The sequence below is a fragment of the Prinia subflava genome, chromosome 6, assembly GCF_021018805.1.
Source record: "Prinia subflava isolate CZ2003 ecotype Zambia chromosome 6, Cam_Psub_1.2, whole genome shotgun sequence".
Classification (NCBI taxonomy): Eukaryota; Metazoa; Chordata; class Aves; order Passeriformes; family Cisticolidae; genus Prinia; species Prinia subflava.
Window position 1 is genome coordinate 8,451,291 of NC_086252.1, and position 1,093,169 is coordinate 9,544,459.

At 45.7% G+C, this 1,093,169-nt stretch overlaps 5 protein-coding genes across 14 annotated transcripts; 4 read left to right on the forward strand and 1 right to left on the reverse strand.

The window, feature by feature from the left end:
- The first annotated feature begins 43,222 nt into the window (after positions 1–43,222).
- On the forward strand, positions 43,223–152,661 carry IKZF2 (IKAROS family zinc finger 2). 9 transcript variants are annotated; one of them, XM_063400112.1, is made up of 8 exons: positions 43,224–43,483; positions 46,187–46,235; positions 46,952–47,056; positions 103,108–103,374; positions 112,958–113,125; positions 135,570–135,707; positions 143,141–143,284; positions 148,244–152,661. In XM_063400112.1, exons 2-8 carry the CDS (start codon positions 46,202–46,204, stop codon positions 148,966–148,968), a joined length of 1,581 nt encoding a protein of 526 aa, XP_063256182.1. In that variant the 5' UTR covers positions 43,224–43,483; positions 46,187–46,201; the 3' UTR covers positions 148,969–152,661. The 9 variants fall into 9 exon arrangements, with proteins under 9 accessions (XP_063256187.1, XP_063256182.1, XP_063256179.1 ...); XM_063400109.1 differs by lacking the exon at positions 43,224–43,483 and adding an exon at positions 43,704–44,094; XM_063400110.1 differs by lacking the exon at positions 43,224–43,483 and adding an exon at positions 43,704–44,094 and having other exon boundaries at positions 103,108–103,296.
- An 86,097-nt stretch (positions 152,662–238,758) lies between these two features.
- Positions 238,759–766,908, forward strand: ERBB4 (erb-b2 receptor tyrosine kinase 4). The gene is made up of 27 exons (XM_063400120.1): positions 238,759–239,020; positions 454,693–454,844; positions 530,533–530,719; positions 605,960–606,094; positions 625,509–625,574; positions 633,329–633,447; positions 637,306–637,447; positions 638,834–638,947; positions 640,256–640,382; positions 643,045–643,118; positions 644,176–644,266; positions 645,727–645,926; positions 652,514–652,646; positions 654,887–654,980; positions 656,354–656,508; positions 662,296–662,370; positions 676,436–676,568; positions 680,161–680,283; positions 681,666–681,764; positions 699,274–699,459; positions 743,799–743,954; positions 746,572–746,647; positions 748,574–748,720; positions 749,936–750,033; positions 752,619–752,789; positions 764,338–764,629; positions 766,469–766,908. The coding sequence occupies exons 1-27, from the start codon at positions 238,927–238,929 to the stop codon at positions 766,903–766,905; spliced, it is 3,876 nt and encodes a 1,291-aa protein (XP_063256190.1). The 5' UTR covers positions 238,759–238,926; the 3' UTR covers positions 766,906–766,908.
- A 154,086-nt stretch (positions 766,909–920,994) lies between these two features.
- CPS1 (carbamoyl-phosphate synthase 1) lies at positions 920,995–1,006,977 on the reverse strand. Its single transcript, XM_063400119.1, has 38 exons — positions 1,006,849–1,006,977; positions 1,000,463–1,000,572; positions 996,480–996,624; positions 995,839–995,928; positions 995,378–995,434; positions 992,949–993,041; positions 990,001–990,090; positions 988,789–988,917; positions 988,139–988,245; positions 987,614–987,755; positions 985,427–985,504; positions 983,872–983,970; positions 983,093–983,188; positions 979,209–979,398; positions 978,028–978,185; positions 977,148–977,276; positions 974,879–975,023; positions 974,301–974,511; positions 973,019–973,217; positions 970,792–970,968; positions 966,454–966,572; positions 954,134–954,275; positions 952,066–952,131; positions 951,481–951,544; positions 948,088–948,269; positions 941,939–942,133; positions 941,310–941,377; positions 938,948–939,023; positions 937,002–937,079; positions 935,964–936,071; positions 934,694–934,783; positions 933,438–933,608; positions 931,003–931,077; positions 928,911–929,009; positions 925,628–925,687; positions 924,662–924,774; positions 923,988–924,117; positions 920,995–922,746 (listed from the first exon to the last, which is right to left on the reverse strand). The coding sequence occupies exons 1-38, from the start codon at positions 1,006,969–1,006,971 to the stop codon at positions 922,648–922,650; spliced, it is 4,503 nt and encodes a 1,500-aa protein (XP_063256189.1). The 5' UTR covers positions 1,006,972–1,006,977; the 3' UTR covers positions 920,995–922,647.
- Positions 1,006,978–1,029,660: 22,683 nt separating this feature from the next.
- LANCL1 (LanC like glutathione S-transferase 1) lies at positions 1,029,661–1,047,658 on the forward strand. Its single transcript, XM_063400121.1, has 9 exons — positions 1,029,661–1,029,796; positions 1,029,960–1,030,077; positions 1,037,082–1,037,289; positions 1,041,090–1,041,225; positions 1,041,574–1,041,720; positions 1,043,664–1,043,846; positions 1,044,248–1,044,424; positions 1,044,705–1,044,777; positions 1,045,646–1,047,658. The coding sequence occupies exons 1-9, from the start codon at positions 1,029,713–1,029,715 to the stop codon at positions 1,045,720–1,045,722; spliced, it is 1,203 nt and encodes a 400-aa protein (XP_063256191.1). The 5' UTR covers positions 1,029,661–1,029,712; the 3' UTR covers positions 1,045,723–1,047,658.
- A 15,514-nt stretch (positions 1,047,659–1,063,172) lies between these two features.
- MYL1 (myosin light chain 1) lies at positions 1,063,173–1,080,313 on the forward strand. 2 transcript variants are annotated; one of them, XM_063399795.1, is made up of 6 exons: positions 1,063,173–1,063,625; positions 1,074,192–1,074,219; positions 1,077,292–1,077,435; positions 1,079,057–1,079,230; positions 1,079,741–1,079,818; positions 1,080,261–1,080,313. In XM_063399795.1, exons 1-6 carry the CDS (start codon positions 1,063,506–1,063,508, stop codon positions 1,080,287–1,080,289), a joined length of 573 nt encoding a protein of 190 aa, XP_063255865.1. In that variant the 5' UTR covers positions 1,063,173–1,063,505; the 3' UTR covers positions 1,080,290–1,080,313. The 2 variants fall into 2 exon arrangements, with proteins under 2 accessions (XP_063255865.1, XP_063255866.1); XM_063399796.1 differs by lacking the exons at positions 1,063,173–1,063,625; positions 1,074,192–1,074,219 and adding exons at positions 1,073,049–1,073,142; positions 1,073,919–1,073,943.
- Positions 1,080,314–1,093,169: the final 12,856 nt, after the last annotated feature.

Genomic DNA, 1,093,169 nt, shown 5'->3' on the forward strand with positions numbered 1-1,093,169 from the left:
TTGTAAAGTCAGCCAAAGCCTCCACGTCTGAGTGTTTATTCTTGCACATGTATGTAAATGTAGATCTCAGCTCTGCAGTCTTAGTCCACTTTGGAGTCACTAAGCATGGCGGCGTTTCATTGCCAATATAATTTTATAGAGGATCTGGTTGTTAGGATACAGCTTTGTTCCCCACAGTTAACCATACTGTCTCAATTCATCATGCGCCCACCAGACCATAAATCTGCTAATTAAAGAGAGACACATCTCCAGCTCCAGTGTTTGGACAGCACCTTCCTCCCAGGCATGGATTCAGTGATGCTTCTCCCACTGCACTGTGTCAGCTTGATGCTTTCACTGGTCACAGCTAATTAGGGCTGAGTGAGCTGTGCTATTGCAGCTCTAAAATGCTGATGTTACAAGGAGCTGATACCCCACACAGGAGGCTGAGAGGAGCCTCCTGAAGGCACTGCGGTCTCCATAGCAGCCTCCCTGCTTCCCTGACCATAGTCACTGCTTTACACATCCCCCTGAGAGCTGTCCAGGGGAAAGACAAAGCACGAGCTCAGCTGGACCAGGCTCATCTGGTTTCAGTTCCAAGACTCACACCCAACTGCTGCAAAGTGCAGCGGATCAGATGTGAAAACTTGGGAGGACAGGGTGTCTATCTGAACCTCACAGAAGGGGCCATTTGACTTGGTTAACTTGCTGTTACCAGTGCTGAAAGCTGTGTGAGGGCTGCCAGCTTTGCCCATAAAAGTTCCCTGCTTTTCTGTAATTATATCAGTAATAATAAGAGCCCTTAATAGGGATATTTATAATCTTTGTCCGATCCATCCTCTTTACTCCTTAGCCATTGCCACATCTTCTTCTTACTTCTTACATCCTTACTTCTGCACAGAAGAATTTATATTCCAACCATTAAAATTCCTCTAACAGTGCATTGTTTGATCCTTTATTAGAGGGCAGATTCCAGATCTGTTAAAACCAAGGAAAAGATCCTATGGGTGTCAATGGTCTTTGTATTAGGATCCCAAGAAAACTTTTTCCTCCTGGCAAAGCAGGGTAAATTTCCGCAGACCAAGCATTGTTGAGGCAACCTGTTCATACCGAAAAACTGAACATTTACAATTCCTTCCCTTCCTATCTTCTTAAGTGTTGCCACATCAACTTGTCCCCCTGTGGCAGTGATAAACCCTGGCACTAAGAGCAATGCCAAAGGAGAGACAGTGATCCTCTTCCAAAAGTCAGGTCATTTCAAAACTTCTTCAGGCATCCCAGAATGTCCTCTTAGTGAGCAATGAAAAATATTCTGTTTAAAACTAAGAAGCACTTTTAAATTATCAGACATTTTGGCCTTAAGTGTGAGGTGATCTTGCAGCACACACCTTGCATTCATTGTGGTATTTCCCCAAGGATGTGTTGTGCTACCCAGTTTCTCTCCCAACCAGCAACTTCACAAATTGACAAACTCTAAGAAGGGCTCCTTCTGCAGAATGAAGAATCAATAGCTGTCTACTTGGATAGCCTCAAAAAGTGCTTAACTTTTAATTGGATGCTGGGGAAAAAAAAATGCAAAGCACAAGAGCTCAAAACAGCATGAAGCCTGCATAATTATCTTTCTCCTTGCAGTTCCTGATGAGGGCTGGAGAGTAACTAAACACATGTGGGCTACAAAATGATTTGCAGGGCTTTATCTTTTGTCAGTTTGCAAGGGGACATAAGCAGAAGGAAAGTACCAGCAAGGAACAGGAGCTGTCCGAGACTGTGACTTGTACTGGTACCTTTGCTTTAACTTCAACCATCTAGAGCAAAAACAAATTAGATTTTGCATCTGCTTTGCAAAGAGACAAATGAAGTTTAAGACAACAGTGAGCTTGGGCTTGGAGAGTGGTGTAAACACACATACAGGAGTTTTGAAGCATTTTGATGGTGACTTTATGCACTATACAGATATATTTTTCATTATAGAGCTACCTACCCTAACATAAACCATTATATAACACAGAAATGAATTAAATTTTGCATTTTTCTTCCTATTCTGGTGCAGAAACACAAAACCAAGCTTTTAATCTTAAAAATCCTTCCTTACCATTCATCATGTCAACAAAGATGATAAAACGGCCATTAAAAACATATCTGTTTTTAAATGTAATACTTTTTAATGTGTTACTCTTGTAAAGTATTTCTCCAGCATGCAAGCCCTATCCTCCTCTTCTGCCTCTTTTCCAGAAGACAAAAGATTTTAGCCTGTTCACCAGGGCCTTAAATCATGTCACTATTCACAGCCAAAGTAAAAGCACCTGCCCAGGCTGGCTCTCAGCTGGCAGGATTGAATTAGAGCCCAGCAACCGATGCCCTAATAGAAGGCAATATTATTAACTTCAATTCATTCCCATCAGCATTGATCAGAAGCAGTTACTGAGTAGCAGGAGGACACTGGGACGTCAGAACACGGCACTCAAGGCCGGTGAAATTTCCACAGAAACGAAGGATGCTTTGATCAGCCCAGACAATTGTGTGTAATTACAATGCAAAGTTCTGATCTGTGCATTTCACCCCACATGCCCTGCATGAAGGCTCTCACATCCAAAGGCTTGTGGTTTCTGTGAGTCTGCAGTCCCCAAGAAATCATCAGCTACTCCATAAACTGTAGCTGGCAAGTACCTCTTGAAGGTGACCGTCTTCAAATTGTCAAATTATATTTAAATCTTCGAATTGTATTTCCCACCAGTGAAGCAGTGCTCCAGGGTAGTGCTGCTCCAGGGTGTGCAAATTAAAATGAATCGTTCAGATATGGCAGGCTGTGACTCTGGCAGAATAGTTCAATGCCACTCTAGGATCCCAAGAGCTCTGGTGGAGCAAGACTGGAAGACTTTGGATGTGTTGTCAGCCTCTCTAAAAGCCATTAAACTTTTAGATACCCAAAAGCCTGAAATCCCCCAAGCAGAGGGATGCCTTCCTGAAAACATTTGCTGTGAGAGGGGCTGTGGTAGAACCTGGGATGGGTGAAATCTTCCACGATAAACGATCCTTTCTCATCTTTACCAGCATTTGCACTCCATCATCATTTTAAAGCCTCCAACATAAATGAATGCACCACTGAATCCTGTCTCTGGTTCTCCTCCATTTGGCTGATCCTCTTCTTCTGCCAAACATTCCCCTTCTCTCTCCATGCCTGGGGAAGCACAGGAGGGGCTAAGGGAACATAGCATAGACTGGTTTCTCTTGCTCTCGCTCAAATGCTCTCTGGATGAAACTCCTTTCATCAGCATCTTTGCCCCACACTACAGCAGGAGCTTTCAGTCGCCAAACTCCCTCTCTCCCCTCTCCAAACCGCTGCAAGCAGGAGGGGACAGCGGTGACAGGAGGGCTGGCTGCTGCCCTGTCCTCACCGCTGCAAACACCGCGCTCAGGCTCAGCCCGGCGAACAGCAGAACACGTGTGAGCTGCGGGGGCCACCTCGGGCCATCAGCTGTGCCACAGCTGTGCCCATTTCAGTGTCCCTCAGCGCTGCCCTGCTTGCCCAGCCCCGACAGCTCCTGCCAGCGCATCACGGTCCCCGTGGCGCGGACAATGCTGCCACCCAATGCAAAGCAAGGAACTGGCTGCACCAGGGAGGAGAGAGCCTCTGTCCCTGCCCTGAGTGCCCTCAGGGAACCGAGCTGAGCGCACGGCTGCAGGGGGTTTCGTCCGCTCGTTTGCACAGATTTAAGAACAGGGATCAGCCGCCTCCTGCGAGGCACGGGAGTTCCTGGGAAAGGCATCCCAGGCTGGGAAAAGGGATGCACAGGGTTAGAGGTACAGCGTTGGATGATGGGGAGCAGGGAGAGGAGAGGCCGCTCGCCCTTCTCAGCCCCTGAGGGGTCAAACAGAGAATTATTAATCTCTTGTATGCTCTTTCTCACAGTCGTGAGACTGTGGCGTTAAAAATCATGGAAGAGAAGCTTTCAAAGCGTATCTGGCAGAGCACTAAACTCTGGGTATGGGGAAAGACCACTGTCATTTTTATCCATCCTAACCCATTAGGTAACATGATTTTTTTAAAAATAATAATTAATTAAAGAAATAAAGCCTAGAAATATGCAGAATAGCTGACTATTTTGTCTCGGTGGCTGGTGCCGGGAGCAGCGGGGAGGCGCAAGGCAATGCTGACATCTACTGTCGGCAGCCCCGCACCGCCCGCGCCTCCTGCGGGGAATCCCGGCCCCGAATGCGGCCGAGCACCGAGAAACCGAGGAAATATAACCCCTACAGCCCCGGAGAACAAGCGAGCTGAGGCGCAAATATTTATAGAAGGGGGTATTGCACTGCTCTCAATTTTGTTACTGGGCTAAGGCACCTTCAAATACATATCCTCGGAGCGGGTAGACATTTGCTTTCTTTAGGACACCCACGGGACTTTGGTGCACTGATTCTCTCCCCCTTTTGGAGTTATTTTCTCTGTTAAGTTTTACACTGTTCCTTTCATCCAATTAGTACTAAAATCTTCCCTTTTTTTTTTTCATCGTGGTGCAGAGAGAAAACCTTTTATTCCCTGCAGTAAGAAAGCATAAAGTGCCAAAAAAAGCCTTGAAGGTTACAAATTAGGATTATAAAGGTGTTTGTACTTCTGCTGCAGTGCATGAACGCTGTATCTGTAACAACAACAAGTGACATCAAGGAATCTCTTTTATTGTAGCTTGCAGGAACCACCAATGGGGGGAGGAATAAACCAACTGCAATACTGAGAGGCCCTGGGAATTATTGGAAGCAGAGAAATTGTGTGGCTGTGCCTCTGTTAGGGAGGATAAGCAGCACCCACCCCTTACATGCACAGCAGAGCAGGCAAAGTGGCTCTCAGCCGTGTGTCAAAAGGCTGTAAAAGTTTATTGCAAGATGAGCTATTCCTACTTATATCGTAGTGGAGCAGTCTAATTAGGAGCAATTAATGTACTTATAAAGTGGTATTACAACCATTCCTGCTGGCATCTCCTCGACTCACTGTGCACAACAAGCAGCTATTGTTGCAAAGTAGGGACAGGCGTTGGAAAAGATCCTGCTATTTCTGACATATCTCATCAAAAGTCACTTGAAAATAAAAGAGGCTTTGGGCTTGTCTTTCCTCTCCCATCCTTATCTATATTCTGTGCTGGTATGCACGAGGCCCAGCTGGAGAGCATTGACACAAAACTCTGTAAGAACAAACATGAGCATTTGAACTAAAATACAAGGTGTATTTGGATTGGGATGGTGGCTTTGCTGTGGAGAGCCGTAGCTGGGCTGGTCAGAATTTTTCTGATGGAAGAGTTCATCAAGAGAAACCCCTCAGACAGGCTGGTAATGGCAGTGGGGCTCTCTGGTAGGCTGGAAAGCTGGAGCTAACCCCCTTCTGTTGCTCAATTTGGGCTCAAATCTCTTTCCTGCTTCCTCTTGCGTGGTTAATTTAGGGGAGTAGCATTTCCTCCCTGCTTCAAGAATGTTACCTTCCCTTGATTAAGCAAGGGGGAACCTTGGAAAAAAGCTCCCCTTTTTCAAGATAGAAAAGTGGTATCTAGCCAGACTCTTCTCTTTCCTCGTGTTTATATTCTAACACCATCTGCCTCCTGCAATGTGTTTACTGTACACACGTACCATAAAGAGTTGTTTGTTTGTTGGATGAGCGGGGTCATGGTGCTGTCAGTATCCCAGCTGTATCCTCCTGCTTGGTTCTGACTGTCTCCTTGCAGGAGCTCACAGCTTCCCTCCCTTGCAGGAGTGAAATGGCTTCTGTGTTGATGCTTGTTTTTATTAAGAAAACATTTGTAGAGCCTCTGTAGGGCGGAGAACTTTGTTTTGTGGGTACTGAGCACAAATCAGTCCCACGTAGGTGGGAGGGAGGAGGAGGAAGGACTACATGAGACAGCACGGTGGGGGACAGGAGTCTCTGGGATCCTGGTGGCCACAGGCCACCCTCTGCCACCCCTCAGCAATGGGGACCTGAGCTGACCCCCTGTCATCCTGGCAGAAGCTCTTTGGGGGGATAAAAGGTTTCTGGATGGTTCCCAGGAAGTTCCAGCCCTTTCCCTGCAGCACAAGGAGGTCCCACCTGCAACCCCTAAGCTGGGGGAGGGTGTGGCCCGTCTGGAAAAGCTGTTTGGAGGGAGATGCTGTGCTTTCTAACACATAACAAAACATCTCAGTGTCTAAAGGGAAAGAAGAAAATGCCATTCTTGTGCCCTGGCTCGGTGCACTCAGCCCTACCTGCGTGCCAGGGCACTAAAAGCAGCAGAGCACAGACCAGGGCTGGCTGCTCTGGGGCAGGGACCCCCTCAGGGTTTGGGGGTGCCCACTGCTGGCACCTTCCAGCTTAAGGAGAGTTGGAGGGACCTATATTGAAGCAACAAAATAATCCCACTCTTTTTTTTCAGTGTATGAGGTAATGAACATCTTTAGTGCCTAAAGGTGCTGTGAGAAGCTGCAGGGCATGTGGGAATGCCAGCATTTTATAGAGGGGGTGGTTTTACTGCCAGCAGACTTTAAAAAAAATCCCTGCAGTTTATATTAATAAGACTGGATGTTATTGCATGTCAGGAGTTATTGTGATTTATAAAGTCCTTCTCATGTGGTGTGCAATGAAAACCCTTGGCTTTCGGTCCCAGTCACTAACAGGAGATGATAGCAGCTTTATCTGCAATAGCCAATTTGACCTGGAACCTTCTATCACAGTTAATGATGCTTTAGTGCTGCCTTTTGCTTTCACCTGAGTTTAGGGTAGAGTCAACTTTCATAAAGTGGAAAAAATAGCAGAATTCTTTTAGGAAGAAAAAACCCCAGCTGTTAAGGGGGAGAAGTGCACTGCTGGGTCTGAATGTCCCAAACAGCCCTGCTCTGTAAGTGCAGTGCTGCAGAGCTGGTTCTTTAATAACACGCTGTGTCTGCTCTTCCCAAGCCTCTCATTCAGGACTATTACTCTTCTCTTGGGAATTTCACATGTCTCAGAGATGACAAAAACATAACAGGGGGAAAAGGGGGTGGAGATGAGTGTAAGTAGACACTTACTTGTAAGTAGGGGGTGGGTCCACAGCTGGGAAATTATTCCTGAGTGTGCTTCTTGAAAAGAAATTTAAAGAACCAAACTATATTAAAACCTATATTTAACACCAAAAGTGTATCGCTGTGAGTGCAGGGGATTCCTAAGGACCATGCTGTATTGCTCTCTGTCCCAAAATCTTGTACGTATCTATCTAAATTTTAAGAAGCAACAGGCACAGGGCTCGTTTGTAACTTCTCTGTTGAGCTGTTCTTTAAAGGATTCGGTGAGGTGTGGGAGCAGGTTGATAACTGGGCATCACCATCCTGCCAAAACCCAGCACAGAACTTCTGACCTGTGCATCATCTTTGCAACATGAGCTGTTTATTTATAGTCCTGTGGCATCCCCGGCGCTGGAGCAAGCGGGAATTCCTGGAAAGGCAAAGAGCTTGGCAAACTCCCCGGGTCAGGAAAGGTGTCAGGAGTGGCTCCAGCCTGCACAAAGCCCAGTGCTAACACTGCTCTGGCTCCATAGGGCAGCAGGGAGGGAGTTAATTAAAAAATTAATTAATCTCAAGCAACGAATGTATCCTGCTGGGCTAAATGCAGCTGGGAATCTCCCTGCAGAGCTGCATTTTTCCACTGTGCATGCTGCATGTGGATGTCGGGCTGCAGGCACAGCAGAATCCCCACCCTTGCCTCTCCCAGGGGCAGCCTGAGAGCCAGCTGCTGGGAACAATAGCACCTTTTTCCAGGGGTAAGGAAAAGAGCTTTCCACCTAGGGGGCTGAAAAAATTCTCATAAATACCCAGAAATGTGGTCATTTTTGGCAGTGAAGATGGGTGATGTCACTCGGTCTGGTTTGGACCTTTTGTCACCGAGCAGGGCTGGCCCCATCCTGCCTCACCAGGCATGGAAAAAGCTCCTATCAGGCTCTTGCTGGATTTTCACACCTATAAAACCCCATGAGCTATTTTGTTGGCAGCTTGGACATGTGGGGAGGCTGGAAAAACCTGTCTGAATGGAATTGCTACTGGATAAATCGTAATTGTACTTGGCAATCCAGTCTTTTAGGTTGTGCTTTATAACTAAACATAAGTCTAGGTCCGAGGCAGAAGTATGATGTAAAAGGAAAATAAAAATAAAATACACTTAACTTTGGGTGATGACTGCCATCCTCCTGTGATATGCAAAGGCACATCAGGAAAATGGCAAGGAATAGTCTTCTATGGAATCAGCATAGCAGGCACCAGAGCCAAGTACAAGGGATGGTACAATTGCCTTAGAAAATGGCAAATATTTTACAGAGAGCCTCCCTCTGAAAGGCAGGTGGAGAATGACCACAGATGCTTCCAGGAGACTTAATTGTCCTCGCCAGCAAGGCTCATTATCCATACATAAACATATGTGCTGCCTCTCAACAGCAAAGTGCAGTTTTTTCAAGAGAGTGTTTTAAATCTGAACCGCTTGAGTGTCAAATTGGTTCAGTCTGGCTTCGTTTTAATTACAGCAGCCATTGGATCATGCTGGTGGTGAGGGAAGATGTGCTCCTTCTGTAGGCAAAGGAAGATACCTTTGCAAAACTACTGCCCATAAAACACTGCTTTGTCTTTCAGCGTCACCAAAAGGGTGAGAATGGAGGTCAGCAATGAGCTTTAGTGCCTGTTCCAGAGGGGTTTTCCTCTGGGGCTCAGCCAGGGTTACCTTCTGAAGGGAATGCTGCCTCTTATTGATGGAAACTATGGAAAGTGAGAGCTGGACCTTGGGTCTGCTGCCCTACAGCACCTGCAGCCCCTTTTACCAGAGCAGGCACATGGCAAACACAGACAGGTTAGACCAATGTTTAATCCTCATTCTCCATTTGTATGAGGCACTGGAGAGCAGAGCCCTCGGGAAGCAGGCAATTTCCTGCAGGTATTTAACAAGGTGTGGCAGGAAAACGAGGAGAGGGCAATACTTTGGAAGCAGAATTAGCAATGAAGGGGGTTTCTCCCCTCAGGCCCCGTTTGTAACCACCCCACTGGTGATGAAGGTGAGGTCCGGGTACTTCAAAGCATGTGTAACGTTGGGAGTGGGCTCAGAAAGAGCTGCCTTTGAAGTGAGACTTGAGAACGGTGGGTTGGGCATGGGACAAGAGGGGTGAGCGTCCTGACAAGTGGAACAATTTGGGTGGAAGGAGGGAGAGGTTTTATTGGGGTTTTTTTCAAAGCTGTTGTATCAATGCTAACCCAGAGAGCTGTTCCCATCTCCTCAGCTTGGCCAGACTTCTCAAATAACAGTTAACTGTGGTACAGTCAACCTCATGATATTCTAGTTGGTGAAGTGGAATTGGAAGGTGGCAGGATGCAGGTGCTGCATGAGGAGGAGAATTATAACAGGGTGGTGGTCTCTTTCCTGGGAATGAACCATGGGCAGGAGTGAACCAAACCCATTTTAACAAGCTGGGCTTGGCTGGAGCACAATATCCTCAGATTTCAGAGCTCAGCAATCCTGCTCTGCACAGAAAATGAAACAAAATCACCGTGGCTGCTTTAGCTGTGTCCCAGCCCTTGGTGAAGGACCCTGGGGGCCTTCACTGCAGCTCAGCAGCAAGAAGGGACACTGCTGACACACAGCCTCTGCTGTTTCCCCAAAGCCTGAGCACAGCCTGTAAGTTTCATTTATTTTTACTTCCTAGGTCTGAAAAAGTTGCCCAGGACAGCACAGATGCCTGTCAGTGCGAGATGCAGCATTGCAATAACTTCTCCCATGAGCAGGGCTGCAGACTTTGCAAGCATTATTGCTGGGGAGTCTTCCTTCTTCCATTAGCCAAGTCATTACATTTAAATGTCAGTTTTTGGGGATGCTGAAAGCCTTTTAAGAGTCCCTCTGTCCTTGTACTGTAAACTTAGCAACACAACCTTTGAGCATGCAGGAATGGAAACTTGATGCCTGCAGCAATTCTCTCTAAGCTCACACCATTTGTGAATAAAGGTTAATAATGTTTGAAACTCCCTTAAAACTCAGTTGGGTTTACCATCCTTAGGCAAAGCAAAACCAACCACTACCAAAAAACCCAACCCACCCTGTAAGTATTAATTCAGGAAAACAAGTAGCAGGTTTTGTCCCATCTATTACGGGACATTCACAGCCCAGGCATTAAAACCATAAGCAACAAAGCCAAATGAGAACTGACCACACAGTAATAGGTTAAAAACAAGAAGACCTGACAGTCCATCCTCATCCCCACCTCTGTTCTTGCCAGTGTCAGTGTTTAGGGCTCTCATTCTTACTGTGTCCAGCTGAAGGTGCTCAGCTTCCACGTTTTCCTACCTCCTTACTGCCATGAGATTTTACTCACAAGACAGGAATTTTCCAGCTCCAATGGCACATTTAGAAAACAAGGTGATTTTTCCCGATAGAGGCTGAAGTCCCAAACACGAGCAGTGATAATACATTGAACCCACTGGAGATGAAACAATCACAAAAACACCCAACTTGTTTCTAGCTCACTCCTCATTAGTAAGACCTGAAAAACAGCACAAACCCCCCAAAAAAAGAATATCTGAGCTCTGCTCTTATGGAGGAGTGGTGACTGCAGCCTCATGGCACAGCTGTAGCTGAAAAGAGTTTGGGGGGGACAAACAGAAGGGATGTGGAACTGGAGGAGCACCTGAGGTTGAGGGGTGCTGCCAAGGTCCTGCCCTTGTTTGGATTCCAGAACTCCCAGTGTACAGGCTTCTGCCCTGTATTCAAAATTTATGAGCCAAATCCTGCAGAAACGAAGTCAGTGGTTTTAAAGAAAACTCAACCTAAACTGGGAGTTTTTACTGATCTGTTTGTTTTCCCTCTGGGTCTTTCATCCTGCTGAGTGTTGCTGAACCAGGGTGCTCCACGAGAGGTTCCCGTTTTCCTCTAAAAACCCTCTGAAATCACTTGGGGTGCTGACAAAATGCCCCACGTTGGAGAGGCTTTGGGATTTGGCTGCAGCCAAATTTGGTGGTTGCATTAGCAGCTGCCAGTTACCATCAGCTGCAGCCTGAGCTGTGAGGTTTAAGAGAGCAGGGCTGTGGTTTAAGAGTCTGTTGCACCCCACTTTGGCGTGTCCTGAGTAAGGGAGGGAGAAGTTTGAGTTCTTGGCTCTGTGTGGCTGTGGAGGTGTTTGAGGCATTCTGTTGTATTCATCCTCTGGGGAATTCGGGGGTTTGCTCTCCTGTGTTGGTGTTGCAAGCCTGGCTCTGAGTGTAACTCAGCAGCATGTGGGGTCTGTCTTGTACACTCTGACTTGAGCCCTTCATTCTCTAGGATGGTGTAAGTAAGGACAATAAAATTCCTTGTGTGTGATAGTTTGGCTTTTCCTCTTGCCTTGCTTGTTTCTAAACAGATAACAGCACAGTTATTTTTCCACAAATGTGCCCCCTGCGCTCAGCTTTCTGCAGCAGAGCACTTGCACAGCCCAATCTCAGAGCAGTCCCAGGAAAGCCTGGCTTGTGTTAATAAGGTCCTTAAAGACCCTAAACCTTCCCCAGCCTTGTGCTGGGGTGATTGACCCTCTGAGGAGCTCCCCTGGAGCCTCTGAAGTGACTCGAGTCTCCCACTGTGTGCTGATCAGAGGCAGCAGCTCTCTGGGATGAGGCAGGGCCTATCAGGAGGCCAACAAGTAAATTGGGCTGCTGGCCACGCTGTCAGAGCTTGTGTCAGAACTGGGGTGGGTGACAACCAGGCACTGCTATTATTATGGAAAACATCTGAGATTACATCCCCCTGGCCCTGTTCCCCCCAGAAAAGTATCCACTTGGAGCCTCTTTCTGCTTGAGCAAGGCTGCATGGGGAGGAGGGGAATTGCTGCAGGTTGTGACAGGCAGGACACAGCTATGCCAGTTGTCCTAGCAGAGCTTGTGTGTAGCTCCAGCAACAGGAGCAGCTGTAAAAATAATCTACAGTTTCTTTTTTCATCTCTTCTTGGTCACTTTTTGATTTCCTGGGGTACTTGGTTGTCCAGAGAAGCTGTGGCTGCTCCTGGATCCCTGGAAGTGTCCAAGGCAGGTTGGACAGGGCTTGGAGCAGCCTGGGATAGTGGAAAGTGTCCCTGTTCCTGGCAGGGGGTGGAGCTGGATGAGCTTTAAGGTCTCTTCCAACCCAAACCATTCTGGGATTCTCTGACATCCCCTAAAAACACCAATTCCCTAGTGTTAGTGCAGGAGGGGCAAGCTGGCTCCAACCTTTGGTCTCACCCCTCCAATCCCATCCCGTGTGCCAGCTGCTCCCCTGCTCCCCTCCCTAGGAGCACAGGCTGCAGCCTCCCCCAGCTGTGCTGCCCAAAAGGCCTCTGCCCCTGTCTTGTGTACAAATTGCTGCCATTGAGGGCTGGTTTTTTTCCCCTTTAACTGAATTACTGTAAGAATTTCAATTTAGTGAGAGAAGAGCCTCAAAAGTGTTAGCCGTGCCCAGGGAGAGAGATTGCTGCTTTTAAGGTTTTCCTGAGAAGTGCAGGTGGCAGAAGGGAAGCCCATGCACCTGAGGCCAGCAGTTAGCACAGCAGCCTCCAGCTTGGCTCCTCCCTGCCATTTTTGGGATGCTCAGGTGCTGTTTCAGGGCACACCAATAAATTTTTCCCTGCCAGCAAGCCTGCAAGGAAAGGCTGCTCTGCGTAGGTGATTATTTTATTTTCTTGCCTTTTTTTTTTTTTTTTTCCCCCTTTTTCTTTCCCACCCCAGCCAGAGCCTTGGCACAACTTCTGGCTCTCCTACATTGCCATCTGACGGCAGCACACGCCTCGTGTGGCACCTGCAGAGGGGCACCTCGGGCACGGCTTGGGGTGAGGAGTGGTGGCAGCAGCCCTGGATTCCTGTGTGATATCCCACCTGGGGCTTCTTCCCCCTGGGCCCTGATCAGGAGCAGAGGAGGGCGCAGGAAAAGGAAAACCAAAATTCAGGTTGCTGCAAGATGCACTGTGCGTGCACCAGCTTGCTTTCAGTGGCTGCAGGGGGATACCAGCATTGTTTTACCTCTTATTTTTGAGACCAGGCAGAGCTCACTCCTTACTTGTCATTGCAAATGCATAACATCAAGCTTTCCCCCTCTTCTCTTAAAGAAATTGCTTTAAAAATAATCTACTTTTTTTTTTTCCTTTTAACTGAAGGAGGCTCTTTTGTCACTCAAACATACTTGTTGGTTAGCTGCATGCATGTGTACTTCTGAATTTGCTTAGAGGGCTGTGATAATCCTTAAATCTGCTTTTAAGGCAGCTGGTCTCCCCATCCTGTCTGCTGTGGGCAGCTTGTGGCAGCCTGAAGTTGAAACGGCTGGGGGCACTCAGGGACGGGTCATTACCACATTTAAATGTTCCTCCTAAATGCTGGGAGAGGCCTCAGCAGGGGCAAAAAAAAAATATTTGCATGCTTAATTAACTGACCAAGATAATTAATACATGCCCAGCTCCAGGCCTGCAGGGAAGGTACCGGAGTCAATGGATCCAGCTGTTATTAACAGTGCAAAAGCTCTGCTGCTTCAGTGAGGTCAGGCGTGTAGTGGCCCAATGTCTCTCACAGCTGAAATACTTGGAAAAAGCCAACCCAACTCTGCTAGAGCATCAGGAACAAGTGGATTTTTTACTCCTGGCCAGAGGAGGCTGCCTGCACCGGGCAGAGCTTGTTCCTGCCTGGCCCCACGTGCCTGGGGCAGTGGATGGGGATGCTGAGCTCCTCCAGGTGCCTTCAGGAAAGTGCTGCTGGCTCAGATCTGCCAAGCCTTCCCTGTGGGTAGACTGGAGGTGAAAAACAAGCAGGTTTGTTCCACGCTGAACATGCCCACGTCTTGTCACACAAATGTGCAGCACGGATGAAAACAAAAAACAAGCCACAGATGGACACTGGCAACCTGTCGCTAAGCACAAGGCTCTGAATTCAAAATAAACATAATGCAGCAGCTCAGTGTGGTCTCAATGGGATCCATGAATTTCCCTGGTGGGTATTGTGATGTCCTGGTCCTTGTTTGCACCTGGGACTTGATTTCAATTCAGATTTCATCAGCATTTAAAACAAATTTCTGAGTGGGTCATAAAGCCCTGTACTGGTGATTGGCTCCGTAAGGGAGTGTCCAAGTGTCTTGGGAATCCCTGGAAGCTTGGCCAGAATTGGCTCCTGAAGGTGCCTTGATCTCTCCTGAGACTTGCAGATGCTGCTTAGGTCATTCAGGAGAAGTTTCTTCAATCTTAGTAGACACTTACAACAAAGACATCACAACTTCAAGGGCCTTCACAAGGATTATCCCCAACCCTGTGTCCCCCTGCTGTTCAGCAGGTTTTCCTTAATGCCTCCTGCTTGCCCTGACCCACAGGCAAGCCCAGAGAGGAGGCAGCTCTCCCCAGGAGGTCTGACAGGCTGCCCACAACAGAAACAGCCAAAGGAAACCATGCAAATGTTGTTTTCCTTACTTCTGGAGGACAGGAGCTGAGGCAGCAAAGGCATTTCTCTAGAACTGCAGCTCTTCTGGGCTGCCTCCCATGCAAAATTTTTTCTGGAGGCACTTTAGATTTAATTCCAAGGCTTTCTTCTCCTACCCAAGGAGATCAGAGCAGCTGCACTTGGCCAGACCCAAGCTCCCTCTTGCCTGGTATTTTGTCTTTGGCTGATGAGAGATCAGAGGTGGCTGAGGAGGCAAAAGCAGGCACGTTTCCCCACCTGACCTCCCCATCAGCCACAGATCATCTGCCAGTGGCTGCCAGAGCACCAAAAAACCCGTGCCTGCCTCTCCTTGGAAAGGGCTCCCAAATGGGCACAGGGAGATCAGGAGCCAGCCAGCCGTGCTGGAGGTCCTGTGAAGCTCACTGAGCTCTGAGTAATTAATTGTGTGGCCTGTGGACCTGTGTGTGTGCCAGAGCAGTGAACTGAAGTGAAACACATCCTCTTCCAGTCTCACACGCCGTGGTCAAGACAGAAATGAAGAGATGAAGACGACCGTCAAAATGAATTATTTCTCTATTAGCAAGGCTCAGGGACATCTCTCAGCTGTGTAATTAATTTTAATTGTGAGTGAGTGACTCCTGTTGGGGCTTCAACTGAGATATTGCACCTCTGTCCCACAAGGAAGACCATAACTATTCCTGTACAGGAAGGTCTGTGGAGAGTGAAGATTTTTTTCATGTTTGAAGATTTTCCAGCAGGTAAAACTTCCTGTGTGACACACACGATTTTGTAGCGATTTGCATAGTAATTCAATTTAAAACGTGTTTAAAAGGTCAAAGTGCTAAAGCACAAAGACTTATAAAATATAACCTTTATAATTACCCTTATGGAGAAAATATTTAGAGTGTCTTAGCTTTCATTTGCTGCTGAAATGCCTTCCAGTGGCACGGAAAAAAAAATCAAAAACCAAACCCAAACTATGCTATGTTTTAATTACAGCCTGGCTTTTGATCAGATGTGTATTTTGAAAAAAAAAAAAAAAAAAAAAAAAAGAGGAGGTGAGAGAAAAATGTGGCTTTGTGTATATTCTGTGTTACATTATTATTCAGTAAGCCTTAAACCACAAAAGCTCCTACGGGAAGATTCATTATCGCATTAAGTACGAGATAGGGAGTGGATGCCTTGCTGGCAGCCGCAGACAATATGTTGCTTTTTTACTTTGTTTGGGTTGATTTCCACTCCCCCCCTCCTTCCCCTCTGGGGGCTGCGTGTTCTAGAGAAACAGTTTAAGACACAGTCGGATGGGGGAAAAAGAAATTTAAAAAAAAAAAGAAAAGAAGAAAGGCAGACGGAGGCAAGTGACCGCAGCGCAAAGCTGGAGGTTTCTAACGGCTCCCTCCGGCTTCAAACACCTCCCCGGGCTGCAGAGAGCCCCGAGCCCGCGGCTCCCAGCCCGGCAAGCACCGCCCGAGAGAGATCCGAGGGCCGGGCATCCCCCCGCGGGGCCGGGCATCCCCCCGAGGGCCGGGCATCCCCCCGCGGGGCCGGCATCCCCCCGCGGGGCCGGGCATCCCCCCGAGGGCCGGGCATCCCCCCGCGGGGCCGGCATCCCCCCGCGTGGCCGGGCATCCCCCCGAGGGCCGGGCATCCCCCCGCGGGGCCGGTATCCCCCCGCGTGGCCGGGCATCCCCCCGAGGGCCGGGCATCCCCCCGCGTGGCCGGGCATCCCCCCGAGGGCCGGGCATCCCCCCGAGGGCCGGGCATCCCCCCGCGGGGCCGGGCATCCCCCCGAGGGCCGGGCATCCCCCCGAGGGCCGGGCATCCCCCCGCGGGGCCGGCATCCCCCCGCGTGGCCGGGCATCCCCCCGAGGGCCGGGCATCCCCCCGCGGGGCCGGGCATCCCCCCTCGGGTCGGGTATCCCCCCGAGCTGGGCTCTGCAGCCCCGCTCGGCCATCTCCATCCCGCCTTTCCCCGGGCTGGGCTCTGCAGCCCCGCTCGGCCATCCCGCCTTTCCCCGGGCTGGGCTCCACAGCCCCGCTCGGCCATCCCGCCTTTCCCCGGGCTGGGCTCCGCAGCCCCGCTCGGCCATCCCCATCCCGCCTTTCCCCGGGCTGGGCTCCGCAGCCCCGCTCGGCCATCCCGCCTTTCCCAGCCCCGCTCGGCCATCCCGCCCTCTCTTCCCGGCAGTGCTGCTCTCTCTGCGCTGGCGCTTTCCTCTCCTGCCCCCGGGAAGTTTCTCTTCCCATCCCCGGGGTGACGGGAACGGCGATGGTCCGGCTCTGTCAGGGACAGGACCTTCCGCAAACAAACAAAAATACCTGCAGGGCACCCAGATTGGAAGGAATGGGGAAATAAGTGTTTTCCTCTCTTAATCACGAATTTACAGTGGCTCAGCTTGAGGGTGCCCGATCTGAGCCAGCAGTTGGGAAAAAAAGAGTGGAGATTTTGGAGAAGGCTCAACACCTGTCTTCTGACAGGAGGCAGGTTTCAGGCATACCTTATGGGATGCTCACTAATGAATAGCCTGGCAAGCAGGGTTTCTTGTTAAATAACAGTGTAGGCTGTCTTCTCATACTGATGATGCACTTAAAAAAGAAGATATTAAAGCCCATTTATTCTGCTTTGAAAACTAAAATCCTTGAGACAGAGGCCCGGCTTGGATTGTTCTTTTGGTTACAAACCCCATTCTTCCTGCAAGGGAATTCTGCAGTTTCGAGACTGACTGGTTCCGTAATTTGTGTCTTTAAAAAAAAACAAAACCAAAGATACATCACTTGTGCATTATATTTTATTGATGTTACTGTAAAATACATATTTGCTTGCATTCCTAATTGGGGAAGCACAGATGGCAGTGGCTTCTGCCGGAGTGATACGCTCTTTAAAATATCTGGTAACATTACAACAAAGTGTAGTCATTAAAATAAGTGTGTGTGTGTGCTGCAGGATTTTTGTTCATGGGAGCAAAGCTCTCCCCTGTTTTAAGGATGGAGGCTTGGTTTAACCCATGCCTGGGCTGGTACCTGGGCACAGTGGAATAAATCTGGCACAGTGGGATAAATCCAGCATGGTGCACCCGAACCTGGTGCTGCCAAAACCTCTTGCTTGAGGGCAAATTTATCCTTTCTGCATGAAGGTGTTCATAGGGGGTGATGTGACCACAGGCTCTGGAGTTGGTAGAAGTCATAAATAAATTTATTTTGGTGTTGTGTGCGCAACAGAAGGACAGCTGAGGAGCAGACACTGCCTCCTGGAAAATGCATTGGTGCTTAGGGTGTCCTGAGAGCCGTGCCCTTGGGAGGATACTGCTGTTCTGGAAGGGAAAACAAAAATAAGAGAGGAACACAATAAAAAGAGGTAGCATTGGATAAATGCCGTTCATCTTCAGAAGACTATTTTAATTTTCTTACCCAACTCAAACTGTCGTGAGCAACCACAGAGCAAGTGAGCAGCATTTTCCAGAGCGCTTGCAATGTGTTGGCAGCGAGCAGTGAGCACAGGCGGAGAAGGAGGGAGAAGCTCCTTCAGCAGTTTCATTTTAAAGGCAGCTTGGTGGTGAAGCCACCGCCATCAGGTGCCCTTCTCCCCTGCTGCAGCCTTGCTCTCGGGGTTGCTGTTCCCCGAGGTAATCAGGCTTTCGAGCTTCCCTTGCCCAAAGGGTCTCACGCCGGAGCCAGAGAAGACAAGCTGAGTCTGCTAGTGCATGTTTCCAAGGTTGTTTATTCTTCATTATCTCTCAGTTCTTTCTCAGCTCTGCCAGGCCTCCCTGGCAGGGTACTTTATCTTAGTTCTTTCTCAGCTCTGCAAGACATCTCCAGCAGAGCAGGACATGCGGTGGACTGGGGTGGATCAGAAGGTCCCGGACCCTTTGTACCATTCCCTGATCCAACCTCTGTCCACAACAAACGTTTTATTTACAGAATCTTACCAATACTTACTACCTATGTTAACATGTCATTTCTACTCTAAACCAATCCTTGTAATACAACTCAGCAGAAAATGGGAGAAAAGAACAAGAACAGGGGGGACAGGACCACTCCCCAATTCCTCCATCTTGCCTCTTCAAACCCATATACTAAAAATCTTAAATTCTACTCTGTTTACACTCTGTGACAAACTGACTACTGCTTATTTTGAATTCTCTCAGCTTGTGATTGTTCATACAACGTGGGCATTCACTCCCATGGCCAGGGATCAGAGGCCGTGTCCTCCTGGGCTCTGTGTGAGGCTTGCTGAGCCCCTTGTGCAGATCCCAGACCCCTCTGTCCGGTCTCCAAACCCTCCAGGGTGGCCAGAGGGATGTCCTGGACTCCAACACCTCGCCACAGCCACCTCAGCCCCAGCAGGCTGGGCACAGCTCTGCAGCATCGCTTGTGGGCCACAGCAGTGCCCTGATGCCTTTCCGTGCCTTGGGAGGGTTAAAATGCCAGCAGCTCCTGGAGAGCCAGAGTTTCCTTATCTGCTTTCAAAGGCTGCACTCCAGCCGGGCGTTCCTGGGTGTTCCTGGCGTTCTGAGTTTTGCAGTCTGCAGAGGCTCATCCTGGATCCATGGATGGATTCCCATTGCAGCAGCCTCATCCTGCTCGGAGCCATCAGCTCATTTGCTTGTAATTAGCAGCCTTAACTACCCAGCTCGCAGAGCCCTGCAGTTACAGGGCCTCCCTGTTGTGGTTTGCGATGGAAATTAAGGTTGGCTGTAAAAATCCAAGCCTTTGGCAGACAGGGAGTGAGCAACATGAGAGCAAGGTATGGTGTGCTGGTTTGAAAGCAAAACCAGTGAGACTCCAAGTCAGAAATACAATTTAATAGAGAGAGAACAAACAACAAGAAAGGTAAAAATAAAATAAAATTAAAATAAGATAAGTGTAATAGTACAAAGGAGCACTGACAGCGTCAGAATGCAAACCTGACACCCTGTTGGTCAGGGTGTTGGAAGCAGTCCTAGATAAATCCTCCCACAGTGACAGATGTGGCTCTGTTGAGTAGAGATGATCCTCAAGAAAGGGTCCAGTCTCCCTCTGGGAATCCAGTGGGAACAGGCTCCCTTGGTGTCTGGGATTGCTGTTTTATCCCTGTGGAAAGGCTTTGGCTGCTCCCGCTGGGTGGAGCATCTCCCAATGGGATGAGGTGATGTTATCAGTGATGTGAGAGCCTTCAATGGCCCATTCACAGGGGATGTCCCTCGGAGGAGGAGGGGTGCAGGAAGAGATAAGGAGGCCCTGCCTTATCTGCTGTTATCAGGTGTCCATTAACAGAAGGCATCGCCCTCTTCCCACCCCTAGAGTTACAAGAGATAAAGAACAATATCTCCCAGCCGGCTTCAACAGATGAGAATAGAATTCACACTTTTGGTTACATTTTCAACCCAAGACATATGGAAACCATTTATCATTTACCTCCTCTGCCTGCTCTTCTCCCTTTTGCTGGAAGGGAAGATGTCACCATGGGATGGTACAGGATGGCTGTAGGGTCGTTGTGAGCTTTCTCATGGCAAGCTTGCCCTTTGTCTGGTTGTAGGAGGATTGAATAAACCTCAGGGAATGCCATGGATGTAAATGTGTCTCGTTTAACACAAAGTGTGATTCACTGATGAGTTGTTTTGGTTTTTCCTCCTGCTATTTGTGTGTTAAAATGAACAGGTGTGTGAGGATTTAGAGGAGAGGGAGAAAGGTGGGCAGGTGAAGCCCTGGAGAAAGGTTTCACTTATGGCAGCACAGCTTCCTGATGACTGGATCAAGAGCAGCTTGGGGGTGTGGAGGGTGAGAGGCTGGACATGAGCTGGACATGTGCACCCATAGCCCAGAAACCAAACGTGTCCTGGGCTCATCCCACAGCGAGGGCAGCAGGAGAGGGGGACTCTGCCCCTCTGCCGTGCTCAGGTGAGACCCCACCTGCAGAGCTGCCTCCAGCCCTGGGGGCCAGCACAGGAGGGATGTGGAGCTGCTGGAGACAGTCCAGAGGAGTCACCAGGGTGATCAGAGGGATGGAGCAGCTCTGCTGTGGGGAAAGGCTGGGAGAATTGGGAATGTTCAGCCTGGAAAAGAGAAACTTCCAGGTGATCTGATTGTAGCCTTCCAGTACCTGAAGGGAGCCTGCAAGAAAGATGGAGAGAGATTATTTACCTGGGCCTGGAGTGACAGGACAAGGGGGAATGGCCTCAAACTGACAGAGAGTAGGTTTACATTGGATATTAGGAAAAATTCTTCCCCATGAGAGTGGTGAGGCCTGGTACAACTTGCCCAGAGAATCTGCAGCTGCCCCATCCCTGGAAGTGTTCCAGGCCAAGTTAGACAGGGCTCGGAGCAACCTGGGATAGTGGAAGGTGTGGGTGGAATTGGATTGGCTTTAAGGTCCAGCCCAGGCCGTTCTATAATTCCACGTTCACATTTTGGAGGAGTTTGCAATGCCTGGGCATGGGAAAGGTGGGAGAGCTGACTCACTCCAACCTTCGAGCAAGCTCTCAGGGCGCTGCTGAGAAAGAGTCAGTCAGGGGAGAAGGTTCCCCTGGCTGTCCACTGCCCCAGGCAGGATGGGCTGTTTTTGGGGAGCGCTCCGGCAGTGGTGCCACGTGTCCCAAACAGAACAGGTCAGCAGCGCTGGCTCTGTCTAAGGTATCAGCGAGCCTCCAGCCAGAGCAGGTGCCGGGGGAGGAGGTCGGAGGGAGGGGGCTGAGGTACCAGCTGCGTTATTAAGCCTGGTCACAAATCCTTTGAAGTCAATAGAAAAATTATCCTCGACTTTGATACACTTTGGATTGCACCTTTTAAGTCGTGAGAAAGACATCGGCGTTATTAAACCAGCAGCAGAACGCTACTGTTGGTTACATAAGCTTTTATTTTTTAATGGCAATGGTAGGCTTAGCCTTGGGCACTATCTGAGGCTCATAAATAACCCATGTCAAGTGTAACACACCTACTGAACAGCCACAGAAGACAGAGGACTTGGCTGTTTATCTCCCTGCATTTTTCAGTAACGAGCCACTTGTACATTAGGAGGGGTAGATGTCCTCTAGCGTTCATTAATAAAGCATCCCTAAACAGCCAGGCTTCTCCTTGATCATGCAGGGCTAATGCGATAAATATCTTCTTTCCACGCTCTCCTGACAGCTGAAAGGCAGGAATGCAGCCGGACTCACCGTGTCAGTCGGGCAGGAATACGACAGGGCTGAGTTCTTGTTCGCATCTGTCACGTCGAGGGAAGGCAGAGCAGGGAGACGTTCTGGGAGAGCATTCCCAGCACAGTGCTGGAATCACCTCCCGTGGTTGTGGGATGGGTGAAACCTGTCCCATGGGAAAAGCGCTCAAGGTCACAGGGGATGGGGCTTGGAACAACCTGGTCTGCAGGAGGCTGCCCCTGCCCATGGCAGGGGGTGGAACAGGATGAGCTTTAAGGTCCCTTCCAAACCAATCTGCTCTAAGATTCTATGATAAATTCAGAATCGTTTCAAAACGTTTCATAGGCACCCACAGGGATGTGTATGCAAGCCCCAGCCTGTTTGGTCAGTGAGGGGTAATAGTTGAAGGTTAGATGTCACCAACTTGGGGACCACCAATTGCCCTCAGGAGTCCAAACAGGTCTAAAAAGCAGCTGAATTTGTTCACCACTGCTTTTGTACAGTGTTCTGGGTTTTTTTCTCCCAGTGGCTCATTCCAGCTGGAAGGCCTTATGTGAATAGACATCACTGAGATAAATATATATATATATATGTATGTGTGTGTGTGCAAACTTATCTTACTGAGATATATATGTAAATAGCATGTACAAATTTATCTTACTGAGACATATATATATGTAAATATACATTGCACATATATATATTTATATATTACATACTACATCATCATGTTACAATTTACATCATCATATTACAATTTACAGATATATATATACACACACATATATATGTGAATATGTACTAATAAGGTGTAGATAGCAGCCATGCAGCCTGTGGCACCAGTGTGTGCCATGGAGACGCAATGGTTTAATTCAGGCAGCAGGGAATTGCACCAGGGGCTTAAGCTGGGCCCTTGCATCACTTGCAACACTGCAGTCCTGGAAAGCCCCTGGTGCACGCAGCTTGTGTCCGGGTTTTTGTGATGGGCTGTGCTTGCACTGCGGGATTACTGGGGCTGCCGGCTCCAGAGCGGCCTCCAGCACTGAGCCAAAGCCGGTTTGCTTCTAAGCCATTTAACCCTTTCAGAGGAGAGAAAAGAAATAAAGCAGGTCAACCATGAAAGAGAATTTCATAATTGCGGCTCATACATAAATATTTGCTGCTTCTCCCAAACGCACGATTCCTCCGGTTTCTCTTGTTAGAGAGGGCTGCCCATGGGACTCCTGGTTGAAAACTATTCCTGTTTCCAAAGCCTTTTAAGGACCTTATTCAGTCGGTGTCGCTGTGGGGGAGGGACAGGGAGGGGGCAGAAGGGGCCTGGATGTGCAGAAGCAGCTCTTTGACGTGTCCCCTATTCCCCGGGTCAGGGTGCAGAGGACACCCCCTCCCTCCAAAAAGCTGTTACCTGTTTCCTTCCCCTCCCAGCCCCCTGGCCTGGCAGCAGCAAGGTCTGGAGAATTTTTTTCCCCTTCCCAAGCAGCTTTCCCCTGGCAGCAGCCCCGTGCCATCCTCAGAGCAGAACAATTCACAGAGGAGCAGGGTGAAATAGCATCCTGGTAACTGGGAGTGCATTTCCAGGCAGCCCTGCTGCAGCAAGGGCGGGCTGAAGGACAGAGCTCAGGCTGCAGCTCTCTCCTGGTGTGTGAACCGGGATGCCAAAATGGGAGGGAGCACACAGGGCTTGGGGCAGGAAGCTGCTTCAGGGGAATGTGGATTAATCCCCCTCCTTAGCCCCTCTTGAAATGATCACAGGCTGGAGGGTATTTTAAAAGAAGCTAAAAAGAAGACACTTCACTGCTTTATCCCCACGGCTTTGGATTTTCAAAGAAATTCGAGTATCCAGAAAGATTTTTTACTCAGCATGGGCCATGCATTCTCAGCAGTCCCCTTTTCTTGTGCCATCTTTTCATCTCCCTGATCCCTTTCTCCCCACTGCTGAGCCACATCTGGCCTTCCTGAAAGCAAAGTGTCAAAAAAACCCCCATCCAGCTGAAGCATTCGACCTGTTCCAGCACCCATTTCCCCCCAGAGAGGTCGGGATGTGCAAGGACAGCCGTCTGCAGCAGCAACCTTAGAGTAGAAGTGTTAATTGCTGAAGGTTTGGGGTTTGGTTTTGCTAACCACAAGTGCAAGTGGAAACAGCCTCATAGGATGCAGTTGTGCTGAGAGCTGGCAGGTGTTAAATAGCACACCCAGGGCTCCAGCATCCCCGGCTGCTCGGCTTTGTGGTGGTTTGTGACTAATAGGCGCCAGCTTCACTCCTACCTTTGAGGAGCCTTGGCAGATGCTCACTGAACCACCCCCAGGGCTGCAGTCTTGCTGAGTTAAAACCTTGCTCAAACCCTGGGAGGCACAGTCCACAAACTGATGTATGAAATGGGGCTTCTCCAACTTCTTAAAGGCAGCTTTCCACTCTCCTGCGTGTGGGCAGAACCCCCAAATCCTTATGTGAAACTGCCTCTTTCATGTTGAGCAGTTTCCATCCGAGACATTGAACTGAAATTTTATTTTGAGGTACCAAGTGTGCCTGACGTTAGTTTCTTACAGGGCAGGAGATGGTTGCACAAAGCAAACCCGAGCTGGTTATTTCCCCTTTCAGAAAACAGATCTTTCCCAAAGGCTCTTTAAACATCTCCCTTCTCCCCTCAGCCTTCTCTTTCCACGCCCTGATCTTTTCCAAGGGTAGGAACAAAAGTCTTTGTGAAATGCAGCCTTGCTGTATTTCTAGCACCCCAGTAGTGGTTGGGAGAGCCAAAGCCTGGCCCCGCTCTGGTGTTACCTCCGTGATGCTGTGGGTGCAACAGGGCTTTTTTTTAATACAAGGAGTTCAAGATTAGGAACGTTCCAAGTTTCCATTTTAACAACTTAAAAAAAAAATATAGGACAGCTGGGAAGTTCCTGGTTTTCCCAAATATCAAGATTTTAGGTCTATGAAAAGGGTTTGGACTGAGAGCTTTTTCTAGCCCTTGTGCTTCCAGCTGGAAAGCCAAGTGTGGTGTGTGCCAGGAGTCCAGACTGGAACAGTGGCCAGGACCAGTGCCCCAAGCTGAAGCTGGATTTCCAGGTGGGCTCAGGGAGAAGCAGCCCCCCCAGCCCTGGTGCTGGCAGCACTGCTCCAAACACAATCAAGGCAGCATTCAGTCTAGGGCAGCTCTGTCAGGTGCAGATCCCCCATTCCCATAGCATGCTGGAGAGGAGACGAGGCCGAGGCTCTTCCAGTGCCTGCACACAGACCACAGCACCATGCGCAAGGAGGTGGCTCTGAGCTCCTTCTGCCTGTCCTGGACACAATCCCAGCTCCTTCCCTGCATCTGTTCCCCCCCAGCGCCTCCTCCTGCCCTGTGTATCTCCTCTTCTGCACACCTGTGGCCTGGCTTCCTTGCTCTGCCCACAGGAAGGGCCCAGGGGACACCCCAGGCATGTGGCATCTCCCTTTCCCTCTCTCCCCCAGCTCCCGCCCCCCTGGGTGCCCTGGCAGCGTTTTGGCCACGTTTGACAGAGGGGTGAGCACTCTGGTGGTCAGGACAAGCAGCACCCTCAGTTTTCACGGCTGGGGGCAGGTGGGGAGAGGGGAGTCGCCTGCACATCTGGAGCCACATCTGCCAAGCAGACTTGGCTCAGATAGAGGCGACTCCTCCTTGCAGAGAAAGGTTTTTGGGGTGAGAGAGTGAGAAATGGAGGAAGTGCAAGAAGCCCACAGAGGCTGGGAGAGGGTGATGGGGTGTCAGGTGCAGGTGGAGCAGGGCAGGAGGTGCAGCCAACACCTCCTGCTGTTCCTGTGCAGCCCTCTGCAGCCAGGCTGGCTGGCCCCGGGCTCTGGGGGCACTGGCAGCTCACCCAGCCCTCTCTGCTTTCACAGCACCCCCCAGATCTGTTTTTCATGTTCCTCCAGGCTGGTGATGGGCAGACGTTCTACAAGATGTGGCACAGTTCTCCTGCAGGAACCTTCCCCAAACCCTGGCAGCACAATTCCCTCCTCCGTCTGCCTGCCCTTGGCTGTGCCCCTTTGATGCTGCAGCGCTCTTCCTCAGGGTGCTGCAGCCTGAATCCCATGGGAATTCCAGGCTCTGCATCTCTGACCCCTTCCCTGTGGCCTTGCCCAGACATTGGGGGGTGCAGTACATCCCGTGGGGAGCTTTGGTCCAGCAGCAGGTGATTCAGCATCAGTGCTGAATCCAAACTCATCTTCTAAACAAAATGAGACTCTTAAAACGACATGGGAGGGGTAGAGGGAGCCTTTCCCAGGAGCTGTTAATACAGCATTTTTTGCATTGGTGTATTTTATTATTTTTTATATAAAACTATAATCTGAGGACTGAGCTTTATCAGAATGTCCCTTATTGCACACCTGGCAAGAGGGAGGAAAAGAGATTTATTTATTTTTTTAACCTGCACAACATAAAGGAACTAAAACATCCCTGCAGATCTTAAAATCCTTGATACTTCTGCATTCCCTCAGAAGCTGAAAATGAGCAGAGTTTAATTTTAAAGCCCTCGTTCTGTGCCTTTGAAACAAACGTTCTCTTCCTTCTGAGACATGATTAAAGTACCAGCAATTTATTTTTTAAAGGAAAAGACCACAGGAATCTCTGAGCTCCACGCCCCAGCTCAGGTATAAATTTGTCCTTGTTCCTGTGCTTTACTCCCCATACAATTCCCACCCTAATAACACAGGGAACAAAGAAGGTGTTGCCTCAAAATAATAAACACCATGACAAAGAAATGGTGGCTTGAGTAAAGTTATGCCTGATGTGCCACTTTTCAGTGGTGATGGTCTGATGCTGAATTCAGGAACTGTGAATTTGGTTTTTCAGGGGTTTTTTGTATGTGTGTGTGCACACTTTGGCTTTTAAAAAGGTTATTACAACCAATGCTATTGACAAACTTGAAGGTGTAAGATTTTATTCTGTCTCTGCCACCACGGATAATGAAGTTTTATCCACTCCCTTTTATTATAGTAATCTAAAACTGTATCCCGTAATAGGGTCATAAACATTTAATGAAACAGAATGCTGTGTGAATAAAAAAAATAGAGAAAAATAGGCTTTAGGGTGGACAAATGGAGAGCAAAAGGGAACCCAAGTAGCTCAGGTGTCTCTAGTCCTCAGTGAGCAGTGCTTCTCCACCCTCATCACTGGGCTGATGTGTACCCGGGGCATCTCCTGCTTCATTCCCATCCAGGGGATTTCTCCCCAAGTTTAAACTTTGCCATGCCCAAAATGAGGTGCTGAAATGCTGCATAAATAAATATAAATAAATAAATGACCTTTACGATGTCTCTATTTTTTTTTCTTTTCCCCCCACAACTTAACCCCTGTGTCCTGAGACCCCAGCTGCCACCCCCGGTGCTTTCAAAGAGCAGCTGTGCTCTGCCACGGCAGTTGCACTCACAAGAGGAAAAACTGATAATAAACATCAAGCTCGTCTGCCTTTTACCACAGAGAGCAGAAAGTTCAAGTGTGGTGGAAAGTTTTGGGGGTTGCTGTGTAGATTACCCCTCGCCTGCTGGCTCCGTAACCTTTACTGGGGAAAGTTTGCAGGCTGGGGAAGAGGGCGGGCATCCCACGCCTCCCCAGGTTGAGAGAGGAGCTTGGGGGGTTTGAGGGTGGTGAAGAGCTTGGGAGGGATGGATGCCAACCACAGGGGCATCTGGAGAGCACTGGGAGCTGAGGCAGCGGGAAGATGTGGATGAGTTTTGCCTTGGGAGGAGATCCCCTGCAAACACAGGCAACTTCTGCTCTTGGTCCTTCAAAAAAGGACACCTAAAAATGCCCATTGTTAATTTTGGGTAGCCAGCCTCCCCAAGGTGTATGTGTGTAAATGTTAAGGTGCATCCCTTTGCTGAGAAGTCGCTGATATCACACAAAACGATAACCTGGCCCGTTATCAAAACACGACAAGGTGGCCTTTGCCATGCCAAAATTAGGCTTACAGCACCCTAAAACAAATAGGAATAGGCAGGTAAACAAAAAGCCAGCCAGAAATAGACAATTCCTTGTGTACAAGGGCCACTTGCTGGGAACTGCTCAAGCTCAGCCATGTGAACTTGAGTTAGTGTGCAAGGGTAAAATACGCAGAGAAAAAGTTATCTGGAACACCCCGGTGTGTGTGTGCAGCCTTGATTTCATTTCGTAAATACTGTGGTTAAAAAATCACTGATGGTTGGAAACTTGATCAGAGCAAGGAAATAATATTATTCCTGAATTATCTCCACGTGTTCTCCTTTCACAGAGCTGTAGCTGGGTACTTCTTGTTTCTGTCCTCTCTTCCCTCTGTTGCCATGCCTGCAGCTATGGATTAACAGCAAGGATAAAGATTGTGACTAGCTGAAAAATTGTAGCAGATTTTTTAGTGTAAAATTTGAATTTAAAAAAGACATTGCCATTTCATTAATTGCCATTCACCAGCCTAGGGTTTTTTACATTTTCTTGAGAACACTGAGGACCCAAAATCATAAAGTATGTTTCCAAAAGTAGCAAACTTTAGTTCAGGTGGACATTTTTCCAAGTTTGACTGGCAGAAATACAAATGGAGGAAAAACCCCAACAGTTCAGAGTTTTGATGGAAAAGATTCTACCAAATTGCACATTTTTCTATTTGTCAGGGTATATTGTAAAGAACATGCCTTCATTACAGTAAACTTGCAGAGCTGGTTGGTTGGTTTTCTTCTGTTTCTCCTACTCTGGACTAACGATTGTGGCAAATTTATAGTAGTTTGCACTAAATCCTAACTTTTCCTTTTTTTTTTTTGATCTTAGTGCAGTAAGTTGTGGCCCAAAAGGACTAATGTGATTTAGAGAGTGATACAATTGAAATTTTATTCTCCATCCACACAGGTTTTCCTTCAGGTCTGTTGCAGGTGGGCTTTTTGTCCCTCCTGCTTTGCTTTAGCGAAAATGGGGAACATGGCTGTGGAAAGAGAAGCTCTAAAAATAACACAAAGCACATAAATTATCAGAGCCGGCTTTCAAAATGTGCCTGTGCAAGTGTTGCACTCAGACACGTTCCCAAAAGTGAACTGGAGTGGTTGTAAGATAAATGGTGCCCCAGAGAAAAGCAATAAATAGCCCGGCCACGTGCTGGCTGTGCTCCCATTATTTATGAAAAGGTGGAACTCGAGCTGCAGCTCCAGAGAACCCTTTGATCAGCGCATTTCTTCTTCTAATAACCTTTAAAGGCAAAATTAAACCACCCAAAACACAAGAGTCCCTGCAAGACGGGAAATCGGAGAGGGATTTTAAATATTCATGAAGGGCAAAAAAATTGGGATGAGTGCAGTTTCCCTTGAAGTCTCTCCCTGATAGCTGTGATGCTCCAAAAAATTCTTAGTCCACTGGAAACCAGCTCTTTTCTGCATTTTATATTGCTCTTTCTGCTCTGTCCTTGCCTCTTGCATATGTGGATTGTAAGAACTTTCAGCCCTTCTGTTCTGTGATGGTCATGGGAGACTCTCGCAGGAAATGTAAGTGCTGTAACTATTAACGTGCGTAGGAAGGTTAATTTAAACTGGAAGAGGCACTTATGGAGCTCATTCAACCTCTGGATGGAAAAAAAAGGGCTTTAGATTCAAAGGAAAATATTGGTTTAAGTGCTCTGTTGAATTGAGACCTAAACATGAAAATTGAAATGAAAAAATCCATGTATTCCATTCCACTGAAAGGAACACTGGAAGAACAGGACAAAAAAACAAACCCAGCCACATATGCAGCAGTTTGTTATCAAAGTAAAAGACAAGCCGTTGTCTCACAAGAGAGAAAAACTGGTAAAATGAGAGAAATTCTGCTGGTGAGTCTATAAACAAGGTTGCATTAAAAACACTGTTAAAAGTGGCTCCTGGGATTTTCCCTCTGAATTCCGATCACTTATGGAAAGTGTCTGGATTGAACTGGATCTCTGGGGAGACTTTGAACTACCCCAGAAAAGTATGGGAAGTCAAGAGGGCTGAACACACAGTAACCCATGGGATATGGGATATGGGATATGGGATATGGGGTATGGGATATGGGATATGGGATATGGGGTATGGGATATGGGATATGGGATATGGGATATGGGATATGGATATGGAATATGGGATATGGGATATGGGATATGGGATATGGGATATGGGATATGGGATATGGGATATGGGGTATGGGATATGGGATATGGGGTATGGGATATGGGATATGGGATATGGGATATGGATATGGGATATGGAATATGGGGTATGGGGTATGGGATATGGGATATGGGATATGGGATATGGGATATGGGATATGGGGTATGGGATATGGGATATGGGATATGGGATATGGGATATGGGATATGGGATATGGGATATGGGATATGGGATATGGGATATGGGATATGGGATATGGGATATGGGGTATGGGATATGGGGTATGGGATATGGGATATGGGATATGGGGTATGGGATATGGGGTATGGGATATGGGATATGGGATATGGGATATGGGATATGGATATGGAATATGGGATATGGGATATGGGATATGGGATATGGGATATGGGATATGGGGTATGGGATATGGGATATGGGGTATGGGATATGGGATATGGGATATGGGATATGGGATATGGATATGGGATATGGGATATGGGATATGGGATATGGGATATGGGATATGGGATATGGGATATGGGGTATGGGATATGGGGTATGAGATATGGGATATGGGATATGGGATATGGGATATGGGATATGGGATATGGATATGGAATATGGGATATGGAATATGGGATATGGATATGGAATATGGGATATGGGGTATGGGATATGGGATATGGGATATGGGATATGGGATATGGGATATGGAATATGGGATATGGGATATGGGGTATGAGATATGGGATATGGATATGGGATATGGGATATGGGATATGGATATGGAATATGGGATATGGAATATGGGATATGGGATATGGGATATGGGATATGGGATATGGAATATGGGATATGGGGTATGAGATATGGGATATGGATATGGGATATGGGATATGGGATATGGATATGGATATGGGATATGGGGTATGGGATATGGGATATGGGATATGGGATATGGGATATGGGATATGGGATATGGGGTATGGGATATGGGGTATGGGATATGGGATATGGGATATGGGATATGGATATGGGATATGGGATATGGGATATGGGATATGGGATATGGGATATGGGATATGGGATATGGGGTATGGGATATGGGGTATGGGATATGGGATATGGGGTATGGGATATGGGATATGGGGTATGGGATATGGATATGGAATATGGGATATGGAATATGGGATATGGATATGGAATATGGGATATGGGGTATGGGATATGGGATATGGAATATGGGATATGGGATATGGGATATGGAATATGGGATATGGGATATGGGGTATGAGATATGGGATATGGATATGGGATATGGGATATGGGATATGGATATGGATATGGATATGGGATATGGGGTATGGGATATGGGATATGGATATGGGATATGGGATATGGGATATGGGATATGGGATATGGGATATGGGGTATGAGATATGGGATATGGATATGGGATATGGGATATGGGATATGGATATGGATATGGATATGGGATATGGGGTATGGGATATGGGATATGGGATATGGGATATGGGATATGGGATATGGATATGGGATATGGGATATGGGGTATGGGATATGGGATATGGGTTATGGGGTATGGGATATCGGGTATGGGATATGGGGTATGGGGTATGGGGTATGGGATATGGGATATGGGATATGGGATATGGGATATGGGGTATGGGGTATGGGGTATGAGATATGGGATATGGGATATGGGATATGGGATATGGGATATGGGGTATGGGATATGGGATATGGGATATGGGATATGGATATGGGATATGGGATATGGGATATGGGATATGGGATATGGGATATGGGATATGGGGTATGGGATATGGGGTATGGGATATGGGATATGGGGTATGGGATATGGGATATGGGATATGGGATATGGGATATGGGGTATGGGATATGGGGTATGGGATATGGGGTATGAGATATGGGATATGGGATATGGATATGGAATATGGGATATGGGGTATGGGATATGGGATATGGGATATGGGATATGGGATATGGGATATGGGATATGGGATATGGGGTATGGGATATGGGGTATGGGATATGGGATTAGTCTTTACCCAGCAGTGCTCACAGGCTGGGGACTGTTTCCAGGCAGGTGTGATCCCAGTGGAATACATGCATAGGTGACTTTGGATGCTCTCCATGGATGTCCCTGTCTGAGGGACTTCTCAGCACCCAAACCTCCAGGCGTGTTGGTGTCAGTTTGCTGAGGGCTCCCATGTGCAATTCCCAAATGGAGCAAATTGTCCCTCTTTGTGGACTTTGAATGAGCAAATACTCAGGAGGGTGACAGGGTGGGTCCTTTTTCAGGAATTGCTTTGAGAAGTGAAATTTGAAAGCTAAACAGCACAAGGTTCATCTGTGCAAACAATTCTCTCCCTTAGGAGTCCCACAGCGTAGAGACAAATCTAGTCTGGATAAGAAAAGAATTTTCCAACAGAATTCAGCAGAGAAAGTGCATCATTTGTGTGGGCATGAATCGGGGTGGGGACTTCCCTGCATTTTCACAACCCCATGATTACCTTAAGGCATAGCCTGAAAATCCCAGGCCTCTTTGCTGAACATCTTTTTTCCCCCTTCCCTGTTTAACACAAAGAGCGACCTACGGACAAATCATTCTGGCGTTATGCATTTTTGCATGTCAGAAATCACAGCTAAGATTTGAGCAGGGAAAATCAATAAAGGCTGCGTTGTTTTAGACATTGATAAGCAGCTTGGTATTGTTTCAGTGTGTTACTGCTGCAGGAGGAAGGCAAGGGAGGAGGATCCCAGCCTGACTTCCCCAGTCCCGTATCTGCTGCTGCAGTTTGGTGTTAAATGTTATCCCCTCGCTGGACAGAGCACGGGGAGCCCAGTTCCCCACAGGGAGGCTGCAGGGTGTCCCCTCTGTCCCACCGGTGGCCACCACCCCTGGGCAGTGGTGACATCGGGGGATGAACGGGCTCCTTCTTCTCCTCAGGGACCTCTGTGAAAGGTTAATGCTTCACACCCAGGACTTGGGAAGTCAGGGTGGGATCTTCCTCCCTTGAAATAGTGATGCTGGATGGGGGCAATGAGTGTCCCCAAAGCCTTTGGGTGGCTCCCCCTGTTTGTGCTCTCCCCAAGGACTCCCAGCCTCTGTGCAGCCTGTCCTGAAGCCAAGAGGAATTTGTTGAAGCTAAAGTGGATATATATAGCACTAGGGAAATACAGAGCAACACCCTGCCCCTGGCTTAGAGAGGCAGCTGTCACGTGTTGCCTTCAACTTCTTAATTAACCCCCACTATGAAACATCATCAAATAATGTGTCATCAATAATGTGACCTCAAATAAACTTGTAACTTCATTGGGTTCCTCTAAGACAAAGGATGGAGTTGTTTTGCTTGCCTGGAGAAGTTACAAGCTGAAAGGAGAACTGTAAAATCAAGTCAAAGTGTTAATTTCTGTGAGGGATTTAAAAAAATATTAAAATATTAGAGTAGCTTGGGATGATGTGAGGGTGTTCAGAGAGAGCCCAGTTTACCCCAGTTTCCTTTTCCCCTTGAGGTTGACCCCACCCCAGCCCAGGCAGGAAGAGTGTGCATGGATGAAGCTGCTCAGTGGTAAAAAAACCTCTTCCCTGTCTAATGCCAGAAGTTACCCTGCACTGTCTGGAAGCTGTGATAAGAAACAGGGCAGTGCTGCCGAGATACCATGCTTTAAATTTTGGATAATGTGCTACCAGGGTGTTTAAAATAGCTGAAGTACAAAGTGATCACGAAGGCATAAAAGCTGTGCTGGTTACATAAAATATAATAACGTACCTTTCAGCTCAGTGCCATGTTCCATGTGGGATATTAGGTACTATATGAAATCAGTAACATGTAAGAGAGCAGAGAGGAGTTTCAAAGCCCAGACAGGAGCTAAGAGTAATAGCAGAGAGTAGAACATGATGATATATATGACAGGAGGAGGAAATAAGAATTAGATTGAATCTCAGGGAAAATTGAAGTTCTCCATGAGAAGACAAATATAATCGAAATCAAAGATACTTGGTAGGAAGGAGCCACTTAAAAGGCAATCCCGTTGGAAGTGCCTAAGTGGATAGCAAATCCGATATGAACATGGGATGTGATTGAAAAATAGATGTCTAAATGCCAGTGCAATTCTGGCCTGTGCTGTGACAGGGAGGCAGGAGGGGACGCTGCCTCACACAACACACAGGTGACAGCACTTGGTAGGAAATGTTATCTTTGGGAGCCTGGATAATAACACTCCAGTGCCCGGGGTGTGAGGAGGAGAGAGGACTCTGCAGAGAAATTCGGGATGCACTAGAGGCAGACCTGTGCCAGAGCACAGCTGAGCAAGTGTGGCTGAGTGGCCACCAGCACTCGGATGGGCGCTTGCAAAGAGCTGATGCAGGGGAGTCTGAGGCTGATCAAATGGAACATCTGCTTGTATTTCAGGGGAAAAAATGGTCAGTTAAGCTGGTCCACCTTCAAATGGAAAGGGAAGGGAGCCCTGACGTTTGTCATGGAAAAGGAGTTTTTATGACTGAGTCACCAAGGAGCCAAAGGGAGCCCGAGCACAACATCAGGTGTCTCCCCACTTTGTGGCAGTGGGGTTTTGGGGCTGCCACTGACAAAGCCGAGGTCAGGCACTGTAAGGAAGAAAGGCTGAGATGAGCTGGGAGGTTGTTCCACTTCTCCTTTGTCCTGCTCTGCCCTGAAGCCAGGCCTGCTCGATGGCTCAAAACGTCTCAAGTACTGGGGGTGGCCAGTGGGTGTCAGTTTTGCTCTATGAAGCAGCTGATGTTGCTTCCCTTATCTAATGTAAGAAACCACCTTTTAAAGGAGGCAGTGGAAAAAACCATCGCCATGGAGAGATCCGAGGTCAGCCCCACAGCTTAGTATTCTGTTTTTTCATAGCTCTGTCTACTTCAAGAGCAGTCACAGACAGTAATTCTTAGACAAGTCAGTTTTCCTCTTTTGGTATCTCCGATTTTAGGGCAATGACAACTAAATGAGGGTTTTCAACAGAGCTTTTGTCTTCCAAAAGAGGAAGCCACCACCTACAGCCAGACAAATGCTTTAATTTGAAGGGTCATATGTGTAAATGTGCACAAGTCTCCTATGAGCTTTCTTGGGTAACCTCATTGGAGGGTTGTGATTTTGTTGCCAGCCAATTAAGCTAACTGAGCATAGTGCAGAAATCACTTAAAGATCAAACCAACATTAAGGACCCATGGTTAGTTTGGATAAAATTTCCATAGAAAATGTCGTCTGATTTTAAGGATCTTGTTCAACAGCTATTTTTAACAAAACTTCAGAGCTGAGTGTAAAATTATACCTCTGTTGAATTAAAAACCAGCCCAACAAACCAGCAGCAAGCCACTAGGAAAAGCATTTGCCTTTATAATGTAAGGATTAAACTGAGACCTTGGGCTTCCATAAGAACTTCTTAATCCACTCTGTGAGTGTTTGGCATGAGGAAGTCCTGTTCTGAGAATAACACTCCTCACTGGTGTATGGATCCAATAAACCAGGCAAAGCAACGAGGAGAGTAATTTTGAAAACAATGATAATATCTGAAAAAGTTTTTCTATTTGTGTCCTTGTTCATAACGCTGTAAAGTTTGAATCTTTTATTTTTTACTTCCAGATTTTAGATGGAGTCTTTTCAGCTTGGGAATCTGTTCATGTTAGTGGTGTAAGCTCAGGCCTGTGCGTTGAAGAAAAGATATCTGATAAAATAATGTCCTCTTTAGCCATCAGTCCACCACCCAGAATTTTATTTGGAGGAATCCCTTGAAGTTATTAATAAATAGAAAGAAACACACGTCTCAGAAGAAAATGACCACATATGTAGCCAGGAGCCAAAGATTGTCTCTTTAATATAGAGACCAAATGATGTGTTCATTGATTTACATCTCAAAGGAGAACTGAAAACCAGAAACAGCTCCCACTTAAAAACAAAAAAATAAACAGGAAAAAGGAGGCATTTTCAAACCACAAGAATGAAGTTATGTTTTCTTTGCTTGCACAGTTAAGTATGGGTAATGTCTGGATGTAATGTTATTCCTTTTCTCAAGTAAAATAATAATAATAAATAAAACTTTGGGAAATTAAGAGGTCTTATACCATTGGAAGAATCAGTCTCCTAAAAAGGACTGTGGAGCACTGTGTCAGCTCTGCCACTGGAACGAGACAGAGCAAAGCTTTGCAGTAAAAGTTAACACGCAGCTTTAAAAAGCTGTGGTCACACGTTGTTTCGTGCAGTGCTAAGAGGAGCACAGAAAGATGCTAATGTTTTATATTTACAATCTAAGTTGTTAATTGTGGTTAATGGAAGTTAATCTAGCTCTGCTTAAAGCTGATTATGTGGCCAGTTAATTTCAGGTGTCTCTTTTCACAATCAAGCCCCAGGACACTTTTAGGATGACGCTTGGCTTACAGGCACAAAGGAGGCACAAATCCCCTTTTTAAAATGTCCCTCTGGCATGGTTCCCTCCCAGCTGTGCCCAAGTCCCTGCCCTGGGATGTTGCTGATTCTCAGCACAGTTGACAGAGGTGAAGCAGTACCACCAGCTTTATTTTCTCAGTGAGGAACAGAAGCTTGTACAGGGATATTCACCCACAGGAAGGAACTAATTTAGCCAGCTGGTATCCGCAGCCTCCCTCTGCAGTCACTGGAGAAAGAAACACTCCTCTGGAGAGTGACTACAAGCAGGAATCTAATTCTGGTGCTTGGAGCTGCAAAGTGGACACATCAGTCTTTTCCATGGAGTCCAGAAGCAGAAGAGGAATAGAAGGCTAAGCAAGGTGCCTATGGCAGAATATCCCCAGGAGAGGGAGGGGGAAATTAATATCCTCCTCCAAGGCAAAGCATTGTGAGCTGGTCACCCCAAATCCAGACTTGGGCCTAGGCCCCAGGCTGTCCTTCATCTCTGAGATGACAGTGTCAGCCTTTGGCTCAGCTCTGCCTCTTCTGGAGGTGGAGGGCTGGGTGTTTTTGTTGTCTCAGACTATTTTATGTTCTGACTTTGTTACCCGTGAGACTCATGGCACACCGTTTCTGCACGGATCTAAAGGCTGGTTTGTATGACAGCTTCTCCCCCCCAGTGCTCAATGCAGTTGTGATCCTTCACACTGCACCGCTCCCTCTGAGCCCTTGCCTGGTGCTGGACAGCTTGAGGGGACTGACTAATCCCTGCCCTGGGACTGCTGCGCCCTGAATCAGGGCAGACTGCAGAGCCACACACCTGCAGTGGTTGTTGTAGGCTGAAAGATGTCCCTGGCATCCACAGAAACCTGCTTTGGCAACCCAGCCCTTCCTGGCTCTCTGCAAGCACTGGCTTGATACTGGAGAAGCAGAGAAGGAAGAGGAACAAGGACTAATGAGGGTGAAGTACGTTCCCGTAGATTCGTGCTGACTTTTCTGGAGCTATGCACACTGAACAGGGGTGGTGTTGTTTTTGGAAATGTGGTGAGTGAGGACTGAAATGATTAAACAGGACATCCTTCAGGTGCTTTGAAGAAAGGGCCTGCAACCACCCAAGTAGAATCAGGGAAAACAGGCGGTGTAACTTGCAGGGAGAACTGCAAGCTCCTGCAAAGAGAGGTGTGATGTGAGCTTAACACATCAGTTACAGCCCTTGTGCACAGCACCGCTCTTCCAGCAAAGGAGGAGGGGGACACCTGACTGATGGAGGTGTGGCACTTGGGGACATGGGTTGGTGACGGGCCTGGCAGTGCTGGGGCAACAGCTGGACTCAATCTTAGAGGTCTCTTGCAACCTAAACGATTCAACGATTTTGTACCAGCTCCTGCGAAGCAAGAGTGTGCACAGTCAGTGAAAAGTCCTCACTTCGTGAGGCCATGACCTCACTCAGGTCAACTGTTACTTTCCTTGTTATTCTGAATTATTCAGAGTTCAAGATGGCTGGCACTAACAGACCTGAATGACCCTGATCAGCCTCAGCTAGGGCCTTCATCTATGCTCCTTTAAGCTCGTTTAAGCTGAGCCCCGGAGTTTGGGCTTTGTTTGAGGAGGGCTGGTCTCCTGCATGGCCATAGCTGTGTCCCTGGCAAGCCATGGAGCCTGCTGTTCCTGACCTGCAGACTGACTTCTGGCTTGGCCTCTGAGCTCCCTCATCACCACAGCTTTGCCAAAATCTGGGTTCTTGGTTGGACTGGCCACCAAAATCTGGGTTCTTTGTTAGACTGGCCATCATCTCTGCCCTGGGTGCTGTGGGACAGACCCTGTGTTGCTGAGGCTCCTGCCAGGCTGGCCTGGGGCTCCCCTGTGGCTCCTGGGCCCTGGGAAGCCACTGGCCAGTGCTGTGCACTCCCAGACAGGCTGGATTCAGAGAGAAAATGTCCTTATTCCTCAGTCTTTGCCAAGCTTTAAGAGCTGTAGTGGAAACTCTTTTCCAGTACAGAAATGGATGCACTGAGTGGCTGTATCTGGTCTGTATTTCACCCAGCATGAACAGAGCAGGCTGAAGCCAGCAGGTCAGTGCTGGAAGCCCTACAAGACCTGCTCCCACCATGTTCATAGCCAAATTTGGTAGAAATCTTCTGTGTTAGAAGCCCTTTCAAACCCAAATGGCAACTTTTGACCCTCTGACAGTCAGCATTCATGGTAATCCCGTCACAGAGAAGTGGAAGAACTCCATTTCCCCCAAATTTTCAGCTGTTGCAAAGCTGTGGGTCTGGTCACTTGTCACTGAATGTTCCCGGGTGGTTTGCAATACTCAACATGATTGACACCTGTCATTTTGCCAAATTTTAGGTGGAGTAACAACTGTCCCTCTGCCTGAATGCCTCCAGCAGCTCCAGTAATTTAAATAGATGCAGCACACTGCTGTACTGGCTGCTTCATGATCCTCATAGCTCTGTGGTGTTCTCTGTGCAGCATGGGATGTATATAATTCTGTCAGTACTGTGTTTTCCAGCCATAAGCAGATCAAGAGTTAATTCTTATTTTTGTTAAAGGACTAAGTGGGAAGCTAGGTCACGCATAAATCCTCATTGTGCTAGGTGCTGTACAAGCAATGAATAAAAATGATCCCAGGCTCAAGGATTCTCTGTTAGTAGCTTGTGTCATGATTAAATTTTGTTAGGACACTTTAGAGTTTCCCCTCCTCATAAATGAGATATCCATATACATTTATATCTCTATAATAAAAGACAAAATCTGTACGCTTTTATTGTGGATGATAAAAAAGAAAATATAATACTATTTTCCAAATAACTTGGACATAGCAATTGGAATATGTGAGGGTGAGGGAAAAGATCTGTTTCTTGTATACTTCTGGGTTCTACATACCTAAAGTTGCCCACTTTCTAGAGAAAGGAAGAAGTATTTGTTGTAAAAATAGTCTCACACAGAGCACCCTGAATTCAGGTGGAGAGCACAGAGCAGGAGCTGGTGCCCTTTTAAGAATCAAACATTGTGTCTTCACGAATAAAGCTCCGAGAGTAAAGATAAGAGAAGAAAATACAGGAACCATGTGATATATTAGCAGAATGTTTTACAAAGTCCCCCACAAAGCATCCGCTGCGCTTGAAAAGCCCAACCAGCCCGAGTGAGAAACTATTCACAAATTTAGTATTCAGATTACATACTCTGCCTTTTCAACTGCTCTCTGTACAATGAATGCCTGTACAACTACAGTAACAGACACAGATCTACAGTTTCTGTGGCCTTTGAGCTAATATGAGCATTATGCCTCTCCATAAATTACATCTGCATGTCCTGAAAATACCAACTGTTTTAATAGGAATTAATCTACAGGCTTTTATCTTGGTGAAATACAAGGGGTACAGTATGTTACATCCCTTTTAAAACTAATAGAGTACGCTCTGAAGGTATTCGAGGATGTTCATGATTTTCTTTACAGGTCCATTTATTGATACATATAAGCATAAAACAGGGCTTCATTGTGGGGAAGAGGAGAAGGCGGAATAATGAATAGATTGGTGCTTATATGGTTTTTAGATTGCCCAACATGCAGTTAAGTAAAGAAAGGTCTGTGTTTGTCCTCTTCAAAGTGTATTGGGACTGGATCCAGTTTGTCTTCAAAGTGCCCCTTCTGTGGGAAGGGAAGAGAGGGCTCAGTCCAGGGGTTTGCCGAGGCACATCAGTCTTTGGTAACTTTTATAACTTGCTAAGGATACCTGAGCCTGGAGCTCCTGCCGTGCTGAGCTGCTGTTTACAGGAATACCCAACAGAAGGTTTTAGGGGTCAACTCCCAGAGCACCTTGGCCTCATAAAAGCATATAAAAACGGGGATTAGAAACTTCAAGCCAGGATTTACATTAAAAGCATGATGGAGGTTTGGAATTATAATTCTCGCACGTGTGTGTGCATATACACACACACACATTTAAATATTTAAATATTTAGCTGAAAACAGGATGAGCCAATCAAACCTATCAAAGCACATTGCTGTCAAATGTTGAGAAATTAACCTCCCCTGTGAGAGCAGGGAGCTGTGTTATCTCCAGCACACAGGAGGGGAAGCAAGGCTCAGGGAGTGCCAGGGAGGACACCACAGCTCTTGAGTAGGTGGCTGTTGGCACAGCCTACAATCCTGGGGACAGCCAGACTTTGGTGGCAGGAGACTGTCCCAGGGCAGGCAGGGCTGGGTCCTGTTCATGGCAATGGAAAGGGGCTCCCAGCAGCTCCAGGAATGGCTCTCAGAGGTGTGCCAGAGGGACCTGTGTCATGTGGCAAAGCTGAGAACTGCTCCTGGGACACTGTTTGGCAGAAGAAAAGCTCTCATTGCGTTAATTGCTGTGTTTCAGAAATGCAGAACTGAAATGCAGGGCAATAATGGCATGGTCAAAATCGTGGGGAGGACCTCTGGTCATTGTTGGATGTGAATCCGGCTCTCTTATCCCCCAAGCCGTCACTTGGCCCTCGCTATCACCACAGCAGCTCTGCTGAGTTGGGCAATGTAAATCCCTTAACACTGTGGAGCTCTTGCTACAGCGCAGAGCCAAGTTCAGCCTTGAAACCAGTGATTCAGCCCTGTGTTGCTGTAGTGAGGATGTGCTCATCGCTGCAGCCCTCGGAGTCAGCAAGCTGATTTACAAAGCCAAGTCCTGTCACTTTATTCCCTGCCCCGTACTTTTCCCTTGGTCACTCCTCCTTGTTTTCACAGCTCTATTTGGTTTCAAAGGCTTGCAGAGCAGCAGGATTAAAAAGGAAAAAATCAGAAAATATTTACTGTAGAGGATGGGTCTGGCTTTTCCCATCAGCTTCCATGGCTCAAGCAGGTTCCAGCAGCTTTGGGAGAAAAGCTGTTAGCTATTAAGTTATTACCTGTAAGGAGAGCCAGCTGGAAGCTTTCCGTTTTCAACATTTTGATGAAAAGCACCATAAAAATCTTGACAACAAGACTTGTAGCATTTCAATGACATGTTTTGCATTTGTCCCCGCTTTTAATGGTCCGTAAAAGTGATCAAAGGCTTCGAAATGCTGCCGAGACCCACATCTCAGGAATTTTTACCCCCCAAAATGAAGAGGGGAAGGGGGGTGGGGGGAAAGACAAAAAAAAAAAAAAAAGAGTGTGTGCTGTTGAGTGAACTCATTTGGACAGCTTTTGGGAAGTCACTTTCCATCTGGAGGAGAGTGTCCGCAAGAAGGCTTATTCCGGCATAAACTGTCACGGTATAATTACCCAGCTCCAGCTATGCCAGTCTATTTTCTGGTGTAGGCAAGCCAAGTCTAGCTGTTGATACGTAGGCGTGGGAAACACAAAGTCTGCTTTCTAGGCTCGGCTCTGAGTGCTCCCTGTGGCCAGTCCCCTGACCTTTCTGCCTTCTTCCTATGCAAAATGAGAAGGGTTAAGTTAAACCCATTTCACAGATGTGGCATAATGACTAATTGGCTCAAATTTGTGGTTTGGGGAGAGAGCTGTCAATTAACTTCAGTATCCTGGGCTGGTTGAATCATTTAGTGTCTTTTCCAAAGTGGGGTTTGTCTCCCTCTCGCAGGGTTGGGTGGCTCTGCTGCTGTTCTACAAAGCAGAATCTCATTTGGTGTGAAGTGGCAGTGCTAATAAAACCTGGGGTTTACCTTGTCGCTAACAACAGTATCGTGCCTGTGTGTAGCAAGAGTTAAGACTTTGCCTCAAAGCAATTTTTTCCAGTACCTAGAGCCTTTGATATACAAAGAATGTGGGTGTGCAGTGATGGTGGTGTCTGAAACTCAGTGGCAAAATGCACGTGTTACTCTCCTTTGGTACCAGTGAAAATCAAGGATAACTCTTCCATTATTCCCACCAGTTGCTCTGTTGGGTCAAAAGGCTCAAGGGTGTGTGGGCAGCTTTCTAGTGCTTACTTGCATAATTTTGCAAATTGAAATTTCATCATGTCCATGCATATCACGCACGATAGACACAAGCTCAGCGTCTCAACAAGCCTTGAACTCTGGTGCCTAACAATGGGTCATCACTGCCCAGCACTTCAAAGAGAAGAGAGCAGGACAACGGTGCTGCACCTGATCCAGGACCTGTGGAAAGCAGGGCAAACTTCTGGGAGGGAGCACTTCGAGCATCCGCCCTCACACAAGTGTGGGCGGGTCGAGCCCCTGAGGGGTCTGTGGGGCTGCCTCCTCAGCGCGGGGATGGCCCCTCGCTGCGGGAAACACTCGGCGCCGTTCCTTCAGCCTCGGCCGTAGGGCAGCGCGAGGATTTCTCTCACGACAATAATGCTGATTTTTCACCAGCACACCGACTTCCCGGGAGCGGGGTGGAATGGCACGTAGAGGTTTCGCTTGCACCCGGGCCGTCTCCACGCGGAAACTCCACTCGTATCGGCCGTGAATGTTGAATTAAGTGACAAGCCCGGCCGCCCCCCGGCCGGTTATAAATAGAAGTGCTGAATCACGACTCCGCCGGTCCCTCCGCCCGGCCGGCGGGAGCCCCTGGGCGGCGGCTGCCGGAGGGGTGCGGGGGCGCCCGGCGCGGAGCCGCCCTGAGGGGGCTCGCGGCCGTGCCCTGAGGGCGCGCGCGCCCGGCCCCGCGTGAGGGCGCGGGGCGCGCGCCGCGGCGGCGGCGGCCGCGCTTGTCCTGTAATCGATTGCCGAGCGCGCTGAGCGGCCTCGCGCCGGCTGCGGGCACCCACCCCCCGCCGCGCCGGCCCCGCGGGGGCTGGGGCTGGAGCGGGGAGCGGGAGTGCGAGTGAGGGGCTGAGCGTCCGTGGGGCTGAGTGCGAGCGAGGCTGCCCGTGTGTCCGTGCGAGGGACTTTGAGGGAAGCACTGAGCGTGGGGGAGTGAGCGGGTGCGTGTGCAGGGCTGAGTGGGAGTGAGGGAGTGAGGATGTGTAAGGGGCTGAGTGAGTGGAGGGAGAGAGTGTGAGTCTGTGGGGAGCGGGGGGGGGGGGGGGGGGGGGGAGACGAGCGAGTGTGAGGGAGTGAATGAGTGTGTGTGGGTTTGAGCGTGAGGGAGGGACGGCGTGTGCCTGAGGGAGTGTGTGTGAAGGAGGAGGTGTGTATGGGTGTGAGGGCGTGCGCGTATCTGTGAGTGTGTGTGTGTGAGGGAGGGCGGGAGTGCGCGTATCTGTGTGTGAGGGAGGGAAGGGAGCGTGTGAAGGAGGGAGCGAATGAGTGTGTGTGTCTGTGTGTGTGTGTCTGTGGGAGGGAGGGAGGGAGGGAGGGAGAGCGGCCGCCGCCGCCGCCGCCGGATCGGTTTCTCGGGGTTTGACCAGCTGTCCCAGGCTAACCCTCTGCTCTCTGAAGATGGAGGAAGTAAAAACAGGATTACCCTTAGCTACGGCTCCTCCGCCGCCTTAGTCCCCCCACAGCCAACTGCCGTGCACAAACACACCTCCACTGGGCAGAGGGAGCCGACACTAATAAACACACAAACAAAAGGGGGATGGAACTGACTCACTGCCTGCGCGGCTGAGGTAAATCTGCGCCTGGCTTCTTATTATTTCTTTCTTTTTCTTTCTCCCCTCCCTCCCTTCCTCCCCTCCTCTCCTCTCCCTCCCCGGTCCCCCTTTCCCCGGCGGGAGGAGGGAGCAGCTCCGTTCCGGGGCCGGCGGGACGCGGGGCTCGGTCCGTCCGTGCGGGTCTGTGTGTGCGGAGGGTCCCCGAGCCGAGCGCGGCTGTGCAGCATCCCCGCGGGCGCCGATGACTTGTTGCTGTTAGCCCAAAATACAACAAATAATTTTTTTAAAAAAACCCGAACCAAAACCAATCAAACAAAAAAACCCCACACGAAGACCGAAGAAGAAGCGGGGGCAGAAGCCGCGGCGGGTCTCGCCGGTCCGTTAGCCAGCCCGGCCCCGCTGCCATTTCCCTCAGCGCCCGCCGCCACCTGCGCGCCCCCGGGGGGCTGCGGCCTGCGGCGGGGAGAAGCGGGCAGAGGGAATAAAATGACAAGCGAGGCAGGACTTCCATGACTTTGACAGGTTGTGGCAGGGGCGGGGAGAGGCAAGATGAGGCGCGGAGCCCGGCGTCGCCCAGGGCCGGAGCGGCGCTCCGGGGAAGTTGGCCCGGCTTTGCTGCGCGGGGTGTGAGTGCGCCCGCCGGCCCCCCCCCCCCCATCTTCCCATCCCGCCCCGCATCCCCTCTTCCCATCCCGCCCCGCATTCCCTCCGCTCCCCCCGATCCCGTGGAATCCGTAGGGAACCGGTGGATCAAGTTTTCCTCTCTCTCTCTCTCCCTCTCTCTCTCTCTCTCTCTCTCCCCGCGCTAGTTAATCGCATTGCTGTAGCACCGGCTGACCGACCTCCCTCCCTCTCCCTCTTTTTTTTTCTTTTTTTTTTTTTTTTGTTCTTCATCTTCCTTCAAAGTATGTGCCATTCCTGAGCGAGTTTCCCCGCCGGCTCATCCCGGGGCTTCCCGGCTCCGCATGCCCCACCTGTAAGTGGCGGGGGCGAGTTTCTCTCCCCTATCCCTCTCCCCCTCCCCCCCCCCTTCTCCCCTCGCCTTTAAAAAAACTCATTTTTAAAAACTTTCTCCATCTATCTGTGTCTTCAGCTCGAGCAAAACTCTCTCCCTCCATTCCTTGTGGAGAGGAAGGCTTAGCAGCTGGGATTTGCCATCACCAGCCTAAAAATGGTGACCAAACTTTTTCTTTTCCCTCTCCTCTTCCTCCTCCTCGCCCCATTGAAGAAATAAAAAAGTAAAAATCAAGCCGTGTTTTAATTTAGGTTATGGATGTTTCTGTGTTTCTTTTTGTCTTCCTTTCTTTTCCTCCTCCCTTCCTCCCCTTTCTTTCCTTCCACTTCATTGGCTGGGATGATCTTTCCCTGTTGCTTCTGATGTTTCTTTCTTTTTCTCAGTGTGTGCCTGCCTACCTGGACTAGGGGGAAGATAAGGTAATTTTGAAGGGCTTGAGGAAGTGACTTACCTGTTCTGAAAACTTGTTTGCAGGGGTTTTTTTGAGATTTCTTTTTAAGAGTTGTGAAAATCAGTAATTGAAGAGAGTTTGGTAGCAGCTAGACAGGTTGAAATTCAAGTGTTATGTGCTGAATGCCTTGGGAATTTGATCTGCTTTATACCGAAGAAGAACACAGAGAAAAGTATTTATTTATTGGGGGAAAGGCAGGGAGCTGTGGAGGGGAAAGGAAAGAGGGTTAAGGGAGGGGGAGGGAAGTGGTTTTGGAGACAAGAAGTGAAGCTGCCTGTTTTCCAGTAAGTAATGGAGAAATTCCAGGAGCCAGGGCTAAATATACTTGGCGATCAATACAGAAATGGCTCATTGTGAATAATTTAGCTGCCTGGTGCAGTGAGAGTTTTGAAACTAAAGGCAAAAAAGAGGCCATGGAGAGAGAGAGGAAATAAAATTTTCCTCTGGTCATGTCAGATTCTTAACTTTTCCACTTAAAAGAACATAGTTATGATTATTGATCTCTCCTTTTTTTTTTCCCCCCCACAATATATATCAAGTGATAGCTAGGGGGTGTCATTCTATACAGTTACTTGGGTTTCGGGAAAGTAATAGCTTGTTCTGTGTCAGCAAAGTGCTTCCAGAAACTTTAAGATTGCTTCACACCACAAAATGTGTGATCTGGGAGTATGAGACGTGCTGTTTGGCCCTGTGCTGTGGCAAATAAATAGGGCTAGAGTGAACAGGTGTGTGTGCAGGTGTGTGTGCACACAGGTGTGAGACCAAGCTGGGACAGCTCTGTGCACGGGGAATGGACACGGGAGGGTTTGTTTTGTTTAGACCAGGAGGCAGTCTCTTGTGTAGTGCGTGTGAAAAGAACAATTGTTAGTAGCATCCATCTCCTCAAAGTCTGTTCTGGCTGCAGAGAGAGCAGATAATTGATCAAGGGTTACCATCCCAGCTTGAACAAACTAGCGGGAAGTCAGGGAAGAGCTCTCAGGTGGGGCAGAAATGTGAGTGGGGCACGGAGGGAGAGCAATGGTCAGCGCAGGGTGATCCACCTGGCCGGGAGGCAGCTGCACCTCTGCTCACCTCTTTTACGGGAAGAGCCCCGTGATTTGCAAACGAGCACATGCGGTGCACTTGTGTGTTTCTCTAGGCAGTGGTTGCAACAGCAATAAAATGGGCAACTACTTAGGGCTTTAAGTAAGTTTAATCATTTAATGGTTGATACTGACAGGCGTCTCTGAGGGTGTACTTTTCTGCCTTGCAGCACTGCACTTTGACTATGGAAGCAGAGGCTGTTGATGGATATATCACATGTAAGTAGTCATTTTGTTTGATTCTTCTGAATTACTTTGCTTCTTGTACTATCCTTTGTGTAATGCAGACACCTGAAAGTTTGGCTTCCTTGTGTACGGTGTCTGCATTGACACTGAATTAGTAGCATTTAAATATGAACTCTGTATTACTGAGAAATGCATGGGGATGGGTGCATGGGTGAGTATCTCTCTAGGCTTAAATATTTGCTGAGGGTGAATGAACTTTGCAAATGAGAGAGAGTTTGTCTCCAGAAATTCAAACTGCAGCCAAAAACTTTTAATGCCTTTCCCTATGTATTTCTCCTGTTTTCTGTGTGGGGGGTTGTGTAAGTGCTTTCTTTAACTGGGAGTTAACCCAGAGCTTTGGGGAGGAAGGTCTGGATGGTGAATTACTCTTCCAGTCTTCCTCTCCCCAGCCTGGGTTCTCCCTGTCTGCTAAAGGAAAAGTAACCCTAACTTCTGTAAAACCGAGCAGCTTGGATAAGGTTTGATGTGGCAGTGGAGTGTGTAAAACACTGGTGACAGCAGCTTCGAGGGGGCTCCTAAAATGGGCCAAATGTTTCCTTGGGGCCACTGAGAGTGGAGATTGGACAGGACCCCGCCAGCAAAGGAGGGAAGGGCAGGGAGGAAGGGAAGGAGCGGGTTGTGGCTCTTAACCTTTTGTGCGGCCGAGGAAGGGGATGGACACTCACGGGGGCCCTGTGTTGTGCTCGCAGGTGACAATGACTATTCGCCCGAAAGGGAGCACTGCGGCATGGCCATCGACCTCACCTCCAGCACTCCCAACGGGCAGCACACCTCCCCCTGTCACATGGCAGGCTGTAAGTCTCCTCTTAAGCCCGTTTCTCGCTAGCTGAGGGTTGGGTTGCTCTGGTCCTCCTGGTGCTCGGTTTGCTTACCAGGTCTTAGGCACTGCTGTTGGCATTGCTAGTAACAGAGGAGGACGGGGGAGGTTTTCTTTTGGTTCTTCGTGCTGGTGTCTCATCTAAACATGAACGGGATTACCAGTCTGAACTATCCCAAGGTGCCATTTGAGAGCTGGTCCTTACCTGCTCCAGGTAGGAAAACACTAGGCTCGACATGTGCTGGTTTTGTTTCCTCAGGTTCTGAAATCCAAATAGAAATTGTTGTTATTATTGTCATTATTACTATTGCTTACTTTGCTTCCCGAAACAGCTTGGAGTAGCTTTATTTGAAAACAAACAAATTTTATTTACAAAACTATAGCTGATTATAACAAACTGAAAGGAGTTATGGTTAGAATGTCGAGTGGAAACTGAGAGTTTTGTGAGTTTGCACAGTGAGTGTCAAGACCTGATAATATTTACAGAATTATTCTCCTGTTATATATGGGAAGTGGATAAATGTAGTTTACGTGATTTTGTAAAAGCAACAAGAATCTTCATTTTCTGTGTGAGTGCCCTGCCTTGTTTAAGTGTTGGTTACAGTGTCACATCAAGGTGTTTACCTTAACTTAACCTCTGCACTTATAGTCCCCAAAAAATACAATGTGCTTTGTTTCCAACACACTTAGAGAGTGTTCCTCTCCATGTGAATCTGATTTTCTTTCTGCTTTGTGTGCACTACAGATACATATTTATCTATTTATACCAAGGGTTAGTACAGTGCCCTACCAAAATCTGTGACAAAAGGAGAGAGCTTCTAGTGTTGCTGGCTTAAAAATGCACAGTGTATTGCCTTCAGAGTCCTTCTGAGAAAAAGATGTTCCTTTCCTTTAAGAACTCTCTCCTCTTGCAAATTACGGGTAAAGCGCAGTTTTATGAGCCTTTAAACTGAGGGTTATTATGAAGATCTCTCAATTATATACATGTTGCTGGAGAATATGATTTCTAATACCATGGACTGAACTTTATATGACAGCCACCCATAATTCAGCATCTTTAGACAATTCCAATTGTGCTGCACTGGGATTCTGATATACTTTATTATGTTGTAAAAGTTTTACTACTCACTTTCTTCATTTTCTTTGTTTCCTTTTTATTAATGGGAAGGCTTCATTGGAAGGGAAAAAAGTATCTGTGTTTTAAATCTTCTTTATAATCTCGACTGAAAACCAAAGTCAAATTAGGAATAAAAAGAATGAAGAGTGAAGTAATGCAAAAGGCTTTAACACACTCAGTATTTTCATGTTCACTGTGTTAACATTTTCAATGGTTTTTAAGCTTCATTAGTTTTTTGCAACACATATGTATCTGCAGCCTTGGTGAATATCTTTTTTTTTTTTTTTTTAGAGGTGTTTTTTGGTCTCTCACAGGTGTCTCAAATGCTTTTATCGTTGCTGCTCTGTGTTAAAGATGTGCTGCTGTTGAAAAATCGAGGGCTCTGCCTGGCTTTCCCAAGCCAAACAAAACCTCAAACTTCTTAAATTTATTGTAGTTTATTTACTTTTTGCAGGCTTAGGATTGTTTTGCAGAGAGGCAGCTTGTTCTGCCTTAAACATGGAAGGTATTGATCAGAGGTTGCCAGCTTTTGTGGCAGCTGTTACATTGGTTCACTTAAGGTTTTGGGCCAAATCTTGAATCTGGCATGTGTAGGCTAAATCGCCAGGCTGGGCTTTAGAGCTTTCCACCTGTTTTGGGGGGCGCAGGAAATCCTTTTAAAGGTTTGGTAACCCAGGGGCCTGCACCTCTCTTTAAAACCTCTTTTGGGTCTTTTTTTGGTATTTTAAAAGGAAAGGCGGAGGTGGAATAGCTGTTGGCAATATTTTGTGTGAATTTAGTAGCTCCCAGCGGATTGACCCACCATCCGTTGTTTTAAGCAGAGGCAGTGGCTGTGTTCTGTTTCGGATTGGTTTGATTTCCAGCGGCTTGCTGGAGATTAAGTGATGTTGGGTAGGACTGGGGAAAGGAGGAGGTGATACAGGGAGCAGACCCTGAATATTTCACTCCTGTGTTGGTTTGCCAGTCACTGCCAGAAGCTCTCTTTGGCTGCGTGCTCTGGATGTGCACCTGCAAGGTGGAGATCGGAGTTTTGACCTTTGTTCTTCTTGCGTTCCGTTGAATTGTTTTGAACCACAGCTCTTTAATTTAGTTGGAATTTGTGTCTGGCTCAGAAGGAGAAACACCAAAAGAAGGGAACTTCTTGGATCTGTGCTGGAATGACTGAGTGGTGCTCTCCCAGCAACAGCAGAATTATGTGCTGGATAAAGAGTTTTCTGTGTTCATTAGGCCCTGGCAATGTGTGTTAGTAGTTCTGTCTGGATTACTGATGTTTTCAGGTTCTATTCCAAAAGGGTTTGGGTCGAATATTTTGGCTATTGCACCCTTTAACCTATTATCATTTTGGAGTATCTAGATGGTATTTGTAGGTTATGGATGGGGATGACACTCAATTTTCCTCGTGAATGAGCTGATCCTGAGAGATGAATCACACTAAATCACCTGTCATAGCTAACTGATGATCTTACATATACCTGCCTTTAGCAGAACACTGCATGTGTGTTGGCAGATGCTCTGTTCCAAAATACTCCACTGTAGTTTTATGTAAGCAAAGGTTTAAAATACATGTAAATAATCAAACCAGAGAGGTTGACAGATCACCTCACTTTTCTCTACAGCGAAAGATGAATTAGTGTTATACCTGCTGAGTACAGATGATACATTTACATAGCCCCAAATGTGGAAGTCCAGATTTTCTTTTGATCTTCCACAGGAAAAACTCTTACAAAAGCTGACACCCCGAGCTGGGTGTCACAGGCTTGCTCAATTAACTTTGTGTTGGTACTGGAGAGTTCCCTGCATGGCCCTGAGCCCCCCCAAAGACCCCACCGAGTTCAAGGCAGTGTGTCTTGCTCCCGTCCGCGAGTGCTGAACTGGGCTAGGAGTGATCAGAAACCTCCGGATAGGAGCTGGCATGCTAATTAAAGGCTAATGGGGAATCCTTATAAAAGAGGCTTTAAAAAGAAATAATTCCCAGTCACCTCCCCACAATGCCACACTGAATTCTGACTACAGTTATTAGAGATAGTTTTTTTTTTCCTGTAGGTTAAAATGGACTTAGAGGAATGTCTGCTTTAGAAACTGCAGGGGCACAGTTGTTCAATTAGTTGACTCAATCATTGCTTTGTATAGGATGAAGGACATTTCTCTAAGATCACTGGCCTGGCATCATAGGGAAAATAGTAGCAGCAGCTATTAGCATCTGACTGTCGGCGACAAAGGCAATTTCCCCTTAAATTAGAGCCTTGACAGTGGGTGTCCCAGTTAACTTCCTTATCTTTGCTTTCATAGACAAAAGGAGCCCTCCAACGAAACAGAGCCAGAGCAATCATAAATATCAAACCCAACATCTGATGTTGGAAACCGATTAAAATTGTGGTGTGCTTTCAGGAGGTGCTTACAGTAGCTTGAAGTGTCAGTAAGTTATGAGAATTAATTCATTAAGAGACTAAAGCATGTCGGCTGACTCTGCTGCTGAAAATAATGAGGCGATGGCGTTTTCTGCGTGGTGGGGAATGATCGCGCTGCCTGACGAGATCACTAATTGGGACAGCAGCACTAAGTGGGGATGATTTCAGCAGTGATGTTTAAAGAGAGCTTGGGCAAGGTTTTATTGGAATTAGCCAGTACTGCATTCCAGGTGATCAGGGTGGACTATCAGTTGCACTTTTTTTTTTTGTGGCATCAAAGCCCCAAGTCTTTCCTGATCGCTTTCGTTTTTCAAGCCTGAATTGTCATACAACTCCTGTTTTGTCACAGTTGTGTTGTCCTGAGCAGAGAGTTATGTGTACCACAGCTGCATTGGCACATCTGTAGGGATAAGGAAATGTAATTTTGGAGCCTGATTGTTGGGATGAAACCACATAAAGGTAAAAGTTGCTCTGTGCCTCAGCTCCGTGGCAAACAAGCCTTGTCACTACCAGAACTTGCTCCCAGGCATGTGAGGGTGAACCTTGCTCTGGGATTTTATCCTGGCTCGATATGTGTTGAGGGTTTTTTAGTAGGATGAGGTGATGGAGACTTTCCTTTAGGGAGGGCGGTTGAAGCTGGCTGGGCTGGGCTGCAGAGGGGGACTGAATTAGTGCTTTAAGGCAGTCACTCCCTTGGTGTATGCACTGGGGCACGAAGAATTGTAGCAGCCAAACTGCTGTGCTCTGAATGGGGGATTCAGGTCTCCTTTTCTTCCAAATCTCTTGGAAAGTGCTAAAAGCTCAGACCCAATCACCTCAAGATGCTGAGGAGTCTTCTTTCCTCAGCAGCCTTTGAGCAGGGTAGGCAGCATTTATTGGTCTAGGTATCTCCTGCCTCAGTGCAGAGAGACGGACTTTGACAGTCACTTGAGATGTCCTCCAGTCCTTGGTGCCTGACTTTGCAGTCTTGACACTTTGATTTTTTAGAGCTCAGCTATGGAATTGCACGATGATGCCCAATACAGATGTAGCTGTGGTTTGGCAGGCTGAAGGACAGTGAAGATGGACTTTGCCAGGATGAGCTCAGGCATGAGGGATGAGCTCAATAAAGTGTGGCAGGGAACTGTAAGAAGTGAGCTCCTTTGACACTTAAAAGAGCATGGTCTTTGCTTCAGTCTTTTATCCTCAGACTTCCTGAGAACTGTCAGGGCAGTAGTAGTTCTCAAGTTTTAGCCAATGCATTTAGCTTTCTTGGAGTATGAGGAGAAAAAATATTAAATGGAAAGGGGATCATCAGAATTTTAACAGAAATAGAGGGGGTTTTCCACACCTAGGAAACCAAAGCTCTGCAAAGTGGTGTTACACTGTAGTGTAACACAAAGTAGTGTTTCTTGAAAAAAACCCACAACCCAAACAGAGGAAAGGGTTAACTGGAAATTAAGCATTTCCAGGGATATACCTGGAATTGTTGTGGCTTTATCCATATCAGCTCAGATTTTTCACACTGGTGTGGTTAAAATAATGAAAGAGTTCCTCTGATATGAACTCTGTATGTAAACCAAAACAGAGCAGCTGCTGCAATGGGTTGGTGTTTGAGTATCTGTAGGCCACACTGCAATCATGAAGGGCTCCCCTGTATTTTTCCTGTCTTCTGTCACAGTCCTGGCATTCCCTATGGAGCCACACACTCGGCTGCAAAAACATTCCTCCCTCTCAGTGAGTGTTATAACAAGGGTGGAGTGAAATGATCAGTTAATCTCATTAAATAGGTTTTTATTCATTCTGAAGGAAGTCTCTTGAGAGGTCATCTGCCAGGGCTTTGTTGCAGCACTCACCTTTCTGAGGAAGCTTCTGTTATTCTCTTGGACTGTCAGGTTCAGTTAACTTTCCCTGGTACACACCCTGTTACAACACCGTGCTCTTGCTAGCTTTGTAGTCAGCAAGTTTGCAGTGTTTGCTTCTGGAATTTCAGTTCCTTTTCAGACATGCCAACGAAAAGAGCAATCCTCATTTTCCATGAAATATGACACTTTGATAGCAGCTGGATGCCAAGAGCCCCGTTGGAGGGAGTTCTGTGTTTCCCATCCCTGGATCTCCGGGAATGTCCTACTCCTGTTGGGATCAATGGTATCTTCTCCCAGGAAATTGGTTCAAAGGCACCTTGAAGGAGCGGTGCTGTTCTCTCCAGGAGGAAAAGGCAGAGCCTCCTTTTCTTTTTGCTTTGGTAGTCCCAGCGAATGGAAATTCTTGAAGAACCCACCCTGAAACAGGTCTAAAATTGACCTGTTCTAAATTTCAGTAGAAACTGAAGGGAAGGCTGAGCCACTGCTCTGTGTAGTTTCAAGACCTGCTCTCAGCCCAGGTGAGGAGCCTGTGCCACAGCGTGTTGTCCCTTCCCTGGGGTAGTGGACACTTGTTTGGAGTCCGGGCAGCTGTGACTGCGGCATCCCCATGGGAGGAAGCAGTGCTGGATTATCACTGAGAAGCAATGAACATGACAGATATGGCTCTGGGCTAGGTGACCAGAGGCTCTGTTTTTCTCCAGACGCTGGTCATTGTAGGGGAATCCCTTCATGATTCTGTGCTTTTTTTTCTTCCCTCTTGCCTTTTATTTTCTGAATCACAGAAGCTGTAGATCACTTAGGATGGGGACTTGGATGGTACATGTTAGCCTTTGTCAAAAGCAGGACTTTTTTTACAATGTCTTCTTTGCTTAGGGGTTATTTTGCATTTAATTTTTGCAGCCCCACAATGAGACGCATTCAGAAATACCTTAATACCAGTGCAGCTTATTTCCTGTCCTGCACAGGAATAATTGTGGTGGTCCTGAAGTACCCTGTTGTGGTGTGATTACGTTAGAGCAACCACGGAATTTTAACTCTTCCCACACCACTGAACCTTGCTAGGTCTGTGTGTGGACGAGCCCCTGTTCACACTGCCCAGCAAAATGTGCCCTTGATCTGAAGCCAGGTCTACATTAGCAGCTCCTGCTGGCACTGCTGTGTCAGGCTGTGGCTTTGAAGGACTGTAATCCCTCACAGGCAGAGAGATGCTGGCAGAGGCTGCTGCTCTGAGCCTGGCCCTGGCTGGCAGGGTCACCTGCAAGTGCTGTTACAGGTGTTACATTGGAAAGTACCGTAAAACAGCAGACGCTGTTCCTGGAAAAGCATGGGCTTGATTGATCCCCCTCGTTTCTGTGCTGATAGGTCTTGTCAACTTCTCTGAATTAGAGTGTCTTTTTTAGGTTTTTTAACTGACTTTTGCATTCTCTCTGCCTCTTACTTTTAAAAAATCTTTCCAGTTTGGGGCTTTATTCCTGTAATGCTGTGCGGCCAAGGCATAGCACCACAGAGGTAGTGGGCTCTGCGTGCCTTATATGAGCTCCTTTAGCTCGTGGTTGCTCTGTGTTTGTCCTGTCCAGAGAGGTCACAGGGCTTGTGATCTTCCCTTTGGCAAAGCTCAGGCTGGTGGTCAGATCCCTGTGTCCTCTCAGGTATGGGCTAGAGGTCTGTCCTAGGGCCAAACCATGCCCCACCTCTGGTGTGGGTGGTGTGAATATCTGTGTCTACCAGCTGGTATTGAAAAAAAAATGACAGAGGAGTTGAAGTGACACAGGTAGGAGCCCCTCTTCTTAGCAGGCTGTGGGTTTTACACAAGGAATCTGATTCACTGCAGCCCTGTCTGCTCTCCCCACCACGGTTTCATGTTACTTGGAGAAGCTGCACAGACAGTTTTTTTCCAGCCTCTTTTCCTGCTGTGGTGTTGGTACCTACCACCTGTGAGGCTGCTCTGGGCACAGGTGTAGTCACTGCAGTAGGAGAGAAGGGGAAGATCCATGTGAGTATTCAAGTCCCTTGAGGGGACATTTTCAAGGCTTGGAGAAGGCCTTTGGAGAGCTCAGTGCTACTGTCCACTCTGAAACTTCATGCAGTGGGGACAGAAGACCCAGCCACACCTTGGTGCTGCTGTTGTCAGGAACTGGGGGTTGGATGTTTTTCTCAAATGTTTTTCAGAGGAGGTAGGACATCCTGAAGCACAGAAAATCCATTCACCTTCTTGCTCTCCCACCTGTTATCTTTTTTTCTTAAGAATCTCATGTGAGGAGGTGAGGTGGGCTGTGTTTCCTCTCCAGCTGATGCAGGATCTGGGCAGGGCTCACGGGAGAGATGCTCCGTTGGCAGTTAGACCGCACACATGACAACACTTGACATTCCTGTGGGGGATTTTCTTCTTTACCCCCTCTGTGCCTCCACTTGAACAAAGCAAGTGTTAGACTAAAGATACCTGTGCTGTGACCCTCAGCATCAGGCTGGAGTTTTCTCAGCTTCTTTTTAGTGATGTTTTCCTCCCTGCGCTTCCCCCCAGCCTCTTAAACCTCCCAATTCCATCAGGAGAAAGTGATGTTGTCCTGGTTTTTCTCAAGGGGCGCGTGTTCCCTCAGTCCCTGAAAATGGTGTTGGTGAGTGGCACAGAGTGCTGGCTGCAGAGCCCTGTGATGTGGTCAGTCCATGGTCATTTTTCTCATCATTACTCTGTGATTTGGGAATGCCTGTGAGGAGTTCAACGAGAATTCACACCTAATCTTTTCTAGACATCAACTCAGCTTTTGGGCATTTTACGATTCCCCTTGCAAGCAAAGTTGCTTTTTTAGGTGATGATGTAGCCATAAAACACAAAATGGGAGAGTTTTTGGTAACTCTGCCTGTGCATCATTTAAACTTCAGCAGTGTGAATTAAATACCTGCTGTAGTCCAAGGAGCAGCAAACAGGATGGTGTGAATTCCCTTCTTTTGAAAATGAAAGAAGTTGCTTCTTTCTGCATGAAAACAGCAAGTCTTTTTACCCAGAAGAGAGATGAGGTTTATTCATCTGAGGAAGAGTAGCTGTTCTCTTAAAGTTGTGGATGGTTTGAAAGTTTCCAGGAAAGAGTGGCAGCAGACTGAAGACCTTGTTTTGGTTAGCAGCCAGGTCTGTGATAGAGGGAGACAGCTCAGGCAAAAGAATAAAATGGCGTTTGGTTTTTAATCTTATTTCTTGAGAAATTGATATCCTACAGGGTTTGCCTTGTTGAGATAACGGCCCCTGGAGGAGAATAAACCTTATTAATTAGCAGTTTTGCATACTGCTTTTAATTCTCTGTTCCTAGGTGCAGGCTTTGTGTTGCATGTCGTGGTGAGGGGCCTCTCCTGCATCCTTGCAGAGTCTGCAGGGAGCTGGCACCAGTGCAGAACCTGCCTGAGGATAGAAATAGTTCAGAATGCACCACTGGGCCTTAATTTTACCCAGTGCCTTAATCCTCATCACCTTTCAGATTTAGGCATGTCCTAAATGTAGTTGTAAGTAATAGTTTTACAGTTTAATCTCCCAAAATTGGGTCAACCTTACCAGTTGTTTTGACCTTGTTACCAGCACAGGTAGTTCCTGGGTGAGTCTGAGACATCTCCGTGCAGCTGTGTGGAACAATCTGTGGTATCAGCTTTACTTGAAACCCCTTGTTTGAAATTTTCCCCTACCTTGAGTGCACAGGCCTCTCTCTCTGTCACTGTGGGGTATTATCCTTTGGATAATCTAGTCTTCTAGAGAGTAATATAACAGTATCTCCTTGTTATATCATGCTTTTCCAGTTTTAAAAGCTTCACAAATTATACCAGTTGAAGAGATACAAATGAATAGATAAAATTTTAGGCTGAAGAGGGGGAGAAAATGTAGGGAAATGAATCTTGGTAAGAATTCAGCTCCAGTAGATGGGAGGCAGTCAGCTTCATAATTTGTGTATGTGACTGCAATTTGTCAGGGTATAGGTAGCTCTCAAGAGTTCAGAAGAACGATGTGCTAGTTGTGTATTTAAGGGTCAAGTAGTATATGACGTTAGCAGACTGTGAGTTTATTCTTGGCCTTCTTTTAAATTTGTGTTGTACGAATTGCACAAGTTATTTTGCCAGAATCCCATGTACCTACATGTGAATCCCAGAGTGTTCTCACAGTCTAAAAGCTGTGACCCATCAACTGCCCCCAAATTACCTAATATCAAGTAGAGAAGGTTGGCAGCCAAAGAAAAAGACAGGAAAATGTGTCCAGCCCTGGTTTCTGACAAGCCTGCACATGTGCAGTGCAGTAATACAAATGGAAGGGACTCAGAGAGGGTTTCAGTCACATACAACAGAGAAGAACAGGCCTGAAAAATAGTAGGAAAGTGAAGTGGTTATGAAATGAGGAAGCCAGAAAGAGGAGAAAGAAGTATGTGAGTCGTGTCTCGGCTGAAGGAAAAACTATTAAGCGCCGCCCTTTTCAAATGTCAAACGCATGGGAAAAAGTTGTTGGAAGCCAGTCTCTGCTAAGTTTGCTGCTTGCAAAACCTACTTTTTTTGTGAGATGTTTGTGCAAAATCACCTCTCTGGTCTGCCTGAGAGGCTAGACATGACTCAGGCTATCAGCATGTAACATGGTTTCAGGTTGCTGTCTTGCTGCTCTTGGTCTAAAACACCATAAAGAACTGTTTGCTTTTTTCCTCACTTTTAAAGTGATTCATTCATTTAATGTCATTAGCGCTATTGTTACTTAAATTTACCTTCTGACCGGTAAGCATTAAATATTTATAGAGAAATCGATAGGAGTGAGATTTTTTGCTGGAGTAAATATATATCACATATGTACTCAAAACCAAAGCAAACTGCAGTGCATTCCAGGAAATAATCTATAGTGCTGTTCTGTAATGTTCTTCCTCATCTTCATGTCAAGATGTTTTATCTGTGTCCTGGCTCACCCATCCCTGTTGCAGAACACTGGCTCTTCTTTTCAACAGCCTAGAACAACAGAGCCTTAGGAAAAAAGCAGAAGAAATGCTTTCACTGTAGAAATGTGACTGATAATTGCTGTATAATTATCCAAGGTTCCTTAATGACTGGATACAGGGAGATCCTTGGGTTTGATGTTGTGTCTGGTAGACAGCACCCCAGCCAGAGACTGCTGTCCTAGAAGAGAATGGAACTGGCTGGAGGCAAACCCAGCCCTTCCCAGCATTTGGCAAGGGGAAAGTATTTTTGAGAGAAGGTGGTGATGTGGCAATGGAAGGTGATGGTTTAAAACCATTTAAAACTAATAATAAAAAAAAAAATGGACTGCACTTGAAATGGCTTTGGAGCCAGGCTTAAGTTCATTGGAGGGGAATAGACAAAGGTGTGAGAGAGCACAGGGCAGTTTATTCTGCATGCTGGGTCTCTGCAGCATTTTCTTGTGGAACTATAGATGGAATAAATCTTTGCAGACCATCAAAGAGATGACCATAAGCAATTGTTTTGGCCAGGTGTTTTGGAAGGGGGAAAGCTTCCTTATGAGTCAGTGATGAAACTTCAATTTATAATTATGACTGTAGTTTATAATACTAATTCTAATTATATATATAAACAGTTTAACCTACTGTAATATAAAATGGTAACATTTGCTGAGCTTTGGCTCCTTTCAGATGGTGAAAATGTGCTGGTGGTTGTTGGCTGGGATTCAGAGACATTTGTCAAAATTTTGCGTGCTATGTGAACAACAAAATTTTGTGTGGATTAAGTAATTATTAATTCTGTCCCATTACCCATCAGATAAAACTACAACTAGCCCATTAACCAAAATTAATTGTAAATAAAGCCGATCTGTTGTTGAGGAAACTAGTTAGAATGGTAATTGGGTAATGATGATGCATTTAATTTCAAACTGCAGATTTAAAGGCTGCTCCTTTTGGCAGTGATAGAGCAAGGTGTTCTGAAATGAAGCAGAGTGCTTGTTACTGTCATTGTCCTCTTAATTGATGCCACCAGGACTGCCTGTGGTTTGAATCTAATTAGTGTCCCTTGCAGAGCACTGGGAAATGTCCTGCTTCTGCTCACACTGGAGCCAGTGGTGAAAGTGTTTTGTGACTCTGTGGGCACAGGAGACAGCGTGGAAGTGGCGGTGTGGGACATTGCACACTGCTGCCTTTCCTTCTGCATCCCTGTCTGAGCTCTGGGAATAGCCCCCGTGCTTTGGGATTTGCCACTGGCTCGCCGTGGAGGTGGATCTGGAGGTTCAGGCCAACCAAACTGAATTGTGACTCAACGTTTTAGAAATGATGGAGTGAGTAATTTTCCGTGCAGTTTCACTACGGTGTCTTTTGCCCCGAGGATTATTTACTGTAGAGCATAACTTCCAGCGTGTTTTCGCTGCTATTTGTAATGTTGAATTTTAATAAGGAAGGACTTGTTTAAATAGGATAATGTTTTTATCCCAAATTGCCCGGTTCTAATGGTAAAATTAGCATTACGAGTAAAATGAGCAGTTGTACCTGCTAGCCTACATGCACAATTTCTTGATTAACTTTTTACTCTGTTTTCAAAATGTATTAAGTGCTATCATGAGATGAGCACGGTATGTTTGAGTTAGCCATCTACCCTTTCAATCACAACAAAGAAATGGGCATGTGGTACAGAATTCATCATTCAGGAGGGCCACCAAGTTGATCAGAGGGATGGGGCACCTCTGCTGTGGGGACAGGCTGAGAGAATTGGGATTGTTCAGCCTGGAGAAGAGAAGGCTTTGGGATGACCTTATTGAGGTAAGAAAGATGGACAGAGGCTGTCTAGAAGGGTCTGGAGTGACAGGACAAGGGGCAGTGGCTTCCCAGTGCCACAGAGCAGGGTTGGATTGAACATTAGGAGGAATTTCCTGACTGGGAGGGTGGGGAGGCCCTGGCACAGGGTGCCCAGAGCAGCTGTGGCTGCTCCATCCCTGGCAGTGTCCAAGGCCAGCTTGGATGGGGCTGGGAGCAGCCTGGGATGGTGCAAGGTGTCCCTGCCCATGGCAGGGGGTGGGATGAGATGGGTTTTGAGGTCTCTTCCAACCCAAACCATTCTGTGATGCTCCTTATCCCATTATTTGTAATCACTCTGCTGATTTATCTTTTTCCTTCTTGGTTTAGAGGGAATTACAGAACTGAAGCACCGACTTAATCTTTAATATTCCTACTTCCCAGATTTGAAGGAAATATAGAACAAATACATTTTACCTATTTTATTTTTAGCTTTTTCTCCATGAGGTTTTTTTTTTTTTTTTTCTCTTGTGCTTCCTGGTCCATGGGGAGAAAAACCCTCCAAGCATGTTTTAGTTACATCACTAATATTAGAACTGAGTAATCGGGTGGCTTTGGCAGCAGTCTCGTTTATAAATTGTTGGTGAGCAGATGGCTCACCAAGTTGGCATGCCAGCTCCAAACTTTCACAATCATGAGTCAAGTTTTAAATCTCAAGATTGCCTTACATACCATGAGGGTTTTTTTTTTTTTAAATTTAATGTGTGTTTGTTTAATAAATGTAACTCTCAATGGGTCTTCTCTTTCCTGAGCTGTGTTTTGCGTTGAGGCATGGCTTTTCAGCAGCCTCTGGCTTTGGGAATGCCTTTTTTTCTTCATTTAATGAAAGTGGAGACATTTTAGTCACTTAACTGAAAAACTTGCTACTAAGAAAAACTAATAAATGTCAGTGTAAGGCACTGTGAGACTTGTCAGTCCTGGCTAATGTCAAACAGTTCAAATGATTGAGATCATTCACAAATGAACTTATAACAACTTTCGGTTTGTATGCACCAATATTTTTTAGGAGCAATTTGCTGATATTTGTTACCCTGGGTATGCAGTTCTATGCCAATTTGATTGTTTTCTGAGTGCAGGGCTAAGTCATTAGGCAGCATCCAGTACAAATGTTACATTTTGAAATGCAAGAGTGAACATTTTCTGTAAGCAAAATGTAGCAATAAGGAAACTGGGCCGACAAGAGTGCTCAGACATTCTCCCTGTGAACACACTGAAGTTCCAAAAGGGTCAGATCTTGAGTCACTTGAGAATTTGGAGTGATATTACTGGAAGGATTTCTGCTTTTTTCTTTTTCTTTTTCCTTTTCAAGCTATTCCTTTAAGTAAAATTAATATGCTATATGTGGGTTATAATGCATTGTGGGACCTGTTATGGAATGATAATTAGACCTTATTTCTAAATGATTCCACACAAAGTGTGCTGTTGTAAATTCTAAACAACTGTGTTTCATCCATAATCATGTAATTGGTGTGTGCAGCTAATTAGTGTGTGTTCAATTTAGGCCCAGATTTTTTGGAAATGTCTCCTGTTCTGGTCCTGATTTAGCAAAGCTCTTAAACAGATGATTAACTTCCATTGGCTTTAATAGGACTTAAGCACATTCTTAATCAGGGCCATTGTGTCAAATCATGTCTCTTGGTGACAATCAGAACAACCTGCCAGAGCTGTAGTAAAAATATCTGTAGGTCCTTCTTAAATTTAAATTAATCATTTCTTTAATTCCTGAAGCGTTTTGTTTCAGAATCTGAAAATCCGTGTAGGTATCTTTCTCTCTCTCTTTTTAAGCAAATGGTTATTGTCACAATCTAATTGTATGTGTAAAGTTTAAAGATTTTAACTAGCTTGGCAGGCTGTTTATATCAAATCTGTTCAATACACCTTTGAGATGGAGAGGAGGAAAATAGGCATCTGAGAGTGCCTCACTGGAATATAAATGTCAGTGCTGATAGATATCTATGATAGAGAATTTGTGTGGGAGAAATAATTTAGTAATAAAATAGGTCAAATTAATTTTTATGCTGAAGGGGATACCTTACAATAACCATTTTGTAATTTTATGTTTGACAGTTTGCTCTGCATTATGTGGATAGGTGGAGATGAGATAATGTAATCCATTTCCAGTTGTAAACAGATTGCTTTAAGAGCTGCAGTAGTAAGATGCATGTTGGCTGACTTTAAGCTGAAAGGTAATTGCCTCTGAATATTAATGTGCATGTGGGGATTTTGTTTTTAATTCTGGGATTTCATCTTTGCCCTGTAGCAGCTCTGAAGAGGCCCTTGTTTTCCCAAACCCCACCTTGCTGCTAATTGAAGCTGATGGCAAGTGTTGAATTTCGGGTCCTTTGCTTCTATTTTATGTGGCCTGTGTTCCTTGGAGAATGCTGCTTTCTTTGCCGGTTGTTTTTTTTTTGTTAACCACCTTTCGAGTTGAGGATTTTTGGAGATGCTCTTGCTGTCCTACAACAGCTGTAAGTAGTTCCTGGGACAGAGGAGGAAGGATGGAATCGTAGGTTATGGAAAAGGGGAGAAGTTGCTGCACTAATTAAATTGGAGCCTCTTAGAGAAATGAGAGTTAAGGTGCTGATCCTGTGCTCTGGAGCTGGCAGGCTTTCTCATGAGTAACTTAAGACCTATCCAAAGCCCACTGTGGGAGATTCTCTAATTCCACACACTCATGGAGCAGACCCTGATCGCGGGGGCAAGCCGTAGGTACAGGCATAGTCTGGGGGAACATCAGCTGGCTGCATTTGTGTTTGAAATTCTTCTAGGCAGCCAGATTCCAGGCAGCAAGATGTACCTCAGCTTTCCATTTCAATTCCAGCCCTTGGCTTGCACAAGCTGTTCCATTACCCTGCTCCCAGCCAGGCTCAGCACTGGGAACAGCGGGATTGGCCTTGAGCAGGGGGTACCTGCAGCTCTGCTCTGGAGCAGCTGCAGCTGAGCAGTGCTGCAGCAGCTTGGAAATCTGCTGTGTGCAGGGTTTTAACCTGCACGTGGTTCAATGGCACTGCGTGTGTGGGCTGTCATTAGTTAGGACTGTTTAAAGGTGTTTAAAGATGCCCTTGTAGCTGAGGTGACTATTCCTAAGGCAAGCGTTCAAAGCAGAGTTCAGCATTCCTTGTTCTCTGTGGCAATGCCAGCATTTTCTTCTGAAAAAGAAAAACCAAATAACAAAAAGGGGTATTTTTAGCTTGGATCGATTTGCTGATCCAGTTTGGTGCATGGTCTCACACAGTGAGAGGGTGGTGTCTGAGCAGGGATGTGAGCTTCCTGGCTCTTTTTCAGTTTCTGCAGAGGAAAAGGCACTCTGAGCTGTGCTGATACCTCGCACAGGCCATCAGCTGTGTGGCCACCAAGCAGGCAGCTGGCTTTTCTGCTGCCTCTGTCCCAGTGCAAAGGGTGTTTGCCTCTTGCAGAGGGATGGGGCCAGCAGCTCAGAGCTGCTGGGTTCACAGCCGGCCCTCTCACAGCTCACAATTTGGACTGTAACCTCACTTAACACCTTTAGTTAAACAGCAGTGCTGGTGTGAGTGGGGACCACTGAGCAGGCTTGACTCTTCCACACTCCTGCACCTTGCACAAACTTTGGGGTGCTGAGTTTTTTGGTTCAGAGTGATTTTTAAATTCCCATAGTGCCCCATCTCCAGTGATTTGGTCTGACACCTCCTGAAGTTAAGGGGAGTCTTGGTGGTATTTCAGTCATTTTTGCAACATGATGCCGCTTGTAGCAAAGCTGTTCTATGGATGCCTTTGCTAAAAAATTACTTAGCTACAGAAACATTTGACTGTAGGCTGGGAAGCAGAAAAAGTGAGGGTGTGTGGGTTTGTGAATGTATGTTGCCCATTAAGGAGTCTCACTCAATGCTGGGTGCTTCATTACAATGAGAAAAAATAACATAAAAGGATTCTAATAACTAATTAACTTGTTCCCTAATGGATCAGGCTCTGTCTTAAGGGCAGTAGTTTAAAGGAGCCTGTTTAATGAAAGTTGACTGGAGGTATGTCCTGTGGCTATTACGAACTTTGTTTCATAATAGCATGTATTTTTCAGTAGCTCCTTGCCATGCTGTAATGTGGTTGGAGTGGGAGAAATTAGAAAACTGACCATTTCCCGGCAGATAGCGATAAGTTTCTACTCAGTCAGAAGGCTCTATGCACTGTGATAGGTTTATAATTATTATCCTAAGATTGATGTTTTTGGGGGGGAGTGTAAATTTGCGCAGCAGTAATCCATTAAGAAATCAATAATCATTCCGTCCTGAAATGCAGTTTCTCTGCAACATTATAAATACACACCAAAGGTTTGAAACTCTGCCGGTTTCCCCTTCTCCACCCCCCTTCTTCTGCTTCCCTGAACTCCAAGTTCAATGCCCTTTGCTGTGTTGGAGAAGCAGTTTTGTGGTGGGACTCTTCTGTGGGGAAGAGAGTCTGAGCAGGATCCTGAGAGCCAGTAACGCCTTTTAGTGTGAACTTTGCTTTCTCACCAAAAGCACCCTTTTCATCTGGGGGAAATTCTCCCTCTCCTCTGCCAGGGTTTCATCCCTGCTGGATGGGGATGATGAAGATTCGTGCCTCGTTCCTCTGTAGAGAACAGTGCAGAGGAAGTATTGTACAAGTGCAAAGTTGTTGCATGCGTACATTTCCTTTTCCTCACTCCTCGTTGAGGCTTGGTTCTTCATGTAGCAGTTCAGAGGTTTGGCTATCAGAGACCAGCACACCCTGCAGGACTTCCCTTTCTGCTCTGAATTCTCCCTAGCTGGGCAAACACATTTTTGAATTGCTGCTCTAAGTTACCCCCTGATGTAGAGAGCTGGAAACATACTTTATCTATGAGTGAAGGTGATTATAACTGATAAACAGTAGCTGAGCAAAGAAGAGTTGAGAGTATTTTTTATGTTTCTTTGTGGAGGAATAAATTATCTGAAGTGAGGTGCTGGGTCAGCCTGGTTTTGATCTAGCAAGGAAAACTGTGTACAGAGCAGGGAGATGCTATTGCTGTAGCAAGAGCCACAAAACACGGAGTGTGTCTAATATTACATTTCCATGTCTTTTACTTTTATTATTGCTCTACTTTCTTTTTGTTAGAGCTGGTTGAAAAATCGTTTCCAATAAAAAAAAAATCTCTTTTTTCCATCTCAGTTTGAATTACTATTATACTTAGCCAGCTCTGCTGTTGGTTGAAAAAAAGCGCATTTGTTAATGACAGAGGGTTTTTTTACAACTATCATGTTGTTTAGGCCTAATTTCCCTCTTTTTCATCTGCCCCAAAAAAGGCATGCTTGGCTTGGTGTAGGTAACTCAGAAATGCCTTTTCCTCCTCTGAGAACATTGTCATCCAACTCATGGATGGTCACCAGCCTCTTCAGCTTGGAGAGGGAGAAAAAACTTCATCACATCTTTGCTTTTGGGATTTGAGAATCTCAGGTTATGTCCAGAGGTCCAGCACGGGTAAAGTGTGAGTTATGGGTGTGATTTGGTACATGAATGCCTTGGCTTATTTGGGAATACCCAAATGGGTGGAATCATACACATGTTTTAGCTTTTGCAGACAGGGAGTGTGGGTGAGCAGGTGATGAATGAAATTGTACCCTGGGAAGCCAGACACTGATTCTCACCTCTGTAGCTGCTCTAGAATAATCCAAGGCTATCGTCACAGTAAATTCTCTCCCTGTGATCCTGCATGGAAAGAGCTTTCACAGATGGCTTCACTGGGGACTCTTGCCTTTCACTGGTTCTCACTGGAAAGTGCAGTAGTTGGATGCTAGAAGGAAAAGAGCCAGATGCCAGCAAAAGAAAGATCTTGTCAATTGTGTTCAGTAGATTTTCATTCGGCATTGACTTCTTGTCTGATGAATTTGAGATTTTTTTTCCTGAAGGCCGTGAACTTTATACTGGGTACTTCAATAAAGGATAGTTCTTCATTTACCTAAAATTGTCCCTCTTGCTCAGATGCTGCTAATATGGGTTTGGCAAGGACTGGCACTTGATGGGTTTTGACTCTTCTTAATTCAGTACTGTAACTGTATTTTGTATATTTGTAACTGGCTTCACTTCTTTGGTCGTCATACTGATTAGTGGCTTTTATACATCACTAGTGCTTAATTTTGAAAATATCTTTATCTTTTTTTCTCCTTCACGGTCAACTCGTGATACAGAAGCAGCAACTGATGGACAGCTCATTTTTCTGCAGTGTTTTGATGAAGAGTTCATGCCAATGACATGTGGCTTTTCAGTGAAATAGGAAGACTTTATCACATCTTTTTGTTTTACCCATTACCTTTTTTTTCCAGTGGTTTGCAGAACAGTGAGTGCTAAAAGCCCAGTATCAGCTCACAGGATGCCGAGTTTAACAGATAGGGCTTTATTAGCTCTCAGTTGCATTTGTCTTTACTTCACAAGTCTCTATTTAGAACTACCTGTAAGTGGTTATTTTCCAGTGCGGTTTTCAAAGACAAACCACTTTTTTTCTTATTGTTGTTGCCACTGTTTTTTTAAACTACTAAAAGCTCATCACCATGTATATAACTCTTATATGTCCACTGATAACTTGAGTGGCAAGTTACAGAAATTGGTGTAAGTGGCTTTTCAGAAAGAAAATTCTTCAAAGAGAAATATTTAACAAACCCAACAATTAAGAGATGCCATCTCAATCAATAAGTTAGAGTTAATTGGCTGTGTACAAAGCATTTTTAAACAACTTCCCTGAAGAGTCTGTGTATTGAGCTTAGAGTGCCTTTCTAGTGAGGCTATTTTCAAAGGCTGGTTTCTTCTAAAAAGTGCTCATTTTCAATATTTTCTTTTCTAATTTCCAGACTGAATGCCATCTTGCATGTGGGTCTCACTGAGTGAATTTAAGACTATTTAATAACAGCTTTTCATTTCTTCCTTTGTGTGTGTTTGCCCCCCCCAGGAGTATCCCATGTTCTAGTGGCTGCAAACTGCAGGTCTGAAAAACAGCCAGCAGCTGCTCTCAGCCTGTGGGCAGTGGCAGCACTTCAGATGTGCTGTGTTCAGGTGTCTGTGTCACCTCATTTTTCTGTTTCTGTCAACTTTAGCAAAGTCTCCCAAGTGCAGCACGTTGACCACAAGCCACGCGTTGGGACCAACGGTCTTAAACTGATAGCTCAATTTCATGCTTGTAGAGGTGTCCTAAATCCTGTCAGAATTAAAAGGAAAAAAGAACTCCAAGCCCCATTATTAGTACCCTCAAATTATGGATACATTTTCAAGAGGGTATTTAATGCCAAGCCTTCAAAACCCTCTCCAGTGATGAGCAGACATCATTCTCTCAACCTTCAGAGACTGGAGGTGCAAGAAGAGCTTGCTCTGTCTTCTAGCACGAGCCACCTGTCTTCTTTTTTTTCCTCGACCCAAATGTCACCTGTAAAAGTCAAGGTAAATGGTAAGGAAGGAAGAAATCACTAGCATAAAATCTGGAGAACTAAGTAGTTCAAAGCAAAATACTTTCTTAACGCTTTTTCTGGAAATTGTTCTTCCCTTTTGGCCCACCAAGGGTCCTCGCTGTGACCTGTGAGCTGAAGGACTGCGATTGTGGGTAGTAGCTCTCAAACAGTTTGAGCAATGCTGCACTCAGATGAGGAAATGTTCACAGGTCTTGTTCAGGCTGATTCTCCCTTGTGCGGTTGGGTAAAGGAGTGGGGAGTAAATCATTGAGTAGGTATGTCTTCCATTCAGCAGGAGCTGCACATGATGGGATTATTAGTATTTCTAAACTAAAGCCCCTGACAGATCCTTGGATGCTTAAAGCTGTTGTGATGCTTTACCAGATGGTTCAGAAACTCAGTCTGGAATATCTCATTGGCTGGTGCTGAACAATGACATTTCAAACCCACACGTTTGTTTGGATTTTAATTTTCAGGAGGATTAAAGCTTTTTGGGATATGGGCTGTCTCTTTCCATATATATGCTTGGCACCTTATGTAGTTTAGATGCTTCTGCAGTGTCTTTATAATTCATCCTATTTCAGAGTATTTGGAGCTGTTGCACATTTTTAGCCATGTGGTCCAGCAGAGTGCAGACAGGGCTAAGTGTGCAAGTTGCTGCCTTGTTTAATGCGATGAGCGCGATGACTGCGACTGCTTTGTCTTGTATCTGGTAATTGTGGGAGCAGGTGATTATGCTGAAATGTGCCACTTTGGATTCTGTACCCCTCTGTTCTTTTCACTTCTCGAATCTTGTCTTTGAAGCCCGAGTCCTGTAAATACTAATGTGTTTGCATAACTTGTATTCAGTGCAGTGTTGATGCTTATTCCTCTTAGAGGCTGAACTGTTCAGTCCTGACTCTACTAAATACATTGAATGAGACCCCGCTGCTCTTGGGGAGAAGATCAAAGGAAAACCATTGTGTTTTATTCCCTTTCAGTCCCATGACATTTTGAAAACAGGATGGAGTGTCCCTCTGGCAAAATCTAAAAAAAATTTAGGGCCTTCCAAATTAGGCAGTCCTCCCTGGCTGCCGACATGTCTGTCCTGGTTAAAACTGTGATCTTTCTGCTCCTTCCGGACTGCCTTGGAGCAGGAATGGGAGTATGACTATGAAATTCCCTTCTTAATTCCTTAGGGCAAAGATGGCTGTTTTGTTGTGTGCAGATAATATTGGGTGGAGGTTAGGCTACTGTGTGGAAAGGTGCACAGATCATTTTGGGATCAGGGGAGGGATTTGAGATAAGTGTTTGAGGAACGGAGAACTCTTTTATAGTGCTTGTTTAAACAACAGTGTTAATGTACATTCTAGAGTGCAGTGAACCAGGATGCTTTGTTGACAAGTCTGGGAGGTTTGGCCTTTTTTCCTCCCTCTCTTACCCCTGACAACTCAATTAGGGGAATAGCATCGGTGGGAAAAGAGTTCAGTTACATTGAGAAGAAAAAGGACATTTGACATAATTATTTTTGTGTTTTAGACTGGTACGTTCTATCCCACTGTTCTCCATATGATTCATTCTATTTGTGTATGATTGTTGCACAGTATTAAATAATGTGCCTTTTTTTTTTGTCTCTGTTAAACAAGTATTCCCCTAGCTTGTCTCAAAAAGCTGACACATGTTAATGCTTCACTCAGGGAGTTCTGCATCTGTCGACACTTCAGACATAATCAGTTTAGATTTCAGCAGCTGATTAGTGCTCACCTCTAACCAAACTCTGAAGCTGTTCCTCCAAATGGTAACAAATAATATCCTAATTAGTCCTCTGCATAAGGATAGCAGGGGCCTTAGCTGAGAGCTGCTGCTCTCGGAGGCCTTCCTGTTCTAGTCCACTGCCTTTACAGACTGTTGGGTCAGCATTTGTGCTCAGCTTTTCTTCCCCCGCCTTAAAATGCCTTGCAGAGCAATTAATTACGCACCTGAAGATAGGCATTAGGCACGCAACAGTATTCCACACACAGCAATGAACGTTCCATTAGAGGCAGGTAATTTTGGTGTGATTATGAAAGCAGGAATGCCGGGCAGGGCTCCAGGATTATCCCGCAGCGCCTGTGGCCGGTGCGTGTCCCTGCCAAGCTGTTTGACCCGGCCGAGCGCGGCTCACGCTGCCCGAGAATGGGGGGCCTCAAAATGGGGCCCCCAAATGGGGCCCTCAAAATGCAGCCTCAAATGCAGCATCCAACCGGAGCCCACGGAACAGCAGCTGCAGGGAGCAGAGCGACTCCTCTCCACTGCAGTGACCGGCTGCTTGTGACAGCACCAACCTTTACCAGGAAGTTTTATCTGGCTTTATGCTTTTCTGAGTCTGATTAGCGACTTAGCAAAACATGCCCATCCCTGTCCATTAAACTCTCTGTACTTCCTCTTAGCTAACACTTATTTTGCACAAGCCTGGGGATTTTTTTAAATTTTTTTTTTTTTTAAATAAATCAGTGTCTACAGAGGCGTAGTTTAATAAGTACCACTCACAGGGATGGTACAGTAGCCACTGGCATCTCTCGGAACAAAAGTCATGTGAGCAACTCTAGCTGGATTAGTGTGACCTCAATAGTACAGAGAATTGTGGAAAGAAAAGAGAGAGGATGAGGGGGAAAATGCCTTAAGATGCCTTCAGGAAGCTGTGCAGCTAAAGTTGTCTGAAGGCAGGCTGAGCCAGCTGAATACCGGAGTACATAAATATCCGTTAGTTTAAAAAGGGAGTGTTAAAATGTCAATTGGATTTTCAGGTTTGATTCGAGAACTTTTTAAAACCCTGCTTAACTTTGAAATTGAGAGGGTCTATTTTAAAACATGAATCAACGGTAACAGAAAAATCACTTAAATAACAGCAAAAGTGCTGCTTAAATATTTGCTGCTGAAATGTTAGTGTCTAGCTACTAAAATTGGGGATGTCACAAAATCAGCACCTAAAAGCAGAGCTTGTTGCTGAAAGTGCTTTATTGCTGTAGCTGTTGCTTTTTCTGTTGGTGTGGGGATATTTTCTTCAGTTTATTCAGAGTTCAGTCAAAGTGGGTAAGGCGGCTAGTAGGTGGAAAAGCAGAAAGATTTGTTCTCCTCTGGAAGCTGGTGAATAAAAACTGGTTTGAGAGGTTGAGGCTAATTCCATTTTGCATTCAGGATAAGGTTGACATGAGTAATGAATTTAAAAATCACTTAGAAAATGAAGCTGTTAATTATCCTTAATGTATTAACATGTAAAACAAATGTGTGAATAAATGAATGTTAAGCTTTTTAAATAAGTGCACAGTCTATCCCCTGAGGTAATAGAAAGTGCCTAATCTGCTATAAAGCTTCCATTTATTTGCAAAATCACTGGTCTCTGTGGCTAATAGTTTTTGTTTAGAAAACAGCTAAAAAGTCCAAATCAAAGATTAGCTACAAGTTTTAAACTGAAGTTTCCTTGTTGCTTTATTAAACTCCAGCTTTAAAAGATGATTACATCACTTGATTATGAATTGATTTGCCATGTCTTCCTCTTTAATCAAATATATTTATCTTGGAAACAAGGACTAGAGGATACCTAATCTATCTGCATTTTGGTAGAGTAGCTTGTATGCTTTGCTGAGAAAGTTGTTAACTAAGATAGAATTTGGTACAACTTTTTCAAAGTGCATGAGAAAATGACCAAATGAAAGATTATCAGGCTACAAAAAGGTGGCCAGCTCTTTCAGTCCCAATCCAGATTTATTCCAAATATTCATTAAGGAATTGCCATTAAAAATGGGGAGCTACCTGTGTCTCTTCCAATTCACATCAAAGGACAATGTCGAGGTGAAAAAAATCAGAAAATTGCACAGGAAGAGTTGCCACATTTGGGCTGGAATAACGAAAACCAGATGAAACGTGGGAGTGTGTGGTGCAGGGCCGGGGGCCGAATTTCCGCTGTGACCTGCGTGCCTGGAAATGGCAGAGGAGGAATGAGCTGGGTTTAGGTGATCTGAGCAGCACGATGGAGTTAGGAAAAAGGCACGTGCTGTGACGTGATCTTGCAGGTGAAGTGTTTCCAGCGGAGAAGGGAAATGTTGATGCTGTCTCAGCAGCCTGAGCACCGGGGTAGCTTGGCCCACGCAGAGGTCTGCGCTTCAGCCGCGAGACACCTTCCGTTCCAGGAGCTCCCTTTCCACACTAGTGTGGGAATCTCTCCTCTCTGTCAGGAAATTAAGGCCACGTCCAGCCCACCTGGTAAATGAAACCTTTTGAAATCGTATGGGATCGGGCCCATTGAGCAGTAGAGGAAGGGGTGAATACCAGGCAGGGTGGCAAGCTATTTAAACTTAGGAAATTGTCACGAGAAGCAGCAGACTGGGAGTGAAGCAGAGTTACCCTTTTGCTTGTGCCAGAATGTGGGCAGGAGTCTGACACATTTGTGAATGGGATCATATGGCACGATGGCCTGATGGCGGAGGGCTGAGAGTCACGTAGGGCAATGAGGCACCTTTTACCCCACAGGGGTCACCAGCCGTGAGCCTGTCTGAGCCTCCAGCAACGCCTTCCTCACCTCTCACATTCTCACCCCAAGGCTGGAGGCAGCCCCTCTCTGCTCTGAGCTCCGAGCCAAGCCTGCAAAGGCTGGCCACGTACACCAGTACTCCCTTTTCATGGGTCACAGCGCAGTTGTGCAGCAGCAGAAATGTCTTTTCCATGTTCTTTTCGTGACTTTGTGCAACTCCAGCATGAGTTTGCTACCCTGTTGATTGGCCTGAGCTCAGTGGGAAAACCAAGATTTTCCTTGGTCTATGGCAAGGAAGCAGTTGCCTACAGGAAACCCAGGGATACATGAATGCATGGTTATGAACTCCCTTCAGCTGGATGAGCTGTTCTGTATTTTACTGCACAGCTGGCGTAGCTTGCAGTTAGTGAGGACTAGAAGTTTGTTTCTCTTTACATTTGCTGTGCCACAAGGTAGCACAAAAATGAAAGTCTTCAGAGGTCTGCATTTCAGGTGAATGAGCAGCAGCAGCCATCAATGCTCAGACTTACATCTGAACCACTGGAGACTTAACTGTCCCTTGGCTAACTGAAATTCTCATGGCTGTGGGAATTTTGGCTGAACCCTGTGCGATTTTTCGTAAAACCTCCTGCCAGCATACTTACCTCCTGTAAGTATGCTGGCAAGTTTGCTTTGATTTTTACGGGGGATGCTTGTACAGATCAAACCCCCTCAGCTGGTGCCAAATTTTCATTTAGTGTAAGGTGCTATATGTATAGATCTAGTAAGGGCTTCTGATTTAGAGCATCTGATAATCGAGTTTGCTAACTACTGGTTTTGGGTTTTTTAAAATGTGCAATCATTTTTACTTAATGTAAAGCTCTACAGTAAAATTTGGTTTTCTTTCTTTTCCCATGTGCTTATCATAAGAAGAAAACAAATGCCATTCTTCTGTAATGTGATTGAAATAAAGAATTCACTCCAATGACCAAAATTCAGTTTGGTCATTCCTTCATTATGAATTCTGTCAGACAAACAAAGTATGCTGCCCAGGTAGAAGATAAGACAAGGATTAATTGGAGCTGACTACCAGGAATTTTCGGACAGTAGTTAGTAGAAAGAATAAGTTTTAATGTTTTTGAGATCTGTAAATGTGCCTGTTAATGCCCAAACAGTCTGGGATATATTTTCAAAGCACAGTTCACTAATCCTGTTACCAAATAATGGGATTTGTGCATGTACCTCCCATGAGCTGCTTTGAAAACTTACCTTTAAGTGTCAAAAGTTTTCAGGATGAACATTTAAAACTCAATGAATTCCTGAAGTGCTAAGAGCAGGAATTTGCCTGCGCTCTCAGCCTTGATCACATCTGAGGTACATACTGGAAGGAGCTACTACGAGAGCCTTTTTTTGTCTATATGGCCTAGAAAAGCTGGGTTTTTCTAGGAGATGTATTTCTGTAGGAATATCTATTTCTGTTCAGGAGAGGCCATTCCAACCACCCTTACCTCAGGATATCTTGTCTGGCAGACCTGAACGATACAATCTTGTTCATGGATGTGCACTGAAAATAATTTGGTGGTTTGGTGGGTTTTTGAGGGCATAAGATTCACCGCAGATTAGTACGTGCTCACCTCGAGATGGGTTCCTGGAATGTGATAATTCATTATCTCATGGATAGTGTGACAAATGGGGATCACTCCTTGCAAATTCATTTCCATGTCTACACCTCTTTTGGCTGCTGGGTTACTATCACTGCAAGGGCTACTTGGCAAGAGGAAGGAAAAGTCTGGTGAAAAAAAATATCGCTGACTTTTTACCTGCTTCCTTGAAATGGAAGACTGAACATCACGTATCTTTTTTTCTTCTTATCAAGGAGTTTGTTTCCTGGAGGCAGTCTGAAAAATGGCACCTGGGATCCGTGTGTGCAAACAGACTTGAGTGTAAGGAGGCATCCTGTAAATATTGCATTAGCAGTACTGGGAGAACCTGGCGGCTTCAGGAGTTTTCTGCAGTAAAGCTGGGGGAAAGTAGAACAGTGGATTTGAGAAAGATGTGTTTAAAATCCAGGAAGCAGAGAAGTGTCTTCCCTTTTTTCTCTTGGTGGTTCTGTGGAAGCAGCTGTGGCACATTGGAAGAGCTCATGATTGCCATTTAGATATGGGATATTTTGAGAGACCAAGGGCTTTCCTAATATTTTGCTGGATATAGGACATGCTGTGGAATAAGAATGGTAAATTTCCTGTTTTTCCTAAACCCTCTCAGTGATCTGTAGCATTTGAGGTTCTTAGCTCAGTGCAAATGAGCAAAGTTGATGGTTTTGTCTGCTTGATGGTGCTGTAACTAGCAAAATTGATGACCTTTTAGGGAAAGGAGGGATAATTTTGTTTTTCACTTTTCTGAAAGGAGTATCAGCTGACCTATTCTCACTGTCTTTTTTATTTGTTCTGAGCTCCTGGATCTGGAATTTTTGTTGTTGGCTGGCTTTTCACCAGCGACTGGTCCAACACAAACCACTAGATCCAGGAGCTTTGGGAGATTCATCCAGGTCTGCCATTTAGTAAGTCTGCTCTAAGCTCAGTTAAAAACTTCAGATTTCTTCTCCAAGTTACATTTGCCTGAGTTAACCAGGCATTGAGACAAATCTGTGTACTTCTGTTCTTCTTTATACACTGCTGCTTCGTTTCTGGACCTTTTAGCCCTGTGAAACAGTTGGCGTGTGAATGATATCTGTCCCTCCTGTACTGATAAAGAAACTCAAAAAGGTCTCCTCAAAGTTGTCCCTTCTGCTGGGAATCAACCTGCCTCCTTCAGTTGTTCTTGATAATGTACGGGGTTTGGTATTTGGCGTTTCCCTGATTGTTTTTTATTGGACTGTTTCTGGAATAGTAACAATATGCCCTTGAGAAAGCGAATTGCGATTTATACAAGTTAATCAGTATTAGCAAATGTCTTGGATCTGATTTTGGAAGCACACTAAAAGCAGTGTGGGCAGAATGGGGGTGGGTTCTGCTCCCCTCAGGTGAGACCCCACCTGCAGAGCTGCCTCCAGCCCTGGGGGCCAGCACAGGAGGGATGTGGAGCTGCTGGAGACAGTCCTAAGGAGGCACCAGGGTGATCAGAGGGATGGGGCAGCTCTGCTGTGGGGACAGGCTGGGAGAATTGGGAATATTCAGCCTGGAAAAGAGAAACTTCCAGGTGATCTGATTTTAGCTTTCCAGTATCTGAAGGGAGCCTGCAAGAAAGATGGAAAGAGATAATTTACATGGGCCTGGAGTGACAGGACAAGGGGGAATGGCCTCAAACTGAGATGAGATATTGGGAAAAAATCTTCCCTCTGTGGGTGGTGAGGCACAGGCTGTCAAGAGAAGCAGTGGCTGCTCCATCTCTGGAAGTGTTCCAGGCCAGGTTGGATGGAGCTTGGAGCAGTCTGGGATAGTGGAAGGTGTCCCTGCTGTGGCAGAGAGTGGCACATGGCCTTTTAGGTCCCTTATGACACAAGCTGTTCTTTGATTATATGAACGTTTATGTGCTTGTTTACCTTTGAGTAAGCTCTCCTCATTCCCCGGGGCCCTGAAGGCACTCGCAAGCCCCTTGGGCTGGTACCAGACTTGAGTGAGCCCCTGAGAGCCTTGCTGAATGAAGCTTTCTAGATGGATTAACCCCGTACTTCACTCCTTTCCTGCTTCCCATGTACGGTACCAGCATTTCTCAGCCACATTTCTGCCATGATCCGTGGCTATGAATGGAGGAGCCTCACTGCCCATAGTCTGGAGGAGGAAACTCAGTCTCTGTTTCCTTAAGCCCCATGTTAAATTTGGCTCGACTTTTGTCCTTCTCTCCTCTGCAGCTGTTTTAGTTTCCAGAGCAAACATCTTTACGTGGTCTTGTGACCTATGTAAGTGCAGGCTCATCTGGGTTTTTTGCTCTGTCTGGTGTGCTGAGTTGTGGTTTTGAGCCCTTGTGCACACTAACCCCCAAGCATGAGCAGTGTAGGCACATATGGCTGTAAACTGATGAAGCTATTTCAAGCTCACATCTATCAAACATCACTTGACATACGGTGGCTCTGTTCCTTCACTGATCTAGTCCTCTTTCAATTTAATTTCATTACTTTGCTTTTTAGCAACTGTAAAATAATGTTATACACCGAGGTATGGTGAGGGGAGAGTCGACCACAACCACGTTTTGGTCTTGCTGTACTTCTGTCCAACACATCAACAGACAAGAAGGGCTTTTATAAGTAAATAACGTCCTATAGATTTTTAAGCAGAGGTTTAAACTGATTCCTGGAGTCATCTTGTTATTTCATTCCAACCTGAAATATTTTCACTTTTGGCATCCTTTGGCTCCTGCCCTTATCTCTGTTTGTAGAGGCTCCTCCTTAGATCTTCTTCCAAAACTTTTCACCTTAGCTGTTGCTGTCTGGTGCAGAATCTTCTGCTTTTTAGCACTGTGAGTATACAACATCCTGCGAAATTCCTTCATGTCTCTGCACAGCCATCCCTGGGAATTCCAGAGGCTTTGCTAAGCATGACCTGCTCTGCCTCGGTCCAGCTGCTGCAGTCTTAAGCACATTGCTGTCCACATTATGCTGGCATTTCATTCCTATGGCATGCACTTTCCAAAACTTTCCCACTGCAGCTCATTTTCTGCATTAGGGCTGATAATGGTACCTCTTATCTCTTTCCTGGGTATAGAGATACTAAACTGAAGGCCTTTCTAACATAATGCACTGGAAATTAAGTCTGTGTTGTAGAAATTTGGGTGTGGGGTCATTTTTTGTGACAGCATCATTCTTGTGATAGATGAGAGTTAAGCTGCTTTCTATACAGTAGGTCATATTCCTTGTAAAAGTTTGACGTGAATAAAAAAGGGTTTGGGTTAGTTATTCATGGGGATGCAAGTTTGTGGCATTCCTTTTTTTTTTCTGATGGTATTATCTGAAAACAACGTAATAGGCTTATTTCTGGTTTGCAGAGAAGGCATTTTTAGTGCAAGCTGATAGTGAGCCAAAGTCTCTGGAACCTTAAAGTTGTGGTTAGCAGACAGCCAGTCTAGGAAATTAGGTCACCATTACCTCACTATTCTATGTTTTCTATTTTTTGGGGTTTTTTTTTTGAATTCTGTAGTATGTCCTGCAGTTGCCACTGCTGCTGTCGTACCAGCGACACTCAAGATGGGTTGGATGCCAAGCTGGCAGTAGGAACAGCCTGAAGGCAGTGTCTGAGGCTGCAGAGGGGTGAATTCAGAGTGTGAAAGGGATGCCAGGTGTGAGGAGCACTGGGGGATTCCTCACTCCTGAGCAAAGCTCTGGGCACAGGCTGGTCCTTGACACCATAGGAGTGTCGGTGTCAGGTCTGGGGCTCTGGGGCTTTACAGAGCTCGTGGCTGGAGCTGCCTCCCTGAGGACTGTGGCTGGCAGGGAGGCCAGGCATGGTCCTTGGGGAGGCAGCTGTTGGTGCTGCTCCTGCCTGAGTGGGCACTTCCCCTGCACTCTCAGCTGTTGCAGCCTCCACTGCAGCACAATCATCCCTGTGTGGGTTGGTGGGACGAGGTGGGAGCCAAAGTGACTTGAAAACCCATACCTATTTATATAAATATAAAAAAAAATTTGGTTTTTCTTCTCTTAGAGATGCTATTAGCGGAGTCTGGGAGTAGCTGAAAGCTTTATCCCCATCTGTTACACTGTGCATGGCTCTCCTAAGGTGTGACCTTATCAAAGCTGGAATCAAAACACTCAGTAAAACTCAAGGCAGGCTTGATCTAGTTGAGATTCCCTTCAGTAGACCATGGCAATGGGGAACAATGGATGCTCATTCTTTCCTTGAGATTGGTTTTATCAGCAATTAGCATGTAAAAATAGTGCTTCCTGCCTTCAGAATCCTTCCCCCTGCTTTCAAATTTGTATTTGCTCACTTAGCCTAAAAATAAGGAAGGTTTCTACTCCAGCTTTAGTAGTGATTGAGCCAGTGGAGTCACAGCAGCCACGTTAGAAGAGCAGGTATTTGTTCCTTGTCAGTGGGATTGTTTGTTAAGTTCCCGCTGCTGATCTTTTACCTGTTGAGTTTTCTTCACAGGCCAGCAGGAGAACAATTTAATGTTGGATTAATCTTCCAAACCCAGAGAAAAAAACCTTTCAGAGAAATCTGACGTATTATACAGGGCTGGATTTTTTTTGGGATTGCTTTTCAGGTGTGGTTTCCATGCTTTGGGAGGGCTTTCATGAGTCAGTGGGAATATTGTGACTAAGTCAGGATATGTTATAGAGGTAAAAAGAGAGTGGAAAGAGGAAGGAGAGGTCCAGTGGTCAGACTTTGGACTTGTCTCTAAGCCTCAGATTCCAGCAGAGTAGCAGAAGACTTGAGCAGATCAAGGCAAAACTGTCATCTCCCCCCTAACCTGAGTCTCTTAGCCTGACTTAGTGCCTAGGGAGAATGTGCAGCCCTGCAGGTTTTGGGGTTTGGGAGGGGTGGTTGTTTTGGGGGAGGCAGTTCCTGAAGCAGGTTGAAAGGTGGGAACTGTAATTTGTATACTGTTGAATTAGCTTGCAGGATTTTAATAAATACAATAAACACTATGGCATCGGCCTTTGCTCCCCCCCTTTTTTTTTTTCCCTTTATTTCCCCCTTTTTTTTCCCTCCTTTACCTGTGACAGTTTCAGTTTACAGACTCCATTCTTCTTGTGGAAATTTTATTGTGTGACCGTTTCCTTGTTTAGTAATACAGTGGCTTGGGAGGAAGCAACTTTATACTTTTGATCTAATTTTAAAGCCTCAGAATAGGTCATTCACTCCTCCAAACAATTTCTGAAGATTTTCAAATAAGGCATAACTTGATTTAGAAGGCGACGAGTAAAGTGTCAGGACCAAAACTTTGAAAGAGCTTTTATGTGTAACCTTATTGGGATTTTTAATGGGCTAAATACAGCACCGTAGGCAGAAGCTGTAAGCTGAGAAGGCCTCCATCTCAGCAGATCCTTGGGGATATGCCCTTGGGAGGGTTTCAGACTGCAAGAAAATGTGGAAAAACAAGAAGATTGCTCTGCAGGGATGGACATAATGTAGGGAGAGGTTGGGAAAGATAAATCCTTCTGGCCCCCTTCATTATGAGAGTAAAACGACACTGTTGGCTAGAAGCCAGTGAAACCTGGGAGATCTAGGATGGTGCAGACAGGACTAGCAACAAGTTTTGTCAGGGAATGGATTGGATGAGTGCAGATCTGCCTCAGCTCTGTGGTTTTTGTTCTGAATACAGAGCATTAACCCCTCTGTTCCTGCTGCTTTCCAGAAGCAGAAACGTGGCCGAGCCGCTCAGCCCCTCAGAGCAGATGGGGGAAAAAACCGCAGTGGATTTTAATTAAACTTGGAAAAACAAGCGGAGGTAGAGGAATGCTGTGACAGGAGGTGTAGGATTGCTGGAGGAGCATGTTGTTGTGATGCTGACCCGATGATACAGAGGTTAACAGCCATTCCCCACGCAATCAAAATTCAGCAGCATCGTGGAGAGGGAGGGGGCTGCCCGCCAGATTGGCTCCCTTGTAAGGAGCATTAAAACAAAGAAGCAAAACCTGTGTTTTTTTATCAAAGAAACTGAAAATCACTTTTGGCAAGAAATGCTGCACCCCGTTGTCCAGACAGGTGATTTTGATTTAAAAATGTGACATTTTGGTTTCACCCACCAAGGTATGGCTGAGACCGTGTTTTCATGAGGACAGGAAAAATGCCAGGGATCTTGAAGCTTTAACTCTTAAATTAACGAAAGTGCAGCACTTTTCTTACTGCTGTAGAAACTCATTTTTCTCTAATTATTTAGCCTAATTTATTCAGGCCTGTGATAGGCACGAAGTTTGACTTTGAAATTAGATTTCAAGGGGCAGTTTTTCAAAAGCTTCCTGGGCTGTCCTGCTCCTCTCAGAGTGCCTCTGCACTGTGGTCAGAGGTGTGGATGCAGCTCCTGGGCCAGCTCTAAACGAGCTGCTGTGCACGGGCAGGGAAGGCCAGCAGGGCACAGGTTTTGGGGGTCACCCCTCCCAGCCCAGGGCAGCCCTGGCACCCAGGAGATGCTGCTCAGAGGAACCTGCAGGCTGAACCTGCTCAGGAGCCTGTGGGCACTTGCACAATCCCATGATCTTCAGGGGATGGTATTTCGTTGTTTTGGTTTTTTTTAATGGGAGTTGCATGTAAACAAGACAGGGTAGAATTTTGACCTGTAAATAGGATCTATCTGGGAATAAGCCTTTTCCAGAGCTATGTAATGATAGTTTTCATTTCTTCACTTAGAAACGAATGAGGGCCGCAATCCTAAAAAGGCTCGCATGGAGGCTTTATTTAAGATTCACCAAGTACTGAAATTAGCCTGTAACTTCAGGGCTCTGAAGTTCACTGTGCTCTTCTTGAGAGCCTCTGACCGTGGAGTGTTTCACCTGGGAATTTTTGTGCTAACTGCTCCAAGTCTAGCCATGATATCTTTTTTGTTTCCAGAGCCTACAATTAAGTGTCAAGTCCAACTTTTTACAGCCAGGAGTTAGCAAGGAGCATTACTTTGTAATGACACGAAGTAGAGCTGTCAGGTTTATTAAAATGTCTTTTTTCTAACGTGGAGGAATTAGCAGTTGTGTTTTAGAATAGGAGGCCAGAATGATGAAAACACCCACGAAGGGTAACTCTGAACAGCCTGATGTCCTTGAAGCTTTCAGCAACCAAAACCCCTGGAAAATACTTTAAAAAAATTCAGGACACCAGGCATTTAATTTCACATCCTTTGGGGTTTTGCACTGTAAATGCCCTAAGGAATGATACCATTGATAAAGTTGAGATTTTTTCATGAAACTTATAACTCCTATCTTCTGCTGCATAGGAGGCAATTTATGGGAAAAGGGTGCTGAGATGTTAACTGTTGTAGTAGTGGGGAATCATGAATGAAATCTGAATTGCCTTGTGTCTGAAGGCTTTTGAGGGCACTGGGGAAGTGTGAAGGAGTTGCTGTTTGCAGTCAGGTCATCACACTTAGCATCCAAGCTCCAGTTCTAATTTTGTGCTCTTACTTTGCTCGCTTTCAAACATTATCAGCCTCTTCCATTCCCAGGGTGCTGGTTATAAATCACACCAAACCTTTGAATCCTTGAGTCCCTTTTCTCTCTGAGTTTTCTTCCTCTAGGATATCAAGTACATGAGTGTTATCTGCCCACCTGGAGCAGATCTGAGAGGTGCTGTGGTCTGCAGGAGTGAGAACTGGGTTGGAAGGTGGTGAACTCTACTTCTGGATCACAGGGCAGACTTAAGCTACTTCACCTTTCCGTTCCCTTTTCCTCCCCAAGGAAGTAAAGGGGTGAGGATGTTTCCCTGCCTGCCTCCAGGGTGGGTGGTTGATTAAATCCCACCTGAATACAGGACAGGAATGTCCTTTAGAGGCTGTTAATAGTGGCCTGGTACAACCACAGTGGTCTTTCCATGTGGTTGCTCCTGTGGTGTGTGTGATCTGTGCTTTCTGCATTCCTGATCATGTTTACTCGTGGCTCTGGAGAAGGAGATGTAGCAAAGGTCAGCCAGCTCTGTGCATTTTCACACAGACATCTCCAACCCCCAGGTTTTTTGCGGCGTGTCCTGGTGCTCTGAGGACGCTTTCGTGGTTCAGCATGGACAAAAGCTGTGTCCACTGAACACCAGAAAGTCACTTACGGGCATACTGGCTCTCCCTTTTGGCTTTTCTCCTGCAGTTTTACTTTATGAGCACCTTTCCTCCAGTTGGGGGAAAGGCTGGCAAACAAACACCCTCTCACCTGCCAGCAAGGACCACACCTTGGCCTTCCTGAGAATCATAGCAGTCAATAATTTATTGCAGCGAGTACAAATCTGTTTTCCAGCTCTGCTCAGGCAGCAACCAAAGAACTCAAACCAATTGGTGAAAATGCCTGTTAGAGTAACCTCTAACCTGAGAGCAGCCATCCTTAATAAAAGCCAACTGGTATTTTCTTTTTTATATATATATATATTTATTTTTATTCCTTAAATAGTACACAAAACCTGTTGATCCTTTGCAGTTTTGCTGCAGGAAGATGTGGTTGTTTTTCCATCCTGCTGATCAGGACCCAGGCTCACATTGTGTTGCCATGGTGGAATTCCATTTCTGGCAGCAGGGAAAGGATAGGATCCTCATCCCTTGCCTGCCTGTTGTCATGTCCTTGCTACTACAGGCTGTGCATTCTTGTTCTTCTGGTTGAATTGTGTGACCAGGCTGGGCTTCAAAAATCAGATGAAAACCTGGAGCTGTGAAAAACCAGGATTCAAAAGCTCAAACACAGTGTTTTCTGCAAGGGGATTTTTTAATTTTCCAGTTTTTATGTTGCTGCTCTGGTCTAGAACATAGCCAATACATCTCTCTTGAGCAGTAACTAGCTTTTATAAAAATTATCTAGTAAGAATCTGTTAGATTTAAGAAAGTGATTTTTCTCCATTACTTTTTTTTTTTTTTTAAGAGTCCTAGAAAATATCCAGGCATGTGTTTCTTTAAGTTTTTTCCTTTTGTCTTTTTTTTTTTTTTCCCAGCAAACCTGTAGGGTTTCTTTTCTGTTGAGAAGATTGTTTCTTCCAGGGCGGGTGGGGAGCTCTGTGAGTCAGCCTGCAGGACTTCAGCCCCAGCAACACTTGTGGAGTGAGGAGGAACTCCAGCTTCTCTTAATCCGCTCTTTTCCAGCAGCATGCTCTCATGCACACCCATAATCTGGGATTAAACCTGGCCTTGCTCAGTGTCCTGGCTGGGAGCTTGATGGGAAGAAAGGCTTTGGATGATGGGTGACTGAGTGCAGCCGTGTGTCCTGGCATTTTCAGGGCAGATCACAACATGCCTGTAACGAGTCCTGAGTTAATTGCTGTGGTCACACCGTTGGGGCTCAGGCCTGTCCCCAGAAGAGCTGGGTCTGTAGTGGGCCTGTTGTTTCCTAGGCAGTGGAACCAGCTCATCAGAAACCTTGGAGCTCCCTGCCCTGTCCTCAGTGCAGAGAGCATCAGCGCTTTAGGGAACAGCCGTGGTTTCTGTGCAGGCTTGGACAAGAGAATCTCCATGGGGGTGGGCAGTCACACCAGGAGAGCCTGACAATCTCCCCTCATCCCAACATGTCTAAATTCTGCCATTCTCTGGACTCCTCAAACCATCCTACCCCCTTCATTAGTGGTGGTTTTCCTTTTGCTGTTTCACAGGGAGTTAACAGCAGGTTCTGCCTTGCCTGTACGTGAATGCACCTAACCTTGTGTTAAAGGATGTGAAAGCTTTCATAGTTTGGTCTGTCTCTCCCTGTCTTTCCCCTCCTGCTGTTTCTCTGTTGTTGGTTCTCTCCTGGGAGTGGGGGAAAGAGAAGGGTCAGTTTTTACCACTCTAGAGCAGAAGAGTGGATCTTGGGCATTATAAAACAGCGTCAGTGGAAAGATTTTGACTATATGTGAAAGACAAGTGCACGTTATCTTTCCTTCTTCCCAGCCTGAGTTTGTGTTTCTTTTTCCAAGAATCAATAAAGTAATTAAGATAAGTACAGGATTTTCTTCTCTCATAAATTAATCTGTAAAAGGGAATTTTGTATAAGCAATTCCAGTAACATAAAACACTCTTGACTAAAACTTTCTCCATGCCAGACAAGGCCTATAATATTGTAAGAACATGACTTGAGCATCACATATAAAACATGGAAATGAAGGCACAGGTAAACCATGTAATTTTAGGAGTTTTGAAGGACCAAAATAAACAAGGAAGTGGTGGGCCATCTGAGCATCCCCCCCAAAGCTGGGGAGGCATAGCTGGTCCAGCTTTACTTGTTATCTGTCAAGAATGACTTGCTCTGAAGATGATTGAGGACCACTGTCTTAGTAATAAATATTTTCAGCTGAAATGGCTAATAAAAGATTTCCAGCTTCTGTGTGGAAGGGTCTGTGAAGTTCTGCACTGAACAGTGCCATCCATGTGGAGTTCATCTCAAGGAACTTGAGCCTTGCAGAGGTGAAGTATCTAGTCCAAACTAGTCATTTTATCTTGTGCTGCAGGCTCCTCCAGAAACCATCGTCTCACAGAACAAGTGGGATGAAGTTATTTGCCCTCTGGAGGTGCTTATTTCTTTGGATTGACTTCACAGGGATCCTAGACAGTGCTAGCAGGGACTTGGATAGCTAGCTGTTAGATCTGTAAAACTAGGTGGCATAAATTTTTCCTTGCAGCAGTAAATGGTGAGGTGATGGTTAAACTCCCCACGGGGAAGGACCAAGACAGATGGGAATGTGTGCTCAAAACCGTTCTGGAATTTGAGTATGGTGAGGCCACCTCTCATGTTGGTTACTTCAAATGCAGTGGTTGTTTTGATATATATGCTCATAACAGTAAGGATCTTTTAGCAGCATCCACGGTGCTGCCTGCTAAGTGGAGCTCTGGTGCTCTAGAGTGAGGAATTTGGTTAAATATACACACCACCAGATGATTATGTCTGAGATTAAACTGGGGATAAAAATGACAGACTCCTGTCTGTTTGCTCAAATAACAGAGATATAATGACTGCTTGATAGCACAAGCTTGATAGTACTTTTTATTCCTTCTGGTATCGCTGTGGTACCTGGAATCCTTACTGAGGAGCAAAGTCCTGAAAACTATTTATGGAACTTCATAAATATGAAACACTTTCACTTTCATCTGCTTATTTTGCTGATATGATGAACTAAACTAACCAAGGCCCCTGAAACATTAACACTGCTTATGCAACACTTCTTCCTCCTCTGTCTCCCATTGCCTGTCTCCATTCTGATTACTTAGTCTGTGGAGTTTTGTGTGATTTCTACAGAGTGAGGAAAGTGTTCTTAGTCTGGAAAGTACTTCCACTTAACCATGGTCAGAGTTATGTCAAGGGTCTTCGGTGTTCTTAGGTGGAAGAACACCTCCCTGAGGAGGAATTGTGCCAGCTTTCATCTCCTTGCAGCAGTGACCGGAGCAGCATCACGCCCTTGGTCAGAGCAGATCCTCATCTGCAGCTCAGCTGAGTCACAGAGGCTTCCAGGCTTCAGCAGCTGCCTCTGGACCTGTCCTTGGGCAGCACAGCTGCTTCTCAAAGGGCTGGCTTCACTCAAGGAGCTTTGTGGGTTCAGAGCCAAGTCAGCATTTGCGAGGCTGTCACAAGCAACAGTACAGCCTGACAAACAGCGTAGTGAATGAGAGGATGCGGTCCCTCTGCTGCAGGTCTGTGCCCTAGGTGAGCTGCAGAGTCCAAGGTGGGAATTACCAGGGCTGAAGCTTCTCTTGAGCACTCAGCTCTCAACACAGAAGAGCTGAAGGTAGCCGGATGTAGAGGATGTGTAAGACCTGCTGCTGCCAAGTCTGGGCTTGTGAGTGCTGGTGCTGAGTGTGAATGGTAGAGAGCTTGCTTTATTTTAGCTCATAATAGTGTCTTGGTTTCTGCTGCCCATAGCTATTGGATTTTTTTTTTTAACATGGAATTTTGTCTGAAAACATGAAAACACTGAAATATGAGGCCAGTCTGTTATCTTCAGTGTGTTTCCCACTATCTCTGTTGTATCTCCAGATATATAATATTGCAGGCTGACTAGACCTTTCCTTTCCCCATGCCCCTAGTCCATCAAATCACGTCCAGGGTGCTCCAATTCTGAAGTTTTCTGTTGCTGTTTGGTTTGTTGGTTTTGGAGTTTGTTTTCTTTTGGAATATGAACAAGTCTGTATTCTCAGTAACAAATGCCCTGACACCCAGCCAACACTAGTATAGAGCCCGAGCTACTAGTGATTTACCATTTCTTGTAAACTGATTTTTTGCTAAGTTCTCTCACTAGATCCACAGTTAAGAGAAGAACTGGGTGTTAATCCAGTGAGCAGAAAGGGTGCAGAGAAGCTGCCGCAGCCTTTGACCAGCAAGGAGCAGTCCTGATAGCATCTGTTGTGCGAGGATAAGGACTGGAAGTGACAAGGCCAGTCTTGGAACAGCGGTATCCGTGTTTCTCTACCCTTGAGGACGAGGGGGACAAGTGCCTACATGTGTTGGATTTTGTTAGCTGGATCCAGTTGCTGTGTTGAGTTAATGAAGGTCATGCTATTCTGTGGAATGTTGGGAAAGCAGGAGAAGCCGAAACCGAGCTGGCCCATCCCCAGGCAAACTGGTTTTAACCAGGAAAAAGTCAGAGAATGCTAAGAAACTTCTTGTACATCACCTCAGGCGGTTATGTATTCTGTTTCCTAGTTACATTTTTTTTTCCTGGTATCAATTCCAAAACAAACAAATGGAGAGAGAGAGAGAGAAGGGAGAAAGAGAAAAGCATTCCTTAAAATAACCCTTTAACATCTTGGGCCAAAATCTCTTCTCCTGGGGCCTGAAGATGCAGCCTGTCTGTGCTGATACTGGTAGGGAGCACCTCAGATCTGTGCTGCAGTGGCTGTAAAGTGAAACACTAATCCCTTTTCCTTCATTCAGAAGCAGTGTCATGGGACTGTGGCCCATCGTAGGCACTACAGTAAATAACAGCATAGATGAGTGGGCAGTGCAGGTACAGACCTTTCTTCTGTCCCACCTTTTCCTTAAGTTGGGTGAGACAGCACAGGGCACGAAGGGACCCTGGCACTGTTTAGGGTCTGTAGGTACAAGCTTTGATGTTCTCACAGCAGCTGGCGTGTTCAGAAGTCGTTGTTCAGCACTGGTGTTTCCTGTTGGACTTACTGGGAGAAGTGACACGGCCACAGGCCACTCCCAGGGTGCTGCGGTTTGCTGCCCTGCCTTGGGAATGCTGAAACCTCCAGGGCTCCAGGGCTGGCTGCACATTTTCACTTCGCTGGGGCATTTGCATTGCATGATTGTCATACTGCAATGCTTGAATAAACCTTCTTTTTTTGTCTGTGGGTGAGCACATCCACTTCCACTCCTACTCGGTGTTATTCTAGTCTTTCAGCTAACTTTTGCCTCCAAAAAGTTAGGGAGTGGATCATGCCCCACTTTGGAACTGACCATTCGATCTGCTCGAGAGCAGAAGTAGAAGACATTTCTCAACTTCCCTGCACTGCTGCCCTCAGTGTCATCCTGTTTCAAGCTCCTCTATACAGCTCTTAAAGTGCTATATAAGGTTCTGAAAAGTATCACGTTGCTTGGCTGGTGCTGGAGGCAGGAGGGCACACAGGCTCTCTGGCGTGCTCCAGCAGCCAGTGGAAACAAGGGTAAGCCAGCTCGTGTGCGTCTTAGCTTTGGCAGGGATGATCAGAGCCGTAGCTCAGCAAGAAATCAGCATTCCCTCTGCAAGTGAAAGGTCAGGAATGCAGAGAGCTCCCTGCCTTTTTAAGAAGGTTGAAAGTTTTGAAAGTTTGCCCTCTGTTTTTTTTTTTTCAAAAAGAGAGCAAATCGGAGGATAACAGTCCCATTTCCTGGTGTATGTTTGGCTGAGAGTGTGTCATCTAATCTGTTTAAGAAATGGTCACATGTAATATTTTGAAAAATTGGTAACCTCTGGGTCAAATCCATTCCATTCAGCCCTGCTGTTTGCTTGATGATTGACCAGTGGCCAGTGCTGTTTGGTATCCAGCTGACATCCGAGTCCTTTCCTGAGTTCTCCCGCTAACAGTTAAAAGTACAGTAGAAACAAAAGCTATCAGCGGATATTTCCTCATTAAAACCTTTGCTGCTGGGCTCAGGGCTGATGAGTTCAGGCTGCTGCGGTGTTTTTCAATCAAGGACATCCAAACCCAAGCTGAGAAAAGAGCAGAGCTTCACCAGCAGCAGCACATGTGTCTGCATTTATATATATGTGTGTGTGTGTACCTCTCCTATCCAAACGCACTGGCACAAGTGCACTGTTATCAGCCTTGCTGTGAGAGTGGGTGGGAAACTATTCAGAGCAGCTTTTTCCCTCTGGAAGCCTTTGGTGTCTAGAAATCAAAGCTCTCTGCAGATGTGCGTGAGTCTTGATGAGATCTAAATTGAGAATTCTAAAATCCAGATGGAATTTGTGATGAAAACAGATGCGTGATCAACACCCTCTGCCAGCTTAGAAGGCAGAGGCAGCACCACGGAGAGCCTGGGCTCTGTCGGCCTGACAGTGTGCTCAAAGGGTCTGGCAGATGCCAAATGGAGGCAGAGGTTTCTTCCTTCCACCTGAGTCAAGGTCTGCTTCATCCTCATGACTTTCACAATGTCAGCCTTGATATCTTCTCTTCGTGCAACTCCTCTTTGAAGCTGGTACTCGTTGTGTTGTTTGTAGAGGATAAAATGGGCTGAATATTAGATATTAGATAAGATTTTGTTCCCTGTCTCTTCAAAGAGATGCTACTTCAGGGGATGTAGTTTCTTCTTCTTTCCAAATTACTATAATTACCTATTTGGCCTTAAATTAACGTCCAAATTCTGTGTGCTTTAATCAATGTGTTCTGTTTGCAATATAAGAGAAAATTATTGTAGTGACACAAAATAATTTCCCTTCTCAGTAAGTTCTCCAGCCATACTTTTAACATTGGAAATAATGAGTCATGGAGTCAACAGCACGTGATGTGGTCTTTGTGAAAGACATCTCAACTGGCATGGGGTCATGTTGTAAGCCATCAGCCTTAGAAATTTCTTCCCACTCACTCGAACAATTTCTCTTTTGTGCAAACATATGCAAAGTCCTGCCTGCCTTTCTCTTCCTTGCAGCCTGTGCTAAACTTCAGTTGTCACTTGGATTTACGTTCCAAGCTTTTCTTCATCAAATTCATTGAACCCAACAGTAGATAATTTAAGGGCTGTATGGAGATATTTTTTCTGAAGGGCTCATAAAAGAGGCAGACTGCTACTTCTAGCTTGAGCCAAAATATATGGAGTGAAGATTGTGCAAGTTCCTTTGCAAGCAGATCTATCTGGTCCGTGACAAAGAAGGTACTGGTGTTACAAATGCTGGGAGTTCTGTAAGTGCTCTATGTCACCCTGAATTGGGATTTCTTTCTGCTTCCATTGACTTAAGAACATGAGCATTAGTCTCCAACTTTAATCAATTTATTGTCTCTGAACCCCCATAAGATAAAGAGCTACAATCTCTATTTTGTAGATGAACTGAGTTGCAAAGAGATTTAGATTCCTGTTTAAACATGTGTTTAGGCTTCTGAATTAACATCTGTGCTGGAAAACGGGATAGGAGGCTTAGTTGTGCCACTCTCCAAAATGTCATTGTCATGGTATAGTTAAGGACATACAGAGGTTTCAAATGTTTGCCTTTTTATATTTTTAATTTAAAAAATTACTTATTTAAACAATGCCCATTTCAGAAATTCCTTGATTTAAATTAGTTCAATGCTTTCTTAGCTCCTGGTGCAAAAGACTGACTTGGGACTTCTTTGCATCCTTGCAGCTTGCTGGGAATGAGCTTGTTGTGGAAACCACTAGGTGGAAATGACAAATAATAATTTTGTTGGAAAAGGCAGCTTATAAGCAGTAAACCAGAACGAAACTTGAGTCAAGTTAGATGAAAATGTTGGGTGACAAAATGCTTCAGCCACACTAAAATGGCTTCTGATGTTTGAAAGTAGCAAACATTTCCATGTTTGTTTCAAAATTTGTGTTTCAGCTCAAAAGGGCCAGCACCTGAAAGGAGGAGATGACACAACTTAAGAAAGGTTTTATTTTCTTTTTGCCCAAACAAATGTCTTGAGTCAACTTAAATTATTTTCAGACCAAACAAAACATTTCTATTTGCTTGACCCATATGATTATTTCTTTGTGCTTGGTAGTCACTGCAAAAACCCTGTTTTCCTTATGTCTCCTACCAGAACTGAAAGTTGGAGACTGGAATATTCCACCTCCGTGCGTGCGGGGTGCACTGCCCTAAATAAATCTCCAAGTTTTAAACATCCCAGGCTCTGCCTCATGCTAGATGCTTTATTCTTACCCTAGAGTGAGAAATCCCTGTTGATGGTATCTTTAAGGAAGCTGCTGATCCCAAAGCCCCAGGCCAGAAACCTGGCAACAGAGTGTTATATGAGCAAGTCACTTTTCAGAGCATCTTTAACATATATGCACCAATAAAGGCGGTTGTGAATGTTCCAGAATGTGAAAAGAAGTCAGTGAACTCACTGTACACATGCAAGCAGACGAATGAAGCATGGCATGTGATATATAAAATTATATGTCCCTCCTGGGAGTGCTCACACTGCCTTCCTGAATCCCTCAGATCAGATTTGGCACGGGGATAGCTGAATCTAACACGGTGGTGACTGTAGGCTCCACAACTAGAATTGTGCAGGTACATACACTTGATGGGAACGTGACATGGGAAAATTGAGTGTAAGGTCTGCTAGACAGCCAATAAATTTGCTTTATATCTTTATCTTTTCCTTGCTTGGCAATTATTTCAGCAGGTGCTGAACTACTTTCTGCCTGCTGTAAACGAGGGAACTCAAACGACCTACTGTAAATTCTTGATATTTCCTGTACTTATGAGAAGACATAATTATCTGAAGAACTTGTATTTTTAGTGTGGATTAAGATGATTTTTAAATAACACCTCTTTTTTTTTAAAGCCCAGGATTGGTCATAACTAGTGTTACATTGCTTAGTACTATATAACTGAGATGTGTTCATATTGTCACCGAATAGGTAACAATCTATTTTTAAAATAGTACGGTGGAGTTGCTGCTCAGGTCGTTCCACATTATTTGTTGTAATTTAGTAACCAGTTAATGACAACATATCGCTATTAGGTTATAACCCTCCTAGGTTATGGTTTTTAGAACCCTAAAGCAAGAGTTGCAGGGTTTCAGGGGTTGATTACAGAGAGGTTTATTGTTATTTCTTACACTTAAATCTGCGAGGTAGGTTAAAACAGCCGAGTAGGAGATCTGGAATAGCAATGATGTGCAGTTAAACACTGAAAAATCCCTACCTCTTCTACAGGGCTATTAAAGTATTGCTTGTTGTACATTAGCATTCCGTCTTCCTTACCTGCAGAGCTCCTACAGGCAGTAGTGTGAGCAGGCTGTACCATTTATGACTTCATGCTGTACAGCATTCTCGCTTGCCTGCACAGTTGACCCGATCCTGTATGTCATCAGGGAGGAGATGTTTAACTTGTGACACTGCTAATCCTTTCCTGAAGGCTTTTCGTTCTTCCTGCACGTTGTCCTTTCGTTGCTTTTGTGAGCTGGAACATGCTTGCTCAGCCCAGTGATGAATTCATGTAATTACCTATGGATGTACCGAGGTCCTGTTGACTTTAACGTTCAAGATCAGGGATTGCTCAAGTATTGCACTGAATCAGGACCCCCAGGCGTTTTCACATGCACACTTGGGAATTGGTGCACCTTCCTGGAGTCCTGCACCGCTGGGAATGGGGAGCAGGCTGGGGACGAGCCAACAGGATGCTCGTCTCCCCCAGGAAAACCTGCAGTCCACACAAATGGGACACAGGGAAACAAATCGTGACATCAGACAAAGTTCAGAGCGTGTGTTTGGTTAATCCAGTTTCAGAAAGTTGCTCTGTGTGCAGGTGGGAGTTACACACACGTCCCTGCCAGGAATCTGCATCCTGTGCTGCTGTGTGTGCAGTGTGTCCCCCTTTGCAGGAGCTCTGGGGATAGAGTCCTTCCTGCCTCAGCCAGGTTCTCGTGCAAGGGTAGGAGTGATTTGTAGGTGCTCCTCGTAAATGGGCTTGTCTCCCTGTTTTTATTTTGCTGATATAAATGCAGCTGATGAATGCGTTGTGATGGTGCTGTGTTTTACAGGAAACGTTTCAGTACTGTCGAGCTCAAAGAGTCTGGGCTGAGCTTGGTATGTGGAGGCATCAAGCCTTCGGAGAAGATGATTGTCCTCAGCTGAAATGACTGACATTCCTGGGAATCACATCTTAGTTACAAAAAACCTTGGGTCTTCAGTTCACGTATTGTTCCAGCCCAGTGGACACATTATATATTCCCTGTAGGGACTCATTTGTGATCCTTTCTGGTACAGTTTGCACTCACAGGAGTGCTGGCCCCTTCACGAGAGGGGAGGTGTTGCTGTGAGAGCAGTTCCAGCCTGGGCTTCAGCTGCAGATCTGTGGCATTGTTTTCTCAGGCTGATGGAGGGGTGGACCTTTGCTTTCTCCATCCCTTCAGAAGCCATCCGTGCTGCTTCCTCAGTGCTTTGACTTTCTGCCAGCCGAGGGAGGGAAGAGCCATTTATAAATATTTCTGGTAATACAGTAAGTACTCTCACATGTTTTGCTCACTCATTTTCCGTATCCAGAAATCTATCCGACCAGAATCGGTTCACTCTCTTTTATTAGCAGAAATAGATCCACAACAATTAAAATTGATTTAAAAAAAAAAAAAAAGAAAAAGAAAGAAAAAAAGAGAAGCAGCAGCAAGCACATCATATTGACTGTGTGTATATTCACACTGGCTTCCAATCCATGGATAATTACCCCTCAGAGATTGTGTGCTATGTACAGTATGATGATGGAATTATGCACTTTAAAGAGCTTTAGTGAGCCTCTTAGGATGCCAGTTTCTTTCCCCTTTTTTTCTTTTTTTTCCCCTTCTTTTCATTGCAGCGAGTAATGATTTTTAAATGCACATGACCTGTCCTGAAAACCAAAGTAAGTCATGTCAGTGATGTTTTCTTCTCTGGGTCTGGCTTTCCTTGAACTGACGCAGTAGAAATGTACCCATGAGATGAAGCTGCATGGTCAGGGGGTCTCTTGGGATTGCTGATCCTCATTAGTGAGGGTAAAGGCAGGTGGAACTTAAAAGTTACTCATTCTGTCTGCCAGCAGGTACCCAAATTGCACTTCCTGCAAGGAAAGAGGCTGTGGGTACACATCCATAGAAAAGCAGGCATTGTTATTTTGGCTGAACACTAAGGACCAGGGTCAGTGGTTTCTCTGACCTCTTTGTCAGGGCCAGTTCAACTGTTTTGATTTGCAGTTTCACACACATGAAATTAAAATATTGTCTATACATTTCAGCCTAACTTGTTTTTGGCAAAGTGATAAGCAAGTAAAAAACAGGGCCTCATCGTAGGAAGTGTCAAGCCATCTTAATTTTAGGCAGAAATACCAGCTCCTCCTAGAGGAAAAGAGCCAGTCCGTAAATAGCTCCCAACAGATCCTTCACCCAAGCAGACAAAAGGGTGTGACGTGCAGGAGTTGCTGCTAATGCCAGATTTCATCTTTCCACTGGCAGTGTGTCACCTGGGCCTGAGTTTGTCTAAGGTGTGACTCGGTGTTCAGGCAGGAGTGTTCATTGAGACTCAGGGAGCAGCTCTTGGGAGAACATCTCCAAAGGCACTGCCAGAGGAGTTGAGAGGGGAGCGCCCCTTGAAGCACAGCCGTGGGACTGAGGTGGCAGGGCTGCTGCACCCCTCGTTCTGGGACTGCGGCTGCATTGGCACACTCCTGTCTTTTGTTGACATCTTTAATAAACGGTGGGTAACAGCAAGTGGGGCTGCATCCTGTTCCACCAGCCTGGACCAGCAGACTCCCAAGCACAGCTTACTGCCCAAAAAGAGTCTTTTTAACTGGGACTAGAGCAGCTGTGAGGTCCCCACGGCTGCCCCGCTCCTGTTCAAGGGTGAAAGAAGGCGGGCCTGCGAGTGCTGGGTTGGTGTGCACAAGCCAGCCCTCTCCTGCCATCCCACCCTCCTCCTGTGTCCCAGGAGGTGCAGGTTCCCTGCTGTCCCCTCATAACTCGGGCTGCAGAAGCAGCAACTCGTTTCTCCACCCACCAGAGCCTGTGCGTGTGGAGCTGCAGGGTGTTGGACACAGGGTTCCCATGGAGTAGCTGAGTTTATGGGATATGTCTGGGAAGGGCCTGAGGAAATATCAGATGCTTCAGTGCACGCAGCTCTTGTGTCTGTGACTTGCTGATTCCTGTGGATGATGGTGAGCAGTGCCCAAAGCCACTCAGCACCTTTCTGTGTGGTCAGTGATGGCCTGAGCTCCTCAGCAGCCTGAGCTGTTCAGTCCTGCAGTCCCTGCTCTGTCTGGGCACAGCAGCCCCGGGGGGATCTGCTCAGGGCTGCTGGGTGCTCTGGTAAAAATGTGGGGGGGGGCTTTTTGTGCTTCAGGGGGCAATAGGAGAAAATGTGCCTGTTTGTGTCCCGATTGTTATTGTTTTAGTCTAACCTGGGGAGTCATTTCTTGTTAAGGATGTAAATTTTAGGTGCCTAATTACATGGTTTACTTGCCAACTCTCTCCAGTCCCTTTCTTCCATGATCCCACCACCCTCTTCTCTTCTCATTCCCTTAAATATGTGTAGATGATGAATAGCAAATCTTCTCATAGAATTCTTCAGGAATATTTAGTGTAGGGTTTTGCTTTTGTTTGCTTTTCTGGTGACTTGGAGATGGCATGGTGAGAAAAGAAACATGTGAGCTAAACCTGTTGGTTTGAACATTGTGTCAGAAAATATCCATAAATTGCAAGTTACTACACAGATGTATAGATTTAATGAGACTGTGTAATGCCATTTATTTATGCTAAAGAATCTGACACATACGGCACTGAAAAAAGTTAATACACTAAGAGTTATTTTATATTTTTCCATTGCCATCTGTCACTGCCTACATAATAATGATACAGGTGAAAGCCTAGCACTGCTTAAAAAAAAATCAGAATGAATAGTCATTTAAATGTCTTGCTGCTTTAATAGCTGGTGTGTTTTAAGTTGTGGGAAGCAGACAACAGAGATGCCCTCCCCCCGCTTTTACTATATTAAAATTTGAGTTTAAACAGATTTGGATTCTTGAAGTGACTTATGTTCGATGGAAAATAGCTATAAACTCTACTGTACTTTACATTTGGGAAAGTTAAGGGACTAAACCAGATGCTGCAATCGTTGTAACATACCATAAGTGGCTCCTGGAGTAGCCCTTTCAATGTGCATCTTGAGATGTGGGTGAATTTTTGTGCTCTTTTATGCCTTTGTGGGCTGAACTCAGTACTGCTGGGGTCTCTGAACTGTGAGCAGGTATTTCCAGATCCCTAAATCCTTGTCCTCGCTTGCCATCTCAAATAATTAAAAAAAAAAAGAAATAAACCAAGTAAGAACACACAATTTTATTTTAGCTATCTCCTGTAAAAATACATGTTTCCAAGCAGCACCATGCTGACAGAAGTCAGCCATCACAAAGACACTGTTTTTTGTGTGTCCTCCTTCATTATTGTGTACTGTGGCAGGCAAAGCTGCTTTCCCTTGTACTCTCTTTAGTCGTGCAGGAGTCCAGCCCAGCAGTGACTGCGAGGTGCACGGGGAGAAGTCCCTGCTCTCAGGAATTTGCCATGATCTGAGGCTGCACACGGGCCTGGGGGCCTGCCCACTGCCTTGCAGCAGCCACCTCCTCCCAGGGTGCAGACGAGGCTTTGGCTCAAACAAACAAACAAATGGAACAGGTTTTGTTGTTCGTCTGCTTTTTACAATATAGTGACAAAGACAGAAAATATTTCTGCGGCAGGTGCTTATCCTATAATTTTCCATGGGTTGGTGAGTTGGGAGGTGCCTTATTTAGAGGAGGAGGACGTGGCTAGGTCAGGTTGCATTAAGATGATTTGGAGTTTATATAATGAGAAATAAGTAAAACTTTTCCTGAAAGCTGTGAATGAGGATGTGTAACTTGGTAAAGAAAGCCTTTCACTGATTTAAGATAATGTCTTTAGTGGTAAAAATGCCAGAACCTGAAGCAAAGTCCAGACCCAGAGAAGTGATTCCACTGGCTTCAAGTAATTTCTTCAGGTGTATTTTTAAATATAGTGCAGATCCCGAATGGAAAGTTCCTTATAAGTGAAATAATCATTGTTGTTACAATTACTACCCTTTGCATATGCTGGAAAGCATTTTAGGAAGTCCTGCACTTTTTAAGCAGCAGAGACAACAATGAGTGAGCAATAAGGTTTTGGTCTCTTTCAGATGGATGTTATCAATCACTTTATTTTTGTTTATAAGGGATGATCCATATATAGCTGTAGTTTGTCAGCATTTTCCATTACAAACTTCTAGTTTTTACACCATATACAGCTCTCAGCAGCCTCTTAGCAAATCCTCTTAGGGGTGAGTGTTGTGTCACTCCTCAGTGAGTGATTATTTTTTTGTCTGCTCCCTCATTAGAATCTGAACCGGTCTTAAAAAAGTGTTCATGGTTTAATGTTTTGAGAGACAGCGTGTTTCACTACAGGACTGAGCCTTTATTTTTCCTCCCCTCTCTGCTTTTCCGCATGCATCAGAAATAGCTCCACCGAAGTAAAAAAGAGCTGTGGTAGGAGAGGAGACTGACAGTATTTAACGTACGTGCTGCAGACGGTACGAGACTCGCGTTGGGTCGGCAGGGGAAGGGCCGTGGGAGACCACCCACAGCACAGAACCTGCCTCAGCCACTGGCATGTGGAAATACACAATGGAAGGGGCCCTGGAGAGCACCTGCTGAGCGCCACCAGCGTCACCTGCCCCTCGGGAACAAGGGGGAAATCATCCTCACAAAGGCAGAAAGTCCCAATGGCTGCGGCGTGGAGAGGGAGAGAGCAGGGGAGCACAGGAGCTGGGCAGGTCTTGTGTAAAGGCAGAGTTTGGCAGATGACATTTGTCCAGGAGACCATGTCTTGTACAACCGCAAAAGGAGAGGAAGAAGAAAAATCCTGATGCCTCTCACCCCATTAAACATGGGGAAAAAAAAAAAAAAAAAAAGCAGAACAAATAAAAACATATCCAACAATTTCTCCTACTTTGACCTTAGGGAAAAATCCGTGAGTCCAAGACTATCACCTAAGTTAACCTGAGCATCTGTAGAGGGGACAGCAGCTAGGAGCAGAGTCCTGCTGTGTTCACTCATCTTGCACAGGGATCAAGTTCTGACCCTGCAAAAAATGGGAAAGGGAAACTCCTCCTTGCACCTATAGGGAATTGGCAGAAACCTTGTATTGTGTTAAGCACGATATTTGTTGCACTCTATGACTTTGTAAGTACAGGCACAAAGGGAGGGGGAGGCTGGGTCATCAGGAGTACTTTTCCTACCCTGGGATATGAATACACGACTCTGGCTTGTGTAAGTGCCGCTTGCGTAGATGCATTTGTGGGTGAAATTTGGCCTGAGGTCTTTCTGGAGAGGAATCTTGCGACACTGAGCAATCATATATATTCAATTAGGAGTTCATACTCTTGCCAGATGGAGGTATGCAGCATGGGTGACTTGTGGAGAGCAAACAGTCATGCCTGAAGGCTGGGCATCTGGGGCAGAGCCTGGGTTAGGTGCTGCCGTGCTTACTGACACCAAGGAGCTCCTTACTCAGTGTCCCAGCCTCTGGACTTCAGCAGGAATCTCACTGCGTGTGACCTTGTGGGAGACTCAAGGATTGCTGGCTCCAAGCCTGTGTGTCATTGGAACCATCAAAATTGCGCACTGTGATAGAAAAGAGAGCTCTTAACACTGCCCTTGCTGGGATTCTGTTGGTTAAATCAGAGCCCTTCCACCTGTAACTGTGGTCCTTTCAGCTTCATATTTGCATAAGCTTGTATGGCCATTTGAGCATAAAAGTTATTTCATGCATTTTAGTGCTGCAGTCTTCATTCCTTGTGTCTGGTCCTGGAGAGCTGGGTTGGGAGAAGCCACCTGGTGATTCAGAGCCATTGGTGCTGAAAATGCATGGTGGCACCTGGGTGCTGCTCCACGTGAGCCAGAGCTGGTTGTTGTGATGGCACAGTACGCCCAGTCAGGAGCCTGATGCAGCTGAAAAGGGTTGATTCTTCTCAGGAAGATGGGTTTTCAACCAGATTGGTGTAGCACCCAGTTCCATGATCACTGGTGCCAGTATTAAAGATGGGAGGGGTGGGGATTGAGGGAGGGATGGCAACCACAGTTTGTGTCAGCTAAAACCTGACTGAAGCTTGGCTTAGCTATGCAACAGCGTCCTAATTTAAACTAAACTTGGGTGTAACAGACCTGTTAGTCTACACTTACTGCACACACCACCTCCAGAAGATATGAAATAAGTCTTCTGTTGCATTCAGTGAGAGTTTAAATTGACTTCAGAGGTAGCAGGCTTAAACTGAGATTCTTCAATGTGCAAACTAAAAATTTCTAAGAATCCCTAAATAAGCCGATCAGTTCTCACTGAATTTCTGGCGCATTAACCACCTCCTTGTGGGCTTGAAGGATCCCGTTGGTGACATGCAGAAAAGGACTCGGCACAGAGTTTCTAAAACGTTCCCTTCTCCTCTTTATTAGTTGTGAGGTATTTGGTTTGATTTAGCTGTTGTGAATGAATAGAGCCCTGAGGAGGTCACTTATGACAAGATGGTATCAACCAGCTACGACTCACCCTGGCTCGGTGGCCAAAAGCCAAATCTTTGGAGCTTGCAACAAACAAATTTGACATCCAGCATTGGGAAGGTCCGTGGTTGGACATTTTGGTACTTGAGTCAAGAAAAGAGTTGTGTAATTTCCCTCTTTTGTAGACATTCACCCTCATTTGTTCCATCCAGATTAGGCTTCACCTCTCTCTAAGCCTCCAGAAAGCTTCAATTGACTGTGAAAGCACAACTGGCTCCTTTTGAAGCACACCTTTCTAACCCTCAGCTGAAATGTCTTCCATTTCAGTGTTGGTAGGACAGCACTGCCCACAGGGGCCATTTAAGAGGTGCCCTCCTTTCTCCTGAGCAGCAGATGTGCTGCTGGTGCCTTGAGCAGACCTCACTCTGCTCATTCCTCAGCATCACAGCTTTGGAGGGATACCTGCTCCTCAGGAGAAGGGAGACCTGCTTGTTTCTCAGGAACCAAACACTATTTGCTGAAGCTATTTGCTTTTTAATGTCAACCTGTTAGCTGAGTACTTTGTAGCCATGAGGTGACAACAGAGCTGATTCTGTGCCCTGTTCTGGCACTGCTTGGCTGGCATTCCCATCCCCTTAAAAAGGTGCCTTTTTAAAACAGGGAGACTTGCTGGTGCTCCCTTGTTTACACATATAATAGCTCACAGTTAAGCTGAAATGAACTTGAAAAGTGTGGTTAACTGCAACCCAAATTCTATCAGCAACAAGAAACTCAAAGATTAAGTTTTCTTTCACCCAAGACTATCTGGTACTATTTCAGGAGGAAAGTATGTTTGAACATGCATTAAAGTCTCACTACTCTTCTGGAGTGATGTAAACACCCTCTTTAAAGACCCTTTTTGCTACCAGAGTGCTCTTAGACTGAACAAGAGCCAGGGATCATTGTTTCCAACTTCAAGCGTTCCTTACCTTGAACTTTCAAAATCCATCAAGACAGAAGAGTTTTTCCCCCTCCTCCTTTAATTTTCATCTTACGAAACACTCATGGGTTTGCCATTCTGGTTCTTAAAATGAATTGTGTTACACTCATGCTTGTTGAGTGCTTTTGATAATGTAGAAGCAGGGAGTTTAATAATATAGGGACACACCAACTCCAACACTTGTGATGTGTAAGAATTGGGTTCAAAACCTGATAGAAACTGGGTCGTTTTCTATTTGTCTGGAGCTGCCAATTAGCAGTGTCATTAATCCACTGCCTAGGAGAAGTGCATGATTAAAATAGACAGTGTCACTGACCACTGACAGGACAAGAGGCACAAGGCTGTGCTGTAGCTGCCTGTAGTTAGGGCTCAGCCTCGATTTCCAGAAGGAAGTAACAATTTCCTAATTTCTTTGCATTTGGGTGTAAAGACAGACACATCCTCCTGGCTTTGCTGTTTTTTGCAGTGTTCTGGAGCAGAGCCTGGGGTTGCTGGTGCCCACCTGGCAGCCACTCTCTGGCCACTTTGGGCAGAGAACACGTCGTGTCTGTGAGTGTCCTTCGCCCACGGAGCCGTCCAAGGCTCCTCGGGGGCGGCAGGTTTGAGTTTTGCCTCCTCAAGGATGAATGTCTGAAGCTGGGCCAAAGCTTTGTTTCCTGCTGGGGAGAGAAAGGGCCGTGGGGAAGAGGCGTGGGAGGCCTTGAGGGGTCTGGCTTGACTTGCTGCTGCTCTGGGGGCAGCAGGAAGGGGCTGTGGTGCACGGCTGCTGCCAGGAAAGGCCAACCTCCAGCTGGAGACCACAAACCCTCGGTGACAGTGGCCAGCCTGGCTTTCCAAGGCCACAGATAAAATAAGCATTGACCTAGGACAGCAGACAGCAGAGGAGACAGAGAGGTACAGCCCTGCTGCCTTCTCCCTGCTGTGTTGGACAGGAGGAATTTTGCTTCTTAGTGGGAATTGCGCTCTTGTTGCTTGCTGAAGATGATGTCTGGTGCTTTAATTTATGCTCCACCTAGGGATCAAATCTCTCAGCAACACAGAAGGGATTTTTTTCCCCCAGACCTCACTTTTGAGGGAAAAATTTCCATAACAGAGGATGAAATACTGGGAATGTTTTTTTTAGGTGGACCTTCCAGCTTCTGGTTTGTAGCCACACTAATTTGTGGGTGAAGGAAGTATTTTTGTTCTGAAAAGTTCCCAAGAAACTGTTTAACAGGGAATTGGAGTTTAATTGGCACTTACGAGACATTAACAATAATTGTATTCAATGTGGCCAGTCAGGATAAAGTGTGATTGAGGATTAGCTGATTTGCGTACTGAACAAAAAGAAAAAAAAATTAAAAAAAAAAGGAAAAAAAGAGAAAAAACCCAAAAATAAAGAAAAATGAAAACGAAAGCAACGTTAATGCGTGGACTGGCGAATATGTGCCATTAGCTTCAGACTCCCAGATGGAAGCTTTTGTGGTACTTGTCTTATGTTTTTCCCCACAAGGTGTTTTGCCGGACTGGAAAAAGTAGAAGGAACACATGTTAAGTGGAGGGGAATGGTTTAACTTCAAGTTCATGCTTTTGCAGTGAGTTGAGTTTTATCCGTGCTGTCTCTTTTGCTGTCATTTTTTTCTTTCAAGGAATGTCCCAAAAACTTTAAAAAAAATCCAACAGAATCCATTAACTTATTTGTGCTTTTATCAAGCCCACGAAGAAGAAAGGCAAGGGAGCAGAGGGTGAAATTTGATGTGGAGCCTTGTGCATGATGCAGGATAGCCATCAACCTCCCTCGAACATTTCTTTTTCCTTTGCAGCAGAGTTCATTGTGCTCCCTCGGTGCTGTAGGTGAAAACAAAGACAGTGCCACTGCTGAATGCTCGCAGCTTCCGAGGCTGGCTGAGAGCAGGGAAAACAAACTATATGCAGTTTAAGTGCCTGTCTGTATGCAGGCTACCACACAGCCTGACATATCCACCTGTATGATGCAAGGCAGAGGAGCTGGCCTGATTAGCAAAGCCCTCGCAACGAGCTGAGGAGATCCCTGCTCCCCTCCTCGGAGACCTGCGGCTGGTCCCAGCTGGAGGAAACCTTTCCACAGCTGCCTCAGGGTTTCTGAAAATAGCAGTGCTCCCTGTGCGGGCAGGTGAGGGAAGCAGGGAGAGCAAACAGCCTGCACAGCTCGTAGAGCAGCCGGGATATTTTGAAGGATGCGGCGTGAATTCCTCGGGCTTTGTGAGCCCTGTGTATGTGGGGAGGCCGCTTGGTTGTGCTACTTATCCCGTTTGTGAAAGTGTCATTCAGCAGAGAGAAGTGCTCGGGGAAGGAGGATAAAGTAAGTGGTCTTCCCGTTTCTAGTCTCTCACAGCCTTGTCTGGTGTGTGTTGAGCAGGCAGAGCTCCACAGCTGTGAATGGGAGGTCGTGGTGCTCGGGACTAACTGCACTCAAGTGTTTGTTATTCCAAATCAGAGAAACAGGCAAAAATTTGTGTAAGAAGACATGTAAGATCCAGGACTTTCTCTTGTGAGTACATGTAAATGTGCACAGTTGGGACGTGTCTTTTAGATATTTTGTGCCAGGTCAGCGTGCAGGCTCATGGCAGCAACCTGGGATTTTAGGTGAGGGGCACAGGGCACTATTTCTGGCTCTGCTGTAGCTACTTGTGTGGCCGAGTGTATTAAACCCTGCTCCTAAAGCCAGTGAACCGTTTCTTTGGGCTTCATTCTCAGACTTGCTGAATACCCCAAAAGGCTGCTATTATTAGAAGGAACTGCCATTCCTTTGCTCTGAAAGTGGGCTGTCCATAAATCACCAGTGTGTGCTTTCTATGGGGACCTCAGCTCTCTCCCTGACAGCCCACGGAGCTGCCAGAGCTGCTGCTCTTCCTCCTTTCTGCTCAGCCCCTCCACAAGGGTCGATCCTCCTGGTCAGAAGGCTGCTGGCTGTGCCACTTGGGCTCGGTACCAGGGCAGGATGGCTTCCCATGGCTTCTCTTGCTGCCGTGGTGGGGCCAGTCCCCTCCTGCTCCCCATGCAAGCTGCCTCCTCTTGACCTGTTTCTACCCCAGTGCACTGCCTGGGGCCGCGTCCTGGCTGACCTCTCAGTCTGGGCTTTCTTTTTTTGCTCTTTTAAGAACAATAAATGCATCTCTGTGGCAACAAAAATATTAATTCCCTTCTATAAGTGATGCACTCAAATGTTTTGTAGTTACAGAGCATTTGGATGGCAGTGCCTGTGCTGATGCTGCTCTGCTGTGATCTGATGCAGCAGTGTCCTTGCTCTGGATGGGCTTTGCCATAATAGTACTTTCTTTTCACTTCTTAGATCCCATTAGTGTCTTGATGAGTAGTGAGAGATGTTTCAACAATTTTATGATTAAAAAGAAGCATCTTAGTGTCGCTTGGTCTCTGGTTCCTTTACCCTGTTCATTATGCTTTCCCTGGAAGTAACAGCAGTGATTTAGAGTCGTGACGTCAACATCAGTCTCTGAACCCTGTGTTTTCTGGGAAGGAGAAGAAACGAAGATGAAGGAGGAGCTCTTAAATAGTACGGCTTTTTCTGCTGACATTTCCAGGCCAGCTGTTTGAAACTGTGATACCTCACAGTGTTTACTTGTAATTCTGTTGGGTTTCCTGGATGGGGACCCCTTGGCAGTTGCCAAGGAGTGCGTGTGGCCGGAGTTTGGTGACACCGGGCAGGCCCAGGGCACAGACTTGTGCTCCAGGTCTGCTGCTGCCACCGGTGCTCGTGCCAATGGCCTTAGTACAGAGGTCAAAGACTGCTTAGATATGAAGGCTGAATCACCTCCTTGTTAAACCCCTCAGCAGGATCAGGGCTTAGGGAAGCAGACACGTGGGCTTGCCTTCTGGCTGACACTGTGATGGAGGCTCTGGCTCCGGGACGGGCCTTTTGGCAGGTTCCACCAACTCCTGGGGCACTGAAATGGGGGCATTTGGTGATTCAAACACCCCTGCACTGACAACCCCCTTGTGAAAAAGCCCAGTACATCTGTTTCTTTTAAAGGCCAGCTGATCCCACAAGCTCTCAGTGGTTAAAGAAGGTTCATCCTGCCACCTGAGAATCACAGAAATCAGTAGTGAGCCCGGCAGTCTCCCCAGGCAGATGTGCAAGGTCTTCAACTGCACGTATTTCTTGCAAATATAAATAATCCAGCAGTGTAGGTCTCGCTGCAGCCCTGTTTGCCTTGGCAGTGTCCCATTGACGTGAATCAGAAGGTGGGAGCAGAAAAGCACTGGAGGCTCATCCAGAGGCTGGTCTCCCCTCCATCGGGAACCTGTCCGTGCAGGCAGGGTGATTTGGAGATTACTGGCACAGCCCACAAGGCTGGCTTGCTAGGTCTTTGCGTTTGGAACAGTCCTGCTTTGTTTCCTTGTGCCTTTGGGAACCTTGCCTCTCGGGGCACTGGGCAGGAGAGGCCTGCAGGGAGCAGCTCTGCCTTTGGCCTTTGCCCCTGTAGCTTTGGCTCCCTGAGAAGAAGGCAACTCTTGTGGTCCAAGTTGAGAAGCAGGAGGTCAGGTCTTAATCCTGCTGCATCTCTGCAACTTTTGGCAGGTGTCTGGGTCACACCATACCTGAGTTCTTAAGCTTTAAAACAGGGATAGAAATTAGGAATTGAAAAAAAAACAAAACAAAGGCTTAAAGAAATAAGCAGTTGTAACTTGTGATGGTGTTACCACCGTGAGACTCTCATGATGTTTTGAGCTTCAAGGCTGTGATTTCATATTGATAACAGTAAAGAGTTTACTCTGATATTAGTAGTTGGGAGCTGGGAAAATACATAGGTTTAACTTTTTTTTTTCTTTTTTAATTTCAGCAAATTCAGTAAAGCTAGAAATGCAAAGCGATGAGGAATTTGACAGGAAGCCCCTGATTCATGAAGATATTATCAGAGCTCACGATGGAGGAAGCAGCCTGGAAGATCCCTTCATTGGGAGTAACGAGATGGTGGATAACAGAAAGATCCAGGAGCTCTCGAGCGAGGGAGGAATCCGGCTTCCGAATGGTAAACTGAAATGTGACGTCTGTGGCATGGTTTGCATTGGGCCCAATGTGCTAATGGTACATAAAAGGAGCCACACTGGTAAGCAGCTGAAAGAAAATCTGTGGCGATGTTGATGTTACCTGACAACTCTTCTCTCTTCCCTTTCCATTCTTGGGGAGCAGCAGGAGGCTGGGGAGGGAGAAAACGGGTTTTGTTGGTTTTGTTTTTCTTCCTGCTTTCTGAGTTTTGGTGATGCTGTCCTGCTGGCAGGCGTGGTGCTTCCTTTATTTCGATTTCCAGCCTTTTGTTCTTAAAAACAGCGCAGAAGTCTGGAAATTGCTTTTCTTACTGTTCTTGACTGGAGCAGGATGGTGGGAGTCATTCTCTGGCATGGGGGCAGGTGGGTTTTGTTGTCTGTGTGTGTGCAAAGCTTTTGAGCCTTTAAGAGGAGTCTCAGATGTTCTTCCATTGGAGGTGCTCACAGGTGGGCAGGACCAGCAGCTTCCTGGGGACCTCACACTTCTTTTGGAAGTGGCTGGGCCTGGGATGAGCAAACCCTGGAGGGGACACTCCTTACCCAGCGACCCTGATGCCAGGGGGGGCTTGCTGCTCGCTGTGTGACAGCTCCCTCAGGGACACCTCAGCTGAACCACCCGCCTGGCTCCCCCACACCATCTCAGCACCGTTCTGGAGGCACTTTCAGTGCTTTGTCCCTCCCAGCATTTGTATTTTTACTACCATTTGGAGTGCCAAACAGCTCATCAGGGTTTGAGAATTTAAGAGCCAAAGAGATCCTCTGCAGTATGCTGATTGGGCAGGTCTCTGTGGTTTGAAAAATGAGGCCTTGAGCTTAAACTGGGATATTTCAGGGGACTTATGGCTCATGTGGTAAAATGGTGTGCCCAGGAAGCTGGAACTCACTCCCCTGTGCTGCCCACTCCTCAGGTGGGAGTAACAGTCACCTCCAACAGAAGTACAGGTGGTGCCAGAAGATGATGCTTGCAGTGGTCTGCCTTTGATTCAAAAAAGCACTTAAGCTTGTGCTTAACTTTTATGAGATTTAAGCACCTGTAAGTCACCTGAAGGGCTTCAGGATACACTTAACTTTTGATACACACTGAAATCTTATTAAGGTTAAGCACAGGTTTTTTGTGCTGGAGCCTCAGCGGGCGTTTGTTCTTTGTATTTTTTGGATATTTTGCTTTTTTATCTTTGCTGTTGCTTAATGGGGTGAGAGACTCACGCTGGCTGAGATCTGTGAAGATACAAAAAGAACGGTGGAGTTTTAGAGTAGAGTAAGGAAGACTGTGTAATCCCTTTGTAAACCTGTTAGTTTGCAGTCCGGCAGTGTGCTCTTGATGGGCGAGAAATCAATAGAATTTCTGTACAGAGGAATAATAACTATATATTACATAGTTAATCTCCTGTATATGAGTTGTATTGATAAAAACTTGACCTAAGTGTGTAACGCAAAGCACGGCAGTGTCATTTATGAGGCACTCATGATTTTAGACAGGAATTACGAGAGGGGAGAAGCATTAGGTGGAGAATCAAAACCCTGATTAACAATTGCACGTGCTGTTACCAGAAGAGGGAAAGAGAAACAAGAATGTACCAGACCGAGTCTCCAGCTTTCAACCTCCCCAAAAGTTTTCCCTGGTGCTTGCATGTGTCTGAGCATATGTGTTGTAGGTGCATCAGAGTCCATGTATTTGAACTCCAGCAGCTAAACTAGCTGTGCTAAATTTAGATTTAGGCACTTAATTAAATGGTCTACATTGCTGAGATACCAAGTAGCCGGTGCATCTTTTAAATACGGGCAAGCTGCCTTTTTCACGTTGAGGAAGATGTGTAAATTCAAAGAGAAAGGAACAAAATCTCCTCTGCGTGCGGGCTTCTGGTGCACGGGCAGCAATTGCATAACTGGTAGCTTCTTCCTTCGGGCTACTGCTGCTTCCTCGGAGAGCTCTGACTCGTTTCCCTTCAGAGCAGAGGAGCTGGGATGTACTCTTCTATACAGATGATTTCAAGCATATAGAAATGGCATTTCTTTTAATGTGCAGCTCGGTGCTGTGTTCTCGGTAAACCGGTCGGCAAATTTTGCAGAGGATTTTTTTTCCCCCCTCCGCTTTGTTTGTTTGTTTTTTAATACGTGCTGTTGCTTTGCCATGCACAACAGAAGTTTGTCTAGATTTCCACATCCTGGATTTTAAGGCATATTTTTAACATGCTGGTATCTGCCTTGTAAAGTGCAGTATTTTAAAATGTACTGCCACTTCCCCAGCAGTGGGGCGTGATGGGCTGGCCCCAGCTCTGGAATGAGCCCTGACCTGTGGCTAGTCTGGTTTTGCAGCCCAAGGGAGAATGGTGGAGAGGAGGGAGGTTGTCCCCAGTGAGTGGAAACAGATGACATTCTTTATCAGCTAATCCAACCGGCATGTACATCCCTACCTCTCAAAGCCAATTTAAGAATGTTTTGGGAGCTGAGTCCTGCTTTGCTCTCCTCTTTAACTGCACCCAACCAGAGCATGATCTGGCCAGTTGTTTGCATTGGCAAAAACTGAAGTGCTTTTCCCTTCCCCGAAAACCTGTCAGCATTTTATGTGAATCCCCCAGAATTCTGTGGTCCACAGCAGAGGCTGTAATTTGTGTGTGTGTGCTGGGATGAGCAGAGCTCTCCCTGCACAGGGGATCGAGGCTTGGCAAGAAGCTGTGCTGTGGGCCCTGGCTGTGCTATGCCATTTCTCCAGCCATTATTCCTCTGCTCCTGAAGAGCAGTTGTGTTCCCTGCCTGCCACATTACGGCAGTTCAGTCAGACAGATACAGGGATGGGGAAAATAAACTGTGTCATGGATGAGGGCAGAGTAGGTGAGCTCGGTGTCCCATCTCTGGTCCTGGTGTGCAGCCACCCCTTCCTGTGACAGCTCAAGCCGGGGCTTGCCCATTCATCCCCTCAGATCGTGGTCCAGGCGATGCTCTGGTCTGCAGCCCCTCCATCACAAGGCCCATTTCTCTGAAAAGCTGCTAGCTGAGGTGTTCCTGTAATCTCCCTGAGCACCAGGAGAAGGCCTCTCTATTCATTTGTCGTTGCTAACAGAAAATAAATAAAATGCTTGGTGTGGGAATTAAGCATGATGCAATCCCTGCATTAGTGAGCAGCGTAACCCTCATGTGTCACGTCCTTGGGTCAGAAAAATAGCATGAACTGGATTTATTTTCCCCTTTTCCCATAGTGTGTTCTTTTGGTCCAAATTTCATACTCCACAGCACATTCCTCAAGTTGCAGGAGCTCTGTCAGTTTTTTGTTACTGTAGGAGATTACTTGGTTGTGGAATATTGCCATTGGATACTCCAGGGGTTTGTGCTTAGGGATGTGGAGGGAAGGGGGAAGAAGAGGCCAATAATCCAGGTTTTCTGAGCTCATGAGAAGGAACCTCAGTGATTTGTCACCTTTTTGTGCTTTCTGCTGTGGGTCTAAATTAAAATTTCCTTGCTCCTTGTTTCTGGGAAAGCAGGAACTGTATTCTTCTATGGCTATGCTGGTACTTCTGTGCTCTAATACTTCTGTGCAAGGGCCATGTGTTGTTCTCCCTTTTGCTGTGAATTGTGACCTTTTTTTTTTTTTTTTTTTTTTTTCTCTGCCGTAACATTCAGTCCCTTATCTAGTTCACTGCTGGATTTTGAAATGCTCTTTATTTCTAAGGGAAGGCTGGCATCACAGAATCATGGAATGATTTGGATGGGAAGGGACCTTAAAGCTCATCCCGTTCCACCCCCCTGCCATGGCCAGGGACACCTTCCACAAGCCCAGGTTGCCACAAGCCCCATCCAGTCTGGCCTGGGATGGTTCTGGGCATTGGGCTTCCACAACTTCTCATCCTCATGGTTTCATAAATGCAGAAATTAAATGCTTTCTCCGTGGGGATGCAGCAGCAGCAAGGCACAGCCTGGGCAGAGGCAGTGGGGATGTCAGCCTTGCCCCACTCTTACTTTGGGCTGCTGCTTTGTTACTTTCAGGCTTTTTTGGGGGTGTTAACTGCAGGATGGTCTCAGATATTTGCTTGCACTCCACAAGAATTTTGATACCTTAAGTCAGTGAAATGAGTTCTGTGCCCATGAGGAGATGTTCAGCCTCTGCTTTAGCACCCATAGCGTTACAACTGAACATATGCACTCCTGGAACTCTGAATGGAGTTTAACCATCTTTTTTCCATGCAGAGTTCAAGTTTTTTGGACAGAAGTGATAGATGAGGAAAAACCCAGTTGTTTTTTCCATATAAAAGACCTGTATGCCTAAGCAGCTAACCAGGAGTAAATTCAAACAAATGGTCATAATCAACACATTTTGATGAACTCCACTGGACTGCCTCTCTCTTTTTCCTGGCAGAAAGGGGTTTTCTGGTTTAATTTCTAATTTGTAACCTAGTGCAGCCTTTCTGTCTCTTGCAAGGTTAATAGATTTGGCACTGAATCAAAAACTTCAGGGATAAATTTCTGAGAGTCCAGTTTGCTACTTACATTCTGAAGTCTAACTTTCTGAAAAGTCATCTTTTCACCTACTTAGGCATAAGGAAGGGGAGCTGAGATTTTTGCTGTTGCTCTGGGCAGAAGGATGTGTTTTACTTGCAGTACTCAATAACTAAACTCTTCTGATAGTTTTGCCGAGTTCACTTAAAAGATTTTTCTGTCTTAAGAATGCAGTCATAAATTTGTGCAGAGGACAATTGGAAATCACCCATGATTTCCCAGGAATTTTTCATGGGAAATTTGCCACTACTGTTTCATAATAAATTGCCCTGTCTGGAAGCAGTTTTTTCCCAACAAAAGCCCCTGCTAAAATCCCTGATTTCATGTGATGTGCTATTGAGTGAATCAGATAGAACAGTGAGGAGGTGTGCAGACTAGTTATGGTCCCTGGAATAACAAACAGAGCAATGGAGCAAAGTCTGCTGCTCTAAGACATGTCTCATTTTCACAAAGTGAATATTAACAGAAAGCCTCTTGTGGAAGGCTGAAAATCGGTATTATTAGTGAGAGCAAATACTTTCTGATGGCAGCATGGGCACAGGAATTCTGTGTTAAGAGGCTGGAAAGGAAAGAATCGCTTTGGAGAAGTACTTAAGCTATACTTTGTATATCAAAGTATCTGCCACACAATGAAGGTTGAGTTTCCAGATACACATTTAACCAGGAGAAATGTTGAAGTCCCTTTATCTGGTTTATATGTAGCAGGACTGCTGCTGTAGGAATACCCTGACTGTTATTGAGAACCAGTGCAATAATCTGCGAGTCACTCACTTTTTGATTTCAAAAGGACAAAAGTTACCAGCCAAGGGCTAGGAAAATCTAAGTCTCCTTGGTTGCCAGGTCTGTGGGCTCCACATCCTCAGTCAAATTTCTGTTTTAACACAGAAAATATCTCAGCTTTGCAGCGAAAATATCAGTGTTTTGCACTGGTCTGAGATTCACAGAAGGTTAACTCATACTGAAACTCCTGCACAGCACTTCCGTGCCAAGGCGGGAAAGGAGTGCTGCTGTGCAGGGAAGCTTCCAATTAAGCAGAAAAAGGAGCTGCTTTGCTTTTTGAAACAACGTTTGACATCTGTGAAATCTGTCAGTGGGAAGTTCACTGGTTCATTCGCCTGGTTTCAGGTTGTATCAGGCAGGCAGCGCTGGCAGCTCGTGCAGTGAGGTCTCCATCCAGCTGTCATGTATTAAAGGTGCTGTGGAAGAAAGAATCTCTGCCTGTCCTGTCTTCAGGGATCCGCTTCACCATTAGTCTCAGGATTTGTTTACACAAGAGCAAGTTAACCTGTGTACTTCAGATACTCACCAGCAGTAATATTTCATTACAGTTATTCATTATTCTTTTTCCTGGATGAGACATAGCAGTAATGGGTGCATGTTAAACAATGAACTGTGAGGTTTCAGCAGTATCTTACTGTAATTTAGTGGGAAATATTGAAATCATACCTTTTAATTGATATTTTATTTAACTGTAAAATGATAAAATTCTATGGATGTATTTATCTATTAATTTAATTATACCCTGGCACAAGCCCCTCTTACAAAGCCTTTAGGAAAGATAATACTTGACAGCTCTGGCTTACCTTGCCTTGTCCATTCCTGAAGTAACTTAGGTAATTAAATTCCCTCTGCTGGAGGGCAAGGGGCTTTTAGGCATTCCTGGTTTTGTCTGGCTGTAGACTCTAAATCTGGAGTTGAAAAGAAACATCTTTTTTGTTTGGTTGGCTCTCCCTCCCCCTCTTGCTGCTCTGAAAGTCACTGAGTTGGAGCTTTTCTGCCCTGGTTTAGCCCAGTAATACAGAAGAGATTTGATACTTAAAGTAGACTAAAAGTATTTTGTACTTAGGTTGCAGTCACATAGTTTGCAGTGCTGGAAAGCACAAAACTCCCTTAGTCACCTTTCAGCAGAGTCCTTGTTTTATTAAATCAGTACAAGGACAGAGAGTCAGGGAGGAAATACAGAACTACAAGTGGTGGGGAAGCACACCATGCTTATAATTGTCATTATTCTCTTGGAGTCATGTGTGCTACCTTTAATAGTTCTGGGTATGTCTGTTGCCATCACCCCTCAAAACACTTTAAACACAGTCAGGGACCATCAGGTAGAGAAAAGCTGTGTTTAAAGTTTTTGTGGGTTTTTTTTGTGAGTGGATGTTTAGTTTGAAGGACGATTGATTTCAGCTTATGGATGAAACCTCTGAGTTTTCACAGAAAAGTGAGGGAGTTGAATAAGGATGTCAAGGTTGTTATTTTGTTACTGGGAAGTAATAATTCCGGAGAAGAGTTTACAAAACTACCAGGAAAAGGCAGCAGGAGAAATAATTGGAACGCAGTCTTCTCGAGGCATTGAAGTGATAAAAAAGGCTTGTTTGCCAGTATCAGAGTGGGCATCAGACAGCACAGTTCTTGGAAAACTAACAGAATCTTCTTGCTATGCAGTCCTCACTTCTCTCTGTGCACGCTTCTATTGGATAATGGCTTCTCAGATTAGCCGGGCTAAATGTAAAAGCTGCTAATCAATAGCACGAAGGTGTGACCAAAATTGCATCCCTCAAGCCTGGGGCTTAACCAGGGAGCTGGAATCAAGTGATTGGACAAAAGTGTAGCAAACACATCAAAGCAGCTATTTACCCGGAATGAAGCCGGTAGGAGAAATGAATCCAGGCTGGCTTTAAATAGGTACAAAGGTTATTTAAGGTAAAGTGTGCTATTGGAGCAGATTCTGTCTGTTGCAAGAGAGGAGCAGACAACGGGTGATTTTGTGGTGAGTGTTTTCGTGTCCTCTTTGCCATCAAACTGTGGTGCAGTGACTGTCTGAACTCCTGACTGAGAGCTTTCAGCATCTCCAGAGCAGCCACTTTTTGGAGGAGCAATACCTGCTCATAAGTGGCCTCCAAAATGTCAGAGATAAGTGGGTGATGTAGTGGGTAAAACGCAGTAACTGCATAATTTTAAATACAACAGGAGTAAAAGGAAAGACTTTAGACTTGGTAAGAAACGTGCTACCTTCTTTCATGTTGTCATCCTGAAACTGAAGCTATCATTCCAGAATACTCAGAAACGTGTCAAAGGAAAAGGGTTTTGCCTGTTTTCTCAGACAGTGAAAGCAAAACAGTAAAGAAAAAAAAAACCCCATGTATTTTTCTACTGCAGTCTCTTTACATATCTCTGTTATGGACATTTTGAAATGATATAAAAGAAGATAATGGCTAATCAGATCATTTAAGTATAGTGTGGGAGTTTGAAAGGGAAACCACAAACTCTTTATCAATTCTAATGAGCTCGTGTTCACTGTATTGGAAGAAGAGCTTTATGCCGTGATTTTTTTTTTATTATTATGACTCCATAATGTTCTTGGTGAGATTGTAGGAACCTTAGCATCTCCTTGAGTACCTCTGTGGCAGCCTCAGATGTGATTCCCATCTCCCACATGTGAGATAAAGATGCAGAGGACGGCACATACGTGGCACACACCTTGTGCTGTCCTCCTGGCAGCGATCTGAACCACTGTCACAACTGCTTGTGGACATCTCTAAGAGCTCTCTTTTGAATCTCCAGATGTGTTTTGGGCTTCACCCTAGACAGACACAGGAACTACTTTGACACAAATGTAGCATTCATTTTGTCCATGAGGGAGTGATTGTTTTGTAGCAATTGTAAAAGGCTTGGAAGAGATGTGAGAGATCGCAGAATGTGTTTGTTTTTCACAAGATCTGTGCTTCAGTCCGCTGGACTCAAACTCAGAAGGTCCCAGCAGGATTTGGCCAAGATTCCATAATAGGTGATACACTGAAAAATGTGGATGAGGCTGCTTACATTTAAAAATGATGATTAAAGCTTTGTTGAGCTGGGGCGCTCTTTGATGTAAACACTGGGTAATGCTTTAAAATGGAAGAGGGCAGATTTAAATCAGGTATATATGGGAGAAGCTCTTCCCTGTGAGAGAGGTGAGGCCCTGGCACAGGTTGCCCAGAGAAGCTGTGGCTGCCCTATCCCTGAAAGTGTTCCAGGCCAGGTTGGATGGGATTTGGAGCAATCTGGGATACTGGAAGGTGGAGCTGGCATGGCAGGGGGTGCAACGGGATGGGCTTTACTGTCCCTTCCAACCCAAACCGTCCTGGAATTCTGTGATCTAAAGTCCAGCTGCAGTAAAGTGCTTGGACAAGTGGCTAGCACAAGTGAATGCTTGTGTTCAATGGATTTGCTCAGCAGGACATAAGCAGGTGATTAGAGCAGGCTGCCTGTGCAAGGCTGCTGGAACAGTCTGACTGTCCCCAACAAATGTTGATACAGAGTGTGGTTTTGATAATGCTCCAGAAAGCCTGTGTGAGTTTATCATGGGTTTTCCTCTAAATAATGTTAAAAAAAAAAAAAAAGCTGTGTTGTTTTTTTTTTTTTAATGGACAAAATCCCCACTGTCTAAGGCAAATATGAAGGCTTAACATAAAAATAAGCTTTGGATGTGTGTGTGAGTGTGTGTGAACATGATAGGGTAAGCTGTAGGGTTTCTGTTAGCTTTTCATCAAATCAGTCTTTTTAATTTGCTTTATGTAGAGTGCAGATTTGCTTGTTTCACAGTTTATAGTGTAAGATTTTTCTTTACTTTTAGTACTGCCCAGAGCTCGCAACCCTGATCCTCACTCGCATCCATGCCTTCCGTGTCACTGTAGCAATGCAAAGCAGCCTTTAAAAAGGGCTGTCAGTTTAAGTATAATGCAAGCAAAAGGTTTGGTTTGAACCAAAGACCTTAACACCTTTGCTGTGGTCCAGTTGTTATGATCAGTTCTGAATCCTCTCATGGATTGGACCTGTACTAAAAATAAGTGCAAAACCATAGAAGTAAATACTGCAAAACCACAACTATGGATCTAAATTTTCAGCAGAGCTCATCTTTTATAAAGGATGGAAGCTCTGAGGTGAAGAACTTTCAAGAGAACCAGGAAGCACTGATCACCTCGAGGAAAGAGCCTCAAATCACTATTGGAGGCTTTGCCCATTGTGCAAAAGAGACGGCCTCTGACTTTAGAAGCGCCGTGTGACGGTGGTGGTGGGGGCTGTACCCACGTGCAGTGGCACTGGTACAGAGTGGGAAAGTGGCCTCTGTGCATCCTCCGATGTGTGTTGACAGCTCTCTCCCTTCCCCTTCCCTTCCAGGTGAACGCCCCTTCCACTGTAACCAATGTGGAGCTTCTTTTACCCAGAAGGGGAACCTGCTGAGGCACATCAAGTTGCACTCTGGGGAGAAACCGTTCAAATGTCCCTTCTGTAGCTACGCCTGCCGGCGGAGGGACGCCCTGACAGGACACCTCAGGACACACTCTGGTGAGCCCACCTCGGCTTCTCCTCACACTTCTTCCTTCCTTTATCACTACCGTCCCAGGGCAGCAGGTAGCCTAAGTAAAGCGTAGCTCTGAGTCTGTGCCGTCCTCTTCAGAGAGTGCAGCTCTCAGCTTTGGGAAAGCCTTGATGTGAATCAGAAAAGTTGTGGTTCAGCCACACCTCTCCTTTTGTGTAACTGAGCTCCTCTGCTGATGCTATCGCATTTCCCTCTCAGTGTCTCCTTGGGTGGATCCTTCCCTGGCAGATTGTTTTGACACTCTGAGCCCCAAAGTGGCTGTGAAATTCCAGAGATCACAAAGAATAACCGTGGGCTCTTGGAAGCCGGCTTTGCAGTTCATACCCATTTCTTCATCTAATAAATGCCATGTGCTGGTTGAGTTCAAACTTGTTCATCTTTCAAAGCCCTCTAAACTGCATTTTTGATTCAGTTAGATCTTGCTGTAAAGTCCTAGCTCACGGCAGCCACGGTGCTCACCCTAGAGCTGAAGGTGGTCAAGAGGATTGGGTTTCTCTTGCCTTGTCCTGTCTGTATCAAGTCTACTTGATAAAGTTTCTTGATAAATTGGTGAGAAATACCTGTCTCATAGCTGTGTGTTGGAGCCCCAGCAGTTGGGATCAGCTGGTTTTAGTCCCTCTCCCCGCACCTGCATTCTGCCCACCCACTCATCTGTGTAGGACTCCTGAGTAAAATCTTGCTGCGTTTGTATCTCCTGAGTGTTCAACTTGTGTGTTTGGGCCATTTAAAGAGACTGTGCGTTAAACTGTTGAATGAGCAGAGACAATTGGATGGGTTGCAAGTGGCAGCATTACAGACAGACTTTACTGAGGTGTTAGCAAATGTGGGACTACTGAAACACAGTGGTGGAAGTGCAACTGCAGGCAGAAATCATTCGGTGTGTGTCTTCTGCAGAGCCAACCTCACCTCAGTCGGTGTTTCTGTTTGAGGAGCACCCAGTTGGGCTTAGGATACAGAGTTGCTTTGGCATTTCCAGCAATAGGAAAGGAAAAGATAGAAAGCTTCTTCAAGTAGATTTGGGAGATGCAGGGTTCTAGTATTGATGGAAAACACTTGAGCTTCCAAGGGAGTATGAAAGTTGGGACTAGGCTGGGAGAGAATGGCTTGAGCTGCGTTTGATCTGAAAGTCAGTAGGGAAAATGTCTGTGGAACTGTGAGCTGCAGTTTGCACACATCTGACAATAACTGTAGTTTCAACTGGAAATTTAAAAAGAGAACAGAACACAATACAAATATTCACAATTAAAACAAAAAGGGAGTCGTGACAAAAAAATATCCCAATATTACCAAATGCAAACATTGCAGTTGAAGACAAGATTCTCACAATATGAATATAGATTTTGTTACCTAGATACTGCCATTGACAGAGATTGTTCTTCCTGTGTGCAGAGCACGTGGCTGATGGTTCTGTGTTTTGTGTGAGGATGAAATGTAAAGGTGTGGGATTTTCAGAAGGCACCTAAGCTGCTTAGCTCGAGTTTCCCTGGAGCTCCTTCCCTGACTGACTTAGCCGTGCTCAGCTCTGCTCAGTTTGTAATTTTAGGCTTTGTTTTCAGTGGAGAAAGTGTCGCCCCTCTAAGCACTCAGCAGCTTTCAGCAGAGGAACAGACAAGTGCTCCCACAATACTCTCCAGGGCAGTTCTTAGAATTCTTATCATGAACAGGTGAAGAGTTAAAACCTGGATTATTGCCCTAAAACCTGATATCCTCCTGCACAAAGGTGAAATGCCACTGTGGCCATGGGCATGGAAAGTGTCTGTCCCTGCCATATAAGCAAGCTGGGCTGGCTCAGGCACATCTGGATCACGGAGAAGATGGCTAGGTGTCCCCAAGAGAATTTAAACAGTTTGTCAGTGTGCTATACAAGCAGTCTGTGCTTGCATAAAATGCACATCAAAGTCTGTAAGCAGGCCTGGAAGGTAGAGCAGATCCAGCAGCTGTATCCAACCCAAATGGTTCTGTGATTCTGGCAGCGTTTACATCTTCTGCTATTTCTGACCAGAAAAGAGGATATCGGATAAAAAATAGAAAGAAGAGGTTGAAAACTGTTTTGAAACATGAGACTTCAAGCCAGTCTCAATCTGGTACTCCTAGTGTCTAAATTGAGGTGAGTCTGAATGTATTTCTGTAAGAGGAAAGCTCTTTAGATCAGATCCTCAGCTGATGGAGATTGGAATTACATCCCCTAAGTAAGGAAAGCACTTCTGTTTTGCACCAGCTGAGAATTTGGTGCACAATTTCATAAATGCAACATCTTTTTTAATGTTTGGATGTATATTCTTTTCCTCCTTAAACAAGAGAGTTCTATTAATAAAAAAATAAAATACCGAAGCAACACCCCTTAGTCTTTTCTCCTTCCCAAGAAGGTTTAAACTATTTACTATGGAAGGCAAATTGTGCCATAAAGGAATTGAAGAATTCTGTTTTATCTCTTTTTTTCCCTCTCAGTTAGTTTGATCTGTGCATTTGAGAGCACTGACTTTTTGTTAGTCAGTGACATCTTCTCACTGCTGCTTTTTAATCAGTTCTTCCTATGCTTAGTGAAGTTTTCATACGGTACAACGGGAAAGGTAAACAAAAGAAGAAATGTAGATGCAAACAAAAATTAGCAGGAGCATCTCTGAGATACCTGAAATAGCCGATACTTACTAGTAACTTAAAAATAATTACTTTTTTCCCTTTGGATTGATGTTTGTTCATGCTTTTTAATCTTATTTCCTGTTGATTTGAAAATGTTTCTAAGCATCACTATGTGCATTTTGCCTCCTCTTCTTGTGCAGAACCATACCTTACTGTGTAAGTGTTCCTAGGCTGAGTGCTTAACAAAATATTGCTTCTCATCTGTAATGCTGCTACTGTTGTTTAGCCCTAAATAATTAAGGACTTATCTCACAGTGATTTACTCCTGCAATTATTTACCTTTTACGGACATATGGAGTTCTGATGAACTTTATGTCTGTATTTTCCTCCCACATGCAGCTGCTTTGGTTTCAGGAATATAATGATGCCTTCAGGACATCAGTAGGAATATGCCTGGGGAGAGATTCATGTGCAGAATTACACTAAGAGTGGGCATATACCTCCAGGTACTTACAGGACTTTCAGGTGGTGTTTTCAGCATTAACCCCATAATTCCACAACCCAGATAAAATAAGAGAGATGCCAGAGAGGGCTTCCAGGGTGGGAATGTAAGGACAGGCTGTGGAGTGCTGGAACAGAAGGTGGTAGCCCCTTCCTGAAGGATGCACTGGAGAAATCAGCAGGGATTGGCTTCACCTTATGCTGTTTTAAAGGGAAAAACATCCAGGCAAAGCCAATCTGCTGATGGCATTCACAGAGTACCTGCTATCTCACCCTGAGACGTGCCTGTCTTCTCCATCCCCTCTGGAATTGCACAACAAGACAATGGCAAAGACAAACTACATGAGAAAAATTCTGCTGGAGGCAGTTAATGAAAAAAAAAAAACCAGAAGTTTTAAGGAAGGCAGCTGAATCTGACAGGTCAGTCTGATGGTTAAAGCCATCCAGATGTTGACCTCCACACTTTGGAAAGGTGTGATGCTGTTTTACCCCAAAAAGCCAGGCATGGCAGATGGGCAGTTAGGTGTTGGCATGGATCTCTCCTGTGTGTAAAATGGAGCTGAGTTGGCCCTCCCTCCATAACGCTGTCATAAATGTAAAAGCTCTGACAGTGCTAGAAAAAGTCAAGGCTGCAGTGATGAGCAATCTGCAAGAGCCCGTGGCAAGCACAGGCACCTCAGCTTTCAGAGCAGGGCTTGGCCAGAAAGTCAGAAAAGAGGGATGGGATCACTGGCTGAGGAGAAAACAAAACTCAGAGTAGGTTTTGACTGAGTGGGAATCATCCATCCATTGCACGAAGGAAGGATGGTCCTGTGTGTCAGTTGTTTAGTGCTTAAAAGACTGTCTCATCATGTGTCCACACAAACTGGACACATGGACATTAATTCTGGGATTTTCTGATTTTTGTTTTCACTTGGCAGCTTCAGTCCTGTTCGTTACTGTGGGAGTATGTAAGTGTTATTCATATATGAAAGCAGTTTTACTGTCTGTTTCCTCCTAAAAAAATGGGTAGTCAGATTATTATTTTTTCACAGAAGATTGTCCTCATAGTGCATTTTAAAATTTACTTTGAAGCTACTGCTTTTCTGCTTAGAAAGTGTCCCTCCAAACAATTTCTTAGCTTTTAAGAAATATTTTTCTTCCCCCTCTTCCTGCTGCATGTGTTTCTGCCCAGCTCTTCAACAGCACTAAACTAATGGTACCCCTTTATTGGCAGAAGAAAAGCAGAAACTCTTTGTTTTGAAAAGAAAGGCTTGGGCAAAAACTCCCAAAAGCACAATCTTAGCAAACCGTTTACAGTGTGCAAGATGAAAGGCACGTATAATTAAAAAGGAAAATGGAAACTCTTCCCATGTTTGTTGGTTAGCAAATTCATCTTTCTCACGTCTCTTGTCCATGAGGCCTTTCAGGCCTGCCAGGGTGGCCCTGAGCCACCCAAGGTGTCCCCACGCCCGGAGTTGGATGGCAGAGCTGAGGAGTGCTGTCTGTGTGTGCAGATCTGGAGGCAGAGGGAACCTGTTCCCAGTCCTGATGAAATGCCTGCCTCCCTGTTTGGGAGAGCCCCACTTCTGGCTCAGTTGGGCTGAAAAAATGAATGAACAAGTGCTGGAATGCACAGTGCTGTGCAAGGGTTCCCAGCTGTCAGTAGGCAGCGAGAATTACTCAAACACTGGCATGGATGGTTATTAAGAATAATGAAGTCAATGTTTTAAACTGCTCTTTTTCATCTTGAGAGAACTTTTGCCACTATTAACATCTTCACTCTTAAAAGGCCCAGTATCTGCTCTGTGACCATGTTTTTAAGGATGGGAATGTCGTAATTAGATGAATCTTGTGATCTGAAGTTCTCATTACACTCTGAACTGGACTGACTCAAACACTTTGTGAATGGGGAAAAAAATTAAAAGCAGACACATAGGATACTATCTGAAAAATCAAACGTTTATGTGAAGAGGCAAGAGAGTATTCTGCATACAAATGCCAATTCTCCAAACAGGTTAGCAAATAGCATCTTCCCTCGGTTGTGATGAGCTGGTGGGTATTTATGCTGTCAATCTGATACTCAGAGCTCTATTTAATCAGGCAGAGCTGCTCTTCTGCTCAGGTTTTCTTGTGCTGTTTCAGTTAAACTCAGTGGAATTACCCTCGTCACCAAATCATTTTGGGTTTTCCTTATCAGGCTGCGGGTTCCAAACCGCTGTGAGCGTGTGCGCAATCCTGCAGCAGTTCTGCTTCTCATTGCTGCCTCCGGCACCCAGAGGCCTTCACTCCATGCTGGAGAGAGTCCCAAATCCCTGATATCCCAATTCCATTTATTTGTGTGTGCGTTTTTAGAGGTAAGCTCAAAATGTGTACAGGGCAGGAGTTTGCTACGCCTGGGCTTTGTGCCCTGGGGATCCTTGTTTAAAATTTAATCCTCTAGAGCTCTGCTAGAGCCCCACCTGCGCCTGATCCTGGGAGTGGAGGGGACATCTTCATCTCCAGAGCACCCCTGTGATGAGTACTGCTATCAGCTATGTGGAAAGATTATCTTTTATGCTCAAGATTGTCTCAGTGTAGAAGCTTGGTCTTTTCTACGGAGCATAATTACCGCTGAGAAATGGTGAATCAAAGAAATCTTTGATTTAAAGATGCTGTAGGATCTTGATCATTCTAGCAGAAGAACATTTGGTCTTTGTTTTCAGGGGAACTTGTGAAAAGGTATGGTTGCACCCAAAGCAAGGAGTGTTCACTTTTATGTTTTGGTCTTGAAATTCCAGGAAGATTCTCTCTTATCCGCTGTAGTTTAGGAATCAGTCTTGAACTGTTCAGTGCAGGAAATCTGCTTCTGCCAGATAAAACAGAGAAAGAGGAGGAGTGGTCCTGGCAAGCAAAGGTAGATGGGCTGTGTACCAACCTCGTGAATCCCTCTCTCTCTTAGGACTAGGTATCAGCTTTTCTTTTCTTTTCCCCCACTCCTGCCCGGAGTGTGTGATGGAGATGGCAGGAGCAGAAGCCCTGCAGCTCCCTGTGTCCTTGTGGTGCCCCAGTACAGGCAGAGGAGCTGGTCTGTTCTTTCAGGGCCTGGGTGCTCCCTGCAAATTGGCTGCACAGGGAAAGACTCACCCCTTCTCCTGGAGATCACCATGGGAGCTTCTTGTTCCTAATGTCAGTTCACAGCAAGATCAGCTAAGATTTGTCCTGGTGTCTGTGAGACTGGTTTCTCCTGCTGCCTGTCCCAGTGGAGCATGGTTTGCAATGGCTCTGCCAGGCCCTCTGCAGCGCTTGGAGGTCACAAGGTTCTGTTTGGGCAGGAGCATCACAGTGTGAGATTCACGTGGAGTCATCCCTCATTAATCATGACTGCTTCATTCCTGATGAAATACCCACACAAGGATGGAAGTTTGTGTTTTTGGGATGCCACTGCTGACATCACTTTTCTGTATGTCTCCTGTCGCCCCTCTGTGTCAGCAGTTCACATCCTGGCGTCCTTGCCCGGGCTCTGTCCTTCTCTGTGCTGCCTCAGGCCACATGGAATGGGACAAAGCACCTGGTCCTGCCCTTCTGGGCTGCACTCTGGAGAGCACACAGGCCCCTCTCTGTTGCTGGGTGCTGCCAGTTCCTAGGCCAGCCTTCCTGTCCTGGCACAGCAAACAAGACAGTGCTTTCATTTTCCTCTGGGCTTTTATTCTGCCACACTGCTGTATGTGGGATTTCACTGGCATCAAAAAAGCATGAATGTGGTAAGACTTCTGCCTATAGAGCAGCAGTGCTTCTGAACACCATGCCTAACCTGTTTTTTAAACATCTAGAGAGACTGTTTCTGTTGCCTCCCTGGGGAGACAATTCCACTTCCCATCTGCTTTTTATAGCTGTGACTCTCATCCTGATATTTAACCTTAACTATTCTTTCTTTCGGTGCAGATTATTGCTCTTTCTAACACTGTCTGTTGTGACTGTGAGTAATTCCTGTGCTCAGTTTACACTGTGATAGGCTGTAGTCGTATGTCTAGCACTGATTCTGTTCTAGTCTGTCTTCATCTTGCAATCCTCTCTTCAATGACTAATTTTGAGTGGTTTTGCTACCCTTATTCCCTCATTTATGAGAGACCTAAATTACAAATTCATTCGATGCTTTGCAAGCAGGGGCCAGTACAGATGCAGACCCCTTAACCTTCTCTCTGCCTCAGCTGCCTGCCAGTAAAATGGAAGTAAAGAGCACTTCTCCACCTAGCTGAGATGGTGAGAGGGCAGCAGGGAATCACGGCAAGGCACAAACATAACACTGCCATGAAGGTCATGTGAGTACACGGTGGAGTACTCAGTGGTGCTGGTGCCCCAGCTGCACAGCGCTGTACATCATCCCCTTAGTTTTACTTAGCCTTTGTGCAGCAGTGAAATGAGATAATTACAAAGTGGAAGGAATAATAACTTGGTATTGTTACCATAACCACTGGGGTATTAGACCCCGATAGCAGCGTGATTATCTCAGGCACAATAGTAAGGTGATTATTAATAATACTGAAGGACTTACTACTTTGATAAGGCATCAACTTAGCCTGCAATTTTTGCGTCATTTCTTTAAAAACCCCTATCTATTCCATCAGCCCCAAGCCTGTGTGAAGTGGGTATGAGTTGTTGCCTCCTTGTTATCTGTTTTTCAGCAATGAGAAAATGAAACAGGAAAACCCCCATGAGACCCAATTTGCAGATGCAGGGACCTAAGCACCAAGGTAGCTTTGTGTGCATCACTTGTCTTTCTGCACCACAACTGCTGCGGACAGGCTGGCAGGTGAGACTCTAGGAGCTCAGGTACTTAAAGATCTGTAGCTCTTTGCTCCTTTCAGTTCCAGCCAGAAACAGTTCCCCTGTTTTCCTTGTCACCAGGGGTTGTTTCAGAAACACGGCGTTTGTGTGCTCAGGTTGGCACACGCACGTACAAACGCAGGATTTCAGGTGCAGGTGTTGCATGTGCAGGGATTTGGGTGTCTCGTTGTGTTAGGATAAGCTGGAGGGACACGATGCAGCACATCAGGAGCCCTCCTGCTGTGGTATCTGCAGTGGGTTTTGCAGATAGAGATTCAAGAGGTGAGAGAGAATTTTTTCATGCAGTTGAGATGCAAACATGGTTTTGACATGACCGAGCCACATCTCAACAAAGCCAAGACCTCTTCTTGCACGTACTCTGAGCAGCAAATACCACAGCAGCTGTAAGGAGGAAACAAGTGTTGGGTTTTCTTCCCCTGAGAAAATTATTTCCAAGGGCAAAAAGCTTCTGCGCATCATCTCTGGGGAAAGCAGACCTGGCATTTGGAGCTGGCCTTTGGCAGTTCTTGAAGGAGTTTGTGAAACCTTTCAGCCTGAGAATGTTTGAGCTTGGAGGCCAGCAGTGGTGTGAGGCCTTCTTTCATTGATGTCTGGGAGCTGTGTTACAGGGCAGTGTGACAGGAGAACCGCCCCTGACATTTTTGACAGCGTATGGTTTAAGGTGTAAGGGAGGTATTTTTGCCATCTGGAAAGGAAGCCAGGAGAAACTAAAGGGGGACAAAAATAACCCGTAACCCACGCCATGGCAGAGTTGAGGAAAGCTGCTGCTGATACATTCTCCTGAGCTCTCAGCAGCCTGTAATTATGAATTGGCTTACAGCTAAGATATTGATGGATATCACTCAAGAAGGAAAATGAGAATGTCTAGATTTTTTCACAGTGAACCTGTACTGAACTCTGTGTGACTCTCCTCCTATTTATAACCCTGTGTGAAGTTCAAGGAAACTTGTCCTGGAGGTTTCCCATGAGAGGGAACTGTGTTTTTACCTGACTCAAGCTCTCTGGATATTTTCCCATTTTTTATTTGATCTAAGTGTGAACTTTCTCCACCCTCTGCCCCTCCTTCCCTTCTGGAGTGGTTAGAGAGGTGGATTGCAGCCAGGATTGCACAAGAGATGCCAGTTGCACACATGTTTTGCATAACTGTGCTGTGTTGATTTCAGACAGGGTGCCCCAAGTTCCCTGCCTGCCTTGCAACAGCAAGTCAAGATCTCTATCTTCATTCCTGAAGCTGGAGAAATGCTGGAGAGGCCCTGACTGTTGAACCTTTGACAAAGAGCACCTGGATGGGGCAGTGCCCAGCAGCACAGAGCTGTCCCTGTGGAAGAGCCTCCACTTGGAAGTTGTTTGGGCTCTTTGTATCAAAGGTGCAAGAATCAGTGCCAGTGAGCCGTGCCAGCTGCTCTGTGGTAAGGGAATGTGCTCCCCAAGCACATGTCCTGTCCCTCTCTTCCAGCAAGAGGCATAAATGTTCTCATGTTCACAAATATCTCTCTGAGGCGGCCAAGGACCTCTCTTGGTGAGAATCCTGACTGGAAAATTAGGACAGGCTCATCCCAGTGCTCATTCTGGGGCCAGTTCAAAGTGGCTTTTATCTTCAGAAGCAGTGAGGTCTGCTTGATTTCAGAGAGAATTAGGGGCTCTGACAGCCTAAGCCTTAGCCTGTGTTCCGGTTCCTTTTGCCAGGAAATAGGTGCTTTCTTCCTCCTGCCTCATTTATTTGGACTGCAAGACCAAACTGGATGGGGCTTTGAGCAACCTGGTCTGCTGAAAGGTGTCCCTGCCTGTGGCAGGGGGGTTGGAATGGGGTGATTTTCCATCCCAAACCTTTCTGTGCTTCTGTGACAGCAGCACGGGGTACCCCCCAGCCAAACAGAGCTGGGGCTGCTCCTTAACAGCTGTTGCCTTGTGGGACAGAGGTAGCCAGAGCCCAGATGATTTAAGGACTTCAAGGTCTTTCTAAAAAATAAATCACGTGCAAAAAACCCACTGTGGAGAATCTGATGTTGAGATTTTTATATAGAAAAGTGACATGGGCCATAGACTCTCTCTCACTTGGATACCCTTCATGCCTGCATTTTGCTCGTTTCCTTGGAGACAGAGTCTTGTCTGAGAGCAGTTAGCCTTGGCTAAGAAAGGCCTGACATTTCTGGTTTGTGGGATAAAGCTGTGCTGATGAATTTTCCAGCGACCACAGAGGCAGGATTTGATACAGACATCGGCAGTTCTGAACGGGGTTATCGTGTGGGCATCTCTAATACCTCTCTGGGGACACCCCTGAAGTCCCTGGTGTGAGAGCAGGGTTCAAAGCTCCTCGAGGAGAGCCCAGCGATCCCCGTCCCTCAGGTATCAGAAACGTTTGAGAAATTTCTCCCTTCCCTTTGCTTCTCGCAGAGAGCTGAGTCAGCTGGACTGGCATGTCTGGAACTCTGTGGCACCGGAGCAGGCAGGCTGCCAGCAGCATTACACACCGCATCCAAAGAACACGTCACTCCTCTCTCTCTCTCTCTTTCTCTCTCTCTCTCTCTCTCTCTCTTTTTTTTTTCCCTTTGCAATCCCCACCCTCTCCCTTTTCTTTTTCCTTGTTGATCCGTGCAGGTGAGTCAGAGAAACCTGCTCATCCACAGCCTGTTCCTTCTTGCCAAATCCTGGAGCAGCACTCCCAGTTCTTGCTGGGTGTCAGGAATAGGTTATGAAAACAAAATCTGACTCAGTCAGTGTGCCGGGTATGGAGCCCAGATGTGAATGCACACTGCATGTGCCACTTAATACAGCTTCCTAGCAGAGTGATGTCGTTTATAGGAGACACTTTATTCTGTGATTTATATATGAAATTAGTTTTATTCCTACAAAACACCAGGATGGAACAGGGAAGTTATTTAAGCAATAAACTGGTGAGTGTTTGGGGAGAAAATCCATCTTAATTCCACTGAATTTTGGAGCAGCAGAAGAGTGGAAAATTTCAAGTAGGAAAACGGGTAGTTCGTGGAAGTAGTTTTGACTGATGTTTTGGTATCAGTTGTAGTTTTACTAATCTGAAGAAATTCCATGGATATTGCCACATTTCCTCAGAGTTTGCACTGTTGATGAGTTTCTGACCCTGGAAATTAAACCATCCTGAATCTGGGTTCCCATATCAGACACTTACAAATAAGCGTGCGAGGTGATAAAAAGTGGCCTTTTTATTTACCTTGCAATATTTATTTCACGAGTGGAAAGGGAGTGAGTGAGCAAACATGCAAGATAACTTTTCCCCTTTGGAAAAGTTTCCTCTTTTTTTTCCTGGAGCTCACTCCAGGAACCAGGAGCTGAAGGAAAGCAAGGAATGATGCCTAACTTGGGGTGAAGCTGCAGGTGTTGGTAGGGCTGTAGGAGTCAGGTTTGTCTCACCAACCATGGCTACATTTCCATCAGGCAACATCAAAGCCTTGATTTTTGGCATCTTGTGTTGGAATGAAGCTGTTCAGCTGCAAAGAACAGATCACTCCCCAGGAAAAGTGCTTTGTTGGACTTTTGCGTGCCATAGTAAAATGTCTGTGTTAGCTATATTGTGAAAAATGCATCCATTATGTTCATACGGTCCTCTACAAGCAGCAGGTCTGTTCCAAGGGCTAAAAACGAGCCAGCTTTGAGAGGCTGCAGTACAGTCCTGGCTGAGCAGCACGAGATTTCTGCCTTGCTCAGCGTGAGGTGCCGGAGTGCAGGCCCTGGGCCAGGATCCCAGCTCGGTGAGGAGAAGGGAAAGTCCAGGTTGTGTCAGGTGATGACACCTGATTCTCGGTGAGATACAGTCACTTCTCAGAGTTCCAGCCCAGGAGAAGAGGAAGGGAAGGTTTGCAGCCCCCTTCTGCAGGGGAGGAACCCAGAGACGCAACAAAATGTGTCACAGGTGGGAATGAACCCAGATGTCCTGAATTCCCGTCTGCTGAGTCAGCTACAAGACTTTCCACACAAATTAAAAGAAGAGATGTAACACAAGATGAAGATTTTTTTTTTCTTCCAGGTATTGAGGAACAAGAAAATTTACATCCTTTCACTCTTGATTAAGAGTGAAATCACCTGTTTCAAAGAGCTTAGTGTAGCCTTCAGTATGATTTTATTATTATTTTTTTATCAGGGAGTGTAGTTAAGTGTATTCAGAGTTTCCTAAATTCCCTGCTTTTACAGGAAACCTTTTTAAAATATTTCTGGATGCTTAGAGAGCTATTTTCTGTTGTCCAGCTTGTCTGTCTTTACTTCCAGCCTAAGCAGTTGCTTTTTCTTCCCTTCTTCTCTTTTTCTTCCTTTTGGTTTAATTTCACACTCATATTTAATTCTCTTACATTTTGTCTACCTCCCTTTCAGTCACAATTAGTTTCTGGTCTATTCAGGACTTGTAATGCAAAGTTAATCGCACCAAAAAAGAAACATCCTAAAACCCCAAATCTTTCCTTCCTTCCTCCCTCTCTATCCATTGTCTCTACTGAACAAACCTAAAAAATCCTGGGTATTAAGAAGTACTCTGAAATTGTTGGTATTTATTTTTTGTATTGAAACAAGCAATGAACAACACCCCCCAAAAAAAATCAACAAACAACCAATTAAAAAAAAAGAAAAATATTGAGACTAACAGGAATTGCAGAGTTTTATTACCTAGAAAAGATTAATCCAGCTTCAATATTGGACCTAGATACTTGATGTAGAGGTTTGTGCTGGAACAGAAGCTCTCCAGTAGCTCAGATTCCTCTCTTAAAGGACCCCATCATCCTTTAAAAGATACCTTTACTGTAAATTTTGTTGTGCTGAGAATTGTTTTCCTACAAAATGCTCATGACTTCCTCCTGCCACACTCTGTGGTTCATCTTGACTGTGGGGCAGTAAAGACCGCTGGTGTAGGTGAGGAAAGTCCCACCTTTGTGTGGAGCTGCTCTGCATGGTTGGTGATAATCACACGTGTTGTGAGGCAGAGAGCAAGGGCAGGGGATGGGAAGGCTGCACAAGTGGAAGGAGACAGCTCTCGTGCTGTTTGACCTCATTTGACACTGGTAAAGACATGGCAAAACCACACGCCTGAACAGCAGATCTCAAGGAGGGTAACACCAAGGCACGGGCCACACTGGTTCCTGGGCAGTTAGAAAAATGTGAATAACAATTTTCGTGTCCCAAAGGAGCCCATTAGTTTCACAGCCTGACCTGCTTTTGGAAGCAATATTTCCTTCGATGTTGGCCTTGATCAAAATAAGTGAAAACTCCCAACATCAGTGGTTGGGAAAAGAAGAGGAGCTGTCAGTATTACTCTTCCCGAGTTGCTGTTATCTTCGTGACAGCTTGGTCTTAATTGTCTGTTTCCAAAACTTTGTTCCTGACAGCGACAAGAAAAGGGAAAACTTACAGGAAGGGAGTGTGTTCTTCCTACCTGCTAATACAAGACATAAAAGTGAAAGGTGCCAGGTGCTGAAAGATACTTTTTCTCACACAGGAGCATGTAGGTGGAACAGGGAAAATCATTGCCACGGGAGGAGAAGAAATGAGTTAAGGGCTTCCTCAGTGATTTTATACAGGAGAAAACTTACCTAGTGTTATAGTGAAAGCTAAACATTCTCTGTCTCCTGTTGTTTGTATAGTATAGGATTCCTGGTAGCACTTGGGCACTGCCTGCTCCAAATAATTCTTAGATTCTGTTGGCTTTGGAATGCTCCGGGACTTCTACAGGATATGCAAAGGAGCTGCACTGGAATAAATGCAAACTGCACACAGCTGATGTGAGTTGGCTTCAGGGCATTGCTTCCATAGATAAATCTGGCCCAACACCTACATTTGTTTTACCCAAAGAGGAAGCAAAAACCCCAAACAAAAGCTCTTGTGAAGGGAGTGTTTGTCCAGCAGCATTCCTGACCTGCACCGAGGTACCCACACCCTGCTGGGAGCTGTTCCTCCCCACCTGCAGTGGGAGCTGGGCTTGGAGGGATGACGTGTGGATCTCCAGGCATCTCCTGACGTTCCTGCAGAGCCGTGGCACTGACAGGGAGCGGGCAGGACAGGGCAGAGAGGAACAGCAGGCCAACCTAAACGTGTTTTCACTTTACCTGCTCACTCTGGGGCTGGGGCAGGGCTAAAATGAAGAGAAGCCAACAAGCACGTTGTGGAGGGTTTGCCTTGTGAACCAATTAACACTCCACTTACCAAGTCAGCTTTATATAATGTTAAAGATCTGAAGTGGAGTGGAAAGTACAGAGCTGGTACACAGAGTTAAGGTTTAACCTGTTCCTTCAGTCCATTCCCACCCACATCCAGATGGCGTGGAGACATTGCAGGGTGGACTTTCCAAAGTCCCCTCCTTGGAGAGCCTCTACCCTTTTAAAAGTGAGGGATGGTAAACCTGGCTGCTCAAAAGTGACTTTGAAGGCAGCCAGGTGATAAAACACCAGTTATTTTGTGGATTTCCTGGTTTGTGTTAGTTCATCCCAGCACCGGCAGTCTGAACAGTCCTTTTCTAATGTCATTTAAACGTTTCAGAATCCATGTAGAGTTCCTAGCAGCTCCACCAGTGCTGGGGTTCTGCCCCTCCTGGTGCTGCTGGCGTGGGACTTGGACAGGTCAATGGCCTCACAGCATTAAGTGCAGAACATTTGCACTTGGAATTTTCAAATATACGTGGGGAGGGAAATCAGAACGCTTCATTGGCATTAATGTAAACCAAAAATTGAGTGTCAGGTTCCTTTTGCCAGATGTGAATAAAGGAAACAGTTAAACCATGAGAAATACATGAGGAGAGCTTCTATGTAGTGCAATATATGTTTCTTGAGACACAGAATTGGAGCAAGTACCCGTGAATTTCATCTCTTTCCAAACTAAATACAACACTGTTGTCCCTGTCTGTGTTTTCCTTGATTTGGTGCATAATTTATTTGCATGTTTTCACATAGACAGGTACATTTTCCTTTGTTTTTTCACATACACAGATACAGCATACGAACCTGCAAAGTGAACAGGTGCTGCAGAAAAAAACAAAACATGCTGCATCTTGTGTGCTACAAAGGAAAAAATGGGGTGTAAGATTCTTGCTTTTCTGGGTTTGAATGGGTGCTGCAAGATTGCGGCAGGAGCCCTTTGAATATTTGGACAATTTGGAAGATTTCAGTAATTCTGTGACTGTGCCAATGAAACAGGAGTTTGTTTGTTTGTTTGTTAAACTTGCGGCACAAAAAGGGCACCTATTTATTTATAACCCTTGTGGCAGATTGAAACATTGTTTTATCTGTAAGATTCCGCTGATTAGTTAATAAATAAATACAATCTAATGAATCATATCATATAACACAGCCACGAGTAGCTGCAAAATAAATTGAAACATGTATTAAAGTAATAACAGGCTGCGGGCAGAAGCTCCTGAAGGTACAGATAAAGACACAACCCCTTTGATGCTGTACTGATATTTACAGATGGACTCTAGATTCTGGCTGTGTGGTTGCTGGTGACAGGGAATGGATAGGAGAAGTTTCTCTTGACCAGAGCATTCACTTTTAGCCAGGCTGTAGCCTGGATGAAGTCCTCTGGGTTTATGTGTAATCTGGTGTTCAGCACTGCTTGTCGTGGCAGGGAGAGCTGAGCACACCGCCTGTAGCTTATTCCACGGTGCTGTAAACAAGTGGCAGGTAGGTGCAGGAGTCAGGCTGCTGCTTTGTGCCCTGGGGGTGTTTGTAGGAGAGGCAGGCGTGTCTCAAAAACACCAGCCCGGGGTTGGAGGTGCAATGTTTTCCATGGTTTCCATCTTTTCCATGGTTTCACCGGGTGCTGTGTACCACGAGTGTCCGGCTGTGTTTCACTGCCAGCTCTAACAGGACGTGGTAGCTGTTGATAGAAATCACTCATCACTGTGCAAAAAGTTGGGACAAGCTGCTTTTTGTTTGCTGAGGACCTCACAAAATGCTGTGGCTGTTGAACAGCCACGTATATATCAATTGCAGTTGATAATAATGTTGACTAAGTGGCGTTGGGCCACGAGGTCATGAAGTCAGTCAAGTGCTCTGCTGTGAGTTCCAAGACCTGTTGTACTGCTACACTGCTACATTTTGAGTTTTGAACCTTTTGAGGTGTCCAGAAACCTTTATTAAGCACAAATCTACTTGTGTGATCTTCTCTACCACCGTGGTCTGGTGACCCAACCCTCATGAACCCTAAGACTTGGCCCAAAATATGTTAATCTAAAAGGTCCTTGTGAAATGGAGACATCAGAATTCCATGAGGTACAGAGGCATATCTGCATCCCCTGAAACATACCCCAGGTGTTGCTGCCTGTTCTTGGACTGAGAAGATTAAAAATTAATGTGAAGTTTTCATAATGTGACTAGAGATTCTGTTCTTTCTGAAAATTAGATTGCTTTAGGATGTCACGGGTTGGGCCCTCAGGAGAGGATGCCCTTGACGCTGGGTGTCTCCAGCCCATGTGTTTGTGTGCTCTAGCCTTTGTTTTAGATGTTTACATGTTGCGACTTCTGCGTGCAGGTTGTCTTGGACAACCTTGTAGGACTTGGCTTTATTTCTGAACTCCAGTCTTTATGGGTATTGTGTGTGTGTGTGTAATCTCACAGGCAAAAAAAAAAAAGAAAGCAATGCATCAAAGAGCTCCCATGAATTTCAATTAACACATTTACAGTCATTAAGCACAGCAGTGAGATACAGCTTCAGAGTGGGAGGCAGTTCCCTTTGCAAAGCTACGTGCTGCTCAAAGCCAGCATGGGCTTAGGTCTCACTCTAATTTTTTGTGATTAGTTCGTTCAGGGCTCTGTTATTCATGTAAATATTTTTGTGTGCGAGGCTTTGAGCCAGGCAGCTCCAGACAAGGCGAGGTGCAGTGTTTAATTACAGTAGCGAGGCGCAGCCACCGTGATGCGTCTCCGCAGCCTCGGCCCTCCTGCTGCAGCCTCAGCTCTGCCTCGGCCCTCTCGGGGCTGCATCCTTGGCACGGGGAGCTGGAGGGGAGCAGGACAGCAGCAGCTGTTACAGCCACCTTTCTGCAGCTATTGCACCCTCTCATTTTTGTCCCATGTGGGGTGAATGTCACCAGGGGCGTTTGACATCCCCCTGCGCTCAGTTCCTCAGTGTGAAAGGACAGCACATAGCCTCACAATTTCTGATTTCTGATTTGATTTTCTTACTGTTCCTCTGTTCTGTGCCATCCTGAGCATCTCCTCACGCTCTTTAATGTTCACTCTCCTATCTAATATAATCACAGTCTGTTATTAAGTCCTTCATTTCTCAGTAGAGGTACCAGTGCTGTTTTTCTGTGTCTCCCTACTTGTGAGTGCTCCACAAAATTAGCCTCCGTGCATCTGGCAAAGTGCACGAGTTCATTTACATGCTGTGAAGAAGGGAATTATTACCTTAATCATACGTATGAATAATTGAAGCTCAGGAAATCAGAATAACTTGCCCGCAGTCACAAATTAGTAGTGTAACCAAGAGTTGAACTGTACGCTCCCTGGGCCCAACCCAGCACCTTAAATCACATTTCCTACCTCTGTTTTAAAGCTGATTGTGCTCTGGTAAGTCCCAGCCAAGGAAAGGGCTGCTGTGTAGGCACTGTGTGACTGCAGAACGTTTCCCTTCACTCAGGCAACTTCCAGTTTGATGGAAGAAAGCAATTAGTGAATTAATAGAGGTTGTGATTATGATGGGGGATTATATTATGAGATTATATCTCACTGATATGCTGAGATGCTCGAATGCATCCAGAAAAGGGCAGCAAGGCTGGTGAAGGGTCTAGAACATATGACCTGTGAGGAAGGACTGAGGGAGCTGGGGCTGTTTATCCTGGAGAAAGGAGGCTCAGGAGTGACCTTAGTGCTGTCTAGAACTCCCTGAAAGGAGGCTGTGTCAGGTGGGGATTGGTCTCTTCTCTCAGGCAACCACTGAGAGGACAAGAGGACACAGCCTTAAGCTGTGCCAGGGGAAGTTTAGGCTGGACATCAGAAAAAAATCACAGAAAGAGCAGCTGGGCATTGGAATGAGCTGCCCAGGGAGGCGGTGCAGTCCCTGTCCCTGGAGGTGTTTAAAAAGGACTGGACGTGGCCCTCAGTGCCATGGTTTAGTTGATAAGGTGGTGTTAGGTCATAGGTTGGACCTGATGATCTCAAAGGTCTTTTCCAACCCAGCTCATCCTGTGATTCTGTGAAGTGTCAGCTCAAAAGAACATTTTAACACTGCTCCAGAAAGCTTCAGTCAGAGAATACTGATGTTTGCTCCAGCCCTGGCGCTGGGGGCTGAGCAGGAGCTCAGATTGTACAGAAATAAGTCCCACTCAGTGCTCTGCTCTCAGAGGGTCTCTTGGTCTGAGCCAAAAGTAGCTGCAATAGATGGCCATGCAGTGCAGAAATCCTGGAAAAATCCACTTCCACGCTCCGGCCAGCGCAGCAGAGCAAAAGGAATGGAAATGTGGGGCTGAGGCTCTGCTCCTTGGCCAGCCCATGTCACACGGGCAGCAATGCCAGCCCTGCCTGAGCAGGACCTGTGGGTGCTCGAGCTGGCCATGAGCGAGTGGGCAGGGAGGAATTCTGCTCTGCTCTGCTGCAGAGGACAGTGTGCTGCCCCAAACAGGGCGTGTGGTGTCAGTGCTCCTAGGGGAGGCAGGATTTTAGCTCACTGAAGTGCATGGCAGCTCTGAACCCGTTCCATAAGCCTTTCTTGCTTTATATGCTTATGGCAAGGTGGTACCTGCGATGCCTTGTTGTTTCCCTTTGACTTACTTTATATTCTGCTGTGCACTCCCATCTCTTTGGAGAGCAGAATGCTGTGTGAATGCCTCGCGGGCTCTTCCTCTTTCACTGACCTTTTTTATGACTGTAAAGAAGTTTCCCTAGGCCCAAGTCTGCTTTCTGTCTTGAATATTGACCTTAGAGTTACACCATCTCATTGTCACTGCACGCAGGCTTCTCAGCTATCAAAGTTCACCCACAGGACTCAAAAGTATTCCTAACTCAGAAACACCTTGCTTTTATGTCCTCCTCCTCTTTCCCCTCCTCCCTCCACATGAGCATTTTGATTTCACAAGCAAAATCCATTTTGCTGTGAATTTTGATGAGTGGTTCACCTGTTTCCAGGGTAAAAATTGTACTTCAAATTTAAATGTCTTTTTCGCTGTGACTGTCATAATATTTTCCATTTGAGGCTGAGATTCCACCGTGGGTTTTCTGTGCCATGTTGTCATCTGTCCAAATCTGAGCTTAAAACACGTGGAAATTCTGACATTTCAGTACGAAATATAAAGTGGGTTTTTTACTTTTTTCAAGTTAGCTGTTCCATAGGTGTGGCCACTGGGTTTTGCCCAGCATTCAGGTCTTTCCCAGTCCAATGACAGATTGAAGATTTCTCAAGGTTTTTGGGCTTGTTTGCATTGGCTGTGCCATGTCATTTTTGTGAGAAGTGCTGTTGGACTCCATACCCTTAAATCAATGCCCTTTAGTCAGAGACTGCTCATGCCCAGCAGTGTGAGCTGCATGTTTTGGGGACAAATTTTGAATATCACTGTTTGCCTACACTCCAGTATTTGATAAAGGCTGGAATTTTTTTCGTCTGTCACGTGGTTTCATGTCAGGTTGTTATGTGGAACAAAGTACGCTGTTGAGATTATCACTGAAATTGAATTCTCTAAAAGGCTTTTGCAGCTTTCTGTCAGGTAATATGAAATACATAGAAATGTACACCCACTGGCAACATTCACTTCCTTTTTTTTTTTTTTTTTGGTCATTAACTTCTTTGAGAATACAAGGGGATATTTGCAGCTATTTCAGTGGCTTGACATTTGTCACAATGATACAATTTCTGAAATGTTGACTGTAATTGCTGCCTCAGCTTGCTGAACCTCTTACCAAACGGGCTGTGAGAATTGCTCACCAGCTCCTGCTATCAGAACTGATTCCATTGTGGTCTGACCTGATCAATTGCTCTTTAACACAAGTCACAGTCACTCTGTGTAATTTTATAGCGTAAATCAGATTTTACACTTTTGGGGCTATGGTGTGATTGCATCTCCAGAGCCAGGGGGGACAGAGCTGGGAAATGAACCCAAGGGGGTTGTGCTTGGTACTACTCGACTCACAAACTTCATTCTTTGCAGTTGTGTATTAAGCAACATGACCAACATTTCCCACTTGTTGTTTATTCTCTTATCCTCCCTCCAGAAAAGGGAACTTGTGTACTGGGCCTGTTTCTTTCCTTGAGGAATCATGTTCCTCAAATCCCATATTGCCTGTAGAAATCATGTCTTTATCATTAACTTTTATCCTCTCTGTTAACCTTCAAATCTGATGGAATTTGGGTAGCTGGCTGTACAAGATGTCATGGGAAAAGCTCTGCCCTGTTATATGTGAATAGGTACTGAAATGGTTGCAATGCAGGGAGCAACCATTTGGAGAGGTCTAATAAAACCTCTTTTTTGACTGTTAATTATTAATTTTTTATAATATGAGCTTGTAGCAGACTATTTCTCCCTGTGTTAAATGCTAATAATGTAATTAATTTTAGCCGCCTAAAATAGCTGCAAGCAATCACCCCTTTTCCTCGTGTGTTACAGTTCATCTGAGTTGCTTGATGGCCTCGTGTAGCCAAACTGGGTGGGCTAATTCAGCCCTGCTCCAGCTCAGTTAACATAATTCCTTCCATTGCACTGGGGGTTTTTATTAGACACCACATTAGCTCCTAATGAAGGTGTCAGACTGACAGACACTGATGCCGTCTAGGTGCACGATGAAGCATTGTAATGGTGATTACAGAAGTCTCTCCAACCCCGGGAACCTCTGGTGTGTTTTCCTGAAGGTGCCTCCAGAATGAACTGGCTGGTTTATGTTTGGGGCTCGTTCACATCAAGGGCAATTATTCCGGGAATGATAATGAGCCTCACACTGGGCCTCCACTGAGAATTCCATTACCAGCATCAGTTATGGCAACAGTGTGAGCAAGTGAGCAAACTAAAATACAACAACTCTTTGGTGTAAGACACACTTTCTTGTGGATAACACCTAGCAGGAAACAAAGGAATCCACACTTTGGATACTTACTAAAAGCCAGGGGTGTTTTTCCCGCGGTGGAAAATTTGGTTGTGCCACTAAAATGTGCACACAAACTTTTTGGGAAAACCCAAAGCTTTCTGCAAGCACGTTCTTTTCTTCAAATCTCTTTTTTCTGAGATAGAAACATTCGAAAATGTCGGACCAGCTCTGAACCATGGGCTCAGGCTTTTTGTTCTTCCACTATAGGATGTGGCAGGTGCCAAGGTCAGAGGACCCTGAGAGTTGCCCTGACTTGGGTTTTTCATGTTTGAACCCTCTGCCCAGCTCATTCTTGGCTGTGCCTGTCACCCCACGGCTTCCCTGCGTTCTCACATCCCACTGGTGACAGTGCAGCTTGGCTGCAATTAGTACAGCTCAGATTTCATTAGGTAAATGACTGTGGAAAGCTTTCAGTATTGGGACAAACCCAACAGAAACATGTAGATTACCCAACAGAGGATGTTCTCAGTTTCTTTGCCAGAAACTAAAATTCTTACCTAAGATTTTCAAAACTCTGGAAGAAGTTTGACCTTCCCCTTCCCTCAGCCAGCTCTGGAGTTTGCAGCCAATGGTGTTTTACTAGACTTGCAGCACTGACTTAATAGCTCTTTAGTTATTAGAGGATAAATGTTCATGTTCTACAAGTTTAAATTATATTAAAAGCCTTTATTAGCACCACTTGGCAAAATACCTTCTGGCTAGCTTTCTGGCCTTGGGCTAGGCCATTCTTGTGGTTTCTTAATGACATACTATGAAATGGATATAATTTATGAGAATTTGGTGCCAGGTTTTGCGTGTATTAAGAAGCGTTTGCTGTTCGTGCTCAATGCTGCTGAGCAAAATAAAAAAGATTAAAAACTCGAGTTTCGTCTTGCACTCATCTGGCTCGATTTTCATTGTACATGGCCTTTTGTTTTTTTAATGTCTACATTTTATATTATGTATTTTTTATATTATCTGGTCTCTGAATTACTGGTGTTTGGAAAATAAATCGAAAATAACCAAAGTTACTTTCAATTTATTTTCCAACCCTCCCCGAGTAATTTTGGCAAAGCATTCTCAATGAAAGAGCTCCTCTGAACCACGTAATAGGTTTCCCCACAGCTGGGAGAGGAATTAGGCCACTGGGACAGCTCATTTTTGTGAAGGCGACCGTGCCATGGGCCAAAGGCCTCAGAAGTTTCTTTCCCACGAGACTTGGTGCCGGGGTGTGATTCAGCTGGTTGGTATTTTCCCCCTCTCAGCATCTGTTTATTTGCTTTGCCACCGAGGCCGCCTCCTTTTCCTTCTGCTGATACAGCGTCAAAAACGGATGGGGCGGGTGGGAGGAGGCGTGCGCGGTGGGAAAACGGGGCTGGGACGGAGGCCTGGGGCTCGAGTGACCTTTCTGAGGTGTCTTTCCATGCCAAGAGTTGTTTGTGGCCCAGGTGTGAGCTGTGGTTTTGGCAGAGGCGGGCTGACCCGTGGATCTGACGCCATGCTCTCGTTCTTTCCGCAGTGGGGAAGCCTCACAAGTGCAACTACTGCGGCCGGAGCTACAAGCAGCGCAGTTCTCTGGAGGAGCACAAGGAACGCTGCCACAACTACCTGCAGAACGTCAGTCTGGAGGCTGCTGGGCAGGTCATGAGTCACCATGGTGGGTGCCAAAGGCCTCCGGAGCTCCCCTGGACTGGGAGCATCTCCTGCGGGTTTCTTTCCGTCTCTTCTCCTTCCCTCCTTCCTTTTGTCTTTGCATCGCTTCCGTCTTAGAGAGGGCTTGCACTCACAAAGGAGAGGAAAAGTTGGGCTGAAATCCTCACTCTCTCCAGTTTAACAGCCCTAGTTGTGCTTATTTTGTTCAAGTCAGCATTTCGCTTTTTAGTGTGTGCACATATGCAGACATGAAAATAAAGCCAAGTCTCCTGTTCGAAATTAGCCAGGAAGTTGTACATGGAATCACAGAATGGTTTGGGTTGGAAGGGTCCTTAAAGACCCTCCAGTTCCACGTCCCTGCCGTGGCAGGAACACGTTCCCACTACACCAGGCTGCTCCAAGTCCCAGTCAGTCTGGCCTTGGACATTTCCAGGGATCCAGGGGCAGCCACAGCTGCTCTGGGCACCCTGTGCCAGGGCCTCAGCACCCTCACAGGGGGTAATATCTTCCCAATATCTTCCCAATATCCCACCCATCCCTGCCCTCTGGCAGTGGGAAGCCATTCCCTGTGTCCTGTCCCTCCATCCCTTGTTCCCAGTCCCTCTCAGCTCTCCTGGAGCCCCTTCAGGCACTAGAAGGGCTCTGAGCTCTCCCTGGAGCCTTCTCCAGGTGAGCACCCCCAGCTGTCCCAGCCTGGCTCCAGAGCAGAGGGGCTCCAGCCCTTGGAGCATCTCTGAGGCTTCCAGTGCATTGGCTCCAACAGCTCCACGTCCTTCTTATGTTGGGAGTCAAAGCCCTGTATAAAATGCATGATTCTCTTCCCCTTCCTTTCTAATAGTGAGTGTTGTTTGAAAAGATAAGGATGGCAGAGGCATTCAGAAGTCATTATTTCTACCCTCTGTAATATTACCTTATCCCTCCAAAAAAGGGGAGGGATGGATGTAAAAATCTCTAGAGCAGGATGGAATTCAATTGTGTTGTAGAAAGCAATTATAACAAAAAAAAAATGTTTGTATGCATTTACATTTGCTAGTATTAATATGTTAACTAACACTGCATGTGTTAATATACATAAGGACTGAAGATTGCCAAAAAGATTGTTGAAAGCAAGAAATGTCAAACTCTGTGAATTTGTTTTCAGAAATTTCTGGAGCTATTAGTATGGATAATGAGCATAATGTCTCAGACTGCAGGGTTGAAGGCTTATCTGTAGCACTAAATGTTAAATGGTAGCTGTCCAAAAATGGTTATAATTTTATTCAAAATTAGTGTCTCACAAACTCTTCTAAAACTGAGCTTCTTCTGGCTTTTCAAAGTTGTCTTTAGATGTTTGGTACTTGAAGTTTTTAAATTTTTTTACTATTCAGAAAATATAAAAAATTGTACATTTTCCATTTTGATTAAAAATTACCATATACCTACAGATACCAAAAAAGTTAGGTTGTGGGTAGATAAAAAGACAAAAGAACACTTCCACTTTTTTTTTTTCCATTTTCCTTACCACGATTGAGTGGAGTCATGTGACTTCATCTGGAAATAATTTCTGTAAAATCATTTTTAAAAGCCTGAAAATGCAAGCTGAAATAAAATCTATTCAGCATTGCTACTATGGGCTATATCTTGGTGACAGAAATCGCCAAAATTTTTCAAATAGTACTACCCCATGACCAATTGAAGCCTATAAAGGCACGTTAGACAGTTTTAGTGCACGTTGCCAAAATATTCATCCAGCTCTGTTAAGTAATTGCTCTCTCTGTAGATACCCTGGAGACTAAAGTCAACATTTAAAATGTCATGGATGTTTTAAAGACACTGAAGCGAGTGATTATGTGCCTGAGGTGGCTTTTTTCTGGTAAAAGCCAATGAAAAGGCAGATTTCAGGGCTTTGCCCTTTGGAGGTGCCTGTTGTGGGCTTGGTCAGTTGGGTAGGAGTTGAACCACTGAATGGATTCCCAACAAAATTCCCACTCCTTGGAATGGGAATTGTTGAGCAGGGAGGGATGCCTCAGTCAGCCTTTCCTTTGGGAATAACAGGAGCTGCCCAGAGCTGGGACAGCCAGGATGTTTGAGATCCTGTTGTGGAGGAGCTTCCCAAACACCGCTCAGTGTCTGGGTTTATTAGACAGCTGTTCATTAAAATAAGAAATTAAAATAATTCAAATTTCGGAACGAATCTAAAGCTTTTTCTAAGCTGCCTAATGCCATGACAAGAAGGGTGAGTCCTTAACCTTGTCTGCCCAAAGAAGCTGCAGCGATTGACCTTGCATTGATTTCTCTACCACCTGAAGTTAAACCAGTGCAAATCCCATGTGGACAGTTCTTTTATTTACAGCCTGACTGACTTTGCTTGGGCTTAAAATAGAAGTGTTCACACAACCACTTCACTTTTCTCAACAAAATTAGCTTAAAGCAGCACTTTGAATTCAACTAGTGCCTCTTTCTCCTCCAGGCAAATGTGTCTGTGCCTCCCCTGGTGAATGTTTAAGGGGATGTTTGATCCTCTGGCTTCATTTGGTTGTTTAGTGAGGGCACAGCGAGGACAGGCAGCGACAGGGAGCTCCAGACTCAGCTGGGACCAAGGATAAATCTCAGCTCACAGCCCTGGAGCTCAGCGTGGGGGTCACGAGCAGCAGCCTGTAGGGGTCTGCAGCACAGTCCTTTTCCCTGGGACTGTAAAGACACCAGGGAGGATTACAGAAATGATTACCTGGCTTAACTTGTACTAACCCTGGAAAAATTGTATTGATTTCCTTGTCTCCCACGTCACACATGGAAATGGCATTCCTGAGGATGACTAGGAGTATGTTCTGGAGACTTCTATTTTGCATCCCACTGGGGTTGAGCTTTCCTGACTCTCCTTCCCAAATACTTGGTGTTCTGTTTTTGCATTTTGAAGCCTTGGAGTGCATTTGGGTGTGACTCCTGCTCACAGCTTCACCATTGCACACAGAGTAAGGAGATTTTCTTACCCCTACCAGCATCCTGCTCCTCCTGCTTTAACAACACCAGCGTTGGCCAATGCTAAGCATTGATCCAGATTATTTCTGCAGAGGCTAATTGTTCCAGAAAACTGGAAGCAGCCCCCTAGAGGGTTTGGATTTTTTTCAAGCCTTGTGCTCAAGCCCATCAGTTTCCAGGCACGCCACAGACATCCACTTTGGTGCTTTCAATTATCTCTGTCTTGCAGATGGCCAGATCACCTGACTGAAGCCACAAGGGGAATCAGGGAGGAAGGAGGGCTAGGTTTGGGGGGTGGGTAGGAATGTGCAAATCTCTGGGTCTCGCTCCATCCTCTAGCAGGGTGCTGGTTGCTTGTCGAGCTGCCCCTCCTTGTGTCCCTGTCCCCTGCTCAGCAAGATGCTGCAAGAGAAACCTCACGGTTTTTCCTGTTGAAAATGTTCAGCTAAGCAGTGCTGGCTCTGGAAGGAGAAATTAGTCTGCAGTTCCCTAGCTAGCAGTGTATTGGGGGTGACAAAAGGGACAGTCCCTGAATGCCAAGAACGTGACCTTTGCAGGAGAGAAACAGGGAGAAATGTTGAAGGTTTACACTCAGTTATGTCTTCTTCTCCACTGCCACGAAGCCAAAAGTCTGGATAAATTCTTCCAGGGGCATGGAGAAGGGTACCCTTTTCAGGAGAGGGAGAAAGAAGCCTAGCCCTAGGCTGTGTGAGGCTCAAAGGCCAGCTCCACATAAAACACACAATGGCCTTGTGTCTTTCCCTCTTACATAGTTGCTTAAAACATCGTTAAAATGCTGGTCCCACAGGACACTTCCCACCAGGGTCCATGGGAATATTTCCTGTCATTTCTCTGCACACACACACTCCTTTTAAATAGCAATATTGTGAGCTTCAGAAAGGAAATCGAGGTTGATGGAGTAATACTAATTTATACCAGCTGAGACTTAGCCCAGTGTCTGGTGTCTGCACACAAAATATTTATCAGCAAAACACACACTGGGTAATTCCTTTACTTCTCTTTTTTCCCCTATTCTTTCCTCACTGGTACAGCATAAACTTTTTTAATAGTTCCTGTGGTTTCTTACAAATTAAGAAGTCAAAGATATTCAGTATTATTGAAGAAAACAATGTCTTCAGGAAAAGAAAGACTGCTCTGAAGACTATCCAAGTTTATGAATTAAGGGTTTAAGCTTAGAAACAACACTTTATGTTAACTGCAATTGAGTATTGACAGTGTCAGAGGTGGTGAATTCCTCCATGGGCAATCCAGGAGCACACCATGATAACTGATGAAGAACATCCCTGAACAGAGACACCCTCAGGCGTGGGCTTTTCCTGGGCTGGAAGTTTGATTTTTGGAATAAAAAGTCTTCCTGAGCTGAGACTGTAAATGCTCAGCATAGAACGAGTTGCTGTATCTGAGCTAGTTATATCCTGTCAGCTGTTCTTTGGTTGCTCTCACTACCAAGGTAATGAAGTAGGATGTACTGCAACAAAAAAGGGATTGCATTTACTGCTGAGTAAATGTGTACATGAGCTTCTACTACAGAGCAGCTGAGTGTTGAAAACTGCTAGTTGTGTGTTCTTACTTTGTTTTTTTCTTAAAAAAAACCAACGGAGGCTGGGCTGTGTGTCCTTTATTTTGTGTGGTTTTTAAATCGAAATGAAAATTATTGTGTCTAGAATTGTCAATGTGATATTTAACGTTTTGGGTTTCTGAAATGTGACGTGTCATCTGTTTGGTCCAGTTTTGCCTGCCTTTTAAATGGTTTCAGAAACTAGACCATTTCCTTCTTTCCCTTCTCCTAGGAAATCTGCGTAACAAAACTCACTCTGCTAAGGTATTTCCATCAGAGCACAAATATTGGCACGTTTCAGGGATTCTGTTGCAAAAGAGAGGTGCCCTGGATTATAGACTTGGGTTCTGAGGTGGGAAAAACTACCTTCAGCATGAAAGATGGATAAGAATTCTCTTTTATTGTTGATGATTTCAGTTTTAAAATGAGTCCAAGCAGGATTTTTTTGCCTGACTTAGAGAAGAGCAGATGTCTTTTTTAGCACTATTCGTTTTTCATGGAAGAAAGGTTTCAAATTATGTGTAGGAAATTTTACACACATATGCCCAGCAGCAGAATTATTTAATTATTACTTAATTGTTATGATACCATACAAATGTCACTACAGACAGCTTTTAAAGTAATCAGGAGCTTTGAACTGGTTTGGGATGCCTTGAGCAGGTGTTCCTAGGAGGGATTGAGCACCTTCCCAGTGTCACACCACCAGCCTTGTGTGTGCTGTGCTCCAAGGGCTGGAAATCCTTGAAGTGGCACCCGTGGCAGTCACATCCTGGGACTCACCCCGTGTTCCAGCATCCACTGAGCCTGGCTAAGCCAAAAAGGACAGTCAGATGCCACTTCCCCAGTGAAAATCAGCAGACATCATCTTCCCTTTCTTCCCAAATCTCCTTGAGTAGTGCAGGTAGCTCCTGAGCAAGCACGGTATTTAATTAACCTTAAAACTTTACCTTCAGCTGTTGAAGGACTCCAAGGCTCCCAGTCTGCACTGGGCATTAATTAGGTCACTTGAACACTGCATCCCATTTTGTTGCAACATCAGATCCATTTCATATTTATGCTTTTTTCCCTCCCTTTCAGTGATGCCAGCAGCACTGCCTTGTAAATGAGAAACCATTGTGTTTCTCAGGGGGAGCATCCTGTACAAATAAAAAAGCAGCAGAGTAAATCATTTTACAGCATATGGTAGATTCTAAGCCTCAAAGTACTCAGCTTTCCATAGCAGCAGAGGCACAAATGGAATCAAATGAATAAATTGCCATGTTTTCTTATTGTGGATGTCTGAACTGAGAAGTTCACCTGAGCAGATACTCTGTTTTGTAATTGCCTGGTACTTGCTCTTCCTTACTAGAAAGAAGGCCCAGAGAAGGCTTTTATCACCCTGTTTTTCCTGTATTACGTGCTGTGTTTAGGAACAGGGGGTGATTATTCCACGCCAGGATCCTGGAGGTAGTGCAGCTACATGGGAGGGAAGTGGGCTGCTGGTGTTCATTTCTGGCACTGTCTGGGAGAAGGTGTCTGTGACACAAAGGCTGCCATGGTGAGAGACTGGAGGAGGGCTGGCACAGCGTGAGGGTGCCAGCCCTTCCCTGCCACCTCTGCAGTGCCAGCACCTCGCTGGGAGCCTGATCTGAGGCAGAGGGGGCAACGGGTTCCTCTCAGTTTACAAACTGGAGGAACTCTGTGCCAGGTCACCACAGTTTCTGGTTTTCTACCATCTCTTCTTCATGCCCCAACCATCCCATTAGCACATGGACTGGTGGCTGATCCCGCTCAGGTTTTTCTTCACCTGAGGATGAACGTAGGACAGTTAGGTCTGGTATTAAATTCACAGCACCAGGGCAGAGCTATACTCCTGATATATTTCACAAATGGCTGGGGCTCTCCAGGCCTGATCCACAGCCTGGTGCCAGTGATTATAAAAGGGTGATTACAGGAGGATGCTCAACAAAACCAAAGCACTTTGTAGGTGCTTCAGAATGGCTCTATCAGCAAGTGGTGTAAAACCTTGTGCAAGTGGCTCACTACCCTAGTTGGAAGCCTGTGCAATTCCTACATTTTAGCTTTAGCACCTTCTTCCCTAACCCAACAGATGACAAAGAATGAAATGAGTGAGGATGGAAGAATATACTGATTTTTTTTGGTTTTGTCTCAAATACTGTGTATGAGCATTCCGTAGTTAGCACGGGAATGCTCCCTGCTGATCCCTGATGCTGTGAAGTAAGATGCAGAAAACCTCTGTTTGCAGACTGGTAGATCTGTGCTTGAGGGGATAAAATATTAATCAAAAAGTGGGTAGTTTCTGTGTTTGATTCTGAGGGGAATTTCCATGTGATGTTAATCTTGTAATTCCAGTATAGTCTCATTACAGTGTGAAGAGAGGAAATATGCTGTAGCAAACTGATCCTTCATTTGAGAACCCTCTGTCTCAGGGCCAGCAAACACAGCTCATCAATGCCTTGTGTGATTTTTAATCATTGAGATTAGTGTAAAAAGATAATAATAAGAGTAATTACACTGTGTGGTAAGTGTGAGGGGAATACACAAAGAGTGATAACGAAAAGATTTACATTGGTGACAGGTGACCGTATTGAAGAGAGAATAACACAAAAAATGTCAACTATAGAGCGAGTTTTTAAAAGTGTCCTCTCCTCACTGGTGATCTTGAATGTCCAGAACAAAACAAGCTCTTTTATAAATGCATAAGGGTGGGTTTCTGCTAAATAAGATGTTCCCAAGGAGAGATGTTCCATGAATGTGGCTCTGCTGTCTCGATGCCCAAAGTGCTCTCACACCTTGCTTGATGTTGTGTTGCACAGTCAGCAGGGCTCAAATGATTTGTGTTGTCTGTGAAGTGTGGACCAGACCTGTCTGATACCTTTTTTTTTTTTGGTTTTATGTAGTACCTGCTCTGGAAGATTGTAAGGAACAAGAGCCTGTGATGGACAACAATATTTCTGTGGTGCCTTTTGAGAGACCTGCTGTTATAGAGAAGCTGACGAGCAACATGGGAAAGCGTAAAAGCTCCACCCCACAGAAGTTTGTGGGTAAGTTGGAAATGAGCCTTTTATTCTTTTTGGTGCATGGGTGTAGCTTACGTGCTTTTTGTAATATCCAGAAGAACAAGGGGGAGAGGTAGCACTCCCACAACTTCTGATACAGCAATGGAGGTGGTTAAATCACAGCAAGAAATCATGATAATTTTTGAATTCATTTTACCAGTCCAGGGAATTCAAATATAAGTCCACTATCATGAAAATGCTTTAGAAAACCTTTTATTTAACACATGATAATTATTAAGTTCATTTTACCAGTCCAGGGAATTCAAATATAAGTCCACTATAATGAAAATGCTTTGGAAAACCTTTTACTTAACGCTCTTTTGTTTGTGTTTTATTTTTAAACTTCTCTCTAGCCCTTTTGAGATTTAGACTTGTCATCTTCCCTCTCCTTGCTCCAGAAAACAAAAACAAAACCAAAAACAAGCTAAGACTGTCATATAATTATCTGTCTCCATATGTGTTAAAAAAACAAACAACAAGTATCTCAAGACTTCTAATTTGTATTAAATTCCTGACACTTGGCAACAACTGGTCTGATAATACTGGCATGAGGAAGTAAATCACATCCCTTGAGTTGGAAGAAGTTCTTGCTCTGAGTGCAGCACTCTGCACCCAATAAACTTATTAATGTACGAATATGAAACAGCATTGGGTGCCTTTTGTTAACTAGATTTAGAATCCTAGGTCAAAAAATTCATATTTTGCTTTGTGTCTTGATATATTAAATTATTCAGCTTGTAGCAGGTGACAGTATGGAGAATTTTACTTGGTTTGAGCTGTAACTTAAAGCCTCTTTTTTACTGCTACTGAAGCAATGCAAAACTTCTTAGGAGGGCAGCTGGAGCAGAGAATTGTTTGGGGTAAGTGTCAGACTCTGAAGTCACAGAACAGGAGTTTTCCATGCTCGCTCCCTGGAAGCGCAGTCACACAGAACTCGAGGGAGTCTCATTCTGAGGACACTCACAGAGAGGACCCGAGCACTGTAAGTAATTAGCACAGCCATTTAGAAAAAAGGTTGCCCCTCAGCTAAATGCAGGCTCAGATGGATTTGTTCAATCACCCCTGAAGGTGGCAGTAAGGAAGGTCTGGAGTAGCAGGGGGCCAGCAGAGTGGGCCAGCTCACCCGGGGGCACTGACACACTGACCCGGCTGCTCTCTGCTGACCATTCCCAAATATCCCAAGGTTATGCCAGCAATGATCCATCCCACGTGGGGAATGCTGGGACACATCAGTGTTTCCTGTGTTGTCACATTTTTAGACCAGAAAGGTGATTTTACTTGTCACTCATGCACCGTTGACCATTTGTTGTTCTTGTGTTCAGAGGTGAATTTACTGATTGGAAGTCCTTGCCTAAGAAATGCTGTACCATGTGATTATTCTCTTCAGCAGGTTGTACTACTTTGTTGTTAGATAAATCTGATTTTTTCTGTAGGTGTAACATACCACCATGTGTAGGAAAAAAGTGCCCCCTTTCATATTTACCATATCTTATTTTTCTGATTTTTAGTGGCATCGCAGTGTTTAGATTGAATAACAACAGTTTTCACTTGGCTGCCTTTTTTTTTTCCTCCCCTCCACCATGACCTCACTTTTCTTCCCTTTTTCTCCCCAATTAAATATTGTTTCAGCTCTATCAGGAAGAATGTGTAATGGTTCTGGTGCTTGCAGGAAATTTTCCTGTGCATACTGCAAGCGTGGCACCTGTCCAAAACAACTTAATGGTGTTTATGAGAAGGTCATGTAAGCATAAGCTGAAATCTTTGCATGCTACATCTATCAATGCTTTACTGCTCTTTCTGATCAGCAATCTCCAAGGGACCGTGGTTATGGACCACAGGGTCTCCTATGGCTGAATTTTCAGGAGGAAAGGAAGCAGTGTACAGCAAATAGAATTAATTCATTTGTGGTGAGAGCCTTGGTTATATATCTGCTCTTGAGGCACCGGTCTCACCAAACCAGTTGAAATAGGGGAGGCAGAAAGTACAATTTGTGATGTGCAGCAGTGTGATTTTTTCTTTTTGCTTCTTGTTCAAAGAGGCAGACACCAGTGAAATTAAAAGCAGCCATCCTCAGGCTGGTCATGTGAAGCAGATTCACGTATTTTCAGCTGGAATTTGGAGCTTGCTCCCAGAATGTCACCGAGGGTTAAGAACTGGCAGGATGCAAAAGGAGACATTGATGTGGCTTACGATAAGAGCACGGTTGTTAGAGTAAGAATTAAAAATACAGGGGCGTCTCAGAACAGATGAAGATCAGCCAGCTGCCAAATTACAGTCAGCTTCTGGTTAATGGGGGTCAGGGAGAAACCTCCCCAGGGGGAAATGCTGGAACAGCTTTCTCCAAGGTTTCTTGGAGCTTTCTCCCAGCTGACTGCAGGTATCACAGGACAGCTGTGTCTGTGTGCTTTGATCTAGCTTCAAATACCTGTTTGGGGGTTTATTTGAATGTCATATGGCCAGAGGGGAGAATGTTTTTTCTTCTACTGCACTAATGTAGGGCAAGGATAAATAGACTTAGAGCATAGTTTAAATGAAAATTCAGAATGATTGGTCTGATTAGCTGATTTTAAGTATAGAATTGGCTAAACAGGAATTTAATTTGGAAACCACATTGTACTGGTTTATTGGACTGTTTATTGGTTACTCCCGAGCTCTGTGTTTTACGCCCTCTCCTTCCCATGTTATCATTTATTTTACTTTTTTATGTCACACTCCATTTCTCAGGCTCTGACATCTTTGGAGCTGGTTCATAATTAAAGGAATAAATAATTCAGGTCACTGGCAATTTACTGCTTTCTTTGCTGTCTGAGCTGGGAGTAACTAAACATGGATGATGAAAGGAATCCAAATAGGATTTGCATCATTTATCCAAGTAGCCCATAAAGGATGGGTAATACTTCTTGATCTATAAAGCCTACAAAGGACTGACAGTATGCTTGGCAGCTGGATCAGACCCTCACCAGATCCATTTCTTTATCCAAACACGAGAGTGGCCAGGGAAGGTGACAGGCACCAGTGGGCACCAGACACTGTTGCCTCCTGGAGCTGTCCACGCTGTCTGTGGCAGCACAGCCATCACAGAGTGCCAGACCACAGCAAAACACTGAAAAGAGGATGTCTGATGGCAAGAATCACCCACAGGTCGTGTCAGATCACCAGGACCATCGCTGAGTACACATCAGGGATACACAAACATGGCATGGTGTCCAGCCATGGGAACAGTACTGCTCAACAGAGAAGGAATATTCATGTGCTTCACTTTACACTTACATTTAATTACCTTGCTAATCAGGGCTAAGTCCCCCAGCAGAGGTGAGGCATCATCTCTAAGGATAACATGTGTGTTTCTCTATGCATCACTTTGGAATCAGTCACACTTAGTGGAATGAATTATTATAGTCAAAAATAAAATGCTGAGTGATAGCTGTGTTGAAATGTACTAATGCAATTTGGAAGAGATTTGGGACTACAGTTCTCTTTCTTATAGTGGTTTATACACATTGTGTTCCAAGCAGTTTTGGCAAAAGGTGTTAGAAGAAGATTCTTGAGTAATTTAATTCTTGAATAGCCAAACCACTTGTAAGTAGTAACTTCTTGAATTTATTGACTTAGGCTACTGGCAGAAAAGTCTGGTTTTATGTACCAAGGAAGTGAAGTAACAAAGACAATGAAAACCAACCAAAACTATTTATCAGACTTCATAAAATCAGTGTCAGAAGTTAGCTTTCAACAGCTAGCTCATTGCATGCATGAACAAATAGGAACACGTGCATCTTGTATCATATACATATAACCTTTCCTGCTGAAAGAGAAGCTGTTCCATGAGCTTTGCCTGTCCTGACACTCCAAAAGCCATCAGTGGAAAGGCAGTGCTGCTGAGCTGAGCCCTGGTGTGAACAGTGGTCAGTTTGTTCCCCTCCAAGGAGAGCTGTGACGTGTGACGTCGTGCCCTGTGACTGCCATGATGTACCAGCATGTGCTTCTGGTTCTGCACATCTGTCATGCCATTGATGTAAAAAGGTTACAAGGATTCACAGGGAGGAATCAGACAGCTTCAGCATCATTATGGATAAATTTATCTTGTGTCAAGGAAAGGAGCTTTTGCCTTTTACCAAGTGAAACTAAGCTGTACTCGTGGTTTCTCTATTTGTTTTCTTGCCTAAATAGACACTGGGAAGGGAGAGGGGGGTTATGTATTTCCTTTCTTTTTTTTTTTTTTTTTCCTCAGTCCAAAAAGGATAGAAACTTTTTTTTCTGAGGGAGGAAAACTGCAGAGATCAGCCTCCAGTGCTCCTGTAAATGGCTTCATTCTTCATTCTTGGCCACATGCTCTCATTTAATGTTTGGGGTTTTTTTCCTGCTGGTTCGAGGACTTACTTATTGTGGCTCTAAAGGTGCTACTGTAACAAGGCTCCTGTACCTGTTGTTCAGGTTTCTCACTGTGCAGCCCTGTTGCAAGGTAGATGTGAGACACCTCAGGTTGTGGGGGACATGTGGAATGGTCCCTTGAATTTTGAGGAGAGTATATCTAACTCTATATTCTGCCAGAACTTCAGTGGCCTCAGTATTTCAGTCCACTGTCTACCAGTTAACATGTATTTCCTAACTTGAAGCGTGAGTCAGGCCCAGCTGAAGACTTTGAATTTCATTTGGAATTTGAATTAGAATTGAGGATTTGGAATTGCTCTGGAAGTTGCTGCAGCCACATGTTTCACCTGGAATAAATTAAAAGGAAAAAAAAAGCTCTTGGTGAGGTTACTGTTTTACTGTTTTACCCATCTCAGGACAGGAACTGCGTGGGAAGTCAGGAATAAATTAGAAGGAGGTTAACTTCAGACTCGAGAATAATTTCACCCCAAGTCAGGGGGGTTCTGTGCCACTTTTAGGGTGACACATTGCAGCGATTATGTTGACTTTGCTCACGCATTTGATTTTATCTCTTAGGTGAAAAGTTCATGAGATTTGGCTACCCAGATATCCCCTTTGACATGAACCTAAGCTACGACAAGGAGGCTGAGCTGATGCAGTCTCACATGATGGACCAAGCCATCACCAATGCAATCACCTACCTTGGAGCCGAGGCGCTTCACCCCCTGATGCAGCACACACCGAGCACAATCGCAGAGGTGGCCCCGGTCATCAGCTCAGCCTACGCTCAGGTCTATCATCCCAGCAGGATAGAGAGGCCCATCAGCAGGGAAACGGCCGACAGCCACGAGAACAACATGGATGGCCCCATCTCCCTCATCAGACCAAAGAGTCGAATCCAGGATAGAGAGGGCTCCCCCAGCAATAGCTGCCTGGATTCCACTGACTCAGACAGCAGCCACGACGACCGCCAGTCCTACCCAGGAAACGCTGCCTTAACCCCCAAGATAAAGCCAAACCCGGCTTACGTGAAGGAAGAGGCCAAGCCTTTGGATGTCACCAAAGCTCCTAAGGGCTCTTTAAAGGATATGTACAAGGTGATCAACGGAGAAGGGGAGCAGATTAGGGCTTTCAAGTGCGAGCACTGTCGCGTCCTCTTCCTGGACCATGTCATGTACACCATCCACATGGGCTGCCACGGCTACCGGGACCCGCTGGAGTGCAACATCTGCGGCTACCGCAGCCAGGACCGCTACGAGTTCTCGTCGCACATAGTCCGGGGGGAGCACACATTCCGCTAGGCCTTCTCATCCAAAGGGGACTCCTATGAAGTACCAGAACTGCACATGAAGAAATACTGCACTTACAATCCCACTTTTTCCTCAGACGTTGAGACGCCTATTTTGTTGTCGTTGCCGTTGTTGTCGTTGCCCGTTGTTTAATTATTATTATTATTATTAACCTTATTTTTTGTGGACCCAACCTCATTTGCTCTGCCCAGCTTAAGAACGGAAGGAAGGAAGGGAATGGATAAGGGAGGGGTTTGTCGCGGCCGTTGGTTTTTGGGGAGGGACCCGCCTTGCTCTCTGTGGGAATTGGAAGGCAGTCTGTGTTCCAACAGGTCTCAGTCAATTGTACACCGTGTCCTCTTTTGGGATATCTCCCAACCATGCCAGGTACTTTCAAGTCCCAACAAGATGCCCCTCATTTGCAGTTTCAGAGGAGTAGGTAGAAAACATTTCAGAGGAGAGCCTTTTTCTAATGTGAAGATACGGTGCGAGCTTTTGGTGGCTGGAGGAAAGGGAGGAAGCTTGTTCTGCAGAATGAACAATTATTTTTAAAGCGAAACTGGTAGGGAGTTAGGAGCATGAATCAAAGTCAATATTCCTCTCAAAATTACTTTCAAGGGTGAGCTGTTTTCCTGGGTTCAGTGTGTATTGCCCCTCTAGAATGTAAATAAATTTTTAAAAAAGTAAAAAAAAAAAAAAAGGAAATGTATGTCTTAACACTGTACCACATTACAGCAGTTTAGTTTCATAAGTCTGAGGGCCTTCTGTGGTAAGTTTGAGGCTTTGTGTTTTTATTTTCCTTAACTTATGAAGCACCTTTTTTTAGAATTGTCGATACTCTGTTACTCCATGCCTACGTGTTGTCCCACTGGCTTCTTAGAGACCCTTGGGAGCCTTACTTCTTTAGTTGCACCCTAAGTTTTAAGAAAGAGCATTTAGAAATAACATTTAAACTTGCTTCTAGGACAGTAAGTGGCCTAGGAGTGGGTGAGAGTCTGTAGTTTACTCAAGAGGTTCTGCTGCTCTTCTGAAATACCTTTGGGTTAAAGTTATGGATTTTTAAAATGACAAAAGTACTAGCAGCAAAGTGTTCTTTAAATATAGTTATATATAGATAAATAAATATGTAAATACTTTCTCATTCTACTATCACAGTGTTAACCTCTTGGCAACAGCCTAAACTAAGACTTGCAGCTGGGAAAGCGTCAGGAGCCAGATCCTTGGCCAGCATTAATCCTCTTGGCTCCCTTGAATTTAAAGGAGCTGCCCCAACTACTCCAGCTACATCAGGATCCAAACCTTGACTGTTTTTTCTTCTTGTTGACCTCTTACTTGCTAATTTGCTGAACCGCCAATTTCCTTTTGTTTGTACATCATGAATTCTGCTTAATTTAGGGATGTGAGTTTTAGCAGGTTTTACCTTGGCTCCAGAAGCCCAGGTCAGTACGACCAACAGGTCACAAACGACCTGCCCTGCTTCTTCAGAAAGTAATAGGTGAAGGTGGAGGTGCTGTGTATTGATTTGGACTTAAAGATTTCATTTTTATTGCTAATTTATTGATTTCCCTGTAGGGAAAGCAAATGGAGAAACGTACTCCAGAGAGAGTCCTTGACCTGCAGACTGGACAAGAGAACAAGTCCACTGAGCTATTTTGTTTCCTTTCTTTCTCTCAGTAAATAACAAAGCCAGCAACCACCCAGCAAGTTGCATCAGTGAAAGCTGGGCTTAAACCTAGGGGACAGATTGCCATTGAAACCCAACTGTTTGTACCAATCACAATTGAAATGTTGTTGTTTGGCAACAAGAGCACAGCTTGAGAATGGAAGGATCTGGATGGGTTTAACCCCCTCCGCACGCATGGTCTCCGTGCGCTCGGGGAGACCTTTTCCAAAGGATGAAGTTACTAAAGTATAAAAGAGAGAGCAAGATCAGGCCGTAATGAATTCCCATCTGCTCCCTCCAATCTGTGCACTTGATGCATATGCCAGTTTGCTGTTCGTTTTGAGGGTACTGGTTTTTTCTTCTTCTTCTTCTCCTCTTCCTAGACCTGGAGCATTTGAAAGTAGGAGCTGAGTGGTATTGATTGAAATCTTTTTATGGTGACATTCTTGGCAGCTAGAACCTGTGTTTAGAAAGAATACAGTAGATCATGGCCAGATTACCTGATGACTGCTTCCCAGCACTGCAATGCTATTAAGTAGGAGCTGGTAAAGTCTTGCAGTAGCCTATTAATTATAATACAATGTGGAGAGAAATGTCATCTTGTGTAATGTGAGCCCTATCAAGGCTGGGAATATGCAAGGCTTTGGAGAGACAGATTTAAAGATCTATTCCCAACATTGTTCTTAACGTCGCTGGGTTCCTCCCCCTCCTTCTTTCTTCACCCTAATGCAGAGGAAACCGGGGCAAATGAACCAGTGCCGTCCTCCAGACCATTCCCATTGTCTTGTGCCTGGTGCAGTCGAAAGAGTTTGTGCAGGGCAAAAGCAGGGAGGTGCCGCAGGGCATCGCTTTTGTTCCGTGTGGCTGGTTCTCTGCACTTAGGGAGGTGGGCTCAGGAGGCCCTGCTTTGTGTCAGGATGTGCCTGGAAATTCAGGAAAGAAAAAAGTGGTTGTGATTTGCTGAAGTAGGAAAGGTCCTTTAAGAACAAGGTGGGAAGAGAAGGGTTCTTGGGGGTTGCTGGGCTTGCCTGGACCTCCAGAAAAACACATGGCCCAAGCCAGAGATGGAGTTTGCCGGCAAATCCGTTCAGTCTCTGGGGGAAACGCTCCGTTCTCCCCTCTGTGGTCAGTGAAAGAACACTGGGCTGTGGTTTCTTGGAACAGTCAGCACTAGGGGGAAAGTGTTTAAAAATTTCTGCCTTTGTTTGGGAAAGCACCGGAATACGGGAACGGTGGAGAATCTCTTGTGTATCCACGGATCAGTTGGCTGCAATTACCCCTGCAGCTCGTTAGTGTGCACCTTGGTTCACTGACGGCTCACGGGTACCTCTGGAGGGTGTATCCTGCAGATGTTCAGAGGATGCCCACTGGTTTTGGGCCTGGCTTCAGTTAAGTCCAGCTTCTTGATCTAAGGGTGGCAGGTGAGGTCTGTATGCCCTGGTGTAAGGGAACTGGGGAGGCACTGGGGAGTTTTCTTAGAGAAACCACAGTTTTTGGAGAGGAGGACACTTGAGGGGTCACATTAATTTTTTATTATCAATGTCCTTTTCTAAACATTCACTGGAGGCTTTTATCCTACAGCTAGGAAAAGAAGAAAGATTAAATTCTTCTTCAAACTTTGAGCAAAATTTTGAATTAACATATACTTTAGAATTCGATTCCTACTGAAAATTATTAGAGGGCTTTATGTAATGCAGTTTGTCCCTTCACAAAAGTGAGCAAAATGGGGCAGCAGAGATTTCTTTGAGTGTTTTTTCTTGGTTGCTCTCTGCAAGAATTGGATTTCTAAGAAAAGCTCTTGAGTTTCGTCAAGTTCATTAGTCATTCATAGTGTACTAGGAGTTTCAGTGGCTAATCCTTGGCCTCCAGATCCGTTTGTTCTGAGTATTTGGTGCTGGAAATCGACCTGGCTGATTTTTATTGGACTCCTTTGAAATTCTTGGAAACGGGTTTCCAGTTAGAAACATGCATTTGCAAATTTAGAATTGGCTTCCTGTGAGCATTCCCCATTTTCATTAAAAAAAAAAAAAAAATAAAAAAAATTGTGCACTTCTCTGCCAGTAAACCCTTTTGCTTCTTTTACATCAAAAATGGCAATATTCTGTCTCAGTTTAGAGGATTGCAAGCCTATTAATTTAGAGAGAAGTGTGACTGCTTATTCTGCTCTTGGTGTGATCCATATCCTTGGAGCAGAGGGCATTATCTATATATCTGCAGTTATGACTGATGAATTTTACAGCCACCTCTCCTTGTAATCAGTTAGGGGTGCACATCAAAATATATTGCATTTTTCAGTAAAGCCTGCTCTTTACTCAGTAATTTATGGGATTAAAGTAATTTTATTCTCCTTAAAAAGTGCTTTCCTCTATGATGTGATGTGAAAGGTGTCTAGGCATTAGCCTGTAGTGGTCTGTAGTAGAGAGGATGATTTTAAATGGGTTAATTGGCCTGATTTTTAGTGACACTGGTTTCTACAGTGTGAGGACCCAGCTCACAAAGTACCCATGCAGACCTAAAGTACGTTTGCTGCAAGGTGAAGAAATTCTCAATTGTCAGACTTTCAAAATTTCTCTCTATTTACAAGGGCTCTCCTAAATTTGTACTGTAAGGCAGGAGGTCAATAATCAAACCCAACCCCTCAAAACTGCGCTTTCATGGGGCATTATTACTGCTGCCCAGGTCCTGGGCTAGCTTGTTCTGATTTGAAAGAAGCCAGACAACAGACACTCCTTCCTCCAGGAAGAAACTTGGGAGATAATTGCAGCAAAAGTGCTTGTTTCAGCCAAGGGCAGGAGCTACAGCAATGCATAAATTCCTTTCCTTAACTCTTGCTGTGCTTTATAAAGTAATGAGGGGGGAGGAGGGAGGCTGCCAGAGTCGCTTAAATGTGAGATTTTAGGAAAAGGGTGATGAAATTGGCTTTTCTGCTAGGAATTCACCTCTTAGCTTGGCTTCATAGCGTTTAAAAACAAAAATGGATAGCCTGTGGTCTGGGGCAGCTGGAGAGCTTGAGAAAGCGTATTTATATATATATATGGTATTGTGTAGTTAGATATATGCTTAACTGTATATGTGCCTTTTCCAAATGCATTTTGGGAGATCCCGATGTGGTTTGTGATATCCTACCAGACCCTTTCAGGACGCACGACAAAACCCAACCCAAAGGAGCCATCCCCTCTGCTCTGCACCCTCGACAAAACCCAACCCAAAGGAGCCATCCCCTCTGCTCTGCACCCTCGACATAACCCAACCCAAAGGAGCCATCCCCTCTGCTCTGCACCCTCGACATAACCCAACCCAAAGGAGCCATCCCCTCTGCTCTGCACCCTCCTTGGCCCAGAGAGAGGAGCCTGTTTGGTGCTTTGCTGTGAGATTTCCTGGGGCCACACGACTTTTAGGGGTGGGAAGGACTGAAAGTTACCCTGGCAAGGTGCATTGCAGCCGTGCAGCCCGAGCTGGTGTGTGGCTGGTCCCGGGGAGCACAGCATCCGCAGCGCGGTGCCAGCTGCACCGTGCCCTGCAGAGAGCCAGGGAAGCGCCTCCTGCTTCTCCCTCTTGGCCCTTTTAAGTAACTTTGCTCTGCTTTAAAGTTCCCACCTAGGACTGGGAGCAGACTTTAAAGCTTCTTGCTTCAGCCTGGAAACAGGGATGTGGGCAGTCCTTTGGAAGTGGTGTGCGAGTTTGGTGCTGTCACCCCAGGGATTGGTGTAGAGACGAGGGAAGCTCATCAGTAGGAGGGGTTCAGGGGGTTCATGGGCTGGAGCACTGAGGTGACAAGCACAGGGCCTGTTCTGGGGCTTCCCCAGCGGGTTGGTGACCTGGTTTCAGGTGTGCTTTTGTTCCTCCTGCAGAGCTGAGTGTGCCAGCACAGCACAGCCAAGTGTGCTCTGTCCTTTGGGCAGACCCTGAGCCCAGCAACAACCCAGAGCCACCCCTTGGCAAGGCTCTGCTGGGCCCAGCAGCCAAAGAGGGGCAGTGAGGGGACAATTAGGTAGAAAAGAGCTAGAATTTGCTTCACAGTGAACAGATTCCCTTTGATCCCATTGATGTGTTCTGAGATGTAAGCAAAGGAGAACATCACTGCTTCCCAGTTTGGTTTCTGATACACCCCATACAACCCCACCTGAAAGAGTGAGTTGTGTCCTTCTCCTGCCTGGCTCTGAAATGCAGAGAGAACAGTCAGGAGGAGGGCTGGGCTCAGGCCTTGCTGTGCTGCGTGCTTAACAGGCCAAGAAAACAAGAAAACCAGTCTCTGTTGAATTAACCTGCCTTCGCAGCTGATGGTGCAGATTCCTGTTCCTGTTCACTTTCAGCCTTTGGAAAGGTGGTTATCAGTGTGCTCACTTGTGTCCTCATTTTGAAGATAACTTCCCATGCTATCTCCTTCTGGAGACAGAAGTACAAACTTCTCCTTTTCATCTTGGGGCCTAATTAATCAGTGGACAGAAATGACCGTTTCAACAGAAACCTGCATAGCCGTAGTAAAACTAATATTTTTTTACAGTTGCAAAAGAAACTAAAAACAAAACAAAAAAACCCTGTGATGTTTTGACTGGCAGTACGTGAAGTATTTCAACAGATTGAATGACAGTGAGGTTAATCAGATTGTGGTGTGAGAGGGGCTGGTACCAAGTGGACCCTGTTGGGGGAGAGTATTGGTTTGGGGGACTGCACTGCAGCCCAGGAAAACATCTGAGCACCTTCAGCCTCGTGCCATGGCTGTGGCTGGATGTGGAGGTGCACAGGAGCTTTGCAGCTGAGGTCAGGGTGCAGCACAGCAGCTCTGGAGGCACATTCCCTTCTGTGTAGCAGCCTTAATCCCTGGCCCTGGGGCAGCCTGAGGCAGCCTGGGGTCTGTGTCCCCAGGCTGGAGAAAGGACAGTGCCTCCCGCAAGGCTTGGGTTGAGCACGGCTCCTCCGCAGTCAGTTGGGCCATTTAATTTTACCTCAAGTGACATCGAGTAGGAACAGCCTCTTGCAGGGGTGGGGGTCACTGGATCTCTTCTATGCACTCCCTGGGATTTCACGTATGGAAATGGATGTTTGCTCCTGAACACGCTGTAACAAGGGAAGGACTCTTTTTGGTTGTTTCTTGTAGTCATTCAGATTCTGAAACTGTGATCAATTATTTGACGAGTTGTCAAGTGTCCTCAGAGCTTGAACACGTTCACTTCCTCACCATGTAGCAGTCTCCTCTGGCTTTCTGTGCTTTCCTCTTTCCCCCTTTTCCTTCTTGGAGCTTTAAGTCTGGGCCTGCTCTAATCTCCTGTAGCTTTGGTCTAGGGGTTTGGGGGGTTGGTTTTTGGGTTTTTTTGTTCATTGGCTGTACAGTCTGTTTACATATTTTTGTACTCAAGTGTAGTTTTTTATTAAAAAGAGAAAAAAGAAAAAAAAAAGGTAGTTGATTTGAGAAAAAAAAATGAGGTACGTACTCTTTGTAACACTTTAAAGATCTAGGGTACCTTCGAGATGACTCTACACTGATGTAATTATAATACTGTATATTTGCCTTTCTTTTTAGTTGGTTTTATTTTCTTTTGTTTTGTTTTGGGTTTTTTTCCTAAAATGTATATCTTTTTATGAGAAACTGGAAACTTTTAATGCAAATGTTTAGAAAGATTTAAAACTGTAAAGTTTAAAAAGAAAAAAAAAGGGTCATATAATTTTTTTTTTCCTGTTGGAAGAAAATGCTTTAAAAAAAGTTTTGCTACTGTTGTATTCCAGGGTGGGGGTTACCAACCCCAAATTTGCTACTTATGCTTCATTCTTGGATCCTGCTTTCTAAATGCCATCATTGCAGGCGTGGGTGATCTGACTGTATTAATTCTAAAAACAAAAATCACCAACATTTGGGTTGTTTTTCTGTTCAAGTGCAATACTTACCCCGACATCTTATTAATCTGCGGTGGTTTCTGTGTTCCTTCCTCAGTCCACACCAATCAGTGACACAAAATGCTCTGCCCCAAATGCATTTAAAGATATGGTTCAAGTAGAGGGATTGCAATGAAAGATGAGAAACTAAATTAAGGCTGAAGGCCGTAATTTACCTCCTGCTTGTCGTTGGCATTGAAACACATCCACATCCAGAATTAAGGACTTACCTGTTCTTGACTCCTCCTTCCTCTTCTTTTCTAATTGCAGCTTTTTTAAGAAAAGCACTTAGTACTGATGTTTATTAAAAACAACAAAAAGTAGCAACATCTTTCGGTCTGATCCAAAACCCACTCGGTGGAGACTCCCGTTGGCTTTGAGGATGGATTTTGGATTAGGCCTAATCTCTTAGCTAGGGCAAAACTGCCATTTACTCTAGGGAGAGATTTGCCTGCGTAAGAATTACGGGACTCGCGTCCTTTATCTACCTGAGAGACCAGAAAAGCTTCTTTAGAGTTGTCCTTGTCTTATATAAGTTTAGATGGGACTTGTTTTACATATCATACATATTTATATATAGTGTATTTTTAATGCCTTCCCTCCCTCCCCCCCACCCCAGTAGACTGAAGCCGCTGTTGTGTAAATATGTATTTAGGTACGTAATAATAAAAAAAAAAGGAATAAAACCCCGTTGAGAGTTCTTGGAGAGGCAGTTACTGCGCATGCACAGTAGCCACTTTCATCTTTTAAATTTGTATTTAAGAGATTTCTTTCTAATAATGACAAAGGAGACTGTATCCCCCTCCCATTGATTGCCAAAATCTCTGCCCAGCCCTGGTGTCTGAGGCGAGGAGGAGCATTGGGTGGGCAATGGTGATTTTTAGTTCTGTGATAGATCTTCCGAGCTCAAATTGAGGAATCTTTTAAATTAAAAAAAAAATTTAAAAATGACACCAGAGCTGGGAATTGTCCCCCTTCTTTATGTGTTCATTGGAAGGTGCTCTTATAAAAGGAGTCCAGAAACAATCCCTTTGACAGTGGTGCATGTGAGCAACCCTAATGTAACCCTGTATCCCCCTGCTGGAAGAGTTTTGCCGCTATAGACTGAACTATGGGACTTGTTGTTATTTTTATTTTCCTCTTAGCATACATGCATACATATGGTTGCACATCTGTATGTGTGTGCTCTGTACCCGTGTGAGTGTTGTACAGCCATGTGAGAGTGAGGATCTGTGTGTGTGTGTGCGTGTGTATAAATAAAAGAAGCTGCAGAAACTTTGTAATACTTTGTGAAAAGGATTATATTATAAAGGTTTGTACTGTCTTGAGTGCACAGCTACTGGAATAAATGTAGGGAATCTCAGGAACAAGCATATAATTTGTCCAAGAATTATTTCTTCTCAGAAGTGTAAGTGCAGTTTTTAATTCTGTATATTATTTAATATTTTACCAATAAAAATAAACTTCTGACACGAAAGGGTTTTCCATTCGAGCTTTGTGGACACACTGGTGTATGCATACACTTTTCTTTTTCCCAGCAGGGAACACACATGGTGGTTTGGCACCTCCCAGGAATCTCATTTCTACCTGCTCCCAGGTCCTGTAATTAGCCAGACAGACTGAGTGTGTTACGAGCTGGGTTCTGAGCATGGGTAGATGAGAGGGGGGAGCTGAGCTCAGATCTGCCTTTAGTGTCCAGTGGAGCTAAAGAAACGCCTTCCATCAGCACCAGTGACACAAGTGTCCACCAGGGCCCTGCTGTGTCAAATGGTGGCTTCTGTCCCCTGCCAATCGCTCTGTCGTGTGTTTGACACCAATTAGTGGCCTGAGATTTTTCTGGAAACACTTGGACTGCACACACGTTTCCTTTCCCTTCCCTCAGCATGGGTTTTTGGCTGAGTTCCCTCTGTCATGTCCAGAGGTGATGTTCCCAGTAGGGATTTGTTGGGCGTTTCACGTTGCCCAACTCGTCCTTCCTTTCCTAGCACAGCTGTCAGCCTGGCAGCATTCTCAGTACAAATAAATTCTTCAGAATTCTACATTCTTCAGAATAAAAGGAAGACCTCATGAAGCTTCATCAATTGTTTGCTGTTTGTTTTACAAATCTCTTATAAATTTTTGGTTAAGGGTTAACCAGCCTCTCCCCATAATAAAAGTGTTCATCATTCACATGGGAATGGAATTCCTTAAGATGTCATCTGAATAAAAGTTAATCTTCCTGTCAGTCATGTTTGATGTATGTTGTCTCCAAGGAGTGCTTCTGTTCAGTGAGGAGAATTTCCCGATTCCTTACACACAGGATTGCTGGATTACTGATTTTACTTCAAAAACCTCTCAAAATTCAGCTGATGGACAGCCTGGATCTTTAGAACGTGGAGCAGAAACCCCCTTGTGCCATTGTAGCACAGAAATGAGTGGCTTGAGGGCCTCAAGGTCCTGTCCCAAAACTTACTGGAGATGGTGATGCTCTTTTCACTGACTTCAGCCAAAGGTCTGAGATGATCAGGGCAGAGCTCACAGGCAGAAATTAAAAAACTTTATAATCCTTAGGACTGCTGAGTCATTTTCAGGGGTGAGACTGTGTGTGGCCTCACATTATTAAGGAAGAGACTCTTAAAATAAATCTCCTGGCCTTGACTGAGGGCCAGCCTGGTGCTGTGCCTGTGTCTGGGCAAGAGTGACACCGTGGGGTGCCCTTGCCTTTCCCTTCAGATCCCCCTGCAAGCAAAGTTGACCTCACCCATTCAATCTTACCTAGGCCACAGGGAACCATGTCTGATCCCTCCTCTGCATGGCTGTGGCTGGGAAACTCTTACTGGATCAGAAACAGCCTTTTCCTCTTTATACAACAGATGTGTGAAAATTACTTCCGTGACAGTGTCGGCAGTGCTGCCATCACCCAGTCTTCCTTTGGTCTGTGGGAGACCAATGGTTTAAAAATACTGGATTGTTTTCTGTGTTGCCATGTCAAACGATGCACCTGCAGTGGTCTCTGAGCTGCAGCACCACACCTCACACGGGTACCTGGGTCAGCCTTTGCATTTCTGATCTGCCACTGCGGCCCTGCATTCTGCCCGTGGCCTTCTCCAGCTTTACCAAACCCAGTATCCTTTCTCCAGTTAATAAAGGTGAAACCTTGGTTCCTGGCTTTGGCTTCCATAGTGTTAATACTTCTATTTTTACGCCGTACTTTCAAGAACTTGCTGGAGTTCCTTCTGAGGGTGAGTTTGTTTTCAAGACATCAAAGCACGTTCTGCTCCATCTCTGTGCTCAGATGTCAGGTCCCAGCCCTGCCATGAACCATTTCCCACCACGACACTGCGGAATACATAACAGAGCCCCTGTTAATGGGAGACAGCAGCAGGGCCTCAAAATCCCATTATGAAACTGGCAATAATCGAGGGACTAAAAATAGATTTTGCTTGGATTGCAGTTTGAACATGCTTGGGTTGTTTTTTCCTTTCTTTTTAGTCGATCCTAATGTAGTTAGTCCTCAATAAACCCAGCTTTACCCTTGTGCCCTTCAGTGGCTTTTTTTGTCTCTTCTTGGTGCATCGTATAAACATTGCCATAACTTCCAGCATGCAATTATCAGTGTTTGTTTTGGGTTTTTTTCACAGCAGAGTACCTCAGGAGCCACAGTGACTTCTGGATTCAATGAAATACGAGTTGAAAGGATTGCTGTGTAAGTGCAGAGTCGCCTAAAACTTTAGGCCGAGAACGAAAGCTCTTTTCAAAGGAATATACTTGTGAAATAGCCTTTGTGTTTCCTCTTAATTCCTGGCACAAAGATTAGGGATGGAGTCCCAGAGTATGGTATTTTCCAGGGATTTCTGTCAGTGGAGAAACTGAGCCCCTGTAATGAGACTACAGAAGTGCTCAATATTATCTCGTTATTTTCCATTAATCCGCGCTCACCAGCCCGCCTCCACGCACTGTAATTCCATGTTACCACCCATGTTCACATTAAAATAGGAATGGATTATTCAAGACTCCCACACAGAATCGTGAACCTCTATCCCTTCTGATCTGCCACCGGCCATCCCCGAGACGGAGGAACCTCTACCCTAGGCAAGGAGTCATCCTTAAACCTGCCAACCCAGCCCCTTGCCGAGCTAAATGCCTATTTTTATTCCTGCCAAATGCTCCTGTGGTATCCAACATCCAAGCCTGGATGAAGCTACCCTGTCAGAACTGATTTTTAACAGAAAATTGCTTTCCAATGAACCCATTCTCTATGGAAAGCGTATGCTTTTCATAGATTTGGGAGGATTTGGGGATTTTTTTCCCTCAGTAAGAAGCCTGAAACTAAACCCTCGGAAGGTTTCTGTGTTGTTTTTTTTTGGTTTCAAGAGGAAATACTTCCCTGCCCTCAACTCCTGTTTTCATATCAGTTCAAATAATGTCAAGACGCTCTTTGCTGCTCATTCCCATTATTTTTGTTACTTTTCCTGTTTCAGGCTGCCTATGTGTAGTTGATAGGGTGTGGTGAGGAATGTAAATTATTATTTTCATGTAGGTGTGGTAGCTATTCAGTTGTAAATCCTGTTTTCAATCCTTCTGTCTATTTTATTTGTGATCTGTAATATTGATTTGTCTTCTGAGCAGAGAACGCCGCAATCTATCAGGAGCAGGGACATTTTATTCCTTGCTAAAATAATTCAAAGCACTCTGAAAAATCTCAAGATGGGAAAAAAAAAAAAAAAAAGAGATCTTCCTTGAAGCCATTTTCCCCCCCTGCTCTTTGAAATTATTATTTGTTTTTCATGGCTAGCTTTAGGCCTGTAGCATCCTTGTTCCTGAGGCTGTGACTAGAAACAGTTGATGTGAAAACCGAAGTTGAGGTGTCTCATCCTGCACACCCAAAGCTGGTCCAGGGTGCTGTGAAAAGCCTGGAATTGTCCTTGGATCACTCTGCATATTGTTCTCTATCAAAAAGATCTTTTGGAGGCTGGCCTGAGAACAGTCCCTGTCCCTGCAGCTTGAGAAGCTTCTGTGCAGTGTTTGGGCAGGGGTTGCATTTCTGGAGCATGGTTGGGATGTCTGCAGTGCATACCGAGTGCTGTGCTGCTGCTGTGTGGCCATGAGGAGGCATTTAAAGTGCTTTTCCTTGGGAGTTCTTTTTGAAAAATTATTTATTTGGTCAAGCGTTCTCTTTATTTGCCTTCAGCTTTCCTCCCCGTTTCTTCCGGTAAGAAAACAGAAGTTGTCACTAGACCTTAGAACACAGCAAGGTTTAGGTCAGTGCAGGTTAATATTATTTGCATGATGTTTGTTTCTAGAAGCCCTTCCGAGCTAGGTGATGTTCTAGCACTGAGCAAAAATAAGTCCTGGCTCACACTAATGTATTTAGCATGGGATTATAAAAAGAAATCAAGCTTCTTCTCATTTTCAGAAGTCCAAAACTCATTCCGTAATGCCCCTTTCCTGTATTTGTCCAAGCCTGGCTATCAGATTTGGAGACAGTATTCCTGTAACTGCCCCTCAGGCGTTTTGCTGCTTCTTGAGCCTCTTCCCTGTGCAGTTCCACGTGGCTGTGCACAGAGCTGGATCTCCCTGTGTCCCCACAGGATCTGTGGGGCAGCGAGCTCAGCTCCCAGCCGTGCCCTGCCCGCGGTATCTGAGCCCTGCGCCTGTCAGAGCACCCTGCCCACAGACACGAGCACCCGCGCTGGGTGCCAGACCCGAGGCTGGGCTGTGCTGGTCCGAGGAGTGCAGCTGCCCAGCAGATCCGGATGGCTTTGGATGACTGACATCCTGATCTTTATCACGTCTGCCTCCTCTGCGAACGTTACCGGCTCTGCTTCTCTGGGGGTTTTTGTGAGATCTTTTGATAAGATATTAAATTATCTGGGTCCAAACCAGATCTGCCTTGCTCCAAACACTGTCCTAGTCGTAGGTCCTGCTGAAACTCACTGGTGGAAAGAGGGGCTTTGATCCTTTCAACACTGATTTTTTGTTTTCTCCAAAAGCTAAAGAGAGGGGCAAAGCAGTAACAGCATGAAATGGATACCAGTTTTTACCCTGGAAATCTCTCAGCTGAAGCTGGTGTGATGCACCCTGTACGAGACACTTCAGCTGCTCTTAGGAGACAGTTTTATGTAAGAGGAAATGTAAAGGACTTTCTGTGTTTGATTGAGGCTCAGTTACAGAAGAAACCCTAAGCTCTTAAGGAAGAGGAGGTTTTGAAGGTAACATCGCCTGGCGGTTCCTTCAGCCTCACGTGAAATTGCTGATATTTTAGTGATCTCTGGCTCACCTGTCCTGCCAAACTGAGATGACCACAAGACTGCTCACACACTTTATTTTCATTGTATAAATTACTGCGTTGCCAAGACTTCCCTGAGACCCGGGCTGTCAACAGAAAAACCTTCGCTGTTATTTCAGGCCAACCTGTGCATGTCTAGGCAAGGCTGAATAAACCACAGATGACCTCTGATGTCATTTTACCTTTAGTCATTTGCCCCGTTCCCCTGCCAGGCTTGCACACAGCCAGGATCCCTAACCTGGAGATCCTTTTCAGGGCAGAACAATGGTGGGATAAGGCAGGTGGGGATTTTTACAGCACGGAAGTTCTGATGGGGTGCCCTGTAATTCCTCACCCCCAGAGGCCTTGGCTGACCCCCAGCAGAGGGGTTAGACAGGCACTGAGTGTCTGTGTGGGGAGGTGTTTGGGCAGGAGTATTCCACAACAGCTATTTTGGGCTGTTTCCCCACATCGAGGAGCCCTGTGCTTATCTCAATGGAACGAAAGTCAAGCCTGTTCTTCGAGATAAAATGCTTTCCCCTCCAACTGCCTGATGCCTTATCTCTGCTCTTGCAGCATCACCCATAACCCCTCTCCTGACCCACTTAACTTTCTGCACTCACAGAGCTGGGCTGGGGGCAGGGAGGTTTCATTAATGAATAATATTCACTTTCTTCTAGTGCAAAAACTCTTCAAGTGGCCCATGCTCACATAATTAGGAGAGAAATCTCTGTTCCTAATCAGCTGATAAATTATCTATGGGCAGACCTTTAAGAATGTGTTTCAGGTAGCTTTGGTTCACGTAAGTTATTGGGTTTTAAGCGTTTTTCAGAATCTCCTGACAAGGAAAAGAACTTTAATGATATCATTTGACACTTGTCACCTTGTTTTTCTTTGCCTGTTTAAAAAACAAACCGAGACTGTGTTATCTCCTTCCCATATCCAAAATAATTTCTATGAAATCAATATTTTTGCTAGCATAGCAGCAAGCTAATGCTTGCTTTTTGAGCTTCAAAAATTAGATGAGGACTGAACGTAGTGAATGTGTTGCCTCTTACATTCCAATTTCAGCAGCAGGTACAGCCAAGGCAAGCCTGTTTGTTAATTTATTTGGAATTAAGCTGATACTTTTACACCATTTCCTAGTGAATGATTATCTATCAAAATGTTTTTATCAGCTGGAACTGACTGATGTTCGTTCAGATAGTTTCTTGGAGAACCAGTGTGTGTGTAGTTAAGCAGAATTCAGTCTGATTTCCTGTCTGGATATTAATTTTTTTGATCGCCTCCATTCTTTACTGCTCAGAAAATGCTCTTCTCCCTGAATCCGTGTGCAAAGAATTCCATTGGTGTGAAAATTCATTTGTTGTCACTGGTGAAACAAGGAAAGGTAGAAATTCTGGCCATTGTGAGCAAGATTGTTGGATGTGGGGACTCTGGGCCTTCCAGGATGAGTTCTGGAGAGGACACCGTGGACACTGCAAACACGAGCAGCTCGTGGGGCTGACACAAGGGACCTCCCCTCCTCCCTGCACCAGTCTGAGGCACTGGTGAGTGCCTTGGAGGGGCTGAGCCCTGCCAAGGTATGAGTGACCAGATCTCGCTTGACTTCACAGCTTCAGCTCCAAGGAGAGTGAGGAAAGGCTGTGATCCTTTATCCCACCCAGGGATTGTCTCTGGATTCTGCTGTGGGGAAATGGCAAAAGCAGAGAACAAATCAGTCAGTGGAAGTCCTCACAGGGCACACAGCCTGTCCTCTTCTTGCCTTCGCCTTCCTTGCTGCCGCTGTGTGAGGTGTCATGGTCACACCTGCTGCTCCCCGAGGACAATTTCCCCACATCACCCCTGGTCTGGGGATTTTTTTCCATGAGTTCACTGGTAGGTGGAGAGGAGGAGTGGAGCCTGCCGTGCTTGGCCAGCGTGGAGCTATGATTTCACTGTGCTGGCACATTGCGTCGCAGCCATGTGTCACAGAGCTTGTGCTTGTCGCCTCCCGTGTTCTCACTATTCCCCGACACTTCAAAATTAATTCATTGCTAATCACTTACTCCACCCAGACCGTGCCTTGCAAGGCACCACCTGATGCTTCATTTGGGGAGAATGGAGGCAGGCACAAACAAAGGCTGACAATTGCACCGTGAACCGGTGCAGAATTCATTTGTCCCATGTTCAAAATTTAATTTGAGCAGGATGAACAACGAAGCTCTTTGGTCGGAGCGCTGCTTCTCCGCAGTGCAGCTTTTCTGTACAGGGGAACACAAAGACAAAAGGAGTGAGATCTTCCTTTCCAGGCTTGTATGGGGTACTGCACTCCCAGCTCCTGGTGGATGACTGGGGGGAATTGGCATTGCTCGTGGTTATATTGAAGGGTCACCATCTTCTCGGTGCCACTGCCTAATCACTTCTGCTAAAATCAGAGAATCAGGGCATGGTTTGGGTAAGGAGGGACCTTAAAGCCCCTCCAGTTCCACCCCCCACCATGAGAAGGGACAGCTTCCACCACACCAGGCTGCTCCAAGCCCCGTCCAACCTGACAGTGAGCACTTCCAGGGATGGGCAGCCACGGCTTCTCTGGGCACCCTGTGCCAGGGCCTCACCCCCTGAGTAAAGAATTCCTTTCTGCCATCTAATCTAAATCTCTTCCCTTCTAGTTTGAAACCGTTCCCCCTCGTCCTACCACTATCTGCCCGTGTATAAAAAGTCACTCTCCCTCTTTTTTACAGCTGTGCTCTGAGTCAGGCAGGAGTTTTCTGAGTCACCGAATGCTCGAGGTTGGCAGAAACCTCGAGAGATCACCTGGGACCCCTCCCATCCTCAGGCAGGACCACCTAGGGCAGGTTTTGAATACCTTTGCCGCCTCCCCGAGCAGCCCCTGCCAGTGTGTGACCACCCTCACGGCTGCAAACACTTCTTTTTTGTGGTGCACAGCTCCCGGCAGCATTGGGAAACAGGATGCCCACGTGGAGCGGGGCAGATAAGATCAGGGCAGAGCTCCCCCCCCGGCTCGGCGCCGGCCCCCAGCGAGGAAGCCTCAAACCGCGGCTGGGAACATTTCGAAACAGATTTCTGTCACCCCCAGAGGAAACACCGTGAGGGAAGAACAGGCCCTGGTAGCTGTGAACCAGTGAAGACAAGATAAAGGCACCCAGCTCTTCCTCTGTACCTGTCCCGCAGTGCAACAGCGAGGAATTCCGATCCCCTCGTTCCGGGATGCGGTGGGACAGGGACAGTTCTCTCTCACAGCTCTCCTCCCTGTTTTGTTTCCTAATGTAATGTGCTTGCACACCTATTTTTTGATATTTGTGTATGTAGAGGGTCTGCATGTGCACCTGGCAAACGAGATGTGTTAAACTGGTGATTTTTGGTGCAGGGTTTGAGGGAAGACGGCCGTGAAAGCCTACAGAGGATTCCTCTCAGACACTCACTCAGAGCCCTGGGCTCTGCTGGCCTTGGCTGGAGTTGGACCTCGAGCCAAACAGCTTTGTAGCTAGCAAACAGCCCCTTCCCCAGTTCACAGGAGGCCTCCTGCTGGCACAGGAGGGGCAGAAAACCCCAGAGTTTTGCCCAGAGAACGCAAAGCGCGGTGCAAGGGGGGTTCTTCAGGTGGCAGCCTGGGTCAGTGTGGTGAGCGAGCAGGTCATTGACTGCTGCTCTCTGCCATCCCCCTGGAAAGAAGAGTGTTAAATCCCTCTGGAGGACGGAAGGATGGGAAGCCAGAAAATCCCCCACAGGTGGAATGAGATCAGGTAAAAAGCTGCAGAATTCCACATGAAACTGATTCGCTTTGCTCCCAAACGAGCACCTGAATCGGTACAAATCAATGCAAATGGCATCAGTAAACGTATCTTGTTTTCTTCCAGTTTAACATCTGTTTTCAGAAGGTTCTCAGGAAGCATTTTGATACCCCAGTGCATGAAATCCTGCTGTCAGATAAATTCAGATTATCCTGGACAAGGGTGTTATATCACAGAATGGAAACAGGCAGCAGAGATATGAAAGCAGAGAAGCTGTTAGTGCTGGTTTCTTGGGAAGTGTCAAAAAGGGTGCTGTGGGAAGTGGTGGTGTTTGAATCCCAGCACACACTAACATTTGCTTTGCTGCTGCTTGCCCTCAACTTATGCAGCACTAGCAGAGACAGCTTGGTCTCCAGCAACACCAAATAATGCTGTTCTACTCAGTTTTGTGAGTTTTACCAATAAATAAGAAATATGACTTGTTTGTTTTCAGAGCTTAGTCATCTCTGGCACTACTTCTGTTTTGAAAACGGTGGTATCGTTACCCAAATTGTCATGACTCCTGAGTTCTTTGAAACCTAATTGCAGGCTATGTGAATCTGGCTTTTAAAAGCTGTTTTCTAACATGATGGCTCACGTTTCCACCCAATCCGCGACGTGTGCCACCCAAAAAACACGAATTTTACATGAAAACCAACCAAAAGCTGGAGTAATGAAAAGGTCAAATACATTATTAAGCATTAAAATTCTGAGAAGTCCCTGCTGTGCAGGAGATCGTAACAAGAAGAGGAAACAGCACGAGATGAGCAGCGATCTCTTGTGATAAGGATCTGGTGAGCAGAGGAAGTGGAGCATGTGTGATGATTCCTGTTACAGGACGTGGTCCTCCTCCTCCTCCTCCTCCTCCCCATCAGGTGGTGTGCTCAGGGCTTTGGCTGAAATGTTCTGGAATTCAGTCAAACTCTAGGAATAATGTTCCATTTTTGTTTGTTTCGCCCAGCGAATGGGAACCTCAGTTTTTACAGTTTTGGAAAGGCATCTGAGGCTGAGTTGTCCCATCCCAGTAAAGCATCCTCCTCTCAGGTCTGGGCTGGAAGGAGATGGTGCCACGAGTGCAGGGTTGTGTCGTGCCTTGTGTGTGACCAGGACACCAAATCCTGGGACCTGGCACGGGGCTGGCTGTCCCATTGGGACACCAAACAGGTACCAGTGACGAGTAGGACTGCAACCACCACCCCTACTGAGCTCTCGTGGAAAACTGTAAAGGTCTGGAAGCTTCTGTGGCCATTGTAAAGCTCCTTGAGCAGGTTTGTGGGATAGGGACGCGCCACCCTCAGGGATGAGCGGAAATTGGTCAAATTGCCTCAAAAGTACAGAAATAAATGATTGCTCCTGCCACCAGTGCAGTCTGCTGTGTGCCTCCACCACCGAGGCTGGGTTTTGGTGTCTCTCCATCACTGCCCTCTGCTTTGACCCGCCGGTGAGGAAGGGGAGGGCGGCAGGCGCTCACCGCGTCCCTCTGTGCCCCATCCATGTGGATGCCGAGTCCCGAAGGACGGGAGGGAGGGAGGGAGGGAGGGAGCATCCCTTGGGATCCCCCGCCCCAGCCCGGCCCTGGGCACGGCTCTGCCGCCGGGGGAGCCGCTGGGTGCGCCCCGATGAGGAGGACACCGAGCGGGGCAGGAGCAGGGGGTGCGGTGGGCTCTTGTAGCACTGCTGAAATGCAGAGCAGCAGAGGGGGCGTCTTGGTTTTATCTCTGGTGTGAAAAAAAGAGAACTGAGGTGAGGAGGAGAGCAGTGAGGTTTCCCCAAGCTCAGCGAGCAGCCGTGGGTGATAACAGCTGGGAGCGCTCAGGGAGATCGGGTGGGGTTTGCTGATCTGGCCGTGCGTGCCAGGGCACCGGGGAGGGCGTGAGGAGAGGGGATGGCACGGGAATGTGGCATGAGGAGCGAGGAGCCAGGGGAAAAACCTGCTGTGCGCCCGGAGAGGGCAGGCATCACCTCATCCATCACATTTGGGAGGTGCTGCTGCACTCACAGAGGGGCAGGCACCAGGCAGGAGCCCGTGCCAGCTCTGGGCAGTGTTTGACCCGACTGAAATCCCTCTGTAACTTGATCGACCCCAAAATAAAAGGTGAAAAAAATGACTCCCCACACGAGCTTTATCTAGCTCCACTAATCAGTCAGAAGCACAGGAATGCAGACCTGGAACGGGCTGTAGGAGACCAAGCGGTCAAAGAACACCACACAGAGACAACAAGTTTAACCACCAAGGTAAAAAAATAAAATAAAATTTTAAAAAAGCTGAAATCAGGGTTACATTTATCCAAGTCTTCACGCAGATCGTGTTCAGGGGAGATTCAGTGTGCAAAGGCCACTGCTGCAGGGCAAGAGGAGTGACTAAGCCACCCTGCAGAGGGGCTAACACAAACGGGCACTTGCAGGTGCTGTCGTGCTAATTAGTCAGCACTCATCAAGAGAGCTAGAAAAATAATTTTGCAGATTGTATCAGACTGGTTTGTGGTTGGCTTGAGCTGCTGCTTTATTCTGCAGATACAGAAACGTGCAGCATTTTAAAGAGGCCGGACTTTTAAAAAATGTTGACTTATGAGTTTTCTTTTTTTTCCATTCACCCTAGAAGAAGAAAAAAAAAATCCAAACAAAAACCCAATCAATGCTTGTTAATTTGCTTCCTTCCATGGCTTTATTTCTCCTTTTTGCTTGCTACCTAGCGTTTCCCCTCCTTTTGAGATCCCTGTGAAGCAAAAGGGGCAATGAGACAGGCAATGCAATATTTTCTAGCTACCTCTAGGCTCTGCTGTGTGGAGATGCAAAGGTAAAATCTTAAATCCAACCCTGAGACGTTCCAGTTTTGGGCCTCCAAACAATGTTCCGAGCACGCTGGGGCAGCAATTGCCTTGCTGTGTGTGTGGGTAGCCAAGGAATGATCCTTTGCTCCCTGTGCTGTGGGAACCCCTCCGCTGATGCTGCTCTACCTGCCACGGAGCTGGCTCGGAGATCCCTGGGATTTAGCCTCGGGGATTGGGAAAAAAAAATAAAAAAGGCAATAATTCGAAAAACAAAGAGCTTTCTTTTACCTGCTTTCAGCACAAGGGCTGCGTTTTGGTCAGGAGCCTGCCTCTGCTTTCAGGCAGAAGCTTCTCGGGCAGGATTTTCAAATTTTTTTTTTTTAAATTTAATTTAATTTTTTTTGTCCGCCACCCCCATGGCCGAGTGATTTGCCTAATTCGGGAGCACTAAAATTATTAAGCACCCCTGTAATCTCTCCCCGACAGAGCCGCATCCCCTCCCGAAACGCATCCTCGGGGCTCCGCTCGCCTCTCCTGCTCCACCGGGCTGCGGGAACGCCCGGCGTGTTTGTTTGTGCGCCCGCGGTTAATGCTCATTAGCGGGGAGACTAATTGCACCGCCCGGAGCCAGGCAAAGTGCGAATTTCCCTGGGTTTGGCAGCCGAACCTGCGGCACCGCGGCTGCTCCTGCCCGAGCCAGCCCGCGCCGAGCCCCGCGGTGGCTTTGGGGTGGCTTTAGGGTGGCTTTAGGGGTGACTTTAGGGGTGGGTTTAGGGTGGCTTTGGGGGTGGCTTTAGGGGTGGCTTTGGGGACAGCATCTCCCTGCTGGCCAGCTCCGGGGGCTGGGTGGGCGGCTGCTCTCCAAGGGGCGGTGATGGAGCCATCCCAGCAGTCCCACCCTGTTTTTCCAAGCTGTGGTACCCTCTGCTGTGGGCTGCTCCTCCCAGGCACGCCCTGCTCCGTTTCCCTCAGGCTTTGCTGGCTGAGTTCTGCCCGGGCTTTGTGGATTTTTTGGGGTTTTTTTCACTCAGGGGATTATCTGTGTGCGACAGCAAATGGGAAACTGAGGCATCTGGCTGGCTGCAGAGTGTGTCATGTGAAATCTGTCAGCTGTAGCTCCAAAGGAGGAGAAAATGTCACCTCAGAGGGGGATCAGGGTGCTGAGAGCTCTCTCCAAGCAGGAGAGATGGGCCAGGGTAAGAATCTGACACAGCCCAAGGGGCAGTACGGGTTTCCTCGACTCATCTGCATCCCAGGCACTTGGAGAAAGGGTTCAGTGAGGGGGAAATGTGAGAAGCACTGCTTAAGTTTGACTCTTGGGGATAAACAAGATTTAGGTGCCCAGAATCAGTGTTCCCCCAAAAAAATTGTACCTGTGATGTTGAGGTGCCTGTTGAGCTGGCCTTGTCAGCTGTCAGCTGCCCTGGGCAGGGGAAAGGCAGAACAGACCTTGCAAGGGAGAGAATATTCTAGGTGGGGATCAAGGAAGGAGCCGGGCTCCAAACTGAGCCACTCATTTCTCTCAGCATTTTATTAGCGTTGCCTTGCCTGTGCTCAGCAGGATTCAAATCTCTCTTGTGCAGAAGTGAGGGCAGGCGTGAAGGGCCAGGGCTGGGGCCTGACTTTGAAGGTGAAATACGGTGTTGGTGCTCCCTGCCGTGGCTGGAGGCTTCCCAAGGATGGGAACGAGGGGGACATGACTGCAGAAGGGCTGGAGAAGGGATGGCAGTGAAGTGTCTTAGTGGAGAGAGGGCTGTGCGTCACTTGGAACCAAGGGAGAGCTTTTCCCCAAGATCCCTTGGGAGGAGAAGGGCCAGGGGGGGTCTTCACTGGGGTTTTGGGGGCTGCAGTTTGGGCTGGGGACAGAGGTGGAACGTGGATGTGGCAGGGAAGCTGCCACGACTGTGCTGAGGAGGCTGAGCTTTGGTCCAGGCATGTGCAGAAAACCGTGCCTGGTAAATGTCAGGCTGGTAAAAAAATAAAGGAAGGAAATCAAAGAAAAGGTAATAGGTCTTGGGGGATGGGATTGGGGATTCTGCCGCCTGTGGAGCATCTGGCTTTTGGGATAAAATCCATCACACTTTTCCCTTGTGGAGGGAGGAAGATCTGGGGTCCATCAGCACAGGCTCTGCTGGATGGTGACACACAAACGAGGTCTGCAGTGTCCTCAAGGCTTTTAGCTGAGCAGGTGGCTGAAATGCAGAGTGTTCACAGCATCCATGGGGTATTTCCTCTGGGTAAGGCCACCACAGCCTCACTCAGTTTTTTCTGACAGCTTTGGGCATTCCAGCCTTCTGCAAACACTGACATCCCTTGTCTGGATGATGAGTGCTTGTGTTCCAGTCACTGTGGGAGATAACCCAGCCTCACTGAGGGGTGGTGGCTCCAGAGGAAAAGCAGCCTTTCCTCCTGGATGAGGTGACCTCAAGTGACAGCTTCACTCTGCTGAAAAGATTCTCCTCATCTTCAGAAAGAGGCTGAAATTAGGCCCCACGTTTGGTAAAAATACTTAAACCAATGAGATACTGAATGAAAACTTTTGGGTTTGCTTTTTTCTTCCTCTCTCTGGTTTTTTTGGGTTTTTTTTTGTTTGTTTTGTTTTGTTTGGTTTTTTTTGTTTTGTTTTTTTTTTAAGAAAAATTCTTCAGTACCCAAGTTCTTGATTTGAAATATCAAAGTGCTGCACTGAGGAGTGAATGCAGACCCGTGGGGAGGTGAGACACCTCCATCCTCACCATTCAGCGATGGTTTCCTGGTCCTTCTGTTGAGCTGGGCCACTGCCCCTCAGTGTGATGCTTACAATTGTTTTGTCTTGAGATGTGCAGCTCCTCCTGCCTGCTCACAGCCCAGGGAATTGTCCCTCCACTCCACAGGTCTCTGCTGTGGGGATCAGCAGAATTTTGGGAGCTCCAGGAAGTCTCACGGCTGAAGCCCTTCAGCCTCTTTTCAATAGCCTGACCTAGCAGAGTCAATTGAAGTGTATCCACGGCCTCTGGGAGCCTTTGGACTCACACAGATATAAAACAGAACCACAAGAACCAATGCACTGAATAAAATATAATAGCACCCATTCTGGAATAGAAGCTGATTTATTTTAACTTGACTTAATACATTTTCTTATTCTAACTTAAGAGCATCCAGAAAAGTTCCTCTAGTCAATTTTCAAGTGTCAACAAGCTGTTTTTCTTGGTCTCACAAACTCATCTCTGAAATGGGAATAACTTAGTCTCCCATATGGTGTTGAAAGCTACTTCATAGCAGAAATCTCCTGTATATTCATACAAAAAAAAATTTAGAGGAGCAGGTGGAAATTATCTGGCAATTAAAGTTGGTGCTATGGAGCTAGGACTTGGAATGACATAGCCAGTCTATTCAGGGACCTCATCTCCTACTGTCAGCAGTTGGGTACGTGACTGTTCCCCATGGGGGAAAAGAGCCCTTGAGAAGATGGCAAAAGATTTCAGCTGATTTCCGATAGCTGTGCTTGGGCTGAGGACGGCATTTATCTGGAAGGAAATGGTTAAAAGCAGCTCTTCAGCAGCTCTGGCTCTGACATGGCTCTGCAGAGTTATTGGGGTATTAACGAAGAGGAGCAGCGTTCTGTGAACGCAGGAAGTGGCCTCCAATAAAGTTCACAAATTTCACAGAAAAACGGACATCAAAAGGTCGAGACTCTCCTCAGCCATCTTGTCTAATTTTATCTGGAGCAGGCGATGTCTCTACTCTCTCAAAATACCCAGGCCTGAGCACCAGGGCAGGATGGTTGCCCCCATCCCCAGGGGAAGCGTTCACCACCCTCTTGCAGCAGCGGTCCCAGGTTTATCCCTCAGCATTTTTTCAGAACTCAGTATATCCCTGACCACCAGATTTTAGATCACCACATTTTCGATGACTTACATCACCAGATTTTTCTCCACTGCAAAAATTGCAAGCCTCTGGGTTTCTTTATTAATTTGTTTTTCTGGCTTTTTTCAATGTACGCAGAACTCTCCTACTTCCCCCAAAGGGTTTGCTCAAACTCTCTGAGCTTGACGGGGGGGACCTGATGAACTATTTTACCTCCAGAGTGCATGACTTGGAGGGAGGTATAGGCGTGTATAAACAGCTGTTTTGGCTGAAAATTTGATTTGAAATATTGTTTCAAATATATTTATATAAAATGAAGCCCAGCACCTCACAGAGACACTGTCACTGGAGAGGAGGATTTGCAGCCTGCTGCTTTTAGACACTGCTCCTGTTGAAATGTCCCCCTGATGCTGAGGCGAGGGGCATTGCTGGGAAATCCCTGCACAGCAATCTCTGCACAGAGGGTTGGACTCGATGATCCTGGAGGTCTCTTCCAACCCAACGATTCTGTGATCCTGTGACCCCAGGTGGGACCAACTCCCTGCCAAGCAGATGCTCAGGTGACATTCCAGAGCTGTGGACACCCTGATCCTGCTGAGGCCAGGAGTGAGCAGGGAATTCAGTGCTTGGCATGAGCAGCCTTGGGAGAGGGGAGAGCTTTGCTGCCTTGAAATGAAGCCATCAAAATTAAATTAAAAAATTAAAAGGAAACATGACTGATCTCAGCATTTTAAACATGGGATGGTGCTTTCTTGCAACCTGCCTAAGAGTTTGCTGGTGTCCCCTGATTTATTATGAGAGAAACAGCTTTGCACAGCAGGGTAAGCCTGCTTTTGACTTGTTTCCAGGTATGACAATAGCTGAGACCCATCAAAAGTAGGAAGAAAATAGCTGCCAGCCGTTCTGTCTGACTTGGATGATCCTGATTCTCCTCTTGCTCTGTCAAACCCTGCTCGCTCAGTCCTTCCTGATGGAGCTGGGGACGGAACGTCCGTCCCAGAGCAGCTTTTGTTCCATCAGCATTTAACTGTGCTCTCCTTGTGGGACACGCAGAGCCTTGGGAGGAGAACCTTCTCCTCTGCCTTCCTGTGCTTCTCCAAGAGGGAATGCTGGGTGCTGAGCACGGAATGGGAAGGGGTTGGACCTCCGAGCTTCCAGCAGCAATATTCAGACAATATTCAGGAGGGCTTTTTTTGAAGAGAAATGCAAATTTCAGGCATCTGGGCATGTTCCTAGTCCTTTTACAAAACCTGGAAGCAAATGGTCAAAAAAAAGTCAGCCAAGAGTATTTAACTCTAACCACAGGTTAGGCAAAATGTCTTTTTTTTGCCTTTTTCCCCCATCATGCTGTTTAAACCTGCTAAGAAATTAGTTTTGCTATGAGTTTTCATGCGTAATTTGGGTTGCACACAAAGGGCTTTCTCCTTCTGATGTGTAAAATAATTGGATTTTGAGCAAGGTTGCATGTTTGAAGGTAGCCAGACATGTAACATAATGGGTATGAAGTTTGAAGGAGGGTGCAGGTCATTCCTGGAAGGCAAAGGTGCCACAGTTTGCATAAGTTCAGTTCTTTGTCAGCTGCAGCTTTTGCTCTGTCCTCTGGATTTCCAGGACACCACCTTTGTCTGAAGGCTCTTATTGAAACTCTGAGCGAGCAGTCCATGGTTTTGAAGGAGAGGATGAGGGCTGCTTCCCTTACTTGAGGGATCTGCCCTTGAACTGAAGCCTGGAGTGGTGATGCCTGTCTTTCAGAAATCTGTGCAGCTGGGTCACTCATTACTTTTGTACCCAAAGGCATTTCCCTGCGTGTTTCTCCACTGAGACCCAAAAATTCCACACTGGAATGCAATAACATTGCTCAAGGAAGCTGGAGATAGCCTTGCCTGGAAAATCCTGTCTCCTAAAATCCGTGTGCTCCACTCACCTGCCCTGCACCAGGCGTGCAGGGTGTGGAACTTGGCACCCCCTTGCCTTTTTTTCCTTCCCACCTTCCCAAGGGCTCTCAGGTTTGGGACACAGGGCTCTTCTTTCCCTCCCCTCCTTTCCTGTGGAGGATTAATCCCAATTCAAACCTGAAAACATGACCATGGGTGCCTGCAAGCTGTCCCTCCCTGGGCTGGGAGCAGCTCCCTGCTCTCTGGCAGCCCAGGAGCAGCTGGGGGAGATGGAATTGTCACAGTCATTATTTTGTGGCATGTCAGTAAAACTCCTGTGGGGAGGGACAAGCAGGCTGCCCAGCTTTTCACCCAGCAGGGCCCTTGAAAACACAACATCCCCTTCTGAGGCCCCAGCATGAGGGTCTGTGCACCCTCTCAGGTGCTCTTGAAGATGCAAATTGGCAGTAGCTGAGGAGATTTTGGTTTTTTTCTGGTGTTAGAAATGTTGTGTCGACTCCGAATTAAAGCAGGTTTTGACTGGGTGGCATCTGACACACGGCTTGCCACTTGCTGAATCTGAAATGAAGGTGTTTCAACCCAAGTGAAATCCCCTTATATTCATATATTTTAGTGCTGTTATCTTCTGTAGGACACTGGATGGAAGCTGCTATTTAAAGGTATTTAAAGGCATTTTAGTGGTAAATAAGGGACAGTGCCATCCATGGGTGCTGATGGCAGCTCTCTTGCAGTTCACACTCGATGTTGTTTGCTCATTTTTAAATGCAGAGCTTCAGCACGAAGACCCTTCATATGGAAAAAGTCAAATTCCAGTGAATCTAAGGGTGGATCTGACCCAGACTTCTGGCCAGAAGCTCTGACCAGAGTGAAGTAGCTACCCTGAAGTTCCTGCTCTCCAGTTAGGAAGATGTCAGCGAGCTCAGGGCTAAGCAGGAGCCTGGCAGACACAGGGATGTTTTTATTAAACAGCTTTGGGATGCAGAAGTATTTACACTGCCCTTGTTCTTCAGCTCTTCAGAGGGCCAAGGAGGAAGCTGGCTGTTCTGCAGGAAATAATCCTCCTTCATTATGTTGCTTCCCATCTGCTGGGTTAGTTTTTAGGGTTTGTAAGTGTTCATCTCTTGAGGATTTCACAGGCAGGAAGCTTCATCAGGGCAGTATCTCAGAGCACCTCTGTGTGCCATGGGCAGGAGCTGAGGGGGTTCCTGGGGCTTCCAGCACAGAGGGTAACATTTTCCCAAGCACTTGAGAGACTCATCATTTCCACTTCAATCCTGTCATGTTTCCCATTCCCCTTTTTGGTGCCCAGTAAAATTGTCCGTGAGTTAAAGCAGGAGCACCCACCACCCCTGAAATGCAGACTGCCACATGTCCTCAGCCACCACAGGGGTGTGAGCCAGATCCTGGCAGGACCAGGTGGGCAGAAGGCTGAGAGAGGCGACCTGGGCTCCCAAATCTGGTGTGACGCTAAGCAGGACGGCTTGCGAGGGGTGAGGTGACACCAGGCTTGACAAGCAGTCACCTTGTGGTTGGTGTGTGCTTTAATGGAACTGTTTGTGACCTTCTGGAAAGTGTAATTAAAAGGGAAATCGCCCATTGGACTTGTGGTTTATCAGTCCCATCTAATGAAAGTCTCCCTAGGAGAAAGGGGCTGCAGTGAAATGGGACAAATGCAGCTGGCTGCAGAAAGGGGTGGAATGATCTCTTACACCCAGCACACTCCTCCTCGATGCCACCCCCAGTGAGTGGGGGCAGGATCAGGGCAGTGCTGCCCTCCTGATGTGATCCTTGAGCCACTCCTGGAGCTGGCAGTCGTGGTTTTGCCACCCTTCTGCTCCAGGGACAGTGACCTGTGTGTGCTGCAGTGTTCTTGGCCTCTTTATTGAAGGGCCTGGGAGTGAAGGCAGTGCTGAGTCCTTTAGCAGCAGGCCTGTGTAAGTTAGGAGATAGCCTCATAAAACCAAAAAATCCTATGCATCCCATTCTATAGCTACTCATATATTCCTGCTCAGACTGGAATACATGATAGGAGTTTAGGGAACAGGGAAGCACGTGGTGTGGAGCCATGGAAATTACATCCATCACCCTTTTCCTCAACACCCTTTGCCTATCCGGGCACAAATGCCACAGGGGTGTTGCACCAGGGCATCACTAGAACAAACTGATTTTCATTTCAGTATTGCCCACACAGGGTTTTTTCTGCCCTGCCAGCACCTGCTGTGTCACCCAACACCTGGCTCCAGATAAGTTTCGGAGACTTCTGCCCCTGTTTGGAAAGCTTGGGTTTGTTTAGGTGGCTGCAGTGTCACTTGGCACTAGTGAAAACCTCGCTAAAGCAGGAGACAAGTAACCTTTCTTGCCTGGTTCATGGATTTCAGGCTCACTGAGGAACTGAGGGGGTTTGTTAGCTCCTAAAGGCGTGGAGAGTTATTCCATTCTGTGCCCGTCTCCTTAGAGGCAAGGCAGTGGTGGCACATCCTGCATCACCAGGGCCACGTTCAGCCTTTCCCATGGCTCTCCCCAGCTCTCTATGGCCAGGCTGCTCTAGGCAGAGGCAGAGCTTGGCAGGAGGTGCCGGAGAGTGAGCGAGGGCCCTGCAAAGCTGAGCAGAGCAGGGAGCTTGCTGCTGCTGGTGCCTGCTGCAGAGCTGGGCCCTCGGCACCCCCTGCACTCACCCCTGCCCTCACACCTGTTCTCGCTCCCCGGGACTCTTCTTGCACCTCCCACCAGTGCACATGCTCTGCTCCCAGAGCCTCCCCGGGTTTCGGACCTTGGCGTGACGGGAATGAATTCCGCTTGGCTGAGGGACGGGATTACTGCAGACCTGTCACTTCACAGCGTGTTCCTGTTACTGCCCACACTCGTGTCTGCTAGTATTTTAAAGTAAACTTTAATTAGCGTTTCCCCGAGAGCGCGGATAAATCATTTTATTGTTTTTGTTTTAAGGAAAAGAGTGTTTACTCACCGAGGATGTGCTTCCAAACTCTCTGTCCGCACCAGTCCTGGTTTTTGTGGTGTCACACATCCCTGCAGAGCTCCGCTGGTGGGGTAGGATGTGCCGTGGGGGCACAGGGCAGTGCTGGAGTGTTTCTGAGTCACACTGGAGCAGTGCTGTCACACTCCTGGTGGCCGTGTGTCAACAGCAAACTGTCCCAGGGCAGTTTCTCCAGCCTGAGTAAAGCCCTGTCTGCCTTGGCTTGGTTACCTGTGGGCTCGGCTGAAATTTTCCCCCTGCAGCCCCCAGAGTTCCTAGGCTAGCTCAGACCTTAGAGGGCTTTGGAGGAATATTTCTGGGACAGGGCAAAAGATTCCAAAAGAGGCTCTGACCCCCAGATGTAGTCCAAGACATTTATTCTTGATGGTTTCCAAGAAGGAAAGAGGACGAACAAGGAAGAGCAGGGCCTCACCTAGACTCCTGCTAAGGAAGAGATAGTTGGAGGTCAATAGGGTCAGAAAGGGGAGGAAGGGTTAAATTACATGGTTACAGGCTCCAGGGGTCTCTGGGGGGTAAAAACCATTCCCCAGAGAAATACAACACTCAGCAACCTCAAAAATCCTGATTAACTCCTGCCTAACAGAACCCAGCAACACTGGGGGATCTCCTCCTACTGTAAACAGCATCTGAGATGCCCCTAGCAGGGGATGTCAGGCAGGTTTCCCAGCCCTCAGCCCAGGAAGGTGCCTGACATGGTCCAGGTCTGGCTCACGGGCAGCAAAGGGATGGGAAGGACGTTTTGTGCGTGGCTGAATTCCTGCAGGATTACTCCGCTGCCGAAAATAGGCACGCTAATAATGCATGAAGGTTTCTGCCCACCCAACCCATTTATTAGGTGGAATTTGTGAAAGTGGTGGAAAACGGGTGAGCTTTGGTGGAACAGGGGGTGAGCTGCAGACCTGTTTGTCCTCTTTGTGAGGAGGATGTTGAGGAGGGGCTGGGGAACGGGGCTGGGGTGTTACCTGTGAGTGCTGGCACAGGATCCCCAGCCCACCCCGCCTGTTTTAAAGGGTGCTCTGTGCTGTCAGGAAGGCAAACCCACTGCCTGGAATACTAGAGGCAGGAAGAATTAAACCAGCAGCTGGGAAGAAATTTAAAAAAACCCTAAATTTAAAAGCCTGGGTGGTAAGGAAAAATTTATTGGAGGGAAGAAGGTGCTGCCTTGGGCGAGCCACGAGGACTCCACTGGCTTTTGCATGGCAGGAGAACACACTTGAGCAAATGTGCTGGTCTGAAGTGCTCAGGCACAGAGAGCTGACTCCTTTTAGTTTCACCCATGCGTGGCTTCGGTTCCACCCATCTTGTTTAAACAAATACACTCGGTGGGGACGAGGCGAGGAAAATCCTGTTCTCTGCTCGCGTCTCCTTTTCCCTCTGCTCCTCCAGCAGGGACACTCAAAACACAGATGGAGATCAAGGCGTTGGGCTTTAACAGATCCAAATCAATTTGATGTGTCCTTAAAAAATCCCACAGTCATTTCCAGTGGCACCGGCAGAGCTGCTAGCAGCTGAGCCTGTGCCCAGCCACTTGTTGCTGCACGTTCTGGTTTTCTCATCGTGGAACCATTCTTCCCCTGTCACGAGAAGGCTCCGAGTGTGGCTTTTTGGTGGCAGCAGCACAGGAGCATCTTTTGGAACTACAGAGGGGGTTCTCTGCAGTGTCACCACGGGAGCAGCAAGACTGGGTCGTCATCTTCTGAACAAGAGCTGTTCCCAGCTGCCTGGTGCGACCTCTGTCAGTCACAGAAAGGCTCCATGCAGGTGCCTGGGGATCAAACCACCCAAGCCTCTGACCTGCCTGTAGCAAAAATGGGCTGCTCAGGCCCTTCCAGGAGTTCTCCAGGAGGCACAATCTACTTAGCAAAGGAGACCCCTCTGCCTCCTGGGAAGGAGCTGCCCCCCATTGATTCCTAACATGAGACGGGGGATGCAAGAGCACTGGCAGCCACTGGGGTATGGCAGTGTCCTCATCTGAGTGAAAATACACTCTTGGTGGCTTGCAAAATCCCAAGAGGCTTCCAAACAGGAAGGATTATTCTTTTTATGCCCCTTTTGCTTTATTCCTCCCCCCAGGGCCTCGCAGGAGTGATGGTGGGAGCAGAGCTCTGCCTCTGGAGCAGGACTGTGTCCAACACCAGATCATGTCAGCGGTGGCTTTGGCTGCCCAAAGCCTGATCACTGCTGTGGGTGAGGATGTCACCACCTCCTGGGTGACCTGTTCCAGCTCTGCCTACCCTCCCAGTCCATTTTTTTTTTCATAATATCCAGTGTGAACTTCATAAGACACAATATGTGGTTGTCACCCTTACCTGCCAATACCAAGAGGAGTGGCCCTGTCATTGTCACAACCCCTCTTCAAATCCAGTGGGCAGGAGCCTGTAGAATTTGGCACCAAATTCCCTTTTTTACTGGATCTGTGTTCGGGAATCACTGCTTTTACTCTTTTGCTTTGCTGCTGAAGGAGAAAGGAGTTTCCTGTGGCCATGACCTCCCCAGCTGGGGAAGAGCAGCGCCAGGCTCAAGCCCTGAGGGAAGGGTGGGAATGTCCAGTCCATGCCAATCCATGGGGCAAACAGTTTCTTTGAAGGAGAGTTCATTTGCTTTTCCCTGTGGATTATTCTACCAAAATTGAAGAGAGAGAACTCAGGAGTTATTGACATCAATTTTTAGTATGAAAGATCACAAGGGGCTGAGCGCCAGTGCACATTCCAGGTCTTTCCTATTATCCTCCCCTTCTCCTGACTCACCTGCCCTGGCTGCTGTGTGTTGCTCCATCCTGGGGGAAGCAAAGCACTCAACACGTTTGCTCACCTCTCCTGTGACCTCCCTGATGCCACACCTTTGTTGGATGACAGCAACAAAAACAGCACAGAGAATTCCCAAAAGGGTGAGGACTCCTTAATCCCTTCAGAAAACCAACCTGATCCTCCGTGGGTGGGTCCCTGCTAGTCTCAGGGTAAATTAACATCTCCTTCCTCATCCACAGCTCCCAGCTCTTCGGATCACGCTGAAGGCAGGGCCCAGTCCCACGTGCCTCTGGCCCCTCTTGCCTCCTTGGTGGGGACAAGGGTCTCCTTGTCTGCTCTCCAAACCCCAGCTGTCTTCCCTTTTCCTAACCCCACCGTGGCTGCCAATCCAAGCTGTCTGCCTGGAAGCCAGCAAGACAGACCCCTCAGGACCACTGGCCTGGCTCAGCTGACAGTTTTGCTGCTTCTCCTGTGACCCCCCTCAGTGTTTTCCACAACCCTGCTTCTCCCTGGGCTGAATTCCTTGTCTATTTATTTAGCATCTTCCCTCCACCCTGTGTTTTGCGCAGGCACATCACCATGGTACCGAGGTTCCCCGTGGTCAGTATCAGATATTAATCACTGGGATGCTGGAGGATTTGTCTCCATTTTTGCAGGAAAAGGTTGGAAGGATTCAGCTGTCCGTGTTGTGGGATAGACTGTGGGTGAGCCCAGACTCGCAGACCCCACTCCTGTCTGCTCAGACCATCCTGGGCACTTGAGGCTTAAAGAAAGACACCTTCCACAGGACACACCCCAATCCCTGTGTTAAGGAATCCTGATCTTTTCCTGCCTTCCCAGGCTGTGATTTATCAAGCAAGAACACAGCAAACCAACACAGCCTGGCTGCAGGGATGATTCATGTGCTGATGGCACTGACATTGCATTTTGGCTGCTCTTCTAGAAACACTGAGCTCTTTGTGGGTATCTGGTCATTAGGGGGTGAATTTTTGTTTGCTCCCACCTGGGTTTATTTCAGGCTCAGCTGCCACACATCCTCGTTAATCCTCTTAGGCCTGGTTTGGTTGCACCTCGTTACCTGAGAGAAAGGAATTTGATAATGCTCCACCGAGATGAGCCGCGGTGATCTGACATTCCAGAGCCAAACAGCGCTCCCTCCAAAGAACACCCGCAGCAATTTCTCTGTCAGCGGTGTTTACCCGGACCACCCCGAGGCCGGGATGTGCCTCCGCGGCTGCTGGGATGGGCTGGGGGCTCACAGAGGGGTGGGAGGGGCCGGGGCAGTGCCCAGGAGCAAAGGCTGCGAAAATACAACAGCCACAAAACCTGTCTGAGCTCAGCAGAGCGCATTGTGTGAGCTTGGGATGGCTTTATGGGGAAAAAATGGGAAGGAAAAGGGGAAAGGGAGGAGAGGAGAGGAGAGGAGAGGAGAGGAGAGGAGAGGAGAGGAGAGGAGAGGAGAGGAGAGGAGAGGAGAGGAGAGGAGAGGAGAGGAGAGGAGAGGAGAGGAGAGGAGAGGAGAGGAGAGGAGAGGAGAGGAGAGGAGAGGAGAGGAGAGGAGAGGAGAGGAGAGGAGAGGAGAGGAGAGGAGAGGAGAGGAGAGGAGAGGTTTCCAGGCTCCATGCCTGTGGAAGATGCAGGCAGCCCAGGTCCCATCGTGTCTGGTTCCTTGGGAGCAGCCAGTGCCCTGTGTTTCCAAGGAGCCCATCTCCTGAGGGTCAGGGAAGGACACACTGCAGCTCCCACATGGATCCTTTGTGCACAGGGGCAGTGCTCAGGGCTGTGCCTTCGCCTGCAGCACCTCAGGGATCTCAGAGAGAGGCTTTCACCCCTCCAAACCTGATGGCTTAATGGGAATGGCTTGATTGTGTTTTAATGGTATACAAGGATTTAGTACTTCTCCTTTTAACAATTTTCCATGAAAGGCAGGCATGGCAGTCACCACGTTCTGCTCTCAGCTTCGAGCAGCTGTTTTTGCAGCCTGCGTGACAAAGCCTGTCCCAGCCCTGTCTCCCAAGGCACGGCAAGGCCAGCAGGTGAATCCCCAGCAGGTAATTCCCTGCTCGCCCAAAGGAACCGGGAATTTCTGATGTGTTTGATGTGTGTGTGAAAGGCACAAGCACAAACAGGAGTTCACTGAGGTTTCCCCCAGCAGTCTCCTTAAACCTTCCAAAATAAGAGAAACTTGGGTGCAACAACAGGGAAAACACAACTTTTTTTTAAACCTTCTGCAAGGGCAGCCAAAATTTGTCCTTTCATAGCATACCAACTCCATCCTTAACTGTTGGAGAGCCTGTGCCCCTCTGTCCTGGTGACTTTTATCCCGTCCCTGTGGTGTTGCATCCATCTCCCAACTGCCCAGTGCTGCTGCAGAGCCTCGGGTCAGCTGGACTGGTGTGGGACAGACCAGACACGCAATGGCTTTTCCTCACCGTGACTCATGGAAACGGGTGTGCCCTCCTCTTCTGGAGCACTGCACTGGAACAACTCAAACGGAGAGGGAACACCTCGGACCTCGCCTGCCTGTGCTTGTGCTGGCCTTGCAGAGAGCTGTGAGTCTTTCCTAGTAACTTCTGAAAGAAAGATATTTAGATAAAGCATTCACCACAGACAGACCTAAAATTTTCTTGAGATCCTTGCCTGCTTCGGTTTAAATGTTGGTCTGGTATCCACAGACTCTCGTGTGTGTGTGTTCCCATCATCTCTGTGAACCCAGAGTCCTCGTCCTGCCTCAGACAGATCCTGGGCACAACTTCTGTAGGATTTCATAGTGCCACACCCACGCCCTTCTGCATCATGGAAACAGAATTTCCATGTGTTGGAAGGGGCTCTCAAGGATCAGAGGAGTCTGACTCAGTGAATAGCAAAGTCCCCATGAAGCTGAGACTTCACAGGACACTCCCAGAAATCGTCAGGTTTATGGTGTAGCTTCTTCTTTTCCTTTGGTGCAAAACTGGGGACAGAGCTCACTAAAAATCACCTTTTCCATGTGCACATCTGCCTTACACCCCAGATCTTGGGATTTATGTATCAGGCTCCTGACAACCAAGCTGTTCTGGCTGAAAACCAAAGTATTTTTGTGCAAAGCATTAGCATTTCCCATGGGAGCTGTGGTTTTCCAGTGCCTTCTGCTTCCATTCTCCTTTCAGGACCAACTTTGGTTGCAACCTGCAGCTCCCAGGGCATGCTCCCAGCTTTCCCACACAGAGTGTGGCTCTGCCAAGCTAGGAAAGTCTTTAGCTTTTGAGACCTTATGAATTTGGCTGAAAAAAACTCGGGCTGTGAAACAAAATATGGGAAATAAAACGGCCTTAAGGGGCAAAACCTGAAGCCCAGTAGCACATTTTTTTGAGTCGTGGCGTTTTGCTGAAAAATCTTTTTCTCCTGTGTGAAATTCTGATAAAACCAAAATGGTGTATCAGCACTTTCTGAAAGAAAATTCCTTTCCTCCTGTTTTCAGTCGAGTCCCCTCCGATATCAAGAAGGAAGTTTTCACACTGGTTGGGATTTTAACATAATGCATCAAAAGCAACTTTAAAAAAAATTAATTTAAAAATTTTGAAAAATATATTTGTTGCCACAGTGGTGGTTTTCTGGTATGAACTTATTCTGTAAATGACAGCACCTCTTCTGATGAAGTGATAATTGGCTGTATGCTAGTCCATCTCAGAAGAAAATGGGATTTTTTTTTATTTTTAATTTTTTTTCCCAGTTGCAAAGTTCCTCCCGGAGCCCGAAAACAATGCGCCCAGCTATGCCAACCCATGGAAATCACTGTGTTGTGTTTATCCAGCAATTAAAGGGGGATTACAGCCGCTCCGGAGCTCGGCATCCCGTCCCCTCCCCTGCGCGCACCGGGCGCCTCAAAGCCGCATTGTTCCCCGCCCGGGGACGGGAGCGAAGGGATGGGAGGGAAGGGATGGGAGGGAAGGTCCTGCCGGGGAGGGGGACCCCAAGGAGCAGCACACAGCCCAAACCGAGGGGAAAGGCCGCGGGAAGGAGGGAGAGCTGTGCTTTCTCCTCCCGGGGGTGTTTCCCGTGCCCGTCCGCGGGGCAGCGGGGAGGGAATGGTGCCGCGCTCCTCCTGCGGGAATGTGCGGGGATGCTCGCGGTCCTGGCAGCGCTGATCCAGCGGGAAGGGCTCCCTTTGGAGGGGCCAGGGCTCCTGCTCTGCTCGGGGGCCGGGCTGAGCCGGAGGAGCAGGATCCCCGTGGCTCCGAGGCTCTGCCAGCGGCATCCCCAGCAGCGGAGCCGGATTCCTGCTCCCCATGGAAACAGCCTCCCGTAGCGCCCGGCCCTGCCCAGGCAGCCCCGAGCTCCCTCCGCGCTCACCCTGCGGAGCCTCGGGCTCTCTTATCGCCCAGGATCTCTGTTTTTGGCAAATATCTACACGAGGCTGCGTTGCCAAGGAGGGTGATGGGGGCCCTCAGTGCTGGCAGGGACCGAGGGGTCCCCGCAGCGTGTCCCCTGCCACCCTCCGCGCTGGGGACAGGGCGCTGGGGACAAGGACACAGCGTACACATGGTGCCACCGGCTCTGGCAGAGCCTCTCCGAGTGTGGGGAAAGGCACGGGAGATGGATGATCCCGCCAGGAGCGTCCTGGACAGGGCAGGAGAGCCCAGATGGGGCAGAGGGAGTTTCCTGCCCAGCCCCTCCGCGGCTCCCGGAGCTCCCAGGGCAATTCCTGTGGATCCCCGGGCCTGCCCCGCCCGCAGGGACGCACAGGGCAGGGCTTGGGCAATCTCTGCGAGGTGCAGAGACCCGCAAAGGAACTGGAAAAGAAAACGGCACAGCCAAAAGAGTAAAACCCCAGCCCCCGTCCAAAGCAGTCTCTGTGAGGGCAGGGATCTGTCCCCGCTCCTGGCCACAGATGCACCAAACCCGAGTGCTCCACTCCTGTAAATCACAGAAATACCATGCACACAGGGGTGAGCTCGCTGCTTCTTTCCTTTCCCTCTGTGGCGTGGAGCCAGTCATTCCTTGTGAAGGAAAGATGAGCTCAAAAGCTGAAGGGCCTTCAGCTACCCTGCTAATGGTACGTGAAACAAACGGGGGCCTGCGGAGCACTGAGCTGGGAGCCCATGGGATATCATCCTGCTCCCTGGGCAGGCAGCACCCAGAGCATCTGTGGGAACGAGCTGATGCTCCACAGTGCAAGGAAGGGTATCTGAAGCTTTTTGCAGCATTTGTTGGCTTTTTCTGCCTGCCTGTGTGGCTCCTCTGCACCGTCAGCTGGCCAGGGCAAAAGGGGACGTGGCACAGGGGCAGGCCAAGGGCCTGGATTGGGCTTGGGATGGGTTCTGCAGTCCTTTTGCACACACGTGGAACCACGGATCGGTTTGGACCTCCAAAGGCCATCTCCACACACCATCTCCAGCCAGAGCAGGCTGCTCAGAGCCCAGCCCAGCGTCACCGTGGATGTTTCCAGGGATGAGGCATCGTCACCACCCGGGGCCACCCCCGTGTCCCTCGGTATAGCGCAGTGCTGGTGACACCGGCTGTGGAAAAGCCCGGCAAAGAGCAGACTCCATCTTTTCCTGGGCTCTGCCGGGGCTTTGTCTGCGCTGCCTGCGGCACTGCCCGGCGCACTGCGTGGCTTGCAGGGGCATCTAGTGGCTGAACGCTGCACGAGAGATCCCGGCGGTTCCGTGCCCTCTCCTGCACACGGGACTGTCCCACCCCGGGAAATGCTGCCAGTGGTGTGACAGGCATCCCTCCTGCCCTAGCCCTCCCCAAAACACCTTTTTGGGAGAAGAAGCACGGCTTTGCAGGTGGCATCCACCCTCCTCCTGCTGGGCATGTGGCACCAATGCTTGGGGACATCCCTGCACACATTGCTGAGGCTTCCTGGGCGCCAGCAGCAGTGTGGAGGGGCCTCTCCTGCTCCAGGAAGATTTGGTTGCCTGATTTATGTAACTCGCGTGTATCTTGGCTTAAAAAGCCCAAAGAAATCTTAGGGTTGGGTGGGAGGAAGAAAAACCATCCCGTGCTGTTCTGCAGAGCCAAAATTTCCCGGTGTGGTGCAGGTGACCAGGACCAAACCCGCTGCTGCCCGGGGTGAGGTGGGCACAGCCCGGCCTCAGGAAGGGCAGGGGGACAGGGAGGAGGCAGGGACACTGCAGGGACGCTGCAGGGACACCAAGCACTGCTTTCACTGTCTCTAAATGCTCAGGGGAAGGTACCTGTGTCACAAAGTGTCACAAAGTCCCTGAAAGTATTGGAGGCTGGCAAACAAGGCTCCTTTGTAAGGCCCCGTGACTCATGTCTCCTGGATTTTATAGGAAAATGCACATAAAAGCAATTACTGGGGTGTGAATTATTTAGTTTCTTAATGGCCTGACAGCTTTGACAGCTCCTAGCTTGTTATCTATCACAAACCCTCTTGATCTCCCAACTTTAACATGACTTTTAATTATGCTTTCATAAGAGTAAAAGGACAGACAATCTGCAGTCTGGTCTCTGTTCAGTCAAACTTATTTAAACGAGGGAAACTTTTCCTCCTAGTGAGTCAAAAGGGTGATTTGGATGTGCAGGGAGGTTTAAATATACGTCGAGAGATGTCTAAAAACAATTGCACAGATAGCCTAGAGCCTGTTCTTTGTATGATTGCAGGATGGAAAAAGAAAAAGGTCAGTTTAAGGGAACCTGGAGAACTTGGCAGTGGTGATGGACATCACATATAGATGTGAGCTGGAAATACAGCATTAAGCAAAGTTAGACAGGTTACACTAAAATTACAGTAAAAGACACAGTGAACAACGTTTACAAAGTAAGTTTTTGTGTTGTACCAGATCAGCCATCAAACAGCTGGGAGGCACCAGGATTAGGGAAGTTTCTACAACCTGTTTTCCTTCTCCCTGTGCTTGTGCATTGGAATACGTTCCTTAATGCAAACATCATATATTCATTTTTCCATATGACCTATTATAAGCATCTCTCATTGGAAAAGAGCTGCCTATATGACCAGAGGGGCTCTGGAGTGGCAGAGATATTAAATGGATCCCAAACATCAGTTTTTTGTTGGTCTGTCCAGTGACAGGCTGCTCTTTATCTTCTGATAAAACAGCATGTTAGGGAAATACCCCTCTTAACTGCATTTCTACGGAAAAATGTTTTTGTAGAGGGGAAAACAGGAGGAAAAGGTAAGACGAGAAAAGGAAAAAAAAAAAGAAAAAGAGTAACTTGAGAAATTCAGGGGCAATAAATCACCACACCAGATGGTATTCATCTGCGACTGCCGTGCAGAGCTATCAATTTAGAAAAATTGCATGGGAGTGTGCCATTAAAATGCAGATATGGTATCTGCCCAGTCCCACTGCCCCTCTTTGTGGTGCCTGGGCAGGCACCAGGGGACTCGGTCCTACCTGCCCACATCTCCAGGTGTCTTCAGAGCCCACCCCGCATCCCCGCTGCAGCCTTGGAGAACTTTGGAAAGTGTGCCTTGGAAAATACGTGTCTGTTTACCAACTAATTCCCTTAATTGCAGCCGGGAAGCGCGACTCAGCGTATTCCCAATAACATCCCTGAAATGCGAGAGACTGATTTGCAGTGATCCTTCTGCCACGTGGCACTGCTGCAGAGGGAAACGCTTTGTGTGGAGCTCACGTGTTGGGCTCATCCTGGGCTCTGCAGGGCTTCTGGACAGCCCCGTGTCCGAGTAGGCAGTTTGGGACCCGCCTGCACGCGGCTCTGAGGGTCAGCAAGGCGGTTTCGTGTGGCTGTCAGTGTTTGATCCAGCAGGGTGTGATCCTGCAGAGGCTGTTCGTGCTGCCAGGACCATCCTGGCCATGCTGGCTGGGGCTCCACAGGTGATTCCCCTGGCTGGGGTACTCCGGGTGGGAAATAACACGGTTTAGTGGATGTGCAGCACGGGTGTCGTCGTGAGAGAGCATTCCCAGCTGGAGGGAGCTGCTTGCACTCCCAGAGGAACAGGCCAAGTAAGGACCAAGCTGTAGAATCCTGGGAGGGGGCACTCAGCTCTGAGGAAAACAAGGCAGTTTTATCTAATTTGGGATTTTTAGCAGCTCTTTGAAAGCCAAAAAACAGGCGTAAGGGAGCGCAGGACAATGTGTGGGGAAAGGCAGCGGGTGGATTCCAAAGCTCACACGGAGAGCTTGGGAAGTCGCAGCCTGCACACACTGGGAGGTCAGTGACATCAAGCACACCCCCTTGAATCCCATTCTCACTCTTCCTTGCCTTGAGGATGAATCCTGTGAAGCTGTGGCAGGCACACAGATGTGTAAAACAGGGGACTCCTTTGGTCTGGTGACAGCGACACGGTTCTGCTGCCCCCCAAGCTTTGGGAAAGAAAGGGGAGCAAAGGCAGCCCTGGGTGAGGTGGGGCACAGGCACTCCTGCTCCTTGCAGTCAGAGCCACCGTGGTGACAGGGCTTTAAGTGGCCCGAGAAATGGGGCCTTGGGCACCAGGGCTGGCAGGGAGGAAGTGGGGAGCAGTGTGAGCACGTGGGATGTAAGCCCAGCTCGAAAACTCCTTGTATTGGCTTGGAATTGGAAAAGTATTTCTCCTCTTTTAGGTTAAAGGGAGATGCTGGCTCTGAGTCCTGCTTAGAACATATTCAGTGTGGGTACTTTTTTTTATACTTAATAAAAAAGAAAGGAAAGTGTTGTTTCATTCTCCAGTCTGAAAATTATGATTTGTAAAGAAAAGAAAATTGATCCAAAGGCCGCAGAAACAAATAGAGGGGTCAATTCTGATTTTAATTCCAACAATTAATTAAAGAACTCTTCTGGAGAGGTTTGTAAAATTAATATTGATCTCAGATACCAGGCGCTCTGCAGTCATGTCTCCGTCCTGGTTTAAATCCTCCCCTTCTGATTAATGGATGGGGTTCAGCAGCAGCAGCTGAACCTTGTGCTCCACAGAGCTCATCCTGGCAGCACAGCTGGCACATTTTAGCCACATTTTAGCCACATTTAGCCACACCAGCGCCACTTTCAGGGGGTGCTTTGGTGGCCAGGGGTCACATCCTGCTCTCCTGCCCCATCTCACCCTCCCAGCTCCTGGTAAACCTCCATCTGAACAATATTTTCATCTGTACAGCAGTGCAAAGTGAACTAAATCCTGCTCTGTTGGCAAGGCAAGAACGCATTTGGTGCTGTAAGAAGCAGAAATGGTTTTTAGCCATTTGGAAGGGCCTGGAGCACAAGGCTGATGAGGAAGGGCAGAGGCAGCTGGGAGAGTTCACCGTGGAGAAAAGGAGGCTCCAGGTGGATCCAATGCCCTGAAACTCTCTCCAATTCCCTGGAAGGAGGTTGCAGTGAGGTGGGGTCAGCCTCTTCTCCGATGTGACAAGTGACAGGGCATGAGGAGACAGCCCCAGGCTGCACCAGGGCAGGTTTGGATCAGATATTAGAAAATATTTTATTCTCCCAGAGGGCTGTTGAGCACTGAGGCAGGGGTGGAGTCACCCTCCCTGGAGGAATTTGGAGGATGTGGCACTTGGGGTTGTGGGTTGGTGCTGCTCGTGATGATCTTGAGGTCCTTTCCAAATGTAACAATTCTATGACTCTAAAGGAAAACTTTCTGCAGAAGGATTGCCAGAATGGCTTCACGTTTTTGAGTTGTTTTGGTCAGCTGGGTTGGGATTCCCTCACGGGCTGGGTTCTTTCACCACCAGGTATCTCTGTGACTGAAGAGGAGATGCTCAGTGTAGGTGCAGGGGGCAGAAAAGCTCCTCCTGCTCACGGGCTGGGCTCCATTTGGGTGTCCTGTTCCACAGGACAGGCACTGCAATGGGCACGAGTTCAGCCTTCCCTCCCTGGGGAATGTGCTTTTTCCTGCCAAGGTCTCACCCTATCCTGTGGTGGTAAAAAGGAAAGTCCTGAAATACTTACAGAAAACTGGGGGAAAATTAAATAAATAAAATTATCTCATGGGTGGATATTTTCTCTTTCGTTCTCTTTTCTTTGTTCTCTCTCTCCTTCCCACTCCTTATGAGCACTTGTTTTAAGCCAGCAGATGTCAGAGGCATGGAGACGGGGAGAAGGGCATAGTTCTGCTTTCTACCTCTGCTGTGCCATAAAGAGAAAAATTTAGGAATTCAGCTGCCCATGGCACCCCACCAGTTTCCCCTCTCCCTGCAGAAAGCATTTCTCCAGCTGTGTGAGAAATTTGCCAGGGAAATCGCCTCTGTCCAGGGAGTTTGGTGACACAAAAACTACCTCAGTGTTTGCAGTCCTACAGCCACAACAAATGGATTTCTAGTGTCACCTGGACCTAAACCAAGCAGCACCAGCTATAACAACATCACTGGGTGCATAAAGCCTGGGAAGTGAATTTCCAGCCTCAGAAAATGTCTCTACCTGGCCAGCATCAGTCATGTTCCCTGTGGGAGGGTAATCAGATTAACAGGTGAGGGGTATTTAGCATAACTCGAAGAGATCAGATGTAATTCTAGTCAAAATGTAGCATGAAAAACAAAAATCAAGGTTTTCCGACGTTGGGAATCGCTGCATGGCTGAAAAAGTATCGCTGACAATGACATACAGTTGATATTTAATGTCTTACTGTTTTATTTACTGCTGCCTTTACAGCACACCCAGCTAGTTAGCCAACTACTTATAAAACATATTTAATGTTTGGAGACACTCAGTGCGGCTATAAAATGATTTTTAAGGGCATGCAAACATCGTGTTTTAATGACTCCAGGCACACTCGAGTTCCCTCTGGAAAAAGAACAAAAAAAAAAAAAAAAAAAAAAGCCAACAAATAAACCCCCGTTTTCTGAGCAGTCTCCATTGTGTCCTCCCGAGTTTTGTAGATGAGCTACACAGCTCAAACTGGTTGAGTTCCCGGCACTTGATGGGAACCATTTAAAAGGATAAGCGTGGAGAGATCAATACCCCTTACATACTGTAAGTGATGCAGCACCGAGTGCTCAAGGGCTGTTAAAAACCCTGTCGTGAACTGCTGAAACCCTGACTGCTCAGAAATCAAACAGGAGGGAGATAAAAACACAACCCTGCTCTGTGGTTTTGGGGACTTAATCCCAGTTTGTGGCACTGGGGTTTTGCTTGCAGAGCCGGGCGCTGGTGGCAACCTTTCAGGCAGGTTTCCCTCGGTTTTCTCCCCGGTTTATAGGAGTCGGGAGGAAGGCAGCGTCAGCCAGAGGGGCTGTGAGCAGGCAGGGGTGGGAAGAGGCGCCCGTGTGTGTGTTTATCCCTTTGTGGGAATGGGGAATCCAGAGGCAGACAGGCTCAGCAGTCCCCGGGTGATGGAAAGAGAGCGCTGGAAGCGCCCGCTCGCCTTCCATGCTCCAAGGTTAATGCTCCTCTGGGGCACTTCAGACCCAGCTCCTCTGAGAGCCCACATGATGCCTCCTGCCTATCCCTCAGCCATTGCTTTGTTTCTCCTTTCAGTAAATTCTGATTATTTAGGACAGGGTAGGTGTTTTACTGTTTTTTATTTTTTTTCCCGTGGCAAGCTCGTGCTGGCTCACCCTTTGCATATTATATTCATCAAGAGGCTCTGCTGCATTCCCGAAGGATCTGGGCTTTTTCCCGGTAGTGTGAGGAGGGACTGGGAGCCTTGGGAGAACCATTAGCTCATTTCGAAAGGATTGATATGGATCTGGCCCTCCTCCAGCGCCTCCACCGTAGAAATTACAATTTGTCATTGAAAAGCACGCATTATTTTTGTTAGCAGATCAGCTACTTCAGTCTCAACTTTTCTGGCCGGGCGCCATGGAAACCCAAGCGATTTATTCTGATTTGGAGGTCGGGATTGAACAAGCACCTCTTTTAACGCTCTCTGTACACCTCCGCTGACTCTGAGCTGTCCTGTGGGAACACTCCACGTGCTGCTCCAGAGAATTTGGAACCCAGAGTGGTGCAGCAGGTGTGCTGCTGCCTCTCACCTGTGGGTACCTCTGGGCACGTGAGGTGTAGGTAACTCGTGATGCTGCCCTGTGCTATCAGCAGGATGGCCAAATAATATAGAACAGCAAACTTTCTGCGATGATTTTGCGGGTACAGACACCAAGACTGAGGCATTCTGAGGAGAAGATACATATCCCCGAGGCTGAACATAAAATATTTATATGAAGAGGCCGTGGACTAATAAATTTCGGTTATAAATGCTTACAGCTGAAGGTAGTAATAAATAACCTTCCAACAGCAATATTTCAATTTGCACTTATTGTACTTTACTACACGTTATATTTTCAGGAAACAATGATAATTACAACAGGACATGGAATTAGCTCATGTTTAATGAATGATTACCCAGTTGAGTTGTGATCGTTATAACATCAGGGCACAATTAAATCTGGGAAATGTTGTTTATTCTGGAGAGACACGGGACTGTGTCTCCATGTATACATCCAACTAATGCTTAATCTGTTCATTAAATTGGGACTGAGGTGGATAAATTTGTCAGGTGACTCCCCAGCTTCAGCTGTGCAGGCCTCACATGGTCTTTAGCAGCAGAGGGTTAAAGGCGGGATAAAATTTAGTCTTCAGTGACTTCAATGTCCATCTCCTACTGATTTGCTAGAACCCAGCTTCAGATCATCTCAGGTCATTCTACTCCTTCCTGCTGGTGCTCGCTGCACCCAGCCTGGCTGCTCCATCCTCATCACTTAGGGCAACCCTGTTGTCATCTTGTCCTGGGTTGAAAATGTAACCAAAAATGTGAATTCTATTCTCATCTGTTGAAGCCGGCTGGGAGATATTGTTCTTTATCTCTTGTAACTCTAGGGAGGGAAGAGGGCGATGCCTTCTGTTAATGGACACCTGATAACAGCAGATAAGGCAGGGCCTCCTTATCTCTTCCTGCACCCCTCCTCCTCCGAGGGACATCCCCTGTGAATGGGCCATTGAAGGCCTCTCACATCACTGATAACATCACCTCATCCCATTGGGAGATGCTCCACCCAGCGGGAGCAGCCAAAGCCTTTCCACAGGGATAAAACAGCAATCCCAAACCCCAAGGGAGCCTGTTCCCACTGGATTCCCAGAGGGAGACTGGACCCTTTCCTGAGGATCATCTCTACTCAACAGAGCCACATCTGTCACTGTGGGAGGACTTATCTAGGACTGCTTCCAACACCCCGACCAGCAGGGTGTCAGGTTTGCATTCTGACTCTGTCAGTGGTCCTTTGTACTATTGCATTTATCCTTTTTTTAAATATTTTTACCCTTTTTGTTGTTTGTTTCTTCTCTCTCTCCCTTAGATTGTATTTCTGACTTGGCGTCTCACTGGTTTTGCTATAAAACCAGTACACATCTTTAACCTGTGTGTGCCTTGTGGCTTTGCTTCCAGCTGTCCCCTTGCAATTAAATGTTTGGCATGGGTTTCAAAGAGAAATACCTTGCCTGGTGACGTGGATGGGGGTCAATCCAGCCTCGAGTGGTGCGAGTGGGATGGTTTGTACTGCCTGAAAATGAGTCCCTCAGTGCAAAGCACTGCTAATCGATTTGATTGTCTGCCTCATCTCATGGGGACAGCAGCTGTGTTGTGACAGGGACCAGTAAGCTCTGTCCAGAAGGGCAGAGCTCCTGGGTTCACTGCCTGGCACACCAATCTTGGACAGGGAGGGACACAATAGGTACAAATAACTGGATACTGCCCTGGCATGCAGCTGTTAATTCTATATCTTGTTAATATCTAACCCGAGCCCCTGACAGATGGGCTTCACCTTGTGTTAGGAGGGGCAGCTGTACAAAATTTTTTTAAGTACTGTCCTTCATCTCCTGTGGGCAACACAGAGACAGGGAGAGGCTTCTACTAAGGATAGTTTCACAGAATGACAGAATATTTTGAGTAAGGATCATAAAGATCACAAAGATCATAAAGATCATCAAGTTCAATGCCTAACTGAGTGGCCCATGCAGAACTGAACAGGCTGCCACAGCCAGCAGGAGGAAACAGAGGAGCCTCGGGCCCTGCAGGCAGAGAGCAGAAACAGCTCGTCAGTAAAACCTCACCTCTCAGTGCTAGGTGCAAGCTGAGCTCCTCCCTGTGTGGTTGGAGGAGCTGAGAGAAAACGGGACGGGCACAAGAGCAGGAGAGGGTGGATTGCAGCTGGGGAGAGGAGGCTGTCTCCCGAGGGAAAGGTGCCAGCCATTCCTAATCTTTGTGAGGGACAACTGGATGACCTTGTACTGCTTTTCCCACTCCATATATGAAGGGAGTGTTTCCCACTTGGCAGGTTGTTGGACTGTTGCACCTGCTCCTCCTGAAGGTGTGCATCTGTGGGAAAGCTGTCCGGAGCTGGGAAGGGAAAAAAAGATTGAAAAATGTTGAGACATAGCTCACTTTTCTTAGATTCTGGCCTAATGTGCTTCCTCATCTCTTCCTCTCCTTTTCTAGGGGGCTGCGAGAAGGCTGAAATTTCCCCCTCATGGTTTGCAAATCCCCTGAGATGAGTTTAGCTGGGAAACCAAACCGGTTGGGCTGGCTCTGAGGGAAAGAGACCCATCTGGAGGCTTTGATCTCCACTGCAATGCTTGGAATGTGCAAGGGACAGGAAAAAAAAAGAGAGCCGGGCAAATACTTGAAAGCCCTCAGTGACAGCTCCCTTTAGCAAGCACTTCACCCAGGAGCCCTTTGGAGAGCTTTCAGCTGCTTTGTCTCAGGAGTGGCCCTTCAGTGGGCAGGGGAAGACAGCGAAGGCAAGGCTGAAAGTGAGGATGCAGCTGCTAGGGATGCACAGCATTTGCATGCTGCCCTCCACACTCCTGGACAAGCTCTTGTGGGAGGTTGTGGCCCTGGCACCCAAAAATTGTATTTCTGACAAATTTTTCCCTTTACAAAAGCAGAAGGAGTATTTCTCTAGACACGTGGGCAGCTCTGCTGCTCTTGAAGTCAAGAGCACAGCTGAACATTTCGGTGTTTTGGCACCTTGGAGCAGATTTGAGATCCTGTGCTCCACATCTGCCATCAAGAAATGCTTCACTTGGGGCTCTTGCTCACCTGCTTTGCAGGAGCTTTGTGCAGGACAGCCAGACAGATGGAAAAATGGGAAAAAAATTGATGAAAGTATCCATGCATATTAAAGTTCCCATTAATTATTGAATTACCAATTCACATATTGAAGAATAATTATTAATATTTATGGCATCCAGATTGCTGATGATAGATTAACTGTGACGGCATAATTTAGCAAATATTTTTGAAATAAAACATTTAACAAATAACATTTCCACCATTTTTCCGTCTTAAAAAAAAAAGTGTGAAGGCCTCATGAATATATGCAATCCTTTCTGATTTTTAAAGCGTGCCTTTGAATATTTTATTATTATTATGGATTGCTTTACTGCCGATTTTATCCTCAGGTTGTTTCCCAGCGAACTTCTACACTCTAAGGCAGAAAGAAACCCGTGGCAAAATAAGCTTATGGTAACAGCACTATAAATCCACTGTGTAAGTACAGTAGTAAGTAAATGCATTATATGGCTCCATTTCATTCCACTGATTTCTCATTCTGAAGTCTCTGTAGAACAATGATTGATGTCTACAAAAACCATTTAGCACATATTAAACTGGGGAAGCAAAAGATTATTTTAAATTTTTCCGAGATACATTGATCCAAATTTATGTCAGGACCTCCTGAAGGGTTACACTGGCCCATGTTTTGCAGTATTCATTCTTCATTGCAAAAGTTCCTACGTGATATTGCAGCAAAATCTAACATATGCATATGGGTGCCAAAATGCAGAATTCCACGAATTTCTGAAACAAAACAACAAGGGGAATGTGCAGTTTCTTGAAAATGTCAGATTCGTTAAGGCTTGTTTGGGCTTCTTTAAAAAAGGGATTTGCTTGTATTTTTTATCCCTAAAAGGTTTATTTTGTTGGGAAAATGGTTTTGGGGCAGATCTTTCCACCTGATCTTACGACAAGCCTGCCATATTCTTCAGGCAGGAGCTCTTCCACCAGATGTTTGCTGTGAGTGATGTGGTGACATTCTCTCAAAAAGCACTTAACTGCAGTTCACCAGGAAAAACGATTCCTTGGCTTCCTTCACAAAAAACGAAAATAGACACGAGATCTCGTTATTTATGTTGCTGAAGTGGCCCTGCCTGAGAACAGACTGTTCCTGCACTGGGAGAGAGGCCCTCAGTGAAGCACCAGCTCCTGGGGGAGGCAGACGAGGAGAAGGAGACAAATGAGCATCCCAAAAGTGCTGCACAGAGTGGTGGAACACCAGTGGCAGCCCTGAGCTGTTTTTCCAGAGAGTCCCACTGTTTTCTGCTCACGCATCTCTCCTCCCCATCTCTCCTCTCTGCAGCCAGGATAGGCCTGGGACATGCTCCTGGTGAAAAGAGGTAGAAAATTCCCGCTTTGCTTCAGTGTTTGTACTGAGAAATGAGCTTTTTAAGGAAGCGGATCTAGAAATGTCTCAGGCTATACCTTGTAGCTCAGCTGAAGATGAGCTGAGAGGGAATGAGGATGACTAAATTTATTCAGTCAGTGGGTGGACATTCCTGTCTTGCAAAACCATGACGACTGATCCATCATCAAAAGTTGGGCTACCAGGCTGCTGTGTAGCAAATAAAAACTGAGAAATCCTCTTTTACACCTGAAAAGACGCCTCTCTGCAAGGTGTGAGGGTCCAGCTGCCCCTGGGCTTGCTTTAGTTCCTGCTTCAGGGGCATGGCTAGTGAGGCTGCTCCTTTAGGAGGTCAGCCACCCTCAAGCTCAGAAAGGAAGCTGGCTTGCAGGTTGGTTTTGTTTAAATGTGCCTATTGTAATGTATTTATTCACAGAAAAAAAAAAAAAAAGATGGAAAATGCGCAGTTTTCCCAAAGCATTGGAACACGTTGCTAATTCCTTTGTTAGTGCCCCTTTCAAGGTGCATGTGCCACTCCATGAGACTGCTCTGGACATCAATTTCTTCTGCCCAGGGTCATTTTGCAGCTGCAATCTCCCTGCTATTTTTTTTTTCCCTCTGGGGAACATGTAGAGTTTTCAAACAGTATCTCCTTGCCTAAAAGACGAGACGATGCCTCTTCAGTAGCTGCTGCTCTTTGAGTGTACACGAGGCCTTTGTCATCCAGCGAGCTCTCTTTGGGATGCCGCTTCCTCGGGTGCATCAGAGGCTATTTCTTGGCATGAGGTAATTGGAGGCAAGGCAGTTTTCCAGGCTAATCACAGCCGAGTGCCGTGCCTGCTGACAGAGCCCTGCTTGCTGGAGGCACTTGTGCTCGCTGGGGCAAATCAGGTCGCCGGGATGTGCAGCTGCCTGGTGGCTAAAGCAATCGGCTGGAGCTCCGGGGGACAGGAGTCAGCCGGGCACCCTGCCGGGGCGAGGGGGCCGCGACCTGCCCGAGTTCGGGGGTGGGAGATGCTCTGCTCATTTGCAATAGGTGCTTGTGCTCGCCCAGGTGTGAGGGGAGAACGGGGGATGCCTTCTCTGGAGTGAGAATCACCAGCAGAGTTTGTGCTCCGTTTGAAGGGAGGTGAACTTGTCCCGAGCACAGGCAGAGGGGGAAACTGAACCACGCCAGGCTGTCACACATCCCACAGACAGCACCAGCCTTCCTCAAACCACTTTGAGCATTTTAGAAACACCTCCGAATGACCAGGGCGGGGTTTTCAAGTCCTTTTACCCGTGAGTGTACATGCAATTTGAGATTTTCATTGTACGGGACACAAGTGAAGCTCAGGTGTGAAAACCTGACTGATCTATTTATCTCCCTCTGCAATTCAGGGCACGGTGATCTTCCAGAAGCAAAGCTGCTCTCATTCAGACATGCAGGGCTTGAAGCTGCTGCTCGTGTCAGGCACAGGACTAGGATGGGTCATGCAAAGAGCTTATTTTCTGAGAAGTAGTTGTTGGGCAGAGAGAGTTTCTCCAAAGTTCCCTTCCTCATCTTTGTCACCACAGCTGGAAGCCAAAATATTTCATTTTCTCCAAGCCTTAGGTTCCTGCAAAGGAGATTCAGGTGGAACTTCACTTGGTGGGACTTTTTTTTTTTAGTCTCATTTTAGGTTTTCCATGGAGCAGCTGTTGGGCTTATCCTGCTTCCCACTGAGGTTGTCGGTTCAGCAGCAGGGAGTGGCTGATGGATGGAGCTGTCATTCAAGACGTGCAGTTCCTCAAAGGCTGCTGCTCAGGGGCAGATGCGTGGAAAAAACCCAGAAATTTCTTTTGGAACTGGGGGATGGTGGACAGGTGAAAATGGTGGCAGTGACACAGCAGGCTGTCCTGCTTGCACCTGTTCTTACTCTCAAAGTTTAAATCTACCATCCTTGCAGGAGGAGCAATGCAGGACTGAGCAGTGCCTCATCCTTTACTGGTGGAGTCACACCTGGTGAGGAGAGGAACCACCAAAAAAATGGTTTTCCTGGAGAAAAAAGTGTCTTCCTGGCAGATGGCTTGGCCAGCCAGCAGGGACTGCAAACCTCTCAGGGAACCTTTTCTTTATGGCTAGCGAGAAGGTGATATTGCTTGTGACAGCGCAGAAAGATTGGCTGAAATAAAATAAAGAGGTTTCCATGGTGATCCCTTCATATTGCAGCAAATTTCCTTCTTGCAGTCACTGGGTTGTGCTTCTTCCCCCCGAGGAGGAGTCCTGGGCTCGCCCTGCATCCCTGGTTCCTACTGGTGCCAAGGGAAGGCTGGCAGGCCCTGAGTGGAGCCACTGCCTTGGACATGGACGGCTCTGTGGTGGCCTCGTTAATTATCCTAACGAGGCTGGGCTGCCGGGCCTGCAGGTGCCTCAGAAACAGTCCTGCTCTCTGGCTTGAACTGCAAATAGATAAGGAGTAGATGTAGAGATGTGGCTGTGGCTAAGGGTAACAGAGGAAGGAAGCAGGTTTCTTCCCATTTTACAGCTGGGGAAAGAAGAACAGTCAAACCGGGTGACCGCCCCAAAACCAAGCCCAGGTGCTGTTAGGGAGGGGGCTGAATGTGTAATTCGCAGACTCTGGCACAGAAAACACCTTTTCCCCTGAGGTTAATACCAGGGAAGGCACTGACCTGCAGGGGGTTGGCAGGGAGGAAAAGCTCTTTGCAAGATGGACCATGAGAGCACCACAAAGGGAAGAGGCAGATCCCTGCCAGGGGCGAAAAGTGCCAGAATGACCTTTCTTTTCAGGAGACAAGGAAACCCCTTCGGCTGCCGAAGGCAGTGACTCACGGGTTCCCCAAAGTGCGATCTCTCCCGCCGTGCTGCAGAAATGAGCAGCTGTGAGACGTGTGTCTCACTGTGGGCAGGCTCCGCGGAGGCTCTCCCGGGATGACAGCATCCTCCCATCTGCATCTGAAGAATCCTGCACGCAGTGCCGGTCGAGCTTTGCCACCCAAAACATGCTCAAGGTGTGTCACTGAATGCAAACGAATGCCTGCCTGAAGATCTCCTTAATTTGTACTGCAGAGCAAAACTCCTCTGTGTGCTTCATGCATCAGAAAGCCAAAATAACCCCGACCTATCCATGGCTCACTCGAACCTCTGTGGCTTTGGACTGTTGTACACTGTACATATTTTATATTGTACTTACAATTATATATAACATATAATTGTATATACAATTGTATATACAATTCCATATACAATTCCATATTGTATATGTATATTTGTATATTTTATACAATCCACAATGGGCTGGAGACATGAGAAGCAAAGAGGGATGTGCAGGAGGGATGCTCTGGTTGTGGCTGGACCTGCAGTGATACAGGGAGAGCAGAAGGATGAGCTGCTCCTACACCCCGAATTTGCTGGGGTCAGCACCCTCTCCTGTTCTGCTGGGAGCTCATCACAGAGGATGATAAAATGAAGCCTCTGAAGACATTCTCCTTATTTCCCCCGAAGTTATCAATTCTTCCAGAGCTTGGGAAAGCTGAGGGGGTTTTTTTTGTCTTTTGGGAGGACTCAGACAAAAGGGAGCTTTGGGGCATGAAGTAACCACTCTGAGCAAGAAAGTCATCCCATTTCCAGTGCAAATTGGGGTTTAAGCCTTAAGCTTGGTAACTGCAGTAGGGCAGCCACAAAAGCCTGTTTGGCAGACAGCTTTTAATGTGCGGGCAGTGAGGTTCTGATTGTCATGTTAACGAAAAGCTGTGATTCTTCCTGAAAAGGAAGGAGCTATTAAAAAAAAAAAAAAGAAGGAAATAAAAACCCACAGAAAGAGATCACAAGCTGACCAACTCTGCAGGGAGAGGTTGGGAAAGTCTCAATTTAATAATAAATAAAAGGACAGGTAAGAAAATAGAAGACCTACACTGAGCTGCAGTGCCTCAGGTCGCAGGTAATCTGTTTGGGGTGAGTGCCCTCATCTCCCCAGGAGCGACACGCAGGTATTGCCAGGGTAAATTTGCTTTGCAAATCTACCTTTGGGTCTTTGGATTAGCTTTATTTACTCAAGAATTCGGGAGGTGATGTGGAGGAATATTCATGGTTCTATTAGTTAAAAATCTCCTCTTCTTGTTAACATCATGTCAGCGTGTCATTCAAGGCAAGCACCTAGAGCAGCTATTTTGGGGATTAGAAAAGCTTTTTTTCCCTTTGTTTTGAAATAGTTTCTCTCAAAGTTAGGTATTTTGTTGCCTATCTTTCCCAGAGAAGCCTTGTAATGCTCCCCTACCATCCAGCTTTATTCCAGCAGGAAGGTTTATCATATATTTCTTTACTTAAAGCAAAGGGGAAACTTCTTTCAGTAGGATTTTTTTACCTCACATCTGCTGCATGTCCAAATGACCCTGGACAGCCTAACAACCTCAGCGTGTTGCACCTTGTAAACAGGATTTTCCATCAAAGACCACAGGCACATTTAGGGAAGACTCAAAGGCTCCTCAAAGCATAGGAGGAGGGAAAGAGAACCATTTATTATATCATATATATATGTATTATATATATGATATATATATTAAAGTTTTTATGGTTTTATATGATTTATATATATATATATATATATAAGATCATTTATTATATCCTTCTCAGGGTACTAATCTCTAACTGCACTAAAAGAGAGCCTGAGTATGGAAATCCCTCCTTGGTGAAATAGATATTGCCAGCAGTCTCCAAACTTCTTTTCTTGCTGTTTTCCTTCCAAGTTTGATTGAATAAAACTTACCTGGAGGCTCAGTGCCACTTACAGAAGGGCTTTAGTAATTTTTTTAATGCAAATATGGCATGCATACAGAATGGTCAGCGAAACACACTGAAATTGCATGAAATTTCATGGTGACTTCAGGTCTCAAAACTCTCTTTGGCTATGTGGCTTCTTTTTTTTTTACCAGCAGGTTTTGCTTGGGGTTTTTTTTGTTTTGTTTGTTTTGGTGGTTTGGTTTTGGTTGGGGTTTTTTTATTGGTTTTTTTTTTTGTGGGGTTTTTTTTTTTTTTTTTGTGGGGGGTTTTTGTTTGTTTTTTTGTTGTTGTTTTTTTTTGGGGGGGGGTTTTGTGGATTTTTTTGGGTTTTTTTGTTTTTTGTTTTGTTTTGTTGGTGTTTTTTTGTAGGTTTTTTTTTCGTGGGTTTTTTTTTGTTTTTGTTTTTGTTTTTGTTTTTGTTTTGTGGGTTTTTTGGGTGGTTTGTGTTTTGTTTTTTTTTTTCTTTACCAGCAGCACTTTCTAAAGGTGGACTGGAGCTGTGTTTCAGCTGCTCGGCAGGGCACACAGGCTCCACCTCGCTGCTCCCTGTGGGATCCATCCAGCAGAAAGCACCAGGAACGTGCCCAGCAATCTCACCAGGGCAGGCAGCCACCAGCTCCAGCAAGGTGGCAGCTGCAGGAGCTTGTAACTCTTTATTAGAAACAAACAGGAAAGTTTTTTACAATTCCCTTTTGTTAAAAAACGCGTGAAAGCACCTCATTAACTCCGATGGTGTGGTATTTTTGGCTGGTTGCGTTGCTGAGCATGTGTTAGGCTCCGATGAAGTGCAAGAAATTACCTTTGTAACAGCAGTGGTATCTTCTGAATGCAGTTATCACCTCCCCAGCGCTGATAAGGTGTGAAAAATGATCTTCCCATCTACAGTTGTGTCAACTGAATGCAATTAGCACCTCTACATGTGTTTAAAATCATGACCGCAGGTTATAAGTTTGCAATACATTAGCACTTAGTCCCATCTTTGTGAAGTGAGGGGGAAAGAAAAATATCTCAGCAAAACTGGTGCAGTGAATACAATTAAGTGCCATTAACATTCCATTAACTATTTTTAATGAAGTAAATCCAGCCCCAGATGAGTGAGGATAGGTGAGGGGCTTTCCTTAGCCCGGGACAGAGTTGCCTGCTCTATAGACCTGTCAGAGGAAAGTCTCTTTAACCCTGCTAGACCTTGGTTAAACAGCTCTGCTAAGCTGGAGTGGACAAGCCAGGCTTTCCCCTTTGTTCTTAGGCTAGAGGCACACCAGGATGCTGCACAGAGTGCAGGATGTGCCTCCCTAAAATGCTGCCTTCTTTGAAGGGGGAAAAAAAAGAGAGAAGAGGCAGAAAAAAACCCCACTAAATATTTTTTCCTTTGCTGCAAGTAGCAAAGTCCCAATGTATTGATCATTTATTATATCCTTCTCAGGGTACTGATCTCTAACTGCACTAAAAGAGAGCCTGAGTGTGTGTCTGTATGAAAATCTCTCCTTGGTGAAATATATATTGCCAGCAGTCTCCAAACTTCTTATTTTCTTGCTGTTTTCCTTCCAGGTTTGACTGAATAAAACCTATTGTATGGAGGCTCAGTGTGACATACACAGGGCTTCAGTGATTTCTTTTTTATGCAAGCCTGGCATGCACAGAGAATGGTCATCTTCAGCCATCAAACCCTTACACTTCTCGTGGGAATAATTGAAAAGTGCAAACAAGGATCAGTGCAGACACACCCCTCAGCGGGACTGGAAGATATGCTTTGGTATGTGAGTGAGTCCAGACCAGTCTCTGTGCTGGGATTTGTCCAGCTCTCCTTGCCCAGAGCTTTCCAAGAAGTTTTTCTGAACTCACTGACAATTCTCCACAGCAGTGACAATCCACAAGCTGGGGGAAGACGGCTGCAACAGCATCAGCTTCTCTGTCCCACCTCTATCCATTTTTAAAAAGCTACGGATTTTTCACTTTCCAGATGGATCTGGAACAGCTGTGACTTTTAATTTTTATTCTTAATTTTTATTTTCCTTTTTTTTTTTTTCCCACTAAATTTGTAATTGAAAGGGGCAGATCCTCGTCTGGGACACCTGACAGTGGATGTGCAGGGTTTCTCCCATTGCTGGCAGCAGCCCCATGCTGGTACAGACCCTGTGTCTTGTTAGGGTAGAAGGGAACCCCATGGCCAGATCGTTTCTCCCCCAGCATAACACAGGCCATAAAGCTTTGCTTAGTGATCCCTGCACAGAGCCAGATGACCTGTGGCTGAACTAGGGCATATCTGAGAAAAACACACTCAGCCTCACTGCAATCCACTGCTGAGCTTGTCCTGTTTTCTCTGATTCCCACCATGCAGGGCAATCTGCTCTGAGAACGATGAGCACCTGCAGAGAGCTCTCTGAGAGTGACATTGGCCTGGTCCCTCACCAAAATCCAGTCCAATGCAGCCAGATTAGATTTAGGCTGTCTAAATCACTGCATCAGTGCTTAGGTTGGCTCTGCTGCTGGTGTCTTTGGCCTTGTGGTTATATGAAATCAACAGCATGATGATTGTCTGTTGGGGATTCACACCTGTACTTTTCCTTTTATTAAATCGTGTCTTCTAGTGGTTTCCTCACTGCGTGGGGATAAATGCCTCCCTGCCATGCACTGTGATACCCTACTGTGCTTCAGCCCTGCTTTTCACCGCCCTGGCACTGGTGAGAGCTGCAACATCAATCCTCTCCCTTTCCCAGGGCAATTCCTGCTGGCTCCAGGCTCCAGGAGCCGCTCTGGTAGGAGCTGCCAGCAGGACACGGCATCCAAACAAGCTGAGGTTGCACCCTGCAGGCAGAGCAGAGCCAAGATCCTGCTGGCTGTGGGGGAACACCAGCGACAAGGGGGCTGTGCCTCCTCTCTGAAAAGCCACCAGAGCAGCCCAGGAAGGGACGAACCTGTCCGAAGGGAAAGCCTCAGAGCTGGGGCTGAGAAGAGACAAATCAGCACTATTAGGAGGGAGTGGATAGCCGGGGGCAGGCGTGTCCTGCGGCTGACAGCCATCCATTCTGGAAATTAAATTCCACTCCCCCTGCCCGCCCGGGCAGCGGCCCCACGCTGCCACCAGAGGATTGCTGATCCTGCACATTGCTGGGTCCCAGAGCTGTGAGACTCAGCCAGAGAAGCCCCAGCAGCCCCGGGAGGGAGCTGGGTACTGCAGGAGCGGGGTTCTGCTCATGCTAGACGAAGCTGAGGCCCTTCCTTGGCTGCTGGAGGGCTGCAGGTCAGCCCCTAAACCCCGGGATGTTGTGGGACGCAGGAGCTGATCCTAATGTCCTGCTGCTGGGAGCAGGACTGGACAGGGAGTATTTCCCTGGAGCCTGCCTGGCTTCTGTTTCCATTCAACCCAGCTTTTCCAAAAAGCTAATGGACTAATGAACTAAAGGACCACGGAGCCCAAACCTCTCGTTGAAGCAGTGGGAGGGGGCTGCAAAGCGTCCCTTCCTGAGCAGAGGTGCAGATCCCAGTCACAATATCCTGCCCCTGTGAGCTGAGGTGCAGATATCTGAGGAAGGAGAGGAGAAGGTGGCCAGTTAACTGAGGCTGGGAGAGTATTTCTGTGCCAGCAGGGTCTGACAGGACCTTCTGGCCTCAAGCAGAAAATTCCAAAATCAAGAGCGTGATCCTGGCTTGTGACTCCTGCTGGGTTTTCCAGTGGCACACTGGGGAAAAACAGCTCGTTTAGGTTAATTGCACAATGCAGATATTTATAAAATGGTATCTGTTTAAACAGAGGAATGTGCCTTTTCCTGATGAGGTCTCTGGAAAAACAGCAGTGTGTCACTTGACCCAGGCCTTTAACTGGAACCGTCTTGGCAATTTAATGAAATCAAATGGCTGGACTGTGGGGAGTTCATTAGTAAGTAATCCAAAGGCTAAAGCTCTATGAGCTAGTTCAGCTCTCAAATGCTTATTTGTGTTTGCCAGATCCAGTAAAGTGAAACCCCTTAATAGGTGCTGGCAGTATTTGTAACACACTCTCTTCTGGTCTGGAGACTGTCACACAGGCACTGGTGTGATTTCATATTTCTACATGAGTTTTTTTAAATAAAAAGCACCTCCAGGACAGCCACAGGGTCGGTGCCACCCTGTGTGTCGGGTGGCTTTGCAGAGGAGCTTCTGCCGTTGGTGCCATGAACCTCTTGCTTCTGGCAAAGCAAGCAAGGGAATCTCATTTCTTTCCAAAAAAGCTTTCAGAGGAGGCTGCTGCTGCCAGCAGCGCAGTGCTGAGCCTGAGAGGGACCCTGGTGTCCTTGTCACGCTGGGCCATGGCTGGGATTATGGCTGCTTTATTTCGTGCCGTTTGCCCAGGGGTGGGGACCGGGGGTGTAAAGTGCCTCTGGGATTCTGGCAGGTCGTTAAAAAGGATGCTGAATTGCTGCTTATTTCTTCTGAGCGGGGATTTAGGGGAGTGAGGAGGGTACCAATCTTCCTCCTGCTGTGTAAAGGACTTCTGGGTTTCCAAAAGTGAATGTACTAAAGTTTCACTCTTTAATTCACCAGGTATAATCAAGACTTACAAATCAGTGGACTGTGGCACCACTGAGAGTCTGGCAGAGAGTTCACTAAAGGATGTTTGGGATAGTCAAAGGAAAATCCTAACTGCAAGACACCTGAATTTATTTTTCATCCAAACCCTGTTCTGGCCCTTAAGGCTCACCCACCATGAAAGCCCTCAGAGAAGGTTCTCTGTCCCACACCACATTTCACACTGGAGCTGCACTTAGTTTTTAACTAAAACTGTTTAAAACATCTTGGTATGAACTTGGTACAAGTCCAACACCACCATGTGGTCAAGCTCTTGGGCTGGAGTTGAAGGGCTGTGGATTAGATCCACGCAGGAAAATTTCCCTGACCTTACATCCAAAGAAAAAATGGGGTTTTCATTAATGAACTCTATTTTGTGGGAAAATCCTTGCTGGGATTTACTGTAGCTGCTGCACAAGATCTTTTAAAAGTAAATAATGCCATTGGACAGGTTCTTCTGGCAAAGAAACTCAACACTGAAAGGTATGAATATTACAGAGGAAAAACCCATCAATCTGAGCAAGAGATATCCCAAATATTGTCAGATCTGCACTGGTATCAGTAGCGCAGATTTTGTCCTGGAGTGTGCAAAATGCCTCTGGAATCAAATAGATTTTCAAAGGCTGGCCACTGCTACACATGCCCGTGTCTGGTTATTTACAGCATGGCACTGCAGCCCCAAAAGAGCCCGTGCTAAATTAGGCATTGCCAAACAGAACTTCGTGTCTTACGTTCACACCGTGGAAAAAGACTGGAGATTTTGTCCAGAGGTGGGATGTGAAAGGTCCTGTGGCAGCTACAGGAGATTTTAAATTCATCTGAAGCCTTGTAAACAATCCTGTCTTGTCTTCTCTTCTATGGGCTTGGGCCAGCTGCTGACCTTTGCAGGTAGCTCTCCTCCTCCTCCTGCCTCAACGAAGTTTGGGGGCTGATAAAGAGACAGATTTGGCCACAGCTCTGAAAATCTCCGTTTCCAGTGTGGTGCTGGGAAGAGCAGTGCTGTGTCCCTCCCCACTGGTGCTGCACAGTCACGGGCTTCCAGCTGCAGCAGTGAGACAGGAGGGGTTTTATTCCTAAATGCTGCTTTCCATATGAAACAGCACCCTGACAATCACACCCCAGCAGTCTTTCCATGTTGGGAGTGCTGCTCTCAAGGTCCAGGCAGGACAAAGTCCACGCACAACCCAGCCCATGTCTCAAGGTGCTGCTGTGAGTCCTGCGTGTCCAGGCTGTGCCCATGGACACTTGCTCACACACTGGGATGAGAGGAGAGCAGAACGTGGGTGCTTCTCTCCCAGGCTGGTGTTTTTAGAGAGAAAAATCTGTCCAGAGCTGTCAGGAGGTGTGGGGTGCTCCCCGGGAAACAACCTGGAGCACTCCTGCTGGGGTTTGGGTGGGAGAGGTGGCGCTTTTTTCCTGCTTTTCCCAGCGAGGGAAGCGGGGATGGGCAGGAGGGACAAAAGTAGCACAGCAACGACACCTTGTGCCGCACAGCCACGGCTGCATGTGCCTGCCGGGAGAGCCGAGTGCTGCTGCTGGGAAGGCCTTTGTCCCCCTGCCCGGCTGTGGCAAACCCCTTTGTCCCCCTGGCGTTCCCACTGGGTGTGGAGCCGACAGGGAAGAGCCTTGTCCACAGGACAAGGAGTCAAAGCAGGATTTTGGCAGCAGCAGATGGGGAGGGGGAGTGAAAAGGCTACGAAGGGAAGTTCTGCGTGTTGCACTCTCTTTTTCCTTTTTTTCTTTTACTGGAATATCCCCCGAGTGCTCAGTGGAAACCTGCACCTCACCCACCTGCAGATACCTGCAGGTATCAGGTACACCAGCACCATTCCACTCTCTTTTTGCAAGAATTTTGCTAGTGCAAGTGTTCTGTCATCTCTGAGGATCGCTGTGGCTGGAGACACACTTTGAAGATCCAGACCAGCATTTCATCCCAAACAAGGGCGGTAGCACCCATCCCTCACCACTTGGCACCAAAATTCCTCCAGGCTTGCACGCTGGGGCTCAAATCCAGGGTTTCTAGTGGAGAGGTGGCAGCAAAGCCCAAGAGCAGGTTGGGTTGGTGCCTCACCACTGCCCAGGAACAGCCTCTGGGAGGTGCCAACCCAGCCCACCAAACGGACAGGATTTTTTGAGACCCTTCAGTTGTAACCCTGGTTGAATTGTGACCATGTTTATACCGAATTCATGCCAAATCAGCCAGCTTTGGAACAGTGGTGGATGAATTTCTTTTTGAAGCTTTGTCTTTGCCCACACCGATGCCTCCTTGCAGAGCTTGCCAGAGGGGGGATGATACTCCAGGATGTGTCAGAAATAAAGAAAAACCTTTCCATAAATCCCTGCAGCATCCAACTGCTGTGCTGAGGGTAACCATGAGCAGAAAGCAGCTCCTGCCTGGCCTGTGCTGCATTGTGTCTCTGGGCAGGGTTTTTGGAGATGCCTGCAGCACGTAGCAGCAGAATGGCTGCCCAAAGTCGATGAGACTGTTCAGAACAGCCTCGGGTGCTTTTGAAAGGCTTGGCCTCCTGTGTGCATCTTTAAAGACTTGTAAATTATAGTTAATTCCTGTGGTTTAGGTGTATTAGTTGATACAGCCCAGGATTACATTCCTGTCCTCCTTAGGATCCCAGCTAGACAGCCTGGAGTGAAGGGTTGACAGGGTTCAGGAGCAGCAGCTCAGCTTCAGTGTCCCATTCCCCAGCCTGAAGGGACAGGCCTGCCTGCCACAGCTGGGACAGTGCTCCTCCTGCACAAGAACTGCAATTTGTCCAACATAAGTTATTGGGGAACAAAATAAAGCCAACTGGGGTGTGCCCATCATCCTCCAGGCCACCTCCAGCTGAGAAATGGGGCTACTGGCAGGGCACCCCTGCAGGAAAAAAAAAAGAGCAGCTGTGGTTTTTTGTGGTTTTTGATGCCAGCTTCTCTCTTTCACATAGAAATGGAGGTGCCTGTTGCACCCAGGCTGAAAGGAAAGCCAGGATTGTACCCAGCCCACACAGCTGCCGTGCCATTATGTGGCTGTGAGGGTTTTCTCACTGATTTAGGGTTTTTTTGGGGGGAATAGCAGACCTTCCCATGTTGTTCATAGATCATCAGGAAGAAGCACTCCCCCCTCCACCCTCCCAAAATGAGATAAAAACCTGACAAGTTCGTGACCTGTTACTCACTTTGGAGCAACTTCTGAAATTGTCAGTGGGTATTGAACCAGCTGCAAGGTTTAATCTGCTCCATCAGTGGGTGTTCCAAACTATTCTGATCAGAAGGAGTTGCTGCCTCCAACAAACTTGCAGACCTCTCGGGTCTCTCTTGCTAATGGTGAAGCAATGTTCTTCACAAGTTTTGTTACCAGTGAGATCCTGGGGAAGCTGGGAAAGGAGCACAGCATCAGCAGCTCTCAGGGTGGAGGCTCTGGATGGAGAGATATCCCCACACTTGGAGTCCCCCATGCACAAAAAGAAGTTTCCATTCCAAAGAAATTTGGGGGTTAGCACAGGATCAAGTGGACCTTGGAGCAGGTGGAGAGACAGCTCTCCTGAGCCACCAGGAGCAACCTCTGGCTGGGCTGTGCCCCTCTGGACAGGGTGTCCTTTCAGGGGCTGTGCTGAGCAGCCTGGCACAGGGAGCTTTGTGTTTGTGAACCTCCCCAGCAAAATCTGAAATTGCCTCCACGCTATAGCGAACGCAATCAAGTATAACTAAGCCAGCTGAAGGACAGGGCTCATCCAGATTTTTCACTGAATTGTCTTTTCAAAATGATTTTGAAATACTGTTTGCTTTACACTGTGGATATAAATTCTTTTTTGAAGGGCTTGAAGCATGGTGAAAGTTTTATCCCCGAGTTTTATCCCCTGAGAAGGCTTGACTGTGTGATGGGAAACTTAACAGGAAGAAGGGAAAGAGTTGAGCTTCTCAGACTCCTCTAAGGCCAACTGCAGGAGTCACTGAAGGCTGGATGGGGCTTGGAGGAGCCTGGTCTAGTGCAAGGTGTCCCTGCCTGTGGCAGGGGGTTGGAACAAGGTGATCTTCAAGGTCCCTTCCAACCCAGATAATTCTGTGAATCTATAAAAGCCAATTTGAGTCACAACAGGCCAGGAGAGGTCTGGGTGCAGGAATAAAACATGAACCTGTTACTTCCATGATCTCTGCTGTTTGCAAAGTCGTCTTCTTTGTTAGGACCCTGTTAATACCTGACCAGTCAGAATCACAGAAAAAAAAAAAAAAAGGATTGGTTTGGGCTGGAAGGCACCTTAAATATCAATTTGTTCCACCCCCTGCCATGGGCATAGACACCTTCCACAAGATCAAATTGCTCCAAGCCTCGACCAACCTGGGCTTGGACACTTTCAGTGATGGGGCATCCATAGCTTCCCTGGGCAGCCTGTGTCTCACTGCCCTCCCAGTAAACGATTTTTTCCTCATATCTAATTTAAATCTACACTTTTTAAAATTTGAACCCATTCCCCCTTGTCCTGTCACTATAGATAATTCTGCCCCATTTTTCTTCTAAGTTCCTTTCAGGTACTGGAAGGCCACAGTTATGTCACCCCTGTAATGCCCTGTCCTGCTCGGTAGGTTCGGGTGAAGGTGGTTTGATTTACTCTGGGCAGTGTGGGGAGAAACAACAAAACCCTCAGAGCATTCAGGAGTTTGGTGCTCACGAGAAACAGGATGCTGAAATCACAGCCTTCTCAGGGGTCACCCCCTCTCTGCTGAGGGAAAATCTGTCAAACATCTACCAGGGATGGATCCAAAGAAGGCTCCTCACCCTCCCCAGCCACCTGGTGTTTCTCACTATCACCATCATCATCATCATCATCAATCTCCATTTTGATGTAAGCTTAAACCTCTGGATTCTTCCACATTCATGAGCATCTTGAAGAAGTCATTTCCTTTGTGTCAACAGAAGCGATTTTTATATTGTCCCCTCTTCCTCGGGTCTAATCTTCCCCTCTCTTCTCCTGGGCCCTGTTTTCTGGACACGTGCTCTGCTGCAGTCCATATCTTTGCCTTGAAGTCAATTCAGCACTTATCCAAGGACTGCTTTGTTTCTTAATGATGATATTTAAGCCACAGTAATCCTGCAAGGGCTTCTTCTACCTCGTGTCAAAGGCAAATTGTTCAAATTTTGATCCTCTTGTTAGAACCAGCCGCCTCTTTGACAAAAGCTGCAGTCAGCATGAGAGATTTAAGTTAAGCAGCACTCTTCCTATTACCTAACACGTTTTAGCTTTGGACTGGGCGTAGAATTAGTTCTGCAGTTATCACTAAAATAATGTAATGTTTCTGCCTAAGCAAAAAATACCTGATTAGTGCTCTAAAAACTGCCCAGGTGCTTATAATTCATGGTCATGGTTGGCAGAGTGTGGATCCAGCTCTGTAACAAACTGCAGGGAAAACCCTGCCCCACTGCCTCTGAGTGCTCTCAGATCATTCCCCTCATCTCTGCTTTCATTTGATCTAACTATAGCTTGCTGGCAAATGACAATTCATAGCTAGGTGGTGTTCAAAGTCTAATTGCTCCGCAGTTTTCTCGGTATTTCAGGATTTCTTAATTGCATTAGCCAAGGTGAGAATAATTGCTGCTTTCATATCCTTGAAAGTTCTCATACAAAAGAGGCTTATGCAAGAATCTGCTCATTCTCTCCAATAAATGATCTCTCTGTTATTACAGAAAATGTTTTGGGGGACTGCTGGGAAGCATTCCACCACACCATTGTGCACCTGAACAAAACCTGAAACTTGCAGGCACAAGACTAAATTATAGTCTGGGGCAATCAGCAGAACACACTTTGGGTTTTTTTCTCTTCTCTCTTTTCTTTTTTTTTTTTTTTCCCTGGAAGTTGCTCTTTCAGATGAAGAGCAACCTCCAAACCTAGAAATAACCCAATATTTTGCATTTGGGGATCTTCTGGGTAGAGAAAATCTGCCATTTACAGGTCACTGGTGCTCTGACATTGCTCCTGGTCACGGATGCTGATGTGGAATTCCTGGTCTGTGCCAGTCACTGCCCTCATTTTCGCTTTGTTCATGAAATCCTTGATCAGGGACCATTTCTCCCCCTGGTTTGTGCATCTTCAGGATCTTGAGCTGTATGCAAGGCTTCTAGATTCTACATTGTAGCTGTGTGTTTGTGCCTCAAGTGCAATAAAGCCACTCAGGCAGGGAATTAGACATCATGTTCTCCCTTAAGCTCCAGCAATTAGGTATAAACATATGCATGCACAATAAAATGTCATCTATCCCTTCTCAGGCTACAACTACCATTAGAAAAAGAAAAAAAGAGCCATGTATTTCCTAACATGCCAATTGGATACACGGAGTGTGAGAGGAAGGCATTCAGTGAGTCAAACACTTAATCCAACAAGCAAGTTGTACACAAATTTCTGATAACATAGACAAATTTCACACCCTGTTCTGGGGAGAATATTACATTTCATGGCACTTTACAGATGATGACAAATCCTATTAAAATCCTGAAAAAATGTATACAAGTTAAACATGGATATTTAAAATGATCCTGGTTTTTTTTGGATGCAGGAAAAGAAGCTAAATGGGCATTTTATAAACAGCAAGTGCCATAGAGGTTTTACACGGGGTCCTTGGCAAGAAGTAATCTGATTATAGCTACAGGACCAATTTCTCTTGCACCACATGAAATAATGCTCAGAAACAGTCCAAGTACTTCTTCCAGTTGAAGTGCAGACAAACTCAGAGGATAAATAGGATGGAGACTGTAATGGTGAGGCTTGAATGACTGCAAGAATATCAAACCTCTCAGGTTTGCTCCGGGGCTGTAAATCAAGGTGGTTCTGCCATCATTCTGAGGCAGCCCAGCTATAATCCAGGAGCTTTTCCCAGTTACTGTGAGTGGCTGAAGTACAATGGCAGGAGCTTTGCAGAGGTTTAAATGCTTGCTTTTTAAGATGAGGTGCCAGAGCTGGGAGTGCAGACCAGGCTGTGCTGTATCCCATGTCCATCCCATCTGGGCTGGGGCAGATACACACCCACTGGTACCCAGCAGCTGTGCCTTCTGTGCCAGTTTTGCTACAGATATTTCTGGATCCTCCATCTGGGTTCTGTCTCTCGAGGACCAGACAGGTCTTAAAGTAGCTCTCAAGGTCTGGGTAGCAATGGGAAATCACATTCCTGGGGCTTAGTGCCACGTAATGGCCCCAGAGAGAAGCTCTGACCCTGAGAGACAGAGGTTTGTAGAGGCCACAGCAAACATACAAAAGCAACAAAACGTTTGGGAACTTTGCCAGTGCTTTTTGACAACCAAGTGACGTGAAGCAAGAAATTCTCCTCTCACAGTGTGGCATGCTTTGGCAGGGAGCACAAAGATGGACCCAATCCAGCCATGCCCCGTTTCCTTGCTGTAAACCAGGTATTCCTGGTTCCTGAATTCCTGTATTAGTCTGCTCTTGTTCGCTGTAGTGCTTAGAGGAAACAGGACATATTCAAGGCATCATTCCTGGTGATGTGACAAAGACCCCAGCAGAGGAACCCATGGCTCTGTCTGCCATGGGTCCAGGAGAACCTGGTTTCTCACAGCCTTGTCCTGCTCCTTGGCACCTCAGCATGCCTCTAAGTCCAGCCAGGTGTCATTTCTTTCCTGTGACCTGACAGGAAACCAATATTCTGCAACAATTTGTCTTGAGAACTTCATGCCAACTTATTCACTGAATTTCAACAAAAACCTCAATTTTTTCATGAGAGTTAAGTACTGGGAAGTGCTAAAATGGTCATAGGTGACCTTCTCTGGTGAAGGATGACAAATGATCGGCTTGTGAGGACTGTGTTCGTTGTGAAACACTCGGAAATATTTCAGGGGGGAAGTTGCCTCCAAACACAGATTAGTTTACTAAAAATAGCATCAGGAAGGACTCTTATGTCACATGGTGTGAAATGATGTAAAAAACAAAGCCTTTTTGAGAGCCTCTATTACAAGGGATGTATGGGATGCTGCTACAGTAGTCATTTATATGTCAGCAGATCCATATATTTGTTACCTACAAAGAGTGTCCATGCTCTTGGAGGGGAAAGTATTTGTTCCCAAATTCTGACAAAATAGGTTATCCATTTCAGATGGAGAGACAGGCTCTAAAAGGGGAATTTTATTGCCAGTTGCTCCCTCTGTGAGGTTTCATGGACCATGTTGACTTTGGGACTGGGAAGAGGACACAAGTTTTCAATTTGACTGTCAGGGTTTGGAATTCTGGTTGAACTGAAGGGGAAGAGACAGGCAAGCTTACACGTGTAGCTCCAGGAGGGTGGGAAAGACAGCCTGGAAGAACTGGAAAATCACCCCTGGAAATGAAAAGGAGACTTGGAACAACTTCCAGAATTGATAGTTGCTGTTCAGGTGTGAAAATATATGGCTCCAGTGAAGATGCACTTTTTGATTAATATTTTCAACTGAAAACCAGCTCAGTGATAAGTGGCAGGAGAAAGCACTACGATGTGGTTCCCAAGTCTGTGAACACACACCTACCATGCTCCTCTACACAAGGGGTAAAAAAAGATCAAGGTTGGCATGAAGTAGCAAAAAATCCTGCACCTGCCTTTAGTCAGGGGTGCCATCATTATCAGACAGAAAATCCTAGGAATGGGTTTTTCTCTCAGGACATGTGGTGTTTGTTCTTATAAACGTGCTCAGAAATATGTTTTAAGGTGTCCATGGGAAGTGAAAGAGGCAACTGTGGGAGAAACTGTAAACCCTCGTCAGAGATCTTACTCCTGTTCTCCCGGGGAGCTGAGTGCAAACTGGGACCAGAGGGGATTTGTGGCTAATTTTGGGTCCAAACTTGTGCTCAGGACCAAAGGCTGGTAAAATCTCCTGGCATTCCTGACTCAGTAGCAATGCACCAGGTTTATGGAAAATGCCCTTCACTGTGCATTCTGCTGGCAAACAGAAGGGATGGGTTCATTTTCCTGGGAATGAGACCCTGGATTTTCTGTGGCATTTCCCTGGAAGTATTGACAAGTTTCTCAGCCCACACCAGCTATTTCTGGCTCAGCATCCTTTACCTCTGCTGCTTTCTCTGTGTCATTGGTGGGAGGTTCTCCAGCAGAAAGGTTTAATGATGGGGAGATTTATTTCTTTTGCTACTGTGCAGATGAAGAATTGGCTGCTCATGCAGTGGTATTTAGGTGTGGCTCAGTGGCAAGTGACCCATTTCTGAAGTTCTGCCACAAAGTGAGATGCTGCTGAACGTGATAGAAAGGGGAAGAACCTTTAAAGCTAAAATATAAATGTAAAACACTAGCAAATACGTGTCAGTTGGCTGAAATTACACCTGTTAATGGCTTTATAGGGCGCGATTGAGAATCAGCCCGTTGAGTCTCAGTGATTGTTCTGTCACTGGTTTCCTGGGACCAGGAAAGAAGGCAAATGTTTGTTGGAGACTGTAGCTGAATCACTATCAGCACTTTAAAAGGAGGGGGTAAAACCCTGGTGCTGATCCACCTGTGTTTTTACCTTGAATTGCACGGGGCAGTACTGATTTCTGTCTGCCTCTGACGTGAAGACATTGCCAGCTCATATTTCTTCTGTGCTTTTGTGGTCTCCAGGCAAGGAGATCTCTTTATGAACAATGTCTCTGGACAACAGTGGGATGTCCAAGGGCTCTCCATCACTCGTATCCCGTCCAAACTAGACTGACTATAAGGAAAAGTTTGAGGAGTGAATAGCCTGCAGCACACAGATCCATTCTGCTCTGCCTGGTAGCAGTAGCTGCGACACAAAACCTCATGGCTGATGTCTCCTTCACAAGGCTTGACAGGTTTGGGTGCTTCTGCTTTGGGGTGAAAGGCTGCCACAGTCACAGTTTTCCCTCAGCACCACTTTGTTCTGGTGGGGCATTTTTTGATGTCAGGAGCTGTGGCCATGGCAAACCAGGTGCTGACAAGTGCTCCTGACACAGCTTAAAAATAAACTTCTTGTGGATTGTTAACCTCTTGCAGTGTCTGTCTGCTGGCTCTCCTTTCTCTCCCAGTAAGCTGACTTGGCTTTCCAACAGAGGCTGGATTTCACCACAACAAATTGATGATTCTTCCTGTGCTTTAAAGTTGTTTTAAGGTTGATTGTATGATTATGTTTTATGGATGACTGTATGGTGTATTGTTGATTCCAACCAATCAACAGTCAAAATATCAATTGGTGTTATCTTTCCTTCAAACCCATATTAACAGTGACCCTCTGAGCCACTGCTAAAGCAGCAGAACAAAAGACATGTGGGAGAGATCTCCAGCCACCTCCCGTGACAGTGGGACACTGGGGCTCTCAAAGCTGTGATCCCCTGTGCCTCCCATCTCCTTGTCTGGAGAAACCACTCCGGTGTGTCAAAAGGGTTTTAAATAAAAACTGTGCTTTTTAAAAAGGGAGGCAATTCCTGTTTCCTTGTGCTCCATCCTGCTGGTCCTGGCTCTGCCTGACAGGTGCTTTCCTCCCTGCTAAGGGTGAGTAGCAGATCATTAGATGGTCACTGATAGTCTCAGGGGTTTTTTGGGGGGTTTTTTTTGGTTTCTTGTGTTGTTGTTGTGGGGGTTTTTTTCCCTTATTCTTCAGGAAACAGACCAGAAAATTGTAGAGATTTTTTCATTTTGCCCAGACTTTGTCTAAAAATAAGCCATAAATGCAGCATTGTATTTGGCGGTGTTATTATTTGAAGTGCAAAGGTCCTTAATTTATTCTTCAAGAGGGCAGCTTAGCCTTAGATTTTATTTCAAATAAGAGTGCATCCCCTTCCTTTCAGTAAAGTTTTCTGGTTTTCCAGACTTGCTTGGAACCCGTGTGACCTTTGCAACACTTCATTTATGAACATTATGAACATAACAAGATTAACGCGACCTTTCTGCAGGTAAGGCACCCCCTACCTTTCTGCCAAGGCCCATAGGCTGCTGTTGAGTACAGCTACCACTTCATACTTGGAATTCTTTATTGATTGTAATGCATAGGTAGGACGGAGAAAAGAAAAAAGGAAAGGGGAATTTACTTATTTTGTGGAGCACAGTTTCTCATTCAATGAGATGACAGTGGAATACAACAACCCTGGGTACAATTTTTCTCAACAGCTTGATTTGAGACATTTCTGATTTTTCTAATTCAAACCTAAAGGAAGGATGACATGAACCAAATGTTGAAGACGCCGCCTTTAGTTCACGTTGTAAATATGTTTGATCTGATTTTGTTACCTGAACTTAAAAGCAGTTTAAGGACTCAGTGAAATTGCTTCTGACAAAATTACGAAGCTTTTTCTAACAGCTAAATAAAAAAAAAATCCAATTTCTTTTTCAGGATGAAATGAATGTTACACAGTGTAGAAAAAGAGGTTTCAAAGAAATGCGTGCGTTTCCTTCTGTATATTAAAACCTCTTGGCCAGGTCTGTTAGCAGCTCTTAGCAAACACAGGGATATTTTATATTATATAAAATATATGTATAATATATCTATATATCTATAGGTATTGATAGTATTGGATACTTTTGGTATTGTGCATGTGTTTGACTCAGCTCTTCCTTAAACTGATGTTTCTGGGCATGAACAAGCTGTGGAGAAGGGAAAGTCGACTTCTTTTGGGCACCTGAGAGAAGGAGAGCTTTGCTGATGTTCACAGGGGGCTTTGGTACTGCAGGTGCTTTGTTGTTTATTTATTTATGCATTTATTTATTTGTTGTCACCTCTGCATTCCCAGAGGCCGGGAATTTCTGCAAACGCAGGTCAAACACTGACACCTAGTGCCTGGAACAAAGCAGCCAAGCACGCTCTGAGCCTCCAGCTTTGGGCCTCCTGGGCCAAATAATATTTGCTCAATAATATTATAGACTGCAGTATATTTATGGGCATGATATTAATGTTTCTAAGCTCACCCTTGGCATGTTTGGGGCCATCCAGGCTGGCACGCTGTTGTGCCCTTGCTAATTACACCTTCCTGCAGGAGACAGAAGTTGTTGAGCTGAACACCAGCTGGCAGAAGCAACCCCTTCAAGTGAACTGTCTCACCACAACTTCCAGTACTTCCCTATCTCCCCTGGAAAAAAGGTCTCCTGATCCCTTTTGGAGGCTTTTTTGTCTTTTTTTTTTGTAGCAGTCTTTGGTCCATAGATCTCTGATGAGCTATCAGAGGTTTCCCTTTCTCAATTTCCAGCTGATGGTCTCCTGCTGTCAGCAGAGCTGCCAAATAAGTTATTTAACGATTTATGCCTTTATTATTATACAAGTCCTTAGAATCATTTATTTCCTTCTGTTTGTGATGATCTGTTTTAATGATGACTTCCAGCAAATGCTTTCAAAGAATCTCAAAGACCCACAGTGCCCAAGGACAAAAACTGAAAGGAATTAGCAATTCCTGGTAATAGGACTCCTCTCTCTGGCTTAATTCTTTAAGCTGTCCTTCAACACAAAAAACCCCAACCAATGAAATAAAAATCCAACCAAAAACCCCGAATCAGAACAAAATACCCCAACCCCCTTAAACATGGTAATGTTCAAAATCCCCCTAGATTTGATCATTTTTCCCCTCTACAAAGAAAGAAGCCTGTGCAAAGTCTGCTTAAAACACTATTCTTGCCAAGTGGGTTTTTAAGACTCCTTACTTTCCCATTTCTTATGCCTCTTTTTATTATCTTCTCTAAACCAGGACTGCCTACTGATTTTTAACTGGCATTTAAAATTATTATTATTTGTAGGAGTAATTTCTGGGCCATTATGAAAATGACACAAGAAAGCTCTGGTTTGCTTTGCTACGACTGCCCCCTCATGCCCTTAACCCCAGTCCCCTTTTTTCTTTTTTTTAACGCTTAATCAGATTTTTTTCAGTCATTGTGCAGGGTGAGTAGTGCAGACATGCACAGCTAGGGCCACCAAGGGGGAGCAAAAATGCAGTGAGTGCTGCAGGGCTCGTTTCTGTAGGTCAGGCTTTGGTGACTGGGCCTGTTCAAAACATGTTACTCTTCCCCAGATCATACAGAAAGCATTTGAAATTCACATTCAGACTGATAAGGCATCAACTTAAATGTCTTTAAACAAAGAAGAAAAAACAAAAGAAACAAAAAAAAAACCAAACCAACTACCAAATAAAAATATCTGTCAGGAATTTCCATGTGCAGAAACTAAGGAGGCAAATATTAACTCGTGTTGCTTCTACAGGTCACTCTGGTGTTTTCAGGTACAAAAATGAAAGAAGCCAAGTTGGTTTTGGGTAGATGTTTTCCTAAAAAAGGTTTATCAGGGTTTATGGATGCAGCACTACAGAGATCCTTCATTTTAGTCCTGCCATACTGTGCAGAAGCAGAAATGCAAGCCCATGGCACAGGCTGGGAGCCACAGTGAGTGGGCTGTTTTAATATATCTATATTTAATATATTTATATTTAATATATCTATGTTTTATCTATACCAATAGCTGGCTCTTCTTCTTTCTCCAGAGGAGGTAGCTAAGCCTTTAAATCAGCTAAGAAACCAGCTTAACAGCGTGGAATAATTACAGGGCATTTCTTGCTCATTTTTATATAATCCATTAAGTCTCTCCTAGATTTATCTTCCTATCTCTGATGTTATGTGCCATTTGCAGTTTCTAGTCTAAATAACTATATTTATGGGATTAGCCAGCAGACAGGCTGATGAGATTTGGTATTTGGGATCTAAACTTGGTATTTTTTTCAATGTACCATGAATAAACCTTTTCCTTTTTTTGGGTTTTGTTCCCCATCTCTTGCTGTCTAAAATGAGAGAGTGAGTATGTTCTAGATACTTTTGCTTTATTCTGGCTACTAAAATATAGGAATTACACAATGAAGTTCTATGCCAACCTGTCTTTTAGGAAACCTGAAATCATATCTGAGCTATTAAAGTTTAATAGCTAGTGGGGGGAGAGAAGTAATTACTTCCCATAACATCTTTTCTATCAAGAATTTCCTTGTAACGTTGATGCAAAATTATTCCACTGGCATTATAAACTGCTATGTAATGTCTGATAATGACACCTCTTACTACCACAGAGAAACCTTTGTTATGACTTAGATTACACATTCACATCCTGCACCAAATATGAAGATGAATATAGTGAGAGGGGATAGCTAATACATCAAGGTGGCATTTGAGCTGAGAGCTATAATTTTTTAAATACGTACGTGAGAACGTGAAATAAATTACCCAGATTTTTGTCTCCCCAGAAAGGGGCAGAACTCAATTGTCTGCATAGACATTTTACCCATTTCCCATCAACAGGGACCTTGCTAGCAAAGTTCACATTTCCTTTTGGCTTCACTGTTGGCTCTTTGGTGAATTTTTTTGATGTGGCTGCTGGTGATTTTCCTCGTGCCATTTCTTTAGACAGGACAGGAAAAGCCTGAAGTTCATTTTGCCCTTCCTTTTTCAAACTGATAGTCCCTAGTTTGAAGTCTCCCTCCATCCTTCCCTTTTCCACTCTTTTTCATACCACAGTGCTCAGTGTCATTCCTCTGGAATAAAGCCGAGGCAGGCATGAGCAGGATGGCAGTGAAGAGGTTCCCAGGAAATGTTTTGCTGTGGGAAAAGATGGGCTTTATTCCAATCCAACACAATGAAGGAATGTAGGTGCAATCTACAGATCAGATGCAAATTTTGATTTGTTACCTGTTCACTCTAACATTGAAAAGCTTGGCTTGAACTTTCTGTAATTTAGTTTTGACTTTGTGCTTCCTTTTGTTTTAATCTTAAACATAGGATGTCGCAAAAATTTCATATCATAGAAAAATAGGATTTTATGGATAAAATTTCAGCTTTCTAATGAAAGAAATTATTTGGTATTTTTGGATAACACTATGTTGTGACCTTTTATGTCCCTTTGGCCCTTTGATTTATCTTTAAATGCCATATTCTTGGGATGGAGAGTTAATTTCTGACTTTTTCTGGTCAACCACGCTTGTATGGAAGCTGAATTCTTTTAAGGGAATTCAAACACATCACCTTGAAATTCTTCAGATTTTCAGGCTCAAAGCAGCTTCTCTCTCTGTCAGCTACAGCCTGAGTTGCTTTTAAAAAAAATTTTAATTATTTTAGTGGCAGCAATCATATTGTTTTCCTTGCCAAAAGGTTCAGTGACGCCCATCAGCAGGGACAGGTTCCTAACACACGTGGTGGTTCTGCTGCTGGCATTTCAAGTGACCCTTGTAATCACTGAGCGTCAACTGCCAGGGAAGTTTCAGCATTAAACTTTAACTTTGCTCATTTGGGGTCTTAATTGTGCTTTGAAACGTTTGATGGCTTGGCTGACCTTTCTGTGGGTTAACTGAAGGCTGAGATTTGTCTGCCAGGAGGGAGCTGCTGAGGAAACCTCGGAGCGCAGCTCTTGATTGGTGTCACTGGGACAGCCAGTGATCATTCTAGGGTTAGAAATGCCTCTGAACTTTTTATGGGCTTTAAACTGGAGCTATATAAAAAAGAAAACGTCAGGAATGCCAAGAATTTTACAAAGAGTTGGTGATGAGCATAAATTGAAGGGCCACTTAACATTAAATGCAGGGATTGGACGCTATAATCCCTATTTGTACTTCTAAAGCATTTCTAACCTTTCCTTTCCCCATGGGAAATCTCCCAGGGGGGCAGTGAATTTCCCTGCTAGGGGGAAAGTCCAGCATGGCCATCTCCCCCAGGCTGCTTTCCTGCTGGAAAGGAAGAACCCCAGGTAGGAGTGGGGCTGAAAATCCTGACAGTTTGCCAAATCCCCCTCTCCTGACCCGCAGCTATTTTGGAGATCTGCAGCTTTCACCAAAACCAGCAATTTAATCCTTTTTTCTTTAGGTCTGATTCAATACTACACAGAGGGACAGGTGATGCCCACAATGAGTGCAGATATTGCGTTTGCAGACTTTCTCCTGCCCCTACGAATCCTCTTGATTTCCAGGCTGGCCTTACAGCTCTGTGCTGACATTTGTTCTGCCAGTCCCTGTGGAGCCTGTGTCCTGAAGCAGCCACCTCCCATCTCTGTGTAATTAGTGTGGGAGCCACAAGACAGGAACCTTTCCTGGCCGTGTTTGTGCAGGAGGCCAAGGCAGTACCAGACTCACAAGGTGAGCAGTGGGGCAGGCAGGTGAACTCAGGCTGGGGGATGACTTGGGGCGGTGTGACTCATAAAGGGGGCTCATTTCAGGGGTCTGAAGTACCTACATGTCATACCAAAGGGACAAATCATCCTTTGGGGTGCTGCTCTTCAAACCTCCATTCTTGATGGCAAAAGGGAATTCGGTTCCCCCCAGACAATTCCTCTGCAGTAAGGATGCACAGGCTCATCCCAGGTAAGTGTCCATATTCCCACTGTGAGCACTCATCTGCAGGACCTGTGGGCTCTGGATTGTCGGAGTCTAGAACATCCCTCTGGCCACCCTGGAGGGTTTGGAGACCGGACAGGGGGTCTGGGATCTGCACAAGGGGCTCAGCCAGCCTCACACAGAGCCCAGGAGGACACTGCCTCTGATCCCTGGCCATGGGAGTGAATGCCCACGTTGTATGAAGAATCACAAGCTGGGAGAATTCAAAGTAAGTAGTAGCTAGTTTGTCACAGAGTGTAAATGTAGAAGCTAGAATTTTTAGTACATGGGTTTGAAGAGGCAAGATGGAGGAATTGGGCAGTGGTCCTGTCCTCCTTGTTCTTGCTCTCGTCCCCCATCTTTGCTGAGTTGGATTTTAGAGATTGGTTTAGAGTAGAAATGACATGTTAGCATAGGTAGTAGGCATTGGTAAAATTTTGTAAATAAAAAGTTAGTTTTGGATGGTGGTTGGGTCAAGGGTACCGTACATAAAGTGTGGGGCTCTCTGATCCGCCCAGTCCACCGCATGTCCTGCTCTGCTGGAGATGTCTTGCAGAGCTGAGAAAGAACTGAGATAAAGTACCCTGCCAGGGAGGCCTGGCAGAGCTGGGAAAGAACTGAGAGGTAATGAAGAATAAACAACCTTGGAAACATGCACTAGCAGACTCAGCTTGTCTGCTCTGGCTCCGGTGTGAAACACTTAGGGCAAAGAGAAGACGAAAAACCTCATTACCTCGGGGAACAGCAACCCCGAGGAGAATCTCAGGGAACAGCAACCCTGAGATGGATCAGACCCTGGTGGGGAGGATAGAGTGAGGAAGAAGATAAAGGCCAGTCTCTTTCCAGCCTGTGGGAGAGGGGAAAACCCTGTGGTGCTGGGAATGATACTGAGAGCCAGGGATGCTGCACGTTTTGGCAGAGATTACTAAATCAACTACTGTAAACCTGGCATCTTACCTGGGGCTCCCCAGCAGTCCCACTCCCAGCAGAGTATCCCCACGCATTTAAAGTCCTGTCCTCTTGGACCTTGTTAAATAATGATACCTTGTTAAATATCAGCCTCCTGCAATAATATTTTATCTTGTAATTATAATCCCAGAGCATGCAGAAGAAGCACCAAGATGAATACAGTCGATTACCTTACCTTCATCCTTCAGAGCATGGAGTTAACCCCAGCCACTGAGTAATTGCACCTGCAAAATGGGTTTTATTGGAAGAAACAAGAGCAAGGGGACTCTGCAGCCAGCAGAGATCAAGACTGGTTGTCTCTGCAAAACCATTTCAAAACCAAAACCTCTTGGCTTGAGACTATGTCATTAGCTTGTGTCAGTGATTAATTTGAGAAGTATATATTCAGTAATGGAGTATTCATTGTACAGAGTTTAGTCCATAATCTATTTAATTGCCACTGCCAGCACGTCACATAGGAGCATTGCAGCTAATACTGAACAAAACCCTGAGTGGTGTAGTACCACCTTTTGATTCCTTCACTTAGCATTTATTTTTCTTACCAGGGATGAGTCCTGCAGATCTTCACCTCTTAGCAAACCCGTGCTGGTAATTTTTCCTGCTTTGCCAGGCCTTGGTCCTCAGCTCACAGGTGATGCTCAGTTGAGATATGGTTTAAACACCGTCCAGTCTGAACCACTCATGAGCAGGACGGTGATGGCAGCCGAGGAGAAGAGGAACAGGGCTGGAGGCCACGAGTCTGCAAGAGGAAGGTCAATGTTGAGGGTCAAAGCTGCTCAGTGAGATGCACATCAGCACAAAACTGGAGTGGACAGACTGAAACTTTCTGGGTTACTCTTAGGCTGACAGAATGCAACTGTAGCTCACATTTTATACCTATCCAGCTGTACTTCCAGCTCAGGAGCACGAGCTCTGCAACAGAACTGGACGTGCTGTCCATTTTTACAATTTTTTACATTTTTACATCTTGTGGGTTTTTGGGGGGTGAGGGGAGGGGTAAGGAGGAGAGATAAAAACGCTTGAGGTGCCCAGGCTGTGTGAATCTAGGCATTGCTTATTTGGAGGAGAGCTGCAGGGCACAGCCTCCTGCATGGCATGCAAGTTTGATGTCCAGCACATGTAAACTGAAAATGCCCTGTTCCATACAGAGGGCATATCAGCTTCTGGGGAAGAGGGATGAGAAATGCCCTGGGGACCTCTTAGCCCCTCTTAGTGCCAGGCTGAAGGGACAGGGAGAACATTCTCCTTTATTTCCTTCCATCCCAGCTGTGTCTGTTGCCTGCACACCCTAGGCCATCCTCAAGGGTCTTGGGGCAGCACCCAGCTCAGCTTTCCCAAGTGTCTGCAGCAGCAAATCTTGTCATGTACGGAGAACACCTGCTCTGGGCAACTATCTGCTCTAGGCTTAGAGCCAACATGAGGCTACCTGTGGAAATCTTTCCATGTCAAGAGGGAAAACTGTATCCTTCCAGTTTGTGTGACAAAGTCAAAACAGGGAGAATGCAAGGTGTCAATTAGCAGTCGATGTGCTTTTCTGGGATATTTGTGTGGGTGGCACCACTCAGCTCGGCGTGGAAGCAGGCTGTAGCCAGGGCTGGGTGATCAGCTCCCCCTTTTATTCCGTGTCCCCCTGTGCCAGTGATGAGCGGCTGCAGGGCAGGAATCCCACCCACCTTCCCCAGTTCCAGCACCCAGGGGAGCCCCTGGGGGCTGCGCCGGGATCCCTGCGGCGCTCTGCCTCCGTGGGAAACAGGGCGCACCCCCAGAAATGTCCGAGCTGCGGCAGGGGGAACCCCGTGATTTTCGGCCGGAGCTGCCTGCGCGGCCCGGCAGACGCCGGATTTCGGCGGCAGCGGAGCCGTGAGAGGGCGGTGTTGGACCGCGGCAGCCGCGGCCGCTCGGGGCAGCGCCGGCAGCGCCCGGCCCCGCAGGGATCCGCAGCGTCTTCGCAGCATTCAGGCCTTGGTGTTCTGCAACACGGATTGGTTCAAAGAAATTCTCCTTTCCCCCTTTCCTCCTTTCCTTTCCTTTCCTTTCCTTTCCTTTCCTTTCCTTTCCTTTCCTTTCCTTTCCTTTCCTTTCCTTTCCTTTCCTTTCCTTTCCTTTCCTTTCCTTTCCTTTCCTTTCCTTTCCTTTCCTTTCCTTTCCTTTCCTTTCCTTTCCTTTCCTTTCCTTTCCTTTCCTTTCCTTTCCTTTCCTTTCCTTTCCTTTCCTTTCCTTTCCTTTCCTTTCCTTTCCTTTCCTTTCCTTTCCTTTCCCCTTTCCCCTTTCCCCTTTCCCCTTTCCCCTTTCCCCTTTCCCCTTTCCCCTTTCCCCTTTCCCCTTTCCCCTTTCCCCTTTCCCCTTTCCCCTTTCCCCTTTCCCCTTTCCCCTTTCCCCTTTCCCCTTTCCCCTTTCCCCTTTCCCCTTTCCCCTTTCCCCTTTCCCCTTTCCCCTTTCCCCTTTCCCCTTTCCCCTTTCCCCTTTCCCCTTTCCCCTTTCCCCTTTCCCCTTTCCCCTTTCCCCTTTCCCCTTTCCCCTTTCCCCTTTCCCCTTTCCCCTTTCCCCTTTCCCCTTTCCCCTTTCCCCTTTCCCCTTTCCCCTTTCCCCTTTCCCCTTTCCCCTTTCCCCTTTCCCCTTTCCTTTCCACAGCAGAGCACTTGCAGATTGCTACCTTTCCTCTGTGAAATTTTCGCTATCGGTGTAAGTGGCATCTGGAGGTGGGAACGTGGAGCTTCAGGTACTCCACCTTTCTTTCACCAGGTCAACAAGGGGATTGATTTTTCTTCTGCTGTGCTGGCAAAGCCACACGCTTGTTTGTGATTGCTGCTCTGTATGACAAGGAGTTGGCTGGGGTGGGGAAGGAAGAGAATTTTGAGGGAGCAGCTCTGCCTCTTGCAGTTATCAAAGGGATAACTTCAATAATCTTTCTGAGAAGGGTGAAAGGAGAGGTCTGGCCGAGGCAGACAGTGTGATCATCTCTCTGTCTCACAGAGAATCAGTGGGTCATTAATTTTTGAGCCAGCCTCTTATTTCACTGCAGTTGTCTGCGTTGTCAAGGTTTTCCTCAATATGTCAAAAACCTGAAGGGCCGAACAGCCCCAGCATTGGCGGGAACAGGAGTTATTCCTGATCTAAAGCAAACCCTGCTGAGGGCCATATTTGCTGATACGTGTGACGCTGAGCAAAGTGAATCACCAACAGAAAATGCTTTCTTTTCCCTTTGTGCTCCCTTAGGTTAAAGTTTCGAGAGGATAAGGATTACCTCCAGGACTGCATCCTGCTTTTGAGCTGATGGATGCACTGCAGGCTCTGCTCCCTTTGCACCCTCAGCTTCCCCCAGAAGAGGAGATGTGTGCAGGCCAGAAAACCAATCATTGGCAGCCCTGCATTGTGTGGGATATTTCATTTACAAAGGTGAGACCTTTGTACCATCACCTTCCCCCGATGGCTCCCCAAGCCTGGCTCTGCCAATAGAGCTCAGCACAGAGAGGTCATTAGGAAGACTAACACGAATGCCTTGTGAAGATCAGGAGGCTGTGCTGAAGAAAGACCCTTCCAGCACTGAATTTTACAGTGGCCCAGCTGGCTGGCAGGTGCAGCTTGTTTTACCTGGTTGCTTTGATCTTTAAAAAGTCTAGTAAATACCGAAGAAGAAGAAAGTGATTCACCTGTTCTGCATAGTTAAAAAACTAAACAAAACCACCCCAAACTGCACAATGGAGGGAATATCTGTGTCTCTGTGTCAATGATGCTAAACTGGAGTTTCAGTGGGAAAGGGCTCAGCCCTGGACAGGCTTTCCAAATTAATTGAAAGGAATGTGGTGATATCTGAAATGCTGCTTGCTCCATGTGCTCATGGCTTTGTTAAGCATGGAGATCAACAGAAGTGTATAGGTAACATCCCTCTCTACACTTGAGCCTGTGAAGAGAGGATGAGCTAGTTTAATGATTCTTTTTATTGAAATCCCTCTTTATTGGCTGTCCTGGGATTTACAGTGATTAATACCTTTCCATAAGACATCTCTCAATCAACAGAGACAACTATGTTCACAGGGCAACATTTTTCACCTGCTTGTCAAGGTGTACCAAAACACACAATCTCCTCCTGAATCCCACAGGAAATCATTCATTTTTTAAAACATCATCTCCTGTCAGTAATGGTGTTGGAGATGGGTTAAGACAGCCATGCTTCTGCTCCATGCCTATGGAGAGAGGAGAGCTTAGAGCTTAGAGCATCTATGCTGCCATTTAAGAGGGAGACCCTTCTCAGCACTGTTTTGCTGTTTGGGTTTTTTCCTTGCAGTTAACTGTAGATTACACTTGGAAAGGAAAACAAAAAGAAAAAGGCAGTGGGCTACTAACTAGTCGGTTTAGTGTTGACAATGGCTCTTTGCAGTGGGAGTGAAATCTGCTAAATGTTCCAGAGCAGAGCAGCCAGTCAGTTCACATCCCTTTTGCAATGCTTCCCCCAGAAGTTAAAGCCATGTGTCTCATTTCTGAGAGAGGCTTATTCATAAAAAGGGAGGAAAAATTGATTGTCTGATCCACAGAAGGAAAAAGCACACAAGGGGATAAATTACGAGAATTAAGATGGGCAGACAGATTTCTGCAGCTTGTGTATGTAAAAATCTGTGCCTGATAGACTTCAGCTGTGTCATTTTAGATGCATTTCTCCAACCCGTGTAAATATTTCTGTCCATTGGAAAAGAAGGATATTTCATTTTTCATCAAAGCTCTACAGAGGTCTTGTTATTAAAAACAGAGGGAAAAGATATATCAGGAAGGCAAAGCAGTTGCAGCCGCATAGTTGTTTTCAATAATCCAGTGAGTCACTACATAGAAGAGCCTTTCATTTCTCCCTGTGGTTCAGACTAAATTGTTTATTAAGATTGCGGTGCATTATTTAAAATTAAAAGAAAAAAAAAAAAAGAAATTGTACCTCTTTATTCTAGACTTTTGCAATAAAAATTCAGATTATTCAAATTTATCAAGTGCATTTTAAAAGGCAGTAACCACAGCAGTTTTTCCCTCATACCACAGGATATTCCCTGGCTTTTCCATCTCATTCATAGTCATACATAAGGAGGCTGTTTACAAGGTATTGCTACAGGGAGAAAAAAACATTATAGAAATGAAAACTTGATCCAGCCAATGGCTGGATTTGTAATGAAAGACCTAAGTGGAAGGTAAACAGCAGCCTAATGTAATACTTTAAAGGTAATTCTTGAAAAGTGATGTATAATAGCTGCAAAGGGGATTTGTACTTCACATCTTCACCCATGCAGAGGTGTGGAATGGAAGCTAATTGTATATGTAGCTGTAATGCACACTGAGCAGCCAGAAAAAACAAAACAAATACAAATATTTAAGATATTTCACTTTTTTAAAATCACAAGGTCATGAACTTGCATTTTGTTTTTGTTTCTTTTTCCCCAGGAAATTGGGCAGGATGCTGGCTGAAAGTGTACCAGAGCTCTACAGGGATTTCTTGTGCCTTTTCAAGGAAGGATTTGCTGTGTTCTAGAATGTGTAAATATTGTGTGGGGCTTGTTTTGTTTTGTTTTGCTTTTTTATCTCAAATGCTTGCCAAGGAAATTGAACCGTACAAACATAATTAGCCAGGGGCTGAACATTTAATCTTAAATTCTGAGTCTTCGTCAAGTCTTAATTTAAACCTTAGGAGGGAAGCTTGCAACCATTCATAGGGATGGGTGGAATTCGGGGCAGGTTTTTATGGCAGAAGAGGGAAACCACTCAGATGGGGAAAGCTCAGAAAACCCAGTGAGTGGTCAGGTGGTTGTGCCATGGCTAATGGGACAAGATCTGGATTCAGGTCACCTCTTGTGCAGCCAAAGCAGGCCGTGGTGGATGGGGCTTTGGGCAGCCTGGAAGGTGTTGGTGGGGTTGGGATCAGATGGGCTTTCAGGTCCCTTCCAACCCAAACCATTCTGGGAATTCAAGAACACGGTGTGGGAGAACTGGAGAGCTTGAGGGTTGAAAAAACGAGAGCTTTCCTTTAGTATGAGAGTTACTCCAAATCACGACGAGGTGTTTGGGGGTAGTGGGGTTTTTCCATAGCTGATCTTCCAATGGCATTGTTATTTTTGCTTGAGAAAGGGACAGTTCCTGAGCTTGAATCAGTTTTAGTCTATCAAGATAGAATAAACTGCTAGCATCTTTTATCTCAATTTACTGAGAAAAATTTCTACACTAGGCATAATAGGGGGAAAAAATGGAGGGAGAAAAATGAAACAAATCCTTTTATTCCCTTCTGCAAGCACTTCTTTGAGCTGGGAAGTTGTGGAGAAATGTGAAGCTGCTGTGATTTCTCCTACACCTTCTTCTGCCCTTTTTCAGTGATAAGAGCTATCAGATGACATCTTTGTGAGGAACATGTCAGACCCCCCTGCACATCGAATAAAGTCCAAAAAGCAGCAGCATTAATTCCTGTGACTGTTCATGCCAAATCTGTTCTCTTGTTCAATGTTGTCAGGGGAGTGGGACCTTTGCCATAACTTGATATCGCCCTCTTTTTTTTTTTTTCCTGATCACCAGATATTCAGAAAAGCAGTAACAGAGGTTAAAAATAAATATGAAAATCGATTTTAAACCTAAATAACAAGAATTATATAATACCCAGTACTTGCTGAAAGTTTCTTTTTCTAGTGCATGCTTAAAAGAAAAAAAAAGAAAAATAGTGCAGGAAGAGACCATTCATCTCGCAAATGGCTGGATTCGAAAAAAGAAGGAAAAAATAAAGGCAAAAAAGGGAAAATTTGGGTGGAGATTTGCATGGCTGCCTGCAGACGAGGTGACCCACTGGCCTGCTGCCTGCTCCTGGCCTGCCAGTGGAAGTTTTGCCCTTGCCTTGGCAGCAGCACCCTGAAATGCTGCTCTGCTTTGTGGTTCCTGGTGGGCTCGGCCCTGGGGAAGGCAAGGAGGGGGTGTCCAGCATGGAAAAGCACCCCCATGGGAGCCCCCTGCCCAGACCCCAGGGTACCACCTCAGCCCCACGGCCCCTCCGTTTATAACAAGCTGGGTTCTAAAGCCTCTTTGGTGCAGTTTGCCAAGTTCTTGAGCGCTTCTGCTCACCTCGGCAGCTTCACGACTCCTACAGCTACAGGGAAAATTTAGAATAAAAGAACTGTTTAACGTGGCAACAACGACCTGGAAGGATCTGACTGGTGCAGCTCCTACGAATCAACCCAGTCCGTGCTTCTAAGCAAATGGGCTGGTCCCCTGTGAGCGACTGAACATCCCGTCCCGGGCACGTTAACAGCAAAGCTTGAAATAATGGTGACTTTTGGAAACCAATTTTGATAACCAGACTCTATTTGTAAGGTATTTATAGCTAATAAAGCTACCGTGGTCTTGGGAGTACCCTTTTCCTGGAGCACAATGGGAAACTCTCCTTGTCAGGATTGCTATAGAAACAATGAATTATCAGGCAAACAGGACCATCCGGCAAATCGTGCCAGACGGGGGATGTGTGCTGATAACGCGGCAGCCTTAATTTGCTCTATTTTGTTGTAAATAGAGCTTGCATTGCCTATAGAAATGTAAAGAGGCAGGTGAGCTGGAGTGTCTATTATTTATAGACACAGTTTGTGCCGCACAAATGAATTTTTCATAGAAAGACTTTTTAGGGAAAAAAAAAAAAAAGGGCGTCGGAACTGCTTCGTAAATAATTATGACTGGGAGCTTCAAATGTGCTTTGAAGGACGGGTGGGTATCCTTTAGTCCCCCTTAAAATTTTTCAGATGCAACCTTGAATGTGTTGTAAAGAGTGGGGTGTTCTGGCCATATGGGGGATACTCCAGCCCCACTACTGACAGCTTTTAGCATGATAATGCTGAACCATGGCTTGTATTGCCTTTTATAATCTTGCAAAACAGAGTCACCCATCAGCAAATGCAAACATTATTAATATGTGGATGTGCTTGTGCTGTATGGCTTGAGAAGTCAGCACCAGACTGAAGTACGATCCAACAAGAAAAAAGAAGCAGAAACTCCTCGGTGTCAAGTGGGTGTTTTCTTTACTGCATTTTGTTCAATGCCACTTGGGAGGATGTTCCTCTATTTTTAAAAAAGAAAGAAGACATGAAATATGGCAGGAAATCATTGAGCTGGGAGGAGTTTGGCTTCAGAAGTGAGACACTCCACCAGGATCATGGAGAAGGTAGGGGAGAGGTGGGAAAGACGGATGAGTGAGAGAGGACCAGGCAAGAGAATGCTGTATTTGGATGCCATATATGAGTTGGGAAGAAAGCAAAAATGCCCATGTTTTTGCATGTGGGTGATGGGAAAAATACTGCATCTTCTACTGGGCTGGATGAGGAGGGTGAGGCACTGGCACAAGTTTCCCAGAGAGGTGGTGGATGCCCCAGCCCTGGAAACATTCAGGGTCGGGTTGGATGGGCTTCTGAGCAACCTGATCTAGCTGAAAGTGTCCCTGGTCGTTGAAAGGATCTTTAAATCCAACCTGGACTATTTCATGGTTCTGTGAAATGTGAGGCCCTTGGAAAAGCAGGTTGCCAAGGAGTTTGATATATACAAGAGGACAAAAAAAAAAAAGGAAATGGTATGATACCCTAATTCAGAGTGGACAACATAGACCTGTTTTAGGACTGTTACAATAACTCAGAGTGTATTTAAAACTTGTTCCTATGAATGAAATATAAGCGCCACCAAAACCCATGTACAGTCTAAAACATTTTCTTGAGATCAGCCTTTATTTCCAGAAAATACAACTACGAAGCCTGTATTGTATTGGCTGCTGCTGGAATTTGGTCCTTGTAAGATATTTTTTCCTATTATCTAATTGGGTGGCTTCTTTCAGGTTCCCAGAGTACTGTTCTTTGTGCTTCAGGGGAATTTTTGTTACTACTCAAACAATAATTCTGAAAAAACCCAAAAAACCACAACAAACCCCCACAAAAAAAAGACAAATTAGTGCATTGCACCACCCCACAATGGGCCCAGTGTTGATGTAAATTGTCCCTGGTGAATGGCTGAGCTCACATCTCTCTGCCTGCCTGGAGCTCCGCTCTGCTCAGCCTCTGGGGTTATGATATCATCTCTGAAGTCCTGCAAACACAGCTGAGCCCCACACTGCTCCCATTGTAGGTCCCACTCGTTGAAACGTGGAGCTGGGGAGCTCAGCCAAGAACCAGAGTATTTCTGCAGGAGGTGGAGGAGGTGGGGATCCCTCCATGCCATTCTCTCCCCACAGAGGTTCACCACAGGTAAAGGCCACGTGCTTCCAAAGAGCTGCTCAGCTGGCTATGCACATATAGAGCCTGTATTTATTATTCTGCTTCTCCAGAAAAAGCCTGCACCTATAAAGAAACCCCCATATTTGTCTTGGCATCAGTTTGAGGGGGGCTAGCAGGTATTTCCAAGAGACTCAGCTGTCTGCAGGTGAGAAGTCATCTTCTTGCACAATATACACGAATTTCTTCTTATATGGACGTGGGTGAGGCTGTGCTGGCAGGCAGTAGGACACCCAAGTGAATATTTCTCTCACACCACGTGTTTGTATTTGTTTCAGGGTTGCCCACTCTGTGCAGAGATGCCTCCTGCCAGCTTCGTGCACTCTGGCACGTGTTGCCTAAGCAGGGCTTCCTGTCCAGCACGGCTGACAAGGAGCATCTCTGTCACCACGGCTGACACACTTTGCCTGCTTTGTTAAACGACATGAGATGCTGCAGTGCAAGGCACAAGTTCTCCCGTGCCTTCAGCTAAACAATTTACCACTATGCTGCATGTGCCCTTCCCTGCTCCAGCGAGTGGGAGGGTGTTGCCCTGGTTTTTCTGAGATTTTTTAAAACCTTCTACTTACTTATAAGATGGAGTCAGTTCTTTAGTTACTGTACAATATTAAGGGTTGGGTTTTCACTGTCTCACACTTTGGAACATAAACAGCCTTTCTTGTTTTTGTTCACTGTCCTTTGCTTACATATTTCCAGCCTGAAAATAATGTTGGTTGACAGCTGGTCTGGCCAGTGGGGTGAAGGGGTAGTAACCCCACAAGCCAATCTGCTACCAGACCCACAAAATTATAAAAGGAAAAGAAATAAACAGGCTGGGTCCCTTTTCTGGGGAGCAGCTTTTCACTGCAGACCTCTGCCTCTGCGTTGTTGATTTTGCGTGCCGGGCAACAGGAGGGACCGCAAGCTGGTTGAACGTGTCCCAGCTTGGCCAGCTCTGTCTGTCCCCCTGGACATTGCAAGGGGCAGTGGAACAAAGCGACGTGTTGAACCTGACGCCCTGCATGGAGGGTGTACAAGCCCACACTGCCTGCCTGCTGAGGTTTATCCCATGTGGCATTTTCTGCTACATCGCAGCTCCTCCACCCCTCCCGTGCCAGCAAAGCCAGGGGTTTGGAATGCATGTTTCTGGCCACAGAGCATTTTCTGCACATCAAACGCTCATCAGCGACTGGGAACACAACCAAGGAGGTTGGGGAGGAGAGGAGGAAACCACGCTTGCTCCCTCAGAAACCACAAACCTAATTTCACACTAGGTCTAGGCCATCAGCCAGGCACTCATTTGGTTGGGGTGGCTGTGCTGCTTTGTAAACCAGGACCTTTTAATGAGCTGGGGAGGTGGAGCTGAGATTCTGCTGGCAAAGGAGAACCACCAGCGGTTAGTTATCATCAGGAGAGGGGAGCAGGGGTGAAGTGGCCCTCAGAACCATCTCTGTGCGCTTCCAAGTCCTGCTCTGCACGTGGGGTCACGTCCCTGACCGCACACCACCACGCTCAGCCTCCCTCCCAAGGCCACCAGGATGCTGCAGCACCCTTGGCTGGGCAGTGCTGACTCAGGCACAGGGTCCCGTGCCTGCTCCCTGGCACCGCTGTCCCCCAGATATTTCACAACCAGATATAAAAATCCCTGAGTTAGAACGCTTGCGGCTCTGCTCCCTGCAAGGGGAAGCAGTAAAAGGCCGATTTATGCTCTGAACCACAAAAGCCTTTTATTGCTGCTTTTTTTTTTTTCTTTTCCTTAATGTAACTGTCTTGCCCTTAAACATCTAATCCCTTTCTAACAGTCTTGTGGAAGTGGCAGGGCTCTCCACGGGTTAAAGGCAGTGTTTTCCAATAGGATCAAGTTGTCCCCCAGGTCTCCAAAGCCACCCTTGCCTTGGCACAGCCAATCCTCCTGTCAGCAAGGGAGGAGGGCAGCAGTAAGCCATGTGCTGCTATGGTCCACCACATTCTCCCAGCCCTCACCTTCTGGGGTTGTTGGAGAGTTATTCCATCACTGGAGTGTTCCCTGACAGTCTTGGGCACTGCTGTTCCTTCAGGGGAGAATAAAAACCCCAAGCTGGTCTAACAGAAACAGGGATTTAGGAGCTTGACTCCAGGCATACACATTTAAAGACACTGCCCAGTTATTTCTTCATTTTTATTAATTACGATTAGTCATTTATGGCCCCTTTTAAATTTGACTTCTCAAGAAAAATATTGCTTTAGGGAAAAAAAAAAAAAAAAAAAAAGGAAAGTAATTTCATGAACAATTAGCAAATGCTACAGCTGCACCATAAAAGAGAAATACTGGGGGGGAGGAATATTTCAAATTGACCAGGGCATGCAAGTTGGGGAACGGATGGAAAGCCAGCCAAGATCCTAAGGGAGGGGTGACGCTGGAGAGGGGCAAAAGTACACAGTGTGGCATTGCTCAGTTCATTGTCAGACCTGCTGTTAATTACTGGCTTTATTAATGATTTGGAAGCCATGAGAAGTGTTAATTGTATCAGAAAATGATGCTGCTTCAGGAAGGGCTGAAAGCAGAGGTGGGAGCAGAAGAAAGAGCAGCAAGAGAGGCAGGGAGGGCTGAGGGGTGTAAGAGGAATTTGATTTCATTCGGGCTCTGGGAGCTATTCTACAGTTTTCCCCAGTAAAAGAGCACAAATAATGTTTGTGGGCAAGGATGAGGCCCACAGAGGTCAGACAGGAGGGTTTGGTTTGAAGCAAGAGACCCTTCCTGTCACCCTCAAGGGAGGAACAGAGACCTGCCTGCGGTGTAAGGCAGGCAGAGTCCCTGCACAACAAAACTGATGGGCGTGGAGGGGCAGCTGGCTTCAGAAGACCCTAGACTGTATTGCAGAGCGTGTCTGAAAGAAAACTGTAAAAAGGTAATACATTGCTCTGCCTGCTGTGCAGCCAAACTAAAGGAAGGGGGAAAACAAAACCCAGACTAATGTAGAAATTGAATTTAAGGACCATCTCGAGAAGCCATAGGACAAAATGAAAGGTGTGAGCTGGCACAAGGTGCTAAGAAGGAAACCCTCTGCCCACCGGATGCCAGTGTTGCCCAACATTAAATCTCATGGAGAAAACTCCTCCGGCAAGAGAATATTTGGTGCCTAAAGACACCCATCCCTCCAGCTACCCAAACACCACCGCATTCAAAACCACACTTGCGACTTACTTGGTGGCACAGTTAAATCCATTTGCAACTCATCGTTCTGGAGGCAGGCAACGGTGACAAGGCCAAGGACGAAGTCCTGTGTAAAATTTTACTTTTACTTTTACTGAGCGGGCCCTCCAGAAGCCCAAGCGGAGTTTTATTGTGCGGCTCCTGGGGCTGACAGTCTCCATTAACCATCGGTTAATACTGCAGCGTCAGAGCAACCCCGGAGCCGCGGCCCTGTGCTGGCAGGAAGTGTCCTTCATCCCAGCAAGAGACCTCGGGGTGAGAAGATTCTGCATGAGGAGCCACTGGTGTAAGAGCTTAGCCTCTCAGCTCTGCATTGCAGTCAGCGTGTCGTGTGCCATCCCTCCACACCACAAATAAATCTACAATTTCTCAGCTGGGTGCCTTTGGAGGCCACATTCTAATGCGCTTATACGGGAAGGGAGACCAGACAAGGTTCAAATAAAGAGCTCATGTAATAAATAAACATGAGGTCAGCACGGGAACAGCAATAATTGCTTTGTATGACAAGATTTGCATAGCAAACATTTGTGATTAATGTACAGCCCGGCGTCAGGTAAGGAGCCTTCACTATCGTTGCTCCATCTACGCCTTCCAATCTAGAAGGTGCAGCAGCTCCAGCCAGAGCAATTAGTCACTGTTTACTGAGAGGCAGATCGAGCAAAATTTTTCTAGTTCAATATTTGAGCGAGTTTCGCCTCACAGCCTCCCATTGGATCCGTTTCTGCGCCAGGCAGGGATCACGCCGTTTTCCTGGGGTGGCGAGGAGGGATGAGCAGCACTGCTGCTAATCTGCTCAGCGAGAGAATGAGCGGGCTGCCAGCCTCTCCTGCTGGCCTCACCCAGGTGGTGTTCCCAGGGAAAACCCTGAGGAAGAGGCTGAAGACCCTGCGTGTCAGGGCTCGGCTGCCTTTTCTTCCCCCTGCCAGTGAAGTGCCCCTTTGCCACCGCCGATGTTGGCAGAAGGATGCAGCACCGAGGGCAATGACACTTCTCTCTTTACAGCCTCCTTTCTGCAAAGCCTGGCTAAGTCATTCCAGCTCAACTTGCAGCTCTTTGGGGAGAGCCATAATCTGACTTGAAATACTATCTTGATTTGGGGATTTTTTTTTATTTTTTATTTTTTTTTTAAATTTTTTTTTAAAGGCATGCAAGCCTTTGGCTTCTCTGGAAAGGAGGCAGTTTGGCTGGAGCGACTGGGGTTATTCCTCTGAGGTTAATTCCTGTGGGAAAACCATTCCATTGGAGCTGGTTGGAGGGAAGGCACTTGCTGCTGTGGTCTCCCACCTCATCTGCTTGGGGGTGCCAGGGAAAGCTGTTAGCATCACTGGGAAGCCACTCCAAGAAGTATTGCACAGACCAGCTGGAAAGGCATAAGGAGAGTTCCTTCAGGTTGATCAGATCCAGAAGGGCTTGATCAGCGTGAGCAGGCTTTAAAACCTAGGGCACACATTTTGGGGACATGAGCTGAAGAACTGAAGGTGCTCTTCTCTTGTGCACCTGCAGAGTTCAGTTATGACTGAGGCTGCCAACCAAGAGTGGTAAATGGCAGCTGCTGTCTCCCACCTGCGATGAGATGTTGAGATTTTCAGTGGCTGTCTTGCCGAGACAAGTCTTGATGAGGTGCTGGTCCCCTGGACCTGTTAGGGAGGACATCCGTGTCAGCATTTCACCCTTGTGCTGGGGTGGGTGGTAGTCACGGGGATGCTGGGCTGATGCTTGCAGGACCCTGGCCCTGCAGCTGTCCCCACCTGCAATCATCGAGGAGGTGCCACCAGGCTGGCAGGGGACATCGAGACGGGAGGCGCGTAGGTGGGAGATGCCAGTACACCTCTGTGCCCCACAGAGCTGCAGGCAGGCTGGAAAATGTGGCAAGTGCCAAGTCCACCCACCACCACACTGAGAGCGATCTCCAAGCTGCCGCCAGCCTGCCCTGTGGCCCTTAAAACCTCTCTCCCTCCTTTCCAGCCCTTCCACCCTAAATCGTCCTCGGCTGAGCGCTGGGAAGCCCTTTACCAGTCCCGCGGTGCTGAGAGTGCAGGTGGGGTGCTCGTCTTTGCGTGAGGGGCTATGAGCATTCACGGAAGCGGGTGTTTTGGGGCAGAACGCAGGGAGGAGGGTGCTATGCCATGTCCTCGTCCGGATCAGGTGCATGGAGGGGGTGGTTCCCACAGCGGAGAGCAGCCCGGGCGCACTTTACGCTGCCCACGATGCTCTTGGGCTGCGGCCGCCGCCGGGACGGGCTCAGCCCGCCCTGTGGCCGCTGCTGTGCCGGGGGGCGGTGTCGGGAGGTGTCCCCGCGCCCCCCGAGGCACGGCCGCTCCCGGTGTCCCCTCCCGGGGCGGCGGGGCTCCCTCGGGGCCCGCTCCGGCCGGCCATCCCGCGGCCGCCCCTCAGGCCCTCAGGCGGGGGCGCGCACCTGCCCCTCGGGCTGGGCGGGAAAGGGCGGGAACGGCTCGCGCACGCCGGCGGGCGCGCGCGCGCGGCTCCGCAGGTGCGGAACGTCCGTGAGGGGAGTGGGGGGGGGCGCGCGCGGGGCGGTCCCGGGCGGCGCCGGCCCCCGCCCGCCCCCTCGCTCCGTCCCGCCGCTCCTCCTCCCTCACCCCGCTCGCTCCTTCCTCCTCCTCCTCCTCCTCCTCCTCGTCTTCCTCGCCGCGCTCCCGCCGCTCCGCTCCCGCGCGTGCTGGCGGCGCAGCGCCCCGCGGCCCGGCAGCGGCGCGGCCGCCCCGTCGGCGCCGCGGCGCGCCCGCGGAGGGGCGGCGCTGGGGGCGGCGGCTCGGCGGCGGCAACTTTTGGGAGCCGGCGGCGGCAGCGCGGAGGCTGCGCGGGGGATGGCGGCGGCCAGGCAGCGGCGGCGCTGAGGCAGCGGCGGCGGCGGCGCGATGCCGGCGGCGGCCGGGGGGCTGCTGTGGTGGAGCTGCTGCGTGCTGGCGGCGGCGGCCGGGGCCCCGCGGGCCGCCGCGGCGGCGCAGGCAGGTGAGTGAGCGGCCGGGTCCGTCGGGAGCGGCGGGTTCTCGACAACTTCTCCGCGTCCCGGTGCCCGGCGCGGGGTGCGGGAGTTCGCGCGGGTCCCGCGGAGCGGCGGCGGCCAGAGGGCGACAGCCCCCCGCGGGAAGCGGAGCGGAGCCGGCGGCGGCGGATCGGCCGCGCAGCAGCGCTCCGTGTCCCCGCCGGCTGTCCCCGCCCGGCCCCGCGGCCGCCCGTGCCTCGCCGGGCGCCGTGCGTGTCCCCGCAGGTGCCGCTGCCGCCCCGACGGGGCCGCGCTGCCGAACTTCCATCGCGGCGGGCGGGCGGACGCGGCGGTGCCCCGTGCACCTGTGCGTTCGTGTGCGCGCCCGGTCCCGCCGCGTCAGCCCGGGCCGAGGTGTTCGCGGGCGGCTTGGAAGTTAACGCTGGAAAAGGCGCTTTTTCCTCCGGCAGGGTCTGCCCGGAGTGTTTAACTTTCTGAAGGAAACTCGCGGCGTTGGCTTGGATTTTTGTTTTCCTGTTGGCATCCGAGCAGCGCTTTCTGCCGCCGTAGTGCGAGCTGTGCCGGCTCGGCCGCCCGGGGTGGGCACTGGGATCGCCCCCCGCTGCATCGCCCCTTTGCTGTGAATAAAACATTAAAAGGAAATTTCTTCAGTCTTTGTAACTTCGCTTTTTTTTTTTTTTTTTCCTCCTCTCCCTTCCCTCCCCGGTGATACAAAATGTATGCTGTTTGGGCGGTATTGGTGCAACAGCTCCTCGTTCTCGCAATTTAGTTTATATTTTGGGGCTTTATGTAACAGAGAGAAGGAAGGCTACGTTTGGTGGGAAGCGAAAGGAGCGTGTCCTGGCTTTCCCTGCCTGGTTGGGCTTTGAAGGCGGTTTTTGATCCTGGGGCACAGTTTACTTTTTCGCTCTGTGATTGTTTCCTAACCCTCGAAATCGGGAGGGGTGAAATGCCGGGCTGCTGCCTTCTTTTCTATATCCCCTTCCTGCGGTTTGAATCGGTAAATCCCCGCTGAAGAAGAATGGCACTCCTTGTTTCACAGGCGCTGCTTCACTGTACCTTTTTGCCTGCCTCCCTGCTTACACGCAGCCTGACTGTTCGCCTCACTTGATACTTTTCTGTCTCGCACTTTTCCGTAGCCTGCCCCGGTTTTGGGCAGCAGCCGTCCCACTGGGATGCTTCCGTGCTCTCCAGCAATCTTTCCCACCGCTCGGACTGGGCTGTTGCCGTGGACAATCACAAAGACACTCTCCATTGCCGGATTTATACATACCCCTGTGAAAATAAAAAAGCATCGGTCCAGGGTTGCTCGCCTGCCTTGCTGCCGTCTCTGGGGAAGCCTCCTGGATCTGTGCTGCTGGAAAGCCTCTGCACTGTGCGAAACAGAAAATCCGTTTATTAAAATAGAAGGGTTGGACTGGCATTTCCTATTTGGAGGGCTTTAGGCGCCGCTAGTAACCATTGAGTCTTGCTACTTGGTGCTTGCTGGAATAGCAAGGCAGGCTGGACAGGGAGCCATGATTTGCAAGTATTTAGGACCCCCCCACCCCCGAATTTGGGCTCTCTTGATTTTGGGGGGCAATAGGATGGGGCTCTGGCTGCCGCCCTCATTTTCGGTGCACTGAGCGAGATGGGGATGCCGTCGCTCGTGCAAGCAAGCAGTTGGCCAAACTTTTGATTTCATTCCCCCGTGTGTGCTGGTTAAGATGTAAATATGTAAACACGTTGGGGTTTTCTGATTTCTTCTGTCTCCGTGCTTGGGCATATAAATGTTTGCAGTGCACAGCTCAGTCGGGGTCACGTGAGCCAAAACAGCTTGGGCTGTTACCTGGAAGCTGGCGAGTCTTTGTTCTGCTTGAAAATAGCTGATAAATTAACTCCATTTTCTGATATGTGGGGTTGGTGAGTTGTTAAATAATTACAGCCAAATTAACTTAGTCCTGTTTGAAGTAGTCAGCTGTTCTGAGAGTAATTGTACCTCAAATATTTTTGCAGGGTTTTTTTAATTTCCTCTTTTTTTTTTCTTGCCTTTTTTTTTTTTTTTTTTTTTAATTTCTCAGTGAGAAGCGTGTTCAGGCTGATGTATGGGCAGTCTTTAATTTCATGCCTTTGCTCCTCTCCGGGCCGTGTCAGATGGGACATGCCACACGCCTTTGGAGAGATGCAGCTCCTCTCCTTTGCTCAGCCCTCCTTGGCACCTCTCCCGCTTATTCCGCCACGGTGTCTATTTGATGGTTAAAATTAGGCTGAGCCCTGAGTGCCTTTGCAGAGGCACGATAAATATTGACTGGGACTTGTAGGCTGTCACTGCCGTCAGAGGGCCTGGCCCCTGCACGGGGCCTTTTTGCTCCTGGGTGTCCCTCCCGTGCCACAGAGCCCTTCGGGTGTCTCTGGGGACATCTCTGCACGCCGGCCAGGGCAGCCTGCTGCTGTCCCTGCGTGTCCCCTGGGAGCACAGCCCTGCTGCAGGGCAGGGGAGGCTGGCACCGCGCCGTGCCTGCGCCTGCCCTGCCGAGGCCGGCGCTGCGGAGTGCCCCGGTGGCTGAGCTGTGGCTTCGCTTTTAAAGAAGGAGGTGGTAATTGATGTTTATGTGTATGGAATTTGGCACTAGGAGCTGTGCTGGTAATTAACATGAAAACAGTAATAATAAGGACCTGAAATACGTGCCTTATGAGTAAGGCAAATGAGGCTTGGCAGCAGCAGCTCGTGAAGGGGGAAGCTTTTCTCCTGAGCCTGCACTGTAGTGAGGTGGGATGGGTGGCAGAGAAAGGCACGTTTGGTCCACGGCAGCAAAGGGCCCAGCACCCTGTGGGTGCTCCTGGCTGAGCCCCAAGTGCTGCATTGCACTCCTGACCGTAATGCCAAGTTGTTCTGAAACGTGCCTTCGGTTTTCTAGCAGGGCATTGGCCACACACCTTAATGGAATTAAATGATTTTACCCTGGTTTTCAGGGGATTTCAGTTTGGTCGGTTTCTTTCTGTTGTTTTGCTTTTACAATAAATTTAAGCCAAGCACAGCGCGTTGGCTCGCCCTGTATCTGGAAGCACAGCCTGCGATCCAGAGCGTGCACCATCTTCCAAAGGCTTTTCTGAGAAACACCTTTCCGTGAGTCACCGACCACGGCCGGGGGCTGCTGGGGCGGGTGCTGAGCATCTCCTGGGCAGTGGTGGTGGGGCACACACGGGGTGGCCAGCCCGCAGCCTGCCTCTGTGAGCATCTCTAGGTGGCAGCAGCCCCCAGGAGCTCCCGGCATGAGGACGAACCGCCCGGAGCTGGGGCTGTGATTTCCCAGGCTCTGCTCCTCCTCCACACCCCTTTCCCAGGCCGAGGAGCAGCTTTTCAGGTGGCTAGAGGAGAATCAGCCGTCCCTGGAGCCCTGTCCCCACCTCTTGTGCCCCTGCACGTGTGACAGGGGAGGTGGAAGAGCACGCTGGGCGAGTGACCCAAACACTGAAGTGTTTCATGTGAGCAACCAGTGGAGCTCAGGTGATTTGTTCTGAGGACTCGTTAAGGTAAACAATAAGGCAGTACCAGACAGGTGACTGGGTGCTGAAGGTGAATGAGTTCAAACTGGGAATAAAGTGCTTGGTCCTAATAGTGTAGGAACTGTTATGATAAACTAGGAAAGAAAATAGAAGATACGTGGTCATTCAGATCAGCTGGTCCTCCTGCAGTAGGTGTACTTGCTCAAAAAGATGATTCAGCCCACAGGTTTTATTTCTTTTTTCTGTGGTTTTTTTGGTTGTGTTTTTTTGTTTGTTTGTTTTTTTGGGGTTTTTTTGGTTTTTTTGCATGGCAACAACCCCTCTCCTGATTTCCTTAGGACAGTAAGGGTGAGCTAGTGTGTGGTAGTTGGTTTGAGGCAACAGGATGGCTCCATTAGGAACTCTGTGTCCTGCCTGTGCAGCTTGGGGTTCAGTGCTGTGCAACCAGGCATTTACGCTCTTAAAACAAAGGCAAGTGATGGCAGCTCCGTGGAAACAGCTAAGCCAGGTCTGCCCTTGTGGGCTCTACACGCTCTCAATGCACTGAGGCAATTTTGCTGGGAAAGGAGAGAGGGCTTGCTTGTGGGATTTGATTTTTACTGGGGCACGAGCACGATGAGGTGAGTGCAGCTGGGCTGCTTCCCGTGAATCACTTGTGTGCTGCCAAGTCCTCGGGTTGTGCAACAGGCTCTGATTTTCACTGACTTGAAGGTTTTGCTTTTGCAAACAAGTGCAGGCTGCCGGTGGATTTTATGTGTGCCCACGTAGCCAAAGCTGAATTATCCCATGGGAGTGCTGCAATCTGCCAGAAAGATTCATCATTTCAGCAACTTTAGTTAATGTTTGTTTAGCGACTTCTTGTTTTGGAGGAGCACTTTCAGGCGTGCTCGTTGGCAGCTCCCCTGTGATGAGCTGTGTGTCCACGTGATAAATGGTCTCATTTCTGCTGTCCGCTACCTCTGCTGGGCACATGGGCACATGCCAAGCCTCCTGAAGTCTTTGAACAGCTGCTGCTATATATATCTCCTTATTTTCTCTCTTTTTTTTTTCTCCCAGCCTGCCAGAGAAACTTGTCCTTCTTCCCACTTTGCATAAAGGGTGTGCAAAGTCCAGGGCAGATGAATATTTGCTCGTGCATCAGTGGTTTGTGAGGGTCTGATGCTGGCTGGTGTTTGGGCAGCAAAGTCAATTATTCAAACTGCAGGAGCACATACTGGTCACACCATAAGCTTGTGCTGAATACCAAGAATAGAAATATATATGAGGAACAGAAATTCACACTGTAAGAGTATCAAAAAATATTTTTCTTTTCTGGTGGTAACTGCTTTTTTTGTTTTCATGCCTGAATCCTATAAACTCTAGCTCCTGACAAAGGAGGAGGGTAGGAAAATCAAGTAAATAAAAGGCAAAGTAAGCCTCCAACTTTTAGCAGATACAGTTCTTTTTGAACTATAAAAAAAGGATCAGTCATTGTATAGTGTTCCTGACAAGTCCTTTTTAGTGACTTCTAAGATTATACTCGTGTTATGCTGAGCTCCTTTCTCTCCCAGTGTCTGTGCTGCTCCAAGTACAATCACCGAATGGGCATTTATAACTTGATCTTTCTTAATCTCCTAATAAGTCAGCAGTGCAACGTGGGCTCTTGTCACATGGTGACACCCTCCTGTGTCTCATCACCAGCTGCTGTTGAGCTTACAGAAATACAGAGCTTGCAGAAATCCTCCAAAATCCCACTGGGGACCAGCCCGAGCTCAGAGCAGCTCTGGCTGTGGTAGCAGGGTCTGAGCTGCCCCGTGGCCAGCAGATCTCTCCCTGCTAGGCTGTGTTCCCTGAGGAAGCTGGGCTGTGGGACAGGCTGCCGGGCTTTAAATTCATGTGGAGAGGCTACTGTGGCACTGCAAGGGCATGATGTGACCCCTTGCCTGCAGCTGCTTGACTAAACTGCCTAATAAATGTCTATTAAATAGAGTTGTGATACCTGACCTCTCTCTTTTTCTCACCCCTCCCGACTGTGATTCATGTAGGAAGTGGGTCATGCCAGAGGGAGGTTGAATAAAAAAGCTTGCATGCTGTAAGGAAAAAAAAAAACAAAACCAAAAACCCATTCTGAACAAAACTGAGTTACGGAAAAGTTGGAAAACTGTGAAACAGTGACACAGCCTTGGCTGTAGCATTGCTGCAAGAGCAGGACACTTGTGTGTCCCGGGTTGGTGATGATACACTGGACAAAGCTCTGAAACCTATGCCTGTCTTACTGACTTCAGCTGTGGCTTGGCTCCTCCTGCTCCACTGAGACTCCCCAAATGGTGCTTCCATCCCTTTGTCTCCTGTTTTCCCAGGAAAGCCTTTCCTGTGGGGCAGGCACCTCTGGGTGGCTGCTGCTTGCTGAGGTCCCTGAGCAGACATTGCAGGGGTGCTTGCACGCTTTGCATTTCAGCACATGCTTAAATAACCTTGGTGTGCAGAGCTGAATGTGCAGGGAAGAGATTTGTGGCAGAGTTTGGCTCATTTGAAGGCTGTGAGCTGCTGGGACCTTTTCCTGTGGACACTGCTCCCGTGGTGGGAGCTGCTTTGGTGCACGCACGGGAAGAAAAACCATTACACTTGATACATATCCCAATGTTCGATTTTCATTAATTGAAATTACGTTGAAATATTGAACATTTTCAACATAAAACTTTATGTACCGTGGTTAGTATGCTAATGGAATATTTTAGTAGTCTTTTAAGGTTAATGTCGCAGCCAGATGCAACGATAAGCGTTTGTTCCTAAGAATTATTTTTGCTTTAACCCCTTTCCAAGACTGTCCCTGTTCTGGTGGGTGTTCATCGGTGTGCGCTCATTGTGCCAGCCAGCTGTCGTTTTAAGGTGGTCTTTTTGTCACCCAATCCACTATGCAAAGTTGAATTGTAGATATTTTTGCTCATTATCTTTGGCAGTAGAAATGTATTTATCTAAATCTGAATTGCTGTTTGCTGAGGATATGTGACGGTATTTAGAATTCAGTATTATTTTATTATCTCTTTGAAAGGATAAAAAAAGGCTCATTTATTTCAAGAGATAGTTCTGCAAGCATGTAAAAATACCAGTGAAGTAGCTAACATTTTCCAGTTGTTGTTGACTTCAAATTTAGCAACCATTGTCCCTGTTGATATATTTGATGCTCTAAAAATGTACTTGCCATTAAGTAGGAAGCTGAAGTGATTGGTAGGCAGATAATATTCTTCAGTAGCTATTAATAATGCTCAGAGGACATATGCATTGGAGCGTATGGAAAAAGCCACGGAATTGTGTAGGACGGAGGCAAAAATAATGCACGTAGCTGTTTGATTTGAAAGCCGTCCTCATGTACCTCAGTGGCTGCTGCCTGAATTAGCACACTGTGGACGGCAGAAACCGATATGCAAACACAGTGGTGTGCAGCTCATTATGTTTGGAAAATTGAGGTTCCATCCCTGCTGTTTCACTTCTTCCACGAGCTGACTCACACCTGGTGAAGTGTGTGGGGACCCCGTTCCATGGGGGGCTTTGGTGGTGGCAGCTGGGAGGTGTCCCTCCCTGAGCCAGCTTAGCTCAGGGGAACAAGGGAATTAATAGCCCATTGAGGGAAAATGGAAATTTTCAAAACAAATATAAAGTCACTCTTCCCTCTTCCTCTGTCCGTTCCTTTAGCCACAGGAGGACTTCTGTGCCAGCATTGTGAGCTTCTCCCTGGATTTCTGAGCATGGAGTATTTCTTTGTCCCCTGGACTTTTGACATCATGCCTGCTTGGGTCCTCTCGTGCAGCATGTCTCAAACTGCTGCCAGCTCACGCAGCTGCGCAGCCCTGGTGTCACCTGGGGCTGCACTCTGTGTGGGGAAGATCACATGAGAAAAATGTGGAATTATTAGCGCCTATAAATAGTGGTGATAACTTGAACAGCGTTTATGTCACCCTTGTGCTGCATAACACACTGAAGTCCTGGGCTGGGTTTGTTTCTAGTTGCTTCTGGTGGCACTGTGGACCTTGATTGTATCACGACATAACAAGCAGCTGCTGTGGGACGTGGTGCCTGCAGCACAGGTGGGGGCTCCTTTCTGGAGCAGCCAACAACTGTAGTGATGCTTCACATTTTCCCTGGCTTGGTCCAGCTTCTCAGAAAGGAAACAAAATCAGGTCTGTGCTGAATGCTTCTGGCTGTCCGAGGGTACTGGTGTTTAGCTTGAACCTTTAATAAAATTGCTGATAAAAGATTATTTAAGAAGCTTTTACCTCCCTGTGGTAACCAAGGATTGGGGATAGGAAGAGAATGCTAATCCTCCAAAAACAGAAGGAAAAAAGCTAACAGATTCACACAGCGTTATTTGCTGCAATTTTCTTCTTCTTAATTTTAATCCCAGGATCTTGGATTGTGAGAATCCCAGTCTTCACAAAAAGAAGAAAAAAACCATCTTTGGCTGCTCTGCATGCAGAGAAAAGTCAAAACTGATGTAGCTTAAGAGATAGAGGAAAAATTCCAGTGATTGTTTTTATAAGCCATATCTTCCAAATCCTTTGTAGTATTTTTTACTGGGGCTGGTTGAATCGTGGTTTTGCAACGCCTTGCAAGTATTCCTGGTGAAATTGGCGATGGAAACGTGGTTTCAGTAAGACTAAATAGCTTTGGTCTGATTGCTGCCATGCCGTGTGGTTAAGGCATTAAAATACGTGGGCTTTGCCTCATGCTACAGTACAGCAATTACTGGGTAGGTGTCCTTTGATACTGGAAAACAATCTTGCCAGACTGTTGCTGTCAATTTGAATAATCCCACTCTTGCTGAAAGCCCATGGAAATGAGACAAAACATGGCAAATAGTGGCTTTTTCCAAATAAAGACTGCAGAGTGTGTGTGATTTCTGTAGGTCCTGTCTGTCCCAGATGGATCCTGGCCTTGTGGGCGTAAACCTTCTGCTCCAGCACTCTGTACCTTGGGCTTTTCCTGCATTAGAAGTGTCCAAATTGTTCCAGGCTGTGTGAGAATTGCTGTGACACTTGCTTCCTTTTGGTTTTTTATTTTTTTTTTTTTTGGATCTAGTTTGACTGGTTTTTCAGTGATGTGACAAAATGACATCAACTCCTGGTACATTCCTGACATCGGTGTTTGGGAGTCCCATCTTTTTGGGCTTGCTGGTGACCGGGTCCTTGTGTTGGGTAGCCCCTGTTGGGTTTAGATTTGTTTGTGTCTCCTTTTGGGGCCGGTGGCAGGTTTTCATTGTTTGTCCTGAGCTTTAATACTGGTGTTTCCTTTGGTATTTGTGTTTTATGAGGCAGGGCTGCTGCAGGCTGGTGGAGGATGAGCACTGGAGTGATGCCAGCGAGGAGGAGGGATGCACTGCCACCTGGCTCGTTGCTCCTTGATTTGGGTAGTGCTGATGTGAGCCAAAGTGCCAGGCTTTCTTGGGGTCCCTGCTGACTCTTGATCACCAAATCTCATCTTAGATGTGCTCCCTAAACCAGCAATTGATTAAATTCCCCAAGAACTACTATGAACTGCAGCACGCCTGTTTTTCTAGGAATATCTGGAATAAACCCCCTGTTTATTTGGTGGCACAGTCTGAGGCTTATTCTGGCATGTCAAATAAAGCTTTCCTCGGGAGCCATCAGAATGAGGTGCTACAACAACATCATTTCTTGGATCACACAAGCGTGGCTTGGTAATATTAAGGAGGGTATATCTGGGTGCCATGCAGCACAGGGCTTTAGCATCGTGTGGAGATGGAATAAAGAAAGCTGTCAGTGCAGATTCTGAAGTTTCTGGGAAGGGCAGAGAGGAGCAAAGGCCACCTCACATCCTCCGTGGCCTGTGTAGAGTTGTGGTGGATGAAATGCAGGCCTGAGGGAATTGGAGTTGCTTTTCCCTGGGTCTCTGAGGGAATTAGAGTCGCTTTTCCCTGGGTCTCTGAGGGAATTAGAGTCGCTTTTCCCTGGGTCTCTAAAGGGAATTGGAGTCGCTTTTCCCTGGGTCTCTAAAGGGAATTGGAGTCGCTTTTTCCCGGGTCTCTAAAGGGAATTAGAGTCGCTTTTTCCCGGGTCTCTAAAGGGAATTGGAGTCGCTTTTTCCCAGGTCTCTAAAGGGAATTGGAGTCGCTTTTTCCCGGGTCTCTAAAGGGAATTGGAGTCGCTTTTTCCCGGGTCTCTAAAGGGAATTGGAGTCGCTTTTCCCCGGGTCTCTAAAGGGAATTGGAGTCGCTTTTCCCCGGGTCTCTAAAGGGAATTGGAGTTGCTTTTCCCCGGGTCTCTAAAGGACATTGGAGTTGCATTTCCCTGGGTCTCTAAAGGACATTGGAATTGCATTTCCCTGGGTCTCTAAAGGACATTGGAATTGCTTTTCCCTGGATCTCTGCAAGTGTCTGTGGCTCAGGGACTGTGATCTCAGGTCTCCCTGCTGGCACACATCCTGAGGAGGTGGCAGTGACTACTCCAGTGACACTCTTTGTTTTTAACACTCTACGTAGTTTCTTTCCCACCAAGTTTGGGTTTCCAGCAATATGATTACTTATGGATTTGCAAGTCAGAAATAGCTTGGTAATTGCTATATTGCTTTGCCCCCAGTAGCAACAAGCATCTTAAATTTAATGCATCATCCACACAGAAAATTGATATTTGACCAAAACTCACAGGCTCTGACAGCTAATCTTAAAGAGCTTTTGCTTGACATGTAAAATACAGACTTGTGGTTGACATGCACTGGAAAATTGACGGTATTTAGGATTATTCCATAAAAGAAAAATACTCCTTATGATTGGCTAGAAATAGTTGAGGGTGATTAAATTTAGATAAAAACCTCTCCCTAGAGGTCAGCAATGCTCAGAGGCCTGGGACATCAGCTGCTTGGATCGTGTGCAGAAAACCCTGCACTACCTCATAATTCAAAGCTGGATTTTGCCTTCCCTTCAGGATTTGTGTGATGAAACTGTACTCATGAGCTGCTGACCAGCTTGCTAAGAATAGGTTTCTTTTTATTGTGCTTGTGCTTTGATTTTCCTCCCTAGAATACATCCTGAGTAGCAAGAAAGCCCCAGAAGTCTTTCACTGAAAGAATTACAATAAGGAACTTTCCGGTGCTTCTGATCAAGATACCTGGCATGTTTGTACAGATATTTGGCTTTCAGCTGCAATTTAAAGGACTAGAAGTTTCTAGAAAAGAAACTTGTGGCTCAGTTTGGTGGCCATGTACTTCATTATGCCAGGGTTACATGGTGCTCTTTTTTTTGGGGTAAATACACATTTCTGCATCTTTTTTCAATATTTGGTTTAGAGTCAGTAGGTCTGGATGACTGGGCTTCAAAACTACTCAATATCTGTTTATTAAATAGAGCATTTGTGTTCAACAGAAAACGTAAGACCCAATTTCAAAATTAGGCCCACGCAATTATGCAGTTGGGTAATTGCACGTGTGATTCCTTGCACAAATGGTCAGTTGGATGTGTAACTGCCCATTTGAATGCAAAATTAACCTTTTTTGCAAACTGAGCTTGGAATATTCGTGGCAGAAAATGTGGCTTTCTGGAGGTGTCTGTGTTGTCACACCTTGCCCTTCCATTGGTGCCTTCCTTTTGTGAGACTGGTGTGGTTTAGTCTTCACCTCAGTGCTAGAAACAAGCTTCTGGGTAAGCCCAGCCCCTTTGGGCTCCGCTTTTGATGTGCTCTGGATCCGTCACAACTGTTGAGAAGATTGTGAGGGGAACGTGTGTGTTACAACCATGCATGTATTAGATTTAAGAGCTGCTAACATGTGCACAAACAAATTGCTCTGGAATTTACTGTTTTGATGACATTTAATGTGATGCTTTCACAGTGGCAGAAGAAAATGGTTTGATTTATATATTTTTGTGTGTGTATTTTCACATACACTTCAGAGTTACTTTTTTTTCCCCCCTTTTTTATCTGGTGTGCTGTCAAAACACAGCTTTTCAGTGGAAGAGTTCAAAGCAACAGCTGAGGAATCTGTAGAAATAGAGTCATCACTTTGCAGTTAGTGCAAGCACTTGTTCCTCTGGCACGGTCCCTGGGTGCTCGCATGGGCAGGGCTTTTTGTCTCTCTGTTGCCACTCCATGTGTTCGAACATTAATTCCCCTTTTCCTGAAAATCCAGAATAATTGTGTAACTGGCTCAATGTGTGTGTAGGCTTTGGCCTCCAAAAAGAGCTGCTGGTGATGATTTGTTATCAAAATTTGGTGCTGTTTTGGAGGAGGGAGTACTTGTTTGTGCTTTTAGAGAAAGGTGTGTGCTTGTGCTTCTCTCCAGACTGGGGTGCAGGGAATACTGTTGTTCAAGTTGTTCTCACAGAGCAGGGAGCCTTGCTGCCACCCCTGGCATCATCTGACTGTGCAAATTTTAGGGCTCAGTCTGGCACCTTCTCATGCCTGAAAAATTAAATCTGGCAGAAACCTTCAGTTGTCGTTGTCTGGGACCTCGGCGTTTTGAAACTGAGCAGCTGAAACCACAGGCTGGGCAAAGCCTTCAGGCCTGACCTGGGGCAGTGGGGAGGGGAGCGCAAGGGGGCATTATAAATTAAATCTCTCATTTTAACTGCTTTGGATGGAGTTTTCCCTTGCAGCTTCAATGGCAGCAGGGCTCTGGGGCCCTGCCTGTGCCCTCTGCTGCCGTGTAGGTGGGTTGAGAATCAAAGGCAGTTTCTCAGCGGGCCCTTTGAGCCAAACCCTGCAGCTTTTCCCTGAGAATGGTTATCTGCACATCAGATCAGAGCTTCCCAGCTGCCAGCGGTCCACGTGTGGATGCAGCATGCTGCTTCTGGTCCCTCAGCTGCTGCGCTGCTCCCTCCCAACAGGGGGATTTTCCTCCAGGAGTCTCCCAGTGCATGTGGGGAGGATGCTCTCGCTGAAGGGCGAGGTGGCACCTTGGCTCCACGCTGGGCTGTCCTCCCAAAGCGACGGTATGCTGAGCCCGAGAAGGATTAAGCAGGAGCACATTAAGGTCACTTTTTATTCCTGAGCTGAGGGTTTATGTCCTCTGTGCATATTAATTTCACAGCTTGAGATACGGTAGAAAGGGGAGCAAATAACAGTGCCAAGTGTGTTGGGTAGCCTTGGTGATTGAGCTGGAAGGGAGAGCAAAAGCTAGCGAGGTGCTTTTCCTTTCCACGCTGCATTGGCATGAATGCTGTAAAATGGTGGAAAGGTCCAAGCCCCAAACTCCCAAATTGCCAGCATTATGTTTTAATTTTGTTTATGTCTGTGTGGCATTTAGTTCATTTTGGCTGGTGTTTGTGGGAGGTTGCGAGGAGAAAGAACAGAGAGTTGCAGGTTGCTGTATGCAAAACTAAAATCTTTTATGTGTTACATGCTTATAAAACAGAGGTTGCAAAACTCTTCTCGCATCTTCCCAGTAGCTTTGATGAGGGTTACACACCCACAGAGGGGGAGGGAGGTGGTGTCAGAAAAGCACAGTTCGTAGCTGACCTGCAGCCAAGAGCACAGGTGGAGGATTGCCGGTGTTTGAAAGAGGCAGCCGGGAGTGGGAGTGGTGTCAGAGCACAGGAGGCTCTTTGAGCTCTGTCCTGGCAGCTTTGATAAATTGAAAGTCCTTTGACTTTCTGTGGGATGCACAGGCAGTCTTTTCAAATTCCAGTGTGGGAGATTGCATTTTCTTTATTCTTCTGTGTGTAGGACCCATCAGCCTTTGGGGAGGCTGGGAGCTGGATGGGGGCTTTGCAGACAGGAGCTGCTGGCTCTGGGATGTTAAATGTGGGGTTGGCCTTGCTGGACTTCCCAGAGCATTTAGATATTGCTGGACAAGTTTTTGTGGCCATTGGTGAGCACCTGCTCTCTCTTCTGCTGTGGGAAACGCAGTCTTGAAGACTTGTAATCTCTCCAAAGCCATGGATTTCTAGTCCATGGAATCAGTTCAGCTTCACGAGATGGACAGCCTTCTGAGTAAAGGTATAAACCCACAAAGGATTCCGGGATAAAAAGGGATAAAAAAATGCTCTGTGGAAATTATAATACTAATTACATTACATTAGTACAGAGGTAGCTAAATAGCTCGCCTTGCTCCATAGCAACTGCTGTGCTTTGTCACAGGTAGTGCTGTGGGAAAAGGCAGATGAAAGGGTTAAAGCCTGTTACCCAGGGCGACTCCAGACCTGCTCTCTTCCCAGTCTTGCAAAGCCTTTTTACACTCGTGTTTGGGTCACTCTGCCTCCTCTGGAGTCACCACTGCAACTTCCACAGCTTCCAGTACAGACTGGTTTATCTCCCAATCTGCCCGTGTAATGAAATATTACAGGTGAATTAAAAGATGTTTTTATTAGAGCGGTTTTGGCTTGCTGCGAGCAATCTAAAAATAGACTGTGGATATTCCTGATCTTCAGAGGCATTAGCCTATCTTTAAAAAACAAGTAAGGAATGAGGGATTTTATACACAGCTCTCAGAGCTGCATGAAAAAAAGCAGACTACAAAGCACAGTGCAAGAAAATTGATTCATCATCAATTTATTGCATGGAGCTCTAGGCAAGCCCATCTCAAGACAGAACAGAGATCTATAAAATCTTTTCATCTGAAACTATGAATTAAATTGGGAGGAACTGCTGATGAGAGGCCAGCACCAACTCTTAAACCAGACGTTCTTTTGGGAACGGGTCTTCTGCTGCAGCAAGATTTTCACCTGCCAGGGATGTGGAGCTCAATTCTTATCACCCTGTTTCTCTCCTTACAGTGAATCTGGCTTATGCAGGAGCAAGCTTGCAATACTCCCCCTGTTCTCTCCACCCTTGATTTCAGTATAATTTTTCCTTTCTTCATCAGTGTGTCTTGTTAATCTTGAAGTTTCTTTTCCTGACATGTTCTTCTCTTCTCCTATTGTGTGTGCAGATTCTTTAAACCTCCTACTAACAAGAAAACTTGCCTTTTTCAGCTGGAAGCCTCTGAAAACAAGCTGATGCATCTCCACTGTTAAGATCACTATATAAATAAATAAAACTTCTTCTTATATTCCCTTCAAAGAAGCGAGTGAGGCAATGCTCAGGAACTCCTGCCTTTTTTTGCATTGGGGGAAGCTGTATTATGTCAGCGACCTGTAATAAATAGCACCGCAATGAGAAGCGACAGCCTCATTCACCTTGCATCCATGCAGAAACAACTGAGCTCTCTTCCCATGCCATGGGAAAGAAAAAAAGAAAGAAAAAAAGTGAGAAAGAAGAGAATTGAAGAAAAGGATTGACCTTGGCTCGCAGCTGCTCTGGTGCTAGCAGGAAGCACCACGAGACGCCAAAGTTTTGGGGTTGCATGGCAAACTGTGCAGCCCGGAGTGCACGGAGCACAGCCTGTGTCTTCCTCCTGCTGCCTGGAAGTGTAGTTAGCCAAGGTCTTAATTGGCAGAAGACAGTGCTTTGGAAGGCTGAAGTATTTTAACAGAGCGTGGGGAGGGAGGAAAGAAGGGCTCACACAATAATGAGGTGCAGTGCAGTCAGACCGCTTCTCTGCAATTGGTTATTTTATCTCTTGGAGTTGTCAGAATTTCTGGTGATGTTAAGCTAATTTGGAGATTTTGTTGCAAGTAAGAGTATATGCTAAATAAAAGGAGAGACATGTAAAAGGCCTTTAGGAGTACTGGTTGAAAGCAGACTGAAGGAAATGTACTTCTGTACATCTTTCTGTTTGCAACAGTTGCTGTTGAGTCTGTGGAGGGTTTTCTTTATTGCTTTCTCATTGGGGTGTTTGATTTTTGAAGTCTGTGAAACATGTACCCCAAAAAATTACTTTTATAGGGTTATTATGTGCTGAGGTTTTATATTAGCAGGTGCCTGCCCTTTCCCTGTGCGGACACTCCGTCTGTCTCTGTTCTGGGATAGCCAGAAAGTTCCTAGGGATTGGGAACTGCAAGCCCCACTGGCTTTGGGATGCTGTGGGTCTGGATCCAGTACTCCATATCCTCTCTCTGGCAGCTTTTCATGGGAGCTGCTCATCCTGCTGTAGCAGCCTGGCTTTGCTGTGGGATCCAGCAGGTTGGGATGGTAAACCCCTCCTTTGCTCTGCCTGGGAAAGGGGAATGGCAGCGGTCCCATTCTGTTTGGTTGTGGTTAGGGTTTTATTTTTGGTGGTGTTTTGTTTGGTGGTTTTTTTAGGAGCTCTTTCAGGCCAGCTTCACTTGCCCAGCATCATCATCTGCTGGGCTCATCCTGCAGTAAATGCAGCTACTGGCCCTGCCCTTGCTGAGCAGGGGTCGGTGAAATTGCACTCAGCCATCTCCCCCAGCAGTGTGCCTGGTCAAGGCTCCCTGTGGTAAGAAAACCCACGTCTTGCAGCAGGAAAAACTCATTTCCTACTTTTGGGAAAGGTTCTGGTCACTGTGAGTTTGTCAGAAGGGACACACGTGCATCCCACTGGTGGCTGCACATCTCGGTGAAGTACGTCCTGTCCATGTAGTGGTCCTGAAAAACCACACAAAGCCTCCAGCTGGGGTTTTGCATGTGCTGACCAGCCACATCCTTTCCCACTGGCAAGGAGCAGAGATGCTCCCTGGGAAGGGGCTGGCACCATCCCAAGCTTTAGCAGCGACCCAGGGTGGTCTGGTGAAAAGTGGGGGAGCAGGATAGAAGACGTGCCGGTGGCACTGCACCAGAGAGGCTTTGGGACAGAAATGCAGGGAGGAAAAGAGCTTGTTTTGTATTGAAGCCTCAGTGTGAATAGAGTGGGACACTTAACCCTTTCCTTCTGTGCTTTCCAAGATCCAGGGAGCGGGAAAATGTGCAGTAAAAGCAGTTGTCGTGCTGCTTCTATTCCTTTGTGGGACAAAGTTTTCTTGCAGCTGTTTCTTTATTATAAATTCATTTGATATTCAATGCATAAGCAGTAAAAATAATTAAGCCACTTAATATTCCTGCAGATACCCTGCATACTTCTGAAAGTATTTTGTTACATTTCAGCATTAGTTAATGGATGCTCACAATAAATTATCACTTGGATTGCCTCTCATTTCTTTCTACTGAGTATTTTTCTTCCTTAACACAGAGTGCCATGCAGTTGTAGTTAATGGTTAATGTGACACATGAAACATTGTGCAGTGTCATTTGCAGGGGGAGGAGGATAAATACACGTGCACTGCTGGCATGATGCTGCCTGCCCGGTGTCTGTGACCAGGTTTGGGGTGGGATGAGGAGGTGGTCATTGCTCCATGTCCCACCTTGGGGCCTGGGAAGAAGCTGCAACCTGCTTTACAGCCATGCAAAATCTAATTCCCTGAAGGAACTTGGTGAAAAATGAATAGGGGAGGTTCTTTGTCTGCCCATATAGTTTTTTTTTTCCTATTTAGTGTTTTTAGCAGGTCAAACAGCTTTGTTTTGTTATCTAACTATTCTTTCCAGTGTCTTGTTATAAAGCTTTTGTTAATTAGCATTTAATGACTGGGTTATGATGGAACCATGGGAATCTTATCTGAAGGCAAAACAATTGGCAAATGATTCATTATGATCAGAGCAACCCTAATGAATGTCAAATTAATTCATAATAACGTGGCACTAAAATGTTAGGCATATTGCTAATAATTACAGATGTGCTTTTCCCTTATCCACTGTTAGTATTATTGCTTTTACTACCTATACCAGAGAGGCAGCTTTCCACTACCTAAATTTTTACAGTGGTAATTCCAGTGTAAAAGAGGACTGGAATCTTCTTTAGCTGCAAAGAGCTTAATTATCTATGTGTCTCTTTCACAGTAATTAGATACAAGATGAAAGCCAGGAAGTTGATGCAAATAAATATAATTTATTTTGGAGATTCTGTAACTGTGGGTTGTTACATAAAAGGGACAGTGTAAATAATGACAATGGTCTGTTGCTGTCTTTCATGGGAGAAAGGGGAGGGGAAATATGTCAAACATTGTCACACTTGTGATTAATACAATTTCTGTGGTTAGTTATTACAGTTATTTGAGAACTTATAGAGATCTATTTTAAATAATAATTATATATTTGGTTCTTGTTTTTAACACAAAATACTTAAAGCCAGATTTCCACGTTAAACCCAGCTCTGAGTTTTCTAGCTTGTATTTATGGCTTTGAAGCTACATTTAATTGGATTTGTTTAAGTGCACTTTCAGAATAGGAATTCTTGAAAAAAAAAAGAGAAAAATAATTTAAAAAATCACTGTCCTAATGTCTGTGAGATACAGTAGTGGCAGGTGGGAGGGGTACCAGGCACATTTTGGTAAGGTGAAATAGGACAGTGTAGTCTGTCAGGCAGCTTTATTGCTTAAAAGCACCCATTGCACCAGGATTCAAAGGTGTTTATCAATGCTTGCTACCCTACCCAAAACACTTCAGTGTTCTCCTTCCCCTGGTCACAAAACAGTTGCAGTGAGGCTGCAAGCAGGTGAAAATTTGATGGGGTTGTCATGTCTGTGTTTTCCCACCACTGCTTGCCTTACCTGCCTTAGAACTTGGAGCCTGGGGAAGGTGTTTCTGGAACAGCATGGAAAATAAAATCAAAGATTTCCAAAAAGTGGAATTTCAACCTAGAATGAGCGTAAATGTACTGAGAGCCCTTGTGGGTGTCTGTACAGGGTTGAGGCTTCACTGCATCACCGCGGATCCCACCCCTTGCTCTGCTCCCAGGTCAGTGGGGATATGCAGGGTAGGTTGAACTGGTGGTGATGCTGGGCCGTGCCGTGGTCCCTTGCATCCTGCTGAAGGGATAATGTCCCAGCATGGCTTTGTCTGGATAAATAAAGTGGGTTTTGGGCAGGGGCATCGCCCTTGGGTTGAGCTGCTGTGCCGCAGCCGCACTCCTCCACCAAGAGCAGCAGGGCTGGTTTCTGCTTTTAAACCTTCCCTAAAGAAAAAGGGTGTATTTTCTTTTGTTCAGAAGGAAACAAACTGTCTGCTTTTCCTGTTGGTAGAAAACAGTGATCAATAATAATTAATTTGCACCATCTCATTTCTTTTCCCTCTGTGAGGAGCGCCTTACCGTTGTTTTTGCAGAGCCGCAGGAGGTGCAGTGGTGCCGCCTCCTGCTCCAACAGCTCTTTGGCAACACAGCCTCTGCCAAGGAGGTGGCTGTGAAATCCCTTGAGTTACAGGTGCTGCGGGGCAGCCCCTTGGAGGGGTGTTCCTATTTTATCTTCTCTTTTCCCCGCTGCACACAGCGGCGTGGAAGCGAGAGGGAAGGCTTCCACGGGCTGCACCTCCAAAGGTCATATAACACTTTATGTTTTCTCCGACATGACACGGCGTGACAGAACAAAGTATTTATCTTGTGTACTTGTCAGCTCCGTTCTGCCAGCTCCGAAATGATGAAATACTGCCGAATATGCTGCTGCTTGTTTCCTTTAGGGACTTGCGCTGATTTGTTTAAAGTGTCGTCTGCACCAAGTAAATGCTTCATTTATTACAGCTGACACCTGAAAAATATCTGAGGGAAACGTATCAAGGCATCACACAGATATTATTTTCGTTATTTGCTGTTGTGCACTTGTGTCATAACACCAATGAAGTCCCCTAATGGTGTTTTTTGAGGGTGCCACCCGTGTGTGTGTGTGTGCTTTGAACTGCCAGGATGGGGTTTCTGGAGACGTGCTCCAGATCCGTGACAAAAATGCATTTTGACTCCTGACAGGGTCAGCTTAGCTGTTAATTATCGCGGTGAGTCACTAATGAGCTCTCGCCTCAGGAACTTCGTACAGCCTCTCCTCAAACTTTTCGCCATTACTTGTTCTGATGCTTAAGCGAAAATAAAAATAGATCTCTTGCAGAAGGGGTGGGTGGGGAAGAGAATGTTTGAGATGGTTCAGTGACCCCTGTAATGGTAATATGTGATGCAAAGGCTCTCAGATATAACCCTCAGTATCATATTAGGCTTTGTGGATGATTTTTTTAAATTTTTTTGTTTTACATTAAGTATTTCTCCTTTCTCCCTGAAGAATAATGTGAAATGGAAATTCCTCTCTCAGCAAAACAATCAGTGTAAAAATAACAAACATCAAAGAGAGAGGGAAGCAGTTTGCTCACAGTGCTAATTGCTAACATTATCATGTGTCAAAGTGAAGAATTAAAATGTGACTCTAAGTTCCTAAAAGTGCACTTGCTATGAGTTCAAAGCCTGTGTGAGGTTGAAGATGCGTGGCAGCGTGGGCTAGCAGGGCTGCAGACAGTACCAGGACCTCCTGCACTTCACTGATGAGCACAAATAGGAGCTTTGGGCACACAGAGGAGCCCCTCTGGCTGCTGCTTCAGCAGCACAACTTTGCTGGGGCTTAGAAAATGCATGGCACAACGTGTCTGCAATTTCCTGTGTCCTGTTCTGTATGCAGGACATCTCCACAGCCAGTGTACAGCACACATGTGCACCAATGCAACCACCCCAGCGCTGCGTATCTGCAGGGCAAGGGATGGGGGCCTGGATTTTGGATGTTTTATGGCATTGAGCCCTAGCCCTCTGCACAGAGTGTGCTACAGAGGCTGTGCATTCACCCGAAAAATACAAATCTAGGAGAAATGCAAGTGTATTTATAGGTTTTCCTACCCCTAGGTAAATAAGCAGTGCTGGGGAAAGGTGGCCTTTTCCATACGATGGGAAGTTGTAAATGGCAAATACATTGTGTGCTTTAATGTTGTTTTGTTTTACAGCTGCTGTAACAATTTTAGTTAGCGAAATTAGATTCCTTGCTTGAGTAGCATCCTTGTTTTAATTTACTGTGGTGCGCAGGTTGGAGAGGAAGAGGGGCCCCACTCCTCAGCTGGATTTTCTCACCGTGGCTCTGGACAGGGCGACTGCAGAGGGCTTTGCAGTGATGCTCTAAGCTGGTCCCAGGGTTTACTGGCATACCCCTGTGCCAGCCACTTCTTCCCTGCCTTGGTTCCCACTCCTCTCTCTGTTTCCTTCTTATGGAAAGATTTTTTGGATGCAAGGACTGGTTTTTTCCCCCCGTGTGGCTGTGCACAGCGGCACCTGGATTTTAGTTTGAGGTGGGAGCATTAGGGAGACAGTTGCCATGATGGCTGTGCAAGGGTGAGCCTCACGAGGATGGAGCTGAGCTGCTGTGTTATCTGCTGTGTTATCTCTGTATTGTGGCGAGCAGTTTTCTGCTGGGCATGCCCAAGGTGGTCCTGACTTCAGGCGCTCCTCGTGTGTGTTTGCTTCCAGAGCTGTGAGAAGGTGGACCTTGACAGCTGAAATGGCCAAGCTTCTCTCCCAGATGGGGAGGATTTGTCTTGAGTGGGAATTCCCAAGGGAAGCAGGTGATGCAGCCCTCTGATCTGACATTAAGCAGGGCTGGTGTTTCTTTCCCCTGTTCTAGATGAGCCAGGCAGAGTTTGGGACAGCTCCTTACTCCATCACAGTTTTGTAGATCACAGTGAATTAAGAAGCTATCCTAGGTGTAGGGCTGCCTTTGTCATATGTGAGGCTGAACATCTTGCTGGAGAGCAGGATGTGAGTGCCCCTGCAGGAAGGATGAATGCTTGTTTAAAGCAATGAGAACTCGGGGTGCTGGTTCCATTAAATTGAACATGCTGGGGAAAACCATCACCAGTGAGCTACTGGGTTTTTTTGCTCAAGAAAGTTTGGCTGCATCTCTATCTTATCCCATTCAAACAGAAATTGCCTCTCACCGCAGAGAGAGCTTCAGTGAGGTGCTGAAGTGTCCTCTGTGTAAAGGCAAACTCCTTAGAAACTAATTGGTGTCAGTCATTTCTATGCTGCTATTTCACTGCTGCTAATTTAGCAAACAGATGGTGGTCCATATTATGGCATAAGAGTCAGGCTTTTCCCTGGGCCAAATGATTAAACCTCCCTGGTTTTCAATTAAGAGAGATTGCTGGTTATCTGGAGTGGTTTTGCTTTTAATTATGCACCTATTAGGGCAGGTAGGCAGCCAGCCCAGGGGAAGAAGCAGAGTGGCATGGGCAAATCCTTATTAGGAGAAACCCATAAAACCAAACCCATGATGGGAGAGGGGAGGAGGTGCACAACAGGGCAGCATCATGCCCAAGTGTATTTTCTGCTACTGTGAGCATTGATAAATAGCTTTGAAGTGCCTGTTTGGCAGGCTGTGGCACATAGGTGGCTGTAGCACAGGGGAGGAAAGGTGAGGTCTGGAAGATGCTGGCTGCAGGCTGTGTGCTTATTTTTAGCTCAGCAGAGTTCACCGGTTGAAGGAGACAAGCCAGGAGCAAAGGCAGCCCCCGAGCAACCTGCAGGAGTCCTGCTGTCTCCCCGTGCTGGTGCAGGTGAGGGCAGATGTTTGCTTCATGCCAAGGAGCAGCAACACGCGGTGCTGACCGCTTTATGAAGTCTCTGATTGTTGTCTTGTTTCCTATCCCAGCTAATAACAGTCCAGGCAGTGAAAAGATACTTCTTTCATAATTATCAACACCTCATTTTCCCTTTGAGTCTCGTGTTTAAATCATCAGGTCTCCTCTTCATCTGAATTTTTTTTCCCTCAAGCTTATCTTCCTCTGTGGATCAGGTTTTTATTGTATTTTATTTTGACGAGACCATTCATCTTCGTCCTCTGCTGTTACCCAAACCTGCTTCCTTATTGTCCTCAAGGAGCAGGGGAGGAGATGAAAGAGGCTTTGGGTTTGAATTAGCCAGTGATGAAGCTTGGTGTCCTTTGGGATGGAGACATTAATGCAGCATCATGAAATACGAGGTCTGTCTTCACTCTGGGTGACTCTGGTAATGGAAGAACACAGCTGATTGTATTTGGCTCTGCAGAGGGTATCTAATCTGGGAAAAACACCTGCCCTGAAGATGGTAGGAACATGTGAGAGGAGAGAGGGATATGAAATGGAACGAGGACCTCTAGCAACACAGGCTACTTGTGTAGGAGGATGCAGCACTCCTTGGAGCAGCCCTAGTTGACAGGAGGTTGTTGCAAACGTCACACATGAAGCTGAAGCTTTCCCCAGCTGAGCAAATCCTGTTACGTGGTGCAGTTTATGGCCTATTAAAAAGCAGCACTTTGTTGCTGAAGTGCAAGATTGGGTTTGAGCTTTGTTTGGCTTTACATTGTGAAACAGGGAGCCACTCAAACTCTCGACTCGGTCAAAAGCAGTTGCTTTGCTTACTTGAGTAGCTGATTCAGGCCCAAAATAATCTCCTTTTATTTATTAGCATGTTAAAATGCCTTTAATTGGGTTTTGTTGCAGTATGTTTAGTCTTTTGACTTGGAAGATTTTGTTCTCAGCCATAACTCAGCAGTCAATCCTTTGGTGTGGTATTACAGCTCTGCAGATTATATGTGGAGGTAATTAAGTAATAACGATTGAGGTGCAGGGTATTTCCTTGGGATTAATGACTGTCTGGGAGGAGTTGATGGCCCAAGGTGTAGCCAAGGGCCATTAACACCAGCCAACTAATAATTGTGAGAAAATGCCATGTGCCAAGGTCATTACTGCTATTAGAAGTTGAGGGCAATGAGGAGGTAGGTGTGGGGGGTGATGAAGTTACACAGGAAGTATATGGATTTTGGAAAATGTAATATGGGCTTAATGGGTATCTATCTGCATGATGTACTTGTTGATTAGGCAGTCTGCTCCTTCCCTCTATCCCTCACTGTTCTGTCCAAAGCTTAATGGCGAGGATCAGGGTGAGCAAGGATGATGCTTTTCTTGTCTGGTGCCCTTTTTCTTAATGGTGCCTTATATTTTGTCCACTTTAGAGGACACTTTATGCATATTACTGGTGTCATTTTTACCCCTCTTCCTTGAAGAGGAAGTTTTCAAAACCCAGCCTAGCAGCCACCAAAACCACTGAGAAAACCATGGCTCAGTGGGATGAGATGCTGAGTTGTCTGTATGAATAGGAGGGAGGAGAGTGATTGAAACTTTTGAAAAACCTACAGGTTGGCCGAGTGCAAATGTTCAAGGGTGCCAAAGCACTTGGGTTTTGTAGCAAAGGGACTGTGTTTGAAAGCTGAAGTGCAGCTGCAGTGGGGCAGACAGCATTTTGGGGGGTTGGTGGACAGCTAGACCTAACTGCCCCCCAAAGGCTGTAGGATATAAAGATAAATCTTCAGATAATATATTGTCTGTATATTAACTTAGAGGCTCAAGAGGTTGGATGCACACAACCTGAATTCTTGTTGTTCCTTGACTTCAACTATGAACTTAAAATTTGTGGCAGAGTTTTGCACAGATTTTTTTCTTTAGCTTACTATTCCCAGCATCAGAGGAGCAGGACTTTTGTTTGCATGAGGCTGTTGCACATCGTTGAGTTTTCTCTGTGCTCTTCCCCTCCAGGGTAAGCTCTGATAGGAGTACTTGCCCTTTTCTCAGTCCCAGTATGTCACTAATCTCCTGGATTTATGCTTTTAAGGGTTCAGAGCTGTAGGACTCGAATATCCCAAACTGGAGGCAGTTTGGAGGAGCCTTTTCCTGAGCGGTGGATCTCTCATGGCTGGAAGCATTCAACCATCTTTATCTTGGCATGGTGGTTTGCATGAGTGAGTAACTAAAAAAAAAAAAAAATAGTGGGGGTGGAGTGCTGTAGGAAAACTCATCAAAGGGATCCATCTCAGGTGCTGAAGGATGGAGCCAGATATTTTGAATTTTGGTATTTTGATATCCATGGTGTAAACAATTGGTTACTTCCCTGCCAAGCTCTGGTCTTTGCTGGAGTAGTGTGCTTGCCACTGTTTAAAAATGAGGCTCATGATGCCTCTTCCAGTTGATTTCTCTGTTATTAATCACTTTGAAACCTGCCCATTCTATGTTTTCTCATTTGCCTGGAGTGCAGGAGGAATGATTCTTTTAGAGGTAGGACTTCAAGGTCTCCTTTTCAAAGGGGGTTTATTGAAAAAACCACGGGGTCCAGGCAGTCTTGGAATAGTTGAGCATCCTCCCATCCGTGGGAGAGGCTCCCAGCAGCTCAGGTGAGCGGCAAGGCAAAAATCAGCTTTGGGAAACTTCCCGTTGCTGGCATCTTTCTACAGCCTTTGGTCATGTCCCAAAATAGGTGTGTCTAGCTAATGAAATGGGTTTGTTTTTAGGCAGGTGGCTTTTGAAGAAAATTCTTTAGTTCGGGTGTTTAAGAAAAGTTTTGAACATAGCAGGGGACAGATGCGATTGAAAAATCATGTTTTTCTTAACTTTGTAGTTTTCTTGCATATCATTGTAATCTTAATAATGATAAATAATCTGTTAAGAGCAAGTATGGCCTGAATAATAATCCTGACTAATAAACAGAATGTACTGTGTAATTTCCATCGTTTTCAGCCATCTGGCTCCAGTCTCACTAATTGACTGAAAGCATAGTGACAATGTTAGCAACATACAGTGTTCAGTTCTGCCGAAGTTCCTGAGCAGGCATTCCTTACAGAAATCTACGGGGTTTTTTTTGAATAAAAAATAAATCAATACATCAAAATTATTGCTGCCTCTATTACAGCAGCGCAGATCATGAATCCATCAGTACTGCCTTCCACTGAGCTCAAAAAAACTTTATTTATAATGATTTGATCGTGGATGGTTTCATTATGTTCTAGTGAAACTGCAACTGAAAGACTTTGAATGTATCCAGGGATCTAAATTCATGCTGGCACTTACTTTTGAAGCTGCCAGAATTCAAATGCTTTCGGTGTTGGCTGGACTTTAGGTGTCTCTTAAAACTCCAGCTGTCCCTTTGGCTTGTTTCTATTTGCAGGTTTGGTTTTTTAATTTTTTTTTTTTAATTTTTTTTTTATTAAAGCACATCATTGCTGAAATTTCCAAGATTTTCACTCAAGACTTTTAGACTCCTCAGTTTAATTGGCCAGAATGAAGCTGTGTGCCCGTCTCTTGTTTTTCAGATATAATAGTTTGCCAACCTGGAGCTGGTTATTTTTTTGTCTTACTTACTGCAGAGGTGACTTTCTTCTATTTTTTTCTAGCCAAAACCGCAGCGTAGTGACTTTGTGGCTAGCTTGGCTCAGTCTGGGTGCTTGTGGTCTGCTGTAATTACTGTGATGAGTTATTTATAACCATGCCAGCCCCCAGCCTCACCACTCAACACCTGGGAATAAGGGTGCCTGCTTCTTTGCAGGGCTTTTATGGGGCTGGGGGTTAGTGAGGGCAGAGTTGAGTGCTGAGGTGGGATCATGGAGTTTTTGGGTTTGGTTTTTTCAAAGCTCTGGTGGCAAAGCTTTGGTGGGCAGAGCGGGCTGGTCACAAGCCAGTCCTTCACATCACCCTGTCCTCCCCTTTCATCTGAGCCCTGTCAAGAGTCTGTTCTTGGGGAGGACATGGACAATTGCCTGGATTTGCATAACGAAGAAAATAGCATTTTCTGCACAGTTGGCTAAATTTGCTCATGCCATTTGGACAAGTTCTAAGCCACACTCTTGGAATTGTTTAAGTGGTTTCAGGAAGCGGGAAGATAGAAATTGTGGTTTCAGCCCTCAGTTTTGTGGAATAAGCTGTGGTTAAAGGAATTACACGGCACACTGACTAATTGCTTATTTGTTTTTCCCTATATTACTGTGTATAATCATAGCTGCTCTCAAATACTGTCCCCTGATGTGTATCATCAGATAACAGTCACCCGTTTGAGGGGTTGGATTTGTCGTAGGCTTTCAGTAAATAATGACATGAAGAGTCAGCAAGGAAGAAATGCAATTTCTGTGAGGTCTGCTAAGGATGCACAGGCAAAGACTCGGAGTTCAGAGGGGGCTCTGCAGTCTGATCCTTGTTTTTAGATGTCTGTTTGTGGATCCAGATGAATTGGTGGCTAATCCCAAACTTTGCAGCCCTCTGAATGGGAGCAAAGAGCTCCTTTGGTTTAAGCAAAGCCTTTGGGTCAAAGCTGGGTGTGGGACGTGTGCCAGAAGCTGGGATGAAAGTTCTCATTTTGGGCTGAGGCAATAAGATGCTCCCTGGCAGTATTTTTAGATGGCTTGTGAGTGAACCTGTCCTCCCTGCTGGGCAGAGAAGGTTGGACTCCATTCAATATCTATTCTGGGCTTTGTGGAGGTTTTTTTTTTTGGTTGGGGTTTTTATGTTTGTTTGTTTGTGGTTTGTGGTTTTTGTTTGGTTTCTTTTTTTTAGTACAGTCTGCTGAATTATTCCCTGTTTAAGGAGCAAACTTTATTGGTGTGTTTCTGATCAGTGTAAAACCAGAGATCAGCTGGGAATACTCTATTAAAGTAAATAATATTTATTTTTTTAAAAAAACCAAGAAGCTGTATTTGCAGCATGGGGCACTCAGTCTGTGCCTGACAGGGACATGTGAAAGCCCTTGCTCAGGTTGATTGCCTTCATGATATGCTCGATCTGAGATAACTTGTTTTCTGTACCCTCTACCATTTCATTTTGTAGCAGCAAATAAAGCTTGGATGTGGTAAATGTAATGTCTGCTGCTGCTTGGTAATACAGGCCAGTGAATAAATTAACTTCCTCTGATATTCCATATCTTCTCCTAATAAACAAAAATGCTGCAGTGGGACTGTGTGTGAGTGGCTTGGAATTACTTATTTCTGCCTTCTCTCCCTAAAGTTGTTTTTCTCATGCACTTGCATGATTTCAGTTTGCCAAGAAAATAACTTCTGACATGAGATTTAGGATTAAAGCAGAATCAGGGTACACCTCCCATGATTGTTGAGTTGGGGTCTGTGATTCTGCAGTGTTTCAGAATCAGAGGAGTTTGGGAATGAAGTCGTATGGCTAATTCAATCTATTGAAACTAAAAACGAAGGAAAAATATTTGGGAATTTTCTGTGTTGGAGGGCAAAGGGAGTACCAACAACAGATTTTTAGAGGGTTCTTGATGGTTTACTGCTTCTTACAACTTCCAGTTGTTTTCCAAACACATATTTCTAAAAAATATCGGTGTGGGAGGCCATAGGGAGGCAGAGACTGTGAAGATTTTGGTGCATGTTCATCATGGGCGCATAACCAACAACAGGATTTGGGGAGGAACCTTTTGGGATTGATGCTAAAAATATTCAGGTAACCATCTGAGTGCTTCAAGTAGGCTTTTCTTTTTTTTTCTTTTTTTTTCCCAAGGCATGGTGAGGAAGGAGATGAAGCCTCCTCATCTGTTTGCTGTCCTCACAGCACAGCCTGGCTGCTGAATAGCTGAGTGACAGGCAATCTGGCCTATCCATATGACCATATTGTTTTCCTCCCCTAATTAGCCCGGTCCTTACTGTGCTGATGAGGAAACAGATGCACTGAGCAGCAAATTACCTTCATCTTCCCTCCGCACAAAAAAGACACAGCACTTAATTGACTCATTTGATCTCGGGCGATTCAAAGCAAGCAAAGTGGAAATATTTAAAAGTGGCACTTCATTTTTGAATAGGGGGAAAGTATGTTGGGAGTGCATTTGTGTAGGATTGGAGTTTTCCAGTGTCAGATGTGAGGGTGATGGTGAGGCTTGTGGCATCGCTCTTGATGCCTTTAAAGAGAGGCACAAGCAGAAACAGTGGAAAAGTACCCTATTGCTTCCTTTGTCAACAGCAAAATATTTGCATACTCAACTGCACCGATATTTCTCTACAGATCCTTGGCTGTGAATGCTCTTTTTCCGTGCAGCATGCCACGCTGCACATATGGGCAGCTGAAATGACTCATTCCTGCATCTCCAAGCTCGTGTCTGGTGATAGTGCAGGGGTCCCCTGTTACCCCTGGCTTCTCTACTCAGTTCTTCCTGCATTTACACATATGTATATATGTTTTTCCCTATTGCTTCAGTTGTTGTTTTTTCCTTTTTTGCATGTTTTCCTTTGTTTCTAACGCAAATCACAGAATCACAGAATAATGAGGATGGAAGAGACCTCTAAGATCATCAAGTCCAACCTATGCCTTAACACCTCAACTAGACTATAGCACTAAGTGCCATGTCCAGTCTTTTTTTAAACACATCCAGAGATGGTGACTCCACCACCTCCCTGGGAAGACAATTCCAGTGCTTTATTATTCTTTCAGTGAAAAATTTTTTCTAATATCTAACCTATACCTTCCCTGACGTAGACATGCATATGGGTGCGTTTTGAAGGTGCTGCTCAAGGGATTGAGGAGAGTCCTTACTGCCTGACATGTGCCCCAGCTCTGGTGTGGGTGCAGCACCCAGCCACTCCCCTGCACCCCTTGGGGCTCACTGAGCAAAGATGCACACCGCACATTCCAAAAATCCCCAAAAATTCTGGACGAACAGGACGTGTGGGGCAGAATGCAGTCTGGCCTTAAAGATGGGGGAGAAACTCCTCTTTTACTTCCTAGCCTGTGTGCATTTATGTCTCTCCCTGAATTTCCCAACTCAGTGTGGCTGGACTCCTTTCATGGTGTCTCAATCCTTCAGGAGGAGCTTTCTCTTGCAACTCTCCACAGTGAAGGCTCTGAAAAATAAAATTGTTACCATGCAGATGAGGTGGCCATCCGCTTTGTTGGCACTGTGTATCTTAGCAGATCCTCAGGGATGTTTGAGGTGCAGATATTTCTTCTCCTTTGCCCCTGGACATAATGTGGCCTTCACCATGTACGATTACATCACATGGATTTGCCTCTCTGCTGCCCTTCAGGAGAAGCTGTCACCAAGTCTGCTTCCACTTCCATTTAACTCCCAAGTGTTCAAGCTTCAGCATGAGTACCCTGCATATATGGGTGCTACTCACAGCAGCTTGCATTCCTCAGATGAGGGATTTTTAATTTTTTTTTTTTTAATACAATTAGAATTCAGAGTATGATTTAGAAACATTAAACTTTAAATTTACTAAAACTCCATTTTTATGGTGCCAAGGTGATCACTGAAATGTGTTCAGGTACTACCAACTTCACTCAGTGGACTGCATCTCATCTGCTTCTTCCCTTTTTTCCTAAGCTTTCCACCTTCTGCATTTGGTACAGATGCCTGTTCAATAGATTGCTATTGCTGGTGGCTTTGAGATGGCTTTCAAAGACCTTTTGCTTCTTGCTTTCCAGTTCTACTTAACGTTCTCATCCAGTTTATGAAGTGCAAGTGTGAAAGAAAATTTTGGATTAAATGGGCAGGTTCCTTCAGGAGAGCTCCTGGGTGTGCACCAGCCCAAAAGTGTGGTGCAGGTTCAGTGAGCAACGTGACCATGCTGTAAAGAAAGGCAGATGTAATTACAGGGGGTGTCTGGGATGCAGTGTGGATTACAAATGCTGGATTTGCCATGGTAAGAACCCTGACATATCAGTTACCTTGGTGATTTTTTTGTTGTTGTTGTTTGTTTGTTTGTGGTTTTTTTGGGGGGTTTGTTTGGTTTGGTTTGGTTTGTTTGGTTTTTTTTAAGGGATATTTTCTGTGATGAAAATTACATGTGCTTATTCCAATTCACTTGAGCACAGACCTTCCAGGGGAAGGAAGTGGGAGCAGGTAGTAGAGTCAAATACCTGTAAGCAGGTGTGTTTTTCAAGCTTCTTTTCGCCCTCTGATTATATGATGCTGAATTTCTGACACTTGAACAAAGAAAGTAGAAACAAACTGCCACAAAAGGCAGAAACTACAAAGGCAAAGACAAGGATATCAGTAAAACAAAGATACTGGAAACATCACTTTAATTAGTGATACGGTAAGTGGCACCTAGTGTGGTATTACTCTCATTTATGTAATTATCTGTTGCTTTTAACATTGCACGTGCTATAAGAGAATGATTAAATGAAAAGTGTGCCTGCTGTTGAGTCAGACTGCTCTGTGATGAGCTGATCAGATTTTAAATAATTTGTTGGAGCAGAAGTCCTGCAGATCATAATGGTGGTTAGGTATTCTGGGTGAGAGACCATTTGAAATGCAGTTGGTGCACCATTCACCTGTGTCTTGCTGTGCATTCTTGTGAGAAAGTTGAGAGCCAGTGAAAGGACAGTCCATGAAAATCTACTTTGTTACTGCCTGTTTAAAGATAAAGTCAGGAATTGGATGGGTTTGGGGCTGTTTTGAGTGGGTATTTTGTTTGTTGGTTTAGTCGTGGGGTTCTTTGTTGCTTTTCTTTGTTTTCTTGTTCTGCTTGGGCCGTCCTTGCTGACAGATAAATACATCTTGCACTTCTAGGCACGAGTTCTTTGGAAGTCTGTGAAACCAGGGCTGAGACTTCAGACCAAATGAGCCCTTGAAATGTCTCTGATTCCTGGTGCTTTGAAATCAGTGCAAGCAGTGTCAGAGCCCCCAGGGCAATGCTGGAGGCACTCGGTGGCTGTGTCTGTATGGGCAGGCAGAGCAAGCCTCCTGCAAGGGGTCAGCAAAAGGGTTGGGAGCAGCACTCCTAGGGATTTATTAAAATATGAATATCCATCTAATATCAATATCCAACTGTGACAGACAAAAAACTCTCCAACAGGTGAAGTTAGAAAGTGTATGTTTACTGCAACAGCTGGGATAGCTCCCTAACAGGCACTACAAAGATCACAGGTAATTACAAAGCCTTTTATTTATGAATAAAGAAATGCTGAATACACAAAATACAAAGGCATATTCATACCCCTGTCACTTCCTCTTCTCAAACTTTGTATGCTAATTGACAACAAGGCCATTAAGCCTTTGTAGTTTGTTCCCTGAAATGGGTTGGGGGTCCTTTTGTGAGGAGTGGTCACCCAAAGGAGGAAGTCAAACAAGTCTTCCTCATTCTAAACTCCCTGTTTCCTGTTTTCCAGGACTATTTCAGTGGGTTTCTGGAAACAGGAAGTCTGGTGTTGTATTGATTAATTTCTGTGTTTGACAAACAATGAGTTATTAAATCCGGGGTAGCTTATCTTAAATCCCATTTTTTTTAACCATCCTCTAACTTTTAACTAATTTCAGCAAATCTTATCTATTCATTTCAGCTAAATCAGCAACATCTATTGTTAACTGTAACCTTAGCTTTTCTCAAAGCTTCAAAATTAGGGTCTCATAGGTTTGTTTTACAGTTACATTTATTGTCCTTCTGCTCCTCAGCCCAGGATGCAGTGCCCTGAGCACGCCAAGTGACTGATTTGTTGAAAAGCACCCAGAAGTGTAGGCTCTCATCAAGATAGATGTGCAAAGGAAGAAGATTAAGAAGTTGTTTAACAATATAACAAAACAGTGAGAAAAAAATAGCACTAAGAACAGGGGAGAAAAGCCCTTAGTGTGAAAAGAAGAGTAGTGATTCTAAAATGTGGCAAAAAGGATCAGCTTTTGTGTGCAGTGGTTGCCACTCGGGGCCTTTCAGGCATTACTGACAGTGTCTCATCGAGGAGCTGTTTTGGTGCTCTCCTGCCTGAGTTTTTGAGTGCTGATAGACAAGTATTTATGCATGTGCTGCACCACTGTGTCGGTCATCTCATCACAGGGTGGAAAATTAATTGTTCCACCGTGGAGAAGCTCTGAATGCCAAGTGCCTTCCTCCTTCCTCCTTCCCTCGCCTCCCCGCTTTTCTTCTTTCAATATTTAGCCAAGGCAGCTGAGCTTTAATACAGATTTCCCCACGTCTTTGCATACATCACGGAGGGGCTGTAATTCCACAAACTAGAACAGGTCTCAAGTAGTCACCTATTGAACTCAGTGGTGAAGCCAATTGAAGGAAACGTGCTGGGAAAGGCACGAAATAATTTACTTTGTTTCTGTTAGGTTGTCAAAGTGTGGCTATTGTAACAAAGCTTCCTCCTCCAAAGCTTCCCCATCCTCCCCCCCCTTTTTATTCCCATGACTACAGTTTATGTATGTTTAAAGTATAATTAACAGGAGAGACAGAAAATATGTTTTCTTTCTTGGTGCTGAAAGTGGCTAATTGTTATTTGTCAAGATCACAGGATTTCAGGAACGGGGAGATAAATACTGCAAGTTTCGGGAGGGGGCATACCAAATGCATTTCCAAAGTGATCCAAAGGCAGGGCTTAGGGAGTGGTGAGGCTCCAGTGAGAGTGTGGCAAGATGGGGGAGAGCTGGCTTAGAATTTTGTCTCATTTCTTGACCACTGGTGAGGGGTTTCCCTTCTCCAAAATGAAATCTCTCCTTTGCACTTTCCCTCATGACTTTTGCCAGACTGGGAAGTGATAAAAATGAGGTTTCCTTGTGTTTGCGAAGTGTTTTGAGATTTATGGGTGAAACTCTTCATAACCCAAGTGGTACTCATTACAAATGTGGTCTAAGCTATAAGGCCTGTGGTCTTCACTTGAGTAAATTCCTTTGATTCACTGGGAGCTGGACCCAGGAAAAAAATGCACGATGTCATGTGTGGCTCACATTTCTCAGTGTTTCATCCAATAGGAAAAAAAAAGTATCAAGCCACTGAAATGATTTTTTTATTTCACTGATTGGTGAATGCAGATCCCATCCTGGTGCTCACTGCTGTGGGGAAACCTTCAGTGAGCAAAGCACCCCAGAGCATGAGGTGTTTTCACCTGTGCTGGTGGGGCTCTAAATGTGAGCCCAGAGAATTGAGGAGGGTGAGTTGCAGGTGATTCTTCCTGCTGGCAAGGGAGATAACCGGTAGCTATTGTCAGTGCCTGTGGCAAATTGCAGTGTTTAGAGCTGGCAATTTCGCAGGACTGTGGCAAGGACAGGTTTCTATCCGCAGCCAGCGAGAGGTAAATCCTCTCATATGGTGCTCAGCTGGAGCTGGCTGCAGCCAGGGCTGCCCTGCCGACATTCCTTCCTGTCCAGCTGAACCGTTTTCACTCTCTATTCAATTCCTGTCCTCTTCTAGCAGCAAAGGAGAGGTAATTTTGGGCACTGCCTGTGCATTACAGCGCGCACAGAAGAGCTGAAGGCGCGATCCATCTCCAAGGTGCTGGGAGGTGGTGTGCACCTGCGGGCTGTCAGCAGCAGCAGCACACACACCAAGCCTGTCAAGGCAGTGGTTATTCCATTAATTTGGAAGAGCTGCCTCTCCCGGCTTCTTGGCTTGCTGATTGATTTCGGTGTTTGCAGGGGTCCCGGGCCCCTCGCAGCGGGCGCTGCCTCGTGTTTGCTTGTTTGCCTCCCAGCATTTCAGTCCCCTGCACCTTCTCTCAATGGCACTTTTCTTTGCAATGAAAGCCTCGCATAGTAAGGACCTCACAACACCAGAATGACTGTGTGCTTCCTTTTCTTCCTTCCTTTTTCCCCCTCTCCCTGTTCTGCTCTCTGCATCCACAGTTTTTGCGCTGTGCTGCTAGGCCAGGAGCTCCTTTGTTGTGTCAATAGGACTGGCTGAGCCGAGGGGCTGTAGCCCTCTTTTACCCGTGACAGCTCATGAGGAATATGCCTGTGTTTGCCTGTATCCCTTTCTTTTTTCCTCCTCTTGTCCTGTCAGAGTAATTAGTGTGGCTTTATGGCTGAAATCGGTGAAGAGAGAGAGGGAAGGCGAAATCTGTCTGCACTGGAGCGCAGCAGAGGCTTTCATTAACCTTATAATCAAGGAAAGAAATCAAAATTAAATAAGTCATGCACAGTAAGCAGTGCCACAATTTGCTGCCCCTTTCGTTTGTGCAGGACAGGAGGCTGAACCCTGTGTCTTGTTGTGCATTTCTAATCCTCAGCAATTTGGGGCTGCCAGGGAGGGGGCTGCACCTTGTGCTCCCATTTCCCCCTTTCCCAAACACTAATCTCTGTCTCCTCTCCCAAAAAATGGATTTGCAAAAGTTTCAGTTAAAAGTGATGCACACGAAGATTTATTCAAATACTGTATGGAAAGCTTGGCGTTGTGTTAAAATGCATATTTAGGGAAAAAACTACAGGTAGCAGGATGAGAATGGACTTGTGGAAGATTTTGGCTCACTCTTCTCATGTCTGAGAGCTCATTCCTGTGTGAATGCCAGCTTTCCCCTTGTTAGTACCCCTGGATTTGGAATATCCAGTTGACTTTACGCTTAGGTAACTTTCTTGTAAAATACTCAATTTTCATTAGATTTCTTATTAGACTTTTTTTTTTCCATGTGGAGTTTCATGTAATAATAATTGGACATTAGCTGAACAAATGTAAGTCAGCAGTTTTCAGCCTATAGAGTATTTTTTTCTTTTTTTTTTTTTTTTTTTTTTGACAGATGAAATGCTTTTTGATGAGAGGTGGTGGGTTGGATGCTAAAGGTGATGAGCATTCAGCTCCTGTGTTTTTGTGTCTTTGAATAAATTAGTGTCAAAGATCTGAATTTAAATTCTGATTTCCCTGTTTATTCACTTAGGCCAGTTATATCTTTTATATCTAGGGCTGGCCAACTTTTTCACATTAATAACTTTCCACTAAGAATATGTTCGGTTTAAGCCAAAGTTCTCTAGAAAAGAACTGCTCTTGTGTTTTGATTTTTTATTTTTTTCTCCTAACAGCTGAGTTTTCACACTACCTTTTTAGTTTAAAGAAACTGTTAATTCCTTCTTCCCTGCCTCCCTTTCTCATCCCATTTCTTTGTATCTTTCTTTTTACATGAAAACGAAATGGAACATTTTAAGGTCCTGAAATCCAGAGGATCCCAGAGGGTACCCAGGTGAATACAGTTACATCACGGCCCATGAGGAGGGAGGAGAGTCAGTGTAGCCTGTGGTCCAGATTATACATCTCATATGTTGGATGATTATACATTTCATAGGCTTTGGAGCTTCATACTCCATATCTTGGAGAAAACAACTGCAATTCTAACTCAGAACGACTTCATTTGAGGTGTGTATTTAATAAGATAATTTAAATGCCCTGAGAGTAGAATGCACTTTTTGTAAATAGGACATGGAGTATTTGAGTGCTCATATTTTTGCTTTAAAATCTCCTTGTTTGTTCATTATCCAGGGGCGTGTCTCTGTGCAGACTCTGTGTGGCATTGTGTGTGATTTTTCAGCACTTCCCTTACAAATGAGAACTCTTACAAAAGTACAGGAGTTACCACAGCCCTAACTCTGTGCATAGTTAGAGAAAACAAAGTAAATAAGGAGTGGAACAGCCATCCTTAGTCCGTGGGAGCTGGAATGAGAAGAGCTAACGATTGCTTTCCAAGTGATAAATGAGGGAACCATCTGAGAGGGCTTTGGCAACAAGAGAAGACAGATGAAGGCGAAATGGCTCCTCTCCGCCTGCCTTTTGTTCTTTGAGGGCCATTATGATTAAAGCTTATTTAGCAATCTAGCTCCCAACCCGGGCTCAAATGACATGGTGAGGAACTGGCACGCTGTAATAAATTAGAGTAATTAGTGACCACATAGCGCTTTTTCTTACGGAAGTGGCGTGCTCAAGTGGAAAGGGAGAACCTGATTTTGGGGTGTCTTCACTGAGAGTCCTGTCCTCTCCAATGGGTGGACTGTCCATCACTGTCCATGGGATTGGGATGCAGGGTGTGGGAGAGGAGCCTGTGTGGAGCACTCATGCTAAAAGGTGGCTGAAAGGATCAAAGCGGGATTTGGGGAGTTCATTTTGGAAACAATTTTCATTAGATCCGAGTGGTTTGATGATCTGATTTGCTGTGTTTGGACTATTTTGAATGGTTCAACTCATGACAGTCCTTCAGGGGAGAAGCATTGCTCTTTTACTGTCAGGCCAGTTCAGCACGCAGGCAAGGACCAGGCTCTGCAGAGGCACCTTAGGACACTTCCATGGTACATAAGATGGTGCTTACAGTCCATCATAAGTGCTTTAATGTGGAAAGATGAGCTTAAGTGTGTGTAAAAAGCTTTATGGGATTGGGCTGCAAGCGGGAGAGGGGACGTGCTTTTTTTCCTCCGTGCTTCTGGAAAGGTCACTGACTTGGTGGGGTCCTATCCTCACAGAAACCACGGCTGCTTCCTTTGTCAGCTTTACCTGGAGCGGCGTTTGGGGCAGCAGGAGGCCAGGTGAGATGTGGTCAGGCTGCCTGGTGCTGGCAGTGCCCACGAGGGGCTGCAGCCCTGCTGGGGGAGAGCTGCATGCTGTCTCGTCCGCTCTGTCACCGCCTGCAAATGGCCTCTCTGGGCACGCTGCTGCTGCCTGCAGTGGGAAGTGTCACTGTCCTGGCCTTCACGGGGCTCATTTCCCAGCTGCTCCACCCCTCGGGACATAAAGCCCAGTGCCCGTGGTCTGACTGTGATCCTCTGGTTTTTAAACTGCGCTGACACTTCTCCCTTGCTCCCAGAGACTGCAGAACTTTAATCCTGGCGAAGACATGAGTGTGTCTTCACATGAGTGTGAAGTTTTGAAACTGGCTAGAGTGAAGCTCATTCAGTTGCTCACACATTTGCAGAGGGGTGTGCAGGGGAGCCTGGCGTGATTGTGTGCATCTGTAGGAGCAAGGACTTGAAGTAGATTTTTTACCCAGACATTGCAATTTCCAAGCTTATTTACTGTGCTGCCATGCTGAGCCATAATACTTGGAGCTGTACAGGAGAAACCCTTGTGCTCCTCTTCTTGTGTCATTGGGGCTGGAAATAGCAAAGCAAATTTGTCATGTGGGAACAGCCAGGTTTCGTTCCCACTTTTTACCATGGGAGGAGAGCACGTGCCAAGCAGTTATACAGCTTTTTTGTGCACCTGTGCAGCAGGAAGGGAGGTTTGGGCCATGGTGGTGTTAGAAAGAAGGATGTGATGAAAAAGCAAAAGCTCTCTAAGGATAGATCTTACTGAAGATGTACCTCCTGCTTTCCAAGAAGATAAAGGCTTATATGAATAAGGTAAGCAATGAAGTTTAACTAAGAAATGGAATACCAGATTAAAAATGCAAGTGCATTTTACAGTGTCAGCCCTTCTGATAATGTGCTGGTCTCTAGAACTTAGAATTGATTAATCAGTCAACTCTTCCTTTCTTAAGCAAGCAGTTATATACTGGCAGGAGGCAGCATAGTGGGGTTTGATCCTGTACGTCAGATCATGAACTATATGTTCATACAGTGATATCTAGGCTACAATTCTATAAAACCACTAATAATAGGATCATAAGTGTTAATTAGTTGACATCAATTTATTCTGTTAAATTTTATAGCTGCTGCTTTAATTAAAGTGACTCATTTCCTTAGGTAAGCCTTAGTGCTTGCTATTCTCTTGTCACAGTTCCCAATTTAGAAGTAGCTCAGTCTCACAAGATTGGCAGTGATTTGCTGTTGTGCTCAAAGTAGGTATTTTGATGACTTCCATAGAAAAGAAAAGAGAAAAAAGTGGTGTAAAGGGACTTTTTAGAATTACTAGTTAATACTGTATAGTTTGGACTCCAGCCCAGTTACCAAAAGTGCTCAAGCTGCTGTGGGGGATCATTTTGGATACTGACCACAGCCTCGGATGGTCTTTCTCTTGCTTCCTTTGATTTTGTTCTGTACGTGCAGCAAGCTCCTTTCAAAGCTGTTCATCAGCTGCTCATCACTTGTATGACCTGAGCATGTAAGGGATGTGCCTCCCACCCCGGTTTGGATGCCTCTGTGTTCACAAAGACTCAGAGAAGTGGAGAATTAGGTTTGATCTGTTGCTGGGCACAGTAAACTAGAAAAAGGACTTGTTTTGTACCTCCTTTCAGGTTTCACAGGTCCTTCATGGTAACCTTGGTGGTTTCCAAGTCTAGTTTATAAGAAGCAATGGAGATGCAGGGAGTGTCTGTGCTGTTTACTGACTTCAGAGATAAAAGTGCCAGGCAGTTGGGATCTCTGAAGTGTTCACAAATTCATGTTGTGCATCAGGGGACTCAGCCTGCTTAGTCTGGTGTCCTCAATTAGGTGCAGGATGCACTGCTTCATCTCTGTGATTTTAGGGGGACTCATGCTTAACAAAAATACCTCATTTTGTTATCAGAATGGATTGCCCCATCAGCTGGGGTGGTGCATTGTCGTGGTTTGACACTGGCCAAACAGCAGGCACCCGTGAAGGCTGTTTGTTCTTTCTCTCCTGCTACAGTCGGGCAGAGGAGAGGAAAAAAAAAATAATGAAGGGCTCATGAGTTAAGAACCAGGAGAAGACACTCTAAGGGCAAAACAGGTTCAAATCGAAGGTAAATTTATTATTAACAGAGTCAGAGGAGGATAATGAGAAGTAAATTAAGCCTTTAAAACACATTTCCTGCCAGCTCCTCTCTCTTTCCCACCAACAGTGCAGGGAGACACGACAGGGGGATTTTGGTCAGTTCATCACTCGAGATCTTCTGTTCATTCAGGGAGAGGAGTCTTTCCTCTGCTGTGGGGTCCCTCCCATGGGCAAACAGTCATTCCAAACTGCCTTGCCATGGGTCACTTGTCCATGGGGTACAGGCTTTTAAGATAGGCTGCTCTAGTCTGGAAGCAGGACCCTCTCTCTGTGTCTCTGGAAGCAGAGCCCTCTCTCTCTGTGTCTCTGGAAGCAGGGCCCTCTCTCTCTGTCTCTGGAAGCAGAGCCCTCTCTCCCTGTCTCTCTGGAAGCAGAGCCCTCTCTCTCTGTCTCTGGAAGCAGAGCCCTCTCTCTCTGTCTCTCTGGAAGCAGGGCCCTCTCTCTCTGTCTCTGGAAGCAGAGCCCTCTCTCTCTGTCTCTGGAAGCAGAGCCCTCTCTCTCTGTCTCTCTGGAAGCAGAGCCCTCTCTCTCTGTCTCTCTGGAAGCAGAGCCCTCTCTCTCTGTCTCTCTGGAAGCAGAGCCCTCTCTCTCTGTCTCTCTGGAAGCAGAGCCCTCTCTCTCTGTCTCTCTGGAAGCAGAGCCCTCTCTCTCTGTCTCTCTGGAAGCAGAGCCCTCTCTCTCTGTCTCTCTGGAAGCAGAGCCCTCTCTCTCTGTCTCTGGAAGCAGGGCCCTCTCTCTGTGTCTCTGGAAGCAGGGCCCTCTCTCTCTGTCTCTTTGGAAGCAGGGCCCTCTCTCTCTCTGTCTCTGGAAGCAGGGCCCTCTCTCTCTCTGTCTCTCTGGAAGCAGAGCCCTCTCTCTCTGTCTCTCTGGAAGCAGGGCCCTCTCTCTCTCTGTCTCTGGAAGCAGGGCCCTCTCTCTCTCTGTCTCTCTGGAAGCAGAGCCCTCTCTCTCTGTCTCTGGAAGCAGGGCCCTCTCTCTCTGTCTCTCTGGAAGCAGAGCCCTCTCTCTCTGTGTCTCTGGAAGCAGGGTCCTCTCTCTCTGTCTCTCTGGAAGCAGAGCCCTCTCTCTCTGTGTCTCTGGAAGCAGAGCCCTCTCTCTCTGTCTCTCTGGAAGCAGGGCCCTCTCTCTCTGTCTCTCTGGAAGCAGGGCCCTCTCTCTCTGTCTCTCTGGAAGCAGGGCCCTCTCTCTCTGTGTCTCTGGAAGCAGGGCCCTCTCTCTCTCTGTCTCTCTGGAAGCAGAGCCTTCTCTGTCTCTCTGGAAGCAGAGCCCTCTCTCTCTGTCTCTGGAAGCAGGGCCCTCTCTCTCTCTGTCTCTCTGGAAGCAGGGCCCTCTCTCTCTGTCTCTCTGGAAGCAGAGCCCTCTCTCTCTCTGTCTCTCTGGAAGCAGAGCCCTCTCTCTCTCTGTCTCTCTGGAAGCAGGGCCCTCTCTCTCCGTTCAGGTCTCCCACTGGCTCACAGCTTTCTCTGGCATCCACCCACTCTGCCATGAGCACTTCTCCCACGGGCTGTGGGTGGATCTCCACATCCCCTGTGGACCTCACGGACTCGAGGGGCACAGCTGCTCCACCATGGTCCTCACCACGGCCTGCAGAGGAGGCTCAGCTCTGACACCTGGAGCACCTCCTCCCCTTCTTTTTCCACTGACCTTGGTGCCACCACGTTTTTGCCCACACGTCCTCCTTCCTCCTCTTCTCTGACTAGCAGAAAAACTGCTGCTTGCAGGTGCCACTGTCAACAAGTTCCACCAATGCAAAGGTCCCTGCAGCATCCTGTAGCGCTGTGAAGTTGATCTGCCCCTGGGGAAAAAACCTGTGTGTGCTGTTTTGATTTTCTTCTTAAGTGTGTCATGACAGAGGAGTTACCAACCTCTCCAATTGGGCCAGCAGTGTGTCCATCCTCAGAGCCATCAGAGATTGGCTCTGTGGGACATGGTGGAAGCTTCCAGCAGCTTCTCACAGAAGCCACCTCTGTGGCCCTCCCCACTACCAGGCTGTGCCAAATCAACACATGCATTTACTGACCAATTTTGGAGACAGACAATAAATTCCCTTCCTTCACAGTTTTCTTCTGGAAAGGCCTGAAGTCTTATCTGGACCTAATCCTTTGCATTAATGTTATGTAATGAGTTGACACCTCTGTTTTCTTTGAATTTCTTACCACCCTGTTTTGGAAACCAGTGCAGACTCTGAAGGTGTTCTGTGGCAAAGGCATCAGCCCTGCTGTCAGCGTTTGTGACACTGCAGTGCCCTAGAGCACAGATCAGTTCTTCTCCCTTCAACCAAGAGCATGAGTTTCCTGCCTGAAACTGGGTGTCACAAAAACAGGTCCATGTCTGAGAAGAGTTGCCAGGAGGCACCAAGAAGAGGATAGTCAGTTTGATCAACGATACAGGGGAAGCCTCAGGGGAAAGCTCTGAGGCTGAGACCACGAGAGCTTGACAACCTCCTCGAGGAGCAGGTGGGTAAGTGACAGAAGAAGGGAGTGAGGCCATGAGGGCTAAACACTGGTTAGGGGAGTGAGAGGACTTTGCACAAGGAAAGGCTTTGATGCTTGAGTCGGTCTGGACAGCAAGAGGATAAGGTGCTGCTAGAAGGAAGGAGCCATAAAGCTATGTGTTTTGAACCTATATTATTCACATTTATTAAGTCAAAATTACTGAAAATCTGTGAATAATCAGGTATGTTTATCTGGGCCAGAGATGGCATTACATGGACATAACCCTTGTGGTCCAATAGGTTGTGGATATATCATTAATTTGCAATCCTACCGTGTTTTTTTCCCACCCTGTGGTGTCTCCTTGGCTCTCCAGCCAGAGGGGGGCTGCTCCCACTTCCCTCCAGTGGCAGGGGGCATTTGGTGAGCAGTGCTCAGCACGGTTCTCTGCAGCCTTTTTGGGCTCGAGGCCTTCAGTGTGAGCAATTACCTCCTGGAGGGGGATGATATGAGACTTTTAAATTAGAGGCACCTTATTAGCCACACTTCATGTGCCAAGCGCTTGCTATAAAAAGATGCACCTTGCTGCTAAGACTGAGTGATTAATTTGCAAGCCAACAAGTTGTTAGATTGTGCTAACAATTACCATATTTGATAGATTAAAACCCGCACGAGGGTGTTGGTTACCTTGGGAGTTTATTTACAGTTCCTGGTCTGTGGCAGGCAAAGAATTCGTGGTGTGACAACGACTGTATCATGTCTCAGTGATCCCATCACATTCAAAAATCGTTTCCAAGCTGAAAATTCTGAAAAAAATTGCCCATCTGTTTGTTATGCATGGACTCAGCCCTTTCCATTTTGAAGCTTGGCTTCTTCCTACAAGAAGCCATCAGCTGGATGTATGTCTCTGTGGAGAACCTCCTGTGAAAATACAATTAAGAATCCAGGAAACTTGTATTTTGCCCTGAAGTGAAAATGTTACCTTTCAGACTAGAACTGTATATATACTGTGACCATCAGTCTATTTTTTTTTTTTTGTGCGTGTGTAGGCTATATATAACTTATAATTTGCACAAGAAGCTAAAGTTTCTCTTGCTGGAATCCCTTCAGTTTGGCACTAAATGTGTTTAATTACTTAATTAATTAAAGAATGAACATGATTGACTTTTTGGTCCAGTAGTCTCAAACTTTCACATTTTTCAAGGCACAGGTGAAAACGATTGGGGGTGATGGTGGCAAAGACAAGGAGAAAGTCACTTCCTCAGCTCTTTTTGTGATCAGAAATGATGTCCTATAAAGTGACAATGAAATTCTCATGGTATTCTTTTTTTTTTTGCAAACTGATATCCATCTAACCAAGAGCTGTTGCTCTCTCCAGGACTTGGTGTGAGCATTGAAACTGATGTTAACAGCCCTCCTCAGCAGCAGTGGCACCTGGGAAGACAAAAATAGCTGTGCCCCAAAACACCCACCCCTTCAGGAGGTTTTTGACCTGCATCCTTGCTTATGTAAAGTTTTCGTACCTTTTGTCTCTCCCTTTTCCGAGTGGTTTTATTCATTCTGACTCGTGATCAGGGCCCGTTCTAACAACTCCTGAGCTGCTGTTGTCCCCGCAGAGCAGAGAGGAGGGCTCTGCATGTCACAAACCTTCAGCACACAAAAGGTCGTCGTCCAGCCCGTGAGGTCCATGGGCGGCCGGGCTGCTTCGGCTGCTTCCCTGCTCCTCATTCCCTGCGTGCCTCCGTGCCCATGTCATTGCCGGGCGCTCTCCCCCTCTCCTCCCCTCGTGCTTCCACTGTTATTTTCCTGAATGTCAGAACATGAATGATGGTAGCCGCCTCCCGCAGGAAAGTTTTGGGGCAAAGCAGCGCTGCGAGCTCTGGCAGCCCGGGCGGCGCGCAGGGAACAAGGTCGCCCTTGTTCTGCTCTCCCTCTTGGGCATCTGCAGCTCCTCCAGCCCCGGAAGCCCGGCTCTGTCCCGGGGACACGGCACGCTGTGCCAGCTTGGAAAGGCTGGCGTGTCCCTTGGCGTCCCGGTGATGTGGTGCTGTTTTCATCTGTACAGGTTTAGTACCCGTGGGGCTCACATGAGTCACTTTGGGGTTGTTTTTTCTTATTTGTTTTCTTATTGCTGCTCTGGGGCAGTCCTGCAGCCCAGTTAGATTTAACATTATGATTCGTGGCCATTTCGTCTCCATCGTCATTGTATTTATTCTGCAATCATCATTAAGAGATCTCTATGACTGCCTCTTGGTTTTTTATTATTGGCTTTTGGTAAACTTTCCGCCTTCTGCCACTGATGAAGCCAGCAGCAGATGATAAAAATGCTTTGAAATTACGTTAAAAGAACCACAGCTGGTATAGGTTTTACTTTGATGTATCAGATTTGATTTGTGTTACCTGAGGATCAGGCCTTAACTGTTTAATTCTGCTACTTTTGTTAAAAGATAGCACTCGGCAGTGAATTCCTTTTCGTTGTCAGAGCCATCTCCAGCTCAAGGTGAATGGTTGGCACTGTTGGCACGAGGGTGGCTCAGGTGACAGAGGTTTGGGGCTGACCCAAATATAAAAACCCCTTCCCTCCAAATTATTACCAGAATGGTACAAACATGTTAGCAAAAACAACAGAGCGCTTGGTAGCATCTAAGGCAAAACTGAACGAGTTCCCAATGAAACTCAGCATTTCAGATGGAAAAGTTGATTTCTTAGGGAATGTTCATTAGTCAAAATATTTCCAACAGATCGGCCTGTGGTCCTTCTTTCTGTGTACACACGGGTTTTCTCCAAGGAGGGCTGCCTGGTCTGTGATAAAACCAGGTGCCTGGCACAGCAGTAAGACCTGCCATGAGTGATTTGTGCAGGAACCAGGAGGAAAACTGCCTAGAACTGGAAAGGAAATGGAAAATTCTGTGGGTGTTTTTTTGGTGACAAGATACAGAGTGGGGGTAAAAGAAGACAAGACTGCTGTTATTGCTCAGGTTTAGCATTAGCTAATTACTAGCAGTTAACAAACAGGGCAATGGTTTTGATAGTAAACTGGTAGTAGCTGACAAAAACCTGAGCACAAGCTCTGATTTTTCCTCCGTGTGTATGAACCCTCTGGTGGTGACACAGGCTTTGCATTTTTGTGTTGTGGCCATCCAGAGCAGTTAAGGGAAAAAAGGTGGAGATACACTCAGAGTCTGGACAGAGGAGATGCCTACAGAGGGAAGTGTCATATAGATTTTGGTATTAAAAAAAATTAAGGTAATCAGTCTAGACACGGGAAGGAAAGAGAGGCTATAACCTCAATGGCCATATGCTACGAAAAATCAAGCAGGAGGAGGATCGGTGTAGTGCAATATAAACTGCACACCCTCTCCACTGGGCTTAGCAGGACTTAAAATAAACTGGAAGATAATAGTGCAGCAAGCACAGAAGAAGAGAAAAACACTCCAGCCTAGTGTCTGCTTTAGAAGCTGTGATGAGCAATGCCTCACTTTCTGAAACACTGATCTGGGGCCCTTGCTTTGTGCCAGGATGCAGCACAGAGTGTGTGTACGAGCTGCTGAGCTGAGGCAGCAGAGGAGGAGCAGGTAAAATCTCTCAGCAATGAGGGGCTGCTCGTATTTCCCACAAAGGGGAGACACTGAAAGAAAAAAAGCCTGTGGCTTCATGTCTGGGGGTTTAATGTTGCAACCACACGTGCCTCAGTTTCCCTATCTGTAAAATCATTGTAAGGGCTGCTTCTCTTCATGAAATGTTTGGAGATACTTTCTATAAAAAGCTGCAGTAAGGCTTGGGGAGATACCTGGCTGCACCCAGGAAACACTTGGGAGTTGAGCAAATGTCCTCTTGAAAATGAAGCCAAATTTACATGGCTGCAGGAAAGTGGTTGTGCCTTTCCTGAAAAGATTTCCTGATTTCCTGAAAAGGCATTTCTGTTAATTCTCCGCAAGGGACATGACAATGTTTGCAGCATTAATGGAATTGTCTATCTGAGGAGGAAATGTAGGACTGCTAATCATGAGTCCTTCTTTTCTTCTGTGTTTGCTTTGATCCCTGACTGTTACATCGATATTTAGCATTTGTCTTAAGTTCATTTTAGTTCAGTCTCATTACATGTACTTGTTACTTGTGCTGCTGCTGATTTGAAAAGCACTCCCGAAATCATGGGGATTTTTCTGGCTTTGTACTATTCTTTGAATTACGTGTCCTACAAGTTTTTCGTGCATCACAAACTGGTGGGGTTTTTTTGGCTGTAAGACAGGATAATGTTCCTGGGGATGATGAGAGTTCACTTTTTTCACCCATTTGCTTGTCTCCAAAATGCAGCAAGAAGCTTTCTTGTTGAGTGCTTGATTCCATCCTCCCACTCTCTTCTGGCTTAAAAAAAGGGCAATTATCCAAAATTCACACTTACCTTGTCACCTGCAGACAAGGCATCTCTGGTACCTGAACGAGCTGCTCCATGCTGTCTGACAGGCTGGTGTGCAGCAAAGCTGGGATGGGGAATTGCCTGGGCTGGCAAGGAGCCCGTGGATGGAGCAGGCCCCAGGACACTGAGTCAGAGCCACAGCTGCCTGTGGGGGTGTGTGCACACAAAACAGGGGGGTGGCAGGTTGTTTTGGTTTGGAAAGACAGGTATCTGTCAGAGAAAATGGGAGTTTCCCTTGGAATGGAGAATGTAAAAAAACCCTTCCCTTCAAATTATTATAATTTTGCAATTAGGAGCTTTCAGGCAAAAATATGGGAATAGGAACAACAGTTGTTTACTAGCAATATTAAAAATGCAAATGCAATAGTACAAAAAAAAAAAAATGCAAACAAACAAAAGTCCTGGAAAACCCTGACAGAGTCAGAGACACAACCTTGACACCCTGTTGGTCAGGGTTGGAAGCAGTCCAAGTAAGTCTTCCTGGAGTAACAGATGTGGTTCTGTGAAGTAGAGATGATCCTGTAGAAAAAAAGGATCCAGTGTCCAGTGCTGGTGAGATGGGTCCGGTCTTCCTCCAAGAATTCGGTAGAAAAACAGCTGAATTAGTGTTTGGAATTGCTGTTTTATCCCGGTGGAAAGGCTTTAGCTCTTCCCACTGGAAGGAGAAGGATTCCATTCCCAATGGGATGAGGTGATGTTATCAGTGATGTGAGAGCCTTCAATGGCCCATTCACAGGGGATGTCCCTCGGAGGAGGAGGGGTGCAGGAAGAGATAAGGAGGCCCTGCCTTATCTGCTGTTATCAGGTGTCCATTAACAGAAGGCATCGCCCTCTTCCCTCCCTAGAGTTACAAGAGATAAAGAACAATATCTCCCAACCGGCTTCAACAGATGAGAATAGAACACACATTTTTGGTTACATTTTCCAACCCAACACGCAGGTCTGCGGGATCCTCTGCAAAAGCTGGTCTGGAGACCTCTGTGAGGCCTCCTAGACCTGCTGGCACTGAAGCTGCCCTCTGTCCTGCTGGCCAGAGTGCTGCTTTGGGACTGGGGAATATTAAACAGCAAAAGTACATCCAGTGTGCCCAGAAGGCTCCAAAGCCATGGTCTGCAGGAGTCCCTGTCCTCCTGTGTTTGGGGAAGCCTTTCTCCTGAAGGCACTTTGGGCTTCACTTGCTGCAGCTTTGGTTCAGCTCCTCTGAACCAGAGGTCAGGGCACACCCTGAAGCACCAGGATTTGTATTTCTTGCAAAGCTTTTAATCATCGCAGCAGTAACCCTGGTTGGTCTCCTTTTAATTTGTGAATTATTCACACGTAGTAGAAAAGGCAAAATGTGTTGAATGAGTTTTGCATGATTAATGGTTTTGTCCAGAATTATTGCTGGTGAATATGTGGTATTTTATATTTTGGCTGACATAAAAGCAAGGGAGAGCCAATTTTTTTTTTATATGAGAGTTCAGAATGTCTGTCTCTTTATTGGCTTTATTTTTAGGGGTATAGACGAAGCAGATTGTAAATTGTGAGTAATTTAATTTTAATTAGTTCTACTAAAAGCTTTATTACTCTTTCCTGTTCTCTTTCCATGAAAGTGATAGCAAGGCAAATGTTTGTGATCCTGAGTGCTGTAGGAAGGTGCTGCTGTTTTTCAGACCTCCTGGCACAGCTTGTCAGCATCTCTAAAATTCTTTGTAATCCTAAAAGCCTGCACTTCTGAAGTACTCAGCTCTGCCTAGAAAAGCTGTGACAAATGGCATCTGTGCCAGGGAGTGGGCTGAGGTTATTAAAGAATTTGCTGCTATGGTTATTTTAGCGAGTTGAGTTGCTTGTTTGTAGGGGTTTCCCCCCACTCCAAGAAGCTTGTTAGATATAGATTAGCCGTATCTGTTAAATGTAAGGCTTTGAAGTTGTTCTTATCCAAAAATGAAGGAACTAAAAAGAAACAGCCAAACAATCAAAAACCTGGGGAAAAAAAGAAAAGAATAACAAAACCAAAAAATCCCCGACCCAGTGTAAGAGTAACTGCTGCCTGTTCTGTGGCACTCCGAGGGAGATTCTTGTTGCTCTCTCAGCTGGTCAGAGCTCTGCTGATGGAGGGTGGGGGAGATTTTCAACCCTTTGGGCAGTACTGGGGAGTGCAGCCCCTTGCTCCTCTCCTTCATCTACTTTCATGAGGTTAAAATATTGAAAATCATCCTTCATGGGACACCCTGCCTGCACCTCCCATCGCTGTTGTTTTATGCAGAAACTATTTTGCGTTATACTAGAAAAACAGGATGCAAATTAATCCAGAAAGGAAATGGCTTTTAAAGTTGCAAGGCAGGGTGATCCATGCTGCTCAGTGGACTGGTCCAGCTGGCTTGTGAAGCCCACCCTGGTCATGTCCTTCCAAGCAGTTGTTCCTTTTCCTGGACTTTGCTGCATTTCTGCAGTGCTGCCTGCACTGCTGCTGGACCAGGGCAGGGGCCAGGAGTGTTCTGGGAACTGCTGGTGGCTGCTGGAGGGCAGCAGCGGTGCCTTTCCCAGGGGACAGGGGCAAACATGCGTTCTCTCCGAGCCTGTCATGGCCCTCAGCTCTCCCTGCCCAAGATTTCCAGCCTGCCTTGAGGTTTTGTGCTATATTTGGGTTAACCAGCGGATGTTATCAGATGTCCTTGCCACTGGAGAGCTGCTGCAAGGTCAGGAGTTACCTTGTTTGTCACTGCTGCCCTCCATGGCGATGGAATTTCTCTCTCTCTCTTTCTCTCTCTCTCTGTCCCTCTCTCTCTCTGTCCCTCTCTCTCTCTGTCCCTCTCTCTCTGTCCCTCTCTCTCTCTCTGTCCCTCTCTCTCTCTCTGTCCCTCTCTCTCTCTGTCCCTCTCTCTCTCTCTGTCCCTCTCTCTCTCTCTGTCCCTCTCTCTCTCTCTGTCCCTCTCTCTCTCTCTGTCCCTCTCTCTCTCTGTCCCTCTCTCTCTCTGTCCCTCTCTCTCTCTCTGTCCCTCTCTCTCTCTCTGTCCCTCTCTCTCTCTCTGTCCCTCTCTCTCTCTCTGTCCCTCTCTCTCTGTCCCTCTCTCTCTCTGTCCCTCTCTCTCTCTCTGTCCCTCTCTCTCTGTCCCTCTCTCTCTCTGTCCCTCTCTCTCTCTGTCCCTCTCTCTCTCTCTGTCCCTCTCTCTCTCTCCCTCTCTCTCTCTGTCCCTCTCTCTCTCTCTGTCCCTCTCTCTCTGTCCCTCTCTCTCTCTGTCCCTCTCTCTCTCTCTGTCCCTCTCTCTCTCTCTGTCCCTCTCTCTCTCTCTGTCCCTCTCTCTCTGTCCCTCTCTCTCTCTCTGTCCCTCTCTCTCTCTGTCCCTCTCTCTCTCTGTCCCTCTCTCTCTCTCTGTCCCTCTCTCTCTCTGTCCCTCTCTCTCTCTGTCCCTCTCTCTCTCTGTCCCTCTCTCTCTCTCTGTCCCTCTCTCTCTGTCCCTCTCTCTCTCTCTGTCCCTCTCTCTCTCTGTCCCTCTCTCTCTCTGTCCCTCTCTCTCTCTGTCCCTCTCTCTCTCTGTCCCTCTCTCTCTCTCTGTCCCTCTCTCTCTCTGTCCCTCTCTCTCTCTGTCCCTCTCTCTCTCTGTCCCTCTCTCTCTCTGTCCCTCTCTCTCTCTGTCCCTCTCTCTCTCTGTCCCTCTCTCTCTCTCTGTCCCTCTCTCTCTCAGTCCCTCTCTCTCTGTCCCTCTCTCTCTCTCTGTCCCTCTCTCTCTCTCTGTCCCTCTCTCTCTGTCCCTCTCTCTCTCTCTGTCCCTCTCTCTCTCTGTCCCTCTCTCTCTCTGTCCCTCTCTCTCTCTCTGTCCCTCTCTCTCTCTGTCCCTCTCTCTCTCTGTCCCTCTCTCTCTCTGTCCCTCTCTCTCTCTGTCCCTCTCTCTCTCTGTCCCTCTCTCTCTCTCTGTCCCTCTCTCTCTCAGTCCCTCTCTCTCTGTCCCTCTCTCTCTCTCTGTCCCTCTCTCTCTCTGTCCCTCTCTCTCTCTGTCCCTCTCTCTCTCTCTGTCCCTCTCTCTCTCTCTGTCCCTCTCTCTCTCTCTGTCCCTCTCTCTCTCTCTGTCCCTCTCTCTCTCAGTCCCTCTCTCTCTGTCCCTCTCTCTCTCTCTTTCCTTCTCTCCTTCTCCACAAAAACCTTTGAAGCTCTTGTCCTGCCCGGTCTGGGCTCATTTTCCCCAAATAGCACCAAACCCACCCCCGGGTGTCCAGCTGTGTGCCACGGCCTTGGTTGCACAGCGTGAAAATGCAGCCCAGCCGAGAGTAATGATGGCTTCAAAAAAGCCAGGAAGGGGAAGAAAATTCCACATGGGATTCTCTCAGGTAATCCCACAGTGAGGCAGCACAAGTGTTAATTACTGCTCTGAGTGACAGGTGGAATTATCCAAGTGTAATGCTGTTTTCAGGCTGGAAAAAGAAAAAGGGCTGTATTTACAAAAAATAAGTTATTTAACACTCAACAGGGTGCATCTTGGCTAGCATTGCAATGCACCTATTAAATTTTTAGTGCCGGATTATTATTCACAGCCAGGGTACAGAAGTTGTGGAGCAGCATAACCCAAGCAACAATTATTAATTAATCAGGTGTTGTAAGTGCCTAAAGAGAGCAGTAGGCAAATGATAAGAGCCTCCCTGGGATACAATATACTTTTTTTTTTTTTTCCAGATTGCAAATTAGTTAAAGCGTGTATAATAATGTGATGTCCCCTTAGCAGATATTGCATCCATTATTCTTTCTACTCATATTAATAAACCCATTGATGAATACCCTCATTCTGTACACTGTTCCCAAAAATGATTTGCAGTTGTAAAACCTTTTAACTCTGCAACTGTTTGTACCGAAAGGCAACTTTGGGAGATACTGTAAATTATTTTGACGGATTTGAAAATGCTGTTTATATCCATTAGTTGCTACAAATGCCAGGGTGCTGTGATTTAACTGCCTCATTCTTCCTTAAGGGAAGAGGATGTGTTAGATAAATTTTGAAGTTGGTCAAGATGGAGGAAAAACTTCCTGTAAAGGAAAAACATGCCGAAGTATGTATGTAGTTTTAGTTTTCTCCAGGGTTATCAATTTAATTTCCCTCTGGAAAGAACTGGTGGGTCTCTGGAGCATCCTGCAGTTCTGGGGAGGGGAGAGATGCCATTCCCGTGGGGATGAGGGAGGGCTGGAGAACCAAGCCAGGGCTGCCAGAGCTTGGCAGATAAGCTACACTACAAATGCCATCGCTTGGCAGGATTATTTTTGCAAAAACGAATCAGATTTTTCAAGCTTCTGTCTTATTTTGAGTGAGAAACTATGTGTTAGAGCTTATTATCACCTCTTAAATGGTCATTTTTGGTGTCACACTGGCTCAGGATAGCTCATCATTTTCAGTGTAATTAGCTTGCTTTCTGGGAGCTCTGATGCATGTGAATTCGAGCGGCTTGACCTCTCAGTGTAATTTCCTTTTCTTTTTCTTTTACCGCTGGGTCAAGAGCACATGCAGGAGGACAGGGGGAAAACCAGGACACTGAGGTAGAAACTCCTGTTGCAGAAGAGCAAAGCAATATCATTGCAAGGATATATTAAACAGCAGCAGCTGAGGCAGAGCACGGTGCTGTTACCGCTCTCGCTGGGCTCCAGTCGGGGAGTTTATGGCTGTGTGTCCTCCCTGCACAGCCATTCCCCTCACTGGAGGGTTTGCAGGCAAGCCATGGAATGATCCCACCAAGTAAAAGAATGCCTTCCACCCCCTTCCTCTTTTTTTTTTTTTTTTTTTTGGTTTGTTTGTTTGTTGTTTTTGGGGTTTTTTTGTGGTTTGGTTTGGTTTTGTTGTGGCCACAGTTGAGCGGGAGGGGAAGGATAACTCCATTAAGTGCTTCCCATCACAGAGCTGGAGACCCTTTTGTGCCTGCCTTACCTATTAGAGTGGAACTCGGAGATTAATTCCTTCCTAAAGAAGGGCTCCCTGGTGTTCGTGCTGGTACAAAGTCGGCACAATAGCTGCAGTTCAGCTGACCTTGTGAAGGCATCCCTTAGCTCACGGCGTTGGGGCTGCAAACTGCAGGTAGGGCAGGGCACCTTCTTCCCTGTAGGTGTTGGTTTGGATGACGAACCCCTGCTGATGCACAGTTTTTGTTCTGCTTCCTCCCTGCGGCTCTGTTGGGAATCTTGGGTCCTTTGGTTTGTGCATTTTCTTGTGACAGGTGAAATTTAGTTGGGAAACCTCCTGTGCTGATCTGGAAGCGGGCTGGGTGATGCACCTGGTGTGTCATAAGTGGATTTTTGGAGTGAAGTGGAGGGTGTTTGGAGCTGAGGAGCCGTCTGGTTATTTCACAGCGTGGGGGCCGTGGGAATGGCGATATGATCAATGGTCATATCTTCGCCATTCGCTGTCATTCTTGCTTTTCATTTGCAAATGAAGATGCGGGTAACCTGCTTTTTAACATATGGCCCATTAGCTACCTCCTGCTATTCAGATGGTAATGGAGGGGACCAGTGGTGATTTAGCACTCTGACTTGTATGGATAGTAACAGATTGTTTACGCTGGTAATGACACTCATTTCCATATCAATTCCTCCTGTTAGACCAATACCTTCAAATAAAAAACTTACGGCAGGACAGGACTCACCCAGACCGGTTAAAGCAAAAGCCTTGTGTTTGTCTTGGGTACTGCCTTGAATTGTTGAGGAACCAGACAAGGGGAGAAAAGGCTCTTGCAGATAAATCGTGTATATAAGTCTTAGGGTGAGTTACAAAATCCCAGAGCAATGGATGTGAGGAGTTTGAGGTTGAAAAAAAGAATGACTTTGAAGGATTAGTCAGAAAATACTGCTCTAGATTGCCAACAGATGAATGTCAGCAGGGGACTCTGGGGATCTACCTGGTTTTAACATGAACAGGGTTCTGGTTTTCTGACTTCCCTGGAGTGGCAGTGGTTCCTGCAGTATCCTGAACAATTTCCATGGATGCCTTGTTTTGTAGCCGTGCCAGGAGCACCTGAGATCTTCCAGCTGTGCTTGGTGGTCAACAAGAGCTTGCCTTCAAAACACAAACAGTAGTTTTGTTTGAGTTTTTTAAAGCTTTGAGTGGCAGCTGGTTTGTGCCCGTTGCTGGAGTCCACACAGGAAGCTGGCAGTGACAGGCTTGTGAAGAACACTCTTGCTGCTGCTCTTTGGGCAGAGACTGTCAGAAGAGAGGTTGCCAGGGCAGGTGCTTCAGAGAGGTCAGAGTCAGCTGACAATTGACACCATTAGTCCATCCAGCCCCTTTCCCCTCTGGAACGCCGTGGCATGTGAGGTTAGTGAAGGTGGAGAGCTCCTGAATTAGTCACAGTCATGCCAGCATGGCAGTGACAGATGGGACTGATGGCACAGAGGGCACGGCCTGCCCGCAGAGCTGCACCTTGCGCTGCTGAATGTCAACACCTCAACACTTGGACTGCCGAATATCAACACTTGGACTGCACGTTGCCGGCTCCTGAAGCTTTGTTATATTTATTTATTTGTTTGTTTGTTTGTTTTCCTGACAAGGTCGATATGTGGCAGGTCTCAGCCTGAGCACCATTCTTGGATGGATATTGGATGTCCAAATGGGAAAGGGGAGCTGGTCAGAGTGTGAGTGGAGCAGTGAGAATGGTTGGGAGCTCAGGGGACAAAGTATTTGGTGATTTCTGGTTGTTGAGCTTACAGAGAAGGTAGAAGGTGGACCTGGGGACAGCTTTGAGGTTGCAGGTTGCTGCAGAGAGGAGGAGATAACCACATCAGGCAGGATAAAGAGATGTAGCCTGGAGCAGCAGCAAGGGACTGTCAGGTTACATACTAGGGAACACATTCTGCTGGAAGGAGTAGGGACTTGTGGCAGGCCCCATGTTACACAGGTCCTTCAGATGCTTTGCATTAGGCTTGTAGACACTGCTGGTCCTCCCAGCTCTATCCTACTCTGTGTGGGGTTTTTTTGTTATTTTAAGCATAGAAAGGAATACCACAAAGAAGTGTGCATGTTTATTTTTAGGGAGTTGGGTAATGGTGTGAGAACAGAGAGCTTTGCAGTGTTTTGGTACTACAATTGCACTCTGTTACACAGAAATGCTTCCAGCACCTGGGAAAAGGTGAGGCACCAAACTGGAGGGGTGAGTTGGCAACAGAGCAAGAAAGGATCCCAGTGTTAACAGTGACGAAAGAGGAATTGAGCTGGGGAGCGAGACACGTCCCAGGTTTGCTCTGAGCAAACAACCACGTGGAGTTTTGCAGCCCTTAATGCACAGGACACCACGTGCTCGCTTGTGCACGAGCTGCCAGGCAGGAAACGCCTCCTGTGCCAGTCCCTGGAGCTGGCAGCAGTGCAGGAAAATTCACCTTTAATTCACTGCAATCGATTGCAAATGAAACAAAGCAGCCAAGAGTAACGAAATGGAGCCCCCAGACCACAGAGTGTGCAGCTCCAAGTGGAACTGGCGGGCAGAGCTGCTGCTGGGCAGGAGGAATGGGCAGGTAAAGGTACAAGAGGCACAGGCTGTGGTCGTGACTTTCAAGTTCAATTGGTTTCCTGAAGAGCCCAGGCTGCCTTTATTACAGGTTGATACTTGTGCATTGTTTTCATGCAAAACACAGAAATTACATATGTATATTCCAAATGCGATGGGCGCATTATGTTGTGAAATGAAAATGATCTGGAAGAGAAATAACAGAGAACAAATAGATATTACAGGACAGCTATTACAATTATTGGAAATGCTGCACAGAGCTTTTCCCTTTTCTTCCACATTTGGCTTCACAGCCGTTTTTGGGAATGCAAGACAATTACTCAGGCTGAATGCTGTTGTGAATAAAGACACTTGGTTATTAAGAAATCCAATAGCCTACAGTTGAAATATCAAAAAGCATTTGTCCTGTGATATAATAATGTGGTTATATTTTTGAAGATGCGTACAGAGATGTTGCTTGGCATTGCAAAGGCCAGGAGCAGGCTTTATTTTGTTAAATAAAAACACACCCCAGGATGTGCAGCCTCCACCAGCAAGTTTTCTCTAGTAGAATATCTGATCATTTGTGGAACTTGCAGGAAACTTTGCTCAAGGTACAGGGGTGCATAAAACAAATCTTTGGACATCAGCACATTTTTTGTTTTGAATGATATGCATTGATGAGCTGCCATGTCTGATCTGAAATGTGTAAGACTGAAATGTGTAAGTATAAAACTCATTTTCATGGAGGTTGATGTGTGGAGCATAGGGCATGGGGGTTGCTTTAGCAAGTTGGTGTGGTGCTGGGTGAAGAGCTGTAGGTTCTTCCTTTTCCTCCTCTTAAACAGGTGAATTTGAAGTTACTGTTTCCCAGAACTGGGAAAGGGCTTTACATAAAAAGTTCCATTAACTACAGCTAATTAGGTAAATATCCACCCCGCAAATGCTGATGCTGCCTTGCACAATTCTGAGGTCTAAAACAGAGGGTGGGGAAGTAAATGCATTTCTTAGAAGGAAATACACATAAGTCTTCCGTCTCAGAAGGAGCTGAAAATTGACTAATTTTTCTAAGAAATATTTTTCCACCCAGCAGTATTCAGTTTTTACATGAGAAAAAAGGACAGCTAAAATTTTGGTTCTAGGAGTATCTGGACCGTGCAGTCTGTGGTAGCAGGATGCTGAAGAAAGATTAATCAAATAATTGTGCCAAAGAAGAAAAGGCAAATCGCACCATTTAATAAAAGTCGGGTGGTGACAAAGTCCAAAATGACAGCATGAACAGCTGCAGGCTGCCACGGAGAGCTGGTGCTGGCTTACAGCACGAAGATGCAGTGAGGCGTCTCACCTAGGATTTACTCTGACAGCTTTCACTTTCCTTTATCCCTGTCTCAGCTCTGCTACTAAAAGCTTCCCCATAGTTACCGCTAAACTTATCTCGCCTTTCTGGAAGAAACCCTTGGCTGCAGTTCCTTGTGAAAAGTGGCCGATTATAAATAACTTAGAGATAAGAAGTTCTAAACAACCTGGTACCCTGAACGTCTCTGTTCTCGAGACACACAGGTTATATAGTGGAAAATGAGCAGTAAAGAAGAGGAAGGCATCAGTATCTCAGTGGGAAAGCACAGTCCATGTGTAATAAAACCTGTGTATCCATCGCCTCCTCTCCGCTCACTCCTCTGGAGCAGCCTGGCAGCAAGGACTCGCCTTCGTGGGCATTTTCCTCACTGTCAAAGTAGCCAAATGTGGTGCAGAAGTCACCTCAGTTTCAATAACGAGGCACGAGAGGAACCCTTGGAGCTTGTTACAGGCCAGTTTGTGCATTTCTGTGCTCATTTAATAGGTTTGTGTCGAAACACCTTCAAAAAAGAGCATTGAAATAATTAGCTGGTACTTGGGCCATTTGCAGCTCACAGCTCTGCCTTTTCAGAGCCACAAGAGGAGGAAGATGAGGCACCCTTGGAGCTACTTTGGCTGTTTAGGCTACAAACAGAGCTCCCAACACAATGCACAGCTCTCTGTGCCTCCGAGCAAGTCCCTTCGTCGTCGTGTGAGAATTACAAGGGCTTTAATTTTCCTGTTAGTGCTGTATTTTTTCCCCCCTGCAGCATTGCTTTCCCTGCAGGAGAAATAATCTGTGGTAAAATCTAATCAGGACCATTCCAAGCACTGCATGGACCAAAGGAAACCCAAACCAAATCCAGCTTGCGATTTCTGGTCAGATTCAGCTGAATTCAGAATGCCAATATGCTGATTTTTATCTTGCACATTAAAGAAACTGAGAAACATGCTAAAAAGCACTCTTCTCCAGCCGTAATTTAGGAGCTGCCTTTATTTCCACTGCAACTGTGCATCCTGACTGGAGCTGGCTGGGGAGGGAGGCTCAAGGCTCACTGTCTGGGGACCTCATTCTTCTGTATCAGCCAGGCTGGGAGGGACAGAGCTTTTTCTTTGTGCCAAAAGCACAACATCAACAAGCATCCAAACTTGGCAATTTTTGTTCAGGAGCCAATACCGGGGTGAGTTGTTAAGCCCTTTGCCTTTGGGCAGTGGTTTGTGCTTGCCCAGTACTGGAAAAGAGCATGGTGATGGGTTAGTGGGATATTTTATTTTAGTTTTAGGGATATTTTAGTTGCATAGTGCACTTGGCAGGTGATTTCCTGCTGTTACATGTGGGTTTGTATTCCTCAGCCTTACAGCAAATGTGAAGACTGTTAACACACCTGAGAGGCAGTAAAATGGAGAGACAAATATTTGACACAAAATGTTACCTGCTCCATTACTGAAACCTTTTCCCAAGGCACGTTTTCTAACTTCTGGGTTTTCCATGTCAGGCTTTTGGGTTGGAGCTTGTTATGCTCTGCTCCATTTTTAGAAGCCAAATATTTCCAGCTAAACCTGAACTATTATGTTTTTTTCCCCTCTGTTTTATGAGAGTGCTTTTCCAGGATGAAAGGCTCGCTGGAAATGTTTCTTTTCATTCAAGTACCTATATTTTATGGTAAATTATTACCTGCTGTAAGTTCCTTGCAGGTATTTATATAATCTGTATCAACAAAGGATTTGAGTATTTTTCCTGCTTTTAGCTTCATGCATGTAGATATTTCTGCTTGGGGATTAGAATAGATATGTGAAACTTGAAGGGAGGTTGAGGCTGAAGCGAGATTGAGGCTGAAGAGGAATTTCCCTTTGCAGAGGGTCTGCCAGGAGCCTGACCTTCTGCAGAGGGTTTTGCTCAGCAAAATTGACTGTTCAGACAGAGGCAGAAGTCACTCTCAGCTTGTGGAGCTTCCTTCAGGCCGTAGCTTTTGGCCTCTTTGTTTTAAACTCATTTTTCTAAAATGGAGCAGAGCAGGCACATGGGAGGACGGGCTGAGCACCGGGAAGGTCTGCCAGCAGCAGGACAGCCCCATAAAACCCTGCGTCCCGGCTGCTAGCTGTGGCATCACAGCATCCCTGGGCATCAATGTAAATCCATTCAGTATGCTCCTCGCTTTCCCAGCCTTGTAAAGCCGTCGGAAAATGAAGTGAAAAATGGTGCACTGATTTCTAGTAACTTTACTCTGCGGGAACCAATTTGGAAGCATTTGAGTGCACATTTGCAGGAGGATTTGGGCACGAGCGCCGCGAGGTCTCCAGCAGTACATCTCCTTTTAGAGACTGTAATTGGAGCCCTGAAATGTCTTTAAACGCTTTATTTTAGAAATAGCTGAGGGTTTGGAACGAAGCCATATAAAGTTATGGCAGCACTTGACGATTTTAGGAGACTCTGAGCGTGCCAAATTGGAGCGCTGGTATCGGCGGGCGCGAGCCTCTTGCTGGCTGTGGCGGTGATCAGGACTGCTCTAAATCACAGAGCAGTGCAAAATGGGAGCGCGGGGCTCTGTGACCTTTTCCAAACGCTTAGCAAGTTTTGCCAAGCGTCCCCTCAAGGAAGGGGGTTTGCGTTGGTGACATTTCGTGTGGGCAGATATCATTAGTGAACTCGACTGCTGTGGCCCGGGGGAACTCGCCGCGTTCTGCGTAGAACTGAGTTTCCCAGATGTTGGCGTTCTCCTCCTTACATCTTCCTCTCTTATTTACGTGGGTGTGAGTGCAGGAAAGCAGGGCACAAAGAGCTGGATGTTCACTGGTCTCTGCATCCCACTTTGTGATTCTTTTATGGTGTTACCTTTAACTGCTGGTTTCTTTTAACCACTGCTTCCTTTTTGTTGTTGTTGATGGAGAACTATTATTTGCAGATCATTTTCCCTGACGTGGGCACCCTGCCCGGTGCTGCAGGCTGAAACTCATTCTCAGCACTGGAATTGATATCAGCTCCCTGGGAGGTACCGGGGCAGACCTCAGCAACAAACAGTGCCTTCATATCTTTGGGTAAACACAAAGTGAAACCTTCATATTCAGCTGTCATTTAGACTTCTAGCAGTAATTTCAGGTCTTCATGAATTGACAGCCCCCCGCCCCCATGGAACCAAATCTTTGTTGACAGCACACGAATGGATGGAATGCACCGGTCGCATCCTTCGGTTGGGCTTCACGGGGAGCAGAACGGCAAAGGAAATGAAGACCCAAGCTCCTGTGTCAGCTCCCTCCCTCCCACTGGTGTATTTGTATCCAGAGGGATTTTTTTTTTCTCTACGGGACCAGAAAACCAGAAATCAAATCTGAGAGAAAGAATCAGCAACTGAAATACGTTTTCAAAAAGGCAAAGATACCCTTTTAACTCAGAGAGTCATTTTGACTCTTTCTGGTCTTTAAATCTGTTTAAGTCTCTAATGACTTAATGTGTGCAGCTGTAAATCTGTGTGATAGCAGGCTTGGTTTTCCTTCTGTGCCGTGGCTTTGGCAAACGCAATCCCATGTCCCTGTAGTTCTTACTCCTCTGGTGTGTAGGGGAGTGTTTGGCAAAATTTTCTGTGTGTGCTGTTAGAATATTTCAGTATTATTATAAATATAAGTACAACCAACCATTTAGAACCAGGCAAGGTTTTATCTGGAAGAGCCTTCTCTCTCTCCCAGGCGGCACTGGGCCAATGAGTTGTCACGGGGAGAGGAAACATCAACATTTTGTAACAAAACCTCCTCAGAACCTTTGTTCCAAGAAAATAATTAGGTTAATTTGACATTGTTGTCTTGATCCAGGATATATGCCCCGTGTCTGGCTGGCTGGCTGCAGCACTTGGAATCTGAGAGCACAGATTCATGATCCAGTTCACACATCCTCTCAGTGTTTATAAACAGAGAGTTTTAAGTCATGTGGCTGAAATTTTTTATTGATGGAAGTTTTCTGCTGCCAGGGTTACCCACAGTGGAAGAAATCAAATCTGAATTACACTTGACATCTTTTAAGAGTAGCCAAGAGGGTGCCTGAACACATCATAATATCTCTGAAGTATTTTATTTCATGTCAGTGTTGTGGTTTATATTGTGTGCATGTCTTTTTTTTTTTTTCCCTTTGTACACACCACTTGCTTTGCTGGTCAAAATGAAAATGATAGAAATACATTTTTGTAGCCCAAGTGACTTCAGGAACTTGTAAAGCCATTGAAATTAAAAAAAAAAAAAAAAAAAAGGAAGAAAAGCATACTTGACTCTAACCTTCCCCCTCTTTAAGCAAAATAATAATCCTTTTTCTGTGTGCATTGGATTTTGAATGAAAGCTAAGATGCTTGTCCTTCAGGCTTTGGGTGTTGGGCCCTGGGGGTGAAGGTTCCCCCTTCTCCCAGGGGACATTTAGGAGTGAGTGACCCACTGCTTCCCATGGTGTTTTTCACAGACATTTCTGAGCCTGGATTTCCTGTTTGTTGTGTCCAGAGGTCCCAGTGTTGGCCCAAACCTCTTCCTATGCCTCTATTGGTTTCAGCAGAATTTAGCCTGTGTCAAATTTAATCTCTAACGACCTTGCGAAGTCATTCACGCATTAACTCCGCTCCTCCTCCAGCATAAATCTCATGTCCAGCCTTGTGGGTAAGGAGGGAAGGAGCACAGTGCACTCCTTTAAAAGGAGCAGATGCCCTTGGGCGCAGGCTTTGGATGCTGGCCTGGTGCTGGGAAGCACCAGAGGAAGGAATTCCCAGTCCTGTGGTGTGAGGGGTTGCACTGCTGGTTTGGGGACCTGCCCCCATCTGATGCAGCACCCTGCTGGAGAGCATCACTCTCTTCAAACCCTTAAAAAGGTCTCACATTCTATGTTGTTGTTGTTCCTTAGGTATTTCTTCTTTCTAGTAGCCTATATCTTCAGTGTTTGTCAAATACAGAACAGGGCTAGTTTTTCCTGACTCAAACCCCCCAGTTAATTACATTTATTCCAAAAAACCTGGCATATAAAGCCAGGACCAGTGGAGGGATGTTGATTCTGCTCTGCAGCTTGTCTTTAGACATTAAACAAGACTTCAGAGTTGGAAAGGAAATGCAGTATTTTAAAATCGTACGGAATGGCCAGTATTGAAAAAATAATTTAAAAATAATGAATCATCTCGTGTGTATAAACAGAATGGCACTGAGTAAAGTAAATAGAAATATAATTCAATTAATATACGTGTCTAAATATAATGACAGAGTTGAAACACAGCTGCTCTGTGCTTATTGAACAGACATGTTTTGACAGTATCAAAGTGAAAAAGCAGAAGCAATTATCCTACATTTTTACCCATTACCCTTTTACTGAAAATTATCTATTCTATTTAAATACTCCTATTTCAGTGAAGGGGAATTTTGCAGCATATACAATCCTTACTGAAAAAAAGAATCCAAAACCACTAGTAGGATATTAGGCATTTTTGGCATGTTAAAATTCCTGCCACTGGCAGAATAAAGCAGGATAACCAGCGAGGCTCTGCTGTTATAAAACATGAAATGCAATTATCATTGTACCAACAATGCCTTCTCAGGGTGCAACAAGTGTCAGGCCTAAATGAAGGCTTAGCCAAATAGTTGTTTTTTGGAGATATCTGAATGGGGATCAAGATTCTCACCTGTCTCTTCATTACTGCTCCTAATTGCAGAAGAGGTTGGAGTGTGTTGAGGAGTCCAGCCATTCCTCAGTAAGGAATGTGAACCTCAGAATGCTTTGGGGTGGAAGTCACCTTTGAAGATTATCTAGTCCAGCTCCTCTGCAACAAGCAGGGACGTGAGAGCTGCTCAGAGCCCTGCCCAGTCTGACCTTGGATGTTCCCAGGGATGGGGCATCCACCACCTCTCTGGGCAACCCCTGCCAGTGTTCTACCACTCTCATTGTGCAAAAAAAAATGTAAAATTCCAGTCCAGCTGCTGCTGGTGAGCTTTGCAAAAGGACAGCACATAGCTGCACATTTCAGCTTCCCCTTCAGTTCAGAGTACAAAGGGATTTCTCAGCTCCAGAGGTTAAGCCTGGAAGTAATCTGACTGGGAGTCCCTTAGGGAAACCCTGCTATGCTAACAGGATCAGACTTTCTTTTAAGCCTGACTTTCATGGGATCAGTTAATGATAGTGAGTTAGAGAACCGGTTGTTTTGCAAGGTCAATAAATGGTGCCAGTGTTGCATGGTTTTGTTAGAAAACTCTCACCCGTGCCCTGAGCAAACAACACAACTTCCAGTCCTGGTATTTATTGGCAGCCAGGAGCCATGGATAACCCAGTATCTTTTCCTCTTAACATGTCAGAGGAATAAATAAAACATGGGGAATGTATGAAATTATGCTGGCAGAATTTGATTAACCTAAACCTTGATTAACCAGAGTTTGATCAGTTTGGAGGCAGCTTTCAAATGGAATATAGTAAATAAATGGCCTGATCACATTCAGTGATACTCGCCTTTCATGGCCACTCATTTTGGGAAAGAACCATTGGAGGACTCCAACATGCCCAGAGTTTGTGTGCAAGCACCTTTCACACTGCAGTTTCGCATGGCATAGCCAGCTGTGAGTTAAATGTGTGTGCAGGTTCCATGTGATGATGAGAAACAAATACCACAGACATGCTGGTGGTGCAGACCAGGAGATGACACACCCACTGCCTCCTTCCTCTGCCAAGTCTTTGCATCTGGTGATGTCAGGGTTGAGACCTATCCTGATCCGTGTTAGGAAAGGTGCATTACATGAAAAGCAGTATTTGAGGGCTACTTTTGAGGCCTTAAGCTCTTCATACTCTCAGTCCTTCCTAAAAAGTACTGGCAGTGCCACATATTTGAAACGAAAGCATAAAAACCTACAGGTTCCATATCAAGTTGCTCAGTAGAGAAAATCCACCATGCCTGCAGTTCAGCTTTAGCATGCCAGTTGTTATGCATCCTGTTGTCATCCCTCTGCAGCCCTCTGGGGTTTGAATTCCTGTTTTGTTTAGTTTAATAGATACATCACCCTGTGCGTGCTGTCACTTTTTCCATGCTGGATGGTGATGTGATCTGTGAAACTTTTCATATATATGGAAATGCTTCAATAGAAAGAAAAAAGTCTCTGTACACAGGCATTAATTGCTGTCAGATCCTCGTGGTTTGGGCCAAGTCACTCCTGAACAGGCACACATTTGTTTGCCCTGCTTAGGCACTAGTGAGATGCTTTAGTATCTGTCATTAATAGCAAAGGAAAATAGTTGGTTTAACTGGGGGAGAAAGCAACAGTGGAGGATGAAGGTCCAAGAGCCGTTGCCAAATTTCTTTCAACCAAATTGGCTGCCAGTGTGTGCTGTGAATGAAGAAAATTGAGAACGGCAGCTAAGGCTTAACTAATGCAATCCTATTTGGGGCTGCAAACAAAGGCTTTGGCCTCTGTCCACGGGATCTGACCTTTCCATTGTGGATTGAAAGTTAAAATGATGGCTGGATTCAGTTCGACTAAGAAGGTACAGGGAGAACGAGACGGGAGCAGAAACCTTGGCCAGGTGTTGCTGAAAAATGCAATTTGTTCAATGCTGGGGAAGCAAAAAGCTCTGTCTTCATCTGCAGGTGTCATTTAGAAGCAGACTGAACAAAATTCTTCAGGATTTTGGAGGGTGGTGTTGTCCATCCAATGCCACTGGCATGCTGGGCTGTTAAATAATCCTCAGCCCTGCCGGCCTGGGGATTTATTAACCATTGCCACAGCTTGCCTCCAGCTCTGTCTCTGGGGGCATCTTTTTCCCATTTGCAGTTATTCATATGAAGAGCTCTTGGGTCTCGTCCAGGCTCTGCTCTCCGTTTCCCCCTTTGCTGGGTGCCCAGGAAAGGCTCTCTAAGAGGGGCCTTTCATTGCTGCATTCACAGGCTGCTCTTGGCTGACTTGGCTGGAAACACACACACCAAAGAAGCAAGCCCAGCTGTTCCCTTAAAGCAGGGGTAGTGGAATCCCCACAGCTGCAGCAAAGCCCTGGCACAGCCAGTGGGTGATGTGCAGCTCACAGGTACGGGCACACACCTGCAAAGGTGCTGGTGCAGCCCCTGGGCGTGGCTGTGCCATCCCCAGACCTGCTGAGACCCGGCTGGAACAGTGACAGTGACATCAGAGGTGGCCTCGCTTCTGCTGCTGGGTATGAAACGGCACCACAGCTGACCTGATACAGAGTAGGGGCTGGCTTTTGCAAAATATCTATTGGATACTGGATATTGGGATTTTTGGAGTGCTTTTCTATGCCAGTGTTCTAGATTTTTTTTACAAGGCTAAGAAAGTCAGAAAATCTGGAGGTGTTTTAGAGTGTTGCTCATAAAAATTGTTTTAAGAGCCTTATAACTGTAAACGGAAAAGCAGTTAATAGCAGGAATCTCTGCTAGATCCTTGCTCTAGCCAAAGCCTAATATTGTCAAATGCAATGGCAATTAAAATATTAAATACAGTTTCTTTTCTCCTTTTCTTTTCTTTTCTTTTCTTTTCTTTTCTTTTCTTTTCTTTTCTTTCCTTTCCTTTCCTTTCCTTTCCTTTCCTTTCCTTTCCTTTCCTTTCCTTTCCTTTCCTTTCCTTTCCTTTCCTTTCCTTTCCTTTCCTTTCCTTTCCTTTCCTTTCCTTTCCTTTCCTTTCCTTTCCTTTCCTTTCCTTTCCTTTCCTTTCCTTTCCTTTCCTTTCCTTTCCTTTCCTTTCCTTCCCGCACCTTCCCTTTCCTTTCCTCCACCTCTGGATGTCTTTTAATGCAGTGTATGTGGACCTTTGGGGAGGTACAGGCACTCAATACTTTGCTTTTCTATCAGTAATGTCGAGAAAGCGTTTTCCTTATCTAGTGACAGCAGATGGCTACTTCAGTGGCACTTGGGTTGCCAAGAAGCTCCCTGGCTTGTTAGGGATGAGCTGTCATGCCAGGAGCAGTTGTCCCCTCGCTGGAGGAGGTCCTTGTGGACCTGCCTGTGCTGGGGTTGGTGATCCCAGGCCCTGTGGTGAGCTCCATGGCACGGCTGGGTGGCAGCTGGGAAGGCGTCTCCACACATACAAATAATTAGGGAAGGATGATTTCCCCGTACGGGGCGACAGAGGAGTTACCAGTAAACAAAAGTTATAAATAGGAGACATCCTGCTCGTAGTGGAAATCCATCTGCATGTTCAGCCACACAGAGAGGATGAAACATCTCCTTTCTCTGAATTTTTTGCCCTAAAATGCACCATTTGCATTGGCTTTCCACCACGCTGAGCTTCACAGCCGTGGTGGGTACCTCTGGCAGCCTGCAGAGCCCCATGGTACTCCTGCAGAAACAGCACGGAAGGCAATTTCAGTTTGGTGGGAGAGGTGGCCAGCAGCTCCAGAGACAAAACACTGGAAAACTGAACACTTTTTGACTCAGCTGAACACTCTGGCTCAGCAGGCTGTTCTTCCCTGCTGGCCCTGCCGCTCTGGGGGACTCGCCTCGAGAAAAAACCACCGAGGCACTGCAGCCCTGCACTGTGATCTCAACAGGGTTGGTTTTTGGGGGGAGTTTTTCTTCTTTTTTTCAAAGAAAACGAACACATTCTAGTGGGAAAACATACGCTTTTTCTGTCCAGAATGTTTTCCTTTAAAAATCAAAACAGAAGCAAAATGCAATCTGTTCTGACAGGAGCGGGGAGGGAGGAAGTATTGGCTGGCTGTGTGTGTGCTATTTTCGGTTTAACTCATGGAAGAGGAGTTTCTTGGAGTCTCCTCAGAGTGCCTGCACGTCCTGGGAGGCTCCCTGGGAGAAGAACAAGCGGATGGCAGACCCTGAGCACCCGTTCAGGGTGGAGGCGGTGGGTGGAGAGATGAAAGCAAGAGCGAGCACTCTTGGGTCCTTGCTCAAGGAGGAGGGAAGAGCAGTGGGGAAGGCTCCTTCAAGATGTATCTGAACTCTTTCTGAGGAGAAGAGGCAAGGCTTTACTTCAAACGGAGTCGTTATGGGTTGCCTTTTTTTTTTTTTTTTTCCCCCAATTGCTGTTCCTTTTGAAATTTCTTGGCAGTTTTAAGAATTAAAAATGTAAAAAGTCTCCAGACTTACATTTTCTTATTCTTTTTCCTCAGTGTTTTCCAGTTTTCATTTTTCCAGAGATAAAATTAAGGGATGTTAATAGTGAGAAGAATAAAATAACCACAGAAACCAAAACCAGTATTTGATATTTTTTCCCACTGAAAATTCCCTTTAGGCTCCCTTACATTCTAATATATGATATCAATAAACTACTCAGCATTTCTTAGCTCTGCCCCAAAAGATTTTTTTCCACAATATCACTGTATTTAGAAATAGCATAAGACCGTATTGCATTCAGTGTTTCCTGGTGGAAATGAGATGTTTGTTTAACAGCACCACACTTCATCTGCTGATTGCTTGGTTTTGTTTTTTTTTCCCTGTATGACTGAAGATATGGGTTTTAAATGGCTGGTAAATACACACATGCTCGTGCACACACAGACACTAGAAGGCCAATCTGCTTGCTACAAACTCACTTTTTAAATGCCTCTTTTTTTTTGGTTGTTTGAAAAATCATGTAAGCATAATAGGGATAATTAGCTTTGACGATGAACAAATCTGGCAATAAAACACATTAGCTACAGCTTTAAATCAACATCTCAGCCCGCAGCCTTAACTCATAGTCCTGGTAAAATCTAATTAAAACTGAAATGATCATCTAGGCATTTGATTTTAATTGCATGTGTGTGTGCATGTTTGGCTATTTGGCCCACACAACAGATTTTCTTGAAGTGGCCGAGTTTGCTGAGAGCTGCTTTGAAACTGATGCCATAATCACAGGCAAAGGACACAAAAACTTCACGGACACAGTTCAAAGCCCTCTGATGGGTGTTCTGAAAAAACACCCCTATAGGTAGCACGTCTGGGGTGTGCTGTTAGATGCTGCATAAGAATATTAGTTACGCATTGTAAGGAAAACGCGCCAGAAACTTGAGCTGGAATGTCCAACAACAGAGCCTCAGCTTTCCCCTCCCGTGAAAGAAGAGCCCTGTCCTGACTCCAGCGTGAAAAGGCATTTGTAATGCAGATTACATCTGGGAATTTGTGGGGAATTACAGATGCATTCACGTTTTGACTTCCCCGGCACTGTCTTCACCTTGTAGAGCAGCGTTCCACCCTCTGGAAAAGCCGTGGGGGCAGGCACTGGAGGCACCAGACCTGCTCCTGCCGTTTGGAAAATTTGCTGGGCATCTGCTGGCAGCCCCATGCCTTTGGAAGAGCACCTAAGGACACACCTGAGCGCTTCCCCCTGGAAATGTCCGTGTTCCCACTGATGTGTTCTGACTGGGAATGTCACCTCAGCTCTCTCAACAGCAATACCAAGAGGACAAATGAAAACAGTGCAAACTGTCTCGTGTGTTTGAGGAAGAGCAACCCCTCTGGGATCAGGGCAACCTTCTGGGAGCGTGATGGATCCTTGGGAACCTTGGAAATCTTCTGGGGTGTTCCTGGACATCCTGAAGATAACATAAGCTGAAAGAGCCTTTGTGGTTGGGATTTATGCAAAATACAGCTCAAAACTGAAAGCAAGGACATGGCTACTTTGACAGGACATACTGGATTTAAGTGAGGCTAAAGCTGAAGTGTGTTGCTCCCATTTTATTTCCCAAAATAAGCAGAAGAAAGTTTCCATGTGCTTCAAAAAAATCAATGATGCAGTATTTTAATATGAGATGTTTACAGCGGGCTGAGTGCACCCTGAATTGTGCAACGTGACAAGGTCGAGGCAGTTCTGCAAAATGCAAAAACCCTTTTGATGTAATGACCACAGTGGCTGAAGATGAAGGTTTTTTTGCACACTGATGTTAGTTTGTAGGTGTGTGGGAGTCTCTGTGCTGCAAGATGCAGTGTGAGCAGAGTATTTGGGACGGGCAGGAGCTCTGGGCTGTGGCCTGGCAGCCACCCTCACACTGAGTGCAAGGTGGGTTTAGGCATGGTGAGTGTTGGTTTGTTGGTTTAGTTTTTGATTCATACAGGGCCCTTCGTTATGCCATTTGTTCAGACAAACTGACAAATTTTGGAAATTTCTCTGGCTGAAAAATCCATAGGGTGTGGCCCTTCTAGCTGAGGATGTGGGAGCTTTAGCAACTCACTGACTTCATTGCATTCCCCAGCCAAGATGATCCAGCTTTGGGTCTGCTGGAGAATGGGAGACCAACACAACTGACTGGTTTGGCCAAGCCAGATGGGTCTGGCCTGTTTCTTCCAGACATAATGTTGAGCTTGGACCATGGGCCTCTCTTCTCTTGACTCAGGGTAGGGAAGTTGAGTCTAAATTAAGAGATGGGGTAAGGTTGGGTATGGGGTGTCCTGGCCCCAGTGTTGGTGTTCAGTGCTGCAGAACAGGAGTTTTAAGAATAAAAACAGGTATGGGGAGAGAGTTGGCTTGAGAGTTAATTTACCAGGGCTGACTGTTCAGAGCATTTCAGCTGGTGGTGCACGGCGTTCCCCAAAGACATGGTAACTCATTGCCTAAAGTCAGCTCCAGCACGAATGCTAATGATTAATGCCTGCAGATCCCAGTGGTCTTGGAAGCAATATAGTTAAGTAAAAGGCAATGGGTTGGATAAAAGGTCTTAAATCAGACTAATGTTGGCAAATGTCACTTGAAAGAGAGGGATTTGGGAGAGGGGAAAAAAAAGAAAGAAAAAAAGGAAAAGTAATTTAAGAATAAATTCAAAGGAGGGGAAGCAGACATTCCACAAACTAATAAAATCTCTGCAAATGAGAAAATCAGCCTGCTCAGATTGAAATTTAATCACAGAAAGGATTTCATTGTAACGAGGAGAAATATAATTACCACTCAAGAAAGGAGAGGACTTTCAGCCTCTGGGCTGGCATGCGGCTGCGGGAGAGGTGGTGTCAGGAAGGGAAGGAAGGCCCACAGCAGTTGTCCTGCCAGTAACAAGCACAATCCCTGCCCAGAACGGAGCCAGATCCGTTGGAGAGGCAGCATGATAAGCACCCTCCAAGCTCTGCTCTAGGAAGGAGCATCCTCATTCCAGCCGGGAATGCTCCTGGAGGGTCTCCGTGGTGTTGCTCTTCCACCCCAGCTCCTTCCAAGGTGTGACTTGCCCATGGGGTTGTGCCACAGCTGTAATTACACTTCATAGTCTCATTTAAGGCCATCTGAAAGGTCAATAAAAACTGAAATGAAGTGTGATATAAGCACAAAAGCTTTCCTGTGGTCAAAAAAAGGAAGTATTGGTGTGCACACCTTGTATTGCCTTTTGAAAAGAAGCAGGTGTTGATATTTTTGTTTTAAGACAAAGAAGATGATAAAAATCCCACCTGTTGTTTGTAGTGCAGCAGCACAAATCCTTCCAGGAGCAGGCTGACCACACCGTTGGACTTTTAGCTTTATTTAGAAACAATTACAGCCTCCTCAGAGCTCAAAATATGTCCGTAGTTTAACAAGTCAATATTTTCTCTGTTATTCCCCTGCTGAATAGACTGTTGTTTCCTTCCTTGTTTTGTTATAGATGCAATTCAAGCTGGGTTGGTTTGATTGATATGTTCTGTTTCTTTTCTCTATTTATGGCATTGAGCTCCTGGAGTCTCCACTGACTTCATTAGAGTATTTTAGAAAATAAGTATCCTCAGCATTATTTTCTTTCCTTGGCCTAGTGGGGGAAGAAAAAAAGTACAATGGGAAAGCACATACTTTAAAACTTAAAACCAAACAGCTAGTTTGGGCATACAGTGGAGTGGGGAATGGTACCAACAATATTTAAAAAGTTCTCCTCCAGCATTCTATCAACTGCAGGTTTTAAAAAGAAATTAAGATTAGCATATTTGACAGCTTTTGACCACATTTGAAATTGCTGCTGAAGTGCTTGGTGGGCAAACTCATGTTCTTCTGCTTTAATTTGCTTTTTTAAAAAAATTATTTTGCATGCACCTCATTCCTGCTGCATTTTAGAAGTGTTGTTTGCCTCATCTCAGATGCTCTCATGGCTGATCCCGTCAGAAGGAGGGGATGCATTTCAAGTGGCAGGGAGGAGAATTAGCATGTGGCTGTGCCAGCCACCTGACAGGGTGCAAGATGAGAAATTAATTACAACCATTGCTGTCAAAATACACGTGGCCCCACATCGATGGGTGCTCTGGGTGCTTCCCTGAATGCAGTGGGCCACCAGTGGATTGCTTGAAAACAGTCCCATTAACTTATAAAATGGGAGCAGATGTCTTTGTGTCAGCACTGGAAGAGTTAATAAGATAAGGTGAAAGAAAAAAAATTAAAACTCTTTAATTGGCCAGAATATGCAGTGCTACATCTCCAGCTCTCCGTGCCAGCAGAGGTGTTTGGCTAGTGGGAATTAAACAAAGAATTGTGCAAACATTGGGAAGCGTTGCTGAAATTATTCAGCAGTCTTTTTTTCTTTTTTTTTTTTTTTTTTTTTGCTACTTTAGGATTAATTTGTAAATTTACTCTTGATAATCATTTATAAAATAACCGTAACCCTGGAACATTTCAGGTCACGTCAAGATAGTGCTTTAAACACGTTGAGCCTGGTAAAATGAAAAGTCAATCAGAATAGAAATACGACCGCTGTGGCATTTCATAGTGCTTTGAAAAGGCTGGTTCCAGGGAATTAAAAAAGAGAACTGAGTCCCTGATCTTGTACACATGTGCCCAGTGTTGCTGCTTTCACTGAGCTGTACGTCTAGGAACTCTCTGAGAACATAAACACTTGATTTGTTTTTTTTTAATCTGTGAAAATACTATCTTTTTTCTTAATTAACTCCACTATTAAACAAAGAGCAGGGAAACATGCTCTTATGGTGTGTATTTTTTACAGCAAAGTATTTAAAGTGGCCCATTGGATAATTTCATGCTGCATTAAGTTCAGTAAGATCTTCTCATATGCATCATTTTTACTGCTTCCTATATCTTTGGCCATAAGCTTTTTAATTGCCATGCGAAGAAATATGAACCAAAATTCAGTAAGAAATATGTTTTTGGTTGTTTGGCTCCCTCTGATGCAGTGTTTTTCAGACTACAGAGTGAACCTTGGTTGTGTGTTTTGTTTGGAAATCACTGGGTTGTCTTTAGAGCACTACCCTCAGCTCACCAGAGGCTCTAAAAGCAGCTGCCCTCTGAAGAGGTTTCATTGGGGCAGAAGGTTCCATTCCAGCCCTCACAGCCATTTGTTAAATCTCTAGGATTTGGGGATGAGCATCCCAAGGGCACAGAGAACACACGGCTTAGGGGTTGTCTCGCCTTCCTCGTTTTCTGTCTGCGTCTCGCGCCTGTAACCCAGATCAGTTTGTCTCACCCCACAATGTTTTTTGGCTTTCAAAGGTCAGAAATATCAGAGGTATTGAAATGATGGTCTTTTTCCAACAAAGCTTTCCTCCAGACCAGCATGGTTGTGTTTTGAGGAAATAGCACTTCCAGCACAGGAAAATGTTTTGCCAAAAAATGATTCCTACTTCAGAGCTGCAGACTTAGGCTGGGCAGGCCTGGGACACTTTCCTAAGAGGTGTTTTTGAGACCAGACCACTCCATAAATACTTAGAATTACATTTCTAATGCTGACATTCATGGAGCCTTTATGGATGCAGATACGGCGCTCATGATTGAAGGAAGGGTGACCTCAAAAATGGAAGCTGATGTCGTATGCTTTAGAGAGGAAAAGGAGAATAAAAGATGAACTGAAGTCTTGCTTTCCACCAGCTCTGAGCTCCACGTCTCCTTATGCCCATTTCCATGACTTTCTGAGTGCCTGTGAGTGAAAACCCCTTCTCACCCTCATGTGTTTTAGGTTGGATTATGGCTCTGGATTGGTGTTTTGGCATCAAATAGCTCCCCCTCCATTTTCGAGATTTCTAACTTGATACTTACCCACTGTTGCTTGATAATGTTTTCAATTGCTTGATAGCAAAGAGCTCCCATCTCAGCAAAGTGTTTGCTAACTGGCTGAGCTGATGTAAAAAGCAGCCTGAAAGGGACAGATCCTCCCCAGGCTGAAACTGAGCCTAGTTTGGTGTAAAATCCAGGTTATAGCTGCTGAAAGATTATATAAAACCCAGGGGTTTCTCATTGCTTTGCATTTTCTTTGCTGTCTTTGAAAGAACTTTGTCAGACACACTGATCAAAAGGCTTGGGGGCTGTGTGGGGTGCGTGCATTTATCTGAACCCTCTGTGCTCTGGGGCTTCACCCAACTGTAGAGGACTGCAGGGCTGCTCTAACACTGTCCCCTTCTCATCCTCAAATGCAGGCTAGAGAGGAACTCGTGGCACAAGTTGGGGCACAAGTTTGTCCTCAGTGCTGACTATTGAAAATGCAAGGTGCGGGGGGTAAAAGCCCAGCTATGTGAAACTTGGAGGATTGAGCTTGGAAAGGAAGACTGCACTGTGGCTGGGGGACTGGAGGTGGATCACTGTGATCACTCTGGATTTTAGCACTTCCCTTTTGCGTGGCTCAAAGGGCTGTGGACTCTGTGTACACCCCAGGAGGGTAAATCTCAGCTGCTGCCTTTGTCCTAGGATAATTATTGCAGTTGTAGACTGTCTGGGGATGGACAGAAATTGTTCTGTTTCCTCCTAGCGGGTTTATTCTTTGGGTTTTTTGTTCATTCTTTGAATTCTAGTTCAAGTAGGCGGAATATTCCTTATTTTCTTTCATTATAAGGTAAACACAATTACCGTGATATATCCTCTCCAATTTCTGTTATGACTGTGCTTTGAAACTATAACCTGTTTTTAGCTGGAAATCCTTAGAGGAAGTCTAAGGAGCCAGAAAATGCTTTAGTGGGAAAGAGATATGTTTAAATAAACCTTATAGAGATAGTGCTCACCCAGTAGATGAAAATATGAAGTCTGAGTATTGTTGGGTAGAGGAGTAGCTCTGAATTTCTCATTCCTTTCTATCTAAGGTAACCTGATTATCACTGTAATCTCTTTTGTTCTGTCACTTTGAAAAGACAGTATCATCTGTCACTCTGTGGGGAAAAAAACCCCGACAAATGATCGTAGGCAAAAGCAAATATTCCTATTTAAGCACTGGTTTTAAAATGAGAGTAATATTCACATAGCCAGAAGTGTACTTTATATATATTTTAATATATATACGTGTATATATATATTAAAAAAAAAAAAAAGAAGGCACTGCGTCTTTTGAGCCAAATATGAATTGTGCTTCATATGGTTTCTGCAGGAGATACCTGGGTTGTTGGGACATTACCTGCTAAAGGTTTTATTTTCTTAGCAGGTGACCTTCTGCAAAGGGGCACTGGCACTGCCTGAGCGTGGCTAAGCATGTGTGTGCCAGCACATGCATTTATCTTCCTGAAAGGGACTCCGGACACCTCTAGGACTAAACCGTTGGCAAGCACTCAGGAAATGGGACATATTTTGTTCCATCAGCTGAGGTGCTTACAAAAGCAAGATTCAGTTGGGTTAAATAATAAATGAGGGGAATTCAATTATTGTTTGGTTTGTTGGTCCACCCTAGTGAAAACTACCCCTACATCAGTATTAGTAATATGATGTGATAGCACATTGAGCAGGTGTCTTGGTTTGGACAGACAAACCAAGTGGTATGTGTCAGGGAAAACTGGAGTTTCCCGTGGAATGGAGAACGTAAAAACCCCTCCCTCCAAACTATTACAATTTTTAGTTAGGAGCTTTCAGGCTAAAATACGGGAATAGGAATAACAGTTCTTTACTAGGAATATTAAAAATACAAATGCAGTAATACAAAAAAAAAACAAAAACAAAAAACAAACAAACAAAAAAAACCAACCACACCAAAAAAACCACCCCCCCACAAAAAAAACCCAAAACAAAACCCAAAAACAAGCAAGCAAACAAACAAAAGTCCTAGAAAACCCTGACAGGGTCAGGAATACGACATGACACCTTGTTGGTCAGGGTGTTGGAAGCAGCCCAAATAAATCCTCTTGGAGTGACAGATGTGGTTCTGTTGGAGTAGAGATGATCCTGTAGACAGGTTCAGTAGTGGTGAGATGAGTCCGCTCTTCCTCTGGGAATCCAGTGGAAAAGAGGATGCCTGAGGTCCCTGTGTCCCCATTTTATCTGGGTAGGGAATGGTTGGCTCCTCTCCTGGGTGGAGCATCCCACAATAGGATGATGGAATGTGTCAGTCACTGGTGAGCCTTAATGGCCCATTAACAGAAGATATCCCCAGAGGGTGGACAGTGGTGATAGAGATAAGAAATACTGTCCCACCTGGTTTAACAGCTGGGCTGTTATCAGAAGACATCCACCCTCCTCCCCCTTTGACTTACAAGAGATAAAGAAAAAATAAACCATTCCCCAACTGCTTTCTACAGATGAACTGGAATAGACTATTTTTTTTGGTTACATAACCCAAGACGCTGTGTTGACTGAGGATTTCTATCCCCAACATGACCAAAACCAGCACTGAGTGCCTCTCCCATAACCAAGGGCTGCATTAGCTGCAGCAGATGCACTCAGGCACAGAGATTATTGTCCTCTGTGAACACCCAGCCGCTGCCAGGCTCCCCTGATCCTCCCGAGCATCCCTGGGAGCTGGACGAAGTCTTGGGGGCTGGCGAGGCGTTGGCTCCTGGCTGTGCCCGATTTGGGATCTGGGGTTTTTGGCCGAGCTCGGCACAGCTGCTGCCCTTGCTGGCAGGCAGGGAGGACACCTGTGTGCCCCTGTGAATGAAGGCAGCCTTCTCTTGGGGGGATGCTGCCGCTGCAGCCGTGCCCCGCGCGGAAGTGCGAAGAAAAGGCCCATGCTCTGTGCCACCCGTGCCCGGGCGCATACTAAGGAAGCAGCAGGGGAGGAATAAAAGGCACTGGCTCCTTGGCTGGCCCCGCTGCTATTCAGAGCCTGCCCGAATGAGCAAGGCTGGTGTAAACCATTCTGCACGCCACAGTAATATGGCATTACTGGAAATGCAGGAAGGGAAACCCCGGCCCTGTTAAATTCGAGGGAGCTTTTTGTGATGAGATCAGTGGAGCTTTCATCTCGTCTGTTCAGTGTTTGGGAGAAGTAGTTCCTCGGCATCTGAAACTGATTTTGTTGAAGTAACAGTGTTATTTGTTTAAGAATGCATGATTAAAAAACCCGATGACTTTCCAGTCTGAAGCAAAACTGGGACAGTTTCTTCTTAGTATTTCACTGCAGTTCCAGCTGGTGTGAGCTCCTCTGGGCAATGCCTGTCAGAGGGAGCTGCAGCACCTGGGAAAGGCTTTGAAAATCAATCAGGGCTCCCCTCTGCTCTCTCCTGCTGCCATTTCCCCCTGGCTGGAGGAGCTTTATCCTGTTGACAAAGGTTCAGTGGCACAGACGCGATTCTGGCGCCAGCTCCTGTGGCCACATTCAGCCCGGGTGGTTTCAGCTCTGCTCGTGGTGCTGGCCATACATTTGTCCTTGCAGTCTCAGCACGCAGAGCAAAATCCTCCAGCTGTGGCTGTCTCTAGCTAACACTGCCTGAATCTGCTTCATTCTCTTGATGGAGAGACATTTCCCATCAGACATTTTAAATAAGAATTTAGTGTGAGTGATGTCTAGTGATCTCTTAGTAATTTCTTCAAATGCTTAATCATAGCTGTGTCCCTGAATATCTTCTCCATCTCAGCCACAAGACTTTCAAGCTGTGACAACTGCTTCAAGATAAGAGTGGTGTGTACAGAATTTCTGTAGTTCTTTTTATAAGAAAAATATTATATATGTTTGCCTTATGCTTTGTTCCCTGTACTTTCCCACCTAGTGCCGTTGGACCTGCAAGTGAACCACTAGACCTCTAAGACAGCCCCTTTTTAGATGTTATCTGTTTTTCAAGGCATTGCTGTTCTTTCTTTGCATTGCCTCAACAGAACCAAAGCATAACAGAGAGCGATAGTGATCATAATTAAACAAAACCTAACTTAAAGGAGCTTAAAAACCAAAAGATACAGTTCCTCAGGGGACAAGGGATTATAACTGGTTCTGTTTCGCCCTGGTGGTCGGTGTCGCTGGAGGTCTCTGTAGGCTGCAGATGATAATAGTGTCACAAATTTTACTGGCAGGTGTTGATCTCTCAAGGCAGAAAACAAGCTCTCTCTGCCCACCTTTGAGCCTCTGTAGTCCGGAAAATGGCTTTCAGCAACACTCTGGTGAAGCTCCCTTGCTTCATTCAAGCCTGAGCTTCCTGCTAAACCGACTGCAGAAATGTCTGGATGACTGACTTGAGGGAATGAAATAGCAGGGAATAATAGTTTTAAAATTAAAATTAATTTTTTTTTCTTTTGACCTGACTGAATTTTTGCTTAGCCACACAGCAATTTCACAGGGTATTTCAGGCAATTAATTTTTCTGTCCTAATGGCATGCATGGATGTGTGAAGGCATTTGCCTGTTTGTAATGATATACACCAATTACACTTATTTTTTAAGGAATCCTCCTTACTTGGGAGGGTTTCTTGCCTTCTAGTTCTTAGCCCCAGTCCACAGGATTTAGGACTTGGTTGTTCTTTGTGTATTCCCTGGTGGGTGAGGTGGACTCACTCCTGGACTAAGTGGGATGTGTTATTTCCGGTCTCTGTTTAAAGAAGAAGAACAACAAAAAAGTCGTCTTTCCCAACATCATTGCACTTTAGCCAAATATTTGCATTGCAATTTGTGATGAATTATAAATGAATCAACAAGGTGTCACAAATTTAGTATTCGAAAATATCCTACGTGTCACATTACCTTGATTCCCCCTTGACTCCCGAAGCGTAGGCAGGCTGCTGAGATTGGCAGATGCAGGGTGTGAGCGCGGTGGTTTCTGAGTCAGTGGGTACAGCTCCAATTCCTCCATCAGGAGTGGTGTCTCTCATTTCAATCTGTCAAAGCAGCACTTGATGGGGGCTGCAGCTGCACAAGCAGTGTGTGGAGAGCAGCGTGAATATTGGAGATGTGTCCTCCTCCAGGGCTGGCTCTTCAAGCTGGGCTCACCTCCCTCCTCCCTCACCTGTGGACTTGAATCAATGAGATGGCTCCATCCAGGGGGGCTGGAGGTGATCTTAACCAGCCCTGGCCAAAGTGAGGCCCACACGGGCTTTGCTCAGGGTCCTGCTGGGTCACTGAGAAGAAGGCAGAGCTGGGGATGTGTCCAGCCCAAAGTGAGGCAAACACAGGCTTTGCTCAGGGTCCTGCTGGGTCACTGAGAAGAAGGCAGAGCTGGGGATGTGTCCAGCCCAAAGTGAGGCCCACACGGGCTTTGCTCAGGGTCCTGCTGGGTCACTGAGAGGAAGGCAGAGCTGGGGATGTGTCCAGCCCAAAGTGAGGCAAACACAGGCTTTGCTCAGGGTCCTGCTGGGTCACTGAGAGGAAGGCAGAGCTGTGGATGTGTCCAGCCCAAAGTGAGGCAAACACAGGCTTTGCTCAGGGTCCTGCTGGGTCACTGAGAGGAAGGCAGAGCTGTGGATGTGTCCAGCCCAAAGTGAGGCAAACACAGGCTTTGCTCAGGGTCCTGCTGGTTTCTCAGAAGGAGGTAGAGCTGGGGATGTGTCCAGCTCAAAGTGACCCCTCAGAAGGTGTAACAGGCACATTACCATTACATTTCCCAACAAAAACGAGCCTGGTTTGCGAGCTCTGTCATACATGATGGATGGCTTTAGGGTTGTTGGCCAAGGTGTGCAGGGGGAACCAGCAGGCTGCTTGCAGACCTGGCACTGGTGTTGTTAATGAGCAAAGGCACGTCCTGAGCTTCAGTGTAGCCCACCAAGGTCACGCTCAGGTAGTGAAATGTCCGGAGTGTCTGTGCAATTAAAAACTAGCTGAGGACAGAGATCCTGCACTGCTAGTTGCAGTCTCTGCAGGAATACCCTAGAGATCAGCGTTGGGCTTTCTGAGCAGTCTCAGACGATGAACTGCTGATCATGTCCTTTCTAAGCTCTCCATAGTTAGGTCTTTGTTTACCTAAACAATTCAGCTTCTTTTTAGTGTATTGTAAGCACCATCATTAATTTCTGTGCTTTGCTGAGAGAACCACAGCAGCGTGTTTTCTGCTTTGTCTTTTAATGCCATTAAGTGAAAGGCTGAGACTGAGCTTTAGACTTTGCCCCAGGAAACAGGAAGCTCAGAAACTCTGAATACTGATACTTTCTCTGTTATACAAGTTCATAACTGACACAATTTTTGAGGTGTGAAAGTTGTCAGGAGTTTTGCTGTGCACTTGGGGTGCAGGAAAATGAAGCTTTCTTTAAGGGGTGCTGGGCAACACTGACATCACCTGAAAGACTGTGAGGTAGGAGCCTGCTCTGAAGTGGAGATATCCTGGTACTGCTCCACAGCAGAGCAGACCTTTGTGTTCCCATGTCCGTTTCTTCCCTTCTGAATCACACCAGGTTGATTAACTCGTTCTCATAATTACTCAAAACCACGAGTTTTGCTGGCATTGTCACTGAGTCGAATCCCAGTGTAACATTTGCACAGGTCCTATTAAGTAACTGTGGAAGGATCTTGTTACCACGGCAGCTGTTCTAATTTTACCATCTTGTGTCACCCACAAGATCTGCCTTCTCACATACCTGGGAGTCCCAAAAATTCCCATTTTTTATGTTCAGGCATTCTTGACACTAAATCTCCATGCCTGCATGAAACCTCTACCTTAACAGCTTTTAACCTGGGGAGTGTAACTTAAACCAAGTCTAAAGTCAGAGGGCTTTGAAGGGATGCTCCAGATCAACACCAGATACTGATGATTCAAAGGAATCTGCCAACGAGGATCTTTTTGCTGCCAGAGCAGCCCTGTACATCATTTTGAAGGACTCTTGGTGACTTTCAGGCAATTTGTGTTATAAGTTAATAGATTTTCCTGCCTGAAACAGTGATAAATGCTCAATATTCAGTGTTATAAGGAAGCAAACTGTTAGATATATGGAAACTGTTAGATATGTGAAGAGAGTGATGTAGGAATATTCGTGATGGTGAAGCAAATGGAAAATTGAAGGGGGAAAGGAAGGATAGACTAATGCAGACTATTTTTTTTTATATTGTTTTCTGCAATTGTACATCTCCCCATACAGCTTTTAGAGTTCCTGACAGACATATGTGCAGCCATGGAATCAGCAGACAGGCAGCTTTGAACTGTGCAGTGGATGCACAAAGAATATTGATTCCTCCAAGCCTTTGCTAACCTTGGTAATAAAATACTCCAGAGTCCAGAATTTCAAATGGCCAAAGTGTTCTTCAGCCTTATCTGCATTGTACTAATCACAAACTGGCTTTTGTTCAACAAAAGGCACCAGGACTTCTCTGTCCAGCAACCTTTTTTATTAAAAAGGTATTAATGTAGTAGCAACCTTCCTTCATTGTGGTGAGGTTTGAGGTCTTTTCTACATCCCTGTTCTGTCTAATGCTGTTTGTTTGGTTATCTGGGGTCCTTGGGGGGTAATTCTTGGAAAAAGAAAACCCTTAAAAACCCATCTGGAACACCAATGTAACTTGTTGCTGTTTTTCTTCTTCATTATAGCAGCTATTATGGGAATTAGCTATCATTTAGATGATTTTTTTTACATACAGAAGAAAGAGTTCTTTTCATTAAATCCCTCCAAAAAAAGACAGTCGTCATCACAGGGCATTTTTGTGGGGTTTGTTCATGCTCTTGCCATTGCACCTGACAGATGCAGTGAGAAAGGCTTTTCTTTTTCCTGAAGCAGTGTAAGAATTTCCCTCTTCCAGGTTTTAGGCTGGTACCCCGTGCTTCTCATGCGAGGTGTGCACTCGGCTGTAGATCCAACAGAGCACAAAGAGGGAACTGAGCAGACTTTTTTGGGTCAGAAATGTTCTGTGGTTCCTCCCAGCCTTTCAGTATTGGCTGAAGGAATTGTGGGTTTTACAGCAGAAACACACAGAAATGTGATTTGTTCCATTCCTCTGCTTCACATGAGGAGCTGGTAACTGCTTCCAATAAACTTTTAGTTGTCAGCCAGCTCAGTGGCAGAGGGTTTTATCCAGGTGACCAGGAGGTATTTCAGTGTCAGAACGGGATTGGGAAGATGGGGGAATGCAGTTGTGGTTAAAACACAGCAAGAATCCCTGCCTTAACTTTTCTCTATGCCACCAGTGATCCTTACCCAGTCGTGCATCTCTCTGAGGGCTTGTTTTGAACATTCTGCTGCATTTCTCTCTCCTTGGGTTGAGTTTGGAGAACAGTCCTTGTTTTCTGGAGAGCCTGTGCACAGGAGTGTGGCTGGGTGGTGGCAGTGTGTGAGCAAGTCTCTTTGCAGTTCTCACATTTCCTGAGCCCCTCCCTTTGGATTTCCCTGCCAGATGTTTCCCAGTCAGTCCGTATTGGTTTCCATTACCACCTTGAAAATTGACTTGAGGTGGAAATGAATATTACGATTATATTGCTGACATTTGCATAAATTAGTGTCAATTTCTCTTAAATGCCCTGCCATTTTGGACAAGCGTAGTTTATCAAAAAATAAGTAGTCACTTGAAAGTGTTGTTTCTGAGTTCAGGGAAGGGTTTGGTTTTGTGTCCTTTAAGATGCCTGGTGTTGGAAATCCTAGTTCTAGAGAGATGGGACAACTGAGAGGCGTTCCAAAAGATTTTATTCTATTATCAATTTTGTAGAAGAATGAGACATATGTAAAACTCAACGCTGTTCTATCAGAAGCCAACCTATTTCTTTGTTACAATATCTTATAAATGTTTTTCAGCCTATTAGCTCTTGCCACACAAAGCTGCTAATGCTTCTAACACCACTCACCTATTATTTTACCCCACGTTGTTTTCCTACAATGCATCTTTCACAGTTCTAATTCTCCAAAATATCTGGTCCGTTTGCAAGGCCATCATTTGAAACTTGTTTCCAGTTCGATTTCTCTCTCAACAACATGTTCCCTACTCCACGGCCTCTCTGAGTCAGCACACCTTATCTCAGAGTTTGCACACAGATGCACAGGACCGTGTGAGCTTTCAGCCAGGCTTTGAGAATCCTCTACAAATCCACTTCTCACAGCCCGGCTCCCAAAGCCGCGTGCTGTCATTGAGGCAAAAATGTGAGGAACTCCAGGCAGGAGCAGCCTGTTCCCCACGGGCACCCTGAGCTGCCCCTCAGGTCCGTGCTGCTGTGGCTGCAGAGGGTGCAGGAAGCAGAGGCACAGCTTTGTGTGGAGTGGTTGTTCACGGGAGCCTGATGCCTGTGCACCAGAGTTAAACGGAACTGCGTAAAATCCCCAACGCGGCACTCGATGTCCTCTTTAGGAACCACGAAGCATGTAACGTCCTTATGTTCTCCAAAGGGTTTATCTGGCAGCCTGTTAGCGTCTCACTGTGACAGGAATGAAGGGGGAAGAACCAACACAACCAGGTGCAGGGGGAAGGAGGCAGCAGTCCCCAAATCTGAGTTACAGCTCCACAACGCACAGCCCCTATGAACCCGTGACTCTTCTTCCCTTTCCCAGGCCTTGATGACCTTGAAGACAACAATGTGCTGGTCAAATGGTGATGGGGACTCAAGGAATTTTGCCCAAGGTTCCCAGTCACTGCTGGATTCCAGTATATTTGAGGATGGGCCAGTCAGTAATCCAACTCAGGGTTTGCTCATTCGCTTTGGTCTTCTGCAATTATCCTGATTTTAGGACCAAAATTATCTTTGCAGCCAGCCAGGAGCATCATGAAGTTGCAAGGTGAAATTTCCATCAGGAGCTCTGTGCTATAGTTGAAGATGGCTGCTTGTGAAGAGGCAGTAAGCAATCAGGGTAGGAAAAGGAAAGAAAAGGGGTGAACAGAGTAAAGGATAGGGTATTCAAGTAGCTGGTAGATTAATGGGGCATATCTTTGGGCCTTCACTTCTTTGATTTAAAAAACAAACCAGCTTCCAGCTCATCTGTAATATTAATTTTCATACAGATGCCTTTAATCCTACAGTTTCCATTTTCAGAGCAAACAAAGATGTGTTTATTTTCCTTATAAGCCCTTTTTCCTGTCCTCCATGCAGCGTTTTTGACTATTTTTTTTTTAATGACCGAGACAGACAGGGAGCAGTAGTAAGTGTGCAGATGGCAGCTTGGAGCCACAGGCTGGGCACCCCCAGCATCCCAGGGGGGCATCCCTGCTTGGTTCCTTGGTTCCAGCATGGTCCCTGCTCCTCCAGACAGGGACTCACTGGGCTGTGGGCACCCCAGGCTCTACACACTTGGGGACACACACATGTATTTATATTTTACTAAAAAAGTGACTGCTTGCTCCTTTCAGAACCACTCCATTTGGGGAAAGGTGTTGCATTGCAGAAAACCCTTTCCTGCTTATTCACCACTCCATTTGGGGAAAGGTGTTGCACTGCAGAAAACCAAGAGTGGTTTCCATGCGGAAATGTGAAAGATTGGCACGTGCTTTGTAGAGCAATTCCAGAGAGAAGAAAGCTGTGGGAAACCCTCCCTAATTCTCCTGCTGCTCTCCTTAATTTTAAATGTTTTTCCTTCCTCTCAGCCTGCTGTGGATTTGGACTGGGACAGCTTTTCCCTTCCTCCTGCTTCCCAGCTTTTCCTCTTTTCCTCTCCCCTTGCCCAAAGGAATCAAGGGGCTGTAGACCTGGAAGGTCCATGCAAAACATGGGAAAAAATGACATCCCTCTTTTGTAAGCCTTTTTTGTGTCATCTGGGATTTTAAGAGTCTGCATCTTTTATATTTTCTCTCTTTTTTTAAAGATCCCTAAAATTAATGCAGTGCTTCAGTGTCTGTGTGCCTAACTGTGCATGTGTGTGTGTCTTGGGGTGATTTTATGATAATACTGAATAATAATTCCCCTATAGTCTGCTTTATGCCCAGAAATGGGTCCTGAAGCTTTCATCTGCCCAGTCAAAATAGTTCCCTAACACATCTATTGTTGAAAGAAATGAGAGACGAGCTGTATCTGAATTTTGCAATATTTAAGAATGCTATACATTATATTATTATTATATTGTATATACTGGAATTATTAGATTGGAATTAATATATTATTATATTATACAATTATTATATTGTATATACCTGTTGTTCCAGACAAAAAACTAGGATTCATGACTGGAAGAACAAACACCCAACCATAATCTCTGCAAATACTTAGGTTTAATAAACTTAATAATGTTTACAGCACAACAATTAACCAGCCCAATTCCCCTCCACTCAATTATTTTATACAGTGCATCAGCTGATTTAATCAGCTCCCTTTCTTACAAGTCTGTCCTTTTTAAAACAAATGGATTTTCAGGAGGATCAGATTTTCCTCCCAACTATTTTTATTTCTGGTTTCTTTAGAGATGATTTAATTGCTGTAAAAATGGTCTTCCTGCTTGCCATTCTTGATTATATTGCCACTTAACAAGCTGTATTAAATGTGTGAAAAAATCAAATCAGAAAATTGAGCACTAGACAGTAACAAGGAAAACATTTTTTTTTTTTACTTCAGTACTGTTGCCACTGATGGGAAGTGTGTGTAATCAAGTTATTTTTGAATTATCTTCAAGCTGGGAGGAAAAGAAAACTTGGGATAATGGATAATTTGAAAGTACCTACACAGAAATGCCACTAAAAATGATGGCTCGTAAGTTGATCTTGTACAGCTCAGCCTCTGCCAAACCATTCCCTTCAGCTTGTGCATGCAACAGGAACGTGTGGGGGTTCCCTGTATTTGGAATGGAGTTGGTGCTGGGGAAGGGGCCTCTCCTTGTGTGATCTTGGCAAATCTTCCCCAGGCAGAGCAGTTCGGGGCACGGTGCAGCAGGTCCAACCCATGGAGGGCACATGGGGCAAGCGCTGGGTGGTTTCATGATCCTCACAAGCTGCTGTAACTCCACGGAGAGCTGTGGCACGTGGCTGCAGCGGTGCTCTCCAGGAATGGAATGGAAACCAGGTGCCTCTGAGGTCCATAAATGAGTGAGATCCTGATGTGCTTCATCCTGGGGTGGCTGAAGGCAGTGGTGAATCTCCTGGGACTTCCTTGGTACCTGGGTCAGGGCTGGGGAGCCACAGCCTCTTCAGGCAGCTGTAAATATCAGCAGTCCTGTCTGCTGCCATGGTCCTTGTTGGGACCCCTGCTTTCTTTTCTGCAAGGGGAAAGGCCTTGCAGGAGAGCTCTGTCGCTGTTTGCCTCGCTGAAATGACCACACGGACGCTTGGAACTTGGGAGGAATCCAGAGCAGGGGCAGAACGCCCTGATTCATTGATTTCATCCATTATATACTTGTAGAAAGGTGACCGTGGATTGGAGGGTGGAATTTCCACCCCTCAACCACATTGGTCAAACAGACTGTCAACCAACACTCTCCTCTCATCGAGAGGGATGCAAAAAACAATGACAGTATTTACAAAAAACAATCTCTTGTTTACGTGAACAGAGCGTGAGAAGTGAAAACTTCTACTTTAATATGAATGCTCAGAAAACCAGGAAAACTCACGGTGGCAGAGGTCGGAGCCTGAGGCTTGCAGACACCTCCCCTGTGGGAAACAGGAGCAAACCCCACGTGCCAGGTAGGATTCAGGTGCCCAGGAGAGGGACAGCGTGGGGCAAAAGTGCTGTTCTCCCTCAGAAACGTGAGTGGCACCGCTGGGACGTAATAGCTTTGCTCACAAGGAAAAGTTTCTTTCTAATGTCCGTCATTTAATGGCTGGCTTGTGCCCTTGAAGTGAGACGTCCTGTATCCGCAATACAGCCACGGTAATTTCCTTCTAAAAGTACCCTATTTGATTAAGAAGCAGCCATGAAGGCAAATATCAGCTCTCCAGATGGGAGCTGGGCCTGGCAGGAGAGGATGAGAAGTTGCCATTAAGTGAGGCCGGGCAGGGGCGTCCCCTCCGACCAGGGACACAGCGAGGCACGGCCCATTTGTCACGGCAGGGATATCAATTTGTTTTCTGGCTCCGACATGTATTTGTCCTTTCCTTTATTGCAGCAATAATTTCTTAAAAATACCATTAGAAAAAAGACGAAAGGGAGCGTCCAGAGCGTGAAACTTCGATCTTAATTTTGTCCTAACCTTTACAGAATGGATTAAATAACTCCTGCAGGTAATACCAGCGGTGTTTCTCACCTGAGTGTTGATGGCCCATCAGGGTGCTTGTAGGAGGGGAAAGCTCTTCACCTTGTGCTAGCCCTTAGACCATGAAATGTCTGGTGCATTTAAAGAACAAAAAAAAAAAAGGATGATACTGTGTGGTAGAAAAGCACGGAAATGTTAAACCAGTCTTGTAGAACTGGAGATCTCTCTGCCACCGAGAATTTTAACTTGAGAATCTTTATGCTGCTTCTGTAAAATACTGAGATGCTCTTGTGTGATGGTCCAGCATCAAACTATCAGAGAAAGTGAGGGAAGGAAGAGGTGAAGAATTCTTTTCCCAAAGGTCCTGGCAGTGTGCTGGTGCCTGGGACAGAGCTCTGGGCAGGAGCTTGGGATTTAGAGAGCTCGTGCTGGTGGCTTTATGGAGCAAGCTGTGCCTGTGGAGCAGTGTCCCTGAAGCAGCTGGACACATTTTAAGCAAAGTGAGAACAATTTCACAGTATGGAAATGGTGATTTTATCCCAGCACACCTAGAGGATGTCTTTGCTCTTCCAGCTAACTGGAGATTGTTAAATTCAGGGAGGTGGTAGAAGGGTACAGGAATAAGGTGGTTGTTTCTTGGAGTCCCTTGGGTAAACCAGTGCCTTTTAAAATAAGACAAAAACATTTACACCCTGTGCATCCACCCCAGTGATTCACAGGTTCCTGCTGCCGTGTGTCTTCTATCCCTTCTGATCCATGGAGTGGGGAGCAAAGGGGGGAGTTGGGATGCTGTGTTGGGGAGTTAACCATCATTTTTATGTTCTCTGAAGCCACACGGGAGTGAAATCAGGCTGAAAGCTGCTGAACTGCTCCAAAAGGCCTCTCCCTGCATTCCCAGACTGGCATGTCCTGGCTGTGTGGTCTGCTCCCAGCCTTGTGTTTGTGGTCTTGGTGCCCTCTCCATCCTGCTCCTGGCCCTGTTAAATGGCCACAGCACATTTTGCTGTAATGAACTGGGGTGATGAACTAGTGGTGGAGAGGCTGATTTAACTGCCTTTGAGGAAAAGAAAAAAGAACTGGTTTTGTTGGTTCTCTTATTTTCATCCTTTTTAAAGGAGGGAAATGAAATACAAATACAAAAGAAATTTGAAATACAAACGTGGTATGCAAAGGGAAATGTGTATTTGTTCAGCAGCTTTTTTAGTTCTTCTCTGCAGTGTTTAGCCTCCACAAGCAGCCTGTCCCAGACTGTGAGAGTGCTGAGACAAGAGGCTCGAAGTGCACCATGTTAATTTTAATACATAAAAGTAGGAGGTCCATGGCTGATCCCTGCCCAGAACCCCTCTCTGATCCCTTCTCAGAACCACTCTGATCCCTGCCCAGAACCCCTCTCTGCTCCCTGCCCAGAACCATTCTGATCCCTGCCCAGAACCACTCTGATCCCTTCATCTGCCCATGCCATGGCTGATCCCTGCCCAGAACCCTCTGATCCCTGCCCAGAACCCCTCTCTTATCCCTGCTCAGAACCCCTCTGCTCCCTGCCCAGAACCGTGGGGTACTGGCAGTGCTGGATGCAGGCACTGTGATTTGCCCTGGTTGCTCTGTGCAGAAAGAGCTGCTGCTCCTGGCCATGTCTGTGGCTGGATCCTAGGATTATTGACATTTTTTTTTAACTGGGGAAGAACAGAGTGCTCTTAAAGAACCTGAACTGAAGCCATCAGGGTGTGACCTCTGGATAGAAATAAGACAGCTCGTTGTGAGAGCAGTAATGCAGTGAGACCATCCAGAGGCTCAGCTCGTGGGGGAAGCGGAGGAGTGCATCAGGTGGAAGCTGTTTCCATATCCATTACCCAAATTAGCACCCAGCAGGAGAGGGGCTCTTCCTCCCTCACTGTGCTCCGTGGTGCCTCCTTCCCACCCGGAGCCATCCCCTGTCTGAAGCAGGTTCGTGCTGCTGTGGGGGGCAGTCACTCTGCACCTCACCTCCCTGGCAGCAGTGCTCTCCTAAAAAGGTGATCAGTATTCAGTTAACTTTAAATTTCAGTGTTCACTGGTGGGTTTTGATTGCAGGTAAGCAGCTCTCTTCCCTGCAGTAGCTGTCGGGGTCATTGGCCATGGCAACTTTGTGGTATGGCACCAAAATCTTGGGTTGTAGTTTCTTCTCCAAATCCTGTTTTCACTGGGATGTCCCCATAAGCAATGAAAATAAATGTACTCATGTGTTTATTTGGAGGCTTCCTTAGTAAGGAGGTGTTTAATAAGCACCTAGCAATGGAAACAAATTGAGTTCCTTGAGTCACAGCTGGAGCTGCAACTTTTTCTCCTTTGATTATCAGGGAATATAATTCTGCAGGGGAGAATTCAGAGCTTACAAAGACATCTGGTTGCTAAATAATGTCATTAAAGTAAATACAGTTTAATGGAGAGCTACTCCCACCTTCCTAATGAGCAGAAAGTAGGGTTTGGGTTAGGGAAATTCATTAGCTAATAGAGGAAGGGAAGAAAAAGAAAAGCTGTGGGGGGAAGCCAGAGAGAAGGGGCAAAGTGAAGAGAGGAGAGTGTAAAACAGAGGAGATGAGGTGCCCTGTGCTGGAGCCTGAGCTGACACAACACCCAGGGACTGTTTGCTGCCAGGAGCAGGTGATGGTGGTGCTGGAGGTGGCTGGTGACACACAGCTGAGGGACCAAGTGGTAGAACACTGTCTCATGGAGCATCTAGCTGTGTTGCTCAAAGTTTAGAGGCTCTTTTTCTCCCTAAGTGACTGCATAAAGGGCATTTTTCTTCCTAAGTGACTTGCTTCTTTTTACTGCGTAACTCGTTTAGAGAGTGGGAAGCCAACTTAACAAATCAGTGCATGGTTCCCGTATTTAGTAATGGGGGAGATAAGCTGCTCCTAAGAGCAGCCAGGTGGAAGGAACCCAGTGAGCTGGGCTGGGCTGACCTGCTCTTTGTAAGCCACTTGGGGAGCCCCAGAAGGGCTTTTCCACTCCTCCCAGCATGGACAGGGCCAGCACGGAGGTAGCAATTCCTTGAGCTCTCATTCCTGATGGATCTTTCCCAATGGGCAAAGCCCAGGCACTGCTGTTGTCCAACGCCAGGGGAAGGAGGTGCCCCCTTTGCTCCATGCCAAAGCCAGTGAGGTGTTTGGGAGGGGGCTCCTGTGGGGTCTCATCCCCAGGGCTGGGCTGTGTGAATCTCCTGGCTGTGCTGTGTGATGGAGGTTGCTTTTGCTGCCTGAGTTTTGCTCTGTCTCACTTGGCAGCTGCAGAGCATGCAGTGGGGTCCTTTTCCTCCTTGGAATTCATCTGAGTGAAGCTCTTCAAGAACTGTCCAGAAGCAGTTCCTTCTTGGCTTTATGTTTGCATGCTGTTCAGCCACAAGGGGAAATCTCTAACATTTGAGGAATTCTGCAGGCCAGGGGTATTCTGTCCATTGTAGAGGTGGATTGTTCTGGCAGAAAGACACGTTTAAGAGACCCTGGCCGGGCAGACTGTCCTGAGGATAATTTTTCTGTGCTGTTATTGCTCCCCTCTCTACTGGGAAACCACCGTGGGGTTAAGTGTTCTGCCAGCTGGGAGGAAAGGCTGGGTGAGGTGATAGTGCCAGAACAAGGGCTGTGGTCTTATGGAAAACAGACAGTAGCTGTCCTTATCTTTTATGCATCACTGCATGAACCTTTCATCTACCGTGCTCCAAGGAAGATTTTCCCATCTCATACTCTGTTACTAAACACATTTTCAATGCAACCTGGAATTGTGTATTTCGTTACTTACTGTGTGTGACTGTAATTTTTGTGTGTCTGGTTGCACACAGTGCTCTGCTGTTTCATGGGCACAACATTGACATACATGTTCTCTTGCAGCAGAAGGGTGCAGGTATCACATACCTTTATATATTTATAGTAAAACTCCTCTGTGAACTTCCAGAATGAAAGGCAAAACGGCATCCAATTGTCATCCAAATTATCCCATAAGGGGCTGCTTTGAGTTTGGTCAGCTTCTTGAGCTGGGATGAGAGGGGAAGTTTCATAAGGTAGTGCTCCAAATCAGCTCTTTTCTCCTGCACCTATGTGATTTTTGAGCTGCTCAGACTGATGTAGGAGCAAGCAGAGGTGTCAGTGTTTACCTTGCTCACAAAACAGCCCCAGATAGCATCCTGGCATTCCTGGCTGCCACACTCCTCACTGCTGGGTGTTGCTGCTTCCCAAGAGGAGCAAACCTGAGAATTCAAGAAATCGAAGCTTTTCTTACATCTTTGATCGCACAGACCACAAACGGAATAAATTCCCCATTAGTATATTCCTGCATTGAAACATTTGTGTGAGGAACTGAGTTGTTTGCTGCTTAAACATGCAAAGCAGTAGCATATGTGAAAACACATGCAGGAAATGTAAGGTGCAGGTTTTGTGTTGGTTTATTTATTTTTTTTAATGGGGTTAGTTGCCCTCATAATGGAGCACGTTTGTTTACGTGTTGTTCTCATCTCTCTGTGAGCTTCTCAGGGAAAACAATTTGCCTTTGGGGACAAAAGTCTGAAGATAAATTAATCTTTCAGGGTGTTCCTACCTGAGTCACAGAAGGGTGGAAATTCAGCACGCTGCCTCCCAAAAACCACCCATGTGATGTCAGCTGAATATTGCACAGATGGGGAAGAAGCAGCACTTTGCAAATCTCCCCCGAGGAGCTCTCCAAGCCTCTGGTGCTCACTTTATTAAATGGACAGCCTTGCAAACCATCTAGACTTTGTGTAGGTGTTTGCTTTGTAGCATTAGGTGCCCCTTTTTTTGGTTTTGTTACTTTTTTGTGTGTGTGTGTGTGTGTGTGCATTTTACAGAAAAATGGTGGGGATGGTTCTGACTGGGGCAGACAAAGTGGAAGATAAGCCAGCAGCAATTCCTCTGCATGTCCAGGCAGTGTCAGCAACAGTTTCCCTCACCTCTGTAGGATTTTCCAGTGCTCTTCAAAAGGCTAAGCTTGGGGAAAAGTGACACAACAGCAATTTAAGGACTGCCGGAGGTTTTCAGTGGCACTGAGCGTTGCTGTGAAGTGGCGTGTAGAAAAAAACACTGGTCCTGCAGCCAGTCTAAATTTATCACTGTGTCACAACAGATAGTTAAATTTAAATGTGTGTCCAGCAGTTGCCATTTCAGTAGGCTGCAATCAGTTTGAATCGATATTACCCGAATAAATCAAAGAGCTGACTAGCACATCCACTTCTGATGGGGCAGTGCAGCGCACATTATCCGAGAGTGCAAGGGCTTGGTGCAGCTCTGAGTGTGTTACTGTAACCCAGCTCAACACTGCAGAATAAAAGGAGGAATTTTGGTATATTCTGGACTCCTCCAAATGGAAGGTGCTTGCCACTGCAGTGTGAATGACTGTGGCTGCTTGTACAGGGATGGATGTGCAGGCTGCTGTTCACGTGGCTGTGAATAGGACATTCTTCACTGCAGGTAGAACTTACAGCCAGTTCTGTGCAGCTGCATTTGTTCTTGGGACAGGCCAGCCCTGGGCAGCACGCTGCAGTTGGGTTTCCCTGTGATGCACCCGTGCTTTTTTCCTAGGCAGAAGGATTTTCTGGTCACTATTCCAGGTCACATCTGGAGTGTGTTTCTGAAGAGATATTCCTGTCCCTGCTTTCTGAGTCTGGGTTTCTGCTGGGAAGCTGCCTCAAGGTACCTGTACTCGGTTTCTTTGGACTGAAACTCCACTGGATGACGTGCTCCAAATCAGTTAAAGCTGTCTAGTTGCTCAGAGGCCTTTAATCCACAGGACTGGGCTGGATCAGGTCTGCTCTGAAATTCCCAAATGCACGTGCAGTGGATGGGTGCTGCTCTGTTCCATTTTTCAGTGCTGAGCTCCCTTGGCTGGCCTGGGTGCAGGGAAAGGTGCCTGGGGCTGGGTGCTGTGCACGTGGGGGAAAGGAGTGACTCCTGTTGTCTCTGCTTTTCTGGGATATTTCCATCCAAGGGGATGTGGAGTGTCAGGTGAGGGAGGAGGTCTCCTTGCTGCTCCCTGAGATCCTGGGAAAACCTCCACGCTAAATCCACCTGACCTGATTTTATTATTATTAAACAAACTGCTCCTCATCTTAGGGCTCCATCAGCTCTGTAGTCTTTTCTTTTGCTCAAGTTCAGTTCTTCTTGCTGACGTGGAGAGATAATCACATCCCTGCTTTTCTCTCTTCTTTTCAACCCACCATGAACCTTCTGCTGCTGTCCTGCCTCGTTTGTTTCTTCCTCTGGTTCTCCTCATTAAATAAATTTCAGCCAGAATGTCCTGTCAGATGAACAGGAAATTCATATATTGTAGCCCAAACTTCAAAAAGCAAAAAGCAAGAAAGTATTTGATTGCAATGACTCATGTTTTTGTCTCACTGTGGTCAGTGATAAAACGGCTATTGACATAACTGGGGACAAGGCATTGTTCCCCCCTAATTTTGTGTTGCTTCTTAATTATCATTAATAGCTCCCTTTCCCCAGTTTGTGTGGCGAGCAGTTGTGCTAGTTGGTCAAAATCTTCCCTCTTTGTTGGTGTAATGGTTAGGGGAGATTTTGGGGCTGTAGGCCAGCAATTCCCTGGTTGAGCTGGTACAGGCAAGCACCACTCCCAGAAACTCTGCAGTATAAGACAGAAAATAACCCACCAAACGCCTGTAAAATGCATTCATTTAGCTCTGACATCTTTTTGTTAAGTTCTGAAGAGGAAGCATATGGAGATGAACTTTCTGGTTCATATATTGAAACACAGGAGCTCAGGGGCAGAATTGTAAATGGTGCAGTTATGAGTTTATTTTGCAACTCACAGGTATGTTTCCTTACCTTGTTTTATGGCTGCTTCTAGGAATCAAATATTTAAGTTTGCATTGCACTGCTTTTGATGTCTGTGATGTCTGGAAGCCTTTTTTTTTCAAATGATGCTTTACATCAGGTTTACAGTTCTCCTGGTAGTTTAAAGGAAAGGGAGAACGCGATCTCATGGCTCTCAACAAGACCTTAAAACTTTGACTCTTTTTCTGGAGGACAAGGTACATTCTGGTCATCCACAAGGCTGTGTTTTTCAGTGACAGCAGCTTTTGGTGCTGTCTGGAAAGCAAAGCCACTCTCTTTGATGGCGAGAGGGTTTCTGCCCCCTTGACTTTAGGAGAAGAAAGAAAGAAAACAGCATTCTAGTTCTTTTTTCTTCAGCATATACACCGTGTCATTATACAATAAACACGTTATTCCCTTTTTCTCCTGAAACACCTTTTCCTCCCAGTCACTTGGTGCTGTGGGAGCATTCCTGGTACTGCACACTGCAGCAGCTTTGTTCTGCAGGCAGCAGTGACAACACTGGGGCTGGATTTGGAGCTCTTCACTGGGGAAAGGAAAAGCCAGACTTTACACTTGTGTTTTAATGTGTGAGGCACGATCTAAAGCACATCACAGACTGGATTTTTGTTTGTTGTTTCCCAGTTGGACATCCTAGCTTTGTCGTGTTCCCATGACCCGGTGGAGTAAGAAATGAGTAATTTCTGTGTCTGGAGGGCTTTTGCTCTAGCACCTCATTACCTGCCAGGAATGTCTTCATTCCTCTTGTGCCATTTCTGGTTTTCCAAGTGTGAGCTTTCTGCATTTCAGGGCATCAGAGGTCAGCCTAAGGTGCTGTGTGACATCCCCCTGGGGATGGGGGATGTCCCCTCTGTCCTGCCTGCCTGCCCCTCCTGGGCCTCCTCTGCACCTGAAGCACCAGGAGCTGGCTGATATCTTCCTGCCCTATCTGTCACCCTGAGACTAAGCCAAAGGAGGGAAGGGAAATTAATAAATGTTAATATATGCTGGTTTAATTGAGAAGCGCTGTTTTCATCAACTGCTGTTTGAAGAACAGGCTTAAGTATGTTTGTAAGCCCAAACAAATGTTGGCTTTTTAAAGCTGTTGCACAAATACAGGGATCTTGCTGCTACTAAAGAGGTTTAGAGCTACGAGCCCAAACTCTATGGATGAATAATGTGGCTGGGATTCAGTAAAGCCTGTTAAAGATAATATTTTTCTATTCAGTAGCTTAAGCCAAGCTTAAGCCAAGTCAGCCTTCAAATCCTGACTTACGCCCCTTATTTTGTGTGTGGTTCCAGCACCACAGCACTCAGCATTCTGTGTTATTTGGAACAAGCAGAAGTCATCTTCATCTCATTCTTTTCAAGAGCATGAATGTGTTTTTCCTTCAGGGCTTTCAAAGGCTTCACCTCTGGCTGAAGAGAAGGAGGAGATTGTTGTGCTGCTGACAGAGTTCAGCTGTTTCTGCTGCTCTTCTCACCATCTCCAAGGCAGAGGAGTCCTGGGGGAAGTGATTATGACATGGGGGAGCAGGAACCCTGAAAGCAAAAGTGAGACTTGTGTTCAGAAACATTTCAGAGAAGTCGTGCTTTCTTGGGAAAAACGGCGGAGGCATCCTTGCATCTTGAGTGACATTTGCCTTAGAAACATTTTTAAGATAGTTTTAGGTGAGATGGAGGTCATTTCTGTACATTAATTACACTTGAGACTTGGAAAGCAATGCGATTTAAGAGTTACAGACCAGAGCAGCCCTTCCAGATTGATGGAAAAGCCTGAAGGCTGCAGACCTGTTTTTAAATGTAGCCATGGTTACTTGGCTTCTGTCTTATGGAAAGGTTTGTGCCTAATCCACCAGGCAGGTGGGAAAGATCAGACCTATTGACTGCAATGCATAGCTGGAAGACCTTGAAGGAGTGTGCTTGGGGAAGGGATGCATATCAATAAATAAAAAGTCCTTCAGTAGGTGAGCTCACACCCAGCAATGTGCTTGCAGAGCATCGCTGCCTTTCCCTGCAGGCAGACCCGAAACGGCTGTTTTCTCAGAGGTGTGGTGCTGCAGGCACAACAATTGGGGTGTCCTTGAGTTCAAAGTGAACTCCCTGCTTGAAAGCAGGTTACGAGGGTCCTTGTGCTCGGGTGATTCATTCCTGTGGTTTGCTATGGAAATGGCCCTTTCATTATTTCATCAATACCGAAATTAAAGCGTGGCCCCTACTCAACAGCGAGAACAAGGAGCCCATTGTGACACACCGTACAGCACTGACTTTTCTGAGGCAGATCTGTAATGCCGGGCACAGCCTGCTGATTGGGATCTCTTTAAACTGGCTTTCTCCAGATGAGATGACCCTGGAAGAGCAGCCCGTCCTGTGGCTCTGCTCCCCCAGGAGAGGGGACAGGCACCCCTGGTCACTGCTGAGGGTGCTCAAACGCCCTGACATTTGTGTGGTGCCTTCCGCCCTCCTGCCCTTCCCTGGTTTGTTTTACCCTGCTCAGGGCTCAGTGGTGAGTGGAAACCCGAGTATGGGGACTTTTTTCTTGTAAAAGTCTACCAGGAGGGAGTTTTGTTACTCTGGTTAGATTAATTTCACTTCTCCCCCCACCCCACCTCTCTTGCTAGTTCATTTGGCAGCATTAAATCAAGATGCAGGAAGCTGCTGGCTGTGCTCATGCTGTGTCAGGTGTTTCACACAGCCTCAGTTGTGACCAAGAGCCGTTGCAACAATCTAAACTGGGCAAAGCACTGCTGGAAGCCAGAGAGTAAATGGCATTTCCCAAGTAATTTTTGAGTAAATAGTCCCATGTGTTTGTTTTTTTTTTTTTGTCACAAATAGCATCAGGAAACCTGAGAAGATATATCAACCTCATTTCCTAGGTGCTTTGATGTCCAGGACACAAAAAAAAGGAGGTGGAAAAGCAATCAGATGTGCGTGTTGCTTTTCAGAAAGCATCAGTTTTCTGTCTTTGGATACATATTTAAGTTAAGGAAATATTCCTTGCACATAAGGCTCATAGGGCCAAAAGGAAACATTTCCAAAAAAAGACAAGAGAACTATTTTCATAGATTTATCATATGATCACACAATGATCTGGGATCAGGACCATCAAGATCATCCAGTTCCACCCCTTGGGACACCTTCCACTATCCCAGGTTGCTCCGAGCCCTGTCCAGCCTGGCCTGGGACACTGCCAGGGATGGGACAGCCCCAGCTTCTCTGGACAAGCTGTGCCAGGGCCTGTGCCAGCACTCTCACAGGGAAGGATTTCTTCCTTAGTTCCTAGTTATAGGAACTAATCCAAACCCTCCCTCTGTCAGTTTGAAGCCATTCCCCTCTGTCCTGTCACTCCACATTCTTGAAAAAGCCCCCCCTTGGCTTTACTGTAGCACCCTGTAGGTACTGGAAGGCGCTCTAAGGATATTTGACATGGTTTGCATTGTACTTGTGGATAACCAAAAGCCACAATGCTCAGGTATTAATTTTGCTGTGAGGAGAGGTAAATTAGAGGCTGGGGATGCCTTCTTTGGTTGCATGGGGAGGATCTCATTTTGCTGCCTGAGGGTGGTGGGGAATGGGAAGAAGTTGCTGCCCTAGGAAGATGCTGGCCGTGCCTCCAGCAGTAGAAAGGATGCACAGGACAGCTGGGGAAAGGAGGATTTGCAGTGCTCACTGTCCACAACAACAAAGTCCAGAGAACAGGAGAGTAAGCACTGGCACAAATGAAGCAAACAGGACAGTGTGAACCAAAAAAAACAATTAAAATGTGGAGGCTGGGAAGGATCATTCCCATCCAGGGCTGCCCAGGGAGCCTGTGGGGTCTGCTGGGCAGGGCTGGGGGTGAAAGGGGGTGAGGGAGGAAAGGCAAGGAGAGGGAGACAGGCAGAGTTTCAGGAAGGCAGGGCAATGTGCAGCACTTGAGGGTTTGGGAAAGAGGGAAGCCAACATTAGGGCTATAAAACTCGGTGCCTACCATGAGCCGCCTGCCACAAGTGCTCTGCAGAGGGCCGTGATGGTTATTTTCCCTGTCTGTTTTTTAATTTATTGTACCAGAAGCAGGAAGGCGATGCCCAAAGCCTAATGCAAAATAAAACAGAGCAGGTTTTGATTGCACTGCACAGTCAAGTGGAGAAACGAGATAACTGGGACTCCAGTTTAGGGCCCATCTGAGCAAAACCCAAGAGGAGCCTGGCTCCGGGTTGTGTGGTGGAGCCATCGGGGCTGCCTTCAGGAGAGGAGCTGAGGGAGGCCACTCAGCAGCCTCTGACATGCGCTGCTGATCAGGAAAAGTGAACTTTTTGTAGGCTCTGCAGTGGCTGTGCTGTTTTGAATGTACCACAACAGCTGAAGTTCAGCTGCTTGTGATGGGCAGAGTCCTGCAGCCTTACAGGAGCTGCTGGGGCTCATATAAGTTTAATGGTGCTGCTGTCAGAGGTATTACCTAGGAAAGAAAAATTGGCAGGTGGAATACTGGATTCTTTCAGAAAGGTTGGTAGAAAAAAAAAATCCTGTGTTTTTTCTTTTCCTTCCTCCAGGACTGAATTAGTCAGGATGCCTGGGAAATAAAACTGAGTCACGGTGTTTACTCTCTGTGAAAAGTCCTGCTCTCCTTTCCCCTCCCTGAGGTTATGTTTTTACAAAGGGCAGTGCGTGAGCACTGCTGGCTCCTCTGGCACCTCCTGGTCCCGGGGGCGTGGGAATGTGCCAGCAGGAATGGCTGGGGGAGCTGGGGGCTGTTCCTCCCTCTCATGGCCTCCCTTTGTGCTGCACCCAAGTGGGGAAAGAAGGATGAGAAGAGAAACTGCTGCCTGTGGTGGCTCCCGGTGGGCTTGGAGCAGCATGTTTCATTTATTGGTTTTGCTGAAGGAACAGTCAGACACAGAAGGCACAGAAATGCCATCTTGCAGAAAGTTAGAGGTGCCTGTGCCTGTCACTGGAAACCAGCTGTGTTCTTGGAGAGGCTTCCAGCAGGAGTGCCCAGCACAGGCACCCACCCTCTGGGGGATGGCAGCACATCCCTGCTCACGAGGCAGCCCAAAACCTTGCTCAGACAGGAGAAATTGTTCTGGAAGTTGACAAGCACCAGCAGCGCCTGGGGAGTTGTGTTACATTCATGATTAAGAGGTGGCATCAGAACCGGACCTCTGGAAGGATTTCTTTGTAAGAGAAGTGGTACAATTACTGTGAATGAAGCCAGGACAGGGGCATAGTGCCCGGGCAAGGACTGGAGGATTTGTGAGCCTCTGAGTCCCAAAAAGTTCTGGGCTCACTGGCACCTGGAGAGAAACAGGGTGCTGTACATGGATTGCTTCTGACTGCCATGGGCATTTGTGGGTCAGCCGTGTGCTCTCTTCTCAGGAATCCTCCTCTGTCCCCAGGCTGCACTGGTACCAAGCTGTCTGCAGCACACCTCGGCCTCTCACGTCTTGTGCAGCACTACTTTAGTCTGTGGAGACATCCACGGGAGCAAAATGCTGCATTTTCCCCAAATTCTCCCTGGAAAAGTTATCCCTTCTTCCTTGGGAAGCCAGCTCGCAGATATGCCAAATCCCAAGCAGGGATTCCCCAGAGATTTTACATTTTCAGTGTCACTCCTATTCTGAGCCCCCAAACGCAGAGAAACCTGAACACATTATGCAACCGCTGACCTTGATCGGGTTCAAAATTATCTTAAACGTTAAACAGTAGCGAGCATGACTTTTATTGTGGGAAGTGTTTTATGTGGCATTCAAGCATGATTGCTGTAGTCTGGGGTCTGCGTCTGACTTTATTATGCTTCGAGTTTTCCCAGTTAATTTATCAAAATGGCACGCAGCTCTGGGGGGCAGCTTTGTGGTATATGATTGACTAAATAATGCTCTGCTTTTAGAGGCTTTTAAAGTTACTGCTTTCACACCAGGTGTATTTGTTGTTGTAGTGCAGGTCACTTCCTCTCCAAGTTGTGCTATCTTCCAAGCAGAGCCCAGCAGAAACAGTTTCTAATAACACAAAGTGGATTGAAGGGTTGGAGAGCATCTGGAAAAGGTTGTTTTCTTACCCAAATGCTACTGAGCCGGTTGCTCAGTTTCCTTTTGGCACACACATCCATTTTCAGGAGCTATTAACAGATTAAATGGTGAATTTTGGTAAGAGGTTTGGAGGCAGCCACCACTTTGTGAAGTGGCTGTAATATCCCCCTCACCTGACTTGAAACTCACCCATTGCTTTCAGTACGAAGCAAAATAACTTTTGGGACCTTTTAGGTGTTACTCGTGGCACAGTAATTTTAATTGCTGTCATTTCCTGGCTGCTAATGAAAGGACGTGCAATCTGAGTGTCCCACACATTTGTGTTTCAGGAGAGTGCTGCGGAGGAAGGGTTGGAGAGGAGATGGAGCCTGGGCAGTTCTGATTAGCACAGCAAAGCGAGGATGCTGATGCTGTTTCAGGATGGGGCTCATTTCTTTTCTTTCCGGGGAACATTGGCATTTCTAGTTCATTAAGTTCCAAAATAGGATTTTAGGCAGAAATTCCAGTTTTTGACAAGTCATTTGTCTTTACACCTAGGAAAAGACCATTTTCTTATTGTATTAGGGGATTTGGCAGGAGTGTATTCTCCTTCCCCAGTCACTCATAGTTGTTGCTGCACTCTGCTAGGAGATGATACAGTTGTATGTAGGGATTTCTTCCTTCCAAAACCTGTTTTCTAATCTTCTTCTAGCAGCACACCTCAGAAGGGGATGATTATTTCAGGAACATGCCGAGGGTTAGGTAAGGACTGAAAGGAGTTAGAAAGTCAGAGAAGAGGCATCTCAGTAACAAAAGAAGAGGCATCTCAGGAATAAAGTAGATTTTACTGGGGGAAGAAAGTGGAGGACAGGTTCAACGAAGTGGAGTTGCCTGAGCCACAGATTGTTTTTTCTGTGAGGTAAAACGTGGAGCCTGGCTCAGGTCACGTTGTGTGTTGTGTGATCTGCTGGCCAGCGCCGGCTGTGTACCGTGGAAGGTCGGCACAGCGTGATGACTGGGTGAACAGCTGCATTGCTGTAACCATTTCTATTTTAGAAGAGCTAATGAAGCCCTTGTGAAGGCCTGAGAACAAGGTTGAGAGGAGAGGCTGTTCACACAATAAAGGAGCTCGGGGTACAGGGGCACGCTGCTTTCAAACCTGACCCAGAGCTGAAATGAGGTGCTGGGAGTGCTGGGCACTCACTGGAAGGAGACTGTTTCTGTTTGGAGGTCTGTGCTCATGGGTGAGGTGACGGGGAGAGAGGTGAGGTGATGCAGTAACATCCCTGCCTGAGTCAGGACATCCCTCCCGAGTTTTGGAGCCTCAGCACACGCACAAACCCAGAGCCACTTTCAAAACTTACTACAGGCAACAAAAAAATACAAGCACAGAAAGAATGGTGTGAGCAGCTCTTGCAGACAGTGCATGGGGATTTAAGCTGGCTCCAGTTGACATTAATAGGGGTGTAGTAATTCTTTTCATCCCTTCTCCTAATTGCAGATGCTTTTTGAGATGTCTTGGTGAAAACTTTTGCAAATCTACTCAGGGGTGACATCTGGTCCTGGTAGGAGGCTCTAAAATTGTAGGTTTTCTTTACTGCCACTGTGGAGTCTGCTGAATCTGCCTTGCTTAGCTGAAAATGGGAGGTTTTAGTTGAGTGAGAGTGGGGTTGGTGATGTAATCAGAGGAGCTGTACCTTGCCCCAGTCACACAAATGTCTCTGGCCACTTCCAAGCAAACTTTTCAACGCCTGCTCCTGCTGTAAGTCTAAAAGCCAGCGCCCGTGACGTGCTCCACTTTGGCTCCCGTGGCATTTGCAGTGTGCAGCTGCTCTAGCAGATCAGGCTGTGTGTGACTCAAGCTGGGAGCGGGGCTGATCTGACAATAAATGTGTATTTTAAGTGCAGCCGCTGCGTTGCGTTAATGTTGTTTATTTTGTGACAGTAGCCGTGCATTGGCACATGACATGAGTGATATTAAATGCTGAAAAAGGCAGGGCTTTCTGAGGGGCCCTGCTGGTGCTAAATCAAGTGTAGTGCAATTGGAGTAGTATCTGGTGATAATATAGCTGATAAAATAAAGGCAGCTAATTGCCAACACTTTTGTTTTCTTAGTCTTTCTTACTTACAAAGACTTTTCTCAGCTTGGTTAACGTGTTCCTTTCAGGCACCCGTGTGCTTTCACACACAAGGTAACTCGTGTAAAAGCATTTGCAAGATTAATTTTCACTTACTCTCGGGAGAACTGGGGAAGATAAAACAGCCATGCACGTTCCCATTATTTTTTTGGCTGCGTTTGCCCATTGGGCTCTCTCTAAGATGCAGAAGCTGCAGATAACAAACCATGCAGCCCCCTGTACAAAGTTATCCTTTTCCCGTGTACAAGACCCATCAGGAAATTTTCAGCTATCATTTACTGAGACAGGAAGTACATTCTCCTTTTGCAATAATTTATTGGCTGGTTTATAAAGGTTGATAGTTAAATTGGGGTGGGAGGACTGAAAAATGGGATGAACTGAAAAGCCAGCCCTTCCTGCACGAGCCGTGGTCCATACCATTTTCCAAGCAGGAACATTAGTAAGATCAGTTATTTCTGTTGGTTTTCTTTCATCCTGTTGGAAGCCACATGGCTCCTGCTCCACTCTGCACACTCTGATGGGACTCTTGAGCCATCTGCTAGTTAAATAAAAATATTGAAGTCAGTTAATGTTTTAATAGAGAGGATTTGTAAGCTTGGGTTTGGAATCTCTTCAGAGGGATACATTTAGTAAGGTAAAGAAAAAATTATTATGTATAGATTTTTAATTTCCATCCTGTGGAAATGTGGATGTCCATGAGTTTGTGAAGTCCATTTCTGTGGAAATAACCCGGCGTTGTTAACGTCTTCCTCAAAGATTCACGCCAAGGTTCTGTTATTTGTTAGATATTTTTCTTTTATTAAAAAAAAAAAGGATTATAAGATTTTTGCCAGCCTGTATCACATTTAAGTCCGTTAAATCCCCTGTATCTCTCAGAGACAGAATACCAGAGGCTTGGAGGAAAGTGTTAAACCTGTGAAGCTGACGTAAAAGATAATGTGGCCACAGGCTTCACCCTGAGCTCTAATAGTGAGAGACTGCAGTTCCTTCCCACCAAGGTTTATGGTTTAATATCATTCCCGAGACGTGCTGTCATTACCCGTGACTTTGGAACCAAATCCCGAGTCTTGTTCCATCCTGGGGATGCTCTGAGGGCTCACAGGCTGGGAAGCAGGAGTTTCATGGCATGGTGGGGATTGCAGCTCCTTCAGCGCGTTAATTCCCCTGCTCTGGCGGCTGCAGTGAGACCAGGCAGAGCTCCCTCACTTTGTGCTGCACTGCTACTTTGTAAAACACCAGAAAAACTGAGTGGAGCTGCTCAGGGTTACTAAACTCGGGGGAAAAAAACTACGCTGCTTTTAATAGGTGTTACCTAATTTCTTTCTGGAGGGTGCAAAGTTTTGTCAGCTCCTTCTGTTACCTAACAGCGCCATAAAAAATGATGTCTGCTCCTTGGTAGTCCTTCCTTTATATTTTCTTCATAACAGCCTGTGTATATTTTGCCCACTGTAAGCGCTGCTGACCCACTGTGGTCACCAGAGATAGTAAGAAGGGTCACAGGGCACTGTGGAGTGGTATTTGCAAACCTCCTGGCCCTGCTTCATGAGTGCAAGAGAGCAAGATCAAGGATCAAGCCATTTCGGAGGGTAAAACAGTTTTTTTGAAGTGTGAAGACAGCTTGCTAAGAGGCAAAAGAGAGGCAAAAGCTTAAATGATTTGGAAGTAGAGTTTGAGCTTCCACCTGCCGTGGTGTGGGGACTTTTCTTGGCGAAGTGGCAGCCTCAGTTGGTGACATTCCTCATTCTTCCTTTGCCCTAGAGAAGCTGAGCTTGTCCATGAGTGTTGTGGTCTGTGCTTCTGGGTCTAAGTCTAAACTGAAATTCAGTTTACAGTCCCAATATAACTGAATAGGAGAGGCTGAAAAGCAAACCCTGGGTGGAGCTGAATGGAAACTTTGCATGTGGGATGTGGAGTAATAATATAACAGGGTGGAAATTAAAAGCAAGCAACTCGTGTAGGCTAGCACCTGTGACAACTTAGTTTTGCCGTGGTCATGAGATGATCACAGTGTAACAGGCCTCAGCTCCAGTTTGTAATTCCCTAATTCCTGAGCAGTTGTAGCTGTCAGGGAGCTCAGTGTAAGCTGCTGCATAAACCTCGAAACATGGCTGGCAAAGACAGCGACAGTGGGTGCTGCAAGGGAGGGGATGTCTGGCTGTGGCATCCCATATTTATATGACTCAAACCTCTAATTAACCTTCACATAATGCGCTGTCTGCGTCTCTCACTCAGGAAGGCACTTGGGCTTGTGCTCAGCTCTGAGAGTGTTTGCACATCCAGCTGAGCCGTGTGGGAATTCGCTGCTGCTGAGCTGCACGCTCTGCTGGGACCTGGATTCACGGGCCACCCCTCCTGGCCCACAGGTTTCTCTTCCAGGTTTTCCTTCCCCTTGTGTCTTAGTGGTGCCAGTGAGGAGCCCTTGCTGTGTGAAAGACTTTTGGCCACAATTTTTTTGCTTTTGGCTGCTATCTGTGAAAATTTAAATGTATGTATTTTACAAAACAAACAAACAAACAAAAAAACACCCCTCCCAAACAAACAAAAAAACCAACCCCCCCAAATTATCTATATCTATATCTATATCTATATCTATATCTATATCTATATCTATATCTATATCTATATCTATATCCATATCCATATCCATTCCATTTTATTACTCAAAAATTCATATTATAGGTTATTATTTACATTTATTATATGTATATTTGGTTTCTATGTGTATATCTATTTATATATTTATATTTATATTTATGCACACGTGCTTTATACATGTATTGATTTACACATCATCCACATAAACATACATGCATAAATACATATATATTGTGTTTTTTGGTAAACAGCATTTCCTTGTTAGGTTTCTGTGCACAAGGACTAGAAACGTCTACTTCAGGAGGAATCCACCTGAAGAAGATTAACATGCAGAGGCCATAAATTATATAAAAAGTGTTTGTTGTTAAACTGTGATAAACTTAGCCACAGGGAAGCAGCTGGCACTTTATTGCCGACGAGTTCCTTTGCGCTCCCCTTAAGCTCCAGCCAGACAGTGGCACATTTATAACTTTTTAAAAATTAAATGTGGAGTGGAAAGAGCCGTGTTGGATTCGAGCTGTGAGGCGCTCCGGCGGGGCTGCTCCAAGGCCACACAGCTGGTGTGAAAGCCTTTCTTCCTCCTCTTGTGACTGATGGAAATGGGGGCAGAAATAAGGGCAGGACTTGAGGAATCCTCTTTCTGGTCTCCAGCCTTGCTATCTATCAGCCATTAAATAGAAAACAAACCCCAGCAAATGAAACTCACTGGCCTCAAACTACACATTTGTTGTGGAATAACCTCATGGACAGGGTTTTCTCTCCTTTTGGAGAAAAGGCACTCAGTTTGAAGGCTCAAGGCTCAGGTAATTTTTCTCTGCAGTGAGAAATGGCAGTAACCTTCAGAACATGTGAGCAACACCAGTTGTGTGTCAGGAAAGCCATAGAGCTGAAATGGTTCAGCCGAAGTACCCGGAGTCAGAGTGCATACAGAATGTGCCTGGCCACAACTCACGTTTTATAGGAGTGTAAAAGGAATGGAGTTCTCTCTGAAGGGTTTTAAGGGCTGCTGGAGTGAGTTACTGACAAAGTGTCTTGGTGCTACTAAGGCAGGCCTGGAAAGTGTCTCTGGAAGGGGTGAGTGTCCTGGTTTCAGCTGGGATGGGATTCATCATCTTGGTAGCTGGTATAGTGCTGTGTTTTGGATTTATCACCCTAACTCATCCTAAAACTGATGCTTTAGTTGTTGCTGAGCAGTTCCTACACGAAGCCAAGGACTTTTCAGCTTCTCGTGCTGCCCTGCTAGTGAGCAGGCTGGAAGGAGACAGGGCAGCTGGCCCAGGGGATATTCCACACCTATGGATCCATGCTCAGTGATAAACCAGGAGGAGAGCTGGCCAAAGCTGCTGCTGGGACATTGGTCAGTATGTGGGGGACAACTGCACTGTGCAACATTTGTTTGGTATATTATGACTTTATTGTTAGTATTATTATTATCTCAGCTGGTGAATTTTACCTTTTTCCCCTCAGTTCTCTGTGCCATCCCTCTGTGGGGCAGAGCAGCTGTGTGGTGTTTCACCTCCTGCCAGCTACACGGGCCAGTGACTCTGAAGTGCATTTTCATTTTGACCCGCTGGGAATGAGCTCCTAACTGTGGGTGGGGAGGTTTGATGTAGGAAAGGAAGGACTATGAGCACTGAATTGATGGTTTCCACATTACAAGGCAGTGTTGCCTTCTCTTTGAACAACACTGGGGTAGTGGTGGTGGAAGTGTTGATATTTGGAAAAAGATGAGCTGTCACCTTATGGGGAGCATCAGGCTGTCCAGTTTTCTCCTCAGTTCTAGCAAACTGCTGTATTGTGTAATCCCTTCTGCAGAGTTTACTGAGCCTTGCTTTAGAGGGCTAGGTTGCCACTTTGGCTTTTCCTGTTGCTCTGGAAGGTTAAGAAACTCTCACTGCCAGCCTGAGTCTCCTCACTGCCTCCACTCCTCTTGCTCTGGTGCCAGCATTGTATTGATCAAGTTCAGTTTGGGGGTTCCTGTTTCCTTGTTTTGTGGAAATTTATTCTATCTCCTTGGTAATGTGTATGTAGGAAACAACTAAATGCCCTGAAAAACTTCAGTTTCTGAATCTAAATAAGTTCAGCTCCTGGGTCTACCTGCAGACAGTGGGCTTGGGGTTTACTCTGCATACCTGTAGCTCAGCTTCTTTCTGCTTGAAACCATCTGTGTGAAGGAATTTGCTGTGACTCCCTCACCAGGCACTAACACAGGTCTTTCTCCACCTCCGGAGGGGCCCTGCTTGCAAAACTGCCCAGCTGCCTCATGGTATTGCCACGAAAAAATCAGCAAAACCCAGCCAACTGACCAAACCCAAAAACTTCAGAGCAACAAAACCCCCAAACCAGAACAAACCAAAAAAACCCCAAACAAACAACATCAAAACAAACAAAAAACCTCCAAGAAACCCCTGCTTCTTCACTTCTTCCTTGTGATTTTGTCTTTGCTTTCTCACTGTGTTCTCCTGTGCAGCAAATTCACTCCTCCAATCAGTTTCTAATTTCCTGGGGTTGTTTTTTACTTGGTTTGTGGGTTTTTTTGGTGGATGCATTTTTCTTGTGTGAAATCTGCACATAAGTGCCTGCAGGTCTCGAATTGTCCACGGTGCCTCTCTGCTGTGACAGCCTTATTCCCACTGGCTGAACTCCAGCCAAGAACTCCTCTAGTCTTTGTACCATTTTGATGTCACTCTTCAAGGTGTACCTTGTGCATCATTTCTGCCAGATATTTACTCAGTGTGCATCCTATAGATCCTACATCCTTTCATGTTTGTAGCAATCCTCATATGTTTCCTCAGTGCTGTGATCTTTTTTTTTTTCCCTGTAGTGCTTGCTTATAGACAGAGAGAAATTGAGCAAAATCATCAGATCTGTTTCTCTTAAAAACTGTCCTGTTTTGCTTTCAAAACTTCTTGGGCCCGAGCCCTGTTTTTCTCGCCCTCCTGTTCCCCCACTTAGGCTCATTTTCTGCCCAAAGGCAGGAGGGTGCTTCAGCTTCCACTCCTGATGCACAGCCACCGCCTGAACGCACCAGCAACCTTCAAGCGGCAGCACAGCCAAGCAGGCAGGAACACCCACACCAAAGGAACACAGAATAGCAAAGGAACAGATTCCAGGGAAGCTCCCTTGGTGATTTTGTTGTTGTTGTTGTTGTTCTCTGCTTTTTTAGCTTCTCAGCAGGGATAGTGGCTTTTTGCATTCCTGTCTGGGAGCCGGCAAACCCACGCTGGCAGTTCAGTTTTCTCTCTGAGAGCCCCTCCGAGCTGGAAGGGAGCCCTACAAATGTTGCAGATACCATCCTCAAGGCATGTGTAGCTCTGTGTCTGAATTGATTTCAAACTGCCGTCCGTAATCCGGATAATAATCTACTATTCACAATTAGATGTAGTTCCAATTTCTTGAATGCTCAAGCAATCATTTTCTTTGGTAATTGAGTTCCCCGTAGAATTCCGCTATTCTGATCTCCTGCTCGGGAAACTAAGCATATTAATTTGAAAAGCTGCATCAGTGCCTGGCCAGGACAATGGCAGCAGAATAATTGCATGGAAATCTCTTACAACAGGTTTATTTTCATCTAATAAAGCTTTCCCCGGTGGTTAGGCTGCATGCCATGAATATGATACAAGCTCTAAGGTCTGCATGTGTGTGCTCGCATGGGCAGCTGGGTTTAAGTACAACATTCCGAGATATCTCCCTTATATTTTTTTGTAAGTGTTTAAAGATCAGATTTTAAAGTATTTATCACTCTGTCTTTCTTTTCCTGATGAGTTTTGGGTGAGGAGAAGTGACCTCTTCTGCCTGCAGCATTGATGCACATACAGTACACATTTACACACGCTGGAATAAAAGTTATGTTCCAGTCTCTAAATGGAGATAAGGCTGAGTTCTGCTGGATGCAGGGCAAAAAACTAACAAGGAACTAGAGGCCTTTACAAAGAGCTTATAACTCAACAAAGCAACAAAGGAAAGCAGGAAACAGGTGCAAGGGGATGAAAATGTTATTCATTAGTGCTTCTGAGCTCTGGGCTGGAAGCTGGTGAATGGTGGGCCTACTGTGTTTCAGGTTTCATGGAGTTACTCCCAGTATTTGTTTTTATTATTACTATTATAATGGTTATTGTTTGTTGTTTCACCTATTAGGGTATTTTGTGGGATGAATGCTTAAATAAGAGAAGATACTAAGAAGATTAAATAATTTTAAGATGATAGCAGGATCCCTCATATGGAGATGGAGCTCATGCTTGTCTCCTATTTCTAGATGGGACTTCTGTTTTCTCCTACAGCAGGGTCAAGTGGCACAGTCTGGCATTTTCAGAGGGTCTCTGTTGCCAACTCCTGTTGAAGTCGACTGGATTATGTGAATCTCTAAGTGCATTTTGGGCCTGCTTCCCTTCCATGTCTGTTTGGTACTTGGACTTAGTGAGGCCCAAAGATGCTACAGCAGGGAAATGACCTGAATCAGCACGAGAGAAAAAACATCAGAAATGTGTCCCACATTTCTCAAGTGTTCTAGGGATGCAGAGTTAGTTATGAATGAAAGATCTTTCCTTTTCAGACTGGCTGCACCCCCACTCTCTGTAAAGGATGGCACAATCTGTGGATGAACGCCTCCATAAATATTCAGTGTGTGTCAACAGTTATGGAGCACAGTGGTGTTAGCTTTTTGTTATTTACAAGTAGTTGCTGTGGAGTTTTTACACAGTAATCCTACAGCATCATTTCATAAAGAACCTTTACTTCCTGGCAATCAGATGAGTGATGCTTCAGATGTGAAATTTTCAAAGGAAAACTGGAAGTGCAAAGCCCTGCTCAGAACCTTTCCTTTCCTCTCCCGCTAATACTGATCAGCTAAAACTATTCCAAAAAAGAGTCTTATTTTCCTAGTGAAAATGTTAGGAAATGCGGAGACCTTCCTTACAATCTTAGCTGTGTATGAATATATAAACCCAAGGAAAATACAATGTATGTACCAAGCCACACCTTTGCTGCTACATTTCCACTTGCTAGGTTGGCTTAATGGGATGTCATGACAAGAGGCTGAATATTGAGGCACTTCTGTTTCTATCTGTGAAGTCACTCTCAGTTTCTGCATTGCCTCCTTTCTACCAGACATAAATATCCTTGGCCAAAGCACGTTTATTATATATACAGAAAACAACCCATCCCTGGCATATTTATTTTCTTTTTCCTGCCTCGATTTATTGGATAGTTGAAAAAGCTACCTGTGCCTGCCCAGGTACGTGTATAGATGTGGAATCATAAATGTTTAACTATTATTGAAGGTGGCATTTCACGCAAGGCAGAGGGTGAAGCTGCAGAAGCCAAGCTGCTTTTTTTGCCAGTGGGTTTCCCCTAGTCCCTGCTGTCAGCAATGCTCATGTTCTTCTTGATGTGTTCCACATCTCTTTCCTGTTGGTGGATATGATCCATTGCTACCAATCTTTACAAAATAGTTTTGTGGGAGTATAGAGGGGAATCCAGGTGACCTCACCCCAATCAGTGAGAGCTGTGTTAATTACCAGTATCAATTACCAATACCTGATCATTCCCAGCTGTGTTAATTACCAATGCAGCCCAGCCCCTGATCAGTCCCAGCTGTGTTAATTACCAATGCAGCCCGGGCCCTCATCAGTCACAGCTGTAGCCAATAAAGTGTGATGAGAGAGGCTGAGCTGTGAGGGGAGGAGCGGGAAGGAGGAGGAACCTTGAGGAGTGTGAAGGAGAAAACCATGAAGAAGCAGGATCCTGGGGAGGAGAGCACTGCTGTGAGGTCAGTGTGGGTGTACAGGCACAGTCTGGCTGGGTAAAAGCTGCACTCACAGAGTTCAGCAGGAAATCAGCAGCAGACAGAGGCTGCAGGGGAAAGCTCCAGCAGGAGCTTGCTGCAGCCAGAGTCAGTGAAGGGTTGGGGTCAGGATGGCTGAGCTGTGAAGGGGAACAAACCAGGGCCCTTTTCATGCTGTGATAAACAAGGAGTCTGTGTCTCAGCTCATTTCTACCCTCTCACAAGAGGGCTGCTGCAGCATGGGAGGACTTGCAGTTTTCCCCACAGCAGCTTCCCTTCTTCCTCTGTGCCCACTGCTTGTCTGTCAATTAACCTCTTGGATGGCTTCATTCTGTTCTGTGTGAATTGTAGTGTTGTGCACACCTGTGTAACCTGAACCTGTTTGTGTTTTTGACTCAGTAATGGTCTCAAACCCAGTGAGTTCTCCTAATGTAGCCCTCATGCTGGAATAAGAGTTGGCATCCTGTTTGGAGAAACTGCCTTTGCTTTTATGTGATGGACTCCTGTGGCTCTATCCCTAAATTAATCGAGAAATGAAAAGGTTTGCACATTCTGGATCTGTGCAATCAGAGGGGATGATAGGTTAAGGAAAATTTACATTCCTTTCATCCCCTCTCTGATGTATTGGTCCCTGGAGAGCAGATGAGCTGTCCTTAGGGTTGGCAGCAGCATTCTTTCAAAGAAAAACCCTTTCTGTCTTGCTCTTAGAAGAGAAACAAAGCATTTCATGTAGGAAGGGGCAAGACTGAGAAGGAGAAGAACAAATTACATGTGCTGAAATGAAGGCACTAACAAGTTCATCAGGGCAGCCAAGAATTCCTTGATGTCATCTGTGGTTGTGTCAGGCCTCTGGATAAAACACTTGAACTTAACAGTGGACTCTGGAGTTCAGCTGGCTGTTTGTTTTTTTGTTGGATTTTTTTTTTCCATTTCTGTTTTATCTTTTTTCTTTTTTTTAACACAATGGTGGTGTTTTTTATAGCAAACACCAGAAACTGTGTACGTACCCTGGACAAACAGAATATACTTGTTAATGTATTTTGGCACTCAGAAGTAATCTGTGTCAAGTATTGAGTATCTGCTTTCCACTCCGCTGGCGAGTCTGGGGAAATGGCAGGGCATGGGAGAAGCATTGATTTCTAGCGTATGTCATTAGAATTGCATTATGAAGCTTGGCACCAGGTCTGTCTTAATCCATCTTTTCACATCCTTTGGAGAGGAGAGAGAGATGAGCGCTGTCAGCCCACGGAGCGTTCAAAGCTCCCGCATCCGACGGCAGCAGCGCCGGGGCACGGCTGTTCCTCCCAGCTCGGCTCCGCGATCAAAAGCGGATTGAGACGCCGTCCTTGCAGCCATCTGCTGGCTCTGGCGTCTGCTGGCGTGAGGGATGGCCGTGGAGATGTCTGCTCTCGCTCCTTCCGTGACCGGGAGCGTCATCCAGCTCCCTCACGGCGGGTAGCTGCTGATTTAGCTGGCTGTTCGTGTTCCGTTCTCTACCAGGAGGCACTCGAAGGGTGATGGAGAGAAATGCAGCGCTAAACCTGAAGGACGGGATCGGGTGGGGGTTGAAAGTGTGCTCGTTACTCTTGAAAATTCACTGGTTTTGCTTTGGCTAAATAGGCTGGATCTTGCCGGGTTTAAGGAGGTAAATCCTGGTGCGTGCTCCTGTCCTCAGGATGCTGCCTGGCGTGAAGCGTGCAAACATAGCCCTGTTCAGTCTTCTGAGGTGACTCTGGGGGGTTTGAAATCGGGTTCAGATTTGTTCTTTTTGTTTGCATTAGAAGTTTTACCACCCCAGCCTTGCGTTTTGCAGCTGCTCCTTAGAGGTCTGATGCTTTCAGTGGTGCCTCACTCAATCTGTAGTTGTGTATTCGTAGTTTCCAGCTTTAAAGAGGTATAATGTGTCACATCTGCCTTCCCTGAGACAGCTCAGTGCTCACTGTCACCTCCTCAGTGAAAAATCCTTAAGGATCAGTGAGACCCCGGCTGTGACGTGTCAAACACTGACAATATAAGTATGGCCTTTAGTATGTGTGTGGATGAGCACACACCTCATGTTTGTATGTGTGGGTACACGTAATATCAATCAGGGGATGATTAAAAAGACAAAAAATCAGCTAACCAAATGGGTCTGGCAAGAGACATAATTACAAACAAGCTGTCCCTAATTAGACCACATGACATGGTAACCTTAATTTTTAGCACTCCTTGACCTTGTAGATCCTCAGCAGTTGTAATTTGGAGTAAATGCAAAGATGCAGAGCTTTTGTCTCAGTATGTAAGATTGGAGGTGGGAGTTTCTGGAATGCCATGGTTAAAGAAGGCATATTCAAGCTGTTGGTAGCTTGAAAAATAATGCCTGGAGCTATACAACCTGTTAAACATCAACATCCACTTTCAAACCAGAAAGAAAAATATCCTGCTCTTCATTAGAGAGAGGCTGAGCTGGAATGCTGAATGAAAAAATAATTTTTATGGGTATTTTTAAAAACAAACCATCTGGGTCTGAATTCCTTCCTGACACCTAAAAATTACCCTATTTTTGTCAAGATAAACTTGTTGCTCAGCTGTCCATCATCTGATGCTACATACTTCAAACAGGGAATTTATTTCAGCACTAAATCAACAAACCACTCTGATCTGAATGCCAGGGGCGATGTGGGTGTGGTGATGGGGAACCCACTCAGTCTCTGGGGACTCCGAGGTGAATTTGCTGGAAAGCTCAGCATGAGTGAGAGTTTCCAGCAGCTTGTCTGCCCTGAGAAGGAGAAACCTAATGATGGGAGAAAGAGGGTGAGGTGGGAGCTGGAGTATTTGCTTGGTGCTGATACACAGTGGTTGAATGTGGTGGAAGGGTGACTTTGGGGATCCTGGGTGTTTGTCACAGCAGGCCACCACAGAAGCAGTGTTGGTGCCTGAGTCGTGTTTTCCTCAGAGGTGAGGCGTGGTGGATTTTTAAATGCTGAGCCAGGCTGTGAGTGCAGGGTTTGTCAACAGATTGTGCTTGTTGAAAAGAGGCTCGTGACAGTAAAAATGGGAATTCAAGACCCACACTAGAGAAGTGGGATGCCAAAATATACCCAGAGGCCTCGGGGGGGTTTGCATCTCTCGCAGAAGCTGAGGCCAGCTGGTTTGTGCAGTTTTGGGGGGGATTCAGTTTGTTGCTGACCAATGTGCACAAGTGGCACTGCTTTAGCAGGGTTAAATGCTGTTTCCCAGGGCTCAGGCTAAGCACAGACCTGAGCCTGATTTAACTTTAGGACACAGAACTGAGATCAGCTTGGCCAGAGGCTCCCTGCTCTCGTACAGGCTGGGGAAGACCTTGGGTTGGCCTCTTGTATGATGGCTGTGCCCTGCCAGATCGGGCTGTGTAAGCACCAGGTACTACAGATAATCCTTTCTTCTCTTGGTCACGTGGAAAAATGGCATTTGGGTTGGTCTTATGCTGCCCCAATATCTGTTAAAATGTTCCTGACTGATGAACAATTACAGCTTCAGTGAGGGTGGATCATACTGAGCTCTTCCAGATCAGCTTTAACACAGATACAGGGTCATATATATAGCACTGCAGTATTTTGTCTGTATGCATCCCTCTCTTCTAGAGGGCTTGGGTAGCTGCTTTTGCAAAGATGTCCAAAAATACAGCAGGAGGCACTTGAAAAAGAAATTGGTAGTGAATTTCGGCACCAGACAATGGGAGTTCAGAGGCAGGACACGGCCTTTTTTGGAAAAGTATGTTTCTGTCAGTAAGTTTCACACCCAAGCCGAAGCCACCCAAATAACTGAAATGTAAATCTTGCTATTAATCTCAAAAGCTGTGAAGCACAGTCATCTCACAGAGAATTGTGGCCCTTAACAGCTCCATCTAAGACTGCATTATTAGCTGAATAGTCTCATTTTGCCGGACATTTAACCTTACATACACATAATTTATGATGGATTAATTTAACAAGTTTCAGAACTTCTGGAGTAGAGCAGGGGTTGTGATCCCAATCCTGACTGCGAACAAGCTTTATTCCAGTTTGCTGTGCTTCCCTTTCTGCTGTGCCAGTGTTCTGTGGCAGTCCACAATGCCTGGAAAAGCCAGCAGGGCACTCTGTGCTCATCCCACACAGGTCCAGGGCATCAGAGCCACAGCACACCCGGGGCTCATCTCACTTGTGTAGTTGCTGCAGACGGGGGTGCCCTTGATTGTTGTGATTCTCCTTCAAATACTCTCTGGTTTCATGCACATTTGATTTTGTTGTTGTTGTTGTTCTCGCTGTTGGAAGGCAGCTGTCTTTTGATGTGCAGGAAGTATTCAGATAGGTGAACAGACAAGGAAAAACAGGGTGTAGTGGTGCTGGGAGGGAAGAAACACTCAAATGGAATCCCTCTGCTGTGCTCCCAAGCAGGGAAATTTCATTTCTGGCAGTACTGCCTTGCATTGACTCCAGCTACTATCTGAGGCCTGTTGCCACAAAGTTTTTGTGGCAGTGGGTGCCTCAATATCCAGGCTATTCTTTTCCCAAAAATCCTCATTTTTTCTCATTGGCATGCACGACTGCATCCTGTGACGGAGCTGGCAGTCTGCAAGAACACCTCCAGCCATAAGTAACCCCTCAAAAACCTGTAAGAAATTAACTCAGATTTCCTATCTTAACTTGGATCATTAATTAGTTCTATCTCTGCCCCCATTACACAATTAGAAATATTGCCGGTGTCCAAATGTGCGATTACTACATCTGTTAGGAAAGGGAAGAAACAAAAGAATTAATGTTGATGATAATTTATACTGACACACCAAGGATGGGGAAAGCACTCAAGGCACTAAGACCTGGCTGGAGCTTTCAGCTGAGCATTTGGAACAATCTAATGATTTGGACATTGTTCTTCTTTCTTATCCTATTGTTTTTCCTTTACCTCCTGCTACCCGGTGACCCAAAAGTCTTTTAAAGCACACCAGTGCACTGTCCAAACATCAACACTGAAAAATGTTCCAGGGCTTTAGGAAAACTTGGTTACCTGGGAAGTCTTTGAAATAGGAATATATATATATATATATATATATAATGTTTTATTTGGGGGTTTTTATTTCGCTTTTTGAAGGTTCTTCAATGTAGCATGTTGTGTTAACATCACTGTGCCTGCTGAGTGTGAGCAGTTTTCTGCCTCTTTTCCTTCTTGCCCCTTCTGCATGGCAAAAGTTGTTTTGGGGATGTGAGGTCCCTGCCTGCCTCTTGTCCATGAGTTGTCCAGTGCCTTTTGAGTCCCCTGGCACTGCTGCCTCCCCAGCCCTGTGCCAACAGCGAGTCTCAGGTGTTCACCACGTCCTGTGCAAATTTTTTATTTTAGCTCTCCTGAATCAATCTCCTCCTAATTTTACCAGTTGCCCCTTCTTGTTCTGCAGCACTTCTTTAAGCTTACCCACTGCATCTATGCTTTTGCAAACCTTGGAACTGCAAACTCTTCGGCTTTCTGCCCCCAGACTGGGCAGTCTGGGCCTTTGGGCCAGGTGGCAGCTCCATCCCTTATGGTGTTCCTTGGCCTGGTTTGAGAGCTGCAGCCCTCCCCAGACTGGCACTGCCTACAGGATGGGGACGTGCCAAGGACTTGTGAAGCGGCAAAGCGACACCTGTCCTGTCACAGCACCCCTCCAGTGATTCACAGCACTTTGCTGGGCTGCTTTTTGGAGGCCACTGCACCATGGGCCAGTGATTTCAGGTGACTGGAGTCAGTGGTGACTCCAAGCTCTGGAGCTGTGACTCCAGCAGTACACAGGCAGGGTTTAGGTTGTTGCCCCTACATGTGAGCTTACCTAGCAAGGCTTGGCTGCCTCCTCCTTGCTTGCTCTCTTGACTTTTTGGCTTTCTGCTGGTGTTCCTCACCACTGCTGAGGCATTTGAGTACCCCCATCGGTCTGGTTTCACCTGCAGGCCCTGAGATTCCACCTTCTTCCAGGCTGTGATGAAGGTATGAATGAAATCTTCATTAATGTGTACCCCTGGGGGACCCTGGTGCTGGCTTTTCTTGATCTCCGAACCCTTTGCTTCCTAACCAGCTTTTAGGCCATAAAAGAGACTTTTCTTCAGGCCCATGTCAGCTTAGCTTCTTTAATAATCTTCTGCATGGGCTTTGTCAAAGGCTTTTTGAAAATCCAATTATTTTGAAAATCCCTTTTATTCACACACCAGCTGACTACCTTGTATGACTCCTATCATTATCAAGGCAGGATTTCCCTTTGTAGGAGACATGCTGGTTCTTTCTCAATCAGGTCTTTCTTTTCCATATGAGCAGGGGGTTTATTCTTCATAAGAAGCTCTGAGCAGGGTTGGCAGTGGGACTTGGTGATCTCCAGCTCCCAGGACCATGACCTGGGCCATTTCCTGCTCCTGGTCCTTCTGGGGGTGGTGGCACCACTGAGGTGGTTCTGTCACTGGGCAGCTGCCTCAGGAAGTGTTTCAGCTCCAAATGCTGCGAGAGAGAGGTTTGAGTCCTCTGGTGCTTGCCAGACTTGCAGGTGGCATTTATATTTTGGAGTGGATTCCTGGGCAGCCCCTGCAGGTGCTCAGTGCTGCCTCAGCACCAACCACCAAAATGTCTGGATACAACCAGGACCCTCCACCGCCTTTGGGAGCACTGACAGAGTTTTCTGTACCTCCTTCAGGTGTGTTCCTTGTCCTTTTTCTTCTGTTTGACCTGTGAAGGAGCAGTGGGACCTCAGAGGAAATGGTGGCCGCTCTCCAGCTGGCTGCACCCTTCCCCTGAGGGATCAGCAGGGCCCTGGCCCGCACCAAATGTCACCCTGGAGCCCCCTTCTGCTAAAGGGGAACATCACTGCAGCCACGTGTCACTGTCACACAAGGGAGGAGGAGGCACTGCTGCCTTGAGAAGAGCAGAGTGGCCATGGGTGGCCCCTGGGCTGGGGCAGCTCCAAGGGATGGGGTTGCTACAGGCAAAGCTGGAGGTCAGTAACAAAAACACTTGTGTTTATCCACTGGGGAAAGAAACGTGGGGATCCATTCCAGAAACCATACACGGAACAAAATAGGAAAAAAAAATTCAGGAAATTTGGAAAAATGGAATTTAATCTCCACACAGTTCTTGCTGTGGCTGCAGGGAACACGGGGTGCATGCAGAGCAGGAGCCACAATGTCCCTGAAACTTCGTGGCTGCTCCACTGAAGCACCATCAGCTCTTTAGTGTGATGGTTGTCAGAAAAGAACTCAAATGTGGAGGTCTCACATGTTAGCAGCTCAACAGATGCCACAGTAAACGTGATGTCCTGGCAAAACCGCGTGATTAACGCTGCCTAACACCCTGGCACACAGAGAAATGCAAATTGCAGAAGCATTAAATTGATGGCTGCTATTGATGTGTTCTGTTAATAGCAGTGGGTGGTGGCTCCTGAGACCTCTGTTGAGTTCTGCTCATACACGATTGGGATGGGAAGGTGCAGTGTGGGCAGATTGGCTGTGCTGCTCCCTTGCAGCCTTCCAAGGATTTGGTAAGCAGAGGAAGGATTTATTTGGGCCCTGGAGAGCAGGTGCCTGTTGCTCTGTTGCAGGCAGGGCGTTTTGTCACCCTCCCTTGGGTGACAGCTCATGGCATTGTGCTGGGCTGTGTGTGGTGTCCTTAATGCCATGCCTGTGGAATTTGTGGGCATGGTGGGACAACCTGCCTGGAGCCTGTGCCCTTTGTCTCAAGGAACAACTCTCCCTTTTCCACTTGGGAGTGTGGGGAGGGGGAAATCTGGATGATCAAAGATGCTGTGCTTTCTTTTTGGCTTTTTACCATCGATACCTGCTCACGCTGCTGCGGCAATGCCTATTCCCCATGAAACATCAATAGCTGCAGGCTTCTCCTTACTGAGGCAGCCTCCTGCTGCCCTGACAGGGAGCCAGGGAGCGCTGGCAGGCAGTGGAGCTGCCAGTCAGGATCAGGATTCCCGTGGATGCAGGAGTGGTTGGCCCTCTCACGTTCTTGCACTTCGTTCAGCCCAGCAGCGCCGCTCACGCCTTCAGAATGAGACCACAGCTTTTAATAAGCAGCGTTAGGGATCCTTCACAAGTCAGTTCGTGCATCAAATCCTGCTCCTGTAGTGAGTTTAGTTAAAGTGGTGCTTGTAGGGAGCCTGCCCAGCTTCAGGAGAGGTTTGCACCGTGCCAGGCTGTGATTCTGGCCGTGTCTAAGGCTGTGACAAGCTTTGCACCCATTAGAGCGGGGGCAGGATGCTGCCTGGTGTGTTCATACAAACTGGTGTGCTGTCTCATGGCATTTCAAACGTGCCTCTTGGTTTGTGTGCCTGTTCTTTGCCACTGGATACACCAATACGTTCATTAAATCAGCCACGTCAGCGTGTCTGTCAATGGTGCTGCACTGACTTGACTGCAGTACTCATCTTGTGAGTGAATTTGCTGCTTGCATAGCTGTAATTGAACTTACTGGACTAGATTTCATCGGGACAGCTCTCCTCTTTCCCTTCCTTTTCTTGATTTCTTTCTGGAAAATCTGTAGTCATATGGTGAGATAAAGGGGAATATTGACACTGCAGAATACTTGTCTCAAACTCAAAAGCAGATCAAAGCTTTTAGGGCCCTCTTTCTCCCTTTTGAAACTGAGCCTGAAATTGATCTTCAAAGCTTGTTTCCTAAAATTGGAACAAAGATGGGTATCTTTATTCAAACTGAAATTCTGATCCATAAAAATGTTCTTTACTTCAGTTGGAATTTCATTGATTTTTGAGTGGCAAAGTCCCAGCTGATTCAGCAGTAAGCTGATGGATGAAATGCAACTGAGGGAAGGTAGGGAAAACTCCAGTTCTTGAAAAACTAAGGAAACGTTTTCCCTTTTGCTGGTGCCTGTTTCTTTGTTCCCATTGTGATGGCTATTAGTGGATGGACCAGCTCTGAAGTTGTAGCACTAGTCAAGCTGTAAGAGTAATTTAGTAATAAATTTGCAAAAGTATCTGCAACTTTTGGTGGCCAGCTGGAGCCACTGGAAGCAGATTTTCTTTGCAGTGTCCTGAGAGGAAATTCATTCAAAGCTTGTTATAAATCAGGCTTTACAAACTTGCCTGCTTTAGATCTTGTAGAAGATGTAAGCTTGCAAACAGGCATACTTGATGTCTTAAGTTTTGTTTTGTTTTGATTTTTTTCTAAGTTCTCTTGCAAAAAAGAGGCTTTTGGGGGAAGTTAGTCAAGAGGAGGAATAATTTAGAGCAGATGTTTAGCACATCTATCGCTGTATGTGCTGCTAGACCAAGTGGCTGCTTTAGAAAGGAAGCACTTTATCAACAGATCTGCAATCTGTCACACACAACTGACTGCCGGAGAGTCTGTCAGGAACAGCAATTTGACAGCTCAGATGGACTTGCTGGATCTGTGGAGAGCAGCACCTGCTGTCAAAGGGGAAGGAAATATTTAGGCATTGGTTAACACACACAAACAAAGCATTTTTCCTTGAAATCCCAAAGTATGTACACTCAAATTTAGGACAGTCTTCGTGTTCTGAAATATCTCTGTGCTCCCCCCTTCCTCAAACCTCCTGGCAGGTTGAAGAGCTGCATGTGGTGAATTAAGCACAGATTGTTTGTTTTTTGTTTGTTTTCTAGAGGATCCAATAAACGAGAATCTTTGTTTCCTAATGAGCGTCCACGGGGAAAAGGAATGTCACGGCTTTTTAGTCTCATCCTGAAATGGGATAAAATGTTGCCTTTCCTAATGCACGATTAATATTTTTTTCTTGATGAAGAAAACAAGCAGCAAACTAAACGTGGCAGGCCGTAAGCGCAGCTGGCATTTTCAGTGTGGGGTGAGCTGGGAAATTCCTTTTTTGTGTGGTGGAAGGAAATCCTCCGTGCAGTGTCAGAGCCAGGCAGGCACACACATCACCCTCACGGGCTGGCAGCAGGCAGGGCTCTGATGGATGCCTGCCCCGCTGGGGGAGTCAGTCAGGGGTGCCCCTCACCCGTTTCATTATTTAATTACACTCCCTACGCCGGGCAGTGAAACTGCATTTGCACCCAGAGCTGATTTCCATTTAGTCTGTCATGTTAATAGTGAAATAAATTGCTCTAATTGCCTGCAAACTTCATCAAATTCATATTTCTTCCCTCTTTTTTTATTGAATATTTATTAAACTTCATGTCATGTCTTGCTTGGTTGGTAAAAGTGGTCCAGTCTGTGCATAACATTATGCTTTAAAATGCAGGGTGTCACATTTTCCCCTCTTCCTCTTGAATTTTAATTTAGACTGTGAAGTTTTGCATTCATGTTCGTATTAATCATGCAATTTGAAGAAAAAATAACCAGGCTGCAGAGCATCGTTGCCTCTACATCAGCTCTGAGCCTCTTATTTAAAGGAAGAAGCCCTGCTGGGCTGGTTTTCCTGGCAGGGGGGTCTGCCTTTGGTGTGCATGGACTGGGAATTTTTTCCCAAAAATTCAGTTTAAATTTGTGAAGTGCTCTTGGCCTTTGAGCTGTGTGCTCACATACTTTTCAACTGAAGGCATGTGCACAAATGGTCAAGCAGCGAGTGTGGGGCAAAAAGTAGCAACAACTGAATTTTAGTGACAGTGTTCAGCTGTTACTGTTCCCACTCCTATTCCAGCTATCTCTTAGTCACTGACTCTTACTTATTTTTAGATAGTTTTCTCTGAGAATCGTTGTGCTTGCATTTTTATTTAATTTTTCCATTTCTCGAAGGTGATTTTTGGACACCACATTCATGGTACCATGTAATAGAAGTAAAAATGAAAGGCTCCAAAACCACATGGCAAAGAAAAAATAATGGAAGGACTACAGAGTATTTTCAGGGATTGGTATTTGTTTTTCCCATCTCATTATTTTAGAGGTGGTTTTATTTATTTATGAGAGATTGATTTGCATACTGTGTGTATTTGTGGAAACCTCCAGGTTGTACCATGCTTAACACACAACACTAAACAACGTGCACAAATCTTCCAAAGGCTGAAGAATTCAGGTGGGGTCAGGTTTAGGCACATGGCAGTTTTAGGTACCTGAATTCCAATTAAGTGTTTGCCTGAGGAGGAAGGTGAATCACCTCAGCTCTTGTGAGAATGGTGAAGGAACGTTGTGGTTAGAGAATCCTTTGGCCTCTTTGTGAAGTACCACTGGTTTTTAGCTCCCCTGGAGTTTTGCTGGTGCCTCAGGTGGCACCTGACAGCAGTGTCCCCATGCAGGGACATCTTCCTCCCCCTGCCTGCCTTCGTGGAAAATCCTGGAGCCAGCTGCATTTTTACTCTTTAGATAAATTGCTGTGTTCAAGTGCATCCTTGGATTGCTGTGTTTTGCCTCCCTTGTCAGCTCTGTCAGCTTCAAAACTCACGGGAGGTAAAAGTCAGCCTATTCAGACTCCAAGGAAGGTGATCTCTTTTCCTGTCCAGGTGATCTCTTTTCCTGTCCAGGTGCTCGTAGGTTTAAATTGCTGCATAATCTCTTCCTTTTTCCTGCTCTGCCATTTATCCATTGAAAACATGTCCCTTAAAAATTGTGATTAACTGCCTCTTTCTTTGTTTTTTCTATTTTTTTGCTTCTTTTTATCCTTTTCCCTCCCCAAGCTTTTAACCACACCAACTGGTGTATTTATGTCTGTAATTAAAATACGGTACATGTACAAAATGCTGAACTGGGAATATATCTGCATTTAAAAAAAAATATATATATAAAGAAATTAACCAGGCTATTGATCAACCCAAGTGACAAAAGCACTGAAGAGGGTTTATCTCTGTGTCAAATGCTTCTGTCAGAGAAACTCCAGTGGAATTGTGTATAGTGGTTTCATGCACCATTCATAGTCAGTGGTGGTGTTACAGTGATACAGACTTGCTGAAGGAGTCTTAGGCTTCTTTAATTAAAAGAGAAAAAGAAAGAAAAGAAGTTAAAAGTATGATTTGTGTTCCCACTGAAGAAATGAACGGGTAAGTACTTATCAACAGGCACAGCTTTTGTGTTTATTCATCCGAGGACTAGAAGCACATATTTTAGCATCTGAATGATTATAAATATGTTTACTAGCTATCAAAATCAGAGCTGTTTAATTTGAGAATCCCAATTCATATTCAGATGCGTTTTGCTGTTCCCTACTAGTATTAGTTACCCTGTTCAGCATTGGCAGTCCTGGCATTCACCATTTTTGGCTCTCAGCGCACTGAGATGTAACTGAGGACGGGTGTCAGCGTGGTTAAGGGACAAGTTGTGTGTTTTGACTGCTCTTATGTCAGAAGGGCTGAATGGAGACATCAGGAATACGTGCTCTGGTACCCACTGCATCACACCAGCAGCACTCTTGAGTTCTTCTTGTTTCTAGTGGCGTGCTTGTCCGAGGAACAAACAAAGCACCGAGTCAGTAAATGAGCCTGGTGTAATTAAAAATGATTGGCGCTGCCTTGAAGCAGCCACCTCCAATGCACACCTTTTGTAGCTGGAACAAAGCAGCTATGATCAGGATCTAGGGACCCACCAGGGCACACTTGTGGGATGCTGCATTTGTTCCCTGGGTTGTCTCTTCCACCGTGACAAAAATGTTCATCTGCTGCACATCCCCTTTTTTGCTCCTTTTAAAAGTGCTTTTTAAGGCGTCTTTCCCTAAAGTTCATCCGGATGGGACCTTACATCAACAATAAAAAGAGAAGAGGAAAAAGCAGGTCAGCCCATGTTCTGGATGGAGTCCTGACAGGCTTTGGGAGCAGCCTCTGATCCTGTAACCATAACTCCACTGCAAACAGTGGGAAGGAAACCCCTTCCCCATTTAGCATGGGTGAGTTTTGCTGTAAGACCTGTTAATAAGCTGCACTCTGATTTTCAAAAGTTTGAGGCAAAACACTGTATTTTAAAGAGGTCTTTTTGGGGTATAATTCCATCTTTCCTTCCTGTCTCTGTCCTAGGTGATCTCTACCTTTTTAATTCCATGTAACAAATATTATAATGAGTGTAGTAACAGATACATGGATGTAATAATAATAATAATAACAATGTTTAGCAGCTCACTTTCTCCAAAGCCCTTGGCTTGCCTGACAAACCACAGCACAAATCACACTCAGATGGTTGCACAGTGATTGGTGAACATCACTTTTCATTTCAGCACCTCTGTGCTGGCCTCTCAGCCAGAGTGTCTTGGCAGTTCCTGTCACTCTGGTGCTGATTTTCCCAGGGTTTGGGGGCTGCTGGAGCTGTAAGAGTTCATGCAATGTTGGTTAAATCTACCATGGGCTACCCTTTTGGGATTGAAGGACAGCTGCAAAACAAACTCTCCCAGAGACTTCACTCAAAATGCTTTGCTAGCAGCTGTGAAGACCTGCTGATGTGTCATGGATGTCCTTGATGACTTACAATAATAAATATGAGCTAAATATAGTTGTTTTTTGTTTTTTTTTTAATCAGGCTCTTCTGCCTGTTTGGAGGTTTTTATTTTGTCTCTCTAGTTCTTTCCATGGGAGCATTCTGCTGCTGAGTGGTGTGTTCATTGTTCTGTGAACACCTCTTACCCTGCTTGCTTAGCATGGCCAAGTCTCTCTGAGCCACAGACAGCCCTTTGCTGCTCTTCCATTTTCCTTTCCAATTCTTCAACCTTTTGTTTTCTTGGTGACTGAATTTTCTCTTGAAACCTTCTGCTTTAGTCAGCAGAAGTGGGCAGGGCTCTCCTCCGTACATTAGACCTAACACTGGATCTCGCTCACACCCCTAAAGCCGGGCTTAAGATGAAATTTAAGTTTTCCTTATACTGATGTTCTGTCTAGAGTTGCCTGTCATGTTTCCAGACTCCTCCTGGTGTCTTGCAGGTCTGGGAGATCACTCAAGGGATGCCTGTTCTCACTCACAGGACAGGGAAACATAATAATGAGACTATTTTCCTGTTGTGTAGTGAAAATTCTGCAGCTCTGTAATTTGTCTTCCTCCTAAGTTTGTTCTTACCTAGGTCATGCATTAATCATTTTGTTTTCCAGAGTATATCTTTCCTCAGGAGGTTTCTCCCCTCTCCCCCATTCCTTGCACACACTCTGGTTTTGTGTGATGCCAGCAGTGGCTGAAGGCAAACAGCACCAATTTGAAATCCGAGCATGCTGTGTGAACGCTGGGGGGGTTCCAGTGTGTTTGTTTTTGAGAAGAATAGGTCTGTTTTGGAAGTGCTGTTATCCTGCACTGGCTCTTCGGGGTTCACCTTTTCCATTGCTTCGTGGTTCATTGATGGTTGTTAGGGGTGAGTGTCCAAAAGCATTTGACATCCCACAGCTCCTGTTGTGCCGGGCAGGGGATCACCAGGGCTGGCTCAGCTGTGGGACGTGTTCACCTCCTGCTGCAGCGTCTGTCTGGTGGCATTTGGGGAGAGGGTTGGTTTGATGTACAACTCCACATGATAATAATTTATTTAATATATCCATTTAAATTAGCAGAACTGCAGCAGCAGTCTGAGTCCACTGGAGTCAAAGCAAACTGTTTGTCCATTATAATTCTCACTAATTGCTATAATTTTGATACGGCAAGAACTATGCAAACTCAATTTCTGAAGAACTCTCGAGGTGAGAGAGGAGCTTGCTGGGGGAGGGGAAGCCTTCAATTCAATGATGGATTTAATTCACAAGAATTATTGTTTTGCCCACAAAGTTTCCATTACGTTTTGCAAGTTCCATCTGTTCTTTTAAAATCATACTGGAGCAGTGGTGATTTCCCAGAAACAAATCTGTTTCCTGTCAGTTAACAGGAAAATTGCCCGTAATGTTGGGGTTTAGCTTCCTCCTTGGGTAAACCTGGTGGCTGGATCTGGTTAGTCTGTGGATAGTCACAAACACTAGAGCATTGTGACACAAATAGTCCCAACAAATGTGGAGACATCTACAAAAGTATGTGCTCTACTTGTTTTGTAGGCAGGGGATCCTCGGCGCTTTCTGAAGATTGATCCTCTCTCTCTCTGTGTGGGTTTAAGTAGCAGAAGTGGCTGCTACTATAGGAAAAAATCATTTTCTTTGATTATGCCACTTGAAAGGCAAGTTACAGTATTGAGCTTAGTTATTCCCCACTTTATTTACTCTTTTTTTTTTGATAGAAAATACGGGAGGAAAGTATTCAGCATTTGTAGAGAGACACTTGTGTTCTTCTGCCAGATACAGAGGCGTGAAAGAAAGCATTATGCATAACAAGATATTCTCAGGAGATCTGTTTAGCAGAAGGGCAGTGTTAGATGTAATTTGTTTACTGACAGAGTTTCCAACAATGGTTCAATGGACCAGGAAACATCACTAAAGTAATGAGTCCTTTCCCTTTTTTAAAGTGATTATGTTTGAAGAGTGCAAATTAACCCGCTTTTTGAAGCTGCTGCTTAGGTGAAACAATTTGCTGATGAAAAAGGCATCCCCCAACCGGCTCCAGCAGCTGATGTGGATAAAAAGTGCAGAGTGCATAGGGGAAAAGCCATTTTCTGTAAATCAAACGCCAGTAGCAACCAGGCTGATCTAATCCGGGCCCTACTGTAGTGAGATTGTGGGGCCAAGCACAAAGGCCTTACCCTGTGTGTAAAGAAAGTGCTGTAAATAAAGCTGGCCTGACTGGAGATCAGCACAGCCCCTGGGGAAGGCAGGGGATTACCCAAACCCTGCCTGCTCTCCTCTCACACCACAAAATGTCTGTAGAGAGCCCTGCTGGCTGCTGCCTCAGCCTGCAGCCCACTCCTCACCACGGTGGCTCGCAGGAGAGGGGGCACAGGGGTCATTGTAAGGGGCTGTGTCAGAAATATATCAAGCAGCAATTCAATTTAATAATTGATTCATTAGCAAAGATTGATTCATGAGCAAAGACAGCGCTGGGTACAGTGGTAGGGCTTTCCCTTCCGACTGCTGGGCTTGCTGGGATTTTATTGGTTATATTCATACACATCCCTAAGCTTTTCTCAGCAGTTTCTCTTTCCAGTTTTTAACATCACTATTCAATACCTAGAAATAGTAAACCTATGATGGTGATGTTTGGTTCCTGTTCCATTTCTATACTCGATTGCGATCCATTTTAGATTTCAGTATCCCAGGTGGTGGGGTCCAGCTTCTATTTTCCAGGTCTATCAGTCTTTGATAATGATGTCCAGTTTCCCTTTTTTAAGAACCATAAATCAGCGAGCTGGAATCCTTCCTCCATATCCAGGATGTTTTTCACCATTCTGCGAGAAAGCCTTAAGCCTTGTTAGATTCTGAAACTAGTTTGAAATTCTTCAATACAAAGCAAGCTTCTAAAGTTATGATTCAAAGACTCTTATTACAGAATTCCTTGAGATTTATAATAAGTAATTGCAAGCAAAGTTTGTTCAAAAACCTTCTTCCATGCTTTCCTTGGTTGTTTAGGGTTAGGGTTCTTCTGAAGGAGCAGTCTGGTTTGTCCTCTTCCCCAAATCATTACAAAATGATCTGGGTATAAAGTTTTGATTTCCTTAACTACTGAAGCTGGCCTTGAATGACAGAAACAAGCATACAGTGTTATCTGATGCACTTGAGACTGCTGACAGATAAATAATTCAGCCCTTCAAGACAATGTTTTGTTAGAAATTAGTGTGCCCACTGGGTATAAAGCAGAGAGGTGCCGTTCAGAGTACTGCAGACACCTCCCTGGGGTTATTGACTATCCTCAAGTGAGATCTGCTCACTTGAAATGATCACCTTTTTCAGAAAAACACATTTACTTTGATGGTTTTCAGTAGCTCTAGCTTAGCTGTTTTGGTGACTGTTCCCATTTCAGTGATTAATGCTGTTAATAACTATAATCAGAATTCTTTTCAATGCCATCCTCTGCTAAAACTAGTAACACTAGGGTTTTTGTCTTCCATGGTTAAATGTATTTTCTGTATAAAAAATTACATGCATATCTATTTATTTCCGAAGTAGAGCAAAGCTGCCCAGGATTAATGCCCACCACAGCTTCTGCTTCAGCGTTAGAGAAGCCAAATATGAATTTGCCCCTTTTTCCTTCTCTTGGGTGAGTTGCATGTGAAAAAACAAAGTAGATGTCAACTCCATGTTGCAGAATCCTTAGAAATAGTTCTGCTTCAGGCTAAACCCAGTTTCTTCCACCTCCTGGCACACTGAAGATGATGATGACCTCTCAGCAGCCTCTGAAGTATTCCATGATCTTTAACTCTCAGTTAAAGATTTTGTGTTTGCAGATGATGTTCTCACAGATTTCCCTGCGTTTGGCCTAGGTAGGGAATACCAGAGGGCATCGTGGTGCTCTGCTCTGCAGTGAGTTTGGGCAGCAGGGGTTGCAAGGCCATAAGGATTTTACCTTTGGTAAACTGATCCCTAACCAAATTCCTCCCATTTCATTTTTGCAATTGTGTTGTTAGCTGGCAAAGAACTGGGAATTAGGCCTGTGAGGAAAGCAGGAAGCTGTCAGGAAAGCACAGGAAGACAAAGATGGATTGTGGGTGCCTGTTCAGTGGTTCACTGCCCAGTCCAGCATTGCAACGTGGTTTTGATGTGAATAGCTCAAGCACAGGTGTAAAGAGAAAAAAAAAAAAAAAAGAAAAATAGCAGGACATTTCCACCACTAGTTAATAGATTTTATTTTGTTGCACTCGTGTCTCTGACCTTCCCTTGGTCTTACCTTTTGATAAGAAAATCTTCTCAAGAATTGTTTATTGAATTTCCTCCTCTTCGCTCTCAAGTCTATGACTGAGAGTTTTAGGGATTGGTTGGTTAGGTTTGGCTGGTTTGTTTTCTTTTCCTTTTCCTTTTTTCTTTCTACAATTTAGAAATACTAAAAATCCTTAGGAATGGAATTAACTCAGTGAAAATAACTTATTTTGCAGAAGAGAGTTTCACACAGGCTACAGAGCACTGTTTTGTTCATAGACAGACAGTGGAGGAAAACAATAAATTATGAATGCAGTGGGTACCTGGAAAATTACCCTTGCTTCTTTTCCTAGTGGTGATGATGCTTTTGAAATGTACCAGTTAAATGCAATAATGATTTTTGTCTTCATATTTTTCTTGCAGTACGAGTACTGGAAAATGTTCACAGTTATTGGTACAATAATTTCCAGGGGGAAAAAACCCTCTCCAGTCAGACTTGTGAATTTAATATGCAGGTGAATGCAGATGCAGTTGAGAGCTGGAAAGGGGCTTTGAAGGAATCTTCCTCTTGTCTTTTTTCTTCTCACCAAAATGACAAAAATGCATTTATGGATCTGATGTGCAAATTTGAGATTTCATTGTCTCTCTGGAGTTCTTTCCCCCAGCCCCACCTTTCTTACCCCAGGAAAGCCCAGCTCCCTGCAGGAGTCTGAATGTCCTTGTGCAGATGATGCAGAAAGTGGTTCAAATTGTAAACGTGAGGGGCTTTTCCTTCTGCTTGGGCAGCAGAGACTGCCTGGTCTGTGGTGATTCAGTTCCCAGGAAAAACGTGATCAGGATCAACAGGTGTTCTTTGTATCTGAAAGTTTTATTTTAGTTTATTTTTTCTAAGCACTAGCATGTTGTGTTTATTTTGATGTAAGCCAAATCGCTTCTCTCAAGAGAAACCAAAGCTTCTGCCAGTTACTGATGCTGCTTCCCTTTAGCAGTAGCTCATGGCAAAGCACCATAAACGTGATATCTTGTAATAATCTGCAGCAGAGTTGTTTGGTTTCCACGGATCTGAGGAAAATTCCTGTGTTTGAGTTTGATCACTTCTCCCTGCTGCGTGCAGAAAGACAACAAGGATTAGGGAACCAGTTAGACAAAACACGTCAAACTATTTCTTGCTGTTAACAGACAAACTTAAGTCAACTTAAGCAAGATTACTTTTAAACTCCTTTGTGTTGTTCTCTTATTTAAAAGGGGACAGGGATGACACTGTACTATCAGCAAATTAAACCAAAAATGAAAAGAAGACAGAATGGCTAACCAGTCAGATATAGAAGGTGGTGATGGAGCCTGTGAGCTCTGTCACCTGAGCCTAGGAGCTGAGTCCAGCCTGCTGTTCCACCAAACATGAGTGGTGAGAAGGCAGGATGTCAGTGTCTGCCTCTGACTCTAAACTAAAGACATGGGACATCTCTTATCACTCACCCAGTCCCTCAGAAGTAAGATAAATACCATAATGAAATCCGTTATGTTTTGTTTTGCCATGGGTGCTGGTTTTTCTCCTTGTCCCAGGTAGTTAAACTGAGTACCAAATGGAACTGCTGTGTACCTTGGAACTGCCACTTGGGGAGGTGTTCAGGCTGTTTTGGGGCTCTAAGTTTGTAGTTAATGACCTCCACAGTGGTCATGCTATGGAATGTCACCCTCAAAAGGCTGGAAGTCAGAGAAGCATCCGGGCCACTCAGTATATCAGTGTTTAATTGACAACGTGCAAGACCTGCTTGTGATTTACAGCCCGAGAAAGGGACACACTTTTCATGTGCTGCCAACACAATTGGCAGAATGTTTTAGGCACAGATGGCACATTAGCCTTGGACAGCTGGTTCCCTCTCTGCTGTCACATCCAAGGACCATCTAACTAATACTGTCACACATGACCCAGTTCACTGGGTAACCGAGAGGGGTTCTCACGCGTGGCTTGGTGTCAGCCCGCAGGCACACGAAAATCAATCTGCCCAAAGACTGCCTCGAAGAGGCTTCCAAGACTCAGCACCCCACCGTGCCCTTCTGGCTGTTCACTTGCTGACCTCCCTCTCTCAGCTGTGGGAGCGTAACCAGAGTTTGCTGCTGGTTGTGCACATGTGCAGCCTGCAGAGCGTGGCTCTCTCCTTGCAGTGTCCTCTACCCTGCATCTGCACAAACGTGGGTTTGAAAACACAAAGAGGCAAGGCACACGTGTGTGGCGTGGATCTCTTTAAAGAGAGGTAACAGGGGATCACTGAAAGGGGGCTGTTTTGAAAGGTGTGTATCTTTAATACTCAGTAAAAATTTTAAAAAATAATACATGGTAGAAAGGCAGTATGTAGTGACAGTATAAATTATGTGTAGATGATAGGGAGGATAAAAACAGAGGATGAAGTAAAACTTCAAATGCTTTTGGAAAGAAAAAAAAAACCCAAATTTTTTCTAAATTTTTTCAGGCAGCGAAGGTCTGAGGTGGAAAGCTGAAAGCTATGTTTGTTGACAGATGAAACGCATTTCTGAGATCAGAAACGTAGTGTTTCAATGTATGGTCCCAATAAAACAGTTTCCCCATAATTTCTTGCTGTTCTATCAGAGCTTCACTGACTTTGCTGCAAACTGCTGCGCAGAAAGCCTTTAAAATGTATTTTGGTTTACAACACCAGATACTGAGCCCAAGAAGAGGTGATGGGATTAGTTATGAGCTTTTATTGACGCCAAGGTATTAGACCAGAAAATCTGGAGGTTTGTGGTGGTGTTTAAAGGTAGAGAACTATTTGTCACAGGAACAATGGTCTTGGATTGTGGAGAGGTAACCAGCCAGGAGCTAGGAGGGAGGAAACCTCACCCTGCCAGGGGAGCACTAGAGGAGAATTTCCACTTCCTTACCCCTGATCTCCTCTGTCAGCAGAGTTTCACTGTGTGCCTGGAGAGCAGCTTGGTTTGTCTTGGAGCAAGGAATTTGGATGTCTGTGTGCAACATGATGCTCGTGCTATGCAGGGGGTGACAGGGACAGTGCGCTGATCCCAGGAACATCTTGCAGAATTTCAGCCAGCTGGAGCCCCTGAATTGTCTGGGTGTTATTCGTACAAATCTTGTGCTGTTTTAGGGGTTAATGATAACAAAAGATAAACAAAAGAACCATTCAAGTTCAGTTATTTTCCAAATTAGGTAAACCCAAAGCAAACCAAATTTGCTTTGGATTTTTCTTACGAAAATGCTGTTTTCATCAGGGTTTGCCCCCAAAGATGAGAATTTCATTGGGTTTAGTGGAGAAAGCTGCCAAAAAATATATCACGAAGTTCTTAATTTAACATTAATGGAAGCAGATAGCAGTAGTTGGGCTCTGTTCTAAACAAAATGAGTATTAAAGTTCCTGTTTCCAGGAGGCAAAGCAGACTCAAGACATCTCTGAGCTGTTATTAAATGCCTCTGTAGAAGTTGCAGGCTTTCATTTTCCTGGGATGTGGAACGTGCAGCTCTGGGTGTGACACCACCGTGTCAGATTTCATCTGCACTGGAGTCACTTGCAGGTGACATGGAAAAGTGGCTTTTAAATTTGCTTTTGGAAGCATTTGTAAGATTTGTATGATTTCCAGTGTCCTCTGTGTCGTGTGCATTACTTGACTGCCCAGCTGTCTCTGAAGAATAACACTTCTGAAGGCTGTGTCACAGCCAGGTAACCTTTGGAAGACTTTGTGCTGTGGTAGCTCAGCGAAGTACATCACACTGATTTCACATCCCGAGGGGTTTGGTGATCCATAATTAACAAATTAGTGCCAATCACCAGCCTGCTTGGACATTAAGGATCGATTAGCATTGGGACTGACATTGGTGTGCTCCGGAGCGCTGGTATTTCGTGCAGCAGATGGAGACCTCTGTGCAGCAGAGGATGGCAATCTGCTGTCAGGGGCGAGGAGAGTTGTCACCCCCAGGTAGGAATTAAGAAGTCATGGGTTGTTCCCAAGCTGAGCAGGTGGCCCTGGGGGCCCAGGGAGCTGGCTTCAGAGGGGTGGCATGTCTGAGTCACCTGGGAATCCTGCAAGGGGAATGCCCTTCCCTCCCGTTTCACTCCTGCCCGTTTCCCAGTGGGGAAGTGCTGATCAGCTAGATCCATGGAATGGGAGCTGGAACTCCAGGGCAGGCCATTAGCTAAAATTAAAGCACATGTGGAAGAAAAACTTGCACCGTGCCACAGAAAGGCAGGCTTGTACCATGCACCTGGAGGTGTTTGCTGCCTTTTGTGTTCTTGGCTTCAAAATCAGGCTATGGGTAAAATAAGTATGGACATGGGTGAAAAAAACATTTATTTGAGCTTGTGCAGTTATTTATGATGCTGAAATTAAAATTTTTAACTCCACGGAAAACTATATATTCCATTTGGTGTAATTACAGATGGTACTTCTGACTGCATGCGAGCCATAGGCAAAATTATTAGCAAATGGGTGCACTTGTGTGTGCTCACTGGCATGCTAGTAATTGTTTCATCCTTTCAGATCATCTGTGTAATGGCACAGAGATTGTGAAAGCCCTCGTCCTAAGCTTTTATTCAGTGAGGGAGCAGTGCTTGATAAGATAAGGCATTACGGCTGATAAGAACCACGCAGCTAAATGAGTACATGACAGGACCAAGTGGACAAGGGGATGAGTAATGGAATATCCATTCAGTGTCCAAGGAAAAGTTAACTTCATTTTGAAGAGCGGGTTGTTCTCTGGTGCTCTGAATTTCCTGGTGCCTGTTAGTTATCTCCGCCAGTATTTTTATCTCTGGCTGCCTCCGAGTTTTGACTGGGAGGTTTTGCTGCAGTGTGAGAAGAGTGTGGAGTGAAGGCAGCAGTTCTCCCAGACTGCTCCGGCAGGAGCAGCGTTGCAGTTTGGGTTTTGCACTTGTTGATCAAGACTTCTCCATGAATTGGTGTTGTTTCAGATTCCAGCTTGCTGCCAGTATCCAGCACCAAGCATCCCTGAAGGAGACTCTGAAAAGGGCACCCCATTCCCTTAGTGCTGTGTTCGACTGGCAGGGAGAGCTGGCCAGGCAGGTGGTGGGCTCTGACACATCTCAAAATATTGCTGCTGGTTTTAGCCTGAAATGGGAATGACCACGCTGAGCTCAGTGCTTCGGGAATGTCCTGGGTTGCCCTGTGTGAGCTGGGGAAACACTCAGTCAAGACTGACTCCATCTGAGCTGTTAAGGTTTTTGGCAAAGTGAAGATTGCATTTGGAATGAAAGTTCACTCCAGGTGAAATTTCAAAATCACCTACCCGAGTTTCACGCACCTTTTCTTTCCTCATCTTTCCGTGGTTAGCTCACGGAAAAGAGGGATGCATCAGAGTTTGTTTTGTGGACACTTTACACAAGTACTCCTCTCAAACAAACACCAAAGTGAAATCCAGCGTATCTTAGAACAACTCATAATGACAACTTTAAATCACTGCTCTAATTAGTGAGCACTTCCTGGGGACTCATTAGAATTATAAAAGCATTATTGTTGGTATGCAGTGGCTGGAACACGTCGAGTTTTGGGCAGTTCAACAATATTACCTTGAAGAAAAGAGTTTTGCAGCCTTTAAGAATTTTCTGTGGTTTGTGAGAAAGTACAAATTGCAGTGCCCTAGAAATCCTTTATGAATTGGGCCTTATGTTCATTTTTATAAATGAGGAGGGGGTTTGAGTTTATATGCCACAGTCTAACAGGTATGTAGTGACTGCTTAATGGGATTTACATTCGCTCAAACAAAATTAGGCTGGTAAAAGACAATGCAACATGCTGTAATGTAAGTGGGACTGACGGCAGAATTAAATGTTTGTGGAAACAGGGCAGCAGATCTATCAAGAGCTAATTAGACAGAGAGTTCAGAGACAGACTTGGGAGTAAACAGCACCAACAAAGAGGGAGAGCAAGAAAGAGAGAAAATGGAGTCTTTGTGTGGCGATGAAAAGGAGTTATAAACAAGGTTATTTAAATTGGGAGGTCTGATGGAGACAGTCCCTGAGAAGGACTCGGTCTTATCTGAACCTGTTGATTAACACAAGTTGAACAGCAACTTTGATAACCCCTTTTATGTGCAAATAGTTCCTCTTTGTTGCAGTTTGCTACTCGTGGTATCCTCCTCTCCTACACTTTTTCCACAGGGTGATGTTTCCATCTGAGCCTTTCTCTCAGGCACCGGCTGAAAAACAAGACTTTGGCCGAAATATTTCCAGCGGGCACAGGAAAGCCTTGAAAAATCATTAGTCAGTCAATTGCTGAGGTATTTAAGTGATTTTTGGTTAGTCTGCATAACTTCTTTCTTCAAGCCTAGCTTAAGAAATTGTCTGGAATGAAGGAATTCTGAATAAGAAATAACGTGGTAACTTGGTGATTCTATATTTATAGAAGGCTTATTCAGGGCAGGCCATGGCATTTTCTTTATCACCATCTTTGGCAAATCCCAGTTTGGGTTTGGTGGGTTTTTTGGTGTTGTTGTTGGGTTTTTTTTTTTTTTTTTTTTTTTTTTTTTTTTTTTTTTTTTTTTTTTTTTTTTCTTTTCTTTGTTTGTTTGTTGGGGTTTTTTTGTTGGTTTTTGTTTGTTGGTTTTTTTTGGTGGGTGTTTTGTTTTGGGTTTTTTTGCTTGTTTTGTTTTGTTTTTTGCTTGGAGCTGTAAGTAGATGGACCTTGCTGAATTTTGCTGCTGGGTGTTGCACTGTAATAAACATGCACGGTGGTGTCTGTACTGGGAGGGGATCAGAAAAACCCTTTTTGGTTTGGGTTTGTTTTCTTTATTTTAATGGGAGATTGTCCTCTCTGTTTCAACAGCAGAGCTGTGATGATGTGCATGTAAGAGCTGGGATGAGGAGCTGTGCTGGTTTCTCTGACAGCAAGTGTCATTTTTCAGAGGGAACCACGGAGCCTTGCTCCGAGGGGTTGGTGAAGCAGGAGAGGGGAGTGCCATGTCTGAGGGCCTTTCCCTGAAATTTGAGCTCAAATTTCTGCCTGAAACCAAATCCACTGACTCTGAAAGCCACATCAGATAGGAACACTCTGTGTGAGGTGTCTGACAACACAACTCTGGTTTCATCAGGAACACACCAGGTCTTATTTGCTCTGAGATGCTGGGCCTGGTAGGGAGTGTGATTTTATTTTTTGGGCAGTGTTATTTGATGAAAGACATCTGGCCTTGTGCCAGGAAGACGGAGCCAGTGCAGGGTCCTGGAGCTGTGGGATGGGCAAGGTGGCACTGGCCATGCAGACTTGGCTCAGGGCTACCCCAGCAAATCCTCCTGCATTCTCAATTTTGAACTTGTGCTTTTGTTGGGATGCTGAAAATCCACGCTGCCTGGAGTTTATTCCTTCCCCTGAAATAATACTCCTATTAAAATAATGTGGGGTTTTGTGTTTTGGTTTGGTTTTCTTTTTTATTTGATCTATGAAGAAGCATTCCCCAGGGGGAAAGAAAAAAAAAACTGGCCTGGGTATAGTAGTTACCCATCAGAAATCAATTACATTTTTGGTTTTTTGCTTGCTTAGTGTTCTTACAAGTCTAGGTCACAGTTTCTTTGCCTTGACTTCATCAGAGCAGCATCCTTGTGCTTGACAAGGTCTGTGGGAAGCCATTGACTTTCATGTTCGTTTGATTACAGTTTAAAAATGAAAGCTCTGCATTTTGGCAGAGCAAAAGCACAGGGGATGTTTTGGATCCCCTTCCTTCGGTGTCTCATGCAGAGAGGAAGGTGAGCTGTGTGTTTGGGAGGTTTTTGTCAGGGCTGTGAGCAGGTGACCCAGGGCAGTCCTGCTGGGGAGGGAATTCTCTGCACCGTGGAGGAAGGAAGGCACATTTCCAACCCCTCAGGCAATACCCTCTGAAGAAACTTTATTTAGGGAAGGGTGCCTGTGCTGGAATTGCAGGTAAGAAGCCAAAACTTCCTCTGTGGTGAATCTGAGAGATCCCTTGCTGTAATAATAATAATAATAATATATTATAATAGCAGCACCAGTCATGCAGTGTAAATGCAGAAACCTTATCCTATGTTATTACTTTGCTGGTAGCTGTCACCCAGCTTATGATTGAATGCAGAAGGATAAAACCCACACCCTTTTTTACCTTGTTTCAGCCACACTAGAGCCTTTGACAAATTATTTTCCTGTTTCTTGGGTTTCAGCTGAAGAACACAAAGCAGCGACTCAAAATGTGTGAGGGTGTTTTGCTACAGCTGCACACACAGCCCCCCAAATAGATCTCCTTTCGTAAAAAAAGAAGAAAAATAATAATGCTAAAGAAAGATGGTTTGGCCATTTTCTTTCCTGACTTTGAGGAAGAGTTTCCAAGGACAGTTTCTCAGAAGAAATGACCATTCGGAACCTGGTGCAGTGAATGCTTTGCTTGCCTCTACCCTCTGCTGGCCCTGGGTGCAGTTCATCCTGTGGAATGGGAACAGAGGTGTTGTTTTGGCAGGGAGGGGCCAGTTTGAGGTCTTGGGTGCAGCTTTGCATGTGGTCATTGTCTGCAGTCACAGTCACTGGCTGTTGCAGCCTGCAGGGCACTCACAGTTGGTTTTATTAGAACATTTTGAGGTTTTATATGGATATTTTTTCCTGTAGGAAGTAAATATTTGTCCTAAAATTTCATCCCCCTCTTTTTTTTTTTGTCCTTTTAGAACATCATAAAATGCATCAAATCCTGTAATTTTGTTAATTCTGTGCTGTTACATACACTATATAATTTTAGTGCAGAGGTGTTCTTCCAACGAGAGATTGCTATTTCGTGTACAAGCCTCATTTTATTTCAGAGAATTTTGAGAACTGAGGGTGAATTCTTGGGTGTGAAACGCTTCCCTTTGAAAAATCTGCCCACTCTGAGCTTCAGCTTCATGAGGCTGCGCTGAGAGCCCGGGTGGCTCTGCTGTTCCCTTCTGTGGTGTTCTGGTAATACAAAAATGTATTGATCGATTACAGTTGCCAGATCTGAGTGTAGTACAGGAGAACTCTGGTTTAAAATTCCAGGTGTAAGCAGATTTTTAGTCCACGCTGAGCTCGTCCCGCCCGGCATCCTCACGTGATAAATAACAGTGTCTCATCAAGGTCAGCTGCAAAGGCCCTTTTTACATATCTCATAAATTTTAGCCAGGTGCCACCGATGTGAGATTAATGTAATGGCACTCCAGCAAGCACTCAGGCTTGTCTTAATTATGCTAAGGTTGCCGGTTCACCGTTTCTCTTCATCTGTCTCCCGCTTTAGGGAACACTAAACACTATGTCATTAGATTGTCTGTTCCACAACATTGGCCCTTTGCATTTACAAAGTCATCAGATGGCTTATGACCTAGCTTTTCTAAGATATTAAATTAAATAAATAGTGAAAACAAAAAAAAAATTAAGTGGGGAAGGAGTGTGTTGGTGGAAAGAGGGCAGAAGGAAGAGAGACGAGGGGGTATGGAAAGGGCTGCAAGCTTGGGGGCTTTTTCCTCTTTTATTGTTTTGTTTTTGTTTGTTTGGGGATATTTTTTCCTTTTATTTTTTTCCCTTTGGAATTTGAAAATCCTCTACTGTACTCTTTGGGGAATCAGTGGAGAAGAGGCCCCCTGAGGCTCAAACCAACCTTGGATGTTTCTTCCCTGAGCTCTGGCAAGGGCACACAGGGGAGCACAGTGAGTTCCTGAGCTCTGGGAAGGGGACAGAGGAGAGCAGGGTCCCCGAGCTGTGGGGACAGGGCAGAGCAGGGTCCCTGAGCTGTGGGGACAGAGGGGAGAGCAGGGTCCCTGAGCTGTGGGGACAGAGGAGAGCAGGGTCCCTGAGCTGTGGGGACAGAGGAGAGCAGGGTCCCTGAGCTGTGGGGACAGAGGGGAGAGCAGGGTCCCTGAGCTGTGGGGACAGAGGAGAGCAGGGTCCCTGAGCTGTGGGGACAGAGGAGAGCAGGGTCCCTGAGCTGTGGGGACAGGGCAGGGCAGGGTCCCTGAGCTGTGGGGACAGGGGAGGGCAGGGTCCCTGAGCTGTGGGGACAGAGGAGAGCAGGGTCCCTGAGCTGTGGGGACAGGGCAGGGCAGGGTCCCTGAGCTGTGGGGACAGGGGAGGGCAGGGTCCCTGAGCTGTGGGGACAGGGCGCAGCAGGGTCCCTGAGCTGTGGGGACAGGGCACAGCAGGGTCCCTGAGCTGTGGGGACAGGGGAGGGCAGGGTTCCTGAGCTGTGGGGACAGGGGAGGGCAGGGTCCCCGAGCTGTGGGGACAGAGGAGAGCAGGGTCCCCGAGCTGTGGGGACAGGGCACAGCAGGGTCTCCGAGCTGTGGGGACAGGGGAGGGCAGGGTCCCTGAGCTGTGGGGACAGGGGAGGGCAGGGTCCCTGAGCTGTGGGGACAGGGCGCAGCAGGGTCTCCGAGCTGTGGGGACAGGGGAGGGCAGGGTCCCTGAGCTGTGGGGACAGGGGAGGGCAGGGTCCCTGAGCTGTGGGGACAGGGCGCAGCAGGGTCTCCGAGCTGTGGGGACAGGGGAGGGCAGGGTCCCTGAGCTGTGGGGACAGGGGAGGGCAGGGTCCCTGAGCTGTGGGGACAGAGGAGAGCAGGGTCCCTGAGCTGTGGGGACAGAGGAGAGCAGGGTCCCTGAGCTGTGGGGACAGAGGAGAGCAGGGTCCCTGAGCTGTGGGGACAGGGGAGAGCAGGGTCCCCGAGCTGTGGGGACAGGGGAGAGCAGGGTCCCTGAGCTGTGGGGACAGCAGGGTCCCTGAGCTGTGGGGACAGGGGAGAGCAGGGTCCCTGAGCTGTGGGGACAGAGGAGAGCAGGGTCCCTGAGCTGTGGGGACAGGGGAGAGCAGGGTCCCTGAGCTGTGGGGACGGGGCACAGCAGGGTCTCTGAGCTGTGGGGACAGGGGAGAGCAGGGTCCCTGAGCTGTGGGGACAGCAGGGTCCCTGAGCTGTGGGGACAGGGGAGAGCAGGGTCCCCGAGCTGTGGGGACAGGGCAGAGCAGGGTCCCTGAGCTGAGGGGACAGAGGAGAGCAGTCCAATGGCAGTGAGCTGGTGGTGGCTTTGTGTCATCCTTCCATTATAAAGCTCCTGTTGAGGCAGGGAACCATTTCCTCCTACATCTGGGGCAGTCTGAGTAGTGTTTCTTGGACATTTGTTCCTTTCCATCTGCAGGCTCAGTGTAGCAGCCTGGAAAAAAGGCTGACCTTGATTTTTATTTTATTTGTTTTGTGCTTTATGGCCACAATGGAAGAGACTTTTGTTTCTAGTCTGAGCGTCCCCTGCTGGCTTTCTAGGAAGGAGAGTTTAGAGATAACCAGAAAGGACTGTTTCAGTTTCTGTGAAATTAAAACCAGTTTTAATTTCTGTGAAAAATAAATGCCTCGAAAGGGCCTGAGCAAGGCTTGTGTTGGAGCTGCTTGGTGGCTGTACCTAGACTGGGGCAGTCTGAAACTTTCCCAGGAGAAAAGAGGGATCAGGTGTCTGGTATGATCAGCAGCAGCTCTCTGTGATGTGCTAAGATGGCTCACTCTTACTTTCTCCAGCATTTCCTCAAAATTATTGTGGGGATTGCAGATGAGACAACTTTTTCTGTTGATTTGCATGCTCTGAATACGTCAAGTCTTAATTTCTGCAATCGAGGCTAAATTGGAGCTTTGTGCTCCCTTTACTACCTAGTACTTCTAGAAATCTTTTAAAAAGGAAAGAAAAAGTATTCTTCACAAAGGAGGGCCTTATGTGAGGCACAGAAATGCAGCCAGAGCAAAGCAGTCATGCTCTGAATAGCACACAGGGCCCGCTCTCCTCCAAGCTCGCCAAGCCAAGGGAGGGGACCCAGTGAGGAGGTAATGAGAACAATCTGATTTTTTTTATCAGAGTTGTACACAAAGCTGCTGCCTTACGGCTGCTGCTGTGTGCAGGGCCTTCTGTACCAACAGCTCCCTCTCTGCCTGCATTTCCTGAGCCACCACAGGACCTTGAGGTGTCCCTGCCTTGGTTTCCCTGCTGTTGGTAGTTAATGCAACAGCCACATTTAATACAGGGAGGAAAAGCGCAGGCAGGGCACACCTGACCTTTTAAAAATCAAGTGCAGAGGTTCAGTGCTTTTAAATACATCCAAACTAATCTATTCAGCCCAAAACTAAAATTGCTGAAGACAATCCTAAAGAGACTCTCTGTCTGACTGGTTCCTCCACCAGCTGCTGGTGGCTCCAAGGCACAGATCTGTCACCTGGGTGTCAAAGCATCAGGTCAATAAGGCAGGCATGGGATGTCAGCAATTACCAGTGACTCAGGAATCACTGCTGTCGCTTTATTAACATGGCTTAATTGACCTTTTTTTAGCCAATAGACTTTCTATAGTCAATTATCCATGGAATAAATACTTTTGAACCCCCAGACATTGTTTTAAATTCACCTGCAGTGTGTGTGTAAGCAACTTAAAGTGTTTTGAAAATAGTGTTAGCACCTCTGTTCAGATTCAGTCTCCTGCCAGCATAATTCCAGTGGAAGCTTCTGTCTGCAGCAGAGCTGGCTGGTTATTCCCAGACACAATAACTGGAGATGTGCTGTCCAGTAATGATCTGTGCTGGTGCATTGTCACAGCAGTACAGTGACAATAACTCCTGGCACCGCAGTTGGAAGCACACCTACGGCTTCCTCTAAAATGTCTGTGAGAGGAAACACAGCCATGACAAACCCAGTCCCCATGGCACGTATCAGAGCATGGAAGGTCTTGCACTACCAAATTCTCTTAATGGGACAAGATTCATTTAGTAAGGTGATTTATTAGGTTGAAAATTGCTTGCACCCAGCTGGAATTTTAGCTTTGTTTTGCTTGTCTACTAGACAAGGAAAAATGCCTCTTTCTTGGTTTTGTGAGTAACGTTTTTGCAAAAAAAATATTTTAGGGGTGGGTTTTGGTGGCTGTGTTCTGGTAAGTGCTCCCACAGAAACCAGACCCCTGTGCCTGACCACCAGAAATACAAGCAGGATTTGTTGTTCTCCTCAAAACTCTTGACTTTACTGCAGGGACCTTTGACAAGTGTGTGAACATCCACCCTGATGGCCCTTGGAGGAAGGCTGAGGCAAAAACATTGACTTTTTTTGCCTTACCTACCCGTATTTCTCAGAAGTAAAGCAAGAAGCGAGGGGATGTGGATGTAAAGTGAAATAGTGCCTTGCCTTGTTTCGGTCAGAAGTGAAATGTTTAACAATCAAGTGGCAAATGCAGCGGGGACAGATGTGCTTTTAAAACACCCCTATTTTTCACTGAAGCTTTTCAGTCTTCCTGGGGTTTTGTGTTTACCCAGCTAATTTATTACTTTGAGCGCAGTAATTGCTTGTTTAACTGAAGAAAATAGCTTCATTTAAGCTGCAGTTTTATCTCTGCGTCAAAAAGCAGACTGGGTGGATCTGGCTCTTTTCCTTGCCCACCACCACGTTCCTGTGTTGACTGGATTTTTCTAGAGCTCCTTGCCCTTGCAAACAGGAGGTGCTTTCCATGCTGCCCAAGGCCCTGGGGATAATGTTAACTTCTTTTCAGGTACCACATCCTTACTTCAAAAGAGAGAAAACATCAGTGGAGAACCTGCCTAAATGCTTGCTGTAGACCATGGTGCATTTTTTGACCTTTTTGGAGTGAAAGATGTGTGTGTTAAGGAAAAGGGTGGGGGTAGAAGGAAAGATGTGGAAAACCCACCAGCTCCAAGCCTTTCGAGCTGTGAGACAATTTTGGAAATGCTTTGTTCACTTAGAGGGTGCTGGAGGTAAAAAATGAAAATTGCTTTTGCAGCAGAGTGCACCATAAGGTCTGCAGGGACAGATTAGCACTTGGGCTCTCTGTGCCTTATATAGTAAATGCTGCTTCAGTGGTTATTCTTAAGATAGGATATGAAGGTGAGAGGAGTTAAGAATTGCTGGAGCCCCTGTGATTCACAGTTACCATCCCATTAAAATACGGGGAAGCTCTGGTTTTACTTAATTGGCAAAAACAGCAACGGGTCAATCAGGCAGTTCAGTGCAGGCTTTTTGTGCTGAATGGCTTTGTAGCTTCATGAGCTATTTCTGTGCAGCTGTGACACAGGAAGCCTCATTGTCCCCTGATAAGATGTGTTTAGTCCAAAGGGCCTGGATGATGGCCTGCTTTGATCCTTGCTGTACACGGCAAAGGGAAGGGCAGGGGGTTAACGCTGAACAGGCTGGAGAGGGGCAGGGGCAGCAGGGTTTTATCTGTGAGTGCAAGATGCTGCATCTGCTACGGGCAGGGCTGGCACTGGATAATCTCTAGAGGCTGAGGATTAATTCGCCCTGGTGCTGAAAGTAAACCAACAGCCCACAAACAACTTGATAATCCCAAATTAGGGCCGCACTATCACTGTTGACTTCTGATCAGAATTGCCCTTCTTGGCATAGGATGCATTTATTTATTTGTGTTTGTTTTAGAGCTGCCTCGAGAACACCCGTGACTTTGCACTCATTCATCTTAGAAAACTCATGTAGGTATTTCCTGTGAGCAGTTTGTCTTCATCCCTGGTAACACAAATCTGATTTCCCTTGTGATCTCAAAGGAGGAGGTAGCTCAGAAGTACCTATGAGAAGGTGAATCCACTTGAAGGTATTCATGCTTTGGTTTAGGCTGGGAAATGGAGAGGGTAAGCACGACAGCCAAGTGCTGGAGCAGTTTCCTTCTAGGAGCACTGGGAAGAGGCATCCTGGCAGGTTTCTGTGTGAGCTAGAAAATGTGAGGCAGGCTGTGCAGTCTTGAGGCTCTGCCACGCCAGGGACTTGCCCAGAGGGCTCCAGGGCCACCAACCCAACTCCAACCAGCTGCTGAGGGCTGGGAAGGTCTCTCTTGATTTTGTGAGAGTTATTTGTGCAAATGCAGGTTATTCTTGGTGCAAATTACCACATGCTGCAGGTGGTCTGACAAGCCTCTTTTCCACCACTGTCTTCTCACTTCCCTGGGCTGAGGTGCAAGCACAGGCCTGAGCAGGAGCCAAATCTTGGACGTGATGTGGAGCCAGTGAGCCACAGAGCCTCTGAGAGGTGTGACTGTAGGGGGGGTGTTTGATTTGTCACCCTGTGTGCCAGAGGGGTTTCTGCCCACCCACTCCATCTGCAGGCTGACAGAGGAGAAGGGCATTTCTCTGCATGCAGCAGGGTCAGGGATGTCTGAGACATCACCTCCCTGAGCAGCCCTTAGCTAGGGCAAAGCCTGAAGGTGAAGAAGGAAATGAATCCTATAAATGGGTTTAATACTATTAGCAGAGAGGGCATCAAAATGTGTACGCAGAAGAGGCAAAGATCACAGCTGGATTTGCTGTATTAAATGTTGTATTTCCTACCCTACACATAAAAACATCTTTTTCAGTAGGGGACTTCCTTTAACAAAGACATCAGTAATAAGACACCAACCAAATATACACAATTATATATCAAAAGAAGAAAAAATCCTTCTAATACCTGTTTACACTCTGTGTATTCCAGATGGGCAATGTTTATGGGCTGTCTCTTGCAGATTTTAGTGCCACAGAGGCAAGAGTCTCTGCTCAGGAGTAGAATTTCTTGCATTTTCCAGGTCACAAAGACAGTGACTCAATGGATGTTAAAAATAATGAAAACCTGTACAGGATAAAATGATGGTATGAGTAAAATGTTGTCTGGAACATGCTGTAATGGATAAATTTTTAGCAAAAGAGACCTGTCCCCTTGCGATTTTCTTCCTCTCACATTTTAGTGAGTGCCTATTTCACTAAGCCTAATGAGTCCAGTTGCTGCCAGTTTGGCCAAGTCCCTGGTTTGTGCTTCATTGGCCAAATATGTGTCAAAAATAAAGCTTGACAGAGATCTTGTCACAAGGGGGACTGTCCATGTAGTGATAAGACTACAAGGGGAAATGGCCTTAAGCTGCAGGAGGGCAGCTTTATATTGGATTTTAGGAAGAGATTTCAACTGTGGGGTTGGTGAGGCCTTGGCACAGGTTTCCCAGGGAGGCTGTGGATGGAACTCTGAGCAACCTGGTCTAGTGAAAGGTGTCCCTGTTTGTGGTGGGGGCATTGTAAGTGGGTGATCCCCAAAGTTCCTTCCAGCCCAAACCAGTCTATGATTAAAGGCCTGAAGTTTTGCTATAGTGGACTTGGGATGTGGAGGGGTAAAAGGTGAATATCTCAACCATCTGCCTGGGCAGACAGAGGTTTGTTTCATTAAACACTGAAGAAAAGTTCTGGGTACTGAGTTCTTGCCAACTTTATCCGAGTTAAATATTTGCCTCTCGTTTTAGAGAGTTTGTGTTTGCCTGCAGGTGCAGAAAAGGAAGGGAATTGCTTAATTTAAATGAACCTTTTGTTTTAAACTATAAATAGGAAGTCATCCTTGTTTCTCGCTCCTTTAATCAGGCAACTTTTTATTAGTCTTATTTTGACATTTGTGTTGGAATTAATGTGATTGGCAGCAGAATCTAATAAATGAGAATTTCAGAGGTGTTTCTGGGCTGCTAAATGAACCTTTGCCTGCAGTTTGACTTGGCAGCACTCGTGGAGTTCTGCATCAGCTGGGTTTTATTGTGTGGGGAGATGGATAATCAAAAAGGGACTCGTACGTGCCTGCAAATTAAACACTTTGCTGGCTGGTGGCTGAGCAGCAGTGTAATGTCAGAGAGGGAGGGCGGCGAGCGTTCGGCGACGCGCCCGTGTCAAAACAAATCACATCATGAGCAGCACTGACTTGCTTGGCTTTGTTTGCAGGGAACTTCTCATCCCTGCCTCGTGACGAACTGATAAGCACAGGGGGAGTTGCTGTGGATAGCTAATGTCTGCTTTAATACCTCTTTGAATATTAATTTCCTAGCAGAGGTGTTCTTTACGTTTAGCCCTTTGCAAGCCTTCCAGGATAAGTCATGATACTGCTAGGCTAAGGCTGTAATTGATGTAATTGTGCCAGCTTATGATTTTTTTTTTTTTTGCTTGTTGCATTCATAAGGCTTTTCAGTGTGCAGAGAATGGCAGCATCCAGCAGTGGGCATGACCTCTCTTGTGCAGGGCCAGGAGTTTCAAAATCAATGGGTTACACTCTGCTTCTTGGGTACAGAGCAAAGCATGCAATGCTAATTTGTCTGAATATTGATAATATGTTGGGAGAAGTCATCCCCTCTCACTCCCTTACCTCAATGGACCTATTGATCCTTTTGTTATGTTTCTGTAATTTATAGAACTCGGTCCGATGATTAAAGAAAATTATCCATTGAGCAAGCTAATTTTCAGTTTTTAATACTATGAGGGGGCGTAAGGAACATAAAGCTACGGTTGTTCTCAGTTGTGCGTGGTGGGACATGGTGTGAGCCCTGTAGCTACCCAGTTTTATTAACTTTAGAGGTATTTGGCTGAGTCACAATTCCTGAAAACAAACAGTATTTAAATTTTATTAAAGAACTCCAGCCATCCTTGCTGTTGTCATCTTTGGAACGCTGTGTTCTGGTAAAGTGGAGATCACTGTTGTTGTTGCAGCTTTCCCCAGGACAGCACCAGAACAGATGACTCACTGGTTTAAGCTGGCAGCAGTCGGTCTGCAAGCAGAAGTTTTTGCTGTATTTCTGGGAGAAATACAGCAAAACTGTATTTCTGCTTTTCCTAAAGACCCCACTTTGCAGTTCCTTCCAGAGTAACTCAGTGCCTTTCTCTGCAACAGGTGGGTTGGGGAATGCTGACGTAGCCTCCTGCAAACCTGTGGAATATCTGTGTGCTGGGAACTGGTACCACCATCCTTGTTTTGGGCCAGGCTGAGGAGCTTTGTGCTGTGGAAGCAAAGGAGGATTCAGAGGTAGAGCACTGGAGAGCTTTGAGGTGACTGTGAGGCTTCTGGAGGTGCTGCAGGGCTGAAAGCACCGTGGTGCTTGGAGATGGAGACCATGGGGATAAGGGCTGTTTTCCTCATTTATTTACATGTGCTGTCCATACACACATTCTATTCCTCCATCAATAAACTTTCTTCATTGAGCCTGGACTGGAGGAATCTCCTGACAGTAAGCAGGAAGATTTGATCAGGTACACGGGAGCTGGTTTGGACGGTGGTTTTGCTCACCACTTTGCCACAATGAGTGAAGCAAAATAAAGTAACAAAACATGTGTCATGCTTACCTTCAATAGTATCACTTATTTTAAAAAAACCCAGACCAGCAAAACACATCCCAGCGCTCTTCTAGCCAATGTTTTAATCACGTATGAGGCAGGAGGACTGAACACTTTTCTTACTGCCTTTTTTCTCTCAACTTACAACAAAGGCATAAAGGGCAAGCAGCAAATTATAAACTGAAGCTGTGTCTCCAAACACGCAAGAAAAAAGCGTCTCAAGAAGAGCCACAGGTTTGAAATCTGATTTTTCTAAATCATAAATAATGTATTTCATCTGGTTTTTCTGATCAGGGGTTTCAGCTCTAAAGGGCATGCTGGGCAGAGCTGATGGGCAGAACCGAAAAGATAAGCCATGTAAATGACATGAGCTGCAAAGAGGATTTCATCTTTCCTGGAAGGCGGGGGGAATCCTTCATCAAATGTGTAAAATTTCTTTAATAACTAGACCTGGCAGGGAAATGCATGGAGTTCCAGCAGTGATAATCAGTGCTTCAGGTCTCTAGAATAGCCAGTGAACTAAAAGATTTGTGTTTACCTAATTCCTTCAGGACTTGAACACGTGAATGTCATTGCATTCATGACAAATAACGGCACATACAGTGAGGAAAAAAAGAACCACAAAATAAAACAATAGAAGGGCTGGGTCTTGTCTGTAATTATATAAATTTTTTTATGATTTAGGGACTGCTTTCTGCAGATAATTTTTAGTGCTAAGTCAATCCAGCCCCGTATCCAGGGATCAGCCTTGGATGCTCTTGGATAGTCCCCAGAAGCTGGTGTTCAGCCCAAAATCCCATTTTTCCCACTACTTCGGCCCAAAACGCATGGAAGCATGGACTTACCTCCTGCACCACCACACCCAGTTGGAATTTCTCCCTGGGAGCTTGCACTGGTTTGTTTTATTTAGTCAAGATGGGCAGATCCTGTGAGGGAGGCTCTGGATGCTCCGGTTGACCACAGGGACATAGCCCCTCTGTCCTGGGGCTGCAGGCCACGGGTGCCTCCCTCAGAGCCAAGGTGTCCTTTTCTGTGCTGGGATTGAGGACTGAGGCGATGATGTGTCACTTGTCACCTGCTGGAATGTGTAAATCCCGAGCCGTGCCTCCTGTCTCTGTTCCGTGGGTGCTGGTTTTACTGCTCTCCCTGAGGGTGAAAGGTGTCTGGGAGCCTCCTGCCGCCCTCGCCCTGTCCCTGGGAGGAGGCTGCTGGAAGAAGACGGGTCGAGGGAGCCGAATTGTCATGGAAGAAGACGGGTCGAGGGAGCCGAATTGTCATGGAAGAAGACGGGTCGAGGGAGCCGAATTTTCATGGAAGGAGACAGCTCGAGGGAGCCGAATTTTCCGGCTGACCAGGTACAGGCACCCTTCCTCTCCTCTCTGCCAAAACACACCGTGGCACAAAGGTTCACCCTCCAGCCCTGAGGAGCTGCAGTCATTATCCACTCTGTGCCGGGCTTGGGGGCCCTCAGCAGGAGCCATCGGTGAGAAAATGTGTGAGGAGCACGGGGGTGCTCCTGAGGGGATCCTGAGCTGTGGCTGGGACATTAACAGGACATTAATCGGGAGCGATCTGAGCTGGAAGCCAGCGGGAGCCCCTGCAGGCGCTGTGAGGGGCTGGCCTGCCACACAGAGGGAACCAGGCCTCGGGTTTCAAGGCAATTTACAGCTCCATCGATTTGTAAAAGGCTGATGTGAGTTTGCCTCATTCCTCCACGGCTGAGGGACAGTGAGGCGGGTCAGGGAAATCCGAGCTGCCTTCACCCGAGCAGAGCCTTCGTGCAAAGTGTAAAGGTGAGCCAGGCCTTCACAGCCCCCGAAGAAAATACCCCTCTTCAAATTCTCCTTTCCTCAGGGAGGCAAACTCTTTGTGGCAGGACCAAAAAGCCTGGCCTGGCATGGCTGAAGGGGGAAATGGTGTTTTTGGTCCCAGAAAGTGTTTTCTTTACCCTTCAAACAAAATTGTTAGGAGTAGGAAGGTGAGGGAAGATTTGCATGTGCTTTGAAAAAGCTTTATGTTGTACTCTACCTGATGCTTCCCTCACTTTGGAGGCTGGAGAACTTGTCATCTTTCCTTCTGGTGGTGTCACTTTGTTTATTTTTCTCTTTCTGGGGGCAAATGGAAGTAAACCTCAGCAGCGTCTAGGAAAGTTCTGGGTTGCCTAATCCTTTGCTCTTCTAAAAACATGAGTAGCTTGGTTTTTAAAAAGTGGCATGTTCAAAAGCCAGGCAGTGCTGCATTTTGTCCTTCTGCACCAGAGGTGTGATGCCTTGGGATTTTGGCACCAAATTATCATACGTGGCGGATTAACCTGGATCTGTGCTCTGGGTCTGTGCGGCGCTGTGCAACCACTGCTTGTGTCACTTGTGGAGACTTGTGTTTTAGCTCATTTATCTTCATAATGAGTTCTGTTTCACACTTCTGCAGACAAGCACAAATGCAGAAATGAATACCATTAGGGAAGGAGGAGGATCCTGGAGGCTGAGCTCTCAGAGAAATAGCGGTTTTACCTCTGGCAGTACATGGAGGGCCTGCATTTTAATACCTGGCAAGCAGCTGATGTCCTTGCTCCCAAGGAAGCGATGCATCTTGTCCTTCTCCTGCTCTTTCAGACAGCACTGGTTGTCCATTGCTAGCCTGTGAAACATGGCCAGGGTAGGTCTGCTCTTCACAAAAGCTCAGCTGTTCTCTGAGCTGATGGGGACCTGAAAGAGATGGAGTCCTCCCTCCATTACAGCCTCAGTTTTGCAGTTTAAAGCACTGTGCTTTTTTGCCTTTTTTCTTTTATTTTTTTTCCCTTACAGCATTTCAGAAACCCAGGTCTGAAAAAGGAGGATTCCTCCGTGTAAAGCATGTCGGCCTGTGCCCCCAGAAAGTGCTGTGAATTGAAAAGCCTTGAGCTTTTCTGTGAAATGAGACAGATTGCTGCCCAGCATCTCCAGAGGACAGCCACTGTTCCTGGTTTTCAGGGGAATTTTGCTGTGGGAGAGAGAGTGGCAGGAAAGGTCTGGAACAAACCCCTTGTTTACTCCTCTTGGCACGTGCCCTCCTTTTGTCCTTCCCGAGCTGCAGCAGGAGCTTGCAGGAGGACAGGGGCTGCCAGGACAAGGCTCTGCAGAGAGCTGGCCACGGCCACCAGCCGGGGGATTCACCCCCTCAGAGGTGGCTCCTCGGGAGGATGCTCGGCTCGGAGCTGCCATGTGGCTGAGGGAAACGCTGCTGCCAGCACTGGCTCTGAGCTGGGCTTCCAGGAAACCTGGACTGTGATTCCAGAGCGCTTTTATGGCGCTCTTTGAGGCGTTCATTGATCCGTTTGTTTTTACGGCACGAGACTCCTGTTGTGTTATCTTGTCTTGATGCCTTCAGTTTTAGCTTTCATGTTTTCCAGATTCTGTACTGCCTAGGGCTGCAGTTCTGAGCCTCGTATTAAGAGTTAGTCAGCTCTCTTCACAGAGTAGGGAGACAAAACAAATCCTTTTCGTGCTGGAGACCAAGGACAACTGTTAAAAGTTTTTAGGTCCAAAAGCACAAACAAGGGTTGACTGAAGAGAGAAAACAAGAAGGATGGGACTTCATAACCTGGAGCTGTAATTGGATAATTAAACCCCAATATGCAAATAGGCCAAAATTTATAAAAGTGTCAGACCTCGTGACTGTTCATCCATTTTGAGTCCATTTTGGGTGTAGCCCTGGCCAGGCTCTTGTTCTGCCCAAGGTCTATCCTAAAGGCGTTTCAATAAACCCCTTCTTTATTCTCTTAGCTCTATCCAGTCTCTGATGGGGCAGATTTTTGTTCAGTTTTTGATCCCTTCCTGTCAAGGTCTTGCTTTACAACCTTTTAGTCTCATAGTTAGCCTTTAGGGCTCTCCAAGGCAGGACTTTATTTGTGTATTTGTGTGTACTTCCATCAAGTCTGTAGCTATTCCTGCAATGGAAATAACACTTTTCTTTCTCCTCTTGCATGAGCAAAGACATGCAGAAGTTGTCCAGGGGTGGCCTCTCTGTGCAGAGTAGGACATGAGCGTCCTGGAGATCCTTGGGCGCAGAAGGCTTCTCTCTTCTCTCTTCTCTGTGTAAGTGTTTTGGCCAAGCTGGTTTTTCTTACACTTTTTGGAGTCTTCCAGGCAGTAGCATGGAGGAGGAAAAAAAGTAGAATTCTGCTTTAAAAGCACAGAGCTGTGAATCCATGAATGTACGACAGAGCACTGATACCCTTTGAACCTCAAACCTTCAGCTGCAAGCTGAAGTTATTTCTTTTTTGGGTTTGGTGGGGTTTTTTTGTGGTTTTTGTTTTGTTTTTGTGGGTTGGTTTGTTTGTTTGTGTGGGCTTTGTTTTGAAAACCAAAATAGCACATTGTAAGTGTAGGGATACTATATGTTCTGAACGATTTTCCAGGGTTTAAGTGTAGCTATTAGCTGCCTCCTTTTAAATGAGCCATTTCAGAGTGATAATCTCTCCCTATCAGATCATGATTTTGAGCAATTGGTATCTCTGATATTAGCTTTAACCTTTCCTGTGTAAGCTCATTAAGATGGAGAAAACATACACAGGGGAGACCACACAGAGCTCATCTTTCAGTGAGCAGTCCTTCCTCTTTAGCAAAGGAAACTGCTTTAAAAAACAGTCAGTAGAATGGTGTGCTCTTTCCCAGGAGAGCACCACGGAATAAGTGAGACTGGATTCATGGAAAATCCCGTCACAAATCGGCTCTGATACTTTGCTGTGGGTTGTTGATCCCTCAGCAGAACCTGGGGGAGTGGAGCAGGTGAGGGAGAGCACAGTGAGGAGGAGCAAGGTGCTTATTTGTGCTGCTGAAATGATGATTTTCCAGAAAAAAAACCCATGTGGGGCTTTTGCTCCCTTTGTGCCGCGATCCCTGCAGCAGATCTGTGGCTGTTTACATTTCACCCTAATCTGTACAATGTTGATCTAGATGTTTAATGAGTGGATTGGTGTGAAATCAGGCTCCAGGCTCCCAGGCAGTGGCTCAGTAAATACAATAAGCAGCCGTTCTTCTAGCCTGGAGGGGCTGTTATGAATTTTTTATCGCTTGTTTTTTATCACGTACCGTACTGACAGCATTTGGATTCGTGGAGAGAAAATAACCCCAACCCCACGCTCTCCCAAGAAATCTCCATTTCAAATATTTACACAGTGCAACACAACCGCTACCCAGTTGTTGGTGAGTAAGCCCTTGGTGTCATCATGACAGTGGGGAGACAGACACTTGAAAGAATCCCTCTGCTATTTCCTCTGACAGGCAGATTGAGAGAGACCTGATGTGAGAGGAGGGTGTCAGGGAGCCCTGGGGACAGGCATGACCTGCTGAAGGTCCTCATCAGTCTTTAACTTTTTCTGCCAGCTGCAGGTTGGATTCTGAGCAGTGGTGGTTTTGCCACCCCTGTTCTTTAACCCTGGAGCTGATGGACCAGCTCTGTGCAATTGCCCCAGTAATACTCCTCAAAACTATTGTTTTGCTGAAAAATTGCTGAAAATTTGCCCTTTTCGTGGAATGAAATTTTCATTGCAGCTTTCATTGGAACGAAGCAACGAGGGGCCAGGGCTCCAGAACACCTGTACCCAGGTGTGCAGGCAAAGCCCCCTCGTTCTGTGCTGCTTGTTGCAGTGTCTGCTGCAGCACACACAGGCTGGAGAGACAGTGACTCCCTATTAAAAACAGGTAATGGGCCGTGACGTCCACTAAATGAGGTCTTGTGATAGTCACAACAAACGCAGTGTTTCAGGCAGATGAACATAATTCTGTCAGTGGGATTAAAAGGAAATGCTGCAAAATTACACAGATGGTTTTCAAGAAGTCATAAAAAGTTAATTGAAATGGGAGGGTTTTTTTGTTGTTTTTTATTAGTTCTGTGCCGTGTTGCCACAGAGCACGGGGGGTTTAAAAAGGGTTTTTAGGGAGGTTAGGTCAAGTGGGAAAGGATTTGATGGGACCTGCTTATAAAGAGCTCATGGGAAGTTTCTTCTTGTCCCCTCCTGCTGTTTTGTATCTGCCCAAAAGGAGGATGCTCCTGCTCATTCCTCCCAGCAAGGCCACCTGAGGGGAAGAGGCAGGAGCACTCCATGCCAGTGCACTCGGGGATGGGGTGGGAAGGGGCGCTGAGAGAACCTTCTCTCTCCAAGAGAAGAACCCATTTTAAATTGTTCTTTGTTGATTCTCGTCTGGGCAGTGCCATTTTGGTTGTGCTGAGGAGCTGGCCAAGCACACAGCCTGCCTTGGCAGCTTGTGCACCAAGTGCCAGTGTCCAGTTTGCCCGGCAGCCTGACCATGAAAAATGAGAGCAGTCCGAGGAACCCTCGCATGCATATGGGCCTTCTCATCCGAGTGCCTCAGCCCTTCCAGCTGAGCTGCAGGCCTTGGCTCTCAGCCTGCACAGCCGGTTTGCTTCCTTCAAAATTGAGTGTGTGTCACAGATTACAGCAGAGCAGGACTTCCATTGAGAGGGGTTTTTTCCCTGGCTGCTGCTCCTTGCAGCAGAGCTGGAGTCTGCAAGCTCGTGGATGGGCTGCTGCTTCATTGCAGACTGATGAGGGGTGGTGCCTGTCTGTAGAGTTCACAGGTTTGGCAGTTCAACAAGTCAGGGGGGCTTTGGCATTATGGTAAGATAAATGCACAGAGTTCAAAATACAGTTTATCTGTTTTAAAAACAGCAGTGATGCGCCCTGAGATGTGGGATCCTTGTGCAGGAGGAGGTGATCTCCATCCCAAACACGTTGTGGATTAGTTGGGAATGGAACCAAACACCAGAGGCAGAGAGTCCAGGCAATCTGGCTCATCCTGGGGGCGAATTCTGCCTGCAGTATTTGGGCACCAGATGCCTGGGCGGGGGTTTGGGTCCTGGATGCCCTGCAGGTCCTCCCACAGTGGTCAGCGCCCCAGAGCTGTGCTGAGGGGACAGGATGGTTTGTGTGGAGGCTGCCAGCGTCCCGTGGGCTGCCTTGCCATGCCCTGGCCACCCTGCACGCACAGTTCAGGGGGTCAGTGTCCCTGAGACATGTGACAGCTTTGTGTTCCACCCCTGTGCTGTGCCAACACCTTTCCAGCTACCAAAGGACAGCACCATGAGGGCTTTTGTGGGAAAAATCAACTGCAGCCCAGCCAGACCCAATACACTCCACTACTGACTGACACCTACTTAAAAGGAGGATTGGGAGAGCAACAGCTTGGGAACAGGCTGGGCACGGTGAGGGTCAGGTGAAGGGGAATGCCAAAAATTATCACCTACCTTTGGGCGGGGCGATGCGTTTCAAAGATTTCCTAAGTGCTGGAGAGTTGATTCCTCCTTTTAACGCTCACCTGGCGTTGCTTTGCCTGCTGTGGAGCCCGTGGAAAGCGCTGCAGAGATTTGCATGGGATTTGTTTGACCCTGCCATGTGATGAGCAGGATCAGGTTTCAGTGGTTTTATCAGCCTGTCAGCATGCATCATTTTGTCTCGGGGGAAATGAGTGATCCGCTTGCCTTCCCTGCTTATTTCACATTTGACTCGATGCTCCCACTGTGGCAAAGATACCCTGAACTCTTTTAATCGTGCTCCTTTGGAGGCAGGGATAAAAGAATGTGTTCTCTGAAGACATTTCCTCTGCCTGTGGGCTAATTGGGGCCAGCAGTGATTTGAAGTAAGCATCCTTGTCAATAAGCCCCTGACCAGATTTTGCATTTCTGTGTCCCTAGCCTGTCCTTACATTTTAGGGATTTTGATCATCAAGATCAAGTCTGAGACACCAGATCTCAGTCGCAGTTGTGCTTAAAGCAACTCCTTTTATCTCTCTAAAGCAAACCCTCCTAACTGTAAGCAGGTAAGGAGGATTAACACTAGTTAGTAATTTGTCTCTTGCTCTTTAATATGCTTGTAGCCCCATGGGGACAGACACTGCCTCCAGTGCCTGAGAGGAGGCAAAGAGCTGGACAAACAAGGCAGCTGGAGTGGACCTTAGGCAAGAAACAAATCCGTGCCTTTTGCTCAGGTACTCATTCAGCCTTCCCTCTGGCTTGAGAGCTTCGAAATCTCTAGCTCCAGCAGCCCTGCAGCAGTTCTGCAGACAACTGTTGCAGTCTACAGCCAAACAGGAGGCAGAACTGCACTGTTTTGTCAGAAATTTGTCCTTGAATGTTTCCTGCATCTGTGATGTACCTGGGGGATGAGTTTCAGATTTCCCACTCTAGTTTTGTCAAATTTGCTTTACGTGAACTGCTTTGAGACCGAAGTGGAAGATGTGGCCTTGTCAGGCACCTTGCTTTGTGATTTGTGCTTGTTCCAGCCTCAGCCAGTGAGGGAAAACAATAGCATAGAACACCCCACCTCATTTAAAGTGTTTGAAAATGTGGGATTGGGCTGTGTCTGCTGTAAAGTGACGTCCTGGCACATGCTGGGACTTGCAAGGCCACCAGAGAGTTTCTCAGACGTTGCCTTGTGCAACCCTTTGAAGGCAGAACACGTCGCAGGAAAAGTGTTCTCACCAAAAATCTTGGGGACTTCACTTGAATAAAAGGTTTAATCAAGGCTGAAGAGGACTTCAGTGCTCTGAAACACTTCTGTAGTGCTTGGGTGAGTAGGGATGGACTGAAAGAAAGGGTTTTGTTTTTTCCTTCCTTGCGTGCAGACGCTGGCAAAATCAATAGTTTCATCTTTGCAGTAATTCAGGTGACAGTGTGCATAGTCACAATCAAAACACTTCACATGAAAAACCGCCACCGTTAATAGGAGCTTTTTAAGCAGAGCAATTGGCAGCTACCTGCTTGGCTTGAATGAATTTATTAGAATAAATTAGCTATTTTTCTTTGTTTCCTCTACTGCCGTGTCACAGGTTTACACACAACCTCCCACGCGCTCCTGCGCATTTAAGGTGCACGAAACCTTAAATGTGTAGAATCTGCCTCGATTCCTGGCAACTTGAGCAATTAGTTGTGATTTATTGGCAAAGAGGAGGCAGCTTTCCAGTTTTCCTGGTGGGAATTTGGTTTACTGCCCTGTGTAAGGGCACACAGCAGGAGCATCCTTCAGAAGCAGTGACTGTCTGGAGACTCCTCATTGCTCAGATGTCCACTGGTGCTTCAGTTGTGTGCCCTGCAGTGGGTCAAAGCAAAGAATCCATGCAGCCTTGCTGCCTTTCTCCAAAGATTTGCAGAAGGAGTTTTGGACCAGGCAGGACAGAATGCATAACAAAGTTAAATTTTGTGCTGGCCACGTTTTGCTGCTGCCACTGGGGAAGGATGTGAACTGGTGGGGTTTTGCAGTGCACTCTACCTGGTGAAGGAAGCCACACTGTTAACTTAGGAGAAAACCGTGCTTACAGTGTTCCTTCACCTCTACAAATACTGGTGTTTTTTGCTTTAGTTTCTTTTTTCTTTATTTTCTTGGTACACTTAAACTTTACTGTCCTCTTTTCAGACAATTACGGTATTTTGTGCTTTCCACCATAGAGCCTTGGCCTCTTGAATAGCAGTGGCTGGGAATGCCTGAACAGTTGCCAGGAAAGTTCAGTGACGTTCAAAAGCAGCACAGAAGAAATTATTATGGATTCTGGGTGCTTCGTTCCACTGTTGTCAGCACTGCTTGATCCTGTTGTTCTGCGTGTTTTTGGGGATGACCCTGTTCCAGCTAAGATACAATGGGATGGTGCTAGAGGCCGCAAACAGAACCTTGAACAGCTCAGATGGGCTGGTGTGTGTTGAAGGAAGAACAGCCAACCAGCAGTAATTATCACGAAACAGCAATTAAGTTGTCTTGGTTCAGTGTTGTGGGCCAGTGCTTTTTCAGGTGTCAGAACAGGAGCCGGGCAGCTACAACCTCACTGTGATGATAATTCTTCCTCCCTTTGTGCTGTCAGCTTTCATTTCGGGCTGTGTCATGTTCAGAGGGGCAGGATGCCTCATGGAAATCCCTGTCCATGTGCCTCGTTAGTGTTCTTTACAGCTTGTAATTTTTTCTTATGGCATCTTAATACACCCTGTAGCACAGGACGTTGTTTGGTCACTGGAGCCCCCTTCTCTGGGCAACCCACTGCCCATGGGCATTCTGGACTTCACCTACATGCCTGGGCAATGTGTTTAGCTGTTTCCCTGGTGGGTTCCCTATCACAGTTGATGTTTTTGGGAGGTACAGCTCACTGCTGTGTGTTCTGCTGCGGGTGATGAAGCAGGAGTGAGTGGAGCAGGAACAAGGCTGGCTCTGATGTGGCATCTCTGGGGACTCTCTACTTGCCCTAACTAACATTACTAAAGGGAAAGTGCTTCTTGCTGCTTCACCCCTTGAAGCTGTGGTTGCTTCTCCTGTAACAGAGGTTCTCCCTGCACTGGAGAATGTGCACCAATTACAGCTAATGGTGGGCAATTACTCTGAATCCAGCAGAAGCTCCGCTGCCACAAAATGGCAGCTTAACTTTTATTCCTCTGGTTCTGCTCTTGCAGCTATAATTGGGTCAAACACCTTGGCAAGGGATGCACTTCCATTGCCACATCCTGCTCTGCAAAGCCCTGGTGCCACCAGAGGGGACCTCCATTGCCACATCCCCTATGGCACAGCCCCTGTGCCACCAGAGGGGACCTCCATTGCCACATCCCCTATGGCACAGCCCCTGTGCCACCAGAGGGGACCTCCATTGCCACATCCCCTATGGCACAGCCCCTGTGACGTGCCCAAGGTGCCAGAGAGCAGCTGGTGGCTGCCAAGCCCAGGCAGGGCAGGAGCTGGATGTGGCACTGACCAGAGGTCCCCAGTGTGAAGTGGTTTTCTGACAGCCCCAGAAGCAGGAGGGAGAGGATGTCACACCTGGCCCAGTGGTTTTTATTTTCTCTTCTCCCTTTGTTAGATGGCACTGACAGTGGGGAGAGGGTACCTGCCTTGTTTTACATCTGTTCTTCTGTGCAATTTGAGCCCACCCCCGTTCTGAAAACTTCCTGGGTTTATACAGGCGGAGATCGAGAGAAGTACAAATTGTTTCCATTTTTCCTGGTGGGGGAACTGTGAGACAGAGCAGTGTTTGACCTCCCACATCACATTGCTGACATTTGGCACAGCTGAGTATTTTGAGCACAGATTTCTTGAATGTCAGGCCAGTGCCCTATAAACACAGGTTGCCTTTTGTTGTTTGCTGGGCACAACTGTGTGGGAGAGGCAATAAAGCCGCTCTGTAGGCAGGGCACTGAGGAATGCTGCTCGATTTGCATATGAAAACATTTATCCTAATACTCAGGGCTAACATAGCTACCAGCGAGGGGTTTCCATGGGCCCGAGGTCTGGCAGAAAGAGGGTCACACCACCCTCTTCAAATGAACTGCCTTAAGTTTAATTAAGTCCATTACCTCCTGGGAAGTTGGAAGCTCCCGAATTTCTTAATTGCCTGCTGTGCAACTGAAGCTCGGTTGTAACGCAGGGCTTGGAGATTTTCCCTTTCCTTCCCAATCGTAAACAGCAGCAGCAGCAGCAGCAGCAAGGAGTGTGCGGAGCAGTTGATGCCCTGGCAGTGATGGATGAGGCAGCACGGGGAGACAGCAATAACGTGGCAGATTGGCGGTGGTTCTGAGCTGTCTAGGAACCAGGCAGAGGGGCTCTGCCTGCACACCATCTGGACGAGGCAGTGGGCACAGGAAGAGGAGGGTGCTTTTCACTCGTCGGAGATCAGAGCTGACGCTCGGATGTGTTCAGGGTGCCATCTACCCTGTCTAAATATTTATTTCTTGCGCTGTGCTCAGTCTAATGCAATCAGACTACAGTGTGGAGGGCTGCCATATCCTCTTAGCTGGGGATTTGTCTTGCAGCAGCAGGCTCTGCTGCCCCCAAACCACGCGTGCAGATTGCAGGCGAGGAGAGGAGGGAGGCTGGAGCACCAGCTCGCTCTCCAGCACCCTTGCCACGCTTCCTGCTGCCGGTTCCATCCGACAGCTCCTGCTCCACGCCCGACCTTAGGCTGTGTCTCTTAACTGAGTTAGCGTGAGCCTGATTCCCTTTTCATTAGGAGGAGGATAAACGAGCCAGCGCTACCTCTTGAGATAGTAAAATGTAGGCGGATTTCTACGGGTATTGGTTTGTTTTACCATGTCCACTGAACGTTGAACTCTAATGCGCTCTGCATGTTTTCATACACTCCTCCCAGCTGAAGGGCAGTGTGCTGTGACAGGATGTCTTGGGTTGAAAAATGTGATAAAAAATGTGGCAAAAATTCTATTCTCATCTGTTGAAGCCGGTTGGGAGATATTGTTCTTTATCTCTTGTAACTCTAGGGAGGGAAGAGGGCGATGCCTTCTGTTAATGGACACCTGATAACAGCAGATAAGGCAGGGCCTCCTTATCTCTTCCTGCACCGCTCCTCCTCCGAGGGACATCCCCTGTGAATGGGCCATTGAAGGCTCTCACATCACTGATAACATCACCTCATCCCATTGGGAGATGCTCCACCCAGCGGGAGCAGCCAAAGCCTTTCCACAGGGATAAAACAGCAATCCCAGACACCAAGGGAGCCTGTTCCCACTGGATTCCCAGAGGGAGACTGGACCCTTTCCTGAGGATCATCTCTACTCAACAGAGCCACATCTGTCACTGTGGGAGGATTTATCTAGGACTGCTTCCAACACCCTGACCAACAGGGTGTCAGGTTTGCATTCTGACTCTGTCAGTGGTCCTTTGTACTACTGCATTTATTTTTTTATTTTATTTTTACCTTTTTTTGTTGTTTGTTTCTTCTCTCTCTATTGAATTGTATTTCTGACTTGAAGTCTCACTGATTCTGCTTTCAAACCAGTACACAGGGCCAGCCTGAGAAATCTCTCTGCTGAGCAGAAACGTTCAGTTTGAGCGTGCTAACCCTCAGCTAAATTACTAATGTGTGTGCACACCTTCACCCACACAGAGTCCTGTGAGGGTGGGATGGCTCAGGAGAAGTTTGGTTGTTTTTTTTTAAAGTCACTTGAGTCCCTTGGACTTGGGTGAGGTATGGAGTGGAATTTGTTTGGCATAACACACTCACTGGAGCCTGTTGTCATCACTCCTGCAGTGCCTGTGGCCTTGGTCTGCAGAGCTCTCTGTGACACACTCGTACAGAGCTTGTACACTCATTGCACAAACACACATTGAATAAAGAGGGTGCACAGCATTCTGCTTGAAAGGATGCTTATCTGCTCATCTCAGGCATGATTGTGATAGTTTCATTTGGCCCCTTGTTCTCGCAGACTTCTTAAATTTTTTTTTTTTATAGAGTGGTTAAGTTGGACTCACCACCCCATTGTGTCTGCAGTTGAGACTAAAACTGTTTCAAATCAATAACATGGAGAACAATTTTTCAAGCTTCTCTGCATGGAAGAGCTAAATTATCAAGGGCTGTTCCTGTAGCTCTGTGTGTTACAGCAGCATGTGGGAGGGGGGAAGCTGAAATATATTTAAGGACTGGCTTGACCCCCATGCAATGAGTGCACTGTTAAGAATTCTGATTTTTTTTTAAGTAAAATTTACCTAATTTTGGCTTTATAACCCATTCTTAGATGCGTTGTTGGCATTTGATTTAATAAATTTAAAGCAACTATGATGAATAAGAGATAGTCTCCAGTTCGATAAAAGAATTAATTACAGGAGCAATCCCTGAAAAAATTGTTTTGCGTGTGTGCGTGTACAAATCAATTTTCATGATCTTGTTTAATTTGTGTATGACCGCATACATTCACTATGGGATTTATAGTATTTACTGACTGTGTTGGACACCCTTTTGAGTTGTTCCTACAATTTAGTGCCAGATGAGTGCAAATGCTTGTGATTTTCAGGCATCATTGGCTGAATGAGAGCTGGGGAGCCCAGCAAAGAGCAGCGGGGGTGAGACCTGTGGGCTTGGTGAGGTGTGTGAGCCCATGAGTGTTGATGGATGAGGGGCACTGGGTGTGACAGATTGTCCCCCTTGCAGCCAGCCATTCCCAGGAAACATTTTTGAGGTGCTGTGTTGTGTTTTTTTCTTGTCTGAGAGAATAACATTTTTAAAATAGCAGTGTAAAGGTCGATGCTCAGTGTCAGTGAGGGGCTCAGACCCAGAGGCTCACGTGCTGCAGGCTTGGCAAGCTGTGAGAGGACCTTGCTTCCTCATCCTCTGGTGAGAACGAGAGTAAGAGACAGTGGAAGCAATAGTAATACTTAATTAAAAGGCACACCATTATCCCCTGTGTATATTTGCAACTGTATATAATGTAATTAACATTACTTTAAAGATGCATGGAAAAATACCTGCTCCTCTGGGGACTTGGCAAGCAGCTAAAGGACTCTGTGTGCAGTGCCACCTCCTTCTTGAAGCAGCTAAGAGGAAAATTGGTGTTGAAGCAGAGCAGGAAGGCTCATTAGGTTGTGTAACAGCACATCCAAAGTGGGTTGTATCTGTCTGAGCTGGGGGAGCAGTCTGTATTCCTCTCCCTGTCCTGGATGGTCTGTTGGCCAGGCCAGTTCCCATGGCCACGGTGCCATGGCAGATCTAGAGTCCCCTGGGTGCCAGCCCCATTCCAAGGGAGCCAGAGCAACCCTCGTGCATCCTGCCTTGCCAGCGGCTCTGCAACCACAGGGAGAGGTGCCCCGGCTCTTCAGTTGTCAGAAGGTGGCATAGGAAACTTGCTGGATGCTCTCCCTTAACTTTGATGCCTTCAGGTTTAGCTTCCACATTTTCCAGATTCTCTGCTGTCTAGGGGTGCAGTTCTGAGCCTCACATTCAGTGTTACTCAGCTCTCTTCACAGAGCAGGGACAGAAAACAAATCCTTTTCCAGATGGAGACCAAGGACAACTTTCAGGCCCAAAAGCACAAACAAGGGTGGACTGGAGGGACGAACAAGAAGGATGGGACCTCACAACCCAAAGCTGTAATTGGATAATTAAACCCCAATATGCAAATGGGCCAAAACTTATAAAAGTGTCAGACCTCGTGACCAATTGTCCATTTTGTGACCATTTTGGGTCTGCCTTGGGTCAGGCTCTTGTCCTTTACCCTTAAAGGCCTTTCAATAAATCCCTGCTTTATTCTCTAGCTCTGCTCAGTCTGTGTTCCAGGTCAGCCTTCCCAAGGCAACATCTTTATCAGATAAACTAAAGCACAGGATGAAAGAGAGGGAATGGGGCTGCTCGAGCAGCAAGGGAGGCTTGCACTCTGCTGCTGCGTGGGCCCCAGGCTCTCACTGTGGTGTCCACCTTCAGAAGGACAGGGTGGAACAAGTACAGCAACAATAGATAAGGTCTTCTGTGCTGTCTCTGTGGCTGAAAATTTGCTTTCCTCCTTTTTGATAAGTTTATAAAACTGTGCCATTGCTCAGTTCTTACAGAAGCCCTGACCCCGCCGCCCCCTCCCAGCAAACAAACTTTGCTGCTCTTAGGGTTTGTAGCTAGAGCCTTTTGTATAGCTCCCAAAAAAAGGTGCTCTGTTTAAATGCAGGGATTTTACCACTCCAATATCCTTCTACTATCTTTGCTTAGTTTACCCCTCAGACATTGTTTGTAATTCTTCACTTTGTTTGCATGAGGAATATTAAAAAAAAAGGTGTTATTCCTAGCTCTGCGTGAGATCGCCCTGTTTATGAAATCACACCAGCTTGAGACACAATTACCACAAATAATTGCCAAGAATGCTTGCTCTAAAAACAAAATTTTGTAGTTATTGTTGCCAGTGCTTTTCACAAATGAAAGTTTGCTATTTAAGGCTGACTATTATGTTTTCCTATTTAGTTATCAGGCACTGAGACTGTGCACTCCAATAGGATGCTATCCTTAAGTGGCCTTTTTGTTTAATTGAAGGACTGAGTGGAGCAAAGTTCTTGGTCCTTCAGGTGATGGGGACAAAGAATTTGGCAGTCATTTCACCATCATTTCCATCATCCCAGGGAGGTGCCACAGTGAAGACCAAAAAACCAAAAACACACAGCCAGAAAAGCCCTGTCCTTTCTGGCAAGGAAAACTTTAGAAAATGTGGTTCTGTAGCAGGAAATCTTTTTCAGGTTATTTTTCAGCTACACCTGGTAGCTGAAAATGTGGATGCCTTGTCCCTTTGCTGTGTGGTGGGTGACAAATGGCCCCCCCTTGGGCACAAATGCTGTGCCCCTGTGAGGGATTAACTCTGCCTATCACACAGCAGAGTTGCTTTTGATTCCTTTAGTGCACTTCTCTTCAAAATCCTAATTTCATGTACAAACGGACACGTCTCAGATTTTTATCCAAATGAGGAGTAAACGGCTAAAGGCAAGCCAGAATTTTGGGGATTGTTTTTGGAAGAAGATTCTCAGGTTGTACTGAAGGGCATAGACACATTCCTCTTTCATCAAAATAGCTGGCAGGACTGCAGGCAGGGGTGAGGATAAGAAATGGAAACTGAAAGAAGGGCTTTCCATCACACCTGCTCCCTCAAGAGACAGGGGACACAGGAGAATGATGCCGCTGATCACTGATAGTGTGGGGTCTTGCCTGTTAAATCCACCTGGTCAGATAACAAACTAGCATTAGCTGGGAATTTGGTGGTGAGTCCTTGCCCTTTGCAGAAAGGGCCGTTCCCTCTGATGTGATGGAAGCTGGCAGGTACTGGGGGCTCTGCTGGCCCAGGGGAGCTCAGCAAAGGGCTGGATAATGCTGCCCTGTGCTGTGCACGGGTTCCTGGCAGGCACTCAGCTGCTTGAGGAGTTCATGCCTGCAGCCTCAACAGCATTTCCTCACTGTTTCCCCAATGACTGGCGGATGCTTTTGTTTTTAGAGATGGGTGCTGGTAGGGCCATTTTCCCACCACTCCCTTCCCTCAGGAGAGCCTTTCAGCGGGTCAAAACCACCACTACAACCAGGACTGACCATTTCCCTTGGGAGGGAATCTGCCTTGAACTGTTACTGGTGAGAAAAGGGTCACTGGAAATGTGGGGTTTTAGGAGGAATGCTGATGAAAATCAAGAGACTGGGAGAAATACTGACTGCCAGAGATGGTTGGGTTGCTTTGCTGCATGCTGGGGAATCCTTCTCCAAGAAGAAGTGGTGAGTTTTGATCATCAGCAGTGCTGATGTGGTCATTTCATGGTCAGAAAAGCTCCTCGCTGTGCAGGGAAAGATTTGGGTGCTGTAACGATAAAAGTTTCTGTAACTTTAGGCAATCATGAAGCAGAATAGCTGCTTTTGTATCTTTAATTTATTTCTAAGATGCAGTGCATGAACTCTTTTTTTAACTGTGCAAAATTACTGTCTAAGCTGTGACTTTGCCATAGCAAAGCATCCAGTCTAATATTCAGATGCTGAGTCTCTGCAGAGTTCCCTAATTCCAGTTTTATTTCTTTTCAAAATCGACATTGGGATGTTTTGCATTCCTGAAACCCAAACTCCAGAAATGCTGTGATTTATGGGCATTTCAGCTTTGATAAAAAGAAAATTGCAGAACGTAAACATTAAATGTATAAAAACAACTCAAGGAAAACTCTGAAAAAAAAATAAAATATATATATATATAAATAAAGATACATATCTTGTGTGCATGTGTAGAACACAAATGCTTCTTATGAAGTCCATTCCATGGTGATGCTGATGCGGTTAAATTACAAGCATTAAAAATGTCACATGTAAAATGCAGCGTGTTCACATTGGAAAATACATTCTCTTGGATGCCTACAGATGTTTCACCGAGTGCAATTCCAGGTCAGGAGTCCTTTTCCTCTCACAAATGCAGCGTGGAGATGTAGTAGGATGTCCTTAGAAACAATTCCTTTGTGGAGAATAACGAACTGAATTGACTGCAGAGAAAGCATTGCTTACTGGCAGAAATGTGGCAGAGCTCTGGACGTGTGCTTTGGGTTACTGAGGTAATTGAGAAAATTAAAGGATGATTCCGCTTGGCATGAAGTGCCCGCTCGTGCATTGCGCTGGGAGCCTCTAGCAGCCTTCTGGAATTCCCTTCTGGAATTCCCTGGGAAGGGAAGGAGCTGGGGCTTCTGCAGGGCTGGACTCTGAATGCGTGTTTTCTTCTCGCTGGAGCTGTTCTGTTGGAAACTGGAGACTCAGTTAACGAGTAATTTATTAACCGGACAGTTTTCTCCACGTTTAAGAGCTCGCTCTATGCCTGTGCACGTCTGGCTCCTGCCAGCCCCGAGGCGTTTGTGCCTCCTAAAACGTGGGAGCAGTTCCCAGAAGTCAAGGGCATTGCTCACGTGCTTTGGGAATTTACAGGACTGAGACCTCAAGGAAAACCTGGTCTAAATCAGAGGCTGACTCATCTGCCAGCGATCCTGTTACACCGAGTAGGTGCTTTGGGTGAGCTTCTTGCAGGATGAGGCTCTAAAAGGTGGAAGGAAAGAGCCAAACTGGTGTGCTCAAAAGCAGGTTTTGATTTGGGATAACTCCCATCTTTAGGATCCCACCTTGGAGCTCCTCACTCTTATTGTGAACTAAATCTTCGGCCTCATTAATGAGCCTAAGGACTTTGAGTCCTTAGTAGCCATTTCTGGAAGTGCTGGCTAAAAAAGAAAGGAGATGGGGAAAGAAAAAGATGCCAGGAATAAAGGGAGAAAAAGCCAGCATGAGTAAATCGCTTTAGGCAGAGATTGAAATAAGTGATGGACAGTTTTCCCTATTTTCATATAAGCTGTTCATCAGCGTAATAACATGAGTGGTGTGGCATGGCCTTTAGCTGGAGTGGGCTGGCAGGGAGCCACTGGATCTCACTTGTTTTTTGCTTAGACAGTGCATTGTCAAAGGACACAGTGGGGCTGTAAATCTGACTGCTATTTATGCTGCAGCAGCGTGCGTGAGTCCAGGCAGGACTCATCTTTCATCAGGGTTTTTTATACACTGACCAATAATCCATAGGGTTTGAGCATGGTCTCTTCCCTCTCTAGTCAACATCAAAAGGAGATCCCAGAGTGCTGAATAGGGATTTTTCCTCTCTGCTGCTGCGGTTGGGGGTGTAGAGCAGAGCACAGTTCAAAGATCTGCGTTCCTGAAATTGCCTTGTAATGCTTTATTCATATCTTTGATACTGCCTGACAGAAGGCAAATTTATTCATTCTGTTGCCTGGCTCTGATAGAGAGCTTAAGTCCTGGAGTAAGTCAGATAAGTAGTTTGCAGAGATGCTGTTTAAAACCTCCTCCTGGTTTTGGGCTGCAGGAGGACAGAGATGCCACCAGAAGTGGCCCTTTGGAGATCACCCAGCTCAGGTTCCTGCTCTGGGGAAGCCCCAGAGTGGGTAACTCAGGCTGGTTCAAGGAGCATCACTGCATGCAGGGATGGGGCCCTTCCTGTTGGAAGATGAGTGTGGGCAGCTGGTGACACCCTCCTGACCAGCACAGGGAGTCCCAAAGACCTCTGGTAGCCCTCTGGCCCTTCTGTGGGCCACAGCTCCACTGGCCACTGCGGGGTGTTAGCCTGCACCTGAGGCAGAGTCCACGCACAGGTTTATCAGGGTCCCTCCAGTGCTGAGTTCCAGCTGTCCCTTGGGTTGTCACCTGCTGTGGTTTGCAGAGGACACGCTCAGAGCTGGCGCCCGTGGCCATCCTGATAATGGGGCAGTTTCCTGCTCGCCCTTCACCGCTCGGAGATGGGTGTCAGGAGGATGGGCTGCCAGGCAGCTCACACAGTGCTGCCGTGCCCTCCCTTCCCCAGGGGTGGGGAGAACACCAGCCCTTCCCAGGTGTCAGGAACCTCCCCTGAGCAGTTTTTCACACGTGCTTTTCCAATTTTCAGTTTTACAGTTGGGTTTTGTTTGGTTTTTTTTTGTTGGGTAAGTGATGTGACACACACAGAGGAGATATTACAAGCTGTAAGGTTTTATGGTGTATCAGGAAAGGAAGAAAGCAGATCTAGCTGTTGGCAGCAAGTATTAAAAATGAGGCAGGTTTAGAAAGGATTATTTTTGCCTTTTTATTTGGAGAAATAATCTTCTCTTTAAAAGTTAGTTACTAATATCCCCCATGACTATACATTTATCTCTACCACTAATAAAGGATTTTATCATTAATACGCATGAATTTTCACTTACATTATAATCCAATCAGAGGCAAATCTCCCCCTTTAAATGCAAAGTGTTCAGCAGAACAGGGACTCCTGGATAATTTGTTGAGTAAGATGGCTCACACACAGCAGAGCAAGTTTAATTTTCACACTTTGGTGCAGCAGAACTTACCTTTTGCTGTGTATTTTGTGTTTTCATATCTACATGGTAGAGGGGTGAAGAAAACTGAATACATTGATAAAACTTGGAGGCTGAGGGGTTTGTCAGGTGTGGGGAAGGGGAAGGAACTGATTGAGGGTAACAGGGATGCCCAGGGAGAGCAGGCAGGCCACAGCTGAGCCACACTTGTGGAGAGGAGAGTGCTCTCTTGTCCTTGATTTGGCTTCTCTTTCCCCGGGGCTTTTACCCATTAGGAACCAGTACTCAGTTTGCCAGCCTTACTTTTACTTACACTCAGCTGAGTTTTGGGTTTTCTTTCCATAAATGCCAACTGATTCTAAATCTCACTTGTGCAATTTCAGAGTGGAGTTTTTCTCCTCAACATGACTCTGTTTCTCTGTTTCAGTGTTACAGATTCTAGCAAGACAATAAAATAACTCCAGGATTCACTTAATGACACAACCACCTGATACTGCCTTTTTTGTTTTTCCTCTCATTTGCCACTGTGGCATTTCTGATGTTTGAATCTTGAAGTGCAGCTGCCAGAGCACATGAAGGTTTTGTGCCCACCCAATTGGGAAGGTGAGGAAAATGCTGGGAGCAAAGTCTGTCCCAAGCAATAATGTGATTCTGCTGTTTCCTACAATTTCTAGCAGTTCAAGCACAGTGTGCACTCAGGAGCTGTGTAATGCTTCCCAGTCTCAATTGTGGCTCCTGAAGTGGTGACAGAGGAGAGGAGTAAATGCCACTCAAAGGAAATATCTCCTTTTTATTACGGCATGACCTACCTGTCCCTGAATTAGGGGAACCCTTGCAGAGCCAGGTTCCCAACTATTCCCTTCCTGCATTACCCATGGAAGCAGTGCCAGCCAGCATTGGCCAGACGTGGCAGCAGATCCACTAGCCCCCCGTGAAGCTCAGGAGGTCACAATTTCCCAAAGTCTGGCACTCTGGTGTGCAATTTCCCAAAGTCTGGCACTCTTTTAAGCTGAAGGGAAGAGCCGAGTGCTTTGTTTTCAGTCTGCCTAGCGAAGCGTGCAGGGGATCCCTCCACCACTGCTGCATTTTTGTTAATGGATTTTCTGTTCCAAGGCTGGGATATCCATCCATCCTTCCATCCTTCCATCCTTCCATCCATCCTTCCATCCTTCCTTCCATCCTTCCATTTCCTTCCCTCCATTTCCTTCCCTCCATTCCTTCCTTCCATTTCCTTCCTCCCATTTCCTTCCCTCCATTTCCTTCCTTCCATTTCCTTCCTTCCATTTCCTTCCTTCCTTCCTTCCATTTCCTTCCTTCCTTCCTTCCATTTCCTTCCTTCCATTTCCATCCCTCCATCCCTCCCTCCATCCCTCCCCTTTCATCCCACCTCTCTCCACGGTCACTGCCTCTCCAGTGCCACAGAAGCTCGGGGCAGGGATTAGAATTTGGGATTTACCAGGTCACCTAACACGTTCCTCCTTTTAAACCGCTTGTGCCACTCTGATGCCTCTGTGGTGAGGGACACTGGCTTGCCAAGAGCTGGACTGAGGTCTGGTGCTGTTTTACATAATGGGGTCAAAATTGCACACAGGGAGAGCATTTAGGAGAAGGTAAAAATAAACGTGCTAAATATTTGGATAAACCTGTAGCTGCTCAAAATGCTGATGGCTTGATTATTTGTCTTTGTCTAGTTAAATGCTGGGTTTTTTTAATCTTTTGCTACCAAATGACTGATCTCAAAGAGGCTTACAGTAAAAGAAATACATATTTAATTTGGAAAAAGTCTTGCAGGGAGGAATGTATTTTTGCTGGTTTGCACAATAAAAGAGCAAACCACTTTTCATTCTTGCCTGATTTCAAAGACATAAAATTGTCATTTTGCCATGAAAGGCTGTTTTTGCTGACACAATTGGTAGTTTAGCTCTGCTTTGATTTCCTATTCTAAATATGTTGCAAGATTATAGGGTGCATCCCAAGAAATATTCAGCTTTTTTTTTTTCCTTTTGAATTGCTTAAAAATTAAGATAATGATTATGAACATGGCATAAGTCTATGCAAGATGTATTTTGTTTCCCTCTCCTTGACGCTCAGCGTGTGCGCTCTTGGCATGACATTTTACTACAGGACATCAATTCCAGGATGATATTTTGAGTTGTTAGTAACAAATTCAGAACTAAATGTAAAACCAGAGTCTCAACTGGTGTAAGTCAATGACTACTCAGGTCTCCCTCCTCCCCAGTTGTAAGGAGCTGTGGCAGAAAGTGGATGCACTGCACTTTCTTCTACTTTCCCAGCTTCTCAGTGAATCAGGAATAAGAATTATTTTTACAGATGGAAAATATGTTTTTCTCAAATCTTATCTGTGCAAATGATGAACCTGTTTTGGTATTTCCACCATTATGCTGGAAAAGAAAGAAAAGACAAGGAAATACATCCAGTGAGGGAGGTTGGGAGCCTGAGAAATACTATTGGACTCTAACAGGAAATGTAGAGGTACTACCCCATTGGAAATACCTCTATTACCATGGCATTAAATTAACCTTGAGGTTTCACAAGTTCATTACATGCAGCTGTTTATATTGGCTTTTTATGAGAGGTTTTATTCAGGGTGAAATCCATAACTGTACAATTTTTACAAGGCAAAGAACCCCTCATGGTGAGGGTTGGGGTTTTTTTGCCTTCTTATTGATGGCAAATGCTTGCAAAATGTGTTACAGATCGAAAAGTAAAAAAAGTGCAGCTTTTGTTTATATGGAGTCACTATTGCAAATGTCATGTTTGCATATTCTGAAATTAAAAATCAATACACCATTACAATATCAAGAAAGAATATTTCACAGCATCTGTTGTAGAAAGGTTATGGATTTCCTCATCAGCAGCTGGCTTGGAATAGAGGGAGAAGGGATGGGGCTGTTGGCAGGGCACTTTGGGAATGCTCTGCTGAGCCCGGGGTCTGGAAAACAAACACCCCTCTGCTTTTGGGAGGTTGGTCCCACTCCGAGTTGTGCTATTTATGTCCCTTCTCAGGCCAAATCAGAACTGTTTATTCTTGCTGTACTTTATGTATCAGGTAGAGAATTAGTATTTTTTTTTGTAAGTAGTTACTGATGCTAGTTTTCCAGGACAGAGCTATAATAATGACTCTTAAATCCATTAAAAAAGAAAGTAAGACAGACTGGGAATGAAAATGATAAAACTTAAAGCCTCTTTATTTTTTTTCATGTCTTTGTTCAACCAGTCAAGGCAACTTAGTCATAAAAATGTGTTTTGCTTTATGTATTTTGCCTTCCCAGAGTTTTCCTGTGTGCCAGTGGATAGGCTGGTGAGAATGTGAATCCTACCTGCAGCTGTTCAGTGTGCTGGATGCAAGGGCCCATTTTTATTAAGAACATACACAAGCAGCCCTTTTAGCAAAAGAAAACCAGAAATAGCTGCTTGCTGGGGAATGAATTACCCTTCTTGGGTCAAAGCCAATGATAATGTATTGAAGTAAGAGTTTCCTTGTTGTTACAAGAATGATGTTTTTTGGTGATCAGCATGTAAGAGTTATGCTATGATTCACCTATTTGTGTCTTTGATTTTTAGGAACACAACTTTTATATGTGATGTTCCGCTAAATACAGCTTTGACTAGCCCTAAGTTCCTTGTTGAATAAACGTGTGTGTGACTAATTCAGTGTCTGGGACAGAAGCAAACTGTTCTCTTCATTAATCATAGAGGCTCCTGACTGGCCACCAGTTCCAAGTGATCTCATTTTGGTGCGTTTCTTTGAAGTTTCTGGAACGAGCCAATGCATAGAGATATCTGTAGGCTGTGTTGGATTAGGTTGGCTGCTGGACAGATAAGTTTGTAGCACAGCATCTTCTAGAACTGATCTGGGGTTGCAGTCTCACCTATCTTTCTTTCCAAGCTCTTTATCAGCCTTCACTAGTTTTATAAACTCCCCCAGGACCAGTTGCCTTCTGCTTATGTCTGTAGGAGATCATTGTGGAGATGAAATGAGAGAAAAGGAAAACCAGTTAAATAAAATACTTGGCTCGCATTTTGGCACCCGGCTTGAAGGTTGAGAACTTGTAGGTTTTCATGTCTTTCATTGCTAAAATTATTCTGTGGGACTGTGAGAATCTGTAAGAGTTTGAGCACGTTCTTCAGAGGACTGACACCTCAGCCTGGGGTATTTTTGGCTTGTTTGTTGGGTTTGGCCCTTGCTTTTGGGCCATCTACCCTGTCCTTTGGAGATGTGAGGGCAGTGAAGCCATATCTTTAGGCTGTACCATAACCATTATCCTGCCTTTCTGGGGGCAGGAGAAGAGGAGGATGTAAGTGATTATATATTTAATCATGTGCGTCCTTATCAGGGAGGTTCAACCATTAAATACCTAAGCTCAGCTGTCATTAACTTTGTGCTTCAGGAAGATTAAAAAAATGTACAAAAAACAAACAAACCGAAACAAAACCAAAACCAAATGTGAAAGAACAAGCATGCAAATATTTTATTTTAAAAAGAAGTGGAAAAGGTGTGTTACGTTCCCCTGGGGAATGGTTTCTCCCCCCTCAGGGACCCCTAGAGCCTGTAACCATGTAGTTTAACCCTTCCTCCCCTTTCTGACCCCATTGGCTGTGTCCCAAACTGCCCCTCCCTGGCAGGAGCTGAGAAAAGACCCTCTTCTTCCTCACTCATCCTCCTTCCCTCTGGTCACCACCTGGAATAAACGTCTTGAACTGCAGCTGGGGGTCAGAGCCTCTTTTGGATCCTTTGTCCCGTCCCTGAAATATTCCTCCAAAGCCCTCTAAGGTCTGAGCTAGCACTGGGACCTCGGAGGGGTTAAAGGAGGATTTATTTCAAAGGTGAATCACTACTTTTGTGCGAGGAGACAGTAAAAAGTGTGGTCACGCAAATTGCCAGGGCAGAACCCCCTTGAGGTAAGAGAGTTTGGTGAAATGCAGATGCCCCTTGCTCAGAAAGCTGCTGGGGAGATGGAGCGAGTGCGTGTGCTGGGATGGATGGCGGCTGCGTGAAGATCTATTGTGCGCCGAGGCGCGCGGCAATAAAAACAGACAGATAAACGTGGGTCAGCAGAGAAGATAAGACAGGCCGTATAACGCCGAGCCACCTTCCCAGGGAATATATAAAACCACAAGAGCCTTTGCAACAGATGACATGAAAACTTACAGCGCTGGTGTTTTCCGCACAACGGCGGCGCAAATCTTTTTTTTTTTATTAACTAAGTTGAACTTTAAAATTATGTTATGACCAAAAATCAATAAAGAGAAACTGATTTAAGTTCATCCGAGTGTGAAGGGGTTTATTACCAGTGCTACATCACTCTAATGATGTACTCTTAAAAATTTGGTTTTGTGATATATTACATCTATTATTGCTAAAAGGATAAAACTGCAAAGCAACGGTGGACATTAATAAATCAATTTAAAGAAAAATGGGCAGGTAGCCAGGGGAAAACGAAATCCAATTTGCAGTTTTTAAACACTGTGCAATTGTAATGTATGCAAATGACACCCACGCCAAGGCTCTGGGTTTTTAGTTGCTAATGGGATTCTCTCCTTTTGTTTGTTTGGCCTGGGATAATCCTCCTTGGAAGCTGCGCTGTGAGAGTGCACTGATATGTAATATTTCTGCAGCTAATTTCCTCACTTAACCTTCTAGATAGATCCACACTGTAGAAACAGCCCACGGGGCTTTGTTGATCAGGTTGCATGAAGCATTTCTTGGAGTTGTTCAGACACAGAACATCTGTCCTGTCTCTGTTCCCACCCCTGTCCTGGTTTTCAGGCGTGTGCCGTGTCGAGAGGTGCTGAAACGGTGCTCTCTTTCTGCTCGTCCATACCCGAGTTAAAGTACGACCTGTGCTGGTCTGGTTTGGAACAGTAGCTGGGAAAACGTTTTCAAAAACCCACCAAAAATTTTCCTTGTCCTCTCCACCTAATTTATAACCAAAATGGATGTAGCAATGGAGTGTATTTTTGGCAAAGCAAACTTGGAATTCCTGTTGGGAAGCCTTCGTGGCTGTGTCCCCCAATGCTGTCTGCTTGCAGTCTGTGCTCTTCTCAGAGAATTACAAAAGATCCTCTTTGCCCGTGACCTTTCTTATTCTAATGGCATCTGACAGTGAAAAATGCTCGGATTTTCAAAGGAGCCTGGGAATTTAATTGGACATCCACCTCTTTAAAACTCCTTCGGCAAGCCAGGCTTATTTATTGTTATTAATATGCTCACAACTCTAGGAGAGAGCAACAGCCGAAGCCAACCCGCGTCCACGATTACAGAGAATTTGTGAAAGGCAGAGATTGAAATAAGGTGTTGGTGAATAAATGTGCTTTTGTCAGCCCCGCTCTAGAAACTCTTCAATCTGCATTAAGTCCAGAGCTTCTTCATTAGGGCACCTAAGTAGGGGAGAAGTGACACCGTGGCAATGGCAGTGTCAAGCTCCACGTTGATGATTTCCTAACAATCCAGGAAGGGAGGAGTGAGGTTCCTAATCTGTTTTGCTCCTCCTTAGGGGAGATGCTTCGTCCCAGGTGTGTCCTGCTCTCTTGTGCACGTGCTCACCCTGCAGAGCTGGCAGAAATGAAAATACGTTTGCCTTTTTTTTAATGCCCAGGTTGCGAGGCAGCTCTGTTGATTATTTCTGTATTTGTTATTTGCTGAGCGCTGGCCAATATTGTGAGAGGACTGAGTGAAATTAAAATCTTAAGAGGTTGTTTGTGGGGTTTTTTTAATAGCATGTGGTGCTCAAGGAATGTGTCTTCAAATTAGTGTCCTCCAACTGTTCCCTCTAAGCTTGGGGAAAGCTGAATAAAACATAGATGCTTCTGGAAATTGTTTCCAGCACCCAATAGGACTGGGATCTTTGCTTTCTCTTATCCAATCTCGAGCTTGCTAGCAGCCACTTTAACTTCTTGTTAAATCAGTTTTTAATTTCTTATAGACTTGCACATTGCTAATGTAAAGCAGGGACTCAGGGAACAGGGAAGTTAAGATGCTTCTGTGTTTGGGACTTGGCTCGAGTGGTGATTTTTGACAGCCAGGGGCTCTGGCTAGAGCAATGTGCAGATCACCTTCAGGAGGCTGGAAGGTAAAGGCAACCCAGCAGTCAGCAGAGACACGGCAAAGTTATTGCAGGAGGATCACTACAGTGATACTTGAGCGCACATCTTTATTAATATTGAAATGTCAATGGTATTTTTAGCCCGGCGTTTATTACCCCTTTGAGCAGGGCGCCTAAATGAATCCAAATGTCTTGATAGATGTCTTTCCTTGATGCCTGCCCCAGAATAGTTGAGAACCAAACAATAATTACAATCACTCCTATACAGGCAAGAGAATCGTAATCTTGGATCTTGCAATTTTCTTCTGTCTTTAGCTATCATACGAGTCTGTCATTCTTGCAAGTTTTAATTTCTGGCATCTGCTTGGCAGGGGTAAAATTAGCTTAATTGCTGTTAGATTTTTCAGGAAGTCTTCCAAGCGTTACTCCAGCAGACAAATTGTGTTTGCCTCTCCACAAACAGAAGCAGCGCTAGTACGTGTCCCAGAATGTATTACATCCACTTACCGACGCTTTCACAGCTGGAGCACAGACAGAGCTGGCACTGCAGAGTGGCAGCAGAGTTACCAAGCAGAAAACTTCCCTGTGAGCAGTGCTCTCCCATCATCACGGAGTCACGGGAGGGCTTGGGATGGATTCAAGTGGGATGACACCGCAGGTGATGTCAGTGCTGCTCCCTGCTGTGTTTTCCATCAGAACCTCTCTGGTGAAACGCTGGGCTGCAGCTTGCAGGTGAGGATGAAGGATGGATGTGAGGCCAGTCTGTCCCAAACCTTTGGGATTCTGAAGCCTCTCAGGGGCCCATTAGTGAGAACACAGCAAAGACCACACTCAGTGTGTCCGTGTAGACAAACACCCATCTACAGGAAATGTGAAGCAAATATTTATTAACTGCACACAAGTTAAGCTTTTGTGAGGAGGAATGCTTGTTGCCATTTCAGTTCAAATTGCTAACATGGGTAATGGTTTCAAAAAAGGGATCTGAGTCCCCAAAATCCTTGCTGTGGTCTCGGGCATGGGACAGGTGTAACACAAAGGGATGTTGTCACAACCAGGGTTATTTGTGTGCTGCCAGTTCTACCTGGGAGGATTTACTGAGAGAAAGAATGTGAAACTCAAGCCTAATCTATTTTTTTTTAACATTAAGGGAAAAATAGATCTAAAAGAGCATGAGGAAATAATTTTATTGAACTTGGCAGTTTCTGTTTGTCTCTTGTTGTGCCTGGATTGTTTCTCCACAAAGGATTCATTTGTCACTCTTTTTAGTGATGGAAACCTTTTGGTCAGGAGTCTGTTTAACAAAGTATATTAAAAATGAAACCTGTGTTATTCAGTGGTATGGACAGGGCTTCAATGTTTTCTTATTTCCCATAATTTAGTGATTCAGCCTCAGGAAAACAGCTGAGCTGGGGAGAGTAAGACTTCTGTAATCTCACCTAAAGCTCAGCCTTTGCACTTCATTCAGGGCATCCACGGTCATGTGCTGTGTGGTTTGCAGCTGATTGATGCATTTACTTTCATTTAGTGTTTTGTAAGTCCTGCAATACAGTTGGTGCCAATGTCCCGAAGATATATTTTAGGCATTGACTGAGCCCTTTCAGTTCTGTGCGTGGTGTTTCTTGTGCTGTGCTTCTTTTGAGCATTATTTGGTAACTCATGTGATGCTGTCTGTCCAGCTGCACTCACCAGAGAGCAAAATATGCTGTGTTCCTCTCCTGGTGCACAAGGTTTTCAACTTCTCCTAAGGCCTGTGCGCGAAACCTTCATTTCAGTGGGAAAAGGGGCAGCGTTTCTGGTGTCTTGAATGAGGCTGCTCTTCCTGCCATCTTGCACAAATCCAGATTCCAGGGAATTCAAGTGATTATGGCTGAATCAGAGAATCTGTTAGGTTAGTGCTTACTTCATCACTCCTTCCTCTCTGAGCAAGGCGTCTAAAATTGATGATAAAAGTATCAAAAACGGTGAGATAATTACCTCGAGCTAGCAAGGAGGAGAGTTGCTCTGCATTGTGCAGAACTTCAACTCGATAAAGACTTCTCTTTTATGTGTTTATTTCTGCAAGGGCATATTGAGTGAGAATTAGATGGAGCCAGTTTGGCTGGATTTATATTGGCAGGAGATAACAACAGTAGATGAGAAACATGTTTGTCCGGGCCAGAAACCTGGTGTTGCAGAGCACAGTCCAACAATATTCACTGATGTCCAGTTTTCTTGGCATGAGCTGGTGCAATTCTTTCTTTTGAGGTACCTTCTGCTTCCCCTGGTAATTTAGCATGATTGCATAATGATAGCGATTTAGTGCTAACAGACCCTTAAGTTCAAAGTCATTAGCTGCAATGAGCTCGAGATGGAGTCAAGATTTATTTAATCTGCATCCTGCCAAAACTAGGAGGTAAAACCTAACATCAGTCAAATAAAGCATTGCCACTTGTCAGATTAAAAACCCGCTGGTTCTGGTTGATGGGTTAAACTAGGCTGCTGATTTGGTCACTTCTGGAAGGACGTGTCGTCTTGTACCTGAGGCATCAGAAAAGCTGTAGATGTCATCCCTGCGAGCCATAAAGCTTTCTTCTGTCTCTTTTACAGTCTCTCACAAGCCCTTCAAAAGTTCCTCAAGCTTGTGTAGTTAGAAGTCTCTTTATCTGTCACTTTGTTTGAGTTTAAATACTCTGTGAAGCCGTCAGATTTTCCGCAGAGCGTTTGGGATGTAAATGTGCTTTTGTAACCTGGGACAGAAGGCACTGGAGTTCCAGTCTCTGGCTTGCCTGATATGGCAGCTTTTAATGGAGTTTTTCTTCCCTGGGACTGCACAGCTTGTCATTTCCCTAAGAAATTCCCTGGCTGAAACCTGTGAATGGTCTTTGTTGAAGTAAGTCTGGCCAGCCCTAAGCAAAAATGGGGGGCCTGCAAGTGGATAGTTATTCTCCCAGCACTTTGGTGCAGTGGTTTATTGGTGAATGTGGAGGAAATAAGGAGTGCTGAGTGGATGGCTCTCTGGAGAAACTCAACTAGGAAGCTTTGGGAAACCCCCAGCAGCTGAGCACTGACCCCCCGTGCTTTTCCAGAGCCCCACAGATCAAATCCAGATTTGCTGGGTTTGGTGCAAGCGCACAATAGGTTCCTCACTGGGATGGTTAGAAACGGGCTTCTAAAACACCAAATAGCAGCCCCTGCCATTGCCTGACCCCACGTCCCTCCTTTTACCCTCACTGCCCTCCAGTTTTACAGCACAGTAAGGCAGATGTGCAACATACGGTGCCTGGCTGCTGCTTTAAACGTATTAAAATGTTTTAAAGAATTTATAGTTGTGTCTGTAATTACCTATTGCCTTTCCCAGTCCATTATTAATTAATTTCCAAGCTTCAAACTGGGAGGATGAGAGCCAACAGTGCGTTTTCTGCCTGCCCTGGCATTGCAGGAATGGTTTTGGTGTCTAACACACCATGTCTGTTTGCGTTTTCCATCCAGTTTTTTCTTCCCTCCATGTTGAACAGACAATGCTGGTGTTGGGACTTATGTTTTTATTTTTCTTTGGATTTTAATTCATTAGGACATCTCTCACAGAAGCACTGTGTGGGAAGAGTTATTTATACTTGAGAAGAAGTGTACCTTCCCATTTAATGCCTGGTCCTTGAGTTCAGCAGCTCTTTAACTGTACCATTCAGTAAGTGGGACTGAATGTCACATTTAGCAAGGTAATGTCTGAAGAATGTTGTTGAAAACAAAAAAGAAATTGGCAAGAATTGTGCGGCTGGTTGCTTTTGGCCAACGTCTGTTGACATAGGTGACATTGTTTTTGTTAGAAAGAGTAAGTTTAAAAAAGCAAAACAGAAGGCAAAGTCTTTAATAATCTACACAGAGTCTCACATAGGATCTACGTGGGCATTTTGCTCCTTTATGTGTGTAAGAAAAAGGCAGGAATTATGACAGTTTGGGTATTTTTTAAACTGGTGCTGCATGGCAGGAAAGCAGTTATCATTCTGCCTTGATCTGGGGGCTGTGTGATGCCTTGGCATCGAGCCAGAGCCAGCCTGCCAAAATAACCTGGCTGGGACACCAAAGGCAAGGCCTGCAGCATATCAGGGACCAGCTGGGAGCCGGGCTGACTGAGCCATGAGGAGCACCCTGTGCTTGCAGACCTCCTGGCACGGTTCATGGCTCCGGTGTCGGCTGTGCTCCTGCTGGTTTCCATTGCTCTGCTCTCCTTTTGGCAAAGTGGCGGGGGACACTGAGGTGGGCTTGGCGAGGTGGCCCGGGGGAATTATCTGGGACACTGACACGGAGCAAGCTGCAAGTCTGGGAAGGGAGAGCTCCTGGAGAAGTTCTGTCTGGAGGTTCAGGCTGCTTCCCGTGGTGTGCCTGCTGTAGCTCTGCCCTGGCTTGGGTGTAAAGCTGCCCTGGGTTTAGTGACCCTGGGCAAGGCTTTGTTGCCACCTGAGTTGCAGAAGTGGAGGCGCAGCACAGGACCCGCGTGATGGAGGTTTTCATGCCTCATCTAATAAGGTCCGTGGGTGACAGTGGATTAAATCACAAGCCTGGGGAAATAAAAATGTAATGGCTGCCTGTAAACAACATCTTAGGTTAATTTAAAATTTTCTCCGAAGATAATCAGAGTTTATTAAAAAAAGACATAGGTAGCTGTCCCCAAGACCTTAGGATTGTGCCTGTGTGATGTCCGCAACACTTGTGTGTGGCTTTGTGGAATACAGTGTATGCTGTTGAGGTTTATTAAAAAATCTCCACGGTTATATTCTTTTCATCAGATGGGCTTAGAAACGTGGAAGGTATGGCAATAACTGCTCTGGTTCTGATGAACAACCAGCAACTCCTGGAAAAGTGCTTGGTTGGCATCTGCACGGGTTTCTGCAGGTCAGCCAGATCGTCTGATACTGAGCTGCAAACTCTAGAGGAAACAGTCTCAAGTACTCTGCTATTTATTGATCTGGTACATTAGCTGGTTCTGGAACACAAAAGCAATGAAGGAATGAGGAAATTCAGGGCTTTATCTCCAAAGATGTGTTTGACACCAGCCGTGTGTCTCATTCGTGGTGTGGTGAGCACAAGGCAGAGCCAGCCACGTGCTGGTGCCACTCTTCCCCTGAGAGAGAGAGAGAAAAAGAAAGCTCTGGTATGTTAGGGAAAGTGGATGTTTACAGTTTAGTGCCTTCCATTTTTGCCTTGAAGATCACTGGTGGAAGGATTTTTTCTGAGCTGTCCCTTTGTCACATCAGAACCGTGTTCACAGAGCGTACTGCATTGCTGAACCCCACAAGGGAGTTGAAGGAGTCTTGAGTATTGCTTTCTCTTTTTTTAGTTTGTCATACCCTTAATGTGACTTGAAACACGTCTCTGTATTTTGTCAGCTGTGTAAGGACATGCATTTGTCACAAAGTCCCATTAATATGAATGCCCTCTCTTTCCAGTTTGATAGAAGGCACTTCCATCAAACTTCCAGTTCGAGCTGTGTTCCTTCTCTATTCCTGTGAGTTAGTTAAAATAGAGGAGTTAGCACAATAACTAAATTAGTTACGGTCAGTTTATCTGGTACCAAAATGAGGTCTGCAATGCTGCAGCTGCTTTGGGGTGAAAACACCAGGAAATTCAGTTGTTGTGTGTTTTGCAGTGAGTTTCCTAACATCACTGTATTTATTTCTCATTTACTTAATGGAAATACTTAAATCTGAATGATATGTGTAATAACAGATCCTGTCTTGCTTCAGAGCTTGGCAAAAGAGAGGAGGAAGTCAGGCTGAAAAACTTGGTCCAACTGCTTTTTTTGCTCTTGAGAAGTTTGGTCCAAGGACTTTTCAAAACATGACTGGAATCCAAATGAGTGCTGTCAACCTCTGTGCTGAGCAGCCATCTCCTGTGTCTCCCACAGTTATTCTGGTATTGTTCTCAAGTATGATTTCATACATTCTAATGCGGGAAAACAACACACTCTGTTGGTTTTTATCATTTTAAGGTAATTTGATGTAGTAGGAACTGCATGTTGATCAACTGATGATAAAGAGGGGAGTTAATCAACAGCCATTAGGTACTTAAACATTATGACAAGTGAAGAACAACTTGTGGAGGAAATCAAGAGTTCTTTGTTGTCCTTTTTGATTTGTTTTAATTCTGTCTTCCTGTAGTTGCTCAGTTGAGAGTAAAACAAACACTGCAGGTGAGACTAGTTTGCATTAAAAATTATACAACCCTGAAAATCTATTCTGTGCATATTGCAGAAGAAATGTTCCCCCTTAACGCCACCCTCCATGAGCAATTAGTGTGGAGCTCTGATTTTTCAGTTGATTTAATCCCACAGAGAGAGGTTAGGTGTTTTCTCTTTGTGGGGAGTGGCACAGGAGATGCCACAGTGGGCAAGTCTCTGCCACCTCCACAGCCCCCCCCGGCACCGGTGGGTGCAGCTGCAGAGCCACAGAGTGTTCCATGCTCAGCTGCTTGGCGCTGGAAGGTGAGAACCCACCCAAACCCTTATTTCCTGCAGGTCCAGGAAGGCTGTGTAATTCATTTTTTCGAGGCACTTTGAAACCGTAATCTGCCATTTCTGTGTAGGCGACGCTCGGTTTTGGTAAACGCCGTTTGGTTTGCCAGTTACTCAGTCTTGAGGGCAAATAATGGTATTTTTAGATGTTCAAACACTTTTGGGCTAGACCCTGCTTTATTCAAAGCTTGTTGAAAAAAAACCAAGATGGGGCAATCAGCTAGCAGGGAGTAGGCAGGAGGAGAGAAGTAACTTTGGGGCTTTTGTATGTTTTTGTTAATAAGAAACCAGTGATTTAACATGGCCTAGAATCACACAGCATAAAAACAGATCAAGCAATCTTTTATTGGCTTAGTTATGACACTTTTGTTGCTTTCTTTAGCTGTGCATTTGTACAAAGATTTTGAATTGAGAAATTGAGTTTGAGTGACACCTTCCAGCGGCGGTGTTCAAAAGGGAGAAAATGAGAAATTTTGAAACGTCTCAGAGCACAACAGGCTTCACTGCTGTGAGGGCAGTGACATTGCAACTGCTGCACTGGTCTCAGTGGCCTCTGGATTGCTCGTGTGATTTACACAGAGAATCTTGGTGCAAGTGAAATTTATCTTTTTACCCACATATTTGCTGTTTCTCGCCCTTCTTTTGTTTCTCTTTTTTTTCTCTCTCTCATATTTACTATCAGATAAAACCCATGCTGTTGTCACTGGCATATGGTCTTGTTGGCACCTTAATTTGAGCAGAGGCATTTCTGAGAGCTTTAATAACCGGATCACGACCAGATCAAGCGTGAATACATTCCTATAAGATTGATGCTACATCCCTATAATCCAAAGGGAGATTCAAGGATGAAAATGTCCTTTCAAATACCCCAAAAAGCTCATGGGAGCAGATGTGCAGGTGCCCAGGAGGGTGCAGTGAGGTGCTGCAGCCCTGTGCCTCGCAGCCTTTGGTGAACATCCTGCCTCCAGGAAACGCTGGGGCTGCGTTGTGGTGGACAGAGGGCATTCCACCCAGTCCCCCACGGGCACTGCTTTGTGCTCTCTCCACCTAGACTTGTCCAAAAGCAAGGCTGGAGACCTCCTTGAAGAGCTGGGAGGAGAGAGGAGCACCTCTAGGTATCCACGCTTGGCTGAATCATACTGGCAGCACGAATTGGAGAAGCGGGGAGAGGTGAAGGCAGGACCGGTGGACCAGGGGACTTGTGAGTGTTTATTGCCTGTTCCGCTTGGTTTCGTGTTTCTGTGGCAACACAGCCCGTGTGGCTCGAGATCCACGCCGAAATGACACCTGTTGAGGCTGTGAGGGACTGGGAGGAAAATGGGGTTTGTGAGGCAGGGAGAAAATCAGTCAGCTCGGGGCACGCTCGGGTCTGAAGTCAGACTGCGGAACAGACGCACGGAGGCAGAAACCCAGGGAGCAGAGAGAGTCTGCTGTGGCTGGGTTTCAGTTCAAGGGAGACAGGGGGGGAAATGCTGAGTAAAATCATCTCATTGAACTGATTTTTGTATTGAATTTGTTTTTAATGGAGACTGTGAGGTGAGCTGTGGTGATTGAGGGCTACGAATGAAGCATGTCTTGTGGAAGAGGATAGTGTTTCAAAGTAGGCAGTACAGAGAAAATGAACTCTTTGTTCACCACTCTTTGGGGTGGTGCTTTGCTTTTCCAACTGCTTGTCCACTTTTTCCTGCTGCTGTGAGTCAGTCTGTCGAAGGTAGTGCTGTGTTTAGTATTGGGCAGAAGCTGAAAACCTCAGCACACAGTCCTGAGTTGAGATTGAGCAGTTACTCAGCATCCATTAATTCACTTCAACAAGAGCTGGATTTTGAAAATTGCACGGCTCTCAGCACTCCGTTAATAAGGATTTTTGAAATCAGAACTCTCTATTCTGGTGCCTGAGCAGGCATTTATCCCATCTGAGAATGTTCCAAATGTGTTTTTCCCAGCAGCCTGTGCTTGCATTGGGTTGGAGAGGGAGGAGCAGCTCAGGCGGACAGTGAGGGAGGTCCTGTTGGAGGCTGAGCTTTCAAGCCCCTCACCTGTGGGACTCTGCACAAGGGGACAAGCCTGGAGCCCAGCATTGCAAGCCCAGGCAGCTCCAAAATGCCCTGTCTGTAAAAGAGCTTGTGGGGACAACTGAAACCACTGCTGTCCTTCAGGAGAACTTTGGGAACTTTGAGCTGGGAACGTTCTTGTCTCTGTGCCACCTCAACGCCCAGCCACGAGCACCTTTCAGTTCTGAAAGGAGCCCTCTTGGTTCTCCCTGTGACAATGTGTTTTTGTGGTGTTGGATAAGACAGAGCTGCTTCTGCCAGTGGCTGGGACCTCCCTGTGATGTATTTGGTTCGTGTCAGCTCCCTGGCAGTGCCTGGAGGTCATCCTGCTAGTGAGCCTCTCTGCTCCTATCCCTGACCCACTTGTTTCCCACCCTGCAAGGTTGTGGATTGTGTATAAGGCCCTTTTTGCCTGTCGTTGTTCTTCATTCCCAAACACTGAGCTGGCAGATCAGTTGTTCCCCGAAATATTAATCCTTAAATCCCTCCTTACACCGCTAAATCTGAGGCAATTACAGTCTTTCCCCCTTCTCTGCTAATTATCTTCATTTGGAAGCAGACGTAGCAGTCTCCAAGGAGCATCCTTTTAATTTCCCTTCCACGTGTAGCAATTAGCTGGGGGTTGTTACTGGCTGGAAACAATGAGTGCACTGAACAGGTTGGAGTACAAAGCACAGCAAGAAAGTTGTAGGGCTCTAAGGGTTGAGTGTGAGGAGTTGTCAGCCAGGGCTTGACATAAACATCTTCTTGTCAGGTAATCAAAGCCTGGGGACGTCCAGCCCCTGGGGCAAACAGCGGTGGAATCTTGCTTTATTCTGATTTTAAAGGAAAAATGGATTTTTTCACCCTCCACCCCTTCACAGTATATCAGCTACGAGTCCAGGATTGCCCTGGGGACACAGGTGTGTGTTTTTGCAGGGCTCTACAGAGAATTCATATGGTGTAAGTAATTTTTGTATTGTTTGGACTACTTGGTTTTTCATTGTAAAACGTACATCTCTAGCCTTTTTAATGCCTTTAAAAAAAAAAGTCTTTATCACTTGGCAGGGATGTAAAAAGTTAATAACAGATTTATAATTTTATTAGCATTTATGCTGCAAGCACTACAGAGTTCCCCAACCCAAATTTAATGCATCCTTAAAGTCCTTTTTATTAGCTTGTTAATTCCCAGCAGTACCATTTTATGGAAATGCAATTTAAATTTTTTTTTCTAGAGGAGAAACAGTGGTTTAGATCCAGATGATGAAAATGGAGGTGTGGGTTTTTGTTTGTTGGTTTTTGGTTTTTTTGTTTGTTTTTTTTTTCACGGGGGGAGGGGAATAAAAATCTTCCTTTTTATTTCTCCCAAGCTGACTGTTTTATTGTAGCATTACAATTGCTCCTGACAGATATAGGTGACAATGCCAGGTGACAAGGAGTGGGCACTGGTGTCATCCTTCCCACCAGGGAACCGTGACCGAGCCCGGGGCAGGCATGAGCACCGTGTGTGTGCTGGGAGGGAATGACAAAAAGCCTCTTGGTGACCCAGACCTGCTCATCCCTGCTGCTTTCTGTCACACCTTGTCACTTCCAAACACAGCTTGGGTGGGATTTTCTTTGTTTTTTTAATTCCATGAGATGAGGTCCCTTTCTGATATGTTTATTTTGATAAATGCCCTTTATGTTAACAAGATACTTTGACTGACTGTGACTTTTTCCCACTAAGGATAGGGAATTATTTTAAAAACAAAACTAATTTTTCCTCATTCCTCTGGCACACTAAAAATTGAGTTCCTTTGGGGGAGGAGCCATGCATTTATTCAAACTGTAGTGTTATGCCCACGTTATTTTTATTTTCCATTCATATAATGGACAATATGGTGTAAATTAAAGATATATGGTGGCTGTTGCACCCAATATAAGCCCTCTTCACTACTTCTATGGTCATCCATCCATGATTCCATGTGGGAGCGACTGAATTACTGAATTTGTGGTTACTGTTCTGCCTTGCACATAGCAGGAGCAGACCCGTGCAGTAAAATAGATTTCAATCGTTTCCTGTATCACTAATTGTCATTTCTAGGGCTCCCTCTGTGACAGAGTGAACAAAACAGAGCTTTCAGAAAAACTATCATTAGCCCCGTGGGTCAATATGGTTTAGGAAACACAAAACAACTCCAGTTGTTTAAAAATAGGAAGTGCCAGAGGGGGTTCCCAGCGCCCTGCTGGAAGCAAATCACAGCATCGATCTGTCTGCGGTGTAACTGCGAAATCTGCAGAAAACAGGTGAAGCAGCTGGGAATACAAATGGAGCCTCTCTGCAAGGCGTGCCTGCCTCGGGGCTGGCCCTCCTGGGTCAGCTGGGACTGAGACAGTGGCTGCAGGAGGAGGAGGCAGTGCCAGGCAGAGGAGGATGCCTCTCCCAGCACAGCCCTGTCGGTCTCCTTCCATTCATGGCTTCTTTTCATCTCTCTCCCTCTCTCAGATCAGGAGAGTTTCTCAGGGAAGTCACGAGTGAGGAAATCCACCTGTGTGAGCACAGGACAGGTATGAAAAGAGAGAAACCCCAGCTGGAGCAACAGCAGTAGCCTTAGCCCCAGGTCAAGGAAAATGCTGGGGAAAAAAGGGACAGTGACCCTTTGACTGTTTAAAATACCTGGAGTAGTTGTATGGGGCTCAGTAAAACGCTTCTCAGATGATTTGCTTTGAGGTTTCTGAAATAATCCTTGGCAGTTTCATTTCTTATTTACTCGTCAAAGTTAAACTTTTCACGTCCTGCTATAAAAGACATTTCCCCTTCTCCCTTTGCAAACTCCACCTCCAGAACGACTGCAGGCATCGGTGCCTGGGCCAGCACATCCTCCCTGCCTTGCTGTGAGGAGGGGGTCAGAGATTTGGAGCTGTTTTGGACTGTGGCCATTCACCTGTGGCAGAGGAAGCCCGGGAGCTGCCCTGGGAGCTGTGCTGGTGCCCAGCTGTGCTCGGGGCTTACTGGATTCCACTTGTTCTATGCACTTTTTATGCACAGCGTGGCGAGAGTCCTCCCAAGATCACAGTCCCGGCACTCGCCCGGCTTTGCAGGGATTAAGGCCTGTGGTCTCGCCCTCTGGTAATTATTAATGAATGATTTATGAAGGCAAGGCTCAGGCCTGCCCCGTTAACTCCAGATCGTGTTGCATTCCTTCCCAGCCCACAGGGTTCGTTTTCAGGAAAAATTTCATTTTTTTCAGTGAGGGTAGGGCAGCAGCAGCACTGATTTTGCTGCATGAATTTGGCTCCTGAGAATGAATGTGGGCAGCTGGAGGTGCCTAAAGAAATTTGGATCACCTGGGGGGTACTGGGCTCTTGTCTTTTCTTGGCTGTAACCCACCAGAACTGAAGTTTCTTTCCTTTGTGTCATGTTACTTCCAGGCAAGGAGGAATTTCCGAGTGTTTGGCTTGTTCTATTTCTATCTCAGCTTGCCAGTACTGAATCTGCTACTCAGTTTAACTGGTATTTCAGCTTGCCAGCAGAATCCCAAATTAAAACATCAGGGTGATGAAAGCCATCTTTGTCTCGACCAAGAAAGAAACTGTGGCATCCCAGGACTGAAAAAGTAAATTTCTGGGGGCTGAGCACATGTCTGAGAGTTTATTTACTGAAGGAGTTGCTGGCCAGTCCTCTGAACACAGGATTCCTCCCAGTCTGGCCATGAATGCCAAACCAGGGCGCTAAATCAGCTTCTGGGGAAAATATCCTTGTTTGCTGTGAGTCCAACTTGGAAAACCCTGTTTGCATGATACTAATTAATGGTTTTCAGTGAGGTTGAAATCAATTACAAATTCCTGTAAAATTCTGATAAGCTCTTTAAAGCAAAAGAACCGAAATCTAAGTAAGCCTGTAGACAAAAACTGGAGAGGTTGACTTCAACTAGGTTTAAAAGATGCAGAAATATAATTTTGCTTGAGTACTAAGCATGCCAAGATCCCTCTTTTATAAATGGGTGCCTCTAAGCATGATTTAATGCCAACAGGAGCAGCAGAACTGCCCCCTTTTAGCAGCAGGCTCTGTCCCAGACTGCTGACAGCCCTGGCTGGTGGGAAGATGTTGCATGTTTGGATGGCTAAAAATCCATGGGAGGAATCCCACTCCTCCTGTTTTTAAGCTCTCCCTGTATTACTGCATTTTAAGAATCGCTAGGCTAAAGATACACAAGTAAGCATGACTGCTTAATCCCTAATGAACCCCTTTACTGAATCTTTATCGATTATAATAATATATTTTAGAGGATTTCTGTGGTTTCTCAAGCCATGCTTAAATATCAGATCCTCCTGCCCACAGGCATTTGTGCAATAGAGAATAGCTGAGGGAATGGCCTTTTGTCACTTTAGAATCATTCCCTCGGGGCTGCCAGGGTCTGCATCTGGAAAAGACATCTTACACAACTGTTTCTTTAAATACATCTATTTATTTTTATTGTCATGTGTGCTTTGTCCATGCTGTCAGCACGTTTTTGAGTACTACAGGGCGGTATTTCAAGACAGAAAGTCAGACTTTCCTACACCACAGTTAAGTTCTGCATGCCACTCGGGGAAATGCTCTATGTGAGGCAGGACTTGTAGAAATTCCAGTGATGTGCCAAAGATCTGGGCTTTTGAAAACGCCTGTAGTAAAGACACCTCCTCTTGGAGACTCACTTTTCATGGAGTTGTGTTAAAATATGAAATGCTTCCTTTTTCCTGACTTTTCCTTTATTACTGAAGGGCAGCCTAATAAACAACTTCTTCGACTTTTTTTTTCTTATTCTGAAATTTTCTCAGTTTGAGCAGGGTTTCGCAGAGGAAACAATAAAAACACAGCTTTAGTGCAAGCACGTGGTGGAACACCTTCCTGTCAGCAACTGAGTCCGAGGGCTGCCCACCCTTCAAATTACATTGGGGTAGCTAAATTCCTCATTTCTCTTGACCAGTCTCTGATCCTAGTGCCTCTCAGGGAGGAAATACCAGCCCAGAGGAAGTGTTGAGAGGATCCTCTGCAGCTGGGAGGGTGGCAGATATTCCTCTTGGCAGGCTGATTATTGTAGCACAGCACTGGAGGAGACAGGTCCTGGTACTGTCAGCGATGGCAGAGCATCGTCTGAAATATTCAAAGAGCAGCTGTGGTGGTTTTGGCTGTTGCAATCTTGATTGTGTCAGCACAGATAGATTTCTTTCTGTTTTTCCTGGAGAACATAATAGTCAAATGAAACCTGGCTAACTACAGCCTTGGGGCTGAGTCGCTGTGCTCTACCTGAGATGTGATTGCAATTTTTGACAGGAAGACTAATGCATGTTTTATTGTTGTGTATTTAAATTTGATTTGGGGGTAGAGGGAGAGAATGTTTTATTAAAAAGAGAAGGAAAATAGCTTCTTTAAATATTTCCTGTTGCTCCTCAGGCAGGCTGGGGAAGAGAAGACAGGGAGATCAAGGCAGTGCTTTTTTCTTCCAGGGGGTTTGGGTGGCACAGGAGTCCTGCTGTAATAATTCCAACCCAATGTAGACATAGATTAAACAAGGCACTGTAAGTGAGGGCTTAAATCAATCCTGCTTCAGCAATCCAATGAAGCTGTAAGTAAGCACTGGCTAGGTTACACCTACATTTTGCTAGTTTAAAATCACGGTGTCCTCCCATCCAGGCGGCTTGGATCAGATGAAAGGGTGTGGTGATGCTAACCTCTTGCTCATGAGGTTTGTGGCACTGAATTTTTGTGTTCAGAGTGGAGAAAAACCCTTTTGAGCTCCTAATTTGTGAACACACCTGCCCTCCTGGGTGGGCAAAGGGAGCCTGAGGTGCTCGTGGGTGCAACAGGGAGTGTGGCACATGTCCCTTCCCACTCTGCCTGAGCCTGGGCAGCATTTGTGGCTCTGTTCTGCTGAATTTAGAATAAAGATGTCACTCACCCATTTAAAATCTTGGATGAGCCTTATTTTTCACAGACTGAGCAGGGGGAGGTTATTTCAGAGGTCCAAGATACCTGATGTTGTCACCACCCAGTGTAGCTGCACCCAAAGCCAAACTGCTGGATGAGCTGGGAAAATTCATGGGGATTTTGCAGAGCAGCTTTTGAATTTGCCTGTAGTTCTTTTCTTTTGGAGAGCATCTGGCTTTGGGGAGAAAAGTGGGGTTTGGGGCCTTACAGGCAAATAATCCCTTTGCATCAAAATTCCGTATGTAAATATGCCCTCTGTGTGTCAGGGACTGGTAAACAGCTCAGGATCCCTCTAGCACTGGATTTTAAAATCATGATCAGTAATCTTACACTCCTAAGTGCATTTTGTGAGGAGGTCCATCAAACACAAGCAAAAGAAGAGATTTGTTGTTAACAGACATTCATTTTCTGTACACAATTGCAAGCTTTCACTGTGAAATTTCTGGAGCCCAGACACTGAAAAAGATTAAATCTGCTCTTTTGGCAGCTCTGTCTTATATTGCAAACCCTTGTGACAGCCCTGGGCATGGAGGGGAAAAAAAATAATAAAGGGGAATAATGGACAAAGTGATACCAACTTCACAGTTTGATTTGTGTACATTTGGAAACACACTGTCTGCCTTGGAAATACACATTTTCAGGAGCTGAACATATGTTGGCATGAGCCAAAATTACAGGAGGATTTTTATTTTTAGGTCTGTGACGCTTCTGTAGGTCCAGTAAAAATCAAATCAAAGTCCTGAGAGCCAGTGGGAGCCAGTGCAAACTATTGATGAGCCAGAAGCCAGCAATGGCAGAAGATGCAGCTTCAGCAATTTACAGCTCGGTTCAGCCACCAGCTGGGTCACCCCCAGGTCTGCAAGAAGCTCTGTCATTCTTGGTTTGGTGGTTGCTACAGCAGGGCAGGTGACTCAGCCACTCCTTGTCTGATCTTGGTGTCTTATAATTATTATTATTATTTTTTTAATGAGAAATGGTGGATGTTGGGGGGCAGGAGGGGAGGACCTTGTGCTGTACTTGCCATTTCTATTTCACTTTCCGGAATTTTCTCAGGGCAGGGTGACCTTTAGCAGCCCTGAAATGAAGCAGTGTTGAATGATTTTTTCATTTATTGATTTTTTTAATTTAATATATAATACAGGTGGCTAATAAATATAATATTCTGTTGTGTAGAGAACTCTCCCAGACACAAGGCAAGAGCATGTTGCCAGTTGAGAGCTGCTCTGTGAATTTTGCCGTGGTTGTCAGCTGCTCCTGGTGTCAGTGTGTCCATGGGTAACAGCAGCATAAGCTCGATAGTAAACTGCAAACAGAGAGATATTTGTGAGTGTATTCAGAATGAAGGGTGAGATTTTGATCCAACTCTCTGCAGATTTGTGTATTCATTATTGCAGCCGTTGTAAAACCCCGCAGCTCCTCCGTAGATCCCCTTGGACTTAAATTTATGTTACCTGGGCATAAACTGTAGGGTTTTCACCTGAAAGAACTTCCCAGCAGCAGAGTTTCATGGGTTACTGGGAGGGATTCAGCAATTTAGCTCTCTGAAGTCCCAGGGGAGTGCCGTGGGTGTAGAGCCTTGGGTGAGCTCTCTGCAGCCTGCCTGGGAAGTGTCACTCTCCCCGGAGCTGGAGGCGTCACAGCGGAGCCACCTGACAGGTCCACAAATGAGATGTCACCATCTAATTAGCAGAACTACTTAGTGACCAGTTTTTTTGGGGAAAATAAGTAGATAAATGCCAGGGTTATTACTGCATATGGCAAAAGGGGTATCCCAGATCAAGTGTGCTTGCAGGTAGAATGGGCTGAAAAAGGGAAGTGACCCCATTAAATCGTGATCTGACTTCTCCACATCCACTGACTTCAAGCTCCCTGTCTGCCCTTCTCTTCATTCCTGCAGTTGTCAGCTTCTGCCAAAGCCTGTTGAAGCTGCTGTGAATTTTCTTTCTTCCTCCCCCAAAATTTTAAGTGCCTTCTAAACTGAGGTCTGATATAATTTGTGTGAAAACTGGATGGAGCAAACATTCTCCCTAATCACCTGTTGTTTGTTTTGCCTGTTGTTTGAAAGGCTGATGGCAGGGTTTTCCTCCAGTGCTTTGTTTTAGAGATTAATATGGATTTTTCTTTTGATTTAGGCTTTTGTTGGGGTGGTGTACAGTTGGTAGGAGTCTGACACCATGAAAACTCCTCTTTAGCGTGTCCCCTGCATTCAGCATTTTTCTTCCATAATAGTGATTAATGAATAGCACAACATTAATTTAGTTTTAGGCTTATTAGCAGAGCTGGTCGAGTGCAAAAAATATTTAAAGGTGTCTCATCATTCAAGAATCAAATTTGGGGCTGTAAATTGAACTTGTGTTGTCTTTGCACAAACAGCGCAGGACAGGTTCAGCACAAACAGCAGAGGACAGTCTTCCCTTCAGAAGGATGCAAAGGAAAACACCAGAAAAATGTCAATTTGGGTTTTATCCTGTTCCTTTCTTCCCCATCTCTTACCTTGGGAGCCTGCAGGCTCTCAAATGATTGTGGGCACTAATTGGAAATGGACTCCCTTGCTTTTAAAATCTTTTCATAAGACTCTTTCCTACTTCATTAAATCATTAAATGAGTTTAGCAGGTATTAGTTTTGAGCTTTATTAATTGTGACTTGTTTTTCATTATGAGATAATTGTCAGTCACGAAACATAACTGCTGTAACATATCCGAGCAGACAAAAGTTTCCAGGAGGCAGGGAGATAAGAAATGCAGAAAGGTCGCTTGTACAGAAACTTATGGAAATAAATAAATCCTTCCTAGAGGTGTTTAAGCATTCCTGGAGATCCCTTGTTTGGAAACAGACTGTCTGCCTTGGAAATACGCATTTTCAGGAGCTGAACGTATCTTGGCATCAGCCAAAATTACGGGAGGATTTTCATTTTTAGGTCTGTGATGCTTCTATAAGTCCAGTAAAAATAAAATAAAAGCCCTGAGAACCAAACGGCCTAGAACCAACAGCCTAGAAGCTTCCGGACCTCTGGCAGGAATTTGGTGAGGAAAGTGATGGATTTATGGTTTGGGTTCACGCTGGATATAACCAGTGGGATATTTCCTCAGTGGGAAATATTCCCAATTTCCAAGCAGGGCAGAGATACCCAGTGTCCTGGAGGCTCAGTGCCTACTGCGGGAGATTTAGGCCTTCCTTCAGGCCTGGGGCTGACAGGGACAAAACTACTCTTGATTTTCACAGGCCCATAAACTCTGTGTGTCCCCCTGAGTGTCCCCAAGTGTCCCCCACGCCAAGGGGTGCAGGGGGGTTGGAGTGAGCATCCCGTGGGCTGGGGGCTGTGGCTGATGTGACAGAAAGGGCCTGGCAGCGAGGGGCGCCGCGCCCGCCCGCTCCGACAGCAGCACCGCAATTCATCTTCAGCTATTTCCCCAGAACTTCTGGGAAACAAACTGTGCATCATTTTAAAGACGCTCTCACGGAACAATTAGGCGGCGGTAAATTATTTCTGCTTCAGAGTGGAGCGCTTCCTCGGCGTAGACAGCCCCTGACAACTCCAGGGACTGGAGGAAACATCCAAGCTGCGTGCCCAGTTTGGAACTAATGCCTGGTAAATACATTTCAAAGTTTTTTTTGGCTAGCAGTTATTAATCTAAATGTAATTCATCCTTCCACTCAGAAGAAATTACAGTTGTAATGCCAACGTTTGCGAGCAGCGGTGAGTGATACCAGTAGCCTCTGAACACCCATCCTTTATTGAAAATAGATTTGCCATTGCCAAGCAATAAGATAAAATCTTTTCTGCAGGTGATGGCTTCTGGAATATATAAAAAATATACAGTTTCTGAGAATCCTGAGAATAAAAGATATGTGGTCTTCTAAGGGCTGTGTCTTAGAAATGACAGCGCTGCTGTGATTCCAGGAGCAGGATATTTCATCTGTTGTTTAATGGGCTAACAGAGTAAAATATCACCCCATAATGATTTTGAATGTGTGTGGGTTTCTTTATAGCCTTTCATGGAGACGCAGGCTTCAATTTTGTCCTGGAGAAGCTCCTGATATAAATTGGTAGCAGATCAGTAAATCAGGCAGGGCTGGTGCAGAGGAGAGGCCGTGCTGGTGGCTGCTCTCTGCCTTCTCTTCCCTCTGCAGCCCTGGGAGCTGGTGGGCAGCAGGGAACTTGTTGGCTTTGCAGTGAGGCTGGAGTTAAGCAAATGCATCATCTCTAAAGCAGGCAGCTCAAATTCGTTTTTGGAGCACTCACAGGGGGATTCGCCTGTTAAATTCTTTATCTCCTGCTCTTTACTGCATTAATGGGAGTGGTTCATTCAGGTTCTGCTGCTGCAAGTGTAACCTGAAGTGAAAGCTATTACACAGAGCAAATTTCAGAACTGGAGTCTAATCCTGTGTGTGGCAGGACCTTGCTGTAAAACATTTAGCACGTTGCGTTGGAATGAGTGCAGAAGCAAAGAATTTTCCTGTAACAGCCATCATTAATAGGGGGATTATGAGGATTGTAAGCTGAAAGCCAGGCACGAGTTCCTGTGAGGGTAGTTAGCATCATTTTCGGTGTTAGAAAATGACTCTCTTCATGAGGGGATGTGAAGCTGCCCCTTGGCATTGCCCCCCAGTCTTGGGCAGAAAGGAAAAAGAGAAGAAAGATGAAAAATTTGGTGTAGAAGAGCCCTGGGGCAGAGGAAGATCACTGGTGTCTGTGTATAAAAGCGCTGCAGAGAAGGACATTGAATGAGTCACGGCCTTAAATGCCAGCAGGAAGGACAGGAGATGGGAATTAGGGGGTATCCTTGTACCACTGAGGATGACAAAGCATTGCAATAAATAAAACTGAGAGACTGTGGGTTCTTCATCACGGGAAGGTGCTGGGAACAGAAATGGTTCCACAGGGCTGTGTGTTTGTCTCAAAGATGCAGCCTGTGTCAGAAACCTGCAGAGGTGGAGGGCTGTGGGTCTGGCTTTACACAGCATGAGCAACACGTGAGTTAGAGAAGACTGCTTCTCACTTCAGGCACAGTCCTTGGGAACTCTTTTAAAGTTGCTTAAGAGTCACCACAAGTCAGTAAAACAATTTTGAGCTCGTTCTAATGTAGCCAATGAACATTTTCAGGAGACAGGATTTACTTCTCCTTCAGCTGGTTGGTGACAGAAGCTGAGTTACTAGGATAGGATTTAAAAAAAAAAAACAACCTTGCTTGTAATCTGTTCACATTCATAAACAGATTCAGTTTCTTCTTCTTCAAGCTGATATATATCTTCTGCTTACAGCCCAGGCAGAGAAATGGGTATTCTCCTGTGTGTACTTGGGAAGCTTCTATCACAGATTTCAGTTCACTGCACTCAGTGGAGTTCAAGATTGTGCAAAGCCAAACAGCTCTTTTATGGAGTCAATGGAAATGTTGGTTTTTAGGGCTTTTTTTATCTAGCATCTTCCTAGGCAAAGTTGTCATTTTCCTCTCTGCTTACAAACTGCACCAAAAGCTAAATGTTATGTGCTGGAGTTAATCAAAAGGCTGAACCTGATGGAGATCCTGTCAACATCTTCAGCTCTCCCTAAACGATGAGGGCAGCTGGATTTAGCTTAGCAGAGCGAGGAGAAGGAGCAAGTACTGTGTGAGGGTTATTTTCCAAAAGATCCGTGCACCTTGGCTGGCTGACTCGTTTATAATCACCTTGCAGGAGTGCAAAGTGAGCTGTCTGGCTGCAGCACTGAAACCATTAGCAAGGAGGATCATTGTGATGAAGGCAGGTTGACACAGAGAGCTCTCCCTTCCAGTCCCTCCACACAGCAACTGCGAGGGAACCCCCAAAAATCTGTCTGCTTTTGGCTGGCTGTCAAAGCCACAATGAAACACCTGTGTGCAGGGTAAATTCATGAGCACTGAGTGCTAACTGGTCGTCTGTGGCCCTGACCACCTGCCAGGCTTTAGGAACTCGCAGCTCTTTGTGTGTGTGTGTATTTATTACCTGTTTCTGGTTTGTTTGTTGTTTCTTTTTTCCCTGCAGTGAGGGTCAGGCAGTCTGTGGATATGGTATTTGTGCAGAAGGTGGTGTGGCAGGGGATGGGAGCTGTATGCACTCTTTGCTTGTTTACCTTTACTCCAGGTCCCTCTGCTGATGTTCCAAGCAAGCGCCTGTGGTAGTTTTGGACTTTGCAGCTTCAGTTTTTGTTTCACTGAGCTTGAGTTCCCCCTAAAAGCCATTCCCTCCAGAGGTGCGTGGCTAACCTGGATGGCCCTCCTCGACACAGAGGGAAGGATTCAAGGTCAAACTTGATGGCACCACCTCATTTTCTGCCAGTTCCATTAGCATTCACCACCGAGACTCTCTAGTGTTTCAGTCTCCCTGCAGAAATATATGGGCTCTCCACGAGGAGAGGGTTCCATATGCACTGCTTTTGGTGAAATCTGTTTATCCTCGCAGTTGGCCAAGAATAAATAAAACAGCCTTATGGCTCCCGTGAGTATACACTCTATATGCTTCAATTATTGGTGCATTATATTAGCAGCAGATGCTGCATTCCCCCATATAAAAGGGAAGAAGATTTCTGAACAGTAAAACCAATTTTTTTTTGCTTATGCACTGTAATTATCACCGTTTCTTCATTTCAAAGGCATCTGCCTGCCGCACCCTCATCGCGATGGGTTGTGTTACCATTTGCATTACATTTTATTCCTGAAGATAGCAGGGACAGTGGTTGTTAAGGTTGGAGGGAGGATTCTGCTCATTTTTGAACCTTGCCATAGCACGGGGGGGTTTTTTAGCTCGAATTGCTTCAGGCATTTTCTGGGCAAGTCAAATTGCCAATTTGCCCTCAAGAGAGCTGGCATGGATACAGACCTGTTTGCTTAGGGCTCTGTGGTTTGTGCTGCTTGGGAGCTGCCCAGGGCAAGGGGCTGGACATACAGAGAGCTGTGGCATCTCCTGAAATAATTTGATTTTTCTGCTTCTTTTAAAAACATTACTACCATGTGTTCTGTCTCTATAAAGCACCTTGGTCAAGTGAACCTGTGGACTCACTTGTTCTCAAACTGTTCAGCAGAAAGTTCATGGGGTACAAAAAACCCCACAAGAGCAAGATTGGGATGGGCACTTTGGCTGATACTGGATGCCTCCTGTAGGCTACGGTGTGAAACAAAATAGTTTTCAATAATTTTACCAGGCTTCCTTCCCAAAGGACATAAAACCTGCTTTACCTTCAGTGTTTGAGTGCACAGCTCCAGCGTGCAGGAGTGTTACCTCTCCTCTAACACACAGCTGAACTGAGCTGTTCTGAAGCTCTGCCCCCTTTTCATTGTAGGCATTATGATGGTAACACCAAAAAAAAAGGTATTTCAGCTGCCTCAGATTCTTGTGCCCACGGAACTTTTCTAATACATTTGTAGCCTCGGCACAATTCTCTGTGCCATATTCTGGCCCCCAGGAGATCGGCTCTTGGTAATTTTTCACCAGTGTCCTCTGTGAAATCGAATGTATTCCTTTACAGTTTGATTTTATCCACGTTGCCTTTTGCAGATTGAGCCCTACTGGAACAGGATGGTGTTTACAGCACAACTGCATCCTGCTCTGCATCTTCGAGAGCTTGCAGGGGGCCAGAACGGGGGCTCGAGCCTATGAGTGGCCACAGCCCCTCCCAAGCTCACCACATCATTTTAGGGTCATTTTTAGGACGGGTTTCACACAAATCCTGCAGAGCTGAGTCCTGCACAGGAGGCTGGCAAGCAGCAGAGCCCTCCCCGGCGGGAGCGGGAACAGTAGCAGGCCCCGAGGTGTGTTTATAGAGTGGGTCTGCTTCCTCCCTTCCTGTGATATATTAACTCCTTTGGAGGTTTCCCAGCTGCTTCAGGGGATAAATGATGGCAGTGGGAGCCCCTGGTTAACCTTCACTGCTCAGCCTGCATGCTCTGTAGCTGACGTCTTTTATCTGCCCGGCTGTCTGGGGGAGAGGCTGCAGACATCTCCCGTCTGCTCCCTGTGTCTGTGCACATGGAGGGCACAGCCCCTGCTGCCAGTGTCCCCCAGAGCTCAGCTCCACCCTCTGCACGGATGGATGCACCCCCAGGGAGTTCCAGAGGCTGCCCCAGCATCCTTTGTCTCCCAGGGATTCTCAGGTGTGGCCTGTCGCTCGCTTTTGTTGTCAGTTCATCTTCTTCCAGCTCAAGCAGAGGTGGTTTGAGTGGTTTTCCATTATTTCAGTGAACGATGGATAAGAGGTGGTTTGGGTAAATTGCAGTGAATGCTCATGGTGAGGTTGCCCACCCTTCTTACTCCCCAAAAAGGTTCCAGCCTGGAATAAGTCCTGGCCTAGTTGTGTTGACAGGAACTGCATCAGGTTCAGCCTTTTGATTAACTCCAGCACCTAACATTTAGCTTTTGGTGCAGTTTGTAAGCAGAGAGGAAAATGACAACTTTGCCTAGGAAGAATGAATTTCAGGTATTACCTGTGACAGTGCTGCACTGAGAGGCACATTCAGCTGTGCTGAGATGTCTTGGTGATCCCTCCTTTAACCCAAATGTTCTTTACCTGGGATTAATCTTTCTGCTTTTCCGTGGATACAAGGGAAAGAAATGGATGAGCTGTTTGGGCAGGCTGAACTCGCCTTGTCTAAACCCCAGTGGTGACCCTGGCTAGGGCTGTCACTGAATGGCATATGAGCATTTCATTTAATTGTTGTGGCTCTGAAGCTGTTAAATACTAAACTATTTGAAAATAGGAAAAATGAGGGCTGTTCTGCGTTATTTTGGACCACAAAACTGTCACTGCATATCTTGGTGGACCCCAGAGCCATCAGAGGGCACTTGGGCATGTAGGGCTGGGTGTTCAGGCTGGTACCCACCCTGAGCAGGGAGCTGGCCTCGACCCTGTGGAGGAGAGTGTCACGCTGAGTGTTCAGCTGGGGTGGCTGAAGAGAGGTGAGGGGTGCTGTCACACAGCATCAGTGGAAAGCAGGTGACACTTTTTGTCCTTGGCTGTTGTGTATGACCTGTAATGAGTCACCTGTACGAAATCCAGGGATGGGAAGCACAGCAGGAAGGTATTTTCCCACTGGTAAGAGGTTAGCTGTGTAAAAGCCACGAGGGTGTGGGAGGGGATGAACAAGCAGCGTGTTCTCCTTCACAATTTCAGAAGGAAGAGAATCAGTTTGGTTATCGTTCCTCTGACTGAGGCTGTGGTGCTTCAAAATCTGATTGAAGGTGTCACAGGTGCCATGCAAATAATGTAGTTAAAGCACAAGTCCTCAGCATCTCGCAGATACTGTTTGGACAGCAACAAGTAAATAGGAACAAAGGGGACAGAAAGAGAAAGCGGCAGGATTCCAGCAGAGACACGTGGGCATAAATGTTTATTGTGACCAGGGTGGCCTCAGGAAGTTGTGTGGCCACATAACACACCCATATCCAATAGTTGTCTTAGTCTTCAGCACTATGTGAGAGTACACAGAGAATTTGAAATTACATTAGGTAAGATTATGTGTCTGGGCAGAGAGAAGGGCTCTGTGGCCACCCAGGGCTTCCTCTGCTGTTTTGATTCTGTGATGAGAAGTTTTCTGAGAGTATTTTGCTGCAGAATTCCCTGGTTTGTTTGTCTCACTGCTGAGGCAAACTCAGGGCTTCCTCTAGGCCTGCTGTTTTGAGTCTGTGATGAGAAGTTTCCTAGGAGTAGTTTGTTTGTCTTACTGCTTTACTCTCACTTCTGTGTCCACCCCAAGAGCCTCTTTAGCTTTTGTGCTGAGTGCCTCGGTCTGCTCTGTGTCACCAAGGTACCAGCCCAGGGAGCCACAGGTTGAGATATTCCTGCTTTTATGAAGTATGTGTCAACTTCAGCATCGTTCAGAACACACAGCGATCTTGCATTCGATTTTTGTCTGAATCTAAATTTCAAAACGCAGAGGGTTTGCTTGTGGCGGTTCAAGGGTGCTCACCTTTGCTACGTTCCCAAAATGAAAATGCACGCTGCTCCAAAACAACCTGACTTCTGTCCTTGATGCAGAGACGAGTGAGGTGCTGTTTTCTCCCGTCTCTGCCTCGGGGGCTGTGGAATTATTGCTGCTGACTGTAAGCTGTATCCTTGAGTGTAAATGGTGCGGGAGCATTTTGTTCTAAAGCACAAGAGAGGTGGGAGGTGTGCGGTTTATTCAAGACTGGCCTTGGAACCCTGGGTCTGGCAGTTCACAGTGGGCATCTGCCGGCTAGACAGAGCCTTTTGCTTAATGAAGTTCCAGGACAGGTGGTGGGAGCTGTGATTTATGGGGAAATAACCTGAAGCAAAGCGAAGGTAGAAAGTTTTTCTGCATTTTTGTATTCTGTTTGTTCTCAGTGCATCTCCCCTTAGGCTCACAGTGTCAGTGAGGGAAGCTCATCTCCTGACTTGGGGTCAAGGTGCATGACCCAATTGACCAGACAATTCAGCGTGCTTGGCCTCAGGCATCGCCCTTTCCTAACTACATGAAAAAGATCTTTTCTCCCTCAGCTGGAAACGTAGAAAGCAACGTGCACTTTCAGTTTGGGAGCAGGTTTTGAAAAGCTTATTCTCTTATTGGTGTCCAGCTTCCTTTAAAGCCCAAACCAGCATCTTTGCATCGTCAGTGTCCCCAAATCACGTCTGAGCAATAAAGGAGCTACAGTGGCCCGTTCTCTCCCTTTTCACACCCCCTCCTAAGCAGGTGAGAGTTAGGGAGTGCTGTTAGCTCTCTCCTGGAGCTGTTGGTTTTATTTTCCTCCAGAGGGTCCCTGCTCTGCTCTGAGTGGTGCTCAGCAGCCCTTGGAGCCCTTGGAAAGCCAACCCGCTGAGCTCTGCCGATAAGGCACAGCTTGAATCTTCAAATGCCACCGGGAGGACGATCAATCTCCATCCACCCTCACTCTCTCCCCCCCAGACAGCTTCCACTGAGGGAGAGAGGGAAACATTAAAGCTGTGGCTTTAGGGCGTGAGAATTTGGGGGTTGGCGGAGTTAAAAATCGATCGTGACCCACAACAAAGCGCTTGCAACTTCATCTCGGGCACCGTTACTGCTGTGCCATCCCAAAAGCAAGTAAAAAACCATAAATGCAGACACAAGCAAAGATGAGAACTTCAGTATTCTTATTATTATCCTCAGTGGAGGAAAAACTGCTTATTCTATCCACTTACCAGGCCAACTGAAGTTAAAATAAAATAGGGGGGATCCTACTTATCTGATGTTTGCAGCAATGCTGTGCAGACGATATACAGCAGGGAACTGACACAACACAAAGCAAAATCTAACTTTAATCCCCAAGAAGCACTTTACAGACCTGAACACAAGTTGCTATGGCTTCTATTCAAGCAGGAATTTTTTTTTTTTTAAGAATCTTTTTGGGTTTTTCACTAGTTTCAGCAAATGGAATATTTCCAGGAATTCACTTAATTCTGTTACTTTCCTAACAGGGAACAAGACTTAATATTGTAAGGCTGGGTTCAGTTTTGGTGAGGTTTTTTTTTTCATTTCAGAAATGTGTTGACACCCAGATTCTCTCAGAGGTCTTCTTTCTTTTGCTGATGTTTTCCATCACATGTGGAAAATGCTTGCACGCTCTCAGATCTGACCCTGTGGAGCAGACACTTTAAATATAGGATTAAAAATCCATATTTTGGCATGCTTCATGCCAAAATGTATTTTCAGGTAAGCAATCTATGGAACTCAGGGCTTGGCACTGCCTCAGGCAGTGATTAAGTGCCTGCCTGGTCCTTAAGTACATGGAAGAAAGGCTTGGAAGTTTTAAAATTAGGTGTGAATTCTTACAGGGAGGTTAATTTAGTTGATGTTGTTTAATATAAGAAGAGAAACCCTGTTGCTCTTACTGATTGCCGGACCCCTGAATTAAAGACTTCAAAAGCAGCGATGAAAATGCTCTTTATTTCAGACTTGGTGGTGCCCTGTACCTTCCTGACTTTAAAACTGTGTTGCTATTTTTCTTCCTTACCTTCCACTTGCTTTTATTTTTCTCCTCATCCTGGCACATCCTGACCATTCGGTTATCTGGTGTTGAGGATCCCAGTTATCTATGAACCCTTTCCCAGGTGATGGGTTTGGATCTGTGAGTCTCCCCTTTGCAGGAGCTTCCTCTCTTCTCTAGTATTTTCGAGACCAAAGGCAAAATTGACAGATTTACACACAAAATACACCTAAACATGAAAAAACTTATTGTCAGGGGTGCTTTGCCTTCAGTTACAGACTCCTCCAGAATCAAGTGGTTTAGCAATAGCTAGGGAAAGAAAAAACAGCTCTGGGAAAGAAAGAATTAAAGAGAGAGAGAAAGAAAGAGAGAAAGAAAGAAGGAAAGAAAAAGAAGGAAAGAAGGCAATGAAGGAAGGAAAGAAAGAGAGAGAGAAAGAAAGAAAGAAAAGATGTCTGAGTTCTCAGTTAAGCTTCTTTTCAGTGAAATGCAATGGCCTGCAAAACATGGAAATCTCTCTTCCTGTTTGCTTTGGCACCAGAGCAGAGGTTTAAGGTCTGCTGTGTGCTCCAGGTCTGCTCTTTGCAAGGTGATTTATTTGTGGCGAGTTTGCTGCGTGTCTGTAACATCAGGAGCCTGGCTCAGTAAATTGGAACTGAATGAAAAGGGGTTTTTTTTTGTCTGGGGAACAACAAGATAAATTCAGCAAACGAAATGAATCTGAATTTTTGCGGGGTAGCGTTGCTTGATATTGCTTCACATTATTTCTTACTTTGTCTATATATCTTCAGATATATAAAAAAAGTCTTTGTAAGAGTTGTAGCAATTTCTCCCAGCTGGGAAAAAAAGATTTCCCTAAGTTCATACATTCATTTTTTTTTCCCTAAGTCCAACCAAACTCTTACAAATAACTGCATTACCTCCAGACCTAGAAATAGGTTCTTGTCTGCTGTTCTTCGAGCTGTCATTGCAGAGGTTTTATTTCAGGGTGATGAAAAAGTACACGTGCTTTCCTCCTGCACATGTGCTTTACATCTCTTGCATTGCCTCTCAAATCAAACACTGAAATGCATTTGGAGAATTTCATACTGGAAATGCAAACCACAACTTCTGTTGTCAGTTTAATTCTCAGGTTAAAATAGGTATTTAATTAATTTCTTCCCTGCAGTTGGGCTTTGAAATGGTGCCCAAAGAAAATGATTCATTTTATCTACTCTGATTTTTTTTTCAGCAACAACGAAATGTGTTGGGAAACTCCTCTGCTAATTTGCCTTTTTATGGTTGAGAATTTCATTGGGTTTTTGCAATTACAAGGTTGGAAAAATGTGCCCAGTGTTTGCACACAGCGTGGCAACAGTGAGAGTGGGAAAGGGAGGGAGATGATGCTGCACAAAAGTCAGAAATAAGAAAAGAAACCCTTGCAAGGGTCCTTCAGCTACTCTGTGAATAATTCCACTTCTGTTTTGCCTTCACTTTTGGTGGTGTTCTCCACCAGGTGGTACAGTAAGCACAACAGAAAGGAAGTCAAAAAGACACGGCAATCCTCAGGGATCTGGGTGCAACCTTGGTGCTTTAATGAAGCACAAGTAATCTGTCTTTAAGAGAAGGGTTTTATTTATTCAATTATAATGGACTGAAACTTGTTAATATCTAATACCCTGTGTGCTGGGAATAGTTGGTAAAGGAGTTGCAGCCCCAGCCTTTTTCCAAATATGATTTCAGGGGTAGATCTGAGGCTCGAGCACATTTCCTCAAGGAGAAGTAGCGTGAGATGAGAAAGAATTCGATCAGTGTTCTTAAAGATCTGTGAGAAGCCAGCTTTTTGATTTAATGTGAAGTTAGTGCCTTATAGAAAATCCCAGATACCCTGCAAATCAGGGAGATCTGGGAAAGCCCCTGTTTGTTGTCAAGCAGGCTCACTGGTGGCGCAGTGCTCTTTGTCGGGAACAGGTTTCATGGACATGAGAGTAAGGATTGTCCAGCAGCCACAATTCCGGCTCTCAGCCTTTATTTTCTGCCAAATATTCCTGGTGCACTCAAGGCTGAAATGTGCAAGTGCTGTAGTGAACTGGAGGTGTAGTCAGTAGTGTTGGTGTTTCGATAGAAAAAGGAGGTGTGAGTTGCAGACTGTGGGGTCCTCAGTCTTCCTTTACAGCCACACCGCAGGTTACCTTTCCTAAATGCACTTCTTGATTCTCCTGGTGACCCAGAACCAGTGGGGGCAGTTTGGGGTCCAGGAGAAAGAGATACAGCAAAAGGGAGGGGTGTAACTGGAAGAACACAATGCCTGGCGTGATTTCAGCTTGCATAAACTCTGTTTTTACCACGATGCGTTCAGCTTCTGTGATGTGAAAATCCATGTGCTGACAGCACCATGGAAAGCAAACTTCTGGAAAGAAGCATCAATCTGCCAGCAGGGGAGTGTGCACTGGCATCCCAGGTGGTCAGCTCGGTTGGTAAACAGGATGCAAAGAAGATAAAGAGGGAAGTAATTTTGGCACAGTCATTTCTACTTCTCCCATTACAAAGAAATTACGAACGAGATGTGTTTTGAAATAAGAAGCAACTGGTTGTATAATACTGCTGCAAACTACCTGAAGGAAGGATCATGATAGAATCAAACTGCCACAAAGAAAAGCAGTTGCAGCTTGGAAAAAATTATTTTGGTGCTTTTCCTGCTCAAGTACAGGTATATGCAGGAACATCACAGCATGGCAATGAGGTGATACTTGTCATTTGTGTGACAGAGACAAATTAGAATCCAGCCATCTCAGGGTGGGAATGATTTTCTTGAAAATTAATGACTTGATTAGAAGGAGAAATGAAGCTACTTCAAGGGGACATGCAAATAAAGGAGGAATCACTAAAACTGTCACCTGGTGCAAAGCGAACATTACACGAAGAAAGATTGGTGGGATAGTCTACAAAGACAAATTTGATGTGATATTAATCATGCAGCACCAGTGGGCGCAGAGGGGAGAGGGAGAGGAAGGATTCAGCCTGTGTGACTTCGAGAGGAGTTTCCTGCTGAAGCAGAGGAGGAGCATACCCTTCCCCAGGGTGGGGACACCCTCTGCCCAGGCTGGGGCACCATGCTCAGGTGGGTTTTCCAGGCCCTGTGTTTTTCTGGCTGGTGCTGCCACTGTGTCCAAGCCCCATGGAAGAGGTTTGCCTCCTGTCATCCACAGACAAGGGTCACAGAGAACCATCAGCTGCAGCTGATAGAGTTCCCTGGTGGGAAATCTGCAGAGCGTGGCGGGTGGGGTCTGTGTTGGGGCATTTCTGCCACCTTTCAGGAGGTTCAGGAGGAGTGGGGCCACGAACAACCAAATCCACGGGGCAGTTAGTTCTGAGTTCAAACCCAGTCTTACCTTCCAAGAGAAAGAACGTGACTGAGGACAACCAAGGCAGCTGAACCAAAAGTGGTGCTTTTCCTAAGCACAGGAGTATTCCTGCATTCATGACCACAGACAAGCAGTGTGTTCACAGAAGGCTGTGGTTTGAGACTGAGGTGTTTTCTTAGGTTTTTGCCAAACCCAAGTGACCTGTAAGGTGTATTTTTTCTGTTCTCTCCTTTCTGTGGCTGTGGGGAGTCACAGGCCTTTCCAAGTGACCTGTAAGGTGTATATTTTTCTGTTCTCTCCTTTCTGTGGCTGTGGGGAGTCACAGGCCTCTCAGTCTAACACAACAGGACCCAAAGCTGTTCATCAAACCCCGTTTTCTCTCGTGCAGCACTACCAATGGGAAGGAGACTGATATCCAACCAGTCCTCTTAATTACGTCAGATTTGTCAAACCCGAGTTGGACGGGAATGTGTCATGGCCAAGTGAGGGATCTTGCAGAGACCTAAGAGCAAATAAAAGTCTAGTACCATGCTGTAGCTGCCCCTGAGAAAAGCAGGTGTGAAGATAAGCTGGGAAGCTCGTGCTGAGGTGGTTTCTCTTTCCTTTCCTGTTCCTTTTCCAGGGGCACTGAGGCAGCCGCGTGCCCTCTGGGTGGCGATGCCAGGCACAAGCAGGGTGGATTTCTGCTGCTGGCTAGCAGATTTTTGGCCTGTGCATCTGCAGGCTCTGCCAGCAGCCCTGAACAGTTTTCATACTTTCAGACGTATTTTTTACACCAATATGGCTTAGATTTTGTAAATGGTAAGGAAAGCATAAGTTACTGAGCATGCAATTTTCCTCTGGGAGGTGATTTGTGGCAAGTCTTAGGGGCAGGAGCCACTTGTTTTCATTTCCAGTGTTCACCCATATATTCTTGGCCTGCCTGCTTTGGAAAATGCCTGTGTTACTGTTGGTAAGTGGTCTGAAACACTTGGTTTTCTAGCTGCATCACACCTGTCTCAGGACAGTTTCCAAACATACTCCCTCCAGGCCAGGCATTACCACCTGGAATTTCCTCTGCCTGCAACATGGCTGTCATATGTTCTTCTTTTATTTTTGCCAGAAAATAAGGGTATTTTGCTGGTCCACACTGGACATTTATTTTCCTGAGATCAGGGTGGTTGCTTACTGCAAAGCCACAAGAAACCTTGTGAAAATCAACATCAGCACGTGTGTGCGGTTTTCACACAGAGTGTCCTGGGCTGCCTAAACTGCCTTGCACAGATAACCTTATATGTTCACATTTAGCATGCTGGGGGCACGTTTCTGTGCTTTTTCATGCTCTCAAACATGATCCTGTACAGTCACTTCATGCTTTGCTTGCTTGTTTTTTACTGAGGTGGCACAAAGACTCTGTTAATAGCAGCTCAATTCATTCTCCAGCTAAGAATTTCTCTTGATTTCTGACAAAGTTTTGACTGCTCCACCTTTTTGCTGTTGTTTGAAAGTAGTCACTCGGCTCGTCTCCTCATTACCCGTGTATGTTTAAACATAAATTGCATCTGACTGCGGTGACACTAATTAAGGCGGAGGCGCTCAGATGCAGCCCCCCTCGCGGGGAGCGTGGCCAATAAACCCGCCGTGACTGGCAGGTGTTTGGACCACTTCAGACAACAGCAATTTCATAAAGTGTCCTTCCCCTTCTCCTTGGCAGGGAGGGGACAGCCAGGCCCCCTCAGAGCCATCCGCCACCAGGCAGGGACCAGGTGGCCTCAGGGAGCCTCCCATTGTAATCACGGGTTTCAACCCCACCCTTTCCTAAAATATAAAAGGATTTTAAATTATCTCAGTGGTTTTATGATATCCCAGCGATGCTCTCCCTGAGGTATTTGACCAAATGTTATTAAAACTCTGCAAGGGCTAATAATCCTGGAAGTAGTGCGACGCCTTCCTGTGACATTGCAATAATTTAGTAATTTTACAGTACATTTGAATTTTGGCGTCTTTCAGCCACTCAGTCTCCATTAACTTCGCCTGGAATTTCTCATGTCCATGCGCACGGGCGAAAGCGTCGAGTTTCTCCTTCATGCTCCAGAACGCCACCTGAATCACAATTGTGCTGCGGCTAATTGTTATTAATTAAGCTGTTCCTAGCACTCCAAGCTGGATTGTGCTTTTCTGCGGACGTAATGAAAAGCGAAGGCATTTAGTAGGCGCGGTATTGTGGGGGGAGAACGAGAGAGCCCTTCTCCTGGGAATCTCATCCTGCAAGATGCTTTTTGGGGAGGGGCTGGGTGTTTTTAGGGATGGGGCCACGGGCTCGGGCTCGTTCCCATCAGAGCTCTGCTGCCCTTGGCTGCCATTTCCCGTCACAACCAGGCAGCTCCAAGGACGCTGTGCAGCGGTGAGCTCGCACGGAGCCGCTGTGGCCGCGCGTGCTCCCGCATCACTTAAGGCTCGTACGAGGCCCTGGCCACAGCCCCTTTGACCAGGAATCAAACGGCAGGTGCCCTGTGCTCCCTTCCCGCCTCCCTCTCCTCTCCCAGGTTCACCCAAACGGGATGGCGGGGTAGAGCAGGCCGGAGGAAGGGGTTAATGGAGTGGGGAGCAGCCTCCTCGCAGAGGGAAAATTGGAAAAATTGCCTTTTCTTCTCAGTGAGGCTGCTGAGGGACGTGCCTGCTGCTCTCTGCCCGGGTCAGAGGCACCTGACATTCATCTGCTGCCTCCTGTGTGTGCTTGTGAAAATAAAGTCAGGTGAGGAGGACTTTGGGCAGAAATCTGTCATCTTCACACATTAGGAAGCTGCTTAAGGTCTGTGGGAACGTGTCATCCACATCTCCAAAAAAAAGCAACCCTGCCCTCTGTGTGTTCTCCTTCTGTCCCCCTTGCCTTGCCTGAAGAACCAGAACACAGATGATTTTGGCAATCCGTGCTGGCTGTTGTTTTAACAGTGAGATAATGGTTACCCTGTGCAGGATTAGAGGTCAGGAGTAGTCTTGGGACTTCTCCAAGTCCAAAAGGGTGGGGAATGGCTTGTGTGCAGACCTTAGAAATAAGCCCAAGGGCACAGTCTGGTTGCTCACTTAAATCCTTGCTGGAGCGAGCAGGGTGGAGAGGGAATCCCCGGGAGAATCATCATGGGTGGGTGTGGTGGGAGTCTACTGCACCATGCTTTGTCTGGGAGAGATTTAATTTTTAACCAAAGCTTTAATCTGTCCATGGGTCCTCCTGGAGCTGCCACCACCTTTCTGGGGGCAGCTGCAGAGTTTTATACAGGATTGCATTTCTTCCATCCCGACAAATTCCTCGGCATTTTGCTGTTACACGTCCGCTCTTCTGCTGGTAGTGTTTGCAGAAAAATGACCAACTCTCAGCCAGCAGCCTGGGCTGGCACCAGGGAAGTCTGTGAAAGGCTTTATGGCTGTTTGCAGGGTAAACCCCCTCATCCTGCACTTACAGCTTCCTCCCAGGGCTGCTGTTCGTGGCTCCAGTGATAAACTAGCCCTGCTGTTGCTGACTGGAGCATTCTAAACTAATGGCGCTTCTGCTCCCGGGATTTACCATTTGGAAGATACTTTATTGCTGTCTTGTGACATTTCCCTGCACTTTTATGCTCATTTATATAACTGATTTCTTTGATTTACGGCGGGTTTTCTTCATGTGTAACAATGCCGTAAATTGCACAGCCCTCCTTTAAGTGGGTATGAATGTGAGATATTGGGTAAACTATGGCATGGGGGAAAGGGTGGACGCCTTTGGAAGAGGCTTTTGACCCCAATCCCAGATAAAATAACCTGTTCTCTCAAAAGCAATCAGAAGCAAGCATCAACATAAGTTAGTATAGTCTGTTTCTTGACTAGCCAGGTGACTGTGGGTTTTTTAGTGCAAAATGTAAGTTATTCATGTAGATGAGAGAATGCAAGAGGCCAAACCCACGGAGTGGTGATGTTTCCGTGGTGATCTCTGGAGCTCTGTCATCCAGGGTCTGTAGAGGCTTTCAGAGAAGCAGCAAATTAATGTTGTTCTTTCAATAAACCTTTCTCTTTCTCTTCCCTTTCTGTTTGTAAACCTGCTATTTCAGATGTTGCTGTTTTTTATACCCTCAAACAAGCTCATATTTCCAAGCAGTGTTCTGTGGCCATCAGGGATCCAAAGCCTATCAAAGCCACTGGTGAAATAAAGACCTTGGGTTTTGATTGTGTTGGCATCTTGCTTTGTAGAGGGAGAGAAATAGCACATTTAAAAGTTACTTTCTGAGTTCAGCTGTCAGAGAAGCTTTCTGTTGACCTTTACAAATTGATACCGTCACAATCAATGGACAGAAGTTTAAGGGCAGTCTCTGGGGCGGGGAGGCGGGAGTGAACCCAAACACTTATAAAATATATATGGAGTGTGTTTTTAAAAGCCCAGCAGAAATAACAGCAAGCATTAACAGGGAGTGTATTTGAACCAGCTGTTCTGTGAAGAATTTATAATACCCGAATGTAAGTATGGTTTGCTAGAACTTACCTATTGAGATGATTTCTGAAAGTGTGTAAAACTAAAAATACCAAATAAATACGCCTTCGGTTGGCGCAGTGCAGCACTGGGTTGGGTGAGGGAAGCAATTAGAGATGTTGAAGTTGCTTTGTGAGGTTCAGCTGCATTTGAGGTGCAGCGTGGACTCCCCTGTGCTCCCTCCAGCCCTGTTCAAAGGCTCAGGAGGAATTGTGTGAAGAGGGAAAAGCCAGCCTTTTAAAGAATCTGTGGGACACACTAAGAATCCCCTCGAATACACACAGTCCTCCCCTCGCAGGGAAAACAGGCAGGAGCTTCAGTGCTGCAGGAGCTTGCCCTGAATATTCTGCTCATGTACAGTGAGCACACCAGGGATGGGCTGTGCAGGAGAGGCACACCGGGCTGCGTGTTCTTGTGCACAGTCTGTGGAAGAAACAAAAGGTTATTGCCCAGATTTTATTTGCTGAAAGTTTGTTTTTCCTGCCTGTAAACTGCTATCTGAAAGCACCCATTTTGATAAAACATATGGGGGTTTATTGCTTAGTGCAGCCATGGGCAATTAGGCAAACCTTGGTGTAAGGGAGCCTTGTAAAAGAGAGCACGTTCATTCTTTGACTTGATGACCATAGCAGGTACGACCCTCACAGACTCCAGGACCTGGTCTCTGTTCCTAGCCCGGGGTATTTTGGCTCTAGACAAGGTGTGGTGTCCACCCGGGGGTCGGGACAGCCTCAGCACAGCCCCTGCCTTTCACTCCGACTGCCATTCCCTCATCCACAGTACTCTTCCAAGTCTAAGTAATTACCATTTCACTGCCTCGTGTGGGCTGGATTCTCCTGCCTGCCTGACAAGGTTATCGCGTTGCTTGAGAACCTGTTATTTTCATTAATGAGAAATAAACTGCGTTCAGTCTCAGCCTAATGGATGTGTTTGTATTGGCTAAAATGGGGTGTTTCTGCCGTCACCTTCTCCTGCATTGCACAGTCACCTTGAAGCTCTTGGGCAAAGCAGCTCCCAGGCGTTGGGCGTGTTCTTGCCTGGTGATGGGGACACCCAGACCCTGTCTTGGCCATTTCAGGTGTGTCCCATGAGATACTGGTTCTCTTCAACTCCCAAGTGTTTTTCCAGGGACTGCTTTAAGCCCCCCTGCAGTTTTGAATTTGGGGAGGTTGTTCCCACCAAAGCAGTCCTTTTCTTTAGGTGTTGAAATTTCACAGCTACTTTAATCACTTTAATTAGGCGGTGTTTGGGTTCCGTGTAATTGCCGATGTAACTCGAGGAAGGTTTCGTGGGCGATTTTGGGGAAATACCTTTTTACATGTCACAAGCGGCTTGTGCTGGAGCCATAACGAGGCGCCTCTCGCTGTGCGCTTCAGCGGCGACTAATTACCCGTGTTACAGCAGAGACATTCGAGCACCTGTCCCACCTCCCCTCTTACATAAACCGTGCTGAAATACCCGTGAGGAGGGTCTGAGGAGCATCCTGCCGATGTTTTCGTCATCGTGCAGGCAGCCGGGGCTGCGATGCCGTCCCCACCGCCTCGGCTCTGGGCGCTGCCACCGCGTTTCCAAGGATGGAGCTGGATGAACGCGCTCCCCTGTGCACGCACCAGCCCCGCGTGTTTGCACAGCGTTAATTAAAGCGTGTTTAAGCGGAGTGTTGGGGCTCTCTGGGGAAGGGGGAGGTGGGGAGGGGGGCTGCGGCTGTCGGGAGCTGCGTGAGTGCCAGCAGAGCGACGGGAGCTGCCGGGGAGCGGGCAGTGCTCTGTGCCAGCTGGGCACCCCTGGAGAGCGCTGCCAGGGGAAAGAGGCCTCTGTGTCCCAGCAAAGCGGCCTGGTTTGGAGCTGGGGAGTGATTCTGGTCCAGCCTCACAGCAGATGTTACCGGCATCCCTTGCCAAGCTGATTTTTGTTGGAGGTGCAAAAGACCAGACCGAGTGCCTGGTTCTGTAACAGGATTTCTTAGAGAACATGAGCATGACATGTTATGGAACGGAGTTTGGGCTATCCCAAACTAGGCCTCAGTTTTGGGCCTGCTGGGCCTCAGTTTTGGGCCCTTGTAAAAGTAGATAAGCCTGTGGCGCAGTTAGAATTAGGTTAAGGTATGTGTATGGATTAGGTAGGACAGTTAGAATTAGAATTATGGTAGCTGCCTTAAACTGAGATCGTTTGCATTCCTTTTCACACTGAATGCCAATTAGAAAGCACCTGTAATGGTAAATTATTTGAAATTGTATATAACCAGCCATTTCAGGACTAAAGAGGAGAACGTATGATTTCCCTATATTGGTTGTGTTCTGCATTGCTCTGTCCAGTTTCCATGTAGTTAATAGAGAGCCTGGTTTCACGGTTCCCCTGTGCTCCCCCTGCTCCCCCTGGTGCTTGTGGGTTTGTGCTCCATCATTTTCCCTCCGCTCCTTCCCTTGGAATCCTTCTCACTGCTGGGACCTGTGGAGATTTCCATCACTTTGCCATGGTAGGAGCCAGGAAACACCGTGACACAGTGACAGAGGGAAGCAGGCGGCCACTGCCGCTGCACTGGAGCAGGACTGGAGAGGAGGGAGGGCTGGAAACCAGGAGAGCAATATTTGGGCACTCTAAGGCCTTCAGCTTGCTGCTTGGGACAACACGTGGCCTTGCACGGCAGTCATTATCTGCAGGCTTGTTAGTCTTAGTATTGGTGATGGTGTGTGCTCTGGTGCTGCAGGGGAGAGTTTGGTTCACATCATTAGGAGTTAATCAAAACCTTGGTCTTGGGTGCTGCACTCAGTGCAGGAAGAGTTAGTCTGTGACGTTCTTCAGCAGCAACTGAGAGGATCGTTCTTCAGCACGAGGGTTTGGAGCAACAACGTTTGCATGGATAAACTTGCACTCTGATTTCCTTGGGGGAAAGCGTAGGCCAGCTGGAAAAGGGATGCTGGTGATGTTTCTTTTGTACTGGGAGGCCGAGTAAGGAGCTCAAAACAGAAGCCTGGTGAAAGGAGAAGGCCCTGCCAGTGCTAAGAAGCTGGAGGGTAGGAGGAGACCAACGTTGTATTTTAGAGCTACTTGAAAATGATTTTGCTGTCTCAAAATGCAGCCTTACCTGAGCTAAGCCAGGTGCTGGGAGCAGAGACCACTCAAATCTTCCTTAGATAACATCTGCTAATTGCTTGTTTGTGTTGTGTACTTCATTGGGAAGTATCTTGCAAATGCTGAAGGTATTTTGATAAGCAAAGGGGGTTTTTTGCATTGGGTACAAAAATCCCTCAGTCTTCCTGAGCTACCCCACTGAGTAAGTGGCTGTGAAAAAAATATTTTGATTTTAAATGTTTTCCTGTCACACCATGCGTGCTGGTAACTTGCCAGTTTGACCACTGGAGCCACAAGCACCTCCTCAAAGCCATCCTGATGGGGGTGGCGGTCAGCAGCGTGGTGCCACGTGTCACCCCCCGGGTCCCCTCCACCCCTCAGCTTCCCCACCAGCTTGGAGGCTTATCTGCTGCCTCCTTGTCAGAGTGAGTGCTTCCAGATTCACAGCAAGACCTCAAGGAGAGACAGATGATGGAGCAGATGGTAGATGACTAATTTGGCAAAGTTAGATGAGTGGAAATTGTTTGCTTTAATTGCTTGTCAAGTCCAGTACCTACATTATAGTTAAGAAGCGACTATTTACCCTCAAACAGAACAAAATGAGGAAAAGAGGGGTGGGGGGGTGTGTGTTTGTGAAGAGCAGGGAGAAAAAATTTGGTACCCAGGCTTGAGGCAGAAGAACCATTGGTAAAACTTCTTGTATTAATGTCTGCCTGTTTTTAGTGGTAGCTGTGTGATACAGGTCCTGCACAACATTATTCCTATTTTTTCCTTCCAGTTGCTGTGCCATAATATAGATATGACATAACTAAAAGAGAAACAGTGCTGGAAATTCTGACATAAAACTGATGATGGCTCGGCATGGTCAGTACAAGTGAAAATCCTTGAAATGTCGCTGTATAAATCAACATTTTGATGTTTTTTGGTTGGTGAGAGCAGGAGGGCACATCAGTGAAATAGGCTGTGTGCCATCCACCAAAGGGATTTTGGAGAGTTTGGCACGAGGGGAGGGTTCCATCAGCTCGGAAAAGTGTTATCACACGGAGCTAATCCTTCCTGATGGAGTCCCAATCGCTGTCAGGCTCTGCTGGGCCCAGCTGTTTCTCTTCATAAAATCGGGAATGAGCTTCCATTTGTAGGTGGAATCAGCCTCTCTTGGAGGTGGGACCAGGCTGGCAGCACACACCCTTGCAACTTTTCTGCAAGTGCTGGAAAGCTTTTACAAAGGCGTGTGAGATGATATTTGAGATTTTAGTGACCAAATTTCAGGGGATTAATGCTTTTGGTCCCTGGTGCTGTCCAACCCAGGGACAGCTTCCCATGCTGTGGGGTGGAAATGCTGTGGGGGAAGTGTTTGGACTGCCTGTGCTGTGTCACCTCATCCCAGTGACACTCTGACGGGCTGGCCAGCAGCTTGGTGGCCCTGCTGAGCTCCTCTTGTGGCCCTGTGGCCGTCCAGGGGCTCGTGGCAGTCGGGTTGATTGCGTGCAACCGGATTCAAACAGGATGATAATTTCCCAGTGTGGAGCAGACCTCGCGGAAGGAAAACACTTGTGCCAGCTGAGCTTTTAATTAGGAGTACAGAGAAAATTATGCTCTCCTTCATTACGGTCTCCCACCTAGGGAAAGAAAGCCTCCAATCCTAAAGCACTCTCCCAAATCACTGGGTTTACAGGAAAGTGGCTGCTGACCCCCAGGAGTGTTTTGCCTTCTCACGGGAAACATCTGCAAGGCTGTAAGTGCAGGCAGCCCCGGCTTCATTAGGACGTGCCTAATTGCAAGAAAATTCAGCCCATTCAGGGAGAACTGTAAAATAATAATGAAAGGATTAAAAGTGTGTTTCCCCTTCCTGTGTGCCTGCGTGCCAGGGTGCCCAGGCTGTTGCTGAGAGCGTGGGGCAGAAAGAAGTGAAGGGGGATTGCTGAGGCACCACTGGCAATTAGTTGTTCCTTAAGGGCCTCGAGTATTCCCCCCCATCTGGGGGGTCTTAACAAATTGCCACGAGTGTTTGCAATTATTAATAAACAGCTTTGCTAGCTGCCTTTCAAGAAACCCTGATAATGGTGCTGCCTGTAAAAATGCAGCTAATTAAGTAAATAAGTGGGAAGCACAGGAGGAGGATGTGTTAGAAAGAGATGATGACTGTTGTTGGGCTGGCCTTTTCTGGGTGAAGGAACGTGTGGTTGTCCTTTTTATAAAAAAGACATTCCTCAAACCAGTAAGTCCAAGAATTTAAGCCTCCCTTTGTGTTTTTGGCCCACTCGACAAACTGGTTGGCAAAGGGAGGTTGTGCTGCCTTCAGGCAGAGGCTGGTGCAGGGCAAATGCACTGCTCTCTGCATCCTTGCCAAAGAGATAATAATAAATGTTTTATGATTCAGAGGAAAATATATTCAGATGCTTGAGATAACTCCCTTGGAGTTAGTGATGAGGATGGCTCACTGCTTCTTTGGAGTGTGCTTTGGGAGAGGGTGACCATGGTGGAGATAATGGATTCTACTCTTTAGTACTCCAGATGTAGGCTGATCTGGAAAGGGGCTCAGTAAGAAATGGAACAAGTTCATCTCCTTCCAAAACCTGAGCTGGGAGGATTATAAAATCCATTAGTATCGGAAGAAGCAGAACTAGATGGAGGCAAGCGTGATTTCTTAATTTAACGTATAGATTTATCATTAACAGAGCAGAGCAAAATAATGGGCTAAAAAGCAGAATCTAATGGACATTTTAACATGTCTCCATTATTTGCCACCTTTAAGTGAGGGTTTGGATGATTTGGCTATTTTATGAAAAAATGCCAATGGAAAATTAATTTCCAAGTCATGTGCATGAATATTGATGAAAAGCATAAGTTCATTTCAATACAGACGATTATTACTGTTGTAATTGGGGCCATTAGGAGCTGAAACTCTGTCACTTTAGGTAGCTGGTGATAAGTAAACAACTGAATGTGAAGTGTGAATGTGTGAGTAGTGCCTGAAATCCACTTTTGTGATGAGCAAGCAGTGCTCTGCTCCAGCACCCACCCCACATCCCCTGTGACCGGGGTGCAGGTGAGAAGGGGCCACTGGCTTGGTGCTGGTTTGGCACTGCCCAGATGGAAGAGGCACATCCCTGAGCTTTGGGGTGACCTCAGTGGTGAGTGACCCTGCACATGAACACTCTGAGGATTGTCAGAACGTGGGAAGATCAGGAATGGCTGAGCATGGTTAGGTGTGATGCCTTGGGAGGGCTGACCTGGAACAGAGACTGAGCAAAGCTAGATATTTAATAAAATAAAGCAAATATTTATTGAAAAGCCTTTAAGGATACACCTTGGGCAGGACAAGAGCCTGGCCAGGGCTACACCCAAGGTGGACCCAAAATGGTCACAAAATGGACCCAAAATGGACACAAAATGGGCACAAAATGGACACAAAATGGGCACAAAATGGACGAACAGTCACAAGGTCTGACACTTTTATAAGTCTTGTCCATTTGCATATTAGGATTTAATTATCCAATTACAGCTTTGGGTTATGAAGTCCCATCCTTCTTGTTTTTTCCCTTCAGTCCAGCAGTGTTTGTGCTTTTGGGCCTGAAAGTTGTCCTTGGTGTCCAGCAGGAAAAGGATTTGTTTTGTGTCCCTGCTCTGTAGAGAGAGCTGAGTGACACTGAGTGTGAGGCTCAGAACTGCAGCCCTGGGCAGCAGAGTCTGAAATACATGGAAGCTAAAACTGAAGGCATCAGGTGGAGAGATGGGTTCGAGGGGTTGGTGCCATGTCAGTAAATCGGGTCAGACTGGAGCTTCCCCCCCAAACTCAGGCAGAATGTGGGGGAAGTCTGATTGTCCTGGAGGTTTCCCTCGTGGAGATGCCCCTGTGAGGCCTCCCCCGAGCAAGGCAGAGATTTTGTGACCAGAGATTCTCAATAATGAGAGCAACTTCAGATTGGAGGCACAGCTAAAGCTGCTCCTCTTTGCCCGGTGTTAGAGACAGGGAAGGAGTATTTTTTATTAACCAGCCGAGGTTCTGCTGCAGGAACAGTTAAAGCTCACAATCTTGATTTCTTTTTGCTGCTCATCCATTTCTGGGGCTGTATTAAACAACACATCTAACAATATACAGCAAAGTGCTTTGAAGAGGGCTCATGAAATACAGATTATGGTGAGTTTGCATGGCGTGACAAGGAAATACAGTTTGTTGTGCCTGTGTTTATGCCTGTATACAGCTGGAACATCCCTGCAAATACATATTATTTTGGCACTTGATTTTAAAGAGCTGCTGCAACACATAGACGCCTGTTGCTGCTCCAGGAGAGGAGCAGGAGGTGAGTGGGATATGCTCCTGCTGTGTTGGGCTCAGGGACAGTGGGACTGTGTGACTCCTGCTCAGCTCCCACTTCACACGGGGTTACTTTAGTGCTTTTTAACCACCTCGGCAAATCAGACCGGCTGGGAATTGCCTGGTATGGCTCAAAACGGGGCACAGGAGTTGTTCAGTACCAGTTCACAGCCTGCCTTCTGGCCTGTGTGCCCCAGGTTTGGCTCCCTGGCTCACAGGGCCAACAGGAGCACCTGTGGGACTGTCCCTGGCAGCAGCATTTCTCTCTGGTGGCAGGAATGCTTTTTTAAGTTGTTATTTGCCTTGACAAACCTGCCAAGAGCACATCCTACCTCTGTGTTTTAAAGGATTCTCTGCAAAGGATGGGAAGTGCTGTCCCAGCCCTTCCTCCTGCAAGGGGAGGACCTGACCTGCTTTTCTTAAACACTGGCATCGTTTCCTCTTTTGTATTTTGAACGTGCCATAATGATTAGGTGCATCAAAAGCATACGGTGCAAAGCTGAGACAGAGAGATTAATGACTTATTGTAACAATGGATCAGTAATGATCCATGATTATTCCCACTATTTTCTTTGTGTCTTCAGCTTGTTGTGCAGGTGAGAGCTCTCTCCTGCTCTTGAGTTCTGTTTGTGCATCAACCCTCACTGCTGGTTGGGTACCAGTGGAAAAAAAAATTGTAAAAAATGTGCACTTCTGTTCCCCTCAGTTGATGCAGGGTGATCACTTTTGGTATGTGACTTGACCTGAGACAATCTGTGACCAGTTTTTTTGTTGAAGGAAACTTCTCTTTTTAAGACAGACATTAAGTGCTTGGAATCGCTATGAGATAAATTTAAAGGATCAGCAGGATTTATTCTAAATTAGCTTTAAAGGTTTGGTTTTTCCTTTTAAATCCAAAAGAACTGATTACTATCCATAGTAGTAGTGACTGCAGTGGTTTGGCTGCACAAAATGAATTTCAGTCAAATAAAACTCACGGCCCTGGTTCACATCTGGGCTGGCTTCACTCCTGCCGAATGCCCGTGCAAGAACAGGCTCTGGGTGTTTCTGCCTCCTCACAGCAAACAAATGGCTGCATTAGCTTTCAGAAAAGGTTTAATGCCTGTGCAACGTGGAATATCAGTGTTGCAGTCTATGGCTTTACCAGCTGAGCTGCAGGAATTTGCTTTCTGAGCTGCGTTGGTCCTTAGCACGGGTTGCAAAATGGAAGGGAAGAATACAAAATGTCAGTGCAGATCCAGCCCACAGACTCTGGGGAGGTTTCTGAAGGACAGCAACTACCAGCAAATCAGAACACTGGAAAGTCAAGTCAGGTAACACTCAGCAGACACAATTTAAAAGCTGTAAGGATCAGTCAGACAGGTGACTTGCTCATGCTTTGGGAAACAGCAGAACATTGCTCCATGAGAGTGTTCAGTGCTCTGGTGCATCACAGTGTAACTCAGAGCTGGCCCTGGAGTTTTTTTCATCCACTCACTGCTCACCATCATTGTTGCTGGTGCTTTGTTTTTCTTAAGAGCTAGGATTTCTGCTCACAGCTTTTCCAGCGTATGCTTGGATCTCATCAACCCTCTGCTCACCTAATGGCACATACCTTGGAATGCCTTTCATGAGGTTTTTGTGTTCTGCTAGCCTGGGCCAGCAAAACTCCTCACCCACAGACCAAGCTTACTGTGACTTGTTTGGCTGCCTGGAAGTTTGGTCCTGAGCTTGATCTGCTCACCTGGGCTCCCCCACTACTCACCATAAAGGTAGAAAACCCCAGAGAAAACTCAGTACATCCTAATCCTAAGACAGATACTGCCAAAGAGCAATTCCTCCTCCCTTTAATTACTGAAGAGTTAAAAGTTAGTAAAGACAGATTTCATTCCTAGTGTTGCATACTCTTGTATTAAATCCTGCCAGAAACTGGGAGCTTTGAGATGTCAAATGCTGGCAAGTTCCACTGAAGTTGGGGCAGACGGGGTCAGTATCTTTATCACCCAGTAAGAACTCGATATATCTGAGGTTTTGTCTCTTCTTTTTAACTGATTTTCAAATACCCTCTTTCTCAATTACTTGGACTCTTCAACAAATGGCCGTGGTTGGGACCTTCCTCACACTAAAGATCAACTTTCCTGGGCATGGCTGCCCTAAGCAGTGCTCTTAAGATAGAATAGTACTTACCTGGCTGGAAATATGATCAGTCTCATAACAAATACTGCTGTATTTAAGGAAGAAACACACAAACCCATTTTGTAATTGCCAAGCAAGAATTTTTAGGTGTCCTGGCAGGCACAGGCATGAGTCTCCCTGAGGAGTTAGCAGGTCTCGAGGGTTTTCTGAGTAAAACATGAGCTGGCACAGGGCTTTGTGTTTCAAAAAGAAAGATGGGCTTAATCCTAGTTACAGTGCTTGATCCTCCCAGTGTTCCCAGTCCACCAGAGCTACGTGAGGTCCCAATATGACCGTGTCTTTCCATCTTGGGAATCTCCCAAAATAGCTGTTAAAAATATTATGAATAAAGTCGTGTTTAGGTATGACTTATAAGTGGTAAGGTGTTACAGAAAATCTGAAAATTGGAGCGTTCATGCTTTTAAGTTAAGCCTCCAAATGAGGTGGTAGTTTGTATTTTAAAACCTGAGCAGACCAAGCAGTTCTGGTTTTCTTCAACACAGTATGATGAACATAGGTCAAATATTCCCAGTTTTTGACTGTAGGGAGAACTTTGAAAGAACTTTTTGGGGCAGAGGGAGTTTCCTTGGGACAAAACTTTGAGCAGGTCCTGGAAACTTCTGGCTGCCTCCTGAAGCCCTTTGCCATGAGGCTGCTGGAAGCTCGAATTGCACAAGAGCAAATATTTCTGCAGCAAAGAGTTCACAGAGGGAACAGAGATTAGAATTGTTCCCATTTCTATTGAGGAAAAAAATCAAGGGGAAGGTGGTATGATAAATAAGCAGTCAATAGTTGCAGTAGTCTTAAACATAATTACTTTTGGTATTTATAAAAAGGACCTGCTCCATTCAAAAGAGTATATTTGAGCCAGTTTTACTGATTATGCCTCCAGTCATGGAGAATTTTGTTTGTATTGATCTGATCCAGGAGTGGGATTGGCTCCAGAAATGCCATTCTTGTCAGGCTCTCCTGTTTTGCATAATATAATGCTCATTTCAAAAGTTTAGAAATACCAGAATAATTTGCTCACAGATAAGAACAACCCAGTAGCTGTTGATTAAGAGGAAAAGTAAGTGCATTGAAACAGATAAACCAAAACCAGCCCAGAATCACACCTGACCATTTCAGCAGCATCCAGGCAGGCTGAACAATGTGTGAAAATATAAAATGTGCTTTATGTATTTCTCTTTTGTCATTGCATGATGACAGCAGGCTGATACACTGAGCTGAGCTGGGATCCTGTGCTGGCTTTTAGCTGGGCTTCAAAATGTAGAAGGCAGCAGTGTAATTTTAAAGGGTGTCCTTTAAAAGCTGTATTAAGATGGTGCTTCCTGACATATCTTTGCTGTGCATTCAGCCTGGGGACTCGTGGAAAGAAAATGTGTTTTTTTCGGTTGTTTTTCTCTTGTTTAATTGTGTAAAAATGGGAGGAGCTGAGGTCTTAAGGACAGTGATAGGGAAAACAATGTTGGATGTAGGTCCTTTGCTCAGGTTGCTCTTGGCTTGTCCAAAATACTGTTCAGAACAGTGAAAATGTTGAATTATGCAGTTCAGCTTGGAGGCACAGGTCTCTGCAGCCTTGTGACCTTCAGCCTGTGATGGGAGTGCCTCTGCCCAGTGTCTGATTCTGTCTCTGGTGGGATTGGTAGGGTTTGCTGAGACCTGGGTTTGACCCTTTGAGTGGTGAAGTCAACCTGCTTGGCCTTTTTCCTGCATTTCTGCCTCTCCAGCCTTTCTCTGCACTTGGTGGTAAACACCAGCACTTCAGCCCATTTGATGAGAGGTGTTTTAATTGCTGGGATGATCACAGGCTGCACTCCTGCTTCCCTGTCTCTGCTGCTGGTATTCAAGCATGACTGGCGTGACCCAGTCCTGCGAATCACTGCAGCTTTTTGTTGCAACTCCTGCATGTCTGTGTACAGATTTAATTTCTTTACGTGCTCCAGGGCCCCTGTTCCACACTGTCCTGACTGGCTGTGCTGTGGTTCCTTGCAGTGTGTGCCGGCACCGAGAACAAGCTGAGCTCCCTGTCTGACCTGGAGCAGCAGTACCGGGCCCTGCGCAAGTACTATGAGAACTGCGAGGTGGTGATGGGCAACCTGGAGATCACCAGCATCGAGCACAACAGGGACCTCTCCTTCCTCAGGGTAAGCAGGCTCTGTGCTCCTTCCTCTGCTGGGCTGGGGAAGACCAGGTGTGCCTCAGCTGTGATGGAGGAGGGGGATGAGATGCCAGGGATGTGCAGAGAGCAGGAGCAGTGTCACTGCTGTGAGGTGCTCTGAAGTAATTTGGATTTATCTGGGACGTGGGGGAGAGAGAGCTGTGGCACTGGAGGGTGACACTTCGCGGGTCTCTCCCTTTGTGTTGCCAGCAGGTACAGGGCAGGTGAGGTGGGGTTTAGGAGGGTCAGAGAATCACGTAGAGAAGCACTGGAGGACTGGAGAAGCTATTCCAAATAAAATGCTGGATATGGACTGATTCACAGAATAAGCAGGGGAAGAACTCTGGGACAGTGTTTGGGATGCATGCTGTGAGCCTAAGAACCTCCAGCATCCAAGGGAAGTCTGTGACACATGAAGGCTGTACTGCTTTTGGGGAGCCCGGGTTGTGAATTCTGTACATCAAATTTTGGGTTTGCGAAGGAACATTTCAGTGTGGTTTGCAGATACTCTGCAGCCACGCTGACAACCACAAGAGACAAGGGTGAACATTGAGTTCAAAGAAATCAAGCCCGTGGTTATTTGGCAATGCACATTCTTTATGATTAAAGAAATACCCCGCTGAAGGAGTGATCCAGATGGGCACCCAAGGGTGCTGCGGCTGATGTGATGTGGAAGGTAGGTCCGAGGGCCGGGGCAGAAATGGCCAGGCAGCGCCTGTGCCAGTGTGGTTGCAGCCTGTGCTGTGGTTGTACTCTCATGACACAGATGAGGGTTTACACTGCTCACACTGCCCTCCTGCCCCTCCTAAAAACGCCGATGCTGTTCCAGGGTGCGTGTCTGTGTGTCAGTGGCACGCTCACGTGGCGGGAGCAGCGGAGTGAGATCCGGCAGCAGGAAGAGGCGGTGGGAGGCAGCCCCAGCCGGTTGGGTTACACTCACCCACTCCCTTTGCTGGCTCTCGGGTGAGCTGAGTGCTCCATTCCAGTCTGTAAAACTGAGAATTTCCACCACGGCTTCTAGCAAAGGCTGAGCCAAGTCTCCGGCAGCGTGCTGAGCTTTGCTTCCCGTTGAGTGTGTTGGGGATTTCACAGCCTTGCCACTCCCTACACTGGTGTGTATTTACTCAAAGCGTACACCAGGCTGCTGAAAGGTCTGTGAGCGAAACTCAGCTACCAGACGTGTCTGGAGCAAAGTTTGGGGTGCTAATTACACCCAGACTAACAGATTGCCTGTTAATTCGAGTGACGAATGCCTCGGAAGCGAGCGCCATCCGCACATTTCACAGTTGTGACAGGTGGGGGGAACACATATGCCTCTGCTCTGAAACGGATACGGCTGGAGCAGCGCTCCCCGGCGCCTGGGACAGGTGCAGATCCTCCTCCTGTGGGGGCAGGATCCCTGCTCTGACTGGGGCATCTCTGGGGTTTCAGATGCCTCCTGACAGCCCTGAGTGGGCCACGGTGGTGGCTCAAATTCATCACAGACAGTCCTTCCTTCCGCTCCGGCTTTCCTTCCTCCTGACGCTGCCTGCTGGCAGGTAGAGAAAGCAAATTATTTGGAAATTAGGAATTAGCGCTCCTCGCAGAGGGCTGCCACAAGCAGCCTAAAATATTGGTGGAAGGAACCATCAAAATCATCAAATAAGAGTGAGAAGAGCATTTACCCTATTGGGCAAATGAAGGTGGTTTGGTCACCTGTGCTTTTTTGGTGACAGCTACTATTGCTTTTTTATTGGTTTTATCACTTCTCTTACCTGCATCTGCTCCCTTGCAGATGTCTCAGCAAAAAAAGGGGAACTTGAAACAAAACTCAGCAAACTGGAAGGCCTAGTTAGTATGATAAATTGTAGTCATTAAAGCAGAAAACCAAACAGAAGAGAACATGTTCTGGGAGAGGCAAATAAATAAATAAATGTTGGCACATTTACGCCGATAATTCGACATTCATTAGTCAGGCAGTATTGCTCCTTTTATCATATTAAAAATGGTTTTAATGGCCAAATGAAGGTGGCAGATGGGACATAACTAAGAGAAAGGCTGTTTGTCTCTCTCAGACTTAAATGTGGTGAGGTCGCCGTGCAACATCACGCTCCTTCAGCCTGCTTTGGTGTTTCAGTCTCTATTGCAATAATTTCCCTCTTCCTCCACCAAAAACGCTTCAGGTGGGTGCTGGTGCAGCCCTGGGTCGTTATCAGTGTCCCCAGCTGGTGATGACCTCTGTGTGCCCACTGCCCTCTCCGTAGTGCTCAGCTTAGCTGGGCAACTTCTTGCTCCAGGACAGAGGGAATCTGCAGGCATGCTGAGCCTTTTCATCATGCAGTAATAAACAAATAGCATAAATGAATTGAAGTGAAAAAAACCCCATAATTTTATTTACCCTGCAGAGGAACATTAAAAGATCGGCATCCCATCTCTCATATTTATTTAGACATTTATTCCCTAAGTAGATTTGCTTTATGTCTGTGAGTTAGCTGTCTGGATATCTCCTGATGAAGACTAAAAGGGGCTGTCTGTCACTTGAATGAAGTGCTCAGCCACTTAAACTTCCAGGCCTGCAGCTCATGAGCAGCTTGATTTCTGCAGGAAGGGATTGCACGTGCCAGTTGTTTCTTTTCCTGCTGTTCTTATAAGTGAGCAGAGCAGGAGTACATACTGTCTGTGTTACTTTAATACGTTTTATTTTGGTTCCTGGTTGTGTTTATAGTCTTGGTGTCGCTTTCCTGCGAGCAACTGCAATATGAACTCGTGTTCTGCATGTGCTGCCCTGCAGCTCCGCCAGCCCTGCTCCTGCTGCTCGCTGCTTCCCTGTGCTGTGGCCACAGTGGAGTCCTGCCAGAGGAAAGGGGCACTTAGCAGCAGGAAAAAAGTGTGTCTAAGCCTGAGTGTGGGGTAAGGAAAGACATTTCTGACATCTGTGGGCTGATAGCTGGCTTGCTGTGTCCTTCTTCAGAGGCTTAACCTACTCACAGAAAACGTACGAGGGTTATTCCGTGTTTGCAGTCCGACCTCTGCCAGCTTTGGCAGTGAAATAAGGCTGAGGCTGATGCAGCCATGGCTGCTGCAGTCCCCCCTCCCTGTCACAGCCAAGGCAGGCTCTCCGCTGCCATAGGTGCTGCCAAGAGCCTGATTGAGCTGAGCAGGACAAATAATCGGGTGCCAAGCAGTGCCTGGGAGCTCCCTAGTCCCTTGTGCAGGCTCCCCCAGCGAGGCAGCAGTGACAGTGCTGAGGGGCCAGCAGCTCCCGCTGCTTCCCAAGCCACCAGCATGCCTCACCTCACGGCACAGGCCAGGCTTTTGCACTAGGATTTGCTCCATGAAACCAGATAAGCTCCTGGAGCTGCTGCGTGTCTTGAGCCTCGTCCAAGCCAGAGCTGAGATTTGTTTCCCTGCTTTGGGCTTGAGAAAATAAAACCTGGAGAAAAGCTCGGATCGTTCCCTGGTTCATATTGCAAACAACTGTTTGAAGAACAGAAGGGGGGACCTATTTTAGTTTTGCTTGGCAGAGCTGACAGTTCCTATTGTGGGCTGTACTTATTTCTTAATGAAATCTCCATATTCAATTTTCAGAATAAAATACACAATTAGTGTATCACATAACAATCTTCTGCAAGTATTCTGTTAAACACATTTGGTAAATGAGAGTTATCTTTGACTAATCCCCTGGCTTTTGGCGACTCACTGTCAGTAAATTGTCTTCTTGTGCCTGGATTTTATTCACGCAATTCAGATTATTTATTTTTAAAGACATGATCAAAGTTCTGTGCTGGTCCCTGCCATAATTCTCCCAAGTCATTATGAAAGTCATTTTTAACCGCAATCAATAGTCTTCCAAAATTATCTACCACTGCTTTATGTTTTTTTTTTTTTTTCATTTACCTCAGCAGTGCTTGTGTAGCACCTCCAGGCCCACTTGCAGGGCAGTAATGTGACATTTAACAGGGTTCAGGGTGTTTCGTCGTGAATGGTACATTTATTGCAGAGATGTAGGGCTCCATCTCCCTCTGTCAGCACACATGGCCCCGTGCTTGGTGAGAGACCCTGCAGGGTGAGGACTGCCAGAGAGCCAGGGGAAGTTGTTGGAAAAACAGAAATGGGGGGTTTAAAATGCTTTTTGGCCTTTTACAGCAAAACAGGGCTAAGCAGACCCTTTTAAAAGCTGTGGTGGCAGAGCTGAGAGGAGATGTTGGCACAGAGAGAGTCTACATGAGGACAGACGTGTCGGGGAGGGGTGTGCAGAGACGGGAGGGCAGTGCCTGGCAGAGCACTTTTGATGTGTGTGGCTCCTGGAGGCCTGGCAGCACGGCTCTGCCTCCCTTCTGCAGTAAATGGGACCTGGCTGCCCAGCTGAGAGGCTGCAGCGAGGTCCCTGCTCAGCAGAAGGGGCTCTGGGGTGCCTGTCAGCAGCTCCCAGGAGGACAGGCTGTGGGCAGCGGTGTCTCTGTGGAGGGGGATTTTCTGGCATTGCAGTGTGGCCCTGCCCCAGAACAGGGGTTTGCTGGGCAAGGCTGCCCTGTGGCATTTGTCATGCAGTGAGTTGCATCACTTGCCAGTGTGTGTTTTGCCTTTGGCCAGCAAGAGGCCAAATGGCCTCCACGGAATTACAGCATGGAAATCGAGTAAGCGTGTTTATGTGTTGGTAATTTCCCTCCCAGGACCGTACCTGTTAGAAAACAGAACGTGAACAGCAGAGCTGTGATGGTCAGAGGTGGAGGGAGGACATCTCCAGCTTGCTGTTGAGCACAGGTGCTGTGCTGGGTGGGTTACAAGAGCCCAGTGCATGCCAGACCGTGCTTCTGGCATGGACAGAATGTTTCACTCCGGCTGTGAGCAGCTGCCAGCTGTGCTGGGTGAACCTGAGCTGAGTTCAAAGTGAGCTGCATCCTGGGCTCGGAGGGTGGAGTGGGAGCACAGGCCAATTGCAGAAGGCATGTGTGATACAGCTCTGCTCCAGGAAAATGGCTGCTTCTCCATTTCCCCTTGCTTGTGTAGAAATAGCAGCTGAAAATAATCAGCTTACAGCAGTTTACACTCTTCCCAGAGTGGCCAGGAAGCAAGGGAAGGAATGCCACAGATTTGCATGGTCTTCCAGGCCTGTGCTGTGCTTGGAGGCAGGTACTGAAAAGCTGCAGGCACAGTGAGTGGCTGAATACCAGGCACTGGTGTGGTCACTGCTGTTCCCATGCCCTCTTCCCTTTATCCTGACAGAGATCACACTCCACACAGTCCCTAACACAGAGTCAGCCAGCTCCATCCTGACCCCACCACTCCCAGGGCCCCCGGCTGATAGGGAAAAGGCATCCAGCACTTTCTGACCTCAATGTCTTCAGAGGTGCTACGTTATTTTTGTGCTCCTGTTGCTTACTCCCCTTGTGTTACGGTGACAGATCTGCTTTCCTGTGCTGTCCCAGTCCCATTGCAGGTATCTGTAATTCAGGTATGTCCCTGTAGCTCTGCAGGCCGGCCTGAGCAGCCCCTGTGCCTCCCTTGGATGCTCAAAATCCCCATTTTCAGCACTGCCTGTCATGGTTTTGACCCATTTTTTGTAGACACAGGACATGGGGCTGCTCATTTTGTGCCTAAGCCTCTGGTCTAAGCCTCCAGGCTGCTGCTGCTGGATGCAACTTGGTAGCCCAGGGGCCCTGCCCACACCTCCCCTTCCTTCTCCCTGAAAGGCTGGGTCAATATACAATTATATACAGTTGATATATAAACACATATACAAAATATACAATTAATCCTCCCGCTGAGTTCACCAAACTGTAACCAATTATAATGCTCTTTAGCATGCATTATTTAGCAATTATTTTTTGGTGGCTTGGTATGAAATGTACGTTTGAAATCCCCACTTGTGTTTGGGAGGAGAGCTGGGTGCTGCAGGAATGCAGATCTGGGTGCTGCGGGAATGCAGAGCTGGGTGCTGCGGGAATGCAGAGCTGGGTGCTGCAGGAGTGCAGAGCTGGATGCTGTGGGAATGCAGAGCTGGGTGCTGCAGGAGTGCAGAGCTGGGTGCTGTGGGAGTGCAGAGCTGGGTGCTGCGGGAGTGCAGAGCTGGATGCTGTGGGAATGCAGAGCTGGGTGCTGCAGGAATGCAGAGCTGGGTGCTGCAGGAATGCAGAGCTGGGTGCTGCAGGAGTGCAGAGCTGGGTGCTGCAGGAATGCAGAGCTGGGTGCTGCGGGAGTGCAGAGCTGGGTGCTGCAGGAATGCAGAGCTGGGTGCTGCGGGAGTGCAGAGCTGGGTGCTGCGGGAGTGCAGAGCTGGGTGCTGCGGGAATGCAGAGCTGGGTGCTGCGGGAGTGCAGAGCTGGGTGCTGCAGGAATGCAGAGCTGGGTGCTGCAGGAGTGCAGAGCTGGGTGCTGCGGGAGTGCAGAGCTGAGTGCTGTGGGAGTGCAGAGCTGGGTGCTGCGGGAGTGCAGAGCTGGGTGCTGCGGGAGTGCAGAGCTGAGTGCTGTGGGAGTGCAGAGCTGGGTGCTGCGGGAATGCAGAGCTGGGTGCTGCAGGAATGCAGATCTGGGTGCTGCAGGAGTGCAGAGCTGGGTGCTGCAGGACTGCAGAGCTGGGTGCTGCAGGAGTGCAGAGCTGGGTGCTGCAGGAATGCAGGCTCCTGCTTTGGTGCAGCGATGGACTGGGGTGTGAATATTTGTGTCTGTGCCTGCTGAGTGCTCTGAGGGTTCCCTGGGAAGTATTTTTGGGGGGGAAGGTTGTCATGGAGGATGGCTGCAGGTCTCCAGGATATCCTGAGTTTAATGGGGATGGCACTGGGCTGCTCCTCCCATCCCAGCTGCTGCAGGGCTGCCCCGGGAGTGCTGTCAAAGCCCCTGGGGCAGTAGCAGCCACATCCCCCTGTCCCCATGGTTGATTTGCTGTTAAAACTCATGCCATCACTCTCATGGAGGTGGTGTCAGTCTGCCATTTGCCACTTGCTGTGCATCCCCCTATGAAGGGGGAGTTCAGAGGCTCCCCTGCCAGAGCTCTTGGGGGGCTTGGGGATGGATCCCACCGTGGGGCTTGGTTTGCCCTTTCTCTGGGTTGGCAGTGACCAAGAGCATCCCCAGCTCTCCCACAGCCTTTCTTTGCCTGTGTCTCCTTTGATAACAGGGAGCATCCTTCAGCTGTATCCTGTGTGGAGAGGAGAGGTCAAGATTTGAAGCCCAGATTGATTATGGAGTCTCTTTAAGTTGTCTTTCAGCATTTCCCATTCAGCTCCTGTTGTATGGCAGGCACTCCATCCCCAGCTGCCTGGGAAGCCTGATTCATGTGCAAGGCAGTGATCACCACTCTGGATCAGGAGAGAGATCAAAGAGGCCTGACTTAAATTATTCAGAGTAGCCCACACCCACCCCCATGCTGGAGATCAGCAATATCCTTTTCACTCTCCCATTTCTGTGGCTGCAGTGGAGCTGCCCTTGGTTAGGCAGAGCAGAGCACTGGGGGGTGATGTGGGGCAGCTCCCCCATGCCTGGGGGCGGCTCCACTCCTCCCTGTGATGTGAGGTGGGAGTCTGTCTGTCCTTCCCCTGGTCCTGTTGGACCTCTCAGGCCCCTCTGGCAGCTTCTGGGTCTGGCAGGGGTGCCCAGGTGGGTGTGGGATGCTCAGGAGTGCTCCTGCTCTCACTGTGCCATTCCACCCTGCTCCCACCACCCTGCTGGGACACTGTGAGGTGCAGGAGGCTCCAGGAGCACGGATCTGCCCAGGACATCAGGATCAGTGCTCCAGCTGGAGCATTCCCCAGTTTGCTGAGGGACTTGCTGGGTGGGTGCAGCAGTTCTGCTGGGTCACGTGTGGAGGATGAGAATATAGACCAGGACTCAAATATTTAACATGAACAAAAATAACTGTGGCTCTGCCTAGACTAGTTCAATTTTTCTTAGAGTAAATACAGACTATCAATTTATTTCTTTTCCCATTCTACTATACAATTTATTTCTTTTCGCATTGTTTAGTGCCTGATCAGTCTTCCTTCTGTCCATCCACAAAGAGCTCTGATGCCTGGGTGTCTGCAAAATACATGTGGCTAAGCCAGTCCACAGAAGCTGCTGGGATGAGCACTGTAAAAATGTTAGGAGCGGAGAGGAGGACATTATTAAAAACAAAACAGTGCAAACCTTCTTAATTAGGTGTTGTCTCTCTTCAAGGCTGATCTTCCCTCTTGGCCAGTGAAACCAATTACACCCTCTCTTTCAACCACCTTATGTTGTTAATGATCTTACTCTTTAAAAACCTCTCCCCTACAAACAAGATTGGAAATGCTGGCCTTACTGAAGCTTAAGAAAAACAAATAGCAGAGTAAACTTAAACCAGCCAATGGGAAAAAAAAACACCCAACCAAACAACTGTGGTTACAACTGCTTTTAAATTATAAATGGATTTGTTGGGTTGTAAAGCAAATGAGCAGTTTTCTTTCAAGCACAGAAAGAAGGGTTATGTGGTGTAAATGGTGAGTGTAACGAGATTTGAAGTGTTAACCCCAGCTGGAAGATGGTATAAACTCCACCATTTCACTCTGTTCACTGACAAGCTTTGCCCAGATGTCATTAAGGCTCATTTATTCTCCTCTTTGTCCACCTTCCCTCTCAAATCCTTCAGCAGAACAGAGAGGGAAGTTGGGAGCACAGATGAGGAATGGAGAGGGATATAGCTACACGAGTAATTCAGTTGTAGCAGCCTGTGCCCGGTGGAAGTGTGTTACACTTCCCTTTGAGTAACGTTCTTCTGTTTTCCTGAGCATTTAGGCAGTTGCCAAATTTTCCTCTAACCCTCCCTCCCTCCAGTCCCGTTTTGCTATGGAATGAAATGAAATTAGACAACCCAACTGCGAGAGAGCTGAATAATCTTGCATTGTAATACACCGACTCAGAGTCCTGGATCAATGGGCTTGAATTACTGTTAAAATCCATATGAAAAGGAAAGCGAGGTCTTTTGCTGTAAGCTGTGTCAAGGGGTGGAGGAGCAGAGGGATGGATTGAGGCTTAGCCAACTGTTTTTGTGCTAAACTGGATCAATTTTAAAGGTTTCCTCTGTAGATTGCCAGCCACGGGGCTTTTATAGTTCAGAAATGTCAGCACAATTGTGCAGATTGCAGAATTCAGCAACAATGCTCCCACCCCAGACAGTTGCAGTGCACCCTCACACATAAGCTGATGTTTCTGTATTAGGAAAAGAGTTTAAGTTTCACCCCTGGGGTTTTAAGGAAGAAGAACCAGAATCTGCTGTGCCCAGTGCCAGCACAAAGGCACCTCTTGGCTCTTTGAAATGCACCTCAAGACCTGCAGCTGTTCCTGTTGGGCAGCTCACCAAAAACCCCTCCTTGATGTTGTATTCTCTAGAAAGAGCACAAAGTCTCTTGGCACTTTTTAGGGTGTCTTAGCAGGTGCATGGGACTTCCCTGCACTGTGCACAGTTTTTCTTCTTTTGTCTTGTATTGTTACTTTCTCTTTTATTAAAACCTTTTGCATTTTCAAAGCACACCCAATCAGCCTCTTGCTGATTATTCTTAAGCCATTTCTGGGAAGTTGCTGGTTAACCCTTAGAGCTTGATCCACCTTCGTGGGGCTCATAACACACTGGCCTCACACAGAATTGTATCACCAAACCTGGCCACTAATTACTCATTATAACCCCCTAGTCATGCAGATCCTGTCTGGGTGCCCAGGAAGGCTGGGGCAGAGGGAGAAGTCGTTCCTCCTGAGCATCCTCCTCAAAAACAGCATGTCAGGGGAGCGTTTTCATGGATGTGTGCTAGTGAAAGCTGCCTCAGGGTGTGAGGGCACTGGAGGTGGCCAGGGCGTGGTAGAAGATGTGTCTGTGGCATGGAGGATGGGTTTGTCCAGCCCAAGAAGCAGCCAGCAGGAATCTCTGTTAACCGCACATGAGCCGGTTCTGAGTGCTGAATCCTGCAGGGTGTGAAAGCAGGCACCACTGACTCCTCAGGGGAGATGTGCCTGGGGTTGTGCATCTTGATGGGAAGCTGGAATGGGAAAGGTTTGGTGAAAAGTCGAGGCTCCAGTCCTAGTTCAAGGCAGTACCTCCACAGAGTAAACACAACCAAAATCATCCACTGCTCCTCAGTGTTTGCAGTTAGCTCAAAGGGCAGTGGAGCCTGCATGCTGTACTGAGCAGCAGGCAGTGCTTCTTCTCCCCCTTTGGTGGTCATTAGTCCTTCCAGAGAGAAAGAATGAAGTGCTCTGAGGTAACGTCTGAACATAATAAACCTGGAAATGTCAAAAGGCAAGGCAGAAATATCACGCTGATTTTGACAAACCCGTGCTGTTTTGTGCAGGAAAAGTAATACTGATAGCTTAATGTTGCTCACTGGAGAGTGGTTGTAACAAAAACACATTTTCTGAGAGAGTTTATGCTCATGCCTTAAGAAAACAACCTTAATAAGCACAACATGGAGCTGAACCCCTCAAAGTAAATGCTATTGAGTTTGGATATGGTAAAAGAGAGATTTGCAGCCAAGCAGTCCAAGAGCTCGAGTGGTGGCCAGTTCCTGATGTCACCACTCATTCTGATTCCTTAAGTTTTGAGATGTTCACTTATTTCTCATTCTGATGTTTTGGGGTTGACACAGGTCCTAAAGTGCCAGCAAAAAAAGCTGTACAATGTTACAAATTGCTGTCTAATTCGGGCTAACAATGGTGATGATGGTGGAAGTATCTGTGTGTTGCTGTCCCCAGACAGGGCAGCTTGAGATGTGCAACAGGGCTGGCTTGAATTCTGCAAAGCAAAAACAACCCCCGGTGTAATGCATACCCCAGAAATAATAATGATGGTTCACCCTTAAAACTGTGATGCAGAGTGGAGGCCTAAGAAAATAAAATCCATTCTGAATATCAGGGAAGCACAGAAGAGGATGAGGGAAAAAGAAAAGGCAGCTGCAAAACTGTGACCTCCCTGCATTTCTGTCCCATTCGTGTGACGTTCTCGTGAGCACACCTTGCCTGATACAGGGAAATGTATTAAAAACATTAAAAATCCTTGCCTGGATCCCTGTGGAGGGGCACTGCAGGAAGGGGCACAATGAATTTCAGCTCCAAAGAGGTGTCAGCGATACGCAGGCAGAGAGGAACCGGGTGAAAATCTTTGCTGTATTTAGGTATCACAGTATTTGATACTTAAAAGCATTTTTAAGTATTTGTGTGCTATGTTTGCAGTATTTATGCTGTGTTTTAACCACCGTAGAGAGTGGAGACAGCTGCCCAGCTTTGACCTACAACGTTTTGCTGCTGCTGGTTGCACTCCCAGCTCTCCCACTGGTGCTGGGCATCCTCCTTGCCCGCCTCCTCTGCCTGTTTGCTTTTTCTTTCCCCTGAAAATGCTGACATTCGGAATTGAGGCCAGGTGAGGTGCATCAGTTTAGGAAGCGGGAGCTGACCCCCCTGTGCTGTCATTATCTGTGGAGCCCGGCCGGAGGTCACGGCAGCGGTGCCCGGTAATGACGGCAGGTGCTGGAACACGCTCCCTCGTCAGCTCATCACTTCAGTGCCAAAGCAATAATTTGATCTCAGCAGAACAGCTGCTTTTAGACCGCAGATTATCCACTATTTCATCTCCTCACGGAGCTGCAGAGCTGATTTGTTTCAGCCACAGATCAATTATGTCCCGAAACAACACTCAGTTCACTGGTATGGTGTGGAATGAAGCTAAAATGGGTTCAGGCGTTAAGGGTAGATCTTGTGTTGCAGACTCTCTGTCCCTGCACACAAATACCCATCACCAGGGAGGGAGTATTCATTCATTCCTGGAGCCAGCCCTGCTCATTTCATTAGGAGTTATTTTAGCTCCTTACATAGATGCATATGTAAGGATAAACCGTGTTTATTTCTTGCACTTCCCTGTAAGTGCCCCTGGTTGGGGCACACCCGAATTGTTCAAAGTTATCAAATGTATGGTCAAATACCCCTGCTCAGAGCCCGTTGGGAAGCACTGTGTATCACCTGCAAGGAGACCAGTCCTTGCAAAACACGTGTTTTACTTGATGTTATTGGCCTTTTAAGCAAAAGTTTCTCAGTGAAATTGAGAATTTTTGCTTCGTTTGCAATGTAGACCTTGCGAATCGATGTGGAGCGTGCTCGGCTGGCACACGCCTGAACTGTGCTAAGAAGCAGCAAAATCCCCAAAATAATGGCATAGCTAGAGGTATTCCTGGTAGGCAAGGCAACATTTCCTTGGGCAGAGCAGGTCCAGCACATGTGAATCTGTACCAGCATGGACATCCCGGCATCTCTCACTGCAGCCCTGCCGTCCCCTGCTTGGGGATGGATCCAGCTCATGCTGCAAGTATTCACCAAGCAAATGCTGATAAAATGCTAAAATACTGCTTTGCTTTGGCTTGGTGGGCCTGGTGTTTGACCAAATGGCGCAGTATTTATTTAATAGAAGAGGTAATTAATAATTAGTGTGCTTTGAGGTGGATTGCAGGGATGCAGGTGTCACTGGGGGGGAGTGAGCTACCCACCCCACCTCTGTTTTCTGAAAAAGAGGATTTCTGAGGTGGCATTTGGAAGCTTTCTGCCTCTCTGCAGGCAGAGCAGTGGGAGAGGGGAGCACTCCACATAGAGCCCCACACTGGGAGGTGTGGAGCAGCTGGCTCCTAAGAGACCTGGCAGCTCTCAGTATTCCCAGGGCTGGCGTCCTCAGCTCGGCCTAACAAGATGAATTTGAAAATATCAGCGCTGAAAGGGAAGCATTTCAAATAAGGCAATCTGCACACACGTGCACAAACCCGTCAGAGCCAGCCAAGCCTGCAGCCAGGAGTTATAAAAATCCTATTTATTTAAATGACTTTGAATAGAGTTCACCTACTCCCGGAGATTTCAGTTTAAAAAGAAATCATTTTGGTGGGGTTCCTGCACCTCAGCTCCTCCTGTAAAAGGTCACCTTTCTCCAAATGTGCCTTCAGTTTGTGAGGCCTCATCATGGGGGTTTTTTTAAAGTTTCTGTGGTTGGTTAAAGCTCCTGCTGTACCCAATGTGTTGGGTTGTTCCCTCTGGAAGGAAATTACATATCCTTTTACATCTAATGAGGGCTGGAATTTGTCTAGGTGAAGCAACTGGTAGTTTTACTATCCCTGCAACTCTGAGAAGCCTAAACCCAACGGCTCCTCAAGCAATTTTCAATTTTTCTTCTTCTCCCATGAAATTTTAATGCTCCATCATGGCACGAATTCATAGTGGATGCAAATGTTTTATCAGATCTGCTGCAGACAGCATCCCCTGGACTTTAATTTCATGCCAGAAGCGTGAATCCCATTGTGTGTGGTTAGCAGGGGCTTCTCAGAAGTAAAAGCAGCCAGCCTTCATCTTGGCTTCAGGAAAGCTCCTAATAAAGGTTTCTCTTGTTTCCTTAAATAAACATCTCCAGCTCCAGCCTCCAGAGGCATCTCGGAGTGCCCCTCTCATGAAACAAAAAGGGCTCTTGTCTGATAGCACTCTTAAGGGGCAGTGAATTCTCTTGCCCCTCACTTAATTGGCAGGTAATTGGCCATCATTTGAATCAGTACAAGGTTTGGGGGTTTATTTGTTTATTTTTTAATTGAGCTAAATGCCTCCTCTGCTTTCCCACTGCCTCTGATCTCTGCTGGAGAGAACAAATCTTAGCAGCCTGGAACATGACACGTTTCTCCCATGGCTTTTGTCTCCCATATGCTCTGGTTCAGCAACAGTTTCAGCTGATGGCTGTGACAGCAAAACACCTTTTTTATTTAAGCTACAGCTTTCTAGAAATATGTCTTTGGGCTTAATCAACATAACCTTCAGCGGTTCTTTGAAACCCAGGATCTAAAAGCCATGAATGTCAGAAACACTTTATGGCTCGTGGGAGCCTTTAGTGCTTCTGACAGATAAAAGTGGAGGAGGAGGCCATCAAAAAATGCACCAGATACCGGCTGGAACGGGCTCTTGCTGGTGGCTGACAGTTGTGCCCCTGCATTGGAAAGGAAAGGCTACTGAAAGGAAAATGTACCACTGAAGGACGGGATGTGCTCTGCAAGACATCCTTGGTGCTGAGCTTGGGCACCCTTTAGTGGCAGAAACAGTCCTCTGCCAAAAGGTCTTTTGGAGGTCAGAGCTGTTGGTTTATTATTAGGACAGTACTGTTGTTGTTATTTTTAAGAAGGAGAGGATAAAATGAGAATGAATTACAGTAAAATGTCAGCAACTGCTGAAAATAGAGGAGAAGCAACAGTGTGCCTCTGGTATTTTTGCAGCCAGGCGAGCACACGCAGCAGGAATAGTGCCAGCGTGCAATTTCCATCAGCTCCAATTACTACCTTGGCCTGGTTTTAAATATTTAAAGTTTCATGTTTAATTTTGGATGATGTTGAATAACAAGAATCAAAATATGGAAATTCACTAAGGAGTATTGGCCGTAGCAAGCGGGTATCAATAATGTAAGCCGCGTGGGACTGAGTGGCCCTGGTCTTCTCAGACTTCCCCATTTCTCTCGTGTTCCCTGTCCAAACGTGATTTATTAAGCAATCCTCTGAAGGGATTGTCCTTCCCCACTATCTTTTATTATTGGTGGGAGCCAATTTGAGGCTCGCTCTGTTGTGCGAGGGACCGGTTCCCTCGTGTGATTGATGAGCCAGATGGGAAGTGATTAGACTTTTACAAGCCCATGCTGCTTGGAACAATATTACCAGGAGGGAAAAAAAAAATAAAAGCTGTTGTTCAAATCTCCTGTTCTTGTTTCTGAGGTTCTCCTTCCTCCTCTTCCGTGTCTCCTCATTTTTCTGGCTTGCTTTGCGCCATCAGGAGAGCGCGTGGAAGAGCGGAGGTAACCGTAGGAGGCAAAGCTGCCAGCTGTCGTGGGCAGAAACACTTTTTTCCCTTTATTGTTGTTATTTTTTATGAAGACTGATTGCAATTTGTTCCTGATATGCTTCCCCAGGGGTTTGCCTCCTTCAAAGAGAGGCAGTAAAGCAGGAACAGGGCTGGTAGGAGGAACAGGAGGACGGGCAGGACGTGCTTCCCTAAGAGCAGGGAGGGGCAAACCACAGCTCAGGCACTGGAACCTGTTTGCCCAAAGAGCATTTGCTGGATCACTCATGGTTGGTTCCAATGATGGCCAAGCAGACCCTTCCCCCAGGGATCCCAGCAAACCTCATCTCTGTGTTCCTGTCTGTGCTGGAGTCCAGGTGTCCTCAGTTTGTTCTTGCATCCTTTCACCTTTAGCACGTGGTTGTTTAATCCTAAAACCTCTGCTCCTTCTCTTCTCAGTGCCTGGCAGAGTTGCATCCTGGAAAGGCAAGATGGTGCACAGTTATCTTTGCTCCTAAGATTCCTACATCAGCTCCTTGTGCTTTCATTCAGGGGTTTTCACCTGGTTATTTTTTTACTTTCAAGGCCTTCCTCAGGAGATCTCTAAAACTTTCCTGCTGGAGCAATGGCAAATTGCAGCCAGAGAGCTGGGGCACAGGCACTGCACAGCAGCCAGGCATTGCAGTGAGCGGGGAATCCCCTTCCCTGGCACAAGTTACATGGATTAGTCCATTTTAGCTTTAAATATGTGCTCTTTACACACACAGAGCCTCGGGGCACTGTCCCCTGTCACCGAGGCCAGGATGAGGTCAGAACCTTTGGGGAAAGAAAAAAAAAAAACCACCAAAAATGCTGCCCGTGCCTTCTTGGCATCCCAGTGGTGGGATTTCATCTTGGAAATGCAGATTTCATCTCCACTCCATTCTTCAGCTGGAGTGGAGCCTGGGGCATGGCTGCTGTTCTGGTGGCACTGAAAGGATGTTTCATGAGTGCTGTCAATGAAAAAGCTTTTGCAATAGGGAAAAAAAAGTAATGGTGATGTTTTATGAGACCCCCTAATGGTAGAATGCAGCACCTGGGTGAGGGAGGTGGGAAAGGAGGACTTGTTACCAAGAGAAGCAAACTTCTATAAAAGCCAGAGCTGTAGAAATATTTGACGCTTCAGCTGAACTGGGAAAGAATTATGAAAGTCAATTGGGGTTGCCCCAAGTGAGGAATCTTTTTATTTAACTCATCAAACTGAAAGTCCTGCAAAGCGTTTCTTTGCAACAATTGAAATTTTTTTTTGTTCATCTCCAAGTTCTTAATTTGTTTTAAATAATGTGTTCTAATAAGCTTCAAAGCAATAAGCACCTTGATTTTTAAATTGTGTTTTTCTTTCCCCTTCCCAGGCAGAGCTATTTGCCACACTCAAGTTTAATATGCAGTTTGCTTTGGTCAACCAAAAATTGATTTTTCCCCCCTGTGCTGATATGTTTATTCTTCAAAAACTTTCTCCAAACTAATAAGGATGGATTTTTCCATGGCATTTTATCTAATCTGCCTTCTCTTTGCTGGGTTAAAATTTGATGGAAACAAGTTATTTGTAAAAACACGGGTCAGATTGTGTTGTAGTGAAAAGAGTTCTTGCCTCCATAAGAAACGTAACGAATGAAACAAAATGAAGATCACAGAGGTTGTAGTAAATTTAGTAAATGTGTGTATCATTGAACTTCGTTGGAATTATTGTAAATGGTGTTTTTTAGTTTAATTAGTTACAATTAGCCCAGGAACTGCTGGAGCCTTTTCTCTTGGATTTACAATAGATCACGGTAGAGCATTTTTCCCATTACTGCCATGGGAGCAGTGATTGAGCTGGATCTGATCTCCCACATCGACTGGCTTTATCCATAGAAGTGTAATTTATATATGTACATCTAGTTGTCTTTGCCATTTTTAACAGGAGCCTGGAGCAGGCATAGAGCAGAGTTTATGCTCTGCTAAGGCGTTTTTCATCAAGAGTCATCTGTGAGAAGGGATTTGAGCATACAAAGCAGGAGCAGGATTGTTCTGGTTGGTTTTGGAAGTGCTTTTCTGGTGCTCCATGGGCTGGTGACACCCTGGGCAGTGGGGTTAGGGTTTGACTGCAAACACACACGTGTGCAGATCCCAGAAGAGTCCAGAGAAGAATCCAGTCCTTGCACAGACCGGTCTGGTGGGTGCAAGGATTTTGCCTTGCTCAGCATCTCAGTGCATTTGGGGGTTTCTTCGTATCGATCTGCTCAGTAATGGGATAAATAATTTATCAGCTGGCGCTTTGGCCAGCCTGCTGTCCGTGCACCTCGAGGAGAGGTGCTGTGAGAGCTGTATCAGCTCCACAGGCAGGGAGGGCACCCAGAAACACACACAGAGCTCAGCTGAAGCCCGTCCTGCCACTCGGCCGCCTCGGGGACATGCCGAGGAGAGGAGGACAGATCTGCTGCAGATCTGGCTATCTCGGGGGGCTGTGGGGTAAGAGGGGCTGTGCAGGGCTGCCAGCCCTGCCTGGCACTGCAGCTCCCCGAGCCAGGGGCACTTTGGGGTTTAGGGAAGGCCAAACACTTGAAGGCTTTCTCTGCCCACCTGTAAACGCAGAGTTGGTGCACTTAACGTGCCCGTGCACACTCAGGGAGGGTAAAAGGAGTGACTGTCTTGTGTCTCTGGAGCAGGGCAGCTCTGTGCCTCAGCTCTCTTGTTCGCCCTCCACCTTGCTCCTAAACCATCAGGCTTTGCATCAGATGGAGCAGCAGCACCTGAGAACCCAGGCTGGCAGTTCCTGTACCTGTGGATGGAGTGAGGCTGTCTCAGCAAACACTGAGCCACGTGCAGGCTTCTTCAAAACTGTTTCCATCAACGGAAGAGTGCATTATTTATGATTCCATTTTCCCCTCTGTTTGGAGAGCATTTATCAAATCAATCAGAGGATTAATTAGGTCATTACTATTTTTTCATTATTTGCCTAAGCCTTGGTGTATTTACACTACACAAATAGAGAGGCCCCCAGTAAATGGGATCAGGAGCTTGAAACAGGCACTTTCTTCCCCAGACATCAGGGGAGGAGCCTGAGGCTGGCTCTGCAGCATGACAGCTGGCAAGGAGGTTGTGATATATAAGAAGTGATGGGATGCTGTCAGTGTCATTTGTGTGCCCTGAACGAGGTGGGCTCTGCCCTGTGCTGTTGGATGGGCAGTGGAGTTTTGGGCCCCATTTCACAACTGAGACACTGAGAAGTTTTAAATCAACACATATGAAAGGCCCCAAGCACCTGTGACACCCCCCAGCTTAACCCTTTTGCACAGGTTCCCCTGCATCTTTGTTAGTGTCCCCAACCACCTCTGGTGTCACCTCCACCGCCTTCTGGTGTGTGCTGGTTTGAAAGCAAAACCAGTGAGACTCCAAGTCAGAAATGCAATTTAATAGAGAGAGAACAAACAACAAGAAAGGTAAAAATAAAATAAAAATAAATGCACTAGTACAAAGGACCAGTGACAGAGTCGGAATGCAAACCTGACACCCTGTTGGTCAGGGTGTGGGGAGCAGTCTGAAATAAATCCTCCCACAGTGACAGATGTGGCTCTGTTGGAGTAGAGATGATCCTCAGGAAAGGGTCCAGCCTTCTGGACGTCCCCCTAGAGTTACAAGAGATAAAGGACAATATCTCCCAACCGGCTTCAACAGATGAAAATAGAACACACATTCTTGGTTACATTTCTCAACCCAAGACATGGTCGTGTCTGGAGCTTCCCAGAGCAATGCCAGCCACCATTCCTCTGGTGTTTCCTCAGAAACAGGTTTGGGTTTTTCATTCAGACCGACTCAGGTGGTGGTTTGACCCAGATGAGACCAGCAGCAGGCCTGGGGACACAGAGGAGCAGGGACAGGGCTCCTCCTGGCATAAATTTGCCCCGGTGGCCGTGCCCACAGACTCCCAGACCCCATGCCAGCACACAGGCTCTGCAGTTTGGGATTTGCTGCTTCCTGGGGGATTTCTGAGACCAAAGCAGGACAAGGGGGTTGTTTGGTGACCCCTGTACCCCCCTCACCTGCTCCACAGGGTTTATTTTCCAGTAGCTGTTGGGTTTTGTTCTTCCAGCTGCTTGGGGCGTTCATGGAAAAGCTTTGCAGTGCCATTTTCCTCCAGGTGACCCAGCTATTCTGAAAAGCACTAAGGGCCACGGAACAAAAGTGTATAATGTATAATTAATGCAATAATTGTATAATTTCATTCCCCTTTTCATCAAAGTTGCTGTACACAGTGCATGTATTAAATATGACTACAGTGCTGTTTCCCAAGACAACTGCTGGAGATGAGTTAGGAAGTTCTCAATAGGCTATTCCATTTAAACATTTTCTTTGCAAAATAAATACAGGCTGTCTTGTGAATAAGAATGAGATTAGCTGAAGTCATTAATTAGTATGACTTTTTAAAAGGAAGCTGTAAATGGAATAATTTACCACATACAGCATCTTAATTTTCTTCACTGTGAAATATTTTTCTTTTTATACTATTTACTCTCTGTTGCTGTTCAAGGCCTTTCATAAGTTCTGAGCTTCATCTTTGGAAGGTACCCCTTGGTTTTTTTGGCTTTTTCACGCAGTCATTCTGCTCCTAGAGTTTGGACAGAGGGAATATTATAATTGTGACTGAACCCCCTTTACCTTGTCCCTCTGGGAGTTTCCCATCACCAGAGGGTTCAGCTGGGTGACCAGAGCTCGGTGCCTGGGTTGTGACATGCATGTCATAGGGAGATCCAGAAGATCCCTTTTCGTTGGGTGGAAGGGGTTAAACTGAAGTTTAAAAAGAAAACTTTTGAGGGGTTGTTTCGTAAAGAAATTCAGAAAGATGACATTAAGATGGTTTAGTCTCAGAGCTTGTCTCTAAAGCTTGGAGCAATTTGTTTAAACATTGATTTTAAGAGTTATTTTCCTACTTTTTTTTTTTTTTCCAGTGGCGTGATTTTCGTTCCTTGTCTGGTGTGCCTGTTAATTTTGCATGCTATCACAAGCCTAATTCTTCTCTGTTTCAAATGAATATCATATAAATTAATTGCCATATGATTACCATGTAATTACATTGTGACTCATGACAGTTTAGACAAAGTATCATAGCTGCATTTTAAGAAGTGATAAATGTTTGACTAATGTGTCAGAAAAATGTAAATATATTGTGATTATTGTGGCACTGTTAAACACATTAATTCTCTCCCTAGTTTCTGCGAGCTGTCAGTCATGCTGTGGCAAAGAGCAGTCAATCAGACTTCCTAAATTTATCCGTGTTTGGGCAGCATTTAGAATTTGGGAAGATTTTTGCACCAAAGGCCACGGAGGAGGGAGGTGGCCTCAGTGGCACTGCAGGATCACGCCTGGCCCTCTGGAGACACCTGCATTTCCCAAGTGAGATTTATCAAATAAATCGATCAAGTTCGATCTCCAGCTGAAAACTGGGAGCTTTCTTCATCAAATTAACAAAGTTGTTATTCATTAAGTCCTGCAGTCCGTGTGAATGGGCTGCTCTGAGGTATCAGGCAGGCTCCTATTGATGGCAAAAGCATTCAGCATCGAGCTCCTTACAACAGTTTAAGTGGGTCTGGGGTCTCTAAAGCATCACAGATCTGATCACAGCCCCCACCTTTCCCCACCACACCCTGCCTTGATGCTGTGCCCGGGCATTTGGTGTTGAGTTCTGCCCACTTAATTAAGCAGCCATTCGTTGAAACGATTAATGGAACTGAGCCAACAGGACAGTGCCCTCTGCTCATTTGAGGTCCTGCTGGAAGCAGACTAGAAGCAGCTGACAGCAAAGAAATAGGCAAATGCACTGAAAACCAAGTAAGCTGTGGAGCTGAAGTCACCCTGATTCTGGGAAGGGTGAATGTCAAAAGCCTGTACAGAGCTTGGTCAAGTTTTTTAACATGGGGAATTTCTTTCCTCTTCTTCCTTGCCCTCCTTTATTAGCTGAGTAAAAGTGGGGAAGGAAATAAATTGGAGGACTTGGCTAATGCAATGTGTGACATTAGAAATTACCTTAATAATGAAATGCGTGATTAGAGCAATTAGAGGAGTCGGATGGAAATGCTGTGTGTGTGGGGAGTGCATGCTTAGCATACACAGCCCCTAAAAGCAGGGCTGGAAACCATCAGGGAGGCCAGAAAATCACTGTGTGTTTCCTCTGCTCCAGAACTCTGCTCTGATGGTCCTTGCTGTGGCCAAAGCCAGGTCACCTTTGTCCTTCTGACTTCAATTAATTTTTCTTTGAGAAAAGACATCGCTGTTTCAGTGAGTAGAGTGGAAATGAGCATTTTCTAACAAATTTCCAGTCCTTCCCACTAAATCTAAATGTGGTGTATAACTTTGGGAAGGCTTAGACCACATGCTGTGATGGATGCCGTGGATATGTGACCACAGCCATGCTTGAAAATGGGAATATTTACATGTTTGTAGAGTAGATACGTGTGAATCCTGTGGGATAGCAGTTAATCTGTCCCATCCTTCTAGGACAACCCCTCTCAGGAAATCTTTCCTTCAAAAACAACAACAACAACAAAAAAAAATTAAGGATTTTGTGTCTTTGCAAACTGAAAACTGAAATTTTTGCCCCCCTCCTCTCTGAGGCGCTGAAAAATAAACCCACTCTCTTCCAGCCAGGTCTTTTGACGTGACCCTGTATGAACACAGGAACACTAGAGCTGTGTTAAATGATGTTGAAATGCAGGAAAAAGCTGTAGTGAAGAGTGCTGGGTGGGTTTTTTATTATTTTAAAAGTTAATTCAATGAGGAGTGTTGGGTGGGTTTTTTAACATTGTTATTAGCATGCATGATATGACAACCACCTACTTCTCACTATAGGAAAGACTACAAGTGGCCGACTGGGGAGGAAAATGAAAATCTGGGGCAGTTTTTAACATACCCCTTTGCATAAAATTTGCCTTGTGATACAGGACACTGTCAGTTCTCTGTTTCCTGCTTCTGCAGTTTCCATCACAGGCGTGTGCTGGAATGTTCTCCTTGAAGGCTGTTCTGGGGTTAAGCACAGCCAGGCATAAACAAAGATGCTGTGTAGAGTAATGGGATATTCAAGGGCCTCATTTCAGACTGATGATGATGAATGAAGCAAGGGTTACAGAACAGAATAGGCGTGGGAGTCTGCTTATCCACCAGAAAATACTTGACGCACTAGAAAAGTAGGGAATTAAAAGTGATTTGCCTACCTCAAGTATTGTACTTTCTGTACGAGAGCTATCAATTGTTTAAATAGAGGGAATTGAAATTATACTGCCTTCTGGCACAATAGGACTTAGTCTAATTTTATCAATTAGAGTATAAACTTGTGGGCAGGAATGCTGATTGGGGGCACTTGGGCTGGGGTGTGACGAGACAGGTTCAAAGAGGTGCCAAGTGCCTGGATATTGGCTCCATTAAGCGGAATGTTTTGCTTAAAACATTGTCCAGAGGCTTCCAGATTTAAAGTCGTGTGTGTGTGTGTGTGTGTGTGTGTGTGTGTGCACCTCTGGGAGTCCACGCACATTTAACTTGCTTCAGGAGCTCTGGGTAGGAATTCAAGTTTCAGAAAAAGGTGAGCCCACTGTTCTAGTTTCACTCTCGAGTCTGCAGTGCAATTCCTGCAGCACAGTCACTTCTCCTCTCTGTGCCTCTGTCTTCCCCTGGGCAATGCTGATGGCACACTACAGTGACTCCTCACATTGCTGCCCTTCCTGAGCCTCCTTCTGTCCTGCAAAGCTTCTGTCCAGGAAAACACGTGGATTTTGAAGGCGTGCATTGTCAGTGCTTATTTCCCAGGTACTCTTGTTTGGATGGGAATTGCTGAGGATTGGGTGTTTGGTGTTTGCCAAGTGTGCTGCCAGGCGTTGAGTGGAGGGGACGGAGAGCACTGCCTCTTCCTCCTGCACACTGCTTGATCTGACAGAAGTCATGCTGGACGTGACTGTCACGATGGTTCAGATTTTTTTCTGGATTTTTTTTCTGTAAACGATGAGGTTTCTGCTTAATGCATCTACAGAGATGTCGACATGCTGTGAAAAAAATTCCCTTTGCATGGCAGGAGTGAGGAATCCCCCCATTTCCCATGCTGGTTATCGGAAGGAATTGTGCACAAAGGAGTAACCAGGGTCCCTGTTGGCTGTTTAACTTGCTTTATTCCTCAGTTACAGCTTTACAGTGAGAGGAAAAAGCCATTTCAACATTACTTCTAGAGGTTTTTTTTGTCTCAGGAGAGACAAAATAGGAAAATATGTACATATCATCCTTGAAAACTGTAACTTTTTTATCTTGGAATGGGTCTGCCATGGCATTTTCTTGCTTGACAATGGCCTGTGTGAAAGGGATGGTGAAGAACCCAATTAGCAGCCACAGGCCTTCCAGTTAAAGGAAGGAATCACAGCCAGGACGATGAAAGGAGGATTCATTCCATTTTGCCAGTTTTCACATCTGGTGTAATTGCCAGCTGATGCAGGTGAAGCATCCAGGGTGAAACCCACAAAAAGCCAAAAGCTTCCTATTCTCTCAGGATTCTTTTGGGATGAACCACAAGAATTTTCCCTAATTATTTTCCCTGATTATTTTCCTGATTTTATTTGATATAGTCCCAAAACTAGCCATATTAACTCCACACAATCTAAACACTTTCTAGAACCACACAAAAAAAATGCATATCCTGATTTTGTTTGGCTGTAACCCCTGCCCTAATACTGAGCACACGAATTTTGTCCAAACCAAATGGTTTCTGGAATTTCAGTAAAATTCCTCTCGCTGCTGAAGGCTCGATCTGCCACCAGTCTGGTTCAGCTGAGCTTGATACTTGTTCTGTGTGCTGAGCAGCTGTTTTTTGGGTACTGTCACCCCCCAAACACAGCCTCCAGCTCGATTTCAGAGGGAACAGAGACCCTGTGCCTCTGTGAGCATTGACAGCCAGCCCGAGTTTTCCCCGAGTGCTGTGTCAAAGGGTTAAGTAAACACAGAGGCACATTTAATCCTGCAACCTGTGTATTCGAAGAGATCATCCTTGAAACTACCACCAAGTTCACCAGGAGCAAAATCCACAGCTTTGTGAAATTCAGTGGAAAATTGGCTTCAAGGAGCATTAACTCAGGTTCTCAGTGAATGTCTTTCTTCTTGATTAAGAGAGAGGGGAAAAAAAAAGAGAAAGAGCACCTTTAGATACTAAAGTCACTTTTTTACTTTCCCTACAAGTTTGAATTTGTCCACTACCTGGACTATTTTACTATTTTAGTTATTGCTACTGAGACAGAAGTAGGTTTAGGCTCAATTCTAGGCTCCAGATGGCTTTTAGAAGTTGATCACGTTTACAGTCCTGAGATTTGTGCATGGCTGTCTCCCTCTCCAAGCCTTACATCTAAACCCTGCTCGCTCAGATGTGGAAACTCCATGGAATTTCACAGTTCCTGTGAAGGAAAAGATCTTTTTCTGCCAAGGCTTTAGCATTATTTCCCTGGGGGATGGCAGTGTACTTTCCCCCAGCACCCAGGGGGGCACGGAGGGGTCATGGCCAGCCCTGCAGCCTGCTCTGACTTGGCCGTGGGGGCTTTGGAGAGGGGCATTTTTCATCTCTTGGGTTCTTATCCCCGAGATTCGGTGGTAAAATGTCCTTTGCCCTCTGAAACACCTGCAGAAGAATCAGGAGTCTCCATCTCAGGTTTTCCAAGGTTGTTTATTCTTTCTTATCTCACAGCTCTTTCTGTGCCCTGCCAAGGTTCCTGCTGCAGCAGAGAACTCGTGGTGACTCCCCCCTGGTCAGGCAGTCTCAGCCCTTTTGTACCATTCCTTTGACCCAACCATTGTCCACAACGTATTCTTTATTTACAGTTAATCACCAATACCTGTCACCTATGCTAACCACGTCACCTCTACTCTAAACCAATCCCTTGTGACCCAGCACTGCAGAAGATGGAGAGCAAGAACAAGAAGGAAAAAGAACAGGTCCATGTCCTGATTCCTCCATCTTGGCTCTCCAGCCTCCATTTAAGAACTCCCAAATTCTACTTTTTCACCCTGTGATAAACTAACTACTACTCATTTCACACTCTTGAGACTTGGAATTCCTCTTGGACTCTGTGCTAAGGTTTCCAACCCCCCCTGTACAGATTCCAAACCCCCCTGTACAGATTCCAAACCCCCCTGTACAGGTTCCAAACCTCCTGCTTGGGTCCCAGACCCCTTTGACAGGGTCCCTGACCCTCCAGGGCAACCAGAGGGATGCCCTGGACTCCAACATTCATCCAGTCCTCCAGGATCCAGTGGGGCCACAGTTCTCCCAACAGGGCTGAGAGCCCCAGAACATCAAGTATTGTGTGGTGAACCCAACTGGCAGCTCAGCTGAGGGCTGGGAGGGATAAGTGGTGCTTTTGAATCATTTGCCTCGTTTTATCAAATCATTCTGAATCAGGAGGTCTGAGGAGGAGAATTCTTGCTGCTCCAGGTCCGTTCAGTGTTGGAGGATCGTGGAAAAATCCAAAGGAGCCTGTGGTTCCCCTGCTTGGAGCCCAGAGCCCCTGCATGGGTGCCTGCTGTATCCTCCTCCCAGCACAGAGTGGCAGAGACAGGCTCTGCATCTCCCCTTCTGCTCTGGATTGGATTTACTGGATCCTGCATGTGATAATTTCATTTTAGGCACCACAGCATGGCCACGTGTCATTTTGTAGGAGCAGCACTGTGTCATCCAGCTGGTGGCTTTTTGTTTTGTTTTTCCTTTGCAAAGCTTTAAACTCAGCCTTTACAGCAATGCAGGAGCATCAGCAAAGTGCACCATGGCAGGATTTGCCCTTCCCATGCCCTGTTCCTGTAAACCACGCTGCCCAGGTGTGCAAGCCCTGCTTTTCATTAGGAGCTAGAAAAAATGTATCTAGTTTTAGCAAAAAACGTGCAGGAGCTGTGTGCTTGAAGAGAGGCTCAGGCTACCAAAACCAGTGAAGGAGAAGAGCATGAGTAAACACTTGTTCCATCATTTCTGTGCATACTTGGTTTTCAGCTCACTTGTGTTAAGCTTTTCAGCCTTTGCATCTGCTATGTTATTTTGCTTTCATTTTTAAAGTGTTCTGTGTACATCCAAACCCACGTGAGGATGATCTGTTTTCTGCTTTTGATTCTTTCCGAGGCAATAAGACATCTGGCTGCTCCTGGTGTGAATTATCAAGTCTCATTCTTTTAACCCCCCTCATCACTTTATTTGTAAAGTGCTCACCCGCTGAGATACCAGGGGCCATGTGCAAACAGTTTGAAACAACACTGGGAAATAAATGGCACGGGCAGAAATGATGGGATGCCTTTTAAATTGGAAAAGCTGGGAGCACTGATAAAGGCGTGCTGGGGAGGGTGGGAGAGAGGTCAGATCAGTCCAGCACTGCTGCAAAGCCCAATGCTGACTCTTCTTCCAAAAATCAAGTGTAAACTTCAGCTCTCCCTCCCTGGGCGGTGGCCCCTGCAGGCACTGGGATGTGCCCTTGAATCTTCTTCTGGATCTGGCCAGTGCTGTAAGAAAAGCCACATCCCTGAGCATTTGTGAGAGCAGGACCCCAGCCGTGCTGGGGTGATGGAGGCTGGAAAGCTTTCCAAAGCTGAGCTGCCATTCCTGGAAGTGCTCAAGGCCGGGCTGGACGGGGCTTGGAGCAGCCTGGTCTAGTGGAAGGTGTCCGTGCCCGGGGCAGGGGGTGGGATGAGATGAGCTTTAAGGCTCCTTCCACCCCAAACCCTTCTGTAATTCCTGTGGGGGCAGCTGGGGGAGGCACTGGGTGCCTCTGTGCTCAGATGTGCCTGTGCCAGCCCCCTGTGCCAGGACAGCTCTCAGGGAGCTCTGCTGGAAGTGGAGTGCTGGTGCTAAAGCCTGGCTGGCTGAGGCACCTTTGCTGCTCGTGTGAAGGCCTTGGAGGAAGTGTAAGGATGGAGGCTGAGCAAACGAGCTGGCTGTGTTTGTGTGCCACATCTGCCAAATGGCTTTTTTTGGGAGGAGCCCTGCCAAAAAGAGGCCCAAAACAACACCAAGCTGCCAAAATGTTCAACTTCCTGCGCTGGCTGCAGCAGACAGAGATATCCAGAAGGACAAAGCGCTGCTGTGGTCTTCCTCTTTTCCCTGGCATGAGGCAGCTTCCAGGTGCCCAGGTGGCTCGTTTGGGGCTGGCACGGATGGAGTGACCTGTGCAGGGATGGGGCACATCAGAGGATGGGAGGGCATCAGCCCCACGTGCTCCTTTTCAGCAGTTTGTGCTCTTCCACCTCTGTCCTCTGCTTCCACAGCATCTCTGCAAAAAACCTCGTGGAAAACAAATAGGAGCTTTCGTAGAAAATAAGAGGGCAATAAAACAAATAACACATCAGTGATCTATATAATTATTTTAAGATAACTTAGATGCAGGAGAGTTGCCAGTAGATGAAAAGGAACATCAGATCTGATGACAGCTTTGAGTGGCTGCAGGAGCTGAGCAGCCTGTCCCTCTGTCCGGGATTAACTCACTTTATCCTGAGCACGGTGGGAAGCAGCACTAGCATCAAAGAGGATAAACACTGATTTTCCTGGTGCTTTTCCATCTGACAAAGCCCTCAGACCCTCACGCTCCACCCAGAAGTGTTAGGACTAACACAGGCAGGCGGTGAGTGAACCCCCAGCCCTTCCTGGGGGCACATTGCTCTTGTGGAAATCTGTCCCTGCTCTGGGGGTGACAATCTGGAGGGGCAGGACTGAGGCAGTGCCAAACACCAACAGGGGCATTGTTAGTGGTGAGGTGGCTGCAGGTGCTGCAGAGGCGGGGAGCCTTCAGCACAGAGTCCAAGCAAGCTCCTCCCTGCCAACCCCCCATCCTCTGGATGGTTATTCAGATGCCATACATCTTTAGTAATCCTCACTGGGACAAATCTAGTCAGGTCTTTCAAGGTTTTCTTGGGTAGAGATGAAGCCATGAGCGCTTCAAGGGCAGGTGCCTGCAGGAAATGAGAAATTTTGACCAAGTAACAGCTTGAGCCTGAAGTGGAGAAGTTTGGCTTTGCTGTGCTAGATGGCAGTGAGAGGACTCAGTGGGTAGATCTGAAACTGAGGAATTTAATCAACATAAAAAACAACGGGTTTGATTTTAAGCACTTGTCTTTATCTTCAAATGGAAATGAAGGGTTTGTGGAGCTAAGAGAGATGGAGAAAAAAACCCCAGGTGGGTTTAGAAAGGCAGTGTTGTTTTGGGATAGACTTCTGGTCCGGTGGCACCAGCAGGCTCTGCTGGGCTCTGTTTGTGCTGAGGTGCTCTGCTGATATTTCTGTTACCAAATCAAAGCAACTCTTTGATTCCAAAGTGTTGATTGAAGAGTAACAGCCGTGACAGGAGGGCGAGGCTGAAAGGAAGTGAAAATGCCAGAATGGAAACCAGCAACAGTAACACGAGCTGCTTGGACTGATTGGAAATGAAATGGACACTTCTCAACCACAAAAATCAGCTGAGAGGACAAAGCAAATGAGTCCTACAAGACCAACTAATAATCAAGATGAATGCTGGAGTCTACAGAGCATTATTGTGTACTGTGCTGTGTTGATTTCCAGAATGCCCTGAGAATTTCCTGGTGCTGCTGTCTGGGTTGAGTCAGACTTCTCAAACACTCACAGTGAGCTTATTATCTAGGCTTTCCTTTAAGGTGCTAAAGAAAAAAGTGCAAAAATACTCAGGATTTTTTTTTCACTGAGGTGTGAAATAAATAAATATGAGGATAAAACCGATTTTGAGGGGTTTAGCCATTTCTTCCCCGTTAGCAGGATCCTGTGGTATGGCTAGGGAGTGTTTTGAAGGAGTAATTAATAATTCATTTATTTTTTAAACAAATATTTCTCCAATACTTTTCCTACTCTTGTTAGCTTTTGGAAAACAAACTCAGTTTGAACTTGAGGGAAGAGAAGTTAGAAATATTTTAAACAAATTAACTTCTCCTAGGACCTTAACTACCATGCTCTCTCAGAATTTTAAATCAAATCTATTTGAATAAAGCATGTGAGGTCCTTTTTTTTTTTTCCAAAATGGAGTAAAAAAAACACCCCAACCTCTGAAGCAGACCAGAGAAAAAGAAGACAATAGTGCTTGGAAAGCAACCTCTTGGCAACGAGGAACAAGAGCAGTGGAATAATTTAATTGCTCATCAGCTAATTATACGGTATTATAATGTTAATGTGTCTTCATCATGACAATGTAATAGGTATAGATTGAAGCATATGAAAAAGAAAGTGTTGATGCAGTAATTATAACTAAGAGCAGAGCTGTTAGAGTAATTATAGCGCTTCATCAGGTAATTAACGTATTGTTCAACTTGAGATGGAGAACAAAGAGTGAAGAAGTTAAATATTGAAGGACATGCCTTCCCTGCTCCCCGGCTCCCCGCGGGAGGCGATGCTCCGTATTGATACTGTTATTTTCTGATTTCCTTGGACATCTTTTATCGAGGGGGGAGCTGCCGGGGTGCCAAGCAGGCCAGCAGCCTGGCAGGAGCTATTTTAAGCTGTTCATGTGCTGGTTTCAAAGCAAAACCAGTGAGACGCCAAGTCAGAAATACAATTTCATAGAGAGAGAACAAACAACAAGAAAGATAAAAATAAAATAAAATGAGATAAATGAAGTGGTACAAAGGACCACTGACAGAGTCAGAATGCAAACCTGACACCCTGTTGGGCAGGGTGTTGGAAGCAGTCCTAGATAAGTCCTCCCACAGTGACAGATGTGGCTCTGTTGAGTAGAGATGATCCTCAGGAAAGGGTCCAGTCTCCCTCTGGGAATCCAGTGGGAACAGGCTCCCTTGGGGTTTGGGATTGCTGTTTTATCCCTGTGGAAAGGCTTTGGCTGCTCCCGCTGGGTGGAGCATCTCCCAATGGGATGAGGTGATGTTATCAGTCATGTGAGAGCCTTCAATGGCCCATTCACAGGGGATGTCCCTCGGAGGAGGAGGGGTGCAGGAAGAGATAAGGAGGCCCTGCCTTATCTGCTGTTATCAGGTGTCCATTAACAGAAGGCATCGCCCTCTTCCCACCCCTAGAGTTACAAGAGATAAAGAACAATATCTCCCAGCTGGCTTCAACAGATGAGAATAGAATTCACATTTTTGGTCACATTTTCAATGCAGGACAGTGCTGAAGACCCTCTGGACCCTCCTTGGTGCAGATGCGTGTCTGGTGCTGAAGGGCAGCAGATTGCAAATTGACCTGTGCTGCTGCAAATTGACCTGTGGGTCAAAGACACTGATCAGCACAGGCAAAACTGATGCACAGGGGAAGTCCTGGAGCAAAACGAGCACCTGAAGTCGAGATTGGTTCCTCCTGCCTGCCTGCATGACTCTGTGTGCTGAGGGCATCGCTGCCTGGGCACAAAGTGCCCTGCACTTGTGCTGCCCACCTCACTCCTGCTGCCCCAGATCCCCGCGGGGAAGCAGCACTGGCCTGGCTCTCACAGCTCCCAGGGTGAGGGTTCTGCTTATTTGGATCAAATTTGGATCAAACCCAGCTGTCCTCAGTCAGGTCTGCTGTGGGGAAGGTGCCCCTGCCCACCCCTGCCCGCAGCCGACAGCATCACTGGGGGAACCACTTAAGGACGGGTTTCCATATGGATCAGTGTTCCAAAGAGAGGTGTGAGGTCTGTGCCGCCTCTGCAATCCCACTCAGGCTGCAGGAAAAACCTGCTCAGGATCGAGGAGCAGTGCGTGAGAGGGGGTGATGTGTCTGGGTTTGATTTTTCATTTGCTGGTGAAGCAGACCGGGTTGTTTCCAGCTTTGCACAAACCCTTGTATCTTGGGCAGTGAGTACTTGCAACACAAACATTACTTTTAAATATCCAGCTTTGTGTCTGAAGCCCTTCCCCCAACAAAACCCCAGAGTTTCTGCCTCCCCCATCCCACAGGAATGTTTCAAATCCCTCGACCAATGCAGTAAACGTGTGGAAGCAGTTAACATACACTTCCATACGTGTCTATAGTGGCCTGTAAGATCCTCCTCCCATCCTGGCGGGCACATTTTGTCAGAATCAGTCATTTTTGTCAGGGTATGTGTCACACCTGAAGCGTGGCACTCGCACAGGGTGGGTTTGTGCCCTGTCCTTGGTCCATCAGGACATCTCAGCCCCGCTGCCTTTCACCAGCCTGCAATCTGCACGCCTCCCTGCAGAGCTAATGATTGCTGGTGGCAGCATTTTCTTCATTTTTTGGCTGAACTTCCCTCCTTCACCTCAGTGCAGTTTTCTATTGAAAATCAAACCACCTCACAGCTGATTGTCATCGCCAACAGCGTAATTTGTGATGAAATGAGGGCAACAGTGGGGCTGGTTTGGTGATTTAAGTGTTGCAGGCTCTCTGGGGCCAATGTGCAGTCCTGTGCCCAGCCTAAGTGCTCGGAGTATTTGCTCAGTTAGAATCAAACTGAGTGTTGTAATTTCATTTTAAGGTAAATCATGTCATGCAGCAGGAAGGAGGAGGATGTTGTTCTCCTGGGGAAGGGTGTGGAAACAGATCCTGCATGGTAACAGAAAGGTGGGATCGGGGTAAGGAAATGGAATTGGGATGAGGTGAGCTGCAAGGAGCTTGGCTGCAAAGGCAGAGCCCTCAGGATTGTGAGCTGGAATCACTGAAGTGCAGTAAGAGAGGGCTGAAAGGAAATTGGATTGCTGGTAGGGAAGGGACAAACCCAAAAGAGCAAAAGGAAGGATGATGGCTAAAAGGGCAGAGTTAGATAAGGGTGAGCTGAGTTCTGGGTTAGAAAAAGATGTCCAGGTATCAGAGAGCAGAAGCTTTGGAGCAGCCACATCATCACAAAGGCGAGCGGGATTTCAGGGTGGAGGTTGTTGAATTTATGAGGGGGATTACACGCTGCAATGGCAGCAAGAGCATCACCCTCCACCTCGATCCTGGGCAACCTGAGTACATCCTGCAGGCAGGCTGAGGGTTTTGGGGGGTAAAGAGACGAGCTGGAGCTCTTGTGGCTTCAGTGAGCACTCCCTGGGACATGTGGGTGTGTTAAGCCCACTCTGCCTCAGGAGTGAAGTAGATAAATGTGATTAAAACCTCTGTATCCTCATCTAGAATGCCGTAGTTTAGGACATCCATTTATTATTATTTAAGAACACGGTGTTACCAAGGTCATGTGTTAGCAGTTAGCACAGCTGACCCGACCTGAGCATTTCAGCCTGCCTGAGTGCAGCCTCAGTTACTCCTCAAAATGAATGAAAAACAGACACCCATGTATTTTGAACACCTCTGGGAAAAAATAGCCTTAAAATACAGTTATAATGACATACTCCATACGCAGCCAATGGTAGGCAAAATGGAATAAAGCTAGGAGATCAAAAAGTGCATTTTAATACACTTTAATACTTTTCTAGATTGAATTTGCCATGCTCTGCAGAAAAAACCTTTTACTGAGCAGAGTGATGTATTAAATTTGGTTGGCTCTTTGGTGTTAGACACCAGGGAAGTTTGTTCCCTGGCAAAAAGCACATTTCTCTGCCTTGCAAAGATTTAATTGTATTTCCATGAGCACCTCTGTCACAGGCACGGAAGGTGTGTTCTCTCCTAACAAGTCTGTCTGTTTAGGCTTCAGTGTGTGATATCAGGAGCCCTCTGGAAAAGTTCCTTTCAGGGAAACAGGAGTCTGATTGTGTGGTAAGGATGGATGGGCATGGAGAATCTCCTGCTGGATTGTGGCTGACACTGTGCAAATAGCTCAGGACTGCCTCAGCTTAGACTGGCGAAACCCACAGCTACCTGGGCATTGGAATTCATTTTTTACATAAATTTACCAGGTTTAATTTGGTGGCTTTTGCATCTTTTCATTGTTGGTTGTATGTTTAAAGGGGGGCTGAACAGGATTTTGCAATCCACCTCCTCTCCACCACTTAGTGTTAAAAATATTTTTTATCTTTGGCCTAATGCTCATGTCCTCCTCCCCAGTGATGCCTTCAGGTTTAGCTTTCACGTTTTTCAGACCCTGTGCTGCCCAGGGGTGCAGTTCTGGGCCTCATATTTAGAGTTAGTCAGCTCTCTTCACAGAACAGGGACACAAAATAAATCCTTTTCTGCTGGACACCAAGGACAATGGGTACAAGTTTTCAGGCTCAAAAGCACAAACAAGGGTGGACTGAAGAGAGAAAACAAGAAGGATGAGACCTCACAACCCAAAGCTGTAATTGGACAATTAAACTCCAATATGCAAATGGGCCAAAACTTATAAAAGTGTCAGACCTCATGACTGTGTCCATTTTGTGTCCATTTTGGGTCCATTTTGTGCCCATTTTGTGCCCATTTTGGTTCCACCTTGGGTGTCGCCCTGGCCAGGCTCTTGTCCTGCCCAAGATGTATCCTAAAGGCCTTTCAGTAAATCTCTGCTTTATTCTCTGGCTCTGTCCAGTCTGTGCTCCAGGTCAGCCTGCCCAAGGCATCACCAGCACCATGCACCTTTTTAATTCCTCTTCTTTTCTTGCAAGTCATCCATTCAGATTTCCTGGGAGTGGAAGGGACAGTTATTGACTGTCTTTTCATGAGCTGTGTTGAACGAGTAAATAGAGGCAAAAGACAAATGCAGCCACGTCCAGGGAAAGAAAAATCGTAATTAATATCTCACCAGAATAAAGTGTCTTTATAAGGGCAGGAGGGGAAATAAAAGGAGAAAGAGATATTAGCTTGACATACATCAATTTTTTAGCTAGATCTATATTCACTGCAGTTGTGACTAGCATGTGATCGACTAATCAGGGAACACAGAGACAGCATAGAAATAAAGCCTTTGAATGAACTCTTCAAGAGATTCCATCAATTGACAGAGATGAAGATAAAGCTTGGATGTCAAAATCGTGGGAGTCCTGGAGTTGCATTTCCTTGTGGTGGGGATGCTGTGAATGCTTGGAAACTGAGTGTTTAACTAACTGCTGTTATAAATGTTATAAATGCAGGGTATTGAGTGTATGTATCACAATGCAAGGGGCAGCTCTGGTCCTCTTTGCTCTTAGCAAATAAAAGGGTTGGCATTTATATCAATAACAAGAGTAACCCCACGTGTGGTGGGCTGTGCTGAAGGAGAAATGTGCTAAAGGTATGGGAAGGCACAGGATAAATTCAAAAGCTGAGACATCTGCCCCTAATTTATGTAGTCTTTTGACAGTGTAGGCCTGAGGCCAAGAACAGATAAATTGCTCAGACACTACCCAATAAGTTACAGCTGATGTGTGACTGCTGGTAATTGTGGGGTCTTTTACAAGATCCGTGTCTTGCACAAATACAATTACTGTATTTTACAGCAGTCAGTGCAAATCACGCATTTCCATATCGCATACCGACGTGGTATCTGATTAGCACCAAATTCAATTTGTGCTAATAAGCCCGAGGCAAAATTAGCTTGGTGCAGTGTCATGTAGCAGTATTTAGAGATGAAGAACAAGTTGTTTCGTTTTGCTTTGCGGAGGTGTTCTGCAGCACAGCAAACAAGGGCACCCCAGCGTTGGCCTGAAGGATTTTTCTCTCCAGGAAAGGATGGCGTGTGTTACCAGGGAAGCTGGAGGTGTGAATGTTGACATTGCAGAGGGTGTGACAGTCACACTGAGACCTCTGAGCTCACAGGAAAGAGTTCAGTCAAAACAATACAAGAGTATCAGTTTTTCTTAGGAGTCCAAGAAGCCTTGATACAACTCAATCACACATTTCTAGATGCCAACCATTGTTGCCTTTGGTGCTGTGTTAGGCTTACAGCTTAACATGATTTAGGAAATATTATCAAAGTGTAGCCCACAACACAAAGCTGCTACCAGGGGCACTTTCCTGCCCCCGAGCTCTGGGAAATGCTGCCTTTAATTGTACCTGAGAAGCCCCACTGATGTCAGACCCGACAGTTCTGTTTGGCCAAGTCAGCTGTTCCCAGCAGGAACAGCCACAGCTGAACCTGTGTCCCCCAGCACTGCGTGAAATGCCTTTTAAAGGGTAATATTAATCCCTTTAGTGCCAATTTTCGTATGCAAATCCATTAGGAGTGCACAAATCCCTTGGCTGTCTGTGAACCCTCAGGGCACTGAAGCACTCGGGTAAGGTTATTTTTCCTTTTCCCTTGGAGCTGCCCCTCTTGATGCTTCCCAGTTCTCTGCTGTACCAAGCCTAACATCCTCTCTAATTCTGCTGAGGGGAATAAACTATTTCACTGAGATGAGTCTTTGCTTGGCTTTCAGAAGAAGTAACTTTATGTTTTGCCTCTCTATTTATATATGCACTTAATTAACGATAACACACTGTTACCTCCATATAAACTGTGAAGTGGCCCCAAATATTTTTTTTTCCCTATGTAATGAGCACACTGCTCTGCTTGTTTTATTAGATATCTGCTGATTTCCACTTGCTAAGGATCCAGCCTGGACCTCCTTCCAGTCAGATGGGTGCGAAACTGCCTGCAGGACCTTGATTGTCAGTAAAAAGCCAATGTTAGCAATTTTCATCAGGCAGCATGGAAATTAATTAGCCCAATTTTATGGAAATTAGCTCATTATAAATAATTTTAGTTGGCCCATTCACAAAGCAGTTTACACATTAGGGAAAAAAAAAGGAAAAAGGAAAAAAGGAAAAAGCAAAGCTGTGTGAATTGGATACCGAAAAAACTCTTTCTAAAAACAAATGCTCTTCAGCAGCTGTGCCATTGGCAGGGGAGGGGTGGCACCCGCAGATTGAGCCTCTAGACTGTGCTTTTTTCCCACTCAGTGCCTGAAAGAGCAGCGGGGAGGGATTTGTTGGGGGCTGCAGATGTCCTTGCAGAGCCTGAGGTTGCACATTCTGCTCCTGCAACCTTTGGGCCTGGCCGAGGGAGGAGGAGGAGCTGCCAGAGTGGAGGTGGGCATCTCCCGAGGTGCTGCTCCCGTGGCTGAGGAGAAATGAAACAGTTCAGGCACAAATGCACAATTCCAGGGGTGGGAGTGGGTCCAGGTGCTGCAGAAGCTCTGCCATCTCCTGCCTTTGACTTTTCAGACTGTGTCACGCTGCCAGGCAGGAGTTCTGAGAGATCTCACGAATGTGGGGGTCTGTCACAGCCCCAGAGCTCCAGGCTGGATCCTTAGCAAGTGGAAATCAGCAGGTATCTAATAAAACAGAGCAGTGTGCTCATTACACAGGGAAAAAAATACTTTGGGCCCCTTCACAGTTTATATGGAGGCAACAGCTGTTGTCTTTGAGCCTCATGGATCAGCTTGGCCCTGGGAAATCTCCAGGCAGCCCAGACCAGACAATCCTGGGGCTGCTTTGTTTTGGCCCCCATCTTTTTGAAGGGTTTCTTGGTTCTGAGGATTGTCTGGCACAACCTCTGTCTCCTGTTCCAGTTTTTACCCACTTGGGTGCTTTTGCCAAGGGAGGGGTTTTAATTAAGCCTGTCTTCAGACAGGTCGTGGAATACACAGGTCATGCAAGGGGACAAACACCTTCGCTCCGAGCTCAAGCATTGTCACTTTGCTTGAGGAGTTTTCAAGATTTGCTGTCTTCAGGGTATCTGAAAGTTTGCCTGGGGCTCATAATTTTCCACAGTTTACAGAGCAGCCCACATGGACTGGTTGTCCTGTTGAAAACCAGATTTTCTTCCTGAAAGTGTTCTCTGTCAGCCCCAATTTTGTTCCTCTCTCAGATCTGTGTGTTTTTGGAACTGTTGTCTTCTCTCCCTTTGGCAAACAGCATTCTTGAGACTCCTGGAAGAGAAGCTGGGGAAAAAAAAACCAAACCTCCTTATTCTGGGAGAGAGATCCCCACTGGCTTTGCCACAGAATTCACAGAGTTCACAGAATTCACAGAATTCACAGAATGACCAGCTTGGAAGAGACCTTCAACATCATTGAGTCCAACCCATGCCCTTCTGTATCTCTCTGGGCATTTTCCTGGGAATAATTAGCATCCAAGCTGGAGCAGCAACAGGATTTTCCTTCCCTGCAGTCCCTTCCTTGTGTGTCTGGCACCTCAAAAAGCTCCTTTCTGTACCCAGAGAAGCTCTTTGTGCAGCCTCATCAGCACGTGAGGGTGCTCCCAAGAGTGTGGCAGCACACAAGAACCAGTCACTTCCATAATTCTCAATTTTCTCCACCCCTCTGTTGAAGGAATTATGGCACTGAGGATGTGGTTCATTTTGAAGTGTGAGCTTTAAATAAATTGAAGCTGAAGGAATGTTTTGGAGGTGAGAAGGATCTTTCTGACAAGTGACAACATCAGAATTATTACTCCTTCACAATTTGCTTAAGCAGCCACTATAAACAGCTCCTAATCAGGCTCCCTCGGTGTTTAGAGATATCTGTGGATTGATTTTAATTAGATTGGCACCTCTTTGTTAATTCTATAATGTTTGTTTGCTTAAAAGTTAAAGAGTATTTGGATGCTGTGAAGCTGTTTGACTTCTTTAGTTAAATTTGAATGAGTGGCTCTTAGACATGCAGTTTTCTCTGCCAGTTTTACAAGAAATAAGTGTGGGCATTTTATTTTTGGACACCCCAACTGCAATTTGAAGCATCTTTGGCCTCTCCACTGAATTACCAAATTAAAAGCAGGAAATGACACAGACACAGGAAAATGTCAGTGGTTGGGTGTCTTACAAGGTATTTTTTTTGGTGGTTATTCCAGAGCAGCAGGTTTGTGGCGTTAATAGAAATCAAAGGGTGGAAAATTTATTTAGAAGGTGTTTCTAAAGAAAAGTCATTGATGCCCAGCACTGGGTTTTACCTGGAGCTGGAGCCAGCATTTTCCAGCCTGAGGAGGAGTTTAGATCTTTAGATCTCTGTCAGCAGTGAGGATGCTGAGCCCACATGAACCAAATTGAGGCTGGAAGTTTGGGGTTTGCATTCCCTCCTTTCTTTCTTTCTTTGGTGTGAATTGCTTCACTGGAAAAATGGCTGATTATCTCTAATCTGCGCCTTTTCCATTACGTTTTTTGTTGATTTACCTTGATTTGAGTTTGTTTGTCATAGTTATTATGGACTTCAGCCCGCTTCCCACAGATTGTCAGAGCTCTTCCTATGCCGAACCCATTTCTGTCTGATTATCCAAGGGTGCCCCTGATGTGATCCTGATGAAAAGTACGTAGGGGGCTTGTAAATTGAAAAATGAACTTGGAAACGCACCCTCCCTCCTGCACAAAATGGAGAGTGTTCTCCGTAAAAGGAACACTCAGCAATGAAACACCATTTGTGCTGCGCTGCCCTCATCAATTTGGGCTCAGGAAATGTGACAGGGCCTGTTTTATCACTGATGTTATCAGCTCTGCATCACTGTTTCTGCAGCATCCCACCGCAGCCAGGCCAAACTCGTTTAAGAACACCAAAAGAAAATAATTTAGGAGGAGAAGGTGGGCCACAGAGAAAGTGGCTGTGGATTTGCAGCATGGCAGACTGTGGGAACACAGAATTATCACACAGAGGAGCCCTAATTCCCCTGAGCAGGGCACAGAGAGGGTGACAAGGGGCTCCCAGAGTGGGGTGTCAGGACACCCAAGGTCTAAGTCTTGCCTCAGGGTGATGCACAGGGAAGTCTCCAAAAGGAAAAAGGCTGAGATTTGAGTTGGAAACATTGCTCAGGGCAAAGTTTCCAAAGGACAAGGGAGGGCTGCATCCAGAAATGCCCCAAAGACCAAGGACCTCCAGCCAGGATTGGGCACTGGGGATGGTGGGCTCCATGCCAGCCTAGGCTGCACAGCCAACCCTCTGTCTCTGTCTGGTGTTTATTTGCCTCCAGCACAAGGTACTGAGAGAATCCCCGTGCTGGAAGCAAGCCCAGCACCATGGAGTTATCCATGTTTTACTTCCAGCACCTTTGTGCAGTTGCTTTGAATCCCTGGGTTTCAGTTCCTTCGTCTGGCGTTTCTGCCTTTCATCCTGGATCATCTCATCTCCTCTTGATCTCAAATCTGATGACAAAAACAACCCAAACTTTCCCTTGCTGCAACAAGTATTTAATTCAAAGGCTGTCTGAAGATCAAGAGAAGAAATTTCACTTTTTGCTGAACTAGTTGGTCCAAGCAGCCAAACAAGGCTCAGTATTTTCTTTAAAAAAGGTTGATTATAACAAGCAAGACGGTTCCTCTTGGGTGTGATAATTTCGATTCTTAAATTTGAAAAAAAGGCACAAAATTCTGTCTTGGGTCTAAAGCCAAGCCTCCTGTCCTAGGGAGGCTGCTTTTCCAGGTGCCTCTGCTTCCACTTTCCTCTTTCCAGTGGCAGATTTGATTGCACTTCCCTTGCACTGAGCCACCAGCTTGGTATTAGCATAAAAATCCAGTGCACTGCTCTCCCGTGGAAGCATTTGCATTTGATACCCACCAGCTTTAATATTCTCAGACATACCCTGTCACCCTGGTTTTGAAGACTTTTCTAAGCCTTCTGTAATGTTCTTCATACTGGAGTCAGAATTTTTACTTTCTCACAGTTTGTGCTATAAACAGTGGCCATGTTTTGCTAACTGTCTTTGCTAGCAAAACAAAGCAAAACATGTTTTGTCTTTCATTTCAAGTCTTCAAAACCAGGGTGACAATGCCCCTCTGGTGAAGGAGAGCCCACAGTCAGAACCCAAGCCTCATGTTTCCTCTGGGCTGAGCTCTCCACATGTTAATATTAACCATTCACTTTTAATTAGACACACAAAATCCCGCAGGAAGGGGCTCTCAGTGCCTTGCTCCCATAAACTTCAGCTTCGACTTTAGTGATGATTTCCAAGCCCCTCTCTGTGAAACCCCTGTGGAGGTTTTTCCCATGTGCTTCTGTATCTGAGCAGGAGGTGAGCCCCTTGCCCGTGGTTCCTGACTTGCAGCCACACTGATTATTCTCTAGAAAACGAGAAAAAGAGGGATCTGCCTCACCGCAGCTGTATCGAGCGAAATACCCCAGTGTGGGACACACAGACTCCCTCCTACACGAGGAGATTACCTTAAAGACAGTTGTAATAGTCTGGCTTAAACCTCTAAATGCAATTAAATCCTGAGCTAAGCCTGAGAAATGTGACCTGACATTCTGCCTTTGACTCAGCCGTTTTTCGTGTCGCGGTATCACGGCGCTGCGATGGATCACACACTCCGGAGAGCGTGCTGAAAGAGCCGGGGTAAATTAGGGACAGCACTGGATTTTCAGGCTCAACCATCAATTTCCTCTTTGTAATGTGTGCTAGCGTCTGACAGCTGAATATGTATTTAATGGGATTTTGAAAACATGGACTTTTGATCTATTAGAACAACACGCCTTGTGAGAAGGTGCCTGTGCTGCTGCATAGCTGAATGCTTTAGGAAAATTAACTCACTTGAAAGCTAAATAAGGCTGAAAACCTGCTTGTTAGCAAAGGAGATGCTATCCACTCTATCCCAAAGCATTGCCTCAGCTGAGGGGGAGCCTCAGCCCTTTTGAAAGGCTCAGAAATGTTTAATTAACCTCACTCTTCCCATTATTTTTCACTTTTTATGCCACGTAACCTACCCGCCCTTCCATCCACGTATCCCTCAGATGCTACCTCCCACCTCAAGAACGAGAGATCTCTTGATGAAAGCCCAGAAAACTTCAATCTGACCCTAAATTCAACTCCCTTGAGCACTCACCACAGCCAGATCAGTTCCCTCAGCACAGTAAGTGTGAACGTGTCCTCCCCAGCTGACAGTGCATTTCAGCTCTCTGCTGTTCCCAGGAGATGCCTGCATTTCATGGTTTTCTCGTGGCTCGGGGGTTTGGCCATCATTTGCCCAAGGCAGGGACTTCTCCTTTGGGTCAGTGTTGCTCCCAGCCTCTCCTGCAGTGCAGGCAGTGAGTAGCACCCGGGAGAAATACAGCACACAGCAAGAGGGTGAAGGAAGTGGAAGGGGTTGTTTGGTTCATCTGCCCCTGTCAAAAATACCAGATATAGTAAAAAAAGTATCAGGAGTACCAAAAATCTGTCAAAGACTCCTTGTGAGAAATTTCTGCTGTGGAAGAGGCTGGGGTGAGTTAGGTAACCACCTAAAACACCGGGATTTCTCTGAACTTGGAGCCTTGCTGCAGCTTTCCTGTTATTCCTGTGAATCAGCCTACATCAGGTTTCAGCAGAGTAAACTCACCCCTGGTATGAGAGCAGTAGCACAGGACTGGTTCTTTAATGCCATGATTAGCCCTGTATGCTGGAGGTTTGCAATTATTTCCAAAATCTGGAAGGATGCTAATTATTAGCATCCTCCTGTGTGGAAAAGTGTGATAAAGCTGGCCACAGAGCAGTGCCCAGGCTATCAGTTGCCATAAATATTTAGAGGTGCTGGAATAAAGGAGGGCAGGGAGCAAGGTGATGTGCTCTTCCTGTATCCCATTTCATGGTTGTGATAAGGGCTGGTGGGGCACTTTGACCAGGGGAAATGTGGCAGCGTTGGAGCCATCTGGAGGGATTACTCTATTAATTTCCATTGTGCCTTTAGATATCTTTTCCATGCCTCTGCCTGCGACTGAGCCAGCTGAAATTCATCTACCCTCAGTGACAGGCTGGGACCTAAGCAGGTATCTATCTGCATCCAGCCTGTTGCAAGGTTTGTTTTGGGGGGGGAAAACCAAAATTTTTGGGGGGCAAAACAAAAGAAGCAACAACGAACTTCGAGCTGCCCAAATGGTGAGGTAGTAATTGCAAGCGAACAGTAAATCGTGTTGCCCTTCACCAGCTTAAATAACTCCTGATGTTTTTCCTCTCTGACTGCCTGTGGATCTTTACTTGTTTTGCTGAGGCTGGGAGGGAGATCTGAGCTGAAAAGCTGGGGAGGGCTGTGAGCAGCCACTTGCCAAGTGGCCACCGCTGCAAGTGGGGCAAGTGGGACTTCTCTTGCTTTATAAAGTGTTCCTTTGTCAGGGTTATGTCTTGCAAAACAGCATAAAACAAGAGCCCAGTAATTGCAGACAAGGTACAATTTAAAGTATCATAAAGTTTTTTTCAAGTGCAGAAACCTGGGCAGAAAGCAGATAAAAACACTATAGAGATGTCATGTAATGAGATAATCATCTTTTTCTTTCGAGCACTTCTGTCCTGCCATGGTGGCCAAAAAATATTTACTAAAAAAGCAATAAGTATTTACTAAAAAGCAACACATTTTGTATTTTTCCTACAGCAAATAGTCACCAACAGGGGGTCAGCTAAAGGCTCAGGGCAGCAAATCAAGCAGGTGCAAGGTCTGTGTTTGCAGAGGATGCACTTTGATGCAGAGCAGTTGGTAGAAGGTATCACAGGGTCTCACAGTGCAGCAGCACTTTCCAGTAATTATTTTTTCTGTATTTGATGCAAAATGTCTACCATGGTCCTCAGCTAAAGAGAGGGGAGCAGATTTCTGATTTTTCCCAGCTACAGGTTTCCCAGAGGTAGCTGGAGCACCATCAACAGCAGCAGAGCTCAGCATCTCCAAAATAGCTCAGTTCATGTGTTTCAAAGCTGATCAAGTGATTTTGGCCTGGGTGAGCAAGATTAAATAGGGAATATGCACCTGGATGATTTTTTTTTGGTATGTTTTCAATGCAACTTTTTTTCTTTCTCTTAACAAAGCAGGGGTTTCTAAAGCTGCCTCTGTGTTTGGATTTGGGGTTTGTTAAGGAAATACTGCACTTGTCCTTTGAAGGTCTTTGACTTTCATAATTTTGCACATTGTTTCTAGCACTGCTTTTCCTGCTCAGCTATGTTTCTTTTCTCTGGTTAGATATTGCTCTTATCCTTTTAAAACCTTTTTCACACGGTAGGGTGAGGGAATTTCCACAATTCCTTATGGAAATTGTGATGTCAGAGATTGGGATTCTGGCTAGCAAGAGGCAGGAATCCCAGCCATTCCCTTGGCACAGAGTCACACCAAACCTGCCTTCAAACGCATAAAGAAATGTCTCTTCGAGGATTTAATGTACTTTAACTTAACTTTATAGATTCTGAGATTTTCATGTTCCTCACTTTTCTGTATGCAAGCCTTATGTAGGTACAAAAATAAATTTAATTTTAAATTTAAAATTGTTGATAAATGCTGACAGTATATCTGTGTGTCAGATCCACGGAGAAGCCTCTGTTAGGGGGTGTAGGAATGGGTTGGGAAGATATCTGCTGGAAATAGGGACACCAAAGGAGTCTCCAGTCTTTTTTTTTTGAAGTCCCTGTCCCTATAGGTGAAACAAAAACTCTGAAGTATAAAACAGTGTAGGACAGATTGGAACTTGTGCCAATTGCAGTGATCAGGGAAGGGGTTTCAAGAGAATCAGTTTGTATCTGCAAAGTCTAAGTTGCCCCTCAAAAAAACCAAACAAAAAACCTAAACAAACAAACAAAAGCCCCAAACCAACAAAAAAAACCCAACAAAAACAAAACCAAAAATCCACCCCAAAAAACCCAACGAGGCAAAACAACAAAAAAAATCAAAACCTTGAGACCTTGACTGCTCAAACCTCCACAGATTTTAAAGACAAGAAATAGAAATAAAACCACTTGCAGATTTATCCAGTGGGAGGGGTTTTTTTCATCTTTTTAAAGTGTCCTGGCCCAAAGACCACGATTTCTAAGGCAGACATAATTTCCTTGGAGTGTAATAAAAATAGTTATTCAGAAACCCTCTTCAGCTATGGAAAAAATGTTTAATTAATTTTTTTAAAATAGTTCAAAGTTCTCTGATCCTTGCCTCAATATTTGTATTTAATCTGTTGATGAGTTTTTGCCGAGGGTTCTGTGATGTTCTGCTTCTGCCACTGGCTCTTGAGCCAATCCTGGAGTATTTTGGGAAGGATTTCCATGTCACTGATGCTTTGCCTGAGCAAGTGGTGGAACTGGCTTCGTGTTTGAGTGAAAAGAGCCCCAAAATGTGCTGTAGCTTCATGTACTCTGTAGGACTTGGTTGAACTGCTTTGCCTATGGAAGCACAAGAGCTGCTTTTTTGTGTTTGTGTTCTAAGCAGTGAGCAAGAGGCCCACGGGGAGATTTCAGCCACAGCAGAACCTTTCCAGAGCTGGATAAATGCAGGCAAGAGAAGGCCAGGCCTTTCTGATCTGAGTGCCAGCCAAACTTCTCCAGGGGATCCTGCAGAGAGAGGTTATTTACCCTCATATCTGTGTTCTGTCAGTTGGAAGTGACCCACCAAGGTGAAAGAAAACATTGGGGTGTTTCAGTCAAGGTTTGAACATGAACACCACGAGAGATGGAATGAGAGCCTTGCCCTTGTTTCACTTGTGCGAGAAGGCCTTCAGACCTAGAGAGTGTATGACTTTAAGCTTGAGACAAAGCTGCCAATGTTCATTGTTGTGCTCCTGTAATACCTTAACAAGGCCTTAGACAAAATAAAATGCGATTAGCCAGGTTTGTTTTGCGAACTCATGAAGAATTTAGGAGGCTGTGAGAGGTGGCAGTGAAGTGTTTGTGGTTAAAATCAAATCTCGTTCCCAAAGGAAAGGGCCTCTACACCCTGAGGCAAGGCTCAGGGGAGAGAGCTTTGGCCTGGTGTCAGCAGTGCTTAAGGCTGATCCTGGCGGGGCTAGGTCGGGACTTGGTGTGTGTAATCTTAACGCAAATGAACACAGCTCTGGCTTTTGGGTTACTTTTGGACTGGACCTAACCTTTTGGCATTCGAAGGGGATTTAGCCCTGAAGGGAGTGGTGGTGAGTGGTGGCCCTAAATCTGTAAAGAGGGGAGTTGGAGTTGGCTGCTCCCGACGTGACCTGCAGCAAAGCTTCAGAAGGTGCCTCCTGGGGAAGTCATTTGCCCCCTGGTTTGGTGTTCTTCTCTTGCTGCACCAAGATAGCCCTCCAGCAGCTCGAGTTTGAGGCGTGGAGAAGATGATAACACTTAGCATGGATGATGCTCTCAAATCACTCCAAAGAGATTTGGGCTTGGGGAGCCTTTGGATGTTTCTTGAAAAAGCATGACAAGCTGGAGTTTCTCCCGTAGGATTACGTGGCTTGAGGGAGGACCACACATATCAAAAGCTTCACAGCACTGACTTTGTTATTGTGGCTTCTATTAAAAGCTTTTTCTGGTCAAATTTGGCTTTGAATCCATGCCAGCCTCATAACTCTGGTTGGTGGTGGTTCTCCCCTGCCCCAGAAGTTAAAAATAAAGAAAAAATACAAAGGCTTTCAAACTGTGCTGTAATGACATGAATAAACAGTCTTTGTGTACTTAAAATAAAAACAGTTAAGAGCTTTCTTTTCCCATAGATTAAAAAATAGCCAGAAAGGAAATTCATTGAGCAAATTCAGTGCCTTGAAATATTTCAAAGAACTTGCAGGCAGCGAACATTTCTCCTGTTTGTGCTGGTGACTGTTGCGGTGCCTGAAGGAAATTTTAGTGTTGAGAGACACTTTGAAGCATTGAAGAAATACTGTGGACTTAAGCAATAGTCTCTAGTGGATTAAATTGGTAGGACTTCATTCCTTCTTGGAGATGGGCCCTATCCCAGAGATTTTGGGAATGTACAGTATGGAGTCATAATAGGCATTTTAAATACTGTTCAAAATAAACTTTTTAGTTCTGAGAAGATGTAAAGATGTAATACTTTTTTACTCACATGCTTATTTTCCTAGGAAACATATTCGCCAAAGCAAGAAATCTTCCTGCTGCTTAAACCTTCCTGCTAAAAGTTAATACCCTTTGTGAGACTTCTTGGAGTGCTGCACAAAATCCCTCCTCTGGATCAGGGATGCAGCACATTGTGTAGATTGCCAAGAACTTACCCAACACCTTTGATTTTGAACACCATACTTGCATGCTGTTATCTCTTCTGAATGTCGCTGTGTTGCTCTTTCCCATCACTGGTGGTGCCTGGAGTCAATCTTGTAGGTGCCTCAACCCCTCATTCCCACCTGCAGGCTGTGGCTGACCATCCAGCAAAGCTTTCTGCAGCTCAGAGCACGTGGGTAAATGTCTCTGGCTCCAGGACTCAAGTTCATGCTTCACTGTGCTAGATAAAGATGAACTCTTAAGCACTTGCTTGTTCAAAGAGATCATTTTCTGATGGCATGAGGTTTCTTCTCCTAATGTGGTTAACAAATTGCTGATGGCCAGTTTCATATTCTTCACACGCTTCCAATATTTGCAAGAGTTTGCCATCTTCTGTACTTTGGAAAAATGCAATGAGTTGTCACCGAACTGTTCTGAGGGATGTTTTTGCAAATAAGTTGTGTTCAATCACACCAGTCTTTGTTACCATCTGCATACCTCATCCTTAATAACTTCTGTTCTCTTACTGGGTGACTGGAGCTAATTTTTAAAATGGTTTTCATGAGTTACTGAAGACAAGTAATGCTTATCTTATGAATCATCAAATGAAGTTTTTGTGCCGAAACTCATGTAACTATTAAATATGCAAATAGTTATTTTGACATAATTCAAGTTCTCCTAAAATTTGACTCAATAAATGAAGGTGAATCAAACTTATGGCTATGATTCACAAAATTACGTGTGAACCTCATGATATGTATTTAAACCGGGCCCACCCTTAGGAATAGAAATCACAAAGCTGAATTGCAAACTGGTTTTCAGAGAGCTGTGACCAGCTTCTCTTGTGCTTTTTCCTTCCTGCAGTCCTTGGAAATCTGACACTGTGCATCAGTTCACCAGAATTTCTGACTCTGCCCTAAGTGGGAGTTTGTCCTCATGTGGCTTTTATGTAGCTGAGCTTTGCATTGTGACTGTGGACATTTTGTGCCGTGTAAATACTCTGTTTTATTGCTGTGGGTGTGTGAAAGGCTGGTTCTTTGAGGAATCTGAAACGGGCACAGTCACCACCAGCAGTGCTCCCACAGGATGATTGATCGTAAGCCTCGAATATGAAATTGAGTAACTTTTCAAATTGCTCCAATCCTTAACATTTCAGTGACATTCCAGAGCCTGTAAATGTAGATTCAAATGCCTTGAATCATCTAGTGCATTGTAGACTCTGTGCTGTTGGTTACAAGCTTGTTATTTTTTCCCCAAAAAGTGCTGTCACAATTAGGTCATACAAACTTTTCCTGTAAATCAATCTATTAAGCTCCATATTGAAGGGTGACATAAATAAATGCCTGGCATTTGCTTGTTGCCGCTTGGTAATATTGAACCTAAATCTTAACGTTCAAAGGATGAATAAATTATAGACATGTTAATTTTTTGTTGTTTCCAGCTTGCTGGTAGCGATCCCGTCGTCCTGCCCAGCTGTTGTGCCTTTGTCTTGTTCTGCCAATAGTGACACCCAGTGCATTGCATCGTTATCTTCCTTTCAGCCTTTCCCCCTGCAGCCCTGTCTTGGTTTAAAGACAGGTGTCTGCCAAGGAAGGTTACCTTGGAACGGCAAATGGGGCCCTGCCCTTTCCCTCCAAATGATTAAAACTTTGAAATTAGGGGGCTTTCATGCAAAGATGTGGGCAAAGCAATAACAGATCATTCCAGTGTGCATTTCTGTAACAATCCAAACAAACCCCCCCAGCAGCAGCACCCAAGGTCAGAGCCCTGAGGGGAGGCGCTGCCCTGCCCCGCCTGCAGGGGGCGCTGTGCCCGGCCCTGAGGGGAGGCGGCCACGGCGGCGATGGCCGGGCCGAGCCGGCCCTGAGGGGAGGCGGCCACGGCGGCGATGGCCGGGCCGAGCCGGCCCTGAGGGGACGCCCCTCACACCGGCTCCGGAGCCCCAAACGGCTGGGAAACAACAAAGAGGATGAGAGCCCGGCAGTGCAGGGGAACCTCGCTGGGCAATGGAACAGAGGAGAAGAGCCCGGCAGTGCAGGGGAACCTCGCTGGGAAATGGAACAGAGGATAAGAGCCCGGCAGTGCAGGGGAACCTCGCTGGGAAATGGAACAGAGGATAAGAGGCCGGCAGTGCAGGGGAACCTCGCTGGGAAATGGAACAGAGGATAAGAGCCCGGCAGTGCAGGGGAACCTCGCTGGGCAATGGAACAGAGGATAAGAGGCCGGCAGTGCAGGGGAACCTCGCTGGGAAATGGAACAGAGGAGAAGAGCCCGGCAGTGCAGGGGAACCTCGCTGGGCAATGGAACAGAGGAGAAGAGCCCGGCAGTGCAGGGGAACCTCGCTGGGCAATGGAACAGAGGAGAAGAGCCCGGCAGTGCAGGGGAACCTCGTTGGGCCGGGTCCCTGCGGTGGCACAGGCTGAGTGCCCGCGGCAGTGCGTGAGGGGCAGGGGTGCGGCGAGAGCCGAGCCCGGCGCTCTGCTCTGGGCCTGAGCCCCGAGCGCTGGGCGGCAGGGAGGGAGGCAAACAGCTCCTTCATCCCTGATCCGAAACAGGAGCCAGCAAAACCCAGCCAGGCCTGCGGGCAGCCCCCTCATCGCTCCCTCTCGGTGTCGCCCTCAGCCCGCCCCAGCAGGGGAATTTCAGTGCAATGCTGCGGCACCCAGCAGCATCCTCTGTTCCCTGATTGCCCCATCTCAGGTAAGGCCATCCCGCCCCTGCATTGTCCTTCTTCCAGGCAGCAGATGGGAGAAAAATCCACTTAAAAAAACAAACCCAGGACAACTGCTTTTAAATTATTTCAACCTACTTTGACTAGTCCTGGAAAATTTTGTCATCCTTAGGCACTTGGACTCTTTTCATATGCACCATTCCACTGCCAGTGTGCATAGAACATTCACAGGGCTCTGGTCTAGGGCTCCCTGGTGACTTCATGAGGAGCTTTCTTGAAGGAGGATGGTGGAGGAAGGCTCAGTAATGGTGATTATATCTTTATTAGGTATTTACACGTTTCTGGTGAGGAATCTGTTCACTGGGGAGCTGTGCTCAAGGAGGATGACAGAACATCCATGTCCTGGATGTTTTCCTGGTTCCCTTTATAGTGCCATTTCTGCTTTGTGGAAGGAACCTAAAATCTGTTCATTTCCCAGAATCTCATTAAAGACTAATTTGGAAAACTGAAAAGGAAAATACCTGCTTTGGATCAGTCTACCTACAGTTAAAATAATTGCAGTTGTTGAACTGACCAAAAGCTTTCCACTTCAGGTAGTTCATTGGTAGCTTCTGTTTCCAGAGGTTGAGTAGTCAGGGTGAAGAAAGAGAGGAGAAAACAAGGGAATTACTAGTCCTCCTGTTATTATAGGGCCTTGATTATTCTTGCATGAAAGAGGTTTTATTTATCTCCTTAAGCATTTCATAGATTTCCTTTTATAAGGTCAGTAGAGGTACTTTTTCATCTTGTCACAGCTCATTCCTCCCACCTCTCTTGGTGTTGATTTTCACTCGCTGCAGGGTCAGTGAGTCCAAGCGTATTTTGTCTTTCAACTCTTTGATCATTCAATCTTGGCAGGGTTATTTTGAGGGTTTGGGGTTTTTTTTTAATCTATTTTAAGTCATTGCCAAATGATTTTGGATAATGAGCTTTTGAAGAGCAGCAGAAGACTTCCCCACTACTCCCAGCAGCATTGATATTCCTGCCTTTTGGGAAGGTTCTGCTCTTTCAACATTTGTGGCAACCCTGATAGGGGATGACAAGTTAAAGTATCCAGGAATTTGGCAGAATTAAATGCCCCCACAGAAATGTATTTGCACTGACAGAGCGAATTGTGCCACAGACTGTGACGGCACGAGCTCGCCACGGCAAGCTCAGCTGCCAAATCAGCAAAGTGATAAATCAAAAAGCAACACGTTGGCAAGACGAGGATGGACTGAACTGAACCAGGTTATGTCACTCTGCTCCTCCAGGAGTATTTCAGTCTGACCTCAACAGAAATGTTCTTCTTCCCTTCGAGATTTTCGAAATTACCCCAAAAGAAAAAAAAAAAAAAAAAAGTTAGGGAAAAAAGAAAATAGTTAAATAAACAGATAAAAGGAAGAGAAAGAGGCACTGCCAGGAAGCTGGGCTTGGGTCAGTGGAGCATTTCTGGCTCAGATCTTGAAATCCATCTCTGTTGTCTTACCCTCCTTTAGGAAAGCTGTGACTATCATTTCTGGGCTGAGCAACTGTGAAATTGTGGCTGCAATTTCAGGGGATGAGCTTTTGTCATCATTCTTGTCCTTTACATAATCTGTAACAGAGCAGGTAGAGATTTTATTCATCCTTATTGTTCAGAGGAACATTTAGGTGTGAATCAAAACTGAGCAGAAACAAGTAAGAAATGGTAGGTGACATCAGCATTTGTTCCCCCATCAGGACAAGAGTAAGCAAAGTGCCAGGGTTTTCTCTGGCCTCCCAAGGGGGCAGTGGGAATAATAAAAAGTCTGAAATTGTGCTACCAAAGACAATGGATTTTCCCTGAAACTGCCTGCTTTCCTGGTGGCTTAGTTCAGATGTGCCCAAAATTCCGGGTTGCGCCTATCACAAAACATCAAGAAAATCCTTTGGGCTGTGAACTTCTGTGTAATAGATTCAGGGATCTCCTCCAAGGCCACTCTTGTGCAAATAAGAAGTGGTTTTCAGGAGGAGACAACCTTTTGAGTACATCTGTATGTCCAAGGGAGCTGTTAGCAGGTGCTGAACACTGGACATAAACATAAGGAAGGCTTGAGAAAAGCAGTCAAAGATTTACAAATCTGTTGAAAGAATGAGCTGGTAGGAAAAGCAATTCCCAGAGCAATTATAATTCACCTCTGTGGTGTCCAAAGTTCACAGTGAGGCAAAGACAGCTCCAGATCTTGGCAACAGACAGAAATGTGTCTGTGTTGACAATGAAAAAGTGTCAGCTTGAGAGGAAACGTTTAGAATATACAAAATTCTATAATAAAAAAGGTTAGTAAGGTAGAACAGTTAAAAAAGAGACATTTGTTCATAAATCTTTCTGGTGTCCCCACCACAGGAGCTAAATTTGGTGTTCAGCTTTGCTTTCAGACATCCTGCTTCATCCTGCAAGGCCAGCTCTGTGATGTGTCTGGGGTCAGGCTTGGATGCTGGTGTTCAGAGCACCTTCAGTGAGTTACTTGTCTCAGAGGAGTTCCCAGGGGTGGCTTCCTGTTGGTTTTCTGTAGTCTGGAAGATTCCTGGGGATGCATGGTTTAGGTAGCAAAGGTGTGGAGACCCAAGAGCAACCCTCCAGGATCTCAAGGGGGCCTGCAACTTCTTCCTCAGCAACTGCAGTGATAGGTCAAGGAGTAATGGGTTCAAACTGAGACAGAAGAAATTTAGATTAGGTATACAGAGTAAATTCTTCCCTGTGAGGCCCTGGTGCAGGTTGCCCAGAGAAGCCGTGGCTGCCCCATCCCTGGAAGTTTCCAAGTCCAGGCTGGACAGGGCTTGGAGCAACCCGAAGTAGTGGTACTTGTCCCTGCCCATGGCAGGGGGTGGAACAAGAGGGGCTTTAAGGTCCCTTCCAATTCCAACCATTCTGTGATTATAAAGGCTATAAAATCTGTTCTGCTCCACTTCACATCTACCAGCAGCAAAATCTCTCTCAGACACTCAGTGCCTCAGAAAAAGACTCTCAAACGGAAGCCTGAGAGTGGTGGCGTGCCTGCTGTGCCAGGGTCTGTCCCTGCGTTTGACTCTGCATTACCAATTGCCACGTGCCTCTAAAGCAATTTCCTGGCCCAGCATTGACAGGCTGGCCGTGCCTGGGGGTCGGCGCTTCCCAGGGACAGCCGTGGCACTGCCAGCTCCCACAGAATGCCCCCGCTGCCGTTCCTTTGGCAGCACACAGCGGGCAGCCCCTCTGGCCTGCCCCAGCTTCCTCAGGAAGCCAGAGGTTATTGGAGCTGTAATTATGGAGCTCGCTCTGAAATGAGACATGAGGCCCCAGCTAGTTTTAGGCTTGAGGAAAAAAGGAAGCATTTGACATGGGTTTGCACTGTGTGAGCTCTCTTTGGAGAAACCCTTGTGCACTTCATAGGAATGTGTGCTTGATCTGGGGATTTCACTGTAAGAGAGAAGTGGGAGGCACTGGAATTGGGGAGAAAATTCCTTAATTTCATAGAGCGTGCACGATGCTCCCAGTAGGCCAATTATTATAGCTTAAGACTGTAATTAAATTAAAATGCAATGTCTTAGTATTTCCTGGGCAGCGCCTCCATGAAACACCAAACTGTTTCTTTTACAGTTTGTGTCAGAGAGTGGCGATCACTGGGTGGAGATACATGAATAGTTTGGGGTGAGGAAGGAGGGATTGGAATACTAAACCCTGTTTGTAGAGGCACTGGGATGAGGGGAGGAGAGTGTCCATCCTCTGTGGACACCCTGAAAAAGGAGTATTGCTGTCTTACCTCTCCTGCCCTAAGGGCATGGGTTCTGACAGGTACAGAATGACAGCTGGAGGAAAAAATTCCATATGCTAATCACTCCAAAACGAATTAATTGCTGTTAATTATTTTATCACAAAAATCAATTAATATTGTATTGCAACCCATTTTTAATGAAAGGAGTCGATAAAAGATAAACTGGACACAGCAGAACTCCAAAGTCAGTCTCTAAGAAGAAATAAAGCCCTAAACAGTTCAGCACTGAGATTGAATTAGTTGTTATTTTTATTAAAAAATAAGAGCCCACAGCCAAAACATGAAAGCAGAAGCTTCTTTGTGAGGGAGGAGAAAGCTTTGTGTGGTCATGAATGAAGTTGAAAAGGACAGTAGTAGCTATGAGTTTTTTCTAGCTATCTACATGTTTCTGAGGTGATTTTCACCTTAATTTAAAGAAAAAAAAAAGAAAAGAAGAATTGCTATGTTCCAGTATTTAGGTTATTGTGCTTAAAGTGATGCTTGAAAGGAAATAATATCTTCAGTACTTAATCATCCTGTGAACAAAAGCATGCTTTATATTCTGCACCACCAGTTAAACAAACTCTCAGTAGCTTTGGTCCTAGTCTTGGAATAAAGAGGTTTCTCAAGGTAAGAAAGTAAATGAAAAAAATCCGTTCTGTGGAAGTATCCAGGTAGAAATGTGTTTGAAGGGACGGCATGTGACAAATTCGGGGCCAGATCTCCTGGTGACATAACTCAGCCCTGCCCTGTTGGCCTTCCTGGGGTTTGTGCTGTGCCCATCTGAGAGCCACGGCTGAAGGAGGCTCCTGGAAATTCAGGGACACCAATCGTTCCCAACTGGATAATGGCAAGAACAAAACCTGGAGAGCATCAGAGGCAGAGTTAACCCGCTGCCTTTGCTTTTGAGTCATTGTGTGGGGTGTGCGAGTGGGTGGAAGCTGGCATTAGAAAGGGAGATGTGCTGCTGTCTAGAAAGGGACGTGGCTGTCTGGTGTGTGGCAAAAACATGCAGGTGTTTGGATGCTGCTATCTTATTTTTGGAATGATTTGCTGGCTGGTTAATGATGGCAACCAGGAGAAATGGATTCGGGCTTCCAGAGGATGGGGGGTAGGTTTTGTGGGGAGATGCAGGAGTGCTGTAATGTATGTGCCTAATAGAGATAAAGTTATCTGGCCTACATTTTTCAAACTCATGAGCAGAATTTAATGTTTGGGGCTTCATTGACTGATGCACAAAGCAATTTGAGTAATGAAAAACTGCTCTTTGTCAAGCAAAAGCAAGAGGCATTGATAGAAAAGCTAATTTATTTACTCTTTTATGCAGAGAACATTCTTTGCTGAAGTTCAAACCTGACTCTGCAGCTATTGATGAGTACTCCTGCGAGTAAAATGGCTAATGAAAGCACTGCCACCCTCCTCATGCCTCTTTTTCGAGACTTGAAAGTTGCAGCTTTGCTGAACATTTGTAAAGGAAGGACTCACAAGTGTTCCCTGTTGTTGTATGGTACAAACTTGCATATTTCAAATATTAAGTGCTAGAAACAGCTCGTTTCAGAGCACTGAAGGGCTGGAAGGCTTTGGTTGTTCCTGGGGCTGTCCCCATCCTTCCCTTGCCCTCAGCAGTCTGCCCTCTCCTGAAGCTCTCTGCTGCAGCTGTAGCTCTCTCAGAGGATCTGTGATCCACAGCTTAGGGGCAAGAGCAAATTTGCTCATTTTCCCTCCAGCTGAAAGAACAGGGTCATTGCTGTCATTTACCCTGCTCCACATCTCATCAGCCCTTCTGACACCATTGTGTATTTATGGGTCCCCACCTGATGTGCTGTTCAGGAGCACTTTGGATCATGACTCCTGATTCTGGAGACTTACAGAATTCAGGTGTGACCAGTTGTGACACCCACGCGTGGAACTGCCAGTCGTGTACTCGTCTGGCTAAAGTCAAGTCCATCTTCCTCTTTAAGCTGTGTCCATAACCCGGTTGCACCGGGCTGCTTGCCTGGGCACAGGACTGCTGCGTGTTGCTGTCAATTTGAAGTCACAGTACGAATCAGGAATTTTGCTAACGCTTGACTGAGAATCTGTGGTTTCACTCTTCTCTGTGCCATGGGTCTGAACTGAGATTTTAAGCTGGAGCTTTTGCCCAAAGCCATTAAATGGGAGATGTTGGGGGTCCGCTTTCTTAAGGGAAGGGAAACAGTGTTTGAAAGATGGAAGGAAAGAAGGGAAGGAGCTGAGATTTGGGCTGTTTAGTGTCTGCTCTGACAAATTAACCCCCCTAATGAATGGAGATTTGAATCCTCATCTAATAAACTCCATCCACCTTTTTTTAGACTCACTGTATCACATCCACAAGCTCTTGTTGCTTATAACGCTTAAGAAGTTCTGTTATGTGACAACAAGGATATTGCAGTGTGTGTTAAAAGGTATCAGCTTCTTATAAAGACAGAAAGGTCTTTGAGTAAAAAATGTTAAAAATCTGACAGTCCTTTCTCTTGAAGTCAGGGGGCGATTTGCCTGAGGAGACTTTAGGCTGTGGTCCTGTAAATTTAATTTCTCCCTGTCCAAACTCCTACGTCCATGTCCAGAGACGGAATGCCAGCTGAACAGTGCTCACACACACACACAAATATGCTGGAATGGCACGAGTGCCCACAGTCTAAACTATGTCAGTCCCACAGACATTTTTATCACAGAAACCCACGCTGGCTTTGTGCACTCCTCTGCCCACGCTGGAGAGCCACGCTCGTGTTGGCTGAGGGGAAAGCCTGTCTACACTCCCACACCTCAGCACAGTGCCAGGCAGATGATGGGATTGAAGGGAAAATATGGGAACACACCGGTGCAAAACATCCCCTTGGAATTTTAATGTTCTATTTCTATTGACATCCTAAAAATAAAATTGAGACCTGAGCTACAAGCATGTCTTTGAATGATGTGCCTTAAACCCCATAGCAAAACTGTGTTATTTTCATATCACCTACCCAGAAGTCAGTAACATCCCCTCATCTGGGTACTCCAAGACATGCACTTTTTGCAAAAAAAAAGGTGCCATTTTTAAAAGAAAGCTATGTCTAGATCTTTCTCATTCTGTTTTACACTTCGTGTGGTTGATCAGTGTGTTGCTCCATCGTGTTGTGTAGCATGATGTGAGAGGGCAAGTGCAGTTAGGTGCTCCCTGTGTAGATGGTGAATCTGAAGAGGTGGAGGGAATTCTCTCTAACATCAGACTGGGCTTCAGTCATGGATTTTTAAAATTTTTTTTTAACATTTCACTTTTTGCAAAGGTCAGTCTGTCTGCAGAAAAGTGACATTTCTGTGAGAAAACACAATCTGCTACAGCAAAAATGAAACCCAGCGCACACCAAATCCTCCCTGTTAGTGTCCTTGAGTAGACCCATCAGCTTTGAAGATCTCCAAGTCACATTCCTGGTGGCAGTGGGTTGCTTCAGAGGAGCTGAGATCCTGCTTGGCGAGTGCTGAAGCATCCCTTATCCAAGGGTCTCACGTGTCAGGCAGATTGTTATGGAGAGTAAACTGGCAGAGATGAAATGTTCTGACTGACCATTTGACGAAGGTGGGGCTGTGAAGTACCAGTTCAGCTTTCTGCCTTTCAGACGTTTTCCTGCTCTGCTGTCTCAAACATGTCTGTCTGCCCTGGCCTCCTCCTCCTCCTCGCCTTTGATCGATTTTTCATGAGCTTTGTGCAGAGGGTGACTCATGTCCAAAACATGAGCACAGCTGTTTACTACTGAGACCTGTGTGGACTTCACAGAAGGGTGTTTTCTCTGTTTCTGTAAATCTGGCAGAGCTTCCTTTTATCCGTGGCAATGTTTGTTCAGAAGATGGAAGGTTATTTAGAGAAAGCAATCGGGGGACATAACCTTTTTTCCCCTTATTGTCAGAGATTTATGCAACATGACTTTGAGAGTCTTTATCACAGTTTTCGTAGCATTTAATCCACTTGAGTTGGAAGGAAGCAGCCAGGAGAGGGGCAGGTGCTGTGCTGTATCCCAGGGATACCAGTGAAACCAGAGATTGTCCCCAGAGCAGGATGCTCCCAGTGCTTTATCTCCTTTCAAAACAACACTAAATTCAAATACAGAGCAACAGGCAGTGCTGCAGGGATGTGCTGGCTGTTCCTTGGGTTTAGGGGAGGAGTATGACAGGGTCGGTACTCTTAGCACCTGTTTGTTCATCTGGGCTTTAGCCACTGGTTTTGGGGTGTGTGTGTGTGATAAAATGGTGGCTCTGGAAAATACCAGCACATTTCCTGTAATCTCCAAGATCCTGTGCTTTGCACTGCTGTGACTCATGGAAAAGCTGTGAGGGTTGATGCCACAGCTCCTAAGCTGTGGTCCGTGGACCTTAGTGGCACTGACCCCATTATTGTCGAGGGCATCCTGGTTTTAAATAGTAGTGACAAACAGGTGAATATTCCGCTGCGTTCTGATTCTCACAAGCCCTTCAGCAGGGCGGCTCAGTGAGGCAGCCTGGCAGGGCTTCAGCTCAGAGCTCCCCAGCAGAAGAGCTCCATATCCCCTGCCTGGTGCTGCCCACGGGGGGATGTCCTCACAGACTCCTTCCCGCGGGGCTGCCAGTCCAGCAGCGAGCGCTGTGCCCTCCACGTGCCGGGAGCAGCAGCAGGAGCTGACAGGCTGTGCTCTGCACTGGCCCACACGGCCAGGCTCGCGAGCCACGCTTGTGAAGCGCGTCCTAATGAAGGGAAAGGAAGCCAGAGAGTGATTTTCTAAGAATAAAAATCCCTTTATGGTTTTTTGAGAGCCACGTTGCACTTTGCACAAATGATTGCCCAGCATCTGGCAGGCTGGGTTTTTGCCATGTGTGGCAGAGGATACAGTTTGTGTAGTTGCGAGCAATCAACTCAAAAGCTTTTGTGCAGTCCTGGAGCCCAGGAACTTGTTAATTTTGAGCAGTCGTTTTCCGCATTTAGCCCATTAGAGACTCTATTTTTGGTGACCTAGTTTGAGCTCTTTAAAAAATAATCAAGCAGCATTTTTCAGATCTGATTTGTAATGGGACTGTGGATTGGTTTTGCAACTTGAAATGAAAGTTAGGGGAGGGGGTAGAACTTTTATCTGCCTGGTCCTTCAGAGCTAACATTTGCAATTGATTTTAGAGGGCCTCTAGGAAGGTTAATCTGACAAAGACTGTGGCTTGGCTTCACCACTTCAAGGGTTATTGCTTGACTTGCCGCTGGGAAAATAATAAAGTAGCCAGGTTTAAATAATACTTTCTGTGCAATAGCCTCCAGGAGTGCTAGCAAGTATGACTGGGCATCATCCAAACACGGTCAGAGCCTGTGGATTTTCTTGCTCCCCAGTGTGTAGGCTGGGGTTTGGAGTGGAGAGGAGCAGTCGGAGCACATGCCAGAACGTCTGGCTGTGGGTTACACGCTGACTGCCGTGGAGGAGCTGGGCTCAGGGCTCGCACACAGATCCTGTTTCTGTGCCCTAGCTCGGCTCTGGGAATTAGTGCCAGGCAGGAGAACTGCTGGCCTCTGCCTGCCTGTGATTGCAGGGGCTCCCTGGGCACCAGAGGCTTTCAGTTCCTGTGAGAGGAGAGGGATGCTCACTGCTGAGATGGGTTTTTCAGGTGCACACTTGGGACAATTCCAGCGAAACTAAAGCAAAGAAAAACACCTACGAATAAAATCTCAGTTTCTGACTTCATATACCAATTTGGTTTTTTTGGAATTTCTGGCAATTCAAGATTATGCTCACAAATACCAGGTTGCCTGGAGTGGCACTGCAGTGGGAACATACTTTTTTCACTTGTTTGTCCTTCACTTTCTCTGGATACCCCTTCTCTCACTGTGGCAGGAAGCTGCTGGGAGAGCAGACCCCAATTCCAGGCTCCCTTCTGAGGGAGAGCAGCCTGGTGAAGCTGGCACTGCAAACACAGGCACGGAGTGATCCTCTGAATCCCCACCAAGAGTTTGTGTGATATTTCTAAGGATCTGCAAATGAGAGATTAAATCTGCCCACTCTGAAGGAAGGCAGAGCTCAGCTCCCCCTCTCTAGGAGACACAGCAATCCCTGGTGTGAAAGGTTCACAGGTTGTTGAGGTGCCTGCAGGGCAGGACAAAGGTGCAGGCAGTCGTGTGTGGTGGGTGTGTGCACCTCGTGGCCACTGTCCTCGGAAAATCCTTCACTGGGGCACATGGAACGGGAGGGATGGAGCTGAGACATGCAGAATTGCACCAAACGTTTGGAGCAGCTGTGAAGCTCCTGCCTGGGCAGCTGAGCCCTCTTGTTATTGAGGTTAGAACTGGTCCTTCATCCCTCTTGATCCCTGTTCAAGGTCAGGTTGTATGGTGCAGAGTACAGCTCAAGTTTAAATTGGAGTTTATTCCTATTGAACGCGCTGTGCCTCTCTTTTCTCAGCATAAATATCCTTCCAGGGGCCACAAATTGTCAAAGATGATAATATAATTCAGCTGACATCAGGTTGTAATTAAAAATGTTTGGCCTATTAGAAATATGAGAATCCTATATTTAATTTATATTTGATTTTTTTAAAAAATAAGAAAATCAGCAATTTACCATTTTGTATTGCTGTTTTCCTGGTTCTGCAGCTCAAAAGTATCTTGATCCAACAAATGAGATGTGGCAAATGTTCTAACTAGTGTTCAATTTTATTTTTTTTTAACTGAAAAAATATGTAAATGCCCGAGAAATTATACTTCGAAAAGTGGCTACTGCAAATTAACAGCGTTTCACATGGATCTTACTTTGCATTTTTAATGCCCATAATGGGTGTCCCAAATTACATGATTTGCATTATAAACCAGAACAGCTCCTGTGTCGCTGCTGCTGTCCAACAGTTGAATAACAAGGCTTTTCTTTCCAAACTGTATAAATACATATTTACCCAAATGATGCAATTTAGGGCTCTGTTATTTACGTTTTTCTGGTCGGTCAATCACGCTGACATCTTTAATTGCCAATGCTTTTTAAATGCATCTGAGTGAGTCTGGTGTTTGAGGAATGCAAGTGCCAGGCATAGGCTGGGAGTGATCACTTTGTCATTGCGCTGACATTTTGGCTCTTGGGTTGGTGCCTTCTCTTCCTCTGCCTCTGTCTGATGGAAAAGGTTGGGTTATTGTGTTGTTCCATGTTCGGCAGGGATGGTTTTACCTTTCCCCACTGGGCCCGTGGCACTAAGGGATGGGCTGGGGACACGCTGGGTCCTTGGGTCCCTCCTGTCCCAGGCGTTACTCTGCAGTGAGCTGGCCCGTGTTTCATCACAAACCCAGCATGCCATGTCCAGCCACTTCAGGCAGGAGCACCTTTGGTGTCCTTGTCCTCCTTGTCCTCCTTGTCCTGCCTTGTTTCTCCAGGCTCCTGCTGTCTGAAGCCTCTGGAGAGAGAGCTGGATGATCTCCACCATGCAATCCTGCCATCACCAACAGTATTGATTGTTCAAAGTCCCGACTTGGGTCATCTCCACCTGTCTTCAGTAGATTTTTGGGATTGCTGATCCTCTCCGTCCAAGGAGATTTGATGTAATTCAATTCCTGCATCTTTAGTGTTGGTGTCCCCAGGCCTTGAATTTCACTCCAGGCTGGCGGTCAGAACCATAAATGTGTGAATTCCTGGGAGTCAGCTCAAGCCAGCATGTGTTCACTTCTGGCTCAGATATGAGGAGGGAGCAGGTAAATGGGTGGATAAACTCACTGTTTCTTTAGTGCTGTCTCCCTTACCCAGAAAGGTTCCTGAAGCATCCAAGGGTTGTGTGTTCCTGTTACTCAGTAACTTTCCCTTCTGACTGTAATTTTCTGGTTTCAAACAGATTCCTCAGGTTCCCGTGCCAGTGTGTTTGAAAAAATAATCCCAGGGCAGATGGCAGGGACCCAAATTCACTGATAACCTGTGGGCTCCCCTCAGAGGTTTACTGCAGTTCATCTTCACAGCACTGTTAGTCTCAGGACAATTTCCCCCTGGAAGCACTAGGGGAAACCAGCAGCTCTGGTTTCTGTGGTTCATGAGCCTGCTGCTCTCCTCCACCTCTGGATCTTAAATGGAACCCTGCAGTCTCCCCAGCTTTTCTTATCTGCCCCCGTTCCACTCACAGAAGGGGTTTGTTGTAGTGGGCAGGGGGCTGATGCCCGCACAACAGTTTAAATAGATTTTGCTTCAATGAAATAAGCCCTGGAGAAAGGTGGGAGTTGCATGTTGTGTCTTGGTACTTCATAAACAGGCATGATATCTGCTGTTTGAGTCAATGCCGTAGCTCTGTCTGCAGCCTGTGGACTAATGTTCACTGATGGGCTTCAGGAGGAGGGGAAAGGCCAGTGCCACAAACCCAGCCATTGCTGAAACGCCCAGGATCCGAGGCTTTTCCAAGAAAAGAAATGTGATTATGATGAATGATGGAGGCAACAGCAGTTTGTGCTGTTCTAATAATACCTAGCCAAGTGAAAAAATCCAATAAATGCCTGTGGTTACCTGGCTGTGCAGGAGCTGTGCTGTGCCAGCCGGTGTCAGACACAGCCCTTGGAGCCCACGGGGGATCAGGAGGAGAGCTGGTTGATGTGTCGGTGGCTCAGGGGATTATTTCCCGTGCAGGAACTGCAGATGCAGGAGCTCTGTCACGGCACCCACCGAGCCCCTTTGCCTCTAGAGGGCTGGTGGGAAGCAGCAGGTTTGTGTGAGCCAGTCGCAGCCTTTCTCCTCCACTCTGAGTGCTTCCCAAAAGGAAGCCAGCACAATCCTCCTCTGGGTTTCCCAGGAGCTGCCATGCTGAGCCTCGGGAGAATGGAGGAGGCAGGGAGGGAGTTGTGGTGGGAAGGGAGCGCTGTGCTGGACACTGTCTCACCTGGGGATTGCCAGGGTAGCTGCCAGCTTCAGGGGACGCTCACCGGTGACACAGCAGAGGACCAAAGCAGGTTTTCCAGCACTCCGCATTATGAAAACAGGCAGATTCTCAGCTCACTCCCTGAAACCACCAGGGGTTTGGTTTTTTCACAAAGGGAAGCAATGTTCTGCTTTTAATCAACATTTTCCTGGCATCCTGTTTCTTGTGCTGACCTCAGTGCAGCCGTGCAGAATGGAGGGATCTCTCTCCCTGGCTCTCATTTGCTGCTTCCACATTACATGGGCCTGACCTCCTTCCCTCATGTCCCAGTCCCTGAACCGTGTTTGGCGCCTTGCAGCAATTCCAGGCCTCTGGTAAAGGCTGTGCACTGCATTTCATGCATGTGGAGGGCTGTCTCCTTCTGGGGTGTGCAGTTAAATCCAGAGCTGCCAGAGCTGAACCGTGGATCACCACGAGTCGCGTCGCTGCATTCAGGGCTGCAGGAGCTGCCCCTGGTGTCCCCTTCCTTGTCCCCAGTCTGTGCCCGTGGCACGGGGAGCAGAGGCTTACCTGCTGAGCAAAATGCACAGCACAGAGGAGCAGAGCTGCAAGCTGCATCAACAGCAACACACCTGCACCTCTGAGAGGAGGAGAGGTGGCAACAGCAGCAGAGGGGTAATGCCAAATCAGGAATTGAAGATACAGAACGTAAACAGCTCATCTGCCAGATCAAAACCAGCAGGATGATGGTAAAAGTGCACAGTGTCTATTGATATCTGAATGACTATTTGGTTTCAAATAATGCTTTTTAGAACTTAACATAAACTCAGTTATCTGATTCTAGCACAGCTTACTATTTATTAGGGAATATATGGGAGTTTTATAGCCATTGTTCACCTTAGGGAGAAAATTTAAAAAAAGAAAAGAGACACATTTTATTTTAATAGTACTGACTTCCTAATCTAAGCACTCTTAGCAGCTTGGCTGCAGAGTGAAAGAAATGGTGGATATTTCCACTTATCCTTTGTTATGGAACACTATCACCTCTCTCTGTCTCCATCAGCAGAGCTGGGTAATAATTTACTGCAGTGGACACTGAGGGATATCAGCTCCAGGACACTCCAGTCCAGGTAGTTTGTCATCAGGAGCTTTCAAGAAGGTAAATTAAGTTGATTAAGGGAGAAGATGTGTCATGTCAGCATTTTTGCCCACCTAGAAGGCAGCACTCCTTCCCTCCCTCCTTACTCCAGCCTGTCTTCCTTGTACTGAGTTTTGTTGTGCATGGAAGTAGCTTTGAAGAACTGCTTTCTTAGCTGTGCCTCAGAAATAGAAAATGGTATATATATGGAAATGTAAGTGATGCTGATTAGCCAAGTGTTGTGGTTTGAGGTAAAAAGTTCAATCAGAACATGAAGAGCAGGAAGAGAATTTGGCCACTGTGCACAATCAGCCCTTCAGCAGCTGCCAGAGAGATTCCTACTGAAACCTGGGAAAATAGGGCCTAGGAAAGGCAGCCAGCAGCTGTAAAAGATGAACACCCATGCCTGGTATAACACTGTCTTTCTGGAAATCCTAACACCTTGACCCACAGCAAAATGTCACCATCCGTCCTTGATCTGCTTCGGGATCCCGTTTGGTTGTGACCCGGCACGCTGTGAGGTGCTGTGGCTCAGTGTTCACACCCCTCAGGGGCTGCCTCAGCTGGAGGCTGCAGGCTGTAGGGGACTTCCAGGGGGTTCTTTGTCCTCCTGCCTGGAGCAGAGCTGAGCCTCTGCCAGGCAGGATGGGCATCACGGAGGAGGACATGGCTACGGCGGTGATAACTGCAGCAAAGCCTCTGGCGACATCAGGGGAGTTCCTGTCTCAACCCTGAACTTCAGGAGCTCTCCAGATTAGTCCTGAGCTTGTTTTCTTCTCTGAAGGAAAATATTTCCTTCTGCTTGGCCAGTCACATAACTGCTAATATTGGAATAAACATTCAGTGGTGTTGGTACAGCTGAAATTAATCCCAGCACAACTTCCCTAGAAGGAAAATGCCTTCTGTGAGGAGCCCTGGAAGAAGGCAAATCTTTCTGTCAGTCCTCCTGCTCTGCAGCCCTCCCTTCTGTGGGCACACACAGACACACATGCAATCCATAGCAGCTCTATCCAATCCCATTCCCTGGGTGTCCTGCAGTGTGAGAAGGGATGGCTTCCTGGCAAGGATACTTCAGTTCCATGAAAGAATAGAGCATGAAGATAATGAATGAAAACTACTGGGAGATCCTGTGAAACAGCCTGTGATTCAACACGAGGATTTCTCGTGGAACAATCGGGGGAATTTGGCCTCAGGTATTTCCCCTGACTTCATGGCCACTGGTGAGCGATATTGAAATGCTTGGAGTTCTGTGTGTTTTAATGCATTCAGCTTTAGTTATGGATCTCACCAAGAACAGCCAAAGCAAAGGACACTTTATTTGAATTGAATTTGTAGGTGTCCCGTGAGTTAACTTTGACTACAGCAGAAAAGGAAAATGCAGTTTGCCTTGTTACTGGCAGCACCAGCATGTGGAGAGGCCTGAGGATGAGCCTCCAGTGCCTTCCAGATGCTTGTGTCACACCTGTATCTTCAGTCTCATACTTGCAGGGAGAGAGGCAAAAGCCATGATAATAAAATTTCTTGAGCAAATGTTGTTATCCCTTAGAGCCAAAGCTGGGTTGAGAGCCAGTTCTTTGTTCCCTGGAGTTTGTTGTGAACCCAGCCACTGGGATTTTTGGGGTTCCATGTAGCCATTGTCCCTTTCTGATCAGTATTCTGGCAAGGGAAGGCATCGGAGTGCCTGTGTTGATCTCAGACACAGGAGTGCCTTGTGATAGGTGCTGCTGAGACACACTAACTTTGGCTCAGTGCAAGCCAAATGTATCTGCTGGCAAGGAGAACATGGATAGGCCAGTGATGCTTGCCTGGAAATGGCAGGATTGCTGCGAAGTGTAGTGCAGCATGTGCAGATCTTCCATCAGCTCTCTTTAATGAGTAATTTGAAAGTAATGCTTATATGGAGCAGCAACTTTCAGCTCTTTTCACTGAGCTCTAAGCATTGACTGCAAAGATCACGGCTGTTTCTCTCTAAGTGCTGATAATTTGTGTTTTCCTCTTGACTTTTCAACTTCATTTCAGTTAAGGATTCCATTACACAGCGTAAGGGCACTGTGTGACACAGACCTTTCCCTTTTCTGGAAAGCCTAAATGCACAAGAGAGAGGAAGAAGGCTGGCAGTTTTCTGAAGGCAAAGGAAAATTTGCTAAATCCTCTCTTGGGGACAGAGATGAACTGGGCTGCTGGAAGGGGAACAGAGTCTCTAAAGGAGGAGGAAAGAGAAGGGCTGAGCTTGATTGTTTTGTGTCCAAAACAAAAGCTCCAATGGTCTACTAATTGCTGCCAATACCTGGGAGTAGTTTGAGCTAAAGGATAGTAGCAGCACACACGTAAATGCCAAGTAAAATAAGCGCCCTTGGCTTTTGAGGAGGCTGGGGCAGGTGACAGTTCCCTGCTTTCTCAAGCTCTGCTCCAACAGCAGCCAAAGGCCCAAGCCCGTGCGGTGTCAGGTCTTTAACATTCACACCACCAAATGTAATTAAGCTCCTCGAGGGCTGCACCCTGGGTAGAATTTATCTCTTGGTTTGCAATGCTTTAATTTAGCATCAAGTATTCATGGACTGGCAGGGTCAAGTAGGGACAGAAAAGTACTGTAACAGGCGTCAGCAAAGTGGGATGGGAAAGAATTCAGCTTAAAGGTTAGTCAGCCATGGAAACCCATTAGGAAAAATACTGTAAATAACTTCCTCCATCTGTGAGTCTCAGAGCTAAACATGAACCCCTCCTGCCCCGACCCACGGAGCTGCCAGGACATGGGGTGTGCCAGCTCACACACAGAATTCAAAGCAGAATTATCGAGTTACATATCCAAACTCTTCCAAATACTGAAGCATGCTCGGTGTGCTCTGCACTGAACAAGTCTGTTCCATCTCATGGGTTTAAGGGACAGAAAAGGCTGGGTTTGAGACATCTTGTAAATATCTATGAAGGGGTTTTGTAAGACCAGATGATTTTTTTGGGCATACCCTGCCTGTTAATGACATGGTTCAAAGCTTGTAAAATTATGCTTATTGACTTTAAAGGATCAGGATCTATACTGTCTAATTAATAGTCACAAAACTAATTTATTTAACAAATGAAATTATGGAATTGAGAAGAACAAATGGATGTATTCATTCAGGAAGGTGTTTATGGGGCCTGAAAGGTGTGTTTGGTGTATCTGGTAGGGAGTTCTCAGGCTGGGCAGACTGGGCTGGGAGGAAGGGCAAACACCTGAACTCGTGGGACCGTGCAGGGAAGTCACAGAAATTCAGAGCAGCTGGGAATAAATAATGAGCTGCTCAAAGTCCAGGTGTCTTCTTTTGTATGGCTAGGTGAGAAAAGAGGGAGGAGAAAAATAATTGGGGGAGCAGGCCACGGAGCAGTGTGGAAAGAGGAGCTGCAACGTCTGGAAGTGTGTGGGGCTTCAGGAACTGTGTGGATGCTGAGTGCAGACTGGATGCTCCCTCTCCAGCAGTAAAATACCCATGACCTGCTGTCTGCTGTTTTCCCAGTTGCCTCTCAAAAGCAGTGGTAGCTACAAGCAGAAGAGAATTGTGTAAAAAGAAAAGTCATGTGGAGCCAGAAACGCCTGCAACTTAAACCTGGTGCTGTAGCTGCCAGTTGGGCTTTCAAGCCAGGCTGGAGAATGAGAACTGAGAAAAACCTGTCAGTGGAGCCAGGATTTCCCCCTTATCTCATGGCAGCACGCAGTGAGGAAACGACCTAAGGACTGCATTTTTAGACACCCAGAAAATCTGGACAAGAAAATCAGCAGTAATACAACACTCAAACACACTTAAAAAGCACGTATGTGTGTCTGTAAATATGTAAAAAGCGATATATAGCTAAACTCACACACCTACGTTGTGCAGAAATTCTGGAATTTCTGGAAACTCCACCGACACAAAACTTAATTCTGCAAAATCCTCAGGCACCTTTTAGAGTTAAATGAATACTGATGTAATTAAAATGGTAATACTATTTGTTAAAAGGAGAGTATTTAAATAATTCATTTTCCTATTGGTTCTGTGGCGTGTGCTTAGGTTTAGCAATTATATGCTAAGTAAAAACAGCCTCTCCTGTAATGATTTCATGATAATCTGACCTTTGATGGTCCTGGCTCACAGCAGCTGGCACTTTCCACAGAGTTTACAGACTGTAAAGCAATTAATATCAATGAAATACCACTGCTGGCCCGTTGATGTACTGGGGTCCTTGAACATTCCCTTTTTCCCTGTCTCCAGCAGTTTTTTTTCCTGACTCTTGGGAGCCTGGCCACTGGACTGCTCCTGCTGCAGGGCACATCCCAGCTGAGGGGTGCCCTGGTGAGCACCTCCCTTTTGGGGTTCAGGTGACAGAACTGACAACGTGCCAGGCTTAATTTGATTAAATATTAAGCACAATAATAGCTCTTGAAAAGCTGTCTGTCAGGGAAAGGTAATAAGGGCATTAATAAAAACAGGTGAAGAGAGATGCCCTGGTTTTAGCTTCCTGCATTATTTCATCACTGTCAGTCACCACAGAACTCCCTTGGGATTATTCCTGTGTAGTTAATGACATTGTTCCTGTGATGACTTTAATGACTGAGCCTTTCTTCCATCCTTAGTTATGACAATAACTGCTTTTTTTCCTTCAACAAGATGTTGTGTGGGGTTCAGCACATTAAGGAACATTTTTAAATATAGAGGTTTCCTCTAATTATTGGCAAAAGATTGCTTGTCCAGTCATTTGCTGGTGATGAGTACAGATAGAAATTATACCCTGTACAGAGTATTACACTTTTCCTGCAATGCTCCCCTAAAAAAAGAACAAAATGATATAAAAATAAGCAGGAAGACTGCAAACTCAGGCACTCAAATTAGATAGTGCCAGAATGGTCTGGGTCTGTCCTTCCCTACTCCTGATCATGAGCTTTTCCTCTTTCTTATCTCTTGCCCTGTATCCCATTTTTATCTTTCATAAAATTCCCTTTTCTCCAAAAGTCTTAATCTTTAACCTTTTTAGAATTTGTATGCCAAGACCAAATGTCTTTTTCTGCTCTGTGTCTTGAAGAGAGAAATAATTTTCTCTACAACTTTTCCAACATCCCCCTCCATAAATTCAAATTTATTTTTTTGAATTCATAAATTCAAATTCAATGTAATTAAAAAAAAAAAGGTGTTTGCACACCTTGAGGGAGTCACTGGTGTTTGTCATTGGTGCAATAATTGCATGTGGTCATAATGGTGCATTTGAGGTGTCTGGTCATTCTGGATATGATTTTAAAAGCTCCTGTTTCTGTAAGATTGTTCATCTGGCTTGGCACAGAAAATGCAAGGAGTGGGAGAAGTGTTTAGTGTGCCTCCTTGAAGAGAAGCGGTGGAATTAATGCAGAGGAAAATCTTATTTTAGGGTTAGCGCAGTCACTGCAGATTAAAGGTTGTTCCCCTGGTTGGTGGCATCCTCATATAGTGAAGTTTACATTTCTCTCTTAAAGTATACCTCTGGATTTGAAAATCGGATCATTTACTAATTGCTCACATCTTCTAAATTACAGATCTATCCTTGAAGGAGATTTTAACAATCTATTAAAGCCTGAGTAACAGAGTTATTATCCAGCTTCCAGATAAACAAAACAAAACCACAGCTTTAAAAACAAGCAGCCTCTTCACTTTTTATCTAAATGGAAATAAACGCAATCAAAAGGCAGCGATTAATGAACCTCTTCAGGGTTTCTACTCTTGAAAAGATTAGAGTTAAAAGGGCTGAAATCGTTTCAATAGGTATGTGTGATGTTGAGCTCAGATGTTGTATTTATACATGCTCAGCTACAAATAAGAGTTGCTAAAATCCAGTATCTCTCCTCTTCAGTGAAATCAAACAGTTAACAACTCCAATATTCACTCATTTCAGTGTGCAAAAATGTCCTAGAGCACCATTAAAATCGGTTCCTCCCAGGAAATGCTTTTAAAATACTCGTTAAAAAGTGGATGTTGTACATATGAAACAAACTGAAAGTGGGTTTTTAGGAAACTTGTTTTCTTGGAAAAGGGAAGCAAAGCTCTCCAAAAATAAACAAAGTGCTTTTCCAGGATTGGACAGCCAGCTGTTTGCTTCTTGCAAAAATGCAGACTGAGAATGCTGAGCTGAAATTTGGCAAGGTTAACACATTTTCACTGTGTGTAGTCAGTTCCTGTGTCCAGAAATAGAAAGAGCCTTTTTCTTGCAGAGGTGGTGGGGCACCTTCACCTGCAGTTTAAATAGAAAAAATAGAAAAGCCCTGTTGTTCAGCTCCACCTCTGTACCAGATCTCTGGGATGTTTAATTCATTCTGCATTATTCCAAAGAGTGGGAATCATGACAGCCAAGAGCTCCTGTTGCTTCCACAGTAGAGACTGAAGAAATGTTAATAAATGCATTTAATTTCCTTGTCTAACTATAGATTTTCCTGTAATTCTTCCCAACCAGCCTGGCTGTGTAGTAGGAAAAAAGCAATCACAATATCTGATGTACAAAGCCCATCACTCACCATAAATCAAATGAACAAATAAAGGTCCCTTGCTCCATTAAATGACCACAAAACTTTCCTAGGATCTTCACAGGCACCTTGCTTACCACAGCATGTAATTCTGGACACCCTGTCAGAGCTGTGAGAGACTGTGAGCACTCATCCTCCTCCTCCTCCTCCTCCTCCTGCCTTCCTCCCATTTTCTTCCCTGGAGAATCCCTGGGAGTGGAAGGTTGCTCTGCACCCTGTGGTGCTCCAGGCAGTCTCAGAGCCAGAGGACCAAGTAAAGAGCTGCTAACGCTTAGTTCACCTTAGACACAGCAAACACGTGAGGGGACAGTGAGGGACTGAGTGCTCTTTGCTTCTCTGGTACGGGATGCCCTGTTCTGCCAACACAAACACACCACCGTGGCTCAGCCCTCTGCCATCTCAGGATGCCTGTGGCCCTGCAGCCAGTGCAGATGTGACCATGGAGACCTGACCAGACAGCCCTCATGCTGAGCTTTTCACTGACAGTGTCCCGAGTTCTGAATGCACTCAGCTTCTCACGGGCTGTGGCTCTCTCTGAGGGAAACTGATAAAAAAAATAAAGAGAGGGCTTTGCACATGATTATTACTGTCCTAAAATCCTTCCAGAGTGTTGTTGTTATTTAGTTTATGAAGTAGCAGTTTGTGCAATTTTATGTTGCCTGGAAAGAAACTATGATTTACTCGATTTGAAGCTCCCAAAAGCAGAGAAAGCAAAAGGCATCAATCTGTGCTGTTGGAAATTCTGTAACTGGGCAGGTATAAGCTGATGTGCTTTGAGTGTCTGCAAAATGCAGCTGCTATTGAACAGCCTGAGTGGTAAAGCATTTTGTAACAGCATAATGCTCTCATTGTAGTCTTTTTCAATCTCATTTAGGACTGAGCTTTCCCTTGGGAGACGATACAATAAACTCTCCTGGAAACCACGCTGCAAATATGTTGAAGCCAATCAGGTAATAGAGTGTAAAGTCAAAATGTTACTGACTGGCTAAACACGAGTCCTGCACAGCGTTCCTCAGGACAGACAGGTGTTAGCTGTGAGGATGGGCTTGTTGCAGACTGCAGCCTTTGTCCGGGTCAAAATGTTGCTCAACATAAACAGCTTAGGATTTATTGTGTGCTTTCAGCCAGCCCGGGCAGCTCCAAGTTTTAAGGAGACACTTCTAGGACACTTCTAAGCTGATTACAAACAAAGGAATTGTGTTTGAGGCTGGAAACATCGGGGAGACTCTCAGACATTGATGTAACCCCACTCAGTTTCTCTGCTCAGATGACATTTTCAGCTGAAAAATGGGCAGGGACACATGGGGCAAGCTGGCATGTGAGCTCCAGCTGAAGAGGTATTAAGCAGGCAGAATAATTGGATATATTCCAAAATTTGAAAGCAAAAGAATTGGGGGTTTTGCTCCTGTTATTTGCCTATTCCTATATAATGCTCCCATTCCCCTATTACTTTATTATTTTATTATGACGTTGTTTTTTCAAGTCCCAAATTGTTCTCTCATCAGTACTTCAAAAATGGGTCAAGATACATATTTCAAAGCCCCTCCCCATGTTTTACCCATCACCTTTTTTTCCAGATTTGGACATTGTCCTGTAGTTTAAAGGTTTGTAGACTGGTATTTGTTTTTCTGCCAAGATCTCCCTAGACCCTACTGTAATGTGTATTAGTTCAGACACAGCCAAGCTTACCTCAGATAAGCAACAGTGTGTTTCCTACACCAAGCTCAGTAAATAATTCACTGCACAGCTAATCCTCCTATTTTAATGTATGAAAAGTCCCACTCTTGGAATAATGCAATATAAAGACCAGCCATTCAGAAAACAGAGCTTTAGTTCAACAACTCCCTAGGAGGTTTCTGTAAATTATGTAGCAAAATCCTTACAAATTTCCAGTGGCCTTAAGAAAGGAAGCATCTGACTGACTGCTGCTGTAGAGCTGAGGGAATGGAGTGCTGTGTTCAGTTCACTGATCTGCTGCTCAGGATGTTTTGTAAGCACATTGCCAGAGAAGCCCAGATGTCTGTGAGGGACAGAGTGAGAGTTACAGTTCCTACCCACTCTCATAAATAAACGAGTTGCAGTTCGATTCTGCAGCACGCAGCAGTGCAGGTACAGCTCTTAAAATTCAATCTAAACCCTTCCTCCGCTGTTAATAACACACCCTAATGCAGATTGAAAGACTACCAGAAGTTCCTCTTTCTTCATTAAGCAATTTGAATAAAACCTGCATCTTTAGTGCTGTGGACAATAATCTTTCTGCAAGCTCTCGTTAGGGCACACTGCTTGCTTCTCACCAGGCACCAGCAAATGTTTTCTACAAGCTGTGTTCTGGTATTGATCAGTGTGCTCAAACTTAAGGGGTTTTTACTGAAGCTTGTACAGAGTACATGGAAAACCTCTGGAGCTCAGGAGTGCCCAACATCCCAATTTCACAAGTGTTGACGTAATTAAAAGATGCACGGCGTGGTCTCTAAATGGGGTGTCCTGTCAGACAGGAGAAATGTCCCTGTGTGCCACACATTTCTCATGGTGCTTTGAGAGACGAAGGCTGGATGCCATAAATACCTGAACTGCTCTGAAAATCTCAGCTCCTCGTGTCATCAGAAACTCATACCCCTCAATGAGCAATGCATGGAACAGCTAATTGAGCTCCACAAATTGCTGTTTCCACATTTTGGTTTCTGCTTCTCCACTGTTTCTCCCAGAGTTAGAATTGCAAGTGATGCAGCTGCTTAGACACTACGGTTGGTTATTCAGTAAACATTAATTTTTTAATTGTGACAGTGACAGGTGTGTTGCATTGCATGGGTAAAAAAGTATGAAAAAAAAAGGAAATTAGTTGATGGATACAAGCATGCACACAAACATGCCTGACTGAATCTTTTCACTTAGTTAAAGTTAGGCAGGTGTTGACTTTGCTGTATTGTGGGGTTTTTTCTCACAATAAAAATTTGTTTCCTCAAAATTTGGCCAGCTGGTTGTTGGGCAGTTCTCATCACATACAAATGCATACTTTTTAATTGATAAAAACGCAAAATGTGAGATACTCTGTTCCATCCATTTGAGATGTGAAAAGTGCTTCCTTTTTTTAATATTTGTGAATTAAACACACTTGTTCTTCAGGTGATCCTCCCCTCCTGCACTTGTGTTTAGTGGTGCTTTCAAGTGAGATCGAAGTAGATCAAAATGTTCTGAGCTTCTATGGAAAACGGGAAAAACACCCTAAAAGAGAACGAATTGCCAGTGGTCCCACAAGTGTGAGCTGACCCCTGTGGCAGCTTTTGGTTGCTCTGACTCTGTGCTGGGGACAAGTGAGTGATCAGCTGGGGCAGAAGGGACATTACCAAATCAGGTTCAGCAAGTGGATAAATGTGTCTGCAGCTGAAATAAACCCCACCACAGAGTTCTCCTCGGTGCCTCTGCCACAGCCCAGCCTTCCTGATGGATGTTACGAAGCCGTGGTAGTGTTTATGAGGAACATCAGCCTCCCTAATCGTCCATTGATCTGTTGTTCTGGGCGGAATGATGAAGTTTGCGCTGTTAGTTTGCCCTGCTTCACTCAGATCCGCTTGATTCGAACCGAAGGACGATTTAAGATGGCAGGGCGCAATTTTACTCCCATTTACTCCCAGCTGACAGCATAATTCTGGTTTTGCTGCTGGGAGCTTCAAGCGCTTAATCTGTGCTCAGCTAATATTAGTTGTAATTAGGGGAATGGGCTGTCTAGAGCTCATTTTTACAGTTCATCACCTGAAAAAGAACCTCCAAAAAAACCCCTTTTGCTTTTGATGTCATCTGGAGTTCCTTCCTCACCTTCTCTCTGCAGGGCTGCCCATCTTAGGGTGGACCCCTGGGGAGGGGAAGCACCTTCACTGGCTCTGTTCTTATCTCAGGGTAGCTATTTTTAGGTTTAAAAACAAAAAAAATTTGCTATATTTGGGCTCATAGAGTCTGTTAGTAGACTGGTTTGTAGACTGACATGGCTGCTCCTGGGGTGCAGGACATTGCTGGATGCAGGGACAGCAAACTGTGGAGTACAAGTGCTCATCTCCTGTCTCAAAATGGAGATGAAGGGCTTTTTTCCTGGTAAATAGATCAGAACCCTGTGGTTTGGTGTGTTTCTTAAGCAGCTCATTAGGCATCAGATATGTCAAGGATTAATATCTTTTCCCCCTGACACTCCTTTTGTTTTGTGCTGGAAGCTTGTCCTTATCCAGGGGCTGATGCTTGACAGGCTCAGTTTCCTGTCTGTCTTTCCTGAGGGACAGACTCATGGGAAATGTGATTTTGCAAGTGCCTGCGAGCCCTGGCAGAGAATCAGAGTGGGAGACGCTGGTACTCACGGCTGAGAGTCCCTCTGCCTTCTTGGAACACAGATGGAGGCTGGAGCAGAGCAGCTCAGACAGAGCTTTAGGACACCTGAGTGCAGGATACCTGCCCAGGGACGTGTCCAGCCTTGAATTCAAAGGGTGAGAGCTTCAAATCCCGCCTGGCCTTGGCAGGAGGTGCAGAGGAGGAGATCTGGCTGCTCTCCTCTGGCATGGATCTGTGAATCAGCGTGGAAGCCAGCAGGCATCTTTGCAGGGGCTCCAGCAGGGCTGGGAGGGAGCTCCAAGTGGGCAGGGGCCCATCTGCAGCGAGAGTCGTGGTAAAACTTACAGTGCCTGGCAAAGGGACAGTGCTGGCCAGGAGCAGCCAAACCTTACATCCCTTCTGCATTCCCAGTGCATAGTTTTAAAGATGGACTGGTAAGAAAACACCCTACAAACCAGAAACCATCCTGCAAAGCAGGTATTGTTCTGCATTTTTTCATTCCTATTTGAATTTAAACCCAAAGGAAACCCGGTCTTAATACAGCAGACTACTGGATTTGGTTGCTTCCTAGGAAATTAGAAACCCTTTTGAGTTTATTTTCATAATTTTGTTTTGCAAGCACGAACATGGCAGTGTCTCCAGCAAATAAATGTGTGTTGCAATATGGTAGAAGCCATGGGACTGCAAAGAACCTTCTGGTTTGTCAAAACACTTGCTATAATTTGTCATTTCAGCTGGTTCAGCCAAACAAAGTGCAGGGCTTCCAAGGCAGTTCACAATTATCAGCAACAGAACTTGGTCATTTTCTCTGGTGGGCTATTTCTTGTTATATTTTAGACTTTTTTGGCTTTTTTTTCCCCAAGTTTGGAATGAAGATTTGCTGCTCTCTGTGTGTGTGGCAGTTCAGTCCTGTGCTGGATTGCAGCCCTTTCAGGTGGAATTGCTGTTTGGCAGCAAGACATACCCTAAAAATAGAAAATGTGGTTATAAGTGACAACAATTGGCAGGGAGGACCTGTTCAGATGCAATTTTGGAACTGCTTTTAATTTTTTCCACTCAATTCCAAGTTAAACATCCATTTAAATTAATTAGAGCAATCACAGTATCCCTAGAATATCAGTGGAGAAACTGAAGCCGTGAGTGTAATTTAAGTATTTTCTGAATTCTGAGGAGATGCTAAAAAAGCCAGCTTAAAGAAATTTTTTCATCTGATGAAAAGCAAATTCCTGACCAGCCTGGCTAAGCTCAAATGTCTGAAGGCAAAGAGCTATCATGAAAGTGCTGTAAAGCTTCTGATTATTATGAAATTAGTGTCCCAGGGTATAATGCAGCTCTGCATTTCATACTTAGCTGCTGAACCGTACTCCTCACCCTACCTCCACTCACTGGGTTCTCATCAGAGCCCTGTCAGGACTTTGTTTAGATGTCAGGCAAGCCTGGAAATGGCTCCACGGCTTTTTCAGCTGGGTACAAATGCTTCACTTCAGAAGGACAGCTACTACCTCGATTTTGTGGCCAAGAAATCATTCCTTACGTACACTGCCACGCGTATTAACAACCTTGCAGGCTCTTACAAGCCTAATTAAAGGGCTTGTGCCCACTTAAATGTTGAAATGCTGATCCAGCAAAGCAAGGGCCTGTCCTTGGTGCTGCACATGCACTGCTGCCTTTCCTCATCGATGATACATACACCACACGGTTGTTTTTATTACAGTATCGACTGGAGTCCCGTCGTGTCGCTTGCAGTCCGGGCACGTTACTCCGAGCAGGGTTTTTCTTGCGATGTTTTGTTTAAAGTATTGACTTTGCCAAAGGGAAGGGAAAAGCGCGTGCAGCCACTTAAGCACGCAGGCAGCGGTATCAGTTTCTGGCCATTAAAATATGCACGTGCACACAAACACACGGCTGTACAGTATGGCAGAAACGGGGCTGGGTGAGCTCTGGGAACAGCCTCGAGAGACCCTCTGCAACAGGGAGATTCCGCTCCAGGAGCATCCTTCAGCCTGTGCCAATCCTGCTGAGGGTGGTGGCGTCCTTGTAAGTGTTGAAATGACATTTTTCAAAGGCACTGGCGTATTTCTGGGCCATTTCTTTCAATTCCTTAGAATGAAGTATATTTTTTAAAGGAGCATGTTCTGTATGTTTTGCATGTTCTGTATTTTTTTCCCTAACAACCTCTTAGATGTGTTCGTCTTTTGGACTTTGAAAAACTTCTTCTAGTTATTGGGTTTGGGGGTGTTTTTTCCCTTTCCAGACCAGGCAATCAATTCCAGAATATTATTCCTGGATACGAGCAGGAGGGTTATTGAGCAGTTCATCTAAAGTCAGCAAAGATTTCAGCCAACTCAAAGGTGCAGCAATCATTTTTCTAAAGGTCTGGATAGCAGTTTTGATCCAAGACTGGGATATATGGGCATGGATGGTTCCAGAACTACCAGATGAAACTTGGAGACAGATCTTTACAAATGTTCAGTCATGGGTTCCATCTGCAAGCACAAAAAATGGATGTTAATACAGATGTGTGCTGCTTTTATTTCCTCTTCCAGACCGGCCCCTCTGTCTCCCATCTGCTCCTATTTGATGGTGGGCTCCTCCAGAGGTTATGTCCCTTTAGTCCCACCCTGAAATACACTGTACAACACAGAGTTACTTGCAGAGAGCCAATCTCATCTGAACTGTGGCATTGCCCCAGTGGATTCTGTTTGTGTACTGCAGAGGCCTTGGACCTGCTCTCTGCTTTGAGTTGTGCAAAGTCATCCTTTGGTGAATACCTGATACTTTACAGTGAATTTCTGTTCGAGTTTCAAGAAACTGATAACAATGGCTACCTCTTTATTTTCTACCTTTTAAACAACTATTTCTGATAAACTCCCTAAAATTAAAACAGGAATGTGCTTGAAATCATTAAGAGGAAACAGAATTTGTTTTCTGGGTGGTTTGGTTTTTTTGTCTTGGGTAGCAGCATCTTGTGGGTAAAGCAGCCCAGTGTGGGAAATTCATTTCAGTCAAAACCAGACCACTCCTGACGGGTTTGCTCCATTTGTGCCTTGCAGTCCATCCGGGAAGTCACCGGCTACGTGTTGGTGGCTCTGAACCAGTTTGAGTACCTGCCCCTGGAGAACCTGCGCATCGTGCGCGGCACCAAGCTCTACGAGGAGCGCTACGCGCTGGCCATTTTCCTCAACTACAGGAAGGACGGCAACTTCGGCCTCAGGGAGCTCGGCCTGAGGAACCTCACGGGTAAGAGACACTCGCAGTGCGGGGCTTTAGTGGCAAGGTGAAAAATGGGCTTGTGGAGCGTTTCCCCAGTGCCCTCAGGCGCTTGCATTCTGCAGGAGAGAGGTACCACAAGGGCCTGGCAGTTGTGTGTTCTAGTTGTGTGTTGGTACTTCATTCTTTTTTTGGTTCACAAAAGTACTTCTCTCCATAATGATCAAAGGCTGCCCGTGAGAGTCATGGCAAGAGCATATTTGAAACAAAAACAGTTGTTGAAAGAGTATGTTGTTGTTATGGTTTTCAGACGGCACAGAAATAACAGCATGACTCTCCATGATGGCAAAGATGAGAGCAAACTTTATTCTTCTAAATTCTGCTTTTATAGAGTAGTTTGGTACAAAGAACATGATTGGTTATTCAGCGTCTACACCTTTTAGTAAACATTTCTTTCCAGTAAACATGTTGGAAAAACACCACCTGTGGATGGTTTCTCACTTCCCAAGGTTTGTTTGAATTCCTCCTTTAGATTTCTCAGGCTAACATGAGAAAGTTGCTCGTCTGCCTTTCACACAGACACTGGCAGAGCCTGAAGCCTAAGTTCAGACCAACGTCAGGCCCACAGTATGTAAACTTCTTTTTCTGTGTGTTGATATAATGAACATGTTGGTTTCCTTGTGATCCTTGATCATTGCACGTGTTGCTTCAGGTGCTGGGTATTTTCTGCCAAGTTAGCTTTAGCATCCCCTGTGCCTCTGTGTCTTTGGTTTATTTAATTTTAGAACTCCCTTTCCTGAGCAAAACTAGTGCATTACATATAGTGAGAAAAGTGTTTATTTATTTGAGCCAAAAATGTAAGCAAAGTCAACAGCTTTATGTTTACCTGTAAATTCAGGGCGGGATCACGCTGTGGAGTAAATCAACAATTCATTTCCTCCATCTGAGGCTCCAGAGTCAGTGGTTTGGGAGATTAAAACTTGCTAAATATCAATGGACTGTGACAATAAAGAGCAGGCAGTGGCTCCTCTGAGGGAGTTCACTGGAAGTACTTTATTTATACCTGATTCCTCATCAACTATGATAATTTCTACCCTAAACTTTGGTAATTTTGATGTGGCCTTGTATCTGCTAGTGGCTGAAAGCTGAAAATCACTGATCTGAGCTGGATGTGGAGACTGAACCTCAGTGTGGAGAGGTGGGAGCCTTCTGAACTATATTTAGGCACCTTTCCCTCTCTGCATTTTTTGTCTGTCAGTATTCAGAGTAGCATGAGTGCTTACAGTTCTCTGTTCAGCCTCAGCAGGCTGTACAGCAAGGCTGTCAAAAACAGGAGGGAAAAGTAGGCCTGAAATATTTTACAAAATAAACCAATTTTGGATGACTCTGATTAGGCTCTTTCCTCTGGTAATATTTTTTAACAATTTTCTTTACTGAGACCATCCTGCCAATAAGAGAGTGCTTCCCCAATGTCTCTAAATCCCTGCCATCTACTGCTCTTCACTTTGTCACTGTCATAATCCAATTTCTTCCTCTTCTGTTCCCATATTTCTCCCCACCTTTCTGATACAGGGAGTTCATTGTGGCTGTCTGTCCCACAGAGCCACAGCACTGGGTGATAACAGCATTATCTCTTTCTTTGTCTGCCTTTTCTGCTCTTTGAGTGCTCAAAATGAAAGACACCAGGCTGGGTGAAACTGAGACACAGAGATGAGCTGAGGCCAAGGCCAGAAAATGATGGAAGTCTTTCCCCTTGGCTCTGAGGTGGTTCTGCCAGGTGCCAGTTGTACTCTTAGGGCTCACTTAGCCATGGCTTTGCGGCTCAGTAGGGTAAAAAACCTTATCTTGTAGACCTGTGCTCAGATTTTCCTCCTGAAGCAGCTTCCCTGTGCCAATTGGCAGTTCCTCATTCTCCAGAGATGCCCTCTGGGAGCTGCTGTGGTGTGACAGACACGGCACCAAAACTGCCCAGCAAGTGGTTTCCTTTTCTTTGTAAGAGTCCCAAGAAAACCAGCCTGTGGATCTCTCCCAACATGAGATCACCACAGCCACCTCTTCTGATTTAGGTGTTTACAGAGGCCTCTGATGGGATTATTTGACTCGAAATGAATTGTTGTCTTCTGGAAGAAAAGCGCCCTAATAACACCAGCTCGTCTCCATGGAGCACTTAAAATAGCTTCTGGGTCTGAATGTGAGCCAGTGTGTGCTCGAGAACATTCTCTGTTTTCTAGCTAACATTTCTAGCCAGGGCCTCCTGAGCCTCTCCAGCAGCTGTTCTGTGACCATTCTGTGCTCTGGCTGGGGTGCACCAGGCTATTTCCACCCACAGCCTGCCCTCGCTGCGCATGCTCCTCCCGCAGCGGGCTCACGCTTCATTCATTTTCCTGCCACATCCTCAGCACTGGTAGCTGCATAAAAATAACCCGTGGATGTGGTGATGGTGCAGGGCTGGGATGGATCAGCAGTGTCTGAACCTGTTCTTTGGGCTCACCCCAGAAACCTCGGGTGAGCTGGGCTGAAGGAGAAGCAGCCCCCACGAGCTCGCATTTTTCAAGCCCACAGCAGATTTGAGGAGACTGGCTTTGAATGGTGCATCTCTTCCACTTGAGTAAAATCTAACATGGCTCTTGTCTTGCCTGTGAAGAATTGTCATTCCAGGGCTTATGCCTTGTTCACAGGGGTTGGGGAAATTATTTTTTTATCCGCGCACTGCTGGATGACAGGCTCCTGAGGGTATTTCTGCCTAGCTCCACACAGCAGACAAACACAAGCCTCAGTCTCTGTGTTAAATAAATGAGAAGCTGCTCTCACCTGCAGATTCTCCTCAGACACAGGGTTCCAGCCTCCCGTGCTGTACCACTGCAGTATTTTCTGTGTTGTTAACAGCTGTGTTTTTATTGCCAGATATGACTATCAAGTTTTCATATTTAAATGTAACTTTAAATGCTTGAATTTCCTCCCTTGCACTACAAAAAAAAATGACAGCTGTGAAGGCAGTTAGTTTTATCTCACCCAGAAAACATGATCCAATTCTCACCCATGATGTCAAACCACAAGGTAGTTTTGTTTGTATAGCTCAGCCCAGGACAGTGTCCTAAAATGCATGTGACACTTACAAAAAATCTTAGCTATAAAAATCCCGCTCTCATTTGCAATAAAAACTTAGTCAATGGTTCCACAAACGTGTCAAAGCTGAACTGACACTGAAGTAATGAAGTGGCTGCTGCCATCTCAGCTGGACTCGTCTCAGGGTGCAGATCCAGCTGCCAAGCAGTGAGGAGGAGGGTTTGACATTGTGGATGTGAAAGGGGGGTTTGACATCGTGGATGTGAAAGGGGGGTTTGACATCGTGGATGTGAAAGGGGGGTTTGACATCCTGGCTGTATTCTTAGCCTGAGATGAGCAGAGTAAGCGGTGCTGAGGGAGAAGGTGTGGCAGCTTCTTCCACTCGTTGCCAGATCACCTCAGCCCTCCCAGTGCAAGGGCACCATCAGTGCTCACATTTGGAGCACCCAAACAGAGAGGGAACCTGATGGCTGCATCTCCTTACAGCATCCATCTGCCTTGAGGGGGGAAAGACGGATAACTCCCAAGTGCCAGAGCCATTTAGGAGGTATTCTCCTCTGTGAAGATGAATAGGAGAGATCTGCAGCAGTGATGTGTCTGTGAGCAGTGACAGCCTCATCTTCCCCACTGGCCTCGGGGACAGCAGCTTCTGTGCACCCCTTGATTCTTTGAATACATTAGAATGAAGTGGACTTAGCAGTGATAAATGCAGTACCACAAAAAAGAAGCAATCCCACGGCAAAACATTCAGGGGTTTTCTTTGTTTGTGTTCCAGGAGTGTAAATGAATGATAAATTAAGATAACTGAGGTTCCAGTGAGAAATGGATATATTGCAGCTTAAACCATTTGATCAGTGATAGCCAAACAAAGGAAATCTAATTTGATGAGCAGGACAGTCGTAAAGAAAGAATCATTTTCACAGGTGTAGAAAACAAATCTGGTAAAATTGTAAATTTCCCCTTCAACAGATGTTTGTAACTGATTTTATGACTTCTAGTTTTTGAGTAAATTTGGGGTTTATTTTTGTGCAGAGCAAATTTTAATGTTTGATGGTTATTTCTATAATGTTTTCAGTATTTTTTCCCCCTACAGGGAACTGAAAATGCTAAAGGATACTTTGGAGTGGCATCACTCCTTAAAAAGGTTGCTTTTCAAGCAGTTTTCGGTCTTTTTTCCTTAACAAGCTCATTTGCTGTAACTGTATTGCAGCTCAGTCAGGTTGGAGGGAAGGGCATGGGAGGAGCCAAGTTTTGTTCGCTGTGCCTTTTTTGGATCTAAAATTCTTTTGGAAAGAAAGTGTTTGGATGTGTGCGCAGGACCTGCGTGATGGCCAGCAGGGAGTTTGTGGCAGGGATGAAGGCCACTCCCTTCTCCTTGCCTTGATCACAAAGCCTGGAGGAGCCGCGCCAGCAGTTCCTGGTGTGCGGGGTGGCGCGGGGTGACACCCCTGTGGCACACTGCCACATTCCTCAATTCCGGCCGATTCCCGGGATGAGCCGGGGAGGGAGCGCTGTGGAACTCGCCCCAGGCTGGCCGTGCAACAGGTGGGGAGGCACGGCATCCTGACCTCGGAGAGGAGTTGCTAGGATACACGGAGGGGGAGGAATGCTTGAAGCATCCCTGCGGCCCCTGTGCGTGCGGGGCTGCCGCGGGAGTTCTCCCCGCGAGGAGCTGCAGCGGCTCCGTGACCGCATCCTCGGAGCTGCCCTGCCCACGGAGGCGTTCATCCCAGCACAGCTCTGTGGCCAGCCAGAGGGGAGGAGAAGGGAGAAGCGCCTTTCCTGTGGAGGATTCTCAGTGTGGTGCCACAGACCCCGGGGACACGCAAAGAACCAGCCCCGAGCCCCCCTTGCTCGCCCTGTCCCTATGGGAGGGGGGGAACGAGGCTTGTGGCTGCCCCCAGGCTCATAAATGCGAGTGTGCCTGCTAGAGCATGTCTGTCTTTCCTTCCCCTGTTAGACTCTGTCCTGGAGAAAAAAAAATCATCATCCAAAAAAAAAATCATCCCGTTCCAGCTGCTGCTCTCCTCAGACATCCCAGGGGTGATTTGACAGCCAGGAGAGCCCAGGCCCAGCCTCGGTGGCAGTGGGGGCACGGGCTGCTCCTGCCACTTGGCACCAATGCCTGGGAACGCTTCCAGGCCCTCCTGGGCTGCAGATGTGGCCCCGAGGGATCCCAGATAAGAGACCTGCAGGCTGAGGAGCAAGTGCCTCCAGCTGGCAGGAAAATGCTCACAGATCTTAGCAAGGTAAAAACCCTGTGTTTTATATGGCCAGAAATACAGACTGATTCTGAGCCTTGTGAAATTTCTATTCATGAGCTTATTTTGCCCAGTAACAAAGGTGGGACACTGGTTTTTAAATTTCAGCAAGGCTAGGATTTTGCACAGTGTCTCTGAAGGGTTTGGATATGCTCTTCTCATGCTAAATAGTATAACTAATGTCTGTGATTCTTTGCAACTCATTGATCAACAAATTATGCTCAGTCTCCTTTATTTCAGAGCACTTCACTGTTTTCCAATCTGTCTGTAGTGTTAGAAATGTGGAACCTTGTTTGGAATGACTATGGCCAGGATTTCAGCAAAAAGCTCATCCGAATAACAATATACTGGTAAATATTTTAAACTGGAAATTCAAACGATCCCCCACATATGCTGGTATTCTCTTTCCCTCAATGCTTTCACACGAACTAGGAGTTACATCTATTGCAAAAGGGCTAAACCAGCTTATTGAAAGTACTGCACAGCATTGTTGATGTGAGCCAGTACTGTCATGCAGCAGGACAACTTCATGTAACACAGCTTCCCCTGCAACAAAACAGGACTTAAAATCAAGGGGAGGAGAAACGAGGCCAAATCCTTATCTGGTGTAAATTGGCTTACTTGCTTTGACTTTGTAATGACTTGAAATTCAAATTGCCATTCACTTCCTTCAGTGGATAATTTAATTCATACTTTAATTTACAAGTTAACTAGTGCCTAACATCCACTTAAGACCTTTTAAGATGTTGTGTACAGGGTGCTCTGCCAGGATTAACGCCAGCATCCAGCCTTGCTAGCTTTGGGAATGGTGTTGCCCACAGCACTTGGGCCCTGTGCTTGTGCTGGGGAACCCAGCAGATCATTCCTGTCTTTACTGTGGTCTCTGCAGACACAAGCAGGTTTCCCTGGGCTTCCAGAGTCTTGATTGTGTGGCTGCTGGGGAAAGAAGGGTTGGCAGGTGAAGACTTGGGTCTAGGCTGGATGGAGGAAATCCTTCGTAGCCCTGCAGTAATCTCCACATCTGCTGCTTTGTTTTGTGAATCACACCATTTCTACAACAGAGCAAATAATGCTTGCCTGCTTTAATTGGACCAATTTTGTCATTGAAAATGCTGTTCAGAGAAGATCTGGTGTGATGTGGGATTCAACTTTAGCACTGTCAAATGTTAGTTTAAATGTCATTAAAAATGCATCCAGGTGTGTTGCCATTGTTACCTGATGATGCCATGTAAAATAATAACACCACTCATTCTATTTTTCCTTGGCAATTTCTCTCTTTCACCTCTTCACAGCAGTTCTACCTGTGCATTTTTCAATCATGGAGCAGGAAATTCTCCGTGTTCTGGAGGTGTGAAACACCCTTTAGCTTTCTGGAAATGGGGGCAATCAAGATAAATCCAGTAACACCGAAGCCTTATGGTGATGGAGTAGCTTTGCCTGGCTTCTGTGACTGGAGAGCCCCGGCAGCTTGGGGATTTCGCTGTCTGTGTGCTTCGCAGGGAGTTAAACATCTGAACAGAGTAATCCCTCCATTTCAGTCACACGGGCCAGGAATGGGAGACATTTCCAAATCCCCAACTGTGGCAGGCAGAGCTGTAACTTCAGTGAAGTGCAGGAAGACTTTACAGTATGGGAGGATCGTACAGTTTATAGTGCTGAGCAAATGGAGACCCCAGCTTCCCAGCAGCTTGGGGAAGAAGGAACAGCTGGATTGTTCTCCCCAGCCTGGGCTACGTCCTGGCTAGGTGTTCTAGACATTTAAATCCTTGCTCTTCCCGTAGTATAGCTTCTTCAGATTCACAAAAGAAGCATTACTTTCAGTGGTTTTGGTTAGGTTTGGGGGTTTTTTATTATCTATTTTTTCTGCCTTTCTCTCTACAGTCTTCTGAATTCATTGATTTTCTCATTTCCTTCTGACAGGCTACAGCTGACAAGGAATTTTGTGCTTTTGTAAAGTAATTAAAGTCTTGTGTTACACGGGGAATGTAATCTGCACTGCCTGGCCAAAGGCAAGTTGCTGAGCAGGACAGCCCGGCTGTCACCATGCACAGTGGGGACACGAGCTGTGAGCCACTGGTGGGGCAGAGGTTCCAGCCTCCAGCCCTGTGGAGCTGCTGACTTCCAGGGCTCAAAAAGGCACAAAACTGTAGGGATCAATTCAGTGCCTGAGCTTAACGCTCAGCAGAGGCATTTCAGTGACACAGGGCTGGAAAACAGCGTGTGCTCACAGACCTGTGTCTAAACCCAAGCCCAAGAGTGAGCTCCTTTCTCTAGCTCTGCTTGCCAGCCTAGAGAAGTAATAAGTTTGGGTTCAGGTCACGATTCATTGCAAAAAGAAAGCAGTCCTGAGTTCAAGGAAGGTTGGATCAGACCCTTAGGTTTACATACTGGAAGTAGTTGGTGTCCCTAGGATATTTTCATGCCTGTTCATTTTCATGTCATTTGCTGCAGAGAGAAATTCCCTAGAAACCCTATATGGAGGGACTGGAGAGGCAGTGAACCAAAAACTTTGTTTTGCTGCATTTAGCTGCAGGAAAGCCCCTGCAGACAGAGGGGACAGAGCAGCCCCCAGACACTCGGCACAAGGGTGAGTGTCACGTAGGCTGACAGAGGCACACGAGGCACAGCCTGCTGCACACGAGGCTGTTTGCTGCAGTGTCACAAAGCCTCAGCCCGCCCAGCACAGGGACAGGTCTCCTCAAAGCCCCAGGGGGTGTTTGCAGCTCGGGCTGGTCTGCAGCGGCCTCCAGATGTGCGGCAGTGCAGAGGCAGCAGTGAGCAGCAGGTCATTAAGAGATTATCCGAAACAGTCTGATCACACAAGCCTTGTCCGCTGGGTTGTGGAAGGGCATCACTGCTGTTAACAGGATGTGTTGGGTGTTAGTCTGTGAAAGAAGCTGCAACAGACTCAGCCCCTCTGCAGGTGCTGCCTGCAGTGTCCAGGGTGAGGAAAACTCTCGGTAGCTTCCGAATTTGCAGGCAGCTAACAGCAGTCCCTGGTGGGGAGCAAGGGGTTTGCTGCAGGAGCTTCTTCCTGTGGCTGGGGAGAGTAAAGGAACTGACAATAACAATTTTCAAAGGACAATTCGTGACCTGACTCCCTGCCCCGGGGCAGTGGAGGTGCTGCCCGGGGTGTCTCCAAGGGCAGCAGTTCCAGGCAGCTCGGTGTGAGTGTGCTTTGTGAACAGGGAAAATGCAGGAGGCACCTGCTCTGCACCTCGGCAACAACGCAGAGGCAAGCCAGAGATGGGCAGGAAAAGGCAACCTCGAGGGCAAATAGAGAAAACAGAGAATAGAAGGAGGAGAACAGGAATGCAGCCCTGCAGAAGGGAAATCAGAGTGAGCAGAGGTGGGGGAGTGGGAAACAGCCAAGCAGGTGCCCCAGGAGGAAGGGTGGAACAGCAGCTCCCCTGGACTGTACCTGCAGGGAGGAGGAGGGAGCAGCCAGGCTGTTGGATACAGAGCTGCTGGAGTTCTCTGGGACTCCAGACTCCCTGCTCAGTGCCACCTGGCTTCAGCCACGCAAAATGAGCTGTGCCTGCTGTGAAGGGCCAGCGTGAGGGAGTCAGAGCTGGAGGCAGGTAATGTGTGTGGACACGGCGCTGTCCGGGGCTGCAGGAGCCTTTTGTGCATCACGAGGAACATGCCTGCGGGCGTGGAGGGGGGGGAACAAAGGTATCAGATGAGGAGAACACGCTGGAGGCCTTTTTCTTTGATGTTGGGAAATCGCTCAAGGGGCTGTCTTCTCTGAAACCCCTTTGCCTTGCCTTTTTTTTCTTCTTTTCTGTTTCATTGTTTTTCTCCTTGGTGAAACTTTCATAGATGTACTCTCATTTCTTTAAGGCTTAGAAGTGAAAGCACATCCATCCGTCCAGCCCTTGTACAAACGCTGTGCTCACGCTGGAATTCCTCGGGGAGCTGACTTCTGCTTCTGCCTGTCAGAAACCCACGTGCTTTGGGTTTGAAACTCTTGATTCGGGAGAGGGGGGCAGCACAGAAGGAAGGGCAGCATCAAAGATATCCCTGTCTGCCGCGCTGGAGGGAGGAGATTGTGGTGTTGCTTTGGGGCTTTTTTTTTCTGTTGGGTGGGTTTTAACTGGCCAGCTGGACGTGCTTTCAGATTGATGCCCCAGGCTGTGAGAACTCTGGATGCTGCTTCCATCAGAAGGAAGGGCAGTCACCTTCTGGGGTATGAGTGCCCAAGGGTACCCACACCCAGGATGAGTTTACGTGGGGAGGTGCAAGATGTTCTCGCTTAATCTGCTGCTCTTCCTCCCCAGCCTCATGTGTGTAGACTTAGGATGAGTGGAAGATTCTTTGGGATCTTTTTAAAATCTGACAGGGAAGCCTTCTGTGAGAAAGGAACAGTTGGAAAACCAAGAGGGAGAGGGCTGAAAGTGCTAGGCACTACCTTCCTTTTAAAAATGAGAAGGTATGGCTTATTTAAGAGCCTTTCATGCTTTCTCCTAACAATTAACTTGTACTTTCAATCAAACGAATTATGTTAATTGAACAATAATAATTGAATCTATTTGAGACTGAATTTTCTGTTATAAAAGCATGCTGGTTCCTTCTTGTTAAGCCAAAGAATGTCAAATAAGTGCACCTGAACTGGTGGTGAACTTTAGGTGATGACTGAGCTCATTCCCTGATTTGAGGGCCCAGGCCAATCCTGCTGAAATTACTCTTCACTAGCATTGTACAGGGAGCAGAGTGGATGTGTAGCCCAGGAGGTGCCTTTCTCATCTCTGGTGGAGTCAACTGAGTTTCCTTCCCATGAAATAGTCATCTTCCCCTAATATTCCTTACAAACCTCAGCCAGTTAAAGATCCATTGTACTGAGCTCAGTGTTGCAAACTTTAATAAAAAATGCAATGTGGAAAAGAGTCAGCCATTAATAATAACGATGAAAAAGTCATAGTGCAGAAAAGGGTGAGGCAAATACAAGGAGGAGGAAGGCAAAGCACCCTGTCCCCAAAGTGGTCGATAGGGAAGCTGGGCTGCACACAGCTGGATGTGTCCTGGGCTGTGGAAGGAGCCCCCAAGGGCTGACAGAAGATTTTCCTTCATGTTGAATCAACGGGTACAAGCTGTGTTTTGGGAGAGCTGGACATTGATTGGCATTGGCAGGACATCCAAAGCCTGGAGTATCCATAGCGTGGCTGTGTCCTGCCAGTCTCACTGTGACCAAGCAGGAATTCATTGTGTTTGTTCTGAAATGGCGATACCATGCTCCCCAATTTTTTGAAATTGGGAATTTTTTGAATTTACCTTTAGCTGGATGTCAAAGCCCCATTGCACGGGCTGCCTCTGGCTGGCATTTGCTCACAGAGGTCTCCCTGATCCAGGTGTGCTCTGCAGGGCTGCTGGCAGTGAAGGTGACAGTCCCAAAACTCTTCAGCAGTCGCCGGGCTCAGAGGCTCTGCTGTTTACAGGGGTCTGTGAGTGAGGCTTGATGGCTTAAAAGCAGGCACAGAGCTGAAGCAGGCACAGGGCGAGGTTGCAAGGGCAGCATCCTCCTCTGTGTGTCACAGAAGAGCTGAGAGGGATCTTTTAATGGCTGTGAATGCATAACAGCTTAATCCCAGTTAGCCCTGCACCAGCTCCAGAAACCTCCTCACTGCAGCCCCCACCCCATCCAGCAACAACACTAGCTAGCACTATTCTGAGCTAGTGGGTTTGATTTAATATCCAGAAGCATTCAGCTTCCCAAATAAAGATAATAGTTTTGCTGGTTGAGAGATTTATTAATATGTTAACACGGCCTTACTTTAAGCCTTCCATTCCTCCCTTTCTAGAAAAATGTCTTGCTACAAACCAGCCTTGAAGTTTGGAAAAGTAATCAAAGCGCTGCTGAGCAAATTTGATGACACTGATGGGTTGAATGAGCTATGACCGCTGCTGGCCTCATTCTGCTCCATTTCCCCTTCAGGCTGGTAGCAGTGGCTGGAAGTAAATATTAATCTGCTAATTTACCCTCTGGTATAAATAGAAAAAAGTGTTTTGTCAGTGGGGCTGTCCAACCTTCCTGCTTTGCTTCTGAGGGTGAAGTGGCGGCTCTACCTGTGTGTTTCTCTGCTCAGGGGACTTCTCTCAGAGATACATGGAAGGGTTGCTTCTCTACTTTCCTAGGTGAATAATTAGGGTTGTAATCTAGGGTTTAAGGATAGCCAGCAAAGAAACCTTGCTCAGGTTTAAATAAAATTGCTCCTTAACGTGACCTGTTAAATTGAAACAAACCCCACATGAATGTTCTTTTAAATCCATTTACAAGTGCCTTGTATTGATTTAGCCTACTTCAGTAACTCAGATGAGCTAAATTGATGTCTGTGCACTAAGTTAAGTACATTCTCTTGGGATTTCATACCTGGCGAACTGATTTGACTTCAAAACTGATTTCAGTTACAGCAGTGTGTGAAGAACAGACCTTTCTTATTTGTGTCTACTGGTCTGGCCGAGAGCACTGTGACACCCAGGGGGAAAAGGGATCTTTGTCCTGGTAACTGTGGTGCTGGGTGCCCTACTCACCCTGCCCCTCAATTTGATTTGAAGTGATACTACCTTTGCCCTTAGTAGCAGCCTCCCTTCTGCAAGGCAGCTGTAAGAAAAAGAGTGTTTAATCCTTTTTTTTCCCAAGGTGCTCAGTCCCCTGTGAGAAGGGAAGAGAAACAAAAGGTTTGCAGACCTACTTCTCTGCTGTCCAGCCAAACAGTTAGGAGCCCTCAAGGAAAGGTTTCTTTCCATTTTCAGTCAGTGCCTCAGCTCTGGCTGAGCTTGGTGTCTCTTTGTGCCACATACCAGAGTGCCTTCAACCACTGACAGGCTCTTTTTGTCTCAGCCACCTAGAGCTAATCTGAAGTGCCCAAACTGACACTTGTGGCCAAACCTCTGCTTCACTTGATGGTGTGGGAAGGAACTGAAGCCTAACCCACCATCCTGCTGAGCATGGGAGTGAGGAGGGCCATGGTTTCCCTTTATTCCTGGCAAAGACAGGATGTGGGATAGGGTTCAGGTGTGCCAGTTACCTCAGATCTGTGCTGTGTGTCCATGAATTGTCACTCAGCATTTGAGCTGTGAGAGCTCTTTGCACCTAAATGGATTACAGAAATGTGGTTTGCCTTCTTTTTACGAAGGATTACTGGACCTATTACCAAGGTTTAGATGGTGAGACAGTATTAAACAACAGCAGCAAAATATCCTCAATAAACACTGAGCTTTCTTTTACTTGTTATGAAGAGTGTTTCAACATAGACATTTCAAAATTAGGGGCCATGTTCCTGTTTTAGGTCACAGTTTTGCAAGTAAATCTAAACTTCTGTAGATGGTAATGTAAGAGCTGAGCTGCTCCTTTCTAGAACACAAGGGTCAGCAGCTTACAGCAGACTCATCTGTAAGCAGCACTTCCCAGCTGTAGCTCAGAAACTCCTAGGAGAAGACTGAAAAAAAATAACCCCTGTGCTAAAGAGCTCAATGTCCTCAAGACAGGAGGCAGCAGTGGACCCAGGGAGGTGGGAAAAGCAAGGACAGGGAGACAGAGCAGCTCCTCATGGAGCAGCAGTTCTGCACATCCACGGCTCCCCAGACAGCCAAGTTTCATTTCTGCTTGAACAAAGGGGGTTTGAGGGGAAGGATTTGAAAGGTCAATGTGATAACTTGCTGGATGTCCACATCTCTGAGATACAGCAGAGAAGAAAGAACAAAAGATGTTTGAAAATGTATCTGGTGTTTGATGAAAGGTGGCATGACCGTCCTATTGAAGGTGGGAGAAGGCATAAATAGTGTATGAGAGAATGATAGGCTCTGGAAGATCCTGAAAGTGAATAAAATTTGCTTTTATTTGATGTGATGAGGAGACATGAGATGCAGGGAGAAGAGAAAAGATCGTTTTGAGTGGTGAGCTAGGGAAGTAGTCACACCGTGGAATTCAGAAGGAAAGAGAGAAGGGTGAAATCACTTAAAGGAGAGGTGCTGTCGTCAAGACATGAGAAGAGCCTCATGACAGGACAGGAGGACAGGACATCCTCAGACAGGAGCTGAGCATTCAGTGATAGAAAAAAAAGGCTGTGTGAGAGAGAACAGAGGTGGCATCAATGTGTCACACAGAGTGAGGCTCTGAAGAAGAGGTGGGAGGAGAAGGGGCTGCAGGTGGCACTGGCTGGGGCTGGAGGAGGCTGAGTTTGTTCTCTGTGACAAACAGAGATCTGCCTGGCACTCAGAAATGCATTGTCTAGCTCGAATCTGCAGTTGCCATCTCCAGGTGTATCTCCAAATCCCTGCTGGGAGATTTTGTCAGGAATGGTGGAGCTGAGCAGCTGGGGAGGATTGTCCAGCCTCCCCCGCCACCAGAGGCTGTGCTTTCTTATGTCAACACACTGTCATGCTCGCAGATGTCACCAGGAAACAAATGCTGCCTTTTGGAGCATTCTCAGGGAGAGAGACGTGCATCCCAGAAGGGAGAGGTTCAATAAATGCACAGGGAAGCTGCAGCAGTTGAAGTTGACATTGTGTTTTTCTTGCTCTCACACTTGGTGTATTATCTAAAGAGATCTGTGAGTGAGGTGGTAAAACAGGGCTTTTTTAATTATACATCACCCAGCAAACTGATAAGGCAAACAAAGCAGCCAACCAAATAGCACAGGCGTGAGCCACTTCAAAATAATAATGTAGCAAGAACAATAGGGGAGTAATTCACAGCTCCCTAAGAAATTTTCACAGTTCAGAGGGGGTGAGATAGCAAGCAGCTATTGACTGTTTTCCTTTCATGTTTTCCACCTGTCTGCCTGTGATTGGGAAGTATATTACCTGAATCCTTGTGGGAGTTTTCCCAGTATTGTTTTAAAAGCCTTGCTCTGCAAGAAACAATCCTAATGGAAACCGAGGTGTGGGTATAAAATGAATGCAGGGAAGGGAAGGAGAGTGACAGCTGATTTAAACTGCAGTTTAAATTCTTTATAACCGTGGTGACGTGCAGATGGACAGGAGCAGCTCCAGCATTGCCCTTTGCTCTCTGGCCTGGCCCAGCGGGGTGAACTGGCACAGGGGCTGCCTCACAGGGGAAAGGGGCACCCTGAGCACGTGAGGAATTGGGTAATCCTGCAGCCCGAGGGTGCAGGGGGGTTGTGAGCTCTGCCCTGTGCAGGGATGGACATCCCAGCTGCCCTTGGAGGTGGAGTGAGGAAAGCCAGCATGAGCCACAAGGGCTTCCCCAGGCACTGGGGAAACCTTTGGGCTGCAGGCCAGGAGCGTTCCCGTGCTGCTCACAGGGGAGAGCTGAGTGCCTGAGGCCAGCCCACAACATCCACTTGAGATCCACGACTGCAGCACAGGAAAAGGAACCTTTAAAGGAAAACATCCTGAAACCCTGAGCTGATCCACAGCTCTGCTGCAGTGCACATCTGATGTGCTGTCTGAACCAGGAGAAGAGAAGAAAGCTCTCCTCATGGTGAGTGGAGAACTAAGGGAATCAACCCACTGCTAGATTCCTTCTCCTTCAACATTACATCTTTATTCATAAAGGAACATTTACATGCTGGAGAGATTTAGCAGAGATACTCATTGCAAAAGAAAGTTTTCTGCTTTGTTGCTGCTCTGCACGTCTGTCTGTCTATCCCTTCAGCTTACCAGTTTTCTTCTTGTGGCAATATTATAAGGGTCACTTTCAAAAGCCAAAGCTCTAGAATAATAATAAAATAACCTCTGTTTTCAGAAGGTGGCGATGGCCACGTATTTAAAAACAGAGAAGCATGTAACTCACATTAGTAGGAGTTAGCCATCTAAGAACTTCTTAAACTGGTATGCACTGGAACACAAGTCCAGTTTGGAAAGGGTAGGCCACAATCCTGGAGTCTCAGGTTCCTGTGCTATTCTGAAAAAGAGGTTGAACATCTTAAGTGACATAGACAGGGTTGTGAAAGTCCATTTGAGGATTCTTCTCAAAACCTTATGTGCTCAAATTTTGTGATGGCCTGAGAATTTTAGCTTCCATTTAAAAACAAATAAATCCATTTCCAGACATCACAAAGGCAGAGCAGAAGTGAAAAATGTGAATCCTAAATTCTGATAAGATGGAATGCACATACAAAAAATAACATTGATTATTTTTAACATCTCAACATTTTTTAGACATGATGTCTCATGGGCTGGCCAAGATTCTGGAATGCTGGGGGCTGGTTTATCCCACTTTTGTAAAAATAGCACATGTCTAGCAAATGCAAAAAAGCTGAAGAACTTTCCACACAACCTTTTATTGTGTGCTTGCAGGATGGGATAATGTAACATACTTTTGCTTTACTTTTAGAAGGGACTTACTGGCAAATGAACAAGTCATTTCTATTTCTGTGGATGCAGTGTAGAAGATGAAACTTTCTGTTGCTGGCCACTTTCCAGCCAGCACTATCTGTTTATTACAGGCCATGTGTGGGGATGGAGTCATAAACAACCTCTTACTTTGGCAAAACCAGAACACTAATCACTTTTGTATTAGCTCCAATAAATCCCGAAAAAGTAAATCTTGTGGATTAAAAAGATAATAATGTGCTAATCCTTTCTGTGGTCACTAACCATTTTAAGCTGTTCCATCTCTCATGCCTGAAGGATAAATCCTCTGGCTCCTGATGAAAGGCTAGATAGTGAAGTACGTCCGCACATCAAACACCGCACTTGTTATCAACAAATTTTATTTTTCTCACTCCTGCAGATCATTTCTGATCCACTTTTCCCTTCAGTGCGAGGTCTCACTTCTCCTGTCCCACCCCACACCCTGGTCCCCTGTCACCATGACTCCTCACTGAGGAAGAGGAGGCCTTACAGAAAGACCTTCCTGACTGTGATGGTGTTCAGAGTTATTTCTGGCAAAAACTCGCCCCTGCGGGAGCAAATCGGAAAAATTTCTGTGCAGTCAAAGACTTGTAGCAGTCACATCCAGCTAGCCCATTTTATAGATAAAGTGAATCAAAAAATTAACCATTAATTGCATAACAACAGAATTATTGTGGACATACTCTGTCACCCATTAAAGTCATAGAAGAGGCTCTGCATTTCTCTTGGCAATGGAGTTACCTTGAGTTAGAGCCAGAAGAGGGGGCAAGGGAACCAAAACAGCTGAAGGCTTGGAGGTGCTGCACACAGTTTTCACAGCTTATTTCTGCTTTTAAAGAATTTTAAAAAAATCACAGCTGGAAAAGCTCCTGACTGTAGGAAATGTAGTAGCTGGTTGCAGCAGTTTCAGTTGCATACGCCAAAGTGAGACATGAAGGCAAAACCATCCTTCAGATCAGTTCCTGCTCCCAATCTCCAATAAATATTTTTAGTGGGTGTATCAAACAAAGCCACTGCAAGTGCCAGCACGGCCTTTAAGCCAGTTACAGGGTTGTTCACATCACACAGCCATCAACACTCTTGTGATTTTTCATGTTTGGCAATGGAAGTAGCGTTTTTCTGTTGCAAAGTGAATATTGTTCCTTACACAGTAATGCAGGAACCTCATTGTATGTGGAACAAGCAGTTGATTAAAGATTGGAATAGTAATGAATGTATTAAAGTGGAATGTACTTGGGTAATTGATTAATTGGTGCAGTCTAAGCTACTTGCAGAGCATTACATTCACTCCCTGTTAAATCAATTTTTGTCTTTTGTCCAAGCCTTGTGACTGAGGGCTGAAAAGCACGAACAGCTATTGAAATCACCCAGACTGGTTGTGTGGGAGCTGGGAAGTGCCCAGGATCCCGTTTGCAGCCTGTTGCTTGCCTTGGATCTCACTCTTACCTTTCATTAGTATCTCGGGATTGCAGGCAGGTGGGAGATGTAATTAGCAATGCTCTCATCTGCCCACAGCCCACTTTTGCATTTCTCCCACCTTGCTGCCGCATTCTTAAAATGAAAAACCCATGGTCTCATGCAGAAAGAAGTGGCACGGTGACATTTTAATTAAAGTGTTCATCCTAGGGAATATGGGATTGCGGTGAGAAACTTCAGCCTGGGACAGGAACTGCACATCCCTTAGCAACACAAGAATACCAGAAAGGACTCCATGATTCCATTTAAAAATCACAGAGCACCTGAAGGCCACACATTGATGAAGAACAGGAAGCTCTGCAAAGCAGGAGTGTGTCCAGGACTAGTTTTTGGGGACCAGGGAGAGGAGTAAGATGGAACAGGATAGATTTCCAAGAGCCTGCTTTATGAAAAGCTTCAGTTTCCTACTTTTAATAACTGTTTGGCTGTTGGTAAGGAATTTTAGCTTCTTTCAGGGCCCAGTGGAAGAAGAGCATACAGTTCAGTAAACTGATGGGGCACTGAAAATGTACAGCAGACTTTGTGCCGTGTGTGGGTTTTCTTCAAGCTTTTCAAGGTCTGTGCTGCCTTCTGCTCTCATCTAGGGACTGGCACGAACAGATCAAACCCCAGTGTGTGTTCAGAGGATGCTGAGGCAGTCAGCAGCCCCTCAGTGATTTTGTTCTGTCGAATGTTCTCGAGAGGAGGGAAAGCCCATCTCCCAGAACTCTCCCCCCCGACCACTTCTGACCACTGTGAAGAGCTGCAGTTCTGTGTGCCACCCTGCTGCCTGGTGACTCTGTCCCACATGGACCTTTCAGGCATCCAGTCTGTTCTGTCTTCTCACACTTTGTGGAAAACAACGGGCGAGGCTTTTAAAAAGGTTTAACAAGCAGAAGCTGCAGGAAGGTGAACCTTTAGATTCATTCTTGGGCACAGACCCATCCCCAGAGTAACTAGCTTACCCTTGTTGTGTTATTTGCTTGGGAGGATTTCAACAGGCTTTGAGCCTGGAGTTTAGAAAAATGCTGAAAGTGAAGCACCAACTTAAAATAGTAATGAGTAAATTGGTAAAATACTGATTTTTCCAGTTAAAGAAGCATCTGTATAAACATTGGCAGAATTAGGGCCTAGAGTGATTTGTTTGCTTCTAAACCCTCTGAATGTGCAGTTGTGTGAATGTCTTTCATTTTGCTGCCTAAATGTGCCCTTTTTAGAGCCTTCCTTCCAGTTGCTACTTTAAAGAAGGTTTGTATGTCTAGCTTTTTATTCCTCATACAACCTAAAGCTCTACCAAAAGCCAGTAACACCAAACATCAGCTCCTGTTGGCATCTGAAAAGCAGGGCTTAATCCCCCACCATGAATATTTGGAGTTGGGAACCCCTAACACTGCAATACAATAAACACCGAGACTGCAGGCTGCCTCACTCACTGCACAGGAACTCTTTATCATCAGCAAACACGGTTTTGACAACCACCGTGCGGCAACGCGGCTCCACGTCCAATATCAACAGAATTTGCATGAGTTTTCTGTTAATTGCTGGAGTGCACTGCGCCGAGTGAGGGCCAGGGAATGCAGCAGGGAGGTGTGGGCTTGGCCAGTCACTCGCAATGTAGGATTCAGCTAAAGGGAGTTCATTAGCTCCAAGGAACAGCATTTAATGAGCTGCCACCCTCACGCCCAGCCTGCTTTCCAAATGGTGAGCGGTGCCTGCCAGCTCGTAAGTGATGGATGAGAGAGAAGCAGGACACCACAAGAGGTTCCTGGTATTCTTTAAACAAACCCAGAAAAATCCCAAACGCAGAGTGGGTGAGTCCTTGATAATCTCTTAGGAATGGAAATAAAAGGCGTATTCCTCTGACTGGCTCTCGGTGAGTTATACTCACAACAGTCTCAACCAAAATGTATGGGAAGGGGATATAAACATCTGTGGTTTTAAGCTCCTGTTTACTTCATCAGCCTTTGGAATCTTTATAAATGCGCTGTTCATTAATAGCACCATTAAAAATGGGTGTTTCCATGGGCAGATACTCTCCTGTCAGAGTGGGGTAGTTGTAAATTAATATATCAAATATTCATGTTATTTTGAATGTAAGTGGAAAAGAAAAATCCTTGATGCTGTGCTCTTGCTCATCATTGTGATGTAAATATGCTTAACAGCACCACTGTAAAACATGGTTCTCAACAGTACTTGGTGTAACATGCAGTGTAAACAGCTCCTTAATTAGTGCTGCTGTTACTTTGATTTATTCCTATAGGATGGTTGCTAGTCTTGACAGCATACCCACTTCTCCACTCTCTTAATTGATCATTGTGGTGGTTTATTATTTTAATCAGGACTCTGGCCTACACTGAAAAATGAAAAGAAGCCCATTTTGCAGAGACAGACAGTCAAATCTCTTATCTGTGGTTTCTTTAGGTGACTCTCTGTAAGAGTCTCTCCGATACTGCGACACTGATTGGCGAGAACAATTTACCACTAAGGCATAATAAGGGCAAATGTAATAAAATGTCACCAGACACTGCTCATTTACAGTTGTTTGGCTAAAAAATAGGTTTCATAAAGCTTAGGTGAACTTGGAAATCACCTGAACACACGGCTTGCTGGATTTATGCCTCAATAAGCCTCAGTGTATGCTCATAGCCACTTCAGAGTGCTGTGTCTATTTGTCTCACCTCCAGTCAGAAGCTGGAGGCTTGTGATCAGAGGTTGTGCAGAGGGTTGTGATCAGATGAGGCGGGGAGCACCCTCCAGGTGGCAGACACTGGCCTGAGGCCCTGCAGGTCCAGGCACCCCGTTCCTGAATGAGCTCTGGCAAGCTGTCCCTCTTTATTGTGCTCTCCACCCTTGTTTGGCCAGTAGAATAAAGCCTACAGGTCACTAAAAGCTAGTTTCCTGACGGGAAGATATAAAAGGTACAAGCCTCCTGTGGGCCCTGCCCACCCTCCTGCAGGGCAAGCTTTTAATGACAGTGGTGTGTTTCCTCTATGGTACTCCTGAACTCGTACTGCCATGCCTATTCCTGCAAGCATGTTAATTAATCAATCACCAAAGCAGCATAAAAAAATTAAATACTGCAGTCTCAAAGAGATTACAAATTCACAAATGGCCCCAAACTAGTTCAGTGCGGTGCTGCCCTGTGGCCCTGCCTAATGCATTTTGATGCTGGTGTCTCAGAGTATGGACTGGTCTTCAAAAGAGGGACAAAAGTGGCATCCCTGCTCAAATGGATTGCTCAGATTACTGCCATGGAGTCATTTCCTGCATGCCACCAGCACTGAGCAGTTCACTCTGTCCCAGAATAGCACCGAAGCTGCTCAGAAGAAATTGAAGTCTCTTGCTTGTGTTGCAGTTCCAGACACCTGTAGCCCTGTTGTTACCATTTCCCTTTCCTCCTCCTCTCTGGAAAGGCAGCTCCTCACTCCTGCTCTCCTGGAGTGGAATGTTGTCCTGGCTGTGGGAGTGGAATGTTGTCCAGGCAGTCCCTGACAGTATTTTTGGGATAAGGAGTGGATAAACAATTGAGTCCCATCCCAGTATTTCATGATCATTACTGATTACAGAATTCATGTTCAAGAAGAGCTTGCTTCTCAGCTTTCAGTCAGGTATAAAGCAGACTGCTCATTGTGCTGGGGAGAATGGAAAAAAAAATCTCAATAATTATAAGACTTCCCCAACCTTCTCCCCTTCGTCAGAGCAGCTCATTCTTTGGGGGGTGGATGGCATTCGCAGAAAATCCATCTGCCTCCCCTACTCCTCATCACACATATTGGGTTATTCTTTATATTTCATGTTGAGTGCTGCTGCATTACAGGCCAGAATCAAAAACAGCCTCTGGAAAATGTGCAAGTCAGCAAAGGCCTGCTTCCCTCGGTCAGTGCCTGTGGTGGCCACTGCAGCTGCCCACTGCTGGCAATACCACAGAGGGAAGGGCCACACTTCTCGTCTTCTCTGTCTCTATAGCTGTGTCACGCTGTGCCCAGGAAGCTGAGCTCTGCACCTCTCGTTTTGGCCAACCCAGAGAGCTCTTTATGCCTGCAAGGCTGGCTTAGGGTTGGGGTGAGGCTGAAAGTGGAATCAGCTGTCTCTGTAAAACCGTGTAAGTGCGGGAAGGTGCTCGAGTGTGACTGGAGCACGGTTAGTGGAACTGAAGGGTGTGCTTGTGCAGCATGCAGAGAGCCTGGCAGGCTTCCAGGCTTCAGACTGCAAAAAACCTGAGGTACCCATCCACAGGTCCCCAGGCAGAATATAAACCGGAATATTGCAGGCGTGTTCTTGGCTTGCTGAATCTAATGTACATTCTGCCTTACTTGGGCAGGATAGAGCCCTTTGAGGTGTTACTTTCGCACTGGAAACTGGAAAATTACTATTTTAAAATAGAATAGAAAGCAGCTCAGTGTAGGCAAGCCTCTGTCATTTGCCAGAGACATTTCTAGCATACGAGCAAGAGGTAGTACTTTAAGCAGGAATTGAAAATGTGGTTTTCTGCGCCAGGGGTTGAAGATTATTGCTGCCTGTGATTTCTGCATCTGATAGTTCTGAGCTGTGAAGGGAACATTTCATTCTCAGCCAGTTCTGATATGTGAGAATCCTGAGATCTGTTTTAGAATATCCCTGAAAGTTAACACCAAAGCTGCAGCACCTTGTTCAGGAGGTGCAGCCAGCCCTGAATTGCATCCCTCATGGGCCACACCGATGTTTACCAGCACTGTTCTCAGCAGGAAGGCAGAGAAGTCACTTTGCAAAGCAGTGACTTGCTTTTGATTAAGCAGACTAGTACATAATAGTAATTTAATGATGAGTTTGTGACAGCGTGTTTTTCCTGATGTTGCCTTGTCAGCATTCATCCCAGTGGGGCTTTTTTAATCACTAGATACAAGTGAAGAGACTGACCTTCAAAGGAACCCCACTTCAAAACAAGGTTATGGGAGGTGCCAGGGCCTGATAAGACATCTAGGAGTGTAATGCACCCCTGCATTGAGAGTTTAAGAAAAACAAAACAGAGAACCCTGCCACGGTTCTCTTGAGGGCAGGAATTTAAACCACAGGTGTGTAATGAAGATGGCTGCATCGTGAAAAAGCAAAAGAGAAGAAAAATGGAGAGCAAGTACCTAAAAATTCTAATTGTGGCAATAGAGAAGTGTAAATTATGTAATGATTTACTGCTCTCATGATAGCTAGATCGAGCCCAAAAGAAGTTTTAGCCAAATATGTAGATTGAGATGAAAAACTTCACCCCAAAGGCTGTTAAAGGGAGTTCAGTTCAGCTGTTTGCTGGCTCCAGCCAAAGGACTAAACAAGGACAGGAGAAGTAAGTTGAGATGAAAAAATTACTTTTGCTAGGTCAATATGCTACACTATCTGTTTTTAATTAGGCCATGACAGCAACTCTCTGCCTCTCTTGCACTGCTCGTATATTCAAAGATCATCCAGAATATGCTAATGTAAGGCTTTTAGTATCCTTTTAGGGATACATTTAGCATATTAAAAGCATACTCTGAGCATTAGCAAGACATACTGAACTGGTGGTTCACAGCCAGCCAGACCTGGAGTTTACTGAGGCCACAGGATGCCCTGTGTCCTGTAAATTATTACTGTGTATACTTTTTAAATTGTAAGCAGGTCACTGTTTTCCTTACTAATTAAGGCTGGAAGCTTATTCCACTGTGCCCATCTGCTTTAATGTGCTGCTCAATAAAACCTCTCTTCTTACTGAGGAATTCAAAACATGTAAATGTTTCTTAGGTTCTTTTCCATCGAGACAATCATGACCAAGTAATCAGAAATGGCGAGTTCATCATTTAGACACCGTTAATCAGAATTTGGACTTCATAGAAATTCAGGCCAGAGGGAATTGCTGTGTCCACTGGACTCTAGCTACAGGGTGTGGAGCCTCCCCCAGTTATAAAGACCTGTCCTTCAGAATTGCAGCAGACTAGAGAGACTTGCTCATTCCTCCTCCTTCCCTGAAAGCAGTCAAGCATTTTCCTCCTCTCTGAGTGAGTGGCAGTCCCTTAGGAATTCCATGGCTTCCCTGTGCTGCAGCAAGGACTCTTAGCTCTTTCCATCCCGCTTCACTGCTCCCCGAGGACAGGCCACCTTTGGATGAGCTAACAGCAAACCTGAGAGCAGGAGGAACCCCTGACAGGATCTCCAGGGATGGGAGCTATGATATGTGAACAGGAAATATCCCATATCAGAAGTGGCAATGGGTTTTGTGCAGGCAGAGCCCACCACTGCATTGTGTTAACCAGTTTCCTGCACACCTCCTCCTGGGGTGCCTGCTGTGGAGCTGGCCTTGAAACCTGGTTTGAGGAAAGGAGGGGAGCAAACTTTTGTTGTTCACTGACTTCCAGGCCAAATTAGAAAATGGTGACTTTGGTTCTCCAGAGGAGCCAGGAAATCGATGGAAGGAGGTGCAGGAAAATAAACTCCTGCTGTTAGAGATGCAGCTGGAGGCGTGGCCATGAGAGGACAGCAGTCACTGAGGCCCGTGTGTTTCTGTCCCTCTTCATTTCTCAAGCACTTCTGGGCCCTAATGAGGAGATACTGCCTCTGTCCTCTGGAAACACTTCAGGCTTCCTCAAGTTGCGTGTTTCCTTCCCTTGTGCTCCTGTGACATTATGTTGTTCCACCTTTGCTTGTTCTTGTTCACACCTCTGAAGGATTGTTTCAAGAGCCAGCCTGGAACAGGACACTAAAAACTGCAGGCATTTTACAGAATTGAGTAATTTCGAAATTACCATAGCAATTTGCATAAATTTCTGTGTAATCACTTTAATACATTTTCAGGCTCCCCAAGGCAATGTTTTAAGGCATGTTACATAGTAAAAGTAGGATGAAACAAATGAATGCTCCTGCACGTAGGGCAGGATTTTCCGAAGCAGTCGGTGTTGGTGGCGTTCTGGCAGGATTTTGCGTCACCGCAGTCCTTGATGAAAAATCTCCCCAGACCCCTGGTGAAAGCCCTGCCCACACAGCGTGGGGCTGCAGAGGTGCTGACCCCAGGGCCCTGCAGGCTATGAGCAAGAGCTTCCTCTAGAAGCAGTCCTTCGCCTTCAATGTTATTTTTTGCACATTTTAGTTTCAAATGCTCAGGCTCTTAGGGGGCTGAGCCTCGTGTGACCCCACAGTTTCCAAAGACCCTCTCACTGTGTGTCCTGGGAAGGGTGGGCTTTATGCAGTTCCACCTCCTACATGAAACAGCCCCCAAAATGGCCATTGATTTGTGTGCACTGGCAATGCCTGTGTGGTTTTTGAAGGAAGGCTTCCACCAAGGAGCTTTGCCTCAGCCCTGGCCATTTGCTGGGCTGGCTGGTGCCTTTGCCCATTCAGAGCACATGGAGCTTTCTTGCCTGAATTCCTGTAGTGTTACTGGTGGTGTCCAGCATATTTGACTGCTAGAATGTTGAGCCTTCTCCTACCCAGAGTCGCTTCCCTGTCTTGGTATGTGTGGATTGTGATCAGGCCAGCACTTAGCTCTGTTTCAGAAAAGAGAGTGGATGGAGATTCAGGAGCCTTTCACAATAAATCGTGATTTTCAGTCACTGTGGCTCATTTCCGAACCTCATTCAGTTCGTTTTATTCAGATTTGGTCAGTAAAACCAGACATGACTCTCCAGGATGCTGCATTGGGGTGGCCATGCTGAGAGCCCCCTTTGTGCAGAGCCCTGCTTCTTGACACTTTGACAGCCCTGGCATTACTGAAACCATTTCCTGAACCATCTCATAGGTTGTGCTGGCTCTTCAGGTGGGGTTCAGCACTTGGCACCCCCATAATTTGCGTTTTCTTTGGTTATTCCCAAGTTCAGTGTGGCTTTGATAGAAGAGCAGAGAAGGCTCCATGCAGGTGTCCATACACTTGGCCAGTGCCTCAGGAAATTGCAGTGACTCAGAAAATGCATCATGAGCACTGCAAAGAAGCTCCTCAATGCAAATCAGCTCTGGAACTGATTCTGCTGTGCATTGCAAGGGTTACCAAAGATGATCAAAGTCACACTAAGCGTTAGAGCAGGCTACAATTGTTTCTTTATTTCATGTGTCAGTCTCTTATTCCTTGTTCTAGGCCGTCTTATTTTAACTCTGTACATTTTCAAAATGGTTTCATCGTTGTGTCACTAAAGATTGAGCTTTTTTAGTGAACCGCTGAAGAATCAGTTACTGACTGTCTTTGCAGAAGAAGTGCTTACCTTTCTTCTTTGCATAAAAAATCTACTTCATTTTCCCTTTGTTAGGCTTAAAGAGAGGACAGTTTGGTAGGGCCTACTGTGCAGTAAATTCATCTCAAGTCTAAAACCAAGAATACTTTCAACAGCAAAGAAATTTTAAGAGGTACACATCTGCATATGCACTTTTTTTGGTTTATTTTCAAGAATTAAGACAGGCATGAATTGGCATTACATGTTTATTTCTGTTGTAGTTTCAATAGAAATTTCTGTAAAATAATCTTTGTGTACACCAGAATTGCACACACAATGCAAGTAATTTTATGGATGTTTACAAGAAGTCCTATTTAAGTTTAAAAGTGTTTTGTGTAAAAGATGGAAATGCATTTCTTTAGTGATGGGTAGAACTCATTTCAAATGTGATTTGTGCTTTTCTTATTTGGGTTAGTTTAATTCTCATGTGCTAGCTATTGAAAAAATTTATATTTTATCTTCAAAAGAAATTTAATTTAGCTAATTGAATAATCTCAAGGTTTTGTTTATCCATGGACGAGTGAATTACTTTTACACTTTGTGCAGCATTGAATTCAAGGTGAGGTTTGCATATTGGCGAGGTGATTCCACCATAGTGATCTCTGCTGGAGAAGTTTTGCTCAAATCCTCCCAGCAACCCTCCATTAACACCCACTTTCATTTTTCTTCCAAAGAAAATAGAGGAAGTGTGTGTGTGAAATGGGAGAAGTAATTAAAATGGCAAGACGTAGGAAGCAATAGACTTGAGCTCATCAAAGCTTTACTTTATGGAATTATCCAATTCAAAGCTGGAGCACGCAAAGGTAGAACACCAAGGTAATTAAACTTGTTTTGTAGTTTGGTCACTCTGCCTGTTATCCTGCTTATTTGGGTGGTATTTTATTAATGATCTCTCACGGGAGAACGACTGTAGCTGGCAAATTAATGAAATATTAATAAGAAGCCAAGCGCTGTGTGTGTTTGGCTCTGGAGAAGCCTGACCTGAATGTGCTGTGCACTCGCTGTGCTCCTGAGGAGAGGAGTCAGCACAGAGCCCGTGTCCCCAGGGACGCTCCTGGGCGAGCAGGGGGGATCCAGGTAAACCAGAGCCAGGGGCAGGCAGGGAGCACGATCCACAGACCTGCTGAGCTGGAAAGGCTAAAAACGAGCTCAAGAGCACGGCCCAAAAGATTGGGCTAAGTGAGCTAAATTTCCACAGGGGTCTGGAGGCACAGAAACAGGACGGAGCTGTAAACACCATTCCAAGAGAACCTGGCAGAGAAGACAAAGTGACAGAGAAGCCTGTCTTGCTATCTTGGTCCTGGGATGCAAAAGCATCTCAGTGCAGCAGATACCCCTGCAAACACCTTCCTTGATTTTTTAAAAATCCATCCCCTGTTGCTGTGCAGGGGAAGAGCTGCTGTCCTGCAATAAGTGCCAAATCCTCTTTCTCTGGCGTGTTTATCGCATCTTTGACCTTGTCATATTGTGGTCAGCTGAGGTGAAAGCTGCGTCTTGGAGTTCTGTTCCTTTGGAAGCCTTGGTTTGTTAGCCCTGGGTGTGAGAAACACGTGTGAGGAAACTGCAGCTTTCCTGGAGCAGGCTTGAGGCAGAGGTGTAATACAGCAACAGTTAAAGTAGCCCAAACAGGGCTTGTGGAGCTTGCTAGTTAACATTTTTTTCCAGGCCTCTGGCAAAACAAGAGGTTTTTTGGAGTAATTCAACCTTATTAGCTCTGCAACTGTTTATGTACCGCCATGTACTTAAAACACAAACTGTTTAAAAATAACAGCATTGGGAGGATGGCCCAGATTTCTGAAGAATAACAAGTCATTTCCAATTCCTCTGAACCCTTCTCCTCTTTCCCTGAGTGAGCAGCATTTCCTTAGTTTAGAAGCTTTTTGATCATTTCAGAAATTAACATTGCAGCGGGCTCTGAAGGGATGTGCTCATCAAGGAAGCCAATTCAGGTAACAAAAAGGCACGATTGTTCGTTGTCTCTCTTGTTCTGGGGGGGAAAAAAGACCCTGCCAGCTGATCAGAGTGCTCTGTGGCTGCTGGCTCCCAGATATTGCCTTCCATCCCTCCCAGCAGCTCTGGGAGCAAGGGCACCACGGGGATGCTTCCTGGTGGGATAGTGGTGCACAACTGGAAACGTGGCATTGGTCACTGCAGAGCCACCTCGGGGTCCCTGATGGAAAAACCTTGCTCCCAGCTTGGCCAGATTACCTGCAGGTGACAGTCTGAGGAAAGGGGGGTCAGAGGGAATGAATTTGGATGTTCTAGAGGGTTTTCCCCTGCTACATGGGTAGATAAATAAGGAACTGAAAGGAGTCATGGAGCCTAATCTTGGGCTCACACCTTACTTCTGGCATGGGTCAGTTATCTCTACTGCTCTTACCTTGTTTCTCCATCTGTAAAGCAAACCAGCACTAATCCTTTTAGGAATTCTCTTTTCTTTTTCAGTGATGGTGCTCCTCTCTGGATTCCCCTTTTCTTATCCTTGTGCCCACACAAGTGTGGGGTCAAAGGCCATCCCTCCCTTTGGGGTTCCTGGGAGGCTGAAGCCTTGGGCTGCCCTGCAACCAGAAACAGCCTCAAGGCTGAGTTTTGGGGGTTTTTCCAGCTCTGAATATGAAGCTGCAAGACAAAAGGCATTTTAGCAAGGGCTATATTTGTGCAGGTACTTATGAACACACCCCCAGCAGCACAGGGAGAAAAATCAGCTGTTGCCTCTTCACTTGTCTTACACCCAAGTGTAAGACAAGCTGCACACAGCAGCGTCAATGACTGCTGATGTGGAAATGTTCTTTTAAACCAGGCATTCATAATTAAACTGAGATCAAATACTCAGCCTTCACTCTGGCGCTAATGATGTGCAATATCTTCCTTTTCTTGTATTATTTTTTCATGTTTGTCTGTGTGTGTGTGTGTGTGTGTGTGTGTGTATTTTTGCAGCAAGTTGGAAATTATATTTTTAGTCGAGAGGACTAATTAATAATTCATCCATGAATAATGATGAAAGTAGCTGATTAAAATGTATGTCTAGCTTCAAAAGGAATAATCTTCAGAAGTTATAACTGTTTATAAAGTCCATCTTACCCCCCATCTTCTCTCCCCAGCCTCTGTGCAACAGCTGTCGTTATTCCCATTCCCAGGTACCAGGTAGTAATTACACTAGGGGATGTATCTAGTAATTAATGGGGATCCAGAGTAATCAAGTTGCAGTTACAAGAGGTGGAATATGAGGGAAATCAGCTGCAAGCCTTCCTTAGCCATGTGTCTCTTGGGTCAGGGACAGTACTGGATGATGTTCTACCTACTAGTTCCCAGTGTCTGTATTTCTCTCCTTTACTCTTTCTTTGGAAGGAAAAGAAAGAAAACTCTGAGAACATAACACAAGGAGAAAAACCAAAAAGAGAAGAGAGATCAAAGTCTTTCATGAACCTAGTGTGTGGAAAACCACCTGCAGGGGCAGATTTGTCATGGTACGTTTTTGCAAAAATCATTAACTTGTCATGGCAAAATGGAAAAACTCATAAAACAGCAGTAAAAACAAGTTAAATTCTGAGCCTGGAGGATCAGCTCGTCTGAAAAAAAAAAAAGAACTTTTTTTAGGGGTCAGCTCTTACTTTCTTCAATCCTGTGCAACCATGGCCCTTTCCCTTTTAGCCTAGCCCTTTTCCAGACCTCAACATTTTTGTAGTGTTTTGTATTTGACATGCTGAAGAACACTTATTATTACCCTTTCCCCTCTGGATGATCCCTTTTTTCATCTCTCCAGCCTGGTAATGTGGTGCTGGTTGTACATAAAATTATAGGCTGTTGCACTGTCCTCGTCCTTTTAGCTACTCTCAGCTTGTATCTCAGCTCAAAAGTACTTTTAAAAGTTCCAACAAGTTTTTAGGCAGAAGAGCACTTGCTGAGGCCTGTGCTGTTGTATCGTGTCTTTGTGAGCTGCGAGTCCTTATTTTTTGTTAGTGGGGATGTGGTTATTACTCCTTGTGAAACAGAGTCACATTATATGCACAGTTGGCAATGTTCAACTCCTGACAACTCATCTGTGTTTGCATTCTGAACTAAATGACCTGAAAAATTGTGGGTTAAAATGGAAAGGAGAAGGAGGAGAGGGTAGACACATTACAAAGAACAGGGGTTCAGGAATGCGTTCAAAACTGAGAAATCTTAATTTTCCAGACCATCTAAAATGGGAAAGCCATTGAAAGTGTAGGACTAGATGTTCATCTGGTGTAAATAGACATGGTTCACTGGCTGTGAGGGAGCTGTACAAATACTGCTAAGGATCCAGGCCACATTTGTTTAAAAGGCATTTAGAAACCAAAGGAAACGTGAGAGAGCTGTTTATTTCTACAGCTGTACCAGGCTCACCCCAGATGAGCTGGAGCCATTCAGTGCTGGTGCCCCACACTTTTAGTGCCCCGTTCAGCCAAATCTCTCCGTTAGGATGTGCTCCTGCAGGAAGGTCCCATCACTGGTGTCCAGGCTGCTGCCACAAACAGCACCTCTGTGCCTTGGAAGAACCTGCCAAGTCACCCTGGAGGCAGCGGTGGCACCTTCTGCTCCTCAGCTTGTGTCCCATACACTCCATCCTGCCTGGGACTCATTTCTGCCTGGAGCTCATTAAAAACATGTGGGAAAAGTGGCAGTGAGAAGCACTACAGGCATTTAGCTGGAGTAGTGAAGCATTACGAGTTAGAGTTGCTCTTGTTTATTAATTGGCTTTGGGGTTTTTTCCCTCCTTTTTGAAATATAAAAATTTCTGTTGGTGAGAGAGTGGCAAGCAGTAGTGTGATATAATGACAGAGCTGGTAATGAGCTCAGGAGCTCACAGACATTAACACACACGAAATCTATTGGCCATCTTCAGAAACAAAGTGTTCTTTGGGGTTTTGTGGGGTTGTTTTTTGTTTTGTTTTTGCTAAGTTGTTCCCCAGGGGTGGAACTCCCAAATGCACGTGTTAGTCCCACGTCCATTGAAGTTCCATTGCAACACTTCCCTGTGCTGCTGAAGCATTAACTGTTACCTCTGATTTCTGGTTTTAGCCCCTCTGCTGCCATGACGTCTGTCCTGTGTATTGCCCTCTGTGTGTGATGTGACAGGGTGAAATGCTTTTGAAAATATACTGTGGTTTTCATCTGCCAGAGCCCTGAAGTGCACTAAAAATGCTTTTTGAAGAGCTCAGGAGCAACAGAGATCTGTTTGCTGTGCTTTGGGGTTTTGTTAGTTCGTGTAAGGCAGTTTTCTTTGAACAGGTGACCTTTTTCTTGGTGGTTCCCCTGTGCCAGTCCTGGTTACACAGAGACAGGGTGGACTCTTCTTCAGGACGAGGAGTCCTGCAGAGACCTGAGCTACCAGGTACCAAAAAGCTGCCTTAGGACAGCTTTTTGGTGGTCATGTTCACGTGGTGATGTTCACATGCGTGCACAGACTTCTGAAATTAAGGGGATGTTGCAGTGGAAGATGCCCTTCAGCAATGTGGGTGGGAATGAATTTGGCTGTTTTCATTCTGTACCCCAAAATTCCGAAGCAGACCCTTATCTGATGAAAGCAGCACTTTACTAAAAGCAGTGGACTGATGTTTGCCACTGTTTTTGTATTGCTGGCTTGACCATTTTTTATTTTCTTCTTTGATTATCAGGCCTGGCTTCGATCCTCAGGAGCCTCCTGCTCATCTCCTACTCCTCAAACAAGCCAATCTTAGCCGCTGCCAGTTTTTCAGTGAAGATAGTGCTGCTTCAGTTTCCAGCTCTGCTCTGGCTTGGCTTTAGCACCTCTTGCCCTCTAGGCACATTTATTTTCATCTCTTCTTGATCTCTCTGATGGAAAAGTCTTGGTTGTTGCAATAGTCCAGCGGTCAGAGTTGGTTTTGATCTGTCAGTCCAATATCTTCCTTAGTTAAAGCCATAATCTGCAATATATTGCAGCTACTTTTTCTGTGAAAAATAAAGCTTTTGGGGGTGTACCAAAAGAAGGCCTGCCCTTATGGTTTAGAGTGTTTAAAGCAAAACTGAAGCATTCTTTAATTTTCCTCCCTTCTTAACTTCACCCTTTTTATTTTCAAAGCTTTGCTTATGCCCAAGCTGCTGCTCAAATCTCCTTCTAATTGGTGGTGCTCCATAGGGGGTCATAATCTGCAAAATGCTCCTATTGCTTTGCATTCTTTTCATTATTAAAATTTCAGTTGTTAATATTCAATAGTATCTCATTATGCAAAGCTTATGTCATTCCAAAGAGCCACAGCTTTAGCAAGGCCCAAAGCACCAGAGTTTTCTTCTGAGAAGATAAAAATTTGTGGTATTGACTGTCAATAAACTTGTAAGATAAAATTGTATCAGCAAGGGAGCAGAAAAGCAGAAAATTGCAGATATGTGAAGAGCTTACAGAATAAAGAGTCAGTTAACTATTTTTTAAGATGGCTAGAACAGTGTAAAATCCACAGGTAGCAGTAATTGTGGTGGCTCATTCCATGCTTGCTTTCTTAATGCTTTAAAATAATATATTTTTAAATTTAAAGTAGGACACAAATAAAACAAATAAACCGGTTCCATTGGTTTCATGTAGAAGAGAGAAAACAAAAAATGATGAGCTCAGCTGTTTTCTCCTGCTTAATTCCTGCACTCAAGATTTAATGGAGTAATGATGGGAAAAGCTCTTCACAGAAAGGGTGACTGGGATTGGAACTGGCTGCCAGGGAGGTGGTGCAGTCCCTGTCCCTGGAGGTGTTTAAAAAGGACTGGACGTGGCCCTCAGTGCCATGGTTTAGTTGATAAGGTGGTGTTAGGTCATAGGTTTGACCTGATGATCTCAGAGGTCTTTTCCAACCCAGCTCATCCTGTGATTCTGTGATTCAGGCCTCTCTGGGACTCTCTGCATTGCCTGGTCACTCTAAAGCAACCAGCACCCACTGGCCAGGAGGTGATTTGGGTAATGAGAAAAAGCGTGATACTCATCCAGTGACAGAGATGCTGGGAAAAGAAAGAGGGAAAAGGCATGATACTCATGAAGTGACAGAGATGCTGGGAAAAGAGAGAGGGGAAAAGTGTGATACTCATCCAGTGACAGAGATGCTGGGAAAAGAAAGAGGGAAAAGGCATGATACTCATGAAGTGGCAGAGATGCTGGGAAAAGGAAGCCACGATGCTTTTGTGCCCAGCAATAAACCCCCCAGCTCTGGCTTCTCATTATCTGCTGGGGCCAGGGTTGTGGTGTCCAGCACCAGCTGGCCTGTGGCTCTGCATTAGCTGCAATAGGGACCCTAATTGTTTTTTGACAAATCCTCAGGAAGGCTGCCAGGAGTCTTCTGGCACGCACTAACAAGTGGTTTATGGTTCTGCACAAATGTACAAACTCCTGATAGAGGTTAAATGCACCGCATTAGCAATTGTGTTCTATTTGATTATATCATAGGAAGAGGGATGTGATGATTTAGCGATTCGCTTGGGAGCAGTTTGAAAATATTGCAAACTTGACAGATGGCAAAAGGATAGCTTAGCAATGTTGTTTTATTCCTGTCGTGGTTTAGTTCCTAACACCTGTGCTCATCCCGTGTTAAAACAAAAGCACTGGACCAGCACTTGGCACGGCTCTTTGTTCAGGTTTATCAAAGACACGGTGTCTCGCCTGGGAAGGCCTCACCTTCATTTCTATACTAGAAATCACAACTTTGTCTTTCCCTAACAAACCAGAAGTGCAGGCAGGGCATTCAGCTCCACTGAGTTCAAAGGGCCAGAGGAACCCGACTGCTGCTCGGTTCCTTTGTGCTCCACACAGGAATGGAAACGTGGGTGGTGGAGCACAAAGGCAGCTCTCCTCACAGCCCCTGCCCAGAACAGCCCTTCCTGCGCCTTTTGAAGTGCAAGGCTTTGAAGATGTGCTAGGGGAACAGGTAGTCACAAACCCACATGCTTCACGCAGGATCCCACCACAGGAGAGTACTGAACACGCAAGTCTCATTACAAACGGCCTTGAGGTAAAGAAATAACGAATATGAGATCCCAAACTGGCCCCAGGACAACCAGGACAGAGGAGAGGCTGGGGCACTGCTCTCAGTGCTCCTGGTCTGGGTAAGAGCCATTGCAAGGCAACACAGTCCTTTGGAGGAGAGTCAGCTGCCATGGGCTCACTTTGGTCTCCTCTGCCCACATGGCTCAGCCTGGTGCCCAAAGCAGGGAGGGGAAGGGACAGGGTTAAAACTATCACCTCACTGTTTTATTCAAGGATTTCTCTCTTTCTGGGACCCCTACCTGCGTGTCCAGTGCAGCTGTGAACATCACAGGCAGGACAGGGGCCTGAGAGAGGATGCTCCAGCCCCCACAACCTCCTGTGAGCCTTCAAACTCTTCATTCTTGCGTGTGGAACTGGACAAAACTCTTGGCACATTTCCATTTCTAAAGCTACCACTGTCCACAGCCTGTGCCCACTATGTCACATTATGACGTGTCATTCTTCACTTTTTTGTCATTTGCACTTAGTCTTGGTTTTGCTGAACAAAACATTTTTTCTCCCACCTCTGGAGGTTTTTGTACTCTTTGCCTCCCTTTTTTAATTCTTTCCTCTTTCCATCATATAAGCAAAGCTTGTAGTCTGTTCTTTCTAAAACATAAATCCAAAAAAAGGAAAAAAATCCTGTGTTTTGAGACCGTGTTACACAAACATATTCTTCAGGGCAAGCATATTTTTTCCATTAAGGAAAAGAATACCTTTCACATTGTGACTTGCAAGCTTCTGTGGGATGATGGAACAAGCAGTTTCAGATACGGTAAAATCATCCATGTGGAACACCAAACTGTTCAACGTTCCAGACAAGACAGCTTTTCAACCCCTGGCAGGGAGACCAGTAAATACCCAGTAATTCTGTGACCACCAGTTGTTTGACTGAAGGCAAAGATGATCAGCCTGTTGCCTTGAAGGGCCATTGTGTCACTGAGGTGTCTGATTGAGATATTCTCTATTGTTTGAACTGCAGCTCCTTACCAAGGGACAGAAATAAAGCCTTGTGGGAAGGGGAAGTGTTTGTGGTGGCTGTGCCCATTGTCCTTTCAAGTGTGTGTTGGGGAGGAAGATTCAGGAGCCTGGAGGGAAAAGTGATGTGAATTCATGTTGTGTTTGCAGTCAGACAACCCCTGTGAGCTGTGGTGGGAAGATGGGAGGGGTCTGCTCTAGGGAGTGTTTGATGGGCTCTGGGGAAAATGGAGATTTACTGCTGATTTTGGTCCTGTGCCTGTGCCTGATCTTCTGAGAGGCTGCGGTGACAGGAGGTGGGAGGTGATGTCTCCGAAGGTGTTTTGAGTAATGATGGGGCCTTAGGTGGTTCTCAGAGAATGGCTCCGTCTCACTTTCTGCCCGGTGTTCCAGCGAAGGAGCGCCAGAGGATTAATCAGAGGTGCCTCCTCTGGGGGAGATGTGCTCACACTGCTGGCTGTGGGGTGGCTGGAGCTGTGTCTGCAGCCCTTGGCAGTCTGCAGGAGCTTGCTGTGCTGTGCCCACAGCTGAGTCTGAGCTGCCTGTGCCTCATTCTGTGTCACAACGCATCAGCCCAGGGCTAGCGCTTGCTGAAGCACATCCACGGCTCTTGGGGGACTCAGAGCACTGAAAAGCTTGCTCATCTCTGTGAGAGTGGTACCTTTTTAGGAAGGCACCTGACTAGCTCAAGGTGAGCCAGCTCAGCCACCAAGCACAGCAAACTGCCCCACTTGGAAGGCCTGTGTGTGTGACAGCTTGCCAGCTCACAGCACCCACAAGCTGGTCCCTTCTCCTTGGCCACCAGCCCTCAGGAGAAGTGGAGTTTTCTGTGCTTGGGGACCAAGGAATCCTTTGTGATGTTGTGTTGTTGCCTAAGTTTCAGCTTTCCTGGTTTTTTTAGATTCTGTGCTGCCTAGGGGTGCAGTTCTGAGCCTCATATTCAGTATTTGTTAGCTCTCTTCACAGAGCAGGGAGACAATCCTTTTGTTGGAGACCAAAGACAACTCTTATAAGCTTTCAGGCCCAAAAGCACAAACAACAGACTGAAGAAAGAAAAGAAGAATAGGACTTCATAATCTGGAGCTGTAATTGGACAATTAAACCCCAATATGCAAATGGACCAAAACTTAGAGAAGTGTGAGACCTTGTGACCGGTCGTCCATTTTGTGTCCATTTTGTGTCCATTTTGGGTCCACCTTGGGTGTAGCCCTGGCCAGGCTCTTGTCCTGCCTAAGGCTTATCCTTAAAGGCCTTTGAGTCAATATCTGTTTATTCTCTAGCTCTGCTCAGTCTCTGTTCCAGGTCAGCCTTCCCAAGGCAGCAGTGTGACACAGCAAAAGCCTTTGGTCTGCACATCTCTGCTCTCTGCAGGTGCTGAGATGGGCATTTGGGGAGGGGTCAGCTGTGTTTTGCTGGGGTCTTTGGGAGGCTTCGTGGGTGCATTCAAAGGCTGTGGCTGTGGCTGTGCTGTCCCCACAGCCACTCTGCCCACTCCCCTTTGTGTCTCATGCCTTTATTTCACCTGCCTTGTCCATCCTCTGTCCCACCTGCCCAGGGCAGGGGCAGTCTGCATAAATTCTTTATGGAATACAGGGGAGGTGATTTTAGGCTATCATTGAAAATAAACAACATCACAAGATAGCAACAAATTGATTTTTTTAATCATTTCATCTTCTTCCCCTACTATTACATGGGATTATTCTGTCTGTTAACCTTTCAAGCTATGGTGCTAATTTGCTTTATTGCTTAAAACCCAATGTGAATTTCCCTCAGGCTGTTCCAGAAATTGCTTGCTTTGTTATCAGAGGATCAACAATTCACTGAAGACATCTGCTATTTTTTTTTCCTCAAGCTATTTTAAGAAATATAGAGATTTGTACAAGGAAGAACTATTGAAATAGTTTAGAAAGTACTGCCCCTCCTGCAGCAAGCTGTTCGTGGTGCTGTGTAACAGTTGTACCATCCCAAAATGCTCACTCATCCCTGGAATGGTGTGGTGTCCCAGGCACCCAATACAAATCTTGGCACAGACTTAAGGTTTGTATTTTATTCCCTTTTGGACTACAAACTGAGCAGACCCAAGAAAAAGGTGCAAAAGGTGCTGAGGGAGATTTCCAGTGAGTACTGGGTTGGTTGGTCAGTTTAGGGATGGCACGTGTAAGCAGACAGACTAAAGCTCACTGTAACTCCCCTTATCCACACACATGAGAAAGACTCCCAGCACAGGCATGAAAAGAGGAATAATAAACACTTTTTTAAGCTGCTGGCTGCTCTGTGGAAGTCCCTGCTGCAGTCAGGAGTGTAGCAGGCACGGGTGATGTTGGTGCTTTCACTCTCTGGTGCTCTTCTGAGCATGAACCTGCTGCAGCTCCCCACGGGCAGGAATCCATTTCCTTCAAAATCAGGCACTTCTTTCCCACACTGTAACAACAGGAGGAAGGACATAGGAGGAAGCCTAGCCTGAGCTGTGTTGGCTGTTTCTGTGCTCCTTTGCTGCCCATGCTTTGTGACTTCAGCTTTCGCATTGGAGTTGAAGCTCTCAGAGTGCCCCTTTGAAGCCGGGTTGTTTTCCAGATAAAGCTGCAGGAGCAGCTGTGGGTACAAGCTATTCTTCCTGTCTTTACATTTGTGTTAGACACAGAGTTTTTCTGCCAGGAAATCTTACCTAGGGTTCACTGAAGACATGTTGTAATTAGTTCATTTGTTTGACACGGTGCTTTTAAACGACCTTCGATGAGAGCGGCAGTGTGCAGTTGTCACCTGCTCGGGTGTGCTCTGGTTGTGTTGCTCTTCTCTTTGTTCCCACTCGTCGTTATGATTTAATTGGAGTTCAGCAACGACCCTGACGGAAATGAAGGGAAGGATTCAGGCAGGAGAAAGCAAGGAATGTGAAAATGAAGCCTAGCATAAAGGAAGCTTTTGTAAATTGGATGCCACAGAAGGTGAAATCTAAGCAAGTTTTGTTTCCTGGGAGCATCTGATTTCATTCTTCATCTGCTTGCTGAACTTAATGAGTACGACTTATTAACACTGAGGCCATTTTCCATGACCCATTTTGTCTATCACACCTGAGAGTGGTGTAAACATCTCTGCCAGGGAGATGGGGCTGTTGGAGACCAGCTTCTGAGGGCATGGAAAAATCAACTTTCCTACCTGGATCTGTGGCCAGAACAACTCATGTGACTTCACTGCTGCTCTCCTGCTTCTCACTCGGGGACTTTGGCTGGCAGGGAATTAAGCTAACCCTTATCTCCCTGAAAAATTTAATAAAGATCTGAAATTGCTTGTGCTGTACAAGTGATCCACCAATCTAATCGAAGAGCCTTAATGAGATTTTCATGTTTCTGACAGACTACTTTACATATAGTTTCCGAAATTCTGTAACTTTCTTCAGTTAAATTCAGGAGATTTTTTAATCAAAAAACCCCCCACATTGCTATTTTTGCTAGGGAATTTTTAGAAGTAAGGAGTACTTTTCTGTGTCTATAAACCAGGATTAGCCCTTTCCATGTGTGACAGTAATTCGCAAAAAATTGTGAAAATTTTCATCATGGGGCAGGAAGTCAGGCTCTGAGCTATTGGTTTTAGCTACATGGAACCAGTTTATCAAAGAACTCTTTCTATATTTAGCACATTTTATATATGTTATGTTTTACATTTATAAACATGCAGGAATAAATATATATTTTTTTAAATACAAATTTTTCCTGATTTTGCCTGCACTGCTGCTGATCAGCAATACCTCTGTGTTGGAGAGCAAACATCCTCCATCTTCTCCATGTATGATTTCAGCTATGAAAAGAGAAAAGTGGTTTTATTATGCTCATTGTGGAGCTATTTTCTTGGAGACCTAAGTTCTCCTTCTGATTCCGTGTCTTTGCATCTCCTGGAACAAACAAAAGGAAAAGAAAAACAGAAGAGAATTACAGAACAGCAGCAGTTTCTTTAACTGGAAGCAATGTAGCAATTATTCCATCTGGCTGGGTTGACACCTTTTTATAGTTTATTGCTCATTTGGAAATGATAGTCACAATTCCCCAGTGCAGAATGCTCTCATCCTTCTCATCAGAAGAGCTGACAAGAAAGCCCAGCTCTCACAGGGCTTCAGGGCAGCCCTGGGCTGGGCTGGCTCCTGGCTGTCCCCTCTGCAGCCAGGAGAGAAACCTGGCTGGGAACAGAGTGCCACAGCGGCCCCTGCACCCCCCAAAAATTGTCAGGGCCACCAAATCAAAATTTTATGTCAATTGGGGCTGATGCTGATGGATTTCTTTCATTTAATTGAGGGAATTGAATCATGGTCAACAAATACTTTAAATTGAGGAAATTAACATCACCCCAAATTACCTTTATTTTCAAATAAGTTGTTCTAGTAGATGGAATGGAAATGCCAATACTTGCAATTCAAGTTAACAAAGCACTTAGTATCATCATTTCAAGAAGAATTTTTTTCAAAATTGATTGGTTGGCTTTAACTCCAATTATATGTATTTTTGGGAAAATTCTCAAATCTTCAGCAGTCTCTCTTGCAATATTCCCAGCTGGCAGTGTGTTGCAGTAGACACCCCAGGAAGAGACATGCACTTGTCTCACCTGGAGGAGGGTGCACCCGTGGGCCTCTGAGGAGCTGAAAATGTGACTCTGCAGGTTTTGAAGACCCTTGAAGGACACCAAGAGCTCTTCAGGGCGCTGATACCCTCCCTGGAGAGGGGAGCACTGCTGGAATGGAAGCAGCTCCACACAGATCCCTTCCACATTGCCAACTCCAGTGCTGCAGACGCTGGGTGGTGACAGCTGCCAGTCACACTCAGCTGGCAGTGCCACCGTACACTGCTGCCTGTAGAGGTGTGCCCAATTTTCATGAAAGACGGCAAATTTAAAGCACCTCACAGAAAAGAAGAAGCGCTGGGGAGGGAGTGAATGGAGCTACGAGGGCTTGGTTTGTTATTGCCTCTGGAGCAGCCCAAATCAGCATGGGCTTCTTTGTGTAGGGGGAATTCCACTCATGCTCTGCTTGGTGCTGTCCAAGCCAGTCCTGAAAACAGGAGTGGGGGCAGCTAAGGAGGTGTGTTACTGCCCTTCTCCCCCCAAAAAGATGCATTTTCTCAAGAGGTTCTGGATCAAACAGGCTGGCATTCCCCCCAGAAGCATCCATTGGGTCTGAAAATCTCCAGAGAGCTCTGGTGCAACGCAAGGTGATTAAATTTCAGAGCTCCTTTAAAACTTTGAGATGGGGGAAACGCTCCCAGAGAGGTGCAGGCAGACACATGGATTTGCTTTGGAAATGGAATTCAAGAAGGAACTCATTTGACAACTACTTATTAAAGCCATAACTGCGGTTCTGAAATTAGCCTCCCTGCTCCAGTAGAAATGTCTCTGCTCCCTGTCTCATTTGTCCTTCCTTGTGTCTCCACAGGAGCGGTCTTGTGCAGGAATTTCTAAGCAGAAATTTTCTAATTTCTATCTCCCACCATGTTTTGTGTATGTTTTGGGCAAAGAGGACTTTAGCCTGGGGATCAGATGATTCACAGAGTGGAAAAATACTGCTTTGTAATAAAAGGAGGATATTGAATAAACCCCAGATTTAATACCTGACCTAACAGAACACCCTGATGAATGTAATTGCATTTTAAGCATTCTGATTGAATTTTTGATCCATATTGCATTTGTTTTGCTCGTGAATCTTTTATGGGGGGAAAAAAAGTGTCTGGAGATTAAAGGATTACCGAGTTCTTAAGAAGCCAAGGCAGCTGCTAAAGCATCTGAATATTCTTGCCAAAATTTGGTGGAAATCTATATTAATACTTTCTATTCTAGCAAGCCCAGATAGCCCAGGGGAAGGGGGATGAGGGAGAAGGGCTGTGAGGGACAATTGCTTCTACAGGTGAACAAACTGCAGGGTATTAGCAAGAGCTGGAACAAAACAGTGCCGTAATTGAAATAAGAACTCATCTGAAATGATTATGGGGGAGGATGAGGCTTTTCTTTTTTCCTCTCTGATTTTCTGATGAGGTGGAAAGAGTGAGCAGTACACTCCGTGTACGAGAGTTACTCATTTCTGTTCTCTCTCAGTGGCAGGGGGTGTGGGCAATGTGCTGGAGCCTTTAACCCCTGGAAGGAAGGTTCCTGCAGGAGACACAGAGGCAAAAAACATGTTTAAAAAAGGGGTTTCAGCAGGAGGTAAGGCTTCAGCAAGCACCCCCAGCACAGAGTGTAAGCGACAGGTTTACCCAGAGGATGTGATTAAAGCCTTCTAGGGTCAGCATGTGTCAGAGCACAAAGTAGCTTTGCTTTCTGTGTACACACAGAGCTGTGGGGAGCTGTGAAACTCTGGTGGTGCAAAACACTCCTAATTATTAGGGCCAAATAGCCACTGCATGTGTGTAAAAAAGGAGTAAATACGCTGTGTTGATGTGGCTGCACACAGGAGCAAAGCCATCATCTCCCGAGGACAGATAAAACCCTCCCAAGCACTGTGAGATCCAGGGGGCACTTCAGGCTCTCCCAAATCGATGGTGTGTTCTAGCAACTGCTCGAAATCTGCTCCCAGCTTAACAGAACCTCAAAGCAAATCTTAAGGAGCCTGATCAGGGCACACGATGAGCAAAAGGCAAACACAGCAGTGCTGATGGGGAATGGCTTTTGGCTGCAGGTTTTTGATCTGTGAGAGCAGGAGATCACCACATCTGTTGCAGCTGAAATTTGTTTACAGAGGAGTGTGTCGTAGTTTTGTTGCTCTGAAATGATACAAGCAATATTATTTTTAGTGTTCCAAAACTGTTGGTTTCATATTTAATTGGTAGAACCACTTTAAAATGTGCTTATCATAATTTCTGTGCCAGTCAAAGCTTCACAAGACATTGAAAGTGAGGACAACTAAGGAGCTGAACAACAAAAGGAGCATTGGGAAAAAATGCCCAGGGAAAGAACTTTTTAATTTCTTCTGTCTAGTGCTTTTGATTAGACACAGAACATGGGGCTGAGGGGAGGAATCTTCTCCAAGTCTGGAGTAGGTGGATGAAGTTTGCAGAGATTTCTAAATGCCAGACTTGCCAAATCAATTGGAGGTGGGTAAATTCCCTGAGAACATTGTGAAGTCCCAAGTGGTTTTGTTCAGGACAGAGAAACCCCTTAGGCATGAGGGCAGGGGTAAAAATCTGCATTAAAATCTGCACCTAGAGAGCAGTGAAATATTTCAAGAGGAAAACTGATGCCTTGGTGAACCTCTGCCTTGGTTTAAAACCAACCAGAAATAAAGCATTTGGAGTCTTCTGTGCAGTTCACATTGGACAAAACCTGTAACCAGAGTTGCAGGTTCATGTCTGTTCCACCTTTTTTTTTTTCTTTAAAATCCTGTGAGGTGTTTAGGGTTGAAGTTTGGGCTGCACAGTGCATAGTGGAGATTTCTGAAGTAGTCATTCCAATACACGGGCCTTTGGGCAAAGTTTATATTCCCAGGCACATTGTTTAGGCATGTTTGTCATTTTCTGGCAGCCCTGAAAAAGGAACAGCCTGCTTTGGTTGTAAGTGGAATCTGAAGTTCTCAAATCGTGTAGCACTCTTGGTTTCGGTTAACTTTCCAAGCCAAGTGCAGGAATTTAAAATGACCTTCTGTGTGTGCTGTGAAGGTGTTTCAGGTGTGGCTATGCCTACCCAGATCACTTCAGTTTGATCAAGTGCACTGGCACTTGGATTTTGTTCTTTTATCAGTATAAATATAGATAAAAGTGCTGGATGAGTGCTGGATGCCTTTAGAACTCCTCACAGCACACCCTGCACCAAATGGCAGGAGTAAAAAGGCCTGGCCCTGGGGGCAGTCTCACCCACAGTGTGATGGCCCAAGAGCTGCCACCTTCCAGTCCCATTTCTGCCAGCTCAGCCCTCTTGGATGTGCAGGAGGATCCAGTTCCAGCAGCACCCTGGGTGCACTTGAGGTCTTCTTTTCTGAGGCTGTTGATGGATGGAAGCAACTTCAGTTTTGAAAACTCTGGCCATCACCTGTAAAGGCCAACAACCGAGTGGGAAAAATGCCATTCCATTCCATTCCATTCCATTCCATTCCATTCCATTCCATTCCATTCCATTCCATTCCACTGCATTCCATTCCATTCCATCCCATCCCATTCCATTCCATTCCATTCCATTCCATTCCATTCCATTCCATTCCATTCCATTCCATTCCATTCCATTCCATTCCGTCCTGTCCCGTCCCATCCCGTCCCATCCCATCCCGTTCCATTCCATCCCATTCCATCCCATTCCATCCCATTCCATTCCATTCCATTCCATTCCATTCCATCCCATTCCATTCCATTCCATTCCATTCCATTCCATTCCATTCCATTCCATCCCATTCCATTCCATTCCATTCCATTCCATCCCATTCCATTCCATTCCATTCCATTCCATTCCATTCCATTCCATTCCATTCCGTCCCGTCCCGTCCCATCCCATCCCGTTCCATTCCATCCCATTCCATCCCATTCCATCCCATTCCATTCCATTCCATTCCATTCCATTCCATTCCATTCCATTCCATTCCATTCCATTCCATTCCATTCCATTCCATTCCATTCCATCCCATTCCATCCCATCCCATTCCATTCCATCCCATTCCATTCCATTCCATTCCATCCCATTCCATTCCATTCCATTCCATTCCAGGTGCAGTGGTATAGCCTGGGTAAACCCTTCTAGTCTCCTGCATGAGTTTTTCCTATGGCCAAATGGGGAACAGTTTTTAAAAGAAGGAAAAAAAAATGATAGAAAAAAGTGATCGTTTCTTTCATTACATTTTTCCCCTGCCCATTATACATCCTTCCAACAGTGAGGTGAAGCTGTCCTGTTTTTACTGACCAGTCTGCAGAGATAAGGCAGGGTGAAGTCAAAGCTCCTCAAGTCATTGGGAATGCAATTGAGAATAGCCACAGTTCTCTGCTGGCTCGAATAATTCCTAGTTGGATTTGCTTGTGTCTGTCATTGCTTTGCTTATGATTATAATGCTTATGGAAATGGAGCTTAGCATCCTTTTTTATTTTATTATTAGAAGAAAAAGATCCTTAAGCCCCATGTATTGAAATGAACTCGTGTAATTCATAGGAGCTAAAGGATGAAATAATACAGGATCATAGTTATTTTTGCACAGAAAAAAAATTCCATTAATCCTGCCATCCCTTCACTGCTAGCAGGAGACACAAAAGGAAATCTCCCAGGTCCTTTGGCAAGAATTTCGTGCTTCCCTGACCTCTGCTCTGCTGTAATGGGAAGGAGAGGGCAGGAATGGAGATGACTGAGGCTGTTGTCCCACAGTGGGCAGTCAGAATGAGTGAACCAGGCTGTCCCTGTCACACTCAGGGCAAAGCCACCTTAGAGATCCCCCTCAGAGGGCCAGAGCTGCTCCTTGACTTCGCTCTGCAGCAACAGCGTGGAGGAAACAAAACAGCCAAAGGCCTAATCCTGATGGGCCAGACATGTTTGCTTTGAAATGACCAATTCCTGCAGCAGTTTACAGCATTTAGTGATCAAATCAGCTGTTCTTTCCATTCAAAGCAATGCTGCCGATCCTACTGTAGATATTAGTGCTCTGTGAAATAATCATTAATAGGTGCAGAATGCACAGTGGGCACTGCGGCATCGTATTAAAAGCCAAGCTTTGCCCAGGCTGATGTTGTAATGGTAAACTTTCTCCAAATATAATTAGGTGTTTGTGTTAAACCAAGAAGTAAACCTGATGTATAATTTTGGGTCACAGATCATTGATGTCAGTGAATGCACTTTGCTAATTTCATATGGAAACTTGGAGGTCACAGGCAAACAGCGTGGGAAGGGTGCCCAAATAAAGCAGTTTAAAACACTGGGATATGTATTCAAGTCCAGGTTTGCTGTAAGAGGACTGTGGAGTGGGGTCTCAAAATGCTTGTGACAGCACTTCCCCTTCCTTTTTGGCTGGACCCTGTGACTTTACACAAGTTTAAAATGGGAGGCTGCTCAGTGAAGCCCAGGCAGCAGTTGGACAGCTCAGATGATGATGCTCAACTTTGGGATTAAAAGAAAGAGAAGTCTTTCTGGTACAGAAGGAACAGAACAACAGATATCTCAAAGACTCAAAAACTAGGCAAGAAACAGAATCCATCTTCAATGAAAAGACAAAAAAAAGAACAAAGCCAAACCCTTCAAATTTTTGAACCATTCATGGGAGTTTGGGGGCCTTTTACACCGAAGAGTTAAGCCTGGCCTTGCTAACCCTCTTCATGGATGTTGTTGCTCCCTGGGCTTATCTTGTTCAGCAGGAAGGGAGGAAAGGAGGCCAGAGGAGCAGCTCTGTAGGAGAAGGGACGGAAGGCACGGCCTCCCTAGGAAGGGAGGAGGTAGTGGTGCCTATCACTTCTCTGCACATTTGATGCCTGCCCTCAAACGTGGTCTGAATTTCTCAAAATGTCAGCTTTGCAAAACAACCTTCCTCCAACTTTCCGACTCCTCAGCAGTGGCAGGGAGTGCAGCATTTGTCCCTTTTATGTCTTTTTATGTCACAAGTTATAATACAGTTAGGGTGAAAAGAAGGGAAAGCATTTAATTAGCGGGAAATAATGAATGTCCAGGAATGAGAATATTCGAAGAGTCCTACTCACTGTTTACAGGAAGCTTTTCTCTTTTAAAGCTTCTGCTGCTTTGCATAGATACGATTAATCAGACATCTTATATTCAGGTTCCTTCTGCCTCTATGATAGCTTGCCTTAATGCGAAATGGGTTTGCAAGAGCTCCACAAGTGGAACATTTTAGTCCTAAATGTAATTCAGTTTGCAGGAAAGATAAAACCCTGCTACAAGGAGAGGAGTTCTTGGACCTGAGCCTACAGTTTTTGAGGATGTAGCCTTGATCCCCTAAAAGGGTTCATTGCAAACTATTGAAAAGCAAATACTTGTGGGTAAAAAATTCTGTATGATTTGCTTTAATTACTCGCCCTGAATGGTATTGTGATATTGCCTGATACTGTTGGCTGTGGCCCCACTTATCCTGAGGTTGCTTGTTTAAAGACACAATTGCCAAGGTGTGATTTTCAAATTGTTAGACCTGGAATATCAGCTGTTCATCATTCAGAATAGCAGGTTGGAGGATATTTCCTGTCTCGTTTAAGCTTATAAATAACAGTTATTCTCTTCAGAAGCATTCAGCAAACCTCTGCTGTCACAAAACAGAAAATGTGCCTCTTCAAATAGCTTAATACAATGAGCTACTTTGGGCTGCTGTTTTCATAAGGTACTTTAATTTTTTGGAGGTCAGAGTTGACATTCCTCAAAGTAATTTGTGTTTTCAAGAGTAGTGACTATTTTCCCCTCTAGAAATAAGACCCCTTCTCAGTATGTCAGCTTACCCCCCTCTGGTACTATTTATTGCTCCTGAAAAATCTGGGCCCAATGACAGAAATAAGAATTCTTTTGGAACCTTAGCTCTAATAAAACGTTCCTCCTTCTGCTGTAGCTCCATGTCCGTTCACCATGGTCAGGGAAGGAGATTATTCCCTCTCTCTATGCAGGAATGACTTTTATCACCTTCCTCCTCCATCCTCTTTTCCTCTGACCAAGCAACCCTATTTCTACCTGCCCCTGCTCACCTCTGCCTTTTCCTCTTGGTGTTTTCTCTGCGGGTTCCTCTTGCCACGGCTGAGCAGCGTGAGAGGATTATCTGAGCCTCTCTGCACACTGCAGAGGGCTGTTCACCTCGTCACAAGGTGTCACAGCCCGTGATGATATCGTAGGGCTGAGGATCAAATTGCCTTCCTGAAGAGCTCTCTCTTTCTCCTCCTTCTCACTCAATGTTTGTACAGTGGATTATTTCTGTTTAAGGAGAGTCCTTGGCACTCGTCCCTCTGAATTTTGTTCTTTTCAGTCTATTTTTGGACATGTCAGGACTGTTGCTATCCTAATTTTATTCCCCTGTATATTTGAAGGGGTTTTACACCTTCACATTGGCTGAGAACATATGGGCCTGTTCTTGTCTGTCCCTCAGGCAGCAGTTGTAGAGAATTAAAGCAGGGCTCCATTTGGACCTCAAGACATCAGAAGCTGTTCCCTGTACACAGCTACTCAACCAGCTGCCAAAGATTTCCCGAGACTCTCTTCCCATAGTTTGCTTGTAAGGATATGAGGCAGGACAGCCTAATGTTCATCTCGAGTAGAAGAATGTAGATTTGCTAAAAAGGTGTTACAATTTTTTGAAGTGCTGGCCCTGTGCGGTGAGCCAGGGGCTCCTGGTGTGAGCACCTCTGTGATGTTCCCTGCTCTCCTGCCGGGCTGGCTGGTGGGAGGCAGCGCTGCAGGCACAGCAGCCCTTCCCACGGGCAGAGAACAGAAATGCTTTAATCAGGCCTGGAGAAGGGAGAGTGCTGTGGATCCCAGACTGGCACTCCTGATCCCCCACAGAGCAGCCATTCTCATTGAGGTTGGCCAGACCTGCTGCTCCTCAGAACAGGGTCACGTTTGGGTCTGTGTGAGAAGCTGCAGCTGTGGGGAGGCACACAGGGAGCTGGACACCAGGCTTCTCCAAAGGGATTGTGGTGGCACCTCTGCCACCATAGATCCAGGCTGCAGCACTCATAAACCCACCTAATGATTCTTCCCATGGTGGCTTCCTCTCCAGAGTAAATATCTGTGTCATACAGAAGGCTGAGAAACAGAAAACGAAAGACTGGCCAGCCTCACAAGGCTGTAGTGGCTGTCAGAAAATCCAGATGCATTCCACGTGGCACTTGAGGCTGTGTGAGCACAGGGAAGCATCAGGCTGCCACTGCACTTATTCCTAGAATGAAAAATGGGCCAACTCCACCATCTGGGTGTAACTATTAGAGGAAAATGTTTGGAGCTGAAAATATGGGATCTGTGAAATTCCTGCTTTTGCCAACTGTTTGCTCACTTTGGTGGGGAAGTTATCAGTGCTGCACTTCTTTAGAGGAACGAAGTGTGGTATTTCCTCATGAGGCTCTGAAGCAAGCCTCTAAATTGACACTGTCCCTTTCCAGTACATCCCAGCTGATAAACATTTCCAAGTAATGGTGTGGGAATTGCGGCTCCCACAGCTCTGGGTGCTGTGTCCCCCTGCCTTGCTGACATTGAGCTGTCACCTCCTCAGGTCTGTCCTTTGGTCACTCTTTGTGATCCATCCTGTGCTCTGGGGTTTCCACACACACTGTAAGTCTCTGTATTCCTGGTGGATGGAGCCCCTGACTCCCCAAATTCAGTTGCACGGCCCAAAATATTTGGCTTGGAGCAGAACCCAACCCAGCAGGGACAGAGGTGTTGTGCTGAGCAGGTGAAAGGGTCAGAACAGTTTGAGCAGAAACCAGCCCGTTCAAGAGCCGTGGATTGTTCCCAGTGTTTAATCTCGTGTATGAAAAGTGTTATTTGTCAACAGCAAGTTGAAGGGAACAACCTACTCAGGGAGCTGCTGAGCAGTGAAACTGGGAAGTAGCGATGCAGATCAGCCAGCAGTCAGAGTCTGCTGCCTCAGTGCTTCTGCAACTGCCATCTAAAATGGTTTATTTGTGTAGAACACAATAGTCCTTTTATTATTATTATTATTTTCATCCTTGGACCAGTGATTTGAACGTCTATGGCACCACATCCCTGGTGTGGGAAGCAGGGTGAGCACTGCTTCCAGGCAGGGCTGGTGAAGCTTTTTGCACTGGTGGTGTGGATCCGTGCTGGGTGGGATGGGCAAGAGAGCCCTTCTCAAGAGGGGCCTCTCATGGATCAAGGGATTTTCTGGAGCCTCCAGCACTTGCTGCCTTGCCTTCCTTTGCCTGATGTTGAAATATGTTCATATGCTAGCCAGCCTTCACTCTAGAGGCTTTTCCCTTTCCAGGAGAAAAATCCACCCTACCCCTTTTACAAGTTTGTATAGCTTTTCTTTCCTCTAGTTTTGAGGAGTTTTTTCTCCAGTTTTCTGTTTGCGTTTATTCTTGGTTTTCTGAAAAAGCAGCAGAGGATTTCGTGTATACAGCAGCAGAGTTAAAACAATCAAAACAACAGGATTTAATTACAAGCTGGCAAGTCAATAATGTTATTTATAACACAGGTGTTGTATGAGCAATTTCTGTTTGTTAGTCAAATGCTCTTTTCCTACCTGTCTGTAATTCCCGTATTTCCAAATTCTGCTTTAGCTCACTGATGGTAAGTTTAGCAGTTTTTATTTGAAGTTTACACCAATAGAGGACTTTTTGTTTCTTTCTTCTTCTGCAGGCATGAAAATAATACTAATAAAAACGTTTTAGATTTACGTTAATTTTAGATTTAGATTTACATGTTAGGGGTGTTGGTTCATTTCTTCTGTGAGAACTGGAGAAAAATAGACAAAAGCATTAATTTCAAACTCTAGCCCCTAGGATAGCTACAGAATATCATCTTCAATTTAAGAAGAAAAAGTTTTGAAATTCCCAAGGGAAGTTTCTTTATTTTTTGGTCTGAATCACTGAAGTGGGAATATAAGAGTCATCATTGGGTTTTTTATTATTATTTTTAAATAAAGGAGCTCAAATCTTCAAGGAAAAAAACCTGTTAAATGTAGAAAAGAGTTGGGAATGCTCTAATTTAAACCCAACTTTATAAACAGAATATTTTCTTGTGTACTTTTATTCCATTACCTCTTGCTCCATTAAATACTCCTGCATTTCTGCACATCTTGTACAAAAGTCTTCAGAAAAGAAATGTTTATGCATATAGTGGATTGCAGCCTGCTTTGAGGTGGAAATCAGCTTTTGAGAAAGACCGTGCCACACTGAGTGTCTGTTTGGTGGAGGAAGCTGAAGGGGACATTGCTTGTTAACTGAAAGTGCAAGAAGTGCATTCTTTCTCATTTTTGGTATTGGGAAAGAGCTGTGTCTGCTACTTTGTGGTAACCTTATTTTTTTTTAAGGTAGTGACTGTTTCTCTCCTTTGATTTTTAAGATTTGATAAACCCTTTACCAAGAGGAAATACGTATTTATTTTTGCAAATATCTCGCCGTTTCATTCTTCATAGGCTGCACACACAGATGAGTAACCAACCTATTAAAAAAGCACAAGAAAAGAACCTCAATGATTTTCCCACAATGGTAGGCAGCTTTAATCAAAACTTCAACACATTAATGCTGTATTAATCTCAGGGTTGCTGTTCCCTGAGATTCTCCTCAGGGTTGCTGTTCCCCGAGGCAATCAGGCTTTCGAGCTTCCCTTGCCCAAAGGGTCTCACGCCGGAGCCAGACAAGCTGAGTCTGCCAGTGCATGTTTCCAAGGTTGTTTATTCTTCATTATCTCTCAGTTCTTTCTCAGCTCTGCAGGGTGTCCCCAACAGAGCGGGACATTTGGGGGACTGGGCAGGTCAGAGGGTCCCAGACCCTTTGTACCATTTCTCTGATCCAACCACCGTCCACAATGTTCCTTTTATTTACAAAATTTTGCCAATACCTATTACCCATGTCATTTCTACTCTAAACCAATCCTTAAAATCCAATTCAGAAAAAGATGGGGGGACGAGAGCAAGAACAAGGAGCACAGGGGCCACTCCCCAATTCCTCCATCTTGTCTCTTCAACCCCATATACTAAAAATTCTAGCTTCTACATTTACGTTCTATGATAAGCTAGCTACTACTTATTTTGAATTCTCCCAGCTTGTGATTGTTCATACAACGTGGGCATTCACTCCCATGGCCAGGGATCAGAGGCCGTGTCCTCCTGGGCTCTGTGTGAGGCTGGCTGACCCCTTGTACAGATCCCAGACCCCCCTGTCCTGTCTCCAAACCCTCCAGGGTGGCCAGAGGGATGTTCTAGACTCTGACATATTAAAAGCAATCCCATTTGCCTTCCACAGGACACTGTGGGTATGAATAAAGCAGTTTCTTAGGGAGCTGAGGACAGCAAGCTCCCTCCTGGGGTGAGGAGCCAGGGCGCGCATCAGCCAATGAGCAAACTCAAAGTTAATCAGAGCACTGAATAATTCTGCAGTGGAGGGAGGCCCAAGGTCTGGAGGAGCGGCGGTTCCTCGGCAGGGAGAGGAGAGATCCTCCCCAGAGCCGCCCTGAACGGGAGCAGGAGCCGTCATGGGTGCTGCTGCACACATCTCCACGTGCTTCAGAGAGCAGGGGCTGCCTCCTGGCATCGCATCCCTCTCCTTCTTCCAGCTCCACAGCAGCTCCAGAGCAGCCTCTCCCCGGCCAGGATGTCAAGGAGTGTTGCTGTGAGCCTGGCTAGAGAGGAGACGGAGTTTGGGGATCTCAGAGCAGCAGGGGAGAAATCTTCCTGCTTTGTTTATTACTTCCTATTATATACTTCTAGCAGGGTGCCCATGGATTGGAGAGTGACATTCCCACCTCTCACCACATTGGTCAAGGAGGCTCTCATTCAACTCCTCCTTCTCTTGGAGAAGGAATTCAAAACAATGGCAATATTTAAAACATGATCTTCTGTTTACATGAACGAGCGTGAGAAGGTGCATACTTCTACTTCAGTATGAACGCTCAGCAAACCAGGAAAATCTCATGGTGACAAAGGAGCACCTTGTGAGTTGAGGATAAGATAATGTTCTTTATTCTCCTGGCCCCAGGAAGCCTGTGACAAAGGGAGCCCTAAAGATTTCCCCTGCCTGTCTGATGCAGCAGCTGATATTGTTCTATCTGCTGGCCTTGGCTGACAGAGGATCCCACAGTCTGTGGCTGTGCAGCACCTCAGGAGTCAGAGATTGCTGCCGTGTCTGCAGCGCCAGTGCAGGCCAGGAGAGGGATAAGATGCCTAAGGGAGATGAAAATGTTGTGGTATGGCAAGAAAATTACACCTGGGTCTTCTGCGTCGCAGATGGTGCAGCAGCCACCAACAAATCCTGCTCTCAGAATTACAGCTCCTCGCTCCTGTCCTAGCGTGGCGTCCAAAGTTACTGTATTACAATGTAGGTGGTCAAGTAAATTTAAAACAAAACCACAGGAAAATAGAGTCAATAAACCACAGGGCTTCTGGAAAGACTGGAAACTTGGGAAATGGGGTTCTCTATATCAGAAATGGTTTCACTTGGGAAATGGGGATCTCTATATCAGAAATGGTTTAACTTGGGAAATGGGGATTTCTCTATCAGAAATGGTTTAACTTGGGAAATGGGGATCTCTATATCAGAAATGGTTTAACTTGGGAAATGGGGATTTCTCTATCAGAAATGGTTTAACTTGGGAAATGGGGTTCTCTATATCAGAAATGGTTTAACTTGGGAAATGGGGTTCTCTATATCAGAAATGGTTTCACTTGGGAAATGGGGATCTCTATATCAGAAATGGTTTCACTTGGGAAATGGGGATCTCTATATCAGAAATGGTTTCACTTGGGAAACGGGGATCTCTACATCAGGTAAAGATCAGAGATGGTTTGGCTTTAGCAGATAAAGACCAGGAGTACAGGAAAGGTTATCCATTTCCCTTTGAGAGATGCTCCACGATACTCTCTGTGCAGCACTCTTTCAAAGGCAGGTTAGTTCAGCTGGACCATTTAGAGCTATAATTAAGAACACAAACCTATGGCACTGGTCCTACATCCAGAGAAGGCTGTTGGAGAATTACAGCAGGTACTGAAGAAGGCAAATGATCCAGGTGCTGGAATTGCCGCTTTATAAGGAGCGTCTGAAAAGTCTGAGCCTTCCCTTTGGAGCTGTTGTTCTTTTAGTAAAATGGAGGTGAATTCAGCGAGAACAAATTACTCTCTAAGTTACCAGGGCCAAAAAGGCATCATCACATTAGGAACTTTTCTTAGCTGCCCTGACAGCTATTTTGTCTGTCTCCTTAAGAACTTGAAAGCTTGCTGTGTAAAATTGTTGTGTATTATCTTTAACAAGTGGCTTGGAATTCACTCGCAGCGAACAAGCCAAACTTCCTAAAGACTTGAAAGTTTCAGGCAAATAGCTTGAAAATAAGTATTTATCACACAGTGCTGTCATCCCTTGTCTTAAAGACATCAGGAAGCCCTTTCATGACCTTTCTTGTGGAAAGGTAATGAGGAAAACATTTCTTGGCTTTTTATGCATTTCTAATCAAAATGATAATGAGAAAAAGCAGCTCACTCTCTCATGGTATGTTTTATTTCAGTCCTTTCTGCTAGTTTTGTGCAACTGCTAATATCTCGTTACCATCATATTCTCCTGTCAAGATTTCAAGGCAGGAGGGAGCTTTCTGACAGGACAACCTCACTATTGCCTGGGGAAGCATATTTTTAGTTTCCCAAGATAGTGCACACTTTCTTTTTAGATTCTGCACATTTTGAGAAAAGATCTTAATTAGACTTCACTGTGAACATGATGAAAATGTTAAACCTGTTTGTTTCAGTTTCCGTGCACTCCACTTTTTGCGAGACATTTTGAGCACTGCAAACTAGCAAGAAAGAGCAGAAAATGCCCTTTTAATTAAGTAATACACTAAATATTCCCTTTGCAGTAATGCTCCTGTTTTAGCAGTTATCCCTTGTTCTCACTCCCAGCTGGAAACATCTCTTCTGTTCTTTATTACGCCCTAGGGAGTGTTTGCAGCCTAATTGGTGGAAGGACAGATCATTTCAGGGCTTGTCCTGTGGGCTTTTTTTGGGCCATGAGCCTGTCTAAGTGGGACCCTGGCAAAGTGAGTCATGTTCAGTGGCAATGTGTGCTTCTCTCAGAACTGCAATGATCTCGTATGGGAGGTTGTTTCAGCCAGAAGTTACTTTGGGGATTTCCTACCTCCCCCAGGACAGTTCTGCTGATGCACTATCTCAGCCTTTTTATTAAAAAAGATACGTTTTGCTTTGAATATTTTCCTTTGTAATATATATTAAATTTTTCCGAGGCCAAATCAAAAGGAAACATTTACATTTGCTGAAATGAAATGCTTGAAGTGATCTGAAAAAGGAAATTTTTTTTTTTTTGCTAGAGGAATTTAAATTTTTGACTTTCAGCTTAAAGACAATGAAGTCAGATTTCAGAATTTCCAATCTCTGGAAAACAGGACTTGCAGGCTTCACCTGACATGGTTATGAAACTATTCCCCATGTTTTCTCTCTGCAGCAGCTCTACAGCTGGATTATTTTCTCATCTACAACAACACGTCTTCACTTAGTGGATCAGGAAACTAGGCCAGATAATACTAATGATTTAATCCTAAATCAAAATATCACTTACCAATTTATCTCTCTCCTGCAGCAATCCAGTGCTGGGCGGTGGAGATATTTCCTGGGCCAAAGCAGGCAGTGCAGAAAAGAGTGTTGGGCCAGCAGAGCTAGCACAGCTGTTTTGGCACTCCCTGCATGCAGCAGGGTTTCTCAGAAGAGCTTGTAAATACATAATAATGATAAAATGTGCCGTTCCTCTGAGGCTGGGGGCCTCATATTGCACCACTGAAGTTTGTTGGGGCTTTAGCCAAAAAACCAGTATCTCCTATTGTTCTTAAATCAGGTGAGCCCTGGGTAGTTACACTGCAGTAGTGATAGTAAAACTAACAAATACTCGTTTTTCTTGCTGGTGTTGGCCAGCCTGGGAGTCCCTGGAAATGCTCTTATCTGCCTCCATTTTTAGATTTAGGAGAGACATTCTCTTCTAAGAAAGTTTCAAGTTTCCTACATCATCTTTCCTTTTCTCTTTGCAGTGTTATAATTGATTTCAGGAATTAGTCTTCTCAATGTGGCTTGTCACTGGAGTGATTTATTGGGTTTGAGTTTTCTGTGATGTCACACTGAAAAAGTTAATGAGGAATGTGCTTCTTGTGCCGTGAGAAGTGAGAACATGAACGGCACAGTGCTGGTAAAACCTCCCCTTCCCCGGGGGGCTGCAGCACACGGTGCAGCACTGCAATCTGGGCACACCATCAGATCCAGCCCAGTGCTTTAGCAGGATCCTGCTGAATTCCACAGGCACTCAAGAAAAGCATTTCCTGAATGCCAGGCCCTTGGCGTTCACCACAACCTCCCCAACACGCTCTCCCAGAGGAAGCTGCACTTGGGCACCACACGTGCCATTCTCCAGGGATGCTCATCGGGTTTTTGACTCTCAAGAGGCCCAAACTCTGGCACTCTGCACAGACCCCTTCTACCAGCTATTATGGTCCAAATTAATACAGAAGACCAAAGGAAACAAAGCCTCTGTGAGTAAGATGGATTGAACCCAGAAAGGTTTGAAATACACCCCAAAAACATGATGAAAAACCAAACGAGGTCAGATGGTGGTGCCAAAAAAATTGATATCTTTTATTTAATAGTAAAAGAGGTAAAGAGAAAGAGCAAGTAAGCAAGACCAGAAAAGAAGGAAAGAGAAATGGAAAGAGAGAGAGAGAGAAAGAAGGAAAGAGAGAGAGAAAGAGAGAGAAAAAGAAGGAGAGAAAGAAAGGGAGGAAGAGACAAACAAAGAAAGAAAAAGAAGAAAAAGGAAAAGAAAAAGAAAAGCAAGAAAAAGAGTAAGAGAAAGAAAGAACAGAAAGAAAGAGGAGGAAGGAAGGTGGGTGGCAGGGGAGACAGTGACAGGGATTAGGTAGAAACAGATCACCCCTCTGAGGGTCCCACTGATGTTTTGTTGTTCCATCTGGTCTTCTTGGTGGTGAGGGTCCCCCGCAGCCCTGCTGCCAAAAAGTCTGGAATCCAATGGATTAACAGAGGTTTTTGGCAGGTGGGAACACCCCGAGCCTCCCTTGCAGGGGCCAGTTTGACCCTGAGCCTCGCAGGACTCTGGATCTGCTGCACCGTCTGCAGTGCTCTGGTGCAGGCTCTGGGAGCCCTGGGGTGCCTCTGCTGGGCCAGGACACCCCCTGTGCTCCCCTTCTCTGGGGAAAGGGCCCCCAGAGCTGGCCCCCACTGCAGAGGATGGGCATTCCCTGCCTCTGACCACGGGCTTTTCCACCTCACCCCCAAAGCCTCTCCTGCCCCACCCTCTGGGATGAGCTCTGTGCAGCCTGGCAGCTGATGGCCTCCACCCTGAAGGTGCTCAGCCTGATCCCTCTAGGAATGTGTTCTTCTGCCCCCAGCCCAGACCTGAGTCACTTTGTCTTATCTACAACTCCATTCAGGGGTTTGGTGGTTTTCTCTGCAGCTTTTATACAGTTTTGCTCTGACAGGCAAAAGCCCTTCATGAAGATATTTAAGCCATAAATTATAAGATTTCAGTCTCTAACACTCAGCTTACCGCAGGTTTCACCTTGTTCTTCCTGAACTTCGCAGGGCCAGGTACAACTTTGCCTCTGCTTGGTCCTTTTTACAGCTGAAACATCCTGCAGCACTAAAATTAAGTGTTTGTGATGACTTGACAGGAGCAATCTCTCTGCTGGTTTGTTTCTGACACCGTGTCATCAAAGCTCTCCTGAAACAAAGCACGCTCACACGGGAACAGAAGCACGTCCCCAGCACACGGGCACACTGCTAGTGTGACTGCTGTGGGCTTTGCTGTGCCTTGTTACGAGGAGCTGCAAAGAAAACAACCTGCCATTACACAAATGAGGTGCAGCAGGGAATATTAGTACTGCTTCCTGCTGGTGGGAGTTTTCCAAGTGAGAAAGAATCCAGATTTGGAAGGTCTTCAGTTTTGGAGGAGGGCTGGGAATGCTGCAGCAACAAAAGCCTGACTTTTTCCTTTGCTTTAATTCTGAAAGATAAAGCCCAGACATGGGGAAGGAGCTGTTATTGGGAGTAACAGAATAAACTGGGCACAGAAAAATTTTGATAGGAACACTTTTCCAATAATAATGCTGCAGACTTCAGAAGTGTACAAAAACCCTTAGTCCTGATTTACTTGAATAAGCCCAGCAAAGCAGCTGGGGAAGGGACTGTTCAGATTGTTTTGCAGGTGTCAGTGTTATGCCAGCTCCATCTTCTAGATGGCCTTTCTGTGCAGCCTTGACCCATAGCCTGTTCCAGAGCAGAAGATTTCATGTTCAGTTATGCTGAACGGTTAATGTTTGTTCTCCAGGAAAGTGCTTTCATGAACCATTAAGTTGACATTTCCTTTATGTAGCCCATTGGATTTAAAAAGAAAAAAACCCCTCCCAAGACCCAGAAATACAAAGCTCTGTTCCAAGAAGAGTGGAATGGAATGGAATGGAATGGAATGGAATGGAATGGAATGGAATGGAATGGAATGGAATGGAATGGAATGGAATGGAATAGAATAGAATAGAATAGAATAGAATAGAATAGAATAGAATAGAATAGAAGAGACTGTTCACACTGCCTGTGTGCCCAGGTGTGGCACCAGGCAGTCCTGCAGCAGAGCCCACTTTCAGAAGGAATGCAGGCACCATCCAGCACAGAAGCAGCTTTGCTGCAGGTACCCCTAAAGGACAGTTGGCATTTATTTCTCCTGACAGAGCAGCTTTCTCCTGAGTGGTGGCTCGTGACCTCTGGCAGAGAGGGCGAGTGCATGCAAGGCAGAATAACAGCCCTGAAGGGCAGAGCTGCAGATGCAGGGCAGGATTTGCAAATGCTGTAACAAGCACGGCTCCTCTGGCTGCAGTGCCGTGCTAAGGCCTCAGCACTGAGGAAATAAGGGCACTCAGATGCTTCTGCTTTCACAGACTCTCTGATTTAAGCCGCTGGCCTGCAGTGGGCCAGGGGTAGCCAAACCCTAGAAGCCACCAGAGCTGTGTCCACAACCCTTGGCAAGCTCATGGAAAGGTGACGGGCAGGGCTGCCCTGGGAATGCTGTTCCACCTGAGAATCCCTGTGAAGCAGGCATCTGGTGTGAGGTGATAACCCCCATGGGACAGCCCTGGCAGGCACAAGTGTTCAGGGGTGCCCCAGACACAGAGCAGAAGGGCTTAAAATAACTCCCTGGATTTGCAAGCCAAAGTTCACTGCTCCCCAGTCTCGTGGTGTCAGGACCACAAAGTGTCACCTGTAACTGCAGAGCAAAGGAAGACTCAGGTTTGGAGAGGAAGTCAGGCTGTTACTGATATCTAATGATCCCTTTCCAATCTTTGGGACACATGAGGAATGAGTAAGGGACATTGGTTCATTTTTATTTAAACCTCTTTTCACATTGGAGAGCATCACTTTTTAATCTGGGTGTAATTTCTGAGAAACTTAAAAACACCATGATGTCCCTCAGAGGAAAAGAAACCTCAGCTAGAATCAGCTCTATCAACAGAGGAAATTGAGAATGCAGTGTCACATCTTCCAAGTGGCAAAGCATTGAGACCAGATGGCTGCAACTCAGTTTTGCAAGCATTCACAAGAACATCTGGTTCCTTGAATGCATCAGCTGTTTCACCTCTTTCTGAGCTGCACTGAGTTACTCATTTCTCGTGTTGCCACCTCTTACACATAGCCCTACAAGGCTAAAATCAGTGTGCAATCCGTGACTACTTATGCCTGTGATTTGTCAAGAAATTGAGTCTTACAACTAACAATCAGCTTTATTTCCTTCCGGCAGTGATAACATCAGGAAAATGCTCCATGTACCTCAGCTGTTGAGAAAACTTTCCAAGAGCCTTGCTCTGATGTGTTTCTACCTATGCACTCCCCAATATTCATGACACTGCTGACATTTCAGGAGGCTATTTTAATTTATGGAGTATAAAATTCCATCCGAATTTTAAGAGGGAGAAAGGAAATCCTGTGTGGAAGCTACTTTTTGTAGATTTCAAGTGTCTTATCACGATCTCTGCCTTCTTTCATTGTTCATCATTGTGTACTATGCAATGCAAAGAATGCTGAGAGAGATGGTGGCACTAGAAATTGCCTTGGATTGGTTCTTATGGGAAATCCAGGCACAGAAATCCTCAAAACCTCGTGCAAGCCCGAACATAGAAATGAATACAGGGTTTGACCTGAGACCTTGGGAAAGGCTTCCAGATTTAGAGACCATAAGCAAGAATGTGGGTTTGTAGTGTAGGCAGAGACATATTAAGCTAGGCAGTGGAAAGTTTTAAAGCTTTAAAGTGTAGATATAGAATTGGTTAGTAAATAGTAAAAGTTTTAAGGTGTAGCACGTAGGTTTGTGTGTCATTATGTCATTGGTTAAAAAGGTCCACATTGCAGCAAAAGATGTATAAGACAAATTAATTAGGGATTGGTGTGAAAATAGAAACAATCTTTGTGGCAGTAGTTTAATAAACCTTTAAGCTTTAAAGCTCTAGATCTCGTGACCACTGACCACGGACAACTACTGACCTCTGCCTTATGCTGTGAAGACATTCTCACCTTTCATGAGCCTGTAGAAGAAGAGCAATAAAACATTTTCTTTAAAACATTTCTCAGTGGTCCCGTCCCTCTCACATAATCCCTACGGGTTCTTACGACCAAATGCCTTTTCTCTGTGGCCCTTGCAGCAGAAATACCACGGCAGAGTGCTCCCAGTTTTGGTTTCTGGCCTAGAAACCTCGCAGGTGTGCCAAAACCAGAGTTAAGCAAGAAGCCTTGCAGTGTCATTTACTGTAGTTGTAGCTTTGCTGTTTTAATTGTGCTGTCTTGGGGGTAAAGGGATGGATGGCAGATCGCCCTGGGCTGAAGCAGGAACACTCTCATTTTGCAAAATGAGTGTGTATACAAGGGAGAAGGAAAAACTGGATGTTTTATGGGGTTTTTATCACCTAAAAACCTGCAGTCGTAAATAGTGGGTATGGTATTTGACCCAGCAGAGTGCAGGAATCAATGTGAACTTCATTCTGGAACTGCATCCTGTGGGTTCTCCCTCTCTGTGCTGTATAAATGCAGAGTATTGCAGAACTCTGGGTTCCCTGCACAACTGCCCTTTTCTCTCCCTCTGTTTCAGTAGATGTGAGTTGCTCTTTCTGCTTGTTGATATAAATAAACCAAAGAAATAAAAACAGTTGATTTGAAAGGTTTATAAGGTGTCATATTTGATTTACATATCTGATAGAAGGCATGGGCTTACATCTTTTGGACAATACACCTTTAGCAGAGCTTATGGTATTTTGGGTTGTGGTTATGGTTATTTTGGTATTTTGGGTTGTGGTTTGGTATTTTTGGGTTTTTTGAGCAGTTATTTACTCTTTGAATAAAGCAGAGCAGGAAATTGTTCATACAGCCAGGAATTGAGCCAGCAATTTGTGAAGGTAGCAACACTGGCATGTGTAAGTGCATTTCATCCACTTCTTTTGTTCAGCAACAGTGACATCTTAAACTGGAGAGGTTCCCAAGCACTGGGTGTTTCTTTATTTTGATGTTATTTCTCCATTTGTTTTTAATGACAACCTCTGGCACTCTGACAGATGCCTTCTGCTGGCTGCTCCAGAGAGCAGGCATGGCCTCGGAGAGCTTGGCAAGACAAAAAAGGGGAATGTGACAGGTGCTGGAGCAAAGGACATCATATCTGCACCGAGATTATCTCTACAGTATGAACCCCCGAGAGAAGCAAAGCTTTGGAAAAGACCACTTGTCTGCCTTAACCAAAAATGGCATTTAAGCCCACCCCAGAGGCTGTTGTCCTAAATAAACTAGTGCTTGTGTCTTCTCACGTCATTTTCCATCCCCAACAACTTTTAAATTAGGTCCAATCTATTTATCTTTGTTTTTTCTCCTTGCTTAGACTTTTGAGAAGAATGATTTTTCATTCTTCCCAGACAGCTGAGTTGGAAATGCACTTTTGAAGGATGATGGTCCTGTCAGTGATGGAGAAATATGGAGTGTCGAGGTATATGATGAAATATCTTCCAGTTCCTCTGGCTTTCCCTGTGGGAAGCTGGCTAAAGGCCAGTTGCAGTAAGCCCTGGAATATTCTGTACTGAGTGAAAGCTCCCACCTCTGAGAAAGGCACCAGGGTGCAGTTTAAAATCTGTCAGAAATGAAAATACTGCGTGCTTCCGTAGGATCGTGGGTGTGCATTGGTGAGAAAAGAGAACCTGAATTCACTGAGGAGAGGGGACACTTTCCAGTGACCTCATTTGGACTTCTGAACCCACCAGGGCATTCTCCATCTGCCCCAGACCTGAGCAGTTCTGAAATTCCGGTTTGCCACTAAATAATCAGCAGCAGCTTTCAGGGTGAGGCAGCTGGAATGTCCTGTAAGTTTTGTGTCCCACAAACTTGCAGACTCTCTGAGGTTGATCAGCTGGCATTTTAACTGCTGTATGTTTAAAGAGGTGACATCCCTGTAAAAGGAGCCGTGCTTAGTGAACTGAGACAAACTGAAATCCAAAGAAACCAACTCTTTTTTGGTGTAATAACACTCACCGAGACCCTTTCTAGGTTTTTCTCACTGATTAGAGGCGTTATCTGCTTCATTAATTTAAGCACTGTTATTGTATCAATCAAGTACTTTTCCAGTTCCTAATTGCCAGGCTGGGAGCTGATAACTAAGCTATCCTGGCCAAGGAACAGTTCAGGAATGACAGTTATTTGGATATTAATTAATTTTTCTAAAGGCCTTGATTAATTTAAAATCCACAGGAGTCTCTTGTATTTTTATTTGCCTTTTTGAGCACTTGATTGGCCTTCATTTGCTCCATTTTGTACTAGTAAGTAATACATTAATAATATATGTGATTTTCTGCAAATAAAAAGTTCAGTAGCGACAAATATTTTCAAGTTGCCCAGGATGATTTCATATTTGTTTCAAATTACAATATTTTAAAGAGCAATTCAGTCAAATTGACACAATAGGTATTTCTGCAGAAGGTGCTGATAAAACCATTGCAGTGGTTTATAAAGACATTTCAGGCCATCCACGTGGATTTTTCTGGTTGTGAGTGATGCACAAGGAATTCACATGTGCAAACACATGAAAACATTTGAGAGCAACAGCAAAGCGTGTTGGTAGTCTTTGAGAGATCTCACTTGCACGGAGAATGAAGAAACTCAAATCCTAGAGGTAATTTTTTATTACAAGGTTCATCCTTTGCATATTGCAATAGTTTGGCACCAACAAAAGTCACACAAAACATTGACTGTAATAATTTGTATAATTAGGCCAGGCCTTGGTTGTCACAGCTGTTAGGACAGTACCATGCAAGAGGACTGGAAGTGATTTATTTAGAAGGATGCTGACACATACACGAGGTTTTCTGGTAATTCATCAGTCCAAAGCACAAGGTTAATTACACAATGCATCCACGAACAAACAGAAGCTTCTCGAGAACCAAGTTAAAAGTTAAAGACCCTTCTGTCTTTAATACATATTTTTTCAAGCAGTGAGAGAGAAGCACAGAAGAAATTCATGTTAACATCCCATCCAATTTTCCTCTCTGCCTCAACACACTCTTGTGAAGAGCCAGGCAATGCATTCACCCCGAGTAAAGCTGGGCGTAACCCTCAGCCAGGGAAAGCTCTCAGGCAGGGCTGCTTTGAATTCAGTGTCTCAGGCAAAGAGTATTGGTTATTTTATGAACAGCTCAAAATTATTGGAAAAAAATTCTGAGGGAAAGAACAGCAGGGTTTTGGTATCCCTTATTTATAGAGCCCTATATACTCTCCAACTTCTCTGCATCCAGGACACTTGCACTGAATTAAATTCTGAGCTAGGTAATACTGGAGGAATAATAATAATAATAATAAAATAGTAATAATGATAAAATAGTAATAATAATAAAATAGTAATAATAAAGCATAGTATACCTCAGAGGGAAAAAATCATCTTGGAGTTTCCTGTAAGGAAAACAGTTCTGTATCTTGTGGGATAAAGGCACGTGCTGCTGATAATCCAAACTTCCCTCCCTCAGCGGGATGTGGGTTTATAATTTTCTGATAGGCAGTTGGTTGTGTGTCTGTGTTCATGGCTGATTGATAGCCCACTTTAACAGCTGCACCGAGGGAAACGCTTTTGTCTGTGGCGGCTTCCTCTTTATTGGATTTTTAAGATACAAATTTAATAAAGCTCAGTTTTAATTAACAAAGTAAATATAAAACTGAGTTACGGGTTTAAAGGGAAAATGTACAGGAACCCCACGACTGCACAGAAGATCTGATTCCTTTTTCAGCCTTGAAATGTATTTAGTCTTCTTATTCTTGTCTGGCAGAAACAGTTCATATGCTAGGAAAGGTTAATTATTTCTGAAAAGAAATCAAAATCACCGAAGGGAAAAAATCCTTAATTTTAAATTATAGGTGGTTGTTTATCATCACAAGGTTGTTCTCCTGTGTATTTGATGTGTGGCCATGTTCTTCTTCTGTCTTACTGTAAAAGAGCGCTGTGAGTATCTTTATGGGGTTCTTTTCTTTGCTGAGATTTCTTTAGATCCCTCGGAGTGCCTGATATGCACCTGGCAGGTTTTATTTTAATTTACAGTCAGGGTGTCACTGCAGGGAGAAGCAGCAGGTGTCTGGTGCTTCCCTTCCTCTGCTTGACCAGCTTTCATCTCTGTGTCAGAGTCAGGCAACTAAAGCCAAGTCCGGGTTTAAATCTGCTTGGACTTAAAGCCCCTCCCTCTCCCATCTCTCAGGAGCGGGTGCAGAGAGGTGCCAGCACCCGTGGCAGGGTCCCTTGGGTGCTGGCAACGCTGCCAGGGCGCTCTCAGAGCTGCCCAGAGATAATATTTTGCATCCCAGAGTGATAAAAGTGTGACTCCAGAGATGTGGGAGTGGCTGCTGGAGCCCTGGGAGCTCTGTGCTCTCCTGCCAAGTGCTGGCACGCAGTCAAGGACATTTTCTCCTTTGGTCCTCTCATGCCAAGGGGCAAGGCTGGAGCTGCCCCTGGAAGGGCTTGGCCAGGGAGGGGAGCCTGAGCTGATCCAAATTCTTGCTGTCACTTGATTCTTCTTCCCTGGTGAACCAGCCCACCCCTTCCCAGACAGATTCACACGTGGAAAATTCACGGGAGAGATGGATCCAGTGGGAGATGAAGCCCTCAGCTGGGGCCCCGCCTTGGCTGTGACCCCATCCCAAAGAAAGAGCTGCTTCTCTAATCTTGCAAAAGGCAGAGATTGTCTTATTGTTTATAAATTATTACATTGGCTTTGTTATTCGCAAAAAATTCCTCAGCAATCCTGAGATCCCCTGGGAAGCACCTGGCAGCTTTGGGGTGAATACAACCACACATGCAAAATCTGCAGACCGGAGTTCACACACACTGCACCCTGTGCAGTGGCCCAATGGGAGTTTTGTGTAACCAGTGAGGGGTATTAGGTTAGAAGGGTTAGCTTTGCTTTCCCAAAAAACGTGTCTTACAAACACCCAAACCTGTGATTAGGGCCATAATTACTGGGAGGGTTTTCAAGTGGATGTTGGTCCAATTCATGTGAGAGTGTGAGCTCTTCCCAACATGCACCGTCGTTTCCAGAGATCACGCAGACAAAAGGAGGAGGCAGCCTCTGAGATGGGGTGGGGAGGGTTTGGGAGCCCTTTTATTTTCCTCTGCTGTCACTGTGTTCTTGGAATTGTTATTTTCTCTGAGCACCCAGGTGCTCGGCGTGTGTGGGACTGTGTCTGGGAGACTGGCTGGTAACTTTGACAGGCTTTTTATTATCTTTATTTTCATTTAAACATTGACATCACATCTCATTGCCTTCTCTTGGCTGTAATTAAAGATCCTGTGGAATTAAGAAGCATTAAATTCCTTGAGATTTCAGCCTTGGGAATTTGCCCAGAGGCACACAGCTTGCAGGCCTTCACTTTCCTGGAGTCACCTCCCCCTCCCCTGCTTCATCCAAGCCTTTGTAAAAAGGAACCATCTTTTCAATTTTGCTAATTAATTGCTCTTGCCAGCCAACAGATGTTTTGTAGCCTTTGAAGACCAGGCATAGCAAGGTTTATAACTTCTGCAGCCTTACACTGCCTGTGCAATTTGAACAAGGGCACCTCAAGCTCAAGAGAAAGGTTATTAAAGACAAATAAAGAGTTACAAGAATTTGAAGAACACCGTCCCTCCCTATACTGGATTGGATGAATATTCCCATCCGTTTACCAATATTTTTTAAGTTCTGGGCATGGTGCTCCATGGACTGAGAATGAAATTATCATTCAGGAGATCTTGTAGAATTATTTATTTGCTTATAATTTTTGATCTTAGAGGCTGTGGTAAGAGAAGCCACAAAGGTAACCTTGGGCAGCGCAGGGGAAGAGATTCAGGCTTGGAGCTGACTTAGCTGAGCCCTGAGGCTGGGAGAGGAGTTGGTTTGGTTCCCCCTCAGCAACTCTGCTCAACACCCCATGGGCTGTTCCACTGTTCCCCCTCTCTTGGGCAGGGTTATTTGGGAAGGCCTTGGCAAAAAAATCACCGAGGCTTGTTCTGATTGCCAAGGAAAGCAGTTAGTACAGCAGAATCGGTGGGTCAGGGCACTTGATCTTCCCTGCTGGTGTCTACATTATTAAAAATGATCTCACTGAAACAAATACCATCAATCAGTGCCAGCTGCAGTTTAGCAGGAGTGGAGACAAGGACAAACCACACATTTGCTGCCTGCAGAGAGACTCTTTGGGCTGCTTTAACTGCAGTAAAACACTGCGAGCAAACCGGCCCTTCCGCCAGGAAGAATATATATTCTGCTATCAAATATGACCAAAAATGCAACCTACACTCCTGGATACAGAGCAGGAACAGGTCAGAAAGTGCCACTGCTGAGAGCTGAGTGTGTCCTGTTAGTGGAGATCTCAGATCTCCGGTGCAGTTTTATTTCCATGTCACAGCAGGCCACAGCATCTCCCCTGATCTACTGCAGCGTCACTGAGAGCAGTTTGGGATCACTGCAGTTCCTGTGCTGGGGGAAGAAAGGAGTGTCTGGGGAGAATGTTTGTAACCATCAAAATATTGATGGGAGGAAAGAAAGAGGGGGGGTTTCATTGTTAACTTCTAAAACGCCACAATGTGGGGTGAGACGTCGTTAAATTAAGATTGGTGGAGGATGAGAAGGGCCCCATTTAAGAGCAGCCACAAGGACTAGGGAACACTTGAGGAGAGTGATGGTGGTCTTAAAATAGGGAATGAACTCACCCTGAACTATCTCTTCTGCTTAGTACTTTGTCACCCATTGCTTTAGCTCCCTGTATCCAAGCTTGTTTTGGCGTGAATTCACATGTGTTTATTTGCCTCCCCTGAGTATCTGGTTTGAGGTTAATAGTTTGTGGTAGTTTGACACTGGCCCAGTGCCAGGCACCCACAGAAGCTGCTCACTCACCCTCCCCTCACACAGCTGAGCAGAGGAGAGAAAAAACAGAAAAAAAAAGAGAAAAAAAAGGGGTCAGGAGTTGAGATAGGGGTGGGGAGGAAACACTTCAAGGGCAAAGCAGACTCAACTTAAAGCTGCAAAGTGAATTTATTACAAGCAAAATCAGAGTAGGGTAATGAGAAGTAAAAGAAGCTCTTAAAACGCTTTTTTCCTCCCAGCCCCTCCCGCCTTCCCACCAACAGGGCAGGGGGACAGGGCATGAGGGTTTTGGTCAGTTTGTCACCCCAGGTTTCCTTCTGCTGCTGTGGGAGAGGATTCCTTCCCCTGTGAGACTGTGGGGTCCCTCCCACAGGAGACAGTTCTCTGTGAGCCTCTCCAGCATGGATCCACGCTCAGGAGCAGCAGTCCTGCCCAAACTGGGCCAATGGGAGAAGAACGCCTCTGTGATAACAGATTTAAGAAGAAAATCAAAACAAAGGGGGCACAGGTTTTTCTTTCAGTCAGAGCAGAGGAGGTGAGAACAGGTGAGGGAAACAACACGGCAACAGCAAGGTCAGTGGAGAAGGAGGGAGAGGAGCTGCTCCAGGTCCTGGAGCCAGGATTCCTCTTCAGGCTGTGGTGAGAGCATGGTGAAGCCCATTGGGGATTGGCTCTGCTGGACGTGGTGGAAGCTTCCAGCAGCTTCTCACAGAAGCCACCTCTGTGGTCTCCCCTGCTACCAAAAACCAGGCTGAGCAAAACCAACACATAGTTTAAAGAAAAACAGCCTGAATTCTGGATGGGTTTTTTTACATAGCAGCCACATTTTAGTAGTTTCCACTGTTTCACCATTACCTTACGACAGAAAACAGCCATAAGAACAAAAAGGTGTGGTCAAATAGAGCATCCCAGAAAGCAGGTGAGCTTTGGGAACAGAGAACTGCCAGCAGGAACACATAATGTGTGTCACCACAGGGTGTGTGGCTCAGCTGCACAGACAGGCTCCCTGACACCCCATCAGATCTGGAACCTGATTGAAATGTGCATTCGAAAGGAGGGAGCAGGACTGACAGAGACCTCTTAGCAATTATGGCAGTGAAAGGGGAAAAAAACAGGAATTGGGCTAGTAGAGGCTCAAACCTTCTCAAACCCATGAACATACAAAGAAGGCCTTACAAATTGCTGTGATTAACATGCAAGTTTCTCACCTCACAGGCCTTCTTTGGGCTATCTGGTGCTTGCCCAGTGCTGTGGGAGGGCAATCCAAGGTCTTACAGACTGCAGGAGCCAAGGAAGAGTCCCTCCACAGGTCTCTGTGCAGGATTTCCATGTCATTCGCCCAGTTTCAGCACAGGAGACTCAGGGAAAGGCAGAGGCGCCTCCTCCCTCAGACAAATTTCAATTAAAATTCCCGTTTGAGGAGTCAGCGCAGTATCTCAGGAGAGGTTAACAGTGTGGCATAGCAATGTGAGAGCATACTTGAACAGACCCCATCCAGAAATTTTAAGCTCAGCAGACACAGGCTCGTCTTTCGAGCCCAGAGAAAAGATTAGTTGGGTTATGCAATTGCTGGAGCTGGCATAAAACCAGCTGCATGCCAATTACTAGCCTGTATGCAAATACTTGTACTGAAATTCAGGATGCAGCTGGACGTGGGTCTGGGCACCCTTCCAGGATTATTCCAAGCCATATTATCACAGTTTTGAAAGCAAAGGGCTGCATGGAAGCAGTAATTTTTTACAGCCTTTCAGAAAATGGAGGAAAGTACCACTACAACCAGATCTTGACTATTTTTTCAAAGAGAGAAGGAATTTCTGCCCGTTGATGCCAATCAGTGTGTGCTTGAGGCGCTTGCACTCCAAGCCAGAAGGCCATCAGTCTGTTTGCCAAGTTTGAGGCCTGAGTGCCAGATGTGCCTGGGATAGAAAGCAGCCTGCTTGCTTTGCAGGGGCTGTGTGAGAAGAGTTGGAAAACACACCACCAGAGGATGCCAGAGCTGAAGCTCCCGGGGGTGCTGCAGGGAAGCCCTGCTGCATTCAGCTGCCCCAGCCCTGCCGAGGTTTCTGTTCCTGCTGCTGCTTGACCTCCATGTGGAGAGCTGGCCTGGGTGCAGCAGCAGTGCCAGACAAAGTGCCATGCAGCATTTCCTCTCGCAGGAAGAGCTGATGGCAGGAGAAAAGGGACGTGGCAGCCTCACAGCTACATATCTCAGCTGATGGGAGGGATGGGCTGAGAGCTGCCACCAGCATGCATCAAACGTGATGTGATCATTTGATCAAAACATTACATAGCAAATGTCCTCACAAGGAGAGGCTTTGAAATGCTTGGCTCTGTCTGGGCAGTCACCCTCATCCTGGCTGAAGAAATGAGATGAGTATCCTGTGAGGAGAGAACTTTGTGAGAACTTCAGGGAAAAAAATAAAAGTTCTCTCAGTGCCCTTTCTCAAATCTGGCCCACAGGGATGATGTGAAATGTAAGATAGTCTTCAGTGGAGAGGTGATTTCTTTGTGGGTTCTCTTTGGCGCAGTGGACCTCACATCTGTTACGTGAACCCAAGCATCAGTTTCCTCTTTTTCTGTCCTGCAGTAGGACTCTCTCTCCACTGCTTCCCCATATTTCTTCAGATTCTCTTGGATGTTGTCTGCCTGACCCTGACATCAGGGGAGGAAGGAGAGGGGGTGAGTCCCTGTTGGAGCAGAGGGACTGTGAGGTTGAGGTTTCTGTGTCCTACACCAGAACTCTGAGCAGTGAGAGGTGAAGGAGGGTGGTTGAAGAAAGCATCTGCAGTTTTACCCCGTGGACACCTGGACTGGTGGCTCACTGGAGAGTTAGTGGAGGACTCTGCTGGAAAAGCCTTGGAGGCACTAGGGAGCTCTGCTGCCAGTAATTCCTATTGTAGGGCTGGCAAGGAAACGTGCTGCCCCTCAGGAGCAGGAGCCACTCCCCTGGAGACTCATCCCAGCTGCAGCAAAAGCTCTGGGGAAATGATGGGGAAAAACAAATGTGAAACAACGGTGGTGAGCAAGGAATGCTGGTTTGGTTGTGTGTCAGCTGATCAGTGTGATGCTACAGGGCACAGGTGGCTTTTCAGGAGGGCACACAAAGTGACACTGAGGTCTGTTCAGTCTTCACTGAGCAAATTGGGAGGGTGCCTGATGCAGAAAACAAGGCTTGTGTTGTGAAAGACACAGGCAAGGCCAGCGCTGATACAGCTGCTCTGGGTCATTACACCAATTTATGTCCTACAGGATGCTCACTGATAAAGATAACCAGACAACAGAAATAAATCCCAGTACTCAGGTATCAGAGCCTCCAGGCTTTCTGGAGCTGCTAGGACACCAAGGAGACTTTGCCCTATTGGTGCACCACACATCATCACTCTCCTGCTCCTTTTGTGAACAGGGCAGAGGAAAGAGGATTTGGTTTGGATTCAGAATGTTTTAATGACATTTGAATGCTTGGATGTCCACAGCTGGGTGTCCTGGCTGAACAGCCAGTAGGTAGAAGTATGCTTTCATAAAAAATGGAGAGAATGAATTGCTGCAGGAGTGTTGTGAGCACTGTGCTAGTAGATGATTAATAACCGTAGAAGGACAAAATAATTTGGGTTGGAAGGAATATCTGGAAGTCGTCTGGTCCAATGTCTTTATAAGAGCAAGGTAACTTCAGACAAGAATCAGGCTGTTCATTGTTTATTAGAATCTCCAGAGATGGAGATAGCACCAGGTCTCTGATCAGTCTGCTCCTGTGCTGAACCACACTCTGGCTGGGAACAATACTTTCCTGAATTCTGAGTCTGTGTTCCCCTACAGTCTTCCTTTAGGTAAAGGCAGGCTAAAATTAGAAGTCCCCCTCCTCAGTCATCTCTTCTTTAGGCTTGTTCTGCCTCTTTCCCTGCCTTGGAGCAACCCACAGGAAGCCTCTTGGATTGTTCCCATTGCAAAGTTTATATCTGCTGATCTACCTGTCAACCCCATGAATTATATCAAGTAAACAGTAACTCAAGGCACTTGGCTTCTAGCACCAGGTTCAGAATTTGACTGGACGAAGCGAGGCAATTAGCATCTCGTCCTGAAAATTAATATCCCTGCAACAGAGCCAATACATTACAGGAAAACTCCTCCTGCAAAGTCAACAGGGTCAAACAGCTTTTGAAAAGCTCGTGATGGGAAAAGAATGAGGTGGGTAAAGCTGCAAACAGGTAGTGCTGCTCCTGCAGTTACCATCTGCAAAGGAAATGGCAGAGCTGGGGCTGGTCTGACAGTGTGATGTCTGATTATTATTATTATTAATATTATTATTATTATTATTATTATTATTATTATTATTATTATTATTATTATTATTATTATTATGAGGATGATGATGATGTTATTTAACATCAAGGACATATAATGCTGATGGCATGGGTGTGGTTAACAAAAGTAATCTTGGCTTGAATCTTCCTCCTCAAAGCAGAGTAGTTATTGCAGTGAGAAAGCCTCCTCCAGAGTGGAGGGGAAGGGAATGATTTCAGTGTAAACTTGAGCCTGGGCACTTCAGAGATCAAGATCCAAGCAGGCAGAAGCTGCTGTGGTCACTGGGAAGTGGCTTAAAGGGAGAACCCACTGAGCTCAGTGAATCTAGCAGGGTTAGGGACAGAGCCCGTTTCCTTTGGCACCAGCCGAGTGTACTGGGTAGAAAAACCAGTTACACTTCACAACAGCACTGATGAGCAGAAGCACCTCCTAAACTGAGTTACACAAGGTGTTGTGTTCCCTTTGGGATGGCTGGAGGGGCTCTGTGTTACTCACTGGACTCAGCTGGTGCCGCTCTCTTCTGGGGTGTTTCGGATCCCTCTGTCCATGCGTGGAGCCCTCTGGGGCTGTGTCTGACACACCCTGTGCCCAGGGTGAAACGGTGTCCAGCAGCCTGACCCACACCTGCACACACCTACAGGCACTTCCCAAAGGAAAACGTGATTGTGGAATGTGCCTTGTAACTCTGGGGCGCTCATCCCAATCGGATGGGCATTAGGCAGTGTTTTCCTTTTACAGGCTTAACCAGGTAAGTGAGTTGGTGTCTTATTTTAATAAGGCTGTGAGAAGGAAGAATTCAAGGTATACGCAGACAGTGGAATACTCCAAGTAAAAATGTCTTCTCTGGCTGTTCCTGTTCATGAAACAGATACTCCCTTTGGGGAGATGGCTAAAAAAGAGTGGCCCAGAGCCTGTTGTCCTCTAATGAAGTAGCTAAATGGGTGTAAGAACCCTGTGAGCCTCTCTTCACAGAGCTCTGTGGTGAGCAGGGTACCCCAACTCAGGGAAAGGTAACCAAATGATCCATTTGTATTTAGGCAGCAAAACAAGTGGCTAGGATTAGAAGATTTATGCTCAGGTTCTACAACCCAGTGTTCTTAGTTATTGAGCAGCTGGAAGTGCAAACCCACAGGCTGCACATAACACTGATTGCTTTTGATAGAAATAAAGAGTATCTTGCTGTTACCGTCAAGCCTTGAAACGAACTTCCAGCTAATGACCCAAATAAACTGTACTTGGAATTGTATAATTGAGATCGAAGGCTGTCTGGGCTTCTAGCTGGGACACAGATTCCACATCCATGAGCTTTTGAGTATGGTCACTGAGCCAAAATGGAGAAGGTTAAAACTCTCATTTTCATTACCAAACGCCCCCCATCTCCCAATACAAATGTGACATTTCAATTTTGCACAGTCCAACTCTTCTTAAATCATCTGTATAAAAACTTCAGATCTTGATTGATGATGGATGAGCTATTGTCTCCTAAAGCACCCAGATCTCATTACCCTTTACAACAGAGCTTATTAATGATGGACCTGAAGTGCTTTCCCAGTGGGTCATCAGCAATGAACTATGCTGAAGGATCAAAAGACTTGGCTTGGCATGAAATTTCCAGGCCTAAGCTGTTTTCAGACGATGCTGATTTCAGATTGAGCACCGTGGGTGAAATAGGAGCAGAGATCCCCATCAGCAGGGTGCTTGAGGTAAAGATGCAGCACTGTCAACCTGCAAAGGCGCTTCAGCTCTCATGAGGCTGACCCTGGAAATTCAGGTGTTACACAGTACACACATGCAGGATACACCTGTACATGGTGGGGTGTAAAAACAGCTGCTTCCCTCATAGCCAGGCAGCTGAGAGGTGTAAGACACACTCTGGTTTGCTTTTGAAGCGGTTAGAGTGGACATGCCCCACAGTTTATCCTAATTAATTCTCTCCCCTTTCCCTGCCCACTTCAGAGCTAGTTCTTTTCCCTCTCGCCATGCCATCTTCCAGTTCGTTGTGCCAGCACCAGAGAGGAGCTTTTAGTTTGCAATCTGGAATAGCAATAGCCATTTTATAACCCTTTTTGTAACGATTTTAGAATCAGACTCTACAGCGAAATAGATGTTTACAACCCCCACTGCATATAAACATACATGAGTAACTCTCACTGCAGGATACATTCCAGAATGAGAACATGCTTTGCCAATTTAACCCACACTAGAAATTGGGTAAAGACTGTGAGGGATTACACTGTACATGCACACAAAAAAAGTCAGCTCAATGAAATGCTCCTTTAACAGATGGAAGAAGAAAAGTGGTTTCCCCCTCTGCTCTAAGCAGATACCACCCTTGCAGAGCCAGTGTCCCTTTGCAGTGATTGGATGCATTTGGCGGCTGATAATTTGTTTTCAGTAACTCCAGTCAAACTCTGAGTCCCTTTTTGAACTTGGCAGAATAAGTATGAACTGTGTGTGATGTACCTGTCTGTGCTCTGGCACTTCAGTGTGAGCTTCTTGTGTTTCTTGGCTGCCAGAGTCCTGCATGTTTCAATTTCTCCTGTTGGTATTGGATGATGGGTTACCAAAGCCTGAGGGAATGTTTCACTAGGCTGCTGAAGGCAGGAAAATAGCAGCTACAACAACAGATAATACATTTCTGAGTTAGCTTCCCGAGTAAATAACCATTTAAGAGACTTTTAATCATACGCAGATATAAGTTCCCCACAACCATTTGATAGTAATAAGCAAAATAATGACAGAATCCAGCGGCAAGGACACATGCTGATTTATTTTCATATAACTTTGGTTGCAGATTTATACTGCTTTTAAGCCAGTAGAGTAGCTCTAATAAGGAAGATGATAAGATTTGTCATTCACTTCAGAATCAAGTGGCAAAAGCCTTGGTGCTGCTCGTTTGCTCAGGGCCAGGACATGGTGGTGCCCTGAAGTGTCACACCTTCCAGGAGGATGGCCAGGAACTCCTTCCCCCGTCAAAGCTCGCGGGTCCTGTGCTTAGAAATCCCCTTTTGTGCCTTGATGTCCCTGGGCAGGGTGGAAGCTCAATGGTAGCGCTTGCTTTGGGACTAACAGTTTTCCAATGTCACAAAAAGTTGTTTTAGAAGACAAAAATACTCACCCCCAAACGGTGTTTAAAATATGTTTCACTCTGAGCAGCCTGGTTTGGGGATTCTTTGGCAGGAACTGGCTTCTTTGTCCACAAAATTCACTTGGCATTCTCTCTTCTGCTACTGCCTTGGAAGGAGTTGAACAGAGGCACCTCAGGTGCTGCACACGAGAGAAGAAACCTCTTTTTGCCTGGCTTCCATTGCCAGCTCACCTGCTCAGGCAGAGATCCTTTCTCCTCCTGCTCATTGTTTAACTTTATCTCTCACTTTCAGGGCTGTAAATTAAAATGAGGTGATGACTTTACGATGATGAGTTCATTATACAGCAGCTCCATTGTATATTGATTACAGTTGTGCTTCATTTGCTTAACATGTAACAGGGTTTATTAGCTCTTCCCAGGCATTGTTCTTGCTAAGACAGGGCAAAGAATTGCAAAATGTATTTTGAGTGTAACTCAGTGAAGCCAATGCATCTGGGCTGATTTACACACACCGAGGACGGGGTGTAAAGAAAAGCAGCACAGCAGGTTGGGCTGGGAAGGTGGAATGGAAATGAGTCTGGGTCCCAGGGAGCAGGAAGAGTCAAATAAAAATGCTCTAAAGATTGTACTGAACTTCAAACTCAGTATTACTTAATATCCACTGGAGCCCACCTTCGATATTACTCAGGTTTGTTTGCACCTCAGTGCATCAATAACCTGGAAACTTTAATTCTGTCACTGCTGGAAAATGGTGCAGTGCAGGCGAAATGGAGGTACTATATCCCATTTTTGGGAAGAAGCAGCAGAAACAGCACTTGCTGTTTATTGATGAGGCAAGCCAGAGCATTAATTGTGGTTACTTTTAGTCCATCACAGTGGAAGGTGTTGGCTTCCCCAAAGTACAGCTTGTGGTACATTTCCTGGTTACCTTTATGCTGCAAAAACAAGTCTTTCTCCACAAATTGAAGCTATTAGAATTACTTCTAGATTGAGATCCTGCTATACAAGAATGTGTCAAAGTTCTTAGCAGGAAGGAAACTTGGTATTGTCATGAAGGGGTGCTCTTGAAACTCAGAATTTATGCCAGTTCAGTGTGCCAGCTGATAGAAGAACTACGTGGAATTGTGTGCGTGTTTAAGGACCTATAGATGCAGATTTTACAGTTTTTCATTGGTTTTATGTTATTTTTAATCAAAATCTGGGCCATAATAGATTAGGTGATCTGGTGTAGCTGGGAAATTATCACTAATCATTATTTCAAGTGTTCTTCTAAGTCCCCCCTTTCTCCCCAGGGCAAAATTGTTAACAGATGCTGTATGTTTTGTTTGGTTTTGTTTTTTTTTAATATTATACAGACAGATCATTGCTATATCTCTAATCTGGACTCTTTTCTGTATCAGATTATTATGATTGTTTTCATTTATAAGCCTCTTTTCAATGAAAAGCCAAGCTTTTAAACCAGAAGTTTCTAAGAAATAGTAATGCTGATTAATATGGTGGAAAGATGTATTTACAGATGATCCTTTACTTAATACATTCCTTGATTGGGGGCAGCCTCATTTGCATGCTGTGGCCTGTAAACCCTGAAATTTAAAAAAAGAAAAGAAACACAGTAATTCCTTCCTTGGTATGTGTAAACTTCATATCATTCCAAGGTGCCATTAGAAACTAACCTTCAGCATTTCTCTGCTGAGGCTTGAGGCTCTGACACTGAGGATTTTAGACTCGCAGCTCCTGTTAACTTTCATGAATGTCACATGCATTGTCTCCTGCTTTGGAAATAAAAGAGACAGGTAAAGCAGAGGAATTGTGAATCTGAATAATGGTTTAAGGGGTAAAAAAAAGTTTTTGCTCCAGAGGAAATGCTGGTGTTACAACCAACAACTGTCAGATAATTTTCATGTTGAGATTTGATGAATCTAGTCTTTAGAGACAGGGCAACAGAGCGATTTTTTTAAATAAACTGCTATAAAAATGAAAATAAAAAGAAAACCCAACAAAACTCACAAAAGCCCCACAGCCTAAGAAGAACCCCCAAAATTTTACCTGTTTAAAGACCATCTCCCTTTAACACAAAGCTTCCAGCAAGGCATGTCCACAGGAGTTTTGGATCACAGTGTTTGAGATTTGGATCACTGCTATGGAGTATTTGTGTGTTTCGGGTGGTCCTACAGCAGCACAGGCTGTAGTGTAACATCTCCTTGTGCTGCCTGGCCCCTTCTCGTGTGCTGTGGCCTCATCACAGCATCACAGCTCTTTATTATGAGTTTTAAGCATTTCTGCAAATTAATGGAATGCAGGGTAGTGTGATAGTCTGCTTGTGTTTTCATTTGGGTGTTGAAGGTTATTTTACCCACAAAATACAGAACTTTTCCATACATGCTCACACTGCAAGAAAAGGTAAACTACTGTGTGTCAGTCTTCATCAGGTTCCTTCTGCATGTGAACAAAGGTTCCTGTTTACAAATACTGTGAGCTGCTTGTCCTCCAGGTTTCAGATTGTGAAATGAGATTACAGCCAGAATTTTATTTTGCATTTAAATTTCATGCCCTTGCTCCAGCACACATCCAGCAATAGATTGAATCAGCTGCCTGAAGTCTTACAAGTGCGTTGTTCTCTGTTTTTCTGCACAGAGATACTGAATGGAGGGGTGTACGTTGGCCAGAACAAATTCCTCTGCTTCGCTGACACCATCCATTGGCAAGACATCGTGCGGAACCCCTGGGCCTCCAACTTCACTCTGGTTCCAACAAACGGCAGCTCAGGATGTAAGTACTGCTTTTATTCTCAGCCCTGTCATCCCCTCAGCAGGAAACTGGATAAATGCAGCCACAAGTGTTCCCTGATCCTCTGTTTTGGAGAATTATATTGGTAATTTTTCCATTCACTGTCCCCTGCATTTATTTCTAAGTTTGGCTACTGCTTGGAGGACCACTCAGCCTGTTCTCAAAAACAGTGTCTGGAGAGGGTATTTGTGAACATCATAGATTTTCTGAATTGTCTCTCTCCTGCATTTTCTTCTTCTCTGTTGCTAAAGCCACTGTGGTGCTGTGGAAGCACAGACATTCCTGTTTGCTTTGCATTTGTTCCCGGTGCTCAGGCTGCTCCTTGAGTCACAATGGTCTGTCTGTGGCATGATAATTAGCTGCTGGAGTAATTATGGTAAAAGCTCATGGATATTTTGACTGGAGATGAGAAGTGAACCTCAAAGAAATAGTTACCCTGTTGTCTTGTGTGTGTATCGCTGAAGAGAGAAAGAATTTGCAGAGGATGGGGTGTTCTTCACAGTACAACTCACCATTCTCTGTTTTTTGCTATGTTTTCTTTATTTTAATGCTTTCCATTCCACACCTGAAATATCTGGAGTTTCTATATTTCCCTTCCAAGGATTATTTTCCTTTAGTGAATCATTCTTACGATTCTTGCAGCGATCATGAATTGCAGTGAATGGCAGTGACAGGGATACAGAGTGTTTAAGCAAAACATCCCATAATGGAGTAAACTGCGTTCAGAATGGATGCTGTGCCCTGAAACAGCACCCTCAGGATGCACCAACACTGGAAGTCAGAGGCAGGCTGGGAAGAGGTTTATATCAGGTGTCAAAGGTGGCACCACAGCAGATTTATTGTTCGGAGCATTCCGGGTATGGGGACATTCTGGATTGCTTTCCATACCTGAAGGCGTCCCTGGGGGATATGTAAATGAATGATTGCCTCTCTAGCTTTCACTACAGCCAAGAAACATTTCATTTCTTCTTTTGTACTCTGGAAAAAAAATAAAATGTTGAGACTCTGGGTAGAGACCGTTTGATGAGTCCCCATAATTTCTAAGCAGCAACTTGTTTTTAAGCAGGTGCTTTGTGGTGTAATAGATTTTATAGAAGGCTGACTTGCTTCTGTATATCTCATCTGTTCCCCTCAATACCAGAGCACAGGTACTTGAGATAAGGCTTCCTGCAGGAGCCTGCCAAGCTGCACTGCTGCTCCACATGCTCCAGAGCTGAGCCTCATCACTTCTGGAAACCTGACACAGTTGTAATGCAGCCAGCTCTCTTATTTGCATCTCAAAAACCTCATCACTGCTGATGATCAGTTCTAGGCAGGACTGATGAGACCTTTGAAGGTGAGGGAATGCCTGTACCCTTTCATGAGTCCTTGCTTCAAGAAAAAGGCTTGGTTCTTACTCTGTTTTCTGTTATTGGGTTTTCTTTTAACCTTTCCCAGTTCTTCAAGACAAATGTTTCTGCTCTTTTAAAAAAGCAACCAACATCAATACTATCTTTTTGAGGGAACAGAAGTTTTAGTGGTGACTCCAGAATAACTGGATCACACTTTTAGAATCACACCCTGAAAGCAAAGAAGGCAAATATTAGCACCCACACACATCTAGATGAAAGAATCTATGTAGCAAAGTCTAGTTTTCTTCAAAAATTTTTTTAATTATTCCTTTTGAGTTGTTTTGAAACACAGGGAAGGAACAATTTGTGCTTTGCCATTTGTGTCTGATAAATAAGATAAACAGCATTATTTCAATGATGATTGAGAGCTATGCACCATGGCAGCTTCATTAAGATAGCCACCCAAATTTTACTGTATTTTTCCTTGCTTGGGATGAAGCAGTGCCCAACTGGGCTGTATTTAATTTAATAAACATAAGTCTCTTCTGAGAAACTCGATCCCATCTCAACACAATTCATGAGTCCTGTGACATTTGATTAAATTAGCTAATCCAAACCAATTCTGTCTTCACAGCTTACACAGGTGAAAATATAACCCCATTATACAAAAACCAACAGATGCTTTAAAAGGTCCTATGGCTTTGGGTAACAAAGAACTCAGGTAGAGAATTCACCATTTAAAATAGCCCGTAATTAAATACCTGTCTGTGTGTGGGTGCATGTACTGTGCACACACATAGGACTTGGAGAAATGAACGTTGAATTTTAACCCTGGAATTGGTGTAGAATGTCACTAAATAAGGTCTAGGCTCCTCGGTTTTGGCTCACATGTCACTTTTCACAGCCTGCCAGGGAGTGTGAGTGCTTGCTGTGCCCAGCCCTGCTTTTCTCCCCTGCTGCAAAGGATGCTCAGTGCATTCCCTTCTGCACAGACTGTGACTCAGCCAGCATCCAGCATGTGTTTGTATTTACTGTTCAAGTCTCAGGTGTCTCCTGTCTAATGGAATTCTTGGCTAAATCCACTGGAACTACAGAAGTACCTGTTGCTTGGCATTACTGAGAAGATCCCGATGTCAAAGTATTTTGGGAAGAACTCCTGGGTTCTCCTGTTTAGCTATAAACCTTTGTAGAAGGAACTTGAACCAACCAAACGTGCTGTGTGAAGCTCAGCCAAGTCCATCCTAGCAGTAATTTCGGGAAGGCTGTGGAAGTGTCTGCTCACGTGCCATGTTCAGCCATGAGTGGCAGGACTGGGGGGAACCTCACGCCCCAGGAATTGTGAGGGCTGTTCCACTGGGCACCCCAGCAGCAGTCCCTGGCAGAGAACACATCCAGGGACAGAGGCTGTGACCTGCCATGGGTGTCACAATCTGGGACGTCATTGTTTGGCATCACTGGCATTGTTTCCAACCATCACAGAGGACATAAAGCCTCCCCAGAGGGGTCTGCATGTCCAGAAGAGCAAGTGCCAGCCTCAGAGAAGACCCCCATGCTTGCTGGGCTTTGGCCACGGCCAGAGTGACTGCAGTGTCCCACCAGGCACACCTGGGCATGAGCCCAGGGCACAGCCCAGTCGGGGAGCTGACACTGCACTGCCCGTGCTGTTCCCTTCCCCAGCCAGCTGGAAAAGGTCTGACTTCAGGGATAATTTCATGATCATGGTCTGACTTCAGGGGTAATTTCACTTGAACCCTCCCTTGCTGCTCCAGTGCAATCAGCAGAGGAAGACAAAGGGGCGGAGTGGAGCGAAGGCACGCTGAAGTAAAATCAGTCCCCTGCCTCTGTGCCTGTTTCATACCTTGGATCTGCCAATTCTGGCAATCTCCTTCATTCACATCAGCGCTAGACAGAAGAGAACATGACCAGAGAGCTCTGGGAATAAAGCTCCTTGATTCCCTTCTTCTTCACAGGCTTTCATTGTCACATCAGTGTTAAGGAGCCAGTTGAAAAGGCCACGGTGTCTTAAACACTGACAGAAATGCTGCAGACATGCGGATCCTGAGTGCTGCTTCTCCTTCTTCCTTCAAGTTCTGATCAAATGCATGCAGAACAGCTCGTGTTGGAGGCCTCTGAGTGACACGGTGTCACTGCTCAGATGCACAGAGGCTTGGATAAACAAACCCTGCCCCAGGGACCACACGAGTTCCTGCTCTCCCAGGACTGTGCCTGGCATTTTGACTCATACACACACTGAAATATTCACTGCTTGCACCACTTCCCATACTGCTATCTCGTAGCTGAAGCTTTTGGAATCAGCTGTAACCTGCAAACAGCCTTCTCTTCCGTTTACCTGGATTCTGCGCTGCCAGCCTGGGGTTTTAAGCTGAGCATATCGCAGTGGGAATCTTGAAAGCGCTTAACTCTCCAAGGAACAAAATTTTCCCTTTAGGTTTACGTTGCTGAAATTGTTTCTGCAGTGCTGAAAATCTGCTTTCTCTCCTTCCAAAAATCAGCTATGAATGCAAGCATTGGCCAAACATGCTGAAGCCTTGCTTTGCTAGACCTTACTCCCCTGTTAGCCCCTTTTTTGAATTCACTCCCTTAAGTGAAGAGCTGGAGCTCTACTCTTCAGAGGTAGAAACCCAGGGTGCAGCTCCCAGCAGGGGAAAAGCATTAAGCTTCTTGCTTAAAATGCCTCAAGATTAATAGAGCTCTCTGAGCAGCTTCTGGGAGAGTCCAGTGAAAATCTGGCTGCTTTCATCTCTGTTTACAATGTTCTCCTCAGTTTTGTTGTTAGCAGGAACCGATCAAGCCTCACATTTTGTCAGGTGAGCTCTTTTACAGGATTTGACAAAAACCATAATATTAAATGAGAATTTTCAGAGGAACTTCACTTGGAGCTTTTGTTTCACAGAAAAGCTTGTAGAGATTGAATTGTTGCATTGAGGTCACTTCCATAGCCAATAACGTATGTTCAAATCAGTCAATAATGGTCTTAAAAATACTGAAATAATGGATGTGTGTTCATGATAGAGCTGGTGATTGTTTGGGTAATATGGGTGCAAAAATCACTCTCCATTTTCAAGTTTTAAAAAAATTAGGTTGGTTTTCAAGGAATTATTAAAAAAAAAAAAAGAAAAAGCTAGACTGTGTGTTGGCATGTGCTCAGAGCTGTGCAAAATAAACTCTGTGAAAATTACATCCATTTTAAAGTATTTTCCTGAACTGGAGTTTCTGCTCAGACTGTGAAGTGCAGTGGGAACTCTGAAAAAAATTCCCTTTGTCAATCTGGCTTTTCAACTGAGTGTCTATCAGCTGTGAATAAAGCCGGGGGTTTTGGCAAGGTACTTTCTCAGGCAGAACAACTTCAGTTCCTCGCTCTTCACAGCATGGTACTCCTCTGTCATCGCTTTGAATGTAATTGCAGCCTGCAGTGTGAGAACACCCCGGTTCTGAACTGTGCAGAGGCACTGCTGCAGAGTGACAGGGAGGAAAGAGTGGGCCCTCAGGGGGGGCCTGCCACTGGATAAACCCCGGGGTGGAGTCTGGAGGGGAAAAGAACTCTGGTGAGCTGGTCCTGATCAGTGAGAGCTGTGTTAATTACCAATGAGCCCGGCCCCTCATCAGTGAGAGCTGTGTTAATTACCAATGCAGCCCGGCCCCTGATCAGTCCCAGCTGTGTTAATTACAATGCAGCCCGGCCCCTCAGCAGTCACAGCTGTAGCCAATAAAGATAATTGTGGGCGGGAGCCCGTGAGGGGGCGGGAGCCCGTGAGGGGGCGGGAGCCCGTGAGGGGGCGGGAGCCCGTGAGGGGGCGGGAGCCCGTGAGGGGGCGGGAGCCCGTGAGGGGGCGGGAGCCCGTGAGGGGGCGGGAGCCCGTGAGGGGGCGGGAGCCCGTGAGGGGGCGGGAGCCCGTGAGGAGTACACAACAAAGCCCGTGAGGGGTACACAACAGGAGAGTCATGAGGAAGCAGGATCCTGAGGAGAGAGAATCCCTGCAGTGAGGTCAGTGTGGGTGTGCAGGCAGAGCCTGTTGTTGGAACCTGCAGTCACAGTCTGGCTGGGTAAAAGCTGCACTCACAGCTGCACACTGATCCCTGCAGGCACAGTCTGGCTGGGGAAAAGCTGCACTCACAGAGTTCAGCAGGAAATCAGCAGCAGGCAGAGGCTGCAGGGGAAAGCTCCAGCAGGATCTTGCTGCAGCAAGAGTCAGTGAAGGGTTGGGGTCAGGATGGCTGAGCTGTGAAGGGGAACAAACCAGGGCCCTTTTCATGCTGTGATAAACAAGAACTCTGTGTGTCAGCTCACTTCTACCCTCTCACAAGAGGGCTGCTGCCATAGTATTCCAGGGAAATGCTGCTTGAGAACTCTGCTCTTCCAAGACTTTGCTCTTTTTTGCCTATTGATTAATAGATTTTTCAAGGGCAAAAGGAGCCTTGAAGTATCATTAGCTCTATTTCCTGTATGCAGAGGCCTGGAATATTGTCAGCTTCCCTGGTGTGGAGCTCAGTAACTTCCCTGGCTGCAGCTTATCTTCCAATCTGGCTTTGAGTCCCCAGGGCTGTGGGCTCTGGTGCTCTCTGCACTCCCCTGGCACTGCTCTGGAACTTCGCAGAGGTGCAGCTGTCCCTCCAGAAGTTGGTTACTTCCCAGTGTTAAAAGGAATAATACCAGCTGCCTTTATCTGGAATCTGAGCACAATTGTAAATCATAGATGTCGCATCTTCTTTTTTCTCTGGCTGGCTCAAAGAGCTCTCCTAGCCAGCTTTTTCTCTCTGTGTACCATGCTATCAGCTCACCTCCTGATTTTCTCCCAAAAGCTGGACAAATAGAGGCTCTCACTAGGAGGAATTTCTTTTCAACCCCCGAGTAATTTTCATTGCTCATCAATGTAAACTGTACGTTTTTCAGTTTGCTTTTAGAAGGCAGAAGCCAAAGCATGCACTGCTTTTTATTCCTCATATAACCAGTGGAAGTAAAAACTATACCCTTGGCGTTTCAGCTTCATGTGAGGAATGTGGCGTTCAGGCAGTTCTGATATCTGTGTGGTTTAGAGACTCCCTTTTTTCCAGCAAATACAGCCTGTGTGTTCTGTTCTGAAATATGCAATTTTATGTTTGGCTCTATAAAAGTCATTTGGTGTGAGTGACTCCAGCTTACCCGCCAGCCTGGCTCACTCTCTGATCCTGGCTGCTCCTCACTGTAATTTGCTGGGATTTCACTCTTCCTGTCTTCTGTACACTTTATTGCCTGGGTTATTTTAATAATTTCTAACCCTTTGTCTGGAATATCAAGAAGTGTCAGTCCTGGGGATCCCTTGGGAACAACACCCCGATTGTATTATAATTGCTCATTTACAGCTACTTTTGGAGAGTCCCCAATTAGCTGGGTCTTAATGCATTTTTCATGTGTTTTATTAATATTGAAACATAGAGACAAATCTAATTAAATGTTTACCATTTAGCCAGCACTTTGCATTTTAATTAAAGGAACAAAAAATGGACTTCCCAGCTGCGTGGCTGCTTATGAAGTCAGCTCTCCGTGCCCCTGGCAATCTGAGCTGGCAGTGACGTTACCTGGGAGCAGGTGTCTGTGGAGGCATTACAGCTCACTTTGCCATACTTATCCCTGTATTTTGTTGATGGGAGTCAGTGCTGGCTCTGTAACTTTTTCCTGGGGTTTTTTTTCCTGGGGTTTTTTTTTTTTTTCCTGGGTTTTTTTTTTCCGGGTTTTTTTTTTTCTGGGGTTTTTTTTTTTTCCGGGTTTTTTTTTTTTTCCGGGTTTTTTTTTTTTCCGGGTTTTTTCCAGGGTTTTCTCGGTTTCTTCCTGATTTTTTTCCTGGTTTTTTTTCCTGGTTTTTTTTTCCCTGGGTTTTTTTTTTTTCCCTGGGTTTTTTTTTTTCCCTGGGTTTTTTTTTTCCCCTGGGTTTTTTTTTTTCCCCTGGGGTTTTTTTTTTTCCCTGGGTTTTTTTTTTTCCCTGGGTTTTTTTTTTCCCTGGGTTTTTTTTTTTCCCTGGGTTTTTTTTTTCCCTGGGTTTTTTTTTTTTTTCCCTGGGTTTTTTTTTTCCCTGGTTTTTTTTTTTTTTCTGTTTTTTTTTCCTGTTTTTTTTTTCCATGTTTTTTTTTCCTGTTTTTTTTCCCTGGCTTTTTTCCTGTTTTTTTCCTGTTTTCCGTTTTCCCTTTTGTCAGACTGTCTTTGTGAGCTGTTTTTCAGGTTAACCTGCCCCGCCAGCCCCAATAACTGTTTGTCTGGGCCATGTTCCACTGATAGTTTTCCACATGCTAGCAAAAGGAGTAATCAGGTTCCTAAAACACACTTCTTTAAAACATCACAGCAATCAGAACAATGTGGTAGAAACTGAGTTTAGCAGAAAAGTCTTCATGTCAAACTCATTTAAGGCCAGAAGCTCCTTACATTTATTTTTTAATTGTTCTGGGAGAAAATGAGCCATGTGGATATAAGTAGATTCTTTTCAGCATATGTACTATATTCTTGTACTGTGTCTCACAAGAAGCATGAGTTGATATTTGCATGGAATTCTGTGTTAGTGATAAGCTTTATATTTTCCCTTGGATATTCAGAGTCTCTGCTTGGAGTTCTCAGCAAGGGATGTGGTGATTTTGTGTCCAGGCATTTACTGCAGCTGCAGAATGAGTTCTGACAGGTGGGCAGCCCTTGATTTAACGTTCAGTAGTGACCTTGTAATTCTTCACAGTAACTCAGCTTTGGTACCAGTAGTTGCAATATTAAAAATGGATTGTTTTTTACATGAAGCCACTTACCTGGAAATTTATACTCAGGTCAGATCATTGGTGTTTAACTCCGAAGTAATTAAATGGCAGCTATGAAGAGTAGGGGTTTGTCAGATCCCTGCAATCTCTCCCAAAAGTCCTGACCTTACACTAGTTCTCAGGTGTGCTGTGCCTAAACTATTTAAAATGCTGTTCATGTCCACACCAGTGTTTCCAACTGGAACACCCGAAACAGGATTCTGCACAGGACCTTGGGAAACCACAGCCACACTGGTGAAACACGGAGTCTTGGATCAGAGCAGGAAAAGGATCGAGTCCTTTCCCTCAGGGTTAAAAAAAGGGTAAAAGCTAGTAAGGATCGAGGAGAGGTGAATGCAGCAAAAATAAAAGTACAAGGAAAGCTTTCGTTCAGACCAGTGTATGCTTCTAAAACAGGAGTCAATTACCTGGCAGTCCTGAGTATTTGTAAACCAACGCCCAGCCCTCAGTACCAGGACACAGATGAGATAACCACGTTTTGTGCAGTTATTCCTGCAAGGCATTTTGTGTTTTTTCCAAGCACGAGGATTTTGCTCTGCAGAAGGCCAGAGTATCAGCAATATATTTATGCATGCTGGTGAAAAGAAAAGAGGTAAGTGACTAATTCGTGCTTAAAGCCACCCTTCAGAACAGCTAGTGTATCATTTCTGGTGTACATCTAAATTGGAAACTACCTACAGAGAAAATGGCACTGCAGAAAGTATATCCTGAAGACATTTGTTACTGCAGAGTTTGTTAAATTATAGCCTTTCATTGAGGGTATTGCTTGGAGCTCAATTAACATTTTAAATGTGTGTTTGGAGACCAGCACACGGGGCCTCAGCAGACAGGTGGTCTGGGTACAGAACACGTTCCCTGCCTCCAGCATCACCATGGCAAAGGCAGGAGGAGCTGTGCTTTTCCAGAAAAAGCCACAAACACCTCAGCCGGGCTGGGAAAGCTCCTTCCAGGTGGCACACACAGCCTTAAAACACTGTGCTTCAGCAGCTTGGACTTCCCAGCTGGAAAGAAAATTTGTATCAGATAGAAAATCCCACATCTGCCTTTTGTCCAGGGTACATGGAGGCTGCTTTTCCTTCTTTTCCTCCCATTAAGGAATCTCTAGTCCAGACAGAATTTATTTATTTACCTGGAATTGAAAGGCAAATACAGTAACAGAAAAATTTGATTTTAGAGAATAGTTTTTGCCAAGCAGATGTACCTGAATATATTTATCCCTCCTGAATATGGAGGAATAAATGAAACCTAGTGGTGCAGTGAACTTGATTTGCGTTAGAATGGCAAGCTGAACTGCTTGAAGTTGCCTGTAATGTTTTTTCCTCAACCCAGACCAGTGTGTTTTAAATAAAAGGAATCAGTTTAGCTTTCTAGTAAATACCTTCAGCCAGCATTTTCAGAAGGGATTTGTCAATTGGTGACTGCCCTTGAAAGAGATTTGAAAGGCAAGCGGACGTGGCATCTGATGGAAACACGACGCCTCTCACAGCTGAGTTACTGAATAAAAAATAAGTAATGAACACAAATAAGAAAAAATAATGCTGTGAGGAACAGAACTCCTTATCTGCCAGAGCCCAGCAAAGTAATTGCTACAGATGTGAGGATTTCTAGAAGTCATGAGGAAGGCATGGAGAAAACCAGCATTAACAGTTTCTGAAGAATCTCAGGCATGGGCATCTCTTGGCGCTGAGAAATATATTTTGCACAAATATAAACAAAAAATATGCACCTGCAGAACCACCTGACCGCTGCCAAAGCTGACCAGTTTCACTATCTTCCTTCTTTTTGCAGTTGTGAGGTGACAGTCACTCACGAGTGGCAGAGGTTACTATGCTGACATATAAAATATTTGCAGTGGTTATGGAACTGAAGTAGGGCTCCACGTAGTGGTGTGTGGCAACTGCTGGCAAATGCTTCTCTGTGTATAATGTGTATTCCTGCACAGCCCCTGTTTGTGAGCAGATTGGTGTTTGAGCAGGGTATTGCACAGGGGAGAGGCTTCCAGGATGAAGGAAAGCTTTCCTCTCCACTACAGGCTACTACAAGTTTAGCACAAGCACCGGTGTTTCTCGAAAGTAGGAAACAACCCCCGAATACCCCAAATATTTAAAACAGCCTAATTGCATGGTGATGGCCAGATTTGTGTGGGTGGGATTGGTCTCTCACAGCACAGCAAGCTTCAGCTGCTCTGGTTGGCCTGCCTTCAAAGAGCTGTTTAGGGAAAGGGGAAGGAAAGAAAGGGTGTAAAATCAGCTGCTGAGCAGTGTCTGCAGGATCTGGGAGCTGCTGTGTGCCCCCCACCCTCCCTGTGCCAGCCCCCACTCAGATGGGCTCGGTTGGTGCCTCACAGGGGTTGGTGCAGTGCTGGCACTGCCCAGGTGGCTTCTCCCAGCACTCTGTTCTGCTCCCTCCATCAAGCACAAAACCACCCCAAGCCTTCATTGCTATCACATCTGTGCTTTTGAAGGATTTTGTTAGGTCTGTCTCTCCTTGCAGAAGCTCTCCGAGCTGTCACGAGAGTTGCTGTCGTGTGGACAGCTCGGCTAAAGGGCTCTGCTCAGGTCAGCTCAAACCCAGGGCAGCTTCAGGGCCTTCCTTCTGGTCCCTTCACACCTCCTGCAGTGTTGCACCTCCCTGGCAGTCCCATCATGCACAAGCATCACCTTCTAGCAGATCTCTGATACCTGAAGATTGCCCAGGAAATTGCAATCTGAAATTTCTGTGATTATTTGCATTACATTTTTGTGTACAGCAAACACTAAATCTAAGTATCAGAGTATATGTTCAACCATCATTATCCAACAGTAGAAGATGGGCTTTGGGGTCCAAGTATTGTTTTGTAATCATCAGTTTTCTTTTAAATAGCCAGAAATACATTTTGGATAAGCACATTAAGAGGCTTATCCAAACTTTAAAAACTGGCCTAAAACTGGACTCTAGATCTCATGGGAATGAGGAGTTTCTTTCTAGTATTTCCATATAATCGAGTCAGAAAATGATTAAACATTAGCACTTCTAAATACACCCTGCCAGACTCTAGGAATACTACGTGGGATCAAGAAAGAATAAAATGAATCTTAAAAGCCAATTCAATTTCAAGTTCTGATTTCCTTTCTTTGAGGTTTTTCCTTTTTTTAAAAAATGACAACTGTATGCCCCTCTGTTCAAACTTTCTTACTGCTTTGGCTGCATTACAGGAACCTTAGACCAGGACAGTATTTTGATTTATGTGATATTGGCTGACTTGACCTGTTCCCCCTGTGCAGGGGGAAATGCTGAGGTGAATAGAAAGGAGTAGAAGATGTTGGCTTTCTGTATGAATAGAAAGGAGTAGAAGATGTTGGCTTTCTGTATGAATAGAAAGGAGTAGATGTTGGCTTTCTGTGGTCTCTGTCTGCTGCAGTCTGCAGTGCCTTCCTCTCACAGGCCTGTTTTCTGCTCACACTCAAATGTCCTCTGTAAGACAGACTTTTCTCCCCTTTTTCTCCACATTACCAGCTCAGGAGTTCTTCAGGGTGTGGGGAGCAGGGTTCAGTTTGCTCCCTTGCATCAAGGCATTCAAATCTGTATGTCCTGGCTCAGCTCCCGATGGAAACTGCCCCAGGCTGGTCTTGGTTGGTGTCTTTGCTGCTTTACCAGTTGAAGTTCTGAGTGAAGTACATGAAGTTAAATACAGGAATAGTCCTGGGGGTGCCTTGCAGTGATCACAGGCACAGAGCTGTGGGGCACGAGCCCAGGAATGCCTGTGTGCTGTGCCCAGCTCTCCCCTTTGGGCCTGGGGAGTTCCTCGTGTCAGGAAAGCTGCCCTGGGCAGGGATGGCTGCCTGCTCTGTGCTCTCCCCTTCCCGAGAGCAGCCCCCAGACTGATTCTTGGCTTGCTGACCCGAGAGGAGGGAGACCTCCTCACAAGAAGCAAAGGAGACAATGACCTGACTCCACACCCTGGGTGAGAGTTCACATACACTGGTGGAACAGCACCCTCTCCTTCCCCACAGAGGAAACAGAAAACAGGAGCTACTGCAGTATTGTGGAGGGGCCTGGGGCTGTGATCTGTGTGCTTTGGGGATGCCCCACTGGAGGAAATGTGTTTCATTCTGATTCCTGGATGGACCCCCGTTGGCAGGGACAGGCTGCTCTTCTGCTCCTGCTGCCCTGTGGGAGGCAGGGCAGTTTCCTAAGGATGATTCCTTTAACAATCACGAGTACAGCAGAAGGGTTCCGGAGGCTCTGTAGTTGTTGATGAGCCTGCCAAGCAGCAGGTATGACTTGACCTATCCTTTCAGCCTTCTGGCTGTGTCTCCCCGTTTGCTCAGCGTCCCTGCGTGCGTGTTCAGGGAGGCATTTGATGCTGATTGGGACTAATTCACCATCACAGTGGGGGAATTCACTTACATTGCTCTGTGCTAACAGCTATAAGCAGTGATAATTAATAGCTCCTAATTGCTTAATCATTGTAAAGTTTTAGACTATGTCATACGTGAAGGTTTTTTATTTTGTGTGGATGACTAAACCCCCAATTAATGCATCGAGTCGCGCACAGCCTCACCAGCGCTGTCTGCTCCAGACAGAGAAAAATAACCAGTGTCTTCATTACCCCCCTCAGGTCCCTTTCTGTAGTCATTACTGTGGCCTGAAGACATTTTTCTGTAGCAGCTGCAGTAACGTTACAGTGAGCTCCCTATCAGCTCAGGGCTGTCAGCAACAGATATGAATCCAGCAGCCCGAGCCCGCTCGGTGCTGCTGACATGCTCTTCTTGACTTTCCATTTATTCCTCTACCTCTGGTGGCCAATCTCTCTTGAAATCAAAACTGTCTGCCACCGGGGTATCTGGCAATGCTCTGTAATTTTGCAGTTCTCAACAGACGGCCGGTCCCTGTGCACACACAGGGGTTGTCTCCATCCCACATTACTCAGGTAACACATCCCTCTTTGCTATGCAGTTTTTGTTTTCTTCAGTGCAGGCTAAGTTTTATCTCTGCTCCCTCTCCCCGCTCCCCCTCACACTGTCCCTGTATCTCTTTCTGTGCCTGTCTTTCAGGCCGTATCTCTTGGATTGTTTCCATTTCCCAGGCCTGTTTCCCAGGCCAGTTTCTTTTCAGCTGCTTGTCCCCGAGTCCCTCTCCATTTGTGTTTGTCTCTTTTCTTATCTGCTGAGGCACACGAGGGGCAGATAGAGGTGTTGAGTGGCAGAACTGGAAGTCTCTGTTGGAGGTGATCGTGAGCAGGAGTTTGCTCCCACCCTTGCTGAGCCCAGGCTGGATGATCCTCCTGGCAGGTGGGGTTGGGCTCTGGGGAATGGATGCATGGATGGATTTTTGGATGCATGGATGGATTTTTGGATGCATCCACAACAGGTGCTGTGCTTTTCCACAGTGTAAGTGCTCCTTGCTGAACCCCAGGCGAGTTTTCTCTCTAAAGGGATCCCATCAATATTTGTGCAGGGTGTCTCCACTGGGCATGGAGGCTTGAGGGGAGAAGCAGGAATACAGAGAGGAGGCAGAAAGGTCAGTTGCTGCCATTTACCACAATAAAAGTGACAATACCAATGCAGGTACAGCCTGTGAAAGAAAAGCCTGAATTTCACAGCAATAATCCTATGCTGGAAAACTATTTGGTGATAGATTCTTAGATGAATTCATCTGACATGAGTGAAAGCATATATATATTTTTTAGCAGGAATTGACCCTTAGATTTCTGTATCCCATAATGCTTCTACAGAGAAAATGTGCACTAGATATTTCTGTGACACATTTTCTTCTTTTGCAGAAAGTTTTACTTTTTCTTGCAATGTGTGTCTCTCCTGGCATTAGGGAAGGAAATCCTGGGAAGTGTGAGACTCTCTTAGGTAATTAACTTTCAAATCAATAGGAGAGATATGAAGGCTAGCACAGGGCGGGTAGGAAAAGCAGAATTACTTTTAGCTAACAGAGAAGTGTGAATGAATGAATGAGTGTGTGACAATAGGAATAGTCAGACAAGGACAGGGAAAGCATTGTGGCCTGATAGAGGCAGAACAATCCATCACAACAACAGTATCTTGAATTCTCCGTAGTGCTGTGTTGCAGTGTTTGAATTACATTCTGATTTTGTTATCTGTGCATACACAGAACCAAGGAGTTTAGCTGCCTAGAAAAACAACACACAGGTGTATTGAAACCTTCTGTCTCACCTAAACCATGCAAAGGGCAGTCTGGGACTCTTACCACAGAGTACACCTGGAATTTCTTGGACTTTGGGGCTGATTTTGTCTAGAAACATCTCTATGGCATCTCAAGCATTTTCGCAGGAGTGAATTTTTAGGCAAAGGATGAGTTTATAAACAGCTTACAGAAGCTAATAAATTATTTATAGCTGTTTTGATAGTTAATCAATTATTTTAGATTGTTAGGTAAGTAAAGAGGCTGCTTAAAATGATGGCTTGGAACTATCTAAGCCATTTTATTTTGTCTGTGTTTATTTGCACTTCAGTATCAGTGTTTTGCAGGCATCCTAACAGTGAATGATTTATTAACCTGATGGAAACCATCTGTAAATGTAAGTTTTGTGCAAAGTGAGCCATTTCTTCTCCTCTTTCTGCTTCCCTTCTCCTTTTGAGAGGGCTGTGCTTGAGCTGAGGGGGGAGAAGCTGAGTTTTTTCTGTGTATGACACTGAGCTTAGAGCTGAGAGGAGGACTTCATTTTTCTTGTCTTGTCAGTAACTTAATCCTTTGCAGTTTTACTGTTTCTGAAATAATAAAGTCAGCCTGGAGTCCAAGGAAAGCCCTCCTCAATTCTCAGGAAAACACAAGGATGAAGTAACCTTGGTCTTTCCTAAGCTAGTGAGCAAACATTTCCTGCTGCTGGCTTTCCCTGGCTGGGAAAGCAGAAGCATTTCCCACAAATAAAACTCTCCTGGAAAGGACAAGGAAGGTGCTCTGCCCAGAGCCCATAATTCAGATCTGTTGCAGTCGTTTTAGCCAAGGGAAGACAGCCCAGGAGACAAAACATTGGTTTTCTGTGTGCAATTTGCCAAGGCAAAATTAATTCTCATGTTCCAGTGGGAACCTGCCTTTTCCTAACCTAGATTTCATTACAAAACCTGTGAAAATGATGGAGCCTCCAAACTGTCACTGTGTGTTCAGAACAACGCTGCTTATTCGGGGGCAGAAATGTTCTCCGGTGTCCCAGCTGTAACAGGGACGAGACTTCTGAAGGTTCTCCCTTCCTTATCCTGCTTGGAAAAGGAAAACCTGTGCCTTCACCAGTGTGAAGAATCAAGTGAATGGGCTAAGGCTGTGCCCTGCAGAGAGGTTTTTTTTTTTTTTGCAAAATTCTTTTAGCCCTTTCTGCTGTACGTTGGAGAGGTTGTGAATATTTTAGACACAAGGGATAACAGGAATGATTTATGCCAGAAATTGTTTCATATTTTTTCCTTTTCAATTCTGTTGCCACACAGTCTAAAAACCTTAAGAAATACATACAGGAAGATCCGTGAGTAGTAGGATAATTCCTCCAAGGGCCTTGTCAACCTTAGGGCCAATACATTTATTATCTTTAAGTCTGACATACAGATCTCATTGTGAGGCCTGCTCCTCACATAAATGCTTGTTATGCTCCTGAGTGCCAATGCTGACTTCCACAGGACTATTTCTGTCTTAATTTTGCAGAGCTGGTCTTTAATGGGTTTCAATCTGTCCCTATTACATGACAGATTCTCCCTTAGTGTGGAAATAAAGGTGAAATAAAGAAGGGCAGGATCTCGACCAGTTCATATTGAGAGCAAAGAAAGTTGTTTTTCTCTTTAAACAACCAAGCCAATATAGATATACTATTTGGAGGGAGTTTTGTCTTTAATTCTCAGTATATTTGACCTTCAAAAGGACACATAACACAATTCGGAGGTGTGCTGCCTATGAGCTCAGCTCCTGGTTGTGTCTGTACAGCGGAGAAAAGTGAAAACAATGAAACAGACACTTCTGAGTTCCCGGTGAGAAAAAAGGAAACTGGCAGCCTTTCCTTGCTTTATTGTTAAATATCTCTATTTAAATGCAAATCATCATCTGACACTGCCAAACAAAGTCATGTACCAGGCAGCAGGCATGCAAGTTAAAAAAAAATTTAAAATGATGTTTTGAAGATGCTGAATTGCTTTTATTTCCAGGAGGAATAGAGGTGGCTGAATAAATTTTTTGGCTGCACACCGAGGATCAGCTCAGAAATGAAGATTTGTATTTTAATTGCAGCTTTTACAGAGGTGTGGGCAGACTCTTAGTTGGGGATCACCTGGAGGGATGCTGAAGTTTCTTCTGTCTCATCCCACAGCACGTATTGCAGTGGAAGTTCTTGTTCTGAGTCCACTTGTGATTTGGAGGAAGCTATGGACTCCTCCCTAAACACTTATAGCCACAGAAATTGGCTAAAAATGCGATAGGGTAGCTGATCATCCCAAAAGAGCTTTCGAGACCCCAGTTAAAAGTCTCCAGCTTCTAACTGGGTTTATAATAATTCATAAAAACCTATGATGAATGCTAACTGAAATTAAACCCCCTGCGGCCTCCCCAGTGTTCCAATGCTAGCTCAGACCTTTGAGGGCTTTGGAGGAATATTTCAGGGACAGGACAAAGGATCTAAAAGAGGCTCTGACCCCCAGCTGCAGTTCAAGACGTTTATTCCAGGGGGTGACCAGAGGGGAAAGAGGACGAGTGAGGAAGAAGAGGGCCTTATCCAGGCTTCTGCTAAGGAGAGATAATGGGAACACAGCCAATGGGGTCAGCAAGGGGAGGAAGGGTTAAACTACGTGGTTACAGGCTCTAGGGGTCTCTGAGGGGAGAGAAACCATTCCCCAGGGGAATGCAACAAAAATGATGTTTTGAAGATGCTGAATTGCTTTTATTTCCAGGAGGAATAGAGGTGGCTGCATAAAGTTTTGGCTGCACACCGAGGATCAGCTCAGAAATGAAGATTTGTATTTTAATTGCAGCTTTTACAGAGGTGTGGGCAGACTCTCTAGTTGGGGATCACCTGGAGGGATGCTGAAGTTTCTTCTGTGTCATCCCACAGCATGTATTGCACTGGAAAGCCCAGTGTTTGCAGAATGTTTGGGAAGGGGTGGAATCCAGGGACAAAAAGGGGCAGGAGCAGCCAAATCGCTGCCTCACCATGAAGATTCTGAGTGTGCGTCCATCCTGCTCCTCCTGATCATGAGCAGCTACTTAATAAAACCCACTTCCAGGGGAGCATTTCTATTCAGTTCAGCCAGTACCAAAATCAGCTCACAACCTGGGTCTTATCAAGCCTCATCTGCTGAAATTCTTCCTTTAATTTGCTGTTTACCTCACCGTTTTAAACGTTCGTTCTTATAAATCAATGTGGATATATTTGCTTTCTGTGCAGGGTTCCAGTAGTCTCTTAATAATCATAATAATCATTATTACTGATTAAAGTTGCATTATTCATGCCAGATGGAGTGCCTTCCCTGTCAGCCAGAATGAGTTTGCATTTATGCAGTTATAGTGCATTTGTGATCTAAATAAACAGATGGTGGAAGGTGACAGCGAATTATGTGCTGGTGATATCAGCAACAATGTTTCCCAAGCATAATTGCTTTAAATGAACATGAATGCAACGAGGAGCTGGTAGTTTTAACAAGGTAGTTGGCATTCAGTGTGGCAATTACCAGGCAGCATCATCAACAGCACCAGGAATGCCACGGGAGGAGTGCTGGCTTTGAAAAATTAGTGACAGGGAGTCTGACTGCCCACGACCATCAGGGTGGGTTTGTAACATCCTGCAGGTGTGAGCACACTGCCAGGGAGGAGCAGGGTTTGTCTTCAGGGTGATCCAACCTTGGCTGAGAGACATTTTGCACTCTCCCTGCCGCCGTCTCCCATCAGGGCACGTGGCAAGTATTTGATTTAGTGTAATGGAGCAGTGTTAGCAGCAGCAGCTGTTAATACACGATTGAAAGGATTGAACTTGGATCGGGTTCAAAGGGGAAATTCACTTAGCAGGTTCTCAGCAGTGTTCAGTGATGTATAAAAGTTTAATCAAACACAGGGCTGGGTTCCTGCGATCAAAAGCGCAGCAGTAAGGGCTGTGCACAGCCTTCCACGAGCTGTACCTTGGGTGTCAGCTCATCCCACCAGCTCTGGCTTTGGGGAGGGCTTGCCTGCCTGCCCTCCAGGCACTGCCACACCTGGGAGTGCCTGGGCTTTGGCCATGGCCAGATGGCAGCCATGGGGTGGGGTGTCCATTCCCTCGCCGCCCACACTGGTGTGGGACTGTCTGAGAGCTCTCTCCAGTGGTGCTGAAGTGCAGCCAGAGGAGAACATTCCAGCTCTCCTCCCTGCTTGCCATCCCCGCTCACACGGGTCAGCATTCTGCCATGGCATGGGCATGTGAACTCAGCTCCCCTTCAGTCCCAGTGGGTTTCAGTCACTAATTACTGGGGAGTTCACAAAACCCACCATCACTAACTTCTTCTTTCAGCTGAATTTTACACTGAAAGCACCTACTTTTAGTTTTCTTCAGGGACTAAACTATCAGCATATGGAAGGATGATGCAGAGCATCACATCCAAGGAACAGGAGGTTCCTTCTGAAGCACAAGCACAGGCAGCTACAGAGGCAGCAGCCAGAAAGCAGAAGGTCCTGTGAGCTTTGCTGTCACTGGGGTTAAGTGGCTGCACAGGACACGTTTCCCTGCACATGCAGACCATGAGGTGTGTGGGGAGGAGGGGTGGCTTTTAACCAGAGGCATGGAGTGGAATGTCCCCTCGTTCAGGTGAAACTGCACAGCAGGCAGGTGGTGTTTTTACAGTAAAATCATAAAATTATACAAAATTATAAATAAATATAAATATAATAAAATTATAAATAAATTATAAAATAAATATAAATAAATTATAAAATTCCTTTCCAGCACAGCCATCTCCTCTCCTGTGGAGGAGGAATTCCTGGAGGAACCAGCAGGAATTACACAGGCTGTGGAGAGCAACTGTGATAGCACTGAGTGATGACATTGTTCCTCTAGAATTCCTCATAATTCTTTTTGTTTTAAAATGTCCCGCTCATCATGCATAGCAAAAGGTGTTTAGGGTGTAAAGCATTTAGATAAGCACCTGTATTTCGTATAAATTTGACGCCAGGTCTGGTTATTCAGTTGGGCCTTTCTTCAGGCACTGTTTCAACCTTGCTAAAGCATAAAAACCTTCCAAAGACAAGCTGGAGTCTCATCTTCTGCTGGATGCTAAAGGAATGAAAGGAGTTTCCAATCTCTCTTTCTGTCTGTCCTGCAGGTGGTCGTTGCCACAAGTCGTGCACAGGCCGGTGCTGGGGACCCACCGAGAATCACTGCCAGACCTGTAAGTGTGCCAGAGGGAGAAACAAAGGGCTGGAAAACAATGTAGCACAGATCCCATTGTTTTCTTTCAGTTGTGGAGGGATACTACAAATTCTGGGTTCAGTATAACTCTAAAATATACAAGGGTTTGGTTTTTTTAATGTTTTTACCAATAGATGGTCTACTTTTTTTCCCACCCATGTGAATGATATTTTTCTTTCCTCCTTTGTGCTTTCTAAAACTCCTTATGCTAACTTGAATTTTCTTTTCAATACTTGGTGGCAACGTGGAGCATGGCTCTTGAGAATATTGATGGTTATTTTGGAATGCACTGAAATGAATACTGCGGGAATATAAAAAAAAAACTACAAGGCGGATTTGGAGATCTTTAATGACTCCCTGACACTGCAAAGTTCCTGATGCCAAAATACTCTGTTAATTTCAGTGGTAGCCTGGGAATATTAGTTATCTTGCAGAACTGTTCTCTTTATAATAACTTCAAATGTATTTGAGTTGTACTGAAAGGGAGAATAATAGTTTTTTGTGAAGGAAGTAGTAAGTGGAGGGTTACTCACAATGTTTGTCTGTCCTCTTGAATTTAGAGAGCATTAAAATGAGTTTCTTCTTCATGTGCTTTAATCTTCACATAGGCACTAAAGAGTTAGAAGTACAGTCACGATATTAGCAGATAATAAAAGAGGAGAAAATTGAGGGCTGTCTTTTTCTACAAGTTTTTTCATTTTTCCTGCTCACAAGAGGGTGAAAACCAGTTGATTTTACTGGAATCACTCTTCCTGGGAAATGAAGGGGTTGCTGGGAGCTCCCCCAGGGGACATTTCTCCAGCTTGTGCTTGTTCCCTTGGCTGAGCTGGAAATGGGAGGAAGGGCTGTGACAAATTAGGCAAACACCTCAGAGCCAGCCCAGGGTCATCTGCCCTTTCCTGGGACATGCTAGGAACAGTGGAGTGGTGCTGGGGCTTTGTTGATGTTGTTTTTTTAATTATTATTATTATTATTTTTGTTGTTGTTGGTTGGTGTGTTGTTTTTGTTGGTTGGTTGGGGTTTTTACACTTGGAGTGAAAGAGAGGACAGCGTCAGAACGGGCACACAGCTCGAGGTGAATGTCTGGTGAGTCTGAGCAGGGAATCCAAGCTGCCCCAGGGGACAGAACCGTGCACCTGCAGGGGCTCTGCCACCCTGCCAGGACCTGCTCCCTTCAGGAGCAGCACTGATCCTGCTGGAGAAGCTGCTCAGAGCTAAAGTTAACCTGTTCTTGTACCACTGCTTCATCCTGTGCTTTATCTGCAGGCGTGGTTCCAAACCCTTAGGACACACTGCAGGACTGAGGTGCAGTGATGCAGAGCAGATCCTGCTTTGTCTGATCTGAGCTGGGACAGCTCCTCCCTTTGCTGGCAGCCTCCATGAGGGCACCAAGGAAGCCAGGGCTCCTTACCAGCAAAAGGTGGAGATTCTGGGCTGTGTGCTTAAGTAGGTAATGGAAAGGGACTTAAACCCTGGCCAACCCAGTTATTTTATACCATGGTTAGAATCAATTAATGGGTTTTTTTCCTTGGTCCTAATGAACAGCCTGTTTGTCTGTTAAAACTTGTAACTTTGTCAGAAGCTGCATAATTAATTAATTTATTTTTTCCTTTGTCCTAATGAGAAACCTGTTTGTCTATTAAAACTAGTAACTTTGTCACAAGCTGCATAATCCATCCAAACGTGAGTAGATTTATTCAGGCCTTCTGTGGTTAGCTTACCCAAGAGTAGTTTAAAGTCTTGGCAGTTGTGTTCAAAGAGGGAGAATTTGAACAGGGATGCAAAACATAAAAATGCAAGCGGGGCTGTGCTTTTGCTGCCTTCATGGCTGACTCTAGAAGACATGCCTGGCTTTCAAATGGTGTTAGATACAAGATGGAGAAAGAATAAATGGTGCTGTGCACACTGTGTCCACCCTAACCCCATCACCTTGTGTCTTTCCAACACCTGTAGGAAAATACTCCAGCAGTGCCACATCCAGTGCCAAACCGCTTTGATCCCAGAAACAACTCAGAGCTGCATTGTAATAATGTCTTTTTTTTTATTGTGGATTGAAACAAAATATTTTAATGAGCCCCCCTCCCAAGATAAGATTGAAATTATTTTCCTGGGAAAGGATAAAAAAATGAAAGATCTTAATCTGTGTCTTTCATTTCAAATTACATATGGAAAAAAAACCAAATCCCTTTGTTTTTTTCATGAATATCATCTACCTAGGTGCTTCTTACATTGCCTTCCAGCAAGGTCTTTGTTGCCAACTCTGTCTGAAACACCACCTGCATCTTACTCTGTTCTAATGTCTCTCTAAATGTGACAAGAAAATTCATTTATTTAAGAAGACAATTAATAGAAAATTTAAGCCGAGCTTTTTTGTTAGGAGGCAGAGAAGATAAAATTCCAGTGCACTGTTTTACACAGTTAGCAATCCTTTTTACTTTAATAATTATAATATTAGTAGATGTTAATAGCAAGAATTTGAAATCGAGATGATCTAACTTGTTTCAGTGTCACGAAAGGCTAATGTGAAAATACTTTTTAAAAGATTCTGTTTTTCAAATTGTATTGGTCACACACCGAATAGAATGGCAAACCACTTTAAATAAAATAATAATAACAAATGCTTCTGGAAGTCACTAATCAAATTTGAAAATCTATAGTTAGGTTGTTAAACATTTTTGCTGTTTATGTCTGTTAAGAGTTTCATGTGGAAATCGAAACTTACAATTCAATTATTAAAGTAACAGATAATGCACTTTTCCCAAGAGGAACATAACTGAAAAGACAACAATCTAAATTAAAACATGGACCCAACTAAGGGAATGCAAAAAGACAAATACAAGCTGTAAATCAAACCTGAGACATGTAGCAAATGTCAAGTGCTCCACGACTCTGTGTGTGTACAGGAGTGTGGTCAGAGCAGAGCTGTGTTTACACTGTCCTTGTGCAGCTGGAGCTGCTGAGGAGGTGCCAAATTAGAGCAGCAAAATCGAGCAGGAGCCTGGTGGGACACACGGAAAGAGCTGAAGCAGCAGCTGGGATCAGCCAGGGAAACCCAGCGCTCCTGCTCGGAGCCAGCACCTTTAATTAAAACCCTTGTATCACTCTGGTAACTTGGCGTGTTTGGAACACTTCCATTGATTTCAGTTACCTCCCGTTTTTTCCTTCATGGATTTATATCCGGATGCAGTTAAAGATGAGGGGAAATATAAAGGAGACCAATAATATCTACATGAGGTGGTCATTTCATCCTATCCCCAACACAGTTAATTGCTGTGAAATGCTGGTAGAAGCTGACAGTCTCACCCAGAAATCCACCTCAATGCACAGCACATTTTTCAGGACTTTGGTGTTTGTCCTTTGCTCCTGGCCCTGACTGTGGCAGTTCTGTGCAGCTGAAGCCTCCAAATGCTTGGGATCACACACGTGAGCTGTAGGAATCCAGACCTCAAAAGGTCTGCTTTGAAGCTTGGGTCTCAGCTGGGATTAGGGAGGCTCTCCTCACGGTTGTGGTGGGTGAAGATATGAGTACCTGGCACCTGAAATGCCATCTAGTTTGACATTTTGGGCAGTATTTATAATTCACTCTTTCAGACAGACCTTGAGTTACAGCTGCAAAATCAATTGTATTTGTAGGAATTTGTAGGATTGTATTTGGAGGAAAGCATTTGGGGAAAAAAGCTGGTTATCTTTTGAACAGTTCTCTTCAGCCACTGAAGACACCTGACAGGTTCTCCACAGACCTGGACCTTTGGTGGCAGCTATAATGCAAATATGGCATTGATGCCTGGGGAAGGCTGACCTGGAGCAGAGACTGGGCAGAGCTGGAGAATAAAGCAGGGATTTATTGAAAGACCTTTAAGGTACACCTTGGGCAAGAGCCTGGCCAGGGCTACACCCAAGGTGGACCCAAAATGGTCACAAAATGGACGAACAGTCACGAGGTCTGACACTTTTATAAGTTTTGTTCCGTTTGCATGTTGGGGTTTAATTCTCCAATTATTGCTTCAGATTATGAAGTCCCATCTTTGTTGTTTTCTCTTTTCAGTCCACTGTTATTTGTGCTTTTGGGCCTGAAACTTGTACCCACTGTCTTTGGTCTCCAGCAGGAAAAGGATTTGTTTTGTGTCCCTGCTCTGTGAAGAGAGCTGAGTGACACTGAGTGTGAGGCTCAGAACTGCACCCCTGGGCAGCACAGAGTCTGAAATATGTAAAAGCTAAAACTGAAGGCAACTTAAAGCATACAGTGAAGCAGAAGAGAGATGTGATATGTTCTGGCCTCTTCCTAAAACAACACATTGGCATTTCAGTTGGCACTGTTTGTTTTCCCTGAAAAATAAACACGTGAGGAAGAACAGTGACAAACCTTTCCTGTAATTACTAATTTTACTTCAGGAAATCCCAGTGTTCCCTATCCTGAGCAGGTGGTAGAGACCCTCCTTGAGCTGGTGTCTAACCACAGCCAAAATACACTTTTTGAAGGTGTATTTTGAACTGTTGTGCTGAAGAGAGGACTGTGATCAGCCCTGGTGTGAATGTCCCATCCCAAGATCAAAGCCTTGGTGCTGTCAGCACCATGCTCCAACCACTGAGCTGTGCCTCTGTCCCTCCTCCACAGGGAACCAGCACGGACAGGGTGCTGCAACAGCAGCTGGTCCTGGGCTAGATAAATCACGGGTGGATTACGTGGCACCCACTGATCATCCACACAGAGGGGCTTTACCCCAAAACTTCCCATGTTTAAGCAAAATGTGCAATAGCTGTACATAAACACTCTTTGAAAAACACTTCGGGAAGCAAGAGAAAACAAAATTCCATCCAACTTTCTGCTCAGTTCTACTATTTTAATGTATTGGTAACACCTTTATAAGTACATTCTGATCCAAAGTCCCTTTCACTACTTGACAGAAATACTTGAGGTAATGCTGAAGGTTCTTGCTACACACAGTATTTATTTAGAACATAAAAATGTAAAAAACTAAAGAGAAGTGATTGTAATCTGTGGAATAAAACAATGCATTTTTAGAGAAATTTCATCTTGCTGATACCAGAGGAAAACCCCCGGGAGAAAGAAAAGGGTTTTTGGCTTGTGCAGTCTAATTTGAGAAATTTGGGAAATTCTGTGAAGGCCCTTCACAGAAAGGAATGCAGTGAGGAATGCATTAACAGTGGGCTCCGTGCGTGGCCTGGAGGCACAGCCACAGGGCAGGATGTGAGAGTTTGGAGTGAACTGAACACCCTCTGTGCCCCTCCACCCAGGGACAGCCTCCAGGAGCTGGGGCCCTCCCTCAGGGCAGGGTAAGGCTGGGCTTTCCTCTCCGTGAGGCTGACAGCGCCCAGTCCATGCAAATCCTGAGCTGGTGGAAAACAAGGCACAGCCACAGGCTAGGGAAGGGATTTGTTCATTTTCAGGAGCCAAGACTGTCACCGCAGTGTGCTGGTGGCACACAGCCACAGGTGCCGTTGTTTCACATCTGTCTGAATGTTTATCAATACTGTCACTCAAATAAACAAATCTTTTTAATGTGCTGCTCAGGCAGTGTTGACAGTAAGTGCCTTCACAGAATTTCCCAAATTTCTCAAATTAGATTGCACAAGCCACAAAAGCCTTTTCTTTCTCCCTGGGGTTTTCCTCTGGTATCAGCAAGATGAAATTTCTCTAAAAGTGCATTGTTTTATTCCACAGATTACAAACAATCACTTCTCTTTAGTTATTTACATTTTTATGTTCTAAATAAATACTGTGTGTAGCAAGAACCTTCAGCATTACCTTAAGTATTTCTGGCAAGTAGTGAAGGGACTTTGGATCAGAATGTACTTATAAAGATGTTACCTATACATTAAAACAGTAGAATTGAGCAGAAAATTGGATGGAATTTTGTTTTCTCTTGCTTCCCAAAACATCTTTCAAAGAGAAGTAATGAAATGCTTTTTAAAAAATAGATGTTGAAGGTTAATTCCAGAAGTGTGTCATCCCAGCCTTTATCAATAGACAGCTGACAGCACAGTAGGCAGTGGTGGTTGGTATAGTTTGAATAATGCTAATTTCTTTTTCCATAAAATAAAGGTTACAGCTGAGTGAGGGAGGGGAGGAGGATGCTCCACTGGTTGACCATTCTTTGCACAGGGTTAAGCCCCGAGTGGTGTGGAACCACAGTCCAGCTGGTAGATCCAGTTGCTTCATTCTGTGAAGGAAGGCAGGATTGCATTATTTAGAAACAGCAAGCGGTGTTTCCTAATGTATTCCAAAATTGCAGCCTGTCCTGTTCTCATTTGTCACATGGATTGCCATCAAGGGCAGCATTTGGCTGTGACATTGGTGGTCTCACTCTGAATTTCACTCATTTACTCTGTGTTGCTGTTCTTCATGGGGAAAACTCACATGCAACTGGTGGGCTCTTCTGTAATTTTGAGGGGGGGAAGAGGGTATTGTATCCTATTTTTAAAAACTAAAAATTCGAATGTAGCATTGCCCATGAATTTTCCTGGCAAAGGGGGCACACTGAAAATTCCTTCTCCACAGTCCTTGAGCAATGTGTGTGCTCCAGAAGAGGGGATCATGCAGGCACTCTGGAATACAGGAGTTCTGGAATACAGGTGTCCTGCAGGCACTCTGGAATACAGTGTTCTGGAATACAGGTGTCCTGCAGGCACTCTGGAATACAGGTGTCCTGCAGGCACTCTGGAATACAGGAGCTCTGGAATAGAGGTGTCCTGCAGGCACTCTGGAGTACAGGAGTTCTGGAATACAGGTGTCCTGCAGGCACTCTGGAGTACAGGAGTTCTGGAATACAGGTGTCCTGCAGGCACTCTGGAATACAGGTGTCCTGCAGGCACTCTGGAATACAGGAGCTCTGGAATACAGGTGTCCTGCAGGCACTCTGGAATACAGGAGCTCTGGAATACAGGTGTCCTGCAGGCACTCTGGAGTACAGGAGTTCTGGAATACAGGTGTCCTGCAGGCACTCTGGAGTACAGGAGCTCTGGAATACAGGTGTCCTGCAGGCACTCTGGAGTACAGGAGCTCTGGAATACAGGTGTCCTGCAGGCACTCTGGAGTACAGGAGTTCTGGAATACAGGTGTCCTGCAGGCACTCTGGAATACAGGAGTTCTGGAATACAGGTGTCCTGCAGGCACTCTGGAGTACAGGAGTTCTGGAATACAGGTGTTCTGCAGGCACTCTGGAATACAGGTGTCCTGCAGGCACTCTGGAATACAGTGTTCTGGAATACAGGTGTCCTGCAGACACTCTGGAGTACAGGAGCTCTGGGATACAGGTGTCCTGCAGGCACTCTGGAGTACAGGATTTCTGGAATACAGGTGTCCTGCAGGCACTCTGGAGTACAGGAGCTCTGGAATACAGGTGTCCTGCAGGCACTCTGGAGTACAGGAGTTCTGGGATACAGGTGTCCTGCAGGCACTCTGGAGTACAGGATTTCTGGAATACAGGTGTCCTGCAGGCACTCTGGAGTACAGGAGCTCTGGAATACAGGAGTTCTGGAATACAGGAGTTCTGGAATACAGGAGTTCTGGAATACAGGTGTCCTGCAGGCACGCTGGACACAGGTGCTGTGCGGGTGTCCCTCAGGCGCTCTGTATCCGGGCCCAGCACCCTCACAGCAGTCCCCTCCATTCCCGGGGTTTTTCCAGCAGGCTGCGGGCTCTGTGCTCGGGTGCAGCCGGAGGTGGCCGTGTGTGTCCCCGTGTGTGACGCTGTCCCTTTCCCTGCCCCGCAGTGACCAAGACCGTGTGTGCAGAGCAGTGCGACGGGCGCTGCTACGGGCCCTACGTCAGCGACTGCTGCCACCGCGAGTGCGCCGGCGGCTGCTCCGGACCCAAGGACACCGACTGCTTCGTACGTGGTGTTTCTTATTCCTCCTGCCAGTCCCTCTGAAGATCCCTAACGCTTTAATCCATGAAATGCACACCTTTGTCCCTTCTAATGTACCGCATGCACACTCACAGTTTCAGGATGCCAACTTTAACACTTAATATCTTTCATGTTCTACTAACATCATTCATCTACTTCATATCACTCATTAACAGATCTATGAGATTTGTAAATACAGACTGGGAACCAGTATTATGCTCCTCTCTGTGATTTTTATCTTCTTTTCCAAAATTAGCTTTTAGAGGTGATAGCAAATATTTAGAAGTGTTTGTCATTATATTTGAACATGGTTTTTATTAGTGCTCTGTGTGCTTTTCATATGAAAGTCAAGAATAGTATTTAGCTTCTCTGTGCAAGGCATTCCCTGTTTCTGCCAGACTTAATTTAACTGTAAATTTTTTACTGGACATGCTTCTTCACAGAGATGGATGGAAGGTGGTCCCCAAAACACTCTCCCTCAAAAGCATGTTACTACGTGTGTGCTTCAGATGGAAAGAAGAAATGGCTTTTTCTTTAAAAAAAACAGACAATCTAAACGTCCAGACCTTTAGGAGATCTGTCTTGCTTCTATTCCATTTTTTCCATAAGAGTTTTAGCAGCTTTAGAACCCAAAACTGATCTCAAAAAATGCGTTGCTCATCTCACTGGGTTGATGAGACGAAGCTTTGTGAAGGGTTTCAGGGGAAGCAAGCCTAGGTCTGAAGAAGCCTAGAATCAGAACCCGCATAGAGAGGTGGGTTTTCAAAGGTTTGAAACGACAAATACCTGTGAAGCTGACTGCCAGGTGGGAAAACCGCATGTATTTTGAAACTGTGGGCAAGTGACTGCTAACGAACTGGCAAAAATGAACCTTTCCCTGGCTGGCCCTGACTGTTTGACAGCGATGGGTTTTGTGCCTCCAAACCACACTCTAAATGCTGTTCCTTGGCTGCTGCTGAAATGCAGTTGGATTTACTGAAGTTGTTCTCTGTGGCTTTGCACAAGGAGATGCTCAGCACATATAGGTGATCCAGCCATCCCTGGGAGCTCTCTGAGCTTTGAACTAAAATGACAGGAAAATACCAATCGTTCTTGTGTCTTGTACAATATAAATAGGTAAAGGAAGAGGAGAAATGCAGTCATTGTTCCCAAATGAGCACTGAGGAACATCCATTTTCAGAGGTTAAGGACTGTTACTGATGAGTAAAACTTTACAGAAGGAAGAACTTGTAAAATCTGGCTCAGGCCTGTTACTTTGGCTAAGCAGAAAAGCACAGCACGGAAGAAACTCAGCTGAATCAGAGGTAAAAAACAAGTTATATAGCCATTACATGTTCACATTGTGGTGTATAGTAGTTGGTTGGATTTGTAAGGATTTTAAACTATGTAACTGATAAATGCTCACTGCTTAAAAAGGTTTTAGCAAAACAGGGGCTCTCCTTTGCTCCTGCCTGGGGTCTCAGCATCACTGGAGACCCTCACCCACAAAGGACAAGTTATGGCAGCATAATTTGTGCAGTGCTGCAGCCTGAAAGTCAGATTGTGGCAGCTGTGGAAATATGCATGCTAAAAATCAACCGGTGTGTTTTTTCTGGTACAGCAGAGAAGCACCCAGGGTTTGTGCTCACTCCCCTCTGGCCCCAGAGCAATGTAAAAGAAATTCAGCAGGGGTCTGGCAATTTTCAGGACTAGTCATTACTTGCTCAGACACAGTGGGTGAAAAGTGTAACCCTTTAGGCTATAGACAACTGTGCTTAGCTTTCAGCTGACACACAGAACTTTGTTTTTTCCCTGTGTGTTTCCCTGTGCCTTTATTCACAAATTACCAGCATTTAGCACAAAATGGCAGAAATTTGCATGTATTATCGAAGCAATTACAAATGTATATAAAACATTTCAGTCATAAATTAAAAGTTTCCAGATCTTCCAGATGAATTTTCCCTGAGAATTGCCATGTCTCCAAGGAGTATTGGTGTGCTTTACTTGATGCATTTGCTAAACTGTTATCAGAGAATTGTCATGTGCATGATGGAGTACCTTTTAAGTCAACATGTAAGAACTGGGTTGAGAAAACAAACGAAATTAGTATTTATTAATAAGCAAAAGTACAGCTTATGAAGCATTACAAATCCTTTAGAGCATTATGGCATCTTGCAACAGCATCCTGCTCTAAATACGGTTTTAATATCTGTAGATAAAATTCATCCATCCTCCTCCATCTGCTGCCATCCAGTCATTTGCATATTCAGTTCTAAAAGCAAGACAGCAATCATCACCTGACATCACTGCAAGCAAACATGCTAAAGCAAGGTTTTACTGATGTTTTTATCTCAGATTCCAGCTGGGTCTAGAACCTGAAATGCATAGGAGGGCCTGGTTGACTGCCTAGCAGAACCAGAAAAGTGACCCAACCCTGTTCCTCGGGTGGACATGCCATCCAGTCCTGAGTAAAGTGTTTATCTTTGTAAGGGAACAAAAATCTGTTTCTGTTAAAAGACCTGGCAGGTTTTATCACAGGCACTTTAAAGGACCAGGAAAGACAGGATCAGCAGCTCTGCTTAGCACATGCTCCGTGTGGGACAGTACTTCCATCATGGATCTCCCTGCTTGCTCCTTCCAGCAGCAGATTTTGTCCTTGGATACTTTAGCCTCTCCTTCTGAAATGTACTGGCAGACAGGTCCCAGGGTCCTGCTGCTCCTGATCCAAATGGAGTAAGGACTGCTAGGAAAATCAGCAGGAGAGAGGAACCTTTTTCTCTTTTCTCCCAGTCCCAGCCCGGAAGGCAAGGGGACAGGACATAGATATTATTGTTATGCTTGTTGACTCTTTAAAGGCACAAAACCATCTGTATTTTAACACCCTGGAAAAAGACAACAGACCAGAAGGATTCCCTCCTAGACTATCACTTGTAAAGCAGCCTGGATTCCAGGTTAGTGGGGAGGCAGTGCCCAGTAACAGTGGCTGCCTAAACAGCCAGAGGGATCCAAGCCAGGCTGCAGCTTTCATATCCATACAAATCTCTCATTCATGGTATGCTCTGTGAAAATTACTGCGATCTGAAAATTACTCCAGCAGTTTTCTTATGCTTTGTGGTTAAAACCATGGATGTGATGTGTGCTGATAAGGAACATCAGGATCGGTGGGCCTTTCTCCTCCTAATTACCAACCTTGCACGCTCAGTTGTTTTCCCTGCATCCCATTACTTTTGTTATCCACACGCTGGCCTCCTCATTTGTCAGGGCCCTGTCCTCTGCCAGCTCTGAGGCAGGGCCTGAATGCTAAGTGGGACCAAGTCCTGTTTTCCTCTCTCGGTGTGTGAAGCCACTGACCTTGTTAAACTTGCCACTTGGGGAAATGCCCCCTCCTGTGCTGCCTCAAAGAAGTTCTGATCCCTCTTCCCTCCTAACTGGGGATTGCAGCTTTCAGCTGGATGGTGTGGTCCTGCTGTAAGGAGTCTGAAGGGTTGGACCTCTGAAGAAGTCATTAAATTTTGCTTAGATGATTATAAATAGCTGCTCACTCTTGGCAGTTTTAGAGCGTCCTATCAAGCTGAGAATTAGTTGATTGTGAGTAGTTATGAAACAAATTATGCTGTTGTTTTTCTTTTGTAGGGTGCTGTAACAGGCAACTGTTGCCAATTAAGGGGGCTCCCAAACTCCCTAATTTGAACAGTCACATATTTGCCGAGATCCTGGCAAAAGTCCAGGTAGCCAAAATGAATTTAGGGAGCTCTTTATCACATTCCTCACTGAACAGTCAAGGCCATCTTTAACACAGAGAAATGCACCCCTAAAGCAGCCACGTGATTGAATTCAGTGTTTTCTGTCTCCCTTGCTTTGCAGGCGTGCATGAATTTCAACGACAGCGGTGCCTGTGTGACGCAGTGCCCCCAGACCTTCGTGTACAACCCCACCACCTTCCAGCTGGAGCACAACCACAACGCCAAGTACACCTACGGCGCCTTCTGCGTCAAGAAGTGCCCTCGTGAGTGCCCTGCTGCCTGCCCTGCTGCCTGCCCTGCTGCCTGCCCTGCACCCACAGGAAACCCAAAAACAGGGACAGGGAGAGCTGAGTGCCCAGCACAATCCCTGCAATCACCTGTCCTAACTCGGTCAGGTCACAGCCAAAGGCAGCGACTCTCTGTGCTGCTGACAGCTCCCCGGGATCGTAGGGTGATTTTCCTAAAGAAAGGTGGTTTCTGTTTCCACGGGCAACTGCTTGTTGCATTTGTGCTTTAGATCAGTGTTTGCAAATTCCAAAATAGTGGAAATGGACAGTTAGAACAGTGGGATTGTAAAAGGGTATGAATTTCTCTTTCAGAAAAGTGACAGCCCGCCACCAGCACCTGGAACCAAATCCTTTCATGGTATTGATGCCCCTAACTTGGAGCAGTGATGATGTGACAGAAAGTTTCCCTGAGCACTTCTGCCCAACGAGGAATAAACCTGTAATACTGACAGGAATGCAGTCTTAAAACTCCAGAGTAAAATTAGAGGGGAAGAGGGAGTTAAAAACAGAAGAATCCCATGCATGTAAAACCCACATGCTTCTGAGATACCAGGCAGATGATGACAAGGAACAGAAAAAATTACAGGGTCATCACTCACACAGTCTTTGAATCTGCTGTTTTAATTGGAAAGAATAATAAAGGAGATAGTATTCTTGCTCTCCCTTTCATTCCGTGAAGGCTTACAGCTGTGCATTAATAATTTTATCCATAAATTACATGTGAGAAGGATGGATGATCTATATTAAATGGAGCCATAATTCAACCCAACCCCAAATCCCAATTTTGCATCTCTGTGGAGGAGTGACAGCAGCCAGGGGCTGTGACCACCAGGGTCTAGTTCTGCCTGTAATAGTGCTGAGTTTGTTGGAGCAACACTGTTTTGTTAAGAACCTGATATCATGCACTATAAGGGAGATAATTCTTTGCCCAAATAGTTCGTTGAACACTTACCTTTTTTTCCCTTTCTTATCAGTATTAAGCATCTAGTTAGGTAGGATCAGTCTATATTCCCTTTGGCTGTTTTACAGGGAAAAAAAATGAAATACTTGTCCCAGATGTATATTGGGTGCATGAAAAAGACAGGACAGACCACCTTGCTTTATTTCTCCTCAATTACTATAACTTTTTTTTCCTACAAATAATAACAAAGTCAAATTGAAGGAGAAAGAGGGACCAGATCTGACAATTTTTGTAAGTCTCTGATACTGTGCCTATTTTGCTGCCACACTTCTGAAAACACAGAACTTTGAATGTTAACATCACTGAGAAAGTGCTAAGGTAGCAATAGGTATTGACACAGAGCTCAGAAACACGTCCCAACTTTTATTCACTCTCTGCCAATGTCTCCTTTTTCTTCTCAGACAACTTTGTGGTAGACTCCAGCTCTTGTGTGCGGGCGTGCCCGAGCTCCAAGATGGAGGTGGAAGAAAATGGCATTAAGATGTGCAAGCCCTGCACTGACATTTGTCCTAAAGGTAGGCAGTGCTTCAGTGTAAATTTCCTTGAAATTGTTTTGGCATGGATTGCCCTTCATGAGTGTGTTGTAGAATACAAATAGCCCTTGAACACCCACAAAACTGAGCTATGTGGGTTGTGTGTCAAGCACATACAAGAGATCGAAAATTTATGAAGTTGTAATGGTAACATCACCAAACCAATTACTTTTTTATTAGATACAAATGAAGGGGGTTTCTCTGTTGGTTTTAGAGAAATCTGAAAGGATTCTTCATGGTGGTTTTTTAATGACAAGTATTTCCTGGAGGTGTTTTAGCATTGTCCTTGTGCCATTCCAAAGGGGGCAGTACAAAAAAACTCAGATTTCAATGTCTGGGATATCTCATATTTGTCAATACAACATTTGGTTTCCATTTCCTTCCCAGAACCTTCCACCTCCTTTCTCAGTGTCTCAGACACAGACTGGTGATGGTTCTGTTGGCAAGACTGCAATCTGTAGTTACTTTGCTGTTCTGGACTCCAGCAAGGAGATTTTCTGCTCCCTGCTCGAAGGGCTGTGGAGCAAAGCATCACAGGCTTTCCTACATGGGCCTGTGCCACTTTTCAGTGCTAATGGAAACCACATCTGCCTTAACTGTAGTAAACTGTTGTTTTTGTTGTTGAATGGATATTTTTATGCATGAAAACAGGTTCACAGTTCCTTACTTTCTAGGAGGAAAGCTGTCACCTGTTTGTCAAAGCCTCTGCTGGTGGTTGCCATTAGCAGAGTCCAGTTAGGAAGACAGAACCCATTATATGGCTGAAGTCATGAGGGATTTGTTCCTGGATGCATCCTGTGTCCCTGAAAATGCAGCTGAATTACACAGACAGGCTACACAGAGGAGCTTCCTCACAGGTTGCAGTTTCTACCAGTAACTTGCTGACTGAGCTGAGAAATAACAAGTTATTGCTACAACCTTTTCAAGGGCCTTATGGCATGGATGGATTTCCCAAATCCACACGAAAGGGCACCTCTGGAGCCATCAGTTAGGGCCCCTCAGTTTCTGCAGTGCACAGTGCACCAGGAAATGGCACGGCTGGGCTGGCTGGGACTTGGTGTGGCAGACACTGCCCTCCATATCCCATGGGAAACACCTTAACCTGTTGTAACCTGTAATTCCTTAACGTGTTGAGGGCTCTGTGGCAGGCACTGCAGCTCCCTGCCTGGTTTAAATTGGCTTCTTCGGGAATATGGGTCAAGGACACGTTTTCACACCTCTGTAAGGCCAACGTGCTCTGATTCAGCAGTTGTTTCCTCCAGTTCTTTACACAAGCTCCTTTTTTGGCAGCGTGTGATGGCATTGGGACGGGGAGTTTGGTGTCAGCTCAGACGGTGGACTCCAGCAACATTGACAAGTTTGTAAACTGTACCAAGATCAATGGCAACCTCATCTTCCTCGTCACTGGCATTCATGGGTAAGTGACAAAATACTCAGATTGTATTGCATCCACCTCTAAATTCTTTTATGCAAATGCAGATCCAGGATAAATTCGTTTTCTGCCTTCCATTGTGAAGAAAACCACTGCCTGGATTCTTCAGATTCATCTTCTGGGAAGAGAAAGGATGGATTAATTGTTTGCACTGAAAAGAGAAAAGACAACTCTGATTCTCTGGTTGCTTTATGAGGCCCTCAACACTGGCTTACAGTAAAGGTGGATTAGAGAACAGAAGGGAGAAAAGGAAGTTGCCTTCCTTGAATTTGTTTAAATTTTCTATGGCCAGCAGAATGATGAATATGTAGATGCACCCTCTCTCAGCATAACCTGTGAAAATCTCGGTGGCTGTCAGTACACATACAGGCACAAAAGCTGCCCTCTTGCCCACCAGTTTGGAAGAATCCATTTAATTTCAGTTGCAGAGGCACCCAGAACTCACTGGTGTACAAATCCAGTGATTTGGGTTCAATTTTGCTCATTGTAATAGGTGCAGAAAAACCTCAGAGTGTCACATGGCTCTGCTCTGGCCAAGTGACCCAGTGAGAGGCTGGATGGAACCTGTTAAATCTCACAGGACAGGAAAAAATCAAGAAAATGCAAGAGAGGCAGCTAGAGCCCATGAGAAATTTTGTGTGGATTAATCCAGTGCATTACATGAAATTTAATTTCAAATACAAGAACTGCTTTTGCAGGAAGAATTGTAGTAGCTCATTAAGAAATCTGTCTAAATTAAAAGAACCAAACCCAAGCTGAATAAAATTGTACTTGTCTGAAGAATATCTAAATTTGGACTGTAAGCAGAAAGTTAAAATATTCTGTTCTGTTTTACAGAAGAGTAGGACATGTAATGTTAAAACTTTGTGTCTCATTCTTGATGAAGAAAACTCACTTCAGCAAGCCCAAAGTGTGAGGGCACTGAGTTCTGCAACCCCACATTTTTCTACAGCATGAAATACATTAGTGTAGGTTAAAAGAAGAAAAGATTTGAGAATGAATGAAAAGATAGAGATTTCTGAAACATCTTTTTTATTTAAAGTTTAAATTGCATTTTGCAAACCAGCAATATGAAAGGGAAATTTTAAAAATGACCCTGACTACACAAGTAGTTTTTTTATATAAATGGACAGCATAGAGAAACAACAATCTTACTTATTTCCTCACCAACTTTTACTTAACTTTTGTCCCAAATTCATTTATTTGCAGTGAACTGCAAATTTTAGAGTGTGAATTTTTAGTGTTTTAGATTGTAGGTAGCTAAAGTCTGGTTCTGTGGGGAATTGGAAGACTTTTGGTGATGGCAGAGAATAATTTCAGTGAAAGATGCAGAGGATATTTTTTGTTGTTGTTTCCATTGGAAACTGTGCTGTTACAATTGATCCTGTCCTATTTTTTTGATCCTGTGGTTCTGTAGCCTATTTCTTTCCTGAGCACATGAACTTCAAGTCTTTGTGACTCTGTTATAATTTATGTAAATATATATATGTAATTATGAATGCTTTGATACACAGCTATTTAAAGTAATTAAGAGATACGCGCTTCTACAGTTTTATGTGTTGATAAACCATCAGATATTTGGCTTTTTTAAGGGGTTTAAATGTTTATCTGCATCTTTAAAGCTATTTTATCTTCAGAATTTAGAGGTGAAACTCAGCTGCCTCATGTTTATTGCAGGCAAGGGTTTCCCTTTTTTAATGTCAATGAATTTTGAAAGCAAAGTGCTGTGTTTCTGTTAGGCAGTCAAAAACCATTATTTCATTTCCTGAGAGCCCCACATTGTTAAAATAACGTGTTTGATGCCTCTGTGGCCCACAGGGCTTTTTGTTGGTGTTCCAGAGCTCATTTTGTTGCTGCTGGAGCCACCTCAGGGTGGTTCGAGGTGTCCCCATCCCTGTGTCACCTCACAGCCCTGGGGATCACCTGCAAGCTTCAGTTCCTGGAAAGCAGAAGGAGGAGAGGAGGAAATGCGTGCTCCACATTTATTGGATGTGTTTCCTGCTCTCAAAAAACACACAAAAATCCCATAATGTGCCATTGCAGAGGAATTTTGTTCGGTTTAACTTCTGGTCAACCGAGGTCAGCTTCATCTTTTTATACTGTGGCACATCCACGTTTAAAATTTTAAGTTTTGGAGGTTATTTCGTCTCTCATGGACAAATTGCTTGGCAAGGATCCGTACTTTTAGAGGTTCCTTGCTGAACACCTTTTAAAAAGTGTGCCCTTTAATTGTCACATTCAGGAGCTGCTGGCGTGCTCTTAGCTGTGTTTTGATCCTAGTTTGGCACTCCTTGCAGGAGCAGCTTTGTTAGTCCTGTGTACAGTATCACAGCTGTACCATTCCTGGGAAAATACTGAAAATTCATCTTTCCTTCAGGAAGGTCACTCGTGGTGGTTTAGAAATCCTTAATTTCCCATAGCATAAATATTTGCTAAATCATTAATGAATTGAACTATTATGTTCCTTCAAGATGACATGGAGGAGCTAGACAGAGATCTGCAAGAACAACAGGCTGAAGAAGCTTGGTGCATATCCTCAAAAAAGCAAAGTGTTGAGCACCTTAATGCTGTTCCCTACACTGTATGGCTTTGAGAACCTGAACTTTTCTTACTTGGAGTGTCACATTATGTAATTTTCATCTTTCAGAGACCCGTATCACACCATCGCTGCCATCAATCCAGAGAAATTGAACATCTTCCAAACAGTGAGAGAGATAACAGGTAACACCCTTCTGATCTGTAATCTGCACTAATTAATGAATTCATTCTCGCTTTGCATTTATAGTTGTCATGTGTTGGGTTTTCTGAAGAACACAAGTACTTACTTGTTTTCATTAAGCTCATGACGCTGTAATTATTATAACAGTTTAATACAGAAAACTTCAGTTCCAGTTGATTTTCACTAGGGTGTTGTCCTTTGAACACCTTTATGGCAGATGCTAAGGGGACAAAGGATCTTGGTCCCCTGTCAGCAAAGTAGAACAAGTGTTGGAAGGGAGGGAAACGTGAGGAAAATGATGCTGAAATGTGGGAAACCCTTTTCTTCACCTGAAAGCATCTGAAAGCTCCAGTCTGCTTTTATAGCTCCTTCCCTTGGTCTAACAGAAGGTGCAGCTGCAAGTCAGCTTTTGTGATTTAAAGACAGATGTATAATGTGGTGGTGAGTGGTGGGAGTGAGTCCCATTTTTGTGGCTTTTCAGTGGGGTCACACAAGTGGTACTCAGTACTTTGTTTTCTTGCATCTTGCTGCTTGTTTCACCTCGCAGGGACAGGGATCCTACAGCTCTGAGTTCTCACTTGATTTCTGATTATGTAGCGAAATGCAAAAAAACATTGTTCTATTTCATGCACAAAACCCCCATGAAAATATCTTTGGGTCCCACAGCTCGATTGTAGCTGTGTGGAGCTCAGCATGCTTCACCCCAAATTGGGAATTTCAGCGAACTGGTGGGATTAAAAAGGAAAGTAAACTCCCAATCTCTTCCTAATTAATGCCAAAGATAATCTGGCACCTGAGTGAATGTTATTTGCCATTCCTAAAGACACTGACTGACAGTGTCAGCCCTGCTGCTGAAGTGGAGTAAGCATTTCAGCCAGTGCTGAGTCACAGTCACAGGGAACTGCCCTCTCTGGAGAAGCAACTTGTGCAGAGAGGGAACAGTCCTCACCTCAGAAATCAGGACGAGTTCTCCTTCTCTTTACTGGAGCAGCCTGAGAGTCTGCAGCTTCCCTCATTTATTTCTTCCCCTCAAGCTGGCACTGCCTTTTCCTCCTCCAGGGTATTTGAACATCCAGTCGTGGCCTGAGAACATGACAGACTTCAGGGTGTTCTCTAACCTGGTCACCATCGGTGGGAGAGCTCTCTACAGGTAAGGTTATTGTTATTATTATTATTATTATTGTTATTATTATTATTAGTCCACCTCTGTTGGTGGAATAATTTTTTATTAGTGTTCCATGATTCTTTGTTCAGGCACAGAGAATGCAGCATCCTTTGGGAAGGACATCATAAATTGATATATTTTTTGCTCCGTTACCAAGGTGTTCATTACCAGTATCTTTGCTAATCAGTTGTTTATAATGGGCAATACCTTCTCAACACAATTTTTTTAAAAAAAAACCCTCTTGGTCCATAGCTGTAGCTATTACCTAATTGTCTGGAACTTACATTTATGGTTTAAAATACCGTGTGAAGAAATACAGTTTAAAAGGAATGAATGAATAATAGAACTCAGCCTCATTATTGGGAGTTTATGTGGTTGTGACTAGACTTGCAGGCTCATGTGCCCAAACAACAAAGTGCTTTTAAGAAGAGTTAAAATATGGAAGAACATTGAAATCACTGAGGCACCTTGCAGGGGAGGTGTTGGTGAGCTCTGTCATGCCAGTTTTACCAGAGATGTTTCTGTGTGCAAATTCAGATGGATAAATTGGTTTGAGGAGAAGAAAACGCAGTGAGAAATGCTGGGGTAATTTATAAAGCAACCCCTGGATCCCCACCCTGGAGATGGAGTAAATCAAGCCTGGCATCCTAAAGAGCAACCTGAACAGAATATGAACAGCAGGGAAACCTTGAGGCTGAATTACGGCCCAGCATTCTGTTCCAAGGCAGCAACTTTCATTTGGAGCAGCTGGAAAACAATTATCATCATTAAAACACAATAACTTAAAGGATGCCCAGAAACTGGATATTGTCTCCACTAATCTTCAGTCATAAAATATGTGCAGTCATTTCTGTGTTGCACAGACAATCATTTACTGCTCCTTTGATGAAGAAAGGTGATAACCACATATTACAACCAAAGAAAAATGAAATGTAGAAAGTAGGCTGGAAAAAAAATCCACGAAAATAACAATTTCTTCCTGTATTACTTGAAATGACATTATTTGATGCCTGACAGAAGATGTTTTAATACATTTTACACGATTTTGTCATTTTCTCCTTAGCATATAAACTATCATCGTGTTAATGCTGTTGAAAGAAAAGCCTGAATTTTAATCAGTTTTCCTAACAGCGCATTATCTAAAAAAAAAAAATCTGTTAATGGATGAAATGAATTTGGTTGAGGAGTTCTGCTGGCTTACTGGGCCCAGTGCTATGAGCATCACATAAAAGTTTTCTGAACAATTCTCAGTTTTTGGCACTTGGAACTCATTCCAGCTGGCAATTCCCTACCAGTGTTGAGCACCTTAATGCTGTTTCCTCCATGGTATGGCTCTGAGGACCTGATCTTTTCTTATTTAGAGTGTCACGTTGTGTGATTTTAATCTTTCAGATAGAACAAGTTGTGCCTTCTGGAGCTAATTCTCCCTTTTGTTCTCATCCCAGTGGCCTTTCCTTGCTCATCCTGAAGCAGCAAGGCATCACCTCGCTGCAGTTCCAGTCCCTGAAGCAGATCAGCGCCGGCAACATCTACATCACGGACAACAGCAACCTGTGCTACTACCACACGGTGAACTGGAGCAGCCTCTTCAGCACGCCCAGCCAGAAAACCGTGATCCACCGCAACAAACGGGCAGAGAACTGCAGTGAGTACTGCTGCCCCTGCCACGGCCTCGCCCGGGGCCTGGGGACACCGCGCACCGCGGAGGTCACAGCAGGTGGGGATTGGGCCAGCCCGAGCAGGGAAATGAAATGTTTCAGGGTGTGAGCTAAGGGAGCAGAGAGATCATCCCTTAACATCATCTGGTTTCACCAACAGGAATTCCCAACGCTGTGAGTGCAGTGTTCACCACTTACAGCCCTTTCCTTGTGGAGTGGGATCAGCATCTCCTGCTTCCCCCAGCCCAAGTGGCCCCGTCTTGATCCAGAATGGAGCTTTGGGGACTGGTTTACGTCACCAGGTTCTCCCTTTTCATATTTAAAATGATAAAAAATACAACTGAAAATACAACCAAAAATACAACTAAAAATACAACAAAAATACAACTAAAAATACAACTAAAAATACAACAAAAATACAACCAAAAATACAACCAAAATACAACTAAAAATACCACAAAAATACAACCAAAATACAACTAAAAATACAACAAAATACAACCAAAATACAACTAAAAATACAACAAAAATACAACTAAAAATACAACTAAAAATACCACAAAAATACAACCAAAATACAACCAAAAATACAACCAAAAATACAGCTAAAAATACAACTGAAAATACAACTAAAAATACAACTAAAAATACAAGTAAAATAATAAAAAATACAGCTTCAGGAAAGCTTCCATGCCAGTACCTGGACTGAGATCATAGTACTGAAAAGCCAAAGCAAGCTCTGCAGCAGATAAAATAACTTGTTTATATAGGAACCAGGCAGCAAATTGCATCAATACAGGAATATTGTAGCAGCAAGGCAGTTCATTTTGAGCATCTGTTCGACTGCTTGCAGGAGAGGAGATTCATTAAATTGCTCTATGTTTAAGTGATATTGCTGATGTTTGTGCTCTGATCAGCCAAAAATGTTTGCTTTGGGGTTTTTCAAGCTGTGGCTCTATTTTTGGACTCGCGCGTTAGTTCTTTCTTTCTGTTGGTTTGAGGAGGGTTTTGTTCATCATTTTTTAGGGATTTTGTCCCATTTTTTCCCTCTCCCCTCCCTCTGAAGTGCTGCTGTGCTCCGTTTTAAGAGGGTGAATGGCTGTGCTCATCACTGCAGTGTAAGGGCACCTCCAGTGCTAGGTGAAGCACAGCTGGAGCTTTGTCTCTGCTGCTCAGCTACTTTCCTAATCTCTCCTTCAGGAGGTACAAACTCCTGTTTGGTCGGCCTCCACATGCTTTGGTTGTGTGGCACTTCAATTATTGTTAGTAATTCATTTTATTAGGCTGTTTCTTTATGCAAGTCTAAGAAGTGAAGGTTAAGAAAATGCTACTTGCAGTTTTTACTGTGACTGTGCCTGAGGGTGTAGGGTTTTTCTTCTGCCCCTACATAGAAAGGCAGTTATAAAAACAGAGTATTTCTTGGAAAACAGAGGTGCTGCCAAGGAGGATGGCACAGGGATGTGACTTTTTGCTTTCCCCTGCAGTGCAGCAGGAGCCTGTGGTGAGGAACCACCTGGTTCTGTGCTAGTGCTCAAGTAACAACTGCATTTTGTGTGGCATGGAGGGAGAATTAGCCCATTTGAGATTTCCCATGTGGAATTTTTGGGCTGACAGAACAGGAGAAGGAAGAAGCCCAAGGTTTTGTTGACCATGGAAGAGTCACTAAGGTTATATTCCCAGAGTTGAGTTGGTCCATCTTGCCAGAAGATACCTGAATTTGTGATCCTTCTGGAGAGCACAGGTTCCCTCTCTACCAGGTAAAAAACTGATGACTGTGGGAGAAAAATCATGCTCTTGGTGCTCTGATGTTTTCTTCCATCAGACTGGCTCTAGCTGTCTGATTATCACCCAGCATTTAATGCAAGAACAATCAGCTTTCCTTCATTCCTAGACAATTAATATAAAAAGAAACGAAGCAGTGGAAAGGTGGATTACAGGCCTCATGTCTTGCAGTAATGATTCCTCTTGGCTTTCTGTAGCCTCCCAGTGTTAGGAGACACCAGGAAATCACTCAGGTGAATTTTGTGAGGTGCTCCTTCCCTTCCTGGAGCAGTGGCCCAGTTGTTTCACTGTTTTGGGGAGCTTTGGGCCATAGCTGACCACAGCAGTTTGGAATATGATCTTCCATCAGTTGTCAGAGCTCTTTTCTCAAATACCTCTTTGTCCTTTCCTGGGAAAATGTGGAAGTTTTTCAGTTTGAGTGCCTTTGAAGCTGCCCCAGCCACTGAAACCTGGCTCCAGAGCAAATGGAAATGGGATTGCTGTCACATCATCCTGTCACAGGGAATGTCTTGTCACTACATTTGCACACAAAGGCAACGTGTAAACTTCATTTCACCTCCAGCTTGGTGAGGATTTGTTAGAATAGATGCTCATCATGTTCATTTTCCTGGAAGAAAAATACTCCTAAGGACATTTTAGGAGATTTAACACTACAGGAATCTTAAAGTGAAACACAGATCTCATTTGTTTCCATTTTAAGAAGTCACAACAGAAGCTCCAGTACCAAGGGGCTGGTTTTAAAAATGGACTCTGACTTGTGTCCATTCAGTGGATAATGGACACAGACTGGTGGTTTTCAGTGGAGAAACCAGTCAAAAAATGTTAATTATTACAGCCACTCTCAGGTATTTATTATTACTTCTTTGTATATTTTGAGCCACTATCACCTTGGTTTGGTTTTTGTTTTTTTTTTTTCTTTTCTACCCAGTTATTGTTAGCAGCTTAAAGCAAATTACAGCAAACTTTTCTCTATCAATGTGTAGCTTTTCTGGAGACTCATGTAAGAGCTCCCAAGATCTTCTAGCCAGCAGTGTATTTATTTAAGTGACTTTTATGACCTGTCACAAGGTGAGGATACCTTTTCCATGCCATTTAATGCTGTGCTCAGCTGACTCTGCCTCAGTGAGGAAACACTGAGAAGTTGCAAGGGGAGTAAAATTTTTGTAGGAAAGTTTGGTCTGTGTTAATGCTTCATCTTTGAGATAAAAAAACTGATTTTTTTCTCATTAAAGAGGACAAAGACAACAGACTTCAGCCAGTGGAAAATGCTACATTTTCCAGTGTGCAAAATATTCTTTATATTCCTCATACCCTCAATTATTTTATCTTACTGTTTACACTTCTTAACAATGTTAAAATAGTCCTCCAATATTCCACTGCCTCCAAGATGATTTTTTTCTAATAGGTTGAAAGCCTAGGCAGACTTCTGGGGTTTGTAGAATACTGAAAATAGATGTGTGTGGTTTTAAATTTAAAAAAAAAGAAAAAGGAAAGAAATCCATGAACCCCCAGGATGCTCCAGTGCTTTATGTTTTATTTCTGAGCGGGTGGCATGCAGGGCCAAAAAGGGAATATATGGAAGGAATGTGACCTCTCCTTTTTTTTTTCCAGCTTTTTTTTTTTTTAATGGAACAGTCAGAGGTGACTCGTGAAATATGAGTGCACACAAACTAAGTGCAGAAAAAAAAAAGTTCTTTTATCCAAAGTTACTCGAACAATTCTCCCAGCTTTAGTGAGGCCTGCAGTGTGAGGTGAAACCCTTCTAGGCAAAGGGTGTTACAGATGTGATTATTATGAATTATATCAATCCAGCCACCAATTAACAACTTGAATAAATGATTACATTCATTATTGGGCACGATGTAAAGCTAATTGAAGTCTGCAGGAGTTTTTCCATTCAGTGTATGGAGCTTTGGACCAGCCCCAGAAGCATACAGCCAAATAAAAATAATTTTTCTTTTTTTGGTAGCTAATTTTCTTGTGTTCTATTTAGTCTGGGGAAAAGCATTGAACCCTTCTGCTGCTAACCCCTGTGGCCTCGTTAATAAAGAATGAGCCCTTCTTCTCAAACTCCTGTCAAGAGCATTATTGTCATTTCCTTCCACATAAGGCCATGTGAGCTGCAGAACACGCTCAGCCCATGGAAATGCCAAATATTGTGTCAAAAATTGAAACCTTTCTTTAGCCATCCCCCAATTAAAGAAGAGAAAGGCAAGAGAAATGAGTTTTTATAACTTGTCAAAACAGCCACTCCCTCCTTGCCAAGATTCTTTTATGAAAACATTTCAGGAGGAGATGGTAATTTTTTTTGTTTCTGTTGCTTTTTTCATCAGACTTCAGGCACTCTGTTGGCTACATTTCAATGGGGTAATCATGATTTTCTTTATTGAAAACCTTCTTTAATTTGTATGCAGTTATTCACTGTATTTTCTGACCTATCTTGTAATAACATCCCTTATTATTGGGACAGATATTTTAGTGAAATAAATTCTGATCTCAGAGTAAGTCTGAAGGGTGAGAAAAATGAAAAGAAAGGAAATCACTAGTAGTAAATCACAATTTCAAGTCACTAAAGAAGGTGAGAGCAAACAGGGAACTGCATTTTTGTGATGAGTGTGGAAAACCAAATCAGAAGAGCCAGCTGTATTCTTAAATTTAAAAATGAAAAATAAAGGGATCTCCAAACCAGGTTAAATTTTGGTTTGTTGCTTGACAAAGATTTCAAATGACTTATTGATTAGAAAACAAAACCCATGTGAAAGTATATAAAAAGCTTGTTTAATTGTAACCAGGATAGTTTCTGGGTTTGTGGTTTTTCTCTTTATTTGCAGGTTCAGGCAAATAGTGGCAGCAGAGGGGAACTACTGACATCTGATAGTTATTGTAAAAATGTAACTGTGCTTAAAATCAAGGTTAGGAAAGGAATGGGAAGGTTTTTAATGAGTTTTTTGTGTCTCTGCTCCTCCTGGCTGTGCTGGGCTGGAGTTTGTGATCATTAATACTCTTTAAAGCACGCTGAGCACCTGGAATGACTGCTAATTGAAATCATTTTTTATTTGGCTGTACCTGAGTTGAGCTTTGAGGCAAGAGAAAAATCAGAAAGAGACTTCTGAATACCTTTTGGATGTTGGCATTAAAGAAGGATGTGTGATATAGAAATAAAAAATCCCAACCCCCAGCCTTGATTAAACAAGCTCAGGCTTCTCATGCCTGGGGTTATTTGTGGTGTTGAGTAAGACAAAATTAAAGAGGGTGGAAGAACTCAACCAGCACACCTCCTTTTCCTTCAGTATTCCTCTTAAGTTGTTTCCAGTGGTTTAAAAAACAAATGAGTGTCTGTATTGCCATCTCTGACATTTCAGGTCCTTGCTGGGTTTAGTTTACTCAGTCCAGTGTGCAATCCATTTGTGTAAAACAGTGCAGTGTGCAAATCCAAATTAATTCTGTCCTTTCACTTGCCATGGTTGGGCTGAAAGTGCACCCAGCTTTTCTTCAGATGCTGGAGACTTAATGGTTTCCTTTTGCTCTTTGCTCATTTTCTGTCACATCATCTAGATATTTACATAGGGAATGATTTATATAAAATAAAAACACAGACTTACACTGTTTAAAACAAACTTTCCCTCTAACCCTTAGTTCATAGTGTATTTTGGTGTGGGCTTGAGGATTTTAATATAAAAGTTTCTGGCTCTTCAGGTGTTTTTGCACCTGCATAATATAAATAAGTAATTTAAAAATCACAGTTAGTGGTGTCATTCCTTCAATTTTTTCCCTGCTGTCCATAAGTTTTATTTCAGGGAGTCCTCAATTCATAGGTAGCATTTTATATTTTAGTTTAATAGAACCGTAGTGGATTCAGACAACTGAATTTTTGAATGCTTTCAATTTTTGGCATTTACCATGTCCTGTGTCAGGGAATTCTACAGGCTGATCTTTACTTCCTGTGAAGAAAAAATCTCAGATTTTAACCCTATTGGATTCCTGTCTCTTTGAATGCCCAGGAGGGACTTGGAAGAAGCAGTGAACAATTGTTTCACGCTCACTCACCTCCTCCTCGCCACTCAGGATTTCAGAAGGTTTAATCATGTCCTTTCTCCCCACCTCTGAATATCCCTGGTTATTCCTGGTTTAGAGGCTCTCCTCTGGTTTTGAAGCACTCTGAATATCCCTGGTTATTCCTGGTTTAGAGGCTCTCCTCTGGTTTTGATGCACTCTGAATATCCCTGGTTATTCCTGGTTTAGAGGCTCTCCTCTGGTTTTGAAGCACTCTGAATATTCCCGGTTATTCCTGGTTTGGAGGCTCTCCTCTGGTTTTGATGCACTCTCTTAGATCTTTTTTTTGTTGTTTGTTTCTGTTGCTTTTTTCACCAGACTGCAGGTACTATGTTGGCTACAATTCAATGGGGTAATCATGATTTTCTTTATTGAAAACCATTTTTTATTTGTATGCAGTTATTCACTGTATTTTCTGACCTATCTTGTGATTACATCCCTTATTATTATTGGGACAGATATTTTAGTGAAATACTCTGTGCAAATAATTTGTGACCCCACTTAGATCATCGCACTCTGTTTTTCCTGGAAGGAGCAGACCAGGAGTGTGTGCGGTACTCTGTGGATTTGTGTTGTGGCACGGTGCTGATTTTGTGCTTTTCTCCTCTCCTGCTCCTGGGGAATGGGGACATCCCGGTGACATTTCCGAGCGTGCCGGGATGCTGACAGAACGTTTTCCCAGGGTTTGGGAGGATTTGGGAGGGCTGTGTGCCTTGCTGACTGCACCCTCTCCCTGCAGCTGCCGATGGGATGGTGTGCAACGAGCTGTGCTCCAGCGACGGCTGCTGGGGGCCAGGCCCAGACCAGTGCCTGTCCTGCAAGCGCTTCATCAGGGGCAGGACCTGCATCGACTCCTGCAACCTCTACGATGGGTAAGACACTCCCCTTTTCCCCAGAGCTGCTAATTAGCATCGTGGAGGATTCAGTGAGCAGGTCATTTGGGGAGTGCATTAATCAGCCTCTGGCTACATTGCCAGTATTACTGATTTGGGGTGAAACGTGTCATGGGCAAAGATTTAAGGATTTCTATATCTGAACTTGTATAGAGGTTTTCCCTGGTGTTCCACTGACTAGAGTTTTCATGCAGCATCGTCACCTTGCACCTTTTGCATTGCTGGTAACATGAACAATTTGATTTAGGTGAAAAGTTACAAAAACCCCTCCTCATTTATCCCTACTTGATATCCTTATTCAGAACCATACAATTATGTTCTTTGACATGAGTTGGATAAAGAAATTCTCTGAATAAGGACCCCAAATCAGAAAAACTCTCTCTGTTTTTCATAATGCACTGTGTGATTGTACGCACAAATATACATTTAAAAATCCAACAGGGGTTCTTGCCCCTTTTCCTTATGCTGCCTGTACTGGGGGAATACCTCCACAGCACAAGGTGGTGGAATCTGCCTTGTGACAGAATAAAGCTGAACTGAGCCAAGTGCACTCCTACATCTGCATGAAAACATTCTCAACTCTCCCATCTGGAGAAGACTTGCAAAAATTACCTTGTCAGAGCACAGCTTTATGTGCTTAAAAGCTCCTCTTGTCTCCTCCCCCTCCACCCCCAATAAGAGTTGCAGACCCCAGTTGTGTTGTCAGTGCACTGGAATAATTTGGTCCCCCCTTGGTGTCTTTTGTCACAGTAAGAGCACAGTAAGATGAGCCTCAATCAGTTTGTTCTGCTCTGTTCTCTATCCATCAGTGAATGATATTTACACTTCCCACAGGCTCAGTTCTGTCCTAAATATGTGGAAATATTTGTAACCTGGGCTAGGGGAGAACTTGTTTGTTTGTAGGAGAGCTCTGCATGTTCATGTTGTAGGGCAGCAACAGTTCTTCAGGGTGGGGTTCAAGCTGTGTTTGACATCTCTTTTAGTCCTCAGCAGGAAAAACCCACTCCCAGAGGCAGGGAAGGGTGAGTTTCCTTGTAGCAACCAAGTGAGGTTTTCCTCAGCTCAGCCCTGTCTTGGTTTGGAAAGACAGGTCCCTGCTAAGGAAGGCAGGAGAATGTAAACCTCCTCCCTCCGAATTATCATTTTGAAATTAAGGGGCTCTCAGACAATGATACGGGAATAGGAATAACAGTTCTTTACTAGGAAAATTAAAATAAAAATCTAGTAGAAAAAAACCCAAAACAACAACAAAACAAAACAAACCACTGTCAGAGTCAGAATACAACCTTAATACCCTGTTGGTCAGGGTGTTGGCAGCAGTCCAGTCAAGCCCTCCTGGGGTGATCAACTGAGCTCAGAGCCTTCACCCTTTACCTGGATGCTGCTGGAGCCCCCTGACATGAGTGTGCAGCACATCTGTGCACATCTGGTTAATGCAAATATTGCAGTTGGTCATGCAGCCAGATGGGATCCACCTGCAAAGCTTGGGTTGGTGCACTCTGAGCCTGCTACAAAGATTTGGTCTGTCTTTGGAGGGGGAGAAACAACTGGCTCAGGTGTGAATTCGTCTTGGCCTAGAAGAAGGTGGGATGGATTGTGGTGGGAGACTGCTGGAGGTTTGTGGTGAGGGATAACTGGCAGCTGAAATGTTTGAAGGGAGAAATTCAACCTGCCATCACTACCTTTTTTCCCTCTTAAAAGCGGTTAATAAAAAAGTCACTGGAGTGACTTTTCATGTTTCCTGTGGATACATGAAATAAATGAGTAAAAGGATTTGTTTTGACATTTTATAGATTGAGGCCTCAGTCTAGAATTATTGCTGAAAACATTACAGCCTTTCGGAGCACAGGTTTTAAAACACGTGTTCATAGAGAGCTACCTGAACAAGGGCAGCTCTCTCCTCAGTGCTCACATGTGACAAGTGGCTTCCCAAATCCCAGCCCCAGTGACAATCTTGCAGGTGAAAATCAAGAAGTCAGCAATTTTGTCCTGTTAATGAAGTATTTCTTAACGAGAGGAAGGCCCCCGCTATAGTTTTGTGTTGGTGAAGAAGGTGTTTCTGCTTCACGTGGTGGTGGCCTGTCCTCAGCTGCTGTGACAGCCTGCTGGCCTCAGTGCCTCTGAGATCAGTCCCATCAGGTGAAGACCCAGCCAGGTGAGCCCAGTTTTTTGGGCTGGAGTCAGATTTCTCCTAACCTGCCTGCCACACGTTTCCTCAGGGAATTCCGAGAGTTTGCCAACGGCTCTGTGTGCGTGGAGTGTGACCCGCAGTGTGAGAAGATGGAGGAGAACATGATCACCTGCTACGGCCCGGTAAGAACAAACAATTTCATGTTTGTTAGGTGTGGGGTTGTTTTGTTTGCTGTGCCTCAGGGTAATTTGCAAAAGTGTGCTGAAGGACAGGCTAAAGTTACAGACTTGAAAGCAGCTACTGCAAATTGGTGTTAAGAGAAGCAGAAAACAGCATATTCTGCATGGAGGGAAGGAATTCTGCCCATGTTAAATTGGTACTGGGAATAAACTGCCTTGGATCTGCCTCCTTAAGAAAGTGTTATTAAAAGGTTTTTTCCCTGAGTTGTCTTAGTGCTTTAGTGGTACAGATGCACACAGTTTTTACAGACTGAAAGCATGCAGCTGGGATTTGAGTGCCCTCTTTTATCCCTATTTTCGTTCTTTATACTCAGTTCTATCCTGGTTTCTCCCCAAAAAAGTGGGGGAATTCGTCTCAGTTTGAGCAATGTGCTGGGAGGTTTTTTGTACTTAGATAGCCTTTAAGTTCTTTTGATAGATATCATTTTTCATGTATCCTAAATGATAGTTTACTCTGTGTTACCTTTGTAATGGCCAGTGACTTTTCTTTCAAGGATTATTGCTCATTTGGGAGGCAGAAGTTGTCTCTTTCTTATAGTTTTCTGTGTATTGCCAAGATTAAAAGGCACAAGTATACTGGAAATGAGTTGTATTTTAGGCTCTTCATAATTGAGGAAATATAACCGACAATTTATTTCCTTGTTTCTGTGACTTACTTACTGAATGGAAAAAGGAAAGGCATCATAATTTTTCTTACAATACTGTGTTTTTCTGCAATATAGCCATAAGGCAAGAAGCTAATGTTTCAAGTGTTCAGCCCATCAGGGAAATCTGGATTTGTAGCAGGGCTTATGGACATAAAATCCTAGGCCAATGCTCCACACCAGATTTAGTTATACACTGGCTTATCATCACAGCTTTCAAATTTCACTTTTACGCCGTCCAGGACTTCTGGCTTGTTGTTCTTAACAATTTGGCCTTCATATGTATTAAGAAGAGGGAGACCTTGTAGTCCTTCAGATGCAGAATGCTTGTGGAAAATAGTTCTGGAGTGCAGAGGCAGGAGAAGCCACTGAGGGCTTTGCAAAGGAATGAGGCAGCAGGGAGTTTCCCAGCGCTGAAGTGTGCACTGACCTCGTTGTATTCAGCACACCAACAGCATTAAGAGGCTCATCTAGAAGCTGCTGCTTAGTCTTGCACTCTGCAGAGGAGGTTCATGGCAGCAGCACCAGGATTTATGCACCTGCTGCTCCCTAGCAGGGGCTGCAAGCGTGCAGGTAATGCACCGTTCCTGGGAGAGAAGCTGCTGCAGTCCTAGCGCAGCAGGAGGCACAGAGTAAATAATGCACTGCATTTCTCCCTCCCACGCCCTGCAGGGACCTGACCACTGCACAAAGTGTTTCCACTTCAAGGACGGTCCCAACTGCGTGGAGAAGTGTCCTGATGGCCTGCAGGGAGCCAACAGCTTCATTTTCAAGTACGCCGACGAGGACCGGGAGTGCCACCCGTGTCACCCCAACTGCACGCAGGGGTGAGTGCCAGCTCTGGGCAGGGAGCATCCTCGGGGCACAGCGGGGGTTGGAGGTAGCTTGGCTCACTAAAGCACTCCTGAAAAGAGAGAGTGCAGCAAGAATTTAACCTTTGGTTCTCAGCTCTCTCATGACATTCAGGTTTCAGTCGTGAACGCCCAGCAGCTTATCACAAAAAACCCCTTTGGAAGACCACAGGGAGGAGCTTTCCACAGCAAAGTTCTCAGCTTTCCTTCTACACTGGTTTGTAGCAAATGCTGCCCTTCCCCTTATTTTAAGCCTGTAAAATGACTTTATTTTCACTATTTGCTCCTTGACAGAATCCACTTGGTATTGCTGAACTAAGCCTGCAGCAGTACTGTGAGACAGAAGTGTTACTGCTCTCCTTTTCCTGCAGGGACTGAGGCACAGGCTCTGAAACCACACTTTGTACAGGGGCCTGAGACTGAGCATCCATTCCTGAAGTCCTGCTAAAGTGCCCAGAATGATTTGTTACACTTGGAATAACACAGCCCGTGGATCTGAACCCGAATTAAGAACCTGTGCAACACAACAACAATAGTCACATGCACACCTACAGTTTTGCACATAAGTTATTACTGCCTTTTCCATGGGGCAGTTCAGAGTGTCCAGCATACAGAGAGAGGAAGAGGCAGCAATGGGGAAAAAACATCAGCCAGTGAAATAATCTTCAACAAGAGGCTCTTATTGTTTAGCAGCTAAAATTAAACCAGTAAATTATTCAATGTAATCTTGATGTCAACAGCTGTTGCCATTCAAAATGAGACCTTTTGCTGGTTTTGCAAATCTAATTACAATGGAGCCATTAGGGAAATGAGAGGGAGATCACAGAGACACAGCCAGGATCTGTTGCAGATCTGTCTGCCCCAGACCATTTAAATCAGTTATGCAATAAGGAAAATGCTGCTACTGTGGAAGAAGAGGGTAAGAAGAAATGATATCAAAGATTAGCTCACCCCAGGAGCTCTGGTCCTGGCTTTCACTGAGGGAGAAGGTGCCAATGCTGATCTAATCTGGAAAACCATGGATGTGGGATGGATCTACTGTCTGCCCAGCACAGGACGTGCCTTCCAGCTCTCCTGGCCTCTTCCTGCTACTCCCTCCTCTTTCCTGAGGAGCTCTAACTGAGCCAGCTGTTTCTGGTGTTTGTGCCCCAGCTGCGTTTCACCCAGACCAGGAAGGCAGCAGAAGCTTTTCCATGCCTTTCCACTTCCCCATAGGCATTGTTATCTTGCAGGTGGTTGTTTATTTTTACCTGCCTGGATCGAGGAGGGAATCTTTTAAATCTGGTGCTGCAAATGTGCTATTCCAGTTCATACACAAATATAGAGGGCATTGGGCAGTTCTAGCGGACCTTGGCAGTAGTCATTGTACTCAGGATTCCCTTATGCTGAGTGATGTTGTCCTTTCAATCCTTGCTTTCAGATTTCCCTCCTTGCTGTTTTCTCCTTCTGATTAGTGAAAGACTGTCCTATCAGTGCCCACCCCCAGAGAAAGGACAAGTGAAAGGGCCAAAGGTCTCTCCCCCAGTTACCTGAGCTGCACAGAGGTGTCATTATCTCCCAGATGAGGAACTGTCCCTTTTCCGTGACACTCATACTATCCCCTGTGGAAACCTTCATCTTCTTATTAAAGAGCTGATGTGTCTATTCTTGGGTAATTTTTTATCCCTTAGGAAAACAGTGCTCTTTTCCCTCCAAGTCTGTGTAAGCATGGCTTACTGTTCTTTTTTAGTGTTCCTAGAGATATGTAATTATGTTAATGAAGCTGTTAATGACTGTCCAAGATATTTGGGGTTTGCAGGTTGTCCATTTTCTTGCCAACATTGTCAGGGGATGAATATGCCCAGAGAGAGAAGGGAAATCAGTTCTCTCTCCTTTCCTCCTTCAAGGCTGAATTCTCTAGTTTCATCCCCTTCTTTTAGAAAGCAGTATTTAAATTCCCCTCAGTCATGAATCTTCACTGCAATAGGCTGTGGAGAGAACATGTCTTGCTTTTTGGCTCATGACTGAAAGGTAGAGAGAAAACGTAATTCTGCTACATCCCCCACATCCGTCCTCCTGGCTGCCAGACCAAAAGGATAAAAGCAGTGCCACTCAGTGGAGCTGGGATCCCCACCAAAAAGGGCTGGGCTGCTGCAGAGCAATGCTCCCAGTCTGGTGTAACCTCACCCCTGCAGTGCTGCTCTCTGTGAGTGGGGCTGCCTGATAAAATAGGTTATTTTAGGTTCTCACCTGGTGTCTCCAGCCATCCCCACCACTTGTCCCCAGGGAAGGATCTCTCCCACCTCTATTGCCTGTTTTGCCACAAATTCCATCCTGGCATTTGCAAATGCCTCATTTAGTGAGGTTTGCTAGCGCCATTCTCCTGCCTTGCTCAAGTGGAATGACTGTTTCTCCTTAAAGGTGTGTAATTACCAGCCCTGTTAATGATCTTGCACCGAGCAGAGGAACTGTCAAGCAGTGTCTTCCCTGTGATGAGTGTCAGCTACTGAAGCCAGTTTGGAGCAGGTCTGAGGCACGTGGGGACAGCTACCCCACTTAATTCCAGAGAGCTGGAAAGCACTTGGCACCTCCTCTTGCAGAGCTAGCCAAAACTGAGCACTTCCACGGGCACAAAATGCTAATTACACAATGGCAAGTGCCAGCCTGCTTCCCTGCTGGGCAGGACACAAATGGGAGATGTCACTGGGCACCTCCCCTCATCCCTTTTGTGGCACAGCTTTTGGAAGGGAGGGCATTGCTCCTCACCAAAATGCTCTGTTCCTTCCAAGCCATGAGCAGAGGAGTCAGGGGAGCTTCAGCAATGGTGTGAGGCCCTGGAGGGATCTGAGGCACTGTGCTGCCTCTAAAGCTTAGGGGTATTTTTAGGAAGAAAGTTTAAATTCCAGGCGAAGGAATATTGCAAACACACTCTGGATAAGAACAACTGTCACTCTTTTGTTTTGCAAGGTTTCCTCCTAGCCCATGCTCCAGTCCAGCTTTGTTTTCACCATGTTTTTCTCTCACCTGTTGGCTCAGTAACCCTTGGGAAGAGTTATCTGACTTTATCCCTAAGAATACCTGGGTGGCCACCACAAAAAAGGTTTTCTCCTGCCCAGAGATAGTCCACTTAACCACTGTAAAATCAGTTTTGCTTGTTTCCAGTGACCAAGATTTTTGAGAATTCATCTGGCTTTGCTACCCCATATCTGTGCAGTTAAAACCCCACCTTTCAATCTTAAAGAAAGTTGATAAAAGACAACATATCTGGATTGTTTCTGGGGGAAAAAAGCAAAAAACCACCACAACCAAAACAACAGTTGTTACTGCAATTTTCAAAACCCCGCATTTCCTTTCAGGGGATGATTTTCTGTTAAGCTCGGATGAGCTCCAAGTGTAATTTTCTGGATAAGCTGTATTGAACTTTTGTAAGGTAGTGAATATATCATTAATAATTGGCATGTATCAATGAATCAGTTCATTTTACAGAGCCAACTTGGAAAAGAAAATATCACCCAGACTCCAAGCAGAAGGAACACTGGGTGTGAACAAGGTTACCAACGTGATGTGTGGTTGTGTCAGGCCTACATGAGCCAAAAAGCCTGAAATTCAGAGAGTTCCTTCCTGGAGAAAAACACCTGATGGCTTGATGGTACAAAATACCCTGCTAATAAATATTGCCATGACTCAGACAGTTTTGTACTTCCCTGCATGTAATCAGGACAGCCTCGCTGGGAGGAAACTGGGAGTGATGGAATTGCACCTGCACAGAGTTTGCTCTTTGGGGAAGCCAAGCCCACTGAAGAGGATTACAATTTGAAATAAAAATCAGTGATCCTTCAGCTTGCACTGGGTGAGGCCCAAACAGGACAGGTTGGGTTCAGTGCTGTTCTCCAAATGTAGCTGTGAAGTGACTCCGGAACTGCAGGCTCTGGATGTCACTCTGCCAGTTCCTGAACCACGAGCAGGCTCTCAGAGCTCCAATCTGAAGATGCCCTTCTTTTTATTTATAGCTGAGTCCCAGCTCAGCTCCTCTTGGCATGGGAGGAAATGCAAGATCAGAGCGATTTTTCAGCCTCCTTCACTGCTGAACCTGTTTTCTCCAAATCGCTGAGAATGCCGTGAAAGGAAGAAGCTTTGGATGTGTTTGAGATGGGTTAGAATTCAGATAGTCCTGAATTCTGAACTGTAATGCCCAGGATGGCTGAAATTCCAAGAGTTCTCTATGTGTTTTTGAACTGTTTATGCATTATCTGGATATTTAATGCATTTTTTCATGTCTGCACATATGCTGGAGGAAGCAGTCACTGAGGAAATCCTTCCAGTTTGTGTTTGCATGTCAGAGCAAATGTCTGATATAAAAATAAAAATCCAAGTAAACAAACACAGGCTAAGGTTTACTTGGTCTGCTCTCCCTGATGAGCAGCTATGGGAAAATTGAATTCACTGACTTCATTTTATAATGGCAGAGCGATGCCAATTTAACTGCAGCAAAAGCTGATGAGTGGCAAGTGATGGTGAAGCAGAAAGAAGATCTCGTGGGAGCCTATTTGAACTCTCAGATTTTTTTGACATGCATATCCTTCCATCAAAGCCAATCTGAAAAACCAGCAAACTTTAAAAGAGTTGGGGATCACACCTTAAATTTAAAATGCCTCAACAGGAGTGAGTTGCACTCTACTGATGTGTCAGATCACCACTGCTGCCTGTAGTACGTACAGCCAAAGGGCCCGCTAATGAAAAGGCTCTGAGATCTTGTTAAAGAGTTGAAATAAATGGTTTGGTTTCCTAAATGCCAAGGGCTACATACTCCCCGTGGTGAGTGCCATGCAGCACTGAATGGGTCAGGCTGTTTTAACGCCTAAAAGCTCACCTCTAGGTCTCTGAGAATCCTGAATGCTGTGTAAAGGAATATTTGATTTGCTGTTTGAATGCAGGGGACCACAAAACCCATCCTGCTCTTCAAGGGAAATCCACACACACCCCACGTGTGTTCTGCAAACTCCTTTCCATGGCTGTGTCTTGGTGGTGCTGCATTTAGTGGTTCCTTGCATTTCCAATGCCTTTGGGGAGCACCTGCTGGTTGTGCAGGTGGAGGAGTTCTGGCAGCATCTAAGGAAAGCAGAGTACAATGTCTGAATCAGCAGACACCAGTTTGCTGTGGTTTGTGTTGCTGGAAGTTGATCCTTGAGCTTCCCTGTTAAAAAAAGTATAGTCAGCTTCCAAAATATTTCTGCAGGTGCCCACCTGGGAGCTTAGAACAGAACAAACAATTGCATCAATTACAGAAAGAAAAGCAGATTCTGGATTGTGCTCCTGGAAGCCTCAACTCTTAAATTAACACTTTTGTGCAGCAACCACTGGTTTGATGACTCATAAAAACACGCAGGAAAAGCAACTCTGTTGTCAGGACTCCCACGTGCACAGGTGAATTGAGCCAAGGCACGGCCTGCCTTGGAGTGCTGTGGCTCTTATTGTTCCTCTTGTCACAAGCTGTAATTTTATTTATGACACAAGCCTCTCCCAGAGAGAGAAAATGAGCCAGAATGGAGAACAGGAGAACACCAAGGGGGTTCCTGCTTGCTGGCTGTGTGAATAACCCATGTCTCTCTCTCTCCCCGTCCCCCTGCGGACGTGCTGCAGGTGCATAGGGCCCCACCTGGAGGACTGCATTGGGCTGATGGATAGGTACTGCGGGGCTGCCTGCTGCGTGTCTGCATCCCGCACGTGTGGACAAGGCGCATGCGCTGCATGCAGTGACGTGGTGTGTTCTGTGATTGCCTGCAGGTGTAGAGGCCCCGCTAGCCAGGACTGCATTTTCTATCCCTGGACACGGCAGTCCTCGCTGCCACAGCACGCTAGGTAACATCCCACCGCCCGTGCTGCTGCCCAGGAACGTCATACCAGCCAGTTTGTGCACAAACACACCCCCCTGCAGTGGCACCTGCCTCTCCACAACCATACTGCCTTTCTCTTTGAAAGGCAGCGAAATATTCTGCTCAAACGCCCTTTTTTAGCTTTTATTTTTAGCTTAAAAAGGACTCATTCTCAAATTTCTGGCAGACGTTCACATTTCCATGTTAAATTTTATTGCGTGGTGAAAATTCTGATCAAATTTGAATTCGTTTGTTTTCTCTCTCCTTTTTTTTTTTTCTTGTTTCTTTAAATTTAAAAATGAAATTTAAAAAATTTAAAAGAATTTTTTAAAAAAATAAGAAAATTTAAAAGAATTTAAAAATGAACCTCTTCCTTCCACTCATCTTCCCTTGAAAAACTGTTCCAGCAAAACCAAATTTCTTCCCTAATTCGTGTAAAACCCACACCCATCCTGCATTGGCATCTGCCTCTCTACACCCAGATTGGCTTTCTGGAGAAATTAAAAGAATTTAAAAAAAAATTAAAGAATTTAAAGAATTTAAAAGAATTAAAAAGAATTTAAAAATGAACCTCTTCCTTCCACACACCTTCCATTGAAAAACTACGCTTCAGCAAAACCAAATTCCTTCCCTAATTTGCGTAAAACACTCATCCTACAGTGGCATCTGCCTCTCTACACACACATTGGCTTTCTGTTCAAAACACAGCAAAATATTTTGCTCAAAGTCCCATTTTTTGCTTTTATTTTTAGTTTTATAAGGATTAAATTCTCAATTTTCCAGTAGATATTCATGCTTCCAGGTTAAATTTTATTGCGTGGTGAAAATTCTGATCAAATTGGAATTCGCTTGTTTTCTTTCTCCTTTTTTTTTTTTTGTTATTTTTTTTAATTTAAAAATGAAATTTAAAGAATTTTAAAAATTAAAAAGAATTTAAAATAATTTAAAAATTAACCTCTTCCTTCCACGCACCTTCCCTTGAAAAGCTATGTTTCAGCAAAACCAAATTTCTTCCCTAATTCGTGTAAAACACACACCCATCCTGCAGTGGCGTCTGCCTCTCTACACCCACATTGGCCTTTCTGGAGAAATTAAAAGAATTTTAAAAAAAATTTAAAAGAATTAAAAGAATTTAAAAGAATTTAAAAGAATTTAAAAATGAACCTCTTCCTTCCACACACCTTCCCTTGAAAAACTACGCATTTCAGGAAAATCAAATTCCTTCCCTAATTCGCAGAAAACTATTTGATTCTTTAAATTTTCTGTTTAAAAGAAAAGTTTTATTTTTTGAAACAAATTCACACTGGCTTTACTCTGCATTCTTTATCACAAAAGCCCTGCATTGCCACTGAGTTTGTTCATTCTGAAATTCAAACTGGTTCATATGACTCCTAGGCTTTGAGGTTCCTCTCCTGAGCTAAGCTAGATGAAAAATGCATAAATTCAATCAAACCCACCTCATTAAGGATTTCAATCTGAGTTCTTTTCTTGTCTTTTTCAAAAGGTTTTAAGGTAGTATTTCCTATGTAATGTGAATATGCCCATTTCTGGCTTATGAGGGAGAACACATTTGGACTTGAAAAAAAATATTTCTATTGAAAAACAGCGCACTATAAATGTTATCAAAGGGTGCGTTTGTTTATTGAATCACTATCAGTGCTGGCTTAATTCATTAACCAATGAATAAGCAACAGAAGGGGAAATTTTCAATGTTTCAATGTTTTGTTTTAATCTTTCTGATCCGAGATATCCACTTTGAGATATTTCTGTGGGGCCTCATTTTCAATTTTCAGATGCACTCATCCAAACAGAGCTGCCCCAGTTTTAAGGGACCCCATTTCATCAACTTTATTCAAAGCACAGGTAGAGAAAAAAAAACCCAAAAAAACAAAACAAATTATTATTATTATTATTATTATTACTATTTTTTACTATTATTATTATTTCCTAAATTTGAAGGGCCTTACCAACCTACAGAAATGAGAGGAATTGTTTTACTCTGTTCAGCAGTTGTATTCCTGCCCCACTCAGTCTGGGGGGAAATTCCTCAAATATTTCCTGTTTCCTTTGGATCTCCTGGATATTTTTTTGTGTTTCTTTCAGCCTTGCTGAATTTATTTTAGGAAAATTACTGCACTGTGTTTAAATGTCAGTATGTATTCTTTCACTTTCAAGGCAAAGAAGGAAACTTCATACCTCTATATTAGGTTTGTGAAATTGTGTTGGTTTGTTTTTTGGTTTTGTTTTTTAATTGTGAAAATGGTTTATTCTGTTTGGGCTAAAAATGGGCAAAACTGCACTGGCAAAGTGACACTTTTTATTACAGTAGGGTTGTAAATCCAAAACGGATGGGTTTAACTTTAGATAAAAGCTTCTTCATGTCCCTTTAACAATTGTGCACCCTCCTGAGACTTATAAATCTTGAATTAATTAATGATCAGTCTGACCCTTACCTGCTGACTTGAGTTTTTTCCATTGACATGAATTATCAGTGAGGAGAAGGGGACAGGGTTTTCTGATATTCAGGCAGCTGAAAGTGAGAGTAGGGCTTTTAACCCAAACAAGATATTCCTCATCTTCTATTTCCATTTTCACAGCACTGTTGCTTTTCTTCCCGGTTTTTTAGTTTGCAAATTGTTTATGCCATGATCCATTGACTTGAGGGCTTTTGTGTGCGTCTGGCAGAACAGCAAAGGAATTCTCTCTGTCGTGTTTGATCAAGATGAATCTGATGTGCCTCACAGGGCTTGTTTTCCAAATGACAGGTGAAACTTCAGGTTCTCTGCTTTAGTCCCTTCAAGTTTGTGGGAAAACAACCTTACTTTGGCAACGCATTTCTTTCTGCATTGTTTGGTTTGGGATTTTTAAACTCTGGGTTCAACAGAGTTCTGTCCCAAAGAAAAGCTCCTCGTGCAGCTTCCTATATGGATTTTTCCTGTGGAGTTTGGTTTTGGTTCCCCCTCATACCAGTCTTTCCTAGAAATAGCCAAAGCAAAGATGGAAAGAAGAAGGTGGCTGGAATTTCCCAGGATGCCCAAAGGAGTTATCCCTCCTCCTTTCCTGCCTCTTATTCCAAAGCCACTCCTCCTTTTGCTGCTTTCTGGCAGTTGCATTCAGATTTTTTCGTGGCTGGAATAGCACACGGTAGCACATTCCAGCATATTCTGGAACAATCAGCAAAAAGAGGAGTATGCCTGCACCCAAGGTTGGGATAACTTGTCTAAAAGGATGATTCAAAAACTGTAAATTAATGCTCTGCTGTTCATGAGGAGAATGCTTTACACAGTCAGGAAAGGCTGGTTCCTTTCAGGCTCACCAGAAATTTCAGCTAGTGCAGTCTTTGGAGTGAGACTGTGGACAAGGCTTTTACCCAAAATGTGAATTTTAATTGGTTTATCCTTGCTAGGCTTCATGCACCTCAATACCAGGAGAGATCACCAAAGGAGGGGTGAAGTTTGTGTTTCTGCTGGTGTGAGATTGTGTATCTGGAGATGTGATCAGGAGCACGTGTTGGGTATGACAGGAAAGAACCAGCACCAGCAGTGATGTTCCTGCTCTGAGCACGCTGGTGTCTCTGTTTACGCCCCAAGAAAATCTCATTTGCATTTCCCTTTTAACTAACCGAAACCAATTAGCCAGGCCCACTATTGTCAAGTGCTTAAACAGAGTGTTGTGTAGATGTTAACTCTAATTACAATCCTGTTGCTGGCTCTGTATCCAGAAAGGGTGTCCTCTCAGCAAATCATCACTTCCTCAACAACAACAACAGGCTGGTTTGATGTACGTGTACAAGAGCTAATTACCAGCAAACCCTGTGTAATGCGGGCAAATCCTTTCAGAGCTGTTTTGTGCCTCGTCACAGGGTGACTTCAGCAGGATTCACAGCAGCTCTCAGTAGCTGGTGGGGAAGGGAAACCACCTCCAGTTAACTGCTCGTGTTCGTGGCTTTCACGGCGCTCCATGGCCTGGAGGAAAGCACTCCATATGCTCTCTGCTTTTCTACAATAATTATAGTTGTTCTGCAGAGGAGCCCTGTGTAAAATAAGAGGGAAAATAAGATTTGTGAGTACCAGTTATGTTACTTGGTTGGTAAAGGATGCTACTCGAGAGAGACTCTTAATATGGAGCTTTCTGGAGCTGGATCAGAACAGAGCAATCAAAAAACCAGGTTTATTCTTTAAGAATGCAGGCTAGAAAAGCAGTTTCAGATCCTTCCTCTGTAGGTTACATAGATCTTACATATCACCAAACAGGACAAATTCACAGAATCCCAGAATGAGCTGGGTTGGAAAAGACCTTTGAGATCATCAGGTCCAACCTATGACCTAACACCACCTTATCAACTAAACCGTGGCACTGAGGGCCACGTCCAGTCCTTTTTAAACACCTCCAGGGACAGGGACTGCACCGCCTCCCTGGGCAGCTCATTCTCCCTTTCTGTGAAGAACTTCTGAATGCCCCAAACTGCCCTGTGTCCCCTTGTGCCCTTGCTGGTTACCTGGGAGAAGAGACCGACCCCCACCTGGCTGCAGCCTCCTTTCAGGTTCATGAAAGACACTGAGAGAGAAATCCCAGTTCCGTGGGAGAACTTGCCTCTACTGAACTGGTTCTGAAGCCAGACCTTTGCTGAGGGTACCTTAATTCTTGCCAAGGCATTTCCCTGCCTGGAGCTTTAGGAGGAGAACATGTGGAGTACCCCTGAGACAGGAATGAAAGTCACTGCGGTGACCTTGTGACCTCCTCCATTTTTTTACCACTTCTACATTTTAAGACTGGTCTTGTGAAAGGGTGTAGGTGGGAATTCCTTCTTTCTTTCCTGTTATACAGATAGAATCCTAGAATGGTTTATGTTGGAAAGGACCTCAAAGCCCATCCAGTTCCAACCCCTCTGCCATGGGCAGGGACAGTTCCCACTGTCCCAGGCTGCTCCAAGCCCCATCCAGCCTGGCCTTGGGCACTCCCAGGGATGGAGCAGCCACAGCTGCTCTGGGCACCCTGTGCCAGGGCCTTCCCACCCTCACAGGGAAGGATTTCTTCCTCATACCTGCCCTAAATGTCCCCTCTTTCAGTGTAAGGTCTGAACACAGTTAATAAATGGCTCACTGTGATAAAGCCTCTGTTCTGTGCCACAGAGCTGTCTGTGACCAGTGAGGGTTTGTGCTTCACCTGCTTTACTCTGCAGGGCTGCCTGCCACGGACTCATGGCATGGAAGGGCTTAGCAGGGTGTGCTACTATAGAGAGAAACTGCTGAGGCTGGGAGAGTGAAAGAGCTGGAAGCAATCCTCACACAATGCTGGTTCAAATCTGTTCTGTGCCCCCAGGAGTTTGAGGATCCTGTTGAGAGAGAGTAGGATTGAGTAAGGTCAGAAATCTGATGTTTCTAGAAGTTTGTTATACAACAAGAATGTGAGCAATAAACTCTTGCAGAATCTTGATAGTGTTGCTACTCACCAAGTTTCTCAGCAGCTGTGCTCGTTTTTGATAGGAAAACTCTTTGGAAAACTGACTAAATTATCTTTACTGAAACTATGAGCAGAAAAAATTATGATCACTGATAGAGGCCAAATGTGATAGGTCACTGCTGGAAGAAAAGAAGCAATAAGAAATGCAAATTAATAAATGGTTTGTTAGAATGGAAAACAACAGTGCCATTGCAGAGGTCATTGTTTTTGTTTCTCATCACCCTTGTGTTGTGTGTCTGTATTGACTTGGCTACACAAATAATGCACAATGCAGGAATGAAATTGTGCCATGGAGAGGTGACCTTATTAAAAAGCGACAGCATATATCTCACCACTCTCCAGTGAGTTTCTCTCATGGCTGGAAATAAGGATTTAATTTAGATTTAATGTTGTTATAAATTAATTATCTAGTATTAAATATACATTTGTAGAGCTTTGGAAATACGGAAGATGTAGGGTTGTTTAAACCTCAGTGAATGGTTTCTTAATAATTCATTAATATTTAATAGCTAATAACTCTGACCTAAAGCTTGTGGTCTTACTTCCAGTCTACCTGTGCAATGTAGGATTTGTCACATTTGGAAAAATTTACTTAACAAATGAATTTGAGTTGAGAGCCCAGACTTGGTTCCCTGTAATCTCACTCCTTGTGACCTTACTGAGGTGTGAAGGAGCTGCAGATCCTGCCAGGAATGGGCAGCTCTTGGCTGGGGTTCTTCAGAGCTTGCTTTTCACTGCCTGTTTAGCACCACTTTTCTGGGATAGTGGAGCACAGAACGTGTACTCCAGATGAGAATTTGCACATTGGCATTTCCTTTCTTGTTTGTTTTACACACCAAAATGTACGTGCACTTCTCAGTTAAATTGCAACAGCTTTTCCAGCCTTGAATCAAAACAAGATAACTCGTTAATGATGATGGTATAGTTGTTTGTCAGTCCTTCTTGTTTGTTTTTCCAGCAATGGAAATACCTTGAATTTGATACTTTACTAGTGTGTAGCAAACACAGTGGTAAACGAGTTAAAGTAATTAAACAAGCTGTAGGTTTCAAGGAATTAACAAAGCCCTGAGTTTGGTGCTGCGTGTGGGAAGTTGTGCCTCAGCATTTACCAAAGCTGGAAGCATTAGCACAAATACCAGCAATCATGCAGGAAGAGAGCATTAGGAAATCAAGCCATCAGACCAAATTACTTAATCTTACTATAATTTTTTTCCATGCTGTAAAGTAAAGTAACAGGGTGGGAAAATGTCATGTAAATTATCTGTACCCTTGGGTAGTATCAAAAAGCTAAATTCAATTTCTAGTGGGAAAGGAGGGCTAATACTGAACTCATTCCCCACGCCATGCCCTCTCTTTGGTAGTTCAGCTTCCTTTGCATCTCCTTTGTGTAAAGCAGGGGTATTTTGCCTCTTTTCTCCCTCATTACAGTGGTAGTGGAGAGAGCTGAAGAAGAATGTAGACCCTGAACCTTCAGAGAGACTGACTCTTCCAGGAATGTGTGTTAGAGAGGCTCTAGGGAAGAGCCATTGGAAATAGGACCTTGTCTCTTGGAAGGAAGTTTAGGAACTCAAACAGCTAAAGCTGATTTTGGCTGAAAGTGAAGATTTAAAGCCAGGTTCTCCTCTAGAAGTACGGCAGGTAAGGAGACAGAGTTTGGTTAAGGATGGCACTAAGTCTGGCAGGCTGAAAAGGAGAGCTGGGTGTGAAGGGGGTGAAATCTGAGAGACATTCAAAGCAGCAAAATGCCAGTGCATTTCTAATGAAGGTTTTCTGTGGTGATGTTCTCTTCTCCAGCACTAGGCTTGTGAAATCAAGACTGGGATTTCTCTTTTGCAAGCAAGATGAGTTTGTGCCGAGCTTGGGGGCAGAGGGTGGTGTGGCTCCTCCTGCCTCCTGACAGGACACTCCCAGGGCTGTGGCAAGAGTTTCCAGCTGTGGTCAGCTCTTGATCTAAGCTAGAATGTCCTTTGAATTTTGATTCCGAGCTCTGAGTTGGACACAGGCAAGCAAATCCAGCTGCTGGGTCCTGGGTTTGGCTCCTGTCAGCTGTGGGTGAGGCACGGTGAGAGTTCCACGTGGTTATACACAAGATTTCTGTTCTCTTCACAAATGTTTGCTCATTACCAGCTAGGTCAGGTAAAATTCTGAGTTTTCAGACTGTCCTTTGCTAGGAGAGATGAGACACTCATCCAGATCTTATCTGTGCTTTTGTCAAAAAGCTTCATGCCTTTTTCTTCCATCTGATGTAAATTTTTAATGACACTATCTTCACTTGCTGGTGAACAAGATGTTTTGCAGGCATATTGGCTGTTTCATCAATAGAAGATAATGTCAAAAATCATTCCTGTAGTTATCTGAGATTGAGCAAATGATAAAACGGGCAGGGAAAGATTATGGGATAATGTGAGGAGCAGGTGCTGGCAAGTCCTGACTGAGCTTTTCTTTGGCAGAGGATTGTGAGGAGGTAACTCTGGATTTGCCTGTTGTGGTGCATTTCTCAGCAGAGCCAGGAGTTTCTCATACTAAAGTTTCTCATACATTATGCAGAAATCTGAGAACAAAGACAACCCCATCATCAGAACAAGGCCAAGCTTTGGTTAAACACGGTCTGGTCATGATGTAATCCCTGCTTTGTCAATGATACAAGGTTTTTCTAGTAATGCCTAAAGGAAAACTCCCTGAAATGCACTCAACTTTTTAAGCAAAATTGAGAACTTTTTCCTCAAACAATCTGTCTTGGACTCCCAATACTCTGCCCGTTTCCTTTGGAAACACAGGATTTCAAAGCAATACCCCAGTGTTGGGCACCTCTTAAAATGCTCACTTGGCTTTTTTTTAAATACCTCTATTTGGTATTTATTGTATTCACTGATCCATTTCAACTCATAGTCCTCTACTTGTCATAAATCAAATAATGTTTAGATATTGTCACTGAAATTAGATAGTACAGGTATGTCTTAGAAGGTACAGAAGCTGTAAAACACCATAACATGAGTGAAAAGAAGTGGTGACAGCAGAAAAGTAGAAGGAGGCAAAAGGATGGAAGATGTAGTTTTATTTGTTGCCATTTCTTTTGCTCAGATGAATCCTGCAAGGTTAGAATCTGGAGGCCTGCTGTCAGCGTGGGTCATGCTGGAGAGGAGACAGGACACTGCAGCCCCTGCTTGTGGTGATATTTTCTGATCAGTTCTGCAAATTGATCAGAAAATAATGCTGAGAACATGGAGCAGGGGATGCAGAGCCTGCAGGCTGGTTGGCCTGAAGCAAACAAATGCAGTGACGTGGCAGACTGGAGGGAAGATGTGTCAGTTCAGCAGCACGGCAGCAGCAAACCCATCTCCTCTGAGTTCCTCAGCCCCCAGCAGGCCTGAATCAGCCATGGGGAGATTTTCAGTTCATGCCAGTTGTGTCTGCATCCATGGGCATTGCTCTGCTTGAGTGGATAGCCTTCCTGAAAAAATACCTGCAAATTTCAGCAGTAAATCACATCTTCCTCTGCCCCTGCTGGAGCGATGAAGGGAGAAAAAGAGAAGGTACAAAGCATCCCTGCATTAAAACAGACCAGTGGCTGTTAATGTGCATGGTCTCAACCACAGCAGGGACAGGAGACAAAGAACAGGGGGGAGAGAGAATATCCCTGCTTTAGAACTGTCCCATCTCCCCAGGGTGCTCCCTGCTGGCACTGATGTCCTGTGCATGTGAATAACTTGGATGCAGGCTGAGCTCAGCGCTGTCTCTGCTCTCAGCTCCTGGATCAACCAGTGGGCCAGGGCTGCAAATTCCAAACTTTGGGATGTTTGAGTCAACTTCTAAGCAGTGGATTTTTAAAACAGGGTAGCAGTTTCCAGGAAACTTCCAGTGAGAAGAAGGGCATCACTAAGAAAGCAAGCCAAAACCTACAGCTGGATCAGTATGTTTGTGTATAAGCAATCAAGGTTTCATCGGCCTTTTTGTGCTGCTGATTCCTTAAACACTTCGAATACATATTTTTTTGAGGAGGAATGAGAAGCAATCCCTCTCTCCCTCATGGCAGAGGCAGGGGAAAAAATGGTATTGAAGACTTCTCTCTTTTTTTTTTTTTGTTTTGATTTGGTTTGGGTTTGGTTTTGTTTTTTGGGGGTTTTTTTTGTTTGTTTTTTGATTTGTTTTGTTTTTTTGTTTTGGTTTTTGTTTTGGTTTTTTTGTTGTTCTTGTTTTGTTGTGTTTTGTTTTGTTTTGTGTTTGGGGGGGTTGTTATTTATTTATTTATTTACTACATTTTTTTCTATTTTTTTCTTTTTTTTTTTCTTTTTTTTTTTTTTTAGTTTTTAAATGATTTTAATTTTTATTTTATTTTTTATTTTATTTTATTTTATTTTATTGACCTCTTATAAACTTCAGGCTCTGTGAGACCTAAAAGGCACAAAAGGTCAGCAGGATCCAATGCCTGCCAGAGTGCTGGTGCTTGGGTTTGGGGGTTTGGTGGAATGGGGAGAGGAAGGGCGTTGTGACTGAAAGAGCAAAGAGATTTTTAAGCTGGATCCCCGTTTCCCCAGAAGCCTGGCCTGTTCTGCTCTGGAATTCCAGCAGCTGTTGGAAGACGAGTCTCTCTAACATTCAGAAGCTACACAGATAAAGCAGTAAATTCTGGAATGTTCTGTCATGCAGAAATTTGGAAGGAGGAACTAAATTTTACTAAATTACCCTTTTCCTCGATGTGGACTGTACTACAAAATAATCATAAGAAAGAGCAGCTGGAGAGTCGGGGTTGCTCTTGGTAACATAAGAGTGATTGGGAGATGACTGATAAGTTATCAATACGGAAGAACTTTTGGGTATAGGATCATTTAGAAGGGGATCCTGTACAAACCTGAGTCAGGAACAGGAAATCAGATTTACATGAGCTTTTTCCCCACTAAGCAAACGGGGTTCTCTAGTGATTGATATAATTTGTGTAGGATGTTTAGACAGTCTGCTATTCCAGTAAAACAATAGTGATAAATCCAAAAGCAGCATCAGGCACACTCAGAGAAATTCCTTACACCCTGCTCTTTATCTGCCTTCAATTTTCCTCAGTATTTATGAGCATTGGCTGCATTTCTTCCCTGCTACGCTCCACAAAGATAAATTCTGCATATTTAGAACTCAAGTGATGAGCAGCTAGAATCTGTGCTGAAGTTAACAGCATCCTGGCCATTACTGGTGTTCTAATAAATGTCCCAAATGCTGTATTTATATCAACATGCCAGGGCAGAGGGAAGTGTGACTACTTTGATTTAGGCTTTGAAGGAAAGATTTTTAACTGAAGGTATGCCTGAATGTACATAATTCATGAAACATGTGGATGCATATTTCCAAACACATCCTGCTACAAATCCTCCATGCACTCTCATCTCAAACATGGGTCCAGAAGATGCTTTAATGCCACCACTTGTTAAAAAACCTCAGCTGAAAATCACACAGGCTCTTATTACAGAACAAATTATTGGATATGACAAGAAACTTGAAGATTGGTGATGCCTTCAGTTTTAGCTTTTATGTTTTTTAGACTCTCTGCTGTCTAGGGGTGCAGTTCTGAGCCTCACATTCAGTGTCAGCAGCTCTCTTCACAGAGCAGGGACACAAAACAAATCCTTTTCCAGATGGAGACCAAGGACAATGGGTACAAGTTTTCAGGCCCAAAAGCACAAACAATGGACTGAAGAGAGAAAACAAGAAGGATGGGACTGCATAATCTGAAGCTGTAACTGGACAATTAAACCCCAACATGCAAATGGACGAAAACTTACAAAAGTGTCAGCCCTTGTGACTTTGTCCATTTTGTGCCCATTTTGGGTTTACCTTGGGTGTAGCCCTGGCCAGGCTCTTGTCCTGCCCAAGGTGTGCCCTAAAGGCCTTTTGATAAATCCCTGTTTTATTCTCCAGCTCTGCTCAGTCTCTGTTCCAGGTCAGCCTCCCAAGGCCTCGCCAGCACCAGGATAGTGGTGGAGCTGTAAGAAATGTGAGCTGGGGTTGAATTTTGGCTGCACAGGCAGGACTGACGTGGAACTACCTCTCCTTGCTTGACTTTAGCTTTTCTGAGCCTTTTTAGTCCTCTATGCTTTTAAGGATTGCTTTAACATAATGGGGACTTTTGACAGCGCATTTTTTGTCTTTCCATCAGCATTGCTCACGGAATTAGTTTAAAGTGGGCAGTAGTCTGAGGGGGGCAAATGTCAGGAACTGCAGCCATGGACGTGGCTGTGGGACACTAATGTAACACAAGTAAATGGATGAAGCCCTTAATGCCACTAGAGAAAAGGAGATTTGTGTGTCCAGCTGCCTGTGAAGCCAAACAGTTCGTTGTGTGCATATGCAAAAAAGGATTGGCTTTAAAAAAACAAAATGGGAGAAGGGTTTGTGACTTCTGGGCAGTGCCACCTTGCTGGGATCCGTGATGAGCAACCCCAGCAATGGCCCAGCAGAAAGGTAAACAGCTTAATGGAATTCATCAGGCTGCTGAAGGCAAAGCTCTGCAAGCATGAAAACAGGCAGAGAACTGTTGATATTAGCAGAACAGAGAGAAAAAGCAAAGTAAACCCAACAAACACAGGTGAAAACCACCTCAGTGACAGGGTGGCGCCTGAAAACTGGGTTTAGGAAATAATCCTGGCGTGGTTGGAAGCAGTGGCGAGGTGATAACAGGGAGCTGTGGCTGCAGAGACTTGGCATCTGCTCCTGGAGCAAATAAACCACGAGGCTGTTGATTCTGGGGCTCAGGCAGCAGCAGAGGGAGGAGAAGCTGCTGGGAATGTGACCACATCCAGGGCTGGGATCTTTGTGCCTGACAGGATTTGATGCAGGGGTAGTGGATTTGGGAGTCAAGGCAGCTGATCACTGTTTGAGTGGAAAATACAGCTTTTTCTGTATTTCACTGATTTGTTTAGCATTTAACTATGTTCTTTTTATTGCACGTTGTACTATCCCTTTCATGCTTCCTTTTTAAGCTTGCTTGATAATATGTTTAGGTGGTGCCTCCTGAAAATCCAGGTACAATATAGCGTATTTCACATTAGCAACTAAAATGCTTGTTTGGTGAAGTAATTGGAAATTATTTCCTTTTTTTCAATTACCTAGTAAAAATGAGGACATTCTTTCAAAGTCAGTGAGAGTTCACATAAAAATCCATTTTGAAATCCCCCCCTTGTACTCTATAACAATAGAAGGGCTACAAACTTCATTTTATTTTCTTCATTACTTATTATGTCCCCTTTAGAACCATTTCTTTATTATAGTCTATCATGTAAATATTATTTGGACTACTTTCAGAGTACACAGCACTATAAAACTGCAATTACTTACTTTGACAACTGTTATGCTAGTTATTAATGTGCACTTAAAGCTGAGAGTTCTGCCTGTTTAGTCAGTCTGTGGTTTGGTGGTGTTTGTTAAAAATTATATGGCTGTTCATACAGCATAAAAATGAATTTTAAAAATTCCTCTGCTCAAGAGCACGAGGCAGCACGAGCTCCACAGAAGGCTTTTGGTGGCCAGTGTTTTTCAGAATCGCCCATTGAAGTCTGTGAGCTGCAATAGGCCTTTGTGTCAATGTGTTCACCCTGGGAAAACCTGCTAGTGGTGCTTTAAATACTGGATGTGGGAGTTTGGGGCTTTCTCAGAGGTCATGCAGACACATCTTCATGCACCACACCAGGTGAGATGCAGGAAAGTTTGTAAACAGAATCATAAAGGGTTGGATAAAACAATTTGCTATTTCTGAAGGAGACTCTTTAAAATTTTCCGTAGCTGTGCGGTACATTTTTATTAATAGGCTGCAATGTACCTTTTATCATCATTCAGATGTGACTGAGGGAGGCTTTTAGAGCACAGCAGTGACATTTCCACAATCTTGGCAACAGTCAATCCATTTCCTGGGCTTACCAGGCAGCGGGTTCAGCACCATCACACTCCGCAGTTGTCATGCTGTGCTTTTACCCATCTTTTTACCCATCTTTTCAGCGGCTGTCCAGCCACTGTTGGAGGGATGTTAAATGCTCTGTGTTCGTGTTGGTAAGTGGCCGGTGTGCTGTGGAGATGCCTAATTTAAGGTACAGCTTTGGGTTTTTCTCTGGAGGGAGCCTGCTTTGTCCATTGCCTGTGTAGGTGATCTCCAGATCTTGCCTGTGAGGTTCCCTCTCACCCCTCCACGGTCAGGGAGGCACTTTGTGCTGGCAGCCTGGGGATTTTCCATTGCCTGCTTTCCCCTGACTGGAGGAGCCCCTGAGCTGGTGTGGGTACAGCCGAAGCCAGCATGGGCAGATCTCTTGCAGATACCTGTGTCCTCATTTTGCCATTGCAGATTTGCATTTGCCATCAAAGTGCATGCTGTGTTCTCCTTGTCCACACGACTCCTCACCTATGCATGGGGGTTTGTAAACAGAACCAGAATTGGTATGATGATTAAAGACGAGCAAATCCCTACCACGTGTCAGTGTGTTTGCCCTGACTGGGCTGGAATTCAGTCACAAGGCAGCTATTGAGCTTTCCATGTGCCTGTGTTTTCCGTGCCCAAGCATTCTTTGGTCTCTGGCCCCAGCTGTGACAGTAAAGTCTCTGATTCTGATTGCCAGAACACCCCTGATTGCTGCGGGAGTTATTGGCGGCCTCTTCATCATCGTCATCATGGGCCTGACGTTTGCGGTGTACGTGCGGCGCAAAAGCATCAAGAAGAAGAGAGCGCTGCGGCGGTTCCTGGAGACAGAGGTGAGCCCGGGCTGCTCCTCAGGGCTGGCTGGGGAGACAGGCACGGCCCTTCTGCTTTGCTCTTAGAGGTGTTCAGGCCTTCAGTCACCAGAGAGGCCTGGAGAAACCCTTCTGCTTACTTGTGCAGGCTAAACTGGTGAAAGAGCAAAGTTGTTTCAAGACGCTGGTTTCCTGCACAAGTACAGATTCATCACCGTGAGTGCTAGGAAGTGTGTCCCAGCAGATTGCTCAGCTCCCATCCTGCTGCCCACTCAACTCCTATCCCAGTTCATCAGCACATTTAGCACCTCTCATGCTTAAATATTACCAGGTTTCATTCTGGCCCTATTTGTTTGAAGGCTAAGGTAAATTCCTTCAGCAAGCTCTGGTACAAACGTCGTGCTTAAAGGCAGATGCTGTGACTTACTGTTGTTCCCAGTTCCTACAGTCTGGACTACAAAACATTCAGTTCCTTCACAGGATGAGGAAAACAGTTCAGGGCTCCTCCTACTCGAATTGCTTTGAAACCACTGCAGCATTGCAAAGCTGCCTCTTTACAAGCCTAAATGCAGCATGCTCTGCAGTTTGAGAACTACTTCAATGGCTCTTTGGGCACCATGAACTAACTTAATTAACCAGACTAATAGTTTTGCTCAGGTAAAAATACCGGTATCTGGCAATTAATGGGTAAGAAAACAAAAACCAAACAGCAACAAGTTGAGTGATTGTTCTTTCCTCCTTCCCATGTCAGATATTTTGTTGTCCGGATTTTGTCAAAGCCTGTGGTAGTGATCAGTAATAATCAGTATTAATAATGTATTTTATTAGGCCAAGATACTTCACAGAGCTTAACCAATTGAAGTTTACAGTCCTACTGGAAAAAAAAAATGTAGCAGAGCTATAGCAGAGTGCTGTGACGGCTCCATCCTGCTCTTTGAAGTGTCATTAGTGAAGGGGGCAATCTAGGAAGAGCATTTACATATAACATTAAATGTGTATCTGTCAGCTACTGCAAAGGTGATTGCTGCCATCTCCTCAGTCCTGTACTTGAGACAGTTGGAAATGATGGTATTTTAAACTTAGGGTGCCCCTTCATAAGATAATAAAGCTTGGAAATGCTGTTTAGCTAGTGACTCTTCGATAAAGCATTATTAACAGTGCTGCTTTCTCTTCTGTTCCAAGGGTTCTGCTCCCACTCATCTGCACTGTAGAGTCTGGCAGTAAATGATTTATGCATCCCCAGTCTGTTTGCACAAGTATCTTCATGTTTGGCTAGAATTTGTGTTGCTTGTTAAACACTGTTCAGCTGCATAGAAAGCTTAACAGCACTGAGTGCCTTTAGACGAATAAATCTCACCGTTGTATCAGTCCATACCCAAGCATGAATTATTTTAGGCCAGTGGTTCTCCTTGCAGTGGCTTTGAAGTCCAGATTTCATTTTTCATGTGGTCAGATAAAAGCTGTGGCTGTGCTGAGGGACCAGGGCCTCCTACTGAACACGTGGGGAAGCTGCTGCCTTGGCTGAGGAACCAAAGATTAAATCAGGAGCGTCCTGAAATAAACACACAAGCAAATAGCTTTGGTTGAGGTCTCTCTTTCTAGCTGGAGGCTGTAACAGGGCTTACTCTTTCTGTAGATCATTCTCCATAAAACTCTGCAGGCCTGGTTTTAGACCCCCACAACACATCCCCACCTCTCCCTCCCGTTCCTGTGTTGGTGGACTGTGGCACAGAACATCTTTTCATCCTTCACAAATTGAAAACATAAAAGTGTGCTGCCAGCGTGCCTGGTTTGCTTTTATGGTATAAACCTTTATTTCATGGTATAAATGCTGAACTTCTGATGTGGGAAGGAGGAAAGAGCAATCACTCAACTTGTTGCTCTTTGGTTTTTTTCTTACCCATTAATTGCCAGATACCGGTATTTTTACCTGAACAAAACTAATTAGTCTGGTTAATTAAGTTAGTTCATGGTGCCCAAAGAGCCATTGAAGTAGTTCTCAAACTGCAGAGCATGCTGCATTTAGGCTTGTAAAGAGGCAGCTTTGCAATGCTGCAGTGGTTTCAAAGCAATTCGAGTAGGAGGAGCCCTGAATTGTTTTCCTCATCCTGTAAAGCCATAGAATATTTTTCATGTGTTGTATTGAGTATTGTCTTCTACGTGTATTTTTAATTTATTTTTAAAGAAGCATTGTTTTTCTGGCAGAGATGGTAGGAGATCTAAGAGCATTTTTAACTGAATGTGCCATTGTGGCTCATTTAGAAAGTTTCTTGGGACATCTTGAGCAAATGTTTAATTGCAGTAAATTAGTGGCTGTTATAAATTAGTTTTCTGCTCTAAGGTGTTTTCTCTCTAAAGCTGTCTTCATGTGCGGTAAAACAGAAGTTCAGAAAAATCATCCTCTCCTCAAAATAGAATAAGAATGCGATGAGCCATTTAGTCCAGGCCATTAAAAGGAAATATGGCCAACTTAAAAGACACTAAAATGAGCAAAAATAGGATGTGGCACACTGATAATAAATGCTATATTTCTGTCATATAGAAAATATTTATACTGCCTCCATTATCAAAAGTCCTTGGATGTGTTACTCTGACACCAATTCAATTTCCAGTTCATAATTCCATCATGCAGTTGCTGATGGAAAGTATTGTGTTTGAATGAGGACTTGCTTCCTCAGGTCTCTTGGTTTTGTGGTGTTGCTGGTTTGCTTTTGAGGATGAAAAATCCCTCCAAGAGTTGGCAGGGCAGTGATCAATATATCTCCACCATTGTTCCACCATTTCCTTGGGTTGGTTGCCCTCAGTATAAACTTCTGATGGGGCTTCATGGTCAGCAATGTGTGGAGAAGGGGATCCAGGTGAGCTGGCCTTGATCAGTGAGAGCTGTGTTAATTACCGATACCAATTACCAATACCTGATGAGTGAGAGCTGTGTTAATTACTGATACCAATTACCAATACCTGATCAGTGAGAGCTGTGTTAATTACTGATACCAATTACCAATACCTGATCAGTGAGAGCTGTGTTAATTACTGATACCAATTACCAATACCTGATCAGTGAGAGCTGTGTTAATTACCGATACCAATTACCAATACCTGATCAGTGAGAGCTGTGTTAATTAGTGATACCAATTACCAATACCTGATCAGTGAGAGCTGTGTTAATTACCAATGCAGCCCGGCCCCTCATCAGTCCCAGCTGTAGCCAATAAAGTGTGATGAGAGAGGCTGAGCTGTGAGGGGAGGAGCGGGAAGGAGGAGGAGTGAGTCTTGAGTCTTGAGGAGTCCTGAGGAGTGTGAAGGAGAGACTCCTGAGGAAGGACCCTGGGGGAGGAGAGCCACCGTTGTGAGGTCAGTCTGGGTGTACAGTCACAGTCTGGCTGGGTAGAAGCTGCAGGCAGAGGCTGCAGGGGAAAGCTCCAGCAGGAGCTTGCTGCAGCCAGAGTCAGTGAAGGGTTGGGGTCAGGATGGCTGAGCTGTGAAGGGGAATAAAGCAGGGCCCTTTTCATGCTGTGATAAACAAGGAGTCTGTGTCTCAGCTCCTTTCTGCCCTCTCACAAGAGGGCTGCTGCCACAGCAGTGTCTGAGGCTGTTGGATTTTCCTTTGCAGCTGGTGGAACCATTGACCCCGAGTGGCACAGCACCCAACCAAGCACAGCTCCGCATCCTGAAGGAGACAGAGCTGAAGAGAGTCAAGGTCCTGGGCTCTGGAGCCTTTGGCACCGTGTACAAGGTGAGAGTCTTCCCCACACAGCCCTGGGTCCCCTCTTTAACTGTGGAGAAGTCAAGTTCTGCACTGCAGCAGAGCTGCCTGTCCTGTGGGTTCCTGAGCCCTGGGAGAGAAAGGATACTGGAATTGTGTGCAAAGAATGCATCCTCAGGGTCAAATGGTGACATGCAAATATTATTTTTTGGTGAGCAAAGACATGTCAGGGCCAGACTGTCCTGCTGGCAAAGTGCAGTATCAAGGTTTGCCCTTCTGCTCTTACGTAAGAGCAGGACACTTTTGGAAAGAAGGATAAATACTGTCTTTCAGTTCCCAAGTGTCACGTGGGTCCTGCAACAGCAGTAATACCTAGTAAAACTATGTCATTACCTAAACTGTAACCCTCCTTGTCTCTTCCATTTAAACAGAAAAGGTGAGTTACATCAGGGCACTCTTTAACAACTGCCGTGTGAGAGTGGAACCCACAATGGAGAAAGTACTTCTGTTAAAGAAATATTTATTTTTTAAGATCTGCTGGCCATGTCCAGGTCTCAGAGGCACGAAGCAGGGCTTAGTGGGCAAGTCAAAGCAATTCCCCAACCCTCTGGGAGCACCCAAACCTGCCAAATCAAGGTGGTAAGAGCACCTGCATCTGCCCTCAGAGAGGGGAGGAAAGGAAGGAAGCACAGGCCACGTCGTTACAGCTGCAAGGTCAGGGCAATGGATTTGTGAAAAACAAGTGTGAATAGACTTAGATGATAATAAAGTGATAGAGGTGGATGCCGTGAGGCTGACAAGAACACAGGAATAGTCAAGAATGATGGAAAAGTAGCCCTAGACAAACACAGTTTGTGAATTTTTATTTTAAGTTTCTTTTGTAGACACCTAAGTTTTTGATTCTCAATATTGAGCAATTGGACAAACAGCCCTTAAATGTTTCACTCTAAGTCAGTTATTCTCAAGGGGTTCTGTTCCTGCATGATGTTATGATCTGGTGATAATCAGTTTTGAGAGTTTACTGATAGCTTCAAATTTGAGCATTGGAATTCAGACAGAAAATCCAGATTTTTGTTTAATTATATCCAAATCAGTATCAGAATTTTATATTACTCACTTAAAACTGTGCATTATGGCCACGCTGCCATTGCTCTTTAGAAACCCTGATGCAGACAAGAAAATCAAGGATGTTCACTGATACAAAACATTTCATTTAACATCAGAGTTTAGTTTTGATGGAAGAAGTAGTTTTATGGATTTTTTTTCTGTTTTGTAGCTTTGTGTGTTCTCAGTTCTGAGTCTCCTAACTGATCTGCATGACATGTCAGAGTGTGTCAAAAAGAGCTGTAACTGACTCAAGTTTTTGATTGTTTTCTTATTAGTCTTCTGTCTCATTTTATTTCTTTTTCTAGGGGATCTGGGTGCCTGAGGGAGAAACAGTGAAGATTCCTGTGGCCATCAAGATCCTGAACGAGACCACTGGTCCAAAAGCCAACGTGGAGTTCATGGATGTGAGTAAGACACAAGCAGTGTCTTTGGGTTTTGGCAGGGGAGGTGTCTTTCTGTAGCCCACAGAGGTTGTAAAGACAAATTCTTGCCAGTTCTCTTCCTTTATATTTAAATAGCAAAAGGAGGTTTGTACACAGCACCTGGCAGGGCTGGGTTTTCCACTGCATGTGCCCCAAGATTCTTGGACTTCTCTAATAAATTGTTTTTCTGTCAGTATAAGACAGAAACTCCTCTGTCTCATGGGCTAGATATTGTATCCTTCTGTGGCAGAAAAGCCATGGAAGAGAGAGGAGGAGCTGCAGGGGGGCATCCTACCCTGCAGGCAGGCCTGTATTGGTGCAGAACTCACAGGAACAGAAATTCAGCTTGGTTCTCCCCCACTCTGGTGCTCCAAGAGTCTGGGAGCTGGCAGCAGCAGCAAAGTGTAACAGAAAGAGGGAGAAAATAAAATAGGCTGGATTTAAAAGTCCTTGTGCTTTACTAATCTGAAATACCATGGATAAGAGATCGAGATGGTAATTTCCATGAATGTTCCGTGATCACAGAGGCTTTGCACCCAGTTTGCAGCTCTGTGTCAAGATGAAAGCTCACTGACTCTGAGTCTCTGTATCTTATTTGGTGACTATTTTTTGACAAGTCACAGCAATTTGCACTCCTTTTGTGAGACCCTCTTGTGAGCTTGACAATTACACGTGACTTTTAAGTCTTGCTGATCTGTTCAGTGTAATTTGTTAGCATTAATGAGACTGTAAGCCACAAGGAGAAGGTACTCCCATTATGTAGTCTGTTCTTCCACCTAGAAGTGATCAGAAATGCTCAGTTATGTGTTCATGTGCTCCAGACAGCTGTTCCATGTGTGAGTTCTTAGGCAGTTGAAGGAAGGATGTGTAGAGGAAGGGATTTCCTGTGCTTTTTACTGAGCACTGCACATTTATGTTGGCAAGATCGTTTCCAAGGTTGATAATTCTGTCATTTTGTGGTTCTCTTGCATTCAGTGATCATTTTGTGATAATAAATAAAAAAGGCAGTTTGGGCACTGTTTAAAATGAATTAATTGCACTAAAGGAACAGCAAGTGTTAGGTATTTTTGCTTGATGGACAGAGAGTCTTACTAATAATAGAGGTGCCCAAAGAGGGGAGGTGGGATGCAGTGATCCGGCTGTCAGTGGTCAGTCAGTGACAGATTCCAGCCTAAAGGTGAGGGAATTGTTATCACTGTGTGAAACCCAGTGGAACTGAGCAACTGGTCAGGACCTGACCCCTGATCTGATAGAGAAATAGCTGTGATATCTCCTCCTCTGATACTGCTTAACCTTGAAGCAAAGACAACGTGAGGTTCTTGGTGAAAGGCAGAGCTGCTTGTCTGAGGTTTGGTAGCTCAGCTTGGTTTAGTTCACTGGACCATGCTTCTCCTCAGTGTTTGCATAGAACATCTGATAAATGGCTCAGAAATGAAGAGGCTTCGGGGAACTCTGGATGTTTTGGACTGTGCTGTTACAGTAGGAAAGGTTTCTCTTTAAATTAATAGTTTCTCCTGGTTCTCTAACCCAGTGGCAGCAAGATGTGGGAAAAATTAAAGTTGTTTTTAGTTCTTGAGGTTAGAAATAATCCTTAGGAGGTTTTTTTTTTTTATCATAATAAAAAAGAATTAGACTTCATCATTAGTTGATACAAGTGGCAGTAAGGAGAAATAATACGTTTTCTATCAGTGCTGCTTTTGATATATGTGCAGTGATTTGTAATCCTTTTCCGTACTGCACTGATGATGATTAAACTTCATTCTTGTGAAATAATTACTCATCCAGTTATACAGAGGTTCTTGCCATCCTTACCTCCCAAAACAGTTATTTAGTTCCTGAAACAATAAATTTTCAAAGACAATGACCTAAGCATTATTTATGATTTTAATGTGACTACTCCTCCCTGTACCAAAAAGACATCGTTTTAAACATTTTTTAAAAAGCCAAAAATTAAATTATGAGGACATAACATAAATGTCTTTCACTGGAATGTAAGTTAGAATAAAAAAATGTGTTTAACTCATTCTCCCTTCAAGACTTCAGTCAGTATAGCTATCCTGATAAGCCTGGATAGTGTTTACTGATCTTATTTTATGAGAAAATACTCAAATGCACATCTGAAAGCAAAATGCCCTGGCTGTACTTCAGCAAAAACAATATTATGAATAATGATAGTTGGTTAAAAGCACTTGTGTCAGATTTTTAAAGGTGTACAGGTGGCTAAATGCCACTGTGAACATGGTGGGGTTAATTCTTTCTGAAATGGGGTCTGACAATGTTGGTAGTGAATGGGAAGAGGAGGTTATTAGAGGGAAGGTGTCATTACATGAGTCACACCCTTGGCTTTCATTTTTTTGTCCTTGTCAAGCACAGGTGAGTTTTGTCAGCCAGTATTTCTTCCTGGGTTGGGAAGGTCCTTGCACTTGTAAGTGAAAGTTCTCATTTCTTGCAGAAAGGCTGTGGGAGTGGAGAGCCTTTGGTAAAGAGCAGTTTGTGTGCAGAGGGGTACATGGGACACGCCAGTGCCCACAGAAATGGCTGGTGTGGTTTTAGTGGTACTGCCATAGATCTGGGGAAAAAAAAGCACAGCCCTTATCTGGGATTTTGCTAGAGGGAGCTGTAGCAGAGTCTCTTTTGCAGGCTTTCTCCCCCTTTCCCTTTGCTCCCTGTGTTCATCCCTAGATCCTGTCCCTGCAGTAGGTCTGTGTCTGCTGCAGCAGTACCAGCTGCAGTCTGCAAAGTGACCTGCACCAGAACCAGACTGCACACGGGGCCTTCTGTGGGTTTATTTTCACCACACACAGGCTGCTGTTACATCTGTAAAATGTAGGTTTGCCCTGTCCCCCCACACATTCGGGGCTGTGTTGTATCTGGATAATTACAGAGGCTGGAGGATTTCCCCCTCAGCATGAGGGCTGTGTGCTGAAGCTGCAGGGCACAGTTTCTGCTCTGGCAGGTCACACTCCCTTGTCCCCAAAAGGGGCTGGAGTTTGAATTCAGAGTGCAAGGGCTCCTGCTCTGCCTGCAGGGGTGTGTGAGGGAGTCACCAGCAGGGCACAGGCATCAGGAGGGAGCTCATCTGCTCCTCACCTGGGGCTGGGAATGGAGTCTGTGCTGGTCCTGAGCTTTGTGGAGGGAAGAGAACCTTGTGGGGAGGAAAAAAGGCAAATGTGCAGCTGAGAGGTTACTCAATAGTAGAAGAGGGACTTACAGTTTCACTTGGGAGAACAATCTCACCTCCTCAGCCTCAGTTTGTTTGACTGTTATGATTGTCTGGTAAGTCAAGTAGCCATTGGCCTGGTCAGGTGGTTTAACATCAGCCCAGATACTGAACTGACAGTGTAATAAATTCTAAAGACATGCTGCACTTGGAGAGCATAGCAAACAGCCTTTGAGGCTAAAAACACGTCCTTAAAGAACTTGTCATGGGGAAACAGACAGCTGATGAGGGCCTTTCCTCTGAACTGGATGTTTCCAGGAAGTAATGCTATGAGCTGTGTGTGTTCCAGGCTTTTGAGCCACTTACAAGTTTAATCTATCCTCTCTGAGTTTAAATGCTCCATTATCTGTTAGAACACAATTAGAGGCTGCAAGCACAAGTCAGCATGCACAGAGTTCCTCGGGAGTCCCTGAGCTCATTGAGATGAGGACAGCTTGACTGATGGTGGTCAGCTGATATTGGGCCAGAAGCTAATAATAGAAGGCAGCGCTGCTTAGCTAGGTGAGAAAGTTAACTTGGGAAAAATTAAACTGAAGGCTCTGGGATTTATGGCTGGAAATAAATTTCCCATTCTCATTTGTTTCCTAGTAAGAGAGCTTCAGAGGCAGTTGGTTTCCTTTATGGTTTTATAATTAAGATCTAGGGGCTTCCTGGCTTGGTGTGTGCTGGCTGCAGTTGCTGCTGTCTTGGCGTGTGGGAGGACATTTGTCACGCCAAGTGCAGAGGTGGTAAGTGACAGTGACCTCCACCAGACACAGAGCAAGCAAATTAAAGCTGCATGTAGGGGACTGACACCCACATCTTTTATTTATGTCTGGCCTAATGAACTAAATTACTACATCACTCAGATGTGCTGCAGAAACAGCTTTTTCTTAATTGTACGCCTGTCTTACAGTGAAGACAAGCCCTCAGCTTGAGGATATTGATATCAAACTTATCTTCAGTTCAGAGGATTGAAGACCAAAAAAATCATGTTGCTGACTGGAGAGTTCTTCCTCCTGTTCTGCTGAAACCCCACAGAGATATGGACAGGCCTAGATGCTTCCTTTGTTTCCTCAAGTATGTCTAGGTGGGAAGCACACTGGAGATCCAGCTGGCTAGTCAGGTGAAGAAGGTGAGAGAAAATTTACCTTTTTTGGTTTCCACTGTTGGCTTCAGACAGAGGAAGGTTCTAGGCTGAAGCTTTTTGGTTCTTTGCGTGGCCCATGGTGGCATTCACAGAGCCCCTGAGGCTGTGGACACACTCTGATACACAATTTCTCAGCTGACACAGGAGACTGTCTCCTTCTAAGATCCTGCTTTATGTGACTGTGTGGGTGACTGGAAAAATATCTCTTTTATATTTTTAATTCTTTGTACACATCTTGCTCCTGCCCAGGCCTTCAGCAGACCATGTAGATGCTTCTGAGACTTGGAAAAAACATTGCTGCTAACAGTAGTTGGATCCAGTTGTTTCACCGACTGCCTGGCTGCTTGTGAAATACAGCAGAGTTAATCCTGAATCTCAGCTGAAGGGCAGGGTAGGGATCAAATGAAATCCTTTGTGGCAGCAGTGAGGTGTTTTTCCTTATCCTCCTTGCTGCCATTTCCATACAGATCCTCCTTCCCGGCTGGCAGAGGGGTCTGGGAGCCCTGCTGGCTCTGTGCTCCGGCTCTGATGGGTTTGCACTCCATCCTGGCGAGTTCCAGGAGTTCCACAACTCCTGTGATTGCAGAGTTCCTTTTGTGCAGCCTCCCCCTCCTCGCAGCCGTGCGCAGCGGCGCTGAGCGGGGGAGCTGCCTGCCCATCAGTCCCAGGCACAGCAGCTCACTGTGATTGCAATTACAATTTCCAACCTGCCAGAAATCCAGCTGTCCTTGAGAGTGCTGCATGCCATGCACAGGCCCCGAGAGTGCTCAGCCTCTGCAGAAGCTGGGAGTCTGATCTCTGATGAAGGTTAACTGCTTTCAGTCATCTGAACATTAACTGTTTCAAGGCTGCTTTTCTGTCATTCCCATCTTAAGCAATAATTTTTCTTTAAATGTGTGAAAAATTTCTTTAACGTTTTTCTTTGGCTTCAGTAATTTTTCCCTCCACATTGTGTGAGGGTAAAATGTGTGTGTGTACAGGGGGTGTGTATACATTTTCCATATGCAGGAGTGTGTGGCTGTGTGGTTAAAATACATGCACAGAGAGCTTGAGGTGCAAGCACAGACGAGCCAGGCTGCTTGGAAATAATTCTGCTGGCATAACACTGGAAAATGCAGTGAGGGAATGTGAGTTTGCCTGGTGATGGGGAAAGCCTGAACCCCACTGAAATCCATGGGAGCTGTGAGCTGGACCAGGACTTCACCTCTGGGGTAATCCTTCCAAGAAGTCTGCCACAGGTTTGAGGAGGAATCCCTTGCTTTAGTGAGGCACTGACATTGCGAGCTACTCCTAAATGAGTCAGGAAGTACATTCAGCTGCTTTTTGTTCTGGCAAGTGCAGAACTCCTTATTTCAGGTTTGCAGTGCTTTATGATGTGGATACCCTGCATAAGGCTGGGTAAATCTGTGCATGGGAAGAGGGTTGGGTGGGAGTGTTCATTTATTCACAGGGAAATATAGCTGTGGATTAACTGGGAATCTAATCAAATTCGAGAATTACTTTTGGCTGTAAAGTGTGTGTGAAGGAAACCTTTTGAGCTGAGATCTTGTATTGCAGTCTCTTTCTCCGTGTATAAGGCACTCCAGTGACAGGGTTGGTACTTCTCTCCTTGGCGTGTGCTTCTGGTTACTGAAACATGAAGTGAGTTATTTGCTTGGCTGTACATGCGGTTGTTCTGAAGGTCAGGATCCCAGAGTTGCCACTGTTTTATCAGGACACAGTAGGAGAGAGGTCTTTTGAAACAGTGTTCAGAAATTGAACAGCCAAAGGATGGGAATATTAAAAAAAAAAAAAAAAAAAGAGGCAGAGGGATGGTGCTAGGACTATCATAGGTGGCACACAATGGTTTAATTAGAGGACTTAATGAGGCGCTGATGGGATCTGTATTTCCACGATGAGTTTTCTGTTGCACTCAGTAGTTCTTGCCATTGTGCTGTGTGTGTCCACCCTTTACCATGGGTTAGATCCAGGGCTGGGTCAGAATCTCTCCTCCAGAGGAGATCTTCCCTGGGCTTTTAGGAGAGGAACCTTACAGGCTTCAGTGAAAATTTCTATGGGATGCTGTAAAGCCATGAATTCTGGGGACTCACCCCAAGTGGACAGCACCTGCAGGTGTGGCTCTCTTCATCTGGTGCTGTTTAGGGCCGAGGGGAGATGGAGCCCTGCAGGCACAGATCCTGCTGAGTGCCAGGCTGCAGCTCACAGGCTTGATATCATAAACAGGAGAAAAATTCTTCAGAAACAGCAGCAGAGTGGCTGGGGATGCTGGGGTTCTTCTCACAGCCCTTCTGAGACTGACATGCAAAGTGCAGAAATGAAAGTGACAAAACACTGTAAAAATCACTAAATTAAAGAAAATAAGGCTCTTTAATGATGCCTGATCTGTTCTGAGAAGAGGCTGACACAGATACTCGGATTTAAAGCAGAGTTTGGCACTGACAGCAGCGTGACAAGTGTTTGCCTTATCACTAAAACTGCAAACCTGTAGTTAAGGAACAGCTTTGCATTCCTTCTCTGTGCCTCCAGCTCCTATCAGCAGTGTAAAATAGGCACATGTTAATATTTAGGTTCCTAAAGGGCACTGTGTATGCCGGAATGTTGCCAAACTGCTGGAAAATGCAGGGTTTTATGGGGCCCCTGTTAATAAAAGAGAGGTACTGTTTCCACAAGCTTGACTGTAATGCATCCCAAACAAGCCATCACTGCTTTGAGGTTAACAGCACATCTAATGAGGTGCCAAGTCAACCTAAAGTTAAGGGAGAACAGGGCTTTTTACGTTGTAGTGAGGAAAAAAAATCTATGTATATGTACAAATGATTGTGCTGTCACCATTTTTAATAGGAATGTAAGCGTACAGAGGCACAGGCTTGTAGGAGCTCAATTTCAAGTATCACTGTCAAAATACATTTTACCTCCAAACACTGTAGTTTGCAGTACTTCCCCCTCAATGCTTTGTGGTAAATAATCCCTCAAAATTCGTTTTCTGTGCCTCAGTACTGATCCAGACCCCTCTGACACATCAGCAGCTGTCACAGATTTATAAAAATAATAAACATCTGTTTGCATTAACATTCTACCTAGTATTTACAAGTGACAGTCAGGTATTCCTGTTGCTGCTTGTGATGGAAGAAATAAGACAGGGAAAGGTGGTTCCTGCCTGGCTTGCAGATAATCTTTGTGCTATTCTGCCAACACTTTTTAGATGTCAGTGCAGTAACTGGAGTCAGCATTTGAGGTCACCCTGGGGCTGGCAGTCCACAGAGCAGTTTGAAATGCCTGGTCCTTCTACACTGAAGCTGTAGCTCCAAAAATGAGGAGGTTTTGCAGAGCAATATTTTCCATACTAACCATGGTGTTGCTTCTTGGACCTGTTGAAAGTGTGGGGAGATTGTTCCTGCCCTGAAAAATGTTCAGTCAAGAGAGGCACCACAGGTGAAGGGGAGAGGAATGATTATTACCATTGCAGTTTATAGATGGAGCTCTGACTTGCAGCACAGATCCCATAACTTCTGAGCAAATTACATAATTTTTAAATTGGTTTTTAATTATCTTCAGGTTTTAAATTACCTTAGGATGTTTATGTAGACAAGCAAATACTATGTGAGGGTTTTTTCAGACAAAGCTGTTTTATCTACTTATCCATGGAGAATATGTCTAAACTGCTGTTGTCATTAGCTTTTGCCCAGGTCAGGTGTTTTAAAGATGCTGAATGGCACTTGATATATAAAGCAAATTGTGTATTAGCAAAAGGAGAGAGAGGGAATAGGTATTCTTCCCTCTTAGCTACTTGCAAGGTGATTATAAATGTATCCTGAAGGTTTCTGCTTCATATAGAATGTCAGGCTTTTAATTACAGAGGTCAGTATGCCTTGTTCAAAATAGAATTGTGTCTGTTTCTCACAGGCCATGTTTTTATCCTCATGCTTTACACGACAAAGGACACAGAAATGTTCAGGGCAGTGTGGTTATGTGGGGTTTGAGCTATGCTGGCAGGCTGCAGCTTCAGAGGCTCTCCTTGGTGACCCTGCAGAGGTGAATTGTGAGGCGTGGAGCAGTCAGAGGAAGGAAAGAGCCAATTCAGAGCTCAGTTTATCTGCTGGGAGGGTAAGATCTCACTGAAGGAGGGCACTGGGGACAGGGATGGCTATGGGCACTTCCCAGGGCTTGCACTGACTGGGCCATGTCAGTGGATAGGCAGAATCCTTTTGGGAACGTTCTCCAGTGTCAAGGATGCTTGGGCAGCACCCTTTGAAAGAGTTCTGTGGGATTATTAGCATGCATAGAAGCAGAATTTAGCTTCTGGTTTTCTGAAGCCAAGCAAATTTTTTTGGTTTTAAAATGAAGTCTTGTTGGTTTAGATCAGTAGCTAGAGTCACCAGCTAAAGCCTCTGAAAAGCTATTTTAATAGCCAAAGCATTTGGAAGAAGATGGTATTTGAGGAGAGAAACTTTTTCTCTCCTCAAATACCATCTTCCAAGTTTCCTTGTTGGAATTGTTTTCTTGGCAAATTGTTGAACAAATGTTTCTTGATAAACCATTTATTTACTTGCTGAAAGTAAAAGGAAGAGTTGTTGCTGAAGCCTTTCAATGGGAGACCTATTCCAGTGACTTCCTCAGCCAGAAGATGTGTTTTGAAATGATAGTGATTGAAGGTTTTATCATTTTCTGAATGAACTCTGGTGAATTCCTCCTTTGAAGTCATTGGTTCATTCACACTGTTGTCACATCACACTGAAATGTTACACACTTTGTGCATGTGATTGAACTGTGAACAGCAGGGAACCATTTCCCAGAGCCAGGCCATTTCTGAGGCTCTGAGTGCTGTGTCCTGCCTGGTTTTAAGCAGGGGTGGGAGATGTGCCTGGTTGCTCTGTGACAAATGTCCTCATCAGGTGAGGGGTGCAGATGGGAGAGAAACTCCAGCCCACAAAAAAAGTTATTTGGCTTGCCCTGACAGATGCCAGAACCTGGGCATGGCCATACATAGAAGATCTGATGTTGTATTTCTTCTAAGGGTTATTGCAGATGCCAACATTTTATCAGCATGAAAAACCAGAGTCATTATTATTATGTTACATATGTCTGGATGTAGTACCCTGACAGCAGGGTGCCCAAATCTTGTGGCCATCATGGGGGGAATTCAGCTGAATTTGTTGCCAATGAACAGAAATACTTTGGAGCTGACCAGGTGTTAGCAACCCCAAGAGGCGTGGGCAGCCCCAGCCCTTCCCCTGCTGTCCCCACCCTGCCCCTGGCTCTTGGGTTCTTTAAAGACTCTTTTTAAAGAGGTTTTAATCTTCTCCTCAGGAGAGGAGCTGGTCAGCAGGGTAGTACAGGAAAGCAGGGAAGAAAAGGGGGGAGGCAGAGCAGTGTTGATGTGACACAGGGAGCATCGGGCAGATTTGAGGACTCTGTGGGTCACTGATGCCAGCTTGGTCAGGAGAGTAAAAATCCAGCAGTGAACCAAACAGTCCAACAAAACCTTTCATGTTCAAACACCATCCCTTTGCAGTCCCCAGGCCCTGAGTGTGAGGTTCTTGTGCGGCTGAATGCAGATGAGGGAAAGATGGAGATGAGTCTGATTTGAATTCTCCGTTGTGAGAAATTGAATGCCAGGCAAAAATGCATCTTTGATTAAAACAATTCTTAATGTTGATTATACACTTGATGAAATTAAGTTTTAATCTGATGCTATCCCTTTAAATTGATGCTGAAGAAGGAAGGGGCTCGGAGTGTGTGATTATAAAGTCAAGCTTTTCAGTGATACCAGAAAATATCAAAGCAATGCCTGCAGACTCTTCAGAAAGGAGTGAAAACTTGATAGATTTTTTTTTTTGTTCTAGAGACCTTGCCATCACTCATCCTAAATCAAAAATCAAAGCAATAACTCCCTCCTTTGGAAAGGTATGTGCAGCCAAAGCTGACAGTACATAGAAGCTGGTCAGTGGTAATGTCTGTTTGCCCTCCTGTTTGAGCTCCACTGAAAAGATGCCTTTGTTAGACTGCACGCTTACAACCTCAAATATTTTTGCTAGTTGGAGGAAGAAATCACTTTGGACAGACTGTTCTGAAATAATGACATGTGTCTCAGGCTGTAAGTAAAACATTTGTCACAATGACAAGATATTTTTGCTGTTAAACCACTGACTGCTGATCTCCAAGGGGGGAATCCCCAGAATGAAGCCCACTGTTACCTGTCCTGGCAACCTTCAATGGCAACAATTCTGGCTGCTGAAGTCCTTGGCTGTTAGGCATAAAAGTGAACTGAAAACAGGCTGGATTTTGCTCTCTCATCACCACCATCATTTTTTCAGGGCAAGATTGACACAAATGCTGGTGGGAGCTGTCCCTGATCAGATGTTTGGGGGAAAACATCTGCACTTGGTTTGTTGTGCACTAGAGGCCTGCTGCTTTAGAGCTGAAGTTCCTCCTCTGCTAACTCAGACTCTGATGAATTAGGAGACTTAACTGGCACAAAACAGGGGGGAGGAGGAAGAAGCCATTTGATGTGGGGTTTCTACAAAATTTATCTCCTTCACTTTGAAGCCTTTCAGCATCAGTTCTCAGCACCCTGTTGGGGTCAGCACGGTGGTCCACACCCTCAGTGTTTGCAGGACAGGGATCACAGTACTGCTCCTCTTCCTAATTCATTTTATGTTGCCCCAAAATGCCTCGTGAGCCTGAATTGCTTCTGCCAGTGCATGAAGGTGTCTATTCCTGCATGAATAGGACCTGGCCTCTCTGAGTGGGCAGGGAGGTTTCACCCAGCAGTCTGCAGGTACGACCTTCAAGAGGGAGAGCTTTTGCATCCCTGATCTGTGCTAGTTCTGAGCGTTTGGAGGAAAGTGGGGCATCTCTCTGATGCATTGGAATCACAGGGGGCATTCTCTGGCTTTTGAATTCCGTGTCAACAGCGCAGGCAGTGCCTGTGAGGAGTCAGCCAGGCTGGGCCCCTCTGTGCTGTGCGAGTGCTGTGACAGCAGGGCGGTCTCGGAGGGTCTGCCTGCTCCGAGAGATGCAGCACATTTAAAGAGACACCACAGCTCCAGAAAAGGCTCTGGGCAATGAGAGGGCAGCCAGAGACCAGCTGTGATGGTGGGCAGGAGAGAGCACAGTGCTCCAGTGCTGTGCCATGCCTGGCTCCTCGCCAGGCTGCAGGACCTGGGGCCACCTCCTGATGGCAGTGGCTTGAGAGGAGACAAGTGAGGGACACTTGTCTGGTGCTGTTTCCATCACGTCTGTGCATGAGCAGACCAGAGGGTGTGGTCCCTGAAGTGGAAATTTGTTTGTTTTATTTTTTATTCTTAGTTTCCATCCCAGAGTAGTGGCACACCTGACAGATGGATTTCCAGAACTTTCTGAACACTTTCCTCTCACCCTTTAATGGTGCAGCACTCTTGTGCTCCAGTCTAAGTATACTCCACTGACCACCCAGTGAACCTCTGCTGAAGGTCCTCACTGAAAGCTGAACTCAAAAAAGCTCGAATTTCTTACATCCAAAAGATACAAAGTCCAAACCCATCCCTTCAAAACCTGTAGCCTCCTTAATCCTAAGAGTTTGAGGAAATGCATGCAAACGAGGCTCATGGTGTGACCTTCTCTCTTTGGTTACATACAGAGGTTCCTTAAGCAGGTTTCCTAAAGCAAAACAGGTGTGGAGGGATTTTCAAGGGGATGGTGCTTAGTGCAAAACTGGCTAACAGCTCGTTAAACCCCTTTAATGACAGGGCTTTTGGACCTCTAGTTATCTGCTGCTGTGCCAGCCAAAATCAGCATTTCCCTGTAGAAAAAGCAATTGGCCGGGTGAGTGTGAGTGCAGGATTTGGACCTGGGTGTGCACTGCTGCCCCTCCATGCAGCCACGTCTGATGAACCTGTGGTTCTCTAAGCATTCACCTTGCTTTATGCTTGGAGCATGGATGTGGATGTATAGAAAGAACAATAAATATTTTATTATTTTTAATATTTTTGTAAAAATTAATAGTTCTTATAGTTCCAATTAACATGCAAATTAATAATTTAAAATTAACTTTATAACGTTTTTATTAAATTTTACAAATTTTAATGATTTTTATTCATTTAGCTCCTGAGTCCTGCTTCCCCAGAGAGAAGCCCAGAGGATGTTGTGCACAGCCTGGGAGCAGCCACTGTGTGCCAGGAGGGTGCAGTCACAGAATCCTGTTTCCTCAGGAATACTGGCACAGGCCAGGCTTGGGTGTGTAAATCACAGGAGCTGAGCTTAGTGGAGCAATAGTGTAACCACAGTGAGAGGGGGCAGAGGAGAGGAGTGCCATGGGTGTCACTGCCACACCAACAGAGTGGGCATGTGTGTTGTTAAATGTGGATTTGTGCTGTCTCCCAGCTTTTAACAGTTCTGCAGGCTGCACAGGCTGAGCCAGCTGCCACCTAAACAATGTGTAGGACCTAGCAGACAAACAAAAGGCTTTGAAATGTAGTGAATGCTGGACTGGGACTGGTCAGACATGGGTTTCACACAGGTGTTTGCCCCAGCCACTAGAAGAATTGTAAAACCAATGGGAAAAGGAGTGTCTTCAGTGTAGTGTCTCCCCTTAGCTCAGCTGTGCTTTCAGAAAAAATGCACGGTGCAGTCTGAAGTCAGCTTTTAAGTACATTTATTTACTTGGCAATTATTAGGAAAAACAGCTGAGCTGTTCTTTTCTGGCATCTTTTGTTTTGTTTGAGGGCATTTTATGGCAAGAATATTTAGAAGCAGGAAGTGAAGAAATCAGATTTTTCGGACTTTGTGCTTACTTAACTCTGTATCAGGTGAATGTCCTCACTGGGTTAAGAGGAGCAGTACCATTTACTCTGGGCTTGCCAAACTGGGGGAGAGGTCTGTGATGCTTCCCTTGAGCAGGGGACACGTGTGTGTGGAGCACTGGGAGGGGACAGTGGCTGTCTGGTGAGTGTCCCCCAGTGCTGTGTGTGTGCTAATGAATGAGGGCATGAGCTGAAGAGAGTCGTGCCCTGGGCTACTCTGGGTGGAAAGCAATTTTCAACATGGACCTAAGTATGGCATTATCTCACTGCTGCTGCCCCCTGCACCTTGCTGAGGCCACTGGTTTACAAACTGCATGGTCAGGGAAACAAAACCAGTATCAAAGGCTGTTCTTCGGGAGCCTCCATGCTGGTTAATATTTATGTTCTGGTTTTTGCTGTAACTGTTAGCAATGACATAGCAAAGTAGGAAAGGGGGAAGTTAAATACCATCTTATAGGATGTGCTGTGACTGTACTCAGAGCATGTAGGGGAAGGGAGGGCAGGTGAGCTGGCCCCTCATCAGTACCAGCTGTGTTAATTACCAATATCAATTACCAATACCTGATCAGTCCCAGCTGTGTTAATTACCAATGAGCCCGGCCCCTGATCAGTCCCAGCTGTGTTAATTACCAATGCAGCCCGGCCCCTGATCAGTCCCAGCTGTGTTAATTACCAATGCAGCCCGGGCCCTCATCAGTCCCAGCTGTAGCCAATAAAGTGTGATGAGAGAGGCTGAGCTGTGAGGGGAGGAGCGGGAAGGAGGAGGAACCTTGAGGAGTGTGAAGGAGAAAACCATGAAGAAGCAGGATCCTGGGGAGGAGAGCACTGCTGTGAGGTCAGTGTGGGTGTACAGGCACAGTCTGGCTGGGGAAAAGCTGCACTCACAGTCTGGCTGGGTAAAACCTCCAGCAGGAGCTTGCTGCAGCCAGAGTCAGTGAAGGGTTGGGGTCAGGATGGCTGAGCTGTGAAGGGGAACAAACCAAGGCCCTTTTCATGCTGTGATAAACAAGGAGTCTGTGTCTCAGCTCATTTCTACCCTCTCACAAGAGGGCTGCTGCTGCAAGAGCACTCTTTCTTCTCATAAGCTCAAGAGCTGGAGGTATTTACCCCTCCTGGAAGGCTGAAATTAAAATTGTACTTTAGCAAGATTTTGAGTTACTTTTCAGAAACGGCAACCAAATTAAAGATATTTCAAACATGACTGCAGAGTATGGATAGACCAGGAAGCAGTTTTAGGTGAGATTTCTAGGTTGCAATTGTTCCTCCTCAGACCCTTTCTGACCTAGCTCTGCTGACAGAAACCAGTACCAGGTCTGGTGGTTGCTCACTGGGACCTGTAGACTCAGCCTTCTTTGGGCTGCTGTCCTGTTACATAGTGCACATGGCAGGCAGATAAGTGTGACCATTAAAATAACATTTATATCATTGTTTAATGTTATTGTTCAGTACAGGCTTGTGTGTATAAATCACAGGAGTTGAGCATAATGGAGCAATAACATAACCACATTGAGAAGGGGCAGAAGAGACGAAGGATAGACAGGAATTTTTTCAGGAGAGAAAAATGAAGTGATCTGGGGTGCTGTTTCCACTTGTGCTCCAGATTTCCCATCTGACTTTGGATAGAAGGCTGTACCCTTCTGGTACCTCAGGTTCTTCTCCACTAAATTAGAATTTCAGATTCATTCCTGTAATTGTGCCAGTTGGGTCTCGAGACAAGAGCTGCAGACACACAGCTACCAGAAGGTTCAGGGAATTGCAGAGGCTGGTTTTGAAAGATGCCAGTGCCACCAGCCAGGTTTGTGAGTTCAGTGCCTCACCTGCTTCAAATGTTTTAGACAATTACATTAGGAACCAGGCTGATGAGTGCCAAAGTGCCACAAAGATTACAGCTCTAGGGTCTTTCATGTCCAAACATTGGTTTGAAACTGGAGACTTGTACTCCTTATTTGCTGAACAGATCCTTAAAATGCTGCTAAGTCCCAATGTTTCTGTTGTTGTTTGTCTGCTTTGTCTCATCAGGCTCTAGCAGAACAATTGCAGCCTCTTTGTGTTTGTGCTGCACTGGATACACAGAGCCCTGATTTTAGTTCTTACCTACTTTGAGGTTCAATAACAGTAACTAGTTTTACTAATGAGGATAACTACGTGGAGCCAGGATTAATGCTAAATTAGTATCTAGTCGTGGCTTAGATCCATAATGAAATTTTCCTTGCTCTCTGTGTGTGTCTTAATTCATTACAGAGAAGTCCATCATATTTTATAGAAAACATTTTTCCTTTTTTCTCCTGAAACTCTTGCCCAAAACTATTGGAAAAGCATGTGCTTTCCTGTGCCATCAGAATGAGACAAATGGCACTGCTTGCTTTTATTATTGTACAGAAGTGGTTTTCCTTTGGACACAGATGGACTTGGCAATGGAAAGTAGCTGGAGACTAATGGACACAAGCTTCAAAGCTTCCTGTGTGGGCCCTTGGAAGACAAAAAAAAAAAAAAAAAGAAATTTCATCTCTGTTCTAATTAGTCTGGATTCTAAAGAGAAGTCCTGCAGCTCCAGGCTCATGGGGAACCTCTTACCTTTACTCAGAGGCAGAGTGGGCAGCAAGTGCTGTCCCTGTGTGCATCTGCAGGAGAAAAAGGAATGGGGTAAAAAGGAAAAAATGAGGTAGAGTAATTTTGTGTGCTCTGGAAACTGGGTAATTCACCTGTCCACAGGTTTTATTCTGGTGGCCTTTAGGGAGATGTTCAAGTCACAGCAGAAGAAAGGCTAAAATTTTTCCTAGGAGTCCCCATACTTAAGAGTTAAGTGAGTGGGAACTGTATTAATTTGAATGTGTGGAAAACTAGTTAAATTCAGATCCCCTTTGTAATGTGGTGTATCAGAATCTCTCTCAGACCTGCTCCTCCATTATCCTATCAAATAGCCCCTATTTATTCGTTTATTTATTTCTTCACATACATTGAGGAAGAAAAGGGAAGGAGTCACTCCCCCCAGTGAAGACCATCTGCTCTTTTCTTATTGGGAGGGAGAAAACCCTACAATTAGTGTCTTGTTCATCTTTTTGTTTTACCAAAAAAAAAAAAAAAAAAAGAGGGGGAAAGAAAGTAAAAGAACTATTATGCAAATATCTGCAATTTGGTTTCAAATATTCTTTGTACTATGATGAGCAATTTCCTTTAATACAAACTCAGCCTACTTTCCAGAACCATTTTTTTTTCTTTTGCCTTAATATAGGGAAGGGAAAAAATCCCCCAACTTCTATGTTCCTCTGGTGGCAAATTTGTCTCATTTTTTTTCTTTCTTTGGAGCTATTACAGCTGTTATTCTGTAAGTTGTCAGATGTCAAATTGGGGGTTTTTTTTGAGGGAAAAAGAGGAAAACTGCCAAAATAGCCTCACAAAGCCACTATTCCATCTCACTTTTCACTGTTCTGTTGCCATGATGAAGTGGTCTGGAAATGGAGGACTCAGTGAATGAGAGAGAGAGGAGCTTTCTCCTTGCTACATTTGAGTGCCAAGTTGGTTGTGATGGCAGCATTACCTCCCAGAACAGTTATACAGGGTTTTTATAAAGTGCTGCTGGCCAGGGGTGTGAACCTTAGCGTCAAACAGCACAGCCAAGATTAAACCTGCTGGCCCTTCCTCCTGGACCAGCATGGTAGCTGGAAACTTCTTACAGCCTGGAAAAGGGAAATAAAGTCTTTTCTGTGTGGAAAAAAACAAAATGAACTCATCCAGGATCTGATGGGAGAGGTCATGGAAGAATCAGACGCCGAGCTAAGAGGCTCAGATTTAGAAAGCAAACTTGGGGTAAATGACTTCATTACCTGTGGCTGTAATTGGAAGATTACCCCCGCATATGCAAATATATATATATATTTGGAGTATAAATGTATCCCAAACCTATAAAAGTGTGAAAACCTATGACCTGTCATCCATTTTTTGGGTGTCACCCCTGGGTGGGCTTCATTAGCCTTGAACACATACCTGGAGGCCCTTCAGTAAATATAACTACTTTTTATTCCCATAATTTTGTTTGGCCTCTGTTTTTAGGTAGTCTCAAAAAGGATCAAAACAAGACCAAGGATGTAGGTGTGACAAGTGAAGTGTGTCACACCTACACCTTTGTTTCTGTGGCTGCAGCGGGACAGGGAGTGTGGGGCAGTGCGGGATTTTACATTTGTGCAGATTTGTTTTTGGGACTCAGAGCATCAGGCGGGTGCATTCCATCAGACTGGAGGTTCCCCAGGGATGCCCAGCCCTGGATGACAGCAGCTCCTGTGCCCAGGGGATCCCCTTGGGTCACTCTGTGTGTGCAGTCTTTGGCACGCCGCGGTGACGTGTGGGTGGCTCTTGTCGTTCCAGGAAGCCCTGATCATGGCCAGCATGGACCACCCGCACCTGGTGAGGCTGCTGGGGGTGTGCCTGAGCCCCACCATCCAGCTGGTGACACAGCTCATGCCCCACGGCTGCCTCCTGGATTACGTCCATGAGCACAAGGACAACATCGGCTCCCAGCTCCTGCTCAACTGGTGTGTCCAGATAGCCAAGGTAAGTAGATCCTGTTGGGATTTTTAATCATTTATCGTTTTCATAACTAACTGTAAAACATGTCTTGTCTTTCTGTTTGGGTTGGGTTATTTTTCTCAAGGCTGTTTTTGTTCCCAGGAGGTTGGGTAGTTCTTGAAATGCACACTGTTTTGGCTGCTTACGGTATTACAGATGACTTGTCAATATGTGAACCAAAGTTGTGTTCTTGACTGTCTTTCCAAATGAGTGTTAGTGAGGGCTGGAGGTTGTTTTTTGGCACGAGGGTGAGTGAGGGAAGAAGTCGCCGTGTGGAATGTGTGCTGGACACAGGGCAGTTTTTCATCCTCTTGTGCTGCTCACTGTTGATGTGTGCACTGATTTCAGCCCTTCTGGATCTGCAGTGCCGCCAATTGTCTGCCCCACAGCGCCAGGAGGGCAAACACCTCCTCCACGAGCTGACCCTGCTGTGTTTGGGTCACAGGCTATCCTTGGCACAAGGTTTTACAAGTGTGTTTAGGTGTACCAAGAACAAGAGTTCAGTGGTAAGAAAATTGCAAAGAATAACGAGATCTTGCAGTGTACAAGGCCATAACTTATCCATTTTAAAGATGCTTTTGAGCAGCTAGGGTTGTTTACAATGGTGTTACTCCAAGGGACAATCTGGAGCCTGCTTTTTGCAGTAAGTTACTTGGAAGCTGTTTAAAATTTTGGATTATTTTGGAGAAAATGCTTGTTACAAACACGTGCCACAGACTGCTATCTTACACTAAATCTGCAGCCCTAAGCGAATTTCCTGCAACACCCATTACAAAATCTTAACTCAGGTTGTAAGGTTAATCTTTTAGCACTGAGGAGAAACCTGGGGATTCAGCAACTGTTTTGCTGGACCAAATATCAAATAAATATTTGCCTCTTTTAAAAGCTTAAATACAATATTCTTACAAAAGTAAGAAAATGTAGAAATCCTCGGAGCAGTGGCTGTGCTGGCTTTGCTGTGGCCCTGGAGGAGAAGCAGCCAGCCCGGCCCACGGCTCACAGAGCTGGCAGGGAGGGTGTCACAGCATTCCCACAGAGATCCTTACCAAAGAGAAGCCATTGAGGGACATTCCCTGGAAAACTGGTGCCTGCTGCTTCTCTTGGTCGCTGCTGTGGATGTGGGGGGAGGAGATGAGCTATCACAGACATGAAACCTGAGGTGATAACCAAGCAGTGAACAGAAGTGAGATCATACATGCAAGTTCAGCTGATGCAGTGCCAGGGGAAAAAAGGAGTTCCTTTGTAATAAAAGGTGGCCTATTATTGACAGAGTTTAGTGAAGTTTTGGTAGTTTATTGAAATTTAATTACATTTATCTTCTTCCACATCACAATAATCACGTCAGTTGGGGTTAGAGGGTGTACACAAAAAATTGTTTCAGATATGGTGAGAAGAAAAATCTTCAAGACCACCAGACAAGGAGTCCCCATATCCCAAGAAGCAGAATAAAATTAATACTCTTTTTCCATTAATTAATCTGTCACATTGAACAGTGGTTAGGCATCAGTCTGGTGCCTGCAAACCAGGAAAGGCACCTTTTGCCTTGAACTGACTGATGCCCAGAGGAACAAGTGCAGAAGGCAGCAGCAGGCACAAACTGCCATCCACTGCAGGAAAGGTGTGTGTGTATCCCACATTCCTGTGTCCCCTGTGCCTCAGGTGCTGCCATGCAGCTGGAGAGTGTCTCTGCACACGCTGCTTTTCTGGGCTGTGGGCAGTGACTGGTTGTGTCATTCTGAAAGGTACCAAAAGCATAAAGATAATTAGCAGAGTAGTAAGAGGCACAAATCATCAGTGACCTCCCAGCCCAGCTCTCTGCTCCCTGCAGCAGCTCCTGATATCTTTTGCTAGAAGCACTGCTCTATCTCCACCTTCCCTGTTTTTATGGAGAGGATTTTCCCCAATAAGAAGAGGGCAGAAGCCGCTGGAAATGCCTCAGATGTGAGGCCCAGGCTGTTTTTTACAAACTGTTTAAAATCAAGGTGCTGCTGAGACACAGCCCCTCCCTAACTGTGCTTTTCTCCATCTGCCAGTGTGCAGGCACTTATTTCTGGGAGTCTCTGCTTCAGAGTTCACTGGTTCTGCTGTTCGTTTCCATGTGTCTCTACTTGTGTACAACTAGATGGAAAACCAGTTAGCCACTCTGCCTGGTTGCCAGCCCACACGTGGCTCTGGAGACAGCTTCTGAAGGCTGATGACAGGGCAGGTATAAAGTATTATCTACTGCCATAGATAAAGTATAAATTATAAAGTATTATCTACTGGAAGAAGCTCGGGTGCTTTCTCTCTTTGCGTATACACATTGTGTTGAGTTTATTCTGATGTTACATCATTGAAGGGTGATTGTGTTCTCCTTCCAGAAGCTTTAGCTTCTTGTTTTATGGATGAAAGCTATAAAAATAGAGCAGCCCCCAAGCATTGTGCATAAAACATGGTTGTTAGACAGCAGCTGTGTCTGAGGGGGCTCTTCCCTCTGCTGTGCAGGCACACAGGGCTCCTCCTGGTGCCTCCCTGCCACAGGGACTGCCTTGCTTGGACAGGAACATTTAACCTTTCAGCTCTGAGATCAGCACAGCAATTCCACGAGGGGTTTGCTGCCCAGTAAAGCCGTGAGCTGTGCTCAGGCATCGAGGTGCTGTGGAGTGGGAGTGAGCCTGCCTCGGTGCCCTCAGGGGGTGGAAGGAGGGAGCAATGCTTCGTGAACACCACCGTGTTGGCTGCTTGGGAAGTGGACTGAAACACAAACTCTGCAGGGATGGCACAAGCCCTCAGAAGGGCAGTCACATCCTTCTCAGGCAGGGTGTGAGAGGTACACCTGAGTCAGAAGGATTCCACAAACAGAAAAAGGATCTGTGTGCATTGGCGTTTGAATGTGTTTATAGAGTTTCCCTCTGCCCCAGCACGCCCACAGATGCATCTTGGAGGTGTGAGGCTGAGGACATTTTAGGAAATGCCCTCAAGAAGGGAAGACATCTGGAGGGTTTTATTCAGGAAAGGTTGGCTATCTGCCACTGGGTGAGGCTGTCTAAGGGACCTGCATTTGAAGCTGTATCCTCTGTTACTCTCATGGAAAATAAGCTGGAGTTCTGTTGGAATTATGGCAGTGGGCCTTTGTGCTGTGCTAGGCTCTGTCTCTCTCAGGGCCTTACAGAAGTGCAGTTCTGCTTCTGTAACATTGCATAAAACACCTGCTAACCTCAACGTGGACCTGAGCAGTCCCACCTCCTCTTTTACTGGTTTGTTTGGGGTTTTTTTCTGTTACAATTACAGTTCCTTTCTGCTGCTGTAGATTTGCATTGCATTTGATTTGCTGTTGGGTGCAGACTCATTTTGCTGAGCAGTGTTCAAGGGCAGAGGAACTTTTCCTGCCCCAAAGAAGTCAGGGCGGAGGAAGAGTCAGGCAGCAAAGTTCCTGACTTGAGGCAGCTTGCCTGTGATCACCCTGCCTGTGGAGGAGAGCTCAGCCCTCCTGGGTCTTAGCCAGGGCCCCATGCTGTTCTGCCCTGTACCCCAGGGGCTTCCAGACCTGTTTTTTGTGTTCTAAACTATAATAATTCTTCTATAACCCCTCAGAATGCTAATGAGGTAAAGCAGAAGTAGGTGGTTACAATGGAATGTCATGGAAGGAAAATCAAGCACTTCAGGGGATTACTTTTTATACATTTTCAATATAAAAGAATTCTCAAATTACCTTAACTAAAGCCCTGCATAGCATCAGTTATCCAGGTATGCAGGCAAACAATGTTGGAAAACCCTCCAGGAAGGAGAAGGAGAGCGGAACTTGGGGATCAAGTTTTAATGAAGCAGATGCACGTCCTCAGGTCTGCTGAGTGCCACTGCAGCACACTCAGAGTCGTCGTGTCTCCAAGGATTCCCCTCCACAGGTACAGAGCTGCAGCTGGAACCCTCCAGGAGGCTCTTTCAAAGCTGCTTCTTTCTGCCACCCCATTAGCTGGTGTGGGTCCCTGTGCCCTCCTGCAGCTCCCTTGGCCAAGGAGGGCTCGTTCTGAAGGGACTCCTCCCCGTGCCAGGCGTTTGGGAAGGTGTATTTATTACTGCACTTCTCATTGGGTGTAAACTCACAGGCTAGGAGAAGTTCAAAGGGCCGGTGTTGGTTTTTGCAGCTGAGGAGCTGGTCCAGGAGCATCCTGAATCCAGGGGCTTTGGGCCTGCACTGCTGGTGTCTGGGGAGAGGGAGGCTCTGAGCAGGGCAAGGGAGGCTGCTGAGGAGTCTTTGATGGATCAGGAACAACTTGTTAGAGACAGCTTTTGTCTCTCTGCTACAGATGGGATGAGAGAGAAGCTACGAGGGGAATGGGGAAACTGGGCAGGCTGGGAGGAGGTGGAGGACAGTGGCTGTGGTTCAAGGTCTCTCCTTCTCATTAGAGCAGCCTGCCCTGCAGCTCAGTGGCTGTTCCATCCTGGAGTGAGCAGAGGAGCCTAATGACAGTCATCCATCAGCTGTCCACGCTTTAAGCTCCGAGATGTCTGTCCCAGAGCTGCTGGCCGTGACAAGGCTAATTGTACGAGCACCGTGCCCTCCCAGCCCCTCCTGACCCTGGCCAGGGCCGGGGGCTGTGGTAATTAGCACCGCAGGCAGGTTCATTAGCATAAATGTAGCTTGCTAATGGGGCTGCTCCGTGAGGAAGTGCAGTGTACAGAAGAGTGGGACCTGAACCGTGGGCTATGAAATTAAAACCATATTGAAACAAGGCTTTGATTTTGTAGAGGAGCAAAATCAAAATACATGGGGGAAAGTGTCGCTTTCCTCTCTTGAATCGCTCCACAATTTCCTTTTTCTCTTCCTGTTTGTCATGGCTATTTTTTCTCACTCAGCTGGAGATCTTGGGTATTCAGGGATGGAAAGGAAGGATCCTTTTCTGGTGTCGTTGGAGAGCCCTCACTCTCAGAAAACACAATGCCACAAAGTCTCAGAGAGGCATTACTCAGCCTTGCCCACACTCAGCATTTTTTGGTTCCCAAAGTTCACACAAGCTTGAGAAGCCCTTGCAGCAAACTTCATATGCATCTTGCAGGGTTCTTCATCCCAGCTTTTAATCCATAAGTGGTGGAAGGGTTCAGATTTCTTTCTTGCTGTGATGAACTGGGCTGTCTTGGGCTCATGTCGGATGGTAAGGAAGTTTCTTTTGATCCTCTCAGGTATCTTTTTTCCATGCAAGGCGTGTTTTTCTGCCGAACTCTGTAGGTATTTATAAAGAATTCCATGCAGTTGTCTTCCCCTTTGCTCACCAGTCGTTTCTTCTGGAGTATTGAACTGGTTTAGTAACTTTTCTACCAGACCCAGCAGTCCACAGGGGTTTCCTTTGGAAAGTATTAAAATGAAGGCAAGCACAAAAAAATTCATCAGCTTAAATGCTGACCAAGTTCTTCTCATTGCCCTCCTCTCCTTTCATCTCAGATGGACTGTCCACTCACTAAATTCCCGGTTTTTTTTTTTTGCTGTAATTTTTTAATGCTTTCTTTACCTCTATCTTTCCCCTGCTTTCACAGTGCTCTGTGTCAGCAGCTGTTTCTCTTCTCCAGTGTCCCCATTTCTCCTTCCAGAAGGAGAAATTCCCTCATTCCCTGGCTCCCTTCCTGTGGTACCTGCTCCACACTGTGGGGAGCATCGTGTCTCCCCCCATCAGAGTTCTTGAGCTGTCCTGTCTCACTCCAGGCTTTGCAAAGGACTCAGTTCCTTCATTTCCCTCATAATCGTAAATAATAAAGCACTGAGTTTTGAAGGTTTTATAGTGAGGATGGGACAGGTTTATAGTAGGTTATAATCCTAATTTCTCCAGTCTTAATCTGACTCGTGGGTTATCTAGGTTCCCTCCTCTCTAAAATCTATTCCCAAAAGCATGGTTGGTGATTGTCAGGCAAAGAAAAACAAAGCAGGATTTCCAGTCATTTACAAATGTGGAGGCACAGAAATGAGCGATTTACTGCGCACAGACAATTTATTGTTCCCTTAAATGAAAGGTGCACTTAGCCCCAACACTGGTGGGGTCTGTGATTTTGGAGAGGCTCTGGGGGCTGTGCTGGATGCCCCAGGGCTCACGCCCAGCTGCGTTTGGGGACGGGGACACACTCAACATCACATTTTCCCTCGCAGTCCCCGGCAGGCTGGCTTGGGAAAGCATTATTGAAAACCACTCCTAAATCAAATTCAAGATATTACAGCAGCCCCTATGAGGGTCTGTCAGAATTTCCATTATAAGCACGTATTTTTCAGGTTTATAACTCAGCCATAAAAGTCTGCAGGACTGTGACTTGGCATTAAATGTCCCAGCCCAAAGCTTTTATTATTATTCCAGAAATATATGTATTTGGCTATTTTTTAAGTTGCTGAACTTCAGAAACAAAAGCTGAATTGTTCTCTCTATATACCCATAAATTAAAATGCATTTTTCCCTAGTAAGTACCTTTCTCTCAACATTGTATTTTATAACAAAACTTACACTGCTTGGATAACTACAAAGAACAAGGGCTGAGGAACACACACATATGTAAATATATATATAGTGTGTGTGTGTTTTATTATTATTATATAAAATTATTGAATATATTATTATTATATATGGTATGTATTATTATATACAATAGGTATTATTGTATCATAATACAATATGTATTTTATATCTGTAGTCCATGGGCCAGAATAAAATCCTCACTGCTTCTGCTTTTCTTGGCTGTCTGTGTTAGCAGAGGGGATCGTGTTCCACGCTCCTGCAGCACATTAATATCTTCTGATTAGAGGGGAAATAAAACTGGGTTATGTGTCCCATGGAAAATACCAGGCATTAAAAGAATGCATTACCCTGAACTGAAACAGTTCTGAGCAGTTCTCACTTTTCCAAATGAAGATTTTTTTTGAGGCCTTTCAAAAGTCCTTGGATTTGCATGACCTTTTTTTAAAATTAATGCTTAAAATTGTTTTGAAAAAAAAATACAGCTGTGTTTCAGAAGCATCTTTGAGCTATTTTCTTTCCAAAATGGTATTTTGTCAGGTTGTTTCATGTGCACAAACCAGGTCAGTTTTAGAGAAGCCAACCTTATTTTCCACAGTTTAGTGTTCATTTCCTGGCCTTCAAACAACTTTTTTCTTTCCACAAGGCATAAATGTTATTTATATACACAAGACAAATAGAGAATTTGGTGTTTCTGAACTGGAGGGTGACTCTTTCTGCAGTGACTCTGTTTTGGTTTTTTGGGGGAGGGTGGGGGCTGGTTCACATATTTGGACTTAGATAAACTTTATGTAAACATAGAGGTGAGACTAAAATACACCATGCAGGTCACTGTTGATGCAGACAGGGTGTGCTGTCATCACTGTATAAAGCTCTGACTTTATCCCTTTAAATACAGTGAAAAGCGTTCCCTTATACCCAAAAAAGGAACCCAGACTATAAAAGGTGCCGTGGTCTGGGGTATGTGAGGTTCATCACCAGAGAGTTTAAATGTTTGGGTGTATTTAATTGCAGTTTTGCATGCTGAATGTTAGCTATAAATCCAGCATGGTTAAATACCCAGGAGGAAAGCAAGTGTGTAAGGTAAAAGGCAGCAGTGGCATGAGAATGAATGAGCCCTCAGTGGCTGTGAATAAATCTGGAGTGGAGATGAGAAGGAGGTTATTAGCCACTGTGAAGTGGTGAGGTGCTCAAGCCCAGTAAAATAATAAAGGTAATTAATGACTTTTAAGATGGAGCTTGGTAAGTTTATGAGGCAGGTGTGGACTGGATGGCACAGTCGCTTTCAAGGGGCACAATTTGATGAGCCAGTTGCTTTTAATTCCCTGTTTTAAAGCTGGGCAGTGGCAGGGCAAGAGTGCACAATGGAAGAATGCAGCCAGGCTTTGCTCAGAGACAGCCCAGGTGTGAGACACAGATCAGGCTGTGGCTTGCCCTTGCATTGTTTCTTGTTTCCCTGTTTTTTCCTTTCTCACCTTGCTCCTCCTTAATTCAAATTAAATCAGGTTCTCGTAAACTGAGTAATGCATCACTCAGTTTTCATTGAGATCAGCCAGGCTGTTCATGCAGTGATGGTGCTCTTCTTGTGAGTAAACACATCAGAATCAATCTTGTGTGTTCAGCAGGCTTCATCCCAGGAAAGAAAATGAACCTCTCACTCCATCTCTCTTCTCCCCTTGCCTTTGCCTAGGGCTTGCTATCAGTAATTCATAACTATGTGTACAGTAGGTGGAAAAAACACATAATGGAATTATTTAATGAGGACTTTATTACATTTAAACATAAGGGTTCTAGTTTGTGTTGGAGACTAATGACTCAAAACACCCTGCAAAGCTGGCAGTTCAGAGAAAAGATTAAATAACAGTGTCTCTGATTTTGGCTACATTTAAAAACACTTCATTACCATTCAGAGCTCACCCACCTGGACAATATTTTAGTGAAGAAGGAATTTATTCTATGTTTTCCCAGTCTTTCCTATCCATCTTGCCTCCCAGCTCTCACTGTTCCTGGTGAGGTATTCAGACCTGCACCTCTTTTTGGATTACCAGTATTCACGGGATAATGTCTCATTTTGTCTGTCACCATTGTTGCATCCCTCCCGTTAGTTATGAATTCTTTTCTACTCTGCTTTGTACAAGTACAGCTTGTTACCGCCTTCTCTGTAATCTTTCCAATTTTGCTCTGGCTTGACTTTCTTTCCCATACACTCCTCTGTCTTTCTGAGACTAAAATCTTAATAATGGTGTTATAAGTGATACAGCTCTGTGTATCTTGAAATACAAGACCAAGACTAATAATAAACCTTTTTACATCTCATTTTAAAACCATGGATGTCAGAAAGAAAGGAAGTTTAATCATAGAAATTAGAGGAAAACTTTGTTTTGACAGCTCTATATTGGGACTATGTTGTGAGCTTTTTTTTTTTTGCTTTGCCTCCCAGCTGGGGTAAGCATAGATTTAATTTGTGGCATTTTATTTTGTTCATAGAAAATTGCAAAGGTGTTTGGGTTAGAACTGTGCTTCCTCAGAGAAGGACCATGGCAGAGCTAAGTGGTGGTCAGCCAGGAATTTAATGAAATTTAATGAAATGCTTATTTTAGGGTTCATTTGCAGAAAATTACAATAAATAATCTGTGATGTGAGCAGGTTTTGGCCCTTTCTCTGTGCAGTCTAACACTTTGTGTGCAGATGCACATTTTCTGTGTCCTCTGCCTCCTCCACTTGAGTCAGGGAGGTTTCCTCTATGGGGCAGAATCATCGCTGAGATTTGGGGGGTAAATTTTTAGGTAAATTGTGGTTTAGCGCAATTCACCTGGTGATTTGTGCTTTTGTAAAAATCTCAAGGGTTGTTTGCATGTTGTTTGTCCTTCCTTGGAGCAGGGTTCAGCTTCACTGCCAGTCTTTACCTTGGCTCTGTTGCATGAATGGATTAAAAAAAAATTATTAAAAACCTATGAGGAAGCTCCTTTTGCCTGGCAGAGCTGGCCACTGGTCAGAACTTTAACACTTGAATAGAGAACAAGATTAGACTTTCCAAAAGAAGCTGCAAAAATGCACTTGACATATTTCATCTCCAAGTAAACTCTGGCAAGTTAGCTTTAAATGCATCCACAATTTTTACTTTATTTCCTGGAAGGCGTACTGTGGAATGTCAGGAGGATCATATGACAACATATGATCTGTTTCTGACAGAACATATAGTAAAATAAAATTTAAAAGCTTTTGAGGATACTCCTTCTTACTGCCTGTTTCACTGCAGCACAGACTGGGAGGTGCCTTCCAAAAAGAAATAAGATGTGGCAGTTGTTCTTTCAGTAGTAGATGCTCCTAATGCTTGTTAATGTTGTAAAATTCTACACAAAAAAACTGATATCACCATGATGTACTTTATTATGGTGTGATGTCACGTTATGATTACAGGATGATTACAGGATGTCACGTGTCATAGCACTGTAAAATAACCTGCAGTTCCTTGAGGAAAGGGAAATAAATTTGAAGAGAGAAGTTAAAAGGCGATTCCTAAGCTCAAACCTACCTTAGCCCAGCATGCCTTCTTCAGCCAGCCTCAGTTTAGAAGGCAGTGATTCAAGTGGGACTCTGTCTTTATGGCAAAAGACAAGATACAAGGGTAGAAAGGGATGGAGTTTATCCCTAGCTGTTTCGTAGAATTTTTTATTTCTTTTTTTCAATGAGGTTTAGACTCATGTTGAACTCTTTTCAGCAAATGGACTTGCACCCTTAATGCAATAAAACATTTGGAGGATCTAGTGGAAGGCACTACACACGTACCAATTGTCACTGCTCAGCTGCTTCTAATTGAATTTATAAGATGTGTTCCAGACCTGTCGCAGGCCTGTGTGTTTATTTACACCACCATGAAGTGCAATTTCCAGACACAGCATGCACCCGGGTGTCCTGAGAGTGTGGAATTGGTGAATTGGTGAAATTGAGCTGTGTGGGGCAGCTTTCTCGCCTTGCACCACCGGGGTGTGGTTACCTGAGCTCCCTTTGAGGCAAACCTTCAGGCGGGGGTGGTTTGTGTTCCCAGTTCTGCTGTGCACCCACAGGGGCTGCAGCAGCATTTTACAAACCAGAGCTGGCAGGCGGCGAGGCTGAGATGTGACAGTGCCTGTCTCAATGCATGTGGAACACACACAAAAGTCAGGGTGAAACCTTGGTGTTGAATACACCTCATAGCTGTTCTTCTCAAATTACATGGGCACGCTTCTATTTCCACCTCTACCATCCTAAAAGATTTCATTATCTCCCTATTCACACCAGGAGGAACATGGCCAAGTCAGAAGTGTTTGAGCCAGTTAAAACAGTCACAAATACCATGAGTAAGAATGATTGGGAGCACAGGTATGTGTCTGTGGACTTGCACTGTCATTTAAATCCAGGGTTTTCCAGATTCAGTTGACACGAGACATCACCTCATTTATGGCCCGTAGTTGGTTTATGAAGCCAAAACTTTTCAGAAACGGATACCAGAGATGTACAAGGAGTCTTTTTATAATTGATAACGTAAGCTTTCACTGCCCTGAAGAGAGACAGCTCATGGGCACTTTGAGCCCAGCAGCAACTGGAGATTGGTACAAACAGCAAGAATTTTAACCTCAGCAGATCTGTAACACACAGCCAGCACAGTTCAATAACAGAAAAAACAACTCTATGGCTGTTCTCTGTACACTTCCTAAAACAGAATCCCTGCCTCATTGCCAAGTGCTTCCTGTCATTCTTTGGGAAGAAAGGAAAAAAAAAAGCAACGCAGTGAAAACCCAGAGGAAAGGCAGCCCTTTGTGTGGAACATCAGCAGTCTCCAGGAGAGTCTCACTTTTTGCTAAGCCCATAATGAGTCAGGTAATTCTGCCTCGAGGGTGCTAATGAACTGGGGTGCCATATGGAGCTGCATGGCACTCCTCTTCATCCTAATTAGCAGTCAGAGGAAAGCCTCCCCTGAATGTTTACATACCCAAAGCGCTTCCCCTTCTAGCAAGCAGATTTTCCTGGCCAGCTACAGTCTTTTGAAAGTGTCTGGGCTTAAGGGCGGTGATCTAATAGAAGAACTGGAACATTAGAGCCCAGGTAAATGTTATGTAATTGAATCTGTCTCTGTGTTCCGATGCCTGCCTGCAAAGTACATTCCTTTTTTCATCCATCACCTTGTTGATGCTCATTTACCTTGGCATTGGGAAAGGCTTCTTCTCAGATAACATCACAATTAAAGAATGAGTTCTGAAATCAAACTAGCCCTAGTGGAAACTGGTAAAAAGCATGTAAAGCCATTTCATTTATTAGGACCGTGTGCCATTTACAAGGAAGACTATAGATGGCTTTCCAAAGCTGCCATGTCTCATTAGGTTCAGCGTGGCTCAGGCTGCAGTCTCTTGGCTTGTATTGTCACACAAGCTCGAGCTGAAATTACAGCCCATAATACTAGCCCCCACAGGGACTAATTTATGTTTTCTGCAGTAACAAGCTGTATTAATATTGCCCAAACGTGTCATTATTGGCCACTGGTGTGTGTAGGTGACGCTAGTGAGCGAGTGACACTTCTGTAGCACAGTTGTTGGAATATCAACAAAGTTTTAGTGCCTAAATAGCTCAGACTTCTGTGGAAACCTCAGCCTGGAGGAAGAGAAAATGTGGTGTTCTCAAATGCTGCCCTGTTGTCTTGGTGCAACCAATTATTTCAGTGTTCAGTTATATTTGGAGCAGACTTGGATGGGAAAACCATGCCTGCAAGTGCTGCTGTGATTTTTTTTTTCATGGTTTGAGCTCAGTGTGAGTGGAAGTAACAACTGGTCACTTCCAGATCCAGGGAAAGCCTTCCTACAGCCAGAGAGGGATGTGTGATCTCTCTGCACCTCCAGGGATGGTTTTATTCACAGATCTTTTACTTTGCCTGTGAAGAAATGAACAGTTCAGAAAAAGTGTTTGCCAATTGCTAGTTTATTCCAAAAGCAGATAAATATTTAAACAGTAGACTCAGCACTGCTGATAGTCCTGCTTTGAGAAGGAGGTTGGAGTAGGGACCTTGAGAGATCCTTGTGACATTTCTGTGTCTATTCACAGAACATGTGGGCTGGTATGAGTTTCTCTGCTGCCTCATTTCTGTGTTCCAAGCCCAACTAATGTCCAGTAACAACCAAAGTAACGTTCTGTACAGGATTTTTCTGAGTGTTAGGTCTTGGTTAGTTGTGACTTCTGACAGGCATTACCCTCTACTTCTGTTATAAATACATCATTGGAGATGAAGTAAAGAAAGGTGAGAAAGTGGAGCTCCAGGCTGAGTAATTCTGACTGCTTCGTAAAGGGCAAGGGAATACTTCTGTGAGGAGCACCATTAGAAATAAAAACTAGGAATTTCCAATTCATGGCAATGATGAGGCGCATTATCAGAACTACAAAATAAAGTCCAAGAAGTGCTTCTGTGCTTTCATGCTTTATGCTGCATGCTGAACTACTAATACTGCTTTACCTTTGCCTGACAGCAGCCACGTGCAGAGCACAAATCTCAGAGGGAAAATTAGCAAAGGAGCAAGTGTGAGGTGAGGAACACTGAAAAACTGTAAAGGGCTGAACACACAGAGCTTCAAAGGAAATGTGATTTTCCTGGGAGCAGTTTGAATTCCAAGGACCAGCTCACAATACCTCTACTCACACACGTGCAGTGTGCCCTAACCTGGCTGGGAGTGGGCTTGCCCCAATGGCAAACAGGGGTGCATTTTATAGAATTCTTCAGCAGTTTTGCCACTGTTCAACTTCTGCCGAACACAGAGCCAGCTCCCCTCCTGTTCCTGTCGTGCCTCAGGTGCCTCCTCCATTCAGGTACAACCTCTGAAGCACAGACACAGCACAGGGGCAGTAACCCCCACCTGTCCTGGTGGGCCTGTGCTTGCAGATCCCTCCACACTGTGTGCAGGGACAGGGTAGCCTTGGAAAGGGTGGACAAAGAGTCCTTGAGGGATGCAAAGAGCCAGCTAAGTGCAGGTCATGAGCCGTTCCAGAGGTACTTGAATAGATAATGGCCATAAACAGATGTTTCTGAATCCTCCTGACTAATAACTAATGGGATCTCTGAGATAGGAAAGCCAGTCCACTGCAGTGGAGCATCACTGAATTCTCTGCTGTCTCAATTGTCTTCTGCCCATTCTTGATAAAAACACAGGTGCACATTTATCTCAGCTTGGGAAAGGAAAATGCACAGTCCCTTTTTTCTGTGCACTTGCCTGCCTGCTCCCAGAGTTATTTTAAGAGCGCGGACCGTGAGTCCTTGGGGAGCCAGAGGAGCATTTCTGAGCTGCCAGAGGTTCGTGTGCTGCTGGCCAGCGACCCCAGCAGGAAGGTGGCACCTGGGGAGGAATTAATGCACTGGGATGTTTGGACACTGAGTCCATTTGGAATTGTAGCCAAAACTAGGAGCCTTCTGGGGAGAGCTGAGCAAAGAGCTCAAAGCATAACCCATTACATTAATTAGGAGCTTTCCCCCCCAGCTTTGTGAATTAAGAAAAATAAACAATTTCTGTCCAGCTGTCGTGTTTTCATTGCCACTGTGGTACAGAGGAAGCCTGGAGCTCCTGTGTGCTCCAGGTGTATGGGTTTGGAATTAGTGTTCCTGGGGCTGCTCTGTGGGAAGGCCTTGGCTGCTGGAAATTGCTGGAATGCTCATCCAGTGCTGGGCAGTGCATAAATGGTGGATGTTTCTCACCCTGGGGCACTGAAGGCTGTTACACTGCTGATATTTCAGAGGTGGTGCTTGCTTTTGGTTTTCCTTGGCTCTTTAGGCAGCAAGGGATCTTTCTAAGCTGGCAAACCTTAAACCATCCTCTTCCATCTGCTTTTTCAGACAGTCCAGTGATGCCTGCTGCAGGCAGGGCCACAAAATAGCCATTTCCCATTTAATCCTACTCACCTCACCCTTGTAAACATATCTGAACAGAGGGAAGAATCTGTCCTGTCATTTGCATTTATTTTGTGAGTTTTAATTTACTTTCTGCTGGCATTCAGGCCACCAGAACAGTGTTATGTTTCTTGTTCTATTTTCCATCATATAAAAATAAATGTCAGGGTAATCATTTGAATAATCTTTCTTTTTTTTTTTTTTTCCCTGAAAGGCTAGGTACCTTCCTTTGTCTAGTCTCCTGTGTGTCTTCTTTCTGTTTAATGTAACCTTTCATAGATTAAAAAGGCAATGATGTTAATAGAATTGCATAATTGTCAGGAGATAATGTTCTCACGGTGAAATATTGCTATTGAGGCTTAGCTAAGGCATTTAGAGCAAACAAGCATGCAGAAACAAAACAAAGATGTTTATTTTCAAAGTGACAACATCTTTGCCATCACTGGTGTCTAAATCCTCAGATTTCTCATTCAGCCTCTGCAGGGCTGGGACTCCAGCACTCCCAGGGCAGCACTTCCTACTGGTAGGTCTGGTAGCAGAAATTTCACCATTCAGACCCAGATCCAGGCTTCCCAGAGATCCAGGATGTTTGGGGGCTTGGTTACAGGGGCCACTTTTTGTATCTTAATTCCAAACCAGTTCATCCTGTGCCAATGCAGTTACACAGGGGGAAGGAGGGTAGCAGGGGCAACTGGACTCACGCCTCATCACTACAAAAACCCTCCTTCCTACAGGGTTAAATTTCAGAGGTGTTTAGGGGCAGACCAGTCACTCCCAACCTCATTTCTGGATGTTAAGTGCAGTGCTAGAGGATGATGGAAGCGGATTGTGCAGTGTGTATGAAAATATCCTGCCAATGGATACTGGTAGCAACAGTGGGAAGCTGTGTTTGGAGCTGGGCAGAGCACTGGTGGCACGGAGCAGTGTGGTCTGTGAGGGCAGGGAGCAGAAGGTAAAGGCTGTACATCTGTGGAAAACCAAGTGGATTTCCAATATCCAGTTCTTTTCAGCAACAGGAAAAATGAGCCAAGTATTGTCTCTGAAAATTGCTTTTCAAAGCACTCCTGGATTTCTCCTTTCTGGATCAAAGTCTGCTGAGTAGGTAGCTGAGGAGCAGTTCAAGTTACTGCCACTATCTAAGCAACAATTTACATATAAAAGTTTACATTTTATATAAAGATATCTTTAATATTGCAGAAGTATTTCTCTCAGAATCTGCAAAAGTCTGAGAAAAACCGCTTCAGTTTCCTGTTGGCAGTTTCAGGAGTGAAACCATGAAGTGAACCTTGAGGTGGTGAATGGGCATCTTTTATTGTACCTTCTGTGGTTGTGGTTGAGACACCGTGCCCAAATGAAGAAATTCCAGCTGGGAATCCATCCCAAATTCAAGTTTCCAGGGGTGTGTGTAAAATAGAACAGATGATGCCAAGTGCAAGGGTTGTCCTCCACCTTGTATGAGGGGGATTTGGAATTTCAGACCAAGCCAAACAAAGGTAATACAAGGTTGCATGAAGGTTAATGCTGTTTAGGCAGATGGTGAATTGCAGATTCAACCTGTTGTCACGGTAATGAATGTGTTTGAAAAGAGGTTCCTGTGGCAAAGGGGAGAGAAATGGAACAGAATATGCACATGCTTGCACACACAGACTTGGCACCGCTGCCTGCCACTCATATCCAAACCTATGTGTGTGTGCACTTTTTTAGGGATTGTGTGTTGACCCTTTACCACAAATAAGTGTGAAAAGCAGGGCTACAGATTCAAAAGCATGCACTGTTAGCACTGATGCCATCACTTTGCTTGACAGAGATGACAGAAGCATTTGATCTGAACCAGGTGAATTTTTATATCCCTTTTAAATGTAATTTCCCCCCCTTCTCCACCACATCCATATTCTACCCCTCTCTCTTTTCCCGTTTTACAGCTTCACAGCAAAGTAGCCCACAAAATCAGTGTTTCAGAGGGGCTGGAGTGCTCAGCCAAGTGCTTTGAAACTCTGTGGTTCTTTCTCCTCGGGAGCCCTGTTAGAACACGGAGTGTCTTTTTGATGAAGCTGTATCTCCCCATTCAGTCAGGTGTTTAGCTAAACAGACCCAGAGCTTTATGTTTTGTTGTAAATCCCTTTGAAAATAGGTGAGCAAATCCCCTCCAGCTGCAAAAAAAATCCCTTGGAGTCAAAGCATCCGTGGAGATTTGTTCAAGCTAAATAAAAATAATCTGGGAGGTCAGCTGTAGCTATAGTGTTAAATCATTTTATGAAGGACACTGCTTTAGAAAAGGATTCCTGCTCAGCCACACTTGATAAGGACTCATCCAAATTATCTGAGCTTGTTGCTGACAGCCAGTTCAGGACCCTTGTACACAAGAATAATATAAATGGGCAGAAAGGGGCACAGCCCACAGCCTGGAATTGATTCTGTACCTGGAATCAAGAGGAGATTCAGGATACTGGCAGCTTTTGCAAGCTGTATCAGGTGCACATACACATCCCTGTAATACCTCTGCTTTTCTCCAACTTTTACTCAGAATAGAACACTCGGGGACATCATTACTGAATTTTAGGTCTGATGTGGAAAATTCCCTTTGTATTTGTACAAACCCACCGATCTCTGGCTGAGGAAAAACGCATTTGCTGTAGAAAGAGGCAAAGATCCAGAGGAAGCCAAAACTCTTAATATAGCCTTTGCAAGGATTGCAACTTTATCAGGCTAGGTTATATGTCTCCTGCAGAGGTAATTCTCCATTTGGACTTTAACAGGCTTTAATCTTTTTTTAGTATTTTTGCAATAAGTCAGTGTAAAAATTAAAAATACTTTGTCCTTCTTCCAAAAGCCATTAAAAAGCCTTACTTTTTCCACCCCTCTTTCTGCCTGTGAGGAGTTGTCATTTTCCATCAATCCCATTTTCTCCAAACTGTGTATTCAGCTCTTTTCAAATATTCATTTTTCCATTATATTTTTAACCTCGCTGTGATCATCTTTTGCCTAATTGCGTACCTGATTGGTTTCCTCTATATCCTGAGGGGGAATGCCAGACTAAAAGCAGCAGTGTCACCAGATAATGTGTGGGAATTGGGAAGTTAACATGGACCCATCAGGCTCCTTTGGAGAGTGGCAGCCACCAGTGGGGCTGGAAAATGGGGGCATTAATTTATTATTATTGTTATTATTATTACCTCATGTATTACCTTTTCATGGCATCAGCATTCTGTATGTGATGGCACTTGCAGAAGAAATTGTCAGAGTCTCAGAACACATGAGTGGGGGCCGTGTTTCTGCCCAGGGTGTTGTGCTGCCAGCTGCAAACCCTCAGTAGGGCCTTTAGCACTGTGTAACCCAAAAAACACCTTTTAGATGACAATTTCTTGTCTTATCCCTTCCGTTACGGCAGGAAAACAGGCTGGAATAAATAGAAATAGCAACAGTTATGTTTAAACTCTCAACTGTCTGCTGACCAGCTGCAAATATTTACTTCCAGTACAATCCAAGTGTTCAGTGAGTTGGAGAATCAAAGGTGTGTTAGCTGTGTAGACACAACTGCTTAATTTCAGAGAGCAGAGTAAACAGCCTGGAATGAAATTCTGAGGAAGGAAGAAAGTATTTGAATTGATCAGCCTCATTAGCAGACTGCTGCAATAACCCTTTTTACTCGGAAATCTTTGCTGTGTAATTAATCACACCTTGTGCGAGAGGATTGCTGGTGTTTATACAAGTACAGCTGTGACAAGCAAGATATGTTCTGGCTCTCGTGCATTTCCAGGGGTAGACATCACGAGGCAGGGACAGACAGAAGGGCAGAGATGTTTGCAGCTTCCTCGGGGACTCCTGGCATTGCTCTCTGGCAGTGTGTGCTCTTTGCTCCCCAGCAGAATGGAGTTCCCTGAAAACCTGCAGTGTCCGCCCAGCTGTGGGTCTGGTAGAAAACTGCAGGTCACAGCCACCAAGATCAGATTTGGGTATATGTTTTCAGGCATGGTGTCAATTAGCAGGGATTGATAAATCACAGAGTCACCAGGTTGGAAGAGACCCTCAGGATCATTGAGTCCAACCCATCCCTTACACCTCAACTAAACCATGGCACCCAGTGCCACATCCATTCTTTCTTTAAACACACCCAGGGTGGTGACTCCACCACCTCCCTGGGCAGGCCAGTCCAGTCCTTTATCACCCTTTCTGTAAAAAACTTTTTCCTGATATCCAACCTATATTTCCCTTGCCACAGCTTGAGACTGTGTCCTCTCCTTCTGCCAGTTGCTGAATGGTAACACTCATAAAGAATGAGTATGACACAAAGGACACACAGTGGAGGGTGACACAAATAAGGTGTTTACTTGCCTTGTGCCTGGCGCTTGACTTTCCAACACTTTTTGGCAGGGATGCCCAGTGCAGGTGTGGCTTCCCTGGTGATACAGACTTGGGGAGGGCCTGTGCTCGCTTCTAAAAGCAGCTTTGTCTCAGCCAGCACAGCTTTGTTTGGGTTGGTGCGGGACAGAAGGAAGAACAAAAGCCTTGCGTTGTAACGCAGTTCATTCCCCGCCAAAACAAAGAGGAGAGAGAGAGAACAGGGCTGTTACAGAGATTATCATCATTCTTTTGAGACGCGATGGTATTTTCCCAAGTAGGCACTGACATTTCTTAATTACTCTCTTCATGGGCAGCCATGTGTGGAGATTGCTGGGGGCTCAGCAGGGCATTGTTCTGCGGAGCCTCGGAGCATGATACTGCTGACAGCACCATGCACAGCTCCTCTCCTTGCCTCACTCTTCATTACCCCAGCTAATTACTGCGGCTCCCGGTGCCTGAGCAGCGTGGCTCAGCCCTGTCCCCAGCAGCCCGTGGCTGTCAGGGCAATCTGCAGGAGCAGGGCTGTCCCAGAGCCGCTGTCAGGCCTGGCTGCCAGACCCAGCCTTGGCGTGGGAGGCGAGCCGTGCTCTGAGCTGGGAAAGGACACGAGCAGCAGGAGCTGAGGGGGCTCCTCGGGGCTGCCGGGGACCCCTCGGGGCTGCCGGGGGCTCCTCGGGGCTGCCGGGGACCCCTCGGGGCTGCCGGGGGCTCCTCGGGGCTGCTGTGGCCCAAAAGGAGATCTTGAAAGAGTTTTGATTGTCTCTCTGCCTTAAAATGCACAGAATGTGCGCAGGTTCATTTCTGCTCTCGGGTGTTCTTCTCCATGTAATAGAACAAGGACAGGCTGGTTTTTTTTCAACTCGCTACCTCAGCTTTATTTCCAAGCAGAAAAGTTGGAACATGCCAGCCAGTGCAAGTGCTACACATACCTTTTTATTCCATTATGTGTATATTTTTCCCTAAAACATTGAAATGCATAGGTATGTTTTCACCTTATATAATTATATATTATCCAATCGGCAAGAAATTTGTCTTTTTAGCTTTGAAAACCTGACTTCCCTCCCTGTCCCACAGATAAATATTTCTGTGGCTGTGTGTGGTTAGAGAGCATGAAAATAAATCCTGCGGCTGTCCAGCAGTGGATTCACATTTTGATTCCACTGACAGCACACTGGGACGTTATCGTGTGATATTAAACTTCCAGTTGATAAGAAGGCTGAACACTGGTATCAGCTCTGTGTGAAATGTGCTTGATTCTGGGTGAACACCATAAAAACTGAAAATAGACTTGCTTTGAGCCACACAGCTTTAACAGCTTGGTGGTTGTGCAGGCACAAAACCAAACTCTTAAGAACTTGGCAGCTGTGGCATACACCATCAGAACCCACCAGACATTATATTAATAGAAAAAAACAATTTGAGTGTGTGTAAAAAAGCAAGTCAATCTTCCTGGTTTAAATAAACTGAAGTTGGAGTGGTTTTGTAACAGATTTGTAAACAAAATATCCATAGGATATAAATACTCAAATATTTACATAACTGAGTGTAATTATATATATATACACTTACACACAGAACATAAAATGAGCCAAATTGTTTATTGGTTGTGTTCACTGCTTAGAATCATGTTTAAGTAGCTTTGATCCTTTTCTGAAGGTCTTGTAAATCTGTGGTGCAGAATTTGCTTTACAATCAAATGATCGGCCTCTGTCCTGCCCTTCTTGAAGATGGGAATGGTGTCCCACTGTCCCCTTTGGAGTCCAGTAAACCTGGACATGTCCCCCTGTCTTGGTTTGGAAAGACAGGTGGCTGCTGAGGAAGGCAGGAGCCTCCCTTGGAATGGAGAATGTAAACCCTCCCTCTGAATTATAATAATTTTGAAATTAAGGGGCTCTCAGGCAAAGATATGGGAATAGGAATAACAGTTCTTTACTAGGAAAATTAAAATAAAAATGTAGTGGTACGAAAAAGAAAACATTGACAGAGTCAGAATACAACCTGACACCCTGTGGTCAGTCCTTTGGCTGCAGTCCTCCTGCAGTGACAGATGTGGTTCTGTTGAACACATTCTTTCTGTCCTGTAGAACGATGATCCTGTTGGAAAAATGATCCTGTAGAAGGTTGTCATTTTCCTCTGAAGGTCCAGTGGTGGTGAGATGGGTCCAGTCTTCCTCTTTCCAGTGGGAACTGGCTGCTCTGGTGTTCTCAATTTTAGATTATATCCAGGTAGGAATTCTTGGCTCCTCCCCTGGGTGGAGCATGTCCCATGGATGATGGAATTGTATCAGCCCTGCAGTGAGCCTGGATGGCCCATGGACAACAGAGATCCCCTGCAGGGAGGATGGGTCCTGGAAGGGATAAAGAACCCTGCCCCAGCTGGTTTAACAGACAGTAATGGAATACACACTGCTGGTCACACCTTGCATTGCAGCCTGCAACACCCCCTTTCCCAGTGTATTGAGGCGTTGCACTCACAGGTGATCAGATCTCTCAAACACTGATATTTGATGGATTTGATGGATTCAGTGTCTCCTGGTACAGTTTTGCAGGCTTGCCAGGCTTCTTGTTACTGGCCTAGAGGCTGTGACTGTAAATGGAGGCTGTCCTGGTTTTTGGCTGTTCTAGGAGACAGCCTCCTCCCAGAAACTGTACCCTGTGTATTTACTTTTCATGTTTGTTAATGAGAGTGATCTGTCAGAGATGTATCAATTTTAAGGCATTTTTGTTAAAGCTCTGTTCTGGAAGGGATGGCACATCTAACAGAAGAACGAATAACTCATTACTGGCCTGGAAACTGGTGTTAGAGAGTTAACTGCCCTTACACTTGCCTGAGGCTCTAATCAGCAGACTTGGTGGTAATAAGTGATTTCATGGGGCCTATTGCTTAATTCCAAAACACAGAGCTGTATAAACAGCTCTGCAGTTCATTACAAAGTCAAATGTGTTTTGCCAGTTAAATGGACAGAGGTGACTGTGAAGTATAAATGCTTCCATTTATTTCAACTGAATATTCTGTGTGTAGCAAGATGAAGGAACATTGAATAATTGAAGCTGGGGATTCGTCTTGGTCAGTGTTTATTTGGCGCCTGGGCTTTTTTTAGCTCACTGTTTTGTTCAGTTTGTTTTAATCTGATGCCATGAGAAGAGCAATAGTCAGGCAAGAAGAGCATAGCCCAATTTCCTAATGTAACAATTTGAAGCAGCACATCTGTTTGAAGAGGAGTTGGAATACACTGTCACCTGGTAAAGTGTTAGAGGAACTAAAAAATAAAGAGACAAAGAAGTTTACAGTTAAATTCATAATTAAAGCCCCCTGAAAATAGTATCTAAGCCTCCTATTCAATACTGTTGAGTCAGCAAACATGCTGGGAAAGCATAGGAAGAAGTCACTGAAAAGTTATTAAAAGGGAAGTTACAGAGTTCCTGTTGTTACAAAAAAGGAAACTGCAGTGTAAATGAGAAACAAGGATCACCCTATTTGTTATTTACTTGCTGTAGAGGCCATTTTGCAGAATGTACAGTCAGTCTCAGAGGGGTTTTCCATACAGCTGCTCTGTTCATCAGCCAGGAGTGCAGGAATGAAGCCCTAGGAATGCCTGGATGTGTGTCTGTGTGTGTATGCCAAAATATAGGGCAGCAGAGACTGCAGAGCTGCACCAAGGCGTCCAAAGCTGTGCAAGTTCCCAAAAATCCCAGGAGGTGTCAGAAATGGAACTCAAGCTGAGGCCTGGAGCTCTCCTGCTCCTGTTGAGTTACCAGAGATGATCATTCCAGAGGGGCAGGAAGAAAACAGAGGAGAGCTCTGAGCCTGTCTCTTCTGGCTCGGAGGAGAGCAAAGAGACACAGATCACTTCAGGACACTGTCAGGGAGTGACTGCTAAGTCCGGAGAATGCAGAGAACCATGTGGAGGCGAGGAATAAGCCATGATCTGCACAGGCTGGGAATTCACTCAAAATGGCCAAACACTCCTGTGTGGAGGCGGTGACCTGGCTGGATGTGGTGGCTGTGAGGATGAGCACATCACAGCCTGGGTGACCTGTTTGGGGCATGCTGAGGGTGAGTGTCAGGCATCCCTTGCCCAGGGGGAAGGTGACAGCATGGAAGCGATGTTTTTGTCAGAACATCTCCACCACTGGCAGGTTTTCCCATGCAGGGCACTCAAGGGAACATCTGTCTCACAGGAAGGTCCTCTTGAACCGAGTTTGGGTGGCCAAACTGGTTCTGGACAGGGGAAGTTAAATTGCCACGCACATTGGTTTAAAAGGGGTATCTCATCTTTCCAGTGCAGTGCTCATTCTTGGTTTGCATTCTGATTGCTCAGGTTTGCTGAAGTTCATGAATTTGTTAATTATATCCAGGGAAAGCAAACAACGCTATGGTAGAAGAGGGCAGAGAGAGAGAACATGGCACATGAGCAAAATGAGCAGGGCCAGCACGGACACGGGAATGGAAACTGAGGGGTTTAGATTGATGGTATGCAGTAAACAGCAGGTACTAGGGCCCCTAACTTAGGTAAGTCCTTCAGGCTGAGCAAAGAGTGAAAATTCCCCTTCCCTCTCCTATTTCAAGTCATTTTGCAATGCTGCTAATGGAAATTAAAGGACATCACTCAGCACTTTAAAAAGTGGAGCTCTGCATCCTTTCCCTTTCTCAGGCGTTTTCTATCTTAAACTCTTGATGGCTCCTCATCCCACTGCCTTTAAAGACTTTAGACAGAGGAGCTTCATGAGAAGGTGCCCAGGCTTTGGAGCCCGTGTCAACAGGGCCAGTGTGAGTGTCCTGCAGCGCAGCCTCGGGGCTTTGGTGGAGCAGCAGAGACCTGGCCATAATCTTCCTTTCTGTTCTAGTGCACTGTCTCTCCCCAGATTACAGCATAATACCTATTAATTTTGTCAGAATTATCATAATCCTCATACAGATCCTACTTTCCAAAGCATGAGGCTATAAAATCGTTTATTTTTCTGCTGGTATTTCTCTTTTTTTTTAATTGTTGCACAGCAACTGATTTTGATTGAGGCACACTGGACACAAAGGAATGCCAATGAGGTACTTCCCTTTAAAAATCTGCATGCCAGCAGCATCTCCACTCGATGCTGACTGGCACAACTGCCTCTCCTAAGGATTCCATGTGCCTTCAAGTGGTGTTTTTATATCCCTGCTTTGCAGTGCCATGGGAGAGCTCCCATGTCAGAAGAGACAAAACCCCCAGATCACATCTGTGAATATTATGCAAAGAATAAATTGTGTGTTCCTTCTCTTTCTGTGTCTCATGCCGATGCTCTCTAGGCCTGTGCACATGTGTGTTTTTTAATTACACCTCTGTGTTTATTAATGCCATCTATGTGGAGGTGGCACAGCCACCCTGCAGAACACCCTCTTGTGCATTGTTGCATGGGTGCCATTACAATTAGACAAACTGTATGGAGTATTGCAACAGCTGTATTTGTTCTTTTTTGTTCTTTTTTTTTTTTTTTTTTTTTTTTAATTTTACGAGGCCTAATATTCTCAGCTAGCCCGGTGCACAAGACCTTCAGCTAGAACTGTCAGCTAATGAGGATTTCCCAGTGTGCTTAACCTGAGGCATAACAGAGGAGCAGAGCTGTGTCAGTATTTCCTTGGTTTGGCTGTCTGTTCCGTGGATTTTGGGGTGGCACCCTTTTGAGTGCAGGTTGGGTTTTCCATGTGGTACAACTGACTGCCTTTCCACGGTGCATTCCTGGCAAGGAATATTATATATAATATATATATTTCACCTTATATATATAATTATATATTATCTAATCAGCAAGACGCCGTTCCAGGCTCCTGCACAGCTCCTGGGAGAGCTGTCAGCTCCCTCCTCCCCACCAGGCTGGCTGACAGTGCAGCACATGGAGCTCTGCCACCTCAGGGGTTGTGGGTTTTTCCTCTTCCCCTCTCTGGTTGGTTTTTTTCTGTCTGTTTTTAGCCAGGAGAATTGTTTTCCAGAGGAGAACAGCCTGTTTCTTATTCAGCTGCAGGTTGTAAATTACCTAAGGCTTACAAAATCAAATTGGTTTTAGTAATAAATCCCCTGGTGCATTATCTGTTGTTTGCAGTATTTCATGTATACAAGCTATTCAGCTGATTCTTTTTTATAAATCTCATTTTTAATCAGTCAGTCACTAGCATTGACCTTCCTAGTCAATTGGTGTATAATGATAACCTCTTACAGGATACTTTTTTTATCCATGAGTGGTGTAGATACCCCTTCTGTCCAACAAATAACCATTAAAGCAGACATCCTTATGCCCCTTCACACCTAGGAAATGCCAGTGCTGGCAACCAGACACCTGAAGTTGTTATTATTATTATTGTTATTTGGGGAGTACTTTCTGCTTTTCATACAGAATACTGCTTATTGTCAAAACAACCTTATTATTTGAACATCTTCTCCCCGCTCCACATCATGGCAGGAATCCCACTCACAACAGGGTGTTCTCTGATCCTGTTGTCATTTTTCTGTCTATTCTCACAGGCAAACATTTGATCTCCACTTCTAAAGCTGAATGGTGTTCAGCAGTACTGCAGGGTTGGTTTCTGTCATTCCTGGTTTTTCCTTCTCAGTTTTGTCCTCTGGGACAAAAATGTGTGTGCTGTGTATGTTCTTGTGGATATTTGTTGTTTGCTGCATATTTCCTACTAGAATTTATATATTTATATATTTGTGTCTCTTTGGGAAGTCCTTGTGCACCACCTGAGCTGCTAACAGACATTTCTGTAATTTAAGCAAACCCTTTACTTGGCAAGTTTATTCTGTGGGTGTTTGAAAAGTTCAGGTGCATGGGAGTGGGGTACAAGAATTAGGATGAGAAGGGAAGGTGAAATGTAGAAATGTGGGTGCTGTCTACACTGTGGCTTTGCAGAAATAATTAAATTCCTCAGATTTGTAGAAGGAAACTCAGAAACTGTTTCAGATCGGTCAGCTGTTCAGGCGACCTGTTGATAGACCAACTTCTTCCTCAAAAAAGGACAAGCTATTATATTCTAGCCATTATAATGCTGTACCACATTTTTACTGGAGGTTGATGTAGGGGGATATGAGCTCAAAAAGCGCCCTTCTCCCCGAGGTGTGAATTTGATAAGGGCCCGAAGGTCTCAGCCTCTCCCTCTCCCGATTCTGTGAATTGAGGGATTTTTAACGTAGAAACGGAACCTAAATTGCTGAGACAGAGAAGGTGAAAGGAGCCGAGGCAGCCCCAGACACTGCATTTCCCTCCCCAGGCTGTGAGTGAGTTGTTCAGAGCCCTCAGACTTGCATTGCAGCTGCTCATGAAGTGCAGGCCATAAAACCACTCGTGTGTCATCGCAGGCAGGTATTTTCTGTCTCAGCTAAGATGTTTTATCTACTTAGCTCCTCACAGTGCTGGGAGGCGCCTTTTTACCTCTCACAGGAGGGCTGCTGACCCTCAGCTCCTGCTAAGTGAGGGCCATTGTGTTAAACAACAGTGCTGACTTACAAAGGGAAAACAGCTCTGTGGAAAGGTTTTATAAAATCCTTCCCGAGGGCTGCTAAACCTGCCTTGCTGTAATGCTGGCTTGGTCTCTGTGTTTTTGTTCACAGAAAGGTTGGCAGTAACTAACATACACTTTCACAATTTCCCATCCTCTTGCACATGACTTGCAGCTTGCAGTCTTCAGACAAATGTCATCAAAAGCACTTTTGCACAGGGCAAAAGGAAAATGGGATCATCCTTGACTGTCTGAAGCTGGATTTGTAAACAGTAAAGTTTATGGTTGTGACAGGACCTTCATTTGATGTTGCTCTTTGGAGATTCCTATTGCTCTTTAGAATATTCATGTATCAAAGAAATACTCTTCCTCAGAGGCAGAACACTGAAGTGCACTGCAGAGTTGACACGTTCTTGGAGCAGGCCATCATCTGATCACTCCAGCCACTCTTTACCACCTCCAGCTTTCTAACAGCTTCTCTCTGAAGTATTTCATCACTGTTTACTGATTCAAATGTAATCCTGGTGTTCATTTTGGATATAGTGTGCGATTTAAAAGTGGAAGGTGGGTGCTTGGCTGATAATAAGAATGATGAGCTGTGGTTTGTGGGGGTTCATGTTGCCCCTCACTCCCTTGTGTCAGAAGCTGCTGTTTATCTGCAGCTTCCTCACGTGCAATGACTTGGGCATGGCAGCATTTCTCTTTTTGTAGTTCAGGTGATATCAAAGTCTGCTCCTTTTTCCAGCCCAAGGATGATGTTCTGTTCTGCCGGCAGCTGGTGAGTCAACACAGAATGCAGGGGTGGGTTTAGGCACAAAGAAGCCTGTGTGAGTCCTTGTCTGTGCCAGCTGAGCCTCCATGTCTGACAGCCGGGGGGGCTTCAGAGAACATGTCCATGATGGCTTAAACTGCAAACAGAAAGGTTGGGGAGGACGGGAATGCTGCCTTCTGTATCACCTGAAAAGCTTGTTAAAGATCAGCAGCCCTGCAGGCAAGAGGAATCCCTCCCAGGGCTCTCCTGGGCCATACCATGCACTGCTGTGGGGCACAAACATGCACAGCTGGGCCCAGAAATGAGCAACAGGGCCAGGCTCGGGATGTTTCTCTCTTTGGTTTAGTTGTTTTTCTCCTCTCATTTTGTGATGGACATTCTGTTGATAAGAAAATGTCATTGCCTGGATTAAACATTTTGGCCCCCCCTCATCTCACCAGTAAAGCAATCTGTAAGGCGAGGTAGCACAGAATTGCAGCCAGGCTGCCTCTTTCTACCCAGTGGCAATTCCCCATCTTGCAGTTTGAAGAGAGGCCTCTTGCCCCTGTGAGCTCCCTGCTGGCAGTGTGCAGTTACACTCCACATGGGCTGCCTCCTCTCCAGGGTGGACAAACCCCCATTTCCTCACCCTCCCCTCACATTTTGTCTGGTTCTTTCCCTCCCTAATCATCATCTGTCCTCTGCTGGGCTCTCTTTGCTCTGCTGACATCTCTCTTTGGCAACTAAGGGTTCTCGTATGCAATTTCAAATAAACAGAGGGGAAGAACCTCTTCTGATCAGTTGCTGTCATTTCTGGCTGTACAGCTGAGTGTGGGACCAATCTTCAGGATAAGAGTGCACTGCTGGCTGCTGGTCAGCATTGTCCAGATGGACACGAGGCACTCCTGCCACCTGAACTGAGCACTCTTCCCAAAATCCAACTCTTTTACAACTCGGCATTTCTTTGCAGTGGGAATTTCCCTGCAGGTGAGAATGTAGGAATCCATGTGTGGTGGCTGTATCTGCTTTCCTTTCATCTGGAGCAGAGCACATCAGTGATGGTGATGGAGCATAAATAATGTTGGGACACAGCCCTGATAGTGAAACTATACTGGCAGCACATTCCTGTGCTGCATTCCTGTCTCCATCTCATGCTCAGCTAAGGAGCACAAAAGGGAAGAGTGAGATTAACTGTGCTGAGGCACGTGTTCTGTGGCAAAGGGAGTGAGAACCCAAAAGAGACTGGGATTGCTCTTGGGCTGAAATATTCCCCCTTTGTCTCGTGGTACGGGAGTGCCTGTGATTGCGGCTGGTGATGCCTTTCTGCCTGTGCTGTGCACGTGCCCTCTGCAGCACTGGAGTTCAGTCAGCACGGATCCCACAGGAGAGTGCAGTGCAGGACAGCAGGGACACTGCCAGCCCTGCCCACAGCACTGGACAGAGCTGATTATTGCTCAAGAATTGAGTAATGAAAAAATCTGCAAACCTCGCTCCCACCATAAAAATTACCATGGGTACTAAACTGAGTGTGTGGCAGGGGTCACACAGTATTTGTTTCCATGCTAAACTCTGACAACATACCAAACTCCACAGAATCAAAGAAAAATCAGAGAATCAGCTGGCTTGGAAAATACCTCTGAGGTCATCGAGTGAACCAGGTCTGTCTGAAACACCTTGTAAACCTGCAAAACCCATGTCTGGATTGTTTCTTTATCAGCCTTGATCCCTCCATCTCTTGAAGCAGTGTGGTGGATTTGCCATCTTTGGAGTGGGCCTGCAGCAGCGTTTAGGTGGCTGTTGTGTTGATTGTTGGAGGGAGGGACTGAACTCCCAGTCTCTTGGAAGAGCAGTGTCCCTGCTGTGGGTCTGATGGAGCTGTGTCAGGTGTGGGATGCCTTCAGACAGAAATACCACCACAAGACTGGGGCCAATGCCTGTGATAAATCCATGGACTTTCTGTCCCACCTTCTGCAGGCCTCCCAATTCCCCTGCCTATCATCCTCCCCTGTGAGTGCCACTGGAAGTCCTAACCTGATCAGAATATAAAGATAATGAAAGTGATTCATGACCTGGGGTTTTTCACATTCTCTGAATCCATTTGTGGAAGACAATATAGGCATAGAGTGTTGCTGCCAGGATGAATTAATGTTCATTCATGTTGCCCCACACTTCTGAACCAGTGCACAGGTCAGGCTTGAATGTGCACTTGTGTCCCCTTCTGTCACTTCCTGCTGATCCGTTTGGTATTTGATACTCAGATTTTCCCAGTGTCTGGCTGGCAAGGTGGCTTTAAAGAGCAGGAAAAGCCCATTCCAGTGGCAGTCCTGCACCCAGGCAGGGCTGTGGGGTGTATGAGGAGGGTTCACTGCTGCTGCTGGGGCCACAGTGCTGCAGTTATCTTAGAGGTGCAGGTGGTCTGGGGCTGAGTGCCTGTTAGCAGTGTGATATTTTAAAATGAGTACCTTCCTCCTATTATTTTTGATCAAAAATGAGCAAAAGAAATAGGGAGTAATTTGTCCTTTCACGCTTAGCACTGTCAGTTGGGTTTGTGTTGATTCAAGTGCTCCTCCTCAGTGACCTTCATCTCCCCATGCCTGTGAGATGTGAGAGATGCTGTTGACACAAGCAAGGCTCAGGCTCCCTCAGCTCATATCCCAGACTGCACTTTGCCATGGCATGTTTGATGCTGCATATTTCTGTCTTGCTGACAAAGTGGCAGTGAAAGTTATTGCATTCATCTGGGAAGGGGAAGGGAGCACAATGAGAGCCACAGCAAACAGTGCTACCTTTCCTTTCTTCCCTGTCCTTGGTCACTAAAACCTCTGAGTGCAGGAGGCAAAACAGAGGGGTCTGGCCACTTAGAACAAGGTTTATCAATGCACTTCATGAAAAATTAAGGCCTAAAATTAAATTACCAGGTGCAAAACAGGAAAACAATCCCAGGTCCTTATTTGCAGGAGCAATGGCTTCTGCATTTGCGCTAAGAAATCAGCTCATACACACTGAATGTGATTGCAGGGTAGTACTAGAGGTAGCACTAACCCTCTCCACTCCTGTTTGTCTCACTGTGCTTTTCTCAACTGCATTTCACTGCCAGACAAATCCAGAGGAGGAGGAAACCAGCCTGTGTTTCTTCACACGGGTCAGGGCCACTGCACATCTCTGTAACACATTTGTTGCCAAATCAGCACAAACTAAAGCAATGAGGTTTGAGAAGGCAATACTAGGAGAGCTACACAATAAAGTGCTATTTTTTTTTTTTTTTTAATTGCAGATTTGGGTGGTTTTTTATTCTTTGGTTAAAGCTAGGTCAGCCATGCCATGGTGGATTGTGGTTTGGATGTACAGACCTCTGCCTCGTGCAGAGGCATCCAACAGGCCCCTGCTGTGAGCAGCACATTGTCATTCCTGTGTCATCACCCTCCTGTCTCCTGCGGCCTTTTCTTCCCTCCCTTTCCATTTCTGAGGGCCTGGCTGCTGGGGGTGCAGTCTCCTTTTGTGTGTTTGTGCTCTTTGAGGAGCTCCCTGCCCGTGGGACTCTCCCTGCTGCTTGTGCTGGTTTCAGGCTAATGAGCCAGGGCAGTTGGAAGGGTTTAGGAAGGTGGTGGTTGCTGTTCCTCAGAGCTGAGAGAAGTTTGGGAGCGTTTCTGTGAGTTCCACAGGTGTAGCTGTCAGCTGGAAGGGCAGTGTCTGGAAAGGCAGAGAGAGCTGGGGCTTTCCACACAGGACAGAGAGGAGGTTTAGATCGGGTATCAGGGAAAAAAAGCCTTCCCTGTGAGTATGGTGAGGCCCTGGCACAGGCTGCCTGGAGAAGCTGTGGGTGCCCCATCCCTGTGAATGTCCCAGGTTGGGCTGGATGGGGCTTGGAGCAGCCTGGGCTGGTGGAAGGTGTCCCTGCCCATGGCAGGGGGATGTACACAGACGATCTTCAAGGTCTCCTCCAACCCAGACCATTCTCTGGTTCTGTGAGGAGTTGGTCCAGGGGGAACATGCTCTGTTCCCTGCTGTACACGAGTAATGGGACATCTCTGTCCCATATGCTGGGACATATGCTGTGCTCTCAGTTTTCAAAGCCAAGAATGGCTGCTTGGAGCTCTCCACATCTTGTGTTCCCTCTCCACATCTTGTTTCCTTTGGCCTATAATCTGTTTGAGCAGTACCTGTAACCTGTGTGAGCAGTAGCTGTCACTGCTCCTCTGTTCTCACTCCATGGATGCTCCCAGTGAAGTACAAAGTTCCATGCCCTGATGAATAGTCCTATTGTTTTCTTTTTGTGGGATGAAATAAGACTGTTAGTAAGAGCCAGCAAAGAGCCCATTTCTCAGTTCTCACTCGCCCTGGAAGTATTTTTAGCAGAACAAGCTGAGCATCACCTGCTCTGCAGTGCTGGGGCATAAGGAATGACTTCTGGAAGGAAAGCGAGGTTATTCCTTCCAGGGATAGGACAGGGAAGGAGGAGGAGGACATCTCCATTGTGGGTAATGAGTGGAAATGAGGTAAGACCACAGAGCTGGGAGCCTCTGGAGCAACTTGTCCAGCTGGGAATCCTCAGAGCTCTGGGTGCTGCCATCTACTGTGGAAAGCTGGGCTGGCCGGAGCTGCAGCGCTGCTGCCTGCCCAGCCCGGGCTGCAACCGGGGCTGCAACCGGGGCTGCAATCCGGGCTGCAGTCCGGGCTGCAGTCCTGGCTGCAATCCTGTCTGAAGCACTGGAACCATCTCCCAGGCCAGCTGCCTGGAAATCACGGTGATAGTTCTGTCAGGGACTCACAGTTTAATCGCAGCCTGGAGCAGGAAGGCTGCACTGGAGTTTGGTATTTTACATGAAAGGCTGCTATTGAAAAATGTTACCCTGCACTTCAGTGGATCTTTGCTGCCAACTGCGAGCTGCTCTGGCTCTGCTGAGCTGGCAGAGTTCACTGATGGAAGAGTAAGAGCTGGGTGAAAACGTGTGCCAGGAAACACCCCGGAGGGGATTGTTCAAACAGAGGGAGGCAGACAGAGGGGTGGGAGGGAGGAGGGCTGGGTCCTGCTCCGAGTCTGGGCTGCCAGGGGGCAGGAGAAGGAGCCGTGCTTTTTAGCCTTTGGAAAAGTGTTTTATAGGCAGTGAGCAAACAGCAGTGGCATTCTCCTGCCAGCCAGTCAGCAAATAGCTGAAGCAAAGGGAGGGGGCAGAGCAGCTCATGTGGGTCTCCCCAGCCCTGTGAGAACTGCTGGCTGGTTTTGTTTGCCTACAGCTGAAGTGAGCACTTCTGCCACTCGCCCTGAGAAAGGGGCTCCTGAGGATCCCTTCCCACTAAAGAATGGCAATTGCCATGGTCCCCATCAGAAGTGGGGAAAGGGGAACACCAAAAAGCCCCAACCAGTATTCTTTGTGTTGCTGAAAATTGGTCGTGAGCCCCGAGATGATAAATACAAAATCAGAAAGAAAAACCTGCTTTCCAGGAGAAAGGTGAGAAGAAAGCCTACATTTCCCTAGCGGGTTGTACTTCAGTAAATCCAGCATAAACAGGGTCATGGAAGGCTCTTCTGCTCGTTTTCTCAGTGGCTGCAAAACTGTAGGCTGTGTGTGACTGTGTCTCTGAAATCAGGACTTTCCTTTTGGTTCCACAGGGTTTCTGGAGTAGTCTCTTTTAGGTTTTGCTCCCTGCCAGCTTTCCCAGTTGCTGTGTGTTTGTGAGCAGCCTCACTGGATTTTGGGGCAGGGTGCCCAAGGAAAGGGCGAGCAGGCAGGGGCAGCTCAGGGCCACAAGAAGGGGAGTTCTTTGAAGGAACCATTTCTCACCTGTGAGGCGGCCTCCTTGTACCAACTCTTCCTCTTTATGCAGTAAGTCTCTACACCAGCTCTGTCATCCATCTGCCAGGTTAAATAACCAGTCTGGGCTGCACAATTTTCTCCTCTGCACAGAAGGGGATGGGTTTTGTTCCATGATTTCAACTGGTGTTCCTTGCATGTAGAAATGCAGTGCATGTCTCCTCCTGGGGCCCCAGGAGCTGGGTACCCCTGCACAGACCTGGGATGAGGATGGAGGGCAAAGCTGACCCTGAGAACTGGGCAGTAATTGAAGGTGTGCAGGATGTAAAGGTACACCATCCTCCCTTTCAGCAGCTCTGTCTTCCTCACTTTACTCCCTTTAATCCAAAGGCCACAGAAGTTGAACAGATTTCATTGCTGACAGGTTCTCAAGACATCAGAGTAACCATTTCACATTTGCGTTTTTTGCATGTGTCTGTATGAAAACAATTCCTCAGTGATTGTTTGGATTGGCCACTCTTGCTGCAGGTGTTACTGTTAGAATCTGTTCATCAGCAGAGATACACGCAGGCAGCTTTTCCCTTTCTGTTCTCTAGGAGATTGTACTGCTTCTCATAACACCTGCTGGATCTTTCAGGGGTTGAACTGAGTGCCGTGTAACCAGGGTGTGAACAAATAAAGTGTCCTGCTACAAGTAGCCATTAGGTGGAAAAATGAATAACAGAGGGAAAATGTATTTCTTTTAGCAGAAGAATCTATTTGCTTTAACTTGTGAGTTGATTATGCTTTACTGTTAGCATGAATGCCAGGTGTTCTTGTTGTCCTCTTTGCTTCTGTTAATACTCTTTTAAAATAGTCCTGAGTAAGCAGGAAACTTTGACCATTAACAAAGTCTCTGGAGTTTCTTATCAATTTGTCTAATTGCTTCTATTTCCCAGTATTGGAAGACTTAGTGCTTGGAAGCAAATTAATCTGAGTCAGGCACAGCCCTGAGGCAGAAAATTTCGGGGTTGGATTGGGAATTGACACAAAAAAATCCTCTCAGTTTGCATCTGTATCTCTTGGAATTGGGTGCTGACTGTGGTCATTTGTGTTGCCTCACAAATGCAACGAAAATTTATTCTCAAAAATATTTATCAAAATCCCAACAGCTAGGAACTCTTAGATTTCACTGTAAGGCTGTGGTTTGCATTTAGATTTTTTCCCCTCATTTTATCTCCTTTTGGCCAATTCTCACCAGTTTGAAATGTGAAATATTGCAGTTTATATCACTGATGATTAAAATTAAAGCAAACAAAAAAAGCTCCAGCCTTTCAGTCATATACATATATATGGAGTGCATTCATCCACATCAACTTAAGCTTCCTAAAGTTCCTAGTTTGCATGTGAGTTTATCATCTCTGAGTGCCACATATGCACAGGCTGGACTCTAAATATTCCATTTTGGGAACGTGGACATGCAATTTCTGTGTTGTAGCACTTGTCTCTCTTCAGTGTGGGATCCAAAAGCCATTGGGTCGAAATGTTCTTGATTAAGGCTGTTCATACCCTTGCAAATCCTGCCCATCATAGATCTGCTCTGGGTTTATTGATTCAGCTTCTGTTGTGAGCGTGGCTGAAGAAGCCAGCCCAAACTAGAAATGGGACCAGGTTCTCATCTTCAGAACCTTCCCCAGCTTGAAGAGCTGTTTGGGATTGGAATCCCAGTTCGTGCTCATTATAAAAACAGTTCTTTTTCACGCGCTCAGAGCTGACATTTCCCTGAACTTTTTCAAATTAGGAGATGGGGATGTGGTTTGAACTCATTGTTAGGACAGCTTTAAGGGCTTCCTTCTCATGCAGGCAGATGTGATGCAGTGAATTTCGGTGGCTTTAGAGCAGGATAAGACCAGCTCGACAGAGGGAAAAATTAATTTCCTACCAAATCTGATCTTTAGCAGCTGACTTGTCTGGTTTGTACCTTGTAGCTTTGTGTTAATATTCGTATTTACAATGTCATTATGCACAAACTCTTCCAGAGAGAATGGTTGGGTTTTTTTTTCTTTCTCATAATTAAAACACTAAGAATTAATGATGGACTGGGGAGACTTGCTGTTTCTGGAGTAATGAAGTGGACTGCTTTTGGTGCCTATGGAAAAAAAGTTAATAAAGTGATTCTTTTGGTCTGGACTAAGTCCTGTTGTAAAAGATAGGAGTATTAAAATTGTATTAGGCATGTAAAAAATCACGACCCAGAATAGTAAACACACTGTAACTAAGTAGAATAGCTTTGATTCTAGTGCTCAGCTAACTACAAGAGAAAATATGATCATTTCTTCCAAAAATTATCTTTCCCCATTTTATCCCTATTCTCTTTTTTCTCTTTTTTCCTCTTTTCTCCTCTTTTCTCTCTTTTTCTCTCTTTTTCTCTCTTTTTCTCTCTTTTTCTCTCTTTTCTCTTCTTTTCTCTTCTTTTGCTCTCTTTTGCTCTCTTTTCTCAGCCAGGACAAAGGCGCAGGTTCATACTGCAGATAACCCAGGACAAAGGCACAGGTTCATACTGCAGATAACCCAGGACAGAGGCACAGGTTCATACTGCAGATAACCCAGGACAGAGGCACAGGTTCATAGTGCAGATAACCCAGGACAGAGGCACAGGTTCCTGTTTCTGTGCTGCTCTCACACAGGGTTTCTGGGCAGTCTGTGTGGCAGAGGGGCTGCAGACAGGAGCAGCCAGGCTCCCACAGCCTGCCCAAAGGCAGGTGCTCCCTGGCAGCCTCCCTCGTGGACTCTCAGCTGTTTAATAATGTCTTGAGCCTACAGTGCCTTTTTTTTCCTTCAGTGGGAGTACTAATCACAGTCTCATCTATCCAGATGCCTATTTTTATGAAACTCATACAAAGATAATATCTTTGAGACCTTTTCTCCCCTGTCCAATCTGAATAAATTCAACCAACATTTTGAAAAGCTATTGCAAGGGAAACTGAAGAGAGACAGAGATTGCAATGAGGATGTTTTCCACAGAAAACCAGCCTAAGTCCAAAAACTTTTAAGAAAACTGAAGCCCTTACACATATCTTTCTTGTACAGGAAAATAGCTTCCCTTCCACTTTTTAAAGGAGATTGAAGTAACCATCCAGCCCTGTCCTGAGGGGGAAACCCTGCACTACATAAATACACCTCGGGCCTTGTTTTATGGCTGGCAAACCTCACATAGCTCTGCTAGCTGCCCCTGCCTCTGCTGAGGTGTGAGCTGCTGCTCAGGGGCACCTCATACCACAGACCGAGCCCTTGGCACGGCCAGCACAGCAACCTGGCACAGCTTTGTGCTCTTTTCTGTAAGAGCAGCAGTGCTGTGACCCCCCAAGGCAGACTGCCGTGGAGTCAGTGCCTCAGCACTCCACAAGGTTCACCTTTACACTTACCATACAGCTCCAGTTCATGTCTTGTATGAGCTGTAACAGACACAGGAGTGCCAGTGCTAAACACTGAAAAATCAAGGCCAGAGTCTCTTCCTTAAAAAAAGAAAAAAAAAAAAAGGAAGGAGTTCGACATGCTGTATTCTGTTCTTATTTGCCTTTTGGCCTTCCAGACATCAGGGTATACTTTAACTCTGCGTGCATGCTCACCCATTCTTTGATTTTGCTTCAAATGAAACCAGAAGAGCTCATGGAGTGGAGACCTCAGAATTCCCCTGAGGATTGGGGGTTTATGACACAACCGTGGGCAACAGGGTGGTGGAGGTGCAAGGAGACTCAGATTCCCCAAACCTCTGACTCTCAAACTTGCTCCTGGAAGATCTGAAAGCTGAGTTCATCTTTTAAATCTCTTCTAATATCTGCTACAGTGTTTAGTGTCAGTGGGTAATTTCTGTCTCATGGCCCCACAGTGCCAGGCTGCCTTCACGTGCCAAGGGAAGCAGATGCCAGCCCAGTGTTGGTGTTTTTGTTTCCATTTCCAACCCCAGAGAGCAGAGTCTTGGTGTGTGTTGTCCAAGCAGAACATCACAACAAGCAGCTGGCCTAGCAAGCACCAAGTGTTTCCCATTCCTGAGCACCTTCTGTCCAGAGGGGACCCGTGGCTGTCATGACTTTGAGGCCAGGGGATCTTCAGCCTGCCTTGGGCAAAGCTGAGTGAGGCAGTGTCACAGAAATTCCTGCAGAATTCCCTCAGGAGTGACCACTCTCTGCAGTTTTCCTGAAGACAGGGTCTCTGTCAGCCCTGCAGTAGCTGCCCTTCAGTGTCACCCAGCAATTCAAAGATGATCCATCATCTCGTGGGCAGTGCTGGTCTGCAGCTCCCAGAGGAGGTGCAGGAAGCCCTAATTTCTGTTCAGGATAAGTGGATGTAAATAGGGCTGCATTCCTTCTTCCAGCAGAACTTCATGCATTTGTGATCAACGAGGCCCCCTGGAGCTCTTGGAAAAGCAGTTCTGTGAGCAGAGGAGCTGCTGAGAGCTGGTTGCCTGTGATTTATGTCTCGTGATTAGGTTATCTGGAATTTAATATGTTCCTAGTGCTAGTTAAAGCATCCTCAATAATGTCTCTCTCGTTCGTGGAGTCTCTTGTGCCCAAGGAAGATTGTGATCACAATAGCAGGAAAATATTAAAGCCTTGCTCCTCTCCTTGCCTGCCTGCTCTCGGGAAACTTACGAGAACACAAAACTTTTGAGGCAAGTGTAGTGCCAAATCAGGTTGAAAGCACTCGTAAACTCTCAGAGACAGAAAAATAAATATGCATGTCACAACTGCATCAGCCTCGTTTCTTAGGGAGCCAAGCGTGGCAATGGAGGGGCAAAGGAAAGTGAATGTCAATTCCAATGAAAACAGTAATGGTCATGTGTGAGCAGATGAGGTGCAGCTCTCACTGCCACTCACTCTGGCTGTGCTTGGCTTTCAATTTATCAGTGGGTATTTCTGGAGTCTGGGGTTGGAAGTGAGTGTGTCCTTACGTGCCAGAAGTAATTTTATTATGGAGAGATTTGGAGAGTTTGATTTATCAATGAATTTATCAATGGATATTTCTGGAATCTGGGGTTGGAAGTGCAGTGTGTCCTCATGTGCCAGAAGTAATTTTATTATGGTGAGATTTGGAGAGTTGAATTTATCAATGAATTTATCAATGAATATTTCTGGAGTCTGGGGTTGGAAGTGAGTGTGTCCTTACGTGCCAGAAGTAATTTTATTATGGTGAGACTTGGAGAGGGTGGGCAAGTTTAGAGGAGAGGCAGAGCCAGAATTCCATATGGGTGTGTTATAATCCACAGTAAGTTTACAGGAGCCCATGTGTGATCCCAGGCGTGCTCACCCACTGAGTGCCTCTAGAAAAGCTCTTTCCATCACAGCCCAGAACACCTGGTGACTACTGGGCAGCTTTTATTGACCTGATTGTTTTATCCTGTCCCCAGACACAGCTTGATTCTCCTTGCCTTGCTTTGCAGAACCCTTACTGTAAATACCCTCTTAAAGGTATTTCTGCTGGGGTCATGTTGTGCCTCTGCCTGTTTTCATCAATGCGGTTCAGTCACAGGGAAATATTTTGAGCCTGGTGTGTGTTAGTTTTAATTGGAGAGGAGAAAAACCGCAGCGTGGTTGGGCCCTTGGGGAAATGGGGAGTTTCTACAGATGATCCTTTGAAAGAGATCAGCAGTTTAAAGAGAGGGAGAAGGACTGTGAATGAAACAGCCAAGAGATGGAGGAACAGCCGAAAAAATGCCAGCCAAGAGAGTGTGGGAATTGTGCTCAGAGATTTCTCATGTTTGGATCTGGCCCAAATGAAGCAAAAGCAGTGTGAGACTTTTCTACTCACTGCAATGATTTTACCACTAGCAGACCCTTTTAGGAACCCTCATCTCAGTACTCAGAAGATGGTTCCTGTGTCCACGTGGCACTTTGTCAGAAGCAGTTTTGGCAGGTTGGCAGTGCTGGAGCCATAGCCTGAAGCGTGCAAATGCTGCTGCAGAATCTCAGGGGGAACAGGGACACCTTAGGCAGGGTGTGGCTGATCCCCAGAAGGGCTTGGTCACAGCTCAGAGGAAGAGGCTGAGTCCCCTTCAAAGCCCTTTGGCTACTCCAGGCCATGCCCCATGTGAATCCCACAGCCAGGGCTAGCAGGCTGACATTGTAAATCATAGAAAAAGCTCATGGCTGTAGATTAGGGGCAAAAGGTGATGGGGTCACAGCTGGGAGAAAGCTCAAGTATGAATCTTCAAAGGAGACTTGAGACTTTACAGGAGCCCAGGGCTGCTGGGTTTCCTCTGCTTCCCCAGTGAATTACTTTGCCAATGGTTAAAATCCATTTCCACTTGATTTGTGTGTTCCATCTGGGTGCTGTGCTGGCAGCACTGACCCAAGGCTTGAACCTGTCTTGGTTGTAATTAATGGAAAAACTCCTTTTAAATTCAGAAAATCAGGAACTGAGCCTTAAGACACTTAAATGTTACTATCAATGGAAATACACCTGCCCTGATTGCTCTGTGTTGCACTCAAGGTCACATGCTTCAGCTCAGCAGCTCTCAAAATTTCCAATGTGTTCACCACCCACATGCTCAGATCTCGAGGTGTCAGAGTCATGAGTACTTTTCTTTCTTTTCAAGTAAGTCATGGCATCCCTGGCTCTGGAGACAACCTAGCAGAAAAGTAGCTGTAACTGAAGTATTTGCCTTAGCTGGGAACTGTACAGAGATCAGTTAAAACAGCCAGCTCATGCTCGCTGAGAACTTTCTCAGATTTGGAAACTAACATCTGCAGTGCTGGGATTCACCTCCAAATAGAAATGGATTTCAAAAGCTTGAGCCAAACCTCAGATATTTCTGTGATCTAGGGAAAAAAAGAAAAAGTTTTGTTTGGAAGCCACGATGAAAGTTTCTATTTAGGTATTTACTCCTTTAGCAGTAGTTTCTCCCCTGTGCAGGATTGTGGTCCCTTGGCAGGTGTGCAGAACCCCTTTCCAGGAGAGTAAACCAACATACAGCACAAAATTCCCCTGCAGTGAGTGCCCCATGGTTACCCGAGCGCACAGACTGAAGGGTAGAGTTACACTGTATTTTCTGTGAGCATCCTGGAGCAAAGTTCAGACTGCCTTGGCTGTGGTGCCCCCTGTCTCCGTGGAGCTGGTGTGTGGCTGGGGCTGGGCAGAGGGGCAGGGCCAGGCCCTGCTCAGCTGCACTTTGTCCCTGCAGAGCCCCTGGCTGTGGGTGGCACTGCCAGCGCCGCGGGGTGGCCGGGGAAGGGTGGCAGCTGTGTCCAGGGATCCCCCAGGGCACAGGAGGAGGGGCAGTCTGAGGGCAGGGAGCTCGTGGGATGGTGGCAGCGGGACTGACACCCTGTGGGCTCTCACTCAGCACAGCAGTGCTCTGAACCACTGGTAACAACGGGATGGCTTAGCTGGGGCAACAGGCAGCTCTCAAAACCACATTCCTGCCTTCCACACCCCATTCCAGCACTCTTCTGTATTTATTGAATAAGGGTAGTGGTTATTGAGCAGGTTTCTGCAGCCAGTATCAGAGAGCACAATCTGTTTGTGTTCTGGCCTCCCCTGTTCTGTCACTGTCATAAGCTACTCAATTAATAAAGAGGAAAAAAACTGTATGTAATAGGTAACTATGGTTACCTGTGATGTGGGTTTTTAAGAAGTGCTCAGAAACCTAGTGGCAACAGAGTTTGGAAGTTCAAAGCTGTAATTTATTCGAGAACTCTGTTGAATCAGAGTATCAGAAGCCTTTAGAACAGATTAGAACATTTTCTTTTGTGGAACAGTATTGCAGTCCGAAGCAGGAGCCGGTGCACAGACGGACTGCCTGCTCTGCTCACGGGAGAAGAGACAGGAGAGGTAAAACAAGCCCTTGTTCCACTCCTCCCCTGCACAGCCTGGGAGCCCTGGCACTGGAGCAGCTTGTGGAAGTGCTGGTTTCTGAAATCAGTGCTTCCACTGTCCTGCTGTTTCCCTATTTACCCTGAAACGGTGATTTTAAAAGTGGTGAAAATGCAGAGCCCCAGAGCTGAGTGAGCTTCAGGGGCATCTCTCAAATAAAGGTGTCTACAGCAGAAATTCTCCCCCAGTCATGCAGTTTGCTCAGAGAAGAAAAGAAAATCCTCCGTGCTTAATTTAATGAGGACACAAGATAGTGCTAACAGCTTTTAATTGGACTGGAAGTGCCCTATGAAACATATGCCTTGAGGTAAAAATTTTCACCTCTCAAGTGTTTCAGGGGGATCAGTGGAATTCTGTAAATATTTGCCTTTTGCAGAGCAAGGAGCTGCTGTGGGCTCTTGCAGTGGGATTTTTGTCTGAAAATATTGGTATTTTCATCTAAAAATAGGTGGCACCAGGTAGTGCCACCACAGTGCTCCTGCCTGCTCTGTGGGCACTGCCCAAGAGGAGGGGAGGGCAATTTTAGCTGTCCAAAAACACTGTCTCAGCCAAACCAGCCAAGTACCCAGCGTGCAGCAAAGACCTGTTTTGTCACATATTTTATTATCATGCCACTAGGTAAGGTGAATACTGGAAAACCTTTCATCCAGTGCATGACATGCCAGATTATCAGCACACTTCCAGGGAAAAGTTATCTGCTGCACGGTCAGGAGTCATTGCCCAAGTAAGCTGTCTAAAAAAAAAAGTTTGTGATGAAGATTAGACATTGGACTGAGCCCTCTGTTAGATGTTTGCTGGATCCCACCTTCACACAGGCAGTTTTGCTTTGCCCTAAGTTCATTTCCTAGCAGGCCAGCAGAGAAGCTGTGAACGCTTCCCCCAGTTCCTCCTGTTCAGCTGACTGGAAACACACAGCATGAAATTTGGGGATATTGCAGTTCAGGTGCAGGGCATGGCCATGGAAGGTCAGGGTGTGGGATGGTTTGGAGCGCTGCAGAGTTTCCAGTGTTTGCCCTGGGGCTGTGCTTGTTCTGAACCTGAGGGAAGGCTGTGCTTGTATCTGTTAATCTGGAGGCTCCTTATTAATAGGCTGCACACTTCATTGATTTTTAATTAATTTCTGAAGAGACACAGAGGATAAGTGCTGCAGCCCACAGACTTATTGCAGTCCACATCTCTATTGATTGCCTGCCTAAGGAGCAGAAGTAATCCATTTTAAATACACTTTCTTGGAGAGGCTGAATGCAGTGCACAATGCACTCTCCTGACTGTAATTGCATTGGCAAGAGGTCAGTGCTGGGTGGGGAGAAGTGGCCATTGTTCAAACCTGCTGCCCTGGGCTCCCTTCCAGGCAAGGCAGGCGATCTCCCTGGCGGGCAGTTTGGAACTGCAGCACCAGGGAAGCACTGGCCACAGCTCCCCCATTATTGCTGAACTCCTTTATAGGCTGCCTTTAGCCTTCCTGCCCCTTAGAGGAGGGAGCTGGAGCTCATCTAGCTGAAGCAGTTAATGAATGGCATTCCAAAAGCCTGCTCAAACTGATGCCTCTCCTTGGCTGCCTCTTTGAAAAGCATCAAACACTTTTCCAGCAGCGTGTGATCCACTGAGAGCAGAAAGCTGAAGTCTCTGAGCACTCAAATGAGCAGACAGGTCTGTTCCTTCTGCTGGCACGTGGAGCACACATTTTTGTCCATTTGCTTTTGAAACAGCAGTTTGAAACGGCCTTTGCCATCAGGAGTGTGATCCTGCCCGTCTCTAAACTGTAGTGAGTTTGCAGTAAATGTTATTGCCCGCCAAGGAGAGGTTTGCAGTAGTAGGTTTGTTGTTTAGCAGTCAGTTCTTGTTTCAAGGCCTCTTGCACAGAGGAAGGCGGTGCTGGTGCAGCTGCAGCAGCAGTGCACACAGTGCAGTGGGGATGCATTGCTGTAAGCACAGCTGCAGTTTCCCTCTCCTCTCTGGGCTGCAGTGTCCTGAGCTGTGGTTCCTTCAGAGCTCAGGGAGAACATCCCTGTCCTTGTGAGCTCTTTGGGAATAAGGGAGAGGAATGGTCTGCCCACACAGCCCAGGAGGCTGGGATCCTGCTCCAGGGGAAGGGGGGACACAGCCAGGATCACCCAGCTTCCCAGTGAGAGCACCTTGCACCCAGCTGTCCTAAGCAAGCAACTTAATTGTGAGTTAATTGCCGTCATTAACTAGAAACAGGAGGCTAAAGCCGTGCTACAGGTAGTCTGTGTTCATTTTGACAAGACAAATTCTGTATTTTCACTTTGGCCAAAAGAAACCTGCGATATTTTCACATTGTTTCGGTGCTGATAGGTGCAAGTTAATCTATTAAAGATTTTATAATTATTATAAAATCTATTATAATATATTATAATATATTATAATCTATTATAATTTTATTTGGGCCTGATACATTCTGATGCCAGCAGAATTCTCTCAGCTGGTATCACGGTGTGATTCTTGTGTGACTCACAATTGTTTAGCCCATGAGATTTGTCCTCTTTTCCAGTGGTTTTGATTTGACGTCAAGAAACATTATTCTTTTAAAGACTTACAATTCTGATGGTCAAAAGATGGGGCAGTCACAGCTTCCCTGTGCCAGGGCTGTGTGCCTTGGATGGGGACTGGCACCCGTGGGCTCCTCAGGCTGTGAAGGATAATGACATCAGGCCCATGGCACTGAGTAATCTGGTTATTTTAATCACTACATGTGACTCTCTGAATTATCATCCGTATTATGGGGTAATATGATCTCTTTGGTATTCAGCAATGACTTTTTTAAAAATTATCATATATATTATACGGAGCTAATATATTAAGAGAAACCTTAAAGGCAATTGTCAAGTATGTGATTTCATCTCTAAGTTCTAATAACGGTGGTTAATGCTATAAATGTCTTTTAATGAAATTACAGGCTTGTAACCCTGCCCAGCCATCCTTTGTGTGTCCTGTAATTAATAGGCCCGAGCTTTGGTGTTGATCTGAGTGTCACAAAGCGTGGTGCACGTTTCCATGCCGATGGTAGGTGGTTGGTCTCCCATCAGAATGAGAATAAGGTGAAGGCCAGGCAGTTTGAGTATATGTTACCTTATCTTTAAAGGCAGCTGGATGGGCTTGTTAACACAATATACTTCTAACAGAATATATATGCTCATAAAAAAAGGGACCATTGATCTAATGCCTTATTATAATACTACAGGCAGTATTTCAAGGGAGTGAAAAGGTGAGGGAGTTGCAGCACTTGGAATAAAGAATTGTTTTCCTTCTAATCCACTGAGGACAGTGAAAATTTGTGACCAACTTAAAAACCATCTGAAGATGGACGAGAATCTTTATCTTGAATTAAAGGCACTTGTCAAGAATGTAACAGAGCCGGGATTGTTTCCCAGTGTGGTCTAATTTCTAGGGGGCTTTGGCTAAATTGATTATTTTTTATGGTCATCAGATTTCCTGTCTGAAGAACAAGGGCCATAATATTTCTTTTCTTTGTCTCACATTTCCAGATTTTAGGCTTGCTGAAGCAAAAGAGTTATCTATATATTATTTTGTTGGGTTTTTTCCCTTTGGTAATTGAATCTTACAGAATCATTCATACTGGGCTAACTCAAGGTCATCTAATCCTGTTGAGAGCAAGAGCAACGTTCAACTTCTGCCCTCTAGGCCGTTTCCTCATTGTAAATACTCATAATTGAACCAGCCATTTGACATGCCACCAGTGAAAGTCAGCTCTAAAAACCATGTAGGACTTATTAGCATTCTTGTTCTATTGTTATTCCTGCAGGGAATGATGTACCTGGAAGAGAGGAGACTCGTGCACCGCGACTTGGCAGCCCGTAACGTGCTGGTGAAATCACCAAACCACGTGAAAATCACTGACTTTGGCTTGGCCAGGCTCCTGGAAGGGGATGAGAAGGAGTACAATGCTGATGGGGGAAAGGTGAGTGCTCAACACGTCTGGGGTAAATGTGCTGTGCTGTGACAAACCTCCCGAAGCCACTCCTTAGGTCAGGTGTCACTGTGGGACTGTCAGTGACTGAGCAAAGCCCTGCCTTGCATGAGAGCTGCCTTGTGAGGGCACACACTACAGCTGCTCAGGCTTTGCACAGGGAGCTTCTCCAGGCACTGAAATACAACTGCATGAGCAGTTCTCACACCCAGAATTTGCTTTTTTTCACGTGCCCCTGTTTGTGTCTTGTTTGGAATACTCTGGTTCGATGAGTGATGGATGTTCTGGGGCATTCCTGCCCAGCCTCTTTGTCTGGCCAGCATACGCCTCAATAACACACAGTCCCATTTTCCCAGACAAGGAATTTTTGTGACAACAAAAGGGAAGGCCACAGAACATGAGATTTCAGCTCTTCTATCACATTGGCAGAGCCTGAGTATGTTCTGTCTTGTGTCCACCTCTCCAGTACCATGCTGAGTGCCAGGCCACTAAAAGCCAGCTCAAGGATCATTTTGAAACCAGACATTTTCCCCTCTTACTTTCCAGCAAGCCACACCACGGCCCTGTAGTGCCTTTCCTCATTTCTGCCAGTTTCAGATGAATGCATGATAAAATTCAGAAAGCAGTAAGTACGTGGTGCTTCTGGCTGCTCCCTAAACATCTTGAAATTCCCCACTTCAATCTGTCACAGAATCCCAAAGGATTTGCTTCACCTGTCATTCCTTCTCCTGGATGTTCAGTTTGCTGGCTGTCTCCTTGCTGTCTGTGGGTTTTTGTGCTCACTCGTGCCCCTGTCTGGGACGAGCAGCTGCTGGCAGTGTGTGCTTTTCTCTGGGATGAGCTGCTGCCTCTTTGTGTGGCTGCTGCCCGGGGCAGGTCACTCAGGGAGATGAAGGGCTTGGGAGGAGCCACCAATGCTTTCCCGTTTCCCCATGGAAGGAGACCTCTGGCAAGGAAGGCGGGGTTTGGCAGCGTTCCCTGGTTCCTTCATTTCTGTAATCCTCTCCTCGGTAAGCCTCAGCCTCTTCCCTCCGTCTGACAGTGAATGACAGAAGAAGGGCTGATCCTTGCAAACCAGCTGTTCCCTGGCAGCTGTGTCTTGGCCTTGTTACCCTGCTGAGAGCTCTGGAGCAGGATTTATGTCAGATGTATCATTCCCAGGTCCGGAAAAGCATCCTGTGAAATCCAAAGGATGTTGGCAGCATCACGTTGGATTGAGAGCGTGCTAAGGGAAGGTCACACTGGACAAACAAGTGGCTGTCAACAGAGGGGGTGCAGCTTCCATCCTGGAAGGTTTTCAAGTCCAGACTGGACAAATCTCTGAGTAACCTGGCCTAATCCCCTGGGCAGCTGAGCCTGCTGTGGACCTGAGGGGGGACTAGAGGCCTCCTGAGCCACCTCCAACCCGAGTTATCCCGTAATGAACAGGCAGCTTTGCTCCTTCAGCAACTGTTCCCAGCTGGGGTACAACGGGAATGAAAGCAATGCGCTCTGCAGAGTTCAGTGGGGGAGGATGAGCTGTCTTTGCAAGAGTTAAGGCAGCCTTTATTACAAGTGCTATTTTTGCCGTAACTCCATGGGTTATGTTCATTAGTGAACTTCATGGAAGGTAGTTTCATAAGGGTTTGAATGAAGACACATCCTCTGCTTTTACACCCACCATCTGTTCACATTTTGCCTGCAGTTACTCATCCCTTTGGTTTATTCCAGTACCTCTTCCATAGTTCCAAACTGCAGGCAACCCATCCGAGTCCCTGGCAGGTAAAAATCTCCCAAGTGTTTGTCCAGCAGAAGCTCACGGACTGCACGGCTGTTCCTGGAATGAGGAACACCACAAATCCCATTCCCACAGGAGCTCCAGAGGGTGGGCTGCACTGCAGGAACACTGGGGATTGCTTTGCCTGCACGCCCTTCTCTGTGAGAAGAGATGAGCTCGCCCCGAGGTGATTCCCTGGCAGGAACGTGGGGCTGCTGGCGTCGTGTGGGGAGCAGCTCCTCTCACTGCGGTGCTGACACACAGAACTGGCACATTTCTAACAGACATCAGGAGTTTACAATAAAGCACTGCCAGGTCTCCTCGTTGCCTGTTTGCCATGATGATGATGATGATGATGATGATGGTGAAGTGTTATGGTCACTGCACTGTAACCTGGCCTCATTAGAGAACAGCTCAGATAGCAGTGTTGCTGTCTCAGATTGCAAACTGTTAAGGAAAAAAAGCTTCTGCATTCAGAATAATGCAGAATAATGCTAAATCTGAAGTGCATTCAGCTTCTCTGCTGCACTTCAGATTTAGGGGAATTATATGCAGTTTTTGCACTGGTCCCTCTTTAACCTGGTGTGATGAAAACACAAGTTCCACTGGTTCTGAATCAGTAAATATCCAAAGTTCTGCAGGTAGCTGGTTTGTCTTTCTCACCTCCAAGTTTTAGGAGGCACAGCCCCATTCCGGAGGTCAGGAACAGCCTTTTCCTCTGGGGGACAGTGCTGCTTTTCTTCAGGCTCACCATTGAAGGAGGCAGGGAGAAAGTTGTTGTCTTCATACAGGATGTGTTGTGTTGTTTTAATGCTGTATTTCTAAGGTTACATTTCTCTTGTCCTTCCCTAGATGCCAATTAAGTGGATGGCTCTGGAGTGCATACACTACAGGAAATTCACCCATCAGAGTGATGTGTGGAGCTATGGTAAATCTTCACATCATTAGTTTAAAAAGTCCTGTCTTTTAAAGCCTTAAACCAAGTTGTGCTGGTATGTTAAAGATACCCTCTTTTCTCAAAGGAGATAATTCCAGAGGCGTTTGCTCTTCAGGTTTTTTGTTTTTTCCTTTAAATGTGTAACTCTAAGCAGCAATTGTTACTGTCTCCTGTGTTACTGCCCTGCTCACTGAAAAATGTTATCATGATGTTCCCCACCGGGGTGAGCGCCTCCAGGTCTGCTCTGGCAGCAGTTTGGCTGATTATTATGACAGAAGAAGACCTCCTTCAGCTTAGCCACAGATTCATAAAAATACAGCTGCAGGTCACAATTTTCAGCAGCCTTTGAAAAGCTCAACTCTAAAAGCCATGAATGTCAAAAAACATTTTCAGGCTTATGGGACTTTCTCTACCTAGAGTCAGATAAAAGGGAATTTGTCATAATACAGGGCAAATATGGCAGGGGAAAGAAAAGGAAGACACAAGCTCTCCAAACTAACTAGAACAAACTCTATTTAATTTCACAGATAACTTGGGGATTGGTGAGCTGCACACACACAGAAAAAGTCATATTTGAGGAACGAGGTGTTCGTTCAGTGTTGCTAATGGTTGTTCTGATGAGCTGTTTGCCACCTCTGCTAGGGCTCTGCCCGTTTATTGGCACAGCTATTACTAATGAAATCATCTCTGCCTTTGTAAATGGAAAACTGCAGCAGTGTCTGGGGCTGTGCAGCGCTATTTGCATTTCCTGTTGCCATGTCATTTGGAACCAAAAGGGTGTTCAGCTCTATTCATTACTCACTTTTACCTGTGGGTAGCAGCAAAAGACTCTTTGCTGTGGCTGGGAGCTGCCCTCTCCTAGTCAGCTGAGAAAAGCCTGGGAGAGTTCAACTGATCTTTCTCTTCAAATTCTGTGTATCTTGGATCACTCAGGAAAAATATGCCTTCATTTATGAAATTCATTTTAAATGCAGGAAGCCCAGAACATCTGTAATCAGAAAGAAAAAGACCATAAACAATTGACAAGCTATAGTTATTTAATATCAATGAGGAGATGAATGAGGGTGAAATAAATACGGTTTGCTCACTGGGTAATTTTGCCCATCACTTTTCACATTAGCGTGACAGATGTCAAAATATGGCACTGATGTGAGGCGTGCTTCAAATGACCTTTGCAATACAAATAAAAGTTAAACAAAATGGTGTGAGAGCAGCATTTTCAATATTTAGGATTCTGTTCAGGTACAAATTCTTTTACTTATGATGTATGATCTTTATTTCCAGCTCTGAAGCCAAAACAAATCCTATGGCTTTTCACAAGGAGAATCTTGGGTTTGCAGTACAGCACCGTTGTAAACTCAAATCCATAAGGTGATTTAAGGGAAAAAAATGATAGCAGTGCCTGTGAATGACTTACAAGGCACAGCCAATGCCCTAATGGTGCTCAGTGCTGTACCTTTGTGGGAAATTGATGCTCTGAGTTAGGGAACATCGGTGCTTTTCCCCTTAAAATAATAGAGTACATCAGGCATTCATTTCCCTTTTTGATAAAAGAGTGTGATGCATTCTTCTGTTATTGCACCCATTCACTTTACCGCCCCTCATTTGTCTCAGACCTTTCTCGTGTGCTCAGGTCTCTCAGGCCATTTCTTAGAGCAATAAAAATGAGGGAGGTTGCATTTGAAGATTGGCACGGAGTGCTGTTTCCCCATTTCCCAGTGTCTGAGTGGCAGACTGTCATGGTCTGAGTGCAGATGGCAGCTGAGCACTCTGTAGCTGCTCAGCTCCTCCTGGCCCCAAAAAATTCAGGGTTTTAGCAGGTGAAGAAGAAGAGATTGCAGTCCAGAACCGGGCCAGGATGCTCTGCTGTGAGAGGGAGCTGTGTGGTGTGAGCTGAACCCCTGTTTGTGTGCCCAGGAGTGACCATCTGGGAGCTGATGACCTTTGGGGGGAAGCCGTACGACGGGATCCCGACGCGCGAGATCCCCGACCTGCTGGAGAAGGGGGAGCGCCTGCCCCAGCCCCCCATCTGCACCATCGACGTCTATATGGTGATGGTGAAGTGTAAGGAATTGTCACTTTGGTACCCTGTGAGAGGGGACACTTGTTCAAACATCTGCACAGGGAGTCTGACAGAGCTGGGAGCCAGGGCAGGCTGCTGCTGCCAAACCTGAGCCTGCCAGGACCCTGTAAATTCCATTTCAACACTGTCTGCACATCTTCTGCAATTCTGCAATTGTTGGCCATGAAGGGCCGAGTTAGCTCAGCTTCTTATTGCTGTCAGATGTTATCTCATGTATTTGCTGTGAAGTCAGAATTGCATGATTGTTATTGTAAACCCTTGTCATTTCCATGACAATCGATTCTGATGTAAAAAAAGATAGTATTAAACATAATTATGGCAAGTGGATACCCAGCCAGAGGAGGCTGTGAGGAGAAATCCCGTTTCCAAATATTGAAGAGGGAAGTCATGAATGTTTTATTCTTAGTAGCAAGAATGGTGATTGCAACTGTAATAATAAAAGTCAAATTAATAGGAGAAATGCTATAGAGAGGATTATTTTTTATCATTCTTAGTCCGGTACAAAAATTTATGAATATTTTTGCTCCAGTAAAAAAGAAAAAAAGTCTGCATGTGGTTTCTTCCAACTTTTTGTCTCAAAGATACCCCCTCTCTGACAGTATCCTCCAAGGTTATGCTTCTAATTTAAAAAGAATTAGAAATGTCTCTCTGATATTTCTGGCTTAATTTAAGCGAGATTAACATACAGACATCTCATCCATCATATATACTCCTTTCCCTTTTGCTTTGTACACAAAAGCCCTGCAAAAAAAAAGGAAAGGACAACTGGAAGTAAATTAAGTGTCATCTGAAAACAGTTGTACTGTGCATGGAGGTGTGGAAATTAAATCGGGCAAGGGCTTTGTTGAGTGCAAAAATGTCCCATCTGGTGAGACACTTCCTTAATAAAAGTCAGTCAGTGCTGATATCTAAGCATGCAAGGTGGAGAAAATGGCAAGGCTGTGTTGCTGCCTCTGGGGCAGAGAGGAGCCCAGCAAATGGAGAAAAATTCCATGCAGTAAGGAACAGTCTAGTCTGGCCAAACCAGGTGTTGCCCATTTTATGCATCATAGAATTCTAACTTTCCATTCTGGGTTCTTTATTGCAACTTATTTTGGGCCAGAGCTATCAAGCACTTCAAACTCGTGTATTTAAAAAAAAAGGGAATTATTTCCACCCCTGACACTTAACTGTTTTCTTTCTCATCTTTGATCCAGGCTGGATGATTGACGCTGACAGTCGGCCAAAATTCAAGGAGCTGGCTGCTGAGTTCTCCAGGATGGCTCGGGACCCTCAGAGATACCTGGTAATTCAGGTGAGCAGCCCTGGGGCACCACAGGGGAGGGAAAAGAGTTCTGTCTGCAGCACCCGACTGCTGGGGGCATTGCCTGTGGATCTTCTGCAGTTCAAGGTGCTCTTGAACCTAAAGCAAACTGTGACCACAGTGTTCTACAAGCATGAAGTGGAATGGACAGTGTCGGTGTCTCAAAATTAATAATATTAATAATGCAACAGTCTGAAATTCATTTTCTAGGCTCGCGTTTATGAGCACATACAGAGCCTCTGGCTTCACAAGCTGCTCAGTGCTTTGCATTCCCTCGTGAAACCAGGGACAAATCTTGTCCATTGATGGACAGTGGATCTATTTTTAGACCAAGGGCTTCCTTGGTTCTAAAATTAATGAGGCTGAGTCTTCCCCCTGCACTGCTGAGATCACACGCAGGGTACTTTTCACAGCCTGAACATGAAAGTTTCTCAGAAGAAGGGGGTTGTGTCCCACTGGTGCCTCCAGTGCTGGGGAGGAGCTCCCCTCTCTGTTCTCCTCACACCCTGCAGGCTCTGGGGGTTTCCCATCCCGTGACAGGGTGTGAAGGGTTCATCCCTCATCCCATGAACTGCCCTGGGGAACAGGGTGGTGCCTGGATGAAATAAATCGTCCTTTAACCCCTCCGAGGTTCCAGTGCTAGCTCAGGCCTTAGAGGGCTTTGGAGGAATATTTCAGGGACAGGACAAAGGATCCAAAAGAGGCTCTGACCCCCAGCTGCAGTTCAAGACGTTTATTCCAGGTGGTGACCAGAGGGAAAGAGGATGAGTGAGGAAGAAGAGGGTCTTTTCTCAGCTCCTGCCAGGGAGGGGCAGTTTGGGACACAGCCAATGGGGTCAGAAATGGGAGGAAGGGTTAAACTACATGGTTACAGGCTCTAGGAGTCCCTGAGGGGGGAGAAACCATTCCCCAGGGGAATGTAACACCTGCAGAGCCCAGGTCGCTGGAGCTGTGTGTGCTGAGGACAGCCATGTGTCCTTGTGTCCTCCCCTCATTTGGTGGCAGCCTGGGCCCGTGTGTGTGTTTATTCCAGCTCACACTCCAGCCACACAATGTGTAAGGTTCCTGGGGCACCGTGTGTGAGCAGTTCAAAGGAAGAGGAAAACTTAAAAGTGATGGGGAAACACTGGAGACCAGAGCAAGGGAATTGATGCAGGGAATGCTGTTCTCGTGCTGTATCTGCTCCACATCTCAGAGCACAGGGCAGGGGTGCACCCAGCTGATCCTCAGCTTCACACTCACCTAGAATTCCTACTGGAAGAGCCTCCAGAGGCACAGCCAGTGTCATTCCTGTCTCCTCAGTGGGTGCAGTGCTAGCCCCACAGTGCGTGTTAGATTCACTGGGTGCAGCTGCCAGGTGACCTGTGGTGTGTCCTGCACACTGTGCATCATCCTGCTCTCCTTCAGCTTCTGCACAAGGAAAGATGGGTGGAAAGTGAAATACTAGTCCAGAGGAATTTTGGTCCTGAATGAGGAATTCCTCTTGCAGTGGTAAATTCCCAGCTGAATGAGGAGTTCCTCGCTGTGGTAAATTGTAAGTTCAGCTGATTCTGGAAAAATCAGTCTGAGTAAATGACTTTGTTAGATAGGACATGTTTCCTTATTCCAAAAACCTCTTTCCTGCATTTCTCCCCCTGCCCTTCCCTCCCCTGTTGGTTGTTCTGGTGGGTGTTTCACCTCTCCAGTGCTCCTTGCAGAGGATGTGAGCTCCTGGAGGAGAAACCAGGGTCCCTGCACTGCACTGGAACCTGTGCCACCAGCACAACCAACATCACAAACCTGCTGCTGAGCTGTTCAATGGGTCTGCATGCAGCCCACAGCACAGCCATCGCTCCCTGCTGGATTCCTCATGTGGCATTCCTCAGGAATTCCTGAGCAGTGGGAGGCCACTCCCAGCCAGCCAGGGCCGTTCAGCATTGTTGCCATAGGCTGGTGGGTGTCTGTGGCATGGGCTGCCTTTTGGGATGTTCTGTGGCACCAGCCAAGTGCCACAAATCCACACGTGGCTTTGCCCCTCAAGCTCAAGGTGTTATTCCAAGGCACTGCTGTTCCCTGGTTTGATTTTTGCTGTTTTCAGCTCTCTTACATTCTGCAGAACTTTCCATGCAGATAGGAGAGAAATTTCCCCTCTAACTCCCTTAAAGTACAAAATAAAATAAAGCAAACATCCAGACACAACAGTTTCTTTGTAATTCCCCACCCCTCCTATCTGAGCCTAAACAGCTGAGATATTTCACCAATTATGTCAGAACTTGGGTCAGAAACCGAATTTGTGTGGGGAAAAAGAGAGAAGAAAGAACAAAAATTCAATCATAAGAATACCAAAAACGTGGTTTTGCTTGATTCACACAGTGAATCCCTTTTTTTCATTGTATTCCCAGTAAAAACAAACAAACAAACTCCACCAATGACAAAACAAACCCACAAATGATGTGGATGTAGTGCCTTTGAACAAACAAACCAGCACGTGTGGTCCCTGCCCCCTGGCTGCCAGGGCATTGGGCAGGCTGGAATTCTCTCTTTGGGAAATGAACCCATCTTTTGATGTTTTTCCTCTCTCAATACAATCTGTTCAGGGAGACGATCGTATGAAGCTCCCAAGCCCAAATGACAGCAAGTTCTTCCAAAATCTCCTTGATGAAGAAGACCTGGAAGATATGATGGATGCTGAAGAGTATCTTGTTCCTCAAGCCTTCAACATTCCTCCTCCCATCTACACCTCCAGGACAAGAATTGATTCCAACAGGGTAAGAGCAAGCTCTGACAGAAAATATTGGTTATTATAAAAGCACAGGGGGAGATTTAAGCACACCAATCCAATACAGGTCAGCGCTGCCTTGGGAATTACCAGCTCCCGTTGTAAGGAGAGGGGCTATAAAAATGTTGTCACTGGGCTCCCTGTTCATTGTGCCCCAGTGAATTCTGAATTAACGGCCCAGCCTCGAGTGAACAAAGGCTCAGCTTGGGCTGCCCGTGCTGAAAGCACAGCTGGGGCTCCTGAAGTCAGGCAGTGCTGCCTCTGCACTGTGACGTGGCAGGAAGTCCAGAGCCCTGTGTGCCAGCCTGTTGTGTTGGCAGGGCTGGCACTGATGGCACTGAGGGCAGCTGGAATGTGCAGATAATGCAGCTTTTGTGTCCGGAGCCAGATCTCCAACCCAGCCCCTCTTCCTGTTTGTGTGTGATGCTTTCATAGCCCCCCTTCCCAAATGTGTGTTTGTGCCGAGCACGTGGCAGATGTTGGCAGGCTCATCTCTGCACCCTCCCTGGCAGGGGAGGAAATGCTCTTCACTGCACGTGGGGACTTGAGGCACAGAGGGAATTTCAGGGGGAATTCAGCTCACAGAACTCCAGCCACTCAGGGATAGGGACACAGTCCAAGCTCTTCCCACAGACCTCATTTCGTGTTACTGGAGCAGCAGGGGTGCACGTTGCTGCCTACCCTGGGCATTTAGGATGAGTTACTTTGTGGAGGTGTCTCTCTATGCACTAACTCCTGACAGCTGCAGTGTCAGGCCTGCTGTGTGAGCTCTGGGGTGCTGAATCCTGTCCCACCTGTCTGTGCCCCACTGCAGGTGAGGAGCTGAGTCAGATGTCTGGAATCTGTGTTCCCTCCTGAGCTGAGTCAGAATCTGGAATCTGTGTTCCCTCCAGAGCTAGGTCAGAATCTGGAATCTGTGTTCCCTCCTGAGCTGAGTCAGAATCTGGAATCTGTGTTCCCTCCTGAGCTAGGTCAGAATCTGGAATCTGTGTTCCCTCCTCAACAGGTCTGACTCTGCCTGTTCAGTGCTTGGCTCCAGCCTTTCACCAGTTCAGCTGCCACCCCTTCCCCCATAACTAAGGGATGGGTGGTGAAATGCATTACTGATGGGAGGGCTTTCACACGGGCATCAGGTGTGTTTTAACTAGGGACTTGTCTTCTCTCCAGGCTCCTTTTGGTCCAAAGTCACACTTTAAACACTCAGTATAGCCCCTTGGAAATGCTGGTGTTTATTCCTCATGGCTTAGACACCTTTTGGACATTTATCCTTAGCTGAGGTAGTTCCAAATTCATAGCCAGGTGTGAGCTGAGTGGAAGAGCTGAGTATAATCTGAGCCAGTATCCCTGCCCCACAGGAAGCTCCTTCCCCTCTCCTGAGGAAATCAGTGCTTTCTGGGAATAAGGAAGACATATCTGATCTTAACAGTCAGTTTGGAAGGAAAGTGCTGCTGTTTTAAGGGCAAGGAAGCTGGAGATGTCTGGGTTCATGTGGCATTTCTCCTGCATCACTGAAAGGCAGTGAAGTGGGGATGATGCATGATTTAGCAGCAAGCGAGAAACTCTCTTTTTGTGGCTACAAGAGCTGATTGATGGTGATCTGAAATAAGTCAGGTTTACTACTGGTTCTCTCTGGAGAGGTTGTTTCCTTTCCTGCCAGCTTCTGAGGAACGGAGGGAAGGGCAGCAGTCACCTTTGGAAGGTGCTGGCTGTCACAGGGGTGTAAATCTCTGGAGCTCAGTGTGACACAGTGGTGTACTGCCACTTACACCAACACAGGGCCGAGAGGGCAGGGTCTGACATCCTGGGTTTGTTAAATTCATCTCTCTCCCATATCTGCTGGAAACACTGGGACATGTTTAAAGGACAAAGGCTTAGCAGAAAATGTCCTTGCTGCAATTCTCTGATTCTTCTGCTTTTTCAATCGCTCCTTTTGCCCTCTGTCTCTGGTACCAGCCCCACTGAGGAGCCCACTAGAGCTGAGGGAATTCCAATAAAAATCCTGGAGTTAATATTCTGAAAGATTTATTTACAACATCTTATTTGGGCAACCAACATGGTCACTGGGATACTCGTGGAATGAAAATGCAGGTATTTATTTTTATTCATTATCATTAGTGATAGTGGTGGTGGTGGTGCTATTAGATGAAAGTTCAAATAACTTTCACAAAGCCTTTTCCCACCTTCAAAGCACACCATTGCAGCTTGCACACATCATCTCCTTGAATTCAGCAGAGCTGCAGAAAGAGACCCCAGGCCTTATTTTTGCCATACAGAGACTCCATCACATTCTTGACATGATGTCTCCTTTCCTCACCTCACAATTTCCTGTCTTGGTTTGAAACTGTGATCTTGTACCACCAAAGACAGTGGGAGCTTTGCTTTGCAATTCAATTTAATGGCAGTGGGCAGACTGTATCCTCTTCTCAGTAACTCCTGTTGCTGGGAATTTTTCCCTGGCATTGTACAACAATCTAACATTTAAACAAAGCTGCAATTACCCTTTGCCAAAGGTTTTTAGTTTGTGAGCCAAGTTGTCTGACCAGATCAGAGAGGTCAAAGAGGGCCAGGCTGAAAGTTCTGCACCATGTGCTGGTTTCCTTTGCAGAGAGGTGTTTTCTGGATAATAATATCCAGTAATACATGTGTGCACACACGTTTCTGTTGCCTCTGTGAGGCACTCAGTTTCTCGGTACGTTAACTATTCTTTTAGTGAAGATTGATTTAAGGTAATGTGCATCTGCTGGGCACAGTTCAGTGCAGATGGGTGTCAGCTACAGGAATCACACGGAATTGGAGTGCTGTCAGAGCTCTCTATCTGCACTTGTCTCATTCTGTCTCAGTGCTTCCTTTGGACAGGCTCTGATTTAGGCTTGTTTATTGATATTGCATTATGGTGCTGCTGCAGCCATGGGCACCAAATGAATGGACACAGCTTGGGTAGTTTGTGTTCACTGTGTCTGGCAGATTGCATCTTGTGGGGAGATTGTGAGGCACTGTGGAGAAGGAAAACAGACAAGAGCTATGTGATCTCCAGGCCATTTTCAGGGATAAGAAGCATGAAAGACTCTATGTCCCACCTCAGCTGCTCCAAAGGCAGTTTCAGTGGCCAGGAGTCAGTCAGGGCACTGTGCTCCCTCTCTGTGCTGGCAGTGCTGGTTGGATGTTCCAGCAGCACGGCCCCATGGGGACAGAGGTGGGCAGGAGGAAAGCAAGGAGATCCTGAACCTTCTCCCATGCAGCCTTTGAAGTCAAGGAACGAAGGAAGAAACAGGAGCATTTACTTTCTCAGTAAAGCCCTGAAGTTTCCCTGCAGTGGTCTCAGGTCTAAATCCTTGCAGCTTCTCGGTGGGAGGAGGCTTGTGTGAACCACTCCTTCCCATGGGGAGAGAAGAGCTGTTTGTGTGTGCATGAACACCACAGTGCTGCAGCCCATGGATAGAGCCCTGGAGACAGGGAACACGTCTGGGAGGTTGCCAGCTCCCAAGGAAGTCTCACATCCCTCTTCCTCCAGGGCTTACAGAGATTTACAAAGCTCTAGGATCAGCCACAGCTTCAGCATTTCCATCCCATCCACACTGGCTCCCTGCTGGCTCGTCCTTGGGACCTACCTGTGCTGCTGGGAGCAGAGCCCTGCACAGGCTCTCACCCTTAACACTGACCTCTGTTGTGAAGTCCACTCTGCAACTGCTGCAGCTTTTAAATAAAAATTACCATCCTAAGCTAAATTGAATTCTTTCGCTGGATCTCAAACTCTCCAGCTGCAATTCTGTTTTTGGCATTTTCCAGTTTTTATTTTCCACAGTCTAGAGATACTCCAGAAAAATGGAGTTTAGAAGCTCTGTGCTTCTGAGAGATAAGCTGAATCCTCAGCAGTGTTTCCATGAGCACAGGAGCCCAGCTAGTGCTCGAGTGTCCTGCATTCACATCCATTGGATGATTCATTCAGGTGTTTGTTACAAGTGCTGTCCTGTGTGTGCAGAGATAATGCTAATACTGCAAGCACTATGTGTGCCCCACAATGCTTTTTGCTCTAAATCCTTGGCTAATTCCTGATGAAAACTGCCTGTACTGTTTATTACTCACTGATACTGCCCCTGTAATTTTATCCCATATACTGTATATCATGGAAGCACCTGCCCACCTTGCAATTAAATCTAGCAATTTGTTTTCAGAGATGTGTAATCCCAATGTCCATGGAGACTCTCCTGCCTGGCTAAAGCAGACTGTGGGACACTGGAGCCAGTGTCTGGGGAGCAGAATCTGCTGTGCCACTGCAGCAGTCCTGGCGTGGCCTTAGGTCTGGCAGTGCAGCGTCCTCAGCCCTTGGCAATGCCACGAGGTGATGCCTTTGTTTTAGCTTTTACATATTTCAGACTCTGTGCACTCTGGGGTGCAGTTCTGAGCCTCGTATTGTCACTCAGCTCTCTTCACAGAGCAGGGAGACAAATCCTTTTGCTGCTGGACACCAAGGACAATGGGTACAACTTTCAGGCCCAAAAGCACAAACAAGGGTGGACTGATGGGAGAAAACAAGAAGGATGGGACTTCATAATCTGAATTAAATCCAATATGCAGACGGACCAAAACTTACAAAAGTGTCAGACCTCATGACTGTTCATCCATTTTGTGCCCATTTTGGTTCCACCTTAGGTGTAGCCCTGGCCAGGCTCTTGTCCTGCCCAAGGTTTACCCTTAAAGACCCTTCAATAAATCCCTGCTTTATTCTCTAGCTCTGCCCAGTCTCTGCTCCAGGTCAGCCTGCCCAAGGCAGCAGCTTCTGGCGGCCCAGAAGGGACAGTGAGGATCAGAGGGAGCTGTGGTTTGCCCATGATTCCTCTGTGTCCAGGGCTTCAGCAGCCCCTGGTCCCCATTTCTTCCCCTGTAAGAGAAGACAATTAAATGTTCCTGCCCCAGTCATTTCTCCAGGTGTGTCCTGGCCACATGGCACTGATGGCAGTAAAACTGCTTCATCTGGAAGTTAACCAAAATGTATGTGAGGACACCTCCAGGCTATGTGGAGCCATTAAAAGCATTTGTCCAACCTTCTGGCACAGCATAGACAAGAGTCTCTTGTCTCTTAATTTCTGCATCAAGTGCAGAAATTCTACTTGAGGTGGAGTTTATCTTTTAGAAGGATTGTCTTGATTGTATCAGGTGGGATGGAAAATACATCACAGTTTCACTGGGCAATTAATGCTGACTCTTTAGCAGGGTTTGGATCCTGTTCCTGCCTGCTATGCACTTTTTTGTGCTGGATTTCAGGAGCTGCCAGCTATCAGAAATCTCTGGTTTATCACAGTGTGATTCTTGGGGTGTCTTGTGCAGGGCCAGGAGCTGCACTCCATGATCCTTGTGGGTCCCTTACAGTTCAGGATGTTCTGTAATTCTCTGATTCTTCTGTTTAAAAAGCTAAACAGGATGTTGCCATCTGTATGTGTTTGCTGTTAAATGGTGGCAACACAGATGTCTTTTGTTTATTTGTGGGGTTTGCCACCTTTCTGCTTCTGCAGTATCTTCCCAAAAAGTAATATGACCAAATCTCCCCCAGATTTGATACCTCTTAGTGCAGTCTGTCAGGTTGTGGACTTTTTATAGTTTTTTATTTCCCTTTTCTTTAATTGCTGCTCTTCAAAAGGTGATCAAAAACTTCCTGAAAGCCTTAGTAGTCAATTTTTTGCCTCTGTCACTTCCTTATGCAAGCGTGGCAGTAAAACCTCCGGTGCCAGAACAGATGGTCTGGTAAACGCAGTAGACATTGACTCAAAGCACTTCACAGCCTTTCAGATGATTACACTGAGTAACTCCACATTAACTCTCTTGCTTCTTTAAAACTGCAGGATCCCTTAGAGATGTTTGTGTTTCTCCATGTCTCTGGCTAAACACTACATTTTGTGTGTTTCCCTAGGCTGCATTTTCTGCCCTCAGACCTTTAGGGTAATTCTGAAAGTCCACCAAGCCCCCTTCTAAGACCTTCAATTCCCATTTTCTGCTTTCCTATGTTTCAATGACATTCCAGAGGTAGGATTTTCCTGCCTGTTCCGCTCTGCCTTTTGCATTCAGCACTTCCCAAGAGCTGTTAGTGTTTAGTTGGTGTCTGGCACACCACCACAAGTATTTTTACCTATTTACCTTTCTTCTTCTGGAAAATTCTTCTGGATGTGTTTCTAGTCTTTGTTGAAAGTGTGGATAGCACCAGGCCGACCTTGTCCATGGAAAGCAGGAGATGAACCCAGACTAATACCAGTCAGACTAATTTGAGTGCTCAGAGTGAAAATGTACTGAGAATAAGCATGCAGAAATACTCTGTAAAATACATTACACAAAAAATTATTGTGGCCTTAATATTTTACATTAAAAAGGAAAGCTTCTTACCAAATACCTGTATCTAGAACAAGTGTATTTAAATACCTTTTTAAAACTTGCTGGAGGAGAAAGGAAGAAAATTCCTGTGGAGGACTCAGATGGAACAGAAGATTCCTGGGTCTTCACAGAGAATTCTTTGCAAGGCAGTTAGTTTCTTGCTTTGCAGACAGGCTGGCTGAAATCAGGGATATCTCTCAAGGAGCAAACTCTTCTCAGCCTGAACTGATTATCAGCACCAACTGGCCAAATTAACCCATGATTTTGCAGGGAAGTGCCTTAGGACAGTGCTTTTTAAATGCATTAGCTCTTTCCTGTCACATTCAGGCACGTAGCTTCAGAGTCAGGCGTAAAGAGTTAGAGACTTTCCTAAAGAGCTGCGTGGTGTTTTGGCCTCTGCAAACTGTGGGGTGGGTTAATAACAAAATCACCACCTCACAGTACTTTCTGCAGACTGTGGCTCTACGTGTAAATTCACTGAGCTCTAATATAAACTGGTTTAAAATCAGGCAGCATCTGCTTGCTCCATGAATAGCTGCTGGCTGCATTAACAGTAAAGAGAGCTCACAGCTGATGCCTTTTCTTTTCTGTCCTGAAAAGAAAAAGTCAATAGACATAAAAAGGGTAAGTAATAAATATTTTTGCACTGCACTGATGAGGCATTCTTGGAAAACAGCAAGCTAAACAACTCTACATAATTCAGTAGATGGAAAAGTGGACTGAGAGTCAGGAAATAATTATGAGAGCTGGGAGAAAATTTTCCTTCTGTGACGAGATGGGAAGCAGAAATTGTTAGTGAAAAATATCCATTTGTGAGGAACACTATTTGTGGTTTTCTTAAAATAATAAAAGCACCTAAAAAATACACAGGGGCATGATTTGCAAGTGCACCAGGCAGAGCTGCAGGGAGTTGCCCTTGAACACCAGTCTGGCCCCCGAGGTGGAGAGTGCTGTGTCCCAGGGCAGTGGGACTCCTGGGTAATGCTTTGGGAGGACTCTGGAGCATCCTGTAAAATAAACACTAAATACTGTACTTTCTAAACATAGATGCAATGGAGCTAAATGCCAGCACAGCCTGAAAAAAACGCCCTTTGTTAGCCAGAGTAGAGTCTGTCTTTCTTGTTGAATGCTGCAGGAGGGGAGGGGAAAATAATTTTCAAAGCTATAAAAAGACTCTCCAAAAGATGCAGTTGGGAGAGGTGGGAGGAGGCACAGATGAAGTATAGATTTAGACTGTTGAAAAATGATTATTTTATCCAAATCAGCTGGATGGTTAGTTCTTTTAGACTATTATTGCCACCAGAACCTCAGCCCTGCTCTAAATCAACTCAGCATTTCATCAAGAAGCCTATTCTTTGCTTTAAGAGACCAAGAGTGCACAATTACGGGTTTCTTTTCCCCCTTGCATAATAAAATTGGGAGATTATCATCAAGTTTCTATTCAGATTTTAGGAAGGCTTTTTTATTTTATTTTTAAAACCCATCTTTGTCTGTAAAAGCTCCCTGTTCAGGCCAGCATGTGGCAATGATTACTGCTGTAAAGGCTTCGATGGAGATGGGCTCTATTTCATTCTCAATGAGGGTTGATGGCATTTTGAGAGGCTCAGAATATCCTTTGATTACTGTATAAAACAGGCTGGGAAGATGGCAGTGCAGCATGCACATAGGAGGGGGCTGCTGCTCCTCCCAGCATCACTCATCAACTTTCTTTTGTGCTTGGTTTTTTTTTTTTGTCTTCCATGTCACAATCACAAATGATGGGTGTGTTGTGGTTTTGGTCCTGTTCTCCATCCTTTCCCTGTTTTGGGTTTTGAATCTGGAGCTTTGTACAGGAAAGGAGATGCTGCTGGCCCTGTGTTTTGGACAGCACAGGAGCAGGGGCAGCGCTGACCCCTCTGTCCCACAGGGAGTTGTTAAACAGGTGGGAAATGGTTCCTCGTGCCTTTCAAACAGCGGGGAATTGGCTCAGTGTTAAAAGGGGCTATTTCCTCTAAAGTGTCTTGGACAGTGTGTTAAGAAAGAGGGTGGCAGAAAGCTACTCATGGGTGACAGGAGGGGACTGAAAAGAAAAGACAGGCACTGCCAGCTGTCTCTGTCCCTGCCCTGCTCTGTTTGACACTCAGAGGCATTAGTGTCTTTGCATTAAATGCAAAGTACGAGGCACAGGGGATCCTTGCATCTCCCTCCTTGTGTCCTGCTTAGCTCAGAGTGCACATTGTGCCGGCTGGAATTCCTTGGCCAGCCCCTCTGGAGGCAGGAGGGATGCGGGTTTCTGAGCTCCAGACAACAGCTGGGTTTCCAAGCCTTCAGTGCCACAGCAGGAGAATGCTTTTGTTTCCAGCCCTGGTATCAGGCTGGAAGAGATGAGGCTGCAGAAGAGCATTTCACCTGCGTCTTCCTGTCAGTGTAGCTGGGAATTGAGTTTTGTGCCCAAATTGGGCATCTCTTCAGAGATTATTTCATTGGTGGTGTTGTTATTTACCACCCTTTGATCAAGGTTCATTTGCTGTTACAACAGCTGATGTGTCATTGGTATTTCATACCAGAGGGCCTTAGAAGAAGCCTTTAGGAGATGTTCTCTTGGGTTCTATTCTTTCTCCACGTTGTCATGTTTTTGCCTAAAATTCAATCATGTGGCGGACAGAATGAAATCCTGGGCATTTCTGCTGGTGGGCAGTTACAGCAGGGAGGCTCCTTCTGGAGTGGGATGATTCCCCTGTCGCTGGATGTGTGCACTCCGTGACCAATGGATACACACACATTACACCATCAAAAGGGAGCCAGTATTGATTTGTTTATGGTTTTTTTAGTGTGAGACTTCTTAAGTGAAAGAAGCTGAGACTTTGTAAGTCAGTTTATGTAGTGAGGGCTTCAAGCAACCAGCCACTAAGGTCTCTGTCTACCTCAAAAAGACAGACATGATAATTCCAGTGAGACTTTTAGGATCAGAAATCCAAAATTCTAATGCTTTTCAGTAAAGGAACATCCACTGATTTTTTCAAGATAGTATTTAAAATGCAAAAACAACAACGCCACTGCCAAAAATCAACAAAGTAAATTGGATTTCACATACAAAACTAGCTATTTATGTTTCACCTGGTAAAATCCAAATGTATTTTCTCTTCACAGTGTGATTCATGTCCTGACCAATAGGAGTTGTCCGAGGGTAATCTTGGAAGCCTACAAAATTATGACCTCACATTGCAATTACCAGTCAATTTAAGGACACTTAAACAACGATGTTAAATTTTCAAGCCAACTAAATGGCACCACAACTGTTTTCTTTGCCTGCTGTTCTAATGGCACAGTGGCCACAGGGTATCAGCTCGTGGGGAAAAACAGTAAAGTAAAAAAATGTGCAGACAGCATTGGGGGAGAAGAGCCATGTGTGAGGTTCTGTGGTAAGGGGTGTTGCATGGCATGTTCAGCAGAGCACTGAAGGGGAGGCATGCAAAAACACAATTACAGTGATCTTAGTGTGCAGAAGTCAAGCCTGTTGGCACAAGACTTGCTTTTCTAAGCTGTCTTCAAGACATCACTGAAAGATGTGAACTGAAAGTACTTCAAAGGCAGCTCTGCCCTTTTTCATTCAGAATCAATGAACCAACCTTGGAAGTTCGTGGGAGTGCCTGTGTGGAAACAGGGAGGTGTAAATGGAAGGGGTGTGATACATCCCAGTGTGGCTCTGGGGACCTCTTTCCACAACTGCCCCTGGAGCCCTTCACATAAAGATCTGCCCTTATATAACCTCCTCACTAAAATTATCTCAAGTTTCCTTTCCAGGTTGAGACAAAAGCAACAGTGCAGCATCTCAGAGCCATCAGCAGGGCTTTAAAGCAGCATCTGGCAGGCTCAGGAGATGATTTTTATCCATTTGTCTAACAGATTCTGTATTGTAGCCTGTCCTTGCCCATGTGTCATTACAAGTGGACTGTAAATCTGGAGGGATTCAGAGGTAACCACGGCATCTCCAGTTTTCAAGGTGTTTCCTGATTAAATGGACTTTCCCAATTGTCCCAAACAATCCTCTGGCACAAGCAACTTGTGCAGCTGGAGGCTTGCTGCAAAGTCGGTGTCCAGTGTAGCTGGTGTCTGTTCCCTTTAAAAAAGTAACATCTGATAAAGTGCCTTGTGTTCCTCCTTCTGTTCTGGCGTTCACTCGCAGAGCCCAGGTGGGGTCAGTGGCTCTGTGTAACACTGGTGGGACACAGCTTGTTGTGGGGGTGAGGCATTTGCCCTGGCTGAATTTGAATTTTGGATCCAGTTAGAGAATCTGACTGATGTGCATTCTCCCAATTAGTTCATACAGCTCATGTGACTTGTTTCATTCATGTATCCATCATCCAATTTTCTTTCCTGTTAGAGTGAAATTGGACACAGCCCTGCCCCTGCCTACACCCCTATGTCAGGAGTAAGTATTTCACATTCAGCCTCCATCCTTTAGGCTTTCCTCCTTTCTTCACTGCTTTTTCTTTCATAAATGGCCCAAAAGCCAACAGGTAATGAAGTGTATATATAAGGAATCAAATAGTTAAGATCTCCAGACAGACTGAGCCTAGATTCGTGCGCAAACTCTAAGGACCCACACCCAAAATTCTGACAACTTTTCTTGAGAAAGCATTTAGGTGAAAGGCTTGGGTGAATCTGTACATCTTTCCTCCTATCTGTAGGTCATGATGTTGGAAGTTCCTTGCATGTCCGTGCTGACAAGCAAAAGGGCAGGTTGAGTTGAACCGTGGAGCTGAGGTGCCAACACAAACACGGCACCAGCCTGAAATGCACTTCCTGACGGAATGGCACGTGTGTGGGTGGCCCCATGATGCACTGGAAGCATCACCCCAGGAATAAACAGAGATGATTGTGGTTTCCATCCCCAGTCAGGAGGAGATCTCCCAAACAGGAGGTTTAAAGGGCTTTGGTCAGAAATCAGGGAGCTCGCTACAGTAACAGGAGAGGAGATGCCCCCTTCCCCTCTTGCACCGTGTGTGTCCACTCCTCGTGCCTGGTAGGAGACAAGCTCTCCTGCCCCGTTTCTGTGCCCAGGGGCAGACAGATGCCCTGTGCTCCACGGCAGAGCCTGGCAGCGCAGCGTGGGCAGGCACAGGAGGCACAGCCGTGACTGCTGTGGACGCTGCTCCCTGGGAGCCCCTTCCCCATGCTGCTCTTCCTCCCCACAGAACCAGTTTGTGTACCGGGACGGCGGCTACGCCGCGGAAGTGCCGATGCCCTACAGGGCCCCGGGCTGCGTCATTCCCGAAGCCCCGGCTGCCCAAGGGGCCGCGGCAGAGATCTTTGAAGACGCTTGCTGCAATGGCACGATGAAGAAACAGGTGGCAGCCCTGGCAAAGGAGGACAGCAGCACCCAGAGGTACAGCGCCGACCCCACCATCTTCATTCCCGAGCGGGCCGTGCGCGGAGAGCTGGATGAGGACGGGTACATGACACCGATGCGAGACAAACCCAAAACAGGTAAATACTGCCTTTCCAGAGAGCCTCCTGGCCCAGCCTGGCTGCATTTATTCTCTTTGTACATCAGCAGCTTTTCATCGAAAAATGGCTTTATTTAATTACCCATCATGGTTGAAGCATTCTGAGTAGATTAATATTCCTTTACACGGGGATTTGGTTTTCTCTCCTGAATTTTCTACTTTGAAATGCTCAAATGTGCCAGTATGTCAAAGCTGGTAAGTTCCCCCTTTTACTTCTTTTTGGAGAAATAACTAGAGGAATGAGAAAAAAACCCAAGCCCCCTTCTTACCCAAATACAAATCTTCAGTTATTTCCAAGGAAAGGATATATCTTCAGCCAGCCATAGTCCCAACTTTGCTTTGTTTATTGATCTTTCTATTCTTGGCATTGTGCTTGGTAAATGTCATGTTGAACCTGCCACAGAACTGATACACACAGCTGGCATTTTATACCCAAGAGAAGCCTAGGATTGAAAGAACAAGATGTGCTTTAAAGGGAACATCACTGCAAGGGGAAGATTGCCTAAATCCGTGCCACCTCAGCGTGCTGCCCTTCCCAGTTTGCCCTCATTCATTGCTTCCTCTTGAAATAATGATAACAGTCATTTAGATATAAGGGGATGTGTCGTTATTCATTTGCTTCCAAAGCTTTGCCTTAGCTTTAAAGAAATTAATAAATGCAGATGTAAATGGCAAGTCACTGCTGTGTTTGCTAAGAATTTGGGAGCCACTTCGTGTTACGTGAGGGAGGACTGGAGGGAGCCCGGGGCTGAGGGAGTCTCCCTTGCAGTGATTCACTTTGTGTGAGCCCACAGCAATGTACCCACACAGGTGCACCCTGGGGACCCTCAGAGTGCTGCAGGAGCCACCTGCGCCCTCAGGAGGTGTCAGTGGCAGCTCAGGAAACAGCAGCACCTGCCCGACGCCCTGGGCACAGACACAGGTGTGCCACACCCTGTGCTCCATGCCAGCTGCAGGGCTCAAATCAAAGCACTGCTTGGCTGCCACACTAAAAAAACAAATGTTCCCAGTGTTCAGCTCATGTTCAGTGACATCTTAACTGCGGGTTCAAAGGTGTTCACTGCATCTTGAACTTATGCCTTTAACAGTTCTGGCCCCACTGTGGATGAAAGCAGATGATCCCTTGCACCAGGGCCCCGTGGGAGTGTGTGCAGAGCCCCTGAGCAGCACTGTGCTGCTGGAAATGGGGTGTCAATCCACAGCACGTGATTTGAGGCAACTGTAACCTGCTCCTGCAGCTGATCTAAGGCTCTCTTGTTCCCTTTCCAGGGCTCATTTGTATAACGTTTTTTTCATAATGCTTCAAAGCCCTTTGTCCTTCAGGGATGGAAGCTTTTTAATCAGGCAAATTGTCCTGTTAGAAATGAAGCTGTCTTAAAAGTTAGCCCTTGGGGATAGGCTTTGTGCAGAGAGGCTTAACTAAGATTCCTGCAGTTTTCTGGATGGAAGGACTGCAGAGCAGGGGCTTTGCTAATAGGTCCAAGGTTGCAGAGGCAGAAGTCGGTCAGTGTTGGGGTCTGTAGATCCCACAGTGAGAGGAGTCCAGGGGAGCACGTGCACTGTGGCTCAGTAAGAGCTGCAGTTTAGTTGGCCAGTGTGTCTGATCTTCCGAGGTACCTGTTTGAACCCCTACTGTCTGTTTAGCCTGTAAACACTTCATTTTTCACAGGTGTGTGTTCAGCATGTTGGCTCCTGATCCCATCTGGAGTTTTTGGAATGGCTGAGGTGGAGGGTGCTCTAATCCAAGTGCTGTTTCTGGTCATGCTGCATGGATGGATTGCCACCACTGTTGGCTGACTGATTTTCTGTCTTTCCTTAGATTACCTGAACCCCGTGGAAGAGAACCCATTTGTGTCCCGCCGGAAGAACGGAGATCTGCAAGCTGTGGACAACCCGGAGTATCACAGCGCTCCCAACGGGCAGCCCAAGGCAGAGGACGAGTACGTGAACGAGCCCCTGTACCTCAACACCTTTGCCAATACCTTGGAAAACGCCGAGTACCTGAAGAACAACCTGCCGGAGAAAGCCAAGAAGGCCTTTGACAACCCAGACTACTGGAACCACAGCCTGCCCCCCCGGAGCACCCTCCAGCACCCGGACTACCTGCAAGAGTACAGCACAAAGTACTTTTACAAACAGAACGGACGGATCCGGCCCATAGTGGCAGAGAATCCTGAATACCTCTCCGAGTTCTCCCTGAAGCCTGGCACTGTGCTGCCCCCGCCGCCCTACAGACACCGGAACACCGTGGTGTAGTGGCCGTGCTCCCACCCAAGTGGAAAGGCAACCCCTTCTAGCTGCCTCACTCGTACTCTCTCGCTCCCCTTCCTCCCTGCCCTTGCCCATCCTCCCTCCCTCTCTCCCTCTCCTTCTCCCATGAGCTTCCTCTTCTTGCCAGTTCACTCATTTTTGATATTTCTAAGTGAAAGGATGTCTTGGAGTTGGTTGCAGATTGGGTTGGGAAGCTGGAAGGAAGGAAGGACAGAGAGTGGAAGAAGGAGTGTACAACCTGGCCTTTCCCACTGTCAGCAGAGCTGGATGCCAGAGAAGCCAGGTGGTACCAGGAAAGGCCGGTGGCAGTGCTGCTGTCCAGCTTGTTCTCAGTGAGTCAACCAGACACTGTGGGGAAAGCCACAGAAGAGCTGATTCTTTCAGCAGGAACTGATGAGAGTCTGTACAGCATTCCTGGAAATCTCCGTGCAATTTCCATCAGGGTGAAAAATGGACAATTTTTATATCCTGTGTGATAGCGTAGTAATTGAGATTGAGAATGCAATTTCTTTCTCTAACACTTTCTATCCCAGCAACTGAAAATGGCTAACGTAGCTTTTCAAAACCATTCAGATCTTCATTGTGGCTTTCCAAGAAATGATAATGTGACTCCCACATCCAGCTAAACCCTTCTTCTGAGCCACACCGTGATCTTGTGCCAACTCCCAGCCACAGAGACTCCTGCTCAGAACTGGAACCTGACATGACCATTTTTGTACGTGTGCCAACACAACAAACACTTTAAACACTAAATACCTTGCAGAAGAGAGTAACAAAACCACACCTCCAGTATGTTCCTTTTGAAGCTAAAAAACAGACCAAGAAATGAAGATTTGTATGCCAAAAGCTTTTCTTTCCTGTTTTGTACCTGCTGACTGTAATCCCTTCAAAAGATTGTCACTAATTCTTCCCTCTTTTTCTTCTCCATGGTCATGAAGGGAGCTGGGGATGCTGTCAGGCAATGCTGAGGACAGGAGAGAGAACTGAAGAGTTTGATGTTGTGTGGGGTGGGGTGGGAAGGGTCCTTTAAACTGGAAGACAGACACTGGACTGGAGAAAACGCACATAGCGGTTCACTGGAAAGATAGTTTGCACTTAACCTCTGATTTTATTTGAATTTTCTGGATTTTGAATGAAGCAATATGGAAGTGACCAGCAAAATATGAAATAATAATTTTAAATTAAAGAAGAAATATAAATTATTTGTAAAGGATGACTGTGGAAATGCCAAAATGAAGCAAATCAAGTCTTTGGAACGATGTCTGCCACTTCTGAGAGGCCGATGCAGTGACTGCTTCAGGGAATACAGTGACAGAGCAGCCAGCTCTTCCTGCTGCTCTGTGGAGGACAGCAGAGCAAGCCCTGGAAAGGATCAGGGGAGGCAAATGTCCTGCTCTGGCTTGCAGCACAGTGCAGAATGCCATTTTCCTAAAAGGAGGATTACTCTGGCACAGAAGACAGTGCATATGAGGTTTGAGAAGTCAAAATGTGCATGATTTGCAGAGCTTTCTGTCAAAAATGTAAATAAGTATGAGTCAGTCTCCTTACACTAAGTTCTGCTTTTATCAACCTCTGTTTTTAGGTAGGCACCCCCTGACCTGCTCCTCTTTGGAAATCTCTTTCAAACCAGAGTTCTGGACGTTTTTAGAGACCTGGGGCAGATGGAGCTGGGAAAGGAGGCACAGGGGCTGGAGATGCCCAGGCTGGCTCCTGGCACACCAGGACCACGTGTGTAGGAGCATTTCTGAGCCTGCTTCCCACCAAACATCTTAAGGAGCTGTTAGGGACCTTTGGAGGTCTGCCTGTCTCTGTCCATCAAGGCTTTTCAGGGGAAGAAGCAATACCTGGTGCGTGGCAGTCTTGGGTGATGCAACAGTATCTCAGTTTATGCGCTTCAGCTCTGCTAGGGCTGACATCTTTGGGGTGACCTAACCTGGCAACAAAACCAGCAACTGGAATGGCATCACCCTCCTCTGAATTCCAACAGCCTGCCACCTTTACTCTTAGGGAAACAGAGGAAGGGAGTAAGAAACAAGCAATAGTTACCTGAAGCTTATTGGCTGAGGGTCAGCTTGCCAAAGGTGTGGAGAGATGTTAAAGCTGGGCTGGTTGTTGCCCTTGTGGATGGAAAACAACCTGTGTGTGATCCCAGGGCTGGCTCAGCCAGTGAGCTGTTTGTGCACCAGGTGTGTCCAGGCCAGCTGCGACCAGGTGTGGATAGCTGAAGGTTCTGAAAGCAGAAAGAGCAGGTACACATCTTTGAGCTGCTTAAAGGAGATCTCGGGTCAAATGGTGCCAAGGTGGTTTGTGGTGATAGCCCAAATGGCCAGCAGACCACTGTCCTGGGCTAGATGGATTTAATCCTGCACTGAGGGCCCCTTCTGGTGCCTCTGGTAGCTCCTCAGCCTCTTAGTGGGACAGGGGCTGGGGCACGAGGCCCTGGGTGGCTGCTGATGGTGACACCCACAGCCACATGGGTGTCCCGTCCAGCACAGCACTGCCTGCAGTACCAGAGCTGGGTGGAGAAAGGTTCATCTGTCCTGAGCAAGGCTTGTAACAGAGTAACTCCTAGTGGGGAAAAATATAAAATGAAATGCTGGCACAGGTTGGAATTCAGAGATGGACTCAGAGGCTCTGGGGCAGAGGCAGGCACTGGGATGGAGCTGCTCACACAAGGTGAGGCCCGTTTGTTCCTCTGCTAATGAAGTAGTGCTGGTGTTAGAAACAAGCCCGTGGGGTAATCCAAATGTAAATACTGGTGGGGTTTAACAGTTTAACGTTGCATTTCTTACAAGGTATTTATTAATTTTATTTGTTGACTGTGGGTGTGCTATAATGTATTAAGTAACATGGCAATGCAGAGGTTCCTGCAAGTGGGGCGGCAGGGAAGCTGGAACAGGAGCTTGGGCTCTGCCTGGCCAGGATGAGCCCTGCAGAGCTGTGCTAGTGGGGCCTGGGATAGCACAGACAGGCAGAGGCTTCATGAACACAGTGGTTTGGGATGAGGAAGAACTCCACACACTGCAGCTTCACCTTTTTTTTTTAGTTGTCATTTTCCGAGCTGCTGGTTTGAGCTGCAGTAGCCAAAACTGGCCCTTGGGCTCCATGCCATGCCAGTGGCTGCCCCTCGCCCAACAGAAGGGCCTGTGTGGTGCTGAGGCTGCTGGTGAACAACCCAGAGAGCTGCAGTTATCTGAACCCTGCCCCTTTCCTCGGGAAGAGGAGTTCGGAGCTTAGCTGGCAGGTTTTGCCTCTTTGCAAGAGAGAGTTTAATCACTGCTAAAGAAAAAGAGAAAGGGGAACTGAGAGCAGAAGTGTTTGGCTGCTTTAATCTGATCAGCAGGAACACCTGGCTGTCCCTAACTCCATCTTTGCTTTATTGAGTTTTGCTGCTGGCCTGGTGAAAGAACTTGGGCGAGAGCACATGGCAGGAGCATGGCAAGCATTCCACTGGGATTCATATGGGATGAAAGAGGAGGGCCAAGCTCTTTAATGCACAATGACAGGTGTGGGGAAAAGCACCTATACCCACACAAAAACTGCGTGTTGTCAGCACAGAGCAGCAGGTGAGCGTGTCAGCAGGAGGACTTTGGGTGTCTTTCACTCTCCAGTGCTGCAGGAGTAGCTGTGCACAGCACACTTAGGTTCTGTGGGGTTTGGGGATGCAGTCCCCTGTTTATAAATATTCTCCCTCCTCTGTCATGGCCTGGTGACAGGAGAGCAGTGACCAACTTTTCAAGAGCACGTTTTTACCTGAGTGTGGCTCAGCCATAGTCCAAGGCACAGAGCAAGGAGCTAAAGGAAAGAGAACAGCTTGTTTTTTCCTGATCTCTTGCAGTGCTACCTGTCCTAGTTGGTATTACCTACCTGAGGGTTATTGCAGGCAGACGAGGGCCGATTGACTCACTGTAACCCACTGCTTCTACATTTACTCCTTCAGATCTTTTCAGGTTTTTCTTTTTCTGCAAAAGAGCCAGGAGGGATTTTTACATGGCCATTGGCTCAGATGTAGCAGAGTATTTACAACTGTATTTCAAACAGGTTGTCTCTCTCAGGTAGCAAGGGATGGAAATAAAACTGCAATAGGAGCCAGTGTAGGTGTGTTTCAGGTACCCTGAAATCCTTTTCTGTGTACAAAGAAAGGCTGTATTACCCATGGATGTGGCAGAAAATTTGCCTCTTGACTGCAGGACTCACATGCAATGATCTGACACCTGTTTCCACTAAAGATCTCACCCTCAGCCACCACCAATCCAGCCAGAAGGAAGGAAAGCAGCAGCTCTGGAAGAGCAGCTCAGCCTTGGCTCTGTGGATCCAGTCTTTCCACAGCTTTAGGCAGAACTGGGGCAGCACAGGGGAGAGAAGTGTGAGTTATGAGGTGAGGCAGCCTAGAAATACAGCTTGGTTCTGGGGATGGAAAAACAGATGATAAAGAAAAAACCATTTTTTTGTCCAATGGTGTGTCTGTGTAGGTCCTGCCCTTCATGGAGCTGACAGAACAGTGGGATTGTTTGAGCTCCTTTAGCTCTCTGGGAGATGAGGAGACTGGCACGAGGTCATCAATTCCCCGGGAGGACTGGAGGCATGCCCATGTGCTTCCCTGGCAGCCCGGGAACCCTGGGTGTGTCCTTACAGAGGGAACAGCCACTGCAGCACCCACAGGGACACACAGGGACACTCCCTGCAGTGTGCCAGCCCTCTAGGGAGGAAGGGATGGCAGCAGAGGGGCCCGGGGCTGCCAGCTGGGCAGTACCCACGGGTCAGGGGTGGCTGCTCCCTCCACACTGCACAGCTGCTGTCTCAGGGCTCCCACCCTGCTTTCCCAAGCGCTTTTCAGAACTGTGGAGCTCAGATAGATGTTTACAGGCTTGGAAGGTGTTTGGCTAGGGGGTGACTGGTGAAACAGAGGCTTTAGAATGGTGGGAGCCAGGCCCGCAGTTTTCAGTCACCTCTTTGGATTTTACAGGGGACGAGGTCGCCTTGGGTTCCCTTTGGCAAGGCTTTTTCAGAAGGTCTCTGCACATGAAGTCTCTGCCCCTGCTCATTCCCAGCTGTCACTTGCTGTAGCCTCATTCTGTGGGTCTTCAGCCTCTGCTGCTGACAAAACAGCTCATCTGGGGTCATGTAAAAATCTTGGGTTCAGGTTCAGATTGTTTTTCAGAAAGCCAGGGCGGGGCAGGGTAAGGTGGGGTAGGGTGGCTGTAGTGCTTGTGTTCCATCCAGCAGGGAACTGCAGTTGTCCCACAGAGCAGCCTCAGTGAAGCACCACTCTGTGTGCAGGATTCCCTCTTTTTATTTTCTGCCTGTTGCTAAGTATTTGTTAGAAAGTGGAAAAGGTCACTGTTTGCAAATGGGGCTTTCAGACTGGCAACTAATAACAAGAATAAAGCTATGTGGTTAGAAGCACCACTCTAAAATGTCCAATGATCATGTCTCCATGTTAGTTTTAATGTTATTTTAGCACAGTTTATTTTACCAATGTGTGGAATGGTTTGTTCCCATGGTAGGCTCCTTGCTCTTGAGGAATTCACTGGCGGGTGGTGCTGCTGCAGTGATGGCTGGGCCCTGCCTGCAAGTTTGGACAACGCAGAGCACTTTTTAGGGAACTCTGTGAGTGTCCAGCTCTGACTGATGGTGGCGGGGCTCAGGGGGGCTTGAGCTGTGGCCAGTCTCATCTCCTGATCACCAGAGCCAGAGGGACTCTCCCGCCCGGGGCGGCCTCCAGCTGGGGCCTGGGGCAGCAGTTCAGGAAAAGGGGTGAGGAGGAAGCCCAAGGACATCCCAGCAGGAAACAAGAGGAGTCCAAGCTGGGTTTTTTTCCCTAAATAATATAAATTATTTCATTTTAGAAGTGAGCTTTGTGGACCTTGGCACAGAGAGATTTTGAGGGGAGCTGTGTAAGGCGTTAGGCAGTGTGAGTAGTTGTGTCCCAGTCCTTCTCCCCTCACCAATAAAAAGCCATGAAATCACACTGCAGTGGTGGTGTGGATGAAGCCTGCGGGGTGAGGGTGCATCCTGCCCAGCCCCTGAGGCTGCTGGCTCAGGTGTGACAGGGCCACAGGCACAGGAGCCAGGGGCTGTCACCCAGCGCCCTTTGCCAGTGGTTTGGTCCCCAGCTCAGCCTCTGAGCTCTCCTGGGTGGGAAGCACTGTACTGTCCATAGCACTCTGAAGACTGAACCCTTTTGGGATGACCACAGTAGAGAACTGTGACTGGTATTTTCTAAGTGTAGATACGTACGCCGTTCTTTCGAGGTAAGGTACTCTGACATATGTAGCATAAACTGGTCCTGCTGTTAAATGGGTCGATTATTAACTGAGCAGCTGTGTAGGGGGTAGCTAACTTTGAATGCATGAACTCACTGTTCCTCTGGACACGGGATGGGAGGGAGGCACTGGCTGCTTGTGGGGGTACTCGTGGTGGGGCAATGCTAGAGGAAAATGCAGGTGAATGAGAAAACTGGTGATTTTTTATAGCATTTTAAAGGTGGAAATTGGTACTCATTCAGTACATTATTCACAATGGTTTTAATCCCTTCTTTTGCCCGGTTTTTGCTACTTCCCCAATGTTGTAAGCTGGGATTGTTAAATAGGTATCAGTCCTTGTATAGGGAAGGGAAACTGAGGGGAAAAGAAGTCTCTCTGTAAAAACAGAGACAGCCAAATTGTATGTCCTGACCTGGTGGTCTTGAACCACTGACTTTTCAGATGAGGCTCAAATTCAGGCCCGGGGTATGGCACCTCTGTCCCCTCGCAATCAAAGACTCCCATCTGGGAGGTGACACTGGGATGGCGCTGAGCCCCTGGTGACTCCTGGTGCCAGCAGGGCCCAGCCCAGAAGAACCAGCAGCACAGGTGGGGTGGCCTGGCTTTTTGCCAATCCTTCGTGTTCTGAAAGAGCCACCACATCAAACAACAATACTTCTGCCTTATGAAGTACCTTCAGAAGAAGAGAAGTGTCAGCATGTTGGGGAAGACACTCATTTCTTGCAAAGTGATGCATTCAGAGTTAGCTGCCTTTCTGAAACAAAAATAAAAAGAAATTCAATACCTACTGTATGTTACTTTGAAAATGTGAATAGTATTTTTATAGCTTGTTAAAGACACAGCTAGTTGCATTTGTAAATAAGGATAATGTTGCTTTTATTTTCCTTGTGAACACCATTGTTTGGAACATAATTGTCCTTAGGGTTGATTTGTATATAGGTAATTTGCTTGTGATTTAAGCCGCTCCTCCCCTTTCCTTTCTCTCCTTTCCCACCTTCTGGTTTTGGTTAGAAGTACCATTTTCAGCATTCTGTGTGATTCCGTGTTTTAGCATTGTTGTGGTGTGTTCAGACTTTCTGCACTTGCTTACACAGTAGGGTATGCCAATCGTGTGTGGCGTAATGTTACTTTAACCTTTCGTTTCTCATATTTTAGCTGTTGGGAATTATACACTGTTAAAATACTTACTGACCTGGGTTAATATTAGGTACATATTTTAGCATAATTTCCCTCCTTTTCATGGTTTCTCGGGTTTTTTCTTTTTTTTCCTTGCCCTTCCCTTTTGTCTTGTTTGGAAGCTGGGAAGAAACCTGTGGATCTTCTCTTTGTGTGGTTCTATTCCCCACTCCCGTGTGCAGCCCGGAGTTTCTCCTCATGGTCCTTGGGGTAGAGCTTTATCTGTTTGTTCAGGCAAATGTAGACTGCGACCCACCTTGCATCAACCCACGCTCATCCCAGCTGAACAATTTGAAAACTGTTCTGCCTTTTTGTTACATGAATCTGTCAGAAATATATTTTTAATTTAATATAAATGAAATTCAATAAAATACGAAACAAAGTCTCTGCGCACAAGTGGAATCTCTTGGAAGGTGGCTCGAGTCCCTGTGTGTCCATGGAAAGCTGAGCTGGGGCAGACACACACACACAGCCTCACACATCCCACACAGAACCCCACACACACCCTGCAGACACAGAACACCCCACACATCACACACACCCTGCAGACACACCCCAGAACACCCCCCACACACACAGGGAACCCCACACATCCTGCAGACACACCCCAGAACACCCCACACATCACACACACCCTGCAGACACACCCCAGAACACCCCCCACACACACAGGGAACCCCACACATCACACACGCCCTGCCCACAGGGATCACACCCACCTGACCCCAGAGGGAGCAGCCGAGTTCCTGTGGAGAAGCTCTTCCAGCAGCGCCCCTCTTCCCTGAACATCCCATGCCCTCTGTGTGTGCCCAATCCCCACCAGCCCAACTCTGAGCCTCTCATTCCTTTTCAAACCAGCCATGGCCCCTGAAGGTGTCAGTGCCCTGTGCCCCAGCTCACGCACTCCAGTGCAGCTCTTCACCCACAGTTGCCCTGGCTCACCTGAGTTGGTTTATCCTGATTTATCTCCCCAGCTTCATTGCTGGGGGGGATAGAGAGTGGGGTGAGGAAATGACACATGTGTGTATTTAGACATATTAATTGAGTGCCTACATAAAATCTAACCCTAAGAACCACAAACCCCATTATGCAAGCATGCACCCCACACCTACTGCCCTCATCTCCCACCACAGCTTGGCCAGGGCTGGTACTCAAGTACCTTTGAGTTGGAACACACAGAGATGCTTCCAGCTCTCAGAGGGGCTGGATCAGCCTCCCCAGCCCAGGGCCCACATCAAACCCCTGACACACACCCAGACCTGTGGGATTTAACTGAGGCGTTCACTGCCACAGAGAGCCTGGCACGCACCCCAACTCGAGCTGGTCCCACTGCCCCCAGCCTGCCTGGCTGGCTGCTGAGCACTGCCCCACACTGCCATGCCTCTGGAAAGCATTTTAAATTTAGCTGGAAACCTGTAAAGGGCATTTGGCTCTTTGAGGCACATTTTGAAACACTCCAGTCTCCCTGGATTGCAAGTCTTTGTTTCACGAATGGCCTCAACATTTTATCCCCAGCAGCCTGGAAAGGTCATTGCAGGCACACACAGTCTCAGTGCTGGAATCCTGGAATGCTGGAACATTCCCCACTGCCTTCAGGGAGCAGGAGCTGCCTGTAACACTACCACATGCTCAAAGCGGGGTAAGTAAAACCATCAGCAGGTAAAACTCAGCTCAGCTCCACTGCTGAGGCTCTTGCTAAGGTGCAGGAGCATTTCCTATACAATCTCTCAAAAACCGGGCCAGCAAACATTTTGGAAGCTGCAGCCAGAAGCTAGGAAAAGTCAGGAGAGAGAACAGCAAGCTTCCCTTTGACGTGCCTGTAGCACAGTGCTCAGCCTCATTTCTGAGCCAGGCTCACAGGGAGCCCATCGCTGTGCTGGGGCAGGCTGGAGCAGGCATTCACTCGGGCTGGCCAGGCACACCGGGCTCTGAGAGGGAGCCAAGAACGGCGCTGAGTGAGGAGCTTACCTGAAAAGCTGCATTTCCTCCCTGATCCCTTTGTTTTGGCAAATCCTCACCTGGCACAAGGCAGGCTGTGTCCTCCTGAGACATTTTAAGACCACATCACTAAATGTCTGCCAGCTGAACAACTGGGAGCATTTTGGCTTCCGTCAACTCAAACATTTGCTTGGTCCTTTTGAAAATTTGGTGGAGGGTGGTGTAGGGAACAGTGGGGCTTTTTTTTGGTTTGTGTTATTGGGGGAGCTTTTATTTGGGTTTTTTCTTTAGCTGTCTACACAGATCCCCCCAGGCAAGTTCCTGGGGACCTGGTTTTGGGGTGTTGGTACAGCACCAGTGCATTCCCTGCTCCCTCCAGTCCCAATTAGATAATCTGCTCTGCTGCACTCAAAGCTTGTTCCTTCCCAGGGCAAAAAGGATTTTAAAAGTTGGCCAGAAAGGAGGCAAGACCACCAAACAGCTCAGACCTTTGCTCCTCACTTGCCTGTTTGAGTCCAAGCCTTCTCCATCCTCCAGTGCAGCCACCAGGGAGATGTCCCAGGCCGTGGCCACCACATAACACCCAGGCTGTCTCAGCAGCCACAGAGAAAATGGACATGCGACACAGGGGGTATGATACAATGGGGCAGATAAAGGCAGAGTGTGTGGCAGTCATGGATACCTGTGACAATAATTTGCCCCTGAAAAAGCCCCTGGGAGCACAAGGAGCCTCCACAACCTCCATGAGATGATGCTGCTGGCACAGCTGGGTGAAGTTCCTCAGCATGGCCACAGCCCAGCTCAGGGAGATGGCATGAGTCTTTACAGGTGACTATTTAGAAATATATATATATATACTTAGAAAACTGCTTCCATGCTGTCTGCACCCCTCCATTGCAGCCCATCTTCCCCATCAGAGCAAGACCCTGCTGGGTTTTTAACCCTGACCACACAAAGCCTTTGCTCAAGGGGACAGCCAGAAATTCCAAGGGGGCAACCACTCCATAGCTCCAGCCTGTCATGCCTGCTCACTGCTCCAGAAGGAACAGCTGCCAAACAGCCAGCACAACCACAAAATTCTTCTCCCCATGATAAATCCTCCCCACTACCCTCTGCTTTTTTCACACCAAGAAAAGCCTTTACTATAATGCAAAGAAAATCTGTATGAATTGCTTCGTGCAACACACCAGCAAGTAAACAAGACAAGAAGTCACAAGGCAACAAGGGAAGAAGTCACATTTTCCTTTCAGCCATGGCCACAGAAATCTGCTTTGTCCCTGTCACACAGGGCAATTGCTGCTGTGCCCCCTGCAAGGGCCTTGCACAGAGCTGCACAAAGGAGTAACAACAAAGGAAATACTTTGACCCCACAGAATAGACATCACCATAACTTTTCAGACCTCTTTACCAGCGTGTGTTCCCGGCAAACCAAGGACCAAATCAGGGAGGGGATGTGCCCAGGGGAGGGGAGGAGGGATGAACAAATAACTGTACTCTGTGAGAAGCTCCTGTACAGCATTCCCTGCTGCTTTGGCAGCTGTGTCCTCGTGTCTCTGCCTCTGACCCTGCTGGCCCAGCTGGGGCTGGGGACTGCAGGACTGCCCCTGCTCTCCTCAGCAGCTGAACCGTGAAGGCATCACACACTGCAGCCTGGAAAGGCAGCCTAGAAAGGCAGCAGGACACAGCTGCAGTGACACCCAGCTTGGCAGCAGCAGCATCCAGCCCCTCAGACACAGGGCAGTGAGCAGAGAGGGCTCCTGCACACCACTGCCTCTGAGAGACACGAGGCAGCACCTGGGCATGGAAACCACCTGCCCCTCCTTGGCCATGGATGGTAGCAGTTTCCCACAGAGGGGTTGTTCCCCTATTTTACTACTTTCTAAGGTGGCAGATGGCACATCTGGGTTCCCCAGTTGTGCTGAATGCTACGTCATTGCTTTGTGTTTCAAAGGAGCTTTGGCATCCCCAAATCCCACCAAAGCAAGGAAAACAAGCTGTAATTAGTGTTACACACCAGATATGACTGAACACTGAGGCCACCCTGCCTGCACTGCTGTCTGTAAGACCATTTACAGAGGAGGAGAAGCCCAGCAGGAGCCTGTCCCTGTCAGTGCTGCCTGTCTGCAGTGTCCTGGGCACGCTCCAGCCCCCAACGAGGGTGATTCCCTCAGCTGAACCAGGCAGTTTTTGGGACCCTGACTAGATGGACAAAAAAACAGAGGCGGGGCCACCAGCCCACAACAAAGCCATTCACCCCAGCACTGCTGTGCAGTTTGGTCTGAGTGACCTGAACAGAGAGCAGGGAAGCAGAAAAGAGGAATTGTTTGAGAAATATTTTGTTGACTGAATTGGCTGCTTTGCTAAAACCAGTGTTTGGTGGGGTGGTGGCAGCTTCCAACCAGGAGCCAGGAGTTGTGGAAGGAAGTGGGGACCGCAAAGCCTCTGAGGACCCCAGCAAACATGATATCAGCCAGGCCTAGACAGGATTTGTTTGTGTATCTGGGGCAGACAGATTGCGTGTCATGCCATTAGACATATTGTCTTGGCCAGAAGAGAGAAATGAGGCAAGAACTTTCTTTCTCTGCTGCTTTATCTGCTCTATGCAGAATTGTCAGATTATGCAGAAATACCAAGCATCAGACAGTGAAATGTTTGCACTGCATTTGCATTGTTCCCAGAGCAGAGTAAAACATCCTCATTTTGATTGAAGGTGTCTCTTAACCTCGAGGGAGAAAACAATTGTGCAGGGAAGGCAGGACAAAGGAGTAAGTAGTTTTCAGTGCTGGAGCACAGCACAGTCACCATGGCCTGAGCTGGCTCCCAAGTCCTCAAGGGCAGCAGAACCAGGAGCTGACCCTGCCAGGCCCTGGTTTGTACTCAGTGACCTCAGGGGACAGCACAGCCCGGGCAGGCACACCGGTACAGCACACCAAACGTGCTGGGGGTGTGCTCGGTAAGGCAGCTTGGGCAAGGGCAAAGCTGTGCACACCAGTGAGGCTGGGGAGACAGATCATCCATCTGGAGGGGACCTCAGGTGTGCTGCCACCCCCTCCCCACACTCCTGTGCTCTCCAGCTGGCTTAGCCCTGTTCCTGTACCAATGCCACAGTGCCATGTCACCACTTCAGCACACACAGATACGTGACATGGAAAAATAACTCAGTGTCAGGAACTTTACTGTCCCTGCTGGCTTTTTGTTCTTTGAGCCATGCCCAGTGGCAACCAAAATCTGTGAGCAAGGAGTTTCTGATGTGTCATAGAGACAGCCATGACACTCAGAGTGCTTCAGTAAAACTTCAGAGGGCTTCAAGCATCAGCTCCTTGTTATCTAAAAGTCTCTCATACCTTTTCTGTGCAGCCTCTCATGGGCAGCTCCACACAGCTCTGGCTCCTTCCCTCCTTCTCTCTTCCCTCTGCAGTTCCAGCTGGCTCCTTGCTGTCCCCAGCACGGCCACCTAACCCTGTCTGTCCCTTGCCCTCCCTCCTGTCCCTCCCTGCTCACAGCAGGGCCAGCAGAGCCCAGCTGAGCCCTCTCCCAGCCAACTCATCCTTCTCACCCCCAGAGCTGGGAGGGCAGGGCTGTTCCCAGTCTGTGGTGATTAACACGGCTGCAATAGATCAGGGGCAGGACTGCCTCCAGCACTGTCTCTGTCTCCCCACACTGCTGGGTCTGATGTCACACCGATTTACAAAGAAGTTTGCAGGTGGATCGAGCCAGGCATTGGTCATATAAACGATTAAGAGCAGCTGTTTGTGTCCCAGCACAGAGGCTGAAACACCTGAGGATATAAAGCCCAGTGCTGCAGGGGTCTGCCTCCACCCCCTGCATCCCAGCCAGGGTGGCAACAGCAAGCTCTCACTGAAGCCTTCAGTTTTAGCTTCCATGTATTTCAGACTCTGCTGCCCAGGGCTGCAGTTCTGAGCCTCACACTCAGTATCACTCAGCTCTCTTCACAGAGTAGGGACACAAAACAAATCCTTTTCCTGCTGGACACCAAGGACAATGGGTACAAGTTTTCAGGCCCAAAAGCACAAACAAGGGTGGACTGAAGGGAGAAAACAAGAAGGATGGGACCTCATAACCTGGAGCTGTAATTGGATAATTAAACCCCAATATGCAAATGGGCCAAAACTTATGAAAGTGTCAGACCTTGTGACTGTTCATCCATTTTGAGTCCACCCTGGGTATAGCCCTGGCCAGGCTCTTGTCCTGCCCAAGGTGTGTCCTTAAAGGCCTTGCAATAAATCTCTGCTTTATTCTCTAGCTCTGCTCAGTCTCTGTTCCAGGTCAGCCTCCCAAGGCATCATCCCCTCCTGAATCAGAGTGACACTCCCATGTCTGTTCTCAGCAAAACCTCACTGCTCCAAGTCACCTGTACCCACAGAGCAGCCTGGCTTTCACCGCCCATCACCTGAGGGAGAGCATCAGCTGCTGTCCCTGAACCCTGCAGGTGGCAGGGAGGGGTCAGGGGGCACAGCCTGCCACGGTGACACGAGGGGACACATCCCATCCCCCTGCCTAGGGGCAGCCTCGCTGGGCACAGCAGGGCTCAGCAGCTTGAACTGGCACCACATGGGTGTGATGTCTGGTTCTAAGGTTTCCTGGGCAAGTTTTTTGCTATCCCAGCACGTTGGCCAAAAGTGTCATGGAGGTTACTGCAGTCTGGTGGGCAGAAAGATGTCAAAGCATGCAACCACCAAAGGTGGGAGAGGTGACAGAGGCATTAACCTCGTAAATGTTTAAGCTGATTGGGTTGTGTATTTCCTTGGAATCCATGTACTGTTCTGGGTCTCTCTTGGTAAGTGGGGCAAAACCCCACTCAGCTTTAATGGCATGGAAGAACTTTAGCAGGTGGCTCTCTGAAACTGCAACAGTTAAGATAAGTTAGGCTCCAAAATTATCAGAGCTCAGAATAGCGAATTATTCAGTGGGTACCTTTGTGCAGGGAAGCTGCTTCACTTCAGTCAAACAGAATGGAGAAACAATGGAGCATGTTTCCTGTCACATCAGAAATATTCTTCAGCTTTTAATAAAGACTAAAAGAGGAGGAGTAGGTAGATATTTTAGAAGCTATTATTCAATAGTTTCTAATGGTATCCACAGTAATTTGGGAATAATCTTGAGGAATGACATCCATATCACAAGAGATGGGCTATGTCTCCTGCTGCTCCTTGCAACGAGGGCAACGCAAGGAAGATCAGGAAACCTTAGACAGTGGGCTCAGCCATCCCAGGCTTCAGTGTCTTCCTGAATAACATATTTAAAATGCTTTTGAACTTATCAGGAGAATGAAGACTTTGGATTAAAGCCCCAAGGCAGGCAAAAGCCAACAAACAAACCCTGCCCTCCAGATTCCCAGGCCAGGGACCTGCTGAGCAGGGGATCCCCTTGGATTGCAGCCCAGCATGGGCCCCTGGGGCTGCACAGAAAGCTGGAAGGGGACACAGCTGAGACAGTGACCCCAAGCAGCCCCACAGACATCCCAGGCCACGTGCCCAGACCACACTCAGTATATAACGAAGGAGGAACACTCAGAGCGACGGCGCTTTGCCTTCCCAACTCACTGCTCCACCTGAAGGGCCCTGCTCGCCTAGAGATGGCAGAACTGCTGCCTGCCCGTGGGAAGGAGAGAATTCATTCCTTGTTTTGCCTCTTTGTGGCAGCTTTTGCTTTACCTGGTAAACTCACAGTTCTCCTCACTGTTACTCTTCTGATTCAGCTGTGCCATGGAGTGCAGCTGAGTTTGGGTTAAATCATGACACACTGTTGTGCTTACACTCCCCACTGGCAGCTCTGAAAGCTGGGTGAGGTGTGTGAGTCTGCCCTGAACTGCATTACTTTTTAACTCATTGAAGAGGTGATTTCCTTTTGGTTTTCATACCATCCTTTCAAAATCCACCTGCTGTGCCAGACTGCTCGGCAGTCTGGCAGTGAGACGCTGGCAGAGTGCACTGGGATGGCAGACAGCAAACCCAGACATCCACGTGCCACAGATACCTGTCAGGAGAGGGCTCAGACCTCAGCCCCAGCAGGGTTTTGGTGTGTGCTGGGCCTTGGAGAAAGCAGGGAGGTGCTGACACAGCCCTGCCACATCAGATGTGCAGACAGGAGGTGGTCACAGCCACAGCTGCTTTGCAAGTCTAGCTGCAGACCAGAGGATTCCTCTCTGGAGAAAAAGGAAATATTTGTTCTTCATGTGTACCACTAGTGACAACAGAAACTTTAGATTTACTTGCACCTTCCTTTGGGTGTAGACAGCCTCTGAAAGCATCAGAGCAGACTGCTCCTCTTGTGGTTGTGAGTGGCACCAGCTTCACCATGTCTGCAAAACACATCATTGAGCACTCATTTCCTGCCCTGCCTCATTTGGGACGGGAGGCTGAGACTGCTGTTAAGGACTAATACAGGGGCCTCTGAGGATGCTGCCAACCCAGCACAACGAGAGGGTTTCCTTCAAATACCAAGAAAATCACTTTTCAAGAGCATCAGTGTAGGGGACATATCCCAAATGAGAATTTCTGCAAGGTGCAGTGCCTTGTGTACTGGAGGGCCTCCAGGCTGAGCTGGGAGGAAACCTCTCCCCAGCTGAAAACCACAGTGCTTGGATCCATGCAGCAGTGGGAGATCCGTGGACACTTCCCCACCAAGCACTTAATGAAGAGTCCACCAGATGGGCAAAACAGGGGAAGACTCAGTCTTAAATTTTGTCACTTAAGTATCTCTTCACTGGAAAGCATTGACTGTTGAACAGGAAAAAAAATTGAGTTTACTGGGAAGTAAAGTGCCATCTATTAAATTAGTTATTCCTCCCCATGCTCGTTAACCAGGACACCAGAAGCAAAAGCTAGTGATATTTATATCAGAAAAAAAAAGCAGAGGTGTCTCTTTTCCTGTGCCCCACAGAACTGAACCTGAAAAAGAGAGAAGGATGCTGACTTTTCAACTTAAGCAATAATGCAGAACCCGAGGAAGGGGCAAGCTGCACAGAATCCCACAGGCAGACTGCAAAGAGATGGATTTGCTGATGGTTCACTTCTGGCTCCTGCTATTCCTCTCCTGACACAGCCTCTGCTGCCTACCAGAGCAATCATATCCAAGTGTAATTGTCTAACAATTTTTCCACACTGAGGAAACAGTTCTGATTACAGACATTAACAAGTTTAGGCATTAAGCTTCCTCACTGTAATTACCCTTGAGCTTAGTCTCACAAATGAATTAATGTGCTGATCGCTTGGACTAATAGAACAAGCAAAAGGGTGATGAATTGCTTCCAAATCAGTTAAAATCAAGCGTGACATCATTTAATTAATTTCAGAGCTTGAGGGGAGGAGAAAGGTGGTCAGCCCGATGCTGAAAAGAAAGGCCTCTCTCCCTTAGTGATTTCTTTGGAGACAGAAATATGCAAACTGGGGAGGACGGGGCTGGGGAAAGAGAAGAGGTGCACCAGGAGAGAAGGAGGATGCTGAAGATGGAATTGCACAGTTTCTGTGTTTGAGCAAGCAGGCCCAGGGGGCTGTGGCTGCATGACCAACTGAGTACAGGTGACAAAGGTGCAGTGCATGGATCTCCTCTGGGTATGAACAGATACATTGGTCACCTCACCTTGAATTTTAGTCATTCCTGAATTCGTACGCAAACCCTGCTCCTTCCCCAGGCCTGCTCCCAGCCTTCCCAAGGCTCCCAGTTCCTCCCTGAGTGCTGAGTGCCTGACAACAGCATTGTCAGATGCTCACCCCTCACCTTAGTCATGTTTTCTGGCAGGGTTCATTTGCCAGGCTGTCAGCACAAGGCTTGCCAGGCCACTGCTACCAACAACAGACAGACTATTACTCTCCTTGACTTCTCCCCCCAGTCAGGATTTATTAGAAGAGAACAAAAGGGGTCAATGGAAAGGACGTGGCAGGGCTTTGGACTGCTGCTGGAAGTACAGACTCTCTGAAAGTTCCCCTTGGATGTCTGCTCACCTGTAAAATAAAATGGCAGGGCATAAGGAGCTTGTACCTGACAGGGTTCCGTGTGGAGTTTCTCCTTGCAGCCCAACAGATAATGACCAACTTAGATTTTGTATCACCCAAATATGCTACACAAACAGCAGCAGCAGAGAAGGTTTTATAAATCAAAGGTCTCCTCTGCAGCTCACATCTAGAACAGGGTTCTGCAGTGGAGGGCAGACTGGTGGGGGATACTTTATACAAACACAGTTGTGGCCTGACAACAGCTTAAACACATTAGCTGACACACAGACATCTACCTGCACACAGACACTCCAGGATTTGCTGCCTGGAGACAAACAGGTGCCTATCTCTCTTAAGTGTACATATGTGATATAAAATACACCTTCAAATGACACACAGAAACGGAGGGGAAGGCACCAAAAATGTATACCCAAACACATGATTTCATGTCATTTAAATGACAAGGACTTCTGTCACTGCTGGTTTCAGTGGGGGCTGCATAAGGCCCACAGCTCTTTTACTGCAGGTTTGATCTACATTTTATTTCCACGAATTCTGGAGCAGCAAAGGAAAGGAGGTGATGAGACATGTGGAAGCTAACTCTGAAGATAATTCCTCCTCATAAGGGGAGAGCTCCATGCCTTATGGCAGAGCCTGGGTGCCCCTCATTAGAGAGGGGACCAGCTCCCCTCTGTTACTGAGAACAGTACTTTGGGAGTCTCGCTGTGACAAGACTGTTCCATGGGATTTACCAGAGACCACGAGTCCAGCAGCCTCTGGCAGCACTGGTCATGGTCTTGGCTGTTTTAATCCATCCTGTCCCCTGGTGACAGTACAGATATGAGCCCATTTGTTTGATACAGACCTACAGTACATCCTGTTGGTGGAGCAGAATGCAGGTGACAGTCCTTGTGTCATAGAGCACATTCCTCATTCCCAGAACACGACCTTGCAAGGCATCAGGCATCTCCTGAGGTGCCCACAGCTCTGTTTGCTCTGGTTTTAAACTACAACCAGCAAACCACAGCAAAGAGCAGCAGCAGCCTGGCACTAGTGTTCACACATGAAAAAGTTTGAAGGTGCTGAATTTCCCTTCCTAGTGGTGACCTGACAAATTCTCTGCAGCCTCACCCATGTCCCCTTCATGGGTAGTCAGAGATGTTGAAGGAGACCCAGCTGTCCCTGCCTTGCTCATCCAGCTTTTCACAGAGATGCTGGTTCTGCCCTGACAGCCCTGGCTGCTCTGAGCTGAGTCTCACGCTGCTCTCTTTACTGCTAAGGAGGAGTAGCTCATCACACTTGTTCTGTCATTAAACCCACACATAGTGCCCATGCTAGGAACCAGTTTGGCCCAGTAAAAGCAAAACCAAACATTGACACCACATGGTGGCAGAGGTTCAAATACCTGGCACTGCTGCCTTTTGGAAACCTGGCCATGCATGGCTGGAGAGCCACTCTGCACCTGGTGGGCAACCCACCTTTGGGGCTTTAGACAACTGGAAGGGAAAGCAAAAAGTGCTCTGGTTGTGAACTGATTTTTAAGGGTAACCAAACTTCCAGTCATTTCCTGAAAGTCTGGTGGGATGAACTTAGAGGGAATTATTCACCTGATCACCATAGGGCATCTGGGCCTTTTTTGTACTTCAGTTCTCCAGGTGTGAAGAGGTAGGAATAAAAACCCCACTCATCTCTGAGGGATGAGAGGTTTACAAAACGCTCCCAAACTGTGCTACAGGGGGTGCTCTCCTAAGCATCTTGCAGGGACTTCTTGGCAGCACGACAATGCCATGATATTCTAATGGCAAGAGAGGGATTTGCTTTTACAATATGACATTTGCCAGACAATTAAGGTGAAGAGCTGTGTGCTATAATAATTTTTAGTATTAAACACACAGAGTAAAGTAAATGTTTAAAGGCACTTTTTTTTTAATATAGGACATGATGCTTTGCACATTATTGAAAGAATCCCTACTGCTACCATAAGCTTCAGTTCAAACTGTGTAATTATTACAAGGAACTTTTTTTTCTTCCCATTATATATTAACTGCATCTAAGAGATCCAGAAATGAAAGAATCTGAGCTTTCCCAACTTAATGGTTGGAGAATTTGCTCTGTGTGCTCCTTCTTTTACTTCTCTCATAGTCAATGATGGTCTAAGAGATTGAAACAGATAAATAAAAATGTGTTATGCACTGATTGCCCAGTGTCATAGACTCCTACATTAGACTCATGAACTACAGGGAGAGCTAGGAAATCAAATAATGATTCACAAGCCTTTTTCAGTTTCCTCAGGACTCCTTTCATGACTTCCCAGACTGGATAGAAGGTTTTGGAGGTAGCCTCCACTGCCATCCTGCAGCCCACACACATCAAATTGGAGGCATTTGGGAAGTTGTAGGAAAACCAGACACAGAGGCCCTCCCTTTCTATATTCAGAGAGTGTTGTTGTATTCATGTTAATCTTTTAGATCACCCCAATGCCAACAAGATTGCAGACAGGATGTTTCCTGTACTTCCTTTTTTCAAGAATATAAAACCAAAATCCTTGGGGCCCTGGTCCTGACCCCAAATCTAAATCTCACCTAGCCTCCCATAAAAACTAGCTTCCCAAGACAATGCATCTGTGTACCAGGACATTCTGAGGCACCAGCCAAACTGCTCGTGAGAAATCTCGTCAAGCCACCTGCAGTCTTGTTTTCGGGGTTCTCGGGGATTCATCAAGGTTACTGGGAAAATAACAGGATTCAAATAAGAACAGAGAGCCTGAGAAGCTGTCCACAAGGAATATAAACCCTGGATACAGAGGGTGTGACGTGATGATGGACATTTGACCAATTGGATGTCCCGAAGGACACGTACCTGCTTCCTGAGCAAGCGACTTGGCCAACCAGAGATGTGTGCCCACTTGGGCTGGAGACTGAGAATCTATAACTGGAATAGTACTGTAAATAATAAACAGCTTCTGGTGAAATCAGATTGGGTCACTGTTCAGTGGCCTTATCCCCTGCACACCATCAGCCAGACTTCACCCCTAACCAGCCAAGCCTTAGCTTCAAGCCCTGGGAAACATTCATCCAACTCAGGGCGAGCCTGAGATCTCCTCCCAAGAGCCTTTGAAGTTGTTATGTTAACCAGGCCAAGTTCTACTCCCCTTTTGGTTACTTGTGTTTCATGTATGGTATTGTTTCTAGAATGATCCACCCCCAGACTATATATTGTTATTTCTCCCTTGCTTGGGTCTTTTGGAGCTTGTCCCTGTACTGCATTCAGTTTCTGGGCATCGTCCCTATTTTTACTTCTCATTAGAGTAAATTTTCTTCTCAGGGCACTCCATCATTCCCATTCCTGTTTCTTATTTCATGCCATGCTCACCCTGAAGTCAGGGGACTCAAAGATTTGTCACAGCCACCTTCACGGTGACTTGCTGGACCTACCATGAAGGAATTATGTGACTTTGACCTGGTCCTCAACTCGAATCATATGGGAGGCTGGTAATCTGGATTTCTAGTTAATCTGGACCCGGACTCATGTCCTAATGTGCAAACCCTGCCTTAGGAGGTTTAGAAGGAAATGCCCCCAACAGGAGAAAGCCCTCGGGGCTGAAGTCACATGGAGAGCAGGGTGCTATCCTGGCAGCCACCAGCACAGCGTTTGCATTTCTGCGTTAATATTCATGGACATGCCAGCCAACGTCCTCTAACTGCAACTGCAGCCCGGCCAAGGTGACTGACCTTCTTCATTAAGTGCTTCCAGATTTCCAATCTAGCCACGGATGTGAAAAATCTGTGCTAATTACAGGTTTGTCAGGAGGTCAGAAGTGCAGAGGGGAGCTAAGAGGGTTTCTGACAATTATTTAAAGGCACAGCATCAACATCAGCAGAGTTTTGGGCTGATACACTGTCCTGGTCTCTGTTATTCAGGTCGGGTTATCCAAAAGCAGAGCTAAAAATCTGGGAGGGCTTCAGATGCTGGGACCTGCCACTGATCCAGGGGACCAAGGTGAAGCTCCTCAGTGGTAAAGGAGACACCCTCTCTGTGCCTCCCCCGATTTTTTCCCAGTCCATTCTAAATTCTGAACATCTGAACACTTGTATACATTTACTATACTGCTATAACACCATCCCAAACTGTGTGTGCACAACACTTACTAGCAGTGCTCAAAACAGTGCCTGTTAATATAACTTATGTCATCACAGGAGTGACACCAGCTCTTTCTATTTTATATCCTTTTCAATAAAGCACATTTTGAAACTCACTGACCTTTATTCTTTCCTTCTTTTTTTTTTTTTTAAGTTCCCTGGCATTATGTAGAAAAAAAAATCAGTGTGAAGAGGAATATAATGCAGCTTATTACCACTAACAAGGGAATGGCCCATCATTCTAAAGGGAGAGAACCTCAAGTGAGCTATGAAGGTCATCTTGTTGCATCCAGAAGGAAAATGCAACACTGATTGTGCTTCCCATTTCAGACACACTGCAGTCTGCTTCCAGTTTTTTGCAATAAACAGTAAAAATAAAAGCTTTTTCTCTCAGATAGAATTTCACAGAGTAGGTCCTCCCCACTTGGGAGGGATTGAAGGTAAATATCTATCAGGATGTTCCAGCACTATTTCTATTGCTCTGGATTTGCTGCTTAGTTTGTTCATGAATCTTTGGACCTGACTTCATATCCAGCCACTGCTTCTCCCTGCTGGAAACCCTCAAAGCTCTCAGTGGGTAAAGGCACAAACAGCAAACTGAAAGGCTTGACCAGGGTTACCTCCAGAGCTCTCCAATAACAGATTGTTCAGTTCCAGGAAATCAGTCTTGGCTGGGATCCCCGGTGCTGCCTCATGCAGCCACGAGCCCCAGAGCAATGTGCAAAGATGACACTGCTGTGCTGAGGCCAGCGTGGCATGAACAGGTCACTGCAGGGACCAAGCTGCAGATGATGCACTGCACAAACACACAAGGCTCAGGAAAACATTTTAAGCCGTGGGTCATGAATGAAGATAAACAGCAGTTTACCTTCCCAGCCCTTCTGACATCAGGGATTCGCCAGAGCCCTGCTGTGGGCCAGCACTGGGATAAAGCATTGCTGCCCTCCAAGAATGGAGGTTTTCTTTTTGTCCTTAGCACAAAAACAGCAGCGTGGTGCTGCCGCTCTCAGGTCGCTGATAACTGGGGTGTAACTGGGATGAGGTACATTTTTCCGTGTCCCAGTTCCCTGGCCCACTCTTCCACAGCCCTCAGAGAGCCTGGGGGAGGGAAGCTGAGTTACACCTTCCTCCTCTGTGTCAGCGCTGAGAATCTGATATTTTGGCCTTGCTAATTGGCTTGGGATTTGTGCTCTACAGCAGTATTTTCCTTGAATTGGTTTCAAAAGAAGTATCTTATTTGGATGGGATGACAAGAAAAGTAAAAGCTAGTATTTTCCCTCCCATCACTCTCCTCCTTTCCACTTGCAAATGGTGCCGTGGAAAATGGTGTCAGGAAGTGTTGTGGCACTACCAAAACTCCATTTTCAAAATGACAACAAAGACACATTGTTGATTAAGAAGATCCTGATCCCACAGTAAAAGAAGGGGCACATGCAAATCCATGGTCACGTTCAAGCTTGAAAGAGAAAAGAACACAGCAAAAAATATTGTGCCATGCTGGGCCACATACCTGACCATCAGCTCCTTATCTCTAACTAGTTCCTCACTAATTGAGGAACAGTTAGCAGCTTTGCCAAACATTTGACCCTTCAAGGGGAAAGACAAATTGCAATGCTGCATAAGTAACAAAACCCAGGGGGCATCCTCAAGGCTGATTTAATGATGCAAAAAGCCAAAGAAGCCAGAAGAGAAACGGAGGTGAAGCAGCATTTGCATCCATTCCCAAAAGACCCGATCCAAGAATTGAGCAATTTTTCTCATGAGAGGACTGGCAAGTGGCAAAACACAGCTCCAGCCTCCGAACAACAACCCTGCAGGTCCCAGTTTGACAGCCTAGAGCCACGAATCTGTTTTTGGCTGAGGAAGGTAATGTTGCCAGAGGTGCTAATTACATGTCAGCTTGGACAAAAGCAAGTCCTGCTGAAGGCAGCGGCTCTTCTCAAGAAAGGTAAACAGCAGAAAGCTCTGCTAAATCCAAAACTTTGGCCGTTCTTCCCATTTGGCCACATCCCTCACTCACACCATGCTTAGCCCAGGCTGGTCTAAAGAGTGACAGAAGGACATGGCTAGAGAAACAGCTTCAATTTTCTAAATAACTAGCAACACTGTCAATGAGTAAAAAAATGCAATTGTGTTTCTGGTGTATGTGGACACCTCTCCTTTCCAAAAACCACTGTCTTCCTAGCTGCTCTCCAGACATAAGTGTTCTGTGTCAGTCCTGGCAGGGATGAAGCCTTGCAACAACATAATAGAGAAAAAAATGCCTTTTTGTCTCTATTAAATAGATGGATCAATTAAATCTGTTAAGATGGGTTCTAACCTGCCCCCACCCTGAGACTGACATAGGAAACATTTCTGGTACAAATTAACAACACCAGCACTGACTCTATTGACTTGTTAAAGGTGCATATTTCATATTCACTTCGTTTCATAAGTTGGCATATATACTAATTTTTAATACTTATTCTACACTCACATCTCTACCTCCCTGAAGTACTGACCCATCACAGAAAATCTCTGCTTTTGCTCTCAGTTTTCCTTCTCCCTTAGCCAGAAACCGAATTGATCGCCTCAGGGGATCAGAGGGACATCTAAGCTACAGATCTGAAGGGAAAAGGCAACAGTTCCATCCCTGCTTCACATCCAGCTAGCCCTCCAAATGCTCCCCTAGCCAACAGCTTCAGCCTCCTGCTGCTTTTCATTTTAATTCTTTCAAATTACAGCTAAGCAGCCAAGTTCCTCCCTTTCCTCCTAGAGGAGCCAGCACAATTTTCACTGGTGCAGTTCTCAAAGGAGAGCAGAAATGGGGTATCACACTAAGCGCCCAATGCTGCCTGAAGCCTTTGTCTGAGATGTCCCCAGCTGTCTAATATTCATTTTATGCCCAATCATAATTCTTTTTTAATTGAATCTTGTTGGAAGTTTTTCAGCCATGTAGGGTTCTGGACCCAAATACAGACTTTGTTCTGTTATTGAGGGAAATGTCCCACATCCAAACAGCAAAAGAGACCAGTGAGTAACTTAAATGCAGGAAAGTAAAGAGCAAACATTCAGAAAATGCCCGTGTGGGCACAGACAGCATGGCAGTGTGCACGGGGGCAGGGACAGGAACACAAGGCACGGATGGAGGATGGGGAGATGGGTCTGGAGTGTGTTCAGCACTGGGACATGCCTCCCAACACAGCACAACAGAGCTCCGTGTGCTGTGGTCTCTCCTGCTGGCTATTGTTTCCCTCTGCTCCCCAGAGGGCACTGAGGGGGCTCTGGGCAGCCTTCCTGCCCTACCTGCCATGGCTGCAAGGTGTTATTTGGTGACTGAAGGTTTGCGGTTTGCTTTTTGATTTCTCCCTAGCTCTTAAGAAACCATCTGTGAGACACAGAGCAGCTTTTATTTAAATATGCAACAGCACCCCATTTTTGTGTTAGAGGTCTGAGAATGGGCCCAGATGCTATAAATCCAGCTTTATTTGCTTACACATGGCATTTCCCTAACTACTACCATTCTGAACCACCCAAATCCGTCAATCTAATGGAGACATATGGACTGTAAAAACATGCACTGGGAAACTACTGGCACATTGTACAAAATGATCAGATTTAATCAGCTGATAAATTATTCCCTTCAATGGAGAGTCAAACCTATGACTCGAATCTATTTATGGATGTCCGATTAGTGCAAGTGATTTTCCATTGCTTTATTATGTTTGCTAATACATTATGAAAACCATGTTTGATAATACTCTTGTTTAAGTCATTTTGTTGTGTGAGCACATACGAGAAAGCTCGTTCCAGCCAAGGCCAGGGACATGTTCCAGTGGGCACCACTTATTTACTCACCACTGTGCTATTTCCAGGGGCTTCTGCAGAGCCCAGTTGCCAAGAGAGTGGGAATTTCATTTAAGGAAAGCTATTACTCTGCCAGGCTCCCTAAGTGGCACTGCCCTCTTTTCAGACCCAGCTGCCACTGTGACAAAGTGCAGGAGGAGAGCTGTCCTGGCTGCCCCCCAGATCATGATGTGGTGCCTGGAGGGGAACACAGCAGTAAATTGCACCACACTATTGAGTGTTTGGGTAGGAGCACAAGGACACAGGCGGCGGCGGCAGCAGCGGCAGCAGCGGCAGCAGCGGCAGCAGCGGCAGCAGCGGCAGCAGCGGCAGCAGCAGCAGCAGCAACTGATGCAACAGAGCTCGGCAAAACAAGTCCTGGAGGCTTGTTGCCTGCTCCTGCAGGCAGATCTGGACTCCAATGTCTTGTAGAAAGGAATCCAGGTGAGCTGGCCCCTGATCAGTAAGAGCTGTGTTAATTATCAATACAGCCTGGCCCCTGATGAGTCACAGCCATTTCCAATAAAGATAAGTGGGAGAAAAGCAAGGGGGTGAGCTGGGGAGGGGAATAAAGCAGCGCCCTTTTCATGCTGTGATAAACAAGAACTCTGTCTCAGCTCATTTCTGCCCTATCACAAGAGGGCTGCTGCAACAATGTCTAACTCCCATATGAGAGTGGCCTGAGCATTTCATCCCATTAGCCTGTACTGAGGTCATCCTTATACAGCTGCTTCCAGGTACAAAAAAGGAACAGGCCCAAGGCAGCATGATGGACAAAAGCCTTGGCTCCATCACTTCTTCTCTACTGCTCAGGACTCACCACATGTCCAGAAACAAGGATTGCATCCAGAAGGCCTCAAGTAAGTTTTCCTGGCTTTGGGGTAGATTGAAAGGACTGCAGTAACACATGTCACATCTGCAGAGCCCCAGGTACTCTGCCCTGGGCAGTGATGCACTTTTGAAAAAGACCAAGAAGGAAAGACGCCAGAAGTGAAGAAAGCTGGATGGCACAGGCCTGCTGGCCAGCTCTGCCACCAAGCCCATCCTGAGGTATGATTTTGGAGAATGTTCATCTCCACAACCCATGTCAAAAGGCCATGGCACCAGGCCAGTGTGCCCTGCCACCAGCCTGACTCTCCCCTGCTCTCCTCTCCCCTTCCCCAGGCACAGAGCTCCCAGCTCCAGTCCCCCCATACCACTGTCCTTTTATTTTACACAAGGTGTTGGTCTCTCTTTCCTGCAGCCATGGAAAGCACTGAAACTGCAAGAATTGCACTTGAAAGGAACAGGTAATTGTTATAAATGAGAGCAACCTCAGCAAGCAGAAGATGAGGATCTCCAGTTGAGCAGGCTCTTAGGGCAGTCTTATGGCAATTCCTTCTCTGCCATAGGGAGAATTCTCAGAAGAGGCAATGTCAAGTTTGCCTATTTTTCATCTGTGTCTCATCTGTGAAAGCCAAGCAGGTCAAACCACCCTGCTTAACCCTGCAGTGACACCACAGCACTGAGAAGCCCTGTGCAAGACTGGGCTGGCCCTTGGGCAGGAAAAGGCCATGAGGTTCACATCCTAGAGCCAATTGCAGGCACTGGCATGGCAGGGACCTGAACATTCTCAAATTCCTAGGCTGTTTTTGGCGTTGTTTATTTTTAGCATTTTTTCCTATTCTCTGTACTTTTTGACTTCTGCAAGTGTGCTAAAGCAGAGGGACCTGGCTGTGCCAGGAGCCAGGGTGGGGCTGTACAGCTCTCCTGTCATCCACAGGGCAATCATGGCTGGCAGTACCTCAGGCAGGTACTGCTCCCCTTCTCCACACACATCACTGCTGCAGGGCTGTGTTTAGTGACCTGCCTTAGGTTTAGCAACTGAAAGGTGCCAGCCTGACCCTCACCCTTTTCAGACACAGGGAACCCCTGCTCCCACACACTCCTCATTCATCAGGAACCAACCTGCCAAAGGTGTGGGGTGGCTCAGCTCCTGTGTGGAAAACGAGGCAAAAGCAGAGGCACAGTCTATAGCTAGTGGAGGTTAACTTCACACTCAACAAGCACGCTGCCTCCAGCAAGAGCTTCCAGCTGCAAAAAGCCCAGAGGCCCTGGAAACGTGGCCTCCCGACTGCTGCTGCCCTCTGGGGCACAGGTCCCTCTCCTCACACCATGCAAATGACATTAGAGGGAGGCAGCTGGGAGTGAGGAGGCGGGGGGAACCTTTTGTCGAGACTGCGGAAATTTTCAGTGAAATGAAAACAAATTGCTCTAAGTAAACCATTTGTCACAGTCTGATTACTCTGCTGCCACTCTGGGAACACCAATTTGTCATGCTAGATCAGGATAACAGCAGGCTGACTGTAGGAGATGGCATCCTGCCGTCTGGCTTTCCTTGCTGCAGCTCGTGAGAGCAGTGGGGCTCTCCTGGTGGCTCCTTCCCGGTGCCCTGCCCTCCCCATGGGGCAGGGACACCCTGGGGCCATGCAGCCACATCCAACTGAGGGCAGATCCATGATCCCAGCAGCCTCTGCCATCTCCTGGTACTGCCACCTGAGACCTGGCCAGCACGCTGCTGTCACCTGTTTAGCCTGGAATACAAGGTGCCCACAGCAGGGATGGCTTCTGGCACCGGTGGTTGGTTTCAAATTGCCTTGAGCTGAATTTTGGCACCAAGGTGACCTAGCAATACACCTGCTGGTCATCATTCCTCCCTGAAAGTCCACGTTTTCCATCAGCTACACCTCCAGGAATGCTGCAGCTGAGCCTGCAGTGCTCGCCTGGCCCAGCCCTGATCCACATTTCCCTCTCCTCGGTGATACCTTCAACATTCTGCAGGTGCAACAATTTAAAAAGGACAGATAAACAGAGGGGAAAAAAACCCAAACTAAGACAATGCTGCCAGACTCACATTTAAAGAGGTGCTTAAAGAAAGAAGATTAATGCAAGTAGGCAGCAAGTAAGGATTAGCCAAAATTCATAAAGCATGGAAAAGCAGCATTAAAAATCCCAAGTCCAAGAATTTATTCCCTTAGCTTCACTGTCCATAGCTAATAAACAATAATTTGAGTCTCCCCCGCCTGTCACCCTGAAATGATGCAGCAGTTTGTAATACTGGAATACAACAATTAACTCCACTCCAAGTAAAAAATATCTTTCAGCCAATAAAAAGGACAAAAACCCTCAAAATGTAATTTTGGGTAAATGCTTCATTCATTCCAAAACAAAATGCTTCATCTCAGATTATTGATCCTATTTCTAAACCTCTTCTCCTTTTAAAATGGTAGGTCAATATTTAAGTACAGAAATGTGTTTGTGAAAGAAAAGCTGAACAAGTTTTGTTTGCAAACCACAGGAACGAACTAGCTGAGAATTTCCTTTTATCTCCTTTTCCATTTAGGGACTTTCAGGGTTTTCCAGGTCCCCAGTGACCCAGTAAATTATGTCTTTTCTTTCTTTTTTACTGGTATATTCACTATATGTCCTTTTCCCACTGGTCCTCTGGGTAGCCTGTGGCCAGCAGCAGATGGGAATGCCTGGACCTGTCACCCACCACACAGTCCTGGTCCAACTCCTCTGAAAGTCACAAAATCCCTGAGGAAGAGGCAAGGAGAGATTCTGGAACACATCACTCCCACAGAACAGCAGAAATCAAAGCATTCTGTTCTTACTGAAAGAACCATGGGGTATTTTAAGAGCATAGGAATATTCCATGGTAAGGAAAGACAAAATGTTCCCATATTATATAAATGCACACACACTGGTGGCACTGGTTACAGTGCCACTGCTGGCCATCCTACTTTATGCCCTTTGATTTTACAAACTGTAACATACCTTCAATATTAACAATTTCTGTTTTAACTGAAGGGAAAGGCCTTTAAAAATAACATTAAAAAAATAAATCAAGGTGTCACAAGAACTGCAGAAACACACCAAGCGTAAGCCCCCAGAGCTGTACCCAAAATGTATCCCGTACCCAGACTCCTGCCCTGCTCACCTCTGAGTGTGTTCCAAGCCCGAGCACCAGAAACATTCTCCTGAGTACTGAGCACAAGGGGGAAGTGTGAGGCTGAGAGAGAGCAGAGATGAGGCAGAATCCCCCCAGAGGCCCGGTGATGCTCTGGGGCGTTCGTGTCGATGCTTTTCTGGCAGGTGCACACAGACGTTCATGCACAGGGACACAGAGCTAGTGAGACATGCAACAGGTCTCTGTGTTACAGAATTTGGATTTGAGGCAGGCAGCATGGACACAGTACATTTATCTAAGGGCTTCCAGGGGCTGTAAACATCAGCGGTATCTTTAGGAAGGATGGCAGTGAGATGCAAATTTTTAACTTGTCCAAGAGAAAAACGTGACAGCAGCTCTAAAATGCAAGGTGTTCCTCTCCAGAGAAAGAGCTCAGCTCATTTTGCTGCTTCAGAAGGAGCCTGAGGCACAATTCAGTACTCCTACATCTGCCTTCCCCTCGTTTAAAAGTATGGTTGAGTCTGCTGAGGTAAATGTTACATCCTAAAGAACAGAGCAAGAAAATATCAAGCTACTCTGGAAAGTTAAACAGAGTAGTGACTGTGCTTTTGTTTTGTTGCTCTCTAAGTGGTTTGATTTACTAGCAGAGAAAAATACTGATGCAGCAGCAAATACAGCCTGTGACTTGCATATTTGAAAAGCATTTAACAGAAATGGACAGATCTGTATGTACGAGTTTCAGCTAAATATTGTACAGCAAGAATGATAATAAAGTACTGTGCCCTTATTACAGCAATTATATAAAATGTGTTTCGAGGCATGGGCAAACAACGTCTGGGCTGTCCTCTAAGGACCAGAAGCGGAGGAGTTCTAAGGATACTTCTAACACACCAGAAGTAAGAAAGGAAGGGCATACACTCTCTACAGCAGTCAACATCCTTGCCATTTCCAGTGGGCCCACACTTCATGAGATCAAATGTTCAGGGCTCCACAAAAAAATAATGAATGAATGAAATAATGAAATAATGAATGCTACTGATTCAAGCACTGATATTGCTGCCTGTAAGGTAATAATACCTACAAGGAGATCATAATTTCTTAACTATTAATATTTGTCTTAATCTACTTTTATAAAGCTTTAAGCAGCTGCTTCCCAGAGATGAACACGAGTGGTTACTGCAGCTGAGAGAAAAAGTTTTATGGGGAGGAAGCTGCTTGATTATCCAGAGTATTTTAGGTCCTAATACAACAGGAATTGCTGGTCTTATCATCTCATCTTTGCATCAGTTCCCGAGGAGCACACATTCAAACCAACACAAGTGAAATGGGAGATCAGAGTAAAAGGGGATTTCCTTTCCTGCAGAGGCCTTTCAGCTCTGTCCTGTCCCTCACCAGCCCGAGTCCCCAGTTCACCCTCAGCAGATGGGTGAATTCAGCACCCCTAATGGTGAGCAGCCAGGGTAATGCAGAGAAAAGGGCTCGGAACTCAAAAGGCAGGCTCTGTGTGCTTCTCTGGTTCAAAGAGCACACAGACTTTCCTTTTTACTGTGGCCCTGCACATTTCAATTGATCTGAAAGCAACTTGCATTTTCTAAATGCTGCTGCTGAGTTTGAACTTCGGAGAGAAATCGAGTTGCTAGCAATGAAAGTTGCCAATTAAAAATCAGTCTATTTATGTGGCTTAGGGGAGCTGAGAGGGAGAAAAGGAGAGAAAGGAAAAGCCAAATAACTCATTAAGTGATCTACATTGTGCCAGTAGAGTTGGCAATTATAATTATCCTAATAAGCTTTCCCACTTATATAAGTCCTTCCATTCAGGGATCTCAAAGCTCTTTGCTACCATTAATGGTGTTGGATTCATAACACTCCTGACCTCATTTACAGGAGAGGGAATTGAGGAAGAGAGAGTAAACACCATTTTCTGTAACACAGAGCTTTCACTTTGTATCTGCCTATAAAGTTTACACTTGAAACGAAATCACTCTAAAAATCAGGGTCTGTTCTGAGCTCTTGAGCAGGCAGAAGTCCCAGACGCACGATGTGAGCACAAAAAAACCTCCCAAAAATAATGAGAATTGTGTGAGCTGGGACAGGCTGTCTGCAAACCTTCTGCAAAGAGCCTTTGGTCACCAACATTTGTCACCCTGGGCTAATGCAGAGAACTCCCTTCTGCCCCTGCTGCACACACAGAGGCATCCCTGCCCCTACCTGAAAGCAGTCACATGTGGGATGGGTGATATCAGTGTCCACGTCTGCACACCCTTGGGTTTGGCTTCTCTGAAAGGAAAAATGAAACAGAAACACAGTGAAATCCTGGGAAAATACAGAAATAAAATGAACAATGTGTTGGTTTGAAAGACAGGTGCCTGCCAAGGGAGGGAACCTCCCTTGGAATGGAAAATTTGACCCCCTGCCCTCTGAATTTTCCCTCTGAATAATTATAACTTTGAAATAACAGGGCTTTCAGGCAAAGGTATGGGAAAAGAAATACCAGTTCTTTACTAGAATATATATCTGTAACAAGGCAAACAAACAACAGCAGCAGCAGCAGCACCCAGCAGACGCAGGAGCCCAGACACAGCCCTGCCTGGCTGCCAGGCCCCTTTGGGGCAGCTCTGTCGGGTGTGGTGACTCCAGGACCCGGTGCCTGCTGTGGCTGTGGGCAGAGGAAAGCACCCTGTGCTCTCTCCAGCAGGGAACAGGCCTGGTGGGGCACAACACTCACACTCTGCCTGTCCACAAAAGCAGATGCCATGAGGGCAGAGCTTAGACTGGAGCACTCAACAGAATCAGAGATCCAGAAATAAAGAAAACTTCTGTGGAAAACACTGAAAGAATTTGAATTACCTCAAAGAAGGAAACAGAGACAGGAAAGAATGGGATCCTTCAGCTGTGGCAAAAATTCTGTTTTCTGCTTCTGTGCTAGCCGGGATAAGAGCTGCCAGAGGAGGGTTCAGGAGGACAGGACTCCTGCCCTGGACTAGCAGAGTAAATCTTACCCCATCAATCCACCCCCCCGGGAAAGAGCCTGTCTGTGGAACATGCAGGACTCTCCCAGTGAGATTAGCCTCTTAAAGTTGGCGCTTAGAATAATTCACCTGTGTTACATCTGTAAACACGTTTGTGCCTGCCACAGGGTTTGTGTTAGAGGGAAAATGCTTGTGCAGTAGTTTGGGACCAGAAAAGGCTCAAAGTTAAGAATTGCAGAATTGCAGCTTTCATTTGGGGGCTGCAAACTGCTGCCAGCACCATTCACCCCAGGGCTCTGAGAGCCTACAAAACATGCTTACACTGGCAGCCCACATTTTAGAGTTTTACAGAATAAGGGTGTGACTTTTAAGGCAGGAAGGAGCTTCTAAACTGTTTTCTGCAAAAACAAAAGAATTTTACTCATTGCAGACCTCTCATGAATCTGCTAGAGAGGATTAATCTTATGAATTTTCTTTTGTGTGGCTCTTCTCCACCCAGTAATATTCATCTAAAAATAAAATTAACTTTCTTTCTCCCATCACTGAAATTCCCTATCCAAACAGATAGCCAAATAATGTTAATACTGATTTTAATTCTGAAAAGTACACGCAAAAAAGTGAAAATTTCCGATTATTAATAGAAGAAAAGCCCTATTTAGCATATCTAAATGTAAAGTGTAAGATTGATAACTCATACAATAGCAATCAGGAAAAAGCTACAAGATGGAATTATTCTCCCAGGGCTTTTATCAAGGTACTTACCATAAGTTAAATGTGAAATTCACACAGAAATCATTTGGAGAATTCAGCATTCACATACTCCTCTACTCTAAATAATTCCCCATGCAACAGTAAAATTCTCTCTTTACGACTACTTAATTCTGGTTGTGTCAGCAATTAGCACGGGAAGTTTTAGGAGTGTGCTTCGTTTTTTAAGAGTTAGAGGGAAGCATGTACTGCAGGCAGCCAGGATGCTCTGGGTGTGCTGGATTTGCTGGCTCCTGGACACACAGGGAAAGGGGATGTGGAGATCACACCCTCCTCTTCTGGAGAGTTCCAGCTGAAGGCATGGAGCTGCTTCCTACCCTGCTGGAGCACTGAACCCTTCAGGAGATTGGAGATGAGGAGTTCCCTGTGCCAGATCAAACTCTGTCCCAGGGTAATGCCTGTATCAGAGGGAGATGAGGAGATTGGAAATGAGGAGTTCCCTGTGCTGGATCAAACTCTGTCCCAGGGTAACCCTGTGTCAGAGGGAGATGAGGAGCACCAGGCCCTTTACTCTCTCTGTTCCAAAAGAACTCCTAATTAGGGATTGCTGTGTATTTTTCATTGTGGAGAAGCTGTTTCAGTAACTCCCAACAGTCACTGGAGGGAATTCCTGCTGTGCAGAGAGCAGAGCAGCATTCTCCTGCCTCATACCCATGACAGGAAAAATGCAGTGTGCCATACAGCTGAAAGTACATGGTGCTGTTTATCAGCTGGTCTTCAGCAAGTAAAAGAAGGCCCACGTGAGGTCCTCCAGAGAGGAAAATAACCCCCTTTGTCCTTCTAGTTCTTGATAAATAAATATTTTCTGGAGGCAACATGCAGCATGAAAAGGGACAGGAGCAAATCTTCATTCTTTTCCCTTCCCCTCTCTGCCTCTTACTCAATTTTGTTGCACTCCTGGTCTCTGGATCTGTGCAGGGAACACGCTGGGGAATGAGGTGAGTAACTGTATGTGATTTAGAATTTGTCTGACCCCTCCATGGCCAGCACTAAGCTGTATTTCCCAAGAGATGAATTTTGAAGGCCATATATTTTTGTGTGCCCAAATTTTAATTTATCTGGCCATTTTAAGAACACAGAAGTGGAGGGAGGGAAAAAAAAGCCCTGGTAAAATGGCATGTTGGATAAACAAGCCTCCACAAACAGGAGCTCAAGCCTTACTTCAGTGGAGCCAGAGGTAAAACCCAGAATATACGAATATCTGAACTTGACAGGGACCATCCTTCAAAGTCTGTTTGTTGCATTAGCAGAGGATACAATGTGAGTGTGGCAGGAGAGATGCTCCAGTACCCTTGGGCAGGTTTGTGGGGTGCTGGCAACACCAAACACCTCCAATATTCAGCTTTGCCCCATGGGACGACAGAAACTGGTCCAATCATTTAATGCCATAAAGTCACTAAAGAAACCAGAAGAGTGTGTGGGGCAGATAATGCACAAATGTAATTTTTTTAGAAGAAGTTCGCAAGAAGGGCACATTAAATCCATGTGTTTCCTTCCATATTCATTAAAACAATTTGCTATTTTCATCACATTAATGATGTGAACTCATTACTACTGCACAGTGTCTGTACATACTCCTATGAACTGATTTTATGCATTGTCTCAAGGTTTCTTTGCATAGGCAGATGGAGGGGGTTTTTTTCATTTTCCTTAGCCTTTGTGGTTCAAAATTTTTGCTAGTTTTCTTTCTGTTTTAATTGGTTCTGGGAAGGGTAGTTGGAGCTATTTGGAGAATGCCACTTTAAAGAAATCCCACTAAGGGAATGAAAAAGGTTCTTTCTTTCTTCTTCTAAGCTGTACTTCAGTAGAGGAACACAGGGCACTCCTGGTGCTGGTTTGGAGTCACAAGAATTAAAACCCTCTGCACTCAACCAAAACACTGAATATTTAAGTCACCTGCGACAATGTTTCTGCAGGATTGTGACAGCTGTAGGGAGAGCTGTTCTGGGCACAAATGAGAACCTTCTAGTGGCCTTTTAGAAGAGAAGATTTATCCCCATTTTTGCAGTATGCTCCAGAGGTCACAGTAAAGAAAATCCCATTTGGATTCAGAGAGTAAAATTAGATCTATCGCAGAGATACTCCCCTCAGGCTGCTTCTATATTATTTTTGATGGGGGATATTTTATTTTATTCCATTTTAAGCTGGATGAATGGGCCAAGAGCAACAGTATGATGTTCAAGGAGGCCAAGTGGCAGGTGCTGGACCTGGGTCACAACGACCCTGGGCAGTGCTGCAGGCTGGGGAAGGACTGGCTGCCCGGGGAATTTCAGATTACAGCAGCTGAACACAAGCCTTGGGTTGGGTTTAGGTCACCTTAATGTAAGGATCAAAACAGTGCATTTGAAAATGTTCTGGTGCCTGTTGCCACTGTGGCAATCTGAATGTGGTTGCCTGGTGTGCAGTGAGCTCTCCTGGCAGCCCTCTGCTAACCCCACACAATCGAGAACACAATTCCAAACCACAAGTGGCGTGAAAGATTTTCAAAGTTATCTAAATATATCGCTAACCACAGGCTGTTAATTGCAGCGTGCCAAGTCTCAACTCTCCATGAGAGTAAATTTCCCCCCTCAAAGAGGAAAAACAGAACAAACGCTAATACTTATCAAAAGAAAAAAAAAAAAAAAAAGAAAAAAAAAAAAAGAGAAAAAAGAAAAAAAAAAGCCTCACAAAAGGAAATTAAAATATCCTTTCCCAAAACTTTCTTACAGCTGTGTAGCCTTGAAGCCCAGGGAGTGAGGAATTGGGAACTTTCTGGGTATTTGTGAGCTTCAAGCTGTACATAAATTTGAGACCATGCATACAAAATAAATACATATGTATACTAAATATATATATATATAGACACATGTAAACTTCTGCCTATATTATGAATTTACAGTTATTCAGATTAATACCACCGCTGCAAGATGCCAGACCGCCAGGGGCTCTGAGTGGGTGCAGTGAGTGGAACGTGGCTGATCTCTCACCAAGCACATCACGACTTCAGCCTGCAAAGGACCTGCATAAGAAAGTTGTTCTTCAAGTCCTTCCTTCTCAATTTGCTAAAAATCCTGTCTGAAACTTGTGGAAGAACACAGCTGAGTGAACTGGGCACCAAACCATTTCACTCTAGTGCGTTTGTCTTCATCAGGGGAAGATCAGACATATTTCATTGTCCATGTGGATGATGATTTCCCCCCTAAATTAACTAACTTTCATTGGATAAATCAATATTTCTTTCACAAAGAAGAAAAGAGAGAAAAAATGTATAGTGTGCAGAAAATACAGTGTAAGTGTATTGAATAGTCCAAAGATAATATGTCCAGAGACTGCAGTCATTTAAAAGCCCTCAAATGTAATTTTGGAAGTTGCTTTACCAAGCTAATGAAAAGGGAACCAATGTAAAACCCCAGAAAGATACATATTTATTAAGGGGTTTTTCTCCACTTTTCACAATTACTGAAGGTTAGAATTATTTCTTATTTGCCAATAAGAGATTTTCTAGGGCTCTTCAGGTACTCAGTACAGAGCAGTCACCCAAATGATCATAGCCAAATAACACAACTTGGAAATAAATTTGCTGTATGTGTAACTGATACATTTAGCATTAGATGTAAGTTTCCAGGTTGTCCAAAAACAGCTAGAAGAGTTATCCATCCAGACATAAAAAACATTTACTCCTCCAAAAAGACTGGCTGGGAGTGTATATGCTGATAGATGTGGAGTTCTGACACACCAGAGCCTCAGCTGTGTTTGTCCTGGAGAACACACAGAGCAAAACAACTCAGGACAAAGCTTTGTCCCCCCACACTGAGGACAAAGGGAAGCTTTCCTGTGGGAAAGCTCTGCTTAGAATTACCAGCCCATGGGTCCTTGTCCTTCAGACTTGTTTTTGGCCTTACAAAGCCACTTGTAAGAGCTGTGCACTCAGAAAAGCCACAAGGTGATTTCCAGCTCTGTGGAGAAAGTACAAGCATGGATATCTTCTCTTTCCTCGTCGCTCCAGCCTTCACAGCCTCAGAGGAGGGACTTCATTTCTCACAAGTGTGATTTTACAAAATCCTATCCAGTCTCAAAAGCAAAAGAACACAAATAATACTATCCAATATAACATCCAACCTCTACAGAAAACTAGGCTACACAAAATCACAGACATGTTTAGATGCCTTGCTCGGGTGGTGTTGGAACAGTCCTTGCAAACTGCCATTAAAATACATAAAATCAGAAGAAAGGAACATTGTTTTTTAAGATTGCATATGCAGTCAGCACTTTTGCAAATGAGCTGCATTGTAAGGCTAACAGGATTCTGCAGGTGTAATACGAAAGGAGGCAAAATTGCAGATTTCTCTGGGGTGAGAAGCTCACCCCAGCACAGACTGTGTTTCCCTCTGACAGTGAGGGTCCCCCTGCCTCCAGGAAGAGCACATTGCCTTCTGCAGAGCCTAGGGAGTCTCCTGCAGCAGGAAGCAGGTGAGATTTTTCACTGTGGGGGACCAAAAGCCCTCAGGGTACACACACCATGGCAGAGCCCAGCCCCAGGTTTTGGCAGCAGTGTCCTGCCACCTGGGGCTCTTTCAGACACAGACACTACTGGTCATATTTTGCCTCTCAGCTCCTGCTCAGGTTTCTCCCCTTGGAGGTATTTTGCGGACTCTTTGACCCTTGCCAGTCAGTGTAATTAGTGTTTCTGACAGGATGCTGCTGGCAGGCTCTGTGCACTGCCTACCTCCATCCTCAGGAATTTCTCTGACTCCAAGGGATGGCAAGGACTGTGCTGAGGGCTCTGGACTCACACTCTACATTTCTGGGTGCCAGTCTCGAGCACACCACAGCTGTCCCTGCTGTTTTCTTTCTCTGAGGGATTGATTCCTCCCCTTCACTGGCACAGCAGCCCTGCCAAATAAGTCTGTATATGCTTTAATTTCTGCAAAACTCAATCATCAGCTTGTCTCTGGGGAGTCTTTTCCAAAGCGGAAACTGCTGTCATTTCCTTCAGAAACAGAGCATAACATTACCTATCCCAGTTTTCTTTGAAAAGACAAGCTGTAATGCTACCAAGCTGCAGCAGCTCCTACTGCAAAAGGGGGTGAGAGGTCCAGAGACCCCAGGCTTTGTCCCCAGTTCGCCCTGTCCATCTTCTCTGACCCAACAGCCAGAATGGTCCTTCTCATTGCGATTGTAAAGGTTAATGTATACCTATAAATGTATATTTATACAGGTTTGAAATACATGGTTTTATATATTCATGAGCCTCCCCATGGAGATACATACAGACATGTATGCTTTCGTGGGGAAAAAAGATCTTCTTTCTTTTTGAAATCCTTGATACCAGGTAGATGCCATTTCCCAGCTTAGCTTTTAAGGTCAGCTAAAGAATTATTGAAAAATTGTTTCCCAATTACTTTCTTCCACAAGCCTCACTTTACCATGGTGGACATTCAACAACCAACAATATGGGACACTGGTGTCTGCTGGGACCCTAGAAAAAGCTTGTCTCTCCTTATTGCTCATGAAATATCCAGATTAAAACTACTCACTTCACTCCTTGTCTTCTGAAATCCTAAATTTACCATGCCTAATCTGGTGTATCTTGACAGTTGATTTTCCACTGCAATGTTGATCTTGAAAGATTTCCCCTTGCAGGAATTCAGCCTTATTTTAGGTCGCTAGACCTGTAGGATACAGTGGGAACTTTTTCCTGAAACCCAGCTTGAATGGAGAATAAAATAAGCCAGCCAAGTGCTACACCTCCTCCAAAAGTGGCCCCAGAGCTCTTCCTTTAACCCTTTCCCTAGCATTCCTCATCCTTCCTCCTCTCCTGGCAGCGATAAGGATGAAACCACTACGAACACTTCAAAATGGATAGAATGACCAGATTCTGCTGGTACATTAAATGTGTGCCAGCCATCTTCTGACAGCTGCCCAGTGAAGTTTGGCTCAGACACCTGGTGAAGGCTGGAAACTCACACCCGGGGTCTGCAGTCAGGAGGAGACAGCCAGAAACCCTCTAGGAAAGCACCTGGGAAATCTCCCACACTCCAGTCTTATCAGAGTTTCCTAAGTGCTGGAATTGCTGTATCTGTAAAACAGCTCTTCCTTTGATTTCCATATTGCAAGGGAGATTAAGAAAAATTAGTTTCCTGCTTGAGTTCCAAGGCCTTTGTGAATATAAACTCAGGTGAATTCCCGTTGCACGTAAATAATTTACAGGCATCAAACATCCTGACAACTCCAAAAATTAAATTAAATAATCAAGATTTTTTTATTTGCTTAGGGTTTCCTTCCTCTTCTCTGAAGAGGGGTGAAATGCTCTGAGAGATCACATTCTTTCTTCTCTTCCTCTAAATCAATTAGAATAAAATAGAAAAAAAAATAAACACAGAAAAACTAAACCCATAATTCTTCACTCAATTATTTCATTTTTTTTCAGGGCTACTATCTGCTTGCAATCCTTCTTTCATGCTCTGTGAATCAGGGGTCAAGTGTGTGTCTGAAGAACTGGTTTGAGTATGTAAGTAAGTTAATTTTCAAAGGTAATAGGGTTGTATCCCACTACAGCAAATCCTGTTTGCTAGTCCCAGGTAAGAGAAAAACTCATACTAAAAGCCTAAAGATACCATGGGTCCTTGTTTAGTGATTAGATTTTTGAAACCCAAGAAGAGAAATGCTCTCTCCTGAGCTTTTCTTACGGTTCCCAGCTTCTGGATGGCCACGAGGAAGAGCCCGCTGCAACCTCTTTATTTGAAATAGTTTTACAGTTTTTCCACTTTATGCAGCTGGTTATATTCATTATGTTTGTGGAAATACCATATTTTGAGACTTCTGATCCCTTGGGAAAGGTTGGAATGAACAGCTTCAAAAGTTACTGGGGAAAGAATGACAGAGACAAATTTTATACCTGAAGGCAGGCTAAAAGAGCAGGAAGAGATTGGGCATGGATTCATAGAAAACTTGAAAGCAAAATTAAGGAATCTGAATTCAAGACCCTCTCTGGAATCCCTATGAAATCCGGATCCAGTGGTTCAAAGTTGGGCCCCATCTGAATACAGAAAGCCCTGGACCATGGATCATCCCAGTGAAATTTTCATTTGGGACATTTCTGTTTAGGAATTTTCTTTTTTGTGTGCTGCTTCACTGGAGCTTGATGCAACTCAGACACAAACCAGCTACACTTAACTAAAGACTAAGCAGAAAGGCAACAGAGTGTACTGACTTTACAGTCAATTAATCTGTGAATATTAAATGTGTTTCCCCTCTTCAGGCCTCTTAATTCCCACAAGTTCTGCCAAGGGGCATTGTGCTTTGGATATTCAGATACTTCTCAATTCCGTGATGGTTTCCTAGCTGAAGTCATGCATAAAGGGATGGAAAACATAGCATGCTTTACTGAAATCACACCCTGTGAGCACTGATGAGCTATTTTTAATATTCCTAACACATGAAGCCTCTGCTCCATGGCGTTTATGTAACTTTTCTTTGTTTAGTACCACCTCCATCAGAACATAAGTATTTGCTGAAAGCAGATCTCTTCAGAAGCATAAGCTACCTTGAACACCTGAAATCTGTAAAAATTGATCAGGTTTCTTTATTTCTAAAGAAATAATTGAGTGATAGAGCCTTATTTGAAGCAAATGGAAAAACTACCTCAGTGTAAACTAATTGTTATCAGAATTGAATTTCTTCAGCTCCTCCTCAATAAATTCCTTTGCTTTTATTACAGCTGGATGTGCTAAATGTTCCTATCTGAAGACTGGCAGACCTTGTTAGACACCCAGAATAGCTAGTTTAATTTTTTCTTATATTAGAATGTAGGCAGAAATCTTTCTTTTAACTTGCTCAATGCAACAAGGCAAGTACTAGGCAGGGATTTTTGTCAGAGTATCATCTCAAAAGACTTCATCTGGGACAGGGAACTGCTTGTTTGGTCCTGTGTACCACAGACGTTGGGGCCACAAGTGTGGGTGAACTCAGTTTGTCGAGTTTCCAGGGAGCCCAAAGAGCAGCCTGTGATGGGCTGTGCAAAACTCTGTACAGAAATCACATTAGCACTGACACCTACCTCACTCTGATAAATGATAAATGGAACATTTAACATGTAAAGCTGGGATCCAATCTGGTGGCCTTGCAGTGCCCATCACCCTGCACACCTGCAAGGGCTGCAGTGGCAACACACCTGTCTCACAAGGAGGGAAGTGAGACACAAAACCATTTCCTCCAGGAGAAAGGTGCAGAGCAGTGGAACCCTCTGGGCAGCACAAACTGACCCATCCCTTCCAGGCTCTGTGTGAAGCTGGTTTTGCACGTGCTGAACTGACCCATCTCTTCCAGGCTCTGTGTGAAGCTGGTTTTGCACGTGCTGAACTGACCCATCACATCCAGGCTCTGTGTGAAGCTGGTTTTGCATGTGCTGAAACCAGCAGCAGCTGACACCCAGTACCCTCCTGCCAGTGGTTTGTGAAGGAAGGGTTGGCATGGGGGGTGCCCAGCCCCAGCCCAGCTCTGCTCTTATGGCAGCTGATGTGCTTTGCTGCTGACAGAATCACCTCTGCTCACTCCTTTGGACATTATTCTTTAGAAATTCTCCTTGTCAGGCAATGACAGATAAAGCCTCCCCTGGCTGATGGGCTGTGGATCAGATTACCACAGAGAGAATTTCGCCATCACGCTAGATTCCAATATTTTTTTTCTCTCTTTATTCTGGCTAAGAATTCAATTTTCTTTTATATGAAAAAATATGGCCAGCATATTTTTCTCATCTAAGCTGAAGGTAACTTCACTTAGAATAGCCTTGCTAGAAGCCCTTCTCCTAAATGTAGTGCTCTCTGCAATGAACTTTGCAGCTTCTTTCCAAGTTGCAGAATGCCCTCCATTTCCACTCCCTTGTCCTGATTAGACCTTTATACTTGTGACTGATTTCCTCTGTGGTTCATGTCCATGCCAGGCAATAAGGTGGAAATTTTAATAACACAGTTTTGGGTGCAATGTTATTCACAGGTCTGCATCAGCTTCTATGGCTACACTCCTGAAATTACCCTCTTCAGTTATATCTATTAATTTCCCATGAATTTTAAGAGTTCTCCATAAGCTATGCCCCTAACCTGGAGCCACATCACATTGGTTTTCTAAGCAGCTTCTACTTCATTTCATCTCAAAATTCAAACAAAATATGTCTCATAATGTATTTTACTTTTCAGGTTTTTCGTGCTGTATCATGGCCAGGCAGCAGTTTAATTTTTTTAGAGGCGGTGTTCTCTCGCAAGTAGAGTCAGACTTGTGAGATTCAAGCAGTACAAGGAACTCTTTTTATGAGACTGATCTGAATTTTGATTCTCTAATAAAAGTTGGAACAGGAAACAAAATTGGTGTGATTTAATTTATAATCTCTGAACCATGCTGCAAATGTAGCCCTCCTTCTCTGTTTTCAAGCCAGCTCCAATTTATTCCTGTGTATTATTTACACAGATCCATTTACTGAATAGTTTATTAAGAGATTTTCAGGTTGATCTTGCTGCTTGGAGTTATTTTACATAGACTGAGGAACAACTACTGGTTTGTTACCCTGTTTAGTGTACATGCAGCAAAGAGGAAGATCACCTAAAACACACAGGATTGTTTCTGCTCCATCAGGGCCTCACAGAAGACACTTGCACTTGTGTTTGAAGAAAAATGTACAGCAAGCAATGAAATCCCAGCAAACAACCAAGGAGTCGTGGCTGAGTTTGTGACGCTTGCCTCTGCTGCCCGTGCTCAGCAGATTTCATACTGTGAGCTAGGAAGGAAGGCTGAATTCAAAACCAAGAATAAGGGCAAATTTCATACTGTGAGCTAGGAAGGAAGGCTGAAATCAAAACCAAGAATAAGGGCAAGTTTCATACTGTGAGCTAGGAAGGAAGGCTGAAATCAAAATCCAGAATAAGGGCAAGTTTCATACTGTGAGCTAGGAAGGAAGGCTGAAACCAAAATCCAGAACATGGGCATTAGGCACTGTGAAGGAGCATCTGTCCATCGGAGGAACCCAGCACTCAGTTTGCAGAATGCTGGGCACGAGCACACAGGCACTGGGGCAAGCTGCTCTCTGGAGGTGAGCTGAGCAGCAGCAGAGGCCAAGCCCCTCTCAGCAGCCCCAGTGCTGGTGCCTTGGCAGTCAAGCACAAAGCAAGGAAATTCCAGAATGCACCTGCTGGTCCCAGGATTAAAAGCGGGCAGAGGTCTCTTCATGGAACACTTCCAGCTCCAAGACAGCCCGTGGAGAGCTCCAGAAAGGAAAAGCACAACCCTTCTGAGGGCTGCTAACCTAAGGACACTATTTTAATTACTCAAATTGCAATAAATATTACAGGTAAAATACAGCAGAGATGACTCAGAAATACCCACTTATGATTATGGGATATGCAGTAAGAACATTACCTTAATAAGCTCTGAAGAAATACAGTGAAAACCATTACAGCTCCAGGAAAGATACATAAAATGAGCATAACAATATCTGCCTGACAGAGGAAAAGGAAGAGAGGTACATAATTTAGAGTACTGCTGTTACTGCCTTTAAGACAGATATAAAATGAAGAGTACTGCCTAATTCTGGCAGAGACATAGTGGAATCATTAGTTATCTATCTGTAAGGAGGATGTGTAATAGGGAGTATTATTGTTACCTGTCCCTAAAAGTCAGCAAGAAAGAGAGGGAGAGAGCAGTGATGGGGACCTGGACTGTTACCCAGCTCCAGAAGGCAGAAATGATGGGAAGATTTGCTGCTGCCCATAGCTGTGCTTTGCAGGCACTAACTCACGGAAGGAGGGCTGGGGAAAATGTAATGGTCTGAATGACAGCACGGCTGCCTGGTGCAGGGCCAGCCTTCCAGCTGGGTGCAGCTGATAAAACCTGCCCACTTCCCTGTGCCAACTTTGGGTCTGTGGAGAATGAGAGGGAGCCCTCCTGCAGCCAGGACGGACTGGGCCAGTCTGAAACTAGAAAAAGAGCAGGTATTTTTACTTTGATGTGATTGTTCTGTGAGTCCTTGTGTTGACCTGAACGGGAAAGGATGGCTTGCTGACACTCTGAGAACATCTTCTCTTGGGGACACTTCGAGGACTGGAGACCTTCAGCCATGCAGACCCCAAACTCCAATCCTGGACACTGAATTCCTGTCCTTAAGACTGTTTTACACTCTTTGTCAGGCAACAGAACCTTGGTCTTAAACCAGGTCTAAGGCTGTTCATCCTCAGCCATATTTTTTGGGTCCCACATTATTATTACAAAAAAAATTGGTGGTGTTAAAAGTGGATCCAAGTTATGCAAAGTTATGCAAAGCTTTACTCTCCTGGGTTGACCTTGGAGTCAGCAAGCCACTTCAGACTGCTGTTCACTTGGTGAGAGGAGAGTGGCACGATGCAGACATCACTGATTAATAAAAAATTATAAATATCTAGTTGGATGATTATATGAAAAGATACAATACCCAGAAGTGAACTTCTTCTGATTGCTGGGATCAGTTATCTAATATCAGGGCCATGGTATTCTGGGAATAACATGCTGTTCTTTCATTGACTTGCCTATGTCTGAAAATATATTTAAAAAAAAAATCCTGTCACCTCTTTCTTGTCTTCCCCCAGATTCTGTTTTTTCTCAATCTATTTTGCTTTCTAGTGTTTCTCTTTTGCTGTCATTTTTAATGAGTACACTTGGCTAGATGACAGGATTTCTGCAGAAATATGTCAACATTTGTCTTCTTTCCAATACACACTGGCAAAATACATTCAAAGACTTTGAGTTTCAGAGTAGCATGTTTCTCTTTAACTTTCATATTTATATGTGCATTCCACCAAATACATATGGCCATTATTGGCAAGTTTCAGTAGAAGAAAATTATACACTATAAATAATCTTAAAAAAAATTGGGCAGCCACTATTAAATATTTCAATTATCACTAAATTTCAATTCTCTGAGGGGAGCTGGATATAAAAATATATCATTTCTATTACATTATGACACAAAATAATGTAAACTATCTAAGAAGCATGCAAGAAATAAATTCAAGAAAATTCTCAAGCCCATCCCTCTTATTAACATTCACTGCCAATCTCTGGGTGTGGGTCCTGCAGGAATGTGAGGAATCTTTGACATTTCACAGGGAAAGCAACCATGGCTCTGTGAGCACTTAAACTTTGTACCTTTTTAGCTCCGTAGCTTCAGAGACTGCTAATGGTTTTTTTAATCACTTCTTTGGCACCAGAAAGTTATGAAAAGTTGTTGGTTCAATGCAAAATACTTGATTGCAAAGGAAGAAAAATCCCATCATTTTCTCCCCAGTTCACTCCAGCAAGAACTGCACTCCCCTGCACTGATCCAGCAGTTTTCTGTTCACTCATACACAGGGGAAAGGAAAGAATAAAAGGGGAGCTGAATGACCATGTAAAAGAGGGGAAAACAAAGAAATTCAGGTAACTTTTGCAGCTTTGACAGATAAGAACAACCTTAGCTCTGGAGGAAATTGAATTAATTAATACCTAAATGTTCCTTCTGCATCTTTGTTTTCATTTATTTCCTGCTTGGTACCAGTGACAGCAATACCGAAAAGCGGTGCATGACAACACAATCAGATGAGATATTTATTGCAGTGGCTAATTTGTACTCTCTAAATCACCCTTGCAAATGCTATCAACTCTTCTTCCTGCTTTCCTGATGCTTTTTATTCCTTTGGGAGCACAGTGAGTCCTACAGCCACAGAAAATTCCCGGTTCGTTTTCTCCTGCTGGGACTGCCCTGCCTGCAGCCCCTGCAGTCTCCACATGGGCACAGCCAGCAAGGAGGGCCAGGGGTTTATGGCTCTGCAGTTGTCCTGGTTCTCAGCAAAGCCTGTTCCAGAGTTTGCAAGAGGAGGAGGCTGCAGGAGATTTGGGCTCTATGGCACCAAAATATAACAGGTGATAAACATGTTTTCAGGATGCTTTGAGCAGAACATGTTCTAGTCACATGCTTTGCCCAGGCACAAACAGGGAGATAATGAGGCACAGGTTGGTGCCTCAGGGGATGCCCTGGGGTGTGGCAGGTTTCGAGGCAGTGGACCTGAAACTCGGGCAGGCTGGGCAAGGGACTCCAGGTGAAACAAATCCCATATGACTGCTCTGAACTGGAGCCTAACTCGGGAACAGCACTAATCTTCCCTCTGAAAAGTCTTTGAAATCACTTGAAAGGCAGCAACAAAAGGCAAACTCCTGAAAATAGAAGCTGTGTGATTTTCTGCCCCCCACAGTTCCTTCAGTGTGCGTTCAGCTATCAGTTTAATTACTTCTGGATCCATTTTTCTTTTTTCATTTTTATATTGGTTGCAGTGGAAATTCGTACAGATTATGAATGCTTCCCTCAGCGAGCTACCTGAATAAAGATTCAAATAATAATACCTCAAACCTGGGAACATGTCATTGCTAACCTCATCACAAAGCACACGCTGCACTCCAACAGCTTAGACTGCCATTGACTCAAAACCAGAACCCTTTGGCTTTGAGCTGTGCTTTTGTCAAAGAAATTCAAAGAGAAAAAGAGGACTAAAGCCAAAGTGTAAGTTCAGGAATGAGCCCCTGTGTAAATTCACACGCTTTCAGGTACAACAAACGCAGCTTTCTAGTGACAAGGGTTAATGAAGATCTAACTAGGACTGACTGAGCTCCCACTCTTGCCCAGAGGGGTGGGGGTGACTCCTGGCAGCCCAGCCCGTGCAGGGGGAGGATGCACAGCCCAAGGGTTGGCCCACCCACCAACACTCATTCCAAGCAGAACCACGAAGGGAATCCTTTGGAATGCTCCAGGGAGTGCACATCTGTTCCCTTGGACTTCAGATCTCACCTACCCCTATCCTTTGGATGAAAATACCACAGAAAACTTGTTCACAGTAAAGCAGAAGGGACTACTTTTTTTCCTTTTTTTTTTTTTTGGTTTTTTTTTTGGTTTTTTTTTTGGTGTTTTTTTTTTTTTTTGTTTTTTTTTTGGTTTTTTTTTGTTGTTGTTGGTGGTGGTGGTTTTTTTTTGTTGTTGTTGGTTTTTTTAAACTTTGCTTGGCTGACTCAGGTAACACTAGCACAGATTTCTGAGTGTATAAAGAGACTATTCTGCATTACAGCAATTATTTCAAACAAAATGCCTGAGCTCAGTCTAGTCACATAAGACAAAATTCTAGGGGAGGAGGGGATATATTTTTCCTTGTATCCCTAAATTCACCTCCCTGTGCAGCTGCCCCTGGGGTGGTATGACAGCACAGCCCCCAGCCCAGCTGGTGACACTGCCCCCATGCAAAAGGAGCACCCCTGTCAGGACAGGGAGAGCACCTGGGGGTGTTCCACTGTCCCTGTGAAAGCTGTGGCACCTGGGGACTGTCCCTGGGAATCCAGGAGAGGTGCAGGGAGAGGGGTTTTTCATGGGGATGGCAGTCATGGTTGAGAAGGAGAAAAGGGTGGGATGGGGACAGAGGTTAAGGGACCAGCAGGCTGGCAGGTGCCAGGATTTCATCTAGGAGGGACTGGGTATTCTTATCCCCAAACCACACAGAGGTCTCAGATAGGCAGAAACCCTCGTTTTGGGGGTACTTTTCCATTTCTATGCAAATGTCCACAATAACTTAAACCACAGGGGAGCTGTCACCCAGTATTTTGTTGTTAGTCACAAGTGAGCTCAAAGAAAGGCAACCACTTTAAACCAAGCTCTGTTTGCTGCCAACAAAAGCAAAAACCTAGAGACACAAGACACAGGCAGGGTGTTCCTGGTTCTCACAGGATCCAGGGCTCATGGCAGTGGTTCTGCATCTTTCAAGCAGTGAAGATCAGAGCTCATGGAGAGCCCATTACCTACCTGTTCCTCCTGGTGGAGAACTCTGGGTGCCGGCTCTTCCTTGGTGTCTCATGCAAACCCCCAGTTTCTGTTCTCAAATTTCCATTTCAGGGGCATCGCTGCTTCTCATCAGGTTTTTGCCAATGGATATGCCAAGGGTTCCTATATGAGATGATGAGACCTGTAGTTAAAAGTTCAACAAAAATACCATCATTCATTAACACAAAGCAGAAATGCAGCATACATCACCAATAAAAAAGTGAATTTGATTTGCTGGTCTCATTTAGCCCTTTCAAATACACACAGCCCACAGGATTATTTCATGCATTGCACACATCTGCTGTGCACAATGGAACAGGAACTGAAGGCCCCTTCCATGGAAGACGAGCTCAGAGGCAGTGTGCTGCAGACGTGTATTCCTTGAACCACCCCGTTCTCCAAACATCTTGGGATGTTTGGCATCTTGGGAAAACCAAGAAAGCTGTGTGGGCTACAATAGAGTAAGACTTTTTGTTGTTTGTGCATCCTGACATCCCAAAGAAATGTCCTGTAGCACAGTTCCACAATGCTCAGGCAGTCCCTTAATAAATGGCTTTGGCTGTAGTAATACATGTTTAATAGATGTTTTAATAAATGTTTAATCCATTTTTTTAGACCAGAAGATTGCTTAAATACCTTTCATTCTCAGAGATGTTAAACAGAGGGTAAGAAAGAACAGTGCATTAGGAATGCTGGTTCTCAGTGACAAATTTCAGAGTGACAAATTCAGCACAGTCAGTGTCTCTCCACCTGATTTATGCTGTCTTTGGAAGCTCAGAGAAACACTGAAATCCTGATCCACTTTCTGCATGCTGGTCCTAGTAGTCATGAGGGTGCTATCCTTGTTTTAGATATCAGGTGGAGAGCATTAGTCTCAGGCCTATTTATTATCTCACTTTGGCTAAATAGTTCCTTCTCAATTCTGTAGCCAGTTATAATCGATCCTCACAAGGGGTTTAAAGGACAAACTGTGTCGCAGAAAACAAATTTATTCCCTCGTTGGTATTTGACTTTTTTTTTCCACCCTGTTCATGCTGAAGTGAAGTTTCCTAACAAAGACATGGGTGTCTTGCAGGCCATGCAAACTCAAACCTGAGGCAGGATCCTCAGTCAGAAAAGATATTGCTTGTGTCATTTTCCACTGGACATATGGGAAATTCCAGGCAGGAAAGGCAGCAATGAACCCACCCACAATTCAGTGTGGCAAGAACAGAACAACTGAAGTTTGCAAAAAAGGACTTGCACTGAGTACACAGCATGGGCTGTATATTTGAACATCTCACAAATCCCTTTCACATGTTAAAAATTACAAGTCAATGTTGCATCTTCCATCTCAGCATCTTTTTTGTAAATTTTCACATCTTAACCTCTTTGCTTCATACTCCTGTTGCTCCTGTGCAGGGTATTCCTCCTGTCCAGCCTTCAGGAGGAATCTGCATTCTGTGCCAGTAGAGGTTCAGCACATTCCAATTTACTGTGTGAGAGAGCTCAGTATAACCACCCCTCTTGTGCTTTCAAATTTAATTCTAATTTGCAACAAATGATGATCCTTTGTGCTGGAGCTTCTCTTTTCCTGATCTCTGCTAATGCACTTAATCTGTTTCTTGTTGCTGGTATCTGGAGGTCTTAATGTCTTTAATACATTTATTTTTAAGCACTCCACAGAGGTGGGAGCAGAGCTGTCTTTTGGGGAGGAATGGGGTTCTATAATGTCCAGATCAGTGCTGTCTGCACCTCTCTGACTGTCTGGGTCCCCATGAAGTGCCCCAGGTCAAAGGGGAGGTTTGTGCTTGTGGGAAGAGCATTATCTACTCACTTGAGCCAGGCTAATACCCAAATCACTAATGGCCTGCTATCTTCTCAGCCCAGGCTTTCTAGCCTTAGTCTTTGAACTCCTCGTGGCAGAGATTTCTTTTACACCAGGAAAGCATTTCAGCTTCTCCCACAACAACCCCTGTGCTTGTAAAACAGCTGCACTGCAAGAGCTCAGAGAATCAGGCAGAGAGGTTCTGCAGAGGGTTGAGTTTGGCAAAGAACAAAGGCATGACGAGGGAAAGGAAATAGGGTGAAAAATATGAAGGACATGAAAAAATTCGGAGAAAATCGCCCTAGTTCCCAGGAAATTGCCCATTATTTGGATATTTAGAAATAAAGTAGCTTGTAAGCACATGTTACATGAGCCAAATAACATTAGTTCAAAACTAAGGTTCTCATTTTTCCTGCCGATGGATGCAACGTATTTTCAGCACAGAAATTCCAAGTGGCCATCAGGAATCCCTCTCCCACTCTGCCAGTTCCCTTTAAATGAACAGAACACGGCCATCTGAGCTGGCCTTTGAGGCAGCACTTTCCAGTGCCCAGAAAGATGATTTCCCAGTCCTACAGCAATGGAGAATTTTTGCAGCAGCTCTGGCCACAGGACTGAGGGGCAACACCTGCTCCAGAGAGGCAGAGCAGCTCTGGTGGGAGGTGGGACAAGAGGGGACACCAGTGCTCCTCCCTGGGAGCACTGCCCACAGCCCAGCTCCCCAGTGGGGACATCTGCAGCAGCTTGTGGAGGAGCTGGATAAGGCTTTATCACAGCTTGGCCAGGGCTGAATTGCTATGGGCAAAGGACAGACAGAAAGCCAAAGGGCTTTCCTCAAACACCTTCTCTAATCAAGAGGCTTGCCTAGAGAATTAAAAGAGTTTTACCACCTTGGAATAGATGAACAAAGAAAGCAAAAAGACAGAGACGTATTATTCAAAATTATGTTATATATAGAAACTAAATTCAGATATTCCACAAAGGATTATATAAATCCTGCTAATTGTCATGGGAACATCCAGCACTTCACCAGACACCTTAAGCTAGCGTAACAGCTTTTAACATGAATCCACGTGGGGAATAAAAGTGATCTTTCCTTTGACTGTCTCTGCCATTTGCAGTCTGTCAGCAGCTCCTGCTAGATGAGCATCCGTGTCAGAATATTTTTCTTCCAGCATCAAACATTTTGACTGAAGTTCCCCATCAAACCAAGTGCGGCATGGGGCCAACCTGCATCACCCTATGCAGAGCAGGAATGTCAGAGGTGTGTCGACTCAGTGTCTCCTGCCTTTAGCCCCAGGATTTTTGGCAGGCAGCCTGAGCCTCCCCCTCACACTGTGGGGACTGACCAGAAAAGCATTTTATGCCAACAGCACTTGCTGATGTAAAGAAGAAAACAAGACCCTCTACCTGGAACAAGAGAGGAGTGACAATCCTAAACCAATCGTGTCTATACTGCTAGAACTCTGCCCATGGGTGTTTTTTATTACAAACATCTGGCTGAGCACTTTGCTCCCGTAGATAGGCTGTAGGCTAAAGCAATGTCCTTCCTAAAACCTCTGGTGGGAACTGTGTCTGCCTTCACTGAGGCCGAGTTCAGCTTTTTTCAAATCCTGAGAAACATCAATCTGCAGGAACTACAAGAACCATTATAAACCATTATAAACCAGCATGGAATGGGATTGATCTGGGGCAGCCTGAACGCTTTTCTTGATGCTCAATTCCACGTTGCCGTTAAACCTGTTGTGCTGGAGCTGCTTTAATTACTGACCAACTCTATAAAACACGGCATTTCAGGGGAGCACACACTGTAAGGAATACACACTGTAAGCAGTCCCAAGGCTGCAGCCCCTTGGAATTATCTCCAGAAAGCTGGCACAGACCTGTGAGTGGCAGGCTAATTGATAAGGAAAATCTCACTGCACACCAGAAGCTGCAGAGCTTATTGCTTCTGCCAAATCAAGCCTGTGCCATCCTTGATAAGGTTTCTAACACAAAATCCTTGCTTTTGACGTCTGCTGCTATCACCCAACAGATCATATGACAGAGGAATGAAGAATACTAACCATCACCAGATAAAGAAATCAAGGAAATACACATATGTCTGTGTATGGACAACGAAATGCAAACAGGACTGGGAACAGTCTCTCTTACTTCTTAGTAGAACAGTGCACACTTCAGGCTTGATGCCATAAAGAAAGGCTACCAGACTTTGCAAAGACCTTTTCCTCAGCTGCATGCTTTCTATGGACAGTGATTTTCTTTTCTCCTCCAGACTCCAGAGAGATGGGAGCTCTGCACTTCACAATGGGACACAGATTTCCAGCAAAATGGTGTTTGAGAGGTGTATTTATGAATGCTGTATTCAAAACTCAAATACTCATGGCTGTCACTATATTTGTTTTGTCTACCTCTTTAGAGACACCAGATTTTCAGTAACATTTCTGCATGTATGCTACCCCAGTAACAGACTGTGATAACTAGATGGTGGTGACAGCATTTACTGAGTGGAAAGCTGTATTAATTTTTCAATCCATGAAACAGAGAATTGACATGTGCAGTTCTGAAGAGGTGTTACTCTGCACAACAATCCTACAAACTGCACTCATCAGCAGTTACTGAGTCTGGAGAACCAGAGGCAAACCAGAGCAACAATAATTCCACTGACATTTGGAGTTGCTTAAAATATCCAAAACATAACGGAGGATTTTACTGCGTTGCTTTTTCAGGTGTTCTGAGACCCTCACTTTGGCAGCTTTTAAAACAGTAGAGCTGAGAGGACAGACGGAGGGAATTATGACAATTGAGGCCCTTGCTTACAGCACTCAGAAAGCAGGGCACCAACAGAGCTTAGTTTATTATTTGGACACTAGAGCTTAGTGTTTTAGGCCTAAACACCCCCAAATACTCCAAGTATTGCATTTAGTTCCTATCTGAGTTTATAGGCTGGGCCCACCTCAGTTTAGGCCAGTCTCTATCTCATTACAGCTGCTCTCTCATGCAGCTCATAGGGGATGTAACTCCTGGAACAGACACAGCAGGAGAGCCTCCATGCAGACATGAAGGTGCTACATGACTAAATCAACCCACAGTTCCAGCCACGTGCAAGGAAAGATGTCTTTGAAGAAAACTCAGCCACACCAGCTCTTGGCTCGCCTGGGAATAACTTCATCTTTAAAACAAACCACAACCAGAACAGAAAGTGCACCTGCTGCTCACACAGGTCCCTCTCAAACTTTCAAACCAGAGCCAGCCCAGCAAATCTTCCCAAGAGTCACCCCTTGCTCATACACTCAGAAAACCAAATGTAAAAACCAAACACAAACATCAGTTTGTGATGCACATCCAGACAGCATCAATCCTCCTATGCAACACAGCAGAAATTCTCACTTTGGGATCCAGACTGACTCCAAAATAAATCTGCACATTAACTTCTCCTCAGGTCCACTCAGTGCACGCTATCCATGCCCCTAGGTCATGAACTCATGGAGTTGCTGTACTGTGGGTTATTAAATTTGCCCTCCTGGACTGCCTTGAAGCATCTCCAACAGCTGCTGCAGATGATCCCAGGATGATGCTCCCTCTTTCTTCAGCTGCTTTTTCTGAGATTTGATACCCACACCATGACCACCAGTTTAGCTGCCCCTTGGACCAGAGATCAACTGTGGAGGAGCCAAGCACAGAGGAGAAAAACCACACAAGATAAGAGGAGAAGGACAAGCAAATAACTCTGAATCCATAGTGTTATAGGGTCTTGATGGACCCACTTTTGTTGTCCCTGAGACACACCAGGGATGGATTATATTTGCTGCTGTCATCTTGCAGTCCTGTGACCTGAAGTCTTCTGGAAAAGGGGAGGGAGGGATAGATAAGGATGAAGTGACACAGAAGATATAAATGAGCTTTCCCACAAAACTCCAACAGAATTAGAGCAGGTTGGGTTTTGGTGAGGTTTTTTTGGGAAGCAGTGAGAGTAGAAGAGAATGTCCTACTTGCAAGGGCCACAGGAGAGGGAAGGGGGAGCAGAGGATGATTCACTGGAGTGGCATTGCAGGGTTCCTCACTGCTGAGGAGGAGGGCAGCAAAGGGGCCCTGAAAAGGACATCTGAGAAGTTCCTTGGTACAAGCGGTGACAGGAGAATCCTTCACAAGTGACCGAAAGAAAAGCCTCAGTTCTGAAGGACACACAAACAGCTAAAAAAGGATGGCCTTATTAAGTATAAAATATGCACGTTCAACAACAATAACAACAACAAAAATCAATAAAAAGCTTACTCCATTTACCACAACGTCAAGGCCATAGTTACTTAAGCACACAGAACTTTGGAAGATTATTTCATTGATACAGTACTTGATCAGTAACTCAATTACTGTGCACATGCCTATGCCAAACAGCCACACATTCAGAAGGTCTCTCTGGCATACTTCCCAGAAGGGAACCTTCATGCATCTTTCATAGGGCCAGTGTAATCAAATTTGCTTCTACACACGGCAGAACGAGCACTTTAAGTAATAGGACATAATCCTAACACCAGTTTTTCTTAAAAAAAAAAAAACAGAGAAAAAACCACCCCATTCCATGATAAAAAAAGAAAGCATGGAAGGAGAGAAGAAAATACAGGAGTGAGAACACAGAATGCTCTGATAGCAATGAGGACTGGCCCAAGGCCTGTGACGGAGTGTGGGTATCCTTGCATTGCTCTGGGATAAGTTTTTTTTGCCCACCAAGAAGTCTGTGAGAACCAAACATCCTGTGTCCCCCTGTGAGTCTCCCAGGTCCTGGCAGATGTGTAAAACAGCTCTGCCCCACGGCTCAGCACAGCCTCGCCCTCCCCTGCTCCCAGGCAGGTTCCAGCCATGCATATCCTTTGACATGGCTACAGGACAACAGCCAAATCCCAGGAAAAGAGGTGGAAATTCAAGGTTCCAGTTACCAATTCCATCCTCATGTCAGTGCAACGTATTTTAACAGCACTATATCTCACATTCTTAACTGACTTAAATTCTGCCTAGAAAACAATTTGATTTCCCATCTAGCTGTAGTGAATAGTGATTTATTTCACAGATATTTTATTTTAGCAACGCTGCATTTAGGCAGTTAAAATTTAATGGGAATATCCTCCTTCAAATTCTTCCCATCTGGATTATATAATCTTTACTACCAGGCTTTAGTCTGCCAATCTGTAGATCTGAAAGTGATTTCACTACTTTCCTCCAATGAACTAAATCTTCTCTTTCCCTCTTCTTTAGTGCTCATTTTCTGTCTTTTCCCCCCGCATAAGGCAAAGGGTGAGCAGAGGGTTAATAAAATGAAAATCTGCATTTAATACTAATGACAACCCTTGATTTTAAAGGCCACACTGGATAAAATTTACAAGGACTAAAGTGCTCATAAATTTTACAGCCTGCTTCCCACTCAGAGATTTATGTCCATAGAAGGGAGGCAGTCATGCACAGAGCTGAGGCAGTCTCAGATGTGCAGTCCCCGTTAAGAAGATGACTCGTTCAGCGCTGCCTGTGACTGTGGGAGATGTCTATAATCATCTTTGTTTCCAGGTGATTACATGCACTAAAACAGTCGTGGACCTGAAGCACTGAGTGTCCCTTTTCCTCTGTCCTGCTTGCATGAGTCTCTTCATTATGGACAGTGAAGGGAAAAGGGCTATGAGTAAGGATTGTGGTGATCTCCCCTGCTGAGAGGTGACAGCCACGGCTGTTCTTGTGTGAATACGGCTGTCTGAAGGGAATAACTGATAGCCACACTAGGACTTTTTAAATTATCCAGCCAGTTCCAGCATCCTGCCTGTCCAAAGCAGCTGCCAGTCAAGTACTCTGCATTTTTCAGGGACAGAGCAGATGCACTGTTTGTTCTGTTTTTATTTTGCAGAGGTCTTTGACAATATTAAATGCAGAATGGGGGGGTCACGTATCAGTGTATGCCATAGACTGCTCTCCTCCAGGCAAGTCTCACAGGCTGGAAGGACAACCATGCAAGGCTTTGACAGGGAGCATAGCTGAGACTTCAAACAAACTCTGATGGAGCAAGTACACACCAGCTTCTCCAGAGCAAAGCAAAACAAGTGCTCCAGAGAAAGATTGCTCAAGGAGGTTTTCTTCCTCACTAAAGAACTCTCTTCCTTTGCTAAATTGTTCTGTTGCCTAAACTATGAAGGCTTTCCCTCCAGAATCTCCCCAGGCCCGCCCATTTTCTCTAAGCATTTTCTTACTCCTACAAAAAAAATTTAAAAGCTGATTATTCTTCTTATCTTGTTATGCACTTGCTAGCCAAGATATCTGATGGCCCTGAGTTCTGCAAGGTAACACTGTGGTGGCATATAATATTTACATATCAAAAATAAATTGCAAAACAATTATTCCACCATCCCTGCTAAAACCCTGCTTTAAGAGGACTTTTGTTCCCAAGAAGAAAGTGACTTCAGGAAGCACAAAGCACCCAGAAGTGGCAAATCAGACAAATTTAACACAGATTTGAGCTCATCTCTACAGGTATGAAGGGATGACATCACTGGCTGAAATCACTGATTGTAAGAGCATAAGAAGATCCAGTACATGCTCAGACCAAGGATTTGCTTCCAAGCCCCTTTCTTCAGCAGAGGCCACAGAATCTCAAGCAGGGAAAAAATAAATAATCCTGTCACAACCCTCTCCATCCTCCATCAAAAATTTTCTTCAGGTGGTGACTCCACCTTCCATTGATGGTGCTGCCCATGAGGGCTGCGGCAGCCTGTCACCATCCTCACCTGTAGCACGTCACACAGCAGGACTGCCCCAAAGTGTTCCTGCAGCTGTGCCATTAAAAGGCAGGGAAGAAATAGCCCTCCGCAAGGAAACACAGAGTCAAGGAAAAGTGGGGAGCGTTATTTGCATTTTACTGCAGCCTTTGCACTTTAGCACCCCAGCTTGGTCTGCAGTGCGGGGTCACACATGCCTGTGACAGCAAACCTGAGCTCACTGTGGCAAAGGTGATGGAAATGGAGTGGGACTCAGCAGGAACTGTCCAGGTTAACATGATCCCTGTACGTTCTGAATTATGCAATAAAAGCCCTCTTTTTTTTCAGCAAATAAAATCGATGACATGGTGGGAGGAGCCTGACAACAGCAGGATAAAGGAGAGGACAGACACACAGCCTATGGCAGTGATAACTGCACCTGCCAAATTCACACCACAGCAACAAAATATTGCCTGTGCTCCTGAAAGCTGCTGGTAACGCAAATGGTGTCACTGCATAAGAAGTCCTGGGACTTGGGAGTGACATGGGAGTGACATGACATGGGAGCTGATAGCTCACCTCCTGTCAATGTTACCCCCTGTCCCTCAAAAAGGCAAGGATTTCCTCTCAAGGAAATCAACCCAAAAATTGTAAGAGGAAAGGAGAAGAAATCCTAGTGTATTTTTAAAGGGTTTACTGGAATGTGACTCAGATTTAATCCCAAATGTCTAGTTGGTAGCTAATTTCAGGCTTCCTCTGTGACTCCTCACCTCCCTCACCGTGGCAGCTGCTGCACATGGATTTGCAGGCCAGTGTTTAGATTTTCATTGCACTCCAGCTTACACTTGCTTGGGAAAGGTCACATGCCAAGGATTTTGCTGAGCAGCCCTCACAGCAGGTCCGTGTTGCAGGACACGCTCCCAGGATGACAGCACCAAGCCTCCTCACGTGGACGGGGCACTGCTGATCCTCATTACACCACCCAGCCCAGGGACTCTCCCAGAGCAGGACCCAGGAAGTGCCACTTCAGCACAAATAACCCCTCAGCCCTTCCCTGCCAACAAGGCAAAAAACAAAACCCCACAACACTAACATTTCCTTCTCCTGCTGGGACCATATCTCTGCATCATGTACCACACTGGGACTCAGGACCTCTCTTGTACCCTGAAACAAAACACAAAAAGTAAAAGGATACTGAGCACCACTGGAGGGAATGTGCTGGGATCAGCCTTTGAACACAGGCTGCAGACAGACAGCCCTGCCAGCCACCAGACAGCGACCCAGCTGCATTGCTCACTGACCTTTCTGCTTAAACCAGGGACTGCAATTTGCACAACTAGCTGTGCAGCTTTCAACACGCTTCCCTGTGACACTGAGCCCCACTGTGCTCTGTAATCACTCCATTTTCAGGAGGGCAAACCTCAGCTAGCTATCAGTTTGCACATTATTCTCAAAGCTGGTGCTGTGACAGTACCTGTCTCCAGGGCTGTTAACGGAGTGGACAGATTCCCAGGGAGGAGAATACGCTCCAGCAACGCCTTAAAGCAAGAAGAGGCTGCTCCACAGATGCTCAGCAAAGCATGCAGCCCAGTATTAACATCCTTCCCAGCTAGCACCCATTGGCTGTTTTTCCTTTGCTGGAGGAGCAGAAAGAGCGAGTCACCTCATTTCCCCAAAGTACACATGGTGTGAGGCTCCTGGCCCAGCACCAAAGCCACACCTGGAGGACAAGCGTGGGGCCAGCAGCTTCATAACTCCACAATTCCGACTTTGCCAAGCAGTAAATGCTTCTGCAAAAGGCGAGGAGCAGGTGAGATGGGGAAACAGTGCACAGAGAGCCCCACAAGCCGGGCTGGCAGGCAGCATGACCACACTGATGTTGTGGGTACCACCAGAGGCAGGGCAGCCAGGCAAGGAAAGCAACCACGACCCACAAGGCAATTTCTTTTTATTTAGAAATAAACACTGAAGACTACTTTAAGCATGAGCAGGACCTTAAATAAGCAGGCTGTTTTCCTTGGGATTGGCTCTAACACCACACCGTTTTTTGCAGGTATCTAAACTAATGATGCCTGAAGAACCCACTTCCCAGGGCATCCCATCGTAGTGTGGAGCAGTGCCTGGGAAGCCACCCTGCCCACCACAGCTCTGCCTCCCGGAGCCCACCACGAAATTAGCAGTCCTGTGAGCACCCAGATTTGCATAAGAGAAGCAGTTATCAGCAATTAGGCTTGCCAAGGCAAAATTCTTCAAGGCTGCTTCACAACTAGTGACAGATGCAGCATTCCTGAGTTTAAGGTATAATTTATTCTTAGAATGGGCAGGAATATAAGGAAAACATGTTGTGCATTTTGCAAAGCCTCTCATTTAGGCATCTAAAAAAACAGAAAAAGGGGGAGGAGGGAAGATGAATAGTGACTAAAAGATAGAATAAACTGCAGGCATAGGGCCAGAATTTAATATTCAACAATGGTAACAAATATCCAGACTATTTTGCTGCTGAATAAATCCACTTACTTGTTGTTCACATCAGAAAATTTCATATTTCTCAGCTGTCCTGCTCCTTCAGCGTTTGATCACAGGTAACAACCACAGTGTGCAGGCCTTAACCCAGCTGAATTACAAATATCAGACCTAAGAGGAGCAGGAAGAGGGGATTGCACTGAAGAGCAAACCCACTCCTGCCTGGGACATCAGAGCAGTTGTGTCTTCCCGTGGTTCCCCAGATTTGCACTAGAAGGAAGCACAGGCTGAAGAACAACCACAGCTAGCAGGATATTCCTGTGGCTCTGCGTGCCAGGACATCCAGGACCTGGTGCAAGTCCCTTACACCTTGCCTGAAATTCCAGCTCTCCTCAGTACGATTCCATCTCTGTATGCAAAACCTGTGGCAGAAGAGGTGAGTGAACTGTGCCAGAAATCTCTGAAGCAGCTGGTGCATGTTGTAATCACAGGATAATTAAGTCTGCAAGGGACCTGAGAAGGTCTCGAGTGCAAGTATTGCACGAGCAGGTCAGCAACAACTTATGATGAGCTTGCTCAGCTCATCCATGCTGCATGCTTTCCAGGAAGTAATTAACTCTCCCTTTCCTCACAAGAGGAAACAAAGCTGAGATGAGTTTTGTCTCATCATCTCTGGAGAAACCAGGACCCTTGGTGGCTGCCCATCCAGCACAATGTGGGATCAAAAATCCTCTGGGACAAAGCCTTCCTCCTGGTCTGCAGAGCCAGGGGAAGCAAAGTGTCCTTAAATCTCAGTGTCAAAGAGAGGAGAGGAGCTATGAGGGAGGTAAGTACCTCTCCTCACAGTGCAGCAGGCAGTGATCCTCCTCCTCTCCCCATAGCAACTGCTCAGTATATGTCCTGGATTATGATTTAAGGAGGGTTTCCAGATCCAGAAATGGTGAGGCCACTGCTCAATGCAGCCAGCTGATCTGGAACAACCAGACATGAGCCAGGGGCACAGAGCAGGAAATCCCAAACCCATCCCAGTGCAGGCATGTGGCACTTGGGACACGGCACGGGGTGACAGAAAGGTCAGCCAGTGTTAACAAAGAAATAAATAACAAATGGGGGCAAGAAGACAGAGGATCTGGCCACCTTTCTGAAGTCTTTAAAAGCAGGCAATATGTGCTCAGGACTTTTCTGCAGACTCAGAAGCCATTCCGACCTGATGGTACACAAAGGTAACAGAGATGGGTTCATTGTTTCTGCAGGATTTGGACATCTATAATTCAAAATAAACTGCACATTTAAAATTGTTTTTCTATTTGATACAAAGGAATCCTTCTGCAAGTAAATGTTTTTCTGAAGCCATGGTAGACAGTGCCTTTCCAAGCACCAGCTGCTTTAAAAAGGAACCTCAGCACCATCAATGAAGTTCTCACTCCAGCACAACTCTGTGCACAAGCTCCAAATCTTGATAAGTGCCATTTTTGGTACTGTAACATCACTTTCACAGAACACCAGCAGTACAGCTTAATTTTTATGACCCTCTCATCCAGTCTGCATTTGAACAGGACAGGCCCCCTGCCAGCCCTGTGCAAACAGGAGGATGCACAAATAAATGCGAACTCACACAGCAATAAAAGTTGCAGTGATCTCAAACTTGCACCCATCAGACTCTGCTAGACAATAGGACAGAGAGGAATGGCACAAGCTCCAAGAGTTCCACCCTTTTGGAGCTTTTTCCACTGTAAAATCAACACATCTCTTTGTCATGTACAAACCTTTTTCCCCTAACACCTCAGTCTACCTTGGCAGAGCAGAAAGCCACATGTTGAATGCAACAGCCTCTACTGCTCAAACACCTGAGGACAAGTTTTTCAGAGTTTTTAGTACCTACAGATCAAAGCAGCCTTCTCCATTCCTTGTTTTCAAAAACAGGTGAAGAGGCTTGGCTAAAATAGTAGCAATTTTACAACGTCAGCCTTACAGCTGTGTTTGTACAGAAGATGAAGCCAAGCAATTAAAGGCTGAAAAAATTATCAGCAATTAAATACAGCCTTGCAAATTCCAGGAAACCGAGGTAAAGAAAACAGTATCTGACACATCTACAGTAATCCACACACAGTTGTTCGCAGTGTTCTTCATATCCTAGATAAATACCAAAGCTATTTTTGCTCACTGGTTTTGTTTCCTAGCTGTGGCTGTCACACTTTGCAATGAAAACAAGAAAACAGCTTCCTTACACATAAGATCTTCTGGAGTTTAATATACATAATTTGTAAATGCAATTTTTCCTGATACAAGGACAGTTGTGAGGCTTTACAATGGGAAAAAACAGTCCTTAAATCTTGGTGTCAAAGATAGGAGAAGAGCTATGAAAAGTGCAGTACCTTTCTGCACAGGGCAGCAGGCAGTGATCCTGCTCCTGGCTCCACAGCTACTTCCCAATATATTCCCTGGCACCTACAGCTTCCCACTGCTGCCTAAGCAACAGCCTCATCTTTCCTCTCCCTCATTGCAAGGCTTTTTCCTACTGCCTTTATCTGTACCCTTCAGAAAAAGCAGAAGCCAAGTCCCTAATGAATTTACAGCAGCCCTGATCCTCTCTTACAGGGTCAAGCCCTGCACAGGATCAAAGCTGTTTAACTTGTTGTGCAAGTGGAAGGCAGGAGCCTTGGGAATCAGCTGTGGGACTACAATGTCACTTCGTATGGGGAGACCTTCTCCAGGGGGATGGCTCTGCACCCTCCTCTCACAGTGCAATCTGATCCCATTTCAATAATTTTCTTTTCCCTGATCTCTTACTTTTCTCCCCGTGTGTCCTGGCAATGTGCTGATAACACACACTGTGACTGAAGCAGGCACATCTAACAAGGCCTGCAGAGCCTCCTCTTGTACTTACACCACTTGCAGTTTCCCCACTAAGCTTGCCTGTTTAAATTTCACCTCCCTTTCCATCTGGCGTTATTAGGGCTCGTTTATGCTAATGCAGTAAACACATTGTTATATAGAGACATAGCCACTTAATAGGAAGGAAAGCACGATTCAAATCTATTTTGTTACTTACATAAATACACGTGTGCATGGCTTCATACACCCAATACAAGGGTTGTGTGTAGATGGTAGATTCATGGCTGCTGCCATGCTGCCAAGCTTCTGTTCCACTGCTAATACAGCCTTTGCTTATTGATCTTGGTACAAGAAGGAATGATTCTGTAACACCGTGCTCCAGCTACCAAGTGCTGGAGTGCTGCACTTTTTAATTGGAGAATCTAGTATGTGTCATGTGTTCCAAACCACAGTTATCATGAAAAGCTAGCTTCTGTGTCTAACACGTGCACACGTAGGGACATAATTCATCTACAGCTAAAGGTGACAGGTGTAGGTGAGTGTACTGAGCTTTGTGGTGCTGGCGAATTCCCAGCCCCAGCACAGGTTTCTGCATATGATATGGAGTTGTTGGACAAGTCTGGTCCTGGACTTGCACGTGGCCAAAAGGGTTAATTTACCACACGAAGGTTTTCAGAAGACACCTTGCTCTTTACAATACTCTCTGTACCTGTTATGTGCCTCCCTGACCAAAACCACTGTTGAATGATCCCCTACTAAAACCGGGAGAAAGGCTGCATACCATAAAGGGGAGTGACGAACCATGTCTTCAAAGCAAGCTCTGAATTTGGAAAGATTTACACAAACCTGTGCTCTTATTTCCTGCAGGAGGCACATCCTGCCCAACGCAAGCTCACTGTGAGAAAGCATGCCTGACAGTGCCGATAGTCTTTGATGTCACATGTTAACGCTCCTGTGCAAGTTATGAGGCAATTTCCAAAATTCACACTCGATCCCAGGGGCTGCTGTTGCTGAACAATTCAGCCTTCTGTCAGCACCTGTCTGTGCTCACTCACTGAATGGCTCCTAGTCGGCACAGAAAAGTCATTATTCATGGCCCAGCATGTTTTTGGGACAGGCTCTTCACATTCCTTTTGATAAACAACCACAGGCAGAACACAGAGAGAAGAGAGAAGAGTCTGAATACACACCCACAGTATGCTTAGAGCCACTTCCAGCAGCGTGAGCCTCCTCAGGCAAGTTTCCCAACAGAACTTTCCAACCCCTGATTTTGCTGGTGCAGGAAAAGGCTGAATGCCCCTCTCTCATCCAAGTATGTGCACAGCCCAACAGGAGCATATTATCTGGGAAAAAAATATCATTTGGAATGCAGTCCAACAGAGCAGCTTAGCTATGCTGGCATTTTCCCTTCCACCCCACCTGACCAAAGGGAGATAGGCCATGAAGGATCTCTTCTCCTTCCAGCAACTGCAAAGCTGCTGGGACTTCTCAGAAGGTGTCCCCACATATACAGTCATGTGTAGCACAAAAGGCACAACAAAACAATCAGTTTTAGGTAAAAAGCATGCCAAAGATGTTCTTTACCTTAGTCTTTTCAAGTACTTCAGTAACCAGAGCACAGCAGAGAGTTCAAGGGCAGTAAGGACCTGGATGCATATGAAGAAAATTTACAGTTTCTGCTATTTTCAACCAAATAAAGGAGGCCAGAAAGCTGGAAAGAGAGGTCTTTCCCTCTGGACTGAGTGGTTTCTACAACTCAGATGTGGTGCCTCCCCTTTTATGGTGAGCTGCTCTTTATATTCTCCAAGTTGCACACTAATTTGACAAAATGCTACTGCATACCACAATAGTGGAAAACAATACTGGCAGGTGCAATCCAAAGACTTTTCCTCATTTTGAGGAAAAAGTAACTTTGGTTGTAATCCAAAAGAACAACAGAGATATAGGGGAAGCTCCTCGATAGCTTCTAGCCCCATTCAAGCAGGTTCATTCCTGATTCCACCACCCTGCATTTCCTTGGCAGCACGTGGAAAAGCAGAGCTGCAAAAGACTTCTCTGGCGGGGAAACCAGTGAAGCTCCCCTGGCCAGGAACAAGCAGTGACCCCAAGCCTTGCCCCAGGAGGAGTGTGAGGTTATTCCTCTGCCCAGCTGACTGTGAGGACATTTTGGAATAGGAAAGGCAAGTGGCATCTCTTCTAACAGGGCTGCTGCTGGATCACATGGGCTGGTCAGAGAGGCTGTACCAGTGAAGGCACACCTCTGTCCCTCAGGGACACTCGGTGCTTAATTGTGCTGCTTTAAGGGGACAGGTTAAATCCTTAGATTTTCCCTCCCTTACACACATGTTTTTGCATCTGGCTTGTCTAGTCTTTCAAAGCAAAATGTCTTCAGTGCAAAATCCTGCAATGACACTGGGGATCTTCACAGGCCAACCCTGTGCTTGGTTAGGGACCCCACTTTCCCCGGCTCCCTCTTACAAATGCTGGTGATTTCAATTTCTTTAGAAAGAAGAAGAAACTTTACAGAAGGAACTTTACAGCCCCCACTGTACCAGCTGTCTGCCATAGCCTTCCAAGCTAAAGCAAAGCATGTGGAAAGCATGGTTAATGCCAGATTTCCTCAGAGACCAGGAAAGTTTTGGAAAGGCTGCTGAATCTCATAAATCACATATACAATAGCAATGCACATCTCAACACAAACAGCAAGCATTCTTCTTCCAGGTATGAAAAATAACCCCCCAAGCCCAAGTCTCAGTGCATGTATGTGCACTTCAAGTCTCTGGAGTGTCCTTCAAGTCTCTACAATAATTTCACATCTTATGAGTCATGTACAGTCAGCCCTTATGAGTCAACCCTATTATTTGTAAGCATCATTCTTATGCTTTCTCATTTGGCTATAAAAAGAGAAGAAAGATAACACTGCTGCCTCTCTAGCTGACATCTTTGAGCTTTCTTTTCCAAAAAAACAAAGGCGGGGTTTGTCTTTGGTCACTGTGAGTGAAATCTGTTCCCCAAATGTGTACTCTGGGGCCTCAGTCAGGCTGAAGGTGAGCTTGTAAAAGCAATGTGTTTTAGTAAGAATTTCATGTGAAGCATCTTTGGTGCCTCTGTTGCCAAATCTGTACCTCTGCCTGCTCCTTTCAGAGGCAGGATCAGGTGGTGGGACTCATGCTGAGCAGACCAGAGAGGGACTCATCTGCCTGATGGGTGCCATCAATGTTTAATACCAGCCATGGAGCTCCAGTCAAGGGGGAGACCAGGAGATGACTGAGAAGCAGCAAAAAGAACAAGCACAGCCCAGGAGGATGCCAGCATGTTGGTGAGGATTTGGCTCTGTGGCCATGGGAGAAGCACAACCGAGCTCTGAATCCCAGTCTGTCCCTAAAACCTGGGACTGCCTATCCTCAAGACCTCTGAAGCTGGCTGCCCTCCCTGCTGGTTACAGACTGTCTAAATCATGTACATCTGTTCAGTCACCTGCACAGGCTATGAAGAAAACATACATTTTCTTTTCATTTAAATTCCAGGAGCCCCACTGCCCTCCGAATGATTTCCTGCATGTGACTAATGAAAAAGCTCCAAACAAGTGCTTCTCTGAGTCATGCATCTTCCCTCCTTTATATGCTAGCTACCTGTCAGACTGCAATGACAGCTCCATTCGTTTGGGATTCTTTTGGAAAGAGGAACAAATGCCTTGAACAGCAGAAACCTCCAGTGGTCTGCATGCAGTGAGGGTGAGCCTTTATTGCAGTCCACCTCACACAAAGCTGTAAACCACATACATCTTTTGATATAGGTGGAGTAAACTACAGCCATTTATGCCCAAAGTACCACATAGCCATTCCAAAAACCAATTTTGCAGTTTACACTCAAAATAATCCCATGTGACCTTTGCAGACCTACCTTACTAAGAATCTTTAGTCATTCACGCACTCAGTTATTAGGGGTTTAAATGAGGCCGATCACAATTTACATACTCAGACTGTCCCTCACATCACCTCAGCCTAGTAAAATGACACATTTTCCCCTAGAAAGGGGCATGTTATGTAGGCCAAGTCATTTAGGAGATGACTGTACTACAGCCAACATCAGGAATTACATTAGGTAAGAAAATGCACACAGGTAAAGAAGACCAGGGTTTGGCTTTTCTAATAGCTCAAATTTTGGTTTCATTATCATATACGACATTTTAAGTTGTGTTGTAAGGCAAGTACTCCCTTCTCTCCTTCTTCTAGCACATAATACAGACTTTTTATTATTTCCAAGTGTCCTGCCTTTGCCTGCATTAAAAACCCTCTCTCCTCTCCCTGGCCTTGAATGGTTATTAGGCTGCAAAATCAGTTTTATGAATAGGTGTGACTTTGAATGCCTACACTGCAGATGTGACCTCAGGGTAAAATGGAAATGCAACGTCATCTGCGGGGAAGTGGACAAAGAAGAGAGCTGGTGAGCAGTGAAGAGGTATCTGAAACACAGACGTGACCAAAGCCTTTTCTGCTCAGTTTGCTTCTACCAGGCAGTTTGGAAAATGTGGTCTCGTGCCTTTGCATTCAGAGCACACTGGCCAGATTTACAGAGCCCTCGCACTACAGGCACCGATTCCACTTGGCACTCCTGGATTTTGAGAGGTCCCTCAGCACTGACACTGCAGGCTTTTATTGCCTGGACAATTTATGCACGCAGCCCCTAGTGAGTGCTTTATGAACCCATGTTAATACAGCATCCACAATTCGCAACTTTTTTATTTCCAGGTTGGGATTTCTGCAGGACACTTAGATCATTAATGTGTTACAGATTACCACGCCGTGGTCCCCAGTTGGAGCCTAATTGTCCCTAGGTTTCTCAGCACATTCCTTCTGGAGCTAAGGGCGCAGGAATTCCAGCACTGACAGTCAGGACGTGGATCCTGGAGGAGTAACAGATGCACTGAACGCCCCATGGCCTGGGAAGCAGCAGCATATGCTGCAGTCATTAGTGACTGCTGAGCAACAAGGGAGGCTAACACATTGGATTTGCTTTACCTACGGCAGCCAGAGCAATCGTGGCTCTTGAGAAGACACCCAGCAACGTGCTCAATCAAAACACTTGGAATAAATGGCATAATAAAACTGCAAAACCCCACTGCTGCTCCTCTCAGTCAGGCAGATCCATTGTTGAGAGCAGAAAGCAAAAGGCAAGAGCCAGCAGGGAAACATCCTGGAGGCACCATAAAAAATACCCAAAGCAAAGAGCAATGCACCTGTGACCCGTGCCAGGGTTGTCTCACCCTGACGTGAGGCCAGCTGCAATCTGTGTCCAGTGTGGGCTGGAGGGCCCTGCCATCAGCCAAGCTTCTTTCAGCTCTGCTGCAACCTGTGCTGTGTCTGAGCTGTGCCTCAGGCACAGGGCTGCATCCTCCCAAGGGTCACAGCCTGCCAAAGAATGTGAAAGCAGGAGTGTCCCACTGCAGCTCCCTGATAAACGTTCCTTGCAGAAAACAGAGAAGACTATGCCCCTGTAAATGAGAAATGGTGTTAGGAGAAACTGCTTCCGTTCCTTTAACCTCATCTCTCCGTACCTGATGTACCTCTCCCTAACTTCAGCTCCCTGGCAGTGACACCAACACTCTCCTTTAGAGAAAACACAGCTGAAAATGCATGGGTTTTCTCTTCTTTTGGCTTTGCTGACAATGAGCAGAGCTGAAAACTGGCGTACTTTGAGCAACATAAATGAACTTGGGGATTTGATGGTTGTTTCTTCCTTAATGAACAAAAAACATATTAGAAGGTTGAACTTCTGTTTTGCAATGTGACATTGTCATACTTCTTCACAGCTTCACTTCATATTTTCCTACCCCTGATTGACTTTAATGCTCTTAGAAGCGCAAAGGAAGAAAGAAAAGGCAAAAAATATTTTGTGCAACTTTATGACACATTTAATGAGAATATTTCCTTTTCCTTCTTCCTTTCCAGCTATCGAATGTCAAGCAGAGACTACTCCAAAAGTGCAATGTTTTCAGAATAAAACTCACAGCAGTTTTTCTATTACAATCTCAGAGGTGCTCGGACTTGACACCCCAGATGCTCTCTTTGAAACTAAGCCCTTAATACTTGCAAAAACATGAACAATAAAATAAAATTACAATATAAAATGAAGCTATCAGTGGGCTTTGGATGTGGTTAAAATCAAGGACTAAGTGCAACGTCCATCTTGTACAAGCAGAGAGCTGATGTTGCACCACTTTAATAAGCATCTGTCCAGAAGGAGAGGGGACTTTACATCATCAAGAAAACCCAGAAGAACTCCTGCTCTGCAAGAGGTGTTTCCCCATTAGACTGGAAACAAATGTGCTTGTTTTGTTAAGCCTCATCCTCCAGCTGTCATGATCTGCATTACAGCACATCCTCCCTCTGCTCCTCTTCTGCCATGACTATTTGTGACAGTTCCTCAGGCCCAGAAACCCTCTGCATCCCACATGTGCTGGTCCGGGACCAGGCAGAACTGTGATCAGCCCTCACAGTGGGAGGCTTGAATTCCTGCTGGAAACAACACTGGCAGCATTCCAGCCCCCATGTTTTGCATTTCTACACAAGTGAACTCCTTGTGGTGCTCTCAACATGAACAGGATATCCCGGCCGTGTCACATCCCAGCTCGGATCAGACACCGTCCCCTGCCTGGCACTTGGTTTGTGGCACTTGGACTCTGGCAGCAAAGCAAGGTACACAGCTCTGCGTGGTTTTGTACACACCCCATCCTCTCCTACATTTTTATCTGTGTTCAACAGAGAATCATTTGGCTTTGTGCTCTTTATGAACAAACAATTAACACCTAAGTTCACTTTGTAGACAAAAGGATTTTGTATTCATTTTGTTGACAAACTGTCTTGAAATCATGGAGGAGACTCTGTTTGACAGTCTTGGCACATACTTGATTCAGTGGAGAAAATGCATTCATCTAACTGTCCAATCAGTTATGTAGACAAAATGAATTTCATCATAATTCTGTCAACAAAATGCTAACTTGCTTAAATTATTCTCTCAACAAAATAAATTAACTTAAAATCCTTTTGTCCACAAAACAGATTTAAGTGTTTAGTGAAGCCTTGTAAATACCATAGTCTGTTAGTTTAGCACGTGCAACTCAAACATTTGGCTCAGCGCAGTCAGCAGGCCTTGTCTGATCAGCTAGGGCTGGGCTTGACTCTCTCAGCTCCTCCATCCTCGGTGAGGTCAGTGCAATAAGACCACCAGTCACCTGGGCTGTGTCACATGGAGTCAATCAGAACTCTTTTCATTTCTTTTATTTAATCACTAGCAACTAGCTGGAAGAATTTGGCATTAAGTGTAGCAAGCCTGAACAAATCTGTTCCTCAAAAGAGAGGCTTCATCCTTCGAGCTGAAGCTGACATGGAGTTTCCATGACAAACCTCCTGATAAAATAGCAACTTAATGACGGGCTGCAGCTGAGATATCTCAGTAGATTTCATATTGTGACCATGAAACTGTAATTACTGTGCTTTACATATCATGTGTCCAAAGTCAATTATGCCTACAGAAAAGTTCCTCCTGCTTTTTCTGTGTCACTTCAAATTCAAGTTTAAGTTCACATACATCCTGCTCAGAACCTAACTCAGAGAATGGAAAGCAGTCAGAGCACAGGCATTGCTACAGGGGCCAAGTGCACCAAGTTCTGCCCAAGACAGTGAAAGTGCAGAAGAAGCTGCCCCAGAACCGATGGCAACCACCTGCCCCTGAGCTCACAGCACCTGAGCTCACAGCTCACAGCAGGGATATTTCTGCTGTGCCTTCATGGCACCAGCCACTGCAGGGGACTCTGTGTTGCCATCCCCCATCTCATGTCCCCAAAGAAATACACATCCCAGCCTGCGCAAATGTCAGGGATGACACCTTGCAGCTCAAGTCAAAAATGTCACTGTCATATGGATTTTCACTTCTGGAGAATGAAAACCCCTAAGAGAAGTCTTTCATCTGTTTTTAATAAGTTCCTTCTCTGGCTTCACTGACCATTGCCTCCCCTATTGTTCAGCTGCATTTTAACAACAAAGAAACACAGAGAGAATCATTCCTATATTTTTAGTGACGCCAGTCAAGGAATTTTTCAGGCTGATGCAAAAGTGAAACTCTTCCATAAGCTTTTGCAATATTTTTTCACTAGTATAAACAGGGTTTTTGTCCTTTTGGCGGGGGTTGTTTTGGTTACAATGGAGTTAAAATCCAGGAGCCTGGAATATGTACCGTAACACAAAGAAAACTCCATATTAATATAACTCTTTTTATGAGCATGAAAAGAATAAAATGCATTCAATTGCAAATGCAGCCTGCAAGAATGGATGAAGCTCTACGTTTTTCCATCAACATCTTCATTTTGCTGAAGACAAACTTAGTCTCTCTCAAGTGAGATGAGTGCCTGTGTGTGTGCAGGTCCAGACCCTGAAAAGCAAAGTCTTACTCAGTGTTTGAGCCACTTCTGCATTACCACCTGGTTTCAGTGCTCACTGAAGGACAGGGTGTTTATTAATCCTTCAGAGCCACATGTTGTAGCCCCAGAGGGATGAAGGCTGACTTATAGCAATTTAACAGAGTATCTCAAACTGTGGGATTGTTCCCTACAGCTCTTATGGGCAGCATTTTTTTGTCTGTGACATGCTCTGAATATACCAAGCATAGCAAAAGGTCTAGCAGGGGATTTTCAATGAAATTTTAAGGTGCTAGACAACCAGGTCCTCCTGAATTTCAGTAGATCTGGCTCTCTAAGTGCCACAAAGCTCTTTTGACATTTCCAGCCTAGAAGAATTCATTCTGCTGACTACATTTCAAGAAAAAATAACAGTAACTACCTGGGGAGGCTTGTAAATAAATCCCTGCAAAAAAGCCTAGAAAATAAGCATAAGCATCAGCCAAGTTAGGGGATTCCCTGGCAAACAGTAGGAGAGCTTTTTTTAGGGAGCATGTGGCAGGAAAATCAGGTGTTCTTTTACTGGTGTCACTTCTGACTGTCATGAAAGTGCTCTTGACCCACCCCTCCTGACAGAGTACAGAGTACAGCACTGGCCAAGGCCACACCACCAAATAAAGCCCGAGCTCTCCTCAAGTTATTTGAGACCAATTTCTTCCTTTGTAATGGCTCTGTGTCACTACCTTGTCTCCCAAATGAGTCCAGAAGGAGCAATGCATTGGAGTGAAAGAAATAACCCTGCAGGCAAAGGCAGGCATCATGACTGCCAAGTTTCTTTTTGCAGATGGAATCAGAGAATGTTCTGAGTTTGGAAGGCACCTACAAGAATCATCAAACCAGCTCTTCAGTGAACGGCCCCTTTAACACCTGAAGGCAGCCCGGGCACAGGAGCCAATCTAACACAAACAAAACCTAAGAATGTGGAGTAGAGAAAGACTTTAAGGCACATCACACTGCTGTCCTGGGGATCACCCCTGAGCTCCTCTCACCAGGACAACCTGCAGGGAATGGAGCACTTCTGAGTCTATCAGTCCTTTTTGAACATGCACTGGAAGCAAAGGGGTCAAGGACCTTGGCTTGCCTTAGCCTGGCTTCGACTTGGGCAAGCCCCCTCATCCAGACCTGCAGTACATTTATATCCAAACCACAAACACAACTGCAAGGGAGTCACACACCGAGATGGCTCTGACAAGGAGACCCAGCACCGGGAGAGCAAGGAAACGTGGGAGTGGAGAGCTGAAAGGCACATGGCTCTGTTTGTTTGCTCTTTAACTCTCAAATTCTCCAACACCTTTACTTGGAATTCCCCTTTGTGAAGGAGAACTTCAGAGGACAGGAATGGAAATTTATATATAAAATATACATGAGGAAGGGAGGGCAGGGAACGGAGTGATTCATTATTATGGCTTACGTATCATTACACATTCAAAAATTCCAAGGTAATATATTTTTCTTCATTGCTTGGATAATAAATCATCATTCGATTACAAAAGGGGAGTACCTGGCTGGAACAGCAGCATTTCTGAAAAATACTCCTGGCAGATGAATGACAGGAAAATTTATGGATAATTCAGGTGCCTGACTGTCCTGCCTCCAGGAGAGAAGTCTGTGCCAATATCGAAACCTTTCCTGACAATTCGCACAGCAGAATTCGCACTGTACTTGAAAGAGTGAGGTTTTTAGACCTCCCTTGGCTTGTTTTTTGTTATTCCTCCTTTGGCAGCCTGCAGAATATGTTACAGCAATGCAAAAGGGTTGGGAAAAAGCTATCAAAGATGCTACTGAGCCTGTACTGCAGGACTATCTCTGGACATGTCTGTATGAAAAATATACTGCTGTGTCCCTCACTTAGCCAGGGTTGTCCAATCAATCAGAGATCTTTCAAGGGTCACTGGTATTTGTAAGAGTTTTCAAGTACAAAAAATGACCATGCAGTCTACCATCAGCATGCTGTTTTCTAGTTTATCTTCATTTCATCTCCCAGGTTTTGTTCAAGCCAACTCTTAATATTTTTCCCCAGTATAAGCAGAGTTATTTCACTCTTCAGCTGGTGCCTTTGAGTCATTCTTCATTTTTCTCCCATTAGACTTCTAGCTAGGTGTAAGTCTGAAAATCTGGCAAAACGTTGCAGGAGAGGGGTGAGGCAGCTGCAGGAAAAGCAGAAGGCAGCCACGTGCAGAGACAATCCTTATTGCAATGAGGGCAGGAGTCAAGCCCCACCTTTCCTATTGATACTCACTTCTGAAAGGAACTTGCTGTCATCTTTTATGAGCAGCCACAGGGAACCCACATCTCACCAAGCCTGGGGCCCAGCCTTGGAAAAGAGTCACTCATTCCTTGCAGAGTCCACTGCTCCTGGTGGAAGGGCATCCACAAGCACTTCTTCCAATAGGAGCATGCCTTGGAAACACAGAGGCTTTCATCTGGCAACTGCCAGTTCTAAGTTGCAGGACAAATTACATCTTTGCACCAGGCTTTGTGTTTTTGCACTGCTCAGCTGCCAACACCCACAGACAGACTTTGACTCAGAAAAAGACTTTTCTTAAGAGGGCCAACTAAGATAATCAGGGGAAGCAGCTGAACATACGGGCTAGGCTCTCTGTCAGTGCAAATGAGACACCTCCTTCTGAAGCAGACACGGAGAGCCTCCCCTGGCAGGTGGCAGAGCGAAGCAGTGCATCCCACCTCCCCCTGGAGCCAGCCTGGAAACAGCTCACATGAGTCATGCCCTAGGAATGCCTCTTCCTTAGCAGGGATTATAAGGAGAGCCTGGATGAGGAGCTCATCTGCCATCTGAAGTAGAAGGAAGTGGAGTCATTACTTTGAAAGCAGAAATAGAAGGCTTTATTTCCTGCTGGTTTCCTGTTTGTGGTGGCAGTGCAGAAAGAACAAAGCCAGTGAAGCCAGCATGGTCTCTGAATATCTCTCTGGGAGATGTTTTATCTGCTACACCGGTGCCCACATTTCAAGGGTTACACAAGACACAAAGCTGTGAAAAATCAAACCCAAGCTTCCTTCCAAACTGCATTCCTGTTGGACACTAGCCAGCACTATACATCCAAAACATCAGAGACCCCCAAAGGCTCTCTATGCAAAAGCACGTGAAGTGTTTTCCTGAGGAATCATCCAAGAATACAAATAGTTGTAAACCAGTTTTTTCTTTTGGGCAATAAATGCAATAGAGTAACATCAATAACTTGAGCCCAACACTGTGATGGGTCATGTTATTCCTGGAACAATCTCAAGTCTTCCAGACATGTTGCGCTCACTAACTCTTGCAGTACCCTCCCCAAAATTGAACAGCCATAATTACACTGGGACATGAAAGGATTTATGCCAGCTTCAACACCTCTTATCAAGCCCCTCACCACTGAGATGCATTAGGTGTTCTTGAGCTCTCTGGATGGTTTTCATCAGTGAGACTAGAGGGCTGGGGAGAAATGAGGAACTTGGCCTTTAGCACCCTGTACTGTGTTTGGACCCTAAAGCCTACATTTCTTGGATGCCAAACAGCATACCTACAGCTACTTTGGCCTTATTGCAATTGCCTGTAATTTAGGAATATATCATTCCCTCGCCCTCATCCCCAGCTGAAATACCTTCTGTGGAATAAGCAAGCATTTTACACATCCCTCTGTTACCATGTCCTTTGGAAGGATTAAGATGTGAGGCTGTTTCACACCTGATGCAAGAAAGTTTCTGCTTTGAGTTTTCAGCCAGGCACGATCTGTCAGTGGATAGAAATCTCATCTCTGAAGCCCTGGGGCCTCAGCCTAAGCAAGGTAATGTAGCAGATTTTATTAGCACCTTCAGAAAGGTAATCTAACACTAGATTAGCATTAAATGATCCAGCAAAGTAGACACATGAAGGCATCTCTAAACATCATCCCATGCCCTTGATTGTATGAATATCTGGTTTTTAGGCAAAGACAGGATTTTATTTAGATGCTTTGAGGGACCGATTTGTTTTGTATACAAACTACTGCGTGCTTAATGTCTGGGTAAACTCTTTCCCTCATCAAAGCAAAAATTACTTGATATATCATATGACTTGCTAATAGATGACTAGATAAAGCTAAATTGTAAAATGATCACTCTGGTCTCATGGCTTTCCTAATATGAGAAATGTGATCAGAAGATGATCTGCTCCTGAGAAGGCAATCCGAATCCCCTTCGGGGAACAGGCTGCAAGAATGCAGCACTGAGGATGATATATCAGCATTTCAAGAAGAGCCTGGAATCAGTACACAGGGTGCCACAGAGGAATAGCTAAATTTCTTTACCTTTAACTGCTAATATTTCTGGGGAAATTGCAATATTAGGAAATTGCAGAAAGACCAAACACCTTGCTTAAATTGAATTGGACCTGCAAGTGTGTATGACCTGTGCAAAGCCTATAGTATAAGATTTTCCCAAATTAAAAGCAGAAATTTCAGCCCTGGATAGGGTTCCTTTGTCAGTGCTACTTATAAATTTGAGGTAAAGATTAATACTGAGGTCAATATATTCAGAAGCAGACATTATATCTGAGTGACCTGCTAGAGATACCTTAGAGTGGCTAAATTTACTACAGATGGGGCTTCCATCTCTTACCCATCATATCTTGAAAGGATTGAATAGCCTCAGAAGCTTTGTCAAAAGATGCCTCAAGGTTCTTTGGTTTGGTGTTTCTGTCATTGTTTTTTTATTGTGCAATATTTATCCTTCATGTAATATCTCAAAAGTTTCTTCCATGAAAACAGAGTAAGCAGTTAGAGGGATCTGCACCTGTTTTTCATAATAATAAGGAGTTGTAGGGATTTTATACACAGAATAAAATACTGCATAATAGAGAATTTTAAGATAGTAAACAAAGGAGCTTAGGCAACTTTCTAACGAGCTTGAATGATTTATAGCTTCTCGGGCTCTAGAGACATACTCGAAACTCCAGTGACTTTCTGCCGTGGGCACAGTTAATAAAACTGGAATTTCTAATCTTGCATTTTCCCCAACTGGAAGTTTCAGCTAATCAAAACATGCAGCTTATGTACCAAAGCAAGTACTATTGAGTGCTCCTAGTACCCAGGAAATAACAGACAGCTCAGGTTACACAGAGCCATCTGAAAAACTCATCAAAAGCGTGTTCCAAACTGTTCCCATTTCCCTTCTGAGTCCCAATCATCTGGCACCTGAGCAAGTCTCCTGAATGCTGCACAATAAAGAAAATTATCAAAGACACACAGAGTGGCTTTTAAATGGAAACAAACATTAGGAGAGAATTATTGGGGGGTGCATGGGGGACATGAAAGCTTGTCAATGCTTTTTAAAGGTATTGGCTGTGTTTTCTACCACGGTGCTGCATTATGCCCCCATGCCAACCACGGAGTGAGCTGTGGCATTTGCCCGTGGTGAGATGGGGATCCCTGGAACAGGCTCCCTGTTGGAGACAAGACACAGGCTGAGCTCCTGCCCCATTCTGGGGCACCACCCTGGAATGCACACTGCTAGAGGCCCAGCCTGGTGCTCTACACAGGCATTCCTTGGCTCTCAGCATCTCCCCGGAGCACACTGCCCATGCTCCCCAGCAAAGCAGCAGCACAGCACTGCATCCCCTTTGAACAATTATTTGCTAACTTGCAGTGCACTTGGGGCCTTGCCAAAGCTCTCCTGTACAGAATGGCTCAAACCCCTCCCGACAGCCTTCCCTACTGCATGTGCAGTGGCTCTCCCCCTCTCTGTCAAAGGCACATACCTCTTTCTACAGAAAAAAAGGATTTATTACTTTAGCAATGGAAAGCTGCAATAATAGGCCAATGAAAATAGCTAAAATTGTTGCCATTTTGCCTAGCAATTACACATATGACAAATTCATTTATTTAGTCCAGCAGCTTAATTTACATTCCCACTTAACAGTTAATTCTGGAAGTGCACTTCACTGCAACAGCAGCAGGAACAGCAAAGGCTGAACCCTCTTGAAAGAAAACCCCCTTTTAATAAATACTTCCGCAATTAATTATGCAACAAAACCACCCAGCAGCAAGCAACAAGAGGGAAAACATCACCGTATTTACATGTGGAAATAAAACATCAGTGTGGTAAGAGGCACATGATGTAGAAAGTGAGACAGAAACCAAGCTACTATTCACAGGAATTCAGGTGAAGGAGATTTAAAACATCACTTACTAGGGGAACGCTGATGAAAATTAATTGGAAGAGATGGAAGCACTGTTTCTGCATCAGGAGAGCAGAATTTTTCAATGTCCGTAATAAAATGATGATTTATAACTCTGCAGTGAAGAAAATTTACACACTGACCAATACTGTGGTAAGGTTTAGATCAGGTCAGGGATTTCCTGATCGTATTTTGTGTTTGTCAGAAAGTGCTGACTCTTTAAAACCACGCCTGTTATTTCCCACTAAAAGTTTGAACGGTGTTTATTTTTGTCTGGGTGCCTTAGGCCCTGAATGAAACCTGTGGTCAAAAACAAAAGGGGTGCAGAGTAGAACCAGCAGCTAAAGCACTTTGCCTGCTGTGTCAGAGACCAGGATGCTGAACCTGAGCTGACCCAGGCAAGCAGGAAAGCTGAATTTCAGCGTGTAACGAGCAGGCAAAGGACATTGTCACAACTACCACAGTGACATTTTGCTCAGGATCCTCAGTGAAAAGGCACAGGGTGCCACTTGCTCTCTGCATGCAGGATTAATCCGTTTCCTAACTCCTAGTAAGTCACAAAGAATGCAAGAACAGTCCCTTGTGCAGTATTCTTATGCAGAGATGGAGCAAAACCCACAAGAACAGCAGATTTACTTGTCCAGTCATTTTAGGAAGTCAGAGGAGGGGGCTCTTCACTTCTCTTGATTCCTTTTTAAATTAAAGCTGTGGTTCCAATTTCAGGGGGACATCTAGTAACAACCACTGGCTTTTCTGTAGTTTGTTTGACTGTGGTTCATAACAGGCATGGTGCTAAGATGTGCCCCCAACAAGCCAAGGGCAGTGGCCAGCAGATTTTCAACACAAAGGTGGCATTTTTTGGCATATGGATGAACCACCACAAGATCAAAATAAGCACTGAAAGTTATTGCCCTTCTATTTTACCCACCCCTGCATCCTACAGAAATAATTTGGTTTTGCACACATGGAGGTGGCTATGGCTGCCCTCAATCAATTCAGATATAAATACCTGGCATCACATGAAATTGCACAGGTATCATATGTCATCCCATCAGAGATTCATGCAGAATTGGTCAGACCTGTTGTTTCTACCAAATTTGAGAAGTTTGAGGAGTGGGCTGAAGGAATCTGTACAAATATCAACAAGAAAGTAAGAAACAAGCTTAAACTATTGCATGAACATGAATTTTCCTGATGCAATCTAGACAGTTTATCACTTCTGGGGCTCATCACACTTTACCTATACTGAGAGAGAATTTTAAAGGGAGAGACAGTAAAAGGGTCCTGAGAGGTGCCCTGATATGACTAAGCCCAGCAGCTGCCTCTGAAAAAGAGAAATATTTGGCCATGATGCTGGGGACAGGACAGGGCAGATACCCATCCGGAAGTTTTAGCACAAAATCAAAGCTTTTTGGGCAACAGGAACAACAGGAGCACAAAATTTCTTTATTTCATGATCCAGAACACGGGGTCTCTCCGCATTGCCCTTGTTATTCTGCCTTTGTACTGCCTAAGTTTTGCCAGACAGTATAAACCCTTTTCCCTGAATGACTCAAAATCTCTCAAGATATAATTACTGTAACTGAAAAAGAAAAGAAATTTATTTTTCAATCTTACAAGAATGTTCAAGCTGAGATAAACATGTAGAGAAAAAGTTGAAATCACAAGGCCCAAATCCTCCCACACAGCCAGGTTTGACACATATCATGTGAGATAAAATCGTCAAAAAGAGAATTATCAGAGGAATTTTGTCAACCAACTGGAAATTAACTCCATCTGAAATCATTCTAATTGGCTGTTTTAATGGTAAGGCAATAAACATTTTCAGGGGAATCTGGGTTTAAAACAAAAATGATAATTTATTTAGTCTATATAGATTTGCTCAGCTGTAAATCACTGATGTATCAGATACTTTGCATTTTGTCTTGAAAAACCACCCCAAGTAGAAAATACAATTTTCCTGTGTTATCAGGAGTGGCGGAGGCAGCTGGCTCTCTCTTTGTAATCCTTACTGACTGCATAATCACCTCACTGAGGACTGAACCTCAGCTCTGAGGGCTCTGGCTTCTAGTTGTTAGTTTCTAAAAGCACTGGCAAGATTCTCCCCACATGGAATTTGCATCACCAATTATTATGGAATAATTAGGCAGAACAGATGCTGACTTTTGAACTCACTGAGCCTTGTAAAATTCCCAAGGGCTCAGGGGTTTGGTACCACTGAAATTTTGCTTTCTTTCACATGGGGAGTGGATTGCTGTCACCAAGAACCATGTGATGGTATCAGGATCACAGTGACCCGCCATGCAACCCAAGTTACACTGACCCACCCAACACTCAGAACTCATGGATCTCTCCTAGTGATTTTAGACAGGCTCTACAGTTTAATATTTTAATAGAGAATATCTATGAATCAATAATAGGACTTTCAAAGCATTACAAAAGACAGAGTATTCTTCTAAAATACAGTGCAATTTTTAAGATGGATTTTATTTTTTTCCAGTGTAGACAGACACAAATGAAAGGTTTTAAAAGAACACAATCCTTTTGTAAGTTAAGGAAGACTTGCCTACAGTGAGTTTTGCTGTACTTAGAAATAATATATTACATTAGGTATATCTTGCAAGCAGGAAATGACTTTACAGATGTCAAAAATTGCATTGGAATACTTAATTAAAGAATTATTTTTAGATTCAGATGAAAAACCTAATTCAAGTTCCTCTACAAGCCACTGAATACCCACCAGTGTATGACACCAGCAGAGTTTCATGTTTTCCTCAGACATGGAATTATAGAATGATGGAATGACTTAAAGCCCATCCAGCCCCACCTCTGCCGTGGCAGGGACACCTTCCACTATCCCAGGTTGTTCCAAGCCCTTGGACACTTCCTGGGATGGGGCAGCCACAGCTTCTCTGGGCAACACTTCCCAGGGCTTCAACACCCTCACAGAGAACAATTTCTTCCTCATATCTAATTTAAACCTACACTCTCTCATTTTGAAGCCATTCCCCTCCTTTTCTGTCACTACATGCCCTCGTAAAATATTCCTCTCAACCTGTCTCTCCTTTCAGCTTTCCAGATTAAGCTGGGAAATGCTAAGGAAAACAAGACTATGCTCAGTTATCTGCCCAGGTTTTCATTTCCTGAAAAAGCGGAGGGGGAAGTTCTGCTGAACTCACAGCCACACACCCAGTGACACTTTGTGAAGGTCTCTGCCAAATGGCCACTTGTGTTTAATGAACAAAAGAAGGGACTAAACGAGGGGAAAATCTCAGTTTTTGTGCAGCTTTGGGATCAACACTTAGAAGCAGCTCCAGAAACTCCTAATCAGTGGTTGGGATCAGCAGAGGTCACTGGCACCTATGTGAAGGGAGGATCAGGGTGATTCCCTTCAGGAAAGATCTGAAGTCCTCCCTGGCAGCAAAACACTTCACAAAAGTATGAGAAGTGAGCACACTGATCTAACACCCAGTGAGACTGGTCTATTCTTCAGTGGTAAAACTGCTCATGAAAGGTAGTGCAAAAGAATTACAACACAGAGCAGGACAAGGTGGTTCTGTGGAGAGTTCTCTAAGCCTAATGATGCTCTCCTTTAGGGTACTTCCACTGTCAGCTGGCAGAAATCAGCTTCTTTCTGAAAATGAAACACAGACCCAAATTCCCTTCTGGAGGATCCTCTCTTGACAGCTTACACTAACAGTGTGAAGAGAAGAGCTTCTAAACCATTCATGAAGTGGCTGCAAAAGGTGGCAAAACAAATATCTGTGCACTTGTAATGGAGCCATAGATGCTCTGAAATCAATTTGGAATTGTTTAAAAGGGGACCTATGCCTCTGGAAACTCTGGATCTTGACTCCCACTGCTCCAGGGTTGCTGCAAGGCTGCATCATTCACCTCTTCAGGTTACCAGGATTTTATGAATTAATATTTTCTAATAATATTAATAATATTGTCATAATTGCAGAACAATTACAAAACTAACAGCAAAATCTACACAGGACCAATCTTGATCCTGCATGGGAAGCTAACTCCTGGCAGCCCCACCTGAGAAACTCCTGACCCTTCCAACTCTATCCCTTTTCCAGGGCCCCTCGCTGCACCCAGCTTTAGTTCTACCCTCACCTAAGCATCTCCACAGCCTCATCCTCTACCTGGCCAGGGGTCCTCTTCTGAGCCTGCATATTCAGCAGATTCCAGCTTGGTCCCTGTGATCCACTCTTACAGAAATATAAATAAAAGAGCCTTTTGCAGAAATACCTCATTTCACTGCCTAACAGCCTTTTACTGGGTGGGTTAAGCCATGCATGGGATCACAATCGAGGCAGATAATTGAGTCTGTGGAACTAATTTCAATTATCAGGATTAAATGTTGTAATTCCCATTTTAAAAATACAACTTCTGCCTTGTTTTTATATGCAATAAATCCACGAACAAGTCACAATTATCCAAACACTCATATTTCTACCACTCTCTTTCAAGCAGTCCTCAGACATTTGCATGCCTCTGAAGTTTTCAGTGCCACCTCTAACTCACAGTTTTGGATTACACGGTTCTAGGTGTGTCTGTATTTCCTCTCTGCACAGGGGCTGTGGGAACAATGGGTTTTCTGGTTCAGTCGCTCAAGCACAAAAATACAGAGTGAAAATAAAAATGACAAAGAGTCCTGGATCAAACATATTTTTCTCTGCAGAAAAAAAATCCCCCCACCAAATCATTTCACTTGACATTCCATTTGCTGTGTAATGAAATGTTTTGTTCCGCACGCTTGTGTGAAAAGGAAAGGAAACTAACTCTAATAAAGGAGCAGATCAGGGAGAGCTGCCTTTCATCCAGGAGTTTCCAGCACTCTTTAGGAGGGAGCTGTGGAGGGTCTTCAATGCCTGCAGCCTTGCTCCGTGCAATGGGAAGAGAGCAGGAGAGAGGCAGTGAGAAAGACCCTCCGTCAAAGAAAATCAAACTCAACTTTGGGATGGCTGCAATGGCACTTAACACTTTCCCAAACTATGGTTGTCAACCTGTTTTATACAGTCACTTAATCGTGCTGAAAATCCATAGCAAAAATCCATGTGGGAGGCAATATCTAGGGAAAACAGGAAGACAGGCACATGCAGCCACAACCCTGTAAAGGGAAGTGTTGTCAGGAGACTGGAACACTCAGGCAAGCGGCTGAGAGTTCCCTGGAAAGCTCATATTTCCCAGGAATTCTAGTCACAGCTCTGTCACTGCTGACCTCGGTGTAGCCTCAGCTGTAGGCACAGCTGGGAAGGGATGGCTTCCTCAGTGGAAGAAAACAATACTAAAACCCAACACCTTAAAGTTGGCCATTATGCCAACCACCAGTTAATGTCTGGTCTTTCTTCTGGCTTCTCCTACCGCCCTGTTGCCAGACAGTATTTCACTGCCCAAGGTTTACATGTTTCAGTAGATCTTGTTTTTCCAGACTGCACTATGAGATATGAGCTGTTCCCTTACAGAGCACGTTGCTCTTTACAGGAGCTGAACACACACAGTGATCACAGCTAATAGTCAGGGGGCCTGATTGCCACAACTTTAATGACAGCTCTCAAAAAGTTCTGAAACTTCAGCTTGCAGGCCCACAGCATTAGGAAATTACATTTTTCATTAAAAAGTAGTTTCCAACATCCATGACAATGAAGGAAAATCTAGAAATGTAATTATCTTTTATCCCAAAAGGCAGCGAGACCAGCTTGATCCCACAAATCATCTCACAGTACTTACAGCAGAGCACACCACCATCCCTCAGAATTTCTTTTGGCAGCTTTATCTCCTGATCAGTCGAACCTCTCACATGGGAAAGTTCTCTGAATTCCCAAAGTGCAAAGCTCAGAAAAATCACAATCTCAGAATATTTTTTTAACTTTCTTCTGCACATTTCATGTCAGCCCGCATCAGCAGCTGATGATAACCTTTGGATAACATATGCGGCTTACACACTAATGTCCCATCTATTTCTCATTATGTCTCCTCAGTGTCTGTTCTTCTATTCACAGCAATTATTCAGATTATTTTGTCTTGTTTTACCAGCCCTCCCTGTGCATGCAAGCAAACCAAAGAAATCAGCAATTCCGAGAGGTGTTTTGAAACCCTTATCTCAGCCTCCTGCAGGCACAGTCCCCCTCCTCAGATTTGCCTGCTGTTAAGTGTTTTATGGCATTATGCAGCACGAAGGTGCACAGAAAAACTGGGAGTGTGTCTTTATTTTCCATTGTTACTGATCCTTCAGTAGTGAGATATTAGAGGGCACATCCAGCCAATTCTTGACATGCTGACAATTATACAATTGGTCATCTGAACCACAAGAGAGCACATTTCAAAGGTGCTTTTGTTTTGTGTAATATTAAGATCACTACATAGTGGTTTTTTTAGAGCAAAAAAATCCACTTTTCCAGGACACTGAGACTTCAGTAGTAATTTCATAATGTAGTATTTTTTCAGAAAATAAATTATTTAGGAATTTTTTTTTTTTTTTTTTTTTTTTAATTAAGTCATCTCAGAACAACATTTCCTACAGTTCCTCTTTACACACTACACACAGCTTTCAGGTCAACAAGTCAAATTGCTCTGACAACTTGCAAGGCAGCGTTTAAATTCCCATTCCTTGTAAATGGCACAAGACAAGTAAAAAGTTTTTGTTATACATACACAAAATTAGAAATTACATTAATTCATTTAGAAATAATCTATTATTTACTAATGTGTAAATAACCACTCAACTTCAGAAGCAGTGCATACCTAATGAAAACAAAGTAAACCAAATCCACCCCATCAAATTACTGCAGGCTTCACAGAGCTCTGTTTGTTCCTGAGGATAGGTTCCTCACAAAGAATTTTAAACAAACCACTGCTATGAAACCTCAAGAGTGTAAGGGGTACAAATACCAAACTTATTTCCCTGCATTAAATTCTGCAGTGTGCAGCTGTGAGTGCAGCTTTTACCCAGCCAGACTGTAACTGCAGGTTCCAACAACAGGCTCTGCCTGCACACCCACACTGACCTCACTGCAGGGATTCTCTCCTCCTTCTTCATGGTTCCTTCCCGCCGGCCCCCTCACGGGCGCCCGCCGGCCCCCTCACGGGCGCCCGCCGGCCCCCTCACGGGCGCCCGCCGGCCCCCTCACGGGCGCCCGCCGGCCCCCTCACGGGCGCCCGCCGGCCCCCTCACGGGCGCCCGCCGGCCCCCTCACGGGCGCCCGCCGGCCCCCTCACGGGCGCCCGCCGGCCCCCTCACGGGCGCCCGCCGGCCCCCTCACGGGCGCCCGCCGGCCCCCTCACGGGCGCCCGCCGGCCCCCTCACGCCCACAATTAACTTTATTGGCTACAGCTGTGCCTCATCAGGGCCCGGGCTGCATTGTAATTAACACAGCTGGGACTGATCAGGGCCCGGGCTGCATTGGTAATTAACACAGCTGGGACTGATCAGGGGCCGGGCTGCATTGGTAATTAACACAGCTGGGACTGATCAGGGGCCCGCTCACCTGTACTCCCATCCCCTACAAAAGGGAACAACTCTTTTGCAGGAGAGCCTTCATAACATTGCAAGATCACAGCAGGCTGTGTTCTCAGCCCTCTGCTCCTAGGACTTCTGGATCTCCAGTCCAGCAATGCCCTTCAGAGGAATAAGAGCCACACTGAAGGGATGCTGGGATGCACTGGGCTGGATGCTGGATGAGAGGAGGCAAACCTGGTGTGACACCATCCCCTGCCTAAGAGGGAGGTGAATGCTGCTTCCTACAGCAACCTCATCTGGGTCAGTGAACTGGCCAGGCTGAGAGCAAAGCAGCAGCTAAAGAAAGCAGCTTGGATGCCTTGTTTGGTTCCATCCCACCAAAGCTCTAAGATGTTCTTGAAGCATCCTTTTGTTTGGGATTGCCAGGTCTAACAGGAACAAACCTGTCAAATGGAGGGCTCTGATCATCCTCCTCTGCAGCTGCTCCATTCTCTCTGTTTCCCAGGAGCCTCCTGCCCTGGCATCAGAGGGGGCAAGTGAACACTTTCCTAACCATTTTTTTCTGGCGACTTTCCTCTTCTCAGGTCAAATTCAATGCAGAATACCCATCTGAATAAATATCATGGCATAGGATGAACTAATACAAACGCTTATTTATTACATTTTTCTCTCTCCTCCCTTTTTGATAGGTCTGTAAAGCTAATAATCAATATCCTCATTAAACAGCTGACCCAAATACAATACCAAGTGAAATATATATGCAATAAAATCTAAATGATCATATAGTTCTGAGAGATGATGAAGACCTAGGCTGCCAAAACATTCCACCCCATCCATCTCTCAGAACCCTACATATTGATATCCATTAGCCCTCACAAACATTACCAGACAAGAGCAGAGTGAAAAGTTGTACAACAGAAAACCTGCATCTTGTTCAATATTTCCAATTAAAATCTCTGGTAAAAAATAAAATGTATAACTGTAATGTGAATATACAAACCTGGATATGTTGCTTTATAGAAAATGAGAGTTATAGATTAAAAGATAAATATCTCTCCAGATGCAAAACCAGAACAATTGGCAGTATTATTCCCACAAGATCAATACCAATCATGCACTGTAGCCAACCAGTAACAGCTGATAACAATCAGGAAGTGCTGGATTCAATTCTGCTTTAGTGACAGCAGTGGTAAGTCAATAACTTCAAATGGCAGGTTTTTGTTAAAATCTAATATTTAGAGAGGCATATAATAGGAACTCATTTGTAAGTCAAGATTTTAAGCAGATATAAGAACAGAGCGTGGCCCTAGTTACCTTTCAAAGGATATTTTTGCTTATGTTTAGCTCAGCACTGGAAAGTCTGTGTCGGTGGTACCACCATCAAGACCTACCTGATCACCATCAAGACCTACCTGGAATTTGCTGGCATGCAAAACGTCTCTCAAACTAGGAACATGGAAAGAATTAAAAAGAAAGTTCTCCATGGCAGGTGTATTTCTGCAGATGTGCCAGCTCTGGGGAAACCATGTCCTCAGAGGAGCGGTCCAGAGCCCTCTGTGGCCTGGTTTGGTGGGCAGTGGGCAGAGCCTCATTGCCCTGGCCACCACTACTCCTGTTTGCTCCTGCTGCAGAGTCCCTGAAGATCCTCCCAAGCCTGGAGCTCCAGCATTTCCCACGTGCTGCGTGAGGGCTGCATTAGAGCCACCACATGAGCACAGCCCTTGCACACCAACACCAGTATCCAGCACTCCTGGGTGGAAGCCTCCCTGAATTTGCCGAGGAGGCCTTTGCTGCCTGCCAGAATCTCTGGTGCTGAGCCTGCTGAGAAACTCCTCTGTGCACCCTGACTCCTGTGCCAGCCCAGTTTCCTTCCACGAAACCTGGCTGCTGCCTCTGTGCAGCAGCTTTGATAGGAAGCAAATGTGGTGGGAGGGCTACAAGCTGCTGCAGTACCAGACTCCTGGGTACTGAGGGGTTTTGTGTGCCCCAGAAAAGACAGAAAGGACAAGGAAAATGCAGTGGAAACCTGAATATCTTGTGATATTGATCTTGATCTGTTCCAACACCAAATTTCTACACATTTATGTGCCCACACTAAGCACAGATAAGGCAAGATCTGGTCCTAGGTCATGTACAAATAAAGATGGAATGAGTGAGATTGATGTGGGGAGAGTGGCAAAGATCAAGGCACCAGGACTCCTACATACATATTTGCATATGCTTGGAATGTCTTTCACTCAGTACCCTCCCTCTGTATCTCTGGATTCTAATGCTCAGAAATTTTCTAAATATGACAACAAAAGGGCTTTGAAGGGCCTTTTTTGAGAGGCCAAAGCAACTAAAAATTATTCCAGTTTTTGGCCACAAATCTGTGTAGGCAATATTCACTGAGCATTACTATTACTCAAAATTTTCCCTCTGTATCATGATGTTCAGGTTTGGTTTTTGCTGTCAGACTATCCCCATTCACACTGTTGTTCTTCCATGCAGTTGTACACAGTGACCTTTTTGTCTGGAGGAAAAAAGGGGACTGAAGTTTTAATGCTGTGGTTATTTTCAAAATTAAGTGGGGTGGGGGTAGGAGGAACACTGGTTTAAGGATTAAAAGATACTAACAATCAGTGGGGAAATGGTTGTCTTCCCTGCAGAAAATTCTGTCATCACCATACCAAAGAATATGGATTCAATATCCTGCAAAACACCACTATGGCAGGGACACACAGCCCACCTAAATTTGTTAAAGATATATGAAGTTTTGGAACTAAAGCAGAGTGATTTAAGAGCAACCTAACTTCTAATTCCTGATCAGCTCCAATGAAAAATCCTAACTAGCTACATAAGACATCCATGTCCAGCAGAAATTTTTAAAATCATTTTATGCTATTGATACTGTAACATGAATGCTGGCTGTGCTAATTAATCTCATCTCAAACATTTCATGTAGAGCCTAATTTGCTAAAGCCCAAAGACAGGAGTTTGGAGTGTGTGTGTTCCCTCAGCCAGTCCTCACTGTAGTGCAATATGCAGTCACAACCATGTAAAACCTGCCTTGCTGTACCATCAGGAGAGTTACATTCAGATCAAAACATATTTCTGAATTTACACCTGACTACCTTCAGGACCTTTAACTACTCCTTGCATTCCAGGCTTTTCTTCACACCCAGAGATTTTGCTTCCTTTTGTTCCCAGCCCAAAGTTTGAAAATTGATCACTTAGGGTGTTAGGATGTGTCTCTGGGAGCTGGGATGCACAAGAAAAGTCTCTAACAAGACTTTGCACGTATGAACATACAAAACCACTCTAAAAATATGCTTATGAATACAGAAAACTATTGAAGCATCAGCTTTCCCATACAGCTGCAGATTAAATTTCTCAACATAAAAGCCAGTTTAGCCCAGCTTTTTGGTAGCAGAGCCACAACGCTTTGCTTTCAAATACTCCAAGTGGTGAGTGCCAAGAGAGCCCCAGGACATGGTGCATTCCAGGCATCCATTCCCCACTGGGCAGCTGGACACAAAACACCTCAGTCCTGCAAAGGGCACCCTGTGAGAGCCTGTCCAGACCTGCTGGGTGCACATCGGGTTAGTCACACGGGCAATGATGCAAATCACAATTCAAGTGCTTCCATACAGATGAAATATAAGCAGTGAAATCAGAGATTTAATACGTCTGGGCAGCATTGCTACCCAGTCACTTGGCAATATGAACCATTTCTGAGGTATGAAATACCTGGCTGACCTTGAAGGGAAGGAGCTGAGGATTTATATACAGGAAGCAACCCAGAACTCCTTGCCACGGCTGGGTTTTATTTTGACTCTTGGAAAATACGGCAGATCCCTCACATATGATAGCTGCTACCTCCATTAAATGCTGCAACAGCAAACAAATCGTTTGGCCTGCCATGAAAAGCCAGAGAGAACAGCCATAAAAAATAGATCTCCATTTAATTGTCAGCGATCCGCAAAATCATCAGGTTCTGAATGAGTCATTTCTCTGTGTTGTAGCTGGTATAGGACACAAGATGATATAAAAATGATCTGGAAGGCCCAAGATGAGTCCCAGAGGGTGTGTGACCACCCCCGGACAACCAGCCACTGGTGGCTGCAGGCAGCAGGTCCCCAAGGGCTGTGCAGACCCCCCAGAAAATAACCATCTCCCATCAGTGCCCCTGCAGACTGGGGAGCTGTGAGCACACGGCCAGCAGTGCTCCACCTTTGGGTAACAAGGCAGGTATGTCCCAAACTCCTGGCAAACCACAAGGAAAAGCACTGGGAACTGAACAGTGCATGCAAAACCCCCTCCTGCCACAGTGGGAAAGGAGCAACAACAATGGGAGATGTATCTCCACTGCTATGTCATCGATGCTGCCATTTCCTTACAACGAGGGCACGTCTGCCCCAGGAGGGAACCTTCCAGAAAACAAGACAGCTCCCTCCCTCTCTCTCCACTAACATCTTCCCAGGAAGTGGCAATTGACTCTGCAGCCAATTTAGTACTTAATTGGCATGGGGAGATAGCAGAGAGAGAAAAAAATGGCTGTAGACTGAAATTGTTGAAAACCCTTTGAAGATAAACCTCAAAAAGAACCAAAGTCCAGAAAACAAAACCACCTAAAGAGGAGCAAAGGGAAAGGTTCCAAGCAATTTCCATATTACTTTTCATTGTTAACTAAAACCATCCCAGAGCCAGAACTTTTGAGCTATTTGCTCAGCTGCAAGAAGAGCTGTTCCAACTAAGATTGCACGAAGCCCACCACGGGGGCATGCATCGGGCGCTCGGGTAAGCCCAGGAAGGCAGTGCCATCTGCAGGGCTCGCAAAGCACTCGCGACTCTCTTATTTTGTAATTTGGACAGCGGTAAAACAGCTCCTGCCGTGTAGGAGTGGTGAAAGAGCACTCCCCCCTATGGACAGTGAGGGCCAAACAAAGGAAATTACAGCTGATAAAAGCTCTTTCAGCAGCAAAAACAAGATAAGGGAGATGTTACTACCACAAGCGGCATGAGACCTTTCAAAGCACTGAAGTGAGGGGAATGAGTTAATTTTGATCTCAGATCATCTGGTAAGTCACATCCTCAGCATTTAGGGAAGGCAGGACATGGCACTTGTATATTAAAACATCTCTGGGGGAAACATCTCTGGGGTTGAGGCAACAAGGATCTGCAATGGCCTCCCATGGAGGGTCAAATCAGAAACCTCCATGACAGGGGACTGCAAAACACAGGGCTTGTATTAACAAAAAGCTTTATTTGGTGACCCAAACCATCTTAATGAGTTCTCTGTCTGTTTACGTGCAATGTTTGCATCATGGAACAGATCTGGGAGGAGAGGGCATTTCCTGGAAAGGGGAGATTCACTTCCTAGGCAGTGTTAGTATTGGAAAATGACTGGCTACATGGCTTCCACAGCATGAGCACTGACCAGGAAATGTGCTTTTTTTTCCTGCTCTAACACACAGCTTTAAAATATTTGTCTTCCACCAGGCTTTTGTTCCAACTTAATTACCAGTTTTTCAGCCTGCAGTGTATTTAAAGCCTAACCCCAAGAGAATAGCTCTTCTGTTTCTTTCCCATCTTAATAGAAAAATAGAGAAAAAATATATCTGTTACTGTGTTGTTATCAGGAATATATATATATTCATTCTGTATCTACTGTCCACTGTCCTGTTCAATTTTGCATTTCAGCTTTTCGTTGCTCTTCAGGGAATGTCTGAGATTCAGAGATCTTGGAATAGTGAATCAGGGCAGGGAAACATTTCAGTACACAAATTCACCCAGCTGAAAGCGGTGCCAAGATTACAGATTGAGCCAGAGGGCTGGAACAGACAGTGTTCTCCAACTGCACGGGCTTGAAAAAGACTTCTCTATTAATTGCAGATAAGTACATTATGCTTGGAACCACACAGGGCTGTCCACCAGGCAAGTTACTGAATAACCAGTGAGATAAATGAACCACAAACCTCCTATCATTCAAAGCTTTGCCCATTCATAAAAGCCAGTCCAACATTTTTTAATATACTTCTGTGCAAAAACAATTTACTGTTAACTGAAGAACAGGGGCTTAGCTGAAAACCAACAATGAAACAGGTGTATTGCTGTGCTGTGCACCAGCATTCCACAGTAGCACGAGGTTATTAATTCTAGCCTACCAAGCTGTTTGAATTTGCAGAAAACCATTGCCTGAAAATGCTATTATTTTCCTGAACTCAGCATCTGTTGTTTTCAGCGTGAGCTATTCGCTGTCGAAAGCAGCATCTGAGCATCCCTGCTCTGTGTTTCTGCGAGAATCACCGCCCCCACGATAACATTTGTTCACTCCAGTGCCAGAGCAACTGCGGCAGTGAGAGGTCAATACCCTGCCATAACATCGCTTCCCATTACCTGGGAATCCTGCGAGGAGGTGCAAATTGCAGCTGGCCCCTCCCGTGTGCTTGACCAAACACAGGCTGCTGAAAGCAAAAGCTCCACACGCCTTGCTGCAGTTGCCTCTCCCTCATCTCCACGGGCAATTAAGAGATCTCCCTTGAGTGATGGGCTCTTGATGGGCTGGGAGGATGTGCTCCTGAAAACTACTCAGTAGCTGAGATTGAATGACGGGGCCACACTGCTGCTTCCACAGCCCTGGCACTCGGGTGGAGGGCTGGGGACAGAGCAAGGTGGGTGACAGAAAGCTGCTCGGGCTCCTGATGCCCGTTCCCACCATCCCACTGAAACATCCCTTCCCATGCTGCAGTCCGCCTCTCCTGCAGAATGGAAAAGAAACGTGGGCTGTTGATGATTTCAGAAAGGCTTTTAAGCCATGAAAGCGCCCGTGGAAAGCGCTGCTGGAAACCTTTACCCTCAGAATCTTTGGGAATCGGACCCAGGCAGACGCACAATTGTCTCCTGAGAAGTACATGAAACACAAATGACTTCACCCCTCTGGGGAGAGACAATGAGCCAGGACATCCCCAGGTAAAAGCTGGCCATTACAAATTCCAGTGGAGAGTGCCCAAACCCTCCCACGACACAGGCACATGAACGGTCAGCAGGCACGACACACAGAGAGAACAGGACTGGAATTCAATTGTCACAGGGGGAGTAGAGTGGGCAACAGGAAGTTAAGGCTTTCTGGAGCCTCTTTCTTATAAAATAAAATTTAAAAATAAAAGAAAAAATAAGTAACATGGAATGGGAAAAAAAAAACTGGAAAATGAAGTGCTAACTGCACATATTTACCACCAGCAAGAGACTTTTTCCATTGCTGATTACACTAGCAATGACCATCATATTAGCACAGCAAAATGTCAGAATTATTATTACTTTAATTATGTTACTACTGCAGATGTAGAGGCAAAACTTAATACTCTACCACCCAAAAAGAAGATACAGGTTCTATGATGAGATCACAAACATTCTACTGTGAATTGGGAATATCAGAGATTGTAAAAAGAAGGCTGATGGGTGGGAAGGCAAGGAGGAGGAAGATGGAACTAAATTGGATGAGGTTAAAATATATTCATTAATGTTGGAAAATAATTTTGGAGCTGTAATACCTCCTTATATTAACAGTTTTCAGGGTTACTATTTTGCCCAGCCTCAGGCAGCACTGATGAAAGGAAAAGTGGCTATTAAAAGAAAAAAGGCAAAGGAACCCCATTCAACATTTGGTCAGAGTGTGGGAAAACGACAGGAAACATCCTTGGAGTCATGCCCAGCAACCGAGGAGCTGAAGGAGAGGCAGGCATGGCCTGACATCAACATCCACCTGCTCAGCTCTGGGAGTGTTCTCCACGAGCATTTGTGTAGGCAGCAGCCGCTACCCCACTGCACCATTTTGAGAGGCTCTGCACATTCGGTGCCCTCTGGCCCTAGGGTTGTCAAGAGAGAAAAAAAAAAAAAAAAACCAAACCTTGAATTTGGCCCTGAATGGAAATATATTAAAAAATAAACAGATTTTTTTTGACAGGTGTCCTATAATCCAGCAATAGATAAAAAGCTTGATTCTGTTTCCAGTTGCACAAAAGTAATGCTTTTGGTGTTTGTGGAGTAATAAGAGTTTTAAGCTCACAGACTGAAATGAAGGATTCAACCCAGAACCCATAGTAGTTTTATCAAAGGAAGAGGAAAGGAGGGGAGGAAACATGACCAAGAAGTCGTATTCACACTTTGAAGATGCTGTGTGAAAGTGAAAGAAAATTCATGAGGAAAAGACAACCTGTAGACAAGAGGGAGAGAATTGCCTGACAATACCCACAGCATCAAATTGCCCCCTCTGCACCCAAGAGAACAGTTTGCCTGAATTCCCCTCAGTTTACTGTACTAGAAGAAAATCCCACAGTGCTCAGATCTGCAGGGGGCATGGAGCAGGTGCCAGGACCTCAACGTGCCTTCCTTCAAGCACTGTGCCATGCTGGAGAGCTGTGTCCTCTCTGGTCCCTGAGCGGGTCCCTCCATTCCCCACTGCCTCCTTGACCTGAACACTTGTACCTGAAACACTCGGCAAAAAAGACCGGCAAAACCACAGCAAGGTGCAAAGTCATGCAAAGAACTCAAATATGAATAAAGTCCAAGAACAACATTTGATCTAAAAAGTGATTTTATTTTTTGCTCTTGAGTGGAGGACTGGACATACCTGTCACAAGCACTCTTGCTGCCCGTAACACCCATCCTTAACAGCCCTGTTGAGTTCATGCCTTGCATTGTCACTGGAGGATCCAAGTGAGACCTCAGCTCTTGTCTCCCACAGAAGGTCAATAATTATCTTTAGTGATTGATTTTTACATGCACTGAGTTCCCTGACAGTAGATCAGGAAACCTGTAAGTAGCTCAGGGTGGTTTCTCCTGCATGGAGCCACATCATTATTACAAGAACAACTGAACCATTTGGGGCACATGAATTGCAGCAAACTTCTGCTAATTCCTTTGAACAGACCCATGAACCCCACACAGCTGCTTCTTCCTTAAAGCCCAGCTGAGCTTTGCACCTCCTCTCCCTGTTGCCTGAACAGAGTGGGCAAGTGGCCAAGCTGCTCAGCACAGTCAAACCCTTTTCTTCAGGATTTAAAAGGACCTTCACTGGTCCTCAGAGCTGAGCCCTGAAGGCCACCAGAGACTGGCCACAAGCTGGGTGTGACACCATCCCCACCACTCTGGTCCCAGACATCCAGAGGGTTTTTCAAGCAGCAGACAATACACCTGTCAAAGCCATGAGCAGCCAGTTTCTCCTGGAGAATTCCATGAGACACGGTGTCAAAGGCTTTACTAAAGTCTAGGTAAATCCACAAACTGAGCTGCAGGAGTCAAGCCTCTGCTTTTTTGGCCAACTCTGCCATTGACAGCTTTGTTGAGATTATAGATTTCATTGTGTTTATAGACTAAAGCTGTCACTTCTTTGTAAAAATGAATTAAACACCTGCTTTATTTCAGTGCACATGTAACTCCCAACAACAAAATGACCCAGAAGAATCAGAAGTATCTTAGCCATTAGTTACCCTGGCTTTGCTGTCTCTCACACTTCAGAATCACCTAGGTCTTCATCATCCAAGGCTTGGGGTTTTTTTTTAAATAAATTACATATGTTGTTTGTCATACCAAACCAAAAACAGAGGAAAAAAATACTGACATGAAAAAACAAAGCAATATGATGCATGACAGATACCATATGAAGCCTTATCACACTGGGGTAAACACACTGACAGCTGTAGAGACTCTCCTGATCCATATTTATGTCAGCAATATCCAGACAGAATGGAACATATGCAGGTTTTGAGCTGAAATTTCCAGCCAGCTTCCCCCAGCTGCCTTTAACTGGATCCAGAATTAAGCGTTGTCAGACACGGTGCATGGGAAATTCACTCTTCCAAAGGTGTCCTAACACTAAAGAAAAATTATAAGCTTGTAATGGTTTGTAAATGGCTTAAAAGTTCATTTATGGGCTCTCTCCTATCTATCAAAATACTTGGGAAGGCCTCCCCCCAGCATGGCAGTTCACACAAACACTAACACACCCAAGCAAATTTACGTTCAGGACTAGTTCTAATAAAGCCAATAGCACACTCAAATTCCCAGCAGTGCTCTCATTTACAGGATCATAAGCTCCAAGAGCCTGTTATTTTTTAACAGAGGGGGCTGAAAATCAAGAAAAGTAGATTTCCCTAGAGCTGCTTACCTTAGCCCTGGAACTGAACCTGGAAACACAGAAAAACCAGCACAAGATCCAGGGCCAAAAGCTGACCCTCACTGCTCACTGTCACCTGCTAAAATCACCCAGGCACACCGAGGTCGACTGTTCATGCTGGGAAACAACCGTGTATGAGGAGAAGACAAATGTTTTTGCCATGTTTGTCTGGATGAATGACCAGGTCCTGAAAGAGGGTCTCCATGACAAAGATAGAACATGCAAACCTTACTCTGCAAAACCTGTCATAAACTCAGCAGTGCTGAGGGTTAACAGTCTCATCACCAGCATCCAGAGCAGAGCAATGTACACCCAACATTTGTTTTTTCAGAAGCAGCAGAGTTTGAGGGCTCTGCTGGGACATATGCACATGCTTTTCTTTGCTGCACCTGACAGAGGCAGGTAAAAAGGAACACAAATCCACATCACCCCTTCTCCAGCAAGCTCTTGGCATAAGAGCTACTTGGGCTACTAATCAACTTGCTATCTGGCCAAGCAGGAGCTAAGAAACTATCAAGAGATAAAGATGTTTTCGAACTCTTGTGCAAATTTTTGACGTTTGCATCCTCTTGTTTGCATAACCAGCTACTTTTCTCACTGGCTTCACAGTCCTTAGTAAACTGGGCCCTTGCACTTCAGCAGATCCCCATGGACATCCTTATAAATCCTCCAAGGGATGAGCCCAGGGCAGGGCTGTCTCCCTACTCAGGATGGAGTAACTGGGAAATCTCCCTTTGCACGAACATTGAGGGTAATCTGGAAATCTGAAAGTTGTATCTTCAATAAGCATCCAAGGCCCCCACAGGTGCTGGAGGCCACCAATCCTGGCCACATGGTGGAACACTCTCCAGCTGTAATGCACTGACCTTAAACCCCAGCGCTGACAGTGGTGGACTCTGAGGCAGTAGGGGCTGACCAAACAGCCCAGAGGAAACACAAAAAGTAATGCATAGCTCATGGATCACTTAATCTACTTGAAACGCCAGCTTGTGATGCAGCATCACTTAGCTGCCTTTAAAAGCCAAGCTGTGCAGGATCTGAAGGTGTTGTCCTGCCATGCCTGCAGGTGGGTTTGCACACACAGCACCCTGACACTGTCTCTGCAGACACAAAATTCAGAGGCTGTTTTCTCATGTGTGCTACCAACAGCTTGCAGCCCTGCTTTCTTTCGCTCACTCTCAGTTTATCTATTTCACCTTCAGAGCCTGCAGCTAGTGAGTAGTGCCACTCTATCACAGAGACACTCTCCTGTGGGCCATTAAAATCATCCACGGGCAGTCTCTCAACAGCTTCCCGGAGGGTCTGAAACCACCGCAGATGTCTGAAGACATGAGACTTGATTCCAGATTCATTCACACTAGACTTACTCTATTTAAATTAAGTTTCCTGATGTTGATGAAGTGTTGCTCAAGATTCATGTGGTGCACAAAGTGAAGCTTTTCAGGTAGTGATTCATACTGAGTGAGCCCACTTAGCTATGAAAACATCTATTTTAAATTACTAATTTCCATGACAAATTAAAAGCTGTTCATGGTACCACATCCAGGGTGAAGAATCCTCAGCTGTCTTAGGCACAATAGCAGAAGCCTCTTTTTAAGAGCCATCTCCCTTAGACTGGCCTGGCAGGACACTGAGAGAGCCTCACCCGTGAGAGGCTGCCTCCATGGTGAGATGTTTGAAATGAAGGACCTTTCACTGTAAAGGTTGGAACTCTTTATGACTGACCATAAGCAACGTCCTTCATCTTCTGCACAATTCCCTCTCAGGATTGAGGTGCTGCCAGGGAATTCAGCAGGTCTGACTACAAAGGTCAGATGCTGAGCTGGCATAAATCACAGCTCTGCTAACTTCCATGTCAGTACAGGTGAAGAACTTGTTGGAAGAGATGTTTTAGCATTGCAGAGAGGTGCCCAGGAAGAAGAATATCAGCTGGCTAAAAGCAAATGTCTTCCACTGAAGTCACTGCCATGTGCCTCAGCAGCTGATGGCAAGGCAGGCAGTGACTGGCAGGGACACGCTCTGCCCCCACAGGCTCTGCCTTCAGGAAGGAGTTTTGTTTGAGACCACCTCCTGTGAGTGGCAGTTTGGAATTTACTTCCTCCACTTCTGGGGTGGCAGAAGAGCAGCAGCAGAGCATTAAATGAACACACATGCAAGTTTCTGTGATTCATGTGCTTGAGGCGAGTGCAAACAGCCCTAAATAAGAGGATCAAAGCCGCCTTTAACGGAGCTCAGCTCCACCTGATTTCTGCAGGATCCTTCAGGATCCCTGCCTGTCTCTGTGCTGCCTTCAGCCCGCTCCCTGGGTCACCCTCCCCTCACTGGCAACACGGAGGCAGATCCACAGGAGGTGTATTTGCACTCCCATTTCACTTTGCAGGCCCAAAGGTAAATTCAAACTGATGGCACCGTTTCCACAAGACCCCACCCTTCCTGTTAAAGAATCTTGCTCTAAAATACCACTACAAAGTGGTGGTGTTTGGCCAGGAATTCTGCAGAGCCAGCTAGCAAAGCCTGAGATTTTAATGGTGGGTGTCAGGGGACTCTGAAAATCAGCCCTTTTGAACATGTCAAACCCAGCACCCAGAATTTAAAGCACTTAATATTTACCAGCCACTTTAAAATGCTGGCCCTTGATTATGAAGGAGTACAGCTGTACAAGAAGAGACAGAAGCTCCTCGTGGGAATGATTTGATCTTCAGATTAAAAAGGCAAGAGCCCTGCAATATTTACTTATTTGGCTTTTAAACAAAGTTAAAGGGGGAAAAAGAGGCTGTGGCTAGCAGCAGCAAAGAATAAACTTCTCATTAGTGGGTTGCACCAGATTCTTCATCTAAAAATAGTCTGTTCAGCAGCTTTTGAAAAAACTCCATCGTGTTTAATTGAGATGCCACACTCGATGTAAAAAGCACAATCAGGAATATTTTACCTCTCTTCTGTAATGGCCATATTTCACGTGCTGCTTGCTGAATCTGATCTAGGAGTAAAACTACTCTACAATACTAGAACTAATGGGCTAAGTTGAGCACAGAATTAAGGGGTTTCTGCCACCCCCTTCTTTTCTGGGAATGTCTCAATAAAAAGTAGAATTGGCACCTGTAATATTAATATGCACAATTAAAGAAGGAATAAGGTAATAGACGTAGAAGATGACAAAAAAAGAATCTTACAATAGCACATGGCAGTAAATCCGGCTTTGTACCTATAAAACCCAAATGAAGAAACCTCCCATTTTATTTCCTAAAGCTACTCCAGTGCAGAGTAACACAGACCTTCTCCAGCTCTCAGAGGTGAAAATTGCCGCAGGAGCTGGTTGTCTCTGTGTTAAAGTCATTTGTAAATGATGATTTCATTTGCGGGCACAAAGGTTGATGCTGTAAAATAAATAAAAATGCTCTTTAACTGCACCTTTCTGAGGGCATCAATAGTTTGCATCACTAAAGTCTCATCCATTCAAGAAAAACTGCAGGTCATGTTTCAGCTGAGCCGTCTTGCTGACATTTCCCAGCTGAAGGCTTTAATGGACCAAGTGGAGGGAATTTTCATATATTTGTTGTCAGAGTGAGCTTTTGTGTAGAGGATTTTGGGATGTCACATAAATATTGCAGGTTCTTATTGATTTGTAGCACGGAAACAATTCATGCAGAGAGCAGAGCAAGTCCCTTTACACCAATAAAGCCTGGCATTGTTTCTTAGCTGGATTAAAGTAGAGTCACTCAAAAGGGGAAAAGCCATTTCATTCTTTACCGATAAAAACAGCTTAAAGAAATTATCTGTTTAATCGTGCATCCACAGCAGCCTGAACCTCCAGCAACTCTGTCAACATCCATTCAGTGTCACTCTGCACACCCCAGCCAGTGGTGTGTGACAGGGACACCTCTGTGGCTCTGGGGAGGGCACTGCCTGATGCACCCTCAGAGCCAGGATACTCTCCATGGTCATTCCTGTGACCATTTCCCAGCCTTTATTTTCCCAGTAGTCCCGCGACTTCCTAACTAGGAGTATTCTGTTAGGCTAATGAACAGGAGACATTATTAATTAGTGGAGTCGCAGCTCTACTAGAGGAACTCCCTAAAAGGATCCCTCTCCTGTATCCCTTGCCCATGAGGTCTCCTATAAGGAAAGGCAGTGTGGCCCATTACAAACATACATGAGTGTGCCAGCATTCTCAGCTAATCAAATTAATCTCTTCTCAGAACAGCTGAAACAGCTTCACAGGAGTATTTGCATTCTCAGTAAAACCCGAGCAACTTCTGGAGCTTACGTGATTTTCTGGCATTCCTCAGGTGATTTGGATCATCAGGCTTTATCATGGAGACGGAAAAAATCTATTTTCTTTTGTAAATTCTAAAAACAAGGGTGACCTGGGACAAGTAACAGTTAAAAGGAAATAGGGGAGGGGGATATAAGAGAACGCTTGATAAACAGCCCAAATACATTTGTGCAATTATTGAGCTTCAAGAATGTCTTCTGTGTCCTCTCTGCTTTTACAACACTCCTGAGGAAATCAGATCTACCCTTTTGCCCTACAGCAGTGCTAAAGCTGTCCTGCTGTACACCACACCAGGCACAACACTAACCACAGGAGAGGAGATGGGGGTGTACCAAAGGCAAGGACAGGTAACGTCCCACAGCAGCAAAGCACTTGGTAAACATTTGTAGAAGTGCTTTGTCGTGTGCACAGGCTTGACCAGAACGGGGTTTAAACTGCCAGGCTGATTTCTGGCACGGCACCAAGCTGGCACATCTCCCAGTTCTGTTCAATCTGGATCTTTATTAGGCCGTAGATGTACTGTAATTAGCGATTATACGAGACACCATCTCGTTAAATCCCCCAGCCCCTGTTTTCTGTGTTTCTTGATGTTTCTTCTGCCCAAATGAGCATCCTTTGTCGTAGCCACCCAAACGGGGCTGACACCCAGCTTGTTGCTTGGAGACCTGGGACCGAGTCACTGCAGCATCCCTGCTCTGCCTGAGCTCAGGCCCCCTCATTCCACTGCACAAGAGATGTTCACAGCAGTGCAACATCTGCCTCAGCTGGGGTGGGGAAGGCCAGTGTAACTAAAGCACAGTTAAACACTGAGATTCTTTGTCAAATTAGCTGCAAAGGGAAAAAGAACCCCAAATATTTTCTCCTTGCTTATACAGAGATACAACCACAGAGCAAGATATTACTGTGGAAATGCTGATGGAAATTTGAAGACCCCTTGAAATAATCACCACCCATAACAAGGAGTATTTGGAGGATAAAATTAATTATTCTCTAAGTGTCACACAATTTTTTAAAATCTCTCCAGGAGTGAACATGCTGAAACCAAGCTTTTTATGAGAACATAGAGCCTTGTGTATCAGAGACTGAACCATTCCCCACCACGTAATTAACACTGTAAGAGTCTCCCCAGCACGTTGCTGACCCTCTCTACCTGCTCTTACCCAAAGCACAGCTTTGGGACAGGTTCTGGACTAGTTTTCCTTGCAGGGAAGAGATGCCTAAACTTTTCTAGCCTGAGCTTGAACATGCGGGAAAATAAATTCAGGATAATCATCATCATCATCATCATCAACCATGAATTAAGCTGCCAAACAAATGCCCACCTTACTGGGCAAGTTGTACATCAAATATATTTTAGGATGCTGGCAGGATTTCAGGGTCAAAGCGTATCCTTTTTGCAATTTAGTGGGATATGTTTCAGCAACCATTAAAGCAGAGAGGCAGGCACACACTTTTCTTAAAGTCAAGCACTTTGGAAGACTCCGATATTTATTAAAAACACACCCCATTGTAAATTCTCCTTGCTACAGCTTTCTGTGTGTGCTGGTGAGAGGAAGAATAAGCAGTAACAGACAATGGGCAAAGCTTTTTGGATAAGTGCCAATCAGAGGCTTTACACCTCTGGTATTCTTTCAGTGTTTTAATACAACTGACATCTAATGACCTTCAGAGACAGCACTCCAAGAACGTGGTCTCATTCCTCTCATATACCACATTTAAATACAAACATGCCCAAAAAATTATAATTATAATATTGCAGAGTAGTGATTTCAGAAATAACCAGATTTACTATTCTGTTCTGAGGACATGTGTAGAGAACTATATACCCACCCATCTGAATGCTGACTATGGAGTTTATGCATCCTGGTTGCAAAAATCATAAATAGAACAGGAAGGTGAATCAGAGGGTACAGCTTTATGGCTATAATTTTGCTTCCTTCTTCAGATCATATGGCTGAGCTAAAAGAATTAAAGCCCATCAGACATCACACCATATGTCTGCTCAAAGTGTTCAATAAGGATAATACCCTACATATGGTGAACCAAATATTTAAAGGAAGATTTCTTTAGGTTACTCTTTCTTATGCATATAACCACCTTAAGGAGCAGATTTGAAGAACAAATCCCAGTTTAAAGAATTCCTGATTTAAGTGCTTAACAACGCAGCTCAAAAATTTTATCTTCTTGGGTTGTGTTTAACTGGTTTCATTTCACTTCCCAGCTCATGTTCGCTTTCACCTGAATTTCAAAAAATGTTAAGAGCACAAGGAAGAATCACTGGTTTTGCTGTCTCTGTGATTCACTCAGGAGAAAGCACACAGCAAAATCAGATTCACCAGTAGGCTGAGATTGCCGGTTACTTGACAGGTGGGTTTATTACCAGACATGGCAATTTACAGACACAACCTGACATTTTGAAATGCCTGTTCTCATACCGCTGTAAATTTTTCAGTGCAACTTACCTTACATTTAGGAAACAATTCAGAAAGGTCTAAAAATCACCTGACTCCAGCTGCTTCAATATCCCTTAAATCAAGACTATTTCATGTTAAGCAAAGCAGCAATGAATCTGAAGAGTTGGTGTTTTAAGAAGGAGCAGTTTCTCTTCTGGCCTAGGGAAAGGAGGGAGGGGAGCAGGCTGCAGCCTTTCCTCCTGCTCTCAGCTCCTCCAGGTCTCTGCACAGGAAGCATTGCAGATCTCAGGGGTGAAACCTCAGCATCAGCACTGACGGTCTCATGAATGGCAGCGGGGCAGGATTCCACACCGAGGAATGTGAGAGAGGAATGGGGATGATAGCTAGATGTTCCTTGGTGAAAGAACCTGTGTTTACCATTATTTAGGGGTAAAAAAAGGCTGGGGATTCAGGGATGAGTCTTTACCTTCTACTGCATTACTCAATCACTTATTAATGGGACTATTATTTGCATTGTATTCACAGTTTACTGACCTAGTAGTACCATCCTTCTGCACACATCTCCAATGTCTGGCCCACAGAATGCCACCAGGAATTGGTGCGAGAGATGGTGAGCTGAGACCTTCATTTGGTAGTTTTGGATCACTGCACACATTGTCTTGTCCTCTGCTGAGGAAAAGGCTGCTCAGAAAACATCCTAAGCTGGGGGAGTGGTGAGACAGCTTTTCATTTGCACAGCACCCAGTGCAACAAGGCCTTGATGCTTGGAAGGGTTTGTGAGGCACAAGAGCACAATTCCTACCCAGACAGTGTATTTGATTAGGAGCTTTGTGGCAGCCAGCATCGCTCACCTCACTCAGCGTAAGCAAACACTTCACTGAGCACACAGGCAGTATCTGCTGTATCCATCACCTGCCCTGGCTCACTGCAAGGCACCTCCTGCCCGTCCCTGGGACAGGGGGAGCCAGAGGAGCTCCCCAGGCTTGAGGAGAGGCTGAAGGGCTCCTCTGGACCTTGGGCAATCCTAGACCTGCAGCTCTGATTCTACTACAGGCTCCCATCATGATCAAGGAGATCAGCTCACATCTCTTTTTCCCCTCTATAAACTCACGAGAGCATTTCCCCCCTCCCATGCACTTCCTACCTCACCTACTTTACAACTGTGATCCCTCAGAAGAGGGGAACCCCTCAGTGTGACACCTGTAGCACCCCTGCATCCACGCTGTGACTGGTCCCCTAGCTGACACTTTAAAACAAATACCAATACAAATCTTTGCTAACAATTGGCTGGCTGAACAAGCCCCCTGGCCAGGTACCAGGAATGTGCTGCAGATATTCCCCAGTGCTCCCCAGGCTTCCCCAGCAAGGTCACAGAAGATGAAATACTCTCAGCAGAAAGCAACAATTTTTATTTCAAGGTAAAAGCCAAGATGCCAAAATTTGCCTTCATGCCAAATGAAGAAGAGATACATTTGCACATTTTTCTAAAAGAACATATATGAAGATATGCAGTGTGCAAAGTCCCAAGGACTGCAAATTATAAGGCATTTTTTTCCTTTTCTTGCTTTCCCTTCATCTGAAATAAAAAGGTCTTCAACACAAGTTCTTTGCAGCAGAGGTCAGTGCGTAAAACACTGCTTCCTGCCGCAGACCCAAGAGTCCCCAGCAGGAAGATCCTAGAAATAAATATGCCTCTGGAAAATCCTCCAGCTTTGATAAAATAACATTTTGACTGAATTGCTATTTTACCTACAGTGTTCGCTCTAACTTCATTCCAACTACAATTAAGTTAAGAAACACTGCATCTCCAATCCTTTCTCCTCTTCTGTAACCATCCTGAAGGATTAAAACCAAAAAGACACAGCTTTTTTTCTTTTGTAGAACACTATTAAATCTGCATTCTCACTTTACAGTACAGTTCAAAGCAATTTTATTAAACTATTTATGATTGTGGAGGGCATAATATGAAAATGATCCATGTCTCCTTTTTCTCCTGATTGATAATATGAGGACAGGAGTTTGAGCAATGAAATTACCAGCATGCCAGTGCCAAATAAACGAAAGATGCCACTTCACACAGCACGTGGGCATCTTATGGAATTTCCTATTGCAAAATGTCTAAATGTCAGGCAGGAGTGAATGGAAATGCAATTGCACAGCACAGTTATGAACAGTAAGAGTGCTGCAGGTGGAGATGCCATTCCTGCACTGAGATACTCGTGTTTTTTCCTGGCTGTAAGGTACAGGACAGACCTGCAGCCCCCAGCCATTCCTACAGCACAATGGCCATCCTCAGAGAATTTCCTCAGCCTAAGGTGACATTGTTTCATGCACGTGCCTTTTTCCCCTCATCATTTGCAAGGTGTAAAATTGGGCTGGTGGGCCTGATTCCAGAGCTCCTGTCTTGCAATGCTCATTACACTGGATATCACTGATAGCACCACTGTACAGCAAGCAGCACGCCAGCTGCTAATGAGCAATGAATGTGCAATCAAATCTGGATGAGGGGGAGTTCTGTAAGCCTTTAAACCTCAACATATTTAACAAACAGAAACTCAAGACATAATCTAAGACACCGTTCCCTAATTTCACATGGAAGTAGAAGCTCTTGTTCCCTAGGTACACCCCTGGTGCTCAGACAGGGAAGATGAGGCCAGGCTGGTATTTGAACACCAGATTTTGAAGTGGTTTCGTGTCCCCTGTGTCACAGTGCATGTCACAGGCACAGGCTGGACACACAGAGTGGCATATGCTGCTCCAATAGATAAGGCACCAGACAGACAGCACGAAATCAGTGCTTGTAACTCTTTTTAAAATTCTTGGAGTACTTTGCTTTCCCTGAAACCCAGAAAGGAGGAATGATCTAGTTGATTTCCTCTTGTACATTTGATTACAAAGGATGTAATTTACTTCCTTCAGAAATAGCTATGAGGAGTGTTAAAGAGGCTCAAAACTTCAGGACAGAAGCCACAGCACCATCTGGGCTGTGAATTTAGGGACAACAGCCCCCCTGGATGGCAGCTGCAGTGAAATGAAGAATCATTAGGGTTGTTACACACTCTTTACAATTTCTTCTCTACTGCTGACTGCTCAGAAACCCACTGAAGACAAGGGGGCAAGCTGAAGCTCTCATCATGCTCTCTATATCAGGGGAGGGACAGGGAGCTTTATGGGCTATGCTGACAAGACTCAGAAGGACAAACAGATACCAGAAAACAGGTGAATCTCCAAGAGAGGGAATCCCTCCATCTTGCTCCAATTTATTGGTATCTAACAGAAACCAGGAAAACAAATGCAACTAGTTCAGGTGAAAATCAAGCACACAAAGCTTTCTTCATTCCTTTAAACAAATAAGATGTGTTCAGCTTCCATACCATATTAGATATTTTAGGAGTTTGCACTCTGGAGAAAAACCATAATCAGTTCCTGCAGTATCCAAGCTAATGGGCTTACATTTCACAGGAAAAAACATCCCAACAAACCAAAACACAACAAATGATGAACCTGATAACATAATGTTCATGTGGTAACACCTTGATTTTTATGCTTTTTCTTTCATTGCATTTTTTTTGTTAACATGTATTTATGCACACTAAAGATTACATAAAAGTCATTTGGCAAAGATAACACACAGTAGGATTTGGGAATGTGAAATCAAATAATCCCATCAGCTTTGTATTTAGCACTCAGCTAGAAAAAGGGACAAGATCTACCACATCCTTTCTTGTTTACCTAGTGTAATTGCTTTTGAGCTTTCTTGCAAGTGGATTTGCTGAGCAACATTGTTTTCTCTCCAGTAAGGCTGGCTTTCATCCCAATCCACAAAGTTCTATGACTACAGACAATAAGAAGGATAGACTGAGATAACCTTAAAGGCCAGTGTCTCTTCTATTTCTTTCCCTGTACAAAACAAACCCCGGGTTTCTGACCACCTTCATCATTCACGTGAGCAACATTTTGCTGAATAAATGCAAAGCTGTGAGCCTACAGGCTCACAAGGCACTGTACTAATGTCCTGCATTTAGCCTCAGGATAGCAGGGAGACAGGAGAAAAAACAAACAAACAAACAAACAAACAAACAAAAAACCACAAAAAAAACCAAAAAAAAACCACAAAAAAAAAAAAAAGGAAGAGGAAGGATCAATATCTCAAGAACCAAATGACAAAGAGAAGCAGAGAAAAAGAAGGTAGAAACAGATACTGAAGTCAATTCTGTGTGTGCTGGTTTAGCACAGATGGAAAAAACAATTAAGTGGCTAGCTTTGAAATTAACAATACAAGCATCCTAAAGTCACCCCAGGACACTAAGTTAAATCATCCTGTCAAGAGTACCAAGTCTGGCAGCAATTCTGAGGTGATCATGGTCACAGAAAGCAGGAGCTTCTGAGCATTTCTGCTCTGCCTGGCACAGGGACTGTCCTCCTGTTGTACCTTGGGCGAGATTCAGCTTCTGCCAGCGAATGGTCCCATGCTGAGCAGCAGCAGTGATTCCTCCTCCTCCACACAACTCCAGGGATGCCTGCACAGATCACACCCCACCCAGCAGATTATGGCACTGGCTCAGGCTAAGGTTCTCTCTGTGGACATTGTTAAAGCAAGTGGAAGGTCCCGGGCAGCAGCTGTTGGACACATGCTAAGCGCATTTCAGAGCTCCCCTGTCTGGAGCACAGCCAACTGAAAACACATCACATGGGTATTTTATAATAAAGCCACCTCAGAAAGCTACAGAAAAGCTACATCTGCCTGTATTTTCCCAGACAAGTAAACTGCATTTGTTCCTCAGGCTATTGCCCCTCAGGATTTTTTCCAAGGTTTTCAAATTACATGAGTAACTACATTCTTCTAAGACTTTGCATGTTCTTTCTGAATAAAACAGCTCTCAGAATTATCAAAGCAGATATATTCATGTACTGAGCCACCTACCTTTCATTCCTAACAGTTCTCTACATACACAGAGAGGAAGACAGAGAAAGGGGAAAATAACGAAAAAAAGACTTTAAAAGGACAGAGATAGGCTCCATCCTTTATATCAAATCAAATCTGTTTTAGCAGGTCTTTTCTGAGCTCCCCTATCCTTACTGGCCATCACACTATTTTACAAAGCTGTCACCATATGTGAGATACTTTGCTTCAGGGAGAAAATTATCAAGATGAAAGAATTACTTACTCCACTTCCACCAACCTTGTGAATCATTCATGTTCCTTACCTGAATCACAGCCAACTGCAGTCTCTGTCACATCCTGGACCCAAGCCATGTGCAATGTAACATTTACCAATTAGCATTCAAAATATTTTAATAATCCTCTTTCAAATACACACATTGTGTGTTGGCACACACCACAGGAAAAAACAGTTTATTGTACAGTTCAGTATCTTGCTAAAGCCACAATTTTAGCTGAAAGCTAAACAGCTTTCTCTATGAGGCAAGGAGGGACTTTATTTATTATTTTGCAAAAGCACTATCTAAGACTAAGACACATTTTCCCCTGGGCTTCAGCAACAGGTTTTAGATTCTCAAATGAAAACTGAAGCAGGTGAAATCCAGTAGTAAGGAAGCCTGTACCTATGATCAGACTAGGTCTTACCAAGGATGCCTGTGTACCAACAAGCACTTGTCAGCCTAAATCTCATCTAAAGCTCCCAAATATTGCTGGGAATGCTCGGGGTTCACCTTGCAGACTATTTAAACTCACTTTTCAGCAGAATCTGGGTGAAGTTTTATGTCGTGTAACAGGAAAACCAGTACTGTAGTGTGCCACACACACCTCAGTGTCCCCCTTTAAAAACCTGTGGGTCTATCCTCAGACCCATAATATCCTCTCTGCAAACAGACACTCCTTTGTGGCTAATTAAGATGTTTTATAACAGGGTTGCTGTCACATTTACATGCCCCAGCAGGTCAATTCTGCCCCGAGGCTTTTGTGTGGCTGGTGCCAGCCCCGGTCTCACCACGGCAGTGACAGCACACACTGAGCTACCCAAACGTCTCCTGCAGTAATGGGATTACAGTGAGGATTGGTTTAAAGCCTTCATTTAAAGCCATTAAAAATAGTCACTTTGCTGTCAGATTATTAATCGCCTGTCATAATATTCTTAGAGGTGATTATAAAAAGTGTATTTCTGTGCAGTCAGAACGCCCTCCTGTCAGGCAGCAGCAGGAGGAGCGCCGAGGCACAGAAACACTGCCACCTCCTGATCCCCGGGAACCACTGCCAGGAACACACTCAGCTGGTGAAACCACAATGTCACAGGGCTCTTGGACTCACCTTTTGGGTGCAGGCACACTCTGCTCAGCTAATCCAGGATCATTCATTAAGCTGCACTCATCCACCTCTGAGCCTGAGCTCTGCCAAGCTCTTTTCTCTCTTTTCTCTCGGGCACACGATTTGGGTGTTCCATTGCTATAGCAGCAGACAGCAGCTGCTCCTGCCACCAACCAGAAAAACAAAGCAAGTTTAGTTCAGGGAGACCACAGAGAGATGCAGTGTGAAATGCTCCAGAGCTTTACGCGTTTGCTTCACACAGAACTTGTTGCTAAATTCACACCAAAGCACAGGGCAAAGCAGCACATCCTGAGACAGTTCTGGGGCCCAGCCCTGCCTGCCAAAAAGCTTTCACAGGCAAGTGGAGGTTGGGCAGCTGCAACCATTGTGACTGTGGAGAGCATAAAAGAGTTTTGTTGTGAAAACTCCAGCATCTCTCTCACTGGAAATAAATAATGTCTTTCACAGTCTTTGTGACTCAGTTAATAGCTGCTTTTCCTTCTGATTAATACCAATATGATCATGGTAAGGGCAGGAGTACATTTTATGCTTGGGCTGGTTAATTTTCATGATTATTTTGCAAGGCATCAGGGTCTCCTACTGAGGCATCCATGTATTCATTACACTTCAGCAGCACAGAATGAAATTGTAAATGAACACTGCAAATTTGGGCATTCTGGTTCAGTGGGAATAAGAAATTGTGTCAATGGAACAAGTGATCTGTTCCAAATCTCTGGTTATGATATATGGCAGAAAATGTAAAATAAAATAAGGAATATTACAGACAACAGCTATCTTAAAATAGTATGTCCTTGAAATAGAGAATAACAGAAAGTTATTCACTCACTTCAGGTAAGATTTCCACTCTATCAAATAAAGACTATGTTAAACTTCCACAAACAGATTTAAATCCACACCACAGGTTCAGCTTCTGGAAGTCCACGTATTTTTGACGTGCCTTGTCATGCCCCATTTGCACTGGAAGCTGCTCTCAAGAATTGCCCCTGACACCTCATCATGGGCCATAAATTTACCAAGGCTCTGATTCCCAAATACTCCCAAACATGCAGATCTGGCTCCTAGGAAAAATGGCTGGGTTAAATTGGTTTTTCAGGACGAGGACACTTCCCCTCCACTTGCAAGCAGACTGATTCAAACAGAGCTTGGAAGAAAAAGGAAGTTTGCTGATAGCAAACCAACCATTTGCTGCTTCAGGTAAGAAACCTCCCGAATTTTACCTCCTCCAATGGATGCATCCTGGCTGAGAAAGCTGCTGGGAGGGCTGAGGGCTGGGCAGGAGGGGACACACCTGAGACCACCTGGGCAAAACAGCCAGTGGCAAAGACTTTGTGCTTGCTGATGCTCACACCCCTGCACGTGCACCCAGAAATCCTGCCTCATGCAAGGAAATCCCAGAAAAAGCCATCCCCTAGGTACACAGGGAACATCAGTGACTCCTGTGTGCTGTGGGATGCCTCTACCCAGGGTGAAAGTCACTCCCCAGCTGGCTGTCACCTAAAGGAGCCCTGACAGGGCTGAAAAGAGCCCTGGCTGTTCCCTAAAGGAGCCCTCGCTGTTCCCTAAGGGAGCCCTGGCTGTTCCCTAGAGGAGCCCTGGCTGTTCCCTAAAGGAGCCCTGGCTGTTCCCTAAGGAAGCCCTGGCTGTTCCCTAAGGAAGCCCTGGCTGTTCCCTAAGGAAGCCCTGGCTGTTCCCTAAGGGAGCCCTGGCCGTCCCCTAAAGGAGCCCTGGCCGTCCCCTAAAGGAGCCCTGGCTGTTCCCTAAAGGAGCCCTGGCTGTTCCCTAGAGGAGCCCTGGCTGTTCCCTAAAGGAGCCCTGGCTGTTCCCTAGAGGAGCCCTGGCTGTTCCCTAAAGGAGCCCTCGCTGTTCCCTAGAGGAGCCCTGGCTGTTCCCTAAAGGAGCCCTGGCCATCCCCTAAAGGAGCCCTGGCTGTCCCCTAAAGGAGCCCTGGCTGTTCCCTAAAGGAGCCCTCGCTGTTCCCTAAGGGAGCCCTGGCTGTTCCCTAAAGGAGCCCTGGCTGTTCCCTAGAGGAGCCCTGGCTGTTCCCTAAAGGAGCCCTGGCCGTCCCCTAAAGGAGCCCTGGCTGTTCCCTAAAGGAGCCCTGGCTGTTCCCTAGAGGAGCCCTGGCTGTTCCCTAAAGGAGCCCTGGCCATCCCCTAAAGGAGCCCTGGCTGTCCCCTAAAGGAGCCCTGGCTGTCCCCTAAAGGAGCCCTGGCCATCCCCTAAGGGAGCCCTGGCCATCCCCTAAGGGAGCCCTGGCCATCCCCTGAAGGAGCCCTGGCCATCCCCTAAAGGAGCCCTGGCTGTCCCCTAAAGGAGCCCTGGCCATCCCCTAAGGGAGCCCTGGCCATCCCCTAAGGGAGCCCTGGCCATCCCCTGAAGGAGCCCTGGCCATCCCCTAAAGGAGCCCTGGCCATCCCCTAAGGGAGCCCTGGCCATCCCCTGAAGGAGCCCTGGCCATCCCCTAAGGGAGCCCTGGCCATCCCCTGAAGGAGCCCTGGCCATCCCCTAAGGGAGCCCTGGCCATCCCCTGAAGGAGCCCTGGCTGTTCCCTAAAGGAGCCCTGGCCATCCCCTAAGGGAGCCCTGGCTCTCCCCTAAGGGAGCCCTGGCCATCCCCTAAGGGAGCCCTGGCCATCCCCTAAGGGAGCCCATGCCACGTTTCTGGAGCAGTTGGTGAGCACGGCTGGCAAAGCTGTTTCCACACTCAGACAGGGGAAACATGAGGGCCTGAATTGTGTGAATTTATTATGCTTGTCTCTGGTGCTTCCCTACAGTCACATTTTACTTCAGGAAGCACACTATTTTTTGTTACTCTAGACTACAATTAGCTACAAAAAATGACATTTTTTAATCTCATCCTTTCTGTCATGTCTTAACCTCCTCAATACACATGTAATTCCTCTCTCCCTCCTGCACTTGGATTAACTTGTCTGGCACTGCAGCAGCCACGGAGAATCCCCAGCCTTTTCTCTGTCCTGTAGACACCTGGAGCTCTGACACCTCAGCAGCCCCTCAGATTTTGGTGCCATCACAAAGAGCTGCTGCTCCTCTCTCCCTCAGAGAAAAGACAAGGAGCTGCTGGTGAGCAGAAGCAGTGCTGTTGGACAGGGTCCCTGCTATTTGTCAGTCTAGCAATCAAACAGCTCACGGAGCTCTGCTTGCCTTCGCCCTGGACGTGCCCAACAAACTGGACTTGAGTCTCTTCTGCACCTCTGGGATCTGAAGGATCTCACAATGATCTTGCAGGTTGAAGCTGATGGAGGTCAAACCACTTCTTTCACGGAAGAAGAGTGTTAAGATCTGTAAGCTTAAAGGGTTTGGGTTCTTAAAAAAAATGTTGGGCTGCTGGGATGACAGTGATGACCTCCAGTGATGCTGGTCTTGAAATCAAATTCAATTTAAAAATAATTGGCATTTGTGGTATTGTTTTTTTGTCATGCCAATGCAGTCAACACTGGGAGAAGTGTTCCAGACAACAGTACATTATTTGAGACAAAAAGAAGCGTTTTTACGGATTTCTGGAGGTGAGGCTTCACACAGGATAAAATTCAGTAACTGCAGCTGCAGAGGGAGACAGTAAATGCTGTTTACTACCAGCTGCAGGAGCCGTGCCCTCATATCACAGGAGCCCTATAAGGTTTGGGTTGGGGGAACCATTAAAGGTCATCCAGTCCAACCCTCCTGCCATGGGCAGGGACAAATGCACATGTACCCAAAAACACTTGCAGAGTGGAAATTAATTAGAACTGCGTGAATTAGTCTCTGTGAATAATTTAGCAGCTACATTTTACATTAATTGTTGAATAATTTATTCACAAATACATTTTCTCAATTATATGACCTCTGCCGCAAAGTAATGAATGTTATTTGGCAAATAATTTACTGTAGAATATTTATATGAACCCATTAATTCCGAATAAATTTCGCTGTTACCCCATTACTTCCAAATTCACTGAGTGATCTCAGCAATAGACAGCAGCCATCTTTTGTAAGTAACTTCTATTGCCTGGTCTGGTTTATCCTAATTCAAATGTCTCAGTACATATTGTAAAATATGTCAGCTTGTTCTGGACACGTTCCTTCAGGATAAAGCCTGGAGACCTCCTGGAATAAAAACAGGGATGTGCAGGCAGCGGCAGACACAGGAGGGCAGAGCAGGGGGGAAGCAGCAAACCTGGGAATTATTCAGAGGTTTTGGGGGGTTTTTGAAATGTATCTGTGAGTATTCAAAGTCTCACTGAGACTGAAGGACTAAACACATACTTCCAAGGCTCTTGAGAAAACCATAGCCTTTGCTGAAATATGTTTTATCTCCGTAGTACAATGATTTAAACTACTCCTTATTTAAGCACAGGGAATCAGAGTGGGCACAGCTGGAGTCACAGTCCAGAAAATGGAAAATACCCAAGCTGCTCTACAGACATCACGTTCCTTGGGCCTTTAGGAGAAAGAGGTGGGAAACTGGCTGCAAAAACAGGAAACTGGCCTGAAATATATGTAATCAACACAGCCTGGGGAACCTTTCTGAAAACAACGTTTGCTTTCTCTCCTTAGACACGAGCAACATACCAACACACTCAAAGGGTGGTGCTGGATTTAACCCTGCCTTCAGGGCAGGCACAGCCACAGAGAAGCTGCAAGGTACCGCTCTGCACCTGCAAATGCAGTGGAGGAGCATTAACACACCGGGGCACTACTTTAAAAGAGGTTTGGTTCATTGGTTTATGGCAAACATATAAAACTTAATTCCTTCCAGCCATACATAGCTTTCAGTCCAGTAGTTCTCCTAGCCAAGAGCTCCAGAGGAACATGAGACACGCAGCCCTCTGGCTGGAGGGCTCCTAAAAGGTTTTTTGCTGCAATTTGCAGACAAAAAACAATGCAGCAGCAAAGCCAGGGACAAGTTCTGCAGGATTTCATCCCTCTTTACTTGCCATTTTTAATGAAAAGCTGACATCTTGGAAAGAAATTACTGCTGAATTTGCTTAACCAAATTGACAGTTAAAAGCAAGAGTCCCCTGCTATTTTCAATCACACTGACAGCTGATTTTTTTTTTCTAGAAGAGAATAGCATATTTGACATAAATATTTAACAAAAAAAATCACTGTAAACATGAAGACCGGTAATTTTGAGCTTCTTCTATTTTTAACCAAACAAGCTACCTGTTGGCCTGTCACTGGGGGACTTGTTTGATTTCCCATGCTCATAGCTCAATCAACCATCTAGGACAAAGAATACAAGCAAAGGGATTCCCCTTCTTCTGAGTCCCTTTCCAGCAGCATTACGTGTGGCTGCTACAGAGCTCATGTGGGTTTGAAGCCACCTGATGGCCTGCTGTTCTCTGCTGGGGAAGGGAGCACAGGAAAACCCTTGTCCTCTGTCATTTAATGCCACCACTGCAGGGTGGAGCACCTTAGATTGCACCTCAGGTAAAGGGTATAAAGAAGAGAAACAGCACTGTGTGCACTTGGGATGATTTCATCTTCTTCATCCAGAGAGTAAATGTTGACTGAGACAAGACCTTTATCCTGCAGGGATCATACATATCCTCTGCCTTTTCTGTTCCTTTTGCATGCTGTATCCTGAACAAAGAAAACCAATCTTTCCTTCTCTGGATTTTGAGCTTCTCTTGCCCTGAGTTTGAATAGAAACAACAACCAAGACTGCTCAGGAACCAAAGAGCTTCTCCTGCCTTGTTTCAATTTATTCTTTTGTTTGTTTGTTTTCCAAATGTAACTGCTTAAAATTATTTTTCACTTTCCTGTGGCAACCTTTTGGTGAATCTGGAGAAGGTTTGCTTGTACACTCTGTAGAGCTACATAAGAGAAAGTGAGCCATAAAAGCTGTGGAAAAGGAAAAACTGTCACTGCAGTTCATGCTAAATGATTTCTCTTTTCTGTGAATCCCCTCCTATTCCAATAATAGTTCATATCTTTATCCAAATACCTATGGAAAAAAAAAAGATTATCTGTCCCACATACACTCGTAGACGGACTTGGCAGCAGGAGATGATTCCCAGGTTGCAGCCAGCTCTGAACACAAACACCAGGCTGAAAACTCAGGGAGTCGCCTCCAGTACCATCCCTTATCCCTGTCCCTGAGTGTGTAATTAGATGACAGATCTTGATCTTCACACAACAGGAGTCAGGTTTATTTTTGATTCACTTTCCGTCCCATGCACTGTGTTTCTAGTATTTGTTATTTTGGTTTTAATACCTCGTGTCTATAATTCCCTTCTAAACAATTTATCGTGTAACTGATCTGCAACTGGAGGAAACTGAGGAGAGACTGGGAGATTTGCCACTCTCATTTTACACCTGCTTGGTTACACATACAGGGTGCTCCTTTTCCACGCTCATTCTCTGCTTGTCTCTTTCAATTATAGGCAATCATCTCCAAAATATCATCTCTAAGTAGCTTCCCAAGGAGAGACTAGCTTCTTTTTCTTCCTTGCATTCATCTCTCCAAAAGATACCATTAATAGTGTCCCTTGGGATACTTCAAGATTACCCTAGGATGGTCTTCCCTCCTTATTTTCATCTATTTTCTGTATCTCTTACTCCCAATATTTGGCTTCTGTGTCATTACCCAGAAAATATTTTTTTCTGAATTAAATAAAGCTGGCTCTGTTAGAAAATTTGCACCAGTGGAACGTGACATCATTCAAACGCCTTTTCACCAAATTGTGGGCCAGGAGCACCATTTAGTACACAGAATAACTCAGCCCTCATTTTTACTGTCTAGCTTTTTTCAGCTTTGGGTTTTGAAGACCCTGAGGACAAATCTCTTGAGCAGCTTCCTGGGAAGGTCAGGATGCCCTTGGTCCCAGCTGGATTGACGCAGGAGGCTTCAAAGCACTCAGCACCTATTTTTCCTTCCCGTATTTGTCTCCATCTTTCCTTGTTCTCCCATAACTCTATCACCTGAGATGGTTTTGACACGCTCAATCTGATTTAGTTCCCTTGTATTTCCCCAGGGACTTGAATTGCTCTTCATGGCCCATTTAGTTCTCCTATAGAGAGAACAGCATTTGGTGCAAATGTAGTGTCCTCAGCCTTAGAACAGGAAGAGGAGTACAGAGCAATTTCAAGGCTGCTCGACTTCTCTGGCCCTCACTTTGCTCCTTTCCATCCAGGCAGGATCCCCCACTAGACTGACAGAGTTTGCATGGAGCAGCTCTTTGATTTCTCTCATTTCACCCATTCTTTGCACTGTCTGCTTGAAAACATGGCCCAGACACAGCTTTGCCTCTCCTGCCCAGCAGTGAGATGTCACACATTCTCAACCACACAATCTCACCCTGCAACAAGGAAAAAAGATGAAAAAAGAAAGGAGAAAACGTCTTCAGGCAAGTAAAGAGCATCAAGTCCTATAAAAAAGCTGTGTTTCTTAATCACCACCTGCTGCCTGCAGGAGCAGGATTTCCACTCTTAGCAATGACTTGTTTTGTTTTCCTTTTTTTCCAGCCAGCAAATGCTCAGCTGACAGGACAGAAGAGCTTCCTCATTACCTCCAGGGAGACAGACAGGCACTGCTCTCATCCAAAAGCACTGAGAGGAGGACTGCAGCCCCTCAGATTCCCTCTGGGTTTGCAGCTACGTGCAGCTCTCCTTGTTCTGTGGCAGGGCCTTTTCCTCTCCCCTCTGCCTGGTTTGCTGTGCATCTGCTGCGATGATACAACAACACCTGAAGCCCCACACGAGACGTGGCATTAAAGAGCCTTATCTACAAATGCTCACACTTTCCCAGCTGAAATTTCCCGACCCAAGATGGAAAATTGGGTGCAGCTTTATCATAAATACCAAGGCAGTAACTCTGGAGTGTTCCCAGTCAAGGCCAGTCCCTCACTGCTCTTCTGGGCTGCTTTGCCAACACCATAAACTGCCAGAGTGAAGGAGCTGGGTGGGAGCATTCTGAGGAAGTACAGGTTTGTACTGCAGAAATGTAAACCATGTCGGAGCATCTACGCTTCAGGCTGCCTCCTCTAAAGTGAACAACTTCTAATTAATTTTTTTAAATACTGCTACAGGCTCCTCTTAAATTAAGCCAAAGTGTCTTCTATTTTCCTTTACAGAAAGGCATTGTAAATTACACTTAATCTGATTAGCTAGGGAAAAATAAACCAGCTGTAATTCCAGGAGCTTTGTATATGTCCTTTTAAGCATTTGAAAGAACACTCTTTATATCAACTCACTTGAATATGAGGTAAAGCACATTTAAACGATCAGTTTAAAATACCACACAGTGATAATATTATTGCAGACCCCTTGTTAGGAGGACACCTTACAGGGGGAAAAATGAGCAAAAACTGCTGCCACCAAATTGTAATTAATTCACTGACTCTGAAAGTGTTAAAAGATGAGACCAATAGAAATTGAAGATTATCCACCAAGGAAATGAGCCTTGAAATCTGTACCACAACATAATGTATTTGGTTTCTGAGAGAAATTATATTTTAAAAAATTACATAAATATTTTCAAATAAGGAAAGATATACTGAATCAGGAAGGCATCATGTCTCTGGCCATTTCCTCCATCCAGAGGACTTTATTTTGCAAAGCAGATGAATCACCTTACCCACATGAGCAATGAAAAGTCAATTCATCATTTTGAATCAATGGTCTCAGCTGAGTCAGCTGACTCTTGGAAAAGGCCCCTGATGCTGGATGTGATGGGGAAGGCTGCCCTGGATGCTGTGTTGGGGCAGAGCAAGGACCAGAACCCCAGCCTCACTCTTTCTCCATTTTATTATATCACAACTTTGTTTGCTAATAGAAGAAGGTGTGGACATGGAGACTGGCATTTATGAAAGAGGTGAAATTGTAACCCAGCCTTTTCATTTGTTCCATGTACACAAAACCAAACCCAACACTTAACTCATGACTGGTGTGATGTGCTCGAAGTGGCAGGACCAGAAGCACGAGGAGATGTCAAAAAGAAGGTTCAAACTTACACACAGCTACAAGTAAATGGGAGTGTTTAGCAGAATCCCTCTGTGACCAGTGTGTGTGTGTCATAGCAGGGCTGAAACTAAAAAGAGAGTGACTGTAATTTGTGTTAGGTAATATGTCTAAGTGTACAGTAAAGAACTGGAATAATTTGTTACAGGATTTACAGAAATCCAAGAGAATATGAAGCACTTACAAGTATGCCATGCTGAGGAGAATTCTTAATTTTTGAAAATGGCTGGACAGTGGCATTCAGGAGTATTTGCCAGCTCTATTACATTTTTCTTGTCACCTGATATAGAGAAAACCAAGGCAAGGTTATACTTCAGTGCTGCTTTTACATTGTTCCTTCCTCATTAACTTCTGAGGCTCAAAACCTAAGACAGTTCTTTGGGTGCCAGCTGGGGGACTCTGAAGATAATTGTTGCTGCTCAGTGCAGAAAATCTGGACCCTTTTCCACACTCTCAGTCCCACCCAAGCTCTTAAGAGAGAGCTTAGCCCATGGCTCTAAATGGCAGGCACAGCACAGTGGAAAAGTGAGTACTGTGGAGATCAGACCTCCTCAGAAAGGAGGACACCTGTCATTCACAGGATGTCTGTACTGCTGCATGCTTCACCCAGTACAGAATGACTCATCAAACTTCATCATCTAATCCAAAAACAAGTAGGAAATGAAGATAACAAGCAGAAATAACAAAAGTCTCCCTTCCTGGAAAAGTACGGCACTTCTTTCACACTAACCAGCACTGGTGCACAAAAATCCAACTGAGCCTGCTCATTTGGTCAGATCTTCTGATCAGAGACCCACAGACCAACTCCTACTCCTTAGGGAAGGATATTGATTAACTTGTTACAGAAGCATCTCACCACCTAAACCCATGAAAATCTAGAACAGTTTAATAATCCTCGCTAATGATTACCAGAATTTTAACTACTTCCAGTTTGAAATTCAAAATAGACATAACACTTGGGCACCTGTAATTACCTTTATGAAAGTGGAGATTTCCATTAGGTATGGGCACTTCACATAGATGAGGCTGAAAAATTACAGCATTCAGGGACCAAAACCTGAAAATGCACAGGCTCTAATGCAAAACAGGATTCACATTTCTGGTGCTGAAGACAATTAACCACAGGAACACAGGAAGGTGATAGATTCACCTCTTCTGTAAGTGAAGATTGGATGACTTTCCCAATGGTTTACTGTAGCTCAGACATGAGACAGTAGAGAAATAATAATTATTAAATTATGTTTTCCACTTTGTGTTATACATGATGTCCAACAGCAATGATTCCTCCTGCCTTTACTGTCAGCAACATTTGCAGTTGTTACCAGTCCACATTTGGATGCTTTATCATGGAATAAACTTTGAAATAGGAAATGATATTGTTAAACCCTAGAGCTCAGCTGAAAACACCAGTACATGGCATGCAGCTAGTATTAAAATTAAGTTGTAAAATTGGTATGTAAATATCATACTATCTATCATTCACAATTCAAAAAGCAGCCAGGAGGACGGGAACCAAAACAACAAAAGGTATGAGCTGTAATTGTATCACTAGGCATCCTTTATGCCTCTAATAAAGTACTAATAAATACTAGCTGCTGCTGAGAGGATGAAAAGCTGATAGTACCCTGGTTGATGTTGCAGTACAAAGGAAGCAGAGAATCCTCATCTGCAGATAAAAGAGACATAAGCGCTAATGAAGACATGCTTAAAAAAAAGAACTCCCTCCCAGTCTAGTAGCCTGAAGGCATCTTAAGTGAAACGTCTGAGAATGAAAACCAATCTGTTTAATTAGTGCTGAACACTAATCGTTAATACCAATTACATAACAAAAACTATCTCAAGACAGGGATTCATGCACTAGGAAACTAGATACAGCAGACAAAACCATAATTAAAGGGCTGAACACATTTGGTTCTCTAACAAGTTCTAGTACATTTACACTTGTGTAAACACAGGATTGTGTCCCTCAGCTGCGACATGGGTGAGCCATTGGGGCTGGTGAGCTCTGTGATATGGGACCTGTGATGTTCACTGCCATGCTTTACCTCTATTCCCCTGGTGAAGCTAGAGGCTGCTGTTTCCCAAGCTTTTCTCATCACTTGTTTGGCTGAACTGGTCCCCGAGTCAGCATTCTGTGAGTAGAACGAGCCAGAGCATAAACAGCAGCTGTTCACAGTCTCCTCTCAAGCACCAGTGAGGTGGCATCAAATGAAGACAGGAAGTGACAAGGTCAGAATACATGAAGGAAGTTACCTACTTCAAATACTGGTTGCAGATGCTACAAAATACAGTGATTACAAAAGTGAAGAAATATCAGCATCGTGGATGCAAGAGGAAATAAAACAATACTGAATTGAAAATTGGAACTGCAAAATGTCAGAAAACAGCATAAAATCTGGGAATGCTTTGCTTGTTCATCCAGTCTTTCCCATCCCTGTTGCCTGAGGCTGGCTATGGCTGCACATGAAACAGAGTCCTTTCAAGGCTGTCCCTTTACCTAGAGATTCTGAGATTCAGAGTCTTTTTTTCTTTTTCCTCTATTAGGAACCTATAGCGACCTCTACAGTGAATGCTAAGGGGACTCACTATTGGGGTTTTCAAACATGGTTACTTGGTGGACACATCTAACTCCATGTCAAATGGCAAACACTGGGACTGGTTGCCTTGTCTGTGGCATGCTTCCATTTTAATTACACCTTGAGCCCTTTGCCTTGTGCTGCTGCAGCGCTGAGAGAGCCTCTGAAGATGGAAAAGGCAACCCCTGCCTCAACAGCTGCAGCCGGCTCTGCTCTCCTCATCGGGCTGGGATTGCTGCCTGCCCACAGGTAAAACAAGCACAGCTCATCCCTCCACCAGACAGGTTATGCAATTGCTGAGTCCTGCCAGCTGCACTCCCAGAGGTGCTCTCAAAGGAGCATGTCTGTCTCTGGTACAGCACTCTTCCCTTCCAAATCCCTGCAGGGATCCCTCGCTGTGCCCTTTGCTCCCAGCACCCTTATTCCTACGTGCTGTTCTTCCTCCTTTAAGTACAACAGGAAAGGCTGAGATGCCTGAAAGCAAACAACCCAAATGGATCATTTTCTTGTCTGACTCAGATCCTTGCTCTGTGCAAAGCTCACACCTCCCGCTGACTGGTGGGCCCCAGGCATATAAACCTCAGCAGTGTCTCCACGAGATATAATAGTTGATGTTATCAAGAAACTGCTGAGCTGCTGTGCCTGATACACTGTCCATAAAGCAGTCACTTCCAACCAGCCTGACACACCGCCCTGGATCAGCTGCTCACTCCCTTTGGGCAGAACTGGCTGTCTCAGGGCACTGTGCAAAGCTGAAGCCCTTTCCCTCCCTCCCTCTCTGTTATATTTCCTCTACCTCCCCCCTAAAAGAATCAGAGCAGAATCTTGCTCAGTCCATCCACTCCCTTCTGTTCCTGCTCCCCATTAGCAGCAAAGAAGCTTTCCTTTGTCAGATTTGTTGGTCTGTGACTGACAAGCAATTACAATAAGTAATTTCATTTCAGTGGAAGATAATAAAACGTGATACCATAACTACCCACAGAGCCCCCAAAGTATTCATGTTCGCTTTAATAAACCTGGCGAGATGCTGTTAATCTTTGACAGCGGCTGCCCAGCAGGTGCTGGGGAGCTGAATCTTCATATTCTTTCACTGTTTGATGATCCTTCCACAGGGAAAGCTTCAAGCTGTTAAAATGCAATGGCCCTGCTCTATTTTTTAATTACATTTAGTTTATTAGAGACACAATCAGATGCATAACTAATCCTGGAGCCTGCCCTGCCTTATCAAGAGGGAAAGGGACATCTGACTCATTTAGGCTCCTGCAATCTCGGACGTGTGAAGCGGTTTCCCTCTGGGAGACAGAGGCATTGAAAGGAAGCACGCAGCAGAGGGGGAATTCTGTTGTTTTCAAAAACACAGGATTTTTTCTGATATTTCTGCTGCCCTGCCCAGGGACATCTTCAACACAAGCTGCCTTTTTTATCAGATGTTCCTCCTAAAGCCAAGATGTGCCAAGGAAATTTGGGTGCTTGTTTGCCATTTAAAATTCAGTCTGCCTGTTTCCCTTGGACCGGAAAGTAAATAAACTGTGTAAGGGTGAGGAGAAAGATGCACTTGGTGGTACAAAATATAGGCCTCCCCCCTTTAGAAAAACTGCCTTTGCCAGCACTGCAGAAACATTGGCTTCCCTTGAAACGACACCCCTGGATGCACAAGGGGAGGAGCAGGGAGAAAGCAGAATTTGCACCAGAAGCACACCAGTGTCTCAACAGTGAAATGGTGATGCTTCAAAAGCAGCTTTGAAAGCCTGGGTGTTTCTCAGCACACGCATCACCTCGGTGCACATCTGACCAATCTCCTGCTCCTGGGCAAGCAGAATGCCATCCTGCCAGAAGAGCAATAACAAAACCAACCCCTCAACGTCCTGCCAGCACTCCAGCGTGGATCATTAAACACACAGGATGTGCTGAGGCGGAGAGGAGCTCAAAGCTGGAGCACAGCAATCTGAACTGTGCCCATCACAGAGGAACCTGATGCCTGCTCTGTGCAGAGGGAAACAGAGAGAGAGGGAGCAGGGTCCAGTCAGACAGGTTTCCACAGCATTGGTGGCACTTTCTGTGACAAAACTATTCTCAGAATTCCTGTAGCCATAAACATACAATAGTGGAAGTGAGAAGGCAGAGATCTTCCTTGGAGAGGGTTAGTTCAGAGGCTGAAATGTGAGGATTTAAATTAAAGGGAGAAAGTCAAAAGAGCTGCTCCCAGCCAAGGCAAATGAGGCTGCTGCTGCTAAATCCTCCGTGTCCACTTGAGAAGCCAGTGTTTAGCTACAAGATAAACTGGAGGGCCAGCATGTTCCTCATCAAAATCCACAAGCTGCTCTTTGGTAGAGTCTTGTCCATATTAAATCCACAGCTGTAATTAAATTGTTTTCTAAGCTCTTGAGAAGCTTGTTCTTCTCCCATTGGCCCAGTTTTGGTCCATCTTCAGAGCCATCAGGGACTGGCTCTGCTGGACATGGTGGAAGCTTCCAGCAGCTTCTCACAGAAGCCACCTCTGTGCCCCCCCCACTACCAAAACCCAGGCTGAGCAAAACCAGCACAGAAAGGCATGAGTATTGTTTCAGTCTCCTTTCAGAGTTCTTTAACCAATACATGTCCAAATCCTGTGGGATTTCAAGGGAACTCATTATTTGTGCTGAACACTGCTCTGAAACACACTGCCTGCTTGTCTCAGGCAGTTAATTCCCCTGCACTCCTGTCATTTCTTTACAGAAAATGAAGCTTTAGAAGAGAGGAGTAATAGATCTGTCCAGATAGCTGAGCTGTGTTTTTCTCCAAGCATTTCTCAAAGCAAAACTACAAAATGTTCCTGGTATTGTCTAGAAATCTACTTATGTTACATCATTAAATATACTTCCCCTTATTCCAGAGGGTCTTCTTGAGTTTGCATAGTGAAAATGGAAAAAAATAACTTCTCTATTTCCTTCATATTGAAAACCTGGGAAATAAATAACCTTGGGCTTTCTGTCTTCCAAGAAGAGAGGTGATGTAAGAACAAGCGAAGTGCAGCTGACTTACCTCAGTCCAAACCAAAGAAAGAGCCTCTTGCATAAAATAAAAAGGTCAAGAGTATAAAGATGTGATCTCAATGGGGAGGAGAGCCAAGAAAACAGTTCAGTATTTAAATAGCTGATTAAATAAAATATAATTAGGGCTAAGTTGGCCCCTTTCCCAGAGTTCATAAACACACACAAGGAATCTCCTCTGGGGGCATGCAGCCTGACACGTGCCTTGGTTAAATCAGGCCATTTAAACAGCTGACCTTTTTTAGTGTCAGCTTCTGTTTGTTCACCTCTCTCAGCCCTCTCTGGAGCTACCCTTTCATACTGCTTGGCTCATGTCCTCCCCACCTTTAGATGTGTCAGGAGACAAATTAAATAAACCAGAACTCCAACAGAATGAGAAGTTCCAGAAAGCCTTTGTTGTAATTTATTTCCCTGCTCTGCGGAGCAGCAGCCTGACTCACGTTGCCTCAGAGGGTTGGTGAGCCCAGCTCCCCAGAGTTTGGAAATCCCAAATTGTAGAAGACAAAGCTGTTTTGAGGGAAGCATTGCACAGAGTTGACCCAGGTAGGTATTTGATCTGTTCTCATCAAGCTCCCAGGTACACCAAAGCCTCATTTTGCATCCCTCCAGTCAGCTATGTGCTCTCTGCTTGACTGGCACCAGTACCCCACTGCTCTGCTAAGCCTGAGGAACAGATTTTGAGCAGCAAATTAAATCACCTGAGCACAGCCCACCCCAGCCTGTTTCACAACTTCTAGACAGGGGGTTTATTACATTAGTCCATCCCTCGGGCAGAGAGTTGGCTTCCTGTGTTGACACTGACCATATGGACATATGGCCCATATGGTATGGAGCACAGGGAATCCCACACTTAGAAAGAAAAATTCACAGCAGTAAAGAACCTGCAGATGCCCAGAGAAAAAACAGGTGAAGAGTGGGATGGAAAGGTTGTGACTGCAGTTCTCTCTGCTTAAAATGACTAAAGTCTGATCGAAAAAAAACGTGAAGTTAACAAGAGTCTTTGCACTGCCTACAGGAGACTCTGAATCCCAATTTGATTTGGGAAGAAAGGGAGAATTGCAGTGATCAAGACTGTTTTCTCAGAAGTGAAACAATGACGGGCTCTAGAGCTAGAGGTAATGAAAGGACAAATTATGCTGCACTGCTCAAGGAGATACACATTTACCCTGCACCTCCCTTCCAGGTTTGGATATCTTTTAATTCTGATTCCTGACAAAGTTTATTTGAAGGAGAATAATATAAATTCAGAACATAACCTCCCATCTAGAGATGTGGGAAATGTGTCCATCCAGTAAGTCCAAACACTAGTCAAACATCACCTCCCAGTTATTTACAATGCTAAAAATATTGATTAAATATATACATTCATACTGATTTTAGTCTTAAATGATGCTCCACATATTTTGCACACGTGGCTGTTTTCACACTCATCGGAGGAATACAATATCAAACCCTTGGAGAGGAACAGAGTGAGCAGAGTCCTAAACAAACAGACGAATTCTAACAGTGTTGTATGAGGGTAATGGAGAGGATTTTGTACATTTTGTTTCAGAGATCCTGAGAAATGTCTCAGGAGTCTTTATTATCCCCATTACAGCAGCACAGATGAATCTGTGAGATGGAAGGCCATGAACAAAATGAACATAAATATTGTGGAGCTACCTAAGGTCAGAGAATAACTCACGGGAGCCTTACCAGACTTGCTGGGTTTACCGTGTGTTTCTCCATCCATCTTGTATAACATCCCTTTAAATTGTATCTACTGAATGTCAGGACCAGGCTGCCCACATGAAAACTTACCCTCCTGGCCGGCAGTTTTGCACTCACTTAGTCTTCCTTTCAGACCATTATGGCCTCAAGCTGGAAAGATCAGAAGAGACTGCTTGGAGATTTCAGCCCATTAGTTTAAAGGTGAAGAGTAAGATGAATGGAAGCTCCCTCTCCGTGGCTGACTGGGGGTGCCTCAGGACCTGTGAGCAGGCAATGTCATTTGCCAACATTATTTACAGCCCTGTCCCTGTGCAATAAAAGGATGGACTTCATCCCTCAGCACCGAGAGCATGGAGGATCGCAGGGCTGCCTCTCAGCTGCCACCTTTCAGCTGCCTGCTCTGCCCCTCGCCTCACGAAGCTCTCTCCTACTGCCTGTCCCAGACATGGTCCTGGTCTCCTCACACGTCTCACAGCACCCAGGGCTGCCACACGAAGGCTCTGTGACTCAGAAGGAAATGCTCAGAAAAAACTGGTGTCTGAGCAGCTCAACACTCCCTGCTGTGATATAAATCCTCTCGCTCACCACCAACCCAGATTAGAGACTCTGGACACAAGCACCTGGCAGAAAAGGGATTAGGTGGTGTACAAAAACCAATTGATCAACTATTTAGACAGCCTAAACTCTTTTAAAGGATGAAAACGTACCTACTTTCACTGATATCAAAGTGCTGCTACTGTATCATGTCTGCAACACTCCAAGTCTGCAAGGGCCCACAGACAAGTTTTTGCTGTCTCAGTGACTGGCACAATCACAAGGTTTGGCAAAATCATGCTGAAATCTCTGATTTTTTCCATCCTCTGAGGTGGAGAGCTTATGGGTTAGGAGGAAATCTTCCAGTTGTCTAAGTACAAAAAAGCCCAGCCCACAGCAGTGTAAAAGAAGACACAACCACACACCTTGCTGCAGGCTGTAGCCACCAGCCAGCCAGTTGGCTAACGTATGAAGAGATTCTTTTGAATGTCCAGCTGTGCCAGACATGAAAAAAATGACCACAAGGATATTTTTGTGCTAATTCTTTTACATTCTTTCTCCTTACCCTTCCTTCCACTTGGTTATCCTAGTTTTCAAATGTGTCAGAATTAGCAACATTTTCTCTGTTATTGACCTCTCCTATGCTCCCACCTTTTTCTTTTTTTTTTTTTTTTTCCTATCTTCTTTGCCTTGTTATACTTTGTTAGGGAAGGGTTTCCCTGGAACTGTTGTCCAGATCTAATAACCCAGAGAATCAAATGTTCTTATGAACACTTAACTCCTCCAGGGTTGCAGGAGACTCTGATTTCACTGAGGGAGAGGGGCTATCCTGAACATGAACAGACCAAAACATTTCATTCACGACCATCCCAATTATCCTCAATTTTCATGGTTCCCTACTCCAGTGTATTTCATTTGCCTTGGTCCCCTGTGGCACTGGAAGGAGGGCAGCTGGTATCAGAAGCAGGAAAGCTGAGGTGGGTACTGCCCACCTCCAGTCCAAGCTCCACCTTTGCCAGGCTCCTCTGGCACTTGCCCCTTTCCGGGAGGATGGCAGGTTACAAACCCACCCAAAGCACCTGGCAGCAGTCTGACCCAGCTCCCAATGTCTGACAAAGACAGAAATCGAGACACACTGCTCTCACCTTCCCTGCTTGTGATGGAGGTAACCCTGTCTCTGTCCCTCTCCCTGCCAAGAAAACACCACATTTCCAAACCTAGGCAATGACAGACTGCAAAATGTAGATTCAGCACATTTTGCAATATATCTTGACTTACACATCAGCATAATGCTGCTCCTCCTCTCAGGAAAAGATTCTGATTGCCCAGATCAATCTATTCACAAAGGTGAAGAGAACTTCCTTTTAGCCCTTTAACAAAATTATCTCGGTCATCACAAGATCAGCAGCAGGCATCAGTTCATTCCTTGCAAATTTGCAGAGTTTGCCTTTTTTTTTTTTTTTTTGCATGTGTGGTTTGCTTTAAACCTTACTTATATAAGGCTTATTTATCACAGCCACACGGTTTAATTCATGTATATGTATTTAGTATAAAAGCATTTGAATTAATGTTCCCAGCTTGTTTACTTTGAAGGACTGAATGCCCCCTCAGGAAGACATATTGATCTTAAAGGAGGCCATTCTCTGATGAACACTGGTTCCTGCAATATTTATGGCATCTGAAGCCTTTTCTCTCCTCTTGATCTTTTGAAAAGAGATCCCAGAGGAGAGTGACAAAGCTTGGAGAGTGGAGGAGGGAGAAGAAGTACAAGAAGGGTCCCTTTGCTCTGAGTGAAACATCAAAATGTAAACAGGAAGGTGATCAAGGACTGTGGTCGTTTCTAAATTAAGCATTCAAAATGTATATTAATAAATATGAGAGGAAAAAACCCATTGAGCCAACTTTGTAGAGAATGTTAAAATGAAGGAAAAAAAAAAAAGATCTGCAGCTTTGTTCAGTTTTGAAGCTCAGTTCTGCTAATTTAGGGCATATCAACTGTGGTTTTGAGGCCAGCCAGAAGAACTGATGTCAATGGAAACATCAGAAAGCACAGTCTAGCACTTGCCATCTTTTTAATTACCCCACACAGCCATATTTGTTATTAAAAATAAAATATTAAATACTTTTCTGGCTTCTTCAGAACTGAGTTTGCACTCCATATGAGCTGAGAGATAGAGGAACGCACACTTGATATCCATGTGATGTTCTTCCTCCTCCTATATCCTGAAGGGAAATCACAGTTCCTGGCTTGGTTTCTGTTTTCATGGCAGACTAAGGAACAGAAAAGGCAAAGCTGAAAGATCCAAAGGCCAGATCCAGCACTCTAAAGGCTGAGTTGAAATATCTGAGCCACTGTTTTGCCCATACTCATTTATTACCTCAAGCATTCTGCTTCCTCACCATAAACTGAGGGAGTGTCTTCTCCTTTTTACCCTGCAGTTATAATTCACCAGGAGCAGGCGTCTCCACGCACGTGGATGAAGAGCCAAGGCCAAGGCAGAGAGCCAGCAGCTCTGCTGCCGGGGTGCTCCCCGGTGCCTGGGGGGCTGCCCCCACACTTAACTGGCTTTGTGATGTGCTGGATGCGATCCTAGGGCTGACCCACCTCATCCACACACGTTATCCAGGGATACAGCTGTGTAAGTGCATGTGCAGAGGGCAAGCTCTGCTGCTCTGCCTCCAGCCCGGCCTGCCACCTTCCCATATGGGACGTGGGGTGCAGGCAGTGAGCAGAACATGGCTTTCTCCATTTGGGGAGGAAGTGCTGTGATATGCTGCAAAGCAGGGGAGAAGCAGATTCATTCGCGTGGCTCTGGTGAATGCATGAGGTACGTGAAGCTGCCAGCTCTGAGCTGTGCCTGCCCCCACCCTTCCCTTAGCTGAGAATTTATTTTCACAAAAGTCCATGCAAACATCAGAAATCAAGGCGGACCCACGGATGGGACGAAGCCAGAGGCCAGAGTCCCACTGTAAAATTGCTGTTTTCAATCTGAGGGGTGGGCTGCACCTGGCTAAAAAAGAATTCAATGGGAGATTTGACTAAACCAAATTATTCGTAATATGATGGAAAAGGCAAATATTTAGGGAAAAAAGCATTAGCTCTGAAAGAGGTCTGGTAACTTTGACTCCTTAAAAGTGACCTGCACCTGATTCTTCCTTGTGGGAACAGGGGATGCAGATGGGATGTCCAAAGGGGACAATAAGGGGATAACAAGGTTTCAAAGATTTAGTGTGGAATAAAAAAGCTGATGATGGCACACAGGCTCTTCTTTGTCCTTTTCCCATGAGATGTACCTGCCTGCTCCAAAGAGTCTCCCAATAGATTTACCCAGTGGAACAGATTGCCCCAAGATATTTTGGAGGCCAATGGCACAAACTTTTTAGGAAGCTGTGACAAAACCTATTGGACACTTCTGTGGGTGACTGCAGCTTGTGTGCACTCACAGCAACATATATCCTCAGCTACAAACCCTCAGGTGAGTGTTACTGAGGAGATCCCTCTAATTAGGCACCCGGAGGTGCCATTTGTCACATGTCCTGTACTGACCTGCAGCTCACGGCTGCACCCACCAGCCCGCACAGAGGGGGCTGTGAAATGTGTGCACAAAGTCTCCTCTGCGTGAAAGGTTCCTCTCAGCTGGGCAAAACAACCTGGTCTCTGTGGTTAAAGATCAGGGACAATGGCAAAAAACAGGAGCTGCAGGAGCAAAGACATGCCTGTCCAAGTCAGCACTGACACTCTCCCTGATTTTGGCAGAGCTGGGATTTCTGCGTTCCTTTTGTTTCAATGTCAACATGAGGGGACGTGTAGAAATGTGTTGTCAAGAATTTTACTAGAGGAATTAAAATAGCTAATTTCAGGTTAGCTTTTTGTTTAGTTACTTGTGGCATCCTGTCACCAAAGGGCCTCTCTTGGCTGTACAAAGCACTTCCTTGGCTTAGTCACGTGGAAGAGAGATGTGGGAGCACTTCTCTCTTCAAAATGTTTGTTTTAAGGGTAGATCAGAAAACTGAACCATGGCAGAGGCTCAAGAGGAGAGATGGCAAAAAGAACATTTACCAAATAGCTCAGCATTGGAGACATAAACGGACATTTGAGCTCATTTCACTACATAATGTTATTAGTTATATGAAATTAGACTGTCAAATACAGCTCTATAAAATGCAAGGGGAAAGAAAGAGGGCAAAAAGGAGAATGAACACACAGGGGACAAATCACTGTCACTCGCAAAGGAGTGCCTGGCAGACTAAGAATTAAGTTCACTCCTCAGGGCAAGCCATCCCCAGCTGTTATATAAATACATTTTAATGCCCCTGTCAAGAGTACGGCAAGAAGAAGCCAGCGTTCCCCCACACAGCGTGTCAGGTGTTCTCTGTCACTCACAGCGCTTCAGAGAGCCGCATTTATATTGCAGTTTGGTCACCTCTGCCTGCAGCAGTGCTCAGGCAGCCTCTCTGGGCTGGATGGGGCCGGCAGTGGCTGTGGAGGGCAGCCAGGCAGCAGCAGTGGCTGCTCAGGGTTGGTGCTCAGGCAGCCTCTCTGGGCTGGATGGGCCGGCAGTGGCTGCGGAGGGCAGCCAGGCAGCAGCAGTGGCTGCTCAGGGTTGGTGCAGCCTCTCTGGGCTGGATGGGCCGGCAGTGGCTGTGGAGGGCAGCCAGGCAGCAGCAGTGGCTGCTCAGGGTTGGTGCTCAGGCAGCCTCTCTGGGCTGGATGGGCCGGCAGTGGCTGCGGAGGGCAGCCAGGCAGCAGCAGTGGCTGCTCAGGGTTGGTGCCGCGCTCCCCTGGCGTTGCTCATGCCCACGGGGAATCTCTTGCACTCCTTCACCCCCTCTGGGCCGTACTGCAGAATCGGCATTTGCGGGGCTGCCTGGCTTTTCCTCACGGGACTGGCGGGCACGAGGGGCAGGGAGAGCTGACAGCCAGCCTGCAGCAGCTCCCGCTCAGCCTCCACCAGGAGCTCTGGCTTCCCAGCACAGCCATTCCCAGTGGGAGAGGCGAGGTTCAGCCTCAAGGCCCGAGCAGAAAGAAACGCTGGTCCCAATCTCCAGAGTGTGCAGTTACCTCCTCATTAGTCCAGGTCCTACTGCCTTCCCTAAGCTGCAGCTTGGTTACAAACAATTTTGGGGTGACTGTGAGCTACACTGGAGCCAATCTCTGCTAAAGCTAGTACTTTATTTTTCGTTTTGAAGAGCCCTGCAGCACATTCTTCAGAAATAAATGCCAGGAGGGGACTTTTCCCCTCGCTGTCACACAGCTGACAATGCTACAGCTGTCAGTCCTTCTCCAGCAAAATCAGAATCATTACTCCAAAATTGGCTCTATTTGAGATGAGCAGCTCTCAGACACAGTTCCATCAGCTCAAGAGGAGTGCAATCATGTCCCACCTTGTAAATGCACTTTTGGATTTCTGCTGCCTTTCCCTCTGAAATATGAGTTTGGCCCTAGCTAGTCTGTGATCTCTGAGCAGGAGGGAAAGGCATGGTGTTTAGCACACAGGAGACCATGCAGAAGGGTATAATATGATAGAGCCATGAATAAGCAACTCAAATGGGAGACTATAAAAGAGGAGCTTATTTCAAATGCAAACATTCTCATGGGGACTAATGCAAGGCAACCCGCAGGCACTGCACTCTGGATCCAGGCTTACAGGGAGACAGGTTTTGTGCACACCCTTTGGGCACAAATCAGGAATTTGTTCTCTTATTGACATCAGGCCAGCGGAGGACATGGCACACCCATCCCTGTACCTGCAAGCTGTACCAGTACAAGAGTTTGCAGAGCTTTGCTTTAGCCAGAACACCGAAACAAAACAAAATCACAAAACCACCAAGCCTGTGAAAGTCACTGAAACCCTTCTCACCAACTAGAGAGTGTACCCCAACAATTACTCAGGTGACAACAAGCAGGAGGTAGCAAACATCACTTTTACTGCCAGAGAAAGGCAGCATCAGCACGAGGCACAGACCCAGAGCCACAGCCTATTCCTTGGCAGGCAGGTGTTGCCAAGGTCCCACTAAATCACTGCTGAAGATGATAATAGTGTGTTTGCTGCTCCTGTGTCGTGACTTCTGTTACTTTGCTGATGTGAATATCTGACCTGGTACAAACTGGCACCCCCTGCTTCAAAGATGGACAGCAATGCCAGCTACTGACCCAATGCACAGGGCTGCCAGGGCTGAGGGGCAGAGGCATCCTTTTAAATCAGAAAGGTTTTTCTTCTCTGATTTGTTTCATTCCCATTTTGTTTCTAAATGGCTCCTGGTTTCCTGCAATCGCTTCAGCAATAGCTCACGTACAGTTACACGCCGGGCTCCCACAAAACACGCTGGGAAGAGCGATTTCCCTGGGCTCAGCAGCCCCGAGGGGAAGCATCTGCTGCTCACCCCCCGGTGATGCATGGGCCTGTCTGAGCGCGGGCTGCGCTCCGGTGCGCGCCCCCTGCGAGGGCACCTTCCATCAGCAGCGGGTCCTTAGCAGACACTGGGGGATCTCATATTTCTGGCAGCGTGCACGCGATTTACAACCCTCGAGCCAGCAGCACCACCGCACAGATTACTCAATCCATCATTTCCAGGAGGGGAAGGAGGTGGCTGAGGCACAGGGAGGGTTCAGCTGGGTGAGACTCGGTCATTAGATAAGTAACTGCTGCAGACAACACACAAAGCTTCAGCCAGGAGCAAAACTGCATCCCCCAAACCTGAGGCCTCATCCTGTCGCTTCCTTACCTGTGCATAGCCAAAGGCTTCCATCAGAAATACCACACCAGTGACTGCCCTTACACATGCACACGAGACACAGAGGTGCCTAGAGAGCTGGCCTTATCTCCCTGAACTGAGGAGCCAAAGTGCCATGTCACAAGAGATTCCCTGTTCCCAACCACTCACCATTTTACTGTCACAGAAACACAGAATCGTTTAGTTGCAAAACACCTCTAAGGCCATCAATTCCACCACTAAAGCAGGACCCCAGGTGCCACCTCAGCACAGCTTTTAAATCCCTCCAGAAGCCGTCACACCAGCACTGTGCCAGATAATCCTGTCAGTGCAGAAAGTTTTCCTAATATCCAGTCTAAAATAGCCACCACTGATGACGGTGTAACAGCCTAAATGATTTCAAATTGCATCTCCATTTGCTATGAATATTAACCAGCAGCACAATGAGAGGAAGAAAAGTGTTTTCTAGAGATATATTTTCATTTGAGAGACCTGGCCACAAGGCTGTTGAAATGTAGGATGGAGGGGAAAAGGGAGAGAGATCATGATTAGCCTGACTCTGTCTATATCTTTAAGCATATCAATGAAGAGCTTAATGGAATCCTAATGAACAAGTTCTTGGGTACATGTGCTTTTCCAGCAGGCGTTGCAGCTCTTGTGTAAGACAGAGAGCTCCATCTCCTGGGATATAGCTCAGTCCCTGGAACATTAACAGAGACCTTGAAGGGGCTTATCTTTGTTTTCTATTTTTTCCCCAGTGTTGAAGGATCCCCTGTGAAAGTATTCGGTGATTGTGTGGGAGTAGGGGGGAGGAGAACATATTTTACTTTTTAGACAGCAGCCTTTTGGAAATGTCTAACACACAGTGCCAACAACCAGCTTGCAGGCTTGGGGTTTAGAAAGACCATAATTCATTGGCTCATTCCAGTGGTTCTAATTTTTGTCCCTGGATTTCCACTCTTGAGGGCACTGTTAGGCAGCTAAATCACTTTCCTTTCCCTGAAGGAAGTCACCACTATGGTGAGCTGGTACTTCTGCTCCCAGGGAAGTTCCCCTTGTGGTCTCTGCTCAGACTGGGGCTCCTGGTGGGGTTTCTCATCGTTTTCTCATAGAAAATCAGAAAAAAGCAGGTGGATGCCAAACTGGAAGCTTCTGGGACTTTAGGGTTTTATCACTCATGCTGCAACACTCCAAGTCACTTAGCTCCTGACTCTGGGAATTGATCCAAGGCTCACAATAAAACCACAGCGTTTGGTTAAGAATTGCTGGCTAAAATCACAATATTAATCCAAATACGTAGGTCATATAAATGTGAAAGTCAAAATAACTTTAGAAAATACATTACAAGAGTTAAAAGCAAAAATTTATAATAAACTACAGAAATGGCCTAAAAACACTTGCTGCAAGTGCTTGTAATGAAATAATGACAAGATAAAACTGCAGCTCCTTTTATTGGACAATATTATTGAGTCCTTATGAGGACAGTGTCTAGCAGCTTAAGGGCAGGACTCAGTTCAGGACTCAATTCCCGCTCCAGGCTGTGTCTTTGGAGGTGCAGCCTGAAGGGCTTTGCCAAGGGGAGTCTGTGGATCAGTGGTGCTGAGCACAGCTGTGCACACTGTGCCCCTCAGGGGTGGCACTTCACCCCAGAGCCTCTCCAGCCCCTCTCCAGGGCTGCCTTTCAGTACTGAGAGACCTGGGCTGCAGCGTGCCAGCCCACGCTGCGGCTAATGGATGAGCAAAGGCACAACGCTGGAGGCATTAAAAGGCAAATCATAAAAAAATAAAATCTCTCTACAGCTTTACAATAAAAGTGGGCATATAAAGGAGGTTCAGAGGAGATTGCTACTTTGTTCTAAACCGAGTCTGAAATTAGGTAGAATTTATCAGGCGGCTTTTGGGCCAGAGATACAATAAATGCTGACATTGTTGTTACATCAGGTCTCTCAACTGTTGTTCAGAATAGAAAACATAAGCTTTATCCACATTGTATCTTTTCCCTCGACTTTGTTTCCACTGCGTTTCTCTTTGCTTTGAACAATTAAATGATGCTATAGATAATGCCCTCTTTATACAGATACCTCACAAGTGGAGTGGTGGTGCTCTGAACTTGACAAAAACAAGCCATTGCATTATCTGCTGCAGAGGGCTTATCAGCTCATGCCAACAAAGGGCAGTGACATGCTTGGGTGACAGAAATTGCCCTTAAACACTCTTAACTATTTGGGGAAGGGGAGCAGAAGGTAAGAGGAAAGTGTGTCAATTTGCAAGAAAACAAATTTATTGCTTTCTCCAGCAAGCAACTTACCATATCTCTACCAGCTAATGAACAGCTTGCTGTTTTCTTCTGCTGGGAGTTATATCTTTATTGGGATAAGAATTGACATCTACCCACTTATTAGCATTATTTTTAAAATGCGAACTCCTCTTTCTCATTTCAGAGACGAGGAGCATAGAGTGTAGAAGCTCCACAATGAGGTTTTCCAAAAGTTCTCACTTCACATCATCTCGAACACCAGAACTCAGACTGATATTTCAGGAAACCCAGATCTGCTGAGAATCCCAGAGGTCTGGCACACGGGGACAGAGCATGGGTGTGTCTTGGTCCCTGGTAGCCCCTGTCTTTCTCATAAGGTGCACTGCTCCAGAGCGAGGGGACACTGCCCTCACACTGGCCCACCACAAACTGGCCAGGGAGAATGAAGGTGGGGAGGGAACGAAACCATCCAGAGTCTGCCACCAATCATCTCATACCCTCAAGTGTGAGGTTCAATAACCTGTGTCATTAGCTTGTCTTGTTTCAAAAGCAGTTGTCCTGGGTTTGGTTTTTTCAGTGATTTTTTCTCCCATCTGCTGCCTGGAAGAAGGACAATGCAGGGGCGGGATGGCCTTACCTGAGATGGGGCAATCAGGGAACAGAGGATGCTGCTGGGTGCCGCAGCATTGCACTGAAATTCCCCTGCTGGGGCGGGCTGAGGGCGACACCGAGAGGGAGCGATGAGGGGGCTGCCCGCAGGCCTGGCTGGGTTTTGCTGGCTCCTGTTTTGGATCAGGGATGAAGGAGCTGTTTGCCCCCCTCCCTGCCGCCCAGCGCTCGGGGCTCAGGCCCAGAGCAGAGCGCCGGGCTCGGCTCTCGCCGCACCCCTGCCCCTCACGCACTGCCGCGGGCACTCAGCCTGTGCCACCGCAGGGACCCGGCCCGGCGAGGTTCCCCTGCACTGCCGGGCTCTTCTCCTCTGTTCCATTGCCCAGCGAGGTTCCCCTGCACTGCCGGGCTCTTATCCTCTGTTCCATTGCCCAACGAGGTTCCCCTGCACTGCCGGGCTCTTCTCCTCTGTTCCATTGCCCAACGAGGTTCCCCTGCACTGCCGGGCTCTTCTCCTCTGTTCCATTGCCCAACGAGGTTCCCCTGCACTGCCGGGCTCTTCTCCTCTGTTCCATTGCCCAGCGAGGTTCCCCTGCACTGCCGGGCTCTTCTCCTCTGTTCCATTGCCCAGCGAGGTTCCCCTGCACTGCCGGGCTCTTCTCCTCTGTTCCATTGCCCAGCGAGGTTCCCCTGCACTGCCGGGCTCTTATCCTCTGCTTCACTGCCCAACGAGGTTCCCCTGCACTGCCGGGCTCTTCTCCTCTGTTCCATTGCCCAACGAGGTTCCCCTGCACTGCCGGGCTCTCATCCTCTTTGTTGTTTCCCAGCCGTTTGAGGCTCCGGAGCCGGTGTGAGGGGCGTCCCCTCAGGGCCAGCTCAGCCCAGCCCGGCCGCCATCGTGGCCTCGGCCCGGCACCATGGCCGCCTCCCCTCAGGGCCGGCTCGGCCCGGCCATCGCCGCCGTGGCCGCCTCCCCTCAGGGCCGGCTCGGCCCGGCCATCGCCGCCGTGGCCGCCTCCCCTCAGGGCCGGCTCGGCCCGGCCATCGCCGCCGTGGCCGCCTCCCCTCAGGGCCGGGCACAGCGCCCCCTGCAGGCGGGGCAGGGCAGCGCCTCCCCTCAGGGCTCTGACCTTGGGTGCTGCTGCTGGGGGGGGTTTGTTTGGATTGTTACAGAAATGCACACTGGAATGATCTGTTATTGCTTTGCCCACATCTTTGCATGAAAGCCCCCTAATTTCAAAGTGATAATAATTTGAAGGGAAGGGGGTCACATTTTCCATTCCAAGGGAGGCTCCTGCCTTCCTTGGCAGACACCTGTCTTTCAAATCAAGACAGCAGTGTTTAACAAACAACAAAAAAAGATTATCATACAAGGTCATTATCTCCAGGCTAGAAGGAAAAGAAAAAGGTTAATTGGCTAGAAATTAACAAACAAAACAAAAACCAAACAACAATACAACCATTACCTAGAAGTGGGTAAAGCCAAGTGTGGTACTGGGTTGGAAAATGTGGATTTAGAGTAAACGTTTAAACTTTTAATGTGTTTAAATTAATATGCATGAAACAAATGCTTAAATGAATAGTGAAATTCTTTTACCCCGTTCTTAAATAAATTGCAAGCTTTTTTCAAAACAAGGACATGTCAATATTGGTTATATAGATAAGCATGTCTCCAACACGAAACCCCTGTGGGTGTAGTCATCCTGGGCAGTCTGTTATGTGGTAGCCTTGAACATGAATAGAGAAGCTCCTTTACTCTCTTGACTTGCACAATCCATCAGTGTCTGTGCAACCCTGGCTCCCTGTGGGCTCCTACCACAGCTCATTTCCCATGGCACCAGTTAGTGCTTCAAACGCACCCCCACGAATGAAAAATGGATGAAGAAATTGGATTTGCCAGTGCTTCTCATGCCAGGCAAAAGAATAGGAAAAAGGAGGGGAAGGAAAAACCATCCTCCATTGTTTGCTGGAGGAGAGAGGAGCCAGTATGTCTCTATTTCCTTGGGAAGGAGGGAGTTAAGGGGCAGAGGTGATGCTGGTGCCAAGGCACTGTGGAGAGGGATCCCTGCTAACGTCAGGTTGGAATTACTGCTGCACTGCCTTGCCAATGCCCCCAACATTTCCGACCTGCAGTGACAGAACCAAACCACATGAGATGGAGTCTAATTAAATTACTGTGTGGTTTCTGAAATATGAGTGCATCCCAGGACTTGAGCAGTGTATCCTGATGTCTCAGTCATAGAATCAGAAGAGAAAATAAAGCTCATCTTGTCCCAACCCCTGCCATGGGCAGGGATACCTTCCACTGGACCAGGTTGCTCAGAGCCTCATTCAACCCGGCCTTAAACACTTTCAGGAATGAGGCATCCACAGCTTCTCTGGTAACCTGTTCCAGTGCCTCACCAGCCTCACAGGGAAGAATTTTGTCCTCATATCTAATCTAAACCTACCCTTAGTTTGAATCCATTCCCACTTGTGCTGTGATTACATGCTCCTGTAAATAGGCCCTCTCCATCTTTCTTGTAGCTCCTCCACATACTGGAGGGCCACAGTTAGGACACCCCAGAGCCTTCTCTTTTCCTGGCTGAACAATCCCAATTCTCTCAGCCTTTCTTCCTTGTGGGAGCAAAGACTGCCTTGCAATGACAACAAAACCCACCAGCACAACTTGAGACAGAAAATAAAGAAATTGGATCTTGATCAACTAGGAAACTACCCAAAGGTAAGGAGATGTAAGAGTTTGGAAAAGAGCTCCCAGCAGACACATCTCAGCTGATGGACTAATGGAAGGTGTTGGAATAGATCAAGTCCCTTCCAATCCAAACTATTCTATAATTTATGCCACAGGCTCTAAAGTGTCTTTACTCTGAGCCACAAGCAAAAAGAATCAGAAAAAACCCTTCAGCAGTATGTAAGAGCAAAGAAGCCATCTGGAATGTCAAGTCTGTCCCACCTTGTTTCAGGGAACTCCAGACATGATATGGGGTAATCTTAGAGGATTAGGCCAGCTCACCTCACCCACGGGCACACTGGAGGGTCATACCTAGAAAAGACTCCATCCCTTCCCAGCTCAGCCTTTCTAACAGGAAAAGTCTTTTACCCATGCACTGTTTTTCAGTCCCTATACATGACTCAATACAGTGAAGACAGACCTCACTACTGCAAAACCTGCAGTCCTAAAGATGTAGCAGATCATGTACCAAAGAGCAGTTAACACCTTAAAATCACAACTGACTTGTGAAAGTGCTGGCTACTATTTTTGGAAGGCAATTCCTTGCTTTGAAGTACCTTGTTTAAAAAAAAATCCGTTTTCCCTCCTTTCTGTTGATACTTGTGACAGTGGGATCTCAAGGTCTCAATTACTCTGCTGAGCTGAACCCCACAGAGATACCGTGTTGCAGTCACCCTGAAACGAGGCACTTAACGAGATGATTGAAAGGAGTAATCAGGCACTAGGTGAAACACAAATCTCTGGCTATTTGGGATTACTGACTCTAAACGACAGGTTGAATTATTTTTCTATTGCATTTATTCACAAATCCATACAAGCCTTTTATCCTTACTTCAAAAATATGTAAGTAGTGTGCTTCAGAGAATTACACTCCCTGTCATGCTGCGACCAGAGGTCACTGTGGCTGAAGCTGGAGATACCAACACTCCAAGAGTGGAGTCAACATGGACAACTTACTCAGCAGGTCTTGGAACCTTTCTTTCCTGGAATTTCTCCTCTCCAGGTCAGGTCAAGTGGTGGTGGTATGCTCACAGACACTACGGAGCAGCAGCACCATCCCCACATATTCCATGCAGTGTTTTCCACCCTGGTATTTTCCCCGCTGGGAGCACCTCTGCTTGCAGCTACAGGGAAAGTGCCAGTTTCTCCACAATCCCAAAGTGCCCCGTGTTCACAGAGGCAGGGAGCACTTAGTGCTCATCAGCAGAAGGGCTGTTTACACCGGTGGATGGGAACAAAAACAAACCTGACAAAAGGGCAACAAGGACCTGCAAGACAAGGACTCTCATCCAGAAGCTTTCACAGGCAGCCAGTGAAAAAGAAAGGGGAAATCTAAAGAAAAATCTCAAACTGACCTGCACAGTGGAAGAGGTTTCTCCTACCACTTTAGCATCACATACATGGCCATAAAGGAGTGCCAGTAAGAAACTACACAGTCTCTAGAAGTCCTGACAAGAACAGCAAGCAGAGGAGTCTCCGTCTGGGGCTGAGGGGAAGCAAAGAGTGAGAGGTAAAGATCTATCTCTGATCTACCTTGCCTGTTCACAGGTAGGATGTGTATCACAGTTCCTGCATCAGACAGGTCTGCTCCCTCCACAGTTCTCCTTTTACAGAAACAAGAACCACCACTAGGCAGATAAGCACTTCATTATAGTACATAAATAAGAACCAAAAGCAACCAGACCAGTTTTCCCATTAAATGCATATTGTCCCCATGAGCCTGAAATGAAGGCCTGGGTCTGAATGTATTGTTGACAGGAATCCATTTGCAGAGGCATCAATTATTATGACTGCAATAAATCACTTACAAAGCGCTGTAAATCCCAAACAGAGTTGAACAAACACAAGGCTTCATCATTACCCGTTTCTCTTACAGCCAGAGCTGGGCTCGGAAGAGGTGCCTTTCTTAAACAGGATTGATTGGAGGTATTGCACTCAGGGACCTGTACTCTGAAAAAGGGCTAAACTTTGTAAAATAAAGGGTAAATCAAGGTTAAACCTCATTCAGGCAGTTGCAGCTGCAGCAATGCCTGAATTTGGAATTTAAAGCCAGCTTGAGAATGCCTAAAGGGAGGTGCAGGCGCACCTCCTTTGCCGTGGGGAGATGTGTGTACAGGAGAGGCTCTCACATCTCTGCAGATGATCAGCAAACTCTCCACTGGCACCTTCTGCCTGGCCCTGGAGTGTCACTGTGCTAACCAAGGGCTGTGTTCAAACACCTGCACAGGGATAGCTCTGGCCAGTGCGAGTTTCTCCACCTGTATTAGCACTCAGAACTTCTCACTGCATCTTTTTAGAACCAGAACTTGGGACAGATCATGTGAGTGATGCCGAGTGAAGGTTTCACAAGTAACGAGCATTAAGGAGGGAGAGCCTGCCCTGCATCCCTGAGCCACGAGTGACACTCTGCAGGCAGACCCTGCTCCAACTGCTCCAGTGCTCCTCTGTCCCACCCAGAAGTGGGTTCCATCTGCTGGAACCCACTGCTGTGAGCAGACTCTGCAGACTGTGGGAGCTTCTACAGCTCAGCCACTGTTCTGCAAATCCCTTCCTTACAAATAAAATAAAAAAGCAACAGGTAGGTGGCACAAACAGGAGAGAGCAGCAAAATCAGCTCGCTCAAGTCAGTTGCTCTTTGGGATATATTTTCTCTGCCAGACTTTCATTTTGAGTCCTGTGGTTCACTTTCCCTTTCTTTTCTGGGCCAAAAAGCTGCTGCTGGTTTCTCTGAATGTGAGCACTGCTGACTCCTTTGTCTGAGCCAGCCACATTTGGAGCTAATTTCTGCCAGTTTTATCCACTGCAAGATCCACAGAGGCATTTAAAAATTGCACAAGCCACAAAGGCCTTGTTGATCATTTGGCCAAACCCAGAGCTCTCTGCCCCTTACCCATATCAGACCAGAGTGATTCCAGCAGGATGAAAGGTGATGTGACTGAGGTGGATCCAGCCTCCTGCCAGTGAGATTGCAGCCTGGTCTGCAGGTCTGAGGGGCCATCTGGCCCAAGTACCAGCCCTGGACTTGATTTCACCTCACAGGGGCATTGCTGGCAATATAACACAGCAGAATCAGGCCTTTTGGAGGCCATGAAAGCTGAGATCCAGAGTCACAGGACTTGGCATTGATGCTTCATCACTGAGCCAGCAGTGATTTTCTCATACAGACGTACCTTGAAATCATCCCCTGTATGCTGGCAGGGATTTGGAGAGACATGCTGATATATCCTGCATATGCCATATATCATACTTCCGTGCAATGTAAGGAATTGCTATGTCAGCCAAATCTCTACAGAATATTAAAAATACAAAAGAATTTATAAATATTTTACATTCAAATTCTCTGCTGACAGTTTGCAAATGTCCTGATGTGGCATAACGCAGTTGATGGCTGATTAATTTTCCTCAGTTTGGGGGTACATTTATCAAGCTGTACCATTGCCCAAGTGCTGTGGGCAGTAATGGCTTTCCTTGGGCTCTGCGTATGGCACGGATTCCTGGCCCACAACCCACACCTGTGCTTAGGCATTGAGCTTATCACAGATAAAGGATGCTGGGGAAAAAACATGAGAAGGAGCAACGGAAGGGTGGCTTTCACAATGAGCAAAGGCTACTGGAGACATCAAAACTGATTCTCTTTCTCGCTTTCATACCCCCATGGGGAACCTCTGCCATGAATGACTCCCAGCCAGCTGCCAGTCCATGGTGCACACGGGGTCCCCCAGCCAGGCTGTGATCCTTGGGCTGGGCATGCAGTCTGAGACAAGGAGCTCCACCTTGGCACCGTGCTGCCAGCCAAAACGAGCACACTGTGCTCTCCTGGCATGGGCAACGAGGGGGGCTGCAAGGGGGCTGCAGTTTTCACAGCAAAGGACAATAAGTGATGCTGTTTTTACCAGAAAAGGCACAAAGATAATAAATTTTCTGTCTGATTCACATGAAGGCGTGTGAAAGACGTTTTGTTTCCCCCTTTTCTGTCTGTTCTGCTGGATCTGAAAGCATGTCTTTGCATTTCGCCAGCTGCTTTCCTTTCTGGGGTATGGTTAATTTATTTGTGAAGGGAAAAAATAATGCACAATTTGCCTTGCTTCCCTAAACCCAAAATCAATCCTAAACACATCAGACCTATTCCTCAGTGGCCCCACCTGGCACAAGGTGAGACAGTGCAGAGGGTTGATGCTGGCCTCCTGGCTTGGAGCTACCTGTGGGCTTGTAACCCTTTCCCTGAGATCTCCACGGTCACGGAGCCCAGGGAAGCCTGAAGGAAAGCAGTGACAAGGACATCCTTGCCCCTTGCCCTGCCAGGCTCAGCTTAAAAGGTCAGGCAAACAGGGTCGACCGAATTCCTCACACAAAGAGCTGAGAAAGAGGAAATCTTTACTCAGCACTCATTAGCTTTGGGATCAATAGCTGGAGCAGGGAACTTCCAGCTGCACCCTGTTCAGCACCACTCCTCGCCCCAGCTGCACTGGGCTCAGAGCTAGATTTTGGGAACCCAGCCCTGCCAAATACCACTGAATTCAGCAGGATTCTGGCAATTCTTACAATCCAAGATGCTGCCACGTTTGCCTACTCAATTTGCTACTGCCTGCCAGCCAGTGGCAAAGCTCTTGGCTGTGCCTTGGGAGAACCTCTCACTTGTCCCCCAGCACTCCCAGGCCCTGGATCCCCGGGCTGCCTGAACTTGGAGCAGCTGAAATGGACCCCAAACATCTCACAAGAGAAGAGTGCACACTCATGACAAGAGGCAGGCCATGGAATTACTTGCAGACAACACTGCATCAGACAAGATTTGAGGCTTATTTTCTGTTTGCAATCCTATCTAAACACAAACCTCCTCATTTTCCACAAGCCTTTCGAAAGCGTGTCCCTTCAAGCTTGTGAAAAAATCTGAAAGCACAGAAAACTTCAATCCAACTCAATCATGGGAACCCCTTCAACAGAAAGAAGTAAACCCAAGCTCTTGCCCACAGGCTGGGCATCTTCCAATTCAGGCTTTTGTGACTCCCACCCATCTGCACTGATACAATAGCAGGGCCACGCTTGGCTCTGTGGCAAACTCAAATGGGGTTGGCAGAAACGGGGAAAGAGATATGATTGTGTTTCTCCAGGGAAAGTTGGTCATTAGGAGGGTATTATCTGGATGGTGGTTATATAAACTGTGGCTGAATGGGCTTTATTTACAATAAGAAAAATTGCCAGAAAGTGATCGGAACACATGTGGTCTGATGAAAAGGCTGCACTTGAGCAGCATGAAAAGCCAATAATCTGTGAGGAAGTAGCTGTTTGAGAGCTAGGAATTTTAAGCAGGGATAGTGCTGGGGGGAGGGGTATTTCAAATCTAACCAAAACATCAGTTTGGAAATTTCTCAGCATTCCCAGAGCTTGTGTGAAACCAGGGGTACAAACAGGGAGAAGGCTGCTGCAGCCCATGGGCCAGACCTGATTTAGGCTTTCTGCAAACCCACGGTGTTTACAGCCGTGCATCCCCAGCCCTTTGGCACAGGACCCTTTCACACAGACAAACCTTATCCCCACACATTCACCACCAAGGAGGTCACACACACCTGAAAAAAGGAACCTGCTTTTATAACACAGTGGATTTCTCTTTTGTGAGCATGTTCCAGGTCTCCTTGAATACGTATGAAGTGTGACGACCATCTGATTCCCGTTCCTTCTCTCTTTCCCACACAGGTTTTCAGACTGCACCACAGAGAATCAGGGCTTTCTAGCTTATTCAGTACATGGAAACTAACTCTTGAAAAGCTTGTTTCCTTTTCCTTTCTCCTACATGCTTTATCTGATCTAGAGAACTGCCTGCAGGCTTCTCTGTGTGGGCCATCCATGGATTTGTACATCTGCACTCAGAGAAGGTCCCTATTGCTCTCCCAATCTTGCCAGTATTTGGGGTTTCTGCTAAGCATTGGCCCAAATTTTCATGAGCCTTTCCCCTGCAGCCCTCATCTCTGCTCTGGTAATGGACAAGTCAAAGCCCAGTGCTTCCCATAAGATCTTAGGTTTGTTTTTTTCTTAATGGCATTATGTACACTGTGCTGTACCTCACACTTCACTGCTCTGCCCCTACCTCTCCTGAAGGTGTTCACAGGCTTCATCCCCCACCCTGAAGAACTCTGTCCCACCAGAACAGAGACAGGCCTCTCCAAAGAGAGACTGCTGTCTTCCCAAGACACATTTCAGATAAACAATGAGGAAGTCTCTTTTTCCCCACAAGACGTGTGATTTGTAGACACCAAAAATCAAGCAAGATGGATGCTACTGCAGAGCCCCAATCCCTGAGTTCATGAAGGGCTAAGACATAAGAAAGCTTCCGTGATGTCAAGACACAGCCACTCAGAAAAGTGGGTCTGCAATTACCAGCAGAGCAGAGTTAGGTTTAGAATTATATTGGAGAGGGATTTAAAAAGCACAAGTTTCAGTCCTTTATCTCCACAGACTCCCTTCTCCTCCCTCACTGCTAAGATTGCAAAGGCCACAGGAAGCAGTGCAGCATCTTCTGCAGGCACAGCTCTTTATTGACCCCGGAGCTTCCACTTGTGCGTGCAGGAGAGGTTTACACCTTCTGGGCTTTTGGTTCAATCTGTTCCTGCTCTTAAATGCAAGCCTCAAATTAAGGGTGTGAGAAACCTGTCCCTCACAGATCACAGGCCATACATGCCCTTCCCACACCTGCAGCGTTACACGGGGCACATGGAGGGACATGGTTGGGTTTGTTCAAGCCTTTTTCTTTCAGTGTGATTAATCCTACCCCTTCCAGTGCAGGTGCTGGCACATATGGCCACTGCATTCATCCTGCTCATCAAACACACAGGACCAGCTTGTTCCTAACTTTCAGCTTTACAGACTGACAGAACTCACACTAGTTTCCCTGATTATTTTTCTTCTCCGTTCATCTGAACACTGCACTCCCTGAACTGAAGGGCGAAGCATATGGATTGTTTATTAGGAAACGAGTGCTTTATGTTATGTATTGTTCTGTAAAAAAAAAATCTTCCAGCTGTCCCACAATTACATAATGTTGTACTTACTCAATATTTAGATAGGTGATCTTTAAGGAAAAGATGGGCTTTGAATAAAGCGTCTCCTTTCCTTTCAGGGTTAATGGTGAGCAACATCCAGTTCTGCAGCTGGCAGGAGATTGGTTTTGGAAAGGTGACAGTGACACAGTCCAGCTCTTCTGCCCATTTGTATATTTGACAATCTGATGCCAAAGCACTGAGCACAAAGGAAATTATCTTTATAAAGCTGTTTGAAATTGTCTTTAATTTATCAGCTTTCAAAATAGTCTCTTTTTTTTTTTTTTTTAACAAACACTCTCACAGCACTCATACGTAGAGATCTGAGGGCTTTTCTGCTGTATTGAAAAACAAAACCATTTTGAAGACCCTTCTTGAAGTTAAACGAGATCAGCAGTTTCTTTTCAAAACAGAACAGTCATGTACAATTTCTAAGATGTTGCCAAAACCAGACCAAAAACCTCCCAATTTCACAACACAGAACATATCTATCAGCCATTTGGCTGCTGGAGTGTTCTGGTAAAAATCTGCTTGGCATAATTACACTCCGTACAAAGTTCCCCAGCAGCTCAACCAGAAACTGGGTGCTGTTTGTCCTGTCTCAGCAAAGAGATGTCTGGTGGCATCTTTAACTGGATGCCTGCTTCACTGGTGCTACCTGGTCCTTAGCAAAACACAGAGAGCACCTCTGTGCCCCTCATGGATGCATCACATTCCTGTGACAGCTGGCAGCCACTGCTTGCTTCCTAAAATATTAAGATATATGTACTCTTGCTTCTTTTCCCAGATGCAAACAGTGGGAAGGGAATCAGCCCATGGAGAGATGAAGATAAGCTACAAATCTATTTGATCCTTTCATATCTGAGGAAACAATCCTCTGGGATCTCCGTAAGGGAAGGTCTCCCAAGAGGATTGAGGTCTCAAGTCAGAAACTCCATCCCCACCATGGATGAATTCTTACAGTACCCTTAACAGAGCAGGGATATTTGCTTTGTTTCAGGGAGGGACTGAGATAAAAGGCAAGGTTTGAATTTGACCAAGACCTGAAATAACCACTGGCACAAAGAATGACTCACAAAACCATACAGCCATGAAACTTTGCCAGAGCTGCATCTTTACGTATTTAATTTCCTAAAAACTCTGATCCTAGGTGACTGCTGCCCTGAGTGCTACCTGCTCTCCACAGCTCCTTTTCCTGTGTAGGTGTCAGGGCCAGCAGAGCACCACAGCTGAGGCACCAGGGTCACAGAGATGCCCTAGGGCACCCCAGCTGCCCACAGCAACTCACAGCTGCCACCTGGGCTGGGGGTAGAACAAATATTATTGGAGATTAGGCATAAAAAGTAAAGAAAGCAGCAGCACCTTGGCAACCCAGGGTAGATTTGCAGGGTTGCCAGCAAAGGGGGAGGCCAGCAGGGCAGCACAATGAAAGAATAGTCAGTAAAACCTTTGTGCTTGTAAGCAGAGCACGTTTTTGGTTGTGTGACTGAACAGCAATAAACAGAGAGCCAGGGACAATAACCACAAAGACATTTTCACAGAGCTCTTCTCAGGTTAAACTCAATTTCCCACTGGCTTGTCATTGCTTTGATTACGAGGACTGTTACTGTGGGTGTAGCACAGCCTGAGTTTAACACTGCCAACCCTCAGGAGCATCACCACCCCTGGCCAGGCAGCATCCCTGGAAGAGCACTGCCCTTACTGGGAGCGTGCTAGGAATACCTCCAGCCTGGAGGAGACCACTCTGCGAGCAGGGAATTGCAACACAACTTCACACAAAGGAAACCAGGACAGAGCCCCGTGGTGGTGGAATGGGAGCCAAACTCCCCAGGATTAAGTTCTGACTTTGCAAGGGGCCTGTTCTGCGAGACAGGCTGTGGAGGCTGTGCAGATCTTTGTGTCCATTCTCTGTGCCCACCCCAGACACCAAGGGGCAGGGGACAGGGGTGCCATCAGCTTGCTGGTCTGTTTTCACACCTCAGGGCCTGGGATGTTCCAAGGTGTGATTTGTGGATGTTTCCATGGATGTCTATCTATCTACTTGAACAAACCACAGAGGACTTGGCCAGCACTGAAACCATTCAGAGTACCTGCTGCCAAGCCAGCTTCCCACTGTCTGGCCATAAATCTGGGTCTGACATATGCACATGCCATGTTTTCCAGCTTTCTGGCTTTCTATCCTTTCTGTTTTAATTCCAGAATGGTTACAGTTAAGGAATACTGTCTCATCAAAATGCCTATCAGCACACTAGCTTGTAAACACTCGTAATAAGAATGGCTAATAAAATGCAGTTTATTAGCCAACCTTGGACAGTATTTTTACAGCTTTTTCCACTCATCATTGAGGAAAGATAACTCCTTTGCAGCTGTTCTGAAGCTGGCATTGCCACCAGCCTCCCTTGGTCTCACTTGTAATGAGCTGAGTAATTAAAGTCCTTATAGGAGCCCCAGGGTTTTTTATTGGCCACCACAATCCAGTCCTCTGCTCCCCGACTGACTCAGAGAGGAACTGCCACAAATATTGTTTCCAAAATAGGTCAGCAACAAAACTCGCTTTTCTGGTGTTACATGATGGAAAAATTCAGCAGCTCAGCTGCTTGAGAGTCCTTGTTTCCTGAGCCAGGATGCCAAGGAAAAATCCAGTGACCCCTCAGAAGTCTGGCAGATCAAAATCCCCGGTCAGGATTGTGGAAGAGCTGCCCGTGAATCACTGGTGTTAAAACAGTAACAAGCAAATATCTGAAATAACTAGGGTAGGGGGAAGTCTTCACTACACAAAGTTCTCAGAAATCAGCCTGGAGTGATGGTGGATAAGTGATGATTTGTTCAGGGTTTAAACAGTTTGCTTATATTTATACCACACTTGTTCTCAGCCACCAATTGGGCAAATGAACCACTAGAGAGGAACATTGTAAAAAGCCTAAACCATTGATTGAAAAGAGAATGTTTTCCTTAGTGGAAAACCATGCATAGGCTTCTCTAGAACAAGATGCTTTTTTGTAGCAAAGTCTGTTTTTCCAAAGGTACTTGGTGAAGTCAATTATCATGATATATGGAGTTACTTTCCATGAGGTAAACATAAAGCCAAATGCTTGGCCATAAACATAAACCTCCTAAGTTTTCCTCCTCCTTCTGTCCTTTTATCTCTTTTTATTGCTACATTTAGAAGTATAAATTGGTAATTTATTGAAAAATGAATGGTAACATTTACCAAAGTGGCACTATTCACTACTCTTTTTACTGTGAAGAGTCTGGTTTTAGGAGCCTTTTTCTTTATGTTTTTTAACACAAGCATAAACAAAAATGATCCTGAAAAGATGACCGAAATTATTTTCCCTCTTTACTTGCTTCATTTAAAAAAGAGAAGCACTTAAATAAATTCACAGAAAGGAATAAGGTTTCTTTGTGGAAGAACTTTTCCCTATCAAGTTCCCAGCATGGCAATCCAGCACTGCAGCCTGGAGAAGGTAAAGAGATGTGCCCAGGGCACCAGCAGAAATCCTCAGCAGCTTCAGTCTGGGATCCTCATCTAGAGCAACAAAACTCCCTTTGACTCCAGGTATTAACTGAGACCACTGACCTGGCTAAGGCAGCCACATCACCAAAGGATTACCCCTGCTCAGCACCCATGCCCAGGGCACAGTTACTGCAGTAAAAGTCTGATTACAGCAAATCAGATGCTGCCAGCAGTTCTTAGCCCAGGGCAGGGCTTGCAGGGAAGGTGAATCACTACCAGTGGCACAATTTACATCCCTGACAAAAAGAAATAATCCTCCTATGGGTATGAGCAGTCCCTGTGCTTGGGGGCCATGTGAGTAAGAAGTGCAGGGCAGTCCTTTAGTTTGGATGAGCCCTCAGCCTCCCCTGCAGAGGAGGTAACAAATCCTTGAGGAGAAGCTCCAGGCTGCCACCCCCTCCAGCCCAGACCACAGTGATATCTGGTGCTGCTTATCACAGAATGCTGGAAATACCCATTCTGCCACAGTGGAGCTTTTGGGATTCACCACAGAGCAAAAGCTTGGTGTCCCTGAGGCTCTCCCTTCCCCATGCACCGATTACAATTGAGGGCATTCCTTGTGCCCTTAGCACATTTTAATGAAACATTGCATTAATAATTTCACATATGGGAAGTAATTCAGCTGGACTGGAAACTGTCCACATAAGTCACCTGTGACTATGCTCTTTGCATTTTAATTCTTCCATTTCTGCAGGGCCAGTCACTCCCACCTTCTGCTATGTCCTGGAACTGAACAGACAGTGATAACTTTCTGTGGGACAGATAATTCAATTAAATCCATTCAGTTCCAGAAGTTATCACAATTCACAAGGAGGAAGTCTTTGTCAGCTAAACTTTCACAGTGTATAACAAAGGGCCTAATACACTATATAATTTATATAATGACAAGTGCATGAAAATGGTATAGGATTTTTTTTCTGTAAGAGCAGCATCCTGCATTGAGAGAAAAAATCTCATTATAAATACATCCTCTGAAGCACTCTAACAATCTAAAAATACGGCCTAAGAGTGAAGTCACACTGTATTTAGTACCATAGTTTTCTATTTTATACAGTACTTATGCAACCCCATCCAGCAGATGCTTGAGGCAGTGCCCTTGAAGGACTCAGGCATCCTCTAAGTCATCCTCTCACCAGTGGACAACCACACACAAGTGGAAACGCAGGCAGATTTGGATCAGGTTCTCTGCACAAGTGATTTTATGCTGCTCTGGGTAAATATGGGACATAGAAAGCCAAACACTGTGCATGGCAGGGAAAGGCTGCAGGATTTGTTTCAGAGAATGACCCACAAAAAAATGTGAGGCAATGAGCCTCCCTCTTGCACTGAGCCCCAGGAGTACTGTGCTGAGCACAGTCCTCAGCCTGCAGCTCCTGGAAGCTTCAGAGAGCCCCTTGCAGAAAACATTTGTTAAAGGGAGGTTTGATACTGCAAGATCAGGAGCTTTGCCTGGGGAGATGCCACTGGCAAGGGATGGCTGTGGACAGAGAACCAGGCGTGCCTGCTCTCCAACAAGGTCTGCTCTGGCTCTTTGAGAAGTCTGCAGGGATTTCAAGCACCAAGCCAGTGTCCAAATCAAGCTGAATATCAGTCACAGCGAAAATGACTGAAAGGTCAAACTTGGGCCAAGCAAATGGGTGAGAAAAGAGTCTTCAACCAGCACAACAGCAGCTAAAGACAACTACCATTATTGGTTGGGTCAATCTGTAATATCTCCTCCCCTCTGCGTAGGATAAATTCTCAGATCAGCACCAGAAAAACATTTTTTAAAAAGTTAGTCTGTCCATTAATACATGGCTTTGAAAATCTAACCAGTGTGGACGTGGCTTTTTCTAGTCTCACATTTCTGTTTCAATACTGGGAGAAGCCCTTCTGTTGAGTTAATCCTGATCTGCTGAGAATGATATATTAAATCAGCTGTCAGTTCTCACTAATTTCTCAAAGGGAACAGCCTTTGTGATAGATTTTCTCTGGCGAGGAACGTAACAGAAAGGAATTGTGGTAAAGGAAGAAATTCTGCTGAAAAGTCACTCCCAGTTTAAAGCAGATAATGAGCACCAGAGCTATTGTGAAAGTAATTAATTCTAATCACTTACCAGACAATAAAATTTAATTATGGGTTCTTTGAAAACTAAAAACCCAACAATTATTCTTAACAGGCTTTTCTTGATGCAAGATAGGGAGCAGAATTTGTTGAGGCTGGTTTTCCCGCAGTTAATTTTTTTTAAAAAATCAGCTTTCAGTTAAGGATGCCTGAGCTTACATTAATATATAAACCAGAGCTCCTGTGCTAAGCTGAGCTCCCACAGGACAGAAAAACAATCTTCAAGGAACTCCTCAATATGCTTGTATATAATTGGCATTCTCCTCTCTGCTGAGGTCTCAGATCTTTATTATCTCTTCAGGGGTGCTCTCAGCTCAGAACAGCTGGATGTCTCCAGCTTCAACTCAGGTACATTCCCGGTGGTAAGAACAGAAATTCCAAGTGTTTGTTTTGCCATATTTAGGTGCTGTTTGGCAGCTTAGGAGAGGAGTACCAGTGGTGTAGCATAAGCAGGGGACTCCTGCTCTGTGTCCAGGTGGCTGTGGCTCACACCCACTTTCCTCCTGCACTGTTTGAAAGTGCTGCTGCACTTTCTAACAGGAAATTACCCACTCTCCTCCAGCCTAGCAGCCTGTCCCTCCCAGCCTGAACGACATGAGGACAGCACAAGGGCAGAGAAGGATCATCCCTGGTATTTCTCAGTTTTGATGTCCTGCTCATCTGTTTCTCTCCCCACCAGCTGCAGCGCACAACTGCTCTTGCCCCTGAAAAATCTTCCAACCTCTTCAAAATCTAACAAGACGTGAGGCAATCCTGTCTACAAGGAGTTACTGGAAGGCCTTTACTAACAAACATAAACTAAAAAAATTGGAATTTCCCTAACGACTTTAATGTCAATCCACCTTGCCCTGTGCACACTGGGTGCCCAAGTGCCCTCGGGGTCTGTGTTTTCTGTTTGCCCAGTTTTCAGATCCTGTGTGTCACTGGTGTCTAGGATAACACAGGCATCCACCTCCTCCTCAGCACCCCTTTCTTTACCCATGCTAAGCTCACAGCCATGTTTTATCTGTATGAAAACTGCCCAGGGACATTCCTCACCTGGCACTGCTCCTGAGGTGCCTGGGGATCCAAATGAGATGTAAATGACACAGCAGGGCTGGGACCTTCATTTCAGGAGCAGCAGCAGCTCAGGCTAAGCTGCAAGCCAGACAAATACTGGTATCTTTATAGCTCTAGGAAGAGCACTAAAAAAATTTCAGTGCCTGTTCCAGGATGTACTAAGAAGTCAGCCCTGCTGGCAGTAAGAACATGCTATTTATGTCCTTTCAGCTGGCTACACCAATGAATTCAAAATTTGACTAAAGGTTCAGGTTTGAACCTCAGCAAAGGTCACATTTTGACCACTTCACCTCCACCATTTTGTCTCCCATGAATCCTGACAGGCAGCAAACACTTCAGCCCCGTGATGCTTAGTCAGAACAAAACCCACTTTTCTAGGGGTTGTTCCCAGTGCTTCTGGCAGAAGGGGATGGATTGCAAAGCCTCTCAAAGGCTGTGAATAGCAGAGGACACTTTAAGCCACAATGAGGTCTCATCATTAGAAGAGATCTTGAAGGAGAAGAGCTTGGCAGCATTTAGTAACGCTCAGGAAGTCAGAAAAAGGAACAAGATTATCTAGAGCTGGAAGAGCAAATATTTTTCCTGAAAAGGCACCTGATCCTCCATATTAATATCGTGGGTGATCATTTACCCCAGAGGCTAAAAGGAGTGTAAAATCAGCACAGCAACATTATGCTGGCTTTGCACTAATGCAAGCAACCCCACAGAGACTACCAAAATCCCATATCCATAAGAAACTTGGTGGTGTATGAGTGAAAAACTGGCCTTTAATAACAGGAAACTTTCCCTGGGAGGATGAATTCTGACAGAACTACAAACCCTTGGCGCTCCTTGCATCTCCTTGCAAAACAGCTGCACTTGCCATCCTTGGATATTGTTTTAGAGAATCCAGAGCATTCATCCAAGATTACGGTAATCCCAAAGCACTAGCATTACTCCCCAGCAATTATTCATTGTTTCCCAAAAGTTCATTATCATAAAGCTTGAACATGATTTACAACAAATGCTTTTGTCTTTCAGTTTCATCGTTACAAACTTCCCTAAATTAAAAGGGTTTATCTCAAGTGGTACTATCAGCCTGCAGAATTCAATATATTTTAATTATGAGGATGAGTGAGAGTTTAGCCTACCTAGATAATGACAAAACGTTCTCCATTTAATTAGCCACATCAAAAGGTTCGTATTTAAATTCTCTTCAATGTAAAGGTGAAACAAATGCTACAGCAAAACTACATTATTCCTTATAAATTCCATTATGCAGTAAGAAGGAAAACAGAGGGTTTGGGAACTGTTTGGCAGCCGCCTCTTGCAGCAGAGCCGATTTCCATGTCCTGCAGATGGTTAATGCAGCAGTGTTCATATGCCTCACATGGCACGGCAGCACCTCCTGCCCACACAGGGATGGCAGCATGGGATGGAAGCTTCCCAAGGCCCAGGCTGCTCTCACTGTGGCTTGCTATTAAAAACACTACAAACAGCAGGAGCCAGAGGTCCTCTCTCGTTTCCCACCTCAGGTGGGCTGTTGCATGAGCCCACCCTGCTGCTAGGGTTTGCTGGCATCAGACAGGGTGCAGGCAGCAGTGTGCATCAAGGCTTGGCACAGCACACGCTGCAGTTGTGCTCTTAGTGCAGTGGCAACTTCCAGTCCTGCCCTGCTTTTATAGATCCCTCTGTGACAAAGATACAGAGGTGCTGAGCTCTCAGACAGACACCCAGATGCCTCTGATGCAAGCACAGAGAGATAAAGCACAAATAGATCTTTAAACCCTGAGAGTGCAAAATATACCTGGTATGTGGGGGAAGGAAAAGAAGATGCCTTAAAGGCTGGTGGCAACATCCAGTCCAGGAGATCCAGCAACCTGCAAGTCAGGCAAGACTCATCTCTCTGCTCACTGCCAGGAGCTGTCTCAGATTATGGAGTCATTTCTGCTTGGTTGTTTCCTAGGACTGTCACAAACCTCACTTTGACTGCTTTAAATGGCCTTAGAGGACAGAGGTTTCCTGTTGCAGCAGCCCTCTTGTGAGAGGGTAGAAATGAGCTGAGACACAGAGTTCTTGTTTATCACAGCATGAAAAGGGCCCTGCTTTATTCCCCTTCACAGCTCAGCCATCCTGACCCCAACCCTTCACTGACTCTGGCTGCAGCAAGCTCCTGCTGGAGGTTTTACCCAGCCAGGCTGTGAGTGCAGCTTTTCCCCAGCCAGCCTGTGCCTGCAGGGATCAGTGTGCAGCTGTGAGTGCAGCTTTTACCCAGACTGTGCCTGCAGGGATCAGTGTGCAGCTGTGAGTGCAGCTTTTACCCAGACTGTGCCTGCAGGGATCAGTGTGCAGCTGTGAGTGCAGCTTTTACCCAGACTGTGCCTGCAGGGATCAGTGTGCAGCTGTGAGTGCAGCTTTTACCCAGCCAGACTGTGACTGCAGGGATCAGTGTGCAGGCTGTGAGTGCAGCTTTTACCCAGCCAGACTGTGACTGCAGGTTCCAACAACAGGCTCTGCCTGCACACCCACACTGACCTCACTGCAGTGGCTCTTCTCCCCCAGGATCCATCCTCATGAGTCTCTCCTTCCTGAGTCTCTCCTTCATAGTTTTCTCCTTCACGCTTCTCAAGGTTCCTCCTCCTTCCCACTCCTCCCCTCACAGCTCAGCCTCTCTCATCACACTTTATTGGCTACAGCTGTGACTTATGAGGGCCCGGGCTGCATTGGTAATTAACACAGCTGGGACTGATCAGGGGCCGGGCTGCATTGGTAATTAACACAGCTCTCACTGATCAGGGGCCGGGCTGCATTGGTAATTAACACAGCTCTCACTGATCAGGGGCCGGGCTGCATTGGTAATTAACAGCTCACCTGGATGACTCATCAGGGGCCAGCTCACCTGGATTCCCTTCCTCCACAGTTTCTTAAAGTTTTTCACAATGTATTTTCTTTTATTCATATAAAGAATATCCTTAAATCCTTCTGTGTTTTAAGAGCTCTATTACGAAAGCAGAAAGTGGTGGCACTAAGTTGGCCAATCTCTTACATTTTTTTCTTTTTGCCAAACTATCCCAGCTTTGCTCCCAACCTGTGCAGGAGCTGCCTGAGCAATCCCCAAGTGATTTAAAGGGTGCTAACTTCAGAACAGTAAGGCCAGGAAGGTGATCAACTGGAGAAAGAGCCTGACTTCAGTATTCAACTTTAGTCTCCTGGGAAATCAAGCCTCCAGAGCTTCCCATCCTCCAAAGTGTGCTCAGCAGACTGACTACTGAGAAAAAAAACCCACAGTTACTAAAAATTAGTTCCCTTTATATTTCATCACGGCTCTTGTCACCATTTCTTGTGCTTATCTCAGAAGTTGTGCTTTGTACTGTCTCTTATACCTTCATGAATCTCTTTTATCAGCTCTCTTTTAAGACAGTAAAAAAGAGTAAAATTATTTGAGTGCTTGTAGATTAGGATATTTCTTAACTCTGAACAGCCTTCTCTTTCATCTGTCATTGTCAGCCTCCCCAAGATTAATAAGAAAAAGACATTTGTAAGAGAGAATCTGTTGAGAGCAGAGATGAGCTCGGTACAAAGGATACTAATTGTAACTTTTTTTTTAGCTCTGCATTGATCCCAGCAGCTGTAGATACTTAAAAATCTTTTCCTATAGTGTCCGCACAAAAAAAGAAAGGCATATCAAGAAAAAAAAAATTAGCCAAGCATCACTGTCGGCCTGAAGGAAACTGGAGGATGATTTCCTGACTCCTGACCATGACAGAAGCTGGAGTTTCATCTTGCATCAGTCAGAGCAAGGGAGGGAGAGGAAGAGACACCAAAGGAGAGGGAGCAAAGGCAGTGCAGGGGATGTTGTGGGTATAGATGGGTTTGAGAGAGAAAGGACATTCCTGTCACTTGCTTTACAGGGGTGGGGACAGCGTTCAGCACCGGCAGCAAAACATTAACACCACTGCATAATTACCGAGTACTCAGGGTGTACTCAGCCCTGGTGTGTTTCTCTACAGGATTCCACTCCAACTGCATGAGAGCCTGTGGAATCCAAGCTGTGGATTAAGCACCTGCAGCTGCTGCAGCAGCAGGACTGCACAGACAAGTACACATGGATACACCCCAGCTAACCAGGAGCACTGGGGAGCAAAGTTGAATTAACAGCAAAGTTTTCCTGTTTTTCCAGAACTCCTGAATGCACACACACAGCTGAAGGCGTTGTCCTACTGCTCTTTTCCCAGCACCTCCTCACCTCTGAGGCATTTCAGCAGCTCTGCACTGAATGATGTGGTCACTGTCACGTATAAGAATGATGGTTTCCTAACAGACCAGTGTTCATCAATGCTTTAAAAAGACTTAAAAGAAGGGCAGAATCCTGGCCATATAGAATTTAAGAATGAGTCGCTGTCCCAATCCGGGCATTTATTTCATTTTCAACTCGTAAGATCAGTGACAAAATAAAAGAAGAACAAGAGAATACAGATGTCCTAAGATATTGCTTTTTCTCTACTAGAGGTGAAAGCGGGGTAGGTGGATGTGAGATGACACCAGCTGTTAATGGGATTTTTCCCACTGAAAAAATATGCGCAGGTTGCCTTCAGAGTGCTGCTTCATTAACCACCATTAGTCACCCATTTCACAAGTGAATGGGTGCACAATTGCTGCCTTCGGCCTCTTCTGCAGTTCTGCTTGGTTTGGGGGTTTTTGTTGTTGTTGTTGTGTGTTTTTTTAACAACATCTCTACTCTGAAAGTGCAAACCTCTCCCTGTGCACAGCAGGCAGGGTTGTGTTCATCACAAAAAATAGTACTGAAAAAATACCAAGAAAAAAGCACTGGAGATAGCAACCAGAAATAAAGCCTGGCTCAAAATCTGGTCTTGGCAGTGGACACCCATGGTTCAGAGTCCCTTGGTAATTAAAGGCATCACAGACTCTGCTCATACCTTTGCTGCTTATCAGTAACAGCTCTAATCAGATTTTATATCCTTCCTGATACGTTTCAGTCTCCATTTAAAAAAATCAAACAGAAAAGCTCTTTACTCTGATTCTCTCTCCACACCCAAAGCTTCTTGGGACTGATGGGCAGGACACACAAGCAGCAGCCCAGGTTTGCTCATCTCCTCCACACCACCTTAGGTGCATTATTTGCAGCGTAGACAGCTTCAAAAAGCACTGCTAGGTGGCAGCCAGCTCCACCACCACAGGCAGCAGCGTTCCTTGGCAGGGCCTGCAGGCATTCAGGGATACAGAAGAGGCAGGTACCTAAGGCTAGCAGTGCCTTGGGATCTCAGGCAGGCTGAGTGTGGCTGGAAGAAAAGGTTCCACTTCAGCTTACTCTAGCAAGTACCAGAGAATCGTGCAGCTGTGAATACTCCCAGCTCCTGGGTGTGCTGTGCTCACACTGCAGCGCAGGCAAAGCGAGGCACACACGAGTTCCTGAGCTGGAACAGGTTAGAGAGGGCCCTGCACACGCTGCAGGACACAGTGCTGCTGGCCACAGAGCTGCTGGAGCCTTCTGCCACGCCGACAGCCAAGGACAGACTGCCCACGTGCTGCAGCAGGGATCTGCTCCACAGGCAGCAGCTGAAGGTGCTGCCAGGGCTGAGAAAGCAGCAGAGAAAGTGGGAATGGAAATGGCAGGGTCATTCAACTGGGAGGGGGTGAAGCACTGCCACACTTTCACTTCATTGTCAAAGGATTTGATTTTAATGCCCACAATTACGGCACAAAATGTTGGACAGCAACATGTGGAAGTCTTCGGGGAGTTCTCCTCTTTCAAAGCCAGAAACAAGGCTGAGAGTCTTTATGATATGGGGAGAGCCACATGAATTCACAATATTGAATGAGAATGTAAAAAATGGCAATGACAGCCTGAAGGACTGAGCAGAACTTGGAAGCAATTGTAGGACACACACATGCAGCCTTCTCCTCCCATCAAATCTGCAGGCTGAAAAAGACCAAGCAAAAGCAAAATACATGGAAAGACAGTTAGGTGGGTGATCTGAAATGCCCACTCTTTTGAGGTACCAGAAGCAGTGAGATTGCAGGCTGGAGAGAGTTCTATGCAGTGTTTCCACTGTCAGTCTGTCTGTAGTGGAAGAGACTCCTGGAGTCCAATTTCCCAGAGTATTTGAGAGCTTCAGCAAAAAGCTTTGTCACCTGTCAACACAAAAAAGAGGAGGGCTGAGCACTGCAAAGGCTGCATGACAGAGCAGGCTCCACACTGCTGCTCTGAGACCCTGAAACTCCCTGGCGCAGGTCCAGTCCTTGAGTTCACCCAGATCAAAACCAGTTTCAGGGTGACTGTGCACAGGAGCTGACTCTGGAGCCTGTGTCCAGCTGGAGAGATGTAGATGTGCCCTTTGCAGGACAGCTCTGTCCCATGAGAGCTGTTGTTTCCACTACAGCCCAGGGTTGTTTCCTTCTCTCAAACTCAGAGGTTAAAACTCTACAATCCAAACACTTCAGTGAAAGGCATCAAGCAGGTGTGGTAATTAATTTTGGATGGGGACCCTTGCTGTGCTTGTCAGAATGTGTTTTGCTAGTAGGCAAAGGATGCATCTTCAATCCCCCATTCCTGCTAATCGTGTCTGGCCATTGTCCTGTGAACCTTCAGCTGGTTGTTCTCCCTGCTCTCCACTCACTCCAAGCACAGCAGAAGATTTTGAACAGCTGGACACCAGCTCAAGTCACTGGGTTCCACGTCAGTGTCCACTAAAATCAGTGGGAGTTTGGCTGCTGCCCTTCATGAGCACCAGATGAGGCTCTTGTGACAGTCAAAGCCACTTCAAAGGAAGGCAGGGTACTGCTGGCAGCAGGAGTCTTGCTTTGCATTAATAATAATATCTAATAATCTAATATCTGCTCCCCATCAGTGTGTGAAAGGGCTTTGTCAGGAGCTACAATGCCACAGTGACTGGCAACTGGGACTGCAACATAACAGGCAGCAATTCCACTTGGATGGCACTTCTGAACTGGACTGCCCCAGGGACCATTCAAGAAAGCACAGCTACATCCTGCTGTGAGGTTAGGGACCACACCAGGATAATATCCCACTAAAAAACACTTCTCCTGCCTAATTTAAAGATGATACATGCAACCCTGTGTGAGATGCTTGCTCTCAAGGGAAAATGATGCAGCAACAATTTCAGCTGCACAGTGCAGGACTCAGGACTTCAGAATTTATATTCTTTGGTTTGGTTTGGTTTTACTCAGAGCAATGTCATTTTGTATACCAGCAAAAAGAAGATATATTTAAACCACGGTATTGTCATGATTTTCAGATACATTATTTGTCAGAGATAATGAGGGTCCAAACAGACTCAAATCCATGGTCACAAGGGCTTGGAAGCTCCGAAGGCTCTTATGTCTAAGAGGAGAAAGAACAGCATGGGAAGTACCTTGAAGTCAGTGAGCAGAGCAATCCCACTGTCAACAGCCATCCTCCGGATCAGATAATTATCATGGACAAACCTGGTGTTGCTGTTGGGCAGGTTTATCACCAGATCTATTTTCCCATCCCTCACCAGCCTGAAGAGACAATGCACAAGACAGTGTGACAGTGTGTCCTTCCTAATAAAAACCTCTGATGAACAGCACAGGCAAGCAGCTAAACAATGCTGGAAAATGTCATTTGAGCTTAGTCTTTGCTCAAGAAACAAGGGTGGAAGCGTTAAGGCATTAAGCTTTATTCAGGAGTTTGGACTTATTTCAGTTCTAGTCAGCAATGCAAAGCAATATTGAGCCTTGATACAGCTCAGCACAACTCTGTTAAAGGCATGGCTGACTGTCATTAAAAGGCTAAATATTCAGACTTCATGTGTCCTTGTATGAAAATATGACATGGAGCAACACATCTTAGCCACACTAAACAGGACTGTTCAGTGAGGTGTTGGTCAAGCTGGAACCTCCCTGCTGTGGGAATTCCAGACAGAAACAGATAAGCCAAAGCTTTTGGATTGACTCCAAAGTGCCATTGAATCCTAACGCTGATGTCAGCAGGACCAGCAGTCTGCCCCCGTGTTTGCTGTGCTGGATGGTGAAGGCAGAGGTGCCAAGGGGGTGGCTCCCTTACCTGCGGACCGAAGGCAGGCTCGGGCTCTGGCGCTCCTGCGACGGCCACGCCACAGGGTCTGCAGGGATGCCATTAGCACTGAGCCAGGCTGAGGTGGCTTCTGTGGCATAAAGCTGTCCCAGGAAAAACAGGGTTATTCACTGGGCACTTCACAGCACCAGAACTTCTCACTGAACTCATGTGGGCCCAACTCTACACACAGCCGTGTTGTCAGAGCTGACTTTGGAGAGCATTGCTCAGAAAAAGGGGGTCTTTCCATATAGAGAGACACACAGAGAACAGAATGACCTTCCCAGCTTTCTGTTACCAGTGATTTCCTGATGGATGACAGTCAATGAATGGTACTAGCACCTCCAGAAGCAGTGAAGTGGCTTAGGAAAACCTACATCCCTGTGACTTTCAACAGGGCTTAAGTTCAATCACTTTTAATTATTTTTTGCCATGCTTGTTTTCTTTTTAATGCCTTGTGCTAGGTTTTGAAAAGTAGAACTCTCAGCAATCTTCTGTGGCTGTGTTGCTTTTTCACAGAGATATGGATGCAAAATAACACAGAGGAGCTACAAGAGTGATGTAAACACCACCAAGTCCATGTAACTGCAGCTGGTATCCTGAAAATGCAGCACCATGCAGACACACTGCATACAAAAGGTTTTCCTTCCTTGCCTCCTGCCATGCATGGCTTCTTACTGGCATTTTTGGTTCTTGGAGAAGCTAAGGAGTGTATAATGTCCATCTTGGATAGCAGAGCCAGGCTTGTTCCTGCCCTCACAACAGCCCCACATGCTCAATTAAACAATCATCACAACATTTAATTGGGTGGTACCTGCTGACTTTATCAGCTAAAAATCCCTGGGGTACGTTGATGGAAACATCCTTTTTTCTCTATCTCCACAGAAACTCCAACATTCCTGCACAGGCTGAGGACATTTGAGATTTTGAAAGCTTTATCTCAGTGGAACCACCTACCTTGAAGCCTTGCTCGTTCAGCAGTTCTGCTACACTGAGGAATCGGGGGCGGAAGGACTTCTGAAAAAGGAAATGTTTTAGATGTGTCACCAAAGGTGGGATTTGGAACAGAACATTTCTGGGCAATGTGAAGCTCCTCCACGCTGTGCTAAGAGGCAAATACACCTTTGTGTGCTGGGTGTGTGCATGGACAGAAATGTCTGCACTGTGCAGGTACAGCACCATTCCCAAGACAACTGTCTGGATCCTGAACCCCAAGTCACTCTGAGATAAGACATTTTGTTACACCAGAGGAAGTGTTCCCAGACTAAGTCAGACTGCAACCACTAAAGATTTACTACTGTATATGAAATAACTGGGCAATTGCCTTCTCAAATACACCAACTGGAGCCTCCTCAGTTCTTAATTAAATGTATTTTCAATCACTGCTCTAACATTTGTTTCTCTTCTGGCAGATAACAGATGGATGGGCTTCGGCCTGCCTTTGAATGCTCTGCACATTCACACAAATAGGAGCTTGTGAGTGTGTGAGCTCATTTCTGAGTCCTGTGGGCATGTGGAAAAGGAGCCAGAGATTGGGGTGCCTGACTTACAGCACCTTTGAAAGACTGTCTTATAGTGCATATCCAGTTCAACATCATTTTGAAAGGTATGACAACCTCCTGTAGACATCTGAAACTTGAACAAGCCATTTTAGAGTAACAGGTGAGAGAAACCATCAGCCCAAGAGTCTGTGGGATGTTGAAGGTACAGCAATGCAAATATCAGATGCAACACATGCCCCTCTCCCTGCCAAGGCAAGCCAAACCTTGCTTTTAGCCTTAGCCTGGTCTGGTCTTACACACATTTGCAAGTAAGATTATTCCAAGCTCCCCTGTTCCTGCTGGAGCCACTGATAGCTTAACCTTTATGGCTAAGAGAGCAATACCCTGAAGGGGCAACAATTTCCTGGGAAGAAAAGGACTAAACAGGGCTTTTTTGTCTGAGCATTCATTCCAAAAGCCATCTTGTTCTGTACATTAGCTGGAAAATATAAATATACAATGTGACAGGGTTGGCAGCTTCCCAGCCAGAGAGAATGGCTCTGCCTTCTGGTCAGGGGTGTTGGCTTTCACAACAGGATTATAAACTTCTATCAAACATGTACTGAGCACTTGTGACACATAAAACAGCCTCTCTATGGAAAGAAATTACAACTGTCAGCTTGCATCGGAGCAGCCGCAGATTTACAAGCTGGCTGAAATAACCTGTGTAAGAAACCATAAGTTACTAAAGGTGAAAAGTACAAGCAGATTTACTTAGTGGAAGGTATTTATTGTAGGAGAATTGCAATTTTTTTCCCCTTTATCTGAAAAGTTCCATTTCTTATAACCCCTCATGTTTTCCAGCAAGCCTTGCTATTTGTAAAGGGCCACATCCTTTGCTCATTCCATACAGCTACATCAGCTCTCACTGAGATCCAGCTCAAAATGAGCCAACACATCTCCTGTGGTAATCTTGAATTCTGCACCTGAATGTCCAGTGGAGGATGCAAAAATTCTGGTATGTAAGGAGCCAAGGCAGAAGGTTACCTTGAAACAACAGACTTGGAGTGCCAGGATTTAAAACTAAAATACTCCATCAATGCTTTCTGCATCTTGTGGTCACCAGCAGAAAAGACAGATTCATTCCATCCCAGAGATATCATTGAATAACCCAATCAAGAAAGAAAAAACTCTAGTTTTTCAATTCCTTTTGTATAAATATAAATTATCTAATGGCCTGCTCAGGGTTTCTCCAGACTGTGGGAAGAGGTGGGTTTCCAGCTCGCATAAACATAAAACTCCTGTTAACCATATCCATTTGAATTTTACCTTCAAGAAGGCAGTGTCCTCTACCTCAACATGATTAATAGCAAAGGTGTAGATGTGCAGCACACCCAATCACTGAAATATGAGCCTAGCTGCTTCGAAGAGAAGCAGAATTCAAGACCATTTTGCTTCTTATTTCTCTCTCTGCAATAGATAAAAATCAACTTTACACCCCTTGATTCGGAGTTTAACTGTAGAAGAAATATGCTGAGATGCAGAGAGATCTTTAAGTGATTGATCTGTTGTTTTTAAGTTTCTTTTGAAACAAAATGAACTGTAAACCACTCATTAAAAGGACAGAATCTTATTACTGTTAAAAGGTTTGTGGAGTTGAGCTTTTGGCTTTGTCTTATCTTTTATTTTTCCCTTCTTTTCTTTTTCTTAACACCTTAGTACAAAGAACATGTGGCTCAGTTTAACAGCCACTGACACAGAATTTACATAAATGCTTTCTATAGCTAAAATTACTTTTTTTTCTGCCCATTCCCCTTTAGCTGCTATCCAGAAAATACACTTAAATTTTAAACATTGGTTTCTCTCCTTTTTTCTCCCCCTGGCTTTGCTTTTTCCTTTTTTTGCTTTTCTCCTTTTTTAAATGCTGTTTTAAAATATGCAGTATGTACAGTGGACATACAGCACCAACTGCCCAGAGCTTCACACTGAACTTTTAAACTTTATCCAGGCAGCAAGCACTTTTTCTGCCAATTAGAGGCAACTTGGAGCTCCCATCCCAGATGTGTGTATATATGCTGATATTTAAGGGCTCAGCAGTCACCCTTGTTAGCAGAAGTCACGTTCCTTTCTGGCTGCTTCTCACACCCCTCCTTCACCTCCTCTGCTGGCACAAACAGCCAAAGACATTCTTCACACCCCGGCTGTCTGACAGGGAAATTCATCTATTCTGTGCTTTTGTTTTATCAGCTTTATGCAATCATGTGGAGCACAAGCTTATTGCCAGCACAATGTGAAAATGGCAGGCAGCAATCAGGTGGTTTTATGGGGCCCTAGAATGTTCTTGTTGTATTGGAAGTGTGACTTTTTGAGGCACATACATACAGCCCAAAGTTTACAAGTGTCTCTGATTTCAGCACCTTGTGCAGTCAGGAACTATTCCTTGATAAACAAGCAAGACTTTTTTTTATTTCTTTCCTGCCTGGCTCCCTGTTCATCCTGAAACACATGACCTCCCTGCTGATCCAGGCTGCAGTTGCCAGTAGAAACCCTCAGGAGACAGAGGGCAAACCCACCAGAGCAGCCCTAGAGAATCCAGTCAAGATCTCTCCATGGTGTTTGCTCCCCGCTGTCTCACTGCACTTCAGGATGAAATGCAGAGAAATGCATTTAAGCCATAAAGCCACAAGAATTTAAACAAGACAAAAGCTACTGAGTTCCTCTGTGCTGGTCCTTTGTTAGCCTGGATTTTTAGGACTCACCTGGATTCCAATCAAAATTCCTTCTTTGGGAAACGTAAAGCCTGTGGCGAGCAGAGCCTTCTGGAAGGCAGAGTACACGTCCTCCCCGAAGCATGCCACCTGCAGAGAGGCACACAGAATGCATGAGGGGAAAACCAAAAACAACCCCAAAACATTGCCTTAAAAAGAAACAGGCCTGACATTTTCAAACAGGATCTTTTGTTTCTGCGTGAAGAAGTCAGACTGCTTTGCACAGAGCCTGCAGGCACAGGGAACAGAATAAATAAACAGAAAACCACAAGATATAAAGATGCTTTTCCATTGAAAGTCCACAGATGAACAAAACACTAGTAAAATTTCAGTATTTACTTAAGGACAAAGAAATTAGTCCAATTCATAAAAATTTATTTTAAATAAATTATGATTTTAAAGAAAAGTTGAGGAAGAGACCAGTAAGAAATTTTTAGCAGCTCTCCAGTACTCAGAGCTGGACGTGGAACTCAGTTGCTTACAGATAATCTTATGAAAGAGTTGAACTGAATTCCTAACCAAAATTTGGAATTCTGGTGACAAAAAGAGGAATGTGTCAGCTTTTGTGATAGTTTAAAAAGAAAGAAAAAAAAAACAAAACAAAAAAACAACCAACCTTCACGTTTTTTGGTCAGCTCCACACTTGTTGAAAAACAATCAGAAGCGGAAACTGTCACTGATTTTTCTCTTTGAAATAACAAATCTACCAACACATAGAGATGGGATAAAGGAGCTAATAGAGAATTGCTCTCCTGTTTTCCTCTTATGGTCCTTCCCATGCCAGAGTGAGCCCTCACATTCATGGTCTCACCATGGTGAGCAGAAACCAGTATTTCATGAAAAATAAATGATGATTTGCTAGATATGCTGGAGTAAAAAAACGCAGCCAACAAAAAAAAGCCATGAAAACATGACACTGTGTACCTCTATTCTATGTATTTTCTATGTGTTTGTATGTATTCTATATTTCTGGCCATTTCAGGGTGACAGGCAGGCCTTCCCTTGTAGCTCTCCACCTGCCAGAAGAGGTTTGTCATTGTGGCACAGCCACAGCACCCAAAGCCATCCCCAGCACTGGGGCTTCTCCTATTGCAGGAACCACAGCCTCCAGCAAAATAAATCCCTGCCAGACAGATGGGACAAATCCAACCCAGATCAAGCCATGTGTGTGAAAAAGGTCTGGGAGGAATAACTGAGCATTTTACCCAAAGCAAGTTATTATCCTTACCTCACTATAACAAAGACTTTTGTATCTGTCACACTTTATAGCATTTGTGGATATGGATCTTTCCAACTCATAAAAGTTAATAATCCCTCCTTTATGACCATGGTAATCTCTAACTCTGTATAAAGCCCAGAAAAATAATTCTTGTCCCTAGTTACATTTTTATTCTTTTTTTGGTGAGGAGGTTGTGTGTGAACTCAATTTTTTTCTGGAAATCATCAAGTCACAGAAGTCACTTTTTTCTGCCCATTAACTATACTGAAAGATCTTCTGCAATAGTGATTTCCAGCACATTATGAAGAGTAAAATAAAGCCATTCTGGAGAGATGTAGGAGACCTAAGGCTGTTTTAACTTTGGATCTGGTAGAGTATTTTTCATACTACAATGGTGAGTACTTCCTAAGGAAAAGGGCTCCTTCCCACATGCCCAAGCTCCCATCCAAGGGAGCAGCCCAGCCTCTGCCACCTGCCTGGTGCTGGTACAGCAGACTTGAGTCTGATCAAATTCCCTCAGAGTTTAATCACTTCCCAAGAGGGTATTCTGGCCCAGAATAAGTTTTTGCTACTGCAACTCATCCTAGAAGTAACAGAACACACAAAAATTAAAGATCACTTGGGTATTTATGTACCCCTTGATGGCTCAGCAGTAACAGGCAGGTAAACAGGGACATCCAGTGGCTGAAAAAACTGCGTTTTCCATGACATCGTGGGTTTTACAGCTAAGAAAGATGTTTTCAATTTTCTGGAGGAGCAACAGATGCCACCATGATTCAGGCAGTAATAAGATCACTTTCAAAGATTCATTATGTTTAAAGTCAAGTTGGTTTAAAAAAAAAAAGAAGCAAAGCTAAAAGATACCTCCCCAGTAGAGGCCATTTCACACCGGAGAACAGGGTCAGCATCCCTCAGCCTGGACCACGAAAACATTGGGGCCTGGGGAAAGAAAGAGGCAGGAAGGAGAGAGAATAAAAATATAAAAAAATATAAAAATTCCAGCTACACACTGAAGTGACAGAAAGAGACATGAATTTATCCAAAATAAAACCAGTGGTCAAGGCTGATAAGCAAAGGACTATTTGGCAAAGAAATTCCCTCAGCTTCTTGATGATGGCCTGGAACAAATAACCATGTACCCCACCATAAATCCATCATTTAACCCTTGCATCCTGCCCACATTCCAGGAGTAGATTTTCAATCAGTGGTAGCCTGCTGTCAGTATGATTTTAAGGAGATATTTTTAAACAAAAAGGCTGTGAAGCACTTAATTCATGGAAGAAGGAGATACTATCTGAATCTAGCTGGTTTTCCAGAGAATGCTGTTCTCCACGAAATGTTTCATTTGCAGAAATAAAACTATTTCACAAGAATGTACTTTTCTTGGTGCGAACAAGGTGAAACTTTGCAAATTATTTTTGTATTTTCCCTTTCCCCCCATCCAAAATGTACAAATTACATCTGTAAATCTTCTCTTTATATGTAAATGTTAAGCCCCCTGATCACTATTACTGCTATTAGTATTACTATTACTACTATTATTAAATGAATGAATTGTTATTAATAATATTTAATTGATTAATTAATAGTATTAATAAATCTATTTTAATTATTAATATTAATAATAACTTAACAAATTACTGTTGTTATTATTATCTGAGGACTTAGATCACTGCACTGAGTTCTTTTGTCTAATTTGATCTTAAAATAAGAAACATGGAGGGGAGGGAGAAAGTCTCTGTTAAAGAACCAATGACCACATGGAACAAACACGGAACAAATTTCCTACTGCCAAATCATTTTCTGTAGGGCTTCTCCACATCTTAAACTACTAATGGTAATTGCATTAAGGCAGCAAGATTTCTGCTTAAAAACAAATCTATTTTTCAATTTGAAGCCATAATTCTGTCCCAAGGGTAACACTGAAGATAATGCAGCTGCTGCTTCATGACACCCAGCAATGACCAGTTAAAATGAGACAGGAGAAATCCAAAAGGTTTCTCAAAAAATGTCTTTGTGACTTTTAGATCAGTTTTCTTCCCACTGTAAGTAATGAGAAAATTTTTAAAGTGGCCAACTCAAGCAGAGATCTGGCAGTCAAGAGGGATTATTTTAATATACATTGTCTTGAAAGGTAACAAAACAAGTAGCAAAGCCTTCCACCACCTCCCAAATTTTTAGAGGATAGAAAATATGTTGCATGAATAACAACAAACAGGCTAAACTGGAATATTCTTCAAAGTTTGCGTTTCCAAAGGTGTTAGCAGGTTTTTGTATTTGACAAATCCACACAGAACACGAGCAGTATAAAAAGCTTTGTAGGGAAGTTTTCAAGAATAAAGCTGGGTTTTCTGCTCTGCAGTTCTCAGGAGAGACAAAACTCCTGACAGTTGAGCTAACAACAGTGCAGAAGCCCCAGGTCTAAATAGCAGAAATTCATAAAAATAAATTAGACTCATCACAATTAAAAAAACCCACCAAGTCTCAAGTTTGAATTTCAGATAATGCCTATCTGTGGCATCAAAATAAAATGTAAAGCTGCATCTAGACTGAGTGGCTTGGGACAAAAATTTGGCTTGCATTTTAATAGTTCTGAACATTTTATTAGTAGAAAGATGTTAGGTGTTTGCTGCTTACTCAGTTTTCACTTGACATGGAAGCTATTAAAGCTTGAAACTTTCTGTATAACCAATTCTCATCCTTTGGATTTTTTGCACCACTCTTCCGGATTTTTTATGATTACTTTTTTTTTTCTTCCACTAAGCATTCAAAAATATCCACCACACACTTTACTGTGTTTGGTCCTATACAAGCTCAGTAATTATGGAAAGTAAAGCCCTGGCCTTACTGAAGTCAGAGGATGCAAGGCTTTCACCCCTGTTCTAACCAGGGGTGCAGATAAAGGGGATTATGTGGATTTGACAGCCATGTCCCAGATCCTGCAGATAAAACGTGGGGGCACTCACAACATAAAGCTGTGCACATATATAGTGTTAGGAAATAGCCTCAACTTCAGTGTTCAACCCTGAGTTTATTTATTTATTATGCAGTCCATAAGCAGGATTCAGAGTAGGTTAGATGCTAAAAATAAAGAAAGATTTGATTTCATTGGATACTTTTCCTCTGCTTTTTCCCTGAAGTTTCCAAATAGATTATCTTGACAGAAACTGCAAAAGGTCAGTTTGGCCTTTGGCCAAGGAGTAAATTGTTCTCTCTGGGCATTAAAGTACTAATTGTACATTAATGTGTTATGTGCTGGCTCTATGGTGGGGTTTCTGTGGCTCTTTTGGAAACCATACCTTAATCCCCACATATGTGGATGGAAAAATGGGATGTTCCATGGTGGGGAGGGAGGACTCATTAAGCTCTTCTCCAATCATCACTTTGGTGGCCACATCGATGAAGTCCACCCCCAGGGTCTTGGACACGAAGGGGAAGGAGCGTGACGCCCGCAAGTTGCACTCTATCACCTGGGGGATTAAAAAAGAGAAATACCAGGGTCAGACACAGGGAAGAAATGGATTGACTCCTATGTGTTGAAATCAGCCCTGAGTCCTCTTGGCAGACATGTTCTTCAGGTTGTCAAACAAGAAACACAGAAATTGGGATCATTATTAGAACAGGGAGGAGGGATGGGGAGTGGCCAGCCTGAGATACACACAGCCCATTCCTCAGCTGAGATCCATCTCTGTTGTCTGAATATTAGAACTGAGGGGGAGCCAGAAAACATGCATTCACTCAGAAAACATGCTTTACTATATCCTAATTAATGTGCAGGAGGCATGGAAACATGTGCCCAGGCATTAGGAACAACCTCCAGGAGTCCAGCCTGTTCCTTTCCCTGGGTCCTGGCCCTTCCTGACTTCTCTCACCATGGGTGGAAGCCTTCCAGGCAGGCAAGGAAGCAACAAAGAAGTGCTGCAATGTGCTGAGAGGCCACCCTGCAGCCCAGGAGAGGAAGAGGAACTGCTGCAGGTGAGAATGGAGTGGAGGGAAAGGGGTAATGGTAGCTAAGGTCCAGCAGGGGCTGTGCATAAAGACAGGCTGCTGTGGGAAAGCAAGGAAGGAAAAACTCTGTTCTGTCCCTCTGTGGAGCTGCTGAATAACCACGTGTGAAACAGAAAAGGTGAAGAACAGCAAGTGCATTTTACTCAGCTCATAGCCCAGACAAGGATTTTCACTGATAATGAATGCATCTCTTCTGTCTCCTGTCAGGTTTTCCTCCTATTCACTGTTTCCTCAGTCATACTCTGCTCACATTCCTTTGACCCCCTTCCATTAGCACAGCAACCCCTCTGTTACCCAGATCTGCTGCTCCTCTGTGCTAATAGCCACTAGGACTACTCAGACAACCATCCTAAGAGCTTACAGGAAAGGTTTAAATCCTTACATTGCCTTGCTTTCTTTCCAATCCCTTTGAAGGCTTAATTTAACATCAAAATAGCTCAAGATGAGAGAAGATATCATGGATCTAAAAGCCATGATATCCAGCCCATGGGATGAGGAGCAGGTCTCAGGGCTGTCCAGCCTGTTCCAAAGGGATAATTGCTCTTACCAGCACGTTCTTGCCTTGCACCAAGAACTGGATATTGAATGGACCAGAGATGGCAAAAGCTTTGGCAATCTTTTTGGTAGCAGCTTTGATCTACAAAAAACCAAATTAAAAAAGCGTCAATGTGCGTATGTAGAATAAATAATTAAGGTATTTATTAAAAATTGAGAACATCATGGCAATAAATCACTAGACTTGTGGATTTCTTTAAACATCATCTCTCTCTACCTTGTTTCTTTCTCTATACTCACATTTTGGCAACAGCACTATTCCAGAAGCAAACGTTTAATTTCCCCAGTAACCCAGAGCCTGAAGGCCATTGAAGGGCAGGAGTAAAAATCAGATTTTTAGTGTGTGTGAGAAAGCAGAGGGGAGAAGGAGAAAAACAAAGAATCAAAGCCTTGCCCTGTAGCAATCCCACACTGCACACTGGAGTCCTTGTACCTTTCTTGGTGACACAATGAAGAATGTTTTGTTGTTTGAGAATAACTAATCAGTTCTGTAAGTGTCCTAAATGTCTTTCACCAACATGCCTGTCCCACCACAGAGCAGTAGGAGGTGTCTGGGTAGATGCACTCTGGAGCAACCTGGGAGGAAAGTCTTATTTCCCAGGTGTGTCAGTACAAGGGTTTGAATAGCTGTGCTCCAGGACATGACTATTTTCAGAAACAAGCCTTTGGACATTCTAGGAAACAGAGCTGGAGCACAGATCATTGCATCACAGCTTTTGCTGGCTTCCAAGCAAACCCTTAAGAGAATGACATAAACGGGCATGGCACATTTCGTTTAAAAAATGCATCTTAACAACTACCTCTGTATCACAGGGTTTATCCTTGAAAGGGGAAAGAGTCAAGGTTAGGTGAGGTTCATTCATCCTGATATTATTTTTGGAAAAGCAGGCAGCTAGAAAGTCATACATCTGACATAATCCTTTAAGTATTGTGGCAGAAAAGGAGGTGGAAAGAGAACCATGTGCCATATGTATGAATTAGACATACGTATGAATTAGACAATCCTCTGCTGCTGGTTCTAAACCAGGGAAACAAAAAAAACCACCTATGGGTTTAAAAGTGTGCACATCTGCTGCTTAAATAACTGGGATACAGTTCAGACAATGAAGCCAATCACAGGGGCACTCTGACATCCTTCCCTTGCACACACCATGCTGGCCTTAAGAAAGTCATTGTGGTTTGATTTCTCCTCTGGTGGTGGAGGGAAAGCAGAGTCAAACCCTCCTTTCCCCCTCTCTTTTCAGTGCTTGTGCAACTCCTACCTTCTCCAGGGCCCCCTGGCTGATGGTCTGAGTGGGGAACACGAGGGTGGCATCCCCCGAGTGAATGCCCGCGTCCTCCACGTGCTCGGAGATGGCGTGTGAAATCACCTGCACACAGCAGCACACGGTCACCTCACCCTCAGAAAGTGCTCTGCCTCCCCAGCACAGCCCAGCCTCTGAACACAACTGCAGCTAAAGACGGACAGATGGGGGGACACAAAGTGAATTTCCTGAGATTTTGGGAAGAATGTGCCTGGAGCAGACACTGGGTATGTGGACGAGGAGACCACAGCAGCGTCTTTGCTCCTCTGGTGGAGCAGATGATGAACATGACAAAACCTACCTGGAGATGCTGAGGCTTCCCTCCTCTCCCTAGCACACAGAAGGTAAAGCTAAGGAGGCTTTAAAGCAGCTCCCTAAGCTCTGCTTGCCAGAACACAGAAAAGTTGTCATTCCCCAGCAGGAACAAGCATGAACTAACACCACTGGTACCTCATTTTATCCCTGCTCTTTTGTGGTGTCTCCAGAAAACAGAGGAAATCCAGGCCCAAGGATTTAAATTGAATTTACTGCATCAAGACATACAACCTCAATGGCAAATAAGTGATAGTCTCTGCTGGCTAAAAATTAGAATTGAAAAAAGGACTGTTTCTGTTAATTGTGAAGTTTGTGATTTATTTTTTTGCCTTTGCCAAGGTGAAGTTGTAAGAAAAATTGAATAACAGTGGTAATTCCATAACCCATGATAAAATTCTGATGAAAGTCATTTCTGAAGCCAGTGGTTTGCAAATCTCGTAAAAAATATATTCAAAAGGATTTGTCTACCTGGATAAGAAATGCTTAAAAAATAACTGGTTAGATGTATACAATCAGAGAGGTGCAGCTCTTCAAGCACAATGGGTTTGAGCCTAAGATTAATTCTTGTTTCTTTACTCTCCTCAGCATGAATCCATGGCTCTATAGTAAATCATTCAAATGACACATTTTTGCAGATCCTGAAAAAACAAGTTTAATGTTAAAGAAAAGCAAAATACTTACTCTTCCTCCCTTGGCTACAGCATCCATTTCCACCTCACGGGCATCTTCAATAAATTTAGTGAGTACCACAGGGTAATCCTGCCATCAAGTCAAGAAAAAATTAGATTTTTTTTAAGGGAGTATTTGTAGACCACCCAGGACCCTTTGGAAGCAAGAGACCAGAAGACCAATCTAATATCCTCATTTTCACAGATAAGTGAACTTTGTAAAAATCTAATGGGGGAAATTTGACACCACTTCCCCAAAACCACTGATGCAAAAAAAGTTTGAGCTCTCCATAACAACACCAGGACAGGGAAATTTGGGGCAAAACCACAGAGGTGATGGCACAAAGAAGCTAGTGAGAAATGCATGGATAGGAGATCATTATCTCCTATCCCATCTCCTAAAGACAGTCCAAGATCTGCAATTCCTCCTTGGTCTGAGCCTCCAGCCAGCTCACTGGTGCTTCATAAAGAACTGATCCTTGGCATTCTCAAGGGCTTTGGAGAGTGGTTGTTTGCTATTTAAGAGTTACAATTTTTTATGCAACTGAGCCATTCCTTTCTAATCCTCTGCCTAGTTTCTCCCAGGGAGAGGTTGCCACTGATTAGAGCTGGCCAGGCAGAACCTGTCCTTGACTCTCCCTGCCTTCCCTGGTATACATTGTTTTTTCCTTCCTCTTCCTCCTGCCTGTCCCTGGCATGCTGGCACACACTCCCACTCTCCTCTGATACTTTCTCCTTCCAGACACTTGCTCCAAAAACTCTAATCTGCATTCTTCCTGGCCAGCTTCGTGTCTCGACATTTTACCTGTCCCATCCACTATTAACTGCCTATTATTTATTAGAGAATAAAATGAAATGAATGACAGTTTGTGCATCTTTTAAAGGCTCCTCTTGAAAAAAAACAAGCAACTCCAGAAGTTACAAGACACAATTCCTTCCATTCATCAGCGCAAGGGTAAATTCACAGGCAAGGACAATGCTGAAGCCTATACTGTTTCATAAATTTAGTGGCTTGTGTCCTGTTACTTTCTGTCTGGCTGCAGTTTTTCACCTGAAGATTTTATATGTGCACACAGCCTTGTTTCTTTCAATCTGTCTCAACCTGCATTAGAAGTTTTGAACATTATTGACAACATAAATGCCATAATGACACAACACTGGAACAGCAAAGTCATTAAAACAACACAACAAGAACCAGTCAGGGCCTTTATCTGGAGAAGTTAACTCCCAGCACAAGGAACTATTTAACTAATTATTTAACTAATTATTTAACTAATTGCACTACCCCTCTAAAATTTGTTCAAGGATGGTAGTAAGGGGTCTCCTTGCCTTCACACTAACCTATCCTAAGGATATTTTTACTTTGAAAGTATCTCCCTTTCATTCCACCATTTCTTGCTGAAAAGTTAAACTTGCACCATTTGCTACATAAACTTCAAAATCTCATGGTTTTGTTCTTGTTCCAGCTTTAACCATCCAAGAATCCTGAAAAAGGTGGAAGTAATATGTTGTGTTTTCAGAGACTTCCTCTTTGATTTATTTATTTTTTACTCTGAGACTGCAGTGTTTATGATGCCACAGCCCTGTTCTGAACAGTGACCATTAAAAAAAAAAAAAAAAGAAAAGAAAAGAAAAAGAGGAAAAACTTTCATTAGAGATGTCAAATGAAGTATTTAGTTGTTCAAAGAAGCCAGCCTGGGCAGAGATGTGCTTGCAGGTGAAACAGCTGCCTGCTCCTGCTCCATGAAGGATGGTGGGGGCAGTCAGGATATTTGCACAGGCTCCCAACTCAGGGAGCCTGGTAGGGAACAAACTGAGGAGTCAAACTCAGCAGCTCCTCCCCGGGCAAGGAAGGGAAAGAGCGAGCAAGACACAATAAGGAAACAAAGAGACAGAAAACACAGTAGAGAATAAATAAGTAAGGGGAACACAAAAGGAAGTGGCAGCACAAAGAGGTACCTGAGAGACTCTGGTGGCTTCTGCTAAGAACTTCTTCATTTCCTCTTCAGTGAATACGACATTCATTGCAGACCCACTGTGAGATAGGAAAGCAGAGAAGCCAGGTCAGCTTCCCTTGGGAATTCCAGGGAGAGGTCAGTGCTGGGCACAGGGTTCACAAGGTTACAACCACCTCTGTATGACAGAGCAGCCAGGGCAGCTCCTGACTCCAGCCACTGGCTCTGCTCTTGACTCAGAGGCAGAGGTGTACCCAGTTACTCTGCATTATCCTACCCAGGGAAGACAGGAGACCTCCAGAACCCAGTGCAGAATGAAAGAACTGTGTTTTCCTAGCTGTTTTCCTAGCCTTAGCACTGCTGCCAATGCCCCTCCTGAGCCAAGCCTCTGAAGGTGCCCCTAGCAGGGGAGATGGCTCCTCAGCCACCCAGCCCCAGGAAGGCCCAGCCTGTCCCCCTGGGGCAGGTGAGCTGCGAGCTCAGGACAAACACATGTGGCTCACTTTATTCCAACTGCTCCTCAGGCCGGATGAGGTGAAGCTGGGGACACTGGCAGTGGCTGTGACAGGGTAAATCCAGATGCAAACGGCCTGGGCTGTGCTGGCACTCCCTGTGTTCCTCCCCTAACACCTCCTTCCTTAAGGGAGTGGACACAGACAGCAGGTACCTGAAAGCTGCTTTAATTTCACTGCCAGTAATATCAGACAAGGGGATCTGGGAGGACATGGGTCCAGAGTAAGTGATTCAAGTCCCTTTTTAAGACAAGAACCTTATAAAAAAGATTTTTCTTTTTTTTCTTTTTCATTTCCCATTTCTACCACTGATGCCCAGCTTCCACTTTGGTTTGTTGGGCAAGCCCACAGAGGCTGTGGGAAAAGTGGAAGAAGGATCCATCCCACAAATCAGTGCCTTTATCCTAAGATAAACAGACACAGCTACCTAGGTGATTACATTTACCTCTTCAGCTGATGGAAATCGATAGAGTTCAGCAAATCCATGAACTTGTGCCAGCAGTACCACTGAGGATGTGAGCTGGGGTACACAGTACCTAACTGCTGGGGAAAGGCAGTTTGTTTTCCAAGGAAACTGGCCAATATTAAAGGTCATGTCTGCTCAGAGGATGAAGAAATCAAGCTGTGGAGTGCTGCTGCTCTGGAGACAGAAGCCAGGCAAGGGCTGTGCTAGGGCTTTTCACACCCTGTTCCTCCAGCTTTCCATCCTCCAGTTTCACTTTTCTCCCTGGATTCCCCCTAGCTGCACTAACACACATTAGCAAATACTTAAGATGGAATTATTAAACCTATTACCTATTAAACCTATTATCCATTATTAAACCTATAATGGTTTTAATATAGATGGAAACAACAGGTTAAAAGAAGTGTTCCCTGACAATCTGGCAAATTACATCAGGAGCAGTTTTGACCTTATACTTTACCCACTTTACTCCTGACAGGAGAACTGTTTTCTAACTTTGCTTGAAACACTACTGCAAGTCTTAGAGACCAGATAGAAAAGTCACCTTCAGGAGTCTTTTCTAAAGGATATTTCCTTCAGGGCTGAAGAAACCCTTCTCCTTCTCTTTTTTTAAAATAAAAAGTGTGCTCGTCCCTCAGCCCCCAAAAATTGATATTGAGCTTCTTCATTTTGATACGTGTGTCTTTCCCAGGAAAAGGATCCTGTCTCCAATTTATTTTCACTTGTAAACTGTGCCCAGCAAACTGCCTCTCTGTGCTGAGTCACCCAGCTATAAAGAAACTTCTCACAAAGAAGAGCCATCACTCAGAACTCAGGAGTTTGCCGTGTGCATGTGCTGATGTAACCTCCCCAAAAAGTCTGGCTGGCTGTTGGAAATGAGGGACTCCACAATGTGTGTGTAATGAGGAGCAGCTGCCACAGTGCAGGCACATAAAACATGCCTGTGAGCAGAGAAGCTTGGCAAGTAAGAAGCTGAAGCAAAGTGCTTCAAAAGAAGCACTGTCCTTTTCTGAAAACAGATGCCCATCTCAATCAAGAGCCTCAGCAAGTTCCCTTCTCCTTTTCCTGGTGGCAAACAACCCTCTGCCTGAACTGTACAGCTAACAGGCTTAGGAACCTGAAAGGATATCCCAGATGGGTTTGAGATATGCAAAGATGATACAGCTGAACAGACATTCTCAAGATTATGTTCTACCTTTGATCTGTGCCTGATGCACTTCAGGGATCCACTGGCTTTATTAATCGGATTGAGCAGTTGTCTCATGGGCAGCTTGATGCCACGTGCACCCAGCCCAGAGTTTTCCACACATTTTGAGGTTGTTCTCCCTTGTCTCAGGGACGGTTCTGGAGCTCACGCCCCACGTTGCTGAGCTCTGACAGCTGAGCCTTACCTCAGAACATAGGAGGGCCTCAGCAGACACGGGTAACTCACAGACCTTGCAAAATCAACTGCATCTCTCTAGAGAAAGGGAGGAAAAACATGCTGTGAACATGAAAATATTTTAAAGTCACTCCAAAATTCCAATTCTAACTGCATTTGCACTTTACTAGCAGTTAAGATGAGGGGAAAGAAGTTGGGAAACTGAATGCAACACACAGCTTCCTGGTTTGAACAGCTTCCTAGTTTCAGAGCTGTCACCTTCAGACCTGCCCAGTCCATAGAGCCTCACTGGGGAAAAAAGAGCAATGCCAACACGTCTCTATTCCCTTGGAATCTCCACCTGCTAGAGCAGATCTCCAGCCCAGCAGGTTATCCAGACTGGCCTGGCAGTGATGCTATCTTCTGCTGGATAAATACCCCAGGTTGTGTGAGGTGATTGGAAGACACTTCCAGTTTCCACCCAGTGCCAGTGCTGCTGTAGCATCTCTTCACAGGGATCAAAATGTTCAACATGGGCAGTAAAATCTGTCAAATGCCTTCAGAATCTTGAAATGTATCAGTGGCTCAGTCCTTCCTGAGCAGATGCACATCCCCACCCCCGGCTGCCTCAGCGTTTCCCAGATGCACATCCCAGCTCACCAGGGTGCTGACTGCCTTCCAGGGAGCCTGGGCCACGTGCAGCTCATCCAGGAGAGCTGAGAAGACGGAGCGATCCTCTGCCTGGTCAACCTTCAGAGGACTTGTGCCAAGAACCTTCACTCCGCTCTGGTGCAGCGGCACTGCCAGGTTGTTGGGAATCTGCCCCCCGACAGAAATAATGCAGCCACTGCATCCCTGTGGGAAGACAGAAAGGAACACGGTCATGTCCAAGTTATCTTAACAGGAAGAGCTGTCACAACAAAAATCCAGTATTTAGATTATGTCCCTTTTCAGGCTGCTGTGAACAAAGACACATCATAGGGCCACAAGGATGATCAGAGAGCTGGAGCACCTCTCCTGCAAAAACAGGCTGAGAGAGACGGGGTTGTTCAGCCTGGAGAAGAGAAGCTCCAGGAAGAGCTTACTGCAGTCTTCCAAAGCCTAAAGAGAATTTACCAAAAAAGAGGACAGTGACTTCTTACATGGGCAGATAGTGATAGGACAAGGATGAACAGTTTTACACTGGAAGAGGAGAGATTTAGGTTAGATGTAAGGAAGAAATTCCTTACTATGAAGGTGGTGAGGCTGTGGCACAGGGTGCCCAGAGCAGCTGTGGCTGCTCCATCCCTGGAATTGTCCAAGGCCAGGCTGGATGGGGCTTGGAGCAGCCTGGGACAGTGGGAACTGTCCCTGCCCATGGCAGGGGGTGGAGCTAGATGATATTTAAGGTCCCTTTCAACTCAAGCAGTTCTATGATTTTATCATAATTGTGCTGATCCAGAGGCACCAAGGCTGCAAAGTGTGATTTGTAAACCAGCAATATCCTCCTCAATACCACTCAAAACCCCAGCAATAACTGGAGGTCAAATTCCCTAGGAAACCAGAGGAGTTTGCAGCTTTCACATCAGCCCATGTAAGTCCTGCTTGAACCTCAGGCTGTTACTTTGTTTGCACGTCATGTTTGGGTGCTTTCCCAGTGAGGATAAAGCACTGAGCTGACACAGGTTGGTTGCTTTGCTTTCCAGGGGCAGGGCACTGCACCAGGAACACGCAGTGCACCCCACAAACCCCACCACTCTGCCCTGTGGGGTCAGGTTCCCTTTCCTACTCATGTGGACATGGGGACTCTCACTAAAACAGAGCCTACCCCTACTTGCTGTGGCCCTGGGACCCAGCAGCACGAACAAACAACATGCTGAGGTCTTCCTTCTTTTTCAGCCTAGTTCTTAGAGAAAACAGCCTCTCCCTTGCTCATGGTCAGAGATTTTCAGAGGAGCAGACATTCATTCTAATATTTTTTTTATTCTGGAGATGCAAGTCAGTAACCTCTAGCAGACAGCCAATTGGCACAACTTGAATTGATGGGGTTTTTTTCTGCCAGCATTGCTACTCCATAAGCAAACCACCTTTCCTAGCCCCAGAAGCCAGTCTTTAGGGAGTGTAACAAAGCTAAGCAGAGTTTAAATCAACAGAGCCCAACACATCATACAGTCTGCAAAGCTATGGATACACTCAGGCCCTTATTTTAATCAAAGCTCCTTATTCCTGACCAGCTCCTCGTTTCTGGAAGTGCCCTGGATGGTGGCCAGCGTTTCAGCAAACTGTCAGAGGTGTTCATTTCCACACAGGGTATCTGTAGGCACTCAGTTCCAGAGGCAGAGCAGTGCCACAGCACCCTCCAGCCACAGCGGAGCGTTTCACCTCTGTCACTGGGCAGCGTTTGAAGTGAGGAAATAATAAACAGTAAAGAACAAGAGGTGATCCTGCTTGCTAACACACACCTTTCTACAGGTGCAAATACGGGCCTTTTTCTTTTTACAGAGAACCCCTAATGCTTTCAAGTACCATCAAGGCAGGTGTGAAAATTTTCAGTACAAGAAAAGGCCTTAGAGTACCTACAGCAAAGAGCACTTTCCATTCAAATTACAGATGGTGAAACTTTGCCCAAAGGACAATCTGGCCCACACAACAGCTCCAGTGAAGGGCTCTTTTGAACCAAATGTGTTTTACAGTTTTATCCACTTGTAACAAACGAGAAACATAAATCAAGTCATCCGTGGTTTGGCTCTAAAAGACAGAGGAACAATGTTCTTTTAATTAACAAGTGTGTTTTTCCTGAGGAAGGTCAGCCTTACTGGCCTTCCTGGAAGAGGAATTCCTTCATCAGGGACTTAAAGGCATTTGGAGTGGCAAAACTGTAAACTGAGAGCAGGGTGGACTGGAAGTGACTGGGCAAAAACAGATGATAAATGCTGGTACAGTCCCCACTCAGCTTTGATGTGGTAATTTCCTACATAATAAAGATCCAAGAGTCTGGCATTTAAGCAGCACTTACAATCCCGAGATTATTTGCTCAGCCAGGCTAATACACAGCATGAGATGATTACTTTTCTCCTTTTCACCATGCAGTCCCTTATGGGATGCCACAACGCCGCTGGCCAACAGCAACCATCTGAAAGGGCTTAGGACAGGCAGTGGAAAGGCCAGGGGCTGTTTTGTGCCCAAAAGCTGCTGTCTCATGACATCAGAGCTCGCCATCTCCAGCTTGGAAGAGAAATCTGTGCCTTAGTGCTTCCAAAACAGAGTAACTCCCTCTGGGCCCTTGATCATCCCTCAAGGATAAGAACCAGAGTGTGAATAAGCAAACCCCTCCCTGCAGCTTGGCAGGAGGGTAAATCAGAGTGGCTTTGCTTCCAGGGTCAACCAACACCTTAATCTATCCTTGACATATGTGAAATGTGAAGTAGCCCAGCTAACAGCTTCTCCTCATTTCTGCCTTTAAAACAATTCTAGTTTCTGCACATCTAAAATCCAAATACTGCCTGCATCAAAGCTGGGATAGAATTAGGGACTTCAGCCCCAAGGAGACAGAGGAGATTCCTTATTCAAGCAGATAGCAAAGAATCATATACTCATTTTCACTCAAGAAGAACCATAAATTCAATCTAGCTGCTGCTTACTCCTTGCTTTAAAATCCTGCTGTTGTTTCCCAGAGCGTGTTCCCACCACTGTCCCGACAGGGAACACGACTGCTCCACTGAGAAATGTGGGCAGGCAGAGAGGGACCCCACTGCATATCACTTTGTCATCAGCCATATTTTAATTATAAAGAAAATTAATAACATCCTTGCCATTAGATATCTTTAAAATATACGCAATACATAATCCAGTGAAAGAAGCCTAGAGAGAATTATTTTCCCCTTTATAACAAAAATTGCTCTTTTTATTACTACCTTGCTGTTATGTCATTAGTAATAGAGCTGGGGTTTCTTTTTCCCCGAGTTTGAAAACAAATTAGACCATTAAAATTGTACCTAGGAGCCTCCTTTACTTTTATGAATTGTTTCAGAATAATCTCCCAAACAGAAAAAAGAATCAGTAGAGGCCCTCAAGCAGATAGATATTAAAATAAAAAGGGAACATCTTCTCTGGAAACAAAAAGCCAATAAATCTGAGGGAAGGAATTATATTCTTTTTTAAATTATTGTCCTCACAGACTCCCACCTAACTCTGCACATTTGCAGTAAATTAAACTTTCCTCCAATGAGCAGCTCTGCCGTGAGGAGCTCAGACTCTGGTGAGGCACTGCAGGTGTGAATGGCAGCTAAAGGGGACACAGGGAGCAGAAAGAGGGGGGACAGCTGAGCACACACCTGGAGGGCTGTGAGAAGCTGTGTGCACGTCTTGGGGGCAGATTCCAGCTGTCCCACTCCTGTTGGTAACCTGGCTCCTTGCTGCAGCCTAATTTACCTCATCAGAAATGTGGGGACACATCAGCACCTTTTCACTTGGCCTTAAGGGCTGCCCAAGCCCTGCTGCTAATCCTAAAAATGTTTAGGGAGCTGAAATATCACCTCCACTAAGGGCCTGGGGTTGTGTCCACTGTTTGCTGATGTTTTCACATACAGTTTGCCAATGATCCATCACTTCTCAGCCATTTCCAACAGTTCATTGTCTGTTGAAACACCAGAGGAGGCAAAGGACCAGGAGAGGTTAAAAGAACAGTCTGAAATCATGACACTGTTCATGCTTCCTACATGAAGAGAGACGGCTGCCTACAGGATTGGTGAAAGATCTCAGAATCAGATCCATTTTTAACTTGATTTTTTTCTTAGGGGCTGAATTCCCCCTGCATTTGCCTGAGGAAGTGTTCAGTTGACAGGACATTAGCACTTGGCTCTTTTGCTAAAGAAGTGACATATAACAAATAATGTATCTTAGACCACACTTTGCTGGAGCTCTGGGCTCTGTCCCCAGCTCTGCCCAGGTCCTTTTGTGTTACTCTGTGCAGGCTATCCACTCCTCAGTTTCCCTACTTGCAAATTACGCGTAATTAATAATACCATTACCTTACGTCGCTGCTGAAGAAAAGTGGTTTTACTATTTGTATTTAGCATTCACCTTGGGAATTATTAGACAGTACAACACTGATTTTGGATGTTTAGGCTCAGGCTCTGCTGGCTGTCACTCCTCCAGCACAAACACCAAGCTGGCTGTTTTCACACCCCTGCCAGAACCCTCTGCAGGCTCTGGGTACCACAGGATGCTGCTGCTAGCCCTGGAGATCTGTATTGCCTCCCCTCAAACCGGCCAAGCCTTGCTCTGGCAAGCAGGATAATGCAAGTTGCAATATGTATTCAGTATTCTTTTCACATATTTTTCTTACCCAGCTTGCTAATTACTAGCACTCCATGTGGAAATGAGCTCCCTCATCACCTGTCTCTACCTTCTCTTTGATCCTGCAGTAATTAGATGTTGTATTTCATCAGTGTTATTTGTCTGACAAACTGTCACACCACTTTCCTCCACGCCCCTGCTCAGGAGTTCAGGTCTGTTAAGTAAACAAGATTTCAGTGCTTTTACAGCTAAGCCTCATGGATAATCCTAAAGCATTCTAAAATCAGCCTTTAAGAGTCCAGAGAGCCACCAGAGTCTTTTGGCCTCTTGAAAATCTGTGTTTTCCCGTAGTAGCCTTTGTTTTCACAAAAATTTAAAGAAGAGATAAAACACCCTGTACAAACAGGAACATATGAACATGAAATTTAAAAATGGTCATAGACAGTATTTTCCAAATGGATGAAGAACAGAGCTTAGAGCCTGGGACTTAATTGCTGATGTCCTTTGGCCTGGTTCCAAATTTGGGAATGATCAAAACATGGCCAGATTATAAAATCATTTTAGAAATTCACACCCATTCACAAAGGAGATGAGCTCAGGAAAAGGAGTCCAGAAAAATCTCAAGTTCAACATGATCCAGGTTCTGCAAAGTTACACGGCCAACTGATGCTGAATTTCAGGGTAGATGAAGTTCTTGAAAGCACCTTTAAAAGCCTCAGCAATATTTCAAGATGAGTGTGTTATCTGCTAGAAACCAACATTTTTGATATTGGGGCCAACTGTTTACATTAGCTATCCCCCCACTGTGAAATCTGTCTGGGGCTCTCCTGCATCTCTCAGATCAGCACTTCTGAACATTTGAAAATCCCTAAAAGACCAGTGCAGTGTCTGGATCTGAGCTGGAACGTGTCATGGTTTGATGGCAATTCTAATGCCCTGTCTGCTGGCCCACTTGCCAACTGCACTGCAAGGCCAAGCCTGCAAGTTCTTGAGCTGCTGTGATGCACAGAGCTCCTTCAGCTGCTCCAGGTGGGGCACTTGTGCTTCAAACCAAGGCTGTGCCTCAAAACAAGGCTGTGCCTCAAACCAAGGCTGTGCCTCAAACCAAGGCTGTGCTCCAAACCAAGGCTGTGCCTCAAACCAAGGCTGTGCCTCAAATCAAGGCTGTGCCTCAAACCAAGGCTGTGCCTCAAATCAAGGCTGTGCCTCAAACCAAGGCTGTGCTCCACTGCTAAAGCCCAGCAGTGCAAGGGCAGAGCAGTCTGTGCCATAAATGTCTGTGCAGCACATCAAGCCTGCTTGTAAATATTGCACAATATGGCATCTTGCAAAATAATTTAATATTTATTTGGCATTGTTTCTTGAGCAGCCTGCTAGGAGCATCAGCCATGTGTAAAATGCAACGTGGGGATCCAAAGCAAACAGCTTTTGCTCTCTCCCCTCACCCCCAGCTGCTTCGCAAGCTAGTGACAGGAATTTTGAAGAGTTTGTGTTGCTTCATGGCTTTTTATAGCGCTTCTGCTTCTCTTTACCTCATATTGGTAGATGTCCAGGATCCTTTCCAGTGACAGCTCCTCAAAGTACAGTCTGTCACACTCATCAAAGTCCGTGCTCACCGTCTCCGGGTTGCAATTCACCACCACGGTCTTGTTGCCAAGCTGACGCAGCGTGCGGATGCTGGAGACAGCACACCAATCAAACTCCACACTGCTGCCTGCCAGGAGACAGAAAAGTGGGCAAGGAAAGCGAGGATGCAGAGGAGAAAACATAAATAGAGGTTCTCAGCACTCGAGCTTAAATAAGAAAAAAAAAATAAAGCAAGCATTGCCTCCTGTCAGCTCAGAGCCAGAAATGTAATTGTTCTCCCATGGAAATTAATTAATCATCCATGGAACGTGAACCTCTGAGCACAACAGGTAGGTTGGCTCAGCTGCTCAGGAGTGACAGACCTCTCTACCATGTCTGTCACCCTGTGCACATAAACACTTCAGTGTGCTCTTGCTTTCCATCTGATCACTGCTGCCTCCCAACCCACGGACTCTGCGATAGAGTGGGATAAACTAAACTGAGTTCTGTAAGAGAATGCTGCTTGCTCCAGGAAACACAAAGCATTTGCACAGATGTGGTGTGCAGAACACAAGGGTGAGGTGTTCTTAGCTCCCAGAAGAGCTAAACCAGCAGCAGAAGAATTACACCTCAGTGGGTTTGACACTGGTGTGCACTGACCCCAGGTGAGGAAGATCAGCAGAACAACGCTCGTGCAGCCACTCTGTGATCCTTTGATCCTGCTTGAAAGGCCACAGCGGCTGTGGCAACTGAGGGACAAGCACACCCTGCTGTCCCAGACCTGAGTGAGCACTGGGACCATCCTGAGAGGAGAGAGGCACACAGGGGCCTTGGGTGAGCAGCAGGACTTGGTGCCTGGCCCTGGGCAATGCTGCAGGCTCCAGGGACCTCTTGAATGGAGACCTCTGCAAACAGCTACTGCCCCGTACATTGCTGTGCTCAAACATCTGAGACAGGTTCACAAACAGAACACTGCACATTAGAGAACATCATTCAATGCTTGTGCTTGCAGTTTACAAGGAAACCTTGGCCTCATCATGCTGCATCCACAGTCAGTACATGATCGTTAACCACTGATATTACTTCTATATATAACTGTGTGACAAGGTATGTTAAAAATTCAGTCTGTGCTTAATTTCTGCCCTCACCACCCAGTCACAAACTGATGGCTGGCACAGGTCACCCCCTGACAGGCACGTAAGTTGTTTTCCCACTTCTGTCAAACCAGAACCTCAAAACATGCCTAAGCTTCAGTTTAAACCCCACAGAAAAGAGAGGAAAATCAAAGCTGAACCTGGATGTTTCCCAGAAGGGACACCAGATGCTCACTCAGTTTTTGTATTCCATTTCCATTACACAGATATTTTTATATGCATAAGAACCCTCAGCTTTGGAGCACAGGGGTCATCTGGGGCCCTCATCTGCCTGCCTCAGACACAACCAGGGAAAGCAGCTGAACAGCTGCTCAGTGTATGCCAGGCACATCCAGTAATGATCACACCCAAACGTGGGAAGAGGGGAGACAGAAAATAAATAGCTTTACTAGTAATGACTGCTGTAACACAACCAGGCAGCACTCCTCAGGAGACAATTCCTGCATCAATACATGCATGGTTCTGAACTCATTTTCACGTTTCAATCACGTTGAGTCTGTGTGCACATCTAAAAACTTACAGAGCACTCTGCTGGCCCGTGCCAGTGGTGGAAATAGATTTATGCTGCTTTTAGGGTTGACACACAAACAAAGCCCCTCCCAGGACAGGAGATGCCCTCCTGGAAGCAGGGGAAGAGCAGGGATTGCTGAGGCTCCATGCAGGAAAGATGTGCCAAAGCAGACACTGAAGTTCAAGAATGTGCAACTGCAGTGACTCACATCGTGTTTCTATTTGGCATAGAAGTTTACAAGGAACTTCAAAAAACCCTCTTTGGTTTGAATAAATTTCTTTCTAAACACAGAATATAGCATGGCTTTTGGAATGGCCTCACTTCCCTCAAATATTTTTATTTCTTTGCAGAAGTGTGAACACATTCAACATTTTCCTGCAATATATTTTCAACTATTTCCAAATAAAATTCATAAAGGTGGTTTCATTTCTTTTTAACCTAAAACTTAGCTTTCACAAAGGAAACAAAGAAAAATAATGTCACATGTTTAACTTCCATCCAAGTCATTTAGCCTCTTCTAACCTGGAAGAGAACACTGAGTTGATCCCACTGAATTCTGATTAGAATATTGAAACCATAGAGGAAAAGCACACTGCTTACTTGCCTTCAAAGGATAAATAAGGAAAAAAAACCAAAAACACCAAAAAACAAATAAACCAAAAAACCCCAACTTGGCTATTACATCTAGGAAAAAAATATTTTAATCTAATCAAAGCTGCAGACCTGCATGTCTGCTCTAAGCAATGAGGAGTTTGAGGAGAGCAGTGGAAAATGCATTCACATACATTTGATCAGCTTATGAAACAACACTGCCATCCTGTTCAGGTTTTGTACCACAGCCTGTTGAACAGCAGAATCATTCACAAGTAAACCAAATCATGGAGTGTTGCTCCTGATTCCAGTCATCTCAACATTCACACTGCAAACAGAGTTCAAAAAGACACGTCCTACAAACAGCAACAGGAGGGCAGCGTGTGACCTCTCCAACCCCAGCAAAACAAAGGGATGTAGTTTTCAATTCCAGCTTTCATAACACATCACCAGTTCAGAGCAGAAATATTTCTGAATAACAGGCAAATTTTCCCTTGTCAATAATTGCAAGCTATTTGGAGAGATGCATGGAAAGAAAAAGTGAAAGTCATCACATACAGAATTCAGCAGTCTGTCTACCCAACACTCACAGCCACGAGGAAAGTGTTACTCTGTGTAATGATCTGAGTGGGCTGAAAGAAAAATCAACATACAGAGACTTGTTTATGCAGAAGCAGCTGAAGAGATCAAAATATTTTCAGAGTCACCTACACTTAGAGCTGTTAAATGCATAGTGACAATATCATCATGAGCTGGCAATAAACATATAAGATGGGAACAACAAACTTCTATACAAGGTAGGCGGTTCTCAAGACCTTAACATGTGAAAAAAGTAAGATTAAAGAAAAATCTGTAAAACTTTGTGGAAATCACAACTAAGTACCAAGTGAAAAGTAATAAAATTCTCCTGCATTTTCCCAGGGCGTGAAATGAAATCTCCAAGCAAGTATAAAATGCAAACCTTCTGTTAGCAATTGATGTCCTGTGCACTGTGCTCTGGAGGGTTTTTTCACCATGTGAGAAGAGGAGCTAAGGAACCACAAGAATATCCGAAGCAGGCTTGAGGGGACAAGGAGAGCAGAGGAGCTGTAAGAAAGATTTACCTATGTGATATGGTCCACAGCCCAACACCATCACTCCACAGTCATCAAATTTTACATCGTGTTCCTGGGAAGGGAGACAAAAAGTCTTTAGGGTCTGTACTCCACAGCACCCAGCTCTGTGCTTTTCAGAATAAACAGTTTCTGGTGTCCAGCCCAAACCAACAACCTGATCCTTCAGGGCTGCAGTCTAGTGTAAACCAAGGGCAGCTCTCCTGGTACCCAGACCAGAAGAGAAAAGCACCTCTAATATGGCTGTTCCAGCAGCCTAAGGACCTGTGAGGCTTCACATCAAAATGATGTTAGGGTGAGATAAGGGAAATATGAGTTCTGCATTCCCAGCCCACAGCTGTGCATGTACAGGTGATACATGACAGGCTCTTAACACACAGGGGCATTAACAGTAAAGGCACTGCATCAGGCCTGGGGCGAGAGAAGGTTCTGGGCCTGCTCTGAGGGGATTAGATGTAAAACCACCTGAAAGAATTGCCAGGGAGACCGAGGCATCTGCAGGATTTCCAGAAATAGCATGGCCCAGGGAAAAGAGACCCCAGCAGACAGCCATGGGACTGTTGTTTCTGTGCCTACCTGCCCGTTGTAGGTGACGTACAGGTAGTTAGTCACAGCCAGGTACTCTGCTGCCATCGTGTCAATCTGCACAAGAAAGAAAGGGGACTGTGGCTTGGCCAGTGCAAGGTCTTTCCTACATGCAGATTTTTGGGTTCTTTTCTTTTGCCTCTTTCCCTTTCTGCTGCTGTTTCACTCCTACTCTCTTCCCATCACCTCTTAAGGAGGTGGCCGGAACTGTCCTGTGCTGTTAACGCAGCACACACCCGGCCTGGCAGGGACCCTGCAGTTCAGTCAGCACAACACTCGTCACCTCTATCTAAGCTGCACTTTTAGCTCTGCACCTCTTTGGTGAAACACCTGCACAGCCCAGGAAATAACCCCCCTTGCCAAGGCCCTCGTTCTCTAGTTTGTTCAGCGGATTACAGAGATTCCTCCAGCTCTTCTGTCCTTTATAACTTGGCTGTCTGGAATCTTCAGACTCTGCTCTTGACCCCAGCTCACTCCCACGCTGAACACAAACACACACACAATATCACTCAGAAATCTGGTGGAGTGGCAGCACAACTGCTATGTGTTTAAGTTACAATAAAATTCATGCTTTGATAATTAAACAGTACACAAAGCAAGAGTGGTTTTAAACCACCCTTTATATGTAGCGTTCAACAATTTCTTACGTAATTAGTCACCAGAGAGCCCAGGAGAATAATTTGCCCATAAGGGCTGTTCACAAGCTATTTGTGTCTACTACTCATGGCATGCTGTACTTGGTAACCAGTCCATCTGTGTCAACTACTCATGGCATGCTGTACTTGATAACCAGTCCATCTGTGTCAACTACTCATGGCATGCTGTACTTGATAACCAGTCCATCTGTGTCAACTACTCATGGCATGGTGTACTTGGTAACCAGTCCATCTGTGTCAACTACTCATGGTATGCTGTACTTGGTAACCAGTCCATCTGTGTCAACTACTCATGGCATGCTGTACTTGATAACCAGTCCATCTGTGTCAACTACTCATGGCATGTTGTATTTGGTAACCAGTCCATCTGGGTCACCAGCAGCTGCTGAAGTTTCCTGAATGAACATCTGAAACACTTCTACAGGGAACACTGACCAGGGAACAGCATGGAAGCAGCCTTGACATGAATTTTTATGTGCTATACCATTTTAAAAATCTGTCCAAACTTTGAGCACTTCCAGGAATCCCCACTGGCTGTCCCAATCCTTGTGCATGATGGAGAATGTGACCTCACATCATTAGCACCGTGTGTCTGCTGCTCATTACTGTTGCTGACACTGTGCCTTGTACTTCATGGCTCAAGAAGAAACATCTGCTTTGAAGGCACACAGGCACAAGCAGGGTGACCTTATTTAGTGTGCCTTGGCACACAAATCAGCCCAGCACTGCAGTGCCATGTGCAGCTGAAAGAACACAGTGCAAGAGCAGGCACGTTTCTGTGGCCAGGTGAGCCACAGAGGAAAAACAGCAGCTGGGGAAAAGAAAGACTTGGGCCTGAGGGCAGATGAACTCTTTTAGAAACATTCAGTAGTTTGGGCAGGGGTTTATCCTACTTAAGGACAGAAAACCAGCTGGTGGCAGTTTAATACCAACACACCTTAAATGCAACAGCTGAGCACCTAGTGACACTGCCATGAATACCAGATGAGCTCATCAGGCTCATGCTATCACAGCCATAGAAAACGAACCCAGAACAATAGCACACTTCAAATAAAGTATTAGCCTGTCAAAATTTACTACCAGGAGAGAAGAGATATGCTCTTCATGGTCCTACCATGGTGGGACAGCATTTTCAGCTTTTTCCTGAAGCCACATGCATTTCTCAACCACAAAGAATATGAACAAGAATATTCTGGGTCTCTCTTTGGGAATGTTCATGGCTGATGAACATTTCCATTCATTACACTGATGCCTGCACTGCAGAAGGAACAGCCACAGGGGTGAACTGTGCTCTCCTCAAGCCAGCATCTCAACTCCTGAGGATGTTAACAGAGCCAGGGGTTTCTAAAGTCACAGAGGTCTCTTGGAAGCCCCCGCCAGGCCCAGGGATGTTTCTCACAAACCTGTTTCACCCAGGGCACGATGTTCTTCCTCTGTCTCAGCTGGCGGCACTGGACTTCAGTCAGCCTCAGGCATTTCCCAATCTGCTTGTCAGAGAAGCCCATCTGTTTGGCTCTCCTCAGGGTCTCTTCTGGAATTGTTATGCTGGGATTAAATAAGAAAAACACCTCTGATGAGGCTTCACAGGAATAACTAGAAGATACAGAAGTGCTTTTGCCTCTATACTGCATAGAGTTGCTATAGGATCATGCACGTCAAGGCAAGAAAAGGAAGAAGAGTCAAACATAAAACATCTTTTTTACCCTTAGTGCCCCACACTAACACCTCTGTGGTAGTCTGCTGGCAGACTGCAAGCACTAGGAGTAAAACGCTTTCTTTCCCTGCATTTCTGAGACAGGAATCAGTGACTCATGATGAGATCCACCGGGCCAGTACAAAGTGACTGTATCCAGGTGTTAGTTTAACACAACCTGGCTTTTAGTGAGGGTGGAAGAAGCCACAGAGGCTGCTTCTGAGACAGAAATCCCTCAAAATGTCTGTGAGGGCAGGAAGAAAGAGGATTTGCGTGCATTTCTTCATTCTTAGTTATATCATCACAGAGGTGTTGGTAACTTTTCTACTTGGGCCAGCCAATATGTCAATGGTCAGAGCCTTCAGGGATTAGCTCTGCTGGCCATAGTAGACTCCTGGAGGAGCCGAAGCAAGAGGACAGAAATATCCCTCTAGTACAGGGTCAGAAAAGGCCTCCTTCCCACGGACCTTTGCAACTGTATGTTAATATCTTGCAGGCTTTGTGATGCCATTGCTTGGTTGAGTTGACATCGCTCCAGTCTAGCCCCTGTTTGCCATATAAGTGCCTTCCCCAGAATGTTCTTCCCTCCCTTCATCCCCACTGGCCCATTTTTACCACATTGCTCCACCCCTGCTGCCCTCCTGGTTCTCCCAACTCTTAGCCGCTCCCCTGCACCATTTTGCCTTGTCCTTAAAGGCCCTTGACCCTCAGATCCGCCCCTTGACACCATATATTTAACCCTGTGCCCTCAGCCCAGCCCTGTGGACTCCTCTGAGACAGTCCCCTGTCCCTGTTCTAGAATAGGGCAGTTTTCCCTTTGCCTGCATGGTCAGCTGTCTGCTGCAGTGTGCTCCAGGCCCTGAAGCGCAGGTCGCTCTCAAGGCCTCATTGCAGCACGTTGCACAATGAGTTTTGCTTGCTTAGCTGCTTTCAGCCAGCCATGCTGTGGGCACAAGGGCAGAAATGGTGGCAGCAGATGTTCCTTTTCCTTTCCTTTTCAGCATGAGGAGAGGGCTGAGGGAGCCGGTGCAGCCCTCGCGCGGTGCCAGCGGGGAGAGGCACAGCCAGCAATGCCCCGGTGCAGAGCCTGGAGGGGATCAACCTTCCACTGCTGCAGAGCACTATAAAAAACCTTTCAGTTGATAACATTTGAGAACAAACAAACCTACAGACACCAATGTAATCAAATTTCTTAGAGATCGTGGGCATGATGTGCTGTGGAATGAGATTTGAGCTATCCCAAACTGGGCCTCAGATTTGGGCCCGTGTCGAAGTAGATAAGCCTGTGGCACAGTTAGAAATGAGGTTAAGGTGTGTGCATAGACTGGATAGGACAATTAAAGTGGAATCATGGTAGCTGCCTTAAACTGAGATAGTTTACATACTTGTTCCCGCTGAATGCCAATAAAAATGCACCTGCAACTGTAAATGATTTCACACTGTATAAAACCAGCTATTTCGAGAATAAAGAGGAGAATGTATGTTTTAACCATAGTGGTTGTATCGTGCATTGCTCTGTTCCAGCTTCCATATAGAGACCCTGGGTTCACACCAATTCTCTCCTGAGTCAGAGAAAAGGAAAAGGTGAAGACATGTGAGGAGAACAACGTGGTGACACCAAGGTCAGTGCAAAGGAGGGAGGGAGAGGAGGAGGTGCTCGGGGCATTGGAGCTGAGATTGTTCTACAAGCCATGGTGAGGACTATAATGTAACAAACTGGTTTTCCCTGTAATTCATACAGTGCATGGGGGGATGGAGAAGTCCACTCGTGAGAAAAGATACTCACGCTAGAGTGTGTGGATGCTGCAAAGCTGTAATCTAGTGAGAAACTTGAACAGAAGGAGAAGAGCCTGCTTCCAACCCAGCTCATCCTTAAAAGACTACACCCCATGAACTAAAGACCCACTAAAAAACAGTTGTGGAAAGACTGCTTTGCCTGTGGCAGGGACTCGCATTGTAGCAGGTTGGGCAGGACTTGTAAAAATCAGAACCACATTGGAGAAGTTCACAGAGAAGTGTTTCCTGTGGGGAAAACCCCTGACATGACAGAAGAGACTCCCCTCCCTAATCAAACTGAAGAATCCTTTTTTTAAAAAGTGACAAACTGACTAAAAACCCCATATTTTGTCTCCTTGTGCTGTCAGTGAGAAAGAAATACGGGCCAGGGGGGTGGAGAAAGGTGTTCTAAAGGTTTGTTTTGGTCCTCATTATCCTCTTCTAATTCTGTTAATAATTTTTTTCTTTATACCTTTTAAGTTTTTAGCCTGTTTTGCCCTCAGAATGTTTTTCTCCTAATCCTTATCTCACCCCATGAGTCTTTTAGTTTTTCTTTCCCCTCATCTGCTCATCTATAGCAGAGATAAAGTGAATGGTTTTTCATGGGTGCCTGGCTCCTAGGCAGTGTCTAACCCCAACACCACAGCAACTGTGTCATCATTTACCATTCCAGCCTACCCTCTGAAATGACCAGTCTGGAAAACCATCTCACTTCAGAAACACCCTTTAGAGGCTCACACACAAGGCGGGTTTTCTCTTGTAACAGTCTCAGTATTCCCTTTTCCTTATCTTAGTGTTGCTTCTTGCATTAGGAAAATGGAGTGGGGGGATTGACCAGGTAAAGCAGGGGAACCTTTTGGAATTCAGGGTCTCTCAACATTTCCATACGTTCTTGTTCTCCTGGTTTTGCTTTTCAGAAGTCCTAGTTTTTGCTGTTTATTCCAAACACATGGCTTCCCCCCTGCCATTCCTGAAGATCAGCATTCTCTTCTCCATTTTGCTCTTCATTTTTCCATTTTCTGCATTCCCTCTTCATTCACTCTATGCTTTTCTCTCCTACTCTTCATCCCACTCTGTTTTGACTCCTCCCTTACGGTTTCTGCCTCCCTCTCTTTCTAAGCTCCCTTTTCTAAGCTTAGCTCTTACAAAAACATTTTAAAAGCCTGTATTTCTATCAGCACTTCTGCTTTACATCTTCATTGCCAAGAGCATTCCTGCCTGCCCAATAAATCAATATTTTATAAGCAAGCAAGCTCTGAATAAGGAGAAAGGAATGATTAACAAACAAGCAATTTTCCTAAATCAGAGTTTTTGAGTTATGTCCTTTGCTCGATGGTATTTTAAAATAACTGCTATTATTTTATTTGACCATTTTATTGGAATGTATCAGGAAGCTGAAGCATGAAAAGTCATTGGAGTGGATTTTTCACTCTGGCATAGGCAGAGAGCAGTTCTGCTGCCCTCGGTAAAGTCAGGGTAGTGTGAAACAGGTGAGAATCACACAAGTGTTAAACCAGCTGTTCTGAGAGCAGAACTGGGAACAGAAACTCTTGAGTCCAGATCCCTGGATAGACAGGATTTGCCCTATGAATTTCCCAATGCCACCTCCCTCCTTTGCTCTGGAGTATGCAAAGAGAGCCCTCCACCTTCCTGCAACATCACAGGGGAGAGGGAAAGCTGTGAGAATTTGAAGGAAAGAAACACTCACAGTAATTCCTCTCTCTGCTCCATGTCCCAGCCTGGCCCCACAGACAGCCTGCTCTGCCCTCGGGGGACTCCAGGCAAGAGCACCACCTGCACCCTGGATCTTCTCTACAACTGCCCCACGTCAGCCCTTCACTCCAGCAAAGCCTCCTCTTCATCAGTGTCAGGAGGGAATTGTGGCTGCCACATCCCTGGAAGTGCTCCAGGCCAGCATGGACAGGGCTGGGAGGAACCTGGGGAGGCTGAAAGCGTCCCTGCCCATGGCAGAGGGTAAAATGAGAGGAGCTTTAAGATCTCTGTCAACCCAAACCATTCTGGGATTCAGTGAAAAAGTCCTGCTAATCCAGCAGGCTGAGCTTCCCAGGTTTTGGATTTCCAAAGTAAGACCCACCTTTATGGCATCACACTGCATTATAACTCATGGTTTCCATGCTCCAATACCTCCCCAGAAACTCCTCTGCTTCTCTTCAGCCCATTGTGCTTTCTGATCTCAGCTCAGAGGCAGCACTTCTTAACACAGATCATGAACACCAGAACTAAGGCACGGATGTGTGTTTCACACAAGCAAATACAGCAAACCCCACCAATTCCCTGTCCAAACTGCTGCTAGCAGTCACTGGCTGTTAAGGACTCAGCCTCCCCAGGATGAGTGAGCAGACCTGACGACCCCAGGAAAATGAGCCTCTTCCAGAGGCGTTTACTCCCTTGCCCTCCCTCCCTTCTGCCTCAGGAGCACACAGAGCTGGCTGTCATTTGATTACTGTCAGGGACAGCAAATTGCCTTCATTTGCAGCTTGTTTTCATTCCATTTCTTGTATCTCATTATAACAATATCATTCACTGTCACCCTCCCTCCCAGCTGGGAGGGTGGAACAAAGGCAGTGATTATTTTGCACCGTGATTCATTTGCCTTGGGCTAGCAGCTTCAATTAGGTTAGGCCACTTACTAATCCATGCAGAAAGGAGACTGGTTTTATACTGGAAAACCAGCCTGCAACAGAGAAAAGACGAGTTCCTAGAGGGGAAATGGAACCAGGCGTTTTTTCCATGCACTTTTTCCTCTGCTACTCTAAAGCATGACAGAAGAAACCAGGAGAATTGGTGCACCATGTTTAATGGGAGCTGAATCAGGGAACTGCAAATCCTCAGCACTGGTGTGGAAATCAAGCTGCCTCTCTACGTGTCCTGGACACACATTTTCATCACTGAATAATTTCCAATTACTGATGGTAAATTTCAGCATTTATGTCTCAACTTTCATGGAAATAATATAAAGAAATGTGCAAACAGTATGGTAGGGTGATGTTTATCTTGCAAAAAGAGATGCAGGGGTTAAGGGGTGATAATTTTTAAGTGGCAATTCCCACAGCCTTTCCTCAGAGACAGCCTTTTAGACAAGCTAGAGACACTAAAGCCAGCAGGAGCAGAATCAGGCTGATCTCTTTGAATATTTGAGAGCAAATAACCCTTCAAGCTCACCAGAAATCCAGCACAAAAAGACAAGACAAAAATTCTCAGTCCTGGATACACAAAATCACATGACCCAGCCTTACATCACTGCCTCCCACTTTTCCCTGGAGCATCACTTTTCCTACACAGAGCAAAAAGTCTTCCAAAGATTAAACACCCTCAGTGGCTTCGAATCAATTCTGAAACAAGGGAACATGAAGCAACCATGATTTCGGGCTTCCATAATGCTCCTCTTCCTTTGCAAAATGCAAGTCAGGGGTTTTAGAGCTTCAAACCAGGCAATTAGACTTTTGCAGATGGCCATGATTATTAAATGGTTGTTCACCTCCTCAGAAAGCTCATGTCCCCTGCTCATTTTGCAGCTTATAAACAAAACAAGCTTTCCCCAACCTTGCTTGTGACTGTTTCAGCTCCCAGTGTTGATTTGTAGCTGCTTTAATTTAAAATTCCACCCTGTCATCTTTGGAACTCCATCCACACACCTCGATCATAAATGATAAGAGAAAATAGAATAAATTCTGCTTAATGAGGAAATTTTCACCTGGCACAGAGAACCTGGGGAAATCTATTAACTGACTGGAGGAACACTGACAGCACTGAAATTATCAGGAGACTCTGCCCGCTTCAGCAGAGCCCTCCCATCCACCTGAGCAGCTTTCACCTGATCCACCAATAAAGATGCCAGCAGAAGAAACACTCTTGTCTTGTCTCCCAAATCAGGCTCTGCTTATTTTTACGTATGTTGTTAAGTCTATGCCTATCCACACGTTACTTAGGCACGTGTAAATGGGTCTTGATGAAAAGGATCAGGACTATTTTGTGAACTGAGAGGCACCACAGGCTGAGCTGGGAGGATCTGGGGCACAGCTGCTGTGTCCTGGTTCACGTGTGCCCTGTCAGCTCATCCCTGCCCCATCTGCTGAATTTCAGGCTGAATTATGTACAAAAGCATATTCTTTCTCATTTCCTCACTGTCCTGCTCTGCTTCAAGGCTCCTAGTGGTTTCCTTTATTACTCCTGATGTTTTACAAGATTTTGAACATGCTACAATTAAAATAATGAGACCATGGTATAAAATCTCTCCCCTGCTCCTCTTCTCAAGGAGACAGATTGTTTTCCTCTCCTAAGAAACTCATGAGATGACTGACAAAAAGCTGTCAAAGGAGGGTTTAAGGGAGCAGGAGCTGTAAACCAACAAATCTCACTCACAGAACAATTGTCACTCCAGCTTTCTGCACCTTTAACATTCTGGTCCCTGGGCTAATAAATCTCATTGTGGACATCTTGATTTAAGTAACACGAGCCTCACATCGCGCCCTAAGACCTGAGTGACTCACTCACAAGATTAAGTGAGCTAAAGCAGCAGCTCACACCAAAACACAGCCAAGAAATGGGCTGTAGATGTTTCGTGAAAGCCTGTTTTGTACCCCTGGTGAAAAAGCTTTGAGGTCTTTGCCGGGATGCCGTGGTACAGATTGCCCTGCTCCTAGTGCTGTACATACTGGTTACAGGGACTCTGCAAAGGCTTTTAAAGGCAATGCTCTATATCCTCTGCGTCAAGGAAAACATACATACTGCATTTTCACCGATGTGCAGATGCTTTTAAAGAAAATACACCTGTGAAATTATTACTGGTGGCTCTACAAAGCAAATAGAAAGCACCTTATGTTAGATCCTCACAAAGCACAAACAACAGCGCTGAATAGCTGCTTGTATTTTATTCTTCTCATGTACTGCATTCCAAACTTGTTCCCAAGCCTTTCCTGCCCTACAGTTCACAAGGAAGACAAAAGTCATCTTTCCAGTTAGCTAGAGAGGAGCACGACAAATATGTCAGTGACAACTCCTCAAACAGCATCAATCAGCCCAGCCTCATTTACTGTCACTGGACCTGGTGTGCCTGATGCCCACACAAAACCTGTGTGCTGCACTCTGACCTGTCCCAAAACTGCTGCTGAGAGAAGGGGGGAGCAGCAGGCCTGTCCAAGAGCACAGGTTATTGATGGCTTGCCTGAGTTTCCCTCCCTGCTGTGCTTCCCAGCTCACCCACTGCTGCCAGGTTTTCATTCCAGCACCTGGATCTCTGTGCCTGCTCCGCCACAGTCAACAAAAACAGCTTTCAGAGCACACCTTGCAGGTACCAGGGACACAGGCTCCCAAAAGGCCTCTGTGATGAACAACCTCTCCCGTGGGCACCTGAGCAGAGCCCCAGCCACAAGTGCTGGGCTGAAGTGGCTCTGCACCCTCCTGCTTTTGTCTTTGCCCTTTATTAACCCACATCTCTTTGGGAACAGAGGGACAGCCAGGACTGCACTTACTCCTTTCAAGCACACAGCAGGCCAGGAGGTGTTTTCTCACAACACCCACAGAGCAGGGACACATCTTCCTTCAAAACAAAGCCCCAAAGTATAAAATTATCAAAATATGATTGGTGCCATCATTTCACACTGTTAGCAGGCTGGCTAGTTCAGTATCTGCCAAAAAGACAATTCTTCCATTAAAGTTAATTTGAAGAGTTGAGATTTCAAGTGACAGAGTTCAAGTCACTGCACTGCCAGACTGTCTTTGAGGCTTTGGGCATCTCTGTGCTTTGCTCCTCACAATGGTGGTCCATTATGCTCCTCTTTCTTCAACTGAATTCCACTTTAGAGCCTTTAATCAACACTGAAATGTTCCCCTTTGTGCAATACACTCACACTTCTGCCTGCTGCAAGATGGCTTTCCTGCGTTTTACTCACATTTTCTCCAGCAGTGAACCTGACCCACTACCTCCACTTCCCCCATCCCTGTGAGCTCCCAAGTAATGGCAAATAAAATCAACTGCAGGTTCCACTGCTATAGAGACACCCAAGTGACTTAGCAACACAAATCCTATTGATTTTCAATAAGGCTTTTGTCCCCATGTCACTTGGGTCTAAGTGATGATTTCACCATGGCTGCCCACCTCTTTGCCTCTATTTAATCTTGCTTGTTGTGCGTTCTCCTTGCCACTGTTTTTACAGATACAAAAATCAGGTACAAATAAAAATAATCATAGCTACATGCAAACAAATCTTCACTACAAACAGTCAAAGAACAGGTGTAAATTCCAGAAGAGGTTTTCCCTTGCACCTAGGCCTAGTCAGGTATGCCTGAGATGTTATTTCCAAGCCTGGGTTTCAGCTGTCCTCCTGGGCACGCTTGGTATCACTGGACCCTGCTCCAGATCTGACTTGCTCAGGACTGGGTGCACAGCCCTGGCCCAGGAGTGACATCTCACTGCTTGCTGCCCCAGACAGCTGGACTTGTCTGTCCAAACTTCCACCTCCTTCAGAGCTGTCAGTGAGATGAAAAGCCAGCAGGGTCTCTCCAGGCCCTTCTCACTTTCCCTCACGGGACTGGCAAGGCCAAATCCAGGGAAATAATTCCCAGAGAACAGCACATCCTATTGCACTGCAACTGCTTCATACACCATCACCTCTTCATGCACTGGCAGCAGGGGATTGTGCTTGCTCTTTCCATGGGAGTGTGTACAAGTGGTGTTATTTGTTTATGTGCATGTGCATGGTGGGGAAGGTTGAAGATAAAATTACACTGCAGGTATAAAAATAATTGTCGGACAACAACAAAAACCCTCTGAAATGTAAGTTTCCAAAACAAAAAATATGTGAGGTCACAGGAGAAACAGCAGAGGCACATGTTTGACATGTCTGTGATATTACTTGTTATTCTCACAAGTACACTCAAAATGGCTTTCTTTTCCCAATTCAACTCAGGCCATTTGCTTTCCTGCAGCCACAGCCCATCTCTGAAACAACCACTTCTCCACCCTAGAGGGCCCAGAGGCAGAGTCAGAGGGAACCACTGCTGCAGCTCGACAAACTGTACAGTCCCACCCAGCACCAAGTCAATCTCCTTTAGAAAAAGGTTCAGTGGGACACAGGTAAATGGGGCAGAGGGTGCTCTTCCCATCCCTACTGTGTCCATAAATGGCTGTCCTTGCCTCTTGTCTCTGCACAGGGAATGCACAGACATTTACAGTCAGAAAGTTTTCCCCTCAGCATTGCACTATCCCGCACAGCCCTTCACGTGTGCAGGCAGATTCTCTGCATGTGTCAGTGCCACCTCTGAGCGCTGCACAGGGCCAGGGTGGCAGGATGGCAGCGTGTGGTGTGTGAGAGCTGCTCCCAAAGGCCTCCACCTGCCTCTGACCCCCTTCCCCCCGTCTGTCACACACACTTGTTCTAGCCCTTTATTTCCTCTTGGCAGAGGCCATCTCCCTGTCACCAGTCTCTCCAACAGCTCTGGGAGCCAAATCAAGACTCTTGTTACTCCAGCTGCATCCAAACCTCCCTGCAAAGAACCCCAAACAGACACAGAGACACAAAGGAAGGGCTGGGTCCATCCAAATAGCCTGGAAGCAGCAACACTGCCCAGGAACAGGGCAACTGCTGGTTCTGGGAATTGTACTCTAACAGAAAGATTTGAAGCAGTGATGGCATCACCTCTCACTCTTTTCAGTTGGAAATTATCCTGTAGCACAGGTAGTACTGCCAGGCAGGCTGGGGCCCGGAAACAGCTGGCTGCAGGAAGAGCACGTGTGTGCCAAGTCTCATCTGCATCACTCAGTTAGCTTTCCTTGGCTCTGGCAGAGATGCACTTCCTGGGGTGCCTCACTGGACCAGCTCTTGGGTCAAGCCCCAAGTGGTTTTCCCTGGCTCTTTGCCTTTGTGCCTTCAATGTAGTGCAGCTGGACAGTCCATCCCCTCCCTCCAGGGCTGGCTGGAAGGTAGGACAGCTTTCTTGCAGAGGTGTGAGCAATTATAGCAGAGTGAAAATCTGCACTGATAGTGGAGTGAAAATCTGCACTGCTAAGTGAGTGAGGGTAAGATAATTTCTATGTTCAGCCTGGAAAAGAGCATCTTTGGGGTGACCTAACTGCAGCTTTCCAATGCCCGAAGGGAGAAAACAAGAAAGATGGAGATGTTTTAAAGAGCATGGAGTGACAGTGATGCCGAATTGAGTTTCACCTTTTGTTTCTTTTATATATTTTCTATATTCTTTACACATATATTTGTAGCCCTGTAGCCTATCAGTATTTGTAGCTAGCATTTCACCTACTCCATTAGATAGAAAGACAAAATAAACTCCCCAAAGGCTCCAGGCTGTGGATCCAAGGTTAGATTCTCTGCAAAGCTACAGCTGAAACCAGCACTCTGAGACATATCTTCATAAACAAAGTTTAGTTCCTGTCTGAAAGAGAGGGAATTCAGAGGGTTGAACCAGGGGGGAATAATCTCACTACTTATGTCTCTAACTGGGGATTCTTGTCAGATGTGCTGATTTGCTAAACATATCAGAATTGTATATATGTTATGCTATGTGTGCATTTTTGGTGTTTTCCACCTGGCAAACTGCCCACCTAAGGATCCCTACAAAGGTAACCCCTTTTTATCACCCTAACTCTGTCTGGCTCATGATTTTAGGACGAGTGAAAAGGCATCAAGAGGATGAGGGGGAACAGGTTCACACTGACAGAGGAAGATTTAGATTAGCTATTAAGAAAAAATCCTTCCCTGTGAGGGTGGTGAGGCCCTAGCACAGTGTGCCCAGAGAAGCTGTGGCTGCCCCTGGATCCGTGGAATTCTCCAAGACCAGGACAGGGCTTGGAGAAACCTGGGGTAGTGGAAGGTGTCCCTGCCCATGGCAGGGGGTTAGAACCAGATGATCTTTGAGGTCCCTTCCAAGCCATTCTGTGATTCTACAATACCACCCACAATCTGACTTGAACTGCAAGAATTTGCCTCCAAGGGACACACCATTGCTTGTGTCTGATAAAAATCCAGGGCTGGACACTGTGTGAGGGCTCTCTGCAGCAGGCTCCCTGTACAGCCTGATGCCTGGGCACCACGAGGGTGAAAAAGTGTCCAGGGTGGCACCAGCTCCTGATCACCTGCCCCCCATTGCAGAGAAAGGGAAAGCAAGCTCAGGGATATGGGAGGGCTCAGGAGATCAGCCTCTGTGGAGTGATGCTGGATTTACACCGGCTGAGGGTGCAGCCAGCCTCTGGGGCCTCACTCCAGAGCATGGGACAGCTCAGACCGCTTCTGGACGTGTCAGGTTTTATCCTCAGGAGCTGCACATGCAGGTTTAAGAGGCCAGACGCAAATGCAGTGTGAGTGGATGTTAGAGGACAAAAACTTCTGCAGCCAGTCAGCAGATTTCTGCAAATAATCAAGCTGCTCCTTCTCTTCCCCCTCTCTCTCCACATTTCTTTTTGTTCAGCTCCAGATCCTGGTTGTTCAGGGTGCAGGGAGAGCAGGAGCTGCTGAATGAAAAGCGCTCAGCCGGTCCAAAGGCACTGAGGGGAACCGAGGAGCGGCTCGGAGCTCGCTGCCTCCCGGTGCCACCGTGTGGTGACACGAGCGGGAACAGCGGTGACAACAGGCACAGGAGCCAACAACACCCGGCCGATAACTCAGCGAGGAGCCTCTCCCAGCCTCGTAAAACATGAAGGGAAAGCTCATGTCAGCAAGAGTCTGTACTGAAATACAGCCCATTCCTTTAATTTACTGCTATCTTTCCTCTTGGCTTTTATATGGTCATTTTTCTTGAAGGAAGAAGATTTATATTTAAATATGTCTGGAACCATAGATGTTTGAAAGCATGGTACAAAAGCAATACTCACACATACTGCATGATCACAGCAAAGCAGAAAGGCTTAAAAATCAATAGTCCAGGCTGGAAATAAAATGTGACCCTCAGGTGCAGTAAGTCAGAACAAGTCCAGTGTTGAGTTTGAAAGGTAACTCTGTCCTAGGTACATGAGTTACTCATTGCAGGCCATCCACATTCCCAGTCTTAGTCTCAGAGACGGGGAGGATTTTCCAAAATGAACCATACATTCCATAATCCAAGGAGTGATTTTACCAAAAAGAGTGTGCTCAAAATTTCTGCTGACTGAGGCAGTGAACTGGGGTTTAAGACAATGCTGTTTATTCCAAGCCCTTGGATAAACTTCTCAGCATTGACTGCATCTGTTCTTACCGTAAGTTTCTGAGCAGGATTCCCAGAAGTGTTGTGTAAAAAAGGCTTTTTTACCTGTTCCCTTCCTTTAGGATCTTCCCCATGTCCGCAATGCTGCGCATCTTGTACAGGAACCACCTGTCGATGGCTGTGAGCTTGTGAATGACATCCACAGGGACTCCATCCTCCAAGGCCTGCCAGAAACAGCACCAAAGAGCCCTTTAACACACGCTGCACAACACAGATCCAGCCTGCAAACTGGTAGCAGCAAGTACACATCATAAAGAAAAAAAGTGTTGTAGGTCAAGCTGTACAAATCAAATGTTCACCTACCCCTGACCCTGTCTCCTGCAGCAACAGAAACTGCCCCATGAGGAGAGCAGGGAGGCACCAGCCACTTGTCCCCGTGCTCTGGTTCCAAAAGCTGCCTCTGTTCCAGTGAGAGAGGCAAACTGCTCTGCACAGAGCCAGCAGCCAGAGCAGCTGGTGGCAGCTAGGCTGGGCAGCCCTGAGAACACGCTCAGCTAACCACAGGGAGCCGCATTCGGGCTGCAGTGACCAACCCTCCACCTGCACCTCTCACCACTCACACTGCCTAAAGCTCAGGCCCTCTGCCAACCTCCCAGGGCAAATGTAAAACAGGAAGCTCCAGATTCTCAGCTGGGAAGGAATGTTTTGCTTTGGAGCATAAATCTCTATATACCCTTGAAATACAGGGCTGAATCAAAGCATGTGGCCTTGCATTACCTCTAGCTTGTCTCACTCTACCTCAAGATAATGTCAAGACCATTCAAATTTCCCTTTTTTCTTGCTGGGGTTATTGATGGGGTTTTTTAAAATCAATTCTTTACAGCCATGGGATAAAAAGGAACCCCACAGAGGTGTTATTCATAAGACAATGGATTACAAAACATCATAATATTTTAAAAAAACCCAGCACCTCAGAGAGCCCTCAATATGATGTATTTTCTATCAATGCAATTTCTTGGGTCTCATCAGTGGTGTACAGTTACAACTCTCCTGACAAAGCAACTACAATCAACCATAATGATAATGCCAGCACAGTATCTTTGCTGAGCTAAAGTAATCAGGCTCATTAATTTCTTACCATACTTAATTGTTTTCTTGCAGGGCAGCAGCCCTGGAACGAAGCCAGAGCAATGCCATTGAAGAAGATTCCAGAATTAATCCAGGAATGAGCTTGGTCTACTGCACCCCAGGATTATTCCCCCGAGTTCTGGAGGTTTGCACAATGTTGGTGTCATCACCCTGTGCTTCAGCAGTGGGAGATCTGCCAGCTCAGAGAAATGGGTGCACCACCCACATGGACAAGGGATGGTCTATGCAAAACACTGACACCACCTTCTGCCTCTTCTAAAGAATTCCCAGGCTGCTTGCCTGCAGCTCCCTCTTGCAATTATCCTCTTGTTCTGAGAGGTCCCAACTGCTCACTGGAACGCCCTGTGTGCTCACAAGCAGTGGTGAAACCTCTAACACACAGTTTGCTCCTTTAGACCACCCAGTCACACACCCAGTGACACCCAACAGCCACTGCTCTTGCCAGTGCCTGCAGTGAGAAATCCGGGATCCTCACAGCAGCTCCTTGGCACTGGCAGTGCCAAAGCTGGGCTGCTCAGACATTTCTGGGTGCACTCCTGGTAGGAGGCAACTGCTAAGGGGTCCTTCTCACCCTGATTCTTTAATGCTTGGAGGGTGAAGTCATGTGGGAGTGAGCAGGTCTTTTTTTCTGTCCATCTATTTTTACAAAACACGTGCAGACCTGCACATTTTCAGGATCTCCAGTTCTCAGTCAATGGTCCCTGAGCCACACATACACACACACAGGTGGCATAACCACGTACTGTTAAGCTGGTTAGGATACTTTATTTAAAAAGTCCCAGCGATCTTCAAAAGAAACTGAAAAAAATGTATCCCTTCCACTCATTCATCAGAGCAGGGGCAGAGAAAATCAACCATCTTCATCCCTGACTGGAGACTGGAAGAGAAGAATGAGTCTGCAGACATTTCCTGCTCCCTTTCACCACACTCCAGGGGCAAATCAGGTTTCCAGGCAGTGGTGTAGAATTTGTTCAGGGAGGCCCTGAGCTCCAAAGGCTTTCCTGTCTTTACACCCACGTGAGGGAGTACAGCCAAAACACACCGTGGAAGCAGGGGGAGAGAGACACAGCAGGACAGAGTGACTTTAGAGCCCTGCTCAGCTTCAAGAGCACCCCATCCATTAGGGACTGGCCTATAGTGGGCAGCCAAGGGGTTTGCAGGACTGCGTTCACACCAGAGCCACAGAGCAAGCCTGGCCTCCAGGCCAAGCCAAGAGGGCAGCTCAGCTGTTTTCTCTAGGTCAGCACCCTTGTTCCTTCAGTCCCACGCTGGCTCCTCCCCAAGGAAAGTGTTTATGGACAGCAGCACAAGTGCAAACTACACACGTGTGGTGTGGGCAGCGAGGAGACCTGGCCCTGGTGTGAAACAGAGCGTGCATCGACTGCACAGCCTCAGCCTTCTGAGGCCCCTTGTACACAAGCTTTAGAGGAGCAGAAAACACCCGACACAACCTGAGCATCCCTGCTCATCCCTGCTCCATCCCTGCAGCCCACTCCAGCAGGGAACAAGTCTCAGCTATGTCAGCCTCTCTCCTGTGCCTTCCTTTACACGGCAACAGGGAACAGCTCTGAGGGGCAGCTGAGCTCCCTTTCCCTGCACATGAACTGCTGCTGTTGACATCCAACAGGCAAAGGAGAGAGGAAGAGTAAAAAGCCTTGGAGGGCTGACTAGTGGGGCTGGAGGGGGGAGAAGCCATATAAAACATGGCAAAGGCCCATCCTGTTTGAAACTGGGCTGGTGGCTAATGGGGAATTACCGTGGGCTTTTACACGTCAGCAAGCTGGGAAGGGATTTCCATGCAGACAGCCCAGCTGCCAGGAGCACCTCTTACTTACACTGCCTCAGTTATTGATGGGGGTGAACTGGTGCATCTAGAACTGGTGCAACTGGAACTTCTGAAGAGGCAGCTCTTCAGAAGGAGGGACTGAGAGTTTGTTCTTGCTTTTTCCAACAGACCCCAGTGAAAATATCAGCAGCTGGAACATCCAGTGTTCAGTGGGACCCAAACTCACCCAATCTCCACAGATTCCCTGCATTAACATGGGTCTAATTTTAATTTTTCATAAAATCTCTCTGAACCATTCAGAGAGTCAAGAAGTAAGATTTTTCTGTGAGTCACAAGAAAAAGGCTGTAATAAAGACCAAACACAGCTGCTGAAGGATGAAGACATGCATTTCCCCAGCTTGAAAAGCAAGAGGGAACAGCTGGACAAGCCACACATTTATAAAACAGTTTGTGATTTTTCTTCAGGCCATTTATAAGAGGAACAGCTACGTGAAGACCTTTTAACTAACACAGCACAGGCTCAGCTCCTCATGTGGAGGTGTAATGAGATGTACCTACACATGAGCACAAAGGGCTTAAAGACTCCACCACACAGAGTTGGGGGCACAAAAAAGAGAAATTGGGCATTCCCTGCCAGGAAGGTTTGCAATCTTAAACAAATCAAGCCAACAGCTACGCAGGAGCTGCAAAAGACAGCTGTGCCCTCCTCCTCATAGGGGGTATGGACAGATGGATGTGTTACCTGCAGCAAAACCAAAGTGTGAAATTGCACCTACCTTCTAAAGTGACCAACCCCACATTTACCACACGATATACACAGGCAAACACTGAGAAGATGAAGAAATAAATTCAGACTCTAGTCCCCTCACAATAACACTCCCTGTTACACAGACACCTTCAAGGCTGAAATGATTTGAGTGTGACAGGAGAGGGGTCAAAATAATGCTACAGGAAGCTAAGCTGCTTTTGAAGAACAGGGGATTTCTTGTCTATGAAATTTAACATAGACTTGTGTAGTTCTTTTCGTTTCAAGCCCATAGCAATGCAACCATTGCAAACAGACAGTGCTCTTTATCATCCTTTGTTTCAGTTCTCAAAAGGATCTTCATTTATGTCTTTGTAACCTGCAAAATGGACCCATTTTGACTGGCATTTACACTAGTGTAAATCAGGGCTGGACACTAGCCAATGTTTAGCAGACAAATATAATCTCATAGGAGAGGAAAGTAATCGAGGTGTCCACCAGCACTCAGCTACAAACGAAAGGAACAGGACACCAGAATGCTCCTGATGCTGAATGCAATGAGCCCAGCTAAGATTGTACCACCAAAAGGCCAACACAATACCTGAATGGAAGATGCAGAAAGCATAAGCAATACTCAAAGCACTCCCAGTGAGCTTGACAGAGGAAAGCAAGAGCATGGAGAATTCTCAGCCTTTGTCACCTCAGCTGACCCAACCCAGTAGCTTCAATTCAAGTAGTTGAAGGCCTTTCTGCCTTTTGTTACCTTGGCTATTGCATAGATCCGAGTGCTGGATGGCTCAGAGAGCTCCTTGTGCAGATCTACAGCGTCCGGCCAGGCTTTATTCATGGGCAGGTGTGGAACAAAGCCATCCACCGAGGGGTGGCACATCCGCAGCGCCTTCTGGAAGCTCTCCTGGAAGGAGCGGCCGATGGCCATGACCTGTGAGGGAGAGCACACCCACGTGAGCCGCAGTGGGGCAAGCCCTGAGAAACACAGGGGACAGTGACAGCCACAAGGACAAGCACACAGAGATGGCAGCCTCATCTCCTCCCTAAGGCAGCCCTGCTGGCTGGAAGTGCAGCTGACTGAGCCTTGGCAGCCCCACTTGCAGGCCTGGCTCTGCACGTGGTATCAGTGGGGACTTCCAGACAAGTGACTGCTGCTGGTTCCCATCTCTCTCTGTAACACACAGGGAGAGGATGCTGCTCTCCTCTGCAAGCTCCTTTGAGGGAAGCACTCTGGTAGAGGGAAACATTGTGCAGCAGCATGGGTATAGTCATATAAAAGAATATTTCTGTTTAACAGCCTGTTAAAGATAGAAAATCACAGTGTGAATTTTAAGGTTCAGGAGAAATCTGCTCCTCTTCCTTTCAATTACAGTTAACTGTAACTCTCCCCTGTGAGGGCTCTCGTAAATGATTACTCCTCCTTGGAGCTGCAGCACTGGGGTTTCCCTCCTTCAGTCTTGACACCATATCTAATAAGAAAACAAGCCTTTCTGTCTAGGAACCTGTGAGGTAACAGAGCCCTTTCTCAAACTTCTACATTTTCATTTTCCAGAGCAGTGAGACCTTAACAGCATAAAAACCTCCTCAGACGCAATGCTGAAAAATGTCAAAAGAAAAAATAACATTGCCTTCTCTTTTCTCACAGCTCCAGGCCCAGTGCCCAGCACAAGAGAGCTCAGAAAAAGCCAGGCCAGGCCAGGCTGTTCAATTAATGAAAATGCAGTAGGGGCTGCACTCTGGCTTCACATTCAGGAGATGACTGTGCCATACTAATAGAGACCCAGTGGCAAGAAACTCTCTGCTTCAAAGACTGCATCTCCTACCCACAGGTCCTGCAGACTGAGCTCCTTTCTCAGTACCCCCAGCAGCTGCAAACTGCATCCCTTGGGCTTCTCTCCCTGCCTCAGCTCACCTGCACTGCTGGAGCTGACCCCCCCTGAGTCTCTGCCTTTACCCAGCACCCTGTCTGGAAAAGGACACAGCCTCAGGCACTTCTGTGACACAGGAACACTGCAAGGACTCAGCATCTCCCTCTGCAAATGTGTATGGCCAGGAAGTTCCACAGCTGATGGTGCAACTGTGTTTGGGAACTCCAGTTCTACAGAACAGTCCCAAAACTCCTCTGCAGAGAGGGGAAATGTCAGGAAGCATCACCTCACTGAAAACAAAAAACCCACCTCATTACCATTAAAAGCCAAAACTGCCAATGGAAGATCAAATTCTAATTAATCTTTCCAGTTCTGATGAAGGCTTCTTGTTCAACGACAACAAGGATATTAGGAACATCTTGCATATCAAAATAATTTAATAAAATAGCTAATTGAAAAGGCAACTGAAAAAATACACAAATAATTGTTTTGCTTTGGTAGCTGATATGTAATTAACTAATTAAGTGAGTAATTTACCAATTTTCCTTTATTTCCCCCTTCTTAAAACATGGTCTGAAAATACTGTTACTGTCCAGATGTCTTAAAATCTGATGTAAGAGACTTCATCTCTAAAAGAAGTCAAAACCTGAGAGCAAGATGACAATTTGTGTTTGGATTTCAAGAGAATTGGCTGAGATCTGGCATATGTTTTTATCACAGAGGACAAATAACTGGGAAAAACTGAAAGCTCATGGGCACCACTGAAAATCTTAGCACACTGAGATTTCACACTGGTGAAATTATACTGTAATTAACCACCACTACAGAAATTCAAACTAAAAAATAACTCTGAGAGCCCTGGAGTGAGTGTTAAGAATGAAGTGAACCCCAGGTGACCCATAGCGATCTCTTCCTTGAGGAGCCAAACCATTTATGAATCCACACTGTGACATCCACCATGACACAGTCCTAATTTCCATTAATTACAGTACTGGATAAAAACCGTTTGAGCTCAATATGTATCCCCAAATTCCCTAGGTCCTTGAAGACAGACACTCTGAGGGTTTCCAGGTAAGGGAAATGGTGGAAGGGGAGGGGGGGCCCAGCCCTGACCTCCCCCACGCTCTTCATGGAGCTCCCGATGCGGCTGGAGGTGTGCTGGAAGCGGTCCAGGTCCCAGCGGGGGATCTTGGTCACCACGTAATCCAGGCTGGGCTCGAAGCAAGCACAGGTCTGTCCTGTCACCACGTTCTGGATCTCCGGCAAGGGAATGCCCAGGGCGATTTTGGCAGCAATGAATGCCAGTGGATACCTGTCAGGGAGGAGAAGCACAGAACAGCACAGTGGAAGGAACTCTGCGTTTGCAAATCCCAGGGGTGGATCCAGTGAAGCAGCTGTGAGGTGAGGTCCCTCCTCAGCTTAATGCTCAAGCACAGCAGACCCACACAGCCTCCTATCCCAACTCATGGCAGAGCTCCCCCCTAGGTCTGGGCCTGGCTTTTTCACCCACCGTGCCACCCCTTTCAGCAGCTGTCACGTCCACAGCGAGCCCACTGTCACACATCTGTGAGCCCACCATCACAGATGTGTCTAGCTGCAAGTCTGGCACCCAAAGGAAAACAATCAAACACCCACTGTCCAACAACATGGCTTATCTCCAGCCTGCTATGGCTCTTAAATAACCATAAGAGTTCTTGAGGACTGCAAATTAGAGATTAATTTGTGCCTCTCAACAGCATCTGCAAAGTGCAATTAAGAAGCCAATTTTTAAACAGCCAGCTTTGACCATCCTTATCTTGATTAGTTTATGATTAGCCAACAAAACAAAGGCAGCTAGCAATGCCATTTGCATCAATCTGACAGACAGCTCATTAATAACTGTGCCCTCCGGGTCCCAGAGATGATTTGCAGCCAACATATGGATACAGTGGCTGTGCTTTGTAAGGATTAGGCTCCCACACACTCCTGGGAGTGCCTCCTGGGAGGTTTTCCATTGCAGGAACAGCACCAGCAGGCTGCAGCGACCTGCAGGGCTCGCTAACCCCACCCTCCATCTCCCAGCAGCACCAGCTCTCCAAGGGTCAGACCTAACAGATGCTGACAGGAGCTGTTCTCAAAGCTTCCCATGCAGAAATCTGTGCCTTACTGACCTGACTGCTCCACAATTCTCCCCAACAGCCAGCTTCAGTCCTCCTTGAGGAAAATGTGGGCTACAGCTCCATGTTCTAACTACATGGAAGGCAGACACTACAACTCTTTTTCCTTGTAGCTGTCACCTCTTTTAAATAATACATTGACTCAAATTCCTTCCTCTCTCTTTCTGTTCTGCTCTCCTCAGCTTTTTGTTTATTCGTTTTTTTGTTCCGTAACATTTTATTTTTTTAAATAATCTTACCCTGTGGCCTTGGAGGCCAAAGCTGAGCTCCTGGAGAGCCTGGCATTGACCTCGATGATGTAGTACTGCAGAGAGGTGGGATGCAGAGCAAACTGGATGTTACATTCTCCCACAATGCCCAAATGTCGGACAACTTTGATGGCACGATCCCTCAGCATCTGAAACTCCTCGTTACTGAGTGTCTGGCTGGGAGCCACCACCACAGAATCTCCTGTTTGTCACAAGGCAGCAGAGAAGGGAAATGAGGAGCAGCTTGGCAGCAGTAAATTGTGGCCACACAGGTCACTGTGCTAAGCCACTGCTAGTGATGGCATTCCCAGAGATTACAACTTGTGCATGCACAGCTGATGAAAAGCACAGTCACAGTCAGAAGCCCAGAGCTGGAGACAGCCTAGGGAATCTTACGGAAAACACAACCACAGGTGTAGACTTAGCCTGTTTCATGCCCTATCTGGCTGTGTCCAGGACCTGAACAGTAATTTTCTGGCCCCTTCATCAATCCCAGAGCTCTGTCAATAACACTAGGCAGAAGGGCACTGCAGAAGAAAAGTCCCTGAGCCACCCTGTGCCCAGCCTACCTGTGTGGACTCCCATGGCATCGATGTTCTCCATGTTGCAGACAGCAATACAGTTATCAGCAGCATCTCTCACCACTTCGTACTCTATCTCCTTCCAGCCAGCAACTGACTTTTCCACCAGAATTTGGTTAGTCATTGCAAATGCCTGCGAATAGGTTAGGGAAAATAATCACCAAAAACCCCCACAACAGCCCTCCCAAGAAACTCCACCAAATGCCTCATTAGACCATATTGCACCTTTAAGACTTCTGTGACTGATCTCCAGACATCCCAGATGAAATGAAAGATGAAAATAAGTAAAATTCATAACGTTGATAACAAGCATTTCTATTACTTTTTTTCCTTCTTTCTTTCTTTCTTAAAAATTGCTTTACTGTGATTTGAAAGGCATGTTTGAAAATAATGATGTGCTATGATGGGGGAAAAAAGGGGTTGGGCATGTGTGCTGCAACAGTATATAAATAACAAATAGGAATATAAAAACATCTGAGGCTTCAATCATGCAAGAGACATGCTCTTATGTGGGCAGCCCCCAGGAGTTCAACAGGAGAACACTGCAAAAAGACTGAGTGATGGGTGTGAAAGTGCCAGCAAACACTGTGTAATTAATAGCATTAATAAAGCTGCTTGTCATTGGCATGATTTATTCTTAAACTAATCTTGAAAGGATTCCTCAGCACGAGGCAAAAATGAAAAATACAGTTTGTTGGCAAATGAGCATAATCTAAGCGAATACATGGCCTTAATATTAGCAGATAGAAAACATTAATCAATGCTCTCTTAAAACCCTAGAAAGGGATGGGCACGTTATCAATCCATCCTTCAGCAGAGCTTCTTGTTATAATGCTGCCCATGCACTGGCTCTTCAGTCTGCTCCCATCTGTCATTAACTCAAGCTGTTACTTAAACTTTGCCCTGAGCTCGGTTGCCAAAATCACACATAAAAAGGCACAAAGGGGTTGAGGAATGGCACTTGATGCCTGAGCAGGCACTGCCTTGGAGGGGATGTAGCAGGAACACCAAACCCCCCTGGGTGCTCCTGTGCCTGCTGCCTTCTCTCACTCAGTGAGCAGACACCACCTCAGGGCCAGGTTACCTGAACCAGCTGTGCTATCAAACACCCAGTGCTCAGCTCTCTGAGCTAAAACAGTCCAGCCCAGTGCCTGAAAAACCTGCTCACTGAATTACTACACAGCATCTTCAGAGCTGCTGGGCTGTGGAAATCAGCATCCCAATCTGAGTTAAGTCAACCAAACCCACATGGGTTTTCACTGTAAATTTTGAAATGGCAATACTGAACTGGGAGCTGCTGTAGACTCTCTGAGGGACAGGAGGCCTTGCCGAGAGATCCAGATCAATTCCAGCATTAAGCCATGATTAATGGGATGACATTTAACAAGTAGAAATGCCAGACTTCAAACTTAGGATGAAGCAACATCTGGCAGAAGTAGCAACTGGGAACAGCCCTGCAGACAGGAATCTGAGGGTGCTGGTAGGCAGCAGGCTTACTTTTTTAAAAAAACACAATGTGCTGATCAAAATTAGGTTCTCCTGCTGAAAATCCCAGGTTTTCCTACTGAAAATGCTTTGATACAAACCTGTCAGACAGCTGCACTCCCAGGGTTCAGGTGTGACTTTCTTTCCTCCAGACACAGCCCATGGGTGAGCAGCAGTGAGGGACACGTTTCCAGCCCCACCGTGGGTGTGTGAGGTGCAGCTCCTGCCCCTGCCTCCCCACAGGTGCCAGTGCTGTCCCCTGAGCCCACAGCTGGCACTGCCCAGGCAGGGTTCTTATTTCCTGAAATTCTGCATTTTTGACAAGGAGAAAACCTTTTGATTTGTTTTCCGCAATTGTCTGTTTACTTTTCACAGCGAATGTTTAAACAATCTCAGATTTTCTATAGAAGAAGAGCTGTCCTCATAGCCAGAGACAGCTGATAGTTGTCAAATTATGAAGTGTCATTCTGCTAAAGGAGCTTTTGACCTAGGAAAATTACCACCTTTAGACAACAACACAGAAGAGACCCAAGCCTCCCTGCTCTTCTGTCCCTAAAACTGCATTATTACTCAGCATTTCAAATGTTTCGACTTCCTTGACACTGTTCATAATCATTGATTCTCAAAAGTAGGTGAATATAGGCCAGGATGTTTCTGTTCAGATCAAAACTGCTGAAAAACTTGCTCAAAATATGATTTTTTTGTCATGAATTTAAAAGATCTGTCATTGAGCCATTTTCATTGTTCCCTGGGTTTGCAGTTCCACCCATACCTTTGTCCCGAGGTCCAGCAGACTTTCCTCATCAGGACAAATGCCAGAGCCCAGCCCGCCCAGGGCGTAGGCAGAACGGATCATGACAGGGTAGCAAATCTTCTCAGCTGCCTCCAGAGCATCTTCAACCTTAAAGGAGAGGGGAATACATGGCAGAAATAGGTGGCAATTCAGAGGTAGACAGACTTCAGCTCTGGTTACAAGGTTAACTGGAAATCCCATCAGTAAGACACTAAACTGTCTGAAGATGAAATGAAAATAATACAAGTTCATTTTATAATATTCCCTTTTTCTGACAAACAGCAGAAAACTGGAACATGCACTGAAGGAGGGGACTTCTGCCCTCAGCTGTAGGTGGACTTCCTTGCTGACCTGCCACGGACAATGTCCTTACATGATCTGTCTTCAGAGACTTCAGCATGAAATAACCCCTCCTAAAGACATCCCAGTTTAAGACCTGTTTGATTTCCTGAACAGACCTTTCCACCAAACCAAATTTTATGTTTTCATACTCCCATCCTCAAGAAAGATTTCAATACTGTTGATTTTGGGGACTTGAATCCTAACTCTAAATGCCTGGTATATGATGTAAGAAATGCACCCCTGACAAGTCACATACTTTTGTGCTGCAGCACAGGAGTCACCCCAATATAATGTATTTTCTTGTCAACTGGTAAATTAGGTTAGGTTTTTGCAGTGCTTAATTGCATTTTCACTCATTTTAAATCACGGTGACCCAGCATTAATGACTAAGGAGTGCTGCACACACTACAGCATCCACAGCTGCATTCCCCTTTCCCTCTACAAAACAAGAAATATTTTCACTAAGCCAAATGGGCAACAGTAACAGCAATCATAACTTCAAATTTATCAGATTTACCGATTCCACTGCAAAGCTGGGAGCAATCTTTTCGTTTAGCTCGGTGAGTTTCTCAGAAAAAAGCTTTCTGTCCTCTGTAGCCATGATGGATTCAACTGAGGTCCCAAGGACCTTCACACCGTACTGCTGCAGCACTCCTTGCTTGAAGAGTTCCACTCCTGCAGGGTGAGCAAAGACAGTTCTGAGCACTGACAGGAGATGAAAGATCATAGAATTAGACAAAGACAAAATGGTTTGGGTTGGAAGAAACCATAAAGCTCATCTCATTTCAACCCCCTGCCGCGGTTCCACTGTCCCAGGGTGCTCCAAGCCCTGCCCAGCCTGGCCTTGGACACTTCCAGGGATCCAGGGGCTGCCACAGCTTCTCTGGGGAACCTGTGCCACGGCCTCAGCACCTTCACAGAGAAGAACTTAGAAAATTTAGAACAAAGAAAATATTCTTTGTATAAAAAAAAAAAAGCTAACCGATTAGCTGACAGCTTATCTGGCCTCGTCCACAGCTAATTTTATTATTTTTGTCAGAACTCATAACCATACCATGAAATTTTCCATCCTCAAATCTGTGAAACCTGGGATAACACTACAGTTACTGCTAGGCCATCATCTGCACCACAGAGCAAAGCAGCACAGAGGAGTATTGGTGCAAGAAGTTATACAAAGGGAACTTTTCCTTTTGATCTCTGCCTCAAGGTAGTCGAAATACCCCAGATCCAACTATGGTAACTAAGATTTAAGGTGAAAAGCAGGACATAGGAATGACTTTGAAGTACCAAAGCCAGCAATTATATGTTGAGTTCCCAGCTTAGGAATGACCCCCTCCCCATGGTTGGTGTCTCTGCCTCTGTCCCTCAGTGACCTGGCCAATGTGTGAGGCACGTGGGGCTGGGATGTCTGCACAAATAAAACCTGCAGAACTCTGCATAGAGTCATAGAATCCCCCAGGCTGGAAAAGACCTCTAAGATCAACAATGTCACATTAAATCATGTCCCCCAGTGCACAGCCACACACCTTTTGAGCACTCACAGGCTGTTTCAATGCCTGACCATCCTTTCAGTGAAGACGTTTTTCCTGATATCCAATCTAAACTTGCCCTGGTGGCCGTTCCCTCTGCTCCTGTCCCTCATTATCTGGTAAACCCCACAATTTGGCGTGCATGGGGTGCCACCTGTGTCACACTCACCACAGTTGAGGGCAGTCTGGCCCCCCATGCCCAGAATTAACCCATCGGGGCGCTCGGCCTTGATGACCTCGGTGACAAAGTGGGGGGTGATGGGCAGGAAGTAAACAGCGTCAGCCTGCTTTGGGCCAGTCTCATTGGTCTGCACCGAGGCAATGTTGGGATTCATGAGGACAACTTGCACGTTTTCCTCCTGGAAAGTTAAATTCTGTGTTAGAAATAGGCACACGTGGGGAAAAAATTAACAGCAGCAGCAGCAAGAAGAGATGGGGTTCATCAAGCAGTTTACCAAGAGCAGAATTTAAAAAACTTATCTACTGTCCTATAAGAGATTTCTGGTCTGAAGGCTGAGCTAATGCAAATTCTTTACTTGAGTGCCTGTGAATCTTGAGGGAATGGAGATTCCCACGATTCAGAAATTGTTTAACACATTTAGGAGAGACAGGTACAAACCCCAGCATACTCATGTCTGTCTTCCTTTGGAGTTCAGATTAAAGGTGCCAAAGCAAAATATTAATCAAAAGCTAATTCTTTCTTGCCAAGCACTAGGTCTTTGAAGTTTTCAGATTCTTGCACCAACTAGTAACAGCAACAAAAATACATTTTTTCTTTGATTTTCCAAAGAAATACTTTATTGTCCTGGCATTATCAGTTTAAAAATCTTATCCCATAACTTTTTTTTTTGCACACATTAAAAGACAAACTCTTCCTTTCAGTGCAAGAAGAAGGTTAGCCAAAATTTTACACTGTTCTTTCTCTGTCACAGATGAGAAACTGAGAGAGAGTGATAATAGATAATAAAGTTTATCTGTTCCCTGCTGTAACAGTCTTGCTGCTCTTTAGCTACAGACAGAAACGCACTAGTTTGTTCATTAATAGAAAATTCTGAGCTGAGCAGATCAATCCTCCTCACTCTTGAACCATTAGCACATCATGAGGAAACAAAGTTTTGCTAAAAATGATGAGTGTGGCCAAGCTTTAAAAACCTGCATCAGCCACGTGCAGCAGACATGGAGATACAGAAAACTGTTCTAGTGCTTTGTTGAAAAGGCGGGCTGAAAAGTGCAGAGGCTGTGGCCTCATTTTTACAGCAACACATCCTAATCTCCATCAGCTTCATGGAAGGCTAAAAACTACTAAAAAGCTCCAAAAAATGGTAGTTATAGATGCAAATTAAATGTCAAAAGAAAGATTTGCTATGTGGAAGTTGTTGAAAGGTTTAAAAATGACAATTCCCATTGAAAAGGGGAACAGTGACAATATTTTAAAAATATGATAAAGAAACAGACTGGAGGAAATGCTATGGGATCAGTACAGAAAGTGCTGTTTTCCCTAAGCATGAAAATGCCACGGGATTTTTCTGTGTTTGTTTAAAATGTGTGATTGTTTGTCTCACTGCTTTGGGGAACAAAGACATGGCTCACCTGGAGCAGTGGGATTCTCTCTCAGAGCTCTCAGTGTGCAGGTGTTGGATAACATTTCCTCTCCTTTCTTTGGTAACTTAAAATACTCCCTTAAAGCCTGGCTGTAATTTTCTGCTGACCTTTTTTCCCTGTGAAAAGTTAGATTTTTTTTCACTGAAGCACAATTTCCTTGGAAATGTGTGGAACGGGGGAGGGAAAGAAGATATAAACTCTGTATGGAAAATATTGTGGATTTAGATCCTTAACTGAGTAGTTTTCATCGTGGTGGTGAAGGAAGAAATCCAAACATTCTTCTCTACTAAATGTATTCATGGCTACAATTCTGTTGAAACAAATCGGAGAGGGAAATGTTTATCACTTTCCAACAAGCTGGACTGTCTGCACATCTCAGCTCTTTCTTCCCTGCTTATCTGGACAAGGTATCTTAAAGAACAACTGGCAGTGATGATGAGGATAATTAATGAGAGAATTAATGCTCTCTGTGCTGAGAGACACATTTCATTGATGTCACATCATTCTGGCCCAATTGCTTGGGATGTTGGATTTTAATGCACATGCTGTTTGCTCTTGCAACCCTTTCCTTCAACTTCAGCCTTTTTTAGTTTATTATAAACATACAGAACTCTGTGTAGTGGTCACCCATCCTGATGGAGACATTTGGTACAACCTAATTAAAGCAATGAATTAGTGATACTCCAGGAGGGCTCCATTTCTCTTTCTGTGTAATATCCACCTGCATTCAGCTGAGTTGGGATAATCCCCACAGAAAGTTACGCAGAAGATTTTCCAGGTGACCACAAGATAGTCTGTTGTTCATAGATGTTCATAGATGTTTCCAGGCCTTGCTCCTCAGGGGATGTTCCTGCCTTTGATGAATATATTGATGACTGTGGAAGTCTCATCTCCTCAAGACCTTTTAGTCTTTAAAAGAAGAAGCCATTTAACTGTCCAGGACTGAATATTAATACCAGCACCTTCTTATAATGAATCAGCGTCCAAGAGCCAAGCAGCACCCAGCAGAATGAATCAGAACATCAGCAGTGAGAATCAGTGTTGATTTATAACCAAAAATCAAACCAAATGAAGAGGTCTAAGGGGAAGGGAATTTCTCCTGGGTGCAGTGAACTGTCAGTTGTCTCCCAGGCGTGTCCTGCAGCGTTCCCTGGCAGGGCTAAGCAGCCTCTCCTCTCACATGCAGCCCTAAACGCCTCTGCCAGAGGCAGGGTCAGGAAGGGCCAGCTCAGCCTCTGATCAGCCTCAGATCACAGCAGCTCTGGGGTGGCCATGAGAAGGGGAAGGACTCATGGGAGGTCAAGCTGGGGAGATTTGTCAGTAAAAATTCCCACCTTCTTCCACAATCCCAAGATGAGATTCAAGGACAAAGGAGGGACAAAAAGAAAAGGAAAAAAAAAAAGGAGATACCTCCTTTCCAAATGGGTCATTATTGACACTCCCCAGCTCTGGGATCCTGCACTCCTGGCTTGCACTTGTATCTTGGTGATGTGGTCAGTTTGAAATCGTAGCCATAGCAGCAATACAGTACAACACACATGCAATACAAGGTGTGTTGCAACATGGGGACGAACCAGAGCACCCCAGATTATATTATCATGACTAAAACCGATTTTTTTCCTTCCTTCCCTCCAGGGTCAGCACAGGAATAGAATGTTCATGACATCAGGACAGCCTCAGACCCACTCACAACCATCACCTCCTCTGAAGGCAGCTGCTGCTTCTGCTCTGACTGTGTCAGGCTGCCTCTTCCTTCTTCACATGAGGTTAGACATGAACCTGGGGCCTGGGTAACTCCTACATTAGCAGTAATAACCCTGTCACAGGATATTTTACCCTTCTGCACCTTCTCCTAGCACGAACCTTTGCCCCAGTAACCTTTCTAGGACTCGTTCTGGAAACAAAGCTTGACATATATGACCTTTAAAAAGTTCATCTCATTTAAAATAAATACCATTTAGAAAACCTGCCTTCATGAGGGGTTCTTTTCTATAGCAGTAGCCAACTGTTCAGCTGTTATTGGTTGTCTACTTTGCAGTGTGTTGATACACCACAGAAGTTCCGGGTTTTCAGCCCAGGTACATCTGACCATAATCCTCCTCCTCCATTTCCATTCAGTTTAACAACCAGGCACACATCACAAAGAACAAACTGCTTGAAGACTGTGATGGAAACCCCAAGAACATTCCTTTTTGATAATTCTGAGTGGTTAACTCACATCACTCAACCAGCAAGTTCACCAACAGTAACTGGTGATTTTCCTGTGGTCATTTATCGTCCCCTTCCCCGCCCCAGATGGACACAGCCAAAGGATCGGTTTAGCTGTGAGAGGGAAAGAGGAGGTTAGTATTGCCACAGTGTCCCTCACCTTCAAGGCTTTCACAGCCTGCACAGGATCAGTTTAGCTGTGAGAGGGAAAGAGGAGGTTAGTATTGCCACAGTGTCCCTCACCTTCAAGGCTTTCACAGCCTGCGATCCAGAGTAATCAAACTCCCCTGCCTGGCCAATGGACAGACCTCCGGATCCCAGGATGAGAACCTTGGAGACCTGCAAGGGTCAAATGGCACGAAACAATCAGCCCCAGGGTGATGGATGTAGAAAGGAACACAGACCGTGCAGCACTGGACAGTCTGAAATTACACAGCATAGGTTTTCAAAAGAGAAGAAGTCACTTTCAAAATCACCTCAGTTTTACTTCTTTAGAGTATTTCTACTGGAATTCTCCCATATATCTGCATTTAGAGACACATGTGACTCATGGGTAGGGCACACAATAAACATGTTAATTGTATCAAGTGCTTATAGACAGCCATGCCTCACTTGGGCTGCCCACAAAACCCCGCTGCCTCTGAGACAGCACAACTCTGGGAAATTCAGCTCACGTTAGGAATTTCAGACTTATTTGCTAAGCAACCCAGCACCAACATTACACTGCTGGCACGAAATCTCATGGCCAGATTATCCCAGGGCACCTCATTATGCTGCTATGAGAGCACCTTTCTCAGGAGAACTGCAAAGAAAATACATGAAACATCAGAACTTAAAACTCTTTCAAAGAAAACAGAGTTAATAACACAGGAGAGGCCAGATGAGTGTGAGATAAGCAGCTGTCAGGGCATTTATAAGAGAAGCCTCCTTTGACTTTCACGTGCTATTTGGTGCCGTGGGTTCAGTAGGAATTAACCAGCTCCCAGCCTGTCTGACAGGCAGGAAAATATCTGTACACTGACCTCCACTCTGGAAGCTGTCACTCCAGCCTTGGGAAGGACTGAGGGAACGGTGGTGCCTTTCCCTCTCTTAACCAGGGAAATAAATGAATCAAATAGGAACTAGGAAAAACAAACACATGTATTAACTGCCAAAGTTGAACTAAATATATACCAAGCAAAGAAGGAAAACCCAGGCCATTTGTGAACTCATGCAATCAGCTCTGCTCTGCTGCCTTCAGCAGGCAGATTTACACCATCTCAGAAGAGAGGATCATTATTTGAAATTTATACAACAACTTTGACATATCTGACAAAGCTGCATTCGAGAAAGTGAGGTCATAATCAGGAAGAAAACACACATCAATCATGTCTGTGTGCTCTGCTTCTGTGGGGCTGCCAGTGCAGCGAGTGAACGTGCACCAAAAGCTAAAACACAGAGGAGCACGCACTGAACCAGCTCAGGGAACCATCTGGAATGGTGCCTGCTGCAGAGCAGGGCTCTGAGCAGGGACAGCTATTTCACATCAGTTGTGTGAAATCAGCCTTGTCCTTCCACAGGAGCTCCCAGGGCAGCTGTAAGAGAAGTGCTCTCCCACCAGGGAGGGCAGGCAGCAGCAGGACCCTGAGGGGAATCAGGCTTCCCACCCACCCAGGCTCCTGCCACACAGCCCCTGAGCTGGCTGATGGCTGGAATTACCTGTGGAAGGAGCGTGGATGGCTCCTGCAAGCCTATTGGGACAGGCACTGTGTTATCAAAGCATCCCAGCCCTGGGAGTGCACAGGCTTGGAAAAGACACAGCTGAGTTTCTGGAGTTCTCTGATACACACCAGTCAATCAGAATGCTATGAAAGTTCCTGACACCGAGAGATTTACTTGCAGATTTAATCAACATCATCAAATTAAGATTAAAATCAGCATTTCTAGGTATTCTTCCCTCTTCGTCTCTCAGGAAATGCTAAACAGTTTATTTATGTTCAGACATGCTTCCCCTGCCTTGCACATCCCCTGACGCTGCTTAGTCATATTCTGTGACTGTGCAAGCAGTTGTTACAGAATTTGTGTGAAGTCACAGACGGGGGATTAAAATTTCATTTCACTTAGGAGAAACAGGGTGAGGAAGTATGAATCCATTTACATAACTCTACAGTAATTACAAAATTTGAAAGTGGAACTAAAGTGTATTAGAAAGTTAATGATTTTATTACAAAGCATCTGGCTAGTATTTTTTACTGTTATGATAAAATTCCATTCCTTTTGCAGTCTCTTTTGCGAGAGATTTGAGCCTGATCTTGCAAAGGCTTAAGCACTTTAGTAACTTGCAACACAGATAATCCCACCAGGAGCCAACACATACACATCATGTGAATGGAATCACTGATCCACAGCTCCAAGCAGTCAATAGACCTCTTGCTGCTCATTGTAATTAGCTCCAGATCAAGCTAAGCACACACAAGGCTGTGCATAACCAGGCTCTTTGCTCGGATCCTGACACTCCCAGAGCCAGGATTTAGGCCCAGGTACACCAGCTGACAAACACCTGCACTCACCAAGCCCACACCAGCCCTCACACATTACCTCTGTGTCCCTGGGCCCGGGATTTGCATCTGGATAGAACTGCACTGTGAAAATCGATCTGCTCTCATGCATGATCCCCTGCAGGAATAAAAGCAGCTCTCTGAGACACCTCCTGACAAGCAAGTGAGCAGAAAGCCACACCTTATCCCAGTAAGAAGGCCAAAGACTGATGTGTTTCATTTCGTTCCCAGTCTCTTGCTCTGCTATTAACCCTCAGCTGTCCATGGACTGAAGGGCACTGAAGCTTCCCCTGATAAGCTGCAAGCATCTGACAGAGCAGGAACTTGGGGCTCCCTGCAGAGACAGTTCTGGGACTGGGCAGAGAAGAGAAACATACCTGGCAAGAAAAGATCACCTGGGACAAAGCTGTTATGGAATGAATGGTTTAACCATCCCAAGCTGATTGGTTCTGTCACACAAAAAAGGGATTTTGGTCACGCTCCTGATTTCCATAATTCACTTTAAGGCTGACACAGGGCCTTGATCTCTGCCCTGGGTTGGGCAGAGTGATGAAGGGGGCCAAACAGCAGCTATGAAGGACCTAAACTGAGTTTAGAGACAGTGTCTGTCATTTCAGTTGGAGCCAGGAATAAATAATTTCCCATTTGAGTGGCCTGATAGCACCATGATCCATTGGGAGACTACCCCAGGTGTCATTGCTCACGGTCCCCAACTGCAGACAGGGGTAGAGAAGTTCCTCAAGAGGAAAATCAGGGAAAAGCAGTCCTGGTACAACCTGCTTCCCTCAGGAATGGACGATGGAGCCCAAACAGCCTCACGTAGAGCCACAGTGCCATCCAGAGCTTCAGGGTGGCATGTCGGGCTAGGACAGGGATGAGACATGAGCTACTGACCACCATCCCATGGTATGAATTTCTGCTCTCAGAGCAAAGAATTCCATCAGTCTGTCACACTTCCCCTGAACGCTCATGTTCCTTGGGGTTTCATACAAATATATTTTTAGAAATGTTCACTCCATGCCTTGTCAGTATTTGGAAATCTGTGCTAGCCCTGCCCAGCTGTGATAGGTCAGGTCAGCCACAAGAAATGCCTTTTCCTTTTCAAGCAGAGGAATGCAACAGACTGCACAGGACAGACCACGCAGCCCTGACCCTGTTTCTGCATGCTAAACCAACATGGTCCTGTCCCTCTCCATCTATGGAGGTTTAGGACACTGTTGCTGCTTTGGGGCTCACAGAAATGGTCTTTTAGCTCACATGAAAGAACATCATTCTACTAGATGCAGAAGACTCATGTCCAGCCTTATCACCTTTGTCTCCAAATTCCAGCTAGAGCAAACATGACAGGCCTGGGAATGAATGGGTTTAGTTTGCCAACACAGTGAAAATAAACTCATTTCAAAAATTGAGCCAAACAGCTGTAAATTTTTTGTATCAATGTTTTGTTTGCTAAAATTTGTCTATGTTTAGATACCCTTCTGTGTTTCGATACCCTTCCATAAGGATAAAGAAAACAGCAAATGACAAACCAAACTCATTTTAAAATCATCAGATGGGTAGCTCAGAACAGCACTGTTCAATCTGCCAGACTTGATACTGGGCATTCATACAAAACAAGAGAGGGAATCTCTTTTCCATGAGGGAAACTGCTTTTGAAAATACCTTCTTTTCATTGATTTTCTGATAATTAATGAGATTTCACTGACTTGCACAACACTGGACATCACGGAAAAGATTTGATGTGTCCAATTACAAGCCTGAGATCTCAAACACGGATGTCACTTGACACTGGATTTCTATCTCAGCTCATACAAGCTATTGGTTAGGGGCAGGTCCTCTTCCTCATGGCCTTAGTCTTTGGACTTTGATCCTTGGAATTATATTTACAAGAACAGACCAAATTAGATGGCAATGATGTCCCTTTTCTGTGCTGGGCAACACAGAAGCAACACAACAAACTGGTGACACAGGCTTACAAGCCCTGAGAGAATGGCAGCTAAGTGGACAACACCAGCAGTAGGGAAATCATGGAAATTACTAAGGCTTCTGCTCAGGGAAATGATGAAGTCACTGTTGCAATCCAGTGCAGTGGGGCTGGTACAGTGGGTACTCATCTCATCCTGGCTGTAAAGCAGGGCTTCAAGCAAAGCAGGTGGTCAAATGAACAAATTTAGCCTTGCTAATGAGAACAGGAAGTGAACCAGAGGCTCCTGCGTGCAGAGCTCACCTCGTTTGTTTGGTCGTTGGCATTCACAAAGAGAGGCTGCCAGCCAGGAGGGAGGGCAGAGCCATGGATGGCATAGCCGTGGTTCTGGGCAGTGATCACAGCCTGTCCACTCACTGTGTTCAGCACAGGCTGGTTCTGGCCCCTGCAACAAAAAGGGATCAGAGGACACAAATGGGTTCAAGTGCCACAATTAGGAGCTGATAACACCTAATGGAGTGGGGGCTATACATAACAATCCAATAGTGGCAGTAAAATACTTGCAGCCAATCTCTAAATGATAAATCCTAGGAGAAACTTTGCTATTCTTCAGCTTACTAGAGATAAGTTACATCAAATACTTTTAAAAAACACTCAAAAAAAGGAGAGCATGAGATGGCAGTTTAAATTAAAGGCAAGGAGAATGCTGGGGTGAAGGAGCAACGTTCCTGAGCTGCCAGCCCTCCTAAGGCAGCTCAGCAGCAGAGCACTGCTGTCCCAGCCCTTTCCAAAGCTGAGCTGCTCTGTCTGGGAGAAGAGCTGCCTCACCTGTTGGCCACCTGCATCTTGTAGGAAGTAGCCCCAGCTGCTATTCCAGTGATTAGATGCCCCATGCTGATTCCAAACAGGGGCTCTGGGCGATTGCTCTCCAGGACCTGAAATGAAAAGGATTGCAACAAATATTGGTCCAGCAATTCCCGCATAAACCACTCCAGTTCCTCACAGACTTGGGAAAAAGCTCAGTGCCAGAGTGGCAACAGCCTGTGAGAAAAGTTTTCCCCTTTTCCCTTGAAGCCTCGGAGCACAGCCTGGTGTTAGAGTAGTCGCAGGGAACAAGCAATGGCACTGCCTTACAGCCATTTAGGGTGTGACGTTACTCCAAGTGGGAGCTCTGGAATCAGTGCTGCTCCTTCCTAAGGTCACACAGGACCTGAGAGAGCTCAGGGTACCTCAAGGCACTGGTGTGGTAATTGTGGTGCTCATGTTTGCCATGTATTGCTCACCAAGGTCTATAAAGCCTTGTTGTAACTACTGGGCTGGAGACAAATCCCACCGGAACAACATGAGGAATATCCCAGAGCTGGAATGTCTCAACAACATTTGGCCCATAACAGGTTAGTACAACCAACAGCTACTTCAAGCACTTGAGAAAAGGGCACATTAAAAAGAATAATCAGCCTACAGGCATTGCATTGTACCTTTCTGACATTCTGAATCACTTCCTGGGCCTTCAGGGGATCCCCTGGACCTCCAGAAATGACGAGTCCATCATAATCCATGCCAGTGAAATCATGGTCCCATGGAACCAAATGCACTTCTGCACCTCGCTTGAGAAAAACCCAACGAAAAAACAAATTAGGGAATAAGAAATGAAGGGAGGAGGGAAACAAATGAATTTTTGTAAGGAGGTTCTTCCTGTGCTGTCATGTCGCAGAGCCTGAGTTTGTATTTCAGTCATCAGTTATCTCCTGTGCCCATGGTGCAGCTTCTCTCCACTGTCTGACCATATCACTTTCACAAATCTGGTAGATTTGGCTCCTTTGAGCCTCCTCGGTGTTTGTCAAGCTACACTGAAATTCACTGGTGAGATTAAAACTTACTAATGGAAAGCAAAATAAGTGTGCATGTCCACAGGTAATGTATGTTTGCTTTTACACAGTGCATTCCTCCTAACTGCTAAATTAGGGCTTCACAACCTTCTTCTGTGACAAGAAGTATTCCTACACATCAAAACTGAGACAAACATCCCCATTAATTAAAAAATTGAATCAGGGAAATCTGTGCATCTAGAGAATAGGAGGACATTGCCTTCTGGCCTCCTGTGTGACTAAAGAAGCAAGAACTGCTACAGCACTGTGCTAGAAACAGGAAAAGCTTTTCACAGAATTCTAGAATCAAAGAATAACTTGGGATGCATGAGCCTCGTGAGGTCATCAGGTCCAGTCCCTGCCCAAAGCAGAGGTAATTTCCAATTTAAGGCAGGTTGCTGAGGGCCTGGGGAAGTTGTGTTTTTAATATCTTCAACAATGAACATTCCACAATTACTTTGGGCCTGTTTCAACCATTCACCACCATCATCACATTTTCCCCCCCATTTATTTATTTTGAACACTGTTGGGTTGACCTGCCTTCATTGTTCTTTAGAGAAGTTGTGCCTCATCTTTTGAAAACTCATCTTTTGGGGTTATTCCCACGGCTGAGAGGCTCCTCTTCCTTATACCCTCAATACACTGTACCAAGCACAGAAAATACCTCCCAGTGCATAAAAATCATCCTAAAAATTGTGCCTCACTTTGGTAGGGCAACTAACTTTAAAATGCATGTGTCCAGGTGGAAGGAAGGCCCTTGAGTACAGGTGAGGCTCCTGGCAAAGCAAAACGAGTGACAGGGGACATCAAGCACCGACCTACCTTTACTAGCAGACGGATGATGTTGTATTTCAACCCACAGTCAACAGCTACAACTTTAATTGGATTCCCTCTGCCATAAACCTTGACTTCCTGTAAAAGACAGACCATGTTGTCAATGACAGATCATGCCCTGTCCCCAAAACATGGAGAAGATGTGCAGCAGAGTAACTTTTCACCAATGTGCAGCAACTGGTACTTAATCTATTTATGTAGAAATCTCCAGGAATACTGCAGACATTAGTGCTTCCTTCATCTGTCTGTGAAAGGAGAAGCTATAATGCTGTTTTATATACTGTTGATTACGGCAGTAATGCAATTCCTAAGCAATCACTCGTTTCCATAGCTAATGACAAGCTTTTCTCCTGTGTGTCACCCCACTGGCAGTGAAGCAAAAAGCCAGTTCTCACAGGTTATTGCAAGAGATTTTCAGCTAAAGTGCAGTCATCCTGCTGGCACCAGTGGAGCAAGGCTGCTTCCCAGCAGCTACAGATCCACCACAGCAACCCCCCAGTCCCAGGAAGAGCAAAGCAGAGCCCAGCTGGGGACAGCCTGTGTGTGACCCTCTGTGCCTCAGGGCAGTTCAGGCCAGGCCACGCTTGTCCCCAAGCATGGCCTGTGTTCCTGTGGGCCTGGCAGCTTCATCTCACAACTTCTCCTCTTCAGCTGCTGCTCCTTAACCCATTCCACAACAGAAATCATCACCAGTCCCAAATCATGTTTTGTACACCCCGTTACCTGCTGGTCACAGCCAGAATGGAAGGGAGTGAAGCCAAACCACTGTCTGTTCTACAGCCTTGACACTGTGCCACTGCAGACTCACTGTCAGACAGCTCCAGCACTGAGGTGAGGTTACGCATGGACAGCTTCTTTCTGAAGCTGGCTGAATTATTTTACTTGCTACACTACCACAGGTAGCAGTTATTGATGTTATTCATCAATAAGCAAATAAGGCTGCCTTCTTCCTCCCAAAAACAAGCTCTGTGCTCACCTTCAGTTACATTCAGCTTCTGCAAGCTGATATTGACAAGTGTATTTTGCCCAAAGTGGCTTTTCTCTTGGGCATCATGGAAAAAGCAAATCTTTTTTTTTCTTTCATTTTTTTCCTCTTTTAGACTAAGTAACTCCCTTCTAATCAGCTTCCCTGGCATCCATATTTCACATCTGGGCCTCCTTATGAAAAGATGCTAAAATCCATGTCCAATATGGCTGGTGAGGGGTTACAAACTGATTTTTTTAAAGGAGAACTGTGGCCAGTCAGAAGGAAAGGCATCCCCTCAGCAGATAATCCAAGAAGAAGTTAATTAGCAGAGTATTGCAACTCCTGCCCGTGTGTTACCCTTACTCAGTTCTTGTTTGAACTTTTACCTTTGCAGAGAGTGAAATGCAGAGATTTCTAGTGATGCTTTAGGATTTAGCTTTTCTATTTTTCAGACCCTGTACTGCTTTAGTGTATAAAACTAAAAGTCCATAGCCTGTCAGCTGCTGTTCTCTTGTTTTATTCAGACAAAACAATTCCTCTCTAGGCCTGAAACTCAAGGACAGCTCCCTGTGAAAAGCTCAAACAAAAGTGAACTGTGGGGGAGCAAACTGGGGGCACATGACTGTACTGTATGTATTTGAACATTAGCTTCTGGTTCATTCTCTCTCATCTGCTCTGCGACCCTGACAATCACACCCACCAAAAACCCCTCCAACAAAGATGCTTGCAGAACACTGGCAGCTTTCCACATTCCTTGCCTGGATAGGCAATGTTAGCAAGCACAGTCTATACCACTAGCATTTAATCAAGGTGGCAGGGGTGGGTAGAATATAATAAGAAAATCAATCACTCCTAGTGTACAATAGATAAGCAGATTCCGGATCATACTGTATGCTGATTTACATGAAAATCACCATTTGGCAACGGATAGATTATCATGTCCAGTAATTACCAACATTAAACAGCTTACCTCATTTACAGCTTTATATGTGATGTTGTTTTTTAAGCCTATAAAACGAAGTTATAAGCATAACGAGACCACTAAAGTGCTGTTAATCTTATTATATCTCCCTTTAAGAAGCTATTTTCAGCACCTTTACAGTAATTCTGTCCTAGTAATTGCGGAGTTTGAGATACTGACTGGAAATGGCTCCATCTGCACCTTGCAATCCTAGATCACAACCCCAGTGAGCAACTGCCATCCTTCTGTGTGGCAATGGGCCTGACTCAAAACACAGAGGAGGTGTGGGATTAAGCATCCAGGGCACTCTTTAAATCCCAGTCATATCCCCAAAGGGGCCACAGTTTAAGACATTGGCCCTTGCACTGGTACAAGAGTAGTTACTATTTTCAGTACAGGTCTGGTTTCCTATATCCACATGATTTCTAACATTCTTCTCAGCTTGCAGCTGAACAGGGTTTGCATGCCAGCCAACAGAGTAAAATCTTCACTGCTGGTCTGTTCAAATCTATGGGCATAGAAGCTAATTCCAGTAATATTAGATGCACGGGATTCCTAATTTGGTCTGGGTTTGACATCTCTTCTGAAATCACCCCAACAAAATCAAGCTGAACACAGATTATCAAATGGCATTCTGATGTTTCCTAACATTTTTTTAAGGAAAGCAACCATTCTTTTTATATATTCTTTTTATGTTTGAAAACATCCACCATACAGCAGGTCTAAGTGTATCCCCAATACCTGTCTGTCTTTGTAACACACAATCCTCTGGTCAGAGTGTGGTTCAGACCACATTCAGCTCAACACAAACCATTTTTTATCTCCAACACTGCACCTAAGGAGCCATGGGGATATTGAGAAAACAGTCCACCAAAGGTCTGGAAAGGTGCATGGTTTAGAACATGTCTCCAATTTGTTTGTTTAGAAAATTTGGTTGATCCCCAGAGCAAATGAGGAGCAGTTACTACTTGGAGTGTACAGCCCTAATACTATGGGAGAACTTCTCACCTTTGTTGAAACTTCTGCAATTAAGTTTTGTTTATTTGGGTCTGCAAACTCCACAGGTTGACCTTCAAATTCAATCTTCCCAAGTACTGTGCCCTGTGGAAATACACCAAAAAACAAAGCATTAGCAGAGGAGAAGCTGTGAACACTGGGATGAGGTGTTGACAGGCCCAGCAACTGGAACAGCTGTTTAAAGATGGATTTTTGGCAGTTTATAACCACCTTTAGCATTTCCAGAAGTTTATGAGCCTTCCTGTGTATAAAAAATCTGTTTAAACCCCTTCATTCAGGGAGAAACATTATCAGCAGCAATATTTGTTAATAGGCAGTCTGGCAAGCTGTGTTGTGACATTGAATTGAGCTGTCTTCCAAGAAGATCAGAATTTTCAGAGCCCCACATAACTGTCATGTGGATCTGGGAGTAACCCACAAAGCAGTTTGAAGATCTTTTGGTTTTGGAAGCCCACTGTGAGGTTTTCAGCTGCCTCCTGTGGACAGCTACGAGGCAGCAGAAGAGGTGTAAAGCAAAGCCATGTAGGGGGCAGGCCAGCCCAGCTGGTTTCTGAATAAACTGTTAAAAATAAAAATCACCTCTAGCAAGCCCTGCTCTATATTGCTGTTACCACCTGGCAGAAGCTAGGACACTCTTGTTCTGCCAGCAGCATATCCTTCTTCTCACTGAAGTTCTCAGTGGAAAAAAAACCCTGCTTTGGCTTTGCCCCACCCCTGGAGTAAATGGGATTATTCTAGGGTTAACCTCTTCTCAGCATGGGCAGTACAGAAGTTTTCAAAGAGGGAAGGGCAAAGGAAAACTGAACAAGTCAATGTTTTGTGGTAACTTTATCACATCCCACTTTCATGATCAGACATGTTAAGCTCAGCTTGCTCTGTGGATATTCACACTGGGATTTCTCCCTGGATTTAGTGACTCTCCTTTGAGATACTTCCCTGCCTTGCCACACCTGAAGCATCCCTGCCATTTCTCTAGCCAGTATCTTGCACTGCCATGCACACTGATAAGGGCAAGTTTTAAGGACAGAGGTTTGCCCCTTCAGTGGCTGACATCCTGTGTCTTCCTGAGTAACACCTTAAACCAAAAGCTGCTTCACTTGAAGCAGAAGAAGATCATCATCATCTTCAACAAGTGCTGTTCCTGGAAATGAGGGTCTTGGGAGCCATGGTTTGAGTGCCACCATGCAGTGAGCTCCATAAATGCTGATGACAGAGCTCTTAAAGCCCTTGCTCTCAGCCAAATTGTGCCCTGCATTTACTTTTAGTCCAGTTTAACAAGTCATTGCTTATTTCTGCATTTAGCATAAGGAAGCCCTGTTGTCACCCCCAATTTTTATAGAGACAGGGAGTAATAAATACTAATAAATAATAAATACTAGGCTTTTTTCAGCCTGAGAAAACTGGGTGAGGAGGTGACATTGTGCACTGTTTTAAAAGCCATACACCAATACCACTCAAAGTCATGGTATAATGGCACTCACTCCCATACACTGCTAAGTTACAGGACAAACACTGAAAGTATTAACTTTGGATAAAAGGAATGGTGATCTATTATGTCTTAAGAAAGCAGAAAACCTACTGTCATTTTCTATTGTATTAAATTGTACTTGTATGCTATCTGTAAGAGCAGGACAATGCCAAATCTTCCTATAAGAATTCATTTCTACAAATATTCCTCTATTCAAGCTGGGCCACTCCTGTTTTGTTCTGTGGAATGAAAGGGGGCACAGGGTTGGGCTGCAGACTGATAATTGATCACCCAAAGAAAAGAGCAGCTTCAAATAATCCATTAGAAAAGAAGAGCCTCCAAGGCAAATTCACATTCAGACTGGCTTTGATCACCATTTCAGCCAGAGTGAAGTGCACCTTCACATTAACCTTCACTGCATAACATAATCCTACCCTAGACCTTCAATTGTCAGCTCTTGGAAAACAGAAAATAATGACCATTGAAAATAACAGCAGGCTTCAGCCAAAGAAAACCAGGTTAGGAATCCATCTTAGATGAGTGTAGGCATTCCTTTGTCTCAGAGGAGTAGGAGAATTTCCACTGACCAAAGGTCTGTAAAAGAATATCCACAATATCTCCCAGACTTGTTGTCTTCGGCTGTTTCTGAGTTAAGATGTGCTTGATACCACCACCCGTTGTGTCTGACACTGCCTGGGGCCTTTCATTCACATCACCCTGTGCTGGCTCACTGCTGTAGGACAGGAAACCCAGAGCAGAGCGGGGAGAGGGGGATCCTAGGGACCAGAGCATTTCCAGCAGCACAGAAGCCTTGGGAAGAGCACATGGATCTGAGCAGCATCTGAAGTCGAGGCAGCCCAGTAGTACCATTGCTACTGCAGGTGTGCTGAACCTGGGAAGGGCCCAGCATCAGCAAGGTCAGTGCAGCTGGATCAAGGGAAGCACATCATACCTTGTCACGGATTAATTTGGACAACATTCTGGTGTCAATCCCATAGAGTGCAGGCACCTGAAGAAAACCCAAGGGTAAGTTAGAGAGCAAGCAGATAAAAACATGGAAAGAAGACAGCAGCCAGATCACTTTTATGAGAACATGTCACAGGATCATAGAATGGTTTGTTCTGGCAGACACCTTAGGGCTCATCCCTTTCCAACCCCTGCCAAGGACAGGGACACCTTGCACAGGCCAGGCTGCTCACAGCCCCATCCAGCCTGGCCTCGTGTTAGGAGCTCAGGCTCTCACAGCAGCCTTACCAAGGCTGCCTCCCTGCAGCTCTTCACTTCTCCTCCTTATTCCCACTCATAAATAGCTGAGTTGTTCACATCCAGTGTGTGCTCTAAAAGCAGAAAATAAAGAGCTCCTCTTTCCATCCAGGAAAGTTCTCATTGGGTCATTACATGTGGATTGCTCACCTGCTCTTCCTGCAGCCACTCTCCCAGGCTCCTGCTAGCCTGCCAGTGGCTGTACTCATTGCTGTAATCCAGCACCAGTAAACCTGAAACCTGCAGAGAGAAGAAACACCATTTTGCACTGTAGGATTACCCTTGTACTTATCTGGTACCTTCAATTTTCACTATTCATTCACCATAAACCGTATCATGCACAGACTTGAGGCTACCTCATGACTGTACCTGGGCACTTTGACCAGGAAATCCACAGAAGAATGTGGCTGGGTAACCAAAGCTGCAAATTGCATTGAGCTGACAAAACACTTCTTGTCAAAAGAAAGAACATGGAAAATTAAGACAAAATGTTTTGATTTTTTTAATAAGAAAACTTTTCACTTTTAAGTACCATTTCATTTCAAAAGTCAGCTCCATTTTTCAATGGAGTTAGTGTATAAAACAGTCATTTCACCTCAGAACAGGTACTTTCAGAAGGCTTAGTACAGAAATCAAGATGGGGTATTTTTTGCCACCATTCCTAGGAAAGACACTATCCAGAAGAAGAAAAAAAAAGGTTGAGTATCCCAGCTATGAGGGAGCCAGCACACTCTTACACAGCCAGGCTGCTGGCACAACCCTTTGATCAGCACTGCTTCTCCCACTCTTACCTTGATCCCGTCAGACTCCAGGAATCTCCTGAGGCCCATTTCATCCAAAGCAGCCGTGTCAGGCACTCCACCATTCCCAACTATGGGGTTAGCCAGGGTAAGAATCTGCCCTTTGTAGCTGGGGTCTGTCAAGGCTTCGGTGTATCTGGGTGAAGAAACAGCAGAAGAAAAGTACATCGGTCTGGAGTCAACAGGAAAACAACAGACCCAGGGAAAACAGGACAGGTCTGAATTCCCGTATGACAAAATGACAGAAATTACATTCATGTGAAGATCTGCTCAGAATGAAAGCAAACACATCTGTGAACATGCCCTGACTTTGCCATTCATGGTTAAACATTTGACATGGAGAGCAAGGAACAACTTTGGCTTCTCATGTTTCATTTCAGAAAAGCACAGAAGCTGTCAACAAACTCAGAGCCCTTTGATTTAACACAAGAAACAAGTGCAGAGAGGGCAGGGAGGTCTCAGCCCTGCACCCTCTGATAACAGCTTGGCCTGGCCTCTCGCTGGGCACATCCCTGGGCAGAGGTCTGCCCTTGCTGTGCCCTGCCCTCCACCTGCTCTAAGAGCTTTCCCTCTCAGTGGCATCACAGGGCTCCAACTGAAGAGCCAGCAGACAACAGAGCTGTTGGCCCTGGCTCTGTCCTTTCACACTCTGGAGCTTGCACGCCTCGGGGTGCTCAGAGCTGGAACTGCTCTTTTTATGGGGGAGGACACAGAAAAGTCCTTGGGGTTCCTCATCATGCTCCAGGTCCTTCTCTCCCACCTGCTCTGCCAACAAACCCTGCCACGGTCCCACTTCTGCAGTTTCTCCCAGCAGAGGCCTGGCCCCTCTCCCAGGCCATGTTCCCACCCACAGAACACCATCCATTTCACCTGACAAGACCCCTAAGTGCTTGAAGGTGCTTTGTGTATCCCTGAAGAAGGTGAGCTGAAGCCAATGCTTTGGGATTCAGTGTTCCAGCCCCGCTCACAAGGCCCCAGAGCACGTCCTGTGATTAGCCCAGGCAGTTTGCTAAGCACCTGCCTGAATGCCCTTCTCAGCAAGGACAGATCTGAAAGCACATTGGAACATTCTTCTGCAAGCCTAGGATTCCACAAAGTATGACCTCTGGACCTAGCAGAGCCAGTGTCACCTCCAACCACATGGACAGGGTAAATATGGTCTAAATGCTCCTGTTCTTCAGCTTCAAACTAACAGACAGTCCCTTCACTTTTGCCCTCATACTGTTGCAAATAACTCTTAAACAATTACAATTTCAAACCAAAACCAGCTGCAATTTAGCAACAGATGAAGTTATCCCTATGAATATTGAGCCAAAATGCATAAAGACACCTCAGGATGAATCTGCCCTACACAGAGTATAAATTATTATTGTCATTACTGTTTAAACAATACTTAATTGGCAACTCCAGCCATCTACCAGATATCAGCAAGTCACAAGAGACATTTTTATGGAACACCAGACCTACTGCCAGAAGATTAATTGTCAAACATTGGGAAACTCTTCCCAAAAGCGGGGCTGGTTGCCGGCAGATACAGACAACACAGCACACCAGGCAGCTCTGAGAAATGACAGGCTGAATAAACAATGGCCAGGAAATATTTTCAGGTAAGCCTCTCCTGATGTTCAAATCTGTATTTGCTGCTGCAGGTAACCAACCACAAAGGTGCAGTGTGATCCCAGAACTGCAGTAGGTACCAGGCACATGCTTGGCATTGTTCTCCCTTCCCAGGTAATTGGTTATGCTTCCCAAAGACTCCTTGTCACTGACACAGCCAATGTCATTAACCTTTGCATGTCATGTGTAATCAGCAAAGGAGAGCCCCTGGGTCAGGGCGGGGTGTGCAGGCAGAGCTGGGACAATGCCCTTTAAGCAGGAGGAATGCTGTGTGGGGCACAGAGGAGCCCATGGAAACACCAGCTCCAAACGTGCTGCAAGGTCTGATCCTTGCTGTGCCTGCCCTAAGGTCTGCCTGATTTCAGTGAACTCCTGTCAACCCATTCTCTCACTAGAGAAACACACACATTTATTAGAGGCAAACACCTTTATGGAGCCATTTCAAACATGGGACATTTTATGGGTTGTAACTCTTCTTCTTTCTTAATGGGAAATCTCTTTTTGTTCCTGTACCAAACAAATGGCTGCAACAGTACATTTTTTTCAGCAAATGCTTCTGAAGAGTTCATCCTTGCACATTTCTATCAAAAATTCAACATTTCACCCCCAAAAGAGTGTGCTCTCTGGAACACTCCTATTCCAGAGCAATATGTCAGCATTTCAGCAGGCTTCAGCTGCTTCAAGCCTGAAAGCTGTGTGCACATAAAGTGCTTTTTCTCCCATTTCTATGACATGAATGGGAATGTGGGAGTCCAGATGAGGACACACGGTGCACAGCAGCCTATTGATCCCCCCAGGACAGAGCCCACGCTGACCCACACAGCTCCTACCAACACTCACCTCACAGAAAGCAGGTCTGAGGCTGATCAGCACCCCTGCACTAAGCTCTGGCTCCCTATCCTGACAAACTGCTGCAGCCTGGGCACCTCCCTCACCCTGGCACAGCCTCCCCCTGTGCCAGGGAGAAGGGACAGCTGGGTTCCTCTGGGTACACAGATCTCCATCTCTGTGATCAGGAGGTACAGCTCCAGGGTTCCTTTCAAGGGACACCAACCCCAGGACTGGTAGGAAATCTGCCACTTTCATGTTCTGCAACAGTGCTGCAAATTCTTGTCTTCCATTTCTCTGAATCAGGCAGGTCAGTGTTTGTAGAGGAGGCTCTGAAGATGCCATCTTACATTTTGAGTGTTTTCGCCATGCCCATATGTTCCCCAGCACAAAAGAGATCCCTGTCACAGCATCCTCTCCAAATGATTAGACAATGAACAAACACAACTTCCACTGCCACAGTAACAGGTGGAGAGGAAATTAATCCTTCAGGTCCTCTTGACTTTTGTGATGTGCCAAGATTTATGGCCCATAATCTATAAATGAGAACTCTGGTGCCCTCCATCATCCTGATCTATATTAAACAGTGGCTTGTTGGCAGGTATATTAACACAGCCAGTAATTAGTGCTGTCGAAATGCTTAAATAATTGGCTCCTAATGCAAAACTGCAAGCTGATTCCCCTCTGCAGCAATTTAACATTTTCACCAATGATATCATTTAAAAACTCCTCCTGTGAGTACTGAGATCTCCAAAGGAGAGCAGAATTTGGGGAACAGGATGCAGGTGATCAAAGACAGCTATGAATGACTGCAGAAGGAGCTCAAGCGTCAACAGCTTCAGAGATGTCTCATCTCCCCAAGGACACATGCCTGTCCTTACCAAAAGGCCCATTCCTCTGGCCAGATCCCCTCTGCTCATGCAGTGCTACAAAAGCACTGCAGCATTGGGCTGCCAACCTAAGTCAGCCATAGCTTCTGCCACTCAGGAGGACAGAGAATGGTGCTAGGTTAGCATGAATCTGATCCTGCCCTTCAGCTGGAAAGGGAACAGAATGCAAAAGCGTCCTTACCTGTGGGGTGAGCCAACAAATTACATGAGAGATGGGTCATAAACGTGACCAAGCTGGGGTATAAGAATTTTGAACTCAGAAGCCAAGTTCCATTCCCAAGAAGGCTGCAGATGCTTCAGATCTCTAGAGGTGAACTGGGCACTGGAGGGAGAGCAGACAGCTTCTCTGCTCTGACTCAGCAACTCAGTAGGAAGTGGCCAGAAGCCTATGTATCTCATTATCATCATTAGATTAGTCTTTAAAAGTGCTTACCACCACAAATGCTTTGGCACAAGAGGTCTGCCCGAGACATCTTCATTAATTCTCTCCCTCTGTGTATCTCTGGACTATAATGTAGCCTTATACAGAAAATTACCTGCTTGGACCAGCACCCTACGAGCTTGGAAAAAGCAGCTTTCACACTCCAACAAGCTTCCAGAGAAGCACTGATGCTTATATGTCATTTGGTGTTGCCTTACCCAGAGAGCCCCGTGTTGAACACGACTTCCCCTGCTGTGGAGCACGGATAGCCAAAAGAATAGCCTTTCATCTTCATCCCATCTTCCAGCACCAGGTTTGCTGTCTGCACCTGGAGAAAGGCACAAGGAGACACTCAAACACAGGAGGAAAGGCTTGATGTTTATACAGGTAGCACCTAGGACACCTGCCTTGCATGCCTGACACTGCAAGTATTCCTGCCCTTCTCCCTCTCCAGGCTGCCAAGACACCATCTCTTTGGCTAGTTTGATGCTTTTTTTCTTTCTAACGCTTAGGAAACATTGTTATCCTAATGAGCTGGCCAACCTCACTGCAAGCAGAGCATGTGCTGCTGTCACTGTGGGATCACCCCTCCCTATCCCTTAGTTCATTTTTCCAAATATGACATCTTGAATTTACCAACATCAGAACCCTGTAGGGAAAGGATCGTTTGCCTCCTCAGTGTTTGCTCAAGGCCTGCTGCTGACCCTGCTGGCTCTCACCCAGCTCTGCCCTTGATAGGGGTTTAATTTCTGGTGCAAGCACACAGCATTGCCACTAAAAATGCGTGTGTGTTTAGCTGAACTGGTGTCAGAGAGCAAAACTCAAAATGCCATCTGTTCTGCTGCAGGACACCGGACCAGGGGAACTCATGGATCAGATGGATGCTCAAGGTCCCAGCTACCTCAGGGACAGGAATAAATTGTCCTGGAAGAAGCAGCTATGAAACATACAGCCTAGAGGAACCCAGACCTCTCCCAGAGAGTGTCTAGCAGAACTGAGTCCCACACCAACTGTGGGATCCCTCACAGGCTTCATCACTATTTCAGCAAAGGCAAATGGGACAGGGTGAACTTTACAGAAGTCCTCAGGAGATTCATTGTCACAGCTGCGTCTTTGCACATATAAGAATAATGTACCACCCTCTTTGGCCCCACCTGGAAATGAAACCTTCCTTACCCTGTCCAGGCACTGGATGGGAAACCACCAGAGAACTCCACCTCCTAATAAATAAATAGTGACTACATGCACAGCAGAAATGACAGAATGAATTGGGAGGTTCCCTCTGACAGCAGCATCACTGGTGACACGCACAAGTAGAGAAAGAGTAAGCAAAGCTGTAAATAGATTTGCCAGTGAATTCCTGGTCTTTAAAGAGTTTGGATGATAACTTTCAAGGACCCTGAGAAACCTCCACTTCTGGAAGGAAGCACAGCTGTCTCCTAGGCACAGGCAGAGCGACCACCAGTGCAAAAGTCCCCTGTGCCACAGGAAATATGCCAAGCATGTCCACAGGAAGCAGCTCTCACCATGATTTAGCTTCATATTGGTTTCTTTTACAGAACTATTCCTCTTACTGGGATTTTTAAAAGAAAAATCAAGAACAATTTGCTGCAGAAAGGAGCTGGAGAGCTACTTTCCATTAGCCGTAAATCAGATGAACAATCACAGCAAGGAGAAATTTCATTCTCAGTATTGAACATTTTGTAACCATCATGACAAACATTCATTTAGAGCCCCTATGTAGTTACAAAAACCACACAGATCAATTACTAATGCGCTGCAAAATACACTAAAAATCAAACTACACTGCCAAGTAATTGAATTCTGTGCATCTGGGATGCTTTCAGCCTGGCCATTTTTTCCCCAATTATGTCAAACACCCACTCATTCTCCAAACATTTAGCCTTAAGTTTTGAAACCTTCCCACACCATTGGACAGTTTAGTCAGAAACACCAAAATCTCCTCCCTCCGCAGTTATAAACAGAATTTTTGTGGCTAAATCCCCTAGGTTTAGGCCAAATTAAAAGATTGGTGGGCTCCCTAGTGCGTCTCAGTGCTAAGAGCTGCCAGACACTCCAAGCTGTGCCCAGCACAGAGGTGGTGTGGGTGCGTCTCCCTGGGCTCTGGACAGGACCTCTGCCCTTTTCAGAGCCTGGTGAAGGCCAGCCCACCCTGCCCACGTGGAACACTGCCTGCTGGAGGCAGCTTCCCCCAGCGTTAAGGGCTGGGTCCCCTCCCCAGCAGGCCCCAGATTGCAAACAGCAGCTCCACCTCAAGCGTGTCCCACCACTGGGCACCCTTTGGGGCAGCTGCCTGAACTGTGCTCCTGACTGCCACCAACCCTGGCAGAACCCTTCAGGAAACAAAGTCCAAAACGGTGGAATCACCAGAAAATTTAAGATTCATCCAATCATTTATTGCTGAAGGCCAAACCCCAGAGTAATCCCTGTGAGCTTCAGAGCCTCACCCTCACTACAGTGGCTCTGCATGGCCTTCCTCCCACCACAGCCCACCTCCTTTCCACAGCAGACAGCACAAAAATCATTTCTGTTGAACAGAAGCCCTTATTACACTATTAGAGCCCCTACACAGTGTTCAAGTAATGCAGAAAAATGTCCCTGAGCAACCATAACCTACCTGCAAGTTCAGCTATAGCAGGGGATAGATGTTCAAATGTTTCCCTCCCTTCCTTGATTTATTACTCTTAATTAAGTGGTTGGTTCACTGAGCATTCTCAAAGCAATTATTCTTGCTTACATTTCCAGTGGAGGTGTTACCACATCCCCAAGCTCCCAGCCCACCTTGTTTCTTCAGTTTTGTTTTTAAGGTGAAAAGTGATTTACAGGCTATAGAGAAGGCCTGTTGCCTCAGTCAGGGATCAGGTGGGAGAAATCCTTACTTTCAAAAAAAGAACAAGCAAGAAATAAACAATGCCCCAGAGCTTCCATGAGGGCCTTTTGTCTTCACCCTTCTCAAAAGCATCCCCACACAGCCTCAGATAAATCTCTGTTGTAACCTCAACTAAATCGTTTCTGCCATGCACCCTCAATGTAAGATATGCCATTTGCAATCTGATTTCTCCTTGCTACACATCAGTAGCTTCACCTTTAGCTACTTTAGAGAGCCCTGAGCTCTAGAGAGGCTGCAGTACCCTTCAAGAGCTCTGAGGATGAGGATGGCTAACAGAAAGGGTCATGCTGTTGATGCTGTGTTGACAGATTTTGTGTATTTTGTCAAAGCAGCAGGAAGAGTCCACTAGTTCAGGTCCCACTTCACTAAGCACTTCACACATCAAGTAAAGAAAGCACTTGAGAAGTTCAGTGAAAAACAAACCTAAACCCAGTGAGAAAGTAAGAAAGCAGATGAAATGAGTTCCAGTTAGTTCCCTGCTGCAGCAGCCCTTCCCATCTAAAAAGTGGATGATAAAGATCTGCAAAATCTCAAAAGATCTGCAGTGCAATTCCACACAGCACAACAGTCTCTGCCACATTTCTTGGCTCACATCTGGCTGCCTACAGAACAGCTGACATATCAGAAGCAGAGAAGAATCCAAAAGCTCCAAGATTCCCTCTACAATCAGAAGCTGGTGCCAGGTCTGGGCTACATTTCACTCTCCCAAGACCAAATAGCCAGCCAAAGGAGTAGCTTTCTCTTTGTCAGAAAAATCAAACTGATTCCTACTCTTCTTGTGAGTACTATGCCGTCACAGGCTGGAAATCTATCTGGACATGGCTAACAATCAAGACTTTCTTTGCCAATCCTGTGTACATATAGCTATATCTATCTGATTTTCTATCTCTGGCATATTTGTTTCTGCGTAACATTGAGAGAAGTAGACAGGGCAAGAAAAAAGAATGAGTCAAGCTGAGTGTCTTGAGATACAATGAATTCACACTTCATACTTCAGATATTTTCTGGGGAAAACCAGTGGATTAATTCCTTTATCATCCAAGGCAAACCCAAAGAAAAGCAACACAGGCACCATGGTAGAAAAGTCACAGTTCCTACAAGTTGAACTCTTCTCAAGGCTGCTCACAACAATGCCACAAATATTTGTCCATCACAAAACTCGAAGGAGAAGAGTGACCCAAGCCAGATGAGGCACCTGGCAGAAGTCACTGAGGATCCATGGAAATGAGCACCCCTTTACCCTCACAGGAGCAGCCCCCATCTCTGTGGGAATGGCGCCCATTTTACATCCCCCTCACCTCCAAAACGAGGAGTGGAGTACCTTGTGACTCATCTTTAATTTCCTCACCCATCTCTCCACTCTCCCTGCAGTCATTGTCCCATTTCTTTCCACCTGCCTCAAATACATTTGAAGAGTCCTTTCACAGTAATCTGAAATAGCTTCTAAAGCCAGCATTTATGAAATTTTCCTCATCTCCCTGTCCTTCCTGAGCACATTTTGAGCTCATTGCTGGTGGTGTTTATAGCTCTCCCAAAGCTCTCCTTACTGAGCCAGCTATACTGTTACAAGCCACCTATTTATTGCTGGTACTACCTTTACATGCCCATTTCATTACATTGGCCTCAGAAGAGCATTAAACAGTAAGAGCTTCAAATTGCAGCCTCTCTGCCTACTCCTGAATTCTTAACAATCTTGATTAACCTGGAACCAGTGATGCTAAACATCTCTACTGAGAGCCCTGAGGGGTCTCTGGTCTGCTCTCTGCCCCCCTTTCACTCATGGGTGCCCATCTCTTCTTCAGAATGGAAGGATGGGATGTAACAGGGAAATATGGACTATGAGTCCCCACATCTAACACTGCTCACCTACAACGTGTTTCCCCACACAGGCTGAGTTTATCTGGACAGAATACAGACTTGGGAGAAGCACTATTAGGCACTCTTCTAAAACTACCACCTCTTCCTCATGCTAATACTTAACTTATACATACATTAGATGTTTTCATTGCTTTTTGTTATGTTTCCTAAAATAGCCCACTGAGAAAAAGCAATTAAAGGCAACTAAATGCTCATTTAAGCCTGCAATAATGGAAGAAGGGGACCATTACCTAATACTGCCATTAGTCCACATACAGCATCATGGATCATAGAATGTCCTGAGCTGGAAAGGACCCACAAGGCTCATCAAGTCCATCCAACCCCTGTCCCTGCACAGGACAACCCCAGGAATCCCACCATGTGCCTGAGAGTACTGCCCAGACATTTCTTGATTTCTAGCATGCCTGGGGTCATGACTTTAATTATGTTGCATTTCACTCTTTGCTCAAATTTCTTATTAATACCCATTACCTCTAATGCTGGTTGGAACACCAAAGCCAGGCACAGGTCACTGCTGGGCCACTTGCCTTACAACTAGACTTAAATTCCACAATCTGATGCACAGAAACTGGGACCTCACATCCTGAAGGAAGGCGAACACACTGGAGCACTTCCTGCCTTATCCTGAATTCCTCTGCAGAGGAATGTTTGTTTTACAAATATCACAGTATCACAGAATAATTTGGGTTGGAAGGGACCTTAAAGGTCACCGTGTTCCAATCCCTTGCCATGAGCAGAGACATGTTCCTCTGGAAGGTTGCTCAGAGCCCTGTCCAGCCTGGCCCTGAACACCTCCAGGGACGTGGCAGCCACAGCTTCCCTGGGCAACCTGTTCCCAGTGCCTCAGCACCTCCACAGTAAAGAATCTTTTGCTAATATCTAATCTAATCATTCTCTGTCAGTTTGGATCCATTCCCCCTTTGCCCTGTCATGTAAGGGGTCTGTTGCAAGGAGCTCAGAGAACTGAAAAATGAGAGGCTGTGGGACAGGTAAGAGAAACCCCAGTCCTCAGTGGACAGAACTGACACTGATCAGCTCTCTAGGCCACCCTGCCAGGTAAGGCAGCACCTGCAGCCCAAAGCTCTCAGTGCCCTTCCCTACCTCTCTCTGAAACACCACTCCTCCAGTTGCTGGTTCTGTCATTGCACTGCTCATTCAACACAACAGCTGTGAAAAGTGTCCTTTCAATGCAAAGTGCATACTGACAGAACTCCCACAGCACCTCAGTGCTACAGAACTCCCACAGAAAATCCCATTTCACCCATTTACTCCAGCTCCTGTGGCAAAGAGCACCAGAGAGCTGGGGAAATCTTGATTTCCTCCAGCCCAAGGAAATCAAGAGCTGAGACACTGATGCATTCACAAGAGTTGTCTACCTCTCCAATTAATCCCAGTATAGTTTCTAATATATTGAAAATGGATTCTATATGGATTTAATAAGATGAGTTACATGCCTCAAGGGATGCATGATTTTAAATATTCATCCAATTCATTCTCATATGGACTGGAAGATCTATTCTCTTAGCTATCAGTCCAATAGAAGGGTGAGATGTTCCTAAAGAAAATACCATATAATAATTAACTGAAACCCTGAACTTCCACCTTGTGGTGTAATTTACCCTATAGCTTCCATTCCAGACTAGACAAAAAGCATGTTTGCTTAGCTAACAAAACCATTTAGCCAAGCAGCTCCCGTGCTTAGGGTTCAGACAAATTTCCTCTGGTTCACGTCTCTAGGTAAGCCCCGTTATCTGCAGCAAGTTATCTCAGCATGCCAAACACATCTATGAAAGAACAGCGTTCAGTCATCATTACCTTGATGCTCAACAGTCTGGTACCTGTCCTTGAGAAACTCCAGTGATCAGCAGACACCTTGCAAAACTCCAGTCTGCCTTTCAAAGTCTTCACCACCTTGCAAGCTGTCAAAATTCTTGTCATCTCGAAAGCTGCCGATGGGTAACTAAAGTTTGAGGAACCGCAGAGAAAACAAAAATCTGCTTGTGTGTATTTCTTCAGGATCTGGTGCTGACCATATACTCCTGCAGATCACAGGGACAGAGGAGAGGCACGGCAGGCGCGCTGAACTGACTGTACAGCACTGCCCTCCACCTTCCCATTTATTCTGCCATTCCAAGCTCCAGGTGCAGCCCCACCTCCTCCCACCCCTCCTCAGGGGCTGCTTGCTCAGGCACCCTTGCAGCACTTCTCAGGCTGCTCTCTGAGCACTGTCACGGGGCTCTAACACAGGCCAGACACCACCTGCAGGACAGCAACACCTGAAAGAGAAATCACCCCAAAAATACAGGAGCACATAGGGGCAGGACAAGGGGAGTGGGCTCAAACTGCAAGAGAGCAGGTTTGGATTAAATATTAGGAAGGAATTCTTCCTTGTAAGGGTGGCGAGGCCATGGCCCAGAGAAGCTGTGGCTGCCCCATTCCTGAAGTGTCCAAGGCCACATTGGACAGGGCTTGGAGCAACCTGGGATAATGGAAGGTGCCCCTGCCTGTGGCAGAATGATCCTCAACATCCCCTTCCAACTCAAACCATTCTGATTCTGAACAGCACAGGGCCCAGGCTGTTCTCAGTGTGGTTTTGAGAGCTCTTGCACGTGGGGTCTGCATGCTGGCTGGTGGGAAAGCCTGGGGCTGCCACGAGCATACTTGTACTAAAGGATGTGAAGCAGGAAGAACAAATTCCATGGAAAGATGAAATCTTTATTCTGTGTTTGGAGACCATGCATTAGCACAGGTTCCAAAGTGCTGTCTGTCTTCAAATAAATGAAAAATAAAATTTTTCACAACAAAAAATAAATGGTTGCAAAAGAAGCACATCTTTGGTAACATTTCAATGGTCAATGCATGAAATAAGGTGAATTTTTCCACACATTATTCCTTAACTACAGATCTTCGTGACTATAATATTTTGCCTGTAACACTACACTCTTCATAAAGAATAATACTCCTCATTAGCCAGAGATGAAAATGCCTCATTAGGACAAAAGCTGGGGGAGAAGCATGCCCATTTATTATTCTTCAAGAACTAAAAAGAAGAGGCATCTTGTTGAAACCCAGGTGATCAAAGTTTTAATTGGCTCAAAGCAACATCCACACAGGTTTTTTGTGCAGCTGGACACATTCTGCTGTAAAGGATTTAGGTGACTTAATCAGTGGCAGTAAAAGTCATGACTTCTTTTTATACAGTGGTTTGAGCTTAGTCTAAATTGACAGCACCACATAAAAACATTTCCTGTGCAGCTCATGATATATTCACCAAGGTGAACAGTCATGAACACCATAAAAGGCAGAGAGAAGAGAGGGCAAAGCGTTTGGGTACCCTGCATGACATGAAAAGCTTTTTGGGTATTTGAATGAGAAACACATAGAAAAGGCCCAAGTCCAGATGCTTGAAGAAGACAGACAGAGATAGAGCAGAAGACAGCCTGGGTGTAGAGAACTGCTCCAACAAGGCCTTTACAGGTGTGCAGAGCTGGGACAACCAAGCCAGCAATATCTCCTGATAACTTCACTGTGGTTTGGGATATAATAATTTTTCCTACAAGATGATATCTGACAATCATTCTGATTCATTGAAGGAGCTTGAGAGACACAGATTTTGCCTTTTGCAGACAAAAAACCCCAAATAAATACAGATCTTGAGAAGTGCTCAGAGCAGATGGGGCCCTGCTTAGATGTCCCAGAAGTGGTGCCCCAAAATGGAAGCACCTAAAGCCATTTGACACAGCAGGGAAGCTCTGCTTTGAGCAACCAAGCTATGCAGGAGTTCACATTTTCTAATTTTCCGTACAAAGCACAAAACAGTTCCAATCTTCCTTGAGAGGCAAGAGATCAGGGCCAATCTGTGAGCCTGTTGGGCCAGTGCAAGTCCCAAGTAACTGCCTGCAGCTCAGGGGAGCTTCAAGTGGCATAAGCCTCCCCTGGATTGGGACAAGTGTAGCAAGCAGCCCACATGAATTGATTGGACCCTACTCCTTAGGGGTGAGATCAGAGAAAAGCTTTATCCCTCCATGTGTCCCTCAGATGCTTTTGGAAGTCTCTCCTGCCATATATCAGATTGTGCCTGATTTCTGACCGTCCTGTCTTGTCTCCACTAAGTTACATTTGAAAAACATTGACTGGAAAAGCAGAAGAGTTGAATGTTCCAACAAAACTGCAATTCTCTGCCACAGCTGGCAAGAAGACAAATATTCTCCTCCACCTCTGCAGCTCACACAAAATCCCTCAAAATGACTTTGAAACCTTCTCTTCTATTTCAAGGCAAGATCCACTTGCTTACCAAGGAACTTACAATGAAGGGTTTTGAAGGCACCTGAAAAATATTGAGATTTCCCATGTATTTCCTGATCAGCTGTTTATCAAGTGAGATCACTGCAGAAGTAGGTAGCAATTTTTGATCAACCCCCATCACCCCAGAGACAACAACTTACTTTTTATGTAGGGGTGGAATGAACAAAGTTCTCTTGTTCACATGCAAATGAACCAACAGCATCCAGACATTCCCCATCACCCAGTCCTCTTGGATTGCTGCAGGAGACAAAGCTGCTTTGAGCCAATATTTGAAGCAAAGTGTTTAGGAATAAACCTTATTCCTATAGTGTTTAGAAAATGGCAAAGCAACACAAGGTGAGAATTTCAAAACTAAGGATGATCTTCACCTGTGTGTATAGAGACAAAGTGAAAGGAATAAGAACCAAGTACAGGTCTTACCCCTCAGCTCTCCTAAATTCTGTTGTTTAAGCCACAGCCAGAACATGGGGGTTTTTCCACAGTTTGTTCTGTTTTAGAGGAGATCTGGAAAAAAGGGTCTTTTAAATTTTAACGGGAGAGGTTCTTAGCAGATCTTCAGATTCAGGTGCTGCTTTTTGATTCAATCTTACTAACTCACATGATTGTGCCAGGAATGATTCAATATAAACTCAGATTTTTTTTTTTTTTAGATGGAAACAATTCCAAGTGAGGAGGCCAGAACATAACTAAAGCTGGACTGTTCCTAGCTGCCCACTGTACTCTTGCTTGCAGCTTGTTTTCCACCCAACTCAGTGCCTTCCTGACATACAAAGTGCTCAAGCCCCAAGTCCTTTCTCCCCCTAAGATCTGGCTTTTTGCTCTTTGCTTCCTTCACAGTTTCAGTGCATCAGTAACAGTCTCCAGCTCCCTGGGGTGACTCCAGCCCACCACACTCCACTCCTGAGAGCTGCTTTCCCCTGAGCACTCCTCACAGACAGAGGCCACCCCCAGCCCACACAAGCTCAGTTTGTGACTGCCCCTCATCCAGAAATAGCAAGAATCCTACCAAACCTTTACTATTTCCTGCAGAAGGCAATAATCCGTATGAAAACCAATATAAACCTGGTTTTAATTTAAACCTTATTCCTGAGTCCCAGTCTTGCAGTCCTCATTTGCAGAAAACAAGTGTTTCTGGGTAGAGGAGAACACACAAACCTGAGCCCTGAGCCCATGTAACTTCATCAAAACCACAAGGTGCTTTCAACAGGACATGCAAACTTTATGTTAGTGAGACCCTGAGAAACAAAATTCCAAAATTCAGGCTGTCCTCCTCATGATCTTTGGCTGACAAAGGCCCAGCCTGAAGAAAACATGGATACATTCACAGTTACGGATGGAAAACAGAGTACCTGTAACTCAAAACTTCCTAATTCTGATTGAATGTCACTTTTTGTTTGGGAGTCCAAACAAACAAAAATGTATAAAGAAATGTTATAAATTGAATTGCTCAAAATCTGATTTTATTAAGTACTGCAAGTAGTTATTTTCACTACCACAGAACACTTTTTTTTAGAGAGATACTACTTTTCCTCTTTTAAATTAAAAATATCCTTCTGTTTGGGTTTTTTTTTAAACACAAACCTAAAAGCAAATTTCAGTTAGCACAATAAGTGAAGAGTTTCATTTTGATATTTTAATTGAAATGTCAAAAAGCATCAGAATCAAACTGAGATGCCGTGTCATTTTCCTTCAAAAACATTACTTCAGTCTAGCTGACAGCTAAGAGCAGTTCAGTTTTGTGAGGTAAATAGTTTGCTCTGGAAGCAGATCCTCATGCCCTATTCAGTTTGATAAAATGAAAGGAAACAACTAAAGTATCCAGGGGTGCTAGCAAATCCCACAGGAATTCAGGATACAAAAGCGTTCACAGTCACTCAACAGGCCCTGTGAAAGTTTCAATTAACATCCTATATGATAGTTTAAAAAGCTAATAAAGGCTTCGTTTTGTAAGGAAAAATAATATAACATCATTGAAAATCTCAAACCAGCACAAAGAGCTTTCTAAAAAACAGCAAATTTCTTGCTAATTCTGAATTGCCTAACTTGACATCTCCCTTCTTTTCCACATTTTGTCTTTAAGCAAAAAACAAGACAGCCTTTAGATGAATAAAGGAAATTTGGAAATTGCTTGACAATAACTATTCCCACATTAGAGAAAAACTATTTTCAAGGAGATTACACTTTTTATTAAGGCTTGAGCAGCCCAGGGTGCACTCCTGTGTCTGGGATACAGAGCCCATGCTTCACCCAAACTTGACAAAGATAAGGCCCTTATCTTCAGCAAGAGAAACAGAATCAACACCTTGAGAACGGGTCAAATTTCATTGCTGCTGAGATTAGCAGCTCCTCTTCCATCAGCTGACGTGGAAGGAACAGAGAAAAGCCTTGCAGTGTCTGGAAAAGACTGCCATGACTCCAGCAGGTCAGTTTGAGAAAGGCTCAGTCAGCAGAACCCCGGGGTGGCAGGGAGGGTGATCAGGGTGACCCAAAGTGCAGTCTCCTCCTGGAGCCACAGCCAGCAGAACCCCAGGGTGGCAGGGAGGGTGATCAGGGTGGCCCAAAGTGCAGTCTGCTCCCGGAGTCACAGCCAGCAGAACCCCGGGGTGGCAGGGAGGGTGCTGGAGGGTGATCAGGGTGACCCAAAGCGCAGTCTGCTCCCGGAGCCACGCCTGGGACACAGCTCTCACTGCCACGGGGGTGCACCCGAGGGACACGGGCCCCAGGAGGCTCAGAAACATCCACAGGGTGTCTGCAGTGGCTGACTCCAGGCTGGAGTTGAACTCCATTTGTTGGGAGATGTTTGGAGGGAGCAATGTTTCTCACTCCCTGACATTTCCCAAAAAGACATTTTCACAAATGGGGGCCAGGGTTGGCGGGTATTCTTTTTCCCCTGTGATTCCAGAGGCACACACATTTCACTGGCCTGTTACTGTGGGTTATTAAAAAGGCCAAACTGGCTTTACAAAAAGATCTGCACAAATCCAGCCTCCCCCATCCCACACATTTTTTACAAAGTCGAAAAATAACGTGATCTTACAATGCAAGATTGGCTACATTTGCTCAAGATTCCTTCTGCAGCAGCCCTGTCATGGATGAATGTGTGCTAGGTTATCATACCTGTGACTAATGTGTGTTTGGTGTATCAAAGAAAAAACAAAATCAACTTGCCATTGATCATACTATAAAGAGGCTTTTATCTAGGATGGAAGCTACAACATACACTGTCCCCAAGCTGCTAATTTATGCATATAACTGTATGTGTGCATTTGCACAGGCACATGCAGTGTTCATTGGGCACTTCTTTTTTCTTTGACTTGATCGTCATCCTTTCCCCAGTTATGTGTAATTTCACTAAAATGAAGAATTCTATGCCTGAATCATGTTCATGGACATTTGGACCTGGAACGGACCACTTGGTCCGGCCTTCTTGATGGGCATGTACGGTGAGCATCTTGAGACCCATCTCACATAACTCTGTGATCTGTGATCTTGGCTCTATGACCAGGGAAACCCAGAAGGGAAATCAGGAAATAAGCAGAGAGAGAAAGCACCCATCAGAAGGGACAAGCACAACAGAAATGTGTGTTACAGACATTTCTATTTCCTAGAACAAAAGGTACCCACAGCCAGGCGTTCCGAAGTGTGATTCACAGGAACTGCCACTGCTAGGACAGCTGCCTACTGCCTGGACTACAACAACACCCAGCTCAAACAGGCTTGTTGTCATCTGCTGTCTAGTGGGCCAGGCCTAGAGCTGCCTCGTTTAAGGAAAAAAAGCAGCTCCACTGAAAGGTGTAGCACATCCTCAATGATTAGCTTATGGGCTTGTACCTCGAGTATCTGGGTAGGTCCTCTCCCAGCCTTATTTGAGAAAGAAATACTCTCTTAATAATATGCCCTCAAATCTCTTGTACCACAACAGATGCCACACCCAGTGACAGGACAGGCTCAAAGCTGCATCTGGGGAGATTCAGACTTGCCTTTCTTTATTGAGAGGGTGGTCAAGCACTGGAACAGGCTCCCCAGAGGTGGTTGATGCCCCAAGCCTGTCAGTGTTTAAAAGGCACTTGGACAATGCCCTTAACATCACACTCTAAGTTCTGGCCAGCCCTGCAGTTGGACTGGCTGATCCTTGCAGGTCCCTTCCAACTGAAGTATGCTATATGAGAAGAAACAGAAAGCTTCTTCCCTAATTTCCTGAGAAGAAAAGTGAATTAATCATCCCTCTGGTATAAATATATTTACCCTTTGGAAAGGATATACACAACTTATCTCTCCAGTCCAGTTTCTCACCCTTCAGGACCCGTGCAGTGCTAGCTGTCCCCGGTGTTGGTGGGAGAGTTAACATTTCATAGGAGTTACATCATGTGGCCTTGGCCTCTCACCTTATATACAGCATCTGTGATCAATCAGCATTTTCCTTGTTTTTTCACGCCTGCTGCTCCAGATTGGAAGGATTTGCAAAATTTGTTTGTCTTGATCTTTTCCTCACTCCTACTTTTTTTTTTTTTCTTCCTGTGGATACCCTGGAGAGAAAAGATAAAAATCTCTGACTGTTGCACACAGGGCTATGCACTGAAGCATTTTCTTTAATTTACACACAGATATGCTTGAGGCAGATACATGAGGATGCAGATCTCTCTTTAAACAGCACAGCAAACTCTTGCTATGTGGATCTGTAATGCCATTAGGGAAGGGATATGATTTTGGCTGACTAAAACCATTTTTAGGGCTGGAGAGCAATGAGGTTTGAAGAAGTAATTGATGATGCCAGGTAAGCATTCAGGACTTCAACTTCAGAACTCCAGCATGGTCTATCCAGACAGCATTGCTGTAACAGCAAGGGAGCTTTATCATGCTCCGTGGGGATGCAGACACTGGATAAAGTTTTATACCTGGCAGTACACAGAATCCCAGGATGGGTCAGGCTGGAGCGGACCATGCTGGCTCCTCTGGTCCAACCTTCCTGCCCAATCAGGGCCAACCCAGAGCACAGGGCACAGGATTGTGATGCCTCTGGAATATCCCCAGTGAGGGAGGCTCCACACCCTCTCTGGTAACTGTTTGAAAGTCCTTCTTCCTGTGCAGGAATTCCTGACCCTCAGTCCCTGTCTGTTCCTCGTGTGCCATTGCTGGGCCCCCAGAGCAGAGCCTGGTCCCGCTCTGCCCCTCCCTGCACACAGGGACAGACAGGGAGGAGGGCCCTCCTGTCTGTGTCTGCTCCTGAGGCTGAGCAGCCCCAGCTCACTCAGCCTTTCCTTGTCCAGGAGATGCTCCAGGACCTTCTTCACCTCCACAGCCTCCTCTGGACACTCCAGGAGTTCCCTGTCCCTCCTGTACCAAGAAGCTGAGAGCTGGAGTCTCTGGATGTGTCTCACCAGGGCTGAGCAGAAGGGCAGGATCACCTCTCAGCCTGCGGGCAGTGCTCCTGCTAATGCACCCCAGGATTCCTTCCTGGCCACAGGGATGCACTGCTGCCTCAAGGACAGCTCAGTGTTCACCAGGATGCTCGGGCCCTTCCCTGCAGAGCTGCTTCCCAGCCTGTACAGGAGCATGGGGTTAATGCAAACCAAATGTTTAACAAACACAGCATTTTCCTTAACAAAATCCCTAGGGACTGTCTCCTCCCCATAATGACCTGCTGGCTCAAAGAGAATTTGTGCTTTTGACTGAGGGCTCTCATTGCACATCTTAGAAGAGGGTACAAAGCACTGGCTGACATGTGAGTGGGACCAGTGCTGAGGCTTGAGATGCAGCTAGGCTATCCTTCCCCTGAGGATATTCTGAGAATATTTCACTCTGACACCTGAAAACGTTCAGCAAGATTTAAGTCAACCAACCCATGGGATCATGGAATCACTCTACATCGCAAGGCAGCAGGTCCTAATTCTTCATCCATTTGAAGAAGACAGGATCTCAAATAGTGAACAGTTTTGGCTCTTTCAGCTTCAGGAAAGACAACGCAGTGACCACTGAAGAAAACTAGGAAACTCCAGTTCACACTGGAAAGGCCAAGGGAACACAAGATGCTTTTCGTTCTTCCTCTAAGCATGCTAGACCTCCACCTCAAAGAGCACAGGAACTAACCCCAGAGCTGGAAACACCAAAAAGCCTGTCTGGGTAATACTCTGACAACTGCACTCTGAAATTCCTGGATCAAGCTCCTTTCCTTGCACTGCCAGAGTAAGGAGTGTCAACATGGTACAGTACTATCAGAAAAAAACACCCAAAACACACATCTGTGGATTTGACTTAGCCCCACAACAGTCAAAGCTGGGGCCTGAATATATCTAATATATGTGGGGGGTTTAAGCCTACTTCAACTAAGAGTCATAAACACATAAAACTAAAACGGGTTTAGTTTTCAGATAGTTTACTTCGTGAACAGATGTGGTTATAATTGCATCAGATTTTAGTAAAACAAGAAATCAAATTGTAAAGCAGAGTAGTCCAAAGGTAGCTTGTTCACTTTCCTGTACTGATTAAAGTAACTTAAATACTCACTTTTCCATCTTTATCCACTGCCATACATAAACAAAAATCAATTCATTTATTTCTACTTCCTATGGATTCCATCACATTGCAATCCACTGTAACCAAAACAACCATGAACAACCACATCCAGTCCAAGGGGTGTGACAAAAAAACAGCCAAAAATCCACAAGAGCTAAGTGCTGCTGGGAAGTTCTCCTTTCCTTACCCTAATCACAGAGATCTCAGCAGCAGCGTGTGCTTAGGAGGCCCCAGCAAAGATGAGGAGTTGATTTATAAGGCCATATGTGGTCAAGAAGAGCTTCAGTTTGTCATTTCAGACTTGAGCTGGGAAATACGGCTTGAAAAATATAAAATACTGGTATAGTGGAAAGCAAATATCAGCTGGTAAGAAGGGTGACTGGAAACATTGTAGGGACACGGACCCCAAGAATACAAGTGTTACTTCTTTCCTCTTCCAGCCACAGTGTCAGCCAGTCACACACCCCTGCAATCACATTGAACATCAGCATTTCCAGAGAGCTGAATTCTCTCTCTCCTTCCCTTCTGCCCCTAACAATCCCCTGCAGCCATGGCACACTCAGGAGTGTGCTTTGAAGAGTTCAGATGCTCATTTTGGGCAGCTTGGGTCTGATTTCCAGCATCAGCAGCAGAAGAAATTGGTCTCGAGCCATGACTTTGGAAAAAGCTTTGAAAAAGACTCAAACTTTTTATTGTGTTGATTCCTGTGGAGCTTAAAGCCTTTATCCATACAAATTTCTGGCTTTGCCATAGCCCTCCTCCTCTCCTGACCATTACCACTTTACCCTGGCCAATACAGGTTTTTTTCATCAGACTCTGACCCTGAAACATTTACCTGTGCAATCCAGCAGGTAGAACAGCAGTGTTGACACATGGTGAATGCCTCCAGTTTTCTGTTTACCACCATCCTCTCATTATCAGCCTCCTGCAGCAGATGGACTGTAATTTCACAGGCACAAGAAGAGTTAGTAACTGGGTGGGAGAGGCAGGAAAAGCTGCTGCTTCAGTAGCAAGAACCCAGAGGGAAAAATAAATATTGTGGAAGAAATATGAGATCTATTAAGCATTAGCCCAGTGTCAGCCATGAGCATGGCTTCAGCTGGGGCCATTCAGACTGCCTTCTCTTGTCAGTTCTGCTTTTTTTCCAGGGAAATGGGTTCCAAGAGATGCAGCTAAAAACACAAATAGATCTGTTTCAAGCTATGATGTTTCTTTTGTTGGGACAGCACCCATTTTGATAGCCAGTCCTCTCTAGTAAAGGTCCCTAACTACATTTCCATCCATACTGCCAGTTGGCTAACACGTAGTCTTCCCAAATTTGCAAAGGATCATGTGGGGAACTGAGATTAAATTTCATCTTTTCATTGCTTGCATCCCCCAGGAGAAGTCACAATGCACCCCTTTTAGGTTTCTCCAAAGGGCAAATAAACAACAACTAAAAATCATCCAAGAAAAATAAGGAATTATAAACTCTTTATGTTCTGACAGCCGTCAGCTTTCAAGCTCACCACACTGGAAATGTATTATGCATTCCCTCATCCTCTCCCTTCATGTACCCATAATAATGCATATGGAAGGTAGGAAGCCACAAGGCTGAGAATGCAGTGAAGAAACTGCCCTTGTGCTTTGAGCAACGTTACGAGCTGGAAAAATATTTTCAATCCCGAATGGCTAAGCTTTAAAAAGCCCTTCTGAAACCAAAACCAGGGCAAAACACCTCAAATGCCAGAAGGGCAGGAAGCTCTCTGACACACAGCCAGCTCTGTCCCAGGCAGTGACCCACCAAGAGATGTCACTTCCAGAGCAGAAAGAGCGATGTTGAGTCCTGGCAGGGCCAGCACGGCTCGTGGCTGTGACAGGCAGCTGTGCTGGCCCTGTGCCGGCTGGGATGAGCCCTTTCCAAAGGCTCGGCACAGCAGCTTGCTTTTCTAAGAGAAAAGTTAATCCTCTGTCTTTCAAACTACCTCATCACCAAAACAAAGTTCTTTATAGCAGTTTGCTGACTGGTTTTCTTTGCTCCTAACCTTATGTAGCCCCTACTGAGCACCTCAATCAGGTCTGCTGTCCAATTTCTCTCTTTCATTTGCTAAAATAGGATGGATTCCCGCTGCCTTGGGGCATATCGATATCTTACGGTGCACAAGGAGAAGAAAACGATCAAATGCCACAGAGGATTGCTACGTGCAGCACCACTGCTCCCGCTGCTCACACAGCCACAGCCGCTGCCGTCCCGCACCGAGCAGGGCACGGGTGCCCTCCCGGCGAGCCAGGCTGAGGCACCTGCGGCTCCTGCGGCTCCTTCCTTGGGGGACAGAGGCATCTAGTGGCTGAGCGCTGAAAGATCGGCCACAGCCACCACACTCCATCCAGGATGTGTTGGTAGTTTCAGTGGGATGCTGCTGCTGCTGCTGCCGACGTGAGGACAGGTTGCTACAAAGCTGTTCGGCTGTTAGTTGCTGTGCCAGGCTCACATGCCATACAGCAAAACACACGGCACCAGGCACGGCAGCCCAGAGAAAGCCCCCCGGGGGCCGGGCTGTGCGGGATGCTCAGCGGTGTGCTGGGGAACACAGCCCCAGCAGCCCCAGCACAGGCGCCAAACCTCCGGAGTGGGGGCTCAGCACCTCCCGTGCACAGGCACAGCTGTGTGTGCCTGACAGCCTGGCACAGAGCAACTCCACGCATGATCCTCACCTCTGAAAGCTGCTGCCCTTGATGCCTGCTCGCTCTGAGAGCCAGGGGTCACCCTGCCCTGTCGTACTCGTGACACTGTTCAAGACTCTACAGACATCCACTACAGCCCTTTCCAGATACCTCTTCTCCAGCCTGAATTGTCCCGGCCTAGCTACTCAGTCCTTGCACCTAAGTCACTCCACACAGCTGATGATCTCTTTTTTGGCCTTACTAGTTCTGTACTTGTACCTCCTGTTCCTAGTTCTGCTGTCTGGTTTGGGATGAGATCAGGACATAACACAGTATGTGAGATGCAGGTGAGCCACAGATACATGTAACAGCATCCCAGTTTTGTGCACTTTTCCCTTCCTATTTTAATTTTATTTTCTTTTGCCTTGTAAGCAGTGTTTTCACAGAAGTACGTACTACAGCTCTGAGATCTGAATGAGAACCACTAGCTCAGAGCTCCCCACTGTGTTTGTGCATGGAGCCAGAATTCTCTGTACTGATTGCTTGGCTTAATAACCTGGCCTCAATAAATACAGACAGGATACAGGTGAGCTCTGCTCCCCAGAAATATTAACAATAGAATCAACTAGAACAGGTCAAATTCTGGGACCAATACTTAGCCTTTGAGCTCTTCGTACAAGCTGCTAAAAGAAAAACAACCAATGCCATCGGTAAAATGGAAAATATACAGTAAAGTAAGGTGCATTTCCCTTCTCCTGGATATCCCTCTATAAGGAAAAAAATCCACTCATAATGCTGAGATATAACATTTGCCTCACCTTCCAAAGCCAAGCTACTTACCTTCAGAAGAGCGTTAAGTCTTCAATTTCTTGATGTAGCTTTGCATCTTTACTGAGATGGAATATGGGGAGCTGTGGCTCTAGTATTAAAGAACAGCAAAGTTTCTAGTGTTATCTCTAGTTTATACATAGCACCATGGCAGAAACAACATCTGATATTCAAAATTGTTATTTAAAATGAAGAAAAGGGCATCTTTGATGTTGATCTTTTATATGTCCTAGGACACTTTGGACATCAATCCTAAGTATATAGTATCTTTAGCTATGCTGCTGCTGAATAAATAATGTGTGAGAGAGGCTAATGAATACAGCTGGGAAGCTCCTTGCTTTGTGCTGTCTGAAACAGCAACACAAAGAAGCCAACACCAAGAAGAAACAAAGCAAAGCAGACATGGGGAGATCAATGCCACAACTTGGATTACACCTCTTAAATGTCCACAAAAATCTTGTGATGCAGTAGTTCTGCTGAGACATCCTTGGGCAGGATGAAGCAGATGAAACCCCTCCCATCACCCAAGTCCTTTGCCAGTACATTTTTCCAGGACCTTCTCACACACCCTGAGGATGACCATGCTCTGTGGAGCACCTCCACTCAGCCTCTCAAATTCCTTTTTCTAGCTGACAAGGCTGTGAAGGACACTCTACCCTTGCTCACTGCAAAGGAGAACAAGCAACCCCCACGTTTGCTATTAGGGGTTACCGTGCCAAGCCCATCTGGCTCCCCGCACGAGCCCGCTGTGTGGGGCTGGTGTGACCCTGAGAGGAGGCTGTGCAGGGGTGGGTGTGGAATTCCATTTTATGGAAATGGTTTGCTCAGAACAGGGGGGCAGAGGGCAAACCACCATTTCAGAAAGGCCACTTGCAAGCCTGCCTCTACACTGCTCACACGGGGCACGGGGATGCGCTGTGGGCGGGTTTAGATGGATGGCTGCAGCCAGGGACAGCTCCTCTCTGGAAAATGTTTCAGTATGCCCTCAGGCAGGATGCCACGGGGCACACAAGCAGCTGTAACATCTGTCAGAGATTTTGGGTTCATATCCTCACTGGAATGAGCAGGGAGCAGATGCCCAGGCATGCTCAGGTTTTCTTCAAGGATGTGAAACATCCATTTCATTCATGTAATCCACAGATATGAGACCAGTCCAGTTGGGCTCACCAACAGTCAGCATCCTTATGTTGCTTAAATTTAGTAAGGATTTGTCTTTTAGAGAATGTTGTGGAGCAGAAAATATTACACCCTTTAGTCTTCTCACAGGTAGAAAGATTTGGGGACATCTATTCAACCACTGATTGCAAGTCACTTCAGAGACAGATTTCTCTGGGGCTGTGACAGGACTGCCAGGAAGACTACTGGAGATTGCTTTCCACCATTTTCTCTGTGCTCTCATAGCTGCATCCACACTAAATTCCTCTCTAGATGTGTTCTGCTTTAATAGCTGTTGATTTTTGTTTCAGAGAACACAGCAGGACCCTTTTCAGACAAAGCAAACAAACAGGCCCACCACTCCCAAACAGCCCAAAGTGACTGGGACTGCAAGAACACAGGAGCAGCTTTCCTCTCGAGCTCACTTCCTTCTTTCATTCCCCATTCTGCACGGGCAGGTTACTGAGGATGAATCTCTTACTTGGGCTCTGAGTGACAGCTGCAGCCCAGATTTCTGGGTCCATCCTGGGCACCAAGAGGTGTATCAAAGCCTGGGAGACCATGTCCAATTAGAAAATAACATACTGACACATAACTCCTTGGCAGGGCGGTGAAGAGAACAGCCAGGATAATTTGGGAGAACCATCTTTGTCTTTAAGTGATCAGGGGAAAAAACTAATGTGAGGAATCAAAGAAAGACTCTGAAGCTGAAATGCTGTGCTTTAAGCTGGAGTTAATACTGAACTGTGCCTGAGGGAAGGAGGGCAGTGAATACTGCTTTGACCTGCAAATGGAAGGGAAGACCATAATACAGGGATGTGAATTTGGCCTTAAGCAGAAGACTTCACATTATTATTTGCTGATGCTACAGCTGCCTCTCTGAATACTAAAACTGCAGTCCATCTCCCTGCCTTGAATGCAAGGCAGTGTTTACATGATTGAAATCCACTAAACAAGCAACAGCTGAGTGAAAGAAGAACTGAAAGCAAACATAATTGCGATTCCCTCTTTTACGCTTGTTTCTCACCATATGAAGTAATTTACTTTTTTTCTTTGAGGTCTAATTTTACTGGTTGTAATAAAGAATGAACATATGGACAGAAAAGCAGAATCCCTTATATAATACAACTGTCACAGGCACGAATGCAGCAGCCTAATGTATTCTCAGGGTGTTCGCAGGCACCAATATGTAAATGCTGAGAGCATTAGGGTTTAGGGGAAATCCTAAACCCACCCAGATGGACTCAGCTCCTACGAGGGGCAGTGTCAGTGCACCTAGACCTCGACAAGCCAGCAAGAGCTTCAAGCTCAGCCGCATCCCTTTGCACTTCCCTGACAGACACACGTGCAAGGCTGCAGTGCTGGGGAGCCCCAGAGCTGCACCTGCCACACACCTCAGCAAGCCACACCTTAAGCAGGGACATCACAGCTCATCTCAGGGCCACAGGCTCAGAGGAAAGGGAGCTGGGCACAGCGTTACAGCAAGCAGCAAGGCCTGGACTGAGGAACACATGTTAGCCTAATTAGTGCTACCTGGCAGCACAAAGTACATTGTACACGGAGGGTGCGCAGGGACACACTGCCCACAGCCACAGCAAGGAGACCCCCGGCAGCACAGTTATGCTGCACTTAGAGGAAAAGCACTGCTCAGGCCTAAGAGAAATGGGGACCTAACCTCTCCATGTAGCTCAGTCAACACAGGTGAGATGCAGCAGCTCAGCAAGGTACAGCAAGGCAGAGCCCCTGTCCCCCAATCCAGGCTGGGTCCCACCCCAAGTGAGGAAATGCTGCTGGGGGGGAACAGGACTTAGCACATTCTCCTTGGGCTGGCCCTCTGTCAGCACCTGCAGCAGCCTAACACCAAACCCACACAGTGCCAATCCACTCAAGGCTGGTGCACAGGGCCCCTAATCCCACAGGGCCTCCAAGCCTCATGAGGCCAGCTGAACCAAACCCCACAGGAACCCCTAATCCCACAGGGCCTCCAACCTTCATGAGGCCAGCTGAACCAAACCCCACAGGGACCCCTAATCCCACAGGGCCTCCAACCATCATGAGGCCAGCTGAACCAAACCCCTCAGGGACCCCCACATGGGACTCCTAAACACCACACGGCCACCCAAAATCTCACAAAGCTCCCTCAGGCAGACGGAAACAGTTACCCTCAGCGCCACAGCGTCCCTCTGTGAAATACAAAGTTATGTTTCGTGTCAGGGAAATAAAGAAAATCTGTGTAATCATAGTGATGGAACACAGCCATGGGACAGTTATAAAGATGAGTTCTAATAAACAGCTGAGGAAAGTATGGAAGGAAGTTTTTGAATAAATCTTTTGCTTGCAATTATCTATTATAAGTCTCAAGCTATTCTGCAATTAGTGTCCTTTAATTATAACTTTAGAAGATTGCTTTGTATTAAAGAATTTTAAACTGTAGTTTTAGAGTGCAAAAAGGTTTTCTTTTAGACAAAAGAAGGAAAAAGGAGGGGGCTCAGGCCTCACATAAGGTGGGAAAACATCCTGGACATGAAGATATGACTTCAGCTCACTGATTTATGACTCCTGGAGAAGGAAACTGGACATCAGCATTTGGAAATTGATGGACTTGAAAATAGAGATGGGACCCCCACATCTGGAAGCCAGATCCCACCACCTGGAAAACGTATCCTGGAAGTACATCCTGGAGTATTGAAATATCAGAATAGATCACAATGGTCCATAGAATTATACAGGACAATCTATAGATTTATGGCTGTTAGGTATTGAATTGTGACGTTAAAACTAGAAATGGAAACTGCTGAGAAAGCTTATGAATATGTATAAAATGCCATCAAATCCAGCAATGGGTGTGCAGTTGGAAGGGAAAACCCCTACCACTGTACCCAGCGCTGCCTCTTTGCTCACACTTTACCATGTTAATTAATTAATTATTAAATTGCTGCTTGATATATTGGCCGTGTCAAGCGTCTTATTTTTAACAATTTGGTGGAGAATGCGGGCATCTCCAATCCATTGAGGGAGGCCCCTGATCTCAGGGAGGCGCCCCACCTTGCAGGCTTTTGCCTCAGGTGGCCCTGAGTGACTGGGGAATCTTTCAGGGAGAAGGAGATCCTCAAGGTAAATTGTGAGCAAAGGATTTTGAGCTCCCGGATAAAGCTGCAGTGAAATTCACCTGTAATAACTCGTGCACAGAGACCCAGGCGAGAAAAGGAGGCTGTAAGTATCGCTTGGTTAGGTGGGCTAAGAACGGGTACACACGTGTGAGAGTGTGAGTGGTGTGTGTGTGAGACGTGGTCTGACCACGAAGTGATTGTGGAGTTCTTCTAACCTCGGTTCCGTGTCTCCGCGAGGGGAGCGGCAGGTGAAGGAACAAAGCGAGTGTTGGTAAAGGGAATTCTTTCATATAAAAAGGTCGGGGGCGAGATGCGGCAATAGCTGGGGGGGATTTCTTTACAGTAAATCAGAGGCGGGAAGCGGTATTGGTTGAAGGGACTTTTTATTAAAGAAATCCTAGACAAGTGAGAAAATAGGAAGGCCTTTCATTACTGAAGTCAGAAAGAGTGTGGTCGAGGCAAGTGAGGGAATACCCGTTTCTTAGGGTGGGTCAATGCCAAGGCAAGGACCCAGGGGTTGGTATAAACCAACAGGAAAATAGCAGTACTAAAGGTACTGGGAAAGGAGGGAGCTTTTTACCACAGGACAGTCCCCTGGGGTTAATGTTAAAATTTTAGGATGAATGTAAATCCAGGAAAGGAAAAAGTAAAGAGAAAATGATAAAATACTGTATGATGGAATGGACTAAAGAAATGACACGACCTGATAATTTGTACTGGCCAATGTACAGGTCATCTGAGGAGTGGATCTGTCAGGCCCTGAATGCCTGTGTAAATAAAAAGGATCCAATTAACCAAGAGAGCGATTATGCTGCTTTATAGCAGAAGTCCTGGCCTTCTCCCCTGTATGCTTTAAAAACCAAAAAAGGAGAAGAATCCATGAGGCCACTTACACAACCTCCCCCCTTATCTACCACAACCAGCTGCCCCACCAGAGGTACCTAATCCAGCACCCCCAGCACCTCAAGCCCCTATGGCACCGCTTGCACCTCAAGCCCCTGTGGCTCTGCCTCGTCCTCCAGATTCACCACCTGCACATAGAAGCAGGGAGACAGTTCGGGCAGAAAGGCGCAAGGACAGTGATGATGAGAGCAAAAGGGACCAGTTGTATCCATTAAGGAAGGTACTGATAGCAAGATACCAAGGGGGGGAAGGGGAGGACAGCTATTAGATATGTATCAGTACCACTGAACACTGGGGATGTGAGAGCCCTTAAAAAGGAAATGGGGATGTCTGATAAACTAGATCAGTTCCTGGGGCCCAAGAGAAGCCACGATTAAGCTATTACACTTCTTAGAGAAAAAGGGTTTGAAAGCTTCAATGTCCAAGTTGCAATTGTAGAAGCAGAAATGAAGTATTTGGGTCATTAGTTAAGTAAAAGAACAAAGAAACTGGACCCTGAATGAGTATCGGGCATACTTGCCTTACCTTCTCCCAGAACAAAGGGAGAGATAAGACAGCTGGTAAGGCTATTAAAGTATTGTAGGCAGTAGATAAAAAAAGTATAGTCAAAAAGCAAAATTTTTATATCAGAAGTTAACTGGAGAACAGATTCATGATTTTGTAGAGTTAATTGAATTACAAACTAAAGTAAGACCAGATTTAACTGAAAAAAAAAAAAAAAAAATTATTTGAAGGGGAGAAATATTTCATCAATAGCTCCTCCAAAGTATTAGAAAGGAAGCAGAGGTCAGGATATGCAATTGTAAAGGGAGGAAACATGTTGATAGTAGAAAGAAAAGGTTACGTTCCAGCTGGCCCGCACAAGCCCGGGAGTTATATGCGTTATACCAGGCTTTAGAACTGTTAAAAGACAAAGTGGAGACTGTTTATACAAAGTATACTTTTAGAATTGTACATACTTTTAGGAAGATTTGGAAAGAGAGAAGTTTGATCAATACCCAAAGAAAATGGTTGATCTATCAAGAATTAATACTTAAAGTGCTTGTATCATTAAAAAGACCAGAAAAAAATAGCTGTTACACATGTAAAAGGTCACCAAAGAAACACAAGCTATTTAGCAAGAGGAAATAACATAGCTGACCAAGCTGCAAAAAGAGGCAGCTTTTGAATTGAAAGAAACAATTCAGTTGAATATTATAACAAAAGTTCAAAGAGAAGTCCAAAAAAATTTTATAGCTCCCAAGAAGCTATAAAGAAATTAGATACTAAGAAAGAACAAAGAAAAGGAGTACTCTTAGATAGGTGGGAAATTTTGTCCAAAGCCTATGCACAAAAGATTTTGAGCCAATTACATCAGCATAGTCATTGAAGAACCAGAGCCTTGTGTGATCATTTTTTTTAAAATATAATGGGTGTATTGGGATTTTTTTGAAATAGCAAAGCAAGTAACACAAAGGCGTGTTACTTGTCAGAGAGTCAACAAAAAGGTAATGAGGCAAACTTCAACGAGGGGGGGCAGTAAGAAAATAGCCTATGAACCTCTTGAAAGAGTTCAGGTGGATTATGCTGAGCTTCCAAAAGTCAGTAAGTGGAAGTATCTGTTAGTAGTAGTAGATCAACTAATTCGCTGGGTAGAAGCTTACCCAGCTGTAAGGGCCACGGCCAAATTTGTAATTAAAATACTACTAGAACAAATTATTCCCTGATTTGGGGTTATTCGAGCCATTGATTCTGATCAAGGCTCCCATTTTACCTCTAGTGTCATCAAAGGGGTAACACAAGCCATGGGTATTTCCTGAGAACACCATACCCCCTTGGCTCCCTCAGAGCTCTGGGAGGGAGAAAAGAAGGACCAAACTATAAAACAGCATTTAACCAAATTAATGATTGAAACCAGAATGTCCTGGGTAAAATGTTTACCTTTAGCATTGCTTAATATAAGAACACTTCCTAATGCAGATACTGGGCTATCAGCATACGAAATGCTTTATGGAATGCCATATTCCCAAGAGATACCCCAAACATCAGTAATAGTTAAAGATATGACTATTCAGAAAATATATCGAAACAATTAGACAACATGTATTAGAGTTGAGAGAAAAAGGAATATTGGCTCAATCTACCCCTCTAGGATTTGGCATACATAAAATAAAACCAAGTGATTGAGTGCTGGTTAAAAGCTGCAAAGAGGAGACCTTATCTTCTAAATGGGAAGGCCCATATTTAACCCCTTAACCACTGATACAGCCATCCAGACTGCAGAGAAAGGCTGGACCCACACATCACGATTAAAGGACCAGTGGGACCACCAACAGAGGCACCGGCCGAGCTTCAGTGGAACATCTCATCTGCTCCTAGAGAACTGAAAATAAGACTTAAAAAGGATTGATGCATGTTTCAGAAACTCTTGTACCTGAGGTTTCAGAATCAAAACCTTCCAAGGAAAGTGAAATGTCCTAACCTAAACTGTAAATGTTTTCCCTGGGGTTGTTTCAAGTGCACTGAGTGTCAGAAATTGTGGTATACAAACTTGGTGCGGGCAAGGATCCCTAGTACCCTTTGCTGGAGTTGTAGGGATGAGATAGAGAAAGAGACAGATAGAACACTAAGGGCTGCAGTAGAGAAAGGATACATTAAAGTAGGTGATAAGGATTGGTGGGGGACCTAGCTGCACAGGACACGGGCTGGGATTGATCTGCAGGAAGAAGCAAAAGCAAAATTCGAAAGAATTGAGTGTGATTACAACAATTGGATACCAGACAGATACTGAAGTAAAGTAAAGGAGTGGCACAGAGCTTCAGTGGGCCTGCCAACAATTCTCAGGTAAGAATAAATAGAGGGCAAGACCAGATTGACCTCTACCTTTGCCACCAAGAAGATGAAAATTCCAACTGTTGGCAGCAACCCAATAGGTTGGAGGGGTGGAAAGGCATGTCATACTGGACCTCTCATTATATACCTGATCATGTGTGTAAGCACTGCCACGGCAATTGACAATTGTCACCCATGTCACCAGTCAGTGAAATGGAGAGGAGTCACAACGGTATCCTTTGTTGGTCACACCCATATAAACAAAGGTGGTTATGATGAAAGTCAGTTAAGTGTTTGTGAAGAGCAAGGGAGTTTTGGATGTAAAGGAATTTAAGAGCAAGAGGAGGAGCTGGCTGTAATTACCAGACATGTCCAAGAAGAGAAGAATATATATGCTTTACCAAAGCAAGTATGTGGGGATACACTGATGGGGGAGGAGTTCAATATAGGGAGAATTTAGTGCAGAAAGCAGTAGAAGGGTTGAAAACCCACTCTGAATCTAAAGTTGCTTCCCCAAATTTGTATGAGAAATTAAAGAAACAGCTGCCAGAGTTAGACCTTTCCACTTTTGGAGAATTTGTTTATGGATGTAATGCAATGAATTGTAATAGAATTAAATATTTCCAAGTGCTGGATTTGTGGTGGGACCCAAATGACAGGGCAATAGCCTTAGAGAGGAGAAGGGTTAGAAGTAGCACAAATTTTAAAGTAGAAGCGAACAGGAATTACAAAACCTGAAGAACGGACAGAAGGATAAGTATTGACAAATGTAGTAATAGGCCAGGAATGCATAGCCAAGAAAGGCAAAGCTTTTGGGACAAAGGTAGGGGAAACCCCTTGCAGGAAAATGTATACCACAAATTTCTCTAAAATCGGTGGTAGCCACAAAACCCAAAAGGATATTTAAGTAACAAACAAATGCCTGTTCAACAATAGAATTCTATCCTTCAGCTCCATGGTGAGACCAGTTGTTTGGAGGGGGGGCTTGGTGGAAGAAAATAGTATTTATAATATTGTGTTCATTGACTGGACTGTTGTTTTTACCTTGCTTAATTCCATGCTTTGTTCAGCTTATCCACTCTGTAATACAAGGTATGCAGGTCGCTGTGATGCCTGTAGACCCTGAAATAGCTACAGGGGAATTTAGCCATTTTGAGAAAACATCTAAAATATCCAAAATAATGAAATTGAAGAAAAAGGACAAAGAAGGAAAAGTTTCTGAAGTTTTGGCCAGATTCGAAACCCAGACACGAATAAGTAAGATAAATAAAAATTTATACAAGCAGAGTGGGGACTGTGAAATACAAAGTTATGTTTCGTGTCAGGGAAATAAAGAAAATCTGTGTAATCATAGTGATGGAACACAGCCATGGGACAGTTATAAAGATGAGTTCTAATAAACAGCTGAGGAAAGCATGGAAGGAAGTTTTTGAATAAATCTTTTGCTTGCAATTATCTATTATAAGTCTCAAGCTATTCTGCAATTAGTGTCCTTTAATTATAACTTTAGAAGATTGCTTTGTATTAAAGAATTTTAAACTGTAGTTTTAGAGTGCAAAAAGGTTTTCTTTTAGACAAAAGAAGGAAAAAGGAGGGGGCTCAGGCCTCACATAAGGTGGGAAAACATCCTGGACATGAAGATATGACTTCAGCTCACTGATTTATGACTCCTGGAGAAGGAAACTGGACATCAGCATTTGGAAATTGATGGACTTGAAAATAGAGATGGGACCCCCACATCTGGAAGCCAGATCCCACCACCTGGAAAACGTATCCTGGAAGTACATCCTGGAGTATTGAAATATCAGAATAGATCACAATGGTCCATAGAATTATACAGGACAATCTATAGATTTATGGCTGTTAGGTATTGAATTGTGACGTTAAAACTAGAAATGGAAACTGCTGAGAAAGCTTATGAATATGTATAAAATGCCATCAAATCCAGCAATGGGTGTGCAGTTGGAAGGGAAAACCCCTACCACTGTACCCAGCGCTGCCTCTTTGCTCACACTTTACCATGTTAATTAATTAATTATTAAATTGCTGCTTGATATATTGGCCGTGTCAAGCGTCTTATTTTTAACACCTCAGCCCCACAAGATCAGCTGTGAGGGATTTCATACTCCAAAGGGCTCCCTAAAGCACACAGACCCAGCAGCAACGGGCCCCTAAAACCCGCAGGGTCAGCTACATGCACCCCTACACGATCAGCTGCGAGGGACCTCAACTCCGCAGGGCTCTCTAAAGCACACAGCACCGGCCGGGCTGGCCCCGCTCCGCGCCGGCCGCAGCCCCGCGGGCCGAGCCCGCCCCTGGCGCGGGAAGGGCCGAGCGGCGGCAGCGGCGCCTTCCGGGGCGGGCCGCGGCCGAGCCGAGCCGAGCCGAACGGAACCGAGCCGAGCGGGACCATGATGGCGCAGCGGGCGCTCCCCAACCCCTACGCGGACTATGACAAGTCCTTGGCCACCGGCTACTTCGACGCGGCCGGGCGGGTGAGCGGGGCTGGGGTGAGGCGGCTGTGGGCACTGCCCTGGCCGTGTATAGCGGAGAGCTGTCCGGTCACCAACGCGGTTCCCCGGCCGCCTGCGCCCGGTGTAGGGATGCCCGGCCGCCTGCTGGCGTTGCCTTCACGTTTGGTGGGTTTTCTCTCCACAGCTGACCCCCGAATTCACGCAGCGGCTGAATAACAAAATCAGGGAGCTGCTGCAGCAGATGGAGAGGGGCCTCAAGTCCGCCGACCCGCACGACTGCACCGCGTACACTGGCTGGGCAGGTAGGGTGGGATCCCATGGAGCAGGAGCTGCCTGGAGGGCACTTCCAGACCAGGCAGATCGTGGAGATTTGGCCATTGCAATGGTCACAGTAGATCCATGTCAAGCATGGCAGTTCTGCATATTCTAGTCTGTTAGAACAAGGGGATGTCTTTCTCTGGACTCCCCATTTTTGAAGCAGGTTCCGTGCTGCAGAGGGAAGACCACAGTCTTATAGGGCAGGATTGGGTCTAGTCTTGATTAATAGTGCTGAACTTAGGTGACAGAGAAAGCCAGCACTTCCTTGAGGGTAGACATGGGAGCCTGCAAATGGACAGACACCAAATCCAGCGATGCTGGGGATGATGAACAACAAAAGCAGTGCTCCATGCAGTGCTCCGGGGGTAGGCAGGTGCACATGGTAGGTCCTTTACCTGCAAGGAGTCCTTGCATCTGGCAGCAGTGAGGTTAATGGCCTGAGATAATGTCTGTCTTTTCTGATCGGGCTGAATTTTATCTGATGACCTTGTCTGATTGGCAGATTGCTCCATGCCTGTTCCCCAGGTAGTGAGCGCTAGTTTTGCTGCAGTGCCTGTCAGAAGGAGCAGAAATACTAATGTGAGTATAACAAAGTGTGGAAGCCTTTCTTGTACTAACTCGTGTGCAAAGCTTCCAGAAGCTTGTCTTTCTCCTATCCCACATTTTCAAGCTGGTTTTCCTTCCTTGGGAGTGTGCCCGCCTTTGTCTCCCTGTTCCCACCCACTGGTGCCAGGGAGAGCACACCTTTCCCTGTGCCCCATCTTCAGCTGCTGCTGTGTGCTTTGTCATCTCTCCTGCCTTCTGTGCTGTGCCAGGCCTTTGGAGAGACCCTAGGGTGGTTGAAGTTAATCTCACGCTTGCTGCAAGATTTTTTGGTGCTGCTTCTTTTCTTTTGGCAGTATACTGCAGTCTTAAATGGCAACTTTCTACAGTACAGCCTGGGTGTGGCTGGCTTGTGTGTGGGTGCTGTGGAGCTTAATGCCTGCCAACAGTTTGCTTAAGAGAGTGGTGTTGCTGCTGCTAAACTGTTGCAGCTTGATGACAGCAGTGCTGGAAATGCCTGCTTCAGAATTCTAGTAAGGCAGGCAGGCACTGAGAGCACTCAAGAGCAGTTCCTAAGAAGTTCTAGGATGCCAGTATTAAATTCCAGCGTGGGAGAACATTGATTTCATCAGCTGCTGTCTTGGCAGCACTCTGCTCATGCTGCCAGTGAATTTATACATTGCTGCTGAGTGCTGGCTGATTTCACCATGGGAGGACATGTTCAGTGCTCCAGTCCGTGTGATCCTGCGCTGAGGTCCCCTCTGATGAAAGGCACTGCCTGGGTAAAGGTAGTCTTCAGTCGTGATTGCAGAGTCTGCCTCCAGCCAGAAAATTCAGGAGACAGAGCAAGAGGAGAGTTGATGGCCAGTACTCTCAGTGTCTTTGGAGAGAAGGAAAACACTTTTCCACAGAGGCCATGTTCCGTTTCTTAAGGTGGTCCTAAGGTACTTCATGGTGAAAAGTGACTGCAGTTATGAAACAGTGGTTGAGAGCTCTGGTAGGATTTCAGGTTGTTTTCATTTGGAAGGGAGTTTCGCAAGAGGGATTCTTCTCTTTTCTCCCTAGAGATCATTCCTCAATGGGCACACAGGCTTCTTGCCTTGGCTGATAGGAAAAAATCCATGGATGGATTTCCTGGAAGTCACAGCCAGCATGGTGAAGTTTGCAGATGTTACACTATGACTTTGTCACCCTACCTCCTTTTCCAATTCTAGCTATATTAATTTATTCAGAGCCGGTTTCCAGAGACAAAATTAATTGGGCCAAGGCAGTGGCTTTTTCCTGTAATTGCTTGTGTAGGAAAGGCTTGTTGAGTATCTCCTCATGTGAATCATTGCCCAGCAGTCTGAAATCAACCCTGACTCTCATGGCCACTAATAAGGGAGATTTGAAGTGTGGCTCTCTTGGCACAAACTCTGTGTGAAGTGTAACATACTTGAGTGTCCTGCATTACACTCAGTAACACCCAGCATATGCTGGCATTTTACTTTGGGATAAAGTAAACTTTGTTTCTTTCCCGTTTGACAGAGCCCTGTTTCCCCAACGTGCACTTTGTGCCAGGGAAGCCACGGCTTCTTGGCACATGAAGTTGGAGCAGAGGGAGGGAAGGACTCAGATTTTGAGCTCAGAGGCAGTTAAAGCACACTTTGGATCAAGATTACCCAGCAGATGGCTGAATGCCCTCAAAACATATTTGAATCAGCTTGTTGGGTTCTCATCCAGTTCCCCATAGAGATCAGGACCCCACAGGCAGCACCTGGCACGTGCCTGGGCACAGACCAGCCTCAGCTGTTGTTTTCTGCTCTGGCTTTCCATCAGTTTATGGAGACTGCTGTGGAAGAGGTTTTTTCCCAACCTCTGTCATTGGTATCACTGGTTGACTGAGGAAAGCTAAACTGCTCCAAGCTAATTCTGAGTCAGAAGCAGTTCAGCTCTGGTAGAAGCACAGCCTCATCCATTTTCAAACAGATCAGCATGAGGGTGCTGAGGGATACGTATCTGCTTGCTGGTGTTTGTGAGAATGCAGAAGGCCTTGCTCCACAGACTGTCTTGACTGGGAGCTCAGATGCTGGAAGGGGAGTGGAAGGAAATTCACTCCTGAGCCCAGTGCCTACTGGACTGTTGCATCCTTCCAAGGTGATTAGATTTATAAGGGAGAGAGTCACCTTCCTCCTCACAATGGTCATACATTCGAAATTTTTTTCCCATGCAAGCACTCCCTTCTCTGGCAATGTCTTATTCATGGCTTTCAGCCCTGGAGGGCCCCTGAAACTGCAAAGTGAGTCCAGCTGGCCTGTCCCATTCACAACTTTTGGCTGGTCCATTGGCAAGGAAGGGACAAGGGGCAAGGCTCAGTTGTCTTTTGAAAGGAAAGCCATGGAAGAATGAAATTATGACTAAACCAGTTCAGGAAAGCTTCTGGAAAAACACTTTGATTCACTTTAGTGCAATAGGTTTGTTTTAACCTCAGCACCCAAAGAACTTACATCCCTTTTAGTCCTGTTCAGAAAAATGGAAATCCTCAGGAAATCCCTACAGAACAAGAGAAAGTGAGGCTGCATTTGCTGAGAGATAATAGAGTGCCTTGGGTCACTCACATAAACCACATTCCTGCCAAATGCTTGGCAGATGGTTTATGTGAAATTTCTGTTCTTGGAGATAGCGTTTGACTGGACAAAGCCCACAGCAATGGCATGCAAATTTGAGGTTGACCTTTCTTTCAGAGGGTTGGAGCAGATCACTGCTGATCCCTGCTAACCTAACCTGCTGTAGGATTTTGTGATGGGGTAAAACATTTTACAGAAGCAGCTCTGTTACCCAGGTTTGAAGGCAGGATAAATGCTTAGGCATCCTGGACAATCATCCAGTGTCCCACAGTGCACTAAAAGATAAGCTGCAAACTGGCTCCCCAACACTTCTGAACGTGGACTTGCAGAGATGTCTCTGTTGCATGCAGTGTGGTTTTGGCATGCATTTAGGAGTGGAAGGTAGCATCCCATGTGTCTGCACCAGGAAAGATGCTAGTTATCCTTTCAGCTGGGCCATCCCTGCTGTTTTACCCCATGCCTGACTTGATAAAACAGCATCACTAGAAACCATCAGGCTTCATCACTGGGCAGAGATAGGTTTCTGCATCTTCCCCTGTGTTTGACATCCTGCTTTGAGGCTGCTGCCTGACTTACTGCCCTGGGTCAGTGCAAGATCTCTGAGATCTTTGAGACTCAAGGTGGTTGCTTTGGAACAAAATACCCTCTTGTGGCAACTCCTTTCCTTGGCAGAAGCAGCACAGCTCAGCTCCTGCTGGGCAAGGAGGCATGTTCAGAACAGTCTAATGGCATAACTTGCTTGCAAAGCAAACTGCTTGCAGTTCAACAAAAGAGCGAGTCTAAACTTGCAGAGAAGTTGAGGCACAGCTTCTCTTGGATCAGCAGAGTGCTCATACAGATGAGGTGCTCTTTCTGCTTACTGCAGAGCTTTAGCTGCCAAGCAAGACCTTCCCTGGTATTTCCTGCTCTGTGGAAATGGTTGCTGAAGTCAGGGCATCAGCACAAGTGCAGACAGTTCCATTTCTGCTGTGTACAGCACATACTCCAGTGCCCCTCTCAGATCTCTGGTGCAAAGTAGTGCTCTGCAAGGAAGGTGAGAGGAGAGGGTGCTGCTCACCGTCCTTCTGAAGGTGTTTAAGCAGGCTTTGTTAGACATGCACAACTGGCTTTGGCCTCCTGATCCCCTGCAGTGAGCAAGCACCTTGGGCATTGGCATTCAGCTGCAGCGTGTTGGCTTTCTGCGTGCTGGAGGTGGCTGTTTCAGCCATCAGAGCCCTGCTGGCCTGTCAGCAGCACGTGTTCAGTGCAGCCCTTACCATCAAGGACTCTCTGCTGCATTCCCCATCTCGTTTGGCTCTGCAGCAGGGGAAAGAAGCAAAAAGCTTGCACATCTGAGAAACTACAGAGAAGAGGGTCCGGTAGTAAACAATGAACAGAATAAACCCAGACACCTTTGGCAGTAGCAGGCCACAGGCAGCCACTGTATGGCAGTTCTGCTTGGAAACAATCAGAGATCATAAAATCAGTGTCCAACTGGGACACTGAACACCAGACCTGTAGAGCACACAGAAATGGAGCAGATCCTGGCTCCATGTGTCTGGTGATGCCGTGTTTGTATACACTTAAAGCATGCCAGACAAACACCCAGTCAGTCACAAACCTACCCAGTCAGTTGGGTGAGGAGGATATGAGAACCTGTCCAAAACCCCTCTGCCGTGTCTCCCTGCGCTGTGGGTGGAAAAGAGGGAGGGGCTGGTGGGAAAAAAAGGTGTTTTAAAGGTTTAATTTAAGGCTTTATTACTTCTCTTTATCCTCCTCTGACTGTGTTAATAATAAATTTACTTTATACCTTTAAATTTGAACCTGTTTTGCCCTCAGAGTGTTTTGTTCTTTCCATCCTTATCTCAACACATGAGCCTTTCATTAATTTTTTTCCCTCTCCTCTGCCCAACTACAACAGAAGAGCAAACAACTTTGGTGAACAACTGACATATTGCCAGTATCAAACAACAGCAGGAATGAATTAGGAAAACTGGCTTTACATGCAGTTTATAAGACCTTTCAGTTTTAAATAAAAAGGTTTTGGGAAAGCAACTTCATCCTTTAATGCAGGTCAGTGGGTTTTTTGGAGTCTTTCCAAAGATGCTTGGGCCTGGGACAAATGGGGATGAGAAATGTTTATAAGAGGAGAGGCAAAGAAATCAGAGGAAGACAATGCTGAGATTTACTTTCTAAGAATTCAGTCCTTGCAGTGGTCTTGGCAGGGTACCTGTGTGCATAATTAGGGTGGTACAATGGCAGCAGGAACAGAAACTACTTACAAAGCTGAAAGTTGTATATTAAAGCAGACAAGTCAAGAGTGCAAGTTGTGCTCAGACAGCTATCAGGCTAATAAGTCTAGAAGATGTGCTAGGTACTAAATAAATCAAGGAGAGTCACTTGACATTTTCTAGCCAGAAAAGGAGGGTTCCCTTTAAAGAAGGGCTTCATATCCCCATCCTTACAGACTTGAGTGATGGCACTGTACAGCTGAGCTCTCTAGAGCTGCTAGCAGTGAATTGCTTAGAGAGAGGACAAGGTTATTAGCTTCAGCAGGAAATGGAAATTTTATACCTAAATGTACATGTGGAATTGAATTGTCTGTAACATGAAGCTTTGGAGATTACCCATGCAAAATGAGAAAACTATCCAAGTTTGAAATTGTCCTCAGTACCTTGGAGTGTAATTTTGCAGCACGCTTGCCCCCTTGACCTTAACACATCAAAATCTGCAGAGATTGGCTCTATTAATTTAGGCTTAATGCAGGACCTGAGTCTTCTTAGAAATGGTTATTGTTAAGGGGAGAAATCAGCTCTTCTCAAAGTGATGTAGGCCAGTGGCTTTCTTAAGTGCAGATCTGAGGATGGCTCGCCGATCAGAAGGATGGTTCAAGTGTGACAGACCTCTCAGGCACAGACTGACTGAGAACTCCTCATTTACCTGCTACAACCTTCAAGAGCTGGGCGAAGACACGGCACAGAGAGGGAAGGGACAGCAATCGATGTGACTGCTCAGTAGCAGAATTGCTTTTGTAGCTGCCCAGTCCATTGGAAACCTCCAGTGGGGACCATGCAGCTTTTTCTGGTATTCCAGGCAGCTGTGCTTCAGACAAGGGCTGATCTCACCACTGATGTGCTGCAGACGAGAACTGGGCAGTCCCTTTTTTCTACAGCCCTTGCTGTAGGGCTTGGGACTTGCTCAACAGCAGATGATGTCCACGGGAACTGGACATCACGGTAACACCCTGCTGGTGCTTCCCAATAGAAATGAATTTTAAAAGAATAATAGATGGAAATAAAGAGAAAAAAAACTCTAGAAGGATGTCTGGATGTCTTAAGGGTCCATTTCTCAGTGCTGATGGTGTGTTACTTTTTTTAAAAACCCAATCCAAGCTAAGTCACCCAACTCCTTACCCTCCAAGCATGGGGAAAAAATGGACAGGGTGACAACTCAGTTCTGCTCTGTCACAAGTACCATCTGCCCAAAGATGATTGTTTTCCCCTCCCCTACTGAGCAAAAGTCACAGGTACAGTGTGTGGATTTAGGTGTGTTTGTCTAGGTCTCATCTTTTGCTCCTTGCTACTAAAATTGTATGTAATTGTATATAAAATTTTATGCAATTCCGTGCTGTACTCCAGGCCTTGCTGGGTCAGACGCTGCTGTTGGCTTGACCTGCCATCTTCACAATCAGCATCAAGTCCCAAGGAGATGACAGAGCAGGAAAGGAAGCTGGGTTATGTCCCTGGGAAGCCTGTGTGTGAGGCTGATGCCCTAGATGAGGGCCAGGCCACACTTGCAGGTTCATTGCAGTGACAGAGCCGACATTTGCAGTGTCTGCAGCCTTTCTGTTCCTTCCGCAGGCATTGCTCTGCTGTACTTGCACCTGCACGATGTGTATGGAGACCCAGCCTACCTGCAGGCAGCCCACGAGTACGTGCAGAAGAGCCTGAGGTGCATGACCAGGAGATCCATCACGTTCCTGTGCGGCGACGCCGGGCCCCTGGCGGCGGCTGCCGTGGTGTACCACAGGCTGCAGAACCACAAGCAGGCAGAGGACTGCATCATCCGGTAAAACACTCCCTTCTGTCTTTCACCTGACTCCCAGCACTCCCTGACAAATGTGAATACATTTGTTGCAGTCTGGTGTGAGAAATAATCCAGTAACTTAGCGAGGCAGCACAAACTTTTCCTTCCCTGGGAAAAGAGGTGATTTAAGGACAAACACATTTTGCATGGCAGGCTGGGGAGCAAGGATATTGTTCAGCTGGTATTGCCATCTTAAAAATAATTCTGATAAACACAGGAAGAAAAAAGTGCCAAAATTAAAAACAAAAAAAAAAACCCAGAAGGTGGGGTTTGGTGTTTTTTGAGAACATTTTAATTTAGCTTTACAGTCATTTTGATGAAAAGGAAAAATGTGGTAAGATTATTAGATTTAATTTTGGTACTTGCTTCCACTTGCTCTTTATTAGTTGTCTTTGACTTAAACCTAAGATTGACAGCATGCCTTTCAATTGCAGAATGCAGCTGGTTATGATTCATTTATTTCTACTTCCTGCCTTTCCTCGACTGTTTTCACATGTATTTTTGTTGGGTACTTAAGACAAGAAAAGGACAAACAAGCAGTCATAGATCAGCATGTGACAGAGGAAGGAAAACAGTTAAGGAGATGTAGCTGCAAGCATTTCTCAGTTAAGGGAGATGGGTTTTAAGAAAGTGAGAAACAGCCCTGGAGAGAGTTTCCATTCATACATGATCAGCAGAAAGAAAGACAAAACCCCTGAGCTTCAGAACTGCCCTTAAACAGCCATGAGCAAGGGATGCATAATAGCAATTTAAAAAAGCCACAGGTGGCAATCAGAGGTGCCTGTATGGTTTGGACACCAAGATCCCACTCACTTAACTAAGAATAGCTTCTGGTTTATGTAGATACAATCAGTTTGAGGACACAACTCTTCCTTTATTCTGATAATCTGTGGGTTAGATTTTGCTCTGACAAAGTGGCAAATCTCACTATGGTTAACCTATTTGCTAACAAAAAGGGAATTAATCTGTCAAGCAGTTCTGGTCAGTTGTGGTAAGTGCTAAGTCCCAGGTAGTAGAAACAACCCCTAATTCATGTTTTCTTGCTGAGGTCTCCCCTCCCCATATCCCTCTTGTTCTGCCGGTGGTTTGGTGGCAGAATGGAATCTCATGGTTAATTTTGCACTGCCATCTAATGGTCTAATAAAGTGAGAACACTGGGAATTGGTTTCTTCGTACATCTGCAAGGAGGAAAACAGAAAAATGTGGCTTTCCCAAATGAACAGTTATACTGTCCTTACTCTGCTGCCAATTCCCAGAGCAGTTAGCCTGACGGTGCTCCTTTAAAACAGAGTATTTCTTTGAGAAGTAGCTCCCCTAATCAAAACTGTGAAATGGTTTTTGAGTGTGCAGTTTATTTACAGAACAGTTGCTAAGCTGTTCAGTGCAAGTGCATAGAAAGAGCACTTTTTTATCAGAGCTGTGGAGAAGGGCCTCTCTGCATTCTGTCCTCTCTTTTAAAGCACCTCATCTTTACAGAGCCAGTGGAGAGAATCCATCAGCCAGGTTTTACCTGCAGTGGAAGAGACAGGAGCTTGCTTTTTCCTAAATGAGTTCATGACCAAAAAATGGGTTTTTATGCTCCAGAGAGACTAATGTTTCAGGGTAGCCTATTTTCCAAGAGCCTGTGAAAATCTGAGCTGTGTTCTAGGAGCCCTCTTTTTCCTGTCTTTTTCCTTTGACCTCCCACCAATTCAGAAGGTCAAAGCTTTGCTTTCAGAGCCAATGGTGTACAAAATTCCCATTTTGCTCTACAGCTGCCTTGATTTCCCTCTGTCCAGAAACTGCTGGTTGCTGACAGTTGAGGTAATGGACTGAAAATGTGAATAGCAGTGGCTCCTCCTTTGAGACCACCTTACCCCACACCTGAGAAATGCATTCTGCATTCAGTCAGTGCAGCAGCATCCCAGGTGTCTCTTTTTGAATGCATGACCACATTTCTAAACCAGCAGAAACCCCTGGTAGGCTTCCTCCCCTGATGATCCTGCGTGGAAAGCAATTAGAGGTAAAGCAGCACTGCACAAAGAACAAGAACAGTAGGTCCAGTTGCTCCAGATTTCCCCAGGAAAAGAAGATACCACATCCAGAACTGAGAAAATCCCTACCGCTGGTATTACAATTCATGCATCCATCCATTCCTTCTGTTTCACCTGACATTTCCTGACATCTCAGAGCTGAACAACATCACCAGCCAGCTTCTCCTCTGGCCAACCTGCTGCTAGGCAGAGTCTGTCTGTCCAAACACCTCCTTGGAAACCCTCTCCATCTTCCTTCCTTGGACTTTGAGACAGGCGCCGTGAGGAGGCAGCAGCCCTTTCCTTTCAGCTCCCGAAGCAGAGAGGAGAACCCATGCCTTGGGTGTAAAGTCTGTCTCTTGGGTTTAACCTGGCAGAAAGAAACCTCCCCCATGGAGCAGTCCACATGTCAAGTGGTACAAGAGACAGTCCACCTTGAGATTCCCTCCTTTCTCCTTCAAAATCCCTGCTCGCTTGGAGTCCAGTGCCGAGGGAAGGTTTCCTGCCATGAGAAGTCACAGCCAGCATCCTCTCTACTTGAGGCATTTGGTTGCTTCTTCACTTGCAAAGTCCCTGGAGCCCAGGGAGCAAAGGCTGCCAAAGCCCCTTTCCTGTTCTTCACACAGCTGTGACAGGGAAGCTCAGCACACACAGAGCTTTTCCTGGCTGGTTTCACAGCAGGAAACAGCCTTAAAGCCATTTATGCTGGTATTTTAAAAGTGATGGCACTTTTCAGATTGCTGTCTTACAGGTGAACCGAAAAATAAAGCTAAATCCAATCAGGCTGCTTCCTCCTGCCCTGACAGGGAAGGACATCCAGTCTTTCTGGAAGTGTGATGAGAGGTAAAACAGAGGAAAAATCACATCAAGAGTGAATTGGGCTACAAAGCACCAGTGTGAAGTGCTGTCAGTCTCTGTTAGCACCACAAGAATATCACCAGCTTTGCAATATCATAATAGAAAAGTGGCAAAGAAAATACTTGACTGCAGCAGACCTCACTCTGCACTTGTGGGCTAAAGCCTGGTGCCAGACAAGCTGGTCCTCAGACTGCCACAGCACTCCTGCTTGGCTAAGCTGTCCTCACTGCTGCTCAGTTCTCCCTGGAGGGTATTTCTTCCATGGGCCACAGCAGCTTGGTGTTAAACATGTGTAGCTCCACCTCTTACTGAGCTTTTTAGCTCATGGTGACACCTCTTTCTCACCTGACAGCATAGCCCAGGTTGTTTGCAGGCATGGGGAGGAAGGAGCTTTTCTATCAGGACTTTTGAGCATTAGGGGTGAGATTTTTCACATACCATTAGCACTAGTTTGACTTTCTAGTATTCCTTAAACAGCCAAATTAAAAGGATTGCCATTTAATTTGAAAGTAGTGGGTTTTGGCAGAGTGTCTGCCTTGCCAATAACATCACAAGGGGATAATGGTGGGCAGCCTTTCCTGAGCAGCCATCAGTTTATGCTGACCATTTCTTTCAGCCCAGATTTCCCCCTGAAGTAGCTTTCCAAGCTGGTGCTCTAAACCCCAAGCACGTAGTATGAGTGTTTGAGAAGAGCAGAGCAGACTGAAGCAATCAGCCAAACAAAAGGCAAAAAAGGAAGAGGCAATTCCACGCCTCCTGCAGCTGGAAGGCTGAGAGCCAGAGCCTGGCCTGCCAGCTCCTAGGGCAGAAGCAGCATGAAGGAGCGATCCAGGGTTTTGAGCTGCAGTCCCAGTGCTTGTTTACATGGCTTTGAGTGTGCCCTGATCTCCCCACGTGAATTTTTCCTTGTAGCTTGCTCCACCTGTACAAGGCTGACCCACGGGTGCCAGATGAGCTCCTCTACGGGCGCATGGGCTATCTGTCTGCACTGATATTTGTGAATAAGCACTTCGGAGAGGAGAAGATCCCTCAGAGTCACATTCAGCAGGTACTGTGCCTTTTGCTGATTTGTTATCTGTCTCTTCCCCTGCAACTCACCTTGGGGTGGGTAAAAATCAATGCTGGATGTAAAGAACTCCAGCAGTAAGGGAGAAACCACATCATGGCATACCTGCTTTTCTTCCAAAGGGACAAAGTACCACATGTCCCCCAGTGTCCAGGTAAATCCATCAGCAGTGTTGTACTGGCATACATTTCATTTCATTCCACCCTCTGCTTGGGCAGAAAAACAAATCTCACTCTGTGTCACAATACTCACAATACTCACAATACTCACTGTGCCGTGTCTGTGACAGCAGCATTCCCCTCACTCCCGTTTGTTCCCATCCCTTCCCAGGTCTGTGAAGCAGTTGTGGCCTCAGGAGAGAGCTTAGCCAAAAAGAGGAACTTCACAGCCAAGAGCCCGCTGATGTATGAGTGGTACCAGGAGTACTACGTAGGAGCAGCCCATGGTCTGGCTGGCATTTACTACTACCTCATGCAGGTAAGAGACAGGAGAGGCCCTCAGCAGCTATTTCACATTTCTTTGAATAAGGAACAGCATTTGAATTTGCTCTTGGTGATGTCAAACTGGGAAAGATACCTTGTCCAATGGACTGACCCATGTGTTTATCACACATTTCCAATTGTAAAGGCTTTCTTCAAATCTAAGATTGAATCCCCAACCTTGGAGATGTGTGGAGAAACGTGACCTGCATTAACCAGCAGTGTCACATAATGGAGACCTGTAGCTCAGCTGGGTCTGAGTTTCCCCCTCATGGTAATTCACATTTGTTGGTATCTGCTGGCTCCCTGCATTTTCTGAGGTGGTTAGGTCTGAGGTGGTTTTCAGAGCAGTGTCAGGTCATTAGAGTGAGAATCTCTGAGAGAAACGCATGGTGGAAGAAATTGTGCTCATAGTAGGAAAGTGGGAAATGCCTTTGTATACAAAGCAGAAGCTGCTTCTAAATGTGAAAGAGGTGTGACTTTGGTAAAGGCACTGAGTTCTGTGGTGCCTGGAGCAGGCAGAGCAGGACAAGAGGCTGGGAGATGCAGCACTCCTTTGCTTTGATGCATTCTCACTATTTTGCACAACTCAGTGGAGCTCTGTCAATATTCTCTGTTGTGGCTCTGAAAAAAAATGAGGGTGATAATTCCCCTCTGTGGGTCCCTTCATGCATATATTTACAGTGCTTAAGCACTTGAAAAAATAACAGCAATAAATAGCGTTGAATTTTTAAAGCATTAAGAGCACCCATGAGCAACACAAATTACTTTGGTCTAGAAATCATCTATAATCTTCTGTTAGATATAATAGACATAGAATAGACTCTCAGAGGAGGTGGAAAAGGAAGCCACCAGGTTTCAGCATTTGAACTTTCCTTCAGGACTGTCAAAGCCCATGTAGAGGATCAGTAGAAGTCCTGTCAATATAACTTTTCTGTGGCTCAGAGAGGAAGAGAGGGTTGGTGGTTTTGAAGTAGGTTTGGCAAGAGGGTTTGCAAGGTTGGTTATTGCCCTGGAGCACAGAACAGCTAGCTGGGAGCAGGGGAGACAGCGATGTGCTGTGAACTTCATTTTGTACCAGTCCCTGAGCTTGTTCCCAAGTGGCTGTTTTAAATAATTTTAAGCCTCCCATAAAATATTGCATGGGCTTGATTCTTCTCTGCTATGTGAAGTACAAGGAGCCTGGATCAGCCAAGCATGGTGCACAAAAAAGCCTTGGGAGAAGAAAGCATGTGAAATATGGAGAGGAGAACATCTTTTATCTCTAATGGTTTTACAGCACAAGTATTGATTTTTAGTTTTCCAGTTACCAACCTGGGAACAATGTGATCCTTAGATGAGAGTGCTCATTGCAGTCTGCCATAGGAAATTAGAAGTGCACAGATTTCATGTGGGGCAGTGTCATTGGAAGAGGACACTGAAGCCACTCCCTTCTCTCTGAGGTCAGCAGTGAAGTCAACCAACCTCTTGAAATTACCCAGCAATATCTGTGAAGATACAGAATTGCAGCCTGCCAGCTGGGCTGGCCCAGCAGCTGAGGGCTGAGATGCTCTAGGCGCTAGGAATCATCCTTAAATACTGATTTTAGACTGTTATCTCCTTGCTTCAGCTCTGGGTACCTGAAGCTATTGCTGCTCATCTTCAGGAAAAGCAGCAGCAAGCTCTCGTGCTTAGAGGACCAGGTGACGTGCTAGGAAGAGTCTTTGTTTCTGGGATGCAAGGGTAGGACTGCAAGTCCCTGCCAAAAGGCAGAGCAGCTGGGGACTGAGTGGGTAATTGTGAAGTGTGAAAGCCCAAACCAAATAAATCACCTAATTCACAGGGAGCAGAAGGGAACGTAGCCATAGCTGACTTTGTTTCCACCTTCCGGGCAGACCGTGGGTCTCTAAGGGACAGCCAGGATGGTAATTGTCCCTGATGTAAATGTTCTCTCTCTCTCAGCCTGGCTTTGGAGTGAGCCAAGTGAAGCTGCACAACACAGTGAAGCCCAGCGTGGACTATGTCTGCCAGCTGAAGTTCCCGTCTGGGAATTACCCTCCGTGCATCGGGGACACCAGAGACCTGCTCGTCCACTGGTGCCACGGAGCACCAGGTGTCATCTACATGCTTCTCCAGGCATACAAGGTACCAGAAACCCTGCAAAGACCCTGTAGAGACCCCCAAATGGGAAACTTCCTCCAGAGGAGATCCTGGGAGACCCCCCTTGCCTGGAAGTAGGATGGCTTGTTACAGTGAAATCACCCCTCAGGAACCCCTGACTGATACAGAAATTAGTCTTTTAAAGAAATATTTCTGAAAATATCCATCAGTTGTGTGGGCTGTCCTGTTGCAGGTGATGGATGTGACAACTAGTTGTGTGTGAAGTAATTGTCTTACATTCCCACTCATGATATCAAAAATACTCTCCTTAAAACGTAAACAGCAAAGTCGCTTCAGCAGGAGGCCCAAGCCTCTGCATCCCACAGGGATGCCCTGTGTGTGGAGGACATTTCCTCAGCAAAGACAGCTGTTCCTTGTCTCTGCAGGTCTTTGGGGAGCAGCAGTACCTGAATGATGCCCTGCAGTGTGCAGAAGTGATCTGGCAGCACGGCTTACTGAAGAAAGGCTACGGGCTGTGCCATGGCACAGCTGGCAATGCTTACGCCTTCCTGGCACTGTACAACCTCACTCAGAACATGAAATACCTCTACAGGGCCTGCAAGGTAAGAGTGTGTGTGAGGCAGTAGAAGGGCTTATTCACTTCTGCCTTCCACATCACTGCCTTTGCCTCTGAAACACAGTTTCTAGTGGGGCAGACATGCAGCTAGATCTGACCAGCTGCACCACAGTAGTCCTTCAACATTGCAGTCACTGACAACCTGTACAGACATTTCCCTCAGAAGCCTTGCTCTGCAAGGGGTAATGTGAGGACAAGGGTTGGTATTTTCTTTTCAAGACTTGCTTTTAACCAAATTTGAACACTTCTTGTACCTCTTTTCTCAGTTTGCAGAGTGGTGTTTAAGCTACGGGCAACACGGGTGCCGGACTCCAGACACCCCATTCTCCCTCTTTGAAGGTAATCTCAGTCTCTGGGTAATCCCCTTGTGTTTTGCTCCTGGATCTAAGCTGTTCCAGCACCAAGGAAAAACGAATACACACTCCACTGGAGTCTTTGCAAAACTCAGTGTAGAGGACAGAAAGGAAATTGTACCCACTGGGTTTTCTACCCTTTCCCAGAAGCAGTCTCCCTGCAGCACAGGCTGATGTCTTAGCTGAGGAGCAGCTTGTCCTCCTAGGCTTCCCACACAGATTTTTCATACAGATCTCAAGGGGAATTCTTTCATTGCTAGAGGCCTCCTTTTGATTATTTGTAGCCTGGCTTCTCTGGCAGTCTCTTCTCTGTACATTTTAATCCTTCATGAGTGTTCCAGTTAGATTCTAAAGATGAGGAACAAGTGGGGCTGCTTTTATGGGCCTTGTTGGTTCCTATGGCACTTTGGTCTCCTGCTAACAGCCCCCCCAAATCTGCCATCAGTGGGTATTTGCTGAAGGAGCCAGCCCCCCAGCTAACCTAAATCTCCCCAAGCTGCTGCAGGCCAAGGGACAACAGAAATTTCATCAGTGAGGGCAGCAGTGTCACAAGGACCAGAGTTTGACAAAGCTGCCCCATGTTGAACTTGTGGGTCAGTAAAGCAGAAGGGAGGGAGCTCGAGTGGGGAACAGACCCATCATGTTTTGCCAGGTGTTTTTCAACATTTGATTAACTACAAAATGCTTTTCTCTACTGAAATACCAAAATTGCTAGGGAAACCTGGGCTCAGACATTGAAAATTATTTAGGACCTTTTCTTCTGTCTTCATAACTCATTCACTCCCTGAATAACTGAGAAAAATGGTGCCCAAAGGGGATTTCTCTAAAGCACAGTGTGTTTTTTTCATCCTCAGGAATGGCTGGAACAATTTACTTTCTTGCCGACTTGCTGGTGCCTACCAAGGCCAAGTTCCCTGCATTTGAACTGTAAACCTGAATCCTGCTTGGCAGTTTGCTGCCTGTGTCCTTCTGCACTTGGAAACGCAGTTCAAGGCTGCTTTCTCCTTTTCCATACTCACCATTGTTCACCTAACTGAACGTAAATCCATCCTCCTGAGGGCATGCTGAGTTCTCTAACATTTCTAGTTGTCTCATTACATTGTTTAGTTTAAAAGACAGAATGCAGATTTTGCTGTTGTCCCTTAAAAACTCAGGGCTGCAGGTGGGAGCAGGGAGAACTGTACAGTATTTTGTTGGCTACAGAGTTTTGCTATTTCCTGTATCCCATTTCCTGGGAAAAAGTTTTCTATTGAATGTAACTGGAGCTATTTAACTTCTTTTTGTGCTAACAAATAGTTGCAGGAATTTAGCTGCCTTTGGAGAACAACAGATGGAAAACTGAGACTATTGCCCTGGCAGTTGTTTTCAAGTGTTTTCTTTCTGAGCACCCAGAGAGCAGATGGTTCAGTATCTGGGCTCACCCACATGAAGTGAATGTGATGGACTGTGGAGTCTTTTATAAATATTTTTAATATCTTAATGCAACTGGCGGAGCTGGAACTGACATGCCAAAGGCTTGTCCTGGGTTTGCACCTATCTGCTCTAAAGGCAAAGAAAGGCTGTTTATAGCTCTTCTGTGCATTTGTTCCAGTGACAGACAAGTAATGCACTGCCATCTCACATTAAACCTTGCTAGTCCATTGGTCATCCAGTGGCAAACTCCAGTCCAAAAGTGAGCTAAGCATGCTTGCTTTTGTGATCTCTTGTTAGGTTCGAGAGTTTATTTTGTAGTCTTTATTTAAATTTGTGTATTAGGTGGTGCCAGGTGCCCACCAGCAGCAAAAAGGGAAATGTGTACCACTGGGTTCTGACAAAGTTTAACCTATTAGCTGTATAGATGTTATTTACATGTTTTCTTTTATAAGCTTTCCCAAACCTGGATAATTTGTGTCACTTGTATGCCTTGCTGCTGCTTGTTGTAGTTTGATTTGCAGCCACTCACCGACCCAACTGGAAAATCTGCACTAGGTTAACTGGCTTGGATGTGTCAGACAGATCAGGTACTTGCAGGGAGTAAATCTGCTTTTCCGTCCTTGGCTGATGCTGCACCAATTCACAGAAATGCGGGACCTGCCTCTGTAAAGCACTTTCTCAGCACTGAGCTGAACACTGAGCTCAGGGGAGTTTTCAGAGGCAGCCCCACAGCTTTGTGCTGTTTGGGAGCAGCTCCTCAGCCTGCACCGATCTGGCCGTGGGTTTTGATCTCTCAGGCCTGAGCTGCTGAGTGCCTCGAGTCCCATAAGGGCAGGGGAGGGGTAGCAGGGCAGCACAGCCGCTCTGTTGGACCAGCAGTGGCAGGGCAGCACCACCAAGCCTGGCACAGCTCCACTCACAGTGCCTGGACAGGGCAGCTGAGCCCCAGTGGCGCAGGGAGCCCCTCGAGAACACCTGGACAGGCAAGGAGTACAAAGCAGCCATGGAAGGCTGACGTGTTTCCTCAGAACCCTCACTCCTGCTGCCCTCATAGGTTTCTGCAAGTCCATCAAAGACAGCCTGACTTGAAGAAAAGCTCATCTCCTTGAGGGTGGGCATCCCTGTCAGAAGGCTCAGGCTCATGTGGACTCAGAGCAGGCACCCCTGTCGTTCACAGGACCTCAGCAGCACAGGGAGGTGACTGGGAAGCAGACAGGAGTTGCCTAATCAAACAGTACTTGAAGTTACCTCCCAGTGTGGCAGGGCAGGGACGCTGCTCTCAGCCTGGGTTTCTCCTGGGCACCACCTCTGTAAAGGGAGATTTGTGCAGCCTGGGTCAGGGGGGAATGAGAGCATAACGCCCCAGGGTGTGTACACCCCTCAGGGGAGTATCAGGGCCATGTGTACAACTGCTGAGTGGAGCACTGTCTAATAAAAATGCTGAAACAACCAAACTTGGGGTTATTTCTACCGCCTGCTTTGTGACCAGGATTCATTCTGAAGAGATCAACAGAGGCTGGGCTGTGCTGGCAGCTCCTGGAGGCTCAATGGCCTTCCACCCACCCTGAGTGTTATGAGTATTTCACATTTTTCCCTCATCTCCAATCCATCAAGGCCAGTCCTGCGCTTTCCCTTGCAGGCTGTGCTTTCTTCCCAGGGCATCTTTTTGCACTGTCTCCGTCCAAGGCTGCATCCTCCCTCTGTGGCTTCCATTGAAGACCTCCATTGAAGACCACAGTCCTGCAGGTTACTGTTCATTGCTCAAAATACAGCTGTGTGCAGTGCTGGACACCAAAAGGAAGAGGTGGATCCTCCTGGAAAGCACCTCCTGCTCAATGAAAGGAGGAAAGGGCACCTCAAGGAGGCTTTAAGACCAAGCTGTCAGGAGTGGGATGGATGAAGGTGATCCTGCCCTCCAGCACAAGCAAATATTAAATTCCTTGAGGTCCTACACAATCTGGTTTTCTATAGTTTCTATTAAGGTTTGTGGAAAAGGTCTTGGGGAAGGGGGTCCAGCAGTGAGGACGAGAAAACAGCATAGTGCAATTTCTGTGATTACCCTTCCTGTCTCATATTGGGGTTTGGTGCGGTGCTGCCACTTCCACCCACCTTTGTGCCACAGGGAGGGAGCAGGATCAAGACAAGGTTTGAAAACTTAACTGGTCCTGTTTCAGCAAGCCACCTGAGAGGGAATGAATCAGAAGTATAGATATTTGACACTTGTTGATGGTTGTGTTTGTCCATGATGGTGGTCTCTTTAAAAAACAAAAATTAAAAATACATAAAATAACCTATATTCCCAAGAAATGAGTAAAAAATATATTTTGAATGCTTTATCATCTGGCTCAATATGTGTTCACCTCCTGTGTATACCAGTGTGATCAGCAAGCTGAAAAACATCCCAAATACTGTTAACCAAATGCCATCTGTGTGTGCATGTCCCCTGAGAGCTCAACATGGTTTCAGCTCTCAGAGCTGACAGCAGCCTCAGCTATCAGAGATGTGACAGAGACAGTGCAAGAGAACAACAGAATTACTTAATTTCTCATTCCTACATACTAACTTTTCAAATGCCCACCAACAGCAATCAGCATGGACACTAAATCAGTGGCCAACATTATTTAAAGTTTTTGCCAAAAAATCCTGCCATGAGCTGACCTCAGCCCCTGTAGCCTTCGCAGTCAGACACACTGAGCTGATAAATCCATTTATGAACTACTGCAGGGATTTGATGCACACTGGTTTCCCTTTGAAACCACTTTGGAGCAGGCTGCTGGCTTGTGGCGTGGCAGATGCTCTCCCAGAGTTAATAGAGAAAAAGCACAGCAGAAGAGATCTCAGCCTCCACAAACCCCAGCTCACCCCCCTGCCCCAGAACAGACTGTTTCTGTCTGACAGGCTTGGAGCTGCGCCAGGTGAAGAATAAGGGTGGCACACCTCACGTGCAGTACCACAAAAGCAGCTTGGGAGAAGCAGCCAGGGGTGCCTAAAGCTGCTGGCATACACCAGTTATCCAGCCAGACCTCGCTGCACCACTGGCTCATCTTTCCGACTTCCCCTGTTTTATTTTGTCCATGGTTTGGCACCTCAGTGTAATAGCTTGGCCAAATCTGAGTGGGGTTGATGGCAACACCCAGGGGAACGTGGCTGGGTCCCAACAAGTCCTGCTCCAGGCCAGTTCCCAGCACATACAGGTAATTTGTAGCAAGAGATTTTTTTTTTCTTTTTTCTTTTTTTAATTTTTACATTGGGAAGAACATAACAGGTTCCTCACATGTTCCTGCCCAGAATGTCCGAGTCCTTTGGTCAAAGTGTCCCCTGCATTCCTTTGGCTGCATACGGGAAAGAAACCTGAAGGCTGGTACCCAAACCAGGAAATTGAAACTCCTGAAGTTACAACTTGCATGTTATCAGTGCCTAAAGACAAACTCCAACCAAGCAGAGGCAGCAGATCAGCTCAAAATAAGCAGCTGAGGAGAAAGGCTGGGCCCCAGCCAGGCTCACCCCGGCAGGGTGGCTTGGGGACCGCTGGCAGAAGGGCACTGGTGTCCCCAGCAGGTGGCAATGCAGCGTGGCAGCAGCAGCCACCCTGTCACTTCGAGCACGCCGCACTCCTCAGCCGCTCTGCCCTGCCTCGGGACAGCTCGGGTTCGGCTCCTGGGAAAGACACTCAAACCAGAGAAGCCCACACCAGAGAGGGGGGATACTGTGTGGGATGACTGGTGTGAGCATCATGGAAGCCCTTCCGAAAGGGATGGCCTCTGAGCCATATACACCCCTGGGGGGGAAAATAAATAAATAAAAGGAAATCCTGCCCAGTCCTGCCTGAAGCCACCCAAGCTCCACACAGGGGAGGACAACTCATGCTCAGGTTATCAGGAAAACAGCAACATACTGGGTGAAAATACTTCATCTCCCCATGCCAGCTTTACAGACTTTACACCAGCCCTGCCACCAACCACTCCCAACACGCTGGGAATAGAGAGCCAAACACTCCCTTTTCCACAGGCTGCCCTTGGCTCTTTGAAGTCTCCTGCACCAAACACACCTGCCCCTAGAATGCCACAGGGATTAGGGACATCCCGAAAGGCAAGAGCATCAAGCAAACCCAAGTGGGCACGTGTGTAGCAAGGCTCACCGCTGAGGCATTGCCAAGGGAAAGGCCGGCCCAGGCAGAGCTGAAAGGGCTACTGTAGATGGGCTTGCAGTGCTGTCTCTGCCCAGCACGGCCAGGGCAGCTTGGTCTCCCTCAGCTGCTGATGCCTTGGGAATCTCCAGGGAACCCCCCTGCTTTGGTGGGGCGTGAGGACAGAGAAGCACAAGGCAAGAACTCCTTAAGGAGTGAGGGGTCAGGCCACGTGCTGTTCCAGCTTTTCAGGAGGATCTCTGTGCACACAGGGTGCAGTGGGACCATGCAAACTCACTCCTAATGCAGCAGGAAGCAGATAAGCCCAGGCCAAACACCTAAATTCAGTGTCACGGCTGATATGAATGGATACTAAGGCATCTCCATAGCTGTGCCTCTCAGCTTACAAAGCACAGTTCAATAACCTTGGCAAAAGGCATTTTTTATCTTTATGTGGGCCAGTTCTGGAGCTGCATGGAGTTAAACTGATGAAGAGCAGGATCCAGCCCCTCTGCAACAGCTGAACACAGGAGTCAGGGGGAATTATTTCACTTTGAATAGTTGTTCAAATTTCAGATGTAGCTAATAAAGCTTGTTTGTGCCTTACCTTAAAAGCAAGTCTTGGTTGGATCCCAGCAATACCTGGCAAGTAGATTTTTGTTGCTTCATTTTTCTTTTTTTATTTGTATGGGGAGGAGAGGGAGAGTTGGTTGGTTGGTTTATTTGTGGTTTTTTGAAAGAACAAGCAAATTCTTCCCAGACTGAGGATACCACTCATCAAACATGCCCTTACCACGAACTGGAAACAGATACACCACCACTCTCCCTTTAGGACAAAAGTATTTACATTCCTCCTACACTCCCTGTCTTTGCCAAAGATTACAAAATATCACCACATACCAGCGGGACATCAGAGAGCTCCTTCCCACTCTGGAGGAAGGATCGGGGATGTTGCTACTGCAGAAGTGTCATTGCTTGGCTTGGGTACTGCTCTGCAAGGCCAAAACGGCTGCTGGCACTACTGCAAACATGGCATCTGCACCTCGCCCTTTTGCCACCCACTGGCACAATTCACCTTTCAAAGCAGAGGATGAGCATGAAGATCTCTGTCTCCTGGGCAGGTGCAATGCACATCTGCTCTGAGACCCAGACACAACTGGCATGTCTTTGAATTCTGCAGGGTTTTTCCTGTGTCAGTATCAAACCTACTCCCTCAAAAGCTGTTGGGGAAAAGCAGAACAAAACAATTCTAAGATAGCTGCTGATTCAAGACAGTCTGCTGTTGCCTCACCCACAAAGCTTTGCATTCCCAAGTGTTCTCCAAGCCAGCTTTCACCCTTAGTATGGTGGTCCCTGCCACTTCCTTCTGTGGCAGACAATTCTGCTTTACCTCTCTCCCTGCCTCAGGCACCCACTTGTTTCTGTCTCCATGCTGCCACTTTTGGGGAGCTAGGGTGGTAGCTTTTACTTTGGATCACTTCACAAATCCAGTTCACAGCAGCACAGCAAGGGGAAGGCAAAATACAGTGTGAGGGGGAAGGCAAAGCCAGCTTAACACAAGGAAACCTGAACCCTCCTTCGGCTCACAGAGAGGAAGTCCAGGATCTCCCAAGAACAACCTCATTCCCAATATTTGGACATTCTGGGAGCTAAGAGGGCCAGCAGAAAGGAAAGGAGACAATAAAGTTCCTTTTCATGTATTCCTCAACTTCAGAGGCACAAAAGCCATTTGTTTTTGCTGCTCTTTTTTCTGGACAGGACAACTTGCACCCACCCTCCACCCTCAGATGCCCTGCAATGCCTTCACTTTCCCCAAAAGGTGAAAGATGACAAATGTGGCCAAAAAAGTACACCAGACCCTCTAATGCCTGGTCACCTTTGAATCCTGAGTACAACAGTCCACTGCTCTGCTTGCTCTGTATCAAGGAAGAGAGACAGAAATGGAGAAGGCACAGAGGCAGCACTAAAACTCACTCGTAAGCCTTAAGAAGGGAAAAAAGAGCAGGAGTGTGAAGAGCCATTTAACTCCATCTCCTCATGGCTGGGGAATTTCTTGCTAGCAGGACACGTGTCAGGCAGCCCTTGTGGGAAGCTCATTTTGCAGCAGTTGCAGTTTGCTGCAGCATTTGCAGCGCTGGCAGGCGGTAATCGAATCCAGTGGTAGTACTTTGCTTTCCATAAATCCCCTTGGAGCCAGGCCCATAAATAGTTACACTGTAGTGCAGAGCTGCATACAAGGCAAGAGCAAGTGTTCCACATAATGACTGCTGGCCTTAATCACACTGAGGAGTCGATCATATTTCCACCATTTTGTCAAGTTTTATTATAGATCTCCCTCTTTAAGGATACCCCTAAGTGGTGAGGGGGAAACCACAGTGGTGCCAAACAGCTTCCTCACAGGGGACACGAAAAAAAACCCTTTAATTGCAGGGGTTTCCCCTACTCCCAGAAGAGTTTTGGAACAGTTTTCTCTGTAAATGAGGAGTTCCTGACACTCTCAGCAGTGAACAGGAAGGGATTGATGAGATTTTTAGGAGTGGCTGAAAAAATAGAGAGAGACACACCTCCAGAAATAAACTTCAAGAAAATCACCAAAATCTGGATAGAAGTACATCCTCCATTTAGGGATACCCTTGTTGGGAATTCACAGCTCATTTATCACCATGGCAAAGAGGACAAACCCCACCTGGGTGACAGCTACAGCAGGTGGCAGTTAGGTGACAGCCACACCCAGATACAGCAGTTCCCAGAACTGGGCTCACCATCCCATTAGACTGCGGTGCTTGGTACTTGCAAGCCTGACAAATTCATCTGCACGAAGCTGGGCTCCAGACCAGAAGTGGGAAGTTGCCAGTGGAAGCTTTTGGGATCCCCTGGTGGTTCATCATCACAGGGGATAAACTCCAAGGTGTTTATGCCCCCTCAAGGCTGGGAAATATCCCATTCCAGCAGGGCTGAGCCCGTGCTCCACAAGCACATGGAGAAGGCAGTCTAATGTAGGGATCCCAAATGACTACACATCAGTCTGGGGTTTGGGAGCACACAGATCCTTTTTAAAACACAACAGTCATCTCTCATCATCCTTCCTCCTCTTTTATTATATTCACAACGCCAGTTCCCTGGTTTTCAGCAGCAGTAATCTCACTGACTTACTCCAATAATCACCTGCCTTCCACTGAACAATCTATGCATTCCAGTGTGGAATTACTACCTTGTAAACCCCAGGAGAATTATATTAGCACTCACTCCCTACACTCCACATTTGGGACAGGTGGTGTCAGCAAGGGGGAAATAGACTTTCTCTGTAATAACAGAAATATGCTTGATTATCATGGTTTAAAAATGATAGGAATTTTACGGCAAGGGGGCCTGGTTTGGGACTCTCCCCAGGTGCACTTTTCACAAAACCTATAAGGAGGACAATCACCTTCCTACAAATTTCCCTCCTTCTTTCTATTTTTTGCTGGAATTAGAGTTTAAATATATATATACATACACATCACTGAGAGAATACAGAAATATAGACAAGCAAGGCAAATACTAGAGCCTCACCTTCTTAGAAAGCAGGCCAGGAAGAGTGAATCACATTACTCAGAGTATAAAAGTTGTAGGCAAAGTATTCATCTTGATTAGATATACTTGAACAAACTCTTTAATGATCCACATGCAGCTTGTTTTTCCCTTAGATAAATGATGGATAAACTCCCCAATAATTGCACCACTCAGAGAAAAGATAACCCTACTACCTTACTGGCCTCAACACATTTTCAGCTGTAAATGGTTCATGCTGTGCCCATGGCGAGCTGAGTCCTTTTATAATTTCAGCTGATGAAGTTTCACATCCCGTTCTGCCACCAATTCTGGTGTAAGGGGAAGGTCCCAGAATCCCAGGATGGTTTGGGTTGGGAGGGACCTTAAAGCTCATCTTCTTCCAACCCCCTGCTGTGGGCAGGGACATCTTCCACTAGACCAGGCTGCTCAAAAGCCCCATCCAGACACCTCATTTCCAGATGGGCTCCCACTGTCTCCTCTGTCCCATCAGCTGAAGGCAGAACGCCCACACCACTCCTGAAGGCAGCTTTGAGAACTCCAGCAGGAATTAGGAGAAAGCTTCTATCCACTTAGGGTGACTAGAGGTCTAACCCAATAAAGGTTAACCCACTGAAGAACTGCAAGAAGGTTAAAAACAGAAAAGAAAAAGAAAACAAACAGAAAATAAAAATAAAAAGGTAATGCAAAGAGAAAACACAAGAGACTACAGTGGTGCTCTCAAGAAACATAAGCTCCATCTAATTTACAAGAGTGTCAATTCCTTCCAGGTCATAAAAACCACAAATGGAAGAGAGATACCCCCAACAACAGCAGGCACAAATGTGATATTCCAGCCTCACAGCTCTCAGGCTTGTTGTTATGACATTATTAAATGTGGAACAGCCCCCCCAGTGCAAGGTACCCTGTAGAGGCTGTGCTAAACTGACACTCAGCTCAGGAAGAGGGAGAGGCACTGGCAGGAGGCTGCTAACATTACAATACTTCCCATCCTTTGGAAGACACATCCAGCAAGGGAAAGATTAGACAGCCACAGCCACATTCCCAGATGCCTTGATTCTCACATCCCCCAATTATCTCAAAATTATTTTACTGTCATAAGAAACCTGCACACTCATTGCAGGGAACAGCATTGAAACCAGAGGATAGTATCTTTTCAAAACTGCTATATAAATACTAAGTCCTCAAAGGCTTGCAATTTAAATCTAACCAATCCTCTTTGTCCCTGCCAACTCACTTAAACACAATAAGAATTAATAAAATAACTTACTAAGTCACTACCTGTATGTAACATTCGTAAGGACAAATCAGAAATGAACACACATGAAATGATTTCACAAATTATTCTGAAGGAGATGCACTGCACTTGATTTCACTGCAGCACAACTAATTTAAAGAAGCCATGGCATTGGGTTATGTGTCAGACAACCCCTGCAGGGCAGCACAACCTTTCAGGACTCAATCTCCCACCTATATCAGAGCCCCCAAAACCACAGAAGTAAAGCTGCCTTCCACTGTACTTACCACTGGGACTTAAACTGTCTGTGCTATAAGCAACCACCCAAATCAGCTTTGGCACTTAGGATTTCACTTACTGTGCCCACTTCTAGGATCTAGTATTTCTCAAGCAGAAAGGTAGAAGTACCCTTCTAAGCAAAGTGTTAAAAACCTGCACATACACACAAAGCAACCCAGAGCCAACTGATGCAGTTCTGTCAGCTTAGTGGAGGTGCTTGGGATGATGAGTTTGGGGAAAAGTATTCAATAACAATACCAGGCATTTCTGAACTACCTTTGGGAGTAACAGTCCTCTAAAATATGTCATCAGCCTCTTGGTGGCAGCTCTGAAGCATCTCATATTGCAAATATCTGACTGTGACAGAAGTTTAACAAGCAGGAGAAAAGCTCTCAGGGCTAGCTATTGAAACAGAAAGGGCTGACATAGAAGCCTTGGCTTTATTGCACTCTAAGAGAGCACCAGACACCTGATTACATGTGTATTACATGTGTCTTATATGAAATTGCAACTTTAGAGATAATAATTGCAAGAGCTGCAGGCAGAGGCACAGGCAGCTTGCACTGGCTGCCAAACTCCAGGCACAAACAAAGCTTTTGTAGGGTGTTCAAGGTGTCCAGGCACTCCCTACAGCCAGAGACCTCCCAGGGGTCCTTCATCCCTTGTGTTCTGACATCTTTCCCAATCCCACAGGATTTCCACCTCCTGTATCCAGCAGCCCTTTTGGCAAGAGTAGCTGTGTATCTCCTAAACCCCTCTGATCTCATAGGTCACACAAGAAGCAAAGTGACATTCTTGAGCTTTACCAAGTCACTTGCCTGCCTACAGCTAAATTAGGAGTGCAGTGGCAGCAATCTATTTAGAGCCAGCATAGCTTCTTGACAGACCCTGAAGGAGAGACACTTCTTACTTCTACATCACTGCTTCCCCAAAAACAGGCTTGCACTGAGGAGCAGCTTCATTGGGAAGATTTGGTAGAGCTTCACCAAGTTTGTTTTCACACACAGAGTGAACAAACAAACATGAAGAGCACAGCACAAGTGGCCAAGCTCCATCAGAGCTAGTTTTAAACAGCTTGGCCAGGTTCATCCATTGTATCTGTGGCTGCAGTGAGACCCTTCTGCCTCCTTGAAGAAAAGGAAGCTCACTGTGTGCTCTCTCACCTTGGACTGCAGCGGGACTGGCTGCTGAGCCTTCCCTCTGCCACTAAAAGCATTAAGGGACCCACATTGTCATCTTGTGACATTTTTAAAGGAGGCTCTTTGCCCCTGACTGGTTGGAGAAGTGCAAGAAAAGCCTGCCAGGCCCTGACTGCAGACTCCTTTTCCTGCTGGATGGAGGACATCCCTCCAGCCGTGGGCTCAGCACTGGGAATGGGCATCCTGCTGGATGATTACACGATAATGTAGTTATGGCCAGCTCTCCCCAAGGACAATCATCTTTGGATATGATTCAAAATGCGCAAATATTATCTGAAACCCACACAGCTTTCATAAATCCAAAGTACTTGCTGCCAAACATGGAAATAGCTGAAAAATTTTGGTTCCTACAGCCTCGCCCTTGCTGGGCCATCTGAAGGTTTGTATAAAACTGAGCTACATACCACTTAAATTCTAACACAACAGCAAGAATCATGCAGGTAACTAGAAAACAGGGTGTTCCAGTGCATAAAGCACATTTTGGAGTGTCTGGGCTCTTAGCAGTATTTAAGCAAATGCAGACTGTGTGCTTGGCAAAGAGAGTATTCCAGTGATGAGGACAGAGAACATATGATCTCAGAGAATGGTGCTCATATCTCCAAGCTCCATGTCTTGAAAACCATCCATACCTCATTGAGAAGTCTTACTAATGACTGAAGGGAAAATGAGGTCTAGGCTGTGAAAACACCAGATTTCCTAAAATCAGCTATGACCTTTGAGTTTTAGATTTCAGGCCCAGTTGATCCCTAACAGAAATCAGCAAAACTTAAACCATATCACATAAAGCCAGCTAGTCCTTTAGTTCCTGCTCTGACTCAAGACCTGGGGAGTTCATGTCAGAAGTGAGAGGAAGAAGAAAAAAGTGAAAGAAAAGAGGCTGATGCTCCATAAGTCACAATTAAACTTTCCAGGCAATGCAGGTCTGTGGGGAGTCTGGAACAGATACTGAGCTATCTTTCAATGGCCTTTCCAAGCCTGAAGTCACTCCATCTCCTAGTAGATTAAAACGGGATCCAAGGAAGACAGATCATTCTAAATGGCAGTAATTTAAATCCTCTACTGCATGCTCCAGGGAAAAGAGAGGAAGGAAAAGGCAAGAGAATATCTGCAGCTCACATGTAGGCTGTGGAGCTCTGAAGACACAGGAATCCCAGTTGCCTAAAGCAGCGCCACAGGAATTTTGTCCTGTGCAAGTGTGGGAGAGCATGCAGAATTTAACATCTTACCCAGTGCCTGATGGTTGTGTTTCAAACTACAGTGCTCCTGGTGGGATCTGATGCACACATTCTGCCTCCATCGCCTCTGTTCATGCATGCTGCTGTTACATTTAGCATTTCAGAGCCTGCTTGCTCAGTGATCTATAAACTGGCGCTCATGCCAAGGAAACTGAGGTGCCAAGAAAATGACTGGAAGCTTTACAGGACAGTGCAAAGCAAATTGCAAACAGCACTCGGGTGACACTTTCTTCCACAGGGAATGATGGCACGAGGAAGGTGAGCTGCCCCAAGGTGAGGCTGAAGGGAGCCCCCGGGCAAGCCTGAGAAGCAGACACACCCTCAGGAAGCTGCTGCCCCCGCAGGCAGCCCTCGGGGGCACGGCAGGGGCTGACCAAAACGCTCAGCAGCTCTCTGGGGAACGCCTTGTATGTGCTGCTGCCAGTTGCTGGGGGACGCTGACATCGTCTGGGACAGAATTAGAAAACCTTGAGCAGAAGGACAACGTGGCACAAGTGCTAAGTCAGCCATGTGCTATATGTGGAGCACCAGTTGGTGCCTCCTTTCCCCTTCTTCAGATGCTCATTCCTTTGCCTGCTCCTTCAGCAAGGTTTGACTTGGGCCCACCCTGCCCTGTGACTGCTGCGTGCCCCTGGCTGCATTCAGGCTAGCAACACCTTACGCAGCACCTAAAGGAGCCAGGAGACCAATCTTCCCTGGAGCCAGCAGAGCCCTTCATTTGCCCATGCAATCCAATCTTTGTGCCATTATATAAAGCTGTGCCCAGTATTTACCCATCACTGCCCCATTTCCCACCACCTGCAGATCCCACGGGGCCACTCCTGACTGTGCTGGTGACACCCAGCAGTCAGCTCCACATCTCCTCCCACGTACCCTGCTCCCACACCACCTTCCTGACAGGCTCCTAAGGCCAAGATCTGCAAACCATGCTGACCAGGAAATTTGCCAGCGTTGACTCTCTTCTGCACAAGTTTCTACAGCTCAATCAGGATGTTCTGCAGCTCTGAGCATCCAGGAGAGCAAAAGGCTTTGCTATTTTGTTGCAACCAGCTTCCATGCTGCGAGCACTGAAAAGACAAATCACTAGCAGATTAATTAGGCACTCTGTGCCACACAGGCAGCATTACAGCTAAAGCTGACACCTTAAAGTTTGCTGGAAGTGGATCCCTGACTTAATACTTAGAGCCAGTGATGGAACTTGGAAGAATCAAACCAGACAAGCAGTCCCTCTCTCTCATGGCAAAAATCACACATTGAAGAGAGCACAAGGAACTCTGCAGCATCTTGGTGTGGAAAATGCAGCAAGTCTCTATCAGCTCAAGAACTGCTCAAGCACAGTAAAATGGATTATATGTTCTTTCCAAATCTGTTGGGAATTATGGTGAGTGTTATATTCCTGATAACTGCCTAAATACCCAGCTCCTTCCTAGATCTTATTAGGTTTTTGGTTTCCAACAGTCTTCCAAGGTGTACAGTTAAAGTGGCGTTGGAAAAAAACCCATCATTTGCATATATTAATATTAAATTTCACTAAACCTCCCTTGTTTGTGTTCAGTAGGCTCCTTCATGAATATCCCTGTATTTCCATTGGAAAATGAGAACTCTTCTCACTTATGGGCTGAATAAAATATGTGTTTGTACCACCGGACAGCTCCAGACCACTGCAGACTTTCTGAGATTGCTGCCTGCCAAATGGTCCACGTACACTTGTCATTTTTCCTGCTGACATTGCAGCCACCCAGCCTCCAGAAGAGGAACACAGCAAATATTTAACAGCAACAGGTGTCAGATAGGAGTTGATCCCAGGAAAGAGAAAACACATTAGCTGAAATTATAGCATGGGAGAGGAGAAAGTCTCCAGGAAAAGAGTGGAATATGCTGACAGTACTTAGGTGTTTGTAAATAGTCTGTATTCTCAACACCCTGTCTGAAAGCAAACTCCCATCAGAGCAACCAACATTTCCCCTGGTGCTTGATCTGGTGTACTGCCATGAACTCACTAACAGTTCCACTAAACAAATAGGAAGTTAATTGCATTGTCAGGTATTTCAGACAGCAAAAGGCTGAAGTCTCAAAGGGAGTTCATTATGAAACAGAGCAGAACCAACAGCACTCACCTTTTCTTCCAACAGCTCCAGGGCTTGCACAGTCCCCTGAAACACAGAACATGTTGTCTTCTACTTCACAGTATGGATTTAAGCCATCAGCTGCCTCCTGCTGAAGAGGGGCCTGACTCCCTGGGCTACAGGAAGCCCAAAATTCAAACTGGACCAGAGAGACAGAGATCTCAGAGTAGACACACAGGGAGTGCAGCCCAGTCCAGGTATTCCCATTTCCTTTTTTTTTTTTTTTGGTGCTGCAATTGATACCACCTCTCTGTGACTTTAGCCTGTTAAAAGGAACATATTCCACTTCAGGAGTGTCAGAGTGGATCACTTCAATGATCTGGATGTAAAACACACTTCCCTTACGTTAGTTCAACTAAATCCAGCCCAATTGCAAAGAAGTTTTGCAGTGGCCAGAACTGCATCCCCATCAATTAAACCAATAAAAACCAGGCAACCCCAGGCAAGCTGCCCCCCATGTCAGTGAACAGCAGGGCTAACAGGACATGGTTTCCAACCAACACCTTTCTCACTGCTGAATTTTCTCAGTGGGCCCGTGGGAAAGCTGAAGCTTTGTCACTGTTCATTCCCCCCAGCATGAATTCTTGTGCAGGAGAGAAGCATCCATGCACTGCCCAGGAGCTGTGCACCCAAGAGGGCAGATGCCCATGAGTTCTCATTCCCAGCTGCTGCTGCTGCTTTCCCTTGGACATGGATCTTGGCAAGTCTGAGCAAGTGCATGGGAGACCCTGGATTTTGCTCTGGCAATCCTGCTTGCAAAAAGTGGCTGCTAAAAATGACAGAGAAGCCTTCCTGCTGCAGCCCCTGGAGCCCACAGCCTAGGGTGAGATGGCACAGCACTGCCAGAGAACTGCAGACCTCAGCTCCCACGCAAGAGCACAGAATCACAGAATATCCTGAGTCGGGAGGATCACTGAGTCCAACTCCTGGCCTTGCACGGAATCACACTCTGTGCCTGAGAGCACTGACCAAACCTTTCTTGAGCTCTGTCAGGCTTGGTGCTGTGACCACTGCCCTGGGGAGCCTGTTCCAGGGCTTGACCACCCCTGAATGAAAATCCTTTTCCTAATACCCAACCTAATCCTCTCCTGACACAGCTCATGCCACAGGGACACGTCTCTGCATCACCTAGGGACATACCTGATGCGTTCCTAGAGATGTCTGGGGACACATCCAAGTTTGCCAGGCAGATAAATCTGTAGAGTCCTGTCCCGGCACCAGAGAACTGACTGGATCCAAATCCTTAACCCAACAGTTGAAATAAGGACCTGCTGTCCTCCTCCTCCATACCTGTTTTATCTTCTCATGCAATCAATATACAATTATTTTGGGTCAGCACATCACAAAACCACCTTTACTGGCAGAATGAAGAATATCCAGACACATCTGCATTATTACACAGGCACATTTTTGTGCAAAAAACCCGCTAAGTTTGTTCTTCATTCCTGAAATCCTTTCTTCCTTCAAAAAATATATTTGATGCTGGGTTTTGGGCTTATTTTATTGTGAATCACAGGTGATCATAGAAATTATTAGATCACCACCAATTCTTTCTTGCAATGAAAGTTCTCGCAGGTGTAGTGATGCATAAAAATTGGTTTAGACTGTTTCCTTCCAAGTTACACCTCCAGGACTCATTCCACTGAGGGATTCGCTGAGGCTGGGTTTGTGCAATGCATCACAATCACTGGAGATGCCCCCACCGGGCCCCTTGGGGGTGGCAGTCCTGCTGAGCAGCAGCAGTGCAGACAGTCCATGCTGCCACCTTCCAGACAGTCCAGCAGAGCAGGAATCCCTCCACAAAGCACCCTGCAGGCAGCCAGCAGAGCTCATACATCACAGGCTTCAGCCTAAAGGCAGAGAAATGGGAAATAAAGTCCTCCCTAGTCTGTGTTCCCTAAAGCAGAGACTGAGCCAAGGCTTCAAATTATATCCATCAGTAGAGGTCTACTGATTCAAAAGGGATGATTCAACTTCCAACAAGTCCCTTGCTCAAGGTAGCAAGCTGTAGCAGAGATCTGAGCATGATCCTGCATGAAAGGACACCTTTAGCCACTCTCCATCCCTCTTCTTGGTATGCACATTTTGGGAAGTTTACTTTCCTTACAACACATTAATCGAAAATGCAAGTGCTTGGATATCCTGCCAGATTTTGGATGTCCAGGCCTTCAAGTTTTTAACTTCTAAGGACAAAACACTCTACACTATAGCTCATGAGACAGAAACACAGGCCCCGTCAAAAACCTTGCACTTACTAGCACAAATCTTCAGAACTCAATCATAAATAGGAGAGGGATTGCTAGACAAGGGAGGAACAGTCAGTGCTCCAGGACTTTTCTGTGGAAAATCTCAATCACATGGACTCAGAGAAATCGTCAAGTTTAAAGAGTTAGAAGCTGTTTTGCTGCCATGGAAAAAGTCTAGCGAAAACACAAAAGCCATCTTCTCCTGAAAGCTGTGTCTCTTGGAGAGCACGGACAGCAGATACAGCCATTGGGAACTGAGGGGTAGAAAGATAAACAAGGGACACAGGGTGGCAGGCAGACAAGGTGAAAACAGAGGTGCCTCCATTGCCTGATGGCTACTTTACAACAATAAATACAACACAAAGGGAAACCTTTCCGTGTGGGATGACAACATCCAGCTGATCTCCATTCTATAAGGGCACAGCTGAATGCTAGGAGAGGAAAAAGATCAAAGAAAAAAGATTAAAGGAAGCAATTTTCAATTTTAAACACAGTCTTAATGGGATGGAAAGGAGAAGTAAGAACAGCTGAAAGACACCCAGGGTCAGGTCAGGGAGAGATGCCTTGGCTGAAGGTACCGCGGTGTTTTCCGTATTTGTCTGCTTTATTTTTAAACACCCAGAGCCTTTGCTTGAGCAACACTTCCTTGAACAAAAAGCAAGCAGAGAAGGAGAGAAGGGCTGGAGAGAGAGACGCAAATGGGGTTGGAAAAATATGATCTCCCCAGCCATGAAAGTCAAAATTACTGTTTGAAACTGAATCCTCCTGGACTACTACACAGGCATGGGGGAAAAGGGGAAGGGAGGGAAGGAAAGAAAGATTTATTACTTAAGCAGAGCTAAAATTCTGACCAGAAAAAGGACCGTTCAATCCATATCCAAATTTCAGATCAACGGCAGATCTGAAACTGGGCTTGTTATATTTCCCCTTCCTTTGCATGCATTAAAAAGACAGGGGAGGTGGATTGTGTTTTAAAGAGGAAAAAAATCCCTTGATCTCATGAAGCCCTGTACTCTTATATTCCATTTATAGCTCTAGCTAGAATGACATCCCCCTTGATTATCAGGCTGTCCAATCCAGCTGCATGTGTCAGGACTGTATGAGGCACTAAGTGAAATATATATATGCCCTTACAGGGTTTAGCACGTCGGGTCCACCTCCAGGGTACAGGCTGTAGCTCATTCTGACCACTGCTCCTCTCCCAGGAATCACTGCTCAGTGGTTTTTGCTTGGTGGTTTGTTGGTTGTTTTTTTTTTTAAACTTTTTTTAGGGCACTTTTACTTTCCAGTTGAAGCAACACAAAATGGCACCAAAGAAGGACGTAAAGAAGCCGGCGGCAGCTGCGGCCCCAGCGCCGGCGCCGGCGCCAGCCCCCGCGCCAGCCAAGCCCAAAGAGCCCGCCATCGACCTCAAGAGCATCAAGGTAACGGGGTGAGGTGTGCTCACAGGGACAGGCAGCACAGCCCTGCCCCGGAGCTGCAGGGGAGCCTGGGGGGCTCGGTTCCGCTCTGGGCACTGCCAGGAAATGAATGAGCAGCCTCAGCACATGGATTGCTGACCTGCCTGAGCTTTTGGCCGTTTCAGTGGCTGTATGTGCATGATTTAACAAAGGAGTGAAGCCCGGGGATGTCACATTTTGGAGTGTGGACCGCAGAACTTTTTACCCAATTGGTTCTAGTCTCACCTGTTTGGTAAACAGAAATCTAAAATAAACACACAACAAAAAAAACCCTAAAAACTCTAAAGTTGGTACATGAGGAAAGGAATGTGGCTACTGAAACATGAAATACAATGTTTTCCCACAGCACTGTACAAAAACCAATCTTTTATTTTTTAAAATTCTTTTCCAAATTTTTGAACCACCTGATGACCTTTTTGTGTGTATTGAAATCAATATGACTTATCTTTAAAAGAAACAAACTAAAGCATTTTAAATGCAAAAGATTTGGCAATTTTGTCTATTTTCTTTTCATTTGCACTTTACAACAAACATTGGTGAGACCATGAGCAAGAAAGCCATAGATGCAAACATTTCAAGTGATTTCCTCTCATCTTTCTATGTTTGCTCAGAATTTATAATTTGCTGCAAATTGAAAGCAGCCTTTTGGAGGTTTCCCTCTGACTGCACTGTCATTTCTTCTCATAATGTCTTTAGATTTTGCATGTCAACCAACATCACTAACTGTTGTCCTGAGCCTTTGAAGAAAACTCCTCCGTTTCAGGAGATTCTTTCCTTAGGAAAGAGGAGAGGGAGGCTAAGCAGTTAGGAGATGAAGAGACAGAGTAGTTTCTCTGAGTAGGACTATAAATAGTTATTCTGCACCTACCTAGCAAGCTGATTGGTCCCAGGACCAATTTGCTAAATTCTACATAAAGAATCATGCCTATTGTGGGTAAAAGAAGGACCTATACATGGTGAATTGTACTTCAGATACCTTAATACATATAGTCCTGAGAAGTTGAGCCATTTGGTGAAACTTCTCCAGGTTCAATTTAATTTTTCCAATCTGTAGTCAGGATTTTTCTAAAAAAGTATATATCTTCTTATAAGATTGAGGCTGAAGCCATTGATAAGAGGAAAAACAAAAGACATTTTGAAATACTTAGAATTTTGAAGAGTACATGAAAAACCCACTGATTTTGAGCATACTGTCTGAAAATTAGATTAGGCCTCATATTGCTCTAGATGATGGGGAAACAAGCTAGATTTCCTGTTAAATATCTTAATATAATTTGATAGCTTTCTATGTCCAGTAATCAGGAGAAAATAGAATTTTGAACTCCATTGAACATATCTAATCTATCTTCACATAAATAATAATATATTACCAGCTAAAAAATGTCAGATTGCATTCTGAGGCATCTTTGCAGTTCACTCCTGTACCCAAAGGAAAGAGCAGCAAGAAATATACACTGGTAGGACAGAGAGAACTCTCCAGGTTTTGTCATATTCAGACTGATAAAAAAATAGAATTTAGGGAGACTTGCTTTTGAAAGATACCAGACAAAGTATTTTCTTCTGGGGTCCCAACCAGCCACTATGGGTTGTTCTCCCTTTTCACATTTTGAGAGTTCAGGCAGTGAAAGGAAACAATTTCAGGTTATAAGTAATTTGTATAGGGCATGTGGCAGAGTGAGGAATCAAAGTCTTCTGAGTCTTAGCCCCATCCCTCAATTACTTCTCAGTCCTTCCATTCAATCACCAAAGTCTCAGCATGTAAAATTTACAGCACCATTTCCAGCAAAACTTTGGAAGCAGGGAGTACTTTAAACGAATGTCTGGGACTCAGTGAACAATCCTGGCCTGGGGCTCTGCAGTGATTTACCAGACATGGAGACAAAGCCCACATCACTTTAAACAAGGGGATCAGCTGGGCTATGCTTCACTCCCCAGGGAATCAGCAGCCATGCCACAGCCTGGTACCCAAGAGAGGTGGCTGGGAATGTCAGGCTGCAGTGCCAGGATGATTGGGGGAGCCACACAGCAGGCAAACACACAGAAAGGCTTTGTTAGCTTTTCTAAAGACACATCCAAGGCCCCTGTTACAGCTGGGGTGGCTTGGGGTAGAGCTGCCATGCCAGGGCTTACAGCAGCCAAATTAGTCACATGTGGCTGTGCACTTCATTCTGACTATTATGACTTGTGGCATCAGAAGCCACGACAGGCTCCAAAACAAACATGGTGCTTTACAAACATGAGTAGTGGGGTTCTCTTGGTGGTACCTCCCCACTCAGATGCCCCTCGGCCCATCTTCAGGGAATCTGGCTTTCTGAACTTTTTGGAGCACGCATTTTGCAGCTTTGGTGCTTTTTTTCCTCCTTTCTTAAGAGGACTCAAGCTGGGTCTGTCTAACACCATTAGAAGCTGTGATAAAGCTGTGACAGGCCATTCACTCTTTTCTGTTCCTTATTAATTTCTTGAAATTAACCAAATTAGAGCAAATATTTGGTTATTTCCTAGTGCCATCAGCAGCTAATATAAGATGTTCTATTTTTGAGCAACACCTATTGACTATAAAACTGAGTAACAGTTGATAGACCCAAATCTCTAAACCCAGCCCTTTTACAGCTCACCTTGGGCTATAGAATAACAGCCATAGGAAGAGAGTGAAGGCAGGGATTAAGAACTTGCTTTTAAATGGAAATGTGAAGACCTATTTCCCTCTACTCAGGGAACAGCATAAAAGCTCAATCTGCTTTGCACAAGCCTTTCCAGACCAAATGTATATTTCCAATTTTCCTCATTACTAACATGTCTTGGATTTGCATAGGCAAAGATTAAATAATAACTGACAAGAGAACAGGGCAGTGGGTGCACCTGAGAGCCACCAATAGGAACCAGCCATGATTAAAATCAAAATTATACAGATAAATCTATAGATATATAGATAATTTTCTTAAGATACCCCCAAGAATTCTGCAATTAAAACTGTGGCCCAGTACACTCCTAAAAAAACTTATCTGTTTTATCGACCTTCTTCTCCCACACAAGCCTGAGTGAGAAAGAATGTTTAATTCATGAAAAGCACTACTATGCGTCTACGTCTGCAACAACTGGGAGTTGTTGTGAAACATGAATGATGCAGGTGTCTCATGCTTGGTTTTGCAACCGAGGCACAGGGAAATGGATAAACTTCCCATTGCACAAATCTGTATAACTCAGTCCCTATTACCAACAAGAAAAGCATGTTGGTTTTCCAGTGCAAATCTAAGGGTCCTTCCCAGCACAAGTGTCCCAGCCTTTGGACAGAGCCCAGGCTCATGAAATCAATTAGGATGTTTTGGGATGCAAACACTGAGGATGCTGAGGGCAGTGCTTCACGGGCTTCCGCTCTGCAGAGGAGCGTGTCTAGCGCCCTGATCTGGTGTCACACTAGGTCCTTCACTCCGAGGATTCAGCTGAATACCTTCTCTTGAGCAGAGACAGACTGGGCAAGTGTCCACAGTGGGAGTCAGGCTCAGGGTACACAAGGCTTCCTATGCTGGTATCTTCAAGACTGAAATCCCAGAACACCAATTATGCCATGCCCAACTGCAGATAAGCCACCCAAATGTTGAGAAGAGAAACAACTAAAAGCTACCAACTAGTAAAGACTTGCTAAAATCTTGTCTAACTGTGTGATGCATGATGCTGATGCCTGTTGCATGGAAGCAAGCCTGTGATTGTTTTTACCCGCAGAGCTCTTAAGGCAGTAAAAAGTGTTTCTCCAAGAGTCCTTATCTCTTGTTACATTCACAACTTGAGTAGGTCGTCTCTGAACAGACATTGCTTTGGATATAACCAGAGAGAGATGAAGTCACTAAAATGCACTGACAGAAAGCTCCTGGGCTAGAGGGCAAGCAGCACTGCAGATGTCAGCTGAAGCACTCGGAGAGCTGTTTCTGATGCAGACAAACTCCACTGAGGCCGTGGAGTGAGAGCAGCAATGTCAACAGCAGCTTTGCACAGAAGCTCTAAGGGTTTTCTTAGGAAGCAGGTTTTCATTTGAAACTTTTGGCTCAGGTCTTCAAATTATATCTGTCTCCAGCTATGACTCCAGAAGGATTTCCTAGGAGTGGTGATCTGTCGGACAAGGTCACCAGTCCCTAGTGCCCTTACAGGTAGGAAGACAAATGTCAATGTGAATTAGGTTGTAAGAGATGTAAAGGTGCCTCTCTGATGTAAAGGTGCAATCCAGACCAGCTCCTGCTACTGCTCTGACCCAGGGCACAGCACCATGCAGGAGCCAGCCTGGAGCAGCCCCTGCCTCTGTGAGCCCCAGCACTGGCACAGCCCACACTGCTGACAAACACAGGGCAGGCAAGGACAGCACCACGGTGTCCCAGGACCCGGACAAGGACTGCTGCAAACCAGACACCCCCTTGGGACACTGCTGGAAACAACACACAAAAATTCTGTGTGCAAACTTTTCAGAAGAACTTTGCCTCCTTTCCTTCCTAAACTGCTGCTAAGCAAGGAGCCCATCAAAAGTAGAGACTACCCACATATATTAGTAGAAGCTTTTCTTTAATGTTGCTGATGAGAAAAATTGTTTGAAAAATAATGATTTTTTTTTTTTTCTTTGAACAAAATCCATTCTTAGTAGTTCACAGCTTTAGCAGCATTTTAAAAAGAATATCTACAGCCTTTGGAGTCTCTGGTGAACGGCAAACTTCGGTAGAAACAGTGGAAAGCAAACCACACAAAATGTAACATTTTAACAGCTCACAGAGTAACCCCAAGTGTTAACAGGAGTTATGGGAGAGCCTTAGTCCCATCAAAGCAACCCCACAATATTTCTAAAATACAGTTTTAAGCCTCCTCAGAGCACAGAGACATTGTACAAGATGGTAACAAGATATTTGAGTTAATCTTACATAAGGCAAGAAGGTGACAAATTTAGCTAATGACAAGCAGAAAAAGAAGTTGTCTGTAAGGAGATATGAAACAAGCCACCTGGAAATTTGCCCTTGTTTCACTAAGGCTTTATTACATCTTACATCCACTGCCAAGAAGCACTTTCAACTGGCTGCTTTAGCACAGAGCACTTAAATGTCAAGTAGCAAGGGTTTAAATTACGTTAATACTCTACCAGTGCCACTGGGAGGCATGTTAAAACAAGAAATGCCTCCAAAAGCAGGGCTCCAGAGCCTCCCATCTTGCGTATCCCCCTTGATTATACACATTCAAGCACAAAAGCAATGAGAAATGGGACGTGTTTACAAATGAGCACAGCTGAAGGCACTTCCCCCCCGAAGCTAATGAAATGTGTTCTACAGGATGTGATCAAGAGTGCAGCTACAGCACATATCACAGCCAGACATTTCAGAAGGGCACATTAATTAAACGTCAAGGCCCATCCAAAAGTTTGTGCACAGCTGCAAAGTAACCGTGAAGTTTCAAGTTTTAAAAAGCTATAAACTGGAAAGTTACACAAAATGCTTAGGGAAAAAAAAGTCAAATTAATCTGCAGTCAAGTCATTTAAACTCAGAGATATTTCTGAACTATTCTTTTAAACCTCATAGTATCTCACACATGCAATTTTCTCTCCTGTATTAATGGAGGTTGGTTTTATTCTTTCTGAAATTATATTTCTAGGCAGCTCCGTTCTCAAAACAGATCTTAGTTTCTCAGGAGTTCTTCTAATGTTTCTCTGCCTCGTGGCAGGAAATCCATCAGGCTGTTAATTCTTACTTAAACGAGAAGCAGCCTCTCTAAAACCTGTGGCATTTATTGCACAAGTTATGAACTGAAATGAGGGATGGGAAAAGGACAACCTGCTTTTCAGAGGGGTTTGGAAGCTGTGTGACCCTGCACCCAGGGATGTCTACTAGAAGAGATGTGCAGCTGTATTAATCAAGGAGCACACATTAATAGTGAGCAGACATCATATAAACTACTGTAGGCACAATCCTATCTTAACTTCATTAAAAAAAAAAATCCCTCCAGTCTGAATAGAAGACTAAACATACAATGAGCATCCTAGGAGAATCTCAGATTTTCTCCTCTCTGATTTTCCAAAATACCCAACATGTCTTAGTCTCTTTCAAAGAGACAGTACCTTGAAAGAGCTGGTGAATCTCTAATTTTCCAAGATACCCAACATGTCTTAGTCTCTTTCAAAGAGACAGTACCTTGAAAGAGCTGGTGATTCTCTAATAAATTCCTAAGATGGTTCCCTTCCTGTCATTCATGCAAAAGGTAACAAACTGATGGAGCAGCTTGATGCTTTAACTCCCAGCAGCACCTTTTCCCTGGGCCTTTCACCCTGTGCAGCCCTTTCCTGAGTTCCAGGGAGCTCAAGGCACAGCTGGACTCAGGCCCAGTGCCCACCAGCCCAAAGAGCTGAGCACAGCTTCACACTGCACAGCCTGGGCTCCTAAGGCACACAGAGCAGTGACCTGTGGGAAATCGGTAACTTTGGTAATAATTTGGAAACAAGGATTTGTGTGGTGAGAAAAAGTTGCATACAACCCCATCAGCTCCACTCTTTAATTGGACCTGGTCAAAATGCCTCTGGCAACAGAATTACTAGAAGGTAGTCACAGACAATGCAAGGAACAAAACAAACAAACCAAAAAACAAACAAACAAAAAAACCACACCACCCTTTTCTTCAGCACAGACAGCCTTCTGGATAATAACTCTGCCCATAAATAAGGGCTCTATGAAGTTAGAGAAATCCAAGCCATTCTGGTCTTTCCCAAGTTGCTTCAACCTTTCATTCTTTTTGATAAGGGTGGGGCATTCAGGTTTTGTTAAACTGAACTCCCTGAAATATCAAAATCATCCCTAAAGCCTCGAGACTCACAGTGTCCCCTGACAATGCAGAGAACACTGCCAGGATCAGAGCAAAGACCAGATCACTGCAAAACACTTCTTTGGCCCTTTTGAATTTTCTGAAAGCTCCTTTTAGAATTGGAAATCTCACCTTTGATTTCTTTTAAGGAGGATTTGAAATATTTTTCATCTAGGCCATTTTGTAGCAGCCCTTACTGAGAGGAAGTACACTTTAACCCCCAACAGACCTATTGCCTTAGAGCAGGGCAATTCTTAATTTAATTGAATGCAACATGCCCATGCTAGAATATTCCTCCCCACTAAAATTCTGTCCAGTATGATTTTATTCAAGGATCAGTGCTAAAATGAAGGGCTGATATGGTGCACTAGTTTTTCTTCATCTGAACTCTGAGCCAAACTCTCAGATTGTCAAAAGACAATCAGTTTATACATAGACCCCTCTCAGTTGATAATATTTGATCACCCATTTAAGCCAGATGACTAATCCAGGTATCCATTTTCTATGCCCAAGACAAATGCACTCAAATTATTTTCTGCTTGGCATCTTTTGGAATGAGTTTTGTTGTAGCTAAACATAGAACCTACCTGTTCAAGAAAAGGTGTCCCTAAAACAAACAAACAAAAAACCCAAACAAACAAAAACATCAAATTTGTTTTCAGGGGAACATTTCCCAGTTGCCAGAACTGGAGAGCAAGACACTGAAGGCAGAAAGAAAATTCCACAAAAAGCAACATACTACATTGACCCAGACACCATTTCAGCTCTGCCAAAGTCTTTCAAAAGCTCTTCTATTCCAGCCCCAGCCAGTGTAAATCAGGAGCTCTTCACTGTGCTAAACCTGTGTCAGAAAACCCAGAGCAAAACCATCAGCCCCCTTTCTGTGCAGCCACACCTGATTGTGGCTACACCACTGTGAATACCTCCCTGTTCCCACGGGTTAATAGGTTACAAATAGCAAAAAACCCCAGCAAAACCCAACAAGAAACCAACCAAAAGCAAAGAATTACAAGCAGAGCTTTTTCATACTTGGTATATTTCCAGATATTTCTAAAAAATTGCAAATAATTTGTTCAAACAGAGCATTTCCAGCTAAAATGGCATGCTCAGAAAAATCTTTGCATTTGCATCTTTTTTTTTTTTAATAGAAGGTAGGAGGTTAGTATTTCAAATCCACTTAATTTGGTTTTCAAGTTTAGAAACAACAGTAAAATTAAGTATGATGGAATTGGATTCTTTCATTGAGATTATTCCACATGCTGAAAAGACACAATCATAAAGGTTGTGCTTCTCTTCAGAGTAACTAAGCAAGCTACAGGAGAAGGGTTTTCTCACCGATCACATCTCATCATTAGAAGACCAGGAGCAGTGACTGCTTAGCAGAGGCAACCAAGAGAAATTAAAAGGGAGGATTTGAGCTCAGAACTGGGAGTCTGTTGTTGTCACACAACTATTCCCACCCTGGCTCGATGACACTCTTGACCTGTCTGAGGCAACAGGGAAAGGAAGAAGCTTGGAGCAAGGCTTGCCAATCCTTTTACGTGACCTGACACCCATTCAGATCTCTGACCTGGTCTTGGGGGATGATACAGGTGGGCCTCGGTCTTTGCTACTGAAGCAGCTGCAGCCTCTAGCCCTGCTCCCTATCTGCAGGCCCACCATGACCACCCTGCAACCCAAAAAGCAAGTACCCCTTCCCCACTGTGAACAGTCATTCCTCTAGTTCAGAAGGGCTTTGGGGGTCCTTAGCTTGTATCATAGCTTCTTCTCTGCCTCACCTCATGAACCCCTGAGCAGCACCACTTCTGTAAACCCCTGTGAGCTCTACACCAGCCCCTGCTGCCCGCCTAACGCAAGCCCCAGAGGAAGAGTCCTAGAGATCACTGCCTACTCTGAACACAGACTGCCCTGCAGGGTACATCTACACATCAGCCACTAACTTAACACGAGAGGCTCCAAAATACACAGAGAATTTTTCCCTTTAAAATGTTAACAGTTTGGAAAAGGTGACCAGTGAAGAGGAAGAGCTTCACAGCAGGACACCACCTCTGTTGATGATGATTTTTCTGCTCAGTGTCAACAGCTGGATCCCCCTGAGCAGACAGGCAGCAGCACTGCTCACCTAATTTTGGGCTCTTTATTATCCATGCAAGGGGTTGAGCAAAGCCCAGCAAAGGTATGAGGACGTTCAGCTGCATCTCACCCATCCCACAAGCCACGTGTGAAACCAGCCGGGCAAACATGTGGCACTCCTCACCCTCCGTGCTCCTTGCCCACTGACTCCACAGCTTACAGAGAAACAGAATCCTTCCCTATAAGGAGGTCTGGACAAGGAATACCTCCTCCTGATGATATGGACCCAGAAAGTGCTGACATGATCCAAACTTATTGCTTGACACTCCCTGCCCCTCTTCAGCCTCCTAAAAATAGCCATCATAAGATGTCTATCAAGACATGGAGCCTCCTGTCACTTTGCCCTAAGAAAGCTAAAGAACTCGCCAAGGGGAGGGACCTCTTCCTCCTGACACCTAATCCAGGCAATGCCGTCAGCACTCCCAGATAAATAAGGGGAAGAAAGGCAAGGAAAGCAGGACCACTCTCAAGAGCTCTCAGCTAAGCCTTCCCGCCTGCCTGCTGCTCTGCATTTCCAACTCAACCATGGTGGGTGCACTGGAAAGTGAATAGTTAGCAGCCAGCCAGAAGTGACTTTTACATAAGGAAATCGGGCTTCGTGCCCACGTTGGGTCTTGGGGGGTGGGGGAAAGACAGTCCAGAAGACAGTTTAGGTTTGCTTGGTTTTCCTGTTTAAACCTAGAGACTATGAAAGGTTTTCCAGGCAGCCTCCAGTTCCAAACCAGGCAGCAGTAGTGGTGCAGCTCCCACAGCTTCCGACAGAAGGGTTACAATTCCCTAAGCTTTTTTCTAATCAAATGCAACCAGCTGAAGTGGCAAGGAAAAATCATATTTTTATATAAGCAAATATCAAAGATTAGTACTTTATGAAACAACATACCATCAAAAACTAATTTGAGATATAAACTTGAAGGGATTCATTTAATTTCTATGTTAATGAAAAAAAAAGCTGCTTGTTTAGAAATATTACAGCAAACTGTATAACTAAAATGGATCTATGCTAAAACAGTAAATGGAGCTGATGGTAATTAATTACTCCTTTTTCAGTTAAGAGACTTTCGATTTTTGTTGCTTCCTGCCACAGCTCTGGCATTCCCTGGGTTGTAGATTTTAATGAAAACTTTCAGAATAGACTTGCTGATGCATTTTTACATGGGAAGTTGCTAGATTAGGTTGTATGGCCTAACTACATTAGGCAAGATAGAAGTGAAAGCACTCAGGTACTTTGTGCTATTTACTTTCTCTCAGTGCATTTTCAGCAGTACTAGTTCTCTTTTTCTCTCTCTTTTTCTCCCCAAATGCAGTCCTTCTCTGCTGATGAAATCAATGGTAAGTGAAATCAAAGTTAAACTTAAACAGGGGGCAGGAGGGGGAACAAAATGGCTACAAAATGCTAAATATTCACTAGCCTTAACAGCTCTTTTGCTATCTGCATTACTTCTGCACATTTGACAGGCCACTTTCTTGCTCTTCTGGAAGATGACTCATGGATTGAGCTGGATGCTTTAGAAAACACACAGGTTCTCCCCCAGCCCCCCTTCCTAAGCTATTTTTTGTGATTGATTTCCTTCCAACAGATCGAGTTCTCCAAGGAGCAACAGGATGGTAAGTTACAAGAGAGCTGATGCGTTTTACATGTATGTGGGTTCAGAAGAGAGCTACAGCTCAGAAATTAACTTGCATGAAACAATGAGCTAAGACTCCATGTGGGATAAATCACCACACTCTTGACCTCAGGGCAGTGATGACTTGTGCTGAAGGTGGTGACCGGATCTACATGTGATTTATCTGAATGTTTGTTTACACGCTATCTGAACCGAGAAGTTTATACCACAGTCCAAAGAGGAAATAACCAGTCTCTACCTACTGAACATTCTTCAGTTGTACTCCTTTTCTGACTCTTCACAAGGATGCTGAAAATAAGTCTTGAACTTGACAGTCCCAGGGGAAATAGGCAGAAGGAGCACAACAGGAGGAGGAAGTGGGCTGAAAATTTAACTTAGCTGCAGTGACTTGGCAATCTCACGTGAACAGAAGATGCAAGAGTTCTACATGTCACTTTTGCCAGGAGGTGTTGTGGAAGGGGAGGAACAAAAGCTGGTTTACTGTAAAAATATTCTTTAAGCATGGAAATAGTCAGCAAATAAGTGACATGTATACACAATGGATATTCTGCAATTCTTCAGCATCTTGCTGTATTCTTTAATTCACAAGCAACTTGCAGCTTCCAAATTTTTTGTTTTAATCTTCTAGAAAGAGACAAAAAATCTGACATGAACAATAGTTCTCAATGAAGCTCTGGAAATCTAATTTTAATTTTGAAATAGATATGCATTTGGGCTATATTAAGTAATATTTAAAAATGTCAAAAAATCAGTAGCACATGGTAGACTGAAGGAAGAGTTTGGAAAGAAGGTACAAGGATTTCCTAGAAATTCAGAGGAAGTGGAATAGCTAGAAACAGGTCTTGAGAGAGCTCTAAACTTTGAGAAGATGAGCCTGCTCTTGCTAACACCATCAAAGCAATAAGGAGAGCTACAGTGCAGCAAGTGAGACTGGGAACAATTCTCTTCCTGCAGTCCAAACACTCTTGGTCACAAAAGAAGTCATTTGGACTCTTCCTTACTTCTTAATTCTGAAAATTTTACAAAAGGATTGGGTAGGTTTATAGAAAAATGTCCTCAGTCCAAAGCTGCTGGCATGTGTAAATGAAGCAAAACATTTCTTTCAGCTTCCCTACGTATTTTGGATCATCCAGCTGCTGTAACATTACAATGGCTGAACCAAGCAGCAGAGCAGATAGAAACTACTTGAGAGAGGGAGAATTTCCTGGGAGCAGATATGCCCACCCTCAGTAACTGTTGTCATCTGCACAGGCTGATGCACCAGCAGCTGGGCAGTATCATCCTCAGACAGACTTTAAACATGCTTGCTCCAGCTGAGGTATCAACTAGGACTGGCCATTAAAAAAAAATTAAAAATAAAACCCCACAGCATAAATGTATCGCAGTGAAGTGCATGCCTGAGAGACAAAAATAAATCAGTCCCTTTCTCCAAGCTGGGGAGCTGTGTTCAGAACCCAGTGAACATAAAACTTCACGGGATTTACAAAATGGATAAACTCTGCTGATAGCTTTGCTATTAGCACACTGGCATTGTTTCATACCTCACTGCAGCTAAATGTCGTTGGTTTAGCAGATGAAAGATCAGATCTTACAATATAAATCACAACTCCACCCATCTCAGCTGCTGGAGCTGCTATCAGGAAGATCTACACAGGTCCAGAGGGCCATAATTTCATACCCTACAATAAAAGCTGGAAGGAAAGAGAGGCAGCAGCAATAGGTGTCTCATGTGAGACAGTAAGAGGATTCGTTTCAGATGTATTAGACTACACCCTAGCAGGCTGGCACCGTGTACCAGCGCTTTCACTGGTGCCAGCAACAACTCCACCAAGGTGGGACAAGGAAGACTAAAGCAAAAACATAAATACCTCTGCATCACATGTCCCCAGCACAAGATGGATGAAGACGTGATCCAAAATGTGCCTTCTTAATGCTAAACCTGCCCCTAAGCAGAGTGAACATTACACAGGCTGTGAGACACAAAGCCTGTGTGGCTGCTGGATGAGAATCATGGCCAAGGAAATGGCATTTTGTTTGGTTTACTTGGAGCTGAACCATAGCACCATCAGACACTGCAGTGCAGAAGAGATCAACAGCACAGACCAAGATGCTTCTAGGAGATGGGGTTCAAAGATAGCTCTTCAGCCACACAGTTGACCTCTGTCGCCTCCTTTTTTTTAAAAGCCACATTTCTTTATTCAAATACCCTAAAAAGCCAAAAAATATAGTCATGTGATTGACGTGGAACTTCTCAACAGAAGATGAAGGCTGGCAATGCAATGAAGGCAACTGTCTGTGCTGATGTTTGTAGGGGAAATGCCTGTGCCTGAAGGCCTTGTCCAACAAGGGGAAATAAGTGAACACTGATCACTCGGCAGCACTGAAAGGAGTGAAGTCTCAAAGTGAACGCACTGCAAATGCACCACATGAGTACTCCCACTGGAAAAGTGGAATATTCCTGCATCTGTAAGAAGCAGGGACAAACTACAAAGAACAGAGAAACAGAGGGAACAAACATTTGGAAATCCCATTGTAAGGCAATTTTAAGGAGAAACAACAGTAAAAACATTTGAAATCCACCTTCAAGTTTCCTATTAGCATTGTGAAGTTGAGATGCTGGGATTGCAGGCAAAACCCACTGAAGCAAGCAAAGGTTTTGCACTTCCAGGCACTTGACAATCCCAGTTCTCTGGAGAGATAAGGTGGAGTGAATAACAAGATTTTTACCATCTGCTGCTACATCATGTGAAGAAACCTATTCTTGAATGACAATGTTGGTAGAGAACTTATCTTTCCCTGTCCTTGAAACAGCTACAGGGTCAATCACAAAGCTATTGATGGCTATTAGAGCCAGGAAAGATATGAAAGGTAGATATAAAAGTTTAAAAATAGTGAAACTGAAATGTCAGAGGGGAGGAGTTTTTCTTGGGACTGTGGGCCAAAGATTCCCCTGGCTAACACCCCTGGAGTCAGTGGAACAGTGCCAGGAGACAACAGGCTCACATCTTTGTCAGTAGGGAGCTGCCTGCTCAGTGCTGCTCTTCTCTTGCAGACTTCAAGGAGGCCTTCCTCCTCTTTGACAGGACTGGTGATGCCAAGATCACCCTCAGCCAGGTTGGCGATATCATCCGGGCGCTGGGGCAGAACCCCACAAACGCAGAGGTCAACAAAATCCTGGGAAACCCCAGCAAAGAGGGTAAGTGCCCTACAGCCCTTTGGGCTGTTCTGAGATTGGGGAACAGCAGTTAGGCAACACCAACAGACACAGCAGGAGAGAGGGGAGCTTTTGCTCTGATGGGGATGGTATGCAACAATACATGGTATTTCTCTCATTCCTTTGGGAGAGAAGGATGCTGATGGGGAATAGAGGAAAACCTTCTGCTTGAGGCATGGAGAGTTCCCTATAGGGCCCGTGTTGGTGTCAGCTCAGTGCGGGTATAACACACACTTGTTGCTGCTCACAGTCCATTAGTGCCTCAGCCTTTGCTTGCAGAGCTGGGAGTCCATTTTTAACGACTGACACTCAGCTCCTCAGGTCCTTCCAGTGCAAAATCTTCTGCACAAGCCCAGACATGCCCTGGGACTGCAAACCCACCCATTTCAGCTGACTGGAATGGTCTTCCCAAAGCTCCTACAAACCTGGGTACACTGAAGCATAGGTTAACCATTTATTACTGCAGCCATTTTTTATTTCCTCTTCCTCCCTTTTAGAGATAAAAAGAAAGGACAAATACTATAGTCCCCTCATTTAGCAAGGAACTAGGAGCAGATGATCCCCAATTTCAGTCATGCAGAACCATACTAAGACAGGCTAAATTATATTCTCATCCTCTGGCCTGGTAAAGACAACTCTGAGGAGCAATTCAGAAAGATTTGGCACCAGCAGGAAGCATTGAGGACTAGCAAAGAGGTGAGATCATACCAGGACTTTCAGTGTTCCAGCAGTAACTGACAATGACTTTGATATAGCTGCACTGGTTTTGTAACAACTGTACAATGAAAAATATCTGTCCACCTATTTCCATCTATTATATTTTTTTGCTGCTCAGATGAAGGCTGGCAATGGAAAGATCCAGGAGGAAAGAAGAAAGAATAAAAAAGATTCTTTTATTTGGCAGCCTTGCTCAAAAAAAAACCAACCAAAAACAAACCCCGAAACAAACCAAAATGAGCAACACTTGGGGAAGTTCTCACTGAGGACTACAGCTTTTGGGTCATGAGACAAAAAGGGTAGATGGACTAAGCTTGGGAGGTCTTAAACCTCCATTGTGAACATGCCCAAATTTACTACTGGCAACCCACCACCATACTTTCCTAGTTTTAATTAGTTTATTCTTTTGCTAATAGGCTCTGCCACCACATTAAAGAGACCCTGAAGAGGTCAGTAATGTGTGAGCAACCTCAGCAACTTGTCTAAGTCACCACACCCCACTCTGGTTACCTTTTTCCTATTGCTGGGGCTTTGTTTGACTGTATTCTGCAGTTCTCTCACTCCCCAAATCTTTTCAAAGATTACCTCATACACCAAATTTCATTTCTGAAAGAAAAATATAGCATGCACATAAGCCTACAAAGCTATGTGCGAAGGATCCTGGATGCGAAAATTCAGATGTATGTGAAAACTAACTCACAGGATAAGAGAATCCAGATTCTGCAAAGGAAATTCTGAGGCAAGGACTACAGTAAAGGCTAGAAAGAGCCATGAAAAGGAGATGGGAGGCTCTCCCCAATTTGAGGGCAAGCGTACCTAAGGAATACACATACAAGTATCTATCCTGCGGATAGATACTTGTATAAACTGGTGGGGTTTTTTCCAGAGATGAATGCCAAGAAGATTACTTTTGAGGAGTTCCTGCCCATGCTGCAAGCAGCTGCCAACAACAAGGACCAGGGCACCTTTGAAGACTTTGTTGAAGGCCTGCGTGTCTTTGACAAGGAAGGCAACGGCACAGTCATGGGCGCTGAGCTCCGCCACGTGCTGGCTACCCTGGGTAAGGGATCGGCCTCTCTGCAAGCACTTTGAAAACTGCTGCTCTTGGAAGGCATGAGACAGCCAGGAAAGGTAGTCCAGACAGTTTGAAGAGGCAGGAGGCTACCAAGACTCTGGCTTTCCTAACTGTGAATCCACAAAGAAAGCAAGCAGAGTTTTGGGGTTCCTACTCAAGACCAAAGGAATAGGCCAGGCTTATGACATCTAAATTCAGACAAGATATTAAGAGTGACTGTTATTTGATGGCTGGAGAGAAAAGTCTGTACATCTCAGTGACATAATGCAGACAAAAGTAGAGGATTTGCTGCAGAGTTTCTTTACTCTGCAGGAAAAACTAGAATCCCTATGCATATATGTCTGTGTCTTCTAAAGAAAGTTAAAGTTAATTAAGCTCATGTCATATATAGGTGTTCTTTCACTGACTCAGAAAATAAGAAAGATCTTTGGCAAAGCTGTAGGTTTGAGCCTCAGTTCTGTGTGGAAGAATGAAACAAGTTCTCTCCACTCTCAGGTGAGAAGATGACAGAGGAAGAAGTAGACGAACTCATGAAAGGTCAGGAGGACTCAAATGGCTGCATCAACTATGAGGGTAAGTGCAAGATGGTTCAACATCCACCCTACATTTCTCCTCTCTCTCACAGTTTCATTACAGTGGGCTTTTAGCTCCTCAGGCAAACTAGACAAAGCTCCAGCTGCCAATATGCTTATCCTGCAGTCACACCATGCAAAAGGCTCGATTCAGCCACAGCAGAGGAGGCTGTTTTGGTCAACACCAAATCTCTAGACCCTGACTTTCTGTAGGGCAGTTGCAGTGATTGTATCCAATAGCTACTTTGTTATCACACTTAAACAAAAGAGCTTGATTTGTACAACATTAAACACTTAAAACTTTCTATTACCGTATCAGATCAAATCCAACTAGGTACATATTTTTAATGCCATCACCTCATGAATAGCTGTTAATTTTAGGGTTGTTTCCCAAGGTGACGTTTGCTGCTCCTTCTAATTAGCATATCTGTATTTTTCCACAGCATTTGTAAAGCACATCCTGTCTGTCTAAGAGGAATTCCCCAGGTACCACACGGTATGTTCCTCTCATTTGCACTCTTAACTTCACCTGCTTGCTGTCCAAAAAGGTTTCTATATACCCATGGCCAACAGGGGCTACAAAACCATGACACCAGCATTTCCCCAACAAAATGAAAAGAATAAAATGAGACTGTTGTTCAAAAGCAGAGATAGCAGGAGTGGAGGTTCCTGGCTCTTGTTCACAGCCCTGTAACTCATCGGTGTTTAGTAGATTTTTCAAACACAATGCAAATTGACAGCCCGAGACATTTATCCTACAAGCAAAATTGAGATTTTTTTAAAAACAGAAATCAAAGCCCCACCTTGCAATAATTTGTAGACTTCTGTTAAGATGGAGTGGCCTGAATACTCATGTGAACTACTGAGAACAGGTCTTCAAACAAAATAAGCATCTGAAGAGCATTGTCATAGTCATGATCAACAGTTAAAATAGGGTTTCAAAAGTACCCAATTACTTTGCACGTCTCCTACAAGTAGGGGAAAATAAAAATAACAGCATCACCCCCTCACCCGCTGCCCCCTAGCCTTTACATGCTACTATTTGGTCCACAGGAAGAAAAAAAAAAAAAAAAACACCACAAAAAACCACCCCAAAACAGCAGCTGTCTTTAAAATGCAAACAAACTATTGTGAGCTTATGTGAACTGTCAGTTATTCTATCCAAGGAAATACACATTCCCAACTGTATGAAACAAACACCTCAAAACAGAAATCAAGGGCTCCATTTGTCATTTTGTGAGTGTTTCTTCAGCCAACATTGATTTCAAATACAACTCTCCCATTCCTTCCCAGAAGAAGCCAAAATTAGAACGACCAGATGGCACTCGAGATTTGCCTGAAATTCTTGCTCAGTCTGCCACCACCGACATGGAAACTGCATAGAACTGGATGATGTGACTCCATCCCACCACTGTTTACCAGCACATCCATGGATATCACCTTTGGGTCACTATGCTTTCATTTAAGAAACCTGAGCTTTTACCAAAGCAAACTACATGGAATAAACTCTACCATCCAGGGTCCATCCATCCCAACCCTCTCTTTCCATGTTATTTGCATTGAAACAATGTCATTTCTTGGAAAAATAAAGCATCCATAAATCCTTGTGGTCACTTTGTGCCTATGAAGTCTTTTTTTCCCCATCTGTTCAAATCCACTCAAAGCAGCACTCAGCAGTTAATTCATTTTCCCTGCATATTGCATACCACAAAATAAAGTTTTATAAAAAATATAAACATGGACATTTCCAGTAGGTCACTTCACTTGATCTTAATGAAAAATTCTTTGTTTGGGCTCTGGGAGGAGGAGTAATTAATTAAAGCACTACCACCAACATCAGCATTTACAACACTTTTGGGTGAAGAAGACCTGGTATCTTGTCAGAACAGCTGCAAAGGTGGCAAGATCCCAAACCAGGCAGGGTGGCCCTGCTGCAGGGGACCATGCAGAGCCACTTTTCCAAGCAAAATCTCCTCTGTGCTGCTGCCACAGCACGTAAAGAGCACTCTTAGGGAAGAATCCTACCTGCTGCCTCTATTTACAGCTTTATGGACAGTTAGAAAGAGCAATCAGAAGTTACAGCTAGCCTGAAATGCTCTACCTGGGAACAAGCCCAGCACCAGGCAAGAAGAGGCCAACCCCCCCTTCTGCAGCAACAGTGGGAACAGCCACTGCTCAGGGAAGTATTGTTACATCCCTGCCCTTAAATGTGGCTCCTCTCTCTTCCTTAAGTGTCCATGAGAGTGCCTTAATCCCCCTCTGGGTACCAGCCTGTTCTATTAAAATCCCACCTTGCCTTATTGAGTCGCTATGCACCAAAGGACCATAACTCAAGTGCCAACAGGTGCAGCGGGGGTGGCTGGCACCAGAATAAACCACAGCCGCTCAAACAACAGCTGCCTCTTTCCTGAGGCTTCCCAAAGAATCTCCCATTGAAACCCTCGCCATGCCAGCACACGGGGCCAAACGAACCTGGGAATTACACACAGAGACTTACGCCAGCACTGAGCTTACAAAGGGCTGCAGTAGCTACACTCAAAATGCAAAAACCCTAAAGGGGCAATTAAAAAAGTATAGGATGCAGAAGCAGACTCAAAACACTGCTACACATCCTACTGTTCCTCAGCATCCTGCCTATACACCCATGCTCCAGGTAATCTCTCTTTTCAGGAAACTGTGGGTCTCAGTTGTTGGGAAAGCAAAAAACTGAAAACCAAACTGACATTTCATTATATTTTTATATATATATATATATATGTATGTGTACATACATGCTGTCAGCTTCTTTTTTTCTCACACTGCCTTATCAATGCTGCACTGCCATATGGTCACAGAACCCATAGCTTAGTCCAAGGCTGGACACAGCCCTAAAGGAAAGGCTGAATTTTCCATTACTGGATTGTTTTTGGAAATTGCAAGTTCTACTAACTTCTAAAGTATTTGGGATTTAAGCAACTAACAAAGTCGGATGACTTCTCATCGCTGTAGAAGCAGATTTTTAAGCTGACTAGTTTTTAAAAACTCACACTCAAATTTTTTGTTTAAAATAAAATGCCAGATTATGAGACGTAACAAGGCTGACAGTATTTCTCTGGATTCTAATTGCAAAGAATCAAGGTAATACTAATTACACTATTCTCACTCCTCAGAAATTAAAGTACAAATAATTGTTGCAGACAAAACAGATGAAAACAAAGAGAATATCCTTTCCTATTAAACTGAGATCAAGCCTCAGAGTATTTCGTAGAGCTGTACAAGGAGTGAATTTTTATGCTCTCCAAACGTTTTAGTAATTTTAAAAAATTTCCACCCTAAATTGAAACAAATATCTGAAAAAAATGTTCACATTCTCATAAGATCTTAAATAATTCAGTCATTTATAAAGAGAAGCAAATACTTTATATACTACTAGCCTCTTTCAGCTAGTGACAGCTTCTACATAAATCTTTTATTCATCCATTTTGAAAATGAAGAAACAAGATGATTTGGAAACCTAATGACAACGGATTTTCAGGGCTTTTTTGAGAAACACACAAAACTGTCTTAAAATCAGCTTTAATTTCATCAGTAAATCCCACCAAAATCATACTCAATCTGAAAGCACAGTATGGATAAACAGCTTTGGTGCCTCATCTGTAGGAGAGCAGAGAAACCTCTTACTTGGCCTCAAAACCATTTGAAGGTTGACCTTTTTTCAACCTACTGCCTCCATACTAGTAAAACCAGCACCACTCAGAGCTCTGCTGCATTTTCTTACATTTTGTGTTCACCTAAGGAAAGAAATACTCTGCACAACCAACCCCTCCACGAGTGAGTGAAGACACCAGCAGCTGAGGAAGGAAAGGCAGCCTGCATCTGTTCAGGCTCTGAGCAGAAAAAGCAATTCTCAGTCCCTGTCATCTGACACCCCTTGCCATCACTACATTTGCTTTGTATTTTAAATAGAACATGGTTAATGAACATACTTTCCACTGTTCCACCCAGCAGAGAGTTTAACTCCTTGGGACCAAGGCTAAATTCTCAGAGGAAGGTCAAGCTATGAATCACCAGTCTTTGGTATGCAGCACTAGATGTGGCAACTGCCGCGGGAGCAGGGCAGCCTGCAGAACTGCGGTGGGAGGGTCAGAAAGTTTGACAGGAGCTGGTTCCAAGGATTGGCTGCAAGGATGTGATTCTGCTCTTGGCACAGGCTGTTCATTGAGTTAGCCACTATCACACATCTCCACAGCTGCTTCTGCCAGACCAGGGGTAGCCAAGAAGCCCTTGAGGAAGGGGATTCATGTGCACAGAGCAGGAGGGATATCAGACATTGCAAGAGGAGCAATGTTCCTCCATCTAGCACTGCTCAGTGGTCCAGGTTCCATCCAGGAAAAGGCAGAGGGTGTTTTCTACAACTCACTGTGCTTTTCTCTGACCCAAAATGTCAACCATGTCATCAACAGAAAGACCTCTTACATGCAGGAGCTGAGTATCAGAAATACAGATGCTACTCTTAAAAGGAACAACTGTTTCTGCACTCTATTAACATTCTCCCTAGTCTTAGGCTGTATTTTAATTTATTTTTGAAGAATGGTTTCCAGACAGTGGGTGATGCAGCTCTGTCCAGAAACAGACACCATATGGACAGAAAGGAGCATTTATCCAGGAGAACAATGCACAGCAGCTCAGGTGTGCCTGATGTGTCAAGAGACAGCACTATAGTGTTGAACACAGTGAGCTCCACTCACTGCCCCAAACTCATCTGGGCAAAGATTGTTCATGCGTGTCTCCTCAAAACCCTCTCTGTGTGGCTCTTTTCTCATTTCTGGGAGCTGCTAGACACTGGTCATTTCTCTGTCCCACCTACAGACCAAGAAAGTGAGGAAGCACAAGGGGCTAGAACATCACCTGTGTCCTTCACACAGATCTGCCAGCCCTGACCCTCATGGTGCAAAGGGCAAACCCAGGAGAAGAAAGTTTAGCAAAGGCATCCTCTTTCTGGCAGGCAAACTTGACTGTTCACATCACTAAGACCTTTCAGCCTCCCAGTCTGTCTTCTTTACACTGGTACTGAGGTATTTTTAAAAAGCCACAGTACACACAACACTTCTATCTGAACAAAATCCACAAATGTAGCCCTCCTACAGAAGTAAACTTGCTTCAACAGCAAAAGGTTTTCCTTCTTCACATAGCTCCGCTCTTATGGCACTGCATACCATTATTACAAGAACAATTGTTCCACTTCAGCATGTTTTCAACCAAATCTCAGACTTTCAACACAGCACATTCAGGCACCCTTCTTCTGAGTTCCAGATTTGCTAGCAGTCTCTAGAAGTGCGTGGAGCTTAGAGCCAAGTGTGTGTGGCCAGGTTCTATTCTACACCACTCAAATCAGGCCAAAAAAAGGTGAACATGTGCCATTTTGTTCTGTTCCTTCCTCAGAGAAGTTGTCCATCACCAGCACTCTGGACTCTGCCTCTGTATTTAAATCACCTTCTCTTTTACATATTTTTGATATTAGTACTGTTGCTTGGTAATTTTCATCCTATTGCTGGTTCTTATCTCGATCCATAGTCTCTGCCTTTGTCCCTCTCTCACCAGAGGGGGCAGGGAAGCAGCTTATTTGGATTTAATTCCCAGCTGGTTTTAAGCCACCACACAAGTACTACCTTATTGTCAATGCAATCCTCCCACAGATTAAAATCTACTCCCTTCTTATGCCAGGGAGGCTGACTTTTACAGGCACACAAGGAAGTGCTCATATGTATAGCAGAGAAAAGATACTTCTTTAGTAACCTGTTATTTCTCATTTATTTTAAACCAAAAAAATGCAATACTTTCATTTAGCCAGGCATTTACATTTCCTTTAAAATGAAATATCAAATGTTGCTGAAAATATCAAATTTCACACACATCTACCTTCTAGACTAATTGGCACAGTGCATATCAGACCATGGTTTATTAGAGCATTAAACTGAATTTTACATTATCAAAAGCTATGGTTTGGGAGGATGGTACAGATTAGTTCATAAACTATCATTTCTCCACCAATGTAGCAGCACTCCTAAATCAAACTGTTTGTTGTAAAAGAAAGGCTGTTGCCAGCCCTCTGGAAAGGCTTTGCACTAAGAAATTAATGAGGCAGATTGATAAAAGCCATAAAAAAATCCACGTATTTCCTCAGCAGCATAAAAAGTATTTCAAGGGGGATTATTCACACCCGTTAAAGGAAATAGCAATGATAATAGCTATTTGCAATTATACTTTTAAACAGAAAAAATCACTTTCAGCATGTCTCCTCAGTTTACATGCATCATTTATTTTGTTGGAGAGTACAGTCTTATGCTGGATGAAAGGCACTGAGGCACAGAGAAATGTCAGAGGATGAACTGCAGCCAGTGGCTGCAAGGAATTCAGCTGGAGCTCAACCTCACAAACATCCTTTGCAGCTCACTTGGCTTTGTCATGGTCTTGTGAGTAAAACTGGTCAATGAGGAACACATTTCAAGAGGGACCAGGACAGGGAGACGGCACAAAATCTTGAGAAGGCCAGTGCTGAAAGCAGGCCCTCACACTGGCTCAGCAGTTATGCTCTCCATAGCCACCTGAACACTTCTCCTTGCTGTGCTTTTCCCTGTGCTGACCTTCTCCTCCTCACATCTCTGCTGTCTGCTAGGCAGCAAAAGGAACTGGCTCTTGTGCCTTTAGCGTGCCTTTAGTTAGAGCATGCAGGCTGGAACAATTCCCAGCCTCTTTTGATCTCACCCAGCAGGACAGGGCTATGTAGCACGGGTCACATCCATTTTCTATGAAGGCAGATCCTTCAGAAAACCAAAACTAAGGAGCAGTGCCTAACATCCTTCTACCTCACCACACTGGAGTTGGTTTTTCCATGGCTCAAGAAATCACAAGTAAAGCCCATGCACCACATGGAATAAAAAGAGTAAATGTCTCTCTCGTGGTTGTCATGAGATTTGTGAAGCAGGCTTGGATGTGAATTTGTGAAGAAAAAAAGCACCTATAATTTGTTAGAGTTGGGGAAAAAGTCTCATGCACTTAAGCCAATCACATTTTCAGGGTTTTGGTCTTGAAATTTGATTCACATTTCATGAAGATTTGCAGTTGGCAGCCACAGAATGCTTGCACTGAAGAGAAGGCCTTGCAACACAACCCATTTTAAAAAGAGCTCCTTTCATGATAAAAGTGTTACTGAATTCAAAGCCCTTCTGGAACTGTCAGAGTTGCACAAGCCCCTTTTAAAAAATCTCAAGAGCATGGCCATAATTTAACTTTTCATAGCTGGATATAAAGGAAGAGAAAACAATGAAGAAACTTTGCAGTCAGTACATCTTGTAGGAGGGTCAGTACAACACAGAGTTTGCAACCTCAAAAAGTTTAACTTTGTTGTCACAGAAAACCCAATTGGATGTCTCCTTCAGTCACATCCCCTGCACACAGTGCATGACAGTGATTGTCTCTGCCCACAGCCACGGTGAGGATGATGGTATTGAATTTCCTAAAGCCTAATTAATTAGCCAGTCATAAGAATATAACCCTCATCCACCCTGCAGAACATTAAGTGTGTCTGGGGCCACCACTTAGTACGAAATGCTTGGAGCAGAGGCTGCAGACAGCCCATGAGACACTTTTAAGACTTTACTAGAAATTATGACTGAAGAAACCCTTAAAACAGCAGCTAAAAACGAATTGCTATCCACTCTATCATTAAAGTGTAGAGATCCAGACAGCAAACAAAGTTTCTAGATTGTTTTCCAGAGCTCCTGGTACTCAGGACTCATTAAGAAGTCTCTCTTATCTGAAGAGAAGCAGCTCTTTCCAATTCCAATAACTGAATTCTTTTCCAAGGTTCAAGAAAACCCTGGAATTTTTGGAAACTTTTAATTCCAAAACTAGCAAAAAGTAAGAGAGAGACACACCTCCTTCCAGGTAAAAGGGATAAATTGTTTCCTATGCTTTTGCTATCCAGTTTAGAATTCTGCATCATTCAAGGAACAAGAAGAACATTGTGTATGTTATCATGCCATATACACCTGAAACCACAGCCTGGCTTCTTCTTAGGCTATTCCTCAGCTTTACCAACTCACAGATACAAAACCAAAGTAACCTTTTTCTATTTCTAAATATCAGCTCTTCACGCTACTTTCCAAAGAAGGCATTTTCTTCCCTCCTTGTGACACAAAACCAGACATTTTTTACTCCACACTATACTGAACACTAACATTTTTTAAGTTGTTCCCCTTCTTGCAGATGACAGTGTTTATTAACTGCCTCATTAGTTTAAAAAGTGGTTTCAGTTCAGAGTTTCTCATCTGTAACCATTCTGTCCATTTCAAAAGCTAAGCCAGTTTTTAGAAGAGAACAAATTAAACACTTCTCCTTTGCTTAACACAAAAGGTTTCTTCCAGTCTGTCTTTAAGCCATTCAGTAGAGTACCCGATCTTCAGAGCAGAGGTTGATGCTCTCACTGTACCTCTTGCTGACCTCTGATAGAATAAAAACCAGCAGCTGACTGAACATGTGTACAGTATGAAGGCCACACAGTAAGAACACATTTTCACAAGAGCAAGACTGGTTTACCTTCTTAGCAAGTCTGCTGAGGTTGTGAACAGGGCATGCAAGGACAGCAGGCCAGTATCTGTGGAAGCTGAGTACAACCCCACAATCACAAAGGAGCTTTGCTAATCACCACAGTGGGAATACAGCCATCCCAGCGTGCCCTCCTACATGCTCTGAGCTCAACATCTACCCCTGGGCAAGGGAGGTGCTTGCCTAATTCTTGTTCTTGAAAGCAGCAAAGCACCTCTTAAAAAAAATCTTTCTTCCTTCAGTGTAGATTAAACCCATCACATTTATTTACGCAGTTGGTGGTAGCTTTCATCATGTTACTCCTACCAAATTTGGTGCTTTCTTAGACACAGACAAATTTTCTCTCAACCTCTTGCTAAATGAGGGGTAAGAAAATACACTTTTCTATTTGCCTAGACTAACAGGTCCAGCCACAGCTGATAAACAGCTATCAGTCTCAATATCTAACACAATGATTGCAAAACACGGGAGTGAGTCCATACCATGAGCTTAAACACACACTTCTCAATCTCCTTTCACACCACTGTCTTGGGGTGATTTATGATGATACTTTATTTCCTAATCATCTGCTTTATGCCCAGAAATGTCTGCAGTATCTTTAAGATGTGGCAAGGGACAAGGCCAGAGCCTGGGAACACCGGGCATGGGCTCTGTTCAATCTCTCTCCAGTGTGCTCTGGACAGCGTGGACTGCAAACGCTGCACGATTCCTTTTGTTGGATTGGGGATTTTCCTACCTTGAAGCAAGAAGGTTTTTTTCCCTCCCCTCCCCCTAGCCTGGAGGCTGCACTGGAAATCCTCTTGGCGACTTTTTGTTGGTTATTTTTTCCCTTGAACAGTTTTCAGCTTGGCTTCTTTTTCTCTTCAGCCCATCTGGGGAGCCAGTGGGACCACCCTGAACCCGAGACCTCGGAGGAGCTGAACACGAGAACACAAGGAAGGACATTAAACTCCACCAGCTCTGGCTGCTGTGAGGAGGAGATCCACACCAGAAATTCAACAGGTTTCCCATCTGCTCTGCTCTGCTCTGCTCTGCTACATGAACTCTTCTTCCCCTTCCTGGAGACAAAAGGGACTGCTCACCATTTTGTTTTCCAGGCCATGTGGTCAGCCCATGTACTTTTCTTCCTTGGGCATTGTTTGAGGTTTTTCTGTTTCTGCTGTGGGTGGCTGTGTGGGTGGAGGGTAAGTTCCAGGAGCTCATATCTAGCATTTATTCAATCCTTTTCCACGCCTTGCAGGCATCCACACGCACACCTTTTTTTGTTAATAAACAGTTCTCTTTTTTCACTTACACTCACTGGTATCAATTATCAATTTCCTCTCATTGGCAGAAGAAAAGGGAGTTATTGAAGCCCTTTTCTCTTTAGAGGAAACACTCATTCCAGGGCGTTTTCTGCTGAAATCTGTCTCCAAAACCATGACAACCCCCAACTCTGAATCGGTGAGAATGTTTTTAGGTAAAGGCCGAAGTAAACTGCATTGCAGCCCGAAGACCTGTGAAGAAAACACTGAGTAGCTCGTTAGAGCTACTGTATCCAGACCCCCAGTGACTGCTACATTAAATGATACATGTGTATTCTGCATATTAAAAAACACAAGTTTTAAAAGAGCAGTAAAGCTGCAGAATTTAGAATTAAGAAACCCTAGTTTCAAAACTACTTGGCAGTTCTGAAGAAAAAGTAGTCCATGACGGCTGATCTCAGTGTTGTCTTTATCATTTCAGTTCTATTAAACCAGCCAAATGGAGTGGCTTTCTCCTAAATTCCAAACCAAAACCAAACATGAAGTCTGAAAATGTAAGCATTGATACTGCTTGAACAGAGATGCTTTAAAACACTATTAGAAGTATTCGATACCACAAAATACCACTCATTTTGATTCTGACACAATAAAAAGTACAGAAGTATAATTTTATCCTAATACACCTATAATACTTATTACACATCAAGGGAGTAGTCCTTTTGTAGGAGATAATACCTTACTTGTGCAGTCCTGTTTCATGCAATGCTTTCAGCCTTCAGCAACACCTTAAATATATTCATGTCTGCTGTGTTCAGCAAGTGCCTTTATGTGCCTTTTATATTCCCAAACTGCTGCTCTGATCTGGGTTGCTCAAAAATGAAGTGCGTTTTTAATAGTCTGCAGCTGATTTACATAGGACAAAACCCATGAGGAGACAAACTTAACTGAAATTTTGAATTCTTTGTAGCCCTCTGAGAGTTTTTACCCTGTGCCGCATGTTAATGTAAACACCAACGAACACCTGAGTAGCTGAAGCTTCCTTTTTTGGTATCAGATTTAACAAATTCTTCCTACAGAGGAAACCAGGCCTTGAGTGTGTCACTTCTGTCTTCACTGGGAGTGCTCCCTGAAACTGCTGCTCCTCTTCAGCTTTGGTAGAAGTGATTTTGAAATAATTTACTGAGCAACTCATATGCTCAAGCTCCAAATCAGTGCTGCTGTGTGCTGAAAACTGCTGACAGCTAACTAACAGAACAAGATATGGGCTTCAGGACAGCATCCTAGATTAGCAACCTTTAAAAACATGTTAGTTTGAGGTTTCATGGGGAAACAAAATCTGTCCCATGGTGAGATATCACCTGCCACCTTCAAACCTTCTCATTCTCAGCCGTGAGACTCGCACACTTGACTCCCACGTGCCTCTTTGTGCTGATTCCCAGCTGATGCTGCACCTCACACAGGGCCCTTGGAGGGCTGTGGGGTCTCTCTGGTGCTCCCAGGCACACACTGAAGGAGGTGGCTGTCCTGCCAGCTGTGTGCCTACACACTACATGTGCTCAGTGTTGCAGTGCTCTGCCAGGAGGGAGGAAGGAGAGCCGGTTTCCAGGGGCCCATGCACACTTGAAGACACGGCCATTCGCTGCTGGTGTCCCTGTCACATCGTCTCACGCCCACATGACTGACACCGTGTGACCCCGTGCACAGGCACACTAAGGAGAGTCACGTATCAAGGCAGAAGTAAGCTGAGAGCTCTGCGTCTTATTCCAGCTCTCCCTGCACTATAATGCCAACACAAAAAAGTTGGATGAGGAACATGGAGGTCCCCTGACGGGCACCCATGCTAAACTGGCACTGTATTCTTCTTGAAAAAGACAGCACATCAGCTTTAAATAACCTACTCAGAAACCAAACCTCTAGGCTATTCATATCCTGAATGTTGGACATGAACAGTTGGACTCACTCTTTGCAACACACATCGAAAGTCTTAAAAGGAAATAAAGTGCTTTGTGAGAGGGGCCAGTGCTGCCCACAGCGTTTGCAAAACCTCTGGTCAGATCCTGGAGCTTGGCTGTACAGACAGCACCACCACCACACGTGGCAGAAGAGAGGCACACAGGTAACCCCGGCTGTTTGAGCAGCAGCTTTGTTACCCACACACAGAGACAGCCTCTGTGAGAAATCACCCCCAGGGCTGCCACACGGTGGCAACAGCTGCCAGGTGAGCTGCTCACAGTGACTCACCACTCGAGAAAAACATGCCTATAAGCAGATCTTCCACTTCAGATGTGTACCTCAGATAGCAAACATCATTCAAAGGCAAGCACATGACAATAAAGCTCCGAGAAAAATTAGGACACTTGCATCCCAGGGCTACATTAGCTGGTAGTTTTTCACATTAAGTTGTGTGTTATCAAAATAAAATCTAACATGCCTTTTCCTGGAGGAGAACACCCTTCCACAGCAACAGATGCTGCTGCAGAAGTAACAGGACTAATGATATCCCAGCTCAGGAATACACATGGAAAGTTACAGGTGAATTATTTGACAGCAAAAAGCATACAATGAGACTTGTTTGCTCAAATGCTTTAAAAGTTCTTTTTTCTTCCCTCTTTGCAGTGGGGATGAAAGACTGCAAAAATTATCTCTTCTTAAAAACAGATAAATCTTTTATATGGCTGTTCTTACCTGAACATACTTGTACAGTCTTCATCTCTGCAGAATACTTGTTTCTCAGGTGAATGTGAAGTTTGACAAAAAACCAACCCTATTTTCATTTCAACCTGTCTTACCTGCAGAGCTTTGAACACTTTCTTCTCCAGGTGACCTACAATTCCTTTATTTACTACCCTGGTATCCAGCAAGGCTGTGGGCATTTTTTTCAGCAAGTTAATGCTTTAAATTACATTCCCTGTAGGAAACATGTTAGACATTGTTCACAGCAAAGCAGACACTGAAGAGATCCTTTCCAGCTGTAGCAATGAGTTACTAACACTGGAAATAGTGAAAAAAGTAACTATAAATGGGGACTGGAAAGAGACTGCTCAAGCAAACCAATTCATAGCAAAGCCCAAATGTCACAGAGCCTCAGGTCAGGGCTGTACACACTGCAGGGAAGCCCTCTGACTTGTATACATTACACTGGCAACAGTTCCAACACCAGAGGAGTGGATATTGTTACTTCTGGGTAGGACGGCAGTCACGGTGTTATCACAGAGCAACACAGAGACCTGTGCAGTTGGGGGTGACAAAGGGAAAGGTCTGCCACTAACCCAGCAGGGGAGAACTACTCACTGGGGACAATTTACACCAATAATCTAGAGCAGACCATACTCTCTCCTGAGCCACCTACACCAGAGCTCAGCAGGGTGGGACAGATCATGGACGGGTATGGGAGATGACCACAACAAAGAGAAAACATCACCATGAAGGGCAGAAAAAAAAGAATTAGAGATTTTAGCCTGTGACTGTGGCTCCATAGGAGAAACAGAGGTGTAGGGACCAGACGGGGCAAGGAAGGACTAT

Bases quoted from the DNA above. Each gene is read 5' to 3' on its own strand.
- IKZF2 (XM_063400109.1), top strand. From the start codon at position 43,978: ATGACTTTGACAGGTTGTGGCAGGGGCGGGGAGAGGCAAGATGAGGCG. The intron at 46,236-46,951 runs GTAAGTAGTCAT...TTGTGCTCGCAG, and splicing joins TGTTGATGGATATATCACAT to GTGACAATGACTATTCGCCC. The intron at 113,126-135,569 runs GTGAGCCCACCT...TTCTTTCCGCAG, and splicing joins ACACCTCAGGACACACTCTG to TGGGGAAGCCTCACAAGTGC.
- ERBB4 (XM_063400120.1), top strand. From the start codon at position 238,927: ATGCCGGCGGCGGCCGGGGGGCTGCTGTGGTGGAGCTGCTGCGTGCTG. The intron at 748,721-749,935 runs GTAAGGAATTGT...TCTTTGATCCAG, and splicing joins CTATATGGTGATGGTGAAGT to GCTGGATGATTGACGCTGAC. The intron at 764,630-766,468 runs GTAAATACTGCC...GTCTTTCCTTAG, and splicing joins GCGAGACAAACCCAAAACAG to ATTACCTGAACCCCGTGGAA.
- CPS1 (XM_063400119.1), bottom strand. From the start codon at position 1,006,971: ATGACAAGAATTTTGACAGCTTGCAAGGTGGTGAAGACTTTGAAAGGC. The intron at 985,505-987,613 runs GTGAGCTCTGCA...TTATTCCTGCAG, and splicing joins CCAACGACCAAACAAACGAG to GGGATCATGCATGAGAGCAG. The intron at 983,189-983,871 runs GTCAGTGTACAG...TGACCCTTGCAG, and splicing joins TGACAGCTTCCAGAGTGGAG to GTCTCCAAGGTTCTCATCCT.
- LANCL1 (XM_063400121.1), top strand. From the start codon at position 1,029,713: ATGATGGCGCAGCGGGCGCTCCCCAACCCCTACGCGGACTATGACAAG. The intron at 1,041,721-1,043,663 runs GTAAGAGACAGG...TCTCTCTCTCAG, and splicing joins TTTACTACTACCTCATGCAG to CCTGGCTTTGGAGTGAGCCA. The intron at 1,044,425-1,044,704 runs GTAAGAGTGTGT...CTCTTTTCTCAG, and splicing joins ACCTCTACAGGGCCTGCAAG to TTTGCAGAGTGGTGTTTAAG.
- MYL1 (XM_063399795.1), top strand. From the start codon at position 1,063,506: ATGGCACCAAAGAAGGACGTAAAGAAGCCGGCGGCAGCTGCGGCCCCA. The intron at 1,079,231-1,079,740 runs GTAAGGGATCGG...CTCCACTCTCAG, and splicing joins CCACGTGCTGGCTACCCTGG to GTGAGAAGATGACAGAGGAA. The intron at 1,079,819-1,080,260 runs GTAAGTGCAAGA...ATTTTTCCACAG, and splicing joins TGGCTGCATCAACTATGAGG to CATTTGTAAAGCACATCCTG.